The 1076840-nt window shown below is 36.9% G+C and overlaps 1 protein-coding gene, 3 long non-coding RNA genes, 1 other non-coding gene and 2 pseudogenes across 17 annotated transcripts; 3 read left to right on the top strand and 4 right to left on the bottom strand.

Annotated features, from left to right (window-relative positions):
- Positions 1 to 30225: 30225 nt before the first annotated feature.
- On the bottom strand, positions 30226 to 77853 carry LOC143658001 (uncharacterized). Its single transcript, XR_013163056.1, has 4 exons — positions 77488 to 77853; positions 33906 to 34065; positions 33108 to 33280; positions 30226 to 30431 (listed from the first exon to the last, which is right to left on the bottom strand). It is a non-coding gene; the product is annotated as an uncharacterized LOC143658001 (long non-coding RNA).
- Positions 77854 to 111603: 33750 nt separating this feature from the next.
- RBMS3 (RNA binding motif single stranded interacting protein 3) lies at positions 111604 to 817195 on the top strand. 13 transcript variants are annotated; one of them, XM_077129932.1, is made up of 16 exons: positions 111605 to 112076; positions 112247 to 112461; positions 273692 to 273864; positions 330518 to 330576; positions 403857 to 403948; positions 553127 to 553284; positions 566664 to 566743; positions 683170 to 683276; positions 702872 to 702918; positions 712003 to 712099; positions 714290 to 714340; positions 758843 to 758953; positions 766468 to 766515; positions 801686 to 801766; positions 803553 to 803680; positions 812113 to 817195. In XM_077129932.1, exons 2-16 carry the CDS (start codon positions 112387 to 112389, stop codon positions 812117 to 812119), a joined length of 1314 nt encoding a protein of 437 aa, XP_076986047.1. In that variant the 5' UTR covers positions 111605 to 112076; positions 112247 to 112386; the 3' UTR covers positions 812120 to 817195. The 13 variants fall into 13 exon arrangements, with proteins under 13 accessions (XP_076986049.1, XP_076986050.1, XP_076986048.1 ...); XM_077129934.1 differs by having other exon boundaries at positions 111604 to 112461; positions 273695 to 273864; XM_077129931.1 differs by having other exon boundaries at positions 111605 to 112461.
- Positions 232490 to 261628, bottom strand: LOC143657769 (E3 ubiquitin-protein ligase Mdm2-like; annotated as a pseudogene).
- TRNAG-GCC (transfer RNA glycine (anticodon GCC)) lies at positions 236842 to 236912 on the bottom strand. Its single transcript has one exon. It is a non-coding gene; the product is annotated as a tRNA-Gly (tRNA).
- On the bottom strand, positions 335571 to 346384 carry LOC143657486 (uncharacterized). The gene is made up of 3 exons (XR_013162863.1): positions 346116 to 346384; positions 336373 to 336472; positions 335571 to 335895 (listed from the first exon to the last, which is right to left on the bottom strand). It is a non-coding gene; the product is annotated as an uncharacterized LOC143657486 (long non-coding RNA).
- A 46205-nt stretch (positions 817196 to 863400) lies between the features above and the next one.
- On the top strand, positions 863401 to 865629 carry LOC143656834 (zinc finger CCCH domain-containing protein 14 pseudogene; annotated as a pseudogene).
- Positions 865630 to 1041541: 175912 nt separating this feature from the next.
- On the top strand, positions 1041542 to 1044895 carry LOC143658000 (uncharacterized). Its single transcript, XR_013163055.1, has 3 exons — positions 1041542 to 1041614; positions 1043286 to 1043330; positions 1044773 to 1044895. It is a non-coding gene; the product is annotated as an uncharacterized LOC143658000 (long non-coding RNA).
- The last annotated feature ends 31945 nt before the right edge of the window (positions 1044896 to 1076840 follow it).

Here is a 1076840-nt window from a genome sequence, read left to right as displayed (position 1 = left end):
TAGTAACCCCTCCAACTGTTCGAACATTGTAGACGTGGATGCTTTAGTCTTTCAGAAGACCCATTGAGGATTTCTGAACTTTGACTATCCTGTTTGTATTTCAAGGTTATGGAATTATAAAAGAGCCCAGGCCTCTAATGCAAGAGAATGTCTCAAATATCATGTCGTGGAGTCACATAAAAGAACATTGAAGGAATCCACTCAGAATGTCAATTAGTATAATTTTGTTAAAAGGCAATTTGGAAATAGCTATCAAGATTTACATCACATATACCTTTTGACTTGATAATGTGGAGGATACATGCATAAGGATGAAGGACGATGTGAACGATGACTGGGGAAAAGAACCTAAATATCCATCATTCATTTTCATTCATTCACCATTTTTTGGTGAAAATCCATTAAGCATTATTAAGCATTTACAATGTTCCAGCATTCTTCTAGGTAAAAGAGGCACAGCAGTGAAGAAGACCAAGTCCTTGCTCTCATGGGGCTTCCATTCCAGTATATAAAAATGTAAATAAATGCAAATATAATTACATATATAAAAATATAAATAAATACTAAGAAACAAGTGAGAAAAATATATAGTGCTGTTAAATACTATGTAGGGACTTAAAATAGCCACAAGTGGTAGACAGTGAATGGGGGACTACTTGAGGTTCTATTGTCAGCCAAGTCCTCACACAGGAGGCCAGGTTTTATCTGAGATCAGAATGGAAAGGAGATACAACCATGCAGGGTTCACGAGGAAGAACATTCCAGGCCAAGGGAACAGCCAGTGAGAAGAACCTGTGGAATGAATGAGCTCAGATGTTTCAGAGAAGTCAGTGTCCCTGGATCTTAAGTTGGGGAAGAATGGAAGGAAATGAGGCCAGAAAGAAAGACAGGAACCAGAGCATGTAGTGCTTTGTAATCCAGAGTAGGAAATTTAGACTTTATTCAAATGTGATGGGAGGTCATTGGTGTGTTTTGAAGACAAGGGAATGCAATGGCATATTTTATTTTTTAGACTGTCTCTGACTGCCAGGTGGAGAATTTCTGGTAGAGGTGCAAGAAGGAAGGCAGGGAATCAGGTTTGAAGGAAGTTACACACGTGCATACACACACACACACGTGCATACACACACACACACGTGCATACTGTGTGTGATCTGTTTGATGTTGAAAATATTTGTAACTTGTTTTTAAAATTAAAAAAATGAAATATTCTTCAGTTACCACTTGTGAGTCTAAAATGTTTTGTTAGCTTTTCCCTTTAGATATTATTTTTCAAGACAGATAATGATGAATTACCATTCAATGAAGTATTTCAATTCATATTCTTATTGGCCAAGGTCAGTCTAGAAGCAGCGGGCATTTACTGAGCAATTAATGTTTTCCAAGCACTGAACGAAGTACCTTTATGGGCATTATTTCTTATTTTTAAAATTCTCCTGATAGCCCTAGGAGGCAGCTACTATTATTATCATCATTTTATAGGTAAGTGAAATAAAGAGGAGAAAAATTAATTATCTCACCCCAGGTTGCATAGCCAGGAGTGAGGCCTGAGATTCAAACATTGACTCATCACCATCCAATATTCCCTTATCCTTTGTATTATATTGGCCCCTTGCCAGTGAATTTCTGTGCCTTTATCTACAAGCTAAGAACAATCACGAGATTGTACCCCAGATAAAACTCTTTCTAACTCCACTGGATTTACTTCTTAGAGAAGCATCTGCATTTATAAGATACACAATTTAAGTTTTAGGGGTAAGAATAAAGAATAGATGCTGTCCTGTCATATAAGCCACTGGGATATTTACAGGATTATTAGTCACTTGTGCTTCAAACCCAGCAACTGCTACTTTATTTTGCCACACTCCTGAGAGTAAAGTGAGTCAAGTATGGAAAGAAGAAGCAGAAGATTAGAAATCCTTAAAAATAATCATGGGTATTGCACTTCTGATTTCAAGGATACTCTAAGGATCAATTTTAAAACCTACTTGATATCCTTCTATTATTTCAACATTTAAACGTTTCTTCTCTTTGAAATTTTCTTCCCATATCTGATCAGATGACATTTAACTCTTGCCTCCAAGATAAATACTTACTTAGCTCTACTTCTATTTTGTAAAAGTAATAATATCATCTGAAAATAGAATAGAGGGTCAGAATAAGGAGACTTCGAGAATTGGGATGACAAAACCAAAAATTTTGCCTACTCATAACTCTTACTTTAATCTATTCTGAACATATGCCTACCTTAGATAAATTTTGGCTTCCAAAATCTGAGAGTAGATTCCATAGTTTTCATGCACTGTAAGATTCGTGGAGGTATTATGGTTAAAACCACAGAAAATGAATTCTTGTCTGAATAGATTCCCAGTAATTTTCCTGAATCATATGATTTAGTAGTCTTTAATGAAACTATAAAAGTTCTGCCTGCCTTGTTACACTCTGGCCTTTTTCTCCAAGTTACTAGTTTGATTGAAGCTTTCTGGTGCTTTGATTTCTTGGGGTTATGCAGGCATAAGGCAATATGATGCTTGCGTAGTGTGAGTAGATATGACTCAAAGGATACCCTTTTGCCTACATTCCCCTGCTGCTGAGAAATCCTCAGGTGTCTGGTTAGTTAATTTGAAGTTGGTGGTTTTATTAAAATGTCAGAAAAAGGCCCCTACCTGGCCAAGTAAGTACTCTCTTAGAGCCTGTTTTAGTTTGCTAATGATGCTGGAATACAACATACCAGAAATGAATTGGCTTTTACAAAGGGGATTTCTTAGGTTACAGATTTACAGTTATAAGGCCATGAAAATGTCTGAATTAAAGCATCAAGAGGAAGATAGCTTCTCTGAGGAAAGGCTAGTAGCATTTGGGGTTTCTCTGTCACATGGAAATGTTTCTTGGTCCTTCTTTCCTGGATTCTGGTTTCAAAAATGTCTCTCTCAGCTCCTATGGGTCCTTCTGACTTCTCCTGGGGTGTTTTCTTTCTCTCTCTAAAAAGCTTTTATGCTTAGCCTTTACTGGCTTTTTATCCTCTCACAAAGGACTCCAGTTAAGAGAATTAAGATCCACTTTGAATTGAGTGAGTCACAGCTCTGTGGAAACAACTTAATCAAAAGGTCCCATACAGGAGGGGGCCAAGATGGCAGCTTAGTAAGGTACGTGCATGTTAGTTCCTCCTCTGGAGCAACTACTAGGTGACCAGAAACAGTGCAGAACAGCTCCCAGGGCCATGGCAGGGAACGGACACACAGTGTACCACAGTCTGGACTGGCTAGACCGTCTGCGAGACTCCGCTGTGGTGAGCTCCCAGAGCGGCGTGCGCTTCCCCAGGCCACGGCGGCTGGCAGCCGGCGCCCCTCCCTCCCTCCTTCTCGGACCGGCTGAGAGTCTCGGAGAGGCAAGTTTCCCAAGCCGTGGCGGCCGGCGCCCCTGTTTCGCGGGCGGCTTCCTGGACCGGCTACGAATCTCGGATCAGCGGGCACCCCAAGCCGCGGCGGCCGGTGACCAGCGCCCCTCATCCGCGGGTGGCTTCTCAGTCCAGTGGCGAGTTCCCCAGGTCGCAGTGGCTGGCGACCAGCACCCCTCCCCAACAGGCGGCTGCCCGGAGGGAGAGGAGGGAGTTTCCGAGAGTGGCAGGGACTGGGTCCAACCAAACACCAATAGTGGCATTAATAAAGGAGCCACAACATCTTTTGCTGGTGGGACCCGCAGACAGACAAGTGCCACCTACTGGGCAGGATAAAAAAAAAACAGAGTCCAGAGACTTCACAGGAAAATCTTTCAACCTGCTGGGTCTCACACTCAGGGAAATCTGATTAAATGTCCAGACACCAGCAAAAAATAACAAATCACACCAGGAAAATTGAAGATATGGCCCAGTCAAAGAAACAAACCAATAGTTCAAATGAGATACAGGAGCTGAGAAAACTAATTCTGAATATACAGACAGAAATGGAAAACCTCTTCAAAAACCAAATCAATAAGTTGAGGGAGGACATGAAGAAGGCATGGGATGAACAAAAAGAAGAAATGGAAAGTCTGAAAAAACAAATCACAGAACTTATGGGAATGAAAGATACAGTAGAAGAGATAAAAAAAAAACAATGGAAAACTACAATGGTAGATTTCAAGAGACAGAGGTTAGAATTAGTGAACTGGAGGATGGAACATCTGAAATTCAAAAAGAAACAGAAACTATAGGGAAAAGAATGGAAAAATTTGAGCAGGGGCTCAGGGAATTGAATGATAATATGAAGCGCACAAATATATGTGTTGTGGGTGTCCCAGAAGGAGAAGAGAAGGGAAAAGGAGGAGAAAAACTAATGGAAGAAATTATCACTGAAAGTATCCCAACTCTTATGAAAGACCTAAAATTACAGATCCAAGAAGTGCAGTGCACCCCAAAGAGATTAGACCCAAATAGGCGTTCTCCAAGACACTTACTAGTTAGAATGTCAGAGGTCAAAGAGAAAGAGAGGATCTTGAAAGCAGCAAGAGAAAAACAATCCATCACATACAAGGGAAACCCAATAAGACTATGTGTAGATTTCTCAACAGAAACCATGGAGGCAAGAAGACAGTGGGATGATATATTTAAATTACTAAAAGAGAAAAAACTGCCAACCAAGATTCTATATCCAGCAAAATTGTCCTTCAAAAATGAGGGAGAAATTAAAACATTTTCAGACAAAAAGTCACTGAGAGAATTTGTGACCAAGAGACCAGCTCTGCAAGAAATACTAAAGGGAGCACTAGAGTCAGATACGAAAAGACAGAAGAGAGAGGTGTGGAGAAGAGTGTAGAAAGAAGGAAAATTAGATATGATATATATAATACAAAAGGCAAAATGGTAGAGGAAAGTATTACCCAAACAATAATAACACTAAATGTTAATAGACTGAATTCCCCAATCAAAAGACGTAGACTGGCAGAATGGATTAAAAAACAGGATCCTTCTATATGCTGTCTACAGGAAACACATCTTAGACCCAAAGATAAACATAGGTTGAAAGTGAAAGGTTGGGAAAAGATATTTCATGCAAATAACAACCAGAAAAGAGCAGGAGTAGCTATACTAATATCCAACAAATTAGACTTCAAATGTAAAACAGTTAAAAGAGACAAAGAAGGATACTATCTACTAATAAAAGGAACAATTAAACAAGAAGATATTACAATCATAAATATTTACACACCAAATCAGAATGCCCCAAAATACGTGAGGAATACACTACAAATACTGAAAAGGGAAATAGACATATCTACCATAATAGTTGAAGACTCCAATTCACCACTCTCATCAATGGACAGAACATCTAGACAGAGGATCAATAAAGAAACAGAGAATTTGAATATTACAATAAATGAGCTAGACTTAACAGACATTTATAGGACATTACACCCCACAACAGCAGGATACACCTTTTTCTCAAGTGCTCATGGATCATTCTCAAAGATAGACCATATGCTGGGTCAGAAAGCAAGTCTCAACAAATTTAAAAAGATTGAAATCATACACAACACTTTCTCAGATCATAAAGGAATGAAGTTGGAAATCAACAATAGGCAGAGTGCCAGAAAATTCACAAATACGTGGAGGCTCAACAGCACACTCTTAAACAACCAGTGGGTCAAGGAAGAAATTACAAGAGAAATTAGTAAATATCTCGAGGCGAATGAAAATAAAAACACAACATATCAAAACCTATGGGATGCAGCAAAGGCAGTGCTAAGAGGAAATTTATTGCCCTAAATGCCTATATCAAAAAAGAAGAAAGGGCAAAAATTTGGAATTAACTGTCCACTTGGAAGAACTGGAGAAAGAACAGCAAACTAACCCCAAAGCAAGCAAAAGGAAAGAAATAACAAAGATTAGAGCAGAAATAAATGAAATTGAAAACATGAAAACAATAGAGAAAATCAATAAGACCAGAAGTTGGTTCTATGAGAAAATCAACAAGATTGATGGGCCCTTAGCAAGATTGACAAAAAGAAGAAGAGAGAGGATGCAAATAAATAGGATCAGAAATGGAAGAGGAGACATAACCACTGACCTCACAGAAATAAAGGAGGTAATAACAGGATACTATGAACAACTCTATGCTAATAAATACAACAATGTAGATGAAATGGACAAGTTCCTAGAAAGGCATGAACAACCAACTTTGACTCAAGAAGAAATAGATGACCTCAACAAACCAATCACAAGTAAAGAAATTGAATCAGTTATTCAAAAGCTTCCCAAAAAAAAGTCCAGGACCAGACGGCTTCACATGTGAATTCTACCAAACATTTCAGAAAGAATTAGTACCAACCCTGCTCAAACTTTTCAAAAAAATTGAAGTGGAGGGAAAGCTACCTAATTCATTCTATGAAGCCAACATCACCCTCATACCAAAACCAGGCAAAGATATTACAAAAAAAGAAAACTACAGACCAATCTCTCTAATGAATATAGATGCAAAAATCCTTAAGAAAATTCTAGCAAATCAAATCCAGCAACACATTAAAAGAATTATACATCATGACCAAGTAGGATTCATCCCAGGTATGCAAGGATGGTTCAACATAAGAAAATCAATTAATGTAATACACCATATCAACAAATCAAAGCAGAAAAATCACATGATCATCTCAATTGATGCAGAGAAGGCATTTGACAAGATTCAACATCCTTTCCTGTTGAAAACACTTCAAAGGATAGGAATACAAGGGAACCTCCTTAAAATGATAGAGGGAATATATGAAAAACCCACAGCTAATATCATCCTCAATGGGGAAAAATTGAAAACTTTCCCCCTAAAATCAGGAACAAGACAAGGATGTCCATTATCACCACTGTTATTCAACGTTGTGTTGGAGGTTCTAGCCAGAGCAATTAGACAAGAAAAAGAAATACAAGGCATCAAAATTGGAAAGGAAGAAGTAAAACTATCACTGTTTGCAGATGATATGATACTATACGTTGAAAACCTGGAAAAATCCACAACAAAACTACTAGAACTAATAAATGAGTACAGCAAAGTAGCAGGTTACAAGATCAGCATTCAAAAATCTGTAGGGTTTCTATACACTAGCAATGAACAAGCTGAGGGGGAAATTAAGAAACAAATTCCATTTACAATTGCAACTAAAAGACTAAAATACTTAGGAATAAATTTAACTAAAGAGACAAAAGACCTATACAAAGAAAACTACAAAGAACTGTTAAAAGAAATCACAGAAGACCTAAATAGATGGAAGGGCATACCGTGTTCATGGATTGGAAGACTAAATATAGTTAAGATGTCAATCCTACCTAAATTGATTTACAGATTCAATGCAATACCAATCAAAATCCCAACAACTTATTTTTCAGAAATAGAAAAACCAATAAGCAAATTTATCTGGAAGGGCAGGGTGCCCCGAATTGCTAAAAGTATCTTGAGGAAAAAAAAAGAAGCTGGAGGTCTCACGCTGCCTGACTTTAAGGCATATTATGAAGCCACAGTGGTCAAAACAGCATGGTACTGGCATAAAGATAGATATATCGACCAATGGAATCAAATAGAGTGCTCAGATATAGACCCTCTCATCTATGGACATTTGATCTTTGATAAGGCAGTCAAGCCAACTCACCTGGGACAGAACAGTCTCTTCAATAAATGGTAATAGAGAACTGGATATCCATATGCAAAAGAATGAAAGAGGACCCATATTTCATACCCTATACAAAAGTTGACTCAAAATGGATCAAAGATCTAAACATTAGGTCTAAGACCATAAAACAGTTAGAGGAAAATGTAGGGAGATATCTTATGAATCTTACAACTGGAGGCGGTTTTATGGACCTTAAACCTAAAGCAAGAGCACTGAAGAAATAAATAAATAAATGGGAGCTCCTCAAAATTAAACACTTTTATGCATCAAAGAACTTCATCAAGAAAGTAGAAAGACAGCCTACACAATGGGAGACAATATTTGGAAACGACATATCAGATAAAGGTCTAGTATCCAGACTTTATAAAGAGATTTTTCAACTCAACAACAAAAAGACAGCCAGTCCAATTACAAAATGGGAAAAAGACGAACAGACAACTCTCAGAAGAGGAAATACAAATGGCCAAAAGGCACATGAAGAGATGCCCAATGTCCCTGGCCATTAGAGAAATGCAAATCAAAACCACAATGAGATATCATCTCACACCCACCAGAATGGCCATTATCAACGAAACAGAAAATGACAAGTGCTGGAGAGGATGTGGAGAAAGAGGCACACTTATCCACTGCTGGTGGGAATGTCAAATGGTGCAACCACTGTGGAAGGCAGTTTGGCGGTTCCTCAAAAAGCTGAATATGGAATTGCCATATTACCCAGCAATACCATTGCTAGGTATCTACTCAGAGGACTTAAGGGCAAAGACACAAACGGACATTTGCACACCAATGTTTATAGCAGCATTATTTACAATTGCAAAGAGATGGAAACAGCCCATCAACAGACGAGTGGCTAAACAAACTGTGGTAAATACATACGATGGAATATTATGCAGCTTTAAGACAGAATAAACTTATGAAGCATGTAATAACATGGATGGACCTAGAGAACATTATGCTGAGTGAACTAGCCAAAAACTAAAGGACAAATACTGTATGGTCCCACTGATGTGAACCGACGTTAGAGAATAAACTTGGAATATATCATTGGTAACAGAGACCATCAGGAGATAGAAATAGGGTAAGATAATGGGTAATTGGCACTGAAGGGATACAGACTGTGCAAGAAGACTGGATACAAAAACTCAGAAATGGACAGCACAATACTACCTAATTTTAATGTAATTAGGTTAAAACACTGAATGAAGCTGCATCTGAGGTATAGTTTTTTGCTTTTTTTTTCTTCTTTTTTCTTTTTTTCTTTTTTTCTCTCTATTATCATTTTATTTCTTTTTCTGTTGTCTTTCTATTTCTTTTTCTAAATCGATGCAAATGTATTAAGAAACGATGAATATCCATCTATGTGATGATATTAAGAATTACTGATTGTATATGTAGAATGGAATGATTTCTAAATATTGTGTTAGTTAATTTTTTTAATTAAAAAAGAAAGAAAGAAAAAAAAGGTCCCATACACAGTAGGTCTGCACGTGTAAGAATGGATTAGAAGAACATGGCTTTTCTGGAGTACATAACAGTTTCAAGTCAGCATAGAACTCTTTTGTATATTACTGTATTAGTTTCCTATTGCTGCTATAACAAATTACCAAGAACTTTGTGGCTTAAAACAATATACATTCAGTTACTTACATTTCTGAAAATCAGAGGTCCAAAATGCTGTCCTTGGACCAAAACCAAGGTGTCGGAAGAGCTGCCCTTCCATTAGAGAAGCTGGGGAAGAGACTGTTTCCTTGACATTTCTAGCTTCTAGAACTGCATTCTTTGACACGTGGTCCCTTCTTCCATCTTCACAGTCAACAGATAACCATCTTTAAATCTACCTCTGTGCTGTCTTCATGTTACTTTCTCCTCTGTCTGTAGGCAAATCTCCCACTGCCTTCATTTTATAAAGATTCTTGTGATTACATTTAAAGCTCACCTGGATATTCTAGGTTAATCCCCATCTCAAGATCCTTAAGCACATCTTCAAACTTACTTTTGCCATTAGAATAACATTCACAGGTTCTGGGAGATTGGGATGTAGACATTTTGAGGGGACATTATTCAGCTACCACAATCATAAAATCCAGTGATTCAATTGCTAACTTCTGAGCCATTAGATCAGTAGAAAAGGCTTCTAGAAATCAATGAGGCATATTTCATGGGCAGAGATAATGTGAGAGGTGTTCTTGGAATGATGGAGGACTAACATGATATCATCCGGCAATTCAAAATTATTGAAACTTATTAATTCAAGTTTGTTTTCTCCAAAGCCAAATATTTCACTTCTAAAATATGGTAGATGATAACTATCCACTTGGAAAATCACTCCAATGTGTATATTAAAAGAAAATGTAAGGATGAGGTTATTAAAGCTCTACCAGTGATTGATGCACTGCAATAGTAAATGGAGAGGCTGTGCAAGTTGTCCAGGCATCTAAGATGGCCTCTTCAACTAGGGGTATGTAATAGCAAAAAGCAATATTCAAAATATGCAAGTAGTGCAGTAATATAATAATATATGTCAAATATTAAATATACCATACTTTTGTTATCTAAGGAAGCTGAATGATATGTATTATAAATTTCTTACCTAGGGATATTTTTAATGGCACATTTCATTCATATTATGGGTTGAATTGAGCCCACCCAAAAGACACACTGAAATCCCAACCGGTGATTCTGTAAATGTGATCTTATTTGGAAAAAGGGTCTTTGAAGACATGATTAGTTATACTGGATTATGGTGGGACATAATCCAATATGTCTGATGTCTCATAAGATGGGGAGAGGAGTTACAGACAGAGACACAGGAGAAAACATCATGTGAAGATGGAGACAAGGAAAAAGGCCATGTGGACATGGAGGCAAAGATGCCTCTACAAACCAAAGAAGACCCTGGATTTCTGGCACAGTCCAGAAACTAGAGTTAAGGGAATTTTCTCCTTTACAGGTTTCAGATAATGTATGACCTTTCTGACATCTTGATTTTGGACTTTGGGCCTACAGAAATGTGATTCAATAAATTTCTATTGTTTTAAGCCATTCAGTTTGTGGTATATTGCTATGGCATCCCTGGAAAGCTAAGACAATTCATAAAATTATTCTCACAACTTTCAAAATATGTATTGAATAGTGAGTTGACATTACCTTTAATTTGCTACTTCTGTCCCAAATAAATGAGACCTCTGTCTGCATCATATATAACATAGGGAACTACATCAAATTTTAAACAACCTCCTGCCAACTGATTAGCATTAAGTGACTGGGGATCATGTTAAGCGCAAAAGAAGGGGATACATGGGACTGCCCCTCGTTCTAGTTCTCTACTTTGTTTGCATTTGCTCCACTTTGCCACTCTTTCTCTTCTCATACTGAAAATGATGTTTTCCTTTGGTTGATCCTACAGCAATGGAAAGATGAAGGGAAAGTGGAAAAAGGTGAAAAATAGTTAGGGATTATTGATCCTAGTTGCTGAAGCCAGGAGCTTTTGTGCATTTTTTTTTCTGTGTCTGTAGTAAAGGAAAACAAGATGACTCTGCACCCCATCGAGGCCAATCAAGAGATAGTTGGTGCCAACCATGAGGCAGTAACCTGTGGGGCCCAGTTAATAAGGGAGACAGAGCAGAAAGGGGTAAAGAAGAGGAAAAGGAAATTAAAAAGAAATAGGAGTTCATACTGCACAATGTAGTGAAAGCTTCTGCTGAGGTCCTATATAGCCTTCAAAAGAAGAACGGGCAGATAGGGGAGGAAGAATGGGCAGCCTGGTGCTAAATTTCACTTTCCAGAAAATATCTACAAAGAAAAGGGTGAGGGTATAGCCCTTTCTTGCTGGAACATTCTCTCTTTTAGCTTTTAAATGGGTTTCCAAGAGACTCACTCCCTAGAAACTTACTTACAAAGTGCAGGGGCAACTATCCACACAAGGAGTTTAGTTAAATAAAATAGGATTCTGGAAATTCATTGGGAAGAATATCATCCCACAAGCAAGTCTATATCCATTGCATCTAGAAACCTCATAGATTCTTCCTGAACACCATCCACACTTTTCTCCATGGGCATAAGCCCATGTAAACTTTTTGGAGGTTTACAAAAAAGTTGGAGGAGATTCTAAGTGTTCTTTCTCCTACCTAAGTGATTTTATGTTTCACAGCTGTTTACCAATTTCAGAAATAAATAGCAAATGCTCTGTGAGAAGTCCCTAGCTCAAATGCAATCCCGCAAGCCATACATAAAGAAGACTTGGAAACACAGCTTGCTTGATTATGTTTCTGAAATGTAATACAAATCCCAGAATTTAGAATTTATTATTTATTTTTCCAGTTAACCCAGTTACTGTTATTCTGTTTACTAACATGCATCGAAGTGTTTCAATACTTAAAGAAACATTATGGCTGAATACTAACTTAATAATAGTGTTGTGCAAACTCTTTGCACTATGGAAAACATTTCAGGGAATACTGATATTGGCCAGTTTTCGGGATAATAATGAACAAATCTTCAGCTTCCATGAGTTCCCTTTTGTAAACTGATTTGATTGATAACTTACCAGTATTCCAATAGCTAGGATCAACATAAACTCTCGCCTCCCTGGTTAATGCTTATTTCCTTTGTAGTTAATATTATCCCCTTTCACTCTTAAAAGTGTTCATATTTGGAAGATATCTGATCTTCCTACCATATCCCTTCAAACAAGGAAGGACTATTCTTGCATATAAATCTTACATTGGTCCATTGCCTCAGGGTGTAAAAACTTTCCAACAGGATACCAACAAAGGAGATGCCTCATACAATGATGAATCTGGCACCATAACCCAATGGGGCTTCCCATCTTTCCCATCTGTATGTATGTGTGTGTGTGTGTGTGCGTGCGCGCGTGCGTGTATACACTGAACATGAAGATTAGTGTTACCATGGGGTCTGGAATTTATATCCTTTGCAATTATTCATACTGAAAAATAAAATTTAAAATAACTTAAAGAATAGGTAAGAAGGCATTTAAGTTTTCAATTTTTTTCTAGGGGGTTAGGAAGAGAATTTGAAAACCACTGCTGAAATTCTCTTAACTCCCCCCCCTGTCACACACACACACATTATGGAGGCTGCTCTCAGTGGAAGACTAGCCCTAGCACTGCCTCTCAGGCCCTGCCTACCTTCTCTGAAGACCAAGGGATTATGTATCTCAGCATACCTGCATGTCTTTTGTATTCTGCCATGTATAAGGCTACCGCTTTTTTCCCAACAAAATCTCCTACAAGACTCTATATAAAGCAGGTAAAAACATAGTTGTCTTCATAGAAGTAAGGGTTGGGAACTTTAGCATTTATGATTATTTTGCTGCTTGTAGCAGAATATCCAAACTGATAATGGCTTCAAAAAGATAGATTTGCATTAACTGTCTTAATAAAAAGTTTGGATATAGAGGTGGACATTTATATTTGCTAAAATGACTGCTACAATACCACTGATGCCTCATGCTTTTCTGCTATGTGCATTGTCATGGCTTCACCAAGAAGTGGAATCGAAATGCCCTCTCCTTGAAACTGGGCTGCTTTGTGAGTCACTTCTAACCTATAGAGTGCAGCAGAAGTGAGGCTGTGTGACTTTTGAGGCTAGGTCAAAAAAGACCATGAAGCTTCTACCTGGCTCTCTAGAAAAGCTTGGTTTCTGAATACTCTCTTAGGATACTCCTTTTTTGAACCCAGTCACCAAGCTGCAAGGAAGCTCAAGTCACATGCAGAGGCCATGTGTAGTGGCCCTGGTCAAGACTCCCAGCTGAGCCTATTCTTCTCAGCCCAGGTGCCAGACTTACGAGTGAAGAACCCTTTAGATAATTCCAGTCTCTAGCTGTTTGAGCCACTTCCAGATGTTTGTAGCTTCCTACACAAACCTTCATAAATGAAAGAACAGAAACAAGCCATCCTGCCTGTCTAAATTTCTGATCCTAGAAATTGTGAGAATAGGGAAGCGTTTATATATAGTTTTAAGCCACTAAATCTGGGGTAGTTTGTTATCAGCAATCATAATAGAAATAATCATTCCCAACGTTGGTGCGGTGGCCGATAAACATCATTAAAGAGAAAGACTCGAGATTACCTCTCTGCCATCTTCATTGTATTGGTGATGTCAGTTTTCCTTGGCACAAGACAAACCTCACAACCCCTGACAGTTCTTTTGCACAGTACAGTAACACAACAAGGACGGATGAGGACATGGGAACTTCCACCTTGCACCATCTTTCCTGGTAGGAAAATCTTTCCTGGAATCTTCCTGGTAAACTTTCCCTTATATAGCCCGTTGATCAGAACTGTTTTACCTTCTCAACCCTAGATCAATAACAGGCAAAATAAAATAGAATTATCCATATGGGTCTAAATACGTTAAAATCACCCATGAAGCTTTAAAAAATCCAACTAATCCCAAGATTAACCCCAGACTGATTAAAGCAGAATCTATCCATTCGATTCTACTATACTATCACAGTAGAACCATTGCTTTAGACCCTTTGACTCAAATTGTGATCTGTGGTCCAAAGGTATCAAGATTACCTGGGAGCTTTTCAAAATGGCATCAGCCTAAACCTACTGAATCAAACTCTACATTTTAACAATGTCCCCAGATTATGTGAATGGGCATTAGCTTTTGAAAAGCACTGGTTTGAACCATGGAGAATTTATCCCCAGGGCCTGGGGGCATGGTTACCTAAACTAATTCAGGGTTCTGTTAAAAGAGGATGAGGGAATAATTGTTGGCAAGGCAAGCAACGGTGTCTGCTACAGGGGCTCATACCTGTGCTATTTCACCTCCTCTAGCACATCCTTAGATGCTTCCCTAGAGGACTAAAGTTCCTTGGAGCATAGTTTTAAAATCACATGCTGAAAGCTGATTCCTGCCTATATCACAAAATCTAAAACCAAACTGGAATCCCCTGTGATACTTGGCTGTGCAGCTGGTCTGTCCCTGTTCATTTGTACTTATCTCAAGAAGTCTACTATTGATCTTGCTCTCCTAAATTTTTCTCTTCCTTTGCATAATCCTTCAGAGGCTAAGGCTTAGCAGGTATGCTTTCTCACTTTGGTAGCCTGTATTCATGTATCCTTCCTAGGGCTGCTGAGTTTCAGACAGAACCCCTCAACTGTCTTCAACTTTGAATGAGATCATGTCTTCAGTTCAGTACATGTCACTGAGTATATGCTCTATGCAGACACAGAGGTGTGCACAGTGGTGGGTGGTCTGGTGGAAGGGGAAGTGAGGATGGAGAATGATACAAACGATCCATATCCAAGTTACTTAAAAGCGATTGGGAAAGATAGTTGATGAAACAGTTTGATATTAGATAATGGTAGCAAGACTCTAAACCGATAATTCTCAAAAGCTAAATGTGGCTTTTAAAACACTTCAGGTTGTAAAAGCTCAAATGGCTAACAGTTGGAAGTCTGGAATCTGACTGATGTGAATTCAGATCCCAACTCTATCACTCACCAACTGTGTGACTATGAGCGAAGTTCTGAACCTTTCAGAGTTTATTTCTTCCTTTATAAAATAGGAAAATTATAACCGATTTCCCAAGGTCATTGTGATAATTTCATGAGATAAATACCAATAAAGCTGCTTAACACAGTGCTTATCCCTTATAAATTACTTAATAGATAAATGTTAAATTAAAATAGGAAAGAAATCAGTTTTAATTAGTGTCATCAAAGAAGGTTTGCCCCTTTTGGGTGGCATCTTCTTTAAAACCCTATGACTCAGACTTCAAAATATTGAGATCCCTTCAGGTACAGGAAATTATTCTTGTCTGCCTGATTCAACCTTTCTCCTCCATCCACTATTGAACAGCCAAGCTTTGGTAGATTGAGAGCAAGAAGACATTATGTGGCCCAAAGCTGGTCAATTTAGTGAGGCTAGAGATCTAATGAAGCCTTTTGCTTCATTAGATTTTTTTCCTAAAAACAGTTTTTTTTTATTTTCCTAAGTGAAATTGATAATTTTGTTGTGACTTATATTTTTGCCCACTGTTTTAAGAGCTGGGGCTTTATCTGGCACATTTCTTGCCCTTTTTTTAGTTCCCAGACATGACAGACTCCCTTCCCTTCCCTTAGTCTTTTTGCTTAGTTCCTTATCCCATCTCCATCATTCATGGCTTCATATATTTAATTCTGAATATCCAAAACTGGTGTTCTGGGGAATGGATTCACTATCCATTCTGGATCAATCCATATCTCCGGTGGCAGAAGCTTGGATTTCGTAAGCCATTGTTGCAACTTCAGGCTGTGGGATCTCATGTTGCTCTACTCTAATAACTCTCGTTTTGTCTGTTTGATTTTTTTTTTAATGCCCAGCTGTGATGATTAAAAAAAATATTAAAATTAATTAAATGCAATATAGTATTACATTAAATAGAAAATTAAAAAATCATCAATAGAATACATCACTTTGTAGAAATAAGCCATTTTCAAAGACTTTATTTGATAACATGGCATCTTGTGCAATTTGGTTACAATCACTGAGCTGAGATTAAAATAGCTTTATAATGAGGAATCTCATACATGAAGAGAATTTAAAGAGGATACAGAAAAAAGAGTAACACCATTTTTACAAAAAGGCACATAGCATGGAAAGGCTTTGGCTTATCCTTCATGCTATCCTAAATGCTAGGCTGAAATAAATGACCAGGTTTATCTGTTATCTGTATCTATGTGCATAAAGTCTCTTTAATACAGGGTTCTAAGCCGAGGCTTTGAAACTATGGCAGAACACACTTCCATTGGGATGGGACCCTTTTAAAAAGAAAAAATAAATACATAAATACATATATATATATATATATACTTTTAAGCTTACAATCCAAGATGCTAGGGTGCACAGGTGGTTCAGTTATTTATTTTTAATTTTTTTCAATTACCAAATTAGCACAGGCTCTTTTGGGGCAAACATTCAAACTTTACAATGTACATTAAAGTTCAAATGAAAAGTCCAACATCCTCCTTCCCCAACCATGGAGGACAGTTATTTATTTTACTGGGCAATTTCTGGTGCAATTGTTTATTCTCCTCCTATAGCTCTTTAAACTGAGACATATATTTAAACACTAATAATGGGAAAAATAACAATAACAAATGGGCACCTCTAAACCAACTTCTAGCTTAAGAAACTGAACGGATACTTGTGAAGTCCCCATGTGCCCCTTATTTAATGCATCTCCTTCCTGACTCTCAGAGGAAACCACAATCCAAAATTTTGTTTTAAGAGTTTTCTTGCTTTTCTTCCTAGTTTTGCCCCAGATAGGTACCTAAACTTATTTTCTCTTAGTTTTGAATCTTATATAAATGCAAAATGTACCATATGCATTTTTGCACTTTGGGGGGTTTTGCTTATGTTTTTTGAGTTTCACCTAGTATGATGTGATTAGCTATAATTCATTCACTTACACTGCTGTGTGTATTTCATTGTAGGACGATAACACAATTGAATTGTCCACATTACTGTCCATGGTATTTAGGCTGTTTCTTGTTTTCATTATAATGAAAAATACTGTTGAGTTCCTGTCTCCAGATACACATATTGCACATGCCAAGGAGTGCAAATATTGGGTTGTCGGGTGTGGCATGGTTAAGTTGTCTATGCATTGCCAGTTGTGGCTATGCCACCACTTTTGTTGATCATAAGCCTTTTTTATTTCCTCTTGTAGCATCTTTTCTTCATTTTCTGTTGGGATACTTGTGTTCTTCTTTGATGCCTTGTGACATTTCTTTTTAATAAATAGCTAGTACTCTATAGTCCATTATGTATATAGCAAGTATTTTCTCTGTGTGCCATTTATACTTCTTTTTTTTTTGGTATCTTTTGATGATATATATCTGTTGATTCTTAACTTGAATGTAGAAAAATTAGGCGATCTTTTCTTTTTAACTGTCAGGGCTTTTAGTGTGTTGTTTGAGAAATTCTTCTTTACGACAAGGCAGATGACAGCCTTTCCTCCCCCCACTGCTCCCTTTGTGGACAACCAGAATAAAGCAGCCAAACTTTTAACCTGTTTTTATAAGAAACCCACTGTTAATAATATTTCGGTGATTTTTATACTGGAAATTTGAGGGATGACTGAAAGGATGGTACATTCAGAAAAGCTTTGTCATACTAATCTATCTCCTTACTTTGCTTATCATCTGTCTTTCTCTACATTCTCTATGGAGCCACTGAGATCTCGGCAGTAAAACAATGCCACATTTGCTCAGTCCCCATAGGGCCTTAGATTCCAAGCCAGGCAATATTATCATGGAATTTTCTTTTTTTTTTTTTTTAACGAAAAAAGAATTCTGGTGAAGTAGAAATGGAACTTAGTAGACATGGAAACCTATTACACTTACTATTCTGGAATTGCTTTTCTTCCCTCAACAATATGTCATGAGTATCCTCCTTTGTTAAAAATATGAAATCTATCTTCCTTTTGAAGATTGCTTATCATCTAATAATATGACTTATGATGAAAGATTCCCATATTAAGGAACATTTCGATGGTCTCCATGTGTTTTTTATGATCATGATGATAGAGTGAATACATGAACACAAACACAATGTACAAATGGGTGTGTGAATTTGTGTGTCCCTATATATTTATGAGACTTTTTCTTTAGGATTGTTTCTGAGAAGTGGAGTTACTGTGACTCTTGATGCCTTCATTTTTGTGGTAGCTGCTATGTCACCTTCCCACCAGTATGGACACAGGCACCCATTTCACCACATTATTGCCTAGATTTTGTTAATCTGTGTGAAAATGGTATTCTGTTGTTTTAATTTGCATTGCTCTCATCACTGTAGAGGCCCACCATCTTTTCAAATGGCTATCAACTTTTTATAATTCTTTTAGACATTAGCTCCTTCACTGGGTAAAAGACTGATAATATAGAACAGCATAATTCAAGAGACATTTGCAATTTTATCTTATTGTACTTTCACAAGAAAAATGATAGGTTTACTCTGCAAAGTTCTATATTTGTGGCTAATTGTTCTTAAACCTAAAAAGTCACAATGCTAATCATACCAGAATGTAATGTATATGTATAGGTTTTCTACCTGAAATATTTCAGTTTTAGCGTTTTTAAAATAAGATGAAAAGAAGTAACAATAGGCCATCAAAACACTTTTACAAAAGTTATCTCGTGTGATCCGTTACCTGTTAGTAACATATTTTTAAATCAACAGGTGACAAATTTAACACAACAAAACAATGAAATGCTTGTCAATTTATTGCTGTAAAGGTTCTTTAACAGGTGCTGTATTTTGAGATTCTAATCCATGTCTCATAGAATAAAATTTAGTGAAAATAACTCAAAATGCCAATGACAATGTAATAAAAGCATAAAGAAAAGACAGCAAAATAATGAAATTCAGACTAAGAGGGAGCATTGGAACATCATCTCTCTTGGTGATGTTCTGTTTCTGAAACTGAGTGTTGTGGACACAGGTTTTTGAACATATGTTTTATATTTTCTCATATTTGTGTACAATAATTCTTAAGAATGAAAACCTCAGTGCTCCCCTTTCTCCATTTCTACAGTACGACATAAAAAAGGATTGATACTCTGGGGCTTATGATCACATCTGAGGGGTTCAACTGTCAGTGTGATTGGCCAGGTTTCAGTGTATCATTTTCAGTGCCAAACCTCCAGCTCTGTGTGGCCTGGAAGCCTGTATCTAATCTGGCAGAGGTGGACAGTCTGATGATAGCAATTATTCTAATTTTTTTAGTTTATATGGCCCCACAGGTTAAAAAGAAAGTTTTTAAAGGCCTCTGCAGAAAAGGATGAAAAATAGGGATGGTACATGACTCAACGAGTCTACACAAAACCACTCCCATATAACATTTTTTTTTAATTCACTCTGTCATTATGATAATAAAGAACAAATGTCCATTAACAAGGGAATAATTAAATACTTCATCATGAAACTATATTATTAGATGTTTTACAATAATTGAAAGGAAGATTGATTCCATTTTTTTTTTTAACAAGGGAAAATATTCATGATATATTGTTGGGGGAAGTGAAAGAAGCTCCAGAATAATAAGTGTAATGGGCTTCATCTCTGTTAAGCCCCATTTCTACTTTAGCCAACTGTCTTCCTTGTTGATCATTTGCAAAAATTATATCTCTGATGCTGACAACCTCCAGCTGCTTTTTACATTGAGATGATGAGCTGCTTAAACCTTCCAAAATGTGTTTATTCTCAAGTCCTAAGGAGAAGTGTGACCAACTTCACCTGGTCACATATTAGGACATCTGTCTTATTTTGAAAGAGTAATAAATTGAAAAGCTAAGAATTTTCACTTTGGGTTTTAATCATTAATATGCACAGAATGTTATTTTGTGATGCAGTGTCTTCAGAGTAGTGAAGACACTTATCTAAACAAATATTAGTTTTGTCAGCAAAGATTTTTACTGATGGACCTGAATAAATAGATAGCCTCAGTTTTGGGAAAGGGCCTATTTCATAGATACACATTTGGACCTAAAGTTGGCTTTGCTTTCACTCCCAAGTACCATAGCAGAGATTTACCCTGTAGCGGCATTGCATTGGAGTGGTGTTCAACACTGCTATCAGTGGCCGTTAACATTTATGGCACAATTCATTTAGGTTTTTATGAGTCCTTCAGATTCCCTTTATGATCCCAAACAGGAAATGTCAGTGTAGGGAATGAGTAACAACTGTACAACAAAATCTCTTTAATTTTCTTTTTTATGTTAATATTCATTAAATTGCTAATCCCAGGAGGCACTGTTTCCTCAGCCTCAGGCATTTTGTGCATTTTGAAAGTCCCTGAGGATTATCTGAATGGAATTTTTTACTGCAGAGTCATATTGTCTTCTTCCACCCAGTTTGAGAAAAATATAGTTTAGGGTACAGAGACTTGATGTATTATGGCACATAATACCACTAATCTGATTAATCTGTTTATTAAGTTAATTGCTTGTTGCATATTTATTGAGGTCCTACTATGTGCTAGGCAGTTTTCTAGATCTTGTAGTGTATTTGTGCAGGCAATCATATAGCTGATTGCTTGCTATACAAGCAGCCCCAGAAACCTCAGTGGCTAAGCAAACTGGGAGTTTATTCCTTATTCATGTGAATTCCACCCAAGGGTTCAGAAGCTGTTCCAAGATGTTATTAGGGTCCTAGTTTTGTTCTGCCTTGGAATTTTGCAATCCTCTAGGATCTTGGAGTCCTCAGGACTCTTTGCATCCAACCTGAAAAGAAGGGAGGAGAAAGTAAAAGACTACAATTGAGAAGTGTCTTTGGATCCAGCTTTAATGGGAACACATCCCTGCCACCCACGTTCCAGTTGCTAGAACTCACCCATGTATGTGGTCATGCTAGGACAGCTGGGGCATGTGTCACAACCATGACCATGCAAGGACCTAACAGAAGAGCTTTCCAGTCAGGGCCAAAAGGACAATCAGAGTCAGAATAGATTTAGTGTGTTCAGATTCTCACAAAAAGAAGGTGAATCTGACCAAAATTTATTGCCTGAGTTTGCAAGTGGGATGAATGAACAGAGCGGAAGGTGAGAGCTGGGTTATGCTGGTCCTGGGAGTCCTCACAGTCTAGGTATAGTGAATTTTGGTAAGTCCTTTGGGTATGTTATCTCAGTTTTCCAACAAATTTGAAAGGTTGGTGTTATTGTTCCATCTTTTAGAGATGAGGAGACAGAGACTTAGAGAGTTTATGTAACTTCTCCAAGGTCATACAGTTGATGAAAAGCAGAGTCAGATTTATACCCGAGTCTGTCTTACTCCAAAGCCCATGCTTCTAAGCATGATGCTATCGTCCTTGCTCAGTGTTAACTCGTTTTCTCTTTCATGCATGACATGATGGTAAAGAACATGCTCTGCCATCTTAAAATTTCTGATAATTCAAAAACAATGAGACTGTTCCTAAGCCAATGTATATCTAACAGAGACATTTCAAATTTATCATTTTAAGTATTTTTATAGTAAACATGCTTTGCTTTAGATTTGTTTTTTAATTTAATTTAAAGAAATTTCAGTATTACAGAACAGATGTAAAAATAATACAGTACAGAGAATTCTAATATGCCACATACCTGAATACCCAGAATTATCAACCTATAGCATTTTGCCACAATTATTTCCTTCCTTCCTTCCTTCCTTCCATGTATCTATGAACCATCTATGTATATTTTTATTTTCTAAACATTTGTAGTAGGTTGCATATATCATGTCTTTGAAAACTCAATACTTCTATGTATATTTCCTAAGAACAAGGATGTTCAGTTTTATAGCCCCATTAAAAACAATTATCAAGTTCCAGAAATTTACCATTGATACAGTACTTTCAGTTTTTATTGTAATTTTTTCATTCTCCTAATAATGTCCTTTGGCATTTTCTAATCCATCGTTAGATCCATTACTCTCACCACCATCCATTACCAAAACTTCTCCATCACCCTCAACAGAAACCCTAGATCCAAAATGCATTAACTCTTCATTCCCCTTCCCTGCCAACCTGGTAAACTATCCTCTACTTTCTGTCTCTATGAATTTGCCTATTCTAATTATTTCATGTAAATGGAAGCATACAATATCTATCCATTTATTTGTGACTTGTTTGACTCAACATATCCTCAAAGTTCATCTATGTTATAGTATGTATTAGAATTTCGTTCATTTTTATGGCTGAATAATATTCCATTGTCTGTATATAACACATTTGTTTATCCATTCACTTGTGATAGACACTTTGGTTGCTTCCACTTTTTACCTATTTTGAATAATGTTGCTATGAACATAGATGTACAAATTTCTGTTCCAGTCCCTGTTTCAATCATTTGGGGTATATACCTAGAAATGCGATTGCCAGGTCATCTAGTAGTTCAGATCCCCTTGCCCTTCCATATGAATTTGATGATTAACTTTTCCATTTCTGCAAAGAAGGCTGTTAGAATGTTGATTGGGTTGGGATTGTGTTGAATCTGTAAATCTCTTTGTGTCGCATTGACATCTTAAAAATATAAAGTATTCTAATCCATGAGCATGGAATATCTTTCCATTTATCTAGGTCTTTAATTTCAGCAGTGATTTGTAGTTTGCCACATACAACTGCTTTACGTCCTTGGTTAGTTTTATTTCTAGCTCTTCTATTCTTTTAGTTGCTATTGTACATGGGATTATTTTCCTGATTTCCTTTTTGGTTTGTTCATTATTGGTATATCTAAGACCACTTATTTTTTTGTTTTGGTCTTGTACCTTGCCACTTTGCTGGTCTCATTTATTAGCTTAATAGTTTTCTTGTCAATTCCTTTGAATTTTCTATACCTACAAGATGACATTATCTGCAAATAGAATTAGTTTTACTTCTCTTTTTTTCAACTTGGATGACTTTTATTTCTTTTTCTTGCCTATTTTCCCCAGATAGCACTTCTAATACAATGTGAAAGTGGTCATCCTTATCTTATTCTTGATCTTGGGGGGAAACTTCCAGTCTTCCACCATTGAGTATGTTAAGTTTACGTTTTTGTTAAATGCCCTTTATCATTTTGAGGAAATTGAATCAATTTCTAGTTTTTTAATGATTTTTTTCAAGAAAGCATAGATCTTGTAGATGCTTTTCTTGCATGAATTGAGATGATCATTTTTTCCCTTTATTCACTACTGTTTCGTATTACATTGACTTATTTTCCTATATTGAGCTACATTTGCATTCCTGCAGTGTATCTCTACTTGATCATGGTGTATAATCCTTGTAATGTGCTATTGGACTCAGATTGCTAGAAATTTGTTGAGGATTTTTGCATCCATATTCATAAGGGATCTTTCTTATTTTTAAAAAATATATATATTTATTTTCTGGTGATATCAGCCAATGGTTTTGTTTTTTAGGTGATGCTGGCTTCATAGAATGAGATAGGAAGTCTCCCCCCTATTCAAATGTTTGGAAGAGTTTGAGAAAGACTGCTATTACTCCTTTGAATGTTCGGTAAAATTCACTCTGACACCCGATGGTCCTGGACTTTTCTTTGTTCGGGGAATTTTTATTACTGATGCAGTCTCTTTCCTTGTTGTTGGTCTGTTGTGATCTTCTATTACTACTTGAGTCAGTTTAGGTAATTTGCATGTTTCTAGGAATTTGTCCATTTAAACTGTTATCTAATTTTTTTGTTGTACAATTGTTCAAGGTATCCTCTTATAATCCTTTTTATTTATGTAAGACCAGTGTTAATGCCTCCCCACTTCATTTCTGATTTTAGTTATTTGCATCCCCTCTCTCTTTCTCTTTGTTCTTTGTTGGTATCACTAAAGGTTTGTGAATCTTACTGATCTTTTTGAAGAATCCACTTTTGGTTTAGTTGATTGTATCTGTTGTTTTTCTATTCTCTATTTCATTAATTTTCTGTACCTTCTGTTCACTTTACATTTGGTTTATTCTTTTTTTAGTTCCTGTGGCTGTGAAGTTAGGTTACTGATTTGAGATCTTTATTTTGGTATGCTGTGTGGTGATATCACTTTCCAATCTTTTTCCATGTGAGTATCCCGTTATTGCAGCACCATTTGTTGAATTTTGTTTTTGTTTTGTTTGCTTATTTATTTTTGGGGAAGTGCATGACCCAAACCCAGGTCTCCCACATGGCAGGTGAGAATTCTACCAAGGAACTACCCTTGTACCCCCTCTATTTTTTTTTTTTTTAATGTCAACTTTTGGAATAATAAAATTCTGTCTGAGAACTGTCTTTGCTGTGTCCAAACATTCTATGGTATAATTTTGTTTTCATTCATCTCAAGATATTTCCTAATTTCCTTTGTGATTTTTTCTTTGACCCACTGGTTGTTTAACAGGGAGCCATTTAATTTCCATCTATTTTTTTTTATTTTTGAGTTTTCTCTCTGTTATTGATTTGTATGTTCATTCTATTGTAGTCAGAGTACATACTTTGCAAGATTTCAGTTTTTTAATTATATATAGACTTGTTTTGTGACCTAACATATGGTCTAGACTCGAGAATGATCCATGTATACTTGAGATTAATGTGTATTCTGCTGTTGCTGAATGAGTTGTTCTGTATATGTCATTTAGATATAGTATTGTCCACGTACCGTTTCCTTATTGACCTCTGTCTAGATGTTCAATCCATTACTGAAAGTGGTGTTTTGAAGCCTGACACTATCATTGCGAACTGTCATTTTCTCCCTTCAATCTATCAGATTGTGTTACAGCTTTTGTGACTGTTGTTCAGTGCATGTCCGTTTATAATTGTTATGTCTTATGGATGAATTGACCCTTTTTATCAAAAGATAGAACTCTTTGTCCCCTTAACGGTTTTTAGCTTAAGGTCTATTCTGCCCAATATTAGCATAGCCATCCTTGCTCTCTTCTGATTACTATTTTCATGGAATTTTTTTTTTCAATTTTTTTGCCCTAATTGTATCTTTGATTTTGAGATAATCTCTTGTAAACAGCATGCAATTGGATCACGCATTTCTATTTGTTCTTCCAGCCTCTGCCTTTTGAGAGATATTGGAGAGTGTAATTCATTGTCATTTAAACTGTTGAGGATGCAGGGCTTACTTTGGTCATTTTGCTATTTTGTTTTCATATGCCTTATATAATTTTTTTCATCCTTCCAGTCTTCCATTACTGCCTCTTTTATTTATTTAGTTGTTTTTCTGTAGTTAACCCTTCTTCTCTGATATTTTCTTTGTGGTTACCATGTGACTTAAATTTATTTATTTATTTATTTATTTTGCATGGGAATCGAACCCGGGTCTCTGGAATGGCAGGCGAGAACTCTTCTTGCTGAGCCACTGTGGCCTGCCCTACACATGTGTCTTAAATTTAATATCCTAAGTCTATAACCTTTTCATTTGATTTGAAACCAATTTAATTTCAATAGCATACACAAACTATGTTCTATACACTTGTATCTCCCCCATCTCTATATTGTTGATTTAAAAAAAATACATATTTACATTTTATGAATCCAAAATGATAGATTTATCATTACTTTTTAGTTTAGATCTTGTAATAATAAAATGTGGAGTTACAACCAAAGAGGTAATCGTACTCTCATTTATATTTTTCCATGTGGCTACTTTTACCTGAGATTTTTTTGTTTCTTCACGTGGACTTTCTCTATTGTCTAGTACCATTTCCTTTCAACCTGAAGAACCCCTTTTAGCAGTTCTTGTAGGGCCAGTCTAAGCTGACATGTTTCCTTAGCTTTTGTTTCTCTGTGAATGTCTTGATCTCTCCTTTATCGTTGAAAGACAGTTTTGCTTAAGATAGAATTCTTGATTGTCATTTTATTTTATTTGGTTTCAGCCCTTTAAATAAGTCATGCCATTGCCTTCTTGCCTTGTTGGTTTCTGTTGAGAAATTAGCATTTAATCTTATTGAGGCTCCCTTTTACACAATGTTTTGCTTCTTTTTTGCAGCTCTTAGAATTCTCTCTTTACTTTTGGCATTCAACAGTTTGAGTATTCTGTGTCTGGCTGTGTATATATTTGGATTTCCTCTGTTTGGACTTTGTTGAGTGTCTTAAATATGTATATTCATGTCTTTTGTTAAATTTGGGGAATTTTTATCCATTCTTCCCTGAAATATTCCTTTTGCCTGTTTTACTCTTTCTTCTCCTTTTGGTGTTCGCATTAGGTATATATAGGTGTGCTTGTTGTAATACCATAGGTCTTTTAGGCTCTATTTACTTTACTTTAGTCTTTTTCCTTTTTTCTCCTCAGACTGAATAATTTCAATTGTCACATTTATTGATTCTTTCTTCTGCCAGCTCCTATCTGCTGTTGAACCCTCTTAGGGAATATATATGTTCATTATTATATTCTTCAGCTCTTTTACATTCCTTCTTATGATTTCTATCTCTTTAATGATGTTCTCATTTTGTTCAATAATCATTTTTCTGACTTCATTTAATTCTTTGTCCATGTTTTCATTTAGCCCTTTGTGTATATTTAGGATAATTTTTAAAAACTATATGTCTTGTGTGCAGGGCAATGGTGGGTCAGCAGGCAAAATTCTTGCCTGCCATGCCGGAGACCTGGATTTGATTCCTGGAGCCTGCCCACACCCAAAAAAAGTATTTGTCTTGTCTAAGTCTAATCCTACTTATTGATGTTTTCTAATGATATCTTGCTCCTTTGCATGGACCATCATTTTCTGTATTTTTGTATATATTAAAATATTTTTGTTTCACATTGGATATTTTGATATTTTGATTTGTTATCTCTGGAATTCAGTCACTGAAGCATCTGTTCCTTAAGCTTGCATCCAGCTGGTATTATAAACAAGATTTATTTGAGTACCAGGAGCTAATAAAAATAAAGGAAGGAAGGAACAAAGGAAGAAAGGAAGGGAGGGAAGAAAGAAAGAAGGAAGAAAACATCTTTCCCAGTTTTTGTAGCTTGACCTGAGTTCTCTCCTTCAGAGTTTAGCCATCATAACAATGGGCATAAATAACAGCCCAAGGTGGAAACATAAGGTAGCTCCTGGTATTTTCTGAATATATTTCTTGTCCTGGGCATGTGTACATGGCCTTAGGAATTCTCCCATTTACACAAATCTGAATGCCCTACTTTCCATAAGAAACGGTCTTTCTTATCAGTCATAAATCCTATAAGTCTAAAAGCCTCTAATCCCTTTGCCCCAGGCACCTGTGATGTTATTTCATTCTTACAGCATATTTGCTGTAAGTTCTGCTATGGCAAGTCTGTGGCAGGTGTCTTGGTTCAGTCCTTCAGGGTGCTGTAGAAAGAATGGTACAGACATACCTGCATCCTAGTATGTGCATAAGGGTTACTCTGCTCCCTCCAGAACTGGGACCAAGGACTTGGTCTGGGAGCATAAACCAATTGTGCATTGAGCTGGGGAAGCTCTGGAGGAAGGGCCAGCAATAGCACCATGAAAGTTTCCTGCCATTTTTTAAGTTACCTACATTTTGATTCAGAGCTTACCCTAGTACTACAGTCCTTTAACTTTTTTCATGAGCTCTGAGAAAGATTGTTCTAAGTTTTTGCTTGTTGTTTAACACCTCTGTAGGTAATGATCTCCTAGAGCATCTCACTCTGCCATCTTGGTGATGTCTCTCCCAGCTTTACTTTTTAATTAAATATTTTAGTCATATTTATAATAGCCAATTATGAAACTATTATCATGTAAGGAAACTTACAAAACTTATCCCAAATTATTTGATATAGACATTCTATGCCCAAACGTTTCCTTCAAGTAAAATATATAGCAACATTATTCCAAATTTAATCAATAAGTATACTCAAAATATCTTTTTGTAACCCATTATTTTTTTACAAACCCACCCCCCAATCTAGTCAGCAGTTTTTAGGGTTTATATTTGTTCAAAATTGCCATACCATCATTCTCATCTCTACTATACTGGCATCTAAATTTTCATTAGTTTATTTAATTTGGTACTTACTCTGAAGCATATATTAATGGGTTAAATCTGTCAGTCTATGTTTCTTTCAAAATCTAGACCAGTAGAATTCCTCAGTCATTTAAAGATGAACGATGGCATGGAGTCCTCTTCTAACCCAATCATTCAATTTGTCTTTCAATGACTTCACTTTGTTTTCAGTGTGTCTTTTACTCATGGCATCTTTTGTTTGCCTAAGGAGAAAAGGTACAAGCTCACTCTTGAACTCCAGGATATAAAAGTAATTCAACATGAGACATTTATACAGAAATGTACGCCATTGATTTACTGTCCATAAATCGTGTGCAATTACTAGAGAATAAGAAACCATGAAAAGTGATGCTATACCTGGGAAATATTTACATTGGAAACATGTTTGACAAAAAAAACTTGAAATTGTCAAATGCAATGTACTCTCAGGATAGAAAGACTCTATTTTATTCTTCCTTATTTTACTAATTCATGAAACATTCAAGAGATTTAAAAGAAAAAGAGAACTCTATAATTGTTTTCAGAGGATATTGAATGACTCAAGCACTCCATAATGGCTACAAGCAGATGTTGAGTAATATTTTTTAAAAGAAAACTAAAGGCATTTAAACCAGCCAAGCCATCTCTACTGAGATACTGCCTACCTCTTCTTTTCCATTCTTATTTCCTGTTGTCTTTTGTAAGGTTAACACTGTGCAGCAAGCAGAGAATATAATGTTTTGATTTTGCCAAATATTCATTTGTAAACTTATACAAATCATTCTTAAATTTTAACTTTGTTTGCTTCTTTATAAAGTATAATATAAGTAAAAGCACTCAATAAATATGTAATGTTATATTTATGGAAAATGCTAACAGCATCAAAAACAAAATTTGTTTAAGTCCATAGTACTAAATAACACAGATATTGAACCCTAAAGTAAACCATGGGCTATAGTTAATAGTACAATTATAAAAATGTTCTTTCATCAATTGCAAAAAGAAAACAGCTCAAAGAGCAGCCACCAGAAATAAATAGATCAATACATACATACATACATACATACATACACACATACACACATACATACATACAAACAATGCCAACATCATAACAATCAAATTTTTCTGATTCAGCCTATCATCTTGACTATTCTCAGATCTCTTGTCATACCTGGACCATCCTAACTCCTAAGCTCTCTCTTATATTGTTTCATTCAATGCTTTCCCTATAATCTTCCTATTATCAAGGAAGCATTTTGTTAAGTAAATAGGGAAAGATTCACAGGTATTTCATTCTTGCATTCCTGCATCATGGAACAAATGCCACCCCCTCCCTCCTACATGTCTATCATTATTCATACTTTCTTCATGGTCTCATACTGCCACCACTGTTTCCTTCTTCCAGGCAGATGCATTCTTATTATCTCCTTGGACTTGGTGAATTTTTTTACTCCTTACTATAACTCACATGCTCCTCCCACTGCAGGAGATAAAAGGAGACATTTAAATTTCCCTTAATTTTGAACTTGTATGCGTATCACTTCCTCCAAGAAGTCCTTCTTGCTTCAACCCTCCTTTCTCCACTTTGCATATTACTATACATTTGCAAAAATACAATATACTATTTTTTAACCTTGTATAAATGTGCTTCTGGGGAAAATATGCTTTGATTGCAAAGTACTTATTCTTTTAAAACAGAGTTTTTCGTAAGTGAAAATGGCGAATATATTCATTTATTAATTCTCGTGACAAATATCTATTGAGCATCTGCTGGGTGCCACATGTTGAACCAGATGCTTGGGAGTCAGAAAAGAATAAAATGCAATCACTCAAGGAGTTCATAGTTTAAGGGAGTAAAACTGCCTTTGTTTTATAATCAAGGATGACTTTTCAGAGGAAAGGATGCTTCCATGGAGTCTTGTAAAGTTAAGAGTTAGCCATGTGTGTGGGAGGTCATTAAACACAGACAAAACAGTAAGTACAAAGGCATATTTCTTCATGCATCACCAGGCTCTTTTAGCACAGACTCATCTGTAACCTGGGAGAATTAGATTAGATGAGCTTTCGTGTCTCTCTAAACTCCATGTGTCTAGGATTTCTTTTGTGTTTCAAATACCAATTCTATGCAAGTAATGTACTATGCTCTATAGGAAAATGTTAGTTCTGACCTCAAGGAACTTATCTTCCTGTAAGATACAACAAAGAGGTTTCCTCTCTTTAGCCAGCGAATTGGTAGCTGCTACCTGTAGTACTGGATTTCCAAAGATCATAAGATCCTATCAAGGTTCATCACAACTGTGATTGATTATTGATGTCTGTTCTAGTGGCGAAGGGGCAGTGGAAGCATTTGCATCAGGCCTTTATCATCCTTGTTTGAAACCTAGAAGTTAAATTTGATCAATTACCCAAAAATCTTATTAAAATTAAATCTTGAAGAAATGAATTTTAAATGAAAAAAAAAAAAAACTTATTCTAAAAGCCAGAGTGTCATTTTTAGGGGTGTTCACTTCATTAAATACAAATCCTCAACTTCAATGGTTTGTTCTTTTAACTGTTAGCCAATGTCCATAGCCAATCAAAGCAATTAGGTATTTTGGGTGATGCAAAGAATAAACTCAGTTTAAACTACCTGGGATAATTTATATTTCATATGCTTGCCTGATATCATCCCTCCGATGTGAGCTCCTCAACTAAACTATACGTCTTTGGAGAGCGTGGATTGCTGACTTGGTATGCTGAACCTGGTGACTTAGTATGCTAACCCAGTTAGTGCATGACCTTTTCCAGGGATGTATTCAGTATAGACCTGCTTTCCATATTGAGTGAAAAAAAAGGAAAGTTCCATGAGAAAGTCTGTGTAACTTTTCAGGCTGTCAAGGTAGAGATAGGAATTTTACATCAGCAGATCATAAAGAAGACGTGAGACAATGTCAGATATTCGGCTAGACCCAACGGTGCATGAGGAAGGGGAGTTTAAAAGTGATGTTATTTCTGAAATAAAACTTTATGAATCTTGCATATAATGAAATAACAAGCTGACTTTTCATTTACACATGGAAATGAATATTAAGGTATTCATAAAGACTAGTAAAGAAATATAAAGTTATTCTGATGGAATAAAGGTTTAAATGCAAAAAGTGAATATTTTATAGACTTATCTCAACATGTAACAGATTTTGATGAATATAACATAGACTATGGGTGTGGAATTCATTTATGCTGATTTTTATGGCACAGTCCATTAGAATTTTTGAAATACATTTAGCCCATGTTTAATAAAAACTCTAAAAATGTATTATTTTCTTTTGTGCCTCTGTCTTTCTGCTTTTCTCCTGACCTATTTATGCAAGACAGGTACTGCTATTGTTGGGTGTAACTTTGAGAGAAATTTCATTATTCATTACATTGTTTAGGGAAATATTTCCTAGCTAGGAAGTGCTTCCTTCCAGCTCTACTTCATTACCTCTTAAAGTTAGAGACCTATGCCCTCCTCAAAGCACCATTTAAGCTAACGCTATAGATTGAAATGCTGATTATAAAAACTTCTTTGAATGTGAAAACTTCAATTTAAGTGCTTATTAATTATAAAATTGGCCTCTTCATCTTCAAAATTTTGCAAATTCTCCTAAATCCTATGGTCATTGCTTTTCTAGAAGTCTTCTCCTGTTTTCTTTTTCTGTAACAAGTATAGTGTTTCACAGAGATGCAATTTGACTTCGTAAGAATGCTGTCCTTGGACAGCCTACTATAGGATAGTTATAATAAGGGGCATTTATTACTTTCAGGCATGAAGACCTTGGATGGGTTTGGGATAGACCAGCTTCCTTCTGCACTCAAATGTTTCATAAGAACTGCTTTTGTTATTTGAATATTTTTCATATCCCCAAATCTATTAGGGAAAAAAAAATGATAATGGTAGCATGATTACCGAAAAGAAAAAGAAAGCAGAAAAAGTTCCTTAGTGCCTTCTTGATAATGTTTTACGTATTCTTCCTTAGCAAACTTAGTGCCCAACCTTTGAAATGTCACAGGCAGAATGATGTAATGAGCAAGAAGAATAATGTGAAAGGTTGCAAGAAAGAATTAACTTGAAAAGATGTGAATAACTCATTTTCTAACACTCTCTTCAAGAATTTAAATCCTGAGCCTTACAGGACAGAGTTAAGGAAGTTCTTGAGCTTGGCTCAATTTAGGAGTTTGACATGGGATTGAATATGTTTCTTTAATATGAAATTTCAAGTGTTTCTTTTTTAAAAAAAAATATAAAAATGGTCTTTCCCGTGAAATTCACATCATTAAATATGATGCAGATTACTTTTCCTCCACAGAGTAAACAACCTCTTTCCCTCGTGCATATTGATATAAACTCTCAGTACATTTGTTTTATGATTTAGCACAGATGGTTTCTCCCTTGTTTGCGGCTGAGAAATGGATTTTCTTTGGATTCCCCCTGGAGTTTGTTCTCTTTGATGGCTAGCAAAAATCACACTTAAAGAGAACTATTGTTATACCTGTAAATTTTTTTTTCAATTTGTGTACATTTCAAAAGGAATGCACTATAGTAGTATCGGTTGTTAAAACACAGTACGGTTTATATTCTCAATGATAAGAACAATTCCCAAAGACTCACTAGAAAGCCAGATGATCTTAAGAAAAATTACAGGCAAATCTATTATATTAAAACAGCTGCTTGGCATTTATTGTACTGTTCACTACTTATGTTTTGTTTGTGTCAGCATAAGTTTCAAAGGCATATTATTTTATCTGTTTTTCACATTTAGGTAGATGTGATAAAATTAATCAAAATAAGTAGGAATCTGAAGGTCTTTAGCAGCGTGATGAAGAAGATTTAAATAATTTTCTGTTTTATCTAAGCTATTCATATTTGCTAAATATGTTTCTAGGTCAATATCATTTAGTCAGGCAAAAGTAGTTGATATTTTCTAGACCAATTAAGTTCATTACTTTGTAATTGTTAAAATAATACCGTGAAGTACATAGTGTTGTGTTCTTTAATGTCACAGGTACTAAGAAACAGGAGACTTAAATGGCTTACCTTAAATAACTCAGGATTTGGGAGAAAGAGATTAAGTAAATTTTAGTTTATGGTTTTTTTTTTTTTTTTTGTAGGAGCAATTCTGTCTTCTGAGGCTTGGCATTTGAACAAATCTCCTCATTTATATTCCCAAATTAGACATTTCTTCTCAGACGCATCATATCTAGAAAAGCCTTATGATAATAGTAGTGTTAACAGCTCACATTAATTACATTTAGCAATGGACAAATCTCTTTAAACATTACCTCATTTAACTCTATTAATTATCTACAAGATAGGGACTTTTATCACCATTTTACAGATTAAAAAAAAAAAAACTAGGTTTAAGGATTAGAAACTGAGCCATGAAAAAATAATAGATCATATAGTCTAACAACAAATATTATGCTTTTTACAAATATACTGTGTTAGGAAGAGAATTCGGCTGAACAGGAAAACCAGGACAAATCCCATCATTAATAAGGAAATTGTAAAAGCCCTGTTGTAATTCTTTAAATTAGCATTGGACAAATATAATTAAGCCTCAAAAGTAACTCATCAGATTAAGATCCTACATTATAATTTAATCCTTTTGGGTTTGGGTATTGCTAGAAACACAGAGCTGTTAAAAAAATTATGGGACTTCACAATTCAAATGTCTTTCTACATTGGTTATAGTATGTTTATTAATGTAAGGTAAGCAAAGAGATAACTCATGTTTCATGGATGGATCTTGGCCAAATTCATTTCTCCCTGGCCTCAGCACATTATCAGATATCCTCCTGGCATGGAGGATAGCTCGTCTCCAAGCTTTCTCACCTTATTTTTCGTTTCCAATCCTGCTTTGACTGGATCCCTCATTCCGCTTGTCACTGCTTTAGCTCCGGTTCATGCTTTCTTATACCTGTTCACTGTCACTGAAATACTTGGCAAATCTTTAAGAATTCCAGATGCAAGTGATGTGTGATTGGGCCAAGGTCTGTAGAATCAATACAAATTTTAAAGTCAATTTTAGAAGTGCTGTAATTCAGTGGTAATGGCGAGTGAGGTGATATAAATGAAAAGCTGTGCTGCAGATTAAAACCAAATCAATTTTGCTAAATGACTGAAAGTCTGTATTCTTCATGCAACTTCTGTCAACCTGCTCTGTACTTTGGGTGTTATTTCTTATACTTAAGAAGTCTACCTAAATCTTCCATGCATTTGCCATTCCTATATCTAAGTCCCTTTCTCTACTACCTCAAAATTTTGAATTTGTAGTATCTCTACTCATTTTACTAAGGAGCAAAACAGCTTTGCAAAGAAACACTATCTTATCAATAGGAAGTAATACGATTTTTCTGGGCTTAATACACTGAGGCTTTCTTATTCCACCATCAGTTGCTCATGAGCCACACACACTATCCTTTCTAAGTGGGGTTGAGTTTTATTTGCATTTATTTTGCCACCGAGGAACACAATCAGATTTTGAGATCAAAAGCCCCAAATGGACTCCCTGTGTAAACGCTTATTAAAACTCAAATATAAATGCAATTATTCAAAGTGAGAATAATGGGGAAAAAGTACATTTAATGTGTTTGACCATTATTGAATTAACAGTCTCCATTGGTTCCGTTTGGAGTTGGCAGGGACAAGGGCACAACAAGTCAAAAGAAATCCAGCTTCATTCATAGAATAACTTACAGCCATGGTATTTAATTTTATACTTCCCATTGTTTTATTTCTTGTGAACATTCCTGCCACCCACATGTAAACTAACTGATTACTCTGCACGTATTTACACTTAACCATTAAAAATATAGAAATACAAAACATTAACTAAACTTTCCAGTCCCTCCAAATATCTCATTCCTTGAAGTAATGGTATAGTGACAATACTGCTGAGGGATTGTCCTCATCATCGACCTGTCTTTTAAAGTTTTCTCATGAATGTCTCTCAACACTCTCCCCACTCCCACTAATCTTTATAGTCCTTTATTTAAAAGCACATGTGCACACATCACACACCATTTCCACTGGTCTTAAAAACTGAATCAATAAAGAGGTCCTGGAAAGTTGATAGAAGTTAAGGAAAGCCAGTGATCTATCTATCTAGGCCTTGATATATGTAGAAAGTAAAGATTTCCCCCTTTTGGGGTTCTAAGATATTTAGCCTGCTACCATTGATCAGTGCAATAAAGGCCATCCATTAACTATATTATACATTATTAACTATAAAATTAATTAAAATATAATTAATAATTATATTATACATCCATTAACTATAAAAATTTTGAATAAATTCTGTGTCCTATTCACTCAACCAAGCCTGCCTTTGAAAAAGTAATCAACCATTGGTATTTCAATTGATAGGATATAACATGTTAGAATAACTATTGTAGTTATCACAGTAGGTACATCATAGAATAGTGAGCAGTTTTTCTGTTTCTGAGTATCATTTCTCACCAATGGCTGTATCCATGGCCCCCTTGTCTTTATTCATTGTCTCCTCTTTGCACCACACTTTTCAAAACATATGAATGCAAATTGTTCTCATTCATTCAACAAACACTTGGATTCTTTGCAACATGTTAGAGTATGGAGAAATAAAGCACAATCTCTTCCACTAGGGGCTTGCATTCTTGTAGGGGAGAAAAGTATGTTGAGAAATAACAGTGCTCACTGCAATATAACAGCTGATAGAACTGAGGTATGCGTATTGTGCAGTGGAAATATTAGGAGGAACTGTGCATCTTCCCTAAATGAGGATGAGGGAAAGGGGATGGACATCTGCAAACAGATATCATGCTGAACTTGATTTGACTTCCTAGGTCCAAATATTGAGAGATTCTAAAGACCTATGAATAATTATTTTTTAACACATTTCAAGGCTTTTATATCCTTACAGGTTACTTCAATTTTCAGCTCTTCTCTTTCTTGCACAGTTTCTGTCTTAACCCCATATCAACTAGAAAGAGAAGCTCAGCTCCATTATCAATTTCCTCAAAATTTTCCAAGCACACTAAACTTTCTGACTCTGAATAAGTTTGCTGAGTAGTTCTTGATTCCAAAGAGGGGATAGCAGATGCCACATAGTCTCCTGCCACCAACCTAGCTTGCACCTCTCTTCTTCTTTCTTCCTTGACACACCCCTGGAATTAAAGAAGTCTCTCCTGAATCTCTTCAGAGTAATCAAATGTCTTTTTAAAAATTTGGCGCAGCCTGCACTCATTCCCCAAATGACTCACCTAACCCAGCTGGGCTTATCAGAGAATTTTCTCAGCAAAGGTAGTTCTCCCCCAAGTAACAATTGTCACAACAGTTATTGAGAGAATAATACTTTTATGATGCAGAGAAAGCTTCAATGAGATGTAGAAAACTCGGTTAAATAAATGAGTGGCCTTAGGTCTTTCTTAAGTAAATAAAACTAGGTAGTGTTTATTGAGTGCTTATTATGTACTAGGTTCTGTTCTAAGCATGTTGAGGATAGCAGCTCATCACATTTAGTAACAAACCTAGGTGGTAATAGTAGTAATTCTTGATTTTATTGAAAGCACAAAGGGGTAAAGTCACTTGATCAAATTCACAGCTAACAAATGGGGAAATACTATTCTTAAATATTATATATTTTTTAATAAATTCTATTATGGTCAAAGGAGTCATTGAATGGCAATTTGATTCTTTAAAAACATATCTTGGATATCAGCTTGAAATTTCTAAGGTACAACTAAAATAATAGCAATTTAAATAAGTTGTGAATATATTCCTATAATATATCAAATTCTGTGAATAAAGCATAAGTTGACATATCACAATTCATATCCATGGGCCAGAACTCAATCACATGGTGACACGTTTTTACAAAGAGAAGTTAAAAAAATCAAGTTTTTATTTTGATGCCCATGTACCAACTAAAAACATAATACTTATGTAAAATAAGAAGGGATATTTGGAACACCCAGCAGTGAGAAATATTAACTCTTCATATTTTTTCTCAAATTCTTTCAAAAGCCAGTCCTTCTCTAAATAGTTTTATATTATAAAAGAACTTTGTAAGTAATCAGATATAGCAGATACATCCTTGTCTCTGTATTTTCATACCTCTATCTCTGCAGAATATGGATACATGGAATTATTAGCATGCAATATTTCATGATATATGAATATCTTTTGCATTTAAAACAATATCACAAGAGCACTGATGTACCCATAATGCTTAAAGTACAGTCTAATTCTTTTTTCTTTTTTTAGAGCTATATTACATATTTACATGCCATATAATCATCCAAAGTGTTCAATCAGTGGTTCACAGTATCATCGTATAGATGTGCATTTGTCATCACAATCTATTTTTGAATATTTTCAGTATTCAAAAAAAGTAATAAAAATAAAAACAAAAGTGAAAAGGAGCACCCAAAACATCCCATATCCTCCATCTCCCCCATCGTTTACTTATTTTTGTATTTTTTATCTTACTCATCTGTCCGTATACTGGACAAAGGAAATGTCAGTTACAAGGTTTTCATAATCACATGGACACATCATAAAAGCCGTATAATTATTCAATCATCTTCAAGAGTCAAGGCTATTGGATTACAGTTCAACAATTTCAGGTATAACTCTCTAACTACTCCAACACACCAAAAAGTGAAAAAGAGGTCTGCATAAGAATAACCTCCAGAAGGATCTCTCTACTGTATTTGAGATCTCTTAGCCACTGAAACTTTATTTTGCTTCATTTCTTTCCCCCCTTTTGGTCAAGAAGTTTTTCTTAATCCCATGATGCCAGGGCCAGGCTCATCCCTGGGAGTCATGTCCCATGTTGCCAGCAAGATTTACACCCCTGAGTCATGCCCCATGTAGAAGGGAGAGTAGCGAGTTAACCTGCAGAGTTGGCCTACCACATCAGAGCAACAAAAGAGGTTCTCTGGGGGTGACTCTTAGGCATAAGCCAAGTAGGATCAGCTTCTTCTTTGCAGGAATATGTTTCATAAAGGAAACCCCCCACATTGAAGGCCTGGCACATCAATTTAGCAGTCCCAATGATTACAAGAATATCAGGTCTTCCCCAGGTGGAGAAGTTTAATATTCTTCCTTTTCTCCCAACCCCTCAAGGGGACTTTGCAAATGCTTTTTTATCTTCTGCCCAGATTACTCTGAGCTATATCAGGGCATCCTACTAACCTATACAAACCAACAAGGTCTTACTCCCTATTCAAAGTTCCATGTAATTATGGCATTCAAATAAGCTGACCATACAAGTTAAATTAGATAATGTGCTCCACAAAATATAAATTCTGTACTAAATAAACTTCTCTTCCATTGGTCTTACACAGAAGTTGAAATTTTAAAATATAGTCAATATCATCTTTTATCCTTTAGTCTGATTTACCTTAGTCCTACCCAGATCAGATTCGTTCATATTTTCCAGTGTTTTTAACAGTTGCTATATGAGGTAATGCTGACTTCCACAGCTGTAGAACTCTAGCTTTGGGTCTCAGGTATCATACAAATGCCTGAAGTTCCAGGGAACAACCTATTATTCACAAAGAGCTCAGCATCTCAAAATTTAGAAATAACAGTTACAACTACAGAATAGTTTTGACTTCCATAAGAGCTTGTAATTCAGGAACCCTTATAATAGGCCTTCTCCTGATAACCTATGCTCTCAGACTCCATTCTCAGATTTTACACGTTATAGTTAGTCCATATTAATAAGGCATTATAATATTTAGTCTTTTGTATCAATGGCAAAGAGAATTCAAATAGAGTCAAGAAACCTCACTGGAGGTTGCTCTTACACAAGCTTCAGTTAGACCTTGCTACCTATCACAACCTGCCAAACCCCAAACAGGATCATTCCAGGCAATCCTAAAGAACACCTAGAGCAATATACAAGATTCCACAAGGGTTCCATGAACTAGAGTAACTTTCCAGAAACCTACAAGCTCCAGATGGGTCCCTGAACCAGATTAGTCCTGAAACCTAGAGGGCCCAGCCTCTCCAGAACATCACATAGTTCCATCTTCCTATCCCATATTATTGACAGCCCCTTCCAACATGAAAAAGTTAGATTGACCATAGCCCAAACACTCCTAAAGAGAGGGGTAGAAAGATCAATGGTGATGGTGGAGTTATGCAGAGTAGATAGGATTTAACAAATGAATATGATTGCTAAATCATTAGATTGATATCTCTTTTATGTCTCCAGTATCTTAGAGCAGCTAGAAGTAAAAACCTAAAATTGTGGAATTGAAACCCATGCCAAACTCTGAAATATGTTCTACAACTGATTGTGGTGCTGTGCTTTGAAACTTAATGCATCCTTGTATATATGTTATTTTTTAGAACAAAGAAAAAAAGTTGATTGTGATGATACAAAAATATTTATGCATTCTAGCCTCCTATATTCTGGAGCAGCTAGAAGGAAAAATCTGAGAGGATTGTATAATAGCCTATGACAAACTCTAGGATCTGTCCTGTAACTACTTGTTGAAGAGTGCTTTGAAAACTAATGCTTTTTCCTTTCTTTGCTTTGTATGTATGTTATATTATATTATTTAAAAAGTTTAAAAAATTGTCTTTTCATTTCTGGCATATTTCACTCAACTTATCCTCCTCAAGTATCATTCATCTCGTTGCATGCCTCACAACTTCATTCCTTCTTACAGCCTCACAATTTAGTTCTCTTGTAGCTGATCAATAGTCCATTGTATGTATATGCCACAGTTTCCCCTTCCATTCCTCAGTTGATGTATCTTTAGACTGCTTCCATCCATTGCAAATTCGCTGCTATAAACACCAGTATCCTAGTTCTTTACCAAGGAGTTAGCCTGTGATTTTGCTCAAGTTAAGCACCTTAGTGCAGGCTGGAAAATGGTGACATAAAAACATACTAGGGGCTTGACAATCTTATGATATTGAGTAAATCTTTGACCTTTCAATGTTAATGGAACATTAAGTGTTCATTCCTTCCCATTGGATCATGACTCATGAGTTGGTAAGTAAAAAGATTCTCTGTAAAGAGCAGACATGTCCCATAAAGTGATAAATATGACACTGTGGGAGGGCCTTTGTGTTTTTTAAAGTTGTAAGTGTATCATTTATCAAGTGATGAATCCAGAGTTGTAATTGGAACTGTGGTCATTTTAACATGGTCAAATGAATTGTGGAGCAAAAACAAGATACCAGTCAATCCCTTGATTGCTTCAAAAGTGAATATAGGATGAGTGGGCTGTGCTAGATAAAATGGTATCCTGCAGTGGCTAATAGTGTATATATTCTGCAGTGGCTAATAGTGTATATATTCTGGTGCTATATCAGTTATTGCATTAGGCAGTGAGAATACAGCAGTAAACAAAAACAGTATTCCTTCCTTTATGGCTTTTACATTCCATATAGGGGGGAAGAACCATAAATAAATAAAATAATAGATTGGATCTGTCCTATGATGCTAGGTGTTCAGAAGAAAAATTTCATGGAGTAGAGGTTACAGAGAAGTGACATGGATTTTGCTAGACAGGTGGCCAGGAAAAGTCCTCTGAGTAGAATTCTGATTGAAATGGAGAGTGAGCCAGCAGAGCATGCCACAAATGCAATGGCTGTGTGTTGGGAGGGTGCTTGGGTGTTCCTGGAACATGGAGACCACTGTAATGGGAGCAGAGTGAACATGAAGGGGTATGGAAAGAAATGAGGTTTAGAGATGTTTCTGGGTAACAGATCTTGTAAAGACTTGTAAGGCCAATGTAAAGACTGCATTTTATTCTGAGTGAAATAAGAAGATATTGAAGGGGGCGGGCCGCGGTGGCTCAGCGGGCAAAGTGCTTGCCTGCTATGCCGGAGGTCCTCGGTTCGATTCCCGGCCCCACCCCATGTAACAAAAACGGAGAAACAGAATACAATAAACAAGAAAATGTTTAAAAATGTTTCCCTTTCCTCCTTCCTTCCTTCCTTCTATCCTTCCTTCCTTCTCTCTGTCTTTCCTTTAAAAAAAAAAAAAAAAAAAAAAAAAAAAAGAAGATATTGAAGGGTTGTCTAGTATGTTTTCTCCTATTCGTAATACAAGGAAAACACTATCCTCTGTCCCCTAGGAGAGAGGTGACAAACCAAACAGTCAGCATTTCCATCTATGGGTGATTGTATTTTTCTTCCAAATTCATTTACAACACCTGTATATTTTGCAATTAAGGATCATTGCATAATAGAGGAAAGGCTAAGGAAGAGAAAATTAATATATCTACTACATCATATCATATCCATTTACCCAAATGGCACAAAGCTATTGCTAATATTTATGACTTTCCCTTTCCATACTCATTTCATATTTCCTATACCATCAACCAGATCTATACCTTAAATAGAGGTTTTTTTTGTATGCTGATTGGTGGGGTCACATTTCATTATTTTTTCCATGTAAGTATTCCATTATTGCAACATCATTTATTGAATTTTTGTTTGTTTGTTTTGCTTGATTGTTTGTTTGTTTGTGGGGGGAGTGTATGGACTGAGAATTGAACCTGGGTCTCCTGCATGGCAGGTGAGAATTTGACCAATGAACTACCCTTGCACCCTGTTCTAGTTTGCTAGCTGCTGAAATAAATATGCCAGAAATGGAGTGGCTTTTAAAAAGGGGAATTTAATAACTTATAAATTTACAGTTTGTAGGTCATGGAAATGTCCGAATTAAGGCAAGTCTATAGAAATGTCTGATCTAAAGCATCCAGGTTTAAGAAGGCCGATGAGGTTCAGGGTTTTTCTTTCAGCTGGAAGGATGCGTGGTGAACATGGTGACATCTTCTAGTTTCTTCTCTAGGCCTCTTGGTTCATGGAGCTCCTGGGGCATTCTCCTTCTTCACCTCCAGAGGTCCCTGGCTGGTGGATTCTGTGGTTCTCCCATCATTCTCATGACTCTGCTCTGTTGTTCTCCCATCATTCTCCTCATTCTCCCATCGCTCTCCTCATTCTCCCATCATTCTCCTCATTCTCCCATCACTCTCCTCATTCTCCCATCGCTCTCCTCATTCTCCCATCGCTCTCCTCATTCTCCCATCGCTCTCCTCATTCTCCCATCACTCTCCTCATTCTCCCATCACTCTCCTCATTCTCCCATCACTCTCCTCATTCTCCCATCATTCTCCTCATTCTCCCATCATTCTCCTCATTCTCCCATCATTCTCCTCATTCTCCCATCATTCTCCTCATTCTCCCATCATTCTCCTCATTCTCCCATCGCTCTCCTCATTCTCCCATCGCTCTCCTCATTCTCCCATCATTCTCCTCATTCTCCCATCACTCTCCTCATTCTCCCATCACTCTCCTCATTCTCCCATCATTCTCCTCATTCTCCCATCGCTCTCCTCATTCTCCCATCGCTCTCCTCATTCTCCCATCGCTCTCCTCATTCTCCCATCATTCTCCTCATTCTCCCATCACTCTCCTAATTCTCCCATCGCTCTCCTCATTCTCCCATCGCTCTCCTCATTCTCCCATCATTCTCCTCATTCTCCCATCATTCTCCTCATTCTCCCATCGCTCTCCTCATTCTCCCATCATTCTCCTCATTCTCCCATCGCTCTCCTCATTCTCCCATCATTCTCCTCATTCTCCCATCGCTCTCCTCATTCTCCCATCGCTCTCCTCATTCTCCCATCGCTCTCCTCATTCTCCCATCGCTCTCCTCATTCTCCCATCGCTCTCCTCATTCTCCCATCACTCTCTCATTCTCCCATCACTCTCTCATTCTCCCATCGCTCTCCTCATTCTCCCATCGCTCTCCTCATTCTCCCATCGCTCTCCTCATTCTCCCATCGCTCTCCTCATTCTCCCATCACTCTCTCATTCTCCCATCACTCTCCTAATTCTCCCATCGCTCTCCTCATTCTCCCATCGCTCTCCTCATTCTCCCATCGCTCTCCTCATTCTCCCATCGCTCTCCTCATTCTCCCATCGCTCTCCTCATTCTCCCATCGCTCTCCTCATTCTCCCATCGCTCTCCTCATTCTCCCATCATTGTCCTCATTCTCCCATCATTCTCAAAAGGCATTCTCTCCAAAAATGTCTCCTCTTTTATAGGATCCCAGTAAACTAATCGAGACTCATGTAGAATGTGTGGAGACACTTCTCCATCTAATCAAATTTAATACCCACAATTGATTGGGTCATATCTCCGTGGAGATAACCTAATCAAGTTTCCAACCTGTAATGCTGAATAAGGATTAAAAGAAACCGTTACTCCCACAAGATTGATTAGGATAAAAACATGGCTTGTCTAGGGTACATAATCCTTTCAAACCAGCACATAACCCCAATCCCCAAATAGAGTTTTAAAACTGGTGTATCAAATTTATCCTTCATTCTTGAAAGATCTGAAAGGCTTGAATTCTTAGTGTTCATGTCTGATTTTCCTGTAGCTTCCAAATGCTCTGAAAATGCCAAGAGGCAACTCACAGACTCTCCTGGGTATATTCCCCACAGCCCCTATTGTGTAATAATGATCCAGTTATTATACAACAACCCAATTGCATAGTAACTCATCCTCTTAGTAAATAGGATCAGTTATCTAGTCAATACAGTAATCACTTTCTTTTTCCATTGCTTCAGTAGCTCACGTAGTACAAAGTGGTTAAGTGATGCTCGGTATAAATGATCTCTTGATGTCCTACACTCAAGTGTACAGTATCTATGAAAGTACAGAAGCAATCTAGGAGCTTTACTTAGAAAAGAATAGTTATCTATAGAGTAGAATAAGGCTTTGCTCCAAAACTTTTAATGTCTATACTGTAATTGTCCTACTGAGGTTTATTAGTGGGTCTATAAATCATCCTTATTGGCCACCAATAAATTCCATTGGATCTGCTGGATCATAAGGCCTAAATGGTAGAGCAGCTTTAACTGCAATAAAAGGACCTGCACCAGACTCTTCTCTATCTCTAGGTCTGACTCAAAATCAGAAGCTTCATGTTACTCTTTAAATGCTTTGGAGTAGCACACACAAATGTGGTATATTTTGCCTTATAAATGAAAGATACATTATGCCTCTTTCTTAATCCAAGGTAGTACAAGTTATCTTTTACTTTGAAGGATTTCAACTTGCTCCAGACTATTGGAGACCTATAAAACTCACTGAGGTGGTGGGTTTATGAAATTTTGTGCTTTCTTCCTACTTTGGCACCGATGTGTATTGACAAATCACCTAAGCTTCCTTCTATTTCTTTTTCAGCATATTGCCTCAGGGTAGTGGAGTCCTGTGCTGGTCTTTACAATGTCCAGCTTAACAAGGTCCCTGTGGACAAGGTTACAGAAGAGGGAAGGAGAGCTGACATAGCCCTAAGAAGAGAGAGTGAAGATGCCCTGTTGTCTAGTTGAAAAACATAACCACTGCAAAGATTAATTAGTGTAATAATAATGCATTTAAAATCATAAAACTGGATAAGCACACCTAGAAAGTGGGTGTAGAAGAAATATGACTAACAAACCTAGAATCACTCTAATATTTAGAGGTCAGAGAAATGAGGATGAAACAAAGTACTGAGAAGGAATGTCCAGGGAGCCAGGAAAAAAAACAAAACAAAAAACAGAAGAGAGTTCTATACCAGAAGCCAGGGGATAAAAAGTGTCATAAGAAGGTATTGATAGATTTCATAAATTTTGGCTGAAAGAGCAAGTAAATTAAGGATTGAGAATTGAGTATAGAATTTAGCAATATGGGGTCTTTATGACTTAAAAAATTTCAAAGAAATAGGAAGGAAGCCAAAAAGCCCAATTGGAATGGATTCACCAGAGAATTGGGAGAGAGTAATTGAAGAGAACAAGCATAGAAAAGTTTTCAAGGAGGTTTATTGTAAAGACAATGAAATAAATTAGTGTAAATGGGAGGGAGTTATAGCATGCTGGTATCCTGATGGAAATGATCAAGAAGAAACCAGAAAAAATGTAACAGGAAACAGTAGAGAAATAGTATGAACGAAGACAGCGCGTAGGCAAGAATCAGAAGAGAGTTTTATGGTAAGGAACCAAAGATTCCCAGGATAGCTTGACCTGCTTCCTCATTCAGCTTTCAAACAAACCCACAATCTCTCTCTCTCTCAAACACACACACACACACACACACACACACACAATATGTTAGCATCCATGCATGGAAGATTCAAAGGCCAGGTGGAGGGCCTCATAAATATTCATCAGAACATGATGTTGGTGTTTCCTGGCATTCTGTCTATAAATATTACTGTAATGTTTCAGAACCAAGTATTCTGCTGTGAGTTACAAATTATCTCAGGACCCAGAGAAGCCTCTGTGCAATTTTAATATAGCAATCTCCATATCATGATTTACCAAAACAAATACAAAATCATTAAAAGACACAGATGCCATTGATAGTTTGAAGGGACAGTTCCTGTAACATTATTGAGTCAGGAAAAGTATTCTTGATTTTATATATTATAGGGTCAGAAATTGTTCTAGAGTCATAGATAGAGTTGTCTATATTGTTGATATAAGCAGTTGGCAAACAAATTTTTTGTGAAGGTCCACATAGTAAATATTTTAGGCTTGTGGCCATATGGTCTCTGACACTTCTACTCCATTCTGCTATTACAGTGCAAAAGCATGCATTGACAGTGCATAAATGAATGGATGTGTGTTCCAATAAAACTTTATTTACAAAAACAGGTAGTGAATTGGATTTGGCCCACAGGCTGAACTTTGCCAAACTCTGTTCTGTGTAAGTTTGGAAATAAAATTGTTTTTATTTATGAGAAGTTCTTAAGTTTAAACCTTTTCAATATCCAACAGAAATTAGTTGTACAATATATTTTTCTACGATGTTTTGGCATGTTGTATTTAACCACCCAAAGAACGTTATGCAGCCCTGTGAATTGTTGGCTTTTCTGTACATTATTAAGCTGCTTGGTTTATTAAAATATATCTAGGGGAGGGTCAGTTCTTTAAAAAAGAAGAAATTTTATCTTCTAGTAAGAGGGGTTACTCCCAAATTACTCAGTGGCCATGGCATTTACTTCAGATAAACTGCCCCACACTATACATACACAATCTCTCCAATGATATTTATATGAAAATAATATATAAAAGTAAATGCATTTATTCTTAAAATGCTTAGTTTGTTTTCACCTGGTCAAAAATAAATATTTTTATATTAAAAATTACATCTATATAAAATATTGTTCTTATTATTCATACTTAGTATTTTGAGAAATAAATCTGAGCAGTGTCTGGGCGGTGTTCTAAGTACTAAGTCATCTTGACAGGAGGAATTTGGCTAATTCCATAAGGTTCCTCTTGTTTATTAATGAGTTATTGCAAAAGAGATATCTAATTGTAGTGCATATTTTGTTGTTATCTTCAAGTGGCATCCGTTTCCCTCCTTTTCATCCTCTCTGGGCAACCACCCTTCCCTTATATGAGTCTGTACGTGCCAAGTAGACTTGGCACATGCATGCTCGTAAGAGGGTGGGTCATTTAGGCCTGTCCAATCAGAACACTGCACCTCTTGACCATTGATTCAGAAACAAGCACATCACAAAATTAAGCCAGTCAGTCCCAGTCAGCAGTATTTTCAAGGCTATTTCCTTGAGCAACTAGCAGAGGGGTGTTTCCTTCTACTCTGGGGTGGCTGATGAAGTAGATAGAATGTAGACAAGGAGCCTTTGGCAAATATCTTGCTCCTTTGAGGGTTGAACTTGCCTGAGAGTGGAGTTACTTCTGAAGGAAGAAGAGCTAAAAGACAATAAGAGACCAAAGCATGTTATCTTTGTTTCAGCCCCATCTAAAAGCTGCCCTCATAGGTGTCAATACACCCCCGTTGTGCTAAGTCAGATTCTATTTGATTGCCTCTTACTGGCAATTGCAAATGTCCTGCAAAATAGCATTTGTGCATCACTGTTTAGGCTGGCAGTTGCTGTGATGAGTAACTCCCATAATATCTTGATTTGACTACAGGAGATCTCTGAGCTAGGTTTTATATTTACTATTTTACAAATAGTAAACCAAAGCTTGATCACAGACTTCAGTTTCTTCATTTATAAGGTACATTGCTCAGTAGCATCCAGGAATCAAATTCATTCCTTTGAGCCTCCAACTTCCTTCTGTGTTTGCTTTTCTGTCTCTTGTAAGGGAAAGGCATTGGGCAGGAAGGACAGAGGCCCCTGCTTTTTCCTCTGTCATGTTCAACCTCTGCCACGTACTGCTTTGCCCCAAGAAACCAAACTACTTTCTGTCACGGGAGGGGAAACATAAGGACATTAAAGCTGGAAGCAAACAGAAGCATGGACCCAGGAAACTGGGCAACTGGATCACCCTCGTTCTTTATAAACCTATTAGACTTGAGCCTGCTGTTGCGTCCAGGTCAGGAAAATGGTATGGTCAAGAGTGTGAATTCTGGAGCCCAACGACCTGGGTTCAAATCCCACTTCCTACTTGGTGATTTGTGTTAGTTGCCTTGCTTCTCTGAAGTGAATTGCTCCCTCCTTAAAATAGACTTGACAGTACAGTTCCTACTCTATAGAATTATGATGATTCAATAAGTTAACTAGTGCATGCAAAGAACTTGGAAAGTGCCTGGTGCTTAGTTGTGCCTTAGCAATTAAAATGATCTGTGCATCTCACCAGAAACCTGGTTTGGATCTGCCCAGATGCTCAGCCCTGAGAGTTCTTTGCCAAAGCCAGGACTAAGTCAGGGGACTTAATTATTTGCCCAGAGTGCAAAATCGAAGGGGCAGGAAAAACTCAGTTATCGAGACAAAATAATAACTGAATGCAATAGTTTAAGAAAGCAAAATTAATTTTTTAAAAGCCCATTATGAAAAAAATAGCAAAATTTCAGACAGATAAAAACCAAATCCAGTAAGAACCATATTAGATCCTGAAACAAAAGGAAAAATATATGCCCCTATATGCATGATTTTATGTATGTTTTAATGATTAGTATTTTTAATGAACATAATATTGCTTACGTTAAAGTCAGGAAAGTAAAGTTATAATGAATTCTATTTGGTTACATATAAAATACTTACACTTGAACATAATGTTTTAAGTTTTAATATACTTCCTTTTCATCTTTCCAGTATTCTTCAACTAGTTTAATATTCTGGAAATAATCATTAAAGTACATTAACATTTTGTGTCTGGCTTCTTTTACTTATTATGTTTTTAGGGCTCATCCACATGGTAGCTTGTGTCAATATTTCGCCTTTATATAGATGAACAATATTCCATTGTGTGACTGTACCAAAATTCATTTAACCATTTAGCCATCGAACATTTGGGCTGTTTTCACCTTTTGGTTATTGTGAATAGTACTACTAGGAATAATGAAGGTATTATTAAATATTATATATATTATCTAGTAATATAATAATTATAATTATTAATTACTGCTTGATGGGTAGGGATTCCCTTTTGGGGGATGAAAATGTTTTAGAACTAGATAGAGGTGGTAATTGTCACTTTAAAATGGTCAATTTTATGTTATATGCATTTCTCTTAAGTTTTTGAAAAATACATCAAAATAAAAAAGGAGAAGAAATGGAATTGATTTATACACTACTATCTATTAATACTATAGGTATCTCCATTTTATAGTTGACCACATTAATGTACCATTTTCTAATGTGAAGAGGTAAATTCTTCCAGTTACTGATAAGGCAGTGTAGCCTAGTAGATAAGAACACATTCTCTGGAGTGAAGCTTCTTAGACTTAAATTCTAGCTCTATTACTTACTAGCTGTGTGGACTTGGCAAATCTATATGCTATTCTGTATTATTTTCTCATCTATGAAGTGGGGGATAATATAACATTAGTACTTCTTTACAGTGTTGTGCAAATCAAATATGTTAACATGTACAAAATGCTTAGAACTGGATTTGGCAAAAAATATATTCTCAGTCAGTATTGGCTATTATTATTATCAGTATGGGCAACTTTTGCAAAATCTAACACATTCTTAGAGGGTTTGATAAGGGTTTCTTTTATTGAATTTTCTAAGAACTTAGTAAGCCCTTTTGATTGGGAAAATCATGTCAATGCTGGGAAAATGTTTGAATATTTTTTGATGAATGTCTTTCTAGATAGAGGTTTGTAGGTCTTGATAAAGAGTTGATTTAGTTTGTCTACCGAAAAAAAGCTATTGGAAAAGTTATAGGCAGTGGTGTGATAAAGCAAACATAAAAATAAAAAACGATACTAATAATGATTCGCATCATGTCTGAATATTTTTATTTATACATTCTCCATTATAAATCCATAGCTAACATTTAAAATTTAATTTTTGAATAGGTATCACAATATCATGGTTCAAAATCAAACAGTACACAAAGAGATAGTATGACAGTTCGCTCTCTTCTTTCCTCCATCTGTCCAATTTCCAATGTCCACTAATGTGAGATAATGACTTCCGTTGTTTGTGTTGTATATTTGCGTTTATGGGAAAATAGGAAATAGAAACAAATATTCCCCATTTTCCTAATTTTTATGCAAACTATGCACAGTTTCACTTTTTTTTAATGTAATAATATATCTTGAAAAATCTTTCCATGCCAGCAACTAGAGAGCTTTCCGTTCTCTAATACAACTGCATGATATTCCATTTTATTCATGTAACATAATTTATTTGTCCATCCCCTATTTATAGGCATTTCATTTATTTCCAAACCTTTGCTATGGACAAGGAATAACATTACCCCATATGCAATTTTGCAGGTGTGCAAATCTACCTATGGGGTAAGTTACTAAAACAGAAATTGTTAGGTCAAAAGTTTGATCCTGGGCGGGCCGCGGTGGCTCAGCGGGCAAAGTGCTTGCCTGCGATGCCGGAGGACCTCGGTTCGATTCCCGGCCCCAGCCCATGTAACAAAAACAAAAAAACAAAATACAATAAAACAAGAAAATGTTTAAAGATGTTTCCCTTCCTTCCTTCCTTCCTTCCTTCTATCCTTCCTTCCTTCTCTCTGTCTTTCCTTAAAAAAAAAAAAAAAAAAAAAAAAAAAAAAAAAAGTTTGATCCTTCTTTAATTTGGATAGATGAAGTGATTTTTGCTTAATGTTTCTTACTTATTAGTTAAGATCTCGGTTCTAAATCATGGGTTCAAATCTCAGGATCACTTCTGAGCTCTCTGTGACCTGGACAATTTCACATTTTTCCAGCTGGAGTTATTTCATAACTCTGTTTCTTAACTCTTTCATAGAGTTATTTCATAATGGGGTTAGACTGCAGTATTGAGTGAATTAAGGGCATGAATATTCTGTGTGGTCTCAACTGTTTCGAAACATTTATCTGAGAAATGAAAGCGAGTATAAAGAGCTTGGGATGATGGGTGAAAGGACTTCTTAAAAGCAGGAATTACTTGAGCATGTTTACATGTGGGTGGGCATGATCTGCTTAAGAACAACTGGTTGAATAACATGAGGAAGGTAGAAGGTGATAAGAATTGAGTGAGAGTGAAGGGGTCAGTTGGGCTTAGAGCAGTAGCACAAGGGATAAAGAGCATCAAAGCTGTAGCAATGAGTAGGCTTGTAGTTTTAGTTAAAAGGAGCTTAGAACATTTCCATCTGGTTGCTTCAGCTTTTTTCACTAAAGTAGAAAGCAGAGTCACTTTCTGAGATTTAGGAGGGAAGAAGTGTCAGAAGCTGGACAATAGAGAAGAGTGGAAAGATTTATAGGTATTGTTGAAAATAGTGAGAAATTGACTTTGTAAATGAAAGAAAATAATGTATGGTGGGCCAGCGGGTGCCATGGGCCCATTTTAGTTGATGATCCTAAATGTGCATTGAACCTAGTCACCCTGCTATGGGAATTCAGCTGAACTTAGCTACTCAAGTGTAGAATGTATATTGTTGGGTTGATCTAGTGGTGGCATTTTCTAAGTTAGCAGCAAGGGGAGTCAGGGGAGTAGTTATAGTTTTCCAAGTGTATTTTTGAAATAATTGACCATGAGAATAAAAGCTGAATAAAAAATGAAGTAAAGAAAGTAATGGATTGGGAGAAATGAAAAGATTCAATAGAGTGAAATAAGTTTAACAAGTAAACAGGAAGAAGTTGTTATAATAGTTGTTTTCAGTATTAAATTAGATAAACGCAAATCACTTACACATAGTTAGTGCTCCATATATGTTAGTTACTATCATTACCTTGAATAGAATTGTATTATACATTTATCCAACTTAAACAATTCTCTTCAAGTCCAAAAAAGTTTAAGAATTTTTAACTGACAAACTAAAAGTGAGAGCCTTCAAGCCAGTTGCTTATTTCAAAAATTTAAGATCAATCTATTTTTTTAATCTGACAAGCCAACAGGACAGTTCATTTTTGTTTTCCTTATTTCTATTGCAAACACATTGCACCAGCTTTGAGTGTGATAAAAGTACCAGACAAATGAAATCTGACCTGGTCACATTGAGCATTTCGGCGATAGCCTTCAGAAGCTGCCACAAATTGGATATCTGATTTGAAGAAGTCCTGACTCCCTTCTTTTCACTTCCCCATATTTGATGAGTTTGAGTTGTTGTATTGGACATAGGAAACGTGGGAGAAGGCTTTTGCATCTAGGTCATTCGATGTTGCTGTAACCAGGGTATATATTGATTAGCTGTGGTTATTCAATCCCCTTATAATTCTGTAATTCTATTATGATAAAAATATGAGTCTCTGATAGCAAGCTGCTTTGATAGGGGTTCTCTCGTTTACTGAAGAGTAGTTGGAGGGAGTGAGAAAGCAAATATACAAAGCTGAATCCAAACAACGGTAATAGGTAACACGATGGAAATCATCTAATTTACTATCTGTACAAATGTGAACACATGGAAGAGAGCAGAATTTTTAGTAGTTCTGGATGAAAGATTAAAATAATTCAGAGTGATTTGTTGCAAGCTATGCGACAGGTCAGCACATTTGAATCTCATTTGAATTCAGCACTATCATAAGAAGAGGTGTAGCAATGTATCTTTGATAAACTCTGCACGTCTTTTACTAGCAGTGTGAAAAATAAAACTCTGGCTGTTTACAGGTATAGAACTTAAATCGGGTGACTGTTAGATGCTTTAAGTTTTGCAGTGAATTTATTTATCTTCCCTATTGATGCTTCCTTGTTTTATTTTTTTGTTTGCTTTGGTTTCTTCATTACCTGTGTTCCCTGTTAGAGAGCATAGGCTATGCTTGCTTTCCTTCGGTTTCTAGAACAGTGCCTGGAACACATTATTAGGTGCTCAATAAATATTAGTTGAATGAACAAGGTAATGAATGATGAATGAATGTCTAAATTCTACTTTCACCCTATAAGTAAATTCTATTTTTCAAGAAAACTTTGATTCAAGCTATGTATAAAAGTCTTATATCTTTGAATTGCCTTCACAGAGCAGCTATTTAAGGAGATTTAGTTAGTGGATTCAAGATGTGTGGGGCAGAGGTCTTGAACCACTGATGGTGATATAAAATGTCTACTATCTGAGATGGTGCCAGCTAACACACTGGTATCCATTGGGGAATTTAACTTTGCTTGATCAGAGTGAAGGAAGACACTTTGTTGGAAATATCTTCAAGTAAAAGTATTTGGAAGAAAAACACACCAAAAGGAATTTAGACATATTTTCCATCAATCGAATGTGAGCTACAAAACCACACAAGGCTTTTTCTTTAGAAATAGAACTTAAAGAAAATTGTGGTTTCAGTCATCATGGTTACACAATATGCAAGACTCTCTTTAAAAGAATTACAAATAGTGTGGCTAGGAAGAAGAGCCTCTTGATTTTTTTTTTTTTTTCAAAGTTCCTTTTCTTTTTTCCAGTGAGTTCTTGACTGTCTAAAATATTGCATCCAAATTTCATAATATGAGAAGGAATTATGTTCCTGGAACTTGTTTATTATTTATTTATGTGTAGTATTTGTATTACAAGCAGTCTATAGTTCCTTCTGTATAAGTCTTGAAAAACCTGAATTATCTGTACTTACAAATGACTTGATAAATCTAATAAAAATGGGAAAGGACTGCAGAATAATGGCTACCATGTTAATGTCTCAGCTGCTGAGACACATTTTATATAGTAGGTTGTCTTAGTAGCAGTTTATTGGCTCAAGATTTCAGAAGCTGGAAGGATTGGTAACTTCTGGCTGGCACAGTCTGGAGTCATGTGGAAATGTACCTGGTGCTTCTCCTTTCACTTCCGGGTTCTGTTGACTTACAGTTTCTGGCTATTCCCTGTAGCTTTTCTTTCTATGCCTCATTTGCTTTGTTTATAAGGACTTTAGCCATGTTATATTAAGATTGTATTAAGGCCCACCTTTATTCAGTTTGGGCATATTTTAAGCATATCTTCAACTCTTCTATTTGCAGATGGGTTCATACCCACAGGTTCAGGGATTGAAACCTAAACTTGCCTCTTGTGGATTCAATCTCCAACAGCTACCTTTCAAGCAGAGATGAAGTTTTTTTAATTTTTATCCAAAGTTTCCTTTCCTCTATTTAAGAATATTTGTCCTTTATGCTTGCATGTCACCTTCTATTTGCAGTGACTCTGTATATAAAAGAGTGTGGGATACACAGTGTTAGAGAGGAGTCCCAGGTAAAGGAAAGAGCATGATCAGATAGTTCTTGTCTAACACTCAATATTTCTTTCTATTACCCTTATCTTCTATCCTGTGCTTCTATTACTATGCCTCCCCCAGTTGTCAGACTCAGTATGTAACTGTGTAGCACTTATACAGTGATAATGTATTTTAGCTATAGGATTTAAAGACGCTAGTTAATTATCTACTCATGTATACTCCATAAATTAAAGAGAAGAGTCATGTTTATTGAGTAATCCAAATAAATATTCCAGACTCAGGGAAAAAAAAAGATTTATAGGGGCATTTGCCTTCATAACCCTTTTTTTAGGTGAATTTCAAGCTCTAGCTGTTATTACCCTTCATATGTATATCTTTTTTTAAACTTTCCAAATTCCTAGCATCATCTTCCTTGGTTTTACTTCTAGAATTGTTCAAAGTGTTATTTTAATAACAATGTCTCTTTTTTGATGAAAATAATTTTTCTAGTAGAATTGCCGCACTCCTAATTTTAAACAAACTCAATGAAAAATGACTAACACCCCCAGGGATGAGCCTGGCCCTGGCACTGTGGGAGCAACAATGCCATCCTGACCAACAAGGGAAAAGAAGTATAACAAATAGGGTAGGAGTGGCTGAGAGAGTTCGAATAGAGTCGATAGGCTACTCTGGAGGTCACTCTTACATAAGCTTCAGTTAGACATTGCTGCCTATCATAGCTTGCCAACCACCAACCAAACCATCTTGCCTATCCTAAAGAACAACTAGGGTGTTATATAAGATTCTACAAAGGTTGCAGGCACTAGGATTACTTTCCAGAAACCTACAATCTCCAGATGGGTTGTTGGACCAAATAAGTCCCAAAATGCAGAGGGGCCAGCCTCCCAGAACCAACTAGTTCCATCCTCCTATCCCATATTATCAACAACCTCTTCCAACATGAAAAAATTAGAATGGGCATAGCCCAAATACCCCTAAAAAATGGTAGAAAGATCAAAAGTGATGATATAAAGAAGGTAGGGTTTAACAAATGAGTGTGATTGCTGAATCATTACATTGATATTTCTTTTGATTTCTAATATCTTAGAGCAGCTAGAAATAAAAACCTAAAATTGTGGAATTTTAACCCATATCACACTCTGAAATCTGTTCTACAACAAATTGTTGTGATGTGCTTTGAAAATTATTGCTTTTTTGTAGTTATGCTATTTTTCACAAAAAAGAAAAAAAATCAATTGTGATATAAATACACAGCTATATGATGATATTGTGAACCATTGATTGTACACTTTGTATGATTACATGATATGTGAATAATGTTAAAAAAAGAAACATGACTAACGACTTTTTCATTTATTTTATTAAGGTAAAGTCTACATACAGTAAAGTTTACCATTTTTAGTGTGTAATTCTGTTAGTTTTAACAAATGCACATTGTCAAAAACTACTGTCCCCCAAATTTTTCAGGCCCCTGTGCAGTCAAGATTTCTACCCATCCTCTGTCCCTGGCAACTACTGATTTCTTCTTTGTACCTATATGTAGTGATTTGGAGCTATGTTCACCAGAAAACTCAACCCATTCCTGTTTAAGTAGGACCTTTTGATGAGGTTAATTCAGTTAAAATATGGTCCAACTCAATCAGGATAAGTCTTAATCCTATTGCTGAAGTCCTTTATAAGCAGGATAAAATTCAAACTGATAGAAAGAAAGCCACAGGAATCAAGAAGCTGAAGATTAACGGAACATGGAAGAGAAGGGAGAAGGACCAAGAATCAGCAGCAGCCATTCCCATAATACTAGTCTTCAGGAAGAAAGCATCTCCTTAATGATGATGCCTTGATTTGAACTTCTCCTGGCATCAAAACTATAAGCCCATAAATTCCCATTGACTGAGCCAGCCCATTGCCTGGCATTTGCTTTAGCAATGAGGAAAATAAAACTATGATTTTGCCTTTTCCACATTGTCATATAAATGAAGTACTATAGTATATGGCATTTTGAATCCGACTTCTCTCATTTATCTATTATGGTATTAATATTTGAAATTTATATTTTGCATATATCGGTAGTTCATTCCTTTGCTTTGCTGAGTAATATTTCATTGTTTAGATATACTACAGTCTGTTTTTCCATTTCCCAGTTGAGGAATGAAAGGTTTAGGAGGAAAAGGGTGAGAAAGAAGGAAGGTAGACAGGGAAATTTAAAGGGGGGGGGAGGTATTTCTGCACTCCCGGGCAGAGCTCACCAAACCCAAAATGGAGGGAGGTGAGTGCACACATGGGCTTCGGCTTGGGCAGCTTTTAAGGATGGAGGTCAGGTGACGTCCGGAAGGGGCGGTTCATTAGTTTCGGAAGTCAGGTTGGGAGGGGTGACACAGCCTTCGCAGCTCCAGTTGCAGTGCCCTTCCCCGTTCCCCTGACCTAACAAGGAACATTTGGGTTGTTTACAAATTGTGTCAAGTATGAGTAAATCCGCTGTTAACGTGTTTGTACTGGTTTTTGTGTGAATATAATTTTTCATTTCCTTTGCAAAAATATCTAGGAATGGGATTGCTCAGCAAGATTATATATAAAAGAGTATGTAAAACTTTATAAGAAACTACAAAACTATTTTCCAGCGTAGCTGTGCCATTTTGTGTTCTCACCAGTCATCTCTCTCTCTCTCTTTGGTCCAACTCATAGATGTGTCGTGGCATCAGGTGGTGCTTTTTTTTAACTTGTCATTTCCCTAATGATAAATGATCTTTCTATAGCTATTTACATGCTTATTTGACACCCATATATGTTTTTTTGTGAAGTGTCTGTTCAATTTGTTTGCCCTTTTTTTTCCGGGTTGTTTACTTACTGTTCAGTGTTTAGAGCTCCTCATACCTTCTGAATATAAGTCCTTTAACAGATATTTTATTTGGGAATATTTTCTTTCAATCTGCAAGTTTCTTTTTCATTCTTTTAATAGTATCTTTCATAGAGTAGAAATTTTTAATTTTGATGAAGACCAATTAAATTTTTTTTCTTTTTTGCTTTTGGTATTGCATTTAAGACACTTTGTCACAAAGAGTTTCTGCTATGTTGTAGAAACTTTGTAGCTTTAGATTTTACCTTTGGAGTTAATTTTTGTATTGAGTGCAAGACAAGGATCAAGATTTATTTTGTATATGTGGATGACCAATTTTTTCAGCATCATTTGTTGAAAAGACTATTCTTTCTCCATTGGCTTGCCTTTGTCCCAGAGATGAAAAATCAGTTGACTCTATATGTGTGGGCCGATTTCTGGACTCTGTTCTTCTCCAGTAATCTACATGTTTTTCCTTTGTCTAATATCTCATTGTCTTAATTGTTATATTTTTATAGCGTGTCTTGAAATCAGGTAGCCTGAGTCATCCAACTTTGTTATTTTCAAAATTGTTTTGCCTTTTCTACATCCTTTGCTTCCATATACATTTTAGAATCAGCTTGTTGAGATTTATTTAAATATCTGCTGAGATTTTTATTGAACCTGGATTGAATATGAAGATCAGTTTGTGAAAGAAAATTACTTCCTTCCAATTATCTTTACTTTTTTGGCATGGGCAGGCACAGGGAATCTAACCCGGGTCTCCGGCATGGCAGGCAGAACTCTACCTGCTCAGCCATCATAGCCTGCCCCTTCCAATTGCCTTCTAATCCATGAAAATGGCATGCTTTTCTATTTATTTAGGTCTTCTTTGGTATTTGTTTTGTTTTGTGACCAAGTACTTTTAATGATGCATTGTGGCTTCAGTTTTCTTATTTTGAGATTAAAATTTTGGAATGCCAATATCACAGAAATGCATATGGTTTTTTAGTAACAGTTAATAACATGAATCAACATTTTGAGAACTCAGTGAATATAAACTCTTTGAGGCTACTACTTGTGCTTTTACCATGCTACTTTACTCCAGTATCTAATAATGAAAACACAATATTTTAGTCTCTAGAAAATTCACTAAAAAAATAATATGTTTTCAAATAGAAAGTGATCTGGATTAATTCCATGTCATTTTATAAAAACATAGGAAGGAAGGCTGAGGAAAAGTGATTCTTCTTTTCATTAATTTCATTTGAAAGAATCACATTCATGAAAAAAGAGGTGATTCCATTTTATTTCAAGGAGCACAGGAAATATATACCCATATCTTCTTTAAAAGCCATCCATTATATTTCAGAACAATGATTGAGTCATTGATACGTGGATATTTCAAAATAAACCCCCTGAGACCAAAGCGATATATATATGTTCTTACTTTCCAGAAATTAGTTTTGAAACGAACTATTACATACATTTTCCTCTTTTCACATACAGTGGCTCCAAAATTGCAGTTTACCTGTCCAGTTGTCATCATAAAATTTATATCAAGTACATCATACAAAATTTTCTCTAAGTTGACACATTTTGTTGAAAAGTAATCTGATATATTTTATTTAAAAAGCTCTGAAACATGCCCTTGCCTCCATCTGAACGGAGAGAATTAGCAATCTGGAACCTTGGAGAACTGCAGTCTGGATAGGTCAGCTGCAGTAACAACCCCCCAAATTTCTGTAACTTAACACACAAAAGTTTGGCATGCCTCATTCTTTTTTAAATCTTTTCCAGAGATTTGAAATTATGCGTACTTACAGTATTACTCCTTAACAACTTAAATCAAAACAAATAGTTATCAAAAGAACATGTGTGGGGAAGTGCAATGGTGGCCCAGTGGCAGAGTGCTCACCTGCCATGCCAGAGACCCAGGTTTGATTCACCGAGCCTCCCCATGTCAAATATATATACATATATATGTGCGAAGGCATTTCAAAGAATAATTGTGTCCAGGGTATGGACAGATGAGTAAAAAATAAGAAATAAATAAGCAAATAATGGGGGGATAAAAGGTAAAATAAATTTGGTAAATGGACACACTAGTGGTCAATGAGAGGAGGGGGTAAGGTGTATGGTATGTATGAGTTTGTTCTTTTTATTTTGTTTTCTGGAGTGCTGCAAATGTTCTCAAAAATGATCACAGTGATGAATATGCAATTGTGTGATGATACTGTCAGTCATTGATTGTGTACCATGTATAGAAAGTATGTGTGTGAAGATTTCTCAATAAAAAAAAGAATAATTGTGATCTTCTGCTTATTAAAATTTACAAAGACAAAACATTGGTAATTATTCCCTCTTATATTTCAATAAAAAATATGACCTGTAGACCTGAAACCACTCTGAGACTTGTAGCTTTTAAATTTCAGATGAGGAAATGAAAGCCTAAGAAAATAGCACCCAGGACCCCACAGCTAGTTAGCAGAATATAACTAAATCTCTTGTCTCCTGGCCCAGAGTTCTTTTCCTTACATATCCTTTGATTGTTAATATCATATAATTGAAATTCAAATCTGCTTTTCTGTTTAAGAATGGATTAGATAAATTCTGTAATCTATGTATCTATATCTATATATCTATATCTATATCTATATATATCAGTACTCACTTGGCTTTTCCTTGCCTGCTGTTTTTTTGTTGATGATCCCTTAATTTAATTGAGTATTTTAAGAGTTATTCTAAAACTTTGATATAAAACATAGCTCATGCCAGATATCCTATTGGTATCCTTCAAAAAGGCTTAACAAACTTAATTTGGACATGACAATATGGATACCAAATACTCTTTGTTGTATTCCTGTTTTGTAACCTACTGAAAACAATACCCTAGCATCAGAGATAGTTATTTGGTGGTTATATAAAACAATTTTAATTCTATTAAATTATGTCCTGCTGATTTTGGCTATTCCTAGGAAGCTGCCACCAAATCATACATATGCTTATCCTCTATCTTCCATAACAGACATTGCAAACACCTTCCCTGAAGCACAAATGTACAGGTATTTTGTGGAAAAAATGAGTTCTGTCATCGATAAATGTCAGCAATTTTAGATTAAGCAACAAATACCCAAATCCTTTATAGAGGACTTCTCAGACCCTTTGTCTAACAGTCTAACATGTTGGACATTATTCTAGGGGGTTAGAATATGGTAGTAAATAGAGCAACAATTTAAGTCTTAATTGAGTTAGCATTCTAGTATTAAAAAAATAAATATAATAGGTAAAATATATGAAGAACTAGAAAGTAATACATCCTATAGGGAACTGCCTGAAAATGTAGAGCTGTGTTCCAGTAGCCATGTTTCTTGATGATGATTGTATAATGTTATAGCTTTCACAATGTGACTGTGTGATAGTGAAAACCTTGTGTCTGATGCTCCTTTTATCTACCTTGTCAACAGATGAGTAGAACATAAGGAATAAAAATAAATAATAGGGGGAACAAATGTTAAAATAAGAAAAATAAAATAAAAATACAGTGGGTAAAGGGGTTGAGCACAGATATAGGAGGAAAGGATGTAAATTTAAATACCCTGAGTGGAGGTAGACCTCATTAAGAATGTGACAATTGATCAAGTCTTTGGATGGTAAGAAAATTAGCCATGAAAATTTAAGGGAAGAACATTTTAGCCAAAGATAAAAGCCAGTGCAAAGGCCCTGAGGCAGAAGCATGCCTAGAGTATTTGAAGAGCAGAAGGAAGGCTGTGTAGCAAAAGGTGGAATGAATAAATTGAAGAGATTTAGTTATGGTCAGAGTGATGTTGGGGAGAAGTCCAGATCGGGCATGGCCTTATTTGCCTTTGGAAGGACTTTGGCTTTACTCTGAATGAAACAAACAAACAAAAACAATAGATGTTTTAACCAGAAAAATAACATAATCCAACTCTATGTTAGAAAGGCACTATGGCTGCAGTTGGGAAGATAGATTTTAGGGAGCAAGATTAGAAATAGGGAGATTATTTTGTGGCTAATCTAACAATCCAGACAGAGAGGATGGTGGCTCAGTCCAAGGTGGTAGCGGTAGATGCAGTGAGAAGTGTCAGCTTTTGGGTAGTTTGGAATATACAAGGTGATAGGATTTCTTGATATACTGGATATGGTGTGTGAAAGAAAGAGAAGTGTTATAGATGACTTCAAAATCTATGAACTGAAGTGTCAATGGCTGAGATTCCAAACAGAGTTGAGAGGTTATCCTGGAGGTTATTCTTACACATTAAGTAGATATCACCTTGTTGCTCAAGAGGTGGTGGAGAGGCTGGAGGGAACTGCCTGAAAATGTAGAGCCTCCAGTAGCCATGTTTCTTGATGATGATTGAACAATGATATAGCTTTCACAATGTGACTCTGTAATTGTGAAAACCTTATGTCTGATGCTCCTTTTATCCACCATATCAACAGACGAGTAGAACATATGGAATAAAAATAAATAATAGGGGGAACAAATGTTAAAATAAATTTAGTTTTAAATGCTAATGATAAATGAAAGTGAGGGGTAAAGGGTATGGTATGTATAATCTTTTCTTTTTCTGTTATTTTATTTCTTTTTCTGTTGTCTTTTTATTTTTTTTTTCTAAATCGATGCAAATGTTCTAAGAAATGATGAATATGCAACTATGTGATGATATTGAGAATTGCTGATTGTATATGTAGAATGGAATGATATGTTAATATTTTTGTTTATTGTTAATTTTTTAAATTAATAAATAAAAAAAATTTAAAAATCTATGAACTGAATAACTGCAAAAATGGAGTTACCATTTATGATAATAGAGAACACTAAGGTGGAACAAGTTTTGGGAAAAAAGTCAGTACTTCGGATTTAGACAGGTTGAGTTGGAGATGTCTATTGAACATCCAAGTCGTATTATCAAGAACATAGGTTAATTTGAGAGGTATTGTACCATAGTGGATGAGAGAATGCCTCTTTGAGCCAAACTTCTGGATTCAAATCCTATCTCTGCAACTTATTGACTGTGTTAATTTGTAAATCCTACCTTACCTATTTGTACTTCTGACACTGATCCTTAAAATGATGCAATGATAGTATCTACTTTAAAGGTTGTTAAAATTATTAGATGCACTGATATGCATAAAATGTCTAAAATATATTGAGAAATAAATGCTTTCAACTATTATTATCATTGTCTACATAATCATCAATGGAATCTGAAATTTGGGAAAGATACATGTCCTAAAAATGAAAACCTCGGAAGTTATCAGTTTATAAATGATATTTAAAGCCATAGAATTGAATTCTGTGACCAAAGCATGCATGATAGAGGTATTTTAAATAATGTAAGCATTGTTTTTGAAACTTTTGTGGTCTCAAGATTGTTTTCCCTCAAAGCACCGTTCAGTCTAGTATTTTATAAAAGGATGTAATGAAAGTCCCAGAGTGGATGCTCAGTGAAAATTTGTTGATTAGAAAATGTCACCTCAAAAGAGCTTGAAAATAGATAATTGTGCCAAGGAAAAGTCAGTTAAGTGGTTCTTGGAAAAAGGACAAGAGGTCTGTGTGTTGGGGACCCGGGCAGTAGGTGGAAGTCAAGGGACTCACCTTGGAGGATATGCATAACTGCTCAGTAGATGCATCTCTTTTTTGCAGTTATTCCTGTCTGTCACAGATGCATGCAGGATACAATGCCACAGTTATACTGTCTCCAACAGATGGGAAACTATGCAAATGAGTTTTGTGTTATCAGTGATTACAAGCAGCTGTTTTACTGGTCACAGGCCAGATCTTAAATTTTGGCTGTCGGAAGGAGGAGCAAGGATATAAAGCAGCAGCTCAGTTGTGCAATCCAGGTACTATCCTCAGCTATTTCTTTCCTTGTCAAACCTTCTCCAACAGTCATTTCTACAGACTGCTGAGTTTTCTCTGGACCCAAGAAATCTTTTCTTTATGCATTGTGACATATTCGACCAGGGTAAGCAGGTCATAGCTTGAATCATTTCTCTGGTCTTGGGAAATAGATTTGCAGTGGTCCTTTCATGCACTCACATCTATTCTCATTTGTGGCGACATAGTAGAATTAGCCGAGGGTTGGATGAAGCTAAGGGTTTGGTCATTTACCCTGGACCAAATTGAAACTGCCTGACTCCTATGAGGCACCATTAAACCTTCATAGTCTTATCAGAACTGTGTTCTAACAAGCATCATGCAGTGCTTGGGATAACGCTGGCTCTTTGTGGAGTTAGGATGTTCCAAAGGAGTTCTTGTAAAATGGGTGAGAGAGGGTGGGGGGTGGCCATGGTGGCTCACTGGCAGAGTTCTTGCCTGCCATGCTGGAGACTGGGGTTCAATTCCCGGTCTCTGCCCATGCAAAAAAAAAAAAAAAAATGGATAAGAGAATTAATCCTACAATCCTTCCACAGAATTTCTATAGATGGAAATATCAAGGTATTATTGATTTTTCATCTCTCTGCCACCATTTTACTAAGCACTTCACAGATATTATTTCACTTGGAAATGTAATGACAAGATCCCATTTCTCCAGAAGGAGAAACTGAACAATTCACGGGTTAACCACATTTCATAGGGTCACATAGCTGGGTTGAGATCACTATGAGATGGACGCAGGTCTATCCTACTTTGAAGTCCTGCCCTTTTTTCTGTGCTTCTGACAACTCCTAAAACATGGCCTTTCAGATTAGGGACCTGAGATTAATTACTGATTTTTTTTAAAATGACTTTTCAGTCACTGGCAGACATGATTTGAAGCATCTGTGGGCAGCCTTCCCCATCAGATGGATTTTCCCACCTGGAGGTGATTGCTGGTGCTTTCAGGGGCTGCTGTAAAACGGTCTGAATTTTCACAAGTCTCTTAAGAAATTCTCTTTGTCTCTTCTGTTAGAAAGCTGGTCTGTTCTGTCCCACAAAGAACAGCTAGGAAGATAAAAGGCTGCAGATTTAAGTTTGGGATATTATACTAAGGACTTTCTTTAGGAGGCAATGTTTGGCTTTTATTTATATATACACACGCAAATATACAAACATACATGCATATATATCTGTGTGTATGTGGGTGCATGTGTTTACGTGTGTGTATATTTTCATTTGGTAAAATCCACAACTCTTAAGGATACAGCTTGATGAATTTTTGATATGTAAATACTCATTTTACCACCACTCACATTAAGATATTGAACATTTCCATCTTTCTAGGAAGTTTCCTCATTCCTTTTCTAGTCAATAGCACCCCCTCGTATACATGCACATACATTCAAAGGTAACTGATTTTTTTTTCTTCTTTCTTTTTACTTCTATCCCCATTTTAGTTTGCTAAATTGCTCAAAGCAGATACCATGAAATGGGTTGGCTTTTAACAATAGGCATTTATTAGCTTATAGCTTGAGGCAATTAGAGGGTCCATTCAAGGCATCATCAAGGGGTTGCTTTCTTCCTGAAGACAAGCTGCCAGCAATCCTTGGGTCCTCTGCCACATGGCAGGGCACATGGTGAGGTCCATTGGTCTCTCCCTTCTCTTTCAGGTTTTGATGATTCCATTTTCTTGCTTCCCGTGGCTTTCTCTCTCTTTGCCTAAATTCCATTCTCTTATAAAGGACTCCAGTAAGAGGATTAAGACTCATCCCGAATGAGGTGGGTCACACTTTAATTGAAGTAGCCTCATCAAAAATCCTACTTACAATGGATCCTCACCTACAGGAATGGATTAATTTTAAGAACATGCTTTTCTGCAGTACATGCAGTTTCAAACCACCACAGTCACCATAAATTATTTTTCTCTGCTCTTAAACTTCATATAAATGAAATCATATGGAATTCATTCTTTGGTGTCTTTCATATTTTTGAGACTCATCCATGTTCTTCTTCATTTCAAATTACTTTTTGTTTCCATTTTCATAGCTTTGTCTGAAGAGCTTGAAATTTGTTTATTCCTTTGTTGAAGGGTATTTGGGTTAAACTTATGTGCATTCTTGGCACAAGTCTTCTTATGGACATAAGCGCTCATATCTCCTGGGTGTGTGCCTATGAATGGAATTACTGGGGTCATAGGATTGGGCTTATATTTTCAAAAAGTGATTCGGAATGCTGTTTGGAGTGAAGGACAGCAAGTGAAATGATTAAAGTGAAGTAAAATAGTACTTATGTTTGGAGAAAGAGGAATTGGGGTTGCTGAGTCTGAGAAATATGACTAAGAGGTGATTTCCTAATTCTCTTGAAGTACATAAAGTGTCATTTTAAGGAAGAAGGGAACACATTATCAGTTTATACAAAGCACAAGATGAGAGAAAATGGGATTAAATTTCAACAAAAGAGTGCTTAGGCAGAGTATTATCATAATTAACATAGAAATAGGTTACTGTCCCCAGAGTGTCTTCAAACATATATTGTTCTCTCCTTTGGTAAAAGGTAGATGGGTATGGAAGCAAATGTTTCTTACTTTTTCATGAATCGTTCCTATTCTTAATTTGTGTTCTGGAAAATATAAATTTCTTTCTAATATATCTCATGCCTAGGGAGACTGAATTTTTTATTCTAAACCGTAATACTTTTGTACAGTACAAATGTGAAACTGGGTGGTATGCCAGGACAAAGGTTTGAATGCGGATTGTCTGAGGAAAACTGGGGTATATAGCCATGGTATTTGTGACAACATTTCTGTTCAGTAATACTTGAATGTGTTTGAAAAGTGATACTAGTGAAGAGTTCTGCTTCTAGTTTAGCAATGTAGCTGCTGTTGGACCAGTCCTCCCACAGGTGACAACTACTAATTCTGGGCAAAATATTAAGTGCCACTAACTGAAAGCACTGGAAAGAGACCCAAAGCAGAGAGATTATGGAGGAGAGCCCTTATAGGATGGGAATGGTTCAGGGGAAATTTTCCATTTTCATGGTTTTTAACTTGAGAAAAGGCTGCAGTCTATACCATGTTGAGAGGCTAAAACTTCTGAAATTCTCTCCCATCTCTGTTTGGAACAGTGACTTACAGGGTTTTGTGAGAGTGAAAACAGAGACCATTTTTCTTTGCCTGTATAGCCCTTGCAAACTCAGGTCTTACCCTTTTTCTTTTCTGAACCTGGTAACTGGATGCCTTGTGTATCAATAGCACAAGAAGTCAATATATGCCCGGCGTCAGGCCCACCAGTGTGACTGTTTGCATATGCAGATCCATTGTAACAGTTAGAAAACATTACCCTTTTTGGTAAAGCAGCTTGAGTGGAGAATTCCTAGGCAAGCAAATTAGAAAAAGATATCAAGAGCCACCGCATAGTACAACTTAAGGGGATGCTGTTCACACAATAGTGTATATAAATTACACCTTCTGGGGTTGTAACGAGAAAACTCATTCAGCCTTAAGATATTGCCACGAAGGGGTCCCTTCTAAAACATTGCTGCCTCATGCCAGAACACCTAGCCTCTGTTTGGTTTTTGTGTGTGTTTGTTTGTTTTTGACATGGGCAGGCTCCGGGAATCAAACCTGAGTCTCCAGCTTGGCAGGTGTGAACTCTACCACTGTGCCACTCTTGTACCACGCGTAGCCTCTGTTTAACCACAACTTGCCCATTGTGTGATGCATGATCCGCGCAAACGTATATGACCGCCTTCGGCCAACCAGTTCTTTCAAGGAGATTTCCTGTTAATTCCTAATTTGGGTTTTCCTTACCTCCAAAGTGTAATTCTTACACTGCAGTTTGTGGTCCTTTCTGGACCAAGATAAAAACTGTAACTCAGAACTCTCCCTGATGTCAACATTCCTCTTCAGCAGCATAAAAATTTGAAAACAAGTTTCAAAAACTCCATGTTTTTAGCTTTTTCATAGTAAATCATTGATTCTGGTTCGTTTGGAAGATTGCTTAATCTAAACGCTACTTCTGAAGAATATTTTTGTTTCATCTTAAAAATGTCACTAATTTTCTATATGTGGATGACTTTGGTTGAAAGATGTTGATATTATGTTGTCAGAATTTCAAGGATAACTGTTTCCTCTTTGGTCATGGGAGCCTGTGAAAGAGCTTCCTTTCGGTCAATCTTCCGAGAATATGTTGAGCACTGTATCAGTATTCTATCGCTGCTATAACTGCTTGTTACAAACTTAGTGACTTAAAACCACATGCATGCAGTGGGTCTCATGAGGCTAAAATCAAGTGTCAGCAGACTGTATTTCTTTCTGGAGGCTGTTTCCCACTGATTTGGGTCATCAGTAGAATTTAACTCCCTGTGATTGTCAGACTAAAGTCTTCTTTTTCTTTCTATCAGCTAAGAGCTGTTTCCAGTCTCTAGAGGCCTCTTGCCTCATGGCTCCTTTATTTAATTATGCTTCTTGGACTCTTTTTTTTTTTTCTTTCTCTACTACTTTCAAAGACTCATGTGATTAGATTGGGCCCATCCAGTATAATCTCTCCATCTCAAGACCCTTAACCTTAATCACATCAGCAAAGTCCCTTTTTACATGTAATTCAACATATTCTCCAGTTTTTGGAATTAGAATCTTGGCATTTTTAAGGGACTATTATTCTACCTACCACAAACATTCGGGCATTCTGCCCTCAGTGTCCTCTGATTAATTTACTTGGTAAACGTATAATGAACCCTTGGTTTGCAACAAGGGACAAGATTTAATTAGGTTTTCCAGGTGCTAATAATAATACTTAGAACCAAAAACAAATTCGTAGTCACAGGTGTATAATGCATTCTTCATAGATGCCAATTTACCTTAAAATTGGTTGGCTCCTTGAAAGTGGTGATAATGACTTTCATTGTTGGATTTCAAGTGCCAAGCTCTCTGCATTCCCAGTGCCAAGGATTTGCTGAATACATTAATTCTAAAAAATATTTGTTAAGCATTTACTTTATGCCAACTGTTGTTTTGGATGTTTGGTAAACATTAGTGAATAAGGTAAACAGAATCCATACCCTTGTGGAGCTTACATTCTAGTGGAGCACTTTCGTTCTGTTGCTGAAAGATTAAATGAACAAATGAATGAGGCTGAGTAAATAAAATGGAGATTGACTATCAGAGATTCTGAATGTTAAAGTGTTTGAATCTTACCTCATAGACGGTGCGAATACAAGGACAGTTCTTTAGCAGAAGTGAATTGTAAGGGCCTACTTTTTAGAAATTATGGATGGTAGAATAGAAGATGGATTAGAGGTGAAGGATTGCTTACCAAACCCTTAGACCAAGACACTGACAGTTGGAATAAAGAGAGGGGATGGGTTGAAGAGAGATTTTTTTTTTTTTTGACTGAAATGTGAAGAAGGGATAAAGTTGGAAAACTGATATAGTATATGGGAGACTGGTTTACACTATTTGACTAGATGTGACAGTTATTCTCTTTAACTTAGATACTTGTTTAATGAGAGATGTTATTTTCTTCTTAACATATTAAAATGTGCACACACAGACACACCTCAAAGTAAAATATTCTGGCATTTGGTATCATGCTACTAACATAAGCAAAAATGTTTTGGGCATTTATCAAACATATAGACTACTTCAACATTCAAGCAGGGACTTTAGACAATTATTCTTGTTTTGAAAGCAATAAAATTTATGTGCAGAGCCATCATAACTGAAAGCTTGACATGGGGAATTCAGCAGCTGAAATGCAACCAAGAACACATCAGAGATGACCTACATAAAGGAACTTAGTACGAATGATTCCTCCTTTGGGGAATCTACTTTTGTTCTTTCTTGCTTAACCGGGGAGAGTAGAAAAATCCTGCCTGTAAAAATGCTGAAAAAGAAACTAGGCTGAAGAATTGTTTTAGAGGGCCTGTTTGCATTGTGTCTGTGGGAATTTCCAATAGTTAAACATGTTAAAATGTAATCTTTCCCTCCAAATATGCCTCCTTCCTTCGTGACTTTTCAGTGATGGCTCTGTTAGACCGTCTGGCCAGTGTCCTGCAGGTATGAAGCCATTGATCAGGAAAGGATCTAGAGGTATCTAGTAAGTTCAATGGAATCTGAAATAGTAGCTTATTTCTGACCAGACCACTGACTGTTCAACATAGAATACAGTCAATATAGAATAGTCATTGTAAAGCATAACAATAAAAGAAGGAACCATCTATGACTTTACAATTGCTCATTAAATACATACACACTGACCAAGATACATCAATAAAATCCCAACACAGAACTCTCGTTAGGCACCCAAAATTCAAATGCACAAAATGTTCATGTTACTGAGAGTTTAATGAGATGTTTGGAGTAACTAGCTCAGCCAGCTAACTGGAAATATTAGGTCTAAGAGTCAATCACCAATAGTGTTATGTCCAAATTAAATTTGTGTTCCATGTAAGGTGATAGGGTTTTCCTTTTCCATATTAATGTATATACACACTCGTATATTTATACAAATATTTTATTCAAATATATACTGATTGTGCTGGTTTGAAATTATGTACCCCAGAAAAGCCATGTTCTTTTAATCCTAATCCAGTTTTTGGGGGCAGCCATGTTTTTTCAATCCTGATCCAATATTGTAGGATGTGATCTCTCGATTAGGTTGTTTCCATGAAGATGGACACACCCGATTGTGGGAATGACATTTTGATTAGAGGTCATCAGAGGTGTAACCCCACCCATCAAGGTGGGTCTTAATTAGTTTACTGGAGTCCTCAAAAGAACCAACACAGAGAACAGAGAGATCAGATGTTTGGAGATGCAGGGGGAAATGCCAGAAGGTCCCACAGGATCTGCAAGAGCTGTTTGAAACTAGAAGCTGGGAGAGAAGGCCAACAGACATTGTCATGAGATGCTGAGCAAGCCAGAACCCAGAGTTTCACCCTGGAGGAGCTTAGTGGGGGTCCACAGCTTAGAGAGGAAGCCCCTGGAATCAGAAGCATGAACCAAAAGCAAGGACCTCAGATGTTAGCCACGTGCATCTCAGCTGACAGAGAAATCCCAGAAACCATTTGGCCTTTTTTGGAGTCATATCTGCCTCTGGATGCCTTAGTTTGGACATTTTTAAGGTCTTAGAACAGTCACTTTGTAACCTAATAAATTCCCTTTATAAAAGTCATTCCATTGCTGATATATTACATACTGGCAGTATTAGAAAACCGAAACAAATTCTGATACCAGAGTAATGGGGTGCTGTGGTTTGCAAATACCAAACATGTTGGTATGGCTTTTTACATGGGTAAGGGGGAAATTGTGGAAGAATTGTTATGTGCTTGGTAGAAAAGGACTGAATTGCTTTGAGACTGTTGGGAGAAATATGGATACTAAACTTCCAATGAGGCTTTAGACAGAAAAGATGAATGTGTCATTGCAAACTGAAAGAAAGGTGACCCTTGCTTTAAAATGACACAGAATTTGGCAAAAGGTAGAATTTGAAAGTGATGGGCTAGGATACCTAGTTGAAGAGATTTCCAAGCAAAATATGGAAAATTCAGCCTGGCTTCTTCTTACAGCTTATAGTAAAGTGTGACAGGAAAGGGATAAGTTGAGAAGTGAACTCTCAAGTACAAAAAAGTTAGAAACTGATGGTCTGGAAGTCTGGGCTTCCAGAAGGTGAGACCCCAGAGGCTAGTGCCCCATGTGAGGGTTTAACCAAAAATGGAAGCAGTCAACCATTACAGGACAAGCAAGGACTGGAGATGGAGTTGTTCGAAAAGAATTTGTGGACGGTCCTGTTGTCTAATGGCTTTGATCTCTGTATGCTACATGCTACACCAGTAATATTTGTGTGTGTGTGTGTGTGTGTGTGAGATCAGTATAAATGGAAACCAACAATTTTTTTGCAAGATCTGTATGAATGAAACCACAGAGCTTCTGTGCTAAAAGGGACAGAAAAGGGACAGATTGATGGAAGAATTACTTCAAAGCATCAGCATGGAAACTAAGATCCGAAGCCAAGAAATCTTAGGCCAGGAGAGCAGATCTATCCATCCATGTGGAAAGAGTGAGTTTGCCCCAAAGGTAGAGGGTGGGCCTTCTGCCTAGATATTCAGAAAGAATTTTGATGCCTCAGACTTCAGAGGGTGTGAAGCACATTCCTTGGGGACTGAGAGGAGACTTGCTACCACCCCACTGTCCAGAGGGGGTTGAGTACATGCCCTGGAGATGGAAGAGAATCTGGGTGCTGCTCCAATGCTTAGAGAGGGTGAAGCTGAGAAAAAAGGAGGTCTCCGCAAAGTTCTCCAAGATTGTAACCCTCACCCCAGCATTCAGAAAGTACAGGGCCACTGTGTAAGCACTGGCTAAGGGAAGGGCAGCTGATCTCTCAAGCCCTGGAGGTAACAAATGACTCTCAGACATTGAAATCCAATGGAGTATGTCCTGTTGGTTTTTGGAACTATTTGGGTCTGGTGACCCCTGTTTTCCTTCTGATTTCTCCCTATGGCAATGTAAATGTTTATCCTATGACTGCTCCTCCTTTGTATATTGGAAACAGATAACTTATTGCTGAATTTCACAGGTTAAACAGCCTGTAACTGACTTTGATGAGAAATATTGATTAAGGAAAAAAAAACATATAGGAAAAAAATCCTAGATATTGTTTTGAAAATTATAAAGCTATATAAGTTCAAATTCTCCCTTGTACCATAGGCTATTAGAAAGCCAATTATGTAAACTTTCAATCATGGAATAGTGAAATCCTAGAGCTGGATCCCCTCATCAGCAGAGAGGCATATAGAATATCTGAGAGTTTTCCAAGTTCATAGAAATAATTGTGGAGCTAGACTAGAACTCACATATTTTGTGCTTTTTTTTGAAAGTTCTCCATTCAGCATTCTTGTATTTATTCATCTTTATAAGGGGATAGGAGTAATGAAATTTCAGCAACTTATGGTGTAAAATGAAAGAGAATTCTTTCTTTCTCTCTTTTTTTTTTTGCTTTGTCCTCTCTCTCTCTCTCTCTCTCTCTCTCTCTCTGCTATTCTGTTATGTCACTCTGGGAGCTTTTATTCATATATTCTGCAGACCTAACTTTCATTCCTTTTGAATATCAAAACCCTGGCCTTTGCTTTATGTCATAAAGATATTATGATAATGTGAGAACCAATTTTTTTGAAGAATTGGAGATCCTTGAGGGAACGTTTTGGTGTTTTAAAATTAAATATTTAATATTTTATAAATGTTTTGTCTATGGCCTAGTAGTAATGCTTTAAGGAAAGTCAACAGTCAAAATAGGCAAAATCAAAGGTCTAAAAAGCAGATGGTGTCCTAAAATTGAAAAGTGAGGAACTTGAAGTTTAAGGGGCAAATTTTATTTTTGGCCTAGAGCTGGTAATAGTTGTTGCATTAATCATGAGATTATAATATCCCTGACATGTTAGGAAGTGCTAAAAAAAAGGATTCACTTAGAAAAATATTAGCCATGATGTTCTTTTATTCCAAGACTTCAACTTTTACTACTTGCTTAAAAATTTTAAAAAGGCATAGTTCCTCAGAAATTTGAGGATGATTGAAGAAATGACATTACATGACAAATTGAGAAAATTTCATATCCCAGCAAAATGTGCTAAAGTAACTTTGTTGAAATAGTTCTTGCTGTTATTCCCAGATCAAAAAAGTTAAAGGATGAATCGATCATAAGCCATTCAAGGATGGGAGCCATATCTTATTCAATTCCATTTTCTCTAAGGATTTTTACATAGAACACTCAACAGATATTGAACTGTGATTAGCCTCTACTTCAGCTGTAGTAATTGGAAAGATTGCGCATCTACTATTCCTGCCAATTTTTCTACTGCTCTCAATTGAATGGACAATTTTCTATAGACTATTTCACTGGTAAATCAGTCGATGTCTTTGGATTTAAGCCATTGAGTGGCATTAACAATACTAACTAGCCTTCAAGGATGACTTTATGAAGGTAAAAAATTATAGAGAAGAATCTTACAGAGTGGGTTATGGAAAGTTTCAAAAAGCAACAAGTGACTTCATTAAAAATTTTTTAACTTACCTTGAAGTTTTAAGCACAAGTTTTATTCACACTTCTCGCTGAGTATTTTTTTTCCAGAATATTGAAAGGAAAGAGGAAGATACATCTATTTTTTGCCCCACTTTTCCTCAAAGGATAAGAGAGAGACAAAGTGTATATTCCAGTTCATTTCTTAATTTATTCTTGTTCTTTTTAATTATTATAAGCAAAGAAAAGTATGAAGACTGAAACTTGTAACTGAGGAATATGTTCTGTGAAGAAGCAAGGCATGGGTGGAAAGTACATGGATTTTAGAGTAATACGTAAATAAGTTCTAATGATGAATTGGCATCTATGAACTTTGAAAGCTAGGAAAACTTATGGAACTTTTCTAGGCTTCCATTACCCATCTGAGCAAGCAAGATTTTTCTGAGGCTGAGAAAGCAAGTACAAGATTATCCCTCCTATTGTCAGGCAGGGATTATTTGCTCAGTAGATATGAATTTCTTTTTCCTGAGTTAGCTGTGTATAGATTGACATGTGTGTAGAAGAATGCACTTTTATAATTATTTACATATTAATTCAAATATCATTTATAGTGTTATTATGTTTTAGCTCTTTGCTAAAGATATTGCCAGTGGAAAGTAGTTACAGCTACTTGTTTAAGAGGAGTGACACATTCTTTTCTCTCAGTATCACAACTCCTATTTTCCACATTTCCAGCACGCTATGTACCTTGAATATAAAGTTCTTAAAGACAGTGGGCATTTTTATGCATATTATGTACAGTGGCTACTCTCACATTTTTAAGAGCAAATAATGATATCTCTAATATAAAGAGTTGCTTAAGAGCTTGCAAGGGCTTTTAGACATTGTATTGGTTAAAACAAAATGCCACCATCTTAACCAAATGATCAAATTTAGCATTGCCCATTGTTCTCCAGATGAGCAGAACCAACAGCATAATATATATCCTGTGCTTCAGGATATATCATATATATATGATATATTGTACATCCCATAGTATATTATATATCAACATATATTGCATAATATATAGGATAATTTATATAACAGGGATATAGTGATATAAATGAGGAATGCATATATCAGTTGTATGCATTATATAATGCATATATGTACATATTAAGAAATTTATTATACGGCATGGCTCATGTACTTACGGGGGCTGTCAGATCCAAATTCCCTGAAGCAAGCAGGAGGCTGGACATTCTGGTAAGAGTGATACTGAAGTCTTGGTTCCGAATTTCTTGGGCAACTAGCAGGTTGGAAACTCAGGGAGGAATGGAAAGTATAGACTTAAGGAAGAATTCCTAATAATGCCCACATTATTGAGGAGGGCAATCTCTCTTAATTAAAGTCAACTAATGATAGATACTAATTCCATCCACAAGATATCTCCATACCAACATCTCGGCACATGTTGGATCAAGTAACTGTACACCATGATTTGACACATAAAATTAACCATCACACCTATGAACTGATCCAAACAGTAGCATGTGTCTCCTGATACAATCCACTAAGGAGAGTATAATATCACCTATGTAACAGCCCTGCCAAAAAATTGCCTTGAATCTAATCATGAGGAAACAATCAGATATATCCCAATTGAGAGACATTTTAACTAGTCTGGACTATTCAAAACAACAAGATGATGAAGTCAAAATATGATTGGGATTTTTTCTAGATTAAAGGAGACTAAATAGGCATGACAACTGGATGCTGGATTTATGTTTTTCACCTATAAGGAGAATAAGAAACATTTGGGGGGGGGAGCAGAGAAATTAGTATAGGAACTGGGTATTAAGTAAATATTGCATTAATGTAAAAATTATTAGGAGTGAAAGTAGCATAATAGTTTTGTAGGAGAATATCCTTGTTCACAGAAGACAGATGCTAAACGATTGTGAGGGGAAATGCCATGTCTGCAACTTGCTCTAAAATATTTCAGCAAAAATCTGTGCATGTATGTGCACGTGGTGTAGAAAGAGAAAGTGAAATAAGACAATGTAAATATAGAAAAATATTAAAATTGGTGAATCTAGGTATGCTAGTTTGCAAACTGCCAGAATGCAATATACTAGAACTGGAAGGACTTTTATAAAGGGGAACTTAAAAAGTTACAAGTTTACAGTTCTTGGAAAATGTAACTGAACAAATTAAGGCATCAAAAAGAGGTTTCCTTCACTCGAGAAAGGCCGATGGGTCTGGAACCCCTCTGTCAGCTGGGAAGTCATGTGGCTGTCATCTGCCGGTCTCTTGCTCCTGGACTCCATTGCTTTCAATCTCTGTCCATGTGGGGGTTCCTCACCTTGCTTCTCTGGGTCTGGCTTTCATCTCTTGGCTTCCCTTGCCTCTCTATGGCGATGTCTTCTCATGGCGACATCTGCTGGGCTCCAAGCATCTCCAAACATCTGTGTCTCTGTTCTCTGAAGCAGCTATTCTCCAAGTATCTATATCAGATCTCTCTGTCAGCTCTGAGGTCTCTGTTGCTTCTGTCATTTCTCCCAAGTTTTCCTCTTTTAAAGGATTCCGGTAAACTAATCAAGACCCACTTGACATGGGTGGAGTCATATCTCCATCTAATCAGAGATCATGCCGGCAACTGGATGTGTCTCATCTCTGTGGAGATAATCTAATCAAAAGATTCCAAACTACAACATTGAATCAGAATGAAAAGAAACACTGCCCCCACAGGATTGGTTAAGGATTAAAACATGGCTTTTCTGGGAAACTTAATACTTTCAAACCGGCACACTAGTTAAAAGAAAATATGGGTGTTTATAGCTCTGTTCTTTCAACATTCCAAGAGGTTTGACCATGTTCTCACCAAAGAGTTGTAAAACAAACATCAGGTTTATATTCATGTATGAATTTCATTTTTCTCAAGAAAAGAAAATTAACTAGCGTGAGACACAATAGAAACATACTCTGGAATGTATTTTGGCATAAGTATCCACCCAGTTGCTCAACAAAAACGACAGAGTTATCTTTCATTCTTTGTCATTCTTATCTTACCCCACAATCCTTCCATCAACAGTCCCATCTCCTTTACCTTCAAAACATATTTGGCATCTGTTAAACTGCCTCCCTGTGCACTGCTATCACCCTAGTCCAATCACCAACTCATAGTTACTTGGCAATAGCAGGCAACTCATCTCCCAGCTTCTACCTCTGCCTTCCTGTAATTTGCTTTTCAAAAAGCACCTATAATGATATCTAAAACTGTAAATTAGAGCATGCGCCCAACCTCTGATTAAAAATCCCAGTGGCTTTCTGTCACACTCAGAAAAAACAGAATCCAAATTTCTAACTACCATGATCAGTCTTCTACCTTTATCCCTGACCTCTGAACTTTCCCCCCTACTCTTTCTGTTATTCAATTATTTCAAGCTCCTTTTTGCTCAGGTTTCTCTGTTTCAGCCTTAAATACTCTTTCCCCTTCTGCTTCACCAAGTCGGTCCTTTCTTGTCCTTCATATCTCAGCTCAAATGGTACCTACTCAGGGAAGTTTTCACTGACTGCCCAGCCTCAAGTAGCGCCTGTCTCTCACTTGCACACCACTTATATTTAATTCTCTGCATTACATTTGCCTTTATCTGTTTTTTGTTTTGTTTTTTTAAAATATATTTACTTATTGTCCCTCTTTTCCCAATTCATGAAGGAAGTTCCAGAGATAATTCCTGTCTTTTCACTGCAAAAATTTTAACAGTTAAAATATTCCTTGCCATTCCCGGTGCCTGCTCATGCAAAGAGAAAAAAAAAAAAGAAAAAAAGAAATTACCTGCCACATGTAGGTGCTCAATAAATGTTGAGTGAATTAAAGGAAAATTAATAGTCATAGGTTTCTATGGAACTGTGCCAGTTAGGGACCAGTCAGGAATTCAGAGTCTATGCTAAGTATTTAAAAACAAAGGAACTTGGTGCAAGGAATTGGTTTCATAGGTGGTGAAAATTATGAAAGACCATAATGGTAGCTGTGAAGCAACTGAGGGATTGATTATCCATAGTAGGAAGCCACCATTACCCCTAGGCTGGAGGGCAAATGGGAAAAGTTAAGTTGCTGAGCCCATTCAGAGTCAAGTTGAAACCACAACTTTTTTTCCGAGGGAGAAAAAAGGGGAAATAACCTACTTTATCCTTCTCTCTGCTATCCATTCCCCAGCCAGATGGAACCCAGCAGAAGCCAGCAGACACACAAATCTGGGAAACAGATTGAGCAGGGAGTCATCCCCTCTGATTGGACATGAGGAGGGCACAGAATGGATCAGAGGGCAAACTCACCAGGGACCCGACTGCACAGGAGCCTTTAACTGAGAAACATTTAATTCTATTCTGAAACATTTGTACTTTTATCAGTGCCAGCTCAATTTATATTTAGAGGCTTAGAAACACTCAGGTGTGTCCAACAAGTCTGGAACCAAAGAGAAAATATTGTATTTATTGTGTTTTCTTCCCTGATGAACTATTGAACCTCTTGTTTAAATGTAGAGCTACTTCATCTGAACAGGTGTCTGGAAGTTAAGGAAAAACACATTTATCATACTGTATTAATATGTACATAACATATTTTTTTATCTGGTGTTCCCTGGACCATATCCAACTTTTTAGTATGGTTACTTCTAGAAGGTGAAAAATCTCCAAATGGGAATCATGTTTAAGTGCATGTTACATTCATTTCAACCTGCTTAATCTCAGGAATTTGTTTCCTTTTCCTATAATTTGCAAAGGCAAATTGAAGGAGTTGAAGGAGACTATGTGGATCCAATCCTCTCAATAGCCTTGAAGACACTGCCCCAACCTCTAGATCCTGAAGCCATTAGCCAACAGCCTGTGGCCCCTTAGCTCCTTCTTATAGTTTCACACATGCTAGGCTCTTCCTGCACTTCTACCTCCCTCTACCTTTTCCTCTACTTCTCCACTGTTTCCTTTAGATGTTGTATTCATTTGTTAATCTGCTGGAGTATAATATGTAAGAAATGGTATAGCTCTTATTTCAGTTTGCAAGCTGCCATAATGCAATATAGCAGAAATGGCATGGTTTTAAAAAGGGAATTTAAGAAATTACAAGTTTACAGTTCTAAGCCTATAAAAATGTCCAAACTAAGGCATCCAGGGAAAAATACCTTAATGCAAGGAAGGCCGATGGATCTGGAACAGCTCTGTTAGCTGAGATGGCATGTGGCTGGCATCTGCTGTTCCTGGGCTCTGTTGCTTTCAGCCTGTTCCTGTGGGGGTCCTCACTTTGATTTCCCAGGGCCAGCCTTCATCTCTTGGCTTTCCATGGCTCTCTCCAGGTTCTGGCTTGCTTAACATCTCATAGCAACATCTCCTGGGTTCCAAGGATCTCCAAACACCTGTGTCTCTGTTCTCCAAGTGTCAGCATCTGTGTCAGCTCTGCTCTGAAGTTTCTGTTGTCTCTCTCCCTCTCTCTCTCTCTCTCTGTTGGCAGTGAGGCTTCTGTCATTTCTGACTTTCTCCAAAATGTTTCCTCTTTTAAAGGATTCCAGTAAACTAACCAAGACCTACCTGGAATGGGTAGAATTGTGTCTCCATCTAGTCAAATGTCACCCCACAATGGGGTGTGTCACATCTCCATGGATATAAACTAATTATAAGTTTCTACCCTATGGTATTGAATTAGGATTAAAAGAAACAGCTGCCTCCACAAGATTGAATCACGATTAAAACATGGCTTTTCCAGGGTACACAATACTTTCAAACTGGCACAGCTCTTATAAAGGGAATTTACTAAGTTGCAAGTTTATAGTACTAGTGCTAAGAAAATGTCCAAACCAGGGTACCAACAAGAGGTTGCCTTCATTTAAGAAAGGGTAATGCTATTCGGAACACCTCTGTCAGCTGTGAAAGCATGCCGCTGGCACCTGCTGGTTCTTTCTTCTGGGCTCTGTTGTTTCAGCCTCTGTTTCTTGTGGGAGTTCCTCACTTGGCATCTGTGGGCCTACACTTAGCTCTTCCAGAACACAACTCTGGGTCCTGGTTTGCTTAGCATCTTAAGGAAAGGCACAAGGCAATGTCTGCTGGGCTTTGCGTCTCCGAACATCTGGATCTTGTACTTGTTCTGTCAGCTCTGAATACACTGTTCTCACACGTCTGTATCTGCTCAGCTCTGAACTCTCCAAAATATTTCCTCTTTTAAAGGGCTTCAGTAAACTAATCAAGACCCACTTGGAATGGGTGGAGTCACATCTCCATCTAATCAAAAAGTCACACCCACAATGGGCGTGCAACATCTCTGTGGAGAGAATCTAATCAAAAGCTTCTGCCCTACAGTAGTAAATCAGGATTATCAGAAATGGCTGCCCACAAAAGATTGGATTAGGATAAAATATGGCTTTTCTGGGGTACATAATAGATTCAAACTGGCACAGATGAAAAAGGAAAGAAAGAGCACAGTGTCTCATTCCCTTTTCATGCCGCTTTTTCATAAGTGACCCCTATCCCTCTCATATATCATGCACGAAGTAAAACACGAGCCAGAAAGCATCCCAGATAGCTGTTCTCCTGAGGGAAGGTACATTTCTAGAAAATGAAAACAAATGAGGTGATATTTTGGTAGCCTGTGATGTTATACTGAACAGACACAGATTCTACTTAGGATTTCAATCTTCCTAAGCCAATTAAATAAGGGAGGCAGGCAGTTAAAGAGACACCATTAAAAAAGGACCTTAATGTACTCTTAAAAGTAAAGGGTAGGGCACAGAAAGCATGGGAGAAATGTAGTACGAAGTAGTGAATGAAATATTTATACATTCCATTGAAGCTTAGCGTATGTACCAGAGGGAGATGTCCTAGAGAGATGGGTCTTCCCCTTTGTTCTGAATCTATTTTTCCAATTGCTCTGACACAGCTGTTGGCTTCACATCATTCTGAAGTTGATTAGATCAGAAAGCTGCCGCTTGCCTGCCCAGCATGACCAACGACAAACATAAAGTTTATGTGTATTCCAGCAAGGAGCCGGCATATGGAAGTTGTTTTTGGTGTTTTGAGGGCCTCAGAGTAGGTCCCTAAATGTCAGTGCTGCTGTATCTGTACGTCATTGGTGTCTCAGACAGTGGGCTTAATGTGTGGTGCATGAAATCTACCAATTGGGTTTGAAAAGAGCTGTCAGATTTACGGAGCACAGCTGTAATCACGTTCACACCCATACGCAGCTGAAAGCAAAAATGGAAACTTAATACCTTTGTTTTGTTTCTTTTAAGAAAGCAAAATATTTGACTTTAATCCTAAGGGAACACATCGTTACCTATTGAGACATTCTTTTGACTTACTGCTGGAATGATTTCATGTTTATAAAAGATATGGTTTAGGTGAGCCGAAAGCTAAGTTCTTTTCTGTCTGAGTGTCAGATAGGTTTACAGAAACCGCTAAAAATAAGAGATACTATGCTAAGTGCTTTCCAAACATCATTTCATTTACTGTTCACAAAAATCCAAGGAGGGGCGGTGTGACGGTGGCTCAGTGTCAGAGTTCTCGCCTGCCATGCCAGAGACCCGGGTTCGATTTCCTGTGCCTGCCCATGCAAAAAAATAAAAATAAAAAAATCCAAGGAGGAAGGTATGGTTTTCAGCATCCATTCTAGACATTTCTATAGACTTGCTTTAATTGGGACATTTCTGTGGCTTTAGAACTGTAAACTTGTAACTAAGATTGGGAAGTCTTCCCTGAGACTCGAGCACAGGTTTGGATACCCAAGTTTTTCCTGGGATCAGACCAAAAACATAAACGGGCTAGCCTTTTAGTGAAGCATCGTTCACCTTTTAAAAGAATTCTTCTCTTTTGGTCTGTGACCTGGGCATGACCCAGCATGTTTCGCTGAGTCTCTTCCATGGAAAAACACGAATGGCACCTTGCCAGCAATGGCAACGCTTCCTTAAGAGTCACTGCCAGCTGGGCTTCTTGAAAGTTTTATTTTGTCAAAGGTACCTGGTCTCTGAGTACAGAATCTAAAACCAACATCTTTTTGACCACGTCATCAGGACTGCTCAACTGAATTACTGAGTCAGGCTATTTAGATTCAGAAATGACCTTAAATTTCATCTGCTCCAAACCCCTCATTCCCCAGGTGAGGCAGACCTTCAGGAAATGGAAGAATTTACTTAAGACCACACAGGTAGGGAAGGGGAAGTATGAGAAACTACATATATCCACTTCCAGTTTTGAACTCTTTCAGCCATACTCTATTGCTAAGGTATACCATTTAACTTCCCTTAACAATGGGTAGACTAACCTCTGGATGCTACATCGTACTATGTTGGTACTATATCATACAAATAAATATTGAATAGGTGGGATATAGTACATGGCAATATGTTTAAAAATCTGTACAGTTCTGTATGGTATTTTCATTTATCAATTAAAATTCATAGTCAAAAATTATTATCACAGATAAAAATGAACAGTGAAATCGTTGTCATAGAATATCATACAATAAAGATAAGCTTATAGGAAACCAAGACTAGTTGCACTCTTCCAAATGCTATGTCTTTGTGGGAATTTTGGCCAAGAATCCAAAAGCCAAATCTAAATGCCCAATTCTTTTAAGCTGATATATTTGCAACAAAAATTGAGGAGAAGACAATGTGGAGGATATAATATTTTAGATATTGACAATTCTATTGGTGTTGTTTTCTTTACAAGTGTCGATTCCTAACTCTTAATGCTTTTCAAGAATTTGACATCTGATTTCTTTTACAATTCTGAACAAAGCTTGATTTAGAACAAAAAGATGACTTACTAAATCACACTGTTTTTTTTTCCCCCTGTGGTTGCTCAGAGAGACTGCATCATACTCATGTTTTATAGTATAAAGAGGCTTCCTGACTGAAGATGATGATATGTATGAGCCCTTCTCTTGTGTTGGGGAAATAATCAGGCAATTACGTTAATGTCTGAATGTATGCGACTTCTATATTAACTTCACGTTTGTTTTTATTTTATTTTATTAATTTTTTTGTTTTTTTTTTATAGCTTCACTTTTGAAAAGCTAGCTATTAAAATTGTTTTGTACAGTGGTAAAAATTGTTTTAGATAAGTGATAAACCTAAAGCACTTTAAAAAAAATGGTGCTGTTTCTGTTTTTGGAAAGAGTTAAAGTAGGGTTTGGTAAAAGCAATGAATATTTTCTAAGGACTGAATTCTAAAGAAGGGGCCAGAATATGAAATATCATGCAAACTATGTTCAGTCTTCCGATGCCATTCTCTAGAGATTAAATTTGGAGAATTGAATGGAGAGAATGTGGAACATTTCCTCCAATTCGTAATATTGAATCAAGCACATTTTAAACTGTGCTAATTTATTCTTCATTGAACCATGGGGATTAATTAATCCCTTGTTTTGCTGGATTAATAAGTAATCAATATGCCAAAGGGGGAAAAAGAGAATGCTTTCTGCTCAAGGAACAAAGCATTCAGGTAGCCAAGACATTTTATCCTTTATATTTACAAAGCACACGACAACCAAGATAAAATGTGTGACATTCAAAAAGATTTGGGCTCTTAAATACACACCCACAGACACATAGACACATAAAGATACCCAGGGTTTGTATATTTCACATGGATACAAGCCAGTGAGACACATGGACCAAGATGACTCAATACAACGTGGGTGTGTTTTGGCGGCTTCTGCTTTTCCCATAGAATTTCTCAGTTTCTAAAGTTCTTTGACATCCATGTAAGATGAGATTACAACTCTTGAATGGACTTCCCTACCCCTGAAACCAAATTTGGCCATCTTCTCTCCCTGCAAAACCGGTCTCTCACCCCAACTTACCTTTCTTATTTTCTTCATAGTCCTATGACTATCTGAAAACTTTAGTTAACTTATAAATTTACCTTCTTGTTGCCCTTCCCACCCCCAAATAGAAGAGCAGGTATCTTATTGGTTTTGTTCATCATTTTATTCATTGAGTCTACCAGCAAACCTTGGACATAGTCAAGAAATAAATATTTGTTCTTTGAATAAATCAATTTTTAATGGAATGGACTTGACCCCAAACAGCTTCTTTGAGGGATGGGGGGCTTAGAGTGGGGAGAACTTGGAATACTTAGTGGCTCAAAACTGAAGTGAGATGTATTGAAAATGTCACAGCACCACAGGAATCTGTACTCAATCTCTAGAGTACTGTCAATCTTCTGCATTTCCCTGGATCAGGAGCTGGCCTAAGTCCTTATTCTAAAAGTTCCACAGAGGCCCAGTGCCCCTTTTTGTCTATCTAGACTAAATGTATTTATATGTAGCCCAGGGATGGTTTAGCATGTTGGAGTCAAAGATGGGTTGGGTAGAGGACATATTTAGAAGAGATGCTCTTCTTAAGTATGAGAATCTTCCAGGTACTAACCTGCGTTTCTTGCCACTATATTGCATCCAATCTGGCATATTAATAAGAGATTACCAACCCTGTAGAATAGTGCAGTTTTAGCTTTGTAGGCATTCACCTGTAGTCAGAAGCACTGGGACATATTCTTATATCCTACCATAACTTAGTTATAATTTGAATGTCATTAATATTTAGTTTTTTAACCTGAAAGGTAGAAATACTAATGTCTATTGTTTAATTGATTTTTAAATTGAACAGGAGCTTATATTATAAAACACATAAATGGAACAAGAAAGTGGTATAAAAGGGTATCTGAAATTTTTGACGTGTTTAATATGTCTAATATATTTCTAGTATAAAATATGTTTAAGACATGTAATCCATTGACCTCAGAGCTGGCAAATGATTCTAGCTATCAGAAATATATATATATTTATATTTTGTATTTTATAAGCATATATATTTATGAATGGTCATGATATTGATCTTACTCTTCATTTGTCTCTTCTTTAGACTATTCCATGTTAGAATAGGAAGTCCATCTTTTATGATTTTTAAAAATTATTGAATATTTCAGATTGCTAAAGCTGCTGAAATGTAATATACCAGAAATGGATTGGCTTTTATATAAGGGATAAATGTCCAAATTAAGGCACCAACGAAAAGATGCCTTCACTCAAGAAGGCCAATTGCATCCAGGGTTTCTCTGTCACATGGGAAGGCATATGGCAATGTCTGCTGTCCTTCTCTCCAGGCTTCTGGTTTCAGCTGGCTCTCTCAGCATCTCCAAGCATCGGTGTCTGAGCTTTCTCTGAAATGTTCCCCTTTTACAGGACACCAGTAAGCTAAATTAAGGAAACACCCTGAAAGGGCAGGGGTCATATCTCTATGGAAACAACCTAATCAAAAAGTCCCACCCAACAATAGGTCTGGCCCCACAAGATTAGATTAAAAGAACATGGCTTTTCTGGGGATAATTAACAGTTTCAAACCAGCACCCTGGATATTTTATTTAACAGAATATCTGTATGTAGAGTCCTTTAGTAGCAGGCAGCAGTTAGCAGACTAACAGCTAACAGCAATACAAACAATTTATTGAAATGATTTATGGATTGGGAAATCAAAACCCTCTCAAAGAAGAGCTGAATTCAGGAGATCAATCAAGGGAACAGGAGCTAATGAGGACTCTCTTCAGGATATCAATGAGATGCCAAATATTTTCCATCCTGAGGTCACTCCTCTCAAGATTTACGTTTTCAGGAAATGAATCTGATTCATCTCACCCCTTGTTTGGTTAGGAGACCATCTTGTGTTCAGACCTCAGAAACAGAGAGGGGCTCTTCCAAAAACAAAACAGAAGGAATGCTGGCCAGGTGTAACTACACATGTCCACTACAGTAAATGAGCTAATGTCTAATCTCATCAGTTTTTCATATTTTGTTTTCAGAAGCATGGGAAATAGTCACTCATACTAATCACATCACCTTGAGCAATGATAAAGGAATAAACTTTGATTAAATCTTAGTGTTGATTAAAGTACAATACAGCCGGTACTCTAAAAAGAAATATTAATTCACAGTGACAAGGTAGCAAAGTGAAAGGAAATTAATATTTGGAGAGATTCAAGTATTCTGCTAATTGCTTTACACCAACCTCTCATTTAATATTCATGATGGTTATTAGGAAGAAGGCATTCTTAAACTCATTTTGCTGATAGAGAAACTGAGGATCAGGGTTAGTGAAGAAGCTTTTTTTCAATGCTACATACTTAGTGCCATAAAAATATAATGATGTGCTACAAGTGTTGGATTATTGTCAATACAATTTCAGAGGAAAACACATGTAATTGTTAGTTTGCTTTGCTGATATGATGTTGCAGTTGTCACAAATAATTACTACATCTTCCTCTCTGTTGGACCATCTCATTATCTTGAGACCTAATAAACTATAAGCATCACTTTTTTTTCTGCAAGTATTCTTAGTATTATGAATAATATCAGTGGATAGTATTCTCTTTTCTTGCTAAAAATTTCAGTTGTCAGTTTTTATTTGAAATTGGCCATATTGTTTCTAGCCCATTTGTTTTATGTCAGATTTCCTAGAAGCAGATCCCAAGACAGGGATTTGGGTACATGTGATTTCTTACAGGAGTACTTTTCAGGAAACAAACAAACAAGCAAAAAAATAACTTAAAGGAAGTGAGGGAGGCAGAATAAAGAAAATAAGAGTCCAGAAAGGATGCACTGTCAGATAAAACCTAAGCTTCTCCTCATCCACAGGGGACTGCGGAACATAAATCATACTGTAAGGTATTGCTCCCTTGAGGGTGGGTGGTGGGCAAATTATTTCCTGATGGCTATTGTTCAGAGGAGGGACAACGGTGAGTCTTTAACCAGTGATGCTCATTGGTACTAGGGAGTGGGTATAACAGCTCCAAAAGGTGGTTACAGGCAGGCTCAACTCTCACTTAACACCCAAGCACATCCCTGTGTTTGAAGGGAGAGTGGGTCTTTGCTTTCTTTTTGCTTTGGTCTTTTAAGAAATATGTCTACTACTCAGCAAACTTCCTCTAACATGAAGCTACAACTTGCTGCTGAATCTGCTAATTCTTGGTAGCAGAATAAGTATCTTATACCTAAGACAATGCTTAGCCACTGACTGGGTGTGGGCCTGCTTTGATAACTGTAGTAGAAAAGTAGACTCCTCTAGAGAAGAATAAAGTAGCATTAATCCCATGTAGCTATGATTCATGGAGGTGGTTGGTGCACTTATATTCTAATGATGAAATCTTGTAAAGGAAAAAACTGTACCTATTTATTTTTCTTAGATTGTAGATCTAGCCTAAATGTTCATATCTTTGTTTTATGGGTTAGGTAGAAAACTTTCGTTTATGCTCCTATTTCTCTTTCTCTTATCTACCCCTCTTGAATTGAGTTTTGTGAACTGTGTTCTAGCACCTTGACATTCCTAAGCATGGGGATTTTTAAGGTGCCATAAAAAGGTATTTAATACTTTTTTTCTATGTTACATCCAAATCATAGTGAACTTACATGTATTTTATTTTTACCAGGTAAATCAATGCTGCCTCCCTAGACCACTTCCCTAGACATCTTGCAACTTCTTCCCTGGGATATTGTCATAGATTGCTATATGCTGATCAAAAGTTTAATGGTGATTTACAGAGAAATAAAAGGATACAAGTCCCTATGTGAGTAAAAGTTGCAAGATACCACTTGCATGGAAATGACTGTAGAAAGTGGGAAATGCAGAATCATTTGCCCCAATGGAGGGCCAGCTATTCCTTGCCTTCACAGAGGGACCCTGCTGCCAATGAAGGAGCTGTCAAATGAGTGAACCCATCACTTCTTGAAGAACTTATTCTTGCCATGTGTACATTGAGTTTTATACCCTCTGGCCTCTCCTGAAAGTTTGAAAGGGTCTGGCTATGTACCTGATTACCTACTATGTGCAAGAAACAGAACAACCCCAGCACACATCTGAGTGCTAAGTGTTAATGATGAGTTAATTGCAGATTAATATCTCAGGGGCATGCCTCCTCTTAGGACCCTGCCTGAGTTTGGGGCACCTCTGCACTATTCCTGTATATCCTAACTAGTTTCCCTCCCTGCAAAATGTACATTATTCCCCAATTTTCCCTGCATTTCCACAGAGCCCTCTTTATTAAATCCCATTCCTGTACCTTTTTCTACCATTTGAATTTTTCCAGGTTCTTGCTTGACATAAATTAAACAATAATCAGATTTTAAATGGATAATATAAAACCCCAACCCAAATTATTTCATTTCTTACTTATACTTCAGTAGTTTTCCAGTGATATAACTTATCATGAATAGTAATTGTACATGTATCCATATAAATATATAATCTGACCACTTATCTATCTATCTCATCTGTGCCAATTTTCATTTTCCTTATTTTTTATTGTGGTAAGATTTAAATAGCATAAAATTTGCCATTTTTAGCCATTTTTGACTGTACCATTCAATGGCATTAAATACAATATTCACAATGTTGTGTAACTATCACCACTGTCTATTTCCAGAACTTTTTCATAACACCAAGCAAAAACTCTGTACCATTAAGCAATAATTCCCCATCCTCTCCTTGCCCCTGCCCCTGACACTTATTCTACTCTCTGTTTCAATGAATTTGCCTATTTTAAATACCTTCTATAAATGGAAATATCAAGTATTTGTCCTTTTATATCTGATTATTTCATTGAGCAAAATGTTCCCAAGATTTATCCATGTCGTATTGTGTATCAGAACTTTGTACCTTTTTATGGCTGAACAATATCCCATCATATGGATATGTCACATTTTGTTTATCCATTTATTTGTTAACATACAATTGCATTCTTTCTACCTTTTGGCTATTGCGTATAATGCTGTTATGAACATTGGCATACAAATGTCCCTGCTTTCAGTTCTATTGGATATATACCTAGGAATGGGACTGCCAGGTGACATGGTGATTCTGTGTTCCACATTTTGAAGAACCTCCCAACTATTTTCAATGTATCTGCACCATTCTACGTTCTCACAGTAATGCACTAGGGAATGTATCCATATCCTCATCAATACTGTAATTTTCCATATATATATATGTGGCACTAGTGGTATCTCAATTACAGTTTGATTTGTTTATCTCTAATGACTAAAGATGTTGAGCATCTTTTTATGAACCTATTTACCATTTGTATATTTTCTTGACAGAAATGTCTTTTCAAGTTGTTTGCCAGTTTTTTAATTGGGGTGTTTGATTTTTTTGTTGTTGAATTGTAGGAATTTGTTATATATTCTTGATATTAAAACCATATCAGGAAATATAACCCATACCAAACTTTAAAATCTGTTCTACAACTAATTGTTAAACTGTACTTGGAAATGTTTTTGCTTTTTCATATATATGTTATATTTCACAATTTAAAAAACATAGCAGGGTACATGGGTAGTTCAGTGGTAAAATTCTCACTTGCCATGCCAGAGATCTGGCTTCAATTTCCAGCCCATGAACTCAAACAAACAAACAAACAAAACCCCAAAACATTCAATAAATGGTGCTGTGATAACAGGATATTCACATGGAAAAGAATAAAATGTGACTCCTTCCACACAGCATACAGAAAACAAAACAAAACATATCAGATCTACACATTTAAATCTTTTCTCCCACTTTGTGGGTTCTCTTTTTACTCTCTTAATAATGTCCTTTGTTGTACAAATTTTTAAAATTTTGATTAACTCCAGTTTGTTTATTTTTCTCTTGCTTCTTATGCTTTTCTTTTTTTCTTCACATGGAGATATAATCATCCAATACAATCAGTAGTTCCCAATAGCGTCGAAAGGCTGTGCAATTATCATTACAATAGAGTTTTGAACATTTTCATTACTCCAAAAACAATAAAAAGAAGAATAAAAATGAAAATGTAAGTACCAAAGAATACCCCAAACATCCCATCCCCCCATCCCTCCCATTGCTTATTTACTTTTTTTTTTTTCCTTACTCATCTGTCCATACACTGGGAAAGGGAGTTTCAGTCACAAGGTTTTCACACTCACGTTCACACCTTAATAGCTCTATAGTTATTCAGGCATCTTCAAGAATCAAGGCTATTGGATTGCAGTTCAACAGTTTCAAGTATTTCCTCCTACTATTGCAATACACCAAAAATTGAAAAAGGTTATCTATATACTGCATAAGAATAACCTCCAGAAAGACCTCTCAACTCTATTTGAAATCTTTCAGTTAGTGAAACTTCATTTTGTTTGATTTCTTTTCCCTCTTTTGGTCAAGAAGTCTTTCTCACTCCCACAATGCCAGGGCCAGGCTTATCCCTGGGAGTCAGGTCCCATGTTGCCAGGGAGAATTCTTTTCCTAGGAGTCATGCCCCATATAGCGGGGACATGTGAGTTCACCTGTGGAGTTAGCTTAGCAAGAGAAGCTATATCTGAGCAACAAAAGAGGTTCTCTGGGGGTGAGTCTTAGGCATATTGTACATAGACTTAGCTTCTTCTCTGCAGGGCTAAATTTCATGAGGATTAGTCCCAAGATCAAGAGCCTGTCCCATAAATTGATAGTCCCCAATCACTGTAAGAATATCAGGTCTTCCCCACATAGGAAAGTTTAATATTTCCACCTTTTTCCCCAGTCCCTTTGTTGCCTGTGCTTTTGATGCCAGTTTAAGAAACCATTGCCAAATACAAATTCATCAAGATCCTATGTTTTCTTTTAATAGTTGTTTTATAGTTTTAGCTCCTAAATGTAGGTCTTTGATCCATTTTGAGTTACTTTTTGATATGGTATAAGGCCAGGCTCTAACTTCATATGCATGTCCCAATACCATTTTTTGAAAAGTTGCTCTTTTCCTATTGAAGGTCTTGGCACTCCTGTGGAAAATCAATTAACCATATATGTGAGACTGTATTTCGGGACTTTCTATTCTGTTTCACTGGTCTATATGTTTGTTTCTTATGTCAGTACCACACTGTTTTGATTACTATAGCTTTGTAGGAAGTTTTAAACTAGGGAAGTCTGGGTCCTCCAACTTTATTCTTCGTTTGCAATATTGCCTATTCGGGGTCCTTTGAAATTCCATATGAATATTAGAATGAGTTTTCTATTTCTGCTTAAAGCACCATTGGGATTTTTTATAGGAATTGCATTGAGTCCATGTATTGCTTTGGGTTGTGCTGATATCTTAACAATATTACATTTACAATCCATTAACATGGGATTTATTTCCATTTATTTAGCTCATTAATTGATTTCAGCAAAGTTTTCAGTATTCTAGTCTTTAACCTCCTTGTTTAAATTTATTCCTAAGTATTTTATTCATTTAGGTGCTGTTGTAAATGAAATTGTTTTCTTTAATTTCCTTTTCAGATTATTCATTACTATTGCATAGACTATAACTGATTTTTGCGGGTTTATCTTGTATCCTGCAACCTTGATGAATTCATTTATCAAAGGTTGAGCCTTTTTCTGGCATGGATTCTTTAGATTTTTCTACATGCATCATCATGTCAGCTGTGAAGGAGTGAATTCTACTTCTTCATTTCCCATTTGGGCATTTTTAAATATATATTTCTCTTTCTTGCCTAATTGCTCTGGCTAGAACTTCCAGTATTATGTTGAAATGGGCATCCTTTTTACATTCCTGATCTCAGAGGGGCAGCTTTCAATCTTTCTACACTGAGTACAATGTTTAGCTGTAGGCTTTTCATATGTGACCTTTATCATATTGAGGAAGTTCCTTTGTATTCCAGAATTATTGAGTTTTTGTTTTTGTTTTTTTTTATCATCAAAGAGTGTTGGATTTTCTCACAAGCATTTTCTGCATCGAGATAATAATTTTTTTTTTATCTTTCATTCTAATAATGTGTTGTATTACATTATTTGACTTCATGTTAACCCACCCTTGCATTCCAGAGTTAAATACCACTTGGTCATGTGTATAATCTTTTTCATATGTTGCCAGATTTGGTTTGCTAGTATTATGTTGAAGATTTTTCCATCTGTATTTATAAGGGATATTGGGCTGCAGTTTTCTTTTCCTATAGTATCTTTGTCTGGCTTGGGCATCAGGTTGATGCAGGATGGCTTCATTGAAAGAGTTAAGAACCATTCCCTTGTATTCCTTTTTTTTTTTTTTTTTAAGATTTTGAGAAAGATTCTTCTTTAAATATTTGATAGAATTCACCAGTTAAAGCTATCTGGTCCTGGGCTTTCTTTTGGGGGAGATTTTTTATTATGGATTCATTATCTTTACCTATTGGGCTGTTGAGAACTTATATTACTTCTTGAGTCAATATAGGTAATTAGTGCATTTCTAGGAATTTATCCACTGTATCCAAATCATATAATTGAATGACGTTCAATTATTCATAGTATTCTCTTATAGTCCTTTATATTTCCATAAAACCAGTAATAATTTCCCCACTTTTATTTCTATTTTTTCTTTTTTCCTTCATCAATCTAAAAATTTGTCAATTTTTCAACTTCTGAAAGAGCAACCTTTTTTCATTTATTTTTTCTATTGTTTTTCTATTATCTACTCCATTTAGCTCTGCTCTATTTTTTAAATCAATTCCTGTTTTGCTAGTTTTGAGCTTAGTTTTCTCTTCTTTTCCTAATTCCTTCAGATGTACATTCAAGTTATTAATTTGAGAGCTCTATTCTTTTAATTTAGGAAATTACAACTATAAAGTTCCCTCTTAGTACTGCTTTTCTGAATCCCACCAGTAAGGAAATAGGAGGACTGGAACAACACCATAAACCAATTAGAACTACCAGACATACAAAACACTCCATCCAACAAGAGCAGAATACACTTTCTTCTCAGGTACAAATGGATTATACTCTAGGATAGATCATAGTTAGGCAGCAAGACAAGCTTAATACTTTTTTTGCATGGGCAGGCACTGGGAATTGAACCCAGGTCACCAGCATGGCAGGCAAGAAGTCTGCCTGCTGAGCCACCACGGCCCCCCTCAATACATTTTTAAATGATCTTATACCCTGCACATCAAACTACATACAGATTTGAGAAAACACCATGCTCTCTTAAAACTTGTGTATTAACATGAGATATTTTTCTCTTTGGTTTAACCTTTTCCCTCTTGTCTACCTGAGCAAATTCTAATTCATCTTCATGATTGAACTTGAAACTCACCTTCTTAGTGAAGGTTTCAGTGAATTCCTCAGGCGGTGTTAGTATTCACGCTTCCTCCTGCATTTCTATAGCACCTTTTATATATGTGCATTTTAGAATCAGTAATTGTCTGTTTACATATTTGCTTCTCCTCTGCAACCCTATGCAGACATATAAATATATAAGTATGCTTCACCAATGTTAAGCTGGCTGTTGATTTTATGTGATTATCCTGGCCAACAACTTTGTGAAGACAGCATACACAATACATACCACACCTAGTTGAACCCTGAAGAAACACAGTGTCATAGGTAGATCGCCCATGAGTAGAGCCAGAAATGGTCATTCTCATGTATAAAACTTATCGATGAGTGCTCTCAGAGAAATCTGTGAAGGAGTGAGAGAATCAGAGTGTAACAGGGGAAGGAGCTAGACAGAGATGTGGCTTCAGCTCGATCCCATGGGGGCTCAGGAAGGTGAGTTTTGCCTATCTTAATTGCAAAGGGGTTTTTCTACCTCTTGGTCATTGTCCATGAGCTTTCATTTGGAAAAGGGGTGTCACCTCCTACGTATATGTGAGTTAGATGGCTCCTGTAGAGTAGAAGCAGACCTCCAGAAAAGGGAATGGGGACTTGGAATTGATAAAAGAGATCATAGAATGGCAGAAATAGCATCTACTACACTTACCTAAACAGGTTAGTTATATAAAAGGAAGTAATAGCTCTCAATTGTTCAGTGCTCACTTTTAGACAAGCACTGTTCTAAGTGCCTTACAGTCATGTTCGTAGACCCTTCAGTGCTCTGTTGTGGATCAGTCAACCTATACCTATGTGTGTCTGGCCAATTTTCAACCATACAACCAGTTGAATCAGTGGCCTAGGGAAACAATGCCTATTCCTATATTTCATTAAATTTAAGAAGCACTGATTGTAAGACTCATTGTTATTTAATGTTCCACTAGGAAAGAAAACAAAATCATTCCTATGAAACTATAATGAAATCCTTTCATGCCACCTACTATATGACACAGCATACTTTCTGAGATGTTGAGATGTTAAAAAAAATTGTGTGCATGAAATTGGAAAATTTATAAATATTGATATCCAAATGACAATAGGAAGAAGTTGACATTTAGAATTATAGCCATTTTAGATTATTGATCAATTTAAACTCTTTGAAATTAATTTTTACAATGGGTTATGTACAATTATTATTACCTTAAAAATAATGAGGTATATACAAGTGTTTGTAAGAATTATATGTGTTTTTAAGTCAGTTATAGGGACAGACTTCTGATAGAATCTCCATACACTTTCTGAAACTTATATTTGGGTTCTCTTATATGATCATTGTATCTATTATGAATTGTAGCTGAGTAGAGATTCTTAATTACATTTTTTTCAGTAGTTTATGAATAATTATTATGGTATATATAACTCTGGAACTAGTGGATTTTTTTTCATATTTTCAATTTACCCAGCATAAAGCATAACGCTAGTGAAACTATTGATGAGTTTCAAAAGAGCTTTTTAATAATAGGCCAAATCATGCATGATTTTTTATGCTAATCCATCTTCAAACCCCACTCATTGTTTTCCTGGTCCCTGACGCATTTCAGGAGGTAGGAAGCCAAGAACACTGTCTAATTAATTGAATAAAACCAGTATTTCTGGGTTGCAGTAAAATTCTACTATAAACTGGTGTTTTCCTTATTATCAAACATTAGTGTGTACATTATGATATTAATTATAATATTAGTGTGAACATTATAAATATTAACAAGGAAACTTTTCTTTTCCAATGACTATTGAGTAATTCCAAATGAAATAAAACAACCATACCCTTTAAGAATTGGTTCAGTTAGTTAATTGAAATATGGGAGATCTCTTTATTTAGTCAATGTTAAAAAGTTCTTATTGCCTTAACCAGCTAGTTGCTATAACCAAAATTAAAAAAAACTATATAAATTATACAAAGCTATCCACAGAGGCTAGCATAAAAATTATTGTTCCTGCTGAGGACAAAATGACGTCTTTGGTTGAATTGCCATATATGAAATAACAGCAAGAGTTGGACTATTTTCTGGACCATTATTAAAGGATTAAAGTGGGTCCCAAATCTCTGTTGACCAGCCTCATTTCCTCCTCTATGACTGAATTTATCTATGTTTGGGTTTGAGTGGTTTATTACAAAGAACATGCTACAATATTAAATAAAGTTAACAGTTGCAAAGAAAATTAAGCTCATTTATTACTTTTGTTTCTTGGTTTAGTTTTATGTACCATTGACAGGGAATCCTTTGGACATATTCTTCTAACTATCAAAATTTCCAATTGGTTAATGCCTAAACTGATTTTTAAAAATACTTAAAAACTAAAACAAGCAAACAAACAAACAAACAAACAAACAAAAAACTTAAAAACTGATTCAGTGATAAGGTTCAAGTTGTTTGCAGTCATTGGCTTTTTCTTTTTAAGAACTGAAAGTCTAAATTTTCAAGATTTTCTTCCCTGTATATGGGTAGGAGGATAGTAACAGGGAAAAAAGTTTTCATCACATACTTTCATCTTTAGATATAATTTTCAATTTCTCTCCCGTCTAAGAAACAATATCTCAAAAGAAAGCCAAAAGGAAAACCTTTTACGAGAATATGAGAGCATCTTTCTGCTGGACCATTCAGCTTGGCCCTAATGGAATTGTATCATAGAAAAATTGAATAGCTTCAGATGTTATGAAATTGGGTCATCTCCTACCATCATGATTGATCAGAATCAATACCAAAATCGGTGGGAGTTGGGAAAAAACCCTGGAAGTTACTGCAGGGTTTATGTAAATTTTATTCTCTTTGATTAAGCAGTAGGTCAAACAGATATGCATATATATATATATATATCTTTAGCTGTTCTTTAGTTTGACCAGAGAAAAATATTGGTTTATTTCCCAGGGTATGAATAATAGCAGTAAAATAAGCAATATTGAACATGTTTTCCTTTTTATATGTTTTTACTATTCTAAAAATAATAGGGGAAATAAAGGTAATCTACAGAAGAAAATAAAAGCCATTTATATTTCTTCTACCCAGTGATTCATTCATTCTTTAGCATGTATTAGATGCCAGACATTGTTTTAGGTACTGAGAACAGAAAACACAGCTAACAGTTCCATAAAGGGAGATAGACAGTAAAAATATATAAATAAGCAAATGATATGTTAGAAGTTGGTTAGGAGTTATAGAAAAGAAAGTAGATTTCGTTCTTTACATTGTGCACAACTTCAGAGGGCACAATTCACATAGTATTTCACCCGAATCTCAACCCCTGGAGTGGAGCAGCATGAAGGAGAGGGCATTGGGTTGCTAGGCCTGGGGACCAGCTACTGGAAAGGGAGAAGCATGTTTGGCATATTTGAGGAATAGCAGGTAGGCTGGTGTGGCTGCATGAGACTGAGTGCAGGGAAAGCAGCAGGAGTTGAAGTTGAGAAGTAATGGAGAAGCTTATTCAGTTGAGTGTCGTGTGCAGCCACTGGGAGAGTTTTGAGCAAAGAAATGACATGATCTAACTTATATTTTAAAAAGGTCAGTTTAAGTGCTATGTATAAAGAGATTATGGGGCACAGGGCAGGCAAGAATGGAAGCCAATGGACCTATCAGCAGGCTAATGGAGTAATCCAGATGTAAAATGATGGTGTTTCATATCAGGCTGGTAACAGTGGTGGGTAGTGTTTGGATTGTGGCATATTTTGCATAAAGGGCCATTTGAGTTTTTTTCATAGATTATATGAAAGAAAAGAAAAAGAAAAATGACCTCCAGTTTGCTGGTACTGTTAACATTATGGAATATGTTTATCTAGTATTTTTGTATGAATGTGTGAGTATTGGGTGTATAAAATATTTTGACAATCCTGGTATAAACATTTTTCTTGATCTGAAATATACCACAAAATAAGAATATTCTATATACTTAAATATTATTTGAGAATATGGTTTGTTTTAAAAACAACCATACAACTTTGTGGAAGTACCATTCCACAAAATCAAACGTATCAGACATCTAGAATTGACAGTCAGATGAGTTCTGTCAGAGATTATGTGACAGAATCTTTATTATTTAGTGCAGCCTGCAGTAGACTTTCAGGGAAGGGACCTATTTGTGTTTGCTATCCTTTTATCATGCCACTTCAGACCTCCTATAGCTGGGGAGATTTGCCAAAGAATTTTATTTTCTGAGGTCAGTGAGGAGGGCAGAAATCAGGGGGCCTGAGCACTGCTCTTTGCCAGGCAAGGCGTCTGCATTCTAAGCCAGATGTAACCCTGCTTCTTCTCCACTCACTGGGCTGTCCTTACCCAAGGTAGGCATAGGCAGGCTGTTCATCATGTTCTCAAGTGTCTCACAGTCTTCCCAGACATCTGGCAGGATCTAGCTATACATCCACCACACAGTGGGTGTTACCAGACTCCGCAGGAAACTCTTCCATTTTTATCACAGATAGGCTGTTCCATTACCTGAAATTGTGGGCTGGGTGCCTTCCTTTCAATCTGTATATTTATACCACAACTAACAGAAACCACCTCAGCTTTCTGGTACATTTGTATAGTTCCTAGTGTGTCCTTTTCTTTTTTTTTGACATGGGTAGACTTCAGGAATTGAACCCGGGTCTCTGGCGTGGCAGGCAAAAATTCTGCCACTGAGCCACCATTGTCTGCCCTAGTAGGTCCTTTTCTGAACTCTCATATAGACTTTTTCATATTTTTCTTTTGGCAATTATGTGTACATATCCATATCATCATTTTGCCTGAAAGTCACTGCTTTGGTTTATTAATGCTGCCAGAAATGCAGTATACTAGAAATGAGTTGGCTTTTATAAAGGAAATTGATTAAGTTACAAGTTTACAGTGCTAAGGCCATAAAAATGTCCAAACTAAGGCATCCAGATAAAGATACCTTGACTCAAGAAAGGCCAACGGCATGGAGCACCTCTGTCAACTGGAAAGGCACATGGCTCATGTCTGCTCGTCCTTTGGCTTCTGATTTCAGTTTCCCCAAAAGCATTTTCTTTCTTCATCTCCAGCCTGTCAGTCTGTGTCAGCCCTGAGTTTTTTTTCAAAATGATTCTCTCTTATAGGACTCCTTGAATGGTTGGAGATACAATTCCATAGAAAACATCTAATCAAAAGATCCTGCCCACAATTGCGTGGGTCACATCTCATGGAAATAACTTACTGAAAAAGATCCCACCAACAATTGAGTGGGTCGCATCTTCATGGAAACAACCTAATCAACAGGTCCCACTCTAAACAATAAATCTGCCCCTCAATATCGGATTAGGAAAAAGACTGTGGCTTTTCTGGGGTACATGAGAGTTTCAAACCAGCACAGTCACCAAAACATTTTTTGGTGTATGGCTCAAGTACAATGTCAACTTGAAACTCCAAGTTATTCTATACTTATTTCTCAAGTTACTATTTAATATTTATGTCACTGTATTTCCTCTTGGCTCCGAGATCTGTTTTTATGGTGATTTCTGGCATGCAAAAGAAATTTTAATCAAAGTTGAAATGCATTTTGTTAATTAAAATGCGTTACAACTTGCATGATGTGTCTCACATATATTCTAAGTTGGGATTTGCCATTTATTTATTATTAGAAAAAATAGATGCTGTTGAGTTTCCACATAAACAGCTCAGTCTGGCAAGTGAAGGCTTTTCCTAGAGAAAAGTTGATGAAAGAAGAAAAATATTGACTTACTATGGTCATCGCTGATGATTATAAAGATACTCTCCAAGGATTAGGGCCCACTTTGCTTCTCTTATGATCCAGCTTGAGCAGAAAGGAGACTGTCTATGTTTCTCATTGCAAAATTCTCCATACACCCATTAATTCAATTACACATGTTTACTGAGTGCCTAGTAAGCATCAGACATGAAGCTTGGCTTGGGGGAACCACCAGTGGACAAAGCATGAACACTAGTTACATGGAATTTACTATCTATGTAGGAGACAGAGAGTAAAATGATCTATACCATGCCATATGGTTATACATGCCATAAATATTTTTTTAAGTGGTAGATAGAATAAAGAATGAAGTGAAGGTACTAAATTATGTAAGATGGTCAGGGAGATTCTCTTTAATAAAGTGACATTGGCGCAGAGACCATTCGATGAGAGATATTTGCCTCTTTCTGGAGAAAGAAGTCCCAGAATCCACACCAAAGGAGAATTAATCTCAAGACCCGCAAAGTTGTATACATACATATATGTGTATGTGTTTATGTGTATGCATGTATATATGTATATATAGCTTTATATATGAATTATATAAGGAACATATGCATATATTGTGAGAGATGTGTGTATATTATGGTCTCATTTATAATGACAAGCTTGAGAAACAACCTACACATCTATCATAATATATTATTGCATTATATAGCACTTAAGTGGTATTTTCAAGGAAAATGCTCACAATTGCTATTCATATCTAGTGTATTTGGCTTCTGGCTTCCACCCCCCCCCATGAATATATGAATATATATTTCTCTTGCTCTCTGTCTCCCTGTCCTTGTCTGTCTCCATATACATGAAATCTAGATACTTCTGTATACTTCTCTCTTCCAACAGCATATTGTGAGCATTTTCTGTGTGGATCAGATATGTGAATGTTTGGTTTGTTTTTATTCAATTTTGTTTTATACATTTTTGCATTTCCACATTTTGCAGTGGAAAAGTAGGGCTTTAACCATCAGATAAAAAGTTAAGTTTACCAAAATGAAAGAACAATAGTCCATCTCTAATACAGGCCTTCTCTAAAACAACTTTTAGTCTTGGTATCCATCAGATGAAGCAGAGATCTACCTTTGTCTCTGTTCAGCTCCTATAACAGGCTCTGGCCTCAGGTTGAGTACTTCATGAAAGCCAGAGAACTGGGAATTCCCAGCAGTCCACCCATCCTCTGCACTTCTCTGTTTCATGAAGCCAAAAGGCTACCCCCGCAGTGAGTCTGTAAACCCAAGGGTAGCCTGCTCTCTTCTGTGCTATCTTACCTTTGATTTCATGAACTGTGTAGGCATTAAATGGCCGATTCTGGTTTTCAACATGTGCTTCTTCTAGGTTTGGTCACTACCACTGAGGATGTATAATAAACAAGGATGGCAGCAGCAAGTTCTACTGCACAAATATTTTTTCCACCCCAGGAGCCAAGGCAGCATGAGACTTAAGTATGCAGGTGGCGTTGCCAAGGTTGCTGCATAGTACAAATCAGGATTCATGTCAGCTTGAGTCATTCAGAGGCTTGGGGCCTCTAAGCTAGTTGATGGTGATTGCAGAGGCTAAAATGAGGAAGAATTTGGACTTTTCCTCTATTGTGAGATTCTGGGAATAACTCCTGAATCATTGGTAAGATACAATATTTAGAAGCGAATAATTTAATATTCACAATACACACCAGGACACCATTTTATTCCTTCTCATTATTTCCTTTCACAAACATAGTGTAATCTATTAGCTTATAGATATTGGGGCCCAATTGGTTTCTTACCTACCTGTTGTATGATTGGAAAGAAAGTGAAATTGTGGAGGAACAGGTGTACTATATGTTTATGTGTAAACAGTATAGGGTGTATCAGTCAAAATAGTGATCCCCAAGTTGTCAGAGTTTGGGTTCTCCCCCAAGAAGAGCCAAAGGCAAGGGCTTGGGTGTAAGTAGTTTGCTTGTGAGGTTATTCCCTGAGGCAGGAGTCAGGAGAGTAAGTCAGGGAAGGAGGGAAATCCAATATAACAAGAGCTATCAAGGTCACTGCCATGCCAGTGGGGGTTCAGTTTCATTGAAAAGTCCTGAGAAGAGCACAGAAATTTTTCTAGAATTGTCTACCTGAAGGCTGGGAGATGGGGGATGCATCTACCAGCTCCTGTCCACCACTGGCTTAGTGTTGCCTCAGTGCAGTAACCCTCAGTTCCAGGCTGTGCTTGTTCAGAAGCCTATCCATCTCTGGCAGAAATGGGGAAGGAGGTCCTGGGGCAGAAAGCAATAGCTGTATGGCATTTGGTTGAGGTGGATGCTGTATGAAAAATGAGTTTGTGCTTTCAAGGAATAGTCCCCTGGAACTGTGGATCAATCAGAGGTGGCCAAGGGCATATGACATGGGCCACTGAAGATGCTGAGATTTGTCCAGATGTTAGGTATTCCTAAAATGAAAATATACTCTGACTTTTATGCAGCCTTTGGAAATAGAATTTGGGGGAGCCAGAGTTTGAGACTAATTTTTTTTATCCTATATAATTCCTATATCCTATAGGAATTATTATCCTATATAATGAGATAATGTGTACTTTATCTCATTTCAGTAATTGTATATTGAGTACATAAATAATGACATGGCGAGAACACCTTTTTAAAATTATAGTCAGGCCTGGGAGATAAGTTCATTTCCATCAAATGTGTTAGCTGTTCGATTGGAGGTATGCAAGGGGGACCTAATGAAGTTTCATGAGAAAGCCTTGCTTGTTCCAGACTCGGAAATTAGGGTCAGGAAGATTCCCCAGAGGAGATAAGAGTTGGGATACATTCACACACTTACTTATTTACATATTCACCTACACACACACACACACACACACACATATATGTGTGTGTGTGTGTGTGTATACAGGCATATACATGTGTATATACTTTCACATATATGAGTGTGTGCATACATACGTGTGTGTGTGTGTGTGTTTAAAAATTCTTTCTTTTGGAAGTGTAGTGACTGCTTGCTTCAATTGAATTATTTAACCTTATTGTCACATTCAAATCTAGAAGCACTTTATGATTCATGGTAAATAAAGAGATTATACAATAGACTGATATTAGTGGAAGTATGTGTTTTTTCACAATTCATACCTGTGCTTTGGCTGTTTTTATATTTCTGGTTTCTAGCTGTTACTTAGGTTCATTGCAAAAATAAAAAGCACCCATAAACCTTATTCCTAAGTTAGAATTTGTATTTGGCGGAAGAAAACCTTTGCACCTGCCACTGAAATGCATCCATTTCTGGGATGGAATGTGCCAGCTGTTCCCCAGTCTCCAACGGCATGCCAGGCTGCCCAAGACTGAAGATGAGGCATCGCGTCCCCGGCAGATGAAACTGGTGGGGAAATTTCAAGTTGACAGAATGCAATTACCCAAATTGAAATTAGGCCAGAGGCATATCAGGAGGCCCTTCCCATCTGTTGGGGAAAAGGATCACCAGAACTTTAACGAGGACAAGTGGTCAGTATCTTAGCCCTAAGAGAGAGAGAAAAAAAAAAAAAGATATAAAAACATACTAAGGAAAAAACATACCTGGTATAAAAATCATATCCCTTCAGTGAAAAATAAATAACATTAAGGCCTTGAGAAGCTTAGCTTTTCAATGCTCTGGGAAAAAATAAATGTTTGTGGATAGGAAGGTTAAATATTTCTACATCGGCTCCTCATAGCAAGGGCATGGTGTAATGGTTATACTGGAACTGACAAAAAGTATTTCCCAAACCAAACATAGTGAATTCAATACATTTGTCCCTGGTCATAATGGATAGATCCTTCCATGTGATTTGTTTTAAGGGCCTTGACACAAGCATTGTTTCTTTACCAAGAAAATAAAGTGATTTTTAGCATTTGCAGAAGATAAACGCTTGGTTGTAGACCAGGCTGTTACAGCTACTGTCTGATGATTGCACAACAGAACTATAGAATCTTCAGGTCAATTTTAGATGAGGAATCCCCTGCCCTTTCCCCCTGCCCCTTGGGAACATATGCGCCTTTCTCCTGGAAGAATGACTGTTAGTGAGGGATTAGAAGTATCTGTCTCAGTTTCCATACCAATAGAAACCTGAGCATTGGCACAAATTTCCCATACACCCTAATCAGAAAGTGGGAAGAAGAATTCGTCTCACACCAGGTCTTGCTTTAGAGTTGTCCATCACACTAAGCAAATAGACTCACTTCCCTATGTTCCTTTCAACAATATAGCCTGTGTATGGACTGGGAACTCAGCATTTCCAGCCTAACAAAGAAATAATGGAGAGGCATCTTGGGGACAGAGGCCTCCTTTCCAGCAGTTGCTTTTTGGAGATGTGGTTTTCTTGATGTTCCATTAGCCTCTCCCCAACAGAAGGTACCACACTGTCTTCCTTGTTCCCTGCCTGAAAAGGAATGTCTGCTCTACCTAGGAAATCCTGAAAAGCTCTCACTTCTCCTTCCAGTGGGATGTAGAGAGGAAGAAAAAGAGGAGAGCCTCTGAGGCATCAAAAAGAGAATCCTTCGTTGGGGTGGTTCACTTTTAACTCTCCTTGTGTGCAAAGCATCTTGGCTCTCTGAGGGCATGGCCACCTCTGAAGGGGGAAACAAATAAGTATCAAATTTAATGCAGCTACCATGTGGGAGGAAAGAAGACACCTTCATGTTGGATTACTGTATGATACTTCTAATCTGCTCACCCCCCAACACACACCTAATATCTTTAGTCACCATTTACCTCTTACTATGGCAATTTAGGAGAAAAATCAGGGTCCCAGGGGCTTCACGCTGATTTCTCAACTACAGAGTGCCAAACCCTCCCAGTAAAAAACAAAACTGTACAAAACTCCCATGACAGCCCAGTCTAAAGCCCCATTCTAGCTTTAAAGAGACGTTGTTTTTAAGTCTTAAGATGTGTAAGCATTTGATTTTATTTGCTGAATTCTAACTTGAAGCTTGCTGCTTTATTCTAATTTGATTGGGCAGATTTCTTAACCCCTGCTTTTTGTTTCTCTCTTGATAATTCGTGAGTAACAAAGTTTTCCTCTCACAGAGAAATGCAGAGACCATATTAACATCCATCCAGGGCTCTGCAAATGTTAAAAAATTGGCATCACTATGTAGAGTTTTAGATTGTACTAATTACCTCTCAGTTTTATTAGCCCTATATAACAAGCTACCTTCTGCCCATTTTATGTGAAAACTGGTTTCCTGAAAGGATAAAAGTTGTAGGAGCAGGGAGTGAAATAGGTGGTATGTTTTATTTCTTAGTAAATAATTCTCCTCAAGGTGGGTAAACTTAGTAGCTAAACTGCTAAACACGAAGATTCTGCCCTACAAGAACAAATCTCCAAGTGACAATTATTTGTCTGTGTTCTTAGCATTTACGAGTCTCAGTTAACAGTCAGTGCATTTATGTTCCCCCTATTACCCTCAGTCGTAAACTTCTTTAAAGAAAAATGGATAATTATGTTCCCTGACTGTATAATAAGTGTAAACATTCAGAAAACTGAAACTTGAGGTAGTGCATCTAGACTGGCAGCGACTGAAGTGTTTTCGAGGCACAGACAAAAGTGTCAGGCTGTCTGTATGGCCCTGATTTACTGCTGTTCACAGAGATGTCATCCCTAGAAGGCGAATCATAATTTGTGGGGCTAGTTTTGGAGTCTGGCCTCCCAGCATGCAGCTGCTGGGAATGGCTGGGAGTCACACAAAGCCCCGTCCCAACTGTGTCAACCTCTTGATGTTGAAGCAAACCTCACAGTCAACTCTCGGGGAGCTGTCAATTTTCCCCTGTAGCCAAAAAGAGGTCAGGCTCATCTCAGTTCAGCAACAAGTGCATCCTAGCCTCGTGGAGTATCGGAGTTGGAAAGGGAACTTAAGTGGCCTAATGGCAACTTGTATTTCACATGCGAGGTAACTGAGGCTCAAGTGGGAATTCTAATTGCCCAGGGCCAGCCCCGCTCATCTTCTGACTTTGGGTTTGGTATTCATGGGTCTCTTCCTTGGGTTCAGGAAGGTGGCATGCGTTTGAGGATAAGGAATAGACAAAGAAAAGAGAGTGAGGTAGGAAAGCAAGAAGAATACATTTGAAGGAATTACAGTTTTCCTTCATAGTTCATGTAGATTCACTTACTCTTTGTTTTGCAATCAGAAAACAGATCAATACAACTTTTCCACCACTAGAAGTATGCAAATGGAAATGAAGGATTATAAGTAAATTTTATGTTCAGCACTTTTCAAAGTGTCCCTGGTCAAAACAAAGAATTATAAAAATTAAGAGAACACTGTTATTTTTTTCCTGATTGCTCCCAACTGAAATTTTAGTAAAATACAATAAAAACAGCTAGCAAAATGACTAGTAAAATTACTGGCAGACTTTCAAAGTACAAGCCTAAACTTTATTGTGTAGAGACGGGGGACAAATAATTCTATGCAAATCATAGGTTTGTTTTAGGTTGCTAGGTACTTATTTCAATCCCTGTATTCATTGGTCACAGCTCTGTGTGTGAACCACATTATGAGTAGCACTGCCCTCGATTATTTTTTTTATCACCTTCTCTCTTGTGTTTTGCCCATTTGCCTGATTCTTCTAAACTGGACTTTTCTGATTTCAGGGATGGGCTTTGGGCAGCTAACAGATAGATGTTGAGTAGCATTTTAAGAAAAAAATTAAAATTTCAATCATGCTAAAAAAAAAGAGTACCAATTTAAAACTATAACAAAAATGGAGTTCATAGAATGACATGGATTTATACTGGAGATATTACTGTGGTTTGTCTGTTAAGGGGGACTTAATTTGGGGACACTTTTCTTTACTCAGTTTGACTGTTAAGAAGACTGGAAATATTAACCATTGCCGGATATCATTACATTTGGCAAATTTTCTGTGTCCCCTAAATGGACTACAAACTGTCTCAGTGCATCAGTTAGCAGTAGTATTGCCAGATTTAGCAAATAAAAATATAGAATGCCTGCAAAATTTGAATTTCCTACAAACAAATAAAATTCTAATATATATCATCTGAAACATACTTATAATAAAGATTTATTCATTGCCTGAAATTCAAATTTAGCTCAAATTTTGTATATTTTCTGACAATTCTAATTAGATGCTTTTCAACCTAGACTTCTGCAACTCTAGATTGTTTTCTAAGGCAAAGTATCAATATAGCCAAATCAAATCTTGCCTTATCGACCCAACTAAGCTATTGGCAGCTGGAAGTAGGAAGGTCAATAAAAAATGAAAATATTCCTTTTAAAATATATATGCTTCTCATGTGACAAATGTACTGCTTATTCCTCCCTACTTTGAGGCTTCTAGTTTGGTGTTTTCCAGCGCCCTGGTCCTTTGATGGCACAAGTCACGGCAGAAGGCGTACTTGAGAGGGAGACCACTGGGCTGTAACAGCTGCATGGGCACCAAATTGGCTCAGTTGGCTACCCAAAAGTGGAATTCTTTGTATGGAGATATAATAACAGGGAGGTGTAATTATAGACTGCAAAAAAAAAAATCCCTCTTCCTATAAGACATTGTAAACAAGCTGTCAAAGATGTCAATATTAAAAAAAAAAAAATAGCAAGGAACTTAAAAGTATGAAGGCAGAATTAGTTGATGTAAAAAAAAAAAGCCTTGGATAATTATGCAGATTTGTTTCAGCTTTTTGTCGTTGTTGTTGTTTTGTTTTTGCATGGGTAGGCTTATGGGAATGGAACCTGGGTCTCAGGCATGGCAGGCAAAGAATTCTGCCACTGAGCCACCATTGCACTGCCCTGCAGCTTTGTTCTAATCCTTTTAAAAGACATCCTTTGCCACTGGTAACCATTATTCTGTCATTAAATGAAGATTTGTCTTTAGGATATAGATGAAAGTTTTGGAATTATTTTGATGTAAAATTAATGCTTCCAGACTTTAAAGAAAGACAAAATTTTCTTACATTAATGCTTGATTCAGGTAGGGAGAAAATGGCTATTTAAAATTATCAAATAATTTGTTTTGATATTGTTACCTCTGGGCTTTTTAAAATTTCCTCTTGGAAAGCTATACTTAGGGATACACTTATCTAAATTTTTCTTTCAAAATGTTTTTCAATTGTTTTTCTAAATTGTTTTAAATTTATTTAAAAATGTTTATTTTAAATATGTCATGCATACTCATTTTAAGACAAATTGGAAAATGTTGAAATTATATAAAAAAAAATCACCAATAACTCATTATACAGGACAAATATCACTATTGATAGTTCTTCTACTATTCTGTCTTTAGCTGAAGACCTACTACATATGCAATATTACATTCTGATTTTTTCCATGAGCTATTCAGCTTAAACATTTCTCATATTGTTAAAATGTTTTCTAAGTATTATTTTAATGGTTGAATTATATTCCATGCTGTGATTCATTTAACCAACTTGCTAGCGTTGGGCAGTTAGGTTTCTCCAATTACTTACACTTAAGATGATAATCTGATTATCTGCTTAAGATTCCTAGAAATGAAATCACTGGGTATAAAGGATGAAGACTTTTTTATGCTATACATTTTGTTAAGCTGGATTTAAAAATATAGACGCTGGGGTTGTACAATGGTGGCTCAGTGGCAGAATTCTCATGTGCCATACCATAGATCTGAATTCAGTTCCCGGTGTCTGCCTGTGCAAAAAAAAAAAAAAATAGGGCATTTATTAGGAATCTCACTGGAATTCAGAGCTGCCATATTTCCTTTTATTTCATTAAGCTGTCATCCAAATAGAGTTTAGGCTATATGATAGAAGGTCATGCTCCTTCCTTCTAGTTTTCTCTCTGTTCAATACCATCTGTCTCTATAAAGGCACAACTGACTTATTTAGGATTTTTATATCTGGTGTGATTTTTTCAGTTCAATACAACAGATTGCCTCATCCAATGTTGAATTAGAGCATTTAAGAGCACTATCAAGGGTGGTGCAATAGTGGCTCAATGATAAAATTCTTGCCTGCCATGCCAGAGACCTGAGTTCGATTCCCAGAGCCTGCCCATGCCGAAATGAAAAGACCACTGTCAAATGATGGTGAGAAAGAAGCCTGGGTCTGGGTCTTAGGCATATCTGAGTCAGAAATATTCCTCTACCATATTGTAACTAAAGGAAAACCTGAATAGGGACCCTAAACCCTTTCTATCTCAGTTTTCTCAAGTGTAATGTGAAAAATTATGCTCACTTCCCAGGCGCTTATGAGTTTGAAGTGAGGAAACAGTAAGTTTTATATGGTGTTTTGTATGTATAGTAGGCCATTTATATTTCAGTTCATTTCCTCCTCTATCTTCTTTTTTTCTTCATGGCCAATCCCACAGCCTAGCACTCACCCCAATAGTCAATGTAGAAAAACTTTTCCTCCTTTGAACACTCAGTACTTCAGCCATTCTCCTCCCTTATAACTTAGTATTTTTAACTTTTTGTTTATTTCTCATTCTTCCTTCTGTTATTTCACAAAGTGTGGTGCATTAACCACCACTAGATCAATGAGTTGACTTTATTTTACCCATTTAACAAACATTTATTTAGTGTATATTAAATCCCAAGGACTGTTCTAGGTACTGGGGATATAGCTTTGATCATGATAGATAAATTCCCTGCCTTTGTGGAGCTCAGATACATTATAAACAAAACAAACAAAAAAGAACAACAACCGATGGATGTTCAAACTATAAGTAGTGTTGTATTAGTCAGGATAGGCTAGATTGTGCTGTGGTAACAATCACCACATCTCAACAGCTTGATATAAAAAAAGATTTATTTCCTATTCATGACACGACAACGTCTGGTCCCGGTGACTATTGGAGGCAGTTGCCCTCGCTTCCAAGATCCTTCTTTCTTATGGCTCTTCCATGTCAGCACATGCTTCCATCAGAGAAGATGTGGCTGGAGAAACAAGCTTCAGCAGTTGAAAGCTTTTACAGGCCACTTCTGCTTCATGTTTTTGTATTGGCCGTAGGAAGTCACGTGGCCATGCGTTTCAGTGGAGTGGGGAAGTGTGCGTATTGCTAAACCGAGTGGGTAGAGGCTAGAGGGTGTGCGTTTTGTTTTGTTTTACAAAGATAATAGAAGCAAAATGAACATGAGCTTGCATATATATTATTGCCTAGAGTTATGTTAGAATATATTTCAGGAAAAAGTATGAGTCAATTTAAAGAAAGCTGCATAAAAACTATATTAGAATTGGTACTCAGATTCGGGGAAAAATCATGACGGTCATTCATGGGTGGCTAAAGCTTGGAAAATACTGAGATTTTAAGTCTATGTGAGGACAAGGGCAACAGTATTTATAACGGTATCCTCAATTATCGTGGCATGCAGTAGGTGCTCAATAAAACTTTGCTGCCATTGATAGAGTTGATGGTTTTAATTATTTTTGCTTTTCTTCTAGACTGTCTGGGACTATATTACATTATAATTTAATATTCAGTTGTGATTAATATAGTATTCAGTTGTGATTTAAATTTGGACCACACATGCTGGAAACACTGGTTGTCTCTTTTTCCTAATTTGTCTCAGGTGTTTTCCTAAACCACTGGTAAGTATTCAGTAAGGAGAAAAGAAACTTGTAGCATTACAGATATCTGCCCTGTACCATCTCGTCATATTTTTTTACAGACAATTATTATGATTAATACCCTTCTGACAAAGTTCTCTGTTGGAAAGTTTTACGCAAATTTGAATTAAGAGGGCAGGAAACGCCAGGTTGTTTGCCTGCTTGATTTGAATTTTATTCAAGGTCATGACTGTCCCTCTTGAGAATGGAATATTGTATTTGCTTTCAAAGGTAGCAGAGTTACATTTTTTCTTTAAAGATCTATAGTTTTGGGGGCTGTGTTGCTTTCAACTTAATTTTTATAATTTAAAAAATTAAATTACCCAACGAGAGGACCCAGCTCTTTGAGTGGTTAGTTCAAGGACAAACAAAAAAAGTCTCAATCTCTACCCAGTTTCCTCCTCATTTCAGCTCTATCACTCTCACCCCCCCAATCTGCCCCCCGCCATGCTGTGTCTGAGGCATTGCCTGACTCGATGCTGAAAGACCAGAACATATGTTAAACTGGACAATCTCTCCTGTCTGGGCTGAGAATCATGTGAATATGTAAGAGTACATACCCTTTGATGCACTTTGCTTCTCTTGGATTTGTACAAAATTTGTTGATTTGCTGACAAATGGGACACAGCTGGTTTCTGATTTAGAGAATACTTTAAACCAGTTACCTCCTACCTTAACTTGATCATTTAAGTGGAAAGTGTTATGGCTCCAACAGAGCAAGAAATGATATAAAGATTATTTCTGACATGAGTGTCTTGCTTCCTGAATTGCCTTGGCTACTAGAATTTTTGAGGGAAAAATATTAAATAAATAATAACACAGATTTACAGTTTTCCCAAGTGGTAGACCTTCTTTGAAAGAAAACCCTCTTAAGGAATCCTTTAAATGTGCAGTGAGTGCTCATGGACTAATGATAATTGATGCCCAGAATACAACAATAATCCAATAAAATAGAATAGCAGTTTGCAAAGTGTAGAGATTGCTGATGGCATCAACACATGATGGGAACCTTACATAAAAGGGGGCTAAAGTTTAAGCTGATGGATTATTTATTTGGTTTTCATTTGTAAATAGTACAGTTTTCCTTTTCCTTCAAGGAACTTCCAACCCAGTTGATAAGGCAAAAATAGTGACGTCCTTTGCCCCTAGTGGCAGAATTGGCAGATGCAATCTGGGATTCTGATCTGATATGTCTTAGAATTTAGAGCGACCTCAATAGGTCATTTAGGATGACAGCATTCTGCAGTTGAAGATGAGTAGATCTAAAGTTAGAATCTTTGGATAGAGTCCTTTCTATCACCGATTTAACTTTCTACAGAGTCCTCACAGAGGTGTAGATGATCTGGCCCCAGGACATCTGTCCAGTCTCATTTTATGGTTTCTGCCAATCCGTCACTTGTTCCTGTTTCCTTGCCATTTCTTGCAGATTCTGAACACACATTCCCCATGCAGGAGTTTTTGTCCTGGCTGTTCCCTCTACCTGGGATGTTCTTCCCCCAGACGAAGCCTGACATTTATTTAAGAAGATCCGACATGCTACCTGGAATTCCAGATGTTTCTCCTGTCGGTTAATCTGCATAATAACTGCAAAGCTGCATGATGTGGGTAGTGACATTTGATGGCTGAGGACATTGAGGCAGAATTGGAATGGAGGCAGCCTAGGTCACTGAATGCATGGTTCATGCCCTTTCTTTATATCTAGAGTTCTTCCCTGGAGAACATTTCCTGACTCCTTTCCTATTTAAAGTAGATGCCCTATGACTCTGTTTCTCTTTATGCTGTTTTATATTCCTTATATAGCACTAAATATTACCTAACGTTACATTGTACATTTACTTGTTTACTCCCTTTTTTTTAATCCCCCACCATATTATACACTCCATGAAGAAAGGGTCTTGTTCTATCCTGTTTATCAGTATACACCCTGCCCCCAGAACAGCACCTGATCTGTCACAAGCACTAAATGTACTGAAAGAAGGGTTTGAGTCAGATTAGAATGATTATCATGTTTAAGATTTTTTCATTCTTTAAGCATTTACTGAGCACCATTTTCTGCCAGACTATGTGCTAGTTTGGGGAAATATGAAGATGAGAGAGGGTGATGTGGCCTCTTGCTCTAGAGCATCATAAAGAAACAAGCAATAAACCCAAAGGGGCAGTGCGATAAGCATTCTATTAGAATAAAAATAGGAAGAATTGGGGAAGGGTTCAGGGAAAGCTGCTCCAAAGAGGTGACAGCCAGGCTGAGACCTGAAGGACAGACTGAGGCACAAGAGAGGCAGAGGGGAGTTGGGTTGGCCATCCCATCAGAGGGAACAGCGGAAGGCCCAGGGAAGCCCATTCCAGGTCCTGAAAGCTGTTCAGAGTGGTTTGAGTGTGGAATAGGAGGGGCAGAGTGTGAGACTGAAGAAGTAAGGAGAGGCCAGCTCCACCCAGTGTCTGGAAAATGACTCCAAAGCCTTGGGACTTTATTGTCTGAGTCACGTAATGCCACTGAAGGACTTTTTTATCAATGAGTTTTTCGTAACCGATTAAGTTTCTCTCCTTCAGCCAGGTAAATCGGCAGTATTTCCCATTTTACAGTTGAGGTGACTGAGGCGCAGAATGACATAACACAGTTCAAATCTCAGAGGGGTTGATTTAATTTTCCCAATCCCGTGTTGTCAGGGCTCCCAATTTCTATCCTCCCACCCTCCCTCCTTCCTTCCTTCTGATTGCTAGTCTTGTCAGAAGTAAACATAAAACTGTTTGCCCACCACCCTTAAGTTTCTCAGGGAGAACACAAGCACTCACACAGCTTCCAGAAACCAGTTCCCCAAGCTGGCTGCCTCAGGGGTGTGGGGCATGTATTTGAATGGACACCATGTATGCACTGGACCCAGATTGTCTTTTCTTATTGACTGGGAACCTGGACTTGTACCAGGAACCCTTTATCCGAAAAAAAATGACTCGCTGCTTGGGAGAACAGAGCAGACTTGACAAAATAGAGAGGAGCTCAATATTGGTTTGCCCACGCTTTGGGCATGCGTGAGCACTCACAGCAAAACACAGCTGGCACATCTAATTTTAGCCTTGCCCGCCTTGAAAAGAGACCCTTTAAGGAAATATATTTTCTCTGAAACAATTTGTATTATAATGCTGCAGCTGATAGACATGTCAGAATATTCCCTTTTATTGGTGGGGAAAAAAAATTCTGCCAAGTAATTATCTCTCTCTTTTTTTTCTTTTGAGATGATATCCATAAAATGATTAAAGCATCCGTGAATCAAAAAATCAAAAGGAGATTTTACAATGGGAGAAACTTAGTGATTTTATTTATAGAAAGCTGATCAAATGAAGAGATCACCTCCTCGGATTTGTTATAAAATATATGTAATGATAAGAATGATTATTTCTGATGTGTTAAGTTGCTCGTTGGAATATGATACTGTACTTGTTAATGGTCCTGGAGTGGACTCTCACATATCTTCAATACTTAGCATCCTCCAAGTAGTAAAAGGTTAGTTTCTAAACCAGATCTTGGATTCATGTTAACAGGTTCTGAAAGCACTGGGGACAATCTTTTTCCATTTTAACCTGCAAGGTTAGTCCCTCTCCCCTTTTTTTTTTTTTTTTTCTTTCTTCTCCTTCCTTTTCTTTCTCTCTTCACCGCTGTGGTATTTTGTGTTTTGTTTAGCAGTGTGGCTAACCTTGGAACTTGGCAAGAAAAGAAAAGAAGGCAGATTTTTGTGTGGGGTAGATGGAGAGAAGGATAAGAAATAATCCACTGCCCGCATTCGAGTTACCCAGGTTCAGTTCCAGTGTCAGCAGCGTTGCTGCAAAAATCGCTTTGCTATTCGAGATAGCCAGCAGAGGGAATTGGAACTTTGCTTGCAGCAGGGGTTGAAGCAGCCTTTTTTTTTTTTTTTTCTTGGAGGAAATACTGCAGCCTTCTGGACTGCGTTCGCCGCTCCCTGGAGAGGCTCTCTCGGTTCCACCCACCGGCTGGAAGGAGGGGAAGTGAATGAAAGGACAGGACGAGCCCCGAACACCATGTCACTCTGGGAGGGAGACAGCAGCAACTAAGCTGTGCGAGGTTTTTTTTTTTTTTTTCCCACCCTTTTTTTTTTTTCCTTTTCCCCTTTCTTTTTCTTTCTTTTATTCCTTACCTTTCTTTTTTTCCCTTTCTTTTCTTCTTTTTTTTTTCTTTTTCTTTAAGGTGGGGAAAGAGAAACAGGAGACAGGAAGCTGATCTGCAAGGATTCGGAGTTGTGCTAAAAGGACTTGGATTTTTTTTCCCCCCCCATTACAAACGCTGGCAATTGACATCACTACAGAAAGCTTGGTTAGAGAACAAACTGCCTCATTCCAAGGGGACCCCGGCAGCTGGGGGAAGCCAGGCAAGATTTGGGGAGTCTGTGTGTGTGGGTTTTTTGTTGTTGTTGTTTGTTTTCTATCACACCCACCCACACATACACACACACACACACACACACCCTCTTTTTTTTTTTTCCCTGTTTCTCCTTTTTTGGTGTGTTTCTTTTTTAAATTCTTGCTGTGTTGGAACTAGCGAGTGGTGGAAGACGAGGAGTCTCGGAAGCCTCATCAGTCGTCGGGACTGTCAGGAATAGTGGCTTAAGACGAAGCTCGGCCTGGGGCACTATACCCTGTCATCCAGTTCCCTGCCTCGGAGATAAAGATTCCAGCTACATGGGCAAACGCCTGGATCAGCCACAAATGTACCCCCAGTACACTTACTACTATCCTCATTATCTCCAAACCAAGGTATGGCTCGACCCACAGTCTGGCAATCATTTGGTATCGCTCTGCACTTGGGAAGGGAAACAGACAGTCATGTGGATTATTCTTTAACCATGCCGCCCCTAACCCCCCCACCCCAGTCATCTGTCCTTGCTTCTTTGAGATTAGTAACATACCAGTGGAGCTAATGAGGCAGAGGAGGCTCTAAGAAGAAAAGCTGCGAGCCTCGAATTGTGGGCTTTCGCTTTAAGGAGAGATAATAGTTTCACTTGAGTTCCTTTGTTGTTATTTGGCAGAATAAATGTTCCTGAGATCTGTAAAGTCCTTTGCCGGACAGGCAGGGTTGTTAGAGAGAAGAGCACGGCGGTGATTATCAGGCACAAGAATACAATTTCAGGGGCTATTCCGGTGAGCCGTCCTTTGTTTGTGGCTCTAAAAGGTTTTTTTTTTTTCCCCACTGGATCGGACATGCCAGGGTGAGGGCGATTCAAACTTTTAATCACTAAGTATTGAATGCAAGAAGGGTGTGGGAAGGGTCGGGGCAGCTTACCAATGTCTCGTAGAGTTTGTTGGGGGTATATTTTTGGTCTTGTATTTGTCTTACCTATTTTATTTTTTTTCTTTCGGACGATTGTGGTGGTAGAGACTGAGAATGTAGGGGCTTCTAACAGATATTCTTTACTTTTAAAAGTTCTGTTTTTCTGTGTTAGCTGCCATCGGGAGGCCTGGGTCTTGAAAAGCTGATAATTGGACTTGAATTGGTTAAATACTTTCGGCTTTATGTGTCTGTGCTCAAATGATCATTAGGGGCCCAGAGGCAAGCCCACATAACTAAGCAGTGGGCAGTGCCAACCCTGAACTTTATCCTGCAGTTAAGACATGAAAGACTCTCAGGTGTGAAATCACAGCTCTAATTTGTCAATTAAATTGGACTTTATTGGGGGGAAAATGTTGGTAGAGTTACCACCTCAACTGCATGGATTGTATTTCTTTACAGAAGGTATTATTTTTGTATTGCATTAGCCAGACTCCCCCGTCTTCTTAATAAATAAATACGCCGAGGGTGAACAAGGCATGCCTGAGTGATCCTGCTGTCACCAGGACTCGTGGATATGATTAGGGCTTGGTAATTCATGCTGTAGTTATCTCTCATTTATTCTGTCTCATCAAACAATGCCTATTTGTAAACCAGACAAGGCAGCAGACTTTCAGTATTATATTAAAGCTTGTTTTGTTTTGTTTTCGTTTTCAATTCCTCTGTGATCCACCCTGCCCCTCCAAGGTCGACTCACATTGCTTTTTGCCTTTGTGAGCATTTAGTTTGTGCTGCCACTGCTTAAATAGACCAGCCCTCTTGCTCTAGTGCCTTGAGTTTTAACTCTTTGGGGGATTGGGTAGAAAATGCTGCCTGCCAATCCTCAAGGAAATGGCAAAGCAAGGACAAGTTAAAAGGGGGGAGATTTATAGTCATTTCTCATCCCCCAAAAGAAAGGAAAACAATAACCTCAAGGGTTGGATGAAAATATCGGACATTCCATCCCTTTTACTCATTTGGTTAAATTTTTCCAAATGTTTAAAAAAAAAATCGCACTTTCATTTTGGTCCTTGTTTTTTACTATGGCTTGTTTTCAGAAAAGAAACTTTAGCTCAAAATGAATGAAATAAGTGTTTTTTTTTTTTTTTACTGCAATTTCTTTTAACTATCATTAGCATGAAATAATGAATGCTGTGCATATTAAATATATAATATTTATTTATATTTAAAATAAGTGGTACAGGATTTGCTATACCATTGGAAAGTGTGTGTGTGTGTGTGTGTGTGTGTGTGTGTGTGTGTGTTTATGGGGCAAAAGAGACAGAGTGGTGAAGGGAAAAGAGGAGAGCTTGAAAATTACAGAGGGAGATTTTTTATCTGTTTTAGAGTCCTATATAGTTTAGTGTTGTGTAGACAGGGACATCTGGATCTTGTTACTTTCAAGCTAGCCAAAGCCATCAACTTCTGGAATATTTTTAAAGATGTTAGACCCATTAGTGTCCAAAGCTAATATTCAGGTAATCAGATATCAGGGTGGTAGAGAATATAAAATCAGCCACTTTGTTCATTGTGGTAGTTTGTATGGATTATTATTTTGTAAAATTTCAACAGTGCTGTGAAGTTGTCAAATACTGTGATGCTGGCTCAGAAATGACAGATATTAATAAGGTACCTGGAAGCTGAAGATATGAAAATGTGCCCTGATTTGAAACTTGGATACGGAAGGAAAAGGAGGATGGAGTAATAAGCAATCATATTTTAAAACGTGGATAGGGTTAATACTATGTGTATTGAAGTACTGTTATGCCCCAGCATAATACAAAAACAACTAGGTTATTTCAGTATCACTTTTGCTCCCTTCTACATTTAGGTCTCAATGATAATTTACCATAATTTTGAAAGAAATACATGTTGCTTAAATTTATTGGTAAGCTTGGGTGGAATTCATAAAACCCATTGCTCTTTTAGCCTTGGGTTGCAGTTACAATCCATTTTTAAAACCATAGAGATTTAATGTGATGCTGATCTATAAAGAATTCTTATAATTGATAAAAGCAGAATTCTGATTGAAAAGACAAATTAAGTTCTCGGAATATCATGTTCTGTAAACTCAGGTGTTTTGTTCCCCTCTAATCCATGATACATTAGTGTTTTGTTTTGTTTTGCTTTGTGGGGTGGAGGGTGAAATCTGCATGGGACTTAAAAAAAGCTGAAAATGTTTATTGCACTCCTTCAGAAAATACAAAAATACTGAATATTCTTCATACCTAAATTTGAGTAACTTTAGATAGAACTGCTATTTTCTGATATAAAACAAAATGAAAATGGAATTTTGTTTTAAAATAAAAGGAAATCTTTGTCATTCCCACAAATGTATATTAAAGTTTTCGGGAAATCCATGGTACTTTACTACCTTCTTTGCTCCTATTATTTTCTATTACACTAGCACAGGTCTCTTAATTTTGCTACTTATAAATACTAGAAATAAGAAATTTTGTTTCTTGACCTTTGAATAACTTTCCAAATGCTTGAAAGATTAGAAAAACAATGTAAGTTAAGTAAGATGAAAATCCAGTGTCTCACTTGAGGATATGATCTGCAGCAATATTTTTATGTCATTCTCACGCTCCCAGACCCCACATCTTATAAATTGCCATTTTTCTTTAAGCCAAAAAAGCAATTTCATGAAGGAACATTGGTTTGATTATGGAGTAATGAAGAAATCTTAGTGACATGTCACAACATTTAAATAAGAGACATAACTGGATTAAAAAAAAAGTTTTAGCAAAGAAAACTTTCTCTTGGAAGGCCACCCAGTATAATTAGCAAATTTTAGAGAAAGGGAACTGAGACAATAATAGTTCATTAGGCCTTCTGAGAAAATACATAGTGATGTTTGGTCTGTATCCTAACTTTTTCAAAAATCTTGCCACGGGCCATTCAAGACAACTTGTTGTGGCTGCATTATGAAGACCCAAGATAAATTTCATTCTGAACTTCTGGAACTTTGGGAGTTTTCTTTGAAAAACAAGTTAGTTAAACTGTCAGAGCTAAAAATGGTAAACCATGATCACAGCCTACTGAGGAGACATTTTGCTCTTGAGAAATAGCTATTCCTCTCATATATGATATTTAGTCATCTTCATAAAGCTTGTAAAACTTTCCCAGGTACGCAAAGCAAGTTTGCCCTTTCTTCCTTTTCCACTACACTTACTAGTGTAGTCTGTTTCTACCACTCCAGTGCATGGATTCTAATCACATTGTTCTTACATTGGTTTATTGCATTCCCTTCTTTGGCCATCTGGGTCCCCAGAAGATCTTGAAGGAAAGATTTCGGACGATGGGACTCTGACAGGGTATCTCCAGCTGGTGGCACTCAGATTGTGTTCCGCCCTGGTGTGAAGTCAGGGTCAGGTGCAAGGAGTAATTCATCAACTGCACAATGACCTCAGGCTGAATTGCTGAATTTCCAACCATCTGTAGCCTGGATGACCACCCCCATCTCTAAAAGCCTAACTGGGGCCCAATCGATAGTGCCATCGAACGAGCAAACACTTGAAAACACAGGGAGTGAGGAGCAGGTAAGGAAGAGAAAGACTCTAATGGGGCAAAGGATATTCTTAAAGATGTAAATATACAGAGCCTTCAAAATCAAAGCAAAACAACTCCCTTCCCACACTTCTTATACATAAGAATGTATAAAATCATGTAGAGGGAGAGAATGAGTTTAGTATTTCCTTAGTACTTCCTGACTCAGATTTGTATTGATAGCCAGAGTTGGTAACTTGCCAGTTGTTTTAAAACAGCCTTGAAAAACTCTCAAGTTCTGTTATCTTTTGAAAGTCTAAAACATACAAAACTGGTTTTCGAAAAATCTTCCAGTGATACAATTTTCGGTGCAACTCAAAATCTTTTTTTTTGCTTCAGGGGAGTAACATGATAGCATGAAACAGTGATAAATCTTGTTTGACTCATTTTAGAATGTATAGAACTTTGATTGGTTTCAAATAAGAGAAAAATAAAAACAAGAGGTCCCCTCCTTTTTTAGTTTCTTTTTCTTCATTATTCCTCCAAATCTTTATCATCAGTAATAAATCCAGTTCCAAGACATTGTTTTCTGTCTTTCCTAGAATGTAATTAACCCTAAGTTTGGTATCTCCTTAAAAAGAGTAGAAATATAGAAAATCTTTGTACTTTCTTCAGAATAATTCTACATTTAAAGGAAATGTCATGTGTATTTCTTTTAAAATAACTCCTAAAACATCTGCCTTTTACTTTCAACTTGGAAAAAAAAAGACTTAATTATAACTCAAAATTATTTCCATGAATTAATAAAATCTGTTTGAGGAGGGGGGAGGGGACACTTTGAGGGGAGGGACATAAAGAAGGAGAAGGGAGGATGCAAGTTCATTTCAGGTCTTTCTGGCTTCCAGAATTCTGGAGAGCTTCGCTTTTGCACTAATACGATTTTACACAATCTTTTTGACATTATCAGTCTTTCGACAGGGTGAGGGCTCAGTCACAATTACGCCCATGCCAAACTCAAAGAAAACCAGTCTTTTCCTTTAAAAGCAAACTTTGTTTTAGTGTCGAACTTTTATTCAGAGTAAATGGTTGATGTTTATCCAAAATTGGCTCTGAGTACTACATTAAAATTGTGTTTTGTAACAGTCTCGCAAGCCACAGCTGTGTGTGATTAAATAGTGTAATATCAAAAGCATGTGAGAATAGACATTTTTATGCTATAGCTATTGCACAGCAAGAGTGCAGATGGAGCTGAAGGGAGCCCAAGAGCAAAAATGTATTCATGTGTTGTAATACGTGTGTTGAGGATACGTGTTGCTATTTTCTGCAGTAGTGGGAAAAATGTTGAACTAGTTGGATGTGCTTAAAAAATATGTTTTCTGAAAAATGAAACAGATACATTGCGCCGCTTAAAAATATGAAGTGTATAATGTAATTTCCTTAGAAAACACATAGGTATGGAATGTGTCTGAGACCAATGCAAATGGAAACATCAACTATTCATCCCATGGAGCATGCAATCAAAAAGCAAAAGTGAATTTCTCATTTCTGTATTGAAATTATGAGTGTTTCTCTCCTCTGGTTTCTGCTATTTTAATCTGTGGAACTACTGTGGGAAAACCTTCAGGCTATTTGTCCCTAAAGAAAAGAGTGGTAGGTAGGAAGGATCAGCAACTTTAAAAGAGAGAGAAATAGGCATCAGTGTGTTTCTTCTTTAAGATGTTCAAAAATATCTGAAATAAAATTCAACTTTGAGTATTGATTTTTTGTTGTCAGTGTTAAAAATTATCTAGTTTCACAAGGAGATGCTACTTTTGCTCCCATTTATTTAGCAAGGATTTTATAGCAAAAAGCTTTGTTTCCTGTGGGGTGCTTTAACTGCAGTGTTTATTAGTGAATGGGGGTTTTCAGGGCCTTGAAAAAGCCTACAGGTCTGGCCATTGGTTTTCAGAGTTCAGATTTTGGGCACTGAAAGGTAATTCTAAAAAGGGGGAAAACAAAAGGAGGGGTGGACCGAGATGAGTTGTATTTTGCTTGTTTTTGTTTTTACTTTTTCTTCAAGTCGATATTGGCAGACAGCATGTTCACATTTTAAAAATGTGTATCTCTCCATGTAGATTTATTGGTCTAGAAATATAGTCCATGTGTATTCCGATATCTGAAATAAAATTCAGAACATCAACTTCTAGTATGTATCAAGTTTCAATTGTATGGAAAAGAAAAGATAAGATATGGAAATCTGTTTTCCTTTGAGAGAAATTCCTCTGATTTGTGGGGCAATAAATTGGTTTCTAGGTCAAGTGCTCTAGGATCCCTTTCTGGCTAAGCAGTTGTGATTGTAGCTTGATGAAGATGCACCTGCTTTGATATATTAGCGGCATTGGGAGGCAACCTTGGTCTTGTGTTATTCAGGCATTTTTGTTTGGGTACCCAGTACTCTCTGTAGGGCAGATCAAGTGTTGCTTTGCCGACTCTGGTGACTTGACAAATTTCACTGTCCACATCCTTTGCAACGTCTAAATCCGGTGCACCATGAGAAGCACATCCATCATGTGGGAGTGGGTGGAAAGCAGTTCTCAAGGGTGGAACAAAATGACAGGCATCATTTAATCATTATCAGTGCTGACTTTGTTGTTGTGGTTGAAATTTTCAACTTTGAATAGGTGAAATTAGGACTTATCCGAAGACTGCATAGTGACAGTGTGATGCTTCACTTTTCCTCATTTAACTTCCTCTCTACAAGTGGTGTAAGAGCTCAGTGGTTATGCATATGTTTAGCTAACCCAGGAGAGGTAATGAAGGAAACTGGGATGGTCACATTAAAATACTGACAACTCTTGCATGGTGAATGACTGTAAGAGCCAGTGGAAATGTGGAAATATCAATTGATAGATGGCATACTATTTTGTTTGGAGTTTGCAAAACCCATAAATCTCTGAACTAGTAGCCTTTAAAATGTAGGAAATAAATACTATAGCATATAAAAATTTTTCCAGGGCATAAAAACAAAGGATTTATCTTTGCTCCTTTTTTTTTTCTTTCTTTCTTTTTTTTTTTTTTTGCCAGATTCCTTTCTTATTTCTCCATTAGCGTAATTGATGAAAGTCAGTGGAACTTTGAGGCCATTGCCTAGAATTTTGTTTTATGAATCATTAACAAGTACAAAAATTAGGCTATGCACAGAATCAAGCTAACCCTAATATTCTCCTTTTCTATTCTGTGGGGAAAAGTAAGATATAATAGAAGAAAGAGAAACCTTTCAAAACTCTAAATATTTTTTGGAATAGTTTTAAGAACTGATTTTTAATTTGTTTTAATGTTAGCTTTCCCATCATTATACTGTATGGCTAAGAAGTTGGAATATATAGTACTTGATAGGCACTTAATATGCTAGATGCAGATGATCTTTTGGTTATCTCATTATTACCTGATAGTTTTCAAGCTGAAAATAGATCATGCGTACAATTTAATTGAGGGTATTTTGTGTCTTCTGGTTGTTTTGTATCTAGTATACTGCTGCCTAACATAGTCGCGTTGCTGATTGATGGCAATTCAGTGAAAAGGAAAATGGAAAACAGAATGTTAACTATTTGGGCTTCTGGAACTGGTTAAGATATCTTTAAAGCTTTTCATATGTTTTTGAGTCATATTTGAAGCTATTATTGATGTCTGTAAACGCTCATGTTGCACCTTTTAAAAACGTATCAATCAATCAAACTGAATGATGGCACCTGGATATAACTAAAGTAAATTAGAATTCAGGCAGATAGATGTGTCAATCACCAAATGGTTTAGAGCAGATGAAGTATTTGAAGAAATGTGTACAATACTCGGAATGATTTTGATGATATTGCTGATAAGCCATCTCATCTCCATGTTTACTTAAAACTTCAGAGACTGTTTTTTCTGGATACCGTTCAAAAAGAGCAAGACATACCTATGATGTTTAATTTCTTCTTGCAAAACGAAAAAAAAAAAACATTTCTTTCCTTTGACTTGGTACTAGCCCCATGGAAGCCTGTGGCAACCCTAGGATTAACCTTGATTTCTACTCTCAGCCACTAGGTCTCCCGTCTCTAGCCGGTTACGCTACATCAGCCAGCATCTTTAGAAATGACAATGTAGTATTTTTTTAATCGAAGGTAGACAGACAATTCTACAGAGAAGAAAATTCTTCATTGGTCAATTTATTCCAAAATATTAACTTTGTAATTCACCTGTTTAGGATAATTTGATTTCATTTTAACCATGGAAAGTTTTTGCTTTCTTGCTTGTTCTTGTTGTATTTAGCTTTGTGGATACGCTGGAAAATGAGAAGGAACAAGCCAGAGGGAACGGATTAATGAACAAGGAGTAATTTTTCTCCAAGCTTGGTGACTTCCTTTAACAATGGGGAAAGTACAGGATAACTTTAAAACCTTTAACAATGGGGAAAGTACAGGATAACTTTAAAACCTCTGTATTTTCTAACACTTTTACTTTTAGAAGCGTCCGCCAACATTCCCCCCAAACATGTTAAAGTACATTCATATTCCACACTAAACTCATTTTTACAATAAAATATTGAAATATTGATGTGTGCCTTGTGAATTTTGGGCCATCAATTTGTATATATGGGTATTATTAACCTACAAATCTTTTTGAGGTACAAAGATATTATCATAAGGCCAAAGGGAACAATTAATAAATGTGTTTTATATTTTGTAGGTATGCAAATGCTTATTAATGTTGACTTCGCAGTTTTCCTTTTGGGGCTTAGAAGCCATACATTTTTTCCCATTTCCCCAGTGTTTTTTTTTTTTGGATCCCAAACTAGGTCAGAGATCCTAAAAAGCTGGTCATTTATCTCACTTTATGGTCTTTTGGCATTCAAGAAATCTCTGTGTTGTAGTAATCCCAAATTTCCGGGGAGGGACGCATGGCAGAATAGCACAGCATATCGGAAAATGTCATTAACATTCTTTGGCTAAAATATCTCAAACACAGACACATTGGGTTGACCTTTGACAGAGAGAGCAACTGGAAGTTCCAGATCTAGGTACCAGGCTCACAGAATTATTTCATTGCACAACTGGTAGAATTGTTTACTAGAGAAAGAGTTTGAATGGAACAGGTGTTTCCCTGGGCTACCAATTTAGGAGTACATGCAGGAAACAGATTGATGGCACAGTATTTATTCTATCAACTAATTTTCAAAATTCTTCTGTCTTGAAATAGGATCATGGGTCTTTTATATATATTCAAACTGCTGCCTCCTTCTGTCCCCAAGTTTCCATGGTTTTGCTCAGGATAACTCCCCTTGGTGCCCAGAGGTCCCCTTTCAGCCCTAGAAAAGTCAATTGCTTCTCGAAGAATATACATCTCTATATAGGTGCCCACTTCCAGCCAGACCCACTATTACTCTCACAAGTGGTTGGGCAACCTGAAGATACTTCTTCAACAGCCCTAAGCCAAGCACGATGGCTTCATTTTAATTCTGCATCCCATTTTAATTCTGCATCCCATTATTACACGAAAGTCAATATTCCAGGCCCAGATCATGGCCATTTCCTTCCGTCTTAATCTTCTAAGCTCCATGCCACCCCTCAGAAATGTAAATTCACTCCCTCCCTCAATCCTAGAGGGAGAATCTACCATAATCATTCCATACTTTGATTCTCTACTTGATTACTCATTTTCTTTTCCCATCCCTCTAGCCAAATCTCATCGAGTTTCATCAGCAGATTCAATGAATCAGCTTTGATTGATCTCTCTCACTCATCTCTCTCTCTTTCTCTCACACACACACACACACACACACACACACACACACACAAACAAACAGAAATGAGAGAGAGACTTCAAGAATTATTTCAATGGTTCTGAATTTCTCTGAGGCTAAATGACTACAGAGATATGGAGAAGCAAAGTTGACCTGGGAGACTTATACCCATTATTTCCAGTTCTAATAATTTTTTTTTCTGCCAGTTGATAGACAAAAGGGTAAGGCTCACCAAAATCAGGGCAACATATTTTTCACCGTCTTTCAAAAGGGTAGTATTTTCCCATGATCCCGAATATATCGGCTGTGTATTGTCCAAGTTATATATATATTCTCTCTTTTTCCTGTAATTCTTGATAGCATCTTTAAGAATCTTATTGATAGATTGATTCTAATTTTCCCAAATTTCATAATAGTTGTTTATACTGCAGAGTCTAATGATCCTCAAAGCTTTTAGTGATGAGACTGTCAGTAGGATGGTAGGAAGAAAATTAAAGGATAGCAATTCTATAACTTTTTAACCAGTGATTTATGAGAGCTAAGAAAGATAAAACAAAGAGAAGGCAAGACAGGAGATAGAGAAACTGTGAGTACTAGGTCTTAATCTACTTTTGAAAATTCCTCAAATTTGATTATTTCTTTTCCTTTCCAGAGGAAAGCATGAGAGCTGTTTGGCAAGGAAAAGATAGTGTGCAAACAAAAGAGCCAGTTTGGGAAGAAACTTTAATGTGAACACAGAACTTGATGTGAAAGAGTCATGTACTTGAGACTTTTGGTGTCTTCTGAAAAGAAAATGAATGCCTGTGCTGACAGCTTAGCACTTTATTCTGGCTTTCCGCATGTCACAGCCCTCAGTAACCTCCCACATTTGCTTTTGCCATTTTGACTTTCCCATCACCAGCCCTTAGGGAGGCCTGAATACCAGTCTTATGGAGGGCCTTGATTGGGAACAGGAGTGTTTTTCAGAACGAGTCCTTGGAATCCAATTTTAACATATATTTTGTAATTTCCATATATAAAATGTTCATATAAAATCCTTACATGTTCAAAAATATAATCAGGAATATTGAGGTTGTTGTTTAGTATACCAAGGATCTGGTTTTGAGGGGGTAAAAAACATTAGTTTCAAAACCAGCAAAGTTCATATTGGCACCAGAATCACACTGGTGGGCACGAGTGATGTTTGAGGACCACTAATATGCTTGGGAACCCAAGGTGCAGGCAAATTGAGGATGTGTGTGCAATGTGCTAACATGCTCTGGACTCTCAGTACAAGCATATGTTAGAGAGGTGGAGCTTGTAAAAGAATGCCTAGATTTCAGTAAGGTTGTTGAGTTCAGGTCAGTAGGGCTGCAAGAAAGCTTAGCTGTTACAGTTGTTGTTATTCATGGTTCATCTTTTCTGCCAAATTCATTTTACTCACTTCTCTGTCCTTGTTCTGTTTAGAAGGTGACTCTGTGCAATGCCCTTGCTTTTTACACGGCATCTTCTACACTCCCTGCCTTCCCAGAATTGTACTTCCTGGGGATCTAATTCTTTCATTTCTGTATCACAGCTTCTATTCCCCTGGCCCTTTCCTGCTCACTCCCTTTCCTCCTATTCTCAAATTTTCTGCTGTGGCTTTGCCATTTTGCCCTCTGGTCCTAATCTTCTGTTTCCTCCTTTTTGTTCTCTCAGCTTTCAATCCCCTCCAGTCTTTTATTTTTAACTATTGCCTTTTGTTTTTTTTGTCCCCATTCCTTTCCAAGGCAGAGTGGTGTTAGGTTTCGACTTTCTTCTTTTTTTGCTTGGTTGTGAATTTATTTTTGGCTTTTTGAACATACCTTTTCTCTTCAGGATCATATTTGTGTTAGAAAACTCCCTGAGAACTAGGACCACATGAGTCTTCATCTTTGAATCCCCCTCTCCCCCCCAGTATCTAGTGTAGCGTGTGACACAGGCAAGTGCATAATAAAAGGTTTTCAGAATGAATTAATCTAGCTTGATCTGTGTGTTTCAATGCATTACTCCATTGCTGTAGGCAATTACTTTTTTTAAAAACCAGCGTTGCTTAAAAGTCAATTTCACCTCTGTGATGCTCTATGTCAAAAGGCCTGTGTACCAGAAATAAATTTTATTAAAGTACCTCTCTTTACAAGTCCAGATCCACCTTCACCACCCCCCACCCCCTACCCCAATGTGTAGACCTCTGGGCTAGTTACCCTTGGGCTATTGGCTGGATTTGGGTTGCATGCCTAGTTTACGGAGCACACTGTGCCAATAGAATGTGAGCTAAGTAACTGTGATAGAAAAAAAAAAAAGCCACCATAGTGCTGCATTACTAGAGGCTGGCAAGAGAGTCGGGACACATGCCAACTCAGGGAGGAGCAGAAGTGGATTTCAAAGACTGTGTAAATAGCCAGTATTGGGAATTTGAGGATGAGAGTGAGCAAGTAGGGCCAGACTAAATGGTAGTGTGGTGGTTTGGAAGAGATCAGGGACTCCATTCCTGAGCAATTGCCAAGAATATCAGTGTGTATATGTGGCTTCCTTTCATGGGTTTGCAGAGAGTTGGACATACTAGAATGTCAGCTAAGCTTAAAAAGCCAAGAGCTGGGCTGAGTGTTAGGAGAACGTTTTGTCTGTTTTGCTTATTCAGGATGCAGGATCTTGAATATAATAGCTAAATGTCATCTCCTCATGCCATATACCAATCCAGGGCAATACGCAGATCCTTTTTTTTTTTTAACTGACAGTTTTGAAAAGGCAACTTCAGAGACCAGGTGAGAATGACAAAATCTACTGTTTGGAAAGAAAACTCTATGTGGTTTCCCTGTACAATTAACAAAGTAGGTATAAAGACATGTCTTAAGTAATGCTTTAATATATAAGATGGAGTTCTGATAGAAACTTCAAAGCCTTGCTCACTAAGGAATGTACGAAAACAATCATCTGGTTGTGGCTAAGAAAGCAAACTGTTTTTGGTTTGGCTCCTCTGGATTTTTCCAAATGGTGCTGATTCTCTTATGTTTGTTCTGCTTTTTTCCCTCCTCTATCATGTTCCTTTTGTTGCATCAAGGTTCTTTTGTAATTCCTCAAAATTTAGTTATTTTTTTCTTTAAAATGAATCCATACTTGTATCTAGTGAAACCATTTATTTACATAATAAAAATATTACTGTTCTCCTTCAACAAGCCACATTACCCTGTTAAGAGCGGTCTGAAATAGCCAATGTTAATAGTTAAGCGTGTTGCCTTCCATAGCTTTCTCTATACTTTGCAAACATAGTTATACTATAGGAGATGACACTGAACATGTTATTTCTCTGTTTTGTTTTTCTTTAATTAGAACTATACCTGGTAAAAATAAAACAAAACAGAACAAGACAAAAACTATACTTTGGCATACTTATCAGGTCATTAGATACAGACTTTTCTGTTTATGTTGTTCCTTATGTGTTCACCCCATGTTTTACTAAAACATTCCCCATCAATGGGCATGCATTTTATTGCCACTGCTTTGCCACTGTGAATTATGCTACTATATATTCAAGGTATTAATTTAAATCCTGAAAATTGAATCAATGCCCTTCTAAGCAAGTTTGCTTCTTTTGAAACACTAAAAAGTGCCTGTATGAATTTCACGTTCTACAAGGAATGACATCTCTGCTTGGTTTCTTGCCTGAAGATTCTCTGTCTTGCACAAGTGGTCTGTCCCTTTGTATTTTGTTGATAAGGATTATAGTCTACTGTTTGTGTTGAGAAGAACTTCCTGACTGAGGTTTGAGCTGGAAGGGAACCCTTTCAATGGGCAGAAGCAATAGTGCTTCATTTATTTTATTCCACCATCGTGATCCCAAGGGGTGCTCGGGTTCAGCAGTGGCCGTTTTCTTTGAGTTTTAGCTGGCATGCCAAATTGATAGAGCAGTGGCAGGCAAGGGCAACTTCAAGCAGCCCAAATCTTTGTGATAGATTGGAATCCCACAGAAATGTTTTTGTGCTAGAGCAGATATTTTATCCCAAGTGTTTGGGCATCAGGATTTTTCTTTTTGCATTACTCTCTTGGGAATACTGCACAATTGCATTTCGTGATAGCCCTCATGTGCTGAGCTTGTTTGGCGCTACTTAGGGGAAAATGTCGTGGTTATCAATTGAGATGGGAAATGTAACTGGTAAATCTAATGAACTGAGGCTAAACCTGATTTTATTTCTTTTTTTTTCCCCATGTTTGTCCTGTCTCCCTTTTAACAGCAATTTTGATAGAATAATACGTACATTTACCTACTGGAGATACTATGCTGGAATGAAATAGAAATATTTGCTACCTAAAATCTGTCTAGAAAACAGTATATCACAAAGCCTTAACGGTTTGTACTTTCTACGAAAAATATATAACAAAGACATGCATTAAAACAATTACTTATCTTCATATATTCACATTTCACGGAATTTATCATCTTTCAAAGTTTAATGCACTTCTTTGGAAACTCAGGGGGGTTTTATAAGAATGGACCTGAACATTGCTATGTGTGAGATGGGAATAGGGTGTTTGGTTTAACACACCAGAGCCAAATGAACATTTTTCTATTTACAACTGGAAGACTCACCATTTTTGCCCATGGCTGAAAATCAATATTATAGTATATTCAACAAATAATGGCTAAAAACTTCCCTAATTTAGGAAAAGACACGAATATACACAACCAATTTGCTCATCAAATTCCAAAACAGTATAGACCCAAAGAGTTCCATACCATATCAAGTTATAATCAAACTGTCAAATGCCAAAATAAAGAGAATTTTGAACGTCTTATAGAAAAGCAACATACCACATACAAGGGAGCCTCAATAAGATCAAGGGCCAATTTCTCATCAGAAACTAGGAAGATAAGAAGGCAGTGGTATGACATATTTAAAGTTTTAAATGCAAAAAAAAGTCCCATTTAGGAATGAGGGAGGAATTGAGATATTTCCATGTAACAAAATCTGAAGGACTTTGTTACCATTAGATTGGTAAAGAAATGGTAAAAGAGTTCTACAAGTTGAAAGGAAAGGACGCTTGGTCAAAGTCATATGAAGAAATAAAGATCTCTAGTAAAGATAATGACCTGGGTAAATATATATACCAGAGCTATTGTACTTTTGGTATACAATTCTGCTATTTACTTCCTACATGATCTAAAAGGCAAATACATAAAGTAAAGTGAGAAATCAGTGGTTTTGGACTCAGTATATAACCATGTAATTTGTGACAAGAACTACAGAAAATGGGGGACAGGGGAATAAGGACAAAATGGGTCTACACTACTGAAGTGAAGTTGGTATTAGAGCAAAAGAGATAGTTACAGATTTAGGATGTTAAATTTAAACCACATGATAACCACACAGAAAAAAATATCAGAGAATACGCATACTCATAGAGGTAGAGAGTAGAATGAAGGTTATCAGGAGTAGGGGGCAAAGGGGAGTTATCGAAAAAATGAATGTAGGGTTTCTGTTTGGACTGAAGGGAAATCGGTGGTAATGGATGGTGGTGAAGGTATCAGGACATTATGAATGTAATTAATTCCACTTAGCGGTGTGCTTGGGAGGGATTGGGATGGAAAGATTTATGTTGTATATGTTTCCACATTTAAAAAAAAAAAGAAAAAAGAGACACTAGAGAGATACTGACAATTAAATGGAATACATGATACTGGATGATAACTAAGAATGGGAGAGAAAGAGCTCAAAAGGTTGTTGTTGGGATGCAAGAAAAAATTGGAATTAAAAATGTAAGCTTTGTCGACATTTGTTTTCTTGAGTTTAAAAACTGCACTTAAGGTGATTACATAGGTGAATATCCTTGTTCATAGGAAATGTACGTGGAAGTGTGTGTTCAAGGAATATGATGTATTTAACCTGCTCTGAAATATTCAGAAAATAGGAAGGGAGGGAGGGAGGGAGGTGGAAGGAAAGGATTATATGGGAAAGGTGTTAAATGTTAAAATTGGTGGATCTGGGTATCTGAGGATGAGGTAGGGGTTATGTTGGAATTTTCTCTTTGGGATTTGTTTTACTTTTGCAAGTGTCTTGTAAGTTTGAAGTTATTTCAAAATAAAAAGTTAAAAAGCACACTGGTATATAATACTTCCTATATGTTGTGCAAATAGAAAGATTTTTAACAAAGTTTGGGAAGGAATTCAGAAATCAGAGATGAAAATATAGTTTGTTTAGGTGGAAGGAGTCTGAATATGCTAAGAGTGGTTCTGGGAGGCTAGATTTCTTGATTCTAAAACTTGCTTCAATACTGTTTCCCCAAGGTTTCCTTACTTTTTAATATTTCAGTTTTCTGTTCTTTCTTCCCATCACAAGAATATTTAGTTATAAGTATGTCTCAAGGATCAATATTAGACTAGTAGTAATGTGTTTCAAGGTTCAACAAAGAATGCCAATGTATTAACATATTATGAAGGTGATAAAATATAAATAAAGAACCATTAACTCCAAAGGATTGTTATTAGTGACAATGATAAGAAGAGGGTGACTGAAGGCCTGGAATTGACTGGATACAGGAATATAATGGAACAAGAATCTTTATGATGGTTCAGATCAATCCCATTCATTGAAACATTTCTTTGTGCTTCTATTATGTTTTTCCAGCATCTGTCTCTGCAATCAGCTAGGCAAAATTCATGTAGAGAGATTTGTTTTCAGTACCTATCACAATTAGATGAATTTTTGTTGTTGTTACATTTTGTTTGGAAAAGGAATGCAGTCTTTCTCAGCGCTCCATAGAAAACCCACCCCAAAGTCTGAGATGAACATATTGGGAAATTGTCAGATTTTTACATTGCTTTATTTCACAATCCTTGCACTCTCCTCTAAATTCTCAGAGTATCTTCTGTTCTCTATGGTAACTCAACTGGAGGAGAAACAGGGTGTCCTTTTCCTGCAGCTGGTTTATGGAATGTCATCTCTTGTTTCCCTAGAGCTAAACTTTATGTTTAAAAATGCTGCAAGTGAGGGTAGCATTGACTGTCGGTGTGGCATTGAGTTTTTTTTTTTTTAATTAATTAAAAAAAATTACCTAACAACATTTAGAAATCATTCCATTCTACATATGCAATCAGTAGTTCTTAATATCATCACATAGATGTATGATCATCATTTCTTAGTACATTTGCATCGATTTAGAAAAAGAAATAGCAAGACAACAGAAAAAGAAATAAAATGATAATATAGAGAAAAAAATAAAAATAAAAAATACAAAAAATACATATAAAAAACAAACAAACAAACAAAAAAACTATAGCTCAGATGCAGCTTCATTCAGTGTTTTAACATAATTACATTACAATTAGGTAGTATTGTGCTGTCCATTTTTGAGTTTTTGTATCTAGTCCTGTTGCAGTCTGTATCCTTTCAGCTCCAATTACCCATTTGGCATTGGGTTTTAACTAGATAATTCCTCAGACTGTTCCTTCAGGAATGAATAAATTGACTTTTGTTTCAGTTTCTCCAGTTTAGCGTTGTGCTTTCAATTGTCTTCCAAACTTACTCACATTTAGCCTTGCTGAACTTTCATTTTACCGTTTTGCTAATCGAACTCCAACTATCCCTGCCACTCTTACCCAGAATTTCATGCTCAGAACCCAAGTACCATCTCATATACCTTCAAATTGTGTGATCCCCAATCTCTGGCCCTGGCACCTAGTAGGTGCTTAATAATAAATATAAATTGGCTGAATGATCGGTCCTTCTACATGGATGTTGCTGATCCATTTCCTGACCTCTAATAACACTTACTGGCAGGTAATTTTTGGGCACTTAACTATTTCTTTCCTTCAGTATATCCTCTTATTCCCCGAAAAGGCAATGCTTGTCTGTTCCATATCTGTGTTGTCCTCAGACCCTACAGCACCGGGTTGTATGTAGTCAGTGCCATTCAATACCTACTGCCTGGAGAATGGATGGTTTCACTCTCTTGATATCCTCTAACTGATCCTATAATCTTTAGGAAAGTTTAATAAAACCTCCTCCACAGTCACCTATGCTTTTCTTATAATTTGCTTTAATCTTTTAAAATTTCAAAATAATATTTCACTTTCGATTCCTAAGGTACACAGAGCTAGAAAAGTTTTGTGGTGAAATTCTCCCCCAAGATGTTTGTCATTTTATTTTTGTAGAGTATTTACTTCCCTTAGTGTACTCACATCTTGGCTCTCAAGTCAACCCTGATTAACAACAACAACAACAAACAGGCATGTGAGTATGTCTGCTTTCTTTCCCACCTTTGCATGTGTTTGGTCTAAAGACATTTAGAAAAGAAAAAAGGGGGAAAATGAGTTTTTCAGTGTGTACTAGTCAATTATAATATTTTACAGTACAGTACCATCCCCACTCATTTTGTATTCTGTTAAGAAAGGGGTAGAACTTTTGATTTTTAGAACATGAACTAAAATCTATTAATCAATACATGTTTATGGAGCTCTTCCCTTAGGTCGGCACTGCAAGGAGTGTTTTGGATGAGCAGAGGAGATTATATCTTATTCTTGCCCTTCAAAAGCTGATCATTTATTTGAAGAAGCAGATGACACATGTAACTAAGAGAAATAATTAAATACTAGGTTATATGACACTGACTTCAAGTGACGAGAGAAGGGCGAGGTCTGTTTAGGTAAGAGGAGAATTGAAGGAAGGAGATTGTCTTGGGTCGACCTTCAAGTAGGTGAAGGACTTGGATATTTTGCTGATTGGGTGAGTCAGGGAACCCAAGGAGGGTGTTCCTGCTGAAACGAGAGGAGGGATATAACATAGGCATGAGGCTGGAATTGGGGGGAGAAGGGATTGTGAGAAAAGCGATCAGCTAGACAGAGAATCAGCGGGAGGAAGATTAGGTTGGATAACTAGAACATAGCAATTACTGAAAGGCCTTGAAAGTTAAAAACAAACAAACAAAAAAGGTGACTACTTGATCCATGTTTGCACAGGGGGTGGTTTTCTAAGCTTCACTCCAAAGGCGTAAGCAATAAGTGAAAAGAAAGAATTAAAATCTTTATTGTTTTTGATGAAATTCCTGCAATTTGACTAAAGAAATTTATAAATCTTCATCTGGCAAAAAGCAAAAACAAACACACAATGACACAAAATAAAAAGCAAATAAACCTATAAAAACAGGTGTGTAGATGAAAAAGGATTAATACACTAGATACACATAAGCTCCACCAACGTAATAGGATAAAAAGGAAGAAAATATACTCCAGTAGTAAAAAGGGCAAAATTCATAAATGGAGAAATAGGAATAACTAATAAACACCCCAAATTATGAATCACTAATAATTAAACAAATGGAAGCTAAAATAAGGGTGAGGTATTATTTTTGCCTGCTACCTTTTTTTGTTTGGTTTTGATTTTCACTAGAGAAGTTCTGGGTTTACAGAACAATCACGCATAAAATACAGGATCCCCATTATTAACAGCTTGCATTGGTGTGTGCATTTGTTACAGTTGATGAAAGCACATTTTTATAATTGTGCTATTGATTATAGTCCACGGTTTAACTTACAGTTCAGTGTTTGATTTGTGCTGTACCATGAATTTGGTTTTTAAAAAAAGTTTATTCTAGTAACATATATGCAACCTAAAATTTCCCCTTTTAGCCATATTCAAATATATAATTTAATGCTGTTGCTTACGCTCACAATGCTGTACTATCATCACCATCATTGGTTACCAAAATTTTTCCATCATCCCATCTAAAAACTATGTACATTTTAAGCCTTAACTCCTTATTCTCTACTCCCATACTGTCTCTCTATAATTCTGGATTCGGACTCTTATGAGTCTGCTTATTCTACTTTTTCAATAACAGTGAGAGCATACAATATTTGTTTTGTGGCTGGTTCATTTCATTCAACACAATACATTTCAGAGTTCATCTGTGTTTCACATATATCAGAATTTCATTCTGTTTTACATCTGAATAATATTCCATTGTGTGTATATACCAAATCCCATTTCCCCTTTCATTGGTTGATGAATACTTGGATTCTTTCTGTCTTTGGGCAGTGGTGGATAATGCTCCTGTTCTAGTTTGCTAGCTGCTGGGATGCAATATACCAGAAATGGAATGGCTTTTAACAAGGGGAATTTAGTGAGTTCCTGGTTTATAGTTCTAAGGCCGAGAAAATGTCCCAATTAAAACAAGTCTATAGAAATGTCCAATCTAAGGCATCCAGGGAAAAATACCTTGATTCAAGAAGGCCGATGAAGTTCAGGGTTTCTCTCTCAGCTGGAATGGCACATGGTGAAAACGGCATCATATGCTAGCTTCTTCTTCTGGCATCCAGTTTCATGAAGCTCCCCGGGAGGCATTTTCCTTCTTCATCTCCAAAGGTCACTGGCTGGTGGACTCTCTGCTTTTGTAGTGTTGCTCTCTCTGAATCTCTCATTCTCCAAAATATTTCCTCTTTTATAGGATTCCAGTAAACCAATCAAGACCCACTCAAATGGGTGGAGACATGTTGTCCCCTAATCCAGTTTAACAACCATTCTTGACTAAATCACATCATCCAGGAAGATGATCTCATTATAGTTTCAAACATACAGTATTGAATAGAGATTATTCTACCTTTATGAAATGGGATTTATATTAAAACATGGCTTTTCTTTTCTTAGGGGGCATACTTCCTTTCAAACCAGCACAGCTCCTCTGAACACTGGTGTGCACATAGTGATGGCCAGCTTTCAGTACTTATGGGCCTGTAACTAAAAATGGGATTGTCAGGTTATATGGTAATTCCATAATTAACTTTTTGAAATATTGCCTATTTTCCACAGAGCCTGCACCATGTTACATCCCACCAACAATAAATGGATGTTGCTATTACTCGGCATCCTTTCCAACATTTGTAATTTTCTGTTTTTTTGTTTTAATAGTTGCCATTCTAGTGGATGTGAGATGGTATCCCATTGTGGCTTTAATTTACATTTCCCTTATCTTTTCACATCCTTTTTTGGCCTTTTGTGTATCTATTTTGAGAAATGTTTATTCAAGACTTTTGTCCATTTTTTAATTGGGTAATTTGTCATTTTATTGTTGGGATGAAGGATATTCAATCCTTATTGGGTATGTGGATTCCAAATATTTTCTCCCATTGTGTAGGTTGTCATTTTACTTTCATGATAAAGACCTCTGAGGCAAAAAAGTTTTTGATATTGATGAAGTCTCATTTATCTATTTTTTGTTGTTATTCTTGCTTACGTTTTGGGTGTAAATCCTTAAAAAAACTATTGACTAACATCAGGTTCTGAAGATGCCTCCCTACATTTATTCTCCAGAAATTTTATATTTCTGGCACTTACATTTAGTCTTTGATCCATTTTGAGTTGATTTTGGTATTTGATGTGAAGTAGGGGATTGTCTTCACCTTTTGCAAATGGAGATCCAGTTTTTACAGAATCATTTATTGAAAACAACTATTCTTTCCCAACAAATGATCATTGACCCCTTGTCAGCATCAGTTGGCTATAAATGTGAGGGCTGATTTCTGAGCTCTCAGTTGAAATCCACTGGCCTATATGTCTGTCCTTGTGCCAAAACCATGCTACTTTGATTACTGTGGATTTGTAATAAGTTCAGTGATTGGGAAACATGAGTTCTTCTACTTCATTCTTTTTTTTTTAAGATGGCTTTGGCTATTCAGAGCTCCTACCCCTCCATATAAATGTGATGATTGAACCTTCCGTTTATGCAAAGAAGATTGTTGGAATTTTGATTGGGATTATGTTGAAACTGTAAATCACTTGGGGTAGAATTGACATCTTCACAATATTTAGTCTCCCTATCCGTGTACCTGGAATGTCCTTCCACTCATTTAGGTCATCTTTGTTTTCTTTTAGTAGTTCGTTGTAGTTTTCTGTGTATTAGTCTTTTATATCCTTGATTAGATTTAGTCCTAGATATTTGATTCTTTTAGTTGCTATGTTTAATGGATTATTTTTTCTTGATTTTTTCTCCTGGGAGTTTGAATGCCCCCTGTACTTCCCAAAGACAGACCTTCTCCCTCTCCCAGGTGTTCAATGCTAATCTTAAACAGATAAGCCTTTTCCTTATGCTGTCCACCTTAATTTTTTCTTGCACAGCTTTTATTGTCTCATGCAGCTTTTTCCTGGAGGAGAATTCTGGGAGGTGGGGGTAAGTCAGACAGGAGTTTCCCAAGTCCATCTTTCCCAGCAGGAATAAGGCATGGGTCCCACATAGGGAGCTGTGGTTGGTTTCAAATTGCCCTGGAAAGGGGATGGGGGAGGGACCAGGAACTTCTTCCATGGTTCACCAAAGCTGCATGTTCTTGACCTGCTCAGCAAATGCAGCCATTCGACTGTCCTCTGCAGCTCTGAGGAAGAGTACTGTTTTTAAACATTCTCCACTACCTTTGTTTGGGGTGGGTTGAAATAATGGCCATCCTCAGAGTTAAGCCCCAGCAATTCAAGGTGGTTACTCATGAACCCTCTCATGAACCTTGGCCAGCAGCTGACCTGCGCCCACCCCAGATCTTGAGGAAGGGGATTTTTATGTCCCTTTCTGGAACCAGCAACCTCCTTCACGGACCAGAGCTACTGCTTCCTGCCTCTGTAGTGAGTAGCTGGGTGATGATAACTGCCGTGTGGAGAACAATTTACTGGTATTTACATAACTTACCAGCCCCCCCCACCCCTCACCTGGTCTTCCCTGGATGCTGCAGTTTTTCTGCTGGACTCTGACATTTTAAAACAGTTGATTCCAGACAGTTTCTGTCTGTTAATAGTTGTTCTGATGGAAGGACTGATTTCTGGAACTTCTATTCTTTCTCATGAAGATTTTAAAGAGTAAAACATTTCTATACAGCCAGGGTTAGTTGAGGTATATGGAGATAATACTCCCATACTCTGTTCATATTCAGGAATATCCCTAGATAGGTAGCCTTTGGATACCAATTTGAAAAAAAAAAAAAAATGTGCCAAAGGCTTTAAAAATCCCTGTACCTTATCATACACCAAATGCAATTCTAAAAATTTCTGCCCAGGGGTTATCCAAAAATGTTTATCCCACAATTGCTTTTTATAGAGAAAACTTAAAAGAAGATAAATGTCCATCAATTTATTGGGAAGAGATTCAAAAAATGATGCTATGGGGTGCACGTGTGTGGTTCAGTGGTTAGAATGCTCGCCTTCCATGCGAGAGACCTGGGTTTGATTCCCAGACCATGTACCCCCCCAAAAAAACAAACAAACAAAAAACCACTATGTGTATATATATACATACATAAAGAGTCACTTTGTAGCCATGAAACTGATGAAGATAGATCTGTGAACAGGGGGAAAATGCTACATTGTTATACTTTGTAAAAAACGCTTACAGAAATGTCATGCTATGATAAATCAGTGTATGTACATATGTGTACACGTGTTTTTTTGTCTGTGTTTATATGTTCTTAGAAAACATAGGAAAGATATTTTTCCTGAGGTTTTGAAGTTAAGGAAATTTCTTAATGCTTTCAAGTATGAAATGATCATTGTAAACAATTAACATTGGAAAATAAGTTGCTTCTAAAAAAATACAACAACACATTGAGAGGAAACCAAGCAGATGAGAAGGATCTTGGTGCAGTTCATAGAAAGAAACAATTCAGTTGAGAGCAAAGTAACTTGCATGGAAAGAGTGCTTTGACTTGATTGCTAAGTATTTTGCAAGATGGGATGGAGTAGAAAGTTCACTTAGGAAGTGGTTGAGTGATTGAATCTGAACTTGTGTATGCCTAGAAAAGAAGGCACCAAAGGTAAAGATCAGAGAAATCAGGATAATAGATCAGGATTCTCGATGATGCTATGACCAGAAAATAGTGCCTGTGACTGATCTGAAAACAAAGATGATGAGCCTATTTTAACAAGATAACTTTGAGGTGACAGTGGGACATGCAGATTAAGATGTTCTCTAGGCAGATGGAAAGAGAAGGTGTGCATTATCTGAAACCCATGCCAAAAATAGAAATGTAAGTGTCATCTATATGGAGATGACCTTTGAAGTGATGAGTGTGAATGAACTTACCAAAAGAAGGAGGAGAAAGCAACAATAGTAGACAGAAGTTAACTTAGCTAAGAACTGTATCAAGAGAGTTTTACGTTCCTCCTACTTTCCTTGTGCTACTTTAAAATAATAGTAATATTGTCTGCAGCATGGCGAGGCTCTTTCAAATGGTAAGAGTAAATTTAGTATCTAGCAAGAATATCTGAGTGATAAACCTCAGAGTTTAGAAAACTTGTAAATTTAACCCTGAAAAGATCTCAAATTTTCTTTTCTAGGTTTTAATTTTATCCTTATTTGCAATTGTCCCCTGCCATTCACTTCCTGTTTTGTTCTAAGTGATCCTTTTGTGTGTATTGACTCATTTCTGAATAGACCCATGCTCTATTCAAAAAGAAAGAAACAGTTGGGTATGTTTCCATTCTTTGTTTGCTTGTTTATATCTTTGTAGGGTTTTAGTTGTCTGACTGAATGAATTTTATGCATGGTTTCAATAGGTCTGTGGTGGGCCTAAGAATTTGCATTTCTTATGATCACCTAAATGCCGCCAAGGCTGCTCATCCATAAACCACAGGTTGATTAGCCCTGGTCTAAGAAACATGATTTTAAGGCCAATTTTTACTTTAATATTTCCTCTTTTCACAAAGGCATAGCCAAATTACATCACCATGTACTCTTTTGAAATTTAATGATGGTGGCAGTTTCTGGTTATTGTTATGTACTATGTAGCCATTTATCCAGATTTTAATTTGCCTGTAATTTAAATAATTAAAATTGCTTTTATAGCTTGCCGCAGTGCCTTCAGACTTTTCATGATATAATTAGAAAGAGACTTTGAGGGGGCTCATAGTGAGCTGTCCCAAAGATCTTGGCAGGCAGAAAACTTATTTTGCCTTTTGAGAATTAAAATTAACTAATTTTATTAGTGTGTGCTAAGATATAGTATTTATCCCAGGTGCATATAAATATCTAGATTAATCAGCGATTTTTAAAGACATCTAATAAAAGAATATGTCACAGAAGGCACTGACAAATCTAAAGAGGCCTACACACTTGGGTAGATATGTGCTGCCTCTTATTCAAGGGTGAAAAAGTCTGAATCTGGAGATCCAGTAGTGAGGGGTTCTCTGCTCTGTGACTGTGCTATTTCATTGGCTTCATCCTGGTCTTGGGAAAATCCCTCTTGCTTGTCCACTCCCCTGCCTTGTAATTGCTTTATACCAGCAAACTTCCTATGTATTTATTTCCTCCACATGTAAATATGCTAGTCGTGAAGAGATGTCTTCTGTTGAATACTGATAAATCTGCCTTCTGGTTTGTACATTAGTCTCATATGAGTTGATTTAGGATGAGTCTGTCTCCAGACTTCTGATCATCTCAGTATGTGCTGATAAAGTACAGTTCCTGAATCTTCAAAGCAGAGAGAACAATCAATCCATGGGTCACCATAGATTCATCAAGACAGCCACATGGTGACACCTTGAACATCCAGCCAGCAGACCAGGCTGTGGTGGAGACTTATCTGCTTTTCTGAGCACTTACCTGCTGTTCAGTAGTTCATTCAGAAGGGAAATAGAACTGGAGAATTATATAAAACTGAAAGGAAATTTGAAGTACTCGGAGCCAGACCATAACCTTCCATTGGTGCCCAACTGTCATGAACTTATCAATTAAAAAAAGTCAGATTCACTGTTCACGAGTGTTCCATAGCATGGTAGAGTGTTTCTGTTTTCTGATGCCTGCATCTGAAGTGTGGTGCTTGGCATTGGGTTGAGGTGCTAATGTTAGAGTAAGAATCCATCAGACTTTGACCTAAACCCTTTTCTTAGATTAAGAAATGCATATCTGCATTTTAAAACCTGTCTGTTTTGCTTACCTTTAAAAGGGAACTTTCCTTTCGATGGATTTCCCTTATTATTAGCCTTTTGTACACAAAATAGCATTTCTTGATAAAATTCACAAAGAATAAATCCTATCAACATGAATATGTTCTTAAGAACATATCAGAGGGAAAAATTTATCTCAGCACCAATTAAGATCGAAAGGATTGAGGATTCAGCATGCTAATAGGCACAAAACATACATTTAAATATTCATTGATTAATGGAAGGTGATAGAGAAACAGTTTTCCTTTTTTTCTGTAGAGGACTCAGTATTTGTTACTTTTATATACAGCCTGTTATAATAGGAAAAGATGATCATGAAAATTGATTCTAGTCGTTTACTACCTTTTTGGGTTTCAGTTTTTGTAAGGATTAGGGATGAAATATGTAATTTGTCCAGCAGATGGTACTTGGTTGGTATTTGATTAATTGTAATTATACCTATGAAATATGTTCTAAATTTAACTTATGTTTGGAATGGAGGGTAAGACTGAAAAAAGTTGGAGTTAAAAGCACTAGGTGAAATGCCAACCAAAACCATTCCTGCCAATCCTAAAGAATACCTAGGGCATAATATAAGATTCTACAAAGGATCCATGCACTAGGGTAACTTTCCAGAAACCTGCAACTCCGCCTGGGTCCCGAGACCAGATAAGTCCTGAAATGCAGACGGGGCCAGCCTCTTCAGAACATCAACTAGTTCCCTCCCCCATCCCATATAATCGACAGCCCCTCTCAACGTGAGAAAAGTTAGAATGGGCATCGCCCAAATACCCCTAAAGAGTGGGGGAAAAAATCAAAGGTGATGGTGGGGTTATACAGAGAAGGTAGGGTTTAACAAATGAGTATGATTGCTGAATCATTGTATTGATATTTAAGTCTTTAGTATCTTAGAAAAGTTAGAAGTAAAAACCTAAAATTGTGGAATTATAACTCATACCAAACTCTGAAATCTGTTCTACAACTAATTGTTGCAATGTGCTTTGAAAATTATTGCTTTTTTGTATATATGTTATTTTTTACGAAAAAGAAAAGTCGATTGTGATGATAAATGCACAGCTATATGAAGAGAAAAATTAATGTAATAAGGCACTGCATTAAAGAATACATAATTTAAAATCTTAAAGAACTAGCACTGGGCAAATCCATCTAAGTTCTCCTCCTTTTAGCCCTTTTCTGCATTCTCCAGCTTTTCACAGTTGGATTTGCTGATATTACCTACCTTTCATTTTAGGCCTGCTTGACTGAGCTAAGAGGCCTGTTACTGCTATAACCCCACCACTTGGAAAATCCCAGAAATAAATCACCCACCTTAGTATAGGGTCACAAACACAGGTCGTGGCCAGTGCTTCTCAAGGACCACATTGAGATACTCAGGCTGCCATTGAGTCTTTGGACCACTACACTTCTCCCTTAGTTCCTACTCACTAACTGCTTTTTCCATCTAATATGACAGTCCTCTTTGTGCTCTGTTCAATGGTGGGGTCTGGTTTCCCAGCATTTTTCATATTCATCCTTCTCATCCTAATTGAAATCTTGCCATAGCCCAGTGACCTGAACCACCCCTTATCTTACCCGAAAATTCCCAACTATGGCTGTCTACCAACTTGGCCTCTCTCCCTTTCTCCCTCCCTTCTTCCTCCCTTCCTTTCTTCCTCCTTCCTCTTGGTTTCTGTACCATAATAGGTTTACCTTTTAGAAATTATTGTCACCATTAACTCATCTGGCCCCTTCCCAACTCTATCTCCTACCACCCTAGCCCTCACTCTCTCATATTCCACTCACAATGGCCTTCTTTCTGTTGTTCAAACATGCCAGAGCCTCTTCAGCCCCAGGACTTGGCAAGAGCTGTTCCCTTTGCCTAGAGTCCCACCCTCCACCTTGCCCAATCTTAACATGACTGGCTTCTTCTTGGTTTTCAAATTCCAGCTTAAATGCCTTTGCTGATCACACAGTTTAAACTGGCTCCCAGTCAAATTCCATTGCTTCATCCTATTTTAATTTGTTGCAATGAGCATAGCTCTTATCATTACTAGATATTTTTCTTGTTTATTTTCTTATTGATATCCTCCCTTTCCTCCCCATTAAAATGCAATACTATGAGAGCAGGACTCTGCTCTGTTTTGTTCTTTTCTATGTCCCCAGAGCCCAGAACAGTGACTGGTACATAGTAGCTGCTCAATAAATATTTATTGAGTGAATAACTGGCTGTTTTTCATTTTATGTCTGTATCTGGCTCCAGTTTTACCTGATTGCATACCAGGATCATGCTACATTCATCACTGGTAACAAAATTAAACCTATCTACCTCAGATCCATTGGTCAGCTACACCTACCCACCTCCATTAGCCAAGGAGACATTGATAATTGATGACTGTCCCCTGTACAGCCTTGAGATCCTAAGTTTTCCAGGCAGCCAGAAAGGGAACTGCTGCTGCCAGTTTACCTGTGTCTGAACTCACAACAGCTTGCACATCTGTGATTCTCAAAGGTGATTCTAGATTTTCATTCTATCAGGATTTTTTTTGGGGGGGGGGGGGAGGGTAGGTGCATGGTCCAGGAACTGAACCTGGTTCTCCTGCATGGAAGGTGAGAATTCTACCACTGAATCACCTATGCACCCACTATCAGAATTTAATTGATTCTACCTGCAGTGAATTATCCACATCCTCCTTAAGAAGAGTGATTTTCTCAGAGGGAAAGTTTGCTCTTCATTTTAGAAACATCTGAAGGAAGTTATCAAAATAGTAAATGGTGAAGATCTAGAGTTTCGGTCCTCTTACAGTTCAGAAGTCTTAGAAAGAGTGGTCAGAAGGAAGCATGAACCTCAACAGACCAGGGACCATTCATATGTTGTTGTGAAACTATGTGAAGAAACAGTGGCACATCTGCATAAACGTGCAAATTCCTATGCTCGTTTATTGTCTGATTAGTTTCATTCCCTTTTCCTAGACCTTTAGAGAACTTCTGTTCTGAACATTGCACGGCGTAGGCAGTTTTGTTGCTTTCGCTTGCCTAGTATTCATTTCCCCTTGTTTTCATAATTGCACCCAGTTTCCCTATGAATTCCTTACTAATTTCCCATGGGATATGATTTTGTTCAATTGCTTCTCAAGGAGCAAGGCACCTTGACCCAATCTAGAAAAAGCAGATTTTCTTTCCTAAGAAGGTATATCATGATTTAGCTATGTTAATTTTAGCATCTTAAAGACTATTAAATCCTTCAGCTGACATACTAATATAATTACTAATTAGAGAACTAGGAATTCCTCGAATTCCTGTTTTCTTAGAGGATTCGTTTTCCTGATTTTTCTTTGCTTTGGTTGCTCAGATTTGTTTTTCCCATTTGGTTAATCAGAATCAGTTACTGTCACTTGCAACCATGGACCCCTAACTCATAGGGAGAAAGTATTTAACAAATATTGGATCATAAGGATTGCTATTTAGGGAAATCCTAAAGTTTCCAACTTTCTTTCCCTTGCTTCTGCATTGCTACCAGAACCAGAACTATTTGACGCACCTATAAACATGAGGAAGAGGCAGTTGCTACTTCCAAGATTTCTTGTAGAACCTCCCTCATCTAAAACCTCCTTTCAGTTGGTTATGCTGAGGCTCTGTAAGCCTGGCTTGCTTATAATGTCCCTTTGTTTGGGGACTTTCCTGCTCCATCTCTACCTTCCATGTCCTGCTTACATCCGACATCCTCTTAGATGTATAACTTCAGAGGTTAAAATGAACCTTTCTCCTGTCTTTTCTTTCTTTCTTTTTTCCTTCGTTGAGTCTTTTCCATTTTGTGCCCCCATAGCACTGAACAAAAGGCCTTGCATCTTGTTGCTAGACAGAAAGCCCCATTTTTATTTAATTTGGTAAATGAAGGGAAAAAAAAAAAAAAACTAAGCACACAGCTAAAAAGAAATTTACCCTTTAAAAATGTTTGTTGCTAAATTTCTTGCCCTTTTTAATAGGTTCTGTTGCCACTATTTGCATTTCTTTCATCAAATTCGGGCAGCCATACAACATATTTTCTCTATCTTCACTTCCCTCTTAGCAAATGTCCCTACCTGTATGTGTGTCCTCTCCACAGTTGGTCATAGTGCTAATCATTGCTTGATGTTTTATCTAAAGAAATCATGAACGAAGGGTTGGGAGAAGGTTGAGCTCTCTTTAGTGTAAATATTTTTGCATTTCTTATAAGCTGTTATTTGTGTGTATTAGTCCTACTTCGAGTAAGTCATTTGCAGCTGGTGTTGCAATGAGTGGATGTGTAAGTCTCTATTTATCAAGTCATTCCTACTCCCTTCCCATGCTAGCTTAGCTAGAAATGATGGTCTCTATTGAGATTGGGTTTTTCTGGGTTTTTCCTTTCTATGTCCAAAGGAACAGAAAAACCCAAGAGGATTTAGGTGATTTTCCACAGTGCCCTGTTTATGTTTCTATGGACCACGATGTGTTCAGTGCAAAATTGAAAACTGCGGAAGACTTTAATTTAAAGCACTCGATAAGTAGGAAATGGCTGTTTCTGGTGGTGGAGTGTGAAGAAAGGGGGTATGCCATCTTTTATGGTGGAGTACAAGAGTATGAAGTAATCCAAAGGTAGTTTCATTTTAGCATTGGGAAAAGAAAAATCTCTGTGAATTTGTTGCTTGTCTATGGTTGCAGAAAAAGAGCTGAGTATAAGCCAACTATTGGCTGAAGAACAATTTGTGATTCATATAAGGTAGTTACTATATATCAAGTATGTTTTGTTAAATGAATAAATAAATCCACATATAAATAAATTAATTAAATAGATCAATAAAATTACAACTCACACTTTGTTTCTCAGTTAAATCTACTGAAAATGCACTAGAAATTTAAGCCCCTTAAAATTTTACACTTAAAAATTTAAGCCTGTATGTGGGGAAAATGCATTGTGAAACAGAATTTTGTAAATTTGCAAACTAGCATAAAATGTATTTTTTTTAATCCTTGTCAGGAGGTATATTTTGGCAATTGGAATGAATACTTAAAATTGTTAAATGTTAAGTTTAGCTACTCACAGAGATCAAGGAATTTAGTTTGTCATAGAGATTTGGAGAAGTCCTTGAATTCATGGTGCCTATATTTCACCTGTAAGTTGAGAGACAATTTCATTTTACAAAATTTCAGCATCTGCTGTGTACCAGTCACTCTGCTAGATTGAATGTGTTGGCTCATTGGAGGAAACAGTCATTTTTTTTGCATTACCTTTCCAGAGTCTATTATAGTATCAGGTACATGGTTAGCACTTACTCAACACTGATATATAAGGGGGCTAAATAGCTAAATAAGACATTAGCATATAATTTAGAAAGGATTTAAGACCATAGCATTAATGCCTAGTATGTGATATAAGATATTTAGTCCTATAGGAGGAATAGAAGAATCCTGCTGGAGCCAAGCAGAGTTTAGAGATTTTGTCAGTCTGGAAGCATTGGTTGAGGTTTCATGGTAAATATGGGAGGACTATAGAGAAAGCATGGAATTCTGTAGATATTATCTGAAGAGATGATATGGCTAAAGGTCTGGAAATGGAGAAGTATGCACTTGAGAGGATTATAAGGTAATGGTGGAAAAGAGGGAGATAAAACTGGAAAAGAAAGTTTGGCTGGGAATAGGGAAGACCTTGAGTGCCTTGGTAAAGGTAGGTTTTCTCTGGAACATGTTGAGCTTCAGTCTTCTCTTTAGTGCTTTACTGATAATTGTATGATATTATCAGACAATAGTTTGGAGCAGTGACGCTAGTACTATTTAGGATACAGTCTAAGATAGAGCTTGGAAGAGGGAAATCACATGAGAATTTATAGAAATAACCCAAGAGATCTTAGGAAAAAGTTGGATATGCATTGTGAGGAGGCATTGGCAGAAAGTGGGTAACAATTTGGATTATGGGGGTGAAGGATAAAAGAAAGGTGTGAAAGTTGAGCCAGTGTTTTAGACAGAGTTTTGGAAATGTTGGTCTGTCATCCAGCCATAGTAGTTTCCTAGACGTTTGCTGGAAATTTGTATTGAGGCTTGCAATGCTGATGTGGGATAACTGTTTAGATTTAACAGTAGTAGGTATAGTAATAACAACAATAGCTACCACATCTTGAAGGTTTTCCATGTGCTTTATGCATATTGACTCATTTGATTGCTACAACAACTATGAGGTAGCATCATGCTTCTCCTAATTTTGCTGATATTTGGGAATGTAGCTGTTAGCAAGATTAAAATGAAAATCGTAGAAATTGGAAAAAAAAATCAAGGACAAAACCCTATGAAGTATTAAGGAACTGATGAGTGAAGGAACAAGAATTGCTCAGGGAGATGGGAGGAACAGAAATTAGTATTATGTTAGAAAAATGAACATGAAATATCAGACAAAGGGAGTATTTGGTGATTTCATGTATTGGATAGCATTCAAGGATTCTGAAGACTGAGAAAAAAATCCATTCCATTTAGTAATTTGAGGTCATTGTTGGCCTTCAGGAAAAGCATTTCAGCCAGAGGGCAGGAGAAGAAGAGGTTGAAAATTTATCGGGAGGTGAGGAATGGGTGGCATTAGTATAACCTACTCTTTCTAGATGTTTGAGAATGAATAATTAAAAGAGAGATGGACAGTTACTGCACTGGAATAACATAATTAAAGCAAGGTGTTTTGAGAACAAAGGGAGACTTGCGCATATCTGTGGTCTCAGTTGGAAGGGTGTATGGTGGGTGAAGGATTGGAGATGTGATGAGGTGGGAAGGGCTCTCGTTAAAGATATATCCTGGGGGTACATGGGGGGCAAACACTGAAAAGATCAAGGGCACAAATGGAGCATTTGGCTTTAGAAAACCTAACCTACCATTACTTCTTCCTCTAAAAGAGGAGAAAAGAAAAAAAAAAGAGAATAGATGAGGATGAAGATAAATTTTGAGTTGGGACATAGTGGAAATATGTCTGCAGACTTTCGTCTCAATACAGTGGGTTATCTTCTGGGAGTGAGAAAGGAGAGCTCAGAGAGAGGTCATGGCGATGGAGAAAAAGACAAAGTTTTCTTCCTGCCAGGAGAACATCATGCTTTATAATTCCAAATAATTAAAGAATTTTGAAACAGGAAACATTTTTACTAAATGCTCAATAAATGTGTGTAGTAGAATTGGATTCTTTCCATTGAAATTCTTAAGTAATCTTGAATCCACAATTTGAAGCTTCTGTAATTTTTATTGTTTTATTTTTTTTTAAGTGAAATTCTAAATCCATAATTAAGGATGAGTAAGCTGTAAACAGCAATTGTCTTAATGTTACCATGTTAATATTGGGACTTTTGGGGGGGCAGGGAGTAGTTTTCTTTTTTCTTTTTCTTTCTGAGGAACAGTAAATAAAGGAAAGCCGTAAGAGTGGTCACCTCTGGCTCCACATTCCCCCATTGTTATCAGGACTAAGCTGTGGGGAAAAATTACTCACAGGGCCTTCTTCAGATAAATTAATGTGATGAATATTTACTATCATGTGGCACTTTGGGGAGCAGCATCTGGCATATTTATTTACTTTTATGACTTTGATGGACACAAATTGCTGTTTTTTTTCTTTTTTGCATAGGCAGGCACTGGGAACCGAACCCCTACCCTATTTTTCTCATATAGATTAACTAGTGTTTTATCTCCACTGAGTTATTCTGTTATTAGAAAAGAATAAAGCAAACAAAGTAAACCAAAGCAAAGCAATCAATCTTTTACTTTCCACAACACAACTCTCAGTGAATCCAAATCTATGTCTGATGTTGTGTATAAACAGCAACACTGTGTTATCATTCTTGAGTGCTGCCTTTACTAAGATGCAAGCCATAGACATTTTTTTTTTTTCAAACCATTCCCCTAATTCAGTAGGTTAATGGGGTTGCAGAACATGGCACTGGTTAATAAACAGTGCTAATATGCAAATTAAGCCTTAATTTTTATGTACAAACAGATTTGAGGTAGTTTTTGTTTTTGCTTTTGTTTTTTGCTGTTAGATTCTCTTATCTCTAGAGAGCCCTGGCAGGAGAAGATCATTCTTCAGTACTTCATATGGCTCTCTCTGAATTGAAATTGAGATCTCCGATCAGTCTGGGTTTGAAAAATGTAATACCAGTTTCTGCAGAAAGCTCACACATCATGCCCAGGCCCAAAGGAAAAACGGAAGCAAGTAGGATGGAAAATTGGGGTGAAGTCCCAGTGTGATCAGACTGGATGGAGGAATAAGCACTTGACATTATAAGTTTGTATCTCACATCACCATATGCAAACTACCAAAGAAAGTTGGTATTGTGCCGCGAGTTGTGGGAAGCCAGAGAATAAATATGGCACATGTTCCTAGGGTCTCCATTTAATTCAGATATTTGGAGAAAACTTGAGATTGACTGTTGTTGACATTTGGAAGCCACTATAGATGAATAAGCCTGGGAACACTGTGATGAAGTCTACATCTGGGAAGAGTTGTTTGATTTGGTATATGTAATTGGCTAGCAGAAGGCGAGACTAGGGTAATGAGCCATTTTAGTGATCGAGGGGTAAGAAACTGAGAGTTATGGAGGAATAAGGCCATGCCATTGCAATCATTAATTCACTTGCCATCCATCATTTTTCAGCATTTGGATAGCCATGGGTGGTTAGCTAGATGGGCCTCAGTTTCCTCATTTTGAAATAGGAGAGTATGGATTGGATTACTGATTTTTAAAGGGCGCTCCACAATGCATGTGTCCTGTGAGGTCTCCTCTGAAAAAGAATCAAACAGGTTTGGGGGATGCTGCCTACTCCATTCAAATCTTGGAGAGTCCCAATGGGCATTGGTATGTTAAAGGCGCAAGAAAGCCTGAAGGTAAGAAATCCTGTTTAAATTTGATGACCCCACCATTCCCAAACTTTTTGACCATGGAGTCTGTGGAGTATAACACCTCAAGTGTCTTATTCTAACCCTGGGTTTATAATTACCTTATAAGATAATTATTAGAAATCTTAAACCCAATACAACACCATTTTTTTTTTCTCTAGTATTCTGTATATTCAGTTGAGCATGAGATAATTAACATGTATTTATAGGCCATGTTTTTTGAAGAATATGTATTTATTTTCTAAACCTTGAACTATTCTCAACTTGGCAAGAGGTTCACTTACACAGAGACATAAAGGAATCAAGACTGACCAGGAAAAGGCTTCAGGTCTTGTCTCATTATTATAAATTCATTAGTGGAATGATGGTGATAGTAGTAAGTGACCATACATTTAAATCTCTAATTCATTCTCATTATCTCTGTTTCTGTCTCTCTGAAACTCACTCTCTCTTTCTGTCTTTCTGTCTCTGTCTTTCTCTCTCTCTCTCTCTGTCTATTTCTGTCTTTTCCCATGTGTCTCTTATATCTCTCTCTGCTTCTGTTCCTTCATTTTTGTCTCTCTCCCTCCCTCTCTCTCTCTCCTCTCTTTTCCCTTCCCTCATCTTGCTTCTTTCTCTCCTCAGAACCAGTACGTCTATAAATATAGGCATGTGTTCTGACGGTCTGTATTGACCTTTTTTCCTAAACTGCTATTCCCTGGAAGCTGTGGGCCCTCTAGATAATCCCCAGATCCCTTGCCTTTTATCTGCTAGCTCTCCTCTCCTCACTGTAGGTTCAGTTCTGCTTTCCCCCTTTAACCTTATTGCTCCTGGAGTGTCAGTCTCAATTACCCCATCCTTTTAGCACAGAGGCATGGGATGAGAGAGTCTGCTCCTTTTTTAACCCTTATGGAATAATCTCTGCATTTCACAGTGCCCACCTGGAAGGCATTTCCTTACAGTCTGTGGATCATATAACTAATTACTTTTTTGAAAGAATGTTCATATTTCTTATCTCTCTTGCTATGCGCGTCATTTTTCAAACCTTGGAAAGATGAGCTGGCAGTTCAAGTAAGGGTGGTCCCACAAATCAAATCCAGTGTGACTTTGGTTTCATTTCTGTGTTGAAACATCTGGTTTTGTTTAGTGCTTGACAAGAAAAAGGTAGAAGCATGTAAAATCCCTCTGTGCCCTCAGCCCTGACGGTTTTCTCTTTATGCCCTTGTGTTATGAAATTTACCTCCTCCAGTAGAGAAAGGGAGTTAATTCCATATCAGCTAGATTTGCCAAGACTCATTTGTGTGCTCATGGGCATGAAAGGTCTTGTGGTTGGCTTTTCCAAATTCCAGTCTGGGACTCCGGCCTTGAACCAGGCAGGTCATGGCACAGTTCGCTCGTGTCAGTGATGACATGATTTTCTTGTAACAATGTCAATTTAAATATCAGGGCACTGATTAGGGTTATGTATAACCACTGCCACCTCTTAAGCTTTTTAGCCACGGTGCAATAACTTTTCCCCTCAGAAATCTTAAAACTTCCTCCTAGGGGTAGCATTCTATAGCTTATAGTACATGGATTTCATATTGGCAATACCTGTTTAAAACAGCTTGATGCCCACTGGAAGGACAGCTTTGGACTCTAGAACAAGCATTGTGTGCCAAGCAGTTGATGGGTTTATAGATGGACAGTATGTTTAACATAAATCCAGTCTCTTCTGCAGAGGGTCTCTAATGCCAGCCTCAAGTCTTGGCCCAGCTCCCTCTTAGAGTTTATCCATTGACAATTCTTGGCAAAAGGACATTTCAGAATGAGTGGAGAGTGATTAGTGTACCCAAGAGGGATTACCCTTGAACAAATATATGGAAATCTCCTTGTCCTTACTTCTTATCCTTCTTATCCTTATGCTGCTTAGTCCTTGGCACATTCTCTTCCTCTGGTTTTGTCTCCTTTGTGGTGGTTTGCTAGTAGAGGAATAGAGATGATGGAAGTAGTTAGAATGCGAATAGCCAACATTATCTAAGGCACCTATTTCATGCCAGATCCTATTCTAGGTGTTTTACATATTAATTCAGCCTAGATAACAATCTCATGGTAAAATCCTGGAACCCTACAAATTAGAATAGTATGCAATTGGCAGTTGACTTCAGGATCCCTGGAACTCTCAGCCAGCTAGCTAACTCATTAGTTCAGGAATCTCTCAATGATACATCTCCACATTTTACGGGAGGAATTTTTAGATCCCATTTACAGCCATATGATGGGATTTACTGTTTGATGTCTATGCTCATTTTAAAGATGACAAATTTGAGATTTGGAAAGTTTAAGTAATTTTTCCAAGATTATATAGCTTGAAGGCAGCAGCCTTAGATTCAATAGTGTAACACAAGAATCCATGCTTTCGGCCACGACAGTCTAGCTTGAAGTTTATAGAGAGACATCTAAGGGACAGAGTTGTTATTTAAGAGTCAGGAAACCATACCCCTGACCTCAGTTTAGTTCGAGATACACCATGTCTCAGCATTGCATTCTAGATTCATCCAAAGCTTTCTTCCCCCAGGTGCATCAGATAGGAAGGAACCAGGCAGAACAAGCACAGAGCCTCTTGGAGAGCTGCCTTGTTAAGGAACCTAGACCTGGAATTTAAGTTTGAAATTTTATCTTATCATGAGTTTCATGTATTGGAGGATTTATTTTAAATCGAACTTCATGTATCAAGAATGAGTGTTGCTTTCTATTGCGCTTTTCTGAATCAGAGTTGCTTTCTCCTAAAGTGCCATAAAAAGGTGTGTGCTTTGTTTGGTAAAGTGATGTCACTAACTGGCATATGAGATAGTAAGAAATATGCCAAAAGAACATTGGCTCCTCTATCTGGATTTGGCTTTAGGGAATATAGGATTGGGAAACTTTCAAAATGTTTGCTGATAGAAGTACAGAACTTGAGTGTTTATAGCCTGAAACTTTTAGGCTTAGGTTCATGGCCATCTCTTGTCTAATATGCAGCCCTTGCTTCCAGCTCTGTCTAAAATTCAACTTGAAAGAGAAAAGTTATAAATTAGCACTATTAGCATTATTGAAAAGCAAAGTGGCAATATTTATCGAGAACCTATATATATATATATATATATATATATATAAAGTTTATGTTCAGAAATGTTATTAACAGTGTTATTTGTTTACTTATATTTATTTTACCAAAGGATAATATTCTGGTTGAAAATAAATTAAACAGAAATATATAGAGTAAAAGGTGAAAGTGCTGTCATTCCAATTCCACTATCCATGTTTAACCATTTTCTTCAAAGTTTAACATGCCCTTCTAAACTTCATCCTCATTATATTTCTTTCTCTCTTTATCATTTATACATATAAACATATACATGCTCATTTGCATAGAGATGCACATATACACATTTACTTACACATTTATGCATAAATATAATTTTAAGAAAATTATGATTAATCTATAAATATTCCTCAATAATTTACTTTTTTTACTGAATTGTGTCCAACCTTTCTTTTCAGAGCATGTGGATCTATATAATTCTTATCTCAGTTGATGTATAGTTGCATGTCCATGAAATTAAATCATGCAGGTAAAATTGCTGAGTCAAAATGACATTTAATGGGCATGAATACAAATATTCCTAAAGATTGGGAGAAGGATCAAAGGAGAAGGAGGAGTTATAACAGAGAAGATAGGATTTAACAAATGAGTATGACTACTGAATCATTATACTGATATTTCTTTTTAGTCTCCAGTGTCTTGGAGCAGCTAGAAAGAAAAACCTGAAATTGTGGAATTGTAACCCATACCAAACTTTGAAATCTACTCTATAACTACTTGCTACAATATACTTTGCAACCCGTTGGTTTTTTGTATATATGTTATATTTCACAATAGAAACTGTTTGAAAAAAAAATAGATGAAAATTTTAAAGGAAAAAAATAGGCATTTACATCTTTAAAGATCAGCCTAAATCTGCCCTCCCCCACCATCGCTACTCAAGCACTACCAGTTTATCTCCCTATTAACAATGCATGAGAGTTCTTTAGTTTTATTTTGTTTTATTTACAAGTTTCGTGAAATGAATGCTGTTTTGTTTGCCCTTTGTTTTATGATAAATTGATTTAAGACCATAACTTCTGTGAATACTCTGTTGACTTCACCTCATAGGTTTTGATGTCTTCTGTCAGTGGTGATACTCAGAATATTTAAAAATCGATAACAACCAGTTAGAAAAGGTACCATGGCCTAGATGCCAGCCATAAACAACTGGGACAACTCTCTTGGAGTGAATCAGCCAGATTCCAGATACATGCGACTCTCACTAAAGTCCTCTTCTGGCAGCTCATCACCCATCCAAACTGTACAACTTGGTATTTTCTAAGTATTTCAAATACGTCTTGCCCATGTGCCTTTGATATAGCTCTTTTCCTTGCTGGGATTGCTCCTCTCAATGACTCTTTTGGTCACAATTCTCACCCATCATTTCAAATGACACCTCCCTGGGAAAGAAGTAATCCTTCTGTAAAATATCTTGGCATTGTGTCTAACCTTCCGTGATAGTAGGTACTATTGTCTTCACCAGACATCTGCAAACTTTACCATGATGCGCCAGGTAATAAATATTTTGGGTTTGCTTCACATACAGTCTCTACTCTACTAAACTCTGTTCTTGTAATGTGAGACAGCCATAGACAGTACTTAAATCAATGGATGTGACTGTGTTCCATAAAATTTTATTTGCAAAAACAGTTGATCCCCTCATGGGCTATATTTTGTTGACCACTGATTTACACGATTTAATAGCTTTCATGACCCTATCTAATTGTCCTATTCTGGGCAGTACAATTCTTTGAAACGAGGTTTGTATAAGTGCCCTGTGGTTTAGCCTTTAATCCCTATGCACTCAAAAGATGTTTGTTGAATGAATGAAAAATACTAACAATTTATCACTTGCTTTTAGGTTATTTTAGTAATTCTAGTATAGACCATGAATATGGTTTGAAACTTGGTCGAAGTCTCTAGTTTCCATATAATTTTATGCTTATATTGCTCCCTTGTTCTGTGTTGATTTTTTTTTTTTTTTAATTCTTTGGCATTCATTCTTTTGTCAAAATGTTTTAAGGATAAAAGAGGTTTAGAAGATGACATATTCTAAAATTTGAAAATAGAGTCCTATAGCAAAATATGATAGTTTTGTTTTAAAACAAGCCTATTCAGATTGATGTTTATTCTCATTCTCATTTATAAAGATCTATATGGATTGCCAATTTATTTGTGAATTGACTTAACTAAGCTATGATAAATCTGGAGAATGATGTATTTAGAAAGCATACCGATATGGTGAATGAGATTATCTTACTTTTTTACCTTATAGTTCATTGGATGTCCTGAATGGCGTACTGTTTAGCAGAACTGTAGTGGACATAGAGTTTTTTTTTTTTCACTCTGTATTTTTGTGGTTTTAGGCTTCAGTGGAATCTCAAAACTTCAAATCATCTGTAGGTTAAAATCTCACCTTTTTCTATGCTTAGGTTTACAAGTTATATAATGAATTTGCAGTCATGCAGAAGCCATACATAATGCAAATAAGATACATATAAGCTATTATTATTTGAATAGAAAAAATACGAGTTGCTAAATACCTGTAATCAGAGAGGAAAAAATGATAGAGAAAGAAAGAAATACGCATGAAAATAAGAAAAGTAGACATAAATAGTTAAACAAGTTCAGAGATGATAAAATATGAAAGAGATTGCGAGAAGGAATCGCAAAAGTTTGAGAAGGAATACTCCCTAGTGATCACATAAGATCAAAGAATTTAGTGGTTACACTATCATTCAGACTGCATAGTTCACCTTCCAGATGTAAAAGGAGTGTGTTTTACTCACCCTTAGTTTTCTTCTCACAGGGCTACACTAGTTTCATCCACTCATGGAAAGAACAGCTTGTCTTATTACCCTCCAGTGGAAATGAGTTATGAGCCTTCTATCAGGAGTTTACAGGGAAGCTTTAACCTCTTTATAGATGAATTTCAGTGATGAATGCAATATCTTATTTCATCTTCTTTAATTTTTTTCAATGACTCTTTTTCCCATTCTGATTTGTAGGTACATACAAAAGCAATAATAGAAAAGATCAAATTATCACCTTTAAGGTCATGTTAAACACTTTGCTATTGTCCTGCAAGTCTTCAGTATTAATTTCCTGTTTCTTCTTCTATTCATGATCATCCAGCTAGAAAAACCAGGCATTTTGTGACATTAATAGCAATTTGGTGTTTCACTCTATTTCTCAGACAAGCTTGCAAAACAGCTCTATCTTTGAAGAGTCCTTCATTGGTTAATTTGACTAACTTCTCCTTAAGTTTATAAACTAGGCTGTCGGGCATCTTGTGACAGAAATATGAGACTGAGGTCATTTGAATATTAGTTGCAAGTCAAAAATGATCACTCGGAAACATCTAGAAGACTTACCCTGGATGCGTGAGCAATAGCAGGGAGCGGGGGGGGGGGGGGGGGGGTGGCGGAGGGTGCATGCAGTGCATGAGACAATGGGGTGCCTTTACCAGGCAGCTGGCAGATAATCTCAGAACTGTAAAGCCCTCCGAATGCAACATCCTAATTGTTTTTAACTCATCAAACACAAGGGCCTCTTCCCATGAAACATGTCCCCTGGCACTAACAGTTCTGAGTGATCATGGTTGGAAGATTAGATAGGGTATGTGATTTGCCCAAAGTCACAACATATGTAGGCAATTCTAAAAGTTAGTTCCTATCTTTTGACATTTCATTAAGTCCTTCAAATGCTTATCATTTATCGAGTGCAAACTGTAGCTCAAGTATTGTGCTATGGTGCTAGGAATACAAAGTTGAATGAGACAAGATCCCAGCACCTTGGGAGGCTTATAATAAGTAATAAATATGCAAATCAATGATTACATTACATTTTTACCAGGGGTATAATAGGAGCATGAATAGAATACCAGGGAAGCATAGGGGTATCAAAATCAGAACAGGGAAAATACCCTGGAGGAACTTATATTTAGACTGAATTTTGAAGAAGTAGTAGGACTGCTATTTAAAGAAGCAATGAGCCAGTGTTACAGCTTATAAAAAAGTCAAGGATACATAAAACAGCACCAAGTGTTTGAGGAATGGCACTTACTTCAGCGTGGCTTGAGCTGATGGCTTGGTAGTTGGTGTTGAGGCTAAGAGCAATGCCAATGGCCACATCCCAAATGGTTGAGATGCTCAGGTAGGGAATATAACTTGATAATTTAGGGAGGAATATAACTTGATAATTAGGATAATAAGGAAGAATAGGCTAAGGGAAGGATTCACATTACACATTCCATAACATTCCATCATCGCACCGACTCCATGATGTACAGCCACAAAGCTTTTCCTCTGTCTTAGGCAGGGCATTTCCCTGGGGCTGGAAGTTTTAAAATAAAGATAGGCTGCCTCTCCCTAAATGAAATCCACCTACTAACCCCTAAGAGAATCTATTCTTTATCTCATTTCAGTAGTATGCTCTCTCTTAAGCCCCGAGGGCCTGCGCAGCCTGCCTATGTGTGCGAACAATCTTCCCTTAATTTATAGTAGCTTGTCTGCATATGAAAAGGGGGAGAGGCCTCCAGGAGAGGCATATATGTCAATGAGTGCCTGCCATGGTCCAGGCACTGTGCCAGACCATTTGCATAGTAGCTCCTTTAATCCTCAGTACATCGATTGATATTATTTTCATCTCCATTTTACAGAGAAGTAAAATAAATAACTTGCTTAGAGTTGTACAATAAATAGGAAATCTGAGTTTTGAACTCTTGTTGGTCTGTTTCCAGCAGCCATCCTTTGCACATTCTAGTACTTCTCAACTCTGGGAGGATTTTCCAGTCAGGACATGCAACCAATATTCTTAGAACAGTGATTAAATCTAACAACATAACCTGTTTCTATTCTTATTCAGATTGGTAGTGTCAGAAAATATCAAAGCTTTTATGGACATCATCAGCACCCAATCGCCATGAAATCCTGCCCTTTTGAACCTCCTACACTAATATTTTGGCAGGCATACTGTGGTACAGTCGAGGGAATTAAATTTGAGAGGTTCTGAGACAGAGCTTTTAAATGTAGTGCTGACTCTAACAGTCTTTCAGATCAGACTCAAGTCAGTTGAGCTCTCTGGGCTTCAGAACCCTTCTATGTAAAAGGAGGCAAGTGACTTGTTTCATTAAGTCCTCTTCCTCTAAATCCATGGGTTTTGTTTTTCCAGTAGAAAAATTGAATAGGGTTATTTAGATCATCTTTTACAAATTGCTGGGTTATTTTTAGATAACAAGGCATTAATTTCTCCCCCCAGTTTGCACCATGATTTATCTGCATTTGGGAATACTCAAAAAGTTCTACGAAATAGGAGCTCCATCCTAAATCTAGAGTTCTCTGAAAGGTTCAGAATACCTCTACTTATTTTAACTCTTAAATAAAAATTTCTTGAAGATGTTCTTAAATAATTTCATGAAAAGTACTCTCTAAAGGTGAAAGGAGCCATTTGTTGTTTAATAAACTGGATTATCTCCCTGATTAGAAACAGTCTATGGTGGATAAATGGAGAAATATGTAGTATATGAAAGAAAAATTTACAGTGATATCATACGTCACATGGAGATGTTTTAACTCCTGGAAATAATAAAGATAATTTTATTCACTTATAGGGAAATTTTTAAAAGAAGCATTTTTCAGGAGAGTGATTTTCTATTTTGTGTTAGTTCTTTTATTAGCAACAGCGTGGCTTTGCTATTCGGATACCACGGAGTCATCAGAAATTCACTAAAGAAAGGATATTAATTTGGTTGTGAATTAATGAGGTTGAATAAATAACTATAGTTTTTTTTTTTAATGGAAGACATTTAAGAGATTCTAAAATGCCAGATAAAAATACCCAGTAACAGAAAGATGAGCTAGATCTAATGCGACATATTGAAAATGTAGTTTGAGAGGACAGGATTTGAACCATGGCTCAAATGATCTTTGGTTCTAAGATCTTTGGAAAGACTTTAAACATTGTTCCTCTATCCTGCAAAACCAGTTTGTTTTGAGGAGTAAATTAAATAAATGCATGAAATATTTACCAACGAAAGTACTAGATGGCTCTTAGCTCTCCTGTTTCTGTCATAGAGCAAGGATTTGAAGATTGAACTCCCTAGAGCTATTTCCTTCTTTTACATCCTGAATAGCCTCACAAAAGTCACCTTGCATTAAATCGTTTTTGTAATAGACATATTTTTTTCCCCAAAGTTTGATGATATATTAACACTTTTCATTGAAATAGGTGGTCCTGGGAACTTCTTGGGAAATTAAGAAAAATTCCTTTTGACATTATGATCTGGTATAAAATAAAGTGTAGTAAGACAAATTATTATTGTTTCCCATTTAACAAATGATGCCTGTTTAATTTACTCAAAATTAAGTTTATAAGAAAATATGATAATAATTTTACCACCAAAGTATTTCAGGTTGCAGTGCATTTTGTTCTGCAATTTTCGTAAGTTATTTCTGAATGATGGTATAAGGGGAAAATTCAGGCTGTGCGCTTTCTCCCTCCTTACATATTGTTGGTAAGTAAAGTGTTTTATTCCCTACAAATTAAGACACAAATTGGAAATATATCACCATGCATGTTTTCCTTCTCACTAATGACTATGAAATACTAGGGACATCTTGATGTGCTATGTAAGATGCATGCAAAGTTGTATCTCAAAACCAATGTTACCTATTCTCCCTTCGCTTTAAGCAGAATTCCATCACAGACACAAATAATCAGTTACCTGACTAAAAATTAAAGCAATTTATACACTTATAAAGGTTGAAGCCATCATGTTGGCTAGAGATATTCAGCTGAGGGTTTTACCTACTGAGCACCTAAGTCATGGACACATTTATCCCTTCTCTAACTGCTGTGCACGCTCACTTTGCAGGCATTAAGTGGCTCTAAATGGTTCCTTTTAAGAAGAAAATCATATTTAATGCAATGTTTTATTGATTTTCAAAATTAGATATTATAATAGTTCCCATTAATGGCTTTAATAACAAGAATGCCCAGGAACATGTGTTCAACAAGGGGCAAAAACATTAACAGTGGTTTTGCCAGACACTGTGGTGGTGGTCCTTTTTGTGTGTGTGTGTGTGTGTGGTTGGGTTTTGTAAAATATTCTGCAGGATGCTTCCTTTCTGTAAAGTTCTTAATCCCCTTCCTTTTCTTCCTTTCCTTCCTCCTCCCCATTCCTTTCCTTCATTCCTGGCTTTCTTTCCCACCTGCTTTCTTCTTTGAATCAACCAACATTTACTATATCCCCTCTGGGAGCCAGAAATCATGTGAAACACTAGGAATGTGAGAAGTTAGAGTTTATAATCTAGGAAACAATGTTTCCTGTTTCTTTGCATCCTATTTGCCAGGAATTTGTCTTTGTTTATATATAATATATGAATTCTAACTAAGCTGTGATCACTTTCGATGCTCAGAATACAAGAACATTCTGAACCTCAATCACCTCATGTAAACCTCCATATACACTAAACAGTTCATCCTTTAACATTCAAATCAGATTGGTAAATATAGGGTGTGCACTTCAGGGCTAGAAGCATGCACTTCTTGATGGCGATTCTCTTAAACGAGCTAATTCAGATCAAGTCAATCGCCATGATAATATTTATTTATAGGAACAAAATTGGCTGCACTCCAGCCACTGGCCTTTCCATTTCAAGAAATATGTAAGGAAACACTACTGTAAACCAAAGAAATGTGGGTGGTTCCTTGAAGTTAATTGTCATGAGTTTAGAAAGGTATTTAAACCTCAAGACATGGAGAGAGTTTATAAATGAGTGTCATAAGTGCTAAGCTTAAGTTAAATAGGGTAGCACCCCTTTGTACTTTTCATGGATAATATGAAGAATTTGTGGACTGCTTAGAACTTCGGGGCATCCCATTGTTTGAAGATTATGATTTTTGCCATTTTTCTGCTAGAAGTCATTCATTCACCTAACAGATGTTATTCAAGTGTATATATGTGCCAAGAACTGGACTTGGCATTGCCATGGAGACCATCAAAATCTGACCATCTGTCAAATCCTAGCAGAAGTTGGTTTTGTTAATGTCAAGAGTCAAGAAAGACTTGAAGTTCAGATAGAATTTCAGAGAAATTTCAGCAGAAGCACTGCTTTGATATGAAAAGTTTTTAGTCAATGATGGTCAAGCTAACCGTCATTGTAACATACATCTTATATATAAATGATCTTTTCTCAATACAAATAAAAATATGCTTAGGTCACTATCACACAAAGTTGATTTTTTAAATAGTAGGCAATATTTTGCAATGGTATTGTAAATATTAAAATTTAATAGTAATTAAACTTTATTGAATATCAGAATTTACAACAACCGTAGTAGATAAACAAAGCTATAAATTGACTCCTATTATTCTTTTGATCTTTTGAATCTTTGAAAAGGCAGTGTTTTTATTAACTTTGCAAACATATGACTGGGATAACTGGATATTATAACTGCAAACATATGACTGGGATAACTGGAAAATACTGAGATTTATCTTTTCTATATTACTACTTTGTCCTGATCTTTTCTTGGCCTAAAAAACATGCTTTACTCCAACATAGGTAAAAGAAGACAAAAATCAGAGGCCTTTAGAAAATGTCTAGTGAGCTTATGGGTTGTTTCTCTCCTTAAATGTGTGTTCCTTCTGTTATTCTAGATGCAGAATTTTAGAAATGAATTACAAAACTTAGAAGGATTGAGTTCTAGAGGATGTTAAAAAAATCAACCATTTAGTATCTCTTAACCTCAATCACATTCACGCCCTTTCTTATTTTCCCCATGACTTCCATTTAAGCATAGCAGCAATCTGAGGCATACAATAAGCTTTTTAAGGCATTATGCTATTTTGGGAAAATGCTAATGAAGCCAGTAAAATGGCATACCCAGTCGGATATTACCTTTGTTCAAATGGGGTTCTGAAATGGGGCCTGTTTTCCTGGATTTGCCCTCTCTGTGTGAAAAAAAAAAAAAAAAAAAAAAAAAACAGAAAAAGAAAAAGAAAAAAAATCCCTGCATGCTAGATCGTTATCTTTAACAATACCTAGAGATTTTGTATTTTGTTTTTATTTTTAACTCTGGACTTTATTAAGAGAACAAAGAAACTCATTGGAGTGGGATTAATGGACCTTTTACTGTGCACTGAACTTAAATGTGGTTCTGTAAAGCAGGTCATGAGCACTGACATCAACCTTTCATTTTCCTCCTGAGGGAACCAGTTGGAACCATCAGTCAGTGAGGCTGAGGGGAGAGACGTCGAGTTTTGGTCTGGTTTGTGTTCTTCTTTCCTTCTCTGATCTCTTCTTTGTACCTTTGTATTTGCACTATTCCTGTGAGCTTTTGATTGACGAAACTTCATAACTATTTGTAGATTATGTGCAGTTTTATCTAATATGAATAACATTTGCCTCAAGAGCCAAGTTTTATATGTAATTGGCTCTCTTTGAATGCGTGTGGATTTACTCTGGATGGCCCTCTTGCTAGATAACTGGAGTGGAATGAACTTATCCTGGCCTCTGTTTGGAGTTGTCTTCCTTTGTATGCTGCAGTTTTTGGCCTCAGAACTTCTTTCTGTGCTGCTGAAGTATGTAGGGTGATTTGGTCAGGAAGTGTCACTTCCTCGTTACGCTTTCCCACTTTGTAGCACTCCCTCCCATGAAATCCACCCCACTCCCTCAGCCACTAGAGTTTAATCACTTTCCCCCTAATATTCTATGGAAGACAAAGAGCTTTCCCTCTCTGTGAATTCTTTTCTTCTCTCCCTCTTTCCTTTTCTATTTCCTTTCTGTCTCTTTCATTCCCGCCCAACCTCTCATTTTTTCACCTGTTTTCTTTTTTCTCTCTCTTTGTTGCTATCTTTATCCTCCTTTCCTTTCCTTTCTTTTTTTGTTATCAAAAATAGATCCCACACGCTATATGATGATGCTGTGAACAATTGATTATACACTTTGGATGATTCTGTGGTAGTGAATATATAATATACATATGTCATGGAATAGGAGGACTGATAAATAATGGGAAGTTTTACCTTTTTGTACTGATTAGAGTTTTAAAACATGCTAACATATTATCTGTTGAAAAAAGTAAACATGATAATATAAACCTCCCAAACCAAAATAAGATACAGATGAGAGAAAACTACTGTCCATATAGTGCTAAAAGAAACAAAAAATAATAAAGAATTGACATGACTGATACATTAGTCTAAACATATGGGAACTGATTTAGCATATTAATTGTCTGAGGTTTGAACCATGCAGAAATTGTCATTTTTGGGTACAGAAACTATTGAACAGTGGCACTTTCATGCAATTCATTTTAATCTTTATCTTAGTTAAGGTTTTCCTGAGTAGTCCCTCTGTATTCAGCCTCTCCCTTCTGGTCTAATTCCTCATTGACACCAAAGTTACCTTTCTCCAACACAGGTTGGATCACGGTGCTCCTGTCCAAATGCATCCTCTCTCTCCTCATTACTTATAAATTAAATATGGACTAAACTCCTTGACCAGGCACACAGATGAGCCCCTGCTCACCTCCAGTCACTGATTCTTTTCATGAATACTCTATGCCCATGCTCCCCAATAGGTCTCCATGGCTTTGCTGGTGACTTTTTGCTTACCAAGAAGACTTCATCTTCTGTAACTCAGAAGTCTTCTTGCCATTTAGTTTCCAAAAAAGCAAACCTTCTCTCTGTTGCTTCCACTGACCCCTAACCATCTAAAATGAACCTTTTTTTCATTTATGTTCCCATAGTCTCACATACATATGCCTACTATAAAAATATTTATTATGGGGTATTTCAGATATTTGTCATGTGGCTGACTTCCCTTCTAAGTCAGGAGTGGTTGGTGTCAGAGGTGAAGGTCTTGGTCACCACTGTATTCCTTGTACTTGGTACAGTGTTTGGCGTGCAGGTTTGTGATTAAGAAACATCAGTAAATCAAGTAATGTTTCAATCTTACTGTTGAACTCCTATTATGTGTGGAAGGAATTTTTTTTAAATATATATTAAAAAGGTGAAGGGGTAATGTTAAGGAAGTTCTTAGGAGTGAGGAAAGTAATGCCTTTAATATTTAAGATATGAACATTGAAAGTCTAAAGTAAATTCTCCAATTTCTTCATTATCTGTCATGAATACAAGATTTAATTTTCAACATATACCACTAGGTTCTCCCTGCAGGTCTGTGCTTATTTCGATGACAATTAAGGTAATACACTTGAAATCTTTTTGGTAAATCATGCCTTAAAAATACTTTACCCTTTCTGGTGCTTTAAGTCCTATATTTGCGTTTTATTATAAAAGTTCAGGCCACCTGTAAAGCCATAGGCAGAGTTGAGCATATTCTAAAAATAAACCTGAAAATTCTGAGTGGAGAAGAAACGAGAGGTTTGCTGCTCCTACTTCCCCATGCGTTTTCCCTTTCCTCCTATTACTTAATATTATTATTACAATTAATCATTTCCCTCTAATCTGGAGTGATCATACTCTATTATTCTAACCTATCTAAATTGGACTTGTGCCTTTATTGACAAATGTTAAATTGTCCCTTTGGAGTAAACACGCACCGTGGGATGAGCATAACTCAGTATTATGTGGGTCATGTTGTCTGTATGGACACTGTACTCAGTGGCACTCAGAGTTGGAGTGAGTTTTCCTACAAGGGCCTATAAAGTCATCCTATTTTTTTTTTTCTTATCCAAGAATCAGGCTCCTTGTCTTTTAGCTCCTAAAAGAAGATATTGTTTACATAATCTTCTTATTGCCTTTTCAGTTTATCAACATTAGCACCAAAAGTCTAGGATCCATCACTTCGAAGTGCTCATTGATGGAAGTTTTACAGCATGAGAAAAACCAATCCTGGGCCTTGCACCTTAGTTGCTGGGATCTTTCCTTCTTATTTTATCAAAAAGTGATTATGACCCATGACCAAATAAAGAAAAGAAAATGGCATCCATTTAGCAGTTTGCTCACTTAGGTGGGACCGCCTCTGGTCTAGTCCATTAGAGCCATTCCCTGCACTGCCTTCAACTCTTCTCAGAATGCCTTGCATTTAAACAGTGTGGCATGTTCAAATGGCTTAGTAGCACTATGAAGTTTTTGGCTTATTGCACATTAGATTAAACAGGAGCACCATTTCTTTTGAGACCAGGAATACTGGACAGTGGATATGACTTTACATGTTGAGATGGAAAGACTCTGAGAATGGTGAGATGGTGAGGATCTGTCAGAAGTGATTCACCTGTCCTTTGTGAACCTGAATAAACTGAAATGAAAGTGTAAAGTTTGCTAAATTAAATAAAAAAGCAGGACATTTAATATTGTACAATTCCTTTTAAGTTCCACCATTCCCACCACTCAAATCTTCATCCTAGAATTAGGGTTAATCTGGGACACTACACAGGTTCCGTGTAGTAGTTGATGTAAGAACTCTAGAATACTTCCCCTTTCTTCAACCTCCAGATAAGTTTATTGGCAATTAATGCCACCAGTATCTGCATGGTCACTTAGTTAACTTCTTTTTACCCTTCTAAACTCAGTTCATGTTTTCCCTTCCCCGTGCAAGCCATCCCTGACCTCTTTGCTTGGGTCGGGTCCCCTCTACAGGCCCTCAGATCACTGCTTACTTTCTAGCACTTCTGTTATTGCAAGTTCACATTTTTTATGTGATTGTTTTGTTAGTCTTTCTGCCCCACTAGGCCAAAAGCCCCATAAAACTGAGGACAGTAAGAAACTCACCAGCGTGTTTTCAGTTTCTAGTATAGTGGTTTGCATATAATAGGCATAAATAAATATTGCTGAATAAATAAATGACTTCATATTTAAATGTAATCATTTTGGTCATAGTTTGTCATTTGGACTATTTCTATCAAATGTAGATACGTAACCAAGAAGTTAGGATTTAAGGGATGATTATGATTACTGAATTATTATAGAGATATTCCTTTAGACTTTCTGGAATATTAGAGTAGACAGAGGGAAATAACCTGAAATCTTTGAATTGTAATCCAACTGCCTTGATCTCTGATAATGATTGTATGACCTTTATCTTGTGTCCTTGTGATTTTAAAAATGTGTAACTAAATTTTACATGTACCCATTTATCCAGCTTTTTTTTATTTTAGAGTCTTCTGATCACTAAGACGGCCTCTAATGTTTATTAGAGTTAGTTGGCCCTAGCTAACTGAAACTGGATCTAACCAAAATGGGCCTCCCCCACTGCATACCATGTGCAATAGCTTAGACTTTAACCTATAAATCCGTTATACATCATTATAATACTAAAAATCACACCCATTGTCATATTAAGGTTTTCATTTTTTTATATTTGTCCTATAACCAAGCATGCAATAATTAGATCACCTCTAATTACATCATCTGGGGCCATCACGCTCATTATCCTAAAACCTACCCATTTTTATGCTATAAAACTATCAAAATCACTGCAGTTCAGAGAGACAGATTTTGGGTAGGCCATCTGATCTCCTGCTATACACCTAGTAATAAACTTTTTCTCTCTTTGAACCCTGGTGTCTCAGGAATTGGTTATTTGAGCTCACAGGCAAAAGAATCCACTGCCTTTGTCTGGTAGCAGACATGGCTATGATTTTATCAACTCCCTGAAATTAAATTCAGTATCATATCATTACTCTAAAACTACATTAATGGTACATGTCCATTGTCAGCATATAGTTACCATGCAATGACTTTTTTTAAAAAATCGCAGTATATTAAATCTTTATCCCCTATAATTCTCCATTTATAGTTCTCCAATTTTTTGCAGATAACCCTTTTCACATCTAGGCATAGCTGCATCCACATTTTCACTATCTGATTGCAAGCCTAAGTGTATGGACTAAAAACTATATGTACACTTCTAAAATTAAAATGTGAAAGGGAACGTGATGCTTCATGGCTCTGTTTCTCCCACAGAAGTTTTGAATAACCAGAAGTAAATGGCAGAAACATCTTTCTTAAAGTTCCAGAAAACAGTTATAGACCATCAGTATCCAGATGAGTGCCGAATCAAGAAAAACACTGCTTGAAAGCAGTAGGATGGCCTGGCTTCCTGGTTAGCCCTTGCCCCTGACCTCCTTCACTGGCTCAGCATGGAGCAGGCCTGCGCTCCTAGTGCAATCCCTGGTCCCGGTTCTGGTGGGAGGAGACTAAGCCTCATGCACAGACGGGGAGTATGTATGTCTGGCCCAGTCTATCTGGTGGTGTCCTGAGGGGACTCATTCTACCAGAACTCTCCATGCATCTAGAAGGCAGTACGCAGAGCTCTCCTACAGAACTCGGTGGGACAGCAGTCGATTTGTGCTGCCTGGGCAAAAGATTGCTGATACACAGTGCAGTACTCAGGACCAGGGGGAAACTGCTTTGTATGAAAGAGGAGATATTCATTCCCATGCAAACAGGAGAATTCCTAAGGCCACATGCACATGCCCAAGGCAATACACAGGCGCAGAAAGGATCAGGAGTTCCCTATGTTTGGCCTGGTGCTAGTCTCTAACTCACTGCATGGAAAAGCCCTGAAAGAGCTGAAAGAGTGTGCTAACATAGGTCAATCTGCAAAGAATGGGGAGGGTATTTTCTTTTCCCCCCTCCCCTTCTCTCCCCCTCCCCCTCCCCCTCCCCTTCACCTCCCCTCCCCCTCCCCTTTCTTCTCCTCCTCCTCCTCCCTCTTCTTCTTCTTCCTCTCTCTCTCTCTCCCTCCCTCCCTCTCTCTCTTTCTCTTTTTGTTAGTTCCTGGCTTCTAAGGAAAGCTCTGTCATAACATTATCAAGATACAAATTTAAGGAACCAGGTACCTCAGAGTCTAAATTTCACTGATAGCACATTAAAATATATGACTACCTATGTTTAAACCAAAGATTTCAAAACATACAAAGACACAGTAAGTGATGGACCCGGCAAAGGGAAGATAAAAACATTAGAAACCATCATTGAGGATGGCCAGATTTGGGGCATACTAGACAAATAATTTTTTAAAAATAAGCATGTCCAAAGTTGCTAAAGGAAAATGTGGGCGAAGACCTAAAGGAAATCAAGAAAATGATAGATGAACATAAAGACAGTGTCCAAGAGGGATGGGAATTATGAAAAGGAAGCTGACAGAGCTGACAACTACAGAGACAGAAATTTAAAATTCTCTAGAGGGGTTCAATAGCAGATTGGAGCTGGCAAAAGAAAGAATCAGAGAACCTGAAGGGTAAGACAATTGAAATTGTATCCAGTCTGAGAAGCAGAAGAAACAAAGAATAGAGAAAAGTGACTAGAGCCTGAGGAACCCGTGGGATACCATCAAGTGTGCCAGTATATACACGGTGGGAATACCAGAAGGAGAAGGAGAGAAAGGGACACAGAGAATATTCACAGAAATAATGGCTGAAAACTTCCCAAATATAATGAAAGGCATGAATATATACATCCAAGACACTCAATAAACTCCAAACAGGATCAATCAATATCAACCCACAGCATGGGATATTATAATCCAACTGTCAACTGTCAAAGAAAAAGAGAGAATTCTGAAATTTCCAAGAAAGAAACAGGGAGCCTCAATAAGGTTAAGTGCAGCTTTCTCATCAGAAACAATGAGGGTGAGAGGCAGTGTGATGACTCATTGAAAGTGCTGAAAGTGAAATAATTGCCCACCAAGTATTCCATGTTGGGAAAACCTGTCTATCACAAATGGAGGAGACATGAAGATATTCTCGGGTAAAGGAAAGTGAGGAGAGGGAGTTCCTATCCACTAGAGTGGCCCTATGAGAGATGCTAAAGAGATTTCTGCATTTGAATAGAAAAGATAATAGAATAAAATCATAAGAGGAAATAAAGTTCTCCAGTGAGGATAATGACATGGGCAGGTAGAAATGCTGGTACTATTGTATTTTTGGTTGATAAGCCTGCCTTTTACTTCCTACGGTATCTAAAAGACAAATGCATTCAATGTAATGATAAATAAGTGGTTTGAGACTCATACAAACATGTAATTTATGATAATAGAGGGGAGGGGATGGAGGGGTATAGGAACATAGTTTGTATATACAATTAAAGTGTGGTTGGTATCAAAGCAAATGCAATTGTTATAGATTTAGGATGTTAAATTTAAGCCTCATGGTGACTACAAAGAAATATCAGAATATTCAAGCAGAGATGGGAGCTGAGGGGAATGGGAAATTAATGTGTAATGTGTGTAGGGTTTCTGGGCAGTTAGGAGAATTCTGATGAAGGCACCACAGTAATGTGGCAGGCGTGGGAGTGGTTGAGATGGGAAAGTTTATGTTGTATATGAAAAGAAAGAAAGGCCAAGTAAAGAGACAGTGACAATCAAATGGGTACATGATCCTGGAAGGGATCTACTAAGGGAGGAGAAAATATTCAAAGGGACATTATTGTTACATATGAAAAAAATTGAGGTCTGGACTGTAAGATTTATATCAATGTTAAGCTTCTGGAACATGATGACTGCACTTGGGATGGTTACATCTTTGAATATCCTTGTTCACAGAACATGTACGTGGAAGTATTGGTGTTAAAGAAGCAAAAATATATGTTTGATCTATACTCAAGTGTTCAGAAAATCAATGGATAGAAAGATAGGTAGGAAGGAAGGAAGGAAAATAGACAGGAAGGGAAGGATGGAAGGAGGCAGAAAACTAAGTTATGGCAAATGTGGCAAAATATTAAAAGTGATAGTTTTGGACATTGCTGTAGGGGATAGGGTTATGTTGGAGTTCTCTACATGGGGTTTGTATTATTTTTGTAATTGTCCTGTAAACTTGAATGTAGTTAAAAAAAAGTTATAAAAATCTGAAAGAGCAGGTAGTTGTGAGGTTCCCATGATTCATTGTATTGCTTTAATATCAGAATCCAAAATTTAAAAATCATATCATATCCTATAGTTAACATATTTCCAATGCTATCCAATGAAAGCCACAGAATTGGGTCTCCAGAAAGAGGGTCTATCATAAAAACAGTATGGAACATTAGAAATAATCTATTAGAGGTTGAATCACAGATTAGCATCCTGGAAAACTGTAAGATTTAGAGAAATCTCTTATTTTCTGCCTACTCCTTTGCAGTTGGCAGGCCATTACAGAATATTACCTAGGTAGATTTATTATTGTCTCAATTCATTCATTCAAGAAGTGTTAGTGCTTCAGTATTCCAAGTACCAAGCTGAGAATTATGCAAAATTAACCAGAATCTCTGCATCTTAGTGGTGACCAGTCTTCTATCCCCTAATGCAGATGAACAATTTTGTTTGTGACCTAAAGAAGTAATGATTAGATCTGGACAATTTGAGCCTATTGTCACATTCACAAGACGTTTAACAAACTTACTCATTTGCCCAAATTCTAGCAGTTTATTTTATTTTTATTTTCTGCAACCATTCAGATCTTTGTGAAATAAACAACTTATCCAATAGTTACGGTCATCCGGATAGACTACATATTCAGAATTCTGTGTCCCCACAAAATAGATATCAGTGTTTGGACAATGCAAAACCTTAGCACTTACAACGTTGCTTGTTAAAGGCCCCCAAATACCTGATGTCAGAATATGCCACTGGGTGGTATTTTGGTCTCTATTTCCCCAAACTACAAATATCTGCCTTCCTGGATTCCCATTATCCTGTTTTCAGAGTGGGTGTTTATTTATAGGAGCCCACGTGGTTTATAATTCCAGTTATGTTTGTCATTCAATAGCTACATTCAACCATTCCTGTGTTGGCGACACTTTGGAATAAGTAATACATAATGAGTAATATTTTAAGCCTAACTGCTTTATCTGATTTATGAAATCGTTTGGACTGGAAGTGACTTACACTGAAACACATAGCTCATCCCCCTTTCCAAGATAGTGGGATAGATTTTTATTGTGCATAAAATCCATTCTGGGTGGATATCTATTCTCAGCCTTCATTATCCAGTGATAGCAGTTCCACAGCCTCCCTTGGCAGTCTTCCCTATTGCTGCACTAGCCTTGCTTATTAATTCTATAATAATACCTTATGTTCTCTAAATATTGAAGCAGTGCTTAAGTTTCCCCTGCTAACTCATTCCTCCTTGCCCACCCCATGAAATGCTTCTTGAGGGGGAGTAATTATATAAGAACATATCACAAATGATGTGTTGTGCAGCCTTGTCCTGAGGCATTCCGCAAGGGCCTTGTTAGGGTGGACATTGTCAGTCCATAGAAAATTAAGCTATTAAATCTGCAGCACCAGGGTGGTGATTGAATTGCTTGTGCCACTGGATAAAATTGCTTTGCATACATATGAAATTCACAGCCAGCAGTGCACTGCCCTTCCTGCATGTTCTAATTGTACTGTTAGACTAATGCAATGATTTAGAAGCTGTCCTGGCATGTTGACACTGGTGTTGGGAAAAGGCCATGGCCTGGCACCTGTCCTAGAAGGGTGTGGGCCAGGAATTGTCCTGGAAGTAGCATTATGGGGATTGGAGAAGGAGTGAGCATCCTCTCCCGTTCTTCATCAGTTTGGTACTCTACCCATATCTCCTTAAACTTGCTTTCCCATTTCTATGCTCCCATGCACATAGATTCTGTATGCTTTGCTTCCACTGGCCAGCACCGTGACTGTTTTGGAGGGCTGCCCTAGGTTTTCTGAGACACCTGGGAGTTCATGCCCCGCCGATGTATATGAATGTATATGAAATCCAAGCTCTCTTGCCTTAAATGGAGATAAACTCCAACGTGTAACTTACAGTCTGTAGTTCCCCAGTAGGCTCAAACTGCAGCTACCTGCATAGAACTTCACTTGAAAAAGTACTCTTGTTTGGTTTCTTTCCCTTCCCTACCCTGAGCCCTCTCCCTCCACACTTGCTTACTAGTTTATCGTGGGAGCATTTCTCTAATAAATTTTGCTCACAAATCCTCATAACAAACTTTGTGTCTCAGGACCTGACGTCAGCCACCAGCCCTTGCTCTATGATTGTAAGTGGCAGACAGGCTCCTCAGCCTTGTGTGGTTAACTGACCTGATTTCCATGGATGCTTTTCTTATAGTAAACACATCTGTCTCTGACCATGGAAATCACAACTGGTTTCTGGATTGAAAGAGGCTTGCCCATAATGTTTCTTTGAGTTCTCTGAGCTCACAAAGCTTACTTGGTGTTCAAACTCAGAATGCCCTTGTCTTCCCTCTGGAGTTTTCTTCAAGTGCTTCATCCCTGAATCTGGCTCGTCCATCTTTTAGAGAACAGACTACAAGCTGCCTCCAGTTATAGAATTAGTCTCTCTCGGACTGGATTCTTTGGGGGTCACTGGATTATCAGCACTCATCATAAGCAACTTTCATATTGTCTTCTCATCTGTGGCTGGCCAGTAAGTGTTTGCTGCCTTCTACTGATGAAAAGACTTATGTAGGGAAATACTTCCATGTTCGTGGTGACAAGCACGAGAAACCTGCCAGGTTTTCTCCTCATGGCTGATCCATTCTAATTCTGTCCCTTGTTTCAGTTCATTCAGCTCAGCTAAATAAAATGATTGTCAGCTTATCTTTTTCAGGCCCAATACATTTTACAAACCTAATCCAGTGTGTATCAGAGTATGAGAACAACCAATGACTTATGGCAGGGTAGGAAAGAAAGGATGCATTTGGGGACAAAACAACAAAACCAGCTATGATCATTTTCTCATCTCCTTTTGATTTTTCCTGTGTGTCTTTATCCAAAAATAGAATGCTTTTTTCAGCGTACCCTCCCCCTGACCCGCCCTGCCCAGCAAAATTTTTAAAGAATATTAACTGGGAAACATACCGCATCTTAGAAATGAATTTCTTTTCAAGAATGAAAGCTGACCTGAATATAATGTCACATTAGCCCAGGGGGAACAAGGACATGTTTGTTCTTGCCTGAACATGAATGTTCCAGAAGCTTTTACTGAAATTTAGAAAAATCCATTCATTGTGGTGTCAATGTCTCCTTCAATTCTAAACTGTTTAAATGAACACTTGATGCATCCAGATATGTGCTGTCTGTAACAGTGCCGTACCCACTGTCCATGTGCCATAAATGTTTTTCAAATTAATGTTGAATGAACAAACAAGGATCAAATGAACTTGATATCTTGTCCTATTTCTTGTGAGGGCAAAAAGCTGTTTTCCAAAGTCTTGCCCCAAATACACAATTGATAGCAATGAAAAACAAATAAGGAAATTGTATTTATGTCGCTTGTCCCTGCAGTCATTAGTAGGCTGACTTTGAAATGAGAATTTAAAGTATAATTAAATACTGACATTGTTCTGGGATGACATCATACTCTTGTTCTGGACTTGCATATGGTTTTGCTAATTATTTTCTCAACTCTTTTAAATATATAAAAAAAATTCAGCTACTGGAGAGCCTAACCTGTTGCTCAATAACCATGTGATTTTTTTCCCATTGATTGGTATCTCCTTAAGTGTGTGAATGTATGTGAGTGTGTAGTCTGTGTGTATAGGTATATTTGCATATGCCACTTTTACATCAGAAAGAAATTCAAGAAGAAGGTCCTGGCCAACTCAATAACTATAACTTGGTCCATTCTTAGATCCGTCGTCTGCCCCTTTCATGGCATGATCCTACCTGATAGGTTGTTTCCCTGGTATTCTTATCACTAATGGTGAGAGTCAGTGATTCCAGACATCCAGCATGCTCTGAAGATTTAATGCCCAATTAGAAAGCAGGTGGAAAATTATGCACTGTCAGCACATGTAACACTCAGTGCTGGAAAGAGGGCTTCGAGAAGTCATGAGACTACAGAAAAAGTATACATTAAAAAAAAAAAAATTCCACTGTATGATTCCGTTCTCCTTTAACTCTAGACCATGTCATGAGAAAATACCAAAACAAAACTACTTTCAATCTATCAGACAATTTAACTTTTACATTTATAATGAGGCTACACTTAAAGCAATTTGGCAATAGCTCCTATTCTTAGTTGGCAGGTTCCCCTTCATTCAGGATGGGTGAGGTTTGAAATAGTCAACCAAGAGTAATAAATGTAAATTGTGTCTCTATTGCATCGTTGTTGAATAAGCAAAGATAGGCAAAGTTGTCTTTGTTATTTTATTATGACAGGGCTATGATTTTTGAAAGGCCTAACTGACAGCTTTTCATAGGATAGTTTGACAACCCTATGTAATTTTCGTTAACGTGACAAAAACTGCTCCCTTGATCCAGTGGTGCAAGGAAATACAGTAAAAAGAATGGTTAGGAGCTCAGTGCTTCTGGAATCCGATTTAAATCTAGTCCCCTGACCTTGAGTAAAAGTTGTGCAATTTTAGGTTTTGTTCTTCTCATTTGTACAATGGTATTAAACTTAGAGAGTGGAGGTGAGAATGAAAAGAAAATTGATATGCCAAAAATGTTTAGCATAGTCCCTGATACTTAGAGCATTCAATCAATAATAGTCCTAGTAATAATATTAATAGTATAAGCACAGTTGTGTTATTCTTTTGATTATTATTATACATGGTTATTATTTAAGCTTTTCACTGTTCCTATTTGCATTACTAATATTACTAATATAACTCCAAGAATGAAAATAAAGGTATTTTCAAGACTATGAAGTAGGCCTGTCTATTTGAATTAATTCCTATTCCTAATTTTGATTAAATATTTCTTAAAATAATCTTATGTGTTATTTGATAGTTTGCTTTTCCCCATCATACAAGGATGTTTGAAAAGACTCTTCTTGTCTGTCTTTTTTTGAGAAACAAATGGAGTTCTGTTTTTATATTCAGTTTAATAGATTTTTTGCTGCTATGAGGCGGCAGATGATAAATCAAAAACTAATATTTCTGACACCTCAAAAAATAAGTCTGTGACAGACTAAATGTTGACTTGATGAGACTCATTAATGTTTTGTTCTAATTAGATATAATGTAAATGTTCTACAGTTGAGATTTTTATTAAAGTCAGAACATGTGGTTGTACAGACTTCCCTGCATTGCCCTTTAAAGAATCATTTGAAAAAATTTGGAATCTGCTGTTGCTGAAACAATATGGCTTGGCAGTATATTGGTAACTTAATAAGTTCACCACATTTGTCATGCAGAAACTGTTCTTTATATGCGAAGCTATCAGACAGATTGAGTATATAATTCTTCTTTGCATGATATAATATGATAAAACTCCAGTATCAAATTGAATGCTGTGCCAGTGTTTGGAATCTTTCATGCATAGGTTTGAATTGTTTTACAATGGCTATATTGTTTGATGACAAACACTCTTTTCGTAACATTCAGCAGTTGTGTTTTAATAGTCAGGCATGATCCCCCCACCGACTATAGGTCTTTTTTTTTGCTATTAACATATTTGAAAATGAAGCCTGCTACTCACTTTATGTTTGACATTTTTTAAATGATTGGCTGTTACAATTATACTACACTATCAGTATTGTATGTAGGTGTTTTCATTTTCCTATAAAAACCTACCATATCAGATTTTGCCACTTTTGTGGTAGAGAAGACAATAGTTACCTCTTCGTAGTGATAAAGCTACTTGCTTTTGATTTAATCTACAATGATAATGCTTCCCAATATAATAACTTAAGTCTCAGTTCAGCATGGAAGAGAATTGCTTGTGCTATTTGGGCCAATATAATGGAACGTTGGCACAAGCAGTAGAACAATCAGTGAGCAGAAATTCTGGATAAAACCCATGTAGCAAATCCCCAACGTTCTACCCTATATATTTTGTTTGGTACTGGACATCCTCAAAGAACTGGCCTGGCCATGTCTGTTTCATCGAGGTAAAAGAGAAAGAAATCGCTTCAAATAAACATACAGCAAATGTGCTTGAAGCAGCTCTTTGCCAAGTAAGTTCCTGTTACAGCTTGGCTCCGTGCCAAAGCTCTTCCAAGCACTCCACTGCTACTTAATGTATTTGGTATGTGGGAGAAACTCGTAACTCTGGGACTGCCCATTGCACAGTGTCTGTCACGTCTGAAGGGTGAACATTCCAAAGACACACAGCTGCCCAACTCAGAACTCAACAAGGAGAGGTGATTTCTTCATGGGAGAGTTTAAACAGAGTAGGAAGAGACCCAAAAATACAAACCTGAAGGTGCCTCTCTCTTTCCTTCCTTCTCTCTCCTGTTCCCTCCTCTCCCTGCCTTTTTTTTTTTTTCTGTTCCTCCTTCCCTTTCTCTCTATTCCTCCTTCCTTCCCTCTTTCTCTTTGACTTTGCTTTTCAGTCTGCTTTGTCTGTAAAGAAAGCTGTATTCTAAGTGTTTTAAAAAATATTAAAAATGGGTCATGGAGATTTTTAGGCCCAGGCTTGGTAGATTTTAGTTTTTCAGCTGATCGGCCTTTCCAAGTTTTCTTAACAAAGGAAGACCCGAGTGTTTGTGTCTCTAACTTCATAGAGACGTCTCCATCTGGAATGTATTCACTGCCTTTAACAAATATGTGTTCTCTATTCAAATCTGTCTAAAAATAGGACTCAAACGAGTAAGAAAAAATATTTTGACATGTTCTTCATGTTTTGTGTCTTAAGCTCAGTTTGAAACAGGCGTTCTGTTAATTTTCACAGTCTTAACAGTCACTGTACTCTAGTGTGCGTGTTCCACATAATTTCCTCAAGGATGGCTTTCTGATCCAAAATGTAGTATATAGCACTTGTGTTTGTTAGCAAGACACCACTGTTATCACAAGTCAGCCTTCACGTAAACTCAAATATAAGTATCCAGAGTGAGATGTGCCATCAAGATCTCCTGACACATGTTGATACTGGTTTTTCTTATGCAGTTTTAGATGAAAACAATAAAACAAAGCAAAAAGCTCCAGCCAACCTGTAAGGCAAAGATGCAGCCTAAACCACAAGCCATCCACAATTGGCAGTGCCTGCAGTAGCACACCAAAGGATTACCTTCTAGGAAGGCAGAGAATGCTTTTAAGAAAGAATACGAACCACTCCTAGGATTTATTAGTCAGCTACACATCTTAGCCATTATCAAAGGTACTTTACCTCTCATTTAGTCTAATAAAGATATTAGTTACTTCTTATTGAGAAAACGAAGCTCAGAATGTTTAGCAAATTGTCAATGTTAATCTGTCTGATAAACATTAGCCAAGACGCTCAAACCCTGTCCCCTTTGGAGAGGAAAAAAAAGCAATTTCACTGTAATATGCTTAAAATCCTAAAATTGACCCTCAGACAATGATGTCTGTTATATCTTTGATATTCTTAACCTCCAAAGCATATCCTTTTTTTATTTTGTGGAGATGATTAAGGACATGCTCCAATTTAAGGTTGGTGGATATTTATAAAGCTGTTTATAAATTAATGAAAACATTGGTATCACAGGCTTCATTTCCAGGAAAAAACAGATTGTTCTAGAATTATCTGACATGAAATGTTGAAAAATTTCCCATTCAATCAAAACTATTTCTCTTACTAGAGAAACAGTGTCTGCATGGTCCAAGTGATCCATTAGACTTCTATGGGTGGGAACACTGTGTTTCAAAGTTGCATCTGTGTTCTGATATTGTACGTAGCTGCACAGAGAACCAAGGGCCGATAAAATGATAAAATCATCCTATAAACCTAAGACACATGTATGAAACAGCCTTACAACAATACTTGTCTCTACTAGTGCTTAGTGTCCCCAGGTGCATAGTTAAGGGAGGTGTTTGGCAAGGTTGATCTTGCTAAATTACATTTATAGTGCAAAATAGTATCCTAGAATCGTGTTTTGGGAAAGAGCAAGTGATTTGAAAAACAAACAAATAACTCCATTGATTGTCTGATAACCTAGCTTAGGATGGTACACTTGGGAGGGACTCAGGTGTCATTTCTGAGAAAACTGAGGTTCAACAGTATCACGTGACATAGCTGAGCCCTAAAGCCAATTAAAAACGGAAGAACTGAGAACTAAACCTGCATCCCCTGGTCCTTGTTCTTTCCTCCACACTGTGTTTGGGCCTCAATTTTAGCTTGCTCGAACAAGTGCTGCCATCTATTTTGTTTTTGACTTGCATTCATTTTTGAGTGCCAGCTATAGAATATCATTTCCACCATCTTAAATATCATAAGTGAGACTTAGAATATATTTTATTTGTCATCTGTGAGTTACATAAAAACAAATACAACATTTCATCCTTTACCAATTGATGTCAGCTGAGACCTACACAGAAAACAAAAAGAGTAAGTGGCTTGCCTTCAGCCCAACAATAAGTCTTTTGTAAACTATACAATAGAATCTCTTTTAGATCGCTAGTTCTCTAGTCTTGTCCCTGGATCAGCAGCATCAACATCACCTGGGAGCATTTTAGAAGTACAGATGGCTGTGCTACCTCTCATACCTACTGAAATCAGAAACTCTGGGGCTGGAGTCCAGCAATCTGCGTGTTAAAAGCTCTCCAGATAATTCCTATGCGTGTTCGTGTTTAAGAACCACTGATATGATTTAGATTATACTGATCTAGGTTTCCTCCCTCTTCCCTCCTTTCCTCTCTCTCCTTCCCTCCCTCCTCCCCTTCCTTCCTTCCCGATTACATAAAGACTTGAGGTTTTTGTTTTGCATAATTGATGCCTTTTAAATCTATAGTTATTAAGCAATCACTATAGCGCCATTATCCTGGACTTTTAATATAGTTAAGAACCAATGTTGCCACCCTTTCATGGGTGAATGGACAGCATCATTAATTTTGGTATAATGGTTGGCGGGTGTTTTCTTTGCTAATTTCAAATGATTGCCTTTCCTGTTCATCTCTGCCACACTTGCTACTAATTGACATCTCTTTTGGCCAATTAGTTGAACAATTAGGCTGACCCTCTGAGAGGTCAGCCACTGAAAGCTGGAAGACTCCAGGATTCCCTAACTCTTGCTGTCTTCTCACCCCTGCCCATGTCTCTCCTGGTTAGGCTTGAGGAACAGGATGAGTTAGTTGGAGAAACCGGCCTTCTCTAGGATCTATGCCATAATTCTTCTAAGATAAATTAGGGAGGCCTCTTTCCTCCAGCTCTAGGCCTAAACTCCCTTTTCTCCAACACTAAATTCACTCCACTATCTTCCTCTGGCCAAACAAAACCCAAGACAAATGGCATTTGCAAATGAAAAGAATCTAATGGACAAAGGCGTTGTAGCATGCCTGATAGGAAATCAGTGTTTTCTCTGCCAGTGATCGGGAGCTTGAGGAATGGCTGCAGGTTCTCACAGATGCAGAATTTTGACCTGCTTTTCTCATCTTTTGTTCAGAAATGGTTGGAGAATGTTGTGTTGCAGAGGAGCCATTAATCATGATTATTAAGCAAAGGAATAGGAGAGGTTCATGGCTGTTTGCTACTTAACTCCTAACAACACTGTGAATTGGAGAGACCTCAATAGACCTTTTTGCATTTTTAAAAAGAGAATGATGTCAAAAAAATCTCATCTTTCTAGTGAGGGAGCTAGTGGTATTAAATAAGCAATTGCCTAACAAGTACAATTCTAAGAGTTCTAGACAGAAGTGCTCTCTGAAATAATATAATGGTCCTGACAAATGTCAGATGCAGGTACCTTGCATTGTGGCTGAGGGCAGGTCTCCACTGACATCTTTCTTCTGTCAAAGCAGGGCTCTCCAAATGACAGGGTCAGCCCCAAGATCAGAGAAACTTCAAAGCCATTTAAGTAGGGGTTTTTACAGAGCTTGAGTGTCTTCCCCTAGAATTGGCTACATAATGTTGGGGGCTTGGTGCAAAGTGAAATTGGGATGCCCCTTGTTAAAAAATTATTCAGAATATCCGGGCAGTGACAACAAAGAATTAAATCAAGAACCGTGTCCTGCTAAGCATGGAGTCCTATGCACAGGTCTCATTCTCATGAGGCCTAACTCTGCCTTTTCCTTATTGTTTTCTTCAAGATGTTTTCCCTCTCTTTCTTTCTCTCTTTCTTTTTCTGCCTTGTATACAGACATCACCATTGGTGCATCATCTTCAAACAGAGTACAATTTTGTAAAGTCTTATTTGGACGTGATGTTTTAAACTTCTCTCTTGGTTTCAGATTTGAGAATGGAGAAATACTTTCTCAAGTAGCCAGTTAAACTGAAACTGGAATGTGTCTTAAAATCATATTCATCTACCTCTTCATCACATTCTTTATAGCATTAGTTTCAAGTTTGTACACATGAGATTTGACAAAATGCCAACTCTTTTCTTCTGTTTGAAAGTCGAATGCCCTGGAAGCAAAGCTGGTCTTATCATAAACTCCCCTAAAACCGATTCTGTTTTTTATGAGATGTCAAATAGCTCACGTAATTTTATGTGCTTTGCTTTTTTGCTTTCACAGGGTGATTTTGTCATAGTATTTTAGTGGCATAATAGAAATGGTGGTAAATAAAATATAGTTTGTGTTTTTTATCACTTATTCCCATTATATATTTCCTATGAAAAAACGAACCTTTTGAATCTGGATTAAGGTGAATCTGTTTTAAATAGATTAAAGGAGATCTGTATCTGATTGGTTTTTAATTACGTTCTTATATGTTACATTAGTTTCAACTGTAATATATCATCATCTAAGCTCCATATAACTCTTACAGTGCTTAGGAAAAACTAACCACTAGCAATAAACCTTTTGGTTATTGGAGGAACATAAGCCCTATATATATATATATATATTTATAAAATGCTGGTATGCATAAGCTTATATATGAAGTAAATGAATAAGCAGTGAAATATTTCATTTAAAGACATTTAGTTAAATTGTTAAGTGGTAACAGCTTCAAAATAATAAGAAATGCAAAAGAGTCAGAATGTTGCATATATTCCCTCATTTAATTCTAAAGAACTCTATGAAATTAGAGTTCAAAATCACCCTTTTGTCAGATGGGGAAAGAGGCTCAGGGAAGTTAAGTAAATTGTCCAGTGTCACACAGTGGAGGGTTCAGGCATGAGTCTGCATTAATCCCGAAAATCAGTGTTCTTTCTATGCTACCCTGAGGTGTCCAGCAAAACATTCATTTTTTTTTTCTGTTTTCTGTTTATTATGTAAGCCAGGTGACAAACATCTGTTTGACCAACAAGTTTATTAAAGTTCAAGGAGATAAACTGACTTGCCAGCTCTTGAGGAGCAGATCAGAGACTTGAAAGTTATGCCATGACCTCCAGTTCTGTGTCCTTGCCCCTAGACTACTCCGACTCTACCTGACTTCTCTTTGTGTTAGTACTCTTACTAACCATATGTGTTCATCTTAAGTTGTTTAAGATCCTTTGTAAGAGTCTTGACGTATTTAACATGTGTACAATTTTTATTTTCCTTCTCCCACCACCTAAAATAATAATTACCCTCAAACAAGGGAGGCAAACCGTGGTCATTTTTATTCTGAGAACAGAGAACTGAGCTCTTCATTTTAGGGACCGTGCCAAACACTGCTAATTGGATTTCATTTAATTGGATTAAACCTAAAGAGGCGTAGTTTCTCGTATCTGTATAACCTCACCCCTCTTGTTTAGTCTTTATAAACCATCTTGTTCGGTCAGATTGCGTCTCTGGTGGTGGTGTACTTGGTGACTCTAGAGAGGTCTGAATGTGAGATAATGATTTCTGGTGTGATAGGGAGATGAATTTTCACAGTAATAATGTAGAAAAACTCAGGGAGAGACTTCTGAATTCTGAGTTATTCCAGGGAGAAAGGACTTCACATGTGAGCAGAAAATAGATGCTTGGCTTCCTTACCAAACTGTCTTAGTGGATCATCCAAGGGGATTTAAACCTAGTTCTTTCTACCACTCACAGATCTACTGAAGAGCTGACCAATCAGAAGACCAATTTAGAAGCCTGATTCAAATGGATTGAAAATGGTGCTTTTTTTATTGATTTGAATATATTTTTAGCTGAATGCCTTTCTGGATTTGGAATATGTCAAAAATTGATTGAATGTGCCAAACATTGATTTATTGTGCTTTAACCCATTGTTTTCTATCATTCACATTTCTGTCTCATTTCTTTTCGAGTAAGTATCAAAAGTTAAGAATCACTGAAAAAGAAAAGTATCTTTTGAGGTATGTGTTTAAGGCTCACACTGCAGAAAGTAGCTAATTTAGACTTAAGTCATAGAAACATAATGGTCAATTAGTTGTATGATTGGGATATTGTAAAGTGGGTGAGGAATTTATACTCATAGTTTTAAAAAAATATGGTCATCTTGAACCTTATGTTCTACTCTTACTTTGACCGGCTGCATAATCAGGTAAAAGTATATGTTAAAAATCTATACATTGTGATATAATCAGACAGGTCTTCTTACACTGTGCAAACAGTTCCTGCATTTGGGGAGGAGTTCTTCCCAGTCCCTTCTCACTGTAAAATTCTATGATTTTGAGCTTGTAAGATAAAGTGATGAAAAGCCAGCCAAGAATTTTCATTGAACTAATTTACTTGTAGAAACATGGATTTACTGGCTTGTGTTAAAATGAAGACTGAAATTCTAATCAGATGAATGTTACATATTATATGTCTCAGCTATTTTAAAAGCTAGACTAAATAGAAAATCATTTTAGTGAAATTGGTTTCTTACATAGTTTGCTATTCAGCAGGCAAACTATTTCTGAAGTAGTGAAGTTTGTATCTGTATATATAACTAGATTCAGCTATATGTTTGCATCTGCATTTTTTTTTTTTTTTAAAGGAAAGACAGGGAGAAGGAAGGAAGGATAGAAGGAAGGAAGGAAGGAAGAAAGGGAAACATCTTTAAACATTTTCTTGTTTTATTGTATTCTGTTTCTCCGTTTTTGTTACATGGGCTGGGGCCGGGAATCGAACCGAGGTCCTCCGGCATAGCAGGCAAGCACTTTGCCCGCTGAGCCACCGCGGCCCGCCCGCATCTGCATTTTTAATCTAAAGAAGTAATATATGTTTAAAAAAAAACTAAGAAAAAACATGCAAGAGTCCAATAGAAGAATGATTTATGGAATGAGTGAACTATATTTTTCGAATGGTTTGTAATGGGTAAGTATGTGCAGAAATGATGGTGCACTGAGATTTAATTTTCTCTTAAGTTGTGGCCAATTACCTGAGAAAACCAAGTATTTTCTATTTGTCTTTCATATTGATAGTAATTTCTAATGCCACTAAATCTAAATAAACCACTTTAATTACAAAAAACAATGCAGTTTAAAATATTAAATATTTTAGTTTGAAAGTTTAAACTAAACTTTTTCTTTTCCTTCCTTCCTCCTTTCCTCTTTCCCTCTCTCCCTCCCTCCCTTATATTGAAAAAAAGAAACTAAACCTCGTAATATTTGTAAAGAAAAGACTTATTCTTATTATTTTCCTTTATCCATTATTTTTGGAGCCATGCTGTAGAACAGGTGCTGTGCTGAACAGTTTTGCATATGATCACATTACAGTGTGGTCTGTAGAATTTTATCACATAATAGCTGTAGCTTGCCTCCTAGAAAATATAACAGACACCATCTCTTTTCCTAAAAATTTGCATTTTTCTTAACTAAACAAAGGCAAATTGAAATTGTTCTTGATTCTTCTTGCACTCACCAGTTCCGAATCTTCTTTTGGGAATTGACTGGTAGAGAGCAAGTTTCCAATCATAGGTAAATATTTTTAGTGTCATAAGGACACTTGAGTCTATAAATGGCATTTCCTTTGATGAGGCTAATGTCTTAAATGTAGTCCAAAATTGGGTAGCTATTATATGCAGCAAGGCTACCCATTAGAAAGGAAACTTTTCTCATCTGTGCATGTTTACCAGTATGTGGCATTTAAATCAATGGCTAAGGAATTGAGACAGCAGTTTAAGCCAACAATTTTCACGTACATGCTTCCTTTGTCTCACCCCAAAAAGGATCATGTAAAATGTTCAACACTTACTCAAAGAGGATATGAATAAAGTAATCTTGTAATTCCTCTGTAAATGACTCCTTGGGAAAAGAGAGACTACAGATACTTCTAGTCCTGCAAAAACTTCAATCCCGACAAGATGTCTGTCCACAAAAGGCGTATGATTCTTAATTATCAAACGTCAAATTTCAGCCATCCTGCAAGCATCACTTAGCCAACTGTGATGGTAGAAATATTTGTCTTGTTAAAGACCCTGAAGTTAAATTACTGCTCCACTGTTTTCCTTCAAGGCCAACTTCTTAGTTATGGTGGAAGTGAGCTATTGACTGGTGGCTTCTCATTCATGCATACTTCTTTTATTATTTGAAATGATCCCATGAGCTAGGGGACAGCAATTTGCATTCTGTGTTCAATGAATTCTACCTGACAGTCCTGTCCATAATTTTCCTTGTGAAGGGAATAGAAAGGCTGAGAATGAATAAATTGTCTCTTGAAAACTCATGGGTTTATATACTGTCACAGAAATGCCATAGATGGAAATTTTCTTGTCTGAGGAATATTTAATAATGGGAAGTCCTCTCTTCTAACAGTTTTGGAGGGTGAGGAGTATTGGCTGAATCAGGATATGTTTTTTCTTCCACTTTTTCTCTCTCACTATTTCTTGCTTTCTTCTATGCTTCCCGTAGGGTTTTTATTTCCCACGTTGCTTTTATAGGAATACCTCTGGAAGACATAAAATGCCTTTCTTGGTAGGAAGTCCTTTCCTAAGAGACAGCTCTTTCCATCTGTACATTTTACTTGACTTGCGTTTAGTTTTCTCATTCAAATTTAAAGCACACCGTGCCCTAATGCAGCATACTAGTTATTTCTCTGAAGATGCTTGTTACCAGGCTTATGTGAGGGTCTGAGGCTTTAAAGGCCAGGCTAACAATCCATGGCCAGGGGAGACCATTAAGGAAACAGGTTTGATTGAAGTCCTGACACTGAGGCTGACAGCATAATTAAAATGATTAATTTGGAGTAAGAGGAAGGTTTCAAACTAATTAGAAAAATGGTTTGGTCGTACCCCCAGACTGTTCATGTGGCCAGGGGAAGCCAACTTTTTGATGATAGAGAAGGAAAAAGTGAAGACATGCATTAGAACTGGGTCATTCTTTTATCAAGAGGATATGGCAAAGTTAAAAACTACCAACTTGGTTTTCCGCTTATGGATTTCAGTGAGTCTTTGGGTTCTCCTATCCACGTAAGGTTGCTGATTGGGTTTGGGGTACAGCCATGTTCAAGAAACAGATCAGCACTTGTACAAAGAGAATATTTGTACACTCCATAGTTGCCCCATATGGATAGCAGTTCATTCTGAAGCAAAAGAACTACTTATTTACCTGCTTACACTACTTCAAAAGGGGTGCAAGTACACAAAAATAACACCAGGAAACTTAGCACACCATAGGAGCTCAACATTAATATATGCTGATACAACCAAAACAATGAAAGAAGATTGTGCAATCTTGTTCTAGTTCATGCTTTTGTTTTGCTTACTCTTTCTGATGTCTTGTGTGTTCTAGTAAAGGCAAGAAACCAAATCTTACAGGTACATCAACCTGAATCACCAGTTGGTTTGTAGATTATTAATAAGCATTAGCAGGGGCATATTTTCTGGACTTTTTGTATACATAATTTAGTCAAAACATTTCTTAGCTTCTATAAAAGCTCATGTTTGATACTATACGGTTGGAGCACTTAGTGCGCACAGAAAATGTTACATGAAAGAACTCATTTGGCCTACAAACATAACATCTCAATGGCAGTTAACAAACTTTCCAACTAGAAGTGATAGGAAAAATAAGTTCTTGCCAGATTTCATGTTTTCCTTCTGTGTATGCTCTGTAAAAGCCTAGTGGTGGGAATTTCAGTTAATGCCTTTGGCTAAATGAAAAAGGAGTTTCACCAAGAATTTTGGGCATTCCTTTCGTGCGCAAAAGGAAATATGAGGACTCTAGAGGCTGATGGGAGAGTTGGAAAATGGGGAAGTTATAAATATCATGCCAATTCCTGCAACTTATTTAATTATCTTTTCAAAATAAGATCTGGAATTGTTTAAGAAAAAAAAAGGTCAATTTAATTTCTCACATTTTCAAGTTTGAAGTAAATATGTGTCCTTCAAGTGATACATGGATATGTGTAGGTTTAAGTGCACCATTTCGAGGTCTATACTTTTTTCAAGATATTTTACATGCAGAATCCCAACTAAAATGGGTAAGAAGAAGGGTGGTTTAGGCATGTGTTTGTTTTAATTTAATTTCTGAAATGAAGCACACTGCTAATCCGATTCTTAGGGTATTTTACATATTCTTGTTAATTAAAATTATTAGCTACGGTGGGTGGGTGCCTTTGTGTGTGTTTATAATGGAAAAAATTACAGTCTCTTGGGAAGAATGGCATTTTGGTGAATCACAGGATATAGTAAATTATGTGGATTCCACAGAGCTCCCCAGATTGTCAGAGATCTTACCCTTGAAATTTATAAACCACGGTCCGAAGGGAGTGTGAATGGAATTAAAATTCAAGTTTGGGTTACTTTGGGAGGAGTACAGGGTGGGGACGGAATCAAGTTTTGTTTGTTTCTCCGAACTACACCGGGTGACAGCCAACCTTTAAGAAGCAGAAAGTGTTTGCTTGTCCTTTTACACTAAACATTTCTAGCAAGGCGAAGCACTCAAATATTCAAGTTGATACTGGCCTTCAAGAAGCTTAGGTTGGTGATCAAAATAATAATCGCTTGAAAACATTTCATGAGAAAACATAGCTACAGTGCATAAGGTTGACTATACAGATGTAGTGGTAATAAAATAGACAACAAATGAGTTTTTCCAGGTTTGTGCAGACTTGCAATACACTGAGTTTCAGGATCTCTTTACAAATCAAATTGGAAACCTTATTTTTTTTTCCCTCAATATTCTGTTTTCCTTTTGTTTGAAGTCTCTTGGCTGCCTTGTCAATTAAGCTAATTAAGGCTGAAAATAATTCCCCAAAGGGGATATTGAACTAAAACATTTCAGGCAAAATCATTTCCAAGACTTTTAATCTAGTCAGGAAACATTAATAATATGCAAGTGGGGGGATGCATAAAAGGAATGCAATAAAATGCTACATTGTTCATGGTGCATATAGTCAGGCAAAAACACTGCATTTACTGTCTCCAGAAAATGAAAGTTAATTTATGCAGTTCATCAACAGGCTTTGTTATAGTTCCACATATTTGTGGTAGACTTAAGACCATGGGAACTTTTCATCCTTGACTCAACTCCTTAAAAAAAAAATAAAATAAAATCACTCTTAATTTTAAAAGGGGGCGCAATACAATAATGAAAGTGTGCTAAATTTGATAGCAATTGGCAAAAAAAGAAAAAAATGTCATGAACTCCCTGAGCCCCAATTTCCCCATAAGTGAGAATGCAAGGATCCATAATCCACATTAAGTAGCAGATAGAGGCTTAATTCAGAAATTAGAATGTGCAGTTCCTATTCAGTAATCAATCTTTAATAAAAATGTATTTTTTATCTCCAAATCAGGTCTGCTACGGAATGGACACTTGAGAGAAGGGAGAGGAGTGTGGTTTTTCTTCCTGTCTCTCCCCTGTAGCAGTTCACCTTCTCCCTTAGAATAGGGCTCTCATTTCTGACCCTGCTAGTGTTAAAGTGAGAGGGAGGGAGGAGTGGAGAGGAAGGCAGGGAAATTCTTACTTGCCTACACTGTCTTAATATGCAGTCTCTGATCCTGTTTCTTTTCCTTCTTGGGAACTTTCTCAGGCTCCTCAAAGGCCTCTAATCTGGATGTTTGAAAGCACCTCTGTGACACTGATATATTTTTCTCCAGCTGTGTGCTCCTTCCTCAGCCCGTTCCTTAACTACTTAGCGAAGTCTCTCTCTAGGAATCTCTTTAGCCCTCTAGTGGTTCTCCCGGACAGGGGTCATGAAAAGCCTGGCCCCTGCTTTCTCTTAGTCCTCGCCTCCCTCTTTAACCCACATCTCTCCTTGGAAGTACTCACACGCCCTTGACGTCAACAGACTCAGAGAATTGAAGCCAGTACATGCGCACCCTTTCACTTTGTCCCCAAAGGGGCTAACCCCTCACTTTGCTCTCTCTGTTTCATGAATAGCAGCCAGTAATAGCCCATTGTGCCCTACTAACTTACGGAAGCCCACTAAACTCATGAGGGATCCCTTTAAACTTCCTCTCTTGACTTGAGTTGAGGGGGTAACACAGATTAACTTTCTTCAAATGGACCTTTTTCACCAGTCCTCTCACCATCTCTGTTCCCTTCATCCTTACCATTTGTTAATGTTCAATGTAGATTTAGGGCCATCTAACCAGCACTCTGCCACCCTGATCTGATATTTTGCAAACTCTGTTGTATGGTGTGCTTTATACCTTATTTTGCTATCTGCTATTTTACCTTGTTCCTTAGTTCAAGGATCCAATTTAACTTGTACTTATATGGCTTAGCATATTCTAATAATCTTATTATTCCTGTTTCCTTTTTCAAATCCATCCTGTGAATCTTTATTTCTTCATATGAGTCTAGCTGTTCATTTTGGACATTTTTGAAAGTAAGTATATTTTGATTGTTCTTATAAAATCGTGGTTGAGAATTAAGGGACAGAGGCTGCTATTGGCTAACATTTTGGTTATTTGTTTTATTTTTGTATATTGAACAATCAGTTGAGTTCAGGTTAGTTTATTTTAGAGGTCATCAATTTATTTACAAATAGTTCTGGGTCTGGATTCATGTGCATGGAAATGAAATTCCATTGGTAAAAATCTGATGAATTTACTACCTCGAAAATGAATGAAAACTTAATTTAATCTTAAAGTTTCTTCATTCAGCAAACTCGCACTGAACATTTTATGTGTACAAACCAGTGTAGTAGATGGAACTAAGACACTCTCCTGCAAGAAAACTTATGATCTGTTCTAGGACATGATAGCCGTTTTGTATAAACCTCAATCTGCATCATAAATTTAGAGTGGTTTAGTTTCTTCTGGATGGCAATTTATTATTTGGAAAAATAAGTTTAAAATTACATTGTGTATTTTATTTTTAATATTAAGGCATAACCAAAAGCAACCAAACAAGTGGCTTATAATACACTAAAGCCTTTTGGCCTAAAAACTAGCAAGCAAAATAAAAACAAAAGCAAAATATATATGCAGTGTAAGAAAAATGTAATAATATAAATATTATGAAAGGGAAAGTAACCATCTACTCTGTGTCCTATTCCCTCTTCCTGAATCTATCTACTATTCTTCTAGAGAATATTATGTATATTAAAAATTCATTATAGACATGCATATACCAGCTTGTTTACTTGACTGCTTCCCTCCGTCTCAGTTCTTCACCTTCCCTTTTCTCGTACAGCTCTACCTCACTTTTTCTAATAGTGATTATGGAGATGTGATAATTATTTAATCAGTCCATTCTTGATTAATGCTTTCATTGCTAAAATGATATGATGAACATTATTATGTATATATCCTTATGAACCTTGTGAAATATATATAAATTTATCTTATGATAAATTCCTCATAGTTTGAAATACTAGATCAAAGGATTCCTGAATTTTCTGTTAATTTCTAGATTTCTAACTTACCCCTAAGGAAGAATCTATAAAGTTACCCTCTAACCAGCTCATTTGCGTTTCTTTCCCCATAACCTTTTCATTGAACTCATAAATTTTTGCCAATCCGATTTGTGAAATATGCAGTCTTTGTTTTGCAATGCATTACTTTTGTTATGAAGTGGGTTAAATATTTTAATTCATGATTTGTATGTTTTTTCTAGAAACCGATCGTTCTTTAAAGATTTTTAGCTTGAACTGGTTGCCTTTTTTATTGTCTTGTTTAAGCTCTTTATAAGTTGAAGACATTAGCTTTCTATCTGGCATAGCGTTATACATATTTTCCCCTAATTCATTTCCTGCTTTTTGATTTTGGTTATGCTATTCTACCATAGAGAAGTGTTAAATATTTGTGAGTCAAATTAACTTTTTTTTTTCTTTTGAACCCTTTTGCTTTTTATATCTACTTTAAATAGCGCTCCCATTCAAAGATTATGAAAACAAACCAGGCGCTTTTCTAGATTTTTGCTTTTCTTTTTAAATTTGTTGTAAGGCATGAAATACAAACACAAACTCATTCACATAGATATGTTTACATGAATACATCTATATACACACATATATTATGTAGTTTTAAAAATTCAGTTTAATTAAAAAATTCAATCAACTGCATCTCTAGTCACAATACTAATTATTGAATAACTCCTCTTTCTATGCTGATCTGAAATTTAATTTTACCATAGATTTAATTCCCATATATTTTGGATGTATTTCTGAATCTTCTATTAAGTTCCATTCACATAAAACTATTTTTCTTCAACAAAAAGTTTTGATAATTATAATTTTATAATGAAATATTAAATCTGTTAAGGTCAGTTAACAGATTTCTTTAATTTTCATGTTCAAAAATTTTCTGCAAGTTTTTATGAATACTTTTTGAAACAGACATTTGCCCGTTTCCACAAACATATAAACACTATTTCATGGATAGTATAATTAGAAATTCATTGTATTTGCAGGCTGATTTTGAATAATTTGACCTCTTTATACTATCAGGTCTTCTTATTTTTTAGTTCATGTTGTATCTACTCATTCATTAAAATATTATATGCTATGCAGTAGAATTTTAAATTTTATTCATGTAGGTTATATGAAATTTGGATTTTTATGTAGTATTTTATGTTTTGCTTGGTATTGACAACTGGTTTCTCTCTTGCATTTTTTCTTTTCTTGATGCTGTATGGTGGGGGTCACATTTCATTCTTTTTCCATGTGACTATCCTGTTATTGTAGCACTATTTGTTGAATTTTGCGGGGGGTTAAGAAGGGAATGGGCTGGGAATCAAATCCAGGTCTCCCACTTGGCAGGCAAGAATCCTACCACTGAACTACCCTTGCACCCCTTCTTGAATTACATTTTCAATATTTTAATGATAATTTCATTTATCACTCCCTTACAGAATTATCTTCATTCTCCTACGATATTCTTGGGTTTCTTTGAGACATAATTACAGCACCTAAAATTAATGATAACTGTGTCTCTAACTCTCCTGTATTTATGATTCTTCTGACTTTTCTCTCTTCTGATTGTGTTATCTATTACCTCCAGAACAGTATAAAATTATAGCACATTCTGTCATGTCCTTGACGGTAATGGAAATGATTCTTGAATTTTCCCATTAACCGTGATGGTGGCTTTTGACTTAATGTACACACACATACACACATATACACAGATAATTCTATTTTTAGAAATTATTTTAGTGCCAATGCTGGATGTTACTCTGCCTTATTGTTATAAAGTGAGGAGCATAGAGTCATAGAAACCTTTGTTTCTTTTATCAGCCGTTTTCTTTGCTTGATTGCAGTGGGCATTTTTGTTGTTCTTTAACTTACTTATAATTAGGTTTGTGGGAAGGAAGATTTTGAAATCATGTTTCATTCTGCCATCTGAAACCAGAAATCCTGGTGGGGATGTTTTAATTATTCATCATTGAATCTCTGTATTTCAAATTAAATACAGTTTTATCGTTTTCACTTGATGATTTTGAGAATGGGATTCTCATATCTATAACTTAAGAAACCAAAAATAGCCAATATTTTAAAACAACTTGGAAGTGCCTAACACTAGACATATGGCCTTCAATGAGCCAAAATTATAAAGGAGAAAAAAGAGAGCAATGCATATTTTCATACATATGCATTTTGATATTAGCAAAACCTCACTGATTAATACATGAAGAGTTCTTTTAGTTGTGAACCAAAAGATCTTTGGAAGTAGACTCATTCTTCATATGTGGACTCTACAACATTTGATATCACTTCACTGGCACTGATTAGTATTATATCCTACTTTGTCAGCAATTCTAGTCTCCAGCAGAAGTGAGAAGGAGATTCATTTTTTGTTGTTTAAGTTTTTAACTTTAATTTAATAGTTGGTGTTTTTATGAAATACTCTTTAAAATTGCTCTTACAATTATGTATTAATCACTGATATTTTTCTACTTTTTACAATGTTTTTATCCAAACTCTAAAATCAAGAAACATGCACATATTTGGACATTCGCTTGCTCACTTGCATGCTCTCTCTTGCTCTCTATATGTATGTGTATGTATGTGTTTATATATGTGGTTATATGTTAATTTCCACAGGCATTTTATGCCCACAAATATACATGCTATGATAGATTTTGTTAATTTATGATGTGATATGTAACTCACAAGCAAACATATCCTTGCTTCCTATGATCATATCTTCTCTCTCTCTCTATATATATATATGTACAGGCAACTTACATGGCAATTCAAGTTTTCAAGGACTTCCATGAAGGTAAAACAAAAGAAGATGGATGATACTACTATTGAACAGAATCAGACTGTGCAAACCTAATGCATTCATTTCCAACATTAGGGACACTTGGCCAGAGTGGATGCTGACCCAGAGGGAGTCCTCTTGTTCAGATGGTGCTTATTTAGACAATGCCAGTGTTTCCCCATTTCATTTTCCCTTGGCAGCCCCATGTCCCCATTATTTATAGCATTCACTCTGTCTCAGTCTGTGTTCTAAGAATTTTACCTAATTTGGCTTACTTAATTTATCCACAACCTTAGGAGATAGACACTATTTACTTGTACCATTTTTGGATTTACCAGTGCCATTTTGGGAAACTAAGGCACAGAGCATTTAGACATCCTTTATATGGTCTCACAACTGCTAAGTGCAAACCAGGATTTGAACCACACCATTTGTTTCTAGAGACCATACTTTTATCCAACACAGCACAGTCTCATCCTTCATGCTGGGTTATGATTGCTCATTTAATGACAATGGCTCCTCTGCTAGACTACATGTTTTTTGAACCAAGGGTATGTTGATCTTGCTGACCTTTCTATCCCCAATGTCATTATAGTTCCTGGCATGTCCTATAGCATAAATAATTGGTTTTCATTGCTGATAGAATTCAAGTAAAATTTATTTTTACTCTAAATTCCCCTTTTCCTTTGCCCCCCATGAGCTGCCTTGATAATAAACTTTAAAAAGATGAAGTTTGGTTAAAAAAAGTTAATAGAGAAAAACAACCCTATGTTTCCTGAAGTGCCTCATCTGGTCTACTGCTTATTTACCATTAGTACATTTTAGAATTTTATGATAAATGGCCATTTTCATATCTTGGATCTTTGTAATGCACTATTCATTATTTTAGCCAAAGAAGGCTGACTTAAGGGCATATGTGAGCATTTGAAAAAGGTGGTGGGCAAGTGCAAAGGATCTAATCATCTTCTGAAAGCACTTTAATTAGGAAATGTGTTTGGATATTTTTCACATCCCCGAAAAAAAATAGTGTTCATTACAACAGCATTTAGTCTTCTAAAACACCAATGATGCCGCAGTATGCTCCTTTATTTCTGAACTCAAAGGAAAAGCATTGGAGATATGACAATTATGTTATTTTGCTTAAAGAAGAAATCATAATAGAAATTACATTGAAGAATAATATATATAAAAAGCATAAATCTTAAGTGTACTGTTCAATGACTTTTAATAAAGCTATCCACCCATGAACCCAGGACCCCAGTCAAGAGAGAGAACAGATCTGTCCCTCCAAAAACTTCCCACATTCCCACTGGCAGTCAATGGCTCCCATTTCCAGCCCTCAGCAACCACTGATCTGATTTCTGTCGTGGTAACTTTATTATGCCTGTTGTAGAACTTCGTGATCGCAGTTCTTTTTGGTAACTTTTGTAAGGTACACTAGTGGGGTATAAAGTCAGTACATCATCCAGAGAAAAATTCTGATAGAGCACAACCAGTAATCATTGGATTCATGAGTAAAGGAGTGTCAAATCCAGACATTTAAAGTTGCTTAAAGATTATCCTTGAGAAACAGGTCTCATGCTAACAGTTGGTTTTCAACCCAGTTGCATTGTCTTTTTCGATTGAAGGACTACCATGTGGCATGATTTCCTCAATAAAGTAGTGATGGGAAAATAATTTCATTCTATGTTTTGTTGCCCTTGTGGTAAATTCTGTGGCACCCAACTGTCAAGTAATTAGATTATCGTAATCCCATAAGAGAATATTTTCTTAAGGCAATTTATTGGGCCAAGAAACCCTTGGAGAAATAACAGTATCTTTCAGTTTCAGAGAGCTTGGGTAACCTCCTTTCACTTGTCAAGGCTAGCCAAATGTGATCTTAGTGACTTTTATTCTTTTGATTAAGTATTTGTGATTTTCCTCACCATTCTTGTTGAGCATACATATGATAATAGTGTATTTTCATATATGAAAATAGCTACTATAATTTTTAAATGAGTCCTTTTTTTCAAGGATTGTTAAAAAGCTGGTAATTTGTGTGTATTCATATGATTGTTCTGAAGTTTATTTGGTGAATAATACTTACCACGAAAGATATAGCTTTTGTCAGTGAATGTGTGCAAGTGTTTAGCTACCCAAACTCCTCCAGTGTGCTCACTAGAGGCCTTATTTTTCCCCCTATAAATTGGGAGTTAATAATAGCCCTTATTAATAAAATAGTCCTTATTGCATTGAACTGCTGAGGAGACCAAGTGAGATAATGCTCTCAAGAAATGTTGGATGTTATTTAGTTTGGGGATGAATGAAAAGGGCAAGTCTGACACTAGTGTATCCTTTCTGAGGTCTTATACATGAGTGATTGCATATAAGTATCCTGTTTAAAAGGAGGAAAAATACTGGGTAGAATCACAAATTTTTCTTATGCGGTTTCTTCCAAAATATTATACCTTGTTCTCTAGACTGAATGATGTTTAGTAAAGGAGATAAGATATGTTAAGTGTAAATTTAAATATACAAGAGCTTTAACACTGACTTTAGAACCTATTCTCAGTTAAGAGGAAGTTTCATCATATTTTAGTTCTTCAGCCCTATGAGTACAATCCCATTTGCGATGGCATTCCATTACCAATTTTTTGACATCTTCTATGTGCAAATTAATAAATAAATAGTTTCTTTGCTTCTCACGCTTTGGGCCACATGGAAACTCCTCTCACATTCCCTCTCCCATCTGCCCTTAAGTCTGATCTCACCTAGATGCAAGTCTGCTGTCAACATCTGTAATGGTTTCAGTGTCCAGTTTTGATTTATGCCTTTACCTCAAGACCTTTTTTGTTGAACTTGGCCTCTTCTCATGCTCTGGTCTAAATGTGAGGAGTGTCTCATTATAATCCCTGAGGAGGTTTACTACATAGTTGAGAAGGAATGGAACATAGTACATTTAATTTTTAATATGTTTGAGCAGAAATGAGACTGGTAAAGGAACTGGACTGTTCCTTACTTGGTTTGTCTGGTTTGAGGAGCAGCATCTTCACTGCAGTAATCAGGAAGAGTTTAGCAAGACTTGATTACTATTTAATGTAATACCAACAGAGGCTTTCTAACAAAGGGCTTTAGAAATATCAAATGTATGAGCACTGATTCAAACATAAAAAGACTGATTGATGCTGCACTATGCGGTTAAAATATTTACACATTTTTTACAAAGTAAATTTAAGCTCAAATCAAAAGCAAGAATGAGAAATAATTTTACCGTCAAATGGATACACATTTAAAATATGTCATACAATGCGGGCAAATATGGACCCGAATGGTTACGCCCATGTATTAAGTCTAAATCAGACAACCTTTTTGGGAGTATAATTTGGTAGCATCTGTCAAAATTTAAAATTTCTATATCCTTGGTCCAGCATTTCCATCTCTAGAAGTTATGTGCAAATTTGTGCAAAATGATATGTGTACAAGAATGTCCATTGAAGATATGTGGAAAACCACCTAAATGTCCACAGTGTGGGGAGGAAGTGGTGGTTAAATGTGGTAAAGCTACACATATAGACAGTAAAGAAAATTGCAGACATATTAGTAACTGAAAAATGACAGTAACTGCAAACCAATGCATATAGAATGATCACATTATGTAGAATTTAAATTTATGGATAATCCATAAGTGTTCATAATTGCATAGAAACATGGGCAGTAAATAACCAGGAGAGGAAATGGGATTGGAGAAAGGGTGATCAAGTGGAGAAAGACAGTGAGGTGCCTACTTCTTGCAGACCCCTGTTATATTTTGTAACTAAGGCATTAGAGGAGTTTTGCCCCAAACACACAATATATTTCATCTAAGGTTTCACTTTATGAGCAAAATTTGAGTGAGTATTTAGTGAAAACACCTCAAATGTTTTAATTTGAGCCAGCTGACCCAAATTGGCTTCATTTTTGAGGAATAATATGTAAGGTAGCTAGCTGCAAAACAGCATGGATAATATCAGTCTTGAGTTTTTCTCATGGACCTTGTATTTTTCCATCTATAAAAAGAACTGTAGAAACAGCCATGAGAGTACTTCAGGAATTGCCCAATCTCAGCAGCCTTATTAGATGCATAGATGTGTGTCTCCTGGTGAGAGACTCATGCTGTGAAAGTCATTAGAATAATAAATTAAGCTTTTCTGTGTACAGGTTTTTTAAGTTTCAGGTGCATATTCCTTTTATGTTTTGTTCCATTTTCCTGTGGCTTGAAGTATTGGAATTGTCAGCCTATTCCTTCCTCCAAAGCTTTACCAGCATAATGAGTTCATGGAGTCACTGGTGCCTAAAATAATTTGTGGAGTTTGGATTGCAATAGCTCTGCACAGTTCTTCTTTTTCTCCATTTCTAAGAGCTCAGTGATTAATGAAATAGACTTCACAAGGGTTAAAATGGAAGTTTATGTAAAATAATTTTTGAATTTTTTATTAGATTCTGACCCTGTCTTCCATTAATATCAATGATACGACCATCCAATTGGTTTATTTACATGTATGGAAATTATCATGTTAAATTGCAATTTTTCTTTTCTTTTCTTTTTTTTTTTTTCACATGGGCAGGCACCGGGAATTGAACCCGGGTCCTCGGGCATGGCAGGTAAGCATTCTTACCTGCTGAGCCACCGTGGCCCGCCCAAATTGCAATTTTCAAGCAGAGATTTTGGAAAAGGCCTTGGGCACACCAAATGGAAATTTCCATGAGTGGAGCAATATTTGTGAAGAAGGTTTCAGAAAACAGTAGAATAACATGTAAATTTAACATTAGTTTTTGCCTTTTAAAAGTAAGGACATTGAAATGATTTAGGAAAGGCATATGTTGTATTTGTTCCTTTTAAAATTTTGAGAGATTGGCACTCCATTAAGGGAATTTAGTGTAATCATCCATTTTTCCAACATTCAAATAATGTCAGGATGAATTATTTCCTCCTTCCATATCAAAGAGGAAAATGAAACAGTACTTTCTTATAATTGATTGACATCTTAATCTTTAAAAATAATTCCAAGCTAAAAATGTAGAAAAATAATACTAAATTAAATGAATGTGAAATAAAAAATAGTATTTCTTTTTGCATTAAATCTTTTTTTATGTTCCTTCTTTCTAGGTCATACTTTTAGATGAGATACTCTTTCTTGCTTACACCTAAAACCTGTATCTATATGACATTCCTTTGTTTCTCTTGAGAATTCCATGCCTATTAGCATGCGCTTCTGTTATGGACTTTCTCCTTCACTTCTATTTTTTAAATACAGGTGACTATGTACTAAATTTCCTCTGTTCCTAAATGGAAAATAAAATCAACTTAATTTTAGCTGCTACGTTTCCCACTTATGTGTTCCCTATGTTTTATCTAGAAACTTCCTCAACCCATTCATTTCTGTAGACTTTTGCCCAGTCTTGAACATGGTCTCTTTAACCTTTGTGAGCTGAGATAGTTCTCACCAGTTTAGTGATCACTGTTTTGGAACCTCATATTTAACTTAAGTAACTTCATTCATTTGCTCTCATTATTTTGATTGGAATAAAAGCCACAAATTATAATTTTAAGAGAAAGCATACAAAATGTGAGTCAAAAAAAATTTCAGCTTTAAGAATATCCCGCACTGTAATATGCATATACATTTTGGGCAGGTAAAGAAATCACTCTGCAAAAATGTAACTAATGTCAGATTTATTTCTTAATTTAAAAATAGGATTTAGTTAGGGGACAGTTCTATCATCAGGATATCATGTGGATATTTCCTAATCACATAGATCTTTATTGATGAATTTGAGAAATTAAAACAAAACAAAACAAAACAAGAAACTAGGATTTTAATGAAGCCACCTCCAAATTCTTTCTGAATGTGAAATTTCTGGGCCAAGGGTTCCCTAAATACCCCCAAAAGCAATCCAATGACTTGCACACAAATAAAATTACATTTTTAGATTAAATGTTAGATTGTATTATTTTTTGACCACTGTTTGACTTTGTTTCTTTTCTACAATTTTAGAAATGAAAGTCAGTTTCTGCTATAAAAGCATTTTGATCATTGATCGAGTAATCAAAACAATTTTAAAGACTGATTGGGAAAAGAATGTTTAACAATGATGAAAATATAGAGAGAATAAAATATTTGGGAACATGTGGGAAAAAAATAAACTTTTAAAAATATTCCTTGGTGGAAATTGTGTAAAAATTATATTTATAGAGCCTTCAGCATGTTTATAAAATTTGATGTTATTCCATGTTATGAATAAACTTAGCTGAGTAAATGTGAAGAAAAATGGATATTCATCCCAGCATTTAGTTATAATAGAAAAATCATTTTATCTAATTCTAATAATATGCAAGCATTCAGTTATTTTCCATCTATCTAATGAGAAATCAGATTGCCACTGAATTTTACATTCAAGAATAATATATAATGATCTGAAAAATATTTGTGATATTTTAAGAAATAAATATACAATGTGTATGTGTGAGAGGGAGAGAGAGACTCACAGAGAAGGAAGATAAGATGGGGATCATTTAAGTAGATGTCTAAGGAAATGTGCCAACATAATAACAGTGGTAGAATCACAGATAATTTATTTCCTCTTATAAAATTCTTTAGATTCCAATTTTTCCATTATTACCATGCATTATCTTTCTAATCAGGAAAACACAGGGCTTACTATTGAATTCACCAAGTCAAGATTAGCCTAGAAAAACTGAGAGGAAATATAATTTTTAAAAATTTGGTTGTATTTGCTTGATGGAAATATAATTGCTTTTTGTTTCTTTCTGACTTCTTGTATTTTCCATTTTTCCCTATAAAGAATATATATTATTCTTAGAATAAAAGATGAAGTTCTTTTTTTTAAAAGGGGAAAACAAAATATTCCCAACTTAATCAAATATGTCAATGCAGCTAGAGAACCAAAAGACGGTAATGTACTTTCTCTACAAGTAGATTATCACTAATCAGGAAGGACAATAGTGCACTTTATTTTATTATGTTTTCTTCCTCTGTTCTAAGTCAATAAAGGAAAGGAAATATTGAGGATGATATGTTCAAATGCCCATAAACGATGATGAAGATTTCCATTTTGACAAGAATTTGAGAACTGTTGCTGCATCTTAGACCCCTTTGCACATGTCATTCATTCGCAGTTTAATTCAGTCTTCAAACCTTGCATTTTTCAGAGAATGGCAAAACTTCTCTTTGTATATAGATTTGAGATACTTACGTGGCTGTCAGTTTAGTTCACTCTTAATCAAAAGAGATGTGTTTCAGCCTGAACTCGTATGCTCTTAGAAGTGAGAAATAAGTCTAACATTGTCAGATTTGGTGAAAAAAAAAATCCTCCACGGTTAACACACCAACGTGTGAAGTAGATATGATACAGGTCTGTGGACTAAAAAATGCTCTTGGTATCTGGCTTGCTCACCTGGAAGGATGGAACTGACATCCCTGAGATGTGGAGCTTGGAAAGCCATCATCACTGGGACGTCATCAGCGCGTAACAGAACAGGTTGGGGGAAACAAAGTCATTATCACTTTATTCTGAAAGCCTAGTGCATTCCATGGCGCTTAGTAGGTGTTCAATAAATATCTGGTGAATGAATTAATAAAGGCTTCGATCTGAGCTGTCTTCTATGTCACCTTTGAAAAATGGAAGTTCAGGAAGGGCTGTTCAAAAAAAAAAGTAAAAGCTTCATTTTTAGTTTAGGCAGAGCAGAGCAAAATACTTAGAGAAATTAATCCAGGTTTTTAAAATCTGAGACAAGCCCGCTATTTATTGTTGTTTTTTTTTTCTCATGAATATTTTTAGTAGTGAGAGGAAGAGTCCTTAAGACACTGTTCCTTAGTCCTTTAAAACACGTTCACAAATACACGCAGACTGATTGAGGAGGTCAGAGAAAGAGAAATAAAGAAAATTCAGTTAAGTGAGGGAACCGTTGAAGTTTTCTTTCAGCTTATCTTGGTGATAGTTGGGGTGATACCAAGGAAAGAGGTAATATAAGGGTGGCTGGTGGAAAGGGTATTTCGGATTTCAGAGATAAGTGGCAAGAATGAGAGAAAAATATGGGGAACTGGCGTGGATTGGAGAAATGGACCTAGAAACGAATGTAGCTGAAATTCTTTCTGTCCAGTAAAGAAGCTAACAAAGTGGTGTCAGTGAACACTTTTAAAGGTATCCATTAGTTCATACTCTCCGATTCCAATCTGCATTTTGTAAGAGAGAACTTTTCTTGGTAAGGAAGCAGTACTTTCTGAAAATTTAATGCCAAACTTCCAAGTCTCTGGTTTAATTAATCTGAAGAAACAACATAGGCAGCAGCTTTTCTTTCAAGTGTCATTTTCTTGAAGTCCAAAATTATGCTATTCTAACAAGTAGCCCAGAAAAGTTGTTTTCATTTCACACATTCAGAGAAGATGGACAAATAAACCTTATGATGAGTAGTTCTAGGAAGTCTTTTCAATTGACTTGTCTAAAGACTTAACCTGAGACGCCAAGTTGCCTATTACTTTTTCTCTAGCCTCTTCCTGATTAGTTTTTTTCAAGAGTAGGTGAACAGCTTAACCCCATCTTTGGTTTCAGTGGGGTCTTGTTGAGTTTTTGAGCCTGTTTGAGGTATAGCTATAATTGATGTTGCATCTCATGCCTTAAACTAAAATTTACATGAACATTTTGCAGACGCTCTTCAGTTGGGCAACCATTTCCACATAAGACAACCAGTTTTGCAATTCTTGTCTCCTAGTATATGAGTTGCTGTTGATGATCTGTTGAACTTTTAATTCCTATATTTTAGTTTTTTTTTGGATTCAGCTATAGCATGCACCTTGTGTTCTAGCAGCTGGCTCTTAAGGCATATTCACACCAGATCCTTTCTATTGGCTAATAGTGACATAATCCTGTCTCTTTTGCTCATGAGACTCCCAGATTCAGAGTGTATAATAAATCACCAAGAAGGACCAACTAAAAACTTCTCTCTGTTCTGTTATTAAATCACCAGAATGCCTGGACCCTGCTTCTAGATGTGCCATAATTTATACTATTAGTGTGGATTGTTTTGGCTTTCTAAAAATAATAAATGACACAGTGAATAGCATTTGGCCAGAGGCATGCAAGAAACAATCCATAGTATATAGATTTCTTCAATGGCATTTATAAGACCTTGATTAGAATTCAGTCTGGGCTGGAGTGATGAGAATGCTGTTTACTGGCGGCTGTTTGAAGTCATCCTACATGGCAGAGGCTAGAGGGATTCACAAATAGAAATGTTTTTTTCTTGTTGTTGGCGTTTTTTACCTCCAGTGGCTGCATCCAGCTAACAGGAGGAGCTGACATTTTAAAAGAGAGGTATAAACATGTCTGAATGTCATGATTGCTGATGCCATTTTGTGTTTTGGTTTGTTCGCTACTTTTGTTTGCCCAGAGCTCCAGCAATAAGGCAAGTCAGCATTACCATGATAGTGTGTCTTTATGTTTTCTTTGTGAAAATGCTGGAAATCTTGTGCATGGAGTAGAAAGTATCTTTTATGGCATACCTGCTCACCTCACCTACACTTGTGTTCCTGTTAACCAACCCAAGAATCATTTCACCATCAGTTCTGGGATTGGTAGTATTTTTTTGGATTGGGGGGTGTTGTGAATAGACAGGTTTAAGGTATTAAGTGTGCATATTTCATCTTTGAATTGGAAAAAGAGATGTTTGATTGGTTTAGTAAGTGGTTCAGGAAAAATCCCTGCTGTCAAAAAAGCAAATGTACACTTGCTGGGCCAGGCACGTTTATTCACCAGGATGTAAATAACTCTTTGTGGAATTATATTGGAAACCCACACATGCCTTGAGTGAGCAAACATGTGGTCACTGCTCCCAGGGAACTGAGAGATAATGTGCACAAATAAGTATAGTAATACATGATAGTGCTGTTGCTAGCTGTTTGTGCAAATGTGTGTGAGTGTATTTGAGAGTATATGTTTGAGTGTGTGCTTTGTTTGTGTGAGTGTTAGGCTAAAGGGAGGCAGAAGATGGCACAAATAGTTTCTTCATGGTGGATTTGCGGAAGGCTACATGTTAGATCTAGATCTTGTAGGAATGATCCAGCGTAAAGGTGGAGATGATACTGTAGAGGAGATGCAAAGTTAAACCAGCCAACCTTACTAATCCAGAGATCGGAGAATTAGGCAGTGTTTTGATCTGCTTCATATATAGAAAGGTCTTTTTGAATTATTATCCTATATCCTTACCACCTTTAAAGGACTTCTCTATCCATTTATTCATTAATTCATTGAATATTTTTTAAAGTTGCAAGCTGGTGGAAATGTTCTCTTAGGTGCAAAGGAGTCAAATATAGCTATTCAAGATCACAAAATGATAAATATAACCAAAGATCACATAGTAAACATAAACAAACAACCCTAGGAGCAAATATAAGCTTCAAATAATAACTAATAATATGCTAATATAAATGTACTATAGAGTTAAATTTGAAAAGTTTAGAAACCAGTGATTTCATTGGAAAAGAAAATATTACATATGTTGTTAAAAAAAAGAATTTTTATTCCATCTTTTTTAACAAGATAAGCTAGCTAAAGTTTTATTTTCTCCTTCTGATGGATAAGACAATATCTAGTGAATAATCAAACAGGAATATTTCAGAAATTAAGTTGGAAACTATTGTAAGAAAAAAAGATTAAAATGATTTTGGTGGGAGCCCCGAATCCCAATGTCTTAGCGAACTGCTAAACAATGAAAAAATTCCACTGATTATTTTAATTGCAATGTTTTCCAAGTATTGGATTTCTGTTTCTCACTCTCAGTTTTACTGTTGTTCCTCTAATAATAAATGGCCTTGGGAGATTAGCCACATTTTCTCCTATGATGGGAAAAGAAAAACCATTCTTTGAGATATTCACTCTGTCTAGAATTACCATTGCAAAAAAAAGAAAAATAGTTTTGTTTTCAAGTTTACCCATCTATAAAATGGAAATAATAATGAAACCTACTTAGTCTTAAGTCTTATTGTGATGTTCCTTTCAATGAGGACAAAAATCATGTGCAGTCTTTAGAACAATGTCTGGAATATATTAAGCATTTGGTTGTTAGTTCTTTCTATTTCGTGTGTCTGCCTTGGTAATTTTTTTTTTTTCTTTTTGCTTTAGTGATTTTAAATATAAAAAACTAGCATGAAAAATTCTGACATTGGCACATATTTCTTTACATCATGACTTTATCAGGATACTTAATTCCACAAAGGAAGGTTCTTAGAATTGCTGTCTGGATTAGGGTGCAGTGTTTCAATTCTAGAGCTCCTATCTGGAGGTCACATATGTGAGGTGATGACATCATTGTCCCTCTGTGTGCTGATCTTGAATTCCTTCTGTCAGTCCACTTCCAGAACATGCTGACCATGTGCAATACAATGAATTCTGAGCACTATTAAGTGCTGTTACTCCAGGAAGACCCAACTTCTGAAACCAGGCACCAATTTTTTTTTTTTTAGAAAGGAGAATGTTGGGTCATGCCAAGTATTTTTCCTCCCCCTCAGGAAAATGTTGGCTTCCCAATAATACCAGCTGGGTGTTCTCCCTAACCTCCTGGCTGCACATATGTGATGAATAATTGTGATTTAGCCAAAGAAAGTGACTGGAAATGGAACAAATTGAAGCAATTAACTAAAAGATGTAAAGGGGAAACAAGAGTCAGACTTGGCCCCAAGACCTTGTGGGAAGGAAACCGTTGGTGTTGGTTGAAGAAATGGTAATGATCACTTTTCTTGTTTGCAGACTGCTATCAGTGGTTAAGGTCCTTATGATTGGCACTAGAGACTGGGAAGGAATGGTAATATAGGAAACCAAGCAAAGAAGTGGCAAGTAATTGAGCCTTGGGGGATCCCTTTGGAAAGCGTCTTGTCATTTAAAGGGATGCACTTTTGTTATTCATCTAGCTGGTTTCTGAGTCTCTATTTGCAGGAAATGAAATTCTAGGCTTTGCTATTTGAAAAGGGTGGAATAGGGATAGGGATAAGTAGTATTCTTAAAAGTAATCAAAGCCTTTTTAGCATTGAAGATGAGCGTGGAATGTTAGGAACTCAGGCCTGATGATGCAAATCAAATGGTGCATTAGTGTCCCTAGTGAATCTGGAAGCTTTACAAATTCTGCTTGTGGGTGGGTGGTCAGCATTAGTCACAGTGCACCGAGGCAATGAAACCCAGAATTCTATGCATATTTTTGGGTGGAACAAGTTTTATTGCAGGGGAGGGGCAGGACATTGGAGCCTCATAACTATACAAGAGGTCAGCAAGAACAGGATACCAAAATTGTGGAAGTGGGTCATCCACAGTCTAGTTAAACAGCCCCTCAATAAATGTGAGCCAATTCATGATGAGAATGCATCTGTTAAGCTTTGGAAGGTGTCAGTGGTGTGTTACAGAGAGCTTGTACTTGCTAGTGTGAGCTGAGTATTTAAGTTTCCAGGAATTTTGCAAGCTGGTTTTGAAATACAGTCGTTATTAACAAATTACATTATAAAAACTTTTAATTAAATAAATTACACAGAAAGAATAAAGAAATAAATACTTATTGCTTTATAATTATTTTGCTGCATTCTACTATTATCTATGATCTTGAGATTATATATATGTATTATTATCTGCTTCGTAGAAATACTCTACATATAGATACTTTGTGTGCATGTGTGTGTTTGTGCTACTGCACATGTCTTCCCAGTTGTGCATTCTGTGATGTGATGTTGGTAGCTTGAAATCCACCATGGTGGGAGTATTTATACCAGGGAAATAGGCAAATGCTACAAGTCAGCCCCACCCTCAATACCCCCTCCCCCCAGCTCTAGCAAGAGACAATTGTTTAAACATTCATGGACATACTACTAAATGTTGTTCATTCTTTAAAGATACTTACTGATATTCGAGTATTAGTTATATCTGATTCACATATTTTTCCCTGGGGGGTATCCTGCCTGCTGAAATTTGATCAATTTCCTTTTTTCTTCATGTATTTCTAACCCACCTCATTACCTGCACTCCCCTTTCCACTCCCCATTTCAATTGTCCCTGCCCCCATTCAGATGTAATGCAGCAACAGGGTGGAAATTCTGAAGGTTTTACAGGAGCAGTTAAAATGACACCATATGGGCAGTGCAATGGTGGCACAGTGGCAGAATTCTCACCTGCCATGCCAGAGACCTGGGTTCAATTCCTGGAGCCTGCCCATGCAAAAAAAAAAATAATAATAAATGATGCCATGTGTTAAAGGTAGTGCTATTTGCTAAATTCAGTGTCTTTTTCAGTTCTGGCTCTGTTTCTAATTGGTGAATGAAGGCTATCAGGCACCATTGCTGGTCACATAGGCAGAATACTGGAATCACTTAGGGAGCTTTAAAAAAATATTGATACCTGAGTTTCACCCTCAGGTGTTCTGATTTAACTGGCTTGGAGTGAGGCAAGGGCTCTGGGCTTTTTAAAGGTTTCCCATTGATGCTAATATGGAGTCGAGGTTGACAACTATTACTCTAGACAAATCTGATATCTGTTTTTGCATTCTAAGTTCCTATCAATGTCCCCTTTCCCTTGTGTTCCCTCTGTTAGAAACCTACCTGTTTTACTTTCTCAGTGATTCTCCTTGCACCCTCCATGTTGGCTGCTAGTTTCTGGATTACATAATCCTCAGAGCTGTTCATCCCAGAATGAGAAAGGGCCTCAGTCCCAATAGTTCCAGTAAAGTCCCCATGGAGAAATGTAATTGGCCTGAGTTGGATCATATGTGTTCACCTCTCAGCCAGTATCTTACTGGCATCAAAATGACCCTGTTGCATGTATTTTTAATCAACAGGTATGTACTGATCTTATTTCACCATTATGACTTCAACATATATTAGTCCTGAGTCTTCTTATTGGATATTGGTTGACATGGAAGGCCAAATGCCAAAGAGGCAAAACTGCTGAGATCTCACCTCTAATTTGCCTCTAACTAACTTTGCAGCCTTGGACGCATCCTTTAAGATTTCTCTTTCAGCTGCCTTGTCTATGAAACAGAGATTAAAATACCGGCTCTGTTGTTCTCACATGGGTACTGTACAGCTTAAATGAGATAATTTTGATGAGAAATAATTTGAAGAGTGTCTATAAATTACTGTTCATACTTTACTGGCTAGCCAAGTGATGTTAGCTTGTTACAATGAAAGACAATAAACATGCAAATGGAAACGATCAGATGATTATTTTTAACACAAGCACTTTTTTTTCTGATATATATATATATATGTGGTTATGAGTCTGGTTTGGTTACTGCTTCTCTCTTTGCTAAGAAGAATTTTATTGAAATTCTTAAAATGATTTTTTCAGGTCTTACCATTCTTAACTATTGAGTATGACCTAACATTAAAACAAAAAGAGAAGCTGTATAAAGCCAAAATTCATTCATATGGAAGATATTTTATTTATTTTCCAAGTCAGTTTAATTGGGATTTGGGATAAGATGTCTCATTTTATTTTATAACTTATTTGAAACAAGCTTGCTGGTTTTGCTTTCTGTCACCTCCAAAGTATTGTCTCTATTTTGTCTGTCCAGAGACTTTCCTTCAAGGTCAAATTCAGCCTTCTTTGAATCTGCCATGATAAAATTCTTTGTGTCACTCTCTTTTTGTTTTCCTCCAGATTTCCCAAGAATCATACATACATATGCACACTTACTCACAGGATAATATGTCACATATGCCATTTTGTAAAGATTATTTGTTTATGATTTTCTCTCTGATTCTTAAAAGCAGAGATCCAATGTATCATTTTATCTTCTCACACCTAATAGCATTGATGCTTACCTATTACCCAGTTAATGTTGAGCGAATGATTGAATCAGAATGGATTTTTTGAAGGAGAAGAGAAGCTAGAATAAAAGGTTGAAAAAAAAAGTCAAAAATGATCATAAAACCTTATTTTAGATTAATAGAGAAATGTATTTCATTTATTCAGTGAGTATTTACTACATGCCAGGCATCAAGCTGGATAAGAGATTAACAGTGAAGACTATGGGTGCTCTCTTGATCCTCACTGGAGTATACAAACAAGATATAAATAGACAAATGGCATGATTTGAAATTGTGACTAAAACTATTAAGTAAATAAGCAAGGGCCAGGAATAGGCAATAACAGGGATTCAATTTAGTTAGCGTGGTCAGGGAAGTAGACTGGAGAGATGGCTTTTTTTCTCACACCTGGAGAAATAAGAGTTGGTTTTGCAAAGACCCAAAAATGGGCATTTCTAAGGAAGGAAAAGAGTGTGGACATTTAAAAGAAGACAAAGGGGCCAGAACTTGATGAGCAAGAAGCCAAAATGGAAACTGGTTGCCATATTGCATGGGGCATTTCAGCAGGCCAAGGAGTAAAATATACTGGAAGCTGCAGAGTGTGCATGTATGCCTATGTGCACGTAAGTAATTTATTTTTAAAATTTTGCATTTATACTTTTTTGAACCTTGTTAGTGCATTATAAATATGGTTTATTCTGACAAGTTGCAAGGAGTACCACCAGTATGTTCTGCTATAAGTTTTATGCTGCTCTATGCATTTTGAGATTATAAGCTGCAAACCTGCTGTAAAGATGCAAGGGGCATAATGAGGATAAAATTGAACACATAGTGGTTACCCTGTTCTAAGTATTATTCTAGTGTTGTAGTTGTTTTGCACATGCTAATTCATTTACATATGCACAACAACCAACTGCGGTATTTTTTGTCACCATTTCACAGATGAAAAAACTGAGGCACAAAAGGATTAAGTAAGTTGCCCAAGGTCACACACATTAGGAAGTAAGTAATGGGCCAGGATGTAGGAGGGCCCGTCTGACTCCTGATATACTTCTCGAGACCAGCATCACTCATGGCAGCCACAGACTAATGCCAATCTGTAAACTATTTGCCACTGTTCTAGATAAATATAGAAATTGAAAGTAAGTATGTCATCAGTGGTCTTGTCTCATTGAACAAAGTGCAAACCAGTTTGGGAGTTGTCAAAATAGTGGAACTACATGTGACACGAGCTGAATATGAGTCATGAACTGTAGGAGAACATATTGACTCATGACGGATTAGAAGAAAAATCGTCCTTCACCTCAGTTGAAAAACCACTACTCTAAACGATATGCTCTGCTGCCACAGATGGAATAAGGCGTTGAATCTACCCTCCTGCATCTCTTGATACTTCACATGATACATCATGTACAAAAGGTGTCATTTGTAATTTGCCTGTTGGAAGCTCATGTTCTTTCTTGCCTCTTGGACCTGTAAGGAAGCAAGTGGGAGAGAAAGGTCTAGAAAGGGAAGAAGTTATCCACTGCCACTGCCAAATAGTAGGTTGGGTTCCATGTCATGTTTGTCACACCTTCTTGAAACCAACCTGCAATAATTCCAGGAATTGGGAACCTTGTAGAAAAGCAAGGTTGTCTAAGTAGTACTGATTACTTAACAACATCATCTCTGGTCAAGTGGTCTAGAAGATTTCAGCATGTTTAATTGATCCAATGGTATGTGTTACATTTTCTCTACTAAGGCAGTGATCTTTTCTCTAGCCTCCCCTCTGCCTCACCCTCAATCTGGGAAAATAGGATTGCATATAAGATTTGGAGAGATTCCTGCAATGTTATCACCATAAAGTGGTGGTGGAGGATGCTGATGGGAATTTCACAGTGCCATCTTTATGTATGAAGAATGGCAAAATATCCTCAAGTGAAGAAAATAATATAAAAGGAATTCAAGTTCTTAACATTGTGCAGAAAATTAGTGCCAGCAGCACATGATCCATAAAAATCTTATAATCTAGAAATCTTTAATTTTTAATCCTTTATAATAACTGTTAATAATATCTCCCTTCTTGCTCTAACTAGAGGTTTATTTTTTTTCCCTTAGCTAATGTTTCTCTCTATGATGTGTGGTGCCTGGGCAGAAGTGATCAGTGAAATTGTGTCTGTTTTATTGTTGTTAATGTCAACTCAAGGGTTGGCTGTAGAATGAGATTCCTTAACCTTTTCTGAAAATAAGCAAACAATGCCACATTCTAGTGGAGGGACAGTTTTATTCCTCTTTTTTCTTTAAGTGGAGAATTAGGAAACCTTGTAATAAGAAAAAACACAGTGCTGAATAAATACTGCCACTGGATTGGCATTTCCTTACACTTTGAATAAATCAAGTCATGGGCCTGATTAATATATGCTTCGGATTTACAGTTTTTGAAAAAAAAAAAAAAAACAGAAACTGTCATAAACAACTCACTGACAGAGGGGAAATGCAGAATTTTTGAAAGGCATTTAGTTTCCATGTTGTCTTAGTGAATAACAATAAAAATTTCATTTCCAGCAAACCACCAACTAATTCCACAGAATACATTTGCTTGGGTACTTTGCCTCATGGCTAATAGATGGGAACAGAAAAACAATTCCTTCACAGCACACAATGACATGAGTGGCCAAACACATATAATAATGTGTAAAAGCATGGATGTGTACTGTATTTATTTATTTCTTCCTTGATATTTACTACTACCTGCTCCTTCAAGATTGCAATTTCTTTTCGTGTTGCTTTATTATCTAAATTGCCTCACAAGAAATCTGCCTAGTCTGTAAGTGGGAGGGGAAGAATTATTTGAAGACTAATCATCGGAGGAATTAAAAGCCCTTCTATGAACTCTTGGGGACGCCAAGAATCAAGTAGTATTTATTGGGTAACTACTGTGTTCACTGAAGTACTAGAGTCAATATGTTATTTTGGCTCAAAGAGGCAATTCCTAAATTATAACATGACTGACTTCTAGTTTACTAGCTGCCGGAATGCAATATACCAGAAACAGAATGGCTTTTAAAAAGAGGAATTTAATGAGTTGCTAGTTTACAGTTCTAAGACTGAGAAAATGTCCCAATTAAAACAAGTCTATAGAAATGACCAATCAAAGGCATCCAGGGAAAGATACATTGGTTCAAGAAGTTCAGGGTTTCAGTCTCATCCGAGAAGACACATGGTGAACACAGTCAGGGTTTTTCTCTTGGCTGGAAGGGCACATGGCAAGCACGGTGTCATCTGCTAGCTTTCTCTCCTGGCTTCATGTTTCATAAACTCCCTGGGAGGCATTTTCCTTCTTCATCTCCAAAGCGCTGGCTGATGGACTCTCTGCTTCATGGTGCTGCAGCATTCTCTGCTCTCTCCGAATCTCTCATTCTCCAAAATGTTTCTTCTTTTATAGGATTCCAGAAACTTCTCAGGACCCACCCAAATGGTTTCAAACATTCAGTATTGAATAGGGATTATTCTACCTTTATGAAATGGGATTTTTTTTTTTTTTGCATTTGTCTTTTTTTTTATTAATTAAAAAAATTAACAAACAAAACATTTAGAAATCATTCCATTCTACATATATAATCAGTAATTCTTAATATCATCACATAGTTGAATATTCATCATTTCTTAGTACATTTGCATCGATTTAGAAAAAGAAATAAAAAGACAACGGAAAAAGAAATAAAATGATAATAGAGAAAAAAAACTATGCATACCATACCCCTTACCCCTCGCTTTCATTTACCACTATTTCAAACTGAATTTATTTTAACATTTGTTCCCCCTATTATTTATTTTTATTCCATATGTTCTACTCTTCTGTTGATATAGTAGCTAAAAGGAGCATCAGACATAAGGTTTTCACATTCACAGAGTCTCATTGTGAAAGCTATATCATTGTTCAATCATCATCAAGAAACATGGCTACTGGAAATGGGATTTTGATTAAAACATGGCTTTTCTAGGGGATATGCATCCTTTCAAACCAGCACACCAACTAAGGTAGCTTTTCCCATTAAACATACACTCTAATTGTGTGGCAATGCAGGATTTTTTTTTTCATTGATCTCTGCCTTACTCTCCTATCTTCATTTAAATAAACTGATACAAAAATATTCTTTGCATTTTTAATGTAGACCCTAGATATGTAGCACCCTGGATTTGGTAGTGTTTCTCTCCTCTCTCTTTCACAACCCTATTTAAGCAAGCTAACCAAATCTTGGGATGATTAATGAAACAAGCTATATACACACACTTATCCACATACTTTGCTGGTGACCCCTGTGAATAGAAAACAAAACAAAATAAAAGTACTCAAAAATCTGGCCTCTTATTGAGGGCTAAGATATCACTGTCAAAGAGAGTGGCTTAGTGAACAATACTTTCACCTGTTTTCATACATTTCAGACTCCAAAGCAGCCTTCTAGGCTATGATGGCAGATGATGAATTCGATTAAAATAACAATGCCTTTTATTTTTAGGGCGCTACTTCTAATGGGAAGCTGATCTTTACCAAAATAGCTGTTACCATTTTGATTCTCTAAATAAACATAAGTTTCTCTCTAGATTATAAAAATTGAAATTTAAGTGGAAATATGACTTCCTTGAGAATAACTCAGGGTTCCTCACATGACTTGTGGGTCTTTGTGGGAAGAGTTGTTATCCAAATGCCTCTCTTTGGCTTCTGATCCCAGATGTACATATTTTGGTTATCAGTGTTTCCTGATGCTATTTACCCCTTTAAGATGGGGGAGAAGGCTGCAGAAAGTTACTTCTATAATGCTAATCTTTCTTCCATGACCTTTGTCAACTGGTTTGCTAAGACAGATCCTCTCACTGCAGATGGTTACTCAAATTTATTGTGGTTCAGACTCAAACTTTTACATGTAGGGGTGCATTTGGTTGTCAAGGGATGGGAAGATATTGTTAGCATAGAATATCTAAGTTCACATTAATGTACTTTGAGCTCTTTTAGGCCAGTTGTCATATTCAACTTCATTTCCTACCACCTAAGGCCAGTACCTGGCAGCATTTTTTTTGTGTGTGTGTGAATATCCTCTTGTTGTAGCACCATTTGTTGAACTTTTGTTTGTTTGTTTTGCTTGTGTTTTGGGTAGTGCATGGACCGGAATCAAACTAGTGTCTCCCGCATGGCAAGCAAAAATTCTATCACTGAACTACCCTTGCACCCATCCTGGCAGCTTATTGTAGTAGTTAAGAATATGTGCACTCTGGAATTAACTGTCCAGCTTCAAATCTTTACTGTGCCACTTCCTAACCATAAGTTATGATCTAGAATTATAAGTTGTCACACATTTTCAGTGATTCAGTATCTTCAGCTGTACAATGGGGCAATATTAGTACTCGTGATAAAAATTATTATAAGGATTGAATAAGATCAGGCCCCTCATATACTTACCCAATAATGAACAATTAATACCTGTTAACTGCATATTAAATGGTATTATACCCACCAATCTTTGAAGTGATGAACGGTTGTCCTGTGGTGGTTGGTAATTACGGAATATAATGGGAAAGAACCTGTGTGAAGACGGAATTCTAACTTTGCTTGCAAAGTAAGAAAACACATTCACCAAAAAAGATAACCTCTGGAGACCCCATACATATTAAGTGACATCTGGCAGGAATTGAAGGATGGTGAAGTGCAATCAAAGCCCACAGCTACTGCTTTCTGGCCTGAAACTTTTTATTGCACTACCTTTATCATAAAACAGGTAGCGAAGTTTTGCTACCAATGACAACCATTTACTGCCTTAGCAAAATTAATAAAGCAAGTGAAATTCTATCTCAGTGTCTGGAATCTAAATGAGAAAGTCTGAAAAGCGGCATGGACTTTTCAGCAGTTTGGAACTGTGAAGCCAATAGGCAGTTTCCTGTCTCCCCAGGGCACGCTGCATAAAGAGTCCTTGCTCCCCGAGGGCCTCTGACATTCCTCCGTGTTGTGAGCCTGGAGGAGAGAAATGCTTTTTAGTTGGCTCAGGTTACCAAGTTCTGGTTAAATGAAAAAGTATTAGCGTCCGTTCTTTGTCACCACAATTCCAGCTGTCCCAGTCAATGCACTTGAAGCAGAGATATACGATCATATAACTCCTGAGGTTTTAAAAAGATAAAGTGTTGCAGAGCAAAACCTCCTCATCTCTGACACCCGGCTTCCTGCCTCTTGTGTGCCTCAGGAAGGTAAAGAGGTAAAGTCTAAATAATAGATACTCTTCAGTGAGCATTTAGGCCTACATTAGCTGATGGTAAATAGTGTTTGCCATTCAGAACATTCATCAGACCTTCTGCTTAAGGAGAGAAATAAACCAGATTTGGGGGGAATGCTATCCCTGAGTACCTGTTAAAATGACTGCTATTATTTTTAATGCCCAGTAGACCTTTAGGGCTAATCCCATTATCACAAAATGCCCAAGATTGTTAGGACAACAGTCAGACCCTGATCCCCCGCAGCTTTATCTATTTCCTTTTCTGACCCCATCTTACCCTGGGTCAAATGGGACTCACAGAAAGCCAGACACAAAAGTCTCCTTAATCCTGAAGCTTTTCTAGGACTGTTTCTTTTACTTTCTCTCTCAGTTCAAAACTTGGATATCTCTGAAGATGCAACTTTTCCTCAAGCCACTTCATATTTGGGGACAACACTCCACTGTGTCAGAGGACCTTTCTCATTGCTTTTTCCATATCATTCTCAGTCCCTTTGCTATAAAAACACCCAACATGTGCCTTCAGAACGCATTACCCACTACCTTTCCATTCTTTGTAACTCCCCCCACCTCCATTTCTTGTTCATTCCCCATGTCCTATACTAATCCTGCCAAATTCTTGGTGGTTTTAGTAACCTGGTTTCTCAGTTCCTTGACCTTTTCTCCAATAATTAAAATCTCTGTTTTACCTCAGCCACATATCCAGTGAGCATATCCTGGATTTTGTCATTAGCAATGACTAGAAACCTTTCATAATCTGAATTTCAGGCATCTTGCCCTTGGACTATCTCTTCCTCTTCAGTCCACTGCTTTGGGTACCCTGTTTTCTAGTTCAGTTTCTTGGATACCCCAATCCCAGCAAGGTTTTCATCTCATTAGGGCCTATGAGTCATTGCTTTTTATCATCTATTTCTTTGACCTTTATTCTTCTCATATTCTCCCTGTCCTTTATACTCTGTTTAGGTTTCATGGAAGTCATTATTACTCTCTTATATACACTCAAACTTATACTTACATGTACACTTCTTTTTTCCCCCTTCTCTTGCTCTTTTGAACTGCTCTGGTAAAACCTTAATCCTGTTTATATCCAATTTTCACTCCTTTTTAATTGTATAATACACCTGAACATGACTGGAGAGAAGCACTCAACCAGTGCTGACTGGTCTCAATTTAAAGCCATGACCTCTAACCTCAAAGGAGTCCTTCATGCTGCCATGTGATCTATTATTTTTCCCCAATCTATTCATTCTTCACTCTTATAGAAGACTAATTTGTACATTTTCTTTCCTCTATCCTCATCAATATTTACCCCAATTTTTTTTTTATTAATTAAAAAAAGAATTAACAAAACAATTAGAAATCATTCCAATCTACATGTACAATCAGTAATTCTTAATAACATCACATAGTTGCATATTCATCATTTCTTAGTACATTTGCATCGATTTAGAAAAAGAAATAAAAAGACAACAGAATAAGAATTAAAACAATAATAGAAAGAAAAAAAACAAAAAAAACAAAAACAAAAAACCTATACCTCACATGCAGCTTCATTCAGTGTTTTAACATAATTGCATTACAATTGGGTAGTATTGTGCTGTCCATTTCTGAGTTTTTATATCCAGTCCCGTTGTACAGTCTGTATCCCTTCATCTCCAATTATCTATTTACCCCAATTTATGACCTTGCTTGCAATTTCACTGAGAATATAGAACCAATCAGAAAAGGACTTCAAAATTCCCCCACCAGGACATCTTCCAAACTTCCCAATTGCCAATATGTGCTGTTAAGCTCTTTCTTCCTTCTTGCTATGGATTAATCATGAGAGGTCGATCAACTCCTTTACTATTTCACTGGATCCCATATACTCTCTTCTTTACAAGAATATAACTTCAACAATTACCCCCTCTTCTGCCATCTTTTCCCCCTTCCAACAGAGTTATTCCTTGCAATATACAAACATGCTGTAATATTTCCTCATCTTAAGAAAAAAAAAAAAAACTCAACTCCATGCGCTTTTCAGTGGCAGCCTAATTGCTCTACTCCCTGTTAAAGCAAAATTCTCTAAAAGTTAGTGTTTCCACTTCCTCTCTTTCATTCTCTCTTGAACCCACTTCATCAGGTTTTCATCCTCACCACTTCACCAAAACATTACTTGTCAACATCACCAAAGTTTTCCCTGTTGCCCAATGAAATGGACCAGTCTCATTTCTTATTTTACCATTCTCTTGGCAGCATTTGGCATATTTGGTTGCTTTTCTTTCTTGAAACTGAGAATGTGAGACACTGCTCTCTTTTGTATCTCCTACTAGCTCTCTAGCTGCTCTTTCTCAATCTCCCTGGCCGGTTGCCCCTTATTTCAATGTGGTAGGATTCCAGAGTAGAGTCCTTCCAAGTCCTTCTAGGATGCACTCTGGATGTCTTCTCTATCTGCACTCATTTCCTTAGTGAGCTCACTAGATGTCTTTATATATCATCTGTATCCCAATGATTCCCAAATTGATATCATCAAGTTTGACTTTTCACCTAAACTCCCAACTTTACAGGCAAATATACACTAGCATTTCTACTTGGTACATTACATAAGAATTCCAAAATTTACATGTTCAAAACATGACCCCCACTTGATTTACTCTCAGTCTTTACGATCTCATTAAAAGCAACTGCATCCTTCTAATGGTTTCAGCAAAAGCCTTGATTCCTCTTTGTTTCTCTTTCACATGTCATATAGAATTTGGCAGCAAATTTCTGTGACTACCTGATCATTTCATACCATTTTTATAAAGATTACCCAGCTCAAACCAACATAATTCCTTTCCTAGATTATTACAATTCCATTTTAATGACCTGTTTATAACCCTACCTCTCTATTGTGTTCTGTTCCTTGCTTTCAGGGTGGACCTTTTAAAACCTTTATCAGTTCACCTTCCTTTACCTCAGGCCTTCCGAAAGTTCTTCATCTAACTCAAAGTAAAAGCTGCAGTTTTAATAGCTATCTCCAAGTCCTGCTACTTCTCTGTTTTGCCTCCTTTCTCCTTCCTAATTTACAGCATCCTGGTCACATTGGTCTCTTACCTGTTCATTTAGCTAACAAGACCCCAATCTCACCCTCCTGCCACCTTCACCCCCAGTTATCTGTTTGGTTTATTTCTTCAGTTCTCTGATGATATGTCACCCCATCAGATAGAACTTCCCTATCAAAGTATATTATATATAATAATCTTTTATATCACCCCTCTCTCTATACCTAGCATTCCATATATTTTTTTTTATTTTGTTTTATTTTTCACATAGGCAGGTATCAGGAACCAAACCCAGGTCATTGGCATGGCAGGTGAGAATTCAGCCACTGAGCCACTGTTGCACCACCCCATTCCATGTATCTTACTTGATATTGTTTTGTTTTTCTGTGTAACTTAAAATCAATTGATGTGCCCGTGTGTTTGCAGATGGAAAGATGGATAGATGGATGGATGGATAGATAGATTGATTGATTTAGTTATTGTTGTTGATGGTAGTAAGCTTCAAGAAGGCACACTTTGTGTGTGTGTTTTGTTTGTTGATGGATTTCTAGTATTTAAAAGAGTTGTTGCACATAGCAAGGGCACAATAAGTATCTGTTGGATAAATGATGCAATGAATAAATGAATATGAGTTTAGATTTAATTGAAGGTATCTTACCCTATGTTTGCTTTCTAGGGAAGCCCAGTTAAAGAAACACTATAATTAGAGAATTTGGCATCAAGTAAACACCATTCAGTGCTCTCCATCTATTGGATGGCAGAATTTTTCTACTACCACAAGACAACATTTCTTCCCTACAGAAAGAGCTTACTGACTGATATTTCCCTCTCTTTAAAGCAGACACATCATTAGGCAGTTTCCTGCAGTGTAGGTTTGAGAGGATTTGGGTAGAGGAAGTTAGCATTTAACTAAAAATTGATATATATATATTTTTAAATTTAAAAGTGTCATTTAATTGAATCCTTTTGGAGAATTATCCTACCTTGGGAAAAGTAGCAAAGTAATAACAGCAGGATCAGTTTGAATCTCCCTCTAGACAAGAAAAAAAATAATGAAAAATTTGGAAAAACTAGATGCAGCTCTCACTGTCTTTTCTTCCTCTGTGATTACCCAGGTATGTTTCTTAGCTATGGTTCTGATTTCCCTTTGCTTTTTGTTTTTGTTTTTTCTGTTCTAAAATGTCCTACTTTTGGTATTGCTGTCAAATTTGCAAATTTAATAAGGAAAAACGAACAGTGGAAGCAGCCACTCTTTAGGTAACCGAGCTGCATTCGGCTCTGTGTTTACTGCCTGTGCTTTTGTGTTTAAGCACCTAAATGAATGTTTTGTCATAGAACCTGGACTGTTGAAGAACACACACCACCCACTGAATGACCTCAAGCATCATATATTTATGGACTGGGCATCCTTTAGTATATTCTGACTCCATAGACAACTTACTATCCAACTTACTATCTTGATTCAGCATATCTTGTCTTGTCAATGTATGAATTTTCCACTGATTTGGATGGTGTCTTAGTTTCCCTTGGCTGCCATAATTGCATACCACAAATTGAATGGCATGAAACAACAGAAATGTATTGTGTCACAGTTCTGGAGGCTAGAAATCAATATGTCAGTGTGACCATGATCCATCTGAAATCTGTAGGGAAGAATTCTCCCTTGCCTCTTCTAGCTTCAGGTGTTTGCCAACAATCTTTGGTGATCCTTTGCTTGTAGAGGCATCACTCCAAATCTCTGCTTCCTCCATTTTCACATGATCTTCTCCCTATTTCTCTCTGCTTCTGCTTCTATATTTCCCTCTTAGAAGGACCCAAGTCATATTGAATTGGGGCCCATCTGATTCCAGTTTGGCCACATTAACTAATCACATCTTCAAATAGCCTATTTACTAGTAAGATCATATTCTGGGACTCGGGATTAGGATTTGGACATATTTTGAGGGCTACAATTCAACCCATAGCAGATTGTGAGAGATGTGCTGACCAAAGGTGTTTGCCTTAGTTCCAAAGTTCTCTATGGTAACAGACACTGCTAGGACTAAGGAAGTGGGTTCCATACAAAACAAGAGAAATCATCCCCAACCTTTTTGGGAGGTACAGCCTCCTCTCTTGTCCACTTAACCAAGACTGTGGTTTAGTTGTGTCTCTCTTACCTGGGTTTGCTTTTTGTTGTCGTCATAGTAGGGGGGGGACCACTATGACGAGGGCTGGGTTTTAGTAGTAGTAGCCCAAGAACTGCTTCATGGTGATGGTGATTAGAGACTACTGGTTGGTGGAAAGTGGACTGCTACTGAACATGGCCAGCACACTCTTTTTTCTTAAGTTGCATTTTTGTTCATGACAGCTTTGGTGGGAATTGATGGGTGGGCTGGGTGTGGGGGTGGGTATTGGTGGAGATTATGAGATTTTAAAGGACACATCCTAAAACACTCCTTTGTGTTTTTACCCCTGCAAAAACTGAAGTTTTGATTTATTTCTTCATGGCTTAGTAACAAATGCCATGGTGAATGAATAATAAAGTTATGGAGATTTAAAAAATTCTTTTGTAATTGAAGATTGCAGGAATTTCCCCTCCTCAAACTCTCCTGGCATTGTAGATAGCCTGGGGATTTCCAAATTCAGGATGAAATGTTCCAAATAAACAGATTTGAGAAATACGATTTTGGCACAATAGTTCCAAAAATATGTTCTATTACCACTTATTCAACAAAGATATATTGTTAATATTTTGAGCTTTGAAAAAATGTTTCCTGATCAAAAAAAGCTTGGGAGATATCACCTACCAACATATTTCATTAAGTCCAAGATGTTTTTGATAATAACATATAACATTTTTAATGTACTGCTAAGAAAAAAATTGTTGCAATTAAACTATGATTTTTCAATTCTAAGAGACATCACCATATTAGAGATTATTTGTAGGGAAAAAAGTGTCTTTGACTCTCCGAATCCAACCTTCTTGGAGAGCTGAAGAATGCCTTAGTATAGTACACATTCTGAGAGATTCTGCAGTGAAGAACCGACCAACTTTTCTTTAAACTAGTTTTTCTTGGATCACATTAATTATCTGGGTCTCTCAAAAACTATACCACCTCAGATTTTTTAAAATTATTTGGGAAAAACTGGGGGTATATTACCCAGTACAAGTATAGCAAAGACAGGCAATCCATTGAAAGATTAGAGGAAACAGCAAGAGAGAGAGGAGGAAAAAATGAAGGACAACCTTGATAGAAAATGGATGTGACAGATCAGGTCCAGCAGCTGTTAAGAATCAGCAAAATGTCAAAGAAAATATTCTGAACAAGCTTCTGAATTTTGGCGAGACATTGTCTATGATTTTACAAAGAGGAGCTCAACTAGGAAAAAGGTAGAAAGGAGATTGCCTGTGGTTGTGATTGGTGAGCATTTATGAGGAGAGATACAACTACAAAAGCTGTTATTGGCATTACTATAATCTTAGCAGTGATGATCAAACTTTTCTTGGAATGATATTCAAATTACATCAGGTGGTGACCCCTATCACATTGGTGAAAGTTATAAGGGAGGAGTTGGGGGTGTGAAAAACATGGTTTAGATCCTTGGGAAAGGATGTCTACCTCAATTTTACAGCCACTGCTTACTTATCTGTGAAGTGGGATAAATGAAATCAAGTAATTGGGGGCCCATAAAGCTGAAGTGTTCAGTGACTTATGAATCTAAAAATATCAGATTATGTCAGGGTAGATGGGAGACTGGACTTGTAAGGAAACACCTCTATGAAATTATCTCTCTATTGAAATTTGTTTTGAAGAAAGCCTAATTGAGATAAAGGAATTTTTTTTTTTTGGCGGGGGTGGGTGCATGGTCCAGGAATCGAACCCAGGTCTTCCACATGGAAGACGGGCATTCTAACCACTGAACTACCCATGCACCCTGAGATAAAGGAATTTTTAAAAGGAGAAAACAATATCTATATACAATATATTAAAATGTATTTTTGTAAAGGTAAATATCTATGAAGACAAAACAATGGCATTATACAATTGTGACACTTAGTGAGAAGTATAATTGTGAGAGTTATCTTTAGTATGACAGATGGATTATGACGATGGTAGGGTTAAATTAAGGAAATATAGTGGAAAAGAAAGAGAAAACTTAGGTGGGCCTTAAAACATACGCAAAATGAATATTATGGTATTGGAAATATATTAATTTTCCTTACTTGCTTATTCTCTGTCTTACTTGGAAACTTTGCTCATGAGAGTAGACATTGCATTTTCATCACTGTATCTTATGTCCATGCCCTTCTGTGGTGGGTTTGAGCCGTATGCACCCCAGAAAAAACATGCTAAACTTATTCCTTTCCTGTGTATGAACTCATCATAAGCAGGACCTTGATGAGGTTACTTGAATTAAATTGTGGCCCGCCTCAATCAGAGTGGTAATTAATCATAATTACTGGAGTCTGTTATAAGCAGAATGAAATTTAGACAGAGAGAGAAAGCCACAGGAAGCAAGAAGCAGCATTCTGCAGAACCTGGGAAGAGAACAGAGAGGTTAGGGAGACTGCCATGTAGCCCTTCCATGTGACACAGGCCCCAAAGACCACAGATGCTGGCAGCCAGGCTCAGAACTCTGGTCTTAGGGAAGAAAACAGCACCTTGATGACACTTTGATTTGAACTTCTTCCCAGCCTCAAAACCATGAGCTAATAAATTCCCATTGTTTCAGCCAATCCATTGCATGCCATGTGCTTGAGCAGCCAAGGAAAACAAAAACACCTACAATATAGGAGGCACTCAAAAATGCTTGCAAAATGAATGAATAAATAATATCTTAGAATTTAATCCATAGCATATACTAATGATCATAATTTGATAATATATCCTTCTAAAAGTTTTTAACCCTTTGCCTTGTAGATAATATTCTTCAGACGAATGTATTAAAATTCCAGATAAAATATTTTAAATAAAAAACCATGATACCCCAGTGGGAGAAATATTACATATTAATATTAATTTCCTTAATGAGACCAGTCATAATTACACTTCGGTGATAGGAAGAGTAACAGAAGAGAAGCTGCTGTGACTTTTACTCAGCCGGAAAGAGGTCATGCCAGGCATCACTTTTCTGCAGTCATCCGTTGCAGCATTGCAAATGACACAGTGTCTGCAGAGGTTAAAAAAAAAGGAGCCTTATATTTTCCCTATTATTTTTGTTCCAAAGCTAAGGGTCAAATTCACCCTGCTGACTTTTTCTTTTTACATTTTTGTAAAAGAGCTACCATTTCTACAGATTCGTTAAGCAATGGGTAAACTTTTGCAGGTTTCTTGTGAAAATTACACTAAAAAGGTAAAGTTACAACTTTGTGAATAAATACTGAGAGGGGGAGAAATGGTGTTGGCATGTAGAGGAAATGAGCCAAGTTTTTTTTTTTTTTTTCAATCGTGAGACTGAATTGTAAACTCCCAAAATATATTTGCATGAGAATACATACAAAGGGAAATATTAGACACTCTGTGACTTTGCATCCTAATACTACCTTAAAAAGGGTGAACCTTTTAAAATGTATCATTTGAGAATTTTCCTTAATTTTACATAAGGTTAAAGTATATTCAGATTTAGCATTTTTCAGTGACGACCTTCAAAACAATCCAGTTTGCTTTTTTGTACCATGTATACATTTTAATTTGACCCTTGGAAGAAAATAATATTTTCCATATCTTATAATATCCTGAGTGCACATATGTGCAAGTACATTTCATTTCTACGTATAGTCATTCACTCAACATTATAGAGACCCTCTCCCTGACCCTGAAAGGATTTTAGATTCTGGAAGTTATAGATGCGTAAGACTTCATACCGCTCCTCAAAAAACTCATAATCCAGACGATAATACCAATTTTAAAATAAATATTGCAGTATGATATAGTAAGGATAAGAATTGGGCCTTTTGAAATTATTGTGGGTAAACAGAGGAGAAAGTTGAAGAACTGAATTCAAGCAGAGTTGTTTTAAGAGATATATATTCCAAATTTTACACACACACACACACACACACACACACACACTTAGTTAAGTTAAATTAATTTTATTTTGGGATGAAAAACATTAGTAGAAAGAAAGAAAAATGACTATTGGATGATAAATTACCCAGATACCCACTTAATACTATATTTAGCAAAACCAGGCTTGCCATATAGAGCTAAAGCATCAATCTTACCAATCCTATTAAAATGTAAGTTAGGGCGGGCAATGGTGGTGCGGTGGCAGAGTTCTTGCCTGCCATGCCAGAGACCCATGCTGCCCATGCAGAAAAAAAAAAAGGTAAGTTAGATCGCGTGACTCCTGTGGCTCACACAATTAACGTGTCCCCAACGTTCTCTATGATAGTGTCCCCTGCTCCCAGCTGAGTCTCTTGTTGCTTTCCTGGTTTGTCCACTTTGCTCCTGTGACCTCCTTACTGCTGTGCAAACAAACATGGCTTTGCTTCAAGCTTTTGCACTATCTCCGCCTTCTGTCTGAAATTGTCTTCCTTAGATTGCCACACCTGTTCAAGACTTTGTTCAAATGTCACCTTTTCAATTAAGACCGCCCTGATCTACCTATTTAAATTTACAAATTGTCCGCCTGCTCCTCCCCACAAACCTACCCCCCCATCCCCCAACCTTACTTACTCTGTTTAGTGGTATGTTGAATTGGGAGTCAATCTGTAAAAAAGAATACATGCTGTCTTCAAATCCTCATTGCCGTTTCCCAATCCAATGTGAAAACCGTGAGGAGTGAATTGTCAAGACCCTAGTCCTCTCTACTGCTGGTCGTATATTCTACCATGAGGTTTTTCTCACCAGCATTGGAACTGTTATACCCAAGCTTCTGGAATTAGGTATTAGCTTGTGTACTGAATGTACATCTAGATAAATATGTATTATATGTATTTGCCTGAAGGTATGTAGGGTGTTGGAAAAACACTGGGTGAGCAGTCATGAAAAACTCTTAGGGTAAAAATTCCCATCTGGGAAATGGGAGTAATACCTGTTCTACCTGAGTTACAGCATTCTGATTAGGTAAAAAGAAGGTAAAACAAACCAAAGTGCTTTTAAAACTGGACAATGCTATGACATTTCCCTTGACTGTTACACAGATACTAGCATTTAAATGCATGCCTTTGGTGAGGAGAGGAGATTTTCCTGGTCTTAGAGTACTTCTAAAGATTGCTTAAGGTTAAAGAAATAGTGTAAGGTATAAAAAATATTAACTCTGCCGTGGAGAAATTGGACAGCGCTTTGACCAGGTGATCAAAACCAACGTCACCATTGAAGGGCAGGTGGACAGAATATACTTATGGATGTGATACCCAGAGAAGGGCACATTAGCACTCATGTAGTATTCCGGCCAGGAATGCAGGAGCTGAATTAATCAGAATTAATGGCAAGGAAACATCAGATGAACCCCAAATAAAGAACATTCTTATAAAAACAGCTGCAGTCTTCAGAAAGGTCAATACCACAAAAGACACACATGCACACACACACAAAAAAAGCCACAGAACTGTTACAGATTTAAAAGGAGACAAAAGAGACATGACAATGAAATGCGTTATGTCTGGCCCCTTTACTGGGGTGGGAGGTTGAGGGTGGAGTGCCATTACATTCGTTGTTAGGTTTAATGACAAAATTGGAGTACTGGCTCTAGATTAAAATATTGTATTAATGCTAATGTTACTGATGTTGAGAACTTTATTGTAGTCATATAAGATAATATCATTATTCTTAAGAAATTCACACTGAAGCTTTTAGGGATAAAGGGCCATATTGTAATAATTTATTCTCTGATACTCCAGAAAAAATGTTTTTTTTATTAGATAGAAGGATAGAGGCATAGCTAGATCTATCTCTAGATTGAGAGAGCAGCAAACGTGAAAGCAAATGGGACAAAATGTTAATAGGTGAACCAGGGAAAATGATGTATGGGTACCCTTGGATATTCCTTGTACTATACTTGCTGCATTTGGAATTATGTCCAAATTAAAGATTTTTTTAAAAATGAGGCACTAGGTTACCATTTAATGTGGTGGCTTGAGGCTTCTGTTTATTTGACTCTTCTGAAAGAGTTTATTTTCTTTGCTAAATACCTAACTTACAATCAGGCAAGGACTCAGTCTCTTGGGAAGGTAAGATATTTTGTGCATAAAAATTGCAATGTGGAGGTGTTTGATATGTTAATATTTTACTTGTTTTCATTTTTTATTATTTATTATTAATGAAATGCAGTTGTCTTTGAAGCCTGCTGAGTGTTTAATAATGAAATTGTGCATCATCATTTTCAAATGTCTGTGCCCCATATGGTCTAGGAACACAAATTCAATATGCACTGCAGATCATTTCATTTAAGGAGAAATACAGACAGAGTTAACAAACTGACACTCTTTAAATGCATGTTTATGTGCACAGTTGTCTGGTTTACTTGGCATGCTATGAATATGTGTGCGGTATGTAAAGTGCCTGTTCACTAAGCTTTTGACTACATGGTCTTTGACATTTACTCATGTGTTATGATCTATTATGGTCTAGTGATATGTTTCCCATGGATCATAGTTGCTTATTCATTTTCAAAGACTGGTTGCATTCTTCTTTGAGATCCCAAGATCCTTTTTGTTAATGAGTGCACATTAGTTCTCAGATTGTGGTGGTGCTACCTCAAAAGATTGACCTTGGTCTTAAATGGTTACAGTGGTGAATGGTGTTCCAACCCAGATCTGAAAAGAGCTCAGGTTGATACAGCCCTAAGACAAGGGACACACGAGGCAGAGAGTTAGACATTGATTTTATTGGGACTTCTGAACAGGAGAAGATTCTTCCCAGGTCAGGAAATGGTCAGGAAAAGTCAGTTAGTGCTCTGCAAAGGGAGCAGGGAGTGCAAGGGCTCATAAGGTTTAGGACAGAGTGTGAGAACAGAGTTTCAGCAGGGTCTTATGACACAAGGGTCTGGAGGTTTGTTATCAACAGGGATCAAGGGAGGGGAGTTTTAATGTTTTGTTTACGATACCATTAGTACATTCTTCCCCCTCCCCCCTGAGGAAGTCTGATGACTTTTACCTTCTGTCCCAGTCATTGTAGGTGACTACGTGCAGTAACTTATTCTCAATATGGAGGCAGGGACCAGGGCCCTGGGTCTTCACAAATGGTTCTCCCCAACTTTTGCTATTTATAGTCACCACGTGCAATACCAGCCCTTGGGTAGATTAGAAGGAAGAAGTGAGATTAGCTTTACTCTTCAAGAGAAACAACAGATCACCTAAGCAGACAACCATGCCACCAAACTCTCCCCCTCATTCCTCTCTTTTTTTCTTCTCAATCCTTCATTTCCTCTTCCCTCCCCACTTCTGGCTCTTCCTCTCCAAACTTCCTCTTCATTTTTGTCATAGGTGAGCTGCAAACAAGTGATCCCATAACCTCAGGGAATGGGATCAGTTCTGGGACCAGTGACAGAAAAAATAAAAGCAATGCTTCCATGATGCCCGAGTGTTCAAAATGTGGTGAGGAAGGAAGGATGTGGAAGAGACTGCTTTAAAACCTCATCATGGCCTTTAGGGAATTACATGCATAACTGCCCTCCATGCAGTTAATGAGTGGAAAGTCTTTAGCTCTGAATGGACCCAAGTTTAAATTCCTTCTCTACCACCCATCAGCTCTGTGAGCATGATGAGCTGACTTCTTTGAACTGCAGACTCCTCATCTAGCAAGTGGAGGTAATGACAATACTGATAAAGATTTTTGTGGGAATGAAAACAGTACACAGATATATTAAACAACTCCACAATAGCCGGTATTCTAACATGATATTTTTATAAGTTTACTCATTATTTCTTTAATTTCACTGTTTGAAGAGTTTGCCTTTCCCACTCAAACACAGCCTTTCCAGATCTTTCTTGGGTGGTTAACAGGATAGATAAATGGAACTTTTGGACCAGTGAAGTGACTTTCTTTCTTTTTTCCCTCTCTCTTAGTCCTTGAGAAGTAATCTAGTAGCCAATGTCTCATAAACTGCATATTCTAGAACCATGTGCCAACTACGGGAAAGAGTGAACTATTTTTTTTTAGCTGATAATAACCAGGGCATGGATTGGAAAAAACAACAACAGAAAAACAATTATTTTTGCGATTTGAAATTCTTCTCAATTTAAGATGAAAGTATCTTTCTTAGATCTCCCCGGCCATTGCCTGTCACGACAGTTGTGACTTGAACTTTTAGAAATGCTCTCAACATGTGTGTGCAGTGAAACAGTGTTCTTAGTGATGAAATGACACCATCTTCCAAGAATTCCATGTGCTGCTGCTGCAAGTGTCAAGTGACCCAAGAAATGTTTACATGGCATGAATAAAACCAAGGACTGTAAATCTCAACCAGCTTATTTTTTATGGTGTTGGGCAACACACAGGAGGACCCTTATAATGGGAAGGATGCGATTAGGCTCTTGGAACTTAGCTTTGAAGAGTTTTGCTGCTTTTCTTACACTTTTCTGCTGTGCATCTGGGAAATGCCTGCTGAGCATGTGAATCGCTCTGTAGATCTCCCCAGAAAGGTGTTTCCGTTTTCCGTGCTCACGGCCTGCCAGTGCTAAGCAGCGTTACAGGCTGAATGCCAGCTTTGGAAAATCACTTCTTCCTGCATCAAGCTTCCTCTCTTCTTCTAGCTCAGACTCATCCCCTTTGTCTCTGACGATTTTAACCTCCTCTCATAAATTGCAGTACATAGTAATTTGGGACAATCAAAACAAACAAAACTCAAACCTTAAACAGCTGTGATCCTCTATTCAGATAGGATAGATAAATAGATGGGTAAATAGAAAATGTATATATTTTCTTTTTCATATAACACACTCTTAGAGATAATATTTTGGTAATATAGAATTTAAATCTGAAGGTGGTTTTTAACAAAGATCACTGTTTCCTGCATATGTGGGCTGAGGTACAATTTTATCAAGCATCTTGGATTAAGAAATAAATGCTTTTAGTTACAGGTAAGAGAAAATCTATCAGGCACTTGTAATTTTAAGGTTTTCTTTGTGAAAGGAGGCTGAGTGAAGCACTCCAGGGCAGAACAGCTGCTCAAAAGTTTCAGACACCCACGGCACGTTGTCTTTAGACTCATGTTCTCAAAATAGCTGCAGAACTTGCAGGCATCATGCCCTAATTGCACCAATACCCTGCATTGTGCCTATATCAAAGCCTGACAAAGGCCAAGGGAAAAGGACCAAAAGGAAGAGATGTGTGCTAGCTGAGTCTACACCCTTATTACAAGTAAGATGTTTTCCCCCAATGCTCACTCAGTCAACCTCCAATTATGCCTTATTGGCCAGGACTGTCCCAAGGCCAATCCTAGCTAGGTCACAAATGCATGTAAGAAATATGCTTTTTTTTTTTTTTTTTTTAAGAACAGACAGATAGATGGATTTTTAAGGGGAAAAGAATCTAGTTTCTAAAGTTACTCTATGTAACTTTAGTTCTATACCAGGTTGTTGTGTTCAGCTTTCAAAGAGATGGAACAAAACTGTACCAAATGTTTTATAGATTCAGAAGCAGAAAGGTTTTTATACAAAACAACATTCTCAGCTAAAGTGTTAATCTTTTTTAAAAAAGGTCTATCTTCCATCCCTTTTGGGGAGGAAAGCTACTAATGTAATCAAATGTTGTCTTTTATTCTGGGACAAATAGTTGAATCAATTTAAGGATATTTATGGGCTGTCTCCTGGGTTCAAAGCAATGTGCTCGATGCCACAGATTCTACAAAGATTTATAAAGCTAGATACCTGCCATCAAGGAGTTTACAATCAAATGGCAATTGGGAAAATGCATGTTCTTTAATTTTGAACAAGGCAGAATGTAATAAAAATCCCCCAAAAGGAGCAAAGAAATATGTGTGGGCATCAATATGTTTGAAAGGATCACATTTGGTCAAGCCAAATGAGGGAATCCATCTCCATTCAAGTCCATAGCTTTAAGGTAGATCTGAATAGACAATTTTTAGTTCTACATGTGAAATTGTTGCGGGTAATCATGAGAAATATTAGGAAATCCATTACCTTTCCAAGGGAGAACAAGCAGACTCATTTGCTAGGATCACAGAGCACGCATGGTCTATCAGTAGAATTACAGACTGGAAAGTTCAGTTTGGAGAATAAGGGAACGTTAAGGTTGAAGGAGCTATGTAACTCATTATGTAGTTGGAAACCACGGAAGGTTTTTTAGGCAGGCTATCAATGTAATCAGCATTGTTCTTCAAGAAATTAATTTTGTTTGGCATCCATATGTGGAGTTCTGAAAAGATGGAAGTCTGGGAAACAATTTGGGAGACTGTGCAAGCAGTTTAAAAGGCACCAGATAATGAAGAACTCAATTAGAGAAGAAGCAATGCAAATAAAGTGAGAGAATGAGGGCATTAAGGCTCCTGATCTTAATTGCCGAGGTGCTATGGAGTAAGGGATTGTGAGAATAAATGGTGAGTCTTAGGTTTGAACCCAGTTGACCAGAAGTGGTCATATCTTTCCTTATAATGGGCATACCTGAGTTAGATAATGAGTTACCTTCTCCTGTTTATTTCCTTAGCATAACTAACAAGTAATAGGAAACAGATTTGCTCTGAATTTGTATTGGGAATCATTCTTCAAAAACAACGGATAAATCTTTAAAAGAGAGAAACAGTGGTAGAGAATCTTTGAAATATACTTTCCTGGACTGCATGGAGGCAGGGGAACACAAGGAACCGGCATCCCAAAAGGACGGGTTGGGCCATCAAAATGTTGTGGAAGAAAGGCAAAAGACAGGACTGACTGAAACCAGGAATGTAGATCCAAGAATATCGAGACAGTGCAGGATACAACTACTTCCAAAACTGTGAAGAAAAATGACAGCTGAGAAAAGCCTATTGGATTGGGTGAGTAGTGATATCAGAGCACCTGTGCAGATGCAGGTTCCCTAGAGTGACTACAGAACACACACACACACCTGAGAGGGCTTTCAGGCTAAGGGGAAATTGAGGACATGTAAGAAACACCTGTGAATGACTTGTTCAGGAAGGTCAATAATTAAGTAAAAGAGAAGGTGAGAACAGTACGTAGGAGAAAAGGAAGATCCAGTGAGGATATGAAACATGGAGAGAGCTGAGCATGTTGCCAGGAGTCAGTGGAGGAAGAGGAGATTAAAAATAAAAGAAAGTGAGCAGGCAGGAGAGGCAGGAATAGGTGTGGGGAGGGGATAGAGGGGTGGGGGTGGGGAGAAAGGAGATAGAGCCCCTCCTGCCCTATACCAAGGAAAGGCGATGGAACAAGGGAAAGCCAGAAGGTTAGAGGAGAGTTAGTTCCCGGTGGACATCATCATAGCTGAAAACCCATGAAAAAATCCGAGTGCAAACCAACAAGGAAGGAATATAACTTGCAACTACTCAAACCTTCCAATACTTGTGTCAGAGGGTTTCTGCCATCTCGTTAAAGGTGAGTGTCCTAAGTGTTGAAGTGTTAACGTGAATTACAGGTAAAGAAAACCTCTGAACTCTCAGTGAGGCATAACCTAAACCAACAAAGAAGTAAAGAAATAAAATAGAATCTCCAGCATTGTCATCACTGTCAAAAAATGGCCTTTATTAAAAATGTTATGTTCTCTCATCGAACACTGGTATAAAATACAGTTTGGTGAAATTCCACCTAATCATGGTGAAAACAAAATTATGGATTATATGTAATTCTAGACTTCAGTTGTCTGAAATTAACAAGGGCCCCCTGCATTTACAGTCTACGCATTTTCAGTCTAACCTTTGTCAGAAGAGGAGAGAATTTCAGAACAAAGTAGTTCTACATCAGGAGAAGACAGTTAATATCCTCATTATTGCCGAGCTACAGGAATGAATACTGCTGCTGCTTAGAACTGTTCTTTAAGCCCAGGGCATGCCTTAAGAATCGATAGAGCAAGACTGGGTTGCCTTTTAATTTAATCAGTGACAATCATTTTAGGGTCATAAAGGAGCGTAGATGTGTAGGATGACGTCAGTGGGAACTTCTGAGTGAAGATTAAGCGCAGAAATCTGCCATCCTTTCAACTTCTGCTTATGAGTAAAACTGAACTTGAATTTAATTTCCTTTCAATTTTGTTCTACAGGGAAGCTCCCTGCATGAGGAAAGTTTTCGTGCTGAGGTTTTATTCTCTTCGGTGTTCAGACAGCTGCTGCCGGTCTTTCCTAGCTCATGGTCATGGTTATGGTAGTTAATTGTTTAAAACTGGAAAAGAGGAAATTGTCTCAAATTAAAGAAAGGCAGCTTTGAACAGAGTTACCCAGAGTGAAGCGTTTTAAATGTCAAGTACAATCGTGCGGCTGCCTGTACTGGAATGGAGCGAGCAGCTCAGCCACCAAGCGGGTCTGTTAGTTGTGGGACATGGACGACTGCCACTCTCAGTGTTCTTTATTTTATGTCACAGTGTTGGATTTTTTGCATTGACAGGGACAAAAAACACTCTCGGTAATACATTGAGGCTTTTGGATATATAGCGGAAAAAGTAGTAAACGCTATGGCCTTGAGTCTCCTGAGGCATGTGTGTTGGAAAAATTATTCTAATGAAGGAACAGGTTATCTGGAGTATCTTTACTCCAGTAAAGGGCACAACAAAAACTCCAGCGAACCATATATTAAGCCAAATATACACAGTCCAATCACGCATCTTAGAAATAAGTCAAAATATTCAAGAGATGGTGACTTATTTTGTTTTTGTACTCCCTGCAGAGAGTTTGTGTTCAATAAATGTTCCTGGAATGAACGGATTAAGTGGGGATGTAGGTATTTGCAACAAGAGAAACAAAAGATGTGAGCACGATTATATAGTAGTTGTAAGATGCGCTTTACTTTTTTCTCATAAGGATGGCAGTGAGTAAGCTGTATTGATCTTTTCAGAGGGAGAGAGATCAGGAAAATTCTTTCCCATATGATCACAAATATTCTTGAATAGAAATATAAGCAGTCAAAGAGCTGCAGATGGTGGAGACTTGCCCTGTAGACCCTGAGCTGACTCCAAAATACAGTATCTTTTAGCATTTGGAACTGGTATTCAATTTTGAATTCCTCAAGGGGAGGGACTGTGCTCTGTATAATACTTGCAATATGTGGCATGGAACTTTATAGCAAAGAATATTGAAACTGGGCTGATAAAAGAGGAATTCATAGCCAGGGCTAGGACGATGAACTGAAGTTTTCTGGCACAAAGCAGTTCATCACTTCCAAACAGAAAGAGGCAAAGACACTATGATCTCATACAATAGCTATCTGTTTATATTTTATTTACTGAGTTTTTTATTTGTACCAGGCCCTGCAGTGATCCATGAAAGTATAAGAGGAGCCTTGAATATTTTAAAGTAGGAGAGAAAAGGCAGAGGGGGTTGAGCTTTTGTTCATAAATTAGTCAGATATGACCTATTCTCAGCTCAAGAAAGAAAGCTACAAAGTTAGCAACTTAAAAAAGAAATTGCATATTTCCCCACTTACCTACAGTTTTTCGAGAATTATAGCCGTGCCAGATATTATTCCTTTATCCTGGCAGGAGCTTGCCTGGCCACGCATAGGCTGAGGTACAAGAGAAGAGGTCAAAAGGAAATAAATGCACATGGCATAGATGGATATGTATATATATATATTTTTTCCAACAGCTACTGGTCTCATATTATTTAAGGAGCTTGTTTAGAACAGAACAAACATGTGGAGTGTTTGCTAACACTTTGAGTGAAGGCATGGCTACAGTGGATAATACTGTGCAAACCAGACCTGGCTTCAGGGAGAAGACCTGGGACTCCGTGGGTAGCTGTGTTCACATCCTCCCATCACTCTGGTTACCCTAGATGGGGTGGGGGTGAGGGTGGGGGTTGGGGGCTAACCGAGGTCCTGTAACAACTGCCTCTCCAACTTTAGGCCCAATCCCAAGAAAGGTCAGACTAGAAGAAACAATGGCACTTCTGGAAAGTTGCTCCAGGGCTATGAACAACTGTTTTTTGGGCAGTTATAGGTGGCCACTGGGAAGCAGGAAGTGGATGGAATGGTGAATTGCAACTGAAGGTGGAGAGGAACAAGAATGTTCTTCCTCTCTTTTTCTATCACTGCTAAAATGATTGCAGATACATGATTGTGATGATAAAAAAGTATTTAAGCCCTCTAGCCTCCTATATTCTGGAGCAGCTAGAAGGAAAAATATGAGAGGATTGTATGGTAGCCCAAGACACACTCTGGGATCTGTCCTGTAACCACTTGTTGAAGAGTGCTTTGAAAATTATTGCTTATTTTTTTAAATTTCTTTGCTTTGTATATATGTTATACTATACAATAAAAAAAGTTAAAAAGAAAAAGATTTTCGACATGAATTTGAAGAACTTTACTAATAAAGAACAGGTTCTTAACCCCTGCTTCTATTGTGGGGGAAAAAAAAAATCGAATACATTTTTTAAAGTATACAAACCCAACCCAAAGGCAGACAGTGTTATCACAGTTCCCAAACTGATCAGTGAGTTCTTCCTTCTCCCATGTAAAACTTCTGGGTAATAGAAATTTGAGTTAGTTTTATATTCCTTTTCTGTTGATTATTATATAATTCCGTGTTTGAATTCTTCTCACCTGGATCACGTAACGTCATCATATTTGGGCTACAGTGAAGGGCATGAGGTTGTTGTGGGAAGACCATTGTCCTGGCAGTGACAGGAGGGGACATTCCCAACGGGACGTCTCAGGTGATCTAGGTGAAGATGGAGTTTGTGTTTATTTCTAATCCATTGAAGATGATCATTTAGTAAAATACAGAAGAAAGCAGTTGGATGTCCTGGCAATGTCCGATTGGCATAGAAGTTTCAAAGTCTTTGCCACCAATTTCTGTGATCGATCTTGTTGCAGACTGGTCTCGGTATGCAGCTCGGTAGCAGCCTGCAGGCCACATTTTGGGTAACACCAACTTAGATGTTTTTTTTTGGGGGGGGGGAGGTGACTTTACCTCTCAGGGATTCTTTCCCCGGTTTATCAGATGAGGTCTGGACACACTAGATGATTGCTGACATTTTATGATTCATCCTTATTTTGTGAGTACTTTATTGCATTTTACATTGTACTGGCTAGGGAACATGTGATATTTCTCCAGCCTATTATCTAAATGATCTCTGTTGGGTCCCACCGAAGTACATGAGTGGAGAGCATGCTTTATCTGAAAGTTTATGGCTATATTTCTGTAGAGCTGTCACTTAATTGCTGCACCACTTGCAGAATGTGGCTTTTTTCCCCAGTTACTTTGAGGAAGGCTGTCACTTTCAGGGTAGCTTTGGATTTTCTAATTACTTGCCAGTGCCCCCAGCTCTGCCCATGTGCCCCATGCTGTCCCCTAAATGCTCTAGGTCATTTAAGGATGATGAATTGACAGAATCAATCCTGAGTGATAAATCTTCAATGTGCTTCACTAACAAAGGTGTGAGTGTTGAGTTACTATTGGGTCAATTCTGAATGTGGTAAAAGTGCCTGCAAAAGCTCATTGTCTTCTTCTTTTTTTTTTGGTATGCTGTATGGCAGGGTCACATTTTTTCCGTGAGAGTATCCCATTATTGCAGCACCATTTGTTGACTTTTTGATTGTTTGTTTTCTATTTGTTTGTTTTGCCTATTTGTTTGTTCTGGGGGAAGGGCATGGACTGCGAATCGAACCTGGGTTTCCTGCATGGCCAGTAGAAATTCTACCACTTCTACCACTGAACTACCCTTGCATCCCCAGTGGCTTCCCTTTATTTCCCAATAACTCTGCTGAAAAATAATGTCTCCAGATGACAGAAACGAAAATATGACTAAAGATTCTTAAATAATGCGGTCTTAGTAGGTATTTAGCTATGGGAAGATTGTTGAGCTAGCAATGCTAGATTCTTCCTTTATACCCTCTGAATTTTGATGAATGATGATAAAACTGGGAATAGAATAACACATGTATCTATTGTTAAAATCCACAATAACTATGGGTACTTGACTGCGTGGACTTATTTTGTGCCTAGGGTTTTTAGAAAGTGTTTCAAATTTCAGGACTAAAATCTAAAATTTCATATTTTGAAAATTTCTTTTCAATTGAAAGTTAGGTTTCATTGGGAGGGTCACATATTCCTTATGTCTAAATTATTTGAAAGCCTCTGTACTATCTCTGAGAATCCCAGTTTGTCAAAATCTCACTGGAGAAAACAGACACAGAATAATCAAGCTGTTGTTTGTGCTTTTGAATTCTAACATCCAGGTATGTGCATGATTCTGTACCCAGGTTAAAAAAAAAAAAATCACAGAAAATTTATGCACTAGGTCATACTTTTAAGTATTTTTTTTCATTCTTATGTGGTTCTAAGAAAAGAAAATGTTTCCTTTTTCTACCAGTGCTTCTGAATCTATGCAGATTCTTGTTCAGCTTTAATTGGTTTTCAAAATTTACTTCAAGTAAATGGGGTACGTTATTTTCATAGGGGGCATAATTGATCTTTGTTATTGTGACTGCCACTTTTCCACTCATGTGGTCATAAAGTATTTGGGGAAAGGAGGGAAGGAAGGGGTGTTTATTAATTAGGTGTGTAGGTTATCACACACATACGTACTTAGATACACACAGACTTACCTAAGCACATCTTGCTTAACTCAATTTGCAAATTATGTGGCACTTGTCCAATGGTCTGCTTCATTTGTCCCCAGAGCTGAGGAGAAAATCCAACCATTGTAGATGCATCTGCAATTACTCAGCATCTACTTATTGACCTTGGGATTGATTTGGGCAATCTATTTTGTTGCTTGGCCTTTTAGCTTGTATTATCGAGAAGATGTGAAAATACTATACAACGTTTGAACCAATTCTGCCATCTTAAAAGAGGTGCATTAGATTAGAGAGGTTAAGCAGTACTTGACTATCCCCATGGAAATTCCAGCTGAACCCAGATCATCATTTTCCCCTGCAGCCTGTCCTAATTGTTAAATAAAAAATGAACATAATTTCCAGATTATCTTCCAGAAAGATGTAAATAAAGTCCCAGACCTGTGTTTAAGAAGCCTTCAGGTTACCTTGTCAGTCATGGGGATGTTTGCCTAGAGCCAAATTTCTGAAGGAACCGTTCATTCAGCATTACCACCGCTCTTCCCGTGAACCCGCCCGTGGCCCCCAGGCCTGCTACTTCCCGATTCTTCCTGTTGAGCTGGCCTTAAGATAATGCAGAAAAGCAATTAGTTTTAAACAGTAGGAATGCCATCGGTGTGAAAGAAACAAATGACATGGTGGGGTGATATTTTTAGTGATCTTTAAGGAGATTATTAAAAATGAAATCTGCACTAAAAGCTGCGATTGTAATCTTTAAAACTGACACAGAGCAATGCATTCATTTCAAACGGTTAGCACTCCCTAAATGACAATCCCAGCCACTTTCCGAGGCCTGATGAAAGGTGGTCTGGCTCATTAAACCAAATCACAACTCCCCCCTCAATCATCCAGCCAAACATTCCTTACACTTCACCTGTTAAGTTCTACCGCTTTGTCTTGTTGTTCAATATTTCAGCAGATATTTCTAGTGTACATGCCATGAGCCAGAACTTGGATTGGCATTAGAAATTATTGTTTATAACCCTTAAGATCTTTAAGTGTTAAAAAATCATATATATATACTCACACACACGTTTTTATGTTTTCATAATTTTAGTTAACATTTTACTTTTGATAGACTGTCTACTTTCAGTTAGAAATGCCCAAATGTCCTTCTAATCCTATGAAATTCCCTTTGTTTTCATTTAAAAAGTGAAGCAATAGTTAAAATTGGCCGAATTTTTAATTTTAAAAATCAAAATTTTCTGTCTGTTTTACAGTCACTTACCTGTATACAGGTTTGTATTGCCAAAGAAGAAATTGTAAGTTTGATCACCATTTAAAAATTACATTTATAAAACTTACATGTTGATTTTCTTATATATGTATCGCCAAGTTGAAGCTCTGATAATGCAGAAGGTCTCTGGAACATCTTGTAGAAGCCATGCTGATGCAAATGCAGATCAATACTAAATTTAAAAACATATCACAGAACAGATGATGACAATTACTCTTGTAGCATCAGTTATAATTGCTGCTTACCTTCTGGGAACTAGGAGTTGTTCTGTGTGGTTTATATCCATTCACCTAGTCATGAGGTAGAGCTACCAGTATGATCCTCAATTTTCAGAATAGAAACTGAGGCTCAGAGGATTAAAAAACTTCCCCAAGTTAATATGATTAGCAATTGATGGAGCTTGTGTCAGAAACCTAGGCTGTCAGTTTCATTCTTTACCACTGTGCTCTATGGCTGAATATTAGCCATATTTTTGTTCTTTAAGAGATTTATACTTTGATTGAAATATAAAGAATCAAATAATCTTAATATAAACAAATGCAATATACTTATAATTTAACTTAAATAGATAGCACCTAAGAATCTTAGTATAGGAAGATGCTTTCAGGATTCAGGAGCTGACCCATGGAGCCCAGCACTTAAGTTTCTTCTACAGCATCCTCTCTCCTCTCCCTAAGAAATAATTGAGTTAGGTTTGGCAATCACACTTGCTTCTGAGGCCAAAATGACACTTGTTTTAGCTCTAACTCTCCGCAAAGTCATCCTTACATTGAGTACAAATGTTGTCCCCATAGCTTAATCTAGATAAATCAACATCAGGTACGTTCTGGGGATATTTTTGCATAAATATTCAAACTTGGATAACTATAATCTAATTCATATTTTTACTGAAAATAAAATTAAGTGAATAATATTAATATCTTAAGAGATTTTCAGAACTTAGAGGAAGGCAGTCCTAATGAATGAAATCTTGAAAACTAAGTAAAATGTTTTTATTGAGTTCACATTAGAATTGCAGATTCATTTTGACTTGTCAGCCTTCCAATTTTCTTTTAGAAATAGCTTTATATCCCTAATAAGTCTTTAGCTTTTTAAATGTAATTATTATAATAATTAGCTCAGCTGGTCAGAACCTGGTATGAAGAACAAAAAGATCCTGGGTTTATTTCCAATTTGGGTCAAAAATAGTATGTTTATGGATAAGAATGTGGGATCTGGAGCCAGCCTGCCTGCACTAGAAAGCCGGTGCTGACACATACCCACTTTGCACTTAACCTCTCTATGCCTCAGTTTTCTCATCTTTAAAATGTTTGGAACAGTGTATAATGCAATCGATGGTTTGAAAGCAAAACCTCTCAGCATGGAGAAGCAATCATAACCTTATTCTTGGTACTTAATCGGTGCAAAATAAACATTCAATAATGGTATTTAAATTACCCTGTATCTTAAGGGGACTTATATATTTAATAGGTACAGATCTCTGACTCTTTAATGCCACCATAAAGCATTTTAATTTTTTTCTCTCTCTCTAAATTGTGGAATGAGCTTACAGCAGCAGATCCTAGCTCTTCTGAAAAGCGTTCATCCCCTTATATTGTGTAATCATTGTATCAAACAATCTCTATTTTATTTTTTCCTTCAGTATATACATAACACAGGGTTGAATCTCCATTAAAATTCTCAGCTACTATTAGGCTGCACTAGAAGCGTTTTTCAAAAAAGTGTTTTGTTATCTGGTGGATTTATATTAGACCCTGACTGTCAACTAAAATCCCTTTCTTTTAAGGATGCAACGAGGCATAATTAGTTTGCATATTCAGCCAGGCCACTAGCAACCTTTATTCTAATCCCAGTATAGAATGAAATGGAGCCTCAGAGCTGCAAGGGGCCTGTCGGATCATCTAGTTCAGCTTGCTCATATTATAGATGAGAAAACAGCCTCTGGCAGATTAAATGTCACACAGCCAGTTAGCTAGTTGTCTGTCAGTATCTTAGAAAAAGTTACATTTAAGTGACTGGTTCAGTTATCTATTGTTGCATAACAAATAGCGATAGTTAATAAAGTGGCTGAAAATAATCATGATATTTTTTTCCTCATGAGTCTCTGTACTGACTTAGCAGGCTTCCTGCTCCCCCTGGTGACAGCTGGGCTGGGGTCACTCATGCGGTTCCGTTCATCTGGGGGCTGGGTGGGCATATCTCAGGCTTCCACCTCACGGCATCTTTCTCCCCATGGTGTCTCCTCCTCCAGCTTCTCTCCATGTGGCCTCTCTCTCTAGCAGGATGGCCTGGCCTTCCTCTCAGCAGGGTGGCTGGGGTCCAGGAGGAAGCACCCCAAGAGAGCAGTCCCCCCCATTGCTGGTGTCATACTTGCAGACACCTGTTGGTCAAAGCAAGTCACATGGTCAAACCCAGCATCAGTGGGAGAATGCAGGATACTAGAGCGTGGATACTGGAGGTGTGGTTCATTTGGGGCTACTGATGCACCTCTATACCGCAGTGCCAGATAATTTGTGTGGTCAAGGTCAATTATGGGACACGTAATGTGATGCACTTAAATTAATTGGCCTTTTTTTTTTTTTTAAGTATAACATTGCTTCAGAATTCAGTGACTAGTCATGGGTCATTTGAAACTTTCCAGAACATAATGAACATCGGGAATGTTCTCATTGATTTTGGCAGCTTTTGCTTCTTTATCTCAGATAGTGAGATCGTGATAGAGCCAGACAGCTCTCAACATTTCAGCATTTAAATTTTTAAACATAAGACCAGGAAAGAGCCAATAAATTCAATGCATATAAAATAAAAAGTGAAAGCATGTGAATGCTATTGTGTCTGTGACTCACCAACGGGAACGAGATGACTTTGGTATTAGTCTTTTATTGGGGTAAAAATCATTCTGACCTGAACTTACCCTGAACTGCTGCAGCCTGTAACTCAGAAGCTGGGGGGGAAAAGTGCTGCCATTGAACTACCGGCCTCTTAACAATATCATCTATCAGCATGTGCAAACAAATGCAAGCATGAATCTGTCACGAAGCTATATCCTATATTAGGCCTTCTCTTGACCTCTCTCAAATCCTTGACTCACACCTATGCCACTCAGACAACCGGTATGCAAATTGCTTAAAAACTCCATTAGTCTGGTCTAGGCAAGGGAAACCCATCTGTCAGTTTCTGTGACACTTTCCCTCGTGGATCCTCATGTGGGAATATGTCCTTGAGGTACCCAGATGGATGAATCTGTGCAATGTCTGGTACCCCCAACCTCCAAGGAAGTTGTTGTCACTTCTGTTTTTCTTATTAACTTTAATATTTGAACTTCTCTCTCTCCTGTTCCCCAAAGAATCAAGTTTTAAGGCTAGAATTTAAATAAATGGTAAAGCCGTTTTAGTCTCAATTCAAAAGGATTCATTATTATTATTATTTTTGTATGCTATATGGTGGGGTCACATTCCATGTGAGTATCCTGTTACTGCAGCACCATTTGTTGAATTGTTTGTTTGGGTTTTTTTGTTTTTTGTTTGTTTGTTTTTGTTTTTTGGGGGAAGTGCATGGGCTGGGAATTGAACCCAGGTCTCCCGCATGGCAGGCGAGAATTCTACCACTGAACCACCCTTGCACCGCCAGGACTCATTCTTTTTTAAGGTCAGGAAGAGGGAACATGAAGAGCCCTCTGTTTGGGAAATCCTGGTATTCACTGGTTGTTTTTCAATGCTGTGTGTGTGGTCTGGTCTTGACGGAAGAGAACACACAATTTCAAATTAGCATGGTATTTGCCAGCTGTCGCTGATAGTTGTTGGAAGGTTTGGGGGATGATGGGGGCATGATGTTATTTTTTAAGGCCCGCCTATAAAAAAAACATCTATTGGAAATGGCTTCGTGATTCCTGCCCCCTCTTTTAAAGAAGGCAATGCAACAATTGCGCGGAGGCAATGGAAAAAGGGAGTCCGACCTCCCTTTCTCCAGTGATTTTAAGAGCAGATTCAAGACTCTTCCCCATCCTTCCCCATACCAGGGAAAGAAGTGGTAGCAACAGAAGCAGAAGAGCAGCCATGCTGTGGTTAATTTATATCTGTTGATTGTAAAGAGAGTTTTTTTCATCTATCTGGCTTAGCAGAGAGACCTACTCATATTTCACTTTAAATGAAGATGTGGTAATGGTAACCTCGCCGGATAGGGAAAGTAAACAGTAAGGATTAGAAAACAAATAATAGAAAGATACTGTATTCTGTAATCTAGAAACAGAAAGACAGAGCAGTTTCTGTTTTCAAAAGTCCTCAAGTCAGTTAACCGGGGTAACTGGGCGTGGGCAGGGAATGGAGAGTTCATGCGAAATGAGTGTAGGGTTTCAGTTTGAGCTGCAGGGAAAGCTCTAGTAATGAATGACAGTGAGGGTACTGCATTAATCCCACTAAATGGTTTGCTTGAGAGAGGTTGGGAGGAAAAGCTTTATATTGTATATATGTTTCCACACGTATGAGAAAAAAGATAAATGAAAGAGATAATGTAGAGAAAATGCAATACATGATGCTGGCTGTGATCTAAGAATGGAGGAGAGAGACTCAAAAGGACATTATTGAACATGAGGAAAAATTGGAATATAGACTGTAAGCTTTATATCAATGTTAAATTTCTTGAACTTGATAACTGCACAAAGTGCTTACATAAGTGAACATCCTGCTCGTAGAAAGTATCCAGGGAAACATTGTGTTCAAGGATTGCAATGAGTGCAACCTGCTTTCTAAAGTTCAAAAGACAGAGATAGATGGGGGGGCGGGGAGGGGAAGTGGGGGGGAAGCAGGCAGACCTGGCAAAAGTGGCAAAAAAAAAAAAAAATGTGGTTCTGGGTATCTGGAAGCCTGGGGGGTATATTGGCATTCTCTATATGGAGTTTGCAGTATTTTCACAAGTGTCCTATGAGTTTGAAAGTTTAAAATTGTTTCAAAAAAAATGTTTTTAAGTCCTTAAGTACGTAGCATGCAGGTATGTGAAAGGTTTAGACAAGACAGGATTGATGCTTTTGATCATTTTCGGCACCTAAATGGTTCATAATTTCATCAGATTAGAGCCTGTTTTCCATTTTTCAGGAAATGGTCTGAAAGACGTACTATTGTTAATGACAGGACTTCCAAACTAGTTATTATTTGCTTATAATGTTGTGTTAAAAGTCTGTGCAGAGCGTCTTGCCAGAGAGAGAGTGAAACTTTTAGGCCCACTGGTGTTTGGATGAACGAGATAATTATACCCTTGTCCACAGCAGATGCTCTGTTTTTCACTTTGGCAGTTTCTCTGTTCAATGTGTAAAGAATTTCCTCTACTAAAGTTGGTGGATATTTGCTCCATATATATTTCTTTTCCAGTAAAAAATAGATCTTTTCCATCATCACTCACAAATAGCAACTGAATTGTTTAGAGTCTTTATTGTTTCAAACACACAAAAATTCTGATGGAAAGCAGAAAGAAACTAACAGAAATGCTTCATGCCAATCAAATGATATAACTAAAATAAATTATTGACTAAAATAGTTGAAAAAGTGCATTGTAATGAATGCACTTATATTGGCTTCCTGAAATCAGTATTTTTTAAAAATTATAAGGTAATTAATTGTCAAAGAAATCTTTAATTCAAATCTATATAAAGTCAGTTTGTAAGACAAAACTACCTTTATTTAAATATATTTGCAAAATCTCATTTTCTTGACATCCGGGGGTGAAACTCTCCCTGGCGACGTGGGAGATGACTCCCAGGAATGAATCCAGACCTGGCACTGTGGGATCAACAATTCCATCCTGACCAAAAGGGGGAAAAAGTGTAATTAATAAACTATTAGTGGCAGAGAGAGAGTTCAGGTAGACCTTGCTACCTATCATAACCTGAAAACCCCCAACCAGGACCATTCCTGCCAATCCTAAAGAACACCTAGGGCAATATGTAAGATTCCACAGGGGTTCCAGGCACTAGAGCAACTTTCCAGAAACCTACAACCTCCAGATGGGTCCTGAAACCTAGCCCAGCCTCTCCAGAACATCAGATAGTTCCATTTCCCTACCCCATATTAGTGACAGACCCTTCCAATATCAAAAATTTAGAGCTGCCATAGCCCAAACACCCCTAAAGAGAGGTATGGAAAGATCAAAGGTGATGGTAGAAGATAGAATTTAACAGATGAGTATGAATGTTGAATCATTAAATTGATATCTCTTTCAGTCTCCAGTATTTTAGAGCAGCTAGAAGTAAAATCTTAAACTGTGAAACTGTGACCCATGTTAAAGTTTGAAATATGTTCTACAACTAATTGTGGTGTTGTGCTTTATTTTTCACAAAAAAAGAAGGGAAAAAAGTCGATTGTGATGAAAAAAATATTTAAGCCCTCTAGCCTCCTATATTCTGGAGCATCTAGAAGGAAAAATCTGAGAGGATCGTATGGTAGCCCATGACAAACTATGGGATCTGTCCTGTAACCACTTGTTGAAGAGTGCTTTGAAAACTAGTGCTTTTATATTTCTTTGCTTTGTGTATATGTTATACTATGCAATAAAAAAGTAAAAAAAAAAAAAAAATCTCATGGTCTTTCACTGCCTCTCTTTTCTGTCACAGGCAAGATATATTTTATACGTGTATATTGCTACCCTAAATACAGAGTTGGTTTCATTCACAGTTTTGACAGACACGACTTCCCATCCTCTACGGAAAGAAATGGGTGTCTACTCCCTAACCGATAATGAACACATACATTTCCACACCACTTTTCTTCTTTTGGTTGGCCCAGCTGCTGTAGTTGCGTCTGTAAGCAGCAGGGTAGCAGGTGTTTGGCAGGGAACTACAAAAGGAGAAGATTGAGGGAGAAGTGTTTTCCAGCTCCCTTTCTCTGTTCTTACCACTGGCTGGGTGGTAGACACCCCCAGCATTACAAAGACAAATGTAGCTACCCCTCAAAATCTCATGTATTCAAAACCATATATTGCAACATGCATTTGTCTAAGAAAACTGATAATGTAACTGGGGGTTTGGTTTCTGAGCTATCCCTGTATCTCTAAGAATAATTATTGTTGACAAGATTCTTAGGGTAGGGCAGGCTACCGTGGCTCACTGGCAGAGTTCTCTCCTGCCATGCCAGAGATCCGGGTTCGATTTCCGGTGCCTGCCCATGCAAAAAAAAAAAATTCTTAGGGTAACATTAAGCATCCAGCAATTGATCATTAAGTACTGAGTACTCATAAGTGCCAGGAATCAAAGGTGTGCCTGCTTGCATACCCTGTCTGCAATGCTCCAGCATGCCAGGGATGAAAATAGGTGTTGAAGCACAAAGTACTGCAAAGAATATTTATCGCTGGCAGAGGCAGGAGGAAAAAGTGCCCTGGAGCCATGAGCAGGGAGGAGATAAATCTGCCTGTGATAAAGGGTTTTCAGAGAAAGGGAAATCTAAGGCAGGCCTTTTTGATGACTAGGATTTGCTGCTGGGTGGGGCATCCCACATAGAACAGTGGCTGGGAGGCCAAATGCTTTTATAGGGCACGCTCAAAGAACACCCTTCTGGTAGCCAGGGCTACCTGTTTGGACACTGGCATTATTCTTGTTGGGGAAAGAGCTGTAGTTGAAAAATCAGGAGAGATGCAGTATCTTTTGGATAAAAATACCAGAGTGTAATATGTACTCATATCCTAATAAAAATGTAATAACTCAAAAAAATATATAAACATAATTCTATTCATATTTAATAATCACTTTGGGGTTACCTGAGGTGTCCCCAAAAGTAGTAGCATGAATAGAAACGTAATAAGATTCTCGGTACATCAAGGGGTAAATGAGATTATCGATGGCACAGTCCACTTCCTCTTGGATCTTCAGTGTTGGGTTTCAGTTCTGTTTCTAAATGAAGAGAATTGTGTCTGCTAGGACTATCTACAGAACTCAATAACTGCTTAAATCATTGCATTCCATTCTAAATAACTGTGTATAGTGTGTGTGAAGTTGGAAACATCCTGCCCAGTAGAATACTCAGTTCCGTTGCTGGGGAGATAACTCTGTTTCCTCTCTTCCTTCCCTTCATTTAAACTTGTCTGGCTCCTATGCTCTCTGCTCTTCCCTGATCAGAAACATCGAAATGCACCTCTGCCTACAGGCGTCTGTACCTGCAACGTGCATCTGTACCTCTTGGGACTGTGTTTCTTCTATGCTCAATGAAAACAGCTAATTTTAGGAGATGACTTTCTCCTTGTAGAGAACTCTTTTTAAGATCTTCGGAAGAGGCCAAATTGTCAGGCCAACTGTACCTGTTTCTAATCACTGCTGTACCACCCCCGAAATTTCTGTTTGTCCTTGTGCACAGTCATCCCAAATAATGGGCTTTTGTAAAAATAAAAATGAAGGGGGGAAAAAAAAGATTGGAGGGTAATCAAGTGAAGAGGAACTTCCTGGTTGGCAAGTTTTACAAAATATTTAGAGAAAAATGGTCCTTCCCATGAGGTGGACCGCAGTTGGAGGCCACCCACTTTCCCATTGACGTGTATGTAGCTGAATCTGCTTCTCGCTGCTCTTTTTGTTTTCTAGGGTCTACCACCAAAGTCTTTTTGTGGAAGAAAAAAATGAGTTAGAACCTAAAACAAAGGAACATCATTTTTCCCCTAATAATTTAATTACTCAAAAATGCTATTTTGGCAAAACGTGGTTTCTAGCGTCTTCCATCCTCCTGCTATTTTTCCATTCTCTGGATTACCTCATTCATTAGATCTGACAAGAGACTGTATTTGTATCATTGCCTGACAGATGTGTTACATGTTTCAGTCTTAAAATATTTGACTGTGAGCTCAGTGCTGCATACTTGGGAGATGATGTTAAATCAGCCCCAGCGACGTACTGCTGTCATCTTACCAAATAACTCAGGGGGAAAATGATAAGGATATATATATAGATCAATAAGGCAAAAAAATCCATGCTTTCACAAGTTAGGCAAAATATGAGAAAGACTATCAGTCAAACATTGCGGCATAAATAAAGCAAGAAAATGCTGTGTTTGGGATACACCTAAACTACAGTGACCCATTATCTCGTGAGTTATAAATCTCTTATGTTTGCCTAACTCCTTTAATATAGGTCATTCTAAAATACAGCCATAAAGATTCACTGGCACATTGATCAGTCTGGTGTTGCTCTTCTTTTCCTCCCAAAAGAATAAAGTGGGGATGTGGCTGATGAATGTTCAGAAAGACAATTCTCAGACCATTTAGCTGTGAATGTTTACAGTGGAGCATACTCTTTGCTTGAAAGAGATTTGTATAACTCACATTACTATAAATACAAATTATGCAAATGCATGTCTGCTCTTTGAGATTATATTATTCCACAGGTCCTCCAGAGGTGCTCAGTTTTGTTGGAATTTTAGGTGGCTAACAGGCAAACTGTAAGAATTAGCAGTTTGGAAATTAAATTCTTTATTGAGTAACTGGTGCTCAGATGTGCATTGGAAAGCAGACATTTCTATTTTTTGGCAAAAAAGCATCATATTATTCTAAGTTTTCAGAAAACGCATAGGAATAGCTTACATACTGAAGACATTAAAATTTAAGAACTTTTGGAAATCGGAATCTTTTTTGGGTGCAAATGGTCAGGAAGACTTTGTGAAAATGGTCGAGAGCCCTTCAATATAGTCAAAGAAAGTCAATGTTTAGAAGTGAACAGTCCTTCAGGGTTTTTGGTTTGTTTGCTTTAATTTGGAGATGTAGTGTAAATCTAATTTTTGTTTTAGATACGTAAAACTTTAAAGCTGCATACAGGAGTGATTAGGGTATTTGGAACTTGGGTACAAGAAGCACAACTTGGAAACAGTTGCAATAACCTGTATGTGAAGTGCACCTAGAAGAGAATGAAAGCAGTGGGAATGGATGGGAAAGATACACGTGAGAGACACTGAGAAGAGAGCTCAGGCAGAACGTGGTGCCTCGTACACAGCCATGAAAATAAGAAGCAGATGTACCCAGATGTTAAGTCACCAGGACATAGCTGACATGTGGAAAATGATTGCTAAGTTCAAGTTGAAGATCTGTTCAAGTAATGACAGCGTATCCATGGCATAATGTGGAATGAAATGTTCATACCTTCATCTGAGGCATAGGTCTCAAATTTTACCATCCTAAAAATTTATGACCATTAATGAACTGTAAAGCTGAAGAAAAAGGCTTTTGTAAACTGTGAATTGTAATCATAAAGTTCTATAAACCACTAGAGGACAGACAGAATTCTTTTAATTCTCTATACAGAAAAAATTACGAAATTACTGCCATATAGAGAACTAGTCAAAGGGTATGTAGTAAAAAAAAAAAAAGTTTTCAAAGGTGTCAGGGTGTTATTTTTTGACATTTGTGTTATTTGTCAGCATTTGAAAATGGATTATTTTAGGAAATCTCCTTTTAACTATAAATAAATGTTCATTTTTGTAATTTATTTTATATGTATAATTTTTATTCTTTTGTAAGGGAACCTTCCCCCTGCCGCAAAGTATATAAGCTTTAGGTCAACAAAACCTGGATAGTCCCTGGGTGAGAGGGGTCTTAATTATTATAATCAAGTATATGATCTTAACCTCTGGCCCATCCATGCCCAATGTTTTGGAGTTAAACGTCTTATTACTTCTAACGTTCATTATTCTTGCTAGTTTTATCTCCAATTATTTGGCTCTATCCTAAAAACATTGTTAATCTTAAAAACTTTGTTAAAATATTCCCTAATCTGATAAAAAGAATCCCTGTTCTGCATAGCATAGCATTTGAGAAATATACTTAAACTGATCTTTAAGACTGATTAAAAATAGAGATATAAAGTGGCCTCATCAAGGTAGATTACATATCAAAGTCAGAAGATCTCAACATTTAGAGTTTCAGGAACTTTAATCAGTATCATTAAGAAGTGTCTACACTTCTTAAAAAATCTTGAGACACTGCCAGTAGAGTGGAATTATCTAACATTTTTCAATACTCCATTTCCCCCCAAATAAATGTTAAATAATTATTTTTACTCCATTTGTAATTGAACACATAAGATGTGTTCTGACTCACAGGAGGCCAGAAATTCAAGTGTGTATAGTGAACAAATCCGCGATGTCAGAGATCATTTTTCTATTTTTCCTTAATCCCTCTGTTTCTTCAATAAGAAAATAATCTCTCACATTAGGTCAGGATAAGATGTGGGAATATTGATCGGTCACTGGAATAGGCATATCAGCCACAGACACAACTCATTTTCATTCCATTCATAAGCAAGTCCTATCTTTCTTTGATCTGCTGGGATATGATAAATAGCTTAAAGTAGATATACACCAGGGCCATGACATTCTTGGTATTCTCGTTGAGTACAAAATATGCTGCTTTTTTGTCATGATCTGTATCATCACACAAGAGTGTAAACCATGTCCATGGTGGAAACTGGTGGCCAGGATTAGGGGTGTGTCTATGTGTCTCTCCGTTAAAGGGCTGACATATGACATGAACTAACCTTGTCAGAAGCCTTATCGCTCATTGAAATTAAGGACTAGTGGAATCCAAATAAACAAAAGGCAATGTACTGTTGCACATAGCATAGCTTTAAGATGAATGGATATCGACATCCTAGGACACTGTGATACTTAAAATAGTGCTGCTCATTTGTTGGTGGGTGTGACAGAAACTCTTGCTTCTGCATGCCTGAACTGGAAGGATTTAGGAATTCTGGAGTTCTGCCACTGTGGTGTAGCCTCCACTTCAGGAACCTTAACTTTTTCTTCTGCTGAAATCAGAGCAAAATATCAGTGGATTCCTGTTTTCACTGGCTAAAACATATTCCTGTGCCAAAATATATCTTAAATATGAGACGACTGATAGACCACAACTCATGTGAATAAAAGTCACCACCCTGGTAGGGAAAGTTCTGTGCTGTTAGTCATTTCTCTCATTTTTCTTTATCTCTCATGTTGCTAAGATAATTTTCTCTGGTTTCTGCAAACCGCATGAAAATTGTTTATAATTTTGTTTATAAAACTAGACAATTCCATAATTCTGTCCATTCTAATACTTTAAAAATCACTCAGAAAACTAAAATCTGTTCTTATTTATTCTCAAATTATAGCTTACAGTAAAAGAAATAGACATTTTTGTATGGATTAGCACTGGACACAGGTATCCTTTACTCTTATTCTCTTACAGAGGTAAATATAAATCACATTTTGGTATATATCAAGATTCTCTATCTTTTATTTGCTTTCTATCCTGTGATTATATTTGCTGAGAGCGATATATTCACTTCACCTTCCAAAACTGTTCCTCTATTTTGTTCCCTTAGAGCTTAAAGGAGTAACTGTTATTGGTTATATTTTATTTTAAAAATGTTTTTGCCTAATAATATTTACTTTATAACATTACTATTGCATATACTTCATTGAGTTCTAATTATGTCCTGTTTTATACATAAATGCAGATACTCAATAAAAACATACGAATTGCACTATCCAAAAGCAAGAATTTTAGGTATTAACTAGATGTGTTGGCACAGAAAAGAGGACAAAATAAATCTTGTTAAAAACTTAATAATTAATATAGTAACAATAACTTTAAGATAGTTTAACTTTAACAATTCTGGAGGATGTAGGGGAGGCAGGATAACCATTATTTCCTCGAATGTCAATCATCAATTCATTCGTGTATTCTACAGCACGCACCTGTTGAGCATTTAGTATGTATAGATGCTTTACTAGGACAACAGATAATGATGAATAATAGCCTCCGCCCTCTCATAACCCACAGTCCAGGAATGTCAAAATTGGTAGGATAGAGATCAAAAGTTCTCTACTGCAGGCATAGAGAGAGGGGTGGCTAATTATACTGAAGAGATTGGTGGCAGGTGGCAGATGCCTGCAGAATATAATGCCCTAGCTAGGAATAGAAGATAGAAGAAGTTGAGTGGAGGTGATAGAAATGGAGAGGAGAATGAGTACATCCTGGGTAGAAAGAATAGTGACCAATGTAAAGGCATAAAGATTGAGAGTATGTGCCCACTTTTCTTATGCTGTGTAGCGGTGGAATGAAGGTAGCTGGGTGTGGCACCTCTCGGCACAACCTGTTTCCGTTCTAACTGCAAAAAGCTTTAAAGCAGTGCTTTTCAAGCATGTGCGTAAGAGTTATCTTGAAAGCCCAGTGAGTCACAGATTCTTGGGCCCTACCTCCAGCGTCTGGTTCAGTGGTTTAGGACTGGTCCCAAGAAATTGAATTTCTAACTAGCTGACAGGTAAAGGTAATGCTGCTAGCCCCAGAATGGCATTTTAAATAGAACTGCTTTAAAATTTTGGAGCAGCATTTATTAGACACTAGATAAGAAACAAAATAGAAACCAATGATGATATGCTGCTGCTGATGACATGCTGATGTTGATATGATGATGATGAGATGATGATAATATGATGATAAAATGCTATTGATATAATAATGACAATGGATAACAAGACCAAAGGAAAAATAAGATAAATCCATAAAGGTGGGTAAGAAAAGGTGTCTTTAGGTAGAATCTGATAAGTGGGAGAAAGGTTAGTTGAATATGTTAGAGCATAAAATGTTTAATCACTATGTATGACCATAACATTCATAAAACTGCATTTACTATGATACTTTTCATGGCATTCTTTAAAAATTATTACCCAAACTTCATTTATTTTGTGTCTGCCTTCATGACATTTGGCACATCCATGTACACCCTGTACTATCTTTTTTTTTTTTTTTTTTTGGTATGTACAGGTCCCAGGAATCGAACCCGGGTCTCTAGCATGGCAGGCAACAATTTAGCCACTGAGCCACCATTGTACCACCCACTAGCATTTAACTTAATGTTTATCTGCAAATGATTTTTAAATTTAATCTGCTTTTAATATCACTTAACTTTGTCATTGCCATACTAATCTTGGTTTACTGGGGCAGTTTATTATAGGTATATCTTTCTAATGCATATTAAAATACTATCCATTAAAATGAGAAAGGAAGCCTGCCTTTATATTCCTTGGCATCATTTCTCCTGCACCTGTGATTAGTGCCTACTGCCTAGATGACATTTCTCAAACCTTGGAATCATAGAATATGAATTATGCAGAGGGTGTGTTGTTTTGGAATTTGGGAAGAAATAGTAAAATGAACATAGTTTATCAGTTAATGTCTCCAGAACTATATGTCGGCATATTATCACTTTATTCTGCCGCATATAATCTCCTTAGAGGCTAAACTTTAGCCTAAGACCTAGCCTAAGACTCTAAGACCTAGAGTCCAGTCGAAAACAAAATCCCAAGTGGTCTAAAATAGGTTTTGTAGGTCATGTGTTCTTCATTTATTTTTCTCCTCTTATTGTAATTACTACAGAGCCCTGGTGTAGGGCCTAAACTTTAACAAATGAGTATTGTATTCGATGTAGGAAGTCTAGCAGTAGTGTGAGGACTTCAGCTTCTCTGATATTTTGGATTAAGGGTTTGCTTTATCGGCTCTGCCACACCTCTAGTTTGCCCGAGGAGTATTTACTTCCCTGGGAAAGCACTTCGGCAGCATTTGTTCCATGGAGTTGCTGAGTGATCATCCTGATTATGAATGGAACAATTACCTTCTCATTTTAAATTGGTAGGATTTTTATGGGAGAGTTTGAGTTGCTGGCCGATACAGCTACTTCTGTGATATAATGGGAAACAGTGTGGAATAATTTGTTGTAGTTTGCATTGAATTTTTATCAGCTGAGAATTAAAAGTCTTCCTTTTTTCTTTGGTATGTTATAACAACTTTTCTCCAATTAGACCCCTGCTTCATGTCAAAATGCTAGACAGAAATTCTTAAAGCCACTGGTCTGTCTAGGAAGTCCATCTATAAAAAAAGGAACACTTAATTTGCAAAACTATAATGAACTGTAATTCTAGACTGATCTGCTGAACTCAACTTGCTTTGTAAACGTGAACAGGCCACTTATATCTGCCAAACTTTTGGGTCCTGTATGAGGTTGGCTATAAGCAGAAATGGTGATGTGATATACAGGCAAGTGTTTTGTATTATTAGCCTACACAGGTTAATGTAGAATACTGACTTAATGAAATGTGTAACCCCAGAGGCTAATTGGAGCCATTTCCTGAATGAAGTAATAGTCATACCACTACTGATACTGTGATTTCGAGGGAACTGCTTGTACCATTCCTCTAGTAGTTAAAGCTACGTTCTTTGCATTGGTGATGGTGCTGTCCTAAGTTCAGCATCTTACATCTGGTTATCTCTTTTTCAGTTGTGCTTACCATACGATTAATTTCATGGTTTTAATGACCTGTCTTCAGAGATTTAAAGTAGACCCTGAGTGTTTATACAGCAACAGGTGTCAGTAAAGATTTTTTTCTTTTCAGAGATCTCCTTTGGGTAATGAACAGGAAGCTTTCCTTGAGTCCTATCTTTCTTCATAAATTTCCTGTGTTTCTTGTACTGTTCCTCAATTGTACTGATTGGGAAGATTTATTCAGCCAGCCTTTATATTCTGTCCACACACACTGCCATGGAGGATTCTGGTCCCCAGCAGCTAAGGTAGGGGAAATTACTCTGTCCTCCCAGGCTACTCCTAGTTTTTTTCTTTACTACTTCATGTGAATAATCCCTTTTGGATGTTTACGTCTTCTAGGACCTTTGCGCAATGGATTAGCATTTCAGCTATAGTAACATTCATAGTGTGGTCTGGTGCTGGGCTGGAGCTGGCCCTAACCAATTGAGAGGGTAGATTGCACTGGTTGTACTATTTGCTGATGGTGAACTTTTCTGGAATTTTGTGACCCAGTTGTTGAACAGTTCATAAGTTAAATCAGCCACATGGGAGTATTGACATGATGGAAATCAGCAACTCAGGACTGCCCACCCCCCACCCCCAGACCCAAAATACCAGAACATAACTATCCCTGAGTTAATTTTTGGTTTTGATTCTCAACTCCTGCAATTTGCCTTCCACTGCATAAAACAGGTAGTCATTATTTTTGTTTGTTCAGGTTTTTTTTTTAGAATAACATACATATAAGAAAGCAATACATTTCAAAACCCATTGCAACAATAAGTTGTAGGATAGATTTCAGAGTTTGTTTTGAGCTATAATTTCACAATTTTAGGTTTCTACTTCTAGCTGCTCTGAGATACTGGAGACTAAAAGAAGTATCAATATAATGATTCAACAAATACAACGATTTGTTAAACCCTGCCTTCAGTTATTTTTTCTTAAAGAAAAAGTTAGTGATTGTACTTCCAAAAAGGATTTTATCACTTTTTGCCAAATTCCACATAGCGTTCTCCAAAGCAAAGCAAAGCAAAGCAAAACAAAATTCATAGTACTCTCGACTATGTAAGTACTTTAGAATGTACAAATGTAAAACTTTCTCATTTTTAACTATAAATTATTTGCTCCAACAACCCTAGAGGACATATTGTACAACTTGTTAAACATTAGGGAGAGAATTAAACTGAAATAAGCAGTTTAAAATCTTCAGGGCAGCAATTTTTAAAAGCCTAATTATTTTTAAGATTAGAAAATCTGAAATTAATATAGTTCATTTTTTTACATAAACACCTTTTATTTAAGTGTATGGGCATTTAGCAGTCTGTGTACTATTTAACAGATAAGCTTTTTCCACTGGCCAATAGATATATCTTATTTTCAGGAGTACTTTTTATAAGTTACGGATTTTTTCCCAGAATTTATATATTCTAAAACAGATTTCCGCTGTGAAAATTTACTTTTATCTTAAAGAAAGAAAATTCTTTCTAGGGTCTTGTCATCAGTTTTCCTGAGGGTAGTTTTTATCAGAAACTAGAATGGTCCTAACAGCCGAAAGAATGAGATTTCTTGCTTTCTAATCTAGAGAGTTTCAGTTTGAAAACTTCTATGGACTTGTCACTTTTTCTCATAAGATTTAAAATCAGGCAAAACAGAATTCACTAGATCATTCAATAGACCATTATGACTGGTAGTCAAAAGGAGATAATTGTTGATGATAACCAGTATTGCAAAAAAAAAAAATGCTTTAGGATTTATGTAATAATAATAGTACCTCTAAGGTGTTATCTGTGCCAGGTATTATTTGAAGTACTTTATACGTAATCACTTTAGACTTTGAACAATCACCTGAGGTCTTATTATCCCCATTTATAAGGATGAGGAGACCGGGGCAGAGAGATTTAGTAATTTGCTAGAGGTTCTACAGAACATAAGCAGTAGAACAGGATTTGAAACTGGGCAGTGTGGTTTCAGGGTCTGTGCTTGTAAGTTCTGTGCAATAGTGTCCCCTTTTCTTGAGCCTTTGGAGAGTGTGCCAGTCGGGGGCAAATACCTTTCATCGGCTGATCTGTAAAACCTTAATCACTTCCAGGAAGGACAGGAGAATTTAGAGAAGAAAGAGCAGGACTGTTTCGTTGTTGGGGCCAGTTCAATCTCTTCATTATGGTAAATATTATGGGTCCAAAAGAATGCTCTGCTCATCACACAGAAAAGAGAAGTTACATCAGAAATTGAATATATCTGTATTATTTATTTTTTGAGAAATTCTTTAAGGTACAAGCCAGGTTGGCTTAAAATATACTAAATAAAGGAGTCCTAATAGAAGTATTTTATAATTTTGAGAAATAGAAGTTTGATGTAAATATATCGTAAGTTTCTGACTCTAAAATTATGATAAATTTGATAACAGTATTAAATGCCTATTTTTATTTTTACCATCAGATAATTTGTTCTTCAACTTGAGCATGAATTTATTCTCCTAGTTAATATCTCATGGCTCCAAACACAATAAATGTTGAAAATATATTCACAGAGAATTATCTGTGCAAATCTTCCTTCCAAATTTATAATGAAGCAATTACTTTGCATGTATTAATTGCTGTCACATTTTTGATCTATGCTCTAAGGTAGTCTTCTTGTGGAAATTACTGTGTTTTATAGTCCAAATTTTTTAGATTTAGGGCTTTAAAAGCCTAGGTTCTGTTTACAGTTAATTTTGCTGCATCAATAAAATATGAATGAATTGGCTAATAAAACAGCACAACTATTTTCTGTCATGGACTATACGCTATTGTTTATGAATTTGCTGAATTGTTCCCAGAGTTCACTGTGAGAAAACATTCTCCTTTCTTACCCCAGCCATGTTTAGAGGGAAGTAAGATTGTAGAATGGCATCACACAGGACTGTGGGTGTGTATGCCCTACCCTCCTGGGGAGCACAGAAGTATTTGAGGAAGTACTGAAAATGCAGTGGTCCAGGCGGGAAATTTGTCTGCTAAGGAGACAGACATTTACTCTGTACTGATCAATTCATCTCAATTGCTCTCTTCTCTTGGTATTTAGCAATTTTACAATATGGGTCAATCTGTGGTTGTTGGTTAAAACCTTACAAACAAGTAAAATACATATCTTTCTTTCCACAGATTCTATTTTACTTCCAGGAAGACTTTTTTTTTTTTTAATGTTGACTTTTGGTCAGGGGATATCAGTTAAAAGAGAGATTTGATTGACAAGTCTAAACCAAGACCCTTTCCTGGGCTGGTTGGGGTGAGGCACAGGAATTTAAAAATACGGTCTCTACAAAAAGAGATTAATTATAATTAAAAGAAAAAATGTAGGTATAGCAGCACAGACACTACCCAGGGACCTTTTCTTTTTTTTTTTTTTCTCAGCTGCATTTGGTATTATAGATATGTAGTTTCATATAGAGCCTTGTAACTGTAAGAATTATCTATATCAGTACTCTCCAATAAAACTTTCTGTGATGTTGGAAATATTCTGTTTTCCCTGGCCGATACAACAGCCAAGAGTCAGTTGTATTACTGAGCACTTGAAATGTGGCTACTTTAACTGAGGCACTAAAATTTTAAAATTTTGTTTCATTTTAATTAATTACATTTATATTTAAGTAGCTGTATGTGGCTTGTGGTTCCTGTATTGGGCAACACAGATCTAAAGTTATATTTGGAATTGACTGGAGTGAAGACTGTTTAACTATAGATCCTGTATACATAGCTGAGTAGCTGAGTGAACTTGGAAAATCAATTTAATACCTGGATCATAGTATCTCATTGTCAACATGGGGCTAAGTTTAATACCTACCTACAAGAACACTGAGGTCATGAAATGAATCAGTGACTATACAGCTCTCAGAACTATGCCTGGCACATAATATGTGCTCAACAAAACAAAACAAAACAAAACATTAGGCTAAACAATATTCTAAAAATATTAGAATATTTTTGCTATTCTCTCTCTCTATATATTTTTAAACATTTTTATTGTGAAATTGAACATATATACTGAAAAGTTGTAAATTTCCAAGTACAGTGTAATAAGTAATTATAGAGCAAATTTCAATGTATAGTTTAGGTTACAGTTTCACAATTTCAGGTATTTTCTTCTGACTTTTCTAATACACTAGAAACTAAAAAGAAATAGCTATATAATAATTCAGTAGTGGTATTCATTTGTTAAATCCTAACTTGTCTGTGCCAATGCCTCCCTCTCATTTGAGCATTCTCTCATTCTCCAGGGATGTAATGATCTTTCTAAATTCTTCATGTTGTAAAGGGGTGTCAACATTATGGGGGGGAGGAGGATGCAACTGGCTTGTTTTCTGGGAGAGACTCGTACCTATGAGTTTCAGAGCTTATCTGGCATGGGAACAATCTGAAGGTTTTACGTTTCTGAAAAATAAACTTAATAAGTAAAACTTTTATAGAGTCTTAGAGCCCTGGGTTTTCCGAATGCTCTTGATTGGGGCTTGCCATACCATGGCAGTTTGTAATATCTGGCTGAAGCTGGTGTAAGAATAACCTTCAGAATGACCTCTCAACTCTATTTGAAATCTCTTAGCCACTGAATTATTTTTTAAATCACTTAATAAACTGTTTATTTGTAAATCAATAAGCATAATATGTGTATTAAGCCAAAAAATTTAGACGATCAAGATTACATCAGTAATCCATAAGCATTTAGAATGAGATTCCATTTGCACATCTATTTGTCTTGTAAACAGCATAATCACTGCATACATATGCTCAGAATGTACATTAAGTTATCTTATACTACTAACTCTCCTTAGAAAGGATGTGTCCTGCTTAGTTCTAGTTGAAGTATCATAAATTCCAAATTAATTAAGCTTTACTATATTTGAGAACAGTTCTGGCTTAAGTACAGATACCTTCAGCCATTTGTTTCCTGCTTATGTATGTATACATGAGTAAGTTGTGTGTGCATGTTTTTTTTTTTTTTTTTTGGCTGAAGTCTTTCTATAACAATCTACTGCTAGTAACAGACAAAAAGTTGCTTTTTAGAATCATCCCTCAGTTCTAGTCTAAACTCATAGTTCAGTTGATTTTTATTGTTCTCAACCTGACATACCTAAGAGAAAAACACTGGTACCTTAAATCAAAACTCAGTTCCACTTGTCTAAAGGTTTGGTTATTCCCACTATTTTGCTAAAGGCTCGTATCCAAATATAAATCAATAAGTTAATCTACACAGTTTGAGAGATGTTTAGAATCCTATGACCTTGCTGTTCTCGAAGGAAAGTGATGTATAATTTCTGGATGATTTAGAGAAGAGTTGACCTTTCCAACTCTTTTCAAAATGAACCATTCTTTTATCTAATCTCTGAATTTGTCTTTCTGAATTCGCTCATTTCTAAATCTGACCTTAAGCATAGGTCTGAAACCTAGACAACTAATAGGGACCATGTAACCCAGCCCAAGAAGTACTTCAAAGTATCTTACATTGATTTTCACTTAAGAGAAACAATCTCTTCCCACTAAATCCTGAAACTACGTATCAGGTTGGACATCCTACGTCTACTGGAGGACAGTGCCACATTCCACTAGAGAGCTTTAAAAAAAGTTATCTTGTGGGTAAATGATGGTTGTCCTCAAAGATTTCTCAATGGACATCATCATCACCCCTCTCTCATACTGTACAAACCAAAAGAGGCTGGAGAATAAGTAGTTCATTTCTACTTCTATAGCTCCAAATGTAATTACCCATTTACTTTTTTTACCTGTAAAGAGTAAAAAAGATCAGAGAAACTAAGGATCAGAAGGTTTGAGAGTATCTGAAATTGAATATTAAACCTTTCACACAAGCTTTATTTCCTTACAAGAAAGGTACTAAATAAATTCTATTTGTGTCCTACTTTTATTTTAAAAGATCAAGTACCACTCATTTAAAAGAAAATAGAAATTATTTAAAAGGAGGGGTAGGAGTAAAGGAGCTATACATCCAATTCAAATTACATTAAAGCCCAAGTATAAAATACAAACAGAAGTGAAATTTCCCTGAAAAAAAAAGTGAATATTTACTAACACTCACCCCCTCCCCAAGTAGTTAGATTACGTTAAAGGAAAGAATTCTACATGGACTGAGATACTTTCTCACTTCAACATATGTAATAAATAAATAAATAAATCTCATGTTGCTAAAATAGCTAAATGTTTAGGGTCATATTGTTAGAAATATATAATTCTACTTTTATAGACAAGTCTTCTAGGGGAAGTAAGTTAGCATAATCATTTGAATTTTTTGCCAACATATGGGATAGGGCTTATTTCATTCTTTTACTTTCTTTGCACAGGTGAAACATGCCATAAAATGCCCTGTTTGCCATGGGTGATTGTTCTAGTTTGCTAGCTGCTGGAATGCAACACACCAGAGATGGATTGGCTTTTAATAAAAGGGGATTTATTTTGTTGGTTCTTCAGAGGAGAGGCAGCTAACTTTCCACTGAGGTTCTTTCTTACGTGGAAGGCACAAGATGGTCTCTGCTGGTCTTCTCTCCAGGCCCCTGGGTTCCAACAACTTTCCCCGGGGTGACTTCTTTCTGCATCTCCAAAGGCCTGGGCTGAGCTGCTAGTGCTGAGATGAGGAATGCTGAGCTGCTTAGCAGTGCTACGTTGCAATCTCTCATTTAAGCACCAGCCAATTAAGTCAAACATCACTCATTGCAGCAGACATGCCTCCTAGCTGACTGCAGATGTAATTGGCAACAGATGAGGTTCACGTACCGTTGGTTTATGTCCGCAGCAACAAGACTAGGTATGCTCACCTGGCCAAGTTGACAACTGAATTTAACACAGTGATGCAGCCATTTTTAGGTCAACATTGGCAAATCATGTAAGGTTCCGTGGCATTATGGGGGAAACTAGATTCCACACTTTCTTCTTTATCTTGTGTTTCTTTCTTCTTAAACTCTCTGACATCATTTTGGCTGCTATAAATGATGCTACTAGAAGTTGATGGCTGTGAATTGTCCTCACTTTCTTGGGATTGGGAGGCTTGTGTGATTTTATCATCATTTTCTTCAATGCTTGGTTCTTTGGAGTCATTCAATGTCATTTTTTTTTTTTTTTGCAATCAGGAACATCAACATTTTTTACATGTGTTGAGTTTTCTAGTGTGGCTCTCTCAGATATTTTCCTTTTAACCTTTCCTTTATCTTCAGGAAGCCAATTCTCATGAAGGGCCCAACATTTCCTTAATCAGCTAAGGACATTTCAGGATCTTCTTCAAATGAATCTGTATCACTCTCTCCTGCCTGATGTACTTGATATATCTCATTTTTTTCATCTGAGAGTTCTTATCTTTCTTCATTAAGGTTATAATCTTCTAAATCAAGAGGTTCAACATGTACATCAATTCAAATTCTACACTGAAATGGTCTGAAACTAAAGTCCAATCCAACCATCAAGATCTAGATTTGATGGCATCTCCATTGATTCACTGCTACTGGTTTTTCCATGACATATCTCCTTTATTACACACAGAGCAAGGCTTTCATTAAGTAAAAGGGAAATGGTAACAGATTTGTGGCACTTTCTTTGTCATTCATCAGATGATTCATCTGAATTTTCTTCTATCTCACTAATTGCTCTTGTTCTAATTGATCTAGAAATCAAATTTGAGGATGTGCTTTTTAGCCATTTGTATTTCTTCTTTGGAAAAATGTCTATTTTTATCTTTTGCCTATTTTATAATTGGGTGGTTTGTCCTTTTGTTGTTGAGTTGTAGGATTTCTTTATATATACCAGATATCAAAACTTTATCAGATATATGGTTTCCAAACATTGTCTTCCATTAAGTTGGCTAACTTCACCTTTTTGACAAAGTCCTTAGAGGCACAGAAGTGTTTAGTCTTGAGGAGGTCCCATTTATCTATTTTTATTTTCTTTCATTGCTTATGCTTTAGGGTTAAGGCCTAAGAAGCTACCTCCTATTGCTAGGACTTGTAAATGTTTCCCTAAATATTCTTCTAGGAGTTATATGGTAGTGTCTCTTATATTTAGGTATTTAATTTACTTTGAGTTAATTTTTGTACAGGGTACGAGGTAGGGGTCCTCTTTCATTCCTTTGGCTATGGATATCCAGTTCTCCAGTCCCATTTATTGAACAGACTATTCACTCCCAGTTCAATGGATTGGAGGCCTTGTTGAAGATCAATTGACCATAGATTTGGTGGTCTATCTCTGCAATCTCAATTCAATTCCATTGGTGAATGTTTCTCTCTTTGTGCCAATACCATGTTGTTTTGACCACTGTGATGTTAAGCTTTAAAGTCAGGAAATGTAAATCTTCTCACTTCGTTCTTATGTTTTTGGCTATTTGAGACCTTTTTCCCTTCCAAATACATTTGATAACTAGCTTTTCCCAAGTCTGCAAATTAGGTTGTTGGAATTTTGATTGGTATTGTGTTGAATCTGTAATCAATTTGGGTAGAATTGACATCCTTATGACATTTAGGCTTCCTACTGTGAAGATGGAATACCCTATTTGGGTCTTCTTTAATTTCTTTTAGTAATGTTTTGTAGTTTTCTGTGTACAAGCCCTTTATATCCCTGGCTAAGTTAATTCCTGGATACTTGATTCTTATAGCTGCTCTCATGAATGAAATTGTTTCCTTAATTGCCTCTTTGGTTAGGTCATTACTAGCATATACAAACATTACTAATTTTCACATTAATCCTGTATCCTGCCACTTTGCTGAGTTTGTTTTTTTAGCACAAGTAGCTTTGTAGTAGATTTCTCAGGATTTTTGAAATATAGGATCATGCCATCTGCAAATAATGAGAGTTTGACTTCTTCCTTTCCAAAGTTATTACTGCCTTTTATTTCTTTTCCTTGCCTAATTGCTCAAGCTAGAACTTCTAGCCCAATGTTGAATAACAGTGGTGACAGACGGCATCCTTGTCTCATTCCCAATCTTAGGGGTAAGGCTTTCAGTCTTTCACCATTGAGTACAATGCTGACTGGGGTTTTTTCATATATGCCCTTCATCAATTTGAAGATGTTTCCTTTGATTCCTACCTTTTGAAGTATTTTATCAGAAAAAGATGTTGAATTTTGTCGAATGCTTTTTCAGTGTAACCTGATGTGATCATGTGACTTTTTTCCCTTTCAATTTATTAATATATTGTATTATGCTGATTGTTTTTCTTGTGTTGAACAATCCTTGTATGCCTGGAATAAACCCCACTTGGTTGTAGGGTCTAATTCTTTTAATGTGCTATTGGATTCTATTTGCAAGTATTTTGTTGAGAATTTTGAATCTATATTCATTAGGGTTATTGGCCTATAGTTTTCCTTTCTTGTAGTATCTTTATCCAGTTTTGGTATTAGAGTGAAGTTAGCTTCATAAAATGATTTAGATAGTATTCCTTTTTCTTCAATTTTTTGGAAGAGTTTGAGCAGGAATGGGTTAGTTCTTTTTGGAATGTTTGATGAAATTCCCTGTGAAGCCATGTGGCCCTGTGCTTTTCTTTGTAGGAAGGTTTTTGATGACTGATTGAATCTCTTTTCTTGTGACTAGTTTGTTGAGGTCTTTATCTCCAGTCAGTATAAGCTGTTTGTGTATTTCTAGGAAATTGTCCATTTCATCTAAGTTGTCTGGTTTATTGATAGAAAGTTCTTCATAGTATCCTCTTATGATCTGTTTGTTTTATTTCTTCAGGATCCACGGTAATGACCCCCCTCTCTTTTTTAATTTTTTAAATTTGAATCCTCTCTCTTTTTTCTTTGTCAGCCTACATAAGTCTTCATCAATTTTATTGATATTCTCAGAGAACCAAATTTTGGTTTTATTGATTGTCTCTCTTTTTTTTTTTCATTGTTGTTATTCTTCAATTCATTTATTTCTGCTTTAATCTTTGTTATTTCTTTTCCTTTTCTTGCTTTGGAATTAGTTTACTGTTCTTTCTCTAGTTTCTCCAAGTGAGCAGTTAAGACCTTGATTTTTGCTCTTCTTTTTTAATATAGGCACTAAGGGCAATAAATTTCCCTCACAACACTTTCTTTACTGCATCCAGTAAGTTTTGCTATGTTACATTCTCATTTTCAATTGTCTCCAGGTATTTGCTGATTTTTCTTGCAATTTCTTCTTTGACCCACTGATTGTTTAAGAGTATGTTATTTAGCCTCCATATCTTTGTGAAAGTTCTGGTTCTTTGGTGGTTTTTTACTTCCAGCTTCATTCCATTGTTGTCAGAGAAAGTGCTTTGAATAATTTGAATATTTTAAAATTTACTCAGACCTGTTCTGTGCCCCAGCATATGCTCTATCCTGGAGACTGTCCTATGAGCAGTAGAGAAGAATGTATATCCTTTTATTTGGGGGTATAATGATCTATATATGGCTGTTAGTCTAATTCATTTATCATGTTATTTAGAGTCTCTATATCCTTATTGGCCCCTGTCTGGTTGTTTTATCTATAGAGGAGAGTGGAGTATCGAAGTCTCCCACTACTATTGTAGAAATATCTACTACTCCCTTCAGCTTTGCCACTGTTTGTCTCATGTGCTTTGGAGGTCCTTGGTTAGGTGCATGACATATATGATTCTTATTTCTTCTTGGTTTGTGAATTGTCCCTTTTATTAATTTGTAGCATCCTTCCTTGTCTCTCTCTTTTTTTTTTTTACATGGGCAGGCACCGGATATTGAACCCGCGTCCTCGGGCTTGGCAGGCAAGCATTCTTACCTGCTGAGCCACCGTGGCCCGCCCCCTTCCTTGTCTCTTAAGACACCTTTTCATGTAGAGTCTATTTTGTCTGAGATTTGTATAGTTACTCCTATTTTCTTTTGATTACAGTTTGCATGGAATATTTTTTTTCCATCCTTTCACTTTCAATCTATTTGTATCCTTGGGTCTAAGATGAGTCTCTTGTAAACAGCATATAGCTGGATCATATTTGTTAATCCATTCTGTCAATCTGTATCTTTTCATTAGGGAGTTTAGTCTGATAATGCTCAAAGTTATTACTGTAAAGGCAGTTCTTTAATCTGTCATTTTATCCTTTGGTTTTTATTTGTCAGTTCTATTTTTTTTTCCTCTCTCCCTTTTTATCCTTTAAGTTACCTTTACTAATACTCTCAGTGCTGTGGTGTGCACTCCTCCAAACCTCTTTCCCCACCTTTTATTCATTTGTTTGTTTGTCTGTTTGTTTGTTTGTTTTAACCAACAGAACTCCCTTTAGTATTTCTTGCAGGGTAGGTCTCTTGTTAGCATTGGTTTGTGTATAAAAATTTTAAACTGGCCCTCACTTTTGAAGAGCAGCTTTGCTGGACGAAGAATTTTGGCGTGCAATGTTTCTCTTTCAGAACCTTAAATGCATCATACCACCACCTTTCTTGCCTCTGTGATCCCCACTGAATAGTCACATTTAGTCTTATGTGGCTTTCAGGCTATGTGGTGAATCACTTTTCTCTTGCTGTTTTTGGGACTTTCTGCTTTTCTTCAACATTTGACATTAGTATATGCCTTGGAGTGGGTTTATTTGGATTTATTCTATTTGAACTTTGTTGGGCTTCTTTGATTTGCATATTTATGTCTTTTATAAGGGTTGGGAATTTTTCCCCAATTATCTCCTCAAATAATCTTCCTGGCCTTTTAGTCTTCTTTTCTCCTTCTGGGATACCAATGATTCTTCTATTTGTGTGCTACACATTGTCCATCATTTCCCTAATATCCAATTCAAATTTTTCCATTTTTTCTCCATTTATTCTTTTGTGCATGCAAATTCATTTGCCTTGCCCTCTAGTTCATTTATTCTCTCTTCTACCTCTTCAGATCTGCTGTTGTGTGTCTACAATATGTTCTTAATTTGACTTATAGTAGCTTTCATTTATATGAGAGCTGCTGTTTTTCTATTCTTTCAAATCTTCTCTGTGTTCTTATTAGTGTCACCTTGGTGTCCTTTATGTCTTTAGCCTACCCACTGAAGTTACTTAGGAGATTTGTATGAACATCTTTGATCAGTTGTTCCAAATTCTATGTCTCCTTTGGTGTTTTAATTTAGTCTTTTGGCTTAGCCATATCTTCTTGCATCTTCATATGCTTAGTGATTTTTACTGATTTCTAGGCATTTGATTATCCTGATATGATTATTTTGAAAGTTTATTTCTCCCCCTCATCTAAGATTTTGTAGTTACTTTTGTTTTGCACTTGTTTTGCCAGTAATTCCCGCACTAAACCAAGCTGGAGCCTCATGCAGACGGTGCAACTCTAATTAAAGATCTATTAAAGGCTAAGGAGAAAGGCAGTAATTTGTCAGGGTGTACTTTCTCTGTGTTTCCAGAAGATGGCACTCTAGGGCCGCCTCTTCCTCTCAGGCCTGCCTCTCCTGGACTACAGCAGCCGACTGTGCAGGAATCAGATTAGGTGAAAATGCAGTCAAGGTCATAGGTGTCCATGCACGCTGAAATCCACCAAACCCAGGGAGAGGGGGTGGGGGGACGGACACTGTATGCCTTGGTGAGAATGTGATTGTGGGCATGATGGGTCTGGTGATTCCAGGCTCCCATGATGGGGAATGACCTTGGGCTGTGGGACTCAGAGTTTCCACTTTCCCTGCCCTCAGGAGGAGGGAGAAATGGAAAGCAGAGCTGATCTGACAATTGGCCGGTGAAAGAGATGCTCTGGGTGGCGCTACCTCGATTCCTTCTCTGTGGCAGCCCAGAGCACTCACTGCAAGCATGGTCAGAGAGGTGGGGCTGGGGGAGTGAGCCACACTGCAGCATCAGGCACTCACAGGCTGGCTGTAGGTAGGGGAAGTCTCCACCCAAACCAGGCAGCTGCAGCAGCCTATCTCAGGGGTAGGGATAGGCACCTGTGTCCTGGCAGCATGGTCTCTGTGCATTGGTAAACCAAGAGTCCTGGCTTCCTGGTTCCCATACAGGACTCCTGGCTGGGGAGCTGAGAGGGAAGATGGCCCAAGCTTCCTGCAGATGTGGGCAGGGGGGCAGGAGCCCACTGCTCCTTCAGCACCTGCCCCAGTCTGTGCACTGCAGCCTGCGCCAGGTACAGTCATGACTGGGTAAACTTATTCTGTCCTTTCAATCGTAATTTCTCTGCTTTTTCATCCAGGTCCTCCTTATATAAATGTAGAAGACCCTCTCTGATCATGTGTACTCTGGAACTGGTGTCCTGGTCATTTTCTGTCCTTTCTCTCATTTTTCCATGGTATAGAGGTGAACTCAGCCTGTCCTATCCTAATCTTTTGTAGATTTTGTAGGAACTCAAAAGAGAAGGAAATAAATAGCTCTACATAATAAAGGGAAAATGACTAAAATGAGGTGAGCGAATTTTAGGATATCCTAAAAGAATGTGTGAGATTTAGATAAACAAAGTAATTGTAAAGTGAACACATATCCTAATTTGCTTGGGGTAGTCCCAATTTATTCCATGGGTCCTGGTTTAATTAATAATAGCTCTCTTCTGTACTCTCAAAAATGTCCAACTTAATAAGCTAAATTTTACAGTCCCTCTATAATTAGCTATAGGTATGCAGCCCAGGTATTCTAAGTGTAGGAAAGAAGACAAAATAAAGTTTAGGCACAAATATAACTATGAACAGTGAGTACTGAGAAGTAGAAGGAAGTAGGGTTAGAGAATGGACTGAAAAACCTTATGGAGGTGAGATGAAAGCCTGGGTAAGTGTATTAAGTCAGGGTTCTCTGGGACACAGAACTGACAGGAAGTATCTGTAAATATTGTGAGACTTTTATTAAAAAGTGTCTTTGTGACTATGGGGATGTGCAAGTCCAAATTCCACAAGTCAGGCCTCAAGCTGGGAACTCCAGTGAAGGTTTTTGATGAATTTCCCAGGAGAAGCTGGCTGGCTGAAGCAGAGATGAAAATTCTCTCTTCTGACTGCTGAAATAATCACTTCTTTTAAAGCCTTCAACTGATTGGATGAGACTTAGCTCTCATTGTTGAAGGCAATCTCCTCAGTTGATTGTAGATGTAATCAGCCATAGGTACAATCAATTGACTGACGCTTTAAGTCCATGAAATGTCCTCACAGTAACAATCAGACCAGTGCTTGCTTAACTGAACAATTGGACACCATCACCTGGCTAGGTTGACACATGAACCTGACCATCACAGTAAAGGAAATTACCTTTGATTGTACACATTATTTTTGCTATTATTACATTGCCCCTGAGTCAACATAGATTCACTTTCAGAAGGGCAAGATTCCGATTGAACTGGAGAAAAACCCTTGGTGTATAAAAAAAACCTTATGCGATTTGATGTGCTGATTGGCTTTCCATTATTGTTAATGATTTTTTTTTCAATTTGGTTTGGAAAAAATGGTTTATTTCTATTACCCATTAGCTGCCAGTAACCAAATTAGGAGTGTGGTAAATATGAAAATTATAGCCAATGGAGTGGGAAAATGGCTTCTTGCATTTGTTTCCATGACTGAAGGAGAAAACTTTGAAAAAGTTCATTTAGTTGCAATAAAATATTATCTCAACATATCTTATGGTATTGAGCTTTAAAATATATCCATTCATCTCCATTCGATTTAGAAGATCATATGTAATAGAACTAGGGGCATTAATTCTTGTTGATATTACTGATTGCAATTTTGGGGAAACTTAATACAGGACGGTGAAACAGAACATTGTTAAGAAAATAAAGGTAAAATATAGAGATTTTGGGGAAAATAAACTAAATACATAGGTAAATATATCTTATAAAGTACAAAAATGTGACCCTAAGTGTAATAGTTTAGTCTTACAAGATATTTCTATTTATCTCTAATTGCATTCTGAATTGAGATGCTGACCACTGGATAACCCAGAGATCTCTATGAATCTGTCCTGGGTTTTCACTCTTTGCCAAATCATATTCTAAGCCCATCATGAAAGCAGGCATTAGAGTTGATCTCTGAGGTATTCTTCAGACAAACAGAACAATGGTCCCATTCAGGAATCATAGCCAATGCCGATATCTTTAGGAAATACCCTGATTTTAATAATTACCCTTCATAGTGTAGCCGACATTGTAATTTCTACCAGGGGAACCAAACCTGGCAATTTTTTTCCACAAGAAACCAATCATTATCAGTATTCGACTCATGAACTTGGAGTATTTCAAAGTATAGCTCTGACTTTTTCAACCAATGTCATAAACATCTCCATTTTTGAAGTTTGTTTTTATTTTTCTTTGCTTTTCTTTCTAGAGATGAAGAGTTGACCAGATTAAAAGAGGGGGTTGTGAAAAGATCACCTGTCAATGACATTTGGAGAACTGGGCAAGCTTTATAAAAGACTACTGGGATCATTTATAAAAGTCACTCTTCTTTAGCTTGTAAATTAATTAATAAAATTGGCATGTAGGTGCTTGAAATGAACAATAACTAATTTACTGTGTTCCCAAGTACCATACATTTTAAGTTGTCATTTAATATCTCAACCTCTGAATGGAATTCAATGACTCTAGATTAAGCCTGTTTTTAAATAACACAGAGCAGTGTGTGCTTATGCAATCTGCTCAAGTTTGCAGAAACTAATATTCAGAGCTAAGAGTGAATCACACCCTAACAGAATTTTAATAAAAACTATGTAGTGATTTATAAAAACCCTGAAACTAATGAACAATTCCATTCACAATGCTTGTTTCATCACTGCTTATTTACTCTTTTTTCTTGATGAAAATGGCAAACCACTGTTCTAATGACATAATTTGATCTCAAGGATGGTTTCTCCTGTGCTTAAAAAAAAAAGATGAACTCTTCTGCAACATCTCCTTAAAGGCAAATTAGTCCAACTAGCACTGTAAGAACAGTGCTAATTGTAATCATGATGATGATGAAGGTGATGATGATGATAAAAGCAAAAATATTTATAGGATACTGACTATATGCCAAGCACAGTCTAAATATTTTGCAGGCAACTGATATATATTCAGGTCCCACTGCAGTCCTATGGGATGAGATGATTCTAGTCCCTCTTTTACTCATGACAGGAGGTTTAAGTGCGTAGTTAGTGGTAGAGCAACATGCACAGCAGGCAATCTAGAGCTCTTAAGCACTAACTAACTGCTGTTGACAGCAGCTTTTACCTAGGCCAGTTGACAAAAAAATGTCCAAATGATTGCATTTCATGAGGAGTTCGGTCCTTTATTGCTCCTTTCCATATCTAAGCTGTGGGTAGAAAAAGAGAAGTAGGGCAGGTTTTCACCAGACTCTATTATAAAAGGCATAACTGAAACAATTGTTTTCTACAGTCATATTCTAGATAATGGAGAGGCAATTGCCCTGCATACAAGTGCAGAGCCATAATACATGTGGTTCATGAAACTATGGCTAAAGTTGTATGGCTTGCCTTGAATGTTCACTTAGTTGCATTTGTGATTGCCTGCATGGGCAGTATTCAGAGTCACCGTCATCTGAAGCTATTGTAGACATAGCAGTGACTGCCACAGTTCTTGCAGTTTCCATACTCTCATTTTGTGTTCCTATTAGAAGAGAGGTCTGTGGAAGCAAGGTTATGTGGAAATTACTCTGTCTGGGAGAGAAATCCAAAGGAGGCAGCAGTATTATCCATCAAGAAATGGATTGCATGTTGCGTGAGGGCTAAATAATGTATGATCTAAGACAGGAATGTGGTTTGTATTCATTTTTGGATAGTAAAAGAGTTGGCATGTCAGTCCCATGTGAGACTTTATCTAGGGCTTTACCCTTGAGTGGATAAAAGAGTACAAATTCTATTGCACTGGAGAGGAATAAAAACAAATTGCAGAGACCGTCAGCAGAACAGACTGCTGCATGGTGGAGTCTAAGGGGCTACTCCAAAACCACCAGACCCACAGCCTCAGGATCTTGCCATCAACCAGATGCTGGGAATAAACTTGATTAGAGTTTGGCATCAGGGCCCCATGAATCCCATCCAAGGGGACCTGCATGGAAATATATATATATGTATATATTTAAAATTCTCTCTGTAAAAGAGTTATGTTTCCAGTAAGAGAAAGCAGTATATTTCAGATCTAGTCTGCTGCAAATGAAATGCAGCACACCAACATCTTGCTGACAGAGGGTGCAGGCAAGGGGAGGCGAACACCATAGGTACCGGAGGCTGAGAAGTTGAACTTTGATTTGATGGTGGGGCTCCTCAATGAAGTGGTTTTAATTATCCCATGAGGGGTGTTATTGTGACCCTTCAAGGAGATGGTCTGTGCCTGTTTAAAGTAGTGATTTTCAACTGGGGGCATTTGGCAATATCTGGAGACATTTGCGGTTTTCACAGCTGTGAAGGTGCTACTGGCATGTAGTGGTAGAGCCCAGGGGCGCTGTTACATATGTCCTACCATGCACAGGGCAGCCTCCCACAAAAAAAATTATTCTGTCCAAAATGTCAGTAGTGTCCAGGTTGAGAAACCTTGTTTAAAATGCTCTGGACAGTGTGAGTATATTATATACCTGCCTGGAGATAAGTGTTCATTGAATTTAGTTTGACATTGTATAATAGAAGATTTTCAAATGATGTTCTTAACCTGTTGATGCATGAGAAACATTTATTTGATGCTTTCTGTTGTAGCAAACTAAGAGGGAAAACAAAAACAAGCAAAAATCCATCACATCCTTCTCCAGTCTGCTTCCAAAACACAAAGGGACAAAATTAGCCCCACAACAGCTCACCTTCCTCAAAGCCTGTGCTTGCAAGCTACATATTTTACAAGAATGTAGGAGGACCCGGTTGATTCACTTTTCAAACTTGAGAAATGAGGCATATTAACAAAGCACACAAAATGAATCAGCTGTTAAGGATGATCTACAAGCCAGTTCATTTTCCTGTTATTAAATAACAAACCATGAATCTTGACAAATGAACCCACTTGTCTGATATTACTTGAACATCTCATATCACGCTTAGTTCCGATGGTCACTTCCCCTTTGAAATTGAATTTCAAGAAGGACTTCACTTAAATTCAGAAAGAGGGAAAGGGCTTGCTGAGCTTCGATTGACTATATGCTGTTTATCTTCATCATTCTTTTCCTTCAGCTTATATTTGGTTGGACTGGAGCTTCTCCCAAAGTTTCAACCTCAAATATACTTTCAGGGAAGCTGTTTATGTTTATTTGTGCCGACATCATTAAGAACTTAAGATCAGGAGTATTTTGAGAGGCTGCATGGCTTCTGGAGCCAGGCTCCCTGAGTTTAAATTGGACTCCAGCTTTGTGAGTTTAGGAAGGTCATTTCTCCTATTCAGTGCCTCAGTTTCCCCTCTGTAAAATATTATTTGCCTCATTGGACTGCTGTGAGGTTAACATATGAAAGGCTTAGCAGGCCACATATTAAATGCTGCCTATGATTATTAGAATCTCTATTTTAAGAATACTATCTTCTGAAACAGATAAGTCATTGTATTTAATTCTAACTCCAAATGGACACTAGGTATTGACCTGCTGATCTAGTGGTCCCAATGCATGGATAGGGGTCCTAACAGCAGTGCTACCCGGAACAAACACCTAGGAAAACTGTACTTGCTAGTTATTGGCAGCTTCAAGAGAAATCCTCCATTTCCCTCCTTCGGTCAGAGTGCTATCCAAAGCCCCTCTTTTCCTGAAAAGCTGCTGTTTCTACTGGAGCTAACCAGCTAGCACTGCAAATTCATAGCAACTCCTTAAACTGATACAGCAGAGTGTTTCCATGCTCAGTAACCCCAGACCATAATTCCTCCTAACTTCTAAATAGGATTTACAAAGTGTGACTTTGAGCAATATAGGGATGTCAATACTTTTCTGAAAATAAAATTTTTTATACTAACATTTTTTTTTCCCTCAGTGCCTCAAAGTGACTTAAAAGCTAATCATTGATAAAATTCCAGATCCGTCTAAAGACAAATAATTGAGAAAGGAAGCAAAGCCGCTTTTAATCAGGAAAGTGGCTGCTAGGACACATTAACCCCTAGGGATTATTGATACTTTTTTTTTTTTTAAGATGCTATAGTTTGGCCATCTGTCTTTGGCAGCCAGAGCACACAAAATCACTTTTGCCTTTTACAATTTAATTCATTTGGGTCTGTACATTTTTTTCAGGCATTACAGGAAGCTTTTGCCAACTTTTTGTTGATTAAAGTATACATACTTTGAAAATGAGTAGAGGGAAAAGAATTTATAATTCTTAAAACCGAAGAATGATTTACAATGCTGACTGCTACCTGAATCATTTACTGTATCATCAAGAGATAAATGAAAGATTAAAGATTCAGAAGTGTCCCCCAGTGGATCTTACAATCAGGGGTTGATTTATTCAATAACACCGTGAAAGTGTCTCTCAACAAAATTTCTTGTTTCAACCAACAAGACTATGATAATAGAAAATCACTTTGTGTATTTCTTTCAAAGGGCTTTTGAAATACATCTTTTCTCCACAATAATCTGGTGCTTCCACTGTTTACAAATTAATGTATCCCATCTCCATGCACACATATGAGTATATACTCCCTATACTTATCCAGCTTTGGTTTGCTTTCGATTGTTTTAAGTTTTTTTTTTAGTGAATTCATTGGACACTTTGGGCACATTTATCATTTTAGACACCATGCAATTTACTAAATGGTGTTCCAATTATGGAAATGCTTGCAAAGAGCCCTTGGGGGAAGAAAAGAATAAAGCAAACCTATATTGATCATCATTTAGTTGGTATTTTCCTATTTGATCAGTCAAGGGCTCTGTCTGAACTGGTCCATCTGATCTGTGATAAAGCTGGAGACATTTTTCTGGCTCCCTGGTGTTTTTAAAAGCTGTGCAGTGGGGGTTGGAGGGTGATGGGAAACAAACCAAAAAAAAAAAAAAAAAACCTTTTAAATAAAGTCTCTTTTTAAAGGAATCCTGAGTACAGATTAGAATTCAAAGAATTTAAAGAGAGGGAGGTGAAAGTGGTAACAAACAGCTTTAAAAAGACCCTGGCAAGTTTAACAGAATAGTATAAGGGCAGTAAAAGATAAATCCCATCTGCTCCTTAGTGAGATACAGAGACCAGGAAGCCATTTCAGCAAGTATGTATCAAACACCTACTATGTGTAAAAAGACTTCAAGATTAAGTGATATGGGGAGTTCAAGGAGAAAAGGAGAAAAACAGAACACTTTAGGTCAGGAAGGAATAGATTTTTTTGTTTTGTTTTGTTTTCTTTTTACATATACTGGAAAAGAAGCTTGAGCTTATACAGATATGAAATTCCCCAAGGCAATGAATATATTCAACTGTAGGAAAATATATTATTTCCCTATATAATTCATTTTAAAATTCTGCATTTAAAAATGCTGATAATACATTAGTACTAAACAAATATTTGAGAAAAAAATGTTGATTACAAAGAAAGGAACTGGGGGCTCTGGATTTTGCTCCATTCGTATCTGGAATTTTACTTCCTAATTGCTTCCCAATATACTTTTGACCAGTTTGTGTTTGCACTTGGTTAATCTATTTTATGTCTCCATCCCCTCTCTCTCCGTCCTACACAGGGAAGCCTGAGGGCAAGTAGACAAGATTTAAAGCTTGAAGCCCTTTACCTATGAGATGATTCAGACCCTAGCCTAGGACAACTGAGAATTCAGAGGAAAGGATGATTCTAGAAATCTGTCAGCGTCCTTGGTGGTTGACGGTATTCTGGGATGTAGTATTAAGAAAGAGAAGAAGCTAATGCTAGGTGTCAACATGAAGTCTGGAAGGATGAAAGCTATGCTAACAGAAGTAGGATCACTGTGATAGGTGGCTGGTGTGGGGAATTGGGAGATGAGAGAGCTGACATAATGAGTTTCATTTTAGCACACTGAATTTAAGAGTCATTGTCTTATGGCCACTTGGAAATATGGACTGGGGTGGATCTGAAATCCTGGAAAGTGTACAGTGGACTATTATAGCAAGGAACAAGTCTGGGTACTGCTAAAACTTGGCCTCATGTCTTTATGGGATAAGCTCTGTGTTTATCCCATTTTTTGTGCGTGTGCTTGATGTAGCCTAAATATTTTTAAGCACCTACTATTTATCAGGTGCTATTGATAGAAGCTGCTATGGATAGAAGGGGTGAGATATTCCATGCACTCAGAGAGCATACTAATTAGTGCCAGAGATAGGTGCTACATAAATGAAACAAAGACATAGTAGATAAGCATATTTAGCAAATATGCTAAATCCTATAAAGGAAAACACAGTGATGTAGGGTGGCAATCTCAGGTGATCTAAGAGGCAGACAAGCAGAGTGGGATTGAGAGTAAGACTGAGTCTGGTCTGAGATGTGATTACAGAGGTAGTCAGAAAAAAATCATACAGGGCTTTTGGACCTTTTTAATAGACATAAATTTATCTTAGCTTAGTGGAAAGCCACTGCAGCATATTACTTAAGGAATTCTTCTGTGATCAAGGCCACATTCAGTTCCATTTCCAGGATATCTCACCATCTTCCTGGATCTAATAGGCCTGTCCATTGGGACTGCCATGCACAGTTCTGGAATGAAAAGTCTGTACCTTGACATGTTGAGTTTTTAGATTGAAAAAAAAAAATAAGACTTTAGAGACACAAAATACATTTTACCCCTTCATTTTCTTCCCTCAAATCATTATATTATTCCTTAATTTTTCTCCAGGGCACAAAAGTCTTGTAGTTTGACTTCATGTGAATACTATCTTTTTTTTATTCTTTGTACATGGGCAGGCACCAGGAATCGAACCCGGGTCCTCTGGCATCGCAGGCAAGCATTCCTGCCTGCTGAGCCACCGTGGCCCACCCATGTGAATATTATTTGCTGTTACACTCTGTGATAGTTAGGTTCAGGTGTCAGCTTCACCAGGTGATGGTGCTCAGTTGTTCTGTTGCTATGGCCTTAAATCATCAATATCTGAAATTCATCTATGACTGATTACATCTGTGGTGGCTAAGGGGCGTGCCTTCTGCAATGAGTGGCATTTTATTTAACCAGACGGAGGCTTAAAAGAGAGGTCAGAAGGGAGCTCAGCAGCTCAGCACACCTCAGCTCAGAGCTCAGAGCTGGCTCAGACCCAGACATCGGAGATGCAGAAAGGAACCACCGTCGGAAAAGCTGTTTGAACCCAGGAGCCAGGAGAGAAGCCCAAAAGACTCCACCATGTCCCTTCCTAAATTAGCAAATTTGTAACTAAATAAATCCCCTTTGTAAAAGCCATCCCATTTCGGTTATATTGCATTCTGGCAGCCTTAACAAACTAAAACATATCCCAAGCCTGCTATTTGGTAAATGCAGACCTCCCACTCCTGATAAAATAACTAATGAGTTCGTCAGTTTAGAACTCAGCCCAAAGTTTCCCTACTGGAATCTTAATGAATATGTTTATTGTGTGTTTGGGCGCCATTCTGGACTATGGTTGAGAAAATCTACGATTGTTATACGGACTGATATCTCTTCAGTGACAAGACACATGAATGACATATATTATTGCTATTCTTATTCTAACCATTTGTATTATTGCTAAAATTTAACATGCATTTACTAATTTCCAGATACTCTTTTGTTTGCATTATCTCATTGAGTCTTTATAAAGACCTTTGGCAAAGGAGAATATTATTACTCTCCTCCTCCTATCAATGAGATTACGAAGTCTCAGAGAAATTAGAACTACCCTGAGGTCACACAACCACTAAGAGACACAGCAGGGACTCGCTCCCTGACTGGCAGTGTGATTTCAGAATTTTTGAAGATATGCCTGTATTGTAAAAATGATAATACTAATTAAAGCATAATGAGCATTCATGTCTACTGATTATAATATGTGTAACTATAAACACCCTCACATTATATATTCCAAGTTGATGGGGATAATTTTATCATTTCTGTGCTGTGACAAGTTAGAACAGTAGTTCTCAATTAGGGAAGATTTTGCCCTCAGGGAACATTTGACAATGCCTATAGACATTTTTTGATGTCATATCAGGGGACAGGTGCTACTAGAATCATCTAGTGGCTAAAGGCCACGGTTGCTGCCAAATATCCTTCAATGCACAGGAAATTCACCCACAACAAAGAATTATCCTATCCAAATTGTCCATAGGGCCAATGTTCAGAAACATTGATTAGAGTAATTTGAAGTGGATCTTGAACATGTGTAGAAAAAATATGTAGAGAAATAGGTCTTCAAATAGCAGTGTTGGGTTGGGGGAATGACCCAAGATTTATTCATTCATTTGCAGAATTGCTATTTATAAACTGATTTCTAGGTATCAGAACTTATGATGGACAGTAATGATGAGATAAACATTATGTGGAAATTTCACTGGAGAAAAAGAGAAAGGGTATAGCGGAGTAGAAATAAACTAAAATGTATGGCTGCTAAAGGTAAGTTAGGGGCGGAGCTTTGATGTCAACAGGGAGATAACACATCATTTTATAGGTCTAAGAAGAATCCTAGTGTGATCAGGGACAAACTAAGAATTGCTGTGTTACTGCTAGGATGACCTGGTAACTTTTTGTCCCATTTGTGGCTGACTTAAGCTGATGCAAAGGAAGGACAAGAGGAGACAAAAAAAAAAAAGAAATTGTTGTACAGACTGGGTAGCTTAAGACAACAGAAGCTTAAACCTGCCCTGATCAAGATGGCAGAGAGATGCTTGAGGCCTCTGTCTTCCCACAGAAGTTTTGGACAACCAGCAAGAAATGGCAGAAACATCTTTCTTGAAGCTCTAGAAAACAAAGGACTGCAGTAATAGTACCAGTGCTTACTCAAGAAAATGGCTACTTAAGACTGGTAGGATCTCATGGTACCCTGACTTTTCCCTTCCCCACCCCTCATTGACTAAGCCTAGAACTGGTCCATACTCCCGTGCTAAGGAGTTCATCAGGTTAAATGGAAAGAACAATTGCCAAGAGATCGAAGCCGAATGTAGGAAGAAAAAAAGTCTTTGGTGAGGGTAATCATATGAGTGATACAAAATGCCAGTACTATTGTATTTTTGGTTTTGTAGTTCTACTTTTTACTTCCTGTACAATCTAAAAGGCAAATGCATATAATAATAAATCAGTGCTTTGGGATGTGTAATGTATAAACATGTAGTTTGTGACAAGAACTACATAAAGGTGGGATAGAGGGATGTACGTAATTTGTGTACATTATTGGACTTAAGTTGGTATCAAAGCAAATGATTGTTCTCATTTTAGAACATTAAACTTAAGTCCTGTAGTAACTACAAAGAAAATATTGGAAAATATGCAAACTTACAGAGACAGAAATTAGAGTACAAGTTGATACAAGCAGGGGGAATGGGAGTTAATTTATAATGGGTGTGGTGCTTCCATTTGGGGAAATGGGAAAGATTTAATAATGGTAGGTGGTGGGATACCACAATACTGTGAATATGATTCATTCCATTGGATGTTATGCTTTGAGAGGGGTTGAGATGGGAAAGTTTGTGTTGAATGTATGTTCCCACCATTTAAAAAAAAAAATAGCAGCTAAAGAAACAATGACAATGAAATGCAACAGTGATCCTTGATGGAATCTTGCAAGGGAGGAGAAAAGGCTCAAAGAGGCATTATTGGAACAAACAATTGGAATATAAACTGTGAGATTTATATTAGTGTTAAGTTTTTTGAACTTAATAACTGCACTTAAAATAGTTACATAAGTGAATATCCTTGATATTAGTATCAGTATTAGTATTTGCAGTATTAGTGTTCGAGGAATATGATGCATCCAACTTACACTCAAGGGTTCAGAAAATTAATTGAGAGATATATAAACCAACAGACAGATATACAGAAAATGTTCTGGAAAATGTGACAAAGTATTAAAAATTTGCAGATCTGGGTATCGGGGGGGGGGTAGACATATGTTGAACTTTTCTTTATGAGTTTTGTGTTATTTGTTATTTTTGTAGTTGTCCTGTAACGTTGAAAGTACCTCCAAATAAAAGTAAAAAAAAAAAAAAAAAAAAATGGAGATTATGCGCTCAGAAGCAACATACAGTAGCGATATGATAGTGTATGTAAATGAGTGTGTGCATGGATTGGAGAGGCCAAGAAGCTTGCATTACTTTCGAGTTGCTCTGCTGGCCTGTGATCAGGTGCTGGCTTTGTTGTTCCAGTAACAGCCTTTTCTGTTTCCAGCAGTCCTATGCACCAGCTCCCCACCCCATGGCTCCTCCCAGCCCCAGCACAAACAGCAGCAGCAACCACAGCAGCAGCAACAGCAGCGGGGAACAGTTGAGTAAAACCAACCTGTACATTCGAGGTCTTCCACCAGGCACCACCGACCAGGACCTCATCAAGCTGTGTCAACCGTAAGTGCCCTTCTGCCCTCTGCGCCATTTCTAGCCACTTGCTTTGCCCACGTGGGCTCAGTCCACAGAGGATCTGGTGTTGCTCTGGGTATGCACGGTGGGTCCCCATTCATTGGTGTCCTAGTTCGGAAGACTCTTCTGTACAAACAGAACTTAAAGTTGAAATTGGAGTCCATGTTACTTTAGGAAGTGGAATCTGTTTAATTTTTGTTGAGCGGGTAGAGGTTCTGTCAGAGGTGCAAGAGGCATGCTGGCTGACATGCATGTGTTGACCTGAGATATGGTGAGAAAGCATGGATCTGGGCCCTTGGGTCCTGTGGCTTATGGAACCAGTGAAGACGCCGGTGAGATAAGCTGCTTTTCTTGAGAAGTATTAGTGAAGGGAATCTTCAACACTCAGATGTGGTAATTTTTAAATGATTGTCTCTGGCCTTCTAAAGCATTTCTGACTGGTATTTTATAAATGTAGGTCCAGCTAGAATCAAGTAATTGGAGAATTATAAGCTTCGTTCTGTATTTTCCTTGTTTCCTTGAAAATGTCAGCTGTCAAGTTCAGCAAAGCTCTCTCCCACCAAGGCCAAGAACTGCATTCACCAACTCATTTTTGTCTTTGCTAGGAAATGTGGTAGTGATTAAAGCCCCTTCCAAAAAGGTTTCATTAATCTATTATCCACACATTCATAAGTTATTCATTCCCTTATTTTGGTGCAAAAAGATTAAACATATTTGTTTACTCTCAAAATTATATTAATTATGGATAATGAAGTAAAATTCATAGGAACTATATTTTTAGATTGCAGTTTGATTACTTTTACAGTCATTTGAGTCTTAGCTGGTTATTTTCAAGATTTGGGAAACTTATTACTCATTTTTTTTTCCCCTTTTTAAAAGCTTTTACAAGAAAGTTGAGAGGATATTTATTTTGTAAAGTTTCCAACCTCTCAAATATTGGAAGAAGGAAACAAAGCAATAATATTTATTTCCCTTTGTTCTGGATTTTAAGGTTGGGAGTAAATATCAAAACAACAGGAAGTGGCAGATGAACCAAAGCGCAAATACGCAACTATGTAATCAGTAGCCCAGACAATATATGTAATGGGGGCAAGTGGGAATAGTTCTAATTGTTAGTGACTGCCTTGACTTGTGAAGGAGGTAAGGCAGAACTTTGAAAAGTAAATATATTTTTTAAGACATTTTACAAAAAGGAATTGAAAAAATGTCACAGCTAAAATATACAAAAGCATTTTGGTCTAGGATGATTGCAAAATGCTGGGGTTGAAAATTAGAAGGAAAATAAATCTTCCTTCTTGTTTTTAGAAAAATCTAAGCTATTTAGAGGTGTCTTCGAATATGTGAGAATTATGGGCTTTGTGATAGCAGCTTCAGATGAAGTACGTCCTTTAAAAGATGCTGCCATGAGGAAAAAAAGAAGTATATTTATTAATCTGGATTCTTATACGATTCTCATTCATAAAAAATATTCCTGGGTATTAAAGAACGTTAATTTCACATCACTCTATACTGCCTGGAGAGCTTTTTGAAACAGATTTCTGGGCTACACTCCAAGAGATTGTGATTTTGTAGGTCTGGGGTGGAGCCTAGGAATATGCACTTTTAGCAGGCTTCCCGGTGTGGTTGATTCTGTGAATTACATTTTTAGAAGCACCGTTCTCTGCAGTCATATGAAGGCCACTGACTCTAATGCATAAGGTTTCATTTAATATGTGAGGGTAGTTGAAGTAGAATTGTGCAGGTTAGGACCTGCTAAGTGATCTTGAGGCAAACCACATCTGTCTTTTTCTTCTATAAAAGAGTGGGTTGGTTAAGTTTTAATTTTTCAAGGTTTCCTTGTAACATTAATGTTGTCCTGGAGCTACTTCTGACTAGCTCGCTAAAGCCGATCGTTAAATATTCAGAAATTTTGTGAACATGTTGTTATGGATTTGGTAGCTTGAAGTCAGTCATGGTGGAAGTATTTCTGTCACAGAAATTGGCATGCCCTAGACATCAGTGGTGTTTTTTTGTTTGTTTTTGTTTTTGTTCTGGAAAGCACTGATGTATCATCCTGCTATGAATTTCTCTATCGAGTCCATCTCTTCGTATAACGTTGCTGGAGATTTACATATGGAAAGTGTTATCGGAAAGTCTGCAAAAGCATTTTTAACTCTGGAAAGAACTGTGGTGTCACAGAAACATCGTTATTGAGGAAAGAAGTTCTGTTAATGTTTCTCACGTGCTATTGAGAAATTTAAAGAATGTTAAGTGAACAGAGGGTAATGGTTACTTGTTCCTATTAACTTTTTACTTGTTAATTGGATCTGGCCCATGCTCTTGTGATAAAAAAAAAATGTTTGTGCTTCTTTCAGATACCAAAATGATCTGAGCCCGGGGTGTACTGCTCAAATATTTTTCCTAGCTAATCTTAGAGAACTGTTGAGACCTGGCAGCATAGCATAGTGGGAATAAGATGCACTAAGAGATCCAGGTTTTGGTGCTACCTGTTCTATCAGCTAAGACTGTGGCCTTTGGCAAATTACTTGTCCTCCCCTAACTTTGGTTTCCTCCATGTATAAAATAATAGGTTTGAACTACACGATCTTTCATATTTCTTTTACTCTAAAATATGGATATTTGTTTGAGGACTGCATTATTTAGCAATAAAACCTGCTCTGGGTCAATTTTTTTGGGAAGGAGATTGGTTTTCACATGTTTATTGGGACCATAGGGAGGGGACACAGATTCTTCAGCTTCTCCAATTGGGCCCTGTGGATCCTGAGGTGGGGGGGCTGGGACTCGGCCTGCTGGGCAGATTGCCATCATCTTGGATGGGCCCCGGGTGGTTGTAGAATGTGGCCTGTAGTCCGCTTTGGCGTTCTTGGTGTGGGGAGTTGAGTGAAGGAAAAATTATAGCAAGGCTACTGAAGAGGCAGGACACAACCAGCACCCACTCCATGGCCCAGGGATTCTTAAGGACGGCAGCGACTCTCAGGGTTGTTTTGGTCTCAGTGGTAGCTCTGAGTCAAGTTTTGTATCTTTTCACCAATCCCCTTTTGCAGTTATTGGCAAGACCACAGCCTGAATTGATTCTCCTACATGAGCATGACCTGATGGCTGGAGATGCCCTCAGTAAGAGACAAACATACATCACTTGTAAAATTGCGTTTCCTCCCTGAAAGTTTTAGTCTCTTACAGTGTTCATTACTGTTTTACATTAGCAGTCTTCTAAGGATTCAAATCATTTTGCATTCCTATTAATTATCCAACACTTACATATAATGTCACCAGAAAAACAGATAATGGCTGTAGGTTTAAATGAGGTTGCTGCCATCAGGATCTATTTCCCATTTATATTCCTATAAAATCATAAGTACTTTTAGACTTGATATTTCCTTATATTATAGGAAGTACAATATTTGCTAATACCCATGATAATAAAATAATAGAAAAGAGAAATATGCAAAAAATGGCGTAGACATTTGAATTATCTGATATTAGTATACAATATTCATATTAATACTGAAGACCAGGAGGAAAATGATACTAAAGAAAAGGAAATTGCATTATTTTTCTATGTATAATCTGAAAGAAAATTCTTTTTAAATAACTCCATCACATTCTTCATCAAAACTCCTATGTTAGGATTGCAAGTAAAATCTAAGAAAAGAGGACAAAACTAAAGAATAATAGTCATGAAGGATGATTTTATGGAAATCTCTCTCATTATACTGATATTTTGGATGAAAAAATAAATTGTGGTTTGTTGATTGAATAAGAACATAGTAAAGATCTTTGAGATTTATCAGGATACAGACTTTACAAGGTCTTTAACCATAGCATTTCTGACAAAACACATAATTTCTATTTATTTTTGCAAAAATTATGTGTGGCAAAAGATGTCTTTTGTTAGATGCATTTACTTTTCCATTAAGAAAAACAAGGGGCCTGAATCAACCAAAAAACTCCAAAAGAAACAGTGAAGTAATACAGAATAGAATCCAAATAAGTTACCTTATATAAATTAATCACTTTTACTTAAATTAATCACTTTTACTTACCCAGTCATGAATGGCTCAGCAATGTATTCTTAAATGTTTAGTTGCTGTAATATTAAAAACAATAAAGGTAAAATGAAAACTAAAACTCCAATTGATCATAAAATACATTCAGGGGATCCATCAATTATTGACTGTAGGTGGAATACTTGGATGATATACTCATTACACTTACCTCAAGAGGAGCAGAAGGAAGTGGGGAAAGATACATTTAGTTTAATGAGGCTAGAAAGAGCATTGCAATGTTTATGAACCAAATAAAATGTTGATTGACTTATTTTTCAAATATTAAGCTACCTTCTCTCCTCCAAAGAAATTGGCATCTTCTATTATATGATTGTAAACATGCCCTTGAAACACACTGAAGTTGCTCTTAAAAAATAAAACCAAATATTTAACATAATGACCAGAATGTAAAATGGAAAAAAAAAAATTATTGTTTCAATATTTTTTCATGTCTTTGGTACAATGCCTTTTATCTAACTGTGATCCTGGTTTATACATTTTACTTAATACAGTGTTTTCAAAAAGCCCTGGAGGTTGCCCCCACTTCCACTTGATTAGCTAATCAAGATTTAATTGCAACATGGTCCAGGTACAGAGTGAATTGTTCTCCTTTTATCAAGTGGATGTGCTGCTGCTGCTAAGGCCCCTTGCAGCAGATTGCAGGAAGGAGAGAGACATGCTTGGGTGATGCACACAAATTTCCAATCAGCATCATCAGAACAGAAAAGTCAGCTGCCTTGACCTTTATTTTTCTTTGGAAATGTTCTCCTTGCTCAAGTTATGACACCCTAGCATTGCTGCCTTTAAAAGGAAGCTGTGGATGTCACTTTAACGTTTAAGTAGAGGGAAGAAACACCACAATGAAAAGTCAAGGATACAAAATGAGAGTGTCTGTGCCTGAGAGCTGAAGGGTCGCCCAAACTAATGTTCCCCATTCTCCTCAACCCTGCTGGCTGTCTCATTGCGGTGGGCGCTGAACGCTGCATAGTAAGAGCAGCCTTGAGTGCCATTTGGGCTCCGAGTGCAGAGTCCATTATACCCGGTGTCAGACAGTTTTGACAAATGCACCGACACAATCAAACCTTTTATCAATTTAAAAGTAACCTTGTCACAGTAATCTGTCAAACTGTTCAGATACAACTAAAGGAAAACAAGTCATCATGCACTCCAGGGTAAATGAGTAAATAAGAAAAATGTGACTGGAAATGTTTTGAGTTCTTCTCACTGTGTGGCTGAAGATTTAAAAGGTCCCTCTAATAAGACTCGAGGAAATTTATTAGTAGCTTTCTTCTACAAGTCAGATTCAAATTATGCAGCTGCTTTTGAGGTGTCATAAATCTATGTGGTGGCAGGTGTGAGCAGGATGTGAAATCGAGACTCTTTTAACTATGCCTTTGTGTAATTTTAAATGAGAGAGCGTCTTAAAGGCCCTGAATGGATGTCTGAATTTATTGAGTCAGCAAAGTTCTGACATTTAATCAAGAAGATCAATTCAGATACAGATTCAATTATTATTTTCCAAGTATCTATTGTTTTTAGTTTGTAATTAATTATAAGCATCATTAATAATGGGTTGTTATATATTACATATATATAATTAACATGTATGAATATTGCATACCATCATTCAGCTAAGCTTTTATAATGTTATCTTATTAAATGTTAAGAACAACCTTTTAAAGTAGGAACAACTATGAATGATTAAAAAATTGAGTGAGGCTCAGAGAGGTTGAGGGGATTGTCCAAATTTCAAAACTGGCTCCAAACTCCAAAGCCCTTGTTCATAACCCCTAAAACATACCATTTAATGAGAACAAGGGTAGCATAAGACACAGGTTCTCAAACTTGGCTGCCCATGGGAATCCTTTGGAGAGCTTTCAAAAGTACTGACGCCTGTATGTCGCTCCCAGCTGCTCACAGTTTGAGAACCATGGAGTAAATGGCACTCACACTAATTACAAAACAATTGAATCCTCTATTTAACTTTCTTTCTTGCTCACTCTTCATAGGCTATTATCTGTTCCACAGTCTACCAATTTGTTTTCAATTAATCAATAGACTTAAAAATACTTTCTGTCAAAATAATTTGAGGGTGAATAGGCTTTTCTGATCACAAAATTGGATTTTCTGATCAGGTGAGATCAAGCCTATGGAAAATTAAGCCCTGAAATACTAAAAGTGCTGTAAAAAAATGTGCTTGGAAGGACCTTGCACTCTTCTGCACATCATTTTCATAAACTGAACATGTTTTCCAGTATTCTGCTTTTTAAAATAATGTTTGCATTTAATTGATGCTAATAAAAAGACCTCCTATTTTGACACATTATTAAAATTCAACATATATTTACAATTTTCTTGCTTAGCTATAGTATAATGAATGTGTGTTTGGCGAATCCTGAAAGTAATTGGCATTTTCCAGCATCTTTGAGGCATCCTAGAAGTTACTACCCTGCAGACCCGTTGACTGTTCACTCATTGTTTTCATTACTTTGGATGAAGAAGATTGTTACCGAACGTTAACTTGTCTCATGACTTATTTGTAAATAAAATTTCAAAGTTATCTGATAGTTGATAATCATTTTCCCCACTGATTTTAAAATAAAGAGAAAAAGAAAAATGATAGCCCTGAGAACACCGGTTAACTTGGGTTTTCATGAAGCCATGTTGGTGGTAACACAGAATAGCTGGAGAAGGGGACAATGTGACCAACTCTTTCCGAGTGGGTGGCACAAAGTCCTGGAGCTCTGAGAAAGGTGGTGAAATCTGGCCAGACAATATTGAATGCATCATCAATTGAGGGTCCTCAGATTAACATTTGAGGGCCCAAGAACAGGACTCTGGCAAGTTCAGAGTGACATTTTGGTTTACAGTTTACTCAGTGGTTTTTTGATCATCAAATATATAACTAAACTCTTTTTAGTCCTCATTTTACTTGATCTCTCTATTGTTTGAGCCTGTTGAACCCCACCACAACCACCTTTATTTTCAAAATTCCCTCTTCTTTGGTCTGTTATATCCTGGGTCTCTTCTTACCTTTTTGACATTCTTCTTTCAATTTCTCTCACTTGCCTGCCTCTTGAGTATTTGGTGTTTGCCAGCTTTGGGCCTCTTCACTTCTCATTTGACATATTGTCTTCTTTCTCTTACTGTATAGTTTCAGCTACTCTGTTGATTAAATCCATATCTTTTTTTTAAAGTCGTAAGCTCATATCTCATTACTCACTAGACAATTTCAGCATTGTATCCCAAGAGCTTGATACTCATCAAGTATCAGACTCTTGAGTATCATCAATGAGTTTGATATTCATTGCCCAAAAAGTTTTATCCCTAGACATGTTCCCTCTCTGTGTCATCCAAATGACTAGTCATCCAAATAAAAATATCTTAGGTTCATTTTTCCCAACTTCCAATCAGTTCCCAAGACACACAGATTTTACTTGCTTGGCATTTATGATTTCCGGCATCTCCTCTGCTTCACTACTGGCACAGTTCATGTTATCATTTATTTAAAACAGAATTTCTTGAATGTCATCTATGTGTCAACACGGCAGAGACCAAAAGCAATAAGTCTTTGCTCTCCCAAACATCTAATGGGGAGAAACTGTACACAAATGAAGCAATAAATAAAGAAGGAAAACATCAAGATGTATAAGCACTCTGAAAAGTAGGTATTGCTGGAATAATTACTGGAAGATTACTACAGACTAGGTGACCTCTTCAAGTGAGAGCTCAGTTTCAGCAAGGAGCCAGTCATATAATATTTGGGAGCAAGGGCATTGTGGACAGATGTAAAAGCTTGTGCAAAAGCCTGAAGATGGATATGAGCTTGGTGTCTGGGGAATGTGGAGAAGGTCAGTGTAGATAAAGAATCATGAGTGTACTGGTTTGAAAGGATGTATATCCCCTAGAAAAGCCATGTTTTAATCTAAATCCCATTTCATAAAGGCAGAATAATCCCTATTCAATACTGTATGTTTCAAACTGTAATCAGATCATCTCTCTGGAGATGTGATTTAATCAAGAATGCTTGTTAATGCTTGGATTAGGTGAAAACATGTCTCTACCCATTTGGGTGGGTTTTGATAAATTTCTGGAGTTGTATAAAAGAGGAAACATTTTAGAGAATGAAAGAGATTCAGAGAGAACAGAGAATGCTGCAGCACCATGAAGCAGAGAGTCCATGAGCCAGTGACCTTTGGAGATGAAGAAGGAAAACACTTCCCAGGGAATTCATGAAACCAGAAGCCAGGAGAGAAAGCTAGCAAATGACGCCATGTTCACCATGTGCCCTTCCAGCTGAGAAAGAGAAACCCTGACTGTATTTGCCATGTACCTTCTCACTTGAGAGAGAAACCCTGAACTTCATTGGCCTTCTTGAACCAAGGTATCTTTCCCTGGGTGCCTTAGATTGGACATTTCTATAGACTTGCTTTAATTGGGACATTTTCTCAGCCTTGAAACTGTACACTACAACTTATTAAATTCCCCTTTTTAATAGCCATTCCGTTTCTGGTATATGCATTCTGGCAGCTAGCAAACTAGAACACTGAGTAAGGGGGTGGGAGTGAAGTAGGGAAAGTAAGAAATGAAGCCAGAAAGGTAAGCCATGGCCAAATCAGTAGGGTTTTGTAAGCCAGGGCTGGGAAACTAGATTTTATCCTAATTTATACATTTTTAGAAATTGTGTTAAGAATGGATTTTAGAGGAGTTAGAGAGGAGCAGCAAGAAAATGAGCAAGGAGTCCATTGCAAACACTCAGGAAGGATATTTTGATGGCTAAGAGTAGAGTCATGGTGGTGTAGGAGGTTAGATATGATTGGATTCAGGATATATTTTGGAAGTACTTTTGATAGAAATTGCTGATGAACTGGGTAAAGTAGGAGGTTGAGCAAAAGAGGAATTAGAGATAACTCCTCAATTTTCTCATCTGGAGAGAGAGAGAGAGAGAGAGAGTGAAGCCATTTGATAAAATGAGGAGGAGCAGTTTGAGGTGGAGAAAAATCAAGTTCTATCCAGTCTTATTATTTTTGAGTTCATATTAAACATCTAAAATGAGATATTGTTGGTAGTTTGATATGTGACTTCTGTTTTCAAAACAAAGTTTACAGTAAGAAATATGAATGGAAGTCATAAACATTATAACTTCCATTTTAACCAATTGTACTGTATGAGCTAATATTTATATAGTGTCTAATATATACTAGACACTGTTCTAAGTATTTACGTGTACCTGCTTCATTTCTGCATGTTTTCATACCTCATGACAACCCCCAACTGATAGTTACGATAGCATAGAGAAGTGAATGGCTTGCCCAAAGTCATATAGCTGGGTATTGGCAGGTCCAGAGTTTAAGCCAAGCAGTTTGGTTTAGGAGAACATGCTCCTTTGTTTTGGAAGGAGTGTAAAAAGCATGAAAAGTGGCCATAGGGCTCAACCTTCTAAGGTTTTGAAAGGAGGAGAAACCCCCAAGACTTGATAAGGAACATCTATTGAGGTAGAGGAAAGCCAGTAGAGCAGGAGAATATGACATTATGGAGCCTAGGAGAAGAAAGTGTTCCATGAAGGCAAAATGACTAAATGTCTCGACTACTATTGGGAAGCTAAGAAATTTGCCACCAGAAAGGTTAAATTTGGAATTTGCCACATCAAGATCATTGCTAGTCTTGTCTAGGGCAGTCATTGTACAAGGGGTAGGAGCTGAAGGCCATTTGGTGTGGGCCTTTCTTCAGGGTTATCACCTGACAATCTTTCCAAGTAGAATTGCCTATTCTCTCCTTTGTGACCTAACTATATGTATAGTCATCATCCCTACTATGTTATTTATTTATTTATTTTGCCCCAATCTTCTGGTTTATGGTATCTCTTTCTGTCACTATCTCTCTCTATCTCCATCTGTCTCTTTCTCTTTTCTCCTTCCCTGTACTTTTCTCCCTCCCTCCCTATATCCTTCTGTTTCTTCCCTCATATTTTCTATTCCTCTTCTTCCCTTCTTAATTTTTGAGGATATAGATGTATCCCATTCTTTTTCTTTTTCTTTTTTTTGCATGGGCAGGTACGGGGAATTGAACATGGAACTCTGGCATGGCAGGTGAGAACTCTGCCACTGAGCCACCGTGGCCCACCATTTTCCACCCCCCCATACATTTTTATATGCACATTGCCTATCAGAGTGCCAAGTATTTATGTGGTAACTGATAAATACTTAATAACTGAATAAATCCTGAATTCATCAATAAAATAAAAATGATTCTGTTGGACTTACATCATAAAAGTCAAGGCTGACTTTGAGTGGATTTATAGTAAATGAAAAATGAGAGTTTTCTTTTTCCTTAGATACAACATGCAAAGATATAGCATTAGAATGAAAGAAAAAAAAAAAGCATTTGAATATGAAGGTTTTTTAATGTATAGATCCCAAGGAACATTTTAGAGGGAAGCCTCAGGATAACTTGAGTTACATGTATTTAAGGAATGAGATAAGTATCAATACTTTGCTTACCCATTCAAGATTGCTTCTGAGACAGGAAATAACCATTTATTCTTGCCTGAGCCATCAAGTTTTGACTGTCAAAAAGATTACAGCCTCCCACGAATCTGCTAATTCCATAGCTAATGCAAAATAATTTGAAGTCACTGAATAGAGTTTGCTGATTTCTTTTTTTGGCTCTGGAATTTTCCCACTGATTTCTCTATGAAACTGATGATTTTTAGGGGCACAAAAGAGATTGTTGATTTAAAAACATTCAAAACAAATCTTTATATTTGGCATACTAAAAATGATAGGCTTTCATTTGAAAATTGAGAGTAGTGTAACTAAATATATATTTTAATCATATGATTGAGAATAAGTTATAGTTACTATAGTAGAGCTTTCCAGAGGAACAGAATGGATAGTGTGTGTGTGTGTGTGTGTGTGTGTGTGTGTGTGTGTGTATATATATATATATATATATATATATATATATATATGTAAAGATTTACTATAGGATTCAGCTCTTGTAACCATGGGGATTAGCAAGTCCAAATTATGTAGGGCAGGCTACAAGCTGGAAACTTTGAAAAAGGTGATTCTGAAACCTGGCACATGTGAACTCTTTAGGGCAGGCCACAAGCTGGAAATTCTGATGAAGGTGATGAGAAATTCCCCAGAAAAAGCTCTCTGTCTGAAACAGAGATAGAACTTATTCTTTTCAGACTGCTGGAACTCTCAGTTTTCTAAGATTTCAAACTCATTGGATGAAGAGACTCCTTTAATGCTGAGAGAAATCTCCTTTGTTCATTGTAGATGCACTCAGTCATAGATACAATCAACTAATAATGATGTAAATTCATGTACTGAATAACACCCTCACAGTAAGAATCAGGTCATTGCTTACTTGCACAAACAACTGGACACCATCACCTAGCCAACTGACTCATGACTACAGCACAGTCCCTCTCTTGTCAACTTGCAACCCACACACAGCTCCTAAAATCATACCTAATCCTCAGATAACACAATAACACAGTCATACTTCCACCTAACATGATACAGCTGTCCTGCATACAGCTGAAAATGCACTACCCCATTCCCCAGAAGGGGATACACGTCCTTGGGTTTTCTTCACACTTAACCTTGCAACTTAAATACTATGATGTAGAGTTAATACAACTTATGTTGTATGATAAAGGGATAAGATAGGGAAGAAAGCAAAGATATTTGTCTTATGTATACACACAAACATATTCATAACAAAACAAACAAGAAATGTTCATAATCATTAGTCTTCATTTCTGCAACTGATCACATAGGCATAGCTGGTATTTATAACTACCTATTTATAAATTCCATTCCATAGTCCCTTTACTCTCAGAGAGCACCTCAGCTAGTCATAGTTTTTATTTGTTTGTTTGTTTTGCCTAGTGGGGTGACCACAAACCTTCATTCCTGAAGGGTCTGGGCCATTAGCAGTCCTGTCTGGATTGGGCTGTTCATAGTGTTTCACTGACTTTAATCACTGGGCATGGTAGTACTAAGAGATGCCCCAAGGGCTCTCCCATATTCCAGGCATATTCATTTTTGCCTCCATTGTGTAGCAGGAATCTTATTTCCTCTTGTTAAGCAGGATCAGTCACCCCAGCCAGTTCAGTAATTCCCTTTTAGCCTGTTGATTCAAAGATATGAGGAGCCCAGAGTGGCTGGGTGGCAGTCCTAACTTTCAGTTCCATGAAATCATTGCCAGGTCTTCTGGTAGAAGCCCTCCTCTCTTCAGAACTAAGACCTTTAGATGAGCAGAGCATAAGGTCACAGGGACAGGATGCACATTTTTTTTTTCTAATGGGTTCCTAGGCATTAAATTGAGTGGTGCCACTTCAATTTCTGCTTCTTGATTCCTGTACCTATGAATCCCGATACTGTAGATTGGACACTGATTTACAGACTCTATCGCCTTCTGAAGAATATTGCTCCAGCCCTTTGGGATATTGCCATCCATTTGGCAACATAATTGAGTCTTCAAAAAGCTATTCTACCTTCCTATCAATCCGACTTCTTCTGGATGATGAGGAACATAGTAAGACCAATGAATTCCATGGGCACATGCCTAATCCCACACATCATTTGCTGTGAAATGGGTTCCTTGATCAAAAGAATTGCTGTGCGGAATACCATGGTGGTGGATAAGGGCTTCTGTAAGTTCATGGATGGTAGTTTTGGTTGAACCATTGCCTGCAAGGAAGGCAAATCTGTATCCACAGTGTGTATCTATTCCAGAAAGTGCCAAATGCTGCCTTTACTTCCTATCTGTGATCACATTCATTATATTTCCAACACTATGGTGTTAGAAATGTACTTGAACAAACAAGTACTTTTTTAATGCAATAAACAAATCTCTGAAATTTTTGTAAGTAGTTTTTTTGTTTGTTTTACTTTTTAAATCAACATTATGGAGGAGTAAAAGTGACTGTACTCATTCTTTTTTTTTTTGTATGCTATATGATAGGGTCACATTTCATTCTTTCTCCATGTGACCATCCCTTTATTGCAGCACCATTTGTTGAATTTTTTTAGGGGTCAGGGGAAGTGCATGGGCTGGGAATTGAACCTGAGTCTCCCACAATGACAGGCAAGAATTCTACCACTGAACTACTCTTGCACCCCCTATGCTCATTTTAAATGCAGTGTTTGATGAGCTTTGGCAAATATATACACCTGTGTAACTACCACAACAATTGATCTATAAGGCATTTCCATCACTCCCAAAAAGGTGGATGATGGAAATACAATCATATGCTAAGAAGTTCACAATTTAATCATATGCTAAGAAGTCCACACTTTAAAGTCATTCTAATGGGGATTGCTTAAGAAAGCAAAATCCACATGATCCCATGAGAGTAGTGCAGAATTGTGAGTAAGTTGTGAATGTTAATTAACTACTTACTAGTTGTAGAACATTGGTCAAGTCCTTCAACCTTTCTGAGCTTAATATTAGTACCTGGTGAATATTAAAGCCTTAATAAATGCTTGTTATTGTTATTCATTTATATACTGCAACAGATTTTCACGTGATCTTTATTCTCATTGCCATTTTTATATAGTAGAATTATTTAAGCAAAGCTGACCTGTAATTTTAAGGGTTCTGCATTCAAACAAAGCATGTTTTGATTTTTACATTGCTCCCCTCTTATTTATCTTTATGTGATTGATTAAGATTGTTCCCGTGATTATAACTGTGGAGTCCTTCTTACATTATCATCGGTATGCAATGTGTAATGGTATATTTTATACTATAAACGTCACTGTACCAGGATAAATGCATGCAACTTTGGCTGTACTTGAGAGATGAAAATAAAATATAGTTCAGAACAAATTTAAAAACCCTTACATTTGCAGGGTACAAATGCATCACAATAATATGCTTTTTAAGAATAAAATGGAAGAGTTTGAACCAAAGAGATTCTGTGCATTTCAGCTCTTGAATGTAATATAAAGGTAAAAGCATTTTGGGGAATCTTAGTTAATGTGTGTATGCTTATATTATTCTGATAGAACTTAGATTTTATGTCAAATCAATAGATTGAATTTGTTCTTAGGCAATACGAATATATCGGTTCTTATTGCTTCTTACAAAGTATATATTTTAAAAAGCATTTCCTTGGTGGTTCCAATGAGCAATCTTTTTTAAAAAAAACATTATTTGTTTGCAGAGATTTCTGTTTATTTTAATAATTATATTAAACTTAGACTAAAAAAGACATGCTTAAGTAATATCAATTATTAAGTATCCATAGATATAGAAATTCAGATACTTGGTTTAATATGATGTTTTCTAGGAGAATATAGAGAGCCTGTTGACCCTGTCCTCTCTATAGTAGCCCATCATTATGAAGGCCAGAATGCTTGGGGCCAGGCCAAGAGCTATGATTTATTAACTGTGTGTCTTGAGATAATTATACAATTTCTTTGAGCCTCAGTTTCCTCTTTTATGAAATGGCTACAGTAAAAGCACCTCTCTTGTCTGGAGAATTACATGAAGCAATACATGTGAAGCACTTACATGGGGCCTGAACACCAAGTGAGCACCCAGTGACTATTTTGTTTGTAAGAACTTTCCCATTATAAACTGAAGTTAATCTGCTCCCATCTCAAACATTCTGTATAAAGCCACTTGTCATTTGGTTCAAATGATTTCTCCGTGGATATTGGAATTCTGAATATCACAACATACTATTCAAAGTACTGATCAGCGCTGGAGTTCTATGATTCTTTAATTCTAGACCATGCCTGCATAAACATGATTGCCTTCATTATTCAGGACACAGACTTTGTCTTTGGAGATTGCAGCCCTCTCCTTTGTCTTTGGAGATTGCAGCCCTCTCTTCATAGGAGTTTTCAAAAGCTCTGAGCCTAATGCTTGTTCATTACCTACAAAATTGAGTCTTGCTGATTCTTTCACGAGAATCTTGGGAAAAATTCTGTGTTCAAGATAAAGTATTGACCTGGTTCACCAATTCTTGCTTTGGCATCTCAGGGCAAGCCAGGGCCCTAATCCATAGCTATCTGGCTTGTCTCAACAGAGAGCAATGGCACAATCACTCTGTGAATTGGCTGAATGCTGCACCCACCTGCGTGGTTTATTGGGTGTTCGGTATCCTTAGGACACTTATATTTCATGACCACAAATCAAGAAAGACCGTACGCAGTTCAAGTAAGAACTAGCAATTAGGTTTTCAGAGTAAAAGGCTTCCCTGATCTCAAAATTTAAATTTGGAATCATCCTGCACTAATCATGAATGACACCTCCGAGAAAAAGAAAGGAGGCATATTTCCAGAAAACTTTCATGTCAGGATCATTTTGTCTGGACAGAAAGTGGTTAGCTGTTGGCCTTTAAATAAACAATCAGTTCTTGGTTCTCTGCCACTGATGTGTGACTTTTCTCCTTACTCTAGAGCAAAAGGGTAGTATTTATCAGAGTACAGTTTCACACCAATTCTCTGGAAGATGAGTACATTCCCATTCATTGCATGTTTGAAATGCAGTGAAAAGTGCAACAGTAATAGTAGAAGCTGACATTTTAGTGGGTGTTTGATTGTACCAGGTACTGTAACAAATACTTCACAGGTAGGGTGGCCATCTCTTCCTGGTGTACCCAAGACTCCTGTTGTGGCATGAAAGTCCCACACCCTGGGAACCTTCGCCATCCTGGGTAAAACAGAATGGTCAGTTACCCTGCTCACAAGTGTTTTTTCTTTTAATTTTAACCCCTTTCTTCCCCAATGGAATACTGTTATTCTCTTCTTTTTAGCAAAAGGACTGAGGCACAGAAAGTTTAAGTAATTTTTGGAAAGTTACACAGCTAATAGCATTTCCTAAAAATGTCTGAATGAGAACTCAAATCTAGGCCTCAGAGACTGCTCTCTCGATACCGACGTGGATTCAATTACTGGAATAACCACGTGGCATTGTGGCACTCTATGGAAAAGTTTTAAACCATTCCTGATTCACCAAAACTTAGCCCACGGCTAGGGTAATTTTAGTCCCTGTGGATGTAGCAAGTGGAGGAAAATTATTTCCTCATCCTTTTCTAGGGACACCAACTCATATGGAAAACTCTGGTGTTGGACCTGCCTATAGTGGGCATAAAGGAATGACTTTCTGAGCCATTACAAGGAAATTAATCATAGGTCATACCATCTACTCGCGTAATTCTGCCAAAACTACCTACCCTTTATGTACAGATGGTGTACATAAATTGAATTGTAGGTACTTAAGAAATAGTGTGGAATGTCTAGTTTGGGACCAAAGCACTTCAACAAAATAGTTTGTATACATATCCTTTCTCTTCTTTTAAAAAGAACATGAAAAGCCAAGGCAAATTATGAAAGATATCAGAAAGTATGAATTATATCTCAAGTGGAAGTTACTATTTCCTGGTTATCAGTGTGATATGAATGCCTTTTGATGCAGTTTTATTCCTTCTACTCCTTACTGCCTGTGTAAATGGCCAGATGCTCTGAGTATAGTAGAAAAACTAGATGCAAAATATTTCAAAAATAGACGGTATGCTACAAAGAAATTTGACTACACTGTTGCACCACAAGCACTTGTTTCGAGGTACAACATTGTGCATCTGAGAAACTATGCTCAATGCAACACTCCTATGTGAAGCTTGAATCTCCAACTTACTGCTCACTTTCATTTTTGCCACAGTTGTAGAATTCCAATTTCACATCCTTGTGTTGACAGAAATGTGAACAGCATATTTCATGCTATTCCACTAAGTTGAGAATTTTCTGGGCAAACTGAGAAGCTGAGGAACCACGAACCCCAAGTCGGCACCAAGAAGGAAGCTAGTGGCTGCAGCTGGTCCAGCATCTGCCAGGCAGGGGCTGGGGAAATGGGGAACTCTCAACTCGGGAAGTTCCCTCCAACCCATAGCTCACAACTGCCCAGCAAGGAGCAGCTGGAAAATGTATTTGAAAGGCATGTACTCGGCCGCTGGTGTGGTGGCTGGGATTTGGCTCCTGGCTTGGCATGTCCCTTCACCTGCCTAAGCCTCATTTGGGCCCTCTGATTCTGTGGCCTTCTAGACTCCTGTTATTCAACAACAGTTGTTTGATTTCCAATTCCCTGAGATGTGCACTTTCTGCTAATGAACAATATATACTAACGTAATTCTTGGCCCTGGTGAGTTAGTAGATTTGTGGTTTCAAGGGTGACATTAAAGTTTACCTGGATTTTAGTGATAGCAACTTCACATAAACTCAGATTCCTATTTTGCCTTGGTGCTCAGAACTGCTTAGTGTTAAAGCTTATAGTTAGGACATTGAAATTACTTTGCACGTGTTATTCATCTTTCATACCTGACTGTCTTCTTTATAAAGGCAACTTTGGGCCGTCAGAAGGTAGGTGCCCTAAACAAATAGAAACAAACAAAAATCAGATTACAAAGGAAAAGGAAAACATATATTTGCGTGGGTTTATATATATATTTTAGATAGATCTAGATATAAGTATATAGTGGGGCAGGTTGGAAACCTGTGACTATTTTTTCCAAAGCAAGTGCTAGGGGGGCCAGCACCCATCAGCATACACCACACGTGGACACACATGCACACACATACACATTGTGTCTATATATTCTAAAGCTTCCATCAGTGGAGGATATAATTTCTCTGAGGGTGGGGAATGATGTTGAATCCCCAACACTGGCTCAATACCTGACATAGATCCAGTGCCTAATAACAGTTTGCTGAGATAACCGCTAATTGTTGGAACTGATTTCCAGATGCTATGAATGTTTCTTACATATTAAGCTCTCATCGTTTTCACCTTTTAGGACAGGGTCGGAAGAAATTCCATTTTACATAACCAAACTTCACAAAATAACTTGCTTGTGTTAATATCCTTTACTATATTATAACAGTCCAAACAACCTTTTAATAACTGTAAAATGCTGAGCCAGATAGTTGGAAGGGTGCAGGTGAAAAGGTGAAAGAGGAAATAAATGCTTATTGGCTATTGTCTTAGGTACTTGCATTAGTCAGTGCTAACTCCCCTTCCTGGGCTTTTTAAAATACAAACCTATGTAGTGGGGATGCAAATGGTGCAGCCACTGTGGAGAGCAATATAGCAGGTCCTCAGAAGTTAAGCAGAGAGTCACCGTAAGACCTGGAAATCCCATTCCCAGGTATACACCCAAAGAAATTAAAACCGGAACTTGGGCAGATCCTTGTATAATAAGTGTTCACAGCAGCATTATTCACGGCTGCCAAAATATGGAAACAGCCATGTGTTCATCAGCATGTGAGTGGATACACATATGTGGTACATTCATCTCATGGAATACTATTTAGTTATAAGAAAGAACAACATTCTGAAATATGCTGCAACATGGATGAATCCGGGAAGCATAATGCTAGGTGAGATAAGGAAGGCACGTAAGGACAATCACTTATATAAAATTTCAAAAAATAGCAAATGTATAGAGGCAGAAAATAGATTAGAGAGGTTACCAAGGAAAGGGGGTGGGGGTGAGTGTGGATGAGGGAGTTATATTTGGTGTACAGAGTATTTTTAAATTATTGACTTTTTTTTAGCCAAATGTTTAAATTCTTGACATTTTTAAATAAATTTAATTTAAAAAAAGACAATAAAGCAGAAATCTCAGGACATCAGAAGAGAGTAGACAGAAAAAATTCTGTTGTACCAGCAGTATCTCTGGTATTTTTCAGTATCTCTGAAAAATAAAATTAAGTCACGTTTATTGTAACCCACACTGGCCTCAGCCTTCTGCTTGTGAGGTTTTGTTTTGCTTTGTTTTTGTTTTTGTTTTCTCCAGATATTCCAGTAGATCAGGACTCCTAACTTTTTAAGAGGGCAAGCATTGGGCATTTTGCACAAAACAGGGCACCTCTAAAGGGTGAAAGATGCTGCATTTTCTTTTTTCTCTCCTTAGATTAGAACTACTTGGTAGTGTGGCAATCCAAGTACCTGCCTTTCTTTACTATCTGGCTTAGATAGTAAATAAGCAGCTGTTTGTGAATCAAATTGTTGCACCATATCCTACATGAATGATGTGAACAAGTCATGCTGTAACTCACTTAAAATACAATAGCACGTTTTTGTAATCCCTGTTGCTTCCCTTGAAAAGGGGAAAAGCATCAAGCACTTAATAAGTACTATGAGGGATGTTTAAACAAATGGAGAGGAATAGGCCAAGGATTTTTCAGAGAAGATGTTTTCTGGATCCAGATATGTTCATTATATTCACAGGATGCCAAGTTATACTTGTAGTCATGACATCAGATAGAAATATTTTCCTCTGTAAGGAGCTCATAGCTTTTGATTGTGATGGAACCCATAGCCTTTGACTGTGATGGAGCTCAGAGCCTTCGACTATGGTGGAGCCCAGAGCCTTCAACTGTGATGGAACCCAGAGCTTTCGACTGTGATGGAGCCCATAGACTTTGACTGTGATGGAGCTCATAGCCTTCGACTTTGATGGAGCCCAGAGCCTTCGACTGTGATGGAGCCCATAGACTTTGACTGTGATGGAGCCCAGAGCCTTCGACTGTGACGGAGCTCATAGCCTTCGACTGTGATCAGGCCCATAGCCTTCCACTGTGATGGAGCCCAGAGCCTTTGACTGTGATGGAGCCCAGAGCCTTCGACTGTGATGGAGCCCATAGCCTTCGACTGTGATGGAGCCCATAGCCTTTGACTGTGGTGGAGCCCATAGCCTTTGACTGTGATGGAGCCCATAGCCTTTGACTGTGATGGAGCCCATAGCCTTCAACTGTGATGGAGCTCAGAGCCTTCGACTGTGATGGAGCCCATAGCCTTCGACTGTGATGGATCTCAGAGCCTTCAATGTGATGGATCCCACAGCCTTTGACTGTAATGTGTACAATAGTTAGCTCCCTTAGAGAAAATGTACCTCCTATTTGAGTCTCAGTTTATTTTCCTCTCTCTTATACCTCTTATGTGCAATATCTCTCTGGGCTGAGAGGGTCAGACCTAAACAAGCCAACAGAAATAAGCTTTATTGCAATATAGAAACAAAATAAGATGAGATAGGCCACTGGCTTATTAGATCTTTGTTGTTCTTAAAGCTTCTGACATAGCTGTAATTATGGGCACCCTCACATATTTTACCCCGGGACCTAGAATCTACAATTTCTATAAAACCTATTCCAAGAACCAGATTTTCTTGAAACAGCTGGAAGAAGAGTGCTCTATGATTCTGATTCAAAATGTCAACATGATGAGCAATTAAGTTATTCTGATACTTAGAATGTCCATAAATTGATATTGGTAACATGATGGATGAGTAAGATGCAAGTGTTGTCTGGTATATTTTGGGCAAAAAATTTAAACCAAAATAGAAGAGCTTGAGGAAAGCAATAGTTTCAACTGTTTAGCCAAAACAAATCACCATTAGCAATGTCCCATCAATGTATTTCACACTGTTTGCCTAATCTTACGTAGGGAACTTCTGCTAGGGTTTATGAAAAACAAGCTGTAAAAATGTTATGAACCTGAGAGAAAAATAGGTTGGCTCTAGCCTTCTCAAGTAGGTTAACCAGGAGTTAAACACTAAACGGAAGAAATTTAGATTAAGTTGAGGTTCTTAACTAGAGTCCCAAGGAGCCACTAAATTGTATACAAAATTTTAAAAATATGCTCAAATGTACATTTTTCTGGGTGAAGTTTACACAGCCTGAAAATGTTTTAAAAGTTAGTATAAATTTTAATAGTCCTTGCATATGTCATAGCTCAATACATATAATCTTGCTCTTCATGAATTTATGAATTGGAAACAACCTAAACATTCATTGAGTTTACACTGAAAATTCTTTCAATCCCTACTGCTTCCCTGGCTTGATAATACAGAAGCTACAGGGACAACAGCAGCTGTTTCAGGGCCACCAAATTTAGCTAATCTGCAATGTTTTTGTTTTAAACCATTTGGAAGGTATATTTTAGATTGTACCACTTCCTTCTCAGCCATTTATCTCTGGAAAGCTTCTCTTCCATTTAGCAAAGAAAACTCAGACTCAGGGTTTCCAAAGAAAGGAGATACCATTAAACTGGATTTCAGACAAGGAAGTACTCTACATCTCTGGTTTGGCACAGCCTGGTGGAAATTGTTGAACTGCAGCATTTTAGACATGGTGCCAGCCCAGTGGCTTGATGCCAAGATTGCTATTTGGTGACATGCAGCCAGACAAGCAGCTGGTTATTGCAGCGAATCCCAGCAGCGTGCTTGGGGCCACGGGGCTGGTGCCAGATCTTCCAACCTCGTTAGAAAGCTGAACCCATGAGGCCTTTTCTGGCTCTGTTCCCTTCCTGCCTTGTGGTGGGTTTTGTCTTGGCAAGGGTGGTCTCCGGGAGGTTTTCCTGCCCGAGTCCTGAGGGGTGGTGTCTGGTTGGAGTAGGATGCTTATAGGCCACCTAAAGCTGAGAGAACACTTGGCAGCTGTGGCTAACTCTGCAGGGGCACTGGCCCGAGCGTGCTTTCACTAGCGGCGGACTGGAAGAGGGCAGAATCAATATGAGCTGCTGGCATTCCGTTCTAGCCAGGGGCGACAAAGTGACAGCCTGCTGGTGTCCACCTTTGGCCCTGCTGGCATCTATTTTGCGCTGTTCTTTGTGGAAAGTGCTAAGACTGAGGGGCCTGGTGAGCATACTTATCCAGAGGAAATAAGCAGGAGGAGGTGAGGAAAGAAAAACTGGCCCACGGGATTTAGCCACAGTCAGCGAGCAGAGTGGCATGAGCACTCGGTCGACAGGATCTTACTAAATATTCTGTGTGTTTCAAAAGGGAGAAAATTCCTTCCCCAGACATTTTGACTCTCTTTTACAGCCAGGTCTGCTGGGCCTTGAGAATAGTTGCATGTTGGGCCTCTGGAGGGGAGAAAACCCAGCCTTTCAGGAGACCCAGCTCCCCATAGGAGATCCCCTCCTGGGGTCTGGCACCATCTGCAGGTTTGCTGCAGCTGCTGATGGATTTAAACCGAGTTAGCAGGAGCTGGACTCAGTGTATCTGGAAAGCACTCATCCTTCTTTCTTTTTGTTGGGGTGGGGGTGAGGAGAAGGGACTCTGGCAAGATGATTCCCCCATTCTTCTCTAAGAGGCACCACAATACGGTTTTCAGCACTGCGTTCTCCATGTTGAGTCCCTGGAACTTAGAGAGCTATTCAGAATGGTTCAAAATGAAGTCTGACAATTTGAACATAGCCATCGGGTAATTCTCAGCCTCTTTCAAAGGAGGACTGTAATTTCTCCCGAGGAAAGTTGCAGTCTACTACAATGGTGGATCTATTAAAAACATTGGCACAGAGGAACAAGGACTCCATTGTGTTTACTGCTGGGATGCCCGCCTCCCCACAAAGGACAAGCACCAACAGGACACTTTCTATGAAACATGTCTTTCATTCTACTAGTTTATCACTTACCGGAACTAGGCATATGACTAGCATGTCTGTCATTTAGTGCAGATGAAGTAAATAGAGTGGGAATATAGTTTAAAAGTTATACTGCAACTGTAAAAATTTTTCACCCTTCTTTTAATCAGGCACACTGATGTTATTGTACTCATTTGGTCTTTTTTTTTTGCATGGGCAGGCACCGGGAATCGAACCCGGGTCTCTGGCATGGCAGGCGAGAACTCTGTCTGCTGAGCTACGATGGCCCGCCCTCATCTGGTCTTCTATCTAACAGAAGTAGTACTGGTGTAAGTCACCATGTACAGCAACCCTCAGATTAAGCAGACTTCCCTATGTAATGTCAGGGAAAAGTTGATTACTTTAATTCATATATCACTCAAAATTAATTAGACCTAGCTTTTTTTTTTTTAAATTTGGAAGGATGCATTTAAATGGTCAAAATAAAAAAAATGTACTTAGAATTTTTCTTTGTTAAGATATAGTTGGATAATTTGTGTTTGAGTCTTTATTCATTCCATCCTTTTCCCTAATCGGCCTGCTGAAGTCATGCTCAGACCTAATAAACCAGCTCAAATACACTGCATCATGCGCTCCATGTTCCTTCTGCAGTTTTGGCAGAATCATTTGCCTTTACATCTATGTTTCTGTTCCACTCCATGTATACATTGATCACTACGTTTACCACTCTGTGCTCTAGCTCACTTTTACCTTTTTGTCTGCCAGCCTGTGATCACTCTGAAGCTAGAGACCAGTTCTTATACATACTTGTTTGCATTTTGTTTTTTGAATTTTCAACCACATTTACAGTGAGAATTTTTAGTTTCTAGATCTAGCGATATTATGTCACTGACATTTAATATGACAGTCATCATTTTTGTTGAATCCAGATTGTTTGTAGTGAGATGTAGATTTCGAAAAGTGTGTTATGTCAGGAATTAAATGAGTCATAGGGAGAAATGGGAAAAGTGGAACATTTTATAAATAGTAATTAGTGCATTTTTATTTGAGTAGACTTTTAAGAGTGTGTGGCATCTGATGTATTCCTTATTTACCTTGAATGTTTAGTTCAGAAAAGAAAAATGAAATTAGGTGATTTAAAAGAACGCGGTTTCTTGAAGGTACTCTACTCCCCCTGTAGTTTTGTTCTAATTTGAAGTTAATGCAATATTCTACTAAAAATAAAGTGTAGAATGCATAAAGTTTCACCCTGAGTGTAAATATCTGTGCAGTGGATTTGCAGTAGAAGCAATGAGCCTGTCTCAGAATAGAATATGGATATGCATGTATTATTGATGATAATTCACTCTGTGGAGCTTCCCTCTGCAACTTATCCAATGCTCTATGTTCCACTGGATATATTATATGTATCTTTTGATTCATCCTATGTGGAATTACAAGTAACACCAGAAGGATGCATTCATTAAGACTCAAAGGAAAGTAATGATCATTTTCACAGTAATAAAAATGGGTAATGTACTTCCAAGATATTATTCAAATACATGTGCATACATACATACTTGAGGCAATTGAAAATGTTAAACCCTCTCATATTTAAGTAAATATGTTCAATTAAAGAATTGAGTGTTTGCATGTGAAGGGTATTATAAAAAATAATGGCAAGCATAACCCTGGTAATATGGAGGTGAGGGAGGTATAGCATAGGAATCCAACAAGTATATAAGCAATTTTCACAAAAAGGAGATGTACAGAAAATAGTGTGATAAAGATGTAATCAGAGTGCAAGACCCTGAAAAGTGTCTTGTAGGTATCTTTTGAGATGGATCTTTTGGGACAGGTTGCATTAAGATGAGACGGAAAGAAAAATTGGGGCTCTTTTATGAATGGGACAGTCAGGACATGTTAGTCATACTTAATCCCAGGTTGAACAGTATGTATGGCAAGAGTTGGCATCAAATTATGTTTGATTCATTCAACCCAGTAAACTGGGAGCCATCCCTGGCTCCCATATCCACATCCACTCAGTTGCCAGGTCCTCAGTTGGATTTCTCCTGAGTTCATCTTCTGTTCTTCACCCTCCCCACCATTACCTTCACCCAGGTCCCTGCTATCTCATACTGCAAAGACCTCCATGACTGTTCTCCTTGCCTTCCATAAATGTCCTTCAGTCTGTTCTCCACACTGCAGCTAGAGCTGGCTTCCTATAACGTCAACTAGATGATGTCACTTCTAAATCCAGAGCCCTTCAAGGATTCTTATAGACCTTATATGTCATAAAGCCCTCTGAAGATCAGGTCGGTTCCCTGCTTCCTTCTGCAGCCTCATTTCTTAGAATATCTCACCTTGCACTCTCCGTGTCAACATTGATAAACTTAGCTAGAATTCCTGTCAGCACCATTTTGTCTTTTGCCTCCAGGCTTCTATATGTGCTGTTTCATCTTCTCTGCCTGGAACCTTCTCCAACCCACCACCCTCCTAGGTAACTCCTACTCTCCTGTCAGTTAATTTACATGCCATTCCTCTTGGAAATCCTTCCTGACTCCTTCCAGATTAGATCAGAGGGCCTTCTGAATTTCTCACATTGTACCCTATGCTTAGTCATTTAGAACTGATCCACAGTGCATTAAAATTATCTCCTTGAATTGGTGGCTTCCCATCCAACTAGATTATAAGCTTCTTGAAGACATAAACTATTTTAATTCTACCACTGTATATTTTCAGTATAAAGTGAACTAGCACAATGACTGGTGCACAGGCTAGTCAAAATTTTTGGTAGAAAGATAGCGTGAAAAACAGAGTTATAGCCAGAGATAAACATTATTTATCCACCACATATCTAAACACACACATTTATGATGAATTCCTTAAATAATAAAAAAAAATCACATAAAATCCTACTAAAAGTCTTAGCAGGACAAATGAAAGAAGAGCTGTGGTTTAAATTGCTTTTCAAAATATATTGAGTATTTTATTGCAAATTGCCTGTCTTTGTTGAGTACTTAGATGGAGGAGGTTAAACAGAATGCATATTATAGCACCACTCTCTCATCTAAGCACAATATTTAACTTGTTTATTATTATTATTTATTCACCCTATATAAACATTTTGTTTGTAATTAATTGTTTTTTCATTACTTCACCATACGAGGGAGCTAGGGTGGAGAAATGAGAGCGGAACAGCAAGCAGGAATCTTGTTCTGAATATTACCTTGGGCAAGTTGGTTTCACTTGGCCTTCTGCTGGGATGAGATCATCAGAACTTGCAATTCATTTTTCCCCTCAGACAAATGTGTTACTGGTACCCTATAATATGTGGGGCACTTTCCAAGTTCCCTTGATCAGTACATGTCATCTTTTCCTATTGAATGATTATCCTTGGGGAGTAATTTCGGTTTGCTTTGTTTAAGACTTCATGCACTATTCCCATCCCCGAAGGCTTTATAGCCCAATGGCACATGATACCATGAATTTGAAAACTCAATCTGTATTCTCTTTTTGTCCCACTACCAGCTCAGCTGTCACATGAGCATACAGTGTTCATCCAAAAAATGAAGGATGCCAGGATTAATCTGCCTGCCTAGGATACCATAAAGACAATTTATGTGCTTCTTCTAATGTGTTCTCTGCTTCATGGACTTGGGTGCTTATCATCATGAGAAATACTCATTTGTCCATGTTTTCACTCACTCATTTAGAAAACCCTTACTAATAGACAGCTATGTTTAAGGCTCTGTAGTAGTGCTAGGAATAAGAAATGATTAGAGCAAAGACCCAGACCACTAATCAGTGGTGGGGTGGGGCTAGAAAATAATCATAGCCATGCACCAACTGCTAAGTGCATCATTTCTAATTTAAAACCTTTCTGCAGTGAACACACTTCTGTAATGCAGGCCTTTCAGATAAGTGCGATACAAAACTTAAATCAGAAATAGGCTGATGATGAAGCAAGAATCTGAATTGAAAGAACCATAGACTCATAGGGTTAGAAGAGACACTAAAGGCATCTAGTAAAAATATTTTCTAAAGCTTGATTTCCATTAAAACCTAAGTGCCAAGTGGTCCACTGGCTTGGCTTGAACGCTTCTAATTATGTTCTCCCCACCTCCTGATATATTTCATGTCATCAGTGATCAACTCCCATCGTTCATGAATTTTTTTCTCTTGTAGCGAGTCAAAATCTATCTTGTTGTACAGAGCAAAGCTGCTTCTTCTTCAGCATAACAGCCTTACAAACACAACAAGGTAATTGCCAGCGCCCTCAAGTCTTTTTTTCTCCAGGCTAAATAAAATCAATACACCATTGGTAGAAGTATATTTACTATCCTAAGCAATATTTTCTGACTATACCCAATAGTGTTTTCTAAATGTGTCAGTTGCAATCAGTGAGTGGTGACATCATCCAGTAAGAATTAGAATGGAATACAGTAAAATACAAAATACCAGAGTGTTTTACCCAAAGTAAGCATAGTAACATTTCATGAAATATTTGTTTCAGGTATGTGTGTGCATGTGCATGTGTTCCTGTGTGTAGGTGTTTGTGTGAATACCAACACCCAAAGGAAAATGTATTTCTTAATGTGGATCACAATAAATAAAATAAAACAAAAGATCATTGATATAAATCCCCCAGCAGACCTCACATACTGAAATTCATTGACCTTCAGTGTGCCTAAGATTCCCCAGGAGAGTTTGTTTACACATTTTTATTTCCTATCACCCACTTCCCAGGTTCTGAATCAGTGAGTCCAAGATGGGGCTCATGAATTCCTTCTTTAACAAGCTCCCAAGCATTGCTTTTGCTGGCCCTTGGAGCCTACTCTGAGATCCACTGTCCACGGTGACCCCTGAGCAGCTTACACAAGTGCTGAGTGAGGGCATGGGTGTCAAATGTACACTAAATGCTTGGTAATCCTTCATTTAGGTATTAATTTAGTTGTTAATGCTTAATTTCATTTATATGTTTAAATTAAATGCAGTATAATTTAAATAATTTAGTAATTAATTAATGGTTAATAATTAATTAATTTCTCTTCACACCTCATTGCGAAGACAGTCATTGTGGGACCAGGGCTTGAAGGGGAGATGGAGGTTAGAGACAGAAACATGACAGAGTTGGGGTACCAGGAGTTACTCATTTATCTGTGGTCCTCAAAGAGGCCATGACCCATCTTAGTTTCCCAATATCCATTCCCTGAACTCTCCTTAATTTGTTTGGGGGCGAACTTTTACTCACGTCTCTCACTTTTCTTTGAGGATCTTACCATCAGTTCCTTTTACTTTGTTCAGTCCAAAATGTATTTTCCTTGATTGATAACAGATGCACAATAGCCCAGAAATAGCGCTTCCTCTTCGTCATTTTCGAACTCAGCACTTCAAGTTCTGAGCAGATGCCTTTTCTTGACTTTCTGTCTTTATTTTGTTTTTTTTTTTGCTTTTGTTTTGTTTTACTTTACCTAATATTCAGTTTCCTTTTCTCCTTCCTTGCTTGTGCTCCTCCTTCTATCTTGAAATTATCTGATAGCTTCTCATTGTATACTATGCTTGCAATTCCGAGGGATTTCCCCACCCTCTAAAGCTGCCTTCCTTTCAGAGATTCATGCTGTGGCATCATGCCCATTCCTTCTTCTTTGTTGCTTTCTCATTTCCGTTCTTGAATCCAAAAGGTTGACCTCCCTTGGCTTTGCCACTTAAGGTCTCCATGACCTTCCTTAGTCCCACTCTCCAGGACACTTCTTTTGTGTGGACTATGGTAAAAGCAACAACAAAATGACATCCCAAGTTTCACATAATCCCAAGATCTGTTCACACACTGTAACAATTGTGGAAAGAAACTTTGATACACACAATTGGGCAGGTATACACATCAGTAATAATGCAATGTCATACAGGACTGAGTTCCTAAAATATGTGTCTAAGAATAGGAAGTGGTTTTCTACTTGGTGAGATATTTGTGAGTCTTTAATATTTGAGATGTAGCTAAAGAAGGTCCAAACACGGAAAGGAAGTCAAAAGTTTGGAATTCGAATTTGCCACTTATTAAGCTTGTGGCTTTGGGCAAGTCACTTAATTTCCCGAGTCTCTATTTCTTTATCTTTAAAATGGGGAGATACACAATGAGACTGAGTATTTTAAGTACATGATATAATATAAAGACACATTCATGGAAGGTTCTTTCCTAATTACCACTGTTAAGCTGATTCCTGATTAACACAATAGCTTCATTTATTAGATTGAATTGCATTTGTCTATCACTCTTTCTCAATGGTGTTAACATCAGCTTTAGTTGTTCATGCTGCTTTTTAGGAGAGCCTCCTTTCAATCTTTGCCATTTGCTCATTTAAACTTGTTGTCATTTCCAAATATTCAGTGATAAATAACTGACTTCTTTCCTGCCCTTACACTGCCATATAACACCTCCTAAGTGGATAGCGTATTCTTGTCTCATTTACTTCTGTTGTCTCTTTAAATGAGCTTTCTGGCCAGGGTGGCCCAAATTATTGGCTCAGACTGAGAGCTGTTCCATTTCAGTTTTTTTGGTCACTTTTTAAGTGTCCTCTTGTTCCTGAATCTGAGATAATGCCACTCTGATTTCTCCAATGTTATCCATTCCTTAGGATAGTTAATATACTTACTTACCCCTCCTTCTTCTACTTTGGCAATATCAATAAAGACATTTTTGATGCTCTGCCAAATGTATATGCATAAGTTAGGAATATATACGTGGCAATAATCACACCTAGGTTACTGAGACTGACAACTTTGTAAGTTAGGAAGTTGGGTTTGGCTGATGAGAGCTTTATACCTATTACTTTGGGCTTAATACATGAATTAACTTAAGGAAACTAATACTAGACTTGGAAAATTAAGCCTACTTTTCAGATAGCTACAGGTTGTTTTGTTTGTTTCTTTTAAGACACGGACCTTGGTCATTCATTCGATAAACGATTACAAATTATTATGTGACTGGCACTGTGCTAACTGTTGGGAAATTGAGGACAACGGTATGTACATGATGCTGTCCTTATAAATCTTTAAGTCTAAAGAAGGTAGACAGACGTGAATCTACTAGAACTTTTGAAAAAAGATGTACAGGGTCTTATGAGAATGTATATTGGAGGGATCTGATTTAAGTTGGAGAGGAGGTGAGTCTCGGGGAATGGCTTCCATGCTGAAGTTGTTTAGGTGGTATGTAGCTCTGGAGCTTTTATGCAGTGCAAGTGCATATTTGTTAATATTAATATTAACAAATACAACTGACCTTTTGGTAAACACTTGGGCATTATTGGTGCTCCATAAGAAACTAATGAGCATATTTAGCCATGTCAATATGATTTCATATTAACAAAGAAGAATTGTGTGTTTGCCATGTCTCCTCCTGCTCTGCTTAAAATTGCCTTCAAAATATTTGGCTTAAATGCCCATGGATCTAGGTTTTGAGATAGTTGAGGTAAATATGTTGAAATTCAGAGCTGAATGGTTTTGTCATTCTGCATAGTCCAGTGCTATGTCTTCCAGACCTGGAATCTTATTATTGCTCCTTTCTTTTTTTTTTTTTTAGGTAGTTCTCAGTCCTGATAGTACTATTACTCTTTGTATATTTTGGTTACAAAAAGATTAAAATCCTACTTGTCAAAATATCAAAACCCTGTGACTGTGTGTTTAAGGTTGGTTTAAAACAATGTGAAAATAAAAATGTTCTTCATTCATACAAGTGGATTTCTGTGGCACTGTACCAGGTCCTAATAGCTGGAACCCCCACTGTTAGTCTAGGGTAATGTGTGTGAAGGGGGATACCTTCATTACTTAGAAACCCCCCAAAGCCATTGAAGACTCTCTGTATTTCTCCCTCCTTTACTCTCTAACTTATCCTCCCAAATACTCTTGTTATTAAATTACCTATATTAAATGAGCTTATGGAACTTAGGTAAACAAAATAAGAAACCAGCGCTATCCCATTGCTTTATCTAAGCTTAGGTGTCTGGATGCTGCTTCTTTTTATATTCCACCCATCAAAGTACAATTCAGAATTGACGATTAAAAAAAAATAATAATTGATGGACAGCCAGGTGCCTTCACTGGCCAATGAAACCCTTTCTACATAATGTGCAGTTAAGATCTTTGAGATCTCGGAGAGCTACAGTGATCTTTTCTTTCCATGACCACCTGTGGGCCATAAATGACATGTGAAAACTGACCACAAATCAGTGGAAATTCAGGCTGCCACTACCTAGAGCTCCAATGGTTTCTAAAATATCACTGGAAATGTAGTAAGATGAAGGAAGCTGTGTTTTCTTCTGTGTATATCCAGTTGGATTGAAGGGTAGAAGGTGGGCTCTCTCAGGGACTTGAAAAAAAAAAAACAGATGCTTTCCAAAGCACCTTCTATGGTTGGTAAATGGCCAACTGCAGGAAGTTTGTTTTGGGTCAAGATTATCGAAAGAGCCATTTGCTCAAGACAGTATAGGGTAGTGCCTCCCAGCATGCCCAGGCTCTCCTTTAAATGAATTATCAGCATAATTCAAGCTGTTCAATGCATTGTTCAAGATATATTTACTCTCAGCTAAACTACAAGCACTTTAAGGCCTGGTTTGGGTCTTGAAACTTTTATATTTTATATATATACATCTTCTGTGGTACTTGGTGGACCAAACAGGCATGGAGGAACTATTTGGCCCATAGATTCAACTCTCTATGACTTCCAGGGACCATGAAGTTATAAATGCATGTCTTGGGTTGAATATTGTTCACAAGAAAAAATAAATAAATAACACATCCCCCAAACTCTGCTCAAGTGCTACTTCCTAGGAAGCCTTCAAGACATATTTTCCTCTGTTCACTCCCACCCTATCCCTAGCTCTCAGTATAGATTTATGCCTGTGTCCTGTGTCCTCATGCTGTCTCTTTCCTTGTGCTTCAAACATAGTGACTCAGTACCACTAATGGTGCATTGGACTGATTTATTTTCATGTCAGTGTTCCTGCATTAGTTGGTAACCACTTTGGGGACAGAACTCATGTCTGATACATCTCTGTATCCCCAGGACAATGCTTGGGTCATAGAAAGTGCCTGATGTATATAGTGATAAAATATATGAATGAATAGTAAATATTGAACACGGCAGTGATAAACATCTTCATTTACCTATCTAGCTCAATCTCATTTCTCTAAAAGAGTGTGCAGGGCTCACAAAGAACAATGAAGAGGACATAAAGAGTTTTAAAGATCTGGAATTGACAATGTAAATCTGGCTGCTGCTGTTTCCTGCATTCTGAAAAGCTTCAGCAAAAAGCACGTGAATAAAAGGCATAAATGTCAGCAAATGGATTTATTGTTGTTAACTGTGCCAGCTTTTTGGTGTAATGTGTGAGCATTAGTAGTTAGGCAGTACATTTTTTTTTTTTTTTTTTTTTGGCATGGGCAGCCTACAGCAATACATTTTCGTGGCTGTTTCTAACCTACAAATGTATATTTAGAGATGAGAAGGCTATAGCACTAAATAATTAATAATAAATAATTAATATGTTCTTCCAGAAGAATAGCTTCTACTATCTCTGGTCTATTAGGTGGTCTGCATTTATCTTTCTAAAAGGCTTTATGATTTGGGAGCAAAATAGAAGGGAATGTGCATTTTTCCTGAAACTTTTTAAAAAGTTTTCTTCTTATTATTATTTATTTATTTTTTTATTATCATTATTTTTGTATATCTATTAAGATCCCTCAGCTAGAAGGACTTTCAAAAACATACCTTGTGTTTATAGGCTTGGGTATTTGTATAGTACAAAATCTCTTTAATTGAAATACTTACTGTGTGTGAAGTCTTCCAAAAGATGTTTTAAAGATAGAAAGCAAAGCTATTCAGAGGCTTTATTTTTCCAAAGCAACTAGTCCGTATTATTGACTTTCTAAAGTTTTCCCTAAGTTCCCTTTCAGCCATGCAGATTCTGAACTCACTTGAAGGATAGCTTAAATATATGTTTTGTTATTTTATTTTCTTAAATTCCATCATAATTTGGGTCTGAACGCATTATGGTGCAATTGACTAGAAGAAAAGATTTGGTCATTCTGGTTTGCCCTGGACGATCTAAACAGCTGCGTAAGCAGCAGGTCCTGGAAACACTGGGCTCACGACTTTTGGAAATGATTCAGGAATCAGCATGATTCTGCCACGGGACCTCACTCACTGCCTGTAATCGTTCCACTGTGGTCATTCTGGAAGTCAAAATTCAATATGAATGCCTCTTGAGAAATGTTTTTAATGAACTATAAAAATCAGCAGTCTGAAGAGAAAGCATTTCTGATACAGTGATTATACTCATTTCAGCACACTGATGCCAATTAAAGATTGCACATATGCAACATGCAGGGGATACAACAGTATTGCAAGCACAGCTGAATTATGGCAACTGACAAAGCACATACCTGGAAGTTGGCAATTTCTCCGTGGAAAGCAGAGTTCAGCCTCCTGTGCTCTTCACACTTTCCTTTCAAGTGCCCTCTCTGTGAACTCTTCAAAATGCTTTAATTTTAAATAAGCCTTTACAGATTGTTTGATTGTCCTTTTTTTTTGCTTCCTTTTGGAAGATGAAATTTTTAAGACCTTTGTTTTTTTGTAGATCATGCATTGGTACAGCTTTTGAATTCTTTTGAAATAAAATTGCTCTTAATGAAAGATCTGAAAATATGAACAAACACTGAACAAGCAGAGTTCTCCAGAATAATGATGCTATTGTTAAGTGATTGACTACTTGGGAGATTAATATCATGGTGTACTGGCATGTTGGTTAATTCCAGCCATAATTTAACAGTAAAACCTACTTAAGAAAGCAGGAGGCTGAACAGCATGTCAGACACAAGACACACACACACACACACACACACACACACACACACACACACAGAACCCAACACAATAACAAATTAAGCACTGTTTATATACAGACATGGCTGGCCTTATTTTTTCTTAATCTGTGATTCAGATCATAATTGCACTGTAATTTTAACTCTGCACAGTTTGAATGTTTGCTTAATTTTTTCATTACCATTGTACTTACTGATACTAATACAGGGTGCCAGTGAAATTTGGCTCCATGTCCCTAAGTCTTTATTTATATAAGGCTGGCATTGATTTAGACCTGATAACCCATATCCTATTTCTACCAGATTACCCTAAAATTGAATGACCAAAGACTATGGGGAAATTTTAGGCCTTGTGAAAATGTATAATTAAGTTTGTGAGTTTTCTTGCATTCTTTCAGCTGGGCTGTTCTTTTCCTTCCATATTTTAGAGAATTCCACACATGAGACCAAAATACCATTTGCTCAACTTTTGGCATACTACAAAATATCTGCACTTATTAACTACAGCGCTTTGTGGACATGTCGGTGTAACAACTGTACAAAATCTTGCAAAGGGGGAAGAAAACAACAGCTTCACATAAGCTTCACCTTTCGGCTACTTCAGCTTCGGCAACTGTAGAGTTCAACAAATGGGAAAACTTATTTTTACTGTTAATAAAAAATCATATTCTTCAGGCTTTCAGGTTCAACAGAAATGCGTGGACTTGCATGACCTTCCTGTGTCTTAAAAGAGTGTGATTTAGACAGTCTCAGGCAGAGGAAATCCTTGGGTATCTTGTTAAAATGCAGATCTGACTTGGTAAGTCTGTGGCAGGGCCTCATGTGCAGCATTTTTAAGAAGTTCGAGCTGATGCTGATTCTGTCCTCAGACCATAATTTGAATAGCAAGGTCATAATACATCAGAATTAAAAATATAGCATATTTTGTCAAGGAAAACCTATATCTACAGATTGACCCCACATAACAAGAGGTGTGATTCTATGAACTTGAAGAACTACAGGTCTCTCAGGGCTTTTTTCAGGTGGGGAACCAAATTACAATTGTATTTTGCCTGTTGATAAAGTTTAACCTTTTGAAGAATGCTATTGATAGCTTATGCTATATTTTCTCACTCTATCAATGTGTTTTCGTCTATGTGTAATATGGAAATATTTATGACAGTTTAGAAGTCGCTTCAGAGTCATAAAGGATTCCATAAACGGGGTTGCTTTAGTTGATTTTACGGTTTTAAAATGAACTAAAGTGTTTGCCAGCAGCCGTCATGCTGGATTGTTGATCTTAAAATTGTCCATCCTTCACAAAGGAAGGGGGCACCAGAAGATCGTCATATCCTCTGACAGTCTCCCAGAAGGCCTGTGGTGGGGTGGAACTTGAGCTTGTTTAGATAACCACATACAATATCCATATGTTACCTCTGTAAAGGCTCAACATTTTATGTAGCCATTACATTTGGAAGAATATCATGCATAGTTAGCTTAATCTGAATAAGTTATGTGGGTGATCCTGAGTACTTGGCAGAATACAGTAATTTGTAGGACTTTGGCATTTGAGATTTACAGTATAGAAAAGACCATAACGTCTTATGTACTATATGAGAAATAACTTGAACATGGTTGAACATCTGCCTTAGCTCTTAATTTCATCTCTTTTGCAATACCTGAATGCATGGTTTTATGTTTTTACTGGAAAATGCTTATTATTTCTAAACTCACTTAACTAACTTATTTTTATATGAACTCAGTTTTCTAAGCTATGCAAGTCTTCTTCAGACTCATTGTTAACTGCTTCAGATTGACCAAAATCTTGTGGAGAGAGACCCTTGAAAGGAAGAGACCCTTTGAAAGAGACCCTTCAAAGAAATTCATGTTTGGAAACATGAATGCTTTCTAGTTAATGTCATTTTCAGTTGCTATTCTTGTCTGTGTAACATCCAAAGACGCACACAAAAACTCAAGTTTCTATTTTAAGGCATGGTGAGTTACATAGTGATGATGGGATGGATATCACAAACATTTGCCTTTTCTAAAAATGAGAAAATATTTTGGAACTAGCTAATGAATCAGTGACGTTATAGTTCAATATTCTCATAATAATATCTCTGCAAAACTGCCTGATCTGTTTTATTATTTTTATGTTTTCACATGAGCAGGCACTGGGAATTGAACCCGAGTCTCTGGCATGGCAGGTGAGATCTCTGCCACTGAAGCATCATCCATCAAGTTTCATTAATTCATTGTTTCTTAATCTGTAGCACCAAAAACATCTTACATAATATCGCAATATTTTGTAACCTCAATATTGCTTTTTTTTAACATTTTTTATTTTTAAATATAACATATACCCAAAAAATCATAACTTTCACTCTCATGAATAGTTATAGAACAAATTTCAATGTATGTTATAGTTCCACAGTTTCAAGTATTTCCTTCTAGCTGCTCCGAGACTGGAAACTAAAAATGAATATCAATATAGTGATTCAGTAGTCATACTTATTTATTAAATCCTATCTTCTGTGCTATGACTCCTCCTTCTCCTTTCATCCTTCTCCCAATCTTTGGGGATATTTGGACAATGGCCATTCTAACCTCTTCATGTTGAAAAGGGGTATTGACATTATGGGGTAGGGGTACAACTGGTTGCTGCTCTTAGAAAGACTGGTGATTCTGGGTTTCAGTGCTTATCTGTCCTAGTAACTATTTGGCGGTTTTAAGTTTCTGAAAAATAAATTTAGTAAGTGAAACTTTAACAGAGTATCTAATAGAACCCTGGGTATTGTTTAGGGCTTACAGGAATACTTTTGATTGGAGCTTGACCTACCATGGCAATTGGCAATATCTAGCTGAAGCTTTTATAAGAGTAACCTCCAGAATAGTCTCTTGACTCTATTTGAACTCTCTTAGCCACTGACACTCTATTTTGCTATATTTCTTTTCCCTGTTTTGGTCATGTAGGCAATGTTGATCCCATGGTGCCAGGGCCAGACTCATGCCTGGACATCATGTCTCACAGGGCGGGAAGGGTAGTGATTTTCCTTGCAGAGTCAGGCTTAGAGAGAGAGATCACATCTGAGCAACAAAAGAGGTTCTCTGAAAATAACTCTTAGGCATAATTATAGGTAGGCTTAGTTTCTCCATTACAGAAATAAGTTTCGTAAGAGCAAGCCTCAAGATCAAGGGCTTGACCTTTTGACTTGGGAGTCCCTAATGTTTGAAAGAGTATCAGGGAAGAATCCCCAAATTTTTATAACAGATTTATTGAGATATGTATCACATACTATAGAATTTGCACATCTAAAGTATACAATTCAGTGCTATAGTATAATGACTTTGTACAACAGTACACAATTTTAGAAGATTTAATTCACACCGAAAAGAGTTCCATACTCAGCCGCAGTTACATCCTATTCCCTACCTTTCTCCCCAGGTGCCTCGCCTGCCCCCCCACCCTAGGGACCCACTAATCTACTTTCTGTCTCTATTGATTTTCTTATCCTGGGCATTTAATATAACTAGAATCATGCATTATGTGGCCTTTTGTGTTTGGCTTCTTTACATAACATAATGATTTCAAGGTTCACCATGTGGTCTATGGATCAGTACTTAATGTATTTTTATTGACAAATGACACCCATTTCATGGAATCACCACATTTTATGTATCTGCTCACCAGCTGATGGAAATTTGGGTTATATCCACTTTCTGGATAGTATGGATAATGCTGCTATGCACACTCATATAGAAGTTTTTGTGTGGGCATGAAATGATAAAATTTTATACTCAGTAATTTGGGATATATTAAAAAGGTCTGCAACATTAAACATTGGTAACGAAGAGAAACTGTGGTGGAACAGCCATTTGGGGAAACGTGTTTTGCATGCCCCAATGATCCCAGTCCTGAAGATAAATGCCCTAGTAAAACTCGTGCACCTTTATACCAGTAGATAGATGCAAGAATGTTCATAATAGCAATGTTTATAGTAGCAATAGAAAAAAATCCAATAAATAGATTGTGAAATAATTGTTCAATGGGACACTATAACCCAGTGAAATAAAAGAATCACAGCCTTTTATATCAACATGGTTGAATTTATGAGTAGAAATAATTAAATGAAAAATGCAATTTGCAGTAAAACATGTTAAATATGACTCTGTTTAAATAAAATTCTAACGCGAGAGAAAGTAAATATTTCATATGCATTTTTGTAAAAAAAAAAAAAAGCCACTGTTTTGTGAACAAAAGCAAGAGTCACTCTATTCCAGAGAATGGTTATAGAATGAGAGATGCTCAAGAGGGTTGTGAGATGCAGGCAAGATATTGTCAAGTACAACCAGTTATCTATTTCTTAAGCTCTATGATGAGTGGTCATTTTGTTATTTTTAACACCTTTTGCATAGGTTATATAAAATCATTCACATATTCAGTATTTAACATGATACAAATAAAAAAAAGGTCATGTCTGCATATTGATAAAATAAAAAAGGAATTCATAACTAACTCTAAATTTTTATTTTGGAGTACAAAATAGAGAATGATGTTGAAAGGTGAGGCGTACTCTAAGTTTTACAAATCGTTGATTGTTTTAAAATTCTATTAGATAGTATATATTTGAAAATATTAAAAAAAATGACCAACTAATAGGAAATTGAAGTCCCGTAGCTTTAAAGATTTCTTCTGGTATTTAGAATATCACTTCTTATATGCAGCATAGTAACTCTTTCAGAGTACTGACAACTTCAATAGAGGTATTAGTTATTTCTCAAACAAGATTAAGCCTAGTTTGTTAGTAACCCCACTATAGAGAACTAAGAAGTATGCCTTTCACACATACACAAAGACACACAAACACAAACACACATAGATCTCCATGCTTTCTATAGCTATTTTTGTATATTTTGTATATATTTAGTATAATTTATACTAATTATAAAATAGCCTGTAGATATTTATATTAGTAGTTGTTAGCTACTGATATAAATCTTTATCATTTTGAAGTTTCTCTCTTGATTTACTAACATACCCTGGAATGATGATACAGCCTAAAAAAAAAAAAAAAAGCAATAGAAATGAATTGAATTAATTGTTATCTATACATTCCTGAGGACATTCTTCAGTATTTGATGACTATTCATTGAAAAATTAAGTTAAATCAAAAAAATAAAATTGTCAAGGTTCCCTTATGAGTATAAATTATAAAGGACCCAGTGTGAAACACTACATACTTCCTGCTTGCTTGTTTGCATGACTCACTTGTTGAATATTTCTAACAGTAACCACAGAATTTTTATGTCATATACATTTTCACTTTCCTTGTACTTAAGCATCATGTAGAAAGTCCTTAAATGTCTTAAGCTTGGATACAAAATTATATGTGCAGTATGAGCACAACTCCATGACACAAATAAGAAAAATCATGTGAAATGTAAAGGAAATTAACCAAGTCCTTGGACGGTGGGATTTTGAATGATTTCTTCCTATTTCTTTTTCCTAAATCTGACTTTATGAGATGTATTCACTCTTTAATGGAAAAAATAATCAACTTATTAAAATGTCAGTACTCAGGTAAGGAGTGGGCTGAAGACTTTTGTAAGAGACTTTCAATTTCATGAACATGAAATGTGGCTTTTGATTATATTTAATAATAAGAAAAGTGGAACCAATTATGTTCTCATGGCATATGGAAAGTGTATACCATATAAACATAACTGTACTCAAGAGCAGAACAAGCATTTGGGTTACCTGTGTTTAACTTTAAGACAAATGAGTTAGAGGCTACAACCGGAAAAAAAATGCAATCAATGCAAGCTAGAGTCTGTAGTCAACAATAACATTGCAATATGCTTCCAGTGAGTGTAACAAAGGCATTATGCCAAAACTAAATGTCAACAAGCAGGGAGTATGGGCGAGGGTATGGATTCTTTGCAAAGAAAGAAAGGAAATGCCTTCATATAGATTATGGTGGTGAAGGCCTGGTATTTACTTAGGTTGAATTGTATGATGTGCGAATAAAACTCTTTATTTTTAAAGAGCAGAGAGAAACAAGTGCTAGAGAAAATGTGGGGAAAGAGATGTACCTACTCATTGGTGGATGGAAAGGTGAGAGGTGCAGCCTCTCTGGACGGCAGTGTGGTTGTTTCACGGGAGGCTACGGGTGGGGTTGCCTGATGATTCTGCAACCCTGTTGCTAGGTGTATAACTGGAGAAACCGAGAGTGGAGACATGAATGGACATTTGCACGTGGTGATTATGGTGGCAGTTTTCCTGATTCACGGCGGAGGGAGGTGGCCAAAAGATACAAAAGCTGAGGATTAGAAGGGGGTATGGTGGTATATGCATAAAATGGACTACTGAGCCACTGCAAGAAGGAATGAAGTGAGGTATGCAACTAGGTTAATGAACTTTGAGGACAATATGTTGAATGAAATGTCAGAAACAAAAAGATAAATATCATCATGCCTCACTTATATGGACTAGCTATAATACATAAATTCAGAGAACTAAAGTTGAGAGCACTGGTTATTAGGTTGGGGCCTATTGTAAAGTGTCTTAGACTGTAAGCTTTTAAAGCAGTCACTTCTATTCTGGAGTCATAAATGCTATTTCTAAATTCTGAGATACTGAGCTATTCATGTATAACCTGGTTGTTTCCTTAAACTTTGGGTATTTATGTGACATCTGAGACTGAGTTAGAGCACTGATTGTATGAAAGTCAGCATTACCCCATACAGCAACAGTTTAAAAAGTTGAAAAAGTGATCAGACTTTGACTAGAGATAAGAATGAAGCTGCTCTAGATGGTCTAAGGTAAATCAGAATATGGGGTAAAGGGTGATATGGTCCATATTTTAAGATGTCAACTTCTGTGTGAGACCAAAGGGAGAGATGTTTATTTGGTGCAAAATTAACATTGTGGGTACAATATTATCTAATTTAAATTTTATGGTCAGTTTATTTGAACACGATAATGTCATTGAATATTGGATGGGGTGTGAGACCTTGTTAGTTTTTCCAGGTTAGTGTGATGCCCCAATACATCCCAGAGTGATTTGGGTGGAGGATAAAAAAGTATTTGCTAAGTCCTTTTGGGGAACTAGAGAGAAAGAAGGAAATATCAAGCTTCCCCATCTGGGGAAATCCTGATATTCCTGCAAACAGTGAGGATAACCAATTCAATAAGCTAAGCCCTTGATCTTGGGGTTTGACCCTATGAAACTTATTCCTGCAAAGGAGAAGCTAAGCCTACTTATAATTATGCCTAAGAATCACCCCCAGAGAACCTCTTTTGTTGCTCAGATGTGGCCTCTCTTTCAAAGCCAACTCAGCAGGTGAACTCACTGCCCAACCCCCTACATGGGACCTGACTCCCAGGAGTATAAGTCTCCCTGGCAGTGCAGGACAGGACTCTCTGGATGAGCAGGGATCTGGCATCATGGGATCAAGAGAGCCTTCTTGACCAAAATGGGGAAGAGAAAAATAAGACAAAATAAAGTTTCAGTGGCTGAGAGATTTCAAATGGAGTTGCGAGGTTATCCTGGAGATTATTCTTATGCATTATATAAATATCCCTTTTTACTTTATGGTGCATTGGATTGCTAGAGGGAAGTTTCTGAGATTGTTGAACTGTGTTCCAGTAGCCCTGATTCTTGAAGAAGATTGTATAGCTATATAGCTTTCATAATGTGCTTGTGTGATTGTGAAGACTTTGTGTCTGATGCTTCCTTTATCCAGGGAATGGATAGATAAGTAAAAATAATAATAATAATAATAATAATAATAATAATAATAAGGAAAAACTCATAAATAATAGAGGGGGATAAGGGGTAAAATAAGTTGGGTAGATTGAAATACTAGTGGTCGATGAGAGGGAGGGGTATGGAGAATGGGATGTGTGAGTTTTTCTTTTTATTTCTTTTTCTGGAGTGATACAAATGTTCTAAAAATGATCATGGTGATGAATATACAACTACGTGATGATGTTGTGAGCTATTGATTGTACACTGTAGATGGACTGTATGAGTATGATGATTTCTCAATATTTTTTTTTTTAAAAAAGAGGTTCCCCCTTAGCACAATATATTGCATCTTGATTTTACTTGAATTTGTTGAAACCCATGCTAATCAAATTGGAAGAAAATCATGCATTTTCAAAAATAATCAACCTGGCAATGGAATCAGGAGCGTTTATAAGAAGCAAATCTATATATGGGAATACAGAATATTGTTATGCACTTCTCAAAACTACTATTTTCATTGTTGTAGTTAATTTTGTATCAGGTGGCCTTAACTACTTCCCTCCCCAAATTACTGTCCCTTATCTGGCTATGTCTTTTTCTCTCTCTCTTTTTTTTTTTTTTTTTGCATGGGCAGGCACCAGGAATCAAACCTGGGTCTCCAGCATGGCAGGCGAGAACTCTGCCTGCTGAGCCACCATGGCCTGCCCTGGCTAAGTCTTTTAACACAATGAAAACCAATGTTCTTGGCTACCAAATTATTCTCATTTTCAATTTATATTTATGTTTGCATATTTCTTCTATATTTAGCTTGTGATAGATGGTTCTAAGTTAAGATTTTTAAAGAATTTTTAAAATAATGGAAAAAATTGCTGAGAGAATAAAGGGTGGGAAACATTCTTTTTACTTCAAGTTGATTTGGCTCTTCTTCATTATGAAACATCCTCAACTATATAATGCCACCATCATTATTCTTTTCTGAAATTTTTATTGAAAAATTCCACATAGATGGAAAATGTACATATATACAGACAACTGTACATCCTGAAGTATTTTTACAAACTGAACACACTCATGTACCTAGCATCCAAAATCACGAATAGAACATAACCAGCACACAATTATCCACACAATTGCATATAAGCTGTAGTTTGTTGCTCTCATCGAGGTATAGTATTCCATTGCTTGAATAAAGCAAACATTTTAATCCATTCTGTTCTTAATGAGCAGTTTGGTAGTTTATAGTTTTAGGGTGTTTATGAGCACTTAAATTTATGAACAATATTTTTAATCTAAGACATTCATACAAGTAAAAAGGAATACAGCTTTTATAATAGTTTTACATGGTGTGACTCTTACAGAAAAAAAAGTGGTTGAAAGTTTAAGCTTTCTTCTAAGTCATTAATAATCATCATCTGTTCAACAGCTTTTATTGAGCACCTATTGTGTGCTGTGTTCTGTGTATTGGTTTGGATATATAAATAAGGAAGACACAGTTTCTATTCCCGAGATGCTCCCAGAAGTAAACTTGTGCTTATCCTATGGTGGAACAGTGCTATGTTGGAGATGCACAGGGAATCCTGGGAGAGGGTAAGATACTCCTAATTCACCTAAAAGAAAGGTGGTGAGTGAAGTGTTTCTGAAGACAATTGAACTAATATTTGAACTGATGTGAAGCAAAGGAGGTTGTGTGTGGAAGCAGGAATATGGGAAGAAAATTCTTGGCCCGATGGTATGAAATTATAGCAGGGAACATTCTGAAAGTGTCCAGTAATTAAATTTTATTGCATTGGGCTGGGGGGTTCTCAAATTGGGAAGTGGTGGAAATGAGAAACTGAGCTTTGTATCGCCCCTGACTTATATGGTATAGATAAATTATAGAAAGACTCGTGTAGGACGAAAGAACTATTAACTATAACAATTTTCTTGGACTTTGCACTGAGATAATATTGGAGTCCAGTTGAGCAAAGGTATACATATGATAATGAAGATTTCATTATGGTGTTAATAGTGTCTATAATGGACCTTTAAGGCCCAAATAAATACATAAAATAAGGAGAAAAATTAATCAAGCACAATGCATTCATCAATTATTAGCTTTAATAAGTTTCTTCTTTTCTTATTTGTACCACAGTTTATGAACAGCTGATCTTATCTTTCCTAGAGGAATGTTGCCACATTACCAAGTATTTACTGTGTCTCTACTAGGTATAGATATTCTTTGCACTATAAATACATATAAGCCATAGATTCTCCCCTTAAGTATTATGGGACATTATCTGGCTTTTGTACGAGATTAATAATAAAAGATGTTCCAAGAAAGTATGGAAACAGTGCCTTGGTTGTGACTACAGATGTTATCCTGCTTAGATCATCAGGTAGGGCCCTGTGGCAGAAGTTAGAGGTCATATGTTTCAGCTTTATTAAATAAAAGTTGTTCAGGTAGAAAGAATCCATAAGAAGACATGATAATCTCCCTGGCGTGGGGAGCAGCTGAATTTTTCTCACATGCTCCTTTTAGTCCATGACCCTTCCAAGCCCCTGTTGAAATGAAAGGAATGCATTCACTTGTGTGTGTTCACTTATAGTAATAGTGGAAAGGTTTAAGGCAAATGAACCAGAAGTCACTGATAGTTGAGACAGCATCACACAACTTTTATCCTGACACATACTCATTTTCTTTATTACATTTTACAGAATCTAATTATAACACCTGCCAAAGTTTGCTATTATGCACTTGAAGTATTGGGTGCAGCCCCCAGCAACTATTATCTTTGAGTATCTGCTATAGGTCGGTCATTGAGCTAGAATACTTGGAATGCATTATTTTACTAAGTCTTCTCACCTGTCCAGTGATGTAGTTATATGCATTTTACATGATTTTAAAAGTTCTGGACAGAGTAGAGGAAACAACTTTCACATAGGTAATTGGGCCATACTATTTTTGACTTAGGAGTTATTTGATATCCATTGAATAGGAGCTTACTCATAGTTACACAAGGACTGACTCTTTTAGGGCTTTATTTAATCTGATTCTCAAAGTTTAATGCAAACAGAAACATGTATTGAAAAACACGGTTGCAGTCTCATTCACATGGATAGTTTGTTTTATAAGTTTTGCAAATTAAGGATAAGAGTATTACTTTAAATTAAATTAGGGCTTGCTTTTCATCTGTCTGCTTTTTGTAAATTTTGTATGTACCTGTGAGCTTTAAAAAATAAAATTATCTTCATGGGCCTTTTTCTACCTTATATGACATTGTCTATTTTTCCCTTTGTAGGTTCTGATTCTTTTAAATGAAGGAATGGCATTCTTGTATTAGTTAGTCAACAACAGTACATTTTTAAATGTTGTGAAGCTTAGAAAAATTCTGCAGACAGCTCAAGACTATCATTTTTGTTTTTTTATAGAGAGAATAGTTTTATGCAATTCCAAGTACCCCTTACCCAGCCTCAACAATTATCATCATATTGCCCATCTTGATTTTTTCAATTGTGAAAAATGGCATAAATACAAAAAAGCAATACATTTTGAAGCACCTTGCAACAATTAGTTATAGAACAGACTTCGGAGTTTAGTATGGGTTACAGTGCCACAATTTTATGTTTTTCCTTCTTGTTGCTCCAAGATCCTGGAGACTAAAAGACATATCAATATAATGATACAGCTGTCAGACTCATTTGTTATATCCCATCTTCTCTGTTATAACTTCTCTTTCTCCTTTGATCCCTCTCCCAATCTTTAGAGGTATTTGTGCTATGCCCCTTCTAATTTTTCATGTTGGAAAGGGCTGTGAATAATATAGGATAGGGAGATGAAACTAATTGATGTTCTAGAGAGGCTGGCCCCTCTAGGTTTCAGGACTTATCTGGCCTAGGAACACATCTGGAGGTTGTAGGTTTTTGGAAAGTTACCCTAGTGCGTGGAACCTTTGTAGAATCTCAGATAGAGCCCTAGGTGTTCTTTAGGCTTGGCAGGAATGGTTTTGGCTGGGGTTTGGCAAACCATGAGAAAGAGCAACATCTAGCTGAAGCTTGCATTAAGAGTAGCCTCCAGAGTAGCCTCTCTGCTCTATTTAAACTCTCTCAGCCACTGATACCTTATTTGTTACAATTCTTTTCCCCATTTTGGTCAGGACGACATTGTTGATCCCATGGTTCCCAGGCCAGGCTCATCCCTGGGAGTCATCTCCCATGCTGCCAGGAAGACTTTCACCCCTGGATGTCATTTCCACCCCCAGCGGGGAAGGTGATGATTTCACTTGCAGAGTTGGGCTTAGAGAGAGAGAGAGAGAGGGGCCACATCTGAACAGTAAAAAGGTCCTCTGGAAGTAACTCTTAGGCATACCTATAGGTAGTCTTAGTTCTCAAGAGCAAGCCCCAAGATCAAGGACTTGGCCTATTGTAGGAGTCCCTAATATTTGACATACTGTCAGAGGTTTCCCCGATGATAAAGTTTAATGGTTCCAAGTTTTTCTCCCATCTCTTAAGGGACTTTGCCAATAGTTTTTGATTGTCTGCTCAACATACTCTGGGATGTATCCGGGCATTACATTAAGCCATGCAGAATCACAAGCCCTCGTTCCCATTTTGGACACCATGTGTTTGGGTTGTTTAAATGATCTCTCCAGACAAATTTAGTTAGATTATGTGCAACAAAAAATTTAAATTTTGGTCAAAATAAACCCTCTTTCTGTGGTCTCATAGAGTGGGTAGAGATCTAAAGTACAAGCAATGTCCTCCTTACCCCTATATTCTCATTTACCTTAGTTCTGACCTGAATGTCTTGGTTCTTGTCTCTAATTGAAGCCTGACTTTTTTTCAGTTTCTTTAACAGTTGTTGTGTGTGGCAATGCTGACTTTCAGATGTGCAGACACCTACGCTGAATTTTACGTGTCACACATGTACTCAAAGTGCCAGGGAAATACCAGGTTATACATATACAGCACAATATCTCAAAATCTAGAAATAACAAAGTGGTACAGTCATTAACGCTCTCAATTTTAGACAATTTTCACTGCTCCCAAAAGAATCATAACCAGTGAAAACACCCTCATCTAATAGAAAATCCAAATCTCCCCTTAACTCTTGTCTTCCCTCCCACAGTTATACTCCTGGTATTGCTGTGATATTGTTGATAAGACTATCATTCTTTTACAGACAAATCTCCCTGGGAAATATGTCAGTCAGTTCTTTGCATTAGGCCCTTAACTCATACCAGTAGTTAAACTGTGTGAATCCATTAAAAAGCTCAATGCAGTTTCTGTACTATGTGAAATTTCGCTTTCAATATTTCCCGCAATTTTTTTTCTGAGTATCTTTGTATATTTAAAATAGTACAATAATGCGGTGTTATAATAATATGAAGCAACAAAGAACTTAAACATTTCTTAGGCTGCCTGTTGAACTCTCTTTTGAATGAGATGAAGTGAATGTGTGTGATGTCAGCTATGAAGAACGAGGTATCATCCCTAGTAAGATAAGCACTTAGTCATTTTACAGATCTGTGCCTAAATATACATGACTTTCATTGCCATCCTAATCATATTGCCTGATGTTAGGGGTTCTATATGTGTCATTCATTCATTCAACACTTATTGAACACTGTATATAAAGTCAGGCATATCACAATAAATAAGACCTATTCCCTATCCTAGAACAGCTTACTTTCGATATCACATCAGGAAAAGATGTAATATAATGCAATGTAATGTGATACAAGACAATAATGGTAAAATATTGCATTTTATCATGGATTCAGTTGATGATACAATACAATTTCTAACAGAGATATGCCCAAAGCCCTCTTGGATCATAGCCAGAAGAGAAATTATCTACTTGGGGAACAGAGTCAGTTGAGCTGAGATGAGGAAAAAGGCAGTAGACAAAGGCGGTCTAGGAGGAAGTTAGAATGAAGCTAAGTGACCCCTGTGAGGATTGGAAACTGCTATTTCAATAGCATTGGCCGTGACACAGAACATTTTGAGAACCTAATATGTGTTTTGATGTTGTGTAGGGTGCTGGGATATGGTGGAAATCCACAGTTGGGTTATGGCAGCTGAATTCCATCACTACTGAGATGTGTGCCTGAAACTGGTTATGCTGCATATTTGATTGAGTTTTCATTTAAATGCAAGACTGTAGATGATGTGAAACTTCTCAGAATCGGAGACTTTTCCAAATAGCAATAAATATACTACAGTAAAACTGTGTTTTTCACTTTGCATTCATTGATGTTAGTTTCACATTTCTACTAGAATACGTCTCGTGTTGTGAGACCATAAGCTTCTTGAAGGGCACATTTCATTCTAACAATTGGTGGTGACTGTCTAGTTACATTATTTCTAATGAATTTTGATCATTTTCCTGCCTTGTTGAGGACAAATCATGTCCAACATTTCTCAAAGACCGACAGATAGTTTTGTAGACCCTTCACTGAGCAGGAGATTGACTTTCTTCTGGATTTGCTCACTATGCATTTGAGACAGTGTGGTATCATGGAAAAAATAGAGATTTTTCAGCTAGAGAGACGGAGTTTAAATCTAAGCAATATAACTTAAGAACTGTACATCCTTAGACAAGTAACAATACGTCTAACCTTAATTTCTTCATTTTAAAAAATGAAAATAATATTAACTCATTACACTGTTGTGAGAATCTGAAATAAAATATCCAATACAGTCTTTGTAGTATTTGGCACATAGGAGATGCTCAATTAATAGTTTATAAAAGTGTGTGTGGAAGAGAGAAATTATACACATGTGTGTGCATCTGTACATGTACTCTGATTGTTAGTGGTGATTCTGATCTGGAAAATCTTGTTATCCCCATAAAAGTTACCTAAAAATCAGCGTAGTTTTTTGGAGATTTATTAAACAACAACAAACAGAGAACTGACATAGTGATAGCTGATAAGCATTGTGCTGAATGAATGATTAGTGCTTCTGAAGGGGTGTCTCAGCATGCATTTTGAACTGGGGCATGTTGGCTGTATAAAATGGTCAAGAGATCAATATCTACATTATCATTTTTGCACTAGTACATGTAGTGATGATAAATCAGGGTTGACTAAGAGAAGTTATTTTAACATGTTACACATTGTGCTAGGAGTTTTAACACACACTGTTCTGTTTCATCTTTACAGCCATTATAGAAAGCAAGCCTTAGTAATAAAATTTTACAGATTAGGGAACTGAGGTGCCAAAGTGTTGAGTATTTGTCCTAGATCACATGGGTAGTACAGCTCATATTTAAGTATACAATAACTGATTCTAAAGTCCATTCTCTTTCCACCTCAGCAGAACAAATTTTAAAGGACATTAAACATGCTGAAGTGTGTTGTCAAAAATACCCAGACAAATGTGATTTGACACCCTGTATGTATGGAAATCTCTTTCTCACAAACTTTAGCTGAAGATGGCAGATTATATACCCAACTATAAAACACAGATATATAACTGAAAGTATAATCCAAGAGCTACTGACTCCAAGAATCAGCCACTTAGTGATATATAGAGAGACTTTGAAAGCATACATTTTTGGTCTAATATGTCTGTTCCAGGTTTCATCCATCTCTAATTAAAGAACCAGTAAAGACACTAACTAGCTATAATCATTATCTGCTTACCAATTTTCTCTCATTAGAATAGCATTCCAATTCCATCGACTACTAATTAGCAACTAGTTATTTCAGGTGAAGGAAGAGAGTGACATAGCCATTGCTCACTTTTTCTTTGGTTTTTCTTCCTGAAAAGCTATCTGAAATATAATGTCAGAACTGTTTGTACGTGAGATGTAAGTTGTCACTGAATTGACTAAATGAGCAATGTTATTAGGCAAAAGCTCTGAAAAAAATATATAGATCCCCTTTTTTCAATATGGAGTATCAGTTGAACAAAAGAAAATGTTTGCAGTGGCTCTCAAAGCACAGTTTTGAGATCAGCGGTGTCAGAATCACCTGGAAACTTGTTAGACATGCAAATTCTCTTGGCCAGGTCATGCACACTGAGTCAGAATTGCTGGCAATTGGCCCAGAGATTCAGGGATCAGGCCCTCCAAGAGATTTGGATACACATTCAAGTGGAAGAAGCATTGTCCTAGAGCAGCTCAGATCTTAAATCCTGTATCATAGCCCTAGCACCCTTCTGAAACTATTTAGAGGGTGAAAAAAAGTCATTTACTAAACATTTTACTAGTCAGAAAGAAGAGACATATTTTTCAAAACTGTTTTTCTTATCCTAAGAAGTACAGAAAACATTTCTGATAGTCAAAAGTTTGCCCCCTTTTCAAATACTTCCTCTCCCAAGAAGTTTTCTCCAATTCTCCCAGCTATAAATTCTTATTTGACATGCTTTGCAATGTGCTGTCTGCATGTAGTGTGTGTGAATGAATGACATTTTAGTTTGAACAATGGTCTTGTAAAATTTATCAGGCATGGAGCCATGATTTAAGAATTTGAATTTCTCTGGGGGAAACACAAAATATCTCAGATTAAAAGGCTGGAGACCAGATACTGGATTGCCTGGTCACCTGCAGGATCTGGGTGATGCTGTGATGCTTCTGCTGTCACACACAAATGTTGACTGACAAAGTACTGAGAGAACTCAGGTTGGGGCTTGGCATGGCCAAATACAAAATCACTGAGTGAAGAATTTAAAAAAGATGTGACCCAATTGGCTCAGCAATTCTACTCTTTGGTATTTACCCAAAGAGATTGAAAACAGTGTCTCAAAACAGATAATTGTGCAACAGTATTTATAGCAGCGTTATTCACTATTCTAACAGCTGGAAACAAGGCAACTGTCCATCAACAGAGGAATGCATAAACAGAATGTGGTATATACACACAAAGGGATATAATTTGGCCATAGGAAAGAGTTAAGTCCTGAGACACGCTGCATCATGGGAGAACCTTGGTAACATTATGTTCAGTGAAATAAATAAGGCAATAAGGACAAATTTTATACTATTACTTGTAAGAGATGCCCAGAAATAGCAAATTTGCAGCAATAGAAAGCAAATTAGAAGTGGGAGGAATGTGGATGGAGGGGGAAAGGGAGAGTGATTGTGTATAAAAGAAAAAAATATAATGGTAAAGGAGGTGGTATGGTCACCTGGGCCCTCTCACCTCTCCTCCTTTTGCAGAGTTCACCAGGCCTTGAGAAGAAGTTATGCATGGCCTGGACCACGCGTTGATGGATTGACCTTGTTAAGGCTTCAGAATTTCACTGAGTTGTAGACTTCCCTTGTAGATGAAACCTGGTTGATGTGGTCCATCAGCAGGATACTCCCCCACTACGCTTCAGAAGTTCTTGGGAGGGCAGGCAATGGCGGCTCAGTATCAGAATTCTCATCTGCCATGCCACAGACCCGGGTTCAATTCCCAGAGCCTGCCCATGCCAAAAAGAAAAAAAAAAAAATTCCAGAGAGCTGTAGATGTACTCCATTAGCATCCTGAAGCTCCACACAATGAACGAGCTATCTGGAAGTAGGCAAACAACATTTGCTAAAGGGATGACGTTTCCTCCATTAAATAAATGTGATACCTTTTTCTAGTCTAGTATCAATATAGTAGGCATGTGAAAAATGAGTTAGCTGAGAGTTAATTGACTGAGGAGACTCTATTTTCAGTCTCTGCCTGAATTTTTGAATTAATATACACAGTGGGTGATTCGGCAAAAGGATTTAAACATAAATTCTTTATAGAAAGAGCCCACCAATTTGATGTCTTCATAATTCATGAAGAGTTGACCCATAATAGCTGTATTTTCTCTTCAGCTTTTGAAAACAAAAGATGTCATTAGTTTAAATTAGGCTCTTATGTGGAACAAGCCAGTGCACCAACAAATATACTTGATTCAGATGCTGTTGAAGCATAAGTATAAATGCCAGAGACAACTGGCTGTTGCTTTTAAAAGTTGCATTAATTTTTATTTAACTTTAATTAAATTTAACCTTTACATAATAATAGAAAATAATATACATATAAAGTGAGCATTGGCAAGCTAGACTAAAAGTATTTTCAATAATTGATAGACAATATGTGAATTTATGAAACTCAGTTATGAAAACCCAAAATATAGGAAGTTGTAGAATAATTACGGCTTTACAGAGTACTGCTGGAAATTAAAGAAAATGCTATTTGGGGGACAGGCCATATTCGGGGAATGTATGTGCAGTTAATTGGTAAGTATGTAGACATGATATCAAGCTGGAAATTTTTTATGCCAACCAGCCAAAGCTTCCTATCAGTGCTGTGTAAGGGGCTTTTCACATTGGCTACGGAATGTACTGAAGGTCACATGGAAAGGATGATGATATAAAATGTGTTTGCTTCATTTATTCATTTCCCCCAAGAAGCTCTAACCTCTAGAGAGGTCACTATGGATAGTGTTTTAACTCCTCTAGAAGTAGGAGATGAAAGCATAAAGAAGAAAATTGGATTTGTCTGAAAGCTTCTGGAGCCAGGAAGGATGTGGGACCCATACTCGAGTGTCTATTTTCAGGCTTCATTTAACATAGTTGGTTGCATATTTCTCTGTAATATCAGATTTTGTTTTCACTTTGTGGGTGGCATAGTTAAAGAAAAACTTTATGAAGACTGCAGCCTTCATCTAAAGTCTACCAAGAGGATGAGTAAGAGAGAACAAGTAAGTAAGACAGCATACATTTAGGAATAACTTTTACCACATACATTTTTTTTTTTCCTTCAGAGTGTGTTAACTTGATTTTATCCTACTAGTATGGTTTGACAAAGCATCAGGGAAAGAGTTTTAATGAAGTTCTTCACAGGTATACTATATCAGCATCTTTTGTTTTTATGGTAGCTTGGGTCTTTAAAAAAGAAGTCTAAATTTTATTTTACCACATCAATTATTGACTTTGCCAAGCATGGAGAATACAGTTCTAATCATGCAGAAAGTGCCTGTTTTGTCATCGTGAGAGTTCAGACATGAACTGTAACCAATGGCCCATTATGTACCTTTTCTGGTTGTTAAAAGCATAGTCTAGCTTTGCAAAATAATTGTTAGTGCAAAATGTTGTAACTGAGCCAAGGAATGAAATTCCAGCGACTCCAGTCAGGGGAGAGGGTGTGTCAAGTACTCGAGGTTGGGTTCTGTCGTTCTGTGATTCTGTGTTATTGGAAAGTCTTGCCTAGAGTGTAATTAGGAAGAGGGGACTCAAGAAGTCTCAATCTAATGTACATTTTGGTGTGTGTGTGTGTGTGTGAGAGAGAGAGGGACAGGGGGAGAGTTTTCATTTATAGTGGGATCATAGTACTTTCTGGGAAGTAAATTTTTTTTTTTAGAAAAAGCACTACTTGCCAAAATATTTATAAATGCTTTCCACAAGAAAGAATTTGTGGATTTTTTGGCTATAAAAAAATAGCCATTTTGTAACTCTACTATGTTGAATGAATGAAAGGACATCCTTGTAGTATTGTTCTATTAGGACAACACGCACACCCTAGGTTTAAAGTCCAGTTGTGAGGTGCAATTCATTATTAGGTGCAGAAAGGTTGAATTTTCTCTTTAAAAGACAGGTAAATTTAAATTTAGAGGGCTCCTATATAAAATTACAGAAGTAGCTTTTGAAGCCAATTAGCAATTTTTGTCTGAAGTGTTTGTGTGTCTGATATAAAACGGTTATAAATGTTCTAAATTCTTTTCCTTTCTCTGGTTTTTACCTTTTACATACTGTATTAATGGTACTTTGTTTGAAAACAAAAAGGTTCTGCAAAAATTCCCTTTCTTCTTTTTTCTTTGCTGTTTAAGAAAACTACAATTTTGTAAATGTTTATCTGCCTGAATAGCCCAAACCTGGTAAACATTCCTGCTGGTTTATGGGTACAATTGTAAGTATCTAGAACCAATGCCTTCTGAAAAGACTGCTTAAAATCTATTTTATTTTACTGACACTGCCCACAAAAGTTCTTGGGATGAAAAAGAGCTTCAAAGAGAGGTGTATATGTGGCAGGGGTTAAGGACCCAGCAGGGTGGGGATTTTTGTGGAAAGAGGATTGGTATGATAATAGGGAATAGACATTTTGATAATGCTATATATATATATATATAGGACTCCTTTGTATTTACCTGAAGAGGTACAGTCAGAACCTAGTTTTAAGATTCCTAACATTAAAAATAATAATGTAAATTATAAATGTACATTATGCTTTTAGCAAATAGCCTCATCTGCCAAATATCTTAGTGTAAGGTTTTGACTGCCCAAGTGGTGGTGTTTTAAACTCTCTTTTGGTACAAAAACTTTACCTCCTTCTACTTCTCATCTCCCTCAGGGATTGCCAAAGATAGGAGATACTAAAAAATGACAGATGACAGGAAGAAAGTAGCTAAAAGATAGAACTGACATTTAATGAGCACTTATTCTATGCCAACCATGGTTCTCAACACTTTTGATAAACCCCATTTAAAACCCTTAAAACAACCCTGTAAGGTAGAGAATACTATCTCCATTTTTTAGCTCTGGGATGACAGAGAACAGATGACAACTTCACCAACCAAAAATACCCAGGCAGAGTTGGAATTTGAACCATAGCAGTTTGGTGCTGCAACAAATTCTTTTAACCACTACACTACATTGTAATGAAGCCTAATACCTGGACTCTCAAGTATATAAAGGTTGATTGAACCAGAAGATTTGTATTTAAATAGATTCTCTTTGATAGAGGCAGCATAATATAACAGTTGAGCACTTGTACCAAATTCAAGAATTCCAAATTCAAGTCCTTGCTGTTATAAATTATGTGATCTTGATTGTTATTGATCTTTAGAGACCCACTTTCTTTATCTGCAAAAGAGCAATGGAACTGTTCAGCCTCAGCACTCTTGGGTTTAGTGAATTGTAAGGTCACAGTTATAATGAGGCAAGATGAGTAGGGGTCCCAGGGATGAAAGTATCTGGATTATTGGGATTATCCTGGAAAAATGTGCTTGATTCAATGTTAGACAGCTCTGCCCATTGTTGACTGACCTTAATAAGAGAAACGCTTATGGTAGAGTGATGGAAACTATCTCAGGTTTCTCACTTTGATTACATACAAAATATTCCTATTGGGAATTACCAATAACTCAATTCAATGATAATTCAAATCATTGGAATGATTTTTCAAGGATTCAGGTGAAATAATTTCCATCATGGCATTAATTCCATCAGTTTCTGGAGGTCCTCAGTCCATCTTTGATCAAAGTTTTTGGAAAAAAAGAGGCAAATGTATTTTCAACATTTCACGATTATCAATACTAGAATTCTAATTAATGGCCATACAGTGGTTCCAAAGAATTAAGGCTGTAGCAAAAGATGATGACAAATGCAAAAGAAGCACTGGCAATAGGGTACCTACTTCATTAAGACATGGGATTTTTAATATTTTTCGTATGTTCTTGTACTTGTTTAGGAACCTAGAGTTTTTAAAACCTTGTTAAATTGTGTGTCAACATGACTTAAACCGTGAACATAAATTGTTAATAAACTGGCATCTGAATTTTCACTATAACTTCTCTGTGGTATCATGTTGATTCAGAAGCATAGTGGAATCCTAGAGAAGGAAGGGATTTTAGGGATTTTTTTCAGTACCATCATTTTTATGCTTAAGGAACTTAGGGCTCAAAGAGATTGAGTTTCATTCCCTAAATTACACATCTTTTAAAAAACAAACTCTAGATTATGTCTTGTCCAAGAGATGATAAAATGATGCATATATATAATTATAGTAGAAGCTTTGTCATAAGACAACATACCCTTGAATAACCTGTATCCTCATTTATTCATTCATTCATTCCTTCAAAAAAGTTTTATTGAGCTCCTAGTACCTATGATGCCAGGCATTGAGAAACCCAGACCTTATCCTCATTAATATAACTTTTTAAAAACCTTTGTATTGTATAATATAACATATATACAAAGCAAAGAAAGAAAAAAGCAATAGTTTTCAAAGCACTCTTCGACAAGTAGTTACAAGACACATCCCAGAGTTTGTTATAGGCAACCATTCCATCATCTCAGATTTTTCCTAGTAGCTTCTCCAGAACATTGGAGGCTTGAAGGAATATGTATATATTTTTTTCATCACAGTCTACTGTTTTTTTCTTTTTTTTGAAAAATAACATATATACAAAAAAATAATGTTTCAAAGAACATCACAGCAATTAGTTATAGAACATATTTCAGAGTTTAGTATGGGTTACAATTCCACAATTTTATGTTTTTACTTCTAGCTGCTCAAAGACATTGAAGACTAAAAAAATACCAATATGATTTAGCAATCATACTCATTTGTTAACCCTGCCTTCTCTTTATAACTCCACCATCAACTTTGATCTTTCTCCCACTCTTTAGGGTTATTTGGGCTGTGCCCATTCCAACTTTTTTATGTTGGAAGGGGCTGTTGATAACATGGGATGGGGGGTGGAACTAGTTGATGTTTTAGAGAGGCTGGCCCCTCTAGGTTTCAGGACTTACCTGGTCCAGGGATCTATCTGGAGGTTGTAAGTTTCTAGAAAGTTACCTTTTTAGAATCTTTTGTATTGCCTTTGGAGTCCTTTAAATTGGCTGGAATGGTATTGCTTGGGGTTTGGTGAGTTATTATAGGTAGCAATGTCTAATTGAAGCTTGTGTAAGAGTGACCTCCAGAGAAGCCTTTCGACTCTATTTGAGCTCTCTCAGAACTTATACCTTATTTATTATACTTCTTTTCCCCCTTTTGGTCAGGATGGCATTATTGGTCCTACAGTGCCAGGGCCAGACTTATCCCTGGAAGTCATCTCCCACATTGCCAGGGAGACTTTGACCCCTGGATGTCATGTCTCACATGGGGGGAGGGCAATGATTTCATTTGCAGAGTTGGGCTTAGAGAGAATGAGGCCACATCTGAGCAACAAAAGAGGTCTTCTGGAAGAAACTCTTAGGCATACCTATAGGTAGGCCAACCTTCTCCACTATTCGCATAAGCTTCACAACAGCAGACCTCAAGTCCAAGGGCTTGGCCTATTGAATTGGGTGTCCCTAATGTTTGACACAGTATCAGGGATTTCCCCTATGGTTAAGTTTAATAATTCCATAACAATATAACTTTTTAGCAGCAAAACTGTGCCTGTTTCATCCTAGGGGCACTGCTAGGAAATATCAACATTTAATTTAACCCTCCCAAAAGTCCTGAATGCTAAGTATTGCAATCGTCATTTTCATAAATAGAACCAAGGCTTCAAGAAGTTAAATAAACTGCTTAGGGTTTCAACACTACTAGAGTCAGAGCTGGATGCAGATTGATGTCAGCCTGGCGCCAAGATCCACACTTTCTTCCCTGAGTCCAGAGGGTGTGATTTACTTTGATCACAATCACATGCAATCCCCTTTCATCCACCTAGGACAGCCTGACAGTTTTATTTCTTAAAGCTCAACCCAGTGCTTACGTAGGGAAGCACATTCCAGAGCTATAAAGAGGAAGCGGTGAAAGGAGATCATCCAGGTGTGAAATGGGAGTTCAGAGCTTGTTTTCTTGGTTTATTCCTGCTCAATTGTGTGTGCACTGATGTTCATTAAGGTGTTTTAAGTGTCTTCATTGGAGCTACAATAACATGGATTTTTCTCTCTTTCTCTTTTAGGTATGGAAAAATCGTATCCACCAAGGCAATTCTTGACAAAAACACAAATCAGTGCAAAGGTATGTGTAAGGGCATCTGTTCTCTCAGCTCGCACTGGTGCTGTTTGATTGACAGTTCTTTCACTGCAGAAGTACAGGCACTGGCTGCACACTGATCATAATGTACACTATATGCAAACTTCTTTAATAATGCTGATGCTTTAAAGAGTTATATTTCTAGTAACATTGCTCATTAATTTTTTTCATTAACAAACAAAATGAAAATCGCAAATTAGAACAAGTATCAGATAGCTTCAGAATGAAACTAAATTACCTCGTAACAACTTTGGGTTGTCTGATCTGAATGATACCATCAGTGATGTAAATTGATTTCCTATATAAAAATGAGGATCCCTTCGAAAAACTTTCCCATGCACAACACATTAAATTTCTCTGTTGCTTAAGGCTTTTGCAATATTAGTTGACTTGGAATGAATTTACTGGCGGGTTTATTGCGTCTGAGCTTCAGCTATAAGCATCCCAGATGATCTCCAAATTGGCATCTTATTCAGTGAGGCTTTTTTTTTCTTTCCACCTGGAAAATATTTCTGAAGTCATTTGGCTATATTTGTGACTCATGTTTCTTTGTGTCTGGGAATCCCATACCCTTTCAAGTGTTGCATTAACTTATTTGTGAAATTTATATATGGTCTCTCTTGCATGACTCAGTTCTTGCTGGAAAATTGGAATGCTTCTTGTAACATCTGTTATTTGTTGTTCCCATAATCCAGTCTTTGTTGTAATATTGAAAGCAAGAAGTGTGGTAAAGCCAAGGTCATTCTAAACATGGGCATTAGCCCTTTTTACATATAAATGTAATATGCACATGTATTAAGGAAGAATACTCATATACTCCAAATATATTCTAATCCACTTGGGTGATGGTAGTCAGATTCAGGTCAGCAGTACAAAAAAAAATGTGCCTCCTATAAACTTAGAAGGCACTAAATTTTAAGGATGCATTCAAGATTACAATTCACTGGTGTTAATTACATTTGCAATCCATGTATTGCTACCGTCACAGTTTACCAAAACCTTTCCATCGCTCCCAACAGAAACTCTATTTGCATTACTGTTGTATATAAGTTATCAGAATATGTACTTTTAAACCCACTAAGTACAAGGAGACCAAGAATAATAAGACATAGTTTCTGCTATTAAACAGTTCAGTTTCTAGTGGAAAAGGCAACCGTTTGCATAAATTATCTTTAAATACATGTAACTGTAATAGAGGTCCCACAAAACAATGTGAGAGGAGAAAATGGAGAGGATTTGGGGGGATGAAGTTTATAAAGGCAAGGTAGAATGGATGAGATTGGTAAAAGTTGATGTTCAGGATAAAGAATTACAGAATGTTTTTGAATGGACTTATGTAACTGGAATAAAACAAATGCAGGTAAAGAGATATTGAAAGAAAGTAGAAGAGGCAAGATTGTGAGGCTTTTTAAATGTTGCCCTGGATATATTGAACTTTATTTTCTATACAACATGGAACCCTTAATGTTTTCTTTTTTTACTAGATACAGTATGAGCCTATCTGTGTTTTAAAAGGTTATTTTGGCAAAAGTGATATCAGTTTATAAAGGGAAACACTGGAGGCAGAAAAATCAATGCAAGTTTCGTAGCCAAGATTCCAGAGAGAAGTGATGAGGGAGTGGCTTAGTTTCCCAGCTGCTTTGACAAATGCTCTAAGTGGGTTGGCTTAAGCATTGGGAATGTATTGGTTCACAGTTTCAGAAGCCAGAAGGCTTGTTTCCTCCCAGGGTCAGAGGCTTTCTGGCTGACCAGTAATCCTTGCATTCCTTGATATGGTGATGTACTCTCCTTTCTCTGCTGGTTTATGTTGACTTCCAGTGGCGTCTCTGCCATGTCACTTTTGCTGCATAATGCCTCCAGTAATAGGGTTGATACCCAACCTCATTCAGTTGGTCTGCTTAACTAAAAATAACATCAACAAATCCTATTTATGATTTTGCACCCAAAGAAATGGATTAAAATTGAGAATATTCTCTCCTCAACCCCACGCTGGGGCATGTAATTCAGGCTACAATAGGGAATCATCCAGGCATTATTATGGAAATGGAAAAGGGTCATCACTGGGAATTTTCAAAGGTACAATAGATTATTCTACATGAGAGGTGAAGGATAGGGATGCACAGAGTGAAGTCAACATGTTGAGCTTTTGTAATTGAGGAAAATGGAGGTATCATTTACTGAGCTAGGAAATCCAGAAGCTGGAGTATAGGTTTGTGGGGAAGGGAATGAGGATATGCTGAGTTAGAGGGTCTGGTATGGCATCACTATGTGAGAACTCAAAGAAGAAACTACGATAAAGCTCAAGACTATAGATGGTGAATGAACTAAGGGAGTAGTGAGGATCACCAAGAGAAAATTTGAAGACAGGCAATGGTATGAGTACATCAGGTGAGGGGAAGGGCAGCTGAAAACTGAACCAAGGAGAGGGGCCTGTGGGAAGTATAAAGTAGAATAGAACACAGTAGATTTGCTTTTGCTATTGTTTCTGGACACTCCCTCAACCCGTCTCCAAAATCTTTGGGGTAAAAATATTTTTAGGAACAGTCAGAGAAAATTGAGGCATCCAAGTCTGGCAGTCAATAATATTGATTGAACACCAATCAGAAGCACAGATGCTTCATAGACAAGAAATGTGTCTAAATCTCCATAGAATCCATGACTTCTCTGATAATTTGAGTAGTAAATTCAAAGGGATGCTTCCTATGCAAAGTTTTGCTCAAGAATATATTTATCTCCTGTCATTGCATAAGAGTAGAGACTGCAGAAGTGTAAAATGCAAACCCAGAAAAACTGTATTCATGCGTAATTGTGAGGATTTGAAAAGTAAGGAATGTAATGAAAAAGAGTGGTAAGGATTTCCATAATCAAATTATCTCCAACCATGTTTATCTCTAGCAAGTCATACTGTGATTATCCTTACCTCAACTTCTAAGATTCCTATCTACAATTTCTTATAATTGCTTATTTTATTTTCCCTCTTCCCAAAGAGATTTTAACCTCCATGAAGATGGCCTATATAATCTAGAATTATTATTTCCAATGTGGGATATGTCTGGGGAGATGCATGGTTCTATTGGGGGTGCTAAAAGAAAACATTACAATGTTTATCTCTATTTTTATATCAACCTTTTTGTGTTTATTTTTATAATGTATATATTAGTATAATTTTGCAAATGCAGGTTTATGTAAATAACTATGCAAATGCAGGGTTTGCTGTTCCAAAATATGTTTTTATTCATAGAAATATGAATTTAAAAATAGTTTGGAGACCACTGGTATCAAACATAAGCATCAATAAATATGGAAGGAGGAAAAGAAAGAGGGAGGGAAGGAGGGGAAAAAGAAAGAAAGGGAGAAAGAAAGCAAAAATGAGCGAACTCTGGAACCCCAAGAGCAATTGTTTAAAAGAAAGGCAGGTAAAGTTGATTCCGTGGGAGTGGGAGAGGGGAGCAGGCTTTTAGACCTTTTCACATTATTTTGTTCAGGCCAGCTGACCTTGTGGCCATTATGCACACATAAAAGCCTCCAGTTACCCTTTTTGGCTTGAGAATTTGGAGCCTAGGGTTGGCAGTGGTGATTCTGAATTACAATCTTCGTTAAAGATGGGGGAGGCCCCCTAAAGATAGGCAAGGGCTTATAGTCACTTCTTGTGTTTTTGAGAAAATATTGTTTTAATGATATTCTGAATCCTATTTAGAGTATTTCCTGTTAGAAGAAATGGCCTTTAGAATGAATACCAGTAGGAAATCAGTACATTAAGTAGAGAGAGTAATCACATTTCTTGAAATTGCTTATTGTTGTTAATGATGGCAATTGGGAGCAAGTGGTTGAGATTGGGAGGAAGATATGAGATCATCAGGGAGTTCAAGGAACTGACAGAATAGGGCACTGGGCCGGCCATCTATGTGTTACTGAAATAGACTAGAATTGAAGCAGGCGCAATATTGGAAAGAGTGCTGCAGAAAGTATTTGTGAGGGAATGATACCAGGGGTCCACAGATGGTAGCAAAACAAAGGTTAGTTGGCTATAAAATTTGATGACATGAGATTTGAAATTGGAGAGCTTAGGTAGAGGTGAAATCATGCTGCAGTCGAAGCAATGAGTAACTTTCAGGTCCAGTAGGAGGAGGAGAGTGGGAGAAAAAGGAAGAAAAAAAATTGAGAAGGCTACAGGGGAATTCCTATCTTCAGGGGAGAGTTAAGTAATGATGGGAAAAATGCAAATTAAAGCCAGGAATTCATGCTCCCCCAATTTGCAATAGAAATACTGTCATTATAAAATATAGGTCATCCAATGCTAGTTACTGTGAAATTGGTTCTTCGTTCTTCATTAGTACTAAGACTAAATGGAGCTTTAAAACAAAAAGTCAGTATAAAAAGAAGAATAAGAGATATAGCGCTGATTCTAGTAAATCCACTGAGAGCATTTGTTCCAAATCTTGTCTTCAAACACATTTGAAATATATGTATATATGCATATCTCAGAGTACTTTTTTATTCTCTGTGCTAAGGAAAATATAGGAGACATTCAAATTCTAGCCCTAGAGATATAATTCACAAGCTTAGGGAGTATATACAACTGTTATCATACCCATTAAAATGATAGTCATGAGATCTAAAAATTACGGCAAACCCTGCCAAGCATTTATTACATGAAGTTAAAGGTATATGGAAGAGTTCAAAATAATGTGTAAAATAAAGATGGAGCCATATAAGTATTTGAAACTCAGCATTGTTTATGATTATCTCTGTGGTGGAACCAGACAGCTGCCAGTTTTGAGTACTGTTGCCTCTCCGCCGAGTGGCTGTGGGACCTGCAGTAAATTACTCAACCCCATTACACCTATGATTCCTGGTCTACAAGATGGGGATAATAATAAGGTCTGATTTGAAGGGTTGTTCTAATGATTAAATGAGGTATTGTGTTGACTATACATTGTGTTGGCCATTGTATAAAACACGCAATTTCAAGCAAAAAAAAAAGTTTTTGTTAGGGTAGTAGGATTATGGGTAATATATTATTATTATTATTTTCTTTACATTTCTCTAAATCTGTGAAGTTGTCTTTCAGTGCCACCTCCCTTCCCCAACTAAAAAAAAAGAAAAGTGGCAAACACACTTTTTGGAAAAATGGAGCTGATTTCAGTGATGTATATAGTTTGGTTGTTGTTGAAAACTAACTAGCACATGACTGTATTTGTCTTTGCTTTTGTAAAACAATGTCACATGAAAATAGCAATAAGTATCATGCTTTGCTTCTTTTCACTATAGACAGAAGTTGAGTTCTTCTTGACCAAGGCTTTCCTAAGGAAAGAAATAGAAAGGATGTGTGAAGTGCCTTTTTCAGATAACATCACCAAGAGCACTGAGGCTGTCATAGCGAATACAGATTGGATTTGGCCCCCTCAGAGACACTTGTTCTGAATCATTGGCAACTTTGCCTCCAGACTGCGGCTAGGCAATTAAAACCAAATATGATAAAGACAGGGATTTATTTATTTTTGTTTATAAAGATATGATATTAATTTTTTTTCCTGAGCTGTTGCAAATGCAATGTATTAAATGCAAGGTAGAGTGAGGAATGAAAAAGGGCATGTACCAACCTCCTTAGAGATTAAAAAAAAAAAAAAATCCATCAAAATTAACCCTGATGTATTAATCCAACGGAATCGTATTCTCTCTTAATATCTGAGAGAAAGGCTTTTGTTCTCTCCTTTATCGCTTCCCATCCGCACCCCCAAAAGTTAAGTACAGTAGTCAGGCCCGGGTAAACACACTCACGCCTTTATTCCAGAAGGGGTCATCAGGGAACGCTTTCAGCTTAACCTCTCGTTTTCGAGATTGTTCTTTTCTGGGTGTCAGCTGCGGCAGCTTTCATTCCCTATAATAGGGCAACATAAAACAAAACAGTCACCATCAGACCAAAATGACCAGAAATTGCCGAACAAAGCGGGCAACAGCTCCAGATGGGAAATAATGAAAAACAGACCACAATTCATTCAGATATTCAAACACAGGGCCTAAATAAGAGCGATTGTAAAAGTCACAGAGATTTACACTGCTTTGTTTTTTTGGTTTTGGTTTTGGTTTTTCCCCAGGTATCTGCCTCCTGGGAGCAATGCATTTGCTAATTTAAAAAATTAGGGAAAAATAAATGAAAAAAAAAAAAAAAGTAAATGGAAAAAGCCATTGAAAACAAGGTATAAATTGTAAATGAATTTACTTGTCTCTGTTTTTCCCTTTCCTGCTTTTTCAGGTTGAATTTTCTCTCTCTCTCTCTTTCTTTTTCTGACAAACTATGTGTTTAACGCAGAAGGAATGAATAGTGGATATTCCATAGAAAGTTTCCATGCCTAATAGCCGTAGGTCATAATAGTTCTTTGAGTGTGCCAAGGATACCAGCTCACTTTTAACACTTTGCAATACTCCCTTCTGCCTTTGTTGTTATAGGTTGTTTGAATTGTATTTAAGGAAGCTTATGTTGACCTTAACATTTCACTGGGTGCTTAAGGATCAAAGTTGAAAACAAGTACCCAAAAGTTCTGAAATCATCCCTGAGATGTCATTCATCTTTTATGAAATGAAATCCTAAATTGTTATTTCTTATGTAAGAGAAATAATTAGGCATAGAATGCTTATTTTATGGAGTGGGATAGGACCCATGTAGGCTGTCTCAGTGAGGATGTGTGTTTTTTTGTTTTCTTTTTTTTTTTTTGACATGGGCAGGCTTGGGGAATTGAACCTGGGTCCCTGGCATGACAGGCAAGAATTCTACCACTAAGCCACTGTCGTACCGCCCGTGCGTTCTACATATTTTAACAGTATTTGTAGGGGACTAAATATGGGATCATACACTTGGATGAACTTGGAATTGATCAATTTTACTTTTTTAGCAGTTTTATTTCCTACCAGTGGATCGGTCCTGACAGGCAACACTGACATTCACCGGGGCTGAAATGTCTATGTGTAGATGGGACCATTTTATTCCTAGCATGTAGCCCACCTGCTGTGAGCTGGCCCATATGGAAACAAAAGCAAATAAAGGCAGATACTAAATGCCGTGGAAAGCCCCCTTGCTAGTAGCTTTCATTTCCTGAAACAGTCCAAACTAAAACGTTCTGTGAAATTTATGAGTCTGAGAAATTGAATCTTGCGAGGAAAAGGTGCCTTCCCATTGTGCGCTCACAGCCTATCAAGCAGGAAGCCCATGAAGCAAAATAACCTGAAAAGCACATTTATTCAATTTTCAAATAATGGAATTAGGTTATTGCCCATCCCACCTTCCAAAGAAAAAAGACAAAAGCCACCACAGTTCATTTTAGACGATTGCATTTCCCTTTGGAACATAGGTGTATGATATTTCCCTGCACTTCTTCTGTGAATTTTATTCTAGTCTGTTCCAGTGTTAATTTTGCTTTTAATTGCGGGTAATCCATATGTGAACTTTGGTGTTGGCTTTCTTTCTGATATTGAGGTTGCCTTTCATTTTCATTTCAGAGGAGATTAGTTTGTATAGGGACTTCGATAACCTCAGTCAGTGAATCAAGTTTACCTTTTACATGGAATTTTCATCCTTGATCTCCTCTGCGAAAATGATAATTTTATGGTCTTAAAACCAGAGTTAGAAAGAACAACCACTTTGAAGGTAAATGGCCTCCATTTGTTGCCTCCAACTCAACTAGACAACTATGAGAAAAGGCATTTCGTCTGCTAAATCATAATCCTTCCAAACCTGTTATTTCCAATCGCAGGATAAGATATATTTGACAGTGTTCTGTTATTAATATTAGACTGTGTTAACTTTGAAAAATCTTTGAAATAAATGTAAAACAAAATACATAGCTAAAACATATTCTTGAAGTCATGCAGCCAATCATTTTCTTTCAGGTGTTTTATAGCTGTATAGTTACTCAGCATTGGCTTATAATCACTGTTAATATACATTACATGTTAGGCAAAACTAAAACAATCTGGAAATTTTGAATATAATGGGCAATTTTGATTTTTTTAGCATAAGTTTATATTTGATAGCATTTAATATGGCAATCTACCTCCCTAACTTTTCACAGGCAAAAATGACAGGTCTTTGCTGGACACAGTTTTTATAATTTTTGTGGAGTGTAAAATGGCTTCACTAAATGGTAGTCATATTTTTCCCCCACAATCTGAATGTTATTTTTACTAACCCAAGTATTCCAACTCAATAAAAACCCTTCTATCCAAATATTTTGTTTTCTTTCTACCTTCTGTCTTTTCCATTTCCTACTTTTAGTATGTGACTCATGTCAATTCACATAAAATTATCCTCCTTATCTCTACAAATCTGTATCTATTTTCCTTCCAAAATTCATCTTCTCAAGAAGTCCTCAGTAGACTCTTCACATCTTATCTATTAAATACTTTATGTTTTTAAAATACTTTATAACATCACCTCCTTTGGGTACCATCTGGGAAACAAAGGTATTATGTTATCCTATCTCTCATGCTTTTATGATTATTTTGTACTCTTCATCTAGATTAGAAAGTCCTCAAAATGAAGGTGGGACATATTTTCTGTTATCAAGTTATTGAGGACATGGGATAGTTCCGGGTGGTTACTTAGGTTCTAGATGCTTTATCTTTCTCTCTGAGAGCCTTGGGTGTCACATCTATGGAAAGCAAGTTATGGCCTAGTATATATTGTAAAATATACGAATATTGAAGATGCTGAAGATACACAAATACGATTTCCCAGAGTGATTCTTTAGAATTAAGCATTTCTAACTGAGAATATTTCTTCTATTGGTATGCAAATATCCTTTTTACTGGTTTGAAGTTGCCTACTTTTCCTCATCGATGATTTCATAAATACATGAGAAATTATATATGGCAATTATACTGAAATAATATACAATAATGAATACAACACACGTATATAATATGCATGTATTCTAGTTTGCTAGCTGCTGGAATGCAGTATACCAGAAACGGAATGGCTTTTAAAAGGGGAATTTAATAAGTTGCTAGTTTAAAGTTCTAAGGCCGAGAAAATGGCCGATTAAAACAAGTCAATAGAAATGTCCAATCAAAGGCATCCATCTACGGAAAGATACTTTGGTTCAAGAAGGCCGATGAATTTCAGGGTTTCTCTCTCATGTGAGAAGACACATGGCAAACACAGTCAGGGCTTCTTTCGCAGGCACATGGCAAGCACAGTGTCATCTGCTAGCTTTCTCGCCTGGCTTCCAGTTTCATGAAGCTCTCCCGAAGGCATTTTCCTTTATCTCCAAAGGTCACTGGCTTGGAGACTCTGTTTCATGGTGCTGCAGCATTCTCTGCTCTCTCTGAATCTCCTTCATTCTCTAAAATGTTTCCTCTTTTATAGGACTCCAGAAACTTCTCAAAGACCCACCCAAATGGGTGGAGACATGTCATCAACTAATCCAGCTTAACAACCACTCTTGATCAAATCACATCTCCAGGGAGATGATCTGATTACAGTTTCAAACATACAGTGTTGAATAGGGATCATTCTGCCTTTATGAAATGGGATTTAGATTAAAACATGGCTTTTCTAGGGGACATACATCCTTTCAAACCAGCACAGCATGTATGTATGTGTGTTCAACTCATTAAAATTTATATGAACATGCCATACCATATAAATAAATCTCCTTTCAAATATGAGAAAATCCAGTCCTTCAAGGATTTTCCAGCTGAAGTCTGTACCAATCTCTTAGTTTCCTTGGACAAGTTATGTGACATCTCTAAATATCCATTTCCTCATTTTTCAGATGAGGTTATTTATATCTACAAAGCAAAAATATTTTCAAAATTAAAACTGTTAAACCATGTTTGTAAGGTGTCTGGCACATACATCAGGTAAATGTTCTATAGCCTTCGACTAGAATTTCTTTTTGTAGGAGCCATAAAATCAAGAGTTCCTACATATCTGATAGTTTAATGTAGTTCAAGGAATGTGTGTTTTATGAATTGACAACTGTCTATTGAGACTGGATTTGTTACCAGCAAAGAGTGCAAAATACTTAGTGGATATTTCTTTCATAGTACTTGGTGTTGGCTATATGATAGCTCTGAATATTCTTCAAAGCCTATAAACCTGATGTCATTGAGGAATGCACATTCTGATATAGAGGCACATGCTGGGATTCATTTTAATTGAGTTTGATAGATTTTGAAAAATATAATTTTTGTTCATCCTTAGTCATGCTTCTCACTCTGTAATGTTGTTTTACAAGTTCAGAGGTTAAAAACAAACAGCAACTCATTTCCTGTTTCCTTAGAGTCTGAAACCATAGGATGGTTGTATTTTGTTTAAGTCATGGTTAAGAGTCATTTGATCTGATGCTTGTCATTTGTTCTTATTGACTTCTTGGTTAATGATATTGTGATTAAAATAGCTGTGTTTTATTTCCTTTAATTAATAGATAAAAGAACTCTGATTATAAATGAGAAAAGCTTACCACAAACTAAAAAGAACTATAAAAGTATAAATTGAATTTGAAAGATGAATTTATATTTCTGCAAGCAATCCTAAGTGGGCTCAAATGTCTCTTTATCCATAAAACATTGGCAATATAAGATCTCTTTTTCATGTGATCATTTTAAAAGCTGTGTTGTAGAATAGGAGAAAATTACAAGGTTTGCATTTAATTTCTACCATTTCTCTTAGGAAACGGGCAGTTCATTTTAATTGCTAGGCATCCAGATAAATTCAGCTTACTGATCATTCAGCTTACATCAGGCCTGAGTTGAAAGACCATGTATTCATGAAATATCTGTAGAGTGCCTTCTCTGTGAGTCTTTCAAAGATCTGGTTTTGTTTAATAAGAATCAAGATGCTTATGCTGCAGATATCACTGCTGTTTACATTTTCAGGCTGGTCTACTATGGAAAAGCAGGAGCTGAAACAAAAAATTTTAGGGAAGCAACTGTTGAAGATCAATGAGGCTTCAGGTTTAAGGGCGATATGAAAAATAACCACATTGGAGATGTGCTGAATGAAACAAAATGTCAAAATTCCATGAGATATATACTCTAATGCATCTCAGAATTTATTTGGGGTACTTTACCACAATAGCATAATTAAAGTGAAAATTGTAGCTTTTTATGGAAGAAATGGGAGAAGAAAAGTAAGAAGTTTTCCAAAAATAAGACTTATGTGAGGTGAAATGCAGAGTCCCATTTTAAAAAATACTATTTATGAAAACCATGATTACTTCTAATTATGCACCCAAAGAAAGTGAAAATAGGGTCTCAAATAGATACTTGTATGCCAGTGCTTATATCAGCATTATTCATAATTGCCAAAAGCTAGAAACATATCACTGTCCATCAGAGATGAATGGATAAACAAAATGTGGTACATACGTCCAGTGGAATATTATTTAGCCATAAGGAAGAATGAAGTTCTTAAACATGCTGTAGTATGGAAGAACCTTGGAAACATTACACTCAGTTAATCAAGGAAGATACATAAGGTCAAATATTGTATGATATCATTTAAAAAATATATCTAAAAATAGCAAATTTGGAGAGACAAAAAATAGATTACATGTTTTCAGAGGACAGGGTAAGGGAGGAAAAAAAGGTGGGTATATTTGGGGTATATGGAGCCTGTGTAAATAAAATTAATTTAAATATATATAGTTATTAAAATTATAAATTGTGATTTAAATAAAATAGAGTGCAGAAGATTTGAGAACTTACCTGTTTTTGGAAAACATGGCTTTTTTTTTTCTTTTAGTCATATACCAAGCTTCCAGTTTTATGAAATGGTTGTATATCTTCATTTTGGGTATCAACCTCAGTAGAAAACAAAACAAATAAAAAACCTGTGGTGTTTTAGCTTCCTGGCTGCTAAAGCAAATGCCATATAATGAGTTGGCTTAAACCACAGAATTTATTGGCTCACAGTTTTAGGCCTGGGAGGAGTCCAAAATCAAGGTGTCATCATAGCAGTGCTTTCTCCCAGAAGACCGTGGCATTTTGGGGCTGGTTGCCAGGCATCCTTTGTCCTTGACTTTTCTGTATCATGACAGTGCATATGGGGATATCTTCTTTCTCTGCTGGGCTTGTTGACTTCCAGCTTCTAGATGGAAAAGTTCCCTGTGCTTTTTCTTTTTCTCTGACCTTCCATATAAAGCCTTCAATAATAGCATTAAGTCCCGTCATGGTTCAGCTGGGCCAAACCCTAACTGAAGTAACCTCAGCCGAAGGTCCTATTTACAAGGGTTCATATCCACTGGAATAGAATGTTTAAGATCATGTGTTTCAGGGGTATGTATCTCCAGTCACCATATGTGATTAAAGAGTGTCTGAAGAGTCCCCTTCTGGACTATTTTTTTGAGTGACAGGGTTTAGAGATCAGAAAATTCCTAAATTCACATATTAGATACAAAGAAATTATGGCTAACACACTGTCTTTTCATAGAGAAGCAGGTGATGAAATTGAGAATGATTTGATAATAAAGAAACCTAACAAGTCTTTGAGTCCCATAAAAGTTTGTATTTTTGTTAAATAAAATGTAATTCCTTAAAAGGACCTAATAGTCCTTTGTATGCTAGCATTGGTTGTATTACATAAGCCAAAGAAGTCCTGGGGAAGTTGTTCTGCCTTGGATGGCTGTCAGCTTCATTGCAGTTCCTTTCTATTGTGAGAAGATAATATAAGTAAAGCAGTAAATAAGTTAATATTCCATATACAAAAATTTGCTCAAGTGTTGATGACATGTGTATATGTGTGATGTCATTATTTTAAGATTTCTACTCTGCATCATCCTATTTGCCAACAGTTGTGTCCTGTTACAGTGTCCAGTTCAGTCTACCTGTCTGCTCTCCATGTTCTCAAAAATTGCTAGACTAAAGCCAGTCCTTTGACTTTGTTTCCTGTCAGTGAACTTAAAAAACAATTTGTATCAAATAGACCTTTCCAAGTAAGATGGTTACAGTAATAAGCCAGCATAGCCCATGAGCTGGTGAAAACATCAGACACTAACAGCCGAGGAGATAGCGGGATAATTTATCTGTTGGGGAAGGAAGACCAATGGTATTTATATAAACCTACAGTCTTTGTACCATCAAGAGTCAGGCCTCTCAACACTCATCAACATTCTCTTATGTGTCCTATCTGAATGCCCTTTAGCATAAAAGGTAAACTCTTTGACCTATGGCCTACCAACCAACCAGTCACTCAACCATCCAACCAGCCAATGAACCAAGTAAAACAGACTAATGAAGCAAGACAAAAAAGAAAGGAAGTTAATCCCAAGGGCAGCGGTCATTAATGGTGTCATTGGTTGGTTTGCCTGGAGAGAACATATGCTTAACGGAGGGAGCCAGGGAATGATTTGATAATGAGTGGCGGAGTCCTCAGAAGAATGTAAAATTGTGGTTATTGATGGCAGAAGATATATTTATGCTAATATGCCATGCAACTCGGACTTCATCAAATAATTGTTCAGCATACTAGAGTCTAGAAATTTCTTAGAACATTCCTGCTGTTCATCAGAAGGGCAGATTCTCTAGTGGAAAAATGTTATTTAGTCCCAACACTGCTTAAAAGTATTTAGAGGTTTTATACCAAGATTGTTCTGTAAACCCACAACTTTTCTAATAAAAGAAAAAAAAAAGTATTGAGTTGTAAATGTTTCTAGTGGGATCAAAACTGCCCCTTATTTTCTTAAAGCCAGCCCTCTTCATTCTCTTTTGTACCTGCTTGGCCACGGAATGCATGTGTGTCTTCAACTTTTAGTAGCCTATCCACTGTTGGATGTGTATCAGGTGTCCAAAAGACTTATCATTATTCTCATTTCTGATGAGGAAACAGGACTGGAAATGCTGAGTAACTTGTCCAACACCACGTAGCCTGCATCCAAACCCAATCTGCCTGACCCCCAAGCCTTAATTCTCTCCACAAGTCAACTCTTCCTCTCTCAAAATAATTTCGATGAGTGAGAATAGCAGTAAATAATCCCGGATACTGGACATTTTTAATGACCAGCAAACGCAACATTTTGAGTTCATATAAAGGCAGACAGCATCAAAGAAGCATGCAGAAGTTCCTACCCAGTCACTTCCATCACACCATAGACACAGTATTGATTAAGGGTTTCAGGTCTGCTTTTTCACTTCATATAGATACAAAAAACATGGAGATTGTACCTTGAAAGCACAGGCAGCTTTGAACGTATTTTAACCCTTTTGTTTCATGCAGTCTTTTTCCCTTTTTAATAATTTGAGTGTATTTCTGTTAACTTAAATGTTGAACTTACATTATAATGACAGATGTCTAGCCTTATGTCTGTGTTAACTTTAAAGTGAGCAGCAGTTTAATCAATTTTTACTGGGAAAACATCCACAGAATTATGGGTGGTGGAAGGAAGAGAAAGTGTAGTTGATCATTTCCCTTACCGCGAGACTCAGAATGAGCCACGTGCTTCCTAAATGGGCCTGTGTGATAGAGTCTCACAGCAAATGCTCTTTTTCATCTTAAGTTCTATTTGGCTCGCCTCCCATGTTTGCTCAGTGGGGATAAGGCTAAGACCTCTGAAGAGGCCACTCTATCCCAATTACTTAGCCAGCCTCCTTTTTTTTTTCTTTAAATAGCCTGCACTTAGTTGCAGAGAGTGTTTTGAAGTCATTATCTTTTTGAAGGATGAGCCTAGAGAGAAACAACTATTTTCTATTTGAATCCTAAAGGTATGATAAAGTTAAGCCAACAGGCTTAATGTTTTGATTATCCAGGAACCAGTCCTAAACTAAAACATCCGAATTCCTGCTAGGGCCGCTTTTCCTTTCTCAAATCTGGTTTTTCTCAAAAAGTTCTTACCCATCCACACAATTTCCTTTTGTCTCCAGCAGACCTCAAGTTTCTAACTCTAGTCAGACATCCCTCTTTGCTTCTGTGTTTTAAAGAACTCTTAAGTGTGTGTGGTTTTCTCCAACCACTATATTCCAGCACAACTTTTTATTCCAGTATCCTCTTTCCAGAATCACCCTGCCCATGTTTTCCGTCTGACTTTTTATACTGTTTGAATTATAACTCCATTTCTTTTGTACCTAGTCCCTGAAAGTCATCTGTCTCAAGCCTGAGAGTCTACTTCCAAACACTGAAGTTATAACCAGATCCTACTTATTGGAACTATGGGTAGAATTATTTTACTTCTCTAATGACATCATCTACATGCAGTCTGTTTTGTTGATGGAAGTTTTATAGGTTTTAGCATAGTAACAAGGCAGTCATTTCATAATTCATAACAAAGTCAGATCTTTCTCAGAGTCGGGTATGGACATGTTTTGCCCTGTTTCTTGTCAAGCTGAAGATTGTTATCAGTAGTAACTATTGAGGAACCTGTACTTTGGAAACAATTAGCGTCCTATGTGGCATGGCTGGCATCTGTGTTCCTTTGTGGTGACCAGTTAGCTTTGATGTTGTGAGAGTCTTTTAAATCTTTTGGATTAACAATGGGAAGAGAATGTGAAGGCTTTTTCATTTGGATTTAACGCAAAAGTTAAAGCATTACCTGAAGCTCTGCACTGCACGTGGTTTCATCAGGCTTTGTTCTCTAAACAATTTGTAGATGGTTGTGTTCCGAATCTCCAGCCCTTGTTAGCTCACTGCACACAGGTGGAAACACCGAGAGGCTATGACCTTCAGCTCCACTCCAGAAATACAAACTTGGTCTCTAAGTTTAGAGAGGAAATGCTCCTGTTTCTCTAGCCAGGAACTGGACTGATGTTTTGCCCAGGTCACACATTAGTCTGAGCTGCCCCAGCCAATAGGGTCAAAAAAAAAAAAGACCTGTGAGTAATATGTGCATCACAATAAGTCGACTGTGTCCTTGGTCAAGGGAGCAGCGGCTCAATTTAAAAAACACTGGCAATGATTTGATTCCTTTACAGCCACAAAACACGGACCCAGACAATATGCAAATTATTGATACTTAGTCCCTGAGAAGCCAACCAAGAAAGAGGGGGCAGTGGATATGCGTCTTTTCTATCATTTTTATTTAAAAACAAAAATTACATTTTGTTTGTTTAATGACTAGATTCCAAAAGGCATTGAATTTTCCATATTGTATGACCAAAGAAATCCAATTATATATTTTTTCCTAAAGAAATCTTATTTAAAGTGGATAAGTTATACACATGAATGTTCTCTTTGCATTATATACTAAAAACACAGAAATAACCTAAATATGCAAATATGGGGGAATGACAAACTCTGATGAAAACAATGGGGCATTGTATAGCCATCTAATAAGATAATTCTTAGAGGTCTGAGGCATCATGGAAAACTACCTGTAGTATTATATTAATGTAAGGAAAAGAAAAGCAGAAAAATCCTTCTATGTACTGTTATTAACCAGGTTGGAGCATGCTGTTTGAATAGAATGGAAGAGCTTTTTGTTTGAGATGTGCAATTATTGGTTGATATGTCTGTTCCCTCTTTTGGACTCTAAGTTCTTTGAAGGAGGGAGCATATTTAACCATAGCTACAAAGCCAAGTCCTGACATATAATAAGGGCTCATAAATATTTCTCAACTAATTCATTAAATGATGGCAAAAAAGGAAACTACAGAATTACATCTGTAATTTGACCAGAATTCTGTAAAAATCCATTCAAAAGGATGAAGTCTTGAAGAAGTTGTGGAACAGTGAGGATTTATTTTGTAGTGGCATAATGATTTTTGAATTTCTATTATATACTTTTTTTTTACAGTCATATGCTACTTAGACAAATAACAATAATGAGTGGAGGAGTATCAGCATAATTTAACACTACTGAAATGCAACAGGAAGAAAGCACTCATTTGTTCAATAATGAGAAAGTTTGAAGACATGTATTTTCATTAAAATTCAATTAGATGTGTACATTCTTGGATCTCTATCAATTGGAATGAAATATGAAAAAGGATAAAATTTTGACTACTCATCATGACATATAAGACCTTCCATATTTGGCCTGACCTCCACTCTCTAATACTCATGTTACTGTTCTTTTTGTACAATGAGGCCTGCATACATCATGGGGTAAAGAAGAACTCATGTTGCAGGCCAGGTGAATAGCATGCACAATTGGCTAGATGGCCCTGCTCACTCCTCATCTCCTATCACTTGTACAACCTTACCCAACTCTCAGCATGCCATATGCAAAGGGACTTTGGTTTCTGTTTTCTTTCCTGAAATATTATACACACAAACATACACACACAGATAGAGACACAAACAAATACCCATTTATTAATAATGTATTACTGAGCACTTACTGTGTACAGAAATTATGCTAGGAGCTTTATATATAATATTATGTGTTTTTTTCAGATTAGTATAAATAATATCTGCATGTTGTGGATGAAAAAGGTAAATGATTTTCTCAAGATCTCACCACTATGAAATAGCTAGATCTGGAATTCAAATTCGGTTGTGATGTGCCTGACCACTTTGTCACTTATCCATCCCTCTCCTATTCTTTCTCTGTGCTCTTCCTTGACCTTCAAGTCTCAGCTGATGGACATCAAGTCTTCAAAGCTTCCCCTTTCTTTCTGCCCAGCCTGATGCTTAGATATCCTTTCTCTGTATTCTCCCCAAAACGTAGCCAGCACTAAGTAAACTGGAATTAATCAGTGATTTTTCTTTTTTGTGTTCCTCTCTCTAGAGTGGGACTTACGGACTTATCTAAAACAAGAATTGTTACACTTCTTCAGAAAAAAAAAAAAGACTCTATCTTATTTATTTCTTGTTCACTTAGGCTGAGGACATGCTTGACACATGAACTGTTTATCCAAGGAATATCTGGAAGAATAAACCAATGAATGTTCTAACCACATCTTATATTCTCACTACATGAACTTGGTACCAAGAAATTACCACGTGTATGTATTGATTGTGGTTAGAAACTGTGATAAAATTGCAGCCATTTGTTACAGAGCTGTAGTAAGCACAAGTTCTTAAGAACATTTGGATTCAGGGTATTTCTCCAAATACGTCGCCTCCTTTAAGCAGTATTTTCTGCACATCACTTTCCTTCTTGAAACTGTTCAGGGAGTTGTTATTCCATTCCCTATCAGATCTGGATTCTTTGTTATATCTTTAAAGGGTTTCCGTGGATCCACACACATATTTTCCATTCTAACATGTACCTTTAAATCTAAGCAGGACTGTCGATTTATTCTCCCAGTGCACCATTCTTATTGCCACCCTTGGGTTTTTACTCAGCTCATTCCCCTTCCACAGAATACCCCCTTTATGCAAACTTCTTTTTAAAAACCAACTTATCTTACTGGGAAATTAAAAGTCTACTTCCTTTAAGGAGGCTTCTCTGTCTGCTTTAGCTCTTCCATGATTTCTTACTGCCTACGTTAGATAATTTGCCACTGAATAATATTGTTGACAATTTCTGGCAATGTTTCTGTTGTGTTAGCATTGTTTTCCCTGCAAAATTATTCATGGATACCATGCATTTCTCCCATTGTTGTATAAAACCACCAGGCATTGGGTTCCCACTGTGTCAAGATCTATTCTGTTTTACCACTCTCCTTTTAGGAACAGATTTGAGTATACCTTTGGTTGATGGCAAAGGAAAAACTTTTCAAAGAGACAGAAGAATTGACTACAGAAAAGTCAAAAGTTGGTTTCTAAAAATTGTTCTGACTCTCAGATTTAACAGTGATCCCAATAATGCTTTGCTGTATGTGAACATAGCATAAAACGAGTCTGTGCGTGGGTATTTTGGGTGACTTTAATATTTAGCAGCATTTTTTACTCTCCTCTGATAGTTGTTGGGGCTTCTGTGAGTCACTGTTTTTAGCCTACTGTCTCTACTCCATGTGAAAAAGCCTCAAACCTATTTCTAGTTCACCTCTTTTGTCAGTGTTTGCTGTTGGTTATAAAGGTGAATCAGATAAAACTTTCAATCGATTAGCATAAAAATATATCCTACTCATAGGACCTTCACATATAAAAAGTAGCATCCTTTTGAACTTTATTTGCAAGATATTACTCTATCATTTTACCATTTATAATAATAATGACAAATGGGATTTCCATATGTGTCTAAGGAAAGAATGAAAGCATGTGTGTCACAACACTAACTAAAAACAGAAGTTTTATTTCTGTTCACATTCAGAGTCATTTTGCTGTGTGCTCCTGGGTTTAGAATTCCTTGGAGAGCAGAAATTAGAAAATATAGGTGAACCTTTCCAATAATATTTGTTTTAAATCTGCATGCAATAAAAATTCTTATGTTATGGTACTAATAGTTTTTTCCCTGTCTAGTTTCAGATACATTAGATATTTATGATACATTTAGCAATGGCCTCCCTTTTCTTATCATTTCGAACAATTCATTTAGTTTTACTAAAAATAAAGGGCAAGAGAAGAAAAATGGAAAAATCTACACCATGGAAAGGTTGTCTTCCTTATCTCTCACTGGATAGAATTATTTAGCAAGTGAAGGATTGCCCTGCCATATTTTTTGCATAATGCCAATTAGTAAATAAATGAATCATAGATTTCAACATTTTGGGATATGAGCATTTAAAAAGGACTTTAAAAAGTAATTTATTCTTAAACTTCAGCATGTGATGAGTGCAATGAGCATATCTTAAATTCACCGGACATTACAGTTCCAATAAATTATAATCCAGAGACTGTAATATTGCATGAGTGCTCCTTGAATTTTATTTAAGACTGTTCACAAGAATCCTAGGATATAGACATCAGATAGTCTCAAGACTGCTTGAGGCTTGAAATCAAGATGTCAATACAATTCATTTATTTGCATTTGCCATTCAATATTTGATCCAGCTGGCTTTATGCTTTCTGTTCCACCAAGAAACTGACCCAAAGACTTGAGGATTAACATCAGGAACCTTTCAGGGGAAAATAAAAACAGAAACAAACTAAACTAAACAAAAAGCAGAAGTGGGTACAGTTATAATACTTCCTGTCTTTGTGGATCAATCTAGGACAAAGGTTATCTAATATGTCAGGCTCCATGGCATGGGAACCATATTGTGCACGCCAGGCTGCCAATGTTGGCATTTAGCATTGCCTCTATACGAGCAGAGGAATGTTCCAGCAACCCATCTTTTCTTTATAATCTTTGCAGCAATTCCAAAAGTCCTTAGCTGGGGGATATATTGGGAAAGTGCTGCTTTTACACTCTCACCACATTTGGGTAACATTCCCAAGCTGCTTACATTCCACTTGAGAGGTAACTTGCTATTGCTGTTTGTGCTGTGGGTCATAAATGGACCCTATTCTTTTCCGCAAGACCCCTTGGCAGCAGTTCCAAAGGAGTGGGTAGAGATTTGATTATGCAGGTCTCTCTCCTGAACACATCTTTTCATATTTGACATTTACACCGGTTGCAGATTTTTATGTAACTCATTAAAGAACAGGCTGAACCTTAAAAAGGTGTCTTAGTCTTCCTAGAACCCTCTGGCAAAGGAAAGCATTTAATGGGACTTAAATATTTTGAGTTGAAAACTGTCGTTGTCTGATTGGAAAGTATTTCAGGGAGCCGATTTAGTTATTTTTCTAAGTTGTGCTACAGGAATTGAGCTTAGAGATATCACTGACCGAAAGGATTTTTTTTTCCCCCTCAAATAGCTGAGAACCAAAGGAAATGACTCCAATGTTTATAATCCTTTTATTTCCTCTGTGAACGATATCTGTGTAGCTGAGATGAACCATTCCAATTGCTTCCCGCCCAGACTTTGTGGGAACTGAGATTAGGAAGTCGTATGGTCAAAATAGTCATTGTACAAATTGCTTCCAGTTTCGAAACCACAAAGTTATTGACAAAGCCATGATTTCTTACCACATTTTATTTTTTCCTACGGATGACCGACCTGTCACTCATAATTACCCTGCCAGGGTTTCTTCAGTTCTATTAGTAACTTCTATATTTTTCCCCCATTTATTTTGGGAGAAGGTGGCAGAGTTTTTATGAGAGCATTTATGCAGGATCCCTGAACAGTTTCTCTTTGTGAGGCATCACATATTTTTACCCCATTTCTGTTGCCTTCCATTTAAAATGAAATATTGCTGGGATATAGTAAAGCTTATGAAAATGTGCTTTCTTCCTTTTCTGATTTCATTCTACGACCTCTTTCTTGCCTTGCTTTTCCATATCTGGGAAGAATAAAACGCTTGATGTGGTCCTGAGCTCCAACGCTAATAACTCCCTTTGACACAGTTATGCCTTGAGGAAATGCAATGATATTCATCTTTCTTTAATATTCTATAATAGATTCTCTGCCCTCACTTCCCTCCTCGGCCCTCTTGTATTCCCGGTGCCTAGCAGAGTGCCTGACGTGTGAACAGGTCTTAATCTATGTTTAGGTAGCATACAGTAGGGTTAGGATGGAAAGAGTAGGTAGGAAAGAGATTCATTGCGTGATTTACAGAGTCAGATATGGTTCTCTGAATTAAAAATGATATTGAGGGAGGATCAATGATATAATTCTCTGTTCTGAAAACTTTAATTCTTCCTTTATCTGATGAACTGTATGGGAAATTAAGTAGCAAAAGACATTCATTCATTCCATTCTTGGCTTCATCTTAAAGCAGCCAAAATCTGCTCAGGCCTCTTTGGAGGTAGTTGTTGCTTTATTTCATAACTTTCCTTTCTGAGAATTCTTTGAATTTGATGAGGATTGATAGTAGATCTCTCATTGAACCTATACAGCATGTATTAAAATGAACTTAATTTAGCAGTCGGTGGGATTTTCACATGATAGCTGCTCAATCTAATACGATTCGTCTCAACATTTGTCAGATATGTATTTTGTGACAGATACTGTGGTTGGCACTGGGGATAAGAAGCAGAAATGATTTATTCCCTACCCCCAAGTGCTCAGAAGGTAAGAGAGACAGACACTATAAACACAAATAAAAGATTAAGGCCCTGTGCCCTGGATTGCACTGCCCATAGAGCCTGGATCCAGTCAGTTGTGTTCAAATATAGGTCCTCTTAATTGCTATAATTGCACTATAAATAAAGCACCCTTACACAAAGATAATGGAGTGGCTAAATGTGGAAAAGGCACAGAGGAAAGTTTCAGGGAAGAGGCGATATTTGAGCTTGACACTGAAGAATGAGTGGAAGTTTATCTAGCAGAGATAGCAGAGAAATATTTACCTGGAAGAAGGAAAAGTATGGCAATGGCAGAAATCAATGGAAATGCATGGCTTAAATTTGTGGTACTTGCATGTATTGGAACCGTGAGTGCTATGACCTGAAATAAAGGCCAGAATCTTATTGTGATGGGTCTTATATACAAGTCCATCCAAAGAGCTCATTCCAAAGGCAGTGGAAACCAAAGAGAGGTTTATAAGTAGCAAATATAATATGTCAGGGCTATGTTTTAAAAAGTCAATTCTGGCAAACTTATTGGGAATGACAGAAGAAAATGGCTAGATGCTGAGGGACAGGCTACAAAGATGAATTTCTAAATATGCATTCATCTGCTAGTAATAGAAAAAAAAAAAAAGAAAAAAAGAAGAAATAGCAACAGACTATTTTTTTCCACCAAACATAAGAAGATTAGAGGTAGGCAATCCAGAACAAGTATGGCGGCTTTATCATCCAGGATTTACCAAACAGCTATCCTTGGTGTGTACCCTTTGCCATTAAGCCTTTTGCCTTGGGGTTGCAGTTGGCAGTGCTGTGGTTTAGTATTACATTTGCATCTCAGGCAGGATGAAGAGGGAGAGTAAAGGGCAAAAGATAAGTGCCAGCTGAATGGGTCCTCCTTCAAGAGCTTTCCACTTATATGCCATTGGCCTGAAACTATAACATGGTCATGGATTACATGGAGTTCAAGTGAAGTTGGAAATTGTAGTTTTTATAGCTTGGGCCCATGGCCAGCCATTAATAAAATCAGAGTTTTGTTTAAAAAAAAAAAGGTAAGAAGAGAATTCTTTCAGATTGGATTGGTGAGAGTTATGCTTGGATAGGGTTGTCTCTGTGAGAGTTGAATAGGACTTGGACTAGAGTCTCTGATTATAGGAAATGTAAAGTGAAGACAAAGTTAGAGATGGAAATCAGTGACAGGGAGGCAAGATGAGAAAGGCTAGAGAATGGGAGGAACCAAGTGTGATGCTGTCGTTTCTGCCTTTGGCAACGCTGTCAGTTGTAATGGTTTTAACTGCGATGGAGAGAGTAATGGAAAATTGTGCCCAGTTTTCATGGGGAAAACAATAAATTTGGTTCAGGATTTTATACTGAGTTTAAAATGTCCTTATCTATCTATATGAAAATACCTGTAAGCTGCTATAAATGGGCCTAAAAATCAAGATATGATGATCTGAGTATCAGGGTAATTTAAATCACGGCAGTTGATTTAATCACCCAAGGAGACCATATAGGGTGGCATATGGCAAACCCCCAAGGAAAGGAACTATTTAAGGGCAAGCAGAAAAGTCAGAGGACAGACAGAGAAACATCAGGTAGCATTTCTAAAAGGAAATAGTTAACATTATCAAGTTACTTCAGAGGACTTCAGGCTAAAGATATGTTGCGTTAACAATGAAATCATTATTAGTGTTCAATAGATATTGAAAAATGAATGTATTGACACATGACCTTCTTAACTGTATATGTGAATTGATTCCATAATCAATCACATAGAAGTTAAGGCAGTTCCAAAATGTTTTGAAGGAGAAAGATGGTAGTTACGGAAAAGAAACATCAAACAGATTTTGGAGGAACATGCATGAGTAAGTGTTAAGTGAAGGCATTGAATTTATACTTTACTTTTTGTCCCTTGGAAATCCTTCCATATGCCTCTTTTTTTTCAAGTACCCTAACCATTCTTTGTACTTTTGTCCAATTAATTATGCTTTATAGAACATGATAGAGTAACTAAAAGGTCAGAAAGAAGCCTTCTGAGCCTAAATGAAAGTAACTTGCAATATCTACATTTTAATTTAAGATAATCCATCCCTCTGTTTCTTTCTGATGGCAGAGCATTTGGTCAATATGCATCTGCAAGGGTCAATTAGTTACCATTATGTGCCCGATACTGTACCAGACACAGATCAGTGAGTGTATAGCTACCATCAGCATCACTACAAAGAACTCAGTGATTAATTTTGGAAAAAAAGTACTAACAAATACCCAGTTACTCTGTATGAACTCACTCAAAAATGAATGTGCCTTTTGAAAATTAAAGATAGAATGGTTACCAATTTATGATTTATCATCTCATGGCATTGGGTATTAAGCCATGGATCTCCTAGAGACCGAAATCGTCCTCCAACTTCTTGTTTTAGACTATAAAATAGACCCATATTTGGACATACAAATTATGAAAATATTTCAGGAAAAAATACGGAAAGATCCCAATGTTAATAAATGTGTACGGATAACTTCTCCCAACCTTTTCCACCGTAAAAATAAAGCTGGAGAACATAAATACATTTATTGTTTTCAAGTCAGTTAACAACTCTCTTTTTCACCTTGTTGGGGCATGTTTAAAGTTTCAATGACCATTTTTATCTTGTTGATACATTTCTCACCACATTTTTGTTCAGCTTTCAAACATAGTTTGCAATTTTCTGAAGGCAGGGATCTGCTGACACACTGAGTGTTACAAAGTGGCAGAGATGGTATTTTTATTTTGCTTGTCATTTAATGAGTCCTTCATAATGCCCATAAATAATTTATTGAGATGTTTGTCCAAAAAAAAAATTAACTAAGGATGACACAGGGATATATACGTGAGCAGGGCTGGTGGGGGAATTGGTCTAGAGAGCTGGGAAAGGAGCAATTGGACGAGGACAGTTTATGTAAGTAAGATTACAATGAACCATCTAAAAGTAGAATACAGAAAGAGGAAATTCCATGTCGTACATATATTTCTGTGTTCCAAAATTGAAAATAGCCCTAACTGGTAACGTGACTGTAGAATTTTCATATCTTCCATTGGTGCTTGCAATGTAAGTTGGTACAGCCCTTCTAGAAAGCAATTTGTCTGTATGTTTAAAGGCCCATAGATAGACTATGTCAGTAGTCACACTGATGGGAACTAATCTTGGAACAGAAACTAATCCAAAAGATGAAGAAAGTTATTTGCAGAAGCATAAGTGAAAAATTAAGAGGGCTGAATAAGGCAGGGACTTATGAATGGAGATGATTTAAGGGATTCAAGAAGTGTTTGGTGGTCAAATTGACCATGTTGCCTGATAGAAGGAGGATAGGAAACTAAAGAGAAAGATGGAGCTCAGAATCACATCCAGGATGCTGGCCTGGTCAACCATCTCGTCCGAGTGAGAAACAAAATGTGCAAGGAGGGAAAAAAAATACTAGGCAAGTCACAAAAGGTTTGGTTTGGGAAACATTAGACCTAAGATGCTTAGGTGACGATGTCATGATGATAGACAAAAATACAGGTCTGGGCTCAGAAGAAGCTATCTAGGCTGGAGATACAGATTTGGGAGTCATAAGTTGACTCCCATTGTTGGATGGGATACTAGTTCACATATAAATCTCCCATTGTTGGATGGAATACTAGTTCACATATAAGTGTGAGGGCTGTGCTGCATCTTGGGAAAATTCTTACAATATAATATTAAGTCAAACATGAGAATAAAATGTATCTTGGCTATCATTATGATTTATATGCTTGAGGATGAAGACAACAAAAGTAAAAATATAATTTGTATGGATGGTAGGATGATGAAAATATTTTTCTTTGATTTGCTATTGATATTTTTATTATGTTTGTTCTATACAATTCACTTAAAAGCTTTATAGATGCTTAATCTTTTGTTGCTACAGAATTAGGAAACAGTGAAATGTTAACTTTGGAAGATTTCTCAGAAGGTAGTGATTTGTAAAACTTCTTTAGTAATAGAGTAGGATGTTAGATGGAATGAACGTCAATCAAACAGGTAAAGAGGAGCAGCATTGACGCTTCAGGAAGGGATCTTTTGGGAAGGCCTCTTGCTCCCAGATCCCTCAGGGAGTTCTGTAAAACTTTAGGTGGGGGCCACAGTTTAAAAGCCACTCAGTCTGATGTCATTCTACCCAGGTGAGGGAAGTGAAACTCACTGGTCACCCAACAGAACTCATTTCAGCTTCAGCTGTCTCACTGGCAGTTTTTTGGCTGTTTGACTTTTATCTGGAGGTGCCCCACTTTTCCTTCACATATCCTGTCAGCTAGACCAGTTAGGATACTTTGAAGGGGTTATTTAACTGCTAAATAACAAACTTGGATCCCATCTTCCCCCTAAAATACTATCAAACCATTATATTGTAATTAAAATGGAAGTTTTAGGGCGGGCCACGGTGGCTCAGCAGGCAAGAATGCTTGCCTGCCATGCCAGAGGACCCGGGTTCGATTCCCAGTGTCTGCCCATGTAAAAAAAAAAAAAAAAAAGGAAGTTTTACAATGTCATTTTAAGGCATGGTAATTGTCTTGTACTCCATGATAAAGTTTATGTAATTTATTGATGATATGGCCCAAAGTGTGGCCCTCATGTTCCAATTAGAATCACCATATAAAATTCAGGAACCCCAGTTAAATCTGAGTTTCACGTAAATGTTGAACACATTTTTAGTGTAAGTATACTTAGTATTTTTATATACGTATGTTCTGTACCCTTATCCATTGCTTATCTGAAATTCAAATTTAACTAGTCATCCTGCCTTTTTGTTTGCTAAATCTGGCAACCTAGACCCAAGTATCAGTGAGAGAGTACATCATTCTAATAATGATCTAGATCTACTCACAGTAGCCCCAAACCACTTGTGGCTGCTGAGCATTTGAAATGTGGCTAGTCTAGATTGAGAGATGCTGTATTTATAAAATACACTCCTGAATTAAAAAAATGATAATAATAATGTGAGAGATCTCATTCTGATCTCAATATTGGCTGTACTACATGCTGAAATGATAACATTTTGGGTAGATTGGCTTAAATAAAATATATTAAAATGAATTACCTGTTTCTTTTACTTTTTTAATGTGGCCACTAGAAAATTTAGAATTACACCTGTGACTTGCATTATATTTCTATTGGATGTAGTTTAATTTGGTAAACACTTAGTTTTTCCAGATCAGAGAGTACACTTGCATAAAGTAATATGTAGGGCATATTATGCTTTATTAGGAAAACACTGAAAGTACTAATTTCTTTGTAATTTAAAGATTCATGTAACATTTCTTCATAGAGATCCATTATTGCTTGGTGTTTAATTCTATTCAGTGAGGTGAAAGGATCCTATATCATAGACACCTAAATTTGGAAGGAATCACAAGGTATTACTTGCTAAGGTCAAAGTTCATGTCAAAACCAATATTAACTGTTCCCTCTGCCTGTAACACTCCTTCTCCAGGCAGTCCCGAGGGTGATTCCCTTACTGTGTTCAGGTCTCTGTTTAAATGTCATCTCTTGAAGAGATTCTTCCTGACCATATTATCTAAAATAGCACCCTGTCACTCTAACTTTTTACCTGTTTTATTATTTTTTCTTAACCTTGACATTATATTCTAATCCATTCCATGCTTTATTATGCATTTTAAATAGCATCTATTGTTTTCTGTTTTCCCAACCAATTTAAGGCTTCCTGGTGAATTCCTCTTCATTGCAATATCCGCAGAATTTAGAACAGTACCTAGTACATAGGTAGGTGTTCTAAGCTGTTGAGGTTTCTGATATTTCCCGGGACGTTTATTTCTTACCCTTTCTTGTTACTTAAGTGTTGTTGATATCTTAAAAAAAAAATTTTTAATGGCCTTTCCTAGTTTGGAAGTAAGCAGAATGTGACTCCTGGGTCTCTGTTCACTTCCTTATCTCAGGTTCCTACCCTGAATCAATCACATGGTGGGTAATTGTTGGGATACAGCAGGAATCCCTAGGCCAGAGTTCCTGCCCTCAGTGAGCCTGCAGTCGTATGAACAATCTGTTTCTTCATGGTCTCAAGTTTCCTTTCTGAATTGAAGTTCTAGAACATTAAGTCCATAATCCACACATCTGTGCTGACAATTTGTTTAATGGATTCAACAAAAATGGAGTACTTGCTTTGTGCCAGTTGCTATTCTCAGCTGTTTAATCCTCCCTTATAAGATCAGTGTATCATTATCCTCATTTTTCAGGTGAGGAAACTTAGACATAGAGATCCATTATTTGCTCAGGTTACACAGTTAGTGACAGAGCCAGGATTAGATTCCAGGTTGTCTACCTCCAGAAATTATGAAAACCCAGATATATAAATAAGATCAGTGGGGCCAAATGGGTGTGTTTTCCAAAAGATAATTGGTCTTGACCTCTTCCTTGAAAGTTTAAGATCAGGAGTTATTTATTCTGGTTTGGACATGCAGTGAGTTTGGAATGTCCTTGATCTACATCTTAAGCAAAACCCAGCTTTGCGTATTTTATAAGACTCAGCATGTTGTGGAATCAGGGTCCGGTCAAGGAATCAGAAATGCCTCTAGGCTGTTCATAAAGAAGGATTGTTTCCATAGGAGATGGAAGAACTAAGAAGCTAAACACAGTCCTGAGGGGCAACCCATAGGGCAGACTGCAGGGAGCTGCTGGCATAGCTACTTCTGGAAGGACAGCGGGAGGAGGCGGGGTTACCATAGTGTGGTGGGAGCTGGGACCGGGAGGACACGCTGAAGGAGTGAGAAATATGGCTCCCCTTCTGCCCCCGCCCCCACTCTTCATTCATTCATTTGCCAGTGCCTCCCACTGGCCTAGCCCCCTCAAAATCTAGTGGGCAAAGGAGCCTAGGAAGTATAGTTTCCAACAATTCAGAGCAGAGAAGTGGTTCTGGAAGCAAACAGGTAACTGACCCCCACACAGGACATGTCCTCTGAGCTTTGAACTCCCATGACCCTTCCTGGATTGTTGTCTGCCGTCTGCTGTAGAAATGTATGTGTGAGAATCGGGCTGGACTGGCTACTTACTGGTTACTGCTTCTGGCATGGACTATGAACCAGCACTCCGGAAGTACTGCCCATATATTGACTTCTTAGGTAAAACTAGTACCCCCATTTTCTAGGGCACATGGAAGCAGAGTAACTTCCCTGTGCACGGCATTGCATGCAGCAGGTGCTTGTTAAACAATTGCTTGAAAAAAATAAAAGGATTTTTTAATTTAATGCTAAGTGACTTGTTTGTTTGCCAAACTGTTTCATGCTTTGTTTTTCACCTTCAGTAGTTTCATTTCCCAGAGTCTGGCTGTCCGTTCTGTGCTTTTTCACCTCGTAGCTGAATGTTTGTTTGGAAGGCAGCATTCATAGGGTCAGCTCTCTGGGGTTATCTTCTTTGTCATCTCCGATATTACATAGGGAAGCGATACTGTAATAAAAGCCAAACCTCATTCCCAGGAACAGAATCCATTTGATTCCTGGAAAGTTAAATTTAATGAGGCAAACAGTCTTACAAAAGCTGCTTTCTAATATCAATCTACCATTGATGGCTTTCTATGCTTTAGAACTTTTACATATATGACCTCGTCTAATGCCCAGGTGAACCCTATGTGCTTTCTGATAAAATTTTCCAACACATTTATTTTATGTCCATTTTTTTTTTCCTTGGGGGTGACTCAGGCCTGATTTTAAGTAGGCTTAGCCTATCCTTTGCGGTGTTGAGTTTCATATGAACAAACAAACCCCAAGACTGGGGGCTCAGCCTATTGCTTTGGTTGTCCCCACTGCTTGTGAGAATATCAAGAATTCATTTTTGTTACTTCCTTTCTTCAACCGTGATTTTGTTGCATTTTGAGATGAGGACGCTAACTCAGGCTCGGTGGGTTTGTTGACATCCAGTAAATGGTAGAAAGGGGATTGGAATCTACATCTGTCTAACTAGAAACTTACAAAGGTTCTGCTAAACCCAAATGCTTCTTACCAAGAGAGAATGAAAAAATGAAAGAAAGGAAGTCACTCCTTTTGATGTCTAAGGAGTTACAATGCTCCTTTATACACACTCACTGTGCTGGTTTTGTTAAACAATTGTACTGGCAGATCTCAACGATTCTCTTTAAATTCTTAAAAATGATCTGTTGGCATCACAAGGGGCAGAAGGGGAGCATCTGAAGAATGAACACTTTTTAATGAGCAAAACATTAATAAATATGTTTTCAGTGTAACTGGGAAAGTACATTTCATTAAGAAATTTACATCCCTCTTTTGCATTTTTCTAGTTCTCTTCTGGTTTGATTTCTACAAATGGCTATTATCAGAGACTGTGCCTTAAAAAAAAAAAAGAAGCCCACAGTTGGCCTGTGAGCACATTTTTATTCTGGCTCTTGCCACAAGAAGTGAGTTTGACTAGGCTTTGTATCAAAATAAAATCCAGAGAGACATTCCTAAACTTGGACCTTTTGTCCGCACGCACTTCCTGTTGACCGAGTGACAGCCCTCCAGCTGACCTGTGCTCAAGCTGTTCGCACAGAATAGGGAGCAGTGTTCTCAAGGGTATAACATCTTGAAGCAGATTAAAAGTAACACAGGAGGCATCAGAGATGCCAGTTCTCTTTCCTTTTTGGGTTAGCTTGAGTCCAAAGGTCGGAAGGAAAGCAGAGCAGCTCCATGTATTGGTTTGCAGTTCCGTTCCCACTGTGGCTCAGAGGCACAGCATATTTGGACCCTTATCTCATGGAGGAGTCCTTCAATCTTCAATCTCTGTCCCCTAAACACAGGCTTGCATGAACATGCTATTAGCTGGCGGGGTCCCATTTCAATATTAGTGGTTGCATTTTGTTTCAAGCTCTTCACAGTTGTCTAAGCTGGGTATGAGTCTGGAACTGCTGCCAATTTTCTTTGAGGACATTTCAGTATCATCATCCCAGTGCTTCTGCTATTATCTCAGAAGTGTTGTTTTCTAGCTATTTTCTGCCTCTGAAAAGACAGGGTGGTTTAGCTGTTTTATCAATGGAGCTACTTGTGATTTTCTTTCTTTCTTTTTTTTTTTTATTCTATTGTCTAGCAAAGGAAACACTCAATATTTACGATAAGAAGGCACCTTAAGGACCATCTAGCCCCTGGCTACTCACTGTATGTTCGTTGGAGAAGGAGCCTGGGAGCTTGTTAGAAATGTACCATCTCAGGGCCCACCCCAGACCTGCTGCATTTTAACAAGACCTTGAGGTGATTAATGTGCACATAAAGTTTGAGAAGAGTGATGTGGCCCACATGCATCCACACAGATGGCTCTTCTTAGAAGTCCTGAGAGGAGGTTTTCCAGCCTTTTTATTGACCCTTCAATGGAAGAGGCTCACTTTTGCAAGACTTGAACAATCAGACTCTGCCTCCTTTTAATTACAATACTTAGATCTATCTTCCTTTTTAGAGCAAAACAGAATAAAGAGAACATAACCATACTAATCTTTGAAGATAGCTAATAATGTGTTCCGCCCCACCCACCTCTAAGTCTCTTTCTTTATCTCTCTCTTTTTCAATGGCTATCTCTTTTGCTTTTCACCCGTCCAAGAATCCCCCGTCTTTTTCCATGCTAAGCAATTTTCGCAGCCACTCTCTATCTTGCCTGGTTTTCAAACTTTTCTTCATAATGGTTACTATTTTACTTATGGGCTGTAGTTGCCAGCACTCCTCTTAATATTTGATGCATAAAATGGAATGTAATAGTCCATTGGGTGTTTTAGTAAGTATATTTCTATCATATGTGTTGGTACAGAAATATCGGAGAGTTTTTAGGATTGTAGAACAAGGAACTGCTGTTGCTGACTCTGAAACACTTAAAAACATCCTCCTGGAAGCTCTCTGGCCCCCATGACCAAGAGGATCCAGTGAGTGGACACCCTTGTTTCAGATTCTCATAAATAGGTAGAATAAAATAAAGGTGGAAGAAGCTACTTAAATGAAAACTACCCTAAGTGGTACTAACGCTATAGTGGAAATTACATTTTTCACTTCAGTTGGCCAAACTCACTACCTAAGGCCATTTAAACAAGTGAAGTCCTAAAGTAGGACTTAGTCCACTCTTTTCATAATTGTACATTACTCTGACATGGAAAAAAAAAAGAAGCAGCAGATTCAGGAAGCTGTGAATCGTGAACTCAGAGATTTTACACTGAATCTGAATCTAAATTTTTTCCCCGCACAGTCAGTGCCAACCAAGAAACTGGGGGGTTAGTATGGGTGAAGATGATCCTAATTTCTAGTTAAAAGTATACTCTGTACTTTTCATTTTCTGCATAAATCAGCCATACAGACTTCCAGGGCTTGTACCACGTTTTTTCAGTGTTGGTTTCTTGCTGCTGAAAACGTGACTCGAAGTAATATTAATCGATAACATCATTTTGATTAAATTTAAAGATGTCATCTGATTTATAACTAGAACTTCCATTCTGCAATAACAGATATGAGTTTCCTTTTACATTTCCAGTGTCTTTATTTTCTCAAACACTCAAGCACTCATGATTGTCTTTGCCATCATAATTGCAAAATGTATAAGCAGACCAGGACAGGTAATTAAGAAATGCTAAACATGTCTGAAACATTCAAAAATACAAACAAGCTTAGCAAATACCTTTCCTTCAAGTGGCCTGTATGGTATTAGATCTCCTAAAACATAAGCTCAACAGTGATGTATACTATTTGATTGTCTATGGTATGCAAGAGGCCATTCACTGACTACCCTGTCCTCAAGGAACTTCATCTATTACAGTTTTATAATCATTCTATACTTTTCACTTTCATGAACATTTCACACTTCCTCCAGAATTTGTTTTCTGATTCAAATCTCTTTGCTTTAGAGATACAAGATCAGACTGATGATAGAGTACCACAAAGAAAGTTGTATGCAAACTTGGAGAAATTGTTATGTAAAAAGAGATTCGGTGGTAGACAAGACTTCCCTGTGCTCTTATGTTATTTTTGAGAAAATAAAATATGGAATCTGGCATTAGTTTGCTACATCTGTTTTAGGATTGACAAGAGTGAAAAACACTGAGCTTATGGGGATATATTGATTGATCTAAGGCAGTTCCTTAGATCGGTGTATATATGCTCTGTGATGGAAGACTTTGAAGCACTAGGAGAGCTTTTTTCATACCCAGGATCTAACCTTCTGGGTGACACATATTGCTAGAAATAACACAAATGTCGATTATTATCCTGTGGGTGAAAAGAAGCAGAGAGATGCCAATTTACTTTTTTTTAGGAAGGAAGGAGGAAACAGATGACCACTAATTTGCACACACTTGCTTTTTTATTAATTTACAAATTTACATGTTTTTGAAAATCCAAGAAGCCACAAATAAGCATTTCATCAATTTTAACTTCCTTGTTTAATCTGAATCTAAACCACACATTTCTGTTATAAAGAGCGCGTAGACAGAAATCATGGTTAGATCTGTATAAATTCTATCGACATTTTGATATTTAAAAAATTACAATTCAGCATATACTGATCCACTTTCAAATTGTTCATTATAGGCCATTCTGCAGGGGAACATTGCTAAAACAAAATCACGATCACTAAGGAGATGGCCGCTTCATCCCTAGGTGATTCATATGCTTATTTGAAATTTGGAGAGTACTTTTCTATGAACCATGCAGAAGACTGCCCTCAACCATGAGATTTACCTGTATTGTTTTCATTTCAGTTTATTTAAACCACAGATTGCATGGTGATACTGCCTGCCTTTGTGCTTGTATGAAAGGATTGATCTTTTGTTTCTCATTTTTTCTATTTTCCATTTCATTTCTGAGAAGACCTAAACAATGTCATTTGAAAATAAAAATTTGTGATCTGTTTTATAGCTGAATTTTGCAGCTGGAATATTTATAGAATAAGAGATGCTGATGTTCCACGTGTCCTCTGTTTCAGCTTCCAATGTTTCTATGTTGATAAGTATCCTTCCCTTAGTTTTTGAGCATCTCAACAGTTGTAGCTGAAGCAGCAAGGAAAATGAAGTTCTGTGTGTGTACAGGATATTGTCCTGGTAATGAAGTTAATGCTACAGCTCTGTCCCTCTCAGCATTTATCAAATTTGGACATCAGCTTTAGGAACAAGAACAGAACAGAACTTGAACTGCAAGAGTCTGAAGTATCCCTGTTTGGGGGTCCGTGTAAATGGTTTTTTGTCATGTAACAATTCTCTAGTATTTTCCTATTTTCGTTACTTGTGCATTCTTCTAGAAGTTTGATCAGCTGTTTTGGTCTCCAGTCTATTTACTCCGTTCCTTGGAATAACAGAAAGAATGCCATTCTGAGTTTTAGGAAGCCTGAATCAATACAGTGCCTGCTAAAATTGCAGACAGTCAATAGATGTTAGTTTTTTCTCTCTCTCTTATTAATAACTAGATGCGTGACTTTTCACATACTGCTTAACTCTTATTGCCTTTAGTTTCCTCATCTAAAAAACAAGAAATAGATGGAAAGACCTTGCATAAATCTATATGGCTCCATGAATCTATTATTCTTGGCGGTTTGTTGGGTTGGTACGCTCTAAGACAATAATCCCTTAGAGTACCAAGATTTAATATAGACGCCTTAGGCGACATTCTGAGTTGGGGAGAGATGTGTGGACAGAGCTGCCTTCCCCATGCTTCCCAATGCTAAATTCCTCGTAACGAGTGTTCATAAAATTTTGGCTTAGGAAAGTTTCCATGGTTTTAAAAATAAGTGTGAGTGCTAGTTCTCTAGGGAATAAGAAGAACTGATAGTGCACAGAGCATCAAAATCACTCTAATAGGAAGCAATAAAGCACACGTATGTGTATGGCCTTCTAGTCTTCACTTTGTGCCATCACAAAAGTCAAAGAAACACAGCTCCTAAAATATATTTTGAATGAACTAAGCCACTGGATGCATATACAAGTTTATTCTCTGATTTTTGGCACTTCTATTTAGATTTCTTGTTAAAAATTACTACCGTAAAGGCTTCTGATAATTACTTTTCTTTTAGGTGCCTTTTTCTTATTTTGAATTTTTAAATGGTTGTGTTTTATGCCCATCCATCATAAAGCTATCACAAGAAAGGAACAGTTAGGTCCGTATGTTTTGTTAAGATGTCCCCATGCCAGATTTATTCTTAATGCTGTTAATTTAAACTACTATTATCTGTTAAATATGTATCACTTTTGGAGTTTATGCTATGCATAAATCTAGCTATGCAGATTTAGTAAAATGTGCTTCTGATCTATTCATTTTGCCAAGCATTGCATGCCCTGTGATTAAAACACCAAGCAAGTATTCTTAAACATTCCTAACTATTGTATTGCCCTGACCATTTTGTTAATGGAAACAATTAAATACTTCGGCTTAGATTAAGAATGAAAACCAGTCTGAAGTCCTCGAAACTTCATGAGATTAGTTCCCACTGTGTTCTATGCCACATAATAGCACTGGCCACCTGTAGCTGTAGTGAGTGTTTCTGAAAGACAGGTTTGTGTTTCTTCTCAGCAATCTGGGACAAAGGTCACATTCCAGCAACATCCTGAGCAGGACTTTACTACCAAGTGCATTCTACTTTGAAGTTTGATCAGTTATCCTCCTTAAACAAGTTTCTATAGAAGGAAAAAGTGCTGGCTGAATAGCTTTTGCCTCCAAGAAGTGGCTTTTCCCTCACATTTGTCTTTAAGTGAAATAAAGACCACAGGTTTAACTTACTCTTTTAAGAAATGCCTCATTTTATAATTACATGCAAATTCATACTTAGCGATAGGGAAAAACAATACAATGTTGTTTTGTCATTTAGGACAAAAAAACAAAGATGTAGGAGAGACTACATCTGTTAAATGTTAGAGAGTTTTTTGTTTTTGTTTTTTTTTCTGAAGACTCTCTATGCCTCAAGTTAGCATTAAGATGTTTAGGATAGTTTCAGATTGATAGATTTTATTAGAATTAGTTTAACTTCTTGGATCATGAAGAAATTTAACAATGGAAATTTAGAAAAATTTATTTCAGATCTTTTGGATGGTGATATTAATCTCACTTTAAACAAACCATGATTATCCATCAACCTTCAAGTATGTCTCCACAACTTTCAGCAGTATGGTTAAGACATTATCCACTGATATTGTATGCCACCATGCAAATTTGTTGAAGAATTTTAATGGTAATACCTATTAATTAGTTTAAAATCATTTTTATGGGAGGAACTATTGATTAAATGGGGGTATTTAAAGAAAAGAAAGCCCTGCAAATTTCAAGCGCCATAGTGAGTGTGTGATTTATTTGTTCTCTGGGCAGGTCAATTAATTATTTCACTGTGATGCAACCCTAAATTGTAAAAAATAAACATCCAGTCAATATTATGATATATTGGAAGGTGATTTTATGGAAACTGCCAAACTAAATTCCAAAGGTGTATTTTATTCCTATGAATGAAATTGGCTGCAAATAGTGGAGAAATTCAGCATACAACTTATAAAGGCATTTACCTAGTGGCTCTGTATTAACGACATTCCATTGTCAGAGAAAAGGGTTAAGAGGTTTTTGCGAACTATTGGTAGAGGTTTTGTGAACTATCCGTAGAGGTTTTCAGAGCAAGTCTGACTTAAAGCAATAAAACACACCCTCTCTAGACGGAGAAGATATTTGTTTTTTAGAGATGGTGATGAACTATATCATAATAGAGATTATACAGTGTCACTTAATGATTGTTTCAACTTTGACAATTTCTGTGAGATTGTAATGCATCATTCTCGACTCTCATTTGCTGGGTGGCTGTAAGATCACTTCCATTAAAAAGTTTACATTACATGACATTTTAAAAATTCCTTAACTATGAATAAAGTAGAGATAATTGCCATGTCCAGTAAAGTTCATTCTGCCCTTTGGCTCTGATAATTCCTCTGATTAACTTTTTCCATTCTCTGGAGATCACTCAAGACTCAAGATGATAGCATTTCCTTCAGATCTGAGGTAAGATATGGAGTTCTCAGGTCTGGAGTTTAGCAAAACTGGTCGACACCACAGTCTCTTAGGCAGACTTTCCCCAGAGGCTTTAAAGGAAAGAATTTGTGAGACTGGTAAACCAGATGTCTGTCTCATAAATCACTGATCTCATACTAAATGTCTTACGTCATTGCTCTCTTTTTATTGTTGGTAAATAACAGTTGAATTGCAACTGATCAAGAGATATTAATGATAATGGATTTGGATTGCCTGGCTCATTCATGGATTGATTTATCATGAGAACAAGGTTTCTGTGGGAGTTATGTCCTCTTCCAAATAAGGCGATCTACTTCTGGCCTGTGCATATTCTATTGGTTTGGCATTCAGCAGAACTTGATCATGTGCATTGGCAATGAGCAACTACAGTTGCTCTGATAGTCTCCAAAGTGTACCAAGTTTTATTCTTCTTTAATTCTCATCAGAACCATTGGATCTTTACAGAATGTTCCAAATATTCTCTCTCTATATATATATAATTCCTGGCAAGGAATGACTTCTGGACCTTTAATAAGGGGAAAGTAAAAGGGCTTGGAAGTTTGTATGGAGAATAGCCTCAAATTTCTTTCTGGTCTGTATTCCTTTCCCAAATACTACCTATTTGGGAAAGGTAATGCCTGGAATCTCTCGGTAGGCAAGCAGACTCCTACCCAAGGAGTCATTTATGGTAATTTCATTAACTGGAAGCTTGGCATTTCAGGGAAAGGAGTATCGTATGTGTGTGTGCTTCTGTTTCCTTGTCAATAACCAACAACACTGCCATTCAGAATGTGCTAGATCAGCATATTTTGATTTTCTCAGACTTGCAGGGAAAAAAATTCCGGAAATACTTGTAGAATTCCTGAATGATTATTACGATTGCTTCTTTTTACCTTCCTTGTCATTTGTAGCACATTTGCAGTAGTTTTGCTATAGTTATTTGTTGTGCTCTGATAGTTACGGACTTGGAACATATGCTTTGTAACTGCATGAGGATCTCTGTCCTGTTTTACTACTGTAATCTTGCGAGGGGTTAGAAGACTTGGAGATATGTCAGAAGAGTTTACCAACCTCATATGTTAGCCGTGCTGCATGGTAGGGCTTGCAGAAGCGAGCAGCAAATTTCAAGCGGCATATTGAGTGTGTGATTTATTTGTTCTCTGGGCAGGTCAATTAATTATTTCACTGTGATGCAGCCCTAAATTGTAAATAGAAAGAGAAAATGAATCATCACATCCTGCGCCCATCTCTGTTACCACTTAGGGGGAGAAAAGCAGTTCTCCCCTGACTACAGGAGATAATATGAAATGTGAGGATTGGGTTGGACATAAAGTTGTTGGTCAGTTTGTCTCAGAGACACAATTTGAGAGCACTTTAAAGATATTATTCTAATTCCTTCATGAGGTTTGCGTTCTTAAGAGGGTATTATAAAGCTGAGAAAAAGAACATGATTCTTATTTTGCACTTGCTATCACATGTGTTTCTTTTCTGCTGGAAACACAGCGATGGTTTTCCCAAATTCCAAATAGATTTGAATTGGTCATTGTGTTAATAAAAATAGAAGTCTTTCTACGTCATTAGCTGGGAGTGGGCATAGAAGAAAAAGTGAGAAAGAAAAACTGGTACGAGGGATATAATGACTAAAAGTCAGTATTTCTAGTAAAAAGGTAGAGCAGCTGTCTTATTCATCAGTGAATTGCTACTTCTATAACATTTGCAAAGACATTTTTTTTCTTTTTCCTAATTTGAAAATACATTTATGGCACAGAATGGACCATTGGTATGTGTTCATCAATTCAAGTAGAATTTTAAGTGATTTGCCAGGGCCTAACTTTGGCCCTGGAGTCTCTGCACTGGGTGAAAGCCAACATTGCTTATTAAAGAAGAAGGATGGTAGCAGGAGGACATTTTAGCTTCCAAATCTGCAGCCTTGGCAACAGCAACTTGAATTTGGAATATGCTACTGAATAATGAATTCTTAAGAAGTTACTAAAAATTACCTTAAACAAAGCTGCTTGCGTGAAAGTTGCTCCAATAGATCATTGTGCCATCTTCATATGAACCACTTGGGAGGCGTCGTTAAAACAAATTTTGCTTCCAAAATCATGCGTTTGAATTTTTCCATTTTTTCTCCACATTGAGTCATGACTGGCTATTAACACATTGCACAAGCATGTGTTTCCAACCTTCTATTTGACCTGTTTGTGTGTATGCATCTGAGTGGTGCAAAATTTAGGAAGCAGGTAGCAAACCATTCTGTGATATCTACTAGATAAGCTGTGCCCATCATATTATCATATTGACACACAGCATAGGCTTGGCCCTGAATGAAACATGTCTTTCACATTCTTGGGCATTTTGTCACATATTGTAGAAAAATTATGTAGGCTTGCATCAAGTTTAACTCACAGAACCTGAAAAAAAGTAGAGGTAAATAGACAAGCAAATACTGGAGTATTTACATTGCTATCAAGTACTTAAATGCATGTATAAATTCATTTGGCCTCTTGTACTATTTATGTACCACGGCTTTTCCCACCAAAGATCGGAGGTGACTTAAAAAAAGAATATACTTTGCAATGAATGTAATAAACTAGAACTAGAAATAGAATTTCAGGAGCACAGACAGGAAGTGGAAGGAAATATATACTGTTATTGAGCACCAAGCTTTCTGGTAACTCAAACAAAAGGGAATACAAATAGGAACATCATTATACTTATTATAACTGAGGAAGTTTCTCAGCAGAGGCCAGAGTTTTCCTGGCAGAAATTTCTAAAAGGTATGTTCTTAATTTATTTAAGCAAGAGTTGCTTACAAGCCAGTGAGTTGGACTTTGTCCGGTGCTTAACAACAGTGATATGGATAGATTTGTTTCCAGATTGCAGACTTTGAATTTTTCCACTATTACTTTATTAAATGCCACTCTGTTCTGAAGAGAGGGTTACAAGTACCAATCATTTCACTTTGTAAGCTTCATCTTTGTGACCAGTAAAGACACATGCCATCAGGGAGGCAGCTTCATGTGGCTCTGACCTGGATCCCTACTCCAGCTGGGTGTACTTGGACAATTTCTGTGATCTCTGTGACCTGGAGGTTTTTTTGTCTGTGAAATAAGAATGCTCAGTTGCATGATTGAGGTATAAATCATGAGACATATATGCAAACAATCTAAGATTATGCCAATAATGTCCCAGATATTGGTAACTAAAGATAATGCTTTAAGTTCCCCACTTTTCATCCTCTTTCTTCCTATTGATCAGTAATCTCAGTGTGTAGAGCAGTGGAATAAGACACAAATGAAGAGTATGAACATTAAAAACTATAACTGAAGATAGGTTTCTAACTTAGGGAGTTCTATTTGACACCCCAATATTATAGTTACTTGAGACTCACAGGGTATGAATTATCATTATGTAGGCTCTCAAAGCTGAGCATTGAAACCAAACATATTGTTGTTTCCACAAATAAAACTAGCCTCAACTTCCTGTGCATTTTGAATTTGTGGGCCACTCCGTTCTGTTCACTAGCCCTTATGACCCTTTTACCCTCCCCTCCCCCTAATGTGTTACATTTAACCTGCTCTGGACTTGAAAATCACATAACCAAGCTAATTTTAACTGTGAGTAAAATAACAATAAATAGAATCTGGTTGTCTAGGTACCAAGTGCCTGAGTTTTTATACATGAACTCTGTGACTTTTCTTTTAGCTCCTTGGAGCTCCTTTTGACTTAATTGCTGGTTTTCACTGCATTCTGAAAAGGTGAAATGTTATTCTATTTTCTCCAGGAGCTATTAAAGACTGACAAGGCATGAGGACTGCCCCACATGCACAAAGTTCAAAATCATTAAAATTTTTGAATACTTGCATTTTCAGTTGTACTCACTGATAAAGAATCACAGCTCTTTTGTCTACTTTCATTTTGGAATTATTCACTAGCGGTAATTGTTTATTCCTTAAGGACTCGAGGGCAGAAACTTTCATCTTCCTCTCCATAGTTGAGTCAAAGATTTAGCAGCCTTCAACTTCCAGTCCTCCTTCCTTGCCCCACCTGTGCTTCTTGGTAATCTGTCGTCCCTTGTCTTTGGGTTTCATTCACAGTGCAAATGAAGGGCCTTCTAAATATCCTTTAAAATATTTTAAATGATCTATTAAATATCTGTGTTTTATTTTTCATTTCAACTAAATTACATTTAAACCTTTCTTTGCTCACAGGCCATACTTAGTCCGTTTTTAGGAGGATATTTTTATGACCATTCACTTCTTAAAGATAAAGTGACTCGAAACAGGAGTAAATGCTTCCCAGATGATGAATTAATTGGAAGGTGAACGTAGCTCTTCTACTTCCCCTGATATATTTGATTACTTCTTTCCATCTGACTCTATATACAGGGCTCTGTATATTCTATACATTTGTTTACTAACAAGCAATATTTCCACCTCATATTTCCAATGTGTTCATAAAATTATAGCAATATATTGAGTAGTATTTAGAATGCTTCTCTTAGTTCTCCTACTAGCTGACATTTACTCTGCTCCTCCTCTTTGCTGAGTGCTGGCCCAAGGCCTTATTACATACAGATTCCATTCTATCTCTATGATAACTCATTAGCATGGATAATGCTATAACCCCCACTTTACACATGCAGTGACTCAAGTCTGGTATGTTTAAGAACTTGCCACGTTAGCCAATAAATGTGTGAGCCAGAACTAATTGCACCGAGGCAATGCGAATTTATTTCTTCCTACCAAAACCCTGAGTGATAACGTGGACATAGGGCCATTGATCTCATTCAATGCCAGGAACCAGAAAGCTGTAACACCCTCCCAGCCATGCTCCTGCTCTTTCTCTCAGAAGCAGTGGGTACGCATCTCTAGGCACATCTCCATTAGACACAGGGATCCATTTCTGCAGGGGAGTTGTGCACAGTCTGTGAAGTTTCTCACAAGTATTTCCCGATTCTGCTAAATTGCATTATCACTCTCACACAAATGCTAGCAACGAGTCTACACTCACGTGCTTGTACTTGCATGTGATCTCGGGGACATGAACTGAGAAATAGGCAGCTAGAAGACTGGAGAACCACTGTATGGCCCACAGAGACCCGAATATGACCTAAACAACTTTGCCTTCGGTGTTAACTGTAATTACTGTAGGTGGGTGGGCCTCCATTTTATGCTAAGTGCCAGATGAATTTTTAAATGAGCTTTATATACCAGCTACATGTGAAAAAAATTCCAAACATGCAACCCAGCTCAGCCGTCTCCCCAGAATTGCAGTCCCATAGACCCAAGTGCCTGGTCAGCAATTCCACTGAGATGACAAATGGTCCTCTCAAACTAACACGCTAAACCCAGACTTGTGCATTTCCCTCCCAAACCTGCTCCTCTTGGAAGCTTTCTCACCTCAATAAAAGGCAGCTATACTTTTCTGGTTGTTGGGATCAAAAGTCTCATGTTAGGCTTCCACTTTTCTCTTTGTCCCCCTCTGTCCTCCTTCCACCGCAGTCCAATATTTCAATCAAGCTTTCTGATCTTACTTACAATGTATAAGCCAAATCCCACTTCATCTCAGCTCCTTTACTGCCACACCTGGTCCGAGCACCAAGTTGCTCTCACCTGGTGCATTGTAGTTGACTCCTAACTTGTGGCTCCTTGCTTCTGTCCTTGCCCCCCCCCCACACACACACATACACACTTCAGTCTCTTTATAAATTCCAGGCTGAGTGATCCTGTTGAAATCTAAGTCAGGTGATGCCATGCCTTTCATCAAAATTACTCCCGTGGCTTCTTATCTCACACAAAATAAATTTCAAGACCCTACAAAGCCTTACATCATTTGTCTCCCAAACACCACCCCCTCCCCTTTGACCCCATCTCTTTCTCTCTCCTTGGTTCACCTGCACAAGCCACTCACTGCCTCAACCCTGTGAAGGGTACTCCTTCTGTAGGCTTCAGCAAGAGAAGCTTGTTCCCTCTTCTAGTATGTTCTTCCCCTAGGTGTGCAGGTTTATGCCTTTGTAACTTTAGGTATTTATTTGCATATTTCCCTTATAGGGAAACCTTTTCAGACCACCCCAGCTGAAATTGCAAGTCCTGTTCCCTTCCCCACTTTATTTTTCCCTTTGAAACATATCATAACCATGTATGTTTTGCTTGTTTCCTTTATTCGTTGTCTAACATCTCTCTAGCATGTATGTTCAGTCTGGTTCAGCTACATCGCAGGGTCTAGAAGCATGCTGGGATGTGGTGGGCTCTCAGTAAATAGTTGCTGAGTGAAAGAATGAATAAGTGAATGATTATTGGTTGATATTTATAACAAATAAAAAAGGGGTCCGTTTTACTTAAAACAGAAAGAAACGGGGTTTGAACTGATTCTTTTCATTTTACTACATTTCGTTTGTTCTCTTCTAGTAACTTATTCTAACAAGCAGGTGCTACTCCTTGCTCCAAATCAAAACTTGCTGCCCCAGATGTTTAAATGGCAAGGGAGGTGATGGTTTTCTCCCTGTTAAATACTCTGCTTCCTCTGATAAGTGTTGAACCATTTCTAGGTTGGCTGCCTGTTGTAAAGTTTGAATAATCCTCCCTTTCTCTTATTTTACCATCCCCTTGGGGCGTTTATGTCAAAAACTAGCTTCTTTTCTTGTCGTTTTCAAAAAAGATCAGAGAATCTTTTAAGTGATCTGTAAAATACTGTTCACCATCCATGGTAAAGGCAAAATTTAATAATCCGTAAGAGTTTTTAGAAGCAATAAAAATATATCTAAATGGTTTAAGAGAAACGAGAACAGATCAGTATGTTCACCACAGGAAAGAATTCTCAGCAGCGACCCTTCTTTGAATGAGGGAACGTGGGGAGAGGAGAGAGTCTGCCGTCTGGGGGAAAGATAACAGCTGTGAAAGCCACGTTCCTCCTTGACCTCTAACTGGCATGTCAGTCAAATTTTAGGATTAGAGGTGAGGGTTACTATCAAAAGATAAACCTAAGTATTGCTCCACATACCAGATGAAGGTTGTTTTCTGAACTTATGAACTGAATTTAAAGTAAAACAATCAGAAAATACATATATATAATGAAGAAGGAAATAATGGCCAACACGAATCATAATCTTCCATAAAACCTATCAACAAAGTAGATTTGTTTTTGGAAAAAATCACAAAACTAAGTGACAGTTCATACTAATCATATAAATAAAAGGACCATTTAATAAATTAGTTAATTCTCTTTTATGTCACAGGAAATGTTGTGATGTATTACTTAAGATATGTTGTGTAATTTTTTTTGAAGGGACAACTGTAAAATGCAATGTTACAATATTCTTCTCTATTCTACTTTCTAGAATAGTTGTGATATTCATTTAATATGGAAAATACAATTTACAAAAAAAAGGTATTAGAAGGATATGGTGTCAAGTAGCTGCTCAGCTTCCTATTGATTTTTCAGTTTATTTAGGTGATTATTATGGAAAGATGATACTTTTAATAAGTAATATATATTTTTATAATGCTAAAAGGTTATCAGCCAAGTTGCTGTCATTGCCTTAACACGTTGTACAAAGGAAGAAGAGAAAAATGAATCAAATGTTCTCTTACATCGTGTCCTTAAAGTTCCAACCAGATTGTAAAAGATAAAAGATTAAAGATGATCTGTTAATACAGTTTTATCTTTATCGGAGTTTAATATCACTTAAAGAATGAGTAAATTAATGAAAAGAATGGAAAAACTGAAGAAAGCAGAAGAGCAATAAGATCTTGGAGATCATTTTTTAATTCACTTTATGTTTTCCAAGTTTCCTGTTACTGACAATAGGTCAAGTTGGTCTACGTTCTCTTTAAAAGTCTTACAAATAGTCTTTCCTAGGAAATTAGATTCTGTCTAGCAAAAAAAAAAAAAAAAAAAAAAATCACATGCTTAATTAGTTTTGTATCAGAAGGTCTCTTCCCTGGAAATATTTGGATGTAGCAGAAAAATCACTAAGCTAAGATTCCAGACACTTTAGTGGATTTCGGTGGTAATATTCCTTAGCTTAGGCATATTTTTCAGATTCCAATTGCCTGTCTGTAAAATCAAAGGGATAGGTAAGTTTTTGTAATTTGTATAAGATTTGTAGTTTTCTTTAATCACTAGTAATCCCAGTGAAGAGAGTATTATTTGGTTGAAAAACAGGAAGGAGGAAGGCTCTCTGTATGGGTGTAGATGTACCTGTATAGTTTTATATTTGATGCTAGCTTGTGTTGACAAGAGAATAGTCTATATCCAGTGTTCGGCAAACATTTTCTGTTAAGGGCCAGGTAGTAAATATTTCCATTTTATGGGTCATACATTCTCTATTGCAACTATTCAGTTCTGCCATAGTAGCTTGAAAGCAGTTATAGAGAATATGTGTGTGACTGCGTTCCAGTAAAATTTTATTCACAAAAACAGGCAGCTACTGCCTTGGCCTATGGCTGCAGTTTGCTGACCCCTGGTCTAAAAGTGCAAGATTGTATATGCTGGTGAAGGTGTGGTAACTGGTACGACCCTTGGGTAGGCAATTCTGAGGTCCTATCTAAAGGCTTTATAAAAGCATCCAGCATTTTATATGTAATCTCACTTTGAATAATTTATCCTAAGGGAATATTTGGACAAAGGCATAAGAATATGCACAAGGAAGTTCATTGTAGCATAACTGATTTTTTTATTCCATGCTAGTGATTATGCTCACAATATTGTGCTACCATCACTGCTACCCATTTTCGAAACTTTTCCTTTCTACTAAATAGAAAGTTTGTGCATTTAAAGCCTTAAATCCCTATTCCCTATACCAATTCCATCCCCTGGTATACTGTACTCTAGATTTTGAGTCTATAGCAACAAAGTGTAAGACAAACTAAAAGCCTTTGAATAAGAGATAAATTGTATGTGTATTATAGTTTATGCAACAAGATACTACATATCTACTAAAATGATACCATGTGTCTATATGCACTGACATGGTATGATATCCACGATATGATACATTGTTCAGTGAAAAAGAAACAGGCTATAAAATATTGATTATGATATGGTTCTGGATATAATCATTATCTCTAGACTATGTACTAGAAGTAATTCCACATTGTTTATACTCTTGTATGTTGATTTTGCATATAGGGTATTGCTTTTATAACCAGAATAAAAACTACAAAGATATTTCAGTTTGGAAAAAACTGTGCAATACCAAAAATATTGCTCTGTTATGATGGAGCAGATACATTTAATAAAATTTTAACTTATCTTAGTAATATTCATATGCATTTAATTTAGTATTTTCCAAGGGGCTCTAAACTCTCAAAGACTCATTAACAAGCACTTTAGCTCTAATTTGAAGAGAACCGTGACTATGCAAGGACTTCAATAAAGGCATAATTGTCTGTATATAACATTATAATTCAGCTGATCTCAGCTTGTGTGAAAAAAGTAATAATAACCTCTTCTTGTCTCATTATACCATCGTGGTCACTGCCAATTGAGGCAGTCTTTGGTCTTTCTCAGAGAAGGATATATTTCACAAGTTTGTTTATCCAAGATTATAAAATGAGTTAGGGATAATTTCTTTAAGAATATAGGGAAAGCTTGGAAGGCTGTCCAAATCCCCAGTTTTGTGGCCTTTTCAAGTTTTTCTATTTAATCTGCAAAATAAATAAGGCTTGGAAACTCTCAGTATGAACTCTTCTTTTATCATTTTTGAGTCTTCTCTGAAATGTTGGTTTCCCTAAGAAAAACATTTTCCAACATCAGCAGCAAATTCTACAAGAATGAAACATTCTGACCAGCAACTTTCACATCTTTTAGAAAAGACTTTATATATTGCTTAATAAATTGCAGGCATTGTTTGATGGTTTATCTGTATATATATTAGCTCAGTTAATGCTCATGACAATCCTATTCTCATTTTATAGAAGAAGAAAATGAGGCATAGAGCGGTTCAGTAAATTGCCAAAGAGCACACAACTAGTGTGTGATGGAGTTAGTATTCAAGCCCAAATAGCCTGCAATCAAATTGTTTGACACTAAAGTGTAAGATGCATGCACCTGAGGAAGTTCATAGACAAGGACTTTACATGTACATCTAAAACAAACAACTAGCATGATATGCTTACCTTAAAAGAAACTCAAAATTTTATTTCTGTTCCAGAAAAAACATAACAGGTTTTTTCTTTAGTTCAAAGGCTTGAACTAAATTTTTGACAAAGTAAAAATGTATGTCTAGGCTAGGCTAGTAGTGCAAGGCGATGCCCTGTAGCTGGATGCAGTTTTGCTGGTCCCCAATTGCATCAAGTTGAATACAGGCAATTCTTTGCTTGGGAATTGGGATAATGAGTATTCCTTTGTTGGGGTAGACTTTTCTTACCTTAAAAGTGAAGGTGTCTAGGAAACTGGCAGCTCTTTCCTATCCAAATCAAAGAGGATTGATAACAGCAAGTCTCAGGATGTCCTTTAAAAAACAAAACAACAGAAAATACAAAGGAATTCTCATTTCAAGCATACGATGTGCTCACTGGTTTATTAAATGAACATAGCCCTCTTGCTCTTAGGAGAGAAAGATGGAGAGCTTTTAATTCCCATTGACTACTGCACACTCTGTACCTACTGACATGAATATTAATTTGTATTAATATGATATATTTACAATACCCCCAAATTAAATAAAAAACAAAACTTTTCAAGCCCATTAATGGCTTAAAATGAAATACTACATACCAAATTTTCTTCTATCCTTGAATGCCAAATTTTAGTTGGGCGTATATTTCAGGGGCTAATTAATGGAATTCCAAATTCTGGAACTGACAACAGAACTCTAACACAACCCAGCATGACTTTTGGGGGTAAAGGAATGTTTACTCTTGCTGGAGTTGGTGGCAAGCCTTTACATAACACCACAAAGAAAACATATTTCAGTACTTGGGACCCTGTTATCTCAACGTTTTACATTCCTGTCCTTTTCAAAAACTTTAATTATTACGCCAAAGTCTCAAGAGGTTTGCTACATGAAGTAAATTGCTCAACTCACCCTTTCTGAACTAGGCATCCTTAGTGAGGGCATTCATTAAAAACAAACAAAACTGAAAAACACATATATCTTTAATGAAAACAGTCTTTGTACTCTAGAATCTTCCCTGCAGCATGAGCCTGAAAATGGCCTGGTCTTCTCCTCACTTGATTTTTGTAATCCCTGAAGCCTGCAGGGGAAGCATTGTATTTCTTTTAAAGCACACTGAGAAGTTGCTTTAAAGTTGGTAATAAAATGCAATAATCATCATCTCTTAAGTAAAAAGTGAATAGCAATAGTATAATTCTGATGGTTTTCCTTTGAACCTTTCTTCCTCAGAACTTTTATTGATATTGACTGAAAAAGAGAAAAGAAAAAAATCATCACAATTTTCAAAACCTCAGAACTGAAGGGTTTGGTTTATTCTTCATAGTCATGGCACCAAATGGGAATGCAAAATATATGCATACTGTATGCATGTTCAATTTCTTAGGCACTGTGTTCTGTAGTGAGATAGCACATGGTAAAACCTCAATGAAATTACACTCCCCTGACTTCCAAACCTGGTTCTGCTAATAACCGGTTATATAACCATGGGAAGGTTAACTTACTGTCTAATTCGGCTTCTCATCAGCAATTGGGACTGATAGGGAACAGTATCAGCTTTGTAGGGCTGTTGTGAAGAGCCAATGTATTAGTATCTATCAATTCTTGGTGCTCTATGCATCTTGCACGTAAGTTCTTAGAAAATGTGAAAGAATATAGCTTTTATACCCAACTCACCAAACCATACCTCACAGAACATATTTTTTTCTAGATCTGATTATTTCCAAATGTGTGGTTTTAGGCAAATTTATAAATGCTGTCTTAGGTCTGGTTCCATGGGAAACAGGCTATGAGGTGGAGATTTGCAGGCAGAAGTGTAATGGAGAATGTTCTCTGAACAACAACAGTGGTGACATAGAAGAAGTATAAAGGGAGAAGATGGACTGTCACAACAACACTTTGGAAATCCATCATCTTCATGGAAAGCTCTAGACCTGGAACAACTCTTCCTGGTTGTTATGGTTTGGGGACAGGGGGTCAGGCTTTTATGCACTTCCTGCCTCGATTTACCTTTGGATGCAAGCTGCTCCTTGGAGATAGGCTGAGGGCCAGGGGTGGTGAGCTTGGGCTTGGGTATGGCCCAGAGAAAGACTAAGCTGGTAGCTAGCAGCCACCAACACCAAAACCATCAGCAGCTGGGGGGATGAGGTATTAGGCCTGAAGGGGGCATCTGGTAATGTAGCAATACATTCATCGCATGGATAGACATAGTATTAAGTTTTCATTTGTCACCAGTGCTTTGATTTGTTTCCATATGGATCTTACATGCTCAGGATAAGAACAATGAAGAGCAATTTTCTTACAGAACTTAAATTTACAGGCTAAGTCCATGAGAAGTAACATGTTCCCCAAGTACTTACCTCCTTCTAGCTTCTTCATCCACCACATGGATTTTGAAGTTTTGCCATATTATATTGTTATAATGTAGATACCAACCTCTGCATTTGTGAGTTAGTGATGTGGGAATGAGGCTTTTTTATTATACCATTTTTCCAAGCTTAGCTCACCATCAGCCTTTTTGTTTTCATTTTATGACATAAGTAGCAATATAAGAAAAAATAAGGGGATTTTATACTAACACATTATTCCATGCTATAATATCCACTATATATATCTTTTCTAATTCTCCTCTTATCCTTCCTACATGCAAATGTAGTTCACATAGGTATATATGTGCTATGCGTATATTTTGCATTATCTTTATTTCTGTAACTTAATAATACATCGTAAATATTTTCTATGTGGCTATAGTCCTTACAATTATAATTGTAATAGAAGTACAAGTTTCTAATGAGTTGTACTATAATCGCCTAACCATTCAACCATTCTTATTGTTTACCATTCAGCTTGTTTCCAGGTTTTCCCTATCAAACTATAATATAAATTACAAAATTCTCAACTCAGCAAATCATTTCCGTTCAGTAAACAGTAGCAGTGAATGCTGGCTTCTGTTAGAATAAACAGTAGATTCAATAACAACGATAACACTCCATCTGTACCTCAGAAGTCCTTCTATGAATTGAAGTCAGGCACAGACATGTAAATAAGTAGTTTGCGATAAAGCTTGGTCAGTGACATGGTGGATCAAGAGATAGGAGTGATTATTTCTGTGTAGATGGAAAAAACTTCTTAGAGAAGGAAAATTTTAAACTAGACTTTGCAGGATGAGTAGAATTTGTCCATGGGAGAAAGATCATCAGAACATTTTGACCTAAAAGAACAGTGACAGCTAAAGAAAGTGAGTGTAAAAAGTAATTTATGCCTGGAGGGGACCCAGAGTCATCTGGGACAGGTGACTTACAGGAAATGAAAAGGTGATGGAAGAGAGAGTTTGGAGTCATATATTCAAGGAGGTTGCCCTCCATAGTAAATAATTTGGATTCCTTTGTAGATAAAAAGATAGTTTTGAACAGAAGAGCACCATGATTAGATTCGGGTTTCAGGAGAAAGTGGCTGGGGAGATAGGAGACTCCCACTAGGTCAGGCTTGCAAGGGGTCAAGCAAAGTCTGATTAACTTATTCTTAACATTTGTTTGTTCCTTTTCTCCTTCCTTCCTCCCCCCCTTCCTTATTCAGGAATGCTTAATCATTTAGCAGGGTGCCAGGTCCTTGGGCTATTAAAAAGGTCAAGAGTTACTTAAAATTATCCTTTTATCCAACAATATGACTTTAGGGCCTACTTTGGTCTAGATAGGTTAATTAGCTGAGTTAGCTTTAATCCTTGACCTTGAGTCCTCAGTCTGGTTGTAAATAGGGTGCATCATTTGCCTGATGACAAGCCAACTATGAGAGATGAATAGAATGCTATGGTTCTTTACCAAGTGAAATCCCACAGAGGAGATTAATTATACAGTCTCTTTAAATGACCTTTCATCCCAACCCCTTTGTTCAATGGAGCATCTCTGTCTGGTTCTGTTTCCTTCTGTATCTATAGATACAGAAGCAAAATCCAAACCTGGAAATCCAAGTGCAAATGGAACATTATATTTGCCAAGTCATCTAGCTGCTTGTGGTTCAGGAGGAATCTGAGTAACTAGAAATCATTTATGTCCCTTTACTGAGTTTATTGGGGTATATCCAATAACTGGGTGAGAAACACAATGACTGTATGAGAAATACAATAACTGCATGAGAAAACAAGTGTCTTGAAATTCCATTCTGCATTTTAACACTGTTATTCCCAGCCTGAAGTAGGATTTGATCCTTACCACTGCCCCTTCTCTCTGTGGGTTGCTTTTATTAAGGCGTACACCAAGACACCTTGCTGTTGTTATCCCATCACTTATGTTTCCTGTTTATGAAAGAGCCACTGCTCTAAAGAAATATACTTTGTTTAAGAGGGCAAGACATATTTGCCAAAGCCTTTTTCAGAATTAATGTATTAGTAGTATTCATTCTTATACATTACCTATTACAGCTAAATCAAGTGCTTGATAAAATATAAAAAGATAAAAGCAGATTACATGTGAAATTTATCATTTGTGAAAACATATTTTAATTTGAAGCCATTTTGAAAATGATTATAGCTACATCAGAGATTTCAAAATATGTGTTTTATTATTCTGCCACAACCAGACCTAGTTTATCAGCGACCATAAACCTAAATAAAGAATAAGCTTATCGCCAGGAAAAAATATTCTGCTTTCAAGGACAAGATTCTATGTCAGCATCAGTTTTAAATTAATGTAACTTGACTTGGTCAGTTGAGACAGAGTTACCGACTGCTCTGTTGGTATGATTAAAGTCCCATGCCCGCGTGGGGATTGGTGGATGGAGGTAAAGGAGTAAGCTCTAATATACAAAGTGCTTAGATGGGACACTGTAGGTGCTCTGTCCTATCCCCTTGAATATCTTTTTATCCCATCTGTGATCCACTCCCCAGACTTGGGTGTATTTTTGTTTCCAAAAGCTCACATCTGTGAATCCTCATCTGAGATGGCCCTCAGGCTATTAGAGCCATTTTGTCTTCAGCTGGACAGAGCCAGAAATGCCTGGGAAGTTTAAGAGCCACTCTGCCTCTCCCCAGTGGCTCATTCCCCGTGACTATCTGATGGTTGAATACAAAAGGTGAGCAGCATGGCCTTGTGTTGGGACAAGCTCTGAGTTAGAAGTTATACCCCTGAGCTCTCGCCTGTCTGGTTAGGCTGGAGTTACCCTTCCTGAGACTTTGCCTGACATTCCACCGTTGCTTGGCTGCCGCTTCCCTTTCTTTCTCTCTTGTCCCAAAACAGGTTTTTCCTGGAAGCACCTTAATAAACAGCTTTCACATACTTATCCCAGAGTATGCTTCTAGGGAATTTGACCTAACACAGTGCTTCTGCTTGAAAACATCTTTCCTGTAGTCCACTTTTCAGAGATACATTCTGGGTTAATAAATCTTTGAAGCTGTGCAAATATACCCTGAGAGAGTAAAACATAATGGAACAGAACATCCTCAACAAGGAAATGAGATATAGAGCCAGTAAATGGAATTTCAGGAATAGTCAAGACCAGACTGCCTGTGTGGATGCTGCTTTGTGAAGTAGCCAAGGCACTGCCCCATCGAATTCTACCAACCTTGTTCTTTCTGTACTCACACAAAGACCGCAATTCCAAGATGTCCAAAGAGCTGCTGAAACTACACTGGGACTGGAGCTCTAGTTCCCATAAATAAGAACCTGTAGATAGGAAGAAAGAAAGGGAAACTTAGTAGAAGGGTGTGCTGAGGACAGATGACTTTATTTTCTGATTGGTTCAAAGGCTCAGATGACCAGGCAGAGGGGTAGAAGCACCAGCCTTCATCTAGGACGGACTAGTCTAGCTTCGTGTAGTTACAGAGCCAACTGGGATTTTAACCCAGCTATTTGGAGTGTAATGATGAGCAAAGGGAAACCCGCTAACAGTGGTTGTTTATAAACACCAGGTCTCTGTGGTTTTCTCCTTATTTTGAATAATTGGGAAGAAATGTAATCTACAAAAGCCATGCTGAGGCATAAATGAAAGGGGACAATATCCTGAAAACAGGAGGAAGAGCAGACCTCTGAACATCAGTTACAGAGAGAACAAGAAAAAAAAAAAATCAGAAGACTATTTATCATCCTTAATCTGATTTAAGAAGGCATTGGCTTTGGTAAACAGGAAAAGAAAGCCACAAACTAGAACAAGCTGAGCGAAGGGACAACAGGATGGGATGAAAAGAGAACAGGATGTGAGGCCAAGACAGCAAGTCAGGATGAAGTCGGAGCTTGGTGAGTGTAAAGAAGCCAAAACAACAGTTTCAAAATTAAAATCGTATTGGATACAACCACTCCGCGCACACACACATCTCACATAATAGCACATGGAAGAATAGAAGAAAGTGATATTAGAGGAAATGAAAGTTATGGAAGACAGAAAAAGGATATGCAAACTGAGAATTGTGAGAATTGAGAAGAAAACTAGATTAATTGTGAGAGAAAGAATAATTAAAGACACCATTGAAGAAACCTGTCCAAATTTGGCAGCTGGGCGTGGGGAGGGGTTGGGGGTAGAGATTGGAGGTGGGAGTCAAGAGAAATGTTAGAGGAAATGACAATGCAGATTGCAGGGGTTTGTCTTGACGTAGGCAAAATGATTTAAAATAAAATTAAACACATATCTTGATAAGATTTTTAATTATAAAGGAATTAAAAAAAAACAAAAAACAGGCTCACATCCAGAAAGAAAAGTGTAGGTTATCTACAAAGAAATTACTATTAATATGACCCCATAGAATTCTTTGCAGCACTGAATTCCAAAGGATGATGAAGCAAATTTAGAGAAACTTTCATCCATCCTCTTCCCTCCCTCCAACAAATACTAAGCTCCAAACATGTCTAGCAGTGTGTTAGGTACTGAAAATAGAACAGTATAAATTGTTAAAATCTGAAATAGCCTAGGTATGAATTCAAAATAAAGTAAACATCATAATTTTGTGCTAAGGTTTATGTAAAGATCACAATGATTTATATGCTGGGCTCTACTCCTAGAGTTTCTGATTCAGTTGGTCTGGTGAGAACCTGAAGAATTCTCATTTTTGAGAAGCTCTTGGATAATGCTAATGCTTGCTGCTGGTCCACAAACTGCACATTGCGAACCACTGTTTTATATTAATAAAAATTTGGGAGGGCAAAGAACAGAAATGCTCAACTCCAATAGAATGATTAAATAATTGTAGCCACTGAAATAATATTTTTAAGGGTATTTAATATTATAGAAAAATCTCAATACTATTATATTGCACAGTTAAGCCAATGTGTGAGACTTTATATAGCATGCAATTTAACCATATAAAGAGATACGGTTAAAACAGGATTGAAGTCAAATAAACAAAGACTGCCAGGAAATCCAAAAATTGTTACTAGTGATTTTCTCTAGGCCATATTCTTACATTTAATTTTTATTTTCATCTCTGTACCTATCTGTGTTTCTTAATGAACGTGTGTTAATTTATTTTTTTTATTTTTTTAACATGGGCAGGCACCAGGATTAGAACCTGGGTCTCCAGCATGGCAGGCGAGAACTCTGCCAGTGAGCCACCATGGCCCACCCAACATGTATTACTTTTATATTGAGAAAAAGGAAAAAAAAAATCCCCCGAATACCCTAGTTCATCTGTCAAAGTTGTCTCCTTGGTGAAGCTCCTACCTGTCTCCCAAACCATTAAGTCAGAGGTCATCTGTGAATTCCTTTTTCAGCACACCATGAAAGCATTCATGATCTCTTACATCTCATTAAAAATTGACTATGCACATTAGTATTTTAAGAGCTCTGAAAAGTCTCATTCTAAAAAACTGATCAACTTAATATTGCTTTTTCTAGCATTTTCCAACTATGTTCTACAGAACTATGAAGAAATTTATTAATGTTCTTCAGAATAAGTGGTACACTCTTTGGCAGTTATCGAGTGAGTGAATGAAATCAATGAATATGTTGAATAGTTATTTACTAATGTTTTTTTCCCAGAGGAGAACCTTAACTGAGAGTTTCCTTTCGAAGGTCATTAACCTTTTTTTTGTGTGTGTGTGCTTATACTTCTCATTGCTTAAGATACTCAACACAATAAACTTAATAAGTTTTGTTGCATCCACTGGGTGGAAGACAATCTGTGACTTGTAACGGTATTGTATTTTCCATGGTCTGATTTCAACCCAACCTTCAAAAATATTTAAATCACTTGTCATAGATGACTAAGTTTCTACATGATCATTATTTAAACCTAACCAATGACGAGAATTTCATTTATGGGTAAAAAGTGACAATGGGAGAATCCAAGCTTTTCCTCAGAGAAATGTACAATGGAGTTTCCTGCTTTTTGAAAGTTTGTAACACTGTATTGCTAAACGAATATTGTAGGCCAAAAATAAGAGCCCATCTGGAATTTTATAATTAATTTTTTTCTCTGCCAAAGAATCTTTTTCCATTGTAATGGCTGCATTCCATCCCATTACTACTTCAGACCATGGGATTTCTCATGGCCCTTTATGTTTTGTAACTATATGAATTATATAAAAATCTGGAAAATGTTTGGAAATACTTGGAAGCTTAGCAACAGAAATAGTATATAATGCACCCACACACATAAACACCAAGCTTCTCAGCACACGCATACACTCACACACACACACACACACACACACACACACACACACACACACACATGTCCAACCTGCACCAAAGACAATAATTGGAAACAAGTCTCTGAAAAAAAGGAAACATTAATAAGATTTGAATTCATTATCATCATATGAGGATTGACAAATGCTTTCCCCCTGCCCCATATAAACAGCAAATGCCCCAAAATAGTTTGTTCAAGAACATACAATGGAATTTAAAAGATGTTCTGACTTTGAAAGAGAAGAATCTAGAGGTGAATGGAATTTAAGATGGTCTTTTTATTTATATAAACTGTTTTTTTAAATGCCTTAATGAGTATAAACACCTCCCCCACAATGAAAACCAAATATTTTAACATGGAATACTGTCTTTTTAAAAAAAAAAAAAAGTGGAGCACTTTAAAAACATTTCTATCTTCTTTAATAAACATAGGGCACAGCACATAGCTCAGTTATGGTGAATGTTAAAATGAAAATCATTCAGTAAAGTAAAGAGAACAGAATGGAAATCACCATGACTATCTACTCATTGTGTATACATCCTAGTTTTGATAACTTGAAGGTAGCACAGGCAATTAAGACTCACTTTTGGCCCACATCTTTTTGTATTTGATAAAATAATCAAAAATGTCATTTTCATCGAAAAGCATGTGAGGTCTTTACTGACAGAAAAACAATAGCAGCACTACCTGTTTTATAGATACAGCACTTTCAAGGTGCCAGGCACTGTTTCAAATGATTAACGTATATTAATGCTTTTAGCCTTCACTAATACCTTTTGAACTGTAAATAAGATTCTTTTCGTTTTACCAATGAGGAAACTGAGCTACAGAGAGGTTAATAACCAGCATTTGACAGGAGCCCTCTGGCATGAGTTCAAGTCACTAACCACTGTTCTCTGTTAGTTCTTTCTCAAACAGTAATATATGCCCTGTGCACAAAGTTGAAATACACGTATACATGTTCCTATCTCAGGCTCTGACCCAGTACTTGGGAAAGATGGTGCAGTATTAAATGATAACAAAGAGAAGTCTCTATCAAAGTAAACTTTTATTTGTTTATTTATGTATTTAACATGGGCAGGCACTGGGAATCAAACCTGAGTCTCAGGTGTGGGAGGCGAGAACTCTGCCACTGAGCCACCATGGCCCACCCTAAACTTTTATTTTTTTTGAACATGATTTCATTCTTGAACTATAGCATCCTGTATTTCTCAATTTACAAAGCTGGGAGGGTTTAGAATATTAGAAATAGAACGTTATGACTAGGTTTTGTTTCTTTGCATCAGCCAGGAGTGTGATAAGCAAGAACTGAAAATGAGTATGGCTGGTTGGGGCTGTGGCACACGAATACGATTATAACCAACAAAAGACAATAGCAGTCCACACTCAGTGATGTCAGCGATCTTCACGCAGGCCCAATTCTGTCCCATCTTCTAATAATTAAAGAGGAGTGGAAAACCTGATTCTTACATGAAATTTCTCAACTTTGAAATTATGTTGCCATGAATGAAATAAATTTTAAAATATATAGAAACAGTGTTGCTCAAAGAGATCACATCCAGTGGCCGAACACAAGTAGTACATGGACCATTAGTCGTTTGCTCATCAGGGTGCAAGATAGAATATGGAACAGTTGCTTCCAACCTTGTCTGTGCAGTGAAACCACCTGGAGCTTTCAAAAGGACAGCTTTTGGGGGACTGAAGTATCACCTGGGCATTGGGGTTTTAAAAGTTCCCCCAGGTTATCCTAATGTGCAGTCAGGGCTGGGAACCACAGGCAAAGAGGCTGAAAGTTTGCAGGCCAGTAAGGAGAGGTCAGAAGGCATGATTTTGATCAGGGAGTTAACCTGTGTACAGGGGACTCACCTGTATATAGTGACTCTGAGGAATGTTCCAGCAGCTCACCTGAACCATTTGCTCTCTCCCTTCCTCTACCTACACATCCAAAGAACTATTTCTTTTCCCTCCAGTCCATCTCTCCCTACTTATATAAGGTCTCTCTAGTTATAGAACTCCAGTTATTGACTCTTAGACTTTTTGAAGATCTATCTTTAGTTGTTACTTTCCTGCAAGGAGAGTCTGCTGCCACCACCTATCCTCAACTCCACAGTTTCCTTTAGCCCATTTCCCAGGTCAGCTCTATCCTCCTCAAGCCATTATCATCCATCAAGAACACAGACCACCCCTGAGCAAAACACCAAATCAACCTGTAAGCAAAAGCATTGGGTGTTACAAATACGGTGCCTTCAGGGGAAGTGCCCCTTGAGGTGTCAACAATCCATCTGGATAGTTGCATTTATGTTTTAACTTAAAGATGTGACTTACAGATTGAAGAGAAGCCTAGAAGGAAAGACAAAAAGAGAAAGAAAGAGATGAGATAAAGTTAAGTTAATTTTATAATTTTGCAATTTGATCCAAGAGAGATAGCACAGGACCAGATTTTCTGTGATCCCGACATGTCAATTAATCAGATAAATCTCTGGAAAAGTAGACCATTGAAGTGGACTGCCTTGTCTCCATTCCTGATCTCTCCTCCTTTCCGTTCTCAGGAGCCTCTCTGGAAAGAAGCCTAAAGGTCCATAAGAAGTAGTGTTGTCATGTCATACTTTTGAGAGAGGGCTATTTCTATTAGTTTGAAAGATGCAGAAAAAGAAGGATAGGTATCAACTGATAAAACACTGTTCTAAAACTCTCAGCGATTTCATGCTTAAATCCTAATGCCAGATACCCAAAATGATGGGTGAGCAGGCTGGGTCTGTCTTTTCACCACTTTAGAGGCCATTTATTAATTCCTCTATGCAATGAATTAATGCATGCCACCAATGTATCTTGAGTATCTGCCACATTCCAGCTGCGTATCTGAACCCTCAGCCAGGATGTATCAGTTCGGAAATTCTTATGTCTTTGATCTTTATTGCCAAAGGAGGAGCAGAGCCCTAGTACTAATAACACAAGAACAAAAAGGTTTTATATTATATTTTCATCCATTTATTCAATTACTATTTATTGAGGACTTATATTTTATCAGTTACCTTTTTTACACTCTGGGAACTAATAGATGCATTTTTAAAAGTCTTCTCTTATGTAAAAGTATTATAATCAAGCACATTTCTTAGAAACCACTTCTGAGTTTGGGGTTCATTCTTAAATATGTGGAAATAGAGATGGAGAGAGATATGTTCACACAGAAGCGTACCTGCATTCCTTGAGGTTGCATATGTACATCGTTTATGTTATGAGAAAATTTCAGCTCTCCGATACTAGGTTACCTCATGTACAAAATGGAAGTGATAATATCTAAAATTGTTGTGAGATTTAAATGAGATGTTATAAAGTGCACTTAGTACAGAGCCCAGCACAGAGTATTTCACCCTTATTTTCATTATTATGTAGAATACAGTGTGTATATTTTGGACACTAGAGCAGTTTTATACACAAACCAGGAAGTTTAAGCTATCCTGCAGAAACTTCCTGCTCTCCAGCTTTCCCTCATTATTTTGAGGATGGAATTCATCCCCCTGTAATGCTGTGGCACTTTAGACAATGCAGCTTCTCAAAGGATAGTGCCACCAGTTTGAAAATAGGTAACAAGAAGTCAACTCTGTCATTTCCAAGAAAAGAATATCTTAAAATAATAAATCTCAAAAGATCTGAGGTTACTGATACTCACACTGGTTTGGCTTCCTAGAAGAGGCTGCTTTGGGTCAGGAGTTTCCTTTTGTCTTTTTTTCTTTTTTCTTTTCCCATCCTTTCCTTCCTCCTAAGGACAGGAAGTAAACTCTCTTAGGTTGGCTTTTTTTTCCCTCTATGTGTATTTCAAGCCCAGAGGGAAATTTGTGTTTCCTGTTCCTCAGGACAAGAAATTGATATAAAATGAAGAGGAGGAAAATTCATTTCCCCCTCACCAGCAGTTTGGGGAAGGAAGCTTAAATTATGTCCTAAAATCCGTATTTTTCCTGTATGTGGCATTTATTAAATGATTTAAGAATCGTAGTGTGCAGGGGAAGGGAAAGCTTCTAGGGATTTATAGGGAATGTGTTTTTAACATGGTGTAAATGTGTCTGCAAAGGGAAAAAAATTCTGTTCCTGGCCTGTCCCACTGTTAATTTTGTGTGTGTTTGAAAACATTTCCAAGGTCATGTTTCTAAGGGTAGGATTTGAAAGCAGTGATTACACTACCTTTACAATTACCCAGTTTCTCTATGGAGTTCTGGCATTCTCTAAACGACATGTCTTTGTGAACCTTCTTGATCTTGTTGTTTATTTGTCCCTTTTGGAAAAACCATCGGCTCACCTATTTTTTTTTTCCTACTGAGTAACATTGTTCTGGGGCCCTTTTGTAAAGTCATAATAAACTAGGCAAGAGACCAGCAGACTCTTGACACAAAGTCCTTTATTGATCTGAAGCCCATGCTGTGCTAAGCTCTCCTTAAAATCCTATAGCGTAAAACTCCAGCTCCTCAAAAAAAGCCAAAGCATTGACACCAAAACACCGACATGACACTCTTGTTTTCATAGCAACTTTGAAATATTTAGAAAAGAGAATCCTGCCTTATTATGATAATGATTACCGTCTCTTTAGTTTGGTGACTTGTGCATGCACCATTTTCCAGGTCTCTCTTGAAATGCAATATTTTGTGCTGCTATGTCCCAAAGGGCACAAAGAGCAGACCAGTATCCCAGTTTTAGGGTTAGTGTTGTAAATTCCCAAGACTCTGCTCCTTAAACTATATTATAACGAATGGTTATTTTAAAAGAGATGTGAGGAATTTTTTGTGAAAGACACTTGTGTAGGAGTGATAGTGCCTGAAGATATGTAGCTGCCTGGTTAAAAGAAGCAGAAGGTTTTAAATTTTTAATCAGTTTGCTTATTTAATCATTCATTCACTCACTTATTCTCCTTCTCTCAGTGGCTAATGTGAGCCAGGAAGTGTAGTAAATCCTGGTGATACAGCTATGTGCGAAACCACTCTATACTCTATTATCATGGCATTTACAGTCTATTAGGGCAAAAGAAAATATTCTGCTAAACAAATAAGTGATAAAGTAATTCACAGATTTTGCATAATGTGGTGAGAGGCATAAGCAGCATGCAATGATCAAGGCTAATGGAAGAGAGGAGGAAGCCAGCTCCTCTACGTTCCGGGTGACGAGCCTGCCAGGCAGAGAGAACAGCAGGTGCAACAGCCCTGAGGCAGATGCCGTGGTGTGGTGGGCAGCAGGAGAATTAGTGCAAAAACTGTTCAGAAGTCCTACATGTAGCATGATCAGAAAACATTATATGTCCTATATTGTTTTATGTGACCTCTGCCTCAACCCCCTCCACTTTAGTCTTGACCTGTAAAGTTCTCGAACTCACCCTTTACTTACCTGTCTCCAAATCTTTGTTCAAACTAGAATCCCATTCTCCCCTCAGCTCTGAATGTTATCATGTTGAACAAAACAAAACAAAAACAGAGGAAAAAAAAAAAGATATATGCCTTGTGATTGTGTGGTTCTATTGATATGGAATTCTAGAATAGGAAAATCTCATCTATAGTGACAGAAAGCAGATCAGTGGTTGTCTGGGACCTAGATTTTGGGTGGGGGTGGAAGATTTATTACAAAGAAGCACTAAGGGAAATATGCAGAGTAGCAAAAATGTGCTGTTTCTTTATTATGGTCATAGTTACCCAGGTGAATATATTTGACAAAACTTAACAAACTATACATTGATATGGTGCACCTGTCATACACTTGACTGAAGTTGATTTAAAAAAAATAAAAAATGGAAAAAACGGAAAGTACAAATTTGTTCTCTCCATTATCTGTAACCTGATCAGAAATAAGCATGCCTCCCACATCTTGCTCTGTGCTGTAGGTTTTTGTTGTGAAAAACAGACCCCAAACGGCCTTTAATGAGAATTGTAGTGTTAAATCGTGGCGTCTCCATTGGGTTTACGTGTTCCCTTAGGAGAAAATCTGCATCTTATTTGTCTTCTCCTACCGTAGCATGTAACTCAAAACCCATAATAGGAACCTACTGAATATTTGTTAAATCAATAGCAATAGAGCAATATTTTTTATATTTACTTCTTGCTTGGTTCCCAGAAAGGAGAGACCAGACATGGAATAGATTTCCGGGGGGTAAAGAATGAATGGACTGGGCAGGCCATGGTGGCTCAGCAGGCAGAATTCTCGCCTGCCATGCTGGAGACCCAGGTTCAATTCCCGGTGCTGCCCATTAAAAAAAAAAAAAAAGAAAAAGAAATGAATGGACTGTTCTGGCATTGAAGTCCATATCCTGGCTCCATGTGTAAAAACTGGGGCAGAATATGTTTCTATCTAACTTCTTCAAGCCCATGTTTACTTATTGATTTACTGAAATGCTTGTGACGGTTTCTCTGTTCTCCAATGGGTAAATGCTAGGCAGACCTGGCATCATCCTTCCTAATGACCCATTGTATCTCCATAGAGAGTCCGTAGTAGAATCAGCATTGGCAGTCCACAAAGAGATGGGCACAGCAGCGTAAAAGGAAGGTGGCTATTATGTTCCATTATTATGTCGAGTGAAAGAAAATCAAAGGAGCAGAGTGTCTATTGCATAACTGCCACTCGGTTGTTAAGGGGGAAAGCTGTGTAAATCACCCCTCCTGTGCTAATTTTTGAGAAACCCTTTTCCCCCTTCCTCTACATCCTCTCCCTATGCCAGTTTTGGTGCTGTCAACTGACCGGGTTACCTGGAATATTAGCTTTGTAAAATATGGCGCAGAATTTCAACAATTCCTTCCAACCCATAACACTTTCAAACTGTGACTCCAAATAGTCCTGTAAAAATAGCCCATCTTTATAACTCCTGGGGGACTTCTTATTTTAATCTGAAGCCTTCAGAAATGGTTTAGTTTTGTGGAAATGATGGGGAATGTCTGCTCTTAGTTAGCAGTTTTTGTGTTCAAGGGCAAATCAACCTCTGTGCTTGCTAACTCTAATTTTCCAAGGGTTATGAGACTTTAATTTGATTCTTTATCCAGCCTGCATAAAATGTTCACTGGAATTTGCATAATACATTTGTTGTATAATCACTTTTAACATTGGCTACCTGCTTCCTCAAATGAATATTGCTTTTTAAGAAGATATATTAATGTAGGACCAATTTGAACTTAGTAACTAAACAGAATTAGATGTATCTCTGAAGGACAAGCATAAAAGAGAGGGGGAAGAAGGGTATGTACTTGTTCAGAAATTGGCTATTATGTAAAAATAGCCCCGATCCTGTATTTTCAAATATTCGTTTTGCAAAAATAAGCAGGGAGAGGAGTGCTGTCTTTAAAAACATGAAGATTTGTTATGTGCCAAAGGAAAGACACTTGTTTTGCTTGTCTTTTAGAATGTATCTAAAATAAATAGATTAAATTAGGGGGCTGGATTTCAACACAATCTAAGAAAACAGGTGAGGGAGCTGAAGAGGCGTGTGCCTTAGACTAGATGCTTTCAATGAATTAAATTCATTCAGTACCCAGAACCAATATGTAAGTTAGGTTCTATTTTGACTCTTGTTTTTGCCCGAATATTCTCTGCCTAAAAACCCATTGCTATCAAATAGCAGACCTAGGATTTGAGCCCAGACTCTTCGATACCAACATCTCTGCATTTCAACCATACCAGTTTTCCAAAAAAGCACTTGTCCAGCTTGCGCAGCTGTGGGAGACTGGGTATTCCTTAATATTGGAATTGTCCAGGTGGAACCTGGATAAGTGTTTGGGGAGATTTGAAGATCAGCTAGAAGTCAGATGGGATATCTTTTAAGATTTGTACCTCCCTGCAATTTTATGAGAAGAGTGGGTACATTCCCAACCTTATCGTAGACCTGAGAGTCTACATCTTTAATGTGCATGCAAATCACCTGGGGATCTTGTTCAGATGTAGCCCTGGCACAGTAGGCCTGAGTGGGCCTGGAGCTCTGCATTTCTATCTAGCTCTCAGGTAATGGCAACACTGCTGATCCTTAGACCACACTTAGAGCAGAACCCCTAGATGAGCCACTTACCTTATTGCTCCTGGCCCAGAGCCTGGTAAGGTCAATTACACTTAAATATCTTGGTCACAGTTTTCTAAGACAGTGAAATCTTATTATCTTTGCACAATTAGGACTCCTTGAACAAGCTCTCCCTTTCAGAGAGAAGACCTCATCTGTAAGTCAGGTCTCAACACTTATTTCAGAGGACACAAGAGAGTTTGATACCCTCAGCTAGCACACTTCTTAGAGTTATAGTAACATTTCCTTGGGGGAAAGCATGGCTTTGACTGTTGGAAAAAATTCCACTTTCAACTTATTATAAATAATTATATGTTTCTGCATATAGTGACATGCCAATCCAAACACTTAGTGTCTTTTTTGAATCACATCTCAAATTTTGTCTTAGAATATCCTGATATATTTCAAAAATTCCATTGAGATGGATCAAGCTTAATTACAAGGAGAAGGAGAATGGGCTTCCAATTCCTTGACTTTCAGGAGGTGTTTTTTGAATTAGATTTAGCTGCTTTCTGTTATCTGTGGCTTGCAATACAGAAGACCCCTTTTTTGAAACACAGTTTAATTAAAAAAAAAAACTTAAAAGCACGCTCTAGAATCTAGAAGCCTATGAAAATATAGTCTATTCCTAATTATTCATTTTAAAAATAACTCGAATTGTGGAATAAAATGAGCTGTGCAAGTTAGGAAACATTTGACTAAGCCATTTTGCAGAGCTCAGAAATCTTTAGGAAAGTGTTGGGTAATAGGCATGATGAAATAAATGATAGATTGCCAGGATTATAGAGATCAATATTCATTAGGCAGGAAGGGCAGCCACTTACATGTGTTGTTAAGAGAAAAGGTAGATTATGCAATTCTGTGCATAGTCTAATATCATTTTGGTTAAAAATAAAGGGGAAAACATTTTAATTAAGTTTATCTATGGGTGATAATATCATGGCTAATTTCTTTACATTGACTATGATTTCTACAATTTTATTGTAGAAATTAGAAGACAGCACCACTATTTACCTTTCTTTATTTTTTGCTTTTTTTTACCACTATTTATTTTTTTAGCCAAAAAAAAAAAAAAACAACTCATACAAAACAAAAACCCTGATACTTGGAGTGCCATCTTCAAAGTCTAACACTAGAAGGTTTTCATTTCAAAATTTCCAATAGCAGAAATTATATTTTTATTAAGCTATAAATTCTTGAGTGTTCTAGTACATGCAATAGTGAGAGCTCATGATTTAGTTCTAGATTCATTTCAAGTCAGGAAATTAGAAGTAATCACAGGACAATGTCTTGGGAAGGCAGAACAGAGTAATAGCATCTGGATGGAGAGGTAGGAGACTCACATTTCACTAACTACTCTCCTGTTTGTCTTGAGTTTTTTTTTGCACTATGTGCTTGTGTTGCTCTCAGTTGCCCATATGTATACTTAGGTTTCTATTTTTAAATTATAATAGAAATTTGAATTGCGCTTGATATGCTGGGTGGAGTGAAAGGAAGTAGTTTGGAGTCCAAGTAGATGTAAAAGCTACCACATCTTGTTCTGTTGGGGACAGTACTTGTGTACATTCATTTAAGAATATTTGGAAGAAGGTGTATAAACAACGGGTCTGAAAAATGTACCCATTAAAGTGTGGATATAAATTAGATTCATGATTGTAATTAAACTGGAGCTACTAAAGGATTTAGAAGTGAGTTTTGCAGAGGTTTAGATGAGGGAATTATGGATGGAGTGCCTTTCCTTGTTCAAAGGCATGCAGGACTTTGTATGGAAACTTAAGTGACAAATTGATGAAGAGAATATCCAGAAAATAGGGTAGAACAAAAAACGGAGGCTCACAGATAATGTGTGCTTCTGAGAAGTGCTGGCATGTATGCAAGATTTATTTTCTCTTCCTTCTCTTCTGCACAGAACTTTTCAATGTATCCCTCTGGAAGGTTGCCCAGTTTTACTACCAAGTCCATCCTCTAGGTTGGATGGAAGATGGGGAGAGGTGGGACTTTGTTTCTGCTGTAGAAGAGTTTGTTTCTGCCATTGAAGAATGAGTAAGACTAAAAACATGCTTCCCACAGCATTTTCTGGAGCCTTTTGAGTATAGGGGTGGATAAAGTATTGAGGAGGGAACTGGGTTTGTCTTCCCATTGATTCTCAAACACTCCTCTGATTGAAGAATAGTCTGCACTCCTATCCTTGTCTTTGTGACCAGAGCAGAGAGAGGAAAGGAAGAATGGGGTGGCTGGAAATGAAATCATTAGCTACTGTGTTTTGGGGATTCTAGAGCTGTCATTAAAGTTTTCAGTTTTAGCTTGCTCACATCATCATTACCCACGCAATGGAATTGTTTGAGTTTGCTCCTGCAGTCATCATTACACATTTGTACACCCCGCTGTCCTTGATGGCAGAGATATATAGGACCAACCGTTCACATAGGACATATATTTTATTTGTATCCTTGAACACTGCCTGCTAACAAAGGCAAGCTTTGCTAGATGGTTCAAGGAGGTTAATCTGCCAATTTACAACCAAGTAGACTGCTCTCTTAATCTCTGCAATATTATAATAAAATAATAGTCCAGACAAGGACCTTGGCAAATCAGTGAGTTTCTTTAATCTTAATAAAGTATAGTGATTGCTCTAAGCCCATAAATAATGATCCCAACCCTAATTTTGACTCTATTTGGAATAAAGAAGCAATTTCTCTCATTTAAAAATCAATTGAACGGGGTGAAGGGGGAAGTGAGTCTTGGAATTTGAATTTGTGTTTGGTTTAATAAGACTTTTTGTGCAACATAAATGGAATGAGAGTGTCCCATTTTCAAGTAGCAAACCACTAAGCACTTGGCTCCCTAAATTTGTCCCTTTGTAAATTGTTTTATTCTGCTGGGACCTAATTTCTTTTCCCCAGTCTGGACTTTTGTCATTTGCCCACAGAATGTGCTGCTTTTGCCCTTCCCTGGAAGAAAGATTTGCCGTTTTAGAATCCTAGCACTTTTTTTCCATCTTTTGTGGATTCTTCTTTACCTTGTATTTAACATCAGTGAGTTCAAATGTACACACAAATGGAAAAAGAAACAGAAAGACTGAAAATCCATACGTACCTAGACACCTCAATAAAATTTAGACTGGCTAATTTCACTATCATACAGCTCTGTTGAACAGAACTGTACCCGTAAAACCAGGTGTACTCCACTGTATGAGATTAGTTCAATAAATAAAGATACTTTTGACCCTCTGCCATTTTACTCTATTTATATTTGTTTCTAATCAACCCAACTAGGGCCATGTTACAGTCTTTTTTTTTTGGAAGGAAGGGACCTGTCTTTTTTGTTTGTTTTCCCCACAGTATATTCCTTGTACATAGTAGGCACTTAGTAAATTAAATAATAATAGGATTGTTCTATCATGGCTCACAAATGTCCCTAATAACAGGTGAATCCTAAACTGAAAGCTTATATCTTTTTTTAGTGTTCCTGGTACTGAACTATAAGAATGTTGAGGCATTAAGCTCAAACATCAGGGAAACCTAGCAAAGCGGTCAGCTTGCCACATGATGGCCATGTTGCTGGTTTTACTCACCTCTGCTAAATTTCTGATGGCTGCAGTCATTTACTCCGGGAAATGCATATGCTGTCCCTTTTCAGCATAAAATATTTAGATCCTATTTTCTAATGATGTTTCAAAGTCCGGGTCATTTGAGATTTTAATGGTTTAGAATTTTTCGTTTCCTCCAAATAAGCACTCTTGTCTCTAGTTTCTGCATTCTAGCAGGCTGCCTTTTGCTGTTTTTCATTCGCAAATCTAAGTTAGGCCATATGGCTAGTGTATCGGTTCATCAGTAGTGCCCTTTCTCCACCATAATGCTCGCTTACAGGAAATGGATGCAATGGGAGACAGTGAAGAAATGACTGTGGGTTTTCTAGTTCGATTGTTTTTATAAATGGAAATGTTGCAATGAAATTATCAGTGCTGTCATTCGACTGCCTTCTTCGATCACATAATGTAGGGAACCAGGAAATCCAATAATAAAAAGAGAGGTTCAGCCGCCACTCAATAGTTTAGCATTACTTAGCTCTGTAAGAGGAAGCCAGCAGAAATATAGAGGCTTGGAGCAGCCCTAGACTCCATCGGACTTCCTGTAAACCTCTCCTCCCTCTGTGCAAACCACTTCCCCCTTCCTGCAACTCTAGCTTCCCACTAGGAGCCTCAACTACCGCAGAATGTTGTTAATCCAAAGCAGAAGGAGGGGGAATTTATGAAAGGGCAAGTCTCAAACATCTTCAACTGTTAAATTTGAGTAGAGTTTCAGCTGAAAGTGTAATTCCTAGACAAAGTGTTATATACTGTTTAGAAATCACATTTGACTCACAGCTGGAATGTCTTGGAGAGAGGTTGGGTGTTATACCAAGCCATCTGTATTTCAAGTGGGCTTTTAAGGCAGTTGTTCTGAAGAGGAAAAAACAATGCAAATGTTGTGAAATCCAGTATACAGTTACACTCTGAGAGCAAATCTCCCTTGGCTAACTCTAGATGCCTCTGCAAATTTGAAGCAGGAGTTCTGGTTTTATCATTTCCCCCCCACAGGAAGAACAATCCAACGTTGGTTAATACAGAGCATTTTAAATAGAGCGTTTAAGGGGCTAGCAACAACAAGAAGTATAAAATAAACTGCCAGAGGTGGGGAAGAGACTTTCAATGAAATTCCAAATGCATGGGCCACATAGCTTGAAAAACCTCTGGACACAGAATTCTGGTAGTGTTTCTAAATGTTTACACATATATCTTTCTCTTTTTCTATAAAGTTCCCACGCTTGTAGTGCAATAAAAATAGCAAAGCATTAAACCAGCAGCACACAAGGTTTAGAGCATTTCAGGAAAGCATTGATTATATCTGCCCCTGGAATGAGTACATTTGGTGAATGACCTAATTAGCGTAGACTTGGTTCTTTTTCACTGCTCTGCTTCCTGTTAATCGCAGAACTGCTGGCCTTCTCCCCCTGACAAGGAAGAAAAACAAGGATGGTCTGTGTGGAGAAAACAGTGACTTTGACTTTTAATTCATTTGAACCTGCTGCCAGGCATAATTGTGTAACTGAGAGCATGAGACGGGTGGGCTGGGAGCCACTTGGGTCCGAGTTTCAAAACGGTGAGCATTCACCAGTGTGCTGTCAAGGATTGTAGCAGTTACCATAAAGCATTATTAGCTGGAGCTTAACTAATTTCCCTTCCCTTCTCCACACCAGATGTAGCTACACGGGTTCCTGTTCACATACTTGAGTATTTGCCATTAAGGAAAGCAAAGTGAAACCAAACTGAAGTTGCTTTATTCCTTCGTGAATGCAGTCTCATATTTGTTCTTTAGGAGAAGTTTCATATTTCATTTTGTTTTCTTCTGATGGTGATGTAGCATATGCTGTCAGGTAGAACTCAGGAGTGGAATGTTTATTTGGAGAAGTGAAATATTTTTCAGGATTGCTGGAGACATTTTGACCTCTGAACTTTCCATTTTAACCAGTGAAAGCAAGCGTGCTTGAAAAACTCCTAACTCGAAATGTTTCAAATACAGTGGCTTATCCTTTATTTATCATTTTGTTTCACGGGCTTAGTTCCCCTGTTAGCTTGAAGCCATCAGTACAGGAGATGTTTGTATGGAGGTACCACTTTCTCTCTTCTCTAAATGGCAAGTTGCGTTTGACTTTTTTGTAATTGCACTTTTCTTAACATTCACACGAAACTTCCTCGATTCAGAGAAAGCTCAGCATTTCATGCCCTCACAGAGATTTCTTCTATTTGGATTGGAGTTCAGCCTTGGAGATCTGCAGGGTGATTTTGTAATGTCCTGTGTAATGTGTGGGGGTGGAAGGGAGGGGATGCAGCACTAGGCTTGCAGTCATGAAAATCCCGAGCTGCCTGGCTGGGTGGCGGCAAGGCTAACCAGCTCCAACTGCTTAGCATTTATATTACTCTTTATTGTCAAAACGTATTAATGGACATTTTTATTAGTTGATCCCCACTCTAGTCCCATGAGATAAATGAGCATCTTTTAAACATGCTTTCAATTTAATTCGACAAATATTTATTAAGCACAATGACTGCATATAAAAACAAGTAACACATGGTAAACAAGAGGGCTCTTTTTTGCTTCCTTCCTGTGACAAGGAGTGAAGGGGAAGGTCTTTCTTTTAGCAAAGTCCAGCATTTCTAAACGTGTTCTAGATTGGGCCCCCTCCACCTTCTCAGGACCTTTGTTCAATGTTACCCCCTGCCCAACTGCAGCTTTGATCTCTTGTTTTTGTTTGACCTTTCCCATCAAATACAAAAATGCTAAGAACAGTGGCTGTCCTATAGTAAGTGCCTAATAAATATTTGTTGAATGACCTGAATGAATGTCCTGTAGGTCTCTATCCAAGATCCACATGGGACTTAAATGAAAAAGTAATGTGTGTGTGTGTTTGTGTGAATGTCTGTGTGTTTGAGATACCTGCACCCCCGCCCTAAGTTGTTGGTTTCGTTTTCTTGGGCATGGATCCCGAGCATTGGCATTTTTTTTAGAGATGAAAGTGGTTCCGATGTCCTAGGAAGGTTGAAAACCATAGTGTCTCCTATCTCAAAACAAACAACAACAATTCATTTGAAGTCACTTGCCCTTCTACTTAAGGCTGTCTCGTAATCCTCCTTTCCTATCAAGATAACTTGAGAGAAGCCCGCAAGCACTCTGTCCCTGCTCATCTGCCTGATTCTTTCACTACCCAAACAGGCTTCTGATCCCACTACTTGCATCAATCAAATCTTGATAAAGATGTCCATGTGCCTAAATACATGGGATATTTTTTAAGCTTTCATCTTTTTCACACACTCTCAGTAGCAATGACTTTTCTCTCCTAATTGAAACATTCTTCTTTTGTCTTTTGAGGCATCCTATTCTCTTTATTTCCTTCTTCCTCTCTGATCCTCCTTCACTCTCCTTTGAGATTTCATTTTCTTACCTGACACATAAATGTTGTTGTTGTTCAAGCCCCAAATCTGGATCCTTTATTTTCTTCCCCTAGGCACTTTCATCTTTGTAAATACTATCTTTAAGCTGTCGACCTCCTAATTTATGTTTCCAACCCTGTCCCCTTTTTTGAGTGCCAACTTTATATATCCACTACTTGACATTTCTATTTAGATGTCTCACAGGTATTTCTAACTCAACATGCCTCAAATCATCATTTCAATTTCCCCTTTCCCCTGTCAGAGTCTCCTCTTGTCTCCCCATTTCAGTAAATCACATCTCCATCAGCCCAGTGGCTTATGTCAAACAACAACAGAAAACAGTAGTTTCTGTTTGTCTCTATCTCCCTTACCCCAACCCTTTCCTTCACCAAGTCCTGTTAAGTCTACCTACAAAACATAGCTCGAATCAGCCAGTTTGCCCATCCACTTTATTGCCAGCTGACATTCATCTGGGTTGCTGCAATAGCCCCTAAATGTTCTCCCTGATTCCATTCTTGTTCTGCCAGCCCTTTTGCCTCCCCCACAATTCCTTCTCCAGGCAGAAGTCAGCTATAGTGATCTTTTGAAAATTGCAGCTCATTTCATGTCACTCCATTGCTTAAAACTTTCAGTAATAGCAGTTAATAGATTCTATGTTATATGCCCTCATGTTCTTTCAAGAAAGGAACACCATTTCATAGCGATAGATTCATTTGTATGGTTATTTGTTTAACGTCCAGCTGTCAACTCAATTGTGAGCTGCATAAAGGGGGATTCCAAAGTTGATTTGTTCACAGCTCCATATCCTATACCTGGCACAGTGCCTGGTGGAGAATTTTCATTGTCGAATGAAGGACTGAGAATAAGAATGGATCAGGATGATTAACCAAAGTATGAGGGAGGTGGGGGTGTCTGGTCAAAGCTCAGGTAGCAAGTTCTGTGAATTCAACCGCTTCATTGATAAATATCCTATGAATGAGCTGGACTGAATCCTTTCCTGGAATTGTTTTCCTTTGTGACCTAATTCAGTATTGTAAGAATGGTTCCCTCTTCCTAATGGTCTTCAGAGGCCACTAGAAATAGTTTGCAAAGCCGGGCTACAAAGTAGTTCATTGTCTTATATATTTGGAAAGGGAATACATAGACTTGACTTCAAATCCCAGGTCTTCCAATTAAGCAGGTTGTGATGTTAGGCCAGTCACGTCACCTCACCTAACTATTCTGTGTAATGGGCATGAGGCCAACAGTACATGGAGTTGTTAATCATTTCACCATGTCAACCACCCAAGAGTAGATCTGGTACATAGGAGATGTCTTAATTTTAGCTTTGTTTCTCCTTCTCCATAATTCTCCTTGACTTCTGTTCTTTTTCTTTTTTAAAAAAATCTTACTCACTTTAGTGGATTTTAATACTCATCTTACCTCCATAGTTTGAATTTTATTTGAAGACTAGAAGTAGCGCTATTTACAAAGCAGGCTTCCTTTTGCATTAGAAAGACAAACTTCACAGCTTCTCCACCCAGCTCTTCAAGAGCATTTTATGGTGCACTGCTGTGTAACAAGTTCAGTTTAGGATAACGTGCTGGGAGGGAGACAAAGAAGATGGGATTTGAGGGCAGAAAATTAGAACATTAATTAAAAGAAGTAACACAGTGGTTTAATTCCTTTTCTCTCCTTTGGATATTTTTTGGGGTGGGTGGGTCATAATGCATGATTGGTAGCTTTATTTCAGTAACTCACCTCAGGATTTCTAAATGAGAGAAGTACAAGTGAACAGAGTGAATCCCTGACTGATAGGTGAGAAGAGGTGTAGGGTACGTATTGTGGGCTTTTTAAGTGTGCCCAACAAGGCTGCCTTCATACACGTTCTGGGGCATTTGTATTTTGAAATATTTGGGGCAGCTGACAATGCTAGTGGGCCAATCCCTGGACGTATACATCCAAGGTTATGGCATGCATGCCAAATTCCTTTTCATTGATTCTCATTTACTGCCTATTTTGTTGGCCTGGCCATATGTGCACACTCACACAGACACAAAATTGAAGAACAGAATAGAAAACAGTTGTTACATTAGTAACAACGATGTATTTCTTCATTTCTTATTTTTTCAAAAAGGTTGCATATTTATCTATTTAATCATTCTCTACCAGGACACTTAGGTGTCAAAATAGATTATTGAATACGTAATCATTGGGAGAGAGACATGGTCCTTAGTAAAAAGAGCATGTGCTTAGGATTCAAATGGTACTAGGTTCACACCCTAATGCTGTCATTCACAATCTTACTCATTTGGTCAACATATTTATTGAACACCTATTGTGTGTCAGGCACTGGTGAGGTTGTTGGGGAAAACCTTATGCAAGTTCTATCGTGGCTTTTATTAACAATCAAATTCTGGAAGCTTTGAAAATTAGAGTCAGAGATAGACTTTTCTATGTTTTCCAGGCATTTTGCAATAAACGTCATTACCAAATTAGCTTAATTAGGTTACTGGTTGTATACCCAGTCTCCAAAGCAATCTAGAAAATTTGGGAACTATTTTAGTATTTTTCTTAAAGTACCATTGATTTGGGAGCCTTCATGTTCAATGCAAGTCAGCCTACACTGATCACTTCTGTGGTCTGATAGAGGTGCTGCTGTTTGTGAGTATTACTAACAGAGGGTCTTGTGTTTTCACAGGTTATGGTTTTGTAGATTTTGACAGTCCCGCAGCTGCACAGAAAGCAGTAGCATCTCTCAAGGCAAATGGCGTGCAGGCACAGATGGCCAAGGTAAGCCTAGTGTTTGGATTTTGCTTGCGTTTTGTGTTTTTCCCTTCACATGATCAAATAGTCCTCCTTTACTGTGAGGTGACACCAAATAGAGTTTGCAGCAATTTGGATTATATTTATTAGGAGAACTAAGCCCTCCACAGTAGGCTTGGCTAGGAAGAATTTGGCTGGTTTATGTCATTATTTCTTTGTGTATACTATTAATGTGCTGTTTTGGTTTGGTTTTATTGTGGACGCTTCATTGTTGATTTATGGACACTTGTAAAGTGTTCTGTTTCACCTGAGAAAGGAGCATTTGTGTGTGCATGTGTGCCTAGGTCTTTCACTAGCAAATAGATTTGGAGTGGTGCAGGTGTTGTGAAGTTGTCTGATAAACTGTATTAAAAAATCACTCACTGTTATGTTGGTAAGAGCTGATTGTTGAATGATGACGTTGTTTGATCTGTACCCTGTTTGTATTTCTAGAATTTCACTTTGGCCTTTATAGTAGAGTTTTCCTAGATGATACTACTTTTCAGTATTCATTTATTTAAAATTTCAGGGGAAAGGTCTCTAAGATTGGAAAAACAAAATCTTTGAAGAGAATATTTTTAGTGTGTTTAGTAACTTGTGATGTAGATGGGACTGAGCAGTCTGGAATTTTCTATCTGAAATTATAATGCCTGTTTATAGCCAAGAAAATAAAAGAATCTGTTATAGTTCTGTATCCTGATTGCACTGATAGTTACTATGCATGTGATAAAATGGCGTAGAACTATAAATACATATGTTACTGATGTCAGTTCCTGGGGTTTGATGTTGTGCTGTGATTATTGTAACCATCAGAGAAACTGGGTGAAGGGCATATGGGATCTCTGGGTACTATCTTTGCAATGTCTGTGAATCTATAATTATGTCAAAATAAAAAGTTAGAAAATCGTTGTTAACATATAGATGCTTGTTAGATATTTACATCAAAATAATGGCCATTTTGGATTTGTTCATATGCAACCCAAGTTTTAAAATATTCCTTTTGATTACTGAATTTGTTTATCTCTAGATTCTCAAAAGTTTAGGTAGGGTGGCCAATAGATCTTGAAATCCTGATCTAATGTATCTATGCTATATTAATTTATAAAATTATCCTCAAATGTTCCCATAAGCACTGAGTGATATAAATCAATCATGAAAGCATCAAGTTTTTGGTCATTTGGATTTTGTTATGATTGCTAGCATTCTCTAATAACATTTTCCAACTTCAACTTCAGATAACTAGAGTGTGGGATATTTGGTTTCCTTTAACAACTTCAGTTGCCTTTTTTTAATTTTTTATTTTTTTACATGGGCAGGCACCAGGAAATGAGCCTGGGTCTCCGGCCTGGAAGGCACTCAGTTGTCTTATAAGCAAGCTGATACTGCCCATATCTGTTAACCTTTTGCAGTGGGTCACTTTCCATATAGATTGCTTTGGTGGACTCATTGCCCTCTGTGACACATTAATTATTTTTTCAAGATGGCATTAGAATTTGAAGCCTTTCAGCTATGCCATGCCCTTCCTCATCAGGATTATGCTGGGTTACTTTGGATTTGGTCAAGAACTGAGATTGATGGAGTTAACATTTCTAATTAATAAGGAAATTGCATACATGCCATGGTCTAAAGGTTACTTAGCGAGGAATCATTTGCAAATTTCCTAGGTAGCAATTTCCTATACCCGGGGAAAAAAATGGCAATTGCAGAAAGATGTTAGGCATATGCAGAAAAGTTAAAACTTGAATATTGACTGAAAGGAAACACCTATTGACAGAATTATAATAAAATGCTTAAGGAAAGAAGTTGTATTTGGAATATCTTTGATTTATTCTGTTGGTAATCTCCAAATTTTAGAACCTGCTGGATTGTGACAGTTTAGAAATAATGAGTTGTGTGCATAACCTACCCACACCCCCCAACACACACACACACACACACACACACACACACACACACGATCTTGAACAACAGGAAAAGGAAAGTTGACATTGAAATTGTGACTATATTTAGGTACTGTTATGAATATCTGCCCTCTATTTCTCAACATACTAGTGCACAAAAGAATGCTTTCACTCTCTCTCTCTCTCACACACACACACACACGCATGTGAATCAATAAAATCTCACATTGTTAGGAGGCTATTGGAGGGAAAATAGTTTTAAAAGCTAACTGAAATGAATATTTATTCCACTAGCATTTTTGTCCTTGGCCCATGGCCAAGATACACAGTAAGAATATTCCCATTGGAATTTTAAAAGCATGTATTTTATTTCTGGAGTTGCTAATTATTTGTACCTTACAATTTTGCTGTTGGTGAAGTAAATTCTTATTTACTCTTTTCACACAAACTTTGAATCTAAAGCCCACAGCTTTTGATTCACATCTGACTACTGGAAAACTTTCTGCAGTAAGCGACTCTGTCATTTAACTACCCAGAAGCAAATAAATAACCTCCCTTTGACAATGAAATGAAACAAGCTTGACCACCTGTATTAGTAGATTTCTCACTGAGCTATCAGATTTCGGAGTATTTTTTCCTTTGTCCTGGTGATAACTATTATTTATTATCATATAAACTTGCAGTCTGCAGGGTGTGCAAAACTTACACCATGTATTTTGCCATTTAAGTATCCTCTGAATCTTACCGCCTGCATCCTGGTTCTTATCAATATCCTACTATGCAGTTAGGGTGCCACATTTTAATGATTCCAGGATTTTAAAGCACCTAGGTTCCTAATAGCAACCTGGAGCAAACGTGAAACCCTCTAAGAGAATTACTTTGCTTAGCTACCTATTTCCTATGTGCACATGTGAAAAATTCAACATATTTTTTGACTAACAGGAATTAAACAGCAAATCATCTGATAAGTTGTCATTGATTGATAATAAATAACCCATCAACACAGACTTACATTTTCTGTATATTTGCTATTCTGCCAAAAATGGTTTTAGGGATCAAGGGATATTTTTCTTCTAAGGGGGTATTTTTACGATATATTATTAATACATAGCACTTAAGAGCATAGTTTTGGAGGAAGACAAACTCAGCCCTGAATCCTGACTCTGATACCACCTGACTATGTGACTTTGGCTAAGTTATTTTAATATCTCTGAACCTCTCTCATAATAATAATACCACTTAGATGATATTATTGCTATGAGAATTAAGATGTGGCATATTGCCTGGCTTATAGTAATAACTTAATAAATCCTACTACCTCTTGTTAGCTGTTAGGTATTAAATTCAGATTTGCTGCTAAACCCTCTATAAAACTCAGTGTATGCTTTAAGTGCTCTGTTTTTATAAAATCAATTTTTGAGGATTATAATAAATAGAATTAGTCAACAAACATTTTCAGGTTCCTACTAAGTGCCGGGCACTGTGCTACGTGTTGGAGAATCCACATTGAAAAATGTCTCTTTCTTAATTCTGAATTTTTAGCATTTAGTCTATCGCCTGGGATTATTAAAGCTTGGGATTCAGAATTTTAGCTGTTACCATTTCTTCTTGCCAGCCTAATGGTATTTAGAAGAAAGTCATGAGCCAAGAAATATGCATTACTATAAGCACCAAAAGAAAAGAGCTAAGGAAAGGAAAACTAGCTAACCTTACAGCTTAACGTATATGCTCACCCTTATGGGTATTTATTTTACTCATGTAAGAGGAAAGCTACAGATGGTCAATAAATGGAAGTTTCTAAGGGATATTACGAAAAATCAAGCCGTGTTCATCCTTTTGCTTTGCCATCCTTAATTGTGGCTTTTATGCACATATTCACATGATGACTTCTAAAACCTCAACTATTGTATACACAACCAAGCCAGGAAAAAGGAAAAAGGCAAAAGGAGGCCAGGGCCCAATGGCTGGTACAATCCGTTCGTTTAAAAAGCTTTTCCAGAATTCCAACCCAGAAACTTGCACTTACATCTGAATGACCAGAACAAACACATATGATTTCCTCTTAACTGAAAAAGAGTCTGGGAGTTGAGTATTTTATCAGTTCCTTTGCCTCTACAGTACAGTACTAGAGTTTAGTCCATCCTGTGGCTACCCGAAATCCATGATACAGTTCTTTCAAACATACATTTTGGATGCCATGTCATCATCCTTTCCCCAGGGGAGCCTGCCTCGAAGTGTCATCCTGTTATCACATCTAGTGACGCCGTCATCTCAGTCAGGCCCAAATACAACTGTTCTGCATGGCTCGGCAACCCATCTCTTTAAAAGACAAGTCAACTGCCCTAACACCCACAATATAGAATGATAGAGAAGCAACATGATACATGCAGTTAAAGAGGAGCTACCATTTAGGAAAGGAGAAAATGGGAAACAAGCAAAAATTACTGGTTCAAAAAATGTAAAAATCCTTCAGGGCAGGGATGGATTTCTTGTTTTGTCAGTGCATTAAGTTTTTTGGTTAACCAATCATGTAGCCTCTATCTTCTAGAAGGATCTTCCTTGTCCATGATTTCCTCTGGCTTCATTGAGGCCTCACTCAATCTATGAAGATTCGGCCTCAATCTATGAAGATTCGGAAACCTACTTTTTTCTTGGTGTAAATTTGCAGACTTGTAGAATTGCTCTGTATATTGGACAGTCACCAATTATTTCCAACTAAGCCTTGAGTTACCTCAGCGGCATTCATTACCTTATAAGTATAGCAGGCCTCATTTCCACACATGAGTAAATACAATGTATCTCTTTCTATTTCAAAGGTTTCCAGAGAAGGAGTCCCCCTACCCATCAAGGTCTTTAGATAAAGCATCATCAGATCCACTACCTAACCTGACCTTCTGGTACCCACAGATGATTCATTCCACTCTGGGATATAGCTACTAAATCAAAGTTAACTGGTCACAAAAGCAACCTTGCATCCCAGGATATGTCAAGCACTTTGACAGGGATAAGAAATAATAGTGTGTCAACCATTGCAGAGAGCCATACTGGGATCAGAGGAAATAAATTCTCTTACGAAAATCAGTGACTGCTATGGCAGTTCTCATAAGAAACCCTGTTTTTTCACCTTAGATCTGAGACAATGAGAACTCAAAACCCATGAATAAACATATGGAGGAAAATGCTTTAGGTTCAAATATCTTCTATTTATACTATTAAATTCATATTTTTTTTAAAAAAATGTATCACTTCAGTGGAGCCCTATTAGTTATTTTCCAGTAGGAGAAATGCACTAATGAAGAGAGAGGGTATATTCCATAGAATATCCTAGAACATATTTTGTGTTTGTGCAACCACTAGTCTCATGATGTGGTTTGTTGTCTATCAGAGTCACTCTTCTGAGTGCCAGTCTGGTCCGGCCAGACTCCTCTTATCTAAGGCAGTATTAGTAATTTCTTCTACTACTATTAATGGTTTTAGTAGAATACCATAGACTGGAATTGAGGCAAGAATCTCATTTTTCCTAATTTCTCAACACATTTTTATTGTACATCTACTACAAGCATTGATCTAGATGCTGAAAGCATGACAATAAATCAAACAGGATCTCATGGAGATAAACATCCTACTGGTGGAAAGCAGAACATAAACAGAAAACAGTGAGATATGATATCTTAGGTAGTGGAAAGTGATTGAAGACAAAACTAGATGGAGAATGAGGATAATCACTGAATATTGGGCAAGCAGATATTTTTAATAGAGTGGTCAGGGAAACTTCTCTGATAAGATGATATCTGAACAGAGAGAGACGTGAAAGAAATGAGGGAGGATGCTCTACATATATTTATTTTAAGAGATTGTTATGAAAAAATTATATGTGTTTAAAATAGAACAGACTTTCTACTGTATTAATATGTTTGGGTTTTGTTATCTATATTTCTGTCTTCTGCTTAATAATTGAAGAGTTGGATATACAAAGCCATCACTGCAACCTTTATTTTTTTTGTGAGGTCTCACTAGTTTTTAATCATCCTGAAGGTACACTTCCCAGAAGATTTCTCTTATTTCAACATGGGAACATCTCCAACAAACAGCCTTCAAGGATTATTTTCCCCATGTTTGAAATTTTTGAAGTTTTCAGTAAAATACTTAGTTGTTCATCTTTTACATGACTGTAAAATGTTTGCAAATGTCCTCTTTGTTGGCTATCTCAGGTTTTTTTTTTTTTTTGCTGACCCTAAAGTTGCATGCAGGGATTCAAAATCTAATATTGAAATTGACAGTGCTGATCTTAATCCTATTTGTTAATTGTTTGAGGTTTTTGAAGCAGAATCCTCTGAGGTTAAATATTTGTGTTAGTTTTTACCAAATGATTTAACATAATCTGCTTGTGATTGCTACCCCAGCAGATTGCTGATTGCATCCTCTTCAGTGTAAATGGTGGGCATGTGCACAGATAGAATTGCCTGCTTTCTTAGCACTTGGCAAATATATATATATATATATATATATATATATATTTTTTTTTTTTTGCGTGGACAGACACCGGGAACTGTACTCGGGTCTCTGGGCATGGCAGGTGAGAACTCTGCCTGCTGAGCCACTATGACCCACCTAAAATATATATATTTTAAAAACCTAGTTTGGGGTCAGTACCAGTTGACCAGGCACTTTCTTATGGCAGGATATATTTGGAATAGAAGTTCTCTTCATCTTGCTAGAAATATCAAACTTTTCATCCTGCCTCTCTGAAGGAAATGTGTCTGCAGGTTAATCTCAATCAATAACTCATTTCTGGAAGTATTGTTGAGAACATAATAATGAACAGTCTTCATTCACGGATTTAATATTTTTTTTCTTAAAGTTGAAAGGAAAGATCCTTTCTCAGGTTACAATTGTTGTGTGCTGAGAGAACCTAATTAAAACACCCCTTTGTCCAATGTAGATTCTGATCCAATTGAAAAAGTAACAGCATTTCAAAAAACAAACAAAAAAACAATTATCAAGTGACTTACTGATAGTGCAGTATTAAAGTTTGTGATGGAAATGAGTCTTTTAATACTGAAGCCAAAATTGGATTTATTCATGTCACAGGCAATGATGGAGAATCATAATATAAGCTCTTGTCTTATCACAGATCTAAAAGAAAATAGAGGATGTGCTCTTTCCAGGCAGGTAGATGCCAAGAAGAAGGGAGGGAGCAAATGAGTCATAATTCCTTAGTTCTTGCTTTTAAACTCAGCATCAGATAAGTTATTACTCCTCCCATTTGGGAATAATTAGCAGGTGAAAAAGTTAGAGAAGGGCCAGGACTATTAAATCTATATCCTTCCAAATGGAAATACAAAGAGAAGGAAAAGAAGGTTCCCTGACCGTGATTCTTAACCAACTTTAGTTGCTTTCTGCACTTTATTTTGCACTGTACCCTAAAGAAAATGACCAGAAGAATCAGAATGTTAGAATTGCATAGATATGCACTCTCTTAATGGTTTAATATTATATTATAGAGAAATCTGCTGCATCTGAGATGGATGAGCCATATTCTGCTTTCTGCTTTTGCTGCTGGTTTGCTCTTTGACTCTCTTCAAGTGTCTTAACTTATTCTAAAAGAAGGAAAGAAGCAGAAGAAAGGATAGAGAAATTTAAAAAAAAATAATGTTCCTATAGTACCTGCTCAAGGCTAGAATAGGTTACAGGTTTTTACAGTTTTTCTATACCATTTAATCCTTACTAGAATCCTATGAGGTAGATATTTTTAAGCCCCTTTTATAGCTGAAGTGAAATGAGGAATGGCCAAGTGTACAAAGGTAGACTGTTGAGAGGCCTGGTTTTGAACCCAAACCCATCTAGTTCCAAAGCCTTAGTTTTTTTCCAGGAATTTCACAGGCTTCTTATGCCTCCAGTAGTGTTTGGATACTTTACATATGAAGTGAAAAAACATACTGGTCAAAATTACTGATACAGTGGACTTCAGAATCTGTCTGATTATCTGATTTAACTTAATGAATCTTTGTTGAATGAATGAATAAGCAATCAACATGTATTGGTTATGTCATAATGGTTTCCAATTCTAATAAATTGCTTTGACCTTTAACTAACTTTTGCACAGGATATCTCTTTAACTTATCATCCTCACCAGTTACCTCAGAGGACAACAAAAAAAAAACAATGGTTCAACGGTTGATCATTCCGACTATTGTGATAGGATGGGGGTTGATGGTATAGGTGTAACATGTTTGACTCTTATGATATATGTCAGGAACTTGGAAATTAAAATAAATTAAACTGAATGCCAGTAACTCTTGCATTTTAGAAGTCTTAGATAAATTGGGCATACCCTTCCACATGCATACATGTATGCACACATCTACATCCACATATTGCTTGTAGGGAAGAGATGTCTAATTTTCATGAGTGGCCCTAAGTTTTTGATGCATTTACACAATAAATACCAAAATGTTGACCAGTTCTACAGCATGTCTGCCTTTTCCTTGAAAATGGAGCCTAAAGTTAAGCAACAAAAAAATCATATAATAAGCTGCTTATCTCTGTGATTTCTGAATATATGGGCATCCTATATTCATTACATTGTGATCTGTAAAATTTGGGTATTTGTGGGCATTATTCACAAATGCATTACAATGTGAAAAACAGAAATATGAGTTCTGTGAATGAGTTAGGCAACATGATCAGCTTGATCCTCTTTTCCTACCACCTCCAGGACACACTTTTTACTTGCTATTTGAATTACTTGAAAATCATTGCAGTATCTGGGGTCTGCTGGCCTGATCAGGGGCAGTTGACATTCCATCCTCTATAAGCACATTTACACCGTCTTTCTACCTGGGACATATTCAAACATAAAGAAAATATTCAACTTCAGAGGTGGTGAGTGGTGAAACCTAAAATTACTGCAGATTTCTTTTCCCTGCTGAAGCTCTTTTTTTTGGCCATGCCTGGACAAGTTACTTAAGCAATTATGTACATTTTTATAAAAGAATAAAGGTTTAGATGAAGCAATATTAAGGGCTGATTTTCTCATGCTGATGAATGACTTTTAGCTTTCTGGGTCCATTTGGGAATCATGTTTATATATCAGGCACAAACTGTCCTCCCTGGCATTCACATTTAAGGTAAGCGAACAGAGCTGTTTGATAAGCCCAAAGAAGAATGCATGTTGCATAAAGGTATTTTGTAATTCAAAGGTAAATTGCTGGTGAGGCAATAGACAATACTGGAATCATTATTCAAAAATGTGATTCACCTTCCAGGACAAGAATGACATACTGCTGGAGGGGCTTACACTCATGGATGTGTCCTTAGGGATTTGGCTACAGATGCAGCCCTAGTTATATATTCATGTAAGAATTATAAACATACAATATCAAATGAAATAGGACTTTATTCTATTTGGAGAATGCTTTGGTATGGGATGCATCACACAAGAGTCTTTACTGTAAACTTCCAAAAACTAAGGTATAGATTTACTAATAGAAAAATCATTAAATGTATCCACCTAGCCTCTTGTTTCTTCTGTTCCTGAAAAAGCCAATCCCAATTTCCCAGGGAAGTATGCAAAGTAACAGAAAGAACAATCATCACCTAAGTCTGAAAACCAAGATTAACTGACAAGAGATGCCCAGAACATTCAAGGATTTTGTTATTACTGCTAAACCTTGTAGCCGAATGAAGATTCACTCCATCCCACTACTGTTACTCATGTTTTCATACTGAAGCGCAGCTTTCTTATCCCCTATTCTTTGCTTAATTTCTAAAAGGAAATATTACACGCAAAAATTCACACATTTAAAATTTCCAAATATCGACATCAGTTCTTGCTGAGTATCAGATTCATTTGAGATTTCTTTTTCAACCTTTTAATTTTCAATAAATATTTCTTCTCTCCCTCAGGAACTAAGAAGTCAGAGTCTCTGAAAGCAGAATACAGGAATGTGTATTTTAAAAATATTTTCCTGGTGGTACTAATGACTAACTATTTTGTGAACTCCTTTAGAAGATGCAATGTGCTACAAAAAAGGAGCAAACATCTACAAGGAAAAAACAAACCTGAATACAAATTCAATAGGACAAAATACCACAACATTAAGCTAAGTGGGAAAATGAGCCGAGATGAAGTATAAAAAGAAGATAATAGCCCATTAACAAAACTAAATTTCATATTAATGGTAGTTATGAGCAGAATTGACATCATAGAAAATTAAAGTGTCTTAAAGAACGTAAAAGAAGCGCTCTCAATACGCAGGGAAAAAAAGTTGAATTATAAAAATGATGAGAGAGAATATGATAGAGCGTGGAGGACATAGAGTAGAGATCCACCAAAACAAACAAATATATTGTTAAGAAGAAGAAATAAGGATAGCTGAAACAGAAGGAATTACCAGATAGATAAACAGAAGACACCTTTTCAGTGTTCGTCTGGCCTTTCGTGGACATTGAAAGGACTAATCACATTCCAGGCAAAATTAAAAGAAATGTATCTGGTAATATTCTGGCAATTCTTAAATAGTTAGAATTAAAAATAAGAATGAGAAGCCTCACCCCATCAAGGTATTGAAGTGGGAAGCTTTGGGGCTTCAGCCACACAGAAGTTTTAAACAACCAGAAGAACTGACAGAAGCAAGTTTGTCAACACTCCAGAAAAGAGTTGAAGGATTTCAATAACAGGCCAAGAACCAAATCAAGAAAAAGGCATCTTTGAAAGTGGTGGGATGTCACAGCACCCTGGCAGGCCCCTGGGCCTCTAACCCCTACTCAGCTCAGCATGGAGTCATCCTGTAAGCCCGGTGCAGATCCCTGGTCCTGGTTCTGGAGGGAGCAGAGTAACCCTTGGGCAGAGAGCAGGGTAACCCTTGGGCACAAACTGGGAGCCTGTGTGTTTGGGTCAGTCTCTCTCTGGTGGTGACCTGTGGCACCAAACAAGACACTTATCACTTATCTTGCAGTCATAGAGCTTGCCTTGCATGTAGAAGGCAACTCGTATCAGCCTTCTACAGAACATGTAGGAAAGCAGTTAAGTCATGGCTGCCTGGGGCAAGGGATTGCTGCCCTTAGGACATGGCACAGTGCCCAGGACTGTGAGGAAACTGTTTCTTAAGGAAGAGAGGACATTAGTATCCATGTAAATGGAGAAATTCCTAGGAACACATACACATGCCAAAGGTAAGATGCATGTGCAGAAAAGACCAGGAGGCCTTCTATGGTTTGTCTAAACTTGTATGGTAAGCCCTGAAGGACAGCACTCATATGGGTCAGCCTGCAGAAACTTGGAAAGGTCTGTTCTTTTTTTTGCCTTTTTTTCTTTCTTTTTAGCCCCTGGCATTCAAATAAAGCTTTGCCATAACACTAGCTGGATCAAGCTTAAGGAACACCTTAGAGTCTCAATTCCAGTGATACATTAAGATATCAAAATGTCCAGGTTTCAAAAATTTACAAACATACAAAGAAACAGGAAGTGGTGACCCAGGCAAAGGGGAAGATTAGAGCTTTCAGAACCATCAGTGAGGAGGATCATAACTGGAATACACCACATGATTTTTTTTAATGGCCCTAAAGATGTTCAAGGAGCTAAAGGAAAACATGGACAATGAACAAAAGGAAATCATGAAAAGGATAGATGAACATAAAAAGAATATCAGTAGAGTGATGGAATAATCCCTAAAGGGCTTCAACAGCAAATTGTAGGTGGCAGAAGAAAGAATCAGTGAACTTGAAAGCAACAATCAAAATCATTCAGTCTGAAGGGCAGAAAGAGGAACGGATGAAGACAAATGAACAGAGCCTAAAGCATTGTGAGTGATCCTAGAAGGAGAGGAAAGAGAAAAAAGGGGCAGAGAGGATGTTCAAAGAAACAATGTCTGAAAACTTCCCAGATTTAGCAAAAGACATAAATACACGCATCCAAGACACTCAACCAGTTCCAAACAGGTTCAACCCGTATAGACCCACACCACACCATATTTTAATCAAACTTTTAAATGCCAAAGATAAAGAGAATTCTGAAAGTTGCAAGAGAGAAACAATGTGTAACATACAGTGGAACTTTAATAAGATTAAGTGCTGGTTTCTCATCTGAAGCCATGAGGGCAAGAAGGCAGTAGGACGGCATGTGTAAAGTGCCGAAAGCATTAAAGTGCCAACCAAGAAGTCAGTCTCCAAACCTGTCTTTCATAAATGATGGAGAGATTAAGAAATTATAGCTGAGGGACTTTGTCATATTAGACCAGTTCTACAAAAAATGCTAAAGAGAGTTTTGCAGAATGAAAGGAAAGGACAGTAGACAATTCATTGAAGCTGCATAAGAAATAAAGATCTCTGGTGAGGGTAGTGACATGTTCAGATATAAATGCCTGCACTATTGTATTTTTGATTTGTAACTATATATTTTTTTATTTCCTACAGGATCTAAAAGGCAAAGGCATAACATGTAATGGTAAATCAGTGGGTTTAGACTCAAGTGTATACTATGTAATTTGTGACAACTACATAAAGGTGAGGGGAATGAAGGTACAGGAACATAGCTTGTGTATATACTTAAGTTGGTATCAAAAACAAATGTGATTGGGAGTGCGAAGGTAGTTCAGTGATAGAATTCTCACCTGCTATGTGGGAACCCAGGTTCAATTCCCAACCCATGCACTTCCCCAAAAATAAGCAAACCAACAAAAACAAACAAACAAAAATTCAACTAATGATGCTGCAATAATGGGATACTCGTATGAAAAAGGTATGAAATATGGCCCCCACCATAGAGCACACACACACACACACACACACAAAAACAGCAAATGTGATTGTTATAAATTTAGTATGTAAAATTGTACCCCATGGTAACTGCAAAAATGTCTGAGAATATGCAAGCTTTTAGAGACAGAAATTAGAATGTGGGAACCAGGGGTGAGGATGCAGAGAGAATAATGAGTATAGGGTTTCTGCTTGGGAAGACAGGAAAGTTTTAATAATCAAGGTGGTGAGCATAGCACAACATTGTGGTTCTGATTGATCCCACTTTATGGTAAACTTGGGAACGGGTGAGATGGGAAAGTTTACGTTGTATATATGTTCCACAATTTAAAAAGAAAAACCCCAACTCAAGAAACAATGGCAATTAATGCTATACGTGATCCTGGATGGGATATAGCAAGGGAAGAGAAAAGAATCAAAGGGACATTATTTGGACATATGAAAAAATTGGAATATAGGCTGTAAACTTTATATCAATGTTAAATTTCTTGAACTTGATAACTGCTCTTACGGTGGCTCTGTAGGTGAATATTCTTATCCTGAGGAAATGTAAATGCACTATTAAGTGTTCAAGGAGGGTAGTGTGTACAGCCTACACTCAAGTGCTCAGAAAATGTATTGATAGTCAGATAGATGGTTAGTCGATGGAGTGATAGGTTAATGGTTAAGTAGGATGATAAGGCAAATGTGATAAAACATCAAAGTTGGTGAATTAGGGTAGCTGGAGGAGTAGGGGGTATGTTGGAGTTCTCTGTATGGGGTTAGTATTATTTTTGTAACCGTCCTGTAAGTTTGAATGTTTTTCAAGATAAAAAAAAGCTTTAAAAAATAAAAATGTGCAAAATGTCCACGTGGGGTCGGGGGCAGGGCCTGGTTATATGAAAAAGAACAAAAATCAGCTCTTTTTTTATATTCCCTACAAGGTTAAAAATCAGAAGATAATGGAATAATGATTATTGATTGTTGAAAGGAAAAGACTACAACCCAAAATAGTATTCCTCACCTTGTGAATAAAGCTGTAGAAAGACTATCCATGCGAATTATGAAACGCTGATGTTCTTCATATATAAAGTAAATACATCACTTAGGAAATAAACTAAAATCCAAATGTAAAAAATAAGAAAAGACGTTAACAGACAAATCACAGATGAAGGAATACACATGTCCAATAAAATTATAAAAACTATTACTAGTAATAAAGTAATGTAAGCAAAAAACTATTATTTTTCACTGTCAGATATATACAGATTAAATCTAATTGAAATGTTAATATTGCGTCAGAGTACTAATTAGTGAAATGTGAGTTGCTTTGACTTTTTTTGGAAATTACTGTTTTTGAGTTTGAACTATTAATTTCCTTCTATAAATCTAGCTTAAACAAAAAATTCCACGACGCAGAATAAGGTCCATTGTAGCATGAAGTGTAAATGTGAAAAATCTGAATCACATCAAGAACAATCCAGAAAGACATGGCCTTTGTGGTAGTAGTTTTATAAAATGTGGTCAAGCCATAAAGTGAAGTCACTAAATTGGTATTTTGAAAGCGCATTTTATCTTGAGGGAAAAATGGTCAGAGTAGAATATTAAGTGGAAAATCAATTCAAAATTATAATTGACATTACCCTATTTTTTTTTATACTGATAGAGTGGTTTGTAAAAGGAAATATACTAAAACCCTAACCATCTTTATCTCTGGATAAAGAGACAAAGCCGTATTTTTTTTTTCCTTCAATGAACACATCTGTGTTGCCAGTTATCTACACTGAACATTAATTAGCTACTTTACAATAAAATATAACAGCATTCTGATAAAATAGATACTAGATGTTTTTATAAAAATTCACGTAGCTAATTATTCAGAGATCAGACTGTCACGTATGGCATGTGCCGGTTAATGGATTGTCAGAGCTCGAACATTGATCAAAACTATCTTGATCCAATGGTAAGTCAAATTAATTGTCTTACACTTTGGGCTGATTGTGACAATTGAATTTTCCCTGATACTGTAACATAATTGTGTTGTGTGTATATATGTATATATACATTACATATATATAATAGATGTGAGTATATATAGAAACATATAACTATATAAGGATTATTTTTACAACAATGTTGTGTTTTTATCCATATGTCACTTAGGAAAAGTTGTTGGTGTTTGCTCATACCATCATAAAATTTAACTATGAAAGACAATTTCCTGTGCTGATTCCACATGATGGAGGTATATATGGCACCTTTGAAATGATGAAATTAGGAACTTCCTACAGCATTGTCTTCAGTTAATTTATAAAGAGATGGCTAGAATTTATCGGATGATACTATTTATCATCAAAATTTGAAACATGTTGAATGATTTCTATATAGAGACCAAGCTTTTGAGCTGGGAGGAATACCGTCATACTTCGGAGATATTGTGGGTTAATTTCCAGACCACCTCAATAAGCTAATATTGCAATAAAGCTAGTCACGTAAGGGTTTCCAATGCACATGAAATTTATTTTTGCCCTATGAAGTGTGCAATATCATTATGTCTAAAAAATGTATATACCTTAATTAAAAGAATACTTTATTAATTTAAAAAATGCTAGCCATAACCTTAGCCTTCAGCAAGTAACAATATTTTTGCTGGTGGAGTATCTTGCTTCCATGTTTTTGACTGTTGAATGATCAGAGTAATGGCTGCTATAAGTTGGAGCTCTGGCAATTTCCTAAAATAAGACAGCAATGAAGTTTGGCACATTGACTGACTCTTTGTTTCACAAATTATTTCTCATAGTATGTGATGCTGTTTGATAACCTGTTCCTCATAGTAGAACTTCTTTCACAATTGGAGTCAAACCTCTCAACCCCTGTCACTGGCTTTATCAACTAAGTTTTGTGCAATTTTCTAAATCTCCTGTTGTCATTTCAACAGTGTTTGCAGCATCTTCAGCAGGAGTAGATCCCATTCCAAGATACAACTTTCTTTGCTTATCCATAAGAAGCAACTCTTTATTCGATAACATTTGATCATGACAGTGCAGCAATTCAGTCATATCTTCAGGCTCTGCTTCTAATTCTCATTATCTTGCTATATCTACCACATCTGCAGTTGCTTCCTCTACTGAAGTCCTGAATCCCTTTAAGTCATGTGTGACTATTGGAAAGCAATTTCTTTCAAACTCCTGTTACTGTTCATAGTTTGAGCTCCTTCCATGAATCATGAATGCTCTTAATGTCATCTAGAATTGTGAATTCTTTCCAGAATGCTTTCAATTTGCTTTGCTCAAATCCATTGCAGAAATCACGATCTAGGTAGCTCTAGCTTTATGAAAAATATTTCTTAAATAATAGTCTTTGAACTATTCTTCATCCATGGGCTGAAGAATGGGTGCTGTGTTAGCAGAATGAAACATTATTTTCATTGTCCGTGTTCATTAGAGCTTCTGGGTGATGAGGTACATTGTAAATGAGCAGTAATATTTTTAAAGAGGTCTTTTCTTTTTTCCTTTGCCTGAGCAGTAGGTCTCAATTGTGGGCATAAAATATCCAGTAAACTATGCTGTAACAGATGTTACAAAGTCACCAAGGCTTTGTTGTTCAATTCATGGAGCACAATAAGAGTTGAGTTAGCACTATCCCTAAGGGCCCTAGGATTTTGGGAATGGCAACTAAGCACTGATTCAACTTAGAAAACCAGCTGCTTTAACCCTAACAAGAAAGTCAGCCTATCCTTTGAAGTTAGGCATTGAATTATACTCTCTAGCTATGAAATTCCTAGTTGACATCTTCTTCCATTAATCATCGATTTTCTTAGCTATGTCTTCTGGATATCTTACTATATCTTTGACATCAGCATTTGTTGCTTCACTTTGCACTTTGATGTTGCATGGATGACTTCTTTCTTTAAACCTCATGAGCCAACCTCTGCTAGCTTCAAACTTTTCTGCTGCTTCTTTCTCAGCCTTCATAGAATTGAAGAGTTTGGGCCTTGCTCTGAATTAGTCTTTGGCTTAAAGGAATGTTGTGGCTGGTTTGATCTTCTGTTCAGACCACTGAAACTTTCTCCATATCAGTAATAAGGCTATTTCACTTTATTATCATTCGTGTGTTCACTGGAGTAGCACTTTTAAATTTCCTTTAAGAAATGTTCCCTGGCATTCACAGCTTGGTTTACTGTTTGTCATAAGAGGACTGGCTTCCAGCCTTCTAGCTTTTAATTTAAAGCGAGAGATGTGCAACTCTTCCTTTCACTCGAACACTTAGAGGCCACTGTGGGGTTATTAATTGGTCTAATATCAATATTGTCAGTCTCAGGGAATAGGGCTGCCTGAAGAAAGGGAGAGGAAAAGGAGAAAGACTGATTAGTAGAACAGTCAGAGCACACACAACATGTATCGATTAATTCAGTGTCTTATATGGGTGCCGTTCATGGCACCCCAAAGCAACTACAATCGTAACTTCAAAGATCATTGATCACAAGTCACCAAAACAGATATAATAATAATGAAGAAGTTTGAACATGGTGAAAATTACCAAAACATGATACCGAGACACAGAGTGAGCCATGTGCTTTTGGGAAAATGGTACCAATAGACTTGCTTGACACAGGGTTGCCACCAATCATCAATTTGTAAAATCTGTGATATCTGTGAAGCACATTTAAGTGAAATGTGGTTAAGCAAGGTTTGCTTGTAAAATGAAATTCCAGAAATATTCAGTGATTAAGATATATGCCAACGTCAGCTTGTGACCCATCTTCGGCTATGCCAAACATTCTAAGGACAAGTGTTTACCTTAATAAAATATTATCAGTCATTCTCAATTAGAAGTCAGGCTGTGCTCCTTTTATACTCTACAAATGCTTCACTACACAAATAATTTTTAATTGTAAACAAAGTAGTAATACTGCCTAAATATTGAAGAAGGCAGTTAATTGAAATAATGAATTAGAATCTTGAAAGGGAAACTAATAATGCTCTGGTCACTTAATTGTCCGTAGTTGTTCATTTCAGCTGTCGTTTTGGTTTAGTGCTACACCTTTTTATTTTCCTTCTATCTAGAAGTCACCAAGTTACAGTGGGAGAAGAGATGGTGGTGACGGCATTTATGAATGAACATAGTGAAGTCTGGAGTGAAATTGAGAACAGATGAGTTCCTTGCCCTCTTTGGGAATTCTGGCTCACCAAAGAGCTGCACTTGTAGACTATAAAGGAAGGAAATACAATCACCTTCCATTTGGACATACTCTTGAGCTCTAAGAAAATCCCTAATGTTGTATGTGACCTTCCTGGCGATTAATTTTATACCATAATGTTCTAGCTGTAGACAACGAGCTCCCCGACATTTTGATAAAGAGTTCCATAAGCATAAGTATTAGTACACTGCTAGCTTTTTTTTGGGGGGGGGGGAGGGGTACAGTTCCCTTCGCTTGAACTTTCTGGCCTTTTCCCATATGTATTAGACAAAGAAACTACAGATAGAGAGTGTTTTCATATCTTAGTTGGAGTAAATGGCCCATGGACTAATGTCTGAAATGTTCAATCTTGGCAATCAAGGCTCACCTCAGCATTTGCTGGGGTACAGGAAACCACCTAATGGCTGATAATGTCCAGGAAATTAGTAACCCGTGCATATGCTAAATGCTCCATTCCCAGCCAAATGATTTGTTTAAGTGGTGACTGATGTTCCCATAGGGACTGTTAGCATGGTGGAATAGTACAGTGTCATTAAACGGACTATGTGCTAATCCTTGTTGTTCCCTAGTTTAAGAATTTTACAATAATACACAATATGGAAAATTGCATATCCAGAAAGCCAAGATGTTAAAGGTACCAGCTTTCTGTAGTCCAGAAGGCCCTTTTTATTTAACACTTCTATTATCATAATTTTCTCATAACACTATTATCTTAATTACTTTAGAATTCTCTAAAATGAATTATGAATACCTTTTAGTTGTGAGACAGATATTAAATCCAATGTCACATTGCTTAATGTCCTAATCCTATCTTATGTTGTCCATGATGGCACCGATCATTTGTAATCCGTCCCTTGCTTCGTTAATTATCTACAGAGTACCAGGCCTGCCTTGTGCTATATGCTCTCCCTTATTGTTTCATTTAATCTTCTCATCATCTTTCTCCCAATCCCTTTTCATAGTTAACTTTCACTTATGTTCTCAGACCCCAGTTCAGGTGTCGGTTCCTCAGGGCCTTTTTGTATGTTTTCATAGAATCCCGCTCAGCTTCACGGAATCTACAGTCATGTTGTAATTTAAATTTTATTTGGGAGACATTTTGCTTACTGTCTCTCTCCAACTCTAGAGTATATAATGTATAAGTGCAGAGGCAATAACTTTCCCTGTCACTATTCTATATCTCCCGAATGAAGCACCATGCCTACTCAGCATGTTGCAGGTAATATTTGTTGAATAAAAGAAGGATACTCTCACCTCTATGTGGTAATTGTTATTATCCTGCTTCTACAAATCTGGAAATTAAAGCTCAGAATTTAATTAACTTTTCCAAAGTCACATGCCATTGGGGTTTTCAGGATATCATCTCATGTCTGACTCTGAAGCCATTACTGTATTAGAGTTCTTTTTAATTAAGACAATGAGAGGAAGTATTACAAAATTTGTTTATTTTTATAACAAGACTGAATCTTACAAAACATTTGCCATTTCTCTGTGTGATTTTTTTTTAGAGCAGTCATTCTCAACTAGGGACAACTTTGTTCCGCAGGGAACATTTACCAATATCTGAAGACAGTTTGAGTTGTCATAATTGGCATCTACTGGGTGTAGACCAGGGATGCTGCAAAACGTCCTACAATGCATGGGACAGCTCACCTCTCCCTGCAAGCAAGGACTCATCTGGTTCAAAATATCATTAGTATTGAGGTTGAGAAGTTCTACTTTAGAATGATAGAAACTAGGCCATTATCATGTCTCTATTGCATTTTAAAAATTCAGCTTAATTTTCTTGCCCTCTATTTTTCTTGTGTACTGTTACTATATAGATTGTAATAGGCAATAACATTGTGTGTCTCTGTGTGTGTGTGTGTGTGTATGAGTTCATCGTATGAGTGATAAGAAGTGTATGATTACTTAATAGAAAGAAGTCAACATTTTTAATACCATTGACTATCACATCCTACTTATGAATAGTAAGTAATTGTATTTCTTTCCTTTTGAATTTCTATCACATTCTAATCTAAAGCCTCTATCATGCTTCCATTTTTCAGTGTAGTCCTAGAACAATACTCACCTTGAGGATAGAGACCATTCCTAATTCATCTTCACACCTCCCATAGGGTTCTGCATATGTTGAGTTCTCAGATTTGTGTTGGAGGACTCAAAGCAAGGTAATTCTCTTTCAAAGGCTGAGCAATTTAATATCGGATGAAAAGTAGAAAGTAAATCATTAAATGCTTATTATTACACTACCTGCAAATATTGAATTTCCCAAAATTCCTCCAGTTAGATTTCTGAAATCATGTGTGATTAAGCTTCTGGGTAATTTGCTGTAAGTACTAATTTTTTTCTCTTTTTTTCAGGAAATGGCTCTGTTCTTTTATTTTTTTAGTATCCATCACTCACTGGATCTTAGTAGTTAGTGATCATTAGTTATCCTTCAGGGGTCGACCTCTAGAGGAGTAGAAATTTGATTTTCATTTATCTACCAGCATGTATTTTTTTTTAAGGGATAGAAAATCATCAGTTAAATGTCTGGTGCTTTCAGATATCTCTTTGACATATTGGCTATACTGATTCCCTCCCTCCACCGAAAAAAAGCAAATATAACCTTACAGTGTTGTTTCTTCCTTTTTACTTTCATGAGGGTGACTTGGTTTCATGTTCGTTTTGCTCTGTGTCTATACCACACCTTTCCTAGCTATTTTTTTAAGACTTGCATTGAAGATTATGGCTCTCTTCCTTCTCTGAATATTTTGAGCTGACAATTATAATCTGGTTATATCATTGTAAATTATTTATCCCCATTTACTTTTTACTTCTTGAAAATGAATTATAAAAACAAGCTATGAACCAAGTGAAGCACCTGTGTGGAGTGTAAAGTTTCAGGCTGAAAAAAAAAAAAGAAATACTACGAATGTTTAGCTGTGGTTCTCATTGACATGATTGTAAAAAGGTCAGTCCATTGGCATGAGGATGCATGGTGTTTTAGTACAGGCAAGTGTCCACCTCTGGACTCTTCTGCAGTTCAGTGAACAGAATATTCTGTGCAATTTTACAGAAATTCATTTGGGTTTTCCAGAACTAAATAAAACTCCAGGTATTCATGAATTCATAAAAATCCCATGTCCCTCTTAACACTGGCAATACCAGATCATGTTTTGGATTGTGAAGCTATCTACACACCTCAGGTACTTTTTGGCAGCCCCCATCGAAAAGGTAATGGTGTTGAGATTAGATGCAGATAAAATCTGCATAACCAAGAAGAGTGTGGAGAAAGTGGAAATGAAGGATGTTATAACATTGCCTCACAAGTTGAACTAGTGAGAATAAAACATCAATCTCTGTGATATTTGGGTTTTGACAGTTCAGATTCTACAAGTGGTGGGAGGCAGTGCAGCTTTTTATCTGATGCTTTTTCAGAGTTTTCCTTAATTCAACTTTTAATGGGTGGGCATATTGTATTATGTCTAGTGTCAGGTGCCGCTGATTTATCCCCTTCCACATTAACGCTGCTAATGCACATCACACTTCCAAAGATGTACTAACTAGTTAGATGTTGGTCTAGCTTAGTGGTTAGCTGTGTTAATATGAGCTTCTTGCTGTAAACACCCCCCACCCCCTGCCTTTATGGCTTTAAGACATAGAATAAGCCAGGGCTTCTTTTTGCTGCCTGGCAGTTGTGTAGTTCTCTTAAGGGATGCTTTTTGTATTCTTGTTACATACCATCTATGATTGTAGCTTTGGTGAAACTCACAGTTTACAGAGATTGGGCTTTTTTAGTAAGGAGGAATTCTTTGAATTTTTTTTTTTCTTTTGTATGCTGTATGGCGGGGTCACATTTCGTTCTTTTTCCATGTGAGGATCCCGTTATTGTAGCAACATTTGTTGAATTTTTTGTTTGTTTGTTTCTGGGAAGTGCATGGACTGGGAATCGAACCCGGGCCTCCCACATGGCAGGCAAGAGTTTTACACTGAACTGCCCTTGCACAGACCACAATTCTTTAAAGTTTATGCGCTTGAGTCATGCATCAGTACTATGAGGTTGTAGCTTATCTGTCCCTGGCATCTCTGGTTTGTTTAATGATAAAGTAAATCAGGGTTGACTGTCTTTTCTTACTCCTACTTTTTTATGCAAGACACATCCAACGATGGTGTTATAGCACTCCCTTAGGACGGCAATGTAATTGAGAGTTAAAGGCTATGCTTTTTGGAAACTGTTTTACGTTTTGGTATATGCAAATGTCTCTGGATCAGGGCTTGACTTACTGACTGATAGACATTCTGGTCAGGTCGTTTGCACACAAAAGAATTTTGTTATCCAGGCTTTTTAAGTGCATTTGACTTCTTTTGAACATTTAACATATGACTTACTAGATCCCAGAAGATTTCAATAACATGAATAATCTTGCATCAGAACTAGAATTGAAGATGGTTTGCTCACATCAGAGGAATCTTTCCTCAGATTCTTGAAGTACAAAACTTCCATGAGAAGCTGCCATGTGCAATTTCTTATAATACTAGGATTGATTTTATGAACAGAACATATGACTGCATTTTATGTATGCAGTCTAAAATCACAACCAGCAACAAGTAGACATGAGAAAAATCATAGCCAAATTAAACAATCACATCTGTTTCTGAGTTTTCCTGAAGTATCCCTCTGCTATTTGTTTATTCATTCTTTCATCTTCTAAAGTTCACTCTCAGACAAATGGTACAGATGCTAATGTTTGAAGAAAAATATGTGGAAGAAAAAAAATCTATCCATTAGTGCACTATTTTTTTTTTTCTTTAAACTGGGAGGAAAGTTCCACTGTTTTATTTTAGGCTAGAATGCTTTCACATGAAACACAGCTGTTCTATAATAGCTAAACCATAAAATATAAATTAATAAATAAAATAATCCAAAAGAGAAAATGCACTATTTTCTTCAAACCTTGAATCAGTGCTAATATTCTATTAAAGTCAGCATGCCAAGCTATTTGGAAAATGACAAACATCATGTTTGTGGTTCCAAAATTGTTTTAGTGGGTATATTTCCAAGATATGGTTAATTTAGTTTGTCAACTTATTATAGCATTTAGATCTCTTTGAATAGAAAGATGTAAATGGTAAACCACTAATTTTAAATTTGTAACTAATTTTAAAAGCCCCCTTCTCTTTGCTGTGCAGTAAGTTAAAAAGATTGCCTAGTTTTAGATTTCAAGATTTTGAATTCTTTTGCCAAACCTCTTTACTATAAAGAGAATTTAAGCATATTGCGTTTTTAATCCACTTTCAGAAAATTCATGCCTTACTCTGCAACATTTTCCACAGTTTCCTTGGCCTGAAGTTACCAATCACAGCTTAGTACAACTTAAATTTATGGACAAAATAATCATTTATTTAGTAGTTTTGGATGTGCTGCTCCTAAATTTTAGCTTCATTATTATTTATAATGTTAATGCTTTGTCGGAAAAAATAACCTTTTTTTTTAAAAAAAGATGCATACCCATATTTTATGTTATTTTTTAATCTTTAGTACAGAATTTTTAAAGCACACACAAAAGCAGAGAGGACAGTGTAAGAACATAGTACAAGAAACTGTAAAGTGCCTACCTCCTGACTTCAGTATTTATCTTACTGTCAGTTCTGTTTCATTCAAAATTTCTCTCAGCTTCTTCCAGTCCCAACACACCAGAGCACATGCGAGACATATCCTTTTATCTGTGGCTATTTCAGCATTTACCACTAACAGATAAGAGTTTTGAAAATGTCTTTTCTTCGAGTATTTATTTTGATTGAGCTCTAACATACATGGTACATGTGGTAAAGTATCCACATGTTAAAAGGATAGAGCTCTAAATTTTCACATATGTACATGCCCAGGTAACTCAGATCAAGGTATTTTTATGTAGGCTTAATTGTGGAAATATTTGAACAGGTTTGATAGATTACCTTCATCCTAAATCAAACTTAAATCTTTCCAGTGCAATGATTAAGAATAATCTGAAAAAAGTAGCTTAAAATTAAGAGTACTTTCACCAGTGGGATGAGTACTAAAGGGTAAGGTACAGCTTCTTTCTCCTTACATTTTTAATTTCATTGTTCGTGAGTTATATGCTACCCAAAGTCAAAACTATACAGTTTTGCCAAACACTCTCTTGACTAAGCATCTTAGGATGGTTTTTGGCCCTATTTTCCTATCATTTTGGATGAACAAAGGTGGCAGAATCTTCTCATTCCCTTACAAGCATCACCCATCTGATTTTTAGACATAGTTTTATACACATAAACTTCATGTAGTCTCTGCATCTGGGAGTCAAATGTGGTTCAGATAAGAACAGGACACTGGATCTACTCACCAAAACTGCTAAGGGAAACTATTGCATAATTTACTCTTTAACCAGAATAGCTGAGAGTGGAAGATATCCAAATGTTCCTTAAGTTGGTATAGAAAATCAGTGTGCCTAATGGCATATTTCTGCATGTGTTTCTCTCTTTTGTTTTCCTTACTTGGGTTCTGGAGAGTTAGAGGGCAGCCAGCACTCTTCCTTTATGCTAATAGAATGCTTGTTTTATGTATTCTTTGTATGTTTTGTAGCATTCACTGCAGTGTGTTGTTCCTAGCAGATTACTTGCTTCTCAAACTCTCTGACGTTCAGGGCCAGTGATTTTCATTTGCAATCTATGGTGTAATGACACTTGTAAAATATAAGAAAAATGAATTACTGGAAAAATGAAATAAAAGAAAATAAAGGTAGATAATATGCAAGACCAGATTTTTTTTATAAGTAGATTTTCCAGACATACCTTTATTCTGTCAAATTGTGGTAAAAGTTTCTAAACTCTCACTCTGTATTTCAGCATTCATCGCTTTGAAGACAGGTTACAAATGTTCGTTTTCTTTATTTGAGGCCAGGCACCAAGGTGGATATGGAGTATTAATTGATGAAAGACAGTAAAAGACACATGAGAACCATGTCATTAATAGATATACAGTCTAGTTTGAATATGACAGATTAATACATAAATAGCCAAAAAAAAACAAGAGCAGATGAATATGAGGCTAAATGCCCACAAGAGGAAAATGCGTGTTATTTAGCAGTCATAACCGTTTATATCAGTTTCCTTCTGAAATCCAGGCCTCTGCATGAGACTTGCTCCCCGTAATCCACCCTTACCCCACCTTGAACTAAGGCTCTTAAAAGGCTCTTCTCAGTACAGTGGTGGCTCAGTGGCAGAATCCTTGCCTGTGATGCCAGAGAACTGGGTTCATTTCCCGTGCCTGCCCACGCAAAAAAAAAAGGCTCTTCTTTCAGGACCACTTTGAGAGACAGTGTGCTACCACCAGTGTTCACTTATGTGTGTCTTCCTTGATCTTTCCCAGCCTCTTGTAATCATTTTATCAAAGGGCATAAAACGTATTGGCAGTAGCTCTTTACTTCTGGTTTCTCTCATTGCACTAGCCCCATGTCTGACAAAGAAAGGCTCAAGAAATATATTTTGAGTCAACTAAATAAAAAGATTCTGATCTATTAATGAACCTTCCAGAACCCATGTGGTCACTTGAATTTTCCTCGACAGCACTCCCTAACTCCACTCCTGCAAGCACAGCTATCGATAGAAGGTGGCATCATGTTTTCAAAGAGTAATGTCTGTAAATGATTCATGCATCCCAGTAGGATTCTGCATATATGTTTTTCAAAGTAGTCAAGAAAAGAACTAATGTTTCTCCATGCATATTTTCCACTCTACGTCCCTTGATTCTTCTGCCTTTCTTAGGGGGAAAAAAAATCTCATCCTCCTCTTGATATATTTAATGGGATTTTCCAAGTCTTTGGTGCAGACATGTTTTATTTCTTGAGTAATGCAATACTTGTGATTGTGGTAGGGCATCTTGTCCTACCATAAATGAGATATGCCAAGCCAAACATGAATTGGAATGCCAAACATTATGTCTTGTGTGTTTCTCAGGTATGTGATCTATTCCCTAAAACCAAAATACAGTACAATGACATATTTTATTGTTTGTGAACTTTACCTTCTGTTAATATGATTGAAGCAACTGGAAATGGAAATTGTCAGGGCAATTTAACAAAGAAGGCCTGTAAAACTTATTATAGACCAGGTAGTAAAAAATCAGTTTAGAAGGCATATTCTTCAAACGTGCGTTTTATTTGGTAAAACACATTGGAGCCTGACCTTTGAAGAGACATACCCCAAAGGAATCATTTAGAGGTCCCTGTCTTAAATTATAAACAGCAGCCTGAACTGGTTCAGCTGTATTTTGCTCACAGTATATGACAGAATGCTTAACTATCTCAAAAGGACAGCTAAATGACTGCTATTTGTATGAGGTTAATGTGTAGTTTATGTAATTGCATGCTCTACAAAGCAGTAAAAAGTCAATCTTGTGTACTAGATGCAGGTTAGTACTGAGTAAATCAAAGAATCCTCACAAGTTTGTAATTCAAGTTGATCTTTCAATGGATAAAATCAGAGGGCAGTCCCTTATCACAGGGAACTTAGACATTTCTGAAGTTGAGCTTTCAGGGTCAAGAACTGGAAGCGTTGCATATTTCATACATGAAAAATATTTTAGGGAGTCAATTTCTAATGTTAAAAATGAAAAGTTTTGTAGAGTATAAAATACAAAGTAAGCCTTCCTTCCCCAACCATCACCAGAGGCAATAGCTAGTACTAGTTCCTATGTATATATGCATTTTCATATATATATATATATATATACCCAGCCACCTTCTGCACACATTCACATGTTCTCCTTAATGTGCACACCTGGCAGGCAGTACACCATGTGGCTATGAGTGCAGGATCTGGAGTCCAGTTGCTGGGCCTAACCTACCAGCTCTGTGACCTCAGGCATGTTACTGAACCTATCTATTTCTCTGTTTCCTCCACTGCAATAGGAGAATGATTATACTATCTGCAATAGGATTGCTGTGAGGTATTTTCATGTTGAAAGAGCACCTATATTATTAAAGAAGCATTCAGTTAAAGTTAACTATTGATTATTTGTTATTTTTATGAATAAAAATAGTTATCCATTTAAATCAAAAGAACAAACATATAAATATATATTATGTAAATAGGCAAACGGGCATAAATATATATAAATAGATAAGTGCATTTATATTTCCATTTTAATATAAATGTATGTCTGTAGATACTGGTTGGCAAGTTGCCTTTGGACATGTATCTTGGACACATCTTCATGTTAGTATACATGAAGTTTTATTTGTATTGTCTGCCTACAAATCATTTGTGTCCTGTATTGACAGAGTTCCTATTTCTTTTTTCAATCTGTGCTACAATAAAATGTCATAAGGCCACCTCTGTTTGTATATGATTATGCTCTTATGAAACTATATCTGTAGGATAAGTAGATAGAGGTGGGTCTGAGAGTGTATCCATTAGAAATTTTGGTTGTTAGCTACAATGTTCCTACCAAATTTTTGCCAAGATTGTCTCCTACTAGCAAAGATAAGAGAGTTGCTATATAAGGGAGATGTAGAAAGACAGATTATCGAAGGCTTAACCTTTAGAAAATAGCATATGGAAGAGACTCAGAAGAGGCCACAGTAGAGTTCGCATTATTGGTTTAATCGGTAGCATGTGATTGCTTTTGCTGTTTGACCAGTAGTCACACATCATAAAACCAAAGCGGAGGTGGAGAATTACATTCCGAACATATGACTTCATTGAAGTCTGAAAGAAATACTGCAAACGACAACTTTCACAACCTTGATATATTATTTTAAAATTGTGTAGTTAAGTGATCAGATTAGTTTTATGACGTGATTATTGTAATTAGTATGTTTAAGGCCATGAAATAAGGAATTTTAATCAAGCTATTCATGCTCTCGTTGCCTCACCTTAAGCACCAGGAACTGCTTCATGAGTGTGCAACCTGTACATTCACACAGAGACTCATGCTCACAGCAGTCACACAGAGACCCATGCTCAGAGAACTCCATGGGTGGTTTATGCTCTGTTGTCACCGTCTTGAAATTCTTAGTAATTCTGTAACAAGGGGCCCTTCATTTTCATTTTACACTGGGCCCCACAAATTAGCCTGTCTGATTATCAATAATTAAATTTCCTACTAATTAGCCTGGCTCAGTTGAAACACAATTGGTATATTTGTTTGTTTGTGGAGAAATGCCCTCATGGTTGTGTGCAGGTCTTCTTTCTGAGAAGATAGCATGCTTTAAATATCCACACAGGATATCAGTCAATATGCATTAGCTAAGTGATACAGAGCACTGAGAGAATAAATGTGAATGAGAAATTCACGTATATACTCTTCAAAGAAATCTAATTTTCCAAGCAATAAAAAAAATGGAATGTTTATTCTCTAAGGTTAGGGTAGAATATCGCGCTACACAAGCTGAATTATTTTCCCACCCAAAGGTGAAATGGGAAGTTGCTTATTTTGTACTGATGAGTATCCTTTACATATCTAATTGTCTCTTAATCCCAATTTGAAAAGCAAAATTGAAGCTCAGGGAAATTTAGTTATTTGCAACCTGTGGCATTCCACCATTACAGATCTTGACTTTGAACAGAGTCAGGTTTGTCACCTCCTTCTTTTTCCTCAACACAGATTTCCCTTCAACATCTTGAGAATTTGTTCTACTTGGAGACACTTGTCTCCACATTATTCCATGATTGGGTTCTGTACTGGACACAGAAATCGAAAGCAAATAAAGCTAAATCTTAAAACATCTAAAGATGATGAGAGCTGCTCAGACCCCAGAATTAGAGCACTTGGGTTCAAAGCCTGATGCCTGTTATCTTTACCCACTTACAGCCTCTTGCAGCTTCAATTTCCTGATCTTAAATTAAGGATAATAATAGTACTCATGTTATAAAAATATTTCAAGATTTCTGTGTGAAGAGTTGCCCAGATTCAGCACTTAAAACTGATTGTTTCAAACACACCAACCAGAAATTGTTTTACATTAATTTCCTATATGATATGATACAATAAAGTAGGACTAGAAGCATTTTAAACCAGATTTCACATTTTTCATAATCTATCTAATGAGTCCATGGTAAACAGACATGAAAATATTAACGGTAATATAAAGATCTGATGGTTAGCACAATGCATCTATGGTATATGTACATTTGAATTAGCAATGTTTGAATCTTATACAAAATACATAGATTGGAGCATCTTTAAGTCTGGCATATTTGATTATAGATCTAGAATATATGTTATATATTTTCGCTAAACTAAACAATATGATTGTCACGTGGCACAGAACTTCAACTTAACATTACTTTGTTTAAATGTTGAACATAGAACCTGTGTTTGAGCGTCTGTTTTAGTTTGCTAGCTGCTGGAATGTGATATACCAGAAGCAGACTGGCTCTTAAAAAGGGGAATTTATTAAGTCTCAAGTTTACATGTTCTAAGGCTGTGAAAATGTCCAAATTAAAGCAAGGCTATAGATTATCCAGTCTAAGGCATCCAGGGCAAAATACCTTGGTTCAAGAAGGCCAACGACATTCAGAGTTTCTCTCTCAACTGGAAAGGAACATGGTGAACATGGTGACATCTGCTAGTTTTCTCTTCAGGCTTTTTGTTTCATGAAGCTCCCCCAGGGCATTTTCCTTCTTCATCTCCAGAGATCTCTGGCTACATGGACTTGTGTGGTTCTGTTGATGCTCAAGCTTATCCCAAATTGTTTCCTCTTTTTAAGGATTCCAGTAAACTAATCAAGACCCACCTGGAATGGGTAGAGTCACATCTCCCTCTAATCAAATGTTAATACTCACAATCGGGCATGTCACATCTCCCTGGAGATAATCTAATCAAGTTTCCAACCTACAGTGCTGAAGAGGGATTAAAAGAAATGGCTGCTTCCAACAAGATAGACCATGATTAAAATAGAGCTTTTCTACGGTACATAATCCTTTCAAACCAGCACAGAGTCACAGCATTATTTTTCCTTAGAAGATGTTTTCTTTTACAACAAAAGTTCTAATATATTATTTATTCCATACTCTTTGTTTTACTTTTCAAAATCTGCCAGAATGCAATATCCCTAAAATGGAATGGCTTTTCAAAGGGGATTTAATTAAGCTGCAATTTACAGTTCTAAGGCTGTGAAAATGTCCAAACTAAGACAAAGCTATAAATATGTCCAAACTAAGGCATCCAGAAAAAGATGTCTTGATTCAAGGAGGTCCATGACATTCGGGGTTTCTCGCTCAGCTGGAAAGCACATGGTGACATCTGCTAGCTTTCTCTCCAGGCTTCAACAGCTTCCCCAGGGCTTGGTTCATTTTGTTGGCTCTGTCAGTTCTGGTGGCTCTAAAGCTTTTTCCAAAATGGTTCCTTCCTAAAGGGCTCTAGTAAGCAACCCAACCTTGAATGGGTGGAGACACGTTTCCATGGAAACCATCTGATCAAAAGTTACCACCCACAACTGGGTGGGTCACATCTCCATTGGAAACAATCAGAAAGATCCCATCCAGCAATATTGAATGCGGATTAAAGGACATGGTTTTTCTAGGGTACATAATAGCTTCAAACAGACACACTCTTCATTTACTAGCGAGAAAACTGAGTCCCAGAGAAGCAACCCAATGCTTAATATTGGATCACAGATCAAATTAATGAAAATTTTAATTTTAAAATTGAGGCATTATGGGAAATTAGGCATACAAGCTAGTTACAGTTCCTTGTCATCTTTAGGAACAGACTCAGATTTCTGACATTCAGAATTCCATTTCCTACATGACCCAGAGATATTCAACAGGAAATGACAAAACTCATGGGAACTGCAATCTATTTTTTTTCCCCTTTTTCGGTTCTCCATATGAATGAAAAATCTCTTTTATGTTGTCACTTTTGCTTTGGTTTAAATTTAAAAGCCTTAAAGTGACAGAAGGAAATAGTAATTTTCAAATGATCAATAGAACTCTTTGCTTTGGGGAATTTTAAATTTAGAGTTTGGGGAACTTAAGTGACTTTGCTTGAGGGAAGTCAAAACTGAGCAGTTATAGACTCCACTGGTTCACAGCTGTGGCACCTCTCAGGGTCCCTGTGTTGGGGAGACAGACAGAGAAACATGGTTATGGGAGAGACGTGTGTACAAATCAAGCCAGTTCTCTTCTCCTCCAGTTTTCTTTTTGAAAAATAAACTTTATTGAGGTATAGTTTATGCACAACAAACTGCGCCAGTTGAAAATGTACAATTTGTTGCATTTGAGACACTTGTGTGTAACTGTGAGATCACCACCACAGAGAAAGTGCAGAGCAGCTCTCTCTCACTTGCAAATGTTTTCTTGTGCCCTCTGCAGAATTTTCATCCCTCCCTGGTGCGCTGCAGCTGCAGATTGGGAGGTAGAGCTTGCAACCTAATAATATCTCTTCCCATATCCCAAAATAAGCTTATCTGCTATAAGTATCCCTAGGGATTTTTTTTTTTTTTTTGGTCAGGATGTTTATTCCCTATATCTCTGGGAAAATAAACACAGTACATTTCGTAGTTAGTCAGCCAAATCTATTTAATACTTAGAAACAATTATGTTGAAGAGACAGCATTTAAAATATACAATTGTGAAGCCAAAAAAGCTAAGTTAACAGATCCAAGCTGCTATATGGAGAAAATATGCAGGCAGAAGGATTCCAGAGAGGCCAATTTTGAAAACACAATGCTTAGATATGTCAGGAATAAAAGTTATTTTCAGTGCACAAGGAAGGTTCACCAAATGAGTGGAAAGATGGATAGATGGAGGAAAGGAAATAAGGAAGGGAGGAAGAAAAGAAGGAAGAGGAGACCATGTCAAAGTCACTCACTTGTAGTGACTCCCGAAATTGAGGGACTGAAAGAGAAAGAATGTTCTTGTACATCTCTATTGCCTGGTGGGTAAGAAGATGAGTTTAATGTAGGACAGGATTTAATCTCAGCTCCAATGTTAGTGTTGTGATATGGACTAGCTGAATTCATTTTTGTGATTTGTAAAACAGGGATGGCATTAGCAATGCTGCAGAGTTTGATTGAATGTTAAAAAGCTAATATAAGAAGTTGACACACAAGAAAATGTACATATGATTTCGTTTATGTAATACTCAAAAACTGACATAGCTAAGCTATGATGATGGAAGTCAGGATGACGATTGGGAGACAGTCTGAGGGAAGGCTCTGTTTGCTGAAAGTGTTCTGTTGTTTTATCTGAGAGGTAATTGAGTAGGTAATTTTTTTTTACATATATATGTGTATATCTATAAAATATATAAAATGTTACATTTCAATGAAAAGTTTTCTTAAGTTATACAAACCACCGTTTTGTGTTAAAACCACACCAGGGAGTATATAATCACATTTTCCAGTATAATGCTATAAAATCTCCTCAGGAATATTTAAAAATACAGAGATTACCCATTTGGGATGGAGAAATGGGAGAGAGGAGTGGAAACTTTCACAGAATAGCTCTTAATACTTAATTTTTGAAATATGTTAATATATCAACTATTTGGGAAATGAAATAGATTTATTCCTCCCTAGGAATTCTTCAATAGCCCGGCCCTTTGTCATTAGGCCTTAGGTGATGATACGATGATGAGACTCCCAAGGTATTTGCTAGAACAAAATCATCAACTTTTGGGTAGGAGATAAAGGTTCCTTTTCCTGTGATCCATAGTATTGGCAAAAAAAATTCTGATTTCCTGGGACTTCGATTAGGAATATCAACAACCATTTTTGAATACCACAATAATTTTAGCAAGTATCTCTCATCACACTCCATAGCAATTTGCTGGACACAGCTGTAATTTTTCCCCTGTTCCAGCAAAACAATGACAATAACCAAATTAACTTCAAGAAGCTTCTGCTGGAAGGAGTAGAGATTATTTCTAAGCCAAAACAAAATCAGGTAGGGAAAGAATTACACGAACAGCACATTTTTAAAGATCTTTCAAAGTGTGTAGGAGGGTATGTGAAAATGAAAATGCACACGTAAATAATTTCTCTCATTTTACTTAGAAAATGATAGTGAAATGAGAGTCTGAAAACATAAACACAGTTTTAGACTCAAAGAAATCCCTCAAAAAGCGTGATTTACTTACTAGCATTACAGGTAGCTGTAAAATGCTTCAAATCAGAACAGAAGACATCATATTGTAAACTTTTTTATTTTTGCCTGGGTAGGCATGGGGAATCAAACCTGGGTCTCTGGCATGGCAGGCGAGATCTCTGCCTCTGAGCCACCGTGGCCTGCCCTATATTGTAAACTTTTGATAATGAGTTTCTTTTGCACCTCTCTTAATTTGGACACAGTGATGTAGCTTGGCGATCTTTATTAAAGGCTGTGATGGGCACTGTAGCATTCAAAAAAGCAATAGTGAGAGAAAGAATTTGTTCTGTGCTGATCCTGGGGTATCTGTTACTTCCCCAGGCGTTATAGGTTGAATTGAGTCACCCGAAAGGACATGGACAGGTCCTCCTCCCTGTCCTACAAATGTCACCTTATTTGGAAATAGGGTCTTTGAAGATGTTATTAAATAGGCCACGCTGGAGAGGAAACACGTGAGATATAGGGGAGAACACCATGTAAGGACAGAGACGAGAAAGAAGGCCTGTGCAGATGGAAGCAGAGATTCCATGGAACACCAAAGACTGCTGAATGACAGCCAGAAGCCAGGCGAGAGGTACGGAAGAGATTCTTCCCTATGGACTCCAGAGGGAGCATGGTCCTTCTGACACCTTGAACTTGAATTAGTCTCCAGAACAGTGAGACAGTACATTTCTGTTGTTTTAAGCCATCCAGCTATCGCAGCAGTCCTAGGAAACCAGTGTGTCAGACTCTGTATCTATCTATACAGAGAGCTCCCTGCTCTAATCGATCCCTGCCACTTGTAAAACATACGTTACTTGATTCAGTTGGACACTCCAAAATTTCTGTGCTTCAGGATTTGGGGAAGGGAATTTTTGCTGGTGGACAGCATTATTAATGAAGCAAAGCTTAACTTTTAATACCTCCACTAACAAACCCTTTGGAGAGGATCTATGTAATACCCACATTATAGTAAATTGCTGAGTTTAGCACATTCTGATACAGTGAAGTATTTTTTACACATGAAGCTATATATTCTTGTCTTCCTAACTTAAATGCTTTGTTTCCAAGGGACTGTGGTATGTTAAATCGTATTAGCGAAAACTCTGTGGGCCCTTGATCTTAGAGAGTGAAAATCAAGGAATAGGAAAATAAACATGCAAATGCTTTGAAGCCTGAGAGGAATTTGCTGTAAATTAAAAAGGGTAAATAATAGTGAGGAGAAATTTGAAAGTTTCAGAATATAAATGGAAAAATTGGGGGCTAACAATGGCAAGTGAACTTAATAACTTCATTGGCCACTGTGAAATTCTGTCTCCTGGTTAGATTTAACTTTTAATGGTTATATATGCATGGCACTGTTCTTCCTTTAATTGGCATCTGTGTAGCTGTGCCTTAGTTAGAATTCTAGAGTGTTAAAGCATACTTTTTGCCTACATTCTGGATTGCATATTCCATGAGATTGGCTATTTTTCAATTACTACCATGTATGATTTTTTTGAAGAATATTCACTTTCGCTACTGACATGAATTTCTCTCTCATATGTTCAAGTTCATAGCTTACATGTTACTTTCCTTTGAAGCCATACATGTGTCACCTTAAATCATAACTCAACAAAAAGATCCTCAATGGCTATAATTAAGATAAAGTTCATATGGCATTGATCACTTATTTAACTGAAATAGGCTGCCTACTCTTTAAATGCTGGCCAAAAAATAATAATAATAATAATCAGCCCACAGAACAACATTTGTAAGAATATTATCTTGATGTGTATATTTTCACATGGTATTTGAAAATTAATTGACTCTGGTAATATATGGTATCAGAATTTAAAATACAGTGTGATGTAGTTAAAATTTTATTTTTAACTAATTTCATTGGTTAACCTTGGCATTCTTTAAAGGACTTTAATTTAAGGGGCAAAAAAATGCTTAAATATATATTTTTTTCTTCTTAGTAAGGTTTGCTAACAAATCCCCCTAGTAGCCGATCCCTAGCTGTTTTGTGTTTCCTTTTTCGATAATCCGAAGTTCCTGGTTTAGGCTTTTGAAAAAGATCATCTATTCAGAGAATTGAATTGGATGGTTTTATTCATAATTTAAATGCTAGGATTAACCCATTATCATAAGACCTAAATATATCAACTAAGGCTAAGGAATCAAATGTTGCTTGTTTTTAAATGAGGTGCTGATTCTCATGCCCTTAAAACATATTCAGGAGACCCATAACTGATATGGCCTGCTGGAACATGCCGACCCATTGGAGAATTAAGCCAATTACTATATTATGTTATATTATATTATAGTATAGTATATAATATATATTATATTGTATTGATTATATTATTCATTAAAAGTGACTAGTTTTGCCTTCATTAGATTTGGGAAGGACAAATTAAAACCTATCAGAAAAGTCTCCTTACAACTTAATATTAAATTCTGGAATAAGAATAAAAGTGGTTACATGAGGTTTGATTTGGCTGTGCTTAGGTCGACTAGTTCAAACCGTACACTTTGTGGTAGCAGTGAAAAGTACATGCTATGCTATTTATAAAAAAACTGTCTCAAATAAAGGAAATCTTGATTTAAAAGACACCTGCAGTACCTGTGAAAGAAAACTCACTTTATTGAATCACCTCCAATCCTGAAATTGGGATACCTGTTCTAGTTTTGGCTTTGCCATAGTTAGACGTATATATGTGTACAGAGTACCTAAAATATGCCAGGTACTGCACAAGGTCCTAGGAATGTAATAAAAAAATAAGATTTGAGTTTGTGTTCTCTATTTTTAAATCTTCATTCATGAAGAGAAAGAAACCAATGATCTCTAAACTCTTCCAGTGCTGACATTCTATTTAAAAAATCAATAAATGCATTCATTTATTCTTTCAATAAATATTTATTATGATTTAGGAACTGTGCTGAAGGTTTTGGTGATGGGGTGAACAAGACAAAGAAATTGCCTGCACCTTCAGGGCTTATATGTGGAGAGTGGAAGATATAACCTGAAAAAAAATAAAATAAGAAAATATAATTTCATTTAGTAATAAATTCAGTGATGAAAAAAGCACATAAGATGGTATGATAGTGTCAGGGAGAGTTCTGTGTATGATCAGAATAGAGCTCAGGTGGCAGGGTTGTATTGTTGAGAATGTGTATGTACAGTTAATATACAGGAAATTAAGGTTTTATAATTCAAATCTAAATATAGTTCATAAAACTAATGCATCAAGATATGTCGAGAGACAGCTTTAAAATAATGAGTTGACAAAAATTGTCCCATAGGACAATCTCCTTTTAGATGACAGGTATAATGAAACTGAATTTTAACCTACCTGTACCACATAGTGGAAGCATCCAAGGTGTAAATAAGTTAACAAATGCAAAGGAGAGAACCTGATGCTTACGGAATACAAAATACAAAATAACATGGTGTGAAGCAATGGGTAGTGGTTTAGAACACAGGTTCTGGAATCAGACTGCCCCGAAAATTCACATTCCAGGTCTACTACTTACTGGGGAAACTTAGGCAAGTTTACTTCATTCCTCATTGCCTCAGTTTCCTCATCTGTAAAAGGGGGTTAAAATGTTTCTTACTTCATACGTTAGTTGTAAGGATTGAATGAGATAATCTACTTTTAGGGGGTCTAAGTTATTATTAATCTTTGTGCCGATTTGAAGCTATTACGCACCCCAGAAAAGCCATGTCTTTTAATCTTCCTTCAGTATTGCTAGGTGGGATCTTTTGGTTGTTTCCATGGAGAAACTTTTGATTAGATGGTTTCCATGGAGATGTATCTCCACCCATTCAAGATGAGGTTGCTTCCTGGAACCCTTTAAGAGGGAACCATTTTGGAAAGCGCCACCACAACCAACAGAGCCCACACAGCCAGAGACCTTTGGAGCAGAAGGAAAACACCACCGGGGAAGCCTTATGAAATGAGGAGAGAAAGCTGGCAGATATGACCATGTGCCCTCCCAGCTGAGAGAGTAACCCTGAACTTCATCAGTTCTTTCTTTGGCATTAAGGTATCTTTCTCCAGATGCCTCAATTTGCACATTTTTGTGACCTTAGAACTATAAACTTGCAACTTTTAAAAGCCATTCCATTTCTGTTCTACTGCAATTCCAGCAACTTAAGTAAACTAAAACAATTATGTGTTTTCATATATTTAAGGTGGTCATAATGTAATTAAAACATTCCCATTAAATATGCATTGAGTGGGTAGGCCATGGTGGCTCAGCAGGCAGAGTTCTTGCCTGCCATGCCAGAGACCTGGGTTTGATTCCCAGTACCTGCCCATGCCAAAAAAAAACCAATATATACATATATATATGTATACACACACACACACACACATTGACTACTTGACAATGAATAAATATTATAAAAGTCATTTCTCTTCCCCTTCCCTTCTACCAATGACCTTTTGAGTTACACAAATAGGTTATTTATGAAAGGCTATATTGAAAACACATGAGTAATGGAGAAAACAATGAAAACATCTAGGGGGAAAATAACCCAAATACCCTTCATCACCTTATTGGAAAATGGAATGCTTCCTTGATTATAGATGCCAGTGGACATTAGCTTTATGATATGAATGAACCTCAAGTTTTACAGCATTTTACTGCTATGTTTTCTCAAATCATCTGGTGAAACCAATAGTTTTTTGTTGTTGTTGTTTTTTGTTTAGTGTAGTTTTGCATGGGCAGGTACTGGGAATCAAACCCAGGAATCAAACCTTTGTCTCTGGCATGGCAGGCGAGAACTTTGCCTGCTGAGCCACTGTGACCCGTCCACGAATAGATTTATCATGTGTCTGAAAATGAGTATTGGGGAGTATAGTTCATTTAAATAATGAAAAAAGTAGACAGCCAATACAGCTTGTATAGGCTGTCTTATTTACTCCTAAAGTCTCGTAGTTACGTTGGTACCTAACTTGAACCTCAAGACCCTAAATTCTTAAAAAGGCTTCCAATATGTACACCAATGATTCTAGTAAAAATGCTCAACTAAGCATGTGTGTCTGAGCCACAGTAAAGCTTCAACTACCATTTCTATTGTAATCATTTCAGATGAGGGTTTTAAAAAGGTAGTTTTAAAATTTTTTTCATGAGAACTACAAGCAAAAGTTATTCACTATTTCACTCCTTAGTTCAGTGATATAAAAGTCTAGTCCCCCCCAAAAAAAACACTAAGTTGTATAAAGCAATAAAATTCAAGAAATTTTACTTTAGTGCTATGAACTAAGGTTCCAAAGGGTTAAAGTCAAATGCTTTTGATATTCCCTTTATTTTTCGCTTAGAAATCACTTTTGAAAATCCTAAAATAAGGCCTACGAACAAATATCTAATAGCTTTTGACTGACCAGATTCTTTCTTGTCCCCTTTTTATGCTTTAATATTATTTTCTAAACTTCTTGACTGATTTCGGAGAAGAGGAGGAGGATAAGAGGAAAGAATAATAGACAAGATGTGGTAGACCCAAAATATTACAGTCTATTTTTACTCCTGATAATTATATCTCTCTTCTATTAACTTAAAACATTAAAGTAGTACATACATGAACATCAGTAAATATGATTCTTTTTTATTTCCAAAGAGTGTTATAAGATGGTGTATTACTTTGCTACAGCTGCTGGAAAGTAATATACCAGAAATGGAATGGCTTTTAAAAAGGAAATTTATTAGATTGTAAATTTTTTTAATTCTAAGGCTTTAAAAATGTCCAAACTAAGGCATCTAGGGGAAGATACCTTGACACAAGAAAGACTGATGGATCCAGAACACCTCTGTCAGCTGGGAAGGCACGTGTCTGTCATCTGCTGGGGTCTCTGGCTTCTGGCTTCACACAGCTTCCCTGGTGTATTTTCTTTCTTCATCTCCAAATGTCTGGGTCTCCTGTGCACCTGTGGTCTCTGTGGGCACTCCAACCATCTACGCTTCCTCCAAAATGTTTCCTCTTTTAAAGGACTCCTGCAAACTAATCAAGACCCACCTTGAATGAGCAGAGTCACATCTCCATCTTATCAAAAGGCCACACCCACAAGTGGATGTGTCACATCTCCGTGGGAACAATCCAGCCAGAGTTTCCCTAAACAATAGGTCTGGCCCCACAAGATTGGATCAGGTTTAAAACATGGCTGTCTGGGGTACATAATAGTTTTAAACTGGCACAGGTATCATCTTTTGAAGGAAAAGAATTTATCTCTTGGTCCCATCAGGTTTTTCCTTGGCCTTGAATATTGAATATAGATTATTTACATTGCTCAGCACTTAAGTGAAACCATGGCATTGTTAAAGACAATCAGTACAGATCTAGATATCTATTCCTGTGGGATTTGCATAACAAACCCTGTGGAACCAACTTAAAACCAGCATAAACAAAACCTTTGATTCTTGGAGGAGATGTTGTGATTTAAGAAGTCTTTTCCTGATGAAGCCTACGTAGTGTTGACAGTTTTCTGTGATCGATGGCCAGTAGTCCATGTTTAATCTACAAAGTGTAAACTCTTCCAAAACTGCAAATGTGTTGCCCAGGTGTTAAGAAGGTCATCATACCGGTTCATTTGCTAAAATATAAGAAAAAGCCATCTGAGGATATATGCCTCCCCTGAAGTCACTGGGAAAAAACAGCTTCAGAACATTTACTAATAGAAAGCCCTTAAAATATAATACTGTTTGCATATAGAGTAATCACATGAACATTTCATTATAATGAGAAAAGAATGACTACTATTTTGCTGATGTGGAAGCAAAATTGAGCATCTTGTTATACAGCAATAGAATCTAGGCTTGACAATGCTGCAGTTAGCTGGCTATTTGATTTTGGACAAGTTGAGTTCTCTGAGTTTCCGGGCCATTGGTAAGATGGGAAGCCGAATATTTGAACCACCTACTTCTCAAAAATTGTTATGTGATTCAAAGGAGAAAAATATGAAGAGAAGACTACATAATCATCAGAAAGTTCTGCTTGAAAGTAAAGCCTATGAATTTGACAAAACGTGATAAAGCGTTCTTAATTCCATTAATTCCAGACTTCAAGATTAGCCATTCTAGCCTATGGGAGATGACAATTTAAGAAAGAGTGTTGCAGTGAGGTGTGGCGGTGCAGTATGCTCAACATCTACAACATTTAGGAAATAATTATTTATCCATAGTGGTGGGCAAGCTAAAAGTTAGTATGACTTATATGAATGGTATTTTGGCCATTCTTGTTTTGAAATAATTGAATAGTAAGGTGGAGCTAAGGTAAACAATGCATAATAATGCCACTATGAGGAATAAAAAAGACATAAAAGTTAAGTTACCTGAAATATCAGCAGATTTGGGTACAAATGCTAGAGTTTACTAATATTACCGAGTATAGTGAATAGAGTGGAATATAGAATTGAGAGTAAGGGCTTGAACTCTGGAAACAGAGTGCATGATATCCCAGCTTTATCATTAACTAAGCAAAGACAAATTAGTCTTTCTATGCCTCAGTTTTTGTATGTACCCAAATGGGAGCAATAATAATATTAAATGAGTCAATACATATAAAGAACCTAGGGCAGTTCCTAACACACAGGAAAGAATTGACTATTGTTATTGTTATTGTATAATAGGATAATAAATCCTAAATTGCTTTCCTAGTCACCTCTTTGTGTCTATTTCCTTGTCTCTAAAATGATAGGAATATCTACCTCCCTCATTGCTGAAATATAAATGCGATAACATACATGCAGTTGCATTGTGGCTTTTGGGAACTATCGAATTGTTAGTTTTTTTTCTGTTTTGTTTTTAACATTTATTGCAGTGAGCTTGCATTATAGCTGCTGCCTAAAGTGTCACCTACCTGTCCCATGTATGTACAGTCCACCTGCTTTGCACAGCAACACACAACACATACACACACACACACACACACACACACACACACACACACACACGCCCAAACCCACCCTCCCACTCACACACATCTACCTGCCTAGATCTAAAGCAATTTCTCAATATCAGCAGTATTTGTTGTGGGAGCTGTCCTTGTGTGTTATAAAATATTTAACAGTATCCCTGGCCTCTACCCTCTAGATGCCAGTAGTACTCACCCCCACCCCTTCCCATGAAAATGTCTCCAGATATTGCCAGATGTGCCTTGGGTGACAAAATCACTCAGTTGAAAATCATTATTATAAAGCATAAATTAGATATTAGCTTGGATGTCACATCCTCATATTCCCTGAGTATCCCGATAGAATTTATTGTCTCCACTGTGGGTCTTGTAGCTATACCTCCAGATAACAGCTTATCTTATGCATCATGGTTAACTATTAACTTATCTGTAGCTCCCAGACTATAAGTTTACTTTGATCAGTAATCGTGTCTTATTCACCATGAGTTTTCCACATACTAGACACTCTGTGCATAGAAGTGGAAGGAAACAGTGAAGGAAGGAAGAAAAGAAGGAAGGTAGGTAGCTGAACTGGCCATGTCTGAAACTAGTATCAGAAACGAATCATTTAGAAAATGGGAGGTCAACCTTGATATTGAAGAATGTCCCATCTTATGTCCTTCAGTGCCCTCTACTGTAGCAAAATATAAGAGTAATTAGGCTCCTAAGGAGTTAACATGCAGAATCCACTATGTACTGCCAGAGAGAGGGCCCAGCTTCAGCAAGAGACCTGGTCCATTACTGTTTATATCGGTATCAACTTAATGTTTAGAAGAAATCTTTCGTCTCTGGATAGAAGCCCAAGAGCTTCAGTCAGACAGAGACCAGAACCTGAGAGCAGCCCTTATTTCAGAGGGATGTGGCAGGAGCAATACATATTTCATGAGCCAGAACTCCCAGCAGGTCAACTGTAGTTGGTTAATTAATGCTTACTACCAAAGTCAAAAGAAGAAGCTGCCTCAGCTGTTCCATGACTCCATAGTTCTGTAGAAACAAACAAACAAAAGAAAACGGGCTGAAGTCCACCTTGAATGTTAATGTGATTGGAAAATTTCCCTCTGGAGAAAGGGAGGAGCCAAGGCTTTCCTCATTAAGGAACCCAGTGCGTCAGTGACTCTCTCCTCAGCCTAAGCCTCTCCACCCAGCTCTGAATGGAGTCCAGTGGGAGTGAACCAAGAGGAGCCATGTATGTAGTCTTCTCCCCAGAGGGCCGGCGCTTGCCAGAGAGGCTGCCGAGAGCTTCAGCAAGTCACCGGCATCTCACCCTAAGCCCTCTTCTTTAAAGGGTCTGATTACTGCATTTCATCCATTCAGTATACATCATTATTTCACGTATAAGAAGGATAGAAAAAACACTGCCGGTTAAGCTGACAACACTTTTTACACGTAGATATTTTAAAACAGCGCTTGCAGACCCATGTAGATGCGGAATGTTACCGTTTATCATTCTTGTGCTTTCATTGAAAGGAAAATATGAGTAAATGAAAATGTTGAAATCATTCGAAACAGTTTTTCAAAATCAGAATCCAATACTGGATGACTTCCGGTGGTCACTGTTCATGTTTTGGTCTATGTTTTTCCACAAAGTGTGGTTTTCCTTGCCATCAAGACTATCTGTAATGCAGCATTTCTCCATTGTCTCTGGGTTTTTCTGCCAAATCTCCCGTTCTTAGGAGTTTTGCAGGGCACATAGAAGCAATGATTACATCATGATTGTACCTGGCTAACAGCTATTTTAAGACGCATCCTAATTTCAGAGACCATTAAAATTGGAAAAAAAAAAGTGCACTTATAATTGATGAAATAAGTAATTTACACCTTAATGATGGAACTATCTTCTCCTACCTTTAAGGCTTGAAAAGATTCACAGAACGGAAAGTACATGTATTTCAGAGCCAAGTCAGAGCTGAACTCACACTCCTTTGCCATCTGCTATCTATTTTAATTAGGGCAAATTATTTAACCCTCTCAGTTTCAGTTTCCTCATCTGTGAAACTAGCCTTGAAGTTTTATTGGGGATGATAAATATAATAAAATCTCCTTTCCCTGGATAGTGCCAAAAAATATATATCTTCTCTTTTTAATATGGGAGCTCAGATTAAACTGTCATTTTCTCTGCACTTGAACATTTCATATTTGATATGACCAGGTGAAGATTGCTAACATTGGTATAATTATTTCTTAGTAATGAATTGGCTATTTTTGAAGATGATGATACATTCAGATAGCTCCGTTTTAATGTATTTAATCTCACAGGGAACCCATTCCTAGATGTGTTGTTAACTGTTTTTTATTCTTTCTACCAAGAGTTAGAGTTTGGGCTAAGGTCAAATGGTGAATCAGTGGCAGATCAAAGAATTGATTCTGTACTTTCTCCCACATGACTTTCCATTATAATTTTTAAAATAATGATAACTCAGAGACGAAGTGTGGTTGAATTGGCAAGATGGTTACCTATTTTGCATTAACATGTATTTCTCAGTGTAAACACTATAACCCATGATACAGATCTTGAAAATTCAAATCAAAAGGATTAGTGATATCATTCCTGGTGTTAATTCTGTACTAAATTCATCATAGATCACAGGAAATCTAGTGGTTTCTCATTTTACAAATAAGAAATAAGATAGTTAAGGCAGAAACTCAGAGCCAGTGTATGGCTTCTCCTAGAAGGTGACAGGAACCAGGAAGGCACTGGCTAAACTTCTTGTTGTTTTGTTTTCTTTTTATTCCCATAACTTCTTGCCACGTCTTGAACAATCAAAAAAACAATTCATTTCCCATAGAGTGACAATCAATTTCTAGTCCCTTTAAAAATATATAGAATAAGACTTCCACTGAGTGCCATCTTGCTTTTATTTTTGTGTTTTCTTTCCTGACTTTAAGGCTCAGCAGGCTGGTGGGTGACACTGTCATAGTCATCAGTAGCTACTACCCAAGTTAGGAGGGTTTTGGAGAAATGGATGTTATCAGAGTTGATTCACATGCATTTTGTTGCATTTTAACTATTTACCAGTTGAATAACAGACAATGACCAGTCTGGAAGCAAGAGTAGGGGACTGATTCACTGTTAGATTCCCTAGTGCTCCTAGAATACCTGGCACAGAGAAGGCAAACAGTAAATTATTGTTGACTGTCATGAACATTGGTAAGAATAGAAGGAAGAAAGGAAGAAAAAGGTAATTAGCAATTTGGAGAAGATTCTTGATTTCTTTCTGAGTCACACCAATAGAGTAAAGTAACTGACTAATCATATGTATCATCACTTGCTTTTTTTTTTTATGTTAAAAGTGTGATTTCTAAGCCTCATGCCAGGCCCATTGTATCCCAGTTCTCTAGACCAAAGTTTGGATATCTATGCTTATAATTATCATTCTGGGTGATTTTTATGCATAGGCAAACTACAAATATAATAATTTTAAAAATATTTTAAAATTTATATTATTTTAAAATATTTTATATAAATATAATTATATTATTATATATTATTTATATATTTTTTATATAAAACTACTAATAATAAGATAGATAAAGTAAAACCTACTGGGGAACAATTGTGCTTTAAGAAATTATATTTAACTTGATAAGACGCCATTAGGATTTATTTTAGACCAGTTTATCAATGTGAATATTAAAATGTGCTGGATATCAAAATGATGAATGGTAGGGGAACTTTTCTTGGTTTTGGTATGGTTTCAATCATCATTTTACTCCTCCACCAAAGTTCTCTATCACCTGTTGTTGGGCAGCAGCAAAACAATTAGTTGTATTCTGATCTCAGGATCTATTATTCTCCAGTGTGCAGGAAATTCTGAATACTTCTAAATAGTGCTAAGATGCTGTTGAGTCAGAGAAGGAGCCATTCAGAGCGTTTTTCTGTCACTAGTTAGAACCATTACTGTAAAGATAATAAATGATCAACTATTTTTAAATAATATAAATATATAAGATAAAAACAAGAATGTTCCTTGAGGCTCTACTTTTCACAGTGTTCCATTGCAGTATGATAAAGAAATGAACAATATCCTTGCAGATCTTTTTTTTTTTGTACATGTTTTATGTCGCTAGACATATGAAATGTTAATAGCATCACTTTGTCTCTAACTGCTTCTCTTTCTTATCATTAGGATCAAAGTCCATTAAAATATTATAAATATATTAGTGAGTGACCTGATTTCTCAGTCCCAGAGGATATGGGAGGTTCAAATTTCCGTGTAGGATTTGATTAACGTTTATATAAATATACATCTAAGAGAAGGTTTTCAACAGATTTAGAATGTTGTTTATTTCCCAAGACTATTGATCATTTAAATATCTGTATGAGAATTTTTTTAAATTTTCATGGAATTAATTATCTTTGGTCTTCCCTATGTCATGTTCTCTTGCTTGTCAACTTCTTTTAATGCCTTGTTGGAAGAAGAGAGTAATAGAAATGGGAAAAGACTTACTGTTTGCATCTGAGTGTTCTCATAGTTATTTTAGATTTATTGGATGATGATGGCAAGCCATTTTTACTTTTACTTTTTAAAATGACAAACTACAATGTTTTAAAATTCTGTCTTCAAAACTAGAACAGCTCAACATTTAGGCCCTTGAGTACCTTAGGATTTGGGAATCTTATTCCTCTATTGCTTAGTGCAGCTAGTGCTTTTGATGGTAATTTTAAGGAGGATTTTGTGGGGGCTTTGAAAATGCTCAGTGTTGCAAATAGCACTTTGTTACCTATAAGCCAGGGGAAGTAAATAAATGGGTCTTTGCGAGCTTCTAAGGACATTGAAAGATTTCTCTGAGATGAGATTTATGAATGTATAAAAGTTAATAAGCAAATAATGGATCTTTATGTGTGTTCTTCCAAACATAGAATTTAAGAGGTTTTCTCTGGACACTAGAAGAATGAGACCCTGTGCATTTCCCCTCTGCCTATTTCCTGCCACTTTCTATAGCACTGGTGGAGTTAATTGTTTACCCCAGTTTGAACATGTTCTTGGACTTGGCCGGCATTCTGGTGGGTGTGGACCCATTGTAAATAGGATCTCTTCAAGATTTGACTTCACTTAAGGTGTGGCTCAATTGAATCAGGTTGAGCTTTCATATGGGCTACTGGAGTCCTTTATAAGTAAAATGAAATGCAGACACAGAGGGAGAAAACCGCAGGAAGAAGCTAGGAGGCAACAGAACCTAGAAGAGAGAGAAGACATCACCATATGATGGGAAAAACCAAGGAATCCCAAGGGTCCAGCCAACCCCAGAATGCCACAGCCTTTAGGGAGAAAGCATTGCTGACACCTTGACTTGGACTTCTCCTAGCCTCAAAGCCATGAGCCAATAAATTCCTGTTGCTTAAGTCAACCCATTGTATGATATTTATTTTAGCAGCCGGGGGACTAAGATAGTATCTAATGACATTTTTGTTATTATTATTTCTAATAACTGGCACCACTAAATGTTTTACTGATTGCAATGAGGTTTACTGAGTGCTAAAAGCAGTTTTATAAAGATCTCCCAGGAAATGTAGTACTGTATTTCTATAAATCATAATTGAGAATGTTCCAGGGAATAAGTTCTAGGTTTTCACTGTGCTCATCCTGTCTAAGCATGTCCTTGGCCTCTGGCTTTTTTTTTTTTTGCACATATGCAGTGCCCATTAGCTGTAGCCACTGTCATCCTTATCTATCAATTCTCAGGAAAAAAAAAAAGAATTTTTGTATTGCTGTCTAAAAATTTAGACATTTAAAATAGAGGAAATAAAAGTATCAGCTTTCTGTTTTAAAGTTGTAGTCAAATTTAGAAGTGCATCTTGATTCCAGCCCCTACTTAACCTATGGATAACCTTCTCATGAGAGTTATTTGTTCTAGAGAAAAAAATTCAGTTGCGCAATAGCAGGAAAATAAGAGTCAGCATAGGGCATTATATCTTCATTTATCCTCTAAATAGAACTGTTAAAGCCTGGATAATCTTATTTTTGTTGTTCATCCAATTTACACTGTATATTTGTCATACATTTTTTATTAATAATTTTTGTGCAACAAGAGCATCATGAGATGAGAGAAGGGTTGTGGTGTAATAAATTCTTTTTGCATAAAATACTATTGCTGTTTCCTTTTCAGTGTCTTGTATTTTATAGAATCCAAGTTAGTGCTAAATACAAGTTTACTACTCTCTTGGGCATTTGGATCCCATCTTACTATTAGTGCCCAATGTTAGAATCCATCAAAGGGTTTCTTTGGGCTCCCAAATGGTTCTTTCTTGCTGACTTGGCCAAATCAGAAACCTGTTTCTTCCATGAAAGCTGTCTTGGGCCATAGACCCCAGCCCAGAGTGCAGGTAAAGTGAAAATTCCTTATCCATCTGAATTCTCAAGAGCATAATGAGAATGATGAACCCCCAGAAATCCCCTGAAATCCCTGCCATGCTGCTGTAATCAAATGAAAGACCCAGTTTGTTGTACACTTGGCTGATTTCCTGACTGGATTAAGATTGTAAACCATGATTTCTGACTCCCTTCCACATTTCATCTGTTGAATATTAATCACTGTGAGTAAGCAAAGACTCCACTTAATTAACCCCATTCAGCAATCCCATTTTTCCCTCTAAAAGGGCATTTGGCAAAAAAGAGACTACCATTTTAATAGACCACCTGCTAATATCTCATGAAGAAATTTCATAGCAATGTTTTAATACTGTCAGTATTGATTATTACCTCTGACCAAGGAAGATATGTATATCTCCAGAATAACTAAAATGAAATTAATAGATATTTATTGATCACCAGCAGTGTTTCAGCATTGTGCTAGGTATTGTGGGCAATCAAAAGAGGGAGAAGACTTTAGTTTTTCCTTAATTCTGTTCTTTCTTGAGGTGGCTTTTCTACTCCTTGCTAATTTGGGTAGTATAGCATTTTGTCCCATTATTGGAATTGCTTTAATATGCAGAAATAGACTATGTGCAATGGGCTATGCTAATATGGACACATTTCTCTTCTAGAAGGGAGTTTGCAGGACATTTTCATAAACCCAATATACTTTCTTTTATAATTTAGTAATTTAGAAGATGCTGCTGTTGCTCCGGTGTTATCTCTTTGTCCTTTATCTCTGTACACTGGAGGTCACACACTGTGAACTCCCCAAAGTGTCAATCTGCTGGCTTTTACTCTGGAAGAAGCAGCCCTCAGTCACTAGCAAATGGGGAGTAGGTAAATGAAGGCCACAGCTTCTTAACTCCTTCTTCAGAGGTAAATGTACTATATTGTTTGTCAGAGGTGGCCAATGGGATTAAGCTCTAGTTTCCCACGGTAATACACTCTTGATAATAAATTTTTATTGACTTTCCTTCCTTCCCTGACTCACCCTCTCTACCCCCTGTAGGTGTTTTCTGAGTCATCGTCCAAATTAATCTTTATTTCTGTGTCTGTCTCTGGAGGCAACTTAGTCAAGATGATGACCTTTTATAATATCTCCTTTTCATTTAATTTATAAAAATTGGGATTCCTCCAAGACACCACCATTTCCTTCTTTGCACTTGTGCTAGTTTGAAACTCTTATGTACCCCAGGAAAGCCATGCTCTTCTAATCCAATCTTGTGGCCGCAATCCTACTGTAGGGTGGGACCATTTGATTAGATTGTTTCCATGGAGATGTGACCCTGTTCATTCAATATGGATCTTAATCCAATTACTGGAGTCCTTTAAGAGAGCCCACTCAGCACCAAGAGACAAGACAGAAATGCCCCAGGAAAAAGCCAGAAGGATACACAGGAGCTGAGAGAGCTGATGCAGAGAACAAAGAGATGAAACCAAGACAGACATTTGGAGCGCTTGGAGAGCCAGCATAGAAAGCCACTGGAATCAGAAGCTGAAAGCAGTGCAACCTGGGAGCAAAGGACCAGGAGATCCGCCCATGTGACTTCCGAGCTGACAGAGAAGCCCCAGATGAGATCTGCCTTTCTTGAGTGAGAAATTGTATTGTTGCTGCTTAATTTGGACGTTTTTATGGCCTTAGAACTGTAAACTTCTAAAATAATAAATCCCCTTTGTAAAAGCCAACTTATATATTGCATTCCGGTAGCTTTAGCGAAATGAAACACTGCTCAATATTTAACTTGTTACCAACACTCGCACATTGAGATCCTCCTTTCTGCAGCGCACAAGTTCTGTCTTCTTCCATCCAAACCTGGATTACTGCAAACTATTCTATTCAACCTTTCGACTTCTCAGCTTTATACCTTTCAGGTAACCTTATAAAGCACTGCCAGGCAAGTTTTACTTGTCATTTCCTGGATCCAGATGATAGGATTTAAGAATCTTTAGAGATTTCTATATTTCTTCCTTGGCAACATTGTCCAGGTTCATAGTATTGAATATTATCTGCATGCCACTGACACCTGATAATTGTATTTTTCCATAATAAAACTCTCACTCAAATTTTACTATTTTATATCTCACTGCCTACTTGACTTCTACATCAGATGCCTGATAGACATCTCAAATTCAAAATGTCAGATTCAACTCGATATCTCTATCAATCAGTCTTCTTCTACAGTCTTCCCCAGCTGATGGTCTCTCCATCCTTCTATTTGCTCAGATCTAAAGCTTTGAAGATATCCTAGATTCATCTTTTTTTTCCTTATTGCCCAATGCCAATCAATTAGGAAATCATCTTGTCCCTAACTGCAAAATGTAATCACTTCTCAACCTCTGTACAGCTAAAACTCTGGTATGAGCCAACATCATCTTTCACCTATATTTCTATACCTCCTATTTGTTCTACTTGTTTCTAGTGCTGCCTTCTTTCATCTATCCTCTAAACAGGAGACAGATAGATCCTTTTTAAATGTTGAGTCACATCATAGCCCTCCATAGCTGAAATCCATGTAATGGACCCCTATTTCACTCAGTCTGAGTCAACATCCTTACAACAGCCTACAAAGGATGACTTGGACACATTCCCTTAGCACTTTGATTCTTGCCTTCTCCAACTTCTCCTCTCACTCACTTCACTCAGTTCTAAATTTTTGGTTCAATGTCAGCCACTGGGGAAATGTAGTGAATAAGACCCATGTGCTTTCTGTCCTCTTGAAGCTTAGGTTCTAGTAGCTGTTAAGATATTATCCTAGCCAATTATATATCTCAACTTTTCCCCCCAGAATCCTCTGACTGGGGCTTCCCATGTGTTCTCTCGGTTGGAGAAAGAAAAAGCAGCAAGCAAGAAAGAGCCAGTGCCTACAGCTAGAAAACAAAAGTCTTCCAGGAATCCCTTACAGATCAGCTTGCTCCCCCTAGGTCAAACCATGTCAAGTGGCCACTCTAGCTGCAAGGGACACCAGGAAGTGCATGTGTTTAGAAGGGTCTAAACCTGAACAAAATCAGGTTGCTACCCTCTTGCTAACCTGAACAAAATCAGATTCTGTTGCTTAGGAAGGAGGGGAGAATGAGCATTGTGCAGGTAAATGGTAGTTTCTGCCACGGATAGTATAAAATTACTCCTCATTTACACTGAACCTAAGTTTTGCCCACTTCTGAGAATTTTCATCAGAAAAGCATTACTACACTTATTTGATTTTATATTAGCATAAGGGATATTTATTACCATCAGTTCAGGAAATGACCCAGTGTGGCCCTGTAAGACAGAATTAATTTGCAGTGACTCCAGCTGAAAGTTGACTGCTTTTTAACTTAATAACTTGAGAACTGTCTATAGCCTTTGAAGTTAATGATAGTTGTAAAGTGAAAATAAAAATTTTCCTAGAGGAAATCAAGCTCACTAAGACTAGTAAATGAATGCTCTGTCACTAGAACTTTTAATGTGTGTGTGTGTATGTTGGGGCGGGGGGGGGGGGGGCGGGTCAGTGGCGAAATAGTGTTGACAATTTCATTTTTGTTTGCCGTATTTTGTTTTAGCTTTTTTTGGTATCATAGAGTGCCAGACAAGTTTTCCCCTTGGAAATGAAATTGAAAACATTTAATGGATTTCTGGTTGTTGGGTAGAGCATTAGAAGCCAGGATATGTTGTGTGAGCTTGTGTCGGAAATACTTAAAATGTGAGTGTTACCTCCAGCATAAGTGTATTTGCACAGCAGGACCTCACAGTGAATGGATATACAGTTTCTTGCTTTAGTCTTTTCTGCCACGGGATGTGATTTTCCACATAGGTATATGGAGCCACATTTTAATTAGTTTTATTTTTCCTTTAATGAGTAAAATAACTGGTGGAAGCAAGAATAAAGGAGGTATTAGTATAGAAGTAACTGACAACTGTTATTCTAAGTCATGTAAAGTTGCAAATGGGTAATTTCCGGGAAATATCAGGCAGCATAGCATGTACTTGTGAAATGTAACTGTTTCTAATTTCGGTTCAGGTTATTAGTAGCCTGGAAGCTCCTAATGAGGCTGGAGAAACTCGTGCATAGAAGCTTCTCTGCCTTTCATTTACCATGATGCCACTCAAAGTTTGTTTCAGCAGGAAGAAGCACTTTGATTTTTTTTTTCTTGTTGCTCATTTATGGGTTTATTTCTGTTTAATTTGCTGATCCAAAGAGATGCCAGATTGATATCTCTAGGGATTGCAGTTTCCCGCTGGTGTCTGTGCAAATGAAGGCAGCAAGCAGGAGCTCGGTGTGTACTGGATTTCTTGGGGGATTTTAGGTTTCCAGGGACAGAACGGCTCCTGGAAATTTTATCAATATCCTCTGCCACTTCCCCCATGGTCACCCAGCCTGGTTTGAAGACTCAGCAGTCAAATTCATTTGGTTTAAGTTAGTTACATAGAAAGTAAAGGATTGTTGCTCATTCTGCCTTTTTCAAATACAGCCCTTTCAGACCCTGTTTCAGTTTGCTAAAGCTTCTGGAATGTCACATACCAGAAATGAGTTGACTTTCATGATGGCGATTTATTAGTTTACAAATTTACAGTTCTAAAGTCATAACAATGTCCCAGTTAAGGCACCAAGAGGAAGATACCTTCTCTGAGGAAAGGCTGCTGGCATCCAGGGCGCCTGTGTCACATGGGAAGGCACCTGGTGATGTCTGCTTGTCCTTGTCTCCTGGGTTCTGGTTTCAGTGGCTCTCTCATCATCACCTCTGGGGATTTTTCTCTCTCAATTCTTACGGTGTTCCCCTCTGCACTCTCACTGTGTGTTTCTGTCTTTTATCCTCTCATAAAGTGTTCCAGTAAAGGTTTAAGACCCACTTTGAGTTGGGTCAGTCACATTTCAATTGGAACAGCCTAATCCAAAGGTCCCAGTCATGTAGGCCTGCCCCCAGTAGCACGGAGTAAAAGAACATGGCCTTTTCTGGGGTACATAACAGCTCCAAACCAGCACAGAACCCAAGTCTTTGCTATAATTCAGTGTTTCTAAAGCTGTCTGACTATATACAAAGATACCTATTTATTAAAAATGTCAATTCCAAGATTCTTCCCTTGGAGATGCTGGTCATTAGAGCTTGGGGTAATATCCAATCATCTCAGGTTGTTCTTATCACGAGGCAAGTTTAAGATTCGCTCCTCTTATATAAACAGGCAGCATGTTAGAACTGGGACTAAACATGCTAAGTTTAGTATTATCTTTGAAACATCCTATTCTCCTCATTACAGAGTATTTATTACAAGGGCACATTTAGTGCCCATAACAACATGGGAAGTGGTCGAGAACAGTAAAGAGCAGTAAAGAAACACGCCTAATCACAACACTCAAACCCTGCAAGTATTTAAAGGTCCCTAAAGAGCAACTGTTAACAAACAGTTAGGTGCCACCTTCTTTATGCTTTGCCACTGGGGGAGAAAAAAAGACTATTCATCTTCTCTTGAACTTTTATACCTTTTAAAGGAATTGCAAATCATGAAGGATTAACTTTTCTTAGACAGCTAGGCTTATTTCAGTAGGACATACAGGTAAAGACACATGTAGTTATGCTAAGCAATTTGATATGTGTTCTTGGAAAGCACAGGCAAAAACAGTGTATAAGAGATAAGGGGAAAATATATCAATCTAAACTAAACAGAAACTATATCAATCCTTAAAAAACAACTTTAATATGACTGTGAACAATTTGCCAAAGATTTTCACAGTAGTATTTTTTTTTCTGTGTTTTAACTATCTCTTGGAAAACATGCCAGGATAGGATTAGGAGGTATATGAGACTTCTGGCATAATGGCATGTATTAAAATTCAACCTAAGTCAACAGTTGATTGTGAGCCTATCTTTTAATAGGTGTTGGATATATTATTAACATCAATAATCTACCAAGGCTATAACTCATAACTTTCGATACTCTAATATCATCCTGAGAATTTCATTTACTCTCGCTGGACCATGTGATTTACAAGAACTCCTTCACAGCTGCAAAATTAGTCGATAGTTTATGTCACTGTCTTCTGTTACCTAACACAGCTCAGAGGCTTTAGATGGGTGTCTCATAGTGACTATTGGAATATAATTCCCAGTTCTTGCCTCATCCTAGTACTAAAAGAGATATTCAGTTGCCTTTTAAGTGAATGATTTGCAAGGCACTTGAAGTCTGCAGAGATCTACAGTTTTTCCTACTGTAAAATTTCTTGACTCGAGATATGTTAAGAAAGGTTGAAAAATGCGCTATTCTTTAGACATTAACAAATTAGATCTATTTTGAACCTTAGACTATTTGATTGTGTTTCATGTTGAAAATTAATCCATAGTTTGTTGCTCCCCAGACACTCCTTCCAACTTAAAAATGCTCTTAATGTATATCACTGTAAAACGGGAACAGAATTTTTGATTTGAAGAAGTGGAAAATACTTTGAGATTTACATATGTGCTAAAACTATGAGTCAGAACAATCCTCAGCACAAGAGTGAAAGGCAGTTTCTTTCATTGTTTTTTATTTTGAAGTTTTGCAGATTTTTTTCAAGATAGCTCTCCCAGTTTACGGTGGCATGGAAATGCCACTGTAAAGAATAATCTATTTTGATATTTGGGGAAAGGAGCCCCTGTGGGACATGTTTAAGTGATCTACTTGCTGGATATTTCCAAGTGCTTTAATGTAATCTCTGAATGAAAGGCTACAGAATTCAGTATTATATATCTGCTTTTGCTAAATGTTGAATATGACTGCCACATCCAAGAGAAAGAAAAAGGTTATATTATAAGAAAGATAATTAGGAGACACTTATTAAAAAGGAAAGATTCTTAGGTCCTATCCTAGACCAAGCAGAATGACGTTGGAACTGATACAGATGTAGCCATTTCAATTATTTCCCCAAATATATTAAGGGTGACTGTAGAAATATGGAATATTTCTAACACTGGTTGCACACACATAGAAGAAAAACTGAAAGAACAATCAACAAGAGATAAAGGGGTTATCTCTAGATATTGAGGTTAAAAGTGAATATCAGCAAAAAAAAAATGAGTTGTAGCTTAAACTTTTGGAAATGGATGATGATGATGGAGACACAATTCTGTGAATGTAATTAACACTGCTGAATTGCACATTTCAAAGTGGATAAAGTGGGAATTTTTAGAACAACACAGAACTCTACTTTCTGTGTGATATTCTGTAAACTTAGATCTTCTCAAAAAAAAATGATTCACATTTTGTTTTTTGCTTTCCTCCACTGAACATTCCATTTATAACAATGGAAAAATGATTAAACTTTGGGGGAAAATCATGTCCTACCCACAATGATAAATTTGATAGGCGGCAAGTCAAGTCTAACCGCTTATTTTAAAATCCTGTGTGCCAAGAGCAATGCTGCACTAGTTAACATTTTAGAAAGACAAGTGCTGTCCAGTGTGCTGTAAACAAAACCAAGTCGCTAGGTTCCCATAGGCTGATGTGCCACGCAAAATAATTTACAGCAAACTTTTGAATAGATGATGTATAGATTCCACTGGTTCAAAGGGGAGAAAAATATTTTTAATGATTTTGCATTCATCTGTACAGTTCCTTCTGCTTTCAATCATACAGTGACTTATAGTTTCTTTTTTTTTCTTTTAAGCGTAGCTTCCCCCCTTTAAAAAATAATACTTAGGAGAGTTTTGTATATAGTCCCCGAACATTCCTTTTCAGCTGTCAGATAAACTGAGTGTGAAGGCCACGTCTCCCCCTTCCTCCTATGTGGCCTTGCTTAAGCTACTTAACCCTTCTGCAGCTGTGTTTCCCCACCTCTAAATGGAGATAATGATGCTCCTTATTTCACAGGACTTTTGTGAGGTTTATATGAGCTAATGCATTTAAAGAGCTTTGCATAGTTCTTGGCCAATTGTGAAAAAGAAATCCACGACTAGAATTTATTCACAACAGAAATGTCAGAAAATACCCCCTTTCCAAAAAGAAAGCCACAATAAGGAAATGAAAATCATCTACATTCTTAACTCCAAAGCAAGCAGTGCTAGCATTTTGGTGTCTTCATTTTCCTTCTTTGTTTAAACAAACAAACCAAAAAATATACCTGCTTATGCGTATTATATTGTAATCTTTTTTTATACCTTATAAGAACTAAATAATTTTCTCTATTTTTAAAGATTCTTCCAAAACATCCTTTAGAGGTGCCACATGTTCTTCCATTTGTAAGGAAATTATTTATTTATTGCTTTATTTAAACAGTATCACATTTTTTCCCCAAATTACTGATATTTTAAGAAGGCACACTAACTCTCCTTAAAACTAAATATTTATGCATATTATGATTACCTTAGAATCAATTTCTAGAAATGGAATTACTGGACCAAAAGGTATATATATTTCTAACTTTTTAAATTGTATAATATAACATATGTACAAAGCAAAGAAAAAAAAAAAAACAGTAGTTTTCAAACACTCTTCAACAAGTAATTGAGATCCCAGAGTTAGTCATGGGCTACTATACCATCATTTTAGATTTTTTCCTTCTTGCTGTTCCAGAACATTAGAGACTAGAAGGAATAAATATTTTTTTATCTTCACAATCGACATTTTTTTCTTTTTGTGTGTGTGAAAAATAATCTACATACAAAAAAAAGCAGTGCATTTCAAAGCACAATACAACAATTAGTTGTAGAACAGATTTCAGAGTTTGGTATGGGTTATAGTTCTACAACTTTAGGTTTTTACTTCTAGTTGCTCTAAGATGCTGGAGACTATAAGAAATATCAGTATAATGATTCAGCAGTCATATTCGTTTGTTAAACCCTACCCTCTCTGTATAACTCCACCATCACCTTTGATCTTTCTCCCATTCTTTTAGGGATATTTAGGTTATGCCCATTATAACTTTTTCAGGTTGGTAAAAGTTATATAAGTAGGGAGATGGGAATAGCTGATGTTCTGGAGAGGCTGGCCTCTCTAGGTTTCAGGACTTATCTGGTCCAGGGATCCATGTGGAGGTTGTAGGTTTCTGGAAAGTTACCCTACTGCATAAAACCTTTGGAGAATCTAATATATTGCCCTAGGTGTTCTCTAGGATTGGCTGGAATGGTTTTGATTGGGGTTTGGCAAGTTATGATAGGTAGCAATGTCTAACTAAAGTTTGCATAAGAGTGACCTCCAGAGTAGCCTCTCAGTTCTATTTGAACTCTCTCAGCACTGATACCTTATTTGTTATACTTCTTTCCCCCCTTTTGGTCAAGATGGCATTGTTGATCCTATGGTACCAGGGTTGGACTTATCCCTGGGAGTCATGTCCAACGCTGCCAGGAGACTTTCAGCCCTGGATGTCATGTCCCACATGGGGGGGAGGGCAATGATTACACTTGCAGAGTTGGATTTAGAGAGAGTGAGGCAACATCTGAGCAACAAAGGAGGTCCTTGTGAAGTAACTCTTAGATACCTATAAGTAGGCTAAGCTTCTCTGCTGCATACATAAGCTTCGCAAGTGCAAGCCTCAAGATCAAGGGCTTGGCCTATTGATTAGCAGGTCCCGTTTGGCACAGTATCAGGGGTTTCCTTGGTGGTAAAGTTTAAAAGTTCCATATTTTTTCTCCCATCCCTCAAGGGACTTTGCCAATACTTTTTGATTATCTGCTTAATATATTCTGGGATGTATCCAGGCATTACGTTAAGCTTTATAGGATTAAAGGTCCTCATTCTTATTCTGGGCTCCCTGTGTTTCAATTGTTTAAATGAGCCAAAAGGTATATTTTTAATATGTATTATGAAAATGCCTTCCAGAAAGTTCATACCAATTTTCTACTTAGTATATGAAATGCTCTTTAAACAATAGATACATTCTCTTTCATTTTTGACCACCACTCCCAACTGACAGTGCCTTTTAATTTAATTTTTTAGCTTACTCTGTTGAGCTTGAAAGTATTTTTGGTCATTTGTTTTTTTCTCTTGAATATTACATGAACAATTGAAACTCTTAGGAAGAATTTTATTGCTTCTTAAATCATGAGACATCCATTCACGTAACATTTATTGAGAGCTTATTAAAAGCAGCACCTTACTTGGAGTGAGAGCTACAGTGATGAGGACACATACAAAAATAAGTGTTTTATATGAGTAGAGGCCCAAAGAAATTTGAACAGTACTGCTGGGAGGATCGGAAGATGCATACTATTAGTAGCCAAGAGATCCTGCCTGGAGTCCACTGAGAGACAAAAAACTATTTCTATCCAAATAGAGCTTTCCTTCTCCCAAGTGTGAGGGAACCAAAAAAGAACAGGAAAATTTGAGAAGTCCTACCAAAGGGAACTTGAACACTTTTTTTTTTTTTTTTCCATATGGGCAGGCACCGGGAATCGAACCCGGGGCCTCTGGCATGGCAGGCAAGCGTTCTTGCCTGCTGAGCTACCATGGCCCACCTGAACTTGAACATTTTGATAAAACTTTAAGAGCTCCATTTTTAGTTAATAAAAAAAAATAGTAACAGCTTTCATTTACTGAACATGCATATTGTGGCATGTTCACTGCTGATATTTTACTACTGTGGAATCACAGCGGCTATACAGTATTGGCACACAAATTGAGTAAATCCTGAGCCTAGGAGAGGCTAATTAACTTGCCTAAGAGTGGGCAGTTATAAGTGGAGATGCTGAGATTCACCATCAGATCTGATTCCAAACCTTCCCTCCTCTGTCATTTCCATCCAAATGTCTCGCCTTTCAGTCTTTGTTACCTTTATGACTTCTGCCATAGCTGCATGGTTCTTTTCTTTAAATTGATTCCCTATTTTAATTTTTTTAAAATTTGTTTTCTAAGGAAATGTATAGCTCTACCATAAATGAAAAATCAGTAATATCTGCCACATATAAATAACATTTAAAAAAAATACATGCTTTTGTGTGTACTACCTAAAATCATCTCGCCCAAACTCCCCATCTCCAGCCAGAAGCCAGAATATCCTAATTGCGGAAATGCAGTCACTAGGGACAGAACAGCAATTTGGGGAAACTTTATAAGAACCCGGGACTTTGTACCTTTTTCCTGTCTGTTGCTTTGTTCTCTTTCAGAGATCCAGTGGCTTAGCTAATGTGTAGAGGAGACGCTCAACCTATCTTGTTTAACTTGATTTCAGCTGCAAAGGGCTAGAAACACAGAGCATTAAAACAAAACTACCCATTTCGTTCTCTGGGTAATTCAAGGCTGCTTTTCCATCAATAGATCCCAGAGATGGCTAGTCAAGCCTGGTGATTGCCATGTACCAGCCCAGATGAAGCCCGTCTGGCCAGGCTTTGTCTAGTAGCATTTTCCAAATCAAATGTAATGACAATTTGAATAAACTTCTAAGTCTAGTGAACATTTTTCATGTTTTATTACTGAGAGAAAATGGGCGCTTTGATTCTTTGAACACTTAAAAAAAAAATAGTCTTTCTCACTGTGTCAATCTGTGTTTGTTATTGTGGGACATGACAGTTATCTGAAGAGAAGCAGCCGGATTTAAACTGACAGCCACAGTCAGGAAAGAGTGCTACCAATCTAATTATCCAGTAATCTAGTCAGAATAGGAGTAATTCTGAGCCTTTCTCAGGCAGCTAATCACATTTCCTGTGCATTAGCAGCCACACATGGGGAGCTTTGGGAAAGGAGGTTTTCGGCTTGCATGCACTTTGTGAGCCTCAGAGCGCTGTCATTTTTTTGTTGACTTCTTCTAAAGTGGCGTCTTAAATTTTGTTTCGTTTTGTTTCTCTTTCCTACTCTTCCCTTTCTGTGCTGAGGTCATTTTAGTCCTGCTTCACGTTCTAAGTTTAACAAGCTTCTGACCTTCCTTTCTGAGTCAGCCGAGAAGGGGGTGATTCTTGAATCTGTTTACTTATATTTTTAGGTGAGGATCAATTAGAGTGTAAAGCAGTCTGCAGGCAGAAGAAAGGAAAGAAAAATAAGTTTTGTGTTTTTTTTTTTTGATGGAAAACACTGTTGTTTGTGAACTGTTGTGACTATCATTTCTCTATCGATGGGGCCAATTTTAGAGGGACGCATTCTGGAGAAAAGAAGTAGTGTGTTAGTGACTCTGAATGTCAAACTCCAGGCCATATGGACCATGTCTCATTTCCTTATTCACAGTTTTCCTATGGAAGGGCGAGGATTGGCAAAATAGGAAGGAAAAAAAGCAGGAGACCTTGTGTTGCCATGTTAATTAATAGCCTGCCATTTTCTTTCTCTGAAAACCTGCATTTAAGATAATTTCATATAATTCCTGCAAAGCAGAATGTTTATCCAGTGCACTGGTTTCTGACACTCCAAAATTGAGGTGTCTGTGACTAATCATTAAACTAGCAATGGAGCTCTTTCCCACGGTTTGGACATTTCTCCAACTTGTCATGAACTCTGCTTGGTCAGTCAGGATCTAACATTTGAATCCAGTCGAAGGGATTCCAGTCACTAACAGGCTTATAATGTAGTAATTTCCCCCAGTTATCTGGAATAAATGGGCTTCCCCAATAGCCTCTAGCAATAATAACACAGCATATTAGGTGGAACACCATAAAAAAAAAGGAAATGTGAAATGCTTTTTAAAATTGTGACATTGTAATTTTGAACAGATTTCAACCACAAGTTTGTACCTCTTAAATGTATTTTTTGTTGGCTAAAACGTGTCTTTGGTCCTGTAACTGTGGGAGGTATACGCCCCTGGGGGTTACACGGTGCAGGTGTGCCTCGATGCACCACGTAGCTGAATCAATCACATGTATACTTGAGCCAGAGTCTCAAGTCCTTGGCCGGTGCATCTCGGATGAGCTATATAGGCTGGTCTCAGTGCTCATTGTTCTGCTTCTAATTATGTCGTCTCCTCATTGGCTCTAGTTCAGGTTCCAAAAATGGAATTGCTATGACTTCATATAAGGAGCTCAGTAAAACTATGAATAAACCTTAGTTTTGCACCATTATCCAGTGTAATATTATTCAGATTTTATTTTCTTATTGCAAGCACTATAATTGCTTGACTCCCCAGTCCAGATGGAAGAACAGCTACATCCGAAGAGTAGTTCATTCTCAGACATCTTTATCAATGCTTCCCTGAATGTGCATCCCAATCCATGTAAAATGTATTCTCTAGGTCACTAATAGAAATGTGGACCAAATAAAAATTCTATTTAAATATGACAATACCGCATCTCTTTAGATAACATATTTCATCTGATAATATGAAAGCATTCATGGAAAACTGATGGTCAACCCCTCCAGAAATGTTTTTTTTAACCACACTTCTTTTAGAATTGAAGTAAGAAAAAAAATTATGTTACAGCAATGGCTTGTGATGATTACAGCATCTCTTAATATATAATTGACACAAATAAAAGGACATCAGTTCTTACATTTCTCAAGGCTATTTCTCAATACAAGTTAAATGATTTAGGAATGTGGGCGATACACAAAGAAGGCTACATATTAAGAGCTTATCTGAGCAATAGAACCTCTAGGTATTTACAGATGTGGCACTCTTTTCTTTCCTGCTTTAAACCCTAGATATTGAATTACTCAAGTGGCTGTGATCTGCAAATCAGTATACATTGTTGATTCCTCCGTTCAAATTAAGATCTGCTGAATGAGTTGGGCTTTGTAAAAGTTCAACTCTGTGTCTTATTCATTCTCTGCCAGGGTGTCTAGTGCTGTCCAAGGAATGTTCTAGGACAAAGGGTCTTTGTATAAAAACAATAATAAATTCCATTATTGCCATGTATGAATTATCAGCCTTCCCTTGATCAAGTCAGTTTCTGTTCAAAGAGCACCATGGACTTTGAACTTTCATTAAACCATGATGAAGGAATGATTTCAAATTTAGATCTAATGAATCTGGGATCTTCCAGTTTACTGTATCATTTTTAATACTGTTTATTTTCCCCCATAAGCTTTGATTTGGTTTCACTTTGTAAAAAAAAGTCAATTCATGTACTTGCTTTAGTTTTGAGGTAGAGTCCACATCAGGCTTGCTCTCTTAGAGACAACTAGAAATCTCCATGGGGACATTCATTGTTTCACAGCATGGCTGATGTACCCCCTCCCCACCATATTGACATTGGCCAAGGATTCTGATACTTTTACAAGACTTGGTAGTTTGGGTGAGTTATTACTGGCCATGATCTGAATTCCCTCTTGTAGAGAGTCTTTTAAATTGAAATTGTCTATGAACATGATTCTTTGTTTTGACCCATGTTTGGGAATTCTTGTGAAGCCATGCATTACCACTCATTTGGTTAAGCAGTCTTGCTAGGCAGGCATTGGTATTTTATTATGCAATATGCTAAGCCTGCCATGCTTCATGATGCTCCTTTAAATTGGTCTGTCTGATACAGTAACCATTTGCCACATGTGCCTATTTAAATTAAAATTAATTTCAGTTAAATAAAATTTAAATCAGTTCTTCACATTATAGACACTTATAGACACTTTTCTAGGCTAGAAGCTAAATGTAGGTGATGGCTCCCAGATTGGAGGGTACAAATTAGAACATGTTTGTCATTGCAGAAAATTCTGTTGGAGGCTGCTGCCTCATATACATGATAAACTTACAGAGGAGAAGGGCTGCATTGATGTAGAGGCAGAGAACAGTGTGGCCATACGATCCCAGATTCAATACCAGAAACAGCAATGTCAATATAAGTAGCTAGGACTCTTGAAGAATGCTCACTTGTAATTACACCACATCATGAGTTCTGGCTGCAATTAAATGAAATCATTCAAACATTGGTTTTATTAATTCTTTAAAAGGAACAGGCCAAATAGCCACTTGACAATTCTCTTTTCATTTCATACTGTTAACATGTCATTGATGACTCTAAAAATATATCTACTTTTAAATACTGGCTTAAGTTTCTTAGCAATTGTTTCTCTCTTCTTTTTATGCAAAATTATTTCTATTATTTCTGTGTATGCCAGCCAAAGATTCAGTATTTTTTTTAATTCTATTTTCTCATCCCACTATCATATTCTCTTCCCTTACTTTTCCTTCTATTCTCATCCATTCCCTTTTTTTTTCCCCCTTCATTGCCCTTTCTTTCCCTTTTCTTCCCCTGTTCTTGAGTTTCTGTCTTGGTAATATTTGGTTGTCCAACCGATGGAAAGGAAGAGAGTTAAATATATCTTTTTTAAGAAGGTATTCTGTTTATGTGTTCTCCCATGTGGTTTGGGTTAAGTGGAAGAGTTTTGGGGGCAAATCAGCTGTCTCGTGCATTTATCTCTCTTCTGTTGAATGTATGTGTACTGGGTAGGTTTTCTGTTACAACATAACAGGCTTCTAAAGCATCTGTACTCCCTTTTCTATCAAATGCTGAAACCTGAATGTCTGTGGGGAAGAGCTGGTCTTGTTAAAAAGAATCCTAGTTCTCTGCGGATACTGATGCTTGTTTTTCTTGCAAAGCTGGTACTCAAAAAACTGCAAAAAAAAATTTGTCTGTGATTCAGAGTTTTCCCATGAGACAATCACATGGCAGAAACCTAAATATTCCATTGTTACATTTCTAAATAGAAGGGAAAATTCATAATAACTGAAAATGGGCTGGAATAATCCAGTGTGGAAACAATATATATATATATATATATATTGCATTTCTCCTTAGTATCTTTAAAAGCATGCAACTATCAAGAACTTGTAACTGGAAAAAGGCCGCGGATTCTTTTTCTGACATGCCCAATAATCAATTCCTGAGACACAAGGGTTTCAAAGAGAGAAAAAGTTTGTTACTAGGTACATAGTAGGAGAGCAGTTGGTATAGTGGCCCCAAATCTGTCTTCCAAACTGCATTAATTCTGATAGCTTTATTACAGAAAAAGATGGGCAGAGTTTATGATTATGAGAACAGTGGCCCGAGATGATTTAATTAGAGCTGATCTAATTATTGAGCATGCACAGATTGATCATATGCTTAACCACAGAATATATGTAAAAAATGGCAGAATGAGGTATAGGGAACTTGTAGGTTTAAGTCTAAACTACTGCACATGTCAGGCAGGCCCATGCTGGTTAGATCCAGTCTTCGGTGCCAAGAGAACTTTGGACTTGGGGTGGGTTAGTTCTGGGCTGACCCAAGACCCTTCATTAATAAACATTAGGGGCTGTCTTTAGTGATTACAACACTCTAAAGCTGAAAAACTGGATAATTGGGTAAAAATGAAGGGTAGTCATGAGTTTTTTACAATTGCAGGGGCAGATAGTAAAGGTTGTACAATCATTATCAGAGATCAAGGCAGCTGGATTATATTTTAGAGATTTCAGGTATTTCCCTCTGTCAACTCCAACATACTAGACAGCAAAAAGAAATACCTATATAATGATTCAGTAATCAAAATCATGCCTTAAAACCTGATTTCTCAGTCATAAACTTGGGAGGTGGAGCATATGATGGAGCTTCCAGGCCTGTGCATTTCAGAGCTGGAGGTGATCCAAAAACATGTTTAAATAGACCTGAAAGTTTAAGAATTGGAGATTTCACAGCACTCTGATAGACATATGATTCCTGTCATGGTATTTTTAAGCAATCACCCACATTCCTTTTAAAATGTACAGTTAAGTGTACTTAAAAAAAATTCTCAAATTATTTGTGAATTTCTAATGTTTACCTTTACTGCCTCATCTGCTACCACTCTCCATAAGCATCCACGTTTTAGTGGGATCGCTAATACACTGCAGTTTCCTAGAACAAGTTCTGCACATGCTCTCTCTATGGCTGGAATGTACTCCCCCCATCACTATTTTGAGAACATGTACCCATCACTCAGCTTTGTTCAGTTGTTCCATTTGTGATGAGGCACCCTCCTCCCCCACTGCAGCTATCTACCACTGCATAACAAATTCTAGCCAAACTTAGTGGCTGAAGTGTTGATGTATGTTATAATGGGGATGAACCTTTAAAACATGGTGCTAAGTGAAATAAGCTGGGCAGAAAAGGACAAAGATCTTATGATTCCATGTTTCTAGAATAGGCAAAATCATAGAGACAGAAAGTAGGTTAGATGCTATCAGGACCTTGGAATAGTGGAACTATTGCTTGCTGGTTAGAGAATTTCTGTTTGGGGTGATGAAAAATTCTGGAAATAGGTAGTGGTGGTTGCACAACATGTGAATATAATTGGTGTCACTGAATTGTACAATTAAAATGGTTAAAATGATAACTGTACAATGATTTTTAAAAGCTGTGGCTTAAAACAATAACATTTATCATCTCACAGTTTCTGCAGGGCAGAAACTGAGGAGTGGCTTAGCTGGATGTTCTCCGTAGGGTCTTTCATAAAGTGTTGGGCAGGGCTGCACCTGGGAAGGATCTGCTCCCACACCTCTTCACCTGGTGTTGACAGGCTTCACTTCCTCACGGGGTGCAGAGTAGGGCTTCAGTTATTTGCTGGACTGTTGACTGGAAGCTGCCTTCATTTCTCTCCAGATTGGCTGCTTATAACTCGCAGTTTGCTTCATCAGAACAGTCAAGTGAGAAGAGCCAGAGAGAGCAAACAAGATGGAAATGACAGTCTCTTACACCTAATCTTGGAAAAGCTATCGTATCACTTTTGCTGCATCCTCTTCATTTGCAGAGGGGACTAGGTCCAGCCCACTCATGAGGGGAGGGGATTAAATAAGCATGTGAATACCACTAGGAGGTGGGGACCTTTGGGAATCATGGCAGAAGCTCCCTACTACACCCCTTGCCCATGCATCCTAGAAGTGCTAAGCATTGAATCCTTATGCTACACTATTACTGCTCTTGCCTTTGGAATTAAATGTTAAAGGACTAGACAAATGCATCAATCTTAGTTATTAAGATTTTCAGTAAGGTTGCCCAAGACCTGCTGGATCTTCTCAATGGAAAATCATACGGAGGAATTTAGAATACAGCCCTATGCAGGTGTTCCTCACCTTCTGCAAAATCATGCCATAAAAATAAAGAGAGTGGAAGGAAAAATAGAGATGGAATAGACCATGTGAAGCCTGTGGACCTTTGCAGTCAGAACACTTACAAACATGCTGGCGATTCTAATAAGAATACAAGCACAGTTATAATTCCATTGGCATTTTTTCTCAGCATCACTACCAATCCTTTGCAACCATAAACTCTGGGCTTGTGCTTGCTCCTTCTGGATATAGGTGTCTCATAATTTAATAGAGTCTTGTTTTTTTTTTTAATTTTCTTCACTAATCCATTGTTTTCATATTGGATAAGTATCTTGTGCAGCTTCTTGACTTGTACTCACAGTTTTACCAGATGAATTCACAGAATTGAAAGAAGAAAAGTTGTTAAACTCTTACGCTATTTTGTTCTCTAGAAAAGCAGGACAAATCTTAGCTTTTTTTTCCTAAACATCTCTAAATATTCACCTTTTTTTTACTCCTGGTTACTTCAAAACATTAACATATTTAGAAGAATCTTAGGGGAACCAGCAAGACCCCCATGTTATCCTTACATCATCCCCTTATTTTTCAATTGCGTATGAGCTGATTCATAGCATTGAAACTTCCAACTCAGCAGAATAGGCTGTGTCATTTTTTCCAGATTTAGGAAACTCCCCTAGAATCAGCACATCTCACCACCTGGGTTGAGAGTATAGAAGGAGCCTTTAGTCCTTTTTGGCCTAACTGACATGGTGACTTTGTCCTCATTCTTTACTTAAGAATTAATATGATTTTTAATAAACATGACTTAGTCTGTTACTCAGTCACTCCCTCCCTTCTTACAAACATTGCATGCTGCTATGTCATTTTGTCTTTAATTTTAATTTGTATTTTATTTACTTTTTGAATAGGAAATATGCTCACTTGGTGTTCAACGTTAACAAAGGTCTTCTTCTCGCCACTGTCCCTCATCAGGCCAGTTTCCCTCTTGGAGTCCAGGACCTTTGTTACACAGCTCTAGGGCCAGAATTTTCACTTCATGCAGTTGTGCAGATATAATGTGAATTTACTATTGATTCAGATTGTTCCACCAGATTCTACCAATGCATCTTTTTTTTTTTTTTTTTTTTTTTTAAACTCATGCAAGGACAGTCTTACTTTACGTTAGCTAACTAGGCAAGTTAAGTGAGTGTACTCAGTATATGACTTGTGGCCTGGGAAGGTAATTCATAACGTATGATTGTGTATCACTTGGGCTTTTACAAACTGTAAGGAGCATGTAGCTGTCGTGGGTGGTGGGTGTGGTTTTAATAAGCATATGTGAGAGCTGACACAGTACCTTATAGGCACCTGCAAGGTCACTCTGGAGCTCAGAGATTCCCTGTCTAAAATATTTATCAGACAACCGGATGCATTGACATTCATGATAAAAAGAAAGGCCTGGGGTGGGTCACGGTGGCTCAGCAGGCAGAGTTCTCGCCTGCCATGCGGGAGGATCCCAGTTCGATTCCTGGTACCTGCCCATGTGAAAAAAAAAACAAAAGGTCTGTTCAGCGTATTTTCTTATCTTCCTCCAAAAAGCATTTTTTCCTACCGTTTTAGGTGTATTCATGTAGCCTCAAAAGGAAAGTTCTGAGTGTATCAATCATTGTCTGATGCCCAGACCCTCTGTTGGATGGTTATGTGCGTGCTCTCCATACCTGTAGATGCCATGGCCTCCAGCTTGAACTCTGGTACAGACCACTGGGAGCTACATGGTTGGGACAGGTGGCACAAGGCCCACCACTTTTATTCAAAAAGACTGATTCCCTGTTGGCCACTCTCCCCAGAATGGGGTCCAGGTAGGTAAGAGGGGCATATACCATTTTGGAAACTGTTCAAAAGGGAGTGATTTACATTGTGCTTAGTTCTGCATACTCACATGGATGTTATCTGATTTGATTTTAAAATCATTGTCTGAATGATAAAGGAGGAACAGATATTTTCCCCTTTTACAGTTATGAAAACAACCGTCAAGAAAATTTAAGTGGTTTATTTCAGTTATTTCTATGAAAAGCCTAGCCAAGACTCTAAAGCCTAGTAAGTCAACTGGTCTCTTGCTTTTTCTTGAAAAGGTAGTTTCATTATGGCAATGTATCAGTTATGTAGTGTTTGACAAGGCGCTTGCCTAGTGGACAAATGAATAGAATTAGACCAGGCAATTTAATTACTGAGTGGGAGGCCACTTGAACTATTAGGGTGTAGTCCTAGGATTGCCTTTCAGGTGTGTTAGCTAAAAGTGCCCATTTTATTAAAGCTGCACACTTAAAGACTTTCTGATGTCTCAGTGATGTATTTTATTTGGAAAACCTGGTGGTCTTCACCATATTTCAGAAATTTATTAAATATCATGTTGTGTTTAAGAATGCTGATTTATTCACCAGAATATACATGCAATTTATTTTATAGAATCTGAAGTTTTGATATGGTTTTATGCCCCAGATAAATCCCAACTACCTTAGTTGTAGATTTCTTCTGGTAATGCCTCTACCAAAAGGCATTCGTTTATGTTTATTACCTTATCAAACCAATAGGCTATCAATCTGTCATATGAAAGTCTATAAGACTTACTTAATAACAGCCTCCTTGCACTAATGATAAATTCCTTCTCTGCTACATAGACTACTGATTACAGAGGAGGGAGGAAAGAGTTACAGAATTGACATGCTGCTTCACCCTTCTCCTGGCCCAAGAGGAAGAAAACATATAAAACACTGCCTTACCTAATTAGAAAGAGCATCTAAGTTTTGCAAGAAAAAAATTGGAGAAAGTTCAGAGTATACCCAAAATACATTTTGTAAAGAAAGCAGTTTGTTTTATTGTAGGTTGTCAACTAAGGGTGATGAGTATGATTCTTATTCTTTGAAAAAGGCAAGATGGTGGGTCTTGGCCCAACTGAAGAAAATCTTCGTCATGTCATGATAAAGTCGAAGAGTCACCTGTGCTTTGTATGTGACAATTCATAGATTAAGCAAACTATTTAGTCTGATTTGCATCAGCGTTCAAAAATTAAGAACATACACACTCAAACAAGGTTTTTAAATTGTAAGTTGATTGGTTTTTAAGCACCGATTGCGCTGAAATTGTAATCTTTTCCCAATCCTAAGTAGGGACCTCATTCTACAAATTTTGCTCCAGTACTTCATGATGCAAGTCCTATTCATATTACAACTGAGATTCTCTCTTCCAAAGTAAAGCTCTGAGTAAAATAATGATATATGAGGTGGTTGGTAGCTTAGCAAGTTCTAATTCAATTCAGCCCTAGACACAAGGTCATTGTGCCTCACATTACAGTTTTGAATGTATTTTATAAATGAACAAAATAACTCCACTGATTTACTTTTTTTTTCAACCTTCCTAAAGTAAATGAGAGTTTTCACCGATTTTTTCTTAGTCAATTTAAGAACTTACACTAGGCACTTCTGCTTACACACAGACAAATATGTATGTGCATTCTTTCCTTCTGGTTGAGTTATTCAGAAGACAATAGAAAATTCACCTTTTGATGATGGTGGTGGCCAGAAGATGTCTTTGATCCCAGACTATCCAGTAATGTGGAAAATTCTTATGTATTTCATATGTCAAAGAAGACCCCGGAGTCTTCTTTGACATATGAAATACATAAAGATGAATGTGGTCATGATTCCTTCAGCTGCAGTTTCATCCACTTTGCTGTTCATAAATACAAATTCTCATGTTAATAACCTCTTCTACCAAAACCTCTCAATTTTACTGAAATCTTGCTTCCAAATAAGGAGGTTAGAATGGAAAGTGAAGAAGGAACCATAACTGCATGTATAAATGGTGATTTTCAAAAATATTACCAGGGTGCTCTCCAAAACAGATTGAGCCCAAATACTAAAGATCAGATAATAAAACCAACACTGTTTCTAATTCTATGCCTTCTTGCAGCTATTTATTATTTATCAAAAATCAATGGTTTTAGGTTCCCGTGCTAGTGATATTGTAATTACATTCCTGCCATGCAGCTGGGGAGGAGTCATTTAAGACACTGTAGCAGAATTTTATTCCTCACATACAGAGAATAAGAAACAAAACCAAAATTTCCCAAAGGAAGTTCTTTTTTGGAAATGTCTAGATCAGCTTATTAAAAAAAAGTTTTTGATGGTGTTTCAGCAGACAAAAACATTTGGAATTTTTTTTTTCTCAGAAGTATCTAAGGTTTGTTTTGCCACTGAAGCTCTCTAATCTTATTTCTTTCCTTACACAGAGGTCCTGAGGGAATCTTTTAACCAAAGCACGTGTTCGCTTACAAATTTCTGAACTCTAAGGAAATGCAAACTTCACTAGTATTAATTTTTTGCCTCTGGAGGTGTAAGGCGACCTCTAAAAAACAGCCAGTTTTATCCTCTCTGGGCTAAACACACAAGAAGATTCGGAGGGAAATAATTTGTAGAAAGCAAGAAAATGGGTAGCATAGGTTTTAGGTACATGGAAATACCTAATTTTAGGAAAGTGGCATAGAAAACACTTTCTATAATCAAACACCCTAAAAAGAAGTAGATTAAGAAGATAAATGTTAGAGATATTGATTGGACCACAGCTATTTGAAAAAAAGAAAATGAAAACTCTTCTTCATAGAGAATCACTTCAGTTGTTAAGATTTACTTCCAAGTTCTTGTAAAAGAGACATCATGGCAAAACTTTAGAGCCATACAGACCTAGCTTTTAATTCCAGATCTGTTTTTAACTAACTGTGGGACCTCATGTAAGTATAAATACTGAGTAGCGTTTCCTCTTCTGTAAAATCAAGCTAACTATATTTACATTTGTGGGGTTGTTTTTGAGGATTACCGTAAAAATAAATAGAAAGTTTCAATGTAGAACGTGGAAAATGGTAAGTTACGACAATACAACTGCTATTACTAATATTGTCACCATCAGCACAGATGATGCCTAATGCTGTTTAAAGTCGAAAGGGAGATTCAATGCTAAAGGCAAACATTGCTGAATCACGTTTAACTGCCCATAACCAGGTAAACAGTAAGTTAAGGATTAATCTTATTTTCTTGCAGCTGGAGGATTTTTAGCCATGGGTCAGGGTGAGGATATGTATTTATGGACCCCTAGGTAATAATAGTTCTTATGCCTAGACCTTAATTAACAGAATTACCCTATAACACCAAGCACACATTCATGTTAGTGTTTACCCAAATCAGTTGGGGGTATCTTTTTTCACCGAGTGAGCCCTGCAGCTACTCTTCAAAGTTATTAACAGCTTCTAGCACAATAAATCTCCAGTAATAATAGGTCACATTTCTTTCTGTCTTGATTTTGCCTGGGTCAAGTTTCTTGACCACAGTGCCATACTTGGGAAGGTCCAATGTTTTCCATAGAGGAGAAATTGTTCAATCCTCAATTGCAAGATCTGCCAAGCCATATATTCAGGGTCTTCATAAACTTCGTTATGCATTCACTCATTCAGCATGTATTTTCGGTTCTATGCTCAAGTATTCATGAGGATATGGCACATTTTGTGCTTTTTGAGTGGATTTCAAACCTCCTTCATTTTTGCAAGGAGTGAATATGGTAGTGAATCAATCTGCAGGTAACACTTGGCTGGTACCTTTGCCAACACCCACTTTTAAAGAGTTGCCACCATGACACAAAGTTGAGAGGATTGTGTAGGGAAGACTGAAAGAAAAGGCACTGCAACACTGCATATTGCTACAATTCTGATAGTTTTAAACCCACCTTTTATGATAAAACTGGAACATAGTAAAGGAAGGAGTTGGCAATAGAAGAGTCTAGATTTCTTAACTCTATTGGCATGTAGGAAGTATAGGGCCACAAACTCATATGCCTTTGGAGCCACGTAATTATTGGCCATAAGGTTGACAGGTGTGCACTGTAGCCAGTTGGAGAGTGTAAGCCTGGTGGTTAGAGGGAGTCCAACACTCTTCTACTGTAAGGGACCCTGAAATGTAGGAAAATGGTCTAAGAGTGGCCATATTTTCTAATTTTTCATTAGAAGCCAAAGAATATGTATTGCGCCCATGTTGTGTATGTGTGCATCTGCAATTTTTAAACATTAGGAAACAATATTTTTTTAAGACAGCACTAGCCACCTAAAATGGACTTATTGAGCTTTCTGACCTCAGAAGATTAGGGTTTGTACCTGAGTCCACATGCATTACTTTCTGTAGCATTTACACTGCTGTCCTTTATTTTGTTCTGAATTCCTTCTCTCAATTTCTTTCTTCCTCAATGTCTTCATCTGTGAAATAGGGATAGCACATTTGGGTGTTTTTTTGTTTGTTTGTTTGTTTTATTTTTGGCCTCCAAAAGATCAAGGATGGTGGTGCCTGTGAAGATTAATGAGGTCATTTGTTTAAGTGCTTCTTGCTGGGTGGAAGAGGGATGGCTTGTGAATACCAAGTGGCATTTGAATCATATGCACCTTCTTGGAAAGAGAGCTGGACCATTTAGCTCTCCCTCTGCAGGGAGGTATAAAAGAGGAAACGAGGGAGGAGGAAGCTGAAAATATTTCTTCGTGACTATCTCCTGTGGAGAGCTATGAAGTGGCACTGGGAATTCTTGGAGTTTGTTTGTATGATAACATAGCTCCGTATGCATTGCAAGCTGAACAGAGCAGAACCCTCATGATGTGAGTTGGTGAGTTTATATCTGTTGGAGGAAGGTGAGCGGCACAAGTGGGAAATAATATGTGCCCTATCGGCCTAAAGCTCTTTTTCACGATCCTTTTTATGCTCTATTTAAATCACTCTTTTATCCTAGGTCATCATTCTCACCTAGTTCGTTAGTTAGGCTAGACTAACTACTGAGACATACTCCAAGATTCCATTATGGAATCCAGTTACAGTTTATTTCTCTCTCAGGTATTCCTGGTTCGTGGGGAGCATTCCATTTAATGATTCAGGGAACCAAGACTCTTCCGTGTTATAGCTCAGCCTCTGGGCTCTCTCCTCACTGGTCACTGGGGTAAGAACACAGTGAATTATGTGGAAGTTCATTATGGATCAAGCCTGAACGTGGCACACATCACTTTGGCTCATGTCCCATTGGCTAGAATCCAGTCAAACAGCCACATTAGGGAGGCTGAGAAATGAAGTCAAACCCTGCCTCAAAGAAGAGGAAAGCATTCTCATCAGGCCACAGTCACTGCCAAGCCTCAGATGTATTCATTCATTCTTGTTCTTCCATTTTATCATCTGCCAGAGTGGTGGTTAATCCCTTTTATGCAAGTTACCAGAGAGTTGCCTGCCTTTTACTCTGCGGCAGCTCTGCAGCAAGAATACGAAGGTTCTTGGTTATCTGATACACATTTCTGCACACTATTCTGAAGGGTATTTTTGAACCACACTGTTCTCTCCATGTATTAACAGCATTCTCTATTTTACTGCTTAGACGGAACATTTACTGTCCACTAAACAGTGACAGTGACCAGCATTTAAGACCCCTGTTAGTCAGCATTGACAGTCACTAAAGATGATCTGTTGTTTTCTGTGATTTCCTTAGGAATGGCTCTAGATAGAAATTGTTGACTCCTGGGTAGAAATCCAAAAATGCATTTGAAATTTTTAGTTTTAGGTTCTGAAGCCACCATGGTTCTCTCTGGAGTGATGCATAATGCAAAATCAAAATGATTGTGTTTTCTGGAATTATACAGTGACTTTGATTAATGTAGGTAGTCAGTATAAATCAATGCACACAAAACAATGCAAATATCCTTTCTCTTTTGCAGTCTTATGTAATATGGCTATTAATGTTTGGTAAGTGATCAGAGAAAAGGAGATAGATACATGTCCACCCAAGATGTTGCTTGTCATGAAGACTGGCAACCTGAATATCTATACAAAAGCATAGGTTTATTATCCTTTGTAAAGCTTCTGTGTGAAAAATCCATGAAATAGAAAGCCTCAAAATATTAAATATAAATAAGGGGCAAAAATTTCTCCAATAACTGTCTATGTATAGACAGGAGAATGTAATGATTAAGATCTTTAGAAAGATCCTGGCCACATATATCCTTTCTCTTTGATTCTTCACAAGTCATATCAAGACTTGGTTTCCTCTTTCCTGTAATGAAGATGATAAAAACAAAACTTATGATGTGTTAGTCAAGATCAGTGAGATGATTTGTGTTAAGAGCTTTTACTTATACATGACAAGTAAAAAGAACTTGATAAAGGTTAGTTGTGTTAAACACACAGAGAAAGAAAACCATTTTCTTCTTACCGATAAAAATGGTTTAAACCTGTGCTTCTCAAAATGCATGGACATGCCAATCACCTGGGTATCATATCATGTGAATGTGAAGATTCTAATTCTGTAGGTCTGCCATGGAGCCCAAGAACCTGAATTTTCTATAAGCTTCTAGATGCTTCTGATTTTGTTGGTCCATGGACCAAACTTTTAGCAAGAGTTTAAATTTTAGTTGTGGTTATATTCTTATCTTTAACTTCTGGGATATATTTCTTATCTATGATATGATCATTTGATTCCTGAAAGGGGAAGAAAAATCATTCTTCATGATGCAAAATATCTGAGAAACTTCCCTAAGTAAGCAAGAGATGCTATTGATCCAGATGTCTGAGTATCAAAATAGATCATCCAAATTTTTGTTCATGTCTTAATTTGGTGTCAAGAATCATTATGGTCTACACAAGGAATGCAATTATTAAGGACCAAGGATAAAGGGTTGGCATTTTTCAATGTTAAAGAGAGATTTTTACTTTCTTATTTTGTTTTTCTTTTATTTGATTTTTCACATAATCTTTTAGTTGCTTTCCTGCTCCTGGTTGTTCTGGCATTTTTATTGCCTCAAGATGCCTGAGAAAAGACTATAAACTTAGATTGAAGGCAATGGATGGCTTTTAAGGTTGTCTAATCTTTTTTTCTCTCTCTTGTTTCTGATAAAGCTTCTTGTTTCTCTTTTTCAGAGCAGTATCTTGGGATTCCTGCTAGATTATTTAATTTGGGTCACTACTGTTTCCATTAATGCCATCTATCTTTTTTCCTTACTTGACTACCTACTTAAAGTGTGTCATTGTTGAATGTGCTCCAATATCTAAATTTTGAATCTTTTCATGTTTGTTGGTCATCTTTATGGATATCCATTTCCTCCCCTCTCTTTTTTCAAAGTAGGCTTGTCTCACTTTAATGGAATTCCACATCTGAATCAAGACTTTGGCTATTGTTAGCAATATTCCATTGGTGGGCTTTGAACATCCTATAGAAGATTGGATTCCCACTTTCCCTTTCAGTTTTCCTTGCTGTTTGTCCCACTGCCAAACTTCCATAATGAATGATGCAATGCTTATTATTCATATAGATGGATGGTGAAGACCTCAGATGTTGGGAATTTGGAGAACCCAGCTATTCAAAATCCCAGCCTCTTAATATCTGGTCACAATGGACTGTGGCCACTGTGCTTCCTTAGTGCTCATATATTCAGTGTTCATAACAGTCCTATTGATTATTGTGCATAATTATCAACTGAGTGAGCTACACATCTCACAGCATTTACATTTCTTTTTTAAGTAAAAATGCGAAGGCATATGTGAAATACAAGGAGGACCCTCCCCATCCTTCCTAAGCTGTGTCTTGTCCTAGGTTTGAGCTTACTTGTGGCCTTAGGAATTCTCCTCTCATTCCCCTCCCAACCCCCATCCTACCCCACCCCCTGCCATTTACAGAAATTCAAATGCCCCCTCTACCTCCTGAGAAATGGTCTTCCTCCCCATCTCGGGCACTCTTTTGTAGGACTTAAAGAAGATAACTCTTTGTTCCAAGCTTCTTTGACTTAATTGTTTATTATACTGCTTGAGCCATCAGCAGAGTGCTTCCTTCTGCAACCAAAGTCTGGGAGGGTGAGAGAGAGAAAATTTTCCTTGTTCCTTCTTTCATGCTGCCAACAGATCAACTGGCATCATTGTATATTCATAAGGGTTACTCTGCTCCTTCTGGAACAAGGCCAGGGACCTACAATGATAGTGCAGGTTGGTTCCATGCTACCCCAGGGAGGGGATGGAAGAGAGGCCAGCAAGTGTGCCAGGAGCTTCTCCTACCATTTTTTGAGGCTATGTTTTCTTGATGTAGCACTCAACAAGTTACCACGACCCTTTAACTATTTTCTAAACTTCTGAGAAAGATGGCTCTGCCAGTTTTCTAGCTGTTCAAAGATTCTGTGGGAAAACAGCACCCCAGAGCACCTTATGTCTCTGTCTTGGTCAAACACGACTCAAGATCCTATTTTTTGATGATTTTTCTAAAAACAAAAATAATGGAAATTGTTTTCTACACAATGCTGGGTTTGATTGATCTCTAAGTATAAAATTCCTCAAAAGTTGAGGAATGATCTAGTACTTACTTCTGACCACAAATTTCGCCAGTTTTCAGACAGAGAATAATAACTTTAATTAGGAACTAGCAAATTTTAGATGTTGGATTTAAGAGGATTGGAGGCCATCTGCACTTATTAATCAAGGTTATTATTAGCCTACATATTATTATGACTTGTCATTATTTTCCATAGTTGAAGATATGTTATAAATGCCACCCAGTCCAAAGTTAGCCAATCCAAGGGAATGAGAATGATCCAGCATTATTCAGGTATATAGAATTGAGAGAAACACTAACTTCATTTTAGGCTCAGATGAAAAGGAAATATTTTATAGTTCTTTGGAGCAACAGCCAGTATGCAAAAAGAGCCTTTAGAAGATATTTAAACATTTTGAACAAGAGCAATGTTAATTAAAGCCCAATTGTATTTGTGCCCTGAAGCATAGTTTTGAACATTTCTAAGTTAACTGGGTTTATGACACCAAGTAGGAAAGAGTTCACAGAGGGCATGTTTATAATCATTTTGGATTTCTGTACAATGCAAGAACCCACTGGAAAAATAACAATAAAAAGTGCTTGCGTTGGCCAAGAAGATAATAAAAGCAGGAATATTTAAAGTCCAAGTATGAGTAGGAAGAATAGAAGTAATTTTTGAAGACTAATGTCTAGTGAAAATACCATTCTGGCTTTCTAGGTACTTTCAGTTGAAATAAATGCATAGAATAAATAAAGATGCTAGTAACAGTAACCAGAATTAAATATATTCAGTCTTTCCGAAACCAGATCTTGCCAGATTTTTCAAAAATAAATATTTAGCTAGTTATTCCATGTGCGATAGGCTAGGTAGACTGAACTACAATTTCTTAAATATTTTTACTAGTATTTTCTAAACATGAGACCACTGAAGAGTAAATAAAATGTACATTGCCACAAGGATAACAAAAACCATTGTATATTAGTGGCATAAGTAATGGCTTGATTACATCACTTTTTTTTCCTCTGTAAAACATCAATATATTTTGAAAGTGAAATAGTTTGCAGTATGTACTGACTCTATTTTTTTCACCAAAAAAAAAAAAAAAAATTCAAAAATGGAGGTTTTTTTTCACTTGTTCCCCATCCCACCTTCTGTCCCTCTCCCAACTCAAATGAGTCAATTTGTCAGAAATTATATCATGAGCATAAGCATTCCATTAGTAGCCACTTTTCTTTGCAAAAAGAACTGATGGCAATATAAACAGTTGTTCTAAATAAGTATTTAAGCTCTCCAACATTTTCTCTTATGGCTTTTAGAAACTACTCAGAAGCCATTTCAGTTTTAGAACAACTTGTTGGTAACCTCTTAATAACAGTTTGATCTATTTCATTTCAAATGTTTCATATGCTCAAATAACAAACTGATTATTAGTGCATCATCACTCATATCTGATACCGTGCTAGGGATTCTACATCAAACTTTCCAAGCTGTGCAGTGTAGATAAAGTTTCTAATATTGAATAGATACCAGAGCTATTATTGAAAATACCAGTTCATATCTAATGTTTAATAAAGGTTCCCTCAATGGTTCCCATTTCACTCAGAGTAGCCAGTCTTTTGGAATATTTTCAAGGCCCTAGAATATCGCTGCTCTTCAATTAAACTATCCTCATTTATTCTACTCTCTCCTTCTTGCTTACTCTGGGTTCTCTGCTCTTTTCGGAGCCTCAAAGACATTCTCTTGTACCAGAGCCTGTGTGCTTGGCATTTCCTCTGCTGGGAACAGTATACTTCTGTATATCCATTTGCCTCCCTCATATCTTTCAAGTCTTTTTTAAATGTTTCCTTTTCAATAAGGCATTCTCTGATTACCCTATTGAAAATGACATCAACTCTATTCCATGGCTTCTTATCCTCTTATCCACTTTTTTTCTTCATGGCACTTACGTTACATAGTTTGTTTGTTTTTTAATTGCCTATTTCTCTCCACTAGAATGAAAGCTCTATGAGGGCAACCTCTCTGTCTGCAATTGTTTACTACTCTATGTCCAGGGCACAGAATAGTACCTGGCACCTAGTGGACACTCAGTTATTTGTTCAATGAATGAATGAATACCTAGTTACTGCATTTTATATTTTCACAGAGTTTTTTTTCACTTTTCACTATACCAGTACAAATGTATATTTTTGGGTTCCAGGATATTATATGACAAATATATGGGATAATTGAATAATTAACGCCTTTTTATACTTGAGTAGAGGGGAATGCTACGTAATCAATTACATGATAATGTAAAACCAATACTATCTTTGAATCCTGCTCTTATTAGTAGAATATTAGTATAATTGAAAACACAGTTATACTTTGTATTGCTGGCATTAATAGCTATATAAATCTGCCAGGAATACACATTTAATTTTTTTCAAATTGGTTACTTTGTATAGAAATATTTGATACATACGTAGCATGCATATATAAATAGTAATTAGTCCAAATAATTATTAATTATTGCCCTCAAAACAATATTTAGTTTTGAAGTTTAATCATCTACCTATACCCTACTGATTGGTCTTGTTAATTACTACTAAGGTCAGGGATTACTGTGCCTGCTTAACAGGGCAAATAAGAATGAAAGTGGTTTTCCTGACTTTTACTCAATAAACCAATTGTTGAAGTTATATGACAGTATAAATTAATATCTAGTATTTAACCAAAATCCTTCCCTGGCTTCAGAAGACCTTGGCAACTATGTACTTTTGCCTACCATTCCTTCACCTTCAGAAATTGGGAAGAATGTAAGTGGAAAACATTGGTTATAATCAAATGAGGTCTGACAATCTGTATGCAATGAAATGGAATTCTAAAAAACAGAGTTCCCAACCCCCTATCAGGTTGACACTGGTATCATTTGGGAAATATCCATTTCTCATGGGGAAGGACACATCACTTGGTCACATTTAAACTCTCAGAAGGTTCAAAAATATATCAAAGTCATTCTCAAAGTCTGGTCCCTGAACCAACATCAGCATCCCCTGGGAACTTGTCAGAAATGTAAATTCTTGAACCTCATCCCAAATCTGCTGAATCAGAAACTGGGTGTGGGACTCAGCAATCTGTGCGTTAAGTTGTCTGGCTGATTCTGATGCAGGTAGTTTGAGAAACACTGAGTTATCCCATCCAATAAATATGTATGGAGCCTCCATTATGTATGACACCATGTCTTAGAGAGAAAGTAAAGATGCAAAATACATGTTCTCTGTCACACAAGAAATTATAATGAAGATTGCTAACTGGCAAGATTCTCAAAGAAAGTTAATCACCCATACTTCTGAAATGACACCCTGCTAGCACATATGAATAATATTTGTTGGTGGTATGCAGAACTGACATGGTCTTTTTCTGAATCTTGGTTTCATTTTTAGCCACAGAAATCTGTAAGTCCAAATTTGTAAATTAAAAGGAAAAATGTACAAATTACAGAAAAGCATCTATGATCCTCTACAGAAAATAAATCATATTCATGAACAATTGCAACACAAAAGGAGTGCTCATTTTTATCACCACTAAACCAATTTTAACTTAGAAAATAAGGGAAAGGAAGCCTATTAGAATAAGGGTAGCAGATGCCCCCCCCAAGATTACTTCCTTTACTATTTTTGCGCTATACAATTAGCGACAAAGAGACCTCAATCTCTGATGTCACTGTCATTGCATAATCATGTTAGTTCCATCATGGATGGGGAATTTTTGGCACTGTCAGTCACGGTCCAGACAGAAAAACCAGAATCCACACTAAGTTATATCAAACTAAAAGCCTTTGGTACAGGCAGTTGTTGACAAAAGTGTTAGAAGAGTTGGAGGAACAAAGAGAGGAGGGTAAAGTAACCCCAAAAAGCAAGAAACTACTAAAAACCTTAGAGCTGGCTGAACATACCTAAGGAGGTGGTGGTAGCAGATCACAGGGACACTCTTGTCTCTGACACTGCTTGTAGGAAATGCTACCCCTGGAGCTTACCCACAACCCTCCTGCCAGAGCTGCCAATGCTGCCGGTGGCCAAAGCTAGTCCTGCCCGCCAGCCAGTACTGCTCAGGAGTTCCTGGCTGAACTGGAATTGAGCATGCTCGGTGCTACTTGTTTTTGCTATTTAAACCACCTGTGCCAAAGGAAAAACGGTCTTTGGCTTCTTATGATAGAGTAAACACATCACTGTCCTGTCGGTATTGTTTAACTTTGAATCATCTGGCGAGTGCTCGCTCAGAAAATCAAGCCTACCTGCCTTTCTGACTACATCAGTATCACATTGCAGGATCCTATATGAAGCCTTTGAACCTGAGACTTGTCAGAGTGGTTTTGTTGTTTCGTGTTGTTCCCCGACTCCTGATCTTTTCTAACTCAGAGTGACCAGTCGTTCCTTGTAATTGCTGATTGGTCTCTAGTGAGGGGAGAAACTTTCATGTACAGTAAATGGTACTTACTGTATGTCCACCTGCATAAAAGACTGAAAAATCATAAAGGGGCCTGAATTCATGTTTTCTGCTGCTTAATTATAAATGGAACTCATGTTATTTGGCAAAGTTCTACTCCAGGAAGCTGTGTAAAAAAATACAATTTTTACATGTGGTATCATGTCTGTGTATCCTGTTGTTAAATGCCTACTTTGTTTTATTTATTTTGTATTTTGTATTTTTATGTGTTTAGTTTTTGTGGTTTTGTTATTGATGGTTTCATGGCTATTCTGATCATTTGGAGGGTGATTCGCTTTTTTTTTTAGCTCTTCTATGGATTATGTTAAAAAATTAAATAATATAGATGCATCTGTAATTTAGACAGAAAGATAAATTAGTAAACTTCCTTTCTTCCCATTATCACTTTCCTCCAGTATCCAAATTGCTTACTCATATTGTTGTTTATTGTCCAGATTCTTAATATTTATATTTTCTTAAATAATCATCATAACCAAAATTGTTCAGTGTTAGTTTTACATTTGAGTGAACTCTGTATTCATGTTGTCATTCTGTATAAATGGCTAACCATTTGTTAACTTTTTAACTTTTGATTTGCAATCATTCTCTGCATTTCATCAACTTGTTTTTTTAAAGAAATAATTTGGGGAGCTATGTTTTGACATCTGTGCATATTTCAGAATGCCTTTTTAATATTTATACATGAATGATAACACTATCGGGTATAAAATTCTCGAATCACTTTTCCCCATTTGAAAAGCATTGTGCCACTTTGCTTGTTTTTAGTGTTTATTTCTTCTGGGTGGTAATAGGGTAAACCTGATTTCTCTACCTAATAAGTAGAAAAGGAATCTTTCTTTATCCTAAAATTCAATAGTTCATGCTTATTTTGCATCAGTTTTCTCCTGAAACTGATCTTCAGGTTTATGAGAGTCTTTCTTTTAAATGTTCAACTAAATCTTTGAACACTTCTGTTTGGTGCGATTTCCTTCATGTCTGCCTGACATACACATGGCTTTGTTTTCAGGCTTGTTCACTTTATTTCTTATAGCAAATTTATTTTCCTTTGGCTGATATAAATATATTCTCTCTGGAGTTAGATCATTTTCCCAGTCTTGTCAATAGAATCAGCTTCCCAATTTGTTTACTCTGTTCCGTATTTTATTGTGTATTCCAGAAAACATACTCCTCCCTATCCCCACCTCAAATAGTCTAGGGTAGTTTTCTCGAAAATTAGAAACAATGAAGGATAAGCTAATAAGAGTTGTTACTTGGGGTTAGTTGGTAATAGGAAAAAACCATATTGGGAGTCAGAAGGGTAAAATTTTACTGTGTCTCTGTCGCACACCAGCTCTGTGGCCTCAGGCCACCAAAACTCTCTGACTCAGTTTCTTTACCATGCTGTTGTGAGAATTAAATATATAACCTACCTGAAGCTATGAGCTAATATGTGATCTAAAATGGAGTTGTTAACTACTATCAGGTCATTTAGTTAAAACAACCACAGGGCTAAGCAAAGTAAAATTAATCGACCTGGGGACCATGAAACAATCCTTCCATTATGATCCACTCTTGTTAGTCCTGTGTTCGAGTTCTTTTCTTCCCCATTGTTTGGCTACTGTCAATACATGAGTCATTGAGTGTGATAAATTGATATAAAATGTTCTATTGGACCGTGTGATTGTAGGGGGGCAGGGAGAAATGTAAAGCCGGAGGGAGTTGCAAAATGGATCAAATTGGACCTTTGCTTTCAAGTATTTTCATGCAATTTGGAGAGAATTCAGAAGAAATTTATAAATATTATTAGGGGTTAAGAATCATTCCTTATACTAAACATGAAAGAAACTGATAGTGTTCTGCTTGAAGAAGAAAAGTCAGAGGGGAGATTTATTATTCTGCTTCTTGTGATTCAAACTAGATTAATAACCAGCTGAGATTCTTTGTCTCCAGTGATTGTAGGACAGATGAAAATTGGCTTTAGCTGCCTCAATAATAACCTCCAGACAGTGAAATTAGGGTTGACTTCCTTCTGGGGGGCGGCCTACTCACTTGTAAAATCAAGGGATTGGGAAGGGCCACTTGTTCCCTTACCCTAGAAACACCTCCCTTATCTCAGGGATTGATGCTGTATTTCCATGATTAAAATTTAATTGCTTTGATTAGGCAACAGAAGTATTTTGTCACCCATGAAGAGACATTGACTCTAGGGAGAGGTGGTATAACCATGAAAGGTCTGAGAGAATGAATTATCTGATAGCAAGTTTTATTAGCACTGGGGAGAAGGCAGTAGGATACGGGATTCTTGAAATTGAAAGAAGCTTACATCATCTCAGCAGGGAAAAGGCACAGGTTGGGGGGTCTGGGGGACCATTCACAGCTCCATTTTATTGTGAGCCAACCCTCAAGAGGAGCTATCAACCAATGACTGGCTATTGAGTGAATGATATAATCGTCTCTTTGGACATCTTTAACAGTTGGACAAGTAATAATTTATGGTTATCTTGCATGAGTTCCTGAATTTGCTGACAGTTAGTTGTGGTGGCTCATCTGCAAAAGGTTTGTATCAGTGTTGCTCAGAGGAGTCGTAGGATCAGGACTTCAGCATCACCTGGCAGCTGGTTAGAAATGTAGATTAATGGGTACCACCCAGACCTACTAAATGGGTCTCTCTGGTGTGGAGCCTAGAATTCTGTGTTTTAACAAGCCCCCACCCCAGGTTATTTTTATGCATGTGAAATTGGAGGACCAATGATTTCCATTGCTCTTTATTCTTTAACATATATGTTAAGAATACAAATGAACTTATTGTATTTATTTTGGGGGCCTCTTGGCAACATATGCCCACATGCAAACAACTTACAGCAGGATAAAATATTCTTTGCAGGATCCCTCAATTTTTCAATGTGTCAGCCGACCTCTTAACAGTGTTTATTAGAGTCCATTTTGCTATACAATAGATTGCCAAGATCATGATTAAGAAGCTTTGCTTATTCAAATGAATTTAAAATGTTTAAATGGAAACGACCTGAAGATGTAATTGCCAAAATGTAATCAAGGATTTAATTTGTAGCTCAGACCAGCCAAATGGATTTTCCCATTTTTCAGTTTGCTGTTTGTACAAGGAAATTAAAAAGTATGGAATCACAGGCTGAGCAGTGAACCCTTGAAGCATACTGCAGCATGCTCACTTATTCTCATTAGCCATATATCAGTATGCCTGTTTCTTGGGACTTGTAGTTTCCAAAGCCAGACTGAAATAAGCGGGGAAGAAAAAGATAGAGGTATATTTTGGGGGTCAGATGTTATAAATTATTACCACAGCATATTAGCTCATACACTGCTATGAGCATTAATTGGATAGTTTAAATATCTGGATCTTAACTCTGCTTGTTTAAAAATACCCTTGTTTTAGCATGCCGTGTAAAGCTGCCCCCAAACTTCTAAACTGAGAGAAGTACCCTTTAGAATTGCAACATACTTCATGTGGATTTGATGATGGCTATTGTTAGTGAAATACCACTGAAATAAAGGGTACTGCTTCTTCCATTCTGCCTACAATAATAGGTTTTCACTGAGCTCTTTGCACTTATTTTACAAAACCTCAAGCTTTGAGTACTTTGTGCCCCACAGTATCCATCATTTAGACTCTGAAATCTCCAGTGTAGAACTGGCAAACATTGTTTGCCAAGTCAGCATTAATGTCTTTGTGCCTTGAAAAAAAAGAAAAAGATGGTGATATTCAAATTAAGCTATTTTTATATTTACATTTAAATGATGCCTTGCCTTTAAAAAAAAGTGCTGCATTTAAGATACATTAGTATGGACCACTTCTGAGTCTCTAGGAGTGATGAGGGTTTCAAATAAAATTGTTCGAAATAAAACAGTGTGTCTTTTTCTCCCCTGGCTAGAGTTTCATAGGCACATCCCAACATTCCTTATGAAGATGATAAGATATTCCAAGAATTTTAACTGTCATCTGAGACACAAGTTACTGAAATATTTCCTGCTTCCAATGAGAAGGAAACAGAAAGTTATATATCTTCAGTGTTTCATGATGATTAAGTATATATTGTCATTTTCCCTAATATTTTATTATGAAAATTTTGAAACATTCAGAAAAGTAAATGTAATTTTATGGTGAACCCACTACCTAGATTCTACAATTAATTTCTTACTGTATACTTCATTATATATATATCCTTCTATCCATCTGTCAATCAATCTTATTTTTTCATTAAGACATCAATTGCAATCATCAGTATACTTCACCTCCAAACACTTCAGCATGCAGATCATTAACTAGATGTGGTAGATGGAATCATGTCCCCGACAAAGATATGTTCAAGTCCTAACCCCAGGTCCTGTGGGTGTGAACTCATTTGCAAATGGAATCGTCAACTCCTAACCCCAGGTTTTATGAGTTTGGACTCATTTATAAATAGGATCTTCAAAGAGGCTAAATTAAATCAGGGTGGGCCTTAATCCGAGAAGACTGGGGTCATTAAAAGGAGAGGAAGATACAGACAAGTGAGCAAGGGACTAGAAGCTGGGAAGAGGGCACAGAGGAGACAGATCTCCATGTGACCAAGACTGAGATTGACCCACCACCAGAAGGCTATGGACTTTGGAGAAAATATGACCGGTCGATACCTTGATTTTAGATTTCTAGCCCCTAAAACTGTGAGACAATAAATCTCCATTATGTAAACCCAACTAGTCTGAATTCGTAAACCCAGCAGTATGAATTAATGTATACATACTGCTACACTTCTGATTCTTTCCTTAATTGAATAAGGAGCCTCCCCTAGGATTGCATGGCAGCTGTTAGGCTGACTGTTCATTCTCTGTTATCTTTTTCTAATCCCTTACTTAATGAAAATAGCTTTCTACTCAGCCTAATTGTCAGCCTACATATACTACACTATGCTCATGATACCTTAAATTTTCATTATGAAATGTTTCATCAAAATTAGTAGGACGATGCAAAGATATAAAAAAAGAGAATGTTGATCAATTTCCCCTTCCCTCTAACACCTGCAAGAGAAGTAAATAGCTTCATACTGATTGATCCACAACTTTCTCCAAGCTCATTAGACTTAAGGAATAATGGCTAGATCAAGGATGGCAATTAGTTGCTCCTTTTTAAACTAGCATTTGTTCATTGATAATGGCTGATGGATGCTTGGAGAGCTGTATTGGGAAGGATTCTGAAGCGGTGTATTGAGTGGGAGAGTACCAAGTTTGCTCAGCAATGTTTGTCCTGAGTTTTCTCACCAAGGTTTTCTCTGTCAAGCCTCACATTAACTCTTGACCAGAAACAGGGGGAGAAACACACACATACTACCACCACCTCCTTGAAGGGAGAAAAAATTTATTTCATCAGGATTGCCAAAGAATGTTGCAGCCGATAAGGCTACAGAAAATATTTCTGGGAGTACATTTTTAGAAGTTGAGAACAGAGAGGGGCTGGGGCAGGTATGCCATTCTAGAATTGGGGGAGCGAGCTGCTGAATTATTCCACATGGTTGTCCAGAAATACTTCTGCATTGAACCAGGCAACTGAAAAGGGCAGAAGGGCATTATCTTAGCTTTCTAGGGCTGTCACAAGTAGTACCACAAATCGTATAGCTTAAAACAACAGAAATTTATTTGTCTACAATTCTGGAGGCTAGAAGTCTAAAATCAAGGTGTCAGCAGGGCCATGCTTCCTCTGAAGTCTGCAGTGAAGAATCTGTTGCATGTTTCTCTCTTGGCTTCCAGTGATGGCTTGACAGCAATCCATGACATTCTCTGCTGCAGTTGTCACATGGCATTCTCCCCTCTAAGAACTGCCGGTCCACGTCCACTTATCCCTTCTCACAAGGACACCAGTCATATTGGATTAGGGTCCATCTTAATCCAGGTTGGGTTCATTTTAGCTAGTAAGATCTTCGAAGACCCTATTTCCAAATAAGATCACATTTATAGGATGTAAGGGTGAAAACTTGAATATGTCTTTTCGGGGGCATAATTCAACCCATAACAGGTACTGGATGCCACACTAAAACATTTCTTTCCTTGTTTATATTTGTATCTTATTAAAGTAATCAGTGTTCTCGTGCATCAGTCCTACCCACAGGAAAAAGGTCTAAATTGCATTTTTAAAAAATGCAATTAGGGCAGAGGAAAGAGAAAGAAAGAAAAGGAGAAGGAGGCAGGCACTGGTGTGTTCTAGCATTCTAAGAATGAGAAAGTGTCACTATTTGCTTTAAGGCTGATATACTCCGGCAATCACCCTTCCTATGCAAAGCAAAAACCTAAGTGGTTAAATATTTGGATCACTGCTACTGTGGGCTAATAACACCCGGTTCAATTTTACTGCTTTTCTCTAAAACACCAACAGATAGATACTGGGTCAGTCACGATTATTCTGTGTGTGCAGGGGGCAGGATGGTGGGGTGAGGAATCAAGCTTTGCTTTCATCTTTTTACTACCCAGCTTTATTTATAACACTTCAGCAGATGTCAAGACAATTTGTTTTGTTCCGTGGAGCTTCCATGTGATCTTTCTCTCCACTGCAGAGTTCCCCAAGTGTGAGTTGCTTGGCTCAAAAATCGTTTTCAAAGACTTAATTTTCAAAGCAAATACACACACAAGTCAGTAGTATTTTCGAAAACAAAGGTTATCACATTTTTCCAAGGGGGATAGATGAGAGAAGGGAGGATGCTGAGAATAGAGTGTGAGTTTATTTCACATGGCAGGTCTCATAAAGATTGTATCCATAAATGTGCTGCCAAACTGAACACCAACAGAGGGGAAGAAATGGGGTGGGGGAAACTCATATGGAAGGGAAATGAAAGGAGCAACTTTAGCAAAGTGTGCACTGTAAGAAGACATGCTTATAAGGCAGGTTTTTTTTACATGTCCCAGGTGATCTCTTGACCAGAAATACACAGAGGAAGAAACACACACAAACACACACACACACATACCACCAAAAGCAGAACCTCCTGGAAGGCAGAAAGTTTTATTTCATCAGGATTGCCGAAGAATTGCTGCTGATAAGGCTAAAGAAAGAATTTCTGGGAGTGCATTTTCGGAACTTGGGAACTGAGACAGTTTGTCTGAACCCAGCCAAACTTTTCTTTCTTATCACTTTTTAAGAGCATGTTATCTTTAAGAGCCAAATTAACATTTAATGATTTGGTTTCAGCAGCTGACACTTGAGCATCAGGAGTTGGACAGGGATGCCTAAACAATTTTTTAAAAACATCATTCCCCAGACTGCTTGGCCTGACTGTTTTGGTATCAGTCATATATTTAGGCTCATTTGTACCTTTCAAGATTTATGTAGCTCTGTAAGACTCATACTGCTTGTTTCAGGAAAGGTGTGAATAGTGCAACAAACAAAAGAAGCCACAAAGTATATTCTTTGGAGAAGCCAATTAATTATTCATGCTGTCACATGATAAAAGAATGGTGTATTTTCTGTTTTGAATATAGAATTACATAGAGGTTTCTCAGTGCATGCAGAGATACACTTACTAATATCCTGGACAGCAATTTTAATTATTATCATGCTGTTCTGGGAGGTCTACCAATTAAAATTCAAAAATAAAAGAAATGTGATTGCTGCTCTTAGGAGAATAAGATTCCCAGTATTTGATTTTGACTTTTGACACCTTTTTCTATTATTCTTTGACACACTGAATAAATCAAATACTATATTATAATATACAGATACTTTTTATTACAAGTATTTCTTTGATTAAGAAATATACAGTTCTGTAAAGTAAGGTATATACATGTGTTTCTGTGAAAGGCTATTTTAAGTTTTACCATGTAGTTATAGCATTTATGGAATCAAACCAAACTAACTGGGGCTGGTAAAAATCACTCCCAGTGGATTTATTTAACTGAGTGTGGAATTGTATTTAGAGTATCACAGAAAACTTTTTATTTGTTTGCTAGATAAAAGCACTTTAAACTTAAGTTTTCATCATAAATTCCAGAATATTGTATTTTTTGTATATTATTGCTCCCTTCTATTTCTCTTGATATAAGCAAAACAATTAAAAATATTTTTTTGCAAACCAATTTTTTTAGTATTGTTTATTATCCAAAATTTAAATGTCACCAACCTGCCTGCATCTAATATCAGAGAATATGAACATTTGGAATGGCACAACTATGGCCCAAAATTCAAAATTCAAACAGATAAATATGAAATAAATATATATATTATTGAGGTATCTTTACACACCATACTGTCCATCCAAAGTATACGATCAGTGGCTTACGATATCATCACATAGTTGTGTATTCATTACCATGATCATGTTTAGAACAATTTAATTTCTCCAGAAAAAGAAATAAAATGGAAATAGAAAAACCCTATACATACCATATCTCTGACCCTACCCTCTCATTGACCACTAGAATTGCAGTCTACCCATTTTTTTTTAACCCTTACCCCACCCTATTATTTACTTACTTTTTGTCCTACTTTTTTTGCTCCATCTGTCCATACCCAGGATAAAGGGAACATCAACCACAGGTTTTCACAATTATACTGTAAACGTTATATAGTTATACATTTGTCTTCAAGAATCAATGCTACTGGAATACAGTTCAGCGTTTTCAGGTATTTCCTTCTAGCTGTCATAATTCACTAAAAACTAAAAAGGGATATCTATATAATGCATAAGAATAACCTCCAGAATAGCCTCTCAATTCTATTTGAAATCTCTCAGCCACTAACTTTATTTTCTCTCATTTCTTTCTTCCCACTTTTGGTCAAGAAGACTTTCTAAATCCCATGATGCCAGGTACCAGCCCATCCCTGGGAGTCAAGTCCCATGTTACCAGGGAGATTTATACTCCCAGAAGTCATGTCCCACGTAGTAGGGAAGGCAATGAGCTTACCTGTCCAGTTGGTTTAGAGAGAGAGGCCACATCTGCACCACAAAAGAGGTACTCTGGGGGGTGATTCTTAGACATAATTATGAGTAGGTTTAACTTCTCCTTTGCAGGAATCAGCTTCTTAGGGGCAAACCCCAAGATTGAGGGTGCAACCTATTAAATTGATCATCCCCACTGCTTATGAGAACATCAGGAATTCCCCAGATGACAAAGTTTAATATTTCCTTCTTTCTCCCCAGTCCCTCAAAGGGACTTTGCATATACTTATTTATTCTCTGCCCAAATTACTTTGGGATAAATCCAGCCATCACTCTAACCTGGACCAACCAAGAAGATCCCATGCCCTCTTGACCAATCAGTGTGATTATGGTGTTCGAATAAACTGACCACAGAAGTTAAATTAAGTGGTGTACTACCAAAAATATAAATTTTGCACCCAACAAACATCTCTACCTTTGGTCCCATACAGAAGTTGAAGTTTTAAAACATAGACCATATCACTGTTTACCCTGTATTCTGACTTACCTTGGTCCTATCCAGATCAGCTTCATTCATATGTCAAGTTGAAGTCTGATCACTTTTTCAACTTTTTTTGAGAGTTGCTGTCTGGGGTAATGTTGATTTTCATAGCTTCAGAGCTCTAACTCAGAGTCTCAGGTGTCACACAAATACCTGAATTCTGGGGAATGACCACATTATGCGTAAATAGCTCAGCATCGAAAAATTTAGAAATAACAGTTATAACTCTGGGATAGATGTGACTGCTATAAGAGCTTACAATCTAGGAACGTTTACAATAGACCTTAACTTGATAACCTATGTTCACAATTTCAATTATTCAAGTTTGTATAATATAATTAGTCCATATGAGGAAGGCATGATGATTTTTTTCTTTTCATTTCTGACTTATTTCATTCAACATACTATCAAGATTCATTCACCTGATTGCATGCCTCACAACTTCATTTCTTCTTCCATCTGCTCAGTCTGTTATTTGTATATACCGCTGTTCACCTTCCATTCCTCAGCTGATGTGTCTTTAGGCCACCTCCATCCATTGCAAATCGCGAACACTGCCACCAAAAACACCAGTGTGCAAATGTCCATTTGTGTCCCCACTCTCAGTTCCTCCATATATATGCCTGGCAACCGAGTTGCAGAAGCATATGGCAACCCTGCCCCTAGCCTCCTGTGGAAACTTGCTGCCTTCCATACCTCTCAGCTTCCCTACCAACAGTGAGGGAAGCTCACTGTTCTCTCTCTCTCTCTCTCTCTCTCTCTCTCTCTGTCTCTGTCTCTGTCTCTCTCTCTCTCTCTCTCTCTCTCTCTGTCTCTCTCTGTCTCTCTCTCCCCCTCCCTCCCTCCCTCTCCCTCCCTCCCCACATTTTCTCTCGCACTTGTATCTCTCTGTTCATTTTTAAACAGTTTTAATCACATATCATACAATCCAACCTAAGTGAAAATCAATGGTTCCTGGTATAATCACATAGCCATGCCTTTATCACTATAATCTATATGAGGACATTTTCTTTTCCCACAAAGAATCTCATACCCTTCCACTATATCCCTCATTTATTAACATTTAGTTTTGACATATTGCCTTTGTTACATTCAGCAGAAGCATATTAACAGTGTTACTGTTCACTGTAGACCCTAGTTTGCACTGACTGTATTTCTCCTATATACCATCCCATTTTCAATACATTGCAGTGTTGACATTGACTTGTTCTCCCTAATGCAAAAAAAATTCTTATATTTGTACATTTAATCACCATCATTGTCCACTCTAGGCATTGCTGTGTTATACCGTCTCAGTATTTATCCTCTATCTTTTCTTCTGGCTGGCACACATACTCCCAGCCCTTCTCCTTCAATGATACTCATGCTCAGCTTTGCTCAGTGTACTTCAGATAGAATTGTGCTTTCCATTCCTGGATCTTTAGGATCAGTCCTGCTGTACATTCTGCACTCTTTTAGTACCAAATGGCCATTCTCTGCCCTCTCTCTATTTCCTGATAACCTGTGTTCTTAACTTTAACTCTCAAAGTTCACCCTTTAATGTTAGTTCATATCAGCAAGACCATACAGTATTTGTCCTTTTGTTTCTGGCTAATCTCACTCAGCACAATGTCCTGTGTCTATGGCAGATACTTTTGACATTAGACAGGAGATCCTGAGAGGCAAAGGGTAACTGCCATTTAGTACATATTCAGGGTGGCTCCCATCCCAAACCTTTGTCTGGCTATTGGATGGAGACAAAAGAGATTTTTCTATGGACTCTCACTCACTCCATCTTGCCCATACCTCTATTAATTTAATAAGCCTATTTTAATCTAATTGTTTGCATGTCTCTCAATGAAAATGTGTCATTCCATCTTTGTAAGCTCAGTGTGTCTATGAAGGATGTGGTACGTATTTGTTGTTGTTGAACTATAATGGGTAATTTAATATTTTAAGTAAATAGTAATACTAAAAAGAATAGAGGTTAAATTAAATGTAAGAAGCAGTAGTTGCTTGTATTTGCATCCATACCTTCTTTTTTATGTTACACAACCATCTTGGTATATGTGAACTCATAAATCATATGATCTAACTTAAAATGACTTAATATTTTAGTTTCGTAGTCTGTTTTTCCTTTTATTTTCTCAGCGTGCAATAAAATTTGGGGGTTGTAGAAAGTAAGTTAATTATTTTGCTGAAGGAGGAGCCTGTTATCCCTATAAACATGGTCATTATATTTCTTTCTCCGAGATGAAATGGCAGGCACTGGTTGGATGTTTCACTTTGCAAAATGCAAATCCTTGGTTTTGTTTTATAATCACACTAGTACCAGGAAAGAATGAGGTCATAGGTTTTGAAAGTACAGCATAGTTTGTGTATTTACTTTAAGCATGGCTTTTTTTCCAGTCGGATGTTTTTTCCTCCTTTTCCAGGTCTCACACCTTTATGTAAAATCTTGTAAATTGTGTCAACTGAGAACATAGCTGCAGATAATAGAAATGATTTTAAAGGCCACCAAATGTAAAGGGATTTATTTTAGTCTCCAGAACAACCAGATTTCTGTTTTACCCAGTCCCTTCAGAATATATCTTATGCCCCTTATGTTTAAAGCCATAAAATCATCTGCAAATAAACGAAAAAGAGAGAAACTTCAAAGACCTAGTCCACTGGGAGCATGTATTATGTCATTTAGTCAGTTCTGACAAAGTCATCTAAGGGATCAGCCACAGCATTTTTTCGTAGTTCAACAAAAAGACATTCAGTTCAGATTTGTAATACAAAGAATAACTGTTTCATAATTTACATGAGTTGTTTCATTTAATCCCCACCTTCCTTCATTAGACAGCTACTGATTTTTTTTTTTAGAAATAACTGATAAATAACACTGTAATTAGACTAAAAGCATTTTGGCTATTCTGTGTTGGCACACATGGGAAAATGTTTCTCCTTTTTTAAATGTAGAACAATATATTGTAAAAGTCATTGATTTGAAGGAAAAATATGTTGCCATGAAACTTTTCCTTCTAATTTTCTAGGGTGCTGGGAATATACTAATGTATTAGTATTAATCAAAACTGTGATTTGTTAGAAATAAGTTGTGAAAGACAGTAAAATGATATGCTTCCTATTAGTTGTGGTGACAACTAGCTTTGAAGGGATTATTAACCCCTATGAGCTGAAGTCAAGTGAATATATATGGTGGAATAATAATTATATGCATTGGACTATACCCACTTTACAGATGTTTAATATTTTCTTCCCACAAAATACAAGAGAGTCACATTCTTACTCAATGGTATTTGCAGTAACTGCATACAATTGAAGGAATAATTACATTCCATTTCTTAGAGCATCCAAATTGATTTTCTTTTCACTCAGCTCTGCCCCTACTGGATACTACTTTTCCCAGAGCAAGGGCTAGCTTTCTCATCTTTCAATTTGAACTTGCTTTTGTTTTCTTCTCTTCTCCCTACTCCTATTGTAGTACCACATCCTCTAACAACGAATAGACTTCCATTGATTCATGCATGTCAACTTCATTTCCCCATTTTCCCGAGGACATAAAGAGCATTTGTTCTTCAGTGGTTCCCCAAATTTTTTTTGTGCAGTATAAAGAGCTTAGTGCATTCCTGTTGTCAAGAGTTCTTTCATCAGATTAGAAAAGAATAACCAGAGGGCATACTTTCTTGTCTAAAAAAATGTAATGCTTTCAAAGGCTGTATATATTCCCATTTACATTATTCTGGAGGAACATAGCTTCCTGCATTTTAAACTTAACCTTTAGTTTGGTGTATTACAATGTTTCCTCCTTGATAAATAGAAATAGTCGTCAGGCACAGAAAGTCATGGGATTTTTGTTGATGAATGATGGAGAGATTTAGACTTAAAAGAAAAAACAGAGAAAAAGGAATTTGTGAAGATGAGCTCATGATTAGCTCTTTGTGTGAGACATCACGGCTCTGTTATCTATTAATCCTGTACCAAGATTCCTAGAGTTAATGTTTCTATTATAATCATATTGGTTTTCTGCCATCCTTAGAGTTTGTTGGCTTGATCAAGGTAATTTTTTAAAGCCATTTTATTGAGGTATAGTCACATATCAAATAATACATCCGAAGTGTTAGTCAATGGCTTTTAGTATAATCACAGAGTTGCCCGTTCATCACCACACTCAATTTTAGGATATTTTCTTTATTCCAAAAAGAAAAACCCCATGCCCCTTAGCAGTCACCTCTTAACCCTTCTCTCCCTCAGCCCTCCATCACTGTGAATCTAATTCTGTCTCTTTAGATTTATTTATATTTACATTTTGTATAAATGGAATTCTCCCATATGCAGTATTCAGTGTGTGATTTCTTTCACTTAGTATGATTTTTTTTAATTATTGTTTTTTTTAAGAGAAGCTATACATTTACAGAAATGCCATGCTAAAGTACATTCGCATATACCCCCCTATTCTTGATACCTTTGTTACAATTAATAAAGAATATTAAAATATTACTGTTAACATAGTTTATATTAGGTGTATTTTCCCCATATACCACCCTAGTAACAGAACCTTCTAATAGTGTCACAATTTGTTATGACTCATGAATGAACATTCTTATATTTGTACTATTAACCACAGTCCATTGTCCACAACAGGGTTCACTGTGTTAAAGGGTCCCATGTTTATCTTCTAACTTACCTTCTGTAACGTACACTAGCCAACACTTCCACTTTCAACCACGTTCATGAACATAATACGGCACTGTTAATTACACTCATAAGAGTGAGCTACCATCCCCACTATCCATTTCCAGTCAACCAAAATGGAAATTCTACCCAAATTAAACCTAAGTTCCCATTTCTCTACTCCCATTCTATCCCTTAATGTGTTCTAGATTCTAACTTTTTGAGTTAGCTTGTTGTAATTAGTTCATATTAGATATCATACAATATTTGTCCTTTTGTGCCTGGCTTATTTCATTCAACATAATATCCTCAAGGTTCATCCATATTATTGCATGCATCAGGACTTCATTCCTTTGTACAGCTGAATAATATTCCATTGTATGTATTTACCATATTTTCTTTATCCAGTTGTTGGATACTTTGGTTAGGTCCATTTCTTGGCAATTGTGAATAATGCTGTTATGAACATCAGTGTACAAATGTTTATTCAAGTCTCTGCTTTCAGTTCTTTTAGGTATTTATCTAGTACAAGATTGCCACATCTTATGGCAAATTTATACTTAGCTTTCTATAGAACTTTCAAACTGTCTTCCACAGTGGCTGCACCATTTTACATTTCCACTAGCAGTGAATGAGTACTCCTTTTTCTCTACATCCTCTCCAACACTTGTAGTTTTCTAGTTTTTAAATAGTTGCCATTCTCATAGGTATGAAATGATATAGTTCATTGTGGTTTTGATTTGCATTTCCCTAATAGCTAGTGATGTTAAACATATTTTCATGTGCTTTTTAGCCATTTGTATTTCCTCTTTGGAGAAATGACTATTCATGACATTTGCCCACTTATTTTAATTGGGTTGTTTGTCTTTTTATTGTTGAGCATAGGATTTCTTTGTATATCTGGATATTAAGCTCTTACCAAGTATGTATTTTCCAAACATTTTCTCCCAATGAGTAAGGTGCCTTTACACATTCTTGACATAGTCCTTTTAATAACAGAACTTTTTAATTTTGAGGAGGTCCTATTTATCTATTTTTCCTTTTGTTGCTTGTTCTTTTGGATCTAAAATCTAAGAAACAATTGCCTACTACAAGATCTTGAAGTTGCTTCCCTACATTTTCTTCAAGAAGTTTTCTGGTCTTACTTCTTATATTTAGGTCTTGGATCCATTTTGAGTTAGTTTTTGTATAAAGGACTGAGATAGGGGTCCTCTTTCATTCTTTTGCATATGGATATCAAGTTTTCCCAGCACCATTTATTGAAGATGTTATTGTGTCCCATTTAAGTGGACATGGCAACCTTAAATTTCCCTTAGATGTTAAGGTCTATTCAGAGCGCTCAATTCAATTCAGTTGGTCAATCTCTAACTTTATGCCTTCACCATGCTGTTTTGACTACTGCAGCTCTGTAATATGCTTTAAAGTCAGAACGTGTGAGTCCTTCAACTTTGCTCTTCTTTTGCAAGATGTCTTTGGTTATCAGGGGCCCCTCACCCTTTGAAATAAATTTCATTATTGGTTTTTCCATTTCTGCAAAATTGCAATTTTGATTGGGTTTGCATTCATTCTGTAAATCAATATGGGCACAATTGACATCTTAAATATATTTAGTCTTCCAACCCATGGACAAACAATGTCCTAACATTTATTTAGATATTCTTTGATTTCCTTTATCAATGTTTTATAGTTTTCTGTGTCCACGTCTTTCATATCTTTGGTTAAAATTATCCCTAGATATTTGATTCTTTTACATGCTATTGAAAATGTTTTTTTTCATTTATTTCCTCCTCAGGTTGCTCATTATTAGTGCATATAAAAACTGATTTTTACATGTTGATGTATCCTACCACTTTGCTGAACTCTATTATTAGCTCTAGAAGCTTTCCTGTAAGTTTTTTTTTTTTTTTAATATTCAGTATAAGGGATCATGTCATCTGCAAATAGTGAAAGTTTTACTTTTTCCTTTCCAATGTTGTTGCCTTTCATTTCTCATTCTTGCCTAACTGCTCTAGCTAGAACTTCTAGCACAATGTTAAATAATAACATTAGTAACAGTGAACATTGTTGTCTTGTTGCAGATTTTGCAGAGAAAGCTTTTAGTCTTTCACCACTGAGTATGATGTTAGCCATGGGTTTTTCATACATGCATTAGAGAAATTGATCTATAATTGTCTTTTCTTTAGTATCGTTAGCTGGCTTTAATTTTTTTTTTAACATGGGCAGGCACCGGGAATCGAACCCGGGTCCTCTGGCATGGCAGGTGAGCATTCTTGCCTGCTGAGCCACCGTGGCCTGTTAGCTGGCTTTAGTATTAGGGTAATGTTGGCTTCATTGAATAAAGTAGGGAGCACTCCTGCCTCTTCAATTTTGGGGAAGCATTTGAGCAGAATTGGTATTGATTCTTCTATTGGTGGAATTTACCTGTGAAGCCACTTGGTCCTGGAATTTTCTTTGCTGGGAGTTTTTTGATGACTCAAAAATGTTGTGGTCTTCTGTTTCTTTTTGAGTCAGTGTAGATTATCCACGTTTCTCTGGATTTTTCCGTGTCAACTAAGCTATCTAATTTGTTGGCATACAGTTGTTCATAGTATCCTCTTATGATCCTTTTTTATTTCTGGGAGGTCAGTAGTAATATTCTCCCCATTTCTGATTTTATTTTTATGCATCTTCTCTCTTATTTTTCTTTGTCAGCCTAGCTAAGTGTTTGTCACTTTTCTTGATCTCAAAAAAAAAAAAAAACAAAATCAATTTTTGGTTTTGTTACTTCTCTCCATTCATTGTTTATTCTCAATTTCATTTATTTCTGCGCTAACATTTTATATTTCTTTCCTTCTGCTTGCTTTGGGATCAGTTCACTGTTCTTTTTCTACTTCCTCCAGGTGTACAATTAGTTCTTTGATTTTAGTTCTTTCTTCTTTTTTGATGTAGGCCTTATGGCTATAATTTTCCCTCTCAGCACTGCCTTCACTGTTTCCCATAAGTTTGATATATTGTGTTCTTGTTTTCATTTGTATAGTGATATTTACTGATTTCTTTTTCAATTTGTCTTTTATTTACTGTTTACATATATGTTGTTTAACTTCCATGTATTTGTGAATTTTCCAGATCTCTGCCTGTTACTGATTTCTGACTTCATTCCATATGGTCATAGAAAGTGCTATGTACAATTTCAGTCTTTTAAATTTTTTTGAGACTAGTTTTGTGACCCAAATGTGGTCTATCCTGGAGAATGATCTAAAGCACTTAAGAAGAATGTATATCCTGCTGTTTTGGGCTATAATGTTTTGTATATGTTTGTTAGGTTTAGTTCATTTATCATATTATTCAAGTTCTCTAGTTCCTTATTGATCCTCTGTCTAGATGTTCTATCGATGAAGGTGGTATATTGAAATCACCAGCTATTATTGTAGAAAAATATAGCTTCCTCTTCAATTTTGCCTGTGTTTCCGTCAGGCACATTGGGGTACCATTGTGAGGTGCATGGATATAGATGATTGTTATTTCTTCTTCATGGATTGCCTCTTTTATTACTACATATAGTGTCCTTCTTCATCTCTTATAACAGTTTTGCCTTTAATGTCTATTTTGTTTGATATTAGTATAGCTAGCTATTCTGGTTCTTTTTTGGTTACTCTTTGTGTGGATTATTTTCCTCCACCTTTTCACTTTGAACCTATTTGTGTCTTTGGCCTAAGGTGAGTCTTTTGTAGACACCGCATAGTTGGATCATATTCTGCCAGTCTGTGTCTTTTGACTGCCAAATTTAATCTCTTAACATTCAATGTTATTATTGGAAAGGTAGTGCTTTCTTCAACCATTTTATCCTTTGCTTTTTATATGTCATATTTTATTTTAGTCTCCCTTTTTACATTTTTAGTTACCTTAAACAGGTAATCTTCATTTCTATACTTTCCTCCAAGCTTCTCTCTCCTGTCTTTTACTTTCAGCCCACAGAACTTCCTTTAGCAATTCTTGTAGGGCAGGTCTCCTATGATGAACTCTCTCAGTTTCTGTTTATCTATGAATAATTTAAACTCTCCCTCATTTTTGAAGGAGTTTTGCTGGGTAAAGAATTCTTGGCTGTTAGCTTTTCTCTTTTAGTACCTGTCATGGTCAGGTTCATGTGTCAACTTGACCGGGTGGTGGGTACCTGTTTGGTTGGGCAAGTGCTGGTGTCATTTTGCTATGAGGACATTTCAGAGAATTAAATCATGAGCACATGGGCTACATCCACAGCTGATTCCATTTGTAATCAGCCAAGGTGAGTGTCTTCTTTAATGAGTGATGCTTAATCTAATCACTGGAAGACTTTTAAGGAGGATTTAGAAGAGACAGGTTCTCTTCCTCCTTTGGCCAGCAAGCCTCTCCTGTGAATTTTGTCCACACCCTCCATCGGAGTTGTCAGCTTCACAGCCTGCCCTACAGATTTTGGACTCTACGTTCCCATGGTTATGTGAGACACTTTTATAAATTTTATATTTATGAATATTTATATTGATTCTGTTTCTCTAGAGAACCCTAATACAGTACCTTAAATATGTCATTCTATTGCCTTCTTGCTTCTGTGGTTTCTGATGAGAAATTGGAACTTAGCTCTGATGACACAGCTCTTATATGAGACAAATCAGCTTTCTCTTCCTACTTTCAGAATCTTCTCTTTAACATTAGCATTTGACATTCTTATTAGTATGTGTCTTAGAGTAGGTCTGTCAGGGTTCATCCGGTTTAAAGTACATAGTACTTCCTATACATGAGTATTTATGTCTTTCATAAGAGTTGAGAAAAATTCAGCCATAATTACCTCAAATATTATTTCTGCCCTTTCATTTCTCTTCTCCATCTGGGATACCCGTGATGCTTATGGTAGTGCACTTCATGCTGTCATTCAAATCCCTGAGATCCTTCTCATTTTTCTCTGCATTCTTTTCTTGAACTGTTCTGTCCGTAAGGTCTCTATTTTCCTATATTCTAGTTCGCTGATTATTTCTTCTGTCTAGTCAATATGCTGTTGAATGCTTCTAGTGTGTTTTCTTTCAGGAGCATCAGACACAAGATTTTCCCAATTATATAGTCACATTGTGAAAGCTATGCTATTATACATTCATCTTCAAGAAGCGTGGCTACTGGAACACAGCTCTACAGTTTCAGGCACTTCCCTCTAGCCTAGCTAATATACCTTGAACTAAAAAAGGGATATCTATAAACTTTTTGACTCTGTTTGAAATATCTCAGCCACTGACTCATTATTTTGTCACATTTCACTCTTCCCCTTTTCGATTGAGAAGGTTTTCTCAATCCCTTGATGCTGAGTTCCGGTTCATTCTAGGATTTCTGTCCCATGTTGATAGGGAGATTTACACCCCTGGGAATCATGGCCCACATAGAGATGGGGAGGATGGTGAGTTTGCTTGCTGTGTTGGCTGAGAGAGGGATAGGCCATATCTGAGCAACAAAAGAGGTTCTCTGGGGGTGACTCTTAGGCCTAATTTTAAGTAGGCTTTGTCTATCCTTTGCAGGGATAAGTATCATATGAACAACCCCCAAGACTGAGGGCTCAGCCTATTGATTTGGTTGTCCACACTACTTGCAAGAATATCAGGACTTCTCCAAATGGGGAAGTTGAATTTTCCCCCTTTCTCGCCATTCCCCCAAGGGGACTTTGCAAGTACCTTTTTATTCACTGTTCAAATCACTCTGGGATTTATCTGGACATCACTCTGGACAAACCTACAAAATCTCATGCCCTACTCAAGGTTCTATGTACTTATAGTGTTCAATTAACCTGTCCATATGTTATATTAGGAAATGAACTAGTCAAAATATAAATTTTGTACCAAATAAACATTTTTTGCTTTAGGTTCACACATAGGTTAAAGTTTTAAAATATGAATTACCATCTACTTTTAGTACTCTTCAAGATTGACATTACTTTGTTCTTCCTCATGCAAAAACTTTTTTTTTTTACATAAGAAAATATGCATTTCTTTTTTTTTTAATGGAAAAAAAAGAAATTAACACAACATTTAGAAATCATACCATTCTACATATGCAATCAGTAATTCTTAACATCATCACATAGATGCATGATCATCGTTTCTTAGTACATTTGCATCGGTTTAGAGGAACTAGCAACACAACAGAAAAAGATATAGAATGTTAATATAGAGAAAAGAAATAAAAGTAGTAATAATAGTAAAAAAAACAAACAAAAAAAAAAGCAAAAAAAAAAAACCCCTATAGCTCAGATGCAGCTTCATTCAGTGTTTTAACATGATTACTTTACAATTAGGTATTATTGTAATGGCTAAACAAACTGTGGTATATACATATGATGGAATATTATGCAGCTTTAAGACAAGATAAACTTATGAAGCATGTAATAACATGGATGGACCTAGAGAATATTATGCTGAGTGAGTCCAGCCAAAAACTAAAGGACAAATACTGTATGGTCCCACTGATGTGAATGGACATTCGAGAATAAACTTGAAATATGTCATTGGTAACAGAGTCCAGCAGGAGTTAGAAACAGGGTAAGATAATGGGTAACTGAAGCTGAAGGGATACAGACTGTTCAACAGGACTAGATACACAAAAACTCAAAAACATTTTTTAATTTGTACGTTTAGTCACTTTCATTATACACTCTAGGCATTCCTAGAGGATACCATTTCAGCCTTTATCATCTATCTTTCCTTCTGGTTTCATTTGTGACCTCAGCCCTCCTCCCTCTATCATTCTCACATTCAGCTTCAGTCAGTGTACTATCATTTGCTACAATTAGGTAATATTGTGCTATCCATTTCTGAATTTTTGCAATCAATCCTTTTGCACAGTGTATATCCCTTCAGCTCCAATTACCCAAAATCTACCCTATTTCTATCTCCTGATGGTCTCTGTTCTTAACTGAAATTCTCCAAGTTCATTTATTAATGTTAGTACATATCAGTGAGACCATACAGTATCCTTTTTTTTCTGGCTAATACCACTCAGCGTAATATCCTCAAGGTCTATCCATGTTGTTACATATTTCATGACTTTATTCTGCCTTACAGCTGTGTAATATTCCATCATATGTATATATCACAGCTTCTTTAGCCCCTCTTCTGTTGATGGATATTTGGGCTATTTCCAACTCTTGGCAGTTGTAAATAATGCTGCTATAACATTGGTGTGCAAATGTCTGTTTGTGTTCTTGCCCTCATGTCCTCTGAATAGATACCTAGCAATGGTATTGCTGGATCATGTGGCAATTCTGTATTTAGCTTCCTGAGGAACCGCTAAACTGCCTTTCACAGTGGTTGTACCATTTTACATTCCCATAAACAGTGAATAAGTGTGCCTCTTTCTCCACATCCTTGCCAGTACTTGTCATTTTCTGTTTTATTGATAATGGCTGATCTATTGGGTGTGAGATGATATCTCATTGTGGTTTTGATTTGCATTTCCCTAATAGCAAGGGAAGTTAAGCATCTTTTCATGTGCCTTTTAGCCATTTGTATTTCCTCTTCTGAGAAGTGTCTGTTCATTTCTTTTGCCCATTTTGTAATTGGGTTGTTTGTCTTTTTGTTTTTGAGTTGAACAATCTTTTTATATATTCTGGATACTAGACCCTTATCTGATATATCATTTCCAAATATTGTCTCCCATTGTGTAGGCTTTCTTTTTACTTTCTTGACAAAGTTCTTTGTTGCACAAAAGTGTTTAATTTTGAGGAGTTCCTATTTATTTTTTTCTTTTTTCAATGCTGGTGCTTTGGGTATAAGATCTAGGAAACCATCTCCTATTATAAGTTTTATAAGATATTTCCCTACATTTTCATCTAAAAGTTTATGGTCTTAGATCTAATGTTTAGGTCTTTGATCCATTTTGAGTTAATTTTTGTATAGAGTGTGAGATACAGATCCTCTTTCATTTTTTGCATGTGAATATGCAGTTCTCCAGGCACTATTTATTGAAGAGACTTCTATGCCACATGAGTTGGCTTTACTACCTTATCAAAATCAATTGTCCATAAATGGCAGGGCATACCGTGTTCATGGATTGGATGACTAAATATAGTTAAGATGTCAATTCTACCTAAATTGACTTATAGATTCAATGCAATACCAAGTAAAATCTCTAGTGTATTTTTAATCTCTTCCATTCATTCTCATAATTCCTATTATGTTTCTTTTTGTATTTTCAAATTCTTCTTTATGCTCACCCAATGTCTTCTTAATATCCTTTATCTATTTTTCCATATTTTCCTCATCTCCTTGAAATTGATTTAGAAGATCTGTTTGAGCATTTTTGATTAGTTGTTGTGTTAGTCAGTGTTCCCTAGAGAAACAGAACCAACAGGAGAGATCTGTAGCTATGAGATTTGTAAAGGTGTCTCATGCAACTGTGGGAATGGAAGAGTCCAAAATCCACAGGGCAGGCTATGAAACTGGCAGCTCCAATGGAATATCTTGACACACTCCACAGGGAGGCTCACTGGCTGAAGAAGCAATGAAAAAGTATCTTTTCTTCCTAAAAGTCATCAACTGATTAAATTATCTTCTTTGTGGGAGATACTTAGTTGACCACAGATGTAAGTGGCCACAGCTGCAGTCCACTGACTGATGATGTAATACACCAGCCTTCCAGTATGTCAGTTAGCCACAAAATATCCTTATAGCAATGATCAGGCTTGTGCTTGCCTGATCAGACAACTGGGCATTATCACTTGGCCAAGTTGACACTAGAAGCTAACCATCATAGTTCTAAGTTCTGTCTCCTTTGAAGTTTTAATGTGTTCCTTTCACTAGGCTATATAGTCTCATATCTTAATATGACATGTAATTTTTTGCTGATATCTAGATATCTGATTATCTTGATGAGTTTATTCCAAAGGTCAGTTTCTCTCTCTTTCCTAGGGTTTTATTGTTGATTGGCTTTGTGTTAAGGCTCTTCTTTGACACTTGTTTCACCTTATTCTGGACATTTAGAATTGCCCCTGTTTTCCTGATCAGATTTTTTTCAGCTTTTCTTATTTGATTCTTGCCCTGAATGTATGGTACAGTTTTTAAGATTGCATTATTTGTATAATTATTTTACCCCTAGGAGATACCATCTTTCCTCAGATCTGTCTCTAGGAATCTTGATTTGTTCTATTTGCTTTTGTTTTGCCTCTGTAATTGTTTTTGTTTGTTTATTTGTTTTTTTACTACTTTCATTGCTTCTGGCTGCTTTTGCCGGGAGGGCAGATTCTGAGTCAGGCACCCATGAAGGGGGTGCAGATAAGCTCCAAAGAGCCCTGGGGAATGCATTAGGAAAGATGCCAAATCTTTTGATGAGCTTCTGAACTTGTGCTTTCCCAACCTGCCCAGCATATGGGACCTTTCAACAAACTGTTCCCTGCAGCACTAGGGAGACACTTTAAACCTCCACTACCTGCAGCCCTGTCAGTAATGGGGTTGAAACACTGGTTGCAGCTCCGGGGCCCACTGAAACAGCAACTCAGAGCAATCTGAATTTGTCAATCAGCAGCCATGATCAGAACTTGACCCTGCCCTTCTCCCCCCATTCTTAGGGAATAGGACTTTCCTGTCCCTTTCTATCTGCAGCAGCTAGCCAGCAAGTGACTCCCATGATAGCCCACCTCAATACTGGGGGATGGGTGTCGGCAGTCACTGCAGAGTTACTTCCTCATTGTTTTTACCACAGTTTCTCAACCTTTTCCTCCTGTTCTTCCCTGGATATTGTGTCACGTTCCCCTTGCCTCCAGACCCCCAGTACAGTTGTTTCAGTCACTTCCTGCCTGTCCAGTAGCTGTTTTGGAGGAAGACTGAGTACCGGAGCTCCCTACTCTGTCATCTTCCCTAGAAGTTCTTGCAAAGTAATTCTTTTTAAAAATGATGAATTACTTCAGGAATTTAAACCTATGGATCAGAATGCCCTTTGGATATTCTTCTCAACATTAAATATGTAACAATGCATTGTTTTTAACTGATTAATTAGTTATCTAATTTATTTATCCAATCTTATAATCCTGTTACAAAAATAATACAAGATCCGTGCACAGAACTCCATCATACACTTACCCCCACCAGAAAACCAGATCTACAATTTGAACATTTTGCCACATTTGCCATATCTGTCTATCTCTCTCGCGATCTATCAATCATCTATCTACCTATCTATCTAGCCAGCCATCTGTCTGTCCATATCTCTCTCCCTCACTTTCTCATCTCTATCTCTAAATCTATCTCTGTCTCTGTTCAAATCTGCCCTTCTATTTATAAATCCATTTTCTGAACACTTGAGTATTGGCTTTTTGAACACATTAATCCCATGTATATTTCCTTAGGGTAAGGATATTCACTTATGTAACCATCTACATACAGATATCAAGTTCAAGAAAGTTTAACAATAATATAAAACTCACAGCCCGTATTTTATTCATATGTCTTGATAATGTCTCTTTGAGTCTTACTCTTCTGTTGTTAGATCCCATCCAGGATCATGGGATTTAATTGTCATTGTGTCTTTACCTGCCTTTATTTCTGTTTTTTAAATTATAGAAACATATATTCACCAAGTATAATATTCAACAGGATTTATCACATCCACAGTATTGTGTACCTTCAAGACCTCCCATTACTAAAACTTCCCCATGTCCCTAAACAGAAACTCTTCACTCATTTTACATTAACTCTACATTTCCTATGACCCCCTGGGAATTTGTATTCTAATTTCTGTCTAAATGAGCTTACATATTGTCTAATATTTTCTTTGTAGCTAGCATAGGACTTAAATTTAACATCCTACATTGATGACAACCATGCTTGCTGTGATGCCAGATTCACAATATATACACAAACTATGTTCATACACTCATTCTTACCCCATCTTTATGTAGTTGTCACAAGTTACATGTTTGCACATTATGGGTCAAAAACAATTGATTTATCATTACATTTTATGTATTTACTTTTTGATCCTGTAGGAAGTAAAAAGCAGAGTTATAAACCAAAAATATAATGGTACTGGCCCTTGTTGACTTTACCAGAGATTTTTTATTTCTATAGGCTGCTTTGATTTATTGTTTATTGTCCTTTCCTTTCAAACTCCAGAGCTCTCTTTAGCCTCTCCTGTATGGTTTTTCTGATGGTGAAAAATTCCCTTAGGTGTTATTTATCTGAGGATGTCTTAATTCCCCCCTCCCCCACTTTTTCTTTTGTATGGGCAGGCAACAGGAATTGTACCTGGGTCTCCAGCATGGCAGATGAGAACTCTGCCACTGAGCCACCATTGCCTGTCCATTTTCCCCTCATTTTTAAAAGACAGTTTTGTCAATATACAATTCTTGGTTGGCTTTTTTTTTTTTTCTCAGCATATAAATATGCTATCCCACTGTTTTCTTGCCTCCATGGTTTCCAAAGAGAAATCAGCACTTAATCTCATTGAAGCTCCCTTCATGTGATACATTTCTTCTCTGTTTTGGCTGTCTTATTTTTGGCATTCAACAGTGTAATTAAAATATGGTATGGTGTAATTCTATTTGGATATACCCTCTATGGATTTCTTTGAGCATCTTGGATGTGTATATTCATATTTTTCATTAAATTTGGAACGTTTTCAGCTGTTATGTCTTGGAAGAGTCTCTCTGCTCCATTCTTTCTTTCTTCTGCATCTGGGAGTCCCACAATGTGCTCATTGGTTTGCTTGATGTTGTCCTACAAGTTCCTTCAGCTCTCTTCGCTTTTCTTCATTAGTTCTTCTTTCTGTTCCTCTGACTGTATGATTTCAATTGCCTTAACTTCAAGCTCGCTTATTATATCTTCTCCCGGCTCCAATCTGTTGCCAGACCCCTCCAGAGGATTTTGAATTTCTATTTCTGTGGTTGTCAGCTCTGTTTGCTTTCTTTTCGTAATTTCCATTTCTCTGTTCATATTCTCTTTTTGTTCATCTATCATTTCATTTCCTTTGTTCTTTGTCCATGTTTTCTTTCAGCTCTTTGAGCATATTTTTGAATCCTTTTTAAAAGTCCTTTTCTTAAACGTCTCATGTCTGGTCCTCCTCACTGATGGTTTTGAATACTTTAATTGTCTCCTTTGCTTGGGCCATTGCTTCTCATTCTTTGCATATTATGTAATCTTTAGCTGTAATCTGGACATTTTTGTATTTCAGTGTGTTATAGCTGAAATTTAGACTTAGCAGTATTTTCCTCAAGCTTATATCCAGCTACTGTGATGACAGAGCTTTCCTTAAGTGACAGGAGCTAAGAAAAAAAGGAAAAAAAAAACAAAAAACGACCATTTCCAGTCTGCAGATTGACCTGTACAAGTATTCTCCTTCAGAGTCTATCCATACAATGAGTTTAAAGAATAGGTCCAGGCCAAAACATAGGGGCCTTCCTGATTCTTTCCTGTGCATTTGTTTTTTCCTGGCATTTGTGTATGGCCCTGGGAATTCTGTTTACAAAGACATGAATGCCCCCTCTTCTCCTGGATACAGTTTTCTCATGCCCCAGGTACTACACTGTAGGTCTCTAGCCTGTAATCCCTTTCTCCAAACAGCAAAACTTTCCTGATCTTCCCTGGAATTCTTTAAGAGAGCTATGTGAACTGCTTTTGTGTGCAGGGCAAGTAGGGGGATGGCGAGTCCTTCAGGCTACCAGTAGAGAGATTGACCCAGACATACCAGCGCTGGTATGTGCATAGGTGTTATTCTTCTCCTTCAAGATCAGGGCCAAGGATTCATACTTGGAGCATGAGTGGCTGCAGGCCAAACCAGGAAGGGATGACAGAGGGGGAAGCCAGTGTACTACAAGATTCTACCACTTTTAAGTAGGCTTTTTCTTCATTGCTGCTTGCTGTTTATATATATAGCTTTGATAAAGATATTTCTGCTACTTCTTTGATTGTTTGAAGCTTCTGTGGGGGGAATGGAGCCCTGGAGTGTCTTACTCTGCCTTCTTGATGGGGTGGGGCAAAATGTACATTTTGAAAAAGAATCTGCATCTGGTTCCTGTCATTCCTTATATGTTTTCCATGCCTATGGAGAAGGATTTGGATGGAACTTATTTAGGATTCTTTTTCTTTAAGATATTTTTAAAACACAAAAATGAACATAAGAAAATGAAAATGTGGACTTAAGCTTAATTTCATGACCCAAACATTTCAAATGCTTAAAATTGGCCTAATAAAAAACAAAGCAACAGATATTCTCAGGGGCTTAAGTTTACTTGTACAGAAAGAGTTGGTGGTTTGTGAATTTTACAACATTTCATTAGGGAAATTTTACAAGGGAAGCAGAGAGAAATATATACAATGGTTTATCCTAATCTGACAAAATGGAGCACTCAATAGTTTGTTTACATGCACTGATTAACTTGAATTCTTACCTGGTAAGGAAGCTCTGTACAAATAATTTTATTTTCTGGGTTGCTAGAGCAAGAAAGGGATAGATAACTTCTATTATGGGTAAATCTTTGCTTCGCATCCATATTTTGCAACTTCATATGAATCTCTTGAAAGAGAGAGATGATATAAAATGACTGCCTCTTTAATAATCTGTCTGCTGGTTACCCAGAAAAATAAGAGACACACTGCTTAACATACTGATTTTCCAGTGCATTTTGGAAGTAAACATTTTATTTTTCATTTCTCTGACAATGCTTAGAATGACATAAATGATATTTAGAAAAGCTTGCTAGAAATCTTTGGTATAAAGTATAATGACATAAATATGTATATTGCTTTTATAACTGACTTAAATTGTCCTTCACCTCCTTGGAGCCTTTAAGCAATTGCTTTTTTTTCTATATATTTGAAATATGTTCTGTTTTGAACAGTATTCTAGTGCTAGATGATCTCTATATTTACATTGTCAAAATAATTTTGAAGGTAATTGTCATGAATTCATGTAGTACTATGATCAGAAATTTTAGAATGCCTCAGAATCCATTTTCAAGTTCTGAGCTTTCCATTCTAATATTCTAGTTTTGTTTGCTTGTTTTCGTCTAAACAATTTAACCTTTGTGCCCTGTCATTAAACTCCCATATTTGCTTTTCTGCCTTTTGCTACAGTTTGAATATTTGGACTAGTTTTAACACATCAGCATTGACTAGCAAAGTATTTTCTCTTAGGGATTTTGAAGTCAGTGTAAGATCATTGAACTGAAAAGCTATCTCATGTCTCAGTCCCAAAGAATGGGAAAATATTTGCGGCTTCATACTTTGCATCTACTTAAAAAGGTCTTTATATTCTGTATGTGCAACATTTAGCAAGGTTAATATATGTGCAAAGGATTAGGCATAGCAAAAGTACACGCTATCCATGGGAGTAGTTCTGTTATCTTGTGGTTTTAAAGGTAAGTTTAACTCCACAGAATTACAGGCAGGAAGAGCTATTGTACAAATATGCCAGCCATATTTTGACATCGTTATCTTATATTGACACTCTCATCAAAATGTAGGCGTGTAAGGCATTAATCTTGAGGTAAAAGCTCCTGTAAATAATTTGCAGAGCTAAAGTTTTTCTCTTGTAGTTGTACTACCTATTCTGGACTAAAGAAGCAATAGGAAGAAAATTGACTGTATGGAGAGGACTTCTGTACCTTCTCTCAACACACCTGCCCTTGACCCAAGGAATGACTTTCTCAGCTGATAAGATTGACCCAACATATGGCTTGAAAGTGACCCCTCTCTATACTCTCCTGTAAAGAAGTCATAGCACATGCTTTGGTAACTCCTCTTTTCATGACTTGTTTGTGAGTTTCTGGCCACACCAATCAAGTAGTTCTTTTAATAGCCAATTGTTTGTTTAGTGGCATCTTCATTTCGACTCATGTGAGGAAAACAAGCCAAACGCCCTCCCCCCACCCCCTACCCCAAACACCCCAAAGGAAAAAAAACAAACAAAATGGCTTAATTCTTGACAGCTGTGATTTACTGCATATCGTTTCATTTGTTACGAGCCAGGTTAAGTTTTTATTTTTGGTCTGTTTTCTCTAACAGAGACTCATACTTCTGCCCTAGCGTTAACTCTAATGGAAGAGGCACTTAGTGGAAAAAAACAGTGTGTTTTTATCTATCGATACTCCATTCTCTCCAACATAAAACGGTGTGGGCTTTCTCCTGGTAGTTTTTCTGGATGACTATCAGGTCTAACACTGGTAGCAATCAAATGAACAAAATTCATATTCATGCATGTCATTATATTTTAAAAAGTTGTCCTATATCTCCATTTCAACTTGATCTTGCATAGCCAACAGTTTAGGCCAGCTTCATGTGATTTACAGAAAGAAAAATAATTTTTATCCCTCTGATACCATTTATCAGTATTCATACTCTGGGGCCTAGTTTGCAATGGGCTATAGCAATAAGCATTAGCAGGCTTTAGTGCATTGAGACTGAATATGCTTCTATAAGTTTCCTAGGGCTGTTATTACAAAGTTCTACAACTGGGTGGCTTAAAGCAACAGAACTGTATTTTCTCACAGTTCTGGAAGCTAGAAGCCTGAAATCCAGTGTCTGCAGGGCCTTGCTCTCTCTGAAAGCTCTGGGAGAGCACCCTTCTTTGTTCTTTCCTAGATTCTGGTAGTTACTGTCAATCTTTGGCATCCCTTCGCTTGTGGCATTATACCTCCAATGTCTGCCGCCAACTTCACAGCAGACATTGCCTTCTTCCCTCTGTGTCTTTCTCCATCTTCACAAAGTGTTCTCTCCTCTGTGACTTTTGTATCTCTTTTCCTCTTCTTATAAGGACTCCATTCATATTGGATCAGGGCCCACCAGAATTCAGTATGACCTCATCTTATCTTGGTTACATTTGCAAAGACCCTGTTTCCCTGTTCACAGGTGGGGTGGTTAGGATTTCGACATATCATTTTGGGGGACACAATTCAGCCTATAACAATGCTTGAGTGACCTGACTTGCTGACATTAAAAATGGAACCACATAGAACTTTGGAAAATACTAGAACTGTCTCAGTATATACTTGTAAATCCCCTACACCAAGAGAATTTATTTGGTAGTCCAATCAAAGAATTGACCCTTTGTGTTCCCTTTCCATCATTTCACAGATGATGGTCAGCACGATTCCTAGCCTCCTACTCAAGACACACCTCAATAAGGGAATGAGAGGAAAGGAGTTGGAGGGATATGGTTGGATAATCCCTCATGTCCTCTATAAATGCCACCTAGTGAGTTCCATTCTTGGGCCATGCACCCAATATTTTCGTAAAGCACAATGAAGTTACAAATAGGTATACTGCTCTTGCATAATAGTAATTAGTATACTTATAAGTACAAAGGAGTTGAAAGTTAAGATGATCTTTTTATAAAGCAGATTATAGCGTAATATAATATAGCATATAGAAAAGTATAAGATAACATGATATAATGTAATACAAACATTGAGAGCAATCGTGCTCTCTTTTCTTTCGGATAAGCGATTAGTGCTCAAGTTCGATTTTCTTTGTAGAAAGTATCATGTGCTCCTTTATTTTTTGACTTGGAGGGAAGCTTTCTGAATTCATTTCATTCAATATTTTTTTAAACATTGACTAGACATAATTTACATGTACATATCCAGAAACATATACCAAAACTCATTCTGTTTAATGGCTATGACACTTCTTGATATTCATCATGCCACTAGAGTGGTCTTTTGCCAAGAGGCTTTCCTCTTTGACAAACATTATAGTATCTGATAAAAATATAAGACTTTTTTTTCCCTTTTGCCCAAAACTTTAGACTTGCCCACCAGAAAGCATTCATTAACCATGTATGACTGGGATATTTGATGCTATACAGGGAAAATTCAGATTAACGTATAGATCTCAGAAACCTGATTATCATTTTTTCTGCATAATTTGAAAGATATTTTAAGATGGTTTAATGCCTGCCCTGAGAAATAATTACATTTATCAACTGCATATATATGCACATATGCACAATTGAATGCCTCATCAGGGAAGTGTATATGTGTGTAGCTCTTTAGAAATGAGAACAAATGTTAGATGTTTCACATGAGATGGTTGAAACTGTTAAAGCTGGTAGACATAGAAGGGTGTTCTCAAACTTTTGTTCTAGAAGGGTATGTTGGGGTGTTTAGATCAAAAAAACATTTTTAGAAAAGTCACTCATATTACCCAATTTATTGTATCCTTCATCTGTGATCAAGTTGTGTATAACCTATACATTTAAAGGAATGAATTTGCATTCCTGTATCTCATGGACAACCCTAGCCATGAGCAAATAGGAATCCAGTGATGAGTAAGGGACAGCAAAAGCGCACTGGTTTATTTCTCCTGAGCTAAAATTTTCTGAGCACATCCATATACTGACTGACTGTAATCTTAGACAAATGACCTAGGATTCTTGGGTCATCATTTTCTTATTTGTAAAAGAAATTGTTGCTTCAAAAGATTATTTTGAGGATTGACTAAAATTAGCATCTATAAATGCTTAATAGTCTTCATTTTTACATTGACATCAATTTTATAAATCTTCACTTCTTGATGGATAAAAGGGTAAAATCAGTGAATTAGCTTGAGCCTGACGCTGCACCTAATGATAATTTCAATGATTCAATACAGATTTCAAATTGACTTGTGTTTGTCCTAAAACAAAACTTTGCATTCTTTATCATTTTGGTTTTCCCCCTGATGCCTGGAGATGCTGTTCTTGTTTTGGTCTTTAAAAGCAAATAATAAAAAGTTTACCTTTTTTCCCCCATCACTGCTGTCACCTGTGTCATCATGATCAGAATTTGTGTCATAAAGCAAGAGACGACAGCTTGCATGTTGCTTCATAGTGGCTTTTTCAAAACACCAGAAAATGAAAAGAACCGCCTCCTTGTGCACTGTGGATCCTTGATATTTGAAATATGCATGGCACGTATCCTGTGCCGGCCAAGACACCCTTTGGGAAGTGGGAGAGAGAGTAGGAGGGTGGCCCTAATCACTTCTGCTGCTGGCTTCCAGTTTCCTTTAAATCCTGATTAATCATCTTTTGGTCACATAAATTTTAACCCAACTGTAGAACTTAGATTTCTCTTTTATTTCCACCTCCCACTACCTAGAAGCTTTTGTATTTATGGCAACCTTCACTACAGTTTTTGGAAGACGATCTGATATCCTAAGAAGTACAAACCTCTTACTACTATTAATCATGAAAAAAATAAAATCTGCTTACAAAATCGGTTTTTTGGACTGAGTTCAACTTCTTTCTGAAAGAGTGATTACCGTAGAGCAAGTTAAGAGAAAGGTATTCAGTTCAGGGTGAATTGGAACCTAGAAATCCACGTACAAATGCAGATGGTCATAGTATTTTCCTGCTTGAATTTGTTGAATTTTAATTAATATAGGAGGCGTCTACATTGTCAAATGAATAAGAAACATCTGCCCACCAGAAAACATTCATTAAGAATTCATGACTAGGATATTTTATGTCATACACAGCAAATTCAGACCAATACATAGATTTTAGATTCCTGAATATCATTTTCTCTGAAAAGTTAGAAAGATCTTTTTGAAAAATCCAGGTAATGTGGACTTTGCATAAGGTCAGAGGTCAGGTAAGCCTCAAAAACAATCTGTTTACAAGTTATTATCCTAGATGTTGCCTCTGAAGAAGAGGAAGCATTAAAAAACAAACAAAAAACAGAAAATTTAGAAAAGTGGAAAGATAATGCAAAAAAAAAAAAAAAAATTAAAGCAAAACAGGCCAGGTGACTTCATATGCACTTAACAGCTGTGATACATAGGGAGTATATACAGAAATGTGTTTATTCATTACCTCAGCATGACTGTGATGTATTAATGCCAAGTCAGGCTGGTGACAGCCAATCCATGCCCATTGTGAGCCCCATGGCCAGGTCACCTGCTTCTTCATTTTAGAGCAAGTGAGGCAATTTTTTTTGGGGGGGAGGGTTCAGACAATGCCTTTGCTCAAAGGACATCAAAAACTCCAAATTCGTTTTTGGGTTTTACTATTCTGGTTGCAATAGCAGGATTTGTGCATAATAGGATCCATGGATTGTATGGAGGATTGCGTGGACTGTAGAGAAGGAAAATACCTTTGTTGAAGTCAGGTATAAGAAAGAGTAAAGAAACAATGATAAAAGTCAAAATAACAATGCTTCAGGTCTTGGCTGTGTCACTTTTCCTTGTTTGAAAAGAGTTAGTGATATTGTTGGATTACCGTGAGGGTTAAATAAATAATGTGGGTAATTAACTGGGCACACCATAGGCAACTGCATAAATGTTAGTTTTCTCGCTCTCCTAGAGTTTGGATTCTGCTGGATTCCCTTTCTTCCGATCTCCTATTTTTCCCGTGTGAAATTTTAAGCAGAATTTCTGACAGCCCCCAGGTAACAATTTCACTTGAAAAATTAACAATAGTGAACTGGCTATCAGAGTAGTAATTCCAGAAAGTTAGAGGAGTTTGTTAACTGTAACGGACAGATAGTAAATTTTCTTTTTATTGTTAGGAGACTGTATGTAAGCAGGCCGGGAGAACAAATGCTGCTTGTATACATTGCCAACTCTTGCTTAATTTATTTCACAAACAATCCCAGACTTAATTTTAGCCAAAAAATGTAAGCCAGCTCCCGCAGCAACAGATTTACTAATTTCCAAATTTATTTTGATTTCTTTGCAACCCGATCTGGTCGACTTGAGCAAGGAGGTGGATGTGGGGCAAATAGCAGGGTACAAGGTTCACTAGCTGCTGTGTCTCTGAAACCAAGATCAGACTGTAGGATTTCAATGTCTCTTTCCTCCTACTTGCCTTCGAAAAAAGATCCTCTAGGCTCTGGGGTTTTAAAAATTCTCCCTGTGCTCTGCTCAACAACTCCCTTAGGATCCTAATCCCCACAACAAGGACGGATGGTTACACTTAATTATGGAAACTTCCAGGCATCCTAGTCACGCAGTCTTGGCTGCCAAACCCATCGCTGTCCCTTCCTTGGGGTGTGACTTCAGGTGAGTTAGGCTCTCAGTTTTCTAATCTTTTAATGGGGATTGTAATAGTGCCTGTCCCAAAGGATAGATAAATGCACTTGAGCACAGCATGAATTATAGTAAGTGCTGGATAAATGGTACCTGCCATTATTATTGCAAACTAATTATGATGATCATTTAAGCCCACTTGACATCTTATTCAGGGAAGACAATGCCATCCCTTAGGAATGGAGCATTTTTGCTGCTGACAGGCCCTTATGAAGCAATGGCAGACACTACAACATCTGGGAAAGTGGGGAATCTTGTCATATCAGCCTTGCAGCCTGATAAGTGACACTGCCTCCTCCTTTCTGAACAGAGACCAGAAGAGGATGGGAAGACAAGTGTTTGGTGAATTACTTCATTTCTAAGACTTGAGAGTTGACAGTAATTACTGTATGAGGTTGGGGTTCCCACAAGATAAGGATTCAAACACAAGTAGTTTATTTGGGATGTGAAGGCAACAGCAGTATTGGAGTGGGGGAGTGGTACGACCTACCTACCTGCAAGGGCAACTCTAAGAGCTGGTGCAGGTCACACACCTCAGAGTTATCACAACCAAGGGGCAAGGAAGCTGGGGGTTTTATATACCAGCTGCTGACAGCCACTAGTTAAGGGTCACCCCTCGTGAGTAGTTAGTTCTCCAGGACTTTCAGCTTGCTACAAAGGAGAACAAAACATGTCTATCCAGCCAGAGAATTCCTTAGGTAAAGAAATGAGGGGTTGGTCATTGAACCCCAGTGCTGTCTGAAGTGGTAAAGACAGGGAGGTTTAATGGATACCAAAAGCCTCTCTGCTGATGGATTATATAACACTTCTGGTATGAATTCAGCGGGGTTTGAATGAAAATGTTTCTGAGCATTCATTCTTGAGGCCACAACAGTTTTATATTGAAATTTGGTATCGAAGCTAATGTAGTTTTGTTGAAGAAAAGCTATAACACTCCCATGGAATTTTAAATGCCTTCTTCCCTGCCACAATCTGCACGCATTTGCTTCTAAATCAGCCCACTGCACAGTTTTATGTATCAGTTTTTACCCCACATGTTTCCCAATCTCTCTGAAACTTCTGGGGAATTGTAACCAGAACTTCACCACTTCCCTTTCTTTTCCTTTTTTTTTTTTTTCCTCTACCTTTCAGACCTACTTTGCATATCACTGTTATTTTTGAACTGCCAGCGCAGGGCTTTTTATTTTAACTCATTAATCTGTTTCACAAAGGAAGAAATATTTTTATTCAAAACTTAGATAACTTCCTCTACCTGATCGGTTTGGTGGTGCAGTCACTTGCAGGTGCTACCATCTTCTGTTTCCACACGCATCTCAGTCTTATTAGTAACTGTGTGTGGGGGGGGAGTAACACAGAAACACTCGTACCTGCTGCTCCATTTTACGTGGGCTCCCTGAGGGAACAGGCTTGTGGTCTTGCCAACATTCCTGTGAAATTAACACTCCTTCCTCGATTCTCGTTATTCTATTTATAGCCACAGGGCTTCAATTTTATAAGTGTCCAGAAAGTTCTGAGTGCTGCAGAGAATTCTACATATGCAGCAAATGCAACCTGGGCAAAATGTAGTCCCTGGTGAAAGAAGAAAACAGAATCAACAATCCTTTGCTTTTATTGGAATAATAAAACTGGAGCAGTTTGTGTCTGAAAGCGCCGTAAACCAGATTTTTTCCCCCCCGTGAAAATCATATAGCCAAGATTTAATGGACATTGCCATGAATGGGGTGAATGCAGAATTATAGTATTTGGAGAATACTTGACTGCTCTTCAACATTATTTCTCTCATTGTTTACACATTCAAATGTACCTGTTTTTATGGACGGTGAGTCAAGATGTAGACTTGAATGAAACAATGTTTTACGTGAGCTTGAGGAGAATTGGAGTACGAGTACCAAAACATTACAGCAAATCAGTGCCATCATCCACTGTTACCTTCTCCCAGTTAGTCTCACTTCCTTTTTTCAAAGTATTAAACGTTTCAAAACAACTCTGTGCAAACTATACTATTACTAATATTTATCAAGGACCAGTTATTTTACTCAACACCCAGAGGTTGCTCTTAATATTTGTTTTGACTTTTTGAAAGCAATTACACAGTTTTCGTTGCAAGAAATATGTTACAGAATTAACATCACCATATTTAAGAAGATTGTAGAATGCCTAACTTTAAATATTGCTGTATTTGGCTTGGAAAGAGTTCCCATTTTTCTTCATTATATTTATCTTACAAGCTGTTTAGAATCCGGTAGCTCGTTATGCAGCAACAAAAAGAAACATATCCGATTTTTCAGCAAATTTGATTTAAAACTGGCAATTATATAAGGCAAAACTCAGAAGGAAGATCCCAGAGAAGGACTTAGGGGGTCACTAAACGACTATCATTTGTGATGACATGGATATTTGCTCTAAATCCTAATCAAGGTACTCATTATTCCATCTCTAACTGGGCCTCCCCGTGCTTCACATGGAAACAGTTTGCTAAGGCAAGTAAGTCACAGAAGAATCCAGGATTTTGTTTAGTTTCCATATCTGAGGCTAATAGGTTCAGTAACATAAAACCTAGCTTTAAAATTTTTATTTTTAGTTTATATTTATCTGATAGGTGAAACATGAGCTCTGGTTTTAATTTATTTTCTTTCTGTATGTTGATATTAATCTGTTTAAAAAATAGTCATTAGATATTTCAGTTCTGAATTATTTGTGCCCTTGTATCTATTGTTTTTTGTGTGTGTTTTGCATTTTTATTACACAATATGTCAGAAATATTTAAAAGGGAGGGAATATAGTAAAATAAATACCCTTTTTCAGTGGTAGACTGCTCACCTTTCATGCAGGAGACTTGGGTTTGATTCCTGGATCATGCACCTAAAAAAAAAAAAAAAAACCCTTATTCTACACCCAGCAAGTATTTACTTGTAGCCAATCTTGTTTCATCTGCAATTTCATATACTTCTTTTCCCCTCATATTATTTTAAAGAAATTGTAGATATAGTACTGCCATCTGTGAACATTTCTATACATATTTCTAAAATATAAATAATGTTTTAAAAACCATAATCACAAGGTCAGAAGTATACCTAAAACTAATAATAGTCCATTAACGTCATTAAATATTAGCTCAATGTTCAGGTCTTCTCTTAAAAATGTTGAAGTTTGTTTGATTCAGGATTCAAATAGTGTCTATATGTGGGATTGGATGAAATATCTCTTAAATCTTGTTTCAATTATAGGTCATTTCTGTATTTCTCTCTTTTTTATTTTATTCCCTTGCAATTTGTTTTTGAAAGAAGCCAGGTTACTTGTCCTAAAGAGTTTGCTACAGTCTGGGTTATGCTATAGCATCCTTGTAGTGCCATTTAAAAGCTCCTTTGACCCTGTGTGCATTTTTGTGAATTGATAATTCAATTTTGAGGCTTGGAAAGATTACTTGATGAGTGGCAGAATATACTTCACTCAGGAGAAATGTCATGTCTGGTTGTCTCCCTTTTTGTGATACAATGGTCTCTGATGATCATTGCCAAGATACATTAATTCTGTAGGAATGGTAAAATTGCAGTATCCTAATTCTATCGTTCCTTCCTTATTTATTATCTGGGATACTTGCATGAAGGGGAATTACTACTGCTCAACCACTTAGTGACCCTGTAGTATAGTTTGTGTAACAAAGGCAGGATAAGTGCTTGGTTTTTTCCCTTTGTAATAAAATATAATGGTTCCCTACTGGTTTGCAAAAGTAACCTATAAAGATTCTTTTTGGTATGTTTTGGAGTATCTTTTGTATTGATGTTTCAATTGTCCTACCTGAGGGGATCAGTGTGACCCTCTTCAAGTTCCCTTCTGAGTCATTGTTGCACAGTCGCAGTAGTCTCAGATAGTTTCTTTGCTTTCAGGTATGACAAGACATTTCAAGTCATTTTGCAAGTTTTCTATCCCAGCAATAGAGTCAGTTATTCTAGATACTTTCAGTGGAGAGAAGTAGGATTTTATTTTCCAAGATAAAATGCATCATGAGTTTATAATACTTCCACTACATATTTAGAATCACAGGCTTTTTATTTATAGCATTCACTTTACCTAGAATTTCCTTTCTCTATATAAAAAATACCTTATTTTTGAAGGCCATTTATTTATTACTCATTCATTAAATATTGTCTTAGAATAGCCATACAGTCCTGTCACCAACATTATACTGAAAGTTTCAGATTTTTTTCTTTTTTTTTTTTTTTAATCTTAGCATATATGTCCACTGGGGATTTATAGTCAAATTACTGTATATTAAAATCATTTTGTATAGTTCTTCACTGTGTGTTTATGCCACGAACTCCATCCTCCTTTATGTATTTTATTTTCAACTCAGTTGTTTGGGATTGTTTATTTAATTCAATTTTGTATTACATAAAATATTTACTTGGCCCTAAAGTAAAATCTATTTAAAAAGCATGTTCCGTAAGTCTAATTTTTATCCCTTTCTCCTCACTCTATTCACTCTTTCCTCATATAAATATTTTAAAAACATTAGTCATTTAATTTTTAATATAAATCAAATCATGCATTTGTCCTTCCTCCCATTTTTAGATAAATAATAGCATACTATCCACAGTTTTTATCCATCTAGGTTTCTTCACTCAACAATGTATTCTGGCACTCCCTTCATAAACGTGTATAAAAAAAAAAAAAAGGAGAAACAACCAAAAAAGCATATTGAAACGTTCCTCATTCATTTTTGATGGATGTGAAAAGTTCCATTTTGTGACTATATCATAGTTTAATAATTAAGTCCCCTATTGACTTACAATTCACTTTTTTCCAATTTTTTTTAATTAAAATACTTCCCCAGTGAATTGCTTTAGCATGCACAAATTATCTTTTTATAAATACTTTTTGAGTCTACATGTAGAGCCATTTTATAATGGGTAAAATTCAGAATGTGCTTATGTGAAAATAAAAATCACTAATAATCTTACCACCCAGAGATAACAATTAACATGTCTTTCCAACTTTTGTTCTGTTTGCACATGCCCATAACCTTAAAAATGTGGGAGAGGAAGACTCCTGCAGCTTTTCTTTAGCAAGCATTATAAGTAATACTATGTAAAAAAAAATGGCCCTATTATAATTTAATTAACCATTTGTCCATCATATATAGACATGAAGGCTCCTGATACTTACGACTATATTACAAATGAGGAAAGGTCCTGATTGTGAGACCTCCTTTTAATTATCATTCAGAAGATCTGGGGAAGAGGTTTGGACAGCACTCAAGATAGTAAGAGTAGAAAGGATCATGATGGCTCAATATTTTACTTTACTTCCTTTTAGACAGAATAAAGGGGGCTGGAATTGGTTTGAGAGTTTAGATTAGATGCATAGATAACATAGTAGTTATTTATTGTATTTACTCAAAGACCTTTGAAGGAGATACTCTGTCCAGGCTAGTTTAGCCAACTCTGCTGAACAGTGAAGTCCAGGTTGTCTTTATCCCCTCTGGGCCCTTTGATCCAGGGAGCAGATACTGATCTATTCTTCCAGTATCTGTCCTTAGGCCTATTTTAAATAAGACACAATGAAATATCAAAATATGGAGGCTTTTGCTATTATAACCTAGAGAGTAACTTCTTAGTGAAGACAGAATCAGGAGGGAATTCTCTATCATCCTATTCCATGAGTTGCTGAATCAACACCAAACTGAACTGTACTTGAAGCCCTTCCAATGAGGCAGGTCATAGGACATGACTTGCTGAGGCTCTGGAATCTCCATGGAATATAACTTTTTTTACCATTCTTGCATGGCCTGGGCTCCCAAATTACTCATTACACAAATATGCAGCTGGCTGGCTCTAGAGATACAAGTGTAAATATGAAATTATATCTGCTTTCAAGAACCTTAGTATTTAAAAGTGTGAAGTGGCAAACAATTGATAATTATGAAACTTTATGGTATGGTACGTGCTATAGTAAGGTATGAAAACGCACAGATGAAAGAATCCTATCTCAATATTGCAGGATTTTTTTTTCCTAGGAAAAGGAAAGAAAAAAAAAGTGAAGATAAAAATTGAAGCCATGAAAAGGAAGAGAGGAAATTCTGTGGAGAGGGAATAGCTTGTAGGAAGGTTTATAGGTTGAGACAGTGAAGAATTATTAAAACATTTTAAGTAGAGGAAATGTCACATGTGAAAAAAGGAACCGAAAGCCCACTCACTACAACTTGGAATTGAATTGCTGTGTAGCACACCTGAAGGGTGAAAATATAGATTAAAAGCACTCAAAAGATGTTCATGCCAATACTATATGCCAATTATAGATCATGGTGCTACTTTGAGACATTGAAAATGTATTGTTTAACTCTCAAAACAAGGCCTTTGGTGTGTATGATTATTATAATCATCCCATTTACATTTAAGTAAACTGAAGTGAAAACATAATAAAATTATACTTCTAAATCCACAGAGCTAGGCAACCGTAGAAGTATTGCCTGAACTTACGTAGTGTGCTTCCAGGGTCCATTCACTTAACTACTGGGCTGTACTGCCTTCTCCATGGAAAGTAAATAATAAGCAAGCAGGAAGACTGCTATTGCTTGAAGTTGGTTAATAAATGCATATATTATTTAAATTCCATGGGAGGAGAACTTGACTAATGGGATAGAGAAATTATTAAAAGCAAACAAACACAATGGTCTATAACAAACATTTTGAAAAGACTAGTCGCCAGGCACTTCTTAACTATTTAAAAGGGGAACTGAATATCACCTGGGCTATATTTTGGGTGAGAACTTTCAGTGCATATAGAGCCATGTGTGCCAACCTTTATACAATGCCCAGATTATTTGTACTAGTGGTTGACTTAAAACATCCCTTGGTGTATCTTCTTATAGCAAAGCCAAATTCTTTTAAAGTTGATTTATTCTTTTTCATGGCCCTATTTTTGCAAATTCAGTCACCATTGAAGTAGGTATAAACTCCCTTCATTAGGATAACTTAGAAGATTTAGAGTCAAGATTTCAGTTTCTCCATCTTATTCTGAAAGACCTGGTTGACCTTGAAATATTCATTTAGTCTTTGCTCCTGTTTCAATATTAAAAACATACACACAAACATGTGTATTCCAGAATATGGCTAATATATATAGAACTATTTATCAGATAAGTATTCCCTGTATAGAAATACAGGTGCATTTTAGTGCTTGCCTCATTTTCTTTGGAATGTCTTGCCATTTTTTAAAATATGAAAATAATACCCCAATAGGTATTATTGTAGTAATAGAAGCACAGCGTCTTAGAAAGGCTTTGGAACAGACAGTTCTAATGTATACATCCATTTCTGCCAACGTGGGCAAATGACTTAGCCTCTCAGACCACAGTTTGCTCATCTGTAAAATGGTAATAATAATGCCTATTTTGAGGAAATGCATGAACACCTGGTACTTAGTGGCTATTAGATCAAATTAGATCAGTTGTGTCTTTCTCTTTCCTGGCACTATAGTTGCATTATTATTATTATTTAAGAATGCTATTGTTTTTCCAAATTGCTGCCTTGATTTCAAGCTTTCAGTTTGAATTGATTACTAAGAAATACATTAGATCAGAATGAGAACATAGATTTTAGGCAGGAAACAACAACAAATATGCGACTATACTTTAAGTCAACCCAAGGGTAAGAAGAGTTTATCCATAAAGATGAAATATGTCTGAGAAGGGAGGCCAATTTTCTCAACATGTCCTTTATTTTCTTTGACTATTATTTGGAAAGATTGTATCTTAATTATGACATTAGAAAGGCTTTTGTATGTCACATGATTAAAATGTGGCCTCAAGGGTTTCCAAGGTACCCTGCCTCCTGGTGTCAATTTCTTTATGCTTGCGATGAGACACCAGGTTTCAGCTAGGGTCTATTAACTCGCCAGATGAAGCTAAGACTTTCTTGGCCATGCCCCAAGTGAATGGCAATGCCACTGTACTTAGTCAATCATTAAAGACATATTGCAGGATAAGAACCTAAAAGATTTCCTAGCATCTGTGACCATAAGAAAGTGACACTTAAAGTACTTTTTATATATACAGCGTAAAGATAATTTTCATGCAGAAAAAACAGAACTAGGGTAAATCCTCTTTTACCTTTTACCTCAGGACACACATTATGCCAATGAAGTTGACTATCTTCTCCTCCCTACTGCTTTCGTAAAGACTCACATGCTGTAAGAACTTTTACTTAGTGTTATTGAACCTGGAGTCAGAGATGTCACTCCAGAGGATTAGAGAGTACTCAAGTCTGGTACTTTAGCCTGAAGAGTGAAATTGTAAGTGAGAATGAAATTGGAGGTAATAAGTGTTCCACAATGAAAGTGGATATGATGAGTGTTACAACATGGAATTTAGTTTATATAGAAATTACCAGATTTTATGTTTCTTGTGCACATGTTTATGGTTCATTTGTCTTTTCTTTAGTTGTTCCCTACATTGATTCATCTCCACATCCTTCCATTCACCTCCTCCTTTCTCTAATAACCCCCATGCAGACCTTAATTCACAGAACTGCATTATTATAGCATTATCACTCATGCAGAGTTGTAGTGAGGATGGATTGAGATGATATCTATAATATATATGCAAATCTCAGGAATTAATGTTGGTATTCCTTTATATGATTTGAGAACTAGGACAATAGTTCTTCCATACAGTTGATGTTACTGTTCGTGTGGCAGAATGTGGTAATTTTAGCTGTGTTTATTGTCTGGAAGTAAGAGAGTAAGGGGTATTGGCTGAGTTTCCCCTTATTCTTCAACAAAGCAGCATGTGTACCAGCAAGGGCTCTGCCTTCCTCTCCCTGGCTGCCATTCACATCATGCTGGTTTTAGCAATTGTGAGTCACTGAAGCTCCAAGGACGTGATATCACCTACTGAAGGCTTCTAGTCTGTTGTGACAGAATAATTGGTCTCTGGTACAAAGGAAGCATATGTCGTTGATTATGAAAACTCTGCCACTTGATGTCAGAAAGAGAAGTCATAAACAAAGGCAAATGCCACATATGCCTGAAATTGTCATGAAAATCCCTCTTGTAGAAACATTCTAGTGCTAACATTCATAATGTCTTCTGTCTATAGCATAATCCCAGCGTTGTATTTCCCCTCAGTGATTCTCACGGTTCCTCCACATATAATAAATTCTCTGAACATATTGACATACCAGTGGCCCTGATTTGTTCTGTTCTGCAAAGGGTACTATGATATTTTCATGACATCAATCAACAATGACACATAATCAAGACTTCCAGGTCCTAGCAGGCTCACTTGCTCTGCTTCACTGTTTCTCTCACAGGCAGTTCTGGGGTGGGCTAGGTAGGGGGGGAAGCTGTCTAAAAAAGACAACTCCAAGGATGGCTTTGAATGAAGCTTAGATTCAGGATTTGGCAGCCCTCATACATTAGCGTGTACCCCCAAATCACTTTCACAAAAGAAACTCTTCAGGCAGAACAGCCAGTAACATCTTGAAACATTCTACAGACCTCCAAGGATGGAGCCATGCACGAGAAGGACATTCATAAGCTCAGTCATCATCATTTAAAAACCCTGTATCTGACAGTGGGATCCCTCAGTGAAGCTGCAGTGCCTTGTGTATTTCTCCCAGAATCCTTTGTGAATAGAACATTTTTTTTATGGCTTTTCCAAATTATTCTAAGACTAGAAAATGGCACGAGGAAAGCCGAAATCCCCAGAGTTATCTTTATCTATTTTCTTGAAGTGAAAGTGAAGGAAATGCAGACTTTTTCAAAGATGCCTTGTAATTTAGCTGTTCTTGATATAATCCTGAGAATACAGAGGAGTCTGTAGTGTCCTATAATGATGACAAATGAATGCTGAAGTAGGCTGCATTGTGTGCTTTTCAAATTCAAGTGGGATTTATTTCATGAGTTGTCTCTACCATTGAATGGATAGAGTAATCGAAGAGACATGATGGAATTGCTTGATATATACCTCACTCTCTTCTATAAAAGGTGTTTCTTAAAATTTTTTTTACATATGGGAAATTTATCTTCTCCGTATTAATGTTTCTGTCCCAAACAACCATAAAGTATAAAGTTTTCTCATGAATATTTTAAACAGATTATGGTAATGGCTATTTAATTTTTCTTTTAAAGGTTATTATTGCAAGAGGTAAATTGTGTTAAATAAGCCAGTCTACTTTTATGCCTAGGATAGATTTTACTTATTGAGTTAATAAACACATTCATCCTCATAGCTAGAGAAATTAGATGTATAATCAGGGATTAGTGACAACATTTCCATAACTCTTTTATAAAAGAGCCTTCTCTTCCAGAGCTGTTTGTTTCAGAAATACTATTCAGCATTATCATTATTTTTATAGGTATGACAATGAGTTAATTATCACTGTATTCATTATAAAAACAAAAGGAATATTTGATGAGAAAAACCACTAAGTGACCTTATCTTTGAAATAAGCTATCTTCCTATTTTCCCATAAGGTAAAAGTAAGGCTTACTTTTCTTTGTCTATCCCTTCAAACCCACAGAAGGCCAAGCTAGCCACAATTCATGTCTACAGGAATCAAAGACACTTTTATTTGTTGGTCCCCTGCCATTTCTCTCTGCCATGGGACAATTTCTTACTGTGTTTCTTACCAAACGAGGGCAGGAATGGAAAGACCGTCAAGTGCCAGTAAGCCCATTTGAGAAAAGACAGGCCAAGGTTTTTCATTTTAGAATGCCTGCAAAGTCCAGAATGGGTTATAGTTATATGTTACGATGCTTTCAGTCAACGCTTTTACTATGGTGTGTTTTATTGTTGTTACATTGAGCACCGAATGATTGGCTCACCCTGTGGGATGGCCCTTGAGTGTGACAGTGTCAAATGTTCCTGGTGGCAGGCCTGATATGGGTTGACTGCTCCTTCCATTTAGAGAGCATTATGTTTTTTGCAACAAAGAGCAGATCAAAACCCCCTACTTATTGACAGCAATATATGCTGCTTTTATTTTTAATTCCTTAATACGTGATACTCTTAGATGGCACTTTATACAAGAAGCAGGCCAATTTTAAATGCAACCTTCCTTAAGAATTAAAGACGCAAAAAAATAGAGTGAAGATGGCCTTCAGTTCTGATTATCTCTAGTTTTCATTAAAAATCATATGGAAAGTATGAAGCCTGTTGGTTGTGTTATTAAGTAGTTACTGACCTAAATCTTGGGAGAAAAGGTAGCCACTATATCAGTGGCATGATGATTTGGGGCTCAAAATATAGGCAAGGATATTAAGAATTCCCCACGTTGTTGACAGCAACAGGTGTTTATTTGAGAAAATAAAATAATGAATTACATAATCCTTATAGAGTTGGAATTAGATTTTGAGGGGGAATGATATATATCATTTTTAATATATTAAAAACTGTGCAAATTTAATTTCTTCTTCATTCTCATTATTTGTATGTGATACTCCACTGAGATGCCTGGAAAAAACTTAGGGGGTTGGGGTGATTCTAGCAGGTTTCTGTGCCATCAGTGGTTGGATGGATGGATCCAGGCCACTCAGCAATGGTAGGAAGCAGAGTCTGTGGGTAGGGCCCTTATACTCATCTTCTGGATATGATGTCACAATAAGAGAAGTGACAAAAGTTGGAGGTTTTGAATGATGTGGTGACAATGTGATGTGCCATCCCAGTCTCCGTTTCAGTGAAGAACTTGTGCTAGCTTCTGGGAGGGTTGTGGATGGAAAGTCTTCAATTGTCAGATCTTTTAAGGATTGTTTCATCTGCAGAGATCTCATGGCTCAAGGTCATACCCCTCTTGGAATGGACTATATCCAATGAGTGGTTGATGTGGCCAAATTAATGCTTGCCTGGCCGTGCTGGCCCAATTCAGAATAACAAAGGGCCATTTTATTTCCAGAGCTCCAGTGAGGCTGGCTGAAGTCTCATGTGCATTACAGCTACATTTCTCCTTCTATCCACTCCTTCCTCCTTGCCACCCCTTTCAATGGTGGCAATTCCCAAAATTCTGCTTAATACACACCATGTACTCTAAGCTCTCTCAAGGTCTGCTTTCTGGGGACAAATGAATCTGCAGCAAAGGAGAAATCAAATAAATTTAGAATCCATACAGCCAATTGTTTGCACACTTTGATAACACTGTAGGATCACATTCCTGTTTTATGTTTGATAGGTCTTCTTAGCAATGTCAACTGTTTCACAGCTGTCATTATAAGTATAGAAATGCTGTGTGAATGAGTCTAAGAAAGGTACTAAGCCTTTGTCTTTACATCTAGAATCAAGTATCAGCTCCAGACTTGCTTGGAGAAACTCAAAAGACTTATCTTCTATCTTTGAGATGTATATTAGCTTTAATGTAATGCAGAAGTTTTTGTTTGTTTGTTTGTTTGTTTACAGTTTTTGAATGCATTGCACTATGGATTTTTTCCTTTTAAAAAACTTCTACCCTTCTCCTTTAAAATTTTAAAGAATTATTGCCTTCATTATCAGCACTCACTGATGCTCCCAATTCAATTATCTACAGTGGAGAGCATTGATGGCCAAGATAAACTAAAACAATGAATTATCTAAAATCATTTGTCTTTGAAGTACTTTTTTTTTCTTACATTTGAATAGAGATGCCTTATGTAATATACATTTCAAGATATAACTTCTAAATGAACTGCTTGTAGATAATTGAAAAAAGACTATATATTTGATTCTTTCTTTAAGAAGGCTATAATCATATATAATAAAAAGAGAGAAAGTGTTATCTTGCATAAAGTCATACTTTTCTTTTGTCAGTCACAACAAATATTAAAAAGCAATGCAGTGAATACAAGGTCAGTTGAGTAAAGGGGCAGTTGAAAGACACTCAAGGGAAAAAATGAGTTGCCATTTTTCAGATTGCGTTCCATTTTATTAGCAATTGCACACAATATGGAAGGAGAGAATTTATGTAAGGAGCTGTTGTTACCCATTCAAACTTGGTCATTATATGTATGAAAAATTTCAAAGAAGAAACCCTTTAATCTCTTTTGATTTTAAAATCTCATATTTCTGCTACTGGAAGTTTTATTTATTTGACTTTTCAGATTTGTGAATAAAAGGGCTTAGGCTTCATGAATTTATAAAGACTTTTTTTTTCATTGAAAGGAGATATTCATTAGGAAAGCTCATTTTAAATATCTTCTTTCTTCTCTATGTCATTAGTAAAATCATGTCTCAGCCATCAATGAGAGCTGAGATTCACTGCATATATTTTCTGTTCATGCATGATACTAGTTCCTCTACATATTATTTTTCTTTCTTTCCCCAGAAGCCTTATGAGGAAGCTCATATTAAATCTATGAGAAGCCAAGGATCAGAAAAGTTTGTCATTCACCTAAGGTCATACAGCCAGTCTGTGGCACACATAGCATTGAGAGACAGTTGGCTTAACTACTGATGCCCTTTCAAAAATTCTGAACAATAGTGAATGGCAGCTGTATGTCATCAAAAGGAATAGAATCGACTTCAAGAGGAAACAGTATGCTTGCCTAGAGACCGAAAGCCACAATCTGTCCTGTTTCAGTGAATTCTCTTCATCCATTCTAGCTGTCATACCAGTCATAGTGTGTTATCACTTTTTTTAGAACCTGTGAAATTGAATTTGGGGCAGTTGATGTCTTTTTGGAGGTCTTCACATAGCATCACTCTGCTTCTCTTCATGTGTTTCATTGCTTGGCATTGAATAATTGCACCGCCTTATGGGAATGCTTTGGTTTCTCCATTTTTCAGAATAAGCAACCACTTATATAAGCATTATACTTTGTGCCAAGGGAGAGTAACTCATTCATCATAAAATATTTGAACACCTACTATGTGTTCGGCCTTGTGCTAGGCATTTCCTATAGCACAGTAAAGAAAAAAGACACTTTCTTGATGTTTGTTTTCTAGTGGGGAAAAGAGGCAAGCAATATAAGTTCTAGGGGCCTTTTTTTGACTGAGGAAACTTTGATTACAAATGCTCTGTTGAATTCATTCATGAACTGTTAGCATTCTTAAGCTGCGGACAATCTGAAATAAAAGGAATTTGCTTCTCCTAAAGAAAATATATTTCTCGTCTCTGCCTTGAAAGTAATCAAATGTTATAAAAATGTGTGGGTCAATGTAAAGTACTATTTGAAAACCAGGATTTGAGGACTATGCTTGCTTATTTATTAACATGACCTAATAGATTACATTGTTACAAAATTCAGTGATTATTATATGCATTTTATACAGTTAATTTTAAAATGTTATAAAATATTCAAATGATAATTTTGCCTTATGTTTCCAATCAATTTTTTTCCCAAAAGGTTGTACCTCAGCATGTCCAACCTGACTGATAAAATATACAAAGACCTCAAAACCTCAAGCCCGAAGCTTTCCTATATTAGTTCCCAAATATTGTGTCATCAGTTTGTCAGCATATTAGGTCGGACAGCAGCCAGTTCTACAAAGCACTGATCTTCATTATAACTCTGTCCAAAGCGTTAGGGTAATCCTTCCTAATTATTGGAGCTGGATTAGATCCATGACCCCCACCTCCACCAATTTGATATGAAATTTTGGCCTATTCTTGAATATGCCTCTTAGACTGTTCCTGGAAATGATTTCCTCCACATTTGTTGGCTTTCTGAGCTGTCCTGACAATGTTTGGGAAAAGAGTTTTGATGTTTTGGGTCTGTGGACTTGGCCTGAGTGTAAATAATTGGGTTGTATTCCTGGTCTCTAGGGAACTTGGAGCATTGCCTAAGAGTTTGCCTGATGGATACAGTTATGGAATTTGGAGCTGCAAGAGATCTTAGAGGCCACCTAATTCCACCATTTCAAACCCATGCAAAAACTCCGGAGTCAAGAGGGTCTCAGAGTGAGCTTGTGGCAAAGCCCAGGCTAGAATCCAGTCCTGTCCTCGAAGGTCACTCATTTCCCATGGCTCCAGACACTCGCTCTAATCTTTGGCAAGCCTTGATCTTAACCTAATAAATAGGATAGATGATTCTAAGCTTTTTAAAACTCTGGAATACAGAGGGATTGTCTTTTGCAAATGAGCAGATATCTGGTTTAACTCTAATATTTGAAGAAAAGAAAAAAATAAGCAAGACATCAACAGTATTAGCAGTGTGAGAGTGGTCACTGGTGCAACTGCTGAAGGGGTTAAAAATTTGAAAATGGGTTTTATATATGTTTATATATTACTGGTGGCTTGCAAATAGCAGAGTCGCTGTGTTCTTGGGGGATCATTTTGTTGCATCTTTTTCTTCTCCATGAGATTATGATAGAAGAGCATTTTCTTCTGAATAAAACCTCCAACTTAGAGAATCAGAAACTGCATGATTGCTTTGTTTTTATGGTTCATTATCTAAGATAAAGGGGTGTTTTCTGTTTTCAATAAAGGAGATTTAAAGCCATCCATAACTTCCTCTGTGAGGTTATGATTTTGACAATATTAATACCTGCTGACCTTCCTAGTGATTGATTGTTATTGCAAAAATCCATTAGATTATACTGAGCTTGTACTAAATATTGTAATTCAAGCAGATTCCTTTGTGCCACAGAATTACATTATTCCTTGTAAAATCAGAATATAGAAAAATGATCAATTGCATCATGTTTCTTCTCTCTTTTGCTAATGCTCACTTCTGTGCTTTGATAGAATCCTTTCCCCCCTCTCTTGGTTCTGGATGATTGACTTCTGACCCTGTAAAAGAAGAATTAAAACACTTAAGAGAAGTTATAATAAATTGCTAAACACTGAGAGAAATGTAAGGCCTGATGTGCTATTCTCCTAGACTATTTGAATTTTACTAGGGCACTGATCCTAGAGCAAAAGAAAGGAATTTGTAAGGGAAGCCAGTAGTCAGCCTAGTGCCTAGAGAAAATTATTTTTTTTTTCTTCCTGGCCCTATCAGTATGCCACATACTGTGCTGGATCCTCTCTACAAAAGAGACTGGTCATTTCCATACAAAAAAGAGAAGCGATATCATCTTTACACATGTACCTTTTTTAGTCTCTGACCTAGCAGACTTCTCTAGTTCCTACCTCTCCATTTCATTCTCTTCAGACCCACTAGCCACAAACATAGCAAACAAGCAAATGCTTCCTAACTTCAAGCATGGGCATGTGTGGTATCCCTGCTTTTCAAAGCATGTACATTTTCTTGAAAGCACTGGAACCAACCAAGGCTCCCAATTTTTGTGGAAAAAAAAAAGCATCCACAATGTGCTGGGATTTTTCCTAGGAACTGGAGTTACATCAGTGAGCAAAGCAAACAAGTATCTTACCCTTATGAAGCTTTCACTCTCATGGAGGAGAAAGATAAAATATGAAAAAAATATAGAGTAATTCATACTATGTCATATTGTTCTAGAGAAATATAAGCAATGAAAGGGAAATGGGGTAGAGGTCTGTGCATATAACTCAGTGCAAAGTGGTAAGAAAAGGTCTCTCTGAGAAGGAGATTGAATAAAGATTAGAAGGAGGTGAGGGAAAGAGTCAGGTCATTTTCTGGGGAAAGATGATTCTAAACGGAAGGAACAGCAAGTGCAGAAGCCCTGAGATAGAAGCATACTTCTTGAAGGATAGTGAGGAGGTCTGAGTGCTGGGGCAGAGTGAGAAACTAGAAACTAATAAGTGATAATGTCAGAGAGGAAACAGGGCCGGGAAACAGGTGGATATTCTGGACCTTTGTTTTTAATCCGAGTGAGATCAGAAGCCATTACAGGTTTTGAGCAGGAGAATGACACCATCCAATTTACAATTTTGAAAGGGTCACTCTATCTGTTGCATTAATAAAGAACTAGAGCCAGTTAAGGGGGAAGCAGGGAGACTGGTTACAAAGCTATTGCCATAAGCTAGGCTGGAGATGACAGTGGGTTGGACGAGTAGGCAGCAGTGCAGGTGTGAAGTGACTTGAAGGAAAGGCTAAGTAAAAGGATTTAGTGTTAAAGTGAATGCAAAATAAATAAAGAGTCAAGAATGACTTCAAGTTTTTTGACCTGAGCAACTGAATAGTTGGGGTTACCATCTATAAGATGGAACAGTTGGAGAAGAGAGTGTTGGAATGTAAAACAGTGTCTATAAGACATCCAGTGAACATGTTGAGTCTAGAGATAAAGAGAAAGGACAGGGAAGGAGATATGACTTATATATGGAATATATAAGTTTAAACTATGACTCTGAGAACTGTGGCCCCTAAATTCACCCCTTACAGAAAATATGTTGGCAGAGATTGAAACAATGGATCACACAAGTGTAGTAATGTGTAAGGAAAATAGAACTGTTATAATACTATTGGTAGAAGTGTAAATTGGATATGATTGGATAACCTCTGAGGGATCAGGTTTGAGGTAGAGAAGACAAGAGATACATGAGACTGAATATTAATTTTAACATAGCTCTCTTCTACCTAGAAGCACAAAAGCAGATGTAATAAATGACTTTCTTTCTGTTTAACATGTAATGTAGGATTAACTAGTAGAAAGGGATCTTAGACAATAAATATCTGTCTATATGCATACCCACACACTCATATACAAACACTCAAATATAGCTCTGAAGAAATGGGGGCAACATTGAATGGGCTCTTTTTGAACTGTGGCATGTGATGAATCTAATAGCAGTTAAACTGTTACAGGCCTTGAGGTAAATCTTTCTCCATGGGCCCAAATCCAACTATTTGGGTATTGCTCTGTATATTTCCACGTTACAAAGAACAGGGGATATCTGGTGTAGTTTGTGGCCCATAAATAATAGATAATTGTTTTATTTTTTAGTAAAAATAGGAGCAGCAACTTCTTGAAGATAATTCTGTTCCTCTGTCCTATTTGCCCCACTCCCGTCCCATTAGTGGTCTAAAATATTTCCTGGGAGTGATTTCCATTTCCTTTGTGAATTGTAAAATAATGCCCTCTAGTTAAGGAAATTTCCTTCTTCAATGAGTCTCTGTTTAAAGGGTTGCCATATGTGTCAAGCATTGTGCCATGCATTTCATAAGTATCCTCATTTAAAGCTTTTTGTAGCCCTGTCATGTTGGTATAGTCAGCTTCATTCAGTCCTGAGAATTAGAGAGGCTAAGTAATTAGTCAAGTTTGTAAAATGGGTCTTTGAAACTCAAAGCCAGTGCTCTTTTTTCTCTGAACAAGCGATTGTTTGTGCTACTGCTCAGTAGCACACCCATACATGCATGTTTTGAATTTGAAGCTTCGGTCATAAAATGGGGTATACGGGAAGGCTTGAAATTGCCAGAATGAATGATATTCCAAGGTTTATATTGATAAGTGGATATAGTGTAGAGAGTGGAATCCACAAGACTGCATCCTTGTACAACTCTACCATCCCACGTATCTCCTGAATTTCTGCCCACGGGTTAAGCCAAACACATCTTCCTAAAGCTGTAAGTCTACAGGCTGTCTCTGTTTCTTCCCTGGAATCAGTGTTTACTTCTTTCTATCATGTAAATAAGCAAACATTTTAATAGTGAGTTCTGTTGACAGCATCTTCTCTTGGAAAACTCCCCTGGAGTGTTCAATATGTAACTACCTAAATTTGCAATGCCCATGAATGGCAGGTTTTACCATTATATTCATTTCATAGTCCTGGGAACTGAGGCACAGAGGAATGAAAAAAAAATTCCCAAGGTCAGAAACCATGGGCCCAAATTCAGTTGCCTAAAGAACTTTCAGGAGTATCTTACCTGCTAGGGCACTATAAGCATTTGATGAAGGGATTGCCCAGTTTATTGCATTAAATGCATTACCATACATATGCACATTTCTTCAATGTTTTCTCACTTAACCTGCATACATCCTAAACTATTTTGATTACCTTTTGATGTTTTTTCATATTTTGCTGTCCCATATTGTTCCTATGACATTTAAAACGGTCTTAAAATATGAAGTTTAAACTATGACTCTAAGAACTGAGGCCCCTAAATTCACCCCTTACAGAAAACATGTTGGCAGAGATTAAAACAATGGATCACACAAGTATAGTAATGTGTAAGGAAAATAGAACTGTTATATACTGTTGGTAGAAGTGTAAATTGCTACAAATTTTTGGCAATACCTAAAACACATTAAATTTGCATTTCCTTTCTTCTAGTCATTGTAATTCTAGATCTATATCCTCCCAACATATTCACTGGAGTGAATTCACTGAAATTCATAACTACTGGAGTCAGGATATCTGGACTGAAATCTCTAAGCCAGAATAGTTGCTAATTGCAGCATTGTTGAAAAGTAAAAAATCCTTAGCTGGCTTTCTGAAAAAAATAATTATAGTAATAATAAATAAAACAGAAAGCTCTGAATTTATTTTGTAATTAATTTTCTGATGCTGCAAGTGTGACCCTTCCAGTGTATTCCTTCTATAACAAGCCATAGTGATGTAAGAAAGGAGGAAAGAGGAAGTGTATTTTTGTGTCATCACCCATAAATAACTATTATTAACAACTTGGTGTATTTCCTTCTAATTTCTTTGCTGTGCATGTTTCATGGACCGAAACAACTGTTTGTCTCCTTTCCCTACATAACTTCAAAACAGCATTTTCCCTTTATTAAAACTTTCTAATAGGAATCATTTTTAATAACCATGAGCTTCCTGCTATATGGTGGTATCATAAGTTAAACTTTTTCATTGTGCGAGACATTTGTTTCCAGTTTTGCTTTGAAGTACTCAGATGTTAGCAGGTCAGAAAGTATGTATATATTCCATTTTATGAAGTTTTCTGTCTCCCCGGGGACAACCGGCACGTGCTTGATGTGGGATAGCCAATGATCTTGTAACTGTCCACCATAGTTGTATGGTGATCAGTGGACCAAAGACGTGTGACAGGGTGCACCCAGAGAGATTTTTGCAGCCCTATCCTGCAAATCTGTCAACTAGCTTTGTAAAGAAAAGCAAAATCTACAGTACATCTTTGATGCCTTTGCAAGTCAGTATATGCACACATGCTTTTTTGTGTATAATGGCCCCATTCCTCACTCAGTATCATAGTGTGCTAGCTGATCATTCGAGTGAGTACAATGCCGCTTTTTGTCCTCATGTTCCTGTGTGAAAATACAGGTATGCTAAATAAACCTGCATAAAGCCAAACGTGATTTAACTCCTCAAAACTCTAATATGCACGTAAATCACCTGTGTGATTTATATCTTGTTACGCTACAGGTCTGGCTTAGAAGGTCTGGGTGGAGCCTGAGATTCTCCATTTCTAACTAGCTCCCAGTGGTTAGAAGTGGTTTGTTGCTGGTCCACAAACCAAACTCTGAGTACAAGACTCTAAAAACAAAGAACCTGAAGGGAACTTGTACTGGGGAAGTATTCCTTACAAGAGGCTGGAGATTGTTTTTAAAGGTAGATGTACTGAAGTGGGTGCCAGGAGAATCTAAATTCCAGCTGCAAACTTGCTTGTGAGACTTTGGGCCAGTCTTTTCCGTTCTCTGAGAAATCGGAGGACCTGATGATCTTCCAGATTCCTTGATTCCAGCTCGGTATTTTATGATCTAATGTGCAAATCCCTTTGCTTACAAAGATTATGCATCCTGCCTGCTTAGTTCTAGAAGCGTTTCAGGCCAGGATTTAGGTATTCCAGACACCCTGAATGTTTAGGTTTACATGTCATCACTACTCTTTTCAGTTGAAACTAGATGAGTTAGAAAATAAAAGAAAAAAAAAAAAAAAAACCTAAATGTCTGATAGATATTTCAAACTTAAGTTATCCAAAAGAGAGTTGTGGATTTCCCCTTCCAAATTTGGTCCTTCGTGTCTTCTAGCACAATAACTAGCAACTAACTGTGTGGATGAAGATGCAAATGTTGAAACGCTGAGATCATCCTTGAACCTTTCTTTCCCCAATCCCCACATCATGTCCATCCAAAAGTACATAGACTATACTTGCAATACAAACTTTTTTTCTGTTCACTTTTCTCTGCCAACATCCAATGACTGTAGCTATAACTACTCTCCTCCTCTCCTGCAACAGCTTCGCAGCTAATAGGATCACTGTCCCCTTTCTTGGCCCATGCTGATCTGGCCCTTTGCCTTCCTTCCCAGTGTTGGGTCATGCTGCTACCTCCTAGCTCACTCGGCCCAGCCACACTGGCCTTTTCCTTTGCCTTGTCTGCCTGAGATTCTTGGCCTTTCCTTTTACCTGGAGACTGTTCTGACTTCTATGAATTTTGTAATATTTGTCTTTTCACTTAATCTGAAATTCATCAATACAAAATTGTGTACATTTTATCATCTTTTGTTATTGTAAGTCATAATTTTGAACTTTTTAAAACAAGGAAATAGAAATAGGACACTAAGTAGAAGCCATGATTTCTGTCCTTTCTGTCCTCATAATGTCTGATTTGTTTTTTTTTTTTCAAAAACAGATGTTTTTCACAGAACGTCAAATAAGTTAAATACCATTACCTGTAAACAGCTGCACTTTAATTTAGTGTTTCCTTTACTGTGAGTTTCTGAAATTGGCACAGTTACCTAGTTCCTCACATTCTTATATTTTATTCTGCTTCTCGTTTACTGTAGAAGAAAACATTAGGCAGGCTCCCAGTAAAGGTACACAGCAGATTTAGAAGACAGATGCGAAAGGCACTCACATCTATAAAGGACCCATTTAATCCTCATAGTAACACTCTAGTAGTGGTACCCCTCTTTTAAAGGATGAGAAAATAAAGAAGCCAAGAAGTGAACAGGTGAATACACGAGTACAGGATTTTAAATATGTGTATATATATGTATATATATAACATAGATGTAGCTAATATGGAAAGGCTTATGGATTTGTACCCAGATCAGCCATGGAAATCCCTAGTGATTTTCATTTTATCAGCACCTTTTACACTGGCTCTTTGGAAAGAATGTTTTAGCATCATGAGTTCTCCATGAGAATGTTTAAATTTTGGATATTCCGATCTGGATGGCCAGTGGATGTCACTGCCTGCGATGTGCTTATGTCTAATAATACCATGGGCCAAGGACACCTACTGTTATTGTCTGGGCTAATGAGGAAAGAAAGAGGCTGACTTAATAAGCAAATGATGCTTTAAAGCCAAATGAAAGCTGTTAGCCTGGCAAGCTACGTGCAGATGAAGATTTCCCGGTAATTCGAATAGGGAAAAGCAGTGGAAGACTCAGAATGTCCCAGGGCACAAAGAATATAGCCCGTGGGTCTCAGCAAACACTGAGTGCTTGTCTTAGTCAGTAGCATAATCACATCGCAAGCAGCAATTTAGATTCAGCAAAAACAACCTCATCTGTGATATTAAATTAATGTTTCCAATTCAAATTGTGTTGGCTATGCAGGTTTGATTTTATGCAGTCTTAGAATGTGTTTGGTTAAATAGTTGCATAGTTGCATTAGAGCTATAAACAGAGGTACTTATACCTCGTTATATGTGTATATATTTCAAAAGACCATTTAATAAAAATAACCAAATCAACACTGGGAAGCCTGTTATGTATATGTATATCTGTATATATATGTATATCTGTATGTTTATAAATGTGTACATTTATACATTTTTAGACCAGATAATGCGTTGTTGTAGGGAGCTTTCCTGTGCATTGTGGGATGTTGTTAAACATCCCTGCAATCTACCCTTTAGCTGCCAATAGGAGTCTCCTCACCTTGGTTATGGCAACCAAAAATGACTCCAGATATTGCAAGTGCCCCTAGAAGAGAGGGGGTGAGTCACTCCCATTTCAGAATCACTAATCTATATATTATTCAAATATAGGAAACACTACCTTATTCCTTTATTGCTTATGAGGTTGCAAACTCACGAAAGCATCAGCTTCATGTCTATTAATGAGGAAATGATCCTGGTAGTTCACATATACTGAACGTACATGAGAAAGAGAAAATCTGGCAGGAGCTTGGTGGTAGTGAAAGAGAATTGTGTGACTTCTGAAGAGCAGTTATTTGGCTTTAATTTTATACACCATTGCTTATAGATTTCTGGGATCCAGTTTGCGTCTGCCTCTTAGTTCTCTCTGTGAAACCTACAACCTTTAGTGGAGACCCTAAGGTTGCATAGACATAGCATACAAATAAACTAAACACACGGACACTGTCCAAGGTGGTATTGAGTATGTTAATCAGATTGTACTAGTGGAAGCAGATGCTAAATTCCGTGATTTTTGTTCTTCCTGATTTGAGGGTGTATGGTTTGAATGTAAGGCAAAGTATGTATATTGTCTTATGCTTCTTTTGTGAATTGAAGTATTTGTGATGAAAATTCCATTTTTTTAAAATCATGACTACTAGCTTATTTTATTTCCTTTGCTTTTTTAATCTTTTATTTTCAAATAATCTCATACTTCCAAAACTGTTGCAAAATTATCTGCTGAAAAGTTACTGTTTTTCAATTCATAATGAATAAATAACTTATAGAGAAAGCATTGAGATTATGTAAATTCTTTGTTCTCATAAAAATTTCACCCACTAGTTTGTCCTCCAATGATCATGCTTGCCTGAATCAATCATTATTATAGTTTCCAAGTAGTGATTTAATAAATTGAACATGCTTTCTACATTTATTAGTTTGCATTCTGCTGTAAGGAATAGCTTTCTCTTCTGCCTCATTTATCTAATTAGTCATTTATTTTCATATGAGCTCATAGACTACTATTTTATTTTGAGGGTTATAACCTCTGTTATTTCGTATTTTGAGGCCCAACTATTTTGAATGCCATTCTCCTCTCATTAGCGTATCATATCAGCTGATTTTGCAGTCCTATTTGGGTATTAGCATAATCCAGTAGAAGCTTTGGTTTCCTCAAAGGTTGGGTGCCAGTTCTGCCTTAGTGATTCATTGAAATGGAGCCTTAAGGAGAGTTAGTCACTTGATCCCTTGGATGCTGGGAGCATTTTATCGTTCTTAACTGTGCTGACCATGCCAATGATTCTGAAGCTGGGGGGAAAAGTCTCTTAATGAGTTTCAGTATTTTAATGTACTGCAGGGTCCCAATTGTATGAATTTAAGAAGCTTAGCAATTCGGCATCTTCTGAATAATAGCATTTATTTTATACTCTCAATACTCCCAGGGAAGTCTGAATAACACTGCAGCTTCTTTGGTGGAATAGCTTTGGTGGGCTAATTGACTTGAACAGTGGAATTGCTCCTTAAAAAGAAAAAGCCACACAGTTTTGATTAATGAGCCTAATAATACATCATTAATCTTTTTTAGCTCATAAATGATAGGAACAGTATACAGTTCCCCTCCCCCACCCTGTGAAATTTCTAGATTCTCTTGAGGAGCTACTGGCCACATCATCAATTTATGCCTGCCTTCACATAATTTATACCTACCTCCGCATAATTTATGCCTACCTCCACATAATTTAAAAACTCTGATAAGTTTGCACTTATGAGGAACACAATGGAACAAATTCTAAATAGTGATAGTTGCTTTTTTATGAAAATAACTTACTTTTAGTTAGTAACTGTCCTCTTACAATATTCTAAATTTCTTTATGTATTAATAATTATAGAAGCAATGATGAGTTACTGAGCTTCTCCTATGTACCGGGCACCCTACTAGATTTTTAGTGTATTATGTCATTGAATTCTCACGGTAATCCTCTGCTTTATTAGTATTACTTTTCTCCATTTTAGAGTTGAGGAAATTTGCTGAGAAATACTAAGAACTATTTAGTCATTGTACTGGTCAATGTCACTTACTGGCTATTCACATATTGTCCCTGCCCAAAGTGTTCTGAAGATTTATGAACAAAACCATTCTTCGTTGAAATGCAAATAAATGCATAGCTATACAGAGAGCCCAAACTATAATTTTTGTTGTCATTGTTGTTGTCTTAAATTTTTTACATTGTTTTATTTCTTGACATTTTTTATTGTGAAGTATGACATATATACAAAAAAGCAGTAAATTTCAAAGTACATTTTAACAAGTAGTTATTGAATGAATTTCAATGTATGGTATGGGTTACAGTTCCACAATTTCAGCTGTTTCCTTCTAGCTGCTCTAAAACACAGGAGACTAAAAAGAAATATCAATATATGATTCGGTAGGATACTCATTTGTTAAATCCTATCTTCTCTATTACAACTCCTCCTTCTCCTTTGATCCTTCTCCCAATCTTTAGGGATATTTAGGTAATGACTATTCTAACTTAATATTGAAAAGGGATGTTGACGTTATGGGGTAGAGGAATGTAACTGGTTGATGCTCTTGGAGAAACTGGTAACTCTGGATTTCAGGGCTTATCTGGCCTAGGAATCATCTGGAGCCTTTAGGTTTCTGAAAAATAAACTTAGTGAGTGAGACTTCTACTGAGTCTCCAGATAGAGCCCTGGGTATTCTTTGGGGTTTATAGGAATACTGTTGGTTGAGGCTTCACATACCATGGCAATTAGCAATATCTACCTGAAGCTTGCATAAGAGTAGCCTGCAGAATAGCCTCTCAACTCCATTTGAACTCTCTTAACCATTTATACATTATTTTGTTACATTTCTTTTTCCACTTTTGGTCAAGGCATCGTTGATCCCACAGAGCCAACACCAAGCTCATCTCTGGGATTCATATCCCATAGTGCCAGGGAGGCTTACACCCCTGGACATCATGACCCATGTAGGGTGGAGGGTAATGATTTTACTTGCAGAGTTGGGCTTAGAGAGAGAGGCCACATCTGAGCAACAAAAGAGGTTCTCTGAAAGTAACTCTTAGGCATAATTATAAGTAGGCTTAGCTTCTCCATTACAGAAATAAGCTTTACAAGAGCAAGCCTCAAGATTGAGGGCTTGTCCTCTTGACTTGGGAGTCCCTAATGTTTGAGAAAGTAGCAGGAATTTCCCAGGTGGGAAAATTTAATAGTTCTCTATTTTTTTATCTAGTACATCAAGGGCTTTGCAAATACTTTTTAATTATCTGCCTGATATCCTCTGGAATGTATATAGTATTACACATTAGGTTGTACAGAATTGCAAGACCTTGCTCCCAGTTCTATGCTCCATGTGTTTGGGTTGTTTAACTGAGCTGGCCAGACAGGTTAAGTTAGATTGTGTGCTACAGAAAAATTAGGTTTTGGACAAAATATATCTCTCTTCCTTTGGTCTCATACAGGAGGTGAAGTTTTAAAATACAGATTCTATCACCCTTTGCCCTGATTCTGATTTACCTTAGTCCCACCCAGATCAGCTTCATTCTTATCTCTAATTGAAGCTTGGTCTCTTTTTCTCTTTTTCAGCTTCTTCAACAGTTGCTGTATGTAGCAATGCTGACTTTCAGAGCTGCAGAACTCCAACTCTGAGTCTTAGATGTCACACTGGTACCCAAAGTTCCAGGAAAATACCAGTTTATACACATATAGCACAGCATCTCATGATTCAGAAATAACATTTAAAGCACAAGAATAAATGTGACTGCTCTAAGAGCTTACAATCTAGGCCCTGATTTTCTGATAACTATTTTCTAAAAGAGACCATAGAATATTTGTCCTTTTCCAAACTGTAATTTGTGGTTGTCTTTGGACTTAACATATTCCATAGGTTTTTATTTTTCAAGCATTAATTCTCATGTTCATCATGTAACTGAGATATCATTTAGATATAGTTTAGATTGTAGATCACTATTTTGAGGGTAACATAACTTTATGTTCTGGATTGTAAGAGCATAAGAGGCAGATGTCTACATTTTGGGCCACATTAATGTATTAGCTCAGTAGAAATAACACTTTATTGTTGAAATTTAGTTGTTAACTCTCCAGTAGGTTGAACTTCCTAAGGCAGGCAGGGAATATGGCCTATCATGTCTGTCCCAGGTCTCACTCCATGGCTGGCTTACTCTAGCAGAGTAAGAAAATTTGAATGAGTGTATGAATGAATGGTCAGCAGCAGTTATATGAAAAGCAAGCAGATGATGTGTTTAGTAAAGTATCCTGAGTCAAGATATGTAAGTCACCCATGGTTCTGGGTTGTATTAATGTTATAACCACACCTCCAGTTGTTCAAGATGTGCTAGTCAATGAAGCGACAGGACTGGTGTGAATAGAAAACTTGTGACTGGGAGGAAAACTGAGACATGTCCTCTTTCATTGTTCTTCAAGATAATCTTGGTGAGAAATCACATAGTTCTGTATTGAGTCATGTTTAAAACAAGATAGCTCTTTTCCACTAAGTTGAGTTTTTTTGCTTGTTTTTTCCCCACATGGACAGGCACCAGGAATCGAACCTGGGACTCTGGCATGGCAGGCAAGAGTTCTGCCTGCTGAGCCACCATGGCCTGCCCTTCCACTAAGTTTTAAGAAGATTATTATTAATATATGTGCTCAATAAAGCTAGGGGTGATGATGGAAGTGACTCTTTTTAAAGCAGAGTAGTTTACCTTATTTTATCACCTTCAACTGACTGCTGCTGTTTCTCTCCCAAGGTCACAATGCTTAGTGGCAACTCAAGAAATGGAAGCAAACAGTAGTAGCAACTATTTAACTTCCCCCCTTCACTCCCTGCACTCCCCTCCCCTGCACTGACAAACCTGTTTTTGTTGTGAGATGCGCACGCGTGCGCGCGCACGCGCACACACACACACACACACACACACACACACATACACTTCCTCCAAGCTGTTGCTAAAGATCACAGGCCACCAAATGTTTTACAATCTGTTGAGGCTGTCTTTAGAAAGGCTAAAATTAAATAAACCTAGGATGTGCCATCCTTCACTTGGACTGACAGAATTTTCGGAGTTGAATTTATGTAAAAAATAAAGGGTAAGTGTGGAGCTGACCGCTTCCTCTAGAACATGTGAAATGCCACTGACTTTACACAGCCAGCATTCTGTGAAAGTGGCCCTAGACAATTTAAGAATAAGAGTAGATCCAAGCAGGGCGGGCAATGGTGGCTCTGTGGCAGAATTCTCACCTGCCATGCCGGACACCCGGGTTTGATTCCCGGAGCCTGCCCATGTGAAAAAATAAAAATAAAAAAAAGTAGATCCAAGCCGAACAACAACATGACAGCAACATTTTGTAGAGAAAGCTGTAATTTTCACTTTATAGATAATGAACATTTATTTAAAAAAAAAATTATCCTTATGTAATAGAGGTCAGGTGGCAATTAGCCGGTTATGTTTTCCTCATTGATTTGGGAAATTTTATCGCTCCAACCTTGCAAGTTGAACTTGACGTTGGATTCTTTTATGCTAACTCACTTTCCCAGTACAATCAAATGAGTCATGTTCTCAGTCAGGAAGACAAATTGTGCTGCTGAGTAGGTTTACACCCTGAAAAATATAACAGCTATGGACTCCATTCCCCTGATGGCTCCTTCACCTTATTGTCTTCTAAAAAGGGGTGAGCTGGTTGTTAAATCACTTTATGTTGAAATTCCAACCTCTGATTGAAACAGAGTGGGATCTGAATTCTGGTTGGCCTCTTAACAGCTGCATGACCTTGGGCAGTTTACATAGCTTCTTATAATCTCAGATTTCTCACAGGCAAAATGGGGAAGGGATGTTAGTAGTATGAAACTCAAGGGTTGTTGTAAGGAAAGAAAACATAAAGAATTTAAACCACTTTATTACGACCATTTCCTATAGGATTGCCATATTTAGCAAATAAAGCTACAGGGTGCCCACTTAAATTTGAATTCCAGATAAACAATAAATAACTTTTAACATAAGTATGTCCCTGGAATTGCTTACCTGAAATTACAGTGAGCATCCTCTAATTTTATTTGCTAAATCTGACACACTTACATAAAACGGTAACAACATGAATCCTATTTAGCAATGCATAATTTATAGAAAATGGTAAGATTAATCCTCTGTGGCAAAGAATACTTTTTGACTACATGTCCCCTTCATAGTGGTGAATCAGACTCTGAGAAAATGTGGTATGGCTTGTTTACAATATTGAGTAGTTCTCTATAGTTTTGTTTACTGTTCTCATCTTTTCACCATCAGGACCCTGAGTACACAGCCACAAGTATTTGTGACATAGTGATATTTTACAATGAAACTATAGAGAGATCTCAATATTGTAAATTGTTAATTTAGCATTTTCTCACAGGAGAAGCCGTCACAGCAGGGCTGGTAGCTGGTGACACTGAGTTGGAGTTCATGAGGTGCCTGTGGAGGGAGCGGTGAAGGAAAGCCCGCAAGCCAGTTTGGCCACCGGTTCCAGGACCTCAGGTAATTCAAACTCAGTCCCAGAGACTCAAGAGGCTCATTGACTCATTCACCGCACACCTCAACTCAAGGCATTCGATTGATCTAGAAATAAAAGCAGTCCCCAGCCTGAAAGCATAGCACAGACATCTGGGGGGACAGGTCATCAGGGGCACTGGGCATTGCTTCACATCCAGCCTGCTTGCTTCTGAGTGCCTCCTCCAAAATTAAACCCTCCAAGTGATCTTGAGGTCGTGAAGCCCCATTAGTGATGCTGTGCTCACATTAAATGTGTCTTAATGAAGAGCTTCCTTTATATAAAAAAAATCCTTCCTTAGGGAAATGGTTCTCATCAGGGTCTTGGGAGGGACAACGTGGTGGCCCTCCTCTCATTCTATCGCCACACACACCTAGAGGAAGAGAAGTAACCAGCTGTCTTTTAGGGGAAGAAGAAGACAGCTGAACATACAGGGCTTCGCAAAGACGACAGAGGGTGCAGCCTTTGGGCATGGTTTAGGGGTGCACAACAGCTTCTTGGCAAGCCTTTCTTGTTTTCTCCCTTTGGTCTTGACGTGCATCACCGGGGATGCATTTTCTAGAGTCCATGTTTGGCTTAGGGCTGTGCATCTTTTTCTCTCTGGCCAGAGGCTGTGGCCATTCTAGCTAGAGAAGGCAGATGTCCCCGTGCGAGGGTCAGAGTTGTGTCCTTAGTTTTTCATAACGGTACAGATCTGACCACATTAACACATTTGTAGGATGCTGAAGCAAGTAAGACCATAACAGCAGGCTTCTTCATGGTCTCATCTAGAGTTGCAATAATTCTGAGAGCAAAATATGCTGATAATATCTCCAGAGGGTGAGAACAGCTTTGCACAAAATTAGTGTTAAACTAATTCTCAAATATCTGATGCCTTGGAGGTAGCTTGTTAACCTGAGAGGCTCTGATCCCCTACTTCTGGGTTGAGTGTGAAAGAAAACATTTAGTTTTTATTATTATTCATTTCTAAATTGCTACAGCATTTTAAAATAGACTATTCCATTAAAAAACAATTGCTTTTTTGTTTTCACATTGATTTTCCTTTCTATAGGTGAGAGCCATTGAATTGCAATATTTATAAGCATTCTTTAGCATGAGTCTTGTATACTCAAAGATATTAGATCAAGAATGTTAAAAACTATCATTGACAGGCAGGCCACGGTGGCTCAGCAGGCAGAGTTCTTGCCTGCCATGCCAGAGACCTGGGTTCGATTCCCGGTGTCTGCCCATGCAAACCAAAACAAAATAAAACAAAAAAACTATCCCTGATGACATTAGTTTAATCCACTTATCATCAGTTTGACTTTAGTAATCCTCTTAAGATGTTAGAACCAGTTTTCTAATCTGTAGAGTGGGGATAATAAATCTTGCCCTATCTACCTTATGGGGATATTACAAAGGAGCACATGAAATAAAAAGTCCTTGGCACACTTTGAATTCTATGAAACTCTGCTCTATATGAGATAATAATATCATCTGCAGTCTATATGAACATTCTTTCAGTGTGATTTAAAAATTTCTCTAGTCATATGTTTGAGTTGTTCCATCTTTTTCAGGATATTTCTTGATGCTTTGTCACCACTGGGCTGGATAATTCACCTTGAGACAGCATTTGCCCATCTAATGGTTCAAAAATGGCAGTAAAATTGGTTATACATAATTTTATGGTTAGAAAGGGTCTGGTACTATATAGTGTGAACGAGAACTAATAAACTACTAGGACTCAAAGGGTGTTCGGTGATTGTGGGGAAAAAAGGCAAAACAAAACGGGAATATAGTGTCCTAAAATAATGCTACTCAAAGGTCAGTTCACAGACGGTTACTCGAGGAAACCAATACAGAAAGTGAGCATAAGAATTTAAACGTTTTTGTGTCAAATTATCATTCACATGACATCAAATTCAAAATGTAATTTTGTGTTGGTTGACCTAAGATTGAAAAGTTAGGATTGTATTTTGCATATATTTTCCTTTTCTTTTATATTCTGTTAATTCATTTTATTTTACTGTACAAAATATTGAACCATGACAGCTGTAAATTTTAAAGTGGCCCTCACCCTAGGTTACTTGAGAAACACCACACTAAAATTACTTTTCATGCCCTTCACTAGTTGCTGGATATCTAAATGAAGTTTCCTCAAACATGATTTCAGTGTGTTTATTGTTGTGAGGCTTTGAAAAAGCATTCTGTTAACAGCCTTTTGCAGAATCAGTTTTTCATGTTTATATAATAGCCGTATCCCCCTCCCCCAAAAAAACAGTCTAGACATAACCTTTGATTGAGAAATGGACACCGTTTTTTGTTGTTATTGTTCTCCATATGCATTACTTAGCCATCAAGAAATGTGCTGATGTTCTGAAGTTGTCTTAAACTTCTAAAAAGCAAAAAGATGACAATAAATCTTATTTTAGCAGTTTACATGCACTAAATACCTGAGAAAAGAAAAGCCATTTCAGGAAAGAAAGATTGTTTAAATGTACTTAAGTGAAAGTAGGTGCCTGCTCCCACTTTTCTTACATTTTCAAGAGCTTTTGTCAAAGCTTATAATAAATTAAGGAACCTCTGTACGGAAGAAAAGATGGAGAAACAGATCAGAATGGGGGACTGACATGGCCACATGGTCAATGAAATGTAATAGATGATGATATTATAGTAGTATACTTTTACGAATTGTTCTCCATAGAATATTCCTTCCATGAGTGAGTGAGGAATGTGAATTGGCACTAGGAATTAATTTTCATGCCCGTTAATCTGCAGCTAAGGTTAAATGATGAATAGGCAAAAGTAAATAGAAGAATTCAGAGATATTTATTTTTGTGTGTACTAATACTTCTTTAAACCACAGTCTGTTAATAGTGACTGGATTTTAGGAGAAAAGGCAGGGCTGTTTCCTTGGAAAGGACACAGGCCCAAATGTAAAAGAGCGTGTGTTTTATTTCTAGTCTATTCCTATTTAGCTGAGTTGCCTTGCACAAATCTTATCTCCTCTAGCTTCTTTCCTTTTTCATCTGTTCAATGATTAGATTAGACTCAATGCTCCTTTAGGCCCATTGGGGAACTAAGTGTCAATGAAAATGGAAGCTTAAAATATTTTTAAAAAGTTATTTTAGACTGCATTCAACACAGAGAAATTTTTCTGAGAAGTTGAAGGGAAAGGGTTTTTAAGTTCATAGTGGTGATGAATCTTTTGAAAGTGATCGTCATTTTTAAATAATTAAATAATTATTTAAATTATTTAATTAAATAAAATTGAATGCAACAATAAAAATTTTTGTACTATTTTTAAAGCTCATACTATGCATTAAGTTCATGCTGTGTATTTACTTCTATGAAGTCAGCAAATATATTCATAACTAATACTTCATTTCAAAGCACAAAATTACTTAATGAATAACACTGCCAAATGTTACATTGTTTCTGTAAATACACATCAAGGAGTTGGCTTTGCGGTTTGAATTTGGATTTGAGACATGCAGATTGTGTACTGGACGATCACTTCTGTCCTAAACTCTGCAGGTGTATTGTACATCATTCTGCGAAGCCCCTATGCCTTCCATACTAAAGGAATTTGGAAATGGATTTGAATCAGGGTAAACTGGTGCACTCGTGCCCAGAGAAATTAAGATCAACACAGTACCCCAAGGGTGAGGGCAGACGTTGCTTGTGATTGTTTAGCCCCATCAAGGACTAAGAACTGCAAGACTGTTGGGTGACCTGTAGTTTCTTCCTGGGGCCTGTGTGCTGCAGCCTGTGCAATGGGGCGCTCTGGGTTAGTGTGCGGAACTTGAGTAAATCCGGGTGTGTGGGACCCAGAGATCACATCATAAGAAAGTTATTCCTTTCTCAGTTCTTTTTTAGTCTTGATCCCTCCTAGGAGAAACATTCAGTATGGTTCTAATGTGCTTCAAACACCTCCCTTCATTTTGAGTCCTCTTTGTAACAGAGTCAACCACCAGTCCCAAAGCCTTCTGTAAGAGAACAGTATCTAGATATAATTTAATGTTATGAATTTGTTTGCTATTTTACAATAGCCTATTTATGGCAAGGAATACCGGCTTTTTAGTTATGGTAACAATATAGTTTTATTTTTAAATGAATTTATTTAACCCAAAGATTAATAGTAATAGATGGCTGGCAAAAATTTCTAAATACATATGCAAATGATTAAAGCTTTGGAAACATTGACTGGTGGAAAATATACTGAGCTGGAGGATGGAAACTTGCTCACTAAATCTGATTCTATCCCTGCCACTAATTATCAGATTATACTTGGGCAAGATGATGAATCTTTCATACCTCCATTTTCTAATTTTCCAAAAAAGTGTAGTAATTTTTAAAGTTACCTTTGGAATGATGATGTGAAGATTAAAATTAAATTATGGATAATGAAATGAAAGTTGTATGTACCTAAGTTTCATTATTATGTATCTGAAATATCTATATTTCTTTTTCCTTCACAACTCCAGCCAAAAAAAACCACACAAAATCATAACCATTTAAGGAAGGATAATGTGATCTCTGTTTTCTCTCTAGGTTCATTCCATTTATTAGTGGTGTGTGTGTGTGTGTGTATGTAAGAGAGAGAGAGAGAAAAAGAGACTGATGCTTCAGTTGTATAATTTCTACCTTTACATTATTCTTAAATACTAAAGCTGCAGTTGCCTTATTTTGCTCTTTTCCGTGGTGAGAAAAAAGCTTAAAAACTAAACTTTATCTAAAAAACAACCTAATGATAGATCTTATTAAAAAATTGTTTTGTTTACCACTGAAATTGTTTTTTTTAGCTGAAATAATACTTGAAATCTCACTTATTTTATTTTTTCACTGTTCATAAATCTCAAAATTCCTGTATAATATATTCTCTTCAGAAAAGATATTTTGCTGTTACTTAATGTCATTTCTCCTAGACTTCAGAATTCCTCTCCTTTCTTTCTATTTTTTTTTTGTTTTGTTTTTGTCTTTGTTTTTGTTTTAATCTCTGGCTTATCCATAATGTTAAGGTTGTTATTTTAGCTAAAATATATTGGTTCCATTAAATGGCCTATATGCTTTGATAATAGATCATTAATTGTATCAGGCTTATGGCTGAGTTTATTTTGGTGGGTCCATACAACTAAGTTCCTACTTGTTTAATTCATTATATGAAATAGATAACATTTATACACATAGAAATAATGATGGCAGTTGTGGTTCAGCTTCCTATTGTATTAAGCAAAGTTTAGTTAAGCACTATTGCTGCTGAATTAGACAATGAGGTTATGGGCATCATAACCTCATTCATATATAACATTTGTATATGGTCTAAGCCATAGATTCTCAAACTTGAACAGTCAACAGAATCACCTAGGGAGCTTGTTAAAACACAGCTTGCATGTGGAGTACCATCCTTAAAGGTGCTGGCCAAGTAGGCTTGCAGTAGGACCTGAACATTTGTATCTCCATCAAGTTCCCAGGAGCTACTGCTGCTATTCTGGGACCAGACTTTATAGACCACTGTTCTTGTGGAAGGCAGAATAGCAGAGCAGTGAACACCAGGGACTTTGACGATAGGCCTAGAGTTCCTCCTGGGCTTTGATACTAGTTTTGTAAGTTGGACAAGTGATGGATCTATTTCGTCATCTGTAAAACAGCAACAGTGGTATTTCTTGTGAATATTGAATGAAATAATGTATATTCAGTGCTTAGAGCAATGCCTGACATGTAATGAACACTCACTAAATACATCAGTGACTAGTGGTGATGGCAGGTAGAATTGAAATGGTCAAAGTTGGAGTTCATGATATTAGAGAAGAATATACACATTTGACTTAATTCATTTTCAACAAGCGTTCATTCGTCTTTGTTGCAAAATCTGAACAGAGAGCTTGACTTTCACTAATGGCCTAGCTTTCATGAGAAACCTTCTGAGCTACAGAGAATTCAGGGAAGAGAGGAGCAGCTCCTAGCGAAAACACTTTCAGAGCGTGTTGGAGGATGGAATCTAAATTGTTGTTTAAGCAAAAGTTTATCCACTAGCGCATTAAGTCTTTCAGTGCTCAGAACTTACTCCATTTGTTTCTTTCTTTCCTTCAGCAACAAGAGCAAGACCCAACAAACCTATACATCTCAAACCTTCCCATTTCTATGGATGAACAGGAACTTGAGAATATGCTGAAACCCTTCGGACATGTCATTTCCACAAGAATACTAAGAGACGCTAATGGAGTCAGCAGAGGCGTAGGCTTTGCCAGGTAAAATACCCTGTCTGTTCACATCCTGTCTTTCCTAATTGTTCTCTTTTAATTCCATTTATTTTCCTGCACGAGGGTCCAAAGGGATAGAAAATGAGAAAAAAAAAAAGTGCCTTCATTATACTCTCTCTGAATCTTTGCTTCAAGCCAAAGAATTCCAGTGTAATTATAAGAACACTGTGCTTGCTAAAATATGTACAAAGAATGTTTATATGCATCTCAAGCCATAATGACATGCGTACCAGTTCCCAGGCCTCTCTTGGCTGGTAGATCAACAAAATCAGGTACTGTCCGTTTCTGCCTGGGAAAGGAGATTATAAATGCCTGGTATCCCAGAGCAGAACAAAGCATCCAAATGTTTTTGTATTGATTTCCAAAGAAGAGTGTTGGTAGACTTTCTCAGTAAGTAGAAGAGAATAGAGAGGAAAGATTTAGAAAATTATTAATTGTTGGAAAGTCCCAAGGAACTCAGAAATATAAGGGGGTGGAGTCAAGGGGGTATTTGTATTTCAGTGGCCCTCACTTTGTATTTTGATGTTTTAGGCAGAACAGAAAAAAAGCAAATTGCACTTCTTTCATTGTGATAAAAGGAAGAGTAGTTTTCATTTTAACTTAAATTTTTTTTTTAATCAGAGAAATTTTGAGTTTACAGAAAAACCAGTTTTTTTTTTTTGTTTTATATTATTAACACCTTGCATTCATGTGGTACATATGTTACAATTGATGAAAGTCCATTTTAATAATCATTTGCACTATTAACCATAGTCAATGGTTTCCCTTAGGGTTCACTGTTTATGTTGTACAGGCCCATCATTTTTTAAAAATTTTTATTCTAATAATATACAGATAACCTAAAATTTCCCTATTTAACCACATTCAAATATATATATTAAGGGAATGTTTACAAAAACAGGATCTCAGCCAAGAATGGAGTTAAAATGATTGTACTTCCTCTGCTTTCATGAAAACTAAAGCTAGAAAAGCCACAGAGAAAAAGAAACTGCTCAATGACAAAGATAAAAGCCATGCCTCTGGCTCGGCGCACATATGTGTGTCTCCCTCTGACTTCACGTGGATGGATGGAAGGATATTACATGTCAAATCTGGAAGTCACGCCATTGCCAAGAGGTGTGCCCACCTAGGGTGACCCTGCCATTACATGGAGAACCATTTCAAACCAATTTCTGTTCATTCATCTTGGAAGGCAACAAACTGTAATGTGAATATCAACTGACCTCCAACTTGAATTTCTGGAGGTTGTGGACCATGTCTTAAAATTCTTTTTATTCCATACAAATGTTGTACATATAATACTCCCATAGATAGATGTAAAGGTCATGCTTGATGATTTGATTAAAGATAAGCAGAAAGAGGAAAACTCCTGTAAGTTGAAAGTATTGTTCAAGCATTTGGTCTTTGAGAACATTGATGACTGCTGATTTTTATCATTAAGGCAGAGCTAATGACACCACGTGGGGCTCTGAATTTTGCCAGTCTAGGCATTTCTGGATGGCGTACAGCCTGCTATTAGAGGTTTGACCAACTTGGGAGTTCAGTGAAGTGATTGTTATACTTCACTTTAAACAACATGCACAGTCCTTTGATCTCTTCCTAACAAATTAGTTTCTCCCTCATTTGTGCTCCTGCTGAAAATGAACACATTTGAAATTCTCAAGGGAATGTGTGTTTTAAGATAATCTCTAGTGATGTTTTTCTTACACAAAGGATTTGGGGGGGCACAGAGATTGGACTGTTCATTTCTCTCATGTTTATCTTTTTCTGTAGATCCTGAATGTGCTTAAAAGGAATTATATCCTGCTTAGTACAGAGCCAAATGTACATTATTAAAGGCAAAACTGTAAACGTGGGACAGGATAGTCGTGAAGGAATAAAACCTACTGAATTATTTTTTTTTATTTTTAGTTATTTTTAGAACCTGACGAAGGTGGGAATTTTAAATTATTTTACACCTACTCCAAATGCAGCCTTTTACTCTTCGAATGCATTTTGCACATAGCAACTCCACTGATCCCTTGAAAACACAATCCTCAACATATCGGGGCCAACTTACAACCATCCTTCAATACAGCCAGCCTGAGTGATTTGACTTGCCAATTTTTCTACATCATCTTTGACCTCTCCCACCTTCCTAACTTTCCCTGTGCCTTCTCATGGCTAGGGCACAAACTGTTCTTTTTGACTGATAATACTTCCCCCCCAACTCTTCCCCTGGCTTCTGCCTGCCTATCCTTCAGGTATTGGCTTAAATGTTATTTCTTCAATGAAGTCTTTGATGACCACTAACCCCAGCTGTCCGACAATGTTAGATGCTCCTGTTACAGCTCCTGTTTTGTTTCCAAATATAATTTATCACAATTGCAATGAATTAGTTATTTGTATGTTTACTTGCTTAATGTCTGTCTCATTCCACTGGATTGCAAATGCCCTCATGTTAATGTCTTTTTCTATGTTGCCTGGAAGGATGAGTGGTTGGTTGAATATAAAATTATTGTTCTGTGACATTCCTGAGTAGCCATACAAAAAGCAATGCTCCTTTAAAACTTTGAGCTTTGAATATGAATTAGTAATCACATTCCAGTACAGGAAAATTAGAGCTCTATATTCTAAACCATGTATTTTCCAGTTTCAGAAAGTGGCGTGTGGATTGAAAAGGAGAACATAGGTTCAGGGCAAGGCAATGATTTCTTATGCCTGAGAAATAAAAAAGGAAATATGAGTTTGCCTCTGCTTTGTACAAAGCCAGAAAACTGAATAAGTATTTCATTCTCCACGTATCTTAAACCTTAGGTTTCAAGGAGTGGGATCCCAGATTTATGTAATTTGATGGGATGAGAAAATAATTTTAGCTTTCCCATAAAGAGTTAGATCTGTCCAAATCCCTACTTCTTGTCACTCTAACATTTGCTCTGCATTTTCTCCAAGCAATTATAGCTACTGCCTGAACTAGCTTAATCATTCACACCTTAACACCTTTGCACAAATTGTTCTCCTTTAAATACCTCCCCCTCCCTTTCTCCATTCACTCTTTCTCTACTAGAATCCTACTTCAGAACCATAAAACAGAGATTATCTAAATCACTCTTTTCTCGATTCTCCCAAGGTGGTGCATACCTAGTGAGAGAAGTTAGTGGATTATATGCAACGGATGCCTTAAATCAATGGTTCTCAAAGTAGCGTTCCAAGGGGAGCAGCATCAGTGTCAACTGGACACTTGTTTGACATGCAGTGCCCCACCCAAGACCGACTGAATCAGCCTCAGGGAGTTCAGTCCAGCAATCTGAATTAACAAACCCTAGTGATTCTGATGTTGTGAAGTGTGAGGACCGGTTGCCGTAGGGCATTAGGTTCTCAGTATCATCTCTGCACCTGTAAAATTGCAGGTTCCTCACTGTTAGGAACCATGAGTTATTATTTTTCCTACGTGCCCCAGCCCCTAAAATGTGATCAGACACATAATCGACCTTCAGTAAATTGTTGATGAGGAAAGAATGAAATCATTTCAACTTTTTTTGGTTTTGACTATAACAATCCACAGAGACAGCATTTGGTGATATGATAAGGCAATACATGATACAGGTTGTCCTGGAACATCAGAATAGAAACTATAGTATCATTTGCCCAAGTGTTATTGGTTCACAAATTGTTTCTTCCTCTGAAAGTTCACAGTGCCACAGCCATTATTAAAAGAATATTATTAATTGATTGGGAGAACAGCCAGTGTGTAACTGTCAAATTGTTGTACATATCTGTTGAATTTATGACTGTCTGAGGTCATGAAACCTGACTAGCTCTTTCAGCAGGCTTCATTTTGACTATCACCATCCATTTCTTCTAAACCCTAGATGCGGTCCTTGGTTCATGTGCAGGAAACTCTAAAATTCCTTTGACTAGAAAGAAATACACCCATTATTATTTTACTTGCAAGTTATGCATTAATCGTCTTTGATAACCATCTCTTCAAAGTAAAAGTAGTATCTTCATTTTATATTTAAAACATCGAGCTTCAAAACGTTGTCTTGAACACCAGTAGGGGGCACAGCACAATTACGAATTTTTCAAAGTTCCAGAAGCAGTTACTGACATTTTAGTTTGTATTTTATGGGTTGTTTTTTTTTTTTTTACTCTCTTGTAACTTAAAACAATTTTGTAGGATCCACCCCCCACCCCAGGCAGCATTTTATAGCCAAGTCATAAACCTCTAAAAACAGAAGTTTATGGTGGGAATGCTGACAGTCAACCTCGCTACAGCAGAGCTAACGGGTGCCAACAGGCTACCTTGCCTGCGAGGGAGAGGATCAGAGTATAAATCAGCCTGAGTCTGGAGGGACATGTCTGTGTATTCATGTTATCCATTTCTCATTCCCAGAAACATGAGACCGTTTGTCCAACAAAAAATCACATTGAAAGAGTGTTACAAGAAGCTGGTAGAGAATGACCCAAGCTGGGGAAGGGTTGGGGGGCAGCAGGGCTAAGCATTCACAATTAATCCAGCTTCAACATCTGGGAACATAGAACGTCTTTGAGAAATGCATTTACTGTCCCCTGGTGAGCTAAAGAGCGTGAGAGACCACTGAGAGCAGAGACCTTTGTATTTTGTAGAATATTTTGCCTCTCTTCAGTACTCTTAATTTGATTCTCATGGAGCTTTGTTTGAATGACTTTTAACATATGGGCAGCTCTGTGTTCTACCTCTCCCTACTGGATTAGCACATTTTCTAAATAAGGAATTTAAGTTCTTTCTTTTCACTAAGCAAAAAAAAAAAGTAATTGTGGTTCTATCAGACAGGCAAAAGTCTGATTATTAAAAGCCAGCCTAAACTGCAGGTTAAATTTTGTCTTTTTACTAGGTTTGTATATCCTAAAATTTTTCTTGATTTACCTTCTACTTCTTGATATCACTTATTGCTTCCTATTCTTTCCCATGTCCTGAAATGCAGTTAGAACACAGATTCAATTCAGAAAAACATGCAATTAAAGTATACAAATTACAGAAAAGGTATCCAGCAAATACCAACACTTCTTTTGTAGGCAAATATATTGTCTTTTATAAATGGCTATCAAGTCTTTCAAAATTTGCTTTTATTGTTTGGAATCCATTTTTATGTTACCTACTTTGAGGTCATCTTTGTGTTAGCAATTCCTCTCTTGCTTTTTTGGCAATTCTTTGGCCATTACTCTCTAAAACACATGGAAGCAGGAAATCAGATGTGACCAAAGAAAATCTCTAAAACGTAAACTTAGTGATTAGTAACCTCCAGACCACAGCTGTGTTTGCACAGAAACAGGGTACAATTGTGTTTGCTGAGTTTGAGGGAAATAAGGGCTGTTATATTTCATTCCTTTTGGCAATTTTAATTCTTCACCCAACTACCAGTGGACGTGATCCCCTATAGACTATATTCGGAGTCCACCTTACAATTTCTTCACCTTTGTTCTTATTTTGTGTGCTATTTCTTGTGTGTTCCCTCTCATTTCCTTCTTGTTTTTCTTTCTCTTGCCATCAGAAAATTGAAAGTCATGATGATGCTTGGGGAAGGCAGAATATTCTGCTTTCTTTCTTTGTATATACTGAGCCCTGGGTTTCAAAACCAAGATGAATCAATCAATCAATTAACCAAGCAAATTAATTGAATTGCATTAAATAGCCTATTATTCTGAAATCTCTTGGACTCAATTTTTGTTCCATGTAAGTCTTTGTAAACATTTGGAGAAGAGGGAGCCTGTGCTTTATTGCTTTATTATTATAAAATTGAAATGACTAGATTCCAAAGACTGCCCTTTGTGGGATGGAAGAAGGGGTCTAAAAATGAATTACCTTGTGAAACTGAAGTTGGAAAGCTTGGTTACTTCAAGAATGGAAGTGGTGGCCATTCCTTGTGCTCAGGACCTGGAGGATACGGCTGTCCTGTACCTGCTTTAAACACAAAACCCTGATGGGAACATCCAAAACATCATGGGGATTTGAGGCAGGTTGACTTCTTCTGATAAATAGAGAAGAAAGACTGGGAAATCTAGCCTGATATCCTCTTGACTCAAAATTTGAGTCTCTTTCTTTTAGTAACCATCCCACATTAAAAGTGATATAGAAATAGGGAACCAACTTTGTTTGAATTGGGCCTATCCATCTCTTCTGTTTATCCCCACGGTCATTAACATGGCTTTATGGGTCAGAAGAACTTAGCCACATCTCCCTTTTGTACTTCCAAGCTGTGTGTCCTTGTACCTGTTACTTGAACTCTCTAATTCTCTTTTTTCTCATTCATAAAATGAGGTTCATTATTCATTCAGTTAACCCAGGAAATATGTCTTGGACATCCCTAATATGCCACTCATTTTTATAGATGCACTAATTCAAAGGTGTACACAAGAGAAAATAGCTGCCTTCATGGAGTTTACATTCTGCTAGGTGGGAGAGACAATAAATACAATCAAGCACATAAATATCAAATAATTCAAGCATTATAACAAGAAAGTGCTGAGATTGCAAACACGGGATAAGAGGTGGGAGGTCAGGGACAGGAAGTTTTCTGACAGATAACACTTAAACTGAGATGCAAATGCTAAGGAGGAAGCAGTTAGAAGAGTTCCTTGGTAGATGGGATGGATGGGGAGAGAAAAGAGTGATCCTGGGAGAGGTAGTATAAGATCTAAGATGTTTGGCATGTTTGGGAAGCAAGAAGAAGGTTAAGTTGTTAGTCCATGGAGCCAGGGAAAAGAGGTAATAGATAATGATAGCTAGGGATGAAATATGGCTGTAGCTCAAAGAATTTGATGAAAAGCAATATTGTATTCATAGAACATTTAATGTCAGGACTTCTCTAAAGCAGAGCATACCATTCTTATTAATTTCTGCCTTATCTCCATTTTGATCTTTAAATTAATTTTCTTCTATATCTTTACCAAAATTCCTTTAGAAAACATTAATTCATGGCTAAAGGATAGCTTTATATTATTATGAATGTGGACGAGAGTTCACACCATGGGTAGACAGCTACTCTGAGTGAGAAAAACAGTTCTGTGATTGAGTGCAAGAAAAGCATTTCTTTTTCTTACGTTTTTTTCTTGTAACTCATAGCCTCCAGGATCATTTGTTTTGTTCCTCTCTTGTTGATAGTTTTGTGGTATATTCATCAGCATGCTGGCTGGAACCGGAACATCACTCCAGATGATTCAGTTGAAGACTAGAATGAAGGATTAATTATAGAAGTGAACACATTTAAGGGAACTGACAAGGAATATTGATATATCCAGAGACAAGCCGCAGAGGAGAGCCCTTAGCACCCATAGGGTGGAAGGAGCAAGTGGTGGGGTCTTCCCAGAGCCCATTGAGAGCCAGGACCGGAAAGGAGGGGCTATCTGCAAAGAACTATAATCAGGGAAGGATGCAACCACTGTCAGGCAGATGTGGTACCAAAGCAGGTTGAGGATGTGGGCAAAAAACTCTCAGTTGTCTCTCCATAGTTGCCGTCCAGTATCATACTGGGCCTGCATTGGTTGAGTTCAATGAAAACCAGTAGCTACAGGAGCCATGGTGCTACAGTCCATAGAAGAGTCACTTCTTTGAGGTACGGAGCAGAGAAGACATATGATGAGGGGCAAACAGATCAGCACACATGGATCAATTAAACATTTATCACTCAGCTCCACTATTAAAAAGAAAAAAAAAGCATAATATCAGCCATAATTAGCATCTAATACTTTACTTTAGGACTGGCAATTGTTAGGGGTTGGTAGAGACGATGGCAAACTGGCTCTGTGTTAAGAAAGCAACTCTCTTCAACTCCAGCCCATGATTGCCATAAAGAAAACATGGGTCAGACCATCCCATCTTTCAAGAGGGGTTAGAAATACTAGTTTTCAAGTGAAGTCTCCCAACTTTTAAATGTTGGCAACCATTTAGAAATTTCTGAAAGCTCTTTACACGCCAAACAAAGCATCCCTGTAAGATGGAGTTGGTCCATGGTTTGGAGATGGGGCCACCTGACATAGAACTCCAGAATAGTGGTTTTCAACCCTGACTGCATGCTGGGATCACAAGGGTATCTTTAAATATATGTGCCTGGGCCTCATGCCAAACAATTAAATCAGAATCTCTTGGGTTGCAGCACAGACATTGATATTTTTTTAATAATAATTTCCTGATAATTTTACTATACAGTTATTTTTTAGATAAACTTATTTTTTAATTTTGGAATAATATTAGATTTATAGAATAATTGCAAAGATAATACAGAGAATTCCTTTGCTCAATTTCCCACAAAAGGAATTCCTTACATTAACGTGGCATATTTGTCAAAATTAAGAAACTGACATTGTTACATTATTATTAACTGAACTCCAGACCTCATTTGCATTTCACCAATTTTTCTATTAATGTCCTATTTCTGTTCCAGAAACCAGTCCAGGGTACCACATTGCATTTAGTTGTCATGTGTCACTAGTCTGTAACAATTTCTCAGTTATTCCTTGCTTTTCCTGAATCCTGGCCAGGTATTAGAGAATGTCCCCAATCTGAGTTTGTGTTTGTGTGTGTGTGTGTGTGTGTGTGTGTGTGTTTTCTCATAATTAGACTTGGGTTGTGGGTTTTTGGAAAGAATACCACAGAAGTGAAGTGCCCTTCTCATTGCATGAGATCCGGGTGTATTACCATTTTTGAAACCTGCTCTAGTTAATAGTGGCCGGATGGGGTGGAGGTCTCAGGATACATTCAGCTGCAGACGAAACTGGGGTAGATCAGTAAGGGAAATCAGCAGGGGCGGCATGATACCTGCTATTGAGTTCCACCTTTTCCAAACAGGTCACCTGAACTGAAGGTCAAGAGCCTTAGGTTCTATTCCAGCTCATTCACTAACTTTTCTTTAGAGAAGCCAACCAGTCTCCTAGTGTTAGTTTCTTCATCTGCACAATACAGGTGTTGATATCTGAAGCCATGTCCAGTTCTGAAATTATGTGATCCTAATACTCTGGAGTGGCTTTTCATTAGTCATTTCCTAAGGAGTGTGTTGTGACACTGAGTCAGGCACCACCCACATGTCTGGGTTTCTGCAAAGAAGGATGGTAAGCAGGCCACTCTTCTACACTAATAGTCATTTGTGACACTTGTATCCTAAGAATTTCAGGCACCTGGTGAAAGAAAACAATTGCAAAAATTAAGAAGAGAATTCCACTCATTCCCTCATCTTTGTTCTGGGAACACGCTATTATTCCTTCTGTTGCACAGATTAAGAAGGCAGTGACATAATTTGCTTTTGAAATATCAGAAGAAGTACATGCACATTTTAGTACTTTTAAAAGCTTTTAATGTTGACCCTTTGCGTAAATTTTACTAGAAATGAGTATTATGACTGGTTGCAACATTGCTTGCTCTAAGTTGCCAATAGCTTGTATAAAGCCTGTGTTCACAAAACCACAAAAATTTCATGATAGCGGAAGCCTCTAATTAACCATAATAAATGATAGTATGGAATTGTTTTTTAATACATGATTAATGATGCTTATTGCTCTGTCATCAGAAATAGAGAGATTTTCGGTTGAGGTGAGGTAGGTGTTTTCTAGGTACGCTGTAAATGGCTTTGCAAAATTCTTTTGCAACTCTGTGTTTTAAGCCTGACCCAGAACATTCTACTAATATTGGATCAAGCGCTCATCTGCTGCAATTTACTTGTGTGAATTGTATTGGCCGTGAATCTAGCTCCTCTTAGTAGCTCTTGATAAAAAAAAAAAAGCAAAAAAAACCCACAATTCTATGGCTCATTTCAAATGACTGAAGCCAGGTTCCCAGGCACTGGGGCAAGAAAGAATGTCAAACGGGACCTTTATTGTGTATTTATATTTAAACATCAGACCTAACAGAAAACCCCGAAGCTCTACACAATGATTGGAGCCTTGTAAGCATCTAATTAATGTATTGTCGGGTGAGTGGTTGGCCTGGTACGTGGGCTGTTCTGAGGGACGTGAGGGGGTGCAGGTACCTCCCAGGAAGAATAGATGCAGTTGTAGTGATTGCAGGGCCTGCCTGAAAGGGACGTGTAAAGGCAGCTTTGTCTGGCATAACATCTTTTCAGACCCACTTGATAATGCTGGTGTCAGTTTCAACTGAGGCGTGCGCCAGATTTCAGATCGCCTGAGCTGGCAATTCAGAGCAGGTAATTGTGAAACTTGAGACGAAAATGGGCACAGTCTTCCTAAAGTGGCTATTCAGATCCAGCCCCTTTCCTCTCAGAGATCCGCGGGTCTCACTTTTGTTGTGTTCCCACATAAAATGCTTGAGGAACACTGAGCCTTTTTTTCTCCCCTTGGCAGCTCCTATATTGCCGTCTTTTCTGGGAATGCTTTGCCTTGTTAAAATGTGCTCTGTGTATTAAAATGAAATTGTCACTGCTGGGTGGTGCAGCATAACATGGTTTGACACTAAGTGCTGGCAGCTACAGAAAACAGACTTTTATTGCATTTATTCTTTCAGAGACAAAAGTCTCTAAAGGCTCACTGCAGACATTCACTTAGTTAAATCTGAATGAAGCCAAAGTGAACAATCTACGCTGCTGTCTTTGTGTTCATAGAAACAGCCCCCCGACCGGCTTGACATAGCCGTGAAACAGTGTTAAGAAAAGGCGACCACACTTAGAATCCAGTAGGGATGAGTTGACCTTTTCAAACCAGAACAAAAAATATTTTGGGTGAGTTGAGTGGATTAGCCACCTGACTTTCTTGTTTAGCTTCCCCCTGTATTCCCTAAAACACATTATGTAGAATCAACAAACACACACACACCCCTCCATCCAGTTTTTGCCTTCATTTGGAATTCCATGTCATTTTAAGACAAAGAGAAATGATTTGATTTGTAGGGCTCTTGCAAGCAAGCTTTAGATTCTTAACTGCCTTTTATCGAGATGAGTATCAAGAGAGAGATTGAATAAGGGAGGGGGCTCTGGGGCATAAGCTTTTCATTCTGTAGCTCTCCTGGAATAAAAATTCCATAAAGTAACATCTGTAGTAATTAAGGGCTTACATTTCCTCTCCCATTCATGTCTCTGCTAGGAGAGAAGGTTATTTTCCCTAAGAGACAAAGGGTAGAGTAGATCCTGTGGGAAGAGAGAAAGAGCAGAAATTAGAATTCTTTTGTTCCTAGAAATGGAAATTTCCAACCTCAAAAAAAAAAAAAAGTTGGATGACTTACTATAAAAATTCCACCAGAGACAAAGTTTCAAAGAGTTACAAAAATTATTCTTAGCCTTTCCTAACTATTTGGAACGAGGAAAGATTCATCTTGCCTTTCTAGTCCAAATATCTTCTGATTTGGGGGAACTTGTGATTGAGAAGTGAATAAACAAAATGCTGTGTTTTTATTTTTATTTACTACAAAGTTGATATTGTTAAGCTTAAAGTTTTGTGTTTTTTGTTTTTTTTTAATTTGGAACTAGAAGTGATTCATTCCTAAGGTTTTCTTCAAAGTAACACTTAAGTGGATCCAGTAGTCCATCTGACTAAATAAATCTGAGCTATTCATATCAGATTAGTTTCCTATACTTTCTCGTCATACTAGGGCAGCCTGTGTACTTTGTGTGGCCTGGGGAGAAATAGAAATGTGGTGGCCCTGGTTAAAAAAGTTTTGAAGAATGTCAAGATGGTGGCAGCAGAGCATGAAATCAGTGCAGGCTTGTCCTAAGTGCAGGGCTTTGTGTGCCTTTACAGGTCTCATACCTGTGACGTCTATCCTGTTTGGTAGGTAGAGACTTGCCATTTGCATCAACACAAGAAGTTGTGCATCTATCTGATCCCTCATGGGAATGTACACAGGAAAACAAATGTTTAAAAATTTCCATCAGAAAAATAATTGCAGTTTCCCTAATTGAAACCATTCATGATATCATCTTCAGCCTTCATAAGGATAATTCACATGTCCTGAGCTACATCTCCCAGCTTTTCTCCAAGAGTTTCCCTGGTGAGTTTTCCACTTCTGCTGCAGCAATCTGCTCACCCCATCCATCCAGCACAGGCCACAGCCTCTCTCATCTGCCCAACTCAGCCCCCTGCCCTAATGGTTTCTCAAAAGGCCTTTTCTGTCTTCTGTACCCACTTCTCAGCTTCTGGGATTCCTCCCACATTCGAATTCTGTAGCTATAATAGATGTGTAACTTGTTTAGCATTTGTTAGCGTATAATTCCTTATCTTGTTTCCTTTGCATGTCGTATGGCCCAGAATACACACCTAAAATGTAGACGCAGGAAAGTTTTACAACTGGGTTGAAGGGCTCCACTGCAAGAAAGCTAATACTTATGACAGAAAACCTAAAATTATACTTTGCCTTTTAGACAAATTTCACACATTTCAGACACATTCTTTCATCTGTGTGTGCTGTTTCTTACGTTCGTTTTTGCCTCTGGTGTATTGTTTATGGTGCTTAATTTCCTTTAATCAGAATCGACCGTTGAATTTTTTTTTGTCTTCCCCACCCAATTTTATAAGATAATAAATGCCAGCTATGCTTAATTATTTCTAAAATGTTGCCGATACTGCTGTACTTAAGATATGGCAGCACTGTGAAAATTGACGTTATTATGGTATGACTTGAAATAGTCAGTCATCAGCTTGGTGTGAGATATCAAAATTTGTTTCAGGATATTGATATATAGAATAAAAATAGGGGGTTGTCCTACATTTGAAATTAGTAGTTCAGGACCTGAGATTTGAATATAAATATATATATATATCTTCCTCCCATAATTTGGGATTCAAATACCTCTGTTCAGGTATCTTTCACTTACTGGATTTTCAAAAAAAAGTCACAGGATGCTAATGAGAACACTTCTGAATGAATTCCTTCTTTGGACCACACACTATTCAAACAAAACCCATCTCTTCAACTTGCTTAGCTGCAAGCAAGACCTAGCTGGTACTTGGTATTGAGAGGCCTTGAGTTTTGAATCTTGACCCTATGCTTATTTCAACATTGTAAGTGTTAGAGAGATGAGTAAGTAGTTCATGTCTCTAAGCTTCAGTACCCTCATTGGAGTAAGGACAGTAACAATACCTACCCTTCAGTTTTGCCAATTCAGTTTTTTTAACATAGCTATCAGGCACTTTTGATTGCTAAGCCTTGTTATGTGGAATAAATCAGACCATGCCTCGGTTTTACCTCTGGATGAGAAGTCAGCACAGAGTCCTCCACAGAGACAACTTTCAATAGAGTGTCAATAATGCCAGGCGAAGCCTGCTTATTGTGGTCACGGCAATGGTTGACATTTCTGGTAGAATTCTCAAATCACGCTTTTTCATGATTTTCGTATGTCCCTTTTCTTTTTCCTGGTGTGCACAACTTCATGAAAGTATATGATCCCCTGTTTATCTTCTTTTCCCAGAATGGAGTCTACTGAAAAATGTGAAGTGGTAATTCAACATTTTAATGGAAAATATCTGAAAACACCACCAGGCATCCCAGGTAAGTAATGCCATTAAGCAGTTCCTAAAGAGAGCATGGAATTATCACCCTTAGTAGGAGTCCCCAGCAAGGCCCTGGACTGATCACAAGGAGGGAAAAGATTGCCTTTATAAATGTGTATTTTTAATATTATGTCATAACTCATCTTTCTTAAAATTCCTGAAAACTTCTTGGTGACCTTCCTTTTGAATCTCTGTTGCAAATTCTCTAAGGTGAGCTAGATGGAAAATAGAGCAAAGAATAATTAAAGAAACACATTAGAAATGACAGAAGCTTGTGACTCCTTTATTAACATTGGTATCCTGGTTTCTAAGTTCTAAAATATCTAAACAGTGGAATCCACAGACTGATGCCAGCCCCTAGACTATTAGAAACAAGACCATGGAAAGAAGAGTGCAGGAGGTGAGAGTAAGAATTTGTAAAGATTTATAGCAATTTGACATTGTCATGATGTCTGAGTGCATAATTGAAAAATTTACAAATTATCTGTCACTGACTGATAAATAGCAACAAAAACTGGCCATTCATCACCTATAGCTTGAGAATCCCATCTTAGACTAGCCCAAGACATTTCACTTTGATTTTTAAGGTTTTACAGACATCACAAAAATGATATATCTTTATGCTATTAAGAATTAGACTCAATAGGATTGAATATATCATATATATCGGGGTTTAAAATGGAAATGTCTCACCTTCAAATCAATCTGATAGTAGTGCATAGGAAAAATATTTCTTATAGGGAGTGTAAATTTAAAGATGTACCTTATGGCATAAAAAAATACTAAAGACTGAATGAAGTACTAAACTAAGAAGAATTACAACCAGTAGATAATCAAAGAAATATTGGTCTAATGCATGTCAGTTCATTTGTTCCTTCTCTGTTTTTGGTGGGTCTCAAGAAATAAAAAGTGACTGCTTTCGGTCCTCCAATATTGTGCCTGTTGGTCTGTTAAGCTCAATTTCAATGGTGTTTGCTGAATGATATATCTACTACTTAAAACACATGTCTAGAATGCTCAAGGGTAGGGCATTTTAGTTCCTTTAATATATTGAGGTTATGTAGAAGAGGAAGGGTGATAAAACAAAAAAAGGTATTTTTTTTTGCGTGTCAAGGTCAGCAATCCTTTTAATAATTGATTGTTCTGTTGACGATGTCAGAAAGCTGAAAGTCCCTTTAGATGGACACTTGGATGATCTGGAAAATCCAGAATAGCTGATCACTGGTTTATCAGTTGATGAGTTAATATTCAGTGAAGATTGTGTCTTGATTTGGTTAGCTTTCATGAGTTCCCTTAAGAAGTGATGACATCATGATCCAGTTGGAGACATATGGTGCTGTTAAGAAAAGAGTTAGCAGTTTTCATTTCAGCGTGTAAGCTGCCCTTGCATTTTAGGAGAATTTTTTCTTTTCCTTTTATCAAAAGCTGACATTTTAAGACACTCTGCTTAGACCCGTCATTGAATAAGAGTTGTATTGTCAGTGGATTTTTCCCTTATTTCTATTGTTTATCCAACAGATGTCTATCTCCATACAAATTATTAAAAGATGGTGTGGATTATATGGTTATATAAAAAGTAAAGAATGAGCAAATTATATGAAATTATTGTTCATTCAAGTTTCAATACAGATCTTAGGTTTTTTTGGGTTGGTTCCTTTTTGGAAAAATGGCATACTGAAATCTTTCATGACTTGATTGACTTGAAAGTGTTTTGTTTGGTTTTCCCCTAGCACATACAGCTGACTATTCTACTTTACAGCTAAAGACAAAGTAAGTCACTATAAATCCCCTATGTCTAGGCATCCTTCCTGAATACGCAGTCTGCAATATTAACCTATCTAATATCATAGCTACACCCAATGGAAATATTGTGAATAGCAAGAACCTGGTTATGAGTTTCTCACTTACTTTTACCTCCTGGGAGCATAAGAGGCAAAACAATTATGCTCAGTTATAAAACTCTTAAGAGATACGTTTCTGAGATTTGCATTCAACCTTATAGAATTAAATGTACTGTATTGATCATCATCACTATCTGAATCTGCTTATTTATGCATTCCTTTGGAAACCAAGTAGAGTTTAATAAGTCTTCAAATGTTAATTGCAGATATTTAATCTTATATTTAAATGTGATATTAAATGAAAGGAGACAGAAGTCAAAATGTGGATATTTTGGAAGGCAAGTAGTAAAATATCCTCCTTGGTTCCTTTCATGATGTCATGACAGGTATAATCAAATTTGGGTGTATGCTGTGTGCCTTTATTGGTTTTCATTGCTTACTTGTTGAGGCTGGTTGAAATATTATTTTCAGAAATTCATATCTTAATCCAATTTCCTGTACTATCCTGACAACTGAGAATGGGATGTCACTGTAAGCCCTGACATCAGATTGGAAGTGATCTCTTTGATATTTCAAAAGAAGTGACATATTTCCTAATCCTTTTCAATACAACTGTAATTTTAGAGATAGTACCTTGCTTGTGGTTATGTTAATTAAAACCAACTATGTTTGGACTGACCTACCTGCAACTAAAATAGAATTCAAAAGCTTCTAAAATTTTCGATGTTCTTCATTATCAAGATTTAGCATCCTGGAAATAAAAAATCGGGGGTTTTGTAAAATTGCACAGTGGTGGTTTTAATGCGATACTTTAAGGTTGTGTGGATGAAGGTCCTACAATGATTCTGTAATGAATCGAGATCCTCAGGCCCTAATAACGATGCTCAAGGGATTGGCTGTTGAATCAGTTGTCTTCTTCTTCTTACTTTAGAGCCCATGCTTATAATCTTACTCTAAGCATGCAGAGAACAATTGGTGCCATGTACCCAATTGCTTACTTCTTCATTTAGGGACAACTTGAAGAAATGTGCATGTATCATTGAACAGATATAATACCATTTTGTTTCTGTCATTCTTGAAAATGTTGATTCCCATCAAAAGAGATGCAAAACAAATTATTTTCCTGAGTATAATCATTGAGTTTCCAAATCGCCTATTGTGTCATTTCTATAAAATGATAAGAAAAAAAATCTACTTAAATCCAGTACCTTAACATTTCTCTGAATTTCAAATTCTAAAAACATCGCAGGGAAAGATATTTGCAAGGACATATAATGATGATCACATTTATATTGTTTCGCCCATTTTGATATGAGTCTTTCTAAGAACAATTTGCTCATTATATATGATTTATGTTGGTATTTAATTTCAATTCATGACAAATTACATGAGTTGGAAGGGAACTTTGTAGGTATCTTCTTTTGGATCATGCTTTTTTTCTCTGGGCTCCTTATCCTATTTCTTCATAGAAAGTCTGATTTTAATGAATACATCATCAATCGTTAATGCATATTAGAGCCTTTCAAAGCTAGGTGTGCTGTGTTCACTTTGGATTATAATATTCTCCTGAGAATTGGCTTCCCTAAATCAATGAAGCTAAATATACGTGCAAAAAAAAAAAAAAAAAAAGAAAGAAAGAACTCCAAATTATTTGAGTTCTGGTTTAGAATTAATAAAGATCAGCTATCTGTGTTGCTACTAGCAGTATGAAAGAATTAAAGGAGGGGCCAAAAGCCATGTGTTAAACAGTGTCAATCATTTGAGTATTGTAGCCATCAGCAGAAAGAGATCGTCCAGTATTTTCTCCCTGCCCTAGAGGGAAAAGAAAACACGGTGTTCCATAAATGTTGCATGTCCTACATATCGATTTTGATGTTTCCTGGATGAAATGAAGGATCATTAGTTGCTTGCTTGCCTAACCCCAGACATTTCTTTGTCCTGTAATGAATTGCACAGCAATGTGGTGGAGCCCCAAAGCATTCCATCTTCAGACCTCTGGCAAAAGCAAAGAGTAAGTTCCCAGACACTTCAGGGATCTGTAGGGCATGAACTTGAAAGGCTTACTTTCAAAGAGCCCCCAGAGCAGAGCAATACACCGTGCAGAAAAGGCTTCTACATGTAAGGACATGTATTGATGAACAAAACATGCAGGCCGGTTGGTGGGAAAATAAATCACATTTCGCTCTCAAGGTAGACTTTTTCTGTAAGGACATGTTTCTATCAATGGAGCAGTCTTCCCAGAAGAAAGTAAAATAACCCACTTCTGGCATGCTTGTCTTAGTCTTTACGTAATTGTTTCGGATCCCAATTGAATTCCAAGAAATAGAGATGGGCTGAGAGAAAGCTCACCACATTATGAGATCTTTTTAATTTTAACAAATTTGCAGCCAGCAGATATTTAAGTACAAAACACTAGTACTTAAAGGAATCACATATTTCTAATAAATGAAGTAAAATGATATTTTGATATAGCAGTTTCACTGTTGTGTGTTTATGTAAATAAAAATGTGTATAATTGTGGAGATATATCTGTTCTTTCTTGGGAGCATATAAGATAAATATGTGTAATCTGATAACGTTTTTAAAGAAAATAAAAATAATGTTGTTTATTTAAATTTAAAATTTCCCAGGGATAACAACCAACAATACACTTAAGATTCATATTTTAAAAGAATCAGATGTTTGAACAACGTATGTATATATATATTTCAATCAGAGGAAATTATTGCAGAGCCTCACAACCTGTGTTTCCTTAGCAGTACCAGTCTATTATATCCATAAACCCAGTTATAGTTGAGAAAGAGACAACGAATAGAAAAATTCTATGGTGTGCAGTGTGGTAAATATCTATCTTTGTTCTGCTCAGGTGAGACATTGCCTAATTCTGAGTTTTTCATCATTGTGAAACTGAAATATCATTTGCATAAGAAACTTTGCAATCATTACAGTCTCCAACTGGGTATTGGTTTAGATTTCTCATTAGGATGAGGAATTTTACAATCTTCTGAGCTACTTTGTCTAAAGCCTTCATTTTTAATGTTAGTGATGCCTTCTAGATAATTTCTACATTTTCAGTCACACAGGGTGTTGCGTCATGATTTCACACCCTTAGGATATTATCAGTGAACTTCCTGGAGCAGCCTGAAAACTTCATGGTCAATAGAGTCTTAGAGTCTGTGTGAATCCTGTGAAAGTGAACTTTGTCCATCATTTCTCAACTTTTCTATGAGCCACAGCTGACAAGGGAAAGTAAACCTGTTATGAATCGGTGTTGTAGATTGAATCACATCCCCCAAAAGGCATGTTCAAGTCCTAACCCCTGAACCTGTAGATGTGAATCCATTTGTAAATTGGATCTTTGAGGATGTTATTAGTTAAGGTGAGGCCAAAATAAGTCAGGGTGGGCCTTAATCCATTATGACCGTAGCCCTTTTACAAACAGCCTAAATTTGGATGCAGTAGGAGGTGGCCATATGATGGAGGTGGAGATTTTGTTATGATCTGCCAGGAAGCCACCACCAGAATGCTGCAGCCTTCAGAGAAAGCATAAACCTGCTGACAGCTTTTGGTTTGGGACTTCTAGCCTCTAAAGTTATGAGACAATAAATTCCTGTTGTTTAAGGCAACTAGTCTGTGGTTCTTTGTTACAGAAGCTGGGCAAACTAAGACAGATGGTAACTGACCAGATATGGGAGAAAGGAGGCAGAGATGGTTAAATTTCTCAATCTGGATAATGAGGAGAAAGATTGAGAAGTTACAGGGGATCATCTTCAGGAGAGCAGAAATAATTGGAATGGGTTTTGTGTGCTGTGTCACATGCCCTCCATTCGCCTGTGATTTCAGCTGAAACTGAGGTGGGTAGACTCTGTGTACCCTGGAAACATCTCACATTAGGCATCCACCTCGTCTCTCCATGAAAGTCTTCAACCAGTCACAGGTGATACCCAAACTTTGGGAGAGTTATTGCCCCTTGGACAACCCTCAGTCAGTGGACCTTAGGAATCCTCATCAGACAAGATCTTGCCTCTCATACTTCGGTGAGACAGTTGTGAGGCACATTCTACAGTGTTTCTTAAGGAGGTTGCACATAATGTTGGTAACAAGCTCAGTAAGAAACACTTTATTGACTTTTCTTTCTTCCTTGACTTTCTTTCCCTTCTCTGTCACCTCCCAATTGAACTGCATTCACCCAGGTTTTGATTTGGAGAAAATCAAATCTAGGGCTTGGCCATAGAGAAAGGTGGATCCAGCTAAAGTAATGGCATGAATTTTGTGGGCCCAAAATACTGTTTTCATGACTTATTATGTTTTTTTTTTTTAAATAGGGATAATGAACCAAACAGTAGGAGTGTTGAAGACAATATTGATGGTGAAAAGCAGGTGGTAAACCAGAGTTAAAATTTAGCAGGAGAAATATGGAAGAAATTGAGGACAAAATACCACTAGTGACATGATTAACCTCAGAACAGATGAAGAAATAAAGAGCTGGATGGTTGATGAAAAACAGGGAGGAATTGAAGGACTGGAGAGTTGTCATAATCCAGTAAAGTACATGTGACATATAGGCATAGAAAATTATAGCATAGAGAAAGGAAGTTTTGCGTTTTCGGTCTTCGATAGCTGTAGACTGGTGACATTGATAATGAGGTCCAATGTGAGTATCTGTGGGTGGATGAAGGGAAGACAATCTTTAGCAGAGCCAGAGGGGGTTTCTAATTAGAATGTAGAAAGGTTTTCAACATACTCTAGACTTCCTTCCTTACGTTTCCCTCGATTTTCTCCTAAACGTCTAGTTTTGATAGGAACAAGTTAAGAAGTATGAATGATGATGAAATAATTTTTTGTTTTATTTATCTGAATCTTAATTTTTCAACCCAGGGTATTTTTATCTTTGTGGCTTTCAGGACTGGCTGTGTGCTTAGCTCAGGGCAGATTCTCAGTAAGTGTTGTTTGGAGGAGAGGCACAGTTCCGTGAATTGAATGACCCTTACATTTTCATTCGCTTTAGTGAATTTCCTGACAGGGGCGGGGAATGCACAGTACCTGCTAGACAAGAATGATATGTTGAGTAAAACATTGAGGGAAATCTTCAAATTTTTATTTCAAATCTTTTAACTTTTTGGTAAAGTCTTCTGCAGCATGTGTATATATATCTAAATATATAGAGACAGAGACTGTATGTTCCCAAGAGTAAGAAACGTATTTCATTGAGAAAGATTCCAGTTACTTTTTGAAAAGCCTCATTTTTCCAACACTGCTTTTCAAGGTGTTAGGAAGGCAGCCTAATAGTTATTTGAAACAAACAAAATAGAAATCTTCATTCTGAGACAGTGAAATGATGAACTCTGTTTTCTGACATAGCAAATTGCCCTGCCTAATTTATATTGAAATAATGTCTAGATCTTATTTTTTTTGCTACTGGCACTAGTTAAGCCCCGTTATTATGTGTTATACTTTCATTTCTTTTTTTTTTCTCCACATAAAATTGTAACTAACTTGAGAATAAACAGAAAAGAGAATTTCTTGATTTATACTCTATCCCCTTTGGCTTAAGGTTGCTTCTTCCTCCCTAAAGGAAGAATCATATTGACTTATTATCCCTATTATTCTATAATTCTATAATAAATATTTTATCTATCAGATGTAGTTAATATGCTTCACTGACTTTATCTCACCCTATAGCTATTTAGAAAGAAATAAGTAGTAGAAGAATTTGTCTAGAGCCTCATTTGTTTGCAGGATATAATTATTTAAAATACTCCTAAGTTTATGTAATAGAAAAGAGGGATGAGTGTGTTTTCTATACATCTGCAGAAATATAAACCATCTTCAATATAAACCATCTTCATGCATTATGTCTAAAATTGTAAATCCATTCAGGTCTGCACAAAGTTTATGCATTGAAGGTTCCACAGTCTAAAAGCTTGCAAAATAAATCATAAAACTTTTCTATTTCTAAGATGATGTTGGGATTTGCCTTCTGTCAGCATCACTAATGGGTAATTAAGCCATTTTGTATCTGTCCGAATGAGTCCTATCAGCAATCGAAGTAGATTGAGTAGCTTAAGACCAATTAAGACACAAGCCAAGGAATAATTGAGTGCTTAGTGCGTTTCCAGTCTAGAACCCCATTGAATAAGATTGATTTAAAAACAAATTCCAACCAATATTTAGATAAATGAATAGTATCCTAAATTTCCATAGCTCTTAAGAAGGCTGCCATATACTTAACTCATTATTTATTATCTAATTTTTTTAAATGAAAAGCCTGCAAAATTTAAGAAAATATTTTAGGAAGGATCCAAATGAAAACACTCATTAAACAAAACAAGCCAGCCGCAGCTTGTTTATTTTACTAGCTGTTTCCTCTGATTTCCTACCTCTTTAAGCCTATGAATTATGAATTAATTAGTTTACCATTATTTTAGTAATTTCTCAGTGCAAAATGAGCTATCTGTCTTTGGAAATTGACATAGTTATGATATTTTTTCCAGACTTCATGTATTTCCAAGACACATTTGTCCCGTTTGATTGATGTTTTGTTTTCCCCCTAGGGGAGAATTTTGATGTTTATCTCCCCCTTTTCTCTTTAACTGTCAGTCTATAAACCTTCCCAGTACAAGCATTGCAACTTGCTGTTTATGTTTCTAAAATCTAGCCCAGTGCCTGTCACAGATGTGTCTATTTGTTAAATAAATAAGTAAACATCTAGTTGTGGTAGGCAGAATAATAACCCCTGAAAGATGTCACATTTCTACTCCTTGGAACCTGTAAATGTTTAATGTTACATGGCAAGGGAGAATTAAGGTTGTTAAGTCAGATGACATTGACATAGGGAAATTATTCACAATTTTCTGCGTGGGCCCAATGTAATAGCAAGGGTCCTTAAAAGTAGAAGAGCAAAATTACCGGTTTGTGCACTTCCCAAGCAAACAAACAAGCAAACAACAACAACAAAAAAAAAACCAAAAATACAAACAAAAAAAATTAAACAAGTGGTGCTGCATTAAGGGGCTACTCACAGGGAGAAAGAATGAAATGTGACCCCTGCCATACAGCATACCAAAAAAAAAAAAAGTACAAGAGGGAAACATGAGATGGGAGGAGGATTTGGCATATTTCTGGCTTTGAAGATGTAGAAACTGAGGCATGAACCATGGAATGTGGGCAGGCTTTGGAAGGTAAAAAATGCTAAGAATTGGATTCTCCCCTAGAGTCACCTGAAAGAAACTCAGCCCTGCCAATACCTTGATTTTAACCCAGCAGGAGCTGTGTCAGACTTCTGACCTATGTAATTATAAGATAATAAATTTGTGTTGCTTTAAGCTTGAAGTTTGTATTAGTGTGTGCGAGCAGCAATAGAAAGCTGATACTATAGTATAGAATTTGTTTCAACTGAATGTCATCCAAATTTCTATTACATTATTAAACAGCTTCTGCAGAACTCTCTTACTCTCTCCTATTTGGTGCCCTCTTTGTGAGTATCATTTGTGTTTCTTATATGTTAAACAGGAAAAGACAATCATGTTCGTTATTTGGCTTTACAATTTATTTTTTACCTTCTCATAACAGATGAAAGACTGTTGAACATCTAAAAAGAGTGCATGTGGTAGCTAGGTCCTTATATCTCAGAGCACAACATGTTTGACCCAAAGAAATAAAATATTAGTTTGAACTATCTGGTACCATCAAATATAGTACCAGGAAAAGTACACTAATTGCAAATCTAAATTCACAAAAATGTACATATTTTAGCCCTCAACCTCAATACTTAGTTTCAAAAATTCTTGTTACTGAAAATTATTAGGGCTTGTGTAAAGAAATGGAGCTCATTGAGGTTATATGGCTGATAACAACTTTACATTTTAGATAGTAATATTATATCCAAGGCATAAATGATGTTCTCATTTCAACTCACTGGCCCATGAAATAAGGGATTGAATCTGATATTGAAGCTGAGTTTAGACGCACAACTAAAAAAAAATCCAGGAAGGTAAATATATTTGTCATTATGCACTGACAAAGATAGGTAGATAATGCTCAAGATTAAAAAAAAAAAAAAGGAAAGACTTTCAGTGCATTTACAAAAATGTGTTTCTTACTTAAGGGTGTATTATCTCTGTAGCAAGACTGTGAGTCTGTAAATAAGAAAATGTACATATTTTCTCCTGAACAGAGAGTGGGATTTCTTTTGGAATAGAGGCTTATATCAAATCATGGTATGTGTTGAGTCAATAAAATGCCCCCAAAGTAAGCCAGTTCAGCCATTTAAGTTGCTTCCTAGCTGTTTGATTAGAGTAGTTATTAGTACTTGTGGGGTGATAGCTCATCTTCCAAGGGCCAGAACCTGCATTTCTTTAGGTAGAGCACTCTCAGGCTACAGGAATCTGTTTAGCCTATCAGCACTGAGATTCAGAAATGTCCAGGAATTTTCATCCCCTGGGGGCAGTCTTTAAACAATTCCTGGTAGATGTTGGCATCTCAGTGCTCCCTCTTCCTCTCTCCTGAGAGGTCAAGCTGAATGTGACCTACACCATCTCCAGAGCTTCCCTGTAAGATGGAGCCATACTTACCCTTTGTGGGACATGCTTGACATCATGCCCTTTCTCAGCCCCTTCACTTCCTGGTACCGATTCCTCCACCCCCTGCTGTTTTCCCTAGAAATACTTCCCAATAATTCACTGTCACAGGAATCCTGTAATTGATTATTTAGTTAATATTTCAAACTCCAAAAGTCTCATTTGTCAAATATGCTCTTGAGCAAACTGAAATGTTCAGCAGAGTTTGAGGGAGAATGCAAAAGTTAATATAAAACTCCAACTTCACTAGCTAAACTTCAAGTAAGATAGCAGCTGTTGATAACAGGTTTCTCTGTGAAAGGCATAAACCCTTTGACTATTGATAAGATATTTATAATTGTAGATAGAACTTCCATCATGTCTCCATTTAGTGAGTAGATCCCTGGGCTATAGTATGATTTAGCTAATCGTAATATCTGTTAAAGGTCAATTCAAAAGAATAAAAAGTGTACCAATATATGTGGTGTTAATACAAAAAAAATTCTTGAAGTATAAAATCATAAGTATTTATGATTTTATTTAGTACTGAACTAACCTATTTTTATGTGCAATGACTTTAAGATGACTTGGTGAGTTTAAGCCAAACATTGTGATCTAGAGCAGCAAAACTCGATGTATTATCTAGAGAACCCTGAGTGTCCCTGAGATCTTTCAGGTGGTCTTCAAAGTTCAAAATTATTCTCATAATAATATTAACACATTATTTTGACTGCTTCTGCTTTCATTCTATCACTAGCATAGAGTGGAGTTTCTCAGAGGTTACATGATACATGATATGGCAATAGATTGAGTGCAGAAACAGATCCAGCTGTCTTCTATTAAGCCAGACATGAAAAAGATTTGCAAAAATGTAAAACAAGGTCATTTTTCTCATTTTTTAATTTTTGAAAATGTTTTTCATAAAAATGTAATTTATGTTAACATGTAATGGGTTCATTTGTTGTAATTTTAAAATAAATTGATAAAGACATCTAAAAATTTCTGTTTTAGTTTTTTTAAATGGTAAATATCAATAGATGTAATGTAAATAAAAGCTCTTCAGGATCCCTGATAATTTTTAAGAGTGTAAAAGGGTTTTTGACATGCACAAAAAAGCTTTAAGAACTGCTGATTAAAATTGAAGCCTTTTCTCCTTCTGAGAACAAGAAGACGTAAGGAAGATACCCAGAATAAAGATGAAATTTAAAATATCCTCTCATTTTTCTGATCTTAGTTTCAAAATCTAGATATGTTCTAGAAAGCTATTTTAAATGGGGCAAATAGGACATAAGTTTCAAATAAATCAGATACACTACTATTTTTCTGGAAAGAGAAGCCTGCAGGTTCCTAAATCAATAGTGAGTGTTTGGGGTTTTACATGCAGTAGTGATGGCTATTCTTTTGAATATTTAGATTATAAGTTTTATTAGCAAAGAGTATGTTATTTTATAGCCTATGTGAATGTTTTATTGGAACAACATATACATACAGCATGTGTGGTATGCTGAGATGGAAATTATGCAACTGGAACCGTGTGAATTTATGAGTGGAGGGTGAGTCTGCCAGAATTCAGGGAGAGTTTAATATCTAAGGATCCAAAAGCTAACCAGTAATATCACATGGGAATTCTGCTAACATAATATCTGTTCTGTGCTGTTTCATTTGGTCACTGCTAATTGCATATTGAGCTCATCTCACAACTGTACTGCACCACTGAGTGCTGTTCGCCATGTGGAACACATCTTAAATCCTGGTTTCCAGGTTTGCCAGTTGTTGCGAATGATAAGATGAGTAGAGCATTCATCTAAACACTAATGTATAACCACAAAAATACTGTATGCTCTTAGCGTTCACATAAAGTCTCTCGAAAAATGTTTTCCAGAGATGGTAAACTCTCCTAGTGTGGGCTCACATAATCATGATTTCTTTGCCTATTGCATCTTAACTGAATCTGAAAGATCTCTAAGGAAAGAAATTCTCTAGTCATGCTTGGTAGTTGACTAAAATTGTTTACAAAAGAATCCATATAATAGGTGGAAGAATTTAATATAAAATTCCTCTTGTAATTTATTTCAAAAAGACGCAGTTAGATACTGTTTTCACCCTTGACAGGCACTCATTTTTCTCATCCCAAAGTCAAGTATTTTGCACCTTTTCTGTATCCAAATGATGTTAAAGATAAAACATCACCCATCCTGCTTGTGCTTTGCTTTCCATGAGATCCTCATGGCTGGGGTCTCTATTCCTCCTATGAATTTGGTTAGTGGAAGAACATATTTTAGAGAGAATACCATCTTAGACTTTGGAGGCAGATGGATTTTAGTTTGAGTTTTGGCTCAGTCTCTTCATAGCTTCTGAACTTGGGCCAATTCTTTAGCCTCACTGTGTGTCAGGTTCCTCATGGTAAGGAGTTTAGAATGCCACATTCACAAAGGCATTGTTAGAATGAACTGAGAACTTATGTACAGCTCCAGAAAGAATTCTGGCAGGAAATGATAGCTATTACCATTATTAATAGCATCTGTTAGCATCATGAGAATCATTTCATCAAAATCCACAGGTAGTTGGAAATATAAATTAGCAGTTGAAGTCTATGAACCACATTCAGTGATGGGCATTATCTGGTAGCTAGGAAACGGAAAAACCTCTAAGTAAGAACTGCCCTTCAATTTTGTGCCTTATGCACAGCTCTTATATCTCATCCTAGGATGCTGTTCAATAAATTCAAAGTGTCCAGGTTAGAACACAGAAATTTTCTGGGATGATTGAAAAACAGCATGGTATCAGATAAATCTTTTCCCAGAATTTGCTCTGGTGGCTCCCAGATTCATAAACACTGCTCATTTTTCTTATAAAACCAAGAGGGTCATGGAAATGCAAAGGGTAATCATTCTAGGCAAAACAGCAACAAAATCATGTCCCATCTCAAACTTCTTGCCATGGCTTCTTAGTATATCTTTGAATCTCCAGTTCACAGGACCTAGAATCTCCATCTTCCTTTCTCATTTCCCAAAGAAATCCTGCCAAAATATAATTGTTGTATTTTTTAGGGAGATGTTCCTGATTTCTAACTCCTGTGCCCTTAACTCTTACCACACCTCATTGAGTTGTTTTCTCTCCTACGCTGTGTCCGTTTGTGATATGTTGCCTTTTATGACAATTGCTGTATACTTATGTTATCCCACTGGATGGCAGAATTATGCCTTCTTTATCCTTGTATTCCTCTCCAGTGCCTAGCATTTGAACATGAGGTGCTTAATATAGACAGACTGAATTGAATTAAAAATAGCTAAGCACATTTATTCCAGTGCAATTTCTTAATAATTCCTTCTTAATTCTCTCTTCATAAGGCATTTGATTAGTAATTGCTTACGAACTGAATGCCGAAACCATTGTCGACAATGAGTCCACATCAAAATATTTTGCTTAATATTTTCCACTTTGTAAAATCTTAAATATTTAAATCTCAAAAGCTTCCTTTGGGATGGAGGACAGTGTTCAAAAGACAAGGACCCTTTTCTTTCTCATGAATAACTATCTTCCCAATTTATTTCCTACTTTTCATTGCTTCTTATTCAAATAAAAAAACATTCTAATGACATGGAAATTATAAAGAAGCAAACATATAAAAGTGCTGGAACATGAGACATACTGTTGGTTGTTGTAATCAATTCTAAAACAAGCCATTAGACATAGTTTTCTAATTAAAATCCTTTGAGGACACAACTCAGGTGTCCTCAGACTTTTTCTTTTCCTAAATCATCCTGCAGTTTCTGTCCTTGTAGTATATGGAGCTATAGTGCTCAGGGCCAAAAGTGGAATGGATTCATTAGCCTTTACATTTATTTGAACCATTGTTGGAATAAATATTTTTACCTCTTTTCCCTGATGGCTTAATGAAGTCCTTTATCAATAGCACTGAGATCTTCCTTTGACCTTTGCCACCTGTTCATTCAGAGATTTCCTTCCAGCTGTTTCATTTACATTGGTAATGAGTTGCTGCCTCACTCAGGTATCATCCTGACACATATTCCTCCTGACTTCAGCAGAATTACGATGTACTCTTTGGACTCTGCAGAGATGAGAATTTCTGTCTTTGGGATTTCTGTTTTCACTTCAGGATTTAAGCATCTCCTACTTTCTGCATATTTGTCTTTCTGGTTTTTGTCTGCCTGTAGAGCATTTCTTTTGTTAATCTTTGTATGTAGTAACTTCAGTTTCACCTTTTGACATTAATATCTCCTAAAAGGCACAGAACCAGGAAATGTCTCTGATCCCCTATCCCCATATCATATAAATGAACACTATTTGACAAATGTTTTGCTTAGTGCTTTATAGATTATTCTATTTAATATTCAAAGACCTTCAGGGAAAATGAGCTTTTATTAAATTTTGCAGTTAAGGATCTTGAAGCTTAGAGAAGTTATATAAATTGCCTAAATCCTCAGACCTGATGTCTCTGATGGATCTCAGGGCTTAGTTTTGCCACTTACCAGATGTGTGGCCTTGGCCAAGTTACATAACCTCTCTGTGCCTCAATTTCCTCATCTGTGAAATGAGGGTAATTGTAGCATGTTTCTGTACCAATGTTGTGAGGGTGGCTGTTAGGATTAAATAAGTTAAAGTGTATGTAACTCTTGGAATGTTCCTGGTAAAGACCAACTTAGATTTTTTTTATTGTATATGTATTATTGTGAACTGCTAAGCCCTATAGGGGGCCCTTCCCCTATGTAAATTTTCCCCCATTTCCAATCTTTGGAGGACCAAATTTCTTCCTTATTTACTAAATAAAATAACGGTTCAAAGTTTGCCTGGAAAACATTTTCCACTTCTCTAGTCCATTCAAAACCTTCCTCCTTAAGATTCAGTTTCTTGCTCCAATACTCATTCTAGTTTGAGAAGAGGGGAGTTATTTGCCCTTCACTTTCAGCAAACCATACATCTGTTTTTTATACTGGTATTTCAAAAGCAGTTCTTTGGTTATAAAGGAAAGGTAGCTGTGGTAGTTAGATTCAATTGTCAACTTGGCCAGGTGAAGGCACCTAGTTCTATTGCTGTGGACATGAGCCAATAGTATGTGAACCTCATCTGTCGCTAATTACATCTGCAGTCGGCTAGGAGGCGGGCCTGCTGCAATGAATGACATTTGACTTAATTGTCTGGTGCTTAAATAAGAGAGAGCAACGTAGCACAGACCAAGCAGCTCGGCATACCTCATCTTAGCACTCACAGCTCAACCAGGCCCTTTGGAGATGCAGAAAGAAATCACCCTGGGGAAAGTTGTTGGAACCCAGAGGCCTGAAGAGAAGGTCAGCAGAGACCAATCTGTGTCTTCCCATGTAAGAAAGAACCTCAGTTGAAAGTTAGCTGCCTTTCCTCTGAAAAAGTAACAAAATAAATCCCCTTTTATTAAAAGCCAATCTGTCTCTGGTGTGTTGCATGCCGGCAGCTAGCAAACTGGGACAGTAGCCTAGGTATAGAAACTTCCTTTAGAGAAGCAATATTCCTTTAAACACTAAGCTGTAGATTGTTCCTTCAGCGGTTTTGAATTGTATATCAAGTTTGAGAGCTGGGCCCAGAAAAAAAAAAAAAATGGCCCAATTAGAATAATCAACCTATATTTTCTTCATCTATGTGGTATCATTTCATTGGATGGACCTAAGAAGTTAAATTGAGTGACGCTCATTAATGCTGTTTTATTCCTTGCATACTTGAGGTACTGGAAATAAAATATCTTGCTATCAGTACTGTTTTGAGGGCTGAGATATACCACTTTGGAAAACAATTACCCAGGTACCTAATTCAAAAAAACTGGAGAGACTTCCTTCTATAGTTCAAAGGGTCTTCATATCTCAAAGTCATAAAAAGAAAGTAAAATCTGCTGGCATGAAAGCAATCCCAGTAATCCTAGATGAAGACCCCAAAATGTAAATGACAGTATTTAAATATTAATCCATTCTTTCCACAGTTTGATAATAGCGCCTTTTCTTAAAGTAGCTATTCCACAAGTTTAATCCTATGCTACGTTTGCTTGCTTTGAGCAACAGTCACATTAGGTATAATTCTCAAATCTCTGTAATACATTTTATCTCACAGGTCCCTGCTTCTAGATTTCACTTTCAAATTTTTATTTTATTTTATTTTATTTTATTTTTGGCTCTTCTTTCCTTTTCCATTTTTCAAATCTACTTTAAAACCACTTGGTCACATTTTCTATAAAATTTAAAAGATATATTTTTAAGGTTCTATTAATTTAATTTATGACCTGTAACTTTCACTCTTCCTAGTGTGTAGTTCTATGATTTTTGACAAATACGTGGACTTGTGTAAATACTTCTTCAATGAAGATACAGAGTAGGTCCTAAAAAACTTTTTATCTTGCCCCTTTGTGGTCAAACCTCCCATATCACTCTATTCTGTGGAAACCACTACTGTTATCCATCCCGATAGTTTTCCCTTTTCCACATGTCATATAAATGATACATAAAATGTGTTGCTTTCTAAGTCTGCCTTCATTCACTTAGCATAAGGCATTTAAAATCCATCCTCATTGTAACATGTATCATTGGTTTGTTTCTTTTGATTGCTCGGTGGTGTTCCATCGAACCTGGCTTGATTCAATCAATAGTTCATGATGTTTGAGTTGTTTCTAGTTTGTGGAAACCAAATCTGATAAAGTACCCATTTTTAATGTCAAATCAGTGTCTTCTTTTATTTTAGTGGGTATTAATTGGGAGTGGATCCTGAATTTTCTCAAATATTTGAGATGATTATCTACTACTTGACTTGCTAATGCTATATGTCATGTAACTGACTTTGAAAATATTAAGCCATTTATATTTCCTGGGAAAATTTAAAACTTATTATGATGGATTTTTCTAATGTACACTTTGTTTATTTTATGTCTTAAGTGAACAATATGTATAAAGAATTACAAAATAAAGAATTTTCGCAATTAAAAGCAGTTACCCTCCCTTTCCAGTGATACACTCACCCTCTTTTCCTAGATAGAAGAACTACCATCAGCAGTTTCTTCCGTTTCCAGAGACATTCCCTGAATTGAACATATTTTCACTCCAATAGTGGCAATTTATAAACTTTTCTGAACCTTGCTTTTTTCACTTAACAATCCACTTTTGAATTTATCTTTGACAGTATGAGAAATGTCTCATTATTTTTGATAGTTATATAGTATTCCATTGTGTAGGTATACAATAATTTTATAAGATATTTCAACAATTCCTTACTGATGGATAGTTAGGATATTCTGAAGCCCTTTCTGTTAGAGTACTAAAATGGAAATTGGTGTTTTTACCTTTTTTCACGTACCCACAAGCGTATCTGCAGGAACTATATAAAATGGAATCACAAGTTAAAATAGTGCATGCTTTTTAAATTTTGATAAATTTTGCCAAATTGCTTCCACTACAGGTAATCCTAAATCATACACCATTCTGTATGAGAATTCCAGACTCCTAACATCCTGGCCAATAGAATGGTTTTGTACCTTTCCCCCTGCTAATCTTATTGATGAAAAGTTCACCATATTGTAATCTCAGTAATAGTAAGAAAAATGCAGACTAAGGTTGAGCATCTTTTTCATGTGCTTAAGAGCTTTGATATATTCTTTTCCATGAATTGTTTTGTACTTTCTGTCCATTTGCAACTGGATTGGTAGTCTTTTTCTCATAAATTTGTAGGAATATTCTTTATATTAAAGAAATCTCATCTTCATGGGTCACATCTTTTTACTTGATTCTGTTCTTTGCTGTGAAGATTTTTATAAGGAATATTTATGTAATTGAAATTGTTAATCTTTTGAGGGATTTTATTTTCAGTCTCCACTTTGAAAATATTAAAATGCCACCCATTTTGTCTTCTCTAGTAATTTTCAACATTTCCTTTTAAAACTTTAATTGTTCCTTCATCTAGTTTATTTTATCATAAGTTGTAAGATAGAGAAACTTCCTAATAGCTAGTCAGTTGTCCCAACACCATTGAATAATGCATTTTTTTCTGATTGCATTCTAATTCTACATTGTCATCTCCCAAATTCCACGTACGTATATGTATGTGTGTGTGTGTGTATAATTTTCCTGAAATTTCTACTATTTTCATTCATCTAGCTGTCAATTTGTGTGATATTAACTAAGTAGTAATAATGTGCAGTTTATAGTTTGTGTAACACTTGGGTGGGCAATGTCCATGACACCCTGCCATTCATCTTCTTTTTAGTAATGTCACTGGCTTTTTTTGCCTGTTTATTTTTTTCATGCTGACTTTAGGAATCAGTTTTCATTCTGCCTCTTTTGGCCCCTCTCATAAATGGGCATTTTATCATTCGTGCATTCATAATTTTAAGTAAGACTAACCTATTGTTTTGTGGATGAGATTTTCCACTTGGCGCATTTGTTACCGAAGGAAAACTATGACATCATCTGGCATCCATTTCAAATTATAGACAGATGTTCCAGGGTGGTTTCTTGCTACCCTAAATGTGTGACTTAAATCACTTCCTCTCCATGAGCAACACTATCCATTTTCTGTGACTTCCAACTTAAATTTTAATGTCAGAAGGTGTTCATCATCTTTCAGTTCTTTGAATGTTTACAGGTGATTTTAGCAAAGAACCCTCAGCCATGTCAAAACCCTCTCTCTTCCATTTTCTTTCATTGTGAACACATTTTTTGCAGAAATAAATGTATCTCTTTTGAATTGCTATGGAAAAAATGTCTTATCCAATATTTCAAATACTACCTATGCCATCCATTCTAGAAAAAAAATGGTTGGAGAAAAGCAACGTATTTAATTTAGGTTGAAACATTTCATCACAGCAAAACATATTTGTTCAGAAAAGGTTAGAGCTCATATTTAAAGAATGAAATTACTGGCACTATCAAATTTAATTTTGCGAGACATCTTTTGTGAAGTGTAGCAGGCTGTAATGAGGACTCTGTTGACTCTGTTATATAATTTACCTTCACTTAGTACAGGTGGAAAGTATTAATGTGTTTTGTGGGTTTATGAATTTTCAAACAGCATGATTCATTTATGATTAATCTGTAACCCATACTCCCTGTATAGTCATTAGAAAATCCTGCCTTGCTGATTTTCCCGTTGAATATCAGAAGCTCTCAGAAGTATGCCGTTAGGAGTAAACCTACACAGATGTGGGAGTCTCCAAAATGACCCAGTCAGTACTTCCTCCTCCTTTCATTTCTCTGGTTTTGTGATTTACCGAGTGTTTTACAGGAAGAGATCAAGCCTTCAAGAGAATTACTTAATTTTCAAAAGGACTGCTCTTTTATTTTTGGTTTGGTCAGTTTTAAGGGTGAAGTTTGGAACACTGAGAAATTTTATAGCTTCAATAGTAAATTATCTATTCTTTGATATTGAATTAAATGTCCCAGTTCCTGTGATCTTTGAAATACAAATTTGATTTACATTTACTTTTCAGAGCTTTGCATTCTTGTTGGTAAAAGTCCTCTGTCACTGCACTCCACAGACCCGGTACTGTTTTTTAGCTTTGGTTCCTCCAGTTACCTGGTTCTTAGACCTGATCAGAGACAGTCAAAGAAACCAGAGAAAACCCACATACCCGACCAGGATGCATTTTATTCCTTTGTACCTGTATGTTTGTAAAATCCCATAAGATCACCTGGTTTTAGAAGACCTATTTTTGTTGCTGTTGTTTTTAAAGGGCCTCTCACACATAAATGGGGTGAAAAGGCAAGTAACATTGATTTCATTCAAAGAAGGGTGTTATGCAAATGCCACTGAGGAGAATTGCATTTCCATTTCCCGCATTGATCTCATCTTAAAACCTTGCAGTCAATCTTATTTTTTAATGCATTACTGTTTAACAGAAATTTCATGTTACGAAATGAAAGCGACGGATCAAAGAAGCTGAAATGATGCTAAAAATCTTGTATCCATCATCTTTGGAGGTTTAGAATGTCATTAAAAAAAAGTGATAACAGGACAAAGAGTTGTATATTTAGCTGACATCATTATTGAAATAGCTTCACAGTGAGTGCTATTTTTTTCTTTCTTTCTTTCTTCCCGGAAAATCCATTTTGAGAAGATGGCTTTGAACTAGGCACAATTTATAAGGAATGGATTTTACTGTTTTTATAATTAAGAGTAAGGGATTTTCTTACCTTAGGGATAGTGCAGTTGAACCCATTGTTAAGTTGCTAGAACTCTCTGCTAGCCCCAAACACAAATTACTATGCTAGAAGAATCAAGACAGAATCTTCTCCCCTCCTAAGACTTCCTGGAAGAGTCCACTAAGACGAGCTTGGGGATATCCCCGCCAGAGCAGCACTTTTTACCAACTAAGCAAGGACAGATAATGTCAACGTATTTTGCATTTAAATTGCAATGTCTTGAGCATACAGTAGGATATTGGCACTATCATATCATGGATATTCCTGCACTTAAACCTTATTACAAACTTATCTTTCCCTAAAATGACCAGATTCTATTTTTTTGCACTAAAAATAATGATAAACCTTAATGTGCAAATTTCTTGAAAAAATCCTGTTGTAGTTTAACAAATGTACTTTCAATTGACCAGAAACTATGACCTCGAAGTTTTAACCAGCTCTATTAGAATAGAAAAATAGATGAATGGATCAGAATTCATTGTTATAATATCATGGCTATGGACCATATAACATTGTGATTCTTTTTCATTCCTTCTGATATTTTAGGTCTAAAAGTGACAGAAGTTTTAAAGAGGAGAGAAAATGGTTTCATACCAATATCCAAACTTTTGGTTCCCTGCTTCAACATACTGATCATTCATTTTTCATATCCAATTTTCAAATCCATTTTTCAATCCAATTATCAAAAAATAGGGTCTCAATCCAAATTGCATTTCAACTTTTAACAAAGGTATTTCTCTCTATATATATTTTTCATCATATTCGATATGAAGTCCTTACTTTGAAACTTAGGACCCTTGTGCTTTAGCTTCATGATTTGACCATAGTAAGTTTTCTAATTTTGTCTTCTAATCCCCCACACATACACATATCTTTGTATATTGGGCTGCTCTCAGAAAAGGCAACATGAACTCTAGGTGCAGACTGCCTAGATCAGAATCCCAGCTCTGCCTTATACTACCTGTATGACCTTGGGCAAGTTATTTAACCCCTCTGCAACTCAGTTTCCTCATCTGTATAATGAGAACAGTGGCACATAGCTCATAGACTTATGAAGTTAATTGTGGTTACATGTATTAAGCCCTTGGAACAGAGCCAAAACATAATAAGTACTCAGTAAATATTTGCTATAGTAGTAATATTTACCACCATCATCACAAAGGGAGTCAATATCGTTTGTTTATTTCTATCCTGCTTTAACACATCCTAAACTTTGGGAAGAAATCTTTTGAAGTGGGGATGGCTATTCTGTTAGCAGCCCTAATTATTTTCTAAGGTAAGGCAAGATATTTTTTAATAAGAAAAGGAAGATAGTATTTAGGGAAATTGCTTGAGTAAAACTATATGCTAGAATTTATTCCTTTACTCTACTTATCATGAATAAGGTGCTGTGTGAGGCTATGGAAATACTATATGAATAAAACAATAGTTATGATCCCTGAACTCATGAAGCTTTATGTCTGGATAAGGGACACTGACTATCACATATCCCTAAATGAGTAACTATACATTCTGATAATTCTGAAAAAGAAAAAGGCAAGCAGGATAAATTGAGAAGGGATAGGAAATGACCTACTTTAGGCTGAATGATTGAAAAAGGCTTTCTTAGAGATGACATTTAGGTAGAGACCAGAATGCTCATGGTCTCTGAAGAGTGGGAGGAAGAAGTCTGACAGGCAAAAAGGACACCGCGGAGACCCTAAGGCAGGAAATGATGGAGGGGGTTGAGCAGTTGAAGGAGAATTGATGGGCCCGGAGCGCAGGGACCTAGAGGGCAGGGGTTCATCGTAGGGCTGTGGAGGGGAGGGCCGGGTCCTGTAATTCAGGCCCTTAGAGACCTCATTAAAGGTCTGGGCTGAATTCTTAGTGTAAAAGGAAGTCTTTGAGCAGAGGAGTGATGTAGTCCAATACATATCTTTAAAAGCTTGAGCTGGTTTTGTGTGGAAATTGGACTACAGAAAAATGAGTGGAAACACAGTGAGCATTTGGAGACTATTTGTGTCTTTGGAGAGAGCTGGTGATGGCTTGTCCTAGGAGAAAATGGTTTTGGAGAAAAAATGGGCATACCACAAATTGTGTTTTGGAAGTCAGGACTTGGTAAGAGATTGCATGTTGGTGTTAGGGTCCTGAATAATCCCTCAGTTGACTCTGAGATTAATGATATAAGTAGCATTGTAGATGCAATTTAACATTATAGATGTTATTATCATCTTGTAAAGTGGAAAAGATACAGAATGCTTTGCAATGGAATTGAGGAGTTTTATTTACATTTCTAGTTGGGAGGCAGTGTGGAGTCCTGCTAAAGATTGTAAAAAAGGTAATTCTATAAAGAACTGGCAAAATACCTGCATACAGCAAGCACTCAGTTAAAATCAACTTTTTTTTCTGATGAGATTATGTTCGGGTCTCACATCTTCAATGTGATACAAAGAAGGCCCTAGCAACACCAGAGACCGTTTTCACTGTTGTTTTTTTGTGTTGTATGTGTGGTTCCATGGGACATTTTGTTTCCCTGGCAGAGATGAAAGCACCTTGTTTTTGTGAACACAATTAATGAATGTATATACTTCAGTACTGATCGCATTTATAATAAACTTAGATCAGAAAGAAGAAGTGTGGAAGATATCAGCAGGCATGTTGATGTTTGAGAACATCAGCTCTTCCCTTCCCTTCTTCTAGAGACATGCAATCAAGTCCTTCTCTCATTTATCCAACAGCTACTTTTCAGAGCTCCATGTTCATGCCAGACACTGTGCTAGACCCGGATGCAGATACTAGGTGCTCACTTTAACCCTTTGTCTGTTCTGATGGTTACCAAGGGAATTTCATGCTGTGTGCAAAATTTTCTTTGAGAAAATTTGAAAATAGTTTCCATGGACAGAAAATTATTTCTTAAATCCCATAGGATGCTCTGTTTAAAAACTTGCAAAAGATAAATCTGGGGAAAATAGTTTTTTCCTTTAAATGATGAGGGAATATGTGAAAGGATTAAAGAGCCATTATTTTTATTTATTTCAGTTGGGTGAAATATATTTTTCTATTTGAAATTTTTATTTCAAAAAATTATTGAAATTTTTACTTATTTCAGTTGGGTGAAAATAGTTTTTTCCTTTAAATGATGAGGGAATATGTGAAAGGATTAAAGAGCCATTATTTTTATTTATTTCAGTTAGGTGAAGGGTGATGCCATGGAAAATACAAGACCTTTCAATAATTTATTGTCATCTCCAATGATGGTGATAAAATACTGTGTACATAGTACTTTATATAAAGTACACCTAATAAGTGACTGGGTCAGGATTTGTTACCAGTTGAGAGTTGATACCAGAATAAGCCCTGTCTTATTTCAAAGCCTGGCCAAAAGAAACAGAAAAAGGTGGAGCAAAAACATAGTTCTTTTTCTTTTTCTGAACGATCATTTACTCCTTAAGTTGTTATTTATACCTACAAACTTCCAAATTTATCAAAAACATATCTGCATCTGTTTAGTCACATAAAATGTATGGATAAATGGGATAAATCAAAGCAGTAAAGAATAGTAAGCAATGAGCAGGGATATAAAGCTGTCTTTAGATCATAACTAAAATTGAGCTTCCTGGGAGCAAAAGCAAAAAGAAGAACCCAGTGAATTACACAATTCAGCCTTGATTGTAGTTTTGGAGGGACAAGAATCTTTGTTGAGTTTTTGCACAGCTGTATCTGAGTGATAAAAGAATCTGAATGATTCTTGGCAAAAAATGTAATATTTGTTGAATGAATCATTAAATAACAAATGAATGATTAAAAAATGTCACTTTTCTGTTTCTAAGAAAGTAATTGCACATAGTATTCATATCTTCAAATTGCATCTTCTTTCATTTAAGATGAAAAATGATGTCCTTTGTGAAGCAATATATTGTATTTTGAACTACAAAATATATATAATTTTGGCTCATTATAAATGCAGTCAACTTTCAATTCCCTTCTAGTCGGTTCTATCTTCAATGAAACTGGTAGTCAGATGAAAACCATGAGCCCATTGCAGATAAGCTCCACTGATATGTTTTACCTGTTGGTTCAAAGATGCGTGCTCATTCTCTGGTCTTTCCTAGTGAATGTGGAATTCTATTAAGTACACAGAGCTTGTTCATAGACTGTTGCTGCTGAGGTGATTTCTCTCAGATAGCCTTTATCATGACCTGGGCCTCAAGTCACCCAAGCCTTTGAATATGAATGGGTTTTTCAGGCCTAGAATTTTGCGATGACAGTTTTGAGTCCACACATGAATCACAGGCCTGGGGAGCCTGGCTGGTCCTAGAGGAGAGTCTTAGAAATGCTTTAGTTTAGTATATATGTCGTGGGAATGTAATCTAGGTCATGTGCCTGGCACGCAGCCATCGGCGAGAGCAAAAGTGTTGCTAAAGCGGACGGGGGAGAAAAGGAGAATATTAAATTCATTTTCTTTATCACAGCACTCCCCTTTGAAAGTGTGCCTGTTATGGAAGCATAGCTCTGTGCTTCCTATTCATGATTCATGAATAGTTTTTGTTAAAGGTTGAAGGATGTTTGTTGACATGGACATTTTAAATTTTATTACTTTGCTCCATCAGATTCTCCCAGGCTTCATGTGTCTTATCAAAGAAACTATGTCCTTGCTTGCCTCTTCCATCATTTTAGCTGCTGTTTGATAAGAGTTAGGAAAAGATGGAAGAAAAGTGGTGAACAAAAAGGTATTCGCTAGTACCTTTCTCCAACTTTTGCCCTGTTTGCGGATGCTTGTCAGCAATCCAAGATTTACTGGGAGAGGGCAAAAGAATACAGCTGAGTATATGAACTCTCATGGAGGGCATGAGCCAGTACCCCCATGAAATTCATACTCTGTCTTGGAAGGGTGCCAGAGAAATGCTCTGTCTCTGGAAACCTCAAGGCTGAGTACTTAAAATTTATGTGGTTACCTCCATATGTGACAGGCAAGATAAAATAGTGGATTTTATTTTCTTCTTGTTGTACAATTTTCATCTTATAATTGTATATCTGGTTGATTTATTTACGAAATAGCCCTGTCTCCTTATGCTAGAGCATTAACTCCAAAATATCAGGACCCTTATCAAATTTGTTCACTGTTATATCCTTAACCTAAAACTGTATGTATAATATGAGCTCAAACTCAAATGTTTGCTGAATTAATCAACAGATAAATGGTAGTGGTATTAGGCTGCAATCCATAATTTGCCATTTGGAAGTTAAAAGTTATGCAAACACTTAAAAAAATCTCTTGGACTCATGCTTTTCTTTTGTCAATTAGGAGAAAAAAGTGGTACAACTTGATGACCTGTAAAGGTTTTTTCCATTTCTGGCATTCTAAGCATTAACAACTAAGGATATTGTGCTGATCCATTGCTTCACTGGTTCATTGATTCCATAGAAATTTATAGAATTCAATAGAAGAGTATTAAATTGCATTTAGTACCCACTGTGTGCCAGTCACATTTGAATGAAACAGTCATTTTTATGCTGACAGAGCTCAGGAGGATGGGAAATATATATGAACAGAGGGATCACCATTTGGCTGTATATGATATGAGAGAGAAAGAGGACCAAAGTGTTATGGAAAGCTTAGGAAATCTTCACATATAAGTGCCATATATGCAAGCTCTTGAAGTTTGACTGATGGTTTTCCGGCCTAAGAATTAGGAAATGGTGGCTAAAATAATCCCGTTAGGCAGGAACGTGAAATTATGAAGTTGAACATGAGATTGAAGAATGGGTGAAATTGTATCAGGGCTGAAGCATAGACATTTGTGATGGGACAATTTGGGATGAAACTAGATAGGTCAGATGGAGTCAGATGTGATGAAGTGTGAACATTAAAATGAAGAGTCTGTATTTTATCATGTAGAGTACACTCATCTGGTACAATGCAGTCATTTTACTGATAATGAAATGGAATCAACAACCTACAGTGACTTGGCTCCTAAATGTCCAACTAGCACTTGCATGAAATCTTTGACCCCATCTTACCCCTCTACCTCTGCTGAACCATGCTACACCCCATCTGATCCGCCTCGTCACATAGAGGAAATATTTAGAAGCTAAAGGTAGTCTAAATTCTATAGTTAAATAGTTCATATTGGTTAGATCTCTGGCTAGATCTTGGAAACATTTATTTCTAAAAAGAGAGATGCAGAACGAGTATATGCAGCTGGGAAAAAGATAGCAGAAATAGATGAGACAGCATTTGGTACAACGAAATTTTTCAAAGAAAACCTGATTATGTGGCCAGAGAGGTAGCTAAGGTGTCTCCCCTGGATTTCCGAGTTTATCTACATAACAACGACAGAAGAGAAGACAGAGAAATAGTGTAGTAGTCTGCCAGAGTTTCTGTGACAAATGCCACACCATAGGTTGGTTTGGTGATAAGAATTTATTGTCTCACAGCTTGGAGGCTAGAAGTCCAAAATTAAAATATCAGCAAGGCCGTGTTTTCTCCTGGAGTCTGTAGCACTCTGGCCGTGGTTTCCAACAATCCTTGGGGTTCCTTGATTTGCTTCTCTGCCTCTGTCACATGGCGACCTTCCGGCCGCCACCGGTGACTTTACCTGACTGATGGCTTCTCCAACTATGTGCAATTTTCTCCTTGGAATAAAGCCCACAGTCATTAAACTACGAGATTAAGGCCCAATTTGCCCTCATTCAGTCTGTCTATAGAAGATCCTATTCATCAATGAGTCCACACCCTGACTCAACATATTCAAATACACTGTTTACAGCTGGGTTCACACCTACAGGAACTCAGATTATGACTGGAACATGTCTTTTGTGGGGGGTGTGATTCAATCCACCCCACCAGGAAGACAGGAAAAAAGGAAGGGAAGGAGGGAGAAAAGAAGAGAGGAGACAGGAAGGAAGGGAGGGAAGAAGAAAGGACACTTGAGAAAACAGTGTATCCAGGTGGTCCAGAAATCACTTTTAACTTTTCTGTTGATCATAGGCAACAAAAATTCCATAGCCTATGCAGAGATGGAACATGAAGTATTTCCCTGATTTTGAGATTTGCTAATGCTGTTGTTGCTGCCAACATGCTGTATTTTTCACCAAACCACTTAGAGAAATCTTTAATAAGAATATTCTTTAAATATTTACCAAATATTTCACAGACATTCTTTCCTTAAAGAAAAAAAATGCTATTGATTTATCAATGAGAGCAGTCAATGCCTATTAAGGAAATAATAGTGACTTTCTCTCTGTAAATGGAGTTGTCCTAGTGCTAAATTAAGCCCCCAGAGAAGAAGGTCATTGAAGAAATTTTGAACACAGATGGCCAGAGCTATTCAAATGTTATATATAATGTTCTATCTTCCTCCACAAAATCACTTAAGTTCCCAAACTGTCAAGACTTTAATATCTTCTGAAAGTTATCTGAATGACAGATAGATATACTTGTTACCCACATTTCAAATTTGCCTTTAAATTAAGTTCTTCTATGCACTTTATAAATACTCCCTGCAACTTTCTTAGCACATCAAGGCAATGTTAATACAATCTTATGCAATTGGCACATTAAAAAAAAAAAAGCACAGAAGGAAAAACTCTTCTTCCCCCAATTTAAAACTTCCTTCTTCATCTTAAATATTTCATTGCATTAATTTTTCAAAGCAACAAAACAAACATTCATCAAGTGAAACTAAGCATGACTTCCCTCAGATGGGTACATCTGTTGCTTTCCTGCTGTGTCACTGAATAATTCATTTTAATACATTCAAAGTATACACTTCATTAAAATGGGTTACACTGTTTTACATATAACATTTACATTGATAGAAACTAAAATGAAAGATCTTAGAAAGCTGACCCTGGAATTTTGTCACTCTTTGTGATTTATATCTTGCAGCCTCTGTCTTTCTCCCCTGGAAAGGCGCAGAGGCATCTCCAAACCCACTGTCCCATCAACAGCATTAGCTATAGTGATAGATTTATTTGAAATGTTAGCTGAGATATTTTGACACCTTCTTTCCCCCACAGCTTTTGTTTTTCCTGGACATCTTTAACACGATTTGTAGTCACTGCTTCTCCCTTGTAGATTCCTGTGCTCACATCGCATAATAGATGTGCCATGTAAATTGAATGACATCTAGGACCAAAAGCCAGTGCAGAGAATACTGATCAGTTTAAACTTCTCAAAAATAATCCATTTGAGCTCATTAGATGCAGTGCAGGAAAAGTCTTCAGTTTCATTCACTCCCTGTCCTTTGAATTCTGTAACTGATGATCAGAATGGTTTGGGGGAAGGACTTTAGATTTTTGGTTATGCCTTAATTCTAGAAATGTAACCAAAAAAACAAGAAAGAAAAAGAACAGGAAAGAGAGTTTAACAGTTAAAGTCCTTTTCAAAATACTTGTTCTCTATAAATTTATTATTTAGGGAAAAAATAGATATTTTCATCTAAGTAGAATAAGTATAGCAGATAAATTTTCATCAGATTTGGAGCATTTTGTGCAATAACTTGTGCTACACAGATTTTTTTAATATGAATAACTAATCATAATAATACAATTTAAAAATCCTGTAACATTGTTTTCTGAGAAGATAGAGCAATTTGTATCTTTAATATTGCCCATATATTTTTTAGAAGAAGTGAAGTGTAAAAAAGAAAACCTTTTGTTTTAATGGTGAGGGGTTGACATCCTTCTTTATAGAAATTGGGAGCATATCTCTTTCCCATATGAAGTGCCATTTTACAGAATATATCAAACTTTCCAGTCCAAATAAGTCTTTTGTCAGGAAAAAGAATCCCTGAAACTTCTTAACTTCTCTGTGCTTGCTAGCTAGCACCACTCCCTCACATATTTTATTCTGTGACCAGAATAAAGACAAAACTGAGGCCTTGTGGTCTTGTGATGATACATTAATGAGCCATGTATAAGCACACTTTACGTTATTCATTTAAAACAGAATCAAAAGCCAAAGCTTTAATGTCTCTTGAAAAGCATTAGAACAGCAATGGAAGGTCAGAGCCCAGTTTACCTGGAGACCCGTTGTGGCTCAGTGTGTTTTACATACTAGACCTGAAGCATCACTGCTCTTAATGTCAATTTCAGAGCTTAAGCAAAATACCACGTAGCCAAGTCCAAGTACTTCGGTTTTGCTTTTTCTTTCTTGATCATTAGATGTGTATCTCTCTGCTATAAAAGATAAACAAGTTCTATGGAAAATTCCATGTCATAGTCTTGCTTTTATGTCACACAGTCACATAGAAACTACTAGGGATTCTCAGATGAAATGTTTACTCTTCTTTCCCATGCCTTGGAAAGCACAAGTGGAAAAATCTTAGGCCTTAAAATCAGACTAGCCTGGGTTCAAATTCTACCTCCTCCCTTTACCAGCTCCATCATCTTAATTTCCTCATCCATAAAGTCAGGCCTCTTGTGCCTGCAGTTTTGTAAGAGTTGTTGTAAGGATTAGAGTGATATAATGTGCATTCATTAAATGGTAGGTGCTATGATTTTTATTGACTTTTAATGTTAAGATGTCTGCACTCTCCTTCTCTTGGACAAACTCCCAAACCCTCATTTGGTTTCATACAAGATAATAAACACTTTAGAAGAGATGGAGTATCACACATATGTCGAATAATTAAGATCATAGAGATCTGGGCATGGAAGGGTAGGTTGGTTTTATCTGGGATCTTTCTATCCATCACATTTCTGCTCTGCTCTCAAAACCTGAAAGGAAACCTAGGTGTAAACCAGGAGCTATTAGGAAATTTCTAATTAGACATCAACACAGCAGCCTATTTTGTGGGTGATTTGCTCACCTACTTCTGTTCAACTGTCTGACTGGGGAGTGGCAAAGTCAATGTCATCAACTCTGCTGTTTTTCCATGTAATTTTAGAAGGCTCTCTGATGTTCTCATATCACATTGACAGCAAAGGGGTTCTTTCGCCCAAAGATATTGTGTACCGCATATTCCAATTCTCACTTGCAAGTAGACTATTAGTCTGTGCTTTGATACTTTGATTCTTTTGACAGCAGCACTTTAAAAGTTCTGGACTAACACAATATACTTACCTAAATACAACCTGTTGTCGTTGTATCATGTATTATCCAAACACTAATATTTGCCCCTGGCAAACACTATTGGGCTGTGTGTCAACTAAGTGAAGCAATAATTATTTTAGCTTATACCCCTGCTCTGGTTGTGCAATATGCTACCTATTGTACATTTAATCCAATGCCTTTTATATAAATTTCTGCATTAGAAGTAAGACTGGAGAAGCCTCAAATGCTGACAGAGAAGCGAGGGGGTTGACCACTGGCTAGTGGAGTCAGGGCAGTGTGATATGGCAGAAATAATAATAACCAGCCTTCAGTGCACTTTCACCATTGACAAAGTGGGTCTCTATATGTTAATACATTTTATAATTATTTTAAGACACTTTCCACTTGTAAGACTCAGCACTCTGAATGGTGGATACTGAAAGCCAAGGCACTGTTGACGGAGACATGAGTTAGAGGAGGCAGGGTGAGAAGGCAGACTTTCTGGAAATATTACCAAGGTATTATCTGAAAACCCTAGCTCTGTTGTGTAATTCCATTTGGTCCTCACAATAATTTCTTGAGATAGAAAAGATAATTATTCCTGGCAAACAAATGAAGAAACTGAGGCTAAGAGTGAATAAGTGACCTATCCAAGATCCAAACAAATTCCCTTGACCTATTTCCCTAGTTATGTAGAATCAGAGAATGCAGGCTCTTGTTGGACTCTGCCACTTTCTATCTTAGGGGACTTGAGCGAATCAGTATTTTCATCTATAAGTGCATAATAAAAACCCACCACCATCCCTAGGTTTTCTGGTTGTTCATATGCTTAAATTAAATGATGACTGTGAAGATGCATAACGAAAACCCAAAACTACTGAATAAATATGAAATGTCACCTTTAATTGCAACAGAGAGAATCCTACCTCCACCATAATGTTAAGTGGGTGTTTTCTATTGAGAGGAAGTTTGTGGGCAAAGGAATTTTGAAGGTTGGCGTGAATCATCCATCATCTTAACATAGTGTTCACAGTTTGCAAACTGATTGGCTGTTGTGTTTCTGAAAATAGAGCTAGAAGATATATTTTACCAACGTGTTGACAAAATTTCTGATTTATGTTTTAAACAATCTCAAATGTACAGAAAAAATTGCAATTACAGTCCAAAGAGCATATTTTAAACCATTTCAAAGTAAGTTGCTGGTGCAGACGGTTCTCAAGAAATTGTCGAATGGGTCATTATTATCAAGAGCAGAATCATATCGAATTTGTCTATGTTGAAATGCGTACAGAGTAGGCAGTAAGATATTTTAGTCTCATAAGTATGTTTTCTTCTAAACTGCTTCTGAATTTTTGTAAAAGCATAGCAGAGTCATTAGGGAACATCTAATCCAAATCCATTATTACGGATAAGGAAATTCATGCCAGGTGAGGTCATTTCCCTGGATCACAAGTTTATATTAGATTTGACAAATATGGCCTTTTCACCACTCAACAAAAGTAAGACTGAAATCCTTATTTGTCCTTTCTGTTCAGAGTGATCTAATAGTGTTCATGTTTGATGTAAAACTGAGAAGAAAAATCTCACCTATATTATGTATGATAGATGTTAATCTGGAAGCCATTGGTTTAGAATCTGTTCTTTGCTTGATTAGGGGAATTAACAGAGGAAAAACAGATTCGTGAAATGGGCCCAAATAATTTATAATTAGCTTCACAATTTATAGACTTATATTTTCTGTTTGGGCTAAGATTTTGTGAATACATACCAAGTAATTCAAGGGAAACCCAAAACCTGGCCAATGGCAATAGAGAAACCTATGTTTTAAGATCAATCACAGAAACTATAAAAATTAGATAAACCATATGCCAGTAATTGAGATGCAGAGCTACTGTTTTATTACAATTAAAACAGTACAAACCGGTTTTGTGATATGAAAGGTTGTCCCTCTATCACTGGGTTTTGTATTTTTACTAATGCTTTTTTCTTATTGTTTATTTCTAGAAACTAATGATAAGCTTCTTTTTTCCATATAAAGCTTCTATATCTTATTTTCTTTCCTGTCAAAAGGCAGTTTGTTCACTTTCAGAGCACAAAATGAATCCTCAATTTGCATAATTCCTCAAAGAAATGAAAAAAATAAATTGGTGGGTTTTTTTCCCATACATGAAAGAGTATACATGAACGTTGCTTCAAATGTTCTAATTAATAACATATTTTACTACAGTGTATCATGCTGTCTGGACAAAGACCTGTGTATATGTGTGTGCTTTAACATAAAAATAAAATGCATTCTCATAACATTACTAAAGGGCAAAGTTCTACTGAAATTCCCAGGGATACTTACCAGATCAGTTTAATTCTCTATTTCAATGCTGCTAGTAGTGTTGAATCCTACTTTTTAAAATTACCTGTTTTGTGACTGGAATATTGAATTTCTAAGTACATTAAAAGTGGAAAATATAAAGAGATTATCATTCTATCATGTGTATTAAAAGTTGGCTGAAAATTCTCTCTCCCTCACTAAACTACTCTCCAATACCTGTTTTCAGCACAAATTTATTTTCAAAATGTAGAAGTAAGAATGGTTTTGAGAAGTTGCCTGTTCTTTATTGTTAGAGTATAATAGGTTTTTAAAAAACCAAAGCTTCAAGATGCAAGCTATAATTCTGTTCCTAGAAAACCAGAAACCCAAAGAAAGAGCCATAACCTCTCCCTCAAAAAAATAATTTTAAAAACCCACTGATAGTGTAAAAGAAAGAAGTTCATTTTTTAAACCACTCATTTATTTTCTGTCATTTTTATATCACTGCATCACTGTGCAAGTATTTCAAGCCAGCCAAATGGCAAAATTCTTCATTCACCTGTTCTCTCCCTGATAGTCTAAGTCAATGAAAGACAGCACGGACACAGGTGGTCCCACATGACAATTTAAAAGTCACACATAAAAGTGTGAATTGGAACATTCCGTGTTTTGTAGAAGACATGTGCTGCAAGTTTAGAATGATTTTATCTGTCCCATACAAACCAGCTGGTAGAGTTTGGATGGCTAAAGAAAGAAACCAGCACAATTTGTAAGCCAGTTTGTGTTATCTTCAAAGGCAAAAATTGAATGCAGGGACCACAAGTAAAATGTGAAGTTTGATGGAGCAAGGAAAAGGATAATGATTGCTTTGATTTCTTCACCATTTCTGTTTGTAGGATACAACCCAATAGAGCCTGGCTTGTTAATCGTTGTTACAAAGTGATGTCAGATTTCTAGACCCTGGTGGAGTCTTTCTCCCTTTATTAAGGTTCATCATGAATTCTGTTTCCTTTAGCACCTACTGATTATTCTACAATGAGCCCTGACTGTTGATCAAGGAGCTATGCTTTTTTAATCCTGTTGCTTTTGACAAATTAACTATTTGTAGCTACTTTTTTCAAAAAGAATTTAGATTCTCTTTGCAATGCAGTCTTAGTGTTCCAAGAGGTGATGTGTGTGGTTCTTTTTTCCCCAGTTTTTAGATATTCAAGTCGTGAACGTCAGTGTTCACTTACAAATGTCAAAATCCATCCACTTTGACTGTGAGCATTATTAAGCTGTAAACTATCCTTATTAAGTTGTAAACTATGTGCATGAATAAGTTTGTTTTAATTTATAAATGGATAATTAAGCAGGAAAACCTTTAGAAGCAGGCAGACAAATGCCGCATCTAACTTCCCTAATGGGATAAGATTTTAGAGGTTTCAAAGGGGAAAAAAAATCTGCAATCACCTCTAATAAAGTGGCAAGAACATAAAATTATCGCCATCAAGATTACTTTTTCGTAGCGCAACATGAAATGTATCTCATTGCCTCATTAGCTAAGCCACTGCATTTTTTACATTGCATAAATCAAGCCTTTCAGCTTTTACAAATCCTTTTCAGAATGAGGCACAAATGCTAATACATTATAAGCAGAATGAAGTGAAATGTAGCATTTTCTATGATTCCTGCCAATATATGAAATCTTGTTGGAGGGAGATTTTGCAGTGGCTATTAAAATTTAAAATTTGCATAACCTTTTTGACCCTAAGCTCTTAACTATAAAGCTCTGTACCTTTGGACCCTACAATTTTGTCTGTAAAGCTCTGTATTGTAAGCACAATAGCATGTCTGCTTACAGATATTTGTACGAAAATGTTCATTTCAGCATTGTTGGTAATCAAAAATGATAATACACCTTAAATGTTTCTCAATAATAAAATGATTTTATAAAACTCATAGTTCATTCATACAGTGGGATCCTACACAGGCATTAAAAAGGAATGAGATGGTAGCGTGATGACTTGAAAAGGGGCCTCACAGCATATTGCCATGGGAAACAGGCAGGTTGCAGATCACTAGATGGAGCTGAATCCCATCATAGAAATAAAATACTGTGTGAAGATGTGTATATGTACGTACTTGATTGTGCATGCATCTATGTGGAATATCTGGCTATCTGTGTATTAGTACTAGGTAAATAATGTTTTCCCAGTTTGGATTTGTTGCTTGAAAATACATGGTCCACAGCTCTTTCCCCTCATTATTTATTTAAAGCATAATTAACGGGACACCATTTGGCTATCACCATGCTTAAGGTTCTCATGCTAGTTGGGGCCATTTTTGTTGTCCATCTTTTTTTTAGCTATGTCAGCAGATAATATTCATATTTTACTACCTCTGTGGCTGAGCATCAAAGCCCCATAACTTCTTCAGCCTTTCTCCTTCCTGCTTAGTTGCTCACTGACCTTTTACAAATTTAATTATTTATACCCAATTTGGCTTCCTTTCCTTCTTTCTGCCTGCTTATCTATTGAATGTAGAATTGATATTGTCAACCACACAATGGAATGTGCTCCAGGAAATCTCTCGCCTTCTTAAACCAAGTGACAAATGAAAAGGAAAATGCCAAAGGATTTTGCAATTTGAAACCCTAGGTGGTAAAATCAGAATGTATTGCTGAGGTTATGGTGTAACACATTCATTTCCCCCCTATAGGGAACAGTTTTACACAATATCCAGAGCACACCTTCTGATCAGGTATTCAGTAAAGCACCCAAGTATAATGCTGATCTCATAATCCAACAGTGTTAGAAGAATGGATTAGATACTTTAATATCTGATTAACCCTCAGTGCTTACAATGAGATATCATATTGGGACTCATCCTGTTACCTGTTTGGTAACAGAATTGTGCCCTTGTTTTAAGAAGAATTAGAGAAAAGTAAAAGAAGAGCCTTAGTAATGGGTAGTTTCGATAAATGTATAATATGGTATAAAAATCTTTATAATGGCAATAGGAATCATGATATCTTAATATCTTAATAAAGTTAAAATTCTATTTTAAAAGGTATTTTAGGAATCCCTGATGTATTCTGTGCCACCGAGAATGTTAAAGAAAAATGGTCAGTAAGAAAACATTGATCTCAAATGTGATGTGTTACAGTGTTGGAGAGGAACTCAGCTATGTATTTTTCTTATTTTTCCCTGGCTTGATCCAAAGGTCTAGTTAGCACTGATTTACTTTTATTCCCCAACAGTCAATGAAGGAGAAGATAAAATAAAACTGAAAGTGTCACAAGAGAATTATTTGTCACGATATCAGACGTCAAAAGTTGACTAGAATAATATTTTAGAATGAAACCTTTGTTGGTGGGCCACTGAAAGAATTGAGGAATTTACCTGAAAATCCTTTAATTTTTTTAGTTGATTCGCTAAAATTATTTTTTGTCATAATATTTTTGAAGCATGGAAAGAAGATCAAGATAATGTGTCCATGTATATATAATTGTTTTCTTGTTTTAGCCACACACAAACAACATCTTATTGGTAACAGTGCCAATAGAGCAGAGGTATTTAAATTTCCATTTCTACCCTCTAATTTTGATGGCTTTTCCTTTTATATACTGGAAACTGACAAATAAACCAACGTTTAGTGGTTAAATAAAAGAATATTAAACGTACCTTTTAAAAATATATTTGAAGTTAAAGATAATGCATACATCTTTTTAGAAGTATAGACTTGATTCTTTCTTTGACATTAGAGAATTTTACTCTTGTCTTCATTATTGTATTAGTAAAAAGAACTCCAAATACAATGGGCATGATTTGAAATACGAGTTAGGTTTTTACCGAGAGGATATGCACAATGGGGCAAAAAAACATCTTTTATAAATACCTAAATGTTAAATTTATTCATCCACATGGATATTTGTGTGTGTGTGTGTGTTATACCAGCCTAGAATCCATACACAACACATCACTGATTAATCGTAATAGGGATCTTCCACTATGCCAAGACATCCCATCAATTTTCACTATTAAATATAGGTCTTATATTTGATTGATTCCATTTTTTTAAATAGAAACCAACAGGGAGATTATTTCAGAGGTCAGATTTTATCTTGTTCCCACACTCTATCTTCTCACAAGATTTTCTATCAATGCAAAGAAATTTTCTATCGATGCAGAGAGATTTTCTAGATACCTTAGTTTCCTTGCACTGCTATAACCAAGAACCACAAACTGCATCACTTAAAACAACAGAAAGTTACTGTCTTACAGTTCTGGATGTGAGAAGTCTAAAATCCAGGTGTCAGCAGGGCCATGTTCCCTCTGAGTTCTGTAGGGCAAAATCCCTCCTTGCCTCTTGGAGCTTCTGGTATTTGCTGCCCATCTTTGGCATTCCTTTCCTTATAGATGTATCTTCTTCTGTTTTCATAGGTGCTTCTCTACTCTATGTCCAATTCTCCCTTTCTTAGAAGGACACCAAATATATTGGATTAGGTCCCATCCAAATTCCAGTTTATCTTAACTCAACTTAACTGATCACAATCTCAGAGATCCTCTTTCCAAATAGTGTCATTTTTATGAGACGGGGTTAGGCATATGTTCTGGAGGGATACGGTTGAGCCTGTAATAATAGGTTTAGGGACAGAGTGCCTGCTTACTGGACAGTCTTCCTTAAGTTATGATTTCTGTGATAACTAGCACAAAGGACTGACGTTTCCTGCAAAACCAGCAATGTTAGGTTGAAATGCTTTGTAATAAATGAAGAAAAGAACTTTTATCTCAGAAACTTTGAAGGAATAAACAAGTACCCAAGCACTATCTGTTTGAAATAAAAATTCCATCTCACACACACACACACACGTGTTCTTAATTTATCCTTCTACTGGTTAAACATTTTTAAAGTTTTCTGTTTTTTTTTTCATTTTTCTATAGTATTGACATGACATCTTAATGAATTTGCATATATTATTATCTAAGGAACATCATTTTCAATTTCCTTATCAGAGCCAAATAGGCCATTATGGTTAGCGATGTCAAAATATAGGACAGTTCCTGAATCATAGTGTACACTTAGTTAATGGAAGTTATTATTTGCTTACTGATTATAATTAACTCAACTTTACGTTATAAAGATCATGATGTTGAAAATGTGATTTGGGTGGATCAGAACAAGACACCATGTGAAAACTGTCTAATTAAGGAAGTTGATCTCTTTAGCTCCAACATTCCCTGCTTCTCCAGTTATAATTTTTTTTTCCTAACTTAAAAATTAAACATTCTGGATTCTCATTTTTGTTGTCAAAGAGCATTGGATACTTAAATGTCATTGCAGCTTCTTTCTATTTAAGTGACTGCTTTAAATTTTTGAAACTATGCTGGAGCTGTTTTGTATTGGATAAGTCTCCTCTAAGATAACATTTGAAGGCACATGCAAATACACACATGCATGTGTCTGTATTTGTGTGGGTATAACTTTTTATTCTGGGGTAAGATAATTGTAAGAAGTGAGCAAATTAATATTCTCTATATCATTCTTGAGAGCTTTTTCCTCCCAAATTGTAACAGGGTTATGATATTTTGAGTCTTATTTTTATTACTTTTGACTTTATATTATATTAACATATTTTTGTTGTAGAAACTAATAGAACATATACCTAAGTAGTAAAAAAAAAAAAAAAAAAAAGAAGAAAGAAAAAGAAAAAACTCTAACCAGAGAATCCTATTATTTACTTTTTGTGATATGTATATTCTTCCAAACTCATTTCTATGATAGTGAGTAGTTTCTCCATAAAAGTGGATTCTTGAGCAGTTTGAAAAATGGGGCTACAACGATGGAATCTTCATCTTGGATAACTCCTTCTTCTTCCTTTGTAAACCCATATCCTGTGGTGCTGGGATTAGGCTGAAAAGGAAGTGAAAAAGAGCAAACATTTTCTACCACTGGGAGCATGAGAGATTCTTTCCTCTCTTGGTTAGTGCAGCTCTTTAGGTAATGGTTGATGGTTGGTGCTCCCTTTGGCTCTGTGGTTTGGTCCTGGGAAGCTGCTCTACTTCATTGTTCCCTGACCTGCATGTGTTATTTCTGGATCAACCTTGACCTGCCAATGTTACCATCCTTAGAAACCTACTGCTCCTAGCAACTATCATCTCCCTGTCCAGGTGGTAGCCCTTTTAATGAGATACCAGCAAGATACCAGCAAGATAACCAAATTTGTGAGGCATACTGCGTTCATTCTACAAATATTTTTGAGTACCTTCCATGAGCTTCATCCTTTTCTAGGTTCTTAAGATGAATCATTGAACAAAACCACCAAAAAACCCCTACCCTCATGGAGTTTGCATCCCAGGAACCCATGTATAGGAAACTTCTGTATCTTAACCATGCCAAGGGGAAGTCATAAGCCTGCGTCACATATCGCTCTCTTTGTTCTGTTGTTTCATTCAATTTATTTCTCCCCATCTCAATTAAACACAGCTCACATAAACAAATGCCACACTAAGCAGTTGCTCAACCAGAGAGTGAAATCCCAGAGGCTCCTTCTCAGTGATGCACTATCTCTTATCCACTAGGATTAGACTCCTAACTTCAAATATTTCTTCTCCTTTTTAACTTCCCAGCTCTCTTTTTTTGACTTGGAGTGGTGTGGAAGGATAAACATGGTAGATAATCATAGATATTTTCCTGTCCTCTCTTAGAAAGCTGTAGAGGAGATTGATCTTTTCTTAGAGTGTATAGGATCCTAAACTTTTTTCCCCAGCCTTGAGCTCTATATGTTGTTTTCTGTGGAATGGAAAATGTTGTACTTGATATCTTGTTGTATGCCCATACTTTACAATAGCCATTTAAGAATTAGAATGGGACTTCCCTGACTTCAGCGTCCACTTAGGTGCCAAAATGATAGTTATCAGGATACAAAGTAAATGAATCAGACTCTGCCTGACCCCCTTATGCAGAATTATAGAGAACATGTTTTCAAGAACATGGTACAGCTCTTAGATGCAAGCCCCTCAACCAAGCCAGGGACAAAAGAAAATGTCTTAGAGAGAGATTGGTGAAGAGAGTTCTTGGAAGAGAATCTTCACGTTCCCACCATTTCCAGCCGTACCTTTGAAAACAGAGTAGAGGCCTACTCTGTCATCCCAAGCTTAGATGAGAGGGTGAGTTCTTACAATGAGAGTTTTGAGATGTGTTCTTTGTTGTCGGAAGACTCTGAGGATTGGTGATCTGCCCAGTTCCTAAAAAATCTAGAGGGCAAGGGAAAAGCTGACCAACTATTTTGGTAGCAGAACCAGAGGCTATTGCTGTGTTGACAGTCAGCCTGGGCTTCCAAAACTTGGGGTGGGAGGTATATTTAAAATTCTGTGTCAAGTTTAAAGTTTTGACTATTATTTGGGATTTAATCTTTGAAGTATACAAACATAAATGTTTTATTACTAAAAGTGAGAAAAGGAGACTAAGAGAGCATAAAGTGTGCATTTGTTTCCACCTTTTTCTAGGCACAAGGGAACATTATTATTCCCATCAAAATAAAGTTTATGATAGAAAACATAGGTGTAGGTGTGTTTTCATTATCTCTTGAGTCCTGTTTGTTCAACTCATCAATCTTATATGTGTGTGTATCATATATCTTGTATAATTTTATATAAAAATAGTTTTACATTATATATATTTTTGTGTTACCTGCTATTTTACCTGAAGTAGTATAACCTGAACTCCTCTATATGTAAATATGCCTCTTAATGGTTTAATTTCCTTAATATCAAACTATCCCCCTCTTTGGACATAATGGTATTTCCAGTTTTTCAATATTATGAATAATGCTATGATAAGCATGTATGTGGCTACATCCTTTTACACCTCAATTATTTGCTTAGCATACATTTCTCAAAGTCATTGTTTTTAATACCTTTTGGGGAATCATCATAGGTATTTAGTTCATAATATAGTAAATATTTTACAACCAGCTTTGGAAAAAATTTATTCATGTTATTAAGCATAGTATTCTATTAGATTCTTGGCATAATCACTCCTAAAAAAGATAGAGGTAGAATGCCTTTCTAGAGAGTATTGGTCCTCTGGAAAGCCATGTTGTATCACATAGAAATTCAAAATCAATATCTCATTTTCCATCTTGTATGGAACAATTGCCATGAATTGTAAGAAGTTAAAAATAACCAATGGTAATTTAGAAAGTCAGACATTTAATATACAGCTTTCTGTTATCTGAGCCTCCTTGCAGAAGATGAAGTTTATGAATGCATGTTTCCTAGAAGAATTCAGTGGCTTTTTGGAAAGGAGATCTGCCCAATTGCCAGTTTAAAATTGAAGCAAGATGACACTTGTTACAGCCATAGCTATAACACTAGGAGAATTCATAACACTCATATTTTTAAAAACTCTTCACTTAGAAAATTATCAGTATAAGAAATTAAAATACTCAGAAGAATATGAGTAAAATATGTAAGTCCAAACATTTGTCCATGCCAACAAGAACACATAGATTTAAACCAAAAATGGGAGTATATTATAAATATTTGGACAACTCAATTTTCGAGTTTAATAATATATATTATAATGACAAAATTGTAAATATAGCTCCTTCTCATTCTTATAAATGGTTTTTATAGTATTCAATTTCACAGATATACCAGAATTTACTTAAACATCAGCCTTGGTCATATAAGACAATTCCCAGGTTCTTATGATTCCCTGAGGGTGGCTTTTCCCACCTCCAGTCTGTTTCCAGAGCACACCCAAATCCTTGGATTGTGCCCACTTCAACCACCCCGTGAAGCTCTAATGTATAGTCTTCCTCTCCTACAACTTTAAACACTTGACACCATAGTTGTAGTTGCCTTTTTTTCTTACGACACCCAAACCTCAGTTTGTTTTTGCTATAACAGGGTTAAAATTAGAAATAAGATGTGAGGATTAAATGAAATCTTGTATAGACTATTAATGTACAGATAATTATTGGCTATCTGGCAGAACTCAGAAAAAGTTTGTTTTTAATCATTTCGTAGTCTGATGTGGTAGGATTGGAGAGAGGGTATAAATTCTAATACTACACAGACATTTAGGGGTTCTGTCCTCATTCCTCATAGGGCTCGTATAATTTAAGGACCTCTAGGTTCTCCACTGGATACTCTTCTATCCATTTAGCAGAGAAAGGAAAGTAAAAAGCACAGGAGGTTGCTTGAGTAACAAGGACGGACTACAAGTCACGGGCAGAACTCTTTCTACACACATTTCGTTGGACAGGAATCCATCACGTGACCTCTCCCTACACCGCAAACCCTGGAGAGCTGGGACACGCACTCTGGTTGTATGCCCACAAGAAAGAGAACACAGATGTTGGTTAACAAATTTAGCAAGCTTCTGGGGTGATTATCATTTGGATATAAAACTAGCATATTTTAGTTAGTTGGCCCAAGCTCTAAGCATTCCTTTGATTGTTATTTGCTTTGTTGAAGTTTAATTCAGCCAAGCTCTAAAATCAAAGGCTTTTGTGGGGATTGGAAACAATTTAATTCAAAGATATTATGATGAATGCTCAGAATGTGAAGTTATTTTCATTTTTACCCCCAAAAAAGTTGTCATTTTCATATGCAGAAAACCTTTGTGAACCCTAATAAGTGGCACAGAGCACATTAAGGATGTTTGGTCCCAATCGGCACCTAAATGGATAAATGGATAGAGGATAGATAGGTAGGTAGGTAGATAAAGATAGATAAATTGAAAGTAAAGTAGATGTCAAATACCTCTTCTTAGTTATCCTTTCATTTTGCTTTTTAATTTTTAATTAGAAAGCTTCTAAGTTTACAGAAAAATCATTAAAATATATAGTTTTCCCATATACCCCACACCCCTATTATTAACACTTTGCATTATTTGGTAACATTGTTACAATTAACAAGAGGATATTACAATTGTATTGTTAACTATAGTCCATAGTTTACATTGCAGTGTATTTTTTCCAATATACCACCCTATTATTAATGCCTTTCATTAGTGTGTTACATTTGCTACAATTTATAAGAGAACATTTCTATAATTGTACTGTTAACTGTAGTTTGATGCTTAAAATAGGGTCCTCTGTTATACAGTAGTATGTTTTTTGTTGTTTTTGTTTTTTATTACATGGGCAGGCACTGGGAATTGAACGCGGGGCTCCTGCATGGCAGGCGAGAACTCTGCCACTGAGTCACCATGGCCTGCCCGTACAGTACTGTGTTTTATCTTTTATTTTTTTATTCTAATAACATTCATTCAATCTAAAATTTCTTCCTTTTAACCACATTCATACATATAATTCTGTGCTGTTAAATATACTCGCAATTTTACGGTACTGTTTTAGTTTGTTAAATGCTGCCAGAATACAATATTCTAGAAATAGAATGGGTTTTAAAAAGATAATTTATCAAGTTGCAGTTTTACAATTCTAAGGCCATAAAAATGTCCAAACTAAGGCATTCAGAGAAAGGCTGACATCTGTCACATGGGAAGGCATGTGACTGGTATCTGCTAGTCCATGCTCCCGTCCTATTACTTCCAGCTTCTGATGCCAGGGGTTTCCTCTCTAAACATCTCTGGGCCATCACTTAGCTCCTCTGGGACACACCTTTGGTTCTGGCTTGCTTAGCACATAATAAGGAAGGGGCATGGTGAGGTCTGCTGGGCTCTGCATCTCCAAACATGCATGTCTAGGCATTTGCTCTCTCTTTCAACACTCTAAGCATCCCAAATGTCTGCATCTCTTTGGCTCTCAAGCTTTATCCAAAATGGTTCACTCTTGAAGGACTCCAGTAATTGACTCACCTTGGATGGGTAGAGACACATCTCCATGGAAACCATCTAATCAAAAGGTCCCACCCCAATTGGGTGGGTCACATCTCCATGAAAACAGCTTAATTAAAAGGCTCCCACCCAGCAATACTGAATGAGGATAAAAGAATATGGCTTTTCTGGGGGGTCACAGCAGTTTCAGCCTAGCACAGATGCCATCACCACACCCATTCACAAAACTTCACATTCAACCCAAATAGAGAAATTCTATACAAATTAGTTATACACTCCCCATTCTCTCACCCTTGGGAACCTATATTTGAGGTTCTAACTCTATGAGTTTGCTTATTCTAATTCCTTCATATCAGTGATATCATACAAAATCTGTTCTTTTGTACCTGGTTTTATTTCACTCAGCACAATGTCCTTGAGATTCATCCATGCTGTTGTATGCATCAGGATTTCATTCCTATTTACGACTGAATAATATTCCATCATATGTATATACCACATTTCATTTATCTGTTCATCAGTTAACAGACATTTGGATTGTGTTTCAGCTTGCTAATGCTGCCAGAATGCAGTGTACCAGGAGTGGATTGGCTTTTATAAAGGGGATTTATTAAGTTACAAGTTTATAGTTCTAAGGCCATAAAAATGTCTGAATTAAGGCACCAATAAGAACTATCTTCTCAGAGGAAAGGCAGATGGCATTCAGGTCTTCTCTGTCACATGGGAAGGCACATAGCAACATCTGCTGTACTTCTATCCTGGCTTCTGGTTCCAAACAACTCTCTAAGTGTATATGGGTTCTCACTTAACTTCTCTGGGGCAAACTCTGGTTTTCATCTCTTAACTTAGCATCTCCAAATGTCTGTGTCCTGGTTTCATCTCTCTGCTCTCTCTGTTGGCTCTGATTCTCTCTCTGTCTGTAACCTCTTTTAAGGACTCCAGTAAATGAAGACTCACCTTGAATTAGTGGTGTCTCATCTCCACGGAAATAATCTAATCAAAGGGTCCCACCCAAACAATAGGTCTGCCCCCATGAGACTGGCTTATGATTAAAAGAAGATGGCTTTTCTGGGGTACATCACAGTTTCAAACCAGCACAGGTTGCTTCCATATTTTGGCAATTTTGGATAATGTCATAATGAACATCAGTGAGCAAATATCTGTTTGAGTGTCTGCTTTCAGTTCTTCTGGGTATATACCTAGTAATGGGATTGACAGGTCATATGGTAATTCTGTGCTTAAGTTACTGTGGAACTGCCAAACTATCTTCTACAACAGCTGCATCATTTTACATTCTCACCAGCACTGAGTGAGGGTTTCTACTTCTCTACCTACTCTATAAAACTTGTGATTTTCTTTCTTTTTTTTTTTTTTAATATGAGCTATTCTAGAGGGTGTGAGATGGTATCCCCTGTCATTTTGATTTGCATTTCCCTAGTAGCCAGTAATGTTGAGGATCTTTTCATGTTCTTTTTAGCCAGTTGTTTAACCTCTTTGGATAAATGTCTATTTAAGTCTTTTGCCCACTTTTTGATGGTGGTGTTTGTCTTTTTTATTGTTGAGTTGTAGGATTTCTTTTTATATTCTGGATATCAAACCCTTATCAGATATGTAGTTTCCAAATATTATCTCCCATTGATAGGTTGTTTTTTCTCTTTCAATCTAAAGTCCTTTGATGAAAAAAGTTTTTAATTTTGAAGATGTCCCATTTAGCTATTTTTTCTTTTGTTGCTTATGCTTTGGGTGTAAAATTTAAGAAACCATTGCCCAACACAAGATCCTCATGATGCAACTGTACATTTTCTTCTAGGAGTTTTGTACTTCCGGCTCTTATATTTAAGTCTTTGATCCATTTCAGTAAAAGTTTTAATATGGTGTGAGATAGGGATCCTTATTCATTCTTTTGCATATGGATATCCAGTTCTTCTGGCACCAGTTGTTGAAAAAATTATTCTTTCCTACATTTGAATGGATTTGGCAGACTTGTCAAAAATAAATCAGCATAGATGTTAGGGTATATTTATGAATGCTCTATTCTATTCCCTTGATCTTTATGTCTATCTTTGTGTCAGTTCCATGCTCTTTTGACCACTGTAGCTTTGTAATAAGCTTTAAAGTCAGGACGTGTGAGTCCTCCAACTTTGTTCTTTTTTCAAAATTGGCCTATTTGGAGCCCATTACCCTTCCAATGAATTTGATGATTGGCTTTTCCATTTCTGAAAAGTAGACTGTTGGAGTTTTTATTGGGATTGTGTTGAATCTGTAAGTCCTTTGGAGTATAATTGACATTTTAGCAGTATTTAATCTTTCAATCCATGAGTGTGGGATGTCTTTCCATTTATTTAGATCTTCCTTGATTTCTTTTAGCAAAGTTTTATAGTTTTCCGAATACGTTGTTTATCTCCTTGGTTAAAGTTATTCCTAGATAGTTGATTCTTTTAATTGCTTACATGAATTTATTTTTTTATTGTTTCCTCCTCAGGTTGCTTTTTTATTGTATATAGAAAACACTACTACTGATTTTTGAATGTTGATCTTGTATCCGTCACTTTGCTTAACTTGTTTATTAGCTCTAAAAGCTTTGTTGTAGATTTTTCAGAACTTTCTATATGTAGGGTTATGTCATCTGCAAAATGTGAAAATTTTACTTCTTCCTTTCCAATTCTCATGCCTTTTATTTATTTTTCTCACCTACCTGCTCTGGCTACAACTTTCAGCACAGTTTTGAATACCAGTGGTGACAGTGGGCATCCTTTTCTTCTTCCAGATCTCAGAGGGAAAGCTTTCAGTCTCTCACCATTGAGTATGATGTTAGCTGCAGGTTTTTCATAAATGTCCCTTCTCTTTATGTTGAGGAAGTTTAATTCTATTTTTAATTTTCCTAAGTGTTTTTATTGAGAAAGGATGCTGGATTTTGTTAAATACAACTTCTGCATTAATTGAGATGATCATGTGGTTTTCCCTCATTTTTTTTTTTCTGAAGTGGTATATTACATTAATTGATTTTCTTATGTTGAACCACCCTTGTATATTTGGAATAAAACCTACTTGATCGTGGTGTATAATTCTTTTAATGTACTGTTTTATTCGATTTGCAAAATTTTCTTAGGGGATTTTGTATCTATATTCATAAGAGAACTTGATTTGTAATTTCCTTTTCTTGTAATATTTCCATCTGTCTGCAATATTAGGGAGATGTTGGCCTCATAGAATGAGTTAAGTTGTGTTCCCTCCTGTTCAAATTTTTAGGAGAGTTTGAGCATGATTGGTATTAATTCTGCTTGGAATGTTTTACTATGTAAAGCTTTCCTTAGTTGGGTGGTTTTTGGCGACTGTTTCAATCTCTTTACCTGTCATTGTTACATTGAGTTCTTTTATTTCCTTAAGAGTCTCTGTTGATTTTGTGTTTCTAGGAATTCATCCATTTCATCTAGGTTGACTAATTTGTTGTCATACAGTTGTGCATAGAATCCCCTATGATCCTTTATATTTCTGTGGGGTCAGTAGTAATGTCCCCCTTCTCCTTTCTGGTTTTATTCATTTACATTTATTTTTTTCTTTGGCAGTCAAACTAAGGGTTTGCCAATTTTATTGATCTTTTCAAAGAAATATCTTTTAGTTTTACTAATGCTCTTTTTTAAAAGTTTCTATTGCATGTATTTCTTCTCTAATCTTTCTTATATCTATCATTCTTCTTGCTTTTGGTTTAGTTCCCTGTTCTTTTACTAGTTCCTCTAGATATGCAGTTAGTTCTCTGATTTTAGCTCATTCTTCTTTTTTAATGTAAGCATTTAGGGCTATAAATTTCCCTATCAGCATTGCCTTCACTGCATCCCATAAATTTTGGTACATTGTGTGCTAGTTTTCATTTGTCTGAAGGTATTTCTTGATTTCCCTTATAAGTTTTTGACCCAGTGATTTTTTAGAGTGTTATTTAATTTCCATATACTTATGTATTTTCCCAGTTCTTTGCCTGCTATTGATTCCTAATATCATTTCATTATGGTCAAAGAAGATGCTTTGTATTATTTCAATCTTTTAAAAATTTATTGAAACTTACTTTGTGACCCAACACATCTATCTTAGAGAAGGATCCATGTACATTTGAAAAGAATATATCACCTGTTGTTTTGTGGTGCATCATTCTATATATGTTTGCTAGGTCTAGTTCATTTATCATGTTATTCAAGTATTCTCTTTCCTTTTTGATCTTTTACCTAGATGTTCTATCTATTGATGAGAGTGTTATGTTGAATTATCCAACTATTATTATAGAAGTGTCTATTTCTCCCTTCAGTTTGTCAATGTTTGGTTCATGTATTCTAGGGAGCTATTGCTAGTGGCATAAATGTTTATGATTGTTATTTCTTCTTGGTGGAGTGACCCTTTACTAATATACATTGCCTTTCTTTGTTTCTTGAAACAATTTTTTACTTAAAGTATATTTTGTCTGTTACTAGTATAGATACCCCTGCTCTTTTTTTGGTTGCTATTGGCATGGAATATCTCTTTCCATCTTTCACTTTCAATCTATTTGTGTCTTGTGGTCTAAGGTGGGCCTCTTGTATACAACATTTAGTTTGATCATGCTTTTATATCCATTCTTCTAATCCATGTTTTATAATGGGGGAGGTGCCAGTTTGAAGCTATTGTGTACCCCAGAAAAGTCATGTCCTTTAATCCTCATTCAATATTGCTGGATGGGACCTTTTTGAATATTTCCATAGGGATGTGACCCACCCGACTGTGTGCAGTAACTTTTGATTGGATGGTTTCCATGGAGATGTGTCTCTACCCATTCAAGGTGTGGCTGCTTACTGGAGTCCTTTATGAGGGAACTATTTTGGAAAAGTCTTTAGAGCTACCAGAACCAACAGAGTCCAGGCAGCCAGAAGCCTTTGAAGCAGAAGGAAAGTGTTCCCAGGAAACTTATAAAATAAGTTTCTTATAAAATAAGAAGAGAAAGCTAGAAGACATCACCATGTGCCCTCCCGCTTAGAGAGAAACCCTGAACATCATTAGTCTTGAACCAAGGTGTTTCCTTGGATGCCTTAATTTGGACATTTTCATGGCTTTAGAACTGTAAACTTGCAACTTAATGAATTCCCCTTTTAAAAGCCATTCCATTTCTGCACTATCACATTCTGGCATCTTGCAAATTAGAACAGGGGGAGTTTAGCATTTGGCATTGTTACTCTAAAGGCAGTATTTTCTTCAGCCATTTTGAACTTTGTTTTTTTATATGTCAAGTCTTTTTTTCTCTTTCCTTTCCTTTATTGCAACCGTATTTTCTGTACAGTTGTTCCTTTGTGGTGTATCTGACTGACCCCTTTCTCATTAGTTTTTCAGTATTTTTGAAAATATTTTCTTTGTCGTTGCCTTGGGAGTTTTTATTACATAATCTACATATATAAGCAACTATTTTGAAAAGATACCAACTTGACTTCAATAGCATACACATTCTCTGCTTCCATATATCTGGCGTCTCACTCTTTATATTGTTTTTCCCCAACATTACCTATTTATATTTAGATTATCCATTGTCAGAAAATATGGCTTTTTCTTGTTCAATTTTATTTTGACTCTTATAGGAATCAAAGAGTAGAGTTGCATATTTAGGATACAATACTAATAGGTTTTACATTTACTGTTTTAGTTACCTTTACTGAAGATCTTGTTTTTTCACACAACTCAAACCACTCTTTCCTATCTTTTCTAGCAGCACCCTTTAGTAATTCTTATAGAGCAGATTTTTTGTTGACAAACTCTCAAAGACTCTGTTTGTTTAGATTTTAATCTCTTTTTCATTTTTTTTTTGTGCTGACCTTTTTTTTTTTTTTTTTTAGACATCATACCATTCTACATATGCAATCAGTAATTCTTAACATCATCACATAGATGCATGATCATCGTTTCTTAGTACATTTGCATCGGTTTAGAAGAACTAGCAGTATAACAGAAAAAAATATAGAATGTTAATATAGAGAAAAAAAATAAAAGTAATAATAATAAGAACAAAACAAACAAAACAAGAACCTATCGCTCGGATGCAGCTTCGTTCAGTATTTTAACATGATTACTTTACAATTAGGTATTATTGTGCTGTCCATTTTTGAGTTTTTGTATCTAGTCCTATTGCACAGTCTGTATTCCATCAGCTCCAATTACCCATTATCTTACCCTGTTTCTAACTCCTGCTGAACTCTGTTACCAATGACATATTCCAAGTTTATTCTCGAGTGTCGATTCACATCATTGGGACCATACAGTATTTGTCTTTTAGTTTTTGGCTAGACTCACTCAGCATAATGTTCTCTAGGTCCATCCATGTTAGTACATGCTTCATAAGTTTATCCTGCCTTAAAGCTGCATAATATTCCATCGTATGTATATACCACAGTTTGTTTAGCCACTCGTCTGTTGATGGACATTTTGGCTGTTTCCATCTCTTTGCAATTGTAAATAACGCTGCTGTAAACATTGGTGTGCAAATGTCTGTTTGAGTTTTTGCCCTTAATTCCTTTGAGTAGATTCCCAGCAATGGTATTGCTGGGTCGTATGGCAATTCTATATTCAGCTTTTTGAGGAACCGCCAAACTGTTTTCCACAGTGGTTGCACCATTTGGCATTCCCACCAACAGTGGATAAGTGTGCCTCTTTCACCGCATCCTCTCCAGCACTTGTCATTTTCTGCTTTGTTGATAATGGCCATTCTGGTGGGTGTGAGATGATATCTCATTGTGGTTTTGATTTGCATTTCTCTAATGGCCAGGGACATTGAGCATCTCTTCATGTGTCTTTTGGCCATTTGAATTTCCTCCTCTGAGAGGTGTCTATTCAAGTCTTTTTCCCATTTTGTAATTGGGTTGGCTATCTTTTTGTTGTTGAGTTGAACAATCTCATTATAAATTCTGGATACTAGACCTTTATCTGATATGTCGTTTCCAAATATTGATTCCCATTGTGTAGGCTGTCTTTCTACTTTCTTGATGAAGTTCTTTGATGCACAAAAGTGTTTAATTTTGAGGAGTTCCCATTTATTTATTTCCTTCTTCAGTGCTCTTGCTTTAGGTGTAAGGTCCATAAAACCGCCTCCAATTGTAAGATTCATAAGATATCTCCCAACATTTTCCTCTAACTGTTCTATGGTCTTAGACCTAATGTTTAGATCTTTGATCCATTTTGAGTTAACTTTTGTGTAGGGTGTGAGATATGGGTCTTCTTTCATTCTTTTGCATATGGATATCCAGTTCTCTAGGCACCATTTATTGAAGAGACTGTTCTGTCCCAGGTGAGTTGGCTTGACTGCCTTATCAAAGATCAAATGTCCATAGATGGGAGGGTCTATATCTGAGCACTCTATTCGATTCCATTGGTCGATATATCTATCTTTATGCCAATACCATGCTGTTTTGACCACTGTGGCTTCATAATATGCCTTAAAGTCAGGCAATGCAAGACCTCCAGCTTCGTTTTTTTTCCTCAAGATGTTTTTAGCAATTCGGGGCACCCTGCCCTTCCAGATAAATTTGCTTATTGGTTTTTCTATTTCTGAAAAATACGTTGTTGGGATTTTGATTGGTATTGCATTGAATCTGTAAATCAATTTAGGTAGGATTGACATCTTAACTATATTTAGTCTTCCAATCCATGAACACGGTATGCCCTTCCATCTGTTTAGGTCTTCTGTGATTTCTTTTAGCAGTTTTTTGTAGTTTTCTTTATATAGGTTTTTTGTCTCTTTAGTTAAATTTATTCCTAGGTATTTTATTCTTTTAGTTGCAATTGTAAATGGGATTCGTTTCTTGATTTCCCCCTCCGCTTGTTCATTGCTAGTGTATAGAAATGCTACAGATTTTTGAATGTTGATCTTGTAACCTGCTACTTTGCTGTACTCATTTATTAGCTGTAGTAATTTTGTTGTGGATTTTTCCGGGTTTTCGACGTATAGTATCATATCATCTGCAAACAGTGATAGTTTTACTTCTTCCTTTCCAATTTTGATGCCTTGTATTTCTTTTTCTTGTCTAATTGCTCTGGCTAGAACCTCCAACACAATGTTGAATCATAGTGGTGATAGTGGACATCCTTGTCTTGTTCCTGATCTTAGGGGGAACGTTTTCAATTTTTCCCCATTAAGGATGATATTAGCTGTGGGTTTTTCATATATTCCCTCTATCATTTTAAGGAAGTTCCCTTGTATTCCTATCCTTTAAGTGTTTTCAACAGGAAAGGATGTTGAATCTTGTCAAATGCCTTCTCTGCATCAATTGAGATGATCATGTGATTTTTCTGCTTTGATTTGTTGATATGGTGTATTACATTAATTGATTTTCTTATGTTGAACCATCCTTGCATACCTGGGGTGAATCCTACTTGGTCATGATGAATAATTCTTTTAATGTGTTGTTGGATACGATTTGCTAGAATTTTATTGAGGATTTTTGCATCTATATTCATTAGAGAGATTGGCCTGTATTTTCTTTTCTTGTAATATCTTTGCCTGGTTTTGGTATAAGGGTAATGTTGGCGTCATAGAATGAATTAGGTAGTTTTCCCTCCACTTCGATTTTTTTGAAGAGTTTGAGGAGAGTTGGTACTAATTCTTTCTAGAATGTTTGATAGAATTCACATGTGAAGCCGTCTGGTCCTGGACTTTTCTTTTTAGGAAGCTTTTGAATGACTGATTCAATTTCTTTACTTGTGATTGGTTTGTTGAGGTCATCTATGTCTTCTTGAGTCAAAGTTGGTTGTTCATGTCTTTCCAGGAACCCGTCCATTTCCTCTAAATTGTTGTATTTATTAGCATAAAGTTGTTCATAGTATCCTGTTATTACCTCCTTTATTTCTGTGAGGTCAGTAGTTATGTCTCCTCTTCCATTTCTGATCTTATTTATTTGCATCCTCTCTCTTCTTCTTTTTGTCAATCTTGCTAAGGGCCCATCAATCTTATTGATTTTCTCATAGAACCAACTTCTGGCCTTATTGATTTTCTCTATTGTTTTCATGTTTTCAATTTCATTTATTTGTGCTCTAATCTTTGTTATTTCTTTCCTTTTGCTTGCTTTGGGATTAGTTTGCTGTTCTTTCTCCAGTTCTTCCAAGTGGACAGTTAATTCCTGCATTTTTGCCTTTTCTTCTTTTCTGATATAGGCATTTAGAGCAATAAATTTCCCTCTTAGCACTGCCTTTGCTGCGTCCCATAAGTTTTGATATGTTGTGTTTTCATTTTCATTCGCCTCGAGGTATTTGCTAATTTCTCTAGCAATTTCTTCTTTGACCCAGTTGTTGTTTAGGAGTGTGTTGTTGAACCTCCACGTATTTGTGAATTTTCTGGCACTCTGCCTATTATTGATTTCCAACATCATTCCTTTATGGTCCGAGAAAGTGTTGTGTAAGATTTCAATCTTTTTAAATTTGTTAAGACTTGCTTTGTGACCCAGCATATGGTCTATCTTTGAGAATGATCCATGAGCACTTGAGAAAAAGGTGTATCCTGCTGTTGTGGGATGTAATGTCCTATAAATGTCTATTAAGTCTAGATCATTTATAGTAATATTCAGATTCTCTATTTCTTTGTTGATCCTCTGTCTAGATGTTCTGTCCATTGATGAGAGTGGTGAGTTGAAGTCTCCAACTATTATGGTATATGAGTCTATTTCCCTTTTCAGTGTTTGCAGTATATTCCTCACGTATTTTGGGGCATTCTGATTCGGTGCGTAAATATTTATGATTGTTATGTCTTCTTGTTTAATTGTTCCTTTTATTAGTATATAGTGTCCTTCTTTGTCTCTTTTAACTGTTTTACATTTGAAGTCTAATTTGTTGGATATTAGTATAGCCACTCCTGCTCTTTTCTGGTTGTTATTTGCATGAAATATCTTTTCCCAACCTTTCACTTTCAACCTATGTTTATCTTTGGGTCTAAGATGTGTTTCCTGTAGACAGCATATAGAAGGATCCTGTTTTTTAATCCATTCTGCCAATCTATGTCTTTTGATTGGGGAATTCAGTCCATTGACATTTAGTGTTATTACTGTTTGGATAATATTTTCCTCTAACATTTTACCTTTTGTATTATATATATCATATCTGATTTTCCTTCTTTCTACACTCTTTTCCATATCTCTCTCTTCTGTCTTTTTGTATCTGACTCTAGTGCTCCCTTTAGTATTTCTTGCAGAGCTGGTCTCTTGGTCACAAATTCTTTCAGTGACTTTTTGTCTGAGAATGTTTTAATTTCTCCCTCATTTTTGAAGGATAATTTTGCTGGATATAGGAGTCTTGGTTGGCAGTTTTTCTCTTTTAGTATTTTAAATATATCATCCCACTGTCTTCTAGCTTCCATGGTTTCTGCTGAGAAATCTACACAAAGTCTTATTGGGTTTCCCTTGTATGTAATGGATTGTTTTTCTCTTGCTGCTTTCAAGATCTTCTCTTTCTCTTTGACCTCTGACATTCTAACTAGTAAGTGTCTTGGAGAACGCCTATTTAGGTCTATTCTCTTTGGGGTGCGCTGCACTTCTTGGATCTGTAATTTTAGGTCTTTCATAAGAGTTGGGAAATTTTCAGTGATAATTTCTTCCATTAGTTTTTCTCCTCCTTTTCCCTTCTCTTCTCCTTCTGGGGCACCCACAACATGTATATTTGTGCGGTTCATATTGTCCTTGAGTTCCCTGATACCCTGTTCAAATTTTTCCATTCTTTTCCCTATAGTTTCTGTTTCTTTTTGGAATTCAGATGTTCCATCCTCCAATTCACTAATTCTATCTTCTGTCTCTTTAAATCTATCATTGTAGCTATCCATTATTTTTTCTATGTTTGCTACTTTATCCTTCACTTCCATAAGTTCTGTGATTTGTTTTTTCAGTTTTTCTATTTCTTCTTTATGTTCAGCCCATGTCCTCTTCATGTCCTCCCTCAATTTATCGATTTCATTTTTGAAGAGGTTTTCCATTTCTGTTCGTATATTCAGCATTAGTTGTCTCAGCTCTTGTGTCTCATTTGAGCTATTGGTTTGTTCCTTTGACTGAGCCATATTCTCAATCTTTTGAGCGTGGACAGTTATCTTCTGCTGCTGGCGTCTGGGCATTTATTCAGATTTCTCTTGGTGTTGGACCCAGCAAGGTTGTAATATTTTTCTGTGAAATCTCTGGGATCTGTTTTTCTTATCTTGCCCAGTATGTGGCGCACGTGGCACACGTTTGTCTCAAGTGTTTGGAATGGGTCTCCCCCAGTCACCGATCTCCGTGTCCTGGGGATTTCAGATCCAATTCTCTCCGTTGGTTCAGGGGCCGTGCATGGTGGGGGCGTCAGCTGCCGCGGCTTGAGGGGACCCTGTGGCTGGTTGCGGGCTGCAGCGGGCCTGGGGGATTCCCCACCGGACCAGGAAGCCTCCCGTGAGGGGGGGCTACCGCTGCTTGGATAGGCCTCCTATCCGAGACTCGTATCCGCGGACTCGAAGCAGAGACTCGAAGCCGCCCGCAAAAGAGGGGTGCCGCCTGCCTCGGCTTGGGAAACTTGCTTCTCCAATACTCTCAGCCGGCCCGGAAAGGAGGGAGGGAGTAGCTCGGACCACCGCAGCTGCCGCTGATCGGGAAATCACGCGCCGCTCGGGGGTCTCACCGCAGCCAAGTCTCGCAGTCAGTCTAGCCAGCCCAGACTTTGGATAGCCCTCTGATCTGAGATTCGTAGCCGCGGACTCAAAGCCGAGACTCGAAGCCGCCCGCAGAAGAAGGGCGCCGCCTGCCTCGGCTTGGGAAACTTGCTTCTCCGATACTCTCAGCCGGCCCGGGAAGGAGGGAGGGATTAGCTCGGACCGCCGCGGCTGCGGCTGCTCGCCAAATCACGCGCTGCTCGGGGGTCTCGCCGCAGCCAAGAGTCGCAGTCAGACTTGCCAGCCCAGACTTTGTATAGCCCTCTGATCCAAGACTCGTAGCTGCGGACTCAAAGCTGAGACTCGAAGCTGCCCGCAAAAGTGTGGCGCCGGCCGCCTTGGCTGGGAAGCTTGTCTCTCCGAGTCTCTCAGCCAGCCCGGGAAGGAGGGAGGGATTAGCTCGGACCGCCGCAGATGCGGCTGCTCGGGGGTCTCGCCGCAGCCAAGTCTTGCAATCAGACTTGCCAGCCCAGACTTTGGATAGCCCTCTGATGCGAGACTTGTAGTCGCGGACTTGAAGCCGAGACTCGAAGCCGCCCGCAAAAGTGTGGCACCGGCCGCCTTGGCTGGGTAGCTTGTCTCTCCTCATCCCTCAGCCAGCCCGGGAAGGAGGGAGGGATTAGCTCGGACCGCCGCAGCTGCGGCTGCTCGGGAAATCGCCCGCCGCTCGGGGATCTCACTCACCGCAGCCGAGTTTCCCAGTCAGACTAACCAGCCCAGACTGGGTTACGCTGTGTGTCCATTCCCTGCTGTAGCCCCGGGAGCTGTTCTGTACTGTTTCTGTTCACCTATTAGTTGATTTGGAGTCGGAGGAACTAAGACGCATGTACCTTACTAAGACGCCATCTTGGATCTCCTCTTTTTCATTTTTGAAAGATAGTTTTGCTGGATAGAGAATTTGGGGCTGGCAGTTTTTCTCTCTCAGTACCATAAATGTATCATACTACTGCCTTCTTGTCTCCATGGTTTCACATGAGAAATTGAAATTTAGTCTTATTGAAGGCCCCTTGTATGTGAAGAATTGCTTTTCTCTTGCTGCTTTCAGAATTCTCTCTTTATCTTTGTCGTTTGACATCTGATTAGTATGTGTCTTCAAGTAGGTCTATTAGGGTTTATTCTGTTTGACATCTGCTGTTCTTCTTGGAAATGAATATTTCTGTTTTTCATAAGAGCTGGGAAATTTGGGGCTATTATTTCGTCAAAGATTCTTTCTACCCCTTTTCACTTCCTTTCTCCTTCTGAGATGCCCATGATGAGTAAATTTGACTGCATCATGTTGTCACTCAAATCCCTGAGAAACTGTTCAATTTTTTCTATTCTATTTTTTATCTTTTCTTCTGATTATATGATTTCTATTGTCTAGTCTTCTAGTTCATTGATTATTTCTTCTGCCTGCTCAAATATGCTGTTGTATGCCTTTAGTGTGTTTTTCATCTCCATTATTGTGACTTTTAGACCCATAATTTCTTTTACGCTTCTTTTTAAATTAAAAAATTCTTATTTATGTTCACTTTGTCTTAATACATTTTGCTCTGTATCCATATTTTTCCATCATCTCCCGGAATTGATTTAGATTTGATTGAATTTCTTTGATTAATTGTTCCAAATTCTTTGTATCCTCTATATTTTCATTTGTTTCTTTGACTGAGGCATATCTTCCTGTTCTTCTTATTGCTTGTAATATTTTGCTGCTGTCTTGGCATGTGATTATTTTGATGTGTTATCTCTGAAGGTCAGTTTCTCCCTCTTGTCTAGGGTTTTACTGTTGATTGGCTTTTCTTCAGGCTCTTTTTAAATATTTGGTCCAACTTATTCTGGACCTTTAGAGTAGCTTGTGTTTATTTGTTCAGAATTTCTCAACTCCTCTTTATCTGTTTCTTGCCCTGGATATGTGCTACAGTTTTTAAGATGGCATTTTTTTGTGCAGTTTTTTCACCTCCAGATGAGAGCTTCCTTTCCTCTATTCCTTCTACGGAAATGTTGATCTGGTCTGTTTATTTTTGTACAGAATTTTCTCCCCAGCTCCTATGATTTGTTTAAATTCTCTTCCTCACCTAATGTCCCCTTTCCCTTAGACTTTTCAGTTCTGGGACCCATTCTGTCTTAACAGGAGCTCAGTGTCACCCCTTTGTTTGTTTGTTTTTTCCTCTTTCCTGTAAGGCATTTTCTGCCTCCAGTCTCCTCTATTAGGGTATCCCACCCTGAGGAGCCAGATAGGATCAATCCAGAAAAACAGGTCAATCCTGAAAGGCACATTTTGCATTTAGGTGGTCCAGCATACAGAGAACAGATCGAGTGTGTGCACCTCTTTCCAATAGTTTTGCCATCCTGTGTATGCATGGGTGTGTCTGTCTGTCTGCCTTGTCTGCCTATTGCTCTCTCTGTCTCTCTCTCTCCCCCTTGGTGCCTTCTTATGTGTGACATTCTTCAGTGACTCGTGTTCAGCCCTTGGTCCCTTGTCTGTGGTTCTGACGCATGCCTGTGAGTGGCTTTATAGTCTGCATATACGCAGGAGGGACCCAGGCTGTGCTGTCTCTGTACGACCTCCCAAGCTTCTTGTGGACCATGTGCTGAGGAGCAGTCTGCACTGGCATGCCTAGGAAAGAAATCTCCTACTGGTCTTGGAGACTTTTTTTCTTTTTTTTCGTTCAGCATTTGTGGAGTCCGTCTCCAGTCTCTGTCATTCTCCAGAGTTCTAATCAAGTGGGATTTGCCCTTTTATTTATTAATTCTGAGGGGAAACTTTTCCAGTGGATGCCTTACATTGCCATGTTGTTGATTTCCCTCCAGTTATTCCATTTATTGATCTTTTTTTAAAAATTAAAATGGATTTCTTTCTAGCCAAATCTTTTGAAAAACACAAATTGAATTTATTAATAGTGTGTTCTCTTAAGTTTCCATTACTTCTGATTGAATCTGAAAGTGGAAGTCAGCATTCATTTGGAAGGCAACATGAGAAACAAGAAATGCTTTTGGTCAGCATACTCAATACAGAAAACTAGGTTTATTGACACACTGTCGTTTTGCATTTTGGAAAATGATATCTCTAGTGAAGACTGTGTCTGTGTGGGCTGATGGGAAAAATAGCAGACTATCTGAAATAATCTTCTAGAAGAAACAGAATGTTTTATTTAAAAGAAAAATGGAACAAGCCATTGTAGATTCAACAGTCTACTTCAGTACTTCTCCTAGAAGCAATGTATCCATACACACTCCAACCATTCACCCATCCACTAATTTAAAGATTTCAGTTATTGTTATTTGAACAATTGCTGAAAGCACATTTTAATAATTGTACTCTTAAGTATAGTCCATGTTTTAACTTAGAATTCACTGCTTACCTTGTGCAGATCAATGGGTTTTTAAATTTTAAGTACGTGTCCTATATGCATTCTACCATTTTCCCTTAACTACATTCAGATACCTATTTAAAGAAGATTTATTACAAACTTGCTATATGCTATACTCTGTGTTAGGTCAAGTCGTTTATAGCAAATTATCCTTAATACTAGTTTCACTTATTCAGAAATATTTTTACTTAAGTTTACTCATATTGAGACCTGTAAATGGATATAGATATAAAGAATGATGAAGATATAGAATAAATAATAAATTGCATTAGATGTGCTGTCAAAATATGAACAAAATATGAACAGTATATTGTAAGATTCAGGTTCCATATTTTTCATTGAAAATTTTAATTCCAGTAAGTAACTGCTAAATTACCCCTAAAATAAGTTGCATCAATTTTCTCTTCCACCAAAAATGTACTGTATTAATTTTCACATCCTTTCCTTTAGTTACCAGTTTTAAATTTTTGCCCATTTAATGGGTAAAAAAATATTTTTTCATAACAGTGAAGCTGTATATTTTTTCACATCTTTATCCATATGTATCATTTCTTCTGTGGGTTCTCACTTAATAATTTTTGCCAATTTTTCTAGTTGACCTTTGATCCTGCTTGAATCTTGCTGATAGAATTTCTCAATGATTCAGTCTTGTTTTTTTGCTGTTAATGTTTGGTGTCACATTCACTTATAAAAGCTTTGTTGTTGGTGATGATAATCCATAAACATAGATGCTTTGAGAGGTGTGAATAATACTCCACTTACTAAGCAACCTTGATTTTCTCCCTGAATCTAGAACCAGATAAGCAAAGCACTATTTATCATGCTTCAATCAACCAAATATACCATAAGTATTGGTTAATTTCTTCAGGCATCCAAATCTGCCCAATAGAACCAGAACTGCCTTTATTTACTTGGCATTTCCTGAAACCATGTAATAGGGTCTCTTATTCGGCTTCATGTTGAATAAGAAACAATCAGTTAATTGTGAATTTACCATTTCAAAGAAAGGAGGTATCTCCATGGTGTTAGCACCTTTGCCTTTTCTCAAAAGTGTGAATGTTCAGTTTTACTATCAAAAACCTGCATAAATGGAATGCAAAACAGTGGGTTTTTAATTTAACTATTATTAAATACTTCTGAAAAGTAATTTCCTAGAAACAGAAAATTTCAGTAAGGTAAGAAAAGGAATACATGTCTTTTTTTTTTTTTTTTTTTTTTTAAGACGAAAGAGATGGTTTATTATACACGTGTTACAACTGAGAACAGAACTAGTCCAGAACGTCACAGGTCCAGGGCAAAGGACCAAAAGGGGCTGTTTTGGTACAAACGAGGTCTTTCACAGGTCTTCGCAAAGTTGGACAATTATTGGAAGTTCTAGATCCATTGAGAGAATCAAGACAGTAGCCTGCAGTCAATAACTCATATCAGCATCCTCAGCCTCTGGCATTCTATTATTTCTGCTCCCCTGGTTTCCATGGGTGCACACGCTAATGGTTTACTTGGACCTCTGCCTCATCTTTCTTCTTTTGCGTTTCAGCCTCCGCATCCGCTTCTTCCTCCACTTGGCTCTCATGGCGCGGAGGTTTCTAGCAAGATGGCGCTACGGCCGAAAGAGCAGGAATACATGTCTTGTCTGACAAGAGAAAAATGTCAGTGATTTGTATATATCCATAGATTGATGGTGCTAAGTCAGAAATCAAGCATCCTAGTCTTATTTCTTTGTCCAGAAGCAGTAGCCAAATTGTCCCAAAGTAGTGTGCATCCTGCTCTCACAGGTTTTTTATTGTTCAATACGTATTCAAGTCAAAAATATCAAGAGTCAACATGCTTTTTCTTAAAAGGACAGATAGTTAACATATATTGTTTGGTGGGCAGTAAGCTGTGTCATGCTTGTAGCATAAAAGCAGCACTGGACAATTCATAAACAAATCATGATAGTTGCATTTCAATAAAACTTCATTTACATGAAGTGGTGGCAGACCAGATTTGGCATATGGACCATAGTTTGCCAATTCCTGAAATATAGTATTAGTTGATGATTTTTTTTTTAAATAGCATCATAATATATTTTGGCAAGTCTTTTTTGCACTGCATATAATACTTTGAGATTTATATTTGTTGGTGCATGTGGCTCAACTTCATTCATTAAACGTGCCATGCAAAATTGTTTACCTAGTCTTCTAATGATAGGCACTTAGTCTGTTTTTTCAGCTTTCTCAGCAAGGCTGCAATGATCATCCTTCAACCCCTCTCCTTTTGTAAATGTGCAAAAGATTCTCTGTTATACTTAACTGATGTTCAGAGGATGTTGCAGACTGTGTCTGAGATAGGCAGCTTGTAGATCAAAGTCATAGACCTTCTGGTGAATCTTGACAGAACAGGAGTTGAAGTCACTCTGTTTATATCTACCTCATATGGTGAAGGAAATGAATTTAAACCTGTGGTTTACAAATTTAGTTGGCAAGTTATCAGAATACAAAAGGTTTTTATTTTTAAAATGAAAATTTGAATCCCTTGGATTCAAACGAGTAGAGCTTTCCTACAATAGGAGTTTGATCATTTCCATGTTAATTTTTCCAGTGGTTCAACATCAACCACCACTTTATTTTTCTCAAATTTCTGATTTGTTTTTCCTCTTGGGTTAAAACTGGCCAATTGAAAGGATTGCATTTTAGTAAAAATATAGTTATTTGTGGGTGGGCCACAGTGGCTCAGCAGGTAAGAATGCTTGCCTGCCATGCCCGAGGACCTGGGTTCGAAAACCCATGCCTGCCCATGTAAAAAAAATATATATATATATGGTTATTTGTAAACTCAGAGTATATGTTTGCCCTATCATGCTAAGGTATTTTCTATCACCAAATTTAGATTTTGATCTGTGGGATTATTATCGTTCAAGTTTCTTTGCCTAAAATTCAAATAATCTACCTCTAGAGAGCAGAGGAACATGTTAGAAAATTCTAAGGCTATCAACAGGTATCCAGTGAAAAGTAAGTTTCCCTCCAACTAAATTTCTTCCCTGGAGGCAGCCAGTGTTACCAGTTTTTTCAATCGTCTTCCCACATTATTTGGTGCTTAAACAGTGGTGTTTTGTGACTGGAATAGATTAGCTCCCTGCAGAAGTGTAAATAAGAAAAGCATGCTCCTCTACTCATAGTTTTTCTGCTAAAATGGAATCTATTATCCAAACCATCAAGTATACATATTAAGTAGAAAAAATTGTATAATTGTTTGCGATCACTAATAGGCATTGTTAGAGTAAGTTTTCATGAAATACAAGCATCAAGGCACAATTGGATTTTTCATATGTCAAAAATTTTGCTTAGATTTTGAGTTTTCTTGTTTTTTCTCCTATAATTTTTGCTGCTTTCAACTGTCTTAGCATTTTGTCCTTATCTCATTAATTCATAACCATGAACTCTATCTTGAGTAAGCATCTGAGTCTACTGGTTCTGTATTTCATATTTGTTTTGGTTTCCAGAAATGGACCACAAAGCTACTGGAGAGGAATAAGGGTTACTTAAATACTCCCAGCAGAAGATAGAAAAGCAGTCACTCAATAAATACATATACAGAGCAAAGCTAACAAACAGACTAATAAAGAAGGCAGGTAAATGTAGGCACAAATTCTGCTTTCAACTAGCCCTTGTTTTAGTAATCACATGATAGAAAAATTGCCTGTGAGTGACTTCATCATTTTTTATTTTGAGCTGGAATACCAGAATGGGCACCTATAGAAATATTCCTGCGGAATTCTGCATATAAAATTCTGCTCTTGTTCAGAGAAAGCTTGAACAACAAGAACATTTTGTGATTTAGAGAAGCTGAAAAGTAAACTAGCAACTAATTCTTATTCTGAACTTTTAATATTAGAATACGGAAGGAAATATGTCTGGGGATGTTTGCAGTTTTCATTAAGGCTTTGCCCTTTTTGTTTTCTTTCTAATTGCTTCTGGCTTCATCAGATTTTGGTGGAAAGTACATCTCTTTTTGTTGTCATTAGAAAATACAAGCCCAAAACCAAGTGATCAGGAACACAATATGTTTAGCAAGTTTTTCCAGAATTCAGTGAAGTTACTTGACTCTTAGGAAACATTATTTCCCCACTATATGTTCATTCTTTGGGTCATCAATTCAGACTCAAATATATGATTGTCATTTTTCAAACCACCAGGCTGTTGAACCTGTAAGCTGTTGTTTTCAAGGCTTTCTTGTGTGTTCTTCATCAGGTTAGTAGGTTCTCTTCACCTTTTCACATTTTTTCAGACACACTTTGTTCTTGAGAGTACCCTATACCATTCACCACTTCCTCTGAGCATTTGAATGGAAATATCTGAGAGTTTTATTTCTCCTTCCTCGTAGCAGGGAATACCTAATTTTAAATGAACTCTTTTTTGCGAGTTTCCCAGTTTAATCCCTGCTGCCATGATTAAGTAGTCCAAAACATTCTGCAATGATGTCTGAGGCTTTGGAATTTAAAAGTAAATTGCTTCTGGGAAAAACAAATCAAACTTGCATTGCAGACCTACAGAAAGTGCATTAAAACATATTACACTGCACATTCTTGGTGGAATAAATTGAGAGTCACAGTAATGTTTCTTCTAGCAATGTCAAATTCTGAGACACTTCAATTAATTTTGGCTTTAGATTGAGTTTCTGTCCAATACTCTACTTTCTATCTGATGTGTCCACATTTTTCAATGTATCCAATGACAATTTATGCCATAAATTATTGGCTTTGGGCTAAAAAACCTGGAGGAGAAAGGTAAAGCAATATGCTGAAGAGATGGATTTGATTTATTTTCCCATTACTAATTTGTTATGTGACATTGGGCAATCTCTACCACATTAGGGGGACTTCATTAATATCACTATTCATGTCTGCCTATGATGGTGTCATGAGATTGCCATGTTACATTTGAGACATCTTTTCTGATAGAAGATGATGGGGTTTGGAGGGAGAAATATTCTAAATTCTCCCAGTGTATGATAAGCACATTGCATGCCTTATTAAGAAAGTTAAAAAGGATCATTTAGCAAACTGTGGTACCTGGAGGAATCCATTGTATTTGATCAGTTAATTCATATAATTAAATATCCAAATTTTTCTAGCAGTAAGGAAAGGATGAATATTCAGATTTGTATTGTGGTTTAACTTCTTTTTGGCTCTTTCTATTAAAGTATAATGTATTATAGCAAAAGAGACATATTATACAATTTTGCAAACTGGATACCATGTAACTAACACTCACATCAAGAAGCAAAATGTCACCAGCTCCACAAATGACCCCTCATGTTCTTTTCCAACTCTACCCTCATGCTCACCAAGAAAACAACTATTCTAACTTTTAACACCACAGATGAGTTTCACCTGTTTTTCTATTTTATATTAATGGGATCTTACTGTCTGTATTCTTTCTTTCTGTCTGGATTTTTTTGCTCAAAAATATGTTTGTGAGATTCATCCATGTTATCCCATATAAATGTGTATTATTCATTCATATTGCTATCTAGTATTAATTTGTATGATTTTATCAAAACATGTTCATTCTAATGTGACAGACATTTGGTTGGTTTCCAATTATTGCTACTACTAACAATAGTACTAACAGTGATGCTATTAGCTTCATAGAATATTGCAGTTTAATGGAAGTTTCTACAATGATGGAAATGTTCCATATCTGCACTGTCCAATATGGCAGCCACTAACCACACATGGCTTTGAGCTCCTGAAACGTGGCTAGTGATACTGAGGAACTAAGCTTTTAGTTTTAATAAATTTCAGTAAATTTAAATTTAAAAGGTTGCATTTGGCTAGGGGCTACCATATTGGGCACAAGAGTTCTCTAACATGACTTAACAAGTCTTTCAGTAAACATAAGTAATTATTTCTGTTGGGACAATTTCTCTTATACCTAGAGGAGTATTTTCTGGGTCATAGCATATGCAAATGTTCTGCTTCAGAAGATATCGTTACCAGCAGTGTATAGTTGTGCCAATTTACATTCTCACCAGCAACGGATGAGCATTCCTGTTGTTCCTCATCCTTGATAATACCTGTTACTTCCATTTTTTTAAAAAAGTTAGCCATTAAAGCATGATTTTGGTGGGTGCCTCCATGGGTTCCACAATTCTATTCTTCCCTGCCTCCAATATGTTTGTCACATAGGAGTCAAGGATTTGTAAGCAAACAAATCAAATCACAATAACTACTTGCTTAAATTCGGTTACCAGCTTCCCATGTCTAATCCAAAAAAAGCCATTTCTGATGGTGACATATGGCCTTGCTTACTTTTCCAGGATTATCACCTTCTAGTTTCCCTCAAGCCTATTATACCCTAGTTCAATGGACTCTCTGTTGTTATTCAAATATGCAAATCTCTAATTTTACCTCATGAACTTTCCCACTGCCTGGAAAGATCTTAGCCATTCCCCTCTGCCAACTTTCTGTGACTCTACCAACTAGATTGCCCATGATGGTAAGATCATACCTCTTAGGTTCATTACTGTGGTAGGCAGAATGACATCTCATGTCTTGGTTACAACAACTCATGTCCTAATCTCTAGAACCTGTGAATATATAACCTTACATTGCAAAAGGGACTTAATGAATTCCCCCAAGAAATCCTACTTTCTGTTGCCATTAAAAGAGGGTAAGAAAGAAAAGTGAGTGAAGAAAAAATAATTATGTTAGGCTTATTTTCTCATCAGGATGCCTACTAGCTTTCTGGTGAAGGGATTGACACCACTTTCTTCAGAGACAAGGTTTCTATTCCTTGGGGAGACGTGACATTTTGAAGATTTAGCAAGTTTGAAAAGGAAACTTTTCCAGCTTCCAAGACATATATGTAACAGGAATATGATAAAAGTCCCATAAACAGCAACAAAACAGACTAACATATGAGATGTGTAACCGTAATTGAAGTAGTTGATAGCACACCTAAAAAGCAGTAAAGTCTATTTGTTTATTACTTTTGAATGAGATACTACAAAAAGAATCAAAGATTAAGCTAACTTAAAGTATATGCCTACGGGAAACAGATGTTGAAACCTATATAGATTTAAGTTTTATGGCATGCTTAAAACCTTATCCTTTTCCTACACCTCATACCAGTGAAGAGTCATGAAAGCTGTCTTTTGAAAGCATCAAATGGAGGGGAGTAGTGAAGATAATCTCTATATTTATAGGGCTTCTATGGAAAGTTTTTTTTTTTTTTAATTCTTAAAATTTCTTCATGTTTTATCATTCTGCCTCTGGAATGCTATGGATTTTACCCTGTAATATTTAAACTGCTACCTTCAAGAACTAGTATGTCCTAAGACCATGTTACTCTGAAATAACCCCATCATAAATGACCTAAAAAAGAAAGTAATTAAAATATTTAGATAAAAGTTTGGCGCGTTATGAAAAATGGCTTCAATGAAAAGATGCAGTGTATTATCATACTTCATTACAAACATGCTTCGTTTGGTTTCTTTTGTGCAGGTAACTAAATGTGATTGAAATTTTTTTATATATCCTCAGTTTAACTCAATATGGAGTGTCTTAGAGAAGAAGAATGATACAAATATGGAATTGTTTGGAAATGGTAATGACAGGATGAGTTTTAACAAAAATGACAGATGAGTGTAACACTGTAGCGTTGTTGCACACAGTGGTACACTATGAAACACAGTCAACCTTCCTAGATGAGCTCTCATAAAAGCTTTCAATTTATTTATGCTGTCATTATGTTCCTTGTCATTAGTTCAAAACACCCAGATTTTCATTCCCTACTTCCTTGGCAAACAATAATAAAAATAAACTCTCTCATTCTGACCTTTTCATTTAACTGTATTGACTCACTGCTTTAGGATGTCCTGCCAATGAGAAGGGCTCAGAACGAACAGCCATTCAAACTAAGAATGTTTAAAAATAAGGTACTGATACTATATTCTCAGAATACATATTATAATAAGAATAGCAGGTGCTGTGGAAATGTCTTAATATGAGAATGACCAGAGCAGGAAAGTGGGAAATAATACAAGTGTGTTTGGTTCACTAGCATGAATGAATTTCAGAAAAGCCAGAGTGATAATAAAATATGTTCTGTGTAAAATTAAACACACATTCTTTGAGCTGAATGTTTTAGTTTCTTGGTTCATCAGAAATCAGTAAAATTATCTATGAAAGCAAATGTTTCATTCTCTCCTTTAAACTAATCTGCTATCATCCTGTTTAGTTTTTGAGCTAGATTTCTTCAGAATTGGTTACATATGGATACAATAGCAAAGTAATTTCCAAGTTTGACCATGCACATCCTTCTTCACCATCAGTAGATATACTGGTAATAACTTCAACCAACGATCAATTTTCTGCAGCTGAAATTGGTGTGAAGTTATTATCATAAAGAAAGGGAGGAGTTGGCATATTTCTCATTTGGAACACCCCCGCGTGACCCTTCAAGATTGTTTGCAACCTTGATACCTATCTGAGTGTGCAATCACTTTACCTCTCTGGGATTCATCTTCCAAGTCCTTTATGAGGCCTCCTGTATCTAGATCAAGACCCACACTCGTTCAGTTAGGTTATAGCTTAACTAAAAATAACATCTTTAAGAGGCCCTATTTAAATGGGTTCACATCCACAGAACTGTGGATTAAGAGTATGGCTTTTTTTTTTTTCCTTGTGAGGTATAAAACTTGCTATACCACAAGAGATTTGGAGAAAACAAAAAGAATCAGTGATAAAGCATGATGCAAACAACATGTTGTTTAGGAATACAAAATTGACTCCTACATTTTTTCCTAATTCTTTGCTTGTAACTTAGCTTAAAAGAGAGACAAGGGTAGAATCAAGTGGTCTAAGCATCACAGTTTAGCATGAGCACAAACCTTCAATATAGCTCCCAACATAACAGCAGGGAAGAAATTGTGTTTTTTTCCCCGAGAGGTCAGGTACCTTGTCTAGGTTGATACCTCTGGTGTGTGGTTATGGACACTGGAACCTAGCTCCCGTTTCTTAGCTGCTGGAGTACTTTCCATAGAGTCACAGTTCTCAGAAGTCTCCTTCTCTCCCACTTGAATGTTCTTGCAGATGTACCCTAATCCAGACTGAGATCAGTTGAGTGGTAACAATCGGTCATGAAAACACGGAGAGTTAATGGAATCCATTGATTTTTTAAAGACCATGTGGCTGTTAGGACGGTGTGTGGTCAATGGCCAACTTTTGACAATTATCGTCTTGCTTTCTCTGAACACACACATTTTGAATATTGTTTTCATAAATATCTTGGAATCTTAGAAATTTTGGATCTTCAAGGTTCTTGAAGTTTTATCTCATCCTATTCCTGATTTTAGAAATAAGCAAGTGCCTCCTTTGTTGCTGAATGAGCCAAAGTTGGGACCTTCAATTTTTGTCTTGCCGTCAGAGCCCTTCCCTCAATGACATGCTAGTTTTATCTATTTTAGGGTAATATGAGTAAATTTCTTTGATCCAGAGCCACAGATGACACATTATATAAATTTCACACTGCATCTTGCAGATAGCAGGAACAAAATACATTACCTAAGAACATAATGAATGAATCCAAACTCAGGCCATTTTCTAGTTAACTTCCAGAACTGATAGTTGGCAAGGTGGCAGGCTGGAAGAAACACACCAAAAAGATGAGAGAAAAAGGCACATGGAAATGGAATAAACAGATTGTGCCCCTGCTAACTCTTTTGGATTGGTGTACCTGATGGTACCCTCATGGCATCCAGAAACTGTAAGTCATTTCTCTCCTTTCCCCTTGCTTTTACCTTTGACTTCTTGGAAGTAGTTCAATTAATAACTTTTTGCTTCAGCAAAAAAGATACTTGACTTTTTTTTTTTTTTCCTGTGATGTAATGGAGGAGCCGTATAGCACAGAACTGTTCAGCAACTAACCTAAACCCATTAGCCACACTCTCCTGGAAATTACTTCCCAGCCACATGAAATTTTACTGTCCTCTGTAAAATTCCACTACCCCATGGATCTCTGACTTGTCCTTTTCCTGTAGACCACTCTCTCTCACTGTAGACTCTTTCTCTTACCTCTGTAGCTATATGCCTTTATCTAGCTTATTTGTTTGTTTGGTATGTTTTCTTATATTGTTTTAACAAAGAAACTACCAAAGAATATTCAGCCAGACTACCCATATATGCTGCTATGGTGATTGCACACTTTCTCTCCTGAGAGGAGTTTAAATAAAGAAATACATACTTAGAAAATTTTACAACATTGTAAGAGTTAATTTATAAATTTCAGTTTTCTCTAGACAGGCCTTAAAAAGAACAGTCTTTGGCAGATCACAGACTAACAAAGGTAACAGATGCTGAGTTGGAACTGTAAGTCTAAAGAAAGGAAATTAATTTATGAAAAAAGTAGGGTTTTTTTTTTCCTGCATATGTTTTAGTGGCTTTAGCAAAGTTGGATGGAAATATTTGCATCCTCTGCAATCAATTTGCATATTTAAGCATTTGTTTTTCTTTCCACCCTAAAATTACTGTCTGTTCAGTAAAAACCTACATAGTGGAAAGAAGGGTCAAAAAGATGCTATTTATCTTTGGTATCTTGCCTGCTGTTACCAAGCAAGCTTCATACTCTAAAATAGTTATTTGGAGTTTCTTTTCTCATTTCTTGATGCACAACTTGATAAACATGCTGCTAAGATAAGCTGTGCTTCCCATCTCTTTGGTGTAATTTCTTCTCTCTCTGCCATCTGACTTACATTTTCCATCTCGCTTCTCCAAAGCTGCCAAGTACTGGGGAGAATCCAAAACTGAATAGGGATGGAGTGAGTAGGGAAAGAAAAGAAACTGTTTCATCTCCGCATTGAACCTTAGATCTTGATTTTTTTTAAATAAAATAATCATCTACTTAGAGTTGATGCTGATGAAACCATGCAATTTGGCATAGTAGTTGCACTTAAAACATTTACAACAGATTTCATGAAAATCCCCATTGTTTCCCCCTTTTCAGTGTCAGGCATAGATATGGAACACAGATATAGTCTCCAAGGGACTCAGGGCAGAGGAGAGACTGAAAAGGGAACATCAAGTGGAGAATCCCTCTGCTGAGAGGAATTGTCCCTCTGTGCCTCATAGCAAGGCCTATTCTTGTGCTCAGCTCTCCAGTGTATCTGTTTAGCTCTTGCATGATTAATATGAAGCTTCCTGTCCCTCTTGTCCTTCATCATTACTTCGGTCAAGAGATCTTTTTTTTTTTTAGTTTGCCTTTTATTGGAGCTTCTTGTGAAAGACAGTTTAAATAGAAATCTGACTTGTCAGCATGCTGTGTCATTTCTTTGGGCTACATTTATATGTATGTGTCAACTATTTATACATTGCAGATATTTTTTTATGGACAACAATCATTTCTCTCCACTTTTTTCTTCTCTTGGGCATTTTAAAGAAGATTTTGCTGGGGGAAACTGGAAAAAGATTGTTTCTCTGTATTGAAGATATTAAATTTAAGTAATTTAAATAAAGGCAGTGGCACTCATAAAACTAAGGTCAGAGGTTCAAATCATGAATATGGCATTTTAGTTTTTGTGCAGTAAAACTTTTTTTCTGGAGCCTATACCAAACAGACAACCTACTTAATACTGTTTTCCAGTTCTTCTATGCATTTTTTAATTTCAACTTTTATCTCACAAATAAACTCAATGCATTGCAAGTCTTGATGATAGTGAAGATGTAACACAGAATTTTACCAGTACTGAAAAAATAAATAAAAGACATTTCAAAACGTTAAGTTCTTCTGATTGTGACCAACAGACCACTTTGTTCTTAAAGCTTTGACAAAGTATAATACATGGAGTGGGTGTGTTTGTAACATAGAGAAAAAGGCTCCCAAAGTTCCCTGGAGAATTTCCTTTGATGAGCATTTTAGACCTTAACTGAAAATTCTGGCTTTTAAACTTTTTCATTTTTATGTCTGGTGAATGCTTCAAATACAAGAAGCAAGTTGTTTAGCTCACAAATTGCAGTTCAGACCCTTGCCCCCTGTGTATGCGTTTCCAGCAAAATTTGCAATACTATTTGATTTTAAACACCTAACAAAAAATGAAGGCACTGGGAGCTAGAATATACCTTGATAAGTGTAGACAAGCAGGAATTAAATTGACCTTCATCTTTAGATTCCTCTCTCCTTCCTTAAAGTAGGTATATACAGAGGGGCTAAGTTGATTTATGTTACATTTAAGCTGTTTCAGTAAAGCAATGACCTTGTTGCAATAGACTGTTTAAGTATCTAATTCTTCAGGATCTGTGAAATAAAAAATGTCGTTCTTAAAAATAATACAGCTCTTCTGCGAAAGCTTTCGGTTGTCTGAGAACTTTCTCAGAGTGGATCTTAAATAACCTTCATATATGAAAGAACTAAAACATGGCTGTTATATGTTTTCAGTTTAATGCTCATTTACAGGTTGGTTGGCACTCAAGCTATGTGAAAAGAGAAACCCGTGTAAGCCAGATATATTTGTTTGCTCATAAAATGTTGTTCAAACCCTACTATGAGTACCGAGTAAGAGTTAAGAATGTGGGTTCCAGTCCCACTTTTTTTCATCTTACAGTGGCTCTGGGCATTGCCCTTCCTGGTGGGTCCACTCTTCACTTCAACTTCCTTGGCTTAAAAAAATAAAACTGGAGGAAAAAATGATGCACAAGGTCTTCTCAAGTTCTCAAAAGAATTTTTAAATGATCCTTAATTGAGAATACACATACAACCAGTCCTTTTAAATAGGAAATTTAAAAATATAGAAAGTGAGTATAAAATAAATATGAAAAGTGGCTCAGTGGCAGACTACTCACCTGCCATGTTGGAGACCCGGGTTCAAGTCCTGGTGCCTGCCCATGTGGAAAAAAAAATAAAATAACATGAAAAATCTAGGTTCATATAGTTACTGTAAATAATTATTATAATTAACTCAGAACTTGCTGATATAGAAGGTAAAATAAATAGAAATCTCTCAAGTACTTCTACTTGGAAAAAGCAGAAACTTGTAGCAAATGTGTTACAGAAGTTATTTCTCTTGAAAATTTGTATAATAGCCAATAACTTTTCTTCAATTTCACTTCAGCCCCTTACTCCCAAGTTAGACACAGGATCACACAAAATTATGAAGCTTATTTTCCTCCAAAATCATGAACCCAATCTCTCAGTCTTTTCCCATAACCTTTTACTTTCCAATTTGGTTGTTCAACTAATTAATCTTTCTTTAACTTTTTGGGAAACTCCAATCCATCGTTCCCTCTTTCCACCACTGACTTTTCACCCTTTTCAGTATCTATGTGATTAAACCCCAACCTCGCACAAACCTAACTCCCTCTTTTCACTGTGTCTCCACATAAGCTGTAGATAACTCAAAAGAGAAAACATGTTGGTACCTTCACAATCACCAACCTCCACTGGGTGTCTACTATTCCTCTAAAATTCTCGTAACTTTCTCAGTCTTCTTGGCTCTAATATGGAGGTAATAGTAAAATATACTTCATAAGATGTTTATGAGGCTTAAATGAGATGAGACACTTATGTTATTTAGCACTCTTCTTCGCATATAGAAGTGCTCAATAAATGCTCTCAGTTGGTCTATCCTGAAAAAACAAAATGAAAAAGAGAGAGAAGCTGAGGATTTGTGAAACAATTCCATCTGATCTGAATTTTTTATTTTACACCAAGCTGATGGCCAGGCAGTAAATCTATTAAAATTTTTAATGATTAGCTTAAATTTAAGACAAAGGACTAGCCTGTATATTTTGAATTTAACAAGTTGCCTGGCCTTTGTCCTCCAACTACGTCCAGATGATGATAATTTTGCCAATGAATAGGCGTAGAAGCAAGAGCAATGATCCTTCAGATGTAGACTTTGGCTTGGACCCTAACTCTTGAGCAATGCTGCCCATTAATAATGGTTTGGATTACACTGGAAGATTGGGCCAATCTTTGTTAATGCAAACACTTAGGTAAATTTTGTCTTGGCACAATAATGATGGTTCCGACATGTGACTCTCTTCCCAAGCTGTAGAGATTATGAGTCTGCTGGATGGATGGATGTAGTCTAGTGAACATTTTCATCATACTATTTAGAGAAAATGTTTTTAACTCTTTATAACATTGTTTATTAGTATTTCTTAAATCTATATAGTTATTGTAGTTTTATTGTGGATTGTGTGCATTATGTCTTGGGTATTCTGGTTTAATCTTCTTGCTTTTCTTCCTCACAGTTTAATTATTAGAAGTATGTATTTGGAACATTTAACTGTGATTGCTATCTTATCAAAAAAGCGTTTCAGTTTTTCCAAGCATTAGCTCTGTTTTTTTCTTACATGTAACCCTGAATCAATATCAGAATCAAAGTTGAATGAAAATGTTGTAATCCCTCCTTGGGTTTGGTATGAGCTGTTCATGCATTTAATAAATTCTGCTAATGAATGTTGTCTGTGTTCCAAGAAATAAAGTAAAATTGCTAGGGTTTATGCTTCTCCTTCTCTGTTTTATCAAGTTGAAACAGAATAGTCACTGACTTTCTTGGTCTTGGGCATAAGAATTGTTCCTGAACTTTGGACTGCAATGCAACAAACATTTAGTTTCAAAGAAATATGAGATGTAAAACTCCACGGCCATAGTGATAGTGATTTTAGACACCAAAAATCAAGTTAGCATTTCTGTGACCTTTCTGAGGAATTTGACGTGGTTTTGTGTCATATGTTCCTGCTGGCTATATCTGGTGAGCCATTTTCTTTTAAATGTCGTCTTCTTGCATTCTTTCTTATTGCCGAAGTTCTTTCAAGTTATAAGCACAAGAAAATACTGCAGAACTCTGATGGAGGCACTGTTTCCCACAGATTTCCCAATGATTTGTGAAAGGTATCAATTTATCATTTTCTTGGCATTTTATATCACAGAGTAGACTTTTGATAACCCTCTATCTAATCCTTCCTTCTGAATACTTGTGTATTGAAATAGCTTGCATTTTAAAAACAGAATTTATACCTCTCTACTACAGGTAATTTACCTATTATTCACTAATAGCATTTTGATTATGGTGAGACCCCTTGAGTCTTAAGTAATTGTATTAGTTAGGGTTCTCTAGAGAAACAGAATCAACAGGGAACACTCGCAAATATAAAATTTATAAAATTGTCTCACATGATCACGGGAATGCAGAGTCGAAAATCCATAGGGCAGGTTGTGAAGCCAACAATTCCTATGGAGGATCTGGACGAACTCCACAGGAGAAGCTCACCAGCCGAAACAGGAAGAGCCTGTCTCTTCTGAATCCTGCTTAAAAGGCTTCCAGTGATCAGATTAAGCATCACTCATTACAGAAGACACTCCCCTTTGGCTGATTACAAATGGAATCAGCTGTGGATGCAGCTGACCTGATCATGATTTAATTCTATGAAATGTCCTCATGGCAACAGACAGGCCAGCACTTGCCCAACCAGACAACAAGGTACCACCACCTGGCCAAGTTGACACGTGAACCTGACCATGACAGTAATGCTATCCTCTCCAGTATTATATTGATTCCCCATTTGTATAGAATATTTCAAGCTAAGGTATTAAAATTGAAAAGAAGTCTAATTAACAATGGCAAAAAAATACCACATTGCATTGTGAATTTCCCACTTTTTTTCAAAATGTGTTTTGATTTGCCTTATTCCATAAACTTGTATTTTTATCTAACTAAGCCGTTTTGATATACCTTAATGTTGGAAGGTTTAAAATGCTGAATATTTGCTGAATTTGGTCTAAGCAACTATGTTTCAGTTCAATTTGGCAATCTGTTAGTTTTGGTTTTATGGAGGATAATTAACTAGAAGGTCTGAACACAAATACATGTATGTATTCATTAGTCTCGCATTTATATTTCTATCATCCATTAGAATGCTTTGTTGGTATACCTGTTTGGAAAACATGCTCATCAGTTCTGTGAAATTGGGTCTGCTTTAGGTAGCTCTGAGAATAGAGGTATAATCAAGAAGAAAAGAGTTTCGAAATTCACCGGTTTATGTTAACGATTCTTCTTATAATGGCTGGTGGGGGGGTTGATCTTTTATTGTCATTTTCTTTCGTGAGTGCTCCTAATTAAAGGGTAAGGTCTTACTAAAGTGAATAATTATGCTTCATTCCAGAACTACCAGTGTTAACCATAATGAGTGAATCTGTTAACACCTCCTTCCAGGTAACCTAAGTCCTTTATCTGTAACCATTAATTTTGTAACAGCCAGAAACTGTTTAACTGGCCCTTAATGGTGAAATGCACACATGACTTTCTTCCTGTGTGGTGTAAGGTGGGATTTTAAATTTCTGAGAGGTTTCTGTCACTCCGCAAAGCATTTCCTGACAGCAATGACATTTGGCCTAATCATTTATTCTCTCAGTTACCAGGCCTCCCTGCAGTGGTTCTCCTAGACAGAAAGCTTCTCTTGTCTTAGAGCCATAGCTACCAACATCTGCGGCTGATATTTTGCTTGAAGTGTTCCAATGTACCTTAAAAACTTCAGACCCCCTCCCACCCTTCATTTTATGCTTTTAGGTTATTTTAAATAATGTCAAGTGATTATGAAGTTTTATAGTGTTACGCTCCTCAAACTTAGTAATAGGGGAAACTTTTTAGGACATAATTGGAATAACTCTGAAAATGTAACAAACATGAATTCATTCTTCTTTCATAAATCATTCAATTATAATAGAAAAATACTCAGAGGAAGTATACCAAATGATAATCATTTGTCTCAGCAGTGGAGTTACATATTTCTTCTTTGGGTCTGCATTTTGCAAATATTCTAAAGTTATTAGTAATTAGGAAAGAGTGTTTAAAGTGCTAAAATATTGGTTGTCTAAACATTAAAAACAAAGGAGAAGGTTACAAAAAAAGACTAACCTTCATGATTTTTACTGTAATACTTTTGCTTTTGACAAATGTACCAGATCCCTCTTGCTGAAAATTATAGAGGAATACTTTTTATTTTATACTTTTATCATTATTTTTATTATCACCATTTCTTTTTTTCCTGTATCTCCATAGTTTGAATGCAGCTGGTGCAGCTGTAAGGGAAAGAAGGTTAGAGGAGGTCTTAGAAAACAGGGCATTGGCCTAGATCAGTGGTTCTCAAACTTTTTTTTTTTATCTCAGAATCCCTTTACAATCTTAAAAATTATCAGACTCAAAAAAAAAACCTTTATTTAAGTTGGTTATATCTTTAAATATTTAGCATGTTAGAAATCAAAACAATTAAAAATATGTATTAATTCATTTAAAATCATTGATTAATAATAAAAGTAATGTATTTTATTAAAATAGCCATATTTTCCACACAACAGAAAAAAAATAAGGAGAAGGGTGGCATTGTTTTTCATTTTTTCAAAACCATTTACTATTTGGTTTCATAGAACACAACTGAATTTTCATATCTGCTTCTGTATTCCATCTTTTGCCATATCAAATGTTAGGCAGCCTCTAAAAACCTTCACTTTACCTGCAGAGAATGAGGATCAAAAAGAACAAAAAAGGGCAAATAAAATCTTAGTATTTTTATGAAATAGTTTTGACCTTCTTGACCAGTTGAAAGGATCTCTGAGACACCAGAGTTTCCCAGACCATACTTTGACAACTATTGGTATAGGATAGACATATTTTATGCTTATGGTTCCTTTCTTTGTGTCTGCATAGTATCCCGTTTTAATGAATGTACTATATTCACCATGAAAATGAACATTTGTACTGCAAAGAGTTATGCTTTTTTTCTTTACAAACAGTGTTGCCACAAATATCCTTATAAAGACAGATTTGTTCACAGGCACATGTATACAAAGGATAGATATTTAAAAATGAAACATTGGGTTAGAGGTTATGCATATTTTTAAATGTAGTGTATTGTTCCACTAAAGAAAAATTCTATAAATATTTACATCCACCAAAATGATGCAAGTTCCTCTTTCCTAGCTCTTGAGATTAATTACTGGGAAAGAAAATTTTATAGTCTTTGCCAATCTGATAATTTTAAAATGTTATTTTTTTTTGTTTTACTTTCTTCTTTACTAGTGAAGTTGAAGAATGTTTTAATGTAGCTATTGTTCAGTTATATATGTTTTACCATTTCCTACATTTTAAGCCCTTTGACCACCTTTCTGTTGAGTTGTTCATTTCATATTGATCCATTAGTTTTTTTACATATTAACTAAGTTAACTCTAGATTTGTTGCATGACTCACAATTTTTTTTCCAGTCAGTACTTCACTGTTTTTATAGACCTTCCTTAATGTGAAATTTTGATGTTTTAGTACTACCCAATTTTCATAGACTATAGACTATGCCTAATTCCCTATGGATTTTCTTACTTTAGGAGCTTCTGGTCGTGATAGTAGTTTAACAGCTTTTTTCTTCACCTCCATTTACTGGAAATCCCCCACATAACGCATTTTGAGATAGAAATCTTCTGAGACTACTCTGCAGTTTTGAAAAGTTCATCAGAAAATGATGGTTTCTATAATTGGGGTAATATATCAAAATAGATGAATTCCAAAATTATAATAATTCCTAAAATTGTCCTAAGGCAAAATGTGTTCTACTTTCCTAAGTGTTTCCATTTTCTTACTAGGAAGAAGAGACACAATCCGAAATCCAAGTTTAATTTTCCCCTAGGCATAAAAGAGAAGACCTTACTAATTACTTGACTTTTTCATCCAAACACTTAGTGTCCTTTCCTATTTTTGCCAATGACTGCAAAAAATGAAGACAACCCCCCCCGATAAGGATAAAATGTTCTCTTAGAATGGCTTTTCTTAGACTTTTGGTTGTAATTTTACCTTCAACTCAATCTTTGTAGTATTTCACATCTTTTCACAGAAAAAGAATGTTCCTTGTTTAACACCCTTTTAGAGCACATTATTTTGAATTTGCTTTCTTCTGTACATTTTATGTATTATGTCATTATTAAATGCATCTGGGACCAAATCTAGTTTTTAATATTTTTATTGCATTTTGAGGGGACTTAAAAAATAAACCTACTTCTAAAGCTTTCCATTGGAATTTTGTACAGAATAGGGTTTATTTCTTAATATTAACTCCGGACATCAAAATATAGACAGGACATAAGCATTTACATACATGGCCAGTATAACTAATTTAGACTTACATTTTTAATAGCATGTCTATCATTTACCAGTCCTTATTTGAGAAGATTTAATAGCTCAGTTGATGTTTGTTGATTGAAATAATAATAGCTGTTGTTGTTATTATACCAATTCTTGCAAGCCTTCCATTTTTTTTTTTTTTTTTGCCTTTCCTTTCATTTCTCTTTCCCCATAGTAGGGAGAATAATGGTCCCCCCAAAATGTCCATGACCTAAACGCCAGAGCTTGTGAATATGTCACCTTACATGGTAACAGGGACTTTGCAGCTGTGATTCAGTTAAGGATCTTGAGATGGGAAGATTATCCTAAATATACAAATATCTTGATGGGCCCAATGTAATCACAATGTCCTTTTAAGAGGGAGACAGAAGGATCAGAGATAGTAGTTAATGTAACGACAGAAGCAAGAGATTGAGGTGATGTGTGGAAGGGCTGCAAGCCAAGGAATGCAAGTGGCCTCTAGTACCTGAAAAGGACAAACAGATAGGTTGTCCCCTGACGTCTCCAGAAGTAATACAACCCTGCTGATACCACATTGGGAACTGTAAGACAATAAATTCATTTTGTTTTAAGCCACTACATTTGTGGTAATTTGTTACAGCTGTGATAGGAAACTAATATATCCTCTTTCTCCATTTCTTTCTCGAAGCCATGCCTTTAGATGTTGCCTTTAAAACCAAACTTGTATGGTCAAGTGCTTAGCAAGTATATTGCATGATATGTGGAGTCCGTATTAAAGTTCAACCCCCTTGCTATAGTGAATTAGCTTCTACAGCTTGTGCAGTGAGTGCACTGTTTAGCTAAATGCCTTTGTTGTGTTATTTATATGAATACAAATACATTTAAATGAAAATAGTTACTCTTTTTCAGAAGCAGCAGGCTGTACTTGGAATGTCTTCTTGCGGAAATATACCCTATCTCTTTATTGGAATATGATATTACATTTATATTAAAATGTAGAAATTCAAGGCCATGTAAATATGCAGAGCAGGATTCCAGGCATTTTTATGTTACTAGTATAGATGTGCTCCTAGAACAATAAAATTATTAAAATTATGTATATATTTATGTATTTAACTTGCATTTATTTATTCAATAGCCACTGGGGTATATATTTTTCTTTACAATCTAAAACCAAAGCACTTTAGCTATAATATGCAAAGAACTTATCAAACCCATGAACATTACTAGTGTTTGGTTTTCTTCCTTCATTAATGGAAAAATAATTACATGTACTATTGTTGACCTTATGCTCATTAGAGTATAGGGAACCAAGTGTCAAGAATCAGTCTCTGTGTGTTCACAGAAAGTATAATTTATATCTGTGAGGGAGTGGGGAAAACCACTGACTAACATTTGGCTGTGTCCCTCCTTTGGTACATATTTCAAATATATAGTTTTACATTTTCTGTTCTTGGTGGTAGTTCTATCTATATCAGGAATAATGCATATAGATGTGGTACAAATTCCTTGGTTGTATAAATATTATTCTAGTTGTAAAATAACTTGACTGTTTTTACTGAGATGGGCTGAGAAGGCCCTTTACACTCTTCACCTATAATTGGTTCCTCTGGGGACTTGCACAATCCATGATTTTTGATAAAATGCAGACCGATGTGGGAGTTACAAATTATAAAGCAATTATGGTCAGGCTAGTCAATAAAATCTCACAATCAGTTATTAGAGTGTTGCAATTAAGGTTTTTTAGAGAACACAGAGTACAGAAATTTGGCATTAACTAATATGTAATTTGGTTGCATTTCTTGTTAAGATAATAAGACTATTAGTTGTCTTTTAATTCAGACTTTCTCTAGGAGGTTATACAACAGCAAGCTATATGGTTGACAGCATAGTTCAATAATTTCTAATTGTTTTCTCCAGACTAAATGAGTCTGAATACAGTCTTCAATGGAAGGTTTAGATTCTGAATTCAGATTAACTGACATTTCCATCCATTTTACTAATGGATCACTATTACTATGTTTTTTTTAGTAAATTATTTAATATTGGTGTATTAAGGTTCTCTAGGAAACAGAACCAACGGGAGATATCCATAAATTTGAGATTTTATAAAAGGGTCTCATGCAGCTGTGGGCATATACAAGTCCAAATTCCATAGGGAGGGCACAAACTGGCAGCTCTGATGAAGGTCTTGGATGGAATCCCCCGGAAAGGCTGGCTGGCTAAGTAAACGTCTCTCTTCTGACTGATGAAGTAATCACTTCTCCCTGTAAAGCTGCCAGCTGATTGGATTAAATGCCTGTCATTGCTGAAGAAAACCCTCCTTGGTTGATCATAGATGTAATCAGTCATAGATGTAATCAACTTACTGATGATTTAAGTCCACGAAATGTCCCTGCAGAAACAGGCCGCTGCTTGCTTGATCAGAGAGTTGACACATAAACCTAACCATCACAATCACTAAGAGTTATTTATAGAATCCCTAAAATGGAAATGATCATGTATCACTGACTTTTAGGAATTAAATGTGATACTGTGTCTGCATTGATCAAAAGAAGATATATCATATTAGGGTAACAAGCACGTTCTCAAACTCAGTGGCTTAACATCCCAAAAGTCTTATTCATTGTTCATGTTACAGAGTTAGCTTGTTGGGAGCTCTGCTGCACATGTCACTCAGAGACTCGCAGCGAAGGAGACTTTGTCATCTGGTAGCTGCTCTACCTAGGACACATGGCCCCCAAGGACGTGAGGCATAGCAACTCTTAAGGCTTGGCTTAGAAGTGACACATGTCACTTTTGTCAATTTAGAAGCCGGGGGGGGCTTGAAAACCTAACGAAAGACACGGGAATATTGTTATTTGGTAAGTACAGTCTTTGCCACAGCACCTAAAATGCTTAGCAAGCTACCTGGCATATAGTTAGAAGAGCCAAGTAAATATCTCTCACCATGCTGTCATCTGCAGTAGCAGCAGCAGCAGCACTATGTTTATTTCTTTCAGAGCCTGGGCAGTTTATAGTTAAGAATCTGCCACTATTATCTGTATGACTTTGGACAAATTTTAAAACATTGAATCTCTGTTTCTTCAATGGTAAGATAGGTCTCACCTCAACAGATTGTTACAGAGACTAAATGAAATAAAGTACTGCCATATAGTGATACATTATTGAATAGTGATTTTTTTGTTGTTAACTACACATTTTTAACTCATGATTTTATCTATCAATTGTTTAAAACCAATGAAATGTATAGATGTGTGTGCTTTTAATCTCACAGTATTAAGATTTTTGAGTTTATAACAGCATTTATAACTTAATTCATGAAATATTGACTTCCCATTTGTGGGAGATATAGACACCTATTAATCATTCACTCAAAAAGTATTTATTAAGTACTTACTGTGTTCCAGAGGCTGAAGATAAGCAGTAAATAAGATAAGCAAGGTCTCTGCATTGATGGAATTAGTCTTCTGGGGCAATGAAGTAGGGAACAGGCAATAAACAAGCAAAAAACAAATGGGAGATGTAATTTCAGATCTGAATAATTCCTGTGAATACATTAAGTCCAGGTGATTAGGTGAAGATTGACTGGATGAGCATTACTCACTGATGGCTTCTTTTAAGCAGCAACATCTGAGTTGACATTGATTTGAATGCATAAAAAGTCTTTGCAGGGAAGAGCCTTCCTGGCAGGGAGAATTCCAAGTGCAAAGGCCCCAGAGCAAGAGCTTCCCTGACTCGTTCTGGTGTAGTTAGAGCCTAAGCAGTTTTTTTAAAAATTTATTTGTTAATTAAAAAATAAAGAAACAAAATAAAATAACATGCATAATCAGTAATTCACAATATCATCACTTAGTTGCATACTCATCTATCTTAGAACATTTGCATTAATTCAGAAAAAGAAATAAAAAGACAATAGAAAAAGAAAACGAACACAGGAAAGAAAAAAAAAAAGATTGTACCTACCATATCCCTTACCCCTTGCTTTCACTGATCACTAGCATTTAAACTAAATTTATATTAACATTTGTTCCCCCTATTATTTATTTTTATTCCATATGTTCTACTCCTTTGTTGACAAGGTAGATCAAAGGAGCATCAGACAAAAGGTTTTCACAATCACACAGTCACATTGTGACAGCTGTATCATTATTCAATCATCCTCAAGAAACATGGCTACTGGAACACAGCTCTACATTTTCAGGCAGTTCCCTCCAGCCTCTCCATTACATCTTGAATAACAAGATGATATCTACTTGATGCATAAGAGTAACCTCCAGGATAACCTCTCGACTCTGGAATCTCTCAGTCATTGACACTTTGTCTCATTTCCCTCTTCCCCCTTTTGGTCGAGAAGGTTTTCTCAATCCTTTGATGCTAAGTCTCAGCTCATTCAGCTCATTCTAGGGTTTTTCTCAATCCCTTGATACTGAGTCTCCGTTCATTCCAGGATCTCTGTCCCACGTTGCCAGGAAGGTCCACACCCCTGGGAATCATGTCCCATGTAGAGAGGGATAGGGTGGTGAGACTGCTTGTTGTGTTGGCTGGAGAGAGGGGCCACATCTGAGCAACAAAAGAGGCTCTCCTGGAGGTGACTCTTAGGCCTAAATTTTAAGTAGGCTTGATCTATCCTTTGAGGGGTTAAGTTTCATATGAACAAATCCCAAGACTGGGGCCTCTGCCTATAGCTTTGGTTGTCCACACTGCTTGTGAGAATATCAAGAATTCAACTTGGGGAAGTTGAATTTCTCCCCATTCTCACCATTCCCCGAAGAGGGCTTTGCAGATACTTTTCCACTCACTGATCAAATCACTCTGGGATTCATCAGGGCATCACTCTGGACAAACCAGCAAAATCTCATGTCCTACCTGAGATTCCAAGTACTTATGGCATTCAATCAAACTATCTACATAAGTTATATTAGGAAATGCACTAGTCAAAATATAAATTTTGTAACTAATAAACATTTCTTGCTTTAGTCTCACACAGAAGGTGACATTTTAAAATATTAATTACCATCTATTTTCAGTACCCTGCAATAATGACATTCCTTTGTTCTTCCTTATGCAAAAACATTTTTTAAATTGTACCTTGTACATTTCACTATTATTATACACTCTACGCATTCCTAGATTATACCATCTCAATCTTTAACATCTATCTTTCTTTCTTATTTCATTTATGTCCCCAGACCTCCTCCCTCTATCATTCTCCCATGCAGTTTCATTCAGTGTTTTAACATAATTATATTACAGTTAGGTAGTATTGTGCTGTCCATTTCTGAGTTTTTGTATCCAGTCTTGTTGCACAATCTGTATCCCTTCAGCTCCAATTACCCAATATCTTACCCTATTTCTATCTCCTGATGGTCTCTGTTACGAACAAAATATTGCAAGTTTATTCACCAATGTGAGTTCATATCAATGAGACCATACAGTATGTGTCTTTTAGTTTTTGGCTAGTCTCACTCAGCATAATCTTCTCAAGGTCCATCCATGTTGTTACATACTTCATAAGTTTATTCTGTCTTAAAGCTGTATAATATACCATCGTTTTTGTATATACCACAGTTTGTTTAGCCACTCGTCTGTTGATGGACATTTTGGCTGTTTCCATCTCCTTGCAATTGGAAATAATGCTGCTCTAAACATTGGTGTGCAAATGTCCGTTTGTGTCTTTGCCCTTATGTCCTCTGAGTAGACACCTAGCAATGGTATTGCTGGGTCATATGGCAATTCTATATTCAGCTTTTTGAGGAACTGCCAAACTGCCTTCCACAGTGGTTGCACCATTTAACATTCCCACCAACAGTGAATAAATGTGCCTCTTTCTCCACATCCTCTCCAGCATTTGTCATTTTCTGTTTTGTTGATAATGGCCATTCTGGTTGGTGTGAGATGATATCTCATTGTGGTTTTGATTTGCATTTCTCTAATGGCCAGGGACGTTGAACATCTCTTCATGTGCCTTTTGGCCATTTGTATTTCCTCTTCTGAGAGGTGTCTGTTCAAGTCTTTTTCCCATTTTGTAATTGGGTTGGCTGTCTTTTTGTTGTTTAGTTGAACAATCTCTTTATAAATTCTGGATACTAGACCTTTATCTGATATGTCGTTTCCAAATATTGTCTCCCATTGTGTAGGCTGTCTTTCTACTTTCTTGATGAAGTTCTTTGATGCACAAAAGTGTTTAATTTTGAGGAGCTCCCATTTATTTATTTCTTTCTTCAGTGCTCTTGCTTTAGGTGTAAGGTCTATAAAACCACCTCCAATTATAAGATTTATAAGATATTTCCCTGCATTTTCCTCTAACTGTTTTATGGTCTTAGACCTAATGTTTAGATCTTTGATCCATTTTGGGTTAACTTTTGTATAGAGTGTGAGATACGGGTCCTCTTTCATTCTTTTGCATATGGATATCCAGTTCTCTAGGCACCATTTATTGAAGAGAGTGTTCTGTCCCAGGTGAGTTGGCTTGACTGCCTTATCAAAGATCAAATGTCCATAGATGAGAGGGTCTATATCTGAGCACTCTATTCGATTCCATTGGTCGATATATCTATCTTTATGCCAATACCATGCTGTTTTGACCACTGTGGCTTCATAATATGCCTTAAAGTCAGGCAGCATGAGACTTCCAGCTTTGTTTTTTTCCCTCAAGATACTTTTAGCAATTCGGGGCACCCTGCCCTTCCAGATAAATTTGCTTATTGGTTTTTCTATTTCTGAAAAGTAAGTTGTTGGGATTTTGAATGGTATTGCATTGAATCTGTAAATCAATTTGGGTAGAATTGACATCTTAACTATGTTTAGTCTTCCAATCCATGAACACAGTGTGCCCTTCATCTATTTAGGTCTTCTGTGATTTCTTTTAACAGTTTCTTGTAGTTTTCTTTGTATAGGTCTTTTGTCTCTTTAGTTAAATTTATTCCTAAGTATTTTATTCTTTATAGTTGCAATTGAAAATGAAATTCATTTCTTGGTTTTCCCCTCAGATTGTTCATTACTAGTGTATAGAAACACGACAGATTTTTGAATGTTGATTTTGTAGCCTGCCACTTGGCTGTACTCGTTTATTAGCTCTAGAAGTTTTGCTGTGGATTTTTCAGGGTTTTCGACGTATAGTATCATATCGTCTGCAAACAGTGATAGTTTTACTTCTTCCTTTCCAATTTTGATGCCTTGTTTTCTTTTTCTTGTCTAATTGCTCTGGCTAGGACTTCCAACACAATGTTGAATAACAGTGGTGGTAGTGGACATCCTTGTCTTGTTCCTGATCTTAGGGGGAAAGTTTTCAGTTTTTCCCCATTGAGGATGATATTAGCTGTGGGTTTTTCATATATTCTCTTTATCATTTTAAGGAAGTTCCCTTGTATTCCTATCCTTTGAAGTGTTTTCAACAGGAAAGGATCTTGAATTTTGTCAAATGCCTTCTCTGCATCAATTGAGATGATCATGTGATTTTTCTGCTTTGATTTGTTGATATGATGTATTACATTAATTGATTTTCTTATGTTGAACCATCCTTGCATACCTGGGATGAATCCTACTTGGTCATGATGTATAATTCCTTTAATGTCTTGCTGGATTCGATTTGCTAGAATTTTGTTGAGGATTTTTGCATCTATATTCATTAGAGAGATTGGTCTATAGTTTTCTTTTTTTGTAATATCTTTGCCTGGTTTTGGTATGAGGGTGATGTTGGCTTCATAGAATGAATTATGTAGCTTTCCCTCCACTTCAATTTTTTTGAAGAGTTTGAGCAGGACTGTTACTAATTCTTTCTGGAATGTTTGGTAGAATTCACATGTGAAGCTGTCTGGTCCTGGACTTTTCTTTTTGGGAAGCTTTTGAATGACTGATTCAATTTCTTTACTTGTGATTGGTTTGTTGAGGTCATCTATTTCATCTTGAGTCAAAGTTGGTTGTTCATGCCTTTCTAGGAGTTGTCCATTTCATCTGCATTGTTATATTTATTAGCATAAAGTTGTTCATAGTATCCTGTTACTACCTCCTTTATTTCTGTGAGGTCAGTGGTTATGTCTCCTCTTCCATTTCTGATCTTATTTATTTGCATCCTCTCTCTTCTTCTTTTTGTCAATCTTGCTAAGGGCCCATCAATCTTACTGATTTTCTCATAGAACCAACGTCTGGTCTTATTGATTTCTCTATTGTTTTCATGTTCTCAGTTTCATTTATTTCTGCTCTAATCTTTGTTATTGCTTTCCTTTTGCTTGCTTTGGGGTTAGTTTGCTGTTCTTTCTCTAGTTCTTCCAAGTGGACAGTTAATTCCTGTATTTTTGCCCTTTCTTCTTTTTTGATATAGGCATTTAGGGCAAAAATTTCCCTCTTAGTACTGCCTTTGCTGCATCCCATAAGTTTTGATATGTTGTGTTTTCATTTTCATTTGCCTCAAGATATTTACTGATTTCTCTTGTAATTTCTTCCTTGACCCACCAGTTGTTTAAGAGTGTGTTGTTGAGCCTCCACATATTTGTGAATTTTCTGGCACTCTGCCTATTATTGATTTCCAACTTCATTCCCTTATGATCTGAGAAAGTGTTGTATATGATTTCAATCTTTTTAAATTTGTTAAGACTTGCTTTGTGACCCAGCATATGGTCTATCTTTGAGAATGATCCATGAGCACTTGAAAAAAGGTATATCCTGCTGTTGTGGGGTGTAATGTCCTATAAATGTCTGTTAAGTCTAACTCATTTATTATAATATTCAAATTCTCTGTTTCTTTATTGATCCTCTGTCTAGATGTCCTGTCCATTGATGAGAGTGGCGAATTGAAGTCTCCAACTATTATGGTAGATGTGTCTATTTCCCTTTTCAGTGTTTGCCTCATGTATTTTGGGGCATTCTGGTTCGGTGCATAAATATTTATGATTGTTCTGTCTTCTTGTTGAATTGTTCCTTTTATTAGTAGGTACTATCCTTCTTTGTCTCTTTAAACTGTTTTACATTTGAAGTCTAATTTGTTGGATATTAGTATAACTACTCCTGCTCTTTTTCTGGTTGTTATTTGCATGAAATATCTTTTCCCAACCTTTCACTTTCAACCTATGTTTATCTTTGGGTCTAAGATGTGTTTCCTGTAGACAGCATATAAAAGGATCCTGTTTTTTAATCCATTCTGCCAGTCTATGTCTTTTGACTGGGGAGTTCAAGCCATTAACATTTAGTGTTATTACTGTTTGGGTAGTATTTTTCTCTACCATTTTGCCTTTTGTATTTTATATGTCATATCTAATTTTCCTTCTTTCTACACTCTTCTCCACACCTCTCTCTTCTGTCTTTTCATATCTGTCTCTCGTGCTCCCTTTAGTATTTCTTGCAGAGCTGGTCTCTTGATCACATATTCTCTCAGTGATTTTTTTGTCTGAAAATGTTTTAATTTCTCCCTCATTTTTGAAGGACAATTTTGCTGGGTATAGAATTCTTGGTTGGCAGTTTTTCTCTTTTAGTAATTTAAATATATCATCCCACTGTTTTCTCGCCTCCATGGTTTCTGCTGAGAAATCTACACTTAGTCTTATTGGGTTTCCCTTGTATGTGATGGATTGTTTTTCTCTTGCTGCTTTCAAGATCCTCTCTTTCTCTTTGACCTCTGACATTCTGACTAGTAAGTGTCTTGGAGAACGTCTGTTTGGATCTATTCTCTTTGGGGTACGCTGCACTTCTTGGATCTGTAATTTTAGGTCTTTCATAAGAGTTGGGAAATTTTCAGTGATAATTTCTTCCATTAGTTTTTCTCCTCCTTTTCCCTCCTCTTCTCCTTCTGGGACACCCACAACACATATATTTGTGCGCTTCATATTATCATTCAGCTCCCTGAGTCCTTGCTCATATTTTTCCATTCTTTTCCCTATAGTTTCTGTATCTTGTTGGATTCCAGAGGTTCCATCCTCCAGTTCACTAATCCTAACCTCTGTCTCTTGAAATCTACCATTGTAGGTTTCCATTGTTTTTTTCATGTCTTCTACTGTACCTTTCATCCCATAAGTTCCGTGATTTGTTTTTTCAAACTTTCCATTTCTTCTTTTTGTTCATTCCTTGCCTTCTTCATATCCTCCCTCAATTCATTGATTTGGTTTTTGATGAGGTTTTCCATGTCTGTTCGTACATTCTGAATTAGTTGTTTCAGCTCTTGTATCTCATTTAAACTATTGATTTGTTCCTTTGACTGGGCCATATCTTCAAATTTTCCTGGTGTGATTTGTTATTTTTCGCTGGCGTCTAGATATTTAATTACCTTAATCAGTTTATTTTGGAGATTCTTACCCAGGGTGTTCTTGCTAGATGAGTTTGTTGGTTATCTGTTCTTTGACCTTCAGTTCAGCTTTTTCCGGACCTCTAGCTTGGGTTTTGTTTAACAGAGGATAATTTTTCAGTTCTTGTTTTCTTGTTTCTTGTCCTGCTTGTATGGTGCCTTTTCCCTCCCCACCCTTAGGAGGGTCTACGTAGGTATTATAGACTCCAGCTGGTTTCACGGACTAAACTGGCCTCCTATCAGGGGGAAGGAGTCACCTGCATCAGTTTTCCCTGAGGGTGAGACCCAGCAGGTTAAAAGACTTTCCTGTGAAGTCTCTGGGCTCTGTTTTTCTTATCCTGCCCAGTATGTGGCACGTCTCCCTGCGGGTCACACCAGCAAAAGATGATGCGGCACTTTTAACTTTGGAAGACTCTCCCTGCTGGGAGCATGGTGGAGACAGAGCAGAGTTTGTAGGCTGGTTTTAATGGCTTCAAATTGCCAGGCCCTGGGGTCTGAATTCCTTGAGAGAGGGATTCCACCTGAGTTGGGCTTCACCCCTCCCCTGGGAAAGGCACAGGTGGGAGACAGCCCTGAAAGCAGCCTGTTTCTGCCTATGCCTGGGGCAGTTGCAGCCCTAGAAGTCCCGCCACTGAATACAAAGGCTGCCAAGTCTCCATAGAAACACAGCCACTAAAACATCTGTTTCCTCCCCTTTTCTCTTTTACCGTGAGCCCAATGAGTGAACTCTGCCTTGATCAGGTTTAGAGTCTCTTTCCTTCCTCTCTGGAAGCCACCTGTGGGGGAAGGGCACCGGCCGCTGGCCACCACGGCTTGGGGAACTCACGGTTTTGGGGAGGCTTGCAGTTGGTCCAGCTGGTCCAGACTGGTGTATGCTGTGTGTCCGGTCACTGATGTGGCTCCAGGAGCTGTTCTGTACTGTTTCTGGTTATTTAGTAGTTGTTCTGGAGGACAAACTAAAATGTGCACATTGCTAAGCTGCCATCTTGGCCCCTCCCCCCTAAGCAGCTTTTGAAAAGAAGGCCATAAGGATAGGTAGGGACCTTTTGGTCTCTGAAGAGTTTGAATTTTTTTTTCCCTAAGTTTCATGAGAAACTATTGAAGATTTTCAAGCAAGAGAGGGCTGTGACCCAATTTTTGCTTCGAAGAGATCACTCTGACAAGTGTTTTGAAAATTGGCAGTGAGAATCTTGCAGAATTCCAGAAGGAGACAGTGGGAAGTTTGCACGAATTTGTACAGTGGGGAGATGAAGAGAAGAGGAAAAATTTGGGATGTATTTTGAAGGAAAATTCAAAAAGTAGGAGTGGAGATGAAGGAAGCAAGACTCCTAGATTTAGGGCTTGATAACTGTCTAGAGGAAGAAGACTGTGGAAGCGCAGGTTTTATGACATAGAGGATATTGGAGTAATACTTCAGACCTGTAATATTTGTCATGCTTCTTGAACATCTAACTATCTGTCATTCATATACAGGCATTTTGGCCTTTCAAATAATACAACAATGTTAGTTTAGAATTGTACTTATTTTCGGGTGACTGCTTGTTATGAATGCAATTCAGTCATGTGATGAACCAATATATTTCCTATGAGTTGTTCTGTTACAAGAAAGTCTTGCACTTAACTTAGTTTAGATATTCATAATTATGCTCTAAGAAAATGCTTGATAAATTTTTCAAAGATAGGCTTATATATCAAGGCAAATGAATTCTACTGGAGCATCAAAAACTGAAAACTTATTTTCAGATATGGGCTCATCCATGCCCAAGTGATTTGATTAGCCAGGAAGAAAGAGTAGTTTTATTCATAACAGGTTTGCATAAATTCCTTGTATAATAAAGTATTGTTGTTGTTGTTGTAATGAAATAAAATATTAGACTGGACTTTTGAGTCAGTTAAGTAGTTTGTTCTAGACAGCCACGTCCATGCCCAGGAAGAAGTGAAAGATACAAGAGTCCTTACTGCATGACACACATGATAACAAGGTAGTATAAGGTAAAATAGGTTTGCCATTCGAGGGATGTTCTTACATGACACGGCTTTGGGAAAGCCTCTTCTAGGGAGTTAAATGGATGAAACCATTTAGAATGATGAATTAAACCTGCCTTTTATCTTTCCAATCACGTCCAGTGAAATAGCAGGAGGAGGGGGCCACTTTCCCTGATCTAAGATAAAATGTTATGCAAGTTACACATTTCATAGGTAAATGATCTGATCTGAATTTATTTATATGTAGCTCCTATAATGAGATATTAACTCATAAGTTCTGGAATCTTTCTCTATGTTTACTAAATATAATGCGGTATCTCAGGGTCAAAGTTCCACTTTCAGCACACAAAATCCTTGCCTTTGGCACCTTAAAGCCTGTTATTATGGGCAGAGATTAAAATTACCCTGGGTCAAAATCTATAATTTTCTATATTAAGTCTTGGATCAATGCCATAATGCTAGTAAAGTGAAAAAGCAGTGACTCATTTAAAAATCTTTTTCTCATGAAGCAGTCTGACAGATAATTCTGTTAAGTCTAATAAAGCAGTTAAACACTGTGGATCTACACGGTGGGATGGCTTTTCCCATTCCTATTTTGGGGAGTGCTAGGATACCCATTCTTAATACAGTACAGAGCCAAGACTTTGTTCATGTTTTCCCTTAGATTCCCTCTCTCCCACACCCCTGCAAAATCTCTGAATAAAGAATCTCATTGTTTTATTGATCCTCAGTTGCTGATGTCCAGTTAAGGAAGGAAGGAAAAATAGCTCACAGAAGTCCTGCTCTCCAAAGAAGGTCTTCCAGGGCAGGCAGTCCAGAGTGGCTGTAGGCTCTTTATCCAGTACACCATGAGTCACTTTTCTTTGTATGTCTTTATTCTATGAACATTCAATTTTTAACATTTTTTTCTATTGCTGTCTTACTGTGTTATAGCTCATATTTAATAGTAGCCCAGACGTTTCTGTTTTGTCTTTTCTTTCATTTGAAGTTTAAACTTAGTTTTAATATCCCTCGGATTTGTTCAGGGATTAGTGTAGGTTCCAGAGCAACAGCTGGTTTCACAAGGAAAGGCCAAGGGATTAAAAAAAAAAATCTGAGGGCAAAAACAGTGGCATAAGACACTCCAGGGCACCATTCCCCCACTGAATCTTTGAACGTCTCACAAAAACTGGCTGAGTCATGTTTGTCAAAACTCCAGAAAACAGTTGAAGGGTTGCAGTAGATGGGTGAATTCCCAATCAAGAAAACACAGTCATAAAAACAGTAGAAGTATGCACAGGTGGTTCAGTCTTCCACGCAGGAGTTCCTAGTTCAATTCCCAAACCATACACCCCCCAAAAAAGACAAAACAGTCGGAGAAACTCATGGTACGGTTGTAGGCTCTCCCTCAGCTCCTCCCCAATAATGTGTACAGCCAGTGGGTATACTCACTATAGGTCCCTGACACTGTTACAGAGAGTACAGAGTGACCTTTGTGTGCATTACTGGGCAGTGTGTGTGTATGAATGACATTGCCAATCTATCAGGTGACATCTGAAAGAACAAATCAGGAAAATCATCTCTTGCTACCTCCAACCCCCGAATATGCCTTGCATTCACAAGTAGCTCTCAGAGAGCTAAAGCAGTCATACAAGAGAGCTTGAATTCATACAGTAGAGCAAAGAGGAGGGAGGAAGTCTATTTCAAAAGGAATAGAGGGAAGCCCTCTGTAGAAGACAGTGTGCTGGCTCTTCAGAAAGCTATGTATAGAACTACCATGCGACCTGGCCATCCCACAACTTAGTATATACCCAGAAGAATTATAAGCAGGAACTCAAACAAATATTTGCTCACCAGTGTTCACAATTACCAAAAGAGAAAAGCCACTCAAGTGTCTGTCAACCAATGGACGTCATGTTGAATGGAATAAGCCAGACACAAAAGGACAAATATTGTATGATCTCACCTACTTGCAACTGTTAGAATGAGCAAATCCATGGAGCCAGAATCTAGAATATAGATAACAAGGGGGCAGGGTGGAGATAGGGAATGGGAAGTTAAACTTAAAATATATACAGTTCCTATTTGGAATGATGGAAATGTTTTGGTGATGGATTGCAGTGATGGTATCACAACCCTGTGAATGCAATTAACAGCGCTGAAATATAATTAAAAGGAGAAATGTTAGATTGTATATATGGTAAAAGAATTTAAAAATTTCTTTTTCTTTTTTTTGGGTGCGTGGTCTGGGAATTGAACCTGGATCTCCCACATGAAAGGTGTAATTCTTTTTTTTAAATCCATGAAACTACACTGCACAAACGGTGGATCTTAAGTCAATCCATGAAATTTAGTTAATAGCAAAATCATTAAAAAGTGCTTTCATCGGTTGTAACAAATGTCCCACAGCAATGCCAGAAGTTGATGATGGGGTGGTTTATGGGAGGTCTGTAGTTTAGGTGTGGTTGATGTGTAAACTCAGAACCTCCATAATAAAGACAGAAAAACATTTTTTTGAAAAAGTTGAGCATATGCTTACCATATGGCCTAATAATCCCACTCTGATATGTTTCCCCAAGTAAAATAACAACTTGCTAAAACAAACAAAAAAAAGGAGTAGAGGGGACGTTCAAAATCCTGTAAATGTTGGAATTCCTAAGGCTATGAACAAGCATATATATGCTCAGGATGAAATGCAGGCTCAGAAAAGATGGAGGGGACCCTCTGTTTTACATTTGTCCTGGGAATATAGTCTTTATAGGTGGGCTAAAGTCTGAAGGACAGCAACAACCCATGTAGAGCCAATGTAAAGACAGAGAAAAGATTCTGTGTGTGTATATATGTGTTGGCTTGTTTCTTTTTGCCAGCTCCTGGACATTCAAGGAAAACTTGTCATATCACGTACTGGATACAAACTTAAGGAACAAACATCTCAAGGACTAAATCTCAGAGTTAATGGTTTAAAATATTAAAATGTACAGTATGTAACAAAAGATTACAAGACAAAGAAAGGAACAGGAAAGGATGACCCATCCAATGAAATGATACTAAAATCAAGAAACTATCAATAAATAGCAGGCTTTGGACAAACCAGACAAAAACTTTTTAAAAAGTAACTCTCAATATACTCAAAAAGATAAAGAAAAACACAAATAAGAACTAAAGGATAACAGGAAAATAATCAGTGAACAATATGAGAATCTCAATTAAGAAATAAAAATTTGAACAAATGATGAAGCAGAAATACTGAAATTAAAAACTGCAATAACTGAAATAACCAAAATGAAAATTTCTCTAGACAATTTCAACAGCAGATTGTGCCAGCAGAAGGAAGAATCAGCAGTGATTTGAAAGAAAAGATAGTTGAAGTGATTCTGGCTGAGCAGCAGAAAGGAAAAAGAAGGAAGAAAAGTGATCAGATAAGGGAGTTGTGGGATACCACCAAGCTTATCAATATATGCACTATGGAAGTCCCTGAAGGAAAAGAGAGAAGAAAGGGGTACAAGGACTATTCAAAGGAATAATGGCAGAAAACATCCCCAGTTTAAAAAAGACACGAATATGCATATTCAAGAAGCCCAACAAACCCAAACAGGATACATAGAAATAGAACCATGGCATAGTAGTCAGACTGTCAATTGACAAGAATAAGAACGAGAGAGTTCTAAAAGCTGCAAGAGAGAAGCAACATGGTAGGTACAAGGGAATACAAATAAGCTTAAGTACTGATCTCTGATAAGAACCATTGAGGCAAGAAGGTAGTGGGATGAAATAATTGAAATGCTGAAGAACACAATTGACAACCAGTAATTTTATAACAAATGTGATCTTTCTTCAATGAGGGAAAGATTAAGTCATTCACAGATAAACAGAAGTTGATTGAGTTTATTACCAACAGACCTGCTCTACAAGCAACAGTAAAGGAAATACTTCAGACTGAAAGGAAAGGACACTAAACAGTGGATCAAAGCAGCTTACAGCATAAAGACTTCTGGGAAAGGTAACCATATGGTAATTATAAATGCCATGCTATTGTATTGTAGTTTTAGTATATGTTTTAGTTTCCTGGGCTGCTCAAGAAAATACTATGAAATGTGTCAGGTTAGACAGTGGGAATTTATTCACTTATGATATTGAGGATGGAAAAGTGTCCAAATCAAGGCATTATGAAGGAAATGCTTTCTCCCCAAAGACTGTGGCATTCAGGTGCTGGCTGCCAGTGATCCTTGTTTCCTGTCACATGGCCAGGAACAAAGTGCACCTCTCCTAGTCTCTTCCTTCCCTTCCAGATTCCATTATCACCACTATTATTCAACATCGTGTTGGAGGTTCTAGCCAGAGCAATTAGACAAGAAAAAGAAATACAAGGCATCAAAATTGGAAAGGAAGAGGTAAAACTATCACTGTTTGCAGATGATATGATACTATACGTCGAAAACCCGGAAAAATCCACAACAAAACTACTAGAGCTAATAAACGAGTACAGCAAAGTGGCAGGCTACAAGATCAACATTCAAAAATCTGTAGTGTTTCTATACACTAGCAATGAACAAGCTGAGGGGGAAATCAAGAAATGAATTCCATTTACAATTGCAACTAAAAAAATTAAATACGTAGGAATAAATTTAACTAAAGAGACAAAAGACCTATACAAAGAAAACTACAAAAAACTGTTAAAAGAAATCATAGAAGACCTAAATAGATGGAAGGGCATACCGTGTTCATGGATTGGAAGACTAAATATAGTTAAGATGTCAATTCAGCCTAAGTTGATTACAGATTCAATGCAATACCAATCAAAATCCCAACAACTTATTTTTCGGAAATAGAAAAACCAATAAACAAATTTATCTGGAAGGGCAGGGTGCCCCGAATTGCTAAAAGTATCTTGAGGAAAAAAAACGAAGCTGGAAGTCTCATGCTGCCAGACTTTAAGGCATATTATGAAGCCACAGTGGTCAAAACAGCATGGTATTGGCATAAAGATAGATATATCGACCAATGGAATCGAATAGAGTGCTCAGATATAGACCCTCTCATCTATGGACATTTGATCTTTGATAAGGCAGTCAAGCCAACTTACCTGGGACAGAACAGTCTCTTCAATAAATGGTGCCTAGAGAACTGGATATCCATATGCAAAAGAATGAAAGAAGACCCATATCTCACACCCTATACAAAAGTTAACTCAAAATGGATCAAAGATCTAAACATTAGGTCTAAGACCATAAAACAGTTCGAGGAAAATGTAGGGAGATATCTTATGAAACTTACAATTGGAGGCGGTTTTATGGACCTTAAACCTAAAGCAAGAGCACTGAAGAAAGAAATAAATAAATGGGAGCTCCTCAAAATTAAACACTTTTGTGCACCAAAGAACTTCATCAAGAAAGTAGAAAGACAGCCTACACAATGGGAGACAATATTTGGAAATGACATATCAGATAAAGGTCTAGTATCCAGAATTTATAAAGAGATTGTTCAACTCAACAACAAAAAGACAGCCAACCCAATTACAAAATGGGAAAAAGACTTGAACAGACACCTCTCAGAAGAGGAAATACAAATGGCCAAAAGGCACATGAAGAGATGCTCAATGTCCCTGGCCATTAGAGAAATGCAAATCAAAACCACAATGAGATATCATCTCACACCCACCAGAATGGCCATTATCAACAAAACAAAAAATGACAAGTGCTGGAGAGGATGTGGAGAAAGAGGCACACTTATCCACTGTTGTTGGGAATGTCAAATGGTGCAACCACTGTGGAAGGCAGTTTGGCGGTTCTTCAAAAAACTGAATATAGAATTGTCATACGACCCAGCAATACCATTGCTAGGTATCTACTCAAAGGACTTAAGGGCAAAGACACAAATGGACATTTGCACACCAATGTTTATAGCAGCATTATTTACAATTGCAAAGAGATGGAAACAGCCAAAATGTCCATCAACAGACGAGTGGCTAAACAAACTGTGGTATATACATACGATGGAATATTATGCAGCTTTAAGACAAAATAAACTTATGAAGCATGTAATAACATGGATGGACCTTGAGAAGATTACGCTGAGTGAGACTAGCCAAAAACTAAAGGACAAATACTGTATGGTCCCACTGATGTGAACCGACATTCGAGAATAAACTTGGAATATGTCATTGGTAACAGAGACCATCAGGAGTTAGAAATAGGGTAAGATAATGGGTAATTGGAGCTGAAGGGATACAGACTATGCAACAGGACTGGATACAAAAACTCATAAATGGACAGCACAATACTACCTAACTGTAATGTAATTATGTTAAAACACTGAATGAAGCTGCATCTGAGCTATAGTTTTTTTTGTTAGTTTGGTTTTTATATATATATTTTTTATTTTTTATTTTTATTTTTTCTCTCTATTATCGTTTTATTTCTTTTTCTGTTGTCTTTCTATTCTTTTTCTAAATCGATACAAATGTACTAAGAAATGATAATCATACATCTATGTGATGATAAAGAATTACTGATTGCATACGTAGAATGGAATGATTTCTAAATGTTGTGTTAGTTAATTTTTTTTAATTAATAAAAAAAAAAGGGGCATGAAGACCCTTTCTGACTGAGATGGATCAAACTTTAACTGAAGTAGCCTCATCAATAGGTCCTATTTGCAATGGTTTCATGGCCACAGGAATGGATGAAATTTAAGAACATTTTTTATGGGATACATGCAGTTTCAAACCACCATAGTGTGTACCTCTACATTTTACTTCTTACAGGTTCTAAAATGCAAATGCATAAAAAAGTAATGATAAATCTATGGTTTGGGAAATATAATGTGTATAGTTATACTTCTTAACAAGTATACCAAAAATGTGAGTGGGAGGCTGAAGTAGTATAGGCACTCTATATGTATGCTACTGATGTTAAGTTGGTATCAAATCAAACATGAATCATTATAGATTTAGGATATTAAATTAAAGTCCCATGGTAACTACATAATGTAGTACTACCATACTACATTAATACAATTCAAAATCAACTCAATTGACACAGAAAAGGCTTTTGACAAAATCCAACACCTTTTCTTAATCAAAACACTTAGAAAACTAGGAAAAAAAAGAAACTGCTGCAACATGATGAAGTGCACATGTAAGAAACCCAGAGCTAACATTACACTCAATGAAGGAGGAAAGTTTCCGTGCTAAGATCTGGTACAAGACAAGAAAGATCTTAGACACTATTGTTACAAAACGTGGTACTGGAAACTCTAGTCAGAGCAATTTTCAGGCAAAAAAAAAAAGTAAAAGGCATACAAATTGGAAAAGATAAGTAAACTTTCCCTATTCACAGATGACATGATACCCTATATAGAAAACGGGAAACAAAAACAAAAACAAAAACATAATAGGCTACTAGTTAATGAGTAAATTCAGCAAAGTGGCAGGCTACAAGATCAACATGCAAAAATTAATGGCATTTCTGTACACCAGTAATGAACCATCTGAAAAGGAAATACAACAATAACAAAAAGCCCATTTACAATAGCAACTAGAAGAGTCAAATAAATAAATCTAACCAAGAATGCAAAGGAATTATACATAGAAAACTATAAAACTTTCATAAAATAAGTTAAAGATCTAAGTAAATGGAAGTATATTTCCATTTATTTAGATCTTTAACTTATTTGTAAAGATCTAACATTTTTAGATCTTTAAAAGATCTAAAGATTTTTAAAGACTAAATATTGTTAAGATAGCAATTCTGCCCAAATCTTTTGCTGTTTGTAATTTGTTTTCTCTTTAACAAACTTTTGAAAGGCCTCGTGATTGTAAGACTTTGTTCAATGTGACAGTTGTAAATGATGGAATTTTCTCCTTGGTGTACAATTGGAGTTATTTTTATTTGATCAGAATATCATTAAGGATATGTTTGCATTTGTTAATATGTTTGCATCTTGGTAAGTTTATTTTGATATTCTTTCCCCTTATTATTGCAAATGTTAAATAGATGAGAAAGATCTATTCCTTTTTTGAATATTCTCTTCTGCATACAAATGTGCACTCATATGCCTCCTAGAATTTCTTCCATTATTGCCACCAAAAGAATGTGTGTGTGCACATGTGTGCAGATGTATGTATGCATGTGTATTTTCACATTTAAAAGCAGATTGATTAGGGTTTGTTCTTTCAACTACACATTTGGGTTAATGAAGTAATGCTGCAAACACTCGTTCAAATTCAGACTTTATATGTGTAGCTACTCTATGATAAAAGAAGTTGGGAAACTGCATTAATATTAAAAGAAATAATCAACAAACACCATCAAAGAACTTGTATTCATATAAAAATTGTAAAAACAGGAAGCAATCTATACTATAGAGCATTTCTGTTATTGATAACCTTTATAATAATAGTGCTGAATTATTATGAACCTCACCTATAATTAAAAAATTCCTTGTTTTCTTTGTATTCATAGATTTAGTTAGCTGAGACATTGATGGGTTAAGGAGTTGACATAAAGGTTATGTTAGGAAGAAAAATTATGAACGCCTGAGTATTTGCAGCTTTTATTCCTTCTTGACTCTCCAAAGAATATTACATTGCTACTTGTATTTTTTTTTTTTTTTTCCTAATAAAGATAATGGTAGGCAGAGCTGGCAAGTTTGGATGGAACAGGAATAGACTGGCAGCATTAACTTTTGGAAAACTACTAGCAGGGAATAAGACTAGATCCTAGAGGATAAAGCAAGGGATACTAAAAAATGAGTCTGTGAAGTCTAAGAAAGTAAGAATCCTGGGGCAGAAAGGATGCAGAGAAGAAATGAAACAAAAAGGGAAGAGAGGGACTTATTAATCAGATCATCTGGCTGTTTTGTTTGTTTGGTTTTAAGAAACTAAGGTACATTTGAATTGCTTTTTAATTTTTTTTTTTTTTTAATATTTGTCTGCATTCTGAGACTGGAACATGAAGGAAGCTTTATTCAAGTTACATAATTGTTCGCAAAATAAAACTGATCTACTTCTTGGTCATTGTTCATGGAAGGTACTGGAGTGAATGCTCACAAAGGAAAGTATTTTCTTATTTCTCCACTTTCATCCTCTCTTCTACTGAGACTCTAGTTCCTTTAAAATTCAGATTCGCTTTATATTTTTTAATACCTGTGGGCCTTCCTGAAGGAACTTCCTATTCTGCTCTTCCCTGTTTCTTGGAAATTGGGAACCACATGGGATAAGGATGATTTTCATTGACTGGAAGAATGAAGAACCTTACACATCCATTTCTCTAACACCCTCATTTGAATATGAAAAGACCCCTGCCTGAGTGGGATTTGCTGTCTTTACAAACAAACAAAACTCAAATCTTTAGGTTTGGCAATGAAAGAATCTCCATTTAAGTAGAGACAACTAGATTTGAAACCAGATTCTCATCTCCTGAGCTGCGGGATGATATTTTAGCTCTAATCTACAAGACTAGAAAAATGTCAGGCACATAGTGGTACTCAATAAATAATTGTTGAACATGTGAATGTCTTCATTTTTGAGGAGTGGCTGTATTTGTTTAAGATTGTGATGAGGAGTAAAAAGGAGGAATAATATAATATGGAAAGCAATATGGAATGAACTGCAGAAAATGAAAGATCTGGGAGTGAAACCTGGTTCTCACATTTCACAGCTGAGCGTATCTGCTCAGTTTACCTCTCAACTCTCTGAACTTTAATTTTTCATCTCAAAATGAACTTTTTAATTTCTCTACGCAAAAGTGGATTGTTTTGAGGAAGTAAAAATGATAATGTACTGAAGCATATAACACAAAGCTTGACATGTAAGAAACTTCATCTCAAAAGTGGTAATTTTATATTTTGCCTTACAAAAATTTATCTGTTGTTTAGACATTGTAGTTATATCAAATTTAAATTCCAGTTTATTTTCTTACCATCTTAGCATCTACCAGCAGCTAGGAGCACACTCTGATACATTTGTTCTCATTATATTTTTTAAAAGGCAGGAAATTCTCCCTCCTGACCATCTAAAACCACCCTCAGAAACACCTTCCCAATCTGATCATCGATTCTGGGAATGAGGCCCCTTCAGCACACCTCCTACCTACTCCTGGCATGCTGAAGGCCTCAGGATAATAGCCTAGTAAGATTACAACCTGGCATGCCCATTACCAAAACCAGAGCAGTTCACCAACATTGGTAGGAGATTAGTTTCACTTAATTCTCATAAACAGAGGAGGAATAGATGACTCTGTATTCACCTTCTTTGATAGCATCCAAAATGAAAAAAGTAAAGAGTTTTATACTTTGTGATTTATATTCTCTGGAAAAGTTGGCAGTATCTTTCTTGACCTATGTCTCTAAGAGTGAAACAAAACGGAGTGTTTTTGTACTAATATATCATATTTTGGCCCCTTTACAAAGTCATCCCTGGCATGTCAGATCACAGATCATAATCTGTATTAGAAAGAGTTCCTTCTTACTACTTTAACTTTTATATGCTGAAATAGAACCTTTGAATTCTTATCGCTTCTAAAATTCATCACCGTAATGATGCCTGAAGAGTTTTAAGTCTCCTTTTAATTGACTTCACTATTCCTATGGTGGGCATGACATGAGAGGCTCCAGGATAATGGTCCTAAAAGTAATCATTTTTCTATGAGCCCTCCCCCACACACGCACCCACATTACTAGGCTTCAGGATAATGGTCCTAAAAGTAATCATTTTTCTATGAGCCCTCCCCCACACACGCACCCACATTACTAGGCTCCAGGATAATGGTCCTAAAAGTAATCATTTTTCTATGAGCCCTCCCCACACACACACACCCACATTACTAATGCTTAATGTTTGCTTTGTGTGCTTCCTGGTTCATGAAAGTCATTCCTTGCCTAGCTCATATAACGTTCACACAATTACTACTAGTAGGCTGTTCCTTCCACAGATTTTTTACTCTGTGCTACTTACTATGCACCAGGATTGGGGTAAGTGCCCTATGTGAAGTCATATAATCCTATGAGTTAGGGAGCAGTTCCATTTTATAAATAAATTCCAAATATTTTAAATGGATGGGCCAAGATCGTACAACCAAGAAATAATAAAACAGAGAAGGGAAAATAGAATCTATTATCAGCAAAAGGATTATAGAGATCATCTCCACAACTGTCCTCAGTTTTTTTTCATTTGAGGAAAGCATTGATAAATTCCTAGGTAGTTAAGTGAGACTGCGTCTACATGTTTTGCATTTAATTACATGTCTCGTGTTTTACCCTACAAAATAAGTATATGCCTAGGAATTGCTTGCTGAGTTCAGTACAAAATATTTACTTTGATTTTAATTATTTATTTATTTTTTTAATTTTTTTTTTTATTAATTAAAAAAAGAATTAACAAAACAATTAGAAATCATTCCAATCTACATGTACAATCAGTAATTCTTAATAACATCACATAGTTGCATATTCATCATTTCTTGGTACATTTGCAGCGATTTAGAAAAAGAAATAAAAAGGCAACAGAATAAGAATTAAAACAATAGTAGAAAGAAAATCAAACAAACAAACAAACAAAAAAAACAAAAACAAAAAACCTATACCTCACATGCAGCTTCATTCAGTGTTTTAACATAATTGCATTACAATTGGGTAGTATTGGCTGTCCATTTCTGAGTTTTTATATCCAGTCCCGTTGTACAGTCTGTATCCCTTCAGCTCCAATTATCCCTTCTCTTTTTTTTTTTTTTAATTAACGGAAAAAAAGAAATTAACCCAACATTTAGAGATCATACCATTCTACACATGCAATCATTAATTCTTAACATCATCACATAGATGCATGATCATCATTTCTTAGTACATTTGCATTGGTTTAGAAGAACTAGCAACATAACCGAAAAAGATATAGAATGTTAATATAGAGAAAAAATAAAAGTAATAATAGTAAAATCAAAACAAAACAAAACAAAAACCTATAGCTCAGATGCAGCTTCATTCAGTGTTTTAACATGATTACTTTACAATTAGGTATTATTGTGCTGTCCATTTTTGAGTTTTTGTATCTAGTCCTGTTGCACAGTCTGTATCCCTTCAGCTCCAATTACCCATTGTCTTACCCTGTTTCTAACTCCTGCTGAACTCTGTTACCAATGACATATTTCAAGTTTATTCTCGAATGTCCGTTCACAACAGTGGGACCATACAGTATTTGTCCTTTAGTTTTTGGCTGGATTCACTCAGCATAATATTCTCTAGGTCCATCCATGTTATTACATGGTTCATAAGTTTATCTTGTCTTAAAGCTGCATAATATGGGGAAAAATTGAAAACTTTCCCCCTAAGATCAGGAACAAGACAAGGATGTCCACTATCACCACTATTATTCAACATTGTGTTGGAAGTTCTAGCCAGAGCAATTAGGCAAGAAAAAGAAATACAAGGCATCAAAATTGGAAAGGAAGAAGTAAAACTATCACTGTTTGCAGACGATATGATAATATATGTAGAAAACCCAGAAAAATCCACAACAAAATTACTAGAGCTAATAAATGAGTACAGCAAAGTAGCAGGCTACAAGATCAACATTCAAAAATCTGTAGCATTTCTATACACTAGTAATGAACAAGCTGAGGCAGAAATCAAGAAACGAATCCCATTTACAATCGCAACTAAAAGAATAAAATACCTAGGAATAAATTTAACCAAAGAGACAAAAAATCTATATAAAGAAAACTACAAAAAACTGTTAAAAGAAATCACAGAAGACCTAAATAGATGGAAGGGCATACCGTGTTCATGGATTGGAAGACTAAATATAGTTAAGATGTCAATCCTACCTAAATTGATTTACAGATTCAATGCAATACCAATCAAAATCCCAACAACTTATTTTTCAGAAATAGAAAAACCAATAAGCAAATTTATCTGGAAGGACATGGTACCCCGAATTGCTAAAAGTACCCTGAGGAAAAAAAATGAAGCTGGAGGTCTTGCACTGCCTGACTTTAAGGCATATTATGAAGCCACAGTGGTCAAAACAGCATGGTATTGGCATAAAGATAGATATATCGACCAATGGAATCGAATAGAGTGCTCAGATATAGACCCTCTCATCTATGGACATTTGATCTTTGATAAGGCAGTCAAGCCAACTCACCTGGGACAGAACAGTCTCTTCAATAAATGGTGCCTAGAGAACTGGATATCCATATGCAAAAGAATGAAAGAAGACCCATCTCTCACACCCTATACAAAAGTTAACTCAAAATGGATCAAAGATCTAAACATTAGGTCTAAGACCATAAAACAGTTAGAGGAAAATGTTGGGAGATATCTTATGGATCTCACAACTGGAGGTGGTTTTATGGACCTTAAACCTAAAGCAAGAACACTGAAGAAGGAAATAAATAAATGGGAGCTCCTCAAAATTAAACACTTTTGTGCATCAGAGAACTTCATCAAGAAAGTAGAAAGACAGCCTACACAATGGGAGACAATATTTGGAAATGACATATCAGATAAAGGTCTAGTATCCAGAATTTATAAAGAGATTATTCAACTCAACAACAAAAAGACAGCCAACCCAATTACAAAATGGGAAAAAGACTTAAACAGACACCTACCAGAAGAAGAAATACGGATGGCCAAGAGGCACATGAAGAGATGCTCAATGTCCCTGGCCATTAGAGAAATGCAAATCAAAACCACAATGAGATATCATCTCACACCCACCAGAATGGCCATTATCAACAAAACAGAAAATGACAAGTGCTGGAGAGGATGCGGAGAAAGAGGCACACTTATTCACTGTTGGTGGGAATGTCAAAGGGTGCAACCACTGTGGAAGGCAGTTTGGCGGTTCCTCAAAAAGCTGAATATAGAATTGCCATACGACCCAGCAATACCATTGCTAGGTATCTACTCAAAGGACTTAAGGGCAAAGACACAAATGGACATTTGCACACCAGTGTTTATAGCAGCGTTATTTACAATCGCAAAGAGATGGAAACAGCCAAAATCTCCATCAACAGAAGAGTGGCTAAACAAACTGTGATTTTAATTATTTTTTAAGTAAAAACACACATTTTGCCAAACTGCAGTTTCTTAGAGTATGTCTAATGAGTGACTACCCTAATTTACAGTAATCTTTGGGATACAGGAGAAAGGTTCCCCAGGTCTGTTTTTGATGGGAAAACCTTCCTGACAGACTTACTAAACATTAGACATTATCAAGAAATGTAGAGACTCTATTTATGCAGAAGAGATTTTAAATCCTGTTAGACATACCTACTGTCCCACTAAGTTGAGTGCAATCATTACTTATTGAACTGGGTGGGATGCAGAAGGAGCAATCAAAGAGTGCTGCTGATGACACAGAATCATTTTCAGGGTGTTTTTTGCCCTAAGGGGGGAAGAAAAAAAGGTGGGCTTGCTGAAATTGTGTATGTGTGCTGTGTATGTCATGTTAACCTAGGTTCCAGGAACTGCATTATACTTTGGAAATACAGAGATAAATAAAGTGGAGGTCCTATCTTCAGGGGCCTTTTGACTTGGTAGGGGAAACAGTGAACAAATGAATGAGCTGACATGTCTTACAGATGCTGAGTTAGGAGTCTGTGGGGTGGACATCTAAAGGAAGAAATCGAATTGACTGTGTGATTTTTTTGTTGGTTTGTGACTTGTTTGATGTGCTATCACAATGAAAATTCTTCAAAGGCTAGGACTATGTCCATTTTAGTCACTGCTTATTCCCTCATGGATAGCCTACTACCTGATATATAGCACCATGATCTGAATGAATTTATTAGAAATAAATTAATGGTAAATATCCTTCATGAGAATTTGGGGAATGGGAAAAGTCGTCAGGTGATTAGGAGGGTAGAAGGGAAGTCCAAGTATAAGGAGCAGTGTTAAGTAACTATCTAGAAAGATGCGAACCACTTTGACTGTTTTTGAGTAGTTCTGTGAGGTGGACATGGAACTCTGTTTATTTTGTTCAGCCAAGTCATAATGTTGGAGGACCTTTTGTGCTAATAAACTTGAACTTCATCTTTTAGGTTTCTATGCTATAGACATTTTGCATCCATATAGGATAACTTTAAAGCTTAGTACCAATGGAAACATTGGTAACTATCAAAGAAATATGGATTTCTGGACAGCTGCTTAACCTTCTCCTAGGGTGGTCTACTCCAAGTTGTTTTATCCTTTTGATTCTAGAGTAGGAACAAATAGATACTCTAATTTAGAGCCATTTGTATACATTGTTTTTATATTAAACTGTATGTATGGAACCACCAAGTTTTGTTTTATTTTTTAAATGACTTCTCAAATTGATTTATTCATAGATGTTTACTGCACATATACTCTTTGATGCCAACTGAAAAAAATTTAAAAACCAGTTTCTAAGATCTCCGTTGAATTTACATTGTACCGATAAGTAAGTGACTCAAGACTACATGAAAACTCTCATCAAATTGTCACAATGTCAGTATCAAGACTCTTGAATTCGAAAAGGCTCAGTCTCAACTCATTGCCCCTGTAAATCCTTCACTCACTGAAGCTAGCTGCTCTTCCCAGCTAACGCCTCTAGCCTTGTTAACTGATACCTACAGCATAATATGCAGCTTTCACTTTGAAACTGGAATTAAATTTTTTTCAACTAACTCAGTTCACTGCATTTTGGGATTTCTTTCAGCCTCCAGAACAGGAAATATATACTTAGGAACAGCATGTGAGAAATTGAGATATGTTTTCTTGACCTAAGTTTGAGCCCAGTTTGGAGTGTATGTTTGCTTCCTTGGTGGAGATTGTAAGTGGATACTAGAAAGAATCCTGATGTTTTTCATTACGAGAGTCCTCCTTACCATTCCCCCTTCATTTATTTTTTCCCTAGGGCAGTTACTATAAATTGCACATGAAATTAGACTTACACCTGGAATTATTACTTAGAATTCTCTCTCTCTTTTTTTAAGTCAGCTGGCTAGTTATATTTAAGTGTGGAAATTATGACATTATATGTGCCTTTAAAAAGGAAAAGTTTCCACCCTACTCTCCAACTGTTAAAATTTCATTAGTAGAGGTAATTTTAAGAAGTTATTTCATTTATTTGTCAGTTTTTATTTAATCATGTGGTCAACAGATATTGAAACATGGATTGCCCTCAGCCACTTTGCAAGGCCTTGGGATGGATGCAAGACAAAGGCGAATAGGATCCAGCTTCTGACCACAATCAAATCAAAGTCTCATCATAGAACAGGAAGCACATTATGGAAATTTAATGAGAGTTAGCTGGTCTCCTATTGATGGTCATTTACAAATTATGGTATATCATAATTATGCCACAACATTGTGCAGCCTTTCTAAAGGGTGATGTGTGCTTATCTGGAAGTTCTTCCTTATTATTTATAGTTAAGGTAAACAGTCAACTTGCTGAGCACCATTGTCCCCTTTGGAATTAAAAACAAAATAAAACAGTAGGTGGATGGATTAGGTAGGTAGGTGGAGGCATTTATGCACTTTCCTGAAAGAATCATAAGAGGGATAGGATTGGGGAGAGGTCTTTTATTTTGGGGGGATAGCTTTTGTGTAGTTTGAATTTATTACCCTTATGCTTGTCCCACTTACATTCATTTATTTATTCATTTTAAATATCAAAAAGGTATTTGTGATAAAGGAGTTTAACTATATATTTTTTAGCCTTTGTACTTCTTTCTAATAAAGAATGGCTGTATTATATATGCAGTATATAGTAATATACAAATATTACATACAGTATAAAAAGAGCTCTATCAAAGACAAACGTACAATCATGGAAATACAGAGGAGGGAGTAACAAGGTAGCACCAAATATACTCCATCTTGAGCAATAAGTAAATTCCCTGATTTTTAAAGACTTTCATTTTAGAAATTCTTCCTTGATGTGTTTCCTCCAGCCAATAGACATTCCCCAGTCTGTCAAATGGGTAGTTAGATAAGTAAATTGATGTCTTCTTGGAAGTGCTAGTCCTTTCCATTTTCTTAGTGTCCAAATGTGTCTTCATAAAGCAACAATAATGTTTCAGTTGTTTTCCCATAAAGGCTTCATCTATTTGAAACATTAACTTCTTCTTTATTCCCCTTATGGGGTTTGTTTTTTCCACTCAAAACATCTTTTCCTTATGAAAAGAATTACCAAAGCATTGTTACATTTTTTAAAAAAGATGGTGTTTTAACACTTAAAGAGCTAAGCTTGAGATGATTTCTTTGACCATAATATGATTTATCAGAACATGATTTGCTCTGTCTTATTTCTTTACAAGCAGCTCTTTGTTGCTTTTATTATCATCTTGGTGCATTTTATTTTGCAATAAGGCCATCCCCCACACTGGAGAATTACATATGAGAGCTGAAATTGAGACTATAGATGCAAAATACACTTTATTTGTGTGTAATTAGCTTTTTGTTAATTTTTATCTTTATTTGGTTTATATTTCTTTGTGATTTTGGCCTAAATGGTAAGTATAAACTTGTGCCTTATACTTATTAAATATAACTCATGCAATATTGTGTATTCTCTTATTAGAATGGCAGTATAAATCCTTTTAGGATATCTCATTAATGACTTAGTTTTCAATTCTACTTCTAAATTGTGGCCAGAAAACCACTGTAATCATATTTTAATGAATATTCAATCTTTTTTGTCCTGTCCCCAAAATTATGACGTCAATCACAAGAACTGTTTAAATGCATTTCCTTTTACTTCTGTTTATAAAAGAGGTCAAAGTAACGACTAGAAACGGTGTTAAGTTAAATTTCAAGGGAGTATAGTTCTTAGATGTGACTTGGCCAAAAGCTACCCAAATTAGCTGGCAGTTCTTTTGACTTTTATTTTCACATCGGCTTGAATTAGTTCAATTTTAGAATCAGATAACAGACAGAGACAGGTATGCCTTACAGGATGGAATTTTATTACAATGAAGAACTACCCAGGTAACTACTTAACTATTATAGCATGCAACACATAATTAAATGGAAAAGAGAATATTAGGACTCAAAGGAAATATAACCAAATAATACCCTTTGCATATGCAAAAGCTTTTCTAGCCCTATACTATAATAATTCTGTGTAATAGCCTTTGAGTAATTTCTACCATGTAAATTGTGTTTTATATTGGGGATTGCTATCTGTATATACACCTCTATTTTGTTTCCTTATAATAGTACTTTTGCATAATTATTCCTTATCCCAAATCAACACAGACTGTTTACATTTGGAAGGAAATGAGTGAAACTGGTCCTGTAGAAGACAATAGGATGCTTAAGGACTGGGAGGGTTTGAAGCATACGATTCAAAAGGAATTCAAGTTCATGTCGTAAGGCTGCCAGTTTTCAATTTCAGGTCTATATGGCTCCAGGCATTCTAGAAGTATTTAAACTAAATCTTATCACTGCATCAATCTCATTCATTAATATTTTCATTCAGCAAACGTGCTGAAAGCATGTTTTATGCTAGACCGCATAAGACTTGATATCCATTTCCCATGTGTCCATTCACGTTTTGACAGTTGGGGTGGTTTGAGCCATATGCTGTTTCAAAGCTCTGCGTAGTATTGGATGTGATTTCTAAGCTAGAAGATATTCTATAACTAAGGTGCTACAGGCCAACATTCATCTATGTACCCCAAATACTTAAGTTCCTATCACAGCATTCATTGCAATCTATTAGAGTTTTCCTTTTACGTGCCTATCTCCCCATTTAAATTGTGTCCACTTTGCCTGTGTCCACTCAGGGGAGTGCCAGCACGTCTTGCATACAGAAGAGATCTTGAATTTTAGATTAAAAGACTGAATGTGTTGAAAATTTTGCCAAATTTCATTAACATCATTAAATTAGTATCATTTTTAATCCATAATTCTGAGTAGCATTTTAGCGTTCAAGTCACCAAGGATATCGCAGGAATAGTTAGGGTTTGTGTTTAGTTGAAAACACACATTTAAACAAAATTTTTAAGTAAGCTAGTTCTTGAAATTCTTGAGTTTGTTTTCTATCCTTCACTCCAATCCCTCTGCCCTACTCCCAGATTTTATAAGCTAACCTCCAATAATTCTGTTGTCAATAGCTCATTTTCTCCAAGCTCTTCCTAGTCTTTCTTTTCTTTTTCCTGAAAGAAGATTTATACTTCATCTCAGATGAGGAATTTATAAATTTAATATTTCAGCCACCAGACCTGTAAGTGATGGTAAATCTGCATTAATAAAGAGATTTCCAAAGACCATCACTACAATCCAATATAATTATTAGGTCAATTTTAATAAATGGAATGATATAAATAAAAAAAGTTCAACTTCTCTAAAGTAGAGTAGAAATTCTGCTATTGATAGAGATCATGTAAAATTTAAGTCAGTGATTACTTCTAAAATTTGATGTTAAGGAATATTCTTAGTGGCTTACAGAAATGAAGGAGATAATTTTGCTAAGCAAAATATTTGTTGTTGTTTTGTTTGGTTTCTTAAAACAGCAAATCTTAGAAGCCAATAGATCATCAGTTTGTGAATTGGATGGTTCATGTTTAATACAAAGCTTGGAAGACTAGAAATACTCCACTAAGCAAGCAAATAGTAATTACAGCTTTATAATTGTTGTGCAACTTTATTGTCGTGAATTGTTGGAATTATATTTTAAATACTCCCCATTTACATGATAGACCATAATGTCTTCTAGCATATTATTATCTGCGACTTATAACATCTCACTTTCACAAAGACCTCTTCATTTAGTCTCCATGTTAACTACTATTAAAGGAAACTAAGCAAAATTAATTGGCACCACAATCCTTCAATAAGGAAATTATAGGCATTTTCTGTGCTACTGAAATCATCTCATTATCCAGGGAATTTTTTTTTTTTGTTCTGTGTGTTGTGGGGGTCACGATTCATTTTCTTTCCATGTGACTATCCCATTATTGCAGCGCCATTTGTTGAATTTTTTTCCTTTCTTTTTCAGGGGGGGAAGAGTGGGGGCAAGGAGTGCTTGGGTCAGGAAGTGAACCCGGATCTCCCACATGGCAGGCGAGAATTCTACCACTGAACTGCCCTTGCACCCCCTATCTAGAGGACTTTATGTTTAACATTTAAAATGTATTCTTCCTCCAGTTAAGAAGAAGTCAGAAGCAGATGAGTACTTATCAAACTTGACTGTGTACATAAACCACTGGGGACATTGTTAAAATGCTGGTTGTGATTCAGGGAGGTACCTGAATATGCCTTCCTAACAAGCTCCCATATCCATGGACCATACCTTAAGTAGCATCACTTTCAGGTATTATGTAGATCTCTGTGCAAAATGCTGTTGACAGTACATGTACACACATACACATATAATTCACCCCGACCTCTGCTATAATAACTTTCTCCCCTCTAGTCTAGAAACTAATTGGTACTGTCAAAGGACTTATTTAAAGCAAACACAAGCAACATTCAGCCTGTATCTGGAGAGTAAGCAGTAAGTAATTTAACTCAGGGTGAGCTGGGGAAGGGTCAAAGAAAGCTTACCAAAGAACATGAAGTTTTTGAGCTACATTCTGAAGGATGATTAGGAGTTTGCCAGATGGAGTTTTCTGTGTGGGGAAGTTGGGAAAAGAAATTCCAGGCAGGGAGGAAAGCATTTAGAGGTAAGGGGACTGCAATCCACTCTTGGGTGGGAGGGCACTGATGAAAGTTAAGATTGAAAGAAAAGATTCTTAATCTTCTAATCAAAGAGTTTTGTTTTTTGTTTTTTTTTTTTAATTTTGCAGGGATTTAGGAGTTACCTAAGAACTAGAAGAAGATATACATCTTTAATTAGGGTGGGCCATGGTGGCTCAGCAGGCAGAAGCCTTGTCTGCCATGCCGGAGACCCTGGTTCAATTCCCAGTGCCTGCCCATGTAAAAAAAAAATAAAATAAAAAAAAAAAGAAATCTTAAATCATCTAATTTACTAATTATAGGAAGCCTGGAATTCAAGGATTGTAATGATCTCTATTTTTTAAAAAATCACACATTTAAAGCTTTTTTTCAGGTATTTAGTAAAACATTGCAACCTTATATGTCGTGCCATAATAATCATTTTCAGCTTAATAAAATATTAACCTTCCCAACCTAACAACTGATGATGATTCTCAAATAAAAGGGGGTAGGGAGCTAAGATTTGAGGCCTCCAAGATACAGAAAGCACAATTCACAAAGAGTTCTCAGTTGAAAGCTAAGAAAGTCTGACTTCATGACTTTTGAAATTCCCCTTAGTGTTAAAAATATTTCTTCAAAAGTCCTCTTTTCAATAATGGAAAACTTCAAGGTAGATTTAAAATCTGAAATCCCAAGGTCGGTACATATTTGATCTTTGGCAAGCTAGAGTATTGCTAATATTTGGTAATAGTTGTTTCAAGGATGCTTCTGCAATTCTTTTTTTAAGCCGGGGATAGAAGAAATCCTAGGATTAGTAATTCTTTCAGGGCCTTTACTTCTTCTTCAGTACCGGCCCCTTAATTCTGTAGCTTCCAAGTTTCCACATAAAAAGCTTTTAAATTTGTAAATGTATATATATCCCAATTCCCTTGTCAAATAACTATATATGGCAGTATAAACACACACACGTGTATATGTATATATGTATGTTTAATACATATACATTTAGTACATGTATTTAAACAAGGGAATCGGGGAAACCCTGCCCTCATACATATGAACTTGTTTTAAAAAGAACATATGAAGGGTAGAGGCTATACCTCTTTCAACAAAATAAAATACAAAATGTGGGAGTTCCAAGAACTTGGCGCTAGAACAGTTATTCTTTAATATTTTAATATCGAATATGGAGATCCGCTATGTAGATGGCACCGTACTTTTTCTAGTAGTAAAATACTGCCTTGATGGATTAAACTGTCAATAGATCTCTTGTGATTGTGCCAAAAACATAATAGTAATAATATTTGTTTTTAAAGAAAGGGAAATGGGGAACATTCACTACATGCAATCACGGGTAGGTACACATGGGTATATGATGAGCTGTATCATACTCGGGGGAGAATGGAAGCCAAATGGTGGTGAACGCTCAGAGGGGACTAGTGCTGTGACATCCAGATGGTCCGGTGACAAGCTATGAGTCAGCAAGAACCATTGTGGAAACACGGATCCTCTCCAGGAACAAACCTTCTTTCCCTTGCTCTTGGAGCAGGTTGCAAGTTCTGGCAGCCAAATCTCCACGGACTTCAAGTGGAAGAACAGATCTGATGAAAATAAAGCCCCGTTGATTAAACAATGTGAACTCTCTGTCACTAACAAGTAATCAGATTTCCCAGCTGAGAACTGGGCAGTGGCTAATAGAGATGCTAAGCAGTAATGATAGTTGTAGCTAGCGTGCGTTTAATATTTCTTTATGTGCCTTCTACTCTTTTATGCCTTTTATAGCCTCCAATTTAATTAATACAGCAATTCAAGGAAGTTGTTATGTTATTAGTATGTTATACCTGAGGAAGATGTGTCACAGAAATGTTACAAAGTAAATTAAAAAAAAAAAAAAACTTATTGGGTATCTTGTAACTAATCACTCCAGGAGCCTGACCTTAGACCCAGGTAGCAGGCATTAGATCTGGCTCAAGTAACAATTATTTATACCCCAAGTATGTGTTAAAGCCTATGGAAATATGAACTACAAAAATGGTAGCCGCTTGTTATATTATAGACTATTTGAACCAAAGATTACCCTATGTAACTAAAAGAGGCAGTTGTAGGCAGTTAATAAAGAGAGTCCTGCTTCATGCAATGGAAAGTATGCTCATCAAAGTCATTACTCAAAGAAGTATGAAAGAGAATTTAAATAATTGTAAAGAGATTGCCATCAACAATTTGAAGGTGAAGCCCAGGACTTTCTTTCAACACTAGTCAGTGTTGTTGCAGCCCAGGGGCAGAAAAAAATTCTGGAAATTATCAGGAAAGAGTTTAGAAACAAAATAAGAGAGTCTGTCTTTTAAAATATGCAAATGTGATGTATGCTTAATAATGGAAGCCTTATGCTGTTAAGGGAAAACTGGGGTGAGGGCGAAGGAAGGAAGGGAATAGCAACATGGCCCTCATCTGTGCATTGGATATCAAAGAGGACAACCAAATGCTTTTCCATAATGTATCATCCACTGATGATCATCAGGCTTGTACTACAAGACATTAAAATATAGATTTGGACATAAATGAAAGTTCTCACTTATTGGCCAATTCCAATTTATATACTGAGCACAGACCACAGAGGTATGCCAGTGCTTTTTCTTCCTCCAGGATGTTATTTAGCAGAAAAGACATGACTGCTAATTGAGAATTGGAGCCTTTGCACTTAGGTAGTGGTTTAGCAGCTACCTAGGTTCAAAAACCCAGACCTGTGACCTGGGGCAAAACTCTTAACCATTGTAAATTTGAGTTCCTTACTTGTAAAAAGGAGGGAAAAAGAATAATTACCTCATAGAGTTGGGGTGAGGAGAAAGTGCAATGATGGATGTAAAATGGAAATGCTTAATAAACTAGCTGACTGTTCATTGAATGTTAGAAAAAAAGCCTTTCCTTAGGTAATGTTCCTTGGTTTAAAAAAAGATAGGCTATATTTGGACAGAAGGAAGCTTCTGACTTTTGAGGGTGATGGATATGGTCATTGTGTTCCTTTAACTTGATTGAGATGATGGTTACAAGGGTGTCTATCTATCCATCTGTCTATCTGCCCATACAAGTAAAAGCTTATCAATTGTATACCTTGAATATACAGTTTACTGTATATTAGCTGTAGCTCACCAAAGCCATTAAAAACACAAAACTAAACCACAATTTGTATGTATGTATTTGTGAATTTAGTAGCTGGAAAAATCATTTTTCTAAAGGAATTATGCAAGAAACAATGCTACTTACAAGAAATTGCAACCAATTTCTTAATGGCAAGAATATAAGGTTTTTCTTGATTTGTTTACCTTTTGTGGGAAATTTATACTACTGCTGGTAATGAACTCACATGTTAACATGACCATCCCATTTTAATGGGTAGACGTACTTTTAATCTCTAAAATGAAGAGAAAATACCCTATAGTGAGGAATGATTGTATGTTTGTGTGTGTTTTACTAACTCTGAAATGTTTCTTATGCATTCACTTTGGGCCCAGGGATTACACTTAGCTTTTAGATTTTTCATCTGGAGTAAGGATGTAGGCTACTTGTAATGTGAATACATCAACTGTCTACAGACATTCCATAGTGCAGGCTTTTCCTTGTGTGATTTTTGTGGTTTCACCAAAGACACCAAATTCAGAGGCTCATAAGAGCAGATAGTTGAAAATTATTTGTCGTTAGAGTGGTAATGATTTATAGAGTTCTCTGTTATATATACAAGCCAGGATGATTTATATATCCCTTTATGTTATCTTTATAAGGCAGGAAAGACATTTTATTTTTCATTTTTCTTGGACAGTAGTGACCCGTTGTTCCTTTGAGCCATTTCCTATCTAGTTCTGATTAAAGAGCTATGCCACTAATGAAAGAATAGGCCACAAAGGATTGGCTTAAATGTTACCACCCCTTAGAACCCAGTGATTTTCAATGATTTGTAAATCTCTATTTACCCATATTCTTTTTCCCCATTGATTTTTTGTTTGTTTGTTTTGTTTTCTTTGTGTCCTGTGTGGCAGGGGTCACATTTTATTCTTTTTCCATGTGAGTATCCATTATTGCAGCACCATTTGTTGAATTTTTGCTTGTTTGTTTTGTTTTGTTTTGTTTGGGGGGAAGTGCAAAGGCTCCCCTACTGATTTTAAAAACTATTGAAATACTCATGAATTCAATTCTTTTACACTATTTAACTTCAGCCCTATTAGGAAATGCAAACAATCTGGCTAGGAGTGGAGAATGAAGGAATGAATAGTAGGAGAACTGTATCAGCTGTCTATTATAAAGATAATAATGCCACATAAATGACAAAATCTTAATGGCATAAAGCAATAAAAATCTATTTAGCTCATGTATGCTTGGTGGCCTTGGTGATCTCATCTGGGCTTACACATTTTCTGTGGTAGCTGCAGGTTAACTAAGCTCGGCCGCTAGTCTTGTATGAGCTCACGCACATGTCTGGGTGGTAGCTGCCTGTTGGATCTTTAGGATAGCCTTGGTTGGGTTGATATAGATAACTCACCTCCATTCACGTCTCAGACTCCAGCAGGCTAGCCTAAGCATGCTGACATGGTCCTGGTAGAAGAGCAAAAGAAAGAAGGCTCAATGCCTGAATCGTTTTCAAGATTCTCCTTGTGCCACACTTACTAATAGCTCATTGGCCAAAACAAGTCATATGGGGTCAGGCCAAGCATCAGAATGAAAGAGCTAGACAGAATTACATAGCAAAGGATACCCAGAAGGGGTAAGGATTTAGGACCATTAACACATTAATCTGCAGCAGAATACGTTTTCTTGGAAGAGGACGTCATTTTAGTTTTTAGACTATAAAATTATAACTTAATATTTGGTTTATTCTTAGCAGATTAACGATGGCAACAAAAACAAAACCAAAAACCCTCCAAGCTATCTTAAATAGGGATCCAGTTTGTTAGGGCAATATGCATTTCTTTCTCTTTCTTCATTAAAAATATGTTTGGGCAATAAAATAACTGTTTCTCCAAACAAGGGTGGTTATGGAGAGGGCTGTCAATTCTCAAAGAATAAATGTTTATCTTGTTGTGTTTTACAAGATAGTCATTTTGCAATGTCATTGATGTTGTAGTTTAGTTTGGGTCACCTTCTCTTGGGGAAATTAGGTTTGCATTAAGTCATCATGGATCATGTTTCCCCAGTACACGATTCATGAATTAGAGCCATATCTTTTTTACTTTTTCATCATGTGGATTTATTTAAATTCTAATTAATAATTGCTCTCCCTGAAATTCTCACTAAATCAACTAGCCTTTTTGAAATTGTAGAGCATTAATGAGAAAGCAAAGCGAATTTTGTTGCACTTAGCAAAATAGCTCTCCTTTTAGAAACGCTGAAGGATTTCTTTCTGAAATAGAACCCTACAGCTTATATAGTCAAAACAGTTGTTTATCAACACGCGAATGTCAGTTATGCATATGTTTCTACCGTTACTGGAAGGGGGAGGATGCTTGTACTTTACTTCTAAGGCAAACTCACATTGTGCTTCAATTGATTATTTTTTTCAACAATTTTGTTGCATTCTTTTATGGTCCGCCAGTACTTTTTTGAAGCCCGGGTTAGGGCATTGGCCAAGGGAGCTGAGACTAAAAGGGGGCCAAATATCTTTCCAGAAGCAAGCTGCTACTTCAAAAGATATGCATTACAAAGCACTACTGTGACTCAAAGAGTCACTTACTTTTAAGGGGGGTTGCTAATGTACAATTGGTTTCTTATCTTCACAGCCCCTAGTGAGCCTTTACTGTGCAAATTTGCTGATGGAGGACAAAAGAAGAGACAGAATCAAAGCAAATACACCCAGAATGGGAGGCCTTGGCCCAGGGAAGGAGAGGTGAGTCCTGACAGATAACTTTTGCTCAGAAATTTGGTAGTAGGCACACCTTGAAAGCCCAGCGAGACTGACTTTGGAGGCCATGATGAAATCAGGCCCCAGGGAAAACCGAAGGGCTTCAGTGGGGCTAATGAGCCATATGTATATGAAGTAAGTTAGGATAAACTTACTTTAGGAGAATTATTAGAACTTAAAAATTAACCTCATCCTGCTCTGTACTAAGTCTTTTGTCTTTAACCAAACCTGAACCCAAAAGTCTCCAACAGAAAGATAGAGTCACAAAGAATTGTTATATAATGCTTATAAATTGAGAGTGTAATTATTTAAGGAAATATTATCAGTGAAATCAACAGTGAGATGTGAATGATTGTGTTTTGAAAAATGCTAACTAAAATTGAGATTTATTTCATTCTACCACTAAGATGATCTTCTTGCACATCTCTATACATTTATGCACATGCCCATGAATTCACAAATATGTTGATATGTGTTTTATTTATATATATGCATATATCAATGCAAATATGATGTTTTCTGTTGGTCAAGAAGAAGAAAGAAAAAATGATGCACATAGGGTTTTGCTTTTCACATCTAGGAGAAGGAAAAGTATTTAAATTTTTTTTTACCCATTTAGCCTCCTAATACAGAACAGTAGAAAAGCAAATATTATCGATCCAGTGCCACTTGAGAATGGATTCCCTTTGATTACTTTTTATTATAAGAAGACAAAGAAAAAGAGTCTGGGCTTCTATGAAGCCTTTTCATTCTTTGTGACATGGGATGAAATTGTTTGAATAAATATCATTTTGTACCAAGGCCATAATTTCAACAGAAGAACTTTATTTAGTATTTCTATTTGAAGCACCTACTTCATCCATTTATCATTTACGAGGTATCCTGCTTGATGCAACATTTTATACTCTCAAAACTGAAATAACAGTTGTAAGAAAAGAAAGGAGGCTAGAATTTTTCTCAGCTTAACCATTAGTCATTTTTCAGTTTCTAAGTCTGTTTGGACTGTTTACAAGCAGGTCTCAGAACCCCTCTCAAAAGTAGCTACGTTCAAGTATTGTATAATCTCATTACCTTAAGACATGAAAAAGATTAACATTGAGCATCTAAAGCTATGAAAAAAGGCAAAAGTTTCCATATTCTCAACTGTAGAAAGTTTGTATTGTGTTTAGGAGAAAAGGGAAAGAGGGGACCCATGCATTTCTAGCATCAGTGAGCAGCTCCGTTGTTCCCAGAAGACACCTGATGCCTGTTTATCACATTATTGTGATTTTTAGCTCTCATTATCACATTCATCCCATACCAAGCATCCATGTTCTAGAAAAACTCATTGACCTTTTAAATTTTGGTTCCGTCCAAAAACCTAGTGATTAGGGATCTCCACATCACGAACCAGAACCAAAAGCCCCAAGACTCAATTATGCAACTTAGCACTGAGTACTGAAACTTCAGTTCCTGTCTCCTTGAGAGCCTGCATTATCATTTCCACACTGTAAATGCCACTTCCAGCAAGACACCTCACCCGAGCAAATAGTTCTTGAAGGAAACCAAATCAGTAACCATAAAATAAATGTAGAGTTAGGACTTTCATCCTGCCGCTGTGTATAGAATCTAGGATTTTTGGTTCAGACAATGATAACCATCATGTGTCCTATGGCATGGAAACATCATGGAGTCACGTTTAGATTCCAGAGAACTTTATAATCTAAATGCATGTTTTAAGGGTATATTTCAAATCTTTGCCCCAGAGTTGCTGTTTAAGACCTACAAATCATCCTCAACTGTGAAATCAAGGGACCATAATAAATTTCTCTGTAACCAATCAAAACATACTTTAATTATGTAGACATATTCAGAGGAAAGGAATCAGAAATTGAAATGGCATGCACCATAAATGCATTATCATATATCTTGATTTGGGGACAATATTTTTAATTTGTATCCCTTGATTTTGATCTTAGAAAGAGATACAACAAGAATCATAGATAAATTTGCATGCCCACTTATTATATATGTTTTATATCTGTTTCGCCTTACATTGTACTTAGAATAATTTAAAGTACATTAGCATCATTGATAAAGCATGATAGAATCCAAAGTAATCCTATTCAGTCAATATTTAATTCATTTTATATACCAGTAAATTCTGATTACTGTATTTCATTGATTGTAAGACATGTTTTTTGCCAGTTGTAGTTTTTCCCTCATATTTTAACACTTCTGAAATTGGTTCTGGACTTATAATCAGTGGCCTATTTTTGAGACAATTTGCATTGCTTCTGCTAGTCATCTGGGGAGATTCTCCACCAGTGGTCACTTGACACTTGCCACCTAAGGTCTTTGACCACACTGAATTGAGACACTACCCAGAGTGAGGAAGATGAGTCAAATTCTCAGGGAACATTCTTTTGTTCCTTTGTGAAATTCCTAAAATATAAAGCCGTAATATTACAAGTATTTTAGAAGTACCAGAAACATGACAGTTACAGGCTACCAATATTTTTAAATAAAATAATTTATTATTTTAATATTTTTCTTCTGGGTGGCATTTTGATAGCATAGTTATATTTGCATAGTTTTGGTGAAATGCATTCCTTTATTTAAGAATCTGATACTTGAAACTTTATACATATAAATTAGTGTAAATTTGTGAGGTTTTGAAATATAAAATATATGGAGGTGGACAGGTTTATGTAAGTGAAAAATGCAGCCATATATTAAAGTTATTAACCAACCATTCAAATGGCAAACAGAACTCTCCAAGTAGACTAATCAAGGGATTGGGGCTCTTAGGCCCCTCTTCCCTGGACTTCTATAGTTTTTATTATGTTATTTCCTAAAGCATCAGTTCCCAAGCTCTTTGGTCTCCAGATCTCTTATACTCTTAAAAATTATTTATGAGTTCATTAAAGATAATAGCAAACTGTCACATGTTAATAAAAATTCCGTATTTTATGAAAAATAACGGTTTCAAACCCAGAGCAAAATTTTTTGAGAAGAGTGACACGATTTTACTATTTTGCAAATCATTTTCATGTCTGATTTAATAAAAGATGGCCAGGTCTGCATATCTGCTCCTGCATTCAATCTGTTGGCCAATATTGTCCCAGTTGAATTACATGAAGAAAGTCTGGCTTCACAGAGATATGTAGTTGGAAAAGGGAGGACCTTGGAGACCCTCAAGTGTCCTTTGCCCACATTTTGAGAACTGCCTTCCTAGAGAGATTGAGCCACGGCCAGGGTTACTATTTAGCTTCCATACACCTGAAGAAACGTGATGGTTGTTAAAATATTAAAATTTGATAAATAGTCACTGTTCCTAAGTACACCAATGCAACCTCACTGCCATTTCTACCCCGGCATGTTCTTCAGAACCTCCCAGGACCACCCCCTCAAGCGAATGTGGGGTACTGGCAGGCGCAGCAAGAGTTCCCCCAAATCCTCCACTGACTTTTACATTCTTATTGGCCAGTACTTATGCCATATTTGTGGTGAAATATCTTTAATGTCACTCCAACTCAGAGATGGTCTCAGTTTATCATTGCTTTGACCCTTTTGACATTGCGTTGACCAGATGCCGCACTACACCTGAGGCCATATTCTTAACATTTCAGGCAAAATGGCATGCAAACTGACCTTGTGAGTTCTGTCCCAAAAGACGGGTCTGGAACCAGGTCTGCTTCACTGGTCCAAAAATGTATCAGGAATGTGAAGACTGAGGAACTCTCTTTGCTTCCTCCTGTGTTCCCCGAGGATATAATTACAGATATTACTAAGAAGCCACTGACTTAATTTGGACTCTGTATCCCCAAATAATAAGGACCGCTGATCAAAAGGCAAACTGGTGGAAAACTTTTCCAGATGACCATATTAAAGTCTGATCAATGGCAACCTCAGTGTCTCAGCAAAAATAATGCAATGTAATGTGAATTAAAACAGACACATAGATGTTCATTTATTCTTTTATTCAACAATAAAAACAACAACGCAGACACAAATCCACACACTGCTTTGTGGTATGCATATTTTTAGACTTTTCAACTATGTTGTAAAGAAGATTGGATCGAATAAATGGATGGAAAATGTCCCCTACAAAATCATAGGAGGTTAATCAGGATGACTTTTGATGGAACTGGTCCTTGGATTTCCTTTAGAATTTTCAAATACAAGTGAATGCTAAGTTTCAAAACACAGAAGATGGTGCATTTTCACCAACTTTTCATGTCAGGCTTTTATCCATAAATGTTGCAGATATTAACAAATCTGATCTCACTTGTTTTGAAACTGATCTAGCTTCATAAAATTTCCCCAAGCTTATACTAATTGAGTCAGTAAATGCTATTGATAACAATTGCTTTGGGAAATGTAATTCTGGGAAATCATTTTTTGGCTATGGATACGAATGAGAGATATGCCAAATGAACAAGAAATAATTCAACAAAATGCTCAGTCTAGTGAAAAAGATGCCAAGACTTTATTCTAAAAGCAGAAATCAATAAAATGACATTTCTTGCCTTTATCTTATTTACAGTTCTCTTCTAGAGTCAATTTAAAAGCATTGAACAGTAGTAAATATATTCACTGTATTTGATGCTCTAAAAGGTAATTTCCCATACTATGGAAACATTTAACATGATCATTTTCACTGTCTGGATATGAAAATGAACTAATGGAACTAATGCAGTATTATTAACAATCAATCATTCAGGCTACCAAGAATAGTTTATAGGTTGTGCTATAAACTATAAACACAGGAGAGAAAATCAAGTAAGATTTTCTTCTGTGCATTCCAGGGATATTAAGATATTTGAGATTCCTCATGATTAAAGAACAATTTTTTAGGTAAAGCATGATGATATACTGTTTGTTGGAGACATTTCATTTAAGTGCAGTAACTGCAAAGACCCCTGGGTGCAGGAATGAATACAGGACCTGCACTGCACAATTCCGGGGGGTGCCATTCCCACAAACTAGATGTAATGACACCCCTCCCCCCCACCGCGAGTATATTGCAATGCTTTGACCCTGTCTGGATATGTTAGTTTGAAAACCTTTAAGGGATGCAATATACTGATATAATATCCTTAAATTTCTTTAAATTAGCAAGTCCCATTAATATACTTGCAAAATCCACTATTAGCTGAAACAACACCATCAGTTGTTTCTAAGATTATCAGTTTTATCTCGGGCAATTTAAGTCGTTTGTTATGAGTATAACCCAGATCATATGTTGCCTATTTTCAAACCTGAAATCAGCTTGTGTACAGTGATAGATGAAAGCTTCCTCTGTGCTGTAAAGTTTCATAATTCTTCTCCATTCAGAGCCACTATTAATATGTTTTCTTCAGCACAAATAAGTGGATGAAATACAGCAAAGGTCATGTGAGACAATGGGATTTCCCATGACATGTTGAAATCCATAGTGAAATGCTGGCTGAATTGATAAACCTGATTTCACACATTCAACCTCTCCCTGCTGTGTTCCAAAGCATTAGGAGTAATTATTCATTCTGCCTTAATCCATTTATGATTGAGAGAAAGACGTCATTTTAGGGTAGGTGGATAACCATACTATATAACGCATTTGCTGTATTTTATGGTCAGATTCTCGATGAAGAGACTTTTTCTTGGAAATATAAATTCTAGTTTGTTTTTGTTTTTATAGTTTTGCACAGAGGTGAATACACACAGATCTGCATCATAACTATCAGTTTCGACCTTGTCTTTTTCACCATTCCATTGTCATCAGTGCTATCATAATCATAAAACTTTTTTTTTTCCCTACTGTGGCTAATACTTTTTGCTGTGCCCTGAGGATGCGATAAAGTATAAGGTTTGACCCCTGCCTTGAAAGGATTCGTAATAGACATACACAGTGAGAACCCCCTGAATTTCCTTGTGTTTCCTGTTTGCTTTCTTAAGTTCTCAGATGTCTGACTACTTTTTGTACCAATATTCTTCTAAAGAGAATTCTGCTTCAGAGAGATTTTAAAAAGTCAATATCAAAGAAGCAGCATCTTAAACAAAAGCATTCAGCATTTATTGAGCATTTATTGAGTGCCCTTCTTGTGGGAGACAGATTGCTGGGTGCTGAGGATGGTGATATACACAGTCCTTATCCCTTAGGAGCCAACAATTGTGCAGCCCTTTATCTGCAAAGCTGGAGATTAAAAGTAGCATAAAATATAGTGTTGTAAAAATAAAATCACTGGCTCTGCTTGGCTGCATAACTATACAACAGTGAAAGAACACCAAAGCCAAAATAACAATAATCATAATAATCATAATAATAAAATAACAGAAGCAGCAGCTGCAATAACTTTACTTCACATTTGTCTTGCCACTAAGCATTAATTATTTGTCTGTTTGTTTTTCTGGGTGGGTAAATTAAAAATTGATTTATATGTATTTTTAAACCAGAGTAGAGAACAGGAATTTTCCCACAAAGTTGGAAAGCTCCACCTTGTCATTTGGTTGGTAGAGGCACGCTGTCTTTGAGGAGCTGAGTGGCACAGAGAGAGAGAATAACTTTTAGAGAATCATCTTGAGCTTTCAGGTTTGAATATTTAATAAAATCTGAAGTCTCCCTCTGATGTGTCCTTTGAGAATAATCATTGTTCCTGAGGTTCAGGGAACCACGGGTGTTAGCCTCTGAGATATGCTCCATAGTGCTTTTTTTCCTTCCTAATTTTCTGAGCAATCTACATTATTTGTAAAGGAGGCAAGCTATAGAGTTTAAATTGCAAATCCACAGCCTTGGAGTTGAATGACACTGGGCAAGTTTTGCAAACTCCTCAAGTTTCAATGGAAATTTCCTCATCTATAGATTGTGATCCGTAGGAGCGCACCCCGTGCTAATGGCAAGGATTAAATAAGGTAGTGAAGGTAAAATACTGAGCACAGTGTCGGCAAACTACAATTACTCAAGAAGTATTAGTTATTATTTTAACTATTGTACTGGTGTCAGCACAACTCAGGAATGTTGAACCTGAAAGCCAGTTTTAAGTCCTTGGTTTCTAGTTTTATGTCCATGTCAATGTATTTTCCAAATTGAAATTATTTTTAGCAACGAGACTTTTGAAAGAAAAATTGCTGCCAGTGTAATTATCCTGCTGATTTTTTTTTTATTTTTTAATAAAACATATTATAAAAGAAGTCAAAATTTATATATTTTAACTTTGGCCCACATTATATAAATGCTTTTATAAGATCACATTCCAAATAATAAAGTATTATTTAGTACTAAATATTAGTCGGTTTTCAAGTATTTAGATAATTGCCCCTTGAAAGTCACGTAATCATGAAAACCAAGAACTGCAAAGAGAAGTATGGCTTGGATGGCAAAGATGAAAGGAAAAAAAGAAAAGGAAAAGAAAAACCTGAGCTATTGCTAAAATTCAAGGGAAAGACTGATCTATTATCAAGAACCATTAAATTACACTGTTGCTGTTTTTAAGGGAAAGAAGATGAATTATTAACTTACTTATTCTGGCAAGTAATGGCAATTAATTTTGGATACCAAAGATGCTTATGCACCTTGGCTAGGAGAAGCCTGTATAAAATACTGTATAAAGTACTTTCCATTAGCCTTTGAAGCAATTATCTTTGACAGAAGGAGCATTCTAATGGTACAGTTGGTGATTTACTAGATTTAACGAAGAAATGGGAAACCGGAATTTTCTTGCATCTATAATGGATGGTGCTGAATGTGAACGATCTTTAAGCTTCCACATCCTAATCTGTACATCAAGGGTGAGGTTACCAGTTCCTTCAAAGTAAGGAATTTCTTGAGTCCTTAAGGACAGTGATATTAATTCTATTTTTTAAATTTCCTTTTATTTGCTGAAAGACTCAAGAAATTATCAGTTCAAGAAAAAGAGATCTTATCGTTACTTACAGCAGTTCCTGGAAAGATGAAAGAGAAGGTTAATGAAAACCATTAACAGGGTTTTGATTCCAACCTCTTTGGAACCCCGGCCACTAGGGCTGGATCCATAGTAACAGATGCGAGAAATCCTTGGACATTCTTTTCGCTCTCTTGAGAAGGGATGCAGAATTAATCAGAACACCGCAAAAGTCAGTTTGTTAGCAAGAGGTAATGAATGATAGGTTTAGAATAAATGCTCAGTTGTCCCTAAATTATAAATCTAATATTAAAAATATTTTTTCAAAAAAATATTTTGTTTTGGGCTTTTATAATTGAGTAGAATCTGGTCTATTGGTTAAGATTATGCCCCTCTTTTAATAAAAAAGATAATTTGCTTAGGTATCAAAAGTTACAGTGTACCCATGCAAGAGACAGTTTCCTTTATTTGAAGAACTAATTTAGAGTAAATGATTGATTGTTACGGATTTAAAGAGATGCTAGTTGTACTATATCCAATTGACAAGTGCAAAACCTTCTAAGGAATTTAGAAATAGCCCTGATCTAATTCTCATTAATTTAATGACTCTATGAGTAACCAGTTAGCTTGAAATCCTTTCTTAAAGACTGTTAAACATTTGACCCAATGAAAAGACTCATATACCTTCCTCAGCAAGGACATATCCTTAGACTAATCCACTGAACCATACCTAAAATCATTGATAAAGTTTGTATTTACTCACCTGATAAGAGGGAAAGGCTGTTGGACCTGTAGAAACAAATGTGGGTCACATTGTTATATAAAATATTGATGTTAAAAGACACAGAGATGGCTGTGGAAGTAATGGTAAACATGCTACAAACATACTATATAAAATCTGGAGAGAAAGAGGCATTCCCTATGGCCATCAGTTATGGGGAAGCCTCTCAACATAGAACATTTAGTTAAATTTCTTGAAAGCATATGACAGTGACTAGCTGTCACCGTAACTATATCACTCATACTTTGAGACAATCTTAGCAGTGTGGGAGGAAAGACACAATCCAACTAAATGGTCCCTTTGCCTTCAGTTGGCCCTGGTCTGAATGGTATGTATAACTGATGTTCTATTTGATTGGCCACCAGTCAATATCCTTCTGAAGTATGAGAAGCATGTGACAGCAAGGTCCAGAAGTACCTCATTTCTATTAGTTTTTTAAAAAATATTTTTATTGAGAAATCCTCACACACATACAGTTCATTCACAGTATACAATCAGTGGCTCACAGTGTCATGACATAGTTGTGTATTCATCACCATGACTATTTTTTCGAACATTTGGATCACTCAGAAAAAAAAAGGAAGAAGAAAGGAAAAACTCTTACATCTCATACCTCATACCCTTCCCTCTCATTGACCCCTAGTATTTCAATCTACTCAATTTTTTTTACCCATTATCCCCCCTTTTATTTATATATTTTTTTTGTTTATTTTTTTTACTCATCTGCCCATAACCTGGGTAACAGGAGTATCAGACACAAAGTTTTCACAATTACATAATCACATTGTAAAAGCTGTATAGTTATACACTCTTCTTCAAGAATCAAGGCTATTGAAACACAGTTCAAGAGTTCCAGGTACTTCCCTCTAGCTATTCCAATGCACCATTAACTGGAAAGGAATGTCTATATAATGCATAAGATTAACCTCCAAGATAACCTCTCAACTGTGTTTAATATCTCTCAGCCACTGAAATTTTACTTTGTCTCATTTCTCCCTTCTCCTTTTTGGTCAAGAAGGCTTTCTCAATCCCATCATTCTGAGTCCTGGCTCATCCCAGGAGTCCTGTCCCACATTGCCAGGGAGATTTACACTCCTGGTAGTTATGTCCCATGTAGTGGGGAGGGCAGTTGAGTTCATCTGCTTAGTTAGTTTAGAGAAAGAAGCCCATCTAACCAACTAATGAGGTTCTCTGGGAGTGACTTTTAGGCATAATTACAAGTAGGCTTAGCTTCTCCTTTGCAGGAATAAGTTTCGTACGGTCGAACCGCATATTGAGGGCTCAGCCTATTGAATTGGTTGTCCCCACTGCTTGCAAAAATATCAGAAATTCCCCAGACGGTAAAGTTTAATATTCTTTTCTCCCCAGTCCCTGAAGGAGACTTTGCAAATACTTTTTTATTCTCTGCCCAAATTACTCTAGAATATATTAGGGCATCACACTAACCTGTACAGACCAACAAGATCTCACGCCCTAATCAAGATTCCAAGTAATTATGGCTCAATTAGTTTTGAAACCAGATTGGCTGCAATTTAATTTTGCAATATTGAACACTAGAAAACTTATCTTTAGAAGCTATGGAGTTGAAGTACTGACCCAATATGCCATGAGAAACAAGTGTTTTGAGGAGAAATTAAATAATTATTTCCTCTGAACTAGTGTATCTAAAGAATTGTTTTGAAAACTTAGTGATAGCATGTGCATGCAGGATTTCTTAAGCCATATTCCAAGAAGGTAGGGAAAGTGTGTATATAATTCATTACTGTGTCCATTCTGCATATCACAGTGCTTGATAATTAGTACTCAATTCTTCTGTTTAACAAGACTTAAGACAAAAACATTGACACATACTCCAGTATTTCCATGTTCTGCAAGTGGTCCTTTTAATCATGAACTGAAAGATAATCTTCACATATGTGATCTTAAAAAGAGCAATTGCCAGTTATAAACCATGCCAGCAGTTGTAAGTTTGAGTTTGTTAGCTAACTCAACAGATGTGTTATTATTTAGTATTGTATACGTCACCTGCAATTTAAAGGGCCGTCTCAAGTTGAATTACCCTCTCATGTTGAAGAAATCTTCCCTTTGACCCAGGAACTCAAATTTAGAGTAATCAGCTTGATAACTTTCTGACGCCAATAAGTCTTCTCTTATTTTAAAGCGGCTGGGAAACAATATTTATTAACACATTCATTAAATATGAAAGGTAAATATAGTAATTCCCTGCAGTAGTGTACTTTTACATAGAATACCCATGGAAGAGGATGAGCTAATGCACTTACGCTCTTGGGAAAGGGGTGAAGGAGTGGAGGTTGAGGAGGTTCTAGCAAGCAATCGCAGGAGGAAAGCCTGACTATCATCTCATTGTCCCTAGTGTCTCTCTCACCCAGTCCCCAAGGGTGAGGGCAAGTGAACAGGCCTCCAACCACTGGAGAGGTTTCTGGAATTCTTAGCACTGTCTTGGCAGTCTCAGCCTACCATAAGACTCAGAATCATCCCCAGTGATATTTAAACCACAGTTTACAACCTCCAGGTGGCATCAAACTGCAGCTGGGATCTGGAAAGATATGGACCAATTAGCCAGGCACTGGCTTTCACCTGTATAGCATTTTATATTTCTGAACCCTGTTTATCACATTATGGTGAGTTTTAACAGTGTAGACACCATGTCATTGGTTCTAAGACACTGACAGTTAAGGATGAAATATTTTATATGCCACTAAAAAACAAAACAAAACAAAACCAAAAATGAGAAACCTTCCCAACTGTCAATTGCTGTCAATTATCATTGGAATCCTGATTTCAGAAATATTACAATGTGGAAAAAAATGGTTGTCCTGGGATCTATGAAATTCTGTCATTTAGATTGAGATATAAACAGAACTACCTACAGAAAATATGGTAACATTCTCACTTCTATTATGGTATCAATCGGGGTTTAATTTAACTTCGGTTTTAAAGATAAACTCAGACTGAACTTTCTTTTAACGTTTTTCAAAGCTGATCTTTAGCCACCAACATTATATAAAGCTGTTTTACCTTTTCTTGTGCTTCCCCTTTGACCAAGTTTTTTTTCGGTGCAATATGGGCATTCTCAGCCTTCTAGTCTTAGTTCTCTCTGTATCTTTCTATCTTGTCCATCTCTATTACTATAAAAGGGAGAAATTTTCTATCTGACAAGAATGGCTCAGCAAAAGCCGAAAAGGAAATTTATCATGAGCACATAGTACATGACAACGGCAGTATGACTCCCTCTGAATGTTCTTTTCCCAAATGTAAAAAGGTTCATTTTCTCTGTTCTGTTTCTGTTTGTTAATTTTTAAAGTGGTAAATCCCTTGCATCTCATTTGCTTAATCCCTAACAAACTCTGAGAGATCTCTTTTACCTGTCCCTGCCTAATCCCCCCTTTGGGTTAGAGAAGAGGCTGTCACAGCAGCCTCGAATTCCTCCTGCCCATGACTGGGTCCAGGCACACTGGCTTCCTGCTCTTTGCCATCAGCAAGATTTTGTGGCAATTTTCGTAATAATCTTGCTTCTCTGCTAACTCTGCTGATCAATCAAAGGCTAAACATTATTCTTCAGAATTATAGTCAAAAAGAAGTTTTCAAAATAACATGCAACTGCTAAAATAAAAAAAACAGCCAAATTCCATTTTCAAATACAAATTTAACATCAAATCTGTCATCATCTTTGTCATTTGTTCATTTATTGATTCCTTTACTAAATATTTATAGAGCTCTTATCATCTCCCAAACACTTGGCTAGGAAGAGGAACACCAAAATGGACACAAAAATCGAGTTAGGAAAAACACATGGCAAAACGTGGTAATGCATGCTTCCACCCTCAGGCACAGGGGAAGAACCAAAGACAGGGGCCACTGCTAAATGGAGAGTCAGAAATGCCTTTAAGAAGGTTTGCCTTCTAGTCCGAAGCTAGAAAAATCGAATTGCAATGTCCCACAAACAAGGAACTGCAGCTGCAAAGGTCCAGAGGCCATGCTCGGGGGCAGGGTGAGCGTTTGTCTGAGTCTGGTGAAGAGTGGGTTCCAGAGTTGCACAAGAATGTTGCAAAGGTCAATGGATACATAGAGACTTGACCGTGGTCGTCTTTGTGAGCCGTGTATGATCTCACAAGTGACAGATGCCACTGAAAGGAAGGACCATGCTGTGGTCAGATTGGCATCTCGCCAGAGCAATCTTTAGAAGACAAATGGCTATGACTCGATGAATTGGAAGGAAGTTTGGAGGCAAGGGAGAGGAGGAGATTATTACCAAAATATACTAGTAAATATCTAAGCAAAACGTGATGTAATTTGAAAGAAGATAGTGACCATGCATTAAATTTACTAATTTAACTTGGTACTAAATGGACGGAATTCAGGATAGATATTTGAGTTTGAGACAAAGATCTTTGGAACATAAAGAATCATTGGAATCAGAACATAAATGGCGTTGCCTGGAGACAGTGTACAGAGGAAGAGAGGTGGGCCAACTTTGGCCCTGAGGACTGACATCTCCAAAGGCAGATGGAACATAACACCAATGAAGAAATTGTTCTTTTGATAGGTCAGAAGGAACAAAGGGAGATAGTCACAGAAGCCAGAGGGAGGAGATTTGAAATAAGAAAACAAACTCACTGGTCAAATGATACAAGCATCAAATATGATTTGGAATAAAATAATCCTTATATTCAGAAATTGTGGAAATTAAGGAGTAGAGTATAAGCCATCTCACAGCTTTGTTGGCATCTTTTATAGGACAGCTTCCGGTGTTTTTTCAGGTCCTATCTCAGGAGTGTGTACCTGAACTCCCCTTTTGTAGAGATTGGAGATTTTCTTATCTCCTGTTCCATTTTCCCTCCAAGAGAGGGGTTGGCCATACAGAAGCCCAAGGAGCCTCCTTCCAGCAGGTGAAAGCTGGTGAATTGCTTTCTCTACCTCCACTGGGAGAAACAAAGCATTCACTAGTCACCTGACCACCCCAGAGCCATTCCTCCATCACACCCTACACTTGTGTCTTCTGTACTCCAGGAGTTCATTTTCTCACACTCCCTTTCAGACTGAGTCAATAGTCTGACTTTAGTTTTGCCCTGCGCATATTGTTTTCTGGGGTTAGTTCCTCTCGTATCAGGAAGGAGGTAAAAGTCCTTTCTTCAGTCAAAAGCTTGATGTGTTATAAGGTCAGCTTACAGTTTTCTGAATGCTGGTGATTTTTATTGATTCCTTGGCTATCTTATATTTCCACGCATCTAATATCATACAAAAAAACCCTCAATTTCTCAGCCGTTTGGACTTCTGAATTCATACTAGCTTCCACCACAGGAGCTACTGTGTCATTAACTGAGAATTTTCAACCTTTATTCTTGGTCACCTGCCTGTTTTACCTTTGACCCTACCAGTGGTGTCACAGCCCCATTCCATCGCAACCTGTCCTCTCCTGTCCCAAGCGAAAGCTTCCTGTTGGTTTCAAGCTTGTTCTGGATCAGATCTCTGATCTATATTACTTTCTAAAATGGTATGATTTCTTCCCCCTCCATGTAGGGAGAAATGTAATTTCCTCCTGAATTTTAAAATGTCATAAGTGATACATGCTTTTTAAAATGTAGAGGTTTTTTCCATTATAACAGTAATTCTCATTATATAAAATTAGAGTCAGGCAAAAAATATGAATGGAAAAAAGTCATCTATTGTTATACCATCACAACATTTCAACATTTTGTTTAATTTATAGTTTTATTTCTAGTCAGAGATTTTAAAAACTTTTAATTATTTATTTGTTTGTTTATTTTGTATGCTGTATGGCAGGGTCACATTTCATTATTTTTCCCTGTGAGTATCCCGTTATTGCAGCACCATATGTTGAATTTTTATTTTGTTTGTTTGTTTTTTGGGGGAAAGTGCATGGACTGGGAATTGAACCCGGTCTCCCCATGACAGGTGAAAATTCTACCACTGAACTACCCTTGCACCGCCATTGTCTTTATTTTTTGACATAGTTGTGATTATGTTATATATATATAAGTTTCTTCATTGAAAGACATGTTTAAAGAGAAATATGTGTAAATAAATATTTAAAAAAAGATAAGTGAAATTTCTCTGCAATAACAATAACCTAAATTTTTATAACACATTATAATCTTCAGTCCACTTACATACATATGATCTTTTAAGTCCTCTAATTTTTATGTTCGGTTTAACTACACCTAGCTAAGAGTCATAAATATTGTTAGAATTGGTTGCATAAAAATAAACTCTTTAAAGATGACATCAGAGAAGTTATATTATCCTTATCTTCTCTGACCCTTTGAACTCATCTTTGCTAATTCAGTACACAATATTTACAAAAATATACCAACACTTACTGCACATTTCCAAAAGTGTTACTTTAAATCTGATAATGGAAGAATGGAAACTCTTGTGCTTATTTATAAGTAATTCATCTAAGAAAACATGTAAGAAAGCAGGGCTGAGAGAAAGGAAAACTCTTAGGGTAAAGCATCAGTGTTTCAATATTCCAGGAATTTCAGGCTGCAACTGAATAAAGTTTATTGCCTCAAAACTTTCTGCTGTCTATCCATATTACAGTGTAAAATATTTTCAAAGATAGAATAACTCTTATCAGTAGGTCTTCTATAGGCTTTGTTAGAGTCAATGATCCTTGGCTCCTTAGAGAAGACCAGGCCTTGTAGCTCAGAGGATCTCCCTGGAGTAGTAAAGCCTACGCTCTAACGTGGATGCTTTATACAGTATTTCCAGGATGGTTAACTCTTGGTATACCTTACCTACAAATCACTTACGCTTATGAATAACAGATATCGAGCTCCAAGTCAACGTGTTCTTCTGTCCCAATGAATCCTTCATATTTATTGAAAATATTTGAGACTCGAGTTACTTGAGTAAACCATCTTTTGCATTTCTTCTAAAATATTTAGCTCTTATAGTATAGATTTTGTCTGGAAAGCTAGAAATATTCCCTTTTATGGCTGAAATATGAAGACCAAACTTGGCCACTGTTGAGAAATGACAAAAATACCCTTTTTATTTTAAGTACATTATAAATGCCTGCAAAACATAAATAATGTGTGCTTGAAAAACTGGGAAATATTACAGAGGAAGCCCTTTTTGAAAGAAAATGACAGGATTAAACATCACTTTTCTACATATGTGGTGTGGCATTTTCATTTTGTTCCAAGTTATTTTACTTCTTTGTGTGACTCTGGAGTTTGTAAACATGCCATAATATTTGACAATTACATAATGATGATTTCATGGTTCCACCTTAGTAGAAAGATGACTAGACAGAGCAGCAAAATCAATTTCTTTTTTTACCTTTTTGGAATGAAATAAAAGGAAATGGAATGCAAAATCTGCATTAAGACAGTATTAGAATTTTAACTCAACAATCTCTTACACGTGAAGTACAGAGGGGGTGCCACAGAGTGTTGGTTATTGTGCCTTGATATTCAGCCAGTGCTTAACTTCAAAAACCCTTTGTTTAATACATGCCTTGTTTTGTTACCCAGAATGTTCCAAATGCCTATTTCCTGTTGTCTCCTCTTTCCAAAGGTACTTAGAGGCAGGATAATCTCTAGGCAAAATCGAGAAGTAGTTAATATTCCCCACCCATTTGCAATGACAGTCTCACCTTACAGTCTCTCCACCTCCCTATCCCCACGTGCCTACTCCAGTTGCCCATTCTCAGGATTTACCCCCTGTTTTCCAGGGTGCTCATGCTGTTCTCTGCCATCCAATCCCTCTTTGATTATACATTATCTGCTCAAAAAATGTTCAGTGACTCCCCTGGAGGCGTCTGGCAGTCAAGATCCTCCCCCTTTAGCTTTGGAGTCTCCCACTGCTTCCCTCCATATGCTCCACTGCAAAATCACCCACTTTGTCCTTTTTATTTACACATCTTTTTTTTTTTCGTGCTATTCCTTTTGCCCAAATTGGCTCATCTCTTGTCTCCATGTGTGGAAGTCCTTCCATCTCATCTTTCAGGCTCTGTTGAGCTGGACCTCTTCCATGTAACCTCCCTGATAACCCCCAGTCTCTCTCTTCTACACTTCATCCACACCACTCATAAGGCCTTTGACACATATTGCTTTGTGTTGTAATTATTCATATATGTGTCTTGTCTCCAGGCACTATGCTAGGTGCTTTACAAATGAAATCTCATTTAAATTTCACAATGATCTCATGAGGTAGGTATTATTATACTATTTAAAAGTTGAGGAAACTGAGGCTAAAATAAGTTAAATTTGCCCACAGTCATGCTGCTACAAAGTAACAGAGCTTGGACTTGACCCAGGTCTGTCTGACTACAAAACGTATATTTTGTCCATTCTACCATATTGCCGCTGCTCAGTTTTTTTCCCATCTTCTGAAAGATAGGGTGGGGGTTTAAGATGGAGGAAGAGACCATCTTAGCATTTCTGATTGTCATAAAAATAGCTTACAAAGAGCTAGAGTTTATTAATAATTACAGTATTCCTAGTTAGAACTGTTTAACTCTCATGAAGAATTTAAGTAAAATGTAAGGGGAGAAAAATCTTTACCTAATTGTGCCAAAACAAATAAGCAAGACTTAAGGAGAGAATGGTCAAGACAGTTTATAATTCAAGAAGAGCTAAATGACATTGTTCTCTGAGCACTATTGAAAAAGCACTACAGGGAAAAGATGTAAATGTGGGATTGGCTGGAGACGATTTCTTATAAGTCTTCCAGGATTTGAACAATTGGGGGCATTGCAGAAGGCAGAAGATATGATTTTTATCTTAAATCCCTTATAAGCCTACTATATTTCTCGTCAACTTTCTTGGGCAAAGCCTGCTTTTTTCATTCTCCCTGAATGTGGCATCTTGGTTAAGTTGAAGTGGGGAAGTAGAGAGGGAAGCAAGTTCAGTGCCCTAAGAGGGAAATCTCATCCCCAATATACAACATTTACAGCTACCCTCTCCAATACCCAGGACCACACAATTTTACTCAGCCTTAGACGGCTTCGTTCTGTGGAATTTCTAGTCTAGTGCCAGGCACAGAGTGGAGACCTCCTCCCTGAAAAGAATTCAGACTCAGCATCCCCATCTGTTTTGATACCACTACCTTTGCCCTCTCCCAAGGCAAAAAAAAAAAAAAAAAAAAAAAAATCTTCATGTCTTCTGTTCTATCCTCTTCTGATTTCCTAGTGCCCAGCTTGTCATAGTATCAATTGCACATTTCTATCGCATGAGTGAGATCCTTAAGTTCACAGAGGGCATAGAATTTATCTTTAAACATGTATTCTCAGCACAAGTCCATGAACTTCTGACAATCATCCCAACTTTATTGACAAACTCCATTTCAAATTATGTATTTGGCCTTTATGCCAGTTTCCAATCATATATGGCTATAGGCTCTTGTCTCTTATGCCAAACTTAGTAATACAAACTTTAATTATTATTAAGGGAAAATAATGCATGGAATCGAAACTTGAATGTGGCAAGGCCACTGTGCACTGCAGGCCCTTTGTTAGGAAACCTGAGCGTTTCACTTTGGTTATGTATTCATCTGAGGAACCACCTAGCCCACAGAAAAAGCACCTTTAACCACATTGGGTAAAGAAGAAAAACTCAGCCATGAAAGCATGAAAACTCTTTTTCCTTTTATTTAAAATTGTCATGTGCCTTTCTTTCCTTCTACAAGTACTCTCAAAGACATTTCACTCTTTTTCTTTTCTTTCAAAATAATTATAGTTTCACAGAAATCTGCAAAAGAAATTTATAGGAAAAAGTATCCAGGGAGAAATGTACTGCCTAACTTTCATCCAGTTTCCCCCAATGGTAACAGTTTGAACATTGCACTGGTAAAGCAAGGAAATTGACAATCACTTCACTCACTTTTAAATTTCACAAAGAAAAAAGAAATCTACCCTAAAGACAATGGAGGCAGTTTTAAATTTTGTTCCACAGTCTCTTCCTTCCTGCTCAGAAGCTGGCAGTCCTGGAAACCAGAGGGTGGTGTGTCCAGGCAGCTACACTCTCTAGTTATTGGAACTGACCCTCAGGTCTCATTCGAATCAATGGAAAGGAGCCCGCCTCTTAAGACTTAGGTTGGAATCCTGCGTTCTACCTCCACCTGTGTGACCTTGAGCAAATCACTTGACCTCTCTAAGCCTCAGTGTCTTCATCTGTAAAATAGAGAAAAGATTTCTCCTGCCTATTCATAGGGTTGTTAGGAGGACCAATTGTGTTGATAAATATGAAGGGACAGGTAGGCTGTGAATCAGCATTCATGGCATTTATATTCTTTTCTGAAACTCCTGCCAAATGACAGAGAAGGGCTTATTCTTAGGAACAGAACGAATGCTACCTCCTTATTAGCTACATGGCCTAGAATTTCCAATGGCCTAAAATTCCCATCATTTGTAAATGACCTGCACTTTCTACCACTCCTAGTGGGACAGGCACTAGCAATATATCCGACAAGCACTCTGTGACTCATTAACTCCATACCGCAGAGGTGTACGATCTTTTTTAAAATAATGATTTCTTAGCATTTCCTTCTAAAGAGTTGAATGCATTTTAAGTAGCTTTTATATTTATCCTGACTGCAGGATTCATTCTTACTTTTTTTTTTTCATGCTGTGAGATGTGTAATAGGCGCTCTTGACAACAGTGAGAAATTATATGGATACCAGTTTAGACGGCAGATGGCTTATGAAGTAGAAATGGAAATCATCCAAGCTGTACTGTTCCTTGGTTTTTCTGGACATATGATAAAACTCCCCAACTCAGTGGTGGATTCTGGTGTATGATAGTAAAGATGATAGTCTAGGCATAAGGGTGGAGAAATATATAAGAGAAAATAAACGTAAATCCTAGAAAATAAAGATAAAAGCCTGAATGTGTACTGTGCACTGACTGTTTTGGGCACCACAATAAAGATTGTAAGATCTATTCTCTCCCCTTTCCTACCATATGCAGGCTGGCATGGCTCTGACCTATGACCCCACAGCTGCCATACAGAATGGGTAAGTAGACCGCATTTTCTCTATTTTAATTGCTAGGATATCTTTGAGTTCTGAAATCAGTACTTAAGAAAAATGTTCAAATAGTTCTTGCTTTAAAAACTTGAAACCAAACTTCTCTCAACATTGTCCTTTTCTTCTTCCTTCCCATCAGACTTGCTATCATGTCTCATCTCACCTGCTCTCAACGCCTCTGTATGAGGCCCTTCACTCCTCTCTCTGAATCTCTCCTAGAAAGAATAAGGAATACAAAAAAGCCTAGGAAGCTTGGCTCAGGAAATGATCTGTGTATCTCTAGGACAAAAAGTATCATCCCCGCTAATAACTCTGGAATCCAGCTTTCAGTAATTTTTCGTATGTGTTCGTGCAGAGGTTCATTTCTACATTAGTAATGCTTTCCACTTCCCTTCTGGAGAGCAGGGACAGGGAAATGGGCAGAAATCAAGTTAGTAACTCTGGCAATTGCATCGTCATTCTTTATTTTAATAAACATCTAGAAATTTGTGGCCTCTTAGAACAAGTCTTCTGATAAAATGAGGCCATCAAACTGCATAATCTGGTCTCTGTAGAGTTCTGTGATTCGGAATATCTTTGCTTGAAGCTTTCTTCTCCTTTCCAAATCCCTTTTATTTGCTTTGGCTGCCCTACAATAAACAAATTTTTTTCTTTGCTTGGTTGTTTATTTTTCTTTTCCAGCCTTTTGACTTGGATTTCTTCATGGCTTTCAGTTGTCTTTCAGTCTTATTAAAAAATCAATCAGAATGAAGGCCTCACTGAATATGTCAGCATAGGGAATAGAAGAAATTAAACTCCATTTGGTCAGCAGCCTCTGATGAAAATCTTTAGGATCTTGAAAGTGCTTCAGATAATTACCACTGTTATTGTTGCGTTCATTCTTTCAGACAACCATTTTTTCAGTCATTCAACAAACATCCCATCAGTGTGCCAGGCACACTCTAGGTTTAAAAAACAATGTATGAAATAAGGTCTTTGTCCCCAAGAGGCTCATAGTCTCCCCTTCCAGAAAAGAATAAATGCTGGTGGTAGCCTGGGATGGGGAATCTAATGCTTTGTCCTTTGGTTGATTTCAACTTCCTTGTAGGAGTGAAAATTAAGAATATTCTTATATTTATTAAATAAATGTTTATTTCCAAGCAAGGTGCAGTAAACTTTGTTAGGCAAAAATAAGGAAAGACATGGAGAAGAGGGTCCTCTAGTATGCTACTGTATAGTTGGGGGATAATTAACTCAAAAACTACAAAACAAACAACTAATAGTCAGAAAATAGCTGGTATAATGGAAGGGAATGGCATTTCTTGAACACTTACTATTTACCACTTACTTTACATTTGTACTTACTTTACTTTTGTAATTTTCTCATGCATAGTCTCAGAGTCAAATGAAAGCATGCCATTACAATTAAGATATTCATTTTGAAAATTTTCACACCCACAGGAAAATAGAAATAATTGTTTAACGAACACCAATATAGCCACTAATTAGGAGCATGTTAATATTTTGCAATCTGTTCTTCTATTTACATACTTACATAAGTATATATCTTTGTATATATGCATGTCTGTCTTTCTGCCTACCTACCTGCCTGCCTAATTATCATATCTTCTTGCCCAAGGCTCTATGTCTAGAACTGTATTTGCAGCCATTGACCTAAGTAGATCTAGTTTTTTCACACATAGAGCTTAGATTGTTACAATAGAGATATCAATGGAATAATTTTAGTACATAATCAATTTTATATGTAATTATTTAAATCACCATAGTTGTGTTAAACACGAGTTAGATAAATAGATATTTTTTGCTGGACCACCTCAATGTAAATTTTAGATATCATAATGCTATTCCTATGTTCTTCAACATACATCTCCATAAATAAGGACATTATTTCTCAGTGACAACAATACCATTATCATGCAAAATGAAATTAGTACTAATTCCAAAACACCATCTGTTACCCAGATTATATTCAATTTTGCTCATTGCCCCCCAAAAGTATCTTATAGCTGGTTGGTCTTGAAGCTCACAGGGATTATTTTGTCTACTAATGACATCCCTTCCCGATGAGTGCTAATAATCCTCTTTCACAGACATGAAAGTGAGGCCACTTAGAGATAGCGTTGGGAGTCAAATGCTGGCCTCTGACTCTGATACGCACTTAAGAGCATGAGTTGGAGGATGGTCCCTTCTCATGCACTGCTATGGTCAATCATTTCCTAGTACACAATTTTAGATCTGAATTTCTTCTGCAAAGTCGTATTTCTCCAATGCTCATCTTGGTTCATTACAAATCTAAAGGGTAAGAGTTGGGGTTTCAGAATACCTAACCTGAGCAGCCCAGGGTGAACTTTGAGCGATGACTTGTTAGAGGGGGAAAGACCTGCTACTCTGTGAAAGTCTCTCCCTTCTCCCGTGAACATCTCTCCCTTCTCCTAAAGGGTTCCACCTTACACAGCAAGTTATCACTTCCAGGCTGAATTGAGCTTGACTGAAGATATGTATCTCTATCGCTTATATTAATAGTGCAATGTTGTAATCTTTGAGCTACTTGCACAATTGCAAAAACTTTTGTACTTCTTACTATAGGCTAATTTATGAGACTATAAGTATCTATTCTTTTCTCAGAGCTATCTGGCATGGCTCCATCATTTTGTTATTACAGTCACCCTATTGCTTTTTTAGCAGTACAGTATGAAATTCCATAACTTTCAAATAGGAGTGTGGGAGGTGGAAAATCATTTCCCCCTATATTCACAATCTCATTTTTCCGGTGCCCTTCTTTTCACTGAGGGCTGCTATGTAGAAGCCTCTTGGATTGTTTTATTTGAATAAAATGTATTCCAGGGGGAGATGTGAAATGAAATGTGTTTCTATAGTGTTAGTTTCCTAGCTGTTTTATATGGGCATTTGCTATTAAGCGATTCAGAAGCCTTACCTTATTACACTAGGAAAGGAATCTAATGTGGCAGACACGTTGATATTACAATAAAAATGACCTATAATTTATTAATCTCATGCTATTGAGTTACCCTGAGGATAGTGTTCCTGGTTCTGACTCTAGCCAGCATTGCCTGTGGACATGAAACCCAAGCCAGTGCTGTTTGTTTCAGTGTGCAAATAGGATTTTGTACAATTTCTCTACAGTAAATAGCATTCTACCCTGGGGTTATTGATATATTCATGTTATTTTTATTGTTAGTGAAGTAAGATTTCACCATATAATACTGACTTACCAAATCCCCTGAAGATGACTTTACTGTAGGCAAAATAATGTCCTATTTGTGACCTATGCTGAGATTTCTGGAGGACACTTGCCTTGAATCCCAGAGAAGCAAAAACTCCTTGCACACCTTAAGATTATCAAGTTCATCAAAAGGTCAACTTGCAGTTGGGTCTTCATATTCAGCCAACTTCCCTTTACCATGTTGGCATTTGATATTTTGTGCATGTGAAGCCTCTCCAGAAGAAACCAGTTCATATTCCTAATGCAAGTTTTCTCACTCTCAGCCCTATTGGCATTTTGAATGAGGTAGTTCTTTGTTGTAAGGGACAGTCCTGTGTGTTTTAAGATATTTAGCAGCACCCATGGCCTCTACTGACTAGATCATTTTTAGCACCTCTCCCTCACAGTTTTGATGACCAAAATTGTCTTCAGAATTGTTGAATGCCCCCTAGGGTGAAAATCTCACCTCTGGTTTAAAACCACTGGGCTGAGGCTGCAAGGGAGACTCTTCAGGGAGATATTTCTTGGCAAAGAAATATCTTTTTTAGGAGAGCAAACTATTCCCAGGAAAATAATTTGTTAGCAGAATTCATTTCCAGTTCTCTGTAACAGCATTTGCAAAGCATACGGCATATATTACCAGATGCAAAAAGATAGAGTCGCATGTTTAGAATTACATTAGAATAGTTGTTGTGGTTAAAATAGTATTCTGTCAATTTTCTCTTTTCCATTCCCCAAATAACATGGGACCTATAGCTTGAAGTATTTCTTTGGAAGTTCTGATTCTTTTTTTAACACAATGACTGTGTGAAAGTGTTTTGAAACCATCATGGACACGTGGAAGAGAAAAGGTAAGAGATTAGGAAAGACCTTCTACAGTTCTCTCACTGAAGTCTGGTCTTGTGTATTTTCTTTAGACATGAAACTTCTAAACCTCATATACAGTAGCAGCCTCTCCTATCATGGTTGAAGAGAGGTTTTCCTGTAAATTCCTCTGGTTTATTTGGACTTGGGAAGGGCTTATTTTTTAATATCAGAATCAAAAGGATCAAGATGGTGTATCGAGTCCATTCTTCCCAGTACATTTTCTATTCTTAATGACTCTCTGTCTTGAGTGTCAGTATTGGAACTCGTTGGCAAGTGTGAAATATCATTCTTCTTTGATGGATAGGATTAGAACAGATAGAACAAAAATGCATTAAATTTCCCTCCAAGAGTTTCTTTTGCTACTATCAATTTATTTGGCTGTTTACTTTATTTTCTGCTGTCTGTTTTCCCCAGAGAATTTCCCATATACTCTGCCCGTCAATCCAACCCTATTGCTTTCACTTTTAATTCTCCAATTGGTGCATTTTATAAAATAGACCAACCACACTAAAAGCTGATGCATGATTCACTTCAGTCGGTATGAGAGGCTGAACCTGACTTTCTAACAGAAGTTAAACACTGCATGGAGAATGAGAAAGATTGTTGGGTGGTCGGGGATGCCTGTCATGTCACTGTGAGACCCAAAGCAAATCTTTCTGTTCACTGCCTCATAAATAAGATCTGTCAAGGATAAGATCAAAAGGGGATTTTTAAAATGCAAACCATGATTTTCATAGAAAAGAACTATTTTCCCTAGTAACTAAAATCCTCATATGCTTAAAAGAGCAGGTATTTACTAAGCTTCTATTGAGCCCCTACAAATATGTGACCTTGAGCTAGCTTTCCTAAGATCTTCCCCCTCAACTTCCTATGGCTTTCAAGGACCCATCTTCTATCCTCCCACCATTTTGACACTGGCCACCCTCTTCTGTAATCACTAATTTCCCTCAGTTGCTCTACATTCGTTCTCTTTCATTCAGCATGTAGTTGTAAGTATCTACTATGTCCCAGCCGCTGTTCTAGGCAGCAAAGCCAAGATGTCGGCATCCTTTTTGCGACTGATGTTCTAGAGTGAGAAACAGGATTTCGATCACCTTCTATCCACCTCGTTGGTGAGGAATGGAGTCCCATCTAGGGTTATAGGAATGACTGAACACATGTCACTCAAACTAGACATATGATATTGGCAGCAGTGTATTAGTTGAATATGCTCACAACCCAGGAGACATGGCCTGCCATACGGGGCCACACAGGTGTTGAAAGTAGAGTGAAAAAGTAGGGGCTGTAGGAGGTAGGCTTTGTAGGAACAAGAGGAAGAATTGCCCCCTGGTTCCTATGAGAGGATGTGATTGTCTTTCTTGAATAACTTCACAGTGAGGATAGGAACTGAAACCCATTACTGAAAGATAAGCAGGAAATGTATCTGGTACATTTAATAAGGAGAGTTGTTTGGCTTGGGGACCTTATATATAAGAGCAGAGTAGTGAGGAAAATGTGTTGTGAGGCCATTTGAGGACCTTCTAGTTTTACTAAATGTCAAAGTAGCATATAATACTGGACCTTAGCTTTAGGTCTTACACCACAGTCAATAAATACATAAAGAATTTTTAAAAATACTATTTCAGATAGTGATAACAGCAATAATGACAATAGATGAGAACACAGGGATGGACAATAATTGGGACAGAAGTGGTGGTTGCTATTTTAGCTATAGGCCTCTGTGAGGGTCAGTTGTATGAGACTGAATGCATAGGATGAAGCAGCCTTTTAGAGATTTGAAGAAAGGGACATTCTAGGTAGAGGGAAGTACAAGTTCACTGACCCAAGATGGGAAAATGATCAGGTCATATGACAGTAAGAAAGTCCATGTGATTGGGTTCTAGTTGGCCAAAGGAAGAGGGGTAGAAAAAGATATCAGAGAGTTAGGCAGTGGCTAGATTGTGCTGGTCAGAATAGGGAGTTCAAATTTTGTTTAGGTTGATTACTATACAGGTAAGATATGATTTAAGTGGCCAAATAGAGAAATTCTAAAAGGTGGTTTAGAGTCCTACCCATCGTTGAAGCATCCTATAAATGCTTAAATATTTTTTTAAATGCAAGAATGGATGCTTTGTCACTAGTATAGAAAAAAACCAACAGGATATGTCTATATGGGTGTGTGTATGTATAAATATTTATTTTGAGGAATTGGCCTATATATTTGTGGGGATGACAAGTTCAAGTTCCATTGGGTAGCGTGACACTCTGGAAAATCTGTTGAGAGTGATGTTACAGTCTGAAGTCTGGAATCCATAGGGGAGGCCAGGAGTCTGAAAATTCCATGGGGAGTAGTTTTGAATGCTCTAGTCTTGATACAAAATTTCTTCTTCTCTCTTGACCCCTCGGTCTTTGCTCTTAAAGTCCGAAACAGATTGGATGAGTCCCATCCAAATTATGAGGGCTACTTCTCTTCACTTAAAGTCAACTGTCTGTAGATGCTTATCTTGATCAAGTCCAGAAAATATTCCTATCCCCACCTAGACACAATGCTTATCTTGTCTACAAAATACCTCCATAGCAATATCTCGGGCAATGTTTGACCAAACAAGTGGGCCCTATAACCTAACCAACTTGACACAAAATTAACCATCACACATAGCAATTGACTTTTTTTTTTTTTTTAGGATTTTGCTTTTTTAAAAAATATGTATTTTTTATTGACATATCTTCACGCACATACAGTCTATCCAAAGTATACAATCAATGACTCCCAATATCATCAAGCAATTGACTTTTTAAAAGTCAGATTTATTAGGTATAATTTACATAGAATTTATATGCCTAAAATTCTATGAGTTCTGGCAGACACACAAGTTGTTTACCACAACCATCAAGATATAGCAGTTACATAATCCCTCAAAATTCTCTCATGCTCTTTTGTAGTCAGCCCCTTTCCCCATGTCCAGCCCTTGCCATGCACTGGTGAAGTTTCTCTATAGATGGTTTTATCTTTTCCACATTGTCATATAAATCCAGTCATATAGGGTGCAACCTTTTGAATCTGATTTCTTTCACCTGACATAATGTATTTGAAATTCATCCATGTTGCTACATGTATCAGTAGTTCTGTCCCTTTTATTCTAGTGTATGGATACCACAGTTTGTTTATCCATTCAACAGATGGATATTTTTGGTTGTTTGCAGTTTTTGGTGATTATGAATCAAGTTGTTATAAACATTTACATTAAAGTTTTTGTGTAAACATAAGTTTTTGCTTCTCTTGGATAAATGCCTATGAGTGGGATTGTTGGGTAATATGATATATGTTTAATTTTATGATAAACCACCATTTTCCAGAGTGGCTGTGCTATTTTGCATCCCCATCGGTAATGAATGAGAGTTCCCATTTCTCTGTATCCTTGTCAACATTTATTATTACTTTATTTGTGTCCATTCTAACAGATATGCAGTCAACATATTTTTTAAATTTCACAACTATCAGTGTAAGAATCTGTTGTACATGAATAGTAAAAAGGTCATTGTGTGATGGTATAAAATTTTTAGAAACATTTTGTTTAAAAGAGTAGGACCTTATACAATCCTACTGAGAGCCAGATAAAATTAAACTTAAGACTATAGGCTCCAGGGCGGGCAATGGTGGTTCAGTGGCAGAGTTTTTGCTGCCATGCCAGAGACCTGAGTTCATTTCCTGGTGCCTTCCCATGTAAAAAAAAAAGAAAAACAAATAAAACTGTAGGCTTCAAATCCTTGCTTGAGGGCTTTTATCTAAGTTTGAAGAATTAATTCCTTGGATCCTAGCAATCTTTATTTCTAACTTTCCACATTCAATGGATGTCTAGTGGAATTGCTTTCTTAGAAGGGTAAACTGCAGGAATTTCTTCAAAAGAGCAGTTTCCCCTGAGATAGGATGAAGACTTTGTTCCCAAAACTCCAACCTCAGTCATACTATTTAAAAATATATATACTGAATGTAGTAAGTGACTATTCTAAAGAATATGGCAAATGAAATAATGACTCTGTTATCCATGATAAAGCATTTTTTTCTGATCAATCCTTAACATTAATGGAATCCTCCCTCTTAGGCCAGATGGTTTCATCTATTCTTCAATTGGCCACTCTAGCCTTTCCCTTACCTGTGAGACATGAAGAAGGAAAAATGATTCTAAATTGTGCTGGAGAATTTGCACATTAGTTAACATGTACAGTCTAAGTTGTAGCCTGAGCAGGGACAGGCATGCAACTTATTTCCATTTCTAGAGGCTACCCTTTATCATATCTCCAGAAAGATTGTCCATCCTCTGATATGTGAAGTTTTTACCTTGCCAGATATTGTTCTATCATGGTCCAGTGTAAATCTTTGAAGGATTAGAAGACTCAGAGTCTACAGGAGTGTATCACATACCACCAATATCTCCACCAGTGCCTTGATCAAGTCCAGAAAATATTCCTATTCCCACCTGGACACAAATTGTTCTCTTTCTTCTCTTTTCATGAAGAAAGTATTTAACTTACTTTCGGCATGAGGGTATGGGCCCATGTATAATGTAAAATATCCAGAACTTTCTGGGGCTTCTCTTTATTTCCTGAATGAATGGATGAATGTAGTACATATTTGTATATCAGCCACTCTTACGAAACTCTGTTCTTTCATTTTGCCTTTCTTGCAAAGAGCAGAGCATACCGTTGCCTTTTCTTTAAAATAATGTGTATGACATCATTCCCTGCATTGGTTAAAGACACTGTTACACTCACCAGGCATAAGAGAGAGTCTGTGCAGCCAACTTTACAAGATGGCCTAGAGTTGTCATTTTGTTCAGAATGATTTATATCTCGTAGTGGAATCAGATGCTATAAATCTCCTGGATGGTCCTGTCAACATGAGGGTGGAACTCTGTCTTTCCCAGAGGTGCTTGGTAACATCTGATTAGTGGCCAGGCATGTAGCAGCTTCATGAATCTTCTCCTTTTGTTTTCTGTTTGCAGATTTTATTCTTCACCGTACAGTATTGCAACCAACCGCATGATTCCACAGACATCTATCACGCCATTCATTGCTGCTTCCCCTGTCTCCACATACCAGGTATGTCCAATTTGCCTGCACCTCAGAAGAGATTCCCTTCCCATTTATAAAATATATAGGGACAGAAAGGACCAGTAGAATTAAAAGAAAAACTGTCCTCACAAACTTTCATAATATTCAAGTTATGGTTTAGCCTACACTCCCAAGGGTGTGTCTGCATCAACTTCACCAAACAATAAAATCCATCATGCTTTTCATTCTTTCTGCTGAGTTTCCATGATTATGCTACTTTCCAGCCAATGTCAGTACAGATTTCTTACCACTGAGAAATTATTTTGTTTGTTGTCTTTTCTTTTGATTGTTCACATTTCCTATTGTTGTCTTTTCTAAAGACGTTTCTCACCTTATCCTCACTCACTTCAGGATGTTTTATCATTGTCATCTCATTTGGTCATGGTTGTCCTGGTCAAACTACATGGATAGATGTGTATTTCCCAAGAAATATGAAAAAGCATCAAAGTGGTAGAAAGCTATTCCTATTCCCTGCTGTTACTTCATTCTTAGTTCCAGAGAGGCCACAAGAGACCTCAGTTCTATATGCTGAAAAACAAGAAAATTTCAGACTTGTTGTGTGCCCTAAACCAGACTCTGCAGCCAGTTGATTCTAACTACATAGGTGGAATGAAATAGTCACACTTCTCCCTCCAAAAAAAAAAAAAAAAAAATCACTCATCTTATTTAAAACCAACATATAACATTTGCTCCTCTTTATCTAATATTATTCTTCCAATGATTCTTCTATTTCCAATTAGAAAATGCCTACAAATGCAACACATAAGAAGTGTCTAATGTCATTTTTTAAAAGTTTGGAGAGAGAAGGAGGAAGAGAGAGTGCGAGTGCGTGCATGCATGTATTTCTATACATTTTGTAGATGGTGGAGGTGGATGTATTGCATGGGTAAAATTGTAATGGTTTTGACTGCTAGTAATTCAGCGAACTTTCACCTTATTCAGCCCCTACATACTTCATTTCAGGATGCCCCAACTGGCAGAGAATCAACCTTAAGACTATATGCATTTTCCTTTAACTGATTCACCCCTGAAGCAAACAATTTTCATTCTTTCCCTGCACTCAGACTCTTGATACATGTTGGTGGGAGAGTGGAATAGACTTTAGCTTATATTGCTTTAGATGTTCTTAGAATGCCTAATTTCTCAGTTGCCTTTCCTTGGAACCCTGAGGCTATATGCAGGTGCTGTTTGGTTTTTGTTCTTTCTACAGGCCTGCCTGGTTGTAATATATGGGTTTCTTTTTCCCTTTTTTTCCCAATCTTGGCCTCTGTCTCAGCCAGACCACCCACTGAGTCCCATTGTAGAGTACTTTGGTGACAAATAAAATATCTACAGAAAAGCGATTTCACTTGGGAGGGCTTCTAAGTGGAATTTTCCTCACAAAAAGAATTAGAGCAGTTTCCATTGTTGTTGAATCTTACCTCTCACCACTTCATTTTTTGTTTTTGTTTTTTTTTAATCTAAAATGCATTAGCAATTTCATTGATGTGAGTATGTTGAAAATCAAGATCTTCGGGTTTCACTTTGTGACAATCAACTCTCACATGCTGGCTGTCTCATTTGGCTGACACATGGCACATTTCAGAACCTTTGACTGGCTCAAACAGTCATTTTTATTTGCCATTCCAATTACCATGAGAGAAAAATATCACCAACTTGCTTAACGTAGGTTTAACTCAAAGCCTTCCCCAAAACTTCTAGTTCTACTTAACTCTTAACCCCAATTTTTACCATTTAGACATATTTCCAAAATGGGATGACCTGAGGAGCTGAGGTTAGAACCAAAAACAGAAAAGAAGCAAGTCTTAGCAGTCAACTATTGACTCCATCAGTTCTTGTCAGATTATCTTTGGGAGTTGGCCTCTAAATAGTCTCTGAGGACTCCAGAAACTTTAGCCTCCATCACCAACCTCAAAAATATGGCCCAAGACCCATCCTGTTGCAGGTGGGCACTGAAGTCAGCTCCTGTGAAACAGGAAGTTGCTTTACATTTTACTGTTCCAGATACCAAATTAGTTTCACAAATTTCTTTTCTATTCTATTCTTGGTTTTCAGCACTAATTAGCTATTAAGTCAGATGGACTCCACTTTCTTATGACCTAGTGTGACTCCACTGAACGCAAGAACCAAGTTCTCTGTGTGATTGCTTTGTGCTAATAAATGCTGTTTGATGCATAGGTCCAGAGTACTTCATGGATGCCTCATCCGCCATACGTTATGCAACCAACAGTAAGTGTTCTCAGTCACCTGAGGCTAAATATTTCTATTATCCAAAGTACAAGCTTTTGTAATGCATAGAAGCTTTGGGGTAAAGCTTTTGTTATATTCCATACCTCTATCAGGCAGCCATATCCTCCAGCTAATAAGGTGATCCTGAAATTCTATCAAGAGCATGGACAGATAGAAAGATAAGATTAGATAGATAGATAGATAGATAGATAGATAGATAGATAGATAGATAGATAGATAGATAGATGATAGATAGATAGATAGATGATAGATAGATAGATAGATAGATAGATAGATGATAGATAAACAAACTTTATTGGAGGAAATAGTAGTCAACCTCCAAGTTGATATCTACAATCTGTTAAGAATGGGTAATTTCTACCTCATACAAGAACTTTTAATTCTGCACAGTTAAATACATTATGAAAGCCTTTTTTTTCTTTCCTTTTCTTTCTTACATGCTTTGCTTTCCTCAGACATAGTTTGATGTGTTTTTGAAGTGACTTTAAGCATCATAGCCAAGTATTGACTCTGAAGCAATATGTTTGAAATTTGAAAGTAGTTGTCTGCTGATAGATGGACATAGATAGCTATAAGGTGGGTGGATTTAAAGATAGCTAACTATAGCCACTTTCTTCATCCTTAGTGGAAAATTTCTCCCAACAGTAGTCAAACTCCACTTTCTACTTTCTAGGTTTCCTATTTTGCATCCCAATATTACATCAATCCAAAGTCAAAATCATTACGTATTTCATTAGAATCTAGATTGAAAGCTAATGATTCAATTTGTTTTTGCCTGGGTCCTCCAGGTTTTTTACTGCTGTGGAGATATAAGATAGAGAGATTTCAATGGCAACCTTTTCCTGAGGGAAAGAGCCCTAGTCTGGGTGTCTGGCATGCCCTCATTTGTGCCTCTGTTTCCTTTCCTGTTAACATACTTAATAGATTTTGGGAAGACCAAATGAGAGACCTTATGTAAAAATCAGTTTTAAAACTATGGCATGCTATTTACCATTATTATTGTTGTTGAGTATGTTGCTTACACAAAGAACAGGCAATGCCATACTTAACCTTTTTAGAAGCTAAACTTAAATAAGGTGACACATATTAAATATTAGGGAATTAAATGCACAGGCATGCATATCTTGACCTCAAAGAATCCCAGAATCTGTTTTTCATTCCTGAACTTTGTCCATTTAAAATAAAAAAAATAATAAGGAATGTTCCATTTTATGCTTAATGTTTTGACAGTATGTTTTTTATTTGAAAAATAAAATATATGTGGCTTACTATAGAAGAACTTGGAACCATGTTTGGCAAATCCCTCTATTTACTATTATTTACACACCTTAAAGGCTTCCTGAGTTCCTCTGGTCTGTAGTCATAAATCATAATAATATGCAACCAATCCAGGCTATATACTTTTCTGCACACCTCTGTTCAATCCATGAGGTAGAATTCAATCTGTGCTGCCAAGTCAATGTATAGCACAGACTGAGCCAACACAGGAAAAGGGAAGCACTCCTGTTGAGTTCTAAAGGGGAGACATTCTAGAAGAAAACAATCATCTTCTAAAAAAAAGTAACCTGGTCGCGTCTATAGAGCACTAAAGCTAGCTTAGTCCTTATACTGAGGTTAAGCATGATCTCTTTGTGGCCAAAAGGAATGCATATCTGGCAATATCTGAATATTTTTCCAGATGTCAAAATATGTGAGATTCTACAGTGCTTCTAGAGCTGTGAGGAGAAGAGAACAGGGATATGTGAGTCTTTATTTCAGCTGTCACTCAGGACCTTGGCCAAGCTTTCCATGTACCTCCCTCTCTACCCAAGCACAGCCTCAGCCCCATGTTTGGATGTATCATTTCTCATACATCGCTCTCTAGCAATAGCTGTGTGTTTGTGTGCGTGTGTATGTGTGTTTTCATTTCAGTTTTCCCTCTTGGGATCTTCCCTGCTGTGGCTACTGAACACCGATTTTTTATCACTTCTCATGACTCGACTGTGCATCATTCTGAGCTTAGGCCACTCCACTTTAAATGTGGTGTTGTGGCTAGAGCACATTCCTGGAAAAGGGAGAGGCTGAATCACCCTCCATTTTGTTGTCTTTAATGTGGGAAATGGCTAAACAGTGTCATGGAAACACAGAACTTTTTACCATTAATTTTTGCCCTGTAGCAGTCTTGCTGGTTGTTTATATTGTATAAGTAACCTTCCCAAGGCATTTCTTTCCTCAGTTTTAATGTGGCGGTGAGACTGAACACTCTGTGATGCTAAAATATAAAAATGCTTAAGCCATCCAAGATCAAGGGAGAAAAAAACCCAAAAACACCTGGGTCTGAAAACATTCTCTGAATTTCACTAATGTGAAAATACCAAATGGCACAATATGGTAAAAAATGATATAATTGGTTGCACCTAGAATTTACCCCTGGTGCAATAAACATTGAACAAATGAATGAATGGTTTGGTGGTTAATTGCATGGATTCTTTGCTAGGCTTGTTAAGATATAAACCCTTACTAGCGATGGTACCTTAGGTGAGTTGTTTAAACTTTCTGAGCCACAGTTTCCTCATGTGTTACATAGGCATAATAACACTAACTAATTATGTGTTTTCTTCATGAAATGAAATTAGGTATTAAGATCTTAAAATAGTATCTGGCATATAGCAAACACTCAATAAATTATTATTATTTAGTTTATATGTGTAGACTTCACACTTTAGATTAGCCAATTTTATAAAATGAGTGTTGTCATAGAAAGAAAATTGAGAATAAGCCAGAATCACCTATTTGTAACACATTCATAGTATGTACTTAATTTACTTTGCTAATGAGTTTGGCAGAAATGGCCTCTATGGCTATGAATAAGCCAAAATACTTAGATTAATAATCATTTCATTCACTTATTAAACCTTTCAACACCTACTATAAAATACATGTCCATTGGTTACCCCCTTTATGTGCATACTTTACAAATAAATTCATAGTGTCAACATCCACATGTCTCCAATACATTGCCCATTGGTTGATTAGAATCTGTTGCATACCCCAGAAAAACCAAGTTCTTCAATCCTCATTCAGTATTGCTGGTGGGAGCTTTTTGATTGTTTCCATGGAGATGTGACCCACCCAGTTGTGGGTGGTAACTTCATTAGATGGCTTTCATGGACACATGTCTCCACCCGTTCAAGGTGGGGTTGCTTACTGGAGCTTATCAAGAGGGAACTTTTTTGGAAAAGCTTGAGTCACAAGTATCCACACAACCAGAGACCTTTGGAGATGAGGAAGGGAAATGCCCCCCAGGGAGCTTCATGAAACAAGAAGTAGGGAGAGAAAGCTAGCAGACTTCACCATGTGCCCTTCCAGCTGAGAGTGAAACCCCAAACCTCATCGGCCTTTTTTGAGTGAAGGTAACCTCATATTGGTGCCTTAATTTGGACATTTTCATGGCCTTAGACCTGTGAGCTTGCAACCTAATATATTCCCCTTTCTTAAAAGCCATTCTGTTTCTTGTATATGACATTCCAGCAGCTCACAAATGAGAACACCCATAATTCTGATTTCCTTGCAACTTTTCTCCTCTATCACTATCACATTTTCCCTTCCCTCATTTTGAGAAAATCTCATGTGTAAGTTCCCAATGTGCATCCATGTTCCTCCCCATCACCCTGCATGGACATGGACTCTTGCTTTAGAGACAGAAACATTGTCTCTACCAGAAGCTTCTCAGGTGCTCTTATGGGCTGGACTCGAAGGACTCCAAGGTCTCACTCAGGCTTGTATCCAAAGATAGAACAGTCTTGAAGTAGAGCACAGTGCCCTTGGACTTAACCAGGGCAGATACATGGGTAAACTGGAGGGGTGGTTGATAGAGAAATGAAGTGACACAGAGAAGGGAAGGGAACAGAAAAGGCACAAGAGAAGAGCAGAAAACATCAACATGTAGTGTGGTGAAGTTTGCCATTGCAATTTGCTTTCTGTGGACATTTAGTTTTCTAAACTGTGTTCTGTATGCTTTTCTATAGATTTAGAAATAAAATCTGAGAATCTTTTACTTTTAAGGAGGAGGTGGAAATGGTTTCCTCGCCCAGATTATAACCAGCCATTAGTCTGGTGTTTGTGTGAGAAAACAGATCTCTGTCAATTATCGGACCCTGAATCCTCACTGGGGCCCTGGAAAGTTGCCAAACTCCACCTAGAGCAGTGACAGCATTTCCACTTGTACTTTGTTGTTCTCCTGAAGAGAAACTGAGGAGAAAGAACTGTTAGACTGAATTAGGAATTCACTTTTTCCTGCAGGAAGCAAAATTATTGACAATTGCTGTCAGTGTAATCGGTTATTTGTTTCTGCTTCTCAGAACAGGGTTATGTACTGCACTCTGAAATCTCACCATTATACTGACAGAGTTTTAATAGATGATGGATTGTACCAAATATCTACTCTGCATAGCAGTACAATGCCAAATTCATATGAATACACAATTGCAATTCCCATGTTGCAATTTATTAGACATTTTGTTAAAGCTATGCTACTGATAAGAGAAAAGATGACAGTTTTCATAAAGAAGCATAGTTCCATTCCCTTAAATTCTGTTTAGGCTCACTTGAATCATGAAGCTTCTGTTTTTCATCTGATTAATGTTATTTCATCTCAAGAAGAAGGTTAGCTTTCATTTTTACTTCATTACAAACTGGTTATCTCATTACAGCATTCTAAAAAATTCAAGATGCCTTGTTGAATCATTGGCTGTTTTGTCACTATTCATGCCTAAATAATGATTTTTTATAAGTAATAAACCCTGAATTTACAGCTGAAAAACAATATAAACTGACCCTCTACAACAAGACTATTCAAGAAAGCTCCAGAATACTTGATTTGATCATCCTTTACCTGCAAACACATTAAAAGGCCTTAATATTAGAGGCTTCATCCTCCCAGTTCACCCGTGTGTCCTGTAAAAGTACGTCCCTGAACCTGCAAAGGGTGTTCTAAATTATTGGAATTCTGCTCAGAAAGCAAGGTTTTCAGATGTGCTTTCACTCCAACACCTAAACTGAGCAAAATTACAACCCATGTGGTTTCATGATCAAAGTACCAAATGCAAAATGCTTTTGCTACTTGGGTTAAACTGGTAAATATATACCTACAGGCCAAATATTTTAAAATTAATAGCCAAAACAGCAACAACTCTAACCCATATATACCACTTCATTGGAAAGAAAAGCCAAATGTGGAAGAAGAGCCTTGGAACAAGGGAGGGTATAGTCAGGTGGTGGTGGGGGTTTCTTTTGAGTTCCACCTTCTCTCAAATACGCTGCTGGGTAAAGAAAAGATGAAAAACACAATTCAAGCTCTTGAGCATGTTCTTTCTTTCTCTTCAATAACTTTTCTTACTTGCTTATAAAAAACAATGCTGTAAAAGAGCAAGCCAAGCTTTGCCATTGTTAAATGTTACTTGAAAACTCTGCAGTAATTTTTAAGAATTAATCTTAGGTGACTTTAGGAAAAATTTAAGAAATGAAACTTAAAAAGGCTCACAGTTCACAAGGGCATAGGGTAAAAAATACCCTCCGCCCAGGATCACCATTCAATTCTATTCTCCAGTAGTAAACTTTGAAAGAGAATTCATATGGCACCATCCAGTCACTTTCTATGCATATGAGAATGTATACATGAATGTGTGTAAATGTGTGTACATTAGCACATATCAAGTGCATTCTAGAAATATTGCATTCTTTCTTTCATCCCCATTATAGAATGTTCTGGCTGTCATTACATATGAATCACATATAGATCTATGACATAATATGCCATTGCACATATCTACATGCACCAAAATGCATTTAAACAATTTCCTATGCATAGTCCTTTAAGTTACTTGCAGCGCTTCCTTGTAAACGCAGTACTCTAATTTTGAGCACTTGTGATAAAATACCTATAGGATGAATTGCTGGCACAAAATGTATGTGCATTTTTTAATAAGCAAGTAAGAAAAATTATTGAAGAGAAAGTAAGTACATGCTGAAGGGGCTGAGTGTGGCATGCTAAAGGGAGAAATGCCTGTATGTGCATTTTTTAATTTTGACATAAATCATTGTCAAATTGAACTTAAAGCAAGAGGTTTTGTTTCCCCATAGCCTCAATTAACACTGGATAATCTCAAGCATTCAATATTTTGGTTAAAGTGATAAATAATGAATGGTATCCAGTTGATGTGTTTTCATTTGTTTCTTGGTTAATTTTCTTTGTCTTTGAACTGCAAGTTCACTTGCTTTGCTCATTTTTCCTTTGGTGTATTGATATTTTCTTTTTTATAAAACATATTATTACAATGAGTCAGTTAAATCTGTCATAGATATTTGAAATATTTTCTTAGTTTATTTTGAAATTTACCTTTAGGGTGATTGCCATGCAGATTTCTAGTATTTATACATTTAAACCAATTAGTCTTTTGCTTTAAAAATCAAGAGTCGGCAAACTTTTCTATAAAAGACCATGTAATACATATTTACAGCTTTGTGAGCCATATGGTCTCAATCCCTACTACTTAGTTCTGCTATTGAGTGCTGAGTCATCATAGACAGTACATAAATGAATGGGCATGGCTGGGTTCCAATAGCCTTTATTTACAAAAATAAGTAGGGGGCTGATTTTGGCTTACAGGCTGTATTTTGCTGACCTTTGCTTTAGAGCATCTGGATTCCATGTGAAATACCTTATTCACTACAGGTATACCCCAGAGATATTGTGGTTTTGGTTCCAGACCACCGCAATAAGTGAATATCTCAACAAAGCAAGTCACATGATTTTTTGTTTCGCAGTACATATGAAAGTTCTATTTAGGGATGCACGGGTTGTTCAGTGGTAGAATGCTTGCCTTTTACGTGGGAGACCCAGGTTTGATTCCCAGACCATGCATCACCAACCCCCCTGCAAAAAAAAAAAAAAAAAGGAAAAATGTTCTGTTTATACCATGCTGTAGTCTATTAAGTGTGCAGTAGCATTATGTCTACAAAAACAATGCACATACCTTAATTCTAAAATTATTTATTGCAAAGAAAGAATGTTAACCATCAACTGAGCCTTCAGCAAGTCACAATCTTTCTGCTGGTAGAGGGTCTTACCTTGATTTTGAGGGCTACTGACCACGATGGTGGGTACTGAAATTTGGGATGGCTATGGCAATTTCTTAAAATGAGATAACAATAAAGTTTGCCACATCAACTGACCCTTCCTTTCATGAAGGATTTCTCTGTCACATACAATGCTGGTTGATAGCAACTTCCCCACTGTAGAACTTCTTGCAGAATTGGAGTCAGTTCTTTGAACCCTACCACTGTTTAATCAACCAAGTTTATGTACTATTCCAAATACTTTAATGTCAATTCTAACATTCACAGCATTTTTACCAGGAGTAGATTCCACCTCAAGAAACTACTTTCTTTGCTCATCCACAAGAAGCAACTCCTCATCTATCAAAGTTTGATCATATTATAGCAATTCAGTCACATCTTCAGGTGCTACTTCTAATTCTAGTTCTGTTGCTATTTCTACCACATCTGAAGTTATTTCCACCTCTGAAGTCATGAACCCCTCCAAGCTGTCTACGAGGGTTGGAATCAACTTCCTCCAAACTCCTGTTATTGTAGATATTTTTACCTCTGCTGAATAACAAATATTCTTAATGGCATCTAGAATGGTGAATCCTTTCCAGAAGATTTTCAATTTACCTTGTGCAGATCCATCAGAGGAATCATTATCAATGCCACCTATAGTCTTATGAAATATATTTCTTAAATAATAAGACTTGAAAATTGAAATTACTCCTCGATCCACGGGCTGCAGAATGGGTGTTGTGTTAGCAGGTATGAAAACAACGTTAATCTCATTGCGTATCTCTGTCACAGCTCTTGGGTGGCTAGGTGCATTGTCAATGAGCAGTAATATTTTGAAAGGAATCTTTTTTTCTGAGAAATAGGTTTCAATAGCAGGCTTAAAATACTCAGTAAACCCTGCTGTAAACAGATGTGCTGTCATCCAGGCTTTGTCCTTCCATTTACAGAGCACAAGCAGAGTAGATACAGCATAATTCTTAAGGCCTTAGGATTTTCAGAATGGTAAATGAGCAGACTTCGTCTTAAAGTCACCAGCTGCATTAGCCCCCAACAAGAGAGTCAGCTGTCCTTTGAAGTCTGAAGCCAGGCATTGACTCTTCCTCTCCAGCTATCAAAGTCCTAGATGGCATCTTCCAATAGAAGACTGTTTGATCTACGTTAAAAATCTGTTGCTTGGTGTAGCCATCTTTATCAGTTGTCTTAGCTAGATCTTCTGAATAACTTGCCACAACGTCTACATCAGGACTTTCTGCTTCACCTTGCTCTCTGAAGTTACTGAGTTGGTTTTTTTCCTCAAGTCACAAGAATCAGTCTCTACTACCTTCAGTATTTTCTTCTGAAGCTTCCTCGCCTCTCTCATACTTCATAGAATTGAAGAGAGTTAGGACGTTGCTCTGCATTAGACTTTGGCTTAAGAGAATATTGTGGCTAGTTTGATCTTCCATCCAGACCACTGAAATTTCCTCCAGAAGAGCAATAAAGCTGCTTCGTTTTCTTATCATTTTAATCATCTATGTGCTCACTGCAGTTGCAATTTTCGTTTCCTTAAGGACTCTTCCTTTGAATTTGCAACTTGACTAAATATTTGGGCACAAGAGGCATAGCGTTCAGCCTATCTCGGCTTTCAATATGCCTTCCTCTCCAAGCTTGATCATTTCTAGCTTTTTATGTAAAGCGAGAGATGTATGACTCTTACTTTCACTTAAACGCCACTATAGGGTTAATTGACCTGTACTACTTTTAATATTGTGTCTCAGGGAACAGGAAGGTCTGAGAGATGAGGACACAGCCAGTTGGTAGAGCAGTCAGAATATACACAATAGTTCTCAGTTAAATTCACCTTCTTACATGAGCATGGTTCATGGTGTTCCAGAACAATTACAATAGTAGCATCAAAGTTCAGTGATCACAGATCACCATAACAGATATGATAATAATGAAAAGGTTTGAAATACTGTGAGAATTACCAAAATATGACACAGAGATATGAAGTGAGCACATGCTATTGGAAAAAATGCTGCCAAAAGACTTTCTCAGTGCAGGGTGCCACAAACTTCCAATTTGTAGAAACTGTAGTATCTGCAAAGTGCAATAAAGCAAAGCACAATAAAATGAGGTTAACCGTATAAGATTTAAAACACCATCTCTTCTCTTATTGTGTTTATAATAGTTTTTTTCTAACCTTGTGTTATTTTGAAGTTTATTTTTTAATAAGGGAAGAGATTATGACTCCATTTTTTATTTCCAAAAAAAGTATATCCAAATACTACCAAATAATCCTCTGTATTTTTCCCTCTAATATAAAATGCTATCAGAATTTTTATCATGATATAATCTCTTTATATCTTTGGATCCACTTCTGTACTCTGTTCTATTCTGTAAGACTAGCTGTTTTTGGACCATTACTGTACTATTGTAATTACTGTAACTTTAAATACCTTGTATTCCTGATAAGGCCTGTTTCCAACATTATTTTTTTGTTGTTTCTCAAGAATTTTTCGGGCTAGTTTATGTTTCCAGATGAACTTTAGTATCAGTTTGTCAAGTAAAAAACATGCTAAAATTTTTACTAGGATCACTTTGAATTTATGTATTCATTTGTGAGAAATTTAACAATGTGACATATTTACGACGCTGAATTTTCCTATCCATGAAAAGAGTATCTTTCATTTATTCAAGAATTCATCAAAATCTATTGAGTCCTTTAATAGAGTATTAACGTTACCTCCATATATATCCTGAACATTTCATAAATATATATTAGCATCCTACTATTTTTGTTATTATATTTATGAACTTTTTCATTATTTTTTCTTACTGGTCACTTTGTTATATAAAATAATTTATTTTTGTATATTTTATTTTAAATTAAAAACATCATTTAATTATTCATCAGCATTGTTGAAATTTGGAAAATATTTATGAATGAAAATATCAGTTTCTTTTTACCCAAAGATTATTCAGGTTAGCATCTAATAATATAACTTTCCTGATCTATTGCTATCTTTTTGAGTCTATACTCATCTCCTTATATCTATACATACACATATATAGCATATAAATGCATGCCTAAATGTAAATATATCTACATATATGTAGATAGATATAAATCTTTTACCAAAATAAGATCACACTGTTACTGCTACTATGAAATAACTGTTTTTAGCTAATAATGTCAATTTCCCATATCAATAATGTTTTTATCTCTGATATTCAAATTGCATCAACCACTCAAAAATATCCAATCTATGACCAAATCAGAGCCTTATCCATTACAACATATTGTATCTTATTTTTGTGTTGAGTCTCTTTTAATTGAGCATAGCCTTTTTTTCAGTTTACTAATTATTGAGCAGACTAGGTTACTGTCCTGAGTGATCCATCTTTTAGATATGTCTGGTTGATTCTGCATGATGTTGATTAATCTGTCCTTCTATCCCATACATGGAATAATTTTATAACCAACTTTCTTTCTGAATTACCTCTTTTTCCAATAGATTATAATATTTTCATAAAATAATATATTTGTACCTCATTTCATATATTTATATTTCATATTCTATTTTCTTTTCCAATTGCTTTGGAGTATATCTTTTTACTTATTCCTTACCATAATAAAAATGCCACTATGAATTATTTTTTAATCAAAAGTAGATGCTGTGCTTAATGAAGCAATTAAGTTTCTTTTTTCCTCTTTTTTTATTTTAATATGTTTTAATTCATTATATTATAATTAATTTTCTTAATGTATTTCCTAAGGTGGAACCACTCTGTAATCAGAGTAGTTCAAAATCACTTTGATGTTTAGCCATGGTGGATCCTTTTTTAAAAGCATATGTCTGGTATATGCTTAAGATTTTATTTATGTTTTTGGCTTCGATCGTGGTTAGTAAATTATTCAATAGCATTTTATGTATGCTATTTTTGTCATATTTGAATATAAGAATTATAAGGACTCTATAAAAATTATTTAGAAGGGTTCTTTTTTCCCCTAAATCCTGAAACTATTTTAAAATAGCATTGGAAGTATCTATTTAAAAAAAAAAATTAATTTACCTGAGAAATCATCTTGACTAATAGGATGAGATGTACTTATTTGACCAAAACCATTATTTAAAAAGCATTTATTAAAACGCATATGTTTGTGTGCATGGGTGGTTCAGTGGTAGAATGCTATCTTTCCATGTGGGAGACCTGGGTTTGATTCCCTGACCATGCACTCCGCCAAAAAAAAAAACAAAACACAACTGTAGATCTGTTCAACACAAACAATAATCCCTAATATAAATTATGGATCATAGTTAATAGTATAATTATAATATTATTTCATCAATTATAACAAATGTATCACACTAATGTAAGGTGTTAATATAGGGGCAGCCTATGGGAACTTTGTATTTTCTGCAAGATTTTTCTGTAAACTTATGATGTCTCTAATAAAAATAAGAATATGGTATATATGTACAATTGTATATTATTTGGCAATATAAAAGAATAAAATGCTGATACATGTTACAACACAGGTGAACCATGGAAACATTATGTTAATTGAAAGGAGCCAGACATAAAAGACCACATATTGTACAATTTTACTTATATGGAATGTCCAGAATAGACAAATCTAAGGAGACAGAAAGAAAATTAGTGGGTTGTCTAAGGCCGGGGGTGGGAGAAAGAGATGAATGGAATAGGAATGTTACTGCTAGATGGCATGCAGTGTCTCTTGGGAGCAATTAAAATGTTTTAAATGGATTGTGGTAATAGTTGTGTGAACTCTGAATATGTTGAAAGCCAGTGAATTGTGAACTTTAAATGGGTGAATTGTATGGCTATGTGAATTATATCTTAATAAGGCTGTTTGAAAAAAAGTTTGTTACACCTGTCAGATAAGTTTTTTGGAGATGAAATTTTTAGAATCCATTTAGGTATTTGTGAATATCATGTCTGATCATTAAATACTCTATCAGATTGTTGCATAGTCAATAGTTTAGTTACCAAAATGATCAAAACAATTAGATTTTGAAACAACATGGTCTTAATGGAATTGGCATTGTTGGAGCCTCCGGGAGTAGTTGTTGATCTTTTGGTTCACATAGTGCATATGGTACAAATTAGACATAATCAGTCTTGTTTAATAAAAAATTGCTAGATATTAACAATTTGTAACTTTCAGTTTTTAAGAATGTATCAAGTTTTTCTATGAACTTCATTGTGGTAAAATTTGAGGAGTATGTCCTTCAAATGTTTACTTGATTCAGATTTCTTTTCGGGAGCCCTTAACTGTATCAGTCATTGACTCTTCATCTTAGGATATTGAGAACTTCGGGTTCAAGTAAATAAGTAAATATTTTTGAACAACAAATATGTGCAGAATATTCTTCTAGGTGTTGTTGAAAATGAGGGAGAAGAAGCAAAAACTAATCCATTCTCAAAGCAGCAATCTAATTTTATAGATGATTCTTATGTGCTTAGGAAAATTTAATTTAAAATCATGCAGGAGGGCGGGCCACGGTGGCTCAGCAGGCAGAGTTCTCGCTTGCCCTGCCAGAGACCCGGGTTCAATTCCTAGTGCCTGCTTAGGCAAAAAAAAAAAATCATGCAGGAGAAAATGTGTCAAATGTTTAGAAATTATATGTAGCCTTGAAAACGAGGAGGTATCTGTGAGCCGTTAAGGGCAGGGAAGAACAGAGACATAAATAGTAGCTTAAACGATATGTGGTATCTATGTAGTTAACGAGAAAGAGGTCAGTTTAAATGAAAAAATATGAGGAAAGTTTGGCATCTCCTGTTTTTTTTCAGTGAGCAGAGAGGAAAATAGCCTGCATTAAGTGAAATTTTTGTTAAGGAATAAGGGAAAGACTTGATTGCAAAGATATATTGTGGTCTACTGGAATAAGCTTTCATTAGTCAAATCTGGCAGACTTTCCTACATATTTTTTATAAGCTGGACGGTCCCAAACCCATTGTCTAGAATTTATATTTACTTTGGAAAATGTAAAACAGAAAAGGCTAAATTACTTCACTTATGCGTGTGAAAAAGTCATAATTGCCAGTGGAGTAATGGATGAATCAGTCACGAATGGAAAAAATTTAGAATTATGCTGCATTATTAAAAATGCCATTACTAAAAGCCTGTATACAGAAAGTTCATTTATATCTATGGACATATTTTTGGTGATAATGATGAACTTTCAAATAGATCTTATGATAGCTGCTTAGAGGTAACATTTCCTGATATCTAGGATTCCTGCCCCCTAAGAATAGAAGCAGCAAGGTTCCCCAATCCTTTGAAATCCAAAAATATGCTTTTATACTCTTTTATTTTCATTTACATTTTCAGATACAGATAATTAGAATTTGCCAAGTACCAGGCAACCAGCACATGTCGAGAGCACATAGAAAGTGATTGCTTCGAATCCCAGTGATATTAAAATTGGCACCAGTTGGAATATTCCAGTTCCCTGTACTATTGGAGTGTGTGACTGTGCACAACTGTGTGTGTGATATGTGCACATAGCTTGTCTTTCTCCATTTGGTTTTACATCGTTTTACTGAGAACCTTTAAAACAGAAAGAATAGCTCAAGGAGCAATGTATTTTTTTTTCAGAAATATAGACACAGTATTCTGAACACTAGATTGACAGCTGCTTAAGAGACAAAGTTCCAATTGTACATGACCCCTAATATGTCCCTGGATATGACTTGGAATTTCTTCATCGCTACATCAACCAGAATATCACTACTTTGCAGTTCCTTTGTAAAGCTATCTATAGCATTACTTCCTTAATAGCTATAAGGCATAGCCAGTATAGTTAAATAGAAAAACAATGTACATATCTGATCTATTAAAGCCTTATTTCCTGAGTCTTATCCCCAGAGAGAACAAATATGCAACTAAAAGTAAATCCACATCAGATTTTCTAGAAAGCAGCAAGTTGCCAAGGCAACACAATCATTATCAAGATAGAGTAAACCACTTATTTTAAAAATGTTGCCAGGTCAACACAAACTACTTAAGAAACCACTGAGGGTACAGACAGTCTATGGAAATATATGTTCCTTTCATAACGCATTGGAATAAAATATCCATACATAGCTAAAACCTTAAGTTACATGAAGTATATAGGATACTCATTAAACTTCAGTTCAAGTATTTAAAGTATTCTAAAAATCAAAAGATGTTAGTCTCTTTTTCTTAACTCAAAATGTTAATTGGGACACTGTTTTGCTTTAAAATTGACCTTTACTAGTTTAGCCCTGGAGAGCCTAATATTTTCTACCTAGGTCTTGTTATGCGTGTAATTCAGGATCATGGTTTAATGGGGATCCCTAGCTTGTTTTTTGTCTGTCAACCAAGTAGTCTGTTCCCAGACAGAGGGTAACAGAAAAAAAACAAAGTATGTGTATATATATATATATATATATATATATATATATGTACACACATACACACACACACACACACGCACATACATATTAAGATACGTCTGATTCCTCATTCCCAATTGGAGTATTATTTTATTATTTGAGAGATTATCACATATATATATATATATATATGTGTGTGTGCATGTGTGTATGTATGATTTAATCAGATATGCTTTGAACAAAGGACTATTTTTTTCAGCTTGATTAATAAATGTAAGCTTTTGCACAATTTAGAGTGTTAGGGGGTGGTGCAAGGGTAGTTCAGTGGTAGAATTTTCACCTGCCATTCAGGAGACCTGGGTTTGAATTCCAGCCTATGCACTTCCCCAAAAAAGCAAACAAGTAAACAAACAAACAAAAATTAAACAAATAGTGCTGCAATAATGGGACAATCACATGGAAAAAGAATGAAATGTGACCCCACTATACAATATACAAAGAAAAAAAGAGAGTAAGTCTCTTCAAAATACTAACACAAATACGATTAAACTGCCTTCAAACTTTCAAGGACTTCAAAAGTTTCCCTTCTCTGCCTAAGAGGAACATTTACCAAAAGCAGGACTTCCACGTACATATTCTCCCAGTTTTAATACAATTAATTCCCCACCCATCAGGCCCCTACCAGCAAACAAATATTATAGTACAACCCGCTTTGAGTAAAAGTTGTGGTATGTGCAAACTATAGAAGTAATAAAGAAAAGGGAGTAATTAATTGTGCCAGAAAGAAAGGAATGAGAACAGGTTTCACAGAAGAGGTGGCTCCTGACCGAGGGTTTGAAAAATGAAGTTTTCCAGGCAGTCAAGTGTGGGATATCAGGCCGAGGAAGGTATTCCCAGCAAAGCAGACACTAGGCATTGGCTGATTCCACGTGTTGTATCTGACAGGCATCTGAGCAATGGCCAGGTATTTCCATGGACTACGAGGAGCCTCTAACTCTGAGACACAGGCTTGCCACCTGGGTGACCTTCAAGAATTATGCCATAGAAGGTTTCACTCAAGCATGAATTCTCTCCCATCCACCCTACGTGGCATCTCTTCCCAGCGGTCTGCCCAGCCTCCCTAGTCTAAGCTTCCTCACCAGCCCCACCATGACCCTTCACAAGCTTTCCACTCAGAGTTCAGTGCAAGATGCAGGACGTGCTTTTAATGTCACTTGCATGTCATAAAATAATAAAAAACAGTGGTGGCATAGGGCTAACTTAGGGAAAGTTCCTTAAGTATCCCAGTTGCAATTGGGATCTTCTTCTTCCTCAGAACCCCAAGATTGCTTAACCACTTGACTCTCACCATGTGCTTAATTGTTAAACTATTCAAATTATAAAGAGGATTGATACTCTAAGAAAAGATTCCAGAACATATATGTCCACATGAGGTTTTCTTCCTCTTTTTTTTTCTGTTTTCCTGCAATGATAGTACTTTGGGAAGCATTTTCCATGGCTGCCATCTTAATGAAAATTTCTAAAATTTATTCTTTGCAAATAAGTTTCATAGGCAGTTTATTAATCATACAAGAAATACAAGCCCATTAGATTATAGTCTCACCACACACACACCAACATACACGCACACACATGCACACACACACACACATACATATCTTATCCTGGGACGTACGTCTGATTCCTCATTCCCAATTGGAGTATAATTTTATTATTTGACAGATTATCACATATAATTTACTTTATTTCTCCCTTTCCATTTTATTCCTTGAACAGAGTAGGTACTAAATAAAATATTTTGATAGATTGACGCTTTTAGGCTTTTTCTGCATTTATAAATATAGAGATACTCTAGTTCCCAGGTGCAGTTAGACATACTGACATAGATTTCTGAGGAAGGAAATTGTATGTTCCTTCCTTTTGACCAAGCCCAACATATAAGGGAATCGAAGGCTGACATAAAATTTGTCTTCACAAATTTCGTAGTTAAATTGTGTCATTGCCAATCAGTAGCTTTGCTAAAAGCACCTTAAGAAAAGTTCTCTTGCATTCTTAATATAGAAGTCAAATCACTTCTCAGTTGCACATTTGCTCATATGAGCTTAAGCGACTATGCTAGTCACCAGGTCTATTTGTTCTCTCATTTCAGCTCTGTTCCCCCTCACTCACTGGGAAGTCTGCAAAGGTTTTGGAAGGTCTTATGTGTTGGTTATGAACTGCCAGAATGTGGTGTTTGCAACCTGCTTTGCACTTGTTGGGCATGGATGATTATTAGATGCAAAGGGTATAGATAGTGCATAATTATTCTTGCTAATCTTTTCTCCATTGTATTTTTCACTTTCTAAAAATCTGAAAAATTAGCAGATCTACTTGTCAAGACAAGCAGCAACACTTACTGTTCTCATCCCAGTGTAGTAAAACTCTCAGATTGAATAAAAGAAGCAATTTAGAGAAGTTTGTACAATGTGATATCCGAACACGTTTAATTCTTCTACCTGCTGTGTAACCTAGTTTTTTTCCTGTTTGGTACTGAGGTACATTTGAATGAAAAAGAGATACCCACTTCCTCTATACCATGGAAGAATGAGTAATAAGGAATTTTACCTCACCAACTCTTAAAAAGGAGTTGAGCAACAGAATTAAAGACCCTTCAAAAAGACAGTTAAATTGAGAACAAAGGGACTGCAGTTATATAACAAAGGAAATAAATTTATAAAAAGTGTAGGCTGTGGGTAGTTATAACACTGGAGCATTGAAATTTTGCCTTGAGTTTTTCAGAAGCAAGGGCCAAATGGTAACAAATTGGTCACATTATTTCATTCGCTGCCAAAAGAAACATTTCAGGTGGTTAAGAGAGAATTTTATCTTTTTTGCTGTTAGGGAAAAAAATTAATGGTATAATGTTATTTCTCAGCCGAATGTCTTAAATAGCAGTTGTATATGTAGTTATTTCTTTTTATTAACCTTCAATTTTTAAAAAAAGCAATCAAAAGGTAACTTTCCATTTTGGAAAGAAATGTCTAGAATAGTTAAATTAATATTCTTCAGCTATATGTATCTCATTACCTAGCTTGATATAAGAATAGCACTTTAAAAATCCAGTTGGTCAGCATGCGGCTTATTTGGTCTAATTTATAGTGTCATCCAGGTAAGAACTGTTTATCTCCTCATCAAAATGGGGCTGCAGATCACAATTTCTGCCAGAATTTTCCTCAAAAGATATCTTTAGCGCTTTCAGAAGAGCCTGAACTCAATTGACATCCTATAGTACTGCCCCTTTAAGTGTTAAGAAGGTAAATTTCACCTAAAATAAGGCTGGCAAGCACGAGACCAATCATCATTTGGTGGCTGGTGGAGTACTCATGATTTTTAACAGTACTGGATCCTGATGTGCTTGCCAAGTTGAGTCAGTGTGAAAAAATTACTACTTGATAGCAGACTGAATCAGCACAATAGAATTATTTGGTATGGACAAAGAGAAGTGTAAAGACTATATGCATAAAGTGATGATTTGGCTAGATGTAACTGATATCAAGCTATTTTATCTGACAGTAAGTACTCAACAATTTCAGCTGACTCTTAAGACTGCACTTGAGAAGCAACAGCAAATAGTGTCATCAGTGGAGAAGAAAAAATGTGCCTTTCTGCTGATTTTGTCAGGAAGACATGCAAATATTTCCATTGGCATCAATTCATTTATATGCAATATTTAAAAAAATCGGACTGGTGCATCTTTTAAGTGTAAATTCATTGTGCATTATAGTAGAGAAATATTAAGAGCCGGCTGAGAAAACCAAAAGCAAATTTCAAGAATGAGGATTAATTCTCATTTTTGTTAGAAATAATATGTTCTTAGCTTTTAAATTCTTATATAGCAAGAGGAAGTCAGCATAATTAGCAACTTTGGTTCTGAAAAAAAATCTTGAAACTATTCAGAAGAGAGACCATTTATGAAAGAGTTATCCTTAAAGGGCTTTTAATCAATACACATTAGAACCATTTCTGCGTAACAATGTTGTCTATTAAAAATCAATTCTACTTTCCTATATAGCATTTTATCTCCTTTGTCTTGAATCGCTACGTATTTCCAGTCAATACTGAAAAATCATTATCATGCCAAGTTTTTGTTGCCCGCTATATTTATAAATCCTTAGATTCTAATGCCACTCTCCAAAATTATTTTACTGTAACTTGCTGAGATAAATAGATGAAAGTTATTTCAAAAAATAGTTTATATTATACATGACATGGATGGATGGATGGGTGGATAGATAGATGGGTAGATGCAATGTGCACACTCCTGTCCACATATACAGGTTCTCTACTTAGATATTAACTGATCAAGACACTGATATATAAAATACAAATATGCACTTACATAAATTCGTTTAGAGTTGCATTTATATATTGCAAATAAAGATCGAACCCTGTTGAGATTCATGGTATAAACTAAATAAGGGGTGAAAGGATGAAAGACTTTATGAGGGTAAAATAGAATAACCAAGGAAGAGAAAGAGAAAACATATGGAAGATGATGTATCAAAACTGACTCTAGCAGATTTCAACCCTAGTTGACTAGGTGATGTCCTTAAACTGAAAGGAATATATGTAAGACAAGGATTAAGTTCAATATCAGGGGCATAGAGTTCCCATTGTACATTATTGGGGATTGAATCATGTCCCTCACAGAAGGGGTGTTCAGATCCCGGTCCCTATTTGCAATTAGGATCTTTGAGGATGGCATTAAAGTGTACCCAGACTGAATCAGGGTGGGCCTTATTCCAATGTGGCTGAAGTCCTTTTGAGCATAGGAAATTGGACACCAAGAGAAGCCATGGAAAGCAGCCAGAAACTGGAAGTCAATGGCGCTCAGAACAGAAAGAAGATACCACCATGTTCGTTGTCATGTGACAGAAAAGCCAAGGAACCCCAAAGTTTGCCAAAGCCAGCTAGAAGAGACTGACCCCAGGATGAAGCAAGTTTTCTACCCTCTGAAACCATGAGCCAATAAATTCCTGTTTTTAAATCAACCCATCATATGGTATTTGTTTTAGGAGCCAAGAAACTAAAACAGGCATATTGAGTTTATGGGGCCAAAGATTCTCAATAAGTAGCCTGAAATATAGGTTTGCCCCTCAAAATTGTCAAAGATAGAACCAGGAGTTATTCATTCCCATCGGGGTGAATAGATGGTATTCCTAGCAATCCATTTACTTTACACTAATAATTACTATTTTTGATCTGTGCAATAAATAGACTTAGGAATGTAAAATTCATATGATGACATTATACTAAGTGCACTATTCTTATGTGAGCTAAATCAGATCCTTGCTTATGCCCCCTGCCCAATGCAAGCAAGATTATTGAACAACCCAATTATATTTTTGCCTATAACTCTAATTTTAAAACTAATTATTTATTGGATTACATATCCCTTTTTGAATCAACCAAATATATATGCACCTGATGTTTCCACTTAAGGAGGTGACCTCAGCAATAAGTTAGAAAAAAAGAGGTAGATATTTCAAATTAGAAGATATCTTAGAGGCCATTTGCCCCAGCCTCCACTGAAGTATAGGAATTGAGATAAAGGTTTCAGAAATTGTCATGTACATCCATGCAAAATGGTTTCGTTTCCATCTCACGTAACATTTCAGGAAGAAATTTTTTCACTAAATCACCTTTCCTTTATAGCCACAAATATAGAGAGTGGTAAAGCAACAAAATTAGAAGAACACAGAAGTGGCCTGTGCAGTGTAAGTCAGCTCTTTTGTCAAGCCTCTACGAAAAGCCTAGATAGGGTTACTGTCACTTCTCAAAAAGGAAGAGACCTCAGTGCACTTAGAGTTATCTCATTGTTTGTCTCATTTCTCATGCTCTGAGAGGAAAAAAAAATGTTTCTTTTGCTTTATTGACAGGGGTAGATTATTAGTGCTGGCTTTGCTGGATAGTTTCATCCTTGTAATTGGGGACCTTAAACTGCAGTTTGTTCTAACATTATGGTTCATGCTGGTAATAAGAACCACTTTTACCCATCATAAAAGTATGATCTCAGAGTGACTCAAGAATTCCAGTATTTTGGATGGCCAGCTTGAAAAAGCTACATAAAGAATGTGAGAGCTAAATTATTGAAGAACGTCATGTTTCTCTGTGGAGTTTCCATGCCCTGGGGACTTTATATATGCTGTTCCTTGGTGTTTTCTCTCATTCCTATTTGACATTTTCAAAAGCGGAAAGTTTAAAGTAAGTTTCCTAAGAATCCTTTGCTGTATATTTTTATCTCTAGACAAGTGTTTACAAGGTGGATTGTGGCTCAAAGATTTAGCTTTCCTTCATCTCTTTTTCTGAAAAGGTTCAATATGATATGGGGTAGAGTGATAATTCATTGACAGATAATCAGCAGGAGGGTCTTTTAGTGGAATATTGTCTGTAACGCAATAGGATTAAATGCCTCAAAAATAAGCCTTTAATCTGTACTATCTAATTACTGACATCTGAACCAGAATTAAAGAATTTCTTTTAACTTTCATAATTCTAACAAAAAACAAAACAAACAAACAAGCAAAAAGCTAAATAGAGACCCTTAATCCTGCACCTGGAACAAACTTCAAATTCAAGAATATGTAGCTGTAGACTTTTCTCTTGAGGTGGACTAGGAATTGTTCCCAATATTTCATGATTCTAATTTGCCCTGGTTCACCAAGGCAACCAGGATTGCTACTAATAAGTAGCAATCACCCTTGCTTATGAAGTTATATAGACAGTCCCACAGTAATCAGAATGGTCCAGTTATTTGATCTTGCCCATTTCTATTGCCTGTGGTCAGGCCTATGATGAGAAATGTGCTGGTTGATACAACTTCTTTGCACAACTGTCTAGAAAATGAAACAAATTGTTACAGCATTGATTTCCTAACAGAATGAAATTATGCAAAAGGGAAAGTCTTCCTACTTTTACTTATATTCCTGTCCCACTGACAGCACTCTCTTTTGCCCTCTTCCTCTCTTTCTTTTTTTCATTTTTGGTCTTAAATACGCTAAGTAAATTTTCATTAGAAGATTTCTAGATCCCACCATACTTTTATTTAAAGTATATTTTCTCTCACCTTGAACTTAAGTTTAATAATGTCCAATGAATGTTCATTAGAGAGAGTACGTACTTTATTTTTTCATTTTGAATTGTTAAACTTCTTCAGAGCTCAGAATTTTGAACCTATCTAAAAGTAGCTGGGTATTCTTGTATTGCTGTCATTTGAAAATCTACTTATTGGTTGTTAAGGAGAAGCAAATGTTTGTCTTAAAGTAAGCTTTTAAATATCAAATAAGCCTAACCAAAATTGTTATGGAACACTACAAGTGTGAAGGAATCAAAAACAGATGGATCATATCTTCAGAAAAATGTATGTGCATTTGAAAATTAAGACGATTCCTTGGGGAAGGAAAAATGTGTTTTAGATTTCACCAAGTTCAAAGTATTTAAGAATCCTCCAAGTGGACGTTCAAGAACTTCAGATTATAATTATTGTCCTATTAATTAACGTCTGGAATATTTCCTGTAAAATTAGGAACGTTACTCTTGCTTATACCTTGGAAGAATGACAATAGTAAAAAAAAGTAGATATCGTTTATGCAGTCTTTCTTTCCGTAAAACTAAAAATAGTATATGCTATTAGGCAGCAGATTTATCAGTAAAATAAAACCAGACTTGTTCATTCATTCATTCATTCATTCAACATTTATTGGGTGGGTACTATGTGCCAGGCATCTGGAAGGAAGCAAAGATACCTTCCCATTTGAAACATACATTCTACCATGATAAAATTAATAAAATAATAGAGAATAGTCTGACAAACCATGTAAAATATTTAAGACCAGATTTTGGTAAAACTATCAAACAGGTATAATTTGTCTTTATCTACCTCAGGCCTTATTTTCAACAACCTTTCCCCCCCTACGTGATTGTGCTCTTTCTTCAATACACTCAGGAGCTGAGATCATTCCTTCTCTCCTTTACTTTTTTATTTATAAATATTTATAAATTATTTATAAATAAGCCATTATGTGTCAGATCCTGTGTGCTGTTTCAGGTTCAGGGGGACAGTAAAGAGAAAAGGGGCATTCCTTGCCCTCATGAAGCTTATAGTCTCAGGGAGATGAGTGATTAATCAAATGAGTATAATGGGAATATATAATTAAACTGAAGATTAATTCTATTAAAGAAAGTACATGGGACTCTGACGATATCAGCTAGAGGGCCCTGGCTTGTCTGGGTATATGTGTGTGTGTGTGTGTGTGCGTGAGTGTGTATGTGCATGTTTGGTGGGAGACTGAAGAGAGACCACAAGGAATAATAATGTTCCAGTCCAGCTAAGATAACAGCATGCATCTTTCTCTCAAAATCTGAAAAATTTTGTCTAATCATTAGTATTTTGGTTTGAGCAGAGTTACCAATAGGTTTTGTATATGTGAATTTTTTTCTCTTGCTATGTACTGAAAGGACGGTTATCTTCCAGGTAATTCTGGCATCAGCAAGCAGGTACACTAGTCTTCTGGATTTGGATCTTTCCATATCCTCTAGAATAAAGCCCTGCCTATTCAGTTTACATGTAAGTCCTTCATTCTGTCTTCTTGTGATGGTCTTGATAAAATTGTGTACTCTATCACAAGAGATAGACATAAAAATTCAGTGAGCAACATTTTAGGAATGAGGGAAGTGATGCTCAGAGAGGTTAACTGACTTTTCCGCTAACACAAACTTGGTGGCAGACCTGGGACGGTATGTTTCGATTCAGATGAAAACAGTTCTGTTTCATTATATCTGCCTGACTCTTCATTACATTTTGAAATTTTAGGTTATATAACTTAAGCTAGAGTAAGTCAAGTTAACAATTTGATAGAAACATTAGATTGGGTTCTTTTTACAAAATACAAAGTGTTGATAAATTATCTATGTCCATCAACACTGGTTAGATATATTTAAGACTGTAAGATGTTTTTAATCTTCTAGCAATCTCATCATTATAGTTTACATGGAAAGAAGTTACATTTGGTTAAAAGCTTTGATTTCTGGCATACATTCATCAAATATTATCATAATTCAACTTTATTGTCTCTGATATAAATGGATAATATATCTGAGGTAAACATACATTATTTTTTCATCTTCATTATCACTGAAAATGTCCATATTATTATTAAGAATATTATAGAGATATTGGAGGTTATCAGCTTAACATTTTTTTTGCATTTTATAAATGGACAGACTAGATAAAGCACCTAATAAATAACTAAGAGAAAATTCTTTGGAAATATTGTATAAAAAGTGTGCCCTCTTTATTAACTAGAGAACTCTTTGAAAATTATATATTAAAATCTTTTTCAATTTTTCCACAAAAAGATAGATTACTCTTGTAGCATGTAAATAATTTTAAGCCTCGTGATCATTTTGATTTAACTTTATTTTTGAAGAGTGGACTTACATATTTTTGATAACCTCACATATTAAGTAAAAAAAAATCAAGTTCTGAATTAAACCCAAATTGAATAGTGTCTTCTAAAGCAGCACAATTTCATCATCTCCCTCATGTAGATACTTGTTTTTTAAGGGAGAAAGTCATTTAAAAAAATGTAAGAAAAAGCATTCAGTTTCTTTTCTCTTTTCATGTAGACTCACGTTTTTAAAAATGAGAAAGCAATCATCAACAAACATGAATATTTTCTACCTGTTTCTAGGGTTTTTCTATGAATTTTTTAACCTACTTTAGGAAGTTCTGCTGAAAATCTCGTATTAATGTAACCACATGATAATGTTTTAGAATTTGCCAGACACAGAAATTTTAATACTACAGAAACAAATCCAACAGCAACTAAGTTTCATTGCTCTTCACCAGTTCCCAACTCATAAAAGGGAAAGACAAAGATGGTGACCAGCTCGATTCCTTTGGAAGATAGCATCAATACTGGATAGCCAGTCTAGGTCATGGGGTCTTTGCAGCATCTCTTCCAAGTCAGAAATGGACTGATAAAGTGAATGCTCAGAGAAAGAATTTCTCAAGAAGGTAGAAGACAGAAAGAAGATTTCATGAGAAAAAATGCAGCTGTCAGAACTTGAGAAGTGCTAGTTCAGTTCACTCAGGTGATCTCAACTCCGTCATGCAAAGAGTAAAACTAACTACTGCTTCATGCAGTTTGTGGAGTCACTAATAGCGTCAGTTCCCAATTCCTGTCATAGTTTTTGTCAGCTGTCTCTCTGTGTTCATGTTGCAATTCCCTGTCTCACAGCACTTACAAAAATTTATACAGGCCCTTGACGGCTTCTCTATCTTGGGCAATTATTTTGTTTACATACTTTGGATGCCTCCATGAAGTGTCCTTTAGGGAAGTCCTTCCAGAACTAGATTAGGGGGCTAAGAGTTCTAGAAAGCTGCAGGATACACCTCCCTATGGAGCAAGGTCCTGCAGTGTAATGCTAAAATCTTTGCCTGTTGCCCCTGCTTTCTTTCTTTTTTTTTTTTTTGCAAGCAGTTTTATTCACACACTATAACAATCCATTCAAAGTGTGTAATCAGAAGCTCTTGGTATAATCACAGAATTGTGTGTTCATCACCACAATCAATTTGAGAACATCCTAAAAAAAAACTCATAATCCTTATACCCCCCTATTATTGAGACTTAGCATGGGTTTGGTGCTGTTGTTAACAATTGATTTAAAAATATTATAATGTTACTGATAACTACAGTCCATGGTTTGCATTAGTTGTATTTTTCCCTATATACCTCCCTATTATTAACACCTTATAATAGTGACATACCTTAGTTCTAGTTAATGTAAGAACATTCTTATATTTGTACAGTTAACCTCAGCCACCATCTGCAACAGCATTTGCTGTGTTATACAGCCCCATGTTTTATCCATTGACTTTCCTTCTAGGGACATACATGACCCTAAACTTTCCCTTTCAACCATAAGTAAGTGCTGTTAGCTACCCTTACAGAGTGAGCTACAATCAAGTCTATCCATTTCCAAATATTTGCAATCAACCTTATTAAAAATCCTGTACAAATAATGCATCTGCCCCCCCATTCTCCACCCGCTTTCTGTCTCCTGTTTACCTATACTCCAGATTTTAGCTCCAAGAGTTGGCTCATTATACCAACATTTGTCATTTTGTGTCTGGCCTATTTCATGCAACACAATTTCCTCAAGTTTCATCCGTGTTGTCACATGCATCGAGACTTTGTTTATTCTTCCAGCTGAATAATATGTATATACTACATTTTGTTTATCCATTCATCAATTGATGGACACTTGAGTTCTTTCTGTTTTTTAGGAATTGTGAATAATACTGCTATGGACATCGGTGGGCAAAGGTCTGTTCGTGTTCCTGCTTTCAGTTCTACTGAGTGTATATCTAGTATTGGAATTGCCAGATGATATGGCAACTCTAAACCTAGCTCCCTAAGGAACCACTGAACTGTCTTCCACAGTGGCTGCCAATTCTGTATTTCCACCAGTAGTGAATTAAGTATTCCTATTTCTCCACAGGCTCTCCAACACCTATAGTTTTTTTTTTTCTGACCATTCTACTAGGCGTGAAATATCTCCTTGGGGTTTTGATTTGAATTTTCCTGATAGTTAGTGATGTTAAGCATCTCTTCATGTGCTTTTTACTCATTTGTATTTCCTCTTTGGAAAAGTTCCTGTTCAGGTCTTTCGCCCATTTTTTAATTGGGTAGTTTGTCTTTTCATCGTTAAGTTATAGAATTTATTTGTGTATCCTGGACATTAAATCCTTATCCGATCTGTGGTTTCCAAATATTTTCTCCCATTGAGTAGGCTGATTTTTTCACCTTCTGACAAAGTCCCTTGAAGCACAATAGTCTTTACTTTTGAGGAGGTCCCATTTATCTGTTTCCTCTTTTGTAGCTTGTGCTTTGGGTGTCAAGTCTAAGAAACCACCCCCTAATGCCAGATCATGAAGATGCTTCCCTACATTTTCTTCTAGGAATTTTATTATGTCCGCTTTTATACTTAGGTCTTTTATCCATTTTGAGTTAATTTTTGTATAAGGTGTGAAATAGGGATCCTCTCCATTCTTTTGGATCTCCTACACTTGCTTTTTTCAAAGTTCTGCTCAATTGTAAACTTCAGGCCACTTCATTCATGAACTTTGCTCCCACTGTGTTCACCTAATGATTTTTTCCTGCTTCTCCTTATTCCCAGAGAGAACGATCTTGGAAAAATTTGGTTTATTTAATATTATTTTAGAGAGTTAGCCCCAGGACTCCTCAGAAAGCCTAGCTACTCTATTGATGATTTTTCTGATTTTTTTTTTTTTAAACTATCACCAGATGAGAAAAGTCCCTACCGCTTCTTAAGTTTTGATTCAAGAATTCTCAGGTATGGCAGTATTAAGAAGCAAAATCCCCAGTAACTTGATAAAAATTAGTCACTTGGGGTTGAAATTAAACAAGATAAAAAAAGAATGACACCAAGGTAAAATTTGGACTGTTACTCAATTTTACTGTTACACTTTGGCATTTGAAATGGGTTGGCAGATTTCTTACTCCTCATATGTCTATAGACACAAAATTGAAAAACTGAGAGGCTTGTTCACCTTTGCAAATACCTTTGCATTTGGAAATTTTGTGGGGTGAACAAAATGGCAAATATGATTCATGGTCTTTACAATTTAGGTAGTAGAAAGAATGCCAAATTAAGCATTGCCTTTGTTGTCATTTACAAAAACCGCATATTAATCAAAATTTGTTTCCTCTCCTTTTCTAAATTCCTGCACACGAGTATTTCATCCTCAAACTTAATAATTTAAAAAGATCCTTGTAGGGCGGGCCATGGTGGTTCAGTAGGCAAAATTCTTGCCTGCCATGCCAGAGACCTGGGTTCAATTCCTGGTGCCTGCCAGGCAGAAACAAACAAAAAAAGATCCTTGTATTCATCTGAGTCCATACTATAACTTAATCATCATTTCTTATATGCATACTTATTTGGAATATAATTTTTACTTTTAAATTTAAAAATTGATTTTCTGATTCATAAAGTCCCCCAAAGAATGTATAATAAAAATGGTTGTCACTAAAAATCACAAAAATCATTATAAACTGAAGAAGTGTCATTATCTTTTAATGAGTTCTGAATTCTGTGTATTCGGTGACAGCATAGAATTACTTTCTTTAAAGCGGGCCTTATATCAAAGCCACTGGATAGCAATACTTGCTGGATCTATGCTAAAAAGAAACCATGGAATTTTGAGCAGATATTTTATTGGTGTTTTGATCTTTCACAATAACCACTATAGTCAGAATAGGTAGCTACTTAGAATAAGTGAGTTAGCTATGTTTACCAGCCCATTACCAGGCACATATCTAAAAGCTATAAACTGAAGATTATTTTTAAAGTATAGGCAATATTCTTAGGAGGAATGACACAATGTTACCTGTCAATTAACAAGTGGGTTGGCACCTGACATGATCAAACTGCCAAGGAGAGAGGGGACTCTCCTTGTAAGGAACCTATGAGAAACAACAGAAATTAACATAGCTCTGATTATTGCCAACTCTTCTTCAGAGATTTGCCATTCAACCCTTGAGACTTCAGGGCTCTCTACCCCTATGGAAGCATTTTGATTCTGATAATTAAGGTAACGACTCAGTCCTTTTTTAGACACAGTCTGGTGTATGTACAGTGCTCCCTCCAAACCGTTCCCTTCAAATGCATTCTATCCTTCAGCCTTGTGCTTGGTGACCGCAGGCTGTTGTCACTGGAGTACAGCATCCTGTCTTGCTAAACCTACAGTCAGGGGACTCAGCTGTGACTTCAGCCAAATTTCGGACTAAATTAAGACAGATATTGACATGGTCTTGCCAATGATGTTAACTTCTATGGAAATTTTAATCTTCCTGGAAACTTTACCTGTATTATTTTCTTTTGTTACATCTTGTATTAAGGCTATTTACCTACTAAACTCTAAATCCTTTGAGGGCAAGTCATAATAGGCATTCGGTATTAGTGAATGAATGAATGAACACTCTTGATCTTAAACTCTAAGTTAGCACTTAATATTTCTAAAAAAAAGTTATTAAGGCTCCAGCATGGAAGATAGTTTGTCATATATAGTATAATTTGAGCAGCCCCCTCATTATGTGGAAGTGATATAATTCTTACTACACAAAGTTTTGCTTTTTCAGTTTCAAGCAACCCAAGACAGACTTCTTAATAAGCAGATGAATTTCTGTTTCCAAAAGTATATTCTAGTGTCAGGCTATAATTCCACCACAGAGCAATTCAAGTAGATCCTCCTATTTAATAAATATGTTGTTGTCTCTTCACAGTATTTCAAAAGGTTGGTTGTGTTGGTGGTATAAATATTTCCTCTTAGGAAATTTGTACAATCAAAAGAAAAGAAATGACTGACTGATGTGTACTCCAGCTAATTGAAGAAGCACTAAGTTAACCAGATGTTTAGAGCTGAATCATGCTCACAGATGCTATTGCTTCATTTTCCTTAATCTATGAATTACCCCGATTGGTTAGCTCGCTGACCTTTGAGTGTTCCAAAAAACCTTGCCCCTCCTTTGTTACATATTTCGTAAAGAGCTCTTGTCTAAAGTGGGCCTATCTCCTGCCCTGGAAATGTTTTAAAGGAAGTTATCTGGGTTGTTTGTTTTTCCTGTTCTTGGATGTGGTTGTCCATGAGGTCAGAAGAATGGAATAAGAGTGGCTACAGATGACACTGGAGCTATTTCCACAGCTGGCTGCAGTGAGTAGGCAATCCCTTACAGATGAATTAACATGTTGAGGTAGATGATATAAAACATCTGTCACAACAGGAATAAGCAAAAAACATATGCCTTTGAAGATTGCCATTTAATGATGAGGTGCAGGTTCTGTCTCCATGATGTGAATAAAGGATGTAGTTATTGGCAAGTGGGTGGCTTCAGGTTTTCTCTTGCGTGAAATAAAGCAAAAGTATATGTTGACAACCTCTGACACTAGTCAAATTGCCTGATTTTGCTGAACACACATTTTCCTGCCTACCACACATATAATCTATGAGAAAGGGAAGGAAGGGCAAAGAGGAAAAGGTGGGAGAATGACTAGTTCCAAATGCTTTTCTCTTGGATAATTTTAATACAACAGTACGATTTCAGCCGGGTGTCTGAGAATTCATGAGATGCACTTTTGCAATCAGTTTAATGTACTTGCAGCCCTTTTTATTCTTTACTGAAGCTTTGAAGGGCAACGTAAAAATGGACTTCCATCAAGACCACATGATAATAAACACTTCAAAATTTGAACACCAAGTTAGTGGACAACATATTTATTTCCCTTTAAAGAGTGGTAGACACTAATCAAAATTTCTTGGTGAACTATTGTCATTAGAATGGTATTAGTTTTATTTCTCTCTCACTCCATTCACCTTGAGAAAAATATTAAAAACAAGGAAATTATCATAGTTTTTTACTTCTTAAACATGCTATTAAATAGCTTAAACAAGCTATTAAAAGAGAAATCTTTTCAATAGATTAATTGCTAGCTAGTAAAGTCTGAATATTGGCAGACAATACAATTCCTATAAGACAACCAGTAGGGGGTTATTGCCCCTACTGACCCCTAACCCACATTGCTCTGCTCTGATGAGGAAAGCACCATCACTGCTGCAAAACCAGAGGCATCCTGCTTCTGCTGCCACCTGGCCAGAGAAATGGATGCCACATGCCCTGCCCATCTCTTATTCTAAAAGATCTTCCAAATCTAAGCCCCTTGCAGGTGCTTCTGATTAGCAAAAGTCACATGTCTACATATAACAGCAAAAATGTCTTGGAAATATAGGGTGTTCCCCCCCCCCCCCCCCATTTCTATGTTGAAAAGGCAGGGTTCACATTGTGGAGAAGTAATAACATGTGGAGAGAGTATTCAACCAATTTTCTACAGCCATGAATGACAGGAAGTAATTGGATTGATCTTAATGAGAGATGGTGATGTTTTCAATTTAGTTAGTAGCAGTCAGAAAGAAGAGAACAGAATTGGAGAATTTTATGATGTAGCATTGATAAGTTCTCATTTCTGAGCGAGTGAGAAGGAAAAGTTAAAGATGATCTGAAAGTTTCTGTGTTACTCCAAGAATCAAATAGAGGAGGAAAAATATGTTCTGAGGGAAACAGAAAAAATATATTTGGTATGTGGCATGGTTGTTTTGAGGTGTTTTGAGATTCTAGATTCTGTGAGATGATGGAAATTTGAGTCAGGAATTCAGGGAAAAGGTCAAGGCAAGGAAGAACTTTCTGAAACTTTATTTTTAGGCTCATCTCAGTAGTTTTATTAATTCCCAGCTTGATCTAACAAGTAACAATATTTTTTGCTTTTACTTGAACACCTTATATTTATGATGTGTACATAGAGTATATAAAAATATTTAGATTCTGACTCTTACTTTTTATAGGGCATATAGCATCTCTTCTAATACATGTCTGTAATAGTTATTTCTAACTTATTGGTGAAGCAGATGTTATTTGGAAAGGAGGAATGCCATGAAAATATGTCATAGATACATATTGTACAGGACATTTTGTGTATAAAGGCAGAAACCCTATGGGATTATTGAGGAACTGAAATAAATATAAATTGTTTTTTTGTGGTTATAACATGGAGGTATATTGATGTGACCAAGATTATTTGAAGCTACCTGACCCTGAAATATAAGAACTGAAAAACGAATTATTAAAATGATTAAGAATCAAGCTAAGAATCATTTTAGAAACAATACAATTAAAGATTCAGTCAAACAGAGCCATGGCCGACATACAAACTACAGCAATGCTTCTCAAACTTTAACGTTCATATAAATCATCTAGAAATGCAGATTCTCATTAGCTGAGTCTGGGGCTGAACCAGAGAATCTGAATTAAGCTCCCGATGATACTATCTGATCCTGGGCCATACCCTGAGGAACAAGAAACTAGGGTACTTAAATTAATCTATTAACCTAAGAAAGAGGAAATACTGCTGATACAGCACTATGATCTAGGAGAAATGGCAGTAAAACCCAAGTAGAAGAAAACATGGAAATAAGTTTGTAGCACAAATCCTATAACCAACAGCACAGTGAAAAATAGAAACTTAAAGTTGACTTTCATCTCATCCACTGGACCATCATATATATATATACACACATATATATAAAATGTATAAAACACCTTTCAGGTCTTAGCATATTTCTTGAGTTATGCTAATATAAGTTTTTACTTTATGATATAGCCATTCTACCAGGACATATTTTATCCCAGCATTAGAATATAAAACACTTCATTGATAAGTTATTTTTGGGTATGCAACATGTTAGTGACAATAATACTAATAGAAAGTGTTCTTTAGAAGGGACAAATTAGTTTTTTAATAGAATTATGGCTTCACACCAGTATCCTTAGATCTAGTTGCGTTGCACAGCTCTAATCAGGCAAATTGTTCAAAATGTTTTAAAGGGGAAAACAGCCTAGAAATGTCTCTGGTCGGGGCAGAGAATAAAGTGCATTTGGTAGCAAATTATAGGACAAGGAATGGCTCCTTTCCTAATAATAGCCATAATCGAAGTGCCTTGTGACATATTTAGGCAATTTGTGCTGTAATCAATGGCCATAAGTGACATAACAGGGTTTCCTTGTGATCACCCCTGTTTAAGAAATGGTTTCTCTAGCCCAGTCAGCACCAGGATTCTGCAAGACCTTGAAAATGGGCCTTTTTGGCCTATTTGTCATAAAGTAAAAGATTTAATGAGAAGCTTTGTGGTAGCTCATCATCCTGTATTGTAGTTAAAGCTAGAAAACCATTTTACCAGACAAAATATGGGGTCCATAAATATTCAGACATCTGCTGGGACCCTTGTTGGTCTTATCATTTGAAGGAATGATAAGGCACACTTTTAAACTTTCTATAAAATTTGAAAATATACCTGGAGGTATGCAAAATGATTGTTGTGCAAGTGAATAAAGCATTTCTTCTCTTGCTGAAGAAGGTTTGACAAGAATCTTAGGCAGATAGTTCTACTTCCCATTAGTAGCATGGGAAAGGCCTAATAAAAAAGCTGATGCTGCATTAGTGACAGTGCAGATTGGCTGTGAAATGTAAAAGAAATCTTACAGCATTTAATCTGACATATGTAATTCTTCCATAGAATGGAAGTCATATAGTGAACTCCAACATTAAACTTTGGTAGAGCGCTAGTGTAACACAGTTTCCTTTGTCTCCCTTGGAAAAATATGTAAGGAAAATCTGCTCATCTTAAACTTTGAACTTACATTTTTTTAAAAGTTGTTATCGTTTTATTAATCCTCTGGTGAAAAATCTGTACCATCGCCGATCAAGTCGCTGAAGAATCTTGACTCTTCCTTTCTGCCAGCACCAACCTTGGCCTTCACAGTTCCCCTGACTTTCTTTGTTCTGTTCTTGTATTCCTTCTGCTGTTCTCCTTGAGGTCTTTTCCTTTTCATACAGGTCATGTCTTGCAAGCCTCGGTTCATTTTTCTTTGTCAAATCCAAGGCATCATAAATCATGCCAAAGCCAGTTGTCTTGCCACCACCGAAATGGGTTCTGAATCCAAATACAAAGATGACACGTGGTGTAATCTTGGACATATGGGCTGGGTTTTCCAAAATTTCTGTCTTAGGTACAGCTGTCTTCCCAGGATGAAGGACATCGATGACCATTTGTTTCTGCTGAAGTAGTCGGTTGGTCATGAACTTCCTCATCTAGATGGTTGCCGTGTCATTAATGGTGGGGGAGCCTCAGGCAGCAGAGAAGAAAAGTGCTTGTCTGTTTTCATTTAGTGTTGTTCATATAGGAAAATGGTTAGGAACAGTCTCTGTAGGTCTAATGTAAGCTTCTATTATGTAATATATTTGGTGGGTAGAAATCGGGATTTCCTTTGTATCTTTAAAAGTAGGAAATGTGGTGAGTTATATTGTGATTAATCCATTCATTTGGCAAACGTAACACATGCCCTCAATCTTTAGTTGTTTTTTGTTTGTTTTTTCCAAGTCATTTTATTTTTTTTGGGGGGGGGGGCATTGGGAAGGCTCCGGGAATTGAACCTGGTGTGACATAAAATTTCAGTGTGATTTATTAGATGGAAATTTTTTCTTTGCATTTTAAAAATTTTTCTTAACATTTTTTATTCTAAAATAAAACATATATACAAAAAAGCAATAAATTTCAAAGTAGTTATAAACAGATTTCAAAGTTTGGTATGGGTTACAGTTCTGCAATTTCAGCTTTTTCCTTCTAGCTGCTCCAAGACACTGGAGATTAAAAAGAAATATCAATGTAACAATGCAGTAGTCGTACTCATTTGTTGAGTCCTATCTTCCTTGTTATAACTCCTCCTTCTCCTTTTTCTTTTTAACTTTTTATTGTATAGTATAACATATATACAAAGCATAGAAATACAAAAGCAATAGTTTTCAAAGCACTCTTCAACAAGTAGTTACAGGACAGATCCCAGAGTTTGTCATGGGCTACTATATGATCCTCTCAGATTTTTCCTTCTAGCTGCTCCAGAATATAGGAGGCTAGAAGGCTTAAATATTTTTTTATCACCACAGTCGACGTTTTTTTCTTTCTTTCTTTTGTAAAAAACAATATACATACAAAGTAGCAATAAATTTCAAAGCATAACACCACAATTAGTTGTAGAACATATTTTCAGAGTTTGGCATGGGTTACAATTCCACAATTTTAGGTTTTTACTTCAAGCTGCTCTAAGAGACTGGAGACTAAAAGAGATATCAATTTAATCATTCAGCAATCATATGCATTTGTTAAATCCTGTCTTCTCTGTATAACTCCACCATCACCTTTGTTCTTTCTGTCCCTCTCTTTAGGGGTGTTTGGGCTATGGCCATTAGAACTTTTTCATGTTGGAAGAGTCTGTCACTTATATGAGATAGGGAGATTTGAGTGTCCCTATCTGTTGTGCTAAGGAGGCTGGGCCCTCTAGGTTTCAGGACTTATCTGGTCCAGGGACCCATCTGGAGGTTGTAGATTTCTGGAAAGTTACCCTAGTGCCTGGAACACTTGTGGAATCTTATATATTGCTCTAGGTGTTCTTTAGGATTGGGTGGAATGGTCCTGATTGGGGATTGGCAAGTTATGATAGGTAGCAATGTCTAACTGAAGCTTGCATAAGAGCAACCTCCACAGTAGCCTCTCAACTCTGTGAACTCTCTCTGCTGCTGATATTTTATTAGTTATACTTCTTTTCCCCCCTTTTGGTCAAGATGGAATTGTTGATCCCACAGTGCCAGGGGCTAGATTCATCCCTGGGAGTAATGTCCCATGTCACCAGGGAAATTTTCACCCCTGGATGTCATGTCCCACATAGTAGGGAGGGCAATGATTTCACTTGCCGAGTTGGGCTTTAGAGAGTGAGGCCACATCTGAGCAACAAGAGAGGTCCTCCCGAAGTAACTTTTAGGCATACCTGTAGGTAGTCTAAGCTTCTCCACTACCTACATAAGCTTCACAAGAGTAAGCCTCAAGATCAAGGGTATGGTGTATTGAATTTGGTGTCCCTAAAGTTTGACACAGTATCAGAGGATTTCCTGATGATGTAGTTTAAAACTTCCATATTTTCTCTCCCACTCCTCAAGGGACTTTGCCAATACTTTTTGATTATCTGCTTAATATACTCTAGGATGTATCCAGGCATTACATTAAGCTATACATAATTAAAGGACTTCTTTCTTATTCTGGGCTCCCTGTGTTTTAGTTGTTCAAATGAGCTATATAGGTAGGTTGGGTTAGATTATGTGCTGCAGAATATTTCAGTTCCAGACCAAATAAACCTTTCTTCCTTTGGTCTCAAAGAGTATGTGTGGTTCTAAGATACAGACATTGTCTTCCTTACCCCTGTGTTCTGAATTCCTTTAACCCCAACCTGATCAGCTTTGTTCTTATCTCTAAATATCAGGTTATATTCATTTTAAACTGATTTTGGATCTGCATAATATATCTCTGTGGGGAAGGCATATACCATGGAGGGGCCCAGACAGATGAAACCAAAGAACTTAGGGCACAACATCACTTTTTCCACATAAATAGTCAGATTCCTTCACATCATCTATACCACAACACATTGATTTTTATGACACACATATGTATGGGTGGTAGATCCCCCAACTGGAAACCATGCATAGTTATGGGTTTGGAATGTGAGGCTGAGAAATAGAAGTTTGCTCCTTGTGGTTGATGCTATTAAAAGTTCCTGAAGAGGCACCGGAACCCATCTATGCACAATTAATATTTCCATTGTTTCAGAAACTATGATCTCCTTCCATAGAACTATGAAAGGAGAATACAGTATTCCAACTACATAATGAAATTACTTTTATAATTTTAATAGGATCAGTTCTCATAATCCAGTGTACAAGTTGAAAGATAACTATTGCTTTTTTGCACCTTCTGTCAAGAAAACCATGTTTGACCAATGGGTCCTGAAGTCTTTAAATTTTTGACTCTCTTGCAAAAAATGTAACATATTTTAAAGCTGTATTGGGAGCATTAGTAGGATTCTAAGGAAGCTTGTCAAAAACATCATCACAAGATACTGCTAAGCAAGTTTCTTTATTTTTGGCACAAAGCACTAAAGGATTCAAAAAAACATTACTAAGACTCCCAGTTATCTATGTACCTGCCTTGGTAAGAAATATTTTAATGTGGCATATTTACTTTATATTCTTGTACACAGTGTTGCTACTGTATAAATAAGTACTTAACCAATAATTGAAGCCATTATTCAGGGTTCAATAGGCATGATGTATAACTCAGATTCTTTTAATGGGGTCTCCGTGTTAAAACTAATGTGATTTTTATGTCTTTTAATGTTGCACATTAAAAATACAAACACTTCAAATTAATGGTAACTGACGCAAAAGCAACCTGAAATTAAGAATGCTTGATTTAGAAGCAAAATAAAGGTTCAGTGGCTAAGTGCTTGAAAATAGAGTCAAAAGGTCATTCTGAAGGTTACTCTTAGGCAAGCTTCACCCAGATATTGCAAATTGCCATAGTATGTCAAGCCCCAACCAACAGTATTTCTGAAAACCCTAAAGAATATCCTGGCCTCTGGCTAAGGCTCTATAAGAATTTTACTCAGTAGGTTTATTCTTTCAAAAACTTAAGGCCCCCAGATAGTTCCTATGCCAGATGAGCCCTGAAACCCAAAGTACAAGTCTCTCCAAGAACATCAACCAATGGCATCCCTCTACCCCATAAGATCAACACCCCTTTCCAACATGAAGAAGTTAAAATGGTCATTGTCCAGATATCCCTGGAGATTGAGAGAATAATGAAATGAGAGGGAGGAGCTATAACTGAGAAATAAGGATTTAACAAAAGATTATGACTACTGACTTATTATATCGATAATTCTTTTTCGTTTCTAGTATATGCAAAGAGCCAGAAGAAAATACCTGAAATTGTTGAGCTGAGCTGTAATCTGGTAGCCTTAATCTTTGCTAGTGTTGCATAACTATGTAACTTTTATCATGTAACTATATGATTGTAAAAATTTTGTGACTGGCACTCCCTTTATCCAGTTAGATAAGTAATAAAATAAAGCATGCATGAAGAAAACAATAATAATAATACATCTAGAATATGGAGAAAAAAATGCCCCTATATAAACTATTGGCAATTGTTGATAGTACTACTTTAATAATCTTTCATCAACTGTAACAAATGCAATTGCTTTTTTTATTTAATTAAAAAATAGTAGAACTATAAAAAAGGATATTATCATCAAATGAAACAAAATTCCAAGCCAATGCAAGTGTTGGTGGGGGGTGGTGGTGTATGAGAATCCTATAATTTATGCTTGATTGTTCTGTAAACCCACAACTTCTCTAATAAAATATTTTTGGTTAAAAAAAGAGAGGGGATCCTGTACAAATTCCCCAAAACTCAGGATCTGCTGTGTTGTAAGTTCCATTGTGTTTCATTTCTTTATGTTAGACGCTGCCATCTCTTGCTTTTCAGTTGTACTCATCTGGGAGGTGACTGGCATGGATTTATCAGATTTTTTCCTTTGGTAATCAGAAGAGTCTATGAGGATATGGGGGGTTAGATCATTGAAAGGAGAAGCAGCAAGAAGAGACTACTAAAGATAAGTTTCGTTTGTACTGAAAATTTCCAAAGGATCAATCCCTCTTTAACCTCCTAGGCTAAGTGAACAGATGACTCTGATAAAGGCAAGAAAGATGCATGCTGCTTCTTTAATGAATGAGAGTACAGTGTGAGCGAGTAATGCTCAGTGCAGTTAATGTACATTCTGTTCTAGGGATAGCTCTGATTGTTGTTCCTGATATCAGATATTGTAAAGTTGGTTGATTTCAGTGATTTAATAAAAATTGTACTTCCAGAAAAAAAGAGTGTTTTATTTAGAAGAATAAATTATCTTTTTATAGCTAATATCCTTTCATTATCCGTGTATATAAACTCTGTACATAACAGTGTACCATAACTCTTTTAAATGTACCCAAATAGCAATGAAAAATGTCCTAAATTTCTAAACATAGAACCTCTAGCCCACAACCTGTAGGCTATGCATGTCTTGGTAGCAGTCCAAATATGTGCCAATTGGATCTCATCTTGTCCAAGCATAGGAAAGAGAAACCCTAACTCTAGTTAGCTACAATTCCAAAGTAAATAGCAAAATAAATTTGAACTGAAAAATAATCATATAGCCTTTTGAAAGCCACATGATAGTCTTGCTTCTTTTCACTGCTCAATTACAGGATTTGGGCAATTAATTTAGATGTAAAGTCTTTGAGAAACTCATTTATATCATAAATATAATTCAGTATAGAACCTAAGATTTGCTGTTAGTGTGCAGAGCAGAGAGGAGATCAATGTTTTGTGCCATTGCCTAATTATTACAGTTTCAAATTCCTTTTCATTTTGCATAAAGGGAGCTTAAGAGTGTATATATCTATATGCCAGGGTCTCTAAACCTCAACACTAATGATATTCTCAACTGGACAGTTCTCTGTGGGGGCTGTCCTGTGCATGGTAAGTTATTTAGCAACATCCCTGGCTTCTACCCACTGGATGCCAGTACTGCCCCCGCTCCAGTTGTGACAAACAAAAATCTCTCCAAATATTGCCGCTTGTCCCCTCCAAACATTGCAAAATCACCACCAGTCGAGAAGTGCTGGTATATAAATACACACAGATACTTTTTGTTTCAGTAATTGCCACAAATCTACTATGGTAGCAGTTGCAGAACATGTTGTATTAAGTGAATTTCCGATCTCATCTTTAAGAGTAAAGTAGTTGAAGATATTAATTAATACACATATAGGTCAACCATGAGATGCATAACCACCGCTTTAAAGCTAAACTGCCCCTTGAGTGAATAAGCTTTCTCAAAATTATGGAATGTTTTCATTTTCACTAGTAATTTCAAAATAGCATTTCTAAGCACTTTATGAGTTGAGGCTTTGTTCTTTCATCACTCTTCCAACCAACATTTATGAGGCATTTATCACATGCCTCCTGCTGCTGACAGTACTATATGTGCTGCACAATATCTGCCCTTGTAGAACCAACAGTCCGAATCGGGAATGCTGGTAAATGGTACCCATTTTAAATTTAACCGAATGATTGGTGATACCGACATATAATATTAATTCACAAAAAAATGTTTTGAGTGCCTACAACATGAAATTCCTATTTAAAGAACTACAAAAGGTGTGTAAACATAATCCTCACCTTCTTGGAAGGTATACTCTCGAAAGAAACCATTAGAGGATAATAATAGCAAGGAAGAGATTAACGTGCTAAAGTGGAGTGAATCAAGGAGCCATGTGGCTTTGGCTTAATGAGGTTATTTATCAGTTCCCCCTACCTTCAGCATTTGTCAACAGGCGTTCCAAAATGCTTGCAGAGTTGAAGTCATATCTACCACCTTTGCCACAAGCTTTCTGGATTTCCAATGTGATTTCTTAAAAATCAGATTCCATCCTCCGACTCAGTAGAATTATGTGTCCAGTTTTGCTGAGGATTAACAAGTGTTTCTAAGGATGAGAGATCTTTCCTGTTTATCTTTTTCTCTCACAGGTTTTCTCATGCCTGCCCCTGCCTCCCACCCTCCCCACCCCCATAAGAAAGCTCATACCACTCAACAAATGAAAAAAGGTTAAACATTGGAGCCGGGGGCAAGTAGCCTGGTCAGGTGGTCCAGTTTGTCTCAGTGTGTACTATGAGACAAGGATATTGCATGCCAGCATTGCCCAACACTGCATTTGGGAGCTACTTCTCCAATCAAATGCCGTTCATATATGACATCATCGTTGCTTTTATTTATGCGAACTATTTAGTTATGCTAACTAATTTAATTATAAACTCCTATCATTCTCTGTACTCCATCTCACATGTGTTAAAAATAGTTTGTTGCACACAGACTTGACAGGTTTTTACTCTAGAAATATTTAAAACTGGCAGAGAGGCAGGAAACATAGATGAGAAAGAAAAAATGGTCTTAAGCCAGATTTTTTAAAAGTTCTGTTTAATAATTACTGCAAGAAAATGCTAACATTTTAAGTAAAGCACTATAAGAAAATAGTATTGCGTGGACCATGAACATTTTAGCCTGAGGCATCTGACAAAGAAGGGAATAAAAAGGTATCGTTTCTTTTTTCTTTCTTTCCTTATATCGTCCAAATACATTTCTTTCCTTTTACCTTTGTATCCCTATGATTTTAAAAAACGATTTTAAATATGAAAGTGTTACACGTGGGATTCAAGCCAAACTGATCAAATGGAAGTGCGCCAGGCACCTGGATCATTCAGAACACCACCCTGATTCAGTGATTTGGCCTTTCTGCATTTTTTTTTTACAGGATATAATATGGTTATTGCATAAAGGCTCATGCCTTTTAACAGACTGGTTTAAAACAAATCATTGAAAAACAGTTTGAACAAAATAAAACCCATTGTTTGTATCAAAGAGCTTTAACATTGGCTTATACAATGGCGATTTATAGATAGAGCACACCTAAAGTGTAGCATGCAGGAGAATTTTCCGGAAAGCTTGTTAAACTGCAGAACTTTGGGCCCAACACCCAATGATTCCGATTCTGGGTCCATGGCCGCGGGTGATCCGCAGATCATATTCTCAGCGGCACTGGCCTCAGATGCTGACAGTGACAGGTGACAGGAATATTGTGTTAATACAAGTGATTTCTTCTCATGGCGTCCAGGTTCTGGAATTAATACAGGTTTAAAGCCAGCTCTGGCACTCAGGATGGAAGTGCTGCCAGTGGTTTTGTATTTCATCTGGGAAACTAAACTGTGGATGAAGAGTCAGAGACTTAAATTTCTTTCAAATGTAGGCAGAAGGTTAACAGTGCAGATGCTTTTCCTGCCTTAGATCAGATCTGTTTATTTCCCACATTCTGATCTTTGGAAACCTTACTCAAATTGCTGTTGAAATTGTTTATTTCAGAACGAGGGCGACCAGATCTGCCCTGTGTCTCTTGAGTGTGAGCAGCTTTGCTTTGCAGAGGCAGTGGTTGAAATGGGCCAGACGTCCCCATCAGCTGTTTGGTCATTGTACTGTTTAGTGGAATTACAGCATATTACAGTATTTTTCTTTGCAGCTTAAACATTGAGCAAACCCAGACATCCGGAGATGCTAAAATGAAGTCTGTTTCCTTTTGCTTTGCCATTTGCCAAGTGAACTCTGTCAAACTGCACATTCTATACATTTCCAGTAAACGGAATTACCCTTAAAGTGTTGGCAACATCTGCCACAAAACACTCTTCAGTCTATTGCTTAAGTGCAATTGGGTAGGAATGGGTTTGACAGTGTATTTAATGAGATACAATTATGGTTGAGGGCGCTGGTTTTGCCTTAATAACCAGAATGTTGTTCTTTAATTTAAATTTTATTTTGTCCTACACAATACAAAGGTGATTCTGTAAACTTTGATGATTGACGTTTCTGGTAAACACCCTTCTTTGTTCTAGGTAATCACCGCTTCAAATACTCTAAGTTTGTCCCAGTAAAATATCACCAAGCAAATTAGTTTCTCCAAGCAGTTCCTGTCTGTTACTTCCAACATATTCTCTGATTATAAATTTCTTTCATCCCTTAAAACTGCTAAGAGAATTTGCAAAGATTTGAGGGAATCTTTATTTATTGAAATTTTATTGAATATGAACAAGAAATTATGTTCTTCTCCAGTGAATCCTTATTCCATTTTTCGTTTATTTGCAATAACCGGTTCAGCTTAGGAAAGGAATGTTATCTTATATTGTTTACCACTCTCTGCCTGGTGCTGCCATTTACAATTCCAAATGATGGCAAGTCCCTTTACATTCTTCCCTCTGATTGTCTGGTTTCTGGTTTCTATACAGAAGCAACACGCACTCAGTAGCATCTATAATTAAACTGAGTCCCCAGATCCTGCTTTCTGGGAAACTATTATCTAAGAGACCAGGCAATTCTTCCTCAAGAATTTATTCCAAGTGCAGCCTTCCATGCTTCCATTCTTATCATGCATGAATGTGATTGATCAGTTACATGCTCACATGTCTCCTGTGCATACAGCCTCCTAAACAAAGACTAAAGTGGACCATGAGGTTTCTGGGGAGTGAGACCACCTCTAGGGCATTGAGGAGAAAGTCTCCTTACCAGACACAATTTGATCATTGTCTCTCATTTATGATAACTGATCCTTTTTGTGGCCAGAGCAGGCTGATTAGAAATGATGTTTTTTCTGGTTCTGACAGTTTAGGTGCATATCATAATCTCTAGGGGTATAAACCCTAAGAAGATAGCCTAGGTCTCAGATTCAAGAATCCTATTGAGGTCTCACACCTGCTAAGGATTAGAATTTTGAAAAAGTGCCACTTTTTGGTTGAAAACGATATTGCTTCAGGACTTGATTCTGAACGCTGAGGTTATTCTATAGTCTATGCTTGGGTAGCTTAAACCCCAGTTCTTATTAAAGTGCTCTCTTCTGGTCTGGCCCAACAAATAGCTGGAATGAAAAATGGTGTGTTAAAAAATAATAGTAGGGCGGTGTGATGATGGCTCAGTGGCAGAGTTCTTGCCTGCCATCCAGAGATCTGGGTTCGATTCCCACTGCTTGCCCATACAAAAAACGACAAACAAAAGTAGTAATAATAATAATAAATTGTTATAACTGCTTTATTAAAGAGATACAAACAGTAGGGGGAAAAGCGATCTGTCTCTGAGTTATAATTAAGCAAAAGCTTACTTATCATGACTCTCAACTAAGAAGCATCCTGATAAATAACAATTCACAGAAGCGTCAAGAAATTTAAACAACACAAATTTACAACTGTGTAAATTTAGAAACTGTAGACCTATAACATAATATATATATATACACACACATATATATATATCTTCTGATTGATTATAACTCAAATGTCCAGATGTCCTTGCCAACAAAGCTGGCTCTGTAATTCCAGCATTTCCAAATATTTGACTTGAGATTTCTCTTCTCCCTCTATACTGAATAGGGATGAGCCCGCAGGGAGGTGGAATACAGCCCTGTTTTTAGGCAGATACATTCAGGAGGTTGGGTTTGGATAATATTATGAGGAATGAATCATCTGGAGCAAAAGTGTTTTAGAAAGAATTGTGGGTAAATAGTTTGGAGGCTGAGATCCTGCCATCTACATGCAACTGTCCTAGTTTTATTTCTGCAAAATGTTTACTGAGGTGGGAAAAAAATGTCATATAGTGAGAAAGGATAATGTTTAGGGAAAAAAAAACAGCTTATTCACAAAGCATAATCATTTCTTATAGCCAGTTATTTAAATGGGCTGTGATATTATGAGCACATAATATTATCATCATCTTTAAAATAGAGCATTTGACTTTATATTCTCAAAGATTCCATCCAACCCTGGCATTCTCTTTTTGCTTAAAAAAAAAAAGTTCCATTCTCTGATTTAGTTAATTAAAGGATAATAGGAGGGTAGAGGGAGAAGAGGGAAAGGGTAACAATGCCAGGCTCAGCACGTCCACAAGCCTTATTACATTTTGGAACTGAACACAAGTTTTTGCAAATGCCTATCATTTCTGGTATTCCCAATGGTTCTATTAAATAAAAAATGTGTGTTATAAGTTTGCCTTTCATAACACCTGATGGCAAGCTTGAACTTTTGTCTTTTGCTTTTTTAATTTTTAAAATTTTAGCAGTGTCTCATTTGACAGAAATTTAACGGAACTCAGTGTTCTATATCTCATGTGCAAGGCGTAGATAGGAAGTAGGTCAAAAGATTGGAAGGAAAAGACACAGGAGAGAAAGACAAGGGAAAAGACTTTGACTTTTAGATCTTTTAAACTGGATTTTTTTGTGTATGTGTGCATGGGCAGGCACTGAGAAACGAACCCAGGTCTCCGGCATGGCAGGTGAGAACTCTGCCTGCTGAGCCACCATGGCCTACCCTAGATTTTAATATGTCCTTCAAAGAGATCAAGTCAAGGAAACCTCTTGGCCAGCATTCCTCCCGTAACAGTAAACAGTATTGGGTTATTAAGAACTACCCATATCAATCATAGGTACATAGAGGAATTTGATTCAATATCAGAAAAATTAAATAGTCTCCCTTAGTGTTCAAATTTTTCAGTCAGAGAAGTTTGAATGTATTTTAAATGAGTGAGGAAATATGTATATCTAGTAATTCATTCTGCTCAGAATATTGGACAAGTAAATGACAGACATCTGTAGACACATCAGAGACAATCCACCTCGGAGGAAAGGAACTTGCCAATGTCATATATTTAGACCAGCACAGAATGGTATTGATGGGAGTGAAAAGTTTTACACATTTGAATTTAGCCTTTTCAGGGAAAAGTTTGACACATCTGATATTAAAAGAGTTTACTATGATTATTTTTCTAAAAATATGTATTTCCTTCCTTGTGGGACGTGTTTTCAGATGGACATTGTATGTGCTTATAGGGTGCTGTGATTACACCAACAATGGACCATCCGATGTCAATGCAGCCAGCAAACATGATGGGCCCCCTGACACAGCAGATGAATCACCTTTCCTTGGGCACAACAGGAACGGTGAGTTGAAGAGTTCGTTTTCATTGGATTTTTAGGATTTCCTGGATAAGTTGCAATGCTCTCTGTTTTCACTGGCATTATCAGCAGAACTGTTCCTGTACCTTTCAGCCATTGACTAATGCAGCTTTCAGGTTCTGGTAAGCCACACTCTGCATGCAAGCCCAATTCCTAGGCACACTGACTCACATGACCAAGGCAGCAGTTTCTGCTGTGTTGCATTAAAATTTCATTTATGTATTGTCCCACAACACAATGCACCAGGTGAAATGTTTGGAAAGGTGTTTTTTGTTTATTTGGTTTTTTTTTTTTTTTGCATGCATGCATGCACCCACAAATCTTGACCCTGTGACTTAATATACTTGAGTCTGGTTTTCCTTCCCAGCTGCTAACCACTCCAGTTAATATGTCATTCCAAATTTATTCAAAAGTGAGGGATCAGCCCTGACTATAATTGATGTACAGGACTGTTGATTTACTTTCTGTGTTTAAATCAGTAAAAATTGAGAACCTGATGTATTCAAGTTCTTTTAATCTTTCTTTGGAATATGTAGACATAGATGATACAGAAAAAAGGGAAAGGAATCTAAAGTACTTGATGTCTTCTTATTAGTCCAGCCATTTTTGACTTGTCATATTTCTTCTTGGGGAACAAAGGTATATTAACAATGCCTGTTCCAGCCTTGATTTTACATCAGCGAAGCATTTAGAACTATCAGCAAAACTTTGTTGTCGTTGTTGAAGTCTACCCAAAGAGAATACCCCAAATGTTCAAGAGGGCAAATGTCTAATACTACCTAAAATACTGCAAATGTGTTGATTACCATTATAGAGAACAACGAGAAACAATAGTGCCAGCCTTTCATGGGACACCATGGGTAACAGCTGTATTTTTTCAAAAATGTTTGTATAGATAATCTTGTTATTTTTAAAGGTGAAGAAAGAAAAATTATATTTTCTTCTCACATAGGCAGCTTAAGTATTGTAAAAAGAGCAGTAGATTAGAAGTTGGGAATCCTCGGTTCAATTTTGATTGAACCCTATCATTTCTGTCCTTGGAAAAAATAACAATATCATCAAGCATCAATTCTCCTCTCTCTCTAGTTGGAGTATTGAACTTGAGGCCCACCATACAACTTTGTATTGTTAAACCTATTTGTCTTATAATCCCCACCCCTGTGTCTGGACTGATTCTTCATGATTAAACTGACATTATCTCCAAAATCTACACTAAGGACAGATTGTGAATTTTACTTCATAGCACTGGCTTGTTTGCCAGGCAGATGTTGTTGACTCATAGGCCTTTTGAAATATAAGGAGTTGCTGTCTACTGAGGCTTCACTAATCTGCCCTAAGTTGGAAGAACATCCATATACTTTAATGGAATCATACTGTTTTCATAAAGAAATGTAGCTTTATTAACATAAACAAAGTACCAATCTCTAAGCCCTCAGTTGCTGAATCTATTAAAAAACAACCACAAACAACTTTTCAAATTAAATTAAAAAGGTTGGTGGTTACTTACCTGCCTGAAGGCTTGGGCTGGATCAAATAATTTCTTAGGTCTCCAACTTAGTCTTTTAAAAGTCACGTCTAAGACTCCATTGAACTCTCCACTACGTTACAGCTAATTTTCATAGGGGAGATAGAGTTTGAAGATGAGGATATTTTTACAGTTTCTAGGAATGTGTAAGGATTATTTGCTGTTCCTTTTTGCATTACTAACAGAGCAGGTCCCCAGAACAGTGTTGCGAAGCTTGAAGTTTCTCATGTTTCCCTCCATATCAGCCTTCCTTTTTTTAAGTGATCATAAATTCTGAATGAGTAAAGTAGTAGAATTTTACTGTATTTAATGATAATCTTCAATCTGATAAAAGATGGGGGTTCTTTTAATGCAAAGTATAGAAAGAAACATTCTATAAATCCTGCTCCTTTGAATCAAAAGCAAAGCCAACTGACTTGCTGAAGTTCGATTTGTACACTCACCAAAATATGAGAACCGGGCTAACTGAGGAGATGATGAATCCTTTAGGAAATTGAAAAATTAGCTAAAAGATACAGAATTGATGGAGAATTATAGTAGTTATCAATTCAATAACACACGTTATGATTGTCTGTTTGAGGCCAGGATTTGTACCCAGCTGGCGATAACCAAATAATTCAGTAATGTTATATACCCATTCCTTATATTAGAAGGTAAAGTTTTAAAGCATATGTCTTTTTTTTCCCCATGGGCAGGCACCGGGAATTGAACCCGGATCTGTGGCATGGCAGGCAAGAACTCTGCCTGGTGAGCCACCGTGGCCCACCCAAGCATATATCGTTTTGATAACATATAGCTTAATTTTTTCAGTCTCCCATCTTCAAATGTTCTAAATAATGCTTAAATACATTATAAGGTCTGTGTAACACATTGTTTTGCAAAAGTTTAAAATTGAATAAAGTTCTGGAAAAGCAAAGAGAAAACAGAATCACTCTCTTGATTCATTCGGCAAAATATCACTGTGTCTGCTGTCCAGAATACTGCCACAGTGTTATGCTGTTAAACCTCTTAGACCTCAAGGTACCATCATATATTCATTTTATCTGAATTTTTGATTGACAATTAGAGTGAATTATGAAGTTGAGATTGAATTTTTTAATCAAAATCAAAATTTTCCACCTTATTACCTTTTTCCAAAGCACTTCATCTATTGCTAGGAAGGCAGCAAAGAAGCTTGGATAAACCAGTAGCTATGCATATTTAGCCAAGTTACTTAACTTCTGTGAAATTTTATTTCCTCTTTTACAAAGCAGGAAAAATAGTATTTATATCACAGGGATATTGCAAGTATTAAATGAAATAAAATATAAAACATAGCCAATGTTGTGTGTGACACCCACCAGATAGATGCTTATCAAATGTGCTGCCTTTACCCTCTATGTCCAGTGGTTTCTAACTGGCAGGAGTCTTGTCCAGGCAGCCACATTGGATGAAACACACTATCAGGTCCAAAGTACAACTCACTGGCCTGCTCTATGTCATTTGACACATGTTACTTTAGAGTCTCCACTTCCTTAGCTTTGAACCTGCTGTCCAGGGTTGCAAACCCAAAAGTCAACCTAGTAATTTTAATGAATAAAGTTAACTGAATTCAATGGAAAACCCTGGAAATATATAATCAGATCCATTCTATATTTACTTAACTGTCACGAACAAGTCATACAATACAAATGTACATAATTTGGAGATCAGACTTTTTAAAGTGGAGATGTTTTAAATGCAGTGATGACAGCATCTCAGCCTGAGTTTAGGGCAAACGTTATGGAGAGATGGCATCTTAGACAGCTTGGAACACAGATGAGGAGCCATTCCCCACCTCTAGCCAGCTCCTGCCACATGATGTACACATCCAGGTAGTCCTCATCTTCCTAGTTTTCAAGTGAAGCTGAAAATTAAAATTTAATGTAACATTTCCCTGTATTAAACTGTTGGACCAGTTTGACCCTAGAGCTCTGTTTTTGGCATCTGCCCTTGAGTTTTTCATCTCCAATCTTGCTGACTGTTCTTTCTTCCTATCCTCACAGGCTCCTTCTTTTCCTCTGGCTCACTCACTTTTTGAAAGCTGGAGTTCTAATGTTAACTTACTTCTCTTTCTACATATTTCTCCTAGCAATCTTCTCTACTTTCATGGTTTGGATCCCTGTCTTTCATGCTGACGGCTTCTAATCTGAATACTCCAACATTAACCTCATCTTAGAATTTTAGATTCATGTCTCCAAATATCCACTAAAAATCTCCATTGTAAATCTCCCTCAGATATTGCAAAATCAGCACAGCCCAAACTAATCTCATAAGCTTCCCGAAGCATCCTCCTGCTAACCTCCTTCCTCTTAAATGTTCCTGCTCCCTATTTCCTTTTGAGCTGATCGCCTAACCATCCAGAGACCCAACTATACACCTAGCAACAAATCTAGGCTCTTTCCTTCTCCCTCACCACCAGATGGAATTATTTTTCAGGTCATACCAATTTTGTCTCATGGGCATTTGTCAGATCCATCCTTTTCATTGCATTTCTATAACCTCTGCCCTGGACCTAGCTAGCATCCTTCATTTGGTTGTGATAGACTCCTAACTGATCCCCTTACTTCCATTCTCAGCTTGCTCCCTTCTATCCTCCCCATCGTTGCTGCTGCCAATCAATCTAAAATTTTCTGACCATGTCTCTCCAATACCTGGAACTTTCCAGAGGTTTTCAGTTGAAACTCTGCAGACCAAGGTATGAGCAGCAACAAGGGCAGAACAGGGCAAAATCCAGTGAATAATCCATCCCATGACCAGGGTTGATGGGAATTGGAGATGGATTAGAACTTTCTACTTTTAGAAGGGGATCCTTAGGCCTTAGGCCATGTCCCACTTTGCTTTTTTTAAGATCCCTGGCTAAAAGAATGGTATTAATCCAAAACCTTTTTATCTTAAAAAAAGTAAATATATTTGGTGCCAGGTAACCTCAAATTTGAAATGGATGCCATATAGTTTAATTAATCTTTCTCTCTAACTGTCACCTGTAATGTTTATTGTTCAATTTTCTACCTGTTTTTAAACTGGACAGAATTTGCAGGCCTTAAAAGAAATGAATTTTATGCAAATGGTGTAACTGTTTTTATTTCAGAGCTCTGCTGACCTTGAAGAATTTTCTATTTCTGCTTTTGTTTATTTTTTGTCACCAGGATTCCCTCAATGGAAGCAAAACCCTGTTATCCATAATATCTTATCACTCTCTTGTAAGCTTCAGCAGAAACAGCTGGGGATTTTACTGTGCTATGAGACCCTACAAAGTGCATGCCAATCTTGTTTTACAAGTTGCTTATCGCCTTTTCATTTGTTTAGTTGGTGATCACTGGTGGCTTACAATGTCACTGATATCTGTTAAAAGAAATAAAAAGTTTTTGTTCTGCAGGCTCTTATCTGCAGTTCTGTTTGTGTTCTCCAAAGCCACTGGTGATTTGTGACATCACTGACTTCTCGTGATGTAACCATAGCCATTTGCAAAGATAATCTTATAATTGTGCTCCATTTATTTATTTACCATAGTTGTCCAGCATTTTTCAGTCACATCGTTCTTCCTTGACTGCTCTAAAATTCTGATGATATCAGGTGAAAATCCTGAATTATTCATTTTGCTTAGAGATTATCTATATTCATTACTAGGTATAAATTTAAGTATTAAGATTGAGTGTGATAAAAAGCAACAAAGGAGGTTAAATGGACTCATGATTCGGGAAATAGTATCATAAATGGTAATTTTTCCTAAAAAGTTTTAAAGGAAAAACATCCCAAATAATAAAAATAGTGAAATGCATGCAGGAGAGTACAGATTAAAAAGGGAACTGTTTTATAAAAACTGTCTGTTTTTGTAAAATAAAAGGATCTTTGACAGTAGTCTTACAATATAAACAATTAATAGGCATTGAGGTAATCTCTAATATTATGAAATAGCTTATTTACAGTTCTTAAGAGGTTGTTGTTTAAAAAATGGACTCTAGTTTCAAATAAATTAGCCACAGAATACAAAAGCCTCAATAAATATAATGTCAAAGAACATGAAACAATAGTTGACAATGGAGGCAATTCAGTGCCAAAGAACTTAGGAAAAAATAACAATCAAAATTATAATGCATGTGTACCCATCCAATAAGAAAAGTTTATCAAAATAATTTACATTGCAAATGATGATACAGGCAAATTAGCAGTCTCATACACTGATGTTGTAATGATTGGAATCTATATTTGTGTAAGCATCAGATAGTAAGACAGACAGTTAAAACCTTCCAAAAGATCTATACTGATTTACCAAACAGTTATAATTTTGAGAAGCAAGTCTATGGGCATTTTCTATAAGAAAAGAAAAGCCTGTATGTCTCAAAAATATTTAGCATGGTATTCTCTATATTGTATTGTAAATAAGAATGATTAAATAAACCATCCATAAATCCATTAATAAACCAGAATGTAAATTAAGTTATATTCTAAGAACTTAATGTAATTAGGAAAAGGATTATTTATAAAATCGAATTAAAAAACCAAGACATAAATTTGCATGTATAGAGTAGAAGAACAACTATGAAAAGTATTAATAAAATAAAGCTACAAAGAAATATAGAACAAGTGTGGTCATATCTGGGTGATGGGATTAGTGATCATTTGGATTTTAATCATTATACTTTTCTATATGCTGTAAGTACTCAACAATGGGCATGATGTGCTTTTATTATTTTAAAAGTTGTTATAAATATATTCTTGGAAAATGACCAATGGCACAATCAAAAAAATGATGCTTTTATAAAATTAACTTTTGTTGTTGTTTGGAGTGGCAGTGTGTGATCGCAACTTTAAAAAGGTGCTAGGAATTAGCATCACTATTAATAAAACATTTGGAGATCCTTTCAAAATGATTGCACTTATTCTAGATTTAGAGACTAGAACCAATTTACTTGTTCATGTACCTGTTGGAAGAAACAAAATAACTCCTGTCTGTGGTGTATTTGCCTTTGAATCTCTAGATCAGTGTGTGCTTTTTGCTGGTCAAAGTGCCTTACAGTGTTCGCGTCCTAATCTGTCTTTTTACATGAGAGAGTGGTTAACATTGTCCTTTTGTGGCAAGGAGATGAAATTGAGAAATTTGTGATAGTCCAAAAGTAAACTCCTGGGTGGAAAAATAAAATTGGGGGGTTCGAGTTTTTAAGTGAAATCAAGTTCATATGAATGCAATTAGAGTCACACAAGGGCAACTAGTTAACCATTTTTGACAGTTTATTTGAATGTGAACAATACCTTGTCCCTTATCCACAGTTAACTCACCAGGGGACAGCTTATGACACTTTGGAAAAAGACAACAATCTTCTGTTGAATCGGTTCAGTACTGTTCACCTCTGCTTCCACACCTCCAGCCGATAAAGCTCCTCTGCCTTTAGCCAAGAGCACCCTCTGCTCTGCCTACCCTAGACCCACAGGGATCACAGCTGGAGATGAGCAAATAATAATGAAGACACTTCAAAATGCATCAGCCTCAATAGATGATGAGAATTTACTAAATTCTTATTTGTTCTCTTTTAAGTTTGAGTTCTTTCTTTGGTTCTCCAGGACCTTGCTCCATATTGTGCTCTGGGTCCCCACTGGAAGGGCTGCCTTATAGAAGGAACTCTTTTTGTCAGCCAGAGAGGATGAAAATTTTCACATTGATTCCCCAAGGGAGAGACTGAAATTATAACAGGCTGAGGAAGATGACAATGTTCTGGGACAGTCTGAACTGCCCTAGCAGGCCATGTTGGTCCTAACAACATATGCAGTTGTGGTGCGAATGGGGACTCTTGTATCAGCTGTAAACTAGGGGTCACAGGACCCTGACGGCTTGAAGGCAGAGGGGTCAGGCCACCATGTGACATGCAGCGAGCCCTTCCAAGTTTTAGAGCTAAGATTCTATTTTATTTTCTTTTGTACTTCATTGCATTCTTTCTCATGCTCTTTTCATTCAAAGATTCAGTCCCAAGACAGGATTATGATACTCCACCAGCTGTTGTGTCAGGTAGGAAAATTCTAATTCCTTTAAGACTTGATTGGAGGGGAGAGATGGAGGTTGCCTGGTTTCCTCTGAAACTCTTTAAAGCAGTGATTCTCAGCAGAGTTGGGTATAGGGAATTTAAATTTCAGTTTGGGGGCTCTATGTAGTTTAAAAGAGCATATTTAACATTGCAATTCTGGTTCTATGTCTGGACAGTAAGTATGTTGCTTTTGAAATATAAAGTAAAAGTGCAAAGACATTTTATCTGTCAAGGATATGCAGAAAATAGAGATCATGTTCTGTATATCAGTGATTCTCAGTGTTAGAAGGCGTTGTCAGAATTTCTGGGAAGTGGGAGAAGGTATGTATCAAAAGAAGATATGGATTAATAAAAACAGTTTGAGAAGCACTGCTTTATAGACCAGAATTCTTCTGAAATCAGAGAATCATCCCATGTTGCTTGCTTAGCCCCCAGCATAGTTAAGTCTGACACATAGTAGGTGCTCAATGTAATTGTTTGTTGAATGAATCAAAACTTCTAATTGGTTCCCAAAGTGATATTTTGGATATTGAAAGAGAAGCTGCCATTGGTTCCATTTGACAACACAGTGGCCGAGGTTGATTTGAGCATGCTTGAGCGTCCTGAGGATTTTAATTAACAGTATTTAAATTGTTTGACAAAGTTTAGTGGCACAGTTTATAATACGATATATGTATTTGAAGAGATGGGTTTTTATTTTGAATTGCACAGATTGTGTTGTGCTTCCATTTTACATTTTGAATTTTGGTTTCTTGCAAAAAGGGAAAAAGATGCAATACTTTCTTTTGGTTAATTTTTTTTTTTAAATGAAATAAAATACCAGCAGCTTAAGGAGCTTTTAATTCTTTTATCCTTTGATGTGTCAGATGGCAAGGGCATAAAATTCAAACCAAGAAGGGCATCAGAGGCATAACAAGCAGCCAAGACCAGAAATAGATAGAAAGAACTCATGGGCAGTTGAGTCTAACAACAGGATGGTGGATTCCAAGTAGAGAACATCTTGTTCTTGGCCACCCTGTTTGCTTGACCCAGTATCTGAAGGGTAATCCTTTTCTCATGTGTTCTGAACTTGTTTAGTTATGCTCATTGCCGAATACTCAACTTGGAATTTCAATTAATAATGTCCCCCTTGAGGAAGAGTGACTTACCTTTCAGCTGTGAAGTCACTTAGGTCCTTTTGGATAGCTCTATAAACTACTTCTAATTAAAATATCACTTGTTTTTTCTCCTAAGTGTATTACCTGTCATATTTTAACGTGTCTATTTCATTTAGAATATTGACCCCTTGAGAAGAGACTTTGCTTAACATATATAGCATCTACTTTGTTTAACATGTACGCCATCTACCCTTGATAATTCACCAATATTAATAATAATGAAAGGCACAAAACTGGAACTTCTTGTCTTCTACTGGGTTTCACTTTCAAGAACACAATGTAAAAAGCAATCAAAACATCAAAAGCATTTATCATTATAGGAGCCATGGATCAGGCTCTACAAGAATCAATTGATGCAGAATATCTGACTGCAGATCTAGGCTCAAGAATTTCCACCTGATTCAAAGGCAGGGGCTACTCAAAGTTCTTGAGCAGCAAAAGTTGTGTTACTTTTGATTGAAGTAGTGCAATAAAAAATTTAATCTAGCAGTTCTCTGTGCCCCTTAGGGAAAAAAAGAAACAGGAATCATAGTTAAAAAGCCTAGATGTGATATAATCAGAATATTTCACTAGGGTCCCACAGTGGAATAGAAAGGAAGGGGTCAATATGGAGATTACCTGAAAAATAACACATTTGGGGCACTTTATAGTTGTTTTCCCCTTGAAAGATTTGATTGGTTATTTGGAATCTTGTAAGTATGCACAGAGTTCTTTGGTCTATCTTTAATAGAATTGTCTTCTGAAAATGTTTGTTAATTTCTTGGTAGGTGTGACTTAAGTAGATTTTGAAAAATAATATACCTTTTGTCCACCCCTTGACCACAATAAGAAATTGTAATAGGAAAGGATGCTGTAATGTCTCCTCATATCTCCCAAAAGGACACTATTGGACAACTGAAATAAAGTCTTTCCCAGTGTAGGAGCACACTGAACTGTCATAATTTATTGGGATTTAAGGTACTACCTTTATAATCTATAGACCCATAACTCAACCCAATTTCATGCAATAAATATTTCAAACATTTACTGAACACCTCTGAGTGCTAGACACTGTACTCAAGTCTGGGGATACAAAGATGAGAAAATAGACTTGGTATATGATATATATATCATGATATAATTTAATTTTGTTATTTTTTATTTGTGATGCTAAATGTATAAAGTAGGAGGAACTGGAAACTAGAAACTAGAAAACAGATTGGAAATCCTCAGGAATAAGGTAATTTCTGAGCTGGATTTGGAAAAATGAATATGGAGTTCTCCAGTTGGGTATAGATGGAAAGGTATATTAGATGGATAGAATGAGCAAGTTCTTAGAGGCAGAAAGCAATATGGAGTGATTAGATGACAGCAAGTCATTTGAAATTGTCAGGGCAAATGGTCACTATGGCAGACACCAAGGCTGAGTCAGGGTAGATCTGACTTCAGACAAGGACCTCTTCTTCTTTGAGTCATGTGTCACCTTGTTCTTTTATTTATTACGAACAATTTCTATTTATTAGGAGCATACTATGTGGCAAACACTGTGCTAGGTGCTGAGGATGCAACTTCCCTCTAAGAACTTAGAGTCTAGTTAGGAAGTTAGGTATGAACAGAGTATTACAAAAATTTCATAATTGTTACAATATGAACAAATATCATGTTGTTCAAGTTGGTAAACTTTTATTCAGATGCCTCATTTCAGAATGTACTATGTCACTGATTGGTTGTAGAGTCCGGGGAAAATTAGTTAGCTTCTCTGTAGTTCAGTTTAACTCATGTGGGGTAATAATAATAATAAAGACCTCATAAGGTTGTTGTGAGCATTAAGTCAGTCAAGATATGTAACTTGTTTAGAACAGAGCCTATCATAATGTGCTCAAATGTTATTAGCCACAACTATACTAATCATTGTTGTTCTAAGGTGCTATGGTGGTACAAAGGAAGAACAACTAATATATAGTCGTGGGGTCAGAGAAATAGTCCAATGGAAGAAACCTCTAAACAGAGACACAAGTACACATAAAAATTAGCCAAGGAGCTCCCATTTATTTATTTCCTTCTTCAGTGCTCTTGCTTTAGGTTTAAGGTCCATAAAACCGCCTCCAATTGTAAGGTTCATAAGATATCTCCCAACATTTTCCTCTAACTGTTTTATGGTCTTAGACCTAATGTTTAGATCTTTGATCCATTTTGAGTTAACTTTTGTATAGGGTGTGAGATATGGGTCTTCTTTCATTCTTTTGCATATGGATATCCAGTTCTCTAGGCACCATTTATTGAAGAGACTGTTCTGTCCCAGGTGAGTTGGCTTGACTGTCTTATCAAAGATCAAATGTCCATAGATGAGAGGGTCTATATCTGAGCACTCTATTCGATTCCATTGGTCGATATATCTATCTTTATGCCAATACCATGCTGTTTTGACCACTGTGGCTTCATAATATGCCTTAAAGTCAGGCAGCGCGAATGGTATGATTTCTAAATGTTGGGTTGATTTCTTTTTTTTCTTTTTTTCCATTAATTAATAATAAAAAAGAAAGCCAAAAAAAAAATTAGCCAAGTAGAAAATAATTGAAACACACACACAAATTAAAAATAAAAAAATAATTGGAGGAGCGTTTCAGACCAAGGAGGCAGCGTGTAGAAAGGCTCATGGGTAGCAAGGCCTGGTAAATTCAGGAAATTATATATGGTCCAATGGGGCACAGATACATATAGAAAGACAGGGAACATAGTAATAAACTGGATTGATATCACCAGATATGGTAACTTATGCTCTATCTTGATGGCAACTGAAATCCATTAAAGGGGATTAATTTGAAGAGTGACATGATCTCTGGCTATAGAATAGAGAATGCATTGGAAAGATAGAAAAATAGAAAAAGGAACCAGAACTCAAGAGTCAGGCAAGAAACCATGGTAGCTGGCATGAAAGCTGTGGAAATTAGAATGGAGAGAAGTTGGCAGATTTGTGAAAAAGTAAGGAGGGAAAATATGCAAGACTTGGCAATTGATTGACAGAGTAGGAGAGAGAAGAGATAATGGTAGCTCTTAAGTTCTCAGTGGTCCAAGGTACCATTTGCTAGAATCTGAACCACAGGAAGGAGGATCATATTTGGCAGGAGACAGGCCAAGTTCAGTGCTGTACATGTTGAATTTGAGATGTCTATGAGGCATCCAAATGAAGATGTGCAGTAAATATTTGGATGTATATGCTTGGAACTTAGAAGACAGCTCTTAGCCAGAGATGGATTTTGAAGTTATTGCACACAATTATATCATGTCACCCAGAGAATGTACTTAGAGTGAAAGGAAGTAGGTAGAACCTTGGAAATAAAGTATGAGCAGAAAGCCAAAATATAGATTGATAAAGAACAACTGTAGATATAGAAGGTAAACCAAGAGTATATGGTTTCAAATAAACCAAACAGATGAAAGCATTTCAAAAGAGAGGCCTGACAATAAGATGAGTCCTGAAAAGCGGCCATTGGATTGAGTTATACAATAGTCACTTGTGAATTTGATGAGAAAATTCTAAAGGGAAGGACAAAGTCAGTAAATATCCTATAAAGAAATAGACATGGCAAGTGTAGGAACTCAACAAATTTGACTTTGACAAGATACAGAGAAGATGACAACAAAAAATGAATGGAAGGGCTGGTTGATCTGTAGATTAATTTTTTAAAGATATTTCTGGGAAGAAGCCAGGAGAGAGCTCTAGAGATTGAAGATATAATTCATAAGGGGATGACTGGTAGAACAAAGATTGTTGAGAAAGCCAGACATCTCTTCCAGAAGCGTGGGATGATGGCAGGAAAGGCTGTTGTATGTGCATGTCAGTTTGTAAATGCAGTGGTAGGAAGTCAAAGGATTTCCCTTATGATAATTGCTGTTTGCTTCTTATATTTGCCTTGTAAGTGGCATCTTATTTTGAGAGTAAGCAGGAGATGGCACGGTAAGAGACTTAAGGAGAGTGGAGATTTCTAACTGTGGAGTTAGAAAGACCACTAACAAAACAGAGAAGGTTTGAGGGAAGTGCCGGGGTTCCATTGGAGCAACAGAGTATGGATGTCTGGAATACCAATCTGTGAGGATATTTGATTTCCCACAGTAGTGCTGATGAGCTAAGGCAGACAAGTAGATTAATTCTAGGTTAAGTTTCCACTGAATGGGCTGAGAAGAAGTGCAACATGCATTGATGATCTTGACAAGTGAACAATTGAATGACAGACTGTCATTTTTCAGGATGAAGTGGGACAAGAAAAGAATGAAGTGGGGAATGGGAAATAAGAAGAAAGCAGACACAAGAGAGACTTGAGTTCTCCATAAAATGTAGAGAGATACAGCTCAGAAGTGGAATACTTGGATTTAAAATTGGGGATTATTGAACTATTTCTTGAAAAAGTCCAGGTCATGGGAGCAGGAGGGAAAGTGACTTTGTGAAAGGGACAAGTCTAGCTGTAAAAATTTAGAAGCTGCTATTTAAGTGGGGTGTTTTGGTATGTTTGGGTTAGGGATTTTTGTTTGATTTTTGCTGTTAAAAAGATGTGGACAAATCATCAGAGAGAATGTCCCAAATATAGTGAATGGGTGATAGAGCACATATCTGAAATATGCTGTAAAGTTACTGAAGGCTTTTTCTCTCAAAAGTTTTAGGAAGCAAGTTCTTCCCAGAACACTTGGATTATAGATTTGATTAAAAGAAGGAAAGTGTTTTTCAGAGTTTTTTGGGGTAGGGGGATGGTTGTGTAGCACCAATGAGACTTAAAATAATTTTGTGTGCAGAGATAAAACTTTTTACTTTCTCAATTGCATGATTATTTAAGTATGAATTTTAATAAAATAGAATAAGTCCATCAAATTCTTGGCTTAAGGAAGAGCCTCAAGTAAATTCTTGAATAGTGGATACTTTTTTGTTTTTCAGGATAATAGTAATTCAGGAAGAACAGAGCTAAGGCAACAGTCATGATGCCCAAAAAGAAGTGCTTAAGGTCTAGAAAACAAAGTCTTCAGTGCATTTTTATTGGAATCACCTCTCTTTGCTACCTCATATACAATTCTTTAAAGGGTCAGAGGAGCTGGCACCATCCTATATGCTTTCACCCAAAATTAGGAACCTGTTCTCTTTTTTGGTGTTCTTTTTCCATAACAATTATGACTCCATAAGAGATCTGCCTAATTTGAGCAAATTTTAGTAGAAAAATATGTATATAAAGAGGAAAACACCATTTTTTCCTAATTGTGTTTGGATTTTATGAAGTGCATATGAAATATTTGTAGTCAAATTTTTATCTCAGTTACTTGCCTCGAGCTTAATTTCCTTGAAGAATGTCTCCATGAAATCAAGCAAAAGACTTATCAACAGAGAACAAAAGTAGAACCAAAATCCATCCTGCTTTTCTAAAGCTTAGAGGTCAGAATTTGAATGTGGGTTTGGGAAAAATGAAAAATCAAGAATGGGGCCAAAGAGAAATTTTGAAGGGAACCATAGAAGCTCTGAAACAAACATTAATTCTCTGCCATATCTTTTCTATACCAGCTAAAATAGGTTGAAAACAGTAAATGCTATCAGTACAAATTAACAATGAGTTTTCACAGAAAAAAAATGTAAATAAATCACAATGTAATTTCACTTAAGAGTCAGAGAAGCCCTTAAATGCCAGGTTTCTAGCCAGGCAGTTATGCTCTAAGAATAGAAGAAATTCACAGAGGCACTTGGCTTGTATTAAGGCAAAATTTACTGTTAAAAATAGTATACAGTTTGTTTTTTTCCCACATTGTTTAGCTAGTCAAAAACTGAGTTTACATTGGAAAGTCTCATTAATTTCAAGCCAGTGATGTTGGTTGAAGCCAATCTATCATAATGCCCCTTCTTGGGTGAGAATTACTTTATAAACCTATCTCGTATAGTGGGATATGTTAAAGCCACTTCAGAGAGCAGAACCATTTTTCATGCCCTAAGCAAGATTTATTTGCATGGATACCATGGGCTAATTACAAATGATTTCCATCTCTTAATTAAAAACCAGTTCCATTAGTATCTTTAACTAGTAATAATTAGCCATTAAATTGTATATACTCTAAAAGACCTGACACAGAGTCATAAATGTTCCCACAGGCCATGCATGAAAATCAATTTCATGTCTTTGCTCAAATACTATGCAGCTACTTTGATTACAAAACTGCATTTCTTTAAATATAATGATTAATTGATCTTTTTCCTCTTTGAATGAATTATAATTAGGGAAAGTTTGCTCTACCGATCATTCATTCATTCATTTATTCAAGTAATATTTATTGAGCTCCTTCAGTGCTGCAAGGAATCTGGGCTAGAACAGTAGATGTATTCCTTGCCCTCAAAGAATGTTGAATCTAAAAGCAGAGAACAGGATTATAAAGAACTGTCACAAAGCACAGTATGTGACAGAATCTGAATAGTCTGCAGAGAGGGATTTTTCACATGACCTTTGTTTGTGAGTGGACAAATTTTTTGCCTTCTGGGGCATTTGTATTGCTCACTAAATTATTCAAGCAAAGTCTTAAAGATCTTTCCTGGAGACCACAATTTTATAACTCTCTTCAAATAATCTATTTGCTTTAGCAAATAGACCTTTCTGATTTATAATCCTCACTGTTATTTAGCCTAGCTGTTTTTAGGGGGAAGGGTTAAGGGAGAGCAACATCATATCCTTTTATCTTCTAATGCACAGTAGGCAGGCATTTTCAGTAAAAGTCCGGATGGGAAAGATTTTAGGCTTTGCCAGCTGCCCAGTCTATATTACAACTTCTCTTCGCTACAATTACAGTGTGAAAGCAGCCACAGACTGTGAATGAAAGAGTGTGGCTGTGTTCCAATAAAACTTAATTTACCAAAACAGCCGATGAGCTGCATTTGGCCTGTGGGTTATAGTTTGCCAAGCTCCGCTCTAACCAATTCGCTTTTGTAAATATTCCAGATTATTTTCTGTTTTTCTCAGGAGTAAACATGAAGTGTCTTTCCTTTAGAATTAGCATCTTCATGCTTTTCTTTACCTCAAAGGTAGATGGAATGTCAGAAAGGCAAAGGTGCGAGAGACTGAGTTAGAGGTTGACATTACCAAAATTTCTTAATGTTATAATTCTATTGATTATAGTATTAAACTATCAAAACACTGGCAGTACTTCATATTTTTCATATTCTTATCCTTTATTGGTCTTCTGAGACTTATTTATGTATACCAACAATTGGAGAGCATCAACCAGGAGCATCAAATCTACATTCTGTTTAATATCATCTCGTCAGCCTTTAGAATTCTGCATGCTTAGCAATTTAGAGAAAAGATAAGAAATACATAATCCCAGTGGATTTGTAGTAAAAATAAATTTGCATCTTTGTCACATCCTCTGCACTGGTTTTCTTGCTCCTCTTGTTGATTCGTGTCATTGAAGTCAGTCTTAATATCTGCAGTACTAACTTTCCTATTTTGCCTTGGGTGACTTCTTCTCTGAGTCCTGAATTCTGCTTTGTGCTCTAGAAGTGGAGGGAAGCTTTCCTGGTCATGTCTAAGGACTAAACATTGCATGGGCCAGGCCTGGAATGGCTGGAGATCTGACTACCCCTCCAATGTGCAGCATGCACATCAAACAGAACAGCAGCATCCCAAACCTAACGAGGCTGTCTCTTTGTGGAAGAATCCTTCAACACATGGCAGCAGTGGACTTGCACAACACCACGGCAGCAGCAAACTGTGTCATTAGAACCTCAGTCATCTACAGAAGGGCAGAGCATGCAGAATAGACAACATAGGAAGAAAGCACTTTCCAAACAACAGAAGATTTTCAATTAAGCTAGTTGTGTGGCATATGTCAGCACTTCTAGTAGTGAAAGCAACTTGTGTCTCTTTATAATCAGCAGTACAGTGGGCACTTGAGATTCCTGTCAGAAAATCCAGCCGTGAATTGACTGCAATCCAGCATTTGCCAAAGGCATGTTTGAGACATCTGATACTGGAGAGACATTGCCTGACAGATGTGTTAATATTTCTCTAGACTCTATGTTAAATTAGTTTATCAGAAGGCAGAACACCTGAACCGTATGATTGAACGTCCCTCCAGAAATGCCTTCTCTGAGTTAAGATTTACTATTTTAACCTCTCCTTTCTTAAAGGGATGATGCTTGACATATGCATTTAAACAACATTACTGGCTCTTTTGAATCACCACAGTGGAACAAATTGTCCATTATTTTACCCAATGTCTCTTACATAAAGGAGGAAATGATAAATTGCTCCTTGAGTTCAGTGCATTGGCAAGTATCTCCCTCCAGACAAATGGGTATCCTTTTTTTAACTGACAATGTAAAATACATAACTTAATCCAGTTCCCCTTCAGCCTTGTCAGGAAAGTTGGAGCTAGATGACTACATTCTAGAGATTCCCAATAGCATGTTCTCTCTGTGCCTGGCAACTGTTTGTTCATTGGCTGGTGTTTTTAATTATGCTTTTTAATTGGGTGATTAATTTTGTAAAGGCTTTGCAAGTCAACTTGGAAGTACAAGGCTCTAGCTCCAATAGGAAAAAAAATAATAATAAGTGAAGAAATGCTTATGACCAAGGGAAATTTGTATGCCATAAAGCCTCGATGGAAAGAGTAAATGAGAGATGGTGTCAATCTTATCTAAAAATTCACCAGCAGACACTGTTCTTATTCATTAACATGCATGCAACTCTAAATAGGAAAAAGTATGATATAATAAATAGAAATAGCTTTTAAATTGCTGGGCATGTTATTTAATAGTTACTTAACACTGAGAAGTTGGTTAAATTTTCTGAAGCTTATTTTTTCTCTTCTGAAGCATGATAATAATGTAATAGCACCTCATTTTGCATATATAATAATATGAAAATTGATTGAGATGTTATGTCTGAAGTACCCAGTACAGTGCCTGACTCATAATAGATATTAAATAATTGAGGTATCCTTTCTTCTTCCTTTTTCCCTCATTCAGGGAAGTATATTAGGAATTTTTGAAGTTATCATTAACCTTATATTTGCCACTGTAGATTGACTGAACCAAAGTAAACTGTTATTTTAAAATAACAGTTTCCAAGGCCAATATCTAGAAATAGAAGAAATGTTAAGGAAGCTCATTACATATCATCCTTATTGGCTGAACTATTATAATAAATTGACTCAATAAATATAATAAATATATTAGCTTTAATAACAAAATGAAAAATGGTATTTATTTTGTACAGTGAAAAAGAGAACAAAACTGAAAACTCATTATGATTGAGCCCTAAAACATGTGCATGAGAAGAAACTTATAATCATATGTTTTTAATTTCTATTTTCTAAAATTTTGAAATGTTGCTTTGAGTTTATATCATTAACTAAAATTTTAATAGCACAATCTTTGAATCTATGCCAATCTCAGGAGATATCTATATATAAGGAAAATACGACTTTTTAAATTGAAGATGAAAAGAGGAGATGATGTTTGATGGTGATGACAGTTGTGCTGATCATGTTAGAGGTAGTGGTACTGGTGGTGACCCCCAAAACTGCCCCCTTTTAATTTCCCATGATGAATGCCGTTCATCACATCTCAACACTGTAACACCTTGAAATGTGGAATTCAAAGAAACATTATATCTCTTTATAGAAATGGCATAGAATTTTGAAGGGATTCTGTGTAATCTCAAGTCATTGCTAAACTTTCCTTGAAGCTATTATCCACCCACCAGAATATCAGCATGTCCACAACAAATTGACTGATATTTTAACCATTTTTCATATTAAATTCACATTTCAAATGATACATTCTGTTCTTTGCAAGTAGCACTCAGAGCAACTTAAACCCCCTAAACATCCAAGTTTTTTTAACGTAAGGCTTCTAGACCCATGTGGTTTGCAGAATTGATACATTTGAAATTGAGATCGCATATAATAGCCTTTAATTATGTATTGAAATTAAGCCTTACATCCACAGTAATGTATTATTATATGTTGGGGTTTTTCCAATTTTCTTCCTAAAATTAATCTCCTACTATTGGAGATAAATTGTTTCCCCAAGCTGTAGGTCACAAATATTGATACCTACCAAAATCAAGCCAACATCACTTCCAAGTTCACTTGTACCCAAGATAGTACTTATTCTTCCTCCTTTTCACCACTAAATTTTACTCATTTTGATCATGTGAAATATATTACAAACAGTTCATTCGTTCTTATCAGGCCTGTCCTTTTTTTAATTTGCACCATGCACTTTGGCACATTCCCTATGATTTAGCTTTGATAAAATATTGATTAAAAAGCTATCGGGGGCGGGCCACGGTGGCTCAGCAGGTAAGAATGCTTGCCTGCTGTGCCCGAGGACCCGGGTTAGATTTCCGGTGCCTGCCCATGTAAAAAAAATAAATACACAAAAAGCTATCAAGCAGCGCAGGCCACGGTGGCTCAGCAGGCAGGGTTCTCGCCAGCCATGCCAGTGACCCAGGTTCAGTTCCTGTCCATGTGCTTCTCCCCCACCAATAAAAAACAAGCAAAAGTAAACAAATAAATAAACAAAATCAACTAATGGTCCTACAATAACAGGATATTCACATGGAAAAATAATGAAATGTGAACCTGCCATACAGCATATAGAAAAAAAGCTATCAGCTAACTGGCCCTGATAACATATATCAAAATTCTAGTGACGTCACATAAATTTTCCTTAAAAATAGAAAACCAAAAGTTGATAAGATGTTAAACCAATGGTGCCCCCTGATTTACATAAAATGGACATGTATCAGTTGGCAGCAAAACCAAGTTGGTTTCAGAGCGACAGGTTGCAGGCCTCTCTCAGGCATGAATTTAATTACATTATATATTGGCTCTGATTCCAGCAGTCTGCTGAAGAGGCTCAGGGGTAGCGTAGAACTCTAGATTTGGGAGATGTAAATTTCATTCATAACTAAGCAGTTACTTTAGCAAATCAAATATGAAGTGTGGTAGAAAAAGATTTTGATATTCTTCTTCTGGGAAATTAATACCTATTGGCCAAAGAAGATCAGGGACCAACATTCAAACAAATTTGGGTTCATTAGCTGTTTGCAACAAGAGAGAATGAACCCCAGGTGAACTATAGAGCATGTCAAAAGAAGTTTGGAGAGTTTTGTAGGATTTGAGTTTGTGCAATGTGATTTTGGGAAAGGCTGAAGGGAGCAAAGGTTTGTTCTGTGTTGCATACTGTCAGGAAGTAGGGGCAATTCGATGAGTGGGTGTTATCTAGGAGGCAGAAGGGAAAAAGCCATGCTTGAGTTATCATTGGTAAATAAGCAGTAGTCACTCAGACAAAAGTGGAAGATGTTTAATTGTTTTCAGGTTTGTAGAGTATCCTTGTTCCTTTTATCACCAGTCATGGAGTAAGCCTCATATGATTATTACCAATAATCTTTGGAAATTAATAGCTTCCAGGCTAACTAAACATCCCAAAGATTTCCATAAATGTTTCCTTATCTTGAAGACAATTATAGTGTTCTCTGGCAATAATAAAATAACACATTGAATGACTTGGAGAAGATGTCAGTGCAAACATGAGATTGGCCAAAACAGAGTTTCATTCATCAGTTGCAATGAGTGTATGTGGAAAGCAGTTGGCATTCAAGATGAATTTACAAACACAAAGATACATACACATTACATTCTTGGTGTTTGTCAAAGTGCTTTATCTGGATTTTTTTGTCACATTTGATTATCACAATCATCCTCTAAGGAAGGTTCTCCATCCTCAACAAATTGAATATAAGCTCAGCTGGACCTTCAGTCATGTTGATGTTACTTTTAATCATCCTTCTGATTCATCACAGTAGCTGTTTTAAATTTTTTTACCTTCTCAAGTTCCAAATACAAGTTCTGCCATTTATGCTCAGGAAATGGCTACCTCCTACTTTATGAAAAGATGGATGCCACGTTTGATCTAATCCCTGACTTTACTTCAAATGACCATGTCTTCATTCTTCCTTTCTTTTTATCCTCCTAATTTTCATCATACCCTGGCTCTCTTTTGTTGACAATGTTAACCCTTCCTTCTGTGTTCTTGATTTCAACTGCCTTAACCTTTTCAGGGGGACAGAGTCTCACACCGTCAATTACCATCTATTCCGTACTCACCTTCTTCAGCATATACTTACCCCCTGGTGGCTTTTCCTCTGTCCAATGAAATGTTCAGTTCCTTTCTCTCAAGTTTCTCAAGGGACTGGTCTTAGGGTCACTTTGCTTTATTCCGTTCTTTCCCTCAGTGAAATTATTTGCTTCCTCAGTTTTAACTGTCATATAAAGATGATCTTGTCCTTTGATTTCCATGCCAGTTATTCCAAATACCTCCCAGATGTTCTCCTTCCAGTCCTACCACCCTTCGGTGGCCCTGTAGAAGTTCAGACTTCATATTCACAACATGAGTCTCTTAATCTTCCCTCCCAATCCAGTTTCTTCTGCAGACTTCCCTAGAATTCAAGCAAACTACAATAAATATTACTTATCCAAGCCAAGATTTTGAAAATTATACATAACTCTAAGTTTGAGATTGTTACAGTCCCTGACAGGAACTTGGAGCCCATCACTTATTTTACAGTGAGAACCATATATTTTAATATTTAGCTGCACTTGAAGTAAGATAGTCAATCTCTTTTATAATTGAAGAATCCTTTTTCTTCCAACCAATTAAGCTTAAAACCTCAGAGACATTTTGGCTCACTCTACCCCATATGCAATCTTCCTTTTTCTTGCAAATTCTACTTCCACAATATATTTTAAATACATATAATAGTAACCCTCAAACTTGCAACTAGAATATACCAGAAATGCTAAGCTACTCAAAGCTGTGGATAGTTTAGAGAAATTGTTCTAAAATGAGGTGGGCATAGAAACTATGTCACACAGTAGAAACAGAGTACATCAATTGCTTACTGCTCTCTGTGTGAAAGCTGACCTAGATCTTTTCTGAGAAGAATCCTATCCTGCCTGCAGCTCACCTCCATTACAGGAGTAGATATAAATTATTTTTAACAATTTACATTAAATTATTCTTAGCTTCTTCCATTTGAGCTTATCTATCCAAAGCCAAGTTGAGATGGTTGTTAAAACACATTGTACTTTCGATTCCAGGCCTATGCACTCCCCCTCCCTCACCCTCCCCAAAAAACATATAGCACCAGATACAACCAGCAGTGGAAAAAAAAAAAAGCTGCCTTCCAATGCTTGTCAAAAAAGTATAGCAGTTCCAGAGTCACTGCTGTACAGAAGTACGGCTAAGAGAAATAATATTTTTGGAGGAATATTTTGAATATTATACATATGTTCATTCTCCTTGGTTATTCTGAATTATATCCCTGGATTAAGCTTTTGAAATCTGCCTTACCTGAATGACTACATTCCACTGGCCCCCTGACAAATAGCTTTTCCTGAAGCATGCATTGGCACAATGCCATTCACTTATGTTTGAAGGGCACTATAATAACTAGCCTTGGTAACTTGCTTTGCTTACATTAGGCTGTTGTTCATTAGACTACCTGGTGTCTGCTCCGTTTAGGCTCATGGAAGAAATGTCTGTCTTGCCTCCATATTGGGAATAAGTCTTCTACGTATGTGGTTTATATTCTTACCTAATGGACACAGTGAAACTAAATAATTCATTGCTGCCTAACTCGGATAAAATTTTAATGACATTTATTTTACTTGCCTCCCTGTTGACTTCATCTTTCTTTCCTTCAGCCTCATTTTTCTCACTTAGTTAATGTTACCATATTTTATACAACTTTGGAGCTGCCTTAAGTCCTTTTGGGGAGCCAAGATGGGCTGTAATTAAATAAATCACATTCTATAAATGGAGACCCCTAATATATTATTTTCCCAGTCAAGAGCCACAACTCAAAAGGTACAAAACTTGAGAGACTCATCAGCCCTGTGTTCCAGGCCTGCTACAGTATAATTCTCAAGTTACTATTCCGATTGCTTTTCTTATTGTCCTCTTGATAATCTTATACTTTCACTGGTCACAGTTATTTGTGGGTATGTTTAGCCACCGGCACTTGTGCACTTTCTTGCCTGCTGATCCTCTACCTAGAATTTCTTCCTTGCCATATCTACAGTGCTGTTCAGATCGTACCCATTTCTAAAGACTATCTCATGAATCTCTTGCATTTTCACACCTAGATGTGATTACACTTTTTTTGAAACTCTCAAAGTCCTCTGTTAGTACCTATTTCTGCCAGATACTATAGATACTGTTGTGTACCTCACTACCCCTACACTCCACCTGTAGATTATTAGTTCCTGAAGTTTGGAGGTCAAGGACTGTGTTATTTTATCTCTTATAGTAATAAAGCTCAATGTTTTTTTTTTTTTTTTGGCATGGGCAGGCTCTGGGAATCAAACCCAGGTCCCCAGCATGGCAGGCGAGAATTCTGCCACTGAGCCACCATTGTACCACCTGTAAAGCTCAAATTTTTGATGAAAGTAAAAGTCTTTGAGTAAGAGCTCACCCTCAATTAAAGATGTCAGCAATGGCTTTTATTCTATGTTAATGTGGAAGAAAAAATATAGAGGCAATAGTAGGCTAATCAGATCTCTGAATTTTTGCTAAAAGCTCTAAAATTTAGGCCTTCTGCCTCCCAATTTACTCTGGGTAACTGTCATCCTTTAGCAGGATTAGCATGACAGCCATCTAACAGGGCTTGCTGACTCAAGTCTACCCCTTCCCAGTCCATTCTCTCTACAGCCACTGGAGTCATCTTTCAAAAACATGACCTGCTTTCCACAACTTTCAAGATGTAATCATCTCTCCTTAGCCAGCACTAAAATGCCCTTCATGATTCTGATGCCTCCTTCTCCAGACTCATCTCTTACTAATTCTATGCTCTGGGCATAATGAACTGCTTTCCATTCCCAGGATGAGCCATGTCCCCAGGGTTTTGACATAAATGAGAATATAATTAATATGAGCAGTTCCTCTTCCTAGAGTGCTTTTTCTTCCACTCTTCAACTTGTTAATGCCAGCTTCTTTTGCAGGACTTATCTCAGATGCTTTCTTCTCCTTTGGACCCTTCCTCACCCTTCTGTCTTATCTCAGAATTGTCATTTTTTCTTAATCCCTTATGTCTCTAGGAGTATCCCCAGCATAACATTTAACACACTGAGTCATCATTTTCTGTTTAATTATCTTTCTCCCAGTTTAGAGTAAACTATAAATTCGTTCAGAATAGATACTCCATATTTGTCTTATTCCCCTATTACCCAGCACTATTTGGACCTTGGTAAGTATTTGATAAATATTTGCTGATTAGACAAATGACGCCTATATGTGAGATTGCTGATTTTCTAGATGTGCATTCTGTATACTCTTAACCATAATCTGTATATATTAAAATAGCAAGAGGGAAAAGATTAAGAATTCCCAAGAAGCTTGGAAATGTGAACCAACAATTAAGTACATGACGTTTTTTTAATCAGATAGATTAAAAAAAACAACTCATGAACAAGAAAGTGGTAGAGAAAGTGAAAGGATTTAGAGAAAGAAGAATTTGGGGGAGAGGATGGACATGAAATAATTTAAAATATTGGTGGAAACTTATAATGTGTCCAACTCTTAGAAATGTGTCTGTCCTCAGCAATGCCTCTTGACTTGAAAGGTTTCATATTGTTGATTGTTTTCCCTAGATGGCATTCATGTTCATGTATCTTACTAACATCCTTAGAGTTGCTTCCCCAAAATTAACTTCTGAAAGTGGTTTTGAATCCATTTTATTATTGCCCAGGTCACTCACATGCACACACCACTGCAAACACACACTGACCCTAATGACATAGCATTTCTTACTCATTTTTTAATGAATTCTTCAATCTTGTAGCTCATGCCTTTCACAGATTCACTGGAAGACACATATCCAGGTGCCTCACCCATTGCAATCATGAATGGTAATTAGAACAAATAATGGCCTTTAGCTCTTTTTCATCGATGAAATGGAAAAGCACCGTACACAATCCATTAGTGATACACTATTATATTGAGTTATATTGAGAGATTACTGAAGAAAGGCAGCCAGCCAGCCAGTGGCTATAGGGCTGGTTTCCCTTAAATAGGATTTTCAGCCATGATCAAACAAGGCACCCTTTAATCCAGCAGAAAAATTGAAGCTCTCTCCCTCTCTCTCGTTCTCATTTTGTTTTGTCCTAATTTATCCTGACAGTCCATAAGGAATTTAACTAATGTTTTCTAAATGACATTGAACATTCTTGCAAATTAATAGAACTCATAGGGATAAAAAATATCAATTAGTCTTTGAAAGCCATTCTTTTTTGGTTGTTACTGTCTTTGGATTTTAGTTTCTTGAATTCCTTATTTTCAAAGAGATGTGTATTTCCTCTGACTTTTCTTGATTAAAAAAAACTGAATATAAATGTAAAATAAGCAGTCATTCCATCAAGGACTTGTATTAACTTTTATTCTTTTTAGCATTTGTGCAGATAGAATGCCACTGTTATTTTCATTCCTGCAGAAATTATGTTTGACCGGTGCTCTTAAACTTGGCTAGTTCAGGTAGGTTTTCAGGGTTTCTTTAGGTTGCCTAAACTCAACTGAATTGTTTTGCCCTTAGTTTACACTTCATAAGGTGTCTGTACCTTATGAAGTACCACTGACATTGGTATTTTTCACCCAAGCCATTTAGATTTCAAGTTCATTTTAAGAACTAATTCCATCTGATGCTAAAGTGCATACACTTATATTGGGCCTACATCTTAAGACACTTTCCTTGGGAATCTCACCAAGAGTGGAATGCAACCACTCAGCCAAAGCAAAGTCATCAGTTTCATAGATATTTTTCTATAATAGCTAATTTTTATAAGAAAACGAGTATCCACCAAGAAATGTAACTAATGCATACTTGTTAAAGAAAGCATGAGAAAGTATATCATTTGTGTTCATTTCTTTGGGGGCTCCCTTCACTACCTGTTTCTCATTCTAATCCAGTATTTAGTGACCAGACAGAATGAGAAAACTTGAGAACTTGACAGCTCAACAGACATATGCCATTTCCTCTTACCCCATCCCCACCCACCCACATCCACCCCCATCCCCCATGTCAGGAAGTCAGCGTGTAGTAAAGAAATGAAGTTAAGCTTCAAGGAAGATCGACATTTATATCCCATCTCTTCCATGTACTCTCTGTGCAGATTTTCTGGAGCCTCCATCTAATCTGTATATGATGATAATGATCATATATAACAGAGATATACTGTGAAAGTTAGATGAGATATTAGAAAGTCATAATAAGATACTCAGTTATCCGACTTATCATATTCAATTCTCTAAACTAGTGGTTCTCTAAATGTGATCCTGGACCAGCAGCATAAACATCTCCGTATAACTTGTTAGAAATATAAATTCTCAGGCCTGACCCCAGACCTACTGAATCCAAATCTAAGGGTAGGCCCAACAATTTCTGCTTAATAGGCCTTCCACGTGATTCTGATATATACTTAATTCAAAAGCCACAGCTCTTGCATCAATCAGCCAACTTCAGACATATGTGTGACTGGGAGAAGGTGAAATAATTAAGGCAATAGTAAGGGATTAAACTAATGATGAAATGAAAGCAGAATATAAATTATCAACAATTATTCAAATCCTTTCCTTTGTTCCAGATTTCTATTATATATATTTCTGGTACTGTTTCTTTTCATTTGCATGAGCTTTAAAAACAGAGTAACAGAACATGATTTAAGTTGGAACATGAATATATTGGGTTCCTTGGGAGAAATAGATAAATCTCTTGTTTGATTATATACAGTACCCTCAATTAAAACTATCAAAATTCATGGCCTAAAATGATATATTTAGGAACTCCAAGGAAAATGAAATCAAATGAATTAACACATTGGCAAAGTGAATGTATCCACTTATGGGATGCTTTTTATCAAGATCCTTTAAGAAATATAGAGACTCAAAACCAGAATGAAAGCACAGTCCTATCTTTTAATATGGAGAGGAGGGAATACAACTCTTTACAAGTATAACTGCAGTAATTCATAGGTGTGGAGAAGTCCTTTTGGTCTGCTTTTTCCATGTTTACTTCAGGCAAGTTGTACTGATGTCATGAGTTAATTTTCTATATTTAGAAAGGGCTAAAACTCATACACACACACACACACACACACACACACCATTAAAGCAGTCACACCTTGCCAAGTATCTGCCTCCCTACCATATTCCTTTGAGCCTCCAATAATTAGGACAGAATCTAAATTGACCCTTTTTATTTTTTTGACTGGTATCAATAACAGCTAAGAGGATTGTACTGTATCTATATATTAAGGCTCTTTTTGTAACTGGCAGAATCTATTCCTGATTATGCATTGCTTATATTTCTAAAATATATGGAACTAGAGTCATAGCCCTCAACTGAGTCCCCTGTATCACACACATTTTGACCTTCATTATCTACAGATTCACTGTGTCTCATTGTTAGTGAGGACAACTGCAGTTCTTTTTCTTTGCTTTTGCCATACCCATAGAAAGAATCCTACATGAAATGGGAAGGAAATATTATTATGTATGTATTTAGTTTTCTCCCATTTCTTTCACATTTTTTTCAGTTCCATTGGGGAATATTACTTTTTTTTCTGTTTTACTTCCCAATTCTTAATGTAAAATAAAATTCCTTGGAGGAATTTTGATGGAAATTTAGAGTACTCAACACAAATTCATTACCTAACCTTAGTTAATCTTGTGTTCATTTATATTAAATATTGATTTCTGTGGGGAACATCTATACACATCATTTCCCAGTCAACCTAGGGTAGCAGCTCTCAAATCTGTAGCATATTAGAATCACCAGGGAGCCAAACCAATTAAACCATAGTATCTTTGGGTGGGATGTAGGTGTCAGTATTTTGTTAAAGCTTCTCAGGTAATCCCAAGGTAAAGTCACATTTGGAAACCAGGGTCCCAGAGAATACTCCTCCTATCTCTTGTCATGTTAATGTTGTACTTACAAAAATGAAAGTTCTAAGGTCCAGTATGTTTGGGAAATGTATCAAACTGTGTTTGTCTTCTTAGAGATTCATAATAAATATTTGGTATTGAAGACTCTGAGAAGTCCTGCAGGGGAGGGAAAAAGTGGATGTAAAAAAGGAAGGTATAAAGAGAGAGAAAGGAACCCAACTCTTCCAAGGAAAACAGAAATGCAATGCCTGCTTAACTTTGGTTTATTCCATCATTTTTCAAATCTGTTTACACAGATATTTTTATACAAGTGCAACACTTTTTCTAGTGTTCCCTTGGAACATTTCTTCTAAGAAATATAATCTGAAAAATACTGATTAAAAGGGGGTAGGCCATGGTGGCTCAGCAGGCAGAGTTCTCGCCTGCCATGCCGGAAACCCAGGTTCGATTCCGAGTGCCTGCCCATGCCAAAAAAAAAAAAAAAACCTGATTAAAAGGGATCTTCTTTTAATCAGCATCTTCTTGCAATTTTTGAAAGACCTGGTTACATCCAGAGGTTGCTACATAGTCACATAGTCCTAGATATTTAGGGTAACTAGTTGACTTTATCATAAGAGTTAAGAAATTTTACATAGTGTGTGATAGAAATAAGGTATTGGTATTACAAGCATCAAATGAGTTAGTTTAGAAAAGTCAGTTTCTCAAAATTAACAAAATAAAAAAGTCAGATTGAAGGGACCAGGAGAAACCAAACATTCACTAAGACTAGATCAGTATGGGAAATCAAATTAGATAAGAAAGTTCAGTGGTTTGATGGTGCCGAGTCACATTAGACCTAGTATTCAGTAACATCTGTAGGATCAGTACAAACAAATTGGTTAGGACTGTCCAATATCCCCTTTCTATTGCACTTCTTCTCAATTTTAAATTCTCCTCTCCCGGGCTTTTCTGAAAACTTTTTCATGGAAATTTATAATCTGGGACCTATCCAATCAACCATAGTCTTGCAGTTCCTTCTTTTCTTCATCAAAATTGATTTACACCCTTTTCTCATGATTTGTCCAGCTTCTTCTAGGGAACCAAATATGTGGTAGAATATTATTTTCCAAATGTGTTAAAATTTAACTCTAGTGTCAGAATTTCAGACACTTAAAAAGGTTGTTTCCACATTTTAATCAGAGATAAAACTGGAAAGTGCTGGCAGTTGTTCTTCATATAGATTTCTTAAGCAGTATAAAAAATTGTTTTATTTATAAAGAATTCTTGAGTTGCCATATTTAAAGTAATTAGGAAAATTGGATTTGGATAAATATTGTAAATGGACAGCCATTTCAACTAAACAACTGTGCTCTATTTACAGGACAAGAGAGAATCAAATGTCTAATAGGCAAGACAAGAGGCCTGTTGTCCCCGGTCTGATAATTTTGTTTTGTTTTTTCAGCCAATTCTATCAGAGCTGATAATATTGTATATATTTTTTAAACACATTTTCTCTTGCCTGATTTTCCTTCCATCTACATGTGACCTTCCTAACCACAAGAAACCAACTCAAGATGGTTTAATTAAAAAAGAAATAGCTTGATTCATGTACCTGAAAAGCCATAGGGAGAGCTGGCTCAAAGGATGCCCCAATGACCTGTTTACTTTATATACTTCTTTGCCATGTCATCTTCATATTCTACAGCTTCACATCTCACAAACCCAGGGCATCAGATGTGGCCATCACAGTGATGCCCTATCATGTCTACCCCATGCAAGGAAGGAGAGAGGGTCATTTTCAGAAGCCCCCACAAAAGAAAGAGAATATTTTCCTTGCCCAGAAGCCCCAGCAAACATCTGCTCAAGTCTCATGGGTTCTGGCAGAATTTTTTCCACCCATTTTTGAATGAGTCACTGTGAACAAGGGACTGATAAACACTTACTGGGATGGTGTCAAATCATGTCCAAATCACCAGAGTGGAAAAGGGGGACAAAAGGATTCCCAAAGGAAATATGGGTTGCCATTCAGAATGGGAAGTGGATGCTAAGCAGAAAAGGAAAGGCATTAAAATATTCACTGAACCTGCCCTATTGGGCCATTCTTCATGTCCTCTTTTCTAGAATCTGTACTTATTTTTACTTCTGATTGATTTTTTACTTTTGACCTTCCATCACAGATTATTCATTGAGCCCTCTTTTCAAAATTTCTCTTCTTGTTGTATTAACATCTTTTGATAAGACTTCTGGAAACTTTTTAACTCAAACACGTTATTTTCCCTCAGTGTATATAAAATTCATTAAGGAGAAGATTAGTTTATATTTGTCACTATAGACTCATAGCATCTTAATCATGGTTGGCTCTCAGTAAAGGTTTTTGAATAATATATGGGAAGTACAACTGCATTGGGCAAAAGAAACAGAAAAAGACCAAAACTCTAGAAAAATCTGTAATTAGTATTTTTGGAGGACAGTTTGCACATTAGCCTATGAGATAGTGAAGGAGTGTCCCCAGACCTTAAACAGAAACTAAAAATTTCTAGGGTAAAGAAGTCAAGTGCAAATGAAGTAGGTGGGACCTAGCCAAGGAAAAGCAGGAGATAAATATTAAGAGTAATGTGATATCTGTATTGCTTTTTTCTTTCTGTATAACTTTCGCTACCCTACTTCTATGCCACCACCCTCAAATGTGCCTTTTTGATCTTCCTGATGATTTATTTTTAATTCATTAGCTTTGTTTATTTTTAGAGCTTCTTTTTTTTTTTTTTTTTTTTTAAAGGAAAGACAGAGAGAAGGAAGGAAGGAAGGAAGAAAGGGAAACATTTTTAAACATTTTCTTGTTTTATTGTATTCTGTTTCTCCGTTTTTGTTACATGGGCTGGGGCCGGGAATCGAACCGAGGTCCTCCGGCATAGCAGGCAAGCACTTTGCCCGCTGAGCCACCGCGGCCCGCCCTTTTTAGAGCTTCTTTTAGAGCTTCTTTTTAGAGCTTCTTTTAGAGCTTCTTTTTATATGCTTTTTTCAGTAATTGAACTTTTTATTATGTTTTGAATGGAAGGGAGATATTAAGATTTGGGGCCACTTTTCAGCCCTTTTGAGTCAGTTGTATTCAATTCTACTCTTTTTTTTTGCTTAAGAATGTAGCACAAATGTCACTGGGCCCCTAATCTCTTGAAGCTAAGGGAGATTGGCTGAAACCAATACCCTCTGAAAGTCCAAAGCTTGCTGCAGCATCTGTGTGAATTCACAAGGGCATTATGGCCCCATGTCCACACTTTCCATTCCATGTGGCATTGATGTGGATGTGAAACTCTGTCCCTTTCCAGCTTCCCCAGAAAAATCCTACTCAACAGACATCTTTTCAAAAACAAGGCATATCAGAAGACAATGGAGTCACATATTTAAAATGCTAAAATACAATATAAAAAACTGTCAACAAAGAATCCAGAGAAAAAAATGAAGGCAAACAAAAATATTTTCTGAAAAAGAAAAGCCGAGAGAATTTGCCACCAGCACTCAGACTAGACATTGAGGAAAGACTTGGTTGGAGGCCAGCATGGCCTTTCGAACCATTATGAATTGAATATAGAGGTGATGCAAGCCTGTGCTTAAAATGCCCTTTGGCTGCTTCACCGCAGTGGGATTTATGCCAACCCTTGCCCTACTTGTGTTCAGGCTCACACCAATGGGAATCTCATTTTTCCCCTCTCAGCACCAACTCATCCAGGTTTCCCCTTTCCTCCTCTTTCTCAGAAACACAAACAAGCTCCTTCTGTTTTCTCTAAAACTATTTCTTCAGGCAAGTTAAAGGAGTATCCCCCATGCCTTTAGGACCCTACCGTCTTCCCCAAGTGCCTTACTGATGTCATTGACATGAGGAAATAAATGAGCATTTCGAAATGTCCAAGCTGAATTCTGATGCCAATAAACTATGAAAATAATGAAATTTTCATTTTGTAATAACGAAACCAATAAAAATAAAGCCAGTAATAATGACAATTCCTATATATTAAATCCTTAGTATGTACCATCTTTATGCTAAAAGGTTTGTGTATGTTATATTATTTCAGTAACAGGATTTACTGTGCATGTGGCAGTCTAGATGACTTCCCTTTCATTTCGGCTGAAGTGTCTTCACCCAGCCCAATTTAAGGTTTTAGTCATAGACCTTAAACAGAAAATGACAGAGATTCCAGATAATTTGACAACTTCTTAGTTCATTTGTTTATCCCCTTGATAACAGCCTCTCAGCTCTTTCATTTCCAAAACAAAGAATCAAGCCTCGGCTCTGAGAGTAAGAATAAAGATTAAATGAGACTGAAGAGGATGAGGACATTAGCTATGGGGCTTGTGTTCATATAATTTTCTGATAGAACTATCCTGATAGATGAGCCAGGTCACTTGTTACTGTGATTTCTTTTTCTTGATGCTTTTGAATTTAGGAACGGATTTAAATCAATATTGGTTAGACTTCAACAGGCTCTCTAATTTGAAGAGATCACCATTTTACAGAAGTTTTAATTCTTTACCATTGAAAAATCCTACCAATATGGAATAAAATAAGAGGGAATATCAAGGAATGCCAAAGATGGTATAAGCAGATAGGAAATTGAGACACAAAAATGGGAAGACAGTGGGACAAAGTAGTAACAAGGAAAAAGATCAACTTAGAAGGATCTGATTTAGCCACTCGGTTCCTGGGTGCTGTGGTGAATGACAGATTGGCAATAATGAGTAGTAAATAAAATTAAATAGCTTTATAAAGTGTAGGATCAGAAAGGAGAAATAAACTATCCAGGATATAAAGTGGATTAGTAACAGAACCAGTTTCTTCCAGGCTCTATTGAGTCCTATTTCCAACCCAAGCTTTAACACTATAGAATATATGCTTACTTAACATGATACTTGGTACATAATAAAGGCTCAACAAATGTTATTGAATGTTTCTAAAAAGTGAATTAATTCCACATTCCAATACGGGATTCCATATATCCTCTGTTGGAATTTAACAGAAGAGCACCTTGGCCTTTCAGTTTCCTGTACCCCTCACTTCTCCAACCTGTCCTAGAATTTGCCATTATCAGTCACTGAAACAACTCCAAATCTCAATTTCAGATATCCCACTCATTTTCATTCACTCTGACCACCACCTCATTCCTTTACAGTACACTTTTTCTACGACCCTTATTGTAACATTTCTTTGGCCATTAAGCCTGCCTACCTTTAGCCTACCATGTTTTTATTGTCATTTTTCTCCCTCATTTCTTCACATTGGTACATCACTTAGATTACATGCTAGAACATTATAATCACTTTCTTTCTTGTGCCCTCACCTCTCTTGGCCCGTTCCCACTCCATCGTCCTCTCGTGGTAAAGCTTTGATCCTGTTTGCATCTAATTCTTGGTCTGCCCCCTTCTTTTGAACAACTGAATATACCACCATGTTGATGGTGGTACAATCATTTCATGACAATACAGTTTAAATAGGCCCTGTGGCTCTGCCAGAAACTTTAGTAGGTTTCCATGGTCTGTTCAGTCCCCCACTTTCCCACTCCCCAAGAAAACCAATTTATACCTTTTCTCAGGCTCCCAACCTCACCACTTTCACCTTACGTCTTACCTCAAAGAGAAACAATGAGAAGACAATTTAGATGTGTTACCAAATTTTCCAACTTTTCTGTGGGGGGATTCATGCAATCCATCTTCCCTCATGTTGGGAATGGATAAATTATCCCTGATGCCATCTAAGGTTAATCCTTCTCCTGTCTTGTTTCATTCTTCTTTTTCCTTTCTTTTCTTTTGCAAACTCTTTTATTAATGTAAAACAATCATACAGATGTATAGTATTATGCACAGTACATGCTGTATAATTTAATAAGTTTTACAAAGTATAAGCATTTATATTTCCACTCCCCAGATCAATGACACAGAAGCCTCCTCTTTGTACCTGCCCTTTTATTAGACTCACAAAATATATCCACAGTCCTCACTTCTATCACTATAGATTAGTGTTGCCTGTTTTTGAACTTTATGTAAATTAAACCATTCATTATGAAGACTTTTATGCGTGCCTTTAATTCAATATCAGATCTGAAAGATTCCTCCATATTTTTTCATTTTATTTTATTATACAATATACATATATTGCAAGTTATTTATCCTACTGTTGATGGGGATTTGGGCTATTTTCAACTCGAGATTATTATGAATAAATCTTCTTTAAAAATTTTTGTAGTATCTTTTCGTGTACATTTGTAAGAATTTCTTTCATGTACATACGTAAGAGTGGAATGACTTGGTCGTAGGTTTTTGCAAATGTTCTGCTTCTGTGGTACCCCAAAACAGTTTTACAGAATTCACATACCAATTTAAACTCCAACTAGCAAAGTATGAAAGTTCCTGTTATCCACATTCTCACCAACACTTCGTGTTGTCATTCTGTCATTTGCCCTCCTGGTGAGGGGGAAATGTTATATCATAATACTTTTACCTTGCATTTCTCTGATGAGCAATGAATGAGACTGATCATCTGTTCAAATCTTTTCATATGTTTAATGGCCATTTAGATGTTCTCTTTCCAGAAGTCTCTGTTCAATCTCATAACATACACACACACACACACATACACACTCACCCATATATAATGTGTGTGTGTGTTTGCGTATAAGTCTTGATTTTGTTTTTATTTTTTCCTCACCCACATATAATGTGTGTGTTTGTGTATAATTCTTGATTTTGTTTTTATTTTTTATAGAAATTTTGATAGAGAGAAGTGTAGATTTACATGCAGTTGTAAGAAATAATATAGAGAAATCCCTTGTACATTTAGTCCAGTTTTCCCCAATGGTAACATTTTATACCTTAATATAATATCACAAGAGGGTATTGACACTGATATAATCCATAATCCACAAATCTTATTCAGATTTCCCCATTTTTACTTGTGTTCATTAGTGTGTGTGTATTCTAAGTTCTGCACAATTGTATTACCTATATAAATTTGTTTATCCACCACAGTAGGCAAGATACCAAATAGTTTCAATACCACAAGAATCCCATCTTTACCCTTTTATAACCACAACCTCTTCCTCTTTACTCCCCTGCTCTATCTATCTATCTGTCCTCCATTGCAAAAATTTTGGCACATCAATGAAATCTTTTGGAATTGGCTTTTTGTTGTTCAACCTAGTTCCCTGGATATTCATACAGGTCTTTGAATGTATCAATACTTCATTCAAATTCACTTTCCAAAATTGGATATTTTGTCTATATCTTACTGATTTAGGGAGGTTTTTATGGAAAATATAATCTGTATACAAGTTGTTTTTGTCAGATGTGTACTGTTTTTTTCGTCAGATATGTGTTTGTAACATTTGCATTCCCTCAGTCTTTTGAAAGTCAGAAGATCTTAATTTTAATGAAATCTAGTTTATCAATATTTTCTTTTATATTTAGTTCTTATTGTCATGTTTAAGAAATATTTGGTTTTTCCAAGATCATGAAGCCATTTTCCTTTTTTCTTCTAAAAACTATATTATTATACAGCTTATATTTATATCTATGATCCATTTCAAATTAACGATGTGTATGGTGTGAGTTAGGGGTTATGGATCTTTTCTTTTTTCCAACAGAGATACCCAGCTGATTGTGCATCATTTATTAAAAGACTGTTCTTCCCCACACTGAATTGCAGTGGCTTATTTGTCAAAAATTTGTAGTCTGAAAATGTATTTGTTATTGATTTCTCTTTTCTGTTCTCTGAGTCTATTTGTCTATCCTTACAATAATTCATGCTGTCTTAATTATTGAGATTTCTTCATAAGTCTCAATATCTGGTCATGTGCTTACTCCAACTCTGATTTTTTCAAGATTGCCTTGGGTATTCCATATCCTTTGTATTTCAGTATAAATTTTACAGTGGGTTTGTTGATTTCCACCAAGAAATCTGCTTGGATTTCAATTGTGATTATATCAAATGTATACATCTGTTTGAGCAGAATTGACATTTTAACAGTATTGAATCTTCTAATCCATGAAAGTGTCATATCTCTCTGTTTATAAAGATCTTATTTTATTTCTCCCAGCAATTTTCAGAATAGAAATTCCAATTTTCAGTATAGAAAACATTATGTATTTTCTTAGACTTATTCCTAGGTATTTGATGTTTTTGATGCTGTATATAAGCATCACTTTAAAATCATGTTTGATTGTTGTTTATATGTAAGAATACATTGTTTGTATTGATTTGTGTCTGATATACTTGCTAAATATTCTTAGTAACTCTGAAAATTGAGTTTTTTGTATATTCTTTGGAATTTATATATAATAACCATGTCATCTGTGAACAATAATAATTTTATTTCTTCTTTTCCAATCTTAATGCCTTCCACTTATTTTTCTTGTCTTATTGTACTATTTAGAGCTTCCAGATCAGTATTTATTAGAAGGGCTGATTCTGGACATCTTTGTCTAACTCTAAAATTCAAAGGGAGAGTACACAGATAGTTCAATGGTTAGAATGCCCACCTTTCACATGGGAGACCCGGGTTCGATTCTCGGACCATGCGCCCCCCACCGAAAAAAAAAATTCAAAGTGGAAGTGGTCAGTATTTCAACATTAAGTGTGATAAGAGCTGTAATGTTTTTTTTTTCTAAATATAAGCTTCTATTCATCATTTCCATCTATTCCTTGTATGTCAAGTCATTTCATCACATTCAAATATTGGATTTTATATAAGATATTTCTAAAACTTTTCATGTAATCTAATCATGCTGTTTTCTTCTTTATTCTGTCAATGTGATGAATTACATTGATTTTCAAAATGTTAAACCTACTTTGCAATCCTGAAATATACCCTAATACTTGGTCATGATATTTTTTTCCTTGTATCACTGGATTTGATTGGATAAATTTTATAGAAAGTTCGTATCAATGTTTATGAGAGATATTGGACCATAGATTTTCTTTTTTGTAATGTCTCCATCAAATTTTGGTATAAGGGTTAGCTAGCTTCATGAAGTGAGTGAAAGTGTTCCTTCTTTAATATTACCTGGAAGAATTCATACAAGATTGTTAATATTTATTCCCTAGGCATTTGGAAAATTCACCAGGGAAGCCAATTAAGGTTGAAGATTTTGTTGCAAGATTTTTTTGATTATGAATTCAGTTTCTTTAGTAGAAACAGAATTGTTCAGATTTTCTATTTCTTCCTGTATCTATTTTCATAAACCGTGATTTTCAAGGAATTTATCCATTTCATCTAAATTGTCAAATTTATTGGCTTAAATTTATTCATAATATCCTCATATTATCTTTTATACTTACTTACCTCCCATTCTTTATTGAACCCAATGAATCTTTTGTCCCCACTACTCCACAGTAAATATGCTTTCCTAATCACAAATGACCTCCATTCTGCAATCTATAAGACAAGTTTTCAGTGTCTATCAGGCTTATTTACCTTTTTTTCCTGAGTAGTCAAAAGTGGTACACTATCTCTTCTCTGTCCAATTTTTATCTAGATTTCTTGTTAGGTCATATCGATCACAAAATATTTGTCACTTTGAGGGTGAGAGAAAGAGAATTCATCGTATCTATGTAAAGTTGCTTCAAGTTCAAATTTTTTTTTTGTTTTTTTCATGGGCAGGCACTGGGAATCGAACCCAGGTCCTCTGGCATGGCAGGCAAGCATTCTTGCCTGCTGAGCCACCGTGGCCCACCCTCAAGTTCAAATTTTAAGGTATAGTTTTTAATCAGCTATATCCCCGCAGTATTACTATTGTGTTCTTATTGCTACAATAAAAATCTGTGCACATGTTTAAAACTAATGGATTTCAGTCCTTTCTAGTACAGTTATGAAAATTGTTTTCTTTGCAAAATTGAAGGCCCCATATCCTGAGATCTCATGGGAATGGCTACTTAGGTTTTATGAACTTCCACGTAAAGAACAACCTCCAAGATTCTTCCCTGTTACTCTCTTTGTTTATGTGCCACCAGCAAATGGCCCCCACCTCAGAATACACTGATGGCAATCTGTATTTTATGTGTGATAGACTAATGCACACCCCTCTGTGCGTTATACATAGTGCTACTCTGGATGGGATAACAAAGGCCACGTATACCTAAGAATACAGGTCTTTGATTATCTATCAAGCCCACTAACTGGCTTTCTTCCCTCTTCAAGGGCTTGCACTCCCAGTAGGTGAATTATATCTTGCTATCTGTATTTACCTCCCTGACTCTTCAGGGAAAATTATTTCATCAACTGCATCTACATTTTTATTTCTATAATTGTACATGAAAGTAAATTGCCTACTTTATAAATTAACACTAACATAAAATCTTACGAAAGCATACACTCTGCTATGCTGGATGCAGACCCACTTCAGCTCTAAAATTTCATTAGCAAAAGTAGAAAGGATGTAGGAATAACATGTAGTCAGGACCCATGTAAAAACCCAGCTTTACCATGCCCTAGTGGATCTTTCCTTTCAAGGGAAATGTTTCCAGCTCCCTTCCTCTGTATGGATGTTCCCTCCATTGAGTGATATGGAGACTTAGAAACATTCTTAAAATTAAATTCCAACCAGCTATTACTAATTAGTAAGAGCCAACATGTGAGATCTCACCAATTTGCCATCCCATGTCCAAATCCAAGATGTCCATGATCATAAAATATATGACCCACAGAACCTAGGATGCTTCTACCCATGTTAACACTGTGCTTCTCCCTCAACTAGCCACCAACCCTGGTGGCTCTTTTTATATAATTAAGTTTGTTCCAGGTTATTCCCTATACCTTCAAGCTTCCTTTAAAAAAAAAAAAAACTTTATAAAAGTAAAAAATGGAAAGAAACTTTGTGTTAGATAATTTTGAAAGTAATTCACACTGCGTGTTGTCAGCATTATCTACCAAAATTGTTGCTTTCTTTTGGTCAACTTGCTTTTTTGAGGTGCAATTTTACAACTTTACAACTCTCATTGACAGGCTTTGCTAGGACCTGGGCAACTCTCCTTTCTGTGATTTTTTTTTTAAGAAGCAGAAAGAATTTTATAGCTTAGACTGGAAGTACCAATTTAAAATCTAAATATTATAATGATAACCCCAAACGAGTCAGTTTATAAATTAAGAAAATTCCAAAAAAACTAAAATGTGGGAACTTCCGTGCCACTCCCTTGCTCTACAAATAATTAAAAGTAAAAAAAGTTTCTGCGTAGGAAATATGTAAAACATGTTTGGTTTTGGTTGTTGTTTTATTTGGGGGGTTCGGGGGAGTAAATCCCAAACTCACAATTTGGAGTTTGTCTTTCTTTGTTTCCGTGGAAATAATCAATGATTCCATAGTAACAGAAATAGGTTACTTGTCTCAACTTAAATATACAAAAATACAATTTCTCTCCAATCTCACCATTTTTTTCTCTCTTTGTTTAACTATATTGGTGATGCAGTGTCTAGACTTCTTGGAACAAGTGATGGTGTCTGGAATGTATTCTCTGGGTTTGAAAGTGGCTATTCAGGACTCCTACGCCCTCACATGTAAAAATCTGGTGTTTTTGGAATATGTAAAAATCATCAAGGACTTAACCAAAAAAATATTGATCCATTGCTGCTATAACTTTAAGCAGCTACACACAGGGAAATACTGCATGGGTTCATCCATTTTATCTGCATCATCCCATTGGAATGTGGTTCCCATCAGCCATTGCATATTGAAAAAAATGCAAAACGAGTAATGTGTAGTCACGAAAGAATCATGGCAGATATTTTTTCATCAGATATTTTCTGTCTTCGAAAGACACCAGTAAAAAAATTAGATTAAGGAGTATACATCCATTCTTGTTACGGTTTTAATAAGTAATCCATGGGAATTTATTAAGTTAAAAGGGCAGACTTTGGATATCGTGAATCATTCTCTTAGTCCTTTGTCATTTTTTATCTGGACAAAATGAAAGCAGTCTCTGAGGCACCCAGATATAAACAATGTTTGTGAAGCCTGGATTATTAAGTCTGACTGCAGTTTATCTGTCTTCTTAAGGAAATCAAACTGTATGCTCCCAGAGAAAGTTCAGAGTTATTTGTCACCAATTACCCAAAGCTGAGAGTTGATCTTACACGTAGCTGTAGTCATTTCCTGTAAGTACTTGCTCCTAATTTTACAAGGCTGTCACTTCTTGAGGCTGAATCCTAGAAAATATAAATCTACTACAGAAGAGATTTACTGTAAAAGTTTATCCAGGGATAATAGTCTGAAGGGACATAACACGCCATAGCAATAACTTGCTTAGAAAAAACTCGGTCCTTAATTTTCAAACAACTTTCTCAAGCTCTTATAGCATGTCTGTCACAAAGTAATAATAATAATAATAACCAGGAAGATTTTTTTCATTAAAAGAAACACATACACACATATAACACATTGAACTGAACTGTTTTTTTTTTTAACAGAACCAAGAAAAACAGCATCAAATTAAGTTCCTAAGCATGCAATTTAGTCACCATTGAAGAAAAATAAGTATTCTGTGCTTAGATAATTTCATATTTGGTGAAAATCTACTCTGACCTGCTGCAAATCTACTAGGATTTGTAAATTGAATTAAAGAAACATTTCCCAAGTATATTCCTTAGAGCACTAGTACTGAGCCAAATTAATAGGATTAAAGCAAAAAAATAATAACTTGAGAAATGCTGGTGTAACCACCTTTAGACAAACTTCTTTGAGCTATGATTTCTTAGCATTTTAAAAAAATGTAGGTCCCTGTCAAAGAAGAAAATGTATTTTGCAGCATTGCTCAAATGCATTAGAACACCAAAACTTTTTTATCAGTGGAACTAGTGTTCAAAAAGTACATTGTAGGGAATGCTAAATTTAAGGATATTCAAACCCTATGTAACAGGCAAATCACCTGTCTGAAATGGCCAGGGAACTCTCATCCCTGAAATTCTCCTTTACAGAGGTTTCATTGGCAAGGCAGATACCTCCCATAGGGTCATTTGATGTGAAATAATATTTGCTGCAATGTGACTCCACAGTCTGTCCTTATTTGAAAAATTGATAGCCATTGAATACCTGAATTTATTGTCTGTTTAAGGAGGACTAGGTTAATGATAAGCAGAGTTGGCTAAGATATTTGTCTAAAGGTTATAAAAACACTTTATGGGGAGGTGATAAAATTAATATTTATTATGAGCTGAGAATTATCAATGGCCAAGAAACATGTACAATTGGTAGCCATTGGAAATGGAAGGCTTTCTCCTTGCGTCCTTTCATTAAACCATTGTACGATTATTTATTGAATACTAGGCATTGCATTGAGTATTGTAAAATACTAAGAAAAATGAAACTTGTTCTTTGCTCTTAAAGGAGATGACAGTTTTACTAGAACAGGGATGAGTGCTGTGAGAGCGCAGAGGCAGAAACAGAAATCTCTGATAGTATTCAACAACAAGCTAACTTACTAATATCACCAGGCCTCTCAATTGCTCTTGGCCCAAACTACAAAAGAAGGTTTTTTTTTATGTAGGTATGATTGTACTCAGTGGTATCTTGTTGAAACACATTAGACAATGTATGGTAGAAATAAGAACATAATCATACTTCAGGGTTATGTAGGTAAGCATGAATTTTCCCTGGACCTCCTTTTCTTCATTGTAAGAATATGTATTATCCCCAATACATATTTTACTGAATACTATGACTTAGTGAAAAATGATTTGACTATTTCATAATTCATTCCAATGAACACATTAGACAAAAGTTTAGTTTGTTAGATTTAGGGTTGTTTCATTAAGGCTGCCACTATTTATAGCAAATAGATATAATAGAACAGTGATTAGCTTGGGACAGAGATGTATTTATTCCATAGTTACTTTATTGCTATATTTCTCCATGAATATTAAATAACATCTGATGGGCCAGTCTCTATTTTGGTATTTGTCTTGATTCAGAATCATGTCTTTTGAATACTGAAAATACCAGGAATTAGAACACAAAGTGACTTAGATTTTGCCAATTTATACATGCACTGATACTCAAACTTAACAAATTAAGAAGAATAAAGAACCATAGACCTTATGGTTTTTCATCAAAATCATTCCTATAACCTTTTGGGGTTGAGAAACCTTGTTTCCATGAGATGGTTCTGGTTCTGAAACTTTGTGATGTTGATCAAATTTAGAAACTCAGAAATATAACTGATGATATATGAAAATTCAATTCTCAAAGAACTCAACTTTCTCGGGAGCAACGTATGGTAGAAATAAGAACATAATGATACTTCAGGGTTATGGAGGTGAGCATGAAATTTCCCTGGACCTCCCTTTCTTCATTGCAAGAATATGTATTATCCCCCAATACATATTTTACTGAATACTACGACTTAGTGAAAAATGATTTGACTATTTCATAATTCATTCCAATGAAAAAGATTCTGAGAATTAAAGGAGTTGAAAAGGAAACACTGAGAGTGAGGTAAGAATGGAAAAGAGCAAGAGCCCAAAGAGACATCATTATTTGTAATGCTTTATTTCTTTTATGTAAAAAAAAAAAAAGTGATGAGAAAATGGCAAATGATAGCATTTATCAATTCTCTGTATTGATATATACGTACTTCTTGCATTATTCCTCTATTCATTTTTTTTCAGTTAGAAAGAAATTTTTACTAACAGTTAATGTGATGATTCATTCATTCAACAAATATTTGTTAAGAGCCTACTATGTGACAGGTGCTAGCAATAAAATGGGGGAAAAAACCACACATCATACTTGTCCTCATGGAGTTTATACTTTAGATGTGAAACGTTTGAGATCTGACATAGAATGTTTAAGAAGACAAAGTCATAAACGGGGATGAAATAACTTGTAAGGCTACTTTGGGAGTGAGGCTGCTGCTGTATTGATTCAGTAAGCAAAGGTCATCTATACTTTTAGAAATTGTCCTATTGTTGGTCAAAATAGAGCTTGACTTTAATCACGCACTGACCGTGGGCCACATGGATAATGGAGTCGTGTGCATTTCTACACTTCTCTCTGGATGGAACCCCGAGTTCACGTACAATTTTCTTTGATTCCTTCTAGTATATGACTGCTGCTGCTCCTATGCAAGGGACCTACATTCCCCAGTACACGCCCGTGCCTCCAACAGCTGTCTCTATTGAAGTAAGTCTCTCTTTGTCTTACAGGAAGAGGTGAGAGAGAGAGATAAATCTCAGCCACATAAAATGGGCTCCTTCTCTCTATGACCCAAGGAATCCTTGTGCATGATTTTCTGCTGCTCTAAGATTTGAAATTGCAAGCTCAGTATATAAAAGTATGTCCATTTACACGAACATGCTTATGTTTCTATTTGCACACAAAATGAGCTAATCTACCATAGAAGCATGAGGGAAGTTTGATTTTCATATTTACAGAAATTGCCACCCCATTAAACATTAAACACAAATGCTCATTAATTGGGAGAGAAAAAAAAATTGCAAAGCTTCTAGACAGAACTAGTTCTCTAGTGCCCTGTTATTCAGACTGGTCTCTGGACCAGCATCATTGACATCAACTGGCAGCTTATTAGAATGCAGATTCTCAGGCACCACCAGTGCTACCAAATCAGAATATGTGTTTTAACAAGATCCAATTGCACACTAAAGTTTGAGAGATAGTGGACCTAATGTATTGGTTCTCATACTTTCCTCCACATTTAAATTATTTCAGGAGTTTAAATACCTGAGTCTTATCCCCAAAGATTTTGATTTATTTGTCTGGGGTGCAGACTGGATGTAAGGATTTTTAAGAGTTCCTCAGGTAATTCGAAGGTGTGCTAAAGGTTTAGAACTACTGCTCCGGTGAATGAACCTTGACAGGTTTGTGGCTTTGTCCAGACAAGAAAGAAAATATAAGACCACTCTTATTTCTGTGGACACAATGAATGATGAAGGCACAATGAATGATGAAGCTTTGTCCTTTTCCTTTTCTTCTTCCATTGGACTGGATCTGTCCCTCCATACATCATTTTATTGGACAGAGTCATCAAGCTACACAGAAAAGAAGGGAGCGTAGAGCTGTGTTGGTGGTGTGAAACATTTAGACTGGTGTACTTCTCTCAGGCTCTCCCATTATTATTTTCTTTCTTTCTTTCTTTTTTTTTTTGCCCTCCTGATGTACATGTGCTATCATGGACACAGTGTCTTCCTTTCCTTGAGCTGGGACTTCTCTAGAGTTAATGCCACTGCTACTCCATGAGTTGACCAGATAATATGTTGACATCTCACATGACAGTCCACCAGAGTCTCCCAACCTCTATAACCATGGACGTCAGGAATCCCAAATCACCTCCCACACCATAGGATAGTCATACTTCACTGGCTATATTTCAATCCATAAGGGGAATCCTTACAGACTAAATGGGTTCTTTTAAAATGTTTACTTTCACTTCTTTTTGGCATATAGCAAATATTTGCTAATGCCAAGACTCAGAAGACCCAAACTTTTAAAAGGACATTATCAAATAGTTTAGGAAACCAGGGAGGCCTAATTTTGAAACGTATTTGTGTGTCTGTGTGTGTGTGTGTATGTTCCATACTTGTGGGCCCCCAAAGAATACATTAACCAGGTTGTAATTGGATTTTCAGAAATTTCAAGAATATATGTTTAAAATATATGTTATTTGCTATTTTAAGCTTTCAAAAAACACTATTATAGGCAATGAGAAAATTATAAGCCTGGACCTTCTAGGCTATTTAAGCGTACCTCTCTGCAATATATTTGCATTTCTCTATGTGTGCAGCAAAGATGTATGCTTACATATTGAATTTGAGCGCTTTGATGACTGTGAAATGATAAAGCACATTTGGCAGTGTAGCTTATTGAAAACAGTTTAATTATACTTAAATCTGGGATAGAAAAAGATTCTGTCAAACCAATAAGACTTTTTTGTTCTTATTTGCCTCCTAAGGGTGTTGTTGCTGATACCTCCCCCCAGACAGTGGCACCTTCATCCCAGGACACCAGTGGTCAGCAGCAACAGATAGCAGTGGACACACCCAACGAACATGCACCTGCATATTCTTACCAACAGTCAAAGTAAGTTCAAGGTATACGAGCTTCTTTCCCTTAGGATCAACCAACCTGGCATTACTCTCTAATGTTGTATCTGCCTGCTTTTGCTGCATAATAAACCACCCAAACTTAATGACAAACATTGGTTTAGCTCATGATTGTGTGGGTTGGCAATTTGGGCTGACCTCCTGGGGATAGTTCTTCTGGTCCTGGATGGACACACTCATGCATCTGTCATCTATGCAGCAGCTCTACTTCTGGGTATTGGCTAGCTGTTGGCTTGCATGATGGAGTGAGTGGCCATGTTGGAGTGACTGGCCATGTGTTTATCATCCTCTAGCAGCTTATTCACTTGGAAGTCTTCAAATCCCAAGAACAGCAAGAGAGTAAATCCCAATGTACAAACACTTTTTCAGTTCTCTGCTCATGGCTCATTTGCTACCATCTTATGAGCTAAAACAAGTTACATGGCCAAGCCTGGAGTCAGTGTAGGAGGACACTGCCAAAAAGTATGGATACAGGAAGGGGCATCCCAGCCTCTTAATAGATGATGTAACATACATATTTTTGAAAATTCCAGTATTCTCACCTGAAACTAGATAGTAACTTTGCATTTTGATCAGTTTCTTTGTCTGAAAAGAAAAAACACTCACCTTGTAGGGTTGTTTTGAATACCCAGAGAAATAATTCCTGAGAAGGAGTATTATAAAATAAAAAAGGAATACACAGTAAATTTGATATAGGAATTAAATGGCAAAGGAAAAATCAGATTTTCTCCCAAAAATCTTTGTCAAACATAAAGCAAAGTAGACTTGACTTTGTATAGTCATGTAGACTAAAGCATGAGAGCTTCTGGTTGAAACCAAAGGATGGAACAAAAGGAAAATCTATGTGCAGCTGTCTTGGCATGCAAACAATTGTATTTTGAAGATAACAATAAAATCCCTGGTGAATAGAGAGCTCCCAAATCCTGCCTGTCTCCTGAGTGTTACATTTCCTCATCACCATTCCTCTTTAACCTCAATACACATTAAGAGATTTGTTTGTGGTTAAAAGATTATCAAGGAAATGGATTCTTCCATATGTGGCTTAGCTTCTAAAGTCAGCCCTGTGAATTAAATGTGCTCAAAAGATGACTCAGCCTTATAAATATGAGGCATTATTGTTATTGTCATTATTATTCTCATATAATAACTTTCAGGGAAAATCATGAGTTACGCAGTTTTTTTAAAAAAAATCTATAGCTTGTATGAGTCACTTTTCCACACACCAAACAATATACTGTTCCCTGTTCCAAACTCAATGGATTTTTTTTCCATCGGCTCAATGGGTTATATGTGGGGAAAGGGGAAAGGAGCAGAGATTGGCCACATAGAAGCACAGTGAGAGACAGATACTGTTATTTGCCAGAAACACCTTTCAAAACTTGGTGAGCAGTTAAAACTGGCTTTGGTTGTTCTGAAGCATAATATGGGAATAAGTAATCCTAAACCCTTCCTACTAACAGTTTAATGTCTGGATGAAGGAAAAAGATGTTTTTATTTATTCAACGAACAGTTTCTTATTGAGCACCTCCTAGGAAAGAGATAATATTCTGGGTGCTAGGGAAAACCATTATAAAGGCAGATGCAACCCCTGCTCTCTTGGAGTTCATATTCTAGACTCACAATTGCTGAATTCATCATTAGACAATCAGAAAGAAATATAGAATTGAAAAGCAAGAATTTAGAAAACTCTTGTGGTGTAGAGTAACTGGTAAATACCTAAGATTGTATATCAGCTGAAATAGACAAAGGATTTGGAAGCAGTGAAAGCAGACTGTCCTATTTATTGCAGTGTTCCAAGCAAGAGGGTATCTTGAATGGTCTGAATTTCACAAATGCTGGCTCATTTACACTAGTAATAAGATAGTAGGGGAAGAAGTAGCGTGGGGATAGACAAAAGGAAGGGAACAGGCAAACAGAACTTTAAAATTCCCAGCAAAAAAACAGTTATTGATGCCACTAATAGAAGTAGATGAGATAGCCCAGGAGGGCCTTATTGGCAGACAAAGACAAGGAATTTTCTTATCTTACAATACATCTAATCAAAGAAGCTTTATTCTTTGAAATATTTCATGAAGTCAGAATCTGATCACATAACACAATTTTTGAAATGTGTTTAAAACTATGTCATACCATGGTTATGTTTCTTGAGCCATGGATTCTTATGGTTGATAATGCTGAGATTTCCCCTGATAATAGCAAGGAAAGAAATCCTTCATCCATTGTCCTCACAGTGCTACAATTATTATGAGGTTTCCTGGTTGGAACGACTTTTCCTTTGCATGTGTGCAGGAATGTATGTTACAGGATATTCCTCAGCAGGTGTGCTCGTTGCTGCAACATGCCAGAGATGAAAGCACGCTGGAACAGGGAACATTTCAAATGTGTGACATATGACAAACCCTTGCATTGCCTTGCAGACATTTCTGTAAACCTGGAGAAAATGTTTAACAGGTCCTGTTTATATTTTCAACTTCCTCTCTTTTGCAAGATATGAAGTACCAGGTGCTTTCGACTTGAGAAAATGTTATCCAATGAAAATAAAGAAAATATCCAAAATCAAATAAATTAATAGAGTACATTGGCATCTGAAAGCTTATCGAAGGAACCAATTAATATGACCTTCCAAGTTTCTATCAGTTTTAACCAAGGGAGACAGACTTATGTCATGGCATAGCCTATGTTTCTTCAGAGCCATTCAAGGAAACACTGGAAATTGAGCTAAGTGTTTGGGTTATAGCAAACCCTGTTTTCTTTTTCAGAGACAATCATCACAGGGAAAAATCTGATCCAGGAGCATCCACAAAGTATTTATTAAGCCAGCATTTATATAGCTTGCTCCATAAACTCGATCACGTCCCAGCCCTGTTTTTTGTTTTTGTTTTTTGAAAAAGCAATATGATCATGTCTTCACGAAATATTCACATCGGGCAGATTTGACATTTTCTAGAGGTAGGACTGTGTTATCCTTATTGAGACCCCCCGCCCCCAGAAATTTACTCCATTCCAGTCTCATTTGGAAACCAAGCCTCACGCAATATCCCTGAAGTTATAGGCCACAGATGTCCGCCTATACTTTCACTTTACTTTCATGTAAAGTGAAGACCATCTCCAAAATATTTTAGCCTATCCACCTATCTTGAATGTGCCAAATTTCACAAAGGCCAGCTCATTTCCAGCATCCATTATGTTAATTAACAAGCTACTCCTTTCATCAGCAACCTATTTCTAACAATTATTATGCTAATTGAGATATGGGTAGCTTTAAGAAATTGTAGGAATCTCTGGCCTTCTCATTAAAAGCTAGCTGACCTCCGGAGGGGTGTGACATTCTGATTAGGGCACCTAAGTGTCCCAGTAAAGTAGTTTAACCCATTAGGCATGGATTTAATACTATATATGTTAAATGTCTGTATTAAATATCTATACATGTCTGCACTAAAAGTATTTTGAAGTGAATTACAGACATCACAACTGAAGGTTTTAGGAGAAACATTTGAGAAAGACAAATGGTTTACCTGTGAGTGTATGGGTTCTGTTTGGAATATGTCAGAAAATATTTTAATATTCCAAATTCCACTTTCTGTGTTAGGAAATCAGGGATTCACATTTTCTAGCCATGCATTTTTCCCCATTGTTCAAAAACGGCTCAGTGCAAAAAAAAAGGGGGGGCTTGGCTCTTAGTACAGAAGACCAAATTAATAACTGTTGCTTATTTTGGAAATCCTATGGGAATTCCAGTTCTCATCCAAGTTATAATCTGTTTTTCCTTGTGCTATTTGGGAAACCTTAAAAATAACTAGGATCTGAAAAGTATAAGTCTTCAGGCAAAGCTAAATTCTAATATGCAGAATCAAAAGTCCTTCATTCAAATTCTACCATTACCACTTGCTAGTGGTCGTTCAAAAGCCCTTCCAAGCCTCATTTTCCTTCTGTGTAAAATGAGGGAATTAGATCAGTGTTCGAGAGTGTAAATTAGGACTCTGGTGCTGAGCACAAATTTACCACCATGCCCTGGAGTGGGGTGGGGTAGGAGGGAAACCGTCTATGGTCAATTTAAGTTGGAAAACACTGCTTTAAATGAAGTGAAATGCATTTCTTAATTGCAATTCTCTTCAAAGCCATTAAAATGCTAATGGCATGACCTCCTAGAGGGTCAGATAAATACTTCAAATTCTTTGCTTCCTGAAGGTTTAAGGTGCATGCTGTCCACCTCCTAAGGAATTAAAAAAGGATTTCTTTTTTTTTTCTTTCTTTAACATATTAAATTAATAAAAATATAACAAAATTCTGATTATCTACATGGTGATTATTTTGATACTAATTTAAAATATTACGTTCTTTCAAAATTAGTTCTTTGTTGATGCCCTAACTGCATGTTTGGATTGCCTGTGGTTCAGTAGTGGGAATATAATATGCAATATTTCCCAAACTCTGGACCACAGAATCCCTCTTTTCACTTAGCATTATCGGGAAAGACACTGGTAAAGATCACGTTGTTAGATGGTCTCTAATATTACTTCCAGCTCTAAAAGTCTCACATTCTAAGATTTTGGTTTGCTATATCCCTATCTTCCATTCTCTACTTTTTTCTTCTTTTTTCGGGGGACGGGTGGAGGGTGGGGAGGGGTGGGATGTGGCGCTGAAGATGGGAGGGTTTTACGTGACTGTATTGTCTTAAGTCAGTCAAACCCCTCACCTTCCAACATTTACACTGACCTTGGAAGGTCTTCTTCTCAACCCTGGCATTGTAAAATCTTATCTGGCTAATTGGAGAAGGTCCACGTGAACTCTCATAAACACCAATCTCTTATACACTGTGAATATATTAATGATGTTTCAATTACATCCTTGATTGCCATAATTAACAAGTTTTTTTAAGTTTGTGAGTAACAATACATTCTCTTTGCCCAGTGCTTTACAGTTTGCAAATGGTTTCATACATACGATCTCCTTCACATGAGTTCTTCTTTCTAATTTGCAACACATTTTGTTTCTAAAGTAGTCTCACTGTCCAACTGGAAATGTTTCTGTTGTTAATAATTTCAGCCTTGAAAATGTGAAAGGCTTTTTTTATTTTTATGGATAACTGCAGCACATCAGTATTATGTAAATGTGTACTTTCACACTTCATCTAGGACAGAGAGTGTGGACAGGGGTGGATTTAATTCTATTAAATAACAATGCCTTTTGCCTTCAGTCTTCAGCTAACAACTACAAAAATGGGAAGTTCAACCATTTCTTTCTCTTCATTTGTTATCATATGGCAATGAGGCCACTTTAAGAACAAGCAAGTAATGGGAGAGGGTATTTGAAAATATTTACAAACAGTTATGAAACCTGAATGTAGCTCCAGCCTGTCTTATAAATATGGATGCTTCTGAAACTTTTGCATCCATAAAGATTCTCAGCAGTGAGGTCTTCTATATCAGTGTAACCTGTTGAGTAAGACATTGTTCATTGAGCAGCTATTTTAGAGATTTGTGGTGTTTAGGGTATTTTCTGCTCCATGCACAACACTACAAAGGGAAAAGGTGGGGGTGAGGAGCAAAGAACAGAACCACAAACAAACAGAAAAAAAACACACCACCAAAGAAAGCAATCTTGTTTCTATAGCAGGATAGACTTTTAGAAATTAATGGGGCAAGACTTGTATAGTATGCAAAAGCATACAAAGACAGCTAAAGTACAGGTCATGATTCCCACAACTGCTAATGTTTCAGTTCGCTAAAGCTGCCAGAATGCGACAGACCAGAAATGGGTTGGCTTTTACAATGGGGATTTATTAGCTTACAAATTTACACTTCAAAGTCCCTGCAAATGTCCAAATTAAGGCATCACCAGGATAATACTTTCTGTGAAGAAAAGCCGCCAGCATCTGGAACAGCTCTGTCACATGGGAGAGCACATGGCAGGCGTCTGCTGCTCCTCTCCATTCTGTTACCTTTAGATTCTGGCTTCAGTGGCTTCCTCTCTCAGCCCCTCTGGGGACTTTTTCTCTCTAAGCTCTCTCTGCCTTTTCTGTCCTTTATCCTGTCATAAAGAACTTTCAGTAAAAGGATTAAGAACTACCTTGAATAGGCTGAGTCACACATCTCAATTGAAATAACCTAATCAAATGGTTCCACCCACAACAGGTCTGCACCTACTGGAATTGATTAAAGGAAGATGACCTTTTCTAGGGCACGGAGCAGCTTCAAACCAGCACAATTCATAACGCTACTGGGGAAAAGCAGTGGATTCTTGAGGCCAATGCTCTCAATGATCAATTCCTGAGACACCAGGGTTTCAAAGAAAGAGTTTATTGCTAGGTGTGAAGCAGGAGAGCAAATGACCTATTGGCCCAAAAATCTGTCTCCCAAACGGCAGTAATTCTGATAGTTTTATAATATTAAAAGATGGGCAGGTTTTAGGATAATGAGCGCATGTCTCTAGATGATGTAATTAGAAGTGATCTAATTATTGAGCATGCACAGATTGATTACATGCTTAGTCACAGGACCTATGTAGAAAATGGCAGCTTTAATATGATGATGGGCGTGATTTTTAATATCATGAGGTATAGGCAACTTATAGGTTAAAGTCTAAGCTACTGTGCACATTAGGCCGGTCCATTTTGGTTAGATCCAGCTTGGTTATCAAGATAGCTTTGGACTTGGTGTGGATTAGTTTTGGGTTGACCCAAAGGCCCTTCATTAATAAACATTTCTGGGCTGTCTTTAGTCATCACTAGACTCAAAAGTGGGAAATATTGGATAAAATGGGTACAAGTGAGGGTCAGTTGCAGGTTTTTACACTCACAAGGGCACAAGATAAAGGCTATACAATCATTATTGGAGATCAAAGTGTTGGATTACAGTGCAAAGATTTAGGTATTTCCCTCTGCTTACTCCAATATACCAGAAAGCAAAAAGGAGTATTTATATAGTGATTCAGCAACCATAATCATCCCTTAAATCCTAACTTCTTGGTTTCCAATAATAAAAGTCCTCCTTATTGTTGCTGCTATTATGGAAACTGTAATTGCATTCCTTCTTAGAAGAATTTCCACTTCTATAACAGAAAAAAAAAAAGATGAGTTTCTAGAAACCTGAACTTAGGTTAAAAATTCAAGTGTTCAATCCATCAACTAGTTGCTTTTCTTACATGACTATAGTAACAAATTAATCAGGTTCCTAAAAGCGACAGCTAGCTCACAGGATGGCTTTTTGAAAATTAGGAAAAAGAGCCTTTTCTGGGTCTTTTAGGCTCAGTGCTGTGCAGCATAACATGACTGTGTGAATTTGATTAAAGTCCCCTTGTTTACAGCAGATGCAGCCCTGCACCAGAGTACATAACTTTCACAGCAGATTCTGGGTTGGAATTTAGCCACCGCACGTTCCCTCTGCCATGTGTTGGTTGCACTGAACAGCCATGTCTGGCAGTCCTGAGGCTTCTTAACTCACAAGGTGCAGAAGAAACTGCAGAACTTTTTCTGTCATCCTGTGCTGTGAGGGAAGAGAACTTAATCTAAATGTGACCTGCAATTAGTTTAAAGATTCTTCTTCCCACAACACATACTGAATGTATTTATCAAAATCTTAATCTATGGACAGAAAAGCTCAGCCTGCTAGATGCTAGAGGCTCAACCCTGCAGTATGGATGGGGCCTCAGAAGAAACCATTCTGTGAACTGGGTTGGACAAAATGGATGTAGTAAAAATGCTATTTGCGTAAGCACCTATTATGTGCATACCACACTGAAAGACTCCTAAAGAATAAAAAAAAATAAAAATAATATATAGTCCTTTGCAATTTTGGTGGGGGCTAAGTAAAGAAGAAGAGAAAAAGAGAAAGACAACAAAACTTCATTGATCTCTTAACTGCCTTATGTATATACCAGGCCAATAAGGCTTATGTTATTCTTGGAGATTCTTGGAGAATACCATAAGGTAACATACAATCCAGAACTCTATGTCAGGTACACGGTAGGGACTCACATATTTGGTTACTGAGTTGTGATGAATCTCATGGGAGTTTGGAAGGGATAGAATTACTCAAAGAATCTTTAGAAGCGCTATAACATAAGCAAGACATTGAAACATAAGTTCTGTGCACACAGGGAGTGTTGCCTGTCAGTGTAATTGGTATTATCTTGTTTCTTCAGAACTGAAAGATATTCTTGATCTATTAGCCTTGATTTTCAATATGACCAAACTCTCTGGCCTGAATACATATTTCACCAATATATTTTTGGTTGACAGCGGGAGAACTTGGCATTCTCAAAGTCCAATGTCTTTTACAACTTCCTTGTTGATGTTATACTATTGAAAGAGCTTGGTTTCTTTTAAAGAGACTTCCCTGGAAAAGAGCACAAAAGACTATTGCAAAGTTGCATTGTATTAGTGACCACTCTCATTTTTTGTTTTCACAGACCATAAACAGGACTAAAGAATGTCCGTCTTGAAACTTTGCCTTGAATGAAGATACTTCATTGAACAAGAAGTTGGCTTCCAGTTTGCACAGGCGTCAACTGAATGCTTGCTTTCTTTCTTTTTTTTTTTTTTTTTAATTTTTTTAATTTTCTACTTTACCCAATGAAAACAAAGTGTTTTTATGTGCTGTGCAAATGGTTCCTTCATGTGGTCTGACAGTTTTATTTTTGTCATCATTTTTTTAATTGAAGAAATAAAATCCCAGAAGAGGGAAAAAAAACAGCAAAATGGAACATCGAAGGTTGACATTTTATCTGGAAGAACATTTGAATTCAGAATTTACCTGAAGGTGTAAATACATATTTTTTTTTTAAAACAGCAAACCTGATGTCAAGAGGCAGGCAAGCAGAAATGGAAAGAAATTGTCTTCCTCAGTAATTAAGCTACTCTTTCTCTCTTTTTCCCTTCTTGTTTAAATCTAGTGGGTTGGTTTTTTATTTTATTTTTTCTTAGAAATTTTAGGTAAGGTTTATCTTGAATCTTAATTGCCTTAATTTTAAGGACGTCAAAGGCTCTCGAGGCAAGCTGTCAACGTCTTGTTAAAAAAAAAATCAAGAAAGAATTAAAATATTGTGCCAGCTTTGACTGGTACAGAAGTTTAAGACTATGAGTTTTTAGGGTGAAAAAAACTGTACAGTTTAAAAGAAAATGTTTTTCTTCATTTGAAGAAAATTTGTTGATAAAAGAAACCATGGCAACTGCAAGAATTGGGAAAATGCTGGGACTTTTCATGAACTTTGTCTAAGTATTGACATGAATCATTCTAGAAGGCAAAAACATTTTATGGTAAAGTTATTAACGTTGGTTTAAAAACAACTGCATTAGAAATAATGCGTGTTTGGGGGGCAGAATGCAGATTTTTTTTATTTACAAAGCGTGATCGCTAGCAAAAGCATTAGTGCTTTTTATCTGCAGTCTTTTTTATGAGCTTTACAAAGTTTTTAGTCAGCTTTGCTTGTCACATTGCAAAACCTAGCTTAAGAGCATAAAAAAAAACTTAAGTAGATAGGAGCTTATGGTCAAAAAGTGCAAAAAAACAAAAAAAGCAATAGATAGAGAAATTGTTGACAATTTCTGTAGTCTTTCCTAGTTGTGATCAAATTCAGCCTATGGATGGCCTATTTTATACCAAAGATGAAGTGGCACCCTATTGCAGTCAAGAAGATAGAATTTGTTTTACTTTTTTTTTTTTTTTTGGTTTAAATTTTATTTGACCTACATGGCCGGACCAGTTCTTACTTTGTTGTTTGTTTAAACTATCTTCCACTGGTGTTTTACATACTGCAAAAAAAAAAAAAGTGTTTTGTTTTGTTTTAAATGTATATTTGTTGATAGTAGAAGCTTGCCGCTGCTGTGTTCAGCAGTCCCAGCCTGAAGAGTTCTGGATACCAACTGATAGAGCCAAACGGCTTTAAATTCCAAGAGCTTTTCTGGGTCCGCTCTAGCTCTTTTGAATAGTGAAAGCTATTGGCCACCAATAAGCCAAGACACTTGTTTAACCGGATGAATTTTCTTTATGTGATTTATGAACTAAAGACACTTCCTGTACCTGGTCTGAAAGCATAATGACATTCTGTAAAGTGGTGGAGTGGTATCCTGAGAAAAGATCTCATTTTATTTGTTGTATTTCTTCTAAATTGTGACACCTCTCTGTTTTGTCTTCTCACTTCAGACTTTATCGTCATCCAGCATGAATATCCACCTTAATTCTGCATTTGGGAAAGGGTTATTTTCTTTTCATCTCTTTTTATTGTGTTTTCACATCCTGGTATAGCCAGAAAGGGAGACACCTTAGACCTTTTTATTTCAATTTAACTCCCTGAGGCTAATAGGACCCACAAGATTGAGGATTCTATTAGAGGAATGTAGGTAAGTTTTTTAAAATGCTAGTTGACAATCAAGAAATTATATGATTAATATCAATAAAACCAAAAGAATTAGGTTTGGTCAGTCATTAAAGCCAAAGGAGATCTATTTGCCTAAAGAATTATACAAAATTCTGTCTAAAATGAATTCAGTGGACTTACCAGAAAAATATCACTGCATTTTTTCCCCATGAAATCCATGTTGAGCCTGCAGTTATGCCTGAAATTAAGGACACTGAAACTTTGTTCATCGAACCAATCAATAGAATTGCTTTCTGAATGGTTAGAATCAAAACAGGTGAAAGTCTTTTCACAAAGTAAATAAGTCAGAGAAACCTGTCTTAGTCCAGAAGAAAGGGGAAAATGCATTAAGTGCACTGTAAAAAAAATAAGGTAGGCTTTTAAAAACTAAAAAATTTAAAAGATAAATCATGTTCCCAGTGGGTCAACATGAGTAATGGGGTTGATTTACATGAAACTGTCAATATCACACCATAGAAGAACTAGAAACAAAGACTTAGTCTAGAGGTACACCCTGGTTCTCTTCTTTGCAACCCCAAGCATTGGAAGCTCATACCTAGAGAGTGATTTCATATCTCTATGGTCAGGTTACAGGTGACAGTATATCCAAGCAAATGTAGCATGTGCTAGGTAGAAACTCCAACTGGTCACACCCATTTTTTATTGTCTTTTATGCTTAACAGAGAATTACAAATTCATACGGCTTCCGTTCCATCTTCTAGCTCCTTATGTTTTTAAGGGTGGCACGTAATTTTTATCTTTAAAAAGTGGATCCCCAAATTAAGGGGGTGGGGAGAATAAGAACACAAGTAGGAAAACCTTGTTTTCTGTATTCTGTTCACTCTCTGAACCCTTTATATGAATAAGGATTATAAGCCGGGCATGACTCATTTGAACATGAAAACAACATGCTTTCCTTTGTTTCTGTAAAAATATAATGAACATGAATGTGATACAAAGAAAGTCTCATTTACACAATCAACAATGAGGCTAAGAGGTAGCTACCATGTGGCTGATGAATGTGCCTAGGTAACTTCCGGTTTCTATTTAAAACTGCTGCTTTATTTATACATTCAGAAACATTTTTTTCAACTATGAAATTTCAATTTTTTTAAACCACTCCAGGCAAAAGGAAATCACTCTACCTGTTATTTTACATGTCCATGCGTTGTTTTGTGTTTGGATTGTTCATGCCATTTTGTAAAATTATCTTATTTCAAATCAAAAGGAAAAACAAAGAAGGAAAAATCGCAAAAGTTCAAATTTGCTCCCCTTTATCTGTTATTTCACCTAGGAATCTTTTTTCAAAAGTCAAGTCTGGGGAAAAAAAAGCATCAATGGGTAAGCAACATTAGACAGTACAATAAAAAATCAATATATGTTGTTCAATATGTACAGACATCTGAATCCTAATTTAATCACAAATATATATTATGATGATTTTAATCCTACTTAAGACTATACATTTTTCAAAAGTTGAAGTTAATTTTCCATGTAATCTGGTGCTTAACCAGATTGTTAAGCACTTATTCAGATGTTTCATCTTCTCCTTTTGACTCAACTTGCCAAGTACTTAAATTAAACATCAGAAAACAAACTAAAGCTCTAATCCGAATGGGGCAAACACCATCTCATCCAAACTCTTGTTACATGGTCAGTAAAACAGTGGGTTTTCTTTTAATAATGATAGGTGTGGTCAGGAGAGGCAAAATGCATAGTCACTGGGAATTTCCCGAGGCATGGCCATTTCTTCTAAAGATGTCTTGGATCCTAATGGCCAGAAGATGGATGATGGAAGTGCTGGTGGCAGCCATTTGAACACTGGCATGCTTTGAATATGTCAAGTAATATAATATTCTTAAAAAAAAAAATCCTCTACCTGACTCCGGTTTGGCTGGGTTAGTTTGTTTTACATAGAGTTCAGCAGTTTAGAATGTTGTCTCCATGCTTCACCAGAATCAATCCTTACTGTGACCTTAGCAGATCTGCATTTGACAGAACATATGACTCACTTCTGTCCCCTCCTAATGAAAAACTACCTGGTATTAAAAGCACTCATGTCATAGGTGGAAGACAGAGCTGAAGGAGGCTGAATGAAGCAGGAAGTTGACATCATTTCAGAGTATCTACAAAACTGCTTTGAAATCACTTTTGTGTGCGACCCCAAAAAAACATTCTTTTTTTTTTTTTATAAACCTCATTGAATAATTAGAATGTCTGTTATATACTTATGTATTTTTTACAGTGGCCCAACTTAAAAATCCTCACTCATGAAAAATGAAATTTGATTTTTATCGCACACTTGCAGTCTTCCTCATGATTGAATGATGCTTCAGTGGGCTATCGAAACAGATTATGATGTTAACAGGAGACAGAAATACATTTGGAAACTAAGTCTTACTGTTAATTTGAGTGCATGTACCACTGAAGATGATCTGATGAGCAGGAAGAATTTCTTAAGTGGGTTTCAGCATTAATTTTTTTTTTTAATATGTGGTTTAAAAATCAGAGAGATACATTTATGTACAGGTGTAGCAACATTCTGCATATTTGAGGAATCACATATGGTAATAAAGTTTACTTCAAACAGGTCATAGAAGCTTGATCTACATTATCTTGTCCACAGTTGGGAGAAAAGGATGACGTTTTGTTACTTGTGTTGTGGCTGGCATGCTTCCAAACTTTGGACTCACTGGGACTGACAGCTTCTCACTCGGATTGGAGGGATTGATGGAATTTAAACAGGCTCATTGATTCGCACACTACACCCTTGCTGTCACAGAGTGATAATGGGATTTCATTAATGGATCAATTCGTTTTATAAATGACATCCGCTATGGCATTGGAAGACAGCTGGGTCTGACTCAAGTTTAACATTTCTTATCATTTTAAACTCTGAAGTTGGTTCCTCAGTCCAAGTGCTATTTGTCTTGTGTCCTTTGTGTATTATATCCAGCTCAGGAGAATACAAAGACCAACCATTAAATCCCCTTGTGGCCCCCAAAGGCCTTTTATGAGGCAGAACAGGAAAGTTCACCCCAGATTAGTGATTTCTTTGATTTCCTATGCCAACACGTAAATACTCACTGTGTCACAAAAGAAGGACGATGGTTTCTCAATATTTATTCCTTTTTTTTTTAAAAAAATTTTTTTCTGGGAAGGAAAATAATGTATCATAAGAGTTTCTTCCACTCAGGAAGCTTTAAAGGTGAAGCAGAGGTGAGATCAAGCTTGGATAAATCCATAGGAAGAATCATTCAGCCAAAGTCACACTTGAGCTTTTCTTCCATTTTATTCATTCCATTTAGTAACTGCCCCAATTTCTGAATCTTACAGAAATACAATCACTCTCAATTTTTGAAGGGCTAATTATCTGCTTTGTGGATTTGTCTTCTTTTTTCAACTATTAGACTTTGGGCTCTGTTTCCTTATATTGGCATTTCACCCTGATGGTGGGGAAAAAACCCCAACAACAATTGGAGATAAAATTCAAATCAGTCTATTTTGTTCTTTTAAAAATAGTATTGAGTTATTGAAGAAAGTTGAAATCATTGGTAAAATTAATGTCCATGCTTTATATACTGTGGATTTCTGTTAGTCATAATATCCCATTTTCACCCACCACGAGTAATTGAGAACTGGGCATATTCTTGCAAAATATAAAGGAAAAACTGTAGCAATGTATTTGGCTTTCCTTAAAAAGAAGCTATTATGGTTTCATTCACACTACTAAATTCTGAACTAGCAGAAAAGATTAACTCCATTATGAGATTCTAAAGCAGTTCTTGTTTAAATATATATCCTTATTCCTATTTTAAATCTTTGACCAAAAAAAAACCCCAAAAAGCATTATTTTTTGTTATATTTTGTGTTACTGTATAAAGGCTGAATGATGTTGACACTCCAGTGGATATTTTATGATCACTTCAAATTTAAATAATGTCCAAAGTGTAACTTTTGAGTTACATTTTTAATTTAAACCCTCTGGTCTTAGATTTTAAAGAAAAATGCTCTGTTTCCCTTCTTTCCTCAAAATTAGTTACTTCCTCATATATAAAAAAGGAGTTATTCTATACTTCCCAGGAACTGTAAAAATCATTTCAAAGGTGCACTTTATATATATATATGTATACATATATATATGTAAAGTGTGTACTTGCTGTGAGACAATTTGATTTCTTAATAAAATGGGGCATAGCTTCTTTAAAACCCTTGATTTCATGGAACTTCTGAAACATCACTCAATTTTGAACTTTAAGAGCATTTTTGTACTGTTGTCTCTGACTGTCATGGAAAGTTCTGTAATTCTACAGTGTTTCTGGTCTTATTTTTTATTTTTTTCATCTGTACCACAGTCAAATTAACTACCATTTCCCCCATTCCTTGGGCTTTCTGTAGATCAGTGGATGTTAGATTTAAACTTCTGTTTTCTTTGATGAAGCTTTCAATAAAAAATGAAAATAAAATCAATCAAGTAGGGCTGTTGTGTTTTTCCGCCCTTTTCCAGAAGGAACATGCTGGGGGAGGAGGCCAGGGTAAGTAGTAGAGAACAGTGCTTTGTAGTTCATCAGGCATATTGCTGGCTGCCTACAGAATTCCTCAACAAATAAGTAGAACTTGTGAGTGTGAACAAAAATAGAAAAGGATGGAAAGACTTAGAAAACATGTATTTATAGTGCACTAAATATACATTAAGTACCGTTATTCAGGATCCACTAAATATGCATGAGAACTATGAGGTGCTCAATATCAATGAGGTCTTAATTTGGCCACCCTTTGATGGCACCCTTCTCGTACCTAAAGCGGTTCGTTAGGCTGAATTCAACTACTTTGCCCTTGCTTCTCTCAGATGGAGCAAGTGTGTTTCATTGATTCCTTTCCCCTGTTGGCTCACTTGCTGAAACCTTAAATCTGATCCTTGTAACACACCATCAATGGAGAAGGATGATGAGGCACAGGACAAGTCTGGATTTAGGTTATGTGGTCTTTCCTCCCTTCTTGTGCAAAATACCCCGTCCTTAGTAAGTGAACCTACCCCAGGTCTTTCACCTTGTCTCTCACTATGTTTTAAACTGATTTTAAAATGCCTGTGACCTGAGCTGCTTTATTTTTTCTGTGAGCCTTTCTGTCCCATGCCCCCTAGAATAAACTTGCATTATAAGGTACTTGGAGGCTACCATTGATCAAGGTAATTTCCTCCATGACATTTTCATTCTTTAGTGTATCAACACGAGGGGACGTGTGCAGAGAAAGTTAACCAACTTAGAGCATCCAGGCTCTAAGAATGTGCTGTGTCTTATCCCTTTTCCCTATTTGAGCATCCGTTCATATGGTACTTCACAGAAGAGAAACCTGGGCACATGGAGTTACTGGGGTGGGAGGGAGGGTGTAAGTAAATAAACCGGAATGAAGAGCTTGAACTTCATTTTACCCACATCGAATCAGAATTTGTTTAGAGCAATGGTTCATGGTTTTTGTTGCTGTTGCTGTGTATGCATGTGTGTTTTAGGGTTACAGACTCTTTCAAGGAAATAGCATCACCAACAGCACCACCCTCTATATGCACAATTTTTTCCTTCAATTTGCAGAACATTGGAGAACTTCCTGAGAAGTTCTGGTGAAGAATTCTTGGTTTTAAGATGCAAAAATAAGAGTAAGGAGACTAGTGAATGAAGAAACAAATTATATTTATAATGTGTCCCTTATTTATGGAAGACCCATTGTTTCCTTACCTAATATTTACATCCGTGTTAATGTTTTATAATCAGTTTTCTCCAAGAGAAACTGAGTTCTTTGTCAATTCTCAATAATTCCAATAAAGTTCACATTGTACCCCTTTTAGCTGTTTTTCAGGGTAAGTAAAGTGAAAAATGATATAGCTCAAACTTAATATCAGGTGATTGATTATCTCAGTGAGTGTCATTTGCACTAATGATAAGAAAGTCTCTCTAATGTCTTAAAAAGGCTTTTTCATTTAAATCCTCGGAAACAGAGAGCAGCCTTCTGCTCCCAGGATTTTTCTCTCATCCTTAGGAAGTTGTAGCTACTATTGTGGTAAAGTTATCACCAGGTGGCGCTGCTGTATTAGTCTCAGGTGGATTCCAAACCAATCCTGGAGTCTCTATCCTTAGAACCAATAATGTGAAAAATAGCTGTTAAGATCAAGAATCACCGTTAACCGAGCCCACACTCATTGCCAGGAGCTCTGCCGAATGCCCCGCATACATCAGACCCTACAGCCCTGACAAAAGTGTTCTTAGGTAGGTTCTACCATTTTCCCCATTTCTCAGATCAATCTAGGAAAGTTGGGCGATCCAACCATGGATTTGTTTGGGAATGAATAGAGTGTGCTTTTGAAAATAGGTAGAAACTCGCAACCTCTGGGTTCTAAGATGACCTCTTCTACAGTAATTTGGGGAAATTTAAATCTTTTTTTCTTCTCATCAGTGATATTTTTTGTTCTTAAAAAGCTCATCTCATTTGTCCAGAGATTTCCTGTAAAAGAGTGATATTGGACAATAATTTATATTGTCCATCACGGAAATAATTTGCCTTTTCACCAAAATAGGTTGAGCCTGTCTTTGATTTGTTCTAGAAGGGATCAATTAACTACCAAATAGGTAGGTACAGCTGTGCATTGACTCATTCGGTTTACTTGCCTAGCACATGGATATCTGATAAACATTTTAATGATGCAAAGATAGAGTTTGATGGATGATACAAAGACCTTGTTTCCAAGGATGTCATATTCTGGTAAGTACTGGTTTATGTCAACATTTCAGCATGAAACAAGATCAGGGAATTTTTGTACAGTATGTTTAATCCTTCCATGGCTTGATGCCAAGTAGCAGAAAAAACTGCCTGACCCAAAGGTAGCCATCTCTTTTGTCATCATCACATACAGAGGAGCTTTCAGCCTCCTTGCTGCTGCCTCTTCCCTATTCAGCCTCTTTGTAGAGTGGCAAGATATTTCATTGTTAACCTTTTCCCAAATCTTCTGGGACAGTTAACCTTTTGACACCAAGGAAAGTGGAGTCTGGTATTTTGAGCTGGCCGTAACATTAGTAGCAGCTCTCATCTATCACCACTTATCTTTTCCTCAATCATGCAAGATAACTGTTGGCCACGTTTTAAAGATGAGAGAGCTGGGGCTTTGAGTAGATACCTGACTTAGCCTCATTTTTCATGGTGCAGACAGAATCCAAACTTAGGATCAGCTAGAACAAAAGCCAAAAATTTTTCTTCTGCTTGAGCTGGATCCATTGATATGGTTGGAAGAGATACATTATGTTTCCAAAATAGTTTTCCCATTACCTGACATTTCACTATTTTAATTTTATCCTCAGAGGTAGAGCAAAAAAACATTAGAAAAAGTCCTGAGCAGGAAGTGAAAAGGTATTGGATTCTATCTCTAGGTATACTATCTGCAAAACATGTTTTTTCCCTGCTCTATAAACTTTAGCTTATCTGTCAAAATGTACACCTCATTTCAAAAAAAGAAATGTGGACCTCACTGAGTGATTATGAGGATCAGATAGGTAATGCATATGTCATGTGTAAAGTCTCTAAAAATGGTAAAAGGAATCAACTGCTATGCATAATTTTAACTTCAGTTCTGAAATTCGAAGGTATAACTCCTGACAATTAAGGTCAAGATGAATATATGAGAAAATGAAAAAAGGCAAAACGATGATGATAGAGCCCGGGATAGAGTTGATGATAGAGTAACACTCAGCTACTTTGTAATGTTTCCCAAATTCTGAAGGACCCAAACACCAGGCTTGAAAACCACCAGCTCCCAGGTCATAAGAGCAAGAGAACACAGAAGCTTTGCTTCTTATGGAGCTAAATCTTCCCCCAGTTTCAGAAAATAATCCTATACTGTCACCCATTCACCAATACCCCCTCTGCCTTCTTGAGGACCCCAGCAGGTGGCAAATTGGTAGCTATCGATGGAGGGAGCAGATTGTAGTATTTCGAATTGGCTATTTTACATGTAAACTGCAAACAGGTTTGAAGAACGGAGTGTAGGATCTCCTGCAGACCTCAGATCATGAGGTATTTCTTCAAAGAAGTAGATGATGTCAAGTAGTCACAGTAGTAACAAGTGTATCAAATGCAGATTTATCAAAAGACAAGTTACTGACATTAGTAAAACATAAATGAGCTGTGGGCTCTAACAGACTTGAAAAAGTCTAATGATCATGTGATAGTTGGAAAAATATGGTCCTGCCTCTTTACCTGCCTCCATGCTTCCCATCCTCTTTCAGAATTGGCTTGTTCTGTGTTTGTTTTTTAGTTTTACTTTGTAGTAAGATAAAAGATCACAAATAAATAGGCATATGTCATAAGAGATCAGTGCAATGATTTTCACAAACTGAATACACTGGTATAATCAGTACTCAAGACAAGAAATGGGTATTATCAGCTCCCAAAGAGACACCCCCTTACATGCCCCCTTCGAGTCACTGTAGCACTGCTTCCCTCCCCCTCCCCCCACTCCTACCTAAGGTAACTCTATCTTGAATTCTAACAACCTAAAATTGGTTTGCATTGTTTTTACTTTATATAAATGCAAGTTTGGCGTGGCTTTTATGAGAGTCTGGTTTTTATACATGGAGAGAACAACTATTTCGTTTGTGCTTGAAACCCCAAAATATTTATGGTTCATCTGAAAACTACATATGTGGCTATGCTTTCCCAGTTTTAAAGATCTGGATCATACAAATGTGTATGAATCTGTGATCACACAAATTCTCTTCATAGGCTCTCTCAATGTTTAGCATACTTTACAACTAAGACACATAGGTAAGGTCCTGAATTAAATGTTCTCCAGAAAGGGACACCCACATTTTTAAAGTAATAGCTGAGTCCCAAAGAAAAACCGGTTGTAAAGCTCCATTTAAGTTCTGGCAACATGTCACTCATCTGCTTGTTCCTGGGGCAGCTGGTGCCAGGTTTCATTGGAAGACCAGCCACAGCCAGATGTTACCAATAAACTATTGCTTCCAGGAAAACACATCAAGCCCAACTGAAGTAGCAACTCTTTCGGCTTCTACATGTAATTTCCAATTGCTTGGGACTTTCTTACATTGGAGATTTTGCTGTCATCTCTTTTCCGGCTTCCTGCCTCTGAACCTTCATGCTAGCATAGTTCTATCAGATCTCTACACATATGTACTTTGGAATTTTCAGAACATTTTGGGTTGCAGAACCAACCTACATAGCATTCTCATTGTGTGCCTGGAAGCAGGAATCAAAGGCACTGGGAATCGAACATAAAACCTATTTCTTGGGTCAATCCTTGGCAGAGTTTCTATTAAAAGTGCATTGAGGGGAGTGCAAGTGTGGTTCAGTGGTAGAATTCTTACCTGCCATCCAGGAGACTGGGGTAGATAAATGCTTGGCCAGTGCACTCCCCCCATCCACCCCAAAAAAAGTGCATTGTGCTTTAAATACTTTGCAAGGGGCATTCTCTGATGAGCTGATTAAGCCTCCTGCTGGGTCTCAGGGGTGTATCTTCAGGTGTGTTGCTGCCCCACCTTCCTGCCTAGGACAGATCCTCCTCCTGAGTCCCACCTCTTCCCCAAGGGCAGAGCTGTTTTGTTTTATTTTTTTGTTTTTATTCCCTCCCTCAAGTTGCCATGGACTTCCACCACACTACTGAAAATTAGAAAAAGTGAGAGATGAATATTATTTTACAAAGATTTACATCTAGGTTTTGAACTCTCTAGTACTCCTAATGATTGTCAAAATGTCAAGAGAGAAGGATTATTCTGGGTTCTTAATTCCTGAGTATCAGGAACCTCATTCTTCTTTGGTATTCTTAGAAAATGTTTTTAAAAGAAACCAGTTATACTAAAAAACAATTATCAATATATCCATAAATGTTTGACAGAGTAAATTATGCAGTTCTTTATTAATGCCATAAATAATACAATAGCCCTAATGTGAGACTTCTGGAATTTTGACTTCTCTGCACAATTGTAAGTGAATGAAACTATTTATGATTTCTATTGACAACAAAGCACTTCTAAAAGTACTGTGGTTTGTTGTTTATATTCCTAATTAGAGAAAATGTTAAGTATCTGTTAGATGTTAGTAAAAACAAAGGGTATATATCTTTTTCCATTCAAGTTCAGAGACTCCCTAAATTATAACCCTAGACTCCTTGTGGCATATACTGACCCCAAGTTAAGAACTCCTGTTGGGGTTGTCCTTGAAAACTGCTGCATTGTGAAGGTGGCTTTCAATTGGTTGGTAGGAGACTAAACAGGATACCTGAAAGTCTGAGCAGAAGTGACTAGGGATGAATTAAGGTCATTTCTCTTAGGAATAGGACAGAGAATAGAGGTGAGAAATAGGTAAATATTGTGGTAGATCGGATCATCGTCCCATAATTCTTTGCACTCCACCTACTTGGAATTACACAACTACACCCTTTGCCATATGACACTGGGCTTTGTATTAAAATCAGAGTATATTCCCCCAGCCTTTAACTCGAGATTGCCCATGTTATTTTCTTTGGCCAATGGATTTTTAGTGGACTTGTCATGAACAGAAGTCGAAACATGATTGTGCATACCACACTTGAGTTTCTTTCCTCACTATGAAACATACCTAGGGAGCCTCTGATTCCAGGAGAATGAGCAACATGTGGGGCATACCTGATTCTCACTTTCAATCTGGAGTCACATCCAGCTGCCTTGTAGTCTTGAGTAAAGCCTTCCAGCTAAACCCAGCCTAGATTAGTGGAGCCACAGTGGGTCTGCGATGCATAAGCATGAACAAAAATGCTTGTTCTATTAAGACACTGAGATTCTGAGGTTGCTTGTCATGCAACACAAGTGAAGAATGGAGAAAGATTTGGTGGCCAATTGAATATAGAGTTCAGGTAATAGGGAAAAATTGGGCAAGATTCCCAAAATTCTGATTAGAATAACTGGAGGTATAGTGGTACCAAACCTGAGACCAGAATTGGTGGTAAAGGAACAGCTTTTCTGGCGGAAGTTAATAAGATGAGTGTAAGACATGTTGAGAAAATGAGGCATGAGCACAAAATAAGACCAAAGAAAGAGCAGTGGTTACTGAAACATTTAAAGTTTGAATAAAATTAAAGGAACCAATAGAGAGGCTGAGAATAAATAGTTTGCAGCTAAATGAAGAAACATAGTATTGCAGAAAATAAGAGAGAAGTGAGTATCAAAAAGATAGAATAATACTGTCAAATACTGCTATGTGGATTGGTGTAGAAGCTGCATTTGAAGTGGACTGAGTAGTGTTTTACAGAGGAGAAGCTTATTTCTATCATGTATCTCTAAACTACCAGTGAAATCCATGTGTCTCAACCATAAGCAGATCTTTCTGCAATGGAATATCATATTCAAGAGATTCGTTTCCTCCATTAAAGTCCATTTATAATTTTTAAAATATAAATCTTATGAACTACATTAAAACTATTATGTATATAGTTCTACATACGTAATTTAGCATCAAACTCATGGTAGCATGGCTAGTATCACTTAAGATAAGGCTATGTAGTAAAGAGAATTGAAAACATTAATTAATAGGTGCATAGCTTGTATGTGGATAGCTCTCTGTAGCATAGTAGCACAGCTCTACGTGAATTATATAGAAACATAGTCTGTCTACAGAAACTTACATACCTAATATCTGATTCTTAAAACCACCATATAAGCTAGAAGCCGCAGATGGCTTGGCATTCAAACTCAGAAGTTTTTGGCTTCAAATCCCATCGTTCCTTTAGCTACATTACATCATATTGATAATGGCATGAAAGTAGAATATCAATTATGTGTGCGGGTGTTTCCATGTCTCAGTATCAAATGAGCCCATCTAATCTGGGAGAATCACTTTGGCTATCACTGAAGGTAGGCGAGAGCACATTGGCAGTAACTATATTTTATTGCATCTGTTAGACAGAAATTTAGGCAATTTAGGATCGAGGCATGGCAAAATGTGCTCTAGCTCTGTTTTAAAGACTTACTATGCTTTATCTAAATTAAAAAAAAGTTATACTCCAGCAATTTTGAATTTAATTGAAAGCTCTCTTATGAAATGATTTCAGTCAGAGGCAATTTGTAAAAGTTGTTGAAGATTTTGGCATTCATATTTACCGATGTCGAAATTCTGACAGAGAGTTTGGAGAAGGGAGCAATGAGTAGGAGAGTCAAAAGTTGGAAAGATATTTTTCCCTTCTCTTTTTAAAACATTAATTTTTTATTTATGATATGTAATTTTTGGTCAAAAGATACAGTTAATTAAAGGAGAGAGAAAAAGTACCAATGGCCTACACTGAGTAACCACCAGATGCTAAAATACTGGTGGATGTTGGTGTTCCCTTCCACCTATTCTTTTTCTAGAATATCCATAACATCTCATTAAAAAAAAAAACTAATAGTCTATTACAATATTCTGAGTTTTTATAGAAATGCATTTTCTATCCTAATTTATATGAGTGCTCCTCAAACTATTTGTGGTAAAGAATTAATTTTTTGTTTTTTTTAAGTTTCCAATCAGTTGCAAACCAATGCATTTGTAGAACACAACAAAAGTTTATTACTAGAAAAAAAATAAGATAAAATGTCATGCAAAATCCATGTTTAAGTTTTTAATTGTCATTAGATTCAACTGACATTAAACTACTTAGACAACTTGAGATAGAAGTTCTTAATGCTGACTCTTAATTTGTGTACTCTTCTTTTCATAGTCTAGTAATAAACAGTTTGTCAACAGACACCTGTCCCCATGACTACTTTGAATAGCCCTAAGCTGCTACATCAGTTTTCACATTATATATCCTATTCCATTGGACATGTGCACAGAAATTTGTTCCACTCATCCTTTTTTCCTTCTTACTAGGTTGAGGAAGGGACAAATTTTGTAAAGACCGGCATCAGCAGTTTAGGGAACAGAGAGGTTATCATCAGAGTTGAGGAACCAATTATACCTACACTGATAAGCTATAAAGACATAAAATTTAGTTTGTAGAAATAAAATGAGTCAAATGCATAAATTTAGACCAAGTGTAAGAGTTAACCATGTGCAAATGTCTTTATACACAGAAGAAGCTGGCAGAACGCTAGAATAGTTTTCATCCTTCTATCCCACAAATGAGAAGAGTCAAGAACTCAATTAGTTTATGACCAGAGAGAGTTATCGAACATGTTTGAATCCTATCATAATTTTCCAAACTAGGGTACGTGTAACTCTGGTAGTATGCAACATGTTCTTTGCTGATATTTGGATAAGTAGGTTTTATTTTCACATTTATCTATGTCCATGATATTAGAAAAATTAGAGCGTAGCATAAAACTTATTCATGATATCATGGTTAATATCATTTAAGATAAGGCCCAGTAATAAAGAGAGGGGGAATCTGGGGAATGCTGAGGGATTCTGAATTCAATACAATTTAAGGTCCTCTTCAGAGTTAAAATTCTATATACTTTCATCTATAGTTTTAGAACACAATATACATCATAGAAAAACACTGGGGCCTGGGAACATGTATAGAAACACAGACAAGAGAAGGTTGTTTTGGCTATTATTATGGTGAAGCGAATTACCTTAAAATTAGTGGCCTGAAGCAACAACCATTTTATTATGTTGATAAATTCAGAGAGGGCACAAAAGAGATGGTTTATCTCTGCTCTACAATGTCTGAACCTCAGCTGGGAAGACTTGAAGGTTGGGGCCGGCTCCTATCTGGGGGCTTGTGTTGTGGGGCACAACGAAAGAGAGACCACACAATTCAAAACTGCAAGCAAATTTGGAGTCTTTATTAGCTGGCCGGCGACTGCCTCAGAAACCTCCAAGAAGGAAGATTCAGAGAGCAGCCCCCAGAGGTTTTCAAGGTGAGCTTATAAAGGCTAAAATCATGTTGTGGTTTGCAGTTGCTAGCAAGGAAGCGTAATCATAGAAGTAGAAAAATGCTGTTAGCTGGTGCCAAAACACATCCCGTTCCCCCAGTTCCCTAACATTGGCTATTGTTTAACTCTTGGGGACTTTCCCTGCTAGGGCCTGATTTATTGTTCCTGGCCTCCACACTTGAATCATCAGATTTCTTCGCTGGCACCTGGGCTGAGAACATTTGAAGACCATGACTGATGATCAGAGTCCCTACACATTGGCCTCTCCATGTGACCTGGCTTTCTGGCATCTACACAGCTGTTCAGTGCTCTAAGAACAAGGCAGAAACTGCATTGCCTTTTCAAACCAAGTTCAAAAGTCACTCAGTATCACTTGGGAAGCATTCTAATGGAAACAAGCGAGTCTCAATATCACTCAGAGACAAAGGAAAGAGGAAGACCCTATTTTCAAAGAATTTGTGCCCAGTTTTTTGAATTGTCATCAAGAATCACTGCTGACAGAAAAACCTGGTGAGGGAATAAGAAAGAAGCCATAAGGCAAAAAAAGCCATGTTTTCGCACAGTATTAGCAATTTACTTGGTTATAAAATCTTCCCGCAAGTATTTTCCATGCAAATGTGTTTAACTATGCTGCTACTTAGCTCAGTATGCCCAAAATGACTGCTTGGAATAAAGTTGTACAGCAAGGATACACGAAAGTATCAATTAAATGCTTCCACTGGAATTCCTTGGGTTGATTATGTACTATCTACACCCCCATCTTCACATAATCAAAACTTGTTTTCTGCAAATAGGAAAAGATGATTCAGTGGTTTCCAATGTCAGATTCCTTCTAGCTACTACATCCTGGCCAAAATCTTGGTCAGTTGTAATACCCGGTGTGATGGTTAGGTTCTGGTGTCAACTTGGCCATGTGATTATGCCCAGTTGTCTGGTGAGGCAAACACTGGCCCGACCTTTGCTGCAGGGATATTTTGTGTCTGGTTGATAAGCCAGAAGGCTGATGTATTAAATCATCAGGCAGTTGATTGCACCTGTGACTGATTACATCTGTGACCAACTAAGGTGTGTCTCCCACAACAAGATAATCCAATCAGTTGAAGGCTATTAGGGAGAAGAGAGACTTTTTTTATTACTTCAGCCAGTGAGTGTCTCCTGTCAAGTTCATCCAGACCCTTAATCAAATCTGCCAGCTTCACAGCCTGCCCTATGGATTGGACTCTTCCATTCCCAAAGTTGCATGAGACACTTTTATGAATCTCATATTTACAGATCCCTTCTGTCGGTTCTGTCTCTCTAGAGAACCCTGACTAATATACCTGGTTTTTTGGATATTTTTGTGCTATCCTCAGGATAAAGAGCAGAGTTGTCTTTTTCTTTGAATGGGCTGATAAATATTTTCTAGCCACTTCCATAACTGCTAATGTCCATATATGTGTATGTTTTACTTTTATTTCAAAGATGAAGGAAATCAGAAGGAAGTCCCAGCATTGTTGTTCAGAACTGAGTTCGTCTTGGCCATTTTAGCCACTCATGAGTCATTGCCCAATCAGTCTATATGCTCAAAACATCATAACCAAAGAAAGCCAAAGTTAGAATGGCAAATTAGCTACTCAGATCAAGTCATAAAGGAGAGCAAAAGGTCATATCTGGCAATTCCTAAAAAAAGGAGAAAAAGTCATTACCCATTTAGCAAAACATGCAGGAATGCCTAAGCCAGAAACGTAAATATTGGAAGTAAAAATCCCCATCTCCTCTTGGCTTCATCCTCCTTGTGAAACTAAGATTACTTCTAGTACACCTACCTGAGTGGTAGTAGTCTCTTCCTCGACCCTAAAATCTTCCTTTCAATAAGTGCCAGTCAACAGAAATACTATGGAGCAGAAAAACAACCAAATGTTATAATATGGTAACTGTCATTAAGCAGGGTTTCTTAACAGGAACAAAGCAAATAGCTGAGAATCACTTTTCTAAACTTTTTCTTTCTGAAATCGGGTTTATACATATGAGATTGAGCTATGTTTTTCTTTTTTTAATAGCGCTTTGGTTCAATTATGCATATATTTAAGGACAAAGAATCTTTGGGGCTCTATGCTGATGAACAGAGCTTTTCAAATGTTAACGTGCCTGTGAATCACTGGAGATCTTGCGAAAATGCAAATTATGATTCAGTACGTCTAAGATGGGTCTGAGACTCAGATATCAATTCCGTAGGTCCCAGGACTATACTCTGAGTTACAGGGATAGGATGGCACAATATATTTGGGGTTTTTATTCATTGGAAGAATTTTAAAATTGACTCTAATTATAATCAACTTTGTTTAATGTTTCTCCACAAACTGTTTCAAATTATCACTATCAGTCAATTCAAATAAAATAAGTTAATAATAAAAAACTACCTCTAGCTTTTTACTAGACATGAGATTACAAGGTGACCTGAGATAAGCAAAATTAATGAGAAATGACAAAATTACTATAGAGTTCACCAGATATTTGACTCGTTCATTTGAACTTACAATTTTGAGTTGACAAAGTCAAGTCTTTAGATGCATTTTTTCCTTACATACATGACTCTTTATTAAATGTGGAGTTATCAGGCCTTGACTAGAACTCATATCTTAATTCTTAACATCTTCCACAAGATTCTTAATCTCAGAATTAGAGACAAATTGCACATACAGAGCAGCCACACATGCACACACACACACACACACACACACACACACTAATCAAAGCTAAATTCATTCTGTCCCAGTAGCATCCCCAAATCTGTTTGAAAAATCCATTCTAGCCATTTCTATTCAAGTCCTAGTCCTTGACTAATTTTCAAGTTCTGAATGGACAGGAAAAAGGCAATGGTATTTAATTGGAGAAATCTATGATTTACACATTAACAAGCAATGAAATGTAATCCACAGAGGGAAGAATGCAATTGTGGCCAGCTAAGGAATGTCTGTACTTATTAAGGCTTAAAAAAAACAACAACCTATGAAATAAATCTGAGCCTTTCCCAAACAGTGCAGCATAATTATATTTGGCATAAGTTCCACAGGGAAAATGCAGCTTTAGAAACATGAAGAACTGAGAAATGGAAGGAAGAGAGCCAGCTCAAGATACAAGTAAAACATTTTTCATATAGATCACAGTCAAGGGAAAGGATAATGGTGAGAAAAAGGAGACACCAAAGACCATGGGGAAAAGAGAATAAATGAAATATGCCTTTTTAACCTCAGCCTTCATTCTGGAAGATGATGGGAAAATTTAAATTTCAAAGTCATCCCCAAGAACTTGGAAAATAACCTTGATGGAAATTTTCTAGCAGGACTACAGAGACCTTTAATGCCCAAAATCAAAAGATACACATCAACAGTCCCTTGAAGATTTATTTCTCTCCTGATGGTAACTTTGTTGAACACTGACTCTTTTTCTAGAAATGATGAAACAAATGTTATTTCTGTCTTTGAGAAGTTTCAGGGGAGTGGAAAGTCTACAAATATACATATATACTGCAACTGTTGTCTATGTCAGTTCAGAAAAATCCTGGTTCTTTTTCTCATTGGAAGCTTTGGGTTCAAATCCCAGATATCGCACGTTCCAGAAGTAATTGTGACCATGGGCAAGAAACTTCACCCTCCTGAACCTCTGGTTACTTGACTGTAAAATGGAAATGATAATTCTGCAAGTCAAGACTCTTGGAAGAATTAAGTAAGAGAGTGCATGACTCATAAATAAATAATACATCTTTTCATTTCCCTTTTTTTTTCTATCTGTATGAAATCAGCTGAGGAGGGTCAGAGTTAAGAATAACGTGTGCGACATTCACTTGGGTCTATCTGTTTCCCTCCCTCCTTCTCTCTCTCCTCCCTTCCTTCCTTCCTTCCTCCCTCCCTTTCTTCCAACATTACTGAGCAAATTGAGAAAATCGCATAATGAATGCAATTCCTGCACTTGATGAACTCATAATGGAGGAGAAAAATCAGTTGTAAACCATTGCGATGAGGTGTGTTAAGTTCTATATGAAAGATTGTCCAAATTATTAGAAAAGAATCAAATAAGACTTGTACTACTAAGTATGGGCAGGTGGAAGGCAAGGTTAAAGCTAATGGTGGTAGTTAGGAAGGACTTCATAGTGGCAGTGACATTCCAAACAGGCAAAGACCTCCAATGGACATAGCTGTATTCATTGCTTTATTCCCCATTCTAGCACAATGTTTGTAATAGTCAGAGATCAATAAATTTATGAATGAATGCATAAATAATGTTGGTGAGCAAAGACAGGAGAGTAGATTGAACACTCTAGGCCAATGGTTATCAATTACAGCTGAACAGCAGAACAACCTTTAAGAGAGTCTGATACCAAGCATTTGGGGTGAAGTTATCATAAGACTCACAAATAGTTCTGTAAAGCATGCTAGTGTTAGAATCACTGTGCTGGAAAGGAGAAATTGCATATGTTGAGACTCAGAGACATAAGATTGTTACAGGCAGATAAGAATGAATGCAGTAAAAAACAGCTTAAGAGTTTTAGCAGAGCTACTGCCAGAACAAAGCAAAGGAAGTTCTTCGCTCCCTTTTTTCAAGGAAGGTGTGGTAGGAGACACTTTTGCTAGACTCCTGTCTTAGCCTGGGTTTCCCCTCAAAACACAGCCCATAACAAGGTCTTGTGTGCAGGTATTTCATTTGGAGGTGATCCCAGGAAGTAGGAATTCAGGATCCTGGAGAGTATAAAAGGAAAGAAAGAGTGTTTGGGTGTCGGTAATCATGATGGGCAACTCCATTCAACCAAGCCTTCTGAGGAACCTCTAAAATGACTTTCAGAAGTTTTCCCCTGAAGGGAGAAGGCATTTGTCAGCTTCAGTACCTGATTGATGGATTTTTTTTCCTCAAGTATGTTAGCTTCCTGGCGCTTCCAGGCATGCCATGCAGAGAAACTCGGGGATAGAAAGCTAAAGATATGCTGTGCACGCTTGGGGTGAAATTGCTACTGGGCAAGGTGAGTTGAATTCTAAAGTCACAGCTGAAATCAGAGATGAGGCTGAGTGGATGGGGGTCCAAAAGGAATCTGATAATTGGCCTTCAAGATTCCTTCTGATGAACTATTTAAACTCATTCTACTTATTTGGAATGCATGATAAGAATTAACCACCCTCCTCTCAAAGCACACTGCATATTCCTCTAATTGGCGAATGTTCCGTGTAACTTATCAGAGTCTAGTGCAGTCACTGGCACCACTTACCACCATTGCCTTCATTGTGTAGTAGGTCCTCTATTACTGATTGTTTAAAAAAAAATTCTTTGTCAAGATTTTGTTATTCTTTGTTGGGCTCACTACAAAGCTACTTATTGTTTCAGGCAGGGCTCTTAATAAGTGATAAAATAATCTCTTTGTTTAGAAATGAAGATCATATCGTAGCTCTAATCCACCATGATCAAAGAATGGAAGTGGTAGTGGAAATTCGGAATCTACATGATAACATAAGGGAAGTCCGACTGGTTAAAATGGTATTTATCTTGGGAATTCTTCAAAATCCTTCATTCATATCTCAGGCTTTCAGATGCAAAGATCCATTTTATCATTTCCTCAAACTTTATCAGGATCAGGAATACTGATCAGCTAGAGAGAGATGTATGAATTTATTGATGGCAGAATCTGCATGTGCTTTGTTCACCATTATTTAGAATATACCCAGAGCTTAGAAATGCTCCTTCTCTCAACTAAAATGCTTCCAATCAGGCATTGGGCAGGTAACATAAATGAGAGAGGGAGGGTTGTACCAGTGGGAAATGGAAAGTCTGTATCTCATTTAAAGGTATTCAAGTGCTATTATTTCAAAACACTATCTGACCAAGTAAAATATCTGATAATAATAACAACAATAAATTATTTATTGAAATAATCTACTAAGTGGTGGAAATAAATACTTTATTATTATTTAAAATTTTCTTTTCATGGATTCTTAGTATTTGGTTTATGAAATTTAACTATTCTCCTTTGACTCCCATGTGGCAGTCAACACATTTATTCAATTTTCCCCATTCTTCTTCTGTTAGTTTTCTATTTACTCCATCCAAGCATATAACATTTATATATTGTCTTCCATCTTTGTCCCACTCTTCACTTTATTCCTATATCTAAAAAAAAAACAGAGTCAATGCTTAGCTTAAGGTCGTTTGCTCTGTTTTCCCTCATCACCTCTCAGTTGGATAAAGTTCTTGCTCTAACAGACATATCAGGAAAGGCTCATGAGTCTAGTACCCCTAAGCTCTTGCAAGTTTAAATCTGTTTTCAAATAGCTTCAATAATCAAAGAATAGCATAGTTGAATTTAAAAGTCTATGTCCTTTCTCTGAGTTTCCTAAAATTGTGGCTCTACTATTATTTGTTTTCTCTTTGTTCTCATTCAAACTTTGTGTTGCTATTATGTGTTCCCTAAGGAAAATGATCCTTTTCTTAGAGGCCCAGTGATTTTTTTTCCCCCTAAAGCTTGAAAAAGTCTAATACATTTCCTAGGATAAGTCTCAGAGTTGGCACTTCTGGTCCATGATGAGCCTTTTCGATATGTAGATTGAAATCTTTTATTTCTGGAAAGTTTTCTTTGATTATAGTTTTAAATATTAGTTTCACTGTTTTTTGTTGTTGTTGTTGTTGTTGTTCTGTTTTTATAAATTCTTCCTAGTTATCACTTTCTTGGCATTCTTTGGTTGGTATAATGAAATGTAAGTTATTTAATAGAATGCTTGGAGTTGAGGCACGTATGTCTTCTGAGTCTATACTTTTCTTTTGCTTTTAAAGACTCTTATTTTCTAATTTTTTTTCCTTCTTTCTCTTCATTATGAAGTCTTCAAGAGAGGTTGCCTTAGCTTGCCAGAGCTGCTACCACAAACTTGCTTTGGCCCACACTTTTGAGGTCAGAAATAATTCGAAACAAAGATATCATCAAGGTTTGCTCTCCCTCAGCATCTGTAGCATCCTGGTGCTGCCTCCCAGCAACCTGTGGGGTTCCCTGGCTTATATCTGTCTCCCATCACATGGCAATGCCCTCCCCTTTTAGGCTCTTGTGACTCCCAGCTTCTCTTTAGAAGGCTTCCAGTAATACAAATGAAGGCCCACCCTGATTCAATTGGTCACACATTAACTAAAAAATAGCATCTTTAAAAAGCCCTATTATCAAATGTGTCCACACACACACAAGAATGCAGATTAAGGTTAAGAACACATTTTGTTTGGGATGCATAATTCAATCTAACACTGGGGTCTTTTGCTGTCAATATAGCTCCGTCTTATCCAGAAGCAATGTTTTCCCAAGACTGACACTTTGGGTCTCAGACCCTTCAATTTGATCCCCCATGTATTGTTATCTATTGCTGTGTGACAAATTACTCAAAGTGTGGTGACTTAAAACAACAAACATTTATTATTTCACAGCTTCTGTGAGTTAGTAGTTCAGGAGCAGTTTAGCTGGATGGTTCTAGCTCAGGGCCTCACATGAGGTTGCATTCAAAATGCTGGTCCTGGCTGCAGCCGTGTCAAAGCTGACATGAGGCTTGATTCTGGTTGTTGAGTGGAAGTTTCAGTTTCTCATGTGGGTCTCTTCATGGAACTGCTTGAGTGTCCTATGAAGAATATAGCATCACCCTTCTCTCTCTCGCCATGTTGGACAACTGAGAAAGCAACAGAATGAGAGAGAGAGAGAGAAGGATGATGTTATACTGTTCCCATAATGCTAGTTTCCCACCGCATTATCTTTCTGTGTATTATCTGTTTGATTCTTCAACCCAGTATGGGCTCCTGTGGCTCTTATATATAAATCGAAGGTTGTAGTATTTTTATCTCCTTGTGATGCTGTAGGCATAGATTACAGGTTACTTTTTTGCTCTTTTTGATCTATTTATATGGATTTTGGAGGTAGAGTGGAGAAATTTAGATTTAGGCAACTGCCATTACCTTAAAGGAATCTGGAAGTCTCCCAATAAATAATTTTTGAATGAATAAATAAGTTGATGCAAAGCCGGGAGGCTAATTATTGAATGCAATAACAGTAATCATCCATTATGGAGACTGAATTCTTATGACTATATGACTGGGCTATTGTTTCTGGAGAAAATAGGGATCTGTATCAAAATATTGCTGGGTGAGACTATGATATGTAAAAGTAGATCCACTTATAAAATTAGAAAGTTCAGTGGCATAAAAACCCCACATGTGGCCAAAGCCCTGCTATTGCTGTGATGGTTGCCTGGCAAGGAAGGTAAACCCAATAGCCTATTCAGAGAGCGTGTGGACTTAGCCTTCTCAACACTATTAAACTATCTCCAAACACACTCATTCTGGTTGCAAATGCATGTGTCTTTTCATGCACATATACATGAAATAAGCAAGAATGGGACTCCTTAAAAATTCATATGGAAATCTGCAGAGGACACAAAAGCACACCTACCTGCTCATAAAAATCTCAGCCCATTGCCTCATCCAGAGAAAACCTGGCCAAGTAGTAAGTGTTCATGCTTTAAAACCAGACCTGGGTTGTGTAGTTCACTCTGAGCTCTCCACTGTGACACCCTAGCCAAGTACTTTTTTCAACGGATTTTTTTAAGGACATCTCAAAAGTTGATTTATGCAAGTCTCTGAAGCTCAAGCTATTTGTGCAGATTCTTAAGACAACTTTCTATTTCACTCTCAACCAGTGCATATTTTCTTGAAACCGTTTTTTTTTGGAAGGCAACATTTTTTTGTACTATTAACTTCAAATAGTTCTGTGTTTGGCCAAACTACCTTATTACTGTCACAGTTTCAAGACATACTTTGCATTTCTATGGTAATCCAGAATGTCATATTCTGCTGAATCCCTTCTAATTAGGTTTTGGAAAGTAGATAAGTTTTGTCTTAATCTAGGAAGCACATAGGAGTATGTTTTCTTCATCTGGGTTTCAGAGGTGTCATGTGGTGTTGAAATGAATACTTTATTTTTCTAAAGCATGTCTTTGATCCTGAAAAAAAAAAATAGGGAGCCCAAACCTATATTCATTGGGGAAATGGGCAACTGTGCTGCTAGTCAAGGTTGCAAATATACATAGTAGATCAGGTTTTCATTCTTGATGCTATCATATGTGTTTGTTTGTACATCGTGATTTCCAATGGCACCGTTTAAGTGGACACGTCTTTTATTGGTAGCAAATTTTGGAGTATTTTGAAGATCCAGTCTAGGGATATCACCAAGCAAGTCATAAAATAAAGTCATCAAATTCTATTTTTAAAGCTTACAGATTCTGTTCTTAGGGGATTTCTTTTCATTGTTTTTTTTTTTTTAAAGGACATCTCAAAAATTGATTTATGCATGTCTCAAACCCTGGACAAATCAACATAGAAAAAGGAAAGGTTTTCGAAATGAAAGGACAAAAAGGAAAAAAGAAAAAGAAACAGTATTTTTTCTTTTATAAGAAAAGAACTGCTGGAGTTACATTTTAGTAGTCTTTCAAATTATGAGACAGGACTGCCTGAATGAAATCGAAACTTCTTTTAAAGTTCACACTTGGTTTTAAGAATTAGAAGATATGATATTGGTTCCTTTCCACCAGAGGGCACCATAGACTACACTCCAGCAACCTACTTGTGGGCCTGGGTGCCAAGACACCATAATCAAAAGGTTTTAGATTTTACATTTTTGTATCAAGGAGAGGTTTTTCAAGATCAACAAGTGAGGACTACTAATTTTCAATAAGGTAAGATTTATTTTAAAGTTACTGATTTGGCTCTCTATCCTTCTGTCACTTTAACCTTCCAGATGAGAAAGACAAAAGCAAAACAAAAACAAAGGCGTAATCTTATGTTTATATGCAAATTGTCATAGGTTTATCTATTTAGAAATTGGGGGAAGGGAAACAATTTCTTCTGTGACAGCAACCCCATGACAAAGTCATTCTACATATTGCCTGTTGGGATTCACTGGAAAGAGTGTTTGGGATGTGCGGCTCCTGTGGAATTGTAATGGGTTCTAATTTCCAAGGAAATATCTGCCTTGTCCTCTAAATATTTTTCTGGCAGGAACAGTTAAGTGTGTCCATACAATTCCATCCCAGTAGAGCCCTGAGAAACTCTGCTTCCTCCAGCAGAGGTGGTGTCCCAGCTCCGTATCTACTGAAAAAATCCAGTCTTCGCCCAAGTCAGACAACCAAATACCTGTAAACCGCCCTTTAGTTTGCTTCAAATGCAGTAACTGTCAAGGAGTATTTGTACTCCTTTGTACTCTGAAGGGCAAATTTTCCAAGCTGGAAACTCGCTTTCAGGCTCCTGGGGGTGTTCAGTAAGCCCAAGTGCTCGTGACACGTAAACCTCATGGTTGCTTTCTACTGGCTGATTAGGATTGGAATAGTGGATTTGAAAACGAAGCACCACTGGAAAGCCATGGGCTGGTAGAAGATCACAGCTGATCACAATTTCTCACGTGAGCGTTTATTTACCTCCCCAATTGCCCTTGTTAAGATGCTGAGGCATAGCGTGTGAGTTTCCCAGCATATGACAAGGGATTTCTGTGATGGCGCTGCTGGGGAGGCCCAGATAAAGGCGTCAGGTTTCCAGGATGATCATTTAGACTTACCGAGGGATGATTTTCAGGAGAATGATTGATAAGTCATATTTGGGGGAAGAAAACCAAATGCTTCTAAGCAATTGAAATCACTCCCCCGGTTTAATATAATTTCTACAGTCACATTTGATAATCATATGAACTTGTGTCAAGCAAGTGTCATATCGAGGTAATGCGGCTATGAGGCTAAGTAGGCAAAGCTCTGTGACCCTCCTGCCTTCCAGAGACTGGATTGTGATTACCATTGCTTCTGTTTTCACACAGCAATTAAGAAAATTCAAATAAGCCATTCATATATGTAACTAGAATTCTATATAGCATTGATTATTTTGCTAACAAGTATGACTTTTCACTCCCATCCCTGGAATATCAGGTTTTCCTTGTTCTAATTTTGCCCAACCCTAAAATGTTATATAACCTCTATGAACTCTAAATCTCCCCCTACTGAATTTAATTGATGAAGATCCATCCCCACCACATGTTTGAACGATTTAACGGGGGACATGGGCTCTCAGACTGGAACCACCTGCCCCCTTCCCGGCAACCTAAATAGCAGTGAGGATTGACAGGTCGTATGTGATCATTCAAAACTTGTGATTTGGACATTCTGGCCGAGTAAAGCACTACGTTCTTTCGTATTGGAATTATACCAACTTAGTGTGATCTCTTGGATCAGAGTCTAATTGGCAATTAAGTTTTTCTGACTAACAACTATAGGAAATAAAATGGTTGCTGAACATATACATATATGGAGTTTTCCATCTCCCATGTATCTCACTTTTCTTACTGCTCTCTCTCTTCTTCCCATCGAAACTTTCAAAAAATTGAAAGAGACATTTGTTATCTATACTTCTCTTTCGCCAATTCCTCTGCAACTCCGCATAATCTGTTTTCCGAATCCAGAGCTTTACTGAAATTGCTCATGTTAAAATGACCAATGACCTTCTCATGACCAGGGACAGTTGTAGCCTTACTGTCCTGTTCGATTTGCCTTTCTGCAATATCTGCATTATCCAGCCTTCCATCGCATGCTTTTCTTGCATTTCTCTAGCCATATCTTCTCTGCCTCTTTCCTTTCCTCTCCTACTCTTATATATTGTCTTGTAATTCTCTTGGGTTCAGTTCCTAGTCCTTTTCTGCTCTGTTTATATACTCCCTACATCACTCATCCTAACTTCAACTACTGTTAATGAAATGATGATTTTTAAATCTTTTCTCCAGTTCAGACTTCTAGATTCAGCCTTATTGTTCTGTCAGCTAGATTTCCCCACTTGGGTGTCTGGGCTAGAGGCAATGCCAAGTGTTCATCACAACTGTTGCTTTTGTTCTTTCTTTCTTTTTAACTAGGCATGCATTTCCCAGCCTTCTTTGAAGTTACATGGGATCATGTGTTAGACTTATGGCCAATAGAATTTGGGCAGAATTGGCATAAAACACTCCATTTTCTAGACCTTATCATGCCTCCTCCATGTTCTTTCTCTTCCCTGGACGCTTTGGAGGGTGGTGATATCACAAGGTCCACAAGCCAGGAACTACCACAACATATTTTGCTGGAATAAAAAATAACCTTGTGTTAAGCCCCTGTGATTTGGGGGTGTTGGTTACAGCAGGTAGGCAACCCTGATTACTGCAGTCTAACTAAAGAGCTCAATATCCTAAAATGGAACTCATCTTGCTCCACAAAACAAAATCCCATCTCAGTAAATGGGACCCCCAACTGGCCCAAACCAGAGATTTTAAAGACTGTCAGAGCTTACCCTCCAAACTTATTCCCACATCCAGCTTCTCACCAAATCATGATCACCGGATCTCCTTAACATTTCCATTGAGGCGAGCCTGTTCAGGCCCCCGTGGTTCTGGCTTGCACAATTTCAGTGGCCTCTCAATTTGTTCTCTCTTCTGGTCTCTCACTCCCCATCCTTTCCAGTCATTGCCCACACCCACTGGAGGATGACCTTGTCTTGCATAATTATTTCTTTTTCCACCTTAGAAATTAATAACAGCCATTTTCTGCAAATAAGTTCATGTGGCTTATTAAAGAAAATTTGGAAAATACAGAAACAATATTCAAAAAAAGAGAAATCACAGTTTCATTACAGAGATATAAATACTGTTAACCATCTGGGTCATGGGCTTCTAATGCTATTTTTATGTGTGTTTTTAATTGTTATGTGCGATATATTAAATTTAATTTTTGTTTATCAAAGTAATACATGTATTCATCTGAAGAATAAAATATTAGTACTAGATTTATAGTGAAAAACAATTTTATCCTTCTCTACTCCCATTTTGCCTCTCAGAGGCAAATGTTTTCAACTTGAGTGATTTATTCAGGTGTTTTTCTCCATATTTCTAAATGACAAGATTGTACTGCCATTGCTTGACTGTTTGGTTTTAGATGGCATCTACTGACTCCCTACTGTACAACATGAGAATGCACTTCGCTTATATCCTATAAATGCATACAAACCTTCTACTGGACAATAAAATTTATTCCACTTTTTTTAGTTAAATCAATAATGGTGTTTACATTATTATTACATTGTAGATATTATTCAAAATTTAGCCTCATAAGGTACAACAATTACGTGTCTATTCTTGTTCAACCTTTTTTTATTTCCTGGAGTTTACTAAATGGCATCCATTTAGTGTCTCCTTAGATTTTTAAGAGGGCACCCACCATCTGCCATCCATTTACCTAAATTTTCCCTTTTAATACACATGTACAACAGTATTGTAACAGTATCCAAATTGTTAACCAATATCCTCGTGGGAAACACATGCCAACTAGACACAGTATTTCTGTGCAGTTTTGTTTGCCTTTCCTCTTCCAAACTCCACTCATTTCCACAGTTACTCAGACCAGCACATTGCCCCTGCCCCACTTCCTTCAGTGAAGTGGTTTCATACATCTGTAATACAGTTAGGCTCTCTTGTCATGTTTTGCGCTTTTTCCTATGATCCCCTGTAGATCTAAATAATTTTTTTTGAATTTTTATACTTTAAGGTTCATGCTTTATACTGTAAATTTTTATAGGTTTTGACACACACATAATGTCATACATTCATCCCTTCACTCACCCGGAATAGTTTTACTGGCCTAAAACTCCATTCCACTGTACCTATTCATGACCCCCCTCACCCCAGGAACTGCTGGCAACTATTGATCATTTTACTGTCTCTATAATTTTGCTTTTCCTACAATGTCATATAATTGGAATCACACAGTATTCAGCCTTTTCATATTGGCTTCACGTAGCAATATGCATTTGTTTCCTTCGTGTCTTTTTGTGGTTTGATGGCTCACTTCTTTTTATTGCTGAACAATATTCTGTTGTATGGATGTACCACAGTTTATCCATCTACCTTTTGAAAGTCATGGCGATTATGAATAAAGTGTCTATAAATTTTCACACACTGATTATCAGGTATACATATGTTTTCAAATGAATTGGATAATACCCAGAAATGCAATTGCTAGAACATATAGTAAGACTATGTTTAGCTTTGTAGGAGACAAACTGTATTCTAAAGTGACCGTGTCAATGTACATTCCCACAAGCAATGAATGAGAATTCCTGTCGCTTTGCTGCCTCATCAGCATTTGGTATTGTCAGATTTTTTTTTAATTTAGTCATTTTAGTAAGTGTGTAGTAGTATTTCATTGCATTTTTTAAGTTTTTAATTCCCTGACATCTTATGTTATGCATGTTCTTACATGTTTCTTTACAATCTATGTCTTTGGTGATGTATTTGTTCTGATCTTTAGCTCATTTTAAATATTGAGTTATTTCTTTCCTTATTGTTGCACTTGAAGAGTTCTTTGTATATTTTGGATATAAATATACAAAGGATATAAATCCTTTATCAGATATATGCTTTGCAAATATTTATCCCTGTCTGTGGCTTGTTGTCTTTATTATTTTGTTTTAAAAATATTTTTATTGATAAATCTTAACATATAAATATTCCAAACATGGCTTATAATCAATGGCTCACAATATCATCATGATCATTTTTTAGAACATTTGCATCACTCCAGAAAAAGAGATAAAAAGAAAAAAATTTATCCATGCCATACTCATTACCCCCTCTCTCTCTGACTACTAATATTTCCATCTACCCAATTTATTTTAACCTTTGTCCCTATTATTATTTGTTCATTCTCCATCCATATTTTTTACTGTCTGGACCCTAGATAAGAGGAGCATCAGACACAAGATTTTCACAATCACATAGTCATATTGTAAAAGCCACATCGTTATATAATCATCTTCAAGAATCAAGGCTACTGGAACAAAGCTCAACAATTTCAGATACTTCCCTTTAGCCACTCTAATACACCATAATCCAAAAAGGGATACCTATATAATGTCTAAGAGTAACCTCAGGATGACCTTTTGATTCTGTTTGAAATCTCTCAGCCACTGAAACTTTACTTTGTCGCATTTCTCTCCCCCTTTTGATCAAGAAGGCTCTCTCAGTCCCTTGATGTCTGGTTCTGGCTCATCCCAGGATATCTGTTCCACATTGCCAGGGAGATTTACACTCCTGGGATGCATGTCCCACATGGGGGGAGTGGGAGGGCAATGAGCTCACCTGCCACATCAGTTTAGAGAGAGAGAGAGGCCACATCTGAACAACAAAAGAAGTTCTCAGGGGGTAACTCTTAGGCCAAATTTTGAGTAGGCTTAGCCTATCCTTTGCAGGAATAAGTCCCACAGGGGCAACCCCCAAGATCAAGAGCTTGGCCTATTGATTTGGTTGTCTCCACAGCTTGTGAGAATATCAGAAATTCTCCGAACGGGGAAGTTGAATATTTCCACCTTTCTCCCCAGTGTCTCAACGTGACCTTGCAAATACTTCTTTATTCACTGCCCAAATTACTCTGGGATATATCGGGGCATCATACTAACTTGGACAAACCAGGAAAGTCTCACACCCTATTCAAGAGTTCATGTATTTACTATGTTCAACTTAACTAATGTGCCTTGTCTTTTTTTTTTTAATTTTTATTAATAAAACCAATCAACACACAATATAAACATTCTTTTTTTTGTCACATGGTTGTATATTTGTCATCACAATCATTTCTTAGAATATTTGCATCAATTCAGAAAAAGAAATAAAAAAAACAGAAAAAATTCATACATACCATACCCCTTACCCCTCCCTTTCATTGATCACTAGCAATTCAATCTACTAAATTTAACATTTGTTCCCCTTATTATTTATTTATTTTTAATCCATATGTTTTACTCATCTGTCCCTAAGGTTGATAAAAGAAGCATCAGACACAAGGTTTTCACAATCACACAGTCACATTGCAAAAGCTTTATCATTATACAGTCATCTTCAAGAAACATGGCTACTGGAACACAGCTCTACATTTTCAGGCAGTTTCCTTCAGCCTTTCTCTGTTATGCCTTAACTAAAAAGTGGTATCTATTTAATGCGTAAGAATAACCTCCAGGATAACCTCTCAACTGTTTGGGAATCTCTCAGCCATTGACACTTTATTTTGTCTCATTTCTCTCTTCCCCCTTTTGGTTGAAAAGTTTTTCTCAATCACTTGGTGCCGAGTCCCAGCTCATTCTAGAATTTCTGTCCCACATTGCCAGACACCACAGACCTGGGAGTCATGTTCCATGTAGAGAGGGGGAGGGCAGTGAGTTTGCTTGTTGTGTTGGCTGAGAGAGAGAGACCATATCTGAGCTACAAAAGAGGTTTTCTTGGAAGTGACTCTTAGGCCTAATTTTAAGTAGGCTTAGCCTATCCTTTGCGGGGTTAAATTTCATATGAACAAACCCCAAGATTGGAGGCACAGCCTATTGTTTTGGTTGTCCCTTCTGCTTGTGAGAATATGAAGAATTCTCCACTTGGGGAAGTTAAATTTTCCCTCTTTCTCATGATTCCCCTAAGGAGATTTTGCAAATACTTTTTATTCACTGTTTAAATCCTTTTGGGATTTATCGAGGCATCACTCTGGACAAACCTACAAAATCTCATGCCCTACTCAAGGTTCCATGTATTATGGTGTTCAATTAAGCTGTCCACATAAATTATATCAGGAAATGCACTAGTCAAAATATAAGTTTTGTACCAAATAAATATTTTTTGCTTTAGTCTCACACATAAGTTAAAGTTTTAAAATGTTAATTATCATCTATTTTCAATACCCTGCATTATTGACATTCCTTTGTTCTTCCTCATGCAAAACATTTTTAAATTTGTACATTTAGTCACTATCATTATATACTCTAGGCATTCCTGTATCATACCATCCCAGTCTTTGTCGTATATCTTTCCTTCTGATTTCATTTGTGCCCTCAGGCCTCTACCCTCTATTATTCTCACATTCAGCTTCATTCAATGTTCTAACATTATTGTATTACAGTTAGGTAGTATTGTGCTATCCATTTCTGAATTTTTACCATCAGTCCTGTTGCACAATCCGTATCCCTTCAGTTCCAATTACCCAATATCTACCCTATTTCTATTTCCTGATGACCTCTTTTCTTAACTGAAATTCTCCAAGTTCATTCATTAGTGTTAGTTCATGTCAGTGAGACCATACAGTATTTGTCCTTTTGTTTCTGGCTAATCTCACTCAGCATAATGTCCTTAAGGTCCAACCATGTTGTTACATACTTCACAACTTTATTCAATCTTACAGCTGCATAATATTCCATCATATGTACATACCACTCATCTGTTGATGGACATTTGGGCTGTTTCCATCTCTTGGCAATTGTAAATAATGCTGCTGTAAACAGCACTGGTGTGCAATGTCCATTTGTGTCTTTGCCTTCATGTCCTCTGAGTAGATACCTAGCAATGGTATTGCCAGGTCATATGGCAATTCTATACTTAGCTTCCTGAGGTACTGCCAAACTGCCTTCCACAGCAGTTGTACCATTTGACATTCCCACCAACAGTGGATCAGTGTGCCTCTTTCTCCATATCCTCTCCAGCACTTGTCGTTTTCTGTTTTATTGATAATGGCCATTCTGGTGGGTGTAAGATGATATCTCATTGTGGTTTTGATTTGCTTTTCCCTAATAGCCAAGGAAGTTGAGCATCTTTTCATGTGCCTTTTGACCATTTGTATTTCCTCTTCTGAGAACTGTCTGTTCAAGTCTTTCCCCCATTTTATAATTGGGTTGTCTGTCTTTTTGTTGTTGAGTTGAACAATTTCTTTATATATTCTGGATACTAAACCCTTATCTGATATATTGTTTCCAAATATTGTCTCCCATTGTGTAGGCTGTCTTTTTACTCTCTTGATGAAGTTCTTTGATGCACAAAAGTGTTTAATTTTGAGGAGTTCCCATTTATTTATTTATTTCTTCAATGCTCCTGCTTTGAGTGTAAAGTCTAGGAAACTGCCTCCTATTATAAGATTTATAAGATATTTCCCAACATTTTCTTCTAACAGTTTTATGGTCTTAGATCTATGTTTAGGTATTTGATCCATTTTGAGTTAATTTTTGTATAGGGTATGAGATATGGATCCTCTTTCATTCTTTTGCATGTGGATATCCAGTTCTCTAGGCACCATTTATTGAAGAGACTGTTCTGTTCCAGGTGAGTTAGCTTAACTGCCTTATCAAAGATCAGTTGTCCATAGATGAGAAGGTCTATATCTGAAGACTTTATTCAATTCCATTGGTCAGTATATCTATCTTTATGCCATTGCCGTGCTGTTTCGATCACTGTGGCTTCGTAATATGTGTGGCTTGTCTTTTGATTCTCTTAGCTGTCTTTTGCAGAGGACTAACTTTAATTCTAATAAAGTCTAAGTTATCAATGTTTTCTTTTGTGGATTGTGTTTTTGGTGTTCAGCGTATTTTTCCTTATATTGCTTTATTTGAAATATTTCATATTACATTAAAAAATTAAGCTGGAGTCAAATTACATTGTAAAAACATGTTTAGTATGATTATTGAATATGTAGAAATTGTCTGAATTTACTGATTGTGGGGTCACCATTGACAGAACTCCCCAGGAAGGTGATGATAAAATAATATTATTTGACAGAAGAGAAAGAAAAGGGCTAAACGTGTTAGAGAGTGTGTGTTGAGTGGGGAGGGAAGGTATTTTCCTTCTCTCTAAGCTTCTCTTAGAGGTGAGAGGTCCAATGTTTGGATTGTTCTTCAGGGAAAAGTCCCCTGAATTGGCCTGGGGCAGTTGAGCAATTTTATTTTGACTGAAGGGAGTATTAGGCCTGGAAGTGCATGAAACAGCAATTAAATAAATACCTGACTAGAAAAATTAACTTTGATTGTGTCTGGATGTCATTATAACTCAAAGCCACCTTCAGAAAAATGCAGCCTTCTCCAACCCCAAATCTTGCAGACACGTATGGAAATGTTGAATGCCTTACCAGATCTGTATCCACTTGACTATTATAGGAATGAATGAGGTTGCTGGAGTTGGATTTGCTGAGTAAGCTAAGTATGGTATGCCAGTAACATTTATTAATAGAATTTTTAATCTAGACCAGATACTTCGGGATGCATTTGATTCTAGACTAAATATATCCCTGCATTGGGCTTCCAAAAATTTACATTGTAATAATAAAATAGCTTCAACAAGAATACAGAACAAATGGCATTGCAAAAACATCAGAGTTCATACAAATTGCTTTGTGCTGTTCTGTCCACCATTCAAAAAGGAATTATATGGAATTCTGCAGTGAAAGCAATGGACTGAAAATTTGGGTTCTTGAATCCACAATCAGTTTTACTAACTTACTGTCTAATGGCGCATAAGTAACTGAATTTTTCAGCTTTATATACTAAAATGTTAAAAGGTTTACAGAGCTCACAGGGGTACAGTAAAGCTTACTAAACATTTAGAAATTCTTACTAATAACCTGCCTTCTTGCAAAGTATTCAAGATACTAAAATTAATTAGGTGCTATCTACTTATTAAGTACTGGATGATGAATGTTTTTACAGAGTTTTGAGATTCTGGGGAAGAAAGCGTAAAGCATAATTATTGTTGGCAGTGAATAGTATACATGATAAATAGCATGAAAGATCTTCATATTATAATTATAGTAGAATTTAGTTCACTGGAAAGACTAGAAAAAAAGCACTGTTGAATTGAAGGGTACACAAAATGTAATGAACCATGGATATGCCTGAACGTTTAGGATTGACCCTAAGGGTGGAAAATCAATTTGTCATGTGAATTGAGACTAAGGAGAATGATCTTTCTTTATTAGCTTATTTACATCTTTCTAAGCTAACTTCTAGAACCACAGGCATTCTGCCCCAGAAAAATTCCATAGGCTCAGGAAGATGTCTAAAATCTTCCCTTTCGTAGGGGAAAGTTTGGTGTGCACTCAGAAGAGAATGAAATGTGGCACTCATTGTTTTATAGTGTTATTCTCAAAGACTTATAGAACTACCACTTAAGGAACTACAGCAACAGTTCTTGTTCTTTTCTCTGTAGGCAAATTCCGTGGGCTTATACTGCAGCTTTCACCCTGACTACCTCCCCTTTCAACCATCTGTTAACTTTATTTTAGACAAAGGGTTTTTACTCTCTTATATCCAGATTGGTTATACTACAGCTTACCTTATCAAATTAATAGCTGGAGGAAAAAATGTACTTTAGTGACTGACAGTAGCTGCTAGGTAAACTAAAGCATGATTATCCTTTACAATTGTGAAATGCTTTAGAATTTTCAAGGTGTTTCTATACTCTGCTGATTCCAGAGCAGAAGATCCATTTTTGTATAGCAGTTCCTCTTGGTGTAGATGTTTTTGTTCCTTTCAAAGCACTTTCTGTATACTGAGAACCATCTAGGCCTCCCCAAGTTTTCAGGTTTCAAATCTTTCAGGGGTGAGAGATCTAAAAAACTTAAAGAATAGCTTTTCTGAGATCTGTTTTATTTTAATTTCAAATAAATGAAAGCCAATTTTATATGGCCAAATCTCAAGAGGGAAATGTATTTGGTTTAAAAATCAAGCTGCAGGCAAGGCAAGGATGTAACTGAGCTCATAAACATCTGGAACTAGGACCTTGAATGCTAATAGGACTTTCTCTTTGCCTCTCATGTTTGTTTTTCTTTCAATGCCAATTTCATTCTCTCTACTTTTGGACCACTGAAAGAACTGCATTGACTTATGCTGTCTCTAGATCCTATTTATAAAAATAAAGAAATAATCCTTGGGAGTACTTTAATATTGTCAGGAGAGGAAATGGGGGAGAGAGTAGGAAGACCTGACAGCACCTATGGGAATCTTATAACACAATGAAGAGCAGCTCCCAAAATGAGACGATGCTCTTCCCAGAAGAAATAGTATTTAGAGCAGACAAATCAGGAGATATCCACCGTGACATCTCATTTAATCCTTTATCATTCTTAATTTATGATGAGAAAACAAATGTAGAGTGGGGTAGTGATTTGTTCAAATTCACACAGCTCCTGAGAGACCTGAAACATGAACCAGGACTCCCTGTCTCCTGGGCCATCCTTTTCTCTATTATATCACCACAAAATTTAATCTGTGGGCAGGCAGTATAAAGATTGCAGGATGTCAGAGGACACTGATATTGGTAAGATTTCCTAGAAAGGCACCTCAGGGCTTTATATTATTTCAAGATTTGGAGTTGGTCTCAAAGAAGTCTGAATAATAGTAATGAGTCATTCCTCTGAATCAGTACATAGTTTGCCACGCTGCTATGACAAATATCACACAATGAGTTGGCTCGAACAATAGGAGTTCACTGTCTCATGGTTTTGGAGGCTAGAAGGCTCACTGCCACCTGGGGTGGGTAGTGTTTTGGTGCTTACTGCCCACAGTCCTTAGAGTTCCTTGACTTTCCCCTCATGTGGCAGTGTCCTCTTCTTTCTCATTTTTGTGATTTACCAGTTCTTTTTTTAAAGTTTCTGGTAAAACAGATGAAAACCAACCCTCATTAATTTGGGCCACACTTTAAAAATAATGTCTTCAAGAGGTTCTGTTTACAATTGGCTCACACCCATGAGAATGCAGATTAAGATTAAGAGCATGTCTAAATTGGGTCCATAATTCAATCCACCAAGGTTAGTCAGTTGGCCAATATCCATTCATTAAGCATTTACTGTGACCTATGCACTGTGTTAGCCTTATTTATTTATTTAATTATGTTAGCCTTTTGAGTTATAGAAAGGAGAACAACAACAACAAAAAGACATGGTATAACTAATTAACTCAATCATTGTCCAACAGTCAACAAAGAGGAAAGCTACTTGATGCCATGAAATATACCAAAATGACATAATACGGTGGTGCAACGGTGGTTCAGTGGCAGAGTTCTCATCTGCTGTGTCAGAGACCCACGTTTGATTCCCAGAACCTACCCATGTGGCCATGCTGAAAGAAGATAACATAGCATAGTTTGAGTAATGGATATTGGTGATAGTAGCATAATATTATGAATGTAATTAATACTATTGAATTTTACACTTGAAAATAGTTAAAATTGGAAATTTTGAGGTGTACATATGTTACTACAATAAAAGATTTTAAAATTGACATAGTATAACTGGAGAGAACCCTATGAATGTCACCTTTGCGGGAAAGCTTTAGCTTGTAATTCTGCCCTCAAGCAAAATGAGAGAATGGGCAGTGGACAGAAGCCATAAGAATGCCATGTATAGATGAAAACCTTATCCTGCCCTTAAACAACATGAAATCATTCAAACTTGAGAGAAAGCCTGTGAATGTCATCAGTGTAAGAAAAGCTTTCAGTCAATATTCTGACCTTAGATGGAATGAATGAACTCACACTGGATGTTTTGAATACGCATAGATTTCAACCATAGCTTAATTCTTTAAGCAGACCAGAGAACTCAGATGCAGAAGAAACACTACATTTGTAATCAATATGGCAATGTCGTTAGTAATCAGTACTACTTCTGCAAATATAAGGAAATCCGTAAAGGAGATAATCCATATGAATGTTACCTATGTAGCAAAGCCCTGAGTAGACGTTCTGATGATACACTATGCTGGTTTGAAAGGATGTATGTCCCCTAGAAAAGCCATGTTTTAATCTAAATCCCATTTCACAAAGGCAGAATAATCCCTATTCAATACTGTATGTTTGAAACTGTATTCAGATCATCTTCCTGGAGATGTGATTTAATCAAGAGGGGTGTTAAGCTGAATTAGGTGATGACAAAGTGGGTCTTGATAAGTTTCTGGAGTCCTATAAAAGAGGAAGCATTTTGGAGAATGAAAGAGATTCAGAGAGAGCAGAGCAGAATGACATAGCCAGGAGAAGCAGAGTCCACAGGCCAGCGACCTTTGGAGATGAAGAAGGAAAATGCCTCCCATGGAGCTTCATGAAACCTGAAGCCAGGAGAGAAAGCTAGCAGATGACACCATGTTTGCCGTGTGCCCTTCCAGATGAGAGAGAAGACCTGACTGTGTTCACCATGTGCCTTCTTACTTGAGAGAGAGGCTCTGAACTTCATCAGCCTTCTTGAATCAAGGTATCTTTCCCTGGATGCCTTTGATTGGACATTTCTATAGACTTGTTTTAATTGGGACATTTTCTCAGCCTTAGAACTATAAACTAGCAACTCATTAAATTCCCCTTTTTAGAAGCCATTCTGTTTCTGGTATATTGCTTTCTGGCAGCTAGCAAACTAGAACATATATACCATATGAGAGACCTCACAATATGAATCTACTGGATGTGCAGAGACCTCTTCTACCACTCTAACTGACAAGCCGAGAAATTACTTGTGAGGAATTCTATGTCTGTACTCAATGTGGGAGTGGCTTAATTTGTAATTTATCCTTAAGTAAAATGAGTGGTCTCAGGATGGGCAATGGTGGCACAGAGGCAGAGTTTTCGCCTGCTATGCCAGAGAGCTGGGTTCGATTCCGAGTGCCTGCCCATGCAAATAAAAAAATAAGTGGTCTCCATAGGAAAAAAAATGACATGACATAGTGTAGATTTTTGTTTTGTTTTACTTTTTTATTTTTTAAATTGATTTGGTAGTGTGACCATGGAAGTTTTCCTTATGGACGGTTTAGCAGTTATTTAATTATGTCAGAATGGTTAATTCTGAGGGTTGATTCCTGAATATGTGTAAATACTCATGATTTTATTTCTGGGGAACACTTAGTCCTGGAATCCATAAAAATTTAATAAAAATAAATTTATTATGGAGGAACATCATTCTCATCATAGAGCCAATTAATGTCAGTGTCTGTATTAGTTAACTATTTCTGGACAATGAATAAACCCAAAATTCAAAGTTGTGAAGAAGCATTTATTATCAAGCACATACCTGCTGGTTAGTGGGAGGGTGTGCCAGTGTGAAAATATTATGTACTCCATAAAAGTCATGTTTTAATCCTGATCCAATCTTGTAGGAGCAACTGTTTGTTTTAGCCCTGATCCAATACTGTAGATTAGGATCTTTTGATTAGATTTTCTCCAGGGAGATGTGGCACACCCAATTGTGGGTATTAACTTTGATTAGATGGAGATGTGACTCCACCCATTCAGGTGGGTCTTGATTAGCTTACTGGAATCCTTTAAAAGGAAACATTTTGGAGAGAAACTTCAGAACCTTCAGAAGCGACAGAAATGATACAGCCTAGAGAAATGACAAAAGCCTCAGAGCCAACAGAGACTTCAGAGCAGAGCTGACACAAATGTGGACACATGGAGAACAGAGACAAATATGTGTGGAGGTGCTTGGAGCCCAGCAGACGTTGCCATGAAATGTTAAGCAAGCCAGAACCTGGAGAGAGCCAAGGGAAGCCAAGAGATGAAAACCAATCGAGAGAAGCAAAGTGAGGAACCCCCAGAGGAACAGAGACTGAAAGCAAAGGAGCCCAGGAGCAACAGACCAGTGTAATTTCCCAGCTGATAACTGTGTTACAGATGCATTGGCTTTCCTTGAATTAAGGTATCTTTCCCTGGAGGTCTTAGTTTAGACATTTCCACAAGCTTGGAACTGTAAACTTGTAATTTATTAAATTCCCCTTTATAACAGCCATTTCAGTTCTGATATTTTGGGTTTCGACAGCTAGCAAACTAACATAAGGAGTGAGTGGCGTTAGGTGGGGCTTGACTGTGCATTTCTATTTCCCGTTGGTTGAGGAGTCAGCTCATCTTGCTCAGAATTGGCAGTGGGTTCAGTCTGTTCCATGTATATTTGTCATGGGACCCAGAGTAAAGGGGCAATCCCACACAGAGAAAGCACATCTCATGACACAGAAGTGTGGGAGAACAAGCCCAAGCATGTAAGCACGTTTTAAGTCTTTGAATGCACTGCATTTGTTAGCATCCCATTGGCAGCAGTAAATTACATGGCCAAATCCAAAGTCAAGGAATGCGGAAGAACATTGTTCCATGAAGATGGGGTTGGGAAGACGGGGAGTGCATAGTTCTGAACAGTCTAATCTGCCATAGAATACATAGCCAAATATGCTTTTTAAATATATTCCAAGATGATTCTAGAAAAGAGGCATGCAAAACTGTGAGCAGGTGTTGACATGTAAGAGTAGTAGATACATATTTTTGCCACAGAGGAAATCAATTTTTTTCTTTCTTTTGTAAAATATATTAATCCTATACTGAAACCAATAAAACTATGGCCCACATAGTTATATTAATTTCATGCTGGCCAAGTGATCATCTGATTTTCTGAATTGTCTTCATTATATTTTTCCAGTTAAGATAGTAAGTATATGACTCATCTTATTTTTTTCCTTTTTATAATCTTGTGCTCAATGTTAAGCCAATAATTTTCCTCAGTCTGGGTTACATTATTATCATTGGTCCATGAATGATATGAATTTTTTGCTTTATTTATTTTTTTCTTCAATCCTAATAATCCAGTCTTATTCTGTACTCTATTTTTGGCAATGATTTTTGAGTCAAGTGTATCTTACTGTTTGCACGAGTTCTTCAAATTGTCTATTGATGATTTTGTGTATATGTATTTTTAAATTGCATAAATGGTATTGTGTTATAGATTTCATTTTGTTTCTTACTTTTTCACTCAACATTTCTCTGATAATATATCTTTATGTTGCTGTGTGTACCTGTTAGCCATTGTTTTCATTGCCGTTTAATATTTAGGGATTTGAATATACCCCATTTTAAACTGCTATTGCCAATTTGTGCTAAAGTAACAAACCACCTCATAATTTCATGGACTTAAAATTTATTCAGATCCAGCTCAAGTTAGCAGATGCTCGCTGTGGTCACTAAAGGATTCAGGCTAATGGAGACTCCACCTTGACATACTGCTTCTGTTATCACTGCAACAATAGGAAGAGAGCATTGGTCAGCAGTGAAATATGTCTTGTCTACTCATATTTCATTAGTCAACACAAATCACAGAAAAAAGGAAGTGCAATCCTCCCATATGCTTGGAAAATTGAGAGCCAGAAATATTTGGTGGATAGCAGTAATGAATTCCATAAATAAATGTCCAAGAATGAAATATCTAGATCATAAAATATGCATTTTCCTAACTTGCCTTAGTGATGTCAGAGTGCACTCCATAATGGTTGCAGCAGTCTACATTCCCAACAGCAGTGTAGGAGAGGAGGTCGATAATCACATCCACGCTCAACATTATTCAGCTTTCTAATTTTTCAGTGTCATAAGTACCAGAACTTGTGTGTGCTGATTCAGCATCCATTTCACTTTGGCTAAGCCACTTGTCTCAACACTGATCTTTGGTCTAGTTAATGAACAGCTTTCCAGTCTTGAGTCATAAACTGCCCCAGAGCTCAAACCCACACCACCCACACACCTCACCCAAAACCCAGAGCTGGGCCCAAGTGATAAATTAACTATTCCCACCATCCTCAGACCCTCAATCCCTGTACCCTTCCCCACATGTGTGTCTGCTTTCAACTAACCAATCCTTGACTCCCATGGGAAATCTCCTAACCTCCCCCTTTGGACTATGGGTCCCTCACATGCTACTGGTGTGCTTCCCACCACATGGTTGAGTAACCCCAGCCGATTGCCTTTTCTGACAATCCCTGGTGGCATTCTTCTCTCTCTGGGACCTGTGAGTAATGAACTATCTTTTCTCATGCATTATTGTCTTGGATTCCCATTGTATAGCACCTGACCTCTACCCAGACCCAAATTTTAAATCCAGCTTTACTGATTCAAAATAGTCAAGCTAACAGGTGTAAAATAATATCTCATTTTGTTCAGTTTTCATTTATCTAGTTAAGAATTATTTTAAATATGCATTCATATGTTTAATTTTGGAATTCCTTTTTGTTAAATTGTGTATTCATATCCTTTGCCTAATTTTCTTCTATTTATTTCTGTCTTCTTATAGATTTGCAAGTTTCTTTTATATCCTAGATAAGTACTGCAAATTACTTCTCTCATTCTGTTATTTACTATTAACTTTGTCTACCATGTCATTTTTTTAACCAGTAATTCTTATTTTTGATATAATTAAAGTTTGTCCCCTTTTTGCCTTCTGATTTGTACATTTGAGGTTATATGTAAGAAGTTTCCCTGTGGTTCACATTAAAATTTTTCTATATCTTCTTTTATATGAACTTTATAGATTTATGTTACACATTTAGGTGTTTAAACTACCAGGCATCCACTTTTACATGTAGTGATATAGGGGAAAGTTTCATTTTTTTCTTGCTTATGAGAGTGTTTTCCAAAAAACTCTATACTTTCCTCATTGATTTGATGGTGCCATATTTTTGTATATTGTATTCCCATTTAACGTGTGTCTGCTTTCTTATTCTTGTCGTTTTGACCTTTCTATTCTTTTCATTGGCCTATTTGTCTTTTTCCTGCATTGGCACCACATAATTCTAAAAGCCATTGTTGTGTTATATCTTAATATCCAATAAGGAAATCATTACTTTGTACTCTCCTTTTTGTTTAAGATTAACTTAGTGATTGGTGATGACCAAAACTGTTTTATTTCTCTTGAGCAAGCAGCTGGCCTTACCCCTCTGGCCCCCTACCCACTTCTTTCCCATCCTGACTACCATGAAATTAACCCTGCAGCTCTAGGAATGCTGAGAAAAATAACTCAGATACAAGAAAATAAAAGGGAAAAGGGCAACTTCAGAACCTAAGTATTGTAAATATCATCTCTTCTCAACCTCTGCCTCTCTCCCCAGCACTGAGGATCCAAACTGGGCAGTTATTATCTCTATTTTCTCTATCTCTGTTTTCTCAAATTCCATGTCCTCAGGAACTAGGACAGTCCCTAGTAAATACAGACCCTCAATACATATTTATGAAATGAATGAATGAAACATTAATGAGTAAAATGAATTTATAATTGTCCTTTCTTGTACTGGATCCAAAACCAGATAATGAGAATAAAAGGCAATCAATGTTGACATTTTGATATATTTTCGAGTACTGTTTATGCATTTTTGTTTACAACTGAATTAATATGTTAATTTAACAATGAACATGTTGAATATTTTTTGAGCAACTCCCCACTCTGTACCAAGCATTGTACTAGGTATTGGGCAACTAAGATTGGCAAAAATGAACATTTTCCCTTCTTGTCTGCAGGCACTCTCCAGTTTATAATTCAAAGTTTGATCTCTTATTTAATAATATATGATGGGCATTTCCTCTTATAAAAAACAAGCTTTCCATGAAAATCAAATTTAATGGTTATAGAACACGATGATTTAAAACAACCTTCCACTCATTACATCGAGCTGGCAGACTCGGTTTGTTAATATGCACAAAGTTTAAATTAGTTGCTGATAATTAACAAAATTGAGAGATTTGACATTAAACAATCCAGATTTCCAGCTTCTCTAGAAAAATAGGAAATTCTAGAAAAAGGGTCCTGCATCTCTCCAAGGAAACTACTTGATACTTATTGCTGAGTGGCAGCATCTAATTTAGATTGTATATTGGCTTGTCAGTAGGGTTTTTTCCATCTACCTGCTTTACTCATTTACATTAACTGATTGATCTCCTACTTATTTTGAGATTTGGACCCCTGCTATAGAATATTCCATTATATGAATGTGTCATAATTTTCTTGGCTGTTCTCCAAAGGTTAAACAATTAGGTTATTGCTAATTTTGCGCTGCTATAAACAATGAATAAATCTCTGTCTATATGGCAGATTCTTCCCTTAGGGTAGATTTCTAAAAGAAAAAATTACTAAGTCATAGGGTAAGGATATTTTAATTGCTTTTCAAAAGGTGGATACAATTTTCTACCCCCAATTATGTATGAGGATACATATTTCAATGATGGTCTTCTGTGGCTACATTTTAGAATGTTTTTGTCTTTACTAAATTAAGTAAAAATCATATTGTAATTTGGATTTCCTTGATTACTGCTGAGATTAAACAGTTTCTGTATTTCTGTTAGCAATTATCTAGTGCTGTTTGCAAATTGCTTTTATTTTAATTTGCCATATACTTATGTTTGGCATGAGCTCTTTCTACATTGACATTGACAATATTAACAATTTGTTTGCCTTATTTGATGTAAATATTTACTGTCTCTTTTCTCATGGTGCTTTCTTTGATAAGTGGTGTTATTTACTTCTTAAAATTCAAATCAAGAGATACTTTCATTTTTTATTTCTTCTACTTTAAATTTACTGTATCCTTTCTTCTACAGGGATCAAACAGCCATGTACACATTAAATTTTTTAGGACTGCATTTAAACATTTTATGCTCTATTCCCTTTGGAAGCCATTTGATGAAAAGTGAGATTCTAATTTTTTTTTTATTTCTATTGTTTTAGTTTTTTACTAACACCAAGTCAGTATTCTGAAAAAATATTTCTTAAATAATGCCTCCTTTTCCCACTGGTTTGTATACCTAGCTTAATGTGTTTCATATTCTTATATACATTAGAGTCTGTAGCTAAGTAACATTACTTGGTTTTTTAAATATCTCTCAATTTTTGCATCATTTCATTATTAAAACTTTATAGTATTTTTTAGTAATCAAATCCTGCTTAACAGAAATCTTATGCTTTCCTTTTTCAAACCTAGCCGCTCTAATTTAAAAAAAAATTCCTTAGATGACATTTAGAATTATAGGGTCAACTCCTAAAAATCTTGCTGGATTTTTCAATGGGATTATGTGAAACATATGAATAAATTAGGAAATAACTGCCCTTTGAATAATAACTTTCCTTATAACTTACCTTATAAGAAAAATAGTTGTCTCTTCACTTATTTAATCTTACCTATCTTATATTTTGCTGATATTTTGAACAGGATATTTTCTATTACATTTTCTACCTGTTTATTGCTAGTAGTTAGGAAAACTATTGATTTAATATGTTTTCCAATATTTACATATCTTTCCGAACGGTCATTGGTTTTAACTTCTCAACTTTTATTAGTTTTCTAGGGCTGCCACAACAAATGTCCAAAAACTGAAGGGCTTAAAGCAAAAGAAATTTGTGCTCTCACGGTTCTGGAGGCTAGAGGTCTGAAATAAGATAGCAGCAGTGTGGTGGTCCACTGAAGAATCTCTGGAAGAATCCTTCCTTGCCTTTTCTGGTGTGTGGTGGCTCCCAGCAATTCTTGGTGCTCCAAGAATTCTGGCTTGTAAACGCAGGGATGCAGTCTCTGCCTCTGTTGTCACATGGCCTTCTCTCCTGGTGTATGTCTTCTTCTTATATGACCTCAGCTTAACTAGCTAATTATCTCTGCAAACTCCCTATTTCCAAATAAGGTCACATTCTGAGGCTCCAAGTAGATGCGAATTCTAGGGAAACACTATTCACTCACTACATGACTCAAATAGGTTTTCTATATGTCATTTTTGTACTCCCTAATAATATTTTAATCCTTTTTAATTGCTGTCATTCTTATTTTGATCCTACTCCTTATTGTTTTAGCTATAATTGCCAGAACAACATTAAAATATTAATGATGTTCTACATTTTGCTTTGACTGTGATTTTAATGGGGAGATCTCTATTGTTTCACTTCCAGTTATAATATTGCCTAATTATTTGCTAATATCTTCATTAAGTTAGCATCTTCTGAGATGCTAGAAAATTTATAATTTTTAAGGTTTAAAATTTTTATTAAAAAATTTAATTTTACTAGTTGATATTATATTGTTAATTTTTAAGATAATAGATGTGTCCTTGAATTTCTGTAGTTCAGAGCAAATTTTTCTTTTGTTATGCTGTTAAATTTTATTTAATAGTACTGTTGAAGATGAGTAGGACTTCCACAGGTGAAGAGGGAGCAAGAGCCATTTGAGAATAAGTTCATATCAGAATTTCAAGCAGTTCAGTATAATGTGAGTAAATCCTACAAGCAAGTGATAATGAGAGTTGAGATGAGAAAGCTAGGAGAGTTCAAATCATGTTGTGCCATTCTAGACAGTTTTAACTTTCTTTGCCGATAAGGAGCTTCTTAGGGTTTTAAGGCAGGAGTAAAACTTGACAACATTCTGATTTAGAAAAGTGACTGGTTGTAGCATGTAAATGATTTCCAGTTTGGGTGGAGCACAACTGAAGCAACAGGTTGGGTAAGTCTCTGTTGATCAAGCAAAGACTGAAACAAGTGGAAGAAAGGAAGATAGAAGGGCAGGAGGGGTGGATTTGCAGCTCAAATGGATTTAGCAGGCATGGGTAACTGATTGATAGAGAAGGAAGTGAGAGCTTAAGTCTAGAATAATTCCCCAATTTTTTTTTCAGAGAAGGAATGCTGAAAAAGAGCAGGTTGGGGTAGATGGTAAAGAAAATAAGTGTACCAATGTCTGATTTAATGTCAGACATGATTTAATTAAATCATCTGATTTAATGTCAGATGAAAGACCCTGGATTCAAGCTTGCAAATATTTGTGTGTGTGTGTGTGTAGGTGTGTGTGTTTTAATTCCCTTTCTCCAAAAGTACTACAAATTTTCATAGTATATTAGATCTGAGAGCCTGTTTTATTTTATACTTAATACATAAAATATATTTGCGTGTTTCTCATAAAGTCTAAACATATCTAGAGGGCCTTTGTGTTGATTGAATATCCTGAGGCATAATTCATCCCCATGGGATGCTAATAATCTGATAATTTTAGATCTTTAGTGCTAGAAATATTGGTGAGAGCAGTTAAATACATTCTTAAAGACTCCACTAGTCATATTTTTCTTTTAACTTTTACTAGAATATGAATTTCTTTCATTACCCTCCTCCCCGCCTCCCACAGCTTTCAACAATGACTCTTTGATGTGTTATCATTTAAAGGGCAAACTCATCATATCTAAAAGTGAGTGTCGCCTCAATCAAAAGGTCTCTTTAAGGAAGAAACTTGTTCCTGACTTTGGAGAGGTTAAATGAAGCCAGAAAGCTCCTGTGATAAATCTCATTGACCTCCCTTCCAGGCTATTCTCTGAGTCCTCACACTGGGTTGAATCAGTGCTTCCCATTATGTGCGCCCTCAGATGTGAAAGAGGCAGTAGCTTCCCAAAAGCAAGCAAGGGGAAGCCCACAGAGCTTCCATTCCACATGATGGGTGATAAACTGTCCAGTGGGAGGGTCTGGCAGCTGAGCCTGCTGGGCCTCATGTCACCCAGGGCAGAGCACATTCTTAGAGGAAGAGAGGTCCTTGGAGAAAATGGCGCATCTGATCAGCATGCGATCACAGAAAGGCGATAGGCAGGTAACAAGGGGTGATGGGGTGGAATTGTGGAAGAAGTCATTCTGAATGCAGTTCTGAAAAGTAATATTTTTGACAAAAATTCAAACTCAGTGACTCTTAGATATTTGCAAGAGAAAATTAAAATAGAATTTTGGTTTATTCAGTTTTGAAAACTGCTGAAATGCTATAAGGGATTTTCTGATGGGAAACCTCCAATATTTGTATTAGTAATGTAATTGCTACAAATCCATTCCAATGATTTTTTATTGTTCTTGTTTTCTAGCGTTATTTCTCTCTTGGTGACTTCTGGTGTACTTTAACACAACAACCAACTCTGAAACCATATCACTGCATGAAAATTCTGATGCAAGCAAAAATAATTTCCACTTATTTCAAGTTCTTATGTATCAGATACTGATTAATGGTCATAAGAATACTTGAATGAAGTCTGTAAATTAGATGGTGATAGTATATTGCATCAATGTTAACTTCTTGATTTTGGTGATTGTACTAAGGGTAAAAGGCAGCTTTCAAAAATGATATTCTGGACAAAAACTTGCATCATATTCTGAATATATTGTAAACTAAATAATGATCAATTTGGCATTGACAAAAAAAGAAACATCTTAATAAAAGAGAATAGTAGACCCCCTGAATGATCACATATTTATAGTGATTTAATATGTGATACCTTTGGCCTTTCAAATTGGGGGCAAGAATTATTATTCAGTGTATGATACCATTACAACTGGCTAACTGTTTGATGATAATAGGCTTTGTACAGCAAAATAAATTTCAGAGAGATTAATGAGTTAGTTGAAAGAGAGAGACAGCAAGGTAGGAGGGAATTTAAAAACTACGACAAAACCAAGAAAGTTTGTTGTTGTTATTTTTAGCTTAGGGTGGAGGGAATCTTTCTGAGCTTCCACAGTGAATCAAACAGAATAAACTAAGCAAATTCCAAATTTTAGAGACTTAAAACAATAAGCATTTATTTCCAGCTCCCAAGAATGTCTAGAGGGGGATGTCCATTGACTCTTCCCATCTTTATTCACATGTGTGCCTCCCACATGCAAACCATGGCCTGGACACCTGGGTGAAAACACAGGACTCTACTCCTCAAGTCAATATTCGTCTTTCAGAAGAGATGTTCCATAATGCTCATGGGGGTCCGTAAAGTTGAAAAAATGTGGTGGTTCTTTCATCATTTTTCTCACCTTCATAGTTTAAGGAGATGGGCTTCTGCATCTGAATGGGATCCTTTCCTCTCGGTTCATTTTTAAAGAGTTTTATTTACACAACATAAATCCATCCTAAGTAAAAAATCAGTGGTTCCTGGTATAGTCACACAGCCGTGTCTTCATCACTACAATCTATATGAAGACATTTCCTTTTCCTCCCCAAAGAATCCCATACCCTTTCCTCATTTCACCTGCTTGTTGACATTTGGTTTTGGTATATTGCCTATGTTACATTCGGTGGAAACATATTACAATGCTACAGTTGACTATAGACCCTAGCTTGCATTTATTATGTATTTTTCCTGTATACCATCACATTTCAACACCTTGTGATGTTGACATTCTTTTGTTCTCCCTCATGCAAAAACATTCGTATATTTGTACATTTTATCACCATAATTGTCCATTTTAGACATTCCTAAGTTACACTGTCTCAATCTTTATCCCCTATCTTTTCTTCTACTGTCATACATGTCCCCAGCCCTTCTTCCTCAAGCATACTCCCATTCATCTTCATTCAGTGTACTTATATTATTGTACTACCATCAGATAGTATTGTGCTACCCATTTCTGAATTTTTACAATCAGTCCTGTTGCACATTCTGTATTCCTTCAGCACCAAATGCCCATTCTCTACCCTCTTTCTATCACCTGATAGCCTGTGTTCTTAACTTCAACTCTTAAACTTCACTTATTAATATTAGTTCATATTAGTGAGACTGCACAGTATTTGTCCTTTTGTTTCTGGCTAATTTCACTCAGCACAATGTCCTCGAGATTCATCTACGTTGTTACATTCTTCATGACTTTATTCTGTGTTACAACTGCATAACATTCCATACTATGTGTGTACCATAGCTTGTTTAACCACTCATCCACTGATGGACATTTGGACTGTTTCCATCTCTTGGCAATCATAAATAATGCCATTATAAACATTGGTGTGCAAATGTCTATTTGTGTTCCTGCCTTCAAGTCCTCTGAATATTTATCTAGTAATGAGATTATTGGATCATATGGCAATTCTATATTTAGCTTCCTGAGGAACTGCCAAACTGCCTTCCAGAGCAGTTTTTACATTCCCACCAATAGTGGATACGTGCGCCTCTTTCTTCACATCCTCTCCAGCACTTGTTTTCTATTTTTTTGTTTTTGTGTTTTTTAATAATGACCATTCTAGTGCAAGATGATATCTCATTGTGGTTTTGATTTGCATTTCTCTAATAGCCAATGAAGTTGATCACCTTTCCGTATGCCTTTTAGTCATTTGTATTTCCTCTTATGAAAAGTGTCTGTTCATGTCTTTTGCCCATTATTAACTGGATTGCTTGTCTTTTTGGTGTTGAGTTGTAGAATTTCCTTATATATTCTGGATATTAAACCCTTATCTGACATGTGGTTTCCAAATATTGTCTCCCATTGCATAGACTTCCTTTTTATTTTCTTGACAATGTTTTTGATGCACAAAAGTGTTCAATTTTGAGGAGATCCCATTTATCTATTTACTTTTTCATTGCTCATGCTTTGGGGTAAGGTCTGTAGACTTTTAAAAAATTATTATTATTTTTGTTCTGCTCCTTAGCTTGAATCGTATCAATTATCTTATCTTGTGTTCATTGAGTCTTTCTTCTGTCACCTCCAAACTGTTCTCGAAACCATCCAGGGAATATTTAAATTTCTGTTATTGTGGTCTTCAACTCCGATATTTTCTTTGATTCTTTTTAAATTTTCTATATCTTCATTGAGATTCTCATATTATTCATCAATTATTTTCCTGATATCCTTCAGTTCTTTCTCTGCAGTTTGATGTACCTCCTTGAGCCCACTGAGAATCAGTTTTTAATGTCTTTGTCTTGTTTATCCAAAGTTGGATTTTCTTCACTGATGGTTTCTGGATTTTTATCTTGTTCCTTTGGATGATCCATAATTTCCTTTTTCTATGTTTGTCTTATAATCATGTGTTGCTTACAAAAATAAACTAATGCAGGCCGGCACAGGGCTCCAGGTAAATGAAACGCCATGTAGCACCAAGCCCGCCACTTCATGCGGCACTAGAGATCAGCCTCAAGATCCGGACTGCCATTTAGAGGAAATTGCAAGAATTAGGAGCTTATGTTGATGAAGAACTTCCTAATTACATTATGGTGATGGTGGGAAACAAGAAAAGTTTCACTGTATGGCTTCATGGTCTATTAGATAAACTTTACTCTGTTACAACAGAACCCTATAGTCTAAAGTCTTCTGATACCAACATCTTTGAGAGTAACATGTCTTCAAGCTAGAGCAATTTGGATAGGGGTGATGATAGTAGGAAGCATGAAGCTGAGTGCCACCTCTTGCAATTACAAGCACTAGACCTGATAAAAAGGGATCCCAGGGTTTCCAAAAGTTCACAGGAGCAGAAAACCACTAATGGTAGACAGACTTATGATGATGGAGCTGCAACCTGATTAATGTCAACAGTGAAATCTTTGAGGTGGCTAGTACCCTCTGAAGATGTGATGGATATTAAGACAGAACCAGATGATCTCACTGATGAAGACCTCAGTTTTGTGCAAAAGAATCCCTTATCCCAGAAAAAACCTACGATGACACTTATTTATGGTGTGTCTCACCCTTCTATTGAAATGTATAGGCCACCTGCAAGTCAAAATGCAGAGAGTAGTGCTCATTTAAACAGGTTACAGTTCCAACAGCAGCAAATAGTATTCTTGCCTCCAAACAACTCAGTATACAGAACAGCCAGGTCTATGAAACAGGACATTTGTGTGAACCAGAAGTGCCCAGCTTAGAGGAGATTCACAGTCGTTCTTCAGAAACAGCTCAGAAAAAATGAATCTTGAGGAAGAAAACTTTTGGAAGAGAAAATTTCCTGTGGTAAGCTCAGTTATTAAAGTTAAAAAATTCAATAATGACGGAGAAGAGGAGGAGGAAGATGATGATTATGGTTCCTGGACAGCAAGTGTGTCAAGCCGTGTGTCAGTGCCAGCAAAAACTGAAAGGAGAACTTCATTCCTACCTTCTAAACAGGTTGACAAGAATCTAATTTTGAAGACCATCTCTGAAGCTCAAAAATCTGTAACAAAAACGACCAACTAGTCTACAGTCCCATAGAAACAGACACCTCTAGTTGCTCCCAGAACTCAAACTTCTCAAGAAGAATTGCTGGCAGAAGTGGTCCAGGGGAAAAGCAGGACCCCAGAATATATCCCCCATCATAGAAGAGGAAACAAAAGGAGATAATGCAGAAAAAAGTCCATGAGCTCAACAGAGACAATTGTTTTCCTGACTGCAGATTGACCCATTAATGGCAGAAACTGAGCAGATCAGTCAAGATTACTATGGCATGGAATCCATGGTCCATGAAGACACAAGATCATTTATACTGAAGAAGCCAAAGCTGTCTGAGGAAACAGTAGTGGCACCAAACTAAGAGTCAGGAATTAAGACTGCAGATACCCTTCAGATACTCTCAGGACACCTTAGGCAAACATGAGATCTTGTACAACCAGATAAACCTGCAAGTCCCAAGTTTACAGTGATGCTGGATTGTGCCCCCAGTCCCCCAGGATACATGTCACATCAAGAGGAGGACATGTGATTTGAAGGAATGAAACCCATAAACCAAACTGCAGCCTCAAACAAGGGGCTCAAATATCTCCTCCACCCACAGTTGCACTTGATGAGCAGGCAGCTTGATGACCCAAATGGTAGTTTTTCAAATGCTGAGATGAGTGAATTGAGTGGCACAAAAACTACAAAAATTTTTGGAGCATTGCAAGTACTGGCCTGCCTGTAAAAACAGTAATGAGTGTGCTTACCATGATTCCATTTCACCTTGCAAAGCCTTTCCCAATTGTAAGTTTGCTGAAAAGTATTTGTTTGTTCATCCAAATTGTAAATATGATGCAAAATGTTTGAAACTAGATTGTCCTTTCACTCACATGAGTTAAAGAATCCCATTATTATTTCCAAAGCTAGAAGTTACAACACACCAGCTCTGCCATTATTTCCCTGCTTGTAAGAAAATGGAAAGTCCCTTCTATCATCCAAAACATTGTATATATAACACTCAGCATATAAGACCTGGGTGTACATTTTACCATTCCACCATTACTGTACCACCATGACATGCTTCGAACCAGAGAATGATACCCAACCTTACCCAGCAAAAGATCATAGATTTGAAAGTCTCAATCTACATGAAAGATGGTCTACAGAGCTTCTTAAATTTTTGAAACTTGGAATACATTGCTTTCATAATATGAAGTTTATTGCCTATTTGAAGTATTTAGTTTTTCAAGTTTGTAAGTTTATTAAGTGGTTTTAATATCGACTGTGATTTTCTTTGCTTTGTTTTGACTATGAAAAGGCAGTTTAAGGAAAAGTTAAATTCTATCAAAACATTTGGGGCAAAAAAATTAATAAACCAATGTAAAATGAAAACAACTTTCATCATCTTTGCAAATTGGTTCCACATTGACTGGTGCTCTCCTTTAGAGTTATGTCTCCTATCAAGATCAGCTAGTAAATATGACGTATATAATCTTTTCCATCCTTTCTGATCCTAGGTCTTGTCCTGGACTTGTGTTTGCTCATGGCCTTAGAAATTTCCTTGTTTACAGGAATTCAGATGCTGCTTTGACTCTCTATGTAGTAGACTTTCTCTCCCTTCCAGGTGCTCTATTATATGACTATAAGTGGGTGATCCATTGCCCAGGTCACTTTGACTTAAATGCTTCTTACTCATCTTGGGCTCTCTGCAAGCTTCTTCTACCTACATGGAAAGTTCTGGGAGTGTGAGCCGGAAATGAGTTTCCTGGTTCGGTCTTTGATGCTGTTACCCAATAGATTGGCACCTACATACAGGCACCCCAGTATGTTCATAGGTGTTACTTTGTTCTCTCTGGAACAGAGACCCATATGGGGGTGCAGGCTGGCTCCATACCACACCAGGGAGAGGTTGAAGGAAGAGGTAGCAAGCAGAGGTACATGAGCTTGTCCTACCATTTTAAAACCAGGCTTCCTTGATTCAAAAAGTGTAACTTTTGGAAAGTTTTGAGAATGATGGCACTACTAGTTCTGCCAGCTAAAAGACTTTGTGAGGGAACAGCATCATGGAGCATCTTATGTTGCCATTTTGGTCTACTGGTAGACTTTCTACTATTTTTTAACATACTTTTTCCTTTATTCATAGTTCCTTTGATTTCCAAAAATCTTTTACTATTTCTAGAGTTCTGACAAAGTTGCTTCTGTCTTATTTGTTTGATTTTTTATGTTTCAGTGGTAGGGCAGGACCTTGAAGCTATCTATTCCACATTTTTGCTGACATCACTCTGCATATATATATATACAACTTTTAGAATGAAATTATATGCAATTTACTTTTAAAATTAAATATATCTTGCTATTTCAGTACATTCACATTCACCACATTCTTTCTTAAGAGTTTCCTACTATTTCTTAGTCTTTCCTGCACAGAAGTTTTACAGTTGTTTGTAGTCTTATTTGAACTATCTTCTTCTATGTGTGTGTGTGTATGTTTTAATATGATTGCTTTTATTTTACGTCTTCCTGACCATCCTGAGATAACATACACATCTGCATTTTAGCCTTCTTTTTAAAAAATAGTTTAATTTTTTGACACCAAAGCTTTTTATACTTCTATAATATAATTGAGTGTATAGTGTTAGGTGTAGAATAAGCTTTATATTTTGATTGGCATGTTATTGAATTACCTTGCACAATTCAGTGGAGGAAATAAATGTCAAAATGCCATAGATCTGGAAATAAAAATTATGAGTAGAGTAATCTAATCTCCCAGTGTCTCTTTTAGGGGACTTTTTGCAGTTACATAACTGCTATAAGATAAAAACACCCCTTACTTTAAAATGAGAGGGACAAGGAGAGTAATCCATCTGTCAGTATTACATGTGACAGAATGCCACATAGGTGCATTTAACTAGAACTGTCAAAACAAGACAATGGATGGTTTATGTGGACAGATCAAATTATGCTAAGACTTCCTATTTCCCCAGGAACTATATTTCTTAATTCCATTACAAAACCCAAAGGATGCATTAGAGGGCAGATGGAAAATAATCAGAAGAATGAACAAAGAAAGGCATCTCAGGAGAAAAATGAAGACATAATCCCAATTGCCTTTGGTCTTCAAGCAGAAGCTCAGATGATCTTCGGATCAGAGAACTTTAGGACAAAACTTGAGAAATAGATCCCAGAATAAACCAGTTCACACTGGTGGGAAACCAATTGTACTATACCAGATATATCCAGGACTGCCTCTATCCTATAATCAGGAAACATTCCAAAAGTGATGATATTCTTGTTTTCATTTTTCTGTTCATTTTCAGCCTCATGTCTCTAACTTTTGACTCAGGTGTAGCCACAATTCTCCCTCTGACCACAGAGGTCATCGTTACAAGCTTGAGACGACATGGCAAGACACCATTTAGAAGCCATCTTAGTAACTGAGACCCCTGCCATAGTCCCAGTCAGCCCTTCCATTACAGGGTATGAGGGAGAAGCTACTATTGAAGTTGTTGAAAGGTCATTCCTTCCCAGACAAGGTTCTCTGAAATTACAGCCTGGGAAGAAAATGGCTCTGTGCCAATTTTAATACATGTTCAAACTCAAAATGCAGCCTCAGAGGTCCAGAAGATAGGGGGAGAAAAGTACCTTTGAAGCCTGACCTTGCTTTTCCCTTTTGCCTTGTTATTTTATTCTGCTTGGGGACTGAAAAGATTTCTTACAACCTACCAGGTAGGAAATAGGAAATTGACAGTATCGCTATTTTTCACTTGGCATTATAGACTTTGCTAACTTCAAGCTTATGTTATTAAATTGTAGACAAGCAAAGGAATGAGTAAAATAATTATATTTTTGAAATTCAGGCAGTGCTTTCAAAAAAGCTAAATTTTAGTTCAATGGACTTTTTTTTAAGCACTATTGTATGGCTAGTTTCTGTACCTAGAAGAACAAAGAAGAAATAAGACATGATTCCTGACCTCTAAAATACTTCATTCTGGTAATTTAAGGGAAGAAAGTTACATTGAGTAGTCTATATGATATTAGGGATGACTGCTCCTATTGTCTCAGAGTATCAAATCAGGCCCCAAACTAAGAATAATAGATATCAAGCAATTTCATGCTTTAAAGTAAGGTACTAGATCTATGCAGCACTTGAAAATTGGGTAAGTCAGAAACCAGCTGGGCAAGTTTTAGAAAATTGGCTGTTTCTTTAAAATTTAAACATACCATTACACCATGACCCAGCATTTCCTCTCCGAAGTATTTATCCAAAAGAAATTAAACATAAAACTGTAGAAAGACTTAATTACATAAATGTTCCTAACATAGCAGCTTTATTCATAATGGTCCCAAACTGGAAACAATTTAACTGTCCATATATATAGGTGAATGCATAAACATATTATAGTTTATCTAGAAAATGGAATATTGCTCAGCAATAAAAACAAGCTTCTGATACATGCAATAAAACATGTATGATTCTTAGAAACACTATGTTAATAGAAAGAAGGCAGACAAAAAGAATATATAACGTATGATTCCATATTTATGGAATTCTAGAATACATAAAGATAATTAATAATGATGGGAAGCAGATTAGTAGTTGTCAGGGACCCATGGATAAGAATGGGTAGGGTGGGGATTAACTGCCAAGGAACACAAGGAAGCTATATATTTTTTTAATAAATATTCCATATCCACCAAACATATACTTCCCCTTCCCCTCTCCCCAAATCCCTTGGTAATCTCTAATCCACTCTGTCTCTGCAAATTTGGTACTTCTAGATATAATATAAGTGACATCATGCAATATTTGTCCTCATGTGTCTTATTTAGTTGAGTCTAATGTTTTCAAGCTCTTCCATGCTGAAGCATGTATCTGTGGCTTTGTTTTAATATTTCAAAGTTCTTCCAAGCATTATTTCTTGTGTACGTATATAACATTGTGTTTATTGATGCATTTGTTGATGGGAGTTGGGTTGTTCCCACCTTTTAGCTATCTGAATAATGCTGATATAAACATTGGTGTACAAGTATCTGTTTGAAACTCTGATTTCATTTTCTTTGGGTATATACCTAGGAGTGAAATTGCTGGGTCTATGGTGATTCAACACTTAACTTTTTGAGGAACCACAATATTGCTTTAAAACTGGCCTCACCATTTTACGTTCTCACCAACAATGTACTAGAGTTTCACCAACAATGTACTAGAGTTTCAGTTTCTCTGCATCCTCTCCATACTTGTTATTTTCTGTTTGTTTTAATAATAGCCATACTTGTAGGTATGAAGTGGCATCTCATTGTATTTTTTAGTGCTTTTATTTTAAATGCAATGTTATTGAGATATGTTCACATACTATATAATCATCCAAAATACATCATCAATAGATCACAGTATCATCATACAGTTATGCATTCATCAACATTGATTGTTGAACATGTTCATTACTCCAAAAACAATAAAAATAAGAATGAAAAAGGACATCTAAAACATCCCATGTCCCCTAACTCCCCCCATTATTTATTTATTTTCTGTTTTCATTTTCTTATTCAGCTGTCCATACACTGGATAAAGGGAGTGTCAGTCACAAGGTTTTCACCATCACATGGTCACACTGTAAAAGCTATATAGTTATACAATCATCTTCGAGAATCAAGGCTACTAGATTACAGTTCAATGGTTTCAGATATTTCCCTCTAGTTACTTCAATATACCAAAAACTAAAAAGGGAGAAAAATATATGATGCATAAGAATAACCTCCAGAATGACCTCTCAACTCTATTTGAAATCTCTCAGCCAGTGAAATTTTATTTTGTTTCATTTCTTTCCCCCTTTTTGGTCAAGAAGTCTTAATCCCATAATGCCAGGGCTAGGCTTATCCCTGGGAGTCATGTTCCATGCTGCTGGGGAGATTTACATCACTGGGAGTAATGTCCCATGCAGATGGAAGGGCAATGAGTTCACCTGCAGAGATGACTTAGAAAGAGAGGCCATACCTGAGCCACAAAAGAGGTTCTCTGGGGGTGTCTTAGGCATAATTATAAGTAGTCTTAGTTTCTCTTCTGCAGGAATAAGTTTCATATGGGCAAAACCCAAAATAAAGGGTTTGGCTTATTAAATTGGTAGTCCCCCATGCTTGCAAGAATATCAGGACTTCCCCAGTTGGGGAAGTTTAATATTTCCACATTTTTTCCCATTCCCTCAAAGGGAATTTGCAAATACTTTTTTTATCTTCTGCCCAGATTACTCTGGGATGTATAAGGGAATCACAACAACCTTTTCAAACCAACACGATCTCACCCATAATCAAGAATCCATGTAATTATGGTGTTTGAATAAACTGACCATACAAGTTAAATTAGATCATGTACTACAGAAAATATAAATTTTGCACCAAATAAAGATCTCTTCCTTTGGTCTCACATTTGAAGTTGAAGCTTTAAAATACAATCAATATAATCCTTTACTCTTTAGTCTGATTTACCTTGTCCTAACCAGATCAGCTTCATTCAAACCTCTAATTGAAGTCTGATCTTTTTTTGAGCTTTATAAACAGTTGCTGAATGGGGTAATGCTGACTTTCACAGCTGAAGAACTTGAGCTCTGAGTCTCAAGTGTCACACAAATACCTGAAGTTCCAGGGAGCAACCAGATTATACACAAAGAGCTCAGCATCTCAGAATTTAGAAATAACAGAACTCTGGAATAGATGTGACTGCTGTAAGAGCTTACAATATTGGAAACTTTACAATAAAATTTCCTCTGATCATCTATGCTCTCAAATTCATTTTCAGAGTTTGCATATTATAGTCCATGTTAGTGAGGCATTATACTATGTCTTTTCATTTCTGGTTTATTTCACTCAGCCTACTGTCCTCAAGTTTCATTCACCTCTTTGCATGCCTCACAACTTTTTTCCTTCTTGCATCTTCTCAATATTCCATTGCATGTATACACTGCAGTTTGCCCTTCCCTTCATCAATAGACATACTCCCAGGCTACCTCCGTCCATTGCAAATTGTGAACACTGCCCCCATAAATACCAGTGTGAAAATGTCCATTCATGTCCCTGCTTTCAGCTTTTCCAAGTATGTACTGAGGTTGCAGGCTTATGTGGCAAACCCATACTTAGCCTCCTATGGAACCACTGCACTGTCCTCCACAGGAGCTGAACCACTCTACTTCCCTAGCAACAATGAGTAGGTACATCTTTCTCTCTCCACATTTTCTCCAGCACTAGTATTTTTCTGTTTATTTCTTAAAGTTTTACTCACACATCATGGAGACCATCCTAAGTAAATAGTCAATGGTTCTCCATACAATCACATGCTTACACATTCACCACCACAATCTAAATGAGAACATTTCCATTTTTTCTGCAAAAAAAGAAGAGGAAAAAAAAAAAGAAGATTAAAAAATAAAATAAAGAAGAAGCAATACCACCAAGAATCCCATACCCCTCCCTTACACCCCCCTCTCATTGACATTTAGCTTTGGTATATTGCCTTTGTTACATATAATAGATGCATATTATAACATTACTGTTAACTATAGACCCTAGTTTGCATTGATTGTATTTCTCCATATACCATCCCATTTTCAACATCTTTCACTGTTGTCATTCATTTATTCTCCCTCATGTAAAAACATTCTTATATTTGTACATTTAATCACCATTATTGTCTACTCTAGGTTTTGCCAAGTTATACAGTTCCAGTCTTTATTTTTTATCTTTCCTTCTGGTGTTAGATATGCCCCTAGCCTTCCGCTTTCAACTATATTCAAAATCAGCTCTATTCAGTGTCCTTATAATACTGTGTTATCATCAGATAGTATTGTCTTATCCATCTCTGGATCTTTAAAATCAATCCTGTTAAATATTCTGTACTTCTTCAGCATCAAATGCCCAGTCTCTGCCCTCTTTCTATCTCCTGATAACCTGTGTTCTCAACTCTAAATCTCAAATTTTGCTCTTTATTGTTATTTCACATTACTGAGATTATACAGTATTTGTCCTTTTGTTTCTGGCTAATTTCATTCAACATAATGTCCTCAAGTTTCATCCACATTGTTGCATGCATCGTGACTTTTTTCTGATATATCATCTTAATTTTTCTCTTTTTTTTTTACCCTTACCAATAGTCTTCACTTTTACATGCTTCTCTAGACCTCTTTCTCCTTTCTTTTCCTATCTGCCTGTAGTGCTCCCTTCAGTCATTCTTGTAGAGCAGATCCTTGTTCACACATTCTCTCAGTGTCTGTCTATCTGAAAATATTTTAAACTCTTCCTCATTTTTAAAGGACAGTTTTACCAGATACAGAATTCTTGGTTGGCAGTTTTTTTCTTTCAGTGTCTTAAATATATCCTACCTCTGCCTTCTTGCCTCCATAGTTTTGCTGAAAAATCCACATATAGTCTTATCGCGCTTTCATTGATTGTGATGGGTCACTTTTCTCTTGCTGTTTTCAGAATTTTCTCTTTGTCTTTGACATTTGACAATCTGATTAGCAAATGTCTTGGAGTAGGTCTATTCCAATCTATTCTGTTTGGTGTATACTTCATGACTTTTTTAAGAGATGGGAAATTTTCAGTGAGTATTTCCTCCATTGTTCGTTCTGCCTCTTTCCCTTCTCTTCTTCTTCAGGGACACTCATAATATGTATATTCATGTACTTCGTATTGTCATTCAATTCCCCAAAACCCTGTTCACATTTTTCCATCCTCTTCCTATCTGTTCTTTTGTTGTAGGATTTCAGATGTCCTGTCTTCTAGTTCACTAATCCTTTCTGCTGCATCTTCAAATCTGTTGTATGTCTCCATTGTGTTTTTCATCTCATCTATTATGACTTTCATTCCCATAAGTCCTGTCATTCATTTTTTCAAGGGTTTAAGTTCTTTATGGTTGCCCACTGTTGACCTTTATATACTTCATCTCTTTTGCCATATCTTCCCTCAACTCATTGATCTGATTTTTGAATTGATTTAGCATAAAGATTGATTTGGCATTCAGTTCAACTTATTCTAGAACTCTAGTGTAGCTTCTGTTTAACCAATCAGAATTTTTCAGCTCTTGTTTATCTGATTCTTTCCCTGCCTATGTGGAAATTTTATTGAGGAGGGTCTCAGCAGACATGATCAACCCCAATCAGATTTTCCCTGACAAGGTAGGCCCAGGTCTTAGGAGGAGGGTGCAATCAGTAACAAGTTTCCCTGAATGATGAGACAACAGGTTGTCTGACTTCTCTGTGGAGCCTCTAGACTCTGTCCTTTTCCTGTCCTGCCCAGCAAGTGATGTTTGTCAGTCCACAGTTCCCCACTAAGCTATCATGGTGTGGAGCCATTAATGCTCAGCAACCCTTGACCCTGCAAGGGGCATAGTTGAGACAGAGGCTGAGGTGCAAGGCATGCTTAAGCCATTTCTGATTTTTAGTTCCTGGGGTCTGAATTTTCTAAAGAAGGGCTACAGCTTGAGCTGGGCCGTACCCTCCTATTTTTGGATAAGATAGGCTCTTTAGGGAATTATCTCTTTCACTTGACTTGTTACATTGTTTCTCAGACCTATCTTAACTCTATCCTTGCCTGGGATAAGCACTGACAATTGAAACTGCTTGAGGCTTTCTCTAATGAGCTACTTAGAATACTTTAAAAAGGAAAAAAAAAGGGAAAAAAAGAGAAAAGATTAAAATAATGATTAAAATAAAATCCTTTTTTATACCCAGTCCCTTTTCTTGGTGTACAGCCCTTTTCCAGCACTGAGCTCAGTCAACTACTAAAGCCTCTGATTTTTTTTTTTAACCTTCATCGGCCCCCATCTCCTCTGCTGGAAGAGACCTCAAGGCTACGTTCCTGATTTCTTCAGGTCTATCTGTTCTTGGAGCTTGTATTCTGCAGTTCAAATTTGTTGATTAAAATCACAATTGGAGGGCAGTGCACCAGTGGCTCAGTAGCAGAATTCTTGCCTACTGTGCTGGAGACTCATGTTCAACTCCTGGACCCTGCCCATGCCAAATAATAATAATAATAATAATAATAATAATAATAATAATAATAATAAAAAATCACAATTGGAGCTTGGTTGAGCTACCTTCCCTTGCTCCTAGTAGAGAATGCTACTTTTTCCCATGGAGAAGTTACTGTGCCAGTTGGAAAGAGGTGTCAGCCTTCACAGTTTGGGGGCTTTACCTTTGTGAGATGATAAAAGACAGAAAAAGCTAAGAGAGTTCAGGGAGAGTAAACCAAAAGAGTTTAGAGAAAAAGCCTCCAGAGAAGCTGAGAGACAAGGACACACACACAGAAGCTGAGAGCAGAAGCCACTGAAGCTACAAGCTGAAAGCAACAAAACCAGGGAGAGACACGACCATGTGCCTTCCCATGTGACAGATGTGTTCCAGATGCCAGCAGCCTTTCTTCCGAAAAGGTATCTTCCTGTTGCTGCCTTAATTTGGACATTTTCATGGCTATAGAATATTAACCTGTACGCTAATAAATTCCCATTGCTGAAAGCCAGTCCATTCCTAGTATACTGTTCCAGCAACTTTAGTAAACTAAAACAGGTATCTATTCAAGTCCTTTACTCCTTTCTAAGTGGGCTATTTCTCTTCTTGTTCTTACATTATAAAAACTCTTTATATATTCCAGATATTAAGCCCTTATCTTGAAGGAACTTTTTAAAGTGTGGGAATATTCTGCATCTTGATGATAGAGTAGTGACAAGATTATTACACCCTCAAAATGGGTATATTTTATTATATGCAAATATACATTAATAAGTTTTACTTTAAAAAATCCAATTATATCAATAATAGCTCTTATGATTGTATGAGGAAAAAAAACTAAGAATTCATTGGTGAGTTCAGAAAATTAGATTTCTTTAGAGAGTTATTGCAAAAAGAGGAGCGGTATTTCTTCTTGTCATAAGCTGAAAAAGAAGTACTTCAAAGGAATAGATCAGATAACCTGACATGTTCCCTAGAGATTGTGGGATAAAAGGACTGGTAATTTATGACTAAAAGATCTATGAGTGAGAGGATGGTTAAAGTATTCCCCCAAGATGAAGAATGGAGAAGGAGAAATGCTATGGAAATATAGGTCTACTTCCAGAGTTTGATGGGACAAGGATGTGCATTTCCTTTCTGAAGGCCTGATGTGGACCTCACAACTTGGGTTTGCTTTAAAGGGACCCTGTCCATCCACACCTGTTGGAGGGGTGGTCTCAGGAGGTCAGTGACTGGGGTGGGGAGTACTATTAACTAATCAGCTAGAAAAACCCAATGCGAACGGATGATCCTGAGAGTGATGAGATGTCCTAAGAACTAAAAAAAGTACCTTACAAGAGTCAGGGCTTTGCTCTTGCCTTCAAATTGCCCCCAGAAGGAACTAGATTGAAAATGTGCCTCACAGGTAAGGCATCATTTCTTCATCGTCTCTTTTCCTACCCTCTCTGCCAACCACTAAAGAGGCAAGAATTACACAATATGGGAAAAGGAAGAACAGAAAGGCAAGCCAGATAGTTTTTGAAGAAGTTGAGACCCCATCCCATCTCAGACATAGATTAGAGGATAGAGAAATTTAAAATTGGATAAGAAATGGCAACTTTGACATGGGAAGGCATGACATCTTTTAATGCCTTACAAATGAAATAACAAACAAACAAGGGAATTGCTGCAACAGTTAAAGGAATACAACCAGATACATACTATGGTATTTGGAAAAAAAGTGTTAACTAGGTGGAACAAAAGGAGCAGTAGTGAAAAAAAGTGATACCATTGTTTTCTATTTGCATTTTCAGAGACCTAATCTTTGAATAAACTGGGTTAAAATATAATTTCAATGTAATATCGAAAATTACTACTTCTAAGACAAAATGTCATCTGATTGGCTCTCCCTAGCATTCCTCTCCAAAGTATTATATAAAACATATTCCTATGGCAAGTATGTGTTTTCAAGTCACAACATAAACTATTTTTCTATTTTCAGTATCAACTTTGCTTAATGCCCCATTAAAAAAATAATTACGGAGCCTCAATCTTGCCAATTGAAGTTGTTTGGGAGTGATCTAAGAGCAACTCAAGGTGTTTAGGGAGGAGGTCCAGATGGGGGTGGGACTTAGATGTTGTCATGAATTAGGTGAGGGCACACAGAATTCTACCATTAACGGTTTCTCCTAAGACAGGATGACATCTGCTGCTACATCTCTAAGTCCATCTTGACTTTTGGTTGCATGGTCCACACAGGCTGTTTAGGGTTCTTAGGCTCCCTCTCAGTTGTTTTTTTTTTATCGATAGAGATGGTTGACCCGAACAGGTAAATGGATACTACAGGGAATGTTTCCTGATCTATTATTAGTGTGCTGGGAACTTTCATGACAGAGCCCCTGTTTTTGACCAGTTACCTCCCTCCCCCCATCCTTAGATTACCCTAACCAGTATTTTCCTACAAATTTTATTTCTTCCATTCATCTAGATGTACATGTTTGTAAGAAAATTATTTCCTTCATGAGTCATATCAGATCTTGGCTTCTGAAACATTATAGCTGTGTCTGCAGGGTATTGGATCAGGGAGGTGCCAATGAGAGTGGAGGAGTAGCATGTTCAGGTGGCACAGAGCCATGCGGCAGGATTGCTACAGAGGTAATATTTTATCCCATTCTAGTGTGGAAAGCAGTTGGACCCACCCTTTGAGGACTAAATTAGCACCTGGGTTTTTGCACATTTTGGAGATGGCAGGCACCAAAAAGAGTGTGTTAAGGAAAAATAATGGCCTTCCAATAATGTCCATGTAATAACCCCCTGTGAATATATTTTACATAGCAAAAGAGACCTAGAAGATGTGATTGAATTAAATATCCAGAGATGAGGAGACTATCCTGGTTTAATCAGAAGAGTCCTAAAAAGGGAAAGAGGGATGCAGTAAAGTCAGTCAGGGAAGATACGATAATGAAAGCAGAAATCAGAGTGATGCTGGACCATGAGTCAAGGAATGCAGACAGCCTCTAGATGCTGGAAAAGGCAAGGAAATGGATCCCCTTCTAGAACCTCCATTGGAAACATAACTCTGTTGACCCATTTCAGCTTTGGACCCAAGAGCTGTAAGATAATAGATTTGCATTGTTTGTGTCACTAAGTATGTGGTAATTTGTTACAGTAGCAACAGGGAATTAATACAGGGAGATAGCATAGATTTTAATATCACTGGTGAATGCACACAACAAAGTTTTATTTGAAAAAAGTTAAAGAGTTATTTCAATATTGGTCTTTAAATTTGTGGAATAGTACACGAATACTGGTTACATGAATAGTGAATAGAAAATTACTCGGAAGATCATATCCAGAAAGGGGTTAACAGTGTTGTGCTTAAAAGAGTAAGATTGTGGTGTTTTTTATGTTCTCCTTAGGCTTATCTTTATTTTTTAGTTTTTATAAAATGAAAAAAATATTGATTTTAGAAAAATCAATATAATATTTTAGTGCATTCAATTTGAAGAGAAATTAATTTGATGACTGATGAGATGGAAGATGCTATAAGGGAACAGAGGAGGGAAAAACAGTCCTATCTGTCAGGAGATTGTATCAGATGCTGGAAAAAGAAAACTTGACTGACAGTGGACTGCAAAGCATAGTTTAATTTTCTCTTATAATAAGAAGTCTGTAGCTGGTCTTGTTTCAGCTGAACAATGACGTCATCAAGACCCTGGATCTGTCTATACTTTCAATCCACCATCTTGTTTCTGGCTATGAACTTTCTGGCCATGAGCTGTCATCTCATGGGCATAATGCAACAACCACAGTCTCAGACCTCATGAGCACATTTGACCGTGAGAGCAGGGTAGCTGTTGAGGCAGAGCTATTTCCTTTTATCAGAGAGAAAAATATATTTTCCAAAAGCCTCCATGCTGACTTTTGTTCAGATTTCATCACAAGGAAATCCTATAATTTGAATGAAAGTGCCTTTTTTGCCACATGACCCAGGGGTAGTGGGCAAATGAAAAAAGGTTGGAAATGGCTTCTAACCATTGAACTAGATCTTCCACAGAAAATATTTCAATAGCCCAGAAGGGAAATAGATGATTAAGGCTTGACATGGGGTTATGAAAGTATAACAGGAAAGCAGAAAATAAGTGGAAAATACATTTAAATTGTAGAATCTGGATCACTTCATAATTGAAAGATGTAGCCTGGCTAGGGGAAGAAATTAGTGATGTCTTCCAAATAGAGTAATTGTTGGATGGTAATGCCATGAACTGAATCTAGAAACAGAAGGAAATGAAGAATTTTGGAACTTTGGAAGACAAGAAAAGTAAATTCACATCAGACATATCAATTTTGTCATGATAGGGGTAGTAGCTAGTGAATAATATAGAATCACTGGATATCTATTATTATTACTAATATTATTCATGATGGAATGCATTTGCATGGATGTGTAGATTTCAGGGGAAGAAGGGATTGTAGCCACATTACAGTTAAGGATGCAGAAAGGATTCCATGAGTAAAGGTTCCAGAAAATACAGAAGTGGGTGAAATCAGGAGTGCTGACGGTAAAGTTAGCTTTGAGCAAGAGGAAAGACATTGTAGTATATGAGAATATGGGAAAAAGAGATGGATTGTTGTTGATGTGGATGAAGTTAAAAATATGAAAGTATATGGATTAGAGCATAAATCCATGGGTTTGGGTTGGTTAAAAAAGTAAGTGATCTGTTTTAGTTTTCCTGAGCTGATATCATAAATTCCACAAACTTGTTTTGGCTTACCGAGAGGAATTTATTGGCTCATGGTGTTCAGGCTAAAAGGAGTACAAAATCAAGATACCATCAAGCCTTGCTTTCTCCCCAAGTCTGAAGTATTCTGGTACTAGCTACTGGCAATCCATGGGTTTCCTAAGCTTAAATCCCTACTTCTCATCACACGGTAATGTCCTCTCTTTTTTCTTCCAGGTTCCCTCTGTGGTCTTTTCTGACTCCTGCTTCCAAGTTTCTTCTTTGTAGAAGGCCTCCAGTAACCTGTATTAAGAGCCGCATTCATTCAGTTGGGCTGTACCTTAAACAAAAATAACATCTTCATGAAGTCCTATTTACAATGGGTTCAAAACTATAGGAATGCAGATTTAAGATGAAGAACTTGATTTTTCTGTGGTACATAACTCAAACTACAGCTTGCTGTAAAGATGGATGTAATCAACCAGGGGAAAAAAATGGGGGTCAAAAAAGCTGAAGAGCAAATATAGTAGGAACTAAAGTAAGAGGGAACTTGAAAAATAGAAGACAACTCCAAATAGATGTTTTACAGTTCATGGCTATAGAAATAATGTGGCTTGAGAATAAGGTGGCTGAGTGATAGTAGCAGAGAAGATCATCGACCTTCCAATCACTCTGTTTACCACTAGCAATCAAACCCTCAGCATCCATTGTATGTTATGGAATTAATCCTTCATTTAGTGCCCACTGTAACATTAAAGAAGTGTAGTTTTATTTTTTAAATTTTTACTCCTTAAATTCATCTACCCATTCAACTATCTCACCTTAGCCACTAAGTCATTCCTCTTGGAGAACATATCAGTTGTACAAACCGCACAGCACCTTTTCAACCTGGTAATGATATAATTTTGCTTTGGCCCTTTCCTCATTATCAGTCCAAGTTCTTCAGTTGAAGGCACCTATACCTTCAGCCTAGTGGTGGGCATCTGACTCAGATCTGGCCCCAGTCAGGTCACCATATTCCCTCGGTCAGGGAACAATAAAAAACAGTGAGACATAACGAGCTCTGTTCTGGAGCTTCTGCACGATAAGCATGTGGTGATTTCACTGAGCCTGTAAACAGGTAAGAATGCTGTGATTCTGGAACAGCCAAGAGCTGCTGCATACAGCCTGATATTCAAGTTATTGCAGTATAAGGCAAAAGCAAGGGATGGAGAGAAACTGACTTAAAGCCCTAGGTTAAGCCCCTCAAGTAAGCCACAGTTAAAAACCAGTATGACCTCTAGACTGTACAGCTGTATAAACCAATAACTTTCTTGCTTGCTTAAGCTAGTTTGACTTGTGCTTTTTATGATGATAACATAAAATATTTCATTTTATCCATGTGATTTGGATTCAGAGAGAAAGCACAAATACCACTCTACCACATAGTCACTGAGTGATCTAGGAGAAATAGTTTAACCTCTTGGAACTATAGGTACTCAGTTGTATCACAGTGGTGATAACACTTACCTCAGAGTTGACATACAATTACATGCAATTGTATATTTAAAGTTCAACAAGCAGAGTGATCAGTGATGCTTAATTATCTTTGTTGCTATTACCTGTCCTCACCAGTAAATCTACTTAAAAAATTAAGTACAATTTGTGCCTCTCTGTTGTCCTTATGCAAATAATATTGATACTATGGATCACACAGATCGGCTATTAGGATTAAAGATAGCAATGTGTGAAAAGCAATTAGCAAAATGCCTGGCACAGTAACTGCATAGTAGCCACTATTATTGTTTTTCTAATTTCCTCCTTCCTCTTCTCCTGGAGTTCTTCTTCTCTTTCCTAATTGCTAATCATCTCCAATTTTTTTAAACATATGTGGAATGATGTCATGGGCCCTGCTTAGAATGTTCAATAGCTTCCCACTGCATTTCAGATGAATATCAAATAATTGAACAAGGACCACAGAGGCCTGCAAGGATACAGGGATGCTATCACAGAAGCATGAAAGCGTTACCTTGTCCTAGGGATTTGCAAACTCTCTGAGCTACAATCATATCAGTCTTCTTTTTCAGTTCCATAATCTGACCATGTTTTCTCCTGCAACAATGGCTTTGCAAATGCTGTTTCCTCTGCATGGTACATCCCTTTGGCTAGTTACCTCCTAGTCTTTTTTTTAGACCTTGGTTCTGATGAAGCTGTCTTTATTAGAGATATTTTCCTGTCCTCCCACTCTAGATTTTATCTTCCTTCTGTCATTTATAGACACTCATGAACTCTGACTCTCCCTTTTATAGCATATGTCCAAGATATGATTATACTTTTTTTGCGTGAATTCAATTGATTAATACTTCTCTTTCACTAGAGAGTAGGCTCCAAGAGATCAGAGATCAGATGCAGTGTGTTTTGCCGCCCCAGGGGCAAGCTTATAATACATAAAGAATAGTTGTTGAATGAATGCATAACCTACTCACTGCTCACTAATATCTCCAGAGGAACTGAGAAATGGATGTGGTATTTTGCCTCTGTGTAAATTTCTGCTCTGATTCATGGTTACTTAGATCCAGAAACCAGAGGCTGGGGAAGGGCAGAATTACACTGATTACTAGAGCAATTGTGAATCTGATCAGCAGAAATAGCCACAGTGTGGCAAGAATACAACTTAAGCTTTCTTTGGAATGTTCTTAATGTCAGCACAAGCCTGCTGAGGGACATGTGTTTCTTATGGACAGCACCTTTTAAAGGAATAATAATCCCTTTATTTATAATGCTAGAGGCAACTCTAAGGGTTCGTCTCCTTACTCTTTCTGTCTCAGGGCCAGAAAAGTCAACTCTTTCTAGGTAGAGATCTCTTATCCAAGAAATCTCAAGTACAGTACCCATTAACTCTTAGTTCATCCCCCTACCCATTATCACTTGGTTGAGCTGTAAAATACAAAATGAATAGCATGTCATTAAGGAACTATAAGACATTTTAGAAAGCACTTAGTACAAAGGAAGTTGAGCAACTGAAGGAAACCACTTGATCCATTATGTAGCAGATGATTTGGGGGCTCCTCCCATGCTCCCTCCATACTCCCCATTCCTATGAACACCTACCCAATGGCTTCCATCTATCACTCTTCCCCTAAGGGTGTTCTCTGTCTCCATATCCCACTGGCATGTGCATGCCCACACTCACATGGCTTGCACATCCTCACATACATATGCATGTAGACACATGCTCCCGGGAAGGCCAGATGAGTAAAGGAGTTAACATTTCCCTGAAGCAGTATTCAACCTATGACGGATAAGAGTTTCTGAATACACCGACTTCCCAACCCCTTGGCCTGGGATAATGGCTGCATGTTTTACATTGTCTCCCAGAGTTCCCCTCTCCAGCTTCCCACAGCAGTAATCTGCTTGATGCAGACCTCCTTATTGGCTTGCTTTTTCTTTCCCTGTCTTCATTCTCCTCTGCTATGTCTCCTGTGATAACTGTCATGAACTGTGAATGGTCTGAAATTTTATTCTACTTGCAAGCTAAGTTAGACTGAAACAACTTCCAGGGATAGTGGCAGGAGACCCAAGACTCCTGGTCAGACAGATAACTTTATTACCTACAGAAATAGCAGTAACCTGAGTGTCAGCATTTGAGCTGATTTCCAAGCTCCAGTTCCCGCAGTGTGAAACTAAGAGAGCCAAGTTCACCTGCACGTGCAGGATTCTTCACAAGAGATGAACCCCGAATATTTTATAATCAGCACTATGTCTGCCTGGCCTTTGTGTCAAAGTGAGACAGTATCTTTATTATACTGGGTAGTTTAAACAAAACAAAACAAAACAATATGTTTTTTGCTGTAAAAGGAGATACTATATCTTCCAAAGCTGTTCACTATATAAAGAACCTTGAAAAGGTAATCCAGAATGAAGACCTTGGTGCTAATTATGAGATTTGCAAAAATTTGAGAGACCCATGGAGAAATGCTGCCCAACAATCACTCTCCAAATAAACTACTTGTAGTTAAATCCTTATCTCAGAGTCTGCTTCTGTGGAAACTTAAGACACAAAACATGCAGTAACTTTTCAATTTTTTTTCTAAACTATATTATTATTATCTTCCTTCTTGCTTTCAGTTTCTTAGACTCCTTATCTAGACACCACTTATCAAAGTGACTTTAAGTCTCAGTGTCTAGTTCCATAAAGTTGGGAACATTATACCAGGCATGGCTAAGGGTATGGTGGTAACGAGTATCATAGGAGATGGTGCACATGGAAATGATAGCTGTAAGACCCTATATATTGATCTAGTAGATAATTATTTTGAGCAGTGATTTGCTATCAAAAAGAATAATTGAATCCTGGATCTTTCTTATATTTTCTTCAGAGACTTAATTTAGTTGTATAAGATTACCTGACCAAATTATAGTCCCCACCCCCCCCCCCCAAAAAAGGGGGAGAGAGATGTGGGGGATTTATTCTCCAAAGTGGAAAATGAGCCAAGCCTGAAGACCTCCATCTGTCCTTTCAGAGCAGTTACTTGGCTAATTGCAACCCCATCTTTTTCCCATTCCTGCACCAATCAGGCCCGTAATGCACAACGTCAGCTAGTGATTCCTACCGTTCCCAAATGGTCTGGCCGACCCAGGATTTTAACTGAAGTCAGTAGTGGAACAGTCAGCCTGCACCTATCCTGAGCAGGACAGACTGGCTTTTGAATAGACAATGACATCAATAAGATAATACAGTGCTTCCTTTTAATTTAAGTAACGTGTGTGTGTGTGTATGTGTGTGTGTGTGTGTGTGTGTGTGTGTAAAATACAAACAGCCAGAACTACATGGGCTGTGAAAGTTGACTCTGGCAGAGAAAAAGGAAACCAGGGTCAGCCAGTCTCTTCGACTCTCACTGTCTCTTATAAATATGAGATATATACATACAGTGTAAGGGTGATACATATAATAGAACTTATATTTATAATAAAGATGACATGTTATATCACTACATTTTATTTAAATAATATAAATCATATATAATGATTATATGCTTTATATTCATATTTATATAATATATGAAATGACTATATAATAATAATAATATTTATATCTGTTGAAATATACTGGATTGTAACAACATGGACAATTATTACAACTACAATTGTAGCAGTAGTAGCACTAGCAGTAATCACAATAACAACAGCAATAATAGCTTCCTTGAATCGAGTTAAGCTTCTCACTAGGAGATTTACATACATTATCTCATATAATCCTTACAACAGTCCCATGAGGGAATAGCATTTTTCTCATTATACAAATGAGGAAACCAAGGCTTTGAGATATAAAATAACTCGGGCAAGGTTGCCCAATTCATAAGTGGTAAATATTGTATTAAAGCACAATATCCAATTGCGTGGCCCTAAAGTCTTCTGCTCTTTAGCACAAAATTAGGTTGACCCTTTCAGTGGGAGTTTCTCTTACTTTCTTCCTGCCATTTTCCTCTCATGCTGGGAAGAACAAGGTATATATGTGGTAATTTGATTCATCTGGGCTTTTAAAATCATAGGTAGGAAAATGTTTCTTGACAGAATAAGTACTAGTCAAGAAACTTGTAAATTCATTTTTTTCCATGAGATGTAGTCTACTTGGAACCATATAGTCAAACATTTTTGTTTGATGTATTATTGTAACTGAGAAGTTAGGATTTAAGGGATGATTTAGATTACTGAATCATTATATAAATATTCTTTTGTTTCTTTCTGGCGTATTAGAGCAGACAGAGGGAAATACTTGAAATCTCTGAACTGTAATCCAGTCATCTTGATCTCTGATAATAATTGCATGGCCTTTATCTTATGCCCTTGTGACTTTCCTACAATTGTACCAATTTTATCTGGTTTTCTACTTCAGAGTCTTATGATCACTAAAGACAGTCCCTAATGTTTATTAACAAAGGGCCTTGGGTCAGTCCAGAACTAACCCACCTCAATTCAAAAGTTATTTTGATAACCTAAGCTGGATCTAACCAAAATGGGCCCACCTGATGTGCACAGTGGCTTAGACTTAGCTTATAAGTCATTTATATCTCATTATAATGCTAAAAATCACTTCCATCATCATATTAAGGCTGCCATTTTTTTCATTCTGTGCCTAAGCATGTAATCAATCTGCACATGCTCAATAATTAGATTGCCTCTAATTACATCAGCTGGGGCCACTGTGCTCATTATCCTAAAACCTGCTCATCTTTTGATACTGTAAAACTATCAGAATTACTGAAGTTCAGGGAGACAGAGTTTGAGATTGATAGGCCATCTGACCTCCTGCTTCATGCCTAGTAATAAACTCTTCCCCTCTGAAACCTCAGTGTCTAAGGAATTGGTCATTTGAGCGCATCGGGCAGAGGTTCACCACTTGGGTTCGGTATCAGTATTTACTGTATGTTAACATGAGGAAAGCCTTTTGAAGGGTAGGAAATGCGGCCTTCAGCCAGCTAAACTCTCCAGTCACGGGTGCCTTTACCCACACAGAGGGGCTCATGATCCACACACAGAGTCTCAAGACTCAGGCCCTCTGAGCCATTAGCACCCAGAAATAATCACTGCACCCACTTTAAATGGCCAATTAAAGAGCAAAAGACAGAGAAATCATTATTCTATAAGTCAATCATTTTTTGCTCATTATCAGAAATGCCCCCAAATCATAAGATAATAAACTGGAGTGATCTTAGAAATAATCCTAGCAAGGCCCCTTTTGTTTACTTGATGCTTTACAAATGAAGACAGTTATATATGCTCCTGTCTCTGACAACTACCACAAAGATACACAGAAGCAAAACTAGTCACCTCGCCAACCACCTTCCTCTCTAAAGCCCCACTCCTGAGGAACCTACTGTCAAGGGCTGGGTGGGTCTACAGAGCCTTCAATTCCTTCACCCTTTCTCAATAGACATAGCAAGCATGTTCTTCTGGGTGTAGCTACTAGGTGAAACCACATAAAATTGCTATTTTCATAGTTCAGAAACAGTCAAATATTGGCAATGACATGCAGTCCACCTTAGCATATTCATAAATGAGACTGGTTTGCAATGTTCTTTTTTTACAATATGGGGACTAACGTTTCTCAGGTTCCACAAAACAAATTGGGAGCGAACTTTTTCTATAGCCAATCATTGTTACGTAGTACTGTAATTATTTTACTTTAGTTTTGAATTTTAATCTTGATTAGGGAAGGCATATACAGGATGGAGAATTCAAAGCGTAACAAGTTTGGAACAGAAAAAGTAAGCCTTTTTCTCCTCTGAGACAACTAGCATTACCAGTTTCTTTGCAGAGAGAACTTATGAACATAAACACAAGGTAATATTCCATAGGCACTGTTTGACACTTTAGGTTTACCACTTGTCAATATTTCTTGCATGTAGAATGACTTCATACTTTTACTTTTTTTTTTTTTTTTTGGCATGGGTAGGCTCCTGGAATTGAACTTGGGTCTCTGGCATGGCAGGTAAGAATTCTGCCACTGAGCCACTGTTGCCTGCCCACTTCATACTTTTAAATGGCTGCATAATATTTCAACATATGGGTCGACCCAATTAGGAAGCCAGTCCTACCTTGCTGAAAATTAGTTTTGTTTCCAAACTCTTGTTGTTTTTACAATGTAAATTTTACTATCTTTGTTCAAATGTCATTTTGTACATGTGTGAGAGAAGTTTTGAGGGATCAATTCCTAGAAGTAGAACGGATATTTCAAAGGATATGGGCATTTTAAATGTTAAATAACTAGCTATTAGTGGATCTGAAGCCAAGAATCAGATCTTCAGATTCATTCTATAGTGGTTTTTTTTTTTTTTTTCTCAAAGACTTGAAAAATGGATCTCCCTGGTGATAATTGACATTGGGACAGTAACACAAGGCTAGGATTTCCTTGAGGTTGGAAAAAGATGACTCTTAAGGCAAATTCTCCTAACATATAACCGTTAACTATTACAGTGAGATGAGATAAAGGATGGAAGCCCTGCCCAGCTGCCAATAGGTTAAGGCTGGGGACTTACAGGGTTGGATGAGAGAGGGTTTTGCTATTTTCAGGTATTAAAACTTAGAAACGTGAGAGAAATGTTGGCTTTTTGAAGGGATCAGCTTCTAGAGTATTTTTGAAGGGATCAGCTTCTAGAGTATTCAGGTCAGCATGAAAGACCACAGGAACCAAAGTCTATTAATGAGGCTTTTCCCAAAATTAGGCCTATTAGCAGAATGAGCAGGGGAGTTTTGTTATCTTTTATTTTCATCTTTCATTCATGTCCTCCTTCCTTATGAACAGTTCTCTATATTTCAGTTCTAAGTGCAAATATTTGGTTGAAATTTTTCTGATAGAGCCAGAGCCATCTGTTTCTTGTTGTGTTTTCTTTAGAAGACGACTCTTTTTGTTCATTATCCTTAATGTAAGCATAGATATTTCACTTTTGCTGTGTCACGGCTTCTGTTCCTGGGTTGACATACTTTCTGCCAATTGCCAAAGGATGTTTTTCTTATTTCTTTATCTTTTTCTTCTGCTTTTCTTTCCCCAGCACTGCAGCAATAATCTTAAGTGCTACTGGGTTTAATAGTCAATTTAGGCTGACAATTAAAATAAAATAACACACTATAAAATTACTGTTTTGTTAGAGGAACTCCAAATAGAAGATCCTAGGGAGAGGGTGTTCTTTTTAAGGGATGACAGAGGACACAGAGTTTGATAAAGGGAGTGAGCTGGCTATTTTCTCCCATCGCCCCCAAATGTAGTTTACTATTTACCTTTCATGTTGGTGTCTGTTTGTTTGCCGAGATACTCAATTCAGGGTGACATATCTTAATATGAAGCTGTACCTTTGTGTGATAACCACTTCTGGAGGAGAGCTTTCAAGTCTATCATGTGGTATGCAACCCCCTGTATTCCAGCTCTGTCTTTCCTAGAAAGAATTAGAGAAACAATTTAATAGGCAATCTCTGAGTTTTGTCTGCACTGAGATATGGTAACTGAACTGTCATAATGTTTACATAAGATCTAGGAAAAACAGAAATATTTATTGAACCATTCTGCCCTTGCTGCTTTGAATTAAGAATCTAAGTATGAATGAATATGAAGCAAATTGGGAATAGGTTATATTTTCAGTTCCTCCAGACAATTTTTGGATTTCACTTTCAGTTCCATCCTACATCACTCTTTGTCCATGCTGCTGCTCCCCAAATTTGAAACTTTTCTCCTCTTCTCTTTCCAATAATTGTATTTCTTATTTTTTTCACAATCCTACTCCTCATGCCTCCCAGGTAACAATTTTTGCATTATAGTAAAACTCCTTGGATATAATGTGTGAACCATAAGATATGTCATACAGAGAATATTGGAGCAACTTGGGAGAGATCAGAATTTTTATCTCCCATAACTCATATCATGTAGGTTGGTGTCTGCTCCTTGAATTTACTGAATTGTCCTTGACTCTAAGCCCCTGAAGTCTTTACCTTGGAGAAGATATTCCATTGGACAGTTAGGAACCTTCAGGAAAGATCATTTCATACCTTAATCCTTGCTTTTTTTCTTTAAAACCCTGGCCCAAGAAATATAACATGTCAAGAATTGATGGAAACAGATAAGTATCTTGGAAAAAACTGGGCAAGTCCATGCTTATAAGTCTGAAATTTGTGGCTAGAGTATTTTTATTTAAAATGCTATTTTTCTGAGTTTTAATTTGCTGGTGTATTAATTTATAAATTTCATCAGAATACAAGACTTTGTATTAGATAAATCAAAAGGCTTTTAAAAAGAAACCAAATCCAATAGACCTTATGCATTTGAACCTATATTTATGTTCCAGGAGTAAATATTAACCACAAATCTTAAATTAGGTCCTGGCGGTGAGGAGCAGCTTTGAGTTCTTTCACAATTAAAATGTGCCCTTCTTTTAGCGGTTAAAAATGCCTGCACCTTCCTGCACAAGTCTGTTTTCTCAACACATTTTTCTGTGAGTAGTTTTTCATCTTCTATAGTGCCTTTGAGAGTAGAGAACATGAAAGTTCAACCGAATAGTAGGAAGAGCTAAAAATGTGGCTACTAGATTTAGAGTGAGGAACAGAATTTGAAAGCAACCCATGAGGTTTCAACTGGCTAATGGTGATACTTTCAATGCCCCTAATGTGCTGTGCATAATTCCATTATCCACAAAAGAAACGTTGCTCCCCCCACAGCCTGCAAGTGAGTAAGAGTCGACTCCAAATGAAGTGGCTTTAAATGCTGACATCCCAGAGGGATTTGTAAACTGAAGACAGAGGATATGGCTTCTCCTATACAAAGTATTATCCATTCTCCCATGAGAGCGGTTGCCAAATACAATGTTTTAAGATTGTGCTTTGTTCTCTTTAATCACAATAAGATAGAAATTACGGGACAATGAAGGGCAGAGGGAAGTCCAAGCCTTTCCCATAGTTTTTGTTCCCCCATTAAATGCAATGAGAGGCAATATTCGGACATTACTTGTTCTGCCTCCAACATTCGGTTTCAAGGAGGGCTCTTTAATTCTCTGTGTGGTCCTAAAACCCAGGGCTGGCTCTTCCACTCAGTGATGAAAAACAGATATAATGGGACTGTGGCCCAAACAGAATATGAGATCCCTAGAGTCATCGATTCCAGCAAAGGAAGGCCCTGTTTGTAACAGAAATTATAGGCACCACAGTGAAGTAAAATTATGACTTTCCTTTTTTTTTGTATCTGAAATGTTCTTTCCTAATCTATTTATCTAAAAGCTCAAGCAAACCGGAGTCCTACGCAAACAGACTTTAAGTAGGATATTTGCTGATGTTGTGCAATTTCCCTCAGGAAATATATGCAGCCTATATTTCAAGAAATGGCACAATGACAGTGGCATAACTCACTTTGAGAATACAGAAGAAAGCTATTAATACCATCCATTCCCATAAAGAGAAAAAAATCACCTGGAAGTTCTGGAGGTCTCAAGTCCCTCCTAAGGAAATTTTCCTTCCTCAAAGAATCTTACAGAAAAAAGTTAGCAAATTTAGACTGGATTTAGATTCATATCGATTATTTATTATTATTCATTATGGTAAACAATAACCGAAAAAATTAAAGAAGTAAAATTATAAAACCAATGAGGAATGGTGAAAGATATCACCATTCCTCATCGTTTAAGAAAAATTTGTAAGTTTAAGAAAAATTTGCTAAGGCAACTTCATTATTTCTTCTCCTATGTAAGATGTGGTTAGGTAGAAGATATAGATATACATAGTGGTGATTTTTGAACTAAAGGAAATGAGTTTTAATTACCATAATTTTGAAGAACCGATTTACCCAAAGAGAGGACTCTTTGAGGTTAAGAGGTATCAGGACCCTCTATAGTGACTCTCCTTGAGAAGGATGTTTAGGAAGCATATGTAGACAAGGTAAAGGATTGGTCTTAACTACTACTAATGATACTTGTAAGCAACTTCCAGTTTTAACTTTTTTGCTGTAATAGCTACTGTCTTCTGTTTCTGACACATGGACCCAAATGTGCTTTTCTCCTTCTTCAGGGTACCAGTATATAGCATACGATGAGTTTGAAACAACACCATGGGCTTAAAATTGTCCAAGGGAACTGATGGGGTGTGTCCTCTTCAGGGTATAGGATTTTGTGGATATGCGACATCTCCAAGGGCCCAAGGATTCTGCAGAGTGGCATCCAATCTGAAAGTGTTAGCCCCAAGTTCAGTGCATTGTTATGGGCATTAATCTTTCATTACTATTGGTGCCATCTCCATTTGGATTGTTCACCTTTTCTCAGTTCCAGAAACTCCTTGGCAACTCAACAACAAAAATACAAACAATCCAATTAAAAGATGGGCAAAAGGGGTGGTGCAACAGTGGCTCAGTGGCAGAATTCTCACCTGTCATGCCAGAGACCCGGGTTTGATTCCCAGTGCTTACCCATGCAAAAAAAAAGAAGATGGGCAAAAGACTTGAATAAACATTTCTCCAAAAAATGTACACACCTGGCAATGTGGACATGACTCCTGGGATCAGTCTGGACCCAGCTTTGTGGGAGTGAGAAAGCCTCTTGACCAAAGGGCAAAGAGAAAATAAAAAAAAGAAAGTTTCAATGGCTGAGAGATTTCAGATAGAATGAAGAGGTCATTCTGGAGGTTATTCTTATGCATTATATAGATAACTTTCTTTAATTTTTAGTGCATTATAATAGGTAGAACTGTTGAATTGTAATCCAGTAGCGTTGATTCTTGTAGACAATTATATAACTATATAGTTTTTACAATGTCTGTGAATAAAATTAAGTTTAGCTTCCACACAAGATGGCACAGGACGAGAGAAACAGAACTCACTAAACAAAGGACGGCAAGGCAGCTCAAGCTGGTCTTGCAAGCAGGGAAAGGAGAGAGCCTCTGGCGCAAGCCTAGAATTGGTGCCAAATCCTTATATAAGTAAAAACACCTTTAAATAAGTAGTGGCCAGAATCACTGAAATGTAAAGCATAATCAAAAGTGGGAACCTTCCGTGGGAAATTTGAATTAGTTAGATTATTCAGAAAGGCTGTAATCTCTGGAGTATCCAATCAGCAGAGAAACAGGGAGGGGGCCCACATGCTAGGTTTAGGGAATAAATGCTACTGCTTTTGGTTGCTTGGCACACTAGCCACCACACTTTGGTTAAGCACCCATTCTTGCAAGATTGTCAATAAATTCTTTTCTTCTCCACAACTGGGTGAGTGTTTATTCTCTTTCAGGTCTGGCTTTCTTTCTAACACAGCCTGACCAGGTGATTGTGAAAGCCTTGTGGCTGGCACTCCCTTTATTCAGTGTATAAACAGATGAATAAAAACATAAGGACAAAAAATGAATAAATAATGGGGAGGGGATAAAAGGTATGGGAAGTCTTGGTATTTATTTTTATTTTTATTTTTTATAGTAATGAAAATGTTCAAAAATTGATTGTGGTGATGAATGTACAACTACATGATGATACTGTGAACCATTGTATACTTTTTATGGTATGTGAATATGTCAATAAAATTGCATTAAAAATAAAATAAATTGATCAAAAAAAGAAGATACACAAATGGCTGAAAAACATATGAAAAGAAACTTATCATTGTGAGCTGTTAGGGAAATGCAAATCAAAACCACAAGAAGATTCCATTTCATATCCAATAAAATAGCTAGTATTAAATAAAATAGAAAATAACAAATGTTGGAGAGGATGTAGAGAAATAGGAACATTCATTTATTGCTAGTAGACATGTAAAATGGTGCAGCTGTTGTGAAAGACACTTTGGTGGTTCCTCAGGAAGTTACATATAGAACTATTATATGACCTGGCAATCCCACTTATAGGTCTATAACCAAAAGAATTGAAAGGAGGGACTTGAACATTATTGGTTGCACACCAATAATGCTGGTAATGATCTACAATTGCCAAAAAATGAAAGCAACTCAAATGTTCATCAACTGAAGACTAAATAAACAAAATGTGGTAAATACACATGATGGAATTACTTAGCCATAAAAAGGAATGAAGTACTGATGCATGCTACAACATGGATAAACCCTGAAGATGTCATGTTGAGTGCAATAAGCCAGACACAAAAGAATAATAATTGTATGATCTCACTGATATGAAATAATTAGAATAAGCAAATTCATAGAATCAGAAACTAGAATATAGTTTATTGGGATCTGGTGATGTCAATGCATAAATTGTGGAGTTTCTATTTGGAGTAATGGAAAAGTTTTTGTAATGGATGGTAATGATTGTAATACAGCATTGTGAACCTAATTTATAACACTGCATTATACATTTGAATGTCATTAAAGTGGGAAATTTTAGGTTGTATATATGTTACTAGAATACAAATTTTTAAAAAGACACTACAGACTGTACAATACAAATAGGGAACTCTAATGTAAAGCATGGATTATAGTGAATAGTAAATTATAATAATAGACTTTGATCAATTGTACAAATGTACCACATTAATGCAAGATTTTAATATTAGAGGGAAGGGTATATGGTAACTGTATTTTCTGCAAGAGTTTTCTGAAAACCAACAGCTTTCCTAATTAAATACAAAGAGACAAGAAAAGAAACTGCTTGTGGCAGTAAAAGGATCTGCTCTGCTCTGATCACTGACCTTGGCCTTTATTGGGCCATTAGGAAAACCTTATGTCGACCCGATGAGCTCAGAATTCAGTTACTTTAGTCAAGTTTAGACATCAGCTCTGTCACTTTCTACTCTCTTTCCTCAACCTACCTTCCACCCTATTCAGGGTCCCAAATCTCCTCCTTGGAAGCCTTCAAACGCTAAAGGCCTGATACTCATCTCTTTCTCTGTTTAGTTGGTCTGAGGCTTCCATCTTGATATGTGGTAGACTTTGATTATGGATTATCTTGGTTGGGGCTCACAATTCCTGTAACCTCTTTTCCTGAAGCTTAAGCAGCAGAAGATTTTCTTGGAAAGTGTCCTAGACCATTTTCTGGAAATTTAGTTTTATGGGGCCTCACAACTTCTAGAGACTTATGTATCCACTTACAAGGGAAGACCTTCCATGCTTCAGTCTGGGTGATTTTTCAGGCATGTCTCTTTATAATAGAAAGAAAAAAGTGTCTCTTTCTCCAAACTAATTTACCAATTAATATATCAATCATTGTTTAAGCAAGAACAGAATTCATCCCAGATGGCTCAAATGAGAAACATTAATGAAGGAAAGAACTACATACAAAAATGTAGACAGAGATAAAAAAAAAAAGACAAAAAGATCATAAGACTAGCCACAGTGGAAAGCCATTACCCACCTGTGCATTGAAAGGGTAAGGGCAGAAGAGGGTGTTATCAGGGTGGAATGAGAGCTGGAGTTATGGAGAAGCAGCAGTCCTGAAGGTAGCAGCTGCTGCACAGCATTAGAGCGGAGAAGGGATGGGGGCGCAAACAGGAAAACACCACCTCCCATTGCCACTGCCTGTGATGGATGAAACCCAACCATAGGTCAGTCAGCCAGGGAGTCCAGTTGTGGACCCCCTGCAAGCAGTGCAGGGAAGTATAAGAATGGACCTGGGTAGGGCAATAAACTAATTCAACAAACCAAAAAAGCTAAGTATAGTATTGTATTCTGCTGCAGTTCTTTCCTCTCTTATATAAAGAAGTTTATTTTTTTTTTTAAATCCCAGACAGTCTAACTCAACAATTCCATCAATTAAATATTTTTTTACATGCAAGGTTTGGTACCAAGCATTACAAGATAGCACTTCTACTGTTAGAGTGCCAGCTGTCAGTGGACAGAAATGAAGAATATGTCATTTTCACAAAATGTTGACTCTTTAATGTTCTGTAAAATGAATTCAAGTTCTATGGAAGTTCATAAAACAGAAAAAAAATCACATTAGCTTGATGAACTGTAGTAGGCTGAAGATGTACCTCAGAAAAAAACACATTCTTAATCCTCATCATTCCTGAGGGTGTGATCTCAATGTAAGTAGGGCCTTTTGAAGATGTTATTTTAGTTAAGATATGGCCAACTGAAGCAGGTTGGACTTTAATCTGGATTACTGTAGTTCTTTAAAAACAGGATGAAATTCACAGACAGAGAAAGCCATGGGCAGGAGCCAGAAGCTGAAAGTCAATGGAGCATGCAATAGAAGGAGAGGACATCACCATATCCATTGCCACTTGACAGAAAAGCCAAGGATCCAAAGGTCTGAAGCCAGCACCAACATACCACAGTCTTTAGGGAGAAAACATCACCTTGCTGACACCTCAATTTGTACTACTCCTAACTTCAAAACCAGGAGCCAACAAATTCCTGTTCTTTAAGCCAGCTGGTTTTGAGGGGCTTATGATTTCAGCTGGGAAATGAGAAATGGTGAATGGTTAAATTTTGGGAGGTCTTTAGTAGCAATAAGATGAGTAGGAGATAAGCTAATGAGGTAAGTTTTCACTGACTGTGGAAGGTAGAGAACCTCAGGCAGTGATTTAGGAAGGATAATTGTAGTCTAAAATCATAGAAATTTTGAAATCTGTCTTCACATGAGTCTTGTGTTTCCATGAGCCATTTCTATTCCATGCTATAAAAGAACCAGGCAGATTGAAATCTATACCAGTTCCAGAAGGCAGAAGCCATAGGGAAAGATAGAGAAGGCAGATTTTGGCGCCATATAACAACACATTTCCTAACCATCTCTCCAAATGCAACGGAAATCAGTTTTTGAATATTCAAAGCAGAATGTGCCAAGCACATACAAGGGTTTGGCAGAAATCTCTGTTAACCTCAAAAAGTTGAAGAGATGGCCTTCAAAATTCCTTTCAACTGTGAATTTCTATGTTACAGAAAAGATAGGAGAGTCCAATTTTAATTAAGAAATGTTTTTATAGACCTAATAAAGAGAAAATACATCAAAGGAAACATCATGAAGATTTCATTTATTTTTATTGTATATTATTTATTTGCTTTTTACTGGAAAATGTTCAGGACTGAATGCAATATCTAAGGGCATAAGGTCATGACAGAAGAGAGTAGATTCTAGAATAAGACAAACTGGGTAAGAATTATTTTTCTCTTTGCTTACAAGCTTGATAAGGTAGAGGGAGACAGTACTCTGAGCCTCATCTACCACCTCTTAAGACAATCACTTATATGATTGTACAAAGAGAATTAAAAGAAGTAACATTGTAAATTTCTTGCTATGTAATTTTCCGTTAATAAGTGGTAGTTTTCAAATATATTACTTTTCAAAAGTCTTTTGGACATACATTTTCTATTTTAAAAGGTAGAGCATAATTTTAAATTTAATAAGAAAGTTGAGTGGTATTATTTTTAAAATGGGTATTGTAGGAATATTTTCAATAAAAAAGAAAATGATATGCAATAGGAATTTGAGACTAGGCTAAATAAAAAAATGTGTGATTATTTTCAACAGCTTGAGGCATCCAAAATGCAGCTGGCTGAGTCTATCACACCTTCTTAGTGTCTCAATGATGAAAAACCTATTTAGCTTCTTCACCTGGTTTAGAGTTGAAATCTGCCAATTGACTTAGGTAATTAAGACTTCCAAAGTATGTTGAAAGATGAACTATTGTGCATGTGCTCCTGACATTCCAATCAGTAATGACTCATTTCCTTACACTTCAAAAAAATAATTTTTATTTTAATGAGTAGATTTTGGAAACTCAGAAAAATATACCCAAGCTAATGCATAAGTATGAGAAAATACAACCAACCTTCATTTTCCAGTTTCCCCAAATATCAGAAATAAAAAACAAAGCCCAAACTGAACTAACAATAAAAAACTAATTAAGCAACAAACAAAAACCAAGTAACACAACTGTAGAAACCAAAAATCAAGTTTTTCCACTGTGTAAGCCTTATTGGCAATATTTTAATGGTATCATTTTTGTTGTTTTCAGTGATGCTGAAATAACTAAGGAATGGGAGATATTCCATTTGTTATTGGTGCATAACCAACTATTCCAAAGCATTGTGGTTTAAAACAATGAAAATCATTTATTTTGATGATGAATCTATAATATTGTCAGTGCTTTCAGGGGATGACATGTCTCTGCTCAATTTGGTATTCATTGGGATGGCTCAAGTCAGGGCTGGGAGATTGATTTTCAAGATGACTCACTCACATGGCTGGAAAGTTAGCTTTGGCTATCCACTAGGTGCTCAGCTGGGCTGTGGGCTGAAGGATTTGTTTCCTTTCTATGTGGGTTTCTCTGGGACTGCTTGAGCTTCCTCACAGCGTGGTTGATGAGTTCCAAAAGCAAACATTCCATGAGAACAGGGAGGAAGTACATGGTATTATATGAGTTAACCTCAGAGATACATAATGTATTCTACCATTTAAGGTTATCACAAGGATACATCTGGTTTTGTGCAGAGGAAAAATAGACCTCACCTGCAGATGAGAAGAGAGTCAAGGTCACATTGTAAAGAGGGTATGTAGAATGGGAGATAGTTGTGTGGTGATCTTTGGGAAATATCTGCTGCAGCAGAATATTGGGTTCTGATTTACAAATGTTTTCTTAGTTTCTTTATTTTATTTGCCCCAAGGAAATGTATCAGCTACCTCATTTCTTTAATTTTTACCCTAGCATTTCACCAGTTGTTTGCCATAGGATAAAATCTGTTCATGTATTTAACAACATATGTAGTTCTACTTCTGTGAATAAAATTTTGCTAAATATTAAAGCTACCTTTGTGCATTTGTTTTATTCATTTTTTATAAGTTCTTTTCAGCTTCCTTATCTCCCTCTGTTCTCACCTCTTAGTTTAAAAAAATCAAATTGTGTTGCAAACCATCAAATCTGTAAGTAGTTGCAAGAAGGCAGCTCCTTAAGTGATAATTTTTAAGAGAATTGGTTTATCATTGTTTCTCTACCTTTGTTTCTTCACCTTTGCATATGCTATAGTCTACCCCTACCTAACTCCTTATCACCCCCACACAGTTTATCACCTCCTGTGGGAAACCGTCCTTGATGTGGCATTTTTCCACACTGCACTGTTATAATGTTCTACTCTTCTATTTCAGTCATGACCTGCACTCATTGAGGGCTCTTTGTGTCTTCTATATTTCTATCTCCAGTACTTACTACAAAGTGCCATACAATGAATGTTTTTTCATCCATATCATAGTCTCCCTTAACCATGGGATAATATATTTTAAAATGTTCACATCCCCAGGGCCATATGTATCCTATAATTATGCTTTTTATCGTTGTTGTTTGTGACATTTTATTTTTATAAATGCCTACTACAGTATTTTTTGGTCCTATCTACACTTTCAGAATTTTGCCACTTACCAACAAATATGTAGTCCAAGTTCCCTTCCCTTGAAATTGGGTTAGTTTTTGTGTCTGTCTCAATAAATAGAATGAGGAAGAGGTGTTAATATGCAATTCTGCAGTATATGGAAATACAGCTTTCCCTTGACCCTTTCTCTTTTGATGCTCCTTCTTAGAATCCAACCACAGTATTTTGAGGAAGCCCATAAGGAAAGTCCCATTTAGAGAAAAACTAAGAGTCATTCCTCATTCCTGGCAGAGTTTCCAGTTAACACCAGCATCAATTTATCAACCATGGGAGTGAGACATCTTGGTATTAAATTCCCAAGCTTTCAGTCAAGATTCCTCAGATAATGCCACATAGGAAAAAAATGAACCTTCTCCACCCTGACCTACCCAAATAACAAATCTGTGGGCAAAATGAATGATGGTATTGTTCTGAGTCATTAAGTTTCAGGGTTGTTTGTTATGCAGAAATAGCCAGAAAACATTTGTTGATCAAAATAGCATTTAAGAACAATTGGGTCAATATGGGATAATTATTAAATAAATCAAAGCCTTGTAAATGTCAATGTCCAGCTAATATTTTCAAAGGACCCATGCTAGGTAAACAGTGAAAAAGTTTTGGATCTTTTGTCATTCAAATCTATATTTAAAAGTATTTATTACATAAATTTGAAGACAAGTCAACATGTTCCAAAAGCGAAATTAAGAATTATAAAATTTGGGCAGGCCACGGTGGCTGAACAGGCAGAGTTCTCACCTGCCATGCCAGAGACTTGGGTTCAATTCCCAGTGCCTGTCCAAGAGAAACAGAAAGGATTATAAAATGTACTCTGTTTGGGATTATACCTTTATTTGCTCATGGCCCAGGAGATGAATAAAGAGATATGAAACTTTCACTTGTCTCAGAATTAACTGGGTCATTGTAATGGGATATCTGAGGATATTCATGTGATAGTTGCCACCTGCCTCTGATGGGTCTCTTAGGGTGAGGCAATGAGACAGGAAATGAGGGAGGGGGGAGTGACCCTAAGAACCATAACAACAAACTCCTTTTAATGCTTGTTCACCTAACCCTCGCATACCCAGCCATCATTCAGGTCCATGCCAGAAAAGAACCAAATAAAAGTGCAGCTCATCAACCGCTTATTAGAATAACCAGAGGGGGAAGGGCGCCTTGAAGTCTTTATAACACAAGGATCCCAACTCAGAGGGCTTCTCCTCCTTTGGAGAACGCTTGTGCTTACCCGCTTTGAGCCTGTGCTTTCACTGCATGTTGAACTTCATCAAAGGGTTAGAATACTGTGGTTCACAGTCCAAATCTATTCCACAGTCTATTTTAGTAAATAAAGTTTTTCTGGAACACACACCCATCTCCTCACTTATTGTCTATGGGCACTTTTACAGTTTAAATGGCACAGCTAAGTTTCATTAACAGAGTTCATACATTCTGCAAAGCCAAACATATTTACCATCTGGCCCTTCACAGAAAAAGTTGGCTGACTCCTGTCTTAGATGATCAATTTGGTGACTCTATAAGAAGCCAGGCAGCTATATTGGCCTAAGAAGACTCATTGCCAATATTTCTGCCTCAGGGAAGCTAACTCTTTTTAGGGACATCTCTCCCTATGTAGTTCCTCTCCTTAGAACAGATTCACTGGGGGTTTAGGGAAGGTAGGGAAGGCTGTTTTCTCTTCTAATTATTGTGTGACAAACTATAGATTTTTTTTAAACATAAAAACCTGGGTATCAGTAGTATCTGATTTAATGGTCAAATTAGAAAGGAATTGAAATATCTCAGAATATGAGTCGAAATGTTTTTGTTGCAAGAGATAAAATCCTAATTTAAACATCCAGGAGGTGTATCATCTGGCTTCAAGTCTGGCTGGAAACTGAGGCCATATTAATTTCATAAACACATTACCTTTTTCCTACACCTACTTTTTTACTGAGCTGACTTTCTTCTCAGAATCCCCACCTCCACCCCCAGGCAGTACTAAACTCACATTATCCTGACATTTGGCAATGTAAGAAATGATCATCTCGGTCCCTATAGTGAAAAGGACCTATCTCCTTAGCCCAGCTTTGGCCAGATGTTTACCTATGAATCAGTCACTCCATCCAGGGGGATGTATTCCTCTGATTGGACAGGTCTGGGTCACACCTAGCCTTCAAACTCAATCACATTGGTTAAGAATGAGGAAGGGCCATTTCACTAAAGAGATGTTGGGTAGATAAATTCTTTTCTTATATGTTCATTGTACTGGTCCACTGGTACCAGTTTAGGATTGCTAGATAAAGAACAGGATGCCTAGTTTCATTTTAATTTTAGGCAAGCAATGAATATGGATACATTTTTATTATAAATATGCCTCTAATATATGTGGGGCACACACTAAAAGTTTTTCTTTGCTTCTCTGAAATTTTAATTGGACATCTTGCATTTTCATTTGTTAAACCTGACAACCTTATAAACAGTTTAAAGTTTCCTTCATTGATTCTGACCTAATTAGAGGCCATTCTAGATCAAACTCTTAAGATTATTGTGAGACTCAAGTTAATAAAGGCAAAAGAATTTTGTAAATTATAACATGCAATAGAAACATAAGAAATTAAGATTCTTCTGGTTGGATTCCTAAGTCTCCCTTGATTTCATTTCAATGTTGGTGCTAGTGTGAGGTGTTCCTGTACACCACATGTACACTATAATTTTAAACTGGGAGGCAATCCTCTCCCTGACAATTAAGGGAATGAATAAGTTTAGCTTGAATCCATGTGATTCAAAATAGCCCTAAATGGAAATGCAGCATGAAAACCAGGAACGAGGCCTCAGGCCTCCAGGAACGTTCCGTGAAGTTAGAACAGGCTGAGACTAAGGATCCGCAGTTCCGGGAAGCAGGTTTTATTAGCTCGTGCACACAAGGGGCCCAGCTGAGTCACCTCAAAAGTCTGAGCCCCGAACAAAAGGCAACCTTAGCTTTTATAGACTGTACAATATGTTAAAGACAAGGTAAACAATTGGCTGATTTAAGTTGAGAATGGCCCAGAGCTGAACCGTTGAGGGGCCCCCACCCCAGGAATGTCTTCTTTTGCCTACGTGCATCTTTACCAGTTCCTGAAGGCTAGGGGAGGGGGTTTCTATACCAGGAAATGTGCCTTATCTCACTTGCCTGCAAGGAGAGGGGGTTTGGGGATTTTCCACAGAGAGTACAGCTAAATCAGAAAGAGGGCAAGGCCTGCCTGCTACAAAATGTTTTTTCATTAGAGTCAATAAAATAAAGTGAACAACATTTCTCAGATGCACACATATATCTTTTCTCAATTCCAGGGAGAGTTAAGTTCAGTGTTGACTATTTAAAACTTCTAGTGAATCTTAAAATCTACCTCAAAATATTTTCAAATGATTTGGCCCATAATTCTGGTTTGGAGTTTTAAAGTCTGCTTTTGGCACTGCTGCCAAGTTTTAATTACTTCCTGTAGGGAATCCTTTTCTTCTTACGCCCTGAAATTATTCAGAAGAGAGACATCTGCTTGCTGCTAAACTGAAATACTTTACCCAGCCAAAGATTTTTTTCTCTTTCTTTTTCTCCTTTTTTTCCCCCAGCTTGGAAAGAATAAGGTCTATTTTCTCCCAGGGAAACAAAAAAGGGCAATGCTTTGCCACTGGAACAATGAAAGCACCTTATCTATTTTCCACTAATCCCTGAGAAGACCTCTCCTTTTTATTCTCTTATGTGAGTGGGGATTTTAATCTGCATATAATAACCAAGGTTAATTAAATAAAACCTCAAGGCTAGGTTTCCCTGGAAATCTGATAAAATGGGAAAATGGTCTCTTTTACAACCTAGTTCAATTAAGGAGGTAAAGTGATAGATTCTATTGCAACAGAATAGCAAATTAAAGTAAAATAAACTACTCACACCCAACATTGTATACTGACCTGACAAAATGCTAAATTGTTCTACACAGGCAATTAGGAAACAGAACACTACATAATATGTTAATTGTTTCATAAATATAATTACGGCAAGGAAATTAGAGAAAGAAGTGAGGATAGGAACAGAGTCCTCAAGCTAGAATTCATAAAAGCATCCACAGGAGGGGACTGTAAGTATTAGAAATAGCTTCGTCATTTCCTGGTTGAATGACTGTGGCCAAACCGTTTAACACGTGCCTCAGTCTCATTATTATTAAATGGGAATCATAAGATGATTACTTGTAGGTTTTGCAAAAAATAAGAGGCAAGTCTTTGATGCACTTTAAAAACTGCTCAGTACATAGCATTTCTGAGGTCTGGATGGTATGTAGTTCTCCATTTCTACTTATTTTGGGTTCTCCTTTGTCAGAGGCCTTCTTCAAATGGCTGTTTGCATTCATATGTAAGAGCCATACCCTAAAAAGCTGTTTGGAAATACAGTATGTAAGGTGGGGAGACTTCAAGATAAGATGACTGATGGTGGACCAGCTTTTGACTGATAACCAAAGGTCGGTGTCTGAAAGTAATTTCTTAGGGACCTTTCTGCTTTTCCAGAGAAAATACTCCTGCTTCCTGCCTTGTAGTGGGTAGGACATAAGGTATGCCTTACAGCTAGCAATCTGGACTCAGGACACTTACTTCCCAGGTTGCAGCCTTACTTATATATTTCCATTTTATTGTCATAAAGTGACCTGAGAAATTATTGCAAATTGAAAGCAGATTCAGCATGGCTATAGTTTTTATGCTCAATGCAATTTATTTGCTTGCTTAATACAATACAATAACTAATAAGCAATCACCAGGTCAAGGGCATACAACACATTCTAAGGTAGAGGATACCAAAGTGTCTGAAGTCCATTGGCCTGAGGGCCAACACAAGGCAGGTGGGGACCTCTGACAACAACTCTCTGAATGGTCCAGTGAAGCACTAATGGAGGATCCAAAGCTCCCTTGGTGGGAGGCATTCCTTGTGGTGCTGTGGAAAGGGTGGCTGCAAGCTTGGCAGCTCAGCATGGACATTAGAGCCTGGAGTCAGAAAGACCAGGTATCAGTCTACCTCTATCTAACACTCATTGAAGTGATATCTCTACCGGGGTTTTATGCCTCAGAGATCTGGTTGGTGATGACCATATCGAGGGAGTATCCCTCTGGCAGGCATTAAGCCAGCCCATATCATATCTTTGCAGGAATATCTGTTTATCATTTGTTTCAAAAACATGTTTTTTTCCCCAATTTGTTCACATTCTATTTGTGGTAAACATGTTTACACCTTTTTGGGGATTCAAGATCATTGATATCATTTCAATGCACCCAACTCCACTCTTTGATCTTGGATCACAATATTCTTGCCTACATTTTTAATAAGTTTTTAAACAGTATAATTCCTAGTACAATTGATAGGAGAGCTGCTATAACTACTTTAACATGCTCAAACACCCATTTTTCAAATTTCCAATATTTAATTTTTCAAACCATCTAAATATGCCACCTTAACAATTTTTCTTCCTAGTAAATATCGTTTTTATAACACTAATAGGCAAGGAAAAAACTTTGCTGTTTTCTCTGTTGCCATGCAGGCAATATTTAGAGTGGCTATTGTTTTTGGCAAATATGTTTCATGATCTGTTTCAGCCTTCCATAATAAGGATTGGGCCTGTTTTGTCTCTTTCTCCAATTATGTTTCACCTTATCATGTTTTGCCAATGTTTTATTTACATTAATTTGAGTTACTTCCTTCTTAGTAATATGATATACCTTATAGTGCAACCTCAGAGTTCCTTCATCTTTTCTGGTCCTGGTATAATGAATTTTTCCATCAGTTGTAAGGTTTGTAATTTTTTGAAATTTGATAAAACCTTGGAAGGAAATTCCATGTTCCTTCCCCTATCCCAATAAGTTATATTCCTTACATTTTCAGGACATATTATCATAATCCAATTATTTCAACTATACACTAACACTTTTTCGGACAGTTTATCTAAAGTCATAGGTGTGTTTATTTCTGGTATCTCTGTGTAGCTAGGGATTAGGTAAGTATGTCCACTCTTCCACACTGTGTACTGGTATCTTTATACTTTTTATTTCTGTGAGTGTTAGATCTGCTCTAAGTATCCATGCTGCTCTTCAAAATGGAGATATTGCCATAGTGTAATATTCTGATTTTCATAATCCTCCTTTTAAGTTATTCACATATTTGTATTTCACATGCTCCTAAGCAATCATATCCATTGTCATAAATCACGTCTAATTTGGATCTAGTTGGACTATTGGCAATACCCAGTGCCAAATATCTACCTGTTAGGAGTTCTACCCTTAAAATATCCTGCATATCCTTTACTTTCTGTTGCAGCATCTTACATTGGTATTCTAGCTGTATTTTGTCAATAGTTTTCCTAATCCTTTGAGTGTTAAAATTCACCTGACCTATTGCTATTTTTAAAGTGTCCAATGATTCTGTAACCAGTGTCCTGCTGGCAATAGTGCCAGCTGAGCCTTATTCCAGGTTCAGGAATCTCCTTGTTAAAAGAATTTAGAGAGGACTTCCTGGAAGATGGCGGCTTAGTAAGACGCGCGGATCTTAGTTTCTTCTCCAGGACAGTTACTAGGGGAGTAGAAACGATACAGAAAGCGCCCAAAGCCACAACAGAGATAAAAAACACAGCGTACCCCATCCTGGAACGGCTGGCTGGCTGAGAGAAGCAGCTCGGGTGAGATCGCCAAGGCGCATGGGCCTCACCGGGCGGGGTAGCAAGCGGCCGGAGTTACTCCCTTCCCCCTTCCCGGGCCGGCTGGGAGAATTGGAGAGGCGGTCCCCTGAAACCAAGGCAGCTGGCGCCCACACCACGCGCAGCCCCCCGGACCAACTGAGAGAATTGGATCGGAAACCCCCAGGCCGCGGAGAACGGTGACGGGTGGAGGAGGCCCCTTCCAAACCCGTGACTCCCGGGGAACGTGCACTCTCCCGGGCGGGCCGCTGCCGCTGGCGCCCTCCCGCCACGCTTGTTGCCCAGGGCCGACTAGGAAATTCGGACGGGCTCTTTCCCGGGCTACGGCGACCAGCAACCCTCCCTGCGTTCGGACCCCGGGCCGGCTCAAGCCGCTTCGGCTAGCGAATCCCCCGGACGGCGAGAGTTTTCCAAAGTTTAAGGTCCCACAGCACCTTTTACTGGTGGGACCCGCAGACAAACGTGTGCCACGAGCGCCACCTACTGGGCAGGATAAGAAAAACAGAACCCAGAGATTTCACAGAAAAATCTTCCAAACTTTTGGATCTAATACCCAGGGAAATCTGTCTAAATGCGCAGACGCCAACAGAAGATAACGGATCATGCTCAAATAATTGAAAATATGGCCCAGTCAAAGGAACAAACCAATAGTTCAAATGAGATACAGGAGCTGAGACAACTAATGCTAAATATACGAACAGAAATGGAAAACCTCTTCAAAAACGAAATCGATAAATTGAGGGAGGACATGAAGAAGACATGGGCTGAACATAAAGAAGAAATAGAAAAACTGAAAAAACAAATCACAGAACTTATGGAAGTGAAGGACAAAGTAGAAAAGATAGAAAAAACAATGGATACCTACAATGATAGATTCAAAGAGACAGAAGATAGAATTAGTGATTTGGAGGATGGAACATCTGAATTCCAAAAAGAAACAGAAACTATCGGGAAAAGAATGGAAAAATTAGAACAGGGTATCAGGGAACTCAAGGACAATATGAACCGCACAAATATATGTGTTGTGGGTGTCCCAGAAGGAGAAGAGAAGGGAAAAGGAGGAGAAAAACTAATGGAAGAAATTTTCACTGAAAATTTCCCAACTCTTATGAAAGACCTAAAATTACAGATCCAAGAAGTGCAGCGCATCCCAAAGAGATTAGACCCAAATAGGCGTTCTCCAGGACACTTACTAGTTAGAATGTCAGAGGTCAAAGAGAAAGAGAGGATCTTGAAAGCAGCAAGAGAAAAACAATCCATCACATACAAGGGAAACCCAATAAGACTATATGTAGATTTCTCAGCAGAAACCATGGAGGCTAGAAGACAGTGGGATGATATATTTAAAATACTAAAAGAGAAAAACTGCCAACCAAGACTCCTATATCCAGCAAAATTGTCCTTCAAAAATGAGGGAGAAATTAAAACATTTATAGACAAAAAGTCACTGAGAGAATTTGTGACCAAGAGACCAGCTCTGCAAGAAATACTAAAGGGAGCACTAGAGTCAGAACCGAAAAGACAGAAGAGAGAGGTATGGAGAAGAGTGTAGAAAGAAGGAAAGTCAGATATGATATATATAATACAAAAGGCAAAATGGCAGAGGAAAATATTATCCAAACAGTAATAACACTAAATGTTAATGGACTGAATTCCCCAATCAAAAGACATAGATTGGCAGAATGGATTAAAAAACAGGATCCTTCTATATGCTGTCTACAGGAAACACATCTTAGACCCAAAGATAAACATAGGTTGAAAGTGAAAGGTTGGGAAAAGATATTTCATGCAAATAACAACCAGAAAATAGCAGGAGTGGCTATACTAATATCCAACAAGTTAGACTTCAAATGTAAAACAGTTAAAAGAGACAAAGAAGGACACTATATACTAATAAAAGGAACAATTAAACAAGAAGACATAAAATCATAAATATTTACGCACTGAACCAGAATGCCCCAAAATACATGAGGAATACACTGCAAACACTGAAAAGGGAAATAGACACAAATACCATAATAGTTGGAGACTTCAATTCCCCACTCTCATCAATGGACAGAACATCTAGACAGAGGATCAATAAAGAAATAGAGAATCTGAATATTACTATAAAGGAGCTAGACTTAACAGACATTTATAGGACATTACATCCCACAACAGCAGGATACACCTTTTTCTCAAGTGCTCACGGATCATTCTCAAAGATAGACCATATGCTGGGTCACAAAGCAAGTCTTAACAAATTTAAAAAGATTGAAATCATACACAACACTTTCTCGGATCATAAAGGAATGAAGTTGGAAATCAATAATAGGCGGAATGCCAGAAAATTCACAAATACCTGGAGGCTCAACAACACACTCTTAAACAACGAGTGGGTCAAAGAAGAAATTGCAAGAGAAATTAGTAAATACCTCGAGGCAAATGAAAATGAAAACACAACATATCAAAACTTATGGGATGCAGCAAAGGCAGTGCTAAGAGGGAAATGTATTGCCCTAAATGCCTATATCAGAAAAGAAGAAAAGGCAAAAATGCAGGAATTAACTGTTCAATTGGAAGAACTGGAGAAAGAACAGCAAACTAATCCCAAAGCAAGCAAAAGGAAAGAAATAACAAAGATCAGAGCAGAAATAAATGAAATTGAAAATATGAAAACAGTAGAGAAAATCAATAAGACCAGAAGTTGGTTCTATGAGAAAATCAATAAGATTGATGGGCCCCTATCAAGATTGACAAAAAGAAGAAGAGAGAGGATGCAAATAAATAAGATCAGAAATGGAAGAGGAGACATAACTACTGACCTCACAGAAATAAAGGAGGTAATAACAGGATACTATGAACAACTTTACGCTAATAAATACAACAATTTAGAGGAAATGGACGGGTTCCTGGAAAGACATGAACAACCAACTTTGACTCAAGAAGACATAGATGACCTCAACAAACCAATCACAAGCAAAGAAATTGAATTAGTCATTCAAAAGCTTCCTAAAAAGAAAAGTCCAGACCCAGATGGCTTCACATGTGAATTCTACCAAACGTTCCAGAAAGAATTAGTACCAATTCTCCTCAAACTCTTCAAAAAAATCAAAGTGGAGGGAAAACTGCCTAATTCATTCTATGAAGCCAACATCACCCTCATACCAAAACCGGGCAAAGATATTACAAAAAAAGAAAACTACAGACCAATCTCTCTAATGAATACAGATGCAAAAATCCTCAATAAAATTCTAGCAAATCGTATCCAACAGCACATTAAAAGAATTATATATCATGACCAAGTAGGATTCATCCCAGGTATGCAAGGATGGTTCAACATAAGAAAATCAATTAATGTAATACACCATATCAACAAATCAAAGCAGAAAAATCACATGATCATCTCAATTGATGCAGAGAAGGCATTCGACAAGATTCAACATCCTTTCCTGTTGAAAACACTTCAAAAAATAGGAATACAAGGGAACTTCCTTAAAATGATAGAGGGAATATATGAAAAACCCACAGCTAATATCATCCTCAATGGGGAAAAATTGAAAACTTTCCCCCTAAGATCAGGAACAAGACAAGGATGTCCACTATCACCACTATTATTCAACATTGTGTTGGAGGTTCTAGCCAGAGCAATTAGACAAGAAAAAGAAATACAAGGCATCAAAATTGGAAAGGAAGAAGTAAAACTATCACTGTTTGCAGACGATATGATACTATACGTTGAAAACCCGGAAAAATCCACAACAAAACTACGAGAGCTAATAAATCAGTACAGCAAAGTAGCAGGTTACAAGATCAACATTCAAAAATCTGTAGCATTTCTATACACTAGTAATGAACAAGCTGAGGGGGAAATCAAGAAACGAATCCCATTTACAATTGCAACTAAAAGAATAAAATACCTAGGAATAAATTTAACTAAAGAGACAAAAAACCTATATAAAGAAAACTACAAAAAACTGCTAAAAGAAATCACAGAAGACCTAAATAGATGGAAGGGCATACTGTGTTCATGGATTGGAAGACTAAATATAGTTAAGATGTCAATCCTACCTAAATTGATTTACAGATTCAATGCAATACCAATCAAAATCCCAACAACTTATTTTTCAGAAATAGAAAAACCAATAAGCAAATTTATCTGGAAGGGCAGGGTGCCCCGAATTGCTAAAAACATCTTGAGGAAAAAAAACGAAGCTGGAGGTCTCACGCTGCCTGACTTTAAGGCATATTATGAAGCCACAGTGGTCAAAACAGCATGGTATTGGCATAAAGATAGATATATCAACCAATGGAATCGAATAGAGTGCTCAGATATAGACCCTCTCATCTATGGACATTTGATCTTTGATAAGGCAGTCAAGCCAACTCACCTGGGACAGAGCAGTCTCTTCAATAAATGGTGCCTAGAGAACTGGATATCCATATGCAAAAGAATGAAAGAAGACCCATCTCTCACACCCTATACAAAAGTTAACTCAAAATGGATCAAAAATCTAAACATTAGGTCTAAGACCATAAAACAGTTAGAGGAAAATGTTGGGAGATATCTTATGGATCTTACAAGTGGAGGCGGTTTTATGGACCTTACACCTAAAGCAAGAGCACTGAAGAAGGAAATAAATAAATGGGAACTCCTCAAAATTAAACACTTTTGTGCATCAAAGAACTTCATCAAGAAAGTAGAAAGACAGCCTTCACAATGGGAGACAATATTTGGAAATGATATATCAGATAAAGGTCTAGTATCCAGAATTTATAAAGAGATTGTTCATCTCAACAACAAAAAGACAGCCAACCCAATTACAAAATGGGAAAAAGACTTAAACAGACACCTATCAGAAGAGGAAATACAAATGGCCAAAAGGCACATGAAGAGATGCTCAATGTCCCTGGCCATTAGAGAAATGCAAATCAAAACCACAATGAGATATCATCTCACACCCACCAGAATGGCCATTATCAACAAAACAGAAAATGACAAGTGCTGGAGAGGATGCGGAGAAAGAGGCACACTTATCCACTGTTGGTGGGAATGTCAAATGGTGCAACCACTGTGGAAGGCAGTTTGGCGGTTCCTCAAAAAGCTGAATATAGAATTGCCATACGACCCAGCAATACCATTGCTGGGAATATACTCAAAGGACTTAAGGGCAAAGACACAAACGGACATTTGCACACCAATGTTTATAGCAGCATTATTTACAATTGCAAAGAGATGGAAACAGCCGAAATCTCCATCAACAGAAGAGTGGCTAAACAAACTGTGGTATATACATACGATGGAATACTATGCAGCTTTAAGACAGGATAAACTTATGAAGCATGTAATAACATGGATGGACCTAGAGAACATTATGCTGAGTGAGTCTAGCCAAAAACTAAAGGACAAATACTGTATGGTCCCACTGATGTGAACAGACATTCAAGAATAAATTTGGAATATGTCCTTGATAACAGAGTCCAGCAGGAGGTAGAAACAGGGTAAGATAATGGCCAATTGGAGTTGAAGGGATACAGATGGTGTAACAGGACTAGATACAAAAACTCAAAAATGGACAGCACAATAATACCTAATTGTAAAGTAATCATGTTAAAACACTGAATGAAGCTGCATCTGAGCTATAGGTTTTTGTTTTGTTTTGTTTTGTTTTGATTTTACTATTATTACTTTTATTTTTTTCTCTATATTAACATTCTATATCTTTTTCGGTTATGTTGCTAGTTCTTCTAAACCAATGCAAATGTACTAAGAAATGATGATCATGCATCTATGTGATGATGTTAAGAATTAATGATTGCATATGTAGAATGGTATGATCTCTAAATGTTGGGTTAATTTCTTTTTTTCCGTTAATAAAAAAAAAAAGAGAGAAGGGATAATTGGAGCTGAAGGGATACAGACTGTACAACGGGACTGGATATAAAAACTCAGAAATGGACAGCACAATACTACCCAACTGCAATGCAATTATGTTAAAACACTGAATGAAGCTGCATGTGAGGTATAGGTTTTTTGTTTTTGTTTTTTTTGTTTTTTTTCTTTCTATTATTGTTTTAATTCTTATTCTGCTGTCTTTTTATTTCTTTTTCTAAATCGATGCAAATGTACTAAGAAATGATGAATATGCAACTATGTGATGTTATTAAGAAGTACTGATTGTACATGTAGATTGGAAAAAAAAAAAGAATTTAGATAAACAAGAAGGCCAGTAGGAATAAGTAGTCAAGTTTTTTAGGTTCCCAAATTCTAGGAGTTGAAATAATTGGTACCATCTGATAACCTGCAGTAGACCACCAGGAATACTGTTCTCTACAATGAACCTTATTCTGTATCATTCCTCTATGTCCTTTTATGATTCATTAATTGAAACAATGTTACAGCATAAGGTCCATGGATCCTTTTGCAGAATTTTTACAGGGCTATAAAGGTTATAGTATAACATATAGCATAACAGCACACCATGCTTCCAATGATCCAGTGTTGGTCTGTGATTCCTCATTGTGATCTGTGCCAACTGTGCCCAGGCATGTATATCTTTAGGGTGAGGGATAAGTACATCAAGTCAAATGAGGCTGTGAAATTTTCAGTTATGTCATTTTCAAATCTTTTTCTTAATAGTCTAGTCTTTAAATTCTTCTCAAAAAGATATGGGACTTTCTGCAGCTGTTGCCAATCCTGACATTACTTTTGTAGTTATATTAGGCATTTGTATTGGTTTCCAAATTTCTAAATAATCACTTTGAAGTATCCAATAATATAACATAACATTTTCTCAACTGTCTAGTTCTGTTAAACTTATTTAATGATGCCACTTATTGGATGGTGTATTAGTAATACCACCAGCATTATGATTGGTATTTTAATAAATATTAAAATGGTATTGATTAGTATTTTTAAATATTTACCTAATTATTACTGTGATGGTTATGTACCGGTATCAACTTGGCCACAGGATTATGCTCAGTTGTCTGGTCAGGCAAGCACTGGCCTTACCATTAGGGCAAGGATATTTCCTGGCTGATTGATTAAATCACCAGTCAGTTGATTGCGTCTGTGACTGATTACTTCTGCAATCAACTAAGTCATGTCTCCAACAATGAAATAATCCAATCAGAGGAAGGCTTTTAAGGGAGATGAGACAGTCTTTCATTGCTTTTTCAGTCAGTGAGCCTCTTCTGTGGAGTTCATCCTGACCATTCAGAGGAGCTACCAGCTTCACAGTCTGTCCTAGGTATTGTGGATTCTTCCATTCCTGTGGTTGCATTAGATACCTTTATAAATCTCATATTTACAGATCTCTCCTGTTGTTCTGTTTCTCTAGAGAACCCTAAAACAATTATCTTGTATTATTTTGCCAAAATACAGAAGACTTCTGGTTTAAAGAGTCAACTTTTAATGTGGTTTATTCAGTTTCGCATATAGACATGTTCCATAATGGAACATATTCGGTGCTTCTGATCTTAAGAGTTACATGAGTATTATTTGTTGTATCATGGCTCCGTGATACCCTTATTTAAACTTTCTTGTTTTATGCTATTGGAGATAATTTCATATTAACCTTATTTCATTCTTTTGTAGAGTTTAACAAGTGTTGCTGCATGGGAGTCTTAGGTGTGGTATAGGATCATGGTCTAGTACTAGGTATAGTGTTATTTCCCTCAACTTGTTTTCTGCCCCTGTCTCCTTCTTCCTTTTTATCATAATTACCATCATTATCATAACCATGATTAATTTCTTCAGATATCCATCATATGATAGATAAACAGTATATATCCCTTGCTAGCAATTCTAAGTACCATTCAAACTTCTCCTGTTTTGTGTGTCATGTATGATTATGTCTGTTTTGAGACTTGTCATGTTTCTGCCTATAAGATTATAGTAACTATTCAGAGCCCAGAAGTGGCAATTTCCCAATGCTTGATAAACCATAACTATATCAGAACTAATGGAACAGTTGTAACTCTTCTGCTTTGCTCATGTGGTTAGATTATGGATTCTAATGTAATTATGGTGGTGATCTCCATACCTACTTGTGTTAGCTAGGGTTCTCCAGAGAAAAAGAATCAGCAGGAGATATCCATAAAACAGAATTAGCAGGAGATATCTGTAAATATAAAATTTATAAAAATGTCTCATGCAAACCTGGGGATATAAGAGTCCCAGATCTGTAGGGCAGGCCACAAGCTGGCAGCTCCAATGAAAGTCCTCAATGAACTTTCAGGAGAGGCTGGCTGGCTGAAGCAGGAAGAGTGATCATCTCTTCTAAATCCTCCTTAAAAGGTTTCCAGTGATTAGATAAGCATTGCCCATTGCAGAAGACACTCCCATCAGCTGACTGTAAATGCAATCAGCTGTGAATGCACCCAACGTGGTCATGATTTAAATCCATGAAATGTCCTCATAGCAACAGATAGGCCAGCACTTGCTCAACCAGACAACTGGGCACCACCACCTGGCCAAGTAGACACATGAACCTGACAATAACAGTCCACCCCGTGTCAGCTTGGTAGTTATACACATCACCTTAACCACACTTAATCTCTAAATGGAAAACAATAACAGGCACATTTTTTCCTTGCCAAACAATAGTCAACTGTCCTGCATACAACCGGAAATACATTAAATCTTGCCTGAATAGGGTGCAAGTCCTTGGGTAATATTCACTCTTAAACTTGATATCCTACAACTTAAATACTATAACATGGGGAAAAAAACAGCTTACATCATATAATAAAGAGGAAAATAAAGGTATTTGATTTATGTATAAACACATAAATACTAATTACAAAGCAAGGAAGAAATATTCACACGTCATTTGTTACAGATCATGTGGTCATAGTTCATATTTATCACTACCTTCTTCCACTACCCATTCCATGTTCCCTTACCCTCATCAAGCACTTCAGCTGGCTGTGGTTCTTCGCCTGGTGGGGTGACCCAAACCTTCATTCCTGAAGTCTCTGAGCCATTAGTAGTCCTGCCTGGATTGGGTTGTTGCAGTTTTCCATTGATTTTAATCACAGGGCACGGTGGTATTAAGAGATGCCCTAGGGGATCTCCTATTTTCCAGGAAAACTCTTATTTATCTCTATTGTGTAGTTATGGTTCTATTTCCCTGTGATAGTCAGGGCCAATCACCCCAGACAGAAAAGTAACCCTCTTCTTGGCTTGTTGATCCCGGGGCATGACTAGTCCAAAGTGACCAGGTGACAGTCTTAGATTCCAGTTAAATGGAATCATTGTTGTTTCTCCTTGTGGAAGCACTCCCCCTTCTGGAACTAAAACCGTCAGACCAGCAGAGCTCAAGGTTGCAGGGACAGGAAGCAAAAATTTTCCTAGTGGATCACTAGGGGAAATAGTGAGTTGGTGCCACTACTATTTCTACCCCTTGATTCCTAGACCCATGAATCCTGGCTATGGGAGAAACAACACCATACAGTGGACACTGATTCAGAGCAAAGACAGCCTCCTGGAGAACACTGCTTCAGCCCTGTAAGATATTGCCACCTAGTTGGCACCGTAATTGAGTTTTCAAAAGGCCATTCCACCATTCTATAAATTCAGCTGCCTCTGGATGATGGGGAACATGGTAAGACCAGAGAATTCCATGAACATGTGCCCATTCCTGCATTTCATTGGCTGTGAAGTGGGTTCCTTGATCAGAAGCAATGTTGTGTGGAATGCCATGATGATGGATAAGGCATTTTGTAAGTCCATAGATGATAGTTTTGGTAGAAGCATTGCATGCAGGGTAAGCAAACCCACATCCAGAATAAGTGTCTGCACCTTTCATGATGGGAGTGTTGTAATCAACCTGCCACCATGTAGCCAGCTGATTACCTTGGGGAATGGTGCCATATTAGGGACTGAGTGTAGGACTCTGCTGCTGGCAGATTGGGCACTCAGCAGTGGCTGTAGCAGGTTAGCCTTGGTGAGTGGAAGCTGATGTTGCTGAGCCTATGCATAACCTCCATCCCTTCTACCATGACCACTTTGTTCATAAGCCCACTGGGCAATGACAGGAGTTGTTGGGAAAAGAGGCTAACTTGTAGCCACAGAATGGGTCATCTTATCCACTTGATTATTAAAACCATGCTCTGTTGAATGCAGCCTCTTGTGCACATTCACATGGGACACAAATGTCTTCATATTTTTAGCCCACTCAAAAAGAGCTATCAAAATACCTCTTCCCCAGACCTTTTTGTCACCAATCTTCCAAACATGCTCTTTCCAAGTTCCTGACCATCTGGCCAAACCATTAGCAACAGCTCATGAATCAGTACACAAACACACCATTGGCCAGTGCTCCTTCTAAGCAAACTGAACAACTAGGTGCTCTGCTCAAAGTTCCACCATTGGGAGGAGTTCCCCTCACCACCGTCCTTCAGGGACATCCAGGAAAGGGGATGTAGTGCTGGAGCTGTCCACTTTTGAGTGGTACCTGCATATCGTGCAGAACCATCTGCAAATCAGGCCCAAGTTTTCTCTTCCTCAGTCAACTCACTGTACAGAATTCCCCAAGAGGCCATAGCTCTGGTCTGGGAAAGAAATGGTAGGAGGAGCAAAGACCATGGGCATTTTTGCCATTTCCTCATTTAACTTAGTATGACTTTAGGACCTGCTCTGACCCTATCCTGTATACACCATTTCCATTTTATGATGGAGTACTACGGCATACACCTGACTTTATGGATTGGCGGGTCAGACAACACCCAGCTCATGACAGGCAACTCAGGTCTCATAATAACTTGGTGGCCCATAGTTAAATGTTCAGTCAACATTTACTATGGCCCAGTAGCAGGCCAAAAGCTGTTTCTCAAAAGGAGAGTAGTTATCTGCAGCAGATAATAAGGCTTTGCTCCAAAATCCTAATGGTCTGCATTGCAATTCTCCTATAGGGGCCTGGCAAAGGCTCCTGACAGCATCTCTATTTCCCACTGACACTTCCAGCACCATTGGACCTGCTGGATCTATGGTCCAAGTGGAGAGCACCTTGTACAACAGCCTGGACCTGTCACAGAGCCTCCTCTTGTTCAAGTCTCCACTCAAAATTATCTGCTTTTCTGGTCACTCGATAAATGGGCTGGAGTAGCACACCCAAATGAGGAATATGTTGTTGCCAAAATCCAAAGAGACCAATGAAGTGTTGTGCCTCTTTTTTGGTGTTAGGAGGACCAAGGTGCAGCAATTTATCCTTCACCTTAGAAGGGGTATCTTGATATGTCCCACATCACTGGATACCTAGAAATTTTACTGAGGTGGAAGGCCCCTGTATTTTTGTTGGATTTATCTTCCATCCTCTGACATGCAAATGCCTTACCAATAAGTCTAGAGTAGTTGCTACATCTTGTTCCCCAGGTCCAATCAACATAATATAATCAATGTAATGGATCAGTGTGATGTCTTGTGGAAGGGAGAAACGGTCAACGTCCCTACAGACAAGATTATGACATAGGGCTGGAGAGCTGATGTACCCCTGAGGTAGGCCAGTGAAAGTATATTACTGACCCTGCCAGTTGAAAGAAAACTGTTTCTGGTGGTCCATAGCTATTAAAAAACTGCATTTGCCAAATCAATAGCTGCATACCAGGTACCAGGGGATGTGCTGATTCCCTAAAGCAATGATACCACATCCAGAACAGCAGCTGCAATTGAAGTCACCACCTGGTTGAGTTTACAATAATCCACTTCCATCCTCCAAGACCCATCTGTTTTCTGCACAGGCCAAATAGGAGAGTTGAATGGGGATGTGGTGGAAATCACCACCCCAAGTCCTTAAGTGTGGCATTAATCTCTACAATCCCTCCTGGAATCTGATATTGCTTCTGATTTACTATTTTGCAAGGTAGGGGGTAGGGGCAGTTCTAATGGCTTTCAACTTGCCTTTTCCTGCCACAATAGCCCTCATTCATGAGTCAGAGAGCCAATGTGGGGATTCTGCCAGTTGCTCAGTATGTTGATTCCAATTATGCATTCTGGAACTGGGGAAATAACTACAGAATGGGTCAAGGACCCACTGGACCCACTGTGAGATGGACCTGAGCTAAAACTCCATCGATCAACTGACCTTCATAAGCCCCCACTCTCTGACTGGTGACCAGAGTGGCATTTTGGGTCCCCTGGAATTAATGTCACTTCTGAACTAGTGTCTAATAATCCCCCAAATATCTGATCTTTTCTTTTTCTCCAGTGTACAGTTGTCCTGGTAATAGGCTGTAGGTCTCCTTGGGGAAGGTTTGGAGGAAGATTAACAGTATAAATTTGTGGCAGTGTAACAAGGTCCTCTCCCATAGGGACCTGGCCTTCCCCTCATTCAAGGGGCTCTGGACCTGTAAACTATTTCAAGCCTGGAAATTGATCAGTGGGCCATGACTCTCTGTTTTTGTAATTCAAGTTAGACTTCTGTTCACTTGACCTAGAACTCTTCTGCTTACACAGCTCAAACAAGAGTTTAGCAGACTGTCCATCTACCATACTTCTAGGTACCCCATGATCTACTAGCCAATTCCACAAGTCTCTGCAAGTCAGATTATTTTGACTCCTGCTTTGAGTCTGCTCTCCATTATGATAGCCATGCCCACCTTGTCTTTGACAATTAAGTGCTGCCACCTGGCTTCTGCCAGCTTGGAATTCAATCATCCTATTGTGTTTAAGGATTCCAGCTCAGTGAAAGCAGTTCTCACAGTAATATCTGACCTACAGAGAAGGTTGACTACAGAGCTCTTCCGGCATGATGGGGCTAATCTTACAAATTTATTTCTCACAGTTCCAGTAAGAGGTATGTCCTCTGGACATTCCTGAGGTGTATGAGCCAGCTTTCCATGATAAATCCACTCTAACATTCCAATCTCTCTAAGCCTTTGAATACCGTCATCTACATTATACCAGGGCAATTCTGGCATTTCAACCTCAGGTAATGTCAGCCACCTTTTGATCCATGTTTCAGCCAACCATCTAAACAAACTGTTAATGTCTTTTCTAACCCCTTGAGATATAACATTGAATACAGACTCTCTGCTTAGTGGGCCCATATCAATAAAGTCAGCCTGATCCAGCTCTATATCCGTTCCAGCATTATCCCACACCCTTAAAATCCATTGCCACACACATTTCCCTGATTTCTGTCTATATAAATTGGAAAACTCATGTAGTTCTTTTGAAGCATAGTGTATCGCCTCATGGGTGACACGTTGTACTTACCTTTTGGGGCCTATTGGGACTTTAGTCTAGTTATAGGTCTGGAAGAAAAGAGGATGGTGGTGGGGGTCATGAAAAGAATGAGGAGTATCTTTCGAGCAAATTAATTCTGGGCATTCATTTGCAGTTTCATCTGGTGAAAAAGGATTAAACACTCCAGGCAGAGGAACAATGGCTGTTTCCACATTGAAGTGGGAATAGGGGGGTAATTCTGTGCTTCACAGGCACTGGAAGGTTAATCCCATCTGGTGGAGGCTGGGTGGCTAACTCCTTAAGGCTAAGTGGAGGTCGGGAGGCCATTTCCTCAGGGCAGACTGGAGGTGGGGTGGCTATGACCTCAAGGCAGACTATCACAGGCTTATCTAGAAAAGACTCAGCACAATCTTGGGTTTCAATATCTCACAGCCATCATTATCAATCCATAAATTGCCATCCCATTTTTCAGGGATCTACTCTTTTCCAAGCAATGCCCTCACTTTAGGAGCAGACAACATGCAAGGTTGAGATTTCAGTTTACATTGTAAAGTTGGTACTCTAACAATGAGATGCTGAGGCTGATTTTCAGAAATCTAAAGTCTGTGGCTACAGGAAAAAAAAACTTTCCTTCAGGGCACTTATAGAAATGCTTATGTCTGTCATATGGCATGTAAGCTTCTCACTTGAAGCCTTCAGCTCATCCCTTTTCCTCACCAATGTATCCAGCATAATTAACATCTTTATGCCTCTTAATTCCATAAAACTTCATAAAGGTGTCAAAAACATTATCACCCAGACCTTTGACTATCTCTTGCCAGCTCACCCCAGGGACTGTCAGTGTGATCCTGATTACAAGAAACAGTCATTAGTATCTTTGAGTCTAGTCAGAGTAGAAAACCAACTGTAAAAACCCATTTCTAAGATTCTGTTTCTTAAGAACCACTCTCAGTACCAAGCTGTATTAGCTAACGTTCTCTATAGAAACAGAATCAGCAGGAGATATCTGTAAATATAAAATTTATAAAAGTGTCTCATGCAACCTGAGAGATATAAGAGCCCAATATCTGTAGGGCAAGCCATGAGCTGGCATCTCCAATGAAAGTCCTCAGTGAACTCTCAGGAGAGGCTAGCTGGCTGAAGCAGGAAGAGTGATTGTCTCTTGTGAACCCACCTTAGAAGTCTTCCAAGTGATTGTCTCTTGTGAACCCACCTTAGAAGTCTTCCAGGGATTTTATTACGCATCACTCATTGCAGAAGATACTCCCCTTAGCTGATTGTAAATGCAATCAGCTGTGAATGCAGCCAACGTGGTCATGATTTAAGTCCATGAAATATCCTCACAGCAATAGACAAGCTAGTGCTTGCCCAACCAGACAACTAGGCACCACCACCTGGCCAAGTTGACACATGAACCTGACCATCACACTACTTAAGTATCTCAAGGTATCATCACATTTCCACTGGAAATGATTAAGATAATCTGCACAAGTATGAGACAATAACTATTCTAATTCTGATGTTTGCATATGCTTCTATAAATATCCTGAGGTGTGAAGGCTACTTGTTTCTGCTAGTCAATGTATCCAGCCAGAAATTAAAGGTTTTCCTTTAATTTGTATAAATAGCTCCTTGGTAATTCTGACTATGGCTGTTTTATTATGAAAATCTATTATTTATTATGACAATTACCAATCACATTTCTGCTATGCCTCCCATGATCAGTATTATTGATGATATCACTTAGCAAAAACATAGCAAACATCACACCAAATAATAGCAAGATATTTAGCCTTTTGGAGCAATTAACTGGTACTCCACATGGATACATTACCAATTTCTTGAAACAGCATTTACTCTGGCAGCAAGCAGCTTTTTAGGACACTATGAATTGCCTATGTTGGTGGGTCTGTAGGTTCTAGAGTACTGACTGCCCATTATGCATAACACATACCTGCTCTTTCACTATAATATGCAATTACAGAAAGCAAATTGGGTATCAAATTGGGGTGCTGTTCACTCAAGCCCTGAATGATGCCTAAAACTGTATTTAGCTCGATCAGGAATTGTTCTGGGAAGTCAGCATCAGTACCTTGACTAATGGAATTACCGAAGTCTACACTGTCCTAGGTCCCAGTCATCCCATTTAAGGTCCTGGAGTTCCTCATTACTGCTTCTCACACTGATGATGCTCTGCTCCATTGTCTCTCCCCATTCTTTGAAAATATTGGGGTTGCTGTGATGTGAGTCTGGTGCAGTAGGAGGTATGGGTGTATCAATAGAGGTAAAGTTGTTTGGTGGTGTGACAGGTAGCAGCATTGTAGAATATCGAAAGGGTAGAGCCATTGTTGCTGGTTTCTTCATTATTTTTGTAGTGAGTTTGGCTTCCAACCAGGATGTAGATTGAAAAGATGAACATTCCAAACAGGACTGCTGCAGTTAGTATCCTAGGACATATCTGCAAATAAGAAAGGTGTGATATTGCTATGTTTAACCTGTGCTAGAAGTCCATTACTAAAGTTAGCCAGTAAATTTTATGTGAGGCTGGTGCTATAACTTCTCTGATCTCCATAGTTCTGTCCATGCTTCTAATTAACACTTTTCCTTCTATCCTTTTTTCAGTCTCTTTTTCTGTATTACCTGGTATTTTTATTTCAGTAGATTGTGATCTAATCTTGTTTATAAGGTGAGGTAATTTCAATCTTTCCCTATGATTTAAGTTTTTAACAGCCTTCCAAATATGTTTAGACCAAACTTTCAGATCTGTGTTATTTGTTAATATTTTTAGTTTTTCTTTTAATAATCATTATATCCTGCTATGCTTTCGTTGCTTTGAATTTTTTTTCTAAATGGAAATTCCAGCATAATCCTTTTCTGCCCATTTTTGAACTTATTTTCCAGAAAAATGATAACCTTGATATGTTTCTTTAATTAGAGAGTTTCTATAACATGCTATTTATGTTTCAAGAGCTTCAATAGTTGATTTTTCTTTACACAAAAAATGCATTCCAATTCCTGATCATGTGTCTACAATATTACAAGAGTAAGCTTTATTTTCTGTTAGTGGCATTGGATCTATAAAATCAATTTGCATTATTTGAAAGACTGTGTCTGTTTTTTTTTTTTTTTTGACCAAAAAGGTCAAATCTATTTTTATGTTTCCATGACTTAAGTTTTTACAGTTCTCACATTTGTGAACAATGTCTCTTGCCATATGTACAAATATGGGCAAATTACTCTTTTGTAACCATTTATTTGTACTGTGTTATCCTTGAGGTCCTGTCTGTTCATGTGTCCATTCCTAGTTTTCCTCTGTGGTATTACGTCATCTTTCTTTATTTTCTACTCTCCTTTTTCTTTCCTTATTGTTACCTGAGAATATAGTTTTTCTGTATCCTTTTTCAATCCTGGTTAACCTTCCACTGCATTATAATGCTTTGTTGTCCTAGATTTGTCCTACTGATGTGCTAATACATATTTGAAAATGCTATCTCTCTTTTAATATCTATTTTTGAATTAGCTGTTTTATCCCATATTTCTTTACCCTAAATGTTTCAGTTTTCTGGATGCTGAAGCAAATGCTGTGAAATGTGTTGGCTTAAACTATGGATATTTATTGGCTCACATCGAGAAAGGAGGAGCCCCAAATCAAGGTGTCACCAAGGTGATGCTTTCTCCTAGAAGACTGTGGCATTCTGGGTTTGGTCCCGATGATCCCTGGTCCTTGGCCTTTTTATCACATGGCAATGCGCTTGGTGGCCTCTCCTGGCATCTTGGTTGTATCAACTTCCAGCTTCTGGTTGCTTCCTGTGGCCTTTTTTCTGTCTTACTTTCACTCTGCTTATAAAGGACTCCAGTAATTTGTATTAAAGCCCAACCTGGTTCATTTGGGCTACACCTTAAATGAAGTAACATCTTAAAGAGAGCTTATTCACAATGGGTCCACACCCACATGAATGGATTAAGTTTAAGACCGTGTTTCTCTGGAATATATAGCTCTAAGCCACAACAAATGTGATGGTTATTAATTTGCCAATTATTCAGTTTCCATGATCCAGACCATATTGCCACTCCATTAGCTACTGCCTGTTAATCTGAGTATATGTATATTTTCTACTTTTTCTCTTTAACCATTTGTTTAATTCCCAGTGAAATTGCTACCAATTCTGCTTATTTTGCTGAATGCCCTGCCCTGTCACTAGTTGGGTTTTCGTGTTTTGGGGGATTCAAAGCTGCAGACTTCTAGCACATTCCACAGGAGGTCATGGTGGCTCCACCATCTGTAAACCATACCTTTTCAAGTTCCTCATAATAGGGTAGTCCCTTTTGCCCAAATGCTTGCACTTAAACCTACCCACCCCCTGAGAAATTCCAGCCAGCTTACAGTCAACAATGTTGAGATTTCCTCAGTTTATGCACTAGATCAACCATCCATTTGAAAGTTCTGCTCAAAAGATATTATTTTCAAATGAGAACCCATTGATCAAGCACAATTCTTTTGTGCTCATTTGGTGTTTGCTTTTCCCATACTAGTATATGTTAAAGGATTCTTAGCTATATGCTTTGTTTTTCTGTTAATGGCTCTAAATGCTATAGTGCTCTACACAGTGCTCAAGCATTCTTTTCTAATGGAAAGTATCTGATCTCAATCTATGGAAATTTTTAGCCCAGAAACCTACTGGATACAATCTGGAGTTCTTTTGTGACTTGGTCCATAATGACCATGTGGCAATACCTTATGTAAATACATATTCTTATCTAAATTTTTGAGTATGGTGCTACCAGTGCTAATGTCTGATAAGTTGAAATTGCATCTTATAGTTGTTGTAATGCTAATTCCTATTTCCCTCCCCAGGTTTATATTTTTCTTTTCCTTGTTGTCTCATATATTGTTATCAACAATATACTTATATGGGTATATGCTGATTCCAATAGGCAAATAACCTTTCAATTTCTGTGCCTCTTCCGTGGTGTTTGGTGGTTGTAACTGTTGTGATTTACTTACGATTGCATGTAGTATAGTTTATCCTTCTGAGCAAGAGTACATTTCTAAAAATCGTACAGCAGTCTATGGTCTTTGTACCTTACTAGGGTTAATAGTCTAGCCTCTTTCTGTTAGGAAATTATTTGTATTTTGTTGTTCTCCTGTTCTCATTTGTGTGTTCCACTTATAATGATGTCATCAGTGTAAGAAAAAATAGTATCTTGGTGTTTATATGTGTTAGAAAATGTAAGTAATCCTTGTATCAACAGGCTGTGTGCTATTACTGGGATATTAATATATCTTTGTGGTAATCTAGTGCACATATATTGCTTTCCTTCCCATGAGAATGCTTTCATGGGTTGTCATTGATTAATACTAGATATTGCAAAAAATGTATCATTAAGATCTCTAGTTGTATACCATGTACTTTTTCCTGTGGTAATTTTATTAATTAGTGTACTGATATCTGGTAGTGCTTCTTGCAGCATAGGGATAGCATTATTGAGATTTCTAAACACTTCAATGACTCTGTGTGATCCATCTGTTTTTTTCCCACTGGCCAAATGGTATTATTAAAAGGTGTGATGGTAAAAATTATAATGCCTTCATCCAATTGCTCTTTTATACTTTCAATAATTTCCTGGAAACTCCTTTTAAGTTATATTATGTGGTATTAATTACTCTATTTACATGTGTTAACACTACAAGATTCCATTTAGCCTTTGGTATGCAAATGCCATTATATTCTTTATTTCCATTTTCATCTGGTACCACATTGTCCATTCCAAATGTGTTTTCTAAATTAGGTTCAATTAGGTATTTAGCTTTCATGGGTTCTATTTCTTCTATTATAATATAACTATTAATACAAGTTCCTGTACTAATTTTGCCTCCCAAACCTTCATTATTACTTTTTTCTGGTTGTTGTTGTTATTCTCTTCACCTTCGCTAATCTGGCTTTTAATCACTGCAATTTGGGATCCAATCTCTATAAACATCAACTATTTTTCATATTTACAATTATCTGTGGAAATGGCCATTGTTATGTATAGGCATTTGGCTTTGGTTAGGAGAGAGAAACTCCTAGACCCTATAGTGACATAAAGACTCTGTGTATAGCCATCTTTCTCTTGATTTACCTTGTATTTCACTCCCTACTTCCCTAGCTATGTAAGAGGTCCTAGGTGCTCTAAAGTTCTGTCTTGAGCTGGCATTCCCATTGCTCCTAAATGGTATTCCTTTTTGCCTAAATCCCCCATTCCTACTACTTAAGGGATTCCTAGAGTAGGTACACTCTCAAAATCCATTATATATATATCTATTTTCATAAAAGCGACTTCTTTACAGTTGTCTTTTACATTTCCATTTTGTTTCTGAATTACCCCCATTGATAGAGGGTTTTTTTTTTCATTTTAGATCAAATATGGGTAGTCTCATTGCTTTTTCAAACCTGAACAATACTCTGAATGTATAATTTTGATCCTACCTTAATTCTTTGGCAGTTCTAATTGCATGAATTAATTTGACAATTGTATCAACTCCTATGGAAATCTTGAATACAGCCATTCTCTCTCATGACTTGGTGGCTTTAATATAATTTTCTTACTTTGATCTATTGCTTCTGGTTATAACAAATTATTGATACAACTGCCATAAATCGTAGTCAATAGCCCCAGCTTCATCAAGATATTAGTGACATCCCAAGCAAATGGCCAAGTCCCCATTTTTACTGCTGATAAACTAGCTAAAGGCATCTTGATTTCCAGACGCTAAATATTTAATCAAACAATGATCTTTCTATTTCTGGCTGTTCTTGAAAACTTTCTAAGTATTTGATTCTGTCTTGCCTCATTAGATATGTTTCCTAAGTGTATTGATCCACTGCCTATTAGTGTTCAATTACTTTGGACCCATAGATCTAATAGCTACCATGTGTCAGTTGTTTCTTCATTTTGTGAGAATTATTGTCTTAATATCAAGATTTCTTGTCTGTTAATGTCCTTTTCTCTGTTATTGCAATAGACTCATCATTATTATTGTTGTTAATAGTTCTATCTAGTCATGAGTCTCATTACTCATCCATGTGGCTTGTATAGGTCATCTGTTTGCAGCAAATGGGTTGGGATTTGGGATTGGTCTTTTGGACACAATCTTTCTGGTCGGAATTTTCCTTTTACTTCTATCTTTGTCTATGTTGCTTATTGCTGATTGAAGTCAGGTAGGCATCCAAGAATATAAGCAATTTATATAAAGATTTAAACCAATAATACTGGTCATTTTGGATTTATGCATCCAACCAGCTTGCTGCCATAAATGGAAAATAATATAATTGCTCTTTTTTCCTAATTTACTATTTGAAGAGAATCTTGGTTGAGATTCTCATGATTCTGTGTCATTTTTATTTTTTTTGGTACCGGTGAGGTGATAGAAAGAGGGGTTTCTAGTATCTATGGAAAATTTTGGAAATTAATCAGAAATTAGCCCATAAACATATGCAGAAATTTGAAGAGTATTTTTACTTTAGACAAGGATCCAGGTAAGTACTCACTCAAAATCTATTACATATTTATACATATATATATTTTCCCCTCTATAAAAAGTCATTTCTTTATAGTTGTTCTTTACCTGGTTCAGTTATTAGTTTTGGTAGTTTTATAATATGTCCACACATTTTTTGATACTCCTCCCATCAAGAGGTACAGCCTAAATATCTTTCCCTTGAAGATGGGCTGGCATTACTGACATGGTTGTAACAAATAGAAGGTGGTAGAAATGGCAGTACCAGTGATTTCCTAGGCTAGATTGTAAAAGGTGATATAGTTTTGTCTGGCTCACTCTTCCTCTAAGACATGCACATTTGGAAAGCCCAGGCATCACGTAAGTAATCTGGCCAGATGCGTACCAGCCATGCTGGTGAAACCACGTTGGAGACCACATAGAGATAGAGATGTCTGAGGAGCCCAGCTGTTCCATCTCTAGCTGTTTAAGTTCTCTCAGATCAGGCACCAGATATGGAAGTGAAGAAGCTTTCAAGGTGATTCTGGTACCATTTATTGTGTGATTGCAAGCCTCAGAGACCCTGAGGGAGAACCTCCTAAATGAGCCCAATCAATCTCCCAAACAATGTGAAATAGTACTAGTAAGTGATTGTTGCTGTTTTATACCCCTAAGCTTGAGTGGTTTGTTATGCAGGAGTAGATAAGTGGAACGCACAGGGTATTGGTCCAAGTGTTCAGCCTCTGAAGAACAGAGTATTACAATGGAAACCACTTCTCTCTAAGGAGTGCTTGACTCTGCTGCCATTAACTTTACAATCTTAGAGAAGACACTTTATCAAATTCTCCAAATTTCGGATTTCTCATTTATAAAATGTTGATGATGATATCTACTCACATGGCTTTTGGTGGATTAAATGAGAAAAAACTATTGGGAAACTAGATACTGTAAGGCATTCCATAAAGTTGTAAGTCATTACCGAAATTTTTATGAGAATCACTGCCTAAAAGTGACCCAGGCTTCCTTTGTTGGGTGATTCAGGCTTTGGGAAGGGGGTTTCTTCTGTCCCTATGATCACATTACTATCTTAATATTTTATTGTTTTATTTTTTTTCTAATTACTTTGACATGTAAAATCACAAAGATAAATGACTATATCTTTTACAGAATAAGGAAAATCTCTATTTTTGGAATACAGAGTGAGAACGGATTTGAAATTATTTAATGACATTTTACAGGACCCTGTAAATTAGTGACCAATAAGTAGAACTGGCAATATATAATGACAGATATAATTTGTCAAAAAATTAGATATGCAAAAAGTAGTATTTTATTTTTTCTCTTATTCAGTCTAATGTTTATTTTGATCACCCATTCCACTCTGTGTGTAATGGTGGAAAAGTAACCATAATTTGTGATTATCTCTATCCAGAATTTCATCAGATTTCTGGGATACCTGTATAATCTTAAAATGTTGGGAGGCTAAAGTGTTCCTTTATGTCATCTGTTCTTGATAGTTCCCTGTTTTAGGAATGTGACTTTTCTGCCTAATGCAATGATTCTTAAATTTTAGCTGCGTTAGAATCCTTGGAGGGCTTGTTAAAACACTGATTGCTGGCCCACCTTCAGAGATTCTGATGTAGGTCAGGGGCAGCTTGAGAACTTGCATTTCCAACAAGTTTCCAGAGGATGCCAGTGCTGCTGGTCCCAGACCAGACTTGTAGGACCACTGGCCTCAAGATGAGAAAGTGGTGTCTGCTGACTGAGAGCCTAACCTAACTCAGGGAAAGATGGCCTTTGTGAACCTCATTGCCTTGTACCAAACACCAGTCAAATAAGAAAGGTGATTGCCAGAGGAATTTGGAGGGGAAAAAAGTTCAATTTGGATTTTCAGCTTTCATGTTTCTCAGGTCAGGTTTTAATTTTTATGTATCTATAAAAATTAGTTATTAGCTAACTACATAGTTAGTTTCAGAGGCAACCAAACAAATCAATAAAATATGACCTGGGTAGAGAGAAAAGCTTTGCTTTTCCTTTCTCTATTTCTCTGACAAACAACAGAATGAATCATGTGCTCCACACTCCATTTAGAACAACAAAAAAAGGGAAAAGATAGGTTTTTGCCAATGATCTAAACAAATTAAATCCATCTTATTTCCCTTTTCTGGGTCTGTGTGAAGTGACCATCCCAAATGTGTCGTTTTGTTTTGCTTTGTAACAGCAAGTGCTGGAGAAATCTTTAACAGTTTAGTATTAACTTTTTAAAAAAGTATATATACATTTGGAAGGAAATCTAGGGGTGGGAAACACTAGCTACCCCATTTGGCTGGGGTTTTCTCTCTTTCACTCTCTTTCTCTCTCATGTTCTGCAGTCTATGGGCTATAGCTTTTCTAATTCCTTTCCTTGCATGAATCTAATGCTCCTTACTTGGTGAAATTTCTGTCAGATATTAGGTCTGAGTTGTACAGCTTACTGTCTTGAAATGTACTGTCCTTTGGGATTTTCTGCTTGATGACAAGTAAGAGAAAGAGGAACCAATAATTTAACTGTTTGATCATGAAAATTGGTACAATGTCTTTTTGAAAGAAAAAACTAAACAGACACATATACACACAAAGTTCCTTAGTAGTTAGTCCTGTGTTGTCTTGTCTTTAAGTTTGGTGATCGATGTGTGCCATATGACTCCATTTCATAGATCACAGATTGTCTACTACTCATGTGTCCCAGAAGCTAAATCATTAATTTACCAGAGCACTGATTTTACAGTCCCAGACCTGGGTAAAAAGTCAGGCTCTGCCTCGCTCAAACTTTGAGAGCTTGGGTAAGTCACTTAACCACCTCTGTGCTTCAGTAAAATGGGGACGATAATTCCTGACTCCAAAAAATGTGGGGATCAAATGAGATAACGTATGTGAAGCACTTAGGCAGTCTGGCACAAACCCTCAACAAACATAATTGCTATAACTCCTCATGTACTGTGGCCCTTTCTTTCCTCCAACTTTTCATCTCCATAGAAACTCATCTTCTTTTCCTGGCCACTAGGTGGAGAAAGCAAGCCTTTTACTGTAATTGAATCAAACATGAGGCGAATCGTTACACTCTAAATACTACAGACATTGAAGTGGGAATTTTTTTTTTCCCTTCCCTCTTCTTGAGAACTTCAGATGGCAAGAACAGGGAATCTAGAGAGATGTTTGGGGGGATTCTTGAGCAGTTCACAATGAAAGCACTTGAGTTTTAAGCGTGATCATGCCTTGAGGCACTAGAGGTCACTCAGGGATGGTCCTAGGCAAATTATGATGTTCACAAAGTGAGTTTTCCAGCATCTTCTCATCTTACTTGTCCTAATCACTTCTCATCTGCATTTCAGTCAAGAACTGTACATTATTCTTTGCTGTTTGAGGCATTTTACAGTTCCTGATTCCCAGGGTATTTGCATTTTAAAATGAACTTCTTTAATAAGTTACCTTTCTTTATTTTGCAATATAGATGTAATGAAGATCTGTTGGATCTACTTCAGAAAGCTGTTGTGAAGATTATATTAGTTAATACATGTGCAATTAATCTGTGAATTCTAACTTCCATATTAATGAACAGTTATATTTATATTGCAGATGTCCAAACTCGGCAGAGAGTAGATAAAGAAAGCTCTATGATAGAATGGAGGGTTATCTTGAGTCCAGGGCCTCTTCTTATCTTACATGCAGGTGGGCCCCTAATCAGCCCAAATCTACTAGTACCCTCATCTCACTAGATTTGCCCAAGGTTAGTTTTCTGTATTTTTTAAAAAAGTATATCTAATGATTTCAGTCCAGGCTTTAAAAGTGCAAGAACACTTTTCAATGTTTTCTCCCTAATTCCACCTTTAAGAAAACAAGAATGAAAAAGCCAAAATATTCTTGACAAAGAATCTAGGTAGGAGAGGGTAAAGGTGAGGTGAAAGTATATGGTTCAAGCTTTGGTATTAAAACACATTTAAGCCCGCATGGTATGGGGACAGGAACTGCATGTCTAGGATTTTGCATGCATTTCCAAACCAGCACAATGTTCGTGAGGACCATCCAACATCACTGCCGCTTACCCTGAGCCTGAATACGTTCTAGGTAAAGCCATCACTATGCCCTACACATAGGCCTAGGTATTGCTCCAAGCTCCATATCTCCCTGCCTTATGCTCTTCATCTCTCCCTCTCACCTGATTTCCAGTCTCCTTTCTTTTATTTTCACACCTGGATTTATTTTCCCAGCATTGGACCTTCAGATGACAATTTTTGAGAAGGTTAACTCATTCTTTTGACTGGTATCTCTTCAATAATTATCCTCAAGAATTATTTCAGCAGCTCCAAAAATTGCAGCTACCACCTCCTTGCCTAACCCAGCTGTTATGGATTGGATTGTCCCCTCAAAAGGCATGTCAGATTCTAACCCTAGTCTTGTGAATGTGACCATATTGGGAAATAGGATCTTTGAAGATGTCATTAGTTAAAATGAGGCCCAACTGGATTAGGGTGGTCCCTAATTCAACCTGATGGGTACCCTTATAAGAAGAGGAAATTGAGCACAGACAGAGAGAGAGAGAGAAAGGAGAGAACACCATGTGACAGTGCCATGCCAGCAAGTCACAACCAGAAGCTAGAAAAGGGGTGGCACAGATTCTTCCCTAAGGACTTGGAAGGAAGCATGACCCTGCCAACACTTTGATTTCACACTTCCAGCCTTCAGTACTGTGAAACAATGCATTTCTGTTGTGAGTTCCTTGGTGTGTGGGATTTGGTTAGAGCAGTTCCAGGAAACTACAGCAGCAACTTCCAATCATCCAAATTCCAGGCAAGTGCCCCCATGACCCCTGTGCATATGGGTGCTTCGGCAGGAACCACCAAAAGATCATTCATTTGTGCACATTTTACACATACTTTCACTTACAAGCACATGATGTTTTGCTTTCTGCTTTCTATAATGGAAAATATCCAAGTTGCATTCCACATCCTCAGTCTGCAATGATATGATTTTACTGTCAAAAAAATGCAACAACCAAACAAACAAAAAAAACCAAACCCACAACCCTATGAAAAAGCTTATCATCTCATGTTAAAAATAATATCCTATTTGCCTCTTCCCTACCAAGGTTCATATGTACTTTTGTTGTTATTTTTGTTTTCCTATGACACTTAAGGAGGGAGATGGCTAGGGAGGAATTTCAGATTATATTCAGTAAATTTCCACACTGAGGTCTGAACATACTGAGGTCTGAACAAAAGTTCCTGCAGACAGCCAAGAGCATGGGTGGAGCTCTGGAATGCAATTCCATTTGAATGTGCTTTGAAATCACATTTATTTTGACTAAATTTACTTTCAATGTATCTCATAATCCCCCCACACAGAAAAACTTCTAGGACCTAAAAACATGTTCTAAGTGCAAATTTAGTATTTTCCCGATATTCAATTTGTAGTGTCCATTTGCAATCAACATATTTTAATTATGCACAAAACACTCACATATGCTATTAAATGTATTATGTTGGGCTTCCCCTAGAATAGACTCTGAGACAAAGATTTGAGTGGAAGCAGATTATTGGGAGGTGCAAGGAACATGGGTAGATGAGAGATAGAGTCATCTGCTCCTCAGTTTCCAAGGCTGTGAAATGGGACTAATAATAACAGCTTCTATCTTAAAGAGAGGTTAGGAGGATTAAGTCAGTCAGCATAGGAAGCCTATAAAACAGTACTCCATTCATAATAAGAACTTTCAAATTGCCAGTTATTTTCTAATTTTTAATTTTGAATATTCTTTTACATTGTTGTTTTCCAAACCCATCTGCTAAAGGCCTATTGATTAAAGGCAGTAAGAACCTGCATTTTGATCTTCTCCATGCCTGGGGAGGCTATACAAGATAATTGGATGCTTACTGTATTTTTTTCAAGGGAAGCTGTTTCCCATTCCATTTTGCCCATGAAACACCATGTTTGGGTTATTAGAAGAAGATAATAAGCACTCATCTGAGTTGTCAGCTTACTACAAAGAGTAAAGATGGTTTGCAATCTAAATAAGAATGAAGATATAAAGATATATATATATATATATATATATATGTATGTATAAAGAAATAATAAAGATAACCTAATTATGTTCAACAATGAAAATGATAAGAATGGTGTTTTAAAATATAGGTTTCTCTCACCTATACATTGGGATTGATTTCTAAGGCTTGTAATGCAAGATATTTAGCTACCAAATTTAAAATTTTACCCCAGGCTTCTGAGAAATTTTGTTTTTAAACTAGGGATTTGTTTCCTGAAATAACTTTTACTTTTCATTGTCAGTCAGAAACTATAAGAAAACATAATTCATTTTCATTAAATGGTCATTTTCAAAATGTCTTTGTTTAGTCAATGCACTTAGGAGGTTCATTTATATTTTCTTTGGCATCTACCCAATCAAAATGCATGCTTCAATTTTCACTTATATTGTGAAGATTAAAATTGAATTCCAATTTGTATTTTGCATCCTCATCCTCATTGCTGATCCTTAGTGGTCTTTCTGGCATTTGCACAGTAATTTCTTATCAAAAACACTGATAAATTTTAAAATACTGGTGGATTTACCCCTAATTATAAATCTTTCATACTTCTTTCTTATACTCTTATTACTAGTTACAAAAACGACTATTTTGTATTTATTTATTTATTTATTTATCAATTTGCCTTTTGTTTGTGCGCTCCTTTGGATTTTCCCAGTCATCTTACATTTGGGATCATGTTAACAGCAATTAAATATGCTCCTGGGTCTTACTCTTATATGCAATTGTAAGACTGAATTGGATTCTCTGTTGTCATTTTGACACCAGCACCACTACTCTCTAAGGCTGAAGACTGTACTTCCCAGAATACTTTCCATATATTGTTCAAGCTTGGCATTTGTATTTGAAATGAAAGGGGGAAGCAAAGCAGAAGCCACTATTCTCTGGAAGCGGGTGCAGCTGCATGTACAGGAGATTGGGACTCCATAGCAGCTCTAGAATAAGATTTTACTTTCCTACCAAGAGTGAACAGGTGTATCTCTCCAAATTTTCTTCCTCTGGCTTTTGATGGTAGCTCACCTGGTTTTCTATAATAGCTTCCCTGATTGCCACTTTTCTGTCGTATAAACTCCTAATTCTATATAAATTTATTATACCTAGTGTTCTAGTTTGCTAGCTGCCAGAATGCAATATACCAGAAACGGAATGGCTTTTAAAAAGAGGAATTTAATGAGTTGCTAGTTTACAGTTCTAAGGCCAAGAAAATGTCCCAATCAAAACAAGTCTATAGAAATGTCCAATCTAAGGCATCCAGGGAAAGATACCTTAGTTCAAGAAGGCCGATGAAGTTCAGGGTTTCTTTCTCAAGTGGAAGGGCACATGGCGAACACAGTCAGAGTTTATTATCCCTGAATTTACTAAACATTGAAGTCACAATAATCAATTATCCAAACACACATAACAGAGTCACTACATTAAGCTTGGACTCTGTCCCATATTGGGACACAAACATAACTTCTAGCTACACATGAGTATTTCCGTGGCTCCTCTGACTAAAACTGTCATGTGGATAGTTTTCCATGGTGGAAATCAGGGTGGGCAGTCTGCTAAAGAGGGTTAGAAATACAATATGGCATTTCTTTGGACACATGTTGACTACTAAGGAGAGATGAGCACAATCAGATGTCAAAGGTGATGTTATCATAAGTGAATCTGTAAAACATTTGGGCACAGGCAGCACTGTTTAATGTTGTGTTGAATTTTGACACTGAATTCAGGAAACATGGGATTCTCCTGCTTTTGCATGGCTTCTCACAGGTATTCAGGATGACTTCTCAGCTGATTGGATCTCTCTAGTGATGGCAAACCTTTTCTGGGCATCACTGGGGTCTATGGACACCTTAGCTGGCACTGGCAATGTTGGAACTGATGAGGTATCCTTGTGCAGTCTTAGAAAAGAAAGCAGCATGGTAGGTGCCATCTGGCAGAAAATACTTTTTTGTAAACTCACTGGGATACTTGATGAAGACTCTTGGATATTGCAATGATTAATTTCATATGTCAACTTGGCTAAGTTATGGTATCTAGTCATTTGAGCAAGCACTGGCCTGATTGTTACTGTGAGGGTATTTGCATCCATAATCAGTTGATTACATCTATGTCTGATTGCATCTAAATCAACAAAAGAATTTGTCCTCAACAATGTGGGAGTCTCTTCATCCAATCATCCAACTGGTTAGAGGTCTTAAAAGCTAGAACTGAAGATTTCAGGGAACAGTAAGGAGAACTTCTGCCTCAACTACAGTCAGCCACTTTCCCCTGGAGAATGTGTCCTCACTTTTATTAGAATTGGCAGTTTGAGGCCTGTTTTATGGAATCTGGACTTGCCAGCCCCTACAGTTGAACTGAATGTTGCATCCAGGGCATCCCAGGGCTCTGGGTTAACAGAATAGAGTATACAAGTACTCAATGAAGTATGAGACTACTTACTATCCACACTAATTGTATACTGGTAAGAGAATCATTTTCATGACCATGTTGCACCTTTACAAACAGAAAGAAAAGCTCCATTATTTTGAAGATTTAGGTTTTATTTTAGCCTTAATTTTAAACATAGATCATCCTACTGGGAATTCCAAAGGTAAAAGAATACGTTCCTGTCTTCTACTTGCTCTCATATATAACTGCTTATAGATATGAGAGGCAAGAACTACAAACATTTATATGGATGGTAATACATTGAATTCTTAATCAGTTTACTTGTCTTTACTGCAAACCTTACCCACAAATTCCTGTTAATGTTTTCAAAGACTTTTGTAGTAGACCTATGCTACCCACTGGAGAATCAGAAAAAAAAAAAAAAAAGAGGCTAAAAGTACTCAAGTATCGAGTCACAAACTGCTTGTCAAAGAGAAAGACATACAAATTTAGATACAAACTTGCTTAGAAATACATCCTTCTCCCAGAAATTAGTGAAAAAGTGATGTGGGCTGGAGACGAGGGGTGAGGAGTAAGAGGACCATGCATAGAGGAGGGCACAGGTCTGAGAGATCCAGAGCAAGCACTGGGCATGTTCTAGAAGCTGAGCTCTTCTCCTCCTCATTGCCCTCCAGCGAGGATTAGCAGTCACGCTCAGTAGGCCTCACCTGTCCATCATCCAATTTGGAATGATTCTGCCCAAACTCTGTCTTCTCCATTCCATGTGGACGATGATTTGTCCTGCTTTTTTGTTTGGGACACTCCTAAGCCTCCTTCAATGAAGGCTGAGTGTGATAGATACTTTTACTTTGTACCTCCAGATCCACTCTTCACCCTTATCCATCTTGCCACTTGCCCAAGGAGGCTGATCCGAATGGCCTGTATCAGAGCGCTTCCTGTCCCTTCCCTTCAAGTTGGGTTTGCAAAAACACCAGCAGAAAGAGAGTAGAAGAGTATTAGGGAGTGGGGCCCTTTGGCTCACATAGGGTGAGTGCCCCGTGCAGTGGAATGGCTGTGGCTTTCTACTGAAGGTCACAGTTTCTGTACATAGCCCATAATCTTTGTGATCTGGAAACCTCTTCTTCCTTTGTCTCACTAAGCTTAGTCTGAAAAGGGCTCTTCATTGCTGCTACCCCTATGGTAATTGTAATGTTCCCTGCTAGTTTCTCTTAACTTTGTACATATTGCTGACTAGTACAATTAGGGATTCAAGAAACTTGAAAAATAATGTTAGTGTGAATGGGGAGTCTTGCCCTTGGTCAGTGTAGAAACATTTCCTTCAGTGTGGTGTCCTAGCCAGTCCTGAGCATGGGTGAACAAAAGCATTAATATATGTACAGTTTGTTAGATTACATTTCTTCAGAATGAATTATATGCAGAAAATTGTCTAGGGCTATAGATATAGGAAATATATATTTTAAAAATCACAGATATGCTTCTAAGGAGTTTAAAATTTTTTGAAGAAGACAAATATGCACATACATAATTCAAGGAATGAATGTAAAAGAGTGGGGGGAGGGGAGCCTTGCACCTGGGAAAGGACAGGAGAATGGCTGAGTCTTCTCCAAGTGTGTTACAAATCAGAACAAGGGTTACTCATTAGGTAGTACTTAAAAATCCCATCTTAGTACTATGGATAGTGTTTAAAGAGATCTTCTGGGGCAGTGAGCAGTGGAACACACCAAATAGAAGGAACATTGTTTTTCATCCCTGCATTGTGGGAGCCCTTTTATAGAACCTGGGGCCAAAAAAACCCACAACAATATACTTGAGTTGTTTAGAGATAGAAGAGGAAAGAGAGGAGAGAGGGAAGCCAATTTGTTGTTTCTCTTTTAAAGAAAGAAAGTAAAAAACAAAAAAGGCAAGGTAATATGGAAAAAAAATTGTAAATGTTCAACTTCCTTCTTTCTTAACACCTCTCCACCTCAACCTATACTAATCTTTACTTATTTTCACCCTCCTTCTCACTGGTCCCTATAGCTGAAGAAATTTCCTTCCTTCTTTTCAAATTAAACCAATGCTCTAGTCATCATTCCACCAGGTACCTACTTTTCTTTCTTCTATTTTTCTGTCTTGTTTCTCACATATAACATGCTCCAATCTCTTTTATTCTAGAAATACTATTTCCTTGATTCTACTCAGTGTCATCACATGATCTCCAACTAAGGCATAACCACTGTTATTATCTAGGCATGGTCATTCATTCAATTCAACAATTATTTTGAACACTTACCATGTGCCGGATACTACCACAGGCATGGGAAATGCAGAGGGAAAGGAAACAGACTATACATAAAAAAAGTAAATAAATGAGATACTTTCGGAAAGTTATAAATTCTTTGAAGAAAATAATCAGGGTAATGTTATGAGGAATGAAAGCAGGAGTGAGGAAGCTATTTAAGATGGGATTGTTGAAGCCTCTTTGGGAAGGCATTTTGGGGGCTGATATCTGAGTGAAGAGAAGATATAAACCTTATTGAGGTCTGAAGGAAGAAAATCCTAAGCAGAACACTTCCTTCCTTATATGCATACAGAGATACATACCTATAAGTATTTTGGGGGATTGAATCATGTTTCCCATAAAAGACATGTTCAAATTTTAATCTATGTTCCCATTGGTATGAGTCCATTTGTAGATAGTATCTTTGACTCTATTAAGGTGAGTCAGAGTATGGACTCATTTATGAACAAGATCTTCAAATATCCTAATTAGGTGTGACTAAAGTGAATTAGAGTGGTCCTTCATCATTATGATCAGAGGCCTTATAAAAAGAGGAAATTCGGACACAGTCACTCAAAGAAAGTCACAGGAAGAAGCTAGAAGTTAGAGAAAGAAAAAGAGAGAAGAGGGAGATGGCCACAGGATGGAGAACTGCCATCAGCAGAATGCTACTGATCCTAGTGAGAAAGTACAGCCTTGAGACACCTTGATTTCAGGCTTCTAGTCTTCAAAACCTTGAGACAATAAATGTTTGTTTAAGCCAACCCACTGTGTGATATTTGTCATAGCAGCTCTGGCAAAGACATACATTTATACAGAGAGAGATATTTTCATTCTGACCTTAAGTTTTCAACATTACCTGTAAACGAACTGCATTTTCAATTCCTATGGCCCTGGCACTGTGTTTGTCTGATAATTTAGCACAAGACAGAGACTAGTGCAGCTTCTATCACCTTGGAATGTGTGTGATTTTACATTGCCAAAGGGGTGTTTATACAAGCTGAGATAATAGATGCCACTGGCCAAATCCCCAAACCGACATTCTAGAGAAGATTGTATAGGTAAGATAAAATCCTTTCTACCCCAAATTCATACTCTCTTGCTAACTCCATCCTTCCCCCTCAAAATGAAAATTCATAATAGACAGGAAAGTGAAAGACTTTTTGTGGAAAAACATTGGAAAAATAAACTTTTATGGAAGATTGAATTATGTACCCCAATACTGACATGTTCTTAATCTTAATCTGCATTCCAGTGGTTGCAATCCCATTGCAAATAAGACTCTTAAAGTTGTAGCTTTTAGTTAAATTGTGACTCAACTGAATGAGGGTAGGGCTTAACCCATTCCTGGGAGCCTTATAAAGAGAAGAAAAATCAGAAGCCAGAAGTCAAAGAAGCCACACAGGAGAAGCAAGAAGTCATTGGAAAACAGACGAGGAGATGAGAGGACAATGCCATATGATGAGAGGCAGAGATACAAGCCAAGGAACCCCAAGGATTGCAGGGAGCCAGTACCAGAATGGTACTGATTTAGAGCAGAAAACAAGCCTTGTTTCAAATGTCTGAATTTTGGACTTTTTCTAGCCTCAGCATTGCCAACCTATAAATTCCTGTTGTTAAGCCAAAACCAGTTTGTGGTTTATGTGATAGCAAATGTGGTAGACTAAGACAGCTTGCCACTCTAGACTTTGTTTTCAATTTTGTCATCTCTGGAACTTCCTTTTGAGCTCTTGGAATCTTGAGATACATAGCTATAAGCACCAAAGTATCCAAGCTATTTCATTATCTTGACAAAATGGTATTCCTTGTGTCTTCCACCTTCTGTACAGCTTCAATAGATCAGATATTATTTGAGAATGCATTCTCCTAGTTAAATGAATCCATTTAACTAGGAGAAAGGTGAAGTCAATTATTTTGAGACAAAAAAAGTATTTCAGGAAAATGCAGGAGTTCAGGACAACAGTTGCCAAGAAATATGACCTAAAATAGCTTGGACTTTTGATCTCTGCCTGCTGATTAAGCTGAAAGCCCAAAAGAGTCTCTCTTAATACCATCTGTGACCTCCTTAACTCTCAGCTTCTTTATCTTACTCAGGCCATGCTATTCAAATTGTCACCTTTGAAGGTCACTAGTGACAAATGACCTTTCAGTTAACAAAGTCCAACGGTCATTTAACAATCCCATCTTCAACCTTTCAGCAGCATTTGATGCTGACAACCACCCTTAGTTACTTGCAGTTCTTCCTCTCTTCACACAGTAAATAGTACTGCATGAATCCTTCTTTTAAGTCTCATTCACTGAGTTTCTGCTATATCACACCATTAATGTGAAGTGTGCACCTTCCTTTCTCTGTCTCAACATCAGTGATGCCAATTATCACCTCTATGAGAATGACCCCAAGTCTATATCTAACACTTTAACCACTGTTTAATGACCCAGCCATACACTGTCAATTGTTTGCTGATATTTACACCCAAATATCTCCATTGGCACCTGTCCATTTCTGGCCCAACTCCTTAAGCCCCCCAGCCTGGAAAAAACTATGAGGGGCTTTGTGAAAGAAATATCCTGTCCTGAGACTGGTATTCTTGTGTGAGGATTTTTAATGACTCATGTCTGTATTCGTTTCCTTGGACTACTGATTCCATTTGCTAAAGCTACAGGAATGAAATATATCAGAAATGGATTGGCCTTTATTAAAGGGTATGTATAAAGTTACAAGTTACAACTCTAAGGCTGTGAAAATGTCCAAATTAAGGCATTCAACAAGAGAATAGCTTCTCAGAGAAAGGCAGCTGTCATCTGGTTCCTCTGTGACATGGGAAGGCACATGGTGACATCTTCTGTCCTTCTCTCCTGGTTTCTGGTTTCAAATGGCTCTCTCTAAGCATCTCTGTGTCCTCACTTGGCTTCTCTGGGGCAAACTCAGGGTTTCGTCTCTTAGCTTGGCATCTCCAAATAATCTGTGCCTTGCATTCATCTCTTTGCTCTCTGTGTTGGCTCTGACTCTCTCTCTGTGAGCTCTTTTAAGGACTCCAGTAAACTAATTAAGACCCACCTTCAATGGGCGGGGTCACATCTCTGTCTAATCAAAAGGTCCCATCCATAATTGATTAGGTCACATTTTCATGGATACAACCCAATCAAAAAGTCCCACCCAGGCAAACGATGGTGTATATATATGATCAAACATTGTGCTACTACAAAAAGGAAAAAAGTTGTGAGACACATAACGATGTTAATGAACATGTGGAACATTTGGTAAGGCAAAATAAGTCAGAAATGAAAGAGCAAATATTGTATAATCTCATTTAGAAAATGCTTATAGGAAAACTGGGGCCTAGACTGTAAGCTCTTATAGCAGTCACATTTATGCTGAAGTGGTCATTGTTCCTTTTTAATTTTGAGGGCTGTTTTACATGTGTGTAACCCAGTATTGAGAAATAAAAACAAAACCAATCAGGTCAGGATTAAGCTAATGCAGAACACAGGGGTAAGGAAGGCATTGCTTTATTCACAAGCTTCACCTACTCTTTGAGACCAAAGAAAGAAAGGATTATTTTTTCCAGAACCTAAATTTTCTGCAGCACATAATCTAACTCAACCTGTCTGGATAGATCATTTAAACAATCCAAGCACAGGGAGCCCAGAATAAGAATGGGAGCCTTTAATCTTGTATAACTTAATGTAATACCTGGATATATGCCAAAGTATATTAAGCAGATAATCAAAAAGTATTGGCAAAGTCCCTTGAGGGGTGGGAGAAACAGTATGAAACTTTACCACCAGGGAAACCCCAGATACTATGTCAAACATTAGGGACATCAAAATCAATAGAGCAAACCCTTGATCTTGAGGCTTGCTCTTGTGAAGCTTATGTATGTAGCAGAGAAGTTTAGCCTACCTGTATGCATGCTTAAGAGACACCTCCGGAGGACCTCTTTTCTTGCTTAGATGTGGCCTTTCTCTCTCTAAACCTAATTCTGCAAGTGAAACCATTGCCCTCCCTCCGTCATGGGATATGACATCCAGGGATGAAAGTCTCCCTGGCAGTGTGAGAGATGACCTGCAGGGATGAGTCTGGCCCTGGCACTGTGAGATCAACAATGCCATCCTGACCAAAAGGGGGAAAAGAAGTATAACAAATAAAGTATGAGTGGCTGAGAGAGTTCAAAAAGAGTCGAGAAACTATCTGGAAGTCACTCTTATGCAAGCTTCAGTTAGACACTGCCATTATCATAATTTGCCAACCCCCAACTAAAACCATTCCTGCCAATCCCAAAGAATACCTAAGGCATTATATAAGATTCTGCAAAGGTTCCACTTACTAGGGTAACTTTCCAGAAGCCTACAACCTCCAAATGGGTCCCTGGATGAGATAAGACCTGAAATGAAGAGGAGCCAGAGCATCAAGTAGTTCCATCCCCCTACCCCATGTTATTAATAGCCCCTTCTAACATGAAAAAGTTAGAATGAGCCCAAATACCCCTAAAGAGTGAGAGAAAGATCAAAGGTGATGGCAGAGTTATAACATAGAAGGTCAGGTTTGACAAATGAGTATGCATGCTGAATCAGTAAATTGATATTTCTTTTAGTCTCCACTACCTTGGAGCAGCTAGAAATAATAACCTAAAATTGTGGAATCATAACCCATACCAAACTTTGAAATCTTTTCTACAACTAATTGCTGCAATGTACTTTGAAATTTATTATATTCTTGTATATAAGTTATTTTTCACAAAAAAAGAGAAAAAAGAGGAAAGGAAGTGTATCATAGAGAAGATAGGATTTAACAAATGACTATGACTGCTGAATCAATATATTGGTATTTCTTTTGGTCTCCAAGGTCTTGGAGCAGCTAGAATAAAAATTAGGGCAGGCAACGGTGGCTCAGTGGTAGGATTTTTGTCTGTCATGCTGGAGATCTGGGTTCAATTCCTGAAGTGTGCCCGTGCAAAAAAATATATATATTAAAATTTCACGGAAATCATAAAAAATCATGGAACTGTAACCCATCCAAAATTTTAAAATCTGTTGTACAACTACTTGTTAAAATGTACTTGGAAATTTAACTTTTTTGTATATATGTTATTGTTCTAGTTTGCTAGCTGCTGGAATGCAATATACCAGAAATGCAATGGCTTTTATAAAGGGGAACTTGATAAATTGTTAGTTTACAGTTCTAAGGCCAAGAAAATGTCCCAATTATAGCAAGTCTATAGAAATGTCCAATCAAAGGCATCCATGGAAAGATACCTTGGTTCAAGAGGGCCGATGAAACTAAGGGTTTCTTTCTCAAGTGAGAAGGCACGTGGCAAAGCCAGTCACAGTTTCTCTCTTGTCTGGAAGGGCACATGGTGAGCAAGGCATCATCTGTTAGCTTTCTCTCCTGGCTTCCTGTTTCATGAAGCTCCCTGGAAGGCATTTTCCTTCTTCATCTCCAAAGGTCGCTGGCTTGTGGGCTCTTGTGGCTGTGTCCTTCTTCTCTGGCTCTCTCTGATCTCTCTCATTCTCCAAAATGTTTCCTCTTTTATAGGACTCCAGAAACTAATCAAGACCCACTCAAATGGGTGGAGTCCTTATAAGCAGAGGAAATTTGGACACTGTAGTAAGAGATAGACAGTGAGAGAGATGGACATGTAATGGAGCTGGAGATTTGAGTAATGGATTACTGGCAAGCCACCACCAGAGTACTACAGACTTCACAGAAAGCATAATCCTGTCGATGCCTTGATTTTGGATCTCTGGCCTCCAAAACTAAGAGACAATAAATTCCTGTTGTTTAAACCAACCAGTATGTGTCATTTGTTATAGCAGCCCTTAAAAACTAAGACCCTCTTCTTACTTCTTTTAGCTTTTGGTGGTTGCCAGAAACACTTCGTGTTCCTTGGCTTGGGTAGTATAACACCAATCTCTGCCTCTGTCTCCATATCACTGTGTTCTTTCTGTGTGTGTCAGTTTCTCTGTATCCAAACTTCCCTCTTCTTAGAAGGACACTAGTCATATTGGATTTAGGACCCCCATAATCTAGTGTGACCTAATCTTTAACTTGGATTATATTTGCAAAGACCCTATTTGCAAGAAGATCACATTCACATATTCCAGGTGGATATGAATTTTGGGGGAAAACCCATTCTAGTAGTCTGCCCTGTGGTCCTGTAAAGTTCATCTCTTTCCAACATGAAAATATATTCACACCATCCCAACATCTATAAAAGTCTCAATCCATTCCATCATTAATTCTAAATCCAAAATGTCCTCTAACTATCAATTCAAAAAGGTGGTAAATTTCATCATCTATACAATCTAAATCAGTTATCAGTGAGTCTCTATCCTGGAGCAAAATTCTTCTCCATCCACAAACCTGTGAAATTAGAAAACAAATTATTTTCTTCTAAAATTTGGCAGGGCAGGCATAGGATAGACATTTCCATTCTGAAAGGAAGGAAATAGAAGGAATAAATGGATTACCAGTCTAAAGCAAGTCTGTAAACCAGCAGGGTGAATTTCATTAGCCTAGGAGTAGTCCTCTGTGATTTGATACTCTATCCTCTTAGACTCCATCCCTCCCTTTCAGCCTTGCTCCCTTTCACTCCTCTGATGTGTGGCTCTGTTCTTTCTGTCCTCTGAATTCTTGGCTCTGCCCTAAAAGTTATTCTTCATTCATTTTATCTTATCTCTGTCTCTTCCAGTGTAGGTTGACAATGTTTCTGCTGATATAAAATTCTCAGAAACCTTACTGGTCTTATGTGGATGTCAAAGTCATCCGTCCACACCATTGGACAAAAGTCTTCTCTATAGATCCTTCCTTGATAACCATATCTCTATTCCTGGCTTCTGCTGAGGATGATTGATTGGATCCATAACTCACATGCCTAGTCTCTTTAGCAAATATTGCCGAGCCTTAACCTTGGCCGTTTCCAGAACACAATGTCTGGAAAGGGTAAGAATTTTTCAAATCATCACACGCAGTTTTCTTTTTGCTCATCTGTTCATTCCTCACTTTATCTCATTGTCTCACATTTTACTATAAGCAGTAAAGAGAAACAAAGTCATACTTTCCACACTTTGCTTCGATATCTCCTCAACTAAATATCCAAATTCATTGCTTACCAGTTCTACTTTCCCAATGGTAGAATTTAATTCATCCAAGGTTCTGCACTTTATAACAAGGACCACCTTTCCTGCAGTATCAAATAATATGTTCATCATTTCTCTTTGAGACCTCATCAGAAGCACCTTTACCATTCATAAGTCTTCCAATATTTTGTTCATGATGATATACGTATTCTTTAAATAATTAGATCTTCCTCTACCATGCTCCTCCCATCCATCTGAGCCCTCATCCAAATAATTTTTAACAATTATTGTTAAATTGTTAAAAATTGCAGCCTCTACACATTAGCGAACTCTGAAACATTTCCACATTTTCAGGCATTGTTACAACAGCACATTATTCTCCAAGTCTCTCAATTGCAAAGTTCAGTTCATCTTTGTTCCCTTCCCTCCACCTCGTGGAACTATTTAGTTAGCCAAATCACATTAGTTATTGTCCTTTCTAATTTCCAATACCTTCTTCCTACTTCCTACAATGAAAATCCCCCAATATTCATCTTACACGCCATTTAAAGGAGTGTAGACTTCTTCATAACTCTGGTTAAAATTTGGTCTCATTCTAACTGCAGACCTGCACCATTCCTCCTTATATGGTAGCTACTTATAAGAAAGACAGCTAGATTATTAGCTCTTTGAGGGCAAAAAGAAAGAGGGTCTTATATGTCTTTTCTCTCTCTTCATTCTTTATTTATGATATAGTGTTGCAACAAAGATTCATTATTTAAAATGATGTCTTGCAGCTTTGTGTATGTTGTAGTCATTCCATAAACTATAAACCACTCTAGCTATGTTGGACAGAAAGTGATTTAATGCAGATAATTAAGTTGAATCAGAAATTGGCAGATGGCCTGGGGCTTTGAGCATGTGCCATGAATGCTTCCCAGAGCAACACTGTGGGATTAGCCCACTAGGGGAGCTGGAAATTTCATCAGAAAGCCAGTAATGGAACTGTGAACTCTAAAAGCAAGCCAACATAGCTAGGCTTCAGTGATCAGGAAGTCCCCACCATGTCTCTAGATCCATATTGTGTCTGCTAGATATTTACTGGGGGAAAAAAAGGATGCCCCATTCCTTGTCCTTTGACACCCCTAAAGGTGAATCCTAACCTGCTTCTGCAGAAAAATCCCTGCATTTATATATTTTCCCTCACTTTTGTGTTCCAAATCTCATGGAAGTGAATTTAATTGGTTGAACATAAAGATCTGGTAATCTAGTTCTAAGGAACTCATAGAAATGCAATATTGGTTAGTCAGACTCTGTGATACTCTGAGGCATACTAGAAGGAGAGCACAGCTATTGTTGAAAGCTGGTCCATCATAGTTACCACAAACATGTGAAGGACATTAATTTTTTTTATTGCAAAATTGATAAGGTTTTATTATTAAAAAATGATAAACTGAGACAAATATAAAGAAGAAAATGTAAAGATATCTAATTATACAGAAAAATCATTATTGCTTTTCTCAAACTATCTCCCTGTTCTTCAGAAATTGAATTGCTTGCCACCAGCTACCCTCAAATAATACTTGACTCTCCAGGATAGGGGAATATTATGATGTATATTTTTCCATATAGAATTTTTTAAAAAACTTTGACATTAAAGGATCTTATATTTATTCATTGTTTTCAATGTGCTATTTTAGATTTCTGTTAGGGATGAAAAATGATTTTGGTGTCTCTTTCCATTCAATCTGTGGTGTACTTCAAAATGTCACATAAAAAAGGTCTTAATTCACATGGAGTCTCCAATATAAGTGAAAGTAGAAATAACCAATTGTGATAAACTTTAAAAAAAAATTCCATAATTTATTAGATTCATAACCTAGAAATTTTCCTTGATTTAACTGTGCTCTGCAAAAGTGCACACAGGTACAGAAAAATATTACATGATCTAAATAGTAGCATATATTTTCAATGAGTGTATATAATGTATAGATGGTGTTTGATGTATTGAAAAATTAATATAAGAAAGCCTGTTGCCTAAAGGATAGATAGCTTGGGATTAAAAAAAAAAAAACTTGTAAAAAGTAGAGTTCAATAAGCTCATCATAACCAAACCCATACTCTCAATCTTTGATTTACCCAACTTGCTGCAAAATTTGAGACAACAAAAGTTCCCATTTCACCAGTATGGAAAACAAGAGAAAGAATATATTTGAAGAACTAGCATAACCGAGTATTTCTGGATAACCAAGTCTCACAGAGAATCTTCCACCATCAATGTAAAAAAATTTGATCCATAATTAAGATGGTTGAGACACAATGAGGCACTCAGTAATCAGCTGTTTCATGGGGGAGTGGACTAAGAATAGCAAAACCTATCATACTATCTTTCTCAAGTTACCTCCACAGTCTTCAGAAATTGAACTGCTTGCCACCAGCTATCCCCAAATAATACATGACTGTCCAGCGTAGGGGAGTATTTTAGGATAAATCATGTCCCCAACAAAGACATGTTCATAGTCCCAATCCCAAGTCCTGTGGATATGAACCCATTTGTAGAAAGGATTTTTGAAGATGTTATGAGTTAAAATAAGGCCAAAGTGAATTACAGTGGGCCTTAATCCAATATGACCAGAGTCCTTGCAAGCTGAGGAAATCTGGACAGTCAATAAGAGTCAAAAAGAGACAGATGGACATGTGAACAAGAGAAGAGTGAGTTATGGATTGCTGGCAAGCCACAACCAGAATGCTACAGACTTCAGAGAAAGTATGGCCTTGCCAACACTTTGCTTTTGGACGTCTAGCCTCCAAACTGAGACAATAAATTCTGCTTTTTAAGCCAGCAAGTCTCTGGTATTTGTTATGGCAGATATGGAAAATTAAGACAGGGAGGGAAAAAAGTGAACTTCGTCATTTAAATAAATAAGTTTGGTACTTCCCTTAGTGTAGAACAGTGGTTCACAAGCAGAAGCAAATTTCTTCCTCCCTGGGGACATTTGGCAATGTCTGGAGACATGTTTAACTGTGACATCAGGAAGGTGGGTGCTGCTGCCATGTAGTAGGTAGAGGCCAAAGATGCTGCTAACCCTCCTACAATGCCCTGGACAAACTCCAATAACAGAATTATCCATTCCAAAATGTTGATACACCTGAGGTCAAGAATCTGTATATGGTGTTTACAGGAGGGCTATTCCAGAGTCAGCTCAACTATCATGTACAAAGTTAGAGCTCCATGTCAGGCAAATTCATTTATGCAACAATTTATCTTGTGTCCAACACTTTGAACTGTTAGTTAGCTTTCACAAATGCTCTCCATCAGACCAGTTGGATCTACCTGTGATGAACATATAAGTGGCATATGGCACTTTACGATTAGCAGTTGGAAATATTTCAAGAAAACATTCTCAAAATAAACCCACAAGGGGTGGGCTACGGTGGTCAGCAGGCAGAGTTCTCACCTGACATGTCTAGACCTGGGTTTCCCGGTGCCTGCCCATGCGAAAAAAAGACAAAACCCCAGAAGGCAGAAACTAACTCCATATATCAGAGATAGCCCCCTTTAAAGATGAAGGACAAATGGACCCACTCTTTTTGCCCAAAATGTACTTGCCATTAATTTATTTTACCAATTAATCAGGGAAGCAAATTAAAGAATGCTTTATTTAGTGACAAGGGATGTCACTAACTGTTAGGAAGGTTAGGATGTCACTAAATGTTAGAATGTTAGAATGGTATTCTAAGACAATGAAGTCCGCAGTCACACGAAGCTTAATTCTGATCATTTAGATCATCTGGTGTTATTTTCCTTTTCCTTTTCCTCTTCAATGTGTCTAATCACCAAGGCAGAACAGGAAAGGCTAAAGCCTGAGAAGCCAGGGATAAATCTGTAAAGCTGAATCAATGCAGGTGAGCTGTATTCCCTCTAGGGGAAGTCGAACTTCTGTGCTAGTTAGGGTTCTCTAGAGAAACAGAATCAACAGAGAACACTCGGAAATGTAAAATTTATGAAAGTGTCTCACGTGACCGCGGGAATGCAGAATCCGCAGGGCAGGCTGTGAAACCGATGACTCCGATGGAGGGTCTGGACGAACTCCGCAGGAGAAGCTCGCCAGCCGAAGCAGGAATAGAGCCTGTCTCTTCTGAATCCTCCTTAAAAGGGTTTCCGTGATTAGATTAAGCATCGCTCATTGCAGAAGACACTCCCCTTTGGCTGATTACAAATGGAAATCAGCTGTGAATGCAGCTGACGTGATCATGATCGAATTCTATGGAATGTCTTCATTGCAACAGACAGGTCAGCACTTGCCCAACCAGACAAACAGGTACCACAACTTGGCCAAGTTGACACATGAACCTGACCATGACAGGGGGGGTTGCATGACAGTTGTTTTGCCATTCCCTCTCTGGATTCCAGCAGAACCCAATAGAAGTCCTAAAACATTTAAGGTTGGGGATGGCCACAGGTTTGTTTCACTCATCTGTCAAAGAGCTGCTTGCCACCAGGCTCTATTTTTCTTCTAAGAGAAATGGTATTGGTTTTAAATTGGTGCAGATTACATTAAGAAATATTTTTCTAAACCTGAACTAGGTATGTGAGCTAGTGTGATTTACTAACATCTTCTGGGAAGTAATTACCATTCCAGATAAAATATTTAAGCAGTTTTCTGATAGGATTTAATGAGACTAGGATTTCTGCTAAGGAGTTAGTTACTCATCCACACCATTTAGTCAGAAACTTAAAAATCTTTGGGCGTTTTTTACTACCTCCTTCCTTTTCATCTATAAAAAGGAAATTTTTATTTTGCTTGGGTCTATTACCTTGAGAAAAATTTGAAATAAAATACTGACACTTGCATAAATATAATTTTAATGTTCTGCTCTTCTAGAAGGTGCTCATCTTCCTGCCATAGGCTGGGAAGAAGAGGATGTAAGATATAACAACTTAGCAAGGTCCTCCTTGACTTTACTTCAAAGGGGTACCCAGAGCTATTTCTGATACCTTCCATGATAGAGTAACTTAAACGGAACTTGATTTCCCACCATAAATAACAAGAAAACTGGAAATAAAGAAACAATTATTTCAGGTGTTAGAAAACAGACAATGCAAAACTAAGATCATCAGAAAAAGGAAAGAAACAATGTGGAATCTATGATTACACTGATTGTGCCTAGGGGCACTTTCTGGGAAATGGCATAGGGAAAGAGAAACCCAAGTAGAGAGCATATGGGATACAGCAGATATTGTACCAAAAGTGGAATTTAAACCTCTGAATGCTTATATTAAGACAGAAAAATCTCATTAGAGACCTAACCTCACAACTTTATTTATTATCTAGAAAAAGAGAAGCAAACTAAATCCTAAGTGGGCAGAAGGAAGATGATAACAAAGAGCAGAGTGGAGATAAATGAAATAAAGTATAAAAAACAATAGAATCAATAAAGCCAAAGGTTGGTTCTTTGGAGAGATCAATAAAATTGACAAGCCTTTAGCTAGACTGACAAAGAAAAAAGAGTGAGAACACAAGAAACTAAAATCAGAAATTAAAGGGGGGACATTACTACCAAGCCCACAGACATAAAAAGGATTACAAGAGCATACTATGAACAAATGTACACCAGCAAATTAGATAAACTATATAAATGGACAAATTCCTAGAAACATGCCTTTTTAGTTTCTCAGCTGGTAAAACAAATACCATGGGTTTGCTTAACAGTGGAATTTTTGGGCTCACAATTTCAGAAGCTAGAAAGAAGGCTTGTATCCTCCTGGGTTTGGGGTCTTCTGACTGGTTGGCAATCTTTAGGTTCCTTGTCTTTTCTGTCACATGGCAATGCACATGTTAATATATTCTCCTTTCTCTTCTGGGTTCTGTTGACTTCCAGCTTCTGTCTGATTCCTATGGATTTTTTCTTTTCTTGTCTGATTTTCTCTTCTTATAAGGACTTCAGTCATAGTGGATTAATGCACAGCCTCATTCAGTTTGAATATATCTTCACTAAAAGCATCTTCAAAAATCTTATTTACATATGGGTTCACATCCACAGGGCCAGGATTTGGGACATGAACATGCCTTCTGTAGGAGACATAGTTCAATCCTCAACACACAATCTACCTTCACTAAGTAAAGAAGAAATTAAAGATCTCAACAGACCGTTAAGAAGTAAAAATGATTGAATCAGTAATCAAAAGTGAAGAAAAGCTCAGGACCAGCTGGTTTCACTAATACATTTTACCAAACATGATAAGAAAAATCAGCACCAATCCTGCTAAAATTCTTCAAAAGCATTGAAGAGAGAACACATCCTAGCTCATTATGAAGCTAACATCATCCTCATAATAAAACCAGATATAGATACCAAAAAATTAAATTATAGCTTATAATCATTATGCAGTTACATGCAAAAACCATCAACAAAATACTAGCAAATCTAATATCACATTAAAAAATTATATGCTGTGATCAAGTGGGATTTATCCCAGGTATGCCAGGATGGCTCAACATAAAAGATGAATTAATGTGACTGCATAACATTAATTTAATGCAGAAAAAAAAAGCCACATGATCATCTCAATAGAAGCAGAAAATGTACTTGAGAAAACACAGCACCTCTTCCTGATAAAAACACTTAGAAAACTCGGAATAGAAGGAAACTTCCTCGACATGATAAAGGACATACATGAAAAACCCACAATTACCATGATACTCAATGGTGAAAGACTGAAAGCTGTCTATGATCAGGAAAAAGACAAGGATGCCCACTGTCATCATTGCTATTCAACATTGTCCTGGATGTTCTAGAGAAAAATTGGGAAAGAAAAAAATAAAATTCATCCAAATTGGAAAGAAAGAAGTAAAACTTTTCCTATTTGCAAATGACATGATCCTATCTATAGAAAATCTTGATAAATCCACAAAAAGGCCACTAGAGCTAATAAACAAATTTTGCAAAGCAGTGGGTATAATACAAATATTCAAAAATCAGCTGTGTTTCTATACACTAGAAATGGACATTCCGAAGAGGAAATCAGAAAAAAATCCATTTATAATAGAAACCAAAAGAATCAAATATATAGGAATAAAATTAACAAAAAATGTAAAGGACTTGTGAATGGAAAACTAAAATACATTGCTAGAAGAAACGTAAATCTAAATAATGGAAAGACATTTCATGTTCCTGGATCAGAAGACATAATACTATTAAACTATCAATTTTGCCCCCAAATGATTTACAGATTCAATGACATTGTGATAAAAATTTCAACAGTTTTTTTGCAGAAATGGAAAATCCAATGATCAAATTTATATGGAAGAATATGGGGCCCCAAATATTTAAAACTACTTTTGAAAGAACAATTTGGAAGACTCACACTTCCCAATTATAATACTTCAATTGAATTGAGAGTTCAGAAATGAAATCTCACCTCATTTGACAAGGGGATAAAGTCAACTCAATGCAGAAAGAATAGTCTCTTTAACAAATTGTGTTGGGAAACTGGATATCCATATACAAAAGAATGAAGTTGGACCCATACCTCACATCATATACAAAATTTAACTCAAAAAGGATCAAAGACCTAAATCTAAGAAATAGAACTATAAGACTCCTAGAAGAAATCATAGGGAAAAATCTTCAGAACCTTGAGTTAGGCAGGGGTTTCTTAGCATTTATACCAAAATTCTAACAAAGTAAAAGTAGATAAATAGGACTTCCATCAAAATTAAAAGCTTTTGCACATCAAAGAATTTTGTAATGAAAATAAAATTTACAGAATGGAAGAAAATATTTGGATTATCTGATAAAAGTCTAATCCAGCCTATACAAAGAAATCCTGCAACTGAACCACAAAAAGTCAAACAACCCAATTGAAAGTGGGCAAAAGACTTGAATAGACATTTTACCAAAGAAGATTTACAAAGGGCCCAAAGGCATGTGGAAAGATGCTCAACATCATTAGCTCTTAGGGAAATGCATATCAAAACCTCAATGAGATACCATTTCACACCTGCTAGAATGGCTACTATTTAAAAAAACAAGCAGAAAATTAGTTTAGGAGAGCTTGGGAAATAAGAACACTTTTTCAATGTTGGTCAGAAGGTAAAATGATGCAAATGCTGTGGAAAACATTTGCATTCAGTCTTTCCTCATTGACAATGTTACTGAATGTCACTGTGGTTTTTTCATATATTCCCTTTATCATGTTGAGGAAGAGTCCTTCTACTCCTATACTTTGAAGTGTTTGCATCAAGAAAGGGTGCTGAATTTTGTCAAATGCCTTTTCTGCTTCAATCAAGATGATCATGTGGTTTTTCCACTTTGATTTACTGATGAGGTATACTTCTTTAATTCACTTTCCCGAACCATCCTTTCATACCTAGAATAAAACCCACTGGGTCATGGTATATAATTATTTTAATATGATACTGGATTTGATTTGCAAGCATTTTGTTGAGGATTTTTGTATCTATATTCACTAAAGAAATGGGTCTGTAATTTTCTTTCTTGAGTATCTTTGTCTAGCTTTGATACTAGGGTGATTTTTGGCTTCAAAGAATGAATTAGGTAGCCTTTCCTCCTCTTCAATCATTTTAAGAGATTGTACAGGATTACTACTTTTGATTCACCTGTGAAGTCATCTCTTCCTGGACTTTTCTCTTTTGGGAGGTTTCTTTTGGAGGAATTTGTTGATGACTGATTCAATCTCTTTACTCATGATTGGTTTGTTGAGGTATTCTATTTCTTCTAGAGTCAGTGTTGGTTGTTTATGCTTTTCTAAGAAGTTGTCAATTTCATCTATGTTGTCTAGTTTGTTAGCATATAGTGGTTCACAGTATCTTCTCATTATCTCCTTTACTGCTGGAGGGTCAGTAATTATGTACTCCCTCCCATTTCTGATTTTATTTATTTGCACCCTCTCTCTCTCTCTCTCTCTCTCTCTCTCTCTCTCTCTCTCTCTCTCTCTCTTTTTGTCACCTTAGCTAAGAATCCATCAACTTTATTGATTTTCTCAAAGAACCACCTTTTGGTTTTGTTGATTCAATTGTTTTTATATTCTCAATTTCCTTTATTTCTGCCCTAATCTTTGTTATTTCTTTCCTTCTTTTTGCTTTGCTGTTTTTTCTCAAGTTCCTTCAGATGAGCATTCAATTCCTCAATTTTTGCTCTTTCTTCTTTTTAAATTTAGACATTTAGGGCAATAAATTTCTCTCATAGTACTGCCTTTACTGCATACCATAAGTTTTTATATGTAGTGTTTTCATTTTCATTTGCCTCAAGATATTTACTGATTTCTCTTTTAATTTCTTCCTTGTTTAAGAGTATGTTGTTTTGCCTGTGAATTTTCCAGCCTGTGCCTTTTGTTGATTTCCAACTTCATATCATTATGATCCGAGAAATTGTTTTGCATAATTTCAGTCTTTTTAAATTTATTAAGACATGCTTTTGACCCAATATGTGGTCTATCCTGGAGAATGATCCATGAGCACTAGAGAAAAAGCATGTCCTGCTGGTGTGGGGTGCAATGTTCTATAAATGTCTGTTATGTCTAGTTTATTTATCATACTATTCAAAATATCAATCTCCTATTCAAAATATCAATCTCCTTATTGATCCTCTGTAGATGTTCTAACTATTGATGGGACTAGTGTATTGAAGTTCTCAATTATTATTGTAGCATCTATATCTCTTTTCAGTGTGTGTCTCATGTATTTTAGGGCTCTCTGACTTGATGCATATTTATGATTGTTATGTTCTCTTGATGAATTATCTTTTTATTAATATATAGTGTCCTTCTTTGTCTCTTTTAATTGTTTTGCATTTGAAGTGCAATTTTTCTGATATTAGAGTATCTACCCCCTACCCTTTTTTGGTTATTGTTTCTGTGAAATATCCTTTATGAATCATTCACTTTTAAACTATTTTTGTCCGTGGATCTAAAGTGAGACTTTTGTAGACAGTATATAGATGAGCCTTGTTTCTTAATCCATTCTGCCAGTCTGTGTCTTTTGATTGGGGAGTTTAGTACATTAATATTTAATGTTATTACTGTAAAGACAGTACTTTCTTCTACCATTTTGACTTTTGGATTTTATGTCATATCTTTTTTTCCCCCTCTCTTTGTGCCCTTATTGATAATCTTCATTTCTACACTCCTCTCCAAACCTCCCTCTCCTGTCTTTTCTTATCTACCTGCAGTGCTCCCTTTAATATTTCTTGTAGTGCAGGTCTCTTTTCACAAACTCTCTTGGTGGCTGTTTGCCTGAAATATTTTAAACTCTCCCTCACTTTTGAAGGATAGTTTTGCCAGATATATAATTCTTGGTTGGCAGCTTTTCTCTTTCAGTATCTTAAATATATTATACCAGTGCCTTCTTGCCTCCGTGGTTTTTGCTGAGAAACTTGCACATAGTCTTATCAAGATTCCCTTGTATGCAATAGATCACTTTTCTCTTGCTGCTTTCAGAATTCTCTCTGTGACTTTGATATTTGACAGTATGATTAGTAAGTGTCTTGGAGTAGGTGTATGTGGATCTATTCTGCTTGGGGTATGCTGTGCTTCATGTATCTATAATTTTATGTCTTTCACAAAAGTTAAGAAAATTTCAGGATTATTTTCTCCATTATTATTTCTGCCCCTTTTCCCATCTCTTTTCCTTCTTGGACACCCATAACATGCATATGTGTGTGCTTCATGTTGTCATTTAATTTCCTGAAGCCCTGCTAATATTTTTCCATTATTTGTTCTTTTGTGTGTAGGACTTCAAATGTTCTGCCCTCTAGTTCACCAATCTTTACTTCTGCCTCTTCAAATCTGCTGTTATATGTCTTCATTGACTTTTTCATCTCTTGTATTATGCATTTATTTCCCATAAGTTCACCCATTTGTTTTTTCAAGCTTTCAAATTCTTCTTTATGGTTCACCATGTCTCCTTTATATCCTTCACCTCTTTTGCCATATTTTCCTTCAGCTCATTGATTTGATTTAGAAGATTCGTTTGAACATCTTTTATTAGTTGTATTGCATTTAAAGTGTTGATTTGTTCCTTTGACTAGGCCATGTCTTTGTGTTTCTTAGTCTGACTCATGATTTTTTGCTGGTGTCTAGGTATCTGATTTCCTTGCTTAGTTTATTCTGGAGTTTCATTTTCTCTCTCTTGCCTAGGCTTTTCTTGTTGGTTGGCTTTATTCTCTCTCTGGTCTCTGACTCAGTTCAACTTATTCTAGACCTCCAGTGTAGCTTCTGTTTAACTGAATGAGAGCTGCCACATATAGTAGGCTCTGCTCCACCCCCCCTTTTCTTGGGAAAAATACACGCTTTAGGCAATTATCTCCTTCAACTGACTAGTTACTTTGTCTTTCAGACATGTCTTAACTCTGCTGTTGCCTGGGGCAGTGCCAACAATTGAAAATGCTTGAGTTTTTCTTTAATGGGTTGTTAAAAATTTTTTAAATTCCTTTCAGAGCTGGTCCCCAGCCTCCCATTTCATCAATCAAGAGCAAGAGTTGGTACACTGCTCTATGTGCCCTTTTCTTGGAGCGCAACCCTTTTCCAGTATTCTGAGTTCAACTGGCTCTAAAAACCTCTTTGTTTTTTTTTTTCAGTCAGTCCACCTCCTCTCTGCTGGGAGAGACCTCTGAGTTCTTTTCGTGATTACTCTGGGTTTATCTGTGCTCAGAGCTTTTATTCAGCAGTTTGAATTTGTTAATTAAATCTGTGATTGGAAATTTCTTAAGCTCTTCTTCCTTACTTTTAGTACAAACTGCTTCTTTTTCCCACATGGAAGTGACTTCAAAACAGCCTGCTGTGCCAATGGGGGTGAGGTACCAACCTCTACAGTTTGGGAGACTTTATTTTCAGTTCTGCACTGTGATCTTGGCCCTTCCATCCATTAAAAACTGGTGTATGATGTGTGTTTGCTCACAAAAGTCCCCCAAACAGTTTTTTCAGGCAGCTCCTGGCTATTTAGTAGCTGCCCTAGAGGACAAACTAAATTCCAAACCTCCCTATGCCACCATCTTGCCCCACCTCTCCCCTATTCTGGGCATTTTAAAGTCATTTTCTTTTATTTTGAATTATACATGAAATATTAACAGATGAGATGATATAATGTCTGTTTAATGTGGGAATAAAGAGGGAATAGTAGTAAAAAGGAAAACAAGGTTGGTCACATGTTTCAATGCCTATGTTGATAGGTATTGAAATTGGATAATGTGTAAATGGGGGTTCAAGCTAGTATTTTCTCTACTTTTATATATGTTTGACATTTCCATAATAAAAAGTGGTTTTTAATCATACTGGTAAAATGATAGGGGGAACATGTTCTAGTTTGCTAGCTGCCGGAATGCAATATACCAGAAATGGAATGGCTTTTAAAAAGGAGAATTTAGTAAGTTGCTAGTTTAAAAGTAAAGCAAATCTATAGGAATATTCAATCTAAGGCATCCAGGGAAAGATTTCTTGATTCAAGAAGGCTGATGAAGTTCAGGGTTTCTCTCTTGGCTGGAAGGGCACATGGCAAACATGGCATCATCTGCTAGTTTCTCTACTGGCTTCCTCTTTCATGACGTTCCCCAGGAGGTGTTTTCCTTCTTCATCTCCAAAAGTCACTGGCAGGTGGACTCTCTTCTTCATGGTTCTGTGACGTTCTCTGTTGTGGCTTTCTCTTGGTTCTGTTATCTTTCTCTGCTCTCTCTGAATCTCTTGCTTTCTCCAAAATGTTTCCTCTTTTATAGGATTCCAGCAAAGTAATCAAGACCCATCAGGAATGGGTGAAGACACATCTCCACCTGATCCGGTCTAATAGCCACACTGATTGAGTCACATCTCCATGGAGGTAAGCTAATTAAAGTTTCCAACATACAGTACTGTATAGGGATTAGAAGAAACAGCTGCCTTTATAAAACAGGATTAAAATTAAAACATGACTTTTCTAGGGTACATAAATCATTTCAAACCAGCACAGGAACATAAAAACATTTGATCTTTTAGATAAAGTGCTCTTTCAGACAAAGAAAAAAAAGTGGCATGAAATAAAATACTCTTATAGTATGCTCCCTAAAGAAAAACAATTATGACAATTATATACTGCCTATAGGAACTTCAAGTGTAGTGAATAGGTAGATTAAAAGTAAGAAGATGGAAAAAATATGAATTAATTTAAAGAAACCTGGAGTGGCTTCATTAATATCGGGCACATTAAACTTCAACACAAACAAAATTACCAGGATTGATTCACTGGGAAGGCCTTAGAATCCTGAATATGTAGGCACCAAACAACACAGTTTCAAAATACATGGAGCAATATATGGCAAGCTGAAAGCAGGGATAAATAAATGAACAATTATAGTTGGAGAATTGGAAATCCTTCTCTCAGTAATGGATAGAATGACTAGATACAAAATCAGCAAGAATACAGAAAAACTGAGCATCATCAAGAACCAATAGGATCAGATTGGTTTTCATAGAGCAATCCAACCAATAGCAGCAGAATATAAAACCTTTTCAATCACATGCAGACTATTCATTAAGATAAGTTGTATAATTGGGTCATAAAATGAATCAATGAAATTAAAAAAAAATTAAAATAGTACTAAATATGCTCTCTGACCATAATGGAATTGAACTAGAAATCCATTTTGTTCAATCCCCAACAGCCAATTTTTGATTCAAAACAAAACAAAATATGCCTAAATTACTTATGGAGAGGAAGCCTTAAGCAACAATTACATAAACATAAATAAAAATGCATATGCATATATGTATGTATATGAATATGTGTACATATGGAGAGAGAGAGAGACAGACACAGAGAAAAAGTGAGAAGTGAATGAAAATCAAAATCTGTGGGATGTAGTTAAAGCAGGGCTTAGGTTGAAGTATATATCACTAAATACTTAGACTAAAAAGAATAAAATCTGAAATAAAAAATATTTCCACAATGAGACACTTGAAAAATAACAAAATGACTCAAAGCAAACAAACAAGCAAAAAAAAAATTTCAAACTCCCCCCTCAAAAAAACAAATAATAGGTTTAAGAGCAGAAGTTGATGAAACTGGAAACAGAAAAATATTGAGAAGAATCAGTTGAATCAAAAATCGTTTGTTGGGGTTTGAATCATGTGTCTCAAAAAAAGAGCATGTTCAGATCCCAATCCCTGATTCTGTAGGTGTGAACTGTTTATAAATAAGATCTGTGAAGCAGTTATTAGTTAAGATGTGCCTAAATTATAGGAGGGTAGACCTATAATCCTATATTGCTGAAGTACTTATAAAGCACGGAGAGCAGCCAGAAGCCAGAAGTCAATGGAACCTGGAAGATAAAAGAAAAGATGTTATCAAGTACATTGTCATCTGACAGAAAAGCCGAGGACCAAGGATCACTTGAAAGCGGACCTGGAATGCCAGTCACTGGGGAGAAATCATCGCTTTGCGTATTTTGAAATTCTTTTAGCTTCAAAACCCAAACTAATAAATTCCTTTTGTTTAAGCCAACCTGTTATATGGCATTTGTTTTAGCCACTGGAAAACTAAAACACTATTTGTCGGTTTGAAGCTGTTACGTACCTCAGAAAAGCCATGTCTGTTTTCCTGATCCAATCTTGTGGAGACAGCCATGTTTCTTTTAATCCTGATCCAATATTATAGGATGGAAACTTTTATTGGACTATTTCCATGGAGAATGAACCACTCAATTGTGGGAGTAATCTTTTGAATAGATTACTTCCATGAAGATATGGCACACCCAATTGTGGGTGTGACCTTTTGATTGGACAAAGATATGATTTGCCTATTCAAGGTGGGTCTTGATTGGCTTACTGGAGTTCTTTAAAAGGGAATATTTTGCTTGCGTGCTGAGACAGAGACATTTGGAGATACAGAAAGAAAATACCCTTAGGGAAGCTGTTTGAAATCAGAAGCCACAGGACCAGCAGACACCAGCCAACTGCCTTCCTAGCTGACAGAGGTGTTTGGAAATTCTGGGCCTTTCTTGAGTTAAGGTTTCTATCTCTGGATGCCTTAGTTTGGACATTTTTATGGGCTTAGAATTGTAAACTTGTAGCTTAATAAACTCCCTTCAGAAAAGCCAACCCATTTCTGGTATATTGCATTCCGGCAGTATGGAACAAACCAAAACACACTAGTTCTTTGAAGAGCCCATAAAATCAATAAACCTCCAGCATCTTGCTGGAGAAAAAGAGAAGAAAAAACAGAAAATACCAATATCAGCAAAAAGAATGGAGTTTATCACTAGAGACGCTGTAAACATTAAAAGAAAAATAAAGGAATACTACAAATAATTTTATGTCCATAAATTTGAAAAATGAAATGGAACAATTACCCAAAAAGCTATAAGTGATCAAAACTCACCCGAAAATGAAATAGGTAATCTGAATAGTCCTGTAACAATTAAAGAACCTGAATTCATTATTAAAATATTTCCACAAAAAATTGTCACAAGGCCTCGCTGGAAAATTCTGCCACAATTTAAGGAAGAATTAATGTCTAATGTCTAATACCTCCCAGAAAATAGAAGAAGGAACTCTTTCCTATTGATTTTGTGAAGCCATCATTGCTTTGATACCAAAAACAGATAAACACTGCTAAAAGACAAACAAAAACTATTGATCAATATTATTCATGAATATGGAAGTAAACATCCTTAATGAAACATTAGTAAATGGAATCTAGCTATAAATAAAAGGAATAATACATAAAGCGTCTTTATTTTCTTTCAGGAATGCAAGACTTATACAATATTTGAAGGTCAATCAGTGTAATCCACCCTATTATCGGTCCAAAGAAGAAGAAGAACCATATGATTGTATCACTTAATATAGAAAAAGCATCTGATCAAAATCAACACCTATTCATGATAAAATCTCAGCAAAGTAGGAATCGGAAAGATCTTCCTCAACCTGATAAAGAATGCTTATGGAATACGTACAGCTAAGATCATGTTTAATGGTGAAATACTAAATACTTTTCCACTAAAAATGGAAACAAAGCATCAAGGCAACCTCTCTGCACAAATATGTCCCTTAGGCTAATGGTAGCTGCAATTGCCAATTGTTCATGGGCCCCAGTGAGTTTTATAATGCAACACCCAGTTGAGTTTGCATATTTTGAAGTTATATTGACTTTATCAAGTTTATATAATCAGGCTATTTTTTTTCACTGAGAATAGGGAAAAGATTAAGTTTTATTGAATAAAATTTTCAAATAGCTTAAAATCTCATTGTACTATTATATACCTTATAACAATATTTCTCAACATTTTTTATTGCTCCTTCTCTCCAGGGAACTTTTAATACATTGTTTTCCTAATTGCCCCACCCCTTATGAAATGTTGAAACTGCAGATATACATTTGTATCTGTGCTTTATACACAACAAGTCAGATTTCATTTCATTCAACAACTAATTTATGCTCCCTTGGGGATGTTATCACTGTTGTCAAGAATGCATGCCTTAAAGCTTCTGATCACAACTTTCATTTTAATAATAATAACCAGCTGTAATTAAGAAATGCGCTAGAAGCCTTACATAGTTTATAATTTAATCACCGACATCAACTGTATTTTTTCAGGTTAGGCAACTAAGTTTATAGACTTACAATAGAGGGTGAGCTCTGAAATCAAATTAGCTGAAATTGAAAACTGGCTCTGGTATTTACAGACCAAGTGAACTTGCAGTAAGTCACTTAACTTCTCTGCACCTCAGTTTCCTATTTTGTGATCTGGAGATACTGATCACACCTATCTCACAGGGTTGTTGTTGTTGCTGTTTTTATGTGGGTAGGCACCGGGAATCGAACCTGGGTCCTCTGGCATGGCAGGCGAGCATTCTTGCCTGCCGAGCCCCCGTGGCCCGCCCTCTCACAGGGTTGTTGAGTGTAAGAGAGGTAAAGCAACTGAAAACAGTGCTTGGCATCCAGTAAGTGCTTTATAAAATATGGCTCTTTTTATTAATCAAAGGTTACACAAGTAGCAAATTGCAAAGCCAGGATTTGATCTTACAAGTAATGGACATGGACTTGCATTGTCAATGTCCGTCTCCAAGGAAGGACTTGCTTATTACTATAGGGAAGGCACTCAGGGTCAACTTCAGGGTCTGCTTCAGCTGCAAGGAGCTGCTCTGCCTGAGGTCACATGATTCCTGGGGCAGCCCCACATTCAGTGATGGAGTGAGGTAGGGGATAGAGGCTTGATAGTTTGGGTCACAGAATGAGTCTGGTGGATCATATTTACTTCTGAGGTACTTGCCGGTCAGCCAAGGTGTTACCGGCCTTTAAAACGGTTCAATTTTACCTCTTCCCAAAATGCTTCCTCCCCCTTCTCCTCACAGGTATTGATCCTTATTATTACCTTGCACTTTAAACCCTGTCTCAGTGTGTGCTTCTAGAGAATCCTATCGGTTGTGTCAGATGAACAAAACACTAGAAAGCATATGTGGAAAGAAAGTAAGTGTCATGAGACTTAGGGTCATTTTTGAATGCAATAAATGGGAGAGAACTTACAGTTATTGAGCTACCATTATATGCTGGACTAAGTACTCAACATCATTTTATAAGTTAAAAACATGTACAGCAATCACTTCCATCACATTCATAAATGGAGGCACAGAGTGGTTAAGTAGCTTGCCCAAAGTTGTACAGCTAATAAATGATCTAATTGTAATATGAATAAAAGTCTATTTGACTTCAAAGCCCATGACCTTTGCAACATATTATGCAGCATTTGAAGTAGTTCTTAAACTAATAATGCATAAATAAGAGATTTTGATGCAATAAATAAAATCAATACAATTTGTACTAGTTTAAATAAGAATATCTTCATAAAAATCTCATTGTCTGAGATACTTTCCCAAAAGAACTGGTAGAATCTTACAGCTAAATCAAGTATGAACTTTAGTGATTTTGATGGAATATAGCAGTGTCAGGTGGGGATGACTCTTTCAGCTTCCTATTTTTAAAAAAAATTTTATTGTGAAATTTAGCATATGCACAAAAAAGCAATAAATTTCAAAAACATTATAACAAGTAGTAATAGAACAGATTTTAGAGTTTGAGTTACAGTTCCACAATTTTAGGCTTTACCTTCTAGCTGCTCCAAGACACTGGAGACTGAGAAAAATATCAATATATTATTCATCATACTCATTTGTTAAATTTTATTTTCTCTGTAATAACTCCTCCATCTCCTTTGATCCTTCTTCCAATATGTAGGAGTATTTGGGATATGCCCATTTTAACTTTTTCATGCTGGAAAGGGGTGTTGATAATATGGAATAGGGGATGGAACTAGTTGATGCTCTTGGAAAAGCTGGCTCCTCTGAGTTTTAGGACTTATCTGGCCTAGGAATCCATCTGGAGGTTGTAGGTTTCTGGAAAGTAATCTTAGTGTATCGCTTTTGTATAATCTCAGATAAAGCTCTAGGTGTTCTTTAGGGTTGACACGAATGGTTTTTTGTTGGGGTGTTGTAAACCCTGGTAATTAGCAATATGTAGCTGAAGCTAGCGTAAAAGTAGCCTCCAGAATAGCCTATCAGACTATTTGAACTCTCTTAGCCACTGATCCTTTATTTTGCTACATTTCTTTTCCTTCTTTCGGTCAAGAAGATGTTATTGATCCCATGGTGCCAGAGTCAGGCTCATCCCTGGAAATCATGCTCCAAATTGCCATGGAGATCTTTGCCCCTGAATATCATGTCCCATGTAGGGTGGAAGATAATGATTTTACTTGCAGAGTCGGGCTTTGAGAAAGAGAGGCTACATCTGAGCAACAAAAGAGGTTCTCTGGAAGTGACTCTTAGGCATAACTATAAGGAAACTTGGATTCTCCTCTCCAGAAATAAGCTTCACAAGAGTAAGCCTCAAGATCAAGGGCTTGGGCTATTGACTTGGGAGTCCCTAGCACTTGATAGAATATTAGGGGTTTCCCTGGTGGTAAAGCTTAATAGTTCCATTTTTCCCTGTTCCTCAAAGAACTTTGCTAGTATCTTTAATTATCTGCTTAACATACTCTGGAATGTATCTGGGTATTACACTGTCTTATACAGAATTACAAGCCTTCATTCCCATTCTGGGCTGCAAGTGTTTCTGTTGTTTAAATGAGCTATCCAGACAGATTGAGTTAGATCATGTGCTACACAAAATTTAGGTTTTGGACAAAGTAAACCTCTTTTCCTTTGGTCTCATAGGGTACGTGAATCTCAATTTTAGTCAATTTATATTACTTTAAAGAGAAAAATAATCAATAAACACATCCTCACCAAATAGAAAATCCAAACCTCCCCTTAACACCCCCCCTCATTATTTACCCCTGATATTATTGTAATACTGTTGATATTCTCCTGTTGAATATAGACCATAGCATGCAATTGTAGTTTTCCTCCTATACCCCTCTGCAGTAGTTAGATTCAGTTGTCAACTCGGCCAGGTGAAGGCACCTAGTTCTGTTGCTGCAGACATAAGCCAATGGTACGTGAACCTCATCTGCTGCTAATTACATCTGCAGTCAGCTAGGAGGCATGCCTGCTGCAATGAATGATGTTTGACTTAATTGGCTGGTGCTTAAATGAGAGAGCACAACGTAGCACAGCCCAAGCAGCTCGGCATACCTCATCTCAGCACTCATAGCTCAACCCAGGCCTTTGGAGATGCAGAAAGGAATCACCCCAGGGAAAGTTGTTGGAACCCAGAGGCCTGGAGAGAAGACCAGCAGAGATTATCCTGAGACTTCCTATGTAAGAAAGAACCTCAGTGGAAAGTTAGCTGCCTTTCCTCTGAAGAACTAACAAAATAAATCCCCTTTTATTAAAAGCCAATCCGTCTCTGGTGTGTTGCATTCCGGCAGCTAGCAAACTAGAACACCCTCTATCAGCTTCCTTTTGTCCTGCATTTGAAATTACTTATTCCTCGAGAAAACCAACATCTCTTTTTTTATAGTACTTTCAACTCCAAAACAAATAAAATTGTATTGGTAAATAAGGACTTACATTTAAAATCCTCAAAAGTAATTCTTTCCATACTCCAGTGATTTTTAAACTTGAGCTGTGCGTCAGACTCAAAGTGGAGGGCTTATTCATATACAGATTGCTTGGCCCCACCCAGAGAGCCTATGATTCGAATAGGAAGTCTCTAAGATGAGGCTTGCAAATTTACGTTTCTTCCAAATTCCCACTTGATGCTGTAAACTGGATCCAGGAATTACTCCTTAAGTTCCACTTCCTATAATGATTGTTTCTCCAAACTCCTCAGGCTTTTTTTTTTTTTACCTGATTATGTCATCTTCCAACTCTTCCCCCATCCTTAGTTTAGGTACCATTATAGATTCCCATTATTCTTTGACTGAAGAAACTTAATATTGTTTACAAGTCAGAAAATAGTCTTGCATAACTGTAAATATTTGTTAAATAAATAATATAAATAAATGAGCAAACATCTAGAGTTTCAGGAATATGTTTTGTTGATGTAGTTTTTTTGTTTTTTGCTTGGGCAGGCACTGGGAAGCGAACCTGGGTCTCTGGTATGGCGGGTGAGAACTCTGCCTGCTGAGCCATTGTGGCCCTCCCAGTTGTGGTATTATTTTTTAAAAACCAACTCCTAAATAAGGGACCATTATGGCTAAGGTACTTTTAGGGATTGTTGTGAAGCCTTTCGGGTGAGATGAAGCAGGCAATTTTCTTGTTCCTGGAAGTAAACATTAGGAAGATGGAGAAAACTGGCTGCATTGACCCCTAGAATTCTGCAGTGTAGGATTAAAAGGAAAAGAACAGATGTCCTTTGGATCACATAGCAATTGAAGGTTCAGCAATAGATACAGTCATTGCAGTTGGCCTCTTATTTGTAGCTTCACCACCTCTATTTCTTCTCTGCTTCTTCCCCCAATTAAACCACTGGAGTAAATCGAAACTTTATGATTTACAATGCGTCAAGATGACTCTGAGTCCATCATAATTGGGCAGATTAGATTTTTTTAATATATTTAGCACCACAAACCATAATTTATGAGTCTCACTGTTGAATGCAGAGAGATAAGAGAAGCAGGGGGAAATATGAGTGCCAGGATGAGGTAATCTCATTTGAATTAAACAAATGAGTCCCTGCTGGAAGGGAACACCCAGTGTCTCTGGATGAATTTATGAGTCAAAATAAAAATAATTACAGTGCAGAAATGGTTGGTGCTGGATAAACCTGCATGGTTCCTAATATTGGTTGGCAGCTCTTCATCCTGATTATTCCATCTGGAGATAATTGTGTGATATCATCCATAAAATTATATCATAAATCAACCCAACTAGCAAACAGTGAAGCAAGCTGCTGAGAAAGCCACACGTAGGGGAGGAGTAACTTCTCATCTTAATGAGAGGTTTGGGAGTGAAATTAAGAGAAAACAACATGTAGAGGGTGGCCCACTACATGTCCACAATCTCACTTGCTGACAGCTGCCACCAAAGGCCATGCCCCAATAGTATCTGGACAGCCAGCATGTTGCCTGCATTACTCATTGGCTGATGAGGAAAGAACATTCTGCCCATGAAAGGAAATGTGTATTGCCAGAAATGTTAAGAATTTCTGGTTTGAGTTGTGAATGTCCAAAATGAAAGAAACTTATTTCCATTTCCTAGCAAAATGTTAACAGAGATGGAAAGTTTATAACATAATAAAAGTCTTATGCAATAGTATTTGGACAACCATCCACTCTCAGCTCGGTTTTTGGGGTTTTGAAGAGTACATGATAGTCTTTGAGTGATTAGTTTGTTAAGAAGTGAGCTATGGTCAATTGCCAGCTATTTTTGGAAAGTGTTTTACTTTTTAAAGCAGTTAATGATGATGTATAAGAGAGTAGAGTAAGTAAAATAAAGACTAATGTATGGTTTAAGTAGCTCCTGTTTATTGCCAAAAGTGCACTTGCTATGAGGAGCATGTTGGAAGGAGTCAAAAGTCATCCCATATTCCCTAACAACTCAGGCTGCAGCAAGTGTCTGAAGGGCATATACTTGTTTTGGTTGAATCCTTTGAGATGATAAACCCCACTGGCTTTGGAGATTCCATTTGTAACAGAATTACAATAATAAATGTAAAGTCCTGCTGCACATTCTGTCTCTGAATTTTCAAAGTAACAGATGCTGAGAGGCTGGCAATTTGTGAGCATCTGCAGGGGGAAGGTCACTGCACTACTCAGTAAAGACACAAATGGAAACATAATAATGAAGATAAATTTCTTTCTTGTTCTTCCGACCTCCTCACACACTTTTATTTTCCCTCTGAATAATTATGACCAGTAGTGCAAGAAACGTCACCAGCTCTGAAAGATGTGCATTCTTTTATTTCATGCTCAATTGTGTTGAGCATACATAATGCTTATATAGTGAACTCTATACTTTGTAAGTGTAGGGATCTGGTGGGTTTTAGAACTCCAAAGTCAGAAAATGAAAAATCTTCATAGCAGCGAATATTATTTACTTGTCCTAAATTCTTTCCATCCCCACTGTCTTCCCATTCTCCAAAAATATTTGTTGTCTTCATTTCGGCCAAACTCAAATACAGCCTGAACACAGCATATGCCAATTTTATGATAATGAAAAATACCAGATGCCATTTTATCTGTTTTATTATATTGGTTAGGACTCTTTTGACTGCAAGCCTTAGAAGCCCAACCCAAACTAATCTGTGTAAAGAGAAGAAATTTATTATCTTACATAAATTAAATTAAGTAGATAGATGATAGATGCATAGATAGATAGAGATAGAGATGGCTGCATCCAGAGCTCAAGCCTTTTGCATGTTTGCTCTTACCCATTTTTACTTCCATCTCCATCTCTATTTCTATTCCATCTCTCTCGCTGTCTAGTTCTTGATTCTACTTCTTCCATTTTGGCTTTCCTTTCAGTCAGACTCTCTTTCTGTAAGAGCCACCAAAGCCCCAAGTGGCTCCAGGCCTGCATATTTCTGAGGAGTCATGATTTCCTAGAGGAAGAGAATGTATCTTTCTCAATGATTTCGGCAAACATAGTACGAAATGACTGGGATATGAAGGGGGGAAATAGTGGAAGATAAGGCTAGGCAGTCTGATTGGAGCCCACATTTAACCCATAACCAGAAGATTTTTAAGGTTTTAAAGCTATAAAATGAAATGACTAGATCTCAGTTTTGGAAAAATTACTGTAGTAGCAAGGTGGAGAAAATTGGAATTAGAGGGACCCGGATTCCAAGATAAGAGTAGTCAGCAGAATGTGACAGTTAAGTGGCAGTAGGATTAGAAAGGATAAAAAACAGACTCAAAAGGCTTTGGGGTAACAGAATTCAAATTACTTAGCAACTGACTGAGTATGGACAAATGAAGGAAAAGAAAAAATTAAAGCTGGAATTGAGGTTTCCAGTTTGGGTGATTGAGGGGATCTTAAGGTCATAACTCTGAGTTTAAATACATTCTGTCTCCATAGATGTTTAAAATTGCTTTTCTACCCCCCAGGTATAAATACCACTAATGTGGTACCTCCTGCACTCCATTCATAGCAGGGAATTTTTGGAACAAAGTTCAGACAACATTTAATACTGGAACTAGAGAAATGTCTTGATTGAAGTTGTGGAAATTTGGCTTTATCATTGGGGCCATTATTAAGTCCCTGAAATTCTCCAAGTTAATGTCATCGAAAGACATTATCTTCCTTTTCAAATTTTAATAATCCAGGGTATTGATGTTATAAATATTTTATTTTTTCTACAGATATGGTGAACTATGATTTAAAGATACATTTTAATTTTTAGTTTTTTGATGGCTACATTGCACAAGCAGTAGGAGAGCACCATTCTTTGGAATTAAAGAACACTATTGGGGGCATCCATAATTGTAACATTAGCCAAAATGTGGAACAGACATTTAGGAGGCATCTGATCTAGCCCATAGGGGCTAAATCATGCAGTGTCCAAAGGGGCAGGCAAGGAAGTATATTGAGACCCAAAAAACTTAATTTATAAAAAGAGGTGTTTGGCTCATGAGATGTAGTTTGTTGATGGATTTAAAAAAAAAATAATTGACTTCCGGAGAAGATGGCGGCTTAGTAAGACGCGCGGGTCTTAGTTCCTCCTCCAGAAAAGCAACTAAAGAAACAGAAACAATACGAAACAGCTCCCGGAGCCACGACAGAGACCAAAAAAACAGTGTACCCCATTCTGGAACGGCTGAACGGGCAGGGAGAATCCGCTGCGGTGAGATACCCGAGGGGTGCGCGTTTTCCCGGCCGGGGCGGCTGGCGACCGGGGTCCCTTCCACACACGTGGTTTCCCGGTCCGACTGGGAACGTTGGATAGCGGGGCCCTCCCGCCACGCTTGGTGTCTCGGGCCAGCTGGGCAATTTGGATCGGCACTTCCCCAAGCCGCGGCGGCCGGCGACCCCCCCTCCACGTGCGCGGTTTCCTGGGCCGACTGCGAGACTCGGGACCGCAGACAGATGAGTGCCACGAGCGCCACCTACTGGGCAGGAAAAGAAAAACAGAGCCCAGAGATTACACAGAAAAACCTTTCAACCAGCCGGGTCCCACACCCAGGGAATCTGATCAAATGCCCAGACACCAGCAGAAAATAATGGATGATGCTCAGAAAATTGAAGATATGGCCCAGTCAAAGGAACAAACCAATAGTTCAAATGAGATACAGGAGCTAAGACAACTAATGCTGAATATACGAACAGAAATGGAAAAACTCTTCAAAAACCAAATCAATAAATTGAGGGAGAATATGAAGAAGACATGGGCTGAACAAAAAGAAGAAATAGAAAATCTGAAAAAACAAATCACAGAACTTATGGGAGTGAAGGACAAAGAAGAAAAAATGGAAAAAACAATGGATACCTACAATGGTAGATCTAAAGAGACAGAAGCTACAATTAGTGAACTGGAGGATGGAACATCTGAATTCCAAAAAGAAACAGAAACTATAGGGAAAAGAATGGAAAAACTTGAGCAGGGGATCAGGGAACTGAATGACAATATGAAGCGCACAAATATACGTGTTGTGGGTGTCCCAGAAGGAGAAGAGAAGGGAAAAGGAGGAGAAAAACTAATGGAAGAAATTATCATTGAAAATTTCCCAACTCTTATGAAAGACCTAAATTTATAGATCCAAGAAGTGCAGCGCACCCCAAAGAGAATAGACCCAAATAGGCATTCTCCAAGACACTTACTAGTTAGAATGTCAGATGTCAAAGAGAAAGAGAGGATCTTGAAAGCAGCAAGAGAAAAACAATCTGTCACATACAAGGGAAACCCAATAAGACTATGTGTAGATTTCTAGGCAGAAACCATGGAAGCTAGAAGACAGTGGGAGGATATATTTAAATTACTAAAAGAGAAAAACTGCCAACCAAGACTTCTATATCCAGCAAAATTGTCCTTCAAAAATGAAGGAGAAATTAAAACATTTATAGACAAAAAGTCACTGAGAGAATTTGTGACCAAGAGACCAGCTCTGCAAGAAATACTAAAGGGAGCACTAGAGTCAGATACGAAAAGACAGAAGAGAGAGATATGGAGTAAAGTGTAGAAAGAAGGAAAATCAGATATGATATATATAATACAAAAGCCAAAATGGTAGAGGAAAATATTATCCAAACAGTAATAACACTAAAAGGTAATGGACTGAATTTCCCAATCAAAAGACATAGAATGGCAGAATGGATTACGACCCAGCAATACCACTGCTAGGTATCTACTCAAAGGACTTAAGGGCAAAGACACAGACGGACATTTGCACACCAGTGTTTATAGCAGCATTATCTACAATTGCAAAGAGATGGAAACAGCCAAAATGTCCATCAACAGACGAGTGGCTAAACAAACTGTGGCATATACCTACGATGGAATATTATGCAGCTTTAAGACAGACTAAACTTATGAAGCATGTAATAACACGGATGGACCTAGAGAACATTATGCTGAGTGAGTCTAGCCAAAAACTAAAGGACAAATACTGTATGGTCCCACTGATGTGAACCGACATTCGAGAATCAGCTTGGAATATATCATTGGTAACAGAGACCAGCAGGAGTTAGAAACAGGGTAAGATAATGGGTAATTGGAGCTGAAGGGATACAGACTGTGCAACAGGACTAGATACAGAGACTCAAGAATGGACGGCACAATAATACCTAAGTGTAATGTAACTATGTTGGAACACTGAATGAAGCTGCACCTGAAATATAGTTTTTTGTTTGTTTGTTTGTATCTTCTGTTTTTGTTTTTTTCTTTTTCCTTTTTATATATATATATATTTTTATTAGTATTATTATTTTAATTCTCTTCTCTATATTAACATTCTATATATTTTTCTGTTGTTTTGCTAGTTCTTTTCCTAAATCGATGCAAATGTACTAAGAAATGATGATCATACATCTATGTGATGATACTAAGAATTACTGAGTGCATGTGTAGAATGGAATGATTTCTAAATGTTGTGTTAATTTCTTTTCTTTTTTTTGATTAATAAAAAAAATTAAAAAAAATAATAATTATATTACAATACTACCTATTTTGATTACAGAGTTTTTTCACTTCTTTAAATTTTGCTCTGAAGACTAGTGCATCTCTTGCCTCATCCTAGTCCTGGTCCTTGTTTTTATTAGCCAAAAGGAATTTATTATCAAAATACAAACTTAAGGAACTGTCTTTAGGAGGCGATTTTGAGCAGAAAGATTGAAAGCCAGGAGAGTGTATTCATCCCATCATCAGACTAGAAACCCAGATTCTTTGGGAAGCCAAATTCACTTCTAGAAAGTTGGAGGAAGCACAGGCCCATTTTGGGATATCGTATCACAAACACAGCCAACCCAACCACAGCAGTATATCTCTGTGCAGTTTGACAGGGTTCCCTGAGCCTACAATGTGCTCCTAAGTTTCCTGAAATATGCTCAGAAAAGTGGTATTTGATTCTTAACCTTGCTACTGAAAATGTGGTCCATGGACCAGCGGCATCGGCATCACTTGCTTGTTTGTTAAAATTGCAAGATTGTAGGCCACATCTCTGACTTATGGGATGAAAATCTGCATTTGAGCAGGATCCCTGGATGATTTGTACGCACCTTAAAGTTTGAGAAATGGTCCCCAAAGTGGAGTATGGACATAAGATATATTATAACTTCTATTTAGAATGATTTTTTTTATCTCATATGCTTAAAATTTCTATATTATCTACATAAAAATATGTTATAATGCATTTATTATATTACTACAGTAGTGCATACCTATTATTATTGATGATATATTCTCAAACTTTTTTTTTTGTCGGACGAGAATACAGATTTGATCAGCAAACTTTGGAAATCAATGCTTGAAAGATTGCACCTCTGACATGTAAGTCCTTGGAGTAACGGATAAAAGAAGCAGCAGCCAAGTTTAGAATATTCTAATCTTCTGGAGTGAACTTCAGGTTAAACTGTTATTCCAAGGCCATGGTGACTAATTGCTGGATCTATTAATTAATGAAAATCCTCATAGAGCTATCCTAAACTTCTTTATCTAAGTTGTACCCAAGTAGTTCAAAGGAACAAATACATTTCCATTGCTTTCATTTAATACTTGATCCTGGCACACTGAAGCAAATTGGATTCACAAACCCGTGCTTAGAAAAGCATTAAGTGATAAAGAACAAGGCAAATTCAGAATTCTGCTGACTTTACCTTTGAATTGTATTCCTCCAAAAGTTATATTAGAGTCCTAACTCACAGTCCTGTGACTGTGACCTTATTTGGAAATAAAGTTTGAATATGTGGTTAGTTAAACTGAAGGCAAACTATCAAGATTGGCCCTAAGCCAGTATGATTAGTGTCCTTAAAAGAAGGAGCAAACAGACAGTGTGAGACACTGGAGAGAAAGCCAAGTGAAGACAAAGGAAGGAAAGCGATGCATCCACAAACCAAGAAATGCCAAAGATTGCTGGCAAACAGCAGAAGCTAGAAAAGGCAGGGAAGGAGGATTCTCTACAGGTTGCAGATGAAGCTTGGCCTTGCTGACACTTTGATTTTAAACTTCTAGCCTCCAGAACTGTGAGACAATACATTTGCATTTTTTAAAGCCATCCAATTTGTGGTATTTTGTTATGGCAATTATTGGAAACTAAAACAGCTATCCATTTAAAATGCTTTGTGTTGTACTACTTTTTTTCTGAGAAAACCAGAAAATGTAAATACCATGGGGCCATTAATGTCCTGTTCCATCCTCTTGGAACAGAAAACAACGTGCTGAAGTAGATCCCATTTCTGAGATATTGTCTCCTTTGTAACGAGTAACACTATTTAGGTCCAAGATCAGTTTCTTGATTTCTTACTAACTTCTTGTATCTTTCATGTCCCTTTTTTACTCCTTTCTCTGTCCTCTTTGATACACAATTCAGATTATGACCCACATTAATGACCCATTTTAATAGAAGAAATAAAGAATGCTAGTCAATTGCTCTTGGAAATGTGTCAATAACATTTAACTTGAGAACTCTTTGAGAATTAGATATGTAGACATTTTCAAGTGATATTTAAATTTATTATTTTCATATATCTGAATGTGGCCTTTGGGGAAAATCCAAGTGACAAGTCCTGGGCCAAATAATTTTCATTTAAGCCTTTTTACTCAAGCTGCTCAACAATGTGCAGTTATAGTGCAAAGAAATCACATTCAAAAGATTGCCTCTGTTTTACCTTCCATTTGTCGTATCTAGCTCTGCTATTTTCTCCATTTGGATCCACACATGCATCTTGTTTATAAATGCTTCCCTTTATAAATGAAATTGGCTTTTCAATCACTGCTAGTAAAGCCCTTTGGCAGGTATCCAAAACTGGCCCACTTCATCCTGAAGTCCAGTCTTTAGAGAATTATATTACATTGAGTGGTGTTAGCACTTGGATTATAAAATTATGGGAAATTTCACCAAGAAAATCTGGAATTGAGAAAAGAAAAGTTACTGCCTATTGAAAGTTAATATATGAGAGGCAGACTGATTCACTGGAAGAACACAGGGTACAGAGTAAAAAACCTGGTTTGTAACTTAGACAGGCTATTTCATCCCTTTTAGACTCATCTGCAAAATTGGAACACATTTGCTTACATTATAGGGCTGTAGTGATTATGAAATGACGTAAATATTAGAAGTATTCCTTCTGGTGCCAGGAACATAGAAAGCTACTCACATGGCAACTGTTGATAATATGAAAAAATCAACACATTGGATCTGAGCCAGATATGTGAAGCCTTTTTGAATAAACCTGGACCACTATGACCTGACTGGATGAACTGGCAATGCCTAAGACAAGGACTTATCAGGCAGAAGGGAGTTCCATTAGATATAGAAACATAAAACAACAACGTAGCAGAGATAAACACTGGCAGTGAATTTCTTTTCTCTGTTAAAGGAAAAAGGAGATTTTAACTGAACTCAGTTAATTCTGGTCCCCCTAGTGAGTTAGATGCATTAAGGTATAAACTGATACCTTAATGAAATTAGCATTTCAACATTTGATTATCGAACTCAAGAGTTCTCAGTCTTGGATGCTCCTTATGATCACCTGGGAAGTTTTTTCAAAAGAAAATATTTATGTCTAGGCCCCACTCCTGAGACATTGTAAGCTGATTGTTCCAGGTGGGACTAGGCACTGGTGCTTTATAAAATACCCTCAGGGAACCAGGGTTGAGAGCCACTGATCCAATAGCTCTTGCTCTAATTTTATACCCACTAATCCTCCTGATTACTGTGTAGGATTGTCTACACCAACAGAGTGAGGTTACCAATACAATTTTCATTATTTTCAGGTCTGTGACTGACACTTTCATGATGAATCACTAATGTGATATCTGATTATAACTTGGTCTCCCATGAAGACTGACAACAAAGAGCTGTGTGCCAATCATACCAGAATGGATGTTAATGGTCCTCGTTATAGTTATCATTCTCACTATGGTAATAAATCAACATTTTGTGGCTCTAGCTCAAGCTCCCATCGTTTAACTCAGCTGCATCAGCTCCATGGGGTCTGATCACATATCAGATCAATAATAAAGATTTTTCCCATCTCCTTCCCAGTCCTCCTCTCCTTCCTTTTCCTTTCTCTTTTGTTCCTTCCTGAAAAATTTAGTCCCAAAGCCATTAGGCACAAATAAGCAAGGTAGGCATCACTGTGTGAGGGGAATGTAGAGGTGCCCAGAGGGAGCTGCTGGAGCCAAAACATGGCAAAGAGAAAATTCACCCAAGATGGGGAATGGGGCAATGGGCTAGCAAAGGTGAGGAGGATGTGTAAGGGGGTGGTGGACAAGCATGGAGGGTGGGAGCTGTGGCCCAGCACAAAGTGTTAGACACCAAGTCAGGTATGGTGGCTTGTAGTTATGTACCCCAGAAAAAAACATGTTCTTAATCTTAATCTATTCCTATATGTGAGAACCCATTGTAAGCAGGACCTTCTGATGAGGTTATTTCAGTGAAGGTGTGGCCCAACTGAATCAGGATAGGTCTTAATCCTATTACTGGAGGCCTTACAGAGGAGGTCACAGAGAGAGAAGTCACTGGGAGCAGCCAATAGAATCCAGACAAGAAAGGAGAAGACAGACATGTGCATTGCCATATGATACAGAAGCCAAGGACCAAGATCACTGGCAGCCTCAGCACTTCACAGTCTTTAGGAAGAAAGCAATGCATTATTGTTTTGGATTCTGGATTCTCCTAGCTTCAAAGCCATAAGCCAAAACATTCCTGTAGTTTAAGTCAATACATTGTATGGTGTTTGCTTTAACAGAAGAGAAACTAACTCCACGGAGGAAGGTGACCATGCAGGAGAGTAGTCTGCTATGAGGTGTCAGAACCCAAATGGGGCGAGGAGAGCGTCCTGTGGATGGGTGGACATGTGCACAGTGTCACAGCCCATCGGGTTCGTGGGGAGGGAGCCTGGCTGGGCATTCTGAAGCCTGAGCAGGACAAGGAGAACATCTGTGATTAGATGGGAGAGTGGTAGCCAGGGGGTTTTGCCTACATGTAGGAGATTGCTCAAACAAGAAAATATAGGAAGGATAATTGGAGGTGGTTTGCTTCTTTTGTCAAAGAAGAAAGTTACAAATTTGGAAGGGGGAAAACTATAATGTTCCCTGTGATGGTAACTTGGAATTAACGTTATTGGTGAAAACGATGGATTATTATAGATGGATAGGTTTAGAAATAAATGTGGATATAAATACATGTATGTACATATATACACATATATGTACATCTACATATAGGTATACATATATGTATATATTTATATACATACATTCCCCAGCTCTGTCCACTAAAAGTAGTGACACTCTAAATAACAACAAGGACATCTTGCATCCAAATCTTGGTTTCGAATATTCTCCATTAAAAGAAAGCAGGGTTTACTGGATAAATGACTGATTTCAGAGATGGGACAGGGAAAATATGAGACTGGAGCACCTTAATGTGCTAGAATGTGAACAAAAGCTCAAAGAATAATGGGATATGTCCAAAAGGATCCAGCAATAAGATTTCCAGGGATTCCACTGGACAAATCTGAGAAAATAATTTTCTTCTGAATAAAATTATAAACTATGAGTTTATTATGGTATAAGTAAGCAAACAAGCAAATTAAAAGTTTACTGAGGAACAGATTATTTATACAGTGTTAATTTACTTCTCCACAAAATCCTTACTGATTTTAAAGAGAAAAAGAGTAACTTTTCAGTGGGCAAGCTGGACGATACCGCCTTAATCAAATAATCACTGTTAATCTCACCAATAAAGGGACAAATCAGAATTGTGTACCTGCTAAAAGTACACATTGAGAAGAATCCAGGAACACTTCTATGAAATTCCTGTCAAAGAGAATAACCTAAATCTAGCCATGAAAAAAATCAGATAAATCCAAATTGAGGAATATCCTTTGAAATTGCTAGCCTGCAATTATCGAAAGTGCCAAGATTATGAAAGCCAAGCAAAGACTGAAGAACTGTTCCCAAATGAAGAAGAATAAAAAAGGCATGGCAACTAAATGCAGTGCTTGACTTTGAGCTTAATCTTTCTGCTATAATAATAATTATTATTATATAATAATATAATTATTATTTTTCTATAATTACTATTGGGACAAACGACAAAACTTGAATAAAGCCTGAGGATTAGCTGATATTAATGGTAATTTCCTGATTTTCTTAAGTGCATTGTGGTTAAATGCAATAATATCGTTGCTTGAAGGAAATACACTAACTTACTGATAGTAGGGCAGGGGGAGACAGAACATCATGTTGGCAGTTAATCTCAAACGATTCAGAACAAAAATACTTTGTGGCATTCCTGAAAATCTTCTGTAGTTTGAGATTGTTAAAGAATAAAAATAAAAAGAAGAATGTCTGAGTCTTCAAAGGAGAGGACCAGCTTCTGCAAGATGATTCCGAGTGGAGACGTCCATCTCTGAGCCACTTCTCCTTTAGATGACAAAACTTCCAGTTAGAACTTCTTGGGTTTTTCTCTCTCTTTCCCTCTTACCACAATTCTCCCTGTTACTCTTCCTGCCCTAAGTTGGACAAGTTCCTGGGAACTATACTCGAACCCTGCTGATACTTTGCTCTGTTTCATGGTTCTCTATATTCAGAAGCGTGTCTCACACTTGCAAATTGGAAATCACAAAATACATTTCATCAGTAAACTGCATGAGAGTCATCTTTGTTTAATGGCAAGTACACATTATGCTGTTCAGGTGTTTGCCCAAAACTCAAATATTTTAGAGGCAAAATAAAGGGGCAACAATCTTAAAGACTGAATAAGATCCTATTTTGACTGGAACATAAACTCCCTGAGAGCTTTGTACATCTTTTAGTCCTCAATGCATTGAATAGTGATTGGCACAAAATATAGGTGCTTCATAGATGTTTGTTGAATCAATAATGAATTAATAAATTCACTTAGTCTCTCTGAATGTCAGCTCTTATAACAGTAGGAGATGGAATTGTTCTCTAATATAAGTTCTGCTTCTAAAACCTAATCATCTAGGATCTCAGGTATTGAAGCTAGGATCTGTGTTATCTGGTCAGGTGTTAAGAAACTTGCCCATTTGGGTTCAATCCTGCTCTAGTTTGCTAGCTGCTGGAATGCAATATACCAGAAATAGAATGGGTTTTAAAGGGGGGAATTCAATAAATTGCTAATTTACAGTTCTAAGGCCAAGAAAATATCCCAATTAAAACAAGTCTATAGAAATGTTCAAAGGCATCCATCCAGGGAAAGAGACCTTGGTTCAAGAAGGCTGATGAAGTTCAGGGTTTCTCTCTCAAGTGGAAGGGTACATGCAAACACAGCCACAGTTTCTCTCTCATCTGGAAGGGTACATGGTGAACACGGCATCATCTGCTAGCTTCTTCTCCTGGCTTTCTGTTTCATGAACCTCCCCGGGAGGCATTTCGTTCTTCATCTCCAAAGGTCGCCGGCTGGTGGACTCTGCTTCTCGTGACTATGTTGTTCTGCTCTGCTGTCTCTGAATCTCCATTCTTCAATATGTTTCCTCTTATAGGATTTCAGAAACTTATCAAGACTCACCCAAATGAGTGGAGACATGCCTCTACCTAATCCAGTTTAACAACCACTCCCGATCAAATCACATCTCCAGGGAGATTATCTAATTACAGTCTCAAAGAACCAATACGGAATAGGGATTAGAAGAAATGGCTGCCTTTACAAAATAGGATTAGGATTAAAACATGGCTTTTCTAGGAGACATACATTCTTTCACACCTGCACAAATCCCATTCCCTTAGCCAAGACTGCAAAGCTTAGCAACAATAGAACATCAACTCAACAGAATCTATCAAAAGGAACTCTAAATTAGTTTACAGCAAACTGAGTTCTAGTCTTGGATCTCCCAATTCCTTCCTCTAGCTGTATATTTTAACAAGTCACCGTTGTCTCTGGGTTACATTTTGCGCAGATTTTTTCAGTATATAGAGGAAGTAGGTTTAGATTTGTGAGGCTGTTTTTTGCTCTAAAATGTTGAGTATATGTTTTTCAGATGTAGAGCAAAAGCAGCTGAAATAGTGAATTTGGTACCAAATTTCCTCACCATGAAGTCTGCTTCAAAGAAAAACTTGACTTCAGAATACATCAAGTGATAGAATAATCCTAAACAACACTATAAGGAGGAAATAAAGCAATATTCCCTAATTCGTTAAGAGTGGTATGTATCCCCTTTAGAGCACTATGGAATTCAATGACTTGTTTATTACACATAGAAATACTAACCATAATTGGTGCACAGTAATTACCTCATTGGTGGTGGTAACAGTTGCGTTAAAATAAGATGGTAACAGGTGGAAGTCAAATTATGTGGGCCAATTATGATTCTGCTTTCTAAAAAATCCTAAGGATGCTTCAACAACACTTGTAGAACTTAATAAGTCTGTTCTTATAAGTAGAGGAAAATGCTAGGATAGTGTCAATACGGCTCTATTTTTAGCTCCAAAAATAGCTGCCCTGCCAAAGTTTACCTTGGCTCACTTTTCCAGTCCATGAAGTGAGGAATAACCATTCGTGCAATCAGTTTCTTTTAAGAACTAACTGAGGCAGAGCCACTGTGTTAGACACCAGTGATACAGAACAAGAAGACTCAATTCCTCTTGTCTCATTTTGGTTTTCTCATAAGGCGAGGACTTGGGTGCAGGCAGTATTTGGAAGGTAATCTCAGGAAGCACAAGTAGAGGAGTGAGAAAAGTGAGACAAGTAAGTTAGAAAAGCGAGCCATGTTTCTATTTACAAATGGTGTTCTACTGAGGACAGCTGAAGAAATCATGTAGAACCTGCCTCGGAATTGTACCAATGAGTGATAAGATGGCCAGATGTGGCATATTTTCTTTTTCCAAATATGACCACAATATCTCCCATCTCATATTCTCTTCTTTCTTTTGTAATATTTTTATTGAGAAATCTTCATACACAGACAGTCCATACATGGTGTACTATCAATGGCTCACTATCATCACATAGTTCTGTATTCATCACCATGATCATTTTTTAGGACACTTGCATCATCCAGAAAAAGAAATAAAAAGAAAAATTCATACATACCATACCCCTTACCCCTCCTTCTCATTGACCACTAGTATTTCCACCTACCAAATTTATTTCACCACTATTCCCTCTATTATTTATTTATTGTTTATCCATATTTTTTTACTCATCTATCCATACCCTGGATAAAAGGAGCAACAAAGAAGGTTTCCACAATCACACTGTCAAATTGTAAAAGTTTTATCTTTGTACAATTTTCTTCAAGAATCATGGCTACTGGAACACAGCTCAACAGTTTCAGGTACTTCCCTCCAGCCACTCCAATACACCATAAACTAAAAAGGGATATCTATATAACACGTCAGAATAACCTCCAGGGTAACCGCTTGACTCTGTTTGAAATCTCTCAGCCATTGAAATGTCATTTTGCCTCATTTCTCTTTTCCCACTTTTGCTCAAGAGGTTTTCTTAATCTCCTGATGCCAGGTCCTGGCTCAACCCAGGAGTTCTGTCCCACATTGCCAGGGAGATTTATACCCCTGAGAGTCATGTCCCACATAGGTGGGTGGGCAGTGAGTTCACCTGCTAAGTTGGCTTAGAGAGAGGGGGGCCACATCTGAACAACAAAAGAGGTTCTCTAGGGGTGACTCTTAGGCATAATTTTAAGTAAGCTTAGCTTATCCTTTGCAGGAATAACTTTCATAGGGGTGATCCCCAAGATCAAGGGCTCAGCCTATTGATTCATTTCCTCCCACTGCTTGCAAGAATATCAGAAATTCTCCAAATGCGGAAATTGAATATTTCTTCCTTTCTCCCCAGTCCCCCAAGGGGACTTTGCAAATACATCTTTATTCACTGCCCAAATTACTCTGGGATATATTGGAGCATCACTCTAACCTGGACAAACCAACAATATCTCATGCCCTATTCAGGATTCCATGTATTTATGTTGTTCAACTAAACTGACATACAAGTTAAATTAGGTAATGCACTACCCACAATATAAATTTTGCAACAAATAAACAATTTTTCCTTTGGTCTCCGAAGTATTAAAATATGAACATTATCATCCTTTACCCTGTATTCTGCTCTACCTTAGTCCTATCCAGATCAGCTTCCTTCATATCTCTACTCAAAAGTCTAATCCCTTTTTAACTTTTTTAAACAGTTCCTGAATGGGGTACTGCTGACTTTCATAGCTTCAGAGCTCCAACTGTGAATGTCAGGTATCACATAACTACCTAAAGTTTCTGAGAATGAACGGATTATATACAAACAGCACAGTATCTCAGAATTAGAAACAACAGTTACAACTCCTGAATATAACACATGCTCTTCTAACTGTATTAATTAGGGTTCTCTTGAGAAACACAACAAACAGCCTATATATGTATGCAAATATTAAGAGATTTATCATCCAAATTCCACAGGACAAGCTGCAAGTTGGAAACTCAATGAGGGTGATGTTCAGTTCCCCAGGAGAAGCTGTCTATCTGAAGTAGATAGAAATTCTTTTTTCTGACTGCTGAAATCCTCCAACTGATTGGATGAAGAGCCTCTTCTCCTTGCTAAAGGCAATCTCCTTTGTTGATTATAGCTATAATCATCCACAGAAGCAATCAAATGATTAATGATTTAAATTCGCCTATGAAATACCTTCACAGAAACAATCAGGCCAGTGCTTGCTTGACCAAACAACTGGATGCCATAACCAAAGTTGACACACGAAATTAACCATCACAGTGACATTGAGATTCATCTATTCAAAACTTGGGTCCATGTTCCCTCCACATAAATCTTGGTGGATGGGTATCTTTAGTTGAAGTGGTCCCCACTATAGCCAGTACTGACTTACAGAAGTGTGAGTAACAAGGCTTCTGACGATTCCCACCTTCAGTCATCAAGTCACTACGACCCTTCAAATCTTCCTGAGGCCCATATACTGTGGAGCAGACACAAGTTTTTCCTACTGCTCTTTTCAAATTTCTGACTTCCAGAATTCATGAGTATGGCAAAATGGCTTTTGTCATTATGACACTAAATTTGGGATGGGTTGTTGCACAATAGTAGATAACCGACGGATTTTTCCAGAGGCATCTAGCTATCACTGGTGGTGAAACATTGAAGTCCTAGCACCTTCAGGTGGCTCTACATACTTGGCTGAGAAAGCTCCTGTAGTCCTGGAGAATGCCTGTAGGCAGAGAAGTACAGAGATTTCGATGCTTGAGGTGGGAAGCTGTCAGGATATACATCCCTATCCCACTAGCTGCAGGTGAGCTCTGAGGCACACAGGGAACAGAGGAGCAGACAATACCAGCATCTACCTCACCTCTTGTCAAATTGCATGTGTTATTGAGATAAACATTTTCATTGCTAGGAAAGAATATGCTAAATCCGATGATAGAATTCACTCAGGGTCCTCTGGGAGCTCAAGGGAGAGTTTATTAAAGCAGACAAAAAAGTCTGGAAGAGGCTTTCCAGACGAATAATTAAATCAGTGCCTTGCTCTTTATAGCACCAGGATGTGGGGAAGAGAAATTGGTAACTTTTCTAATATACCAAAATCCTTTGAAAAAAAATTTTTATCAACTGCTCCTGGTTTTAGAATATGTCATGTTAGCCATAAAACCCAAATCCAGGTAAGTTACAAGTAAGCATGTGATGACTACTGGCTTCTTTTTATAGGAGAACAATACTTCAGCCTGCACAAAATTGATAAAAGGAGCTGGTTATTCTTAAAATGGGAAAAGATGCTTGAGTTTTTGTAAGTGAAGAGAATATGCTCTCTCATTCTGATATTCTGTGACTTTCTGCTTATTTAAAGCTGGTATTTTCAAAACAAATTGAAACTAGAGAAAGGGAAATTAAAAAATGGCATTATCACTATTCACGTTGTATGTTGAAATGGTGGAATCACAGGTAGAACTGCCTTCTAGCGCTCCATCTGAACATAATGTCTCATTTAAATAACATGTCCTTTAACTAAAATTTTGTTCTCTACGTACCCAACTTTTCTGCTAATTTCCATAATGCTGGACAAATTTTTCTATGTGTACTTCTTTGTGTGATTACGTTTTCTAATGTTCTTATTTCTTGATTTCATAGTAAAACTTGTTATTAAACTATGTCATATATGGAGAAGTACATAAATCATTACAGCTCAATGACTTTGTGGATTGCATACAGTCACATAATCAGCACCCAGAACAAGCAGCAGAATACAACCACACTCCAAAACCTCCTCTTATGACCACTTTTAGGCACCACCTCCCCAAAGGGAATTACTATCCTAATTTCTAACATTATAAGTTAGCTTTCTGGCTTTGAATACCTTATAGATGGAAACATAATGTGTTCATTTCTGTCTCACTTCTTTGTGTTCATTTCTGTCTCACTTCTTTCACTCAACATCACTTTAGTGAGATTTATCTATCTCGTGCATACTTGTTTATTTTGGTTGTTTGATTTTAACTGCCATTTGTTACATTTTTCTTCCACTGGAAAAAAACATGAGGTCCACGTTCATCATCTGTTGTCCTGATATCCTGCTTCCAACTTAGGAGAGCCTTTATTAGGAAAAAGAAAAGATTAAAACTTTCCTAAACACACTGCGTTTAGCATTTAATGTTTCCTCTGGAAAGTTTGGCAAAGGTGTAGGAAGGGTTACGTATTAGCCATTCAGAAGACTTTGTCCTTAGATGCCCTAATTTGCTAGTCAAAGCAATTCCCATTGTAAGATAGAATTGATGCTGTTGTAAGATATCTGACTATGATTACATATTAGAAATGAAAAGCTAAAGTTTAAATTCAAAGTACCAGCAGTGTTGTTTATTTGCCTGCATTATTGTAGTTTGTGCTCTTATCTCTTTTAGGGTTGGGAGTTTGGGGCCAAGGGTGATGGGAAAAATTCCTTTCTAGTACGAAAAGACAGTACCTTTAAAAAACTTACACATAAAGATAACCTTACTTTAATGATTTTATTATAAGTTCTAGTTGAATTGCAGGGTTCTCCATCTTCCTTGCTCAGAAAGTTGAGACGTGCTGAGTTGAGTCTCCCTCAACAGGGGAAATAAGCTATTTTAAAAATGTGCAGACAATTGAAATTTCAAAATTTGACTACCTCAGGAATTTGACTACCTCAGGAGAATGCAGACCACTATTTGCCAAAGGGTACAAGGAAGACCTGAGTTTATTCACTGCGTGAGAACATGCATCCACGTGGCCTAATGGCTCTAGCCATGTTTCATAGTCTACTTGTTTGTTTTCCTAAATTCCTCTTTGCAAGGAAATCCCAGCTTTGGATGTATCTAAAGTGTGAGAACATGCTCTGAAAAGCTAGATGCTCTTGGGCTAGGTTACCAGAGACAACTTGAAGACTATGAAGAGATAGGATTGTTCATTTTAATGTTAGTCAAACTGTCCCTGGTATACTGTATTTAATTGTTGGTACCCTACTTGTGCTGGTTTGAAAGAATGTATGTACTCTTGAAAAGCCATGTTTTAATCAAAATTTCAAATAGGCAGAAAAATCCTTATTCAATACTGTATGTGATTAGATCATCTCCCTGGAGATGTAACCCAATCAAAGGTGGTTGTTAAACTGGATTAGGGGAGGTATGTCTCTACCTATTTGGGTGGGTCTTGATTGGTTTACTGGAATCCTATAAAAAAGGATTCTTAAATTTCTTAAATTCCCCTTTTGAAAAACCATTCCATTTCTGGTATATTGCATTTTAGCAGTTAGCAAAGTAGAACACTACTCTAAGGCAATTATTAACAAAATTGAGTAGCTTCGTGAGAGGATTTGAGATGCTCAGTGTGATTATGGAGGTTTTATGGCATTCTAGACCCTATCCATGAATGATTGCATTTAAACCTCACATCAACCATCTAGGTGCTTACAATTATTATGCCTACATTTTCACACACAAGGAAACTGAGACTCAGAGAGATTGAGTAACTTGCTGAAGGTCACACAGCTGGTAGATCTGACTTTGACCCTAAGTTTTCTGAATCTGCAGCCAGTGCTCATAAAAATTGCTTTAGTTTGCTAATGCTGCCAGAAAGCAATATACTAGAAATGGAATGGCAGTTAAAAAGGGAACTTATTAAGTTATAAGTTATAATTCTAAGGTCATAAAATGTCCAAACTAAGGCATCCAGAAAAATATATCCTGACTCAAAAAGGCCAAATACATCTGGGGTTTCTCTGTCAAATAGGAAGGCATGTGACTGGTATCTGCTGGTCCTTTGGCTTCTTATTTCAAACAGCTTCCCTGGGGGTGTTTTCTTTCTGCATCTCCAGATATCTCTTTCTGTAGCTGGCTCTGAGATTTTTCCAAAATAGTTCCTTCTTTTTTTTTTTTTTTTTTAATTAAAAAAAGAATTAACAAAACAATTAGAAATCATTCCAATCTACATGTACAATCAGTAATTCTTAATAACATCACATAGTTGCATATTCATCATTTCTTAGTACATTTGCATCAATTTAGAAAAAGAAATAAAAAGACAACAGAATAAGAATTAAAACAATAATAGAAAGAAAAAAAAACAAAAAAAACAAAAACAAAAAACCTATACCTCACATGCAGCTTCATTCAGTGTTTTAACAGAATTGCATTACAATTGGGTAGTATTGTGCTGTCCATTTCTGAGTTTTTATATCCAGTCCCATTGTACAGTCTGTATCCCTTCATCTCCAATTATCCCTTCTCTCTTTTTTTTTTCTTTATTAACGGAAAAAAAGAAATTAACCCAACATTTAGAGATCATACCATTCTACACATGCAATCATTAATTCTTAACATCATCACATAGATGCATGATCATCATTTCTTAGTACATTTGCATTGGTTTAGAAGAACTAGCAACATAACCGAAAAAGATATAGAATGTTAATATAGAGAAAAAAATAAAAGTAATAATAGTAAAATCAAAACAAAACAAAACAAAAACCTATAGCTCAGATGCAGCTTCATTCAGTGTTTTAACCTGATTACTTTACAATTAGGTATTATTGTGCTGTCCATTTTTGAGTTTTTGTATCTAGTCCTGTTGCACAGTCTGTATCCCTTCAGCTTCAATTACCCATTGTCTTACCCTGTTTCTAACTCCTGCTGAACTCTGTTACCAATGACATATTTCAAGTTTATTCTCGAATGTCCGTTCACATCAGTGGGACCATACAGTATTTGTCCTTTAGTTTTTGGCTGGATTCACTCAGCATAATATTCTCTAGGTCCATCCATGTTATTACATGGTTCATAAGTTTATCTTGTCTTAAAGCTGCATAATATTCCATCGTATGTATATACCACAGTTTGTTTAGCCACTCTTCTGTTGATGGAGATTTTGGCTGTTTCCATCTCTTTGCAATTGTAAATAATGCTGCTATAAACATTGGTGTGCAAATGTCCGTTTGTGTCTTTGCCCTTAAGTCCTTTGAGTAGATACCTAGCAATGGTATTGCTGGGTCGTATGGCAATTCTATATTCAGCTTTTTGAGGAACCGCCAAACTGCCTTCCACAGTGGTTGCACCCTTTGACATTCCCACCAACAGTGGATAAGTGTGCCTCTTTCTCCGCATCCTCTCCAGCACTTGTCATTTTCTGTTTTGTTGATAATGGCCATTCTGGTGGGTGTGAGATGATATCTCATTGTGGTTTTGATTTGCATTTCTCTAATGGCCAGGGACATTGAGCATCTCTTCATGTGCCTCTTGGCCATCCGTATTTCCTCTTCTGAGAGGTGTCTGTTCAAGTCTTTTTCCCATTTTGTAATTGGGTTGGCTGTCTTTTTGTTGTTGAGATGAACAATCTCTTTATAAATTCTGGATACTAGACCTTTATCTGATATATCATTTCCAAATATTGTCTCCCATTGTGAAGGCTGTCTTTCTACTTTCTTGATGAAGTTCTTTGATGCACAAAAGTGTTTAATTTTGAGGAGTTCCCATTTATTTATTTCCTTCTTCAGTGCTCTTGCTTTAGGTTTAAGGTCCATAAAACCGCCTCCAGTTGTAAGATCCATAAGATATCTCCCAACATTTTCCTCTAACTGTTTTATGGTCTTAGACCTAATGTTTAGATCTTTGATCCATTTTGAGTTAACTTTTGTATAGGGTGTGAGAGATGGGTCTTCTTTCATTCTTTTGCATATGGATATCCAGTTCTCTAGGCACCATTTATTGAAGAGACTGCTCTGTCCCAGGTGAGTTGGCTTGACTGCCTTATCAAAGATCAAATGTCCATAGATGAGAGGGTCTATATCTGAGCACTCTATTCGATTCCATTGGTCGATATATCTATCTTTATGCCAATACCATGCTGTTTTGACCACTGTGGCTTCATAATATGCCTTAAAGTCAGGCAGCGCGAGACCTCCAGCTTCGTTTTTTTTCCTCAAGATGTTTTTAGCAATTCGGGGCACCCTGCCCTTCCAGATAAATTTGCTTATTGGTTTTTCTATTTCTGAAAAATAAGTTGTTGGGATTTTGATTGGTATTGCATTGAATCTGTAAATCAATTTAGGTAGGATTGACATCTTAACTATATTTAGTCTTCCAATCCATGAACACGGTATGCCCTTCCATCTATTTAGGTCTTCTGTGATTTCTTTTAGCAGTGTTTTGTAGTTTTCTTTGTATAGGTTTTTTGTCTCTTTAGTTAAATTTATTCCTAGGTATTTTATTCTTTTAGTTGCAATTGTAAATGGGATTCGTTTCTTGATTTCCCCCTCAGCTTGTTCATTACTAGTGTATAGAAATGCTACAGATTTTTGAATGTTGATCTTGTAACCTGCTACTTTGCTGTACTCATTTATTAGCTCTAGTAGTTTTGTTGTGGATTTTTCCGGGTTTTCGACGTATAGTATCATATCGTCTGCAAACAGTGATAGTTTTACTTCTTCCTTTCCAATTTTGATGCCTTGTATTTCTTTTTCTTGTCTAATTGCTCTGGCTAGAACCTCCAACACAATGTTGAATAATAGTGGTGATAGTGGACATCCTTGTCTTGTTCCTGATCTTAGGGGGAAAGTTTTCAATTTTTCCCCATTGAGGATGATATTAGCTGTGGGTTTTTCATATATTCCCTCTATCATTTTAAGGAAGTTCCCTTGTATTCCTATCTTTTGAAGTGTTTTCAACAGGAAAGGATGTTGAATCTTGTCGAATGCCTTCTCTGCATCCATTGAGATGATCATGTGATTTTTCTGCTTTGATTTGTTGATATGGTGTATTACATTAATTGATTTTCTTATGTTGAACCATCCTTGCATACCTGGGATGAATCCTACTTGGTCATGATGTATAATTCTTTTAATGTGTTGTTGGATACGATTTGCTAGAATTTTATTGAGGATTTTTGCATCTGTATTCATTAGAGAGATTGGTCTGTAGTTTTCTTTTTTTGTAATATCTTTGCCTGGTTTTGGTATGAGGGTGATGTTGGCTTCATAGAATGAATTAGGTAGTTTTCCCTCCACTTCGATTTTTTTGAAGAGTTTGAAGAGAATTGGTACTAATTCTTTCTGGAACGTTTGGTAGAATTCACATGTGAAGCCATCTGGTCCTGGACTTTTCTTTTTAGGAAGCTTTTGAATGACTAATTCAATTTCTTTACTTGTGATTGGTTTGTTGAGGTCATCTATGTCTTCTTGAGTCAAAGTTGGTTGTTCATGTCTTTCCAGGAACCCGTTCATTTCCTCTAAATTGTTGTATTCATTAGCGTAAAGTTGTTCATAGTATCCTGTTATTACCTCCTTTATTTCTGTGAGGTCAGTAGTTATGTCTCCTCTTCCATTTCTGATCTTATTTATTTGCATCCTCTCTCTTCTTCTTTTTGTCAATCTTGCTAAGGGCCCATCAATCTTATTGATTTTCTCATAGAACCAACTTCTGGCCTTATTGATTTTCTCTATTGTTTTCATGTTTTCAATTTCATTTATTTGTGCTCTAATCTTTGTTATTTCTTTCCTTTTGCTTGCTTTGGGGTTAGCTTGCTGTTCTTTCTCCAGTTCTTCCAAATGGATAGTTAATTCCTGAATTTTTGCCTTTTCTTCTTTTCTGATATAGGCATTTAGAGCAATAAATTTCCCTCTTAGCACTGCCTTTGCTGCGTCCCATAAGTTTTGATATGTTGTGTTTTCATTTTCATTCGCCTCGAGGTATTTGCTAATTTCTCTTGCAATTTCTTCTTTGACCCAGTCGTTGTTTAGGAGTGTGTTGTTGAGCCTCCACGTATTTGTGAATTTTCTGGCACTCTGCCTATTATTGATTTCCAACATCATTCCTTTATGGTCCGAGAAAGTGTTGTGTAAGATTTCAATCTTTTTAAATTTGTTAAGACTTGCTTTGTGACCCAGCATATGGTCTATCTTTGAGAATGATCCATGAGCACTTGAGAAAAAGGTGTATCCTGCTGTTGTGGGATGTAATGTCCTATAAATGTCTATTAAGTCTAGTTCATTTATAGTAATATTCAGATTCTCTATTTCTTTGTTGATCCTCTGTCTAGATGTTCTGTCCCTTGATGAGAGTGGTGAGTTGAAGTCTCCAACTATTATGGTATATGAGTCTATTTCCCTTTTCAGTGTTTGCAGTATATTCCTCACGTATTTTGGGGCATTCTGATTCGGTGCGTAAATATTTATGATTGTTATGTCTTCTTGTTTAATTGTTCCTTTTATTAGTATATAGTGTCCTTCTTTGTCTCTTTTAACTGTTTTACATTTGAAGTCTAATTTGTTGGATATTAGTATAGCCACTCCTGCTCTTTTCTGGTTGTTATTTGCATGAAATATCTTTTCCCAACCTTTCACTTTCAACCTATGTTTATCTTTGGGTCTAAGATGTGTTTCCTGTAGACAGCATATAGAAGGATCCTGCTTTTTAATCCATTCTGCCAATCTATGTCTTTTGATTGGGGAATTCAGTCCATTGACATTTAGTGTTATTACTGTTTGGATAATATTTTCCTCTAACATTTTGCCTTTTGTATTATATATATCATATCTGATTTTCCTTCTTTCTACACTCTTTTCCATATCTCTCTCTTGTGTCTTTTTGTATCTGACTCTAGTGCTCCCTTTAGTATTTCTTGCAGAGCTGGTCTCTTGGTCACAAATTCTTTCAGTGACTTTTTGTCTGAGAATGTTTTAATTTCTCCCTCATTTTTGAAGGATAATTTTGCTGGATATAGGAGTCTTGGTTGGCAGTTTTTCTCTTTTAGTATTTTAAATATATCATCCCACTGTCTTCTAGCTTCCATGGTTTCTGCTGAGAAATCTACACAAAGTCTTATTGGGTTTCCCTTGTATGTAATGGATTGTTTTTCTCTTGCTGCTTTCAAGATCTTCTCTTTCTCTTTGACCTCTGACATTCTAACTAGTAAGTGTCTTGGAGAACGCCTATTTGGGTCTAATCTCTTTGGGGTGCGCTGCACTTCTTGGATCTGTAATTTTAGGTCTTTCATAAGAGTTGGGAAATTTTCAGTGATAATTTCTTCCATTAGTTTTTCTCCTCCTTTTCCCTTCTCTTCTCCTTCTGGGACACCCACAACACGTATATTTGTGCAGTTCATATTGTCCTTGAGTTCCCTGATACCCTGTTCAAATTTTTCCATTCTTTTCCCTATAGTTTCTGTTTCTTTTTGGAATTCAGATGTTCCATCCTCCAAATCACTAATTCTATCTTCTGTCTCTTTAAATCTATCATTGTAGCTATCCATTATTTTTTCTATGTTTGCTACTTTATCCTTCACTTCCATAAGTTCTGTGATTTGTTTTTTCAGTTTTTCTATTTCTTCTTTATGTTCAGCCCATGTCCTCTTCATGTCCTCCCTCAATTTATCGATTTCATTTTTGAAGAGGTTTTCCATTTCTGTTCGTATATTCAGCATTAGTTGTCTCAGCTCTTGTGTCTCATTTGAGCTATTGGTTTGTTCCTTTGACTGAGCCATATTCTCAATCTTTTGAGCGTGGACAGTTATCTTCTGCTGCTGGCGTCTGGGCATTTATTCAGATTTCTCTTGGTGTTGGACCCAGCAAGGTTGTAATATTTTTCTGTGAAATCTCTGGGTTCTGTTTTTCTTATCCTGCCCAGTAGGTGGCGCTCGTGGCACACGTTTGTCTGCGGGTCCCACCAGTAAAAGGTGCTGTGGGACCTTAAACTTTGGAAAACTCTCGCCGTCCTGGGGGTTCGCTAGCCGAAGTGGCTTGAGCCGGCCCGGGGTCCGAACGCAGGGAGGGTTGCTGGTCGCCGCAGCCAGGGAAAGAGCCCGTCCGAATTTCCTAGTCGGCCCTGGGCAACACGCGTGGTGGGAGGGCGCCAGTGGCAGCGGCCCGCCCGAGAGAGTGCACGTTCCCCGGGAGTCACGGGGTCACCGTTCTCCGCGGCCTGGGGGTTTCCGATCCAATTCTCTCAGTTGGTCCGGGGGCTGCGCGTGGTGTGGGCGCCAGCCGCCTTGGTTTCAGGGGACCACCTCTCCAATTCTCCCAGCCGGCCCGGGAAGGGGGAAGGGAGTAACTCCGGCCGCTTGCCACCCCGCCTGGTAAGGCCCGCGCGCCTCGGCGATCTCACCCGAGCTGCTTCTCTCAGCCAGCCAGCCATTCCAGGATGGGGTATGCTGTCTTTTTTATCTCTGTTGTGGCTTTGGGCGTTTTCTGTATCGTTTCTACTCCCCTAGTAGGTGTCCTGGAGAAGAAACTAAGATCCGCGCGTCTTACTAAGCCGCCATCTTCCAGGAAGTCCCAATAGTTCCTTCTTAAAGGTGAAGATACTTCTCCATGGAAACCACCCAATCAAAAGGCCCTACTCACAATAGGGTGGATCACATCTCCATAGAAATTATTTAATAAAAAAGATCTCACCTTATAATATTGATTCAGGATTTAAAAACATGGCTTTTTTGTAGTACATAACAGTTTCAAACCAACACAAAAATCAAACCACAGAACTGAGAGTTGAAGGACTCAATGACTGTGAAAAATGATGATACAATATTTAACTGCATATTGGAGATCAAATCTTGTGCCCCATAAGACACATTCCAGTCTTAATCTATGTTCCTGTGGGTGACAGCCCCTTTGTATTTAGGACTTTTGAGGATGTTATTAGTAGTTAAGGTGTGTTCTCACTGTGATTAGGATATTCGAAGATCTTATTCAGATGAGGCCAGATCAAATCAGGGCTAGCCTTAATCTGTATGACTTGAGTCGTAAAAGCAAAGGAAATTCAGACTCGGTCAGAAGCAGCAGCCAGAAGTCAGAGAAAACCACAGGAGAAGACTGAGATATTTCACCATATGATGGAGGTACAGATGCAAGCCAAGGAACCCCAGGGACTGTAGCAACACAGCACCAGAACATTCAAAACTCCAGGGGAAAGAATGCCTTGCAAATGCCTTGATTTTGGACTGTTCACCTCTAAATCCATAAGACAGTAAGTTGGTATTTGTCATAACAGCTCTGGCATACTAAGACACAGCTTCATAGACTCTTAAGATATTGAAATGAGTGAGCCATGTAAAGTGCCAACAGAGGCCTTTACCATAATAAAGTCCTCAATTGATGTTGGATACCATTGTTGCTGGCAGAATAATGGTGAGAGAATGTTATACCTGAAAAATTTAGAAATACCATTCTGGTTATGTATAAGATGAAAGACAGCATGGTGCAGGGGGGGAAATGTTGTTTTAGAATGAGGGCACTTCTGTTTCTTCTTCAAATCACTTAACCTGCTTGAGTTCTTTCTTTATTTTCATAGGGGAGGCAATAATCCCTACCTTTTATAATGTGTATGAGGCACATGTAAAAAGTTCTCTGAAAATATCTGGCACATAACGGGAACCTAGAAGAGGACAGTTTACTTCTCAACAACCTCTGTGACTAGACTAGAGGATGGAGCTGTGATCAACCAGAGGAAGTTTAGATTTGTCCCCCAAAACTGACCATTATCATAATGGACTTCGTCTGGAGAAAATGGTGGGTTATAATAGAAGTTGACTAAGATTTTCAAATGAGGGATGGACTATTTGACTTCTATTTTTCTAACTATCATGGAACAAAGGAAACACACAGTTTTACAGACAGTTCCCGCAGAATCACTCAAGCCATGACATTTTTAATAACCCTCAGGATCAGTTAATCCTATCTACAGCAATCCACAGGGCTAGATGATGCAGCACAGACACCACGGCTGTTCACAGGCCAGCTTCTAGCCATTTCCTCTGGAGTTTGAGGTGACAGTCATCTGTGTTGGTTTTCTTGTTACATCAGGCAGAAGATGCTTTATCGAAATAATTTTCAAGTTATCCTGTGTATTCTATAATTTTCCTTTTCAAACCAGGAGCTAGGTCCTTTGCATTTCCTTTTCTGAACTTTTTGCTGGGCAAAGGTGATACGAAGGAGGCTGGGAAATACCGGCACGAATTTGAAGGTAGTGAAGGAAAGGAGCTTGAGCTCCCCTAAGCCAGGAAGGTGTTGGGAGGCATCTATACAGTGAACAGGGAGGGCCACTCCACCCCCTCTGCTGAAAGTGTCTCTGGGGAGGCAATAGGACCTCAGAGAAAAGCTGCGTGGTGGATATTAAGAAGTAAACTTGAGGCACTGTGGTTTTGCAAATCAGCCAAAGTCTCCAAGAACAGAAGCAACAGTCAGTAGACCCAGAGGGACCCGCCACGCTCTGCCAACGGACATGCTATTGTAAATGGATGAGGACCAGAGACTCAGAAGTGAAAGCAGGGCCTCTTTAGCACTGCAAAAGACCCTGGGAAAAAATGCCCGAACCCTGGAAATGAACCTCCAATCAGCCTGGTGTGAGGGAGGCTGGGGTCTGATTTAGTTTGTTTTATTTGTGCTATTTCTACCATGCCTGATTTTTGTAGCTACAGACTTATACCCTCCACAAATATAAACCCATTTGAGAGTTTGCAGTCAAAGGTCAGTGCCTGGATCTCTTGTAATGATTAGAAAGTTTACCATATTAACCCAGTCAAGGGTGAAGTCAGAGAGACCCTGAGAGATATTAAGCGATTGATCCAGCCACAGTGCAACTAGCAGTGAAGTTTAGGTGAGTGAAATCCATAATTTTAAATTTGTAGCTGGTAAACTGCTCCTCCTCCAGGTTTGAAAATGCTGTCTCGATATGATATCCATTACTTCAAGCAAAATTTTATTTCTGCTCATGATATTTATGAAACCTGGTGGAAGATGGAAACATATCTGTGTTCCCGTGATGCATCTTAAAGCCCTGCTTCCTACTCTTTCTGCAGACAGCCTCCAGGTTGCTTTTTCCTGGTTTGAGAACAACGGGCTTAAAGCGAGTGATTAATAATTGAAAAGGACTTAGGAATCCTGAGATGAAAGCGCTTGGGGAGCCTGGAGTGCTGTTTCTTGGAGAATTGCCTCTGTTTATGCTTTGACTGCCACTTGGTTATGTTTAAGGGAAAGGCTGATTTCAGAAATTGATCCCCTTTACCCTATGAGACAGTTAAAGAGGGCACAATTGAAAAGGGATTTGAGACTCTGCCAGCTGCTTTGTTGCAGAAATATCACCCCTGCATGGGAACAGTCTCTTGAGCCTGGCTGGCCTCGAGCAGTTAATGAAGCCACCTCTGGGGTCACCATAATCTTTTTCCTGCTATTGCTCACACACTGAAAGTGTGTGATGAGCTCCCTAGAAAGGAAGAAAAGTGGCAATTGCCAAGCTGCACACCTGTCAGGACCCCTCAGCCCTGCCTTTGGTCACATTGTTTTCAAGACTTGTGACAATCAGCTGGGGGGTCTCTCACACCATGGGTGTCTAACAAAAAGCAACTAGTCTGAATTGGGTTAGGAAGGGGACAGAGATGCCAGGGGAAGGAGAAAGGATTCTAGGAAGATGCCCATGGCCTCTGAGTCATTCATGAGGGGTCTCTCTGAAGTCCTCACAAGCTATGATGCACAGAGAGCTTCTTCTACCATCCTTCTCACGTGGAGTTCCTTATTTTTAACAGCTTTTCTTGTCTTGTTATTTCTTATTTCTCCTTCCTAATGTCTCTTAATAGAAGTAGAGCTTGTTGAACTTGGGAGGCCTTCAGCAATCAACCACCAAGACTTCTCATTTTATAGGGGGCATCTGAGGAGCACAAGTGACTAAGTATCTGGCAGAGCTAGAAACACACGTTTGGGTGTTCTGGCTTCTCTCTTGGCTCTTTAAAGGATATCCCACTGCCTTGTCTTCTCTGTTTCTCTCTCCCATTTGCTCTCATATCCATAAAGTGGTTTCAGGAAATAGGAACCCAAAGTGCTCATCCTGAATCTGTCGTGTGACCTGATGACAATCATGTCTCTGGCCTTCAGTTTGTCCATCTGTAAATTGGAAAATCAGATTAAATTATTTCAGTTGCAGAGATGATTACGTGTGTTCATCCAACCCTGTGCGTTTTCCTGCTGGGTGCATGGAAGGACCACATTTTCCAGCCTCTGCTCTATTATATGGGACCAGATGACTGCATTTTGGCAGTGGAGTGGGTGGAAGTGATGCACCCAGCATCACTTAGGCTTGGCCATAATCCTCCCTGCCTGGTCCTCCTCTTTGGTCTGTGTTGTGATGACCTTGGGGGACACATATGGAAGTTGGCAGCATCACAAGATAGAAGAATGGCTGTGTGGAGCATTATGTTCTTCCTGACCCCTTCCCTCTATGGTCCTCCTTCACATCTACTACACTGGACTATAACGTGAGAGCACTAAATCTTTATTAAGCCTATGGGAATTAGGATTCTTTGTTACAGCAGTGGCTTACCCTGACTAATAAAACCTCTCTGATACTTTTCAGCCACAATGTGCTAATGACTTAACCGATTTTGTTAGTTCATTTCACTGTCTTTCACTCAATATTTATTTCATGCCTGCAGTATACCACACATGGTGCTAAGACACAGTCCCTCACTTCTGTCAGGAGCCTTTAGCCACAAGTCTAATTCAAACATGACTGGAGGAAATGGGGCCTATGAAGCAATGCATGCTTTTGATTTCTCAGTCTTTTCTCCTATTGAGGAGGTTTAGAGGAAGCTGAAAGGAAAATAAAATGACTTCCAATTGTCATGATCTGGCACCATTTTAAGGAAGTCTTAAAGCAATTAAGTGCCATCAGGCCAAGATGCAAACGGACAGTAGAGAGAGGTTTCTAATTACAGGGCCGTGGAACTAGTTGAAATGATTCAGCGCTATCAACTCCAGGTGACTGGGCTATATAACCCCATTTAGAAATACTCGCATGGAATCTTTTGGGTTCCTTTGTAAACACCTTTAAATCAGGCCCACGAACGGTACTATTTATTCTCATTAGAACTGTCAGATCCCTACTGGCTGCTGTGTCCACTCCCACTTTCAAATTCTTTTTGGTATATTTTTCTTCTCAGCATTGCAGCTCAGCACATCCATCTGGCCAGTAAAATAATATAATAGGGCATATTTTCAGCATGACCAATTAGATGTGCAGCTCCCATTAACAATAACAGGGCTTATGTTCCAGATTCTTCCTCAATAAATCCAGCCTTTCCCCTTATGAGCAACAGATGGGTGTTCCACAATGGCTCATTACCGCTGGCTCACTCTGCTGCCAAAAGTGAAATATAAAGTTATTTATGGATGGAGAAAGATGCATAAGTCACAGTGGATTATTTTCTGCCATCCTTTTTTGTTTATTTAGTTAGAGTTTTCTATCTCTCAGTATGAGCAAGTTAGAGAAGCTGGTGGTGTCTCCACTGGGAATGGAGATAGATGTCCCGTCATCTTGGTGACTTTTCCTGATGGCCACAGATCTCTGGGGTGATGCTGTGTCTTCCGCGAGAAATGGTAATTGGGATATTTCCATAGAGAAGACACCCATTCCTCAAAATATTCTGTAGCCTCTGACAGGCCAGCTCTGTGAAATTTGGTCAGTGGGGGCACAAGTCAGTGCCACTTAACTGCACGTGATACATTTGAGAAAAGGAAACAAATTGCTTCTGTAAAGAATGCCAATATTTTTCAGCACTTGACATCTCAGCAAGATAGAGATGATTCGTCTGTCAACTGGGGAGAAGGACAGGAAGACAGGGAAAAGGCAGCCAACCTAGACATTATGTGGGAAAGTGCACAGGAAAAGGATAAAAATCTGTAAAAAAAAAAAAAAGAGAGGAGATATGGGAAAAGGATGTAGAAAATAGAACTAATGTAATGTCATAATTTATGAATGCTGGGAAGGCTGTTTATGTGAATATACCCCTATTCAGTCCAGTTTGGTCCTGGGCAATTCTTAAACGGTCTGTACTGCAGTTACCTCATCTTTAAAATGAAGGCCATGGTAATAGGTATGTTGTTGGGTTGGTATGTGGATTAAATGAATCAACATTGGTAAAACAGTTAGAATAAACCCTATCATATAATAAGTGCTGTAACTGATTGTTATATAAAAGAAACCCAAGCCACTAGCTGACATTAATTGATTTGTTTTCCCACACGGTTCATTGGAGCTGCCAGTTATAGGAATTTTCTTGCCTCTCAGGCCACAGGAATAGATACATTATCCAAAACGAGTCTTCTTTTGGGTTTTTGGATGGGGTTGAATGAAAAATGGTCAGTCCTTTTCTTAAGGGTAAGACTGAGTTCTAAATTTAGATGCTTCCAGAGGCCATGTGACCTGCTCTGATCAGCAACAGAGAAGCATAGTGAGAAGCAGAAAAATAGATAGAAAGAGAAGAAGAGTCTTGAGCAATGCTCCAATCCCAAGTTTCACTGATTTCCAAGCCACCTATCTCATGCCTTTTCTACAGTTTCTTATGTGAATCAGTAAGTTCCGGGGGCAGAAGGTGGGGCACAATCAGACAAATTGGGCTTTTGTCTCTTACAATCAAAATACCAAAATTTACTGGAAAACAAGTTTCCCTGTGCACCTCTTCACTCTCAACAAAAGAGAAAGAGGGGCATCAGGGGGTATGGATAGGGTAGAGTGCCATTTTTAGGAAGACATCTTGTGGAGAATTAATCTCAGGGTTACTTTGATAACTCAAGCATGTGATTCATAAGAGCTGGGAAGGATTATGTGATTTCAGACTTTTCCTGGACATTACTGAGGACAAGGAAGCCATTTCTTCTGAAGTGGTCCACAGCTCTAAGGTGAACAAAGTTATTCTGCATGTTGTAGCAAATCTAAGCAATACCAAATCAGCCAAGGTCCTCTCATCATTCCTTGCCTTCCTTCTAGAAAATTGTTTCTTTTTTCACTCATGTGAAAGGATTATAATATTTGAAAACAGTTTTTATTTCCTTGTGTCATCTTCCTTGGGACAATCATCTGTACACAGAGGCACACTTCTAGGACACTCAAGAGTCAACAGGATTGGTGGAAAAAAACTTCGCTTAAAGCAGAATCATATACTATATTAAAATGTGAAAAGGATGATTGGAGTCTATCCCCTGAAAAAAAAATACAAATGAATGTAGTGCTGGAACAGCCTTCCAGAAGAAAGTACAGGGGATTGCACAGTTGTAATTACAGTCTCTGGTGACCTCTGGCTTTTGCAACCACAAAACCAGGAACTAATTGGTAATACATGAATTCAAAGTCATTTTTTCCCTAGGTTGATTTCCTTTAGAGTTGACATAAATTAAGACAGATAATATGCTAAATGATATCCTGTGGTTGATAATTAAAGTACTCATTTAAAAATTTTCATATTCAAGGGAATCTATTGAAGCTATTACCTACTTTACCTCTACAACAGTTTTAAATGAGAAGAAAAGAAAAAATAAAAACATGCACAAAACATTCACATGTTTTTGAAACCTCATTTTCCTGGAAATAAGAAGAAGAATTAAACACTAGAACATAGGTCTCATGCCTTCAGTCCAATAGGTCTGATTCTAGCTGGGATTTTTTTCTTGTTTAGAAGGCAGAAGTAATGAAACGACTGTGGTAGGTCTCTCCCTCCCTTCCTCTTTTACTTCTTCCCTCCTTCCCTCCCTCCCTTCTTTCTTCCTTCCTTTACAGCCAATGGAAGAGAGAGCTCTCAGTTAGAGCTGTGAAAATGAAATGAAAGAAAAGGGAAAAGAACAATTACATGTAACTTCAGAAGACTAACAAATTGTCACCATAACATTAGAGGCTGTAGGAAGTACCAATGGACATCCTGGAAGTCTGACAGATTTTCAAGTCTTTCTGAAAATCTGCATAAGAAATAATTAAGGCATAATTTAACATTTACCAGTTTATTATTTAAACAGTAGTAACTGTGTCAGATTGAATTATATACCCCCACAGAAGACACATTCTTAATCTTAATCCCCTTTCCTGTGGGTGTGATTCCATTGTAAATAGGACCTCTTGAAAATGTGATTTTTAGTGAAGATGTGGCCCAGCTGAATGAAGGTTGGTCTTCAACCATATTTCTGGAGGCCTTATAAAGAAAGGAAATAGAAGCTAGAAGTCAGAGAAAGCCACAGGGTGGAGCCAGAAGCAGAAATAAGTGAAAATCAAACAGCAGATATGAGAGACACCATGGAATTGGTGGCAGAGATGCAAACCAAAGAACTTCAAGGATTGCAGCAAGTCAGCACCACAATGCTACATATTTCATGAAGAAAGCATGGTCTTGAAGACATCTTGATTTGGAACTTCTAGCCTTCAAATCCATGAGATAATAATTACTTGTTTAAGCCTACCCATTCTATGTTATTTGTCATAGCAGCTTGGCAAACCAAGACAGTAGCAGTGAAGTTCAAACAGAAAATATAATTTTTGAACCTTATTGGCTTACCTCTGTATCATTTAACTTTTGCCACAGAAATTCTTATCAAACTATAAAATACTATTATATATATATATATTAAAATGGCCCAAATCACGAAAGTTGATAATATCAAATCCTTCTGAGGATATGGAGCAACTGGAAATCTCAAATAATCCTGAAGGTAAAGCAAGATGGTATAGCCAGTTTGGGGAGCAATATGGTGTCTCTTATAAACATATTTCTATATGATCCAGTGATTCCCTTTCCCGTGTACTTACCCAAAAGAAATGAAAACATATGCCCATTCCAAAATTTGTATATGAATGTTTACAGCATCTTCATTCATAACTACCTCAAATTGAAAACAACCCAATGTCCATCAACTATGGAACTGATAAACAAATTGTGGTATAATCATAGAATAGTATTTTGCTCAGCAATAATAAGTGATAAATTACTGATATATTCAATAACATGGATTGACCTAAAAACCATAGGCTATGTGAAAATAAGATAGACACAAAAGGCTGCATACTATGATTATGTTTATATGACAATCTGGAAAAGCAAAATTATAGAGACAGAGAACATGTCAATGATTGCCTGGGTCTGGGAGTGGCAAAGGGGATTGACTACAAAGGGGCATGAAGAAAATAGGGGAGAGGGGTGGCAAAAGGTTTTATTTTTTGTTGTGGTGCTGGTTATATGACCACATGCGTTTTTTTTCAGAATCTATAGAATGGTATACTTCAAAAGGGTGAGTAGATGGGCAGGCCACGGTGGCTCAGCAGGCAAGAATGCTCGCCTGCCATGCCAGAGGACCTGGGTTTGATTCCCAGTGCCTGCCCATGTAAAAAAAAAAAAGAGTGAGTTGAACAGTATGTAAATTATATCTTAATAAACCTCATTTCAAAAGTGCGGCACAACGTACTACCCCAAACTCAGTGACTTAATATTTATGGTCTAGGACCCGGGGATTGTCTGGGAGATGGTGGACAGTTGACTTGACTGGATACAACTGGAGCAGTTCTACCACATGCTATAAATCTGCCGGTCTGGGTCTCTTCTACAAGTTTCTCATTCTTCTTAGATCCGCAGTATATCTGCAGTGTACTCTTCTCATGCTGATGATAGAGGCACGAAAGAGCAAGCCCAGTCACAAAAGCATATTTCTGGGCCGGCAACGGTGGCTCAGTGGCAGAGTGCTGGCCTGCCATGCTGGAGACCTAGGTTCGATTCCCGGTGCCTGCCCATGTTAAAAAAAGATAAAAGCATATTTCCAGTATTTGCTGGCCTTCCAGTTGCTCACATCTCATTGGACAAAGGAAGTCAATGAAGTAAATTCCATCTCTAATGGGAAGACTTGCCTGGAAAAGGTAGAAGTGAAGAGATGAAACTGTAATCCAGTCTAATAGAAGGCTCTTTACTGAATTACAATTAATAGCTTATGTCCTTGTTTTCTGCAAGGTTCGTCTGAAGAAATAATCATGAAGATTATTTTTGATTTTCTGCATTATCACTGTTGAAGAATTGCTCTTTATTTTACTTAGTATTTCAACAATGAGGATTCTCATGATAAATTCTTCTTAGAATCTAGACTAGAAATTTGTACTTTTGGTTTCTGAAGACCAGAATAATTGCCTTTATCAGAAAACTAGAATTCTATGATCCATCTTTATTTCTTTTCATATTGGTAACCAGGAAGCTCAAAGCCAATTGTATTGTACAGCTGAGACATCATGGCATTGCTCACTATTTCTCCTTACTACAATGATTTATAATCTCTTTTTTAATCTTTATATGTATCTTCCTTATTCTGCACATCTTTTATTACAAGTTTCTCAACTATAACTTGAAAATAGGCAGAGATGAAGAGGGAGGAAGATCTTAAATAATGCAAAAAATAGTGAATGAAGAGGCAGGATATTTATACTCTAATAATTTCCTTGGAACATATTATGTGACCTTCACAAATCTCTTGATCTCTCTGTGCCTTGATTTCTTAATCATTTTATAAGGCTAATTATGTCTATCTCTACTTTTAAACATAATGGAGAAAGCCAGTGAAATTTCAATGAGGTTTTTTTTGGCACAATGGTCTCTTTGGATATGAGCCATTTTCATTAAGTGGATACACAGGTGTGACTTAGCCCTGGAGGAAGCCCACATTGTTCTATAAATGGAACAAAACCCTACCTTTGATTTCTTGCAGTGACTTTGACTGCCTAGAGGTTCAGGAGATTTGTAATAAGCAGGAGAAGGCTCAACTTTAGCTCACTTGCAGTGTCAGACCTGTAGAAGAGGATGACAGTTCTTGCAACTCCTGACAGTTGCAAAATGAGCTGGTGGTCTCAGGCTGGTTTTAAGTAGAAAGCTTGATGTATTCCCAGCAAGATCCTATGGGATTTACTGTGTCAAAGCCAAGGTTGAATGAAGTACATTGATAAAGGCGCTTGACTGGCCGCAGAGGGGCCCTTTCTAAGTCAGTGAGTCATTGAAATGATATATATGACAGTCCTTTGGTGAGAACATGCAGAGGGGACTCTGGGAGAAGCATAATTAGTTCTCAGACCTAGTCACACTCTCCCCTTGACCAGGGTGCAACACTAGTCACGACTTCTTTGAGTCAGTTTTTCATCATAAGGTGAGAAGAAATGATATAATGGACAATTTGGAATTTGTAGAGCAATTCAAGACACGTGATTTGTAATCTACATGAGCCCAGAGTACAGGGTGGATTTTATTAAAGTTTTAAGAACGATGTGTTTCTAGAAAGCCATGGGTTGGTACAAAATTACACCTTCAAACCCTGTTTCTCAAAGCGCAGGACAGTTAGTAAAGTAGCATCCTATGGATGATAATTCATTTTCAATTAAACAGAAGCTCTCCTTATAGAGAGTCTGTAAAACATAAACCCTGCTTTAAATCACCTAGATTGCATATTAAAAGTGCTAATTGCCACTCCAGACCTCTTGAATTGGAATTTCAGAGTTGAGTCTCTAGAACTATAGTTTTGGACAGGTTCTTCAGCTGATATTAAAAGATGTTATCATTAGAACTATGATATTAAAAGAGGGAATATTCTAAATTATGCTTCATAAACCCAGGTTCTTGCATCCCCAGTGCAAGCAGTCACAGAATAAACATGGGACATCAACCATTTTTCTTCATTTTAAAAGTAATTTAATGATAACCTTAAGAAGGCTTTGAGAAACAGGGTTTTGAGGTATAATTTTGTATCAACCCATGGCTTTCTAGAAACACATAGTTCTTAAAACTTTGATAAAATCCACTTGTACTCTGGGCTCATTAAAAATATTTTAATATTTTAAAATATTAAATTGAGTGCAAAAGTGACAGGACTCTTTCAGAGAAAATAAGAACTTGCAAAGAAACATCTTTGCTTGTAGGAGGCTGCTTATAGGTATTCTAGTTTTTTTTTTTTCAAATCATTTGCTGCCCTTACAATGGTCTGATTGAAAAGTTTGAAAGACACAGAGTAGGCTGCTGAGGGGGAAGATGCTGACAGTGTTACAACAATTCTCTGTGCTATTTATTCACTTTATGAAGCACCCACTCCATAGGAGCCTCCTGAAAAATATAAGATAGTGTTCTGTGTTAAAGGAGCCTGAAAAGCAAGTCTAATATGCAGTGAATTGTGGTATGGGTGTCCACAGAAGGGAGATAAATTCCGGCTGTGGGAAAAGAGTATTTGGGTACTATGCTGATGATTCAGGAGGTTCAAATGAAGAAACGGTATTTGTGCTGGGCTTTCAGAGATGGATACTATTCGGAACTGTGGAGAAGGGGCTGATATTCTGGACTGAGACAGTGTACATGAGCAAAGAGGAAATGGAAGAAAAGAAACATTTATCAAGCGCCTTAAAATTTCCAGGCTCCACACAAGGTACTTCATAATAAGTGAAGACATCTCTTATAATTCCTCCCTCCCCTGTCTGGCACTTTTGTTGAACAGTCTGTATTTTATTTAAAATACTTAATTATAACTGGTGCAATATTTGTTTGTTTGCTAATCTAACTAGGCATGACTATTTATCATCTTATGTACTCTAATCAGGAAAGCGTACTTCAGGGGTGAGTGGTTAGCATTTAAAGGCTCTATTCAGAAACTCGTATTTTCAGTGACTGCTGCTATGAGTATTTACCTCAGAGCAATACCAGGGGGGCTGGGAATTGTTAATTTGCTTAATGGATGTTAGAGATTATCTTTCATCAGTGGAAAAAATGGTGTTCTAGATATGTGAATTGGCTAGAAATATTATATAGACATCTCTGACCTTACAGGGATCTAGCAAAATATCCTGCAAGGCCTAAGATATGGTCATATATTGTCACAATTTTTGGAAGATTCTATTGTCTGACAGAGCAAGGTCAGCTGCATCCCACTATCAGAATGTTGTTGAGTGATTCTTTCATATAAAAATACTTTTTTGGAGGGATGGGATGGTGGGCAGTGCATGGTCCCGGAATTGAACCCGGGTCTCCCGCATGGAAGGTGGGCATACAAAAGTACTTTTTAGAAGACCTGAAAGGATGGTGAGCTGGGACTTCATAAAGCTTGCACAGTATCTGTATGGCTGTTTTTCTTTGTTTGTTTGTCTTTTGCATGTGTTGGTTCCCTAATAAATTTTCAAATGCTTAGCAGAATTAGATTTCAGATTTTCTGTTTTTTTTTTTTTTTTAACAAACCATTATACAGAGGGGTTATAGGCAAGGAAACTTACAGCCTTCACTTACTGTGACTGTTGGAGGCTGAAAATATTTACCAAAAATAACTTAATAATGGTGAATAACCAAACCGGTTTGGGTTAGCTCGTAATAAGGCTCTACCCTTTCTTCATTCAAATATACCTTCTCCAACACCTCTAAAACTTCACTGAAATTATTGGCTTACTTATCTTTTTTCTTTCTTTGACTGTGAATCTCCTGATGATGCAAAATGACCATAGGTGTTCATATTTTAAGTGATTTTTGATAAATAAAGATAGACATCTAAAAGCCTGAAATGTCCACTAGATTATACAGGGCATAATAGTAGTACAATCAAATCCCGTCTTAGTCTTTTTAGTTGATCTGAGCAACATCTTGCATGGGAAAGTTTCAACTGAAAGGAGCTCTGTCAATGGCCAAAAGTAGGTTGCTATTATCTTTTCAATTATCCTTTCAGCAAGCATAGAGCAACTAAAATCCTCTGATTTCACAGAATCATTCAGGGGTTCCCCCTTTGGCATCATCCCTGGGGTAAAGTCTACACACCTCACTGCATTCTTGCATTCTGTTGATGCAGGGTAAGCACAGAGGTATGAAAGTCCACGCTATGTTTGAGAAATGTACGAAGTTTGATTTGGTGCTATGTTGGACCATGAGAGTGACTAATAGAGGATAATCTGTGAAGATAATGAGATTTAACTGAACATTTATTCTTAATTTCATAAGTAATGGGTGATCCATCAAATATATTTAGTAGAATGGTGACCTAACTTCAACAAAGCTTTAGAAAGATAAATCTAGAGTAGTTTTTAAAATCATTTGATGTTGGAAAGGATCTAGGAGAAAAGAAGTCTAAGCAGGAAGCAAAGCCAGTGAAAAAGAACAGATCAGTAAAAAGCAATTTTAAACCTGAAAGACAGAATTTAATGACTTGTTGAATGGGGGACAATAGGCAGAAGGAAGAGGTAAAGATAACTCAGGTAAGTATCTGGGTTACTACATAAATTAAAATAATAAATATTGGCTCACATGGGTGAAAGTCTATTGGCCGTCTTATAGGATAATGATTCCCAGATTCCATGCTGAGATGATATTTTCATTGATTCCTGTCATCCCACTCACTCAGAGTCAAGCACGCCCTGTATTGAGTGATCAAAGCCCTAAAATTCATAGCTCTAAGTCGAATGGCCACGAAGAAGAGTGAACTCTCAAAAGTATAATTAAAAAAAAGTATAATTTAAAAAATGTCAAAAAATACACACATACATACAATTATACAAGTATATAGTGAAAACATGTCAAAGTTTTATTTTAGCTTATTAATGAGGAAACTAGCAGAACGACAAAGCTGTTCAAAGGAAGACATGATTAAATGCGTATATGTGTGTGTGTGTGTGTGTATATATATGCTCATTACTTCAAAAGAGAACATAAATATGTATCATGGAATGAAAGGCAAAAATACTAGAATAATAATTATAAGTAAATTGCAAAAATGATTGTCACACAGCACAATAAATCACAGCTTTGGTGTTATCATAACTAATGGAACAAAGTCATCTATGTTGCTATAAGAAATACTCTTTTGCATACTTATGAGATAGAAATAATTTGCCTCAGTTTTCTGTAGGTGTTCTAGTTTGCTAGCTGCCAGAATGCAATATACCAGAAAGGGAATGGCTTTTAAAAAGGGGAATATAATGAGTTGCTAGTTTACAGTTCTAAAGCTGAGAATGTCCCAGTTAAAACAAGTCTATAGAAATGTCCAATCTAAGGCATCCAGGGAAAGACACCTTGGTTCAAGAAGGCCAATGAAGTTCATGGTTTCTCTCTCAAGTGAGAAGGGCACAACACAGAGTTTCTCTCTCAGCTGGAAGAGCACATGGCAAACACAGCATCATCTACTAGCTTTCTCTCCTGGCTTCCAGTTTCATGAAGCTCCCTGGGAAGCGTTTTCCTTCTTCATCTCCAAAGGTCGCTGGCTTGTGGGCACTCTGCTTCTCATGGCTATGACATTCTTCTCTGCTCTCTCTGAATCTCTCACTCTCTAAAATGTTTCTTCTTTTATAGGACTCGGTAACCAATCAAAACCCACCCAAAGGGGTAGAGACACATCTCCCCTAATTCAGCTTAACAACCACTCTTGATTGGGTTGCATCTCCGAGGAGATGATCTAATTACAGATTCAAACAGACAGTATTGAATAGGGATTATTCTGCCTTTATGAAATGGGGTTTTGATTAAAACATGGCTTTTCTAGAGTCCATACATCCTTTCAAACCAGCACAGTAGGTAATATCTTTACAGAATTGTAACTTGTCAGAGTGGTAATATATATGTTCTAATTAATAGTAACAGTAAGCTACATCAGTCTAGAGAATCAGATGACCCTTAGGCAGGCTTGTCAGACAATGTCCTAGTATGAGATCAAAGGTCACAATAATCTTTTTTTATTTCCAAACTTTGGCTAATCTTTCTTAACAGGTGTGCTGGTTTGAAAGGATGTATGCCCCCTAGAAAAGCCATGTTTAATCAAAATCCCATTTCATAAAGGTAGATAATCCCTATTCAATACTGTAAATTTGAAACTATAATCAGATCATCTTCCTGGATGATGTGATTTAGTCAAGAGTGGTTGTTAAACTGGATTAGATGACGACATGTCTCCACCCATTTGGGGGGGTCTTGATTGGTTTATTGGAGTCCTGTAAAAGAGGAAATGTTTTGGAGAATAGAGATTCAGAGAGAGCAGAGAAGAATGACATAGTCACAAGAAGCAGGGTCCACCAGGCAGCGACCTTTGGAGATGAAGAAGGAAAATGCCTCCCGGGGAGCTTCATGGAACAGGAAGCAGGAGAAGAAGGTAGCAGATGACTCCGTGTTCGCCATGTGCCCTTCCAGATGAGAGAGGAACCCTGAACTTCATTGGCCTTCTTGAACCAAAGTATCTTTCCCCGGATGCCTTAGATTGGACATTTCTATAGACTTGTTTTAATTGGGACATTTTCTCAGCCTTAGAACTGTAAACTAGCAACTTATTAAATTCCCCTTTTTGAAAAGCCATTCTATTTCTGGTATATTGCATTCCAACAGCTAGCAAACAAGAACAACAGGATATACATTATTTGTTTTTCAATATTAAACTTTTATTTTCAAATTTACAGGACAATTTAAAAAATAATACAAACCCCATACAGAGAATTCTAATGTACCACTGTCCCTCCAGACACCCAAATCTACCAATTGTAACATTTTGCCACATTTGCATATTGTTCTATATACTTATTTATCCTTCTATCAATGCATCTAGCCATCTGTCTAAACTATTTATCAATCCATTTTCTGAACATTCTCTGAGTATAGGTTGTATATATCATGTTTCTTGAACACAAAATACTGATGGTGCAATATCCATGTATAAGGATGTTCAATTATGTATCCACCTTAAGTGCATTTATCAAGTTCAAGAAATTTAACATTGACATAAGTCTTACAGTCTATATTCCTGTTTTTTATATGTCTCAATAATATTCTATTCGACCTTCTCTCCTCCCTCGTTAAATCCTACCCAGGATCACAAATTGCTTTTATTTGCCACTGTCTTTTAAGTTACCCTTTCTTTTCATTGTGAGAACATATATACAACATAAATTTTTCCACCTCAATCAATCCCAAGCATACAATTCAATGGGATTAACTGTATTCACTATGTTGCAGTACTCTCACCATTTTCCATAACTAAACTGCCCCATCTCCCCAGGCAGAAACCCTGTACTTAGTATGCATTAACTCCTCATTCCCATTGTCCATTCTTAGAAATCTGTACTCTTTAATTTCTGTCTCTGTGAGTATGCATATTCTCCTATATTTTCTTTGTAGTTGCCATGGGGTTTAAATTTAACATCTTAAATCAGTAACAATCTCATTTGCTTTAATACTTCAATAGTATACACAAACTATGCCCCAATTCCATCCATCCTTTCATTTGAAATAGTTCTTGTCACAAATTACGTCTATACATTATGAGTCCAAAACCTACTTTCTTACTACATTTTATGCATTTGCTTTTTAGATACTGTACAAAGTAAAAAGTGGAGTTACAAATAAAAAACACAGCAGTGCTGGCATTTATATTTACCCCTGTCATTAACCTTACCAGATACTTATTTCTTCATGCAGCTTTAATCTGTTGTTCTATTGTCCTTTCCTTTTAACCTGAAGAACTCTCTTTAGCATCTCTCTTAGGGCTAGTCCAGTAATAATCAATGCCTCAGCTTTTCTTAACCTCTTTCTCATTTTTAAAAGGCAGTTTTGCCAGATATGGAATTGTTTGCAGATTTTTGCCTTTAGCACTTTAAATGTCGTCCCACTGCCTTCTTGCCTCCATGGTTTCTGATGAGAAATCAGCACTCAAACTTATTAATTCTCTTATGTATGTGACTCTTTGCTTCTCTCTTGTGGCTTTCAGATTCTGTCTTTATCTTTGATATTAAACAGTATGGTTAAAATATGCTGTACATAGAATTTTTTAGGTTAGTCCTGTTTGGTATTCATTGAACATATTGGATGTGTATATATACATGTATGTCTTTTATTAAATTCGGGAAGTTGTTAGCTATTATTTCCTTGAATCTTTTCATTATCCTTTCTCTCTTTCTTCTTCTTCTGGGATTCCTACAGTGAGTAAATTGGGACACTTGATGGTATCTCACAGGTGCCTCAGGCTCTGTTCACTCCTCAGATAGGGTGATTTAAATGTCCAGTCTTCAAGTTCATGGATTTTTTCTTCTGCCAGCTCGAATCTTCTGCAGAAACTCTACAGGGAATTTTAAATGCCTGTTACTGTGGTCTTTAGCTCTGTTTTGCTTCGTTTCATAATTTCCAGCTCTCTATTCATATTCTTTTTGTGTTGATCTATAAATTTCCTGATTTCTTTTAGTACTTTGTTCAAAATGTTTTTTTTAGCTCTCTGAGCAAATTTAAGACCTTTTTTTTTTTTTAACAGTCTTTACCTTGTATGACCCAGTGGTTCCCACCATTGGTGGTTTCTAATGCTTTAATTTTCTCCTTTGCCTAGGCCATCATTTAATATTTCTATGTAATTTTTAAAATCTTTTATTGAAGCTTGGGCATTTTATATCTTAATGTGCTGCTGCTGGAATTTAGACTCTGAGGTGTCTGTTCCTCAAGTTTGTATCCAGCTGGCATCATGTCAGAGCTATCTTTGAATGCCAGGAGTTGAAAGATAAAGAAAAGAGAAAAGAAAAAAGAAACAAAACATGCACACAGACAAAGAAAACAGAAACACCTTTCCCAGTCTTTGCAGATTGACCTGTGGGAGTTTTCTCCTTCAGGGTTTATCCATACAATGGTTTTAGAGAATAGCTCAGGTGAAAGTGTAGAGGCTACCCTGATCCTTTCTATGCATACATCTTGTCTTCAGTATGCATGCATTACCCTAGGAATTTCCCCATTTACATGGTTCTAAACATCCTTCTTCCCTAGGAAACAATACCCTCATGGTTCAGGACATGCACTATGTGTCTACAGCCAGCAGTCCCTTGCCCCAGGCTACCAATTGTCTGCTCTCCCATAGTGTTCTTTAGGAGAGCTTGTTGTGTTATATTCCTCACACAGGGAAAGTTGTGGGGCAGTATTGTGGTTTGGAGGCCTTATGGACCCTGGGAAATTATGTTCTTAAAATTAATCCATTCCTTTGGGCATGGGGCCATTGTAAATAGGATCTTTTGGTGAATAGGATCTTAAGTTAAGCAAAATTGCTGCTTGATTTCAATGCATTCATCAGGTCATCTAGGTCACCAGGATTCTCCCAAAGTATCCTGAACTCTAAATGACTGTGCTTAAAAAAAAACAAAAAAGACTTATGAGACAGTATTTCCTTCATGTTCCAAATATGACATTTGTTTGTTGTAGAGAAAGAATTGCAAATGGTACAGTGTTTCTGGCTAAACAAATGGGTGTAAATAATATTATGATGGAAAAGAACTCTGCTATCTATTATGCTTTCTTTCAGTATACACAATGAGAAAATAAAAATTTTAAATATTAAAATTATTGAACAGCAAACATGATCAAATCATTCCTGAAATATCATGTTGAATTCTAGTTATTACCTTTCAAGGACACTTATATGTGGTTGAAATATTTGTAATTTCTTTGTAGGTTCAAAAGAAAAGATATATAAAGAAATAGAGAAGTCTAGAACCCATGCCATGTAAAGAACCAAGACAGTGAGCATTACATGGTAGCTACATCTGAAGATTAGAAAGCCTATAACTGTGAAGAGACAATAGATGACTGTATTGTTCCAGAGGCTAGGAGCTCAATTCTATAAGTAGAAATAATAAAGGACAGTCTTTGATTCGATATGATGAAGAACTTCTAACTTTTTAAGCTTCATGCCAGAAAATGAAGGGTTAATTCCAGAACCTAAAGTTAGCACTCCATAGCTGGCCCAATCTGATCTGTTTGTGTAAATGAACTCTTATTGGAATACAGTCATGCCCATTACTTTATATACTGCCTATAGCCACTTTCATGCCACAACAGCAGAGTTCACTAGTTGCCACAGAGACTATAAGGCTTACAAGCCAAAATGTTTACTATCTTGCTCCTTACAGAATATGTTTGCTGGGTCCCTGTTCTGGAGGAAGATGCTCTTCATTATTTTAGCTGGGCTAACACTATTAGAGAGAAAAATCTAGATCCCAGACATGTAAAACTTCAGAGAATGAAAGAAAGAGATGCTGGTCAACCCAATGTGTACCATATAGTTTGTCCAGGATTTTCCTGGTTTTGGTACTAAATATCCCATATTCTAGGAAACCTTTCAGTCCTGGTCAAAGTGGGACAGGAGATCACCCTCGTATATACAATGGGCAAAGCAAAGGCATGAGAGAAATGGGTGAAAAACCAGAAAACAAAGAAATAAAGCTCAATTTGGAGACAAGCTCAATTAGGTGGTCAAAGTCCATGTAGTGAGTTTTGCTGATGAAGTACAATACGTGCTCAGAAACACAGGAAGACAGTGATACCACATTAACAATCTGTTTCTCTCTCACATTACAAAGACTAGAGGGAAGCAGTTCAGGACTTGCACTGTCCTCTGGGATCACTGAGACCTAGACTCCTTCCACCTAATTCCATCACCACCCTCAAATCGTCACCTCCTCTTCTAGAACAAGATTGCTGCTTGAAGTTCAATAATTAGAGCTGTATTACAGTCGGCAGTAAGGGAAAGGGAATGAAAAAGGGAATATACTTTCTTTTAATGATTCTTCTTCAGAGTTGCACGTCCCTTTTACTACTTCCCACTGGCAAGATTTTAGTCATGTGGCCATACCCACCTGCAAGAAAGGCTGGGAAACATAGACTTTATTTCTGGAAGTCATGCGACCAGATATATATCGGGGGTTTATTACTAATGAAGAAATAAGGAGTAGATATTGGGGGAAAATTAGCATTTTTTGATATACTAAGGCAATTATAATTGCCATAAATTCATACCCAATTCATTAGACAGGCTCTTATTTACCAGGAACTGGGCCAAAACCTTCATGTAAATGTTCTCATTTGCTCCTCCCACAAATATCTGTGAAATAGATATTATAATTATTCTTTATTTGCTAGATAAGGAAATAAGGCCCAAATATATACAATTAATCATATTATATTACACAGCTATGCGGTGGAACTAGGATTTGAACTCAGATTAGTCTAGCTTCATAGATCCATGAGCTTAATCACTTCTTTCCCCAACATTCTGTCAGGAATGATTTTTATCAAGATGTTCCCAGTCCATGGACCAAAATCCTGAGCATAATAGTCACATGAGGTCAACCATTGGGTTGTTACAGATTTCTGGAATAGGTAGAACTCATGTGACTATTATGACTCTTCCAAAATTAGAATATAGGCATACCTATATCTAATCTATAGCTATATGCACACACATAAATTTATTACAAATTTAGTGTAAAAAGGAAATATAGCAATTTACAATAATAAAATATACAATATTCTTTATTGTAAATTCTCTACAGCCAATTGATTCTCATAGAATTCTTTAACTGATTTTTGACAAACCCTTGTATTCATAGCAATCTAGAGTTCTAATCGACTCAAATGCTGGTTGTAATTTTCATTTGTGTTAACCAATGAGATAGAAGTGAAATAATGAATATTTATGGGAAATTTACTCATTCCTCAATAATGTGACTTCTTTGCTGAATTAGATAATAGTTTTCAAAAACGGAAAGTATATATCCTCAGCTTTCTGTTATTCACAATGTAACAACTACAGACAGTATACTTTTAAGTTTAATCTGCATCGTTAGCATTTTCTTTGTCATTTCCTAAGGATTGGCAAACTATAGCCCTTGGGCTAAATCTGGCCAGCTGCCCATTTTTGTAAATAAAGATTTATTGGAACACAGTCATGCTATTCATTTACTATTATCTCTGGATGCCTTTGGCTACATCAGAGTTGAGTTGCTGTTACAGAGACCATATGCCCCATAAAACTGGAAATATTTGCTGTCTGTCCCCTTACAGAAAAAGTATGCCCATCCCTGACCTAAAGAGACAGAGCAATAAATAAAGGGAACACTGGGCCATATTTTTCACTTATAGCAAACAGAATTTCCATACTGATGAGAAACTCCCTCAGGAAAGAAGATCGGAGTACTTAGGAGCTGCAATGGGGAAATATACTTTTGATTGCTTTATGTATGGATCCTGGAAGTCCAGGAAGAGTGGCAGACCATTTAAACTGGCAGAAGATATTTATTATATTTCTCCTAGATGTGGATTTTATATATATATATATATATATATATATATATCAATAGAAAAAGAACTTGGTCTTTCCGCATGTAATTTCATTTTATTAGTTTGGAGCTTCATAGTATATAATGAACTGGATAACTGTCAGAAACAGAAAGAAATGCCAGATACAATCTTATCTAAAAATCACCTTCTCTCTCTTGAAGCACAGAAGTCCGAGGTTTCAAAAATAGTTGCAGGGCTATCACATTTCTGCTTATCTTTTCAGATGTTTATAGTGCCCAGAAAATAAAAAATAAAAGGAGGTTTCAAGGGCAAATGAGGGTATGTGTGAGCTTCAGAAACAACAGATGTGTTGAAAAGATTAAATGATGTGCTCAAAATGCAAGTCTGTTGTTACTTCTTTCTTTTCTGGGTATTTAATCCAATTATCACTGGAATCAGGAAAAGAAAATTCTTCATGGCATATTTAATACTATCTAATCCTATTAAGACATAGCATATGCAATACTAGCACAGCAGTATTTATACTGTTAACAAACTGTTCAATGATGGTACATAAAATGAGATGCTCCCACCAAATCTCCTCTCTGAGTATTGTACACTTTGCTATTGAGGTCAGCATCATCTGCTACCATGTATCTTATAATGTTTCAAATCTCTGGTCATTTTTTTCTTTTGGAAATACTGTTAAAATTTGTTTTGGGTCCAGGGCATCATGTGATCCTGGTCTTGGCCCAAATTAATAAATAAAGGCAAATGGAAACATTTGCTCTAAACTCTTACAATAAAGTGTCATTCTAAGGAGATCATGTTTGTAATTTGAAAATGTGGTTTTTTAGATTATCATTAAAATAAACACAAAGTTTAAAAGTGCTTATTGAGAACTCTCAGAGCCCTGAGATAATGTTTGAGGATCTGAGGAATTCATTTGAAATGATCTGCTAGACAATACTTTTCAAACACATTTGATTTTAAAATCATGTGCTTGTGGGTCCGGCAATGGTGGCTCAGTGGCAGAGTTCTCACCTTCCATGCTGGAGACCCAGGTTCGATTCCCAGAGCCTGCTCATGTCAAAAAAAGAAGAAAAAAAAAATCATATGCTTGTGAAACATCCAGTGGAAACATCCCTTGGAAAATACCGGATTCATGGGAGAGTTAAATTCTGTTCATGGTGTTTCCCTCCTGTGATAAAATAGCCAACTGGAGAAACAGCCTAGTCTAGGATTTGTTTTTTCATGGTACTGGGGAAAGTCCAATTCGATATCAAGTTGAACCATCACCTTCACACAGCCCCAAACATTTTTAAGCTTGAAAAATAAGAAATATATCACTGCATTCTCTGGGCCCTAGGAGGCCCAAAAGCTATTCCAAAAGAAGCAGCTCTTTTGGTGTTCTCTGACATGATTTTAAATTGACAGTTGGAAGGTTCTCGGGAGAGAGCCTGTTCTTAAGAAATTTTGAGACCAATTTTGCGGTCTTGGTAAGTGTGGATAAAGTCAAGTCCCTTTCAGACTCTTTAGGGCTTTATCATCATTACATCTTTACACTTACAGAGTATTTTTTTCTCAAAAGGCCTTCAGGCATTTTATCAACTGCGGGAGATGGGGTGAGGGGAGAGGGAGAGAGAGTTTAGAATGAACTTTTATAACAGTAATACATAATCATTTTATAATACATTCTAAAAACGTATTCAAGTATGAAAAAAAGACATTTGTAAAAGTCATCCAACTTCCTACCAAGCTATTTACAAGTTTATCTTTAGATGAATGTCATTCTATACATCTCTCCAACCAATTCACTGAATGGGTAGCTTGATAGAGAAGGAAGTACACAAATTTAATTTTTAATTAAATAATATTAATTTTTAGCATATCTTACCTTGCAGTTGATCCTAAAACCAGTACATGACAATGCTATTTTTCTTAAATTTCTTAAATCACCTGTTCAGTAGAGATAACTATTTTCATGTATGAATGTCATTCACTAATTTGCCTGCACACAAATTGAAGGGTAACAGATTGACTGTTACTGATTGAAAGTAACAGAGAACATAGCAATGCCTACCATTGGGAGCATCCTAAGGTCCAGATCTGTAGGTGTTGGGGTCACCAACAAAAGTACGACTCATACAGGCACTGGGTGAAATTACTCACAAAGAGAAGAGACAAAGCAAGGCTAGCTTCACCAGTGGGCCTCAGTCACTCATGCCCGGTGGATCTCAATCTGCGGCCAACACAAGGAGATGATCTCTGTGCACCCCTCTTGTGCCATCGCTGAAAGACGTCCTCTCTGCCATGAACAGATATAGCAGGAGGGGTGGACCAGGTTCCATAAGATAGACAGGCTATCTCCAGTGAATGCTGGCATATTCTCTGGGTAAAAGGGGAGGGAATGTGCCAGCAGGTCACTCACTGTTCAAGGATGAGTTTCACATCAAGTCATCCCCAAGAAGGGAATCAGTACACATTCATCATTCCAGCCTCGAAGTCAGGCTATGGCATCTAGTCCCAAGTACAGGATTTTTTGGTGGGTCACAGAGCAAGTCAGAATGTTGTGCTTGGACCATCTTCTACATGGAAGTGTCTTGCTATTCAAACCATTCAATAGTGTAAAAGAAAGGATGGAAAATTACAGGGGTTATCTATTTTTGTTTTAATGTAGTCTCTATAAGTCGGTTAGTTGTGTTTGTTATTAAATCAAATTATACATAACACAGAAGCAAGCATAGAACCATAATAGCTGCTCAATAAATATTTGTTGAATAAGGATATAAATTCTTGCTTAATAAGAATCACATGTACTCTGTTTTTGAAAAATTGTAGAAAAGAATGGTCACCTGTCTTCCCAACTTGACGTTTTGTGTTGGAGTTCTGTCACCTAGCTGTCCATCTTATGCCCCGAGGCATTGATCTAATGTTGTGATTTGAGAAAGATTTTAAATTCCATAGTCACACAAAACTTAACTGGTGCAATTCTACTAAACTTACACAGTAGAAAAAAATCTTCAATTCAATAAAGCACATTTAAAAGTTGAACTAATTATTTCTTGAATCAAAAGATAGAATCTCCTAAAAGATTTCTTAAACTTTATAAAAGGAAAGATTAGGAAAAATACTTAAGGTGTTGGAGTCATTTTTTGTAGCTTTAAAATATGTGTTCCGGCATTATATTCCTTGCCAGGAAAGATAATGAAATGAGGTTCTTACAATTTTTCCTAATTTCTCTTCTCAGCTCTCAATTTTTATGTGCATATGTATGTGTAAGATTTATAACATTTATAATCTATTCTTATTTCCAGTGTTTCTTAGTTTCATTTCTCTATGAAGTTAATGTTCGCCAACAGTATTTTTGCTTCATACTAAAGTATTCCCCAGTTCTATTGCTATAGTTCTTGGATGTTAAAGGATGATTGTGACCTTTATGCTGAATGACAGCTTGATTGGGTTTAAGATTCATGAGTCATATTTTTTTTCTCTCATAATTATATAGACTTTGTTCTGGTGTCCTAGCTTTGAAGGTTGGTGTGGAAAGTTTTAAAGTCAAACTATCATCTCTCTCTTACAGGTATCTTAATTTTACTGTCTGCTACTTGAGGAATTTCTGTTTCTCCATATATTTAAAAAGCTTAGACAGGATATGTCTTATGTCAATCACTTTGAGTCTGTTTCCTTAAAAAATTGCATCCATTCAACCTGCAGATCAAATTTTCTTCACTTATCAGAGCTTTACTCTACATGCCTTCTTGCTTCATTTATTATGTTCCTTATTTCAGTAGCAACATTTAAGAATAGAAATTTTCCTCATGTTAGGTCAATTTCTCCATCTTACTCAATATTTTTTCACCAGAATTGCTTTAATCTTTCTGTTATTTTCCTCTGCAAAATTATTTCAAAACTTTCCCTTATGTCAATAATTCTATCATCAACCAAGTTTAGCATATTTCCTGGTATGTTTAGTTAGTTTATTGTGTCTATAATGAAATCATTTTTCTTCTCAATTAATTTTATTTGGTTCTGCAATTATTTCATTCCACTGTTTTATCATCTAGATTTTTGTTCAATGTGTGTTCTTATTAAATAATTCTAAAGCATAAAGCATTCATGGAAAATGTCCTTTAGATTATTATCCCTCCAGAATGGTTTCTTCATCCATTTAGTCCTTCTTGTACTCTATTGTTTCTTCCTTTCCACTCAATTTTTTGCTGTATATTTATAAAGTTGCTATGAGATTACTTTTCATCTTGCTCCTGCTTGATGGAGGCTCTTTTATCCAGCTATTTTATTTGGAGTGTGAATGGATTTTCTTGAATCTCTTTATTCCCACCTTATCCATGATATGCATGCCTTCCCCTCTGGTCAACAATCTGAAGGGTGGATCTTAAGTTTGATTTGTTTTCTATAGTTTGTAGATATGGAGTAGGAAGATAAAGTAAACTATAACTGCTCTCATTTTATGCAAAGTTATTAATTTTCTACCTGGTAGTAGCAGTGGTGGTGGAAGTAAAAGATCTCTTATTTCAATGGATTTCAATTTTTAGACTCAGATTATTCCACCAATTGAGCACAGCATACCAGAGACTATTCTAGTGTCAGAGTGTACTCAAATTACTTACTTAAAAAAAAATAGTATCCCATCTTTATTGAGTAGATTTTTTCTACTTTGTCTGCGACCCCTCATATCAATAGGGAAAATATGGATATCACCCAGGTCTTCCTCTCTTTGGATTTCAGGGCATTAGTGAGACTTACGTTTGTCTGGAGAACTCATCCTGCTTCAGTTCTGGGTTGGGAACAATGCTGAGTCATTTCAGAATCTTCTATGTCTTTCCTTGACAAAACCTTTTGATATTTATGATATTGAGCTGTACCTATGTATCATTCTATTTTTGGCTTTTTCCTTAAAAAGTTATTGTTTGGATCTGTTATGTACCCCGGAAAAGCCTATGTTCCTTTAATCCACCCCTGTGGGTGCAGACCTCCTGCTTAAATTCTTTCCATGGTGATGTGATGCAGTATAAATTGTGTCTTAATCCCCCTGCTGGAATATTGAAGGATAAAAGGCAGAGACATTTTGGAAAGAGCTCAGAGAAAGAAAGTGTTCTAGGAGAAGCCAGAGACAGCCACAGGAGCTGAGAAAGCCATTTTGAAATGAGAACCCAGGAGAGAAGGACTAGCAAATGTTGTCATGTGACTTTCCATGTGAAGGAGATACCCCAGACACCAGCAGCCTTTCCTCAAAGAAGGTATCCCTCCTGATGCCTTAATCCGGCATGTTCATGGCCTTAGAACTGTAATTTTGTAACCTAATAAATCCTCTTTGTAAAAGCCAATCCATTTCTGGTATATTGCATTCTGGCAGCTTTAGCAAACTGAAACAGTTTTTATTTTTAGCTATCCCATTAGATATTCTTTTGGGGGGTTAGAATTTCTGATACTGCCTCAATCTGACATCATTACCTAAAAGCCTTCATCAATTAGGATTTACTTCCTTTAATGTTGCTTAGTGATGTCTTTGCCATCTCCATCACACCTTTAAAGGTGATGCATTTTGCCAACAAATAATGAAGCTTATTTTTAAAATTATCCATCCATATATATATATATATATATATATATATATATATATATATATGCACGTGGAAATTATATAAACCAATTGTTTATTGACATTTGTTGTTATGACACCTAACATAGTATTTTGGGAATCCAAGATGAATCTATCTATTGAAGTAATAAAAATATTATCAATGCAAGCAGGAGAGCATCAAGGATTTAAGGGGCACTGCCTGTGGGTATCACCCTTTAAGAAAATAGGAGGGCGGGCCATGGTGGCTCAGCAGGCAAGAATGCTTGCCTGACATGCCCGAGGACCCGGGTTCGATTCCCAGTGCCTGCCTACATAAAAAAAGAAAAGAAAATAGGAAAGTCTGATACATGACTAGAATATCTTGCTCAAGTTAAACAGCTATAGAGACAGCTTTTGAGCTTCAGTAAGCACCATGACTGTGTCTTTTAAATGATCTCTAGGCAAGAAATATTAAACAATAATCACTGCAATTTACCTCCTGACTGCGCAGAACCTGGGGTGGGTAACCATGTGGTGAGACATCACTGAGGCCCACCACAGACCGGGACTGTGAATTTCCAATATTGAGTAATCAATCTCCCATGGATGATCAAACACCAGTGTGCACAGAAGTGTGGGATTTCCACCCTTGTGCTGGTTAATTCATTCCCTTCTTTCACTGTGGAATTATACTGGCTTAGGAGCTGCCAAGTTTGTGCCTCTTAAAAAATTCAGCACATACTTTTAGTCATAAAAGCAGAAACCCAACTGATTCCTGCCCTAGTGAATTTTAAGAGACTATTGAAAACATCCAAAGAAATAGCTCTAAGTGTTCAGCTTTATTACACAGGGATGGAGAAAGGCAGAGGAGGGTGTCAGGAGCCCTTTAAGGAAGGGCCTTTGAGGAAGACAAAGGAGTCTATTCCTTTATTCATTCTGAGCTAGGAAAACCCAGTATAATAGAACCTGCGACTCCAGACACACCCCTCCTCACTCTACCTTCAAAAAGTTATGATCTTAAACTTAACTGCTTATAAGAATGCTGCCCCCTTCAACTATCACATCAAATTTTCTTTAATCACAGCAATTGTCTTATTAATGAGAATATAGATATTCTCAGGCTAATATCTCCTTACAGTGCTGAGGACACAGCAGGGACTTTAAAAACTGATTGCTTTAGGAGACAGAATAATGTCCCCCAATGATATTCACATCCTAATCCACAGAACCTGTGCATATATAACTTACATGGAAAAAGGGACTTGGCAGGTGTGATTAAGCTAAAGGTCTTGAGATGGAGAGATTTTCCTGGATTATCCAGGTAGGCCTGATGTAATCACAAGAGTCCTTATAAGGGAAAGTGGGAGGCAGGAGAGTTAGAGTCTGAGAAGGAAATGTGACAACAGAAGGAGAGGTCAGAGGGAGAGATTTTTAAATGCTACTGAAGATGGAGGAAGGGACCATGAGCCAAGGAATGCAGAAGCTGGAATAAGCAAGGAAATAAAATTTCCCCTAAAGTCTCTAGAAGAATCACAATCCTGCCAACCTATTTTAGAATTCTGACCTCCTGAAGAGTGAGATAATAAACTCACATTGCTTTAGGTTATTAGGTTTGTGGTTGTTTGCTGTAGTAGCATACCAAATGCATCCATGATTAAATATTGGTATGCTGATTTCAGTGTAAGAAGGCATGGCTATCACAGGAACTCTGAGTAAAGAGTAGTGCCTTATATTGAAATCCAGAGTTCCTTAGAAGGCATGGGAAGGAGACCCTCATCTAGTATTAATGTTGAAAGAAGCATTTCTGAAGGGATAAGGGCTTCTTTTTTTTTTTTTTCCCCAGATGTCTCTGTTAATATTCAGGAGCTGTTAGAGGACACAAAGAATTATTAACAGCCATCTCCTGCTGAAGTAATAATCAGTCTTCAACTTAAGCCATCACTGTTCCACTGTTCCCATTTCTGCATGAGCAGAGGCCCTTTGAACTTTAAAAACTTTTGACTGAAGCAAGGCCTCCAACAGAATTCTTTTGTTCATCCTGTGTTTTCCCTAACCCAGGAGGAACACCGTTTTCAAGCACAGTGTTAATATCTATACCCTAGAATGAACGTGATTTTATTCTATAGAGAAATTAAGGGTTTTATCTCTTCAAAGAGACCTTTAGTGGCCTTTGTGAAGAATCTAAGAGAATTGCTATACACTCGTATCCCTTTCCCTCAAGAAAAGGAGCAAGATTACCAGCTACTTCCTGGGTGCTGCTGATTCTGATGCAAGTTTTTCTCTTCCAGTCATGCCTTCATGGCTAGGCCCATTTAAGAGGCTCATAAGACTGATCTCACTCTATCTTTCCTTTATCAAACACTTCTAATGGCTCCTTCTTCCCTCCTGCCTCAAACTCCTCTACCCAGCCTAGAGGCTCTTTCATAAAAAGCCCATTTTGAGAACTTAATCACCTAATACAGAAAGTCCCCTACTGGTTGGGTGTGGTTCAGCTAAATGACAACTCAGATCGTATTTTCTTATATAAACAGTATTTTACAAGATTCTTAGCTGCTAGAGCCAGCCTACATGAAGCCAATTATACTATATTAATAATACTCACAGTATTTCCATAGCATATCTCTTCCTTCTCCTCCAAGGTGTAAAAAAATACCTGTAAGAATTTTCACTTAGGTTGCTAAGTGGACTTTTTACTCACTAGTATTGCTTCTGGGGGATTGGATGAGAAACAATACTGAATCAATTCAGAGTCTTCTAACTAAAAAGAAAATGCTAAGAATACATCCACTCCTCACACCCTCTTGGTCCTCCACCATCTATGTGGTCGTAACACTCCTGGTGGCTGTGATGAAGAACGGGGTTCCACTTGAGTTCAGGTTGGCTTAGGGCAAGAGTTTCTCCTAGTCAAGGGTGATTTATTATCACAGCCAAATTTATAGTGTTCTATAAATGTATGGCTACATAGAGGAATGTTTTACTTGAATCTAATCATTTTCGATGTGATTAAGAAATGAAGAACTGTTGGTTTTACCTCTTTCCTACCCACTGTCAGAAAGAGACTAGAACAAGTAAAGAGAAAAAGCAATGACTAGATAAGGTACAGAGTCATTCCTGAGGCCATCCTTCCTGTAGTTTGAATGAAGAAAGTATTTTGTTTAAACTAGTTAAGGTTTAGTGTTTTGTCACTTACAAACCAACGTGTGCTGGCATCTACCAGACCCCTCCCCTTTACCTTATGAAGAGGTAGTTTCATAATCTACACTCTTAGCCCTTACCAAGTGTACTCCCACTGTAGTTTAATGGCTTCTCGTGCATAGGATTGGTTCCCTAACTGGATTGTGTGACATGAAGGCAGGCAGCTTAACTTTAACTAGTAAAATTCTTATCATTATCCTGGGAAGAAGCTCAGGAAGCACTTGGTGGTTAATTAATGGAAGAACTTCCTGAACAGATGCGTATTACATGTTTATCAGACATTATCAGATATTATCAGCACAGTTGGGTCCCTGGAGAAAGAACATGCATCAGAAGCTCTAGATTCAAGTTTATTCTCTTTCTCCGTCTGTGACATTGTTTAAAGTACTTCACCTGTCTGGTTTCCAGTTTTCTCTTTATATATTTAAAATAGGGATCATAATGTATTGGCTATGATTCTTTGGGTTTTAAGGCACAGAAATCCAATCTAATTTGGATTAATCAGCAAAGAACTTCTTGGTCTCATCTAATTTAATGAGTATAAGAGTAGGATTTCAGACACAGATGGATATGGATAAGCAACTACTGTCAATCTCTCCATCTCTTGACTCTAAATTTCCTCCTCTTATGACCTTGTTCTTAGATGCAGACTCTCTAATTGGCAACAGATATAGAAACTGGAAGTGCCAGGCTTTCATTCAATTCATTATACAAGCCAAGTGGAAATAAATTTTTTTCTCCCAATGGTTCTCATGGAAGCCACATTAGAGTGCCTTGATCCACATATGTGTCCTTGGTCTAATCATTGTGGCTGGAGGAAGATAGAGTGCTCTGATTGGCCAGCCATAAGACATGAGCTGGTGGATGGAATCATTCTCCTTGAACCACATAGATTGTAAAAGGATACGGTATAGGCTGCATAACATCCCCCCTGACCCCCAGGATGTTCATAGCCTAATCCATGAACCTCTCAATGTCACTTTGCATGGCAAAAGAAACTTTGCTGATATGATTGAGTTAAAGATGTTGAGATGGGAAGATTTACCTATATTATCAGGGTCAGTATAATCATCACATAGAGAGAGGAAGGAATTCAGAGAGGAGAAGGCATGTGATGACAGAAACAGATATTGGAGTGATGAACTTTGAAGACAGAGGAAGGAGCCACAAGCCAAGGAAAGCAAGTGGCCACTGGAAGCTGAAAAAAGCAAGGAAACAGATTCTCTTCTCAGAGGCTGAAGAGAAAAACAGCAGGCAGCACTTTGGCTTTGGCCCAGTGAAAATCATTTGACTGTCTGACATTTAGAAGTATAAAATAAAAGATCTGAGTTGTACAGAACACCTATTTTTTGATAGTTTATTACAGAAGCTATAGGAAACTGATATAGATTTAGATGTTTCTCCAAAAAAAGAAATTAGGGCTAGAAAACCTACAGATACCAACCTACCATATAATCTGTTCTTGTTCTCTCACATGGGGCTTCAAGGATAAGATGTCTATGAAAGTACTTTGGTACAGAAATGACCACTGAAATATCAGTAATTGTTACTAAAAATGACCAATGAGAAATGATATTGGTGGCTGTCCACTGTTTAAAGCATCCTTTTAGCACTGTAATCTGATTAGAATAGTGGAATAACATATTACATAAAAAATTCCCTGAAAACAGAGTTTTCACTGTAACAGGAATTTTAACCTCTTATTATAACCTGGCCTTGAAATTAAAATTTTTCCTTTCAATCCTAGAAATTCAGTACACTTAGCCAATAACACATCTGAGAGGGATTTGCTAATCCCAATTTAGTGGGTGAGTAACTCAAGGGCGGTGTCATGGTCAGGTTCATGTGTCAACTTGACCAGGTGGTGGTGCCTGGCCATCCAGTTTGGCAAGTGCTGGCTTGTCTGTTGCTATGAGGACATTTCATGGACTTAAACCATGATTATGTTGACAGTATCCACAGTTGATCCAGCTAAAGGGAATGTCTTCTGCAATGAGTGATGCTTAATCTAATCACCAGAAGCCTTTTAGGGAGGATTCAGAAGAGACAGTCTCTGTTCCTGCTTTAGCTGGAGGGCCTCTCTTGTGGAGTTCATCCAGACCCTTCAACAGAATCGTTAACTTCACAGCCTGCCCTAAAGATTTAGAACTCTCCCATTCCTATCGTTGTCCAGCCAGTCTCTCCTGAGTTCATTGAGGACCTTCATCAGAGTTACCAGCTTGCAGCCTGCCCTACAAGCCTTTGACTCTATGTTCCCATGGTTACATGAGACACTTTTACAAATTTTATATCTATGAATATCTCCTGCTGATTCTGTTTCTCTAGTGAACCCTAACTAATACAGGTGGTGAAATGAAGCTAATGAGATAATGTCACACAAATAATTAGAGCTAGAGTAGGACATGGATTAAGGGTTTTCTGCATTCCAGACCACTGTGTTGGAGTCACAGTTACTCCATTTCAGGGTAGTGGAAGGGCACAATTGTATAAAACAAGATGTCTCCTCAGAGACAAGAGCATCAGGTCAATGGGTTTTCTTTTACAACCAACACATAGAGCATTCCTTGAGTGTGATACAAAAATTATGACCCTGCAATTTCCAAAGGAGAAAAACGAAATATAACCTCTGTCTCCATTCTCTTACACATTTCAATCTTGGAGGACTTTTTGTCTAATAGTAATAGTAATGGTTATAATTTAAAATTATTGCAATGATTTTTATACTCTCTACTTCAGGGATTGACTCTTGGATTTACCTGGCATTGCTCAGTGCAGCATCCATGTAGTATGTCAATAGTGTGCAGTCATAATTTACCTTTAGGGAAGTGCAGCAAAAGGTGAGGTGTTTCTGCTTGCTTTTTTATAACACAAACTTCCATTTCTATCTAGAATTTATTAATTTCAGGAGGTTCTGAAGAAATAAATCTTCTGTTGCTTCTACCAGAGAGGAACTGATACATTGAGAGGATGGGGGAATGTATTTGAGGCAAGATATTGAGGAGAATGTAGAATTACCCATTTAGCACAGACCTGTCCAGTTGAACTGCAGACAGCTTAGTCACAAATACAAAACAATTTAAGTATTATTTTCAAAGAAAGCCCCTGTTCCTTCCTCCCTCTGAAATGCAGCTGTTCTAGCCAGTGTCATGCATTCGCCTCCATAACTGCTATGAAACATTCCACTTCTCAACCAGATGGTTTCTGGAATTCCAAATACCAAAAATGTCCCCATCTTAGTTGAGTCTGGGAACCAAAATCCAGCCATTTCTCAGAGATTTCCACTTGGCTTGGAGAACTAGCATAAATAGCTTATACCATGGTAAAAACATATCCTATTGATTTATACTTGAAAATTTCTTACAATTATTGATGGTTGTTATGTCAAGTTTGTAAAAATTAAAATGCTTATTTTTATTTATTTTTTTTAACATGGGCAGGCACTGGGAATCAAACCCAGGTCCTCTGGCATGGCAGGTGAGCATTCTTGCCTGCTGAGCCACCATGGCCCATCCTAAAATGCTTATTTTGAGAGTTGAGATACTAGGAAATGTGTGTGAATGCAGTATCAAAGGCAATGCAATTTCCCCAGGCCGTTTCTTATCGAATCTATTTCAATAATCCATTACTTGATTATAATGTGAATAGAAATGCACAATGATATTAACAGCACCACTGAATAAAATGCCTGTTACTAAAGATGCATCTACCTTCTCAACCTTGCCCATAAAAATATTCGTCAATGTCACTGTCAGCAATAGTGTCTCCTTACAAAAAGAGCAATCATCATTAAGTATTTTTCTGTCATTTATTTCTTATGCATTACAATTCCTCCATTCCTTCTTGTCAGATTAATTATGATGATATATTTCTATTTGTACCCTAGGTTTAGGATAGATCTCCAAGTTTGCAGATAATTCTGTCTTCCTAATTGTACACTTCCCTATTTGAGACTTTGGTCTGACCACCCCTATGACCGTCTGGGAATGACTATCGCTAGTAGCAAAGAAAGGTACTCTTTCAAAACTTTTCCCTGCTAAGATCTTTGGTAACAGTCATGTGTCCACAAACCCAGGTGGACTCGGTGTGAGATGATCGCTTTTCTCTAAAGCAATAGTTCTTGTTCCTGTGGGAATATTAGGACTACCAACCAACCAACCACAATAAAAACCATTAAACCCTGCCTAGATTTACTAGCTGAAGGTGTTGTGTACCCCAGAAAAACTGTGTGCTGTAATCCTGATTCAATCTTGTAGGGGGGAAGCCCTTTTGATTAGGTTCTCTCCACAGAGATATAATGCTCCCAGTTGTGGGTGTGACCTTTTGATTATATTATCTACATGAAGATGTGGTATGCTCGATTGTGGGTATGATCTTTTGGCTAGATGGAGATGTGACTCTGCCCATTCAAGGTGGTCTTGATTAGTTTATTGGAGTTCTTTAAAAGGTGAAACATTTTGAAGAAAACTCAGATGTGGACATAGACACAAATATTTGGAAATGCAGACGCAGATACTTGGAGAAGAGCTACTACAGAGCTGACAGAGACATAGATATTTGAAGATACTGAAGTGCTGATAGTGACAGCAGATGCCCAGATATGGGCAGAGCCCAGTGGACATTACCATGTGCCTTCCCATGAAGTTAAATGAAGGCTCAAAGACACTTATATAAAGGAAACCACAGGAAACAGAGGATGAAAGCAATGGAGTCCAGGAACAAAGGACCAGCAGAAGCCAGCTACATGCCTTCCCAGACAACAGAGGTGTTCCGTACAGTGTCACCGTTTCTTGAGTGAAGGTAACCTCTTGTTGGTGTCTTAATTTGGACATTTCAGGGCACTAGAATTGTAACTTGTAACTCAGTTAAAAGCCATTCCATTTTTTGGTGTATTGCTTTCTGGCAGCATTGGAAAACTAATACACTAGATGACATGCTGAAACAGTTAAGTTGTAATTTTGGGGGCTGAGTCCTTAATTGAAAAACCACTGCTCTACCTTCAATTTTCTTAAAAGAGAGAGAAAAAGAAAGGTAGGGGAGAGAGAGAGAGAGAGAGAGAGAGAGAGAGAGAGAGAGAGAGAGAGAGAGAGAGAGAGAAGGAGGGAGCGAGAGAGGAAAGAAGAGGAAGAAGAAAAAGGAAGAGAAGAAGAAATTACTTGCAATAATAATAATAAAAAAGGAAAACACTGTTCTAGAATTTCAAACAGTCTTAAAGCACAAGACTCACTGTGTTTTCAAATGCTGGGTTATCTATTGAGACTAATAGAAAACCCACAACATTCTAGCCAGACCTGCTAAAGCAGTGTTCCCAACCAAGGGCAATATTGTCCCAGACATTTAGTAGGGTCTGGAGACATTCTTTTTTGGGGGGTGAGGGGTGCGTGGTCTGAACTCAAACCCAGCCCTCCTGCATGGAAGGCGAGCATTCTACCTCTGAACCACTCTTGTACCCTGGAGACATTCTTGATTGTCAAAACTGGTGGAGGGGATGCTCCTGGCATCTAGTGGAGAAAGGCCAGAGAGGCTAACATTCTTCTGGAACAAATAATTACCCAGTCCTCCCAAATGGCAGTAGGGCCAAGGTTGAGAACTCTGCCCTAAAGAAAGGTGATTCTTTTCCTTTTGCCAGGACCCTACCTAGAACATCTACTGAACTGAAACACAAAACTTTCAAGGGTCAAAAGAGGTTCAATACATTTCTCTGTAGGGTGGTTTGTAAGAGATGATATTGATTTCTTTAAATCTTTATATTCTCTTTCATTCTAATAGAGCAAGTTCTTGGTGAACTTGAGGAAACAGCAAATTTCTTTTAATCTATTCTGCAGTTGCCTAACGGGAAATTGGCTCCTTCTCTGAATACCAATACACAGACATGCCAACGCCATTGAGAGTTTTGGGACATGTAGTGAAATTCCAGGATTTAAAATTTACATCTCCCAGCAGCTTTGTTACTCATCCTTTTTTATAAACTTCCCCCAAATAAGTATTACTTTAGGGGGAAATAGGAAGGGGAATATATCAAATGAACAAGATACTTAGTTATCAATGTACAGGTAAAAGGCATGTGATTTTTAGACTAAAACAGAGCTTATTATCAAATTATTATCAAAATTATCATCTGAAGCAACCTGTCTAAAATCCCACAGACAATGGTAAAACTACTCATGTCTCAACAATTTATCCAAAGCCCTTTTCACTAACCAATGCATTTTTCTAAGGTGACGATTATGCCCAAAGATCTAATTTAGTAATGTCAAATTTAGCCATGAAAAATTAAAGACTTTCTGGGGTTTGACCCAAATGGAGCTAAGAATGTGTTTGGTAGTAGTAATATCTCAATTGTAGAGACAAGAATGCATTTGACTGATAGCCAGAGGTGGGAGACTGTATTTGTCAAAGATGACTGCCACAAATATCCCTTTCAGCAGGTTCTTCTTGCAATGGTACTAAGATACCAATCCTTCCCTTGAACTGGGCAAAACTTCCCAACTGCTTTATCCAATAATGTACAATATAAGTAACATATGTGACTTCCAAGGCTATTTTGTAAAAATGCCATGCATTTCTGCCTTTTTCTCTTGGGTATTCACTCCTATAATATAGCCGTTATGCTAGGAGAAAATCAGGTGGCCACATGGAAGGACCAGCTACAGGTGTCCAGCCAAAAGTGTCAGCTGATGGCTTAGTAGAAAGCCAGTGTGAGCTGTCAGACATGGATTCTAGCTTCACGATTCTAGCCCCAAGGCAGCACGTTCCTGGGTATTCAGGCTGCCCCAGCTGTTGCCATGTGGCAAGAGACATAGTGGCCCTGCCGAGTCCTTCTCGGCAAAATAAATGATCACTGGCATTTTAAAGCACTCAGTTTGGGGTGGTTTGTGTTCTGTAATAGAAGGCTGCTGTACCTGGCATCATTAAGCTTTTGAATCATACAACTAATGATTTCTTGAGTTAACTCAGTTCACAATAGATCCTCAATAATTATTTATTAAATAATTGATTGGCTTAATCCCTTGTTCTCAAAGTTCCAGATTTGGTTTAGCCTGTATGGTAAACCCTGTATCATTGCCAGTTAATGAACTGATGTTCTGTTTTGTACTTCAGTCGTGGTGAGCTTGGTAAAAGTGTGTCTGCTCCTCAACGATAAAGCTACTGCCTGCTTCTAAACATAGTGGACTTCTAAGTCTAAAAGGGCCAGAAATAAAGTGTGATAAATTCATTACTATAGAGGTTCACAGCTTTTCAGTATTTGGCAGGTAATCAAATAGTCTCTCCTATGTTATATGTACTCTACTGACTTAAATTTTAACTTCACCCATTTTTACTTCACATCGGAGTCTTTCATATGTGATGGATCACCACGTATGGAAAAATAAAAAACTGATTTTGACATGCCTTAAAGACCATGGTTGGATGTAGAGATACAAACCATATTTTATAGATTGTAGTCCTGTTTGTGAATCAGCCAAATCTCTTCATAATTAGTCACATGTTTTTGTGAGAAGCACCGTTCTTTAAGGTTTGGCTATCCTCCATTAAAACAGAATGTGTCCTATAAACTTACCAAAGAACTCCAGGCCAAGTGTTTTCAATTTATGAAGTCTTAGCTGTGGTCTACAATGAGTTAATTACTCTCAGGAGCCAAACCACATCTTGTAGATCAAAGGAATACTTAAAATTTATTGTTACTAGTGAAATAACTTGCAATAATATAAGGTAATTTCATTTAAGACAGTGGTCTCTCAGAGTTGAGAAATAATCCCATTTCTTGGGAGCCAGGAATACAAATTGGATACAGTTTTCTGAATAAATAAAGTTTCTTAAAGCAAGAATTACTTTGATAGATAATATATTTGAAGATATGAAGAATAGAAAGGTGGGAGGAAGAAAAATACGAGGTGACATATCCAATCTGATATAGCAACCTAATATTTGTTGGAGAATGATTCAAATACCCCACAAGAGAAAGCCATGCTCTTAATCTTAGTACACCTTCCCGTGGGTGTATCACGCCATTTACAAATGTCCCTGTTTACAAATGTCCCTGTTCACAAAAAGCCCATTTGTAAATAGGACTTTTGAAAATGGTATTATTAGTTAAAGGATGGCCAATTCAAATCAGGGTGGGATGTAATCTGTATTTTTGGAGGCCTTAAGGAGAAGAAATATGGACACAGTCAGTAAAAGAAAGCCACTGAGAGAAGCCAGAAGTCAGAGGAAACTTGAAGAGCCTTCACAGGAGAGACCCTCAGGAGACAGAAGGCAGAGACACAAACCCAGGCTTCAGCTGTGACAAGCCAGCATGAGATTGCTAGAGACTTCAGGCGGAAGGCATAGCTTTACTGATGCCTCGGTCTGGGATTTCTAGCCTCCCAAATCAAGATGTGATACAGTCCTGCTGTTAAGCCAACAAGTATATGCTATTTGTCACAGCAGCTCTGACAAACTAAGACAATATTAATCTAATTAATATGGCTTGGTGTTGGTGAAAGGACAGAGCCCCCAAACAGACTAATGCATAGAAGTGAACAATATATGCCAGAACTGGCAATGTGGCTCTTTTCAGAAAGGATAAAATATTAAATATGCTGAGATAACAGGTTACCTGAAACAAACAAAAATAACAAGAAATTGGGTTCATATCTCATACAATGCTCAAAAATTAATTTCAAATTTGTTAACTACTTAATGTGAAAGGCAAACTTTAAACTTGTAGACCAAAAGAGGTGAAAGAGTTTATGACCTCAGGATAGAGAAAGATTTCTTAAATGGGTGCAAAAGTGCAAACTTTAAGGGAAAAGATTGATAAATTCAGCTACATTAAAATTAAGATACCTTAAACAGAGTGAGAAACACAAGTCATAAGATGAAAGAAGACATTTGCAATGAATATAATTGATAAGGCTTTAATAATGAAATATGTAAAAAAATCCTTAAAGTCAATAAGGAAAAGATAAGCTGTCATAAAATGAGCAAAAGATAAAAACAAACATTTTAAAGAAATGGTAATAAAAATGACCAATGAACATATACAAAATAGTGGCCAGCTTTATTAGTAATCAGAAAATACAAAATTAGAGTAAAAATAATAGGCCAAATAAAACCACTAGGTTGGCAAAATGAAAAGTCTAATGATACCAAGTGCTGACAAGGCAGTGAGGCAAGGGGAAATCTACGTCGATGGTGGAAGTATAAAGGAGGAAACCATTTAAGAGAACAATTTAGTGTAATCTAGTAAATTTAAACATATACAAATCCTATAATCCCAGAAATTCCCCTCTGGAGATATCCTTTGCCCACTTTACAAAGATACATATAAAAATATACATAATAACATTGTCTATAATATTAAAGCATGGAACCAACCAAACTGTATAGACTTTAATATGAATAACTGTATTTTTAGTTTATTACCATTGCAGAATATTATAGAGTAGTGAAAAAGAAGATGCTATAGCTATGTATATCAATGCAAATGCTGCAGGAAAAGCGTCAAGATAGAATACAGTCATTATGATTTAATACCTCTTTAAATATTATAAACATAAAATAAAATTTTATATTATACTTAGATAACTAGAAAACTTGAAGAAAAACAAAAGAATGTTTATTCAGGATATTAATTATCTCCAGAAGGAGGTAGAAGGAAACAATTAGGTACAGATATTCAGAGAGGTTCAAGGAGATTGGATATGTGCTCTTAACCTGAGTGATTGGTTCACAGTGTTCATTTTATCAGCATTCTTCAAATTCTGCACTCATTGTCTAGGTACTCTTATCTAAATGATGCCTTTCATAATACAAAAAGAAGAGAAAGCAGAGATCATATAATCTGATGGCAAAGAAAAGACAGCTCCACATCCAACCTTTGTGATGTCTTTGTAAACTAGGAAACTGGGCTGGGTTGATTAAATTTCACTTCTGAGGGACACTGAGAATGGACTGTTCTGTGTTGACACAACAAGACCATCTTGGCTCCTGCTACCCAAGCTATAAATAGATAAGCTCAGATTGTTTTGAAAGGACGTTAATGTCCACAATTTGGGATATTTATTTTTTAAAGGTGTTCCCTTGGCTGCTGCCCAGTCAGCGTAACCTTGTCCCGTCCTGAATATTCCCCGGAGAGGAGGCCCTTCCCTCCCAGGGCTGGGTGCTTGGCAGGCTTCCCCTTCCACCTTGCTGGCCATTATGACCCTCGGGGTTTCTCAGGGCTGGCCTGCAGCTTACTATTATCACTAGCCTTCACTCCTTTTCCTTCATTAAACACAGCCAAAATTAAAAGACAGCCTATCAAAAAATACGTTTCAATCAAGAAAGACTTTCTGAAGCAACATCCATAGACCTTTTGAAACACATTAAGGGGTCAAGAATTACACTGACTCTTTACTGTCAGGGACCCCATTTGTTGAGACTCAAAAAACAATCAAAGAGAGCAAGAAGGTTCTGATCTGTGAGGGTAATTCAAGTGCAAAAAATGATGATCTAATTTCTAAGCAATTTTATTGGTGGTCATTTACGAGCAATGAACTGCACATGTTTAATGCGTGAAGTTTGACTCATGCTAACATAGGTGTAGCTCCATCAAATCAGTACCACAATCAAGATAGCAAACATTTCCACCACCTCCAGAAGTTTCCTCCTGCCTCTTTGTAAGCCATCCCACCCCTCATCCCTGCCCAGGCCACCACAGATCTGCTTCATTTTCATTTTTAGGGCTTTATATAGATCAGTTTGCATTTTGGGGCATTTTATATAAATGGAGTCATACTATACTAGTTTTTGGGAGTTCTGGTTTCTTTCATGTGGTATAATGATTTTGAAATTCAGCCTTTATCATTTTGTGTATTGATAACATTTTAATTTTTATTCTTGAGGGATATTATTCCATTTATGGATATATCATATTTTGTTTACACTTTCAAAAAGGATATAAGGTAAGTCCAGATTTTCCCATTTGTTAGAATGGATGGGGTCATACTGATAGGCCCATAGTAGATTTTCTCTCTATCTACTCAATTAGTGATTCCAAACTCTTTGCCTCTCTCCTCCCCAATATACCTTTAAAAGCTGTCTCACATGAGCTTGTGATCATATCCACTTTTGTTAAACAGCTTCCACAATTCAGTGTTCAGGGAAGCTGCCATATGCTGCCCAGCACAGCTGAAGTACTGGAATTCTAAACATGCCCAAGTTGGTTGAAATTCTATTGTAAATGGGGAAGCATTATACTCTGTTAGAGGAATTCTAAAGCTAAGCTAGAGCTTCAATAAACAGTCTTATCCATTGCTTATTTCCCCCTCCTTAGATTATTGACATTAAATCTGAGACCATACATTTAAGTAAGTTTATTTTTCTGTATCTTTAATACACCATAGCTGAAATCAATGTAATTGAGCTCACACTTTACATAATGGCAGAAACTTAAATTTGGTCAGTTCAGCATAATCACAGTTAAATGCTTTATTCCTCCCCCGACCCTTTTCTACTTAGGTTTGCATCTAATTTCCATAGGATATATGTGTGCACAATGTTAATATTTGTGAGAAAGGCGGAGTGTGGTCTTTGGTTATTATCTACGCTGACATCTGCTGGGATTTGTGTCTTGTTATCTGGTCTCTAGCTGTCAGCCCATGCAGCTCATCTGTGACCTCTCTGTGCCATCCACTAGATCCCTTCCACTCCACTATTTACTAGTGCCATGTCTTAAACTATGGAAAACATTTTTTTTTAATCTCTTTTCTCTTCAGGGGCTGGCAGAAACTCAGTAGGTCTATTACCAGCCAATCTGGGATATCTCAAGAAGCTACTTCCTGTCTCCCATCCCCCGCCCCCTACCCTCCACGATGTGGGGGTATGAATGGATCTCTGGAATAGTGCTATTTTCTAGTCTCTCCTCTTCTCTCAAATTTTCAGTCAGAGGAGTGGCTTGTCAGGGGCTCAGAGATTCTTCTCATAGACTTAAAACTACTCTTTCCCACTGCTGATGAAGATGTCATATCTAGGTTACACTTCTCATGCAAAGATCCATCTTTCTTTATTGTATATTCTAAGAAAAAGCACTTTTGTTTAATGCACATGGACTTTTGGTGTCCAGCCCTTCGTAGTCTATCAGATATACTTGGATACGTCCAATTCTGGCACTGAATTGCTCAAAATATCACCAGAAAGCCTATTAATAAAGCAAAACTAAGTTTATTTGAACTTAACACTGTTAGAGAGAACACCAAGTAGATACGGTCTTATAAACAACCCAGAAGGGGAAGTCAGAAGTGGAATATTTATAGGATTTGGGAGCCTGGTCTTCCCACAGGTTAAGACGAGTAACTGATGGCAAATGGGCAAAAAGCATGATATAATCATTGGTTGTCAGTGAGGGAAGGGTCATAAAAGATGTGTTGACAGATATATTACTATTTGGTAAGCAAGCTGTTTGCCCAGGTGACTTTTGTCCCTGATAAATTGATCTGTAGGAATTTCCTAAATCAAAACAGTAAATTTATTTACTGGCTTAGAGTCTTATCCTTCCCAAGCAAAGTTTTCTTGGAAAAAGCCACTAAATCATGTTGACACAGGTGATCAAAAGTCTTATGCAAATCACATTCACAGACGATTTCAGATGTCACTTGCTTAGACCCAAGCTTATATCCCCCTAGTTATAAAATTTTCAAGGTTTCAAGGAAATATTTCTGTGAAATATGGTTATCAGAGAATGAGTTGCATAAGAGGTGTTATAATAAGGTAAGCCTTGAAAAATGGGCAGGATATAGAAAAACAGGGAAGAGCAGAGAGGCGATTAAGAATAAAGGAGAGTATGAACAGAGTCACAAGTGGTGATATTTGTAAAGAAAAAAAACCCCAAAAAACAAAAAACAATGAGAAGACAAATTTGATTGGAATAGAAGTTCTTTCTTTGAAAGTTTAAGGTTGATGTTTGGGTGAGTAGATTAACACCAGATTGCATGGGCCATACATGCATAATTAAGGAGTCACTGAATATCTATTTAAGTAGTTATCATTATGACTTACAAGGAACCTTTAGTCCAAGTCCAAGGAACTTGTATATTTTCACTCCTACCTCAGATCACAGTGAGAAAGTTCCAAGTATGGGGGTAGAGGTGGGAGGTAGATTCTAGAGGTATAATTAAGAAAAGTAGTAAATAGATCACCTAGTACAGTATGTTGCCCACAACAGGCCTAAGATAAATAGTAATTGCTAATATTATTAGATTGTGTTAGGAGTTAGAAAGAGAGTTTTTTGTTTGTTTTTATAATCAGGAATTCAGAGATGGTTGAATCATGCACACACAGAGGACAACAGTGAAAGGAGAATCCCAAATCCTTTTACTACTAGCTGGATATGCATTTGATGGGCCATTATGATGCTCTATGATTAAAGTGATATTGAAGCTTAGACCCCTCTTTGAAAAGATAAAAATGGGAGGACATGGAAAGGAATTAAGTTTATTTACTCATTTAGATATATTGTATCAGAATACAATATTCTGATATACAATATTCTGAGAAGCAGAGTTTATAAGATCTCTTTGGGAGCTCTGACTAAACATGTTAATTTTCCAGCTTGAAGGGAAGAAATTGAGCAAAAGAAAGCCTGAAACTTGAGATCTTGAGTTTTGTTTTTTGTTTGTTTTTTAGGAGTACAGTGATGCTGCCCACTGGCAATTGTGATCCAGATACTATCCTGAATCTCTGACTACCCAGATTAAATATTCCCATACTTTTTGGAAAAGCAGAGACAGGGGTAAGGAGGACTTGCGAAGACAGCAAAGTAGGGGGCTCTAGGACTCTGTCTTACCACCAAAACAACTATTAAAACAGGAAGGAACTGTCTGAAACAACTATTTTGAAATTATGGGCCAGAATATTGTACAGCATCCATGGAAGAGTGGAAAGAAGCTGATAAACTACAGAAAAGAACAGTAAATTGCTCTCTCCGCTCAGTGGCCACTGTTATCCACTCCCCACTCTTGTGGGAGGCCACCAGGAGGCCCAGCACCAGGCTAGTTTGCTGGTGACAGAAAGGGACATAAAAATCATTTTCCCCAAGAACAGAGGTGGGCAAGGCTGCTCACTGATCATGGCTTTTGATTAGTGATTTTGGATCAGTGAGGGCTTGGCTCTGAGGGCAGCCATTGTTTTAACCCACCTGGACAAGGGTGGCAGCAGCCACTGTTTCAATTTTCCCTGGGCAGTGGCAGTGGAGACTTAAAGATATTGCACTCCCTCAGGACTGTGGGGGCCAGTTAACTGTAGTGCTGTATTTGCTGAGCAGGCCAAGAAAGCTCAGCTTTGGGGAGACATTGGAGAAGCTCTTGATGCCCTCCTGATCACCTCCCTAGGCACTCTGAAGCCCTTCTACACTCCCTTTGTCAGTCCCTGGCCCTGTTTTGGCTGGTAAAGAGTTACTTGGTAAAGTCTTTTCCAGTGTGCCACTCCTCCTAGAATTTGCCTTCCAGGTAAAAGCACACGATTCAATGAAAGAAGTGTAAAAAACTATAGAAGCAGACGGTCTGGGACAAAGGCCTACCAGCTTTAAACTCCTGGGAGTGGAAGGACTGTCTCCTGGTAAACAGAAGGGTCAGCCAAACTCCTGTGAACTGGAATTCCAAAACAACTAACAAGCAAAAGCCCAGAACAACACAGAGCCAGAAAAATGGGAAACCTTGCACACTGAATTTGCCATTCATAGATTTTCTTGACAGGAGGGCTGAAGGTCAAGAAAATATGTCTTATCACCAGCTGGTTACAAAATCAAGAAACAGACATCTCAGGGAATAAATCCCAGAGTTAACATTTTTAAATATTAAAATGCATTGCATGCAACAAAAGAGCACAAGACAAACAAAGAACCAGGAAATAATGGTCCATCCAAAAGAAGACAATAAAATTCCAGAAAACAACAATGAAGAAGACAAGAAAATGAGCATAGTGATAAAAACTGATCTTAAAAATGCTCAAGGATAGGCCAAGCCCTTGGTCTTGAGCTTACTCTTGTAAAGCTTATGTAGGTAGTGGAGAAGCTTAGCTTACCTATAGGTATGTCTAAGAGTTACTTCTGAAGGACCTCTTTTGTTGCTCAGATGTGGCCTCACTGTCTCTAAGCCCAACTCTGCAAGTGAAATCATTGCCCTCCCCACTACGTGGGTCATGACATCCAGGAGTGAAAGTCTCCCTGGCAGCATGGGAGATGATTCCCAGGGATGAATCTGGCCCTGGAGCTGTGGGATCAACTATGCCATCCTGACCAAAAGGGGGCAAAGAAAGGAAACAAATAAGGTATCAGGTAATGCAAATGTTCTAAAAATTATCATGGTGATAAAAACACAACTATATGATAATTTTGTGAGCCATTGATTATATACCATGTATGGACTGCATGTTTGTAAAGATTTATCAATAAAAATAGTGAAAAAAAAAAAAAAAAGAAAAAGAAAAGAAAGGCCAATGGGTCCAGAACACTCTGTCAGCTGGAAAGGCACACGGTAATGTCTGCTAGCTTTCTCTCCTGGATTCTTGTTTCATAAAGCTCCCCCGGGGCCATTTTCCTTCTTTTTCTCCAAAGGTCTCCAGCTCTGTGGGCTCTGTTGGTTCTAAAGCTTTTTCCAAAATGTTTCCCTCTTAAAGGACTCCAGTAAGCAATCCACCTTGAATGGGTGGTGATACATCTCCATGGAAACCATATAATCAAAGTTACCACCCACAATTGGGTGGGTCACATCTCCATGGGAACAATAAAGAAGATCCCATCCAGCAATACTGAATGAGGATTAAAGAACTTGGCTTTTCTGGGGTACATAATAGCTTCAAAGTGACACACATGCTGTGGGCTATGTTTAACAGGAAGCCATCAACAGTATCACAGCAATACCAGGGGTAAATACTGGGGGAAGGGAGGGGAAGGACAAGAATTAAAGGGAAGTTTGGATTTTTTATTTGGTGAGGGTATGTTTGTTGTTTATTTTTCTCTTGGAAGCAATGAAAATTGTCTAAAAATGACAGTGTTGATGATTATTGATTATTATACCACCAAGTAAGGATAATGTGAGACAAACTGTTGATTTTGGACATTATACATGATACCCAAAAGATGGAGATGGCTGAAGGATACACTGACTGAGAAGTAGAATAGTGAACTGTTGTGTATACATATGAACTACTGTTGTACTGCTACAGAAAGGAATGAAGTTGTGAGGCATACAACATTGTGAATGAACCCTGGAACATTATACGATGCAAAATAAGCCAGAAACAAAAGAGCAAATATTGTATGGTCTCATTTTAAAAAATACTAATAAGAAAATTCAGGCCTAAATTGTTAGCTCTTAGAGCAGTCACGTTTAGCTCGAAGCTGCAATTGTTTCTTCTAGATTTTGAGGGGTTGTGCTATATATGCATGACCTAGTATTTCCCTAGAACTCTGGGTAAGTTCTAAGAGTCACCTAAGTCTCAGAGTAAGTGCTCTGCAGGTCTGAAGGTCAGCATTACTACAAACAACCATTCAAGAAATTGAAAAAGAGATCAGTCTTCAATTAGAGATAAGAATGAAGCGGATCAGGTCAAGACTAAGGTAAATTAGAATGCAGGGGTAAGGAAGACATCGTCTGTATTTTAGAACTTCATCTACTCTGTAACACCAAAGGGAGAAAGATTTACTTCGTCTAAAACCTAAATTTTCTGTAGCATATAATCTAACTCAACCAATCTGGATAGATCATTTACACAACCCAAACACAGGGAGTCCAGAAGGGGAATACTTGTAATGTAATGTAATGTAATGCCTGGATACATCCCACAGTATGTTGAGCACATCATTAAAAAGTAAAAAGTATTAGCAAAGTTCCTTAAGGAATGGAAGAAAAACTATGGAAGTATTAAATTTTACCACTGGGGAAACCCCTGATGCTGTCTCAAACATTAGGGACTCCCAAGTCAATAGGCCAAGCACTTAATCTTGCCTGAAGATTTCCTCTTTTGTTGCTCAGATGTAGCCTCCCTCTTTAAACCCAACTCTGCAAGTAAAATCATCACCTTCCCCCATGTGAGACATGATATCCAGGAGTGAAAGTCTCCCTGGCAACATGGGATATGACTCACAGGGATGAACCTGGCCCTGGCACCATGGGATTGCCAATGCCTTTCTGACCAAAAGGGGGAAAAGAATTGTAACAAAGAAGATATTAGTGGCCAAGAGAGTCCAAATAGAGTTGAGAGGCTACTCTGGAGGCTACTCATATGCAAGCTTCAGCTAGATATTGCTATTTATCTTAGTTTTCCAACCCCCAGTCAAAACCATCCCTGCCAGGGGGTACAAGGGTGGTTCAGTGGTAGAATTCTCACCTGCCATGTAGGAGACCCAGATTTGATTCCTAGCCCATGCACCACCACCACTCCCCCCACCAAAAAAAAAAAAAAAAAAAATCAACAGATGGTGCTGCAATAATCCGATAGTCACACGGATAAAGAATGAAATGTGAACCCCACTGTTTAGCACACACACACAAAAAAATCCTGCCAACCTAAGGAACACCTAAGGTTTTATCTGAGATTCTACAAAGGTTCCATGCACTAAGATTACTTTCCAGAAAACTACAACTTCTAGATGGGTTCCTAGCCCAGATAATTCCTAAAACTTAGAGAGGCCAGCCTCTCCAGAATATCAACAAGTTTCATCCCCCATCCCATATTATTGACAGCCATTTCCAACATGAAAAAGTTAGAATGGGTGGGTAGGACCCAAATAGCCCTAAAAATTCAGAGAAGAATCATAGGAGAAGGAGGATTTATAAAAGGGAAGATAGGATTTAACAAATAAATATGACTGCTGAATTATTATACTGTTATTTCTTTTAGTTTCCAGTGTCGTAGAGCAGCCAGAAGGAAAAAACTAAAATTGTGAGACTGTAACCCATACCAAACTCTGAAATCTGGTTTATAACTAATTGTTGCAGTGTGCTTTGAAATGTTTGGGGTTTTTTTTTTGTATATATGTTATTTTTTCACAATAAAAATAAAATAAAATCTATGGACTTAGTACCCAAAAAATGCTTACAGAGGTGAAGGAAAATACAGAGGTGAAACTGAAGGATATCAGGGGAAAACTGAATGAGTAATATGAGTGTTAGTAAAGAGATAAAAATTTTAAGAGAGAACCAAATAGAATTACTGGAGTTGAAGACCACAACAACTGAAATGAAAAATGTCCAGGAGAGATTCAAGGGCAGATTGGAGCAGGCTGATGAAAGAATCAGTGAACTTGAAGTCAAAACTCTTGAAATGAGTCAGGAGTAGGAGCAGAAAGGAAAAAGAAGTATTAAAGGGGAAAAAAGCCTAAGATACATCTGGGATACCCTCATGCACACCAATATATGAAATTTGGGAGTACCTGAAGAAAAAGAAAAAGAGAAAAAGGCAGAGGAATATTCAAAGAAATAATTACAGAAAACTTCCTAAACTTAGCAAAAGATGTAAATATGTACATCCAAGAAGCCCAGAAAACACCAAATCAGGATAAACCTGAAGTAAAATACACTCATTCATATAGCGATCACACTATCAAATGCAAAGGACAAGAGGAAAGTTCTTCAGTAAGTGGATTAAGACACACCCTGAAGAGGTGGGATCACATTTCCATGGAAACAACCTAATGAAAAGTCCCACTCAACAATATTGGATTTATACTTCTATGAGATCGGATTAGAAAAACATGGCTTTTTTGGGGTGCATAACAGTTTCAAACCAGCATAGAGGATACTATGAACAACTGTATGGCAACAAATTAGATAACCTAGATGAAACGGACACATTCTAGAAACATACAAACTACCAAAATTGACTCAAGAAGAAACAGATAATCTCAACAAATTAATTCTTGATTAAATAGACTGAATCAATAATCAAAAATCTCCCAACAAAGAAAAGCCCAGGACCAGATAGCTTTACAGGAAAATTCTACCAAATATTCCAAGGAGACTTTTCCCCAATTCTGGTCAAATTTTCCAAAAAATTGAAGAGGAAGAAACACCCTTTAATTAATTCTTCAAAGCTAAAATCACCCTCGTACTGAAGCCAGATAAGGATATCCCATGAAAAGAAAACTACAGACCAATATCTCTTGTGAATATAGATGTAAAAATTCTAAACACAACACTAGTAAGCCCAATTCAACAGCATATCAAATGAATTATACACCAGGATCAAGTGGAATTTAACCCTGGTATACAAGGTTGGTTCAACATAAGAAAATAAATTAATGTGATACATCATATTAACAGAATAAAGGAAAAAAAAAACACCAAACACATGATCAGTTCAATTGACACAGAAAAGGCATTTGACAAAATCCAGCACTTCTTCATGATAAAAACATTTAGAACACTAGGAATAGAAGGAACATCCTCAACATGATAAAGGCATATATGAAAAGCCCACAGCTAATGTTGTACCTAAAGGTGAAAGAATGAAAGATTTCCCTGCAAGATCAGGAGCTGGACAAGGTTGTTCACTCTCACCATTGTTATTCGACATAGTTCTGGAAATTCTTGCCAGAGAATAGGAAGGAAGGAAGGAAGGGGGGGAGGGAGGGAGGGAGGGAGGGAGGGAGGAAAGAAAAGCCATCCAAGTTGCAAAGGAAGAAATAAAACTTTCCCTATTTGCAGATGATACGACCCTGTATAGAGAAAATCCTGAAAAATCCACCCACACAAAAAACCTCCTAGAGCTTAGAAGTGAATTCAGCGAGGCGGCAGGGTACAGTGTCAACATCCCCCCTCAGTGGTATTTCTATACACAAGCAGTGAAGAATTGGAAGAAGACATCAAGTAAAAAAGGGTTTCATTCACAATAGTAACTAAAAGAATCAAACATTGAGGAATACATCTAACCAAGGACGTAAGTAGCTTTGGGGTTATATTGATGATGTTTTCCAGGAGATCTAGGAACTCCTAATCCTACCCCAAATGTCACCCCCCCACCCTTCCCCATGGGAATTTCAAGATGCTCTATCCACAAGGAATAGTACAAGAAAGAAAAGCAAATTTACTTCATTAATACCTGTGTAAGAACCTGATACTTATAGTGGAAAACAATACCTTAAAAGCTGGGTTGGAACAGAATTTCTGTTTGGAGTGACGGAAAATTTTGTTAATAGGTGGTGGTGATTGTACCACAAGAGTGCGAATGCAATTAATACCACTGAGTTGTATTTTTGAATGTGGTTCAAATGGGAAATTTTAGGTTGCATATTTGTTACCCAGAATAAAAATTAAAAACCAATAACCACAGAACTGCATAACACAAAGAGTGAATGCTAATGTAATAATAGACTACAGTTAATATTATAATTATAATAAAATCACTTAATTTTTAATTTTAAGTTACTAAGCTAATACAAAATGTTAATAGGGAAAACTATATGTGAGGGTTGGAGGGAATATGGGACTGCTACTTTTTACGTGATTTTTCTGTGAACCTACAAAAGCTCTAATTAAAAATGAAAAGAAAGGCTGGATTGGTAGATACAGTTTAGGATAAAAATCTCCTACATCTTTCTTAATCTACACTTTGGGATTCTGTGTATCTGGGTGATCATACTGAAGAAGGAAATTAAATATATGAGTAGAATGATAAGGTAGGCATGAACTTTGCTTGCAAGACACATTAAGCTATATTTTTCCTTCTCTCTAGAAATCATGGCCCCTGTGTATTGCAAATTCTGAACAATTATACTATAATTCTTCCACTGCAAGGAACAAGGAAAGATGTGAGGAGTGGAGGGGAGAAGAGGTTACGATTTCTCTGAAGTCTTCCCAAGATTGCAAGCATTTGCTTAGATAGACAATGAGAAATCTCTAACAGAGAAGGATGTGGAGAAGCATGCTTCTGGCATCGCTGCTCACACACCACTCTTCCTTGCAGTTCTTTCCTTGGCCAGTCCAAGGCTACTGAGGTCAATTCACCACTTGGCCAACCAGTTAAGGCCTGGGCAGTGGGTCATTGCTAGTCGTAGAGTTTAGCCTCTATCTGAACACAATTTATCGGACATTTTACATAACAACATAACATGGTGCTTAATAAATAGTCGTTGAGGTAAATGCAACAATGATAACCTGTATATTTTGCTCATTGTTCAAAAACTACTGAATGGGGGATTGTATGTACCTATTCTCATTTGCAGGTACCTATCAACTGGGTCATTTTCTTACACGGTAGAGCTGTGGCAGACTTCCCAACAATTCCCTTGCTCCCTTGCCACGTTCCACTTAGATGCCATGAAAGCAGTAAACAAACAAACAAACAAACAAACAAAAAAACCCTTGTTTTCCCAGCCTTCCTTGCAGTTAGAAGTAGCCATGTGACTCAGGGATGGCCAATGAGAGGTAAACACAGCTGCTGTCATGTTTCTGAGAAGTTCCTGCTCTACTAATAGAAAGGTCAGATATGGTTGATGTCCACGCCTGTCTTTCCTGCCTTGAAGGTAGACATTTGTCTCAAGCTTGAGTAGCCATCCTATGCTCAAATCTGAAAGGGGATGCTGGTAGAATCACACACGTCAGTACTCTCCCCTTCAAGCCGCGGAACCAGTAACAGCAATTGCCAACGTCTAAACTTGTTGCCACGTAAAAAAATAAACCCCTGATAGCTTAAGCCAATGGAGAGTTCTGTTACATGTAGCCACTAACCTTGTCTGTTACAGAATTTATCTGGGAAGGAAACAGAAAAATCACGAAACTAAATAAGATCAGTTAAATAGCAATTCACATCTGAGTTGAAAAATAATCACCATTTATCTTTCTGCAATATAAACGTTTACAATCTGCATCTGTGGGATACTTTCCCCAGGTACATGAGGCAGAGAAGATGGAAAGTACTATTGCTCTGGTTTTTCACTTGCCTGTTAAGTAACAAATATAGAAAAAGAATTCTCCAAAGAGAAGAAAAAGCTGGAATTCTAATTTCAAGTGTCTGACTTACCTCTGTACCCAGTGCCCCAAGCCTTGAAGCTGGACTCCCAGCTCAGGTTTCACAGCCCCAGATGTCTGATGTTAAAAAGCTGCTTTGTCTTGCAACAATGGAGCTATGTGCTGTATTTCTTTTATGTATTTCAATTGTTATATATTTCTTCATTAAGGAAAAAAAAACAGATTTATCAAAAAAGAAATCTATTAATGGGACAAAACATTTTAAGGAGCTGTGGCTAAGAGAGCTGGACTTACCATAAAAAATAGTATAATATTTTTCTCGATCATTATGCTCCAAGGCTATCGTTATATGTTCCAGTCAGCTCACAAGTAAGGAACAAAGCTTACAAACTTGAAATTGAAAGCTGGTTTTACCATTTCTAATAGTATGAGTCACTTATAGCTAGTCACTTAGTAAGGTTATGAATTTGGGCAAGTAATTTAACCTATCTGAATCTCAGTTTTCTCAGTTGGAAAAGGAATTACTAATACCTGTCATTCAGGGTTGTGGTAAAAAGTGGAAAAACATACCTGATAGGTAGTACCAGCTATTCTCATTGTTTAACTAGCACTTTGCAGACAGATATTCTCTCTTTCTGCATTACATTTTGCAGGAACTTCCCAAAGACTCATTTTCCCTGGAATAAGGCGGGAAAGGGATGTTGACAAACTGAACTACTACTCCAAATCTTTAGTTCATGCTCCTCAACAATTACTGGGCAGCAGCTAAAGCCATTTTGACTAAGGGCAATTTAGAAAACAGACAATCTTCGTGAAGATGGTCTTTGCTATTCTCTTTCCAGGGTCCAAGGGGTTGGCGAGGCTGGGAGTCAAAAGTGATGGGGAGGGCAGAACCAGCCCAGATTGGACTGGAAGTCGGGAGTGCAGGTCAGCAAGAACCCAGGAGCTCCCAAAAGAGGCCCCATTCTTAATGACAGAGAGAGGAAAAGCAGATGTTTATTCACCCTCCTACTAGAGAGAAGCTAGCTCCTCTGACTCTCTGTAAAGGCTTGAACAGCTGCACTCCTTGCTAGTTTATTGATCTAAAAAAATAAATAAATCCTAGACAAGTTCTTTATTTGGTGTAATTTGTCCAGGAGGTACAGAGAGTTGTGTGAAAATGTTTTCTATCAGATTGCTTAACTGAATTATAAACTAAGCTGTTTTTTTTCTACTTACAATCATAGGTTCCTGAAGGTTGGAACCTATCCTAGTGAACCTGAAATGCAACGGTAAGGTAAATTACAAAGTTCGTATTAAAATAGTTCTTTTTAATTCAGTGGATGGGAAAATTGAGGCTTAGGCATTTGCCTGACATCTAGGCTTATATTCAGTGACCTAAGGTTCTCTAGAGACGGTGTGGGCTTGGAGCAGACTTCTGTCATAAGCTGGAATCTGCTATTAAACAGTTGCAATGTCTTAGAATTAATATGATATTTCTGGGTCTCTGCTACCCTATCTATAACATAAACTTGCTGGGATTCAACAAGGACATTTCCAGATATAAATGTTGTGGTTCTTTATGATTCTTAAAAATGGCAGCTTTGCAAATTTGGCTGATACCTAACACCTTTCCTGGATGAATCAAACTATTTTCCCGAAGGGATCTGGCCCTTTCCTTCTCCATGAGCCTGTAGAATCATATTATACACTTCTGGGCTGGTATACTGCCTTTTAATGCACACCGACTGACCTTTTCAGTGTACACAAGCAACTATATGAGTCAAAGTTTATTTAGTACATTCTTGGGGAGGAAAAATGACTTTTCTACCACAGTCATATATTTATTCACAAGTAGCTAACGCGTATTATCGACCCTTGGTATTTACACCTATTGGAGGCCTAGTAGGTTGTTTCGCTGGACCCTTTTATTGTGGGTTGAAGAAACACAGAAGTGCAGATATTGTTACGATAAAAAAAAGCAGAGAAGTGAAAGTGACTGTAGAGTTGTTGGCACAGATCTGTAGCGCCACCTCTTGGCTGCTGTGTTAATAATCACTACAGAGTGCTAGAGAAATGATGCCGATCCCCAAAATAGAAAACGAGGTGGCAGGCTCTATAAAGGTCACATTTAAGTTAAACTCACTCAGAAGTGAAAAGGAAAACTGTTCCTAGAAAATGAGTGCAGCAACTTATGACCAGATGGCCGTGAGTTACCCCTGATTTTCATTTACTTTTATTTTTAATGACACATTAGAGAATAACAGAAAAATTTAAAATGAAATAAGGTTCAAACTGTATAGGCCTTCCTTCAGATACTAGCACAACCTCCCTTTTGTGTAGTTGAAAAAAAAACATAAGATGCTAGGATGCTCTGCATCCCAGATCTTTGGACTGATGGTACGGGGATAGAATCTACTACTTCAGATGCTTAGTTCTTTCTGGATAAATTCCTTTAAAAGGATGAATTTCACGACAGCTTTGTATTTTCTGTTTTTAATAGGGTGTTACTGAGAATTAGAGCAGTTCTCACAATATTATTTAAATTCATCCCAGTCAGGAAACAGCGATTTAACCAATAGCCCCTCTTTCTAGCTGCCTGTCAAAAGCTTTCAACAGCTGCTATGATGCTTACAGAATCTAAACTTGCCAAAGAAAAACTTCTTTTCCATCTTCATTATTTTAAGCAATTCTTTCTTTTGTTTTTTTTTTTTTTCCTTCCACGTTCTTTTAGGGTGTCATGTAAAAATGCCAACGAGGACTGTGGTTTCACTGAAACATCTGACTCCTCAGCTGTGGTTTCCTAAAAATGTTAATAGTTCACTTGAGACAACCAAGTGCCAATAAAGAAGCAACTCTGAACCTTCTCTCCCTTTCTTGTCACAAAGAAGTCATCATAGCACAGACAAGGTCTGACACAGGGAAAAATAAATAAATTAGTGAATTCCACCCTCAGTGATATAAAAAGATCCCAGAAGTCTAGTGGAGTTCATTGGCACCATCTTGAGCAGGATTCAGGAACTACCTACCAGCAGCAATAATTTTTAGAACTTCATAAATTTTCCAAGATTAAAGAAACTTACCTCTGTTTTACAAATTAAAAAAAAAAATACCATTGCCCTGTTAATTAATCATTAATTTACAGTTAATCATTGTTTGTTCCTTAAAGAGAATAGAATGCTTTCATTTACCTCTTTGGAGCAGCAAGGAGAAAGAGAGTTTTGGAGACTAGATCTTGCTTCTCAGTCAGGCTTAAGGGTAGAAATGGTGAGTAATGGAGGCTTGATGGAGGCAAAGAAAGCAGGTTGCATCAAATTAAAAGGGAATCAGGTGAGGGCGGTGCACATGGTGGCTCAGTGGCAGAATTCTCATCTGCCATGCTGGAGACCTGGGTTCGATTCCTAGTGCCTGCCCATGCAAAAAAAAAAAAAAAAAAAAAAAATGGGAATCAGGTGTATGCTGGCTTAGTGCCTGCAAAGAGGTCTGAAAGAGACTTGATATTGGAAACATATGGATCCCCAATTTAATTCCCTCTCCAGTCAGTTGCTCAAACTAGAAGACTTATAGTTAACCATCAATCCACCTTCTCCTTTAACCCCTATCAATTGTACCATTTTAAAAATATCTCTGAATCTGCCCTTCCCTCTCTGTCCCCACTGCTACTCCTTAGTATATGTCACATATTCCATTATAACTGCCTCTTAGCTCATCTTCTCTCTTTCAAATCCATTTTCAACACTATCACCAGCTCTGTCTTTCTAAAATACAAATTGGATCATGTCATTTCTCTGCTTGAAATCATTGGGCAGGGGACAAAATCCAAGCTTTTTAATATGGCATGGAAGACTTTCCGATTTGGCTCAAATTTCCTGTTCAGTCTCATTTCCTGGCTCCATCCTTCCAGGCCTCTGTATTTCAGGCTCCTTTTTACCACACACTTGTCTGACTTTGATAAATCTGTCCATATTTATAATCAAATCCTCCAGCCTCTAATATCCTTAGCTCCCATCAATGGACAAATTCCTTTTCATCCTTAAGTTCCATTTCCACTATCGTGGCTTTGAAAGAAACTTCTCTAAATTTCTCAAGCAGGGAGCTTCTGTCCTGTGTATTTCCACACTGTTTTTTATTACATACTTTTATTATGGAGTTAAGCCCAATGTATTTTAACGCCACTAAAATATTGAACTTCCATAGAGAGAATATGAGTTTCCTGGGGTAAAATATATTTTTAACTGAATGGATGTGAAAATAAAACATTTCACCATATGTGGGATGTGGTGAATGCACTGAAGCCTATATTTGAAAAGAAGAAAGTTCTCAAATAAGTGGCCTAAGCTTCCACCTTATGACACCAGAATAATAAAAACAAATTAAACCTAAAGTAAATGGGGAAAAATAATAAAGATCAGAGATACAATCAATGATACAGAAAAATAGTGGAGTAAATCAATGAAACCAAGCAGGTTCTCTGAGAAGAGCAATAAAACTCATGCCAGACGACTGGACAAAACAACAGATAACACACCTTACCAATATCAGGAATGAGAAAACTGAAATTACTTTATAGATGCTACAGATATTAAAAGGAAAATAAGGAGATATTATGAACAGCTTTATGCCAATATATTCAGCAACTTAGAAGAAATGAAAAAATCCTTTGAAAGACACAAGTTACCCAAACTCACTGAAGATAAATAAATAAAATGAATAGCCCATATCTATTAAAGACTTGGATTTGTAATTAAAAACTTTCCCACAAAGAGAATTCCAGGCCCAGGTGACTTTACTGGAGAATTCTTCCAAATTTTTGAGGAATAAATGCTATCAGTTGTACATAAACTCCTTTGGGAAACCGGGGAGTAGAGAAGTCTTTCTATCTCATTCTCTGAGGCCATCAATAATCTGTTACCAAAAACTAGGCCAAGATATTACAAGAAAAGAAAAGTATTTTGAGTAATAACCATAATTACCAAAGATACAAAGGTTGCTAACAACAATCTAACAATATAACAGTGTGTTTATCATGACTAAATGTGGTCAGTCTCAGGAATGCAAAGTTAATTTCACATTTATCAATGTAATTCACCATGTTTTCAGTCTAAAAGTGAAAAGAATATAATCATCTCAACAGATGACCAAAAAGCGTTTGACAAAATCCAAAATACGTTATGGAAAATTGCCCACAGAAAACTAGGAATAGAAGAGATCTTCAATCTGATAAAGAACATCTTTGAAAAAAGGCATAGGTCATTTTTTATAATGAAAGACTAAGTACTTTTTTCCCTAAAATCAGAAAGAAAGAAAGGATATCTACTCTCTCCACTTCTAATCAAACTTTCACTGGAAATTATAGCCCATAGAATAAGGGAAAGAGAAGGAGGAGGAGAAATAAAAGGCCTTCATATCAGAAAGAAAGAAGAAAAATTACCCTTATTTGTAAGACGTCATGGTCAACAATGTAGAAAATCTAACGGAATATACAAAAACTCTATAAGAACTGATAAGTGAGTTTGGCAAGATTGCAGAATACAAAGTCGATTACACTATCAATTGCATTTCTGTATATTCATAACAAACCGACAAGCTGATTCTTAAAACTGTATAAAAAGTCAGAGGGCCTAGAAAAAAATAAGACAATAATAGTAATAACTTTGATAAAGAAAAATAAATTAGAAGGACTTATATAACCTGACTTCAAGACTTATTATACAGCTACTGTAATCAAGACAGTGTCATCATGGACAAATAAATCAATGGAAAAAATATGAAATTCAGAAATAAAACTGATGAAGCCTCCGTTTTCATCAGGGTTACAAAGGCAATTCAGTGGAGAAAAGATAGTGTTTTTAACAAGTGGTACTGAACAATTGGATATCCATACAGTAAAAAACAAAAAAGAACTTTGATACTTGCACCAGACTTAGAAATTAATGTAAAATGGATCACAGACCTACATGTAAAGTTAAAAACTATAAAATTTCCAAAAAGCATGGGAGAGAGTCTGCATGACCTCAGGTTAGGCAGAAATGTCTTAGACACAACATCAAGAGCATTATAGATTTTTAAAACAAGATAAATTTGACTTCATTAAAATTAAAAATTTCTGTTCTTCAAAAGACACCATTATGGTAATAAAAGCAAGGCTGCATAGCAAAAGAAAATACTCACAAATCTCCTATCTAATAAAGGACTTGTATCCAGAATATGTAAATAATTCAAAATCCACTAATAAGAAAACAGCCAGGTAGAAAATGGACAAAAGATTTGAACAGACATTTCAACAAAGAAGTTATAGTGATAGCATATAACCCCATAAAATATGCTTGATACCATCAGTTGTTAGGGAAAAGCCACTAAAACCATCACGAGATACCATCTCAAACATATTAAGAGGTGTGGAATTAATAAAAGACTGATCATATCAAGTGTCAGTGGGGATGTGGACTAAATAGAACTCATGAACTGCAGGTAGGGAAGGTAAAATTTTGCAACCTTTTGGGTAAATAGTTTGACAGCTTCTTTAAAAAGTTAAACATACACCTACTTTACAACCCAGTCATTCGACTTCTAGGTATCCAAGAGAAACGAAAGCCTATGTCTATACTGTATAGGAATGTTAATAGACGCTTGATTCATAATAGCCCCTAACTGATGACTACCAAAAGTCCATCAACAGATGAGTAGGTAAACAGAGTGGTATATGTATATAATAGAATTGAATTCAGCAATAAAAACGAATGAATTATTGAAAGCAACATGGATGAATCTTTATGCTGTGTGAAGGAAGTCAGACAAAAAAGAGTACATAATATATGATCCCACTTTTTAAAATTCTAGGAAATATCAACTCATCTAGAATAATAAAAAACAAATCAGTGATTGTCTGAAGGATCCAGGGAGGGATAAGGAGGGCCTGAAAGGAAAGTTTAAAAAGGAAAATAAGGGGTGGGCCAATGTGGCTCAGCAGACAGGAGACCTGGTTTGATTCCTGGTGCCTGCCCATGCAAAAAATAATAATAATAATAAAATAAAATAAAAGGAAAATAAGGACATATTTTTAGGATAATGGATATGTTTATTGTCTTGACTATGTTGATGGTTTCACTGATTTATACATATGTTGAAATGTGTCAAGGCATACACTTTAAATATGTGCAGTTTATTATATCTCCCTAAAGCGGTTAAACATTTCCTGAATGGGGTCCAAAATGTTAATACTTTGTAAGGGCTATTAAGCAAGTAATTTTCCATTGACAAAATAATAATAATAAAGTTCTGCCTTATACCGAAAATAAGGCTGCGGTTATCAATTGTAACTCCCAATGTGGACACATAAAACCACTACTTTAAGCAACCCCAAAACTTCTTCCTTCTCATGGGATGGTAAACATGCAACAGAACTGGAATTCAAATTGCTACATTTCTCACTTTCTCAAACTGTAAATAACTACAGGGCAGAGTAGAATGTTTAGTGTCCTGCTCAATAGCCAGCACAGGGTGAAACCAATAACCAAGATATATTTTTCACTATGTTCCTTGATGTTTTCATGATTGATGGCTCCTTCCCACATGCATTCTGTGTGTTTATCTACTTTTCCTGGAAACTCCCATGTCTGATTCATTCAAGATTTCAAAGGCTAGACCAGTACCCCATGACCTCTACATCCACTTTATTCCATTTTCATTCTCCCATGTTTCCTTTGCTTGGGGAGCATTTTTTGATTCTTCTATCATCTACCTCTCTGTTCTTTTTGAACTTTCATCTTCAGATTTGTCAAGGTATTTTTAGTTCTTCCTTTTCTCTTCCTCTCCTGCATTAAACTCACTCATAAGCCCTGTCCTTCTCAAAGTGTCTGCTTCCTGCATCAGAAATTTTCCTGTCATGATTAAGTCCTTTTCACTATTTTCCTTTCTTCCTTTAAGCTCATTTCAACAGTATATAAATAAGATTACACACACACACAAACACATGTATATACACACACACATCACTTTTTTCCATTGTAAATATAAAACAAAGTTCTCCACAAGGTGATATCCACAATTTGGTCTATAAATTTGATGCAATTCAATCAAACTCCTGTGTGATTTATGTGTGTGTGGTCCTACTACATACTATATATGTGTTTTCATTGGCTGCTGGTGGGAGTGAAAATTGGTTAATCTCGTGAAAAGGATCGCCAGGATTTAATGAATTTGATGATCATGCATGTATGCCACAGAATTCATGAACAAGAACGTACATGCCAATAGTATTTTTAATAGCTGCAATCAGGAAACAAATTTTATTCCCATCAATAGTAGAATAGGTACAATAATTGTGGTCCCTCTACAGAACCGACTATAATATTGCATTCAGCTATAGACATGAGGTAGCACAGATAAACCTTACAAACATCACGTTGAATAAAAGAAGCAAGGTGCAAGAGAATACAGTATGATTAGTTTCATGTAAAGCTCAGAAATAGACAAAATTAAACACCTTAGGTGGCAAATTGTCATGAAAAGCAAGGAAGTAATTACTGTAAAATATAAGATGGTATCTACTTCTAGGAGGAAGTGAGGGGGTTGAATTTGGATTGAGTTTTTGGCTATTGTCTTGCAGGTAACATTCTGATGAGTCATGACAGGGGCATTTGCTTTAGAAATTTTTGTTCCACTCTTCATTTCTGTGTGTGTGGTTTTTTTGTTTTTTTAATTTTTAGTATGTGTTTTATATTTCACAACAAAAATATTTTAAAAACTCACATTGCGCATAATAACATGATTTTCCATGGTTTACTCTAACAACGAACAATGACATTTTCTCACACAATTAAAAAGATTTTAAAAAATGAATTTCAAAGACTGTATTGCAATCTATTGCTCCATAGTTGATATTTATCCAATTGCCCAATTTTGAACATTTGACCCCTCTCTTTATCTGTTTATCTTATAAAATATGCCAGAATAAATCCCCATATGCATACATCTTTATTTCATCTCTAAATATTTCTTTAAGATAGTATTTTAGACATAGAATTGTTGAATAAATAGTATGCGTTTTCCAACCTATGCGTATATAAACTCCTATAAAATTTTCCTCCAGAAATATTCCATCAAATGATATTTCCAGCAGCCCTTGATGAGAATGCTTATTTTCATTCACACTTACTAGCACTGGCTAGCAAATGTCTTTGCTAATTAGCTAGGTAATCACATTAAGCTTCATAATGGTAGAGAGATATTTGGTGTAGATAGAAGTATATGTGAGATATATATATATATATATATATATATATATATATATAGTGACTATATAAGGTATATATGGTCACTAGAGTGACACCAGAAAGACACCTGGCTCATACAAGTGGCCCGATAAATATTTATTAGAAAAAGAATTTTGTGTGCATATATATATTTGTAATTACCATGTACTGCTGGAAATTTGCTTTAATATTATTGCTGCAGATTGATTTCTTCCCAGGTTTTATTTTATTTCCTATGTACTTTATCAAATGACCATCATTATTACCTAGTATGAAAAACTCTACTGTGACTCTTCTAATTCTAGGTTGATCTCTGTTCATTTTCTCTTGGTCAACTCTTTCTTGACTGCCCACTGAAAAGGGAAGGGCACATTCCACTTGCTCTGATGAGAACAGTCACTTTAAAATTGGATCGTCCGCAGATGGCTTGTTGCAGTGTTACAGCATTAATCATCCCACTGACAGTGTTTACTCTGAAGTACTGTCCAATCTGATCATAGTGCAAATAAGTATACACCCACGTGTGCACACCCACAGACAAAATAAACGTTTGTAGTGTGCACACCCATGTACATACCTGCATTCTTAACAAGACATTTGATTATGCCAGAACTGATTGATTACAACAGATTTATAAAGTTGTTTTACACACAACTGTGTATAACCTCCCCCTCCTTTGTTTAGTAGATGCTGTTAGGTATTTGTCTACTTGAGTGAAGGAGGAAGAAAATGATGGATATCATGTATAAAAGGAAGATCACTGATTAAGATGATCTATTATCGCTTCACAAACAGGAATACTTGGGCAGATAATTATTTTCCTTGATTGGTTTGGATTCTGAGAAGACTAAGTAAATTTAGCATTAATTTTTCCATTTTTCATGGGGAAGGTAAAAGAGGATCAGGTAATATTGCCTAGTATTCTAATCTCATCAATTGGAAAATAAAAATGCAATAGTGTGCTCTAGTTTAGGGGATGGCGTAGTTTTAGCCATATTCCGAGATTTATTTGCTATCCCACGTGTGAATGTAAATTCTACGTGCAAGCATTATATTTCCAAAGTTAGTACTTTGGAATACAAAGAAACCTGGCTTTACCACCTCATTCTCATCCACTTCAACAAGGTTCACCCACATTTTCTATACCGGCCGAATCAGATTTGTATTGAATGCTTAATGAATAGCTATTTGATTCGAAATGCTTCTCATTTTTAAAATCATATTTGAACTCCCTGGGAACTTTAAATGCCCTTCACAACTAAGTTGAGCCACTTTGATACTCTGCCCTTCAATTTCATGACATATGCTATCTGGATCTTTTTCTGTAACTGACCATGCTTTCTCTCTCCTCTCCACAGCCTCTTACTTTATTCCTAAAACATTGATCTTTCCAGTTTTCTTTCTTTCTCCCTTTTCTGTTTCAACTAGACAGCCTTTCCCATTCACTGCTGTGGCTTTAACCACCACCTGCAATCTTTTGACTCTTCAATCTTTTCTTCTAGCCCAGAACTGTCAGTGAGTTATCTATCTGAAAAACTTCCTCTAAGAAGATTTGCCCAAACCACCAGATAAAGTTAATGACTTGCTCTATGCTACAGCAGTGTCTGAAACATCTGACATAGATCATATTATGTTGTGATTTGTTACCTATTTCTTAGTCATCCCTCCCGCCTAGCCCTGGGGATAGGCTGAAAACTTTTTTGACAAATGGATGAATGAATGAATACTTTTATGAAGTATAGATAAGGAACACACTAAAGCTAGGTGATGTATTTGTATTATCTTCTTCAACCCTTATATCTAGCCATCAAGGTGCTGCTAGAGGCAATGCTACAAAAAGTTAGGAAGATGAGCCCAGAGCCACCCTGATTGTGCTCAATGTATGGTTGGTTTTGAAGCCACTTGTCAGCTCTGTAATTTGGGCAGGTCAATTTACTCTGTCCCCCAATGTCCTCATCTGTAAAATGGGGATAATGATATTCACTTATTAACTATAGTATAGGCTAAATTGCTATTCAAAGATATTCTAAAATATTGCTGACATGAGGTATACATTCATTTATCTCTCAGGACACTCTAGAAGTAGGCAGTTCTGACTGGCCTTGCTCCACTATTCATCCACAGACACAAGTTCTTTCCACCTTGTCATTCTGTCATCCCTTTACAGTATTGTCCCCATCTACATAGCAGGAGCTGGGTCACTGTTATGTTGGTAAGAATCCAAAGTGGTGAATTATCTTTTGAGCAAGTGAAGTGGAGTTTGCATGCATCACTTAAACTCTCACTTGGAAAGGAATTACTCACATAGCCACCTATTCCTACAAAGGAAGCTGGAAAATGTAGCCTCTGTTGAGTGGCCACAACCCATTTAAAGCTTTATTACTCCAAGAGGAGGGAAGAGAGATATTGGTGGGTAGGCAGAAGTCTGCCCCACTACTTCATCTAGCTGTTAGGAGGAATTTAAAATGAACATGTGCAAAATCATTTAAAACAGTGTCTGGCATATAGTCAGCATTTGACAACTATTTCTACTACTATTATTATTTTTATAGTCAAGGAAACAGATTCAGGGAGGCTGAATAACTTGCCTTGGGGATCCACATTGAGTAAGCGACAAAGCAAGATTCTAAACTTTAGTCTACTTGTGTGTAAAGAATTTCAGCATTCCTGCTGCCTAAAACATGCTGCTCACTTAACAAACCTTGGTAAAAAGAAAACCAGTCCCATTTCTTGAACTGCAATGCAATTCATTTGACTGAATGAATCTTCTGTGTTCAGTCTTCTTTAACTAGCCCATTCTTTAGTGAGACTTATAGATTCAATGTGTCTATTTCTCCAATTGACAAAAGAAGCATTTGGAAAATAATCTTTAGGTTTTAATATTTCCCTCTTTATAAAGATCATCAGATAGATTGGGTAAAAAATTATTTACATCCATTTAGAGAAAGTTGGATTTTATAATCAGAGCATTTAAACTATTATATGCAATAGAAGAGTTAACAGGCTTATTTTAGTTTTGAGATAATCCAATTCATTTTTAAGTTTTTTGCCTAATACAGAAATTTAGCTAGAAGCTTTCAATAATGACCTAAAAGTTAAGAGTAAGAAGCAAGGCCACAGTACTCTTAGAAAGGGTTATCTCGTTTTATATCCTCATAATTCCCAAATCCCAAAGAACAAGAAAGGGTGAAATAGTATGAGAGAAAATGAGAGAAAGAGAGAGAGTGACAGATAGGGAAAGGGAGAGAGGGAGAAAGTCTCTTTAGCTGGTTGGAGATGGGAATCTTCAGAGACTGCAGAAGAACCAAAACTTAGAGGAAGATGAGCAGACAACAGCAGCAGGCTCATCAGGGAACTTCAGACTGAATTTTCAGAGCCCCTCTTTCATCCTCAGAGTAGTCCTGGCTTAGGGCATATCGTCCCCTTTTCTCCTATGAGGCTTTCTTCCCCCTTCAGACCTCAGATGGCATTTATGCATTATTATGCGTAATTTCTTCAAGAATGAGCCTAGCTTTCTGCTTTTAAAACAGAAAAAAAAAGAAAACTCGCATTGAAGGACTAACCACACTGTAGAAATTATCTATTCAAGTTCTCCACAGAGCCTACAAAGCACTGGGGAAATCACTGCATGAATATCATAGCTGTGGGATAGTGCAGTGAAAGGGGATTTTTCTTGCTCACTTCCTGCCACAAGTCTGACAAGAATTCATTTTTGTCAATAACTATTAAAGTTATTAATCTGCTTGGCATTTGTATAGTAGTTTATTAGTGTACTATGCATCCAGCCACCCTTTCTCGCTTACCTTTGCAACAGCCCTGTGTGTAGAGAATCTGGGAGTTTAGTGACTTCCCTCAGGTCACAAAGACAGTCATGGATGGAGCTGGAATTAACATGGAGGGTGACTGATTCATTTTTCCAATGTTAATTCTATGTTGCTTATTCATCAACTTTATTCAACCAACAGTTACTGAGCATCTATTATATTTAAGGCTTTGTGTCAGATATTGGAGAAGGGGCATAAAAGACATAAGGTAGGGTCCCTGACCTCAGAAACTTTACAGTCTTCTCAAAGAGGAAAATGTATAAAGACATACCTAACTTTCAAAGCAAAATATATATAGCTGAGCCCTGTGATAATGACATGCCATAACACGAGAATTTTAGCATAATGTGATTGGTCCCTTTTCTCCAATCAGCACCTATTCTCATACATGGTGGTGGGCAAAGTAAATATATGGAGGCAGGCAAAGCCAGGCAGGGAAATGCTTGTGGAGTAAGAAAACAGAGGGTGGGATCCCAGTATCCCAAGTATTATCCCAACTGAAATATAGAAACTCCTAAATACAGACTATGGAGTATTTCTCTCATTGTCCTGAATGTGTCAACCGGCTGCAAAAGCCAATACTGTCCCCACCGATTTTTTTTTTTTTTTTAACATGGGCAGGCTCCGGGAACGGAACCTGGGTCTCCGACATGGCAGGAGAGAACTCTGCCTGCTGCCACTGTTACCCATCCTGTCCTCATTGATATTTAAGCCCAAGCAGACAACTATACCTGGTGGCATGAAACCAAAGCCAGAACCTGGATGGATGTGGGGCTTGGATTCAGACCCTCATTACAACTTCTGCCCAAACCTAGGCACGTTCTGTCCTTTATGTAACTTAAAAATATCATCATGCAGTCCAAATAACATATATGACAGATTAAAGAAAATGGAATTAAAATTCAAATGAAAGCTGTTGGAGAGTTGAAATGCCCTTTATTAAAATGGTTTTTAAATTGTTTTCCAGTTAAAATGACTCCCGATATGTTTCACTTAAAATGTTCATCTTGAAATTTGACTTCAAGCCAGGTTTTCTTGTATCTGCATCCTAGAGACAGACATTTCTCACAGAGACGTGAAACACGATTGCTTTCTTTTCTAGCAGGATTTGTATTTAGATGTCGGGAAGTCAAATAGACCCCATAATAAGCCATATTTGGTAACATTTCCAGTATTTTATTTACTCTAAAGTTAGCAACACTATCCAGGCTTAGCTATTTGAATCTGTGTCCATTTACATTCAGGTCACATACACAGATCTCTGCAGGGGCCAGAAATGTAAAAGAAATGGAAGATAAGACTAGGATGTAATACAAAATACTGAGGGTTTTGACTAATTGAAGAACAAATACTTTTTCTAAAGGAAGCCAGATTTAAAATGTTAAAATGTGTGCATGAAAAAGTCTATTAATCTGGTTGCTAATCCTGGTTTATATATCCAGTTCCTAAACTATACCAAATGTTCTTTGGCACATAGTATATGTGTTATTTATAGTAGTATGTCCAGAGATTAGCCTTGAACATGGGAATAATAGGTATTTAAATATCCAATGACAAAATAAGTGATGAAAAATAATGAATGAATGAATGAAGGTTAAACTTTTAGAGCAGGAAAAGTGGTTAAAGGGTAAAATTAAGTAACTTTTATTATGTCCGTATTATATACAAATCGATTGATATTTTCATTTTTATTTATCTTAACTCTGATAGCCTTTTGAATATACATAAGAATTTTCATCAAGCAGTTGGACACTGATACTCAGAGATTATAACTGACAGGCCCAAAGTCAATACAGATAACAATGAATGGAACCGATTTCTTTTTGACTCTAACATCCTCACATGCTCATTACACAATATCAGAGTACCTTTCCTTGACTCAGCCAAAGTTTCAAATACAATCTGACAGTTAAAAATGGAAAAACATTGATTCCTTTGACTGCCTATCAATATTTTATTTCATGATCAAAGTGTTTATGGCACCACATTAGCCACCTGGTTATTATACTAAGCCCAGTACACTCAGTCCTGAGATGATAAAAATGTTGGGAAATTTGAGGTGTGAGAACCATACTCCTAATTAGATGCAGAACGGATATGTAAATGCACATCAGTACTTTGTGAAACACATCACATCACCAATACCACAGTTTTCATCTCCTCTTTCAGCTCTTAAATACATAGTGCTAATTGTCAAGGCTCAAAAAGAGCATTTGAAAACCAAAGGGAAGCTGCAAGTGCAACAATGAGTGTTTCAGAATTCTGAAATGGCAACCACAAAAAAATACTTATAGCAATTATTGAAACTCTTTATCTCTTTAGAAAAATTGCTTTCCTTGTAGCCATTGTGAGACTTAAAGAAGTATTAAAATCAAAGAAGCTTCACTGATGTCCAATAGGGATTTATCATATAGAATGCATTTTAGAATGGCAATGATGGATTGACTTTCAGTTATTCAGAGGAAATGAAATATTCCAATGTCAAACAGAAAGCTGGGAAGAGAAGTTTAGGCAGATAGCAAACTCACTCTCTGCCTTCTCTACAAGCCTATGTGGTGCTGAGCTAAAATGGCAGGAAACAACAGCACAATCACCAGGAGGGCATATCTGGACCTGAGACTATACTTTGGTCACCTTATATACCTTCTCTGTACATTGGCTCTTGTGCACTTTCTAGGCACCTACTCTCCAAGAATTGGCTGACTGGATTGCATGCTGATTCTGGTGAATACATGATAGCGTGGTCATAAAGAACATGGATTTCAGGCCTAAGCCCCTATGAGTTGTGGCTCTGGGGCAAGTTATTTATCTTGTCTATTCCTCCTACATATAAAAGGGTTATTGTCTGCTTTGTTGTCATTCCTATCTTCCATCTTTATTGACGGAGACTTGCTCCCATCATATAGATGAAATGCCACTACACACTCTCCCAGCTTTCTTTGTACCTAGCGCTTGAGCATGTGGTTCATGCTCAGCAAAGAAACCCAGTGGGATCTGAAGGGAAGCCTGCTTAGAGACGTCTGTGAGAGGCAAGGAAGGAGACTTTCCTCTTCTTGGCCAGTGTCTGTACCCAGGTGGTGATGCCAGGACTGCAGTCACCTTGCATATATGATAGACAAGGCTAAGAAAGAGGCCAATGCATAATGGACAGCATAGTGGAGAGATGGAAAGACTTGGCATTCTTAATCACATTCATAGATCATAAATCAGTGTACCAGATTTGGTACTTCTCTGTTCCCAGTTATTGTCTTATTATAAGAGACAATTCTTAATACGGCACCAATTTTAGCTAGCTCTTCTGTGATTACAGCTGAAAAGATCATAATGAACATGATAATAATTATGCATAGAGTTGTTGTGAAGGTTAAATGAAAGAATTCATTTCAAATATAAATAATTAAAATTCAACACCTGGCATACATAGATATAAATATGGATAAATAGTAGATAATGTTCAAATAAAAAAAGCTATTTTTCAGGTCTGATCATTTCCTTCCCCTTGATTATTGGCTCTAATGTATTTCTGATTCTACGGTAAATGGTCAGGAACATCTGTACCTTAAGATTTCATGGGGTTGACTTAACCAAAATTTGTTTTTCTTCTTATGAACTGATGTTTCTTCAGCCACAATAGCCCAGGGCACAAATGGAGTGGCTATACTCTATTTCATTTGGCTCTCATTCCAACTACTGATAAAATTGGCAACAATTTTCCAGTCATTTTGGGAAATCTTCCAGAAGTAACTCACGGATGCTCCTCCAAAAGCTCTGACCCTCCTTAAAGTCAGCTGCTGAGATCTCAGTTACCTGATAAGCAACCTGCATATGATTTCCACTGCTGCCCAGTCCTCTTGGCCCTGACACCTCCGCAGTCTGCCTCCACTCGACACTCTTGGCTCTGACACCTCTGCTGTCTGCCTCCACTAGACACTGCTGGTGTCATCAAGAAACTGGCACCTTCAAAATGCCAGGATGGCATTCACTGGATTCCTGGAGATGCTAAATCCACGGGCTGTTTTATGCAGAAGTGGGGTGGGCATGTTTCTGTTTTATGTCACATTTAGGAATGTGTATCTCAAAGTAGTAGTTTTACCAATGGTCCAATATCTTAAAGGAATGTTCATGAAAATAAATTTTGAGACTTCTACTTTCTGGTCTTGCTAACCCTTTATATATCATCTCACCTCTCTGGATATACATCCTTTGAGGTACAGGGTTAGGAATGTTTATCTCTGTTTATCTCTCTAATAAACAGAGTGGCTGATCTGCCATTCCACCCTAACTTAGCATCACCCTTTAAGCAAATGAAAAATTATCTCTCAGACCTCTATTTTTTTCCCCAAGTTGATAATTTTAGAGACCTTAACTATTGTCTCAACTCATGTTCTAATTTCCCAATAAACCTGTTTAGCTACTCCTTTCAAAGTCTCCATGCTCTCTCATCCCTTCTGATCAGATAAAGGGACTCCACTAGCAACTCCATCAGTTATTTTTATCTTCTTTCGTAAGTCCTATTTTCTAGTGCTTTCATAGTCATTAGCAAACTTCTTCTGATCTCCCCCTAGTATTTTTTGTTCAGAATATAATCTATTGCTAAAACTCAATGCTGATTTCTCTCATAGAGGGCTGGTCAATGCTAGTAACAGCAAAAATGGCCTTCCTGAGGAGATGATAAAGTGATAATAACTACTCCTGTCTTTCAATCAGACAAAATTCAACACACGGGTGAAAATATTGTGGGGAGATGCATGCAGGTAGCACACTTTAAAAATGTATTGAGTAACAAAACTATCACTGGGTTCCTATAGTTTCAAAATCTTTAGGGCATTTGCAAAATCACCCCCAGAGGAAAATTTCCTTAGAATAATTAACTTATGTTTCTCTTTTTTGTGTGTGAGTGGCTGTTTGCTGCTGCTACACAATAATTTGATTGTGACGGTTAAGGGACCTACTCTATAGGATTGGTTTGTCTAAACAAATGAAAAGGAACAGAGAAGGGAAGAAATTGCAACACAGGAATTGCCAAGGTCATACGTGCAGGTCAGTAACCATGTGAAGCTCATATTTCTGCAGACCTGTAAATAGGATGAAGTTTTTGTATGAAAACACTTTATTAAAAAATTTCTGAATTCTACCACTGAACTGAAGATGCAATAGTAGGGGACACCCACTACTTAACTGTCTTTTCTTTTTTCTGGGAACCCTGGATTAATAAGTGTGGAGACATTAAGAAGGAAGAAATTAAATGCAAATAATGACCTCTAGGTACCCCAAGGAGCCTCCAATATGGAAATTCTGTGATCCATCTTCAGAGGAAAGCTATTTTGTATAATCATACATTGTATGATTATTGTAATCAAATTGTAAATTTGGATAAATACAGGATACTGTAAATATAGAACGAATAACTACCATCCGATAGTAGAATTAGGTTATAATTAAGAAGATGAATCATTCAAATATAAAGTCATATTCACTCAAGTCCACTTTGTGGGGTAAAGAAGCGTGGAATTAAATCTATTTTTATGTAAACTAAAAAAAAAAGAAAAAGATCTATCTGCCATGGTCAAATAATATTCCACTATCATGCCTTTAATATGTTGGTCTAGCAACTTAAATATATTTTAGGTGATTATATTTTAAACATCGATGGCAACTTGTAAGATATTATTTCATTCTTTAGAGCTAATTTACATCAATGAATATTGGCATTGTTAAACATTTTTAAAACTGGGAAAATCAAACCAGACATTATGCTGTTGTCCAGTGTTACTAGATTTTACATCAAGTCAAGAGAATTGAAGCTAATTCCTATCTAACCAGCTGTCTAGTAGAAAACAAAATGTGAACCTAATTCCTTTCAAGTTTGTTTCACCATTCAGTAAAAGTTTGTTTTTTCAATAACTGGCTTAACATCACATCTTTTCTGATGTTTAATTTTGTTCAGACAACAATAATGCACCCACTCAAATAGCTTCCCCTCTCAACTGATTCGTCTGCAGAGAGTATCTAATCCACAAACTGGTGGGCTTGAAAAGGTAGAGGGAAAACACATAATCAAGAAAAACATCATATTTTGTCAATATTTTTTAACCACTAAGAAATACCTTTAATTGTTCAAATAATGGGCAACAGTAAGTCGTCACAGAGAGAAAAGGACGGATGCTTTCTTCATTATTCAAGTTACAGACAACCAAAAATCATCAAAGTGTATGTTAGTTTCTTTCCCTTAATCAAGCTCATCCCTTATCTACGGGGCTTTATCTTTGAGTATGGAGAAAAATATTAAGCACAACTATCCTTTCCAAGTAATAATAATCTGATCATCTGATCACATTGCCATCTTCAAAACTCTATAAGCCCATCTACACGTGGAGGTCAGCCATCTTCAGGGATAATCAATTTTGCTTGAGGGTCAAGTGACATTTTTCTTTTCAGTAAAGACAGAGAATGAAAAATAACTGCTCAGGAGTCCTTTTACAGACAAACATTTCTACAACTTTACATGCTAACAATGACATGAATCTTTATTTCACCTAACTGGACATGCCAAAAATTGTTATATTCTAGTATATGAACTATCTTTTTCTGCAAGTTAAAAATAGAAACAGAAAATAAGTAAGTTAAATGATCAGTTAACCATGTAACTGACATTGATGATGCTTCTATATGTCAGGCACTATGCTAGAATAGAATCTGGGACTAACATGAATAAAACCAAGGTGCTTTGCTCCAATTACTAAAAGCTCAGAAGGGTGGTCTACCAACAGGGAACAAACCTTGGAGCATTGTGACAAGAGTTTGATCAAAGTTAGGAACAAACCTTGGGCATGAGGAAAAACAATTTCACTTGCAAAGTGAGCAATAACTTTTCACCAAGAACCTCTGAACTCTGATAAAATTGAAAAAATAATAGGTAGATAAGGGAGGGGGAAAGGAAACTCCAGGCAAGGGAAACATTCTAGGAAAAGGCACAAATAATAGAAAGACATGGGGCATTTTAAGAACTGTCAGGAGTCTGGTAGACTTGAATGGGAAAGTGACAAGGAAAAAACAAAAAACAACACGAGAATGGCCAAATTCCAGAGGGTCTTGGATGCTGCATTAGGGAAAGGTCTTCACCTGCAGGTCACAGAAAACCATGAAAGATTTTGCAGTACACCAGCACAATCAGAGGACTGTGGGTAATGCATGGAGGTTGGCGGGGTAGGGCACTTGGACCGAGGATGTGGTAATCGAGATTTGAGTTACTAAAGACCTAGAAACTGGATGGAAATAGACGGTGTCATGGATGTCTCATGTTTAGAATATAATTGCCATAACCCAGACCATCCTTAAATTTCTGGGGTTCGATTCCCTCCTGTTCTCAATTCTAGCATGGCCCATATTTTGTGTCTGAGGCAAGTTGCTCTCACTGAAGAGTCTAAGTTGCAGAGTAATTTGGGAAAGAATAAGTGAGCAGGGAAATGAGAAGTCCAGAGACTGGCCACAAAGAGGAGCCCAGAGACCCTCCCTTTAGGGATGGTTGCAGGAAAAATTAGTGATAAGCTGAGGCCAAAAGTGAGGTGTGATTGTGCATACATTATGAAGGGTTGGGTTGGACAGACCAGAAGTTTTCCAATTTGCTTTGGGAAACCTAAGCCCTAGAAAAGGATCTGAAAAAAAGCCATCAGGAACAATTAACCTGTGACAATGGTCTTTTGCCTTGATAGTGATCTGTGCCTCCACAGATGTTTCCAATGATAGGAAATGTGGAAACTTAAAGCCCATTTGCCTTATGGACCCCTGGGTTAGCTAAACTGAGAACAATGCACAGGGCATTTTTAAAGCCTCAATTGTGATTCTCCAGCTTTCCTGAGTGTGCAGGAATGTGGTTATTCTGATTTGATTTTAAAACCTTCTATTTCTTCCACTTCTACTGCTCTCCTCCCCACCCAAATAACACTAGCCTTGTGTTCTTGTTGAAAGTACATACCAGAAAAACCCAACAGACCCTGTGATAAGAAGAGGGCACCAACAAGTTTTCACGTTAATTATTTGGGCTAGTGGGGCAACTTTTTGCTTTGAGGCTTCTTAGAGATATTTGCTTTCCTGATGATGATAAAATCCTTGTAATCTGGCCAGTTAGACAGAAAACATCATCCCTAAAAGAAGGCATAAATTTATTTTAACTTTTACTAATACCATCTGTCCCTTAGTGCTAAATTGGAGGAAAAAAATATATATATATAAAACCTTTGACAAAATGCTAAAGATTAGTATGAATCACCTTGCTATGTGAGTATGATCCTCTGGCCAGCAGCACTGGGAGCTTTGAAAGGCGTTGCCCTAGACCTGCTGCTTAGAATCAGCATTTAAAAAAGATTCCCCAGGTGATTCCATGTGGTCCTTCTAAGAGCCTTACTTAAGGCTTCATATGGCAGGCATTTGGGGCAAGTGGTCTGTTGTTGGTATCTGTCTCCTTCTAAGGCAGTGACTCATTATTATTATTATTATTATTATTATTATTATTATTATTATTTGCATGGATCTCTTTAAGCAGTTTGGTGAAACCTATGAACCCCTCCCACTATAGAATAGTTTCTAAATCATTATTTAGAATAAAATACATATAATAAAGAAACAACTATACTGAATTTCAGTAATCAAAATGGTAATATAAGGAAATAGATATTGTGGTGTTCTAGTTTGCTAGCTGCTGGAATGCAATATACTGGAAAGGGAATGGCTTTTAAAAAAGGGAATTTAATAAGTTGCTAGTTTATAGTTCTAAGGCCAAGAAAATGTCCCGATTAAAACAAGTCTATAGAAATGTCCAATCTAAGGCATCCAGGGAAAGACACCTTGGTTCAATAAGGCCGATGAAGTTCAGGATTTCTCTCACAAGTCAGAAGGCACATGGCAAACACAGTCAGGGCTTCTCTCTCAGCTGGAAGGGCACGTGAGCACAGTGTCATCTGCTAGCTTTCTCTCCTGGCTTCCTGTTCCATGAAGCTCCCCAAGAAGCTTTTTTTCTTCTTCATCTCCAAAGATCCCTGGCTGGTGGACTCTCTGCTTCATGGTGCTGCAGCATTCTCTGCTCTCTGAATCTCTCGCATTCTCCAGAATGCCTTCTCTTTTATAGGACTCCAGTAAACTAATCAAGACCCAGCTGGGTGGAGACACACCTCCACCTAATTCAGTTGAACAACCACTCTTGATTAAATCACATCTCCAGGGAGATGATGTGATCACAGTGTTTGAAACTGAATAGGTATTAGAAGAAATGGCTGCCTTTACAAAATGGGATTAAGATTAAAACATGACTTTTCTAGGGTACATACATCCTTTCAAACAAGCACAAATGGCATCTATGCTTTTATATTCATGACACTGATCAAAGGTGGTAACTTCTCTGCCCAACCCACTCAAATGATCAATTCCTGAGACACCGGAGAGAGAATGAGTTTATTTCTAGGTGCAGATCAGGAGATCAGATGATTTATTGACCTAAAAACCTGTCTCTATAAATCTAAGGAGTTCAAGGTTTTCATGGATTTAAACAGGGGAAGATGGATTACAACCATTTCAATAGCAGGTATAAGCAGAAAGAAGGGGAGAAGGGGCTATTATCATTTCGATCACAAGCATGGGCAGCAACAATTTACAAATGTAAAGAAGTGGAACTGTGCTAGAACCAGGTCAATAGTTCTGAGCCAATTCAAATTCTTCCATTAGCATTAAAAGTTTTGTTCTTGTGATTACAAATTTCTAAAATAAAAACAGATAAAGGGAGTACCAGGCTTTTACAGTCACAGAGGCACAAGGTAAAGGCTTTACAATCATTACCAGAGATCTGAGCAGCTGGATTACAGTTCAAAGGCTTCTGGTATTTCCCTCTGACTAATATACGAGAAAGTAAAAAGGAATGTCTATATAATGATTAATTAATCAAAATCATCATTAAAATCCTAACTTCTCAGTTACATTTATGCATTAAATAATAAAATCTAGAAGCAGAGCTAATGCTTCTAAAATTCTGAAGTAGTGATGTGTGTCAACCACATTTGGGAATATCTGCAACAACTATAAGGTAGTATCAAAATATCTGTGACAAATATATCGATACCGCTAATACTACTATGGCTTGTCACCTGCCTTCATGATTAAAGGAAGTACTAAATATCAATTAGAGCTTAGTAAAATAGACATGCAATTTTCTTCCCAACTAACTTAACAATATCCCAGGATTCTGTCCATAGGCCCAAGGTTGAGAACCACTGTTCCAAGTGTTTAATGTGGTGTGTCCCGGGATGTGCATTTTCTGAGCATTATTGGACGAAGAGGAGAGAGCATCTTGAGCTAGTACCATTCAGTCACTCTCCGTCCCCAAGTGCATGATGTAGGAAGAGGTGGTGAGGTGGTAGCTTTCTGTACCTACTACCCTCCACCCCATTTTTAGAGGCTTACAGAGGTTAACAGGGTCCTGAAAGGTCAGGGCTGAGTCAGATGAAGATTTTGCAAAGCTTTAGTTTCCCTCATGGATCTATTCTCTCAAACCTATGCATATATCACAAGAAAATTTACAGGAAGTGTTTTGTTTATAGTTCTTGATATTTTATAATCAGAATTTTTAAAATCTCATTTTGGTTTTGATTTGGTATTCCAACTCAATTTATGCTGTCTAAGAATAAAATTAAGTTTAGGACTTCCTGGAAGATGGCGGCTTAGTAAGACGCGCGGATCTTAGTTTCTTCTCCAGGACACCTACTAGGGGAGTAGAAACGATACAGAAAGCGCCCAAAGCCACAACAGAGATAAAAAAGACAGCGTACCCCATCCTGGAACGGCTGGCTGGCTGAGAGAAGCAGCTCGGGTGAGATCGCCGAGGCGCGCGGGCCTTACCGGGCGGGGCGGGAAGCGGCCGGAGTTACTCCCTTCCCCCTTCCCGGGCCGGCTGGGAGAATTGGAGAGGCGGTCCCCTGAAACCAAGGCGACTGGCGCCCACACCACGCGCAGCCCCCGGACCAACTGAGAGAATTGGATCGGAAATCCCCAGCCTGCGGAGAACGGTGACGGGTGGGGGAGGCCCCTTCCAAACCCGTGACTCCCAGGGAACGTGCACTCTCTCGGGCGGGCCGCTGCCGCTGGCACCCTCCCGCCACGCTTGTTGCCCAGGGCCGACTAGGAAATTCGGACGGGCTCTTTCCCTGGCTGCGGCGACCAGCAACCCTCCCTGCGTTCGGACCGAGGGCCGGCTCAAGCCGCTTCGGCTAGCGAACCCCCAGGACGGCGAGAGTTTTCCAAAGTTCAAGGTCCCACAGCACCTTTTACTGGTGGGACCCGCAGACAAACGTGTGCCATGAGCGCCACCTACTGGGCAGGATAAAAAGAAAAACAGAACCCAGAGATTTCACAGAAAAATATTACAACCTTGCTGGGTCCAACACCAAGAGAAATCTGAATAAATGCCCAGATGCCAGCAGCAGAAGATAACTGTCCACGCTCAAAAGATTGAGAATATGGCTCAGTCAAAGGAACAAACCAATAGCTCAAATGAGACACAAGAGCTGAGACAACTAATGCTGAATATACGAACAGAAATGGAAAACCTCTTCAAAAATGAAATCGATAAATTGAGGGAGGACATGAAGAGGACATGGGCTGAACATAAAGAAGAAATAGAAAAACTGAAAAAACAAATCGCAGAACTTATGGAAGTGAAGGATAAAGTAGCAAACATAGAAAAAATAATGGATAGCTACAATGATAGATTTAAAGAGACAGAAGATAGAATTAGTGATTTGGAGGATGGAACATCTGAATTCCAAAAAGAAACAGAAACTATTGGGAAAAGAATGGAAAAATTTGAACAGGGTATCAGGGAACTCAAGGACAATATGAACCACACAAATATACGTGTTGTGGGTGTCCCAGAAGGAGAAGAGAAGGGAAAAAGAGGAGAAAAACTAATGGAAGAAATTTTCACTGAAAATTTCCCAACTCTTATGAAAGACCTAAAATTACAGATCCAAGAAGTGCAGCGCACCCCAAAGAGATTAGACCCAAATAGGCGTTCTCCAAGACACTTACTAGTTAGAATGTCAGAGGTCAAAGAGAAAGAGAAGATCTTGAAAGCAGCAAGAGAAAAACAATCCATTACATACAAGGGAAACCCAATAAGACTTTGTGTAGATTTCTCAGCAGAAACCATGGAAGCTAGAAGACAGTGGGATGATATATTTAAAATACTAAAAGAGAAAAACTGCCAACCAAGACTCCTATATCCAGCAAAATTATCCTTCAAAAATGAGGGAGAAATTAAAACATTCTCAGACAAAAAGTCACTGAAAGAATTTGTGACCAAGAGACCAGCTCTGCAAGAAATACTAAAGGGAGCACTAGAGTCAGATACAAAAAGACAGAAGAGAGAGATATGGAAAAGAGTGTAGAAAGAAGGAAAATCAGATATGATATATATAATACAAAAGGTAAAATGTTAGAGGAAAATATTATCCAAACAGTAATAACACTAAATGTCAATGGACTGAATTCCCCAATCAAAAGACATAGATTGGCAGAATGGATTAAAAAACAGGATCCTTCTATATGCTGTCTACAGGAAACACATCTTAGACCCAAAGATAAACATAGGTTGAAAGTGAAAGGTTGGGAAAAGATATCTCATGCAAATAACAACCAGAAAAGAGCAGGAGTGGCTATACTAATATCCAACAAATTAGACTTCAAATGTAAAACAGTTAAAAGAGACAAAGAAGGACACTATATACTAATAAAAGGAACAATTAAACAAGAAGACATAACAATCATAAATATTTACGCACCGAATCAGAATGCCCCAAAATACGTGAGGAATATACTGCAAACACTGAAAAGGGAAATAGACTCATATACCATAATAGTTGGAGACTTCAACTCACCACTCTCATCAAGGGACAGAACATCTAGACAGAGGATCAACAAAGAAATAGAGAATCTGAATATTACTATAAATGAACTAGACTTAATAGACATTTATAGGACATTACAGCCCACAACAGCAGGATACACCTTTTTCTCAAGTGCTCATGGATCATTCTCAAAGATAGACCATATGCTGGGTCACAAAGCAAGTCTTAACAAATTTAAAAAGATTGAAATCTTACACAACACTTTCTCGGACCATAAAGGAATGATGTTGGAAATCAATAATAGGCAGAGTGCCAGAAAATTCACAAATACGTGGAGGCTCAACAACACACTCCTAAACAACGACTGGGTCAAAGAAGAAATTGCAAGAGAAATTAGCAAATACCTCGAGGCGAATGAAAATGAAAACACAACATATCAAAACTTATGGGACGCAGCAAAGGCAGTGCTAAGAGGGAAATTTATTGCTCTAAATGCCTATATCAGAAAAGAAGAAAAGGCAAAAATTCAGGAATTAACTATCCATTTGGAAGAACTGGAGAAAGAACAGCAAGCTAACCCCAAAGCAAGCAAAAGGAAAGAAATAACAAAGATTAGAGCACAAATAAATGAAATTGAAAACATGAAAACAATAGAGAAAATCAATAAGGCCAGAAGTTGGTTCTATGAGAAAATCAATAAGATTGATGGGCCCTTAGCAAGATTGACAAAAAGAAGAAGAGAGAGGATGCAAATAAATAAGATCAGAAATGGAAGAGGAGACATAACTACTGACCTCACAGAAATAAAGGAGGTAATAACAGGATACTATGAACAACTTTACGCTAATAAATACAACAATTTAGAGGAAATGGACGGGTTCCTGGAAAGACATGAACAACCAACTTTGACTCAAGAAGACATAGATGACCTCAACAAACCAATCACAAATAAAGAAATTGAATTAGTCATTCAAAAGCTTCCTAAAAAGAAAAGTCCAGGACCAGATGGCTTCACATGTGAATTCTACCAAACGTTCCAGAAAGAATTAGTACCAATTCTCTTCAAACTCTTCAAAAAAATCGAAGTGGAGGGAAAACTACCTAATTCATTCTATGAAGCCAACATCACCCTCATACCAAAACCAGGCAAAGATATTACAAAAAAAGAAAACTACAGACCAATCTCTCTAATGAATACAGATGCAAAAATCCACAATAAAATTCTAGCAAATCGTATCCAACAACACATTAAAAGAATTATACATCATGACCAAGTAGGATTCATCCCAGGTATGCAAGGATGGTTCAACATAAGAAAATCAATTAATGTAATACACCATATCAACAAATCAAAGCAGAAAAATCACATGATCATCTCAATTGATGCAGAGAAGGCATTCGACAAGATTCAACATCCTTTCCTGTTGAAAACACTTCAAAAGATAGGAATACAAGGGAACTTCCTTAAAATGATAGAGGGAATATATGAAAAACCCACAGCTAATATCATCCTCAATGGGGAAAAATTGAAAACTTTCCCCCTAAGATCAGGAACAAGACAAGGATGTCCAGTATCACCACTATTATTCAACATTGTGTTGGAGGTTCTAGCCAGAGCAATTAGACAAGAAAAAGAAATACAAGGCATCAAAATTGGAAAGGAAGAAGTAAAACTATCACTGTTTGCAGATGATATGATACTATACGTCGAAAACCCGGAAAAATCCACAACAAAACTACTAGAGCTAATAAATGAGTACAGCAAAGTAGCAGGTTACAAGATCAACATTCAAAAATCTGTAGCATTTCTATACACTAGTAAGGAACAAGCTGAGGGGGAAATCAAGAAACGAATCCCATTTACAATTGCAACTAAAAGAATAAAATATCTAGGAATAAATTTAACTAAAGAGACAAAAAACCTATATAAAGAAAACTACAAAAAACTGCTAAAAGAAATCACAGAAGACCTAAATAGATGGAAGGGCATACCGTGTTCATGGATTGGAAGACTAAATATAGTTAAGATGTCAATCCTACCTAAATTGATTTACAGATTCAATGCAATACCAATCAAAATCCCAACAACTTATTTTTCAGAAATAGAAAAACCAATAAGCAAATTTATCTGGAAGGGCAGGGTGCCCCGAATTGCTAAAAACATCTTGAGGAAAAAAAAACGAAGCTGGAGGTCTCGCGCTGCCTGACTTTAAGGCATATTATGAAGCCACAGTGGTCAAAACAGCATGGTATTGGCATAAAGATAGATATATCGACCAATGGAATCGAATAGAGTGCTCAGATATAGACCCTCTCATCTATGGACATTTGATCTTTGATAAGGCAGTCAAGCCAACTCACCTGGGACAGAGCAGTCTCTTCAATAAATGGTGCCTAGAGAACTGGATATCCATATGCAAAAGAATGAAAGAAGACCCATATCTCACACCCTATACAAAAGTTAACTCAAAATGGATCAAAGATCTAAACATTAGGTCTAAGACCATAAAACAGTTAGAGGAAAATGTTGGGAGATATCTTATGGATCTTACAACTGGAGGCGGTTTTATGGACCTTAAACCTAAAGCAAGAGCACTGAAGAAGGAAATAAATAAATGGGAACTCCTCAAAATTAAACACTTTTGTGCATCAAAGAACTTCATCAAGAAAGTAGAAAGACAGCCTTCACAATGGGAGACAATATTTGGAAATGATATATCAGATAAAGGTCTAGTATCCAGAATTTATAAAGAGATTGTTCATCTCAACAACAAAAAGACAGCCAACCCAATTACAAAATGGGAAAAAGACTTGAACAGACACCTCTCAGAAGAGGAAATACGGATGGCCAAGAGGCACATGAAGAGATGCTCAATGTCCCTGGCCATTAGAGAAATGCAAATCAAAACCACAATGAGATATCATCTCACACCCACCAGAATGGCCATTATCAACAAAACAGAAAATGACAAGTGCTGGAGAGGAGCGGAGAAAGAGGCACACTTATCCACTGTTGGTGGGAATGTCAAAGGGTGCAACCACTGTGGAAGGCAGTTTGGCGGTTCCTCAAAAAGCTAAATATAGAATTGCCATACGACCCAGCAATACCATTGCTAGGTATCTACTCAAAGGACTTAAGGGCAAAGACACAAACGGACATTTGCACACCAATGTTTATAGCAGCATTATTTACAATTGCAAAGAGATGGAAACAGCCAAAATCTCCATCAACAGAAGAGTGGCTAAACAAACTGTGGTATATACATACGATGGAATATTATGCAGCTTTAAGACAAGATAAACTTATGAACCATGTAATAACATGGATGGACCTAGAGAACATTATGCTGAGTGAGTCTAGCCAAAAACTAAAGGACAAATACTGTATGGTCCCACTGATGTGAACAGACATTTGAGAATAAACTTGAAATATGTCATTGGTAACAGAGTTCAGCAGGAGTTAGAAACAGGGTAAGACAATGGGTAATTGAAGCTGAAGGGATACAGACTGTGCAACAGGACTAGATACAAAAACTCAAAAATGGACAGCACAATAATACCTAATTGTAAAGTAATCATGTTAAAACACTGAATGAAGCTGCATCTGAGCTATAGGTTTTTGTTTTGTTTTGTGTTGTTTTGTTTTGATTTTACTATTATTACTTTTATTTTTTTCTCTATATTAACATTCTATATCTTTTTCGGTTATGTTGCTAGTTCTTCTAAACCAATGCAAATGTACTAAGAAATGATGATCATGCAGCTATGTGATGATGTTAAGAATTAATGATTGCATGTGTAGAATGGTATGATCTCTAAATGTTGGGTTAATTTCTTTTTTTCCGTTAATTAAAAAAAAAAAAAAAAAGAGAAGGGATAATTGGAGATGAAGGGATACAGACTGTACAACTGGACTGGATATAAAAACTCAGAAATGGACAGCACAATACTACCCAATTGTAATGCAATTATGTTAAAACACTGAATGAAGCTGCATGTGAGGTATAGGTTTTTTGTTTTTGTTTTTTTTGTTTTTTTTTTCTTTCTATTATTGTTTTAATTCTTATTCTGTTGTCTTTTTATTTCTTTTTCTAAATCGATGCAAATGTACTAAGAAATGATGAATATGCAACTATGTGATGTTATTAAGAATTACTGATTGTACATGTAGATTGGAATGATTTCTAATTGTTTTGTTAATTCTTTTTTTAATTAATAAAAAAAAAAAATAAGTTTAGCTTTCACACAAGATGGCTCAAGACAGGAGAAATGGAACTCATTACACAAAAGTCTGCAAGGCAGCTCAAAGCAGTCTTGCAAGCAGGGAAGGGAGAAAGCCTCTGAGGCAAGCCTAGAATTGGTGCCAAATCCTTATATAGGTAAAAACAAGTTTAAATAAGTAAGGGCCAGGGTCACAGAAATGTTAAGTGTAATCAAAAGTGGGAACTTTGGGTGGGAAATTTGAGTTAGTTAGACTATCTGGAAAGACCTCCGGAGTATACAATCAATGGAGAAACAGGGGAGGGATCTGCATGCTAAACTTAGGGTATAAAACCTGTGGCATTCTATTGCTTGGCATGTCAGCCATTATTTTTCTGTTGAGTATCCGTTCTTGCAAGATCGTGAACAAATTATTTTCTTCTCCACAATCAGATGAGAGTTTGCTCACTTTCAGGTGTGGCTGTCTTTCTAACATGATGTTGCTTCAGAAAAATAGCAGTATCATGAAGAAGAAATGATAGAACAACTTTATGGTAGGGTAAACATTTCAGCTTATTAGTTGATTAATTTTAAATAAAAAGACAAAGCAAACAAAAACAGAGCCTGGCACATAGTGGGCACTCAATATTGGATGAATGAATCAACATACTAGAAAGAAAAATTTTAATTTTAATAGCCATTTCTCATTTTAATGATAGCTACACTTAATTGACTTGCAATATTTCTATCTGGGGAAGGAATTCATTAGAATAAGTGAATTGCATTTAATACTCTCAAGTTTTTTAAGTTGCTAGACTCAATGATTTTAGAATAAACAGATGGACCCTGGGGTCAGTAATGATTTGATATCATTTTCAGGAAGTGGTTTTGGCACTGTCAAATATAAGATGATTTAAAACCACCAAAGTATTCACATTGTTAATATTTAAGGAGTTCTGGGAAATGTGACCATTTATTTTGCAATTTAAAATAAACAAGTCTTAATAGCAATCTGTGAATATCTTTGAACAAAATTATCACCAAGAACTGTTAGAAATAGCTTTATATTGAATCTATGCACCCACTCCACGATATCAGTCTTCAATCATTAGATTTTTGAAGTAAATTGCTAGTAACTGAGACCTTATTATGTTCATGACAGATTCTGGAAATGGACCAAAACAGACAGAAGATCCAAGCTGCTGCTACCTGGTTATCTTAATAGGTTTTCAGATGAAATTTAAGACATTCAAGACTACGCTAATTTTATTTCATGGTATATATTACAAAAGTAGCTTGCTCAGAAGTATTTTTCATTACTATTAGCTGATCTGAAGCATGCAACTAGAGCCCAAGGAATTCTTTAGTAAAGTAAATAAGGCCTCTCTTTGCTAAGATGTTAGTTTCTCAAAGGTTCTTTCCTAAACCCATCTGTTTTTAAATTCTGAGTGACCCACAATTCTTAAACCTGCCTCTTGGGAGGGGGTACAGTGGATGGACTTTCCTCTGGTCCATGTTGTTATTTATTTGTCATCCGTGCATTTAAGAAGAAAAGGTTCTGATTCAACCCAGTATTTCTCAAAGCATATGGGTCCAGGCACTTCTCTGTCAATATGCCCCCTTAAAAACATGAACTTTGTGGTAATTATGTTTAAGAAATTCTGCATTCTATGGCTTTCTCTTAGGAATTCACAATTACATTATAATAGTAAAGACTGAAATTACTGCAGTGGACACTTGGTGAAAATGGCAGACTGAACTGTCTTAAAAGGGACTCTAAACTTACCCTTATTCCAGAAGTTCTAGATTGACTACCTAACCAAGTTCAAAAGCAAGTGAAAGTTTTTTCAAGGGCCAAAATCAGATTGGAGAACTAAAAGAATCTTTGACAGTTCATATGCACCTTTATGGAAATTAGAAATAGGTATCTCTTTCTCTAGATATTCTACTTCAGTCTGGTATATTGATTTTATTTTTAAAAAGGCACCTTGTCATCTCCCTGGAAATTACTATAATAAGGATATGAATTAATGAATTCATGATATCTTCAATGTGAATGCCATCCCCTGGGATCATGTCATCAGCACAACAGCATACAATAGCCTGGAGAATTCTAAGTCAAAGCATTAAGAAATGGGGGAGGAATAGGCTGCTGATTATAGCCTTAGGTTCTTTTCCAGGCATAATTACTGTTAATGGCTCTTCTCATTCTCAAAAATGTACCAGTTTGGAAAATATATTATATGGATTACTTACTTAGGAAATATAAGCATATGAAGGCAGGGCTTTTCAAATACATAGGGGACACAAGACTCAAAGAAGCAGATGATATTGCTGCCCTTCTCTTTTCCCTTCTGGGTGTACCCTTTCAGTACAAGCAGCCCCTATTCTAACTGCCAGCATCTCCATCTATGGCCTGAGGGATTCTTTAGTTTTTGAAGCCCACTCTACCCAGGTGCTTTGCCGACCAGAAGGTTGGAATTAATCCCCACGGTGAGCATCCCCCCCAATCTGACTAATTGGATTTTGGAATATAAACACCCACTTCCCTTCCCCCTCAAGTGGGATAACAATGAGGCATGTGTTCGATACTGGCTCCCAGAGTTCCCCAGTGAGATTAAAATCCAATTACCCATTATAGCAACTTGCTTAATAATAACCCTTCACTGGCTGCTTTCCTCCCCTGTCTCACTTCTTTACTTCCATATTGGCCATTACCGATGATCTCCTCCTAAATAAACTACTCATATTACTTGACTCAGGGTGGAGAAGTTCTGGAGGACTTAATTTGAAGTCCTAACTAAGCCATTAATTTGAAGGGGCAGCCTAAACCTGAGCTCCCTTTTAAAGTTAGGAAACAACAAGCTGCCAAATCTATGAAAATGAAATAGAAAAAAAGCCATCTATTTTCTGGGGAAAGCAAGGTATCTTACCATGGTGGACTGAATGATGGACCCTAAAGATGGCAAGGTACTAATCCCCAGGTCCTATAACATGTGAAGGTTATCATATATGGAGAAAGGGGCTTTACAAGTTAAGGATCTTGAGATGAGGACATCATTCTGAATTAGATGGGTGGTCCCTAAATGCAATCACAACAGCCCATATAAGAGAGGCAGAAGGAGATTTGACATAAGAGGAGAAGCACAGTTCCCAGACTATGCACCTCCCCCGACCCCCCCTCCCCCCCAAAAAAGAGGAGAAGGCATTGTGAAGATGAAGGCAGAGATTGGAAGGATACAGCTTGTGAAAACTAGAGGGGCTTCACCCCTCAAACCTCCAGAAACACCTAGGTCCTGAAAGGAAAGTTACCTACAAGATATATACCCAAGACATGCACAGGTTTGAGATACAAATTTACACAGTGGAATAATGCAGACACTTGACCTTGTGATACTGACGTAACATTGAATACAGAATTTCTAAAAGCCCTAAGCTCATAGCAAGAGTAAAGATGAAGCTATTCTACATAGATATGTCTACAGCCAAGGGAAATGGGATATCCAAAGACTAATACCCTCTTGAAAATAGCACAACACAAAGTTATAAATTACACATGAAAAGGACAACCATGAGAAAAATAAGCAGATGTGACAAATTGGACATTTATCACCCTGAAAAATATCTAACTGATCAGAAAGAGATGTAAAATAAATGTTTAAAATGTAAAAAGAGATAACAGGAGATATACAAAGCCAAAGGCAATAATTAAACAGTAATAAGAGTAAATAAGTGATTTGAAAACTAGAAGAACCTAATAGAATTCTTAGAAGTTAATAGTCATTAAAAAAGTTTAAGAAACCATTAAGGAAATGAATCAGGAAATTTGAAATGCATGAAAATGCATAATAAAAATTTAATGGCAAGCAATAGTTTAGGTTCAGGTACTGTAGCATATAAAACAAATATTGTTATCTGGGATATATAAAGTATCTGCAAATAAATTAAAAAAGAATACTAGAAAAATGGGTAAAGGATATGAACAGACAATCACAGAGTTATCTGAAAATAAATATAAGAAAATGTTCAACCTCAGAAATTATTAATATACAAATTTTTAAAGGTGTGATACATTTAACTGATTAGACTAGCAAAAATAAAAATAAAAAATATTTTATAATATCAAGTATTAGTAAGGATGTGAGAAATTGGAATTCTTAAAACCCAAGGAGAAGTGTAAAATGTAACAACCACTTTGGGAGAAAAATTTGGTGCTGTTTAATAACTTTGAAGATACATATAATTATATTCCTGTCCTAGAAAAAATAGAGTATAGAGACTATGAACACAAACCCTGGATATAAAATGCATGGATTTGAATCCTGGCTCTGTTATTTAAAAGCTCTGTGTCCTAAGCTTCTCTGAGTCTCAGCTTTCTGTTTTGTAAAATGGAGATGAAAATAGTATCTATCTCATAAAGCTGTGGTGAGAAATTAAATGAGGATATGAAGTACTTAGTATAATGCCAGGAATGAATATGTTGATAATAGCTAAACAGTGTTAATAATAGCTGATAAATATTAGCTGTTAGCATTGTGTACACATCCCAGACATTCTCAGAAGTGCACATGAAAGGATGTTCACTGTTGAATTGTTTCCATTAATATAAATGTTGGAACCACCAAAATATCCCT

Source organism: Tamandua tetradactyla, chromosome 15, assembly GCF_023851605.1.
Source record: "Tamandua tetradactyla isolate mTamTet1 chromosome 15, mTamTet1.pri, whole genome shotgun sequence".
NCBI lineage: Eukaryota > Metazoa > Chordata > Mammalia > Pilosa > Myrmecophagidae > Tamandua > Tamandua tetradactyla.
This window is presented reverse-complemented; position numbering and strand designations above follow the sequence as displayed.

What these genes read in the sequence shown, in the direction of transcription:
- RBMS3 (XM_077129932.1), top strand. Translation starts at nt 112,387, where the DNA reads ATGGGCAAACGCCTGGATCAGCCACAAATGTACCCCCAGTACACTTAC. An exon ending in ACAGCTGCCATACAGAATGG is followed by an intron (nt 702,919 to 712,002) that starts GTAAGTAGACCG and finishes TTCTGTTTGCAG; the next exon opens with ATTTTATTCTTCACCGTACA. An exon ending in CCCCTGTCTCCACATACCAG is followed by an intron (nt 712,100 to 714,289) that starts GTATGTCCAATT and finishes TTTGATGCATAG; the next exon opens with GTCCAGAGTACTTCATGGAT.